Source organism: Gorilla gorilla, chromosome 12 (assembly GCF_029281585.2).
Source record: "Gorilla gorilla gorilla isolate KB3781 chromosome 12, NHGRI_mGorGor1-v2.1_pri, whole genome shotgun sequence".
Taxonomy (NCBI): domain Eukaryota; kingdom Metazoa; phylum Chordata; class Mammalia; order Primates; family Hominidae; genus Gorilla; species Gorilla gorilla.
Genome location: NC_073236.2, coordinates 85,442,886 through 86,596,318, shown reverse-complemented (window position 1 = coordinate 86,596,318; position 1,153,433 = coordinate 85,442,886). Strand labels below are relative to the sequence as shown.

General features: G+C 39.3%; 8 protein-coding genes, 3 non-coding genes and 4 pseudogenes across 30 annotated transcripts; 5 read left to right on the top strand and 10 right to left on the bottom strand.

The window, feature by feature from the left end:
- Positions 1-260,077: 260,077 nt before the first annotated feature.
- Positions 260,078-260,260, bottom strand: LOC115933637 (small Cajal body-specific RNA 16). Its single transcript, XR_004069503.3, has one exon.
- A 99,778-nt stretch (positions 260,261-360,038) lies between these two features.
- Positions 360,039-360,145, bottom strand: LOC115933601 (U6 spliceosomal RNA). The gene has a single exon (XR_004069471.1). It is a non-coding gene; the product is annotated as a U6 spliceosomal RNA (small nuclear RNA).
- A 93,211-nt stretch (positions 360,146-453,356) lies between these two features.
- ASB3 (ankyrin repeat and SOCS box containing 3) lies at positions 453,357-646,198 on the bottom strand. Of its 9 annotated transcripts, none has more exons than XM_031007892.3 (10): positions 645,979-646,198; positions 550,339-550,547; positions 535,705-535,863; positions 514,403-514,515; positions 513,657-513,792; positions 498,120-498,297; positions 495,935-496,132; positions 481,783-482,040; positions 475,387-475,517; positions 453,357-454,050 (listed from the first exon to the last, which is right to left on the bottom strand). In XM_031007892.3, the coding sequence occupies exons 1-10, from the start codon at positions 646,077-646,079 to the stop codon at positions 453,863-453,865; spliced, it is 1,671 nt and encodes a 556-aa protein (XP_030863752.1). In that variant the 5' UTR covers positions 646,080-646,198; the 3' UTR covers positions 453,357-453,862. The 9 variants fall into 9 exon arrangements, with proteins under 9 accessions (XP_030863752.1, XP_018876626.1, XP_055233864.1 ...); XM_019021081.4 differs by lacking the exon at positions 645,979-646,198 and adding an exon at positions 573,814-574,006; XM_055377889.2 differs by lacking the exon at positions 645,979-646,198 and adding an exon at positions 553,078-553,259.
- Positions 552,754-560,156, top strand: CHAC2 (ChaC glutathione specific gamma-glutamylcyclotransferase 2). The gene is made up of 3 exons (XM_004029232.5): positions 552,754-552,982; positions 556,869-556,904; positions 559,102-560,156. The coding sequence occupies exons 1-3, from the start codon at positions 552,848-552,850 to the stop codon at positions 559,483-559,485; spliced, it is 555 nt and encodes a 184-aa protein (XP_004029281.1). The 5' UTR covers positions 552,754-552,847; the 3' UTR covers positions 559,486-560,156.
- On the top strand, positions 573,981-613,500 carry ERLEC1 (endoplasmic reticulum lectin 1). 4 transcript variants are annotated; one of them, XM_004029229.4, is made up of 14 exons: positions 573,981-574,372; positions 581,316-581,420; positions 582,902-582,982; positions 584,480-584,557; positions 584,697-584,760; positions 586,017-586,051; positions 588,368-588,591; positions 588,684-588,813; positions 595,301-595,462; positions 596,219-596,278; positions 599,985-600,109; positions 601,584-601,661; positions 601,901-601,976; positions 604,932-605,807. In XM_004029229.4, the coding sequence occupies exons 1-14, from the start codon at positions 574,211-574,213 to the stop codon at positions 605,001-605,003; spliced, it is 1,452 nt and encodes a 483-aa protein (XP_004029278.1). In that variant the 5' UTR covers positions 573,981-574,210; the 3' UTR covers positions 605,004-605,807. The 4 variants fall into 4 exon arrangements, with proteins under 4 accessions (XP_004029278.1, XP_004029279.1, XP_018876629.1 ...); XM_019021084.3 differs by lacking the exon at positions 604,932-605,807 and adding an exon at positions 612,939-613,500 and having other exon boundaries at positions 574,008-574,372; XM_004029230.4 differs by lacking the exon at positions 595,301-595,462 and having other exon boundaries at positions 573,994-574,372.
- Positions 626,295-626,408, bottom strand: LOC115933667 (uncharacterized; annotated as a pseudogene).
- On the bottom strand, positions 635,377-646,075 carry GPR75 (G protein-coupled receptor 75). Its single transcript, XM_055377894.2, has 2 exons — positions 645,979-646,075; positions 635,377-641,348 (listed from the first exon to the last, which is right to left on the bottom strand). Exon 2 carries the CDS (start codon positions 641,237-641,239, stop codon positions 639,617-639,619), a length of 1,623 nt encoding a protein of 540 aa, XP_055233869.1. The 5' UTR covers positions 641,240-641,348; positions 645,979-646,075; the 3' UTR covers positions 635,377-639,616.
- Positions 646,199-651,060: 4,862 nt separating the features above from the next.
- Positions 651,061-757,423, bottom strand: PSME4 (proteasome activator subunit 4). 2 transcript variants are annotated; one of them, XM_019021080.4, is made up of 47 exons: positions 756,912-757,423; positions 735,214-735,354; positions 734,491-734,607; positions 726,078-726,122; positions 723,516-723,665; positions 722,888-722,951; positions 722,205-722,279; positions 720,713-720,835; positions 718,790-718,882; positions 717,957-718,222; positions 714,240-714,426; positions 713,517-713,606; positions 712,093-712,157; positions 711,677-711,827; positions 709,472-709,570; positions 709,200-709,269; positions 708,668-708,735; positions 707,347-707,562; positions 706,654-706,811; positions 705,614-705,709; positions 696,547-696,602; positions 695,255-695,311; positions 694,980-695,035; positions 694,790-694,888; positions 693,262-693,324; positions 693,054-693,149; positions 690,155-690,286; positions 687,481-687,690; positions 685,992-686,128; positions 684,405-684,458; positions 683,974-684,103; positions 682,906-682,987; positions 681,697-681,850; positions 681,121-681,190; positions 679,788-679,913; positions 678,923-679,075; positions 676,209-676,313; positions 674,833-674,924; positions 673,968-674,099; positions 673,369-673,577; positions 671,799-671,884; positions 661,721-661,849; positions 660,433-660,588; positions 655,469-655,631; positions 652,947-653,080; positions 652,282-652,420; positions 651,061-651,770 (listed from the first exon to the last, which is right to left on the bottom strand). In XM_019021080.4, exons 1-46 carry the CDS (start codon positions 757,151-757,153, stop codon positions 652,286-652,288), a joined length of 5,532 nt encoding a protein of 1,843 aa, XP_018876625.2. In that variant the 5' UTR covers positions 757,154-757,423; the 3' UTR covers positions 651,061-651,770; positions 652,282-652,285. The 2 variants fall into 2 exon arrangements, with proteins under 2 accessions (XP_018876625.2, XP_030863760.1); XM_031007900.3 differs by having other exon boundaries at positions 655,457-655,631; positions 756,912-757,185.
- A 27-nt stretch (positions 757,424-757,450) lies between these two features.
- ACYP2 (acylphosphatase 2) lies at positions 757,451-1,096,597 on the top strand. 4 transcript variants are annotated; one of them, XM_055377895.2, is made up of 6 exons: positions 757,451-757,690; positions 760,098-760,195; positions 842,436-842,528; positions 923,686-923,702; positions 926,885-926,994; positions 1,096,141-1,096,597. In XM_055377895.2, exons 3-6 carry the CDS (start codon positions 842,480-842,482, stop codon positions 1,096,253-1,096,255), a joined length of 291 nt encoding a protein of 96 aa, XP_055233870.1. In that variant the 5' UTR covers positions 757,451-757,690; positions 760,098-760,195; positions 842,436-842,479; the 3' UTR covers positions 1,096,256-1,096,597. The 4 variants fall into 4 exon arrangements, with proteins under 4 accessions (XP_055233870.1, XP_055233871.1, XP_018877074.2 ...); XM_055377896.2 differs by lacking the exon at positions 842,436-842,528 and having other exon boundaries at positions 757,461-757,690; XM_019021529.4 differs by lacking the exons at positions 757,451-757,690; positions 760,098-760,195; positions 842,436-842,528; positions 1,096,141-1,096,597 and adding exons at positions 904,494-904,908; positions 930,131-931,546.
- On the bottom strand, positions 794,824-795,461 carry LOC109025086 (quinone oxidoreductase-like; annotated as a pseudogene).
- LOC134756745 (large ribosomal subunit protein eL21-like) lies at positions 819,851-822,237 on the bottom strand (annotated as a pseudogene).
- On the top strand, positions 825,569-825,622 carry LOC115933619 (uncharacterized; annotated as a pseudogene).
- On the bottom strand, positions 955,137-955,200 carry LOC115933617 (U7 small nuclear RNA). The gene has a single exon (XR_004069484.1). It is a non-coding gene; the product is annotated as a U7 small nuclear RNA (small nuclear RNA).
- On the bottom strand, positions 1,047,463-1,054,554 carry TSPYL6 (TSPY like 6). The gene has a single exon (XM_004029234.5). It carries the CDS (start codon positions 1,050,420-1,050,422, stop codon positions 1,049,202-1,049,204), a length of 1,221 nt encoding a protein of 406 aa, XP_004029283.3. The 5' UTR covers positions 1,050,423-1,054,554; the 3' UTR covers positions 1,047,463-1,049,201.
- Positions 1,096,598-1,121,368: 24,771 nt separating the features above from the next.
- Positions 1,121,369-1,152,238, top strand: CIMIP6 (ciliary microtubule inner protein 6). Of its 5 annotated transcripts, none has more exons than XM_019020728.4 (6): positions 1,122,233-1,122,379; positions 1,122,951-1,123,124; positions 1,126,197-1,126,404; positions 1,135,089-1,135,242; positions 1,150,473-1,150,588; positions 1,151,709-1,152,238. In XM_019020728.4, exons 1-6 carry the CDS (start codon positions 1,122,354-1,122,356, stop codon positions 1,152,066-1,152,068), a joined length of 1,038 nt encoding a protein of 345 aa, XP_018876273.1. In that variant the 5' UTR covers positions 1,122,233-1,122,353; the 3' UTR covers positions 1,152,069-1,152,238. The 5 variants fall into 5 exon arrangements, with proteins under 5 accessions (XP_055233872.1, XP_018876273.1, XP_004029285.1 ...); XM_063695879.1 differs by having other exon boundaries at positions 1,122,303-1,122,379; positions 1,122,835-1,123,124; XM_055377897.2 differs by lacking the exons at positions 1,122,233-1,122,379; positions 1,122,951-1,123,124 and adding an exon at positions 1,121,369-1,121,591.
- Positions 1,152,239-1,153,433: the final 1,195 nt, after the last annotated feature.

The window sequence follows — 1,153,433 nt, the reverse complement described above, 5'->3', positions numbered from 1 at the left end:
CTGTGAGAATAGAAATACTAGATTTTTTTCTCCCTTTGAAACTATGAGAGAATATGAGAAAGAAGATTAAAAATGAAAGACAAAAGAGGAAAGTAAGGCAGAGAGGAAGTCTAACTGTGGAAATCTAAGTCACTGGAAGAATCAGGAAGTTTCATCCATGGGGCGTATGGGACAGACATGCATTTTTCTGGAACACAGAGGAAAGGACAAGATGATTCATATTCATTTATCACCCTACCAGGTCTTACCTTGCTGGGTCTTGTATGTAGGTCTTGCCCACTAATTAATCTGTGAGTTACCTGAAGGCAGGAGTGCTTCATTAATTTTCTCTGTATCTCCAGCAACATGCATAGGGCCATGCTTTGGAGATGCTTCATATAACATATATGATGACTAAGAGTGGTCTTAGAAGTTTCCTTTTCATCCTATGACAATTGAGTTCCTTGAGGGCAAAGACTACCTCTTGTTCACCATTATATTCCCCAAAACCTAAAGCATAATAGACTGATAAGAAGTATTTGTCACATCCTATAGGTAGGTATATTTGGATAACTAATGCAAACAAATGAATGAAAAGAAATTTACAATATCCATGGTCAACTCATCCGTATCTATTCATTCAGTGTTTGCTAGATAGGTAGCACTGTGCTAGCTGAATATGTTGAAGAATACTACTGCTAGGATTCTCTAGTTGATTTTATATCATTTAACTAAAGAAGTCATAATTCACTAAAATTATTAAGTATTTAAAAAAAATTCACCTAGGGGTAGTGAAGTAAAAAGTATCTCAAATAGTTCTGCTATTTGAGTTAGTCTCTAAAATAATGATTCCTGTAAGGGGACTTAAATGTTTAAGTTTTTGTTTTTTTTTTAGTCACTAAGTAAAGTCCTGGGATAGCAATGGAAGATGAGACAGCTCTAGAAACAATGAAAAGTGCAAAGGAAATAGTAAAGAATCACACACTACTCAAACAGGCACACAAACTTGCATGCACATGAACACAAACACACATACACACAAAACGCAGCTCTTTTCTCAGACAAGGTAATGTCCTTCCATGAATCACAGCATATAATCAATTCTAATTTCTATGAATATGATATTGCAATCATCCTGATAATTTTTTACTGCGACTGGCAGAAAACAGTCTCTAAAGATCCCCTTTATGATTACACATTGTAAAAATGATCTCTATAATGCCATGTGCATGAAAGAGAGGTGAAGCAACTTTTTGCATTAACAAAAGCTTACTTTATACACAATTAACCTGCTCACCAAATCAAAATGCTACTAATCCCGACCCCAGTGCCTATGGCACCATGAAATTATTTGTACAAAAGACTAAAAATTCAAATTTACTAACCAGAAATTTTAGGTGGGATATTTTGCATTAAATAGAAGAGCTTCCAGAGCGCCTTATGCTTAAAACAGGTCCTTGATGACATACATGTGTACAACTTCATTAACCCACAAATGTCTTTTGTGGAGCAGAACATACTAGGTATGAATGATGCACAAAGTATTAAATAATCACTGCAGCTGAATCCAAAACAGTAGCTCAGAGAGAACCAGCTGTTCTGTCTCTTTAAAGAAAAAAAAAAGAAGCAAAAAAAAAATTTTAAACAAATTTTTTGAAAAGAAATGAGAGACTCAGAGCTTCTATTATGGGGATTTTGTGATACTGTCATGTTTTAAGAAATCAGTGCCATTCCAAAGTTTATTATTTTTAAAAAACAGTAATGACGGAGAAGGAAAATGAGCAGAGAAGAGGACTTTTTTATTTCCCAGCCACATCTTATTAAATGAGTTTAAAATAGGTCTCTAATGACTACTACTGCAATAGTGGTACCTAAAGGAAGTAAGGTATTACGAAAAAACACTCTATTGGGAAAAGATATATGTGGGTTTCGTGTTAGGTCATCATAATATTATTTTGGTCAGTTTAACTTAGCAAACATTTTGGGGGCTATCACTTTTCTCTACTATACAGTGAGAGTTGAACCAGATTGTTTCTATGGTCATTCCAAGTTCGACATCAAATGCTAGGGTACCAGTTACCTAAGTCAAACACACTCAAGTCCCTGGACAAGAAGCACTCACTTGCTTCACTGGCTCAAGACTTCCTAAGAAGGCCTCACCATGCTTGAGTTGCCACCCCTAACTAGGCCAAAAACAGAGTAAAGAAAGCAGCAGTTCCAATTTACATGTACATAGGGAATGTTGCTCCTTCACTAGCCTTCACTTTAAACAGCAAGTTATTAACCTTCTTCATACACCAGGTTTTTACTTAAGAATATTCTCCTTGATGGGTAACTTTCCTAGCCAAGCTAAAATTACAGTCTCTAGGATGAAAGTTGTATCCCTTTTTCTCCTTTCTTCTCAGCACTTATCACCCTGTATTTAATCTGATTTATTGTCGAGAAGAATATGAGTTCATCGAGGAGCAGAACTGAGGTCAAGAATTTTTGCCTCTATTTTTTCACTGCTGTAGCCTCAGTATGTAAAACAAAGCTTGAGCCAGGTGCGGTACCTTATGCCCGTAATTACAGCACTTTGGGAGGCCGAAGTGAGTGGATCACCTGAGGTCAGGGGTTGGAGACCAGCCTGGGGTGAAATCCCATCTCTACTAAAAATACGAAAATTAGCCAGGAGTGGTGGCAGGCACCTGTTATCCCAACTACTTGGGAGGCTGAGGCCCAAGAATGACTGAAACCTGGCAGGTGGAGGTTGCAGCGAGGCAAGATTGGGTCAATGCATTGGTGACAGAGAAAGACTCCATTTAAAAAAATAAATTAATTAAAATAAAATAAAGCTTGGCACATAGTAGATGTTCAATAAATATTTTTAGAATTAATGATTCTATATTTTGCTGCTAGAACAATTGAGAACTAAATTCTCGGTTAATACCACTAAGATTTCACTCCAAAGTCTTCTTTCCAATTGTATATCTTCAGTGTTTTACCTGCTATATGGATTATAAAAGAACTTCTAAAAATCTGACTTTAAATCAGGATACTTCTAGTTTGCAACATTACATATATTTTCAAGCATATTACAAATCAGCACATACAACACCCAATGGCTCCTTTACAATCTACCTAAAAATTTAAATCAAAATTTAAAACTCAGACATGTAAAAAGTGTGTTAAAATACTTCATAGTTATCACTGCTCAATATACTTATACAACTGAGACTAAACAAGTTTGTTATAGATATTCCCTCTTATATTGATCCATCAATAGCATCAACTATAGTTGAAGAGCCCTAAAATCTGCTTTGGATGACAATCAATTAGAAATGTTTCAAAATCATGATGATGTTATAACACTGTGGTTTACCTTGAAAGATAAAAGAAATTAGATACAGAAGGAAACTGAGGGAGTCAAATGTTTCAAAGATGGTATCAAAATCTCCTCAGGTAAGGAGTGCTGGGCAAGGCTACTTAAGGCATGATAGGGAGGGTAAAGGCTGTATATGTGTGGGAAGGGTTTTGAACAAAGACAGCAGAAAATTCATTAGACAGTTAAGGAGATGAGTGACAGTCACTCTAGAGCCATGCCAAGAGCTTTGCAGTGGGCCAACTCAGAATTATTTTATTACTCACACACATACAACCTTCAGAGGTCTTTCCTTCCAACCACTATCTATTTCACAAACAAACAACAAACATTAAGGAAAAGAAATTATTTACATCTGGACATCAAGACTAAGAGTCAGAGTTCTAAGAATTCATTTACGATCTTCACAACTTGGTAGAACATTGAAAATACATACCTGTTTCACTTTAATAGAAAATTCAGACAAATGTGGACTTTCACACCTTATTTCTGAATATAGAAAGGAAATCTACTAAATGATAAATGAGAATGTGGGGGAAAAAATACCCAACTCCCCAAAAAGATCTCTGATGTATTATCGCTGATGCGGGACTTTAAGGATCAGATATATTATCTTTTAAAAGTCCATCTAGAAAAGTTTCTTTGCTTGCAAAATTAATGTTTGGATGATAAAAAGTAAATCAACCAACTAAATTTAGTCCTTTTGACAGAAAAGAAATGAAAGCACAGACCCTCATCTTTGGCATTTGTGAAAATGAAGAGATTGCAATCTTAAATTTATAATGTAGAATCTGTAAAGGTTCTACCTATTCTCAGGCTTTGTGGATTGACTATATACAGCAATTATTTTCAAGAACAGCAGCAGGAAGTAAAAAGAGGAGATGGGAAGCAAGGTTCTGCATTTTAAGCAGCTTTTTTAAACAGGAGAAAATCTTACACAAACTGTGAGCATAAAGAGACTCAATGAAGGAAATAGACAACATGATGGAAAACCAGGGAGAATTTTAAATGTCATTGCAAATGACAGCAGCCACAAGGGGCCCAAGAGCACCAGTGGGGTAAACAGGAGCTCCCCCCACCCATCTACCCTTCTCTACTCACATTCATTAATGGTGATCCTCCCTGAAGCTGTAGGCAGATGCTGCTGCCTGGTTGCTTCCCCAGGGAGCAATCCCAGATGAAAACTCTAGTCCTTCCAGTAAAACCGACTTAATAATCTTAATTCCAGAGAAAATGCTTTTCGACATTCATGTGCCAAAATGCCCAAGTAAAAGAGGCTGATGGTATGATGAACACACAAGCTTTCATAAGCAATAGTCAGAATGGAGAGATAGGATTCTGGATGGGTGGGGGTGTTCATGATGACTAAAAAGTCATTATGTAGGAGGGACAATATTCTTGGGTGTTTGGGTGTTATCTACACTGATCTTGGCGCTTTAAATAAGTAAATTTGGACAACCTCTGTCACACCACAGGGACCTCTCCAAAGCCTGAACAATCTCCTGCATTCCTGTTCTACCCTCCCATCTCCATATAACCTTTAAATGGCCTGATTCCCAGATGCTCCTTTGCTCTATCCCTGGCCCTCTGATCCCTCAGCTATATGCCTCACATATTGCCCAGCACTGCCTCATTGTCATGATCCAATTGTACTCAATTTTCTAGTTTATTGACTCAGCTGATCCCATTCAAATACCATTTTTTATACCCTCTCGGTTTCAATGTCCCTTAAGCTCCAGATAAAGAATAGTCTCACTGGATCAACTTGGACCAGGATGTTTCCCCAGCTTTCCAGTGAGGGCAGGGGGAACAGACAGGAGCGCCCATCTGCTAAGTTGTGAATGCTTTATATTTATCTAAATATTGTTGCAGTCATTTACAGAATCCCTGGAACATGCCCCTGATTCCTTGAGGAATTTAACATTTTCTTCACTGTAATTCTAACACCACTCCTTTCATAATTTTTGGTGACTTCAGTATTGACTAGATAACTATGCAATAATACTCTGGTTCCACCATCCCTGAATTTCTCTGCCCCAATGGCCTTGTCCTTGACCTAAACTGTAGCACCTACTCTCATGATCAAATCTTGGCATTACCTTCAGATTCAAAGGAAGTAAATGCGTGTATTAACTTGTAATTAAAAGTAAATGTTAAAAAAATAATACTAGCAATCATGATAAGGTTGGTGGTTAGTGTGTAAGGTTTGACTGGGGCCTAGATGATGGAAAGGACTCAATTAATAACTGATGAGTGAATAAATAAATGGATCTTTCATGAAAGGCTAAGACATCTTAATGAGTTTCTCCCCAGTGATAACCATTAGGGAGCAAAGCTGTTCCCTCTTACATTTCTACTTCTACAGTATCTTCAGACATCTTGATTAAGGTCATTTTTTTCATTTTTCTTTTAGCTGTTTTTGTAGCATGGCAGATTCAAAAAACAATTTTTTTGGACCCCTAGGTCTTCTAAATATCATTCATAATGCATTTCTCTCCTTTGGCTCAACATTCACACTGTCCATTTTTCCCTGTTTTGTTGCACATCTGAAGCCCACATTCACATTATGGCATTGTCTTAGTCTGTTCAGATTGCTGTAATAGAATACTATAGATTGGGTGGGTTGTAAACAACAGAAACTTATTTCTTACAAATCTGGGGGCTGGACAATCCAATATCAAAGTGCCAGCAGAGTCAGTGTCTGGTGAGGGCCCACTTCCTGGTTTAAAGTCTGCTGTCTTTTCTGGGTCCTCACATGGTGGAAAGGAGAAAGGAGCTCTCTGAGACCTCTTCTATAACAGCACAAATGCTATTCATGAGGACTCTAATGAACTAATCACCTCTCAGAGGCCCCACCTCCAAATACCATCACAGTGGGGATTAGGTTTCAACATATGAATTTTGGGAAGACACAAACATTCAATCTGTAGCAAGCTATTTGTGCTTCAGTCAGATTCCCATAATAACACATCCATAGACAATATCAAAAATCATCCCAATCATGCTATTCAACAATGAAAATCCAACATATCCAAGTAGATAAGGAGGCAGTGAGGGGATACTGTGATGCAGAGGCTGCTTGAGTATTAGAGCATTTCCATCTATGTCTACAAGTATAATGACTTCAAGTCTATTTAAATATATATGAACTGCAAAATCTAGATCAATCTTCTGACAACCAGATCTTGTATGACAAACTGACAGTATTTCAGATTGCTAGGGTGCTGGATGGATTGAAAAGGGACCATTGATAATGTTAATTAGGACTGTAGAGAAGTCTAACTAGTATAGAATAAAATGCACATAATCTACCTGATATGGCTAGGCTCTGTGTCCCCACCCAAACCTCACCTTGAATTGTAATCCCCATAATCCCTACATATCAAGGGCAGGACCAGGTGGAGGTAACTGAATCATGGGGACAATCTACCCCATGCTGTTCTCCTAATAATGAGTGAGTCTCATGAGATCTGATGGTTTTTTAAGTGTCTGGCATTTCCCCTGCTTGCACGCATTCTCTGACACCCTGTGAAGAGTTGCCTTCCAGCATGATTATAAGTTTCCTGAGGCCTCTCCAGCCATGCAGAACTGTAAGTCAATTAAACTTTTCCTTTATAAATTGCCCAGTCTCGGGTATTTCTTTATAGCAGCTTGCGAACGGACTAAACACAACCTGAACTGTGTGGATCTTTTTCCAAAACATTCCACACCATCTATTATTCAATTATGAGTAATAGCGGTAAATGAGTAAACATTAAATCTTAGGTATTGTACTATAGTAACTTGTCTCTGTCACCAGGCAAGCACTTCAAGCTATTTTGTTACTCTATGATGATGCAACAAATAATATGGTAATTGATACTATTCTTTATCTATCTTACTTCTCCTGAGAAGTATAAAAGAAATAATATTCTTCGTACTAAAGGTATTTATTCAAACACTGCTGTTATGAAGTTAACACCATTTTTCTTGATAAAATCCTTGATTTGGAAGGTGAAAAGTGACACAAATATTTAGTGTGATTACTTATACACAATTCCAATCATCCTAAAACATATTTCTGTGAAAACCAGCAGCAAGAAGAGTCACATTGGTAGCTTCAAGATGGCAATATTCAACACTCATTGTTTTACTGCATCTAATGTTAGACATGAATCATTTGAAAGCCTGATTAAAACTATTAAAACTATAAATAGAAAGGAGCTACTTAGTATTTTAATCAAAATAACCTCTTAAATGTTACGTTATAGCCTTTGAAATAAAAAGGCAACTAATAAGAAAAAAAGCAATCTTGTGAGGATGACTTATTAAAACCAAAACAAACCACTTAGCCTCAATTCTGCCCAAAAACTGTTAACCCCTTAAACAGTGCTTCTGCTAATGTGTTTCCATTACAATTGTAAATTCAAGAATACTGAAGTGTCGTCACCCTCTCTCTCCCTCAGACTGTGAGAACATTTACAAGTTTTTGTCAATTTGTTGTTGCACCAAACATCATATAGTCAATACATTTTTCTCCTAAATGTATATGCTCAAAAATATTCATGATATAGTCCCAAGCACTCCATTAGCCTATGGGGCTAGATAATGGGGGTGGTGATGTGCTATTTGCAGACCACAGGTCACTATGACAGAAAACTTCCTTAAAGTAACCAGAGATATAGCTTCATTTCCTTTAATGTTAAAAATACAAGGATGCAGAATAATTCTTCACCATGCCTTTTTTGATTTGATAAGTAGCAACAGAATTAGAGGAATGATATTGACCAAAGGCCAAATGTAAGAAATTTAAAGGATTCAAGTGAACCAGTTACCTAGGGATAGATGGACATCAACACCTTTCACCATAAGCCCAAATCCAATCATACTGTTCCCTTCATCCACAATGTAGTACTGATGGTTTATATTTCAAAATATCTGCTTTCTGATCTTTATAATATTTAGGACAAACCACAAACCACTCTGCATCCTCTAACAGGAAGTTCACACTCTCTTGTTCTACATTTGGTTTGTGTAATTCCCACCTTCTGAAATGTCCTGTACCTACACCCTTATAATAAAATCTTAACTTCCTTAAAGTTTGGTTTAATTCTTCCTTCTTTTGTGACCGAGAAACCATAAAATGTAGAACAATAAGGTAATTCTAGAACCAACCGTGACCCAACTCCTATTTTAACAGATAAGGACTCGGGAGTTTCAGAAAGATTACATGATTTAAGCCTGAGTGGCAGGAGTAGTCTGGATCCCAGGTTCACATCTTCCTAACTCCCAGTCCTTAGCACCCTAAGATTTCTCCAGCTTTTTTTCTCTGATATCCTTCAGTCTTGAATGTCCACTGCACTTACTTGGTCATCAATAGGTACTGCCAGTGGCCTCTCATCCTGTGGTCATGTGTATGTGCCTAGTATCTCCACCTGGATCCTAAGGTTTTCCCCAGAGCATCCAGCACATCTAGCAGCCCTCATTAAACACTTTTCCTACCTTCCCACAATAGTTAAAACAATCAAAGTCCTTACTCTTGCATCAATTTGATAAAAGTCATGAATTCAAATGAAATTATATCAGCAGCCTGCAAGATGAAACTTATTTTATTTTCTCTTGGTCTTAAAGCTCTAAAATATAGAGAATTTTTTAAAAGGTTGTATAGAAGGTCCCTGTGAATGATCCATCTTTTGTGCCAAAAATTTAAAAATTTTTTATTATCATTCTTTCTTCAAGTTGTCCAGCCCCATTATAAGTGACCACAACTCCCCAAAACAGGCAACCTTAAAACATTCATGCTATTCACACACTTCAATGGCAGCAAACAGTAAGCATTCCCAAGACATGTCTTCAGTGGACACTGCATTCTAGGTGGCCTAAGTATATTTTGAAATGTACTGGGAGATTATTTGAGAACACCTAACTATAGATAGACCTATATACAGGTAAGCACGTACATAAAAATATGAATATAAATGTAAATATAAACTATACATGTATACTCATTTATGTACCCAAACTGCCTGTCTTTGTTCCAGAGTAGGTGTCAGTACATTTATCTGTAAAAGAAGACACAGTAAATGTTTTAGGTTTTCTGGGCCACATGGTCTCTGTCACAACTACATAAAAGTATCCATAGCCCATATGTAAATGAATACATATGGCTGTGGTCCAATAAAACTTTATTTAAAAAAAGCAGATTTGGCCCCGGCTATAATTTGTTCACCCTTGTCCTTGACTAGCGTTTTTTAAAATGCAATTGATCCACATTGTCTGCTACAAAATAAGTTTTGTGAATTACAAAAAGCATTTTCGAAAGCAAAATAGAATAAAACCAGAAAATTATACTATATAGCACATTGCTGCAGTATTATTTTATTAAACTTTCTAGCTTTTCTATATGCATAGGTTTGTCTACTGGGTCTTGATGTAAAACAAATTTATTCCTATGAGTCATGGTAGTCAAAAAAGTTTGAAAGTCACCATTCTAGTCACAGTATAGTACCTGTTCGTGGAAAATAAACCCTTGGCTCAGCCAATAATTTAAAGCAAGAAATTTAACACTTGCAAAAATGATCCTCTTTACACTGTTTTGTGCATGGAACAAAGATCCTATGTAGCTTCCAGGACAGTAAACACCCAAAGCTAGGGAACCCAATCAAAGGGAACAAAAAAATGTGGAGTCAGGTTGTTAAACTGAGTGATGTGAAGAACAAAGTGACATGCCATGTGGCACAGAAAATATGGGCTGTTCATTAAGAATTTATCATGATTTCCTAGGAAGTTCCCAGACTTCTAGTGTGCTGATGTTGCAGAATCTGGCAACTCTGACCCTTCAGTTTCTCTGGCTCAGACAGCAGGACAAAGACTTCTGGGTGCTCAGGTGTATTTTCCTCTGCCTCCTAAATGCATGTCTCTGCCATTGTCAGCTGTCTATCTCTGCAGGCCCAGGAGATCTTGTCTCCAATTGAAGTAACAGGTGCCACCCTCGCTGCCACAGCAACCACCTGTTCCTAGAGTAATATCCCACATGCAGAGGATTTGAGCAAAAAGTAGAACAATTAAGATCTTGTGTGGCAGGTGGCCAATGCCACCTGCTCGTCTCCACTGTTCCCGCCAGTCAAAGCCACCTCAAGAAGCTTTTCAACAGAGTATTTCCCTACCCTTGTGCCAGATACTTGAAACTCTCACAGATTCATTCCTCTCCATTCCCACCTCCCATCCTACCACACACCTGAAGTTTCAGGAATCCCTGGGTCCCAAGTGTCAGGCAGATTTATCCTCCCTATACACTAAGTAGAGGCTATTTCCTTGTGAACTAACTTTCTCCATCTCCCAAACACATCTAATCTTTCCCTTTTTCTAACAACTGAGTTTCTGCCCTTTATTTTCGCAAGCTAGGATAAAGTATTCGCTGTATCATTATTGTCAAAAAGCTTCTTGATCTTAGGCTCTTGCTGAAAATTCCTTTTAAGGTAAGAATCTTCATCATAAGTACTGTTAAGGAGCTTTTCCTTTTCTCCAGGAAGCTTTGCAGGGCGCATATTGTTGGCTTTGCTTCCTCCTCTAGCAATGACCACCTGGTGTTGCAACACTGCTGTCTCTCCAATGTAATTTGAATCCTCTGTCCTGCATCTTCAGATTTTGCTTCTTTCTGTGAATTCTCAGGCATTTTCTGAAGCTCTATTTATCCTGTACCTCTTTGTCAAAAAGAATTGTTTGGCATTCAAGCTGAAAATTGTATTGTTGTATGGAGACTCACTAAGACATTTCCAGAGTCACATTCAAACCCAAAATCAGCCAGCTCCAAATCAGGTCCATTATGCTAATACTGAAGACAAATGGATATAGGAGTAACCACCACTATTAACTTCAAGCAGTATTTATTATACAACTAACTTGCTTAAAGATGGCACAAACAACCACCACGAATGCTATTCTCTTGAAAATCACAACCAAAGACAGATAAACCACAAAATGCATTCAGGAAATATTAAAAAATGCTTAAGCCAATATACAAATATAATAGTTGAATAAATTCATACTAGACAGATGAACGTTTTATTCTTATTGTTACCCTTATGCCCTGAGTTCCTACAATTATCCAAGAAAAGCCAGAAGACAAAGTTTTTTTAATTAATAAGCAGCAAATATCAAACTTTTCTTCAGAAATGATCATGAACCAGAAGTTAAGATCTCTCCAACTCATTTCTATCTGATATAAAATACAGAGGTAAGTTAGAATAATTTAGGGTTTCTATAGAGTGTTATTTCATTTGTCCTGAAACCATGCAAATAGCCTAGTGGTACAAATGGGCAGAAGCAAATAGTCTTGGAAATGTCCCACAGGGTACAAAACGGGCTTCCCCACGGAGATAAACGGGCAATAGATCAAGATGCAAAGCTTTGCTAAAACTGCTTATAGGTTACTATCTGCTTCTTGTTCCTCACATCTTGTTTAGTGTCTAGACTATGCTAACTCCTGACAATGGCTGGCCTTAACCTCCAATTGAGGGACAACAGTAGTTGTTGTTATTTTTAGCTGCTTGATTATTAGTCCATAGACAGACTCAAAAATGATGACAAGAGACCACACTGGTGTCTGTGATAAAACGCTGCTCTTTAGGATTTGTTTTATGAATAGAGATTTTAACTGCTGTCTCAGGGTAACTTTTAGTCAAAATGCAAAAGTTTTCCTACAACTTGGCTGATTCTGAATGATAACATAAGCATGGCCTATATTTAAGCAGATTTGGGAGAAAGAAGAAGAGCATATTTAGAGCAAAATCTCCAGCTTCTCTACTTGTAAAGGCAACCTTCTACTTACCTACATTTACAATCTCTGAAAGCACATTATTCATGCTGCCTTTCAGTGGTGATCAGTCAGCCACATCTGTCATAACCCAGGCTGCCCTGCCAACCACCATCTGAATCAGACAGTCTAGTTACAGTAGTAAATCATGGCTTCTGACATGTTTGCCATAGAAGTATATTCTTTGCAATTAATTTTCCCTTAATTTCTGACCAGCATTCATGACAGAACATGACATATATTAATGACTCTACTCACCCACAACTTTATGAATAACAGGAAGAAGTTAAAAGATACAATTTTTTTATCTCTATAACTGAGGGCAATTATCATTTGAAAAGGAACAAAAATACAGTGTTTGAATGGGTAGGTAGTACAGGCACACCTCATTTTATTGCACTTTGCTTTATTGTGCTTTATGTATATTGTGTTTTTGCAAATTGAAGGTTGGTGGCAACCCTGTGTGAAGGAAGTTTATCAGTTTCCTTTTTCCCAAACACATTTGCTCACTTCTTGTCTGTTACCTTTTGATAATTCTTGCAATATTTCAAACTTTCTCATTATTATTGTATCTATTACAGTTGTCTGTGATCTGTGATCTTTGATGTTACTATTGTAATTGTTTTGGGATGCCACAAACCACACCCACATATGATGGCAAATATAATTAATAAGCATTGTGTGTGTTCTAACTGCTATGCCAACTGGGCATTCCCTCCATCTCTCTCCCTCTCCTCAGGTCTCTATATTCCCTGAAAAAAAAATATTAAAATTGGGTCAATTAGTAATCCTACAATGGCCTCTAAAGTGTTTAAGTAAAAAGAAGAGTTGCATATCTCCCACTTTAAATCACCCGCTTTAAATCAAAAAGCTTAAAAATGATTAAGCTTAGTGAGGAAGGCATGTTGAAAGCTGAGACAGGACAAACGTTAGGCCTCTCATGCCAACAGGTTGGCCAAGTTGTGAATACCAAGGAAAAGTTCTTGAAGGAAATTGAACATGATACTCCAGTGAATACACAAATGATAAGAATGAAACAGGCTTCTTGTTCTTATTGCTAATACAGAGAAAGTTTTAGTAGTCTGAATAGAAGCTCAAACCAGCCACAACATTCCCTTAAGTCAAAGTCTAACCTAGAGCAGGACCCTAACTGTCTTCAATTCTATGAAGGCTGAGAGAGGTGAGGAAACTTCAGAAGGTAAGTCTGAAGCCAGCAGAGGTTTGTTCATGAGGCTTAAGCAAAGAAGCCTTCTCCATAACATAAAAATGCAAAGTGAAACAGCAAGTGCTGATGTAGAAGCTACAACAAATTATCCAGAAGATATAGGTAATTGATGAAGATGGCTACACTAAACAACAGATTGTCAATATTGACCCCCCACACAAAAAAGCCTTATATTGGAAGGAAAATGCCATCTAGGACTTTCGTAGCTTGAGAGGAGAAGTTAATGCTTGGCTTCAAAGCTTCAAAGGATAGGCTGACTCTCTTGTTAGGGGCTAATGCAGCTGATGAACTTTACATTGAAGTCAGTGCTCACTGCCCATTCTGAAAATCCTAGGGCCCTAACGAACTATGCTAAATCTACTCTGACTGTGCTCTATAAATGCAAGAGCAAAGTCTGAATGACAGCACATCTGCTTAGAGCACAGTCTGTTGAATATTTTAAGTCCACTATTGTGACCTACTTCTCACACAAAAGATTTCTTTCAAAATGTTACTGCTCATTGACAATGCTCCCATGAATACTTACCCAAAAGCTCTGGTGGAGATTAATGTTGTTTTCATGGCTGCTAACATGACATCCATTCTGCAGCCCATGGATCAAGGAATAATTTTGGCTTTCAAGTTTTATTATTTAAGAAATACATTTCATAGAGCTATAGCTGCTATACGTAGTGACTCCTCTGATGAATCTGGGCAAAGTAAATTAAAAACCTTCTGAAAGGATTCACCATTCCAGATGCCATTAAGAACATTCGTGATTTATGGGAAGAGGTCAAAACAGCAACATTAACAAGAGTTTGGAAGAAATTGATTCCAATCCTCATGGATGACTTTGATGGGTTAAAGACTTCAGTGGAGGAAGTAACTGAGTATGTAACAGCAAGAGAACTAGAATTAGAAATAGAGCCTGGTGTTGTGACTGAATTGCTGTAATATTATTATAAAACTTTAACAAATGACAAATTGCTACTTATGGATGAGTAAAGAAACTAGTTTCTTGAGATGGAATCCACTCCTGGTGAAGATGCTGAGAACATTGCTGAAATGACCACAAAAAATTTAGAATATTACATAAACTTAGTTGGCAAAGCAGCAGCAGAGTTTGAAAGGATTGACTTGAATTTTGCAAGAAGTTCTACTCTGGGTAAAATGCTATCAAAAAGCATCATATGCTACAGAGAAATCATTCATAAAAGGGAAAGTCAATTGATGCAGCCAACTTTATCGTCTTATTTTAAGAAATTGCCACAGATATTCTAACCTTCAGCAACTAACACTTTGATCAGTCGGCAGCCATCAACATCAAGGCAAGGCCTTCCAGTAGCAAAAAGATGAGGACTCACTGAAGGCCCAGACGATCACTAGCTTTTTTTTAGCAATAAAGTATTTTTAAGGAAAGTACATACATTGTGTTTTTAGACATAATGTTATTGAACACCTAATAAATTACAATATGGTGTAAACATAACTTTTAGATGCACTAGAAAATAAAAGAAATTCATGTAACTCCCTTCAATGCAATATACACTTCACTCTGGTGGTCTAGAACTGAACCTGCAATATCTCCAAGGTAGGCCTGTAAATGTAGAGAAAAAGAGAGATAATAGGTAGCCAACAAATAAATAAGGTACCCAGGATATCAAGAGATATACAATATATTTTTGAGAAATTTAAAATTATTTAAATACATTGAAAAAGACAATTTAAAAAATAGAGACATCATTTTTAAGTGGAGAAAGACTCCATGTCACTAAAGTACCAATTCTCCCTAAATTGTCAAAGCAATGGAATCAATGTAATTCCAAACAAAATATCAATTCACTTTAAATTTGACGAACTCCTTTTATATTGTATTTGAAAGAATAAAAGACCAGGAATACACAAAATATTACCTAAGAAAATCAAAGTAGAAAGATATACCCACACAAATCAAGATCTGCTATAAAACAATATTAATTAGGGTAGTGGAGTCTTGATATAGTGATAAATAGGTCAAAAAAGAAAATAGAGAGTTTCCATGTTTTTAATTTACAGCAGTGGTGTCATGGTATATGTAACATTTGATAATTTTCATTTTTATTAAACATTATGATTTTGAGACTTACCCATGTTAACTCATAGTTAATTCATTTAAATCTATATAATATGCCATCACATAAACAGAACTTAACTTTTCCAGTCATCTTATGATGTTTCTTTAGGTGGTTCTCAGTTTTCCACTTACACAATAGCATGATGAATCTTCTTATTCTTTCTGCCCCTACATGAAGGCATGTCTAAGATAATATTGTTTGTACAAAGATAAATTCATCTTCGAAAGTTATACAGTACCAAGTCATTTTACGAAGGAATTGCACTCCCATCAGAGGTCATCTTAACCTACCCCTTCACCAGTTTTGTATTTTCAAGATTTTTCATTTTTGCCTATTTCACAGAATGAACTGATATTTTATTTTTGCTTTAATCTTATTTGCCTGGTTATAACTGCAATTGTGTCTGTCTATCGATTATTCAGAATTCCTCTTTAGTGAATTACTTTCTTAGTACATTTTGCCCCATTTTTTCTATCTTCCATGAATGTATATCCTTCTTGTCTCCCTGTTTTTTATTATAAAATATTCAGACTGTTTAAATAATAAAGCCAATATATGCATCATGTATCTACTACTCACCTTTAATACATGTTCTCTTTTGGCAAATTTGTTTCACATATTTTGAGTAAAAACACTCCAAGTAAACTTCATATTCACGCATGCTTTCCTCATTCCATTTTAGTAGTGGATTACATGCTTTTAAACTTTATAAAAATGTCATCATGCTATTGATATCACTTTGCAAATTTCTTTTTTTAACTCAACATTATGTTTAGCAACACTTCATGCTGATATATATATAATGCAAGATCATTTTTATTTTTATGGTACTCTACTATATGAGTATATAATTTGTTTATTAATTTTCCCCTAACATTCATATTCTTTTCATTTTCATCATTAAGCAATTAAGCATTGAACATTCTTGCTCATTTCTTTGTGAAAGTATACACCTAGCCTAAGCAAACTTCGGATTTACTAGATTGCCAAATTGTTCTCAAAGAAGTTTTAATTTCCATTAACATCCCCAATTGTGATACATCAAGTCTTCATGAATATACATGTATGTCAATATAGCAACTACCATAAATTTTACTTCTGCAATAATATTAACATAAAATTGCACTTTCTTGTTTTGACTGCATTTCCTGATAACTACTTAAGTTGAACATTATTGACCTCTGGAGGCCATTTAGGGTTCCTCTTCTGAGAATTGTCTGCTCATATCTTTCACATATTTGTCCATTGAATTATTCAACTTTTTATGTTCTCAAGCTACTAAATCTTTCACAGTTATATGTTCTCCAAACATCGTCTTTCATACTGACTTCTATTTTAATCTTTCCCATGTAAATAAATAGATGCTATACAGAAGTTTTAATTTTTAATCTGTGAAAATTCATAATTTATGTCTTGTGCTTTTTATAAATTGTTTAAAATTTTCTCTCTACTCTGAGATGGTACAATATTTTCTCTTTACCTGTTTTTTAGTTTGATATGTTTCTGTTTGGTATTTTGCAATTCCATCTGGAATAGGTTTTTGTGTATGATGTGAGATAGGGATCTAATTTATCTTAATTTTTCTATTTAGACAGCCAATTATGCCAGCTCTACTTACTAAATAATCATCCCCACTGTTTTTTATTATGCTCACCATATATCAAGTTTTTATATATGTGGGTGTGTATTTCTGAGCTTTCTGTTCTACTCTGATGCAGACAGAGGAAACCGCATACATCATAACCCTTTCTTCTTGACAATTTGTATTATGATTACTGTAACATTTACAGTTATTTCTACCATATTATTTTATAGTTTCTATTTACCATTCTTTTCTTTGCTTCTTTTGACCCCTTTTCCTGCCTTTGGATAGACTAATAAAAACTTTTTTTCTCTTTTTGTTATATGAACATTGTTATTTGAAAGCTAAAGACAACTTGTTTCTTTTAATGCTCTCTTAAAAAATTAAAATATACTCTTAGGCTTGCATATGCCTCATGAAAACATGATTTAATCATCATTGAACTTCACAATGTATCTTGTTATTTGTGTTAAAAATTAGTTTCACTTTATTTGTATTGGAGGGAAGCACCATCACAATGGTTAAATTTTCTGACTTTTTAAGTTTCTGTCCATTATAATTATATTTACAAATCATGACTTCCTTCTGGGTTCACTTTCTTCTTGGTGAACTTTATCTACTTCCTTTATAAAGCACTGTGGATAGTAAACTCTCCTAATCTTTGTCTATTTTTTTTTGTTTTACTTTTGCCTTTGTTCTTGAAAGAGTGCTTGACTAGGTATGAAACTCTATTTTTCCTTAGCTCTTTGAAGGGATTGTCTTCCAGCAATGAGAAAGTTGTAGGAGCAAGGAGCAGAGGCTGCCAGAGTTGCCTCCAAACAAGAAATGAAGGAGGCTTGCTAGTTCCTAAATCCTTTTGCTTTCTAGAAAGTTTTCTTACGTTCAGCCTGCTGGACACTTGTTGGGCTGCACAGACATCCATCCTTTCCTCTCCCCACACCAACATACACAAAACTCCTTTTCTGCGCCAGGCTACGAGCTTATTATTTCAAACACAGTTTGACAATCACCTGACAATCCTATAACAACCCCACTAACAGTGACAACTACTGGGGGAATTTAACTCTTAAAACCTTACTGTAGACTTCAAGTTACATCAACATAGCAGACTAAGCTGAGCTAAAAGACACCATAATCTTACCAAAAATGCTAACAAACGCTAGACAAACTATAACATTTAAATGCACAACCCAAACAAGTTATAACATAAAGAGGGACTCCCAAAGAACTAAGCAGGCTGAGCAAGGTGGTCCATGGGTGTGAGGTCTCTGCAAAGGTCTCCAGGAAGCTGATCCCATGAGGCCTGGTTAGCCAGCTGCCTCCTTTTCCTGAAATTGCCCAACCCAAGGCTTACATGCAGACCTCCACGTCTCCACAAATTTGAGCATCTTCTCTGGCCAAGCTGGCCCAACGCCAAGTTTATGGTGTGTATACAGCTACAGCCAGGCCACATCCATGCCTGCAAGTCTGGGTAGTCAGGGCCAGCCTCCAGGCTGCTCTCTGCTGCCCCAGGCATTGGGCACAGCAAGGGTGGATGCTGTCACATTCTCCTAGGACTGTTGAAAAATTGAAACTTAGATTTGTCTTCACTTCGGAGAACAATAAGGAAAAAGATCATTTATCTCAGAAAACATAAAACAATTTCAATTACTTTGTCAGGATTTTTATGTCAAAACTGCCAGATTGATTCTTTGTACGTGCCTAGATCTAGGCATCACTTTTAGCAACCTTATTTGGAAAGAAATGATATGTATAGAGAAAAAAAAAAGTCCCTTCCTCTGAAATTGGCTATAGGAATGAAGCTGTACTTCATTTTAAACCCTGCCACTCCTATAACTCATTGATTTCCAACTCAAAAATTTCGTGCATATTTTGGTTAGGATTCTTTCTGTTGCAAGTGACAGAAAACTCAACTTAAACTGGCATAAATGAACAGGGTAACTTAACGGGAGAAATAACTAAAAATCTGGGACTTTTTTTCCAGAGGTTCAAAAATTCACTGGGACGTGGTCTATTCCCTGATTTTTATTCCACTCTCCTCCATATTAACTTCATTCTCATGGTCCTTACAGCAACAAAATAGCTGTGTGCACGTACTCATTCCTGAGCCAAACACTGTGTGCCTATGAGAATATAAAATCCTGATTGGCTAGATCTGAGTCACCAATGGAGAACAGGGGACAGATGGTTCCCCAGAGGAAAAATGGGGTGATTTTATCCAAAGAATAGTAAGTGCTATGTGACCAAAATAATAGATGCTCACTGTAACCCTAAAGGAAGCTAAATAATAATAGCAATTAACATACTTGGGTGTCATAAACAAATTTAGGAGTACCTGATATCATTTTTTAGTTTAAGGGTTTTTTTAACTAACATTAAAATTTTCTTTAAAGACCTATATTGACAAAAAGCTTTCTAGGCATTCCCAAATCCATTTTAGTAAAATGAATAGGACAAAAAAATGAAATCTCACAGGCTTGATGAACAATTTGTTGTTGATATTCTAGTGATGACAGAGGAGGCACTAGAATCGATATCCAAATTTAGCCTGATCCCAGAATTTCAGTCTTGAAAAACAAAAAGTGAGTAAGCCGGCACTAGTGTAATACTTGTCTCCAGTGTTTGTTGTCTTTATTTTTTACATTAAACATTTATATGTGGTTCCTAAGAGAGTTAAAGTAATTAGAGATGAAAAATCTTTAATTCTCAATGATTCATGCTCCCTCCCATCTCTCTAGGATTTCATAGGAAACTGCTTTGACATATCATCAGCTGTAAATTACTTTAATGACTTCTCTACCACATTTAACTCCCACCTATGAAAGTGATTTAGTTCCTTAATTTGTACAACACCTGAACACATAAACATCAATACCATTCAGAGATCTAGAAGAATGTCATTTGCTATAGTACTTAAAAGCAAATTAAATTTGTCTCCAGAAAATATTAGTCATTTTAACATTCATCTCCATGTAATCAAGTAACTTCAATTAGATTAATAGCACTGAAATCTCTGAAAACATGTTCATACAAATGAATTTTATTAAACATGAGACTAAGCACTGCTAAAATAATATTATTTCAAGTATACTGATTTTTAATATATATGAAAATTATGGCTAACACTTGCTAATTTTTTTGTGCAGAGTGTCATATTTTCTCTAAGAGCATTTGAATACACTGACAATATGAGTTGATTTTGAAAATATTAACTAATGAGGATTTTATTATAAATTCTAAGTCTATCCACAATGTATAATCTTCTCAAAGTCACAGAAACTGTTATCTGCTGTATTGGATATGCCACCTTAATCAATCCAAATTTCAAATATCCTAGGCTTAAGACCTCGAATAGTTTGGGCTAGAAAGAGGGTCACAGGCAAATATACTTTAATTAAAATGATAGCATATATTTGTGGATTGAAGAAATAGGGCATTTTTTCTTATGAATCATGTTTACTAGTAAGTCATTGCCATATTGCTATTTCTGTATCCTGCTTTTCTCAATATCTCACAAACTATTCAGGAAATTAGGAAAATGTTTTTTACTTAAAACTGTCTTAGACTTACAAAAAATACATATATGTGAGTGTGCGTGTGTGTATGCACACACACACGCACACTCATATAAAAGCCACTAGCTCATTGCTTTAAAGTAGTATAGTGATAGGCACTATTCAATCAATTAGCAAACAAAAAGTAAAATTTAGTAGCAAATTACATATGAAACAACACCATAAAAAATTTTTAAATGCTCAATAAAAGGTGGCTAACAGAAAGTATATTTTGGAAATACTTACTATGAAATAAAGCTGAACAAAAAATAGAAAACCTTGGTCTTGAACATAATTATTAAAGAATACTGAATTGGAATATACTTCTAATTGAAAATCTATGTTAGTTAAATTATGACATTAAATCCACTTTGGGACACTAGCTAGTTGGAAAAAAAGAGGAACAAGATAGTCAAATAACAGTTACTCAGTTATTCATTAAACTTACACATTTTTATGCCAAGAAAACAAAGTTTTTTTGTTTGTTTGTTTTTGAGATGGAGTCTTGCCCTGCCACTGAGGCTGGAGTGCAATGGCATGATCTCAGCTCACTGCAACCTCCACCTCCCGGGTTCAAATGATTCTCCTGCCTCAGCCTCCTGAGTAGCTGGGATTACAGGCACCCACAACCACGCCCAGCTAATTTTTGTATTTTTAGTAGAGATGGCATTTCACCATGTTGGCCAGGCTGGTCTCGAATTCCTGACCTCGTGATCTGCCCACCTCAGCCTCCCAAAGTGCTGGGATTACAGGTGTGAGCCACCGTGCCTGGCCAAGAAAACAAAGTTTTTAAATGAAAACTCTAGTTCTAGAGGAGAGACAAACACTAAATTGAACACATGAAGGAAAACAATATAAGCACTGTAGAGAGCCTCTCTCTGAACATTCTTCATCCCTGCCCTAAGCACCTCTGCATTTATATGCCTTCTGTTTTCCTCTGAAGATCTTTCTTACCCCAACCCCACTTAGCACAAAGAGTACATTTTCTGCATTACCTTTCCAGAAACTTTCTAGTCATTTTTCATAGTTCCCTTCTCTATTCTCCCTAATACTTTTTTCAAACTATGTTTTTAATAATAAAATTAGTCATAACAATTTACATTTATGCAGCATTTAATGGCATCCTACTAAGTTCTTTACATGCTTATGACAATTCTATGAGGTGATACAAATCAATTTAAAAATAGAATCTGATGCTGGTAACATTGTGGAGAAAAGGGAACACTTATACATTGCTGGTGGAAGTGTAAATTAGTTCAGCCACTGTAGAGGCAGTTTGGAGATTTCTCAAAGAACTTAAAAGAGAACTACACTTGACCCAGCAATCCCATTACTGGGTATATGCCCAAAGGAACACAAACCATCCTCCCATAAAGACACATGCACCCATGTTTATCATAGTACCATACACAATAGCAAAGATGTGGAATCAACCTAGATGGCCATCAGTGGTGGACTGGATACAGAAAATGTGGAAATGTGGCACATATATGGCATGGAATATACTATGCAGCCACAAAAAAATAATGAAATCATGTCCTTTGCAGCAACATGGATGGAGCTGGAGGACATTATCCTAAGCAAATTAACACGGAAACAGACAAGCAAATACCACATGTTCTCACTTATAAGTGGGAGCTAAACACTGGGTACTCATGGACACAAAGAAGGGAATAATAGATACCAAGGCCTACTTGACAGTGGAGAGTGGAAGGAGGGTGAGGATCAAAAATCTACCCATTAAATACTGTTTATTACCTGGGTGACAAAATAATCTGTACACCAAATCCCTGCAACATGCAATTTACCCATGTAACAAACTGGCATGTATACTCCCTGAACCTAAAATAAAAGTTGGAAAGTAAAAAAAAAAAAAGAATCTGAGGCCTATAGTGGCATACGAACTGATTACGGTCGCAGGGCTAATGTTCGATGGGCACGAAGTTTACACCCGGTGGGAGGGGCGGGGTCTCCCTTCAGATCCAGCGCTATTATCCTGCTTCTGCTGACAATACTGACCCTGAGCATGGTGGATTGTGTTTAGCCTTTTTACTGTGCTTAAAGGCAGGCTTTTGAGGAGAGAACACTTTTCACTCAAATTTTTACATCAGAAACTAATAAAGGCCTTAGCACATTGTAGATACCCAAATGTCTACTGAATAAATGAATTAATGAATGCGAAACTACTTACTGATTAAACCATCTCAGTAAAAACAAGACAAAACTTACTATGTTCTAGACACCAAATAGGTGGCCTCACATTCTGTTCTCTTTTATTTTGTGTGTGTATGTGTGTGTGTGTACATACACATATATAAAAAATATATACATATATATGTGTATATATAACATATATACATATATATGTGTATATATAACATATATACATATATATGTATATATATAACATATATACATATATGTGTATATATAACATATACATATATGTGTATATATAATATATATACATATATGTGTATATATAACGTATATATACAAATCAGAGCTTATTAAAAATAAATGGAAATTTATCCAACTTGCAATCAAGTAAATTTTGTCAGTTTTTCTTAGTTCTCCAAATTCAACCTGTAAGGCACTTTTTTAAGTGCCTATTTAACTTTTCAAAAGAAGGATATCCCTTTTAATGGGAAATCTGTATTTATCATAAAGATAAAACAATGTGCTCAACTTAATTTGCCTTCTAAGAGGTCCATTTTGTCATCAATATTGGCCAGCAGACAAGCTAGACTCCAAAAAATATATGTATTTCAGGCCTGAGAGACCAGAGTTATACTAGACTAAAAAGAATGAAAAATGAAACCTCCATTCCCACTGTACTGAAAGACTTAATTTATAAATGCTCCATTATCACTGAACCCTCTACTTCTGTTCAAGAATCCATGAGAGCAGAACAAGTAAAGAACTTTTATATATGAAAGAAAATCAGTTAGCTCCAAGTTTAAGTGAAAATTTAAACCACTAGGCATGCCACAAAGCTTTGATTATTTGGAAAACATAACTTTTTACTCTAATAGCATCTTGCATGTCTAATAGCAAAGTTATTTCTAATTAACCACTTTCATAATTGCATTTTTTAAAACCCAAGTACCTAGGGTACTGGTTAGTTACTAGTTTAATTACAAAGCATATAACTATTGCTGGCAACATCTATGGCAGTGGTTCTTGACAGTTTGAAAACACAAACCTCTTTGAGCATCTGCTTATAGCCTGGATCCTCTTCCTTAAAAAACTACATGTATATGGATAAATACTCCAAATTTACATAACATCTTGCTGTGTGAGGTGGGGGGTTGGGGAGGCGGTTATAGATTCCTAAAGCCTACTGACGGGCCCCACATGATTCATAGCCCACTCCCTTCCTTAAATTCCATGCTCTGAGAAAAGCTGAAGACTTTCTCCCTCCTTAGTCCTTTCCTATGGAGGAACAAGTTTGAGAGACAAGGACACAATGGAGATCTCAGGAAGATACAAAAATGCCACATCACTAAGTAATAAAATCTTTAGCAGAAAGCAATATCAACAAAATTTGACTTGGCCAAATGTTAACTTTTCTGTTTTGAACTTTCTTCTGCAAGATTCAGTGCTTTATTCAACAAATATGAACTGAGCTCCTACTCTGGGCCTGCATGTCCTGCTACCCATCACAAACCCGGGGGAATCCAGCTTAAGGGCTGGAGGAGACTGCTAGGACCCGAAGAAAGGGTCTTTATGACTGTCACATGGTCCAGGACATGTTGCCAGGGTGAGCAACCAAATAGGCTGTAAAGCCCAAGTCCTTATGAGCAACAGTGTGCATGTGTCTATCCATTTATGGTGCATAAATTCCAGTGAATTCTAATAGAGCAGCAGATGTCAAGACCCTCAGTGAGAACCTATCCAGACCAAATCAATGATGACAGTAATCGCCTTTTCCATTTTTCAGTTCAAACAGTTCCAAGACAGCTCAACACAGTTCCAAATGTGCTTATTCATAAATAATAAAATCCCTAAGGCTACTGAATACCTATCTGGTTGGCATTTGTGAGGAAATCTATGCTATGTTGCTGTGTATATTTTGAAACAATACTACTTCTTTAAATATTTTTGAAGGATATCCCACTTAGGGAACAATAAAAATTAAAGGTGGCTCATTAGATTTGCATAGTGATTAAAAATGGAATGATCTAACCGGGAATTATGTGCATGTTATTTAGGAGTACACCCTTCTTTTAAGACAATGAATAAATGTTTAGTATGCAGATAACAGAACTGTAGAACAATGCCTTCACTGGGGAGAAACGAGCTAGTCCACAGAGGAAGCCTTGAGAAGACTAATCAGGTTTCCCAGTTGCTCATCTGCCTTGGCTCATGTAGAAATTAATGTTAGGAAAATCTAAAAGGTACAGCCCAGCTGGAATCTGGTAGTTTAATTGCCCCGCACTAGAGACCAGTGGTCCTGCCGGGTCTTGGGTGTGCAAAGTCCTTACAAAGCTCTGTACCTTGACTGCTGTGAATAGTCAACCAGGAGAATTCTGTCTAAGAGGAAGGAGTATAGATTTTTCTAAATAGGATTCTATTTTTAGATCTATTCATTTACCTTTTTTTTAAATTCATTGCAACGTTAACTCGTATACCAGAACATTATTTCTAAGAAAACACTGATTAATGTCCTCCATGGCCAAATAGAACTGAAACAAGTCACATTTTGGATGATTAACACTATTTTTAGCCATGCTCAGGATGGGAGGTAGCCCCTGCATATAAACTGCAGTCCTGTGAATAAATGTATACCACTTTATACACACTTCAGCAGAGGTGCTGCAAAGATAGACTGAAGCAAATTCGGGAGGTTCAAACGAAAGTGATTTTTCTGGAGTCTGTTTCATTTTCACAGCATGGCCAACTCTCAAACATATTCTGAATACTTTTGCCATATTGTGTGACAATACGTGTGGTCCAAGATAAGAAAATGCCATTCACTTTTAGCCAAAATGTTATTTTAAGTAAAATGGATTTTATTAAATAATAATCAAATGACTTTTCCAAACTGTTTTGCACTGGCTGAAATCTGTACTCACTATCTCAGTGAATAATGAGCCCCAGTTCTGCAACTTCATGGGAACTCTCTATCTTGGGCCATATTAACTATATGAAAGTCATTCATTGCATATATAAGAAACTGAATTCAATTCAACTAATTGGCTGTCTAATCTTCTGGGTGAAAAAAAAGGCCTGGAAGTAAGGTGGGAAATGCGGATTCTAGTCATTAATGCTTCTATCCAGCTGGAGAGCTTTGGACAAATCACAGAACGTTTACCTTCTCACTCTTATATTAGAAAACATTACCTAAGCCTCTGACATAACGAAAGCAAAACTTTGTTTACCATGCTTTATGAAGGAAGTTGTATTATAAATGCATTAGTAAGACCTTCCATTGAAATAGAACATTAAAATGTACACTGGGGTCCAGTTGCATCAAGAAGAGTTCCCTACTCAGCTCTTGTATATTAGAAAAGAAGAAAGTGAAACTGATTCTGTCCTGTGATTCTCTGCAGCATCTTATGGCAAAATTTAAGGCAGAATATCTGGCTCCTGAAAGATGTTCTCTGTTCATTATCCTAATACTAATGGGAGAAAGTAAAACATATGGAGAGAAAAAACTAACTTCAGACCAGCACATTTGGAAGCAGATTCTATCTTAATCCATACTTTACTTCCTGATATGATTTGGCTGTGTCCCCGCCCAAATCTCATCTTGAAATGTTGCTCCCATAATTCTCACATCATGGGAGGGACCCAGGGGGAGGTGATTGAATCATGAGGATCGGTTTTTCTGTGCTGTTCTCATGAGAGTAAGTTTCATGAGATCTGATGGTTTGATAAAGGGGAGTTCCCCTGTACACCCTCTCTCTTGCCTGCTGCCATGTAAGAGGTGTCTTGCTTCCCCTTCACTTTCCCCCATGATTGTGAGGCATCCCTGGCCATGTGGAAATGTGAATCAATTAAACCTCTTTCCTTAATAAATTACCCAGTCCCCGGTAAATTTTTATTAGCATCATGAGAACAGATTAATATACTTTTCAACAGAGGAAATGCCTCTCTGAATCCCCGAAGAAAGTGGAGATGGTGTAGGGGAGTGGAGAAGGAGTTGTCTAGATGATAATTAATAATGACCATTACTACAAGATTTGTTGGAGGAAATTCTTTTCACACTAAGCATTGGGAGCAATCCCATCTCTTCAATCACCAGTCCAAGATACTGTCAAATGGGTTTCAACATTCACAGAGAATCTAATTTCCTTTGCCATACCAGTTGATAAGTATATTTATTACGGTGGAGCAGAGGAAAAAAATTGAAGTAGAAAGAAAAGTCAGGTATCTCCAGATGTCCAAGAAAACTCAATGATTAATTTTCTGATGTTGGAGAGAAAAGGTTTATGCTTATTCTATCTCATCTGTATTAGCCATCTATTGCTGCATAACAAATTACTCCCCAAAATTATCAGACTAAAACAAGCATTTATTGTCTCCAGCAGTTTCTGATGGTCAAGAATCTAGGAGGAACTTACCTGGGTGGTTCTGGCTCAGCTTTTCTCACTAGTTTGCAGACAAGTTGTCAGCTGGGGCAGTAGTCATTTCGAGACTGGACTAATGCTACGGAACCTGCTTCCAAGCTCATCTGTGTGGTTGCTGGCAGGCCTCACTTTCTTCTTTTTTTTTAATTATATTTTAAGTTTTAGTTTACATGTGTAGAACGTGCAGTTTTGTTACACAGGTACACACGTGCCATGGTTTGCTGCACCCATCAACCCGTCATCTACATTAGGTATTTCTCCTATTGTTATCCATCTCCTAGCCCGCTACCCCACGACAGGCCCTGGTGTATCATGTTCCCCTCTCTGGGTCCGTGTGTTCTCATTGTTCAACTCCCACTTATGAGTGAGAACATGCGGTGTTTGGTTTTCTGATCTTGTGACAGACTGCTGAGAATGATGGTTTCCAGCTTCATCCATGTCCCTGCAAAGGACATGAACTCATCCTTTTTTATCGGGCTGGCCTCACTTTCTTACTGACTGTTGACCAGAGGTTTCAGTTCCTTACTGCATGGATTCCTGGATAGGGCTGCTCACGGGATGGTAGCCTACTTTCTCCAGAGCAAGAGATTTGAGACAGAGAGAGAATGAGAATGTATTCAAGATGAAAACTACCATCTTTTATAACCTGACCTCAGAAGTGAGTTAGCTTCACCTCTGCTTTATGCTATAGACTAACCCTGGTAAAATGTGGAAGACTATACAGGCGTATGATTACGAGGTGGTGGGGACCACTGGGGCTCATCTTAGAGGTTAGCCATAGCACTATCTAACTTACAAGAGGGCTGCAAGAAATCATCTCTGGCCACCGCAAAAATGACTAGTGATTCAGCGAGTAGGATCTGGGCACAAGGAAACTAATCACTAATACTCTATCTTTCGTATCAAATAAAAATAAAAATATCTTTATTTTCCCCATAAAGTATATATGTTTCTTCTCTCGTTGTAAAGTCTACATAACTTCATTGGCTAAGCTAGTCAGTCTTACCCAATTTCTAATTCACATTCACCAAACATGTAGTGTGGTGAGAAAGACAAGACCTCATTTCTGTAAAAGTGCTTGCCTTTCACAGAACATTCTCTCTATAGCATTCTGCCTTGCCCACAATAGTTGAAGCTATTTTCCTGGAAAAAGCAGGCAAACAAAGGAAAATAAAACCTTCTTAGGATAACTAGAAGCAGTGTTAGGAAAATGATAATCCAATTAATGCTTTTCCCAGAAGACAAGAGACACCTCCCATAGCAGGCTTGCACCTGGCTTCTCTCTGGCCAGATACCTCAGCCTAACAGAAAATTGTCAGATCAACATTTGAAACTTGAGCCGCAGTAAAGTAACCTGATATTCTGAGAAAAGGAGGCTCTTCCTTTTCTAAATATTTACATTAGATAAATATAAAACATTCCATGAGAGTGGGAAGGAAAAATAGAGCTATGATAATACTGCAGTGGAGGGGTGTATTGCTATTCAAATGCCTTATGCGCCAGTGACACTGGAGGAAGCTGTAGGGGGTGGGAGTATATAGAGGTGGGTCCCACCTTCCTCCCTCCCTCCCTTCCTGAACATTGTGATAACCCTTCCTATGGGCTTGTCCCTTTCTTCTGAGTTGAGAATGACTACCAAATTGAGCCAATTTTAATGACGGGTGTTTCATCTCTCAAGGGGTATAAGGAAGAGTATCTTTATCAATTAATAGACTCAGTGTCAACTACTTCCATGAGATATACCTCTACATAAAGGAATTTGTTTACTTACTTACCAATGTTCAATCTAGTTCCAAAAAAAATTATTGTGATTTATAAGGATTTTTATAATATAACAAAAATAACATGCACTAGTTGTAGAAGAAACAATACAGGGAAACAAGCCATGGAGAATAAGTTTGTGAGCAAGGAATGTAGTTGCTACTGAGGGCAACAAATTTAGCTCTAAACGTTCCAGCAGACTGCCAACCTGAGAAAAGGGAAATTTGTCCTAAATTCAGTTTTCATTTCAAGAAAATACTAACAAAGTCCTAAAAGAGTCACAACTACCGTTTTTTTGTTTTGTTTTTTGTTTTTTTGAGATCAGGGTCTCAATTCTGTCACCCAGGCTGGGTGCAGTGGTACAATCATGGCTCACTGCACTATAGCTTCAAACTCCTGGGCTCAAGCGATCCACCCATCTCAGCCTCCTGAGTAGCTGGGACTATAGGCATGCACCACCATTTCAGGCTAATTATTATTTTTTTTAATTTTTGCAGAGGCACAGTCTCACTTTGGTATCCAGTCTAGTCTCAAACTCCTATCCACAAGTGATCCTCCCACCTCAGCCTCCCAAAGTGCTGGGATTACAACTATTCTTAAATTAAGATCAGACCCAGAGCTCCACTGGGGATTCCTATGCAATGGTATTTATACAATAAAAATAAGAGAATGTGGCACTGACCTCTTTCTCACACTGACTTCACCAGCAACCTGTAAACATGGGTCTGCAGGACCACATGTAGCAGAGACTATGTTAACCTCATTTCCTCTTCGTGCATACACAGAAACTCTACATTTCCCACCCTCCCTTGAGACTAGGTTGGGGCCATGTGACTGGGTTCTGGCCTATGCAAAGCAATGTGCCCTCCATCTGGGTCTGGACATAACTCCTCCCTGTTCTCTTCATCCACAGTACTTTGCAGGCCCATGTTTAAGATGGCAGTTTCACACAAGGGAAGGAGAGAATATATCCTTAGCTCAGAAGAGTATCTCCAAGGAGAGCCATTCAACCTGCACTAGATCGTGACATGAGCAAAAATTAACCTTGGTGCATTAATTTTCCTGACTAAAATAATGAACTCCATCAATACAGGGTTCACAGTTCCAGCTCTCTGTAGATAGGAGTTAACAGTTTAGAATATCTAGAAGAAGAGATAGATTATAAATATTTCACACAGCCCTCCCTCAACATTGTTTTGATAATGATGCTGATGCTGATGTAATAATAATAATAACAACAACGATAATAATAGCCAACACTTGGATCTCACTATGTGCCAGGCTCTATTGCAAGCTCTTTCAATATGTTAACACACTGAATCCTCGAAATATATTAATTCCTTTAATCCTCTCCAGTATCTGTAATTTTCACATGAGGAAACCATAGAAGAGAGTAGCTAAGTGCTTTGTCCAAGGTCATGGAGTAAAACGTGGCACCAAAATTAGATTCCGGGAGTATAATTCCAGAGTTTGTGTTTCTAACTTCTCTATTACACTTTATTTTATAAAATAATAAGATTGGTATTGTGCTTGCTGAAGAGCTATTAAATGCTTCCAGTTGTCTAAAGGTACAGAGAATTCACAATACCTAGCAGCTGAAGTATGGCTGGCATCACTTGAAACAGCTGAGGAGCCTAATGAGTCACTAATCTTAAGAGCTGCCCATGCCTTCTCAAACGAATTTATCCTGGCTGGGCATGGTGGCTCACGCCTCTAATCCCAGCACTTTGGGAGGCCAAGATGGGCGGATCACAATGTCAGGAGTTCGAGACCAGCCTGGCCAACACAGTGAAACCCTATCTCTACTAAAAACACAAAAAATTAGCTGGGTGTGGTGGTGAGCACCTGTAATCCCAGCTACTTGGGAGGATGAGGAAGGAGAATCGCTTGAACCTGGGAGGCAGAAGTTGCAGTGAGCCGAGATCGTGCCACTGCACTCCAGCCCAGGTGACAGTCCGAGACTCCAGCTCAAAAAAAAAAAAAAAAAAAGAAAAGAAAAAAAAGAATTTATCCTCCTAGATGCAGTAGCTCACATCTGTAATCCCAACACTTTGGGAGGCTGAGGTGGGTGAATCGCTTGAGGCCAGGAGTTCAAGACAAGCCTGGGCAACATGGTGAGATCCTGCCTCTCCACCCCATCTCTACAAAAAATAGAAAAATTACCTTTGCATGGTGGTGCATGCCTGTAGACCCAGCTACCCATGAGGCTGAGGTGATAAGATCCCCTGAGACCAGGAGGTGGAGCCTGCACTGAGCTATGATTGCACCACTGCACTCCAGCCCAGGTGACAGAATTGAGACCCTATCTCAAAAAAAAAAAAAAAAAAAAATTATCCTAGATAGAACCAAGATTATCTTTTGAAATGAGTTTTCAATATTATCCCGCTGTATGATACCTTATTGGGTTGATGTAACAATCTCTACAATTTACTTTTAAATAACTTTACACAGTGTAATATTAAGTATATGCTAGTCAGCTTAAGGTTTAACTCTAGGGGCATATGGTTGCCCTAATTTAACAATAAAATGTGACAAAATCCTACTTTCTCAGTGCAGACAAAATATAAATTTGTTATTTCTTGGTCATACTAATTCCATCATATACTTTTTTTTGGGATTTGGTCATTGACCATATGTGGCATCCCAGAAGACAATCAAACACACTAGAGCTCCATGGTTAGTTCTCCTCGCTATAATTAATCATTTGGAAAACAAATTTAACCTTTCTGTTAACTCAAATATCACTTCTATTAGCTTCTTGCAGTTTGTGCTAAAGTGCGTAATAAAATTTTGTAATTTCATGTAAAATTCTATATACCTTCCTCAAATATATACGTATCATAAAAACTGTAGATCAAGAAGGCAATGTTTAATGTCATCTAATCCAATTCCTCTTTCCAGAGAGGAAAACATGAAGGCCCAGACAGGCTAAATGATTTGTGCCAGGTCTGGCATTTGGCTGCCCCTGCAAGCCCTTCCACAGCTTCATACGGTTCCGTAAGTAGTCCCATGACATAACTTTTTAAGTATTTAGCATAGTAAAAAAAAAAAAAACAGAAGCATTCTCAGTTGAGGTGGGGAATGTTTGCTACTGAAATAAAGGCAACAATTTAATTCTGAGAGGAAAAATGCAGCTCAAAGTCTTCTTCCAACATGGCCTTTCCTACCAAACAGCACAATCAAATTTTTGGATGCCATCCTTGTCATCTGGAGGGCTGGGTTTACTCATCACTGAGAACCCAGACATTATGGATTTGCTAGAAACTTGGAAAATATCTGAGTTAGGAGCCACCTTGTCTGTCACTAGGTAACCTGAGGCACTGCTCTCCCAAATGACCAGTCTTTCTGGGAGCCCTTTACCAGCTCCCTGGTTGCCCCCAAACGTTTCAATAATTCAGCTCTGTAGAAGGCTGTTTTTGGCACCAAAAGCAGAGTGAAAAACAGCTTTGCAAAGAAATAACAGGCAACCAGTATCCAATAAAACTTTTAGAAAATTTCACCGAAGGAAAAAAAAAATCCCTGAGTTCACGGCAAAAATTTTAAGAAAACAACAAAATTATCACAAAAATAGGAGGCAGACTCAGAAGCCTTAGGGGTTAAAAAGAAACATGCATGGCCGGGCACGGTGGCTCACGCCTGTAATCCAGAGGCCGAGGCAGGTGGATCATGAAGTCAGGAGATCAAGACCATCCTGGCCAACATGGTGAAATCTCATCTCTACTAAAATACAAAAAATTAGCCAGGCATGTGGTGCGTGCCTGTAGTCCCAGCTACTCAGGAGGCTGAGGCAGTTAAATTGCTTGAACCCAGGAGGCGGAGGTTGCAGTGAGCTGAGATAGCACCACTGCACTCCAGCCTGGCAAGAGAGCAAGACTCCATTTCAAAAAAAAAAAGGAAAAAAACACTAATTCATTACTGTCATACACATGAGTTTGTATTTTATGATGCCTTTTTTAAAGTCAGAGAAAAGAGGTTTGGTGATTTTAAAAGACAAATAGAGTTACATGGATTTGACAAATAAAGAATATTTTTTAAAGTATAAAGCCACCTGAACTCTTTTGAGTAAATACAGATCACCAAGGTTCTGATTTAACTGGACAGTATAAACACAGGAAGGAACAGGAGGTTAACCCAAGAGAAATAAGTCATCCATAGAGTGTTTTAGACAGAGAGGTTGTGTCCTCCCAAAATTATTATGTTGAACTCCAAACCTCCAATATGTTGGTCTTTGGAAGTGGGGCCTTTGGGATATAATTAGGTTGAGATGAGGTCATGAAGGTAGGGTCCTCATGAAGGGATTAGTGCCCTTAAGAAAGGGACATTTTGGCTGGGTGCGGTGGCTCACACCTGTAATCCCAGCACTTTGGGAGGCTGAGGCAGGCAGATCACCTGAGGTCAAGAATTTGAAACCACCATGGCCAATATGGCAAAACCCCATCTCTACTAAAAGTACAAAAATTAGCCGGGCATGGTGGCAGGTGCCTGTAATCCCAGCTACTCGGGAGGCAGAGGCAGGAGAATTGCTTGAACCCAGGAGGCAGAGGTTGCAGTGAGCTGATATTATGCACTGCACTCCAGCCTGGCAACAGAGTGAGACTCTGTCTCAAAAAAAAAAAAAGGGGGGGACATCTCCCTCTCCCTCTCTGCCGTGTGATGACACAGCAAGAAGGCAGCCATCTGCTAGCCAGGAAGTGGACCCTCACCAGAAGCTGACCTTGTTGATGCCCTCACCTTGGACTTCCCAGCCTCAAGAGCCATGAGAAATAAATGCCTGCTGTTTAAGTCCCCCAGTCTGTGGTGTTTTGTTACAGCAGCGTGAGCTGACTGAAACAGGGTTTTCTGTATCAGTAATCGGGTCAATATAAAAGGGTCCAGGACAGACAGAGGGAGGGACACGAGGACTTCCCTTTCCAGAGGAAATCTACAGTACCTGCTCCTTGAGGCTTCTGTTGATTTTATTGACATCTTTGGCATAAATAGCCAATGCAATTCCTCTTGATGATAAACAAGTTTACATTCAAATGACTGTTCCCTAGCCACAGACCTGAAACCCTGGTATAGACTGAAAAAAAAAATCTAGAAATCCTTCCTAGGCACAAAAGTTGCACAAATTTTTAAGATTTGCTTGTTTTTACTCTTCTGACATATTGAATAACTTTTTAAAATATATTATCAATCTTTAAAAGGTTTAATTTGCATATACACCATACTTGCCTCTCTCAGTGTTTTCATGTCTGTGGGAGAAATACCTCAACTTTTTCTTCTTCTCCTACAAACTTGCCTGACTCTGAATCTTTCCAATTATTTTCCTCTTTTCTCAGAAGTGCCCTTTCTTCTACCAATGGCTGACTTTCTACCTGTTCCCAGATCCATACCCCCATTTCAGTCATCTGTCTCCTTCTCTTTACCCTACCGATTCTGTTCAACTAGCCTCTAAACACGATCACATCTTTTCCATTAAAAATTAAAACTACACAAAACTCTCCCTTCCCCTCCACACACACACTCAAGCCTCAAGTCATCCCCGGCCACACGTCTTCTGTATCTCTCCCTTCTTTCAAGACGAAGCTTCTAGAAAGTAGTTTACAGTCACCATCTTCAGTCTGTTTAGTTTCTCCTTAACTCACTGAAAGTTGGCTTCCACTCTTGTCACGTTCACTAATATTACCTCAGCCTTCAAAAACATTCCGGCGCTTTATCCTCCTTAATGTGTCCACAGCACTTACAACCTTTTACCACATAATCCTTCACTCACCTAGTTTCTTTGAAAGTGTTTCTGCCCTTGGCTTCTGGTATACCCCTCTCCTCCAGGTTACCTCCTACTCCTAGGTCACACCTCCCTAGTTGTTATCATGGCTCTCTCTCTCCAAATGCAGGGATTAAGCTTTCTGACTCTACAATCAGGTCACTTGAACTTGAATGTTAACTTTACCACTTCCCAGCTCCTTGACCTTAGGCAAGTCACCTCTCTGAGGTTCAGTCTTCTACTCTACAAGACAAGTATAACGTCTTATAGGATGTAGTTGAAGTTAAATTAAAAAATGCATGTACGTCTCTTGGCTCTGTGCCTGGTAGTACATGATAGTGTATCCAGAATTGGTGGGTTCTTGGTCTCGCTGACTTCAAGAATGAAGCCACGGACCCTCGCAGTGAGTGTTACAGTTCTTAAAGATGGTGTGTGTGGAGTTTGTTCCTTCTGATGTTCAGACGTGTCCGGAGTTGTTCATTCCTCCCAGTGGGTTCGTGGTCTCGCTGACTTCAGGAGTGGAGCTGCAGACCTTCGCAGTGAGTGTTACAACTTTTAAAGGCGGTACGTCTGGAGTTGTTCCTTCCTTCCAGTGGGTTCGTGGTCTTGCTGGACTTTGGAGTGAAGCTGCAGACCTTCGCGGTGAGTGTTACAGTTCATAAAGGTGGCACATCCAGTGTTGTTCCTTCCTCCCAGTGGGTTCGTGGTCTCGCTGGCTTCAGGAGTGAAGCTGTAGACCTTCACGATGAGTGTTACAGCTCACAAAGGTGGCGCAGACCCAAAGAGTGAGTAGCAGCAAGATTTATTGTGAACAGCAAAAGAACACAGCTTCCACAGCATGGAAAGGGACCGGAGATCGCTGCTGCTGGTTCTGGTGGCCTGCTTTTATTCCCTTATCTGGACCCACCCACATCCTACAGATTGGTCCATTTTACCGAGAGTTGATTGGTCCATTTTACAGAGAGCTGATTGTTCCGTTTTACAGAGAGCTGATTGGTCCGTTTTGACAGAGAGCTGATTGGTGCATTTACAATCCTTTAGCTAGACACAAAAGTTCTCCAAGTCCCCACTGGGTAAGCTAGACACAAAAGTTCTCCAAGTCCCCACTGGGTAAGCTAGACACAGAGCACTGACTAGTGCATTTACAAACCTTGAGCTAGACACAGAGTGCTGATTGGTGCATTTACAAACGTTGAGCTAAACACAAAGTGCTGACTGGTGCATTTAAAATCCTTTAGGTAGACAAAAAAGTTTTCCAAGTCCCCACCCATTCAGAAGCCCAGCCGGCTTCACCTCTCACTGGCACTCCCTGCGGGACTTTGCGGCACCTAGCCCAGGCACTCTGGCAGCCCAGAGGGAGCTCGTCCCCTGATGAAGCCCAGCAGCTGCCAGCCTCAGAGACTGCAGGGCCCGCTGAGCACGCACCCACCGGGAGCCCACGCTGGCCCGGCGAGCGCTGCACGCAGCCTGGGCTCCTGCCCGTGCCTCGCCCTCCACACCTCCCCATGAGCAGAGGGAGCCGGAGACGGCTCCGGCCTCGGCCAGCCCCAGACAGGGGCCGCCACAGTGCAGCGGCGGGCTGAAGGGCTCCTCGAGCACGGCCAGAGCGTGTGCCAAGGCCAAGGAGGCACCAAGAGCGAGCGAGGGCTGTTAGCACGTTGTCACCTCTCAGTAGGTACTCAATAAAAGTCAGGTGTTAGATGGATTAAACATTTATGTTCCCCATGGCTTCACTCCGATTCCTCTACTTTAATTCCTCTCTCTAGATAACGTCAAGAAAACCCTGACTCCATCTACTTCTTAGTCATTAGATAATAAGGACTCCAATACTTATGTTTCCAGGTTTTATAAAGCCAGTCGTTCATTGACCTTGATTCTTATATGACACACAGGCAAATAGCAAACCTCACATGGACAAAACAGAAGATACTATCTTTCCCTCAAAATCTTCCCCTTCCTATATTCTAACCTCAGTTTTCTCAGAGATCTCAGAGAACTTCAGAGATCTCAGATTCAATCAGTCCCCAAATCCTGGTGATTCTTTTCCTAAATATTTCATAAATAACTCTCAAGCATTTTCTCTTCTCCCCATTACCATTGCCACCTTATTTCCCCTATATTACCTCAGTAAACTTTTACCCAGTAATATCTGCCCCCTCTAAATCACCCTCTGTCATTATAGTGGTATTTCTAAAAAGGCAAATTTCTCTCCACATTGAATACTATTTGATGATTCATGATTTGATTTAGAAAAGGTCTAAGTCCTTGACAGAAGAGATCTGTCTCTCGCCGCCACCCTCCCAATGTTATCCACCATTACTATCCCATGAGCACTAATTGATTTGCTATTTTATTACTGTCTCCATCGTTCTTGCTATGGCTTCTGCCTAGACATAATTCTCAGGCCTTCAAAGTTCAACACACGTTACCTCCTCTAGCAATTATTCTTTGACAGCTTCCCTTACAATGCTGAGAGATCTAATCTTTTGTAAGCCAAAAGCCCACTATGCTTAATGATCACACAGTATTTTTAGTTTTCTTATTCTAAGAAAAAAATTCGGGTTTGATTTCCTAAAGCCTAGGACAAGCTGAGCACATGAATGATGTTCAATAAATGAATGCTATAATGGATTTGTAATTTATGCTAATGGATTTCATGCTACAAATCCACGATTTTCAAAATTAACTTATAGAATACACTGGACAAGTATAATTAATCCCATTTTATAGAAAAAAAAAATAGACAAGAGGTTAAAGTCAATATACATGCCTTGGAAGCCCAAGAACTCCCTGGCTAAGGAAAAAAATAACAATGTGTATTTCTTGTTCTGACTATCCGTGTAATGGAGGTTAGCAAAAAACTCTGTTCGCATTAGTATTTTATTCCTGAGGTATTTTGTCCAACTGAAATAATTTACTTGGTTTCATAACTTTAGTTAGACATTAAAAGAGATACTTTTATCTGGAAGACTTAACAATAAATGTAATAGCCATATTTGAGTTTAGTCAGCCTTTCTTGACCAAAAGCCTTCTCAATTTTTTTAATCTTTCTTTGATATTGGAAGTTGCCTCTTCCAACCGTACAATTCTTTGAATCTAGGGACTCTCTCTATTCCTTTTATTTGTGCTTACAAAGTGTCCAATTCATCTTTTCTGAAGTATCTTATCAAAGTAAATAGCAACCAATACACATTACTAACATTTTATTTTCTACCTCTTTCTCTAGAGATACAAATTAAATAGCTACATTAACTCCAAATTATCATGGGAGAAGTTTGTCATTTGTCTAGCCTCTAATATGTTTTCTACTGACCAGCATCCAACCAATAACCCAATGCCATAGGTTACAGGCTTTAGTGTAGCAACCCCCATTTCAATATACAATTTGTTTAACTCAGTGTGGGCTACGTTACGCTGCAGTAACAAATAAACTGAAATTTGCTGTTTTAACTTTTATTTTTCATTTACACTATATACTCAACGTGGGTCTAGTCATCATACTCATTCAGGGACTCCAGCTGTCCAAATTCCACCTTAACACAAATTTCCAAGGTTACTGTGGCCAGTATAAGACCATAGCAAATGGAACTTTAGTTCTTAAGTTTCCACTCATGTTTTGTTAGCAAAAGCAAGTCATGAGTCTTTAGTACTGCACACTGCAATCCTATCATATGCCTGAAACAAGAAGAACCAACGTATTTGTGAAGAGTCTTAATTTAATGACCATCATAGTCACATAGTTCTTTAGTGACTGAGGTAATATTAAAATTCCTTTCTCTGTTTGTTTTTTTATCACGTTAATTATCTGTATTAAAGACTATAATGAAACAAATCCAAAAATGTAATACAAAAAGTAGCAGAAATCCTAAAATAATTTCTGTTTAGCATTACATGAATGTTTTGCTATAGTTACTTCCCTAATAGAGACTTAAAGAGAGATGCTGAAAAATTCATCATTTTCAACCCTGAGTAAAGTATGCAAATGAAATCATCAAAACCTTTCAGTCTGAAAGTGACGTTCTTCTGTTTTCTGTTACTTCCTTTATCAAAACATATGGCTACATTGTGTTACTGTTGGTGTCTACACACCACAACATCTATATCTTCTTATAATGCCTTCCCGGATAGGGTCACCAGATATAGCAAAGAAAAACATAAGATACCTAGTTAACTTTAAATCTAGATACACAACAAATAATTTTTTGTGTATGTTTGTATTAGTCCATTTACATGCTGCTGATAGACATACCTGAGACTGGGAAGAAAAAGAGGTTTCACTGGACTTACAGTTCCAAATGGCTGGGGAGGCCTCAGAATCATGGGAGGAGGCAAAAGGCACTTCTTACATGGCGGCAGCAAGAGAAAAATAAGAAAGATGCAAAAGCGGAAACCCCTGATAAAACCGTCAGATCTCATGAAACTTACTCACTACCATGAGAACAGTATGAGGGAACTGCCCCCATGATTCAAATTATCTCCCACTAGGGCCCTCCCACAACACATGGGAATTATGGAAGTACAATTCAAGATGAGATTTGGGTGGGGACACAGAGCCGAACCATATCATTCCACCCCTCCAAATCTCATGTCCTCACATTTCAAAACCAATCATGCCTTCCCAACAGTCTCCCAAAGTCTTAACTCATTTCACCGTTAACCCAAATATCCACAGTCCAAAGTCTTATCTGAGACAAGGCAAGTCCCTTCTGCCTATGAGCCTGTAAAGTCAAAAGCAAGCTAGTTACTTCCTAGATACAATGGGGGTACAGGTATTGGGTAAATACAGCCATTCCAAATGGGAGAAATTGGCCAAAACAAAGGGATTACAGAGCCCATGCAAGTCCAAAATCCAGCAGGGCAGTCAAATTCTAAAGCTCCAAAATGATCTCCTTTGACTCCATGTCTCACATCCAGGTCATCCTGATGCAAGAGGTAGGTTCCCATAGTCTTGGACAGCTCCACCCCTGTGGCTTTGCAGGGTAAAGCCCCCATCCTGGCTGCTTTCCCAGGCTGGCATTGAGTGTCTGCAGCTTTTCCAGGTGAATGGTACAAGCTGTCGGTGGATCTACCACTCTGGGGTCTGGAGGATGGTGACCCTCTTCTCACAGCTCCACTAGGCAGTGACCCAGTAGGGACTCAGTGTCTGGGGGCTGTGACCCCACATTTCTCTTCCATGCTACCTTAGCAGAGGTTCTCCATGAGGGCACTGCCCCTGTAGCAAACTTTCACCTGAGCATCCAGGCATTTCCGTACATCTTCTGAAATCTACATGGAGGTTCCCAAACCTCAATTCTTGATTTCTGTGTATCTGCAGGCTCAACACCATGGGGAAGCTGCCAAAGTGAGGCTTGCACCCTCTGAAACTATGGGCCGAGCTGTACCATGGCCCTTTTTAGCAAAGGCTGGAGTGGCTGGGACACATGACACAAAGTTCCCAGGCTGCACACAGCATGGGGACCCTGGGCCTAGCCCATGAAACCATTTTTTTATCCTAAACTTCCAGGTCTGTGATGGGAGGGGCTGCCATGAAGACCTATGACATGCCCTGGAGACATTTACCTCTTTGTTTTGGGGATTAATATTTGGCTCCTTGTTACTTATGCAAATTTCTGTAGCCAGCTTGAATTTCTCCTCAAAAAATGGGATTTTCTTTTCTATCACATTGTCAGGCTGCAAATTTTCCGAGCTTTTATGCTTTTAACAGCACCCAAGTCACCTCTTGAATGCTTTGCTGCTTAGAAATTTCTTCTGCCAGATACCCTAAATTATCTCTCTCAAGTTCAAAGTTCCACAAATCTCTAGGGCACGGGCAAAATGCTCCAGTCTCTTTGCTAAAACATAGCAAGGGTCACTTTTGCTCCATTTCCCAAGTTCCTCATCTCTATCTGAGACTACCTCAGTATGGACCTTATTGTTCATATCACTATCAGCGTTTTTGTCAAAGTCATTAAACAAATCTCTAGGAGTTTTCAAACTTTCCCACATTTTTCCTATCTTCTTCTGAGCCCTCCAAACTGTTCCAACCTCTGCCTGTTACCCAGTTCCAAAGTCGCTTCTACATTTTCGGATAGCTTCTCAGCAATGCCCCACCCTACCAGTACCAATTTACTGTATTAGTCCATTTTCACACTGCTGATAAAAACTCACCCAAGACTGGGAAGAAAAAGAGGTTTAATTGGACTTACAGTTCCACATGGCTGGGGAGGCCTCAGAATCATGACAGGAGGCAAAAGGCACTTCTTATATGGTGGCGACAAGAGAAAAATGCGGAAGATGCAAAAGCAGAAACCCTAATAAAACCATCAGATCTCATGAGACTTATTCACTATCATGAGACTAGCATGGGGGAAATCGCCTCTGTGATTCATGTTATCTCCCACTGGGTCCCTCCCACAACATGTGGGAATTGTGGGAGTATGATTCAAGACGAGATTCAGGTGGGGACACACAGCCAAACCATATCAATGTTCCAAATACTGTATGGAATAAATATGTCCTAAATATTGCATGGCATATAGTTTCACTAAAAGTTATTTTTTCTATACTCAGTTTAACTAGGTATCCTGTAATTCATCTGGCCACCCCATCCCCAGAGCCAAGTCATCAAAGGCACTAACGTAAATTAATTTCATATAAATATTTATACCAAGTACACCAAATTTAAACAAAAATATTTGGTCAATGTAACTTATCAAGAGCCATAGAAAAACATCTATTTCAAATATCTTTTGACAGGATGGATGGACTGAGTATTTCAAAATGTAATTTAGGGGTTGAATTATTCTCACCATATCATTGCACTGACAAAACTTATCCCCTGGGTAAGTACTTTTGGAACTGACCTGGGAGTGAGGGCAGGCATGTTAATCATGATGTCCTTGATAGGGAATTCTAGTCACAGTAAAGTTCAAAAGGGTTTGCTACCTCTTAATGGAAATGACAAGCAAATTGTTAAAAAAAAAAAAAAAAAAAAGAAGATCTGGGTAGCTACACTAGTTGAAGACATATCAGCAAGATAATTAGCTTAAAAAGTAGTTGAAGAACAAAAACAAAGTTGCCAGATCCAAGATCAGCAAGCAAAAATCCATCGTTTTCCAAAAACCATGAATTAGAAAATGTAATAGGAAAAAAATGTCATTTATAATAGCAACTACTATAAAATAACTAGGTAGGAATAAAACTACACAAATATGAGCAAGATATTCATGTACAAAAAACTCTCAGAAATATGTTTTTTAAATGTTAAAACAAAGACCTGAATAGAGAGATATACCATGCTCATTAAAATAAAGATGTCAACAGTCTCCAGATATGTTAATTTCAGTGCTTCTAGTGCTTCCAGTGGAAGCACTGATATTAACATATTATTTAGAGACTGTCAAGTCCAAGGGGAAAATGGAGCCTGCCCAAGGCTTGTAACTTCAACTCAAAGGGTCTTGCATATTCTTGTGCATTTAGTTTTCTCCATGAAGTTTCGAATCAGTTCATCAAGTTTTGTGAAAAATCATGTTAACATGCTCCATTGTCCCCTTGGACTTGACTTACCAAAAAAAAAATTTAAGTTAAAATGATTAGTAATTTCGAGACTGAGAACACAGAGCATTAAACCAAAGGCAGGGCCCTCCCAAGTAAGCGGTCCTGTGAGGACATACTGCTAAATACCTACCAGCCTTGCTGCACACAGAGCAGCTTGTCATCTGTCTCCTCACGGGATGTCCACAAAGAAAACACATTCACATCCTGGCATTGAAAGTTCTCAGCAATTGTCCTAAAGCAGCGGCCTCCAAGGGACAAGCTTCTGCCTATATACACAGAGCTCCCCAAACAGCCTTTTATACTCTCATCCTGAAAGGATAAAAGGATACCTAAAGATTACCTGTTATCTGAAGAAAATTTCCAAAGAAAAGACAAAGATTAAAAAAAAAGAAAAGAAAAGAAATATGATGCCAGAGGGAAAGAATAATTTAAGGGAATGAAACAATTTTTTTAAATCTCTGATTATTATCCTCAGAAATCTCAAGATGTTATTTTATCTGTAAAATAGTAAAACATTACTTAAAAAAGAAAAGTCAGTAGAAAGCTAGAAATTCTTATATGTTGAAAATATATTGTCAAGTTAGAAAAAAATGAGTGGACAGTTTGAAAATAAAGTCAAGATATATCCCAAGAAGTAGAATTAAAGGCAGAAAAATGGAAAAAAAAAAGGAACACTTAATTCATATATCTCAAATATCAGACATTCCAATCTAACAGCAATTTTAGAAAAAAAAAAGATAACAGAGACAAATGAAAGAAAAATTATCTAGGAAATAATACAAGAAAATCTCCATGAGACTCCAAATTTGAAAGGCCCATATTAAATGAAAAAGACCTGTACTCAGGAAAATCTCTGTAAAGTTTTACAATACAAAGAATAAAGATGCTAAAAGCTTTCATGTAGGGTTTTTTCTTTTAAAAAAAAAAAGGTCACTGACACTGAAATAAGCTGATTGTCTTTAGATTGCTTGGAACACAATACAACATGCCTTCATTACTGCAAGGGAAAATAATTTTCAAACTTGAATTTTTATGCAAACACATTAACAATTAAATTTGAGGATAAATATATTTTTGTGCGTGTCCAGAAAATTTACCCTTCACATACCATTTCTTAGTAAGTTACTTGAACATATCCTGGAGCAAAAGTATATGGGAATAAGAAATAAGAGGAAGATACTACGGAAGCAGTAAAGTGTCCCAGGATAAAAGCTGGGTGAAAGGCCTGGAGAACAATAGTTCTTACTGGAACAACAGAATGGATGGCCCCGAGCAGAAAATTTCTGGGAAAGAAGAATCCAAAAACATTTTATTGAAAGGAGGTTTTTTAAAAAATATATAGAGCGAATATAAAGGCAAATAATGTAAGAAAACAAGAACAACAAGAAACAAAAACTGAAAGTTATATTTTAAAAGTATAGATAATATACTTTGTATACAGAATGTCTGTGTAGTCATAATAATGTAAATGCCATGTGTTGATTTTTCCATGTTTAGATTCAGCTTGTAAATGAAGCACATATTCCAACTTAACATTTTAAAGGGTATGGATTATAATAAAATAAATTGGAAGAGTGGAAAGGCCACTGGTGTTCTCCAGCTGACAGATATTTGAATTCTCCCTGGAACAGAGTTCCCAGGGAGAGGTGTGGACCACCATCTTTGCTGTTTGGGCAACTCAGATGCTTCAGTCTACAGGCTTTGGAGAGTCCAAACCAACCAGGGGTGAAAGGGATGCCCCAGCACAGCACAACTGCTCTACCAAAACATAGCCAGGCTGCTTCTTTAAGTGGGTCCCCAATCCATTCCTCCTCACTGGGCAGGAACTCCCAACTGGGGCCTCCAGCCACCCCTGCCTGTATTCTCTAACAGAGATTTGAAAACTTCCTAAGACAGAGCTCCCAGATGGAGGGGCAGGCCACCATATTTGCCATTAGGGTGACGTAGTCGTTCCAGCCTTTGGGCTTTGGAGAGCCTAAGCCAACCGGGGGTAAAAGCAGTACCCCAGCACAGCACAGCTGCTCTACAAAAGCGTTGCCAGACTGCGTTTTTAAAGGGTCCCCAATCCCACACCTCCTGACTGGGTGAGACATCCCAAGCAGGGTCTCCAGGCACTTCATACAGTTGCCTTCAGGGTGACAACAGATCATTACCTCCTGGGATGGAGCTCTCAGAGGAAGGGGCAGGCTGTTTCACAGACCTCACTGTGATACCTCCAGGTACTGGAAAATCTGAGGCAACTAGAGACTGCAATGGGCCCCCAGCAAACCACAGTAGCCCTACACAAAAGTGGCCAGCATTTTAAAAGGAAACAAGAAAGAAATTCAAAGGTCAGCAGCCTCAAATATTGAAGGTAGATAAGCCCACAAAGATGCGAAAGTGAGAAAGAATCTGCACAAGAATGCTGAAAACTCAAAAAGCCAGAGTGCCCTCTTTCTTCCAAACACTGCATCACCTCTCTATCAAGTGTTCAGCACTAGGCTGAGGCCGAAATGGCTGAAATGACAGAAATAGAATTCAGAATATGGACAAGAACAAACTTCACTGAGCTAAAGGAGTACATCGTAACCCAATGCAAGGAAGATAAAAATTATGATAGAACATTACAGGAGCTGAGAGACAAAATAGCCACTACAGGGAAGAATGTAAGTGACCTGATAGAGCTGAAAAACACACTACAAGAACTTCACAATGCAATCACAAGTATTAGCAGCAGAACAAACCAAGCAGAGAAAAGAAACTCAGAGCTTAAAGGCTGTCTTTCTGAAATAAGACAGGCAGATCAGAAGAGAGAAAAAGGAATGCAAAGGAAAGAACAAAATCACTGAGAAATATGGGATTATGTAAAGAAACTGAATCTATGACTCACCGGTGTACCTGAAAGAGATGGGGAGAGTGGAAACAATTTGGAAAACATGTTTCAGGATGTTATGCATCAGAACTTCCCTAACCTAGCTAAACAGGACAACATTCAGGAAATGCAGGGAACGCCAGTAAGATACTCCATGAGAAGATCACCATCCCCACACAAGAAGATCATCCCCAAGACACATAACCATAAGATTCGCCAAGGTCAAAATGGAAGAAACAATGTCAAGGGCAGCTAGAGAGAAAGGCCAGGTCACCTACAAAGGAAGGCCTATCAGACTAACAGTGGACCTTGCAGCAGAAACCCTGCAAGCCAGAAGAGATTGGAGGTCAATATTCAACATTCTTAAAGAAAAACAAATTCCGACCTAGAATTTCATATCTGGCCAAACTAAGCCTCATAAGTGAAGGAAAAATAAGATCCTTTTCAAAGAAGTAAATGCTGAGGGAATTCATTACCACCAGATGTGCCTTACAAGAGCTCCTGATAGAAGCACTAAATATGGAAAGAAAAGATGATTGCTGCCACTACAAAAACACACTGAAGTATACAGACCAGTGACACTGTGAAGCAACCACATAAACAAGTCTGCAAAATAACCAGCTAGTATCATGATGACAGGATCAAATCCACACATATCAATACTAACCTTAAATGTAAATGGGATAAATGCCCCGAATTAAAAGATACAGAGTGGCAAGTTGGATACAGAACCAAGACCCATTGGTAGGCTGGCTTCAAAAGACCCACCTCACATGCAATGACACACATAAACTCAAAATAAAGCAGTGAAGAAAAATCTACCAAGCAAATGGAAAACAGAAAAAGGCAAGGGTTGCAAAACATCTGACGAAACAGATTTCAAACCAACAAAGATGAAAAAAGACAGAGAAGGGCACTGCATAATAATAAAGGGTTCAGTTCAACAAGAAGATCTAATGATCCTAAATATATATGCACCCAACACAGGAGCACCCGGATTCACAAAGCAAGTTCTTAGAGACCCTCAAACAGACTTAGACTCCCACACAATAAGAGTGGGAGACTTTCACACCCCACTGACAATATTGGACAGATCATCAAGACAGAAAATTAGCAAAGATATTCAGGACGTGAACTCAGCACTGGATCAATTAACGTGATACATATCTACAGAACTCTCGACCCAAAACCAACAGAATATACATTCTTCTCATTGCCACATGGCACTTACTCTAAAATTGATCACAATATCAGAAGTAAAACACTCCCCAGCAAATGCAAAAGAACTGGAATTATAAAAAACAGCCTCTCAGACCACAGCCCAATCAAATTAGAAATCATGACTAAGAAATCCACTCAAAACCATACAATTAACATGGAAATCAAATAACCTTCTCCTGAATGACTTTTGGGTAAATGATGAAATTAAGGCAGAACTCAAGAAGTTCTTTGAAACTAGTAAGAACAAAGATACAATGTACCATTATCTCTGAAACACAGGGAAGGCAGTATTAAGAGGGAAATTTATAGCACTAAATGCCCATATCAAAAAGTTAGAAAGATCTCAAGTAAACAACCTAACATTTCTGCTAGAAGAACTAGAGAACCAAGAGCAAATAAATCCCAAAGCTTGGCAGAAGAAAAGAAATAACCAAGATCAGATCTGAACTGAAGGAGATAAGAGAAATGAAAATCATTCAAAAGATCGATAATGACAGAAGCTCATTTGCTGAAAACATTAATAAAATAGACCATTAGCTAAAGTAACAAAGAAATGAGAGAAGATTCAAATAAACACCATCAGAAATGACAAGGGGGACATTACGACTTACCCCACAGAAATACAAACAACCATCAGAATATTATGAACACCTCTATACACATAAACTAGAAAATCTAGAAGAAATAGATCAATTCTTGGGCACATATATTCTCCCAAGACTGAACTAGAAAGAAATTGAGCAGACCAATAACGAGTTCTGAAATTAAGGCAATAAATAGCCTACCAACGAAAAAATGCCCAGGACCAGATGAATTCACAACTGAATTCTACGAGATGTACAAAGAAGAGCTGGTACCAATTCCTGCTAAGACTATTCCAAAAAATTGAAAAGAAGGAATGCTCCCTAACTCATTCTATGAGGCCAGCATCATCCCGATACCAAAACCTGGCAGATACAACATAAAAAGAAAACTTCATGCCAATATCCTTGATGAACATCAATGCAAAAATCCTCAACAAATAATGGCAAACTGAATCCAGCAGCACATCAAAAAGCTTATCCCCCACAATCAAGTAGGCTTCATCCCAAGGATGTAAGGTTGGTTTAACATACACAAATCAATAAATGTGATTCATCATGTAAACAGAACTAAAGACAAACATCACATGATTATCTCAATAGAAGCAGAAAAAGGCTTTTGATAAAATTCAACATCCATCCATGCTAAAAACTCTGAATAAACTAGGTATGGAAGGAACATACCTCAAAATAATAAGAGCCATCTATGACAAACCCACAGTCAACATCATAATGAATGAGCAAAAGCTGGAAGCATTCCCCTTGAAAACTGGCACAAGACAAGAATGCCCTCTCTCTCCACTCCTATTCAACATATTATAGGAAGTTCTGGCCTGGGCAATCAGGCAAGAGAAAGAAATAATGCGTATTCAAATAGGTAGAGAGGAAGTCAGGCTATCCCTGTTTGCAGATGACATGATCCTATGTCTAGAAAACCCTATCGACCCAGCCCAAAAGCTTCTTAAGCTGATAACTTCAGCAAAGGCTCAAGATACAAAATCAGTGTGCAAAAATTACTAGCATTCCTACATACCAGCAGTCAAGCCAAGAGCCAAATCATGAACAAAACTTCCGTTTACAACAACCAAAAAAAGAATAAAATATCTAGGAATATAGTTAACTAGGGAGGTGAAAGGTTTGTACAAGGAGAACACAAAACACTGCAAAAAGAAATTAGAGATGACACAAATAGAAAACTATTTCATGCTCATGGATAGGAAGAATCAATATCGTGAAAATGGCCATACCTCCCAAAGCAATTTATAGATTCATGGTATTCCTATTATACTACCATTAACATTCTTCACAGGTCTAGGAAAAAAAAACCGTTTTAAAATTCATATGGAACCAAAAAAAGAGCACAAATAGCCAGGGCAATCCTAAGCAAAAAGGACAAAACCGTAGGCATCACGCTACCTGACTTCAAACTATACTACAGGGCAACAGTAGCCAAAACAGTGTGGTACTGGTATAAGAACAGACACACAGAACAATAGAACAGAACAGAGAACCTAGAAATAAGACTGCACACCTACAACTATCTGATCTTCAACAAACCTGAGAAAAACAAGCAATGGGGAAAGTACTCCCTATTCAATAAATGGTACTGAAAGCACTAGCTAACCATATGCAGAAAATTGAAACTGGACACCTTCCTTACACCATATGCAAAAATTAACTCAAGATGGATTAAAGACTTAAATGTAAAACCCAAAACTGTAAAAACTCTGGAAGAAAACCTAGGCAATACCATTCTGGACATAGGCATAGGCAAAGATTTCATGATGAAGACACCAATAGCAGTTGCAACAAAAGCAAAAATTGACAAATGGCATCTAATTCAAGAGCTTCTGCACAACAAAAGAAACTATCAACAGAGTAAACAGACAACGTACAGCGTGGGAGAAACTTTTGCACACCATGCAGCTGACAAAGGTCTGAGATCCAGCATCTATAAGGAACTTAAATTTACAAAGAAAAAAACAAACGATCCCATAAAAAAGTGGGCAAAGGACATTAACGCTTTTCAAAAGAAGACATACATGTGGCCAACAATCACATGGAAAAAAGCTGAACATCACTGATAATTAAAGAAATGCAAATCAAAACCACAATGAGGTACGATCTAACACCAGTCAGAATGGCTACTATTAAAAAGTCAAAAAATAACAGATGCTGGCATGGTTGTGAAGAAAAGGAATGTTTATACACTGTTGGTGTGAGTGTAAATCAGTTCAACCATTGTGAAAGACAGTGTGGTGATTCCCCAAAGACCTAAAGACATAAATTCCATTACTGGGTATGTATCTAAAGGAATACAAATCATTCTATTATAAACACACATGCATGCATATGTTTATTGCATCACTATTCACAATAGGAAAGAATCAACCTAAATGTGCATGCTAATGGCTTAAATGTGCATGCTAATAGAATCAACCTAAATGTCTATCAATAATAGACTAGATTAAGAAAATGTGGCACATATATACCACAGAATACTATGCAGCCATAAAAAAATAACAAGATCATCTCTTTTGCAGAGACATGGATGGAGTGAAGCCACTATCCTTAGCAAACTAACGCAGGAATAGAAAACCAAATACCAGATGTTCTCACTTATAAGTGGGAGTTAAATGATTAGAACACATGGACACATCGAGGGGAACAACACACACTAGGGCCTTTTGGAGAGTGTTATGTCAGAGGAGGGAGAGAGGATCAGGAAAAACAACTAATGGGTACCAGGCTTAATACCTGGGTGATAAAATAATCTGTACAACAAACCTCCATGCTGTAAGTTTACCAATGTAACAAACCTGCACATGGACCCCTGAACTTAAAATAAAAGTTAAAAAGAAGAGTGGAAAGGAAAGCTAAAAAGAGGGGCACATCACCATCATACAAAGTTTACAAAGAGTCCAGAAATAATATATATAGTTGATGAGACAAGAAGTTTAATTACTTAAATTATATTTACAAACACGGCCAAGAGAGAAACTTAATGGAATGTTAGGATCATACTGGGGAAAGATTAGGAGGAAAGGCAGCAATGGTGTCAGCAAGGGTAATCATGTTTCATCAAGCAGGAAGTCAATATAGTATCTGACATTAATAACTCATTAATAATTATATGGGTATATATATTATTTAAATATCTGGAGATAATAACCACAGGCAACTACTCAGAGGGGTTGCCTTTGAGTCATGGGAATGGAGCTGGTAGCCATGGTGCAGAAAATTCCATGGCATTTTGTTATAAGATTTTATTTTTTCTGGAATTTTAATCAAGGAAATTTGTTGCTTTAATACAAATATACTAAGAGAAAAAGAAAATGAAATGTGGGAAATATTGAAGTAGATCTGAAAGTACCAGTATCAGAAATGTGTAAGACATAGTATTGAATAATAAATGCATATTAGAGGCAGGCACTTGTAAAATGATTCCATTTATATTGAAATCCCCCCCAAAAATAAGCAAACAAAAACCCCACAATATAACACGGTAAAACATGTATGGGTGTATATATGTATGTGTGTGTGTATATATGTATATCTACATATATACACATAGATATATACATATTATATATGTATTTAAAATGCATTAAAAACCATCTGGAAGTGTCCACATCAAACCACTAACGAGTGTTACCTTTGAAGAACAGATGGATATTTGAGGTTCATCAGAAATGTTGTAATATTTTACAAAGGAAGTAAACGCATGTATTAACTTGTAATTAAAAGTAAATGTTAAAAAAATAATACCAGCAATCGTGATAAGGTTGGTAAGTCCTGGTTAGTGTGTAAGGTTTGACTAGCTTTGATCCAATTTCCTTTTTCATCTCTGCAGTATTACAAAAACATTAGTTGATAAACAAATACTACCTATTGATACTGAAGACACTTTCTTATCTTAAAAAAAATCAATAGCTCCTTCAATAGCTCTTGCAATATCCTTGAATGATTCGGGTTTCTCTGTCTGATCATGTGAGTGCTGTTTGGGGAAGCATGCACACAATTTGCTCTGCTTTAATTTGTTTATCTATTGAATGTGGTTTAATTATAATTATCCAGCGGCCATTAGCATGCACTTTTATGTAGAGAGGAAAGGCAAACTTAAATGTGCACTATCTGAATATCACTGTTGATTACATTTACCAGTGGGTAAAATAACTTTACAACCTTTGCAAGAGTTTAGAGATGCAAATGAAAACATTCAAGCTCCCTTTGTACTAGCATTGTGGATAGAGATGAGTATCATGAGCATTTCGGAAACTTAAATCAATGAAGCAAAGTATTCAGAAGACACACTTGCAAGGAGGTGAAGCAGGTGGTTGCCTTTAGGGCTCCCTTTTCCTGGGTATCGCAGTATGACACCTATTTCAAATGTTTCATCCTGTTGTCTCTATGGGCCATGAAAGTACTCACTGAAATTCAAACAAGGTAGGATGCAAACAAGATCACATGTAGTAATTATACTTTCTGAATCACTGACACAACAGATACTGTTTGCCAGGGTCCAATTCCTAGACATGAAATGGGTTTTCTGCTAAGGTACCAGTTATGGGAGGGCAGCAGGGCAAATTCACATCATATGTGAGAGTTGTTAAGTTTCTGGACAAATGTCAGACTCCCCAGATTATATATCCAGAAATTTGGTCATGGGAGGCAAGGAAGAAGCAGGAATGTGACAGTATTGTCATCCTATCCCATTAGTCTCCCCCTTCCCTGACAACCAGGAGTACAATTCCTGGGGGCAAAAGAATGTGACAGCCTGGAATGTATAGCTTGAGTTTGTCGTAAAATAGAAGTGAGTAGATTCACCTCCCTTCCAACCTGTGAACTACAGTTTAAAAAAAAAAAAAGCTGATGCAATGGCCTCTAGTTGGTTCCTTCTCCCACTTGATTTCCATTTGAAATTTTTACTAACCCCTTTGGGCTCCCTACTGTACCACTTCTCTCTGAAGTCTCAGAAAATGGCACCACCTTTCAGTTCAGCAAAGAAGAAAAGAGACCATCAAGGAAGACTTGCTCCATCTCCCTCCTCCCCTGACCACAACCAAGCCCATGTTTTACAAACTTACTTCCACTTTTTTATTTTCTCCCACATCATCATAGTCATAATCACTTCTTCTGAACAAAGAAGATTCTTCTAACCGTGTTCTGAATTTCATCTTTCTCTGATCTTCTCAGCAACTTCACACCAGATGATTTCTCTTTTTAATCTGGTCTTCAAATACTCCTTCTCTATTAGCCTCTCTATTTATTACACAAACATGTTTAATGTTGTCAGTTCCTGTGTTTCCCTCTAGTTGTCATCCTTTCTCTTGCTTCCCCTCAACAGCCAGAGAGAGAGAATCCAGCACTGACTATCTCCATCTCCTTACCACTCACTCACTCCTCAAGGCAATCTGCTCCATTCTGTCATCCAAGTACCTCTGATAAAGGAGATCATTGAAGTCATGATGTTAAGTCCTAAATACACATTCAAGTTCCTCCCCCACTAGACCTCTCTGAAGCAGGTGACTCTGATGGCTTCGCCCTCTTTAGAACATGATCTTCCTCGTTTTCACGGTGTCCTCTGCTTTCTCTCCTGTCTTGTGCCTAGTCCTTCTTGATGGACTTTTAGGGGGCCCAATACATAGTGCCATTCTCTTCCCCACCTAAATCTGTAGCTAACCAGAGACAAACTCAGGAGCCAAACAACTAGAGATAGAAATGTTACCTTTTTATGAATGTACAGGAAGAATAGGGTTTAGATCAGGGTTTCTCCACCTTGGTACTATTAACATATTAGGCAGAAAAAATTCTTTGTTAAGGGAGTAGTGGCTATCCTGTGTACTGTAGGATGTTTAGCAGCATTCCTGGCCTCTACCCACTAGTTGCCAATAGCACCCTCTCCTACCCTCAAATGTAATAATAAAAATATCTCCAGGCATTGCCAAATGTACCCCTAGGGAGAAATGGGTGGCCAAAATATCTCCAAGCTGAGAATCACTGATGAGATATGCAGAGTCATATAGGTCTATTAATATCCTACATGGAATGAATATATTTACTCATAAGGCTCTGGCACAGCTGTACAGCATCAAGGTATCCCACAGAGATAGGCTTCTCACCACAAGGCATATAAAAGACAGAAACACTGACTCTGCAAAGAAACAGACTTTGAAAGTAGAGAAAGAAGATAGTAACTAGGTCATTCCTCTGATAAGAATAAATGAGGGAGCAAGGGGAAATGATGGGGCATGGGGATAAGGGTCTCTCACTACACTGATACTTCATGTGATCCAGTAAGCCAGCATTTAGCCAAATGTTGTCTGTAGGTCACCTATATCATAGTCATGTGGGATGTATTTGCTAAAATGTAGACCCTGGACTCACTGAATCCAAATCCTTGCAGGTAATCTGAGATACTACATTTCTAACAGGCAGTCCAAGGAATTATCATCAACAGCAAGGTTTGGGATCCACTACCATAAACTAAAATCCTCATGTGTTAGGACCACTGTTTACTCATGTCTGCATCCACCAGTCCTGGTCCATTAATAACTAGGAGTATCTGTTGTTCAATAGTAAAAATATTAAACACTGGAGAGTCACTCGATACCAGTGGCCTTTAGTTTTCTTAAGGAGCCTTCAACTTGTGACTTAAAAGTGATGGATAGAAACCTTTGAAAGGTAGTAATTATGAATTAATAATTATTCCACAATCTGAAGAATGAATTAATCAGAGCAGTAATGGCCAGTGCCTGTACGGATAAAATTATACACTAATACTTGAAGTGGGTGATTTAAACTTAAAGAAATAAGATGGACAGAAGTATTAATGAGATCTTAACACCCATTTACATTATGAGTGGATCAAAATAAAATACATACAGAGTCTCACCCAAAGACAAGAAAAATGCAAGGGTATTAATATAAAAGATGATACATCTTTTCCCTAGTGTTTTATAACAACTCAATTTCTAGGCATTTATGTTAGGCCATTCTTGCATTACTACAGAGAAATACCTAAGGCTGGGTTATTTATAAGAAAAGGAAGTTTAACTGGCTTGTGGTACTGCAGGCTGTAAAGGAAGCATGGTACGGGCATCTGCTTGGCTTTCGGGGTGGCCTCAGAGATCTTACTCATGGCAGAAGGCAAAGCGGGAGTAGGCACATCACATGGCTTGAGCAGGAGCAAGATTGTGGGGGGTGGTACCACACTTGTAGACAACCAGATCTCCCAAGAACTTACTCACTACCATTAGGACAGCACTTAGACATGAGGCATCACACCCATGACCAAAACACCTCCCACCAGGCCCCACCTCTAACATCAGTGATTATATTTCAGCACGAGATCTGGGGGGACAAATATCCAAACTATATCAGAATTTAAATCTGAAAGCTCACAATCGATCTTCTACATCTTTAACAAAATCTCCAAATGTTATAAAAGCATAATGTCCCCATTTAGCGCTGAACTTAGTTATGCTCCAGTTTCTACCTATACCACCATCTACTTCAGCCATATCCTTAAAAACATTCCTTTGCTGTTGATGGTTAGGAATTTTCCTTGCTGCTGATGGTTGGGAAGAGAACTTCATGGCAGACATACTTACCAAATATTCCATTTGATCTCCATTGTCCCCTGTATTTCCTAGTCTCCTTGCAATTAGGTGAAATTCCGCAATCATTTCTTACCAGTGAAGTGGAAGTGACATTGATATATGCTGCTTCTAGTCTAAGGCAATAAAAAACCCATATGAAATCCCACAGCCCTCTCTTTCCTCCATCATGGTAACTGAAAAACTAAGGAGGCTGAGTGTTTCAGATGGGGAGCCAGAATGTGGTGATGGCTGGGTCCCTAAGGGACAATGCAGGACTCAGTGCCCTAACAACCCTGTGGAAACATGGATTGCAAATGAAAAATAAACCTTTATTAGATCAACCACTGAGCATTTAGATTATTTGTTTCTGCATCATAACTAAAGTAATATAAATATTTTTTAATATAAATATAAATATTTTTTAATATAAACATTTTCTAATATAAACATTTTCTCCATTCTGCATTGGAAGGAGAGGTAAGAATCAGCACACACAAATATGAGCACTATCTACTCTGCAAACATGTACAGATTTCTGGATATTGGAAACCAAAACCATCCAGGAACTAATTTAATAGTGATATTTAGAAAAGCTCCATGACATTGATCAAGGCAATGATTTTATTTTTTTAGATATGACCCCAAAAAGAAAAGGGACAAAAACAAAAGTAGACAAATGGAATTACGTCTAACTAAAAAGCTTCTGCACAGCTAAAGAAACCATTAACAGAGTGAACAGAGAACCTATAAAATGGGAGAAAATACTTGCGAACCATATATTTGATAGGGGGTTTAATATCTCAAATATAAAAGAAACTCAATAGCAATAAAACAAATAATATGATTTTTTTAAATGGGTAAAGTATTTGAATAGCCATTTCTCAAAATAAGACATACACGCCAGGCATGGTGGCTCACACCTGTAATCCCAGCAATTTCGGAGGCGGAGGTGGATGGATCACCTGAGGTGAGGAGTTCAAGATCAGCCTGACCAACATGATGAAACTCCGTCTCTACTAAAAATACAAAATTAGCCAGACGTGGTGCCGCACACCTATAATTCCAGCTACTTGGGAGGCTGAGACTGGAGAATCTCTTGAACCTGGGAGGCGAAGGTTGCAGTGAACCAAGATCATGCCAATGCACTCCAGCCTGGGCAACACGAGCAAAACTCTGTCTCAAAAAAAGAGGACATACGAATGGCCAACAGGCACATAAAAAATGCTCAACATCACTAATCATTGGAGAAATAAAATTTAAAACCACAATGAGATATCACCTCACACCTGTTAGAATGGCTACTACCAAAAAGTTAAAATATAACAAATGTTGGAGAGGATGTGGAGAAAAGGGAACTCTTGTACGTACACTGTGGGCAGAAATGTAGAGTGGTGCAGGTATTATCGAAAACAGAATGGACGTTCTTCAAAAAGTTAAAAATAAAACAACTCTATGACCCAGCAATGCCACTACTGGATATACATACAAAGAAAATGAAATCAGCGTATCAAAGAGATATCTCCACTCCCATGTTCACTGCAACAGATTCACAGTAGCCAAGATATGGAATCAAGCTAAATGCCCATCGGCAGATGAATGGGTAAAGAAAATGTGGTATACATACACAATGGAATACTATTCACCCCTTAAAAAAATCCTGTCAATTGCAGTGACATGGATGAACTTGGAAGACATTGTGTTAAGCGAAATAAGCCAGGAACAGAAAGACAAATACCACATGATCTTATATATGGAATCTAAAAACATGGAACTCATATAAGTAGAGAGTAAAATGGTGGTTACCAGGGGCTGGGGAGTGGAAATGGTTTGAGGAGATGTTGGGCAAAGGTTATAAAATCTCAGTTAGATAGGAGGAATAAGTTCAACAGACTCTATCATCCAACACCGTAACTACAGTTAATAATGTATTGTATTCTTGAAAATTGCCAGGGGTATATTTTAAGTATTCACACAACAAAAAATAATAAGTACACGAGGCAATGCATGTATTAATTAGTTTGATTTAGCCATTCCACAATATATACATATTGCAAAAATTTTGTTGTACATGATAAACATATATAATTTTTATCAATTAAAAATAATTAACTGATTTTTAAAACAAAACTAAATGAATAATGATTCCTCATAAAATATTTTAGCAGAGGAAGTCTGGGGAATGGTCTATGTTTCCTCTTGGAAAGATCCATGTTCTTCAACATGGTAAAACCAAAATGTTGGCCTCATTATGCCTGATTTCAGTTCTATTGTTTAAAAACCCAAGTGAGGACAAAAAGTTCTTGTGGAAAAATTATAAACATCTTATTGACTAACCCAAATTCACCCAGAATACATTTTATCTGGGGTTTTATATATCCATAAAGGTTTTATAAAATATACAGAATCAACTGTTTTCTCTTCTGAAAGTGACCAGTTATCTAGAGGGTTATAGGATATAGGTATTGTGAAGGAAACAGACTTTTTAATTACACAAATATAAAATTGCCATTGTTCTAAGTACTAAATGCTATGAAGGAAAAACATGTTGTCATGTGACAGTATAAAAATCAAGGAATTTGACCTCGTCAAGGAGATCAGGGAGGGCTTCCCAGGAGTGGTGATGATTGGCCTGAGATCTCAAGAAAAAACATCAGTTGCACAGATGACCAAAAACTGAGGTATGGGTGAACATGTTCCAGTCAGAGGACATGGCTTATAGCAAAAAAAAATGGAATGTTTGAGAATTTAGAGAAGACTAGTGTATGAATAATCACAGAGAAAAGTAAATGCTCATTCCCTCCATGTACCAAAAGTTAATAACATTCTTGTCCAGAGATATTCAGAAGAACAGGAAAACAGAGTATTTCCTATGAACTTTTTTGCTCTTTCCTTCTCTTTAAGTTAAATCTCTTCAAAGGGAAAAAAGGCAAATTGCCAAAGAGTATATATAATGTGATTCCATTTGTGAATATTCCTGGAAGGACACATGTATTAGTTATTTTCTGCTGTCTAACAGTATTAGCACAAGCTTACTAGTTCTAAATTACACTCATTTGTTAGTTCACAATTTCTGTGAGTCAGGAATCCTGAACTGGCTGAGCTGGGTCCTTTGCTTCAGTGTCTCTCACAAGGCTACAATCATGCTGTCAGTCAGAGCTGGGATCTCATCTACAGCTCCATTGGGCAAGGTTCCATTCCCAAGTTCAAACAGATGTTGGCAGGATTCAGTTCTTTACAGGTCTTTGGAATCAGGGCCACTGTTCCTTGATGACTTCTGGCAAGAGGTCACTCTCAATTTCTTCCACATGGACCTCTCCACATCTGTATGGCAGCTTACTTCACCAAAGCCAGCAAGCGGAGTTCTACTGAGAGAGCCTAGCAGCAAGACCAAAGTTACGATCTTATATAACGTTACCACCGAAGTGGCATTCCCTCACCTTGACCATATCTTATTGCTTAGAAGCAAGTCACAGATGCTGCTCACACTCAGAGAAGAGGATTACACTGCGGCTTGCATGAAGGAGGTGGAAATCACCAGGGCCATCACAGAGTCTGTCTGCCATAATACACAAAACATTAGTAATAGGGCATATTTCAGGTTGAGGGCTACAGGGTCTAGGAAGGAAGACTGTCCCTATTACTTTACATCTTTTCAAGTAATTTGCATTTTGATCCCTCACATGCATTAATTTTTATTTTTAGTAAATATTTTCACACTGTTCCTGCTTTGATGGGAGAAGATGGAATTAGCACTTTCCCAAATAGATAGAAGGTTATATCTCTCTTGGCATAAGGTAAAGCCATACGTGAGGCATCTGTTCTCCATCATCAAAACGACATGCTAGGATGTAATGGAGAACACAGGAGTGTGTTTGTTTGTTTTAACTCAGTTATTTGTACAATGGCTCCAATTCTATGGGATGTTCTAACTAAATAAGCCAGTCTAATAACAACTGAAAAGAGTTTGAAAATTTGGAATATTCTGTGATTAAATATAATTCACACAGTTTTGTTCATTAATTCCACAAATATTTGGAGTTCCTATTACGTGTTCAACATTGCATCACTCTTCATAATGAACAATATTTAAATAAATTTTTCATATAATTTACCAATTTTGTCTTTGACAAGAATATTAAAATGAATGCTGTAATTTTATGAGGAAAAAATGATGCCAAAAATAGTCAATAAAAAGTCATGCCTCAAAACCATTTTGATTTCACCTACCACTACATTGTTGGCATAGATCAAAGGACCCTAAACTTACTGGTTCAGCACCCTTCATGTCTCAGTAATTATTTCATATGCCAAAAGAAATATCTAACCCTTTCATTAAGATTAGGTCCAAACAACAAGTATTTTTGTCCTAAAAACTAAGTAAATATTTGAAAAATAACACATATAACTTGAAAGAAAAATTGTATTTTCACACTGACCAATGTGAGGTATGCACTTCATGGGCATTAGAGCTTCTCAAACTTTGGAATTAAATGAGACTCTGCCACCTTCATTTGCTGTTCCACCTTGATTTTTCTGAGGTGTTTGTGCTGTTTTTTATCACTGGAACCTCTGATCTTCAGTGATATAACATAATTAAGAAGAATGTAGTGCAATCTAAAGTTGGAAATGTGAACTACCTTTAGTAGTCGATACAATATCCAACAGATGTTGAATATTGTGGTTTCCTTCAATGATTCAAAATATCCTGAGGTGCCCCTTTACTTCAGTGTCTTGGGGCACCTAGGCACCCAATTAGGGAATTTGAGGCAAGAATGTAATACATATTTAGGAAAAAGAAAAATCTACATTCAAAATCCACATATCCATTTGCTATTTTCTACAGGAATCCTTCTAGTAAAGTAAAAGTTCAATTAAATCCAATTTGACCGCTGATATATTAAGACCCTAAACCAGGGTGAAGCAGGCAAATAAAGAAACTAAAGTTAAAGGTTTTATCAAATTTATTTTTTATTAGTGGCAGACACTAATAATATACAGGAAACTGCGTGTGCTTCTAATAGTTGTGTTGCATTAACAAAAGCAATTTATTCTTCTGGTTCCAATCTTTTATTATTTGAAATAAAACTAAAACTATAAGCATTCTGGGCAGGTAGGTTCTAAGTTAATCAATACTCACAGAGAATTTCAATGAGTTACTTGAAAATCTATCTTTATTGAAGAAGAGACATGATGTCTAAATTCTTACTCCAGGTATACAGAGAAAAAGACAGGCTCTGCTCTCCCTCTAATCTTGCTATGCACTCTGATGGAATTTGTTCCCCAGGAAAGCAAGTACATAGCCATTAATCTCTTCTGAACATAACTGACCTTTGTCCTGTTGACCTTTTTCCTCAGTCTATGGATGGAAATTTCTCCTGCCAAACATCTTGGAGAAGCTGCAAAAGTATCCCTACCAGAAGTCTCTCCCTGTGGAGAATGAAATTAGGTAAAGCTTGTAGAGTGAGTAACAAATTGAATTCATTTAACTGAATTGCTATCTCACCAATAAGGCTCATCTCAAAGCACAAGCACAAGTTTAAGAGCAGGAATAGCATCAACAAGATGAACTGTGTTCTCAGACTGCATGGCAGAGCTAGATGATGACGACGCGATTACTGGAAGGTGAACAAGTGAGTCAACTTCTTTTTTGAACTGTCTTGGTCTCCATCGCAAAATTTTAGAAAAATAGCTTGTCTTTGTCTAAACAGTTCTTTCCATCTCTGTAGCAGATTTTTCTTTGAGACGGAGTCTCGTTCTGTCACCCAGGCTGGAGTGCAGTGGCGCGATCTCGACTCACTGCAAGCTCCGCCTCCCGGGTTCAAGCCATGCTCCTGTAGCAGATTTTTCTACTGTGCAATTGCATGATTAGAAGAGTAAATCTTCTGGTAGATGAAAAGTCTGAAGAAAGCAGTTCTTCACAGTGACATTTTCAAGGCACTGGTGCCTGTATTATCTGTCAAGTTTAAAGACACTTTACAAAAATGAGTTAGGAAGTATTTTCACACAAAATTCACAACAAATTAGGACACATTTCTATTGTGTAACACAATCTGGGTGTCAATCTGTCACACTATGGTATCTGTCCCTGCCTCTGAATGGAGTCATCATTGACTCATGAACCAGGTCTTAGGTTTCCATAGGTCATCTTCACACATAAATACAAACCCATGCTCTTATCTAACAATACCTATGATGGTACAAGCACATTCACAGCCTAGCTTCCAAAGAGGAAGCCTATTTTATTGTGATAATATGCATCCTTATCTCCCAGGCATTTACTATTCCAATTTGCATACTTCCTCACTCCACAAATGGCAAGTAGCATGGAAGCGCACACAATCTTTGGACTCAGTTCAACCTAAGTTTGATTCCAGTTCTGCCACTCTCTAGCTGTGAAACCATTAACAGTACACCTTACCACTCTGAGCATCAGTCTCCTCTTTAATGAATGCTTTTACCTCGGCTGGGCGCAGTGGCTCACGCCTGTAATCCCAGCACTTTGGGAGGCCGAAGCGGGTGGATCACGAGCTCAGAAGATCGAGACCATCCTGGCTAACACAGTGAAACCCCATCTGTACTAAAAATACAAAAAGTTAGCTGGGCGTGGTGGCAGGCGCCTGTAGTCCCAGGTACTCGGGAGGCTGAGGCAGGAGAATGGCATGAACCTGGGAGGAGGAGCTTGCAGTGAGCCGAGATCACACCACTGCACTCCAGCCTGGGCAACAGAGTGACACCCTGTCTCAGAGGAAAAAAAAAAAAAAAATGCTTACCTCAGTTATTTGCAGAACTAAACATATAGTATGACCAGTAAATAACATCTATTAATGATTATGTTCTCAAATAGGTCTTACCTATCTTGTCTACAAGTTTAAAGACTATGGGACTTTTCTGGCCCAATTCTAACTTTAAGAAGTCCTCTTCTTCTAGACATCTTTCAAGATTACAAGGAACAATCATCTAACCTGAAGCATTCATACCTACTTTATTTAAGGCAAGGTTTGAGGATGTGAAATCTGCACTGAGTTGATGACTACAAAGTACTCAGGAAATATTCGGGACAGAAGCATAGAGGTGAATATAAATTCAACAACCTTAAAGAGTGAGCAAGTGAGTGAGAGAGCGAGCAAGCAAGCGAACGAATGAGCGATCGTAAATTCCACAACCATTCCTATTTGAGTTTCCTATAGACCTCAATAATTAGCAGTCTCTCGAAAACTGAAACTCTGTTCATCTTAAAACCTCACACCTATCTTAATGACAAAGTCAGATTTTTCCTTGAACGTATTAAAACAAAGTAGGCAACATTTCCTGACTATACAATATCAAAACAGGTAAAGAAATTGTTAATTTTATATTTCAGGAAAATCATTTTGTCTAAAAAAATTTCTAATTCCGCTTTTGATATTGTTTGGCTGTGTCCCCACCCAAATCTCACCTTGAATTGTAATAATCTCCATGTGTCGAGGGTGAGACCAGGTGGAGATCATTGAATCATGGGGGCAGACTCCCCCCTTACTGATCTCACGGTAGTTAATAAGTCTCACAAGATCTGATGATTTTATAAATGGGAGTTCTCCTGCACATGCTCTCTTGCCTGCTGCCATGTAAGTCATAACTTTGCTTCTCTGCCTTTTGCCATGATTGTGAGGCCTCCACAGCCATGTGGAACGCTGAGTCAATTAAACCTTTTTCCTTTATAAATTACCAAGTCTTGGGTAGGTCTTTATTAGGAGCATGAGAACAGACTAATGCAACGATTAATTTGATACATTTCTAATATATTAGAAAGTAATATAAACTTCCTAATTTTATGCTTAATCTCTTATGATACTTTCTCAGTTTCCAAATATTTCGGAAACATTTAAACAAATTCCAGTAGCTAATCTACATTGAGCTATGCACTGTCTCTCAGAAACTCTGTTGTTAGTGAAGAATATTATAATGAAATATTAAACAATTAGAAGGTAAATGCCAAGTAGAAATTAAGTTTATTTTAGTCAGTCACTATCCTAGGGTAATATCTGTAATGTTATGAGATATTTAATCACAACTATGTAAAATCATATGCAGCTAGAATTTTAAAAACTAGATTTCGCCTGTTAGTCCTATGCTCAGCTAGTAAAAGAACTAGCTAACTTAGCTAACTAGAGAAAAGTTTTCATACAGCATTTAAAAATGAATAAAATTAATTCATGGTGACATCACCATGAATTTACTCAGATGACATAATAAGCATGAGACTTGACCACTATAAAAACATAATTACAAATACAGTCATGCATCACTTCACAACAGAGATATGTTCTGAGAGATGTGTCATTAGTGATTGCATCATTGAGTGAACATCATAGACGGCACGTACACACACCTACATGATACAGCCTACTGCGAACCCAGGCTATATAGTAGAGCATATTACATACCTAAGCTACTTCACTCCGAGACTAAAAACCTGTACAGCATGTTATTGTGCTGAACACTGTAGGCAATTGTAACACAATGGCAAATATTTTTGTATCTAAACATATCTACAGTAGAAAAGCTACAGTAAACATATGGTATTACAATGTTATGTGAAGACCATCATGTATGTGGCTCATCATTGACTGAAATTCCATGTGGCACATGACTATGGTTATTCATCTTCTTACAGAAAAATGATTTACAGGCAGGAGATATGCTTGATCATGTTCATTTCCTCTGCTCTCCATATAATCCATCTTTAATGGAGACAGACAGAATCCTCATCTTTTATGAAGTTGCACAGTTTCCTCAATCAGTAGAATCTAAGCAAATGATAAAAGTCACTTTACACTGCAATAGAGAATGTTGTCTGTGAACGAACTGCTCTTCAGGAACTAAGAAATTTCAATATTAATAACAGAAATGCATATGACTGTTTACACTGCCTAGAGGAGGTTAGTGAGCAAGTTCTGCTAAATAAAGTGAGACTTAATAAATACTTTAATTCAATACATTGCCCTAATAATTCTTCAGTGATATTATTACCAACGTAGGGCACTAAGGACCCTGTAGATGGTAAGCCTTCTTTTTTGACACCATGGAGCACAATGGAGTTGTAATAGGTTTTAACCTCACATTAACACCATATACTTAGTCTCTAAATGAGTTCCTAATTGACACCTTTGAAGTGATCCTTATTTTAGAAATGTAGGAAACATTCCATGCTACAAATTCAAATAGTGATACGCTTCTGAATTAAAGAATACTGCTCTTTACAATATTATCATTTTCTAAATAAAAATATTTATATGTCCCCATAAATATTTGAAAGATTACACTGCAACACCTTAATAACTAGTACCTATTTGGAAAGAAAACTGGTACTTTTCTTAGTTTGTTTTTCTCTCTTTTCTACTTTTACTATAATGAACATAAACTGATAGCTATTTAAAAAACATTTCAGAAAAATAAGATTCTTGTTCAGAAATTAATGTAGCTTATACAATACCAAAAAAAGTAGGTTCTCCCATTTTTACCATCAACACCAAAGTGCATAAACAAGATACTAATCTGGTAAACAACATTCTAAATATAACCAGATTAACTTCCAGATGTTCATTATAAATGTTATCAATGATCACCCAGCATTCTGGAAAGTGCCCTTTTTTAAAGTCCACAAAAACTTATTATGTGACTTGGAGCTACCTCTTTATTAATGAGAAAAAAACAAAGTAAAGCAGTTTTATCAAACTAATATAAGATTTCTCCTCACACAGACTGTTGAAGAGTCAGAAGGTCAGACACAATTATAATTAGAAATGGACCAGATGTGATATCTAAGTTGGAGAGCTAAGACAGCCAAAATTCATAATATTGCTGCTTTCAAATATTGATGAGTGTCTGCAGAAAGAGTATAGCATGAGAAATGATGGACTTTGGGGGAAGGGTTTTTGAAGGCATGAAATTTCTAATAGAAAATTGAATGAAGCTTAATAGAATAGCCAAACTTGCAATGGGCAATTGAGAGGGGCTAAATGAAGTAGAAAAATTAAAACTGTTTCCTATAAAACTGAATATACAAGTGTACTCTGATTGGTATAATGTGGAGTACACATAAATATTGAATTGTGCTACTTATTAATAATAAATTTAAAGGATCTTAAGATCCATAAAAGAAACTTGTAAGAAGGAAAATGCAACTTATCCAGAAACACTTGCAGTATCCTCTAAAGAAATCAAAAGGTAGAATCATGACCAAAAAAAAACCGTGACACTTCCTATACAGTGCATATCTAAAAACATAAATATTACTGCTTCTCCTCAATTCACATTTTTTTTCCCAAGTTGGGTCTACATTTACATATTATACTCTGCCTGGGTATTCAGAGATTTTAAAATAGGTATACGAAAACAAAGCCTTCAAAACAAAAAATACAGGACATTTCCAAATCATGTATAACTCATAAAAATGCCTCCTTCCATTTCCACTTCAGCCTATCAAAGATCACCAAAGAGTATGGAATTTAAACTTGTATAGGTTCCAATGAGGAAGGGAAGAAATTTAAAAGCTTGTAGTAAACTTCAAGGTAAAAGTAAAATATTGAAGAATACCAGGATTCTGGAATTCCTAACTAATGTTCTAGCAGAATGTATAAAAGTGACAGAAAAATAAACATTCTCTCAGGATCATAAAAACAGCTGGTTCTATCACTTCAAGAAATAAATAAGAAAGAAACAAAGTTCTACTTCTTCAAGGGAAATAAGAAACAAAGATTATGAGTGCTGCCTTGTTGAGAAATCTACCACTGCTATATTCAAATTACCTGAGCTCCACCTCCTCCAGTAGTCATTTTTTCACAGTGATTCTGTGTTATTCACACAATCTAAAATATAACACCTCCTATGTACCATCATATCTTTCTCTCGTTTTAATTATTTTTTAAATTTTCACTTTGTTACATTAAGAACAGGATGAGAATGAACATTTAGGAAGTTCTTGGCACCGTATTCAATGTTTTATGTATATTCTCTCATTTAATTTATTGATCTAGACTTCCACTACATAGACATGCATTTGAGTTATCAGACATCTTCTTTCAAAAATGTAAACCCTTCTGAAAGAGTTGAGCCTTTATTTTCTACTCACATTGACTTGCAAATGTAAGGTAAGTTTTGTGAAGGGAGAACAAAGGGGGAATAGGAAATGAGGGAGGCACTTCTGGACCACCATTTACGACTCCCTGTGGTGCAGTGAGGCATCCCCCAGTAGAATTCCCCAGTGAGGAACACAGAGGCAGCACCAGGGTGCCTGAGCAGAACACTATTAGGAGGTGAGAGGGGGGTGCAGAAGGAAAGTGGGAGGATATTTGAAAGAACTTCAGTTTCAAAACTGTCTTAGGAGACTGTGACAGAATCAGTAAAATAAACCATTTGTCTCTTCTTCCTTTCTTTTCTTGTTCCAAATTAAAAAAAAAAAAAACTGATACTATTTACTCAGTGGATAATGTATGGGCAGTTTAAGGCTGGCTAGGAATGTGACTTGCCATTATACATACAGCTATGCTTCTTAATTCCATGTATCTATCTGGCTTTCAGCTAATTTTTAGAATAGGAGTCATGTCTAATTTTGTAACTACTTTAATAAACTCTATAGATTAGCAGGTATTCAAAACCTAAGAGTTATGGTCCTGAGAATTTCTGTGGTTAAAAAAAAATTGGAAGTTGAAAAATATAAGATGTGTGGGGGACTATAAACGTGAGGAATGAACTCACATATGAAATTATGAAAGCCTTTGTATATATTTTTTAATCTTCTGAAATAAATCATTACCACTATCCAACAAAGTAACTGTGTATGCAGCATAAAAAAGGAAGAATGGACACTTCATAAACTTTCATTTACTCTTTGTACACCTAGAAATTATCAGAATTTCCTTTTGCTATATTTTAATATTTTTGCAATTAATTTAGCTTCATTAAATATAATAACCCCTTCTTTCTCCTCCTACTTCTTTATGCAAAGTCTGATGCTTTTTCGATGCGATGATTTCAAATAGTTGACTCTGCCTGTCATCTGTTCTCAGTGAAGCCCTCAAAACACAGCTTCACACCCTGTCTTCAGGCAGCTGCAAAATCACAGCTTTGAGGCCTGTAACTTCGTTCCCTCCTTTCAGCATTTTTATGTCTTCTAAGGTTTCATTAAGAAACCTTACATTTGCTCTCCCAGACGCTTACTTCTTTTTTTTTACTTTCCAACTTCAATAGCCCCCTTTTTTCAATTATCATTAGTACATATAAAAACTGAAAATCTTAGAGCTGCCAAAAGATATTCAGAAATAAAGCCACAAACATGTGCCACAAAATAACATTTCAGTCAATGCCGGCCTGTGTACATGATGGTGGTCCCATAAGAATATAATATTGTATTTTTACTATGTCTTTTCTATGTTTAGATACACAAATACTTACCATTGTATTACTATTGCCTACATCATTCAGCACGGTAACATACTGTACAGGTTTGTAGCCTAGGAACAATAGGTGAGATCATATAGCCTAGGTGCATAATACTCTATATCATCCAGGTGTGTGTAAGTACACTGTATCATTTTCACACAAAGACGAAATCTCCTGATGACACATTTCTCAGAATATATCATATCCTCATTGTTGAGTGATGCGTGACTGTATATTTAAAAGACAATGAAAGAAAACCACAGATTAGAGAACAATACGTGTAAAAACTTACCCATACATAAATATTCATCAAAATCATTCATTAAATTTTGATGGAATTTTAAGTATTGATTGAGAACATGTAATTTTATTATAATAATAACTGCATTGCTTGTCCTCTCCATAAACACACGCACACAGGAGGAACAGTGTCCTTGGTAGTGTAAGAAATGCCTTTGGAGAAAGCAGGGCATTTGGGGAGCTCTCCGTGTCGTAAGTCTGAAGGCGAGTCTCAAGAGAAGAGCTACAGAGCATTTCCCTGGAGAATGATCTGAGTGCCCAGAGCCTCAGCATCCTGGACAAAAGAATTCTGAAAAATGGCAGAAGATAGAGAAAAGGACAACATGAATTAAAAAGTTGTCTTTTCCGCAACATGATATTTTTAAGACAGGTACTGTCTAAATAGAAATAAGTTTCTGAAACTATCTTTCTAGTACAAATGAGCATTTATGAATACACATACAGATGCTTCTCAACTCACAAATGGGTTACATCCCAATAAACCCATCATTATCATTAAGTCAAAAATGCATTTTTACACCTAACCTACCGAACATCACAGCTTAGCCTAGCGTACCTTAAACATTCTCAGAACACTTACATTAGCCTACAGTTGGGCAAAATCATCTGGCAACACAGTCCACTGTAGAATATTGGCTGTTTACCCTTGTAATTACATGGCTACCTGGGAGCTGTAGCTCACTGCCCCGGCCTAGTGTCACAAGATGGCATCATACAGCATATCAGTAACTCTGGAAAGAAATCAAAATTCAAAATTTCTACTGAATGTGTATCACTTTCACACCACAAAGCTGAAAATCATATCTTGAAGCATCATAAGTCAGAGACCGTCTATATGCTAGAGAAGTCTGTACCAAAGACACTATACCCATAAAATGAAATTAAACTTTTGTAAATGGATGCATAGATATAGTAATATGAAAATCTAAATATGGACACACAATATATATTTTACCCTACTCACTATCAGTCTATCTTCCTTTATTCTGTTTTTCTTCTACTTCATGAGAGTTGCTATCTAAAATTGTGTGTTTATGTGTGTTTAGTTTTCTTTGTTTGTATTTTTTATCTCTATCATAAAGTACAAGGTCCATGAGGGCAGAAATTTTGTCTTCTACTGTGTTGCCAGCACCTGGAAGAATGTTTAGTCCACATAAGGAGTTCAATAAATATTTTTTCAATGAACAAATAACCCAAACATTTATACCCTCTTGTGTGGACTATTGCAACAGCCTCCTAGAATTCTCCTGTGTGGCAGAGAGGAGTAAAATTCCATTTTCCAATTCCCTTGAAGTTAGATTCAAGCCACGTGACTGAATTATGGCCAGTGGTATATGCTCATTTACCATGCACTTCCAGACTCCCTGCTAATCCTCCATTCACTCTTTTTCCTTCTGCAACAATCTTGCAAGCCATGTGTTGAATTGAGACAGCAGCATCACATGCTGAAAGAAGTTTGAGTCCCTAAAACACAGCGCAGGGTAAAGCCTTGCCCTACCAACTGTACTGGCCTGTGAAGTAAATTGTTTTGTTGTGTTAAGCCACTGTGATGTGAGCTGCTTGTTACAACAGTTAGCTTCTTATCAATACAATTTTCTTGGTACCCTACAAGCCATCCCTAAAGAGCAACCAAAATGAACATGTTCAAACAGAAATCAGACTATGTCACTTCCCAATAGCTTACTATCACAATTAAAATTGGATTTCCTTCTAGGCCTATAAAATCCTGTAGGCAGTCTGATTCCTGTCTACAATGTCAACCTTATTTCATGCCTTTCTCCATTTTATTCTCTGTAATACACCCAAACAGGTCTTTCTTCTAGTCCTCAAACATGCCAAATCAATTTATTACCACATCAGTACTTCTGTACCAGCTGTTTCCTCTTCAGGCCTCAGATTAAACGTCACCCCCTCACAGAGGCCTATCTTCCCTCCTTTAACCTATACTGGTCTCTATTCCTGCCTACTATCTGTAGCTGTCTGTCATATTACCGCATTTTATGTTTTATTTTTCTCATAACATTAATCCCACATGCAATTATCATATTTATTTGATTATTTATTGCTTGTTCTTTAACTCAGCATTAAGCCTCTGACAGGAATAACCTTTATCATCTGACCGCAACACCTAGAATAGTGCCTGAAATGTCATGAATGAATGAATGAGAATAAATATGCTCATCTAAATATTAATAGGGGCCTAATCTGCACTATAGAAAAAACACACGTAGTAGATATTTACAGAACATTTCATCCAAAGGCTACAGAATATACATTCTTCTCCTCAGCACATGGCTCATTCTCAAGGATAGATCACACGTTAGGTCACAAAACAAGCCTTAACACATTCCAAAAAAACTGAAATAGTATTAAGCATCTTCTCTGACCATAATGGAATAAAACTAGAAATCAGCAACAAGAGGAATTTTGGAAACTATATGAACACATGGAAAATGAACAATATGCTCCTGAATGACAGTGGGTCAATGAAGGAATTAAGAAAGAAATTGAAAAATTTCTTGAAACAAATGATAATAGAAACACAACCTGAGAAAATCTATTGAATACAGCAAAAGCAGGGAAATTTACAGTTATAAGTGCCTACATTAAAAAAAACTTCAAATAAATAACTAAACTATTCTACAAAAGAGCAAACCAAGCTCTAAATTAGTAGAAGAAAAGAAATAATAAAGATTAGAGCAGAAATAAATGAAATTGAAATGAAAAAAATACAAAACACCAACAGGATAAAAAGTTGGATTTTTGAAGGGATAAACAAAATTGATAAGCCTTTAGTTAGGTCATACTTACAAAAAAAAAAAATGGGAGAAGACCCAAATAAATAAAATCAGAGATGAAACTGAATATATTACACTGATAGCACAGAAATTCAAAGGATCATTAGTGGCTACTATGGGCAACTATATGCCAATAAATTGGAAAATCTAGAGGAAATGGATAAATTCCTAGACACATATGACCTACCAAGATTGAACCATGAAGAAATCCAAAAGTGGAATAGAACTATAAGAAACCAGATGAAAGCCATAATAAAAAGTCTCCCAGTAAAGAAAAGCCCAGGACCCAATGGCTTCACTGCTGAATTCTATAAAACATTTAAAGAAGAATTAATACCAATTTTGCTCAAACTATTCCAAAAAATTGAAGAGGAGGGAATACTTCCAAACTCATTCTGTAAGTCCAGTATTACCATAATACCAAAACCAGACAAAGACACATCAAAAAAAGAAAACTGGCCAGGCATGGTGGCTTACATCTATAATCCCAGCACTTTGGGAGGCCAAAGTGGGTGGATCACGAGGTCAAGAGATCGAGACCATCCTGGCCAACATGGTGAAACCTCGTCTCTACTAAAAATACAAAAAAATTAGCTGGGCGTGGTGGTGCACACCTGTAATCCCAGCTACTCAGGAGGCTAAGGCAGCAGAATTGCTTGAACCTGGGAGGTAGAGGTTGCAGTGAACCAAGATCGTGCCACTGGACTCCAGCCTGGTGACAGAGGGAGGGAGGGAGGGAAAGAAAGAAAGAAAAATAGAGAGAGAGAGAGAAAGAGAAACAGAGAGAGAGAGAGAGAGAAAGAAAGAAAGAAAGAAAGAAAGAAAGAAAGAAAGAAAGAAAGAAAGAAAGAAAGACAAAAAGAAGAAAGAAAAGAAAAGAAAGGGAAAGAAAAGAAAAGAAAACTACAGGCCAATATTCAAAAGTCCTCAACAAAATACTATTAATAGAGAACTGAATTCACAATAAATAACAGTCATCATTACCAAGTGGGATTTATCCCAGGGATGCAAGGATTATTCAACTTAAGCAAATCAAGCATAGTATCAAAAGAATTAAGACAAAAACCATGTGATCATGTCTAATGATGCTGAAAAAGCATTTGATAAAATTCAACATTTCTTCATGATAAAAACCCTCAAAAAAACTGAGTATAGAACATATCTCCACACAACAAAGGCATATACAACAGATCCGCAGCTAATATACTGAACGGGAAAAACTGAAAGCCTTTCCTCTAAGATCTGGAACAAGACAAGGATGCCCACTTTCACCACTGTTATTCAACATAAAGTCCTAGCTGGAGTAATTAGACAAGAAAAAGAAATAAAGGGCATCCAAATTGGAAAGAAAGGAGTCAAATTATCCTGTTTGCAGATGATATAATCTTATATTTGGAAAAATCTAAAGACTCCACAAGAAAACTATTAGAACTAACAAATTCAATAAAGTTGCAGTATACAAATTCAACATACTAATATCAGTAGCATTCTACATGCCAACAGTGAACACTATGAAAAACAAATTTAAAAGTACTCCCATTTACCACAGCCAAAAAATATTAAATACCTAGGAAATAACCAAAAAAGTGAAAGATCACTACAATAAAAACTATAAAACACTGATGAAAGAAATTCAAGAGAACACACAAAAAATAGAAAGAGATTCCATATTCATGGACTTGAAGAATCATTATTGTTAAAATGTCCATAGTACCCAAAGCAATCTATAGATTCTATGCAGTCTATCAAAATACCAATGGCATTATTCACAGAAATAGAAAAAAAAATTCTTAAATTTATATGGAACAACAGAAGACCTAGAATGGCCAAAGCTATCCTAAGCAAAAAGAACAAAACCGCCTCGAATAAAGGGGAATATATAAAAAAGAAAAACCTGGAGAAATCACATTACCTGACCTTAAATAGTAACTATAGTTACCATACAGAGCTATAGTAACCAAAACAGGGTAGTACTGGCATAAAAATAGACACATAGACCAATGAAACAGAATAGAGAACCCAGAAACAAATCCACACACCTGCAATTAACTCATTTTCAACAAAGATGCCAAGAGCATACACTGAGGAAAAGGCAGTGTCTTCAATAAATGGTGCTGGGAAAACTGGATATCCTTATGTAGAAGAATGAAACTAGACCTCTATCTCTCACCATATATAAAAATCAAAATGAATAAAAGACTTAAATGTAAGACCTCAAACTATGAAACTACTATAAGACAACATTGGAGACAATCTCCAGGACACTGGTCTGGGCAAAAATTTCTTGAGTAATCCCCCACAAGCACACGTAACGAAAGCAAAAATGGACAAAGGGAATCATATTAAGGTAAGAAGCTTCTGAAGCACAGTCAACAAAGTGAAGAGACAGCCCACAGAATGGGAGAAAATTTTTGCAAACTACCCATCTAACAAGGGATTAATAACAAGAATATATAAGGAGCTCAAACAACTCTATAGGAAAAAAAATTTAATAATCTGATTTTAAAAATGAGCAAGAGATTTGAGTAGACCTTTCTAAAAAGGAAGATATACAAATGGCAAACAGCCATATGAAAAGGTGCTCAACATCATTAATCATCAGAGAAATGCAAATCAAAGCTACAATGAGATATCATCTCACCCAAGTTAAAATGGCTTATATCCAGAAGATGCAATAACAAATGTTGGCAAGGATGTGGAGAAAAGGGAACCCTCCTACACTCCTACATTCTCACTCTTGGTGGGAATGTAAATTAGTACAACCACTGGGGAGAACAGTTTGGGGGTTCCTCAAAAAACTAAACATAGAGCTACCATATGATCCAGCAACCCCACTGCTGGGTATGCACCCAAAAGAAAGGAGATCAGTATATCAAAGAGATATCTGCATATCCATTGTTTGTTGCCATACTGTTCACAACAGCTAAGATTTGGAAGCAATCTAAATGTCCATCAACAGATGAATGGATCAAGAAAATGTTACTTATACGCAATGGAATATTATTTAGCCATCAAAAAAAAAGAATGAGATCCTGTCATTGCAAAAACCTAGATTGGAAGTGAAGGTCATTATGTTAAATGAAATAAGCCAGGCACAGAAAGACAAACATCACATGTTCTCACTGATTTGTGGGATCTAAAAATCAAAACAATTGAACTCATGGGGATGGAGAGTACAAGGATGGTTGGCAGAGGCTGGGAAGGAGAGTGGAATGTGGGGAGGAGGTGGAAATGGTTAATGGGTACAAAAAAAATAGAAGAATGAATAATACCTAGTATTTGATAGCACAATAGGGTAAATATAGCCAAAATAATTTAATTGTGCATTTTAGAATAACTAAAAGAGTGTAACTGGACTGTTTGTAACAAAAAGGATAAGTGTCTGAGGGGATGGATACCCCATTTTCCATAATGCAATTAGTAGGCATCGCATGCCTGTATCAAAACATCTCATGTACCGCGTAAATATGTTCACCTATGTACCCACAAAGATAAAAAATAAAAATGTGAAAATAAATACTGATAGGTGTGTAAGTCTAAAAACAAGCCAAAATGTTAATAATTGGGTGTGATATTATGTTAAATATTTTATTTATTGATATTTTCCAACATTCTAAATTTTTGGCAATGAGCATGAAATACTTTTAAAATCATTTAAAAGAATTTATTTGTAAAAACCTTTATGTCTTATGTAATTTTCTAAACTGACACCTACAGAAAGCGGTTGTGTTTCAAGAGTAGAAAGGAAAGGGATTTTACAGTCCCACCAACAGTGTAAAAGTGTTCCTATGTCTCCACATCCTCTCCAGCACCTATTGTTTCCTGACATTTTAATGATTGCCATTCTAAATGGTATAAGATGGTATCTCATAGTGATTTTGATTTGCATTTCTCTGATGGCCTGTGATGATGAGCATTTTTTCATGTGTCTATTGGCTGCACAAATGTCTTCTTTTCAGAAGTGTCTGTTCATATCCTTCATAAACTCATTCAACCATTGTGGAAGACAGTGTGGCGATTCCTCAGGTATCTAGAACTAGAAATACCATTTGACCCAGCCATCCCATTACTGGGTATATACCCAAAGGATTATAAATCATGCTACTATAAAGACACATGCACACGTATGTTTACTGCGGCACTATTCACAATAGCAAAGACTTCGAACCAACCCAAATGGCCATCAATGATAGACTAGATTAAGAAAATGTGGAAGCATTCCCTTTGAAATCTGGCACAATGTGGAAAAACTGGAAGCATTCCCTTTGAAAACTGGCACAAGACAGGGATGCCCTCTCTCACCACTCCTATTCAACATAGTGTTGGAAGTTCTGGCCAGGGCAATTAGGCAGGAGAAGGAAATAAAGGGTATTCAATTAGGAAAAGAGGAAGTCAAATTATCCCTGTTTGCAGACGACATGATTGTATATCTAGAAAACCCAATTGTCTCAGCCCAAAATCTCCTTAAGCTGATAAGCAACTTCAGCAAAGTCTCAGGATACAAAATCAATGTACAAAAATCATAAGCATTCTTATACACCAATAACAGACAAACAGAGAGCCAAATCATGAGTGAACTCCCATTCACAATTGCTTCAAAGAGGATAAAATACCTAGGAATCCAACTTACAAGGGATGTGAAGGACCTCTTCAAGGAGAACTACAAACCACTGCTCAATGAAATAAAAGAGGATACAAAGAAATGGAAGAACATTCCATGCTCATGGGTAGGAAGAATCAGTATCGTGAAAATGGCCATACTGCCCAAGGTAATTTATAGATTCAATGCCATCCCCATCAAGCTACCAATGACTTTCTTCACAGAATTGGAAAAAACTACTTTAAAGTTCATATGGAACCAAAAAAGAGCCCGCATCACCAAGTCAATCCTAAGCCAAAAGAACAAAGCTGGAGACATCACGCTACCTGACTTCAAACTATACTACAAGGCTACAGTAACCAAAACAACATGGTACTGGTACCAAAACGGAGATATACATCAATGGAACAGAACAGAGCCCTCAGAAATAACGCCACATATCTACAACTATCTGATCTTCGACAAACCTGACAAAAACAAGCAATGGGGAAAGGATTCCCTATTTAATAAATGGTGCTGGGAAAACTGGCTAGCCATATGTAGAAAGCTGAAACTGGATCCCTTCCTTACACCTTATACAAAAATTAATTCAAGATGGATTAAAGACTTAAACGTTAGACCTAAAACCATAAAAACCCTAGAAGAAAACCTAGGCATTACCATTCAGGACATAGGTATGGGCAAGGACTTCATGTCTAAAACACCAAAAGCAATGGCAACAAAAGCCAAAATTGACAAATGGGGTCTAATTAAACTAAACAGCTTCTGCACAGCAAAAGAAACTACCATCAGAGTGAACAGGCAACCTACACAATGGGAGAAAATTTTCCCAACCTACTCATCTGACAAAGGGCTAATATCCACAATCTACAATGAACTCAAACAAATTTACAAGAAAAAAACAAACAACCCCATCAAAAAGTGGGTGAAGGACATGAACAGACACTTCTCAAAAGGAGACATTTATGCAGCCAAAAAACACATGAAAAAATGCTCACCATCACTGGCCATCAGAGAAATGCAAATCAAAACCACAGTGAGATATCATCTCACACCAGTTAGAATGGCGATCATTTAAAAGTCAGGAAACAACAGGTGCTGGAGAGGATGTGGAGAAATAGGAACACTTTTACACTGTTGGTGGGACTGGAAACTAGTTCAACCACTGTGGAAGTCAGTGTGGCGATTCCTCAGGGATCTAGAACTTGAAATACCATTTGACCCAGCCATCCCATTACTGGGTATATACCCAAAGGACTATACATCATGCTGCTATAAAGACACATGCACACGTATGTTTATTGCGGCATTATTCACAATAGCAAAGACATGGAACCAATACAAATGTCCAATAAGGATAGACTGGATTAAGAAAATGTGGCACATATACACCATGGAATACTATGCAGCCATAAAAAATGATGAGTTCATGTCCTTTGTAGGGACATGGATGAAATTGGAAATCATCATTCTCAGCAAACTATCACAAGGACAAAAACCCAAACACCGCATATTCTCACTCATAGGTGGGAATTGAACAATGAGAACACATGGACACAGGAAGGGGAACATCACACTCTGGGGACTGTTGTGGGGTGGGGGGAGGGATAGCATTAGGAGATATACCTAATGCTAAATGACAAGTTAATGGGTGCAGCACACCAGCATGTCACATGTATACATATGTAACTAACCGGCACATTGTGCACATGTACCCTAAAACTTAAAGTATAATAATAATAAAATTAAATTAAAAAAAAGAAAATGTGGCACATATACACCATGGAATACTATGCAGCCACGAAAAGGATGAGTTCATGTCCTTTGTAGGGACATGGATGAAGCTGGAAACTATCATTCTCAGCAAACTATCACAAGGACAAAAAACCAAACACTGCATGTTCTCACTCATAGGTGGGAAATGAACAACGAGAACACTTGGACACAGGAAGGGGAACATCACACACCGGGGCCTGTCATGGGGTGGGGGGAGGGGGGAGGGATAGCATTAGGAGATATACCTAATATAAATGATGAGTTAATGAGTGCAGCACACCAACATGGCACATGTATACATATGTAACAAACCTGCACATTGTGTACACGTACCCTAGAACTTAAAGTATAATAAAAAAATATATTATATATATATAAAAGAAACGAAAGGGATTTTGGAATCAGAAAAACTAGGCAATGAAGGAAATTGGTTTCCTCTTAGCAGGTTGGCCTGATATTGCAGATAGCAGAATTCCTGTTGAGTCTGGGATTGAGTTATAAGTGATGTGAAGATATGACCTTTATTTATCAATGAGATAGAGTTGAGGAGTGGGTCTCAGTTAACCTAAGACGGACAGGGGAAGCTCTGGATCCGGGAACATAACTTTTATAACTTATTGAATTGTTTGTAATAGTTGGCTTTTTAAGTTCTTTGAATCTAGAGAAGTGAAGAACTTGTTTCTGCCACTTGAGGATCCAAGTAGTCTTCACTGAGATTTCTGAGAACTTTTGGTTTATAACACTAAAATATTTAGTTATTTCTAAAATAAAATGTACATTTTATTTTTTATTTCAAAGATACATTAGTTTAAAATGTTAATATAAAGTAAAAAGGAAATTAATATGTATTTCAATATACACTAATGCCTGTGTATGTCTACTGAAAAACAGAACGAAGTACTCTCAGATGTTTAAGCTTACTGTAATTAGTAAGTTTGAATTTAAAAGATGAAAATTAAAAGTTATTCTGTACATTGAAGCATATAAAAATGAAGAGACAGAGGGACCAGAAGGGAGCATAAAATCTAGTGATAGAATAAGTCGTAACAGATCAAACTTATCTGTAAGTGAAAAGAGAAAGAACAAAATAACCTTAATTGACATAGAGATAATATGCCAAACAAATTATAGATTGTGAGAGGAGAGAATAAGGGAGTATGATATTCTTTCAGAAAAAAACACAAGGCCTGTATGAAAGCCTATAAAACTTTAAAAATCTGTGTGGGATGCAGAATTAGTCTTTAATGTGCAGAAGCGTCCCATGCATGGCAAGATATTCAGCATCCTTGGCTCCCACACACAAAATGTGCAAGCACCCTTTGTCATAGTGACAATCTCAAACTCTATCGGATCTAATCTTCCCTTTTTATAACAAACGTCATCTAATGCCCCCATTATTCTCCTGTAACAAAAGTCATAGATCACATATAAGCTCTTACACATATGAATTTTTAAAATTCAATATAGTATCTACATCCAAGGTTTAATATAAAGGAGAAACAACAGGAAAGTAATTTATAATAAAGTATTACATATTTTTATATGTAAATGCCTGAGCATGGCTTTGCTGGAAGCCATCAAGATCTAATCTAATATTTACTCCTACATTAATGAGTAAATCTAAATTTAAGAGGTCACTTGTAGGGGTATAGGAAAATGAAAGAACAAGGATAAAGATGTGCACTCAAATGAAAATTTATGTCAGGATACGTCATAATTGAGTATACTTATTTACATATGATGAAAGCAAAATGACCTTAATTTAAAAGGGAATAACAGGCCAAAACAAATGACAGATTGTCAAAGTAGAAATATAAGTAGTATAGTATTTTTGCAGAAAAGCTACACAACGTATATAAAAATGTCTAGCAGGAGTTTGAGACCAGCCTGACCAACACGATGAAACCCCATCTTTACTAAAAATACAAAAAAATTAGCCGGGTGTGGTGGAGCATGCCTGTAGTCCCAGCTACTCAGGGGGCTGGGGCAGGAAAATTGCTTGAACCTGGGAGGTGGACGTTGTAGTGAGCTGAGATCGCACCACTGCACTCCAGCATGGGCCACAGAGCAAGACTCTGTCTCAAAAACAAAACAAAACAAAACAATTCTAGCAGGACTTAAGAAATGTATAGAATTGAAGCTAATTCCTTGTCCTTTGGAATTATCTCATACACTACTGTTTTTAACAGTCCTTGGATCCACACACCAAGTGCTATATAGCAACCCACATCATTACAACAACCTAAAACACTCTCACAAATTTCCAAAACAGCCCTGGTTAGAACCACTGATCTAGTCACTTGCTATCATCCTCAGATTAAACATACATAATTACTTCCTTAAGAACAGTTTATAAGGACTGGCTTAAATTCCACCCCACCCCAAACCCCTCTCAGTTCAACTCCCTTGACATACCTGTAATTGGCTTTCCAAAGCCTCAGTCCCAATTAGGATGGAAACTCAATGAGGAAAGCAACTCACTATATTGTTCCCTGTGCCATATCCAATGCCTAGCACAGGGCATGGCATGTAACATGTGTTAGATAATTTTCTTGAATTGATTAAATTCATATTATTTACCTTAACAGTACAGTTGCACTTGTTCTTCTTTAAGCCAAATTTAGACTAATTAAAATAAATATTTTTAATAATGCCAAGAAAGAGCAAACCATAAAAAAAACAGACTTTACAGCTAGAAAAAAAGTGAAACAGAACACTTAGCTGGTAACTTGCGAAACTACTATAAAGAAGACCTAGGGTATGTCAGTTACTAAAATGTTTACAGGTTTTTGAGGAGACTGTTTTCATCCATTTTGCAAAATAAAAAATTCATAAAAACACTGACAAGCAAAGAGATAATTATAATTTATTTAGAATTATTTAGAAGTAAACGTAGTCTTTTTAAAACTTGAAAAATTCTGAATACCAACAAAATAACAAAAAAAAAAAATCTTAAAATGCCTTACATAAGTGGAAAGTCACCAGCTCCAAGCTATACCTCCATCTGGCCACCAGTTGTCTAATATGAGTAGATGGTAGTGACCTGGCTCTGTTACATTGTTATTAATTAAATTTGTATATTATCATTAACTAAAGTTCATACTTTTTTCAGATTTCCTTTCCATTAGGTAAGCCACCTGGCTACGATAGTGTTTGTCATGTTTTTCCACTGGAAAGTTACTCCCCACTTCTCCACCCTTTCCTTGCTTTATTCTTGGGAAAGAAGTCACCATGCACAGCCCACACTTATGGGGTGAGGTGTTATCCTTAACGACAAATTGCTTGGATTCTCTTGCCTGGGAGATTTTTCAATTATCCCTATTTGTTTATATCAGTATAAACTTATGGATATTTATTTTATACCTTGGAGTATAACTCAATATTACTTTATTTTGTTGCTCAATTGTTTCAGCTTTGGCATTTGGGAGCTCTTTTCAGTTGCCTCTTGTGCCCCTTTGAGATGCTTTCATCAGTGTGGTTTTGTTTTTTGTTTGTTTGATTTTGTTTTTTGAACATTTCTTACTTTCTGGTACTACAAGTTGGCCCAGGCTCATCTTATATATTCCTTTTTCAACCTGGAATCAGTCATTTCTCCAAGAAGCCCTAGTTTTTATTGGAGAATGGTATTAGAAAGCAAGATCTGGTTACTGGGTGTGCTCATTACTGTTAGGGTGTCATTGCTTCTACATTCTCCTAGCTAACAGAGCAAGGAAATATGTGTGCCTACCAAACCATGCATATACACATATTTATAAATATGTGTCTATATGTATCTATATAAAGAAAAACAGTTTGTTCTAATGTCTCCAACTCTAATTCATTACTACCTGTTTCATTCTAGCTTTCTCCCATTGCTTGTCTGTAGCCTCCCACTCCAACAGCAAATGTCTACTAGCCACTTACATAAGTGTTCCATTCTCTATAGTCATCCCACTGACTAAATTTATATTAACGTGCCCCGATTTCACTTGTCAGCCAGAACCTAGAGTAAGTCAATGTTTTCATGTAAGAATGATGGTAATCACCACACAGGATCTCATTTAAATTAGCAAATTGCCATTTTCCAAAATATCTCTGAAGATAGCAAACTGACACATCAAGCTGCTAATTATTCTTCCCAGCTTTAAGTATTAGTTTCAGATACTTGGAAAGAGATAAGGAAATATGATATTTCTGTGTGCCTCCATTTTTCCTGCCACCACAGTACAATCATTTCACATTTTTTAAAAGAAATCTTTGAAAATTTTTCATCTTTTACACTATTGTAGGCTCACTGCTATTGTATAATCTCTTTAAAAATAGTAACATTCCTTTACTGAGGATATTCTATTGGCCAGATGCTGTTGAAATGCTTTATATTCATTATGTTACAATCCTCTCACCATACCCACAAAGTAAATTATGCCATCCCTGTCTTAGAGATGAGTGAAATGAAGCTGAGAAATTAAATAATTTATTCAAGGTCAAACAGTTAGTAAAAAGCAAAACAGGGAGCTCGTATTTTAAAGGCTACACTCTTTCCCCCATGGCAGGCAGAGCTCTACAAAGAGTGTTCTGGGAAATCAATGTCCATATATGCATACCTAATTCCTATTTGTATAAGCAAAGAGACAAATTTATTTAGTTTTATAATTTTAACTTTTATTTTAGATTCAAGGGGTACGTGTGCAGGTTTGTTACCTGGGTATATTGCATGATGTTCAGGCTTGGGGTACATTTTATCCTCTCGCCCAAGTAGTGAGCATAGTACCCAGTAGTTAGCTTTTAAATCCTTGCCCTCCTTTCTCCCTAGACCCTCTACTGGTCCCCAGCGTTCATTGTTCTCATCTTTATGTCCATGAGTACCCAATGTTTAGCTCCCACTTGTAAGTAAGAACACGCAGTATTTGGTTTTCTTTTCCTGCATTAATTAGCTTAGGATAATGGCTTTCAGTTCCATCCATGTTGCTGGAAAGGACATGATTTCGTTCTTTTTTATGGCCGTATAGTATTCAGTGGTGTTCATGTACCACATCTTGCAAAGAGACAAATTTAGAATTAAAAAACAAAACAAAAAACTAACATGTTCACTTTTTCCCTAATTTTACATGGGACTTTGTGCAAGGAATAAGCTCAGGTCTCAAAAAGAAAGTAACCATATCAGTATTCATCTTGGTCATCTCTAATTTGAAATGGAAAATAAATCTAGCAACATAATATAAAGGTTCCTACTAAAGGTAGAGACTTCATGATATGGTTTGGCTGGGTCCCCACCCAAATCTCATCTTGAATTGTAGCTCCCATAATCTCCACGTGATGTGGGAGGGACCTAGTGGAAGGTAACTGAATCATGGGGGTGGGTCTTTCCCATGCTATTCTCATGGTAGTGAATACGTCTCATGAGATCTGATGGTTTTATAAACAGGAGTTCCCCTTGCATGCTCTTGCCTGCCACCATGTAAGACACGACTTTGCTCCTCACTCACCTTACACCATGATTGTAAGGCCTCCCCAGCCATGTGGAAGTGTGAGTCAATTAAACGTCTTTCCTTTATAAATTAGCCAGTCTCAGGTATGGCTTTATTAGCAGCGTGAGAACAGACTAAAACACTTCATAATCCATTAACAATTTTTATAGTATTCTTTCTGAAAATATCTACAAGAGAATATGAATAGTTGAAGAATGATTTAAAAGTACAAATAATTCAGACGGAGGGTTTCTTGAAAAATTAATACTTGTGAATAGTACAAGCTAATTTTAATTTCCTTGCTTTTTTATCCCTTGACAAATGACTGTGTTTTGTTTGGGCCAAAGCAAAATATAAAGTCTTTACATCAGTTGAAATTGTTTCTCTTCATACATTTAGCTTGAATGATCTCATTCTTCTGAAAAATTGGGAGGAGGAAGGAGAAAAACCCATAAGCTATAAAACATGAATCCTTCTCTAAATTAACTCAAAAAACTTTTTAAATTTTATCTTATGAACAAAGAATTTGAAAATAAATTGGCTTTCATACTACAACTGGATTTTTCCTTGTTATGAGGAAGAAAAAGAAAGGAGATGCAACCTTAGATGAAGAAGATGCTATCTGTCTACCTGGATGTAGTGAGAGGGCTGGTATCTATTTAGAAGCCCACTGCTTGTTCATATCTATAATTGGGAAGAAAGCCTTTGCCAAATAAACTCATACTCTTGGGTCTTTTTTTCACTATGCCAATCATGACTAAATCTCCAAATTAAAATATCTAATCTGGGGTTTTAAAAAAAGCATTTTTTAGGCATGCATAAATAAGCCACATTTAAAATTGGGTGATTCTAAAAGATCACATGAAAAGAACCTCATAATAGAAGATTTAGTGAGCCACATGAACCAAAATTTGGGATTCCCATACCATTTAAAGAGCTCAGCCTCTTCTCTGATTGTACTAGACTCTCGAAGGGGGATGAATAGGGGCAAAATTTAAAGAGTATTCACTGCAGGCAGTAATTTACAGTAAATTAAATAAAATTCACACTGAAAAGAAGAGTCTGGCTAGATAAAAGAGAAAAATAGTAGCAAGCATAGGTGGAGATTATGTAAATTAGAAAAATTAAACAAAAGTTTTTCAGATATAAAGATAACTAATCACATGTGTAAACATCTTGAGCTGTAGCAGTACCAGCTTAAAATTAAAGGAAAAAGAAAAAAGCTTATTGTCAGTGAGCACTAAATAATTGTTGACATTGCTTCATTATGATTCCTGTTCATCTGCTATTTACCAAAATTTTTCATGGCTGAGTACAGCCTAGAATAGTGTTTTTCAGAAAGGCCTGATATCTGTGCTGTCCAATAAGGTAGCCACTATCCATATGAGGTTACCAAGCCTTTTGCAATGTAGCTATTGTAATACAGAAACTAAATTTTAAATTTTAATTAATGTAAATGGTCACATGTGGCTAGTGGCTACAGTATTGAATAATGCCAGTCTGTAAACTAACTCTAGTTTTATTTTCTAGGGATAAGACAAACATATGTTCACTACTAAACTCTCAGTTACAAGAAAGACCAACACCTTTTTATTAGTAACATAGATGAATATAAATAACCCAGCCTTACTAGATTAATTCATTTTCCCTTCCTTCAATAAATATTTATTGGGCACCTACTGTGTAAGTTGATGGCTGGATACCCAGATAATTATATTTAAAGGAGTTAAAGTACTCACTAAGGTTAAATTTTAAAATATGTTGGCCAGGTGTGGTGGCTCACGCCTGTAAACCCAGCACTTTGGGAGGCTGAGGTAGGTGGATCACCTGAGGTCAGGAGTTTGAGACCAGCCTGACCAAAATGGTGAAACCCTGTCTCTACTAAAAATACAAAAATTAGCCGGGTGTGGTGGTGGGTGCCTATAATCCCAGCTACTTGGGAGGCTGAGGCAGGAGAATTGCTTGAACCGGGGAAGCGGAGGTTGCAGTGAGCCGAGATCACACCATTGGACTCCAGCCTGGGCGACAAGGGAAAAACTCAGTCTCAAAAAAAAAGGAAAAAAGAAAAAAAAACCTGTTGATTAGCTGGTTGAATGAAAAGCAAGCAATTCTATTCAATACTCTCAAAATCCTGATTCAGATAGAAAACTTGTTCATCAGAGCCATGTATATCAATTGCTCTCTTTATGGACTCTATGGCCTTTTTCCATATAAAATGTTACTGTTTCACAAAATTTTACTTCCCCATCAGCAAGCACTGGTGATGTGATCTCTCTTTCTGCATATAGATTGCCATTAAAATGATCAACAGGCAGTCACATAGAAGCTCCTCATCCACTCAGACCAAAAGAGGCTCCTAAGCTACCCTTCTGGATTTCTATCATCTTTTAAAACATAAATATAAAATGTTAGTGGAAACTACTCCACCAAAAGATTTGCTTCTTTCTTCTAGTATGTGATTACAGTAAATAAAATTCAAGGCTCTGTGAAAGATGTGGCCTCAGTAAACTATATAAATTAGCAACAGTGAATGGAACTTTTCCAGTGAGACATGTATAAGAAAAAACTACTCAGTAGTCTATAAAAAACAAAACAAAAAAAAAACAGACCTTGCCTGTAAGTTAACACATAGACTCTTTTTGACGCCTGAAAAATCTTTCTGACCCTGCATTTTCTCATTTCAAAAGCAACCTTATCCAGCAATCTCACTTAAGTGACTTCAGCATAAGGAGGAACCACATAAGAGCAAAATCTAATTTGAGGATATAGGAATTCATTGTAGCCCCACATGCATGCAATTATCAACAATTGGAAACAACTTACATGGCAATAAAATGCTATGCTTCATCTAAAATTACCAATATGTATTGCCATAGAAAGGGGCCCATGACATTGCTGACAAAAAAAAGTAGGCTATAAAGAATGTATGGAAAGAGATTTAAAAAGATGCTTTCTAAAAGAGCAATAGTGGTTATCACAGGGTTGTGATATTTGAGATGGTTTTTACTGCTTTGCTTTTACTTCTGTGTATCATTCAAATTTCTACATCCAGTATAAAGTTTCCTTCATTCCCTCTCCTCTCTCTTTAAACCCTCAACTCTATCCCACCTCCATCCCCTTTTCTTGCCTCATCCCACAGAGAAAACAAAAACCATCAGACCATGTATTCATTTCCTAGGATTGCTGTAACACAAACTGAGTGGCTTCACAACAGAAATGTGTTGTCACAATTCTAGGAGCTAAAACTCCAAGATCAACGTCTCAGAAGGGTTCTGTCTGAGGGTTGTGAGTGGTTGCTGGCAGTCTTTGGCATTCCGAGTAAAGTAGATGCATCACTCTGATCTCTCCTTCATCTTCACATGGCGTTCTCCTTCTTTTCATGTCTCTGTTCAAATGTCCTCTTTTGATAAGGACACAATTTTATTAAATTAGGCACCACCCTAATGGCCTCATCTTGACTTGATCACCTCCCTATTTTCTAGTAAAGTTATATTCCCAAGTAGGAGAGATTAGTTTAACATTTTTGGAGGAACAACATTTAACCCATAACAGATGGGCACTCCTTTCACCCAGAGTTACCATCTCCACTAGAATCCTTCTTCCAGCACTTACCCTCCCTTCCTGTCTTCTGTTTCAATGAAGGGCATGCCCTGACACCTAGTAAAAGCTGATCTATCAGGTGTGCTACACATCCCATCCCTCATTATGCCATTGATTAAATTTCGACACTCCTATATTTCCAATATATGCCTTTATATTGGATTCTTACCATTCATTTTTCCATTTACATTGAGTTAACATTTTTCATTTTTTAAAAAAAGGCCTTCCTAAAACATGGAGCCCACCTGTTCTGTTTCCCCCAATTATCTGTCACCTTAAAACAGATTAAGCAAATTAGTCAAGCAAATTAATCTGTTTTAACGATGTCGCCACACAATGCCTTTTTGCCTTTAAATCACATTTACTCTTTATCCTGCTCCAATCTGGCTTCCATTTCCACCCCTTCCTGAAACTACTCTTGCTCAGGTCATAGATGACCTCCATGTTATTAAATAAAAAATAATAATAATTTTCTATCAACTTACTTCATTGCTGATGATCTTTAGACAGAAAATGTATTACTTGTAATTTTTTGGACTACTCCCTTTACTTAGCTTCCATATCTTGTGCTATGGTTTGAATATTCCCTCTAAAACTCATGTTGGAATTTAATTGCAATTGTTATATTAAGAGGTGGGACCATTAAGAGGTGATTAGGCCATGAGGGCTCTGCCCTCATAAGTGAATTAATGCCATTATCGAAGGACTGGGTTAGTTATTGCAGGTGTAGTTTTTATAACATCAACTCCAGCCTCCTTTTGCTTGCTCACTCCCACTGTCTCTTGCCCTTTCACCTACTGCCAAGGAATGACACAGCAAGAAGGCTCTCACCAGATGCTGAGGCTATGCTCTTAGACTTCCCAGACTCCATAACCATGAGCCAAATAGATTTCTGTTCATTATAAATTACCTAGTCTGTAGTATTGTTATAGAAACACAAAACCAACTAAGACATTTCGGATTTAATTTTTCTCATTCACTTTGTGCTTCTTTATTTGTTGTTTGTTGGAAAGATTTTTTTTTTTTTAGAAATAAGCTTTATATTTTAGAAAAGTTTTAGATTAAAGTTGCAAATATAATTAAGAGATTTTCTATCTACCACATACCCAGTTTCACCTAATATTAATGGCGTGCATTTGTTTCAATTAATGAATCAATCTTGATTCATTATTATTAACTAAAGTTTATTCATTTTTCATATTTTGTCAGTTTTTATCTAATGTCCTTCTTATGTTCTAGCATCCCATCCAAGATATCACATTATATTTAGTTGTCATGTCTTTTTAGGCTTCTTTAGGTTGGGACAATTTCTCAGATTTTAATGACCTTGACACTTCTGAGGAGTACTAAAGAGTATTTTACAGAATGTTCCTCTATTGGGATTTGTGCAATATGTTTCTTTTCCTGCCCCATATGTACTCTTCATTGTTGACCATATTATCATCACCCATTCAGTTATTTCTACCAAAACTACAATTAACTTCTGACATATTTCTCACATCACCACATATAATCAAACACCCTTTCCTTTTCATTTTCATGTTCTGATTTCATCATTATTTCCCCTCAGAATAGTGAAATATTTTTCTAACATTTTTCCAACTTCATTCTTTTTAACCCTTTAATTCATTGCAACCAGAGTGATCTTTTAAAAATATTAATCTGGTTGTATGTATGAATCAGCTTTTGCTATGTTATGCTGTCATAACAAGCAACCTAAAGTTCAAATTGCTTGCAACAATAAAACTTTGTTTTTCCCTCATGTTATATATCAACCGCAGGTCAGATGCTTCTCTGCTCCCATGTCTTCTTTTATTCTAAACTGTTTTACACTCATATCCTACAATGAAAAAGAGTATCATTAAACTCCACAGGAACAGGGTGAATGGGAGGCCATGGAAATTTCATTGCAAACAAATATTCTTGATCACAAGCAAGAATGCAAGGCACAAAGCAGTCCCTGGTCCTTAGCAGTTTTGAAACCCTAATGGGAATATTTTTATCACCAAGGACTCTACTCTGGGGGTATGAAATGTTTCCTATTGCAGCCTGGTTTTGCCCCTATAATTCATTGTTCTCTGTGGCTCTTAGCTCTACACTCTGCTATGTCCCTCCAGTTCCATTATTTTCCTTTACAACAAGTGAAAAGGGCATTAGAAGGCTTCTTGCCTGTATAATGTTGGAGGCTCAAAGGTTATATTAAGTCTAGAATAGTGACAGTATCCTTTAATCCAGGTTAGAGGCTTTTTTTTTTCTTTTTTGGCTGTATACATTCTACCAAAACGTAACTTTATAACTAACTGTTTGATTCCAGGCAACTCAATTTGCCAAAAGACACACACACATTTCTTTTTGAAATTTGCTTCTTTCTCTCCAAACTTAACCTTAGGTACTTTGAGCTTATCAACCATCTGGAGGAGAATCATCACCGACAAATGAAAGCATTTACTTGAAGTTATCTTTATCTATCAGAGGGTTTTAACAGAAGACAACCTACCTGTCTTTCAGAGCATTTCTCGATTTTGGATATACAGTGGCATTTTTTAATGATCCAAAAGAAGGCAGAAAAGGGAAACAGAAGAACAAATTACACACGTTCTTAAAGTCATTTCCTTGTAGACCATGTCTTGATATGCCCAAAACACTTACTACATTTTCAGACTTAACATGGACTTACTCTTTTCTGCAGGTTATTTTTTAATCAACTTTAGGCTAGCTGCTAGCACCTCCCTTCTCGAATCTTCCCTGCAGCTTTTTAAAGCCTGCCTTTGTTTGCCTCAGAGTTTTGCAGGAGGGCAGGAACATGAGAGATTACTTAATGAGGTTTGATTTTTTTAAAACTTATGTTATTCTGAAGTTTGGGCATTCTCTGTCTTCGAGTTATTTTAAGTGATTTCTGTGTCATTTTTTTCTTACTGTTCTGTGTTATTTTGGGAAGCAATCTGTAATACAAGAATCTAAGCAGCTGGAATTGTCTTCTGTTGTCCTCGCATTACATTTCAATATGTGTGCATATATACATTATTTTCTTAAATCTAAGAATACATCAAATATAAGAGACCCTGTTATTTTATACACAATTAAGAAATTCCTAAATGTTGCCATTTAAACTACAACATGATATTGTTCGAGAGCAGCAAGCCCAGTTTCAGTGATATTGAAATTTTAGGGGGGAAAGTGTCTTACAATTAGTGAATGATTATATATACACAATATATTAAAACATTCTATGGAAATATATCAAGTAAATTTATTTACTACACATTGCCAAAATCAAGACCTAAAGGGCATATTCTTTGTTTTCTAAATATTATTACCTTATATTTCATGTGAGCTTTAATACTACAAGATGGGAGAATATCAACTTTTTTTTTTTTTTTTTTTGAGTCGAAGTCTTCCTCTGTTGCCCAGGCTGGAGTGCAGTGGCACTACCTTGGCTCACTGCAACCTCTGCCTCCCGGGTTGACGCCATTCTCCTCCCTCAGCCTACCGAGTAGCTGGGACTACAGGCGCCCGCCACCACGCCCAGCTAATTTTTTTTATTTTTTTAATTTTTAGTAGAGATGGGGTTTCACCGTGTTAGCCAGGATGGTCTCCATCTCCTGACCTCATGATCCACCCGCTTCGGCCTCCCGAAGTGCTGGGATTATAGGCGTGAGCCACTGCGCCCAGCCAAGAATATCATCTTTTAAGTGAACCAGTTTACCAGGTATTCAAGATACGGGATTTCCTACAATGAGCCAACAATAACTTGTCACATCCTGAAATATCTTAAAGTATAGAAAAGATTTCTGTGCCAAGTCTTACTGCCCCAAGAGGCATAAAATGAAGATAATACACCAGCTTCACAGACTTATTGTGAGGAATAAACAAAATAATGAAGAGAGATAGCATGATGACGTGAAAAGAATATGAAGTTTGGAGTTTAAGGGGTAAATTCTGGCTATGCCACTGAATAGCTCTTGGTACATGAACAATTAAACTCTCTGAGCCTCAATTTTGATATCTCTAAAATGGGCTTAATAATTCTTTGTTTGGAATTTCTTACATTTTAGCTGAAAATAATCTTACCTTGTTAGACCAATTAGTCCATGAAATTAAAATATGATTACTGTAAAGATAAGGGCAAGCAGATGAATATTACCAAAACTTGTCATTGATGGGTTGGTCTTTAAGAGTTTCAATGGACACTACTGGATTGTCTGACTAGCTTCATTTCTCTGGAGATTATCACAGCTTTCAAAGGAGGGGACTCTTGGCAGATACATTTCTACTCAATGACCTTCCACTGCTCATAATTGTTTATTTCAAGGGCAAATACCTGACTTAGTGTGGATGAATCACTGCATTTAAACTCCTCAAATTTGGAATTTCAAATTAAAATTACCATGACTTGATGATAGTAGAATCACCAACATGGCAGGAATCTGGAGTAAAAATCTGTAGATGCCTGTTGAAATGTTACGTGGCTTTTATAAGATTTATCACTATTGTTAATATAATTTTTCGTCTTAAGATAGTGGTGGTATTGGTTTAACTTAAGTGCATTAATGAAGAACTTAATACAATTGGAAATGAGCCAAGGCAAAATAATCCCGTTTTATATGTACCGAAAACAAATGTATCATGTTATGTACCATGAACAAAAAGATCAGCAAAGAATAAATACATAGTCACAACAGGAGCAAAAGATAGGAACACACACTATAAAAAGACCAAATCCTTAATTCCTCCAACTCATTCAGAAGATATCAAGAACAATATTACCTCATAAGTTTTTATTAGAATGAAAGAAAACAATATGTAGAAAGCATTTTATTAACCAAAATAAAACAAAAACAAGAACCCTAAAGACTCCACCAAAAAAACTGTTAGGACTAATAAACAAATTCAGTAAAGTTGCAAGATACAATGTCAACATACAATCAGTAGTGTTTCCCAAATCAAAACTACAATGAGGGATCATCTCACCCCAGTTAAAGTGGCCTACACACAAAAGACAGGCAATAACAAATGCTGAAGAGGATGTAGAGAAAAGGGAACCCTCATACACAGTTGGTAGAAATGTAAATTAACACAACCACTATGGAGAACAGGTTGAAGGTTTCCTCAAAAAACTAAAAACAGAGTTACTGTATGACCCAGCAATCCCACGACCAGGTATATACCCCAGAAAAAGGAAATTAGTATATCGAAGATATGTCTGCACACCCATGCTCCTTGCAGCACTGTTGACAATAGCTGAGATTTGGAAGCAACCTACGTGTCCATCAACGGATGAATGAATAAAGAAAACATGGTACATATAAACAACAGAGTTGTATTCAGCCATAATAAAGAATGAGATCCTGTCACTTATAACAACATGGATGGAAGTGAAGGTCATTATGTTAAGTGAAATAAGCCAAAGACAGAAAGATAAACATCACATATACTCATTTATTTCTGGGATCTAAAAATCAAAACAATTGAAATTCTGGAGATAGAGAGTACATGGATGGTTACCAGAGACTGGGAAAGGTAGTGGGAGGGTGGTAGGAAGGTGGGAATGGTTAATAGCCACAAAAAAATATATAGTTAGAAAGAATGAATAAGACCTAGTATTTGATAACACAACAGGGTGACTATAGTCAATAATAATTTAATTGTACATTTAAAGATAACTACAAGAGTGTAAGTGGATTGTAACACAAAAAATAAATGCTTGATCGGATGGGTACCCCTTTTCACATGATGTGATTATTATACATTGCATGCCTGCTTCAAAACATCTCATATACCCCATAAATATATATACCTTATACCCACAAAAATTAAAATAATTTTTTAAAAATCTGTAGTCTATACACTAACAATAAACTATCAAAAATATAATTAAGAAAACAATCTCATTTCCAATAGTTACAAGAAAAATAAAATACTTAGGTATAAATTTAACCAAGGAAGTGAAAGACCTGTACACTAAAACTATAAAACACTGATGAAAGAAATTGAATAAGACATAACTAAATGGAAAGATATCCCACATTTATGGATTGAAAAAAATATATATTGTTAAAATGTCCATACCATTCAAAGCAGTCTACAGATTCAATACAATCTCTATCAAAATTCAAATGACTTTTTTATATAAATAGAAAAAAAAACTTCCAGGCCACAAAAGACCCTGAATAGACAAAGCAATCTTGAGCAAAAAGAACAAAGCTGGAGGCATCATACTACCTGCCTTTAAAATATACCACAAAGTTATAGTAACCAAAACAGCATGCTAATGGCATTAAAAACTGACATCTAGACCAATGGAACAGAATAGAGAGCCAAGAAATAAATTCACGTATTTACAAACCAATTCATTTTCAGCAAAAGTGCTAAGAACACACAATGAGGAAGAAACAGTCGCTTTAGTAAGTGGTGTTGGGAAAACTGGATATCCATAAGCAGAAGAGTAAAATTAGATCCTATCTCACACCATCTACAAAAATCAATTCAAAATGGATTAAAGACTTAAGCATAAGACCTGAAACTATAAAACTACTAGAATAAAAACTAGGGGAAATCTCTATGACATTGGTCTGTGCAATTTTTTTTATATGACAACAAAAGCACAGGGAACAAAAACAAAAATAGACAAATGGGATTATATCAAACTAAATACCTTCTGCACAGCCAAGGAAACAATCAACAAAATAAAGAAACAACCTATGAGACAGGAGAAAATACCTGCACACCATATATCTGATAAGGAGTTAGTATCCAAAATATGTATGGAACTCAAACAACTCAATAGCAAGAAAACAAATAACCCAATTAAAAAATGGACAAAGGAGCTAAATAGACATTTCTCAAAAAAAGACACAGAATGGCTAACAGGTATATGAAAAAGTGCTCAACATCACTAATCATCCGGGAAATGCAAATCAAAACCACAGTGAGATATCAGGTCACACCTGTTAGGATGGCTAGACTAGATAAAAGATAAGTTTTGGCAAGGATGTTGAGAAAAGGGAATTCTGACACAGGGTTGATGGGAATGCAAGTTAATACAACCATTGTGGAAAATTGTATGGAGGTCCCTCAAAAAATTAAAAACAGAACTACAATATGATCCACTACTGGATATATGTACAAAGAAAATGAAATCAGTATGTTGAAGAAATATCTGCATTCCCATGTTCATTGCAGTATTATTCACAGAAGTAAAGATATAGAATCAACCTAAGTGTCCATCAATGGATGAATGAAGAAAATGTGATATTTATAAAATGTGACATACACCGTATATGAATACTACACTATTCAGCTTTTAAAAAGTAAGAAATCTTGGCCAGGCGTGGTGGTCCACGCCTGTAATCCCAGCACTTTGGGAGGCCGAGGTGGGGCAATCATGAGGTCAAGAGATCGAGACCATCCTGGCTAACATGGCAAAACCCTGACTCTACTAAAAATACAAAAAATTAGCCGGGCGTGGTGGCAGGCGCCTGTAGTCCCAACTACTTGGGAGGCTGAGGCAGGAGAATGGCATGAACCCAGGAGGCAGAGCTTGCAGTGAACTGAGATAGCGCCACTGTACTACAGCCTGGAGCGAGATTCCGTCAACGTGGATGAACCTGGAGGACATTATACTAAGTGAAATAATCCAGGCACAGAAAGACAAATACCTCATGATCTCATTTATATGTGGAGTCTTAAAAAGTTAAAACTCATAAAGCAGAGAGCAAAATGTTGGTTACCATGTGCTAGGAGAATGAGGTGTGAGGAAGACTGGGTAATGTTGGTCAAAGGATATAAAACTTTAGTTAAGAGGAATACATTTAAGAGATCTATCGTAAAACATGGTGACTATAGTTAATAACAATGTATTGTACTATTGAAAATCACTAAGAGAGTAAATTATAAGTGTTCTCACCAGAAAAAAAAATAAGTGAGGTAATGCATATGTTAATTAGCTTGACTGGCATTTCATAATGTATACATATTCAAAACATCGTGTTGTGCATTTTAAATATATACAAATTTTAGTTGTCAATTTAAATAATTAATAATTTTTTAATATTCTGAATATGGTGGTTACTTCTTTCATAGTTGTATACAATATGTTAAGAAAACCTCCTAAAAACAACGCCATCATTTTATAACCTTCTACTATCGTATAAAAATGGCCAAGAAAAAGAGTAGCAGAAATGTTTAGCTTTAGACAAAGAATATAAATGTAAATATTAAGTCTTTATTAAGCTCTTACTACGTATCAGGCACTCTACCAAGCATGTACCTAAAGAAGTACTCTGTTCCCTTGTGCATGGTAGCATGACTGACATGTAGTTAAGAGCTTAAAAATCTTCCATATTTGGTCCTGCTTATAGAACTTACAGCCTTAGAACACATAGCATGCAATTACGGCACAGAATAATAGATGATAATACATGAGCACAATGGGAGCAAAAATAAGGAGCATGTAATTCCATCTTTTAGGCACCATGGATAATTTTTCAAAATAAAGATGACGCTTCTTCAGAGACATGAAAGACTTAGGATTGTTGGCCTAGCTTAGGGTCAAAATGAGACATCTAGGAAAATACACTCTCACCAGCCTATTGGGTTCATTAACACCTTTTACTGTCTCTCCCCATTTTCTCACACAGGATATTAACCTCCGGCAAAGTCCTTCCAGTCTGGCATATTTCCAAGTATTTTCTCTCACTTGTGTTCATAATAAATACATGAAGTCTACTCCCTCTTGTATATTATAAAATGGACTGTTTTCCCTTTTACTTTCAAACTAACAGATCTACCTTTCCCTTTCTACCTTCTTCCTTCTCCCTTCCTTCTCTCTCCCTCCCTCCCTCCTTCTCTCTCATACACACACACACACACACACACACACACACAGAGCCAGTCCTGAGAACAATCAGGACTCAGCCAAAGACAGCCCCTCCCCCCTAATGACTAAGGCTTTCTGACTGAGTCAGGTTCAGGTGTCTAGCTGCTGGCAAACGGCTCCTCTGTCCTGTAATCAGTGTTGTCTATTTGCAGGCTGTGTAGAGCCTAATAAAACAAAGTTCTGGCTGGGCATGGTGGCTCACACCTGTAATCCCAGCACTTTGGGAGGCCTAAGCGGGCAGATTGCTTGAGGTCAGGAGTTTGGAACCAACCTGGCCAACATGGTGAAACCCCGTCTCTACTAAAAATACAAAAAATCAGCCAGACATGGTGGTGCATGCCTGTAGTCCCAGCTACTTAGGAGGCTGAGGCAGGAGAATCGCTTGAGCACTGGAGGCAGAGGTTGCAGTGAGCCGAAATCGTGCCACTGCACTCGAGCCTGGGTGACACAGTAAAACTCCATCTCAAAAACAAAATAGTTCTAGAAATTACTGCTTCTTCCACACCCACACACGCTCCCAAAAAGAAAGCATAAGCTCTGTGAGGATAGAATTTTTTTTCTGTTTTGGCCACTGCTTTATCCCAAATGACTAGAACAGAGTCTGGCATGTACTATGCACTCAGAGAATATTGATGGAATGAATGAATGATGGGACCAATCCAACAGTTTCCCAGTCATGCCAAGATATGATTAAACCTGGCATGAGATCAAACTGGTACCCCTGTTACACTAAGATTCAAGGAACACATAAAAATAAAGAAGATGCAGCAAATTAAGAAATCTGTATTAGTCAGAGTTCTTTCGACAGACAGAACCACCAGACAGATGGATGGGTGGGTGGGTAGATAGATAGATAGACAGATAGATAAGAGATGGGATTTGTTAGGGGAATTGGCTCATGTACTCATGGAGGCTGAGAAGTCCCATGATAGGCTATCTGCAAGCTGGAGACCCCGGGATGCTGTCAGCATGGATCAGTGTAGTCCAAAGGCCTTAGAATGAGAGAAGCAGATGATGTAATTCTCATTCCAAGGCCAAAGGCCTGAGAACCCAGAAGCCTGCTGATATAAGTCCTGGAGTCCGAAGGCCTGGGAGCCTGGAGTTCTTGTCCAAGGACAGGAGAGGAATAGTGTATCTCAGCTCCAGCAGATAGATCAATATATTTGCCTTTTCTCTGTTTTTGTTCTGTCTGTGCTCCCAACAGATTAGATGTACCCGCCCACACTGAAGGCAGATCTTCCCTGCCTAGTCCACTCAGCTCACACACTAACCTCTTCTGGAAACACCCTCACAGAAACACCCAAAAATAATCCTTCACCAGTCACCAGGTTTCTAGATATTATTGAATTCAGTCAAGTTAATATCTAAAATTAACCATCACAGTATCTGAATTCACAGAAAGACAGTCTTAATAAACATAAAATTACACTGCTGTTAATAAATAATCAGGCAAAAAATTTACAGTTTTCAAAAATGTGGGTTGGTTCATATATATATATTTTCATGTTATAAGGAAAATGACTATTTATGACTTAACAATTTTTAAAGGACTTGAATACATCATTCAACATTCTACTGTCTGGAGAATTAATTTGATTACATGTCTAAAGTGACTAATAAAGAGCTGTGAGTTAAGTTGATCCTGCTGTCTTGATAAGTTATTATGGCAGAAAAGACCACTAACTGTGCTAAGAAGAAAATAAGTTCCAAGGGTCCTTTTCAATCCAAGAAATCAAAGCAATTAATGTAATTCATACAAAGGACATAAAACACTAAAATCATGAAAAAGTAAAATTAAAATATATGAATAGGCCAGGCGAGGTGGCTTATGCCTTTAATCCCAACACTTTGGGAGGCTGAGGTGGGCAGATCACCGGAGGTCAGGAGTTCAAGACCAGCCTTGCCTACGTAGTGAAACCATGTCTCTACTAAAAATACAAAAGTTAGCCGGGTGTGGTTGCACATGCCTGTAATCTCAGCTACTCAGGAGGATGAGTCAGGAGAATCACTTGAACCCAGGAGGCTGAGGTTGCAGTGAGCCAAGATCGTATCACTGGACTCCAGCCTGGGTGGCAGAGTGTGACTGCATCAAGAAACAAAGAGAAACAGAGAGAGAGAGAGAGACAGAGAGACAGACAGAGACAAAGAGAGAGAAACAAAAAAGAAGAGAAGAGAGAAAGAAAGAAGAAAAGAAAAGGAGGGAAGGAGGTAAGGAAGGAAAAGAAAAGAAAGGAAGGAGAGAAAGAAAGGAAAGAAAGGAAAGGAAAGGAAGTAAAGAGAAAAGAAGAGAGCGAGAGAGAAAGAGAGAGAGAAACAGAGAAAGAGGAAAAGGAAAAGGAGATGAATAACTGCAAAGGATCAGGACTAATATTCCTGAGAGCTGTGACACATGTTACTGAATACCTTTCTTTATATCTCCTGTCATAGTGTTCCACAGAATTTGACTATTAGTATCCAATAGCTACTGATGCCTGTGAACTGAACCCCACAAGAGGCTGAGTGCTTCCTGCAAGACCAGCAAAACATTAAGTCAGCATGGGCTCTCAGAAAGTATGTATTAGATTTCATTTTACAACATTTTGAAGCTCCCCCAAACACCATGGCAAACACTACTCAAATTCTCCCAGTAATCCAGGTGTTCCAACACAAAATTTGTGCTGAACTCACCACACCACAGCTGTCTTTGTAACAGGTTTTTTGAGTCTTCCTGCTACTACTTGTCACAGCATGGCAAACTCCAAACATTCCCATCACCAAAATACATCCCAACATTGTAGAACAGTTAAATCTTTCTCAAATACATCACAAACAATAATCCTATATGTCTATGTTTTTATAATACAAAACAATGACTTTGGTCAACAATTAAAAAACATTTACTAAGTTCAATAACAATAGAAGGAGTCCAGGGCATGCCAGTCTCATATAAAAGGTGCTCTCACTGATAAAACTGAGAGCAAATAAGATGATAAATCATTTGCCCAAATACAAAGTCCAGCAGTATTTTAAAATAAGCCTGAAATCTGAACCTCCTGAGAGGATCTTAAGGTAGCTCACCTGTCATAGCATTCCAGGAAAAGCTAAGAGATAAGGAGATTGCAGAGAAACAAATGAGAATGTGTGCTTTTATATAAAGTTAGACTCCCATGGGCTTTTGATAAAGTCCTTCAGATGAGTCAAATCAGTTGGTATGTTACAGAAATTTGCAAATTAAGCATTGGTTTAAGAGATTAAAAGGCGTATCAGTAGTAAATGAACAAGTCACAGAGATAACAAGTAAAATCAAAGACAAGGCAAGATGTTAGAAGTTGAAGGGTAGTTCTCCAAAAGAAACTAATTCATTTTGGTTAATTAGAAGAAATATTGTATTATGAGTAACATTGAATATTTAGACAAATGTTTACACAAAATGTCAAGGAAGTAGGCATAATCTTTAGAATTGCACAGAGTCCCTATCTGCAGGACTTACAGCCTAACAAACCAAACCAAATGAGGTCGCAACTGACTTAGGGACAAGCAGGGTCACAGACTAACACCTCATACAGAAGTCAAGACTGATTAGTAATGATGAGTCTTTTCCAAATGTTCAGGGACTACAACAATAGTGAGGCTAATGCCAACATTTGGAAAACCATTCCCATGGGGCCCAGGTCTTTACTACAAATCATTAAGGCTGACTGCCAGAAACTTCCATTAATGAATAGAAAATTCATTCATGAAGGAGCAGGGAGGTTATCCCATAATCCATTCTTCTCTCCTTCCTTGATAATAAAATCCCCATTGAGCACATTTCTAAGACTCCCTTACAGCTAGATGAGGCCATGTAACTAAATTATGGTCAATGGGCTATGATACAATAAAAATAAATATTTGGTCTTTACGCCCAGTTCCACAGAGCTCCTTAAAACTCTTGGAATTTCTTTAGTGATGGGGGTATCTTTTGTTATTCATAAGGAGACCCTTTCAACCACATCTGAGTTTATGCTAATGAGGTGACTTAGATGGGGTGCGCAGGGGGTGGAAGGGGGGTGGCCTGCAGGTAGTCTCAGATAGAGCTGGTCACAAGGAAGACCAAACTTGTTATTAGAGGGTTGGAACTTTCAGTACCTCTGAGGAGGAGAAGGGGAGACCTGAAGATTGAGCTCTATAAAAACTCTTGAAGAATGAGATTGGGAAGCTTCCTGGTTGGTAAACACATCCGCATGAGGTGAGGTTGCTCCATTAGGACAGAGGCTCCTGCACTTGGAACCAGACCTCACCCCATGTACCTCTTTATCTGGCTGTTCACTTGTATCCTTTATAGTAAACAAATACACACAAGCAAAGTGTTTTCCCAAGTTCTGTGAGTTGCTAAAAGAAATTATCAAAACTGAGAGGCGTTGTGAGAATTCCCAAATTTGAAGTCAGTGGAGCAGAACTGTTGGCAGCCTGGGCACATCGTATGTGGCTTGCATCTGAAGTAGGAGCAGTCTTGTGGGACAGAGCCCTTTAACTTGTGGAATTGCACACTAACTCCAGGTAAAAAATGACAGGATTGAGTTGAATTGCTGGTCATCCAGTTGGTGCCAGATAATTGATATGGAAAGATACCACATATTTGGTGTCAGAAAGAACTTCATAAAAGCATTATTTGAATTCTATAGAAAGTATCCTTATAGTCAGGAGGCATATCCTCTCTCCTTCCTTCTTCTTTCTGATAGTAGGAAAGCAAATTGACGTCTGGAGCTCCAGAAGTCATCATGGATACTGTCCTTAGGAATGAAAATGACACATGACAGAGCCACAGGATGGAGGGAACCTGGGATCATAAATTATTAATACAAGCTGCCATATAAGTTCTGGACTGCCTATCCCCAGACTGTACGTGAGATGGAAAGAATCCTTTATCTTGCTTAAGCCAGCACACTTATAGGTTTCTCACACACATTGCCAATTCTAAACCCTAATCATATGACAAACACTAAAATGAAAGCTTTAAGATCCTAAGATGGAACTTTCTTACTAACCATGCTATGGTCCAAACATTTGGCACAGGAAAAATGTCTATGACAGAATTCACATTGGAAGAAAAAAAAGAGAGGAATACATTTAATCTACCTGAAACAAGAGTATGCTTTGATTTGGTTTGGTTTTTGTTTCTTAAAATATTGACCCATTGTTTGCATGCCTCCATTCTAGTCGACTGGCCTGGAGAGTCTCTACAGGCCAATTCTCTCTTGGCCTTCAATTTACTGTTACAGAAATCAAGAGAACAGAATCTAACCAGCAGTATAAAAGGATCATTGCAAAACACTGGTTCACACATTTTCAATAGCTCGTATCTTAAATATCTGTTGTTCTTAAGGCAATGCCTAATACCAGCGAGATTTCAGAGCTCAAGTAAATTTATCAATATTAATAATTATAGTTAACATTTATTGAGTGATAACTGAGTTTAAATGTGATAAATGTTTCACTTCCATTTTCTTGTTTAATTCTCAAAACAACCTAGTGAAATAGAAGATGTTATTATTTCCAGATAGAGAAGCAGAAAATGAGAACTGAAATGTAAACAAATTAAGGCATTTGTCTATATGATATAGCTAATAAGTTTTATCACCTGGCTGTGAATTCCAGGCAGTTTCACTCCACAGACCACAGTCTCCATTATGTTATACTACCTCCCAATCAGGGCTAAACATCATATGATCAGGTTTTAAGTAGCAACTGTCCTTGTGAGTTTTAGGGCTATTTTAAGGACCAACCTCATTTTCTAGACAAATCTTTTTGTAAAAATGTGGTCTTTGGAGTACTGGTGATTCCAAGCAGTCCACACACAATTCATTTCAGAGACTAAAACAATGGAACAATGTTGTTCATATTCATTTAATAAATTTCATAATGTGGACTAAAGATAACTATAAAGTGTTTTACATTTCTGTCACTAAAAGATAGTCTAATTATCTTGCCTTTGAAGCCAACCTGGTCTTAGTAACTTATTTGATAAATAGAATATAAAAGTGGCTTTCTGGGACCTCCTAGGCTATCTTATAAAAAGTCCTGAAGCTCCCACCTGGGTCTCTTAGGACCATTGCTCTTGGATCCCTAAACTACTGTGTTAGAAATCCACCCACTCTGTTTTACACACCCATAGGAAAGACGTTAAAACTACCCTGGAGAGAGCGGGGGCCACCAGCCGATCCTAGTTTTCCAGTCATTCCTACAAAATCAGTGGGCACGCGAGCAAAGCACCTTGGAATCTCAGGCTCAGCCCAGCCTTCATCACTGAATACCATTAACACCAGCCAATGCCATGTGGAGCAGAAAAATCAAACGGCCAAGCCTTCCCCCCAAAGCTCAACCCACAGAACTGTGAAATATAGCTTGATGGTATTGTTTAAAGCCACTGAGTACTGGGATAGTTTGTCATATAACAATACGTAACCAGAAGAATAAGATTATTTATGATTTTCACACAACCCCTTTGAGATTCTTACTAATCATTAAATCTGCAAAGGTCATATAAGTGCTCTGAAGACAATATTAGTAAGTTTATTTTGGCTCATATTTGTTGACAGCATGCAGTCTGAGCCAATGGATTCATATTTCTATGTAATTGTTGTTAAATTTATACTTCTGTGTGTACTGTAGTCTATCATTATGCCACCAATCCCTCCAAATGAAATAACGGCTCTAATATTGTGCACGGATAAAAAAAAAAGTCCAAAACTATAATGTAAAAAGTACAGCCCAGAAGGATGTCATAAACAAAGTTAAACATGACTCCAGAAAGGCTACAGAAAGTGAATCTGTACATGCTCATCCAAGTGAATCTGTAAATGTGAGAATTTAGCATAAACAGTCAAAACAGTAGAGTGAGAATACAAAGTACAATGATAATTATCTGAAAATTGGGTTTTCCTAGACTGATGATTTATTCCCCTGTTCGCTGTCTGTAATAAAACGTCAAAGAGTAACATACAACCATTTTAGCCATTTTCAAACAAAGCACGATGACCTTTCTGGCAAACCAATGAAGTTTGTCCAGAACAAGAACTAAATGATTGTATTTGTCATGGTGCTTGGTTTAAAGCAACTGTAAGTGACTCTATGTATAATAAGCAAAACGGGAATGTGTTTAAAGGACAATTCAGAGTTTATACAGAATCAGCCCAAGGCTGAAGAACCAGGCTTAAAAATGGGTAGAATCAAAAGCATATCTGAGGGTCTGCATTAGAAGCCAAGGCTGGAACAATACCCTCCTTCTGCCTGAGCTAAAGACCTGAGGGTAAATTACCAAATTATTAGGGAAAAATCTGAGTTGGAGATGTCATAGACAGAAGAGGCTTCCTCAGTTAGATTTATACCCCTCTTATGCCTCAACTAGACAGACAGAGGCAAGACCATTATTCTAAGGCAGGAGCCTTTCTGCACACAGACAGATGTGAAGAAGAGAAGATGAGGCTGAACTGAGCATACCCATTTCCTTCTTTCAGATTCACAAATGATATGGTCTTCTTCCCAACAGGCATGAGAATAAGCTCAGTGGAACAAGAAAGACCAGGAAGGTTTCTCCACAACAAAGTAATGTGGGACTGAGTGTTTTGTTACAAAGGTCACACTACAGAAGAGTCTGGGTGCTTGCCAATGCTGCCACAACCCTGCCATGAGTCTTTTTTAACTTTTAACTTCAGAGGTACATGTCCAGGTTTGTTACGGAGGTAAACGTGTGTCATGGGGGTTTGTTGTACAGATTATTTTGTCACCCAGGTATTAAGCCTAGTACCTATTATTTTTCCTGATCCTCTCCCTCCTCCCACCACCCACCTTCCAAAAGGCCCCAGTGTCTGTTGTTCCTCTCTATGTGTCCATGTGTTCTCATCATTTAGTTCCCACTTATAAGTGAGAACATGTGATATCTGGTTTTCTGTTCCTGCATTAGTTTGCTAAGGATAATGGCCTCCAGCTCCATCCAGGTGCCTGCAAAGGACATGATCTCATTCTTTTTTATGGCTGAATAATATTCTATCGTATATATGTACCACATTTTCTTCATCCAGTCTATCATTGGTGGGCATTTATGTTAATTCTATGTCTTTACTATTGTGAATAGTGTTGCAATTAACATACATATGCATATGTATTTATAACAGAATAATTTATATTCCTTTGTATATATACCCAATAATAGGATTGCTGAGTCAAATGGTATTTCTGTCCTTATGTCTTTGAGAAATTCCTACACTGTCTTCCTGCCATGAAACTTACCTTCACATCTTGACATCATGTGAGGGGCACCATAAGAAGCCCTAGACTCTGAGGCCATCTCTTCTCACCTGAACTCTCACACCCATACAGCTCTGTACACTCCCCGAAATAGAACAGCCACCCCACCTACACTAAAACTCCAGAACATCAGAGTAATCATTTGCCATCAGTGAATACCTATTATAGCTCTTCTCTCTAAACATTCTCTTCACCTTTTTGCTCCAAGCAAAACTTTGCTGTCTCCTAACGACCTAATTTAGTGGTCACTATTTTTCCAAACTCAAATATATGGGGCTTGCCATTTCTGAAAACCTTTATAAATCCTTTTAGAAACTCATGCCATCAAATATGAACACTGTTGATCCTTCATTGTTGCAGTTAACTACAGACCTGAGTCACTCTCCCTCATTCCCGGAATATTTTAGCTCCTGATTTTCACTCTCTACCAGTACTCTTCATAATTCTTATTTCAGTATTCACCTAAGTTGTGCTTCTAATACTATTCTGCCCTCTAAGTTCATTGACCTATTTCCAGTAATCTTGTCCTCTACCCACCTTAGTCACCTACTCTCTGATTATATCTTGATCCTTGTCATACTCATAACTGAACATCCTTTATGATCTCAGTTGCAAAATCCCACAGTGTAACCAGCTTCCCTTATCAATCCACTTCACTCCCCCAAGGACCCAAACTATTTGTTCGGGACAACAATCCATTGATCCTACTACCTTCTCACTGTCCATCACCTCTGTAAGTCTCCATTTTACTCCTAAATTGGCTTAGATTCCATGGCCTATCATTATACAGGTTGAGTATCCCTTATCCAAAGTGCCTGGGACTAGAAGTGCTTTGGATTTGTGACACAAGTCTAAACACAAATTCATTAATGTTTCATATGTACCTTGTACACATCAACTGAAGGCAATTTTATACAGTATTTTTAATAACTTTGTGCATGAAACAAAGGTTTGACTGCATTTTGACTGTGACCCATCATATGAGGACAGGTGTGGAATTTTCCACTTGTGGCATCATGTCAGTGCTTAAAAAAGTTTCAGATTTGGGAGAATTTTGGATTTTGGTTTTTTGAATTAGAAATGTTTAAGCTGTATCACTCTTTGTATATACCCTCTATGTCCATATCCTTCTCTTTCATCCAATAAGACTGGCAAATCCCAACCCTAGTTAAATCTAGCTCCCTGTCCTCCTCATCCCTGCCCGAAGAGTTGCATGTGCCTTAAGAAGAAACATACAATTAGGTTGACCAGATTCATCCTGAATTCATTACTACAAATGCTCAGTGGGCCTCCCTATTGCCTAACAGTCCTGCTGTGTTTCCCTAGTGATTTCTCTTTCCCACTTCTTTCCCTTAAAACTCTAATGCTTTCTTCCTTCTATTGATGGCCTTGGTGCCTCAATAAGAAAAGTAGAATTAAAAGTTACTTAGGTTCTCATGACCAAATATACCATCCTATCTGAACCAGACCCACATTTTTGACCTTCTTGTCCGTTATAAAGGATGATGCCTTCATCAGTAAAACATGATGTAGTATCCTTCATATTAAAAAAAACAAAAGATCTCCTTTCATCCAATCCTCTCCAACCATTTCTCTATTTCTCTCTTCCCCTTTACAGAAAAATCCCTTGAAGGTACCAACTATATTTGCTGTTTTCACTCTTTTCTTGTACCTACCACAAATAAGCCATTATCGATTCACTCCAAAATAACTACACCTATGAAAGCCACCAATGACCTCCACCTTGCCTGATACATTGGTCAGTTCTAGGCTCTCATCATATTTGACCTATTAACATGATTTAACATCAATGATAATATCCTACTTCTTTCTGCACTCTTTCATCCTACTTTTTTCCTCTCTATTCCAGGATATCACTTTCTCCACACTTCTTCTCTTTACTCTGTCCTCACTCAGTCCCTAGGTAAATCATGTAGTCCCATGGGTTTAAATGCTATTCATGTGCTACAGACTTCTCATATCCTAGCCCTGACCTCTCAACTGAATATCAAGCACATTTTCCAAGTCCCTATTTGACATTTGGGTTTGGAAGTCCAACTGGGGTCTCAAACCTCAACATATGCAAAACTGGATGTTTTGATTCAACCTTACAGAATAAAATCTTCTTCTCACCCACCTACCTTCTTCAGTTTCTCAGACAAAAACCTTGGAGTCATATTTGATTCTCTTATCTAACACTCCAATCAATCATCCAATACTTCTGCCTGAGCTTTTGAAATATATCCAGAATCTAATCACTTCTCAACACTTCCACTACTAACTACCATTGAATAGTTCTCAAAGTATAAACCTCAGACCAGCAGCATCAGCATCACATGCAAATTTGTTAGAAATGTACATTCTTTGGCCCCACCAGACTTACTGAATCAAAACTCAGGATGGAGATCAGCAATCTATGTTTTAACAAGCCTTCCAGATGATTCTGAAACTAAAGTTTGAGAACCACTGCCATAGGCTAAACCACCATCAACTTTAAGCCAGACTGCCCAATAGACTTCTAAGGCACCACCTTGCTTCCACCTTTGCCTCCTGTATACTATTCTTCAAACAACAGCTAGAATGCTTTTTAAAATGTAAATCAGTTTATGTGACTCCTCTCCTCATCTTTCAAAACATCCCACTAACCCTTGAAGCAAAATACAAACTCCTTACCATGGTTCACAAAACTTTACATAATCTGAACCCCCATTGGTTCTCTGACCTTATCTCCTATCCTGGCCTCTCCATTTATCCTGCCCCACAGCTTTCCCATAAACAAGTCAATCACATACCCATTTAGACTCTTTGTTCTGATTATTTCCTTTGCTTATCACACCCTTCTAATATATGAATGTCCCAGTCTTTCATCTGTTTTAGTTCTCTGCGCAAATACCACTTACAAGAGACTTTCCCTGTCCACCTTGTCTACAAAGCTATCTTCCAGCAGTTACTCTAATGCCCTTATTTTTCTTCATAGCATTTATCCCCATCTGACATATAATATGTTCATTTACTTTTCCATTATTTGTGTCATCCTACTAGAATGTAAAATTCAGAATGATAGGACATTGTTTTGTTTATTGCTATGTTCTCAGTGCCTAGAACAGTATTTAGTATAATAAATGTTTTTGGATACATGCAAGAATATGGTTCACAAAATATTCAAAGTCCTAATAGATAGCAACTGATTAATTGACCTAAGTCATGTACCTGCTCCTAAGTATGCCAGTAGGGTGTATAAAAGTATCTGATCCTTCCAGGTTTCTTGGGGGAAGGTAGAACACTGTGTACCACCAAGTCTATATAAAATAGGAGAACCTCCAAAAGGGGCAGCAGCTCTTAATTACAAGAGGAGGAGTGCTTATGGATGTGGACAGCTAAAAGCAACAAATGGCTACTACAAAAAAAAATGTGCTCCAATAAGAAGTGGTAAACAAGGTAAAGTCAAAAAATAGACCAAAGATATTAGACTCTAGAGATATCATTCAAAGATGTGCTCCATGGAGCAAATGCATGTATCAGTCACACCATTGTCGAGCAGCTTTTAAAAGCATCCCAAAAGTTAGTGAAAAATACTGTACATGGAAAAAGGGTAGAATATCAACATTATTAAGTAATTTATGAAAATATCCCACAATATAATCATATATGGCAGACTAAATAACGGCCCTCAAATGTATTGAAGTCCTAATCCCTGGAATCTGTGAATGCAGCCTTATATTGCAAAAGGGCCTTTGCAGATGTGATTAATTAACGCTTTTGAGATGAGGAGATTATGCTGAATTATCTGGGTGGGCCCTGAATGTCATCACATGTGTTCTTCAGAGAGGGTGGCAAAGGGAGATTTGATACAGAAGAAGGAAATGGGACTTTGAAGCAAAATGCTAGACTGCTGCCTTTGAAAATGGAGGAAGGGGCCACCAGCCAAGGAACGCAAGGCATGAGCTCTAGAAGCTGGAAAAAGCAAACAAACTGATTCTCCCAGAGAGCTCTGGAAAGAGGCAACTCCTTGGTGACACCTTAATTTCGGCCCAGTAAAACTGATTTTGGAATTCTGACCTCTGTAAAAGAATCAATGTGTGCTAGCTTAAGCTACAAAGTTTGCAGTAATTTGTTACAGCAGCTGTAGGAAATTATGCCATACGAACAATGAGGGACACAATTACTGTCGCACAAGTGTTCCAGTAGACATTTGAATTTGGAGTTGAATAAAATCGCTGATGCTCAGAGTGTGAATCTGTTATTGACATAGATGTTATTCTTATACAAGGGAGATACACCAAGTACCTTTTTGCTTTAATGCTGAAAAATCTATGAGTTGCAACATAGATGGAGAAAAAATACATTGGGACCAGAACTGATCAACATCATCTATGGAATATACAGCAAAGGAGAACATTACTAAGAGAATTTAAAAGTTTCTCCTGAATGACATGGCCCTTTCAAAGACAAGTTTCAGTCAATTGCTCTTAATTCTGTATTAAAGTAAATAGGATAGATACAAACACAAATTGAAGCCACTGAGCATATCACATTTCAGTGGACTATACAAAGAAATAAGCATGAATACGCGCCTGCTGATCAACACTGGTTTATGCTGACTGTTAAGTGGAAAGGTACTCATATGCATTTTTTAAATTAAAGATAAAAATATTTCTTTATGACAAAACTAGATAAAAATAATTCTACTATTTTATATGACTTCATTAAGTAGTACATTTCAGTAATACATTCAAAATATTTCGTAGCCAGAACCTAAGTATTCTAAAATAGTATGATTTTTTTTTGAAATATAGAGGATAAAACTAGGCTTTCTTTAAAAGGATCAAACCAATATAAATAACTCAATCTAAGATAATTTTGTATTTTTCCTAATAGTTACTTTTTTCACTACTGAGGAAAATAGATAATGATGAACTATTGCATGTATTTTTAAGTGTCACCAAATGTTTCAATAGAATGTGAAATTTTACAAAGCTGAATAAAACCAGACTGAATATCATCCACCATTATTTCTAAGAAGTATTCAGTCTGTTTTCAAGGGTAATATGCTCATTGAAATACTCAAGCATTTGACCAAAAGCTAAAGTCTTTGCTGAAAGATCTCTATATAATTTGAAATGAATATTCCAACCAAAAAGTTCGATTGTCTCACAATGCCACCATATGACAGTTGCCTGTTTCAATGATCTATAATAGTTGATGTTTTCTAATATAGAAGCATAGAAGGAATAAGAGAAAAAAATAGATATGAGATGTGATCTATGGCTTCAGGTAGCTATAATTTAATTATATACATATTATTCAAAGACTAAAATGATATTGGTACAGTGAGTAGATAGGTCAGCAGAAGCAGGGCAGGACAGTGCTGTCCCCCTCCCCCAACACACACACCAGGAACGCCAGGCAATCATCAAGAGATCATCAGGTAGTTGTTAACTGTCTCACTAAAATAATAATTAGTCCCAGCTGGCACCACGGAAAGGCAGCTCTCAATAAACAAAAAACACCTCAAACATGATCAGCAGCCTCCCAATAAGAACTCAGGAGTTGGGCGACTGGGCTCAAGCATGCACATTAACAGGCAAAATGGTTATGTTTAACTGTGTATGACATTCCAAAATGAAGAGAAGAACACCTCAAGTGAGCATGTGTACAACTCTAGTAAACCTGCTTTCAGACCACTGCACAGGCAGATGCCCACCTCAAGGGAAGAATCAGGGGAGAAAAGACACAAGACCCCAAAGCATGCCAATCTATAAAACCCCAAGTCAGTCAAACTGTGCACTTGATCTCTCAAGTCACCCTCTTGGCACTCTTCCAAGTGTACTATACGTCCTTTCATTCCTGCTCTAAAGCTTTTTAATAAACTTTCACTCCTGCTCTAAAACTTCCCTCAGTCTCTCCTTCTGCCTTGTGCCCCTCAGTCAAATTCTTTCTTCTGAGGAGGCAAGAACTGAAGTTGCTGCAGACCCATGTGGATTTGCTGCTGGTAACAATATCATCCCACTAATTGAATAAAGTAAAAATGCTTTAACTGTATAAATTTCATGCTTGCATTTTTACTCTATAAACTTGTTTATTTAAAATTGATAATCCGTTTGTATATTTAAAAACATACAAACATAATCCCAGCACTTTGGGAGGCTGAGGCAGGCGGATCACGAGGTCAAGAGATCGAGACCGTCCTGGCTAACACGGTGAAACCCCGCCTCTACTAAAAATACAAAAAATTAACTAGGTGTGGTGGTGGGTGCCTGTAGTCCCAGCTACTCAGGAGGCTGAGGCAGGAGAATGGTGTGAACCTGGGAGGCGGAGCTTGCAGTGAGCCGAGATTGCATCACTGCACTCCAGCCTGGGCAACAGAGCGAGACTCCGTCCCAAAAAAAAAAAAAAAAAAATATATATATATATATATACACACAAACATATATATTAAAACATACAAAATTATATTGTATATTTAAAATATACAAAAATATATCATATATTAAAAATATACAAAAATATATTTAAAAATATACAAAAAAGTATGCTCACACAGAGAGGTTACTTTCCAAAAAAAAAATGAACACCTGGAGAACATTGAATACTTGTAGATTTCAGAATCTTTCATTTCTCTCCTATTTTCCTTACTGTTTTTCATGGTATCTTGCCATCTATTCTGAGATGTTAGTTCCCTAACTTCTCATTCATTTGAAGTGCCAGTTGGTTACCTGCCCAGCTCGGTCCTTTGTTCTTTTAATTCTAGATTGTCTTCCTCTCATATTTTCCCAAAAATAATCATAAAAATATTTCTAGTCCCACACGCCTTTCTAGAACTTTGCCACTACCTGTCAAAAGGTATAGTCTATTTCTCCTCTCCTTGAACCTAGGTTTAATTTTATGACTGCCTCATTGAATAAAATGTATTATAAGTGATGCTGTATAACTTCCAAGACTAAGTCACAAAAGATTATTTGGTTTCCACCTGTCTCTTGCTTTTGGGATGCTTGCTGTTAGAACTCAGCCACCAATCTCTGAGGAAGTTTCACCTAGCCCATACAGAAAAACTATATAAAGAGACCCACATAGAGAGGATCTGAGACATCTTCCAATAGTTATCATCAAACACTAGACATGTTAAGTGAGCAAGGCTTTAGATCAGGGTATCCAATCTTTTGGCTTTTCTGAGCCACATTGGAAGAAGAACAATTGTCTTGGACCACACATAAAATACACCAACACTAACAACAGCTGATAAGCTAAAGAAAAAAAAATCACCAAAAAACCCTCATATTTAAATTAAGAAAGTTTATGAGTTTGTGTTGGGCTGCATTCAAAGCCATCCTGGGCTGCATGCAGCCCACAGGTTGGACAAGCTTGCTTTAGATGATCTCAGCCCCTTACCTTTGAGATGCCCCAGATGACATAAAGTGCACCAGATATGAGCTATCTCCACTGAGCCTTGCCTAAACTGCAGTTTCATGAGCAAAATAAATATTGTCAGGGTCTTAAGTCACTGAATTCAGAGGTTGGTTATACCAGCAGTTCTCAACCTTTTTGGCATTAGGGATCGGTTTCACCGAAGACAATTTTTCCATATACCAGGAGGAGGAGTGCAGATGGTTTGGGGATGAAACTGTTCCACCTCAGATCATCAGGCATTGGATTCTCATAAGGAGTGCCCAACCGAGATCCCTCGCATGCACTGTTAATAGGGTTCGTGCTCCTATGAGAATTTAATGCTGCCACTGATCTGACAGAAGGCAGAGCTCAGGCGGTAATGCTCACTCAACCAGCTGCTCACCTTCTGCTGTGCAGCCGGTTCCTAACAGGCAACAAATCATACTGCTCCACGGCCCAGGAGTTGGGGACCCCTGGGTTATACAGCCACAGTATCTGGAACACAGCCAAGAGGTAACTTGAACTAAGCCTTGGAAACAAGAAACTAAGTACTACTGTGGTATTATGACATATATATGTATCTCATTTTATATATACGCAGACTTTCATTCATGGTTCCTGGCTCCTAACTCTCATAGCCCTTGTTATAATGTTAGAGTGCTTTAGGCCTCAAGAGAAGGCCTCAGAAAACAGAATCTCTGTCTCTGTCTTTCTTTCTCTCTGACCTTCTCCTGCCCTCTTTTCACCTGCTCCTTTTTCTCCCCAAAGGAGGAATCTTACCCCACCTTTCAGTCTTGGAGTTGACCATAAATTCTCTAACCTACCTTGTCTGATTGTAGGTTAAAAGATCCCCATTTCAGAAGGGGCCCTGCCCCATAGCTGGGAAGAAGGAATGCTGCACAGAGAAGCCAAGAAGCCTTGCTGGGTTTCCTCATTCTGTATATTACTATTAGCTCATACTCTTTTTGTCTAATCATACTTCTATATGGTTGTTCATGCTCATGCCTATGTAATGAAGTCTCCATAAAAGGTCCAAGTGGGCAGAGTATGGAGAACTTCTGGATAGCTGAGCATGTGGAAGTTCCTGGAGGACGGCAGTCCCTAGAAAGGCATCTTTCCATCTATATTTTTTGTAGTATCCTTTATGATAATCCAATAAAATGTAATTAAATGTTATCCCGAGTTCTAAGCACCACTCTAGCAAATTAATTGAACCCAAAGAGGGGTCACGGGAACCCCAAGTTGAAGCCGGTCCATCAGAAATTTTGGAGTCCTGGAATTACAACTGATGTCTGAAGGTGGGGGCGGGGGCAGTCTTGTGGGACTGAGCCCTCAATCTGTGGGATCAGATACTATCTCCAGGTAGACAGTGTCAGAATTGAACTGGAGGAGGTCCAGCTGGCGTCCACTGCAGAACTGATTGCTTGCTTGCATATGAGGGAAAAAAACCATACATATTTGGTAACAGAAGTCTTCTTTGTTGACTGTTGTGGTATGAAAGCAGAAGAAGAATAGTTTGTGGTTTTTCCAGTCAAAGCTACCCAAACTCTTAATAATCTACCAGAGAAATAGCTGTTTTTGCTGGTCCTGGAAAATAAAACATCATGCATAATAACAAAAAGACATATAACATCTATGCAAGACTAATATAAGAAAAAAAGAATGAAAATGTTTGGGGTTCCAGAAATACTCCAGGCATAAAGATCAACAATATTTGAAAATAAAATTTACAGAAAAAATAGGTTTAACCAAGCACCAAGTTTATTTACCTTTTGAAGGGATATAGTTCAGGAAATGTAGCAGAAAAATAATTAGCATTTTCATCAAAAAGTATTCTAAAAACCTAGGTACAGCTTCTAGACTCCAGCCCTAGATGGACACAGTTAGTTGCAAGAGATAATGTTTACATGGGTGGACCAGCTCCAAAAAGAATATCTGCTAACTATGTTCTTCATTGTTTTTTTGTACAGTCCTAAGTCATGTAGCCTAGCAGGGTCTGTGTGTGAATTTAACATTCCGCCAGTTGAGGGGAAGTCCATAAATCAGGTGTTGTACATTAAGCAATGATAACAAAGTCCTGATACTGTTAACATTTCAAATCTGTATCAACTTGGTATAATTTCAGAAACAGTGTTGCAAGGAGTTAAGGTCGCCTTCCAAGACGTTCTTGGATGTGGAAAAAAAATGATCCAGACTATTGTTAACACATTCACCCACACTCATACAGTAAAACCTTCTCCAACATAAAGCAAATAAATAAAACAATAATTGCATATGTGATTAAAAAATCACAAATCTCAAACTAAAAAACTCAGATAGAAACAGACAAAAAATAGGAAGGTGTGACAAAAGAGATGATCAAACACCAGAAAGAAACCGAAGAAAAAGATAAAATCAGCTCAAAACTAAAAAACATTATTTAAAAGGCGAGGAGCAGTGGCTTACACCTGTAACCCCAGCACTTTGGGAGGCCAATGTGGGCGAATCACTTGAGCCCAGAAGTTCCAGACTAGCCTGGCCAAGATGGTGAAACCCAGTATTAGCCGGGTGCGATGGCACGTGCCTGTAGTCTCAGCTACTCAGGAGGCTGAGGTGGAAGAATTGCTTGAGCCCATGAGGTAGAGGTTGTAGTGAGCCAAGATCATGTCACTGCACCCCAGCCTGGCTGACATAGCAAGACTCTGTCTCAAAAACTACAAAACGCCCAAGGCAGAATAGATTAAAAATTGAAGGTATGGTAAGGGATACAGGGGATAAAAATAAAAGGAACCTTAGAAAACAAAATGACATAAACATAGAGGCAAAAAAGTATCTGAGAGAAAGAGATAAATATAGAAGAAAGGCAAAATGATACAACATACTACAAATTAGGTCTCCCTATGAAGAAAAGCAAAGGGATAGAACAGAGTATTTTAAATTATATCCAAAGAAACCTTCCCAGAAATAAAAGGCATGAATCAATTTAGTAAGAGTTCACCATATACTTGAGAAAATGAATAAGGGTGGTCAACTTTACGACATATTATAAAGCAACTATTAGACTTTAAATATGAATTTTTTAATCCTCTAAACTTCTTAGTAAAATGATTGTGTCACCTACAAATTTTTTTAAAGATCATGTTGCCAGCAGCATATATGTATATTTTTAAAGCTAATGATGTAGCAATATTTTTTAAATGCAAGAAAAGACAGTGTGATTCGAGCATTTTATATCAAATCAAGCTGTCCAACTGTAAAACTAAACATACAATAACATCCAACCACAGTATTACTGGGGACACTTCTGTAAAACAATTAATGAAGAACATTTACAACATTTAATTGTAACTGTAATACCAAAACAAAGGCATAATACAGGAAGAAGAATGCCATGTAAATCGTATCTGTACAGGAAAAGGAGAAATAACAAAGTCTAACAGTAAAAGAAAGAAGTAGAACAAGCTAACTATTTCCAGTTGAGTGATAGGGGGTAGCAGAAGGAAATGATTTAAGAAGGCAAACCAATTAGTAGAATCGTAAGGAGGAAAAGGGTCTAAAAGCAATACAAAAATATTAATATAAAGAAAAGTAGTATATAAAAACTACATACCTTCCTAAATACCAAAAACATATAAAAAATTCAAAAATTAAAAAACAAATTAAATAATACATAGAATACTATGACAGAGGTAAGGCTCAAGATAGCAATCATATCAATAAATGTAAATTCTCTACTCTCCTATTTAAAGATTTTAGAATGGCTAACAAAAATCCAGCACTATTCTGTGCATAAAAAAATCCCAAACAATATGATTTTGCAAAGCTAAAACTAAAGAATGGATAAAGATATACTTGGCAAATGGAAAAAATAAGAAAACAGAGGTTGTGGTCTTAATATTAAACAAAGAAAGTCCAATTCTGGCCCCAAAACAATTAATGAGACACAGAAAGACATTTTATAATGCTAAAGGCCATAGTCCACAATGAAAACATAAAAAGAGTGTGTATGAATATATATAACAAATAAGCAACATAAATAAAAGAAGACAGACTGATAAATAAAAGACTCTAACACCATAGTCATGTTATAAGAAGTTTAAGGGGAAAAAAATGATTAATAACGTACAATTTGTGAAGCTTTCTTTGCACCCAGTAACAAAGAATGCATCCTCTTTGCAAACATGTATAAACATTAAATTACATGCCATAAAACAAAACATATATTTTATCTGGTGACCATGAAATAAAAATAAAAATTAATAATAAAAATTGTTTTTAAAGCAGTCTTTTCATCTGGAAATTCAGAAGCTTTTTATTAAACAATGCTTAGGTCAGCAGGAAAATTCAAATCGCAATTGTAGAATTTCTATAATCTATGGAAAACAAAAGCAGTGATCAGATGAAAATTCATAGCCTTAGATACTTATAACAATAAAAATGGAAAAATAAAAATGCACAAATTAAATTACCAACTCAAAACAGCTAGTCAAACAAAAAAATTAAAAAATTAGATATTAATGAGGTTAAAAAAACTATTTTAAAAAATTCAATAAAATAAGTGACCAGAAAACTTAATTTAAAAAGTAAAGCATAGATGGAGGAAATGTTTAAATGATGGCAAAAGGGAAAACTACCTTTAAACATAAAGAATTTCTTTTAATCACAAAATCTACTTCGAACAACTCTAAATCAAATTAATTTGAAAACCTAAATGAAATGGATAATTCCTTTAAAAATGACAGCCTACCTCTTTTAACTTAGTGCAAATAAAAAGTTTAAAGAAAACAACACTCTCAGGATATATCAAAAGAGAATACAGAACTGAAACAATAAATAGGCAAATCATGATAGAAGATTATAACACATTTATTTGAGAATAGAACAGGCTGACAAAGTATCAGTAAGAGTACAGTTTACTTGAGCAATATTATTAAAATTGAGCTAATGAACAAATGAACAATCCACTCCAAATATTTCAAACATGCATTCTTTTTGTGCACACCTGGAACGTGTTTGGAAATTGACTACACAAGGACCAATAAAGGAGTCTCAAAAATGTTAAAGGATTAAAATCTACAATAACATTTTAAACCACAGTGCACTAATTTGAAAATACAATAACAAGAAGATAATTAGACATTCCTGTGTTTTGAAACTTAAAAAATAGGTTAAAGAAGAAATAACAGAAAATAGAAAATATTCAGAAAGGAATACAACAAGAAGCTGCCTAATAGAATTTTTGGATATTTCTAAAGCAGTAATCAGAGACAAAATGTCTTAAATACATATATTTGTTTAAAAAAAGGATAAAAGTCAATGAACTAAGCATCCATCTTAAAAAGTTACAAAAAATAAAATATACCCAAAGATACTGGAAAATAAAGAGAAATAAGTGGCAATTAATTAAATAGAAAATAAAATAGTATAGAGGAAAAAAAGCTGAAAGTTCTGTGAAGACATTGCCAAGACTGACAAGCATCTGGCAAGGTCAATCAAATAAAAGAAAAATAATATATGGGATGAAAAGGGAGACATACTACAGATGCTGCAGGCATATAAAATGAAGTAAAATAATTTTATTAACAACTACACTGAAAATTTAAACAAAATGGACTAATTCCCATAAAAAAATCACTTGCCAAAGTTAACTCAATAAGGAATGGAAAATCTAAACAGCCTTAAAACATAAGTATTAAAAAAATTGAATGAGAAATATAAAATGTTTTCAAGAAGACAACTTTAGGCTCAGGGAGGTTTACCAGCAAATTCAACCAGCATGGAAGATACAACAAATTTTAAGCTTTCACAAACTGTTCCAGGGGAAACACTCTCCTACTCACTTTACCAATTAAAATAATTTTTATGCCAAATCCAACAAGAACAATGCAAAAGGGAGTATCACAGGCCTATTTAAATTAACACAGGTGCAAAATCCTGAACCAAATATTAGCAAAACTAATTCAGCAATATATAAAGAAGATAATATATCCTAACCAAGTTAGGTTTATCCCAGGAAATGTAAGGTTGGTTTAATAAGAAAAAGATAAATTAACAGATTAAAGAAAAAAATCATATAATTATCTCAATTGGTACAGAACAACTATTTGATAAAAATTAAGCGTCAATTGTGTATTAGTCCGACTGAGTAATTAAAGGAGGTTTAATTGACTCACTTCTGAAAGGCTGGGGAGGCCTCAGGAAACCTACAATCATGGCGGAAGGCAAAGGAGAAACAGACACTTTCTTCACGAGGCGGCAGGAGAGAGAAAAGAGCGGCGGAGAAACTTCCAAACACTTTACAACCATCAGTTCTCGTGAGAACTCACTCACTATTAGGAGAGCAGCATGGGGGAAACTACCCCCATAATCCAATCATCTCCCTCCCTCCACACCTGGGGACTACAAATCAAGATGAGATTTAAATGGGGACACAGAGTCAAACCATATCAAATTGATAATTTAAAAAACAATTAGTCTCATTTCCTAGCAAGGAACTTCCTTAACCTGATCATGGATATCTGCAATGACAAAACTACAGAAAACATTGAATGGTGAAATGCTAAGGCTGTTCCTTTAACATCAAGAAAGTGCTCCATTCTCTTCCCAAGAAGAGAAACTGCTCGTCTTTCTCTGTACTTTCTCCATTACTGATTTCACCCAATCACATGCCATATTACTGTAAGTAAACAATAATACAATGTATATCTGTAATCCAGATTCCCCCCCAGGCTTCCATACTGATATATCAAACTACTTACTAGAAATACACTTGGATGTCCGTTTTAGTGTGTCCGAAATGTGACTTCAGTCTCCCCATCACTGCTACCACCACCCACTAACAACAGACCTGCTCCACCTGCAGTCTACAGAATCAGACCGCTTCTCCTCACCTCAATTACTACCACCTGGGTCCACACCAACAGCCTCTCTCTGTATTGCAATAGCCTCTTAATTGGTCTCCTTGCTTCTGGCATTGCCTCTCAACAGTAATCGAGAGAATCGAGAGGACAAAGTGATCCTAGGACAATGTCAGTCAGAGCATGCCCTATGGCTCCACATTACATTCAGAGTAAAAACCAAAGGAAATTTTATTCCACCAGGCCCTGCACGATATTTACCCCTTTCTCCCAGAATACACCTTCAACTTCATCTCCTACCATTCTATCCACTTGTTCACTCTGCTACAAGCACATTAGCCGCCTTACTGTTTCTTAAAAATACCTGGCATGCTTCCATCTTGGGGCTTTTCACGTCTGGTTTCCTCTGTCTGGATGCCTTTCCCTAAATACTCAAATGTGTCACTTCTCAAATGTTTTCTTAAATATCATTCAGGTGAGGCCTATCCTGACCTCGCTAAGATTTCAACAAGGTCCCCAATACTCTGTATGATTTTTTCCAAGCTACTATAAAAATGTATTTATATGCAACGGTTATTCTGTTCTTTATCAGAATGTTAGTTTTATAAAGAGAAGTATTTTTTTATTCTCTTGTTTAGAGGCATATTTGCAGTTCCTAGAACTTTATCCAGCACAAAATAGGCACACGGTAAATATTTACAAAATCAATACATGAATGAGTATGCAAAGCAAAGGTGCTTTTGATTATGTACAAAAATTGTTTCACCTAAAATTCTGAGTCGAGGTTTTTAAATCTCTGATAATCCTTGCTAGTCATTTCAGTACATTTCTGACATCTGCAGTGCATCCCAAAAATCAGGCTAATAGAATACTGGAGGTAATAAATTTCTGTATTGATTTCAAGACTTTTAAAAATTGAGTTCAACACTAAATCCATGTGTCATAAGATAAATGAAAATTATGTTAAAAAATAAAAAATTTTAAAAATGGCTGAATACAGTGGCTCACAGCTGTAATCCCAGCCCTTTGGGAGGCTGAGGCGGGCAGATCACTTGAGGTCAGGAGTTCGAGACCAGCCTGGACAACATGGTGAAACCCCATCTCTGCCTAAAAATAAAAATTAGCTGGGTGTAGCACGAGACTATAGTCCCAGCTACTCAGGAGGCTTAGGTGAGAGAATTGCTTGAAACCCAGTGGGCAGAGACTGCAGTGAGCTGAGATTGCCCCACTGCACTCCAACCTGGGTGACAGAGTGAGACCTTGTCTCAAAAAAAAAAAAAAAAAGAAAAGAAAAATTAAAAAGCATTCTAGGCAAACCTTACAGTTATTGCTCTATGTATTCGTTTCTATTTCTATTATTTATGGGTTGGGAAAAAAAGCTTTCTAAGACATGAAGTGCTCTAAAATCTAGTGTTCTATAGAATTCCCCTTAGCAGAGATTAAATCCTCTTTTCTCATTAGAAGTAATATTTCACTGTTTAATGTTATGGGATATTTTATTGAGTTATTTATGAACAGTGAAATGCATAGAGTTTAACTGGATAGTTCAGGAAGTTTTTAAAAATATAAACATATGTGTAACCCAAATCCCTATCAAAGTACAGAACTCTTCAACCCAGAAAATTCCTTAGTATACCCTTCCACTGAACCCCTGCTGCAGTTCTGATTTCTTACACCAATGGCTAGCTTTGCCTGTTCTAGCATGTATCCTTCTATGTCTGCATTTCTACACTTACCATGTTTTCGAAATTCATCCACGCCATTGCTTGTGTCAGTAGTATATTCATTTTTATTAGTCAGTGGAATTCACTGAATATTCCACGATTATTTTACCTGTTCTCCTATTGGTAGATTTTCTTTCTAGTTTGGGGCTATTTTGAATAAAGCTACTTCGTGCATTCTTTCTTTTTTAATAGCTTTATTAAAATAAAAGTGACACAACATACATTTCATCCATTTAACGGGGAATTTGCACCCAGTGTGCAATCCAGTGGTTTTCAGCATATTCAGAGGTGTGCAATCATCACTGCAATCAAGTTTAGAACATTTCACTCTTCCAGAAGAAACCTCATACCTATTAGCAGTCACTTCCCATTCCCTTCCCCAATACCTCCACCAAATTCCCACTGCCCCGGGTCCTTGTAATCACTAACCTACTTTCTGTCTCTATAGCTTTACCTGTTTTGGATACCTAATATACATGTAATCATAAAATATGCAATCTTTTGTGACTGGTTTATTTCACTTAGCAAAATGTTTTCAAGCTTCCCCCATGTTATAGCATGTATCAGTACTTCATTCCTTTTTGTGATCATGTAATATTCCACTATCTGGATATAACACATTTTATTTGTCTATTCATCCTCAAATATAGAATATTTTGTGCTCCAAGTTTTGACTATTCTGAATAAAGCTGCTATGAACAATTGCCTACAAGGTTTTCTTTTTAAAAACTTTTTTTTAAATTTTTTCTTTCCATAGGTTATTGGGGAGCAGGTGGTGTTTAGTCACATGAGTAAGTTGTTTTGTGGTGATTTGTGAGATTTTGGTGCACCCATCACCCAAGCAGCATACAAGTTTTTCTGTGGAACTATCTTCTTATTTCTCTTGAAAAGATACCTAAAAGCAGAACTACTAGGTCATATAGTAACCCTAAGTTTAACATTTTTGGGAACCACCAGACTCTTTTCCAGAGTGGCTGCACCATTTCACATTCCCACCAGCGACGTAAAATGGTACCAATTTATCCATAATCTTGTTATTGTCTGTCTTTTTTATTATAGCCACCCTATTGGGCATGAAATTGTATCTTATCATGGTTTTCATTTGCACTTTCCCTAATGACTAATGATATTGAGCATCTTTTCATGTCTGTTAGCCATGTGCACATGGTCTTTGAAAATATATCTATTCAGATCCTTTGCTCACTTTTAATTGGGTTACTTACCTTTTCATTATTGTTTTGTAAGAGTTCTTTATACATTCTGTACAAAAAATCCCATATCAAATATATGATTTGGAAATTGCATAGTCTATGGGTTGTCTTTTTACCTTAATAGCATTTAAGCAAAAAAGCTATTAATTGTGGTGAATCCAATTTATCTATATTATTGTTGTTGCTTGTACTTTTGGTGTCATAACTAAGAAACCATTTCCTAACTGAAGCTTATAAATATTTACTCCTCTTTTCATCTAAAGGTTTTATCCTTTTGATCCTTACATTTAGGCTGGTGAGCCATTTTGAGTTAATTCTTGTGTATGGGTTGAGGCAGCCAATTAAATTCTTCTGCCTGTGGATATCTCGTTTCCCAGAATCACTTAATACGATTTTTTCCCCCATTGAATGATTTGGGTACCTTTGTTGAAATTAGTTGACTAAAAATGTAAGGGTTTATTTCTGGACTCTCAATTCTATTCTGTTAATCTATGTGCCCATAATTATTCTAGTATCACACTATGTTGATTACTATAACTTTACAGTAAGTGTTGAAATCATGAAACATGAGTACTCCAACTTTGTTCTTCTTTTTCAAGATTGCTTTGGCTATTCTGGGTCCCTTAAGTCTCCATACAAATTTGGATTATCTTGTCAATTTCTGTCCCCCAAAATAGCAGCTGGGATTTGATTAGGTTCCATTGAATCTGCAGAAGAATATTGCCATTTTATAAAATTTAAGTCTTCCCCTTTTTTTACCATGGATGTCTTTCTATTTATTTGGATCTCTTAAAATTCCTTTCAACAATGTGTGGTAGTATTTAAAGTATAAGTCTTAAACTTCTTTTGTTAAATTTATTCGTAAGCATTTTATTCCATTTTATAGTATTGTAAACAGAATATTTTCATTTCATTTTCAGATTGTTCATTGCCAGTACATAAAAATACGGTTGATTTTTGCATCTTGATCTTTTAGCTCACAACCTTGCTAAACTTGTTTATTAGTTCTAATAGTTTTTTAGTGAGGTTTTTAGTATACTCTGTCTATAATATCATATCATCTGCAAACAAATAGTCTTATTTCTTCCTTTCCAATATGGATATTAGGTGCATTTTGTTTGCACAAGTCTATTTCTGGGGATATACTTTTGTTTTTCTAAAGTACTTAAAAGTGGATTGCTAGGGCATAGGGTGTCGTTAACTTTATAAGAGGCTGCTAAACTAGTTTCCAAAATGTGTTCTATTTTGTTTTGTTTTCATTTTATACCTACAATGTATAAGAGTTCTTGTTGCTCCACATACTCCCCAACATTTGGCATTGTCTTTTATGCTGCTGTTAGCCATCTCAACATTAGTGTGCATCAGTGTGTGGTGATATATCATAGTGATTTTAGTTTAGATTTCTCTGATGATCAATAATGCTGAACACTTTTCCATGGACTAATTGGCCATTTGCTTAGCTTTCTTGGTGAGGTGTCTATTTAAATCTTTCATCTATTTTTTGGGAGGATTGGAAATACTCTTGTTATTAAATTATAAATTGTTTATGTAATCAAAATAAAAATTTTTTTCAGGCCGGGTGCGGTGGCTCACACCTGTAATCCCAGCACTTTGGGAGGCCCAGGCGGGGGGATCACAAGCTCAAGAGATCGAGACCATCCTGGCTAACACGGTGAAACCCCATCTCTACTAAAAAATACAAAAAATTAGCCGGGCGTGGTGGCAGGTGCCTGCAGTCCCAGCTACTCAGGAGACTGAGGCAGGAGAATGGCGTGAACCCGGGAAACGGAGCTTGCAGTAAGCCAAGAGCGTGCCACTGCACTCCGGCCTGGGTGACAGAGTGAGTCTCTGTCTTAAAAAAAAAAAAAAATTATTTTTCACATTTCTATATTGTGGATACTTTATGTTAATCTGTGGCTTTCGTGTACATTTCCTTAATGATGTCTTTTGATGAGCAAAACTTTTCAATGTTGATAAAGTCCAATTTATTACTTTTATCTTGTAAGGTTAGTGCTTTCTGAGTTCTGTCAAGAAAACTTCTAGGTCATCAAATATTCTTCCATGTTTTATTTTATAACCCTTATAGCTTTGCACTTCATGTTTAGGTTTATGATTCATATCAAATTAATTCTTATAAATGGTATGATATAGGAATTGTGGTTTTTTTCATACAGATATCCAGTTCTTCCCTATTTGTTGAAAAATTGTCCTTTCCTCCACTGAATTAATTTGGTGGCTTTGTCAAAAGTCATTATAGCACAAATTCAAGATTCTCTGTTTGTCATTGGAACAGATTTCTGTAATATATTTGTTTTTATATCAATACCATCTTGCTTATTATAACTTTCTAATAATCTAAAATAAAGTAGTCAAAATACTCAAACTTTGCTGTTTTCTTTCTCTTAGTCTTTTAAAAAATTATATTTTTAATTGACACATAATTGTACACATTTATGGGGTACACTGTGACGTTTTGATACATTGATACATTCTGTAATGATCAAATCAAGGTAATTAGCATAACCACCACCCCAAAAACTTGCCATTTCTTTGTGGTAAAAACATTCAAAATCTTCTCTTTAACTATTTTGAAATATACAGTACACTTTCATTGTATTGTTACCTTACTATGCAATAGAACATCAGAATTTATTTCTCCTATGTAACTCTAACTTTATACTCATTGACCAACCTCTTGCCATCCTCCTCACTCTCTCAAAAAACAAATAATCTGATTTTTTTCAATGGGCGAAAGATCTAAAGAGACATTTTTTTAAAAACTTTTATTTTACGTAAGGTAAACTCGTGTCATGTGGGTTTGTTGTACAGATTATTTCATTGCCCAGGTATTAAGTCCAGTACACAATAGTTACTTTTCCTGATCCCCTCCCTCCTCTCATTTTCCACCCTCCCACTAGGTCCCAGTGTCTGTTGTTTCCCTCTATGTGTCCATGTGTTCTCATCATTTAGCTCTCAATTACCAATGAAAACATGCAGTATTTGCTTTTCTATTGCTGCATTAGTTTGCTAAGGATAAAGGCCTCCAGCTCCATCCCTTTGCAGGGACATGATCTCATTCTTTTTTATGGCTGCGTGTCATTCTATGGTATATATGTACCACATTTTCTTTATCCAGTCTACCACTGATGGGCATTTAGGTTGATTCCATGTCTTTACTATTGTGAATAGTGCTGCAATGAACATTTGTGTGCATGTGTCTTTATGACAGAACAGTTTATATTCCTTTGGGTATATAAGATACTGCCAAACTAGTTTCCACATTTTGGAAACTGATTCAGCTTTGGAACTTCTTATTGATCTGCTTAAGGATTACACATTTTGGAAATTAGTTTGGCAGCAGCTTATATACCCAAAGGATTATTGGGTCAAATCGTAGTTCTGTTTTTAGGCCTTTGAGGAATTGCCACCCAGCTTTCCACAATGGTTGAACTAGTTTACACTCCTACCAACAGTGTATAAGTATTCCTTTTTCTCCGCAACATCACCAGAACCTATTATTTTTTTACTTTTATTAATAGCCATTCTGGCTGGTGTGAGATGGTGTATAATTGTTGTTTTGATTTGCATTTCTCTAATGATCAGTGATGTTAAGCTTTTTTTCATATGCTTGTTGACCACACGTGTGTTTCCTTTTGAAAATGTCTCTTCATGTCCTTTGCCCACTTTCTAATGGGGTTGGGGTTTTTGCTTATAAATTGGCTTAAGTTCCTTATAAATGCTAGATATTAGACTTTTGTCAGAGGCATAGTTTGCAAAAGTTTTCTCCCATTCTGTAGGTAGTCTGTTTACTTGGTTGATAGTTTCTTTAGCCATGCAGAGCTCTTAGTTTAATTAGACGCCATTTGTCAATTTTTGCTTTTGTTGCAATTACTTTTGGTGTCTTCCTCATGAAATCTGTTTGTTCCTATGTCCAGGATGGTATTGCATAGGTTGTCTTCCAGGGTTTTTATAGTTTTGGGTTTTACATTTAAGTCTTTAATCCATCTCTAGTTAACTTTTTATATGGTATAAAAAAGAGATCCAGCTCCAATTTTCTGCATATGGCTAGCCAGTTGTCTCAGTACCACTTACTGAACAGGAAGTCCATTCCCCATTGCTTGTTTTTGTCAGCTTTGTTGAAGATCAGGTGATTGTAGGTGCATGGCCCTATTTCTGGGCCCTCTATTCTGTTCCATTGGTCTACATGTCTGTTTTTGTACCAGTACCATGCTGTTTTGATTACTGTAGCCATGCAGTACAGTTTGAAGTCGGGTAGTATGATGCCTCCAGCTCTGTTATTTTTGCTTATAATTGCCTTGGCTAGGCCGGGCATGGTGATTCACGCCTGTAATCCCAGCACTTTGGGGGGCCAAGGCAGGTGGATCACAAGGTCAGGAGATCAAGACCATCCTGGAAAACATGGTGAAACCCCATCTCTAATAAAAATACAAAAAAATTAGTCGGGCGTGGTGGTGGGTGCTTGTAGTCCCAGCTACTCAGGAGGCTGAGGCAGGAGAGTGGTGTGAACCCAGGAGGCGGAGCTTGCAGTGAGCCGAGATCACACCACTGCACTCCAGCCTGGGAGATAGAGTGAGACTCCATCTCAAAAAAAAGAAAGAAAGAAAGAAAGAAAGAAAGAAAGAAAGAAAGAAAGAAAGAAAGGGAAAAAAGAAAAAGAAAGAAAAAAAGAATTGCCTTGGCTATTTGGGCTCTTTTATGTTTCATATGAATTTTAGAATACTTTTTTCTAGTTCTGTGAAGAATGTCATTGGCAGTTTGATGGGAATCTATAAATTGCTTTGGGCAGAATGGCCATTTTAACAATATTGATTCTTCCTATCCACAAGCATGAAATCTTTTTCCATTTGTTTGTGTCATCTCTGATTTCTTTAAGCATGGTTTTGTAGTTCTCCCTGTAGAGATCTTTTACCTTACTGGTTAGTTGTATTCCTAGGTATTTTATTCTTCTTGTGGCAATTGTGAATAGGACTGCATTTCTGATTTGGCTTTCAGCTTGACTGTTGTTGGTGTACAGGAATGCTAGTGATTTTTGTACATTGACTTTGTATACTGAGAGTTTGCTGAAGTTTTTTATCAGCTTAAGGAGCTTTTGGACCAATATTATGAGGCTTTCTAGATATAAAATTACGTCATCTGCAAACAGGGACAGTTTAACTTCCTCTCTTCCTATTTGGATGCCCTTTATTTCTTTATCTTGCCTCATTGTTCTGGCCAGGACTTTCAGTACTATGTTGAATAGAAGTGGTAAGAGAGGACATCCTTGTCTTATGTAGGTTTTCAAGGAGAATGCTTCCAGCTTTTGGCCATTCAGTATGTTGCCGGCTGTCGGTTTGTCATAGATGGCTCTTAGTATTTTGAGGTATGTTCTTTCAATACCTAGTTTATTGAGATGGTTTATTTTTAATATGAAGTGGTGTTCAATTTTATCAAAAGCCTTTTCTGCATCTGTTGAAATAATCATGCGGTTTTTGTCTTTAGTGCTGTTTACATGATGAATCACATTTATTATTGTGTATGTTGAACCAACCTTGCATCCCAGGGATAAAATCTACTTGATCGTGGTGGACGAACTTTTTAATGTGCTGTTGGATTCCATTTGCCAGTACTTTGCTGAGGATTTTTGCATCTATGTTCATTGAGGATATTGGCCTAGAGTTTTATTTTTTTTATTGCGCCAGGTTTTGGTATCAAGATGATACTGGCCTCATAGAACGAGTTAGAAGTCCTTCCTCAATTTTTTTGAATAGTCTCAGTAGGAATACTACCAGGTCTTCTTTGTAAATCTAGTAGAATTTGACTACAAATCTGTCTGGTCCTGAGTTTTTGGGGTAGCAGGCTGTTTATTACAGATTCAGTTTCAGAGCTTGTTATTGGTCTTTTCAGGGGTTCATTTTCTTCCTGGCTCAGTCTTGGGAAGATGCGGGAACATTTCTTAAAATAAGACATACAAATAATCTACAGGGATATGAAAAAAATACACAGCATCACTCATCATCAGGGAAAGGCAAATCAAAACCAAACGGAATATCACCTTACCCCAGTTAGAATTACTGTTACAAAAAGACAAAACAATGAATGCTGGCGAGGATGTCAGTGAGAAAGTAAATTAGTATAGCCATTATAAACAACATTATGGTGATTCCTCAAAAAATTAAAAATAGAACTACCACATATATATCCTAAAGAAAGGAAATCAGTTTATTGAAGAGCTATCCGCACTACAATGTTTATTTCAGCACCATTCACAAGCCAAAATATGGGATTGTCTATCAATGAACAAATGGATTTTTTAAATGTGGTATATATGCATTGGAATATTATTCAGCCATAAGAAGAATGAAATCCTGTCATTTTCAGCAACAATAATGGAACTGGAAATCATTACGTTAAGTGAAAGAAGCTAGACACAGAAAGACAAAGATTGCATGTCCTCACTCATATGTGAGAGCTAAAAATGTGGATGTCATGCAGGTAGAGAGTGGAATGGTGGTTACTGGAGGCTGAGAATGGAAGAGGGAAATGGAAGATGAAGAGAAGTTGGTTAATGGATACAAAAATATAGCTAGATAGAAGAAATAAGTTCTAATATTTGATAGTACAATAGCCAGACTATAGTAAACAATAATTTATGGCATATTTCAAAATAGCTAGAAGAGAAGAATTGTAATGTTCCCCCCACAGAGAAAAAATAAATGTTTCAGGTGATTAATATCCTATTACCCTTATTTGATCATTACACATTGTATACATACACTAAATCATAAGTTCCCCAAAAATATGTACGACTATTATATATCAGTAAAAAATAGAACTGCTACATGATCCAACAACCCACCACTGAGGATATAGTCAAAGGAAATAAAATCAGTATGTAAAAGAGATATCTGCACTCCCATATTTATTGCAGCACTGTTCACAATAGCCAAGATATGGAATCAACCTAAGTGTCTATCAACAGATGAATGGAATTTTAAAATGTGGTACATATACATAATGAAATGCTATTCAGCTATAAAAAGATTCACAAAAAATATATATTCCTCCCTCCACTAGAATGTTACAAAATAAAAGGCTTTTATTTGCAACAACATGGATGAACCTAGAAGACATTATATTAAGTAAAATAAGCCAAGCACAAATGGACAAATACAGCACGATCTCACTCATATGTAGAATCTGAAAAAGTTGATCTGATAGAAAGAGAGTAGAATTATGATTCTTAAACTTTGTTTTCTTAAAATAGTTTTAGATATTCTAGTTTTGTGCATTTAGAAATAAATTTTAGAATTGATTTGTCCATCTGAACAACAAAACATCTGCTGAGATTTTGATTGAGAATGCATTAAATCTAGAAATTAGTTTGTAGATAATTAACATCTTAACACTAAAGATTTTTTCCACACCATAAATATGGTGTAACTTTCTACTTATTTAGATATTTATCTCAAAATTTCATTTTGATATTTATCTCAAAAATTCATTTTGATATTTATCTCAAAAATTCATAGATTTTATTGTAAAGGTTTTGTACATCTTTAATTTATCCCTAAGTATTACATTTTTATTGCTATTGTAAATGGAATTAGTGTTTACTTCTTTTTCATTTGTGAAACTTATATTCTAGTAGAGTAAGGAATAAGATAACCATAGCAATATAAATACAATTTAATGTTGTCTATTTTATTTTTTTAGCTCACTTTTTCTGTGAATAGAGACAATTTTACTTCCTTCTTTCCAATCTTGATGCCTCTTCTATATTTTGCTTTTTGTATTGGCTACAACCTTCAATAAATATGGAATCAAAATGATGAGATCACACATCCTTGCTTTTTTCCTGAACTTAGGGGAAATCTTTTGGTCTTCAGTAAGTATAATAAGAGCCATAAGATTTTCATAGGTGTGCTTCATTAAGTTTCCTTCTATTCCTACTTTTCAGTGTGTGTGTGTGTATGTTTTTATTATGAATTGGTGTTGAACTTTGTCAAGTGATTTTCTTTTGTGAATCTATGAGATGATCACATGATTTTACTCCTACAGTCTTTCAATGTGGTAAATTTTATTAATTAGTTTTTGAATATTAAACCAATCTTGCATTCATTAGATTAAACCCTCTTGGTCAGGATGCATTATCCACTCAATGTGCTAATATATGGTGAGTTTTTGCATATATAAATGAGAAAATGGGTTTGTAATTTTCCTGTCTTGTAATGTTCTCTTCTATTATTGGTAGATACTAGGGCTAAGCTGATCTCTCAAAATGTGTTCTTCTTTTCTAATTTCTATTTTTCTATTTTCTGTAGGACTCTGTATAATTTTAATATGATTTCTTTCCTAAAGGCCTGGAAGATTCAGTGCAGATTTTTAGTACCTTGATAAGTTACTGCTGTTGGTACTCCACTTCCCTGTGCCATAATCAAAAAAGTGACCCCAAGTAAAAATTGGACTCATCTTACGGGATTATATTCTCTCAGGGCTCAAAGTCCTGCACTGCCTTTGAAACAGTTGTTTCAGAGATTTTTGTCCAATTTTATAATTGTTCATGGTGGTAGGGCTAGGTTTAGCAGTAGAGCACTTTGTCACAGCCAGTAGTAGATACTCATCAGGATGTGTGAATTTTTATTAAATTTTTTAAATTATTAATATAATCTCATAGTTTAAAATTGTCAAATGATAAAGGACGCCCAATCCAATAGTCAAGTTTGTTCAGCATCTATGCCAATCTTCTATACTGCATAGAATATAAAACTTAGGAGCATTTAAACACACTCTTGAAGCTTGGGTTCCAGATATGAATTAGATTCTGCCAATCCCATATACTGTTATGAAAATTGCATTTGGAACTAGGACATGTGGAGAGAGATACCATGGGAATTTTCTTGATGGGAATGGTAGTAGCTGATTTCTAGATTGTAAAACGAAGGTAAGGTATTCCTGTAGCAAACAGTTGCACTCTCAGTTTCTGATCTCTGTATTGAAACCAAATTGGTATGATTCTGGAACCAGAGTGGAGTCTAAAGTTATCTAATTCCCAATTTCCCGATAGTCCAAGACATAATATTTCCCTTAGGTGCTCTCCTGGGAGTTTCACCTGGAAGCCTAGTCTAGAGTTTATCTGTATTTTTTAAATGTTGATTATCTGCAGAAAGCCCAAGATAATAGCCTGATTTCTCCTCAGGTTGTTCTTCCACATCTTGTTCCTGTGCTGTATGTCTGAAATAAGTAAAGAATATAATAAATCAGGTAAGAAATATTGATTTGCCTCTAATTTAACAAAAATTGCTGAGGACTATCATTTCATATGCCTGATTTGTCAAGTACATGACATAGAAAAAAATGTTAAGAATTATGACAAGTCTAGGTCCTTGAGACCTCTCCCAAACTTACAAATGAGTTTAATATTCTAAGGTAAATTGATATGGCTATTATCAAGTGATAGTATGTTTCATCTCTGCATTCACAGAACACCATCCTTACAGGAAAGGTGGTTTTATTGCAATGACAAAAAGATCGCCTGTTTCTGTTTCTATTATACTAAACCACCTCACAGATCAGATTAGGGGAAAAAAGTGAGTCCATTCTTTTTTAATTGGTATATCATAATTGTACATATTTTGGGGGTACATGTTATATTTGATACAGGTATGCAGGGTATAATGATCAAATCAGGGTAATTGGAATATCTATCACCTCAAGCATTTATCTTTGTGTTAGGAACATTGCAATTCTTCTCTTCTAGCTGTTTTGAAAAATATAATAAATGATTGTTAACTACAGTCTCCCTACTGTACTATAAAATACTAGAACTTATTTATTCTATCTAACATGTTTTTGTACCCATTAACCACATTCTCTTCATCGCCCACTCCCCTCTACCCTTCTCCAACCTCTGGTAGCCACCAAACTACTCTCTACCTGCATGAGAGCCACTTCTTCAGCTCCCACATTTAATGAGAACAAGCACTATTTGTTTTACTGTGCCTGGTTATTTTACTTAACATAATGATTTTCACTTCCATCCGTGTTGCTGCATATCACAGGACTTTATTATTTTAATGGCTGAATAATATTCCATTGTGTGTATATAACACATTTTTCAAATCCACTCATTTGTTGACAGATATTTCGACATCTTGGCCATTGTGAGTAGTGTTGCAATAAACATGGGAATGCAGATAGCTCTTTGATATACTGTTTTCCCTTCTTTTGGATATATAACCAGCAGTGAGAATCCTGGATCATATGGTAGTTTCATTTTTTGTTTTCTGAAGAGCTGCCATGTTTTCTATAATGACTGTCCTACTTTACATTCCCACCAACAGTGTATAAATGTTCTTTCTTGTCACCCTTGCCAGCATTATTTTTTGTCTTTTTAATAATACCCATTTAACTAGGGTGAGATAATATCTCAATGTGGTCTTGATTTGCATTCCCCTGGTGATTAGTGATGTTGAGCATTTTTTCATATACCTTTTGGCCATTTGTATGTCTTCTTTTCAGGAATGTTTATTCAGGTCTTTTGCCTGTATTTAAATTAGATTTTTGTTGCTATTGTTGTTGTTATTGACTTGCTTGAGTTCTTTATTCTGGTTATTAATCCCTTGTTAAATGAACAATTTGCAAATATTTTGTCTCATTCTGTAGGTTTTATTTTCACTTTGTTAATTATTTCCTTTGTTGTACAGAAGCTTTTTAGCTTGATGTAATCCCATTCGTCTATTTTTTTTTCTTTTCTTGCCTGTGCTTTTGAGGTCCTACCTAAAAAATCTTTATCCAGACCATGTCCTATGGCATTTCCCCTGTGTTTTCTTCTAGTAATTTCATAGTTTCAAGTCTTAAATTTAAGTCTTTAATCCATTTTGATTTGACGTTTGTATATGGTGAGAGACAGGGGTCTGGTTTTACCCTTCTGCATATGGACATCCAGTTTTCCCAGCACCATTTATTAAAGTTCATGTTCTTTCCCTGATATATGTTCTTAGTGCCATTGTTGAAAATGAGTTGACTGTAGATGCATGGCTTTATTTCTGGGTTCTTTAATCTGTTTCATTGGTCTATATATCTGTTTTTATGCCAGTACCATGCTGTTTTGGTTACTATAGCTCTGTAGTACAATTTGGAGTCAGCTGTAATGTGATTCCTTTAGTTTTGTTCTTTCTGGTCAGGATGGCTTTGGCTATTCTGACTCTTCTGGTGGTTCTATGTAAGTTTGAGGATTATTTTTTCTATTTATGTGAAGAATGTCATTGGTATTTCAATAGGGGTTGCATTGAGTCTGTAGACTGCATCCGTGGGATGAATCCTACTTGATCACAGTGAATGATTTTTTTAATGTGTCGTTGAATTTTGTTCGCTGGTATTTTGTGGAGGATTTCTGCACCTATGTTCATCAGGGATTTTGCCTGTTGTTTTCCTTTTTGGTTGTATCTTTGTCTGGTTTTGGTAATAAGGTCAATTTGTTAATGTATAAAAATTCTTGTACTATCCATATCATCTCCATATTGCAGGAGCAGTTAAGAGGAAATAAAGTATTTTAATGAGTAAATTTTCTAAAATTTCTGACAATGGCAGTTTACCTTGGTCTGAAGATTAGATTTACACAAATTTAATGACCTAAAGAGCCACACCAAATTGGAAACCTGAATTTTACTCAAACAATAATTAGAGTAGGCCTAAGAAATCTTTTCCATCTACCCTAAAAATCCTTCCATTACAGTTGCCCGTTAATAATAGCACTTCGTACTGTCAAGCTCTTATAAATATTTCTTGGTCTTATTATTAATAGGCCAAATCTGCCTTTGCAAAGAGTCACACGCATCCAAGTCCCAAACTTTAACCTGGATACTGAGACCCCAAATCAAGGGGCATGTATTAAAAAGTCTCATTTAATCCTTTTAGAATTAAACCACACCAAGTGTTCTTAACAATTCACATTGCCATAATTTGCCATAGAGAGGAACTTGGAAACTGACATCCCACTGCAAAAGAAGTTTCTGTACCAGTTTACGACCTAGTGTACAGATGCTTTCTTTTCAACATAAAGTGAATATAGTAATACTAACACTTGACAAAGCTCCTCTACAACTTACTTTAACGGGAATCTTATCTCTTCATGGAAAGCCAGCACTTTAAAGAGGTACACTGTGAACTTCACCTTTGGTAAATGATTGATATCTTTTCATAACACTCTGGTTCTTTAGGATTAAGATGGTGTTTACAATTGAGTAAAAAACAGATGAAAGAAATGTGAAAAACCACCCAGTAATGCAGGCCAAACACACTGTGTATGAGATGGGCCAAGCAACGCTGAATTAATCTTGTCAGTTAAATATTTAATGTGCTTGATTATATGTATATTTGTTGTCCATTTGTAGCTTTAATCGTGATCTTCCCCATTACTCTGTTTTGTAGTATCTCTCCTAAGAAGTCCCAGCCTCGCCCTGACTCCAAATAAGTTAGATTCCTAAACACAGTGGATGGCTAGTTGGACCTGACTAAGCTGGCTCAGAACAAACATTATATTTTCAGATCATATCACTGCCCAAAGTGTTATCCTGCCCACCTTATCATTAAAGTCACTATAAGACTTCATTAATATCCCATTATTAACTTGAGTATGCTTCTCAGGATGTTCCAAAGTGGACCTTCAGTAAAGCAAGCTGCTCACTAACCTAGAACACATCTGTTACTTCAAAAATAGATCAATTAATCAATAACAACACGCAGATCCAAATTAGTACCAAATTGTTGTTAATCTTTATCAAAAAACGTTAGATCCTAACAAAATTCAGTCAAATAAATAACTTGAAGTAAATTAGTAACATCTCTAGTGTATTCTTCTCAACTCTGCTCATAATTAAAAGGGAATAAAAATGTAGAATGTTTACCGCAACCTGACCAGACCACTATCCCACTTAGAAAATGGATGGATTTGTGCCTGGGGCCCAGCCAATGGAGATCAAGGCATGCACCTCCTCTGCATTCCAGTCAGACTGCTCATCTCATCTTGGTCCAAATTCATCTGGATTACCTACATATATTTTTTCAAAATAAGTCCCCCATTCATGTATTCAAACCGAGACTCACTCTTATAATAAGCTCCCCCAATTAAGAATCTGATAATAGCAGTACACACACATATGTTGACAGATTGCTTTGATTTCTACTTCACATGTATAGGAGCTCTTATATAAAATAAATTTCATGTAATAGGTAATATTATATTTACATTTTGCCAGATTCAAAAGTTATAGGGTCTGCATGATCTAAATTCAGAGCCTCTGTCATTGTTCAAATGTCAAAACCATAAAAGTAGAGCTGATAATTGGGATAACTGGGAAAAAATACCCCTAAAAATATGCTTACTTCACGCAGTTGACCTCAGTATTTTGCATGAAAACTTTATGCATCCAACATCTCTTTGAAATCCTCACACCAGAAAAGTATCTCTGGTTTTAAAAATAATGATATGAACGTATCAATGTTGTGTTCTGGAGAGACTAAATGAAAAAGTCTCTGAACCGGGGGACAATGAGTATAGATAGCTGAGGTCTCTTCCTGAAAATTCAGTAAATAATCACAAGTCTGAATTTGGTACAGTAAACACTACACTTCCCTGACCCCTGTGAATCCTAGATTCATACCACCTGAGAAAAGAGGTTGAGGAGTCTTCTCCGGGGAAATTGACTAAAGTGAAAGAAAAGAGATTGAGATTAAAATGTGAAGATCTCCTAACAAAATAGCCTGCTTACCCTGCCCTACCCCATTCATAAGAAGTATCTGATCCTTCCCAAGCATTGAGACTTCCCAAATGCACACTTCTCAAACATTCAGCCTTCAATCCTACATATAAATGGAGACAAAGATCATGAGACCATTTGAGGCACATCTCTCACATAAAGCAGAGACCAAAGAAAAACAAAGCAAAAGAAAACAAAAAATAAGAATGTGGATGACACAGAAATAATGAAGGCAGAAGAATGAAACTTTTTGCAATCTACAATTGTTATAGCCAAAAGGGAAAGAACAAAATGTTATTAAATGAGAAAAACACGGAGAAAGAAGATTCAGAGACATAAAGACAGAAAGAAAGTCCTGAAAATTTTCAAAACACATGATGAAAGATAATTACAAAAACAAATTAAGAAAAGTTTAATATTACACTGAGAAAATCTCCAATAAAGCAGAATATGAGGACAAAGTGTTTAGAAATAATAGAGAAAATATGGGAGTAGGATAATCTTGCAAAGCAGTTCAACCTTTGAATAGAAGTTTTACAGAAAGAACAGGAAAAAAACAGGGGACAAATTTGTCAAATATTTTCAAGACAATTTCCAGAACATAAAGTCATGAATTTACAGATTGGAAGGACCCACAGCATAACCAAAAAAAACATGATTTTAAAAGACCTATATATTAGGGCATGTAGTCATGAAATATCAAGACACCAGGAATAAAGAATATTAGTTTCTAGAGATAAGTTAAAGGATGCATACAGAGGATTAGAAACTGTAATAGCAGAAGTTTCAGCAACAACACTGGATGCTAGAAGACAATAGAAAAATAACTCCAAATTATGAGGAAAAAAAATTCCCAATGTATTTCTATCCCAAATCAAACTATTAAATGTGAGCAAAAATAAAAACATTTACAATTATGAAACCTTCTCACGAATACATTTTCTTTACTTCTTGAGAAGCTGTTGAAGAACATATTGCACCCAAAAATGTAAAATAAAGCAATAAATGTAAAAACATAAGATCCAGGAAATAAGAAATCTGACTCAGAGTCTAGGCAAAGAGGGTTTCTAGAATAATGATGAATGGCAATGATGTATAGAAAGCCTAGAGATAGCTCCAAGAAGAATGTATTCAAGAAAAAGTTATAACTAATCGATTTTCTGATGTATCTAATCATACTAAAGCTATTTTTATATATACATAAATATTTACATTTATTTACACATTAGACCTTTGTCTCATTCCATGTTAGTATATGCAGACTGACTTAATTTTCTTCATTTTTAATTGACTTGTAACAGTTGTGTATATTTATGGGGTTCAGAGTGATATTTTGATACATACATATGTATATGTATATATAAAATACGTAATGATTAAATCAGGATGATTAATATAGTCATCACCTCAAATATTTACCATATCTTTGTGTTGAGAACATTCAGAATTCTCTCTTCTCCTATTTGAAAATATACAACAAATTATTGTTAACTATAGTCACTGTACAGTGCTACAGAAAACAAGAATTCATTCCATATATAGACAGAAATATTTATATATATCACACACACACACACACACGCACACATATTCCTCCTATATATAGTCCCCATATATGGGAGGAATATATGCACATGTAACTGTAATTTTGTATCACTTAACCAACAGTATTTCTACATCCTCTCCCTGGGCCCTAATAACCACACTTCTGTTTTCTACTTTAATGAGCTTCACTTTTTTAGGTCCTACATATAAGTGAGAACATGCAGGATGTATCTTTCTGTGCCTGACACTTGACAGAATGTACTCCAAGATATTCATGTTGCTGAGAATGACAGAATTTTGCTCTGTTTTATGGCTGAACAGTATTTCACTAGGTATATGTACCACATTTCCTTTATCCATTCATCTGTTGATGAACACTTAGGTTGATTCATATTTTGACTACTGTGAATAGTGTTGCAGTGAATATGTGAGCGCAGATATCTCTTCAATATACTGATTTCCTTTTATTTGAATAAATGCCAGTAGTGGGATTGCTAGATCATATGACATTTCTATTTTTAATTTTTAAGGAACCTCCATACTGTTTTCCATAATGGCTGTCCTACTGTACATTCCCACTAACACTGTATGAGCATTCCACTTTCTCTGCATCCTTGCCAGTATTTGTTATTTTTTGTCTTTTTAAAAATAACCATTCTGAGGATTAAGATGGTGGATGGGAAGCAGGACTAGCTTGCAGCTCTCAGGCTTGGACAGACAGAGCAGCGTGCAGAAAATCACATGATAAATTTTGCTCCAAGAACTACTGCAGGAACATACCAGAAAAGCTGAGAGAATCCACCACCCCTTTGAAGGAATTGGATTGCCACTGCAGGCTCCCTGACATGCTGAAAAACTCTGAGTCTGCTTACTTTCTCAGCAGGGAGGCTGTTGGTCTGAGGTGAGCTCTCAGCCTTGGTCACTGGCTGCCTGGAAAAAGACTTGGTACTGTTGAGGGGGACATAGTGGGAGTGAGATCGGCCTTTGGGACTGCAGGCTGTGGGGGAGCAGGGTGAGTCCTGTGACTGCTGGCTTTCCCTCACTTCCCTGATGACCTGTATGACTCAGCGGAGGCAGCCATAATCCCCTTGGGAACATAACTCCATTGGCCTGGGAACCACACCCCTATCCCCCACAGCAGCTGCAGCAAGCCCTGCCCAAGGAGAGTCTGAGCTCAGACATGCCAATCTAATAGTTGTTTTGTTTTTTGTTTTTTTTTTTAACAGAGATTTATGGCAGGATTAGTTCCAATCATTTCTGTTCCAATGCAAGGCAGTTGTTGAAAATCTAAGTCTAGTTGGCCCCTGAAATAGCACATAATGTTTTTGGGTGGTGAAGATGAGATACCTTTAACAATAAAGCTCCTCTCACAATAGAGAAATGGCCACATGGTCATTAAAAATTATACTATGTCAACAGAATGAAACGCAAAACTATGTCTACCCTATAATTACATCATCGAAAGATTACATATGGGAGTGTAAACGGCTGCAAATATTTTTAAAATACAAATATGTTAATCTATTAGTCAATAAAATTTATTTTAAATTTTGTTACTATTTTTATAATAGTGTTCAGACAATACATATTTCTTTCCAAAAAAATAGACAAACAATAACAGTAGTATAAACACTTTCGAGTATTAAGTTGCACAACTCTTGATAAAAGAATTCAGCAAAATTTCCGGATACAAAATTAATATACACAAATCAGTAGTTCTTCTATACACCAACAATGACCAACCTGAGAATCAAATTAAGAACTCAACCCCTTTTACAATACCTGCAAAAAAAAAAAAAAAAAAAAAAAAATACTTAGGAATATACCTAACCAAGGAGGTGAAAGACCTCTACAGGAAAACTACTAAATACTGCTTAAAGAAATCATAGATGACACAAAGAGATGCAAATACATCCCATGCTCGTGAATGGGTAGAATCAATATTGTAAAAATGACCATACTGCCCAAAGCAATCTACAAATTCAACACAATTCCCATCAAAATATCGCCATCATTCTTCACAGAATTAAAAAAAAAAAAATCTAAAATTCATATGGAACCAAAAAAGAGCCTGCAGAGTCAAGGCAAGACTAAGCAAAAGGAACAAATCTGGAGGCATCACATTACCTGATTTCAAACTATACTATAAGGCCATAGTCACCAAAACAGCATGGTACTGCTATACAAATAGGCACATAGACCAACGGAACTGAACAGAGAACCCAGAAATAAACCCAAATACTTACAGCCCCCTGGTCTTTGACAAAGAAAACTGAAATGTAAAATGGGGAAAGGACAACCTTTTCAACAAATGGTGCTGAAATAATTGGCTAGCCATACGTAGGAGAATGAAACTGGATCCTCATCTTTTTTTTTTTTTCCAACTATTTTTTTTTTTTATACTTTAAGTTTTAGGGTACATGTGCACAACGTGCAGGTTAGTTACATATGTATACATGTGCCATGCTGGTATGCTGCACCCACTAACTCGTCATCTAGCATTAGGTATATCTCCCAATGCCATCCCTCCCGCCTCCCCCGACCCCACAACAGGCCCCAGAGTGTGATGTTCCCCTTCCTGTGTCCATGTGTTCTCATTGTTCAATCCCCACCTATGAGTGAGAATATGCTGTGTTTGGTTTTTTCTTCTTGCGATAGTTTACTGAGAATGATGATTTCCAATTTCATCCATGTCCCTACAAAGGACATGAACTCATCATTTTTTATGGCTGCATAGTATTCCATGGTGTATATGTGCCACATTTTCTTAATCCAGTCTATCATTATTGGACATTTGGGTTGGTTCCAAGTCTTTGCTATTGTGAATAATGCTGCAATAAACATACATGTGCATGTGTCTTTACAGCAGCATGATTTATAGTCCTTTGGGTATATACCCAGTAATGGGATGGCTGGGTCAAATGGTATTTCTAGTTCTAGATCCCTGAGGAATTGCCACACTGACTTTCACAGTGGTTGAACTAGTTTCCAGTCCCACCAACAGTGTAAAATTGTTCCTATTTCTCCACATCCTCTCCAGCACCTGTTGTTTCCTGACTTTTTAATGATTGCCATTCTAACTGGTGTGAGATGGTATCTCATTGGGGTTTTGATTTGCATTTCTCTGATGGCCAGTGATGGTGAGCATTTTTTCATGTGTTTTTTGGCTGCATAAATGTCTTCTTTTGAGAAGTGTCTGTTCATGTCCTTCGCCCACTTTTTGATGGGGTTGTTTGTTTTTTTCTTGTAAATTTGTTTGAGTTCATTGTAGATTCTGGATATTAGCCCTTTGTCAGATGAGTAGGTTGCGAAAATTTTCTCCCATTGTGTAGGTTGCCTGTTCACTCTGATGGTAGTTTCTTTTGCTGTGCAGAAGCTCTTTAGTTTAATTAGATCCCATTTGTCAATTTTGGCTTTTGTTGCCATTGCTTTTGGTGTTTTAGACATGAAGTCCTTGCCCATGCCTATGTCCTGAATGGTAATGCCTAGGTTTTCTTCTAGGGTTTTTATGGTTTTAGGTCTAACATGTAAGTCTTTAATCCATCTTGAATTGATTTTTGTATAAGGTGTAAGGAAGGGATCCAGTTTCAGCTTTCTACATATGGCTAGGAAGTTTTCCCAGCACCATTTATTAAACAGGGAATCCTTTCCCCATTGCTTGTTTTTCTCAGGTTTGTCAAAGATCAGATAGTTGTAGATATGTGGTGTTATTTCTGAGGGCTCTGTTCTGTTCCATTGATTTATATCTCTGTTTTGGTACCAGTACCATGCTGTTTTGGTTACTGTAGCCTTGTAGTATAGTTTGAAGTCAGGTAGTGTGATGCCTCCAGCTTTGTTCTTTTGGCTTAGGATTGACTTGGCGATGCGGACTCTTTTTTCCTTCCATATGAACTTTAAAGTAGTTTTTTCCAATTCTGTGAAGAAAGTCATTGGTAGCTTGATGGGGATGGCATTGAATCTGTAAATTACTTTGGGCAGTATGGCCATTTTCACGATATTGATTCCTCCTACCCATGAGCATGGAATGTTCTTCCATTTGTTTGTATCCTCTTTTATTTCCTTCAGCAGTGGTTTGTAGTTCTCCTTGAAGAGGTCCTTCGCATCCCTTGTAAGTTGGATTCCTAGGTATTTTATTCTCTTTGAAGCAATTGTGAATGGGAGTTCACTCATGATTTGGCTCTCTGTTTGTCTGTTATTGGTTTATAAGAATGCTTGTGATTTTTGTACACTGATTTTGTATCCTGAGACTTTGCTGAAGTTGCTTATTAGCTTAAGGAGATTTTGAGCTGAGACAATGGGGTTTTCTAGATATACAATCATGTCGTCTGCATACAGGGACAATTTGACTTCCTCTTTTCCTAATTGAATACCCTTTATGTCCTTCTCCTGCCTGATTGCCCTGGCCAGAACTTCCAACACTATGTTGAATAGGAGTGGTGAGAGAGGGCATCCCTGTCTTGTGCCAGTTTTCAAAGGGAATGCTTCCAGTTTTTCCCCATTCAGTATGATATTGGCTGTGGGTTTGTCATAGATAGCTCTTATTATTTTAAAATATGTCCCATCAATCCCTAATTTATTGAGAGTTTTTAGCATGAAGGGTTGTTGAATTTCGTCAAAGGCCTTTTCTGCATCTATTGAGATAATCGTGTGGTTTTTGTCTTTGGTTCTGTTTATATGCTGGATTACATTTATTGATTTGCATATATTGAACCAGCCTTGCATCCCAGGGATGAAGCCTACTTGATCATGGTGGATAAGCTTTTTGATGTGCTGCTGGATTCGGTTTGCCAGTATTTTATTGAGGATTTTTGCATCAATGTTCATCAAGGATATTGGTCTAAAATTCTCTTTTTTGGTTGTGTCTCTGCCTGGTTTGGTATAAGGATGACGCTGGCCTGATAAAATGAGTTAGGGAGGATTCTCTCTTTTTCTATTGATTGGAATAGTTTCAGAAGGAATGGTACCAGTTCCTCCTTGTACCTCTGGTAGAATTCGGCTGTGAATCCATCTGGTCCTGGACTCTGTTTAGTTGGTAAGCTATTGATTATTGCCACAATTTCAGCTCCTGTTATTGGTCTATTCAGAGATTCAACTTCTTCCTGGTTTAGTCTTGGGAGGGTGTATGTGTCGAGGAATTTATCCATTTCTTCTAGATTTTCTAGTTTATTTGCGTAGAGGTGTTTGTAGTATTCTCTGATGGTAGTTTGTATTTCTGTGCGATCGGTGGTGATATCCCCTTTATCATTTTTTATTGCATCTATTTGATTCTTCTCTCTTTTTTTCTTTATTATTCTTGCTAGTGGTCTATCAGTTTTGTCGATCCTTTCAAAAAACCAGCTCCTGGATTCATTCATTTTTTGAAGGGTTTTTTCTGTCTCTATCTCCTTCAGTTCTGCTCTGATTTTAGTTATTTCTTGCCTTCTGCTAGCTTTTCAATGTGTTTGCTCTTGCTTTTCTAGTTCTTTTAATTGTGATGTTAGGGTGTCAATTTTGGATCTTTCCTGCTTTCTCTTGTGGGCATTTAGTGCTATAAATTTCCCTCTACACACTGCTTTGAATGCATCCCAGAGATTCTGGTATGTTGTGTCTTTGTTCTTGTTGGTTTCAAAGAACATCTTTATTTCTGCCTTCATTTCGTTATGTACCCAGTAGTCATTGAGGAGCAGGTTGTTCAGTTTCCATGTAGTTGAGCGGTTTTGAGTGAGATTCTTAATCCTGAGTTCTAGTTTGATTGCACTGTGGTCTGAGAGATAGTTTGTTATAATTTCTGTTCTTTTACATTTGCTGAGGAGAGCTTTACTTCCAAGTATATGGTCAACTTTGGAATAGGTGTGGTGTGGTGCTGAAAAAAATTTATATTCTGTTGATTTGGGGTGGAGAGTTCTGTTGATGTCTATTAGGTCCGCTTGGTGCAGAGTTGAGTTCAATTCCTGGGTATCCTTGTTGACTTTCTGTCTCGTTGATCTGTTTAATGTTGACAGTGGGGTGTTAAAGTCTCCCATTATTAATGTGTGGGAGTCTAAGTCTCTTTGTAGGTCACTCAGGACTTGCTTTATGAAACTGGGTGCTTCTGTATTGGGTGCATATATATTTAGGATAGTTAGCTCTTCTTGTTGAATTGATCCCTTTACCATTATGTAATGGCCTTCTTTGTCTCTTTTGATCTTTGTTGGTTTAAAGTCTGTTTTATCAGAGACTAGGATTGCAACCCCTGCCTTTTTTTGTTTTCCATTTGCTTGGTAGATCTTCCTCCATCCTTTTATTTTGAGCCTATGTGTGTCTCTGCATGTGAGATGGGTTTCCTGAATACAGCACACTGATGGGTCTTGACTCTCTATCCAATTTGCCAGTCTGTGTCTTTTAATTGGACATTTAGTCCATTTACATTTAAAGTTAATATTGTTATGTGTGAATTTGATCCTGTCATTATGATGTTAGCTGGTGATTTTGCTCGTTAGTTGATGCAGTTTCTTCCTAGTCTCGATGGTCCTTACATTTTGGCATGATTCTGCAGCGGCTGGTACCGGTTGTTCCTTTCCATGTTTAGCGCTTCCTTCAGGAGCTCTTTTAGGGCAGGCCTGGTGGTGACAAAATCTCTCAGCATTTGCTTGTCTGTAAAGGATTTTATTTCTCCTTCACTTATGAAGCTTAGTTTGGCTGGATATGAAATTCTGGGTTGAAAATTCTTTTCTTTAAGAATGTTGAATATTGGCTCCCACTTTGTTCTGGCTTGTAGAGTTTCTGCCAAGAGATCCGCTGTTAGTCTGATGGGCTTCCCTTTGAGGGTAACCCGACCTTTCTCTCTGGCTGCCCTTAACATTTTTTCCTTCATTTCAACTTTGGTGAATCTGACAATTATGTGTCTTGGAGTTGCTCTTCTCGAGGAGTATCTTTGTGGCATTCTCTGTATTTCCTGAATCTGAATGTTGGCCTGCCTTGCTAGATTGGGGAAGTTCTCCTGGATAATATCCTGCAGAGTGTTTTCCAACTTGGTTCCATTCTCCCTGTCACTTTCAGGTACACCAATCAGATGTAGATTTGGTCTTTTCACGTAGTCCCATATTTCTTGGAGGCTTTGTTCATTTCTTTTTATTCTCTTTTCTCTAAACTTCCCTTCTCGCTTCATTTCATTCATTTCATCTTCCATCGCTGATACCCTTTCTTCCAGTTGATCGCATCGGCTCCTGAGGCTTCTGCATTCTTCACATAGTTCTCGAGCCTTGGTTTTCAGCTCCATCAGCTCCTTTAAGCACTTCTCTGTATTGGTTATTCTAGTTATACATTCTTCTAAATTTTTTTCAAAGTTTTCAACTTCTTTGCCTTTGGTTTGAATGTCCTCCCGTAGCTCGGAGTAATTTGATCGTCTGAAGCCTTCTTCTCTCAGCTCGTCAAAGTCATTCTCCATCCAGCTTTGTTCCGTTGCTGGTGAGGAACTGCGTTCCTTTGGAGGAGGAGAGGCGCTCTGCTTTTTAGAGTTTCCAGTTTTTCTGCTCTGTTTTTTCCCCGTCTTTGTGGTTTTATCTACTTTTGGTCTTTGATGATGGTGATGTACAGATGGGTTTTTGGTGTGGATGTCCTTTCTGTTTGTTAGTTTTCCTCCTAATAGACAGGACCCTCAGCTGCAGGTCTGTTGGTGTACCTGGCCGTGTGAGGTGTCAGTGTGCCCCTGCTGGGGGGTGCCTCCCAGTTAGGCTGTTTGGGGGTCAGGGGTCAGGGACCCACTTGAGGAGGCAGTCTGCCTGTTCTCAGATCTCCAGCTGCGTGCTGGGAGAACCACTGCTCTCTTCAAAGCTGTCAGACAGGGACATTTAAGTCTGCAGAGGTTACTGCTGTCTTTTTGTTTGTCTGTGCCCTGCCCCCAGAGGTGGAGCCTACAGAGGCAGGCAGGCCTCCTCGAGCTGTGGTGGGCTCCACCCAGTTCGAGCTTCCCGGCTGCTTTGTTTACCTAAGCAAGCCTGGGCAATGGCGGGCGCCCCTCCCCCAGCCTCACTGCCACCTTGCAGTTTGATCTCAGACTGCTGTGCCAGCAATCAGCAAGACTCCGTGGGCGTAGGACCCTCCGAGCCATGTGCGGGATATAATCTCCTGGTGCGCCATTTTTTAAGCCTGTTGGAAAAGCGCAGTATTTGGGTGGGAGTGACCCGATTTTCCAGGTACCGTCTGTCACCCCTTTCTTTGACTAGGAAAGGGAATTCCCTGACCCCTTGTGCTTCTCGAGTGAGGCGATGCTTCACCCTGCTTTGGCTCGTGCACGGTGCACACACCCACTGACCTGCGCCCACTGTCTGGCACTCCCTAGTGAGATGAACCCGGTACCTCAGATGGAAATGCAGAAATCACCCATCTTCTGCATCGCTCACGCTGGGAGCTGTAGACCGGAGCTGTTCCTATTCGGCCATCTTGGCTCCTCCCCTGGATCCTCATCTTTTACCTTACAACTTAAGATGGATTAAAATCAACTCAAGATGGATTAAAGACTTAAATCTAAGACCTGAAACTATCAAAATTCCAGAAGATAACATTGGAAAGCCCTTCTAGACATTGGCTTAGTCAAGGATTTCATGACCAAGAACCCAAAAGCAAATGCAACAAAAACAAAGATAAATTCCTGGGACTTAAACTAAAGAGCTTTTGCACAGCAAAAGGAATAGTCAGCAGAGTAAACAGACCCATAGAGTAAACCCATAGAGTGGGAAAAAAATCTTCACAATCTACACATCTGACAAAGCACTAATATCCAGAACCTACAATGAACTCAAACAAATCAACAAGAAAAAAAAATAAACAGTCCCATCAAAAAGTGGGCTAAGGATATGAATAGACAATTCTCAAAAGAAGATATACAAATGGCCAACAAACATATGAAAAAATGCTCAACATCACTAATGATCAGGGAAATGCAAATTAAAGCCACAATGCAGTACCACCTTACTCCTGCTAGAATGGCCATAATCAAAAAATCAAAAAATAGTAGATGTTATAGTGGATGCAGTGAACAAGAAACACTTCTACACTGCTAGTGGGAATGTGAACTAGTACAACCACTATAGAAAAGAGTGTGGAGATTCCTTGAAGAACTAAAAGCAGAACTACCATTTGATCCAGCAACCCCACTACTTGGTATCTACCCAGAGGAAAAGGAGTCATTATATGGAAAAGATACTTGCACATGCATGTTTATGGCAGCACAATTCACAATTGGAAAAATGTGGAACCAACCCAAATGCCCATCAATCAACGAGTGGATAAAGAAACTCTGGTATATATATACTGTGGAATACTACTTAGCCGTAAAAAGGAATGAATTAATGGCATTCGCAGCAACCTGGATGAGATTGGAGACTATTATTCTAAGTGAAGTAACTCAGGAATGGAAAACCAACATCGTAGGTTCTCACTCATAAGTGGGAGCAAAGCTATGAGGATACAAAGGCATAAGAATGACACAGTGGATTTTGGGGACACAGAGTGAAAGATTGGGAAGGGGTGAGGGATAAAAGACTACAAATAGGGTGCAGTGTATACTGCTCGGTGATGAGTACACCAAAATCTCACAAATCACCACTAAAGAACTTATGTAACCAAACATTACCTGTTCCCCGATAACTTTTGGAAACAAAGAAATTAAATTAAAAATTAAAAAATTGCACAATTCTGATATAATGCATCAAATTACTGCCTTGAGCCATATTGAAAGGCTTGAAGTTAGCCTCTTCTGGGAATTCATATGCTTTTATTCTATACTGAAGCAAACAAAGAATTCTTGAAAATCAACGGCCCTGAATATGTGCTACAAGTTTCTCACAGCACTTGCTTCATCTAAGAAACGCAATAAATAGTCAGAATTCTGTGAACATATGTATAAATTTTATAAATTAGATCAACAGCTTAATGAGGGCACCACTTTTTAAACTGAAAACATGTACTGCCTTAGGACTATAACATTCAAGCTCAACAATAGCTTATAAAGCAATGATCTACAGAAAAGAAATGACTTCCCATAATTGGGCAGTTTTTATTACAGGAATCAAAAAGCTTTATAATTACTCTACACATGTGCCTTAACTAACGATATTGATCACAAGCCTCACCTTAAACTCTTTGTTTACAGTTACATCTTCTTTCTTAATTTTGTCTCATTCACAGTTCCTGAGTCTTTTGCTGTGCATAACCTTCAAGGTCCAAAAGTATAATATTGAATATTGAGTCATTAAGTCATCTTGTTGTAAAGAATTCATGATTGCATTATTAACAACTACTATTATTGACAGTGCGTGAGGTACTCTATCCAGCTTGTTACACAAACTTCATGACAACACCGTGAGATAGCTTATTCCCCCCCATATTATATAAACATGATATACATGAAAAGTAAACCTCAGAAAAATTCAATAATTCACCCAAGGACAAATAGGTAGTAAGTGGCAAAATCAGGATGTAAACCAAGTATAACTCTAATTTAATTTCATTCTATCACCTCTACTAGCAAGACCTCCTATCTTGTCAAGATGATCAAATCAATATATTCTGCATAGACAAACAGATGAGGAAATCAGTTCACCCATGATTCCATTATATGACCTCTACCAATAAGTAGAATAATATTAATTTTTGGTTGCCTACAATAATTCCACATTATACCTGTGATTCCTACATAATTGTTAGGTGTGCCTTCTTTCACTCTCAGAAGTGTCTCAGTTACGGCAACAAAGTTAATGGTCATCCTACTCATAAGGACCATTGTTAATGTGTCAGTAAATGGGAGTAGTCACGTAGAAATTGATTTCACAATGGTGTTGCAAAGCTATGTGTGGGGTAGTCTGTCTGTTTCATGTAACAAGGCACAGCAGAAATCCTGACTCTCCTGATGAAAAAAAATATATATGTATAGTACATAAAAATAGTTTTACAATCTTCCTTCATGAATTATTAACCTGACAATAAAATAAGGAATACTTTGAAGAACCTAGAAAAATAAGACAAATAACTAAAGTTGGTTTTTCCCTTGAGGACATAGGCCAAACTGGGTGAACTTGGGTTTTCATAGCATCACAGAAAACAGAAGACAGGAGACAAAGTGCAGGATCTGTCCAAATAGGAAATTTAATAGATTACAACATTCTCAAAAAGCCAAGGCAACATACGGCTTCATTTAACATTGATTAGAAATAAACCTACTCCACAACGGAATGTAACAAAAACCTAAAAGAAACTTGGTGCTGAATACTTTTTACCACAAAGTAGTCTTCCCATGGGTTTACAACGTGAATTTATGCTACCTTAACTTACAGTGCTCACAGGAGTAGAAAAATATTAGAAATAGTGCAAATCTTCTTTGTAGAAATCTATCTCCAAAAAGAAATCTCAAAAGACAAAGGTAAAGCTCTAAAAAATATGAGCTCAAACCCAAAAATCATAAAAAATGCAAGGAAACAAGGAATCTTGAGGGAAAGACAACAGAAACAACAGCGCAAACAGTTTCAAAATTCGTTTATATCATAACTATCAAACATAGAATATGAAATATAAGTATGTTTTTAAATGATGAAAAATATGAATATAAAAAGATGAAGACAATGACCAGTAAATTTAAGAAAAAAATTAAAATAACTTCTAGCAATGACAAACAATAGTTACTGAGCAGAAGATATTTGCACTCACCATCAACAAAGAATTCATATATAGAATACATAGAGAAGTCCTACGAATCATTGAGAAAAAGAAAGGCTTAAAAATGTAGACAAAAGTCTTGGACATGCCCTTCATGAAAAAATGAATACAAACAGGCAATAGGCATGTGAAAAGGCACTAGTCCTCAGTAATCAGTGAAACACTATTTTTTCTTTTTTTTTATTATTATTATTATACTTTAAGTTTTAGGGTACATGTGCACAATGTGCAGGTTAGTTACATATGTATACATGTGCCATGCTGGTGCGCTGCACCCACTAACTCATCATCTAGCATTAGGTATATCTCCCAATGCCATCCCTCCCCCCTCCCCCCACCCCACAACAGTCCCCAGAGTGTGATGTTCCCCTTCCTGTGTCCATGTGTTCTCATTGTTCAATTCCCACCTATGAGTGAGAATATGCGGTGTTTGGTTTTTTGTTCTTGCGATAGTTTACTGAGAATGATGATTTCCAATCTCATCCATGTCCCTACAAAGGACATGAACTCATCATTTTTTATGGCTGCATAGTATTCCATGGTGTATATGTGCCACATTTTCTTAATCCAGTCTATCATTGTTGGACATTTTGGTTGGTTCCAAGTCTTTGCTATTGTGAATAGTGCCGCAATAAACATATGTGTGCATGTGTCTTTATAGCAGCATGATTTATAGTCCTTTGGGTATATACCCAGTAATGGGATGGCTGGGTCAAATGGTATTTCAAGTTCTAGATCCCTGAGGAATCGCCACACTGACTTCCACAATGGTTGAACTAGTTCAACCATTGAGAAACACTACTAAAACCCGAATGAGTTGCCACTACATACTCACTGGACTGAAAAAAATAAATTCATGCCTGGAAAAGTAAGCATTTATTGGAGAGAATATGGAGGCCTAGAAACACTCAAACACTGCTTGTGGAAACGTAACTTGATAGAACTATGTAGGAAAAAGTGTTGCTATCTACCAAATAGATGTCTACCAGTTGTTTCACTCATAGTATAGAAAACTATGTATTTCTGAGCCCAGAAGTGATAAATAAGAAGTTTAGCACAACATTTTTCAGAACGACCCTATCCTATAAACAACCCGAATGTCAGTCATAAATAAAAATGATATTTTCTTTATCATATTCATGCATAAGAATGTTATAGAGCAATAAAACTTAACAAACTAGAGCTACCTACAATCATACAGATGATTTTTACAAACATAAACTTGAGCTCTTTAAAAAAATGGAAATACAAAAGAATATAAACAGAATGACTCCATTTCTATAAAGTTCAAAACCAGGCAAAACTACATTCTCTTCTTTGGAGAGAAATGAAAAGAAAACTATAGGAAAAACAAAATAAATACAAATTTAGGATTGAGGCTGCCTCTGTGAAGAAGATAGGCTTCAAGGAGAGTGCACACAGGACTTTAAAGGTAATGCTAATGTTCTTCTTAAAATGTGTGGTACACACATAGGTGTTCATTATTCTTTATGCCTAACTCATGTTGTGTAAATGTTACTTTGTTTCTGAGAGGTGACAACGTGCTAGCAGCTCTCGCTTGCTCTCGGCACCTCCTCAGCCTTGGTGTCCACTCTGGCCACACTTGAGGAGCTCTTCAGCCCACCGCTGCACTGTGGGAGCCCCTCTCTGGGCTTGCCGAGGCTGGAGCCGGCTCCCTCTGCTTGTGTGGAGGTGTGGAGGGAGAGGTGCGGGCGGGAACCAGGGCTGCATGCTCGCAGGCCAGTGCGAGTTCTGGGTGTGCACAGTCTCTGCAGGCTCTGCACTCGGAGCAGCTGGCCGGCACCACCAGCCCTGGGTAGTGAGGGGCTTAGCACCCAGGGCAGCAGCTGCAGAGGGGGCGCCGGGTCCTCCAGCACTGCTGGTGCACCTGCACCACACTCGAATTCTCGACAGGCCTCAGCCGCCTCCCCATGGGGCAAGGCTTGGGACCTGCAGCCCGCCATGCCTGAACCCCCTCGCAGCGGGCTCCCACGTGGCCCCGAGCCTCCCCGACAGGCACCGCCCCCTGCTCCACAGTGCCCAGTCCCATCGACCACCCAAGAGCTGAGGAGTGCAGTCACACGGCATGGGACTGGCAGGGGATCCACTAGGCAAAACCAGCTGGGCTCCTGAGTCGGGTGGGATCTTGGATAACTTTTATGTCTAGTTGGAGGATTGTATAGGGAACTTGGAGAACTTTTATGTCTAGCTGGAGGATTGTATATGCACCAATCAGCACTCTGTGTCTAGATCAGGGTTCATGGATGCACCAATCAGCACTCTGTATCTAGCTAATCTGGTGGGGACTTGGAGAAATAGTTCTAGCTAGAGGATTGTAAATACACCAATCAGCACTCTGTGTCTAGATCAGGTTTCATGGATGCACCAATCAGCACTCTGTATCTAGCTAATCTGGTGGGGACTTGGAGAAATAGTTCTAGCTAGAGGATTGTAAATACACCAATCAGCACTCTGTGTCTAGCTCAGGGATTGTAAACGCACCAATCAGCACCCTATCAAAACGGACCAATCAGCTCTCTGTAAAATGGGCCAATCAGCAGGATGTGGGTGGGGTCAGATAAGGGAATAAAAGCCGGCTGCCTGAACCAGCAGCAGCACCTTGCTAGCGTCCCCTTCCGCACTGTGGAAGCTTTGTTCTTTCACTCTTTGCAATACATCTTGCTGCTGCTCACTCTTTCAGTCTGCACTGCCTTTATGAGCTATAACACTCACAGCAAAGGTCTGCAGGTTCACTCCTGAGGCCAGCGAGACCACAAACCTACCGGGAAGAATGAACAACTCCGGACTGGAAGAATGAACAACTCCAAACACGCCACCTTAAGAGCTGTAACACTCACCACGAAGGTCTGCACCTTCACTCCTGAAGCCAGCAAGACCACGAACCCACCAGAAGGAAGAAACTCTGAACACATCTGAACATCAGAAAGAACAAACTCCGGACACACCATCTTTAAGACCTGTAACGCTCACCGCGAGGGTCCGTGGCTTCATTCTTGAAGTCAGTGAGACCAAGAACCCACCAATTTTGGACACATTTCTACTCAATATTTCATTTAATAAAGAAACTTTGCCGGGTGTGGTGGGTCACACCTGTAATCCCAGCACTATGGGAGGCTGAAGTGGGTGGATCACCTGAGGTTGGGAGTTTGAGACCAGCCTGACCAACATGGAGAAGCCCCATTTCTAATAAAAATACAAAAATTAGCCGGGTGTGGTGGCACATGCCTGTAATCCCAGCTACTCAGGAGTCTGAGGCAGGAAATCCCTTGAACCAGGGAGGCAGACGTTGCAGTGAACAGAGATCGCGCCATTGCACTCCAGCCTGGGCAACAAGAGTGAAACTCCATTTCAAAAAAAAAAAAAAAAAAAACTTTGATGACTTTATGAGGTTGAAAAATTGTGACAGAAGATATATGTATGATATTCATCACAAATTTGCCAGCATACCACCTTTACATGGAAAATGACCAAGAAGCATAAGTCAAAAACCCTTGAATTTATTATACAAAGGTGAAGGCAGAATATCTGCTACTCGTAGTAACTTACTTCTGACAAAGGATTCAGTATTTCTAGTTCCAAAGATCTGGACTGGTTATTTTCACTTCATAGTTTAAAAGATAATGTCATCCCTGATGGTTTTTCTGTATTGCATCCTGAGGAGTTTGGGAGTTTTTAAGAGAGTCTTTAACCAAGGTGATTAAATTGTGCCACATCACTAGACAATTACAAAATATAGTGTGAACTGCTAAGAATCCTGGGAAACATGATTTAAGGATTGGCCAAAGAGGTTCACTAGTTTCTTGTTGTTTAACTTGGCAATGAGCGTTTACGAAGTCTATCTTGCTGAGACAGCACTAGATTAAGGAATCCTTGAAGTCTCAGTTCACACAGTGTTCTCTGTTTTCTCAAACCCTAGCACAATGCCTGGGATGTGTTTAATAAACACTTCTTGAATAAATAAGTAAATAACGAGTAAATGTAAGACTTCCTTTCTTCCTTTTATCATGTCTATCCAGACATTGTAAAGAAAGCAGAACCTGGAAATACTTTGTCAAAAAAAAATTATTCTTAAAATGCATATAGGAAAAAAAGGGAGGGCTCCATCTATCTTTACAAGTTTTTTGATATAAATTATTTTTCTGCATAATTTACTGTTTTCTAAAGTCCAAGGCTATGAACAAAAAAACATTATCAATCGATGTGCAGAGTGAAGACAACCTCATAAACTGAGAGACTGACATTCCTTCTGCTATGAACTAATATCTGAACCATAAGGAGTAAATCCTCTAGAACTACACTGTAATGATTTTTCAACTACATTGCTTTGGGATTCACAAAGTCTCAAAGTGAAGGCAGAAGTTGGTGTCTCTATTGCCACTGCTGAAATGAAACAACCCTCTAGTATAACACAAAGATGTTATCAGTTTTATTGAGAGAATTCACACACTAAAAAATTCATCCATTTAAAGTGTATGAATCAGTGGTTTTTGTATATATACAGAGTTGGGCCACCATAACCACAATCTAAATTTAGAATATTATTTTTATTTTAAGATTAATCCATTTTGTATCTTCTATCAGTAATTCTTCTTATTATGGCTACGTAATTTTTTCATCATATAGATATACCCTGTTTTGTTTATCTACTCATAAAATGCTGGACAATTTGGTTGATTTCACTTTATGTCTACTATGAATAATACTAAAAACATTTTTATATTAGTTTCTTTGTACACATATTTTTTCTTTTCTCTTGAGAATGTACCTAGGAGTAGAATTGCTAGATCATAGGTTAAATCTACGTTTAACAGTTTCAAGAACTGACAGGCTGTTTTCCATTTTCCATTTCCAACAGCAATGAAGAGGGTTCCAATTTCTCCATATGTCTGCTAACACTTGGTTTTTTTTTTGTTTTTTGCCTTTTTGATTATAACCTCCTGGTGAATATAAAGTGGTGTCTCAAGGTTTTGATTTGCATTTTCCTAATGATTAATGATGTTGAACACCTTATCATGTGCTTATAAGCCATTTGTATTTTTGGTGAAAAATAGCTATTTGTATTATTTACCACGTTTTTAACTGGATTGTCTTTTCACCATTGAGTTACAGTTATTGATATATTCTGCATAAAAGTCTCTTATCAGATATATGTTTGCAAATATATTCTCCCATTCTGTGGGTCTTCTTTTCACTTTCTTGGCCATGTACTTGTAGCCCAAAATGTTTAATTGGAGGTAGGAAATTTAAATTTTTTCCTCTGTTACTTGTGCTTTTGGTGTCATATCTTGAAAAACCATTGCTTAACCCAAGATCATAAAAATTTACTGCTACATTTTTATTGAAAAGTTTTATAGGTTTAGGTCTTATATTTAAGACTCTGATCCACTGAAGTTAATTTTTTCTATGGTACGAGGTAGAGATCCAACTTTATTCTTTTGCATACAGATATTCAGTTTTCTGACACTATTTCTTAGATAGATAATTCTTTCTCCATTGCTTTGAAATCAGGGAGTGTGGGTCCTCTAGTAGCTTTTCCTTTTCAAGATATTTTGGCTACTCTGGGCGTCTTGCATACCGTATGAATTTTAGGATCAACTTGGCAATATCTGCAAAAAAAGACAGCCAATATTTTGATAGAGATTACATTGAATGTGTGGCTCAATTTTGGGATTATTTACCATGTTGACAGCATTAAGTGTACCAACTCATGAACAAGGGATATCTTTCCATTTATTCAGATCTTTTAAAATGTATTCCAACAATGTTTTGTAGTTTTTGTATATAAGTCCTGCCATTATATTGTTAAATTTTTCCCAAGTATTTTATTATTTTTGATGCTATTATAAATGGAATTGGTTACTTAATTTTTTCAGATTCTTTGTCAATAGTATGTGAAAATAAAATTAATTTTATTAATTTTATTGATATTATATTCTGCAACTTTATTGAACTTGTTAATTAGTTTGACAGTTTCTTAGTGGGTTCCCCAGGATTTTCTATATACAAAATCATGTCATTTGTAAGCAGAAATAGTTTTACTTCTTCTTTTCCAATATAGATGCCTTTTATTTCCTTTGTTGCCAAACGTTCTGGCTAGAACCTACAGTACAGTATTGAATAGAGGTGATGAGCACAAGTGTTTTTGTCTCCTTCCTTATCCTAATGGGGAAGACCTTCAGGCTTTCAATATTATGTATGATGTTAACTGCAGGTTTTCCCACATGTCCTTTATCAGATGTTTTCCATATCTAGTTTATTGTTTTGGGGAAGACCTTCAGGCTTTCAACATTATGTATGATGTTAACTGTAGGTTTTCCCAGATGTCATTTATCAGATGCTTTCTATATCTAGTTTATTGTTTTTAATAAAGAAAGGATACTGTTTTCTCAACTGTTCTTTTTTATATATTGAGATGATCATGTACATTTCATCCTTTATTCTGTTTATGTGGTGATTTTCTTATGTTAAACCAACCTTGAATTCCTGGACTAAATCCTGCTAGGTCTTAGTATACAATCCTTTTAAATTTCCACTTAGGCTCTTACACACCCCAACTGAAATTCAGCCACAAGTAGAATGAAATTGCCACAGGACTGCTACTTTTTTCAGTAATGCCTTGGAGGTAGGACATTTTTACTAAGCTGAGGTTTCAGTCAGATCAAATAGCTATAGTATCCAGGAACAGAGATTTTCTCTAAAGTTGCATATTTTGGACAAAATATCTACTGTGCTTTGGAGCAAGAATATTTAATGGAGCTCCAAAAATTGTCAGTCCTCCGTGGTTTCAAGAGTACCAGCAACTACCGTGCCACTAAGCTGGGAAAGAGGGGATAACAATAGTGTCAAGTTAAAACATGAAAGACCCTACTGGGTTTTTTTTTATTCGATATTCAGTGCATTGTTTTCCTTTTCAGTTTGTTCTGTGCCTTTGGTTAATTTCTAGAGTTCTGAAATGGTTGGCTTTAGTTTTGCTAGTATTTTCTTTGTTTTTAAGGGAAAGCTAGTTCAACAAGGTCCACACTCCACCAGTTTGGAAGATGATCTCCACCCATATACTGTTGCCTGACTTCAGAGGATAGTGTATGTACAACAGGACATGATAGTTGTTTTGTTTCCTTGTAGTGGCTTTGCATAATTTGTTATAGAAATTCAAAGTAGATGTAGACAGGGCCATTTTTTATTAATTCAGTCAACAAATATTTATAAAGTATCTACTAAATACCAATGAATAAGACCATATATACACCCTTAACAAGGGTAAAGTCTGGAAAGAGGAGAGAAACTAGCTCTTGTTGAGCATATATAATTTGCCACTACTATGCTAGATATATTACTATCTTAGCAGGAAAAGAGAAGATAAGTAGAATCTTCATCTAAAGGTCAAAACTTTAGGTTGAGTCATGAAGAATGAGTAGGAAATTATCAGCTAGACCTAGTGCAGAGAATATTTCTAGGTAGAGAGAACACTGACTTCAGATAATGAAAGATTATGTTTCAGTAGGATTATTATTGAAGGTCTGATAATTCCTGCCTATTTAGTGTAACTCAACCCAACACAATTTGGAGTAAACTTCAAAAAAAACAAAAAACAAAAAACAAAGTAAGAAATCTATACTTAACCAAGATTTTAACACTGATACAAAAAAACAGATAACTAAACAAAGATAAAACAAAAATAACTTTGTTATTATTATGTAAACCTAGGAGTTTTATAACAATTAGGAGATTATTGGCTCTATTAGTTGTGCTGTATTGTCACAGTCAACTTCAGGGTCTGTAGGTGTAAGTTCCTGTTTATTTCTGCCGAGTCAAAAACTAAATTAAAGTAGATTAAATTCCTTACAAAATTATTAGATCCAATTTTGTTTGAAAAATAATGTGGGAGGAATAAAAATAAGAAAATCAGCTTGGTTTTGACCTGCCATCACACACAGTCAGAGCTGCTCTGATTAATGAAGACAATACCCGATTGGAAGAGCAGGTGAAAGAAACTCTTGACCTCACAGAGCTGGAATAAGTTCATGTGGGAGTTGAAAAGAAGATTTTAAAATATCAAACGTATCTTTGCCATCAGCTCTCATGGCATGGTATGCACCTCCAGAAAGAAAAATGGATCCTGTAAAGTGGAATTTGGACCAAAGCTGCCTTTGGTAAAAACAAATTAGAATACGTATTTCACAAGACTTGAAATTCATTTTGCAGTATTTTCAAGTGCTACCAGTGCTACCACCGTCTCACTTCAAATGCATGAAACCAATTCCAAATAAAAAGGGTTTTGAGGCATGCCAGTGGCTGGTACTAAACAATGCTATATTGTAATTATATATAAGACAAATAATAACTTAGTTCGGGGGAAAGTCCAAAGACGAATTACCTACTGTGCCAGTTGAATTGTTTCTGTGATAAGTGACAAAAGCTATAACAATATGGGTCTTAAAGGATAAGGGCATTTACTACATCACTGAACAAGAATCTGGAAAGAGGTTGGTCCAGAGTTGGTTAATTTGGGACTAAATAACATAATCAAGGGCTTGAAGTACTCTCTCTCTGTACTTAGTCATTCTCAGAGTGTTGCTTTCATTAGAAAATTTGTTTCATCATGATCACAAGATGACTGCCATTGCTCTAAGAATCAATCCAATGAATTACCAGGTCCAAAGTCTTGTAGGTCAGCTACTTTACAAGTCTCTAATGGGGGATAAGCCCGTAGCCACTGTATGTGACCACACAGGTTGTACACCTCACAACTCCAGAAGAGCAATCACACAACCCACAATGAGTACGGCAACCTACAGAGATGACCAAACACAGCAGTCCTAAGATATCCTTTTCAAGAATCCACCAGAATAAATCTCCCCAGGATTGGAGACTGGGTCCTGTATTTATGCCTTGCTTGCTGATGAGCCTGGGAAACCAAGTTTCTTGCATGTTCAGTCTCTCTTGTGGAAGGCAGGCTCAGCCAAGCACACTCTGCCAGGAAATAAGGGAGAAAGAAAATGCTGCTGGCCATGTAGTCTATGCATCTGCCTTTCACTTGCCTGTGATTTAGTCCAAATATGACCACTCATTGGTTATGGCAAATACCCATGCTTCCAATTATCCCTATTGAAATATAATCTTTCATTCTTTTTCTTTAGTTTCATTATTATTGAATTCAAATTAAAAGTGTTGAACACTTAGTCAGAATGAAAATATATATAAGCAACTTAGTAAGATATAGCAAAAGCCACAAAAATATACATGGCTTTTGACCTGTAATACTACCTCAGAAAAATCAATCCAAGAAATACTTTAATATATGTGATCAAATTATAGATAATAAACACACACATGTATGTGTGTGTGTGTGTGTGTGTGTGTGTGTGTGTGTGTATTAGTCCATTCTCATGCTGCTATGAAAAAATACCCAAGACTGGGTACTTTATAAACCAAAGAGGGTTAACTGACTCACAGTTCTGCATGGCTGGGGAGACCACATGAAAATTACAGTCTTGGCGGAAGGGGAAGTAAACACGCCCTTCTTCACATGGCAGCAGGAGAGAGAATTGCTGAGCAAAGGCGGAAAAGTGCCTTATAAAACCATCAGATCTCATGAGAATTTACTCACTATCATGAGAACTGTATGGGGGTAACCACCCCCTTGATTCAATTACCTCCCCTCCCTCAACATGTGGGGATTATGGTAACTACTATTCAAGGTGAGATTTGGGTGGGGACACAGCCAAACCATATCAATGTGCAAGAAAATGTTAATAACGAATTTTAGTGTTGAACACTAAATAAGTGCCTTTGAGGACATGTGGATTGTATATAGAAGTAATTTTGTTATTTCGATATTATCAAATAACTCAATGCACTCTTTAGAATTATCAGATAATACATATTTGTTGAATGGCAACAACATAGAAAATAGGAGTGAACAAATATAGACCATACCCTGATGAGACTGGCGATTTATGAGGCAGGCACAACTTTCATGGTGTGATCTCAATTTAGAACAAATTACCAAAGTCTGGCCTAAGAAACTGAAGGACTCCTTTTAGAGAGACAGAGATTAAAGCTGAATATTGAGAATGAAAAAGAAACCAGTCAAAGCCCTTGGAGATAGGAACTAATATCAAATTTCAGCAACAACATCTTACTTTTCTATAATGCTGTACAGTTTATGAAATGCATCTCCCTAGTAAAGGAGACCTTGTAATCTCCATTTATAAGAAATGACAGTTCAGAGAAGTAAAGTAACTTACCTAGTTTCTATACAACCAGTAAATAGATAAAAATTAGACTCAAACATGTATCTAAAGGAAGGAGTTCAAGACCAGTAACCAGGAAATAAGGTGACATACATAAGCTCCAATGGAAACAATCTTTTTTTTTGGTAGCCACGGATTTTATTTTCTTGGTGTAATTATCAGTCTTTTAGGGGGAAAAAAGATCCTTGACTTAACTCTGACTTTTGACAACTAAACACATAAAAACATAATTAACAATAAAAGGGCACAATAGGTGCCAGAAGATTGGAACACTTGGGTGTTCAAGGCAAGATCTGTTTCTTCCTAATCTTATTTGTTCTTAATGCTGTCATTGACAGGAGTTTAGGATTTATCATTTTCCTTTCAAAGAACAGAACTCTGATGTATGTGCTGACTTGTCCCACCTCAAGTCATCTAGCAGTTGGAAAAATAGAACCCGCTGCATTTCAATCCAGGACCATTTTTTCATAATAGAAGATTTTGCCATATTAATAAGTCATCCTAAGGGCTATCTTCCCTTGATCTAGAGGTCATATTTTACAAGAGAAAAATATGTTTGGGGTTTCTGAGTAACAGCTTTTGCTCCAGGCAGATCTAACCAACCAGTTCCTTGGAAGCATCTGTTATTTTTCTTTTACATGGTGAAATATTACATCTGGGTTGAAGTACAGCACATGTTGGATTAAAAAAAATGAGAGACAATTACCATATATTTTATAAACATCTACAATAATATTTAATTATTTGGGGCTAAATAAATTCTGTTATACTATTAAACCTGAGGATATCTGTATTTGGGTGGAAGGTAGAGACAGAAATACATAGGAATTGGTCACTTTAATTTTCACAAATTGGTTTTCAGTTTTTCTAACATAATAATTCCAATGCTTGCTTATTTTTTCTTTAGAGGATATCTGAAAATAACATAATTTCTTCTATAACTTCAAGTCGTTTTCTTTTTTAAAACCATAATTCTGTGTAGTATCTAGGGCACGGTGGCTCACACCTGTAATCCCAGCACTTTGGGAGGCCAAGGCGGGTGGATCACGAGGTCAGGAGTTTGAGACCAGCCTGGTCAATATGGTGAAACCCCATCTCTACTAAAAATACAAAAATTAGCTGGGTGTGGTGGTGGGCACCTGTAGTCCCAGCTACTTGGGAGGCTGAGGCAGAAGAATCGCTTGAACCTGGGAGGCAGAAGTTACCGTGAGCTGAGACCGCACCACTGCACTCCAGCCTGGGCGATACAGCAAGACTCTGTCTCAAAAAAAAAAAAAATTAGAGGCTCTGTTTTTCCTAACATGTCATTAAACCACCTTTCAATTGTCACTCTTAAGTCAAAAGTACTCCTAAATGTAAATTCATAAAAATTTGACAATTCACTCCATTATTCAGATTGTTCTTAAAGTGATCAACAGTGGTCTCTGTGAAACAACATACATTTCTCTCATTAAAAAAAAAACTAGTTTAATAATCTCAGACACTAATTTTTTACAGAAAATATTTTCATTCCTGCTGCTATGTAATTTCAACCACAGCCACTCCCAAGTATTTAAACTCACAGGACATGCTGAAATGAACTGTATTAATTAAAGTACATTATCAACCCTATCTACTCCTCCCCTAGATTACTAATTTGGTCCTACTTCTAAGGACAGAGCAAAGCGGTAATTGGTAGCTTTTCCAGGACTTAATGAGCACATAAACTTAAATAACCATGACAACCATTCCCACTTCGTAAAATATAATTTTTATGACTGCCATTCAAGTTTGCCCAGCCCTCAGCATGGTTTCCAGATTTACTTAACAGAGGATGATAACAATCATGCCGAGTTATAGCCTACCAACTATTAAGCCGCAAATCCATGCTTTATTCTTAGGAGACATTAAAACCATGGCTCTATGTATAGATTTCTGGCATGGACTACATGGCATAGGATCCTCATCTCATCTAAAAGAGCATGAATTTCAATTCAGGGTTTGTTTTTTGTTTTGTTTGCGTTGCTTGTTCTAAGCAAGAGAGAGATGTAAATCAGATGCGCTGCTGACCATGGTGTTAGAGTATTGGTGAGGATCTGCAATCCACAGGCAGTACAAAGGGTTAGTAGACCTTTCAGTAACAGGAAATCAGAGGAGAAAATTGGAGCAAACGAGCCCAACAAGCATGTTAGTTTATTTCATCTTTCAGGGAAGAACTTTTAGAGGTACTTTTCTGCTAATTTATGCTCTAAAGCTGGCATTCCCATTTCTCTTCCCACCTGCCCCTGTTCTAAACAAGTAATCTATCTTTTTAAACATAACGCAGTGTTAAAAAAAATTAAGGAAGTCCCCAATATCTTAAAATAACTCTAACAGTGGCAATTGTCTGATTTTGAAAGGCCTTACTGTACATTATTCTGTGTCACTTAATAGTTACATTGCTGTGTTGGTAACAAGACTTTTCAGAGATATAATGGCTTTTTCAAAAATCTCCTCATTTTTCTGAGCCACCTGGAGAGGATGTACATTTCTCGATGCCTTTTCCTCATGCCCCATTAAGAAACGAATGGCTTCTGTGGATCCCACTCAATTTACAACTCAACTTTCTCTTTTTTTCATTTTTGTAATTTTTTTGTTTTCATTTTTTGGCTTAAAACAACGGAAATTTATTGTCATAGTTCAGGAGGTCAGAAGTCTGAAATCAAGGTATCCATAGGGTTGGCTCCTACTTTGGGGCTCAGAGGGAGAGTGTGCTCAACGCCTCTGGCCTAGATATGATGGTTGCCAGCAATCCTTGGTGTATTTTGGCTTGTGGCAGCATGATTCCAATCTGCCTCCACTGTCCCTACAGCATTCTTCTGTGGGTCTCTATCTCTGTGGAACTCACCTTTCAATAGCAATGCAAGATTTATTTGGTTTCTACCTGAATACAAGATTTCAGAACTTACTGATGATGTACTCACATGTAGAAGACCTAGTAGTAAAGAGAAGTTCTTGAAATTTGACCAAGAATGACCACAGATCCTGTTTTTAACCATGCTGGTTCCATGGGTACTCAGATCTGAAATCTTCAATGTCTTAATAAATGAATATTTCATATACATCTACCAATTGGGTCCTATGAATAGACATATAGAAATTAAAGTCAGATATCTCAAAGTTAAGTTTGTTTTAACTTTGACCACTGACCTTTCTTTCTATACTGATAACCAGAGTAATATTTTCAAATGAGAGATAATTTAAAATGCCAAGAAAAACAAAAAGCTGTATGAGAAATTAATGGTCTACATACAAAGCAAACTAAAAAGTATGATTTTTTTAGCAGGGGTTGCAGTATTTTTTTAAAAGGACATAGAGAATCCATTTGTCCTTGATACTAGCAACATCTCTTGAGTGGCATGGGTTAGTGTTTATAGATTACATTTTCTTAAAAGCCCAAACATACTAGATTTTGAAGTAAACAACACACATAATTACAATATTGTAAAACCTGCTTATTGAATTTTTGGTTTTAGAATCAATCTGTAGGATAAAGCATAGCAAACTTAATAATAATCATATTTGAAAAAAACTACACACATCTACACCGCTAATGCCATACATGAAAATAAACTCCAGGAAAGGACAGCGTATTTGAGATTTAAAGGATATTATTTGTAAAATTAAAAATAAGTGGTAGGCTGATACCAACCATGGTTAGAACTTCCCTAAATCAAGAAAACTGATAATTGACTAGAAAAGATGGGTAAAGTTTATGAAAGGATAATATACCAAAGAAATAAAAAAACAGAAACATTCTCAAACTCATTGGTAATCATGGAAAGGCAAATTAAGTCAACAATAATACATCATTTCTGTCCTATCAGATCAACAAAAATTAAAGTGACTAATAAAACCTCATTTACTATCAGTAGGCACGCAAATTGATAATTTCTTCTCAGAACAATATGGATTACCTACCACAACTTAAAATGTTCATATCCTTGACCCTTTGTTTCTACATGTGATAATCTGTTCCTTAATATTACTCAACCCAGTAACAAAGATGCAAATAAAATATTGTCACTGAACATTCTGTGAACAGGAAAAATTAGAAACAACTATCTTTTAACAGCTGAGTGCCTATATTATGGTGCATTTATTTATATGCATTAACTGGAAGAAATATTTCTGATATATTGCCTGAACAAAAACAAGTATCAGTGCAATGTACATGGCTGTATGTTTCTATTAAAAAAACAAACAAACAACAACAAAAAAAAAACAGTGAACTGACTTGGCACACTGACTCATGCCTGTAATCCCAGCACTTTGGGAGGCTGAGGAGGATCACTTGAGACCAGAAGTTCAAGACCAGCCCAGGCACCATGGCAAGACCCTATCACTACAAAGAAATTGTTTTCATTAGCCTTATATGGTAGTGCATGTCTATAGTCCAAGCTACTCAAGGCTGAGCCAGGAAGATCACTTGAGCCCGGGAGTTCAGGGTTACAGTGAACTATGATCATGCCATTGCACTGTAGCCTGGGCAACAGAGCAAAACCCTAATTTAAAAAAAAGTGAATAAACATCTGTATTTTCTAACATGGAAATGTTTGCAAGCACTATTAATCAGTAAAAAGTATAAGCCATGATGATTTTTTTCCTTTTAAAGGTATATAAAAATTCTAGGTCACTAAGGAAGACAGAAGGAAGAATCATAATTTTTAACAAGAATGTATCAATTATTTTCTGTGAATTATTTTTTGCATAATAAGTAAAAGACAAAAGGAATCTATTACATATCAATATAGACTGGCAATAAAGCCATCCTAAAAAATAAGTAAAATGAACCAAGAACATGGGTGAAGGAGGAAATAACCAACCTGAACCACAGGGCCTCACCTCGCCATTTCCATGCCAGCACTACTTAGCTCGGTTAAGGGTTGCCATCCTGCTGTTTCCAACATTCTAGGTTGAAAGTTTAAAATGTAAAGAATCAAATCTTGCAGAAGTGAATTTCTCCTACTTAAATTCATCAAAAGAAATGGTTATCCCTTTGAATTTGTCACTCTTCTTTATAAAATTTGATTCACGTGGCAATAAAATCCTGAACCAAGGGAAGACTAAAATGAAGCAGAATGTATCATTTAATGAGAAAATAAAGGTGAGAATCCTGCCTCAATTCAAAAATATCAACTATTAACCAATAAGGAGATGACACTAAAACACTAAATTACCAGAAGAAAATACTACAGTAAAAAGTACAGTAGCCAAAATAGTACATTCGTCAAATGGTTAAAGTAAAAGGGTATACAATTTTATTAATTAATTTTTGAGCTTGGACTAGACTTTTTTGAATACTTTGTCCATATTCACTTGATAAAGAACAGGCTAATGATATCCTGTTAGAGTAGAGTGGGGCACACACCTAATCAGAATAATTCATCATTGTGATTTTCCAAAGTTTCACATAGCCCAGGATATATCAAGGAATTATAAACAAATGAGAAAACCTTTAATTGACAGTCTTTAAAACAATGTCCAACTATGACTTACCTGCAAAATGTCTACGAATTAATGACTTAAAGAATTATATTTCATAAGTGTATAATTAATGATAAGTCCTGCAGCAGCCACAGAGGCCAGATGACTGAAAACTCAGAAAATTTAGTTTTTATTTTAGTTAGGATGGCTAACTTCAGTTCTACTCAAGTTATGGCCAGGGAAAAGTTTTTTCTGTATTTGATTTAAGTTTAGCCTAATAAAAATGGCATTTTATCCAGATTTAGACACAGAATATATCACAGAGACGGAAGTTATTGTCTTGAAGACATCATCTGAACAAGTTTCCTGAATTAAGAAAAGTAAAGAGCTTTCATTCCCACTTTACGGATAAAGAAACTTGAATTTAAAGAAGAGATTACATGAAAAAAGTAGACTGACAACCTGATCTTCCTATAAGACCACTGATACTTCCAATCTACTATGTTATGTATTCTTTTTCCAGATTTATTCTATGGTACCAGTGTGCATTGGCTGTACTATTTTTAGTTCTGGACAGAATTAATGGAATGTGTTAATAATGAGGAAGTGCATAAGGACAAGGTTGTAGTGCAATCTATTTGAATTAGTTAAGACAATCAGAATTTTCACTTTCCAGCCTTCCTTTCTAGTCTTCTCAAACCCCTGTACCTATAATTCACATAATTCGTTCTAAGCATTTAGCTTTTGGGTATATTTCTCTTTTATCTTGGAATTTCATTTAAGAGAAATCTATAAACAATTAGAAGGAGACTACTTATTATAAAGACTAACATTTACTTTCTTTTCATCTGGTAGTGTGATGTATTTCTTCCTCTCCCTTTTAACTTTCTACTTTTGTTCTTATAAAGAATCTGCTTGCCTGGATACTTTGACTTTATGCTGCGCTATGAGAAAGGGCTTGTTTCTGTTGACAAGAGGATATATACAGAAATCTTAGAGCATGTTTTGTTTTTTTCCATTATGCTTTTCAAATTTATTATTATTTAAAAAAAAAAAAAAGGCCAGGCGTGGTGCCTCACACCTATAATCCTGTCACTTTGGGAGGCCGAGGCAGGTGGATCACGAGGTCAGGAGTTCGAGACCAGCCTGGCCAGCATTGTGAAACCCCATCTCTACTAAAAATACAAAAATTAGCCGGGCATGGTGGCAGTCGCCTGTAGGCCCAGCTACCCAGGAGGCTGAGGCAGGAGAATTGCTTGAAACCGGGAGGCAGAGGTTTCAGTGAGCCGAGATCATGCCATTGCATTCCAGCCTGGGTGAAAAAGTGAGACTCTGTATCAAAAAAAAAAAAAAATTCTGGATAATTCCACATTGTTTAAATGCATAAAACTCTGAAGAAATTCAAAGGTGAAAAACAGATCCTACTTCATATCACATCAATAAGAAACCATCTAGCTTTGGACTATAAAAAAGCACCTTGGGTTACCTCTTCTATCCTTTTCTTATAACAGCCTTCTTTACTTTTACTGCTTCATCTGACTGTATTACAGAAGTGACTTTAATCTGTGGCTTTGATTAAACAACAATGGCAGCCAGAAGCAATGATATAAGGTTTAAGAGACTGAAACTGCTGAAATATTGAGCACATTTATTGTGTGCTGAAATAGATCAGCATAGTGCAGATAAAGCTTAGGAGGCATGTCCATCTCCACTACAGAATTGAATTTAATGAAACTTGCTTGCTCTTGAGTGATATTTACTTTTGCTTTGACAGCTCAAGTCCTGTCAGAAATACTGTTTCTCTGGGATAATGTTGTAGTGATCATTATCTAGCCATTGGAAATCTTTGGTTGCACAAAGAGTTTGCTGAAATGGGATCTAAACTTCATGTTCTTCAAATCACTGAAAGGTAAAGAAAAAAGGATAGCTAACAAATAATAATTAAGAATATTATTGGTTCGGCACGGTGGCTCACATCTGTAATCCCAGCACTTTGGGAGGCCAAGGTAGGAGGATTTTTTGAGGCCAGGATTTCAAGACCAGCCTGGAACAACATAGCAAGACCCTGTTTCTACAAAAAATAAAAAGAATATTATGTGGTAGGAAGGCAGCAACAGGAGTAATTGATCCTGCTTTAGAGTGTGTGGGTTGAGATGGGAAAGGGAAAAAAAGAGTATTATATTTATATTCCATCATTAATTTTTCAGTATATTTCTATATCTATTATCCTTACCACAATCGCAAGATATGAGTAGATTAAGTATGACTATATATAATTCACAGAGTAGTCTAAGGGCACATGGATGGTTGAAAGAAGTGATACAAAAACCCATCTCTAACTCCTAATTTTTTATTCTCCTCGCTTATTTTTTGTTGTTGTTGTTGTTGTTCCATGTATTTATTCCTATTTTGGTTCCCAAATTCTTTTTTCTCTTCTCTTGGATCCTATATTGCTATTTCCTATTTTGGTTGTCATATTCCTGTGGCCCAGTTCATACCATTTAGGGTTAAAGTACCTAATTCAATGCTTGAATTGAAAGCACTCAATAAATACAAATGAGATTTAATTGAATTATTTATACAATCAGCAAGATTCACTCACTTTTGCTTTTTGTCTGTTGTGTTTCTACAAGAATATCTCTAACTATTCCTTATTTCTGCCTGTTGTAGGTCTTTCATCTGAATCAGCAAGAAGATATACGCCTTTTTACAGAATACTCTGCACAGAGAAAATCCCAACCCTTCCTTCAAATACCATCTTTCAAAACATTTCTGAGAATGTCATCTCTTTTCCTTAGGCAATGGGAGTGCACTAAAGTACACTCTTGATTTGTCCAAATAGCCTGGGGTAAGAATTTCCATAACAGACTCTCCACTGAATGTAGACAAAATTTTCCCCAAAGGGGACTCCAATTTTATCTGCCTTGGGAAATAGAAACTAAAGAGAGAAAGAGAAGGAAGATTTTCTAAAAATTCTCTGGATTCAGGAATTTAAGTGAAAGAAAGATGGTCTTGTCTACTCCAAGTCCCATTCAAACAATTGGATTTCCACTTGGAATGGTTGTCTCTTTAAACAAAAGGTGTTATTTTAATGAACACGAAAGGAAGCATTTTACTTCCTCTTACACTTGGAACTGAAAACATTTTGTTGAGGAGAGCAGAAGAGGTAACATGTCACTGAAACTGAAATATAAGCATACTTACATAGAAATTGGGAATTTACATTGCAATTGAGTTTATTATCTTCTTTGATTTAACGTTTACTGACTTTTTTAAAGGAATCCGAATACTCTTCAGACATCAGATGCTTAGAGAAGCAGTCCTCACATTGCATCAAAACCTACCAGATTTTAAAGATTAAGCCTTTTGGATCATTTAAAGTGGTAGGGGTGAGTGGTTGCAAATCCTCATCTATACTTTAACAGCACTTTAAAATTTCAGTTACTTTAAACCATACCTTTGCTAATTTCAATCAAGTTACATTGAACCACTGTAGCCACTACATTGACCATGGCATCAAAGACAGGAAGTAATTATAGCTTTTTAAATAATATCTTCTAATCTATGCTCTTACTAAGTTTACAGTTCATTCCAATACTTTTAGCATTGGCAGAAAGCTCTCACAGGCTTTTCCCTCTTATCACCCTCAGTTTTCCTTCTGCTTTTTACATATTCTTATTGAAATATTTTAGTTGCCAAGAGTATCCCCATTAGTGAAGACCTTAATAAAATTAATTATAACTGGTAACTTGAATAAAAGTCTTTTTTTAGAAAAAAAAGGTAACATTTTCTATTTTACGCTGAATTTAAAGAAATCTGCTTCTGTAACAGTATTTCAGGTTTCTGGCAGCTCATCCTCCAGTTACATTTAAAATTTAAAGGAATAAATATTCATCTTTAATGAGATAGCATGAAAGCACTTCTGTGTAATCAAAAAGGAATTCATTTGTAAATTTGAAACTTTTTTAACAGAAAGAAAAAACCTAACAAAGAAGCTGTGACCTGTAAAGAAACATTCAATCTTTTAGAACTATTTTCTAAAAATGCACATACTGCATTCAATGTAGAGCTCAAACATGCCCCAAGCACAGAACTGAGAATACTAATCTAACTTGAAACTATAGAGTTTAAGGAAGAAGTTTCACATTTTCTGCTAGAAAATTCAGTCTGGGGATCAAGAGGACCGGGTTTTTAATCCCTACCCTGCTACAAATCTCTGACTTTGGGCAAGTCACTTCACTGGCTTGAAGGGTGGTAGACATTCTGTTATATTAGGCTGCTTCCAGACCTATCATTCTAATATTCATAAATTATAATGGATGTCCAATTGTCTTTGGTTCTTATAATAAAGCTACCCAGGTCAGATAAGTAATGTTTTGCTGAAAGGCAGCCAATCCACGAAAAGTATCTAGAGCTTTAAAGTAGAAGAGACATATTCAGTACTTTACGTTTCATTTGAGTTTTTACCAAATTGGTCAATGTATTTATTCAACATGCATTACTCCAGGTAATCTGCTGAGGGTACAAAGTTGAATAAAACCCAGTTCCTGCTCTTGACAGTTTCATGGTCTACTGTAAAGGAAATAAGGGTGAAAACACATCATAGCAACAATGTGATAAGTGCTATAACCAAGGTATGAACCAGGAACAAAGATAAAATTCTTTTTGTGCCCAAAGATGACAGGATTACATACGATTAAAAGTGTGCTTTCTAGATACAAAATCATGTCATCTGCAAACAGGGACAGTTTGACTTCCTCTCTTCCTATTTGCATGCCTTTTATTTCTTTCTCTTGCCTGATTGCTCTGCCCAAGACTCCCAATACTACACTAAATAGGAGTGGTAAGAGAGGACATCCTCGTCTTATGCCAGTTTTCAGGAGGAATGCTTCCAGCTTTTGCCCATTCAGTATGATGTTGACTGTGGGTTTGCCATACATGGCTCTTATTATTTTGAGGTATATTCCATCAATACCTAGTTCATTGAGAGTTTTTAACATGAAGGGGTGAATTTTATCTAGAAAACCCCACAGTCTCGGCCCAAAATCTCTTTAAGCTGATAAACACCTTCAGCAAATAATCAGAATATAAAATCAATGTACAAAAATCACTAGCATTCCTATACACCAGCAACAGCCAAACTGAGAGCCAAATCAAGAACACAATCCCATTCACAACTGCCACAAAGAAGAATAAAATACTTAGGGGTACAGCTAACCAGAGAGGCGAAAGATCTCTACAAGGAGAACTACAAAACATTGCTCTAAGAAATCATAGATGACAGAAACAAATGGAAAAACATTCTATGCTCATGGATAGGATGAATAAATGTCATTAAGATGGCCATAATCCCCAAAGCAATTTATAGATTAGGTAAAAAAGGGCAAAGGACATGAACAGGCATCTTTCAAAATAAGACATATATGCAACCAACAAGCATATGAAAAAAAGCTCAACATCACTAATCATTAAAGAAATGCAAATCAAAACCACAATGAGATACCATCTCACACAATGCTATGCCTATCAAACCACCTATGACATTCTTCAGAGAACTAGAAAAAAAACTGTTTTAAAATGAATATGAAACCAAAAAAGAGCCCAAATAGCCAAGACAATTCTAAGCAAAAAGAACAAAGCTGGAGGCATCACATTGTCTGACTTTAGACTTCAAACTATACTACAGGGCTACAATAACCAAAACAGCATGGTACTGGTGCAAAAACAGACACACAGATCAATGGAACAGAATAGAGAGCTCAGAAATAGGGCCTTGCACCTACAACCATCTGATCTTTGACAAAGCTAACAAAAATAAGCAGTGAGAAAAAGACTCGATATTCAACAAATGGTGCTGAGATAGCTGGTTCATTATATGCAGAAAATTGAAACTGGACCCCTTCCTTATACCATATATAAAAATCAAATCATGACAGATTAAAGACTAAAATGTTAAACCCAAAATAATAAAAACCCTGGAAGACAACCTAGGCAGTAGCATTCTGGACATAAGAATAGGCAAAGATCTCATGATGAAAACACCAAAACCAATTGCAGCAAAAGCAAAAATTAACAAATGAGATCTAATTACACTTAAGACTTCCTGCAAAGCAAAGGAAACTATCAACAGAGTAAACAGACAACCTACAGAATGGAACAAAAATTTGGCAAACCGTGGATCCAACAAAGGTCTAATATCCAGCATCTATATGGAACTTAAACAAATTTACAGGAAAAAATAAACAAGCCCATTTAAAAAGAGTAAAGGACATGAACAGACACCTTTCAAAATAAGACATACATGCAACCAAAAAGCATATGAAAAAAAAGATCAACATCACTGATAATTAGAGAAATGCAAATCAAAACCACAATGAGATACCATCTCACATCACTCAGAATAGCTAGTATTACAAAGTCAAAAAATAACAGATGCTGGCAAGGTTGCAGAGAAAAAGGAATGCTTATACACTGTTGGTGGGAGTGTAAATTAGTTCAACCATTGTGGAAAGCAGTATTATGATGCCTCAAAGAGCTAAAAGCAGAACTACCATTCAACCCAGCAATCCCATTACTGGGTATATACCCAAAGGAATATAAATCATTCTATTATAAACAGACATGCACATGTATGTTCACTCCAGCACTATTCCCAATAGCAAAGACATAGAATCAACCTAAAAGCCCATCAGTGACAGACTGGATAAAGAAAATATTGTACATACACACCACAGAATACTATGCAGCCATAAAAAAGAATGACATCATGTCCTTTGCAGGAATATGAATGAAGCTTGAGGCCATTCTCCTTAGCAAACTAACAGAGGAACAGAAAACCAAATACCACATGTTCTCACTTACAAGTGGGAGATAAATAAGGAAAACACATGGACACATAGAAGGAAACAACACACACTGGGGCCTACTGGAGGGTGGAGAGTTGGATGAGGAAGAGGATCAGGAAAAATAACTAATGGGTACTAGGCTTAATACCTGTGTGACGACATAATCTATATAACAAACCCCAGTGATACAAGTTTACCTATGTAGCAAACCTGCACATGTACCCTGGAACTTAAAAGCTTTTTAAAAAAGTGTGGACTCTATAGCCAGACAGTCTGGGTTCATATCATGACTCCATCCTTTATAAGCTGGGTGATCTTGGACTTTCATTTAAGCTCTCTGTGGCTGTTTTTTCTTCTTTAAAATGGTGCTAATATAGTACCCATCTCATAGAGTAATTGTAAGTATTAAATGAATTAAAATATGCAAGAGTGCTTAGAACAGTACCTTGTTCACAGTAAGCACTATGTGTTATCACTATTTTTTGAAAAATGATTAGATGTTGGCTAGGAAGAAAAAAAAAATGAAGGGCTATTTGGGCATAGAGAGCAGTATATATAAACTGGGTGTTTATATAAAGAAAAAAGAATGGCATGTTTATAAAAACATTAATGAGTTCACTGTGGCCAGAATAATGGAGAAATAATGGAGAAATGGGGAAAGAAGGCACTGGTTGGAGGGTAAGGGTCATTCCATGAAGGCTTTATGCAACATTTAAACATTTGAAACAATTGACAATTTAAGGACTAAAACTATTATGTGACGTCTCTTGAGAGGTCTTGTGGGTACAGGTCCCCAAAAATTCAGGTGTTAAAAGTAGGAATTTTTTTAGTCTACAGTTTAAACTGGAGGTAGGTAAAAATTTCAATAATGTGTACTGATAAGTACATGATTAGCTCGGTAGTCTTAATTATCTCAAATAATAAAACCTAAATGGTTAACTTTGTATTTTACTTCCCCCAGGCTTCTATTTCAAATTTCAAGAAACAAAACTGTGGACAATAGACATGCTCTCTGCTTATTTGCACCAATATTTTACTCATACACTAACTGTATTTTTCAATTCAAATTTTCAAATTTTCTCCAAGTTTCTTTCTTCTTCTTCTTATTTTTTATTTTATTTTATTTTTTATTTTTTGAGAGGAATCTCACTCACTCTGTTGCCCAGGCTGGAGTGCACTGGTGTGATCTCAGCTTACTGCAACCTCTGCCTCTCGATTCAAGCAATTCTTCTGCCTCAGCCTCCCGAGTTGCTGGGATTATAGGTGTGCACCACCATGCCCTCTAATTTTTGTACTTTTAGTAGAGACGTAGTTTCACCATTTGGCCAGGCTGGTCTCAAACTCCTGACCTCAGTGTTCTGCCCTCCTCAGCCTCCCAAAGTACTGGGATTACAGGCATGAGCCACCAAGCCCAGCCTGTCTAAATTTGTTTCTATGGAAGCATAAAAGTTGGCTACAGAAATACATAGCTTAATATATCAGGAAGCTGTCAAAATGACCATGGGAAGAATTTAAATAATGATCCAGATATAGACATTAAGAACTGTGGTTTTGTGAATAGAATTGTGAGATTCATTCTGTATGTGCTGGTTATCATCTTATTAATATTCCAAATTTAAGGTAGGACTAGCTCACATTCTATTTTATCTCATTTTTACATAGTCAAGAAAGAAAAGCACGGTAGATCTGTCTAAAACTCATGAAATATTCTAAGAATTCTTTTGACTCATCTAAAAAATCTTCAAGCCATAAATAATAATTAACCCTACTTGGAAGGTAGTTAAACACAAAATCAAAACTCCTGAGGGAAAAGAATAAAAGTCAAATCTCTGATCACATGTTCTAAAATCTGAACGCCAAGAAGAAAGATAATGCAGGTAAATTATCTTGAATATTTGAGATGGTGCTACCTATTTGGTAAAAATTGAGACTCTTTTAGCAGGCTGCAAAGGAGTCCTAAAAGAAACTTCTATCTGAAAACAGGTGTTATAACTTTGTATGAAATCTTTATGGATATTTGCAGTCATTTGGAAAATCTAGATGAGATTTGCTCCCCTTCACTATGTTCTCCGCCAGTGAACAGGATCTTGTTTTCAAATGGCCTCCATGAAACCTCTTTCATTAGATTTTTTGCAAATTTTCTTAATTTGCAAATATTTTTAATAGTAGACTTGATAGAAAACTACTGGGTTCTCATTATGTTCTTTTGGTTGAAGGATATGAAGAAAGTCTCTCCTTACACAAATGTGAAGTTGGAGAAGGGAGGTGTATTTTAATAGGCTTTTCAAATAACTGTGGATATTACTTTTTAATCCTATATCTTGAGGGCCTCCCAGTTCCCCCACTTTCTTTCTGTGCCCTAAGTGAAAATCACAGAGTATCTTGACAGCTCTGTGACCCAGCCAGCTGCAGATATTTTCTCAGCAGGCTTGAACCCAAACCAGGGCCTTGAACATTCCCAAGCACTGACAACAGTATCTAGCTTGTCCAAAACACTGAAAGAAACCGGCTCCAGCCCTGAGCCAAATTCTTTAAGCCCTCATATAAATTCCATGCCCTGACCCCCTCACTGTCCACAGGTAGAACACCCTTTTCTCTCACTGTCCATCTCAAGGATTGCTACAGCACTCTATAAGGAAGTTCCCCTAATAAATGCTTTGAACTGATCACCCTGGCATTTAGTGTTTCTTTCTTTGGAATCCCAACTAACCACATCTGGGGTTGGTTTGGGGTACTCCCTTGTGGGAACTTCCCTGCCTCTGCCTTTGGGGCAATTACAGGCATGGGTTCAGTGGGACAAAACAATATAGGACAAAACAATATCCAAACTCGACAAGTGGTAGTTTCTCCATTTAGTTGCAATGCGCAGTTTGGAACCACTATCAATGAACTTTTCATACTCTTACATTTAAATCATGTATATTTTGATGCATGGTTTTTTAATATCATGCTTTGGTCATTTGGAAAACATTAGTTTACTGAGTTACATAGATCTTCCAAATGTTGATGCCTTTTACCAAATACTATTTAAAAATCACATTCATTTATATTACCACAAATCTCATCAAAAGAATCTTTAACTACTGGGGAACTGTCACAGTGGCAAATACAAGTTTTCCAAAATTCTAATAGTTAATAGAAATCTTAAATTTTATCACTGGCAATACTTGCTGTGAATTGTTTATTGTTGAAAAAACAGACTCACTTCATTCATTTTCACAAAAATGGCTGTTGACCAAATGTACAAATCTGCATAACCACAGTTTATCTGTAATTGTTTCAAGTAAAAGTGATGTTTTATAAATAAGTGGCTAGTTCAGCTTGCAACTAAAGCAATCACACAAATGCTTTTTCTCAGGACAACTATCGTACACTGACATACAACAGGAGGGCTTTATGCGCACCTTTCATTTTTAATGCAAGGTACTAAAAAGACATGTACTCAAGGATCAAAATTTAATGAAACAAATATTTTGCTGCTTCATCAAGGACAGTCACTTTTCCTTTCAATTGCATGTGTGTATGGCGGTAATGAATACAGTTTGATGCCACAGGCTTGATTTATGCTAAGGCACCAGCACTTTTACCATTGCACCATCAGTGCAAACATCAGTACAGCAAAAATGGCAAATAACATGTTAATATTATAATGAGAATAGTCTTGACCTCACAAACCTTTTGAAAGAGCTTGAGAGACCCCAAAGGGTCTGCAGACTCCAATTTAGAAACAGCTGCCCTGGCCCTCTGTTCTTCAAATGATTCACCTGACCTCAAATCTCCCCTAGTTTTCTTCAGCATCTCTTCTGTCTACTTACAAAGCCCATCAAGCCTAAAGTTGAAAAAAAAAAAAACTGCAGCCAGTACTAGCTTTCTCTGCAGCCCGAAATCTAACTAATAGTTGACTTCACCCCACTCTAATTGCTAGCATGTAGATCATCAGACTAACCAATAAATAAGTGGCCAGGACTATTTTGATCCATAACACCCACACTTGCAGAAAGCACAAAGCTACACCATACAAACAAAATAATTAAAGTGTATATGTTTGGGGACCACAGAGCTCTATGTCATCTCACTAGTAAATTAGCACTAATCTTTGGAAGATATCCTTTTCTTGTCTGAACTACTGCAGTCTGTTACTGAACAGGGAGGAGTGATGAAAGAAGTGCTTGAGGAGCCCCAGATGACCTGTCACACAGCAGCTGGGATGCTATCTTCAGTTGAGGCTTATGACATCCCTGTTGCTACAGGCATCCATTTGGTTGGAAGTGCCAAATCTCTTTTTAACTGAACAGTGGCTACAAGTGTTTCTTTACCTCCAGAAAATACATAGTATTTTGTACCCCCTTCTTCCTACAGCTACCCCTGCCCACTAGAATGCATGCCCCATAAAAGAGGGATTTTTGAGCAGTAATGAGTTCAACAAATATTTATTAAAATACTAAAAACGGTTGATAAAGAATGTTTACTAAGTGTTAAGGGGTGAATTGTGCCCCTCAAAATGTTAACAAAGAATGTTTACTAAGTGTTAAGGGGTGAACTGCCCCTCAAAAAGATATACTGAAGTCCTAAACCCCAGTGCCTTAAAATGTGACCTTTATCTACAAATAGGGTATTTGTAGATGTAATCAGATTAAGACCTTGAGGTCTTGCCCATTTTCAACTCATCTAACTGGCACAGAATAATCTTAAAACTTGAAATAGGTTAAGGTGATCCTACATTACTGGTATCCAGAGTCAACTGACAGGTGTTTTCTAGCAGAAGACAGTATCATTCAAGGTCTCCAAACAACACACTCTTAGAGAATTCAGCAATGTAAAAAATAATAGCATGTTTTAGACAGGAGATAAAAAGGCTTAAACAGATTTAATGAATCTGCATTTTCCTGGAAGACGGTAAAAATATTTATAAGCATAAAAAGTCCAAAGTCAATGGTGAATTTCTAGCCAAAGAAGTAGGGCAAGGAAAAAAATTGTAAGAATTAGAAATAAAACTAGTATTACTCACAAATTACAAAAGTATGTGTGTGTTCCAAAGAAATCTACAAAGAATATTCAATTTTATATGTGAATTTTAAAAGGTGACTGGATACAAAATCAATATATAAAAACCAATTATAGATATACAAATGAGCAAGCATATCAAAAGATGTTAAGTATCACTGTCACCAGAGAAATACAAATTGAAACCACAGTGAGATATTGCTCATTAGGATAACTACTATCAAAGAAACAGAAAATAACAAGTATTGACAAGGATGCAGAAAAATTAGAACCACTGTGCACCGTTGAGGGTGTCATAAAATGATGTAACCTTTATTAAAAAAGTAGAGGTGTTTCTCAAAAAATTAAAAACAAAACTGCTATATGACCCAGCAAGCCCACTTTTGGATATAGATCCAAAATAATTGAAAGCAGGATCTCAAGGAGATATCTGCACATCCATGTTCGTAGCAGCACTATTCACAATAGCAAAGAGGTGGAAGTAACCCAATGTCCATTGATGGATACGTACATAAACAAAATGTGGCCTATGCATACAGTGGAATATTACTCATCCTTAAAAAGGAAAAAGATTCTGACACACGCTACAACATGCATGAACCTTGAGGAAATTATGCCAAATGAAATAAACTTTTTGTCACAAAAAGACAAATACAGTGTGATTACACTTGTCTGATATATCTAAAGTGGTCAAATTCATAGAAACAGAAAATATGAGTGGTTATCAGAGCCTGGGAGGAGAGAGGAAAAAGGGAGCTATTGTTTAATGGGTAGAAAGTTTCAGATTTGTAAGATAAAGTTCCAGAGATCTGTTTTACAGCAATGTATATATACTTATCACTACTGAACTGTACACTTAAAAATGGTTAAAACACTGAATTTTATGTCATACTTTTAGCATAATAAAAAAATCAATTATATTTCTATATATCAGCCACATAGAGGATGACGTCCAATGTATGTTTCCATTTATATAAAGTATAAAAATAGGCAAAAGCAATCTGAAATTCTTAAGAATATATACTTAGTAAAAGTATAAAGAAAAGTAAAAACATCATTATCATAAAAGTCAGAATCCAGGTTACCTTTAGTGTGGAGAGAGGGGTTGTGATCAGGAAAGGACAGAAAGGTACCTTCTGTGTGCTAGCAATGCTCTATTCATCAGACTTTGTGATGGTGACAGAGAAGAGAAGGAGACAGGTACATTTGCATTATATCAATATGTGAAGGGTAAATCTATGTTTTGTGCATTTTTGTGTGTTATTTTTTACAACAAAAAAATTAGAAAGAAAGAAACCAAGGCCCTGAAACACTCTAAGTTTTCTGTATTTGCATAACTTTTAGGTGGCAAAGATGGAAAACTTAGGTCCACTTTGTAGCTACTTGTATAAATAAACCTTGACCCATGTTCATTCAAGTCTGAAAGCATTAGACTAGAGAAGACCACAATGACATATAAGTAAAGGCAATCCAAAAGGCAGTCCACAGAAGCCAAACAACAGTTCAGTTCGACAAGCATTTGCTGAACCTGTAAAATGCTCCAGACCCAATATTAGATAATGAAAATAGAAAAATAAATAAGACATGTTCCCAGCACTGAAGATTTTTATAATATGGTAAGTGAGACAGACATTATCAATCCATCATTGTGATAGAATATAGTCAGAGTTATGACAAAAGTATGACATGGAAGCAAACCAGGTTTGGGGGGTATATTTGAGTGAGAAAGAGATAGGACTGTGAGAGTTGCAAGGACTCCTGTGATTCAAAGTTAGAATTAATGAGTTGAAAATAGGAAAGAGTGATAAGGGTCTCTTAGGCAAAGACAATATCAGCAGAGCTATGCATAGGGAAAAACGTTAGTATAATGCGTACTGCAGAATCATGAAGTATGAGGCAGGAAGTGATGAAGATGAAGCTAGAAGTAAGTAGAGGCCTCATATGCCAAACTGGCGAGCTTTGTGCATTTAAAATGATATATTTCTCCCTGCCATCTAACAGGTTACCAACTTGCAGGGAACAGGTAACATCATGCCAACAACTAGCTATGAGGCCTTGGATATCTCATTTCCACTGTCAGGGCCCAGATTGTTTATTTATTTGTTAAGGGAGAGCTTGAATTTGATGGCCTCCAAGATCAATCACGTCTCGATCTGATTCTAAAGTTTTATGAACCAGTGTTAGGCCTGGTAATAAGCTGGTCATTAAAATATTTTTCTCTGTTTAAAAAAAATGAATAAAGAGATCTATTTTATATATCTCATAGGAAAACTGAAAGACTCAAACAAGGAATCATAAGTGGTATGTATATAAATAGCCTTATTAATTAGAAAGAGTACTAAATGAAAATCAAAACTATGTAATGTTGAAAATGCCTCAGACGTAGTGACGATATTTTGGGGGCTCTCTTAGTCTATGCCAGATACTTTACCTATATTCTGTTACTTACACTTCAATAACCTCAAAAATGCCCTTATTGTCATCATTTTGAACATGAAGAATCCAAGGTTTGGTATATTAAACAACTTACCCAAACTCCACGCCAAGGAGGTGGCAGAACTAGTGTCACACATTTTATCTGCCCTAAACTTCATTCTCTCCTTAGGTTTCAAATACATTAGTATCTCGATATAAGTAAATGAAAAGGACATGCTATTTTTTGAGCACTCATGCACTAAATTTATATAATGTTCAATATTTTCTTTCTCAATTCTACATAATGTTTTTCATTCACTTTAAATGCTTAGAAAAATAGGAAATACAACAAAGATGGCTTTTAGCAACTGAATTACTGTTTATCCAGAAATTAGCTGCTCAGAATAAGTGAAACTGTATTTACAACTGCCAAGATTATACCCAAAATGCTTTTAAGAAGCCCAAAATGCTTTTAATCAGTCACTCTAAATTTATTCATGTGTTGAAATAAGCACTGAAACACCAACAGGAAAAAAAGAGTATACCAAGATTAAATTCAGAGGCTTCTTAAAATAACAATCGACAAGGCAGTCACAGACACTAACAAGTCCTGGTTTCTTTGGGATTATTTCCAAGAAAGGAAAATAAAGATCCCAAGGCCTAGGTTGCTGCTATTGAACAGAAAAGCAAATAATCAAATAATTAAGACAATTCCAGTAATTAGTCACAGGAGATGTGACCACTCGATTTGGCTGTTGGCTATTTCTCCCTTTAGATTTTTCTTCCTTATGAAGGGGAACATCACACACCGGGGCCTGTTGTGGGGTGGGGGGAGGGAGGAGGGATAGCATTAGGAGATAACCTAATGTTAAATGACGAGTTAATGGGTGCAGCACACCAACAAGGCACATGTATATATATATGTAACAAACCTGCACATTGTGCACATGTACCCTAAAACTTAAAGTATAATTAAAAAAAAAGATTTTTCTTCCTTATAAGAAAACCCTTAAAAAAGTAGTTTTCCCCAAATCTGACACAATCATTTAATTCTATGTTGAGCCTTTTAGGTTTCTAACCAGCTAAAGGCATCTGATGAGCATGACAGCAGGAAGAACAGTCAACACAGGAGCAACAGCCACAAGACAAGAAATGCATTATAGTGGTTCAAATCTTAATCTAACAGTGGTTCTCAAACTTGAGTGTGCATCATAATCTCCTGCAGAGCTTGTTAAAGGGCAGGTTGCTGGACCTCACCCCCCCAGAGCTTCTAGTTCAGTTATGTCAGGAATGGGGTCCAAGAATGTGCATTTATGTTACTTTCCCTGGCAATGCACTCTGAGAACCACATCTATGCTTAGTTTTGGAAGTGAAACTCTATGTGCAACTTGTGACCAATAAATAGCCTCATTGTTTATAAAGGACTATCCTTCCTGTGTGGAGTTAACAGTTCAAAACAGGCCTATTTAGTTATTTGCTAAATATAGGTCTTATCAAACATTAACTGATGATAAGATTAGTTGGTAGGGCTATGCTTACTCAGAATTATAAATTTGAATTTTTGCTACATACAACTTTTAAAATTATAGCATTTATTGAGAAACTGCTATATGGCAAGAACTGTGTTACGCATTTTTTTATATACAGTATTTCATTTAATTTTCATGAAAAAATCTATGATATAAATGCCACTATTATTGTATTTCCCAGTTTATAATAAGAAAGCATGCTTAGGAAGATTAATCCACTTGCCCAAGTTCACACTTTTAATAAATGATGGAGGCAAGCTGCAATTCAGGCAGTCTGACCCCAGAATTGGAGCTCTATTGCTTTATATGCTATGACCTCCCGAGTAAAAAACACTGTGACTGTCAGAAATGAAAACTATACTCGCAAACTCCAGATCCAAAACGTGGATAAACAATTTATGAGATGAGCATTGGTATAGGACCACACAGGACACCAGGGCTTCTGTACCACAAGAATGTGTTATAGTTAGGTCACTACAAATTTTTAAAAAGAGAGCTTGGTATACAGAAAATCAATAGAGTTGATTTGGCTATCTCTAGGTTAGGTTTCTTTGCAAAGTTTTCTCCATTTTCCTGAAATATAAAATTCAATGTTGGATGAAACTCAACTGTGAGAGTAAAATGTGCCTGGAAATGAGAGTTAGGAAAAGTTCAAAGGGCATAAATAGCTCACTCATTTTCAAGATATCATAGAACCTGCAGTATTTCAAAGGAAAAGGCAGGGTCCCAGCAGGTAGATATAGCACACAGACATGGCATCCAGGGATAGACAAAATCAGGAGTTAATGCACCAGATGGATATTGTCAGGGAGATGTATCCACACCCATCATGCCTGGGTTTTGGCTAGAGAAAAACAGAGTAGCAGGTCTAAAACTAGAACTCTTGTCTTAGGAAACAAAACGCATAGAGATGGGATAAACCTCAACTCAGGAACAAGGCATGGAAATATAAATCTATTCGGGGAACCCTCCCCCGATAGTTCAACGTTATTTCATATAGGTTCTTTTCTATTTCCCTAAGTGTCGGCTGGTCTGAGAAATAAAGGGAAAGAGCACAAAAGAGAGAAATTTTAAAACTGGGTGTCCGGGGGAGACATCACATGATGGCAGGTTCCGTGATGCCCCCCAAGCCGCAAAACCAGCAAGTTTTTATTAGTGATTTTCAAAGGGGAGGGAGTGTACAAATAGGGTGTGGGTCACAAAGATCACATGCCTCACAAGGTAATACAATATTACAAAGCAAATGGAGGCAGGGCGAGATCACAGGACCACAGGACCGAGGCAAAATTAAAATTGCTAATGAAGTTTCGGGCACGCATTGTCATTGATAACATCTTATCAGGAGACAGGGTTTGAGAGCAGACAACCGGTCTGACCAAAATTTATTAGGCGGGAATTTCCTCATCCTAATAAGCCTGGGAGTGGTATGGGAGACCGGGGCTTATTTCATCCCTTATCTTCAATCATAAAAGACAGACTTTCCTACAGTGGCCATTTTAGAGACCTCCCCCTAGGAACACATTCTCTTTCTCAGGGCTGTTCCTTGCTGAGAAAAATAATTCAGCGATATTTCTCCTATTTGCTTTTGAAAGAAGAGAAATATGGCTCTGTTCCGCCAGGTTCACAGGCAGCCAGACCTAATGGTTATCTCCCTTATTCCCTGAACATCGCTGTTATCCTGTTCTGTTTTCAAGGTGCCCAGACTTCATACTGTTTAAACACACATGCTTACGAACAATTTGTGCAGTTAACGCAATCATCACAGGGTCCTGAGGCGACATACATCCTCAGCTTATGAAGATGATGGGATTAACAGATTAAAGTAAAGACAGGCGTAGGAAATCACAAGACTATTGATTGGGGAAGTGATAAATGTCCATGAAATCTTCACAATTTATGTTCAGAGATTGCAGTGAAGACAGGTGTAAGAAATTATAAAAGTATTAATTTCGGGAACTAATAAATGTCTATAACATCTTCACAATTTATGTTCTTCTGCCATGGCTTCAGCCAGTCCCTCCATTTGGGGTCCCTGACTTCCCGCAACATAAATCATAACAAGAGGGACTGAATGAAAATAAATTAAGATTCATAGATATCTACCTGGGAACTTATTGGCCAGCGCTAAAGTTTTTAACTGGGGTTAGGGGAAACAAGTTAGAGTTGAAATTTGCCAGAATAGAAAGACAAAACAAAATCAATTAAATAGCTTTCATACTATCACCTTGCAAGAGAACTGTAGGACTGACCTTTCAGGCTTATCTGTGGAAATTCAGAAGTTGGCAGATGATGCAGAGATGATGCAGGTGCTGACACTGTAAGCTTCCAAGAAAAACGGTAAAAAGAATCACAAATAATCCAGAACCTTCTATGGAATTGGAGTACAAAAGGATTGCTGGGGCAATAAGTGTATTTGAAGGTTATGAGACACTAAACTGAATTCACCTTCCAAATCTCCCAAATTTGAGATGAAATCTTCTCCAAACCCCACTGAATTGAGAGAGCGATATATCAAAGAAGGCAATTACAAAAAAAAAAAAAACAGACTTTCAAGGATTTTGAATTCTTAGAAGTAAATTCCCTATCTTGGCTTTGGAATTAGAATGAAAGTGGGCTCCTTTATTATTTCTAGAGATAAAGCTATGGAAACACATTTTTTTAAAAAAGCATTTCAATGATTTCTATGATTCAATGATTTGAATGAGCTCATTCAAAAACCCTGTCATGTCAAAATGATTGAGACTCACAAATCCACGTTTCTAGCCACAGCCAGCTTTGTAGTTTGTAGTAAACAGAAATAAATCACACAGGTTTTTTAATACTTCAATTTATATACTAGTTCCTAATTTAAAATAAATAAATAAAAGAAATTTGGTCTTTAAAGAGTATAAGAATTTCAATCCAATGATCTTTGTCATAGTTAAGAGCATATATGAATAGTCTACACATGTGATTTAAAGTGTGACAAAATCTTTTGGTAGAATTACATAAAACTGCTGACCAACTCGAGATTTTCTGACATCAGGAGATGTAAGATGATTCTGTAAAAAGCCTGATCAATATGCAACCATCGATGATGGAGTATGTCATCTAATTGTTCCTGTAAGATTTGAGAAACCAGAAGCTTAAATGGCCTCAAGAGCCCACTTTATAAGTTACATTATTGAGACTCAGGCAGATTATCTACCTCGCTTATTAGGAGACCATACAAGTTTAATTGGAGCTATTTATATTGGGTTATTCAGAGTCTTAAGGCATTAAACAAAATAACACTATTCTCATATAATATCCACATAAATGACTAGACCTAGGAAAGTCTAAGCATAGTAATAGGATAATCAGCTGGATAGCACAACCTGAGATTCTAAACAGTGCTTCTCCGGAATCACCTAGAGGTCTTTTTCTTCTGGGAAGATAGAATAGACATACTTTTCCCTATTTCTTCTGCCATGTGCAGGTAAAATTCCAGATATTATACATCAAACACAGGTGAACTCTGAAAAGTAAAGAGAAAAAGGGAAGAAGCTCAGCACCCAAACAACATACTAGAAAGTTTCCTGGGTTTTCACTTTTTCTCATATTTCACAGACCTGGAACTGACAACCCAGAAATATCAATAGGCACAAACCAAAAAATACATATAAACATATAAACAAGCAAAAACCCACAACAAAAGCCTACTCTATTAACCAAAGAATCAAGAGAAAGAGACAATCTAGGGAGATTTTTTTTTTTTAATTCTAGAAAATAACCACTCTACTACAGCCAAATACAACAGAAATAAACTATGGCCCTAATCCCGACCACATCAGCAAAGACCAAGTGGAGAGAGCCTAGACTTCAATCCTCATGAGGCTATGATGAGGGACCCTCCAACATTACAACTGGGATAATGAAAGTGAAGGCCAAGCAGGAAGCCTAGACGTTCACCCTCACCAGGCTGTAACAGGGTGCCCCAACCACCACCAATCCTTCCTGTTTCCCAGGGTACAATCAAAGAAAACCAAGGGGAAGGTCAAGACTTTCATCCCCTCCAGGTAGTAAGAAGCACTCTCCTGCATTGTTGGTGGTAATCACATAGAATCCCACTCACACCCAAAAAGAACAGAGTTCCCTCAAGTGAGTGCCAGTGGAGGCCAAATGGAATGGCTGGCTGGATGACTTCTTCACTCAACAATAATAAGACAGTGCCCTCCTTCCCCGTTGGAACAATGTTAGACACCAGCTGAAACAGATTATTTAAATAAAATCCAGAATCTCATAACAAATACCCAAAATGTACAAGACTAAATTGAATATCACTCATTATACCAACAACCAAGAAGATCTTAAATCAAATTTTTTTAAAAAAAGAATCCTAACACCAACATGAAAGAAAAGTTAGAATTATCTGAAAAAGATTTTAAAGCAACAATCATAAAAATGCTTCAATGAGCAATTATAAACATATTTGAAACAAATGAAAGTCTCAGCAAGGAAACAGAACAAAGAAACAAGCTATAAAAAACACCTGAAAATTTTAGAACTGAAAAATACAATCAAAAATAAAAAATATCAATGGATAGGCTCAATAGCAAATCGTGAGGACAAAAGAAAGTATCAATAAGCTAGAAGATAGATTAATAAAGATTACTTAATTTGAACAGAGAGAAAATAGACTTAAAAAGTGAACAAAGCCTCAGAAACCTGTGAGACTATACCGAAATATGTAGCATTCATTTTTATCAGAGTTCCAGAAGAAGAGGAGAAGTAAGGCAGGATTGAAAAAGTACTTGAAGAAATGAAACTTCTCAAATTTGGCAAACAACATAAGCCTACTGGAACAGAAATTTAAAAAAATTAAAGACTGTATAAGCAAAAACTCAGCTGTATATAAGAAAAGCCAATTCCCCCTAAAGAATAGAAAGGGCTGGAGTCCTTTAAAATTAACTGCCTGTTTTTCTGTGGCTACTGAGCCTTATCTCTCCCTTTCCCAGGCATTGTAAAGACCCTGTTTCTCTAGCTGTGCAGCTGTAAGGTCACTAGATAGATAAACTCAAGTCGTAAAACATATTTCCTTAAAAAGTAAAAAATAATGTAATGCATGTCTCAATTAAATAACTGTCTTTGTTTCTCACTTCTGTAATACGCTTCCCCCTGCACAGATCTCCCCCAGCCCACAAAATGCTTAAAAAGTAGCTTGACTCTTTGTTCGGGGCTCAGTCCTTTGGATGTTAACATGACTGGGTCGGTGCACCTAAATGATTAAATAATTCCTCCTCAACTCCTCGGTCTCTCTGATTCCTTCATTATCCCACAGCACTACAGATTCAAGAAGATTAATTCAAGAAATTGAACTTCAAACAGAATAAAGTTAAAGAAATCCACACCAGGACACATCTTGGTGAAGGTTTTGAAAACTAAAGACAAAAAAAAAAAAAAGCTTTAAAAGAAGTGAGAGAGAAACAAAAATTTACCTAAAAGAGAAAAACAATGAAATTAATAGTATATTTCTCACAGAAATCATGTAGGCCAGAGGAAATGGTAGATTTTTCAAGTACTGAAAGAAAATAACTGCCAAGTCAGAATTCCGTACACAGCAAAAATTTCCTTTGGAAATGAAGGGTAAATTAAGACATTCTCAGATGAAGGAAGACTAAGAATTTGTTGGTAGCAGACCTATCCTAAAAGAATGACTAAAGGAAGTTCTCTAAACAGGTAGAAAACCAGAAGGGAATCTTCGAGTATCAGTGTGTAGAGAGAATAATGGCCCACAGAGTTGAGAGACACAGATGATTATTGCCAGGCCTTGAAACCAAATGGTGTTTGTCCTTCTGGATTTCAAGATTGTTTGTGGCTCTGGTTCCTTTTCTCCTTCCATTTTCTCCCTTTTTTAACAGGAATTTCTATAATTGGTATCAAATGCATGCCCCACCTTTGTATTTTGGAGGCAGATAACTCGTTTCCTAGTTTCACAGGTCCACATATAGAGAGAAATTTCTACAAAATGAATCACACTTAGAGTCTCATTCATACCTGATTGAAATGATTTAGATGGTGAGGTTTGGGGCTTCTGAGCTGATGAGATTTAGATGACAATTTGAACTTTGGATAGATTATGCGATAGGTTGAGACTTTGGGGGATGCTAGGGTGGGATGAATATATTTTGGATATGGATAGACATAAATCATCATGGCGGCCAGAGAAGGAACTGTGGCAGATAGAATAATGACCCCTTCCCCAAAAAAAGATATCCACATGCTAATCCCTGAAACCAGTAAATATGTTACCTTATATGACAGCAAGGACTTTCTATACATGATTAAGTTAAGAATTTTGAAACAGGGAGATTATCTTGGATTAGTGAGTTGTGCTGGTTATAATCACAGCATATTAATAAGAGGAAAGCATCAAGGTCAGAGTCATATTAGAAGATGTGACAATGGAAGTAAAGCGTTAGAGAAAGAGGTTTAAAGATGTTATGATTCTCGCTTTGAAGATTAAGAAATGGTCATAAGACAAGAAATGCAAGTGGCCTCTAAAAGCTGAGAAACATAACATATTCTTCCCAGGAGCCTTCAGAAAAAAAACACAGCCCTGCCAATACCTCAGTTTTCAACCCAATAAATTTATTTCAGACTTTTGGCCTGTAGAGCTATAAGATAATAAAATTGTGCTATTTTATTCCAGTAAGTTTGTGAAGATTTATTACAACAATAGAAAATTAAAGCAATGGTAAGCAAAATTCTGTGTAAACACAATTAAATTTCCTTCTCTTCTTGAGTGCTAAATTATGTTTGATGGTTGAAACAAAATTTATAACACTATCTGCTGTGCTCCTAAATATCTGAAAGGAAATATTTAGAATACAATTAAATTCTAAACAAGGGGAAATTATGTAAAGGGCAGTAAAGGCAGTATGGCTTCTGTATGAACTGATAAAATGGTGGCACCAGTAGACTCTGATAAATTTATATTAATTTTATATAAATATAAAATTATAAAAACACAAACTACCACAACTATCAGTCTATATATATATATATATATATATATATAGTTATGCCCAGAGCAACCACAAAAATAGTTATATAAAGAGATATATAACTCAAAAACTCTATAGATAAACCAAAGTGAAATTCTAAAAAAAAGTTCAAGCAACCACATGAAGACATGTAAAGGAAAAGAGAGAAGCCAAAAATAAAGAACAGTCTGAAAACAAAAATTAAAACAGCATAATTAAATCCTAATGTATCAATAATTACATTAAATGTAAATAGTCTAAATATACCAATTAATAGAGATTGACAAAGTAGGTAAAACAAAAATAAACCCACTATATGCTATGGATTTCTGTGGAAATTCACTTCAAATTTAATTATATAGACAGGTCAAAAGTGAAAGAATGGAAAAAGATGTACCATTAACCAAAGGTAAGCATGAATGGCAATATTGATATAAGATAAAGTAGACCTTAAAGCACAGAAAATTACCTAAGACAGAGTGAGATATTACATAATAAAAATGTCAAGCCATCAAGAAAACATAGCCATCTTAAATTTAAGTATGTATCAAACAAGACAGCTGTAAAACACGTGAAATAAAAACTGACAGAACCAAAAGGAAAAGCACACAAATCCACAGTTTTAGTTGGAGATAACATCCATCTCTCAGCATCTGAAGGAACAGCTAGACAGAAAATTAGCAAGGATATAGAAGATCTCAACAACACCATCAACCAATGGTATCTAATCAACATTTATAGATCACTCCACCCAACAAAAGCAGAAAACACATTATTTTCTAATGACCATGGCCCGTAAGCCATATACTGGGCCATAAAACAAACTTTAACATATTTTTAAAAATTGAAATTATGCAAATTGTGTTGACTGGTGCAATAAAATCAAATGAAAAATGAACAAAAGAAAGATAACAGAAAAAGCTTGAAACACGTGAAAACTAAACAGCACATTTATAAATAATTCATAAGTAAAAAAGAAGTCTCAAAGAAACTGAAAAAATACGTTGAACTGAATGAAAATGAAAATATAACATATCAAAGTTTGTTAAAGCAGTATTGACACCAAATTAATAAACTAAGTGCATATAGTAGAAAACAAAAAAGTCTCAAATCCATAACTTAAGAGCCTGAAAACAGAAAAGAAAAGTAAAATAAACCCAAAGTAAACAGGAAGGAAAATATAATAAAGATAAGGGCAGAAATCACTTAAATTGGAAACAGAATATCAATAGAAAAAGAAAAATAGTTTATTTCTTGAAAAGAACAGTAAGATTGGTAAACCTCTAGCAATAATGACAAAGAAAAAAAAGAGAAAACACAAATTTCCAGTATCAGAAATGAAATAGGATATCACTACAGACCCTGCAGACATCCAGACATCAAAAAGAATCTCTAAGGGAACTAAAGGAACACTACAAACAATAATATGTGCATAAATTTTGCAACTTAGATGAAATGAACGAATTCCTTTAAAAACACAACCTACCACGACATACCCAATATGAAAGAGACCATTTGAATAACCCTGTAACTCTTGAGGAAATTGAATTCATAATCCAAATATTTACAAAAAAGGAATCTCCATGCCCAGATGTTTTCACCAGAAAATTCTACCAAATGTTTAAGAAAGATTCTACACAATCTCTTTCAGAACCTAGAAGAGATATTAACACTTCCCAATTTATCTTAGGAAGTTCGCATTACCCTTTTATCAAAATCAAATGAAGACAATACCCAAAAAAGAAAACTTCAGACCAATATCCCTCATAGATTTAGATGCCAAAACTCTTAACATAACACTGGCAAATACAATGTAGCAAAATATAAAAAGAATTAGATATTATAACCAAGTGGAGTTTATACCAGGGATGCAAGGCTGACTCAATATGTGAAAACTAATCGATATAATCTGCCATATAAACAAGCTAAAGACAAAAAAATCACAATGATCATATCAACCAATGAAGAAAAATTATTACACAAAATTCACTATCCATTTATAATAAAAACTAAAAAATAGGAGTAGAGGGGAACCTCATTTCCCTAGGAGAGAGGAAGAGCATTTACAACAAACATTATCCTTAATGGTGCAAGACTGACTGCTTTCTTCCCAAGATGAAGAACAATGTAAGAATGTCTGCTCTCACCACTCTTCTTCACTGTAGTATTCGAAGTTCTAACCATTATATTGTCAAAGAAAAGGAAATAAAAGGTGTACAGATTGGAAATAAATAAAATTGTTCATATTTGCAAATGACATGATTGTCTATACAGAGAATTCCAAGGAATCTACTAAACATTAAAAATGTCCTGACATTAATGAGTTCAGGAAGATCACAGGATACAGAATAATCATACAAAACTCAATTGCTTGTATACATACTAGCAATGAATACATGGAAAATGAAATTTAAAATATAATGCCACTCACAGTCACTAAAAATAATAAATACTTAGGTACAAATCTAACTAAACATGTACAGGACTTGTATGCTGGAAAGTACTAAACGCTGATGAAAGAACTAAAATAAATGTAAATAAATAGAAAGATATAATATATTTATGGACGGAGAGACTGAGCATCATAAAGATGTCCATTTTCCCAAAATTGAGGTGTAGATATAAGGCAATTCCTCTAAAAATCTCAGCAAGATTTTTTTTGTAAATATAGATAATATTATTCTAAAATTTATATGGAAAGGCAAAGGAACTAGAATGGCTAAAACAATTTGGAAAAGGAGATTAAAGTGGGAGGAATCCATTTACCAGCAAGATATATTATATAGCTACAGTAATCATGACTGTAAGGTATTGTCAGAGAGTTAGACACATAGATCAATGGAGCAAAATAGAAAACCCAGAGACAGACCCATACAAATATATTCAACTGATTGTTGACAAAGGTGCAAAAGCAATTCAGTTGAGGAAATATATCCTTTTCAATAAATGGAGCTGGAGCAATTGGACATCTAGAAGAAGAAAAAAATTAATCTAAGTTTCATCCTATATATAAAAATTAATTCAAATGGATCACAGGCTTAATGAAAAAAGTACAACTATAAAACTTTTAGTAAAAACATATGAGAAAATGTTCAGGATCTAGTGCTAAGCAAAAGTTCTTAAATCTAACACCAAATGCAAAAGCTATTTTTAAAAAAGTTAATAAACTGAATTTCATCAAAATGGACAACATTTGCTCATAAAAGACACCGGAAAGAGAATGAACGGACAAGGTACAGTGTAGGAGAAAATATGTGCAAGCTACATATCTAAGAAAAGGCTGCTATTTACAATACATAAAGAACATTCAAAACATGCAATTAGAAAATGGTCAAAAGACAAGAAGAGGTATTTCACCAAAGGGGATATACAGTTGACAAACACATGACAAGAAACTCAACATCTACCCTAAGAGAAATGCAAACTAAAACCACAATGAAATGTCACTACATACTTCAGAATGGCTAAAATTAAAAGTTAGTAATAGCACCTTATGCTAGTAAGGATGTGAAGAACTGGATCACTTACACATCGCTGGTGAGAATGTAAAGCTAGTACAAGCACTCTGGAAAAGTTCGGTAGTTTATTTTTTAAAACTAAATTTGCGACTACCATACTACCTAGCAACTGCACTCCTGAGCATTCATATCAAAGAATACAGAGACTACTCACACTCATTAGGACAGCTACTGTCAAAAAAACAGAAAATTACAAGTGTTGGCAAGGATGTGTGGAGATTTGAACTCTTGTGAACTATCAGAAGAAATGTAACATGGTGGAAAAAACATAATGGTGGTTTCTCAAAAAAAATTAAAATGAAATTATATGATTTATCAATTCTACTTCTGGGTATATAACCAAAACAAACGAAAATAGTATCTCAAAGAAATATTTTACACCTATATTCATAATAACATTATTCATAATAGCCAAAAGGTGAAAGCCAAACAAGTGTCCATTGACAGACAATAGATAAATATGTGGTGTATACATACCATAGAACATTATTCAGACTTTAAAGGAAGGAAATTCTGACACATGCTACAACATGAACGAACCTTAAGGACATTGTGCTAAGTGAAATCAGCCAGTCACAAAAGACAAATGCTGTATTATTCCACTCATATGAAATACTTAGAAGAGTCAAATTCATAGAGACAAAAAGTAAAATGGTGGTTTCCAGGGGCTGGGGTAAGGGGAGAATCAGGAATTGTTTAATGGATATAGTTTCAGTTTTGCAAGATGAAAAGAGTTCCAGAAACGGGTTATACAACTATGTGAATGTACTGAGCACTACCGAAATGTATATTTAAAAATGGATAAGATGGTAAGTTTTATGTTATGTGTATCTTACCATAATTGTTTTAAATAAAAGAACATAGACCTCTACTGCTGTTTCCTCAGCTTTGGGAGTCCTCAGTGGCTCCACCACAACCTCTGTTGCCCTATGACCTGAAGATACTGGGAGATCTGCAGGGAAGAGACTGGGACACCCCACAAGCCAGGAAACGGTATGGGACAGACAGGATCAAAAGTCATCCATCCACCCACCTAAAATAAATGCATATTTGACTGCTTCGTCTACTCTGTGTTTACTTTATCTTAAGTAGAAATGCAGATTCACTGAATGTGAGACAAATCAGTAATTGATTATTACTCTACCCTTTCTGTTTACATGTAAAATGTAGATTTAGTGAACACAGCTCAAAACCTCAAAAGAATGCAACTGCTTGCCCTTTTTATCTACTCTCCCACTTTTTTTTCTTTCCTCTTTCCCCTACTGCCCACTACTTCCCCTCTAAATACTGAAGTCCCCAGACCCTCTTTGGAAAAAGCATTAATCACAGATGTTCCTGTGGTTTGTTTCTTTTTCCTGGGCACCTCCTCAACCTCAGCAAGATAAACCTCTAAGTTGATTGTGGGGGGGATGGGAGAACATACAAAAAATATAATATTTGTACAAGAGCCAGAAGTAAATAAACCTAAAGGGACCGAGGGACTTCTATCTGGTACTTTATTAAAAAGTCATTACCATTTCCTTGCACAATTATAAGAAAAATAAAATGCGAAGAGTTAGGGAAGGTGTTAAATAGAGAATTTTTATAAAACTTCTCTTAAAATCTTTCAACATTTTTTAATGAAGCCATTTAGCCATTAAAAAAAGTGATATAAAAAAGTTGTATCCATGGTTAGAGTTAAGATGGTTTTATTAAATTCCTGTTCAAGACATTTTAATGATGATCTCTATAAATTCTTGATGGACACCATCAATGAGAAACTGTTCTTACTAGTAGGTGATTTAAAATAAATAAATAAATAAAACCTTTTTATGCAACCATTCAAAAATTTACAACAGTTGAAATTATATTTAAGGAATTTGAGAGCTCTTCCATTGACAAATATAACTATTCAATTTCTTGTAACAACATGAAGACATTTTAAATCCAATTGAAATTTTCATATCAAGTATTTCAAAATAATGAGGAAGCCTTGATTTTTAGAATACATATATTTTAGAACAAAACCCTATAGCTAGCCTGGACATAAGTAAAAGGGCCCATCCATGGATGGACAGAAGTATCTGATATTTGACAAGAAAGAGCTTCTTGATTCCCATCTGGAGGTGCAGTCACAAGGAACCTCCATCTAGCCTGCCAGCCCCACCACCGTCCCACTGGCATCACCTTAACCTACACCCTTGGCTGGTGCTCTTAAGACACCTAGAACATGAGATCATTCAGTAGTGCCCAGACTTCTTATGCATACTGAGCAGCAGAATGCCCTGCAACAGGCTGCTGGAGGAGATGAGGAGGGAGGCATGCCCTGGTACCGAAGCTAGGCCGGATAAGTACCTTTGCCATCCCCAGCACACATGGGGAGTGTGCTACCAGACACTGCTCCTGGCCACCCTCTAAGAAGCCTTAGATAAAACTGCTCCCTCCAGAGACAGCTACCTGGGAATTCCAGTTACCCCAGCCTTCCTAAGGGCTTAGGGGACCATTATCTTAGCATGCCATGGCAAATTCTATAAGAAGCTCTAGGATAGGGAGAAAACACAATCATTTTAAATAAGTATGGCATGTAAGTTCATTTTTCTAGTAGATATTCAGATGTGCTAACATTCACTGCTTACAGAAGAACTTTTCAGTGTCTCACCTTTCTTATCTGAAATGTGACATGGCTCCAGACTTAAAGGACCCTTAGTTGCATGTTGTGAATATCAAATAAACTTCTGACCTGAAAAAGAAACACAGAAAGATCACCAAATAAAACTGTCATAACACAGCTGTCACTGACTCATTCATTCAAGTACCCCTTATTAAGCACCCCTTATGTGACAGGAAATATTTTAGACACTGAGAATAAACTACTAAACAAAACAGACAAAATGTCTTCCTTCAACGAACTTACTTTTCACTGGGGAGAGGAATACATGTTAAAAATATTAATAAAGAAGAAATTATATAGTATTAAAGTATGTGCTACCAAAAAAAAAAAAAAAACAGAGGGATAGAGAGTGCTGAAGTGGAAGAAAGTTCAGGAAGTTTGTGACTTTAAATACAACGGTCAGAAAACACCTTGCTGAGAAGGGGACGTTTGAGCAAAGATTTGAAACAGATGAGGAAACTGGCAACATGGATGTCTGAAAGGGAATCACTGCAGAAAATGGAACTGCAAGGCCCTGGGGAGAGCATGCACGTTTTCAGGGATCAGAAAGGAAGCTGGTGAGACTGAGCAGAGTGGAAAAAGGGGAAGGCTGTGAGCAGAACGTTACATCTTCACTTGGGGTATGAGGGGTAGATTCTGTAGAGCCCGATAGGCCACTGGCTTCTACTCTACATGAAATGGGGAGCCACTGGAAGGTGTTAAGCAAAGGAGGAACATGAGTTAAGTTTCAACAAGATTACTCTTGTTAAAATAGTGATCTTGTGTTGAGCATAGCCATAAGGAGGTGTGGTAGCATCAGGGAGTGAATTCAAAGGTGGCTGCAATAATACACCTGAATGGTAACAGTAGCTTGGACCAGGAAAGCAGTGTGGATGGCAAGAAGTGATCAGATTTTGGATGTGTTTCTTATCAAGAATTTCCTGTTGGATTGCATGTAGGACATGAGAGAAAAGAAAAGTCATGAGCAATTCCAAGGTATTTGACTTGAACAATTGAAAAGGAGTCATCATTTATTGAGATGTGGAACAGCTTTAGGATAAGAGAAAATCTGGAGATCAGTTTGGGAATGCTAAATTTTAGATACTTATTATTATCCAAATGGAGTTGTTGAGGAGGCACACAGATATATCTGGAGTTCATGGGAGAGGAGGCAAAAAGAGATCTCTTGAAACCAAGAGAATCTTGCAAATAAAAGTTCATGTTTAGGAAAATTACCAAAATAGTAAGACAAAATGTCTAAACCCGAAAGGCCCAAGAATGGGTCCTGAAGAGAGTGATGTGGTATGAGGGGCTTTCCAATAACCCACCCTACAGTCTGAGAAGTTTTTCTAAAATGGAGGCCTGATTATGCTATCCCTCTGCTCAGGACTCTTGTACAGCCCCCAGGCTGTAAGAATGCAGTGCAAACTCCTTAGCATGACTTGAACCCTCATCATCTATCACCTGCTTAATGATTCATTCAGCCTCTTTTTTTGCCACAACATTCCTCCCAATCCCTTGCCCCCACAAAAGCATTCTCCAAAGAGGCTGGCTGACTTTTTAAAACTCAACACTTATAGCTATCTCTGATTTTTCCCTTCCCCACTCTCTTACCCAGACTAACCCCTATTGCTCTTTCAAGTTTCTGATAAGATATTGTCTCATTCCTTATTCTCATTGCCTTTTAACCCACTAGGTTATAAGCTCTGTGAAAGGCAATGTATTAGTTTTTTGTAGCTGCTGTAACAAATCACTACAAAATTGGTGGCTTACAACAGTATAAATTTATTCTTTCTCAGTTTTGGAGGCCAAAAGTTGGCTGTTTTGGTGGGCTGAAATTGAACTGTGGGAAGGGCCCCACTCCAAATGGAGGCTCTGGGGGAGAATCCTTTTTGTGGCCTTTTCCTTCTTCTGGAAGCTGTCCTGCCTCCAAGGCCCACGGCTCTGCACCTCCCCTTGCTTTATCATATTGCCTTCTTCCTCTTCTCTCACATTCTCTCTGCATCCCTCTTAGAAGGACACTGTGATTTCATTCAGGGCCCACCCAGATAATCCAGAATATTCTCCCCAAATCAAGATCCTTAATTTCATCACATCTGCAAAGTCTCTTTTATTATATAGAGTAACATATTCACCGGTTCTGTGGATTAGGACTTGGATCATTATTTGTGGTCATTATTCAGCCTACTACAGTCAAGACCGGCTGTTCTATTCATCACAATATCTCCAGCAGCTAGTGCTGCATCTGCCATATAAGAACCCAGTTAATAGTACTGAAGAATATGTGAATGAATTTAGTGAGTTTTTATCACCTGAATGCCTCATTAATCTTCCTCATAGACACAACAAGAGATAAGTCATTATAGAAGTCACTCTTCTCCGTTTCACTTTCTGTGGTTTCAGCTACCCATGGACAACTTCAGTTTGAAAATATTAAATGGAAATTTTCAGAAATAAACAACTCACAAGTTTTAAACTGGGCATTTTCCTGAATAGCATGATAAAATCTTGCACCATTCTACTCCATCCCACCCAGGATATGAATCATCTCTGCCCAGCATATCCATGCTGTATATGCTACCTGCCTGTTAGTCACTCAGCAGTCATCTGAGTTTCCTTGTGATCACTAGATTACAAGAAAAAGGAGGGTGAGTATGGTGCATGAGATATTTTGAGAGAGACCACATTCACATAACTTTCATTACACTGTATTGTTACTATTGTTCTATTTTATTATTAGTTATTGTTGTTAGTCTCATACTGTGCCTAATTTCAAAGTAAATTTTATCATAAATATGTATATATAGGAAAAAACATAGTATAGGGTTTGGCAGTATCCATGGTTCCAGGCATCCACTGGCGTCTTGGAACATATCACTCACAAATAAGAGGGGGCTCCTGAATCTCTTATCAACTTATTTTTGATAAACAAAAAGAAGTTTTCATTTGATCAAACAGCTTTTTCTCCTAGTATCAGATTCAACAAAGTTTATTAAGCTAGGGGAAAAAAATCCTTGGTCAGTTTATTGAGATGAAATACAGAAAACGGCACTGGGGTTCTTATCAAACTTAAATCTTACTATAAACTTCTAATTGCCTCCCCAAAATGCAAATAATAAATCCTTTTGGGAAGACTATAGCTTGCCGTGAGAATGGTTAATAAGGGTTGGTGTGGGGGATTCAGTTACCAGGAATGAATGAGGTCCTGGGAGTCCAGGTCCCAAGGACACATGTGAGGTTTAATTTTCTCAGCTTTATCATCCCAAAATGCCCCCTTTCTGATTAAGTCCCAGTAATGTTCCCCTGCCTAACACAGTTCATTTAAAAGTTTAAATTCATGAGAAAATGATATAAAGAAAATATAAAACACAGCTAAGCAATTTTAAAGAAAATGTGACTAAGGTCTACTCATGGTACATGACTATGGTACATGTCTACCCAGAATAAAAACATTTCCCATCTTCCCTTCCAGCTAAGTGCAGCCAGATGACGAGTTGCTGAAAAATGGAGTATAAATGGAAAGCTGTACGTAAAACTTCTAATAAGTGCCCTTAAAGGAAGAAGAATGATCTTTTTCTCCTACCTTTTTCCTTACACCTGGCTAGAGAGTAAGCATGATGATTAGAGTTCAAGCAGCTATCTTGGAACATAAGGCAGCAAATTAAGAATATCAGAGCATTAAGAGAGAAGAAACTGAATCCTGATAATCATGCAACTACCATAAAAATCCTGGATTCCCTACCTCTGGAGTCCTCTGTGTTGAACAGAAATATACTTCTACCTTATGTAAGCCACTGTTATTTTTATTTATCTGTTATGTGTAGCTGAATCTAATCCAAAGTGATTCAGAATGTGGATACCTGGAAGTGGGCACCTAAAAAATATCAAGTATTGGCTTCTAAGGTGTGGTGGGTAGTAGGTCACAACAAATTATTAGAGGGTGGAAATCTAGGAACCCTCTTTTCATGATGGCACAGTTCCCTCATAACATGGTGGCTGGTTTCTAAGAGAAAGCATCCTAGAAAGACAGGTAGAAGCTGCATCACCTTTTATATGTTGCCTTGGAAGTCACTTGGTGCCATTCTGCCATACTCTTTTGTTGAGGCAGTCAAAAGGTGCAAGTTTCAAGGAGAGGAAACAAAGACTCTACTTCTTGATGGGGAAATAACTGCTCATTTTGTAAGAAGAACTCGTAGGATGGAAGATATTGTTACAGGCATCTTTAGCCAGGGGAAGGTCTATAACTGTCTATACTTCAGAATATAATTCCTGCCCTACTCTCCCCAACAAAACAGCAAAAATAATAAGTGATGTGAAAGATTCCATGGGGCTTACTAACCATTGTCCTCAGAGATGTCCTTGCATGGAAATAGAAAAGAAAAACTCTCCAGGAGCAAATCCAGAGCAACACAGGACAATGGATGAGGGAGTTCCTTCCAAAGAACAGAATCAGAGGTTTTTGGATGGCTAATCAAGGAACTTACCCCTCACATTCCTGCCTGCAGGGAATTTATAATTACTAAGGACCAGTGAATGATGGTTGTTTCCATTCTATCCATTTCTAAATGGGAGTTTTTATTGCAATTATCCTCTTCCTTCTCCCCAATATAGTATGTTAGTTGTGTTTATGGCAATTTGTCTTTTAATTTACGCACTACCAGAACTTAAAAAGTCATACCCAGGCTTCATGGATAGGTTTGCCTAACTCTCAGAGATCCTGGACTTTGAACTACAATTAGTAAATTAATGGGATTCAGGGTTGCCTCCCTAAAAAGGAAGAGGGTGGCCAAAAATCAAAATTTGCCCCAAATGTTCATGTTCTCCTTTTTCCATAAGAATAGAGCCTTGCATTTTTAGCTAGACACTTGACCCCACAGAAAACTAACCATACCCCAGCACTCACTGGAGCTGGGAGTTGGCATGTAATTAAGTTCTGGAACATGGAAACATCATATGTAACTTCCAGGAAGTGTCCTTAAATAAAGAAGACATGCCCTTCCTCAATCCCTTCTCCATGTTGCTAACTGGAAGACCAAAGTGAATTCAAGTGACCATCTTGGGCCATGAAGCAGACACACTATGCTGCTAGAGTAACAAAAAAAAGAGGATTGCAGCTCCTTGATGACTGCTAAGCTTCCATACTAATCCTGGAATGTTTACTTCAAGATTCCTTTATATAAGATAAAAACAAACTTCTATTTGTTTAAGGTGTTATTTGGGATTCTTCTGTTTGCACACCAAATCCTAATTGATATAGCATATAGTTGAATGGAGGAAGATGCTATAATGTCAAGTAGATTAAAATAAATGTTAGTCATATAACAACATCCTGCTTCACAAAAAAATTGAGTGACAAAAAGTGATTCAGAGATGTCCTCTGTCACCACATGGCAGCCAAAGATAGCTTTCAAAATTTGAATTAGATCTCATTAACGCTCTAGTTTAAAATTAAAATCTCTATCTTATAATCCTTAAAATTAAAAATCTCTATCCTATAATTTCCCCTGGGATAAATCTCCTTAACCTAATATTATTCCCTGTGTAATCTGGCCCCTTATACCACTCCAATCTGACTTACTCCCAGAATCCTATGCCACTTTGAGATCTGCCCACATTGGTTTTTCAGTTCCTATTACTCAGAACCATAGCTGGGGTATTAAATTATACAACTGGCCCCCTGAATACATTCTCCAAAATAGGTACCTATTTTAAAGTAAAATTTAGCATGACAACTATTAATATTATGGAGAATTAATGCAAGATCATGATATATGTAAACAGAAACCGAAAAGGTGGCTTTTCACGTTACCTCCCACACTACTGGCCTGGTTCATCCCTAGACTCACTCCAAAAATTTTAAAACCTAGCTCTGCCCTGAATCTTATTCACCATGTTCCCTCTCATATCATACTCTTCCATTATCTCTTCATCCCGATAATTTTTATTATTTTTCGTATATCAAATATCCCTACCAAATTTCCCCATTATAGTTGCTCATCATGCCCATACATTGCTATTATTTCTTGATGATATATCAGTTTCCTCATGGAAACATGTGCACTTGTTTCTGTGAATATTTACAAATACCAGTTTTCTCCCACTAGACTGTGAGTTCCACGAGTCAGAAAATATGTTGGTCTTAGTTCATCAATGTATCCCTGGAGCGCAATAATGTACCTAACATATTGTAGACTCTTAATAAATACCTGTTGAATGAATCACTGAGAAACCTAGGGCTGAGACCAAAAGAATTACAAAATTCGTACATCAAAAGTAAAAGAAAGAGCTGGGGGAAAAGCAAGAAGTAACGATGGCATGAACATGGATGGTAAGTTTAGAGAAGGGCGGGTAATAAATGTGCTCCAAAGCACTTATTCTAGGTGATGAGAGAAATAGAAAAGAGTACAAAGCATAGTGCCTACCTGTTGGAGGCATAGAGGCATAATAAGGCTTATGCAAAAAAAAAAAAAAGTCAATTAACAACGAAAGGTAGAAAAAAATGTGAGACCAAGGAACAATATGTCATAGTATTTCAATGTCAAGAAAAGTTAAAACAGACTGGAAAAAAATGAGGGACAATAATGATTTTTGAGAACTTGCTATGTACCAAGGACTGTGTTAAGCACTTGACAATAATTATTTTATGTAACTCTTATAATAACCCACAAGCAAGGTATTAATACCCTTAAAGATGAGACTGAAAAAGTTTAAACATGCCTAAGTAATAAAGCTTACCTGTGCAATGTCAAAATTTGAAACTTAGTGTTTCCAAATTTGAAATCGGTATACTAATCATCTGTGTAATAAAGTTGAAAGTTCGGTTTATCGCTAAAGAATGCACAGAAGTTACACAGGTAGAGGGAATGTATGAATGATAATCAGGGAGAAAGCAGAGTTGACCCAAGCCATAGAGGAAAGTCAAGGTATAATGAATAGGTTAGTCTAGTCATAGCTAGAGGGTTCCTATATCAGTAGAATCCAAGATGAAGTTGGGGACAGAATTTGGGTTAGACAGGAGAGCCAATTAACAGCAGACTAAGGTAAATTTGGCTTTTATCCTATAGGCAACAGGGAAGTTACTATAGGCCCCTGAGTTGGCAAATGGCAAAATGAAAATGATAGTCTATTTGGATTGGAGAAGGAAAAGAAAAGAAACAGATTTACACAGGAAAATTCAGCATACTTGAGATCAAAAACTATTAGGACTGAATATAATTATAGATTACTTAATGCCAGATCTCATTTGCAGATGAAACTGCAGCCCAATTTACTAACTTCTCCAAAGGTGGTAGAATTGCTAGGACTGTAACTTGGTTTTCTGACTACTCTTTTCAATATGACGTAGAAACAGATGAAAAAATTGAAGTCAAATAGAGAGAAACTAGAATCAAGACTAACTCCAAGATTTTAGGCCAGGATAACTGACCTAAAATATAATAAAGACATGACTGTGAGATAAAACGTGATATTATTGTCAGCTAAAAAGTATTTGAGAATTAATCTTTGTGGCAGAGACTCTAAGAAGGCCCCCAGTGATTTTCACCACTTGTTATTCATATCCTTATATAATCCCCTTCCCTGGAGTGTAGGCTGGCCTATCAACTTAGTTCCAACCAAAAGAATACAGCAGCATTTTCATAATTAGATTACAACAGACTATGACTTTTAACTTACTAGCAGTAGTTCTCTCTTGCTTGCTATGATGAAATCAAGCTGCCATATTGTGAGATGCACTATGGAGAGGTTTTCATGGCAAGTAATTGAAAGAAACCTTTGGCTGACAGTCAAACAATTGCAAAGCCCTCAGCTCAAAACCCTCAAGTACCTAACTAATGACAATACCATGTGAGCTCAGAAGCAAATCCTTCCCAGTCAAAACTTCAAATGAGACCCCAGCCCTGGCCAATAACTTGATTGCAGCCTTTTCAAGAGACCCCAAAGACAAGAACCCAGCTAAATGTTGCCCAAATTTCTGACCCACAAAAATGAGATAATAATTTTGTGTTGTTTTAAATGGCTAAGTTTATAATAATTTGTTATACAGCAAAAGACAATAAGTAGAAGACTGTTTGAAAGAAAAGGCTGTTTGGTTTGAGGTGACAGAAGAATCATATGAAGTTTCTGTAGAGCACCAGAGATGGAATCAAAGTTTTTGAAGACAATAAATTGGTAAGAAGTAGAAAACAGAGAGTAAGCTTAAGAACTTCAACCAAAACATATGGCAGTGAAAAAATAAAAATATGCATAATGGAAACGAAGAGGAAAAGTCTTTAGAAGAAGTTTAGGTAACAAAAATAGGATATTGTTTGGAAATAGGGTTTCTTTAAAGAAACTAAAATTTGTTCAAACATAAAAATTGCCATTGAGTGGGGAAAAAAGAGAATACATGATTAAAACCATTGTGCTGTGTGCAAAACCGGAAGCCTCAGTAAAAATTCAGCAGCCCAGGGGCCAGGCACAGTGGCTCACACCTATAATCCCAGCACTTTGGGAGGCCAAGGCGGGCGGATCAAAAGGTCAGGAGATCGAGACCATCCTGGCTAACACAGTGAAACCCCATCTCTACTAAAAATACAAAAAATTAGCCAGGCGTGGTGGCAGGTGCCTGTAGTTCCAGCTACTAGGGAGGCTGAGGCAGGAGAATGGCATCAACCTGGGAGGCAGAGGTTGTAGTGAGCCAAGATCACACCACTGCACTCCAGCCTGGGCGACAGAGGGAGACTTTGTCTCAAAAACAAAAACAAAAACAAAACAAACAAAAAAAAAATCAGCAGATCTGGAATTTTGCTCTCAGTGCCCATCTTTCACTTGCAGAACTATTTAATCAATAAACAGCACAACTCCATGGTCAAAGTACCCCTTGAAAATAATAAACTATGAGGGCATTATTTTATTTTAAAATGTTAACATCAGCAATTTGTCATAATATAATTAGGAACTTCCAAGATATTTTAAAGGGACTTTTTCATTTTACCTTCAATTTTTGTAATCTTGCTTTTAAAAAATTAAGTTGAATTTTCATTGAAATACTCCTTTCTTCATAAGAATAAATTTTAATATTCTGGAGGTTGCATATGAAATTGTATTTTATTTTATTATTGTATATTTCAATTGCATATGAAATTGCATATGAAATTGTATCTTAGAGGAGAGAACTGCATTTAACTATTCTACTCTTATTCCACCTGGTAATTTTGATTTCAGCACAGAGGAAAATGACAAAATATAATTGACGTCCTAAGACACAGTATTTTAAAAAGCCATTTTCAGGCTTGGGTTCCAAGATGGCCAAATAGGAACAGCTCCAGTCTACAGTTCCCAGCATGAGCGACGCAGAAGACGGATGATTTCTGCATTTCCAACTGAGGTACAGGGTTCATCTCACTGGGGACTGTTGGACAGTGGGTACAGCGCACCAAGCGTGAGCTGAAGCAGGGCGAGGCATCGCCTCACCCAGGAAGCACAAGGGGTCAGGGAATTCCCTTTCCTAGCCAAGGAAAGGGGTGACAGACGGCACCTGGAAAATCAGGTAACTCCCACCCTAATACTGCGCTTTTCCGACAGTCTTAGCAAACAGCACACCAGGAGATTATATCCTGTGCATAGCTCAGAGGGTCCTATGCCCATGGAGCCTCGCTCATTGCTAGCACCGAAGTCTGAGATCAAACTGCAAGGCGGCAGTGAAGCTGGGGGAGGGGCGCCTGCCATTGCTGAGTCTTGAGCAGAAAAACAAAGTGGCCAGGAGGCTCGAACTAGCTGGAGCCCACCGCAGCTCAAGGAGGCCTGCCTGCCTCTGTAGACTCCACTTCTGAGGGCAGGGTATACCCAAACAAAAGGCAGCAGAAACCTCTGCAGACTTAAATGTCCCTGTCTGACAGCTTGGAAGAGAGTAGTGGTTCTCCCAGCATGCAGCTTGAGATCTGAGAACAGACAGACTGCCTCATAAAGTGAGTCCCTGACCCCCAAGTAGCCTAACTGGTAGGCACCCCCCAGCAGGGGCAGACTGACACCTCACACGGCCAGGTACCCCTCTGAGACAAAACTTCCAGAGGAACGATCAGGCAGCAGCATTTGCTATTCACCAATATTTGCTGTTCTGCAGCCTCTGCTGATGATACCCAGGCAAACAGGGTCTGGAGTGGACCTCTGGCAAACTCCAACAGACCTGCAGCTGAGGGTCCTGACTGTTAGAAGGAAAACTAACAAACAGAAAGGACGTCCACACCAAAACCCCATCTGTACGTTACCATCATCAAAGACCAAAGGTAGATAAAACCACAAAGATGGGGAAAAAACAGAGCAGAAAAACTGAAAATTCTAAAAATCAAGAGCGCCTCTCCTCCTCCAAAGGAACACAGCTCCTCACCAGCAACGGAACAAAGCTGGACAGAGAATGACGAGTTGAGAGAAGAAGGCTTCAGATGATCAAACTTCTCCAAGCTAAAGGAGGAAGTTCGAACCCATGCCAAAGAAGTTAAAAACCTTGAAAAAAGATTAGATGAATGGCTAACTAGAATAATCAATGCAGAGAAGTCCTTAAAGGACCTGATGGAGCTGAAAACATGGCATGAGAACTACGTGATGAATGCACAAGTCTCAGTAGCCGATTCGATCAGCTGGAAGAAAGGGTATCAGCGATGGAAGATGAAATGAATGAAATGAAGCAAGAAGAGAAGTTTAGAGAAAAAGGAATAAAAAGAAATGAACAAAGCCTCCAAGAAATATGGGACTATGTGAAAAGACCAAATCTATGTCTGATTGGTGTAGCTGAAAGTGACGGGGAGAATGGAACCAAGTTGGAAAACACTCTGCAGGATATTATCCAGGAGAACTTCCCCAATCTAGCAAGGCAGGCCAACATTCAAATTCAGGAAATACAGAGAATGCCACAAAGGTACTCCTTGAGAAGAGCAACCCCAAGACACATAATTGTCAGATTCACCAAAGTTGAAATGAAGGAAAAAATGTTAAGGGCAGCCAGAGAGAAAGGTTGGGTTACCCACAAAGGGAAGCCCATCAGACTAACAGCGGATCTCTCGGCAGAAACTCTACAAGCCAGAAGAGAGTAGGGGACAATATTCAACATTTTTAATAAAAGAATTTTCAACCCAGAATTTCATATCCAGCCAAACTAAGCTTCATAAGTGAAGGAGAAGTAAAATACTTTACAGACAAGCAAATGCTGAGAGATTTTGTCACCACCAGGCCTGCCCTAAAAGAGCTCCTGAAGGAAGCACTAAACATGGAAAGGAACAACTGCTACCAGCCACTGCAAAATCATGCCAAATTGTAAAGACCATCAAGGCTAGGAAGAAACTGCATCAACTAACGAGCAAAATAACCAGCTAACATCATAATGACAGGACCAAATTCACACATAACAATATTAACCTTAAATGTAAATGGGCTAAATGCTCCAATTAAAAGACACAGACTGGCAAACTAGATAAAGAGTCAAGACCCATCAGTGTGCTGTATTCAGGAAACCCATCTCACGTGCAGAGACACACATAGGCTCAAAATAAAGGGATGGAGGAAGCTCTACTAAGCAAATGGAAAACAAAACTACTTTAAAGTTCATATGGAACCAAAAAAGAGCCCACGTTGACAAGTCAATCCTAAGCCAAAAGAACAAAGCTGGAGGCATCACGCTACCTGACTCCAAACTATACTCCAAGCCTACAGTAACCAAAACAACATGGTACTGGAACCAAAATAGAGATATAGACCAATGGAACAGAACAGAGCCCTCAGAAATAATGCCATACATCTACAATTATCTGATCTTTGACAAATCTGACAAAAACAAGAAATGGGGAAAGGATCCCCTATTTAATAAATGGTACTGGGAAAACTGGCTAGTCATATGTAGAAAGCTGAAACTGGATCACTTCCTTACACCTTACACGGGATGGATTAAAGACTTAAATCTTAGACCTAAAACCATAAAAACCCTAGAAGAAAACCTAGGCAATACCATTCAGGACATAGGCACGGGCAAGGACTTCATGTCTAAAACACCAAAAGCAATAGCAACAAAAGCCAGAATTGACAAATGGGATCTAATTAAACTAAAGAGCTTCTGCACAGCAAAAGAAACTTCCATCAGAGTGAACAGGTAACCTACAGAATGGGAGAAAATTTTTGAAATCTACACATCTGACAAAGGGCTAATATCCAGAATCTACAATGAACTCAAACAAATTTACAAGAAAAAAACAACCCCATCAATAAGTGGGCGAAGGATATGAACAGACACTTCTCAAAAGAAGACATTTATGCAGCCAAAAGACACATGAAAAAATGCTCATCATCACTGGCCATCAGAGAAGTGCAAATCAAAACCACAATGAGATACCATCTCACACCAGTTAGAATGGTGATCATTAAAAAGTCAGGAAACAACAGGCGCTGGAGAGGATGTCGAGAGATAGGAACACTTTTACACTGTTGGAGGGACTGTAAACTAGTTCAACTATTGTGGAAGTCAGTGTGGCAATTCCTCAGGGATCTAGAACTAGAAATACCATTTGACCCAGCCATCCCATTACTGGGTATATACCCAAAGGATTATAAATCATGCTGCTATAAAGACACACGCACATGTATGTTTATTGCGGCACTATTCACAATAGCAAAGACTTGGAACCAAGCCAAATGTCCAACAATGATAGACTGGATTAAGAAAATGTGGCACATATATACCATGGAATACTAAGGAGCCATAAAAAAGGATGAGTTCCTGTCCTTTGTAGGGACATGCATGAACCTGGAAACCACCATTCTCAGCAAACTATCGCAAGGACTAAAAACCAAACACTGCATGTTCTCACTCATAGGTGGGAATTGAACAGTGAGAACACTTGCACACAGGAAGGGGAACGTCACACACTGGGGCCTGTTGTGGGGTGGGGAGAGGGAGGAGGGATAGCATTAGGAGATATAGCTAATGTAAATGACGAGTTAATGGGTGCAGCACACCAACATGGCACATGTATATATATGTAACAAACCTGAAAGTTGTGCACATGTACCCTAAAACTTAAAGTATAATTTAAAAAAAAAAAATGGGAGTTTCTTTGCACAGGCTCTCTCTTTGCCTGCTGCCATCCATGTAAGATGTGACTTGCTCCTCCTTGCCTTCTGCCATGATTGTAAGGCCTCCCCAGCCAGGTGGAACTGTAAGTCCACTAAACCTCTTTTGTAAAAAAAAAAAAAAAAAAAAAAGAAGAAGCCATTTTCATTCCAATATAAGGGTTTACAAGGTTTCTAGAGAGTCCACTTATTAACAGTATTTTAGTTCAGAGAAAGTAGAATTGTATTCTACACAGGCAGGCATGAAATAAACTGTGAACAACCACTTCCCACAAAACGACAAAAGGAATCTTGTTTATTTTTTCAGCTTCATTGAGGTATGATTGACAAATAAAAATTGTGTATATTCAAGGTGTGCAACATAATGATTTGACTTATGTATACATTGTGAGATGATTACCACAATCATATTAATTGACACAGCCATCACCACACATAGCTATCATTTTGTAGTGGGGAGGAGGGGATGAGGATACTAAAGATCTACTCCCTTAGCAAATTTCAAGTAAATGATACATTATTAACTTTAGTCACCATGTTGTATATTATACCCCCATTCATCTTATAACTAAAAGTTTGTACCCTTTGACTAACCATATGAACCCTATTTCCCTGATCCCCCAGCCCTTGGCAACCAACAGTCTACTCTTTTTTCAGTGAGTTCGACTTTTTTAGATTTCACTTGTAAGTAAGATCATGTGGTATTGTCTTTCTGTGCCTGGCTTATTTCACTTAATGACATCACAAATGGCAGGACTTACCTTTGTATGTCTGAATAATATTCCATTGTTATATAGCACATTTTCTTTATCCATTTATTGGTCAGCAGACACTTAGGTTATTTCTATATCTTGACTTTTATGAAGAATGCTGCAATAAAATGGAAATACAGATATCTCTTCAAGATCCTGATTTTATTTCCTTTGGGTATATACACAGAATTAAGATTACTATATCATACAGTAGCTCTATTTTTAAATTTTTGAGGAACAACAATAGTTTGCCATAATGCTGTACCATTTTACATTCCCATCAACAGTGTGTAAAGGGTTCCGTTTTCTCCACGTGCTTGCCAATATTTGCTGTCTCTAGTCTTTTTTATAATAGCCATTTTAACAGATGGAAGGTGATAGCTTTTTGTGGTATTGATTTGCATTTCCTTGGTAATTACTGACATTGAGCACCTGTTGCAATTGTATGTCTTCTTTCAAGAAATGTCTTTTCAGATCCTTTGCCCCAGGCTGTTTTATTTGCTATTGAGTTGTGAGGAATATTTCCGCATTACAACCCCTTAGCAAAGGAGACAAGGGACACAACGCACAGAGAGAATATTTCCTAAATAATATGCAGACATTTAGAAGAAGACATATTGAAGAAGACCAGCATGCTTCAGTTCCAGCAGGGCCTCTGTACAGACAGGAGTTATGAACATGACCAGTACAATGACTACATCAGTTATGGACTGAATTGTGTTTCCCAAAAATTCGTATGTTGAAACCCTTATTCCTAATGAGATTATATTTATAGAAAGGGCCTTTAACGGGGTAATGAAGGTTAAATCAGGTCATAAGCGTGAGGCCCTAATTCCAAAGGACTTGTGTCCTTATACAAAGAGGAAGACACCAGGGATGCATACGCAGAGGGAAAGCCATGTGAAGACACATTGAGAAGGCAGCTATCTGCAAGGCAAGGAGAGACAGACCTCAGGAGAAACCAAACTTATTGACACCCTGAACTTGGATTTCCAACCTCCATAACAGTAAGAAAATAAATTTCTGTTGTTTAAGCTACCCAGTTTGTGGTATTTTGTTATGGAGCCCTAACAAACTAATACGACATCTATTTTGTTCATCTATTATCTCTCATAGTATCCAGCACAGGCATTCAGGAAAAATTTCAGTATAAAGGAATGAATCCCAATCAGGGGTAGCTACAGAGAGAGAGAAAGAAAACAGCTGGTGTAAACTCTCTATTAAAGATGTTACTTAAGAAACTACAGAGATGTTAAGAATTATCTACATTTATGGTAAGAAACTTAATGTATAAGGAAGCAACCTGGCCAATGCAGAAAATAAATGCTATGAAATGTCATAAGATTCAAACACTGATTTGTCCACACACAAAACCAGGACAAGGAAAGGTGATAGGCTAAACAAGACCAGAACTGAGACAACTCCCACTTTGTGGGGCTTTGTCAGTTTATGACATTACAAGGTTGCAATGCAGACATTAGAACCACAAAATATCGTTTTTGTCATTTATTATACATGAGATCACATCTATTTTTATGTAGCAGTAATATACATGGATGTATTTTATATGTGTACTTTGTATGTAATCATATGTCAGAGTATTGTTTTTCTCTATTTATCCTTTTGTTGACTTTAGAAAACCCAAAATTAACAAGCTTTTTAAATGTCGTAGAAGAGAAGACAGCTGAACCAAGAGGATAGGACTGATAATGTTCTTCACGATTCTGGTGCTACTTAAAAAAAGGATACTCAGACAATCTTGCTCCTTCCTGGGACTCAGCACTCCATACACTGTCTTACAATGGATACAGGATTAGAGTAGCTATTGTGATATTTTCAATCCTACCATAATTTTAGAAACATTATTGAACTTCAAGTCTGAAGATGCTTAAATGTATTAAAAAGCAACTGTTATCAGTCAGGGTTCTCCAGACACATAGAACAAATAGGATATATTTGGCAAATCTCAAATTTGTAGGACAGGCCAGCAGACTGGAATGCAGACAGGATTTTGTATATTATAGTCTTGAGGGAGAATTCCTTTTTTTTTTTTTTTTTTAAGGAAATCTTAGTTTTTGCTCTTAAAGCTTTCAACTGATTAGGTGAGGCCCACCCACATTACTGAGGATAACCTCTTTCACTTTTTTTGTTTTGTTTTTGTTCTCTTTTCAACTTTTATTTTGAGCTCAAGGGGTACATGTGCAAGTTTGTTACAAAGGCAAATTGTGTTTCACGGGGATTTGGGGTACAGATAATTTTGTCACCCAGGTAATCTGCATAATACCTAATAAATATTATAGTTTCTCAATCCTTACCTACTCTCACTCTCTACCCTCAAATAGGCTCCAGTGTCTGTTGTTCCCTTCTTTGTGTCCATGTGTAATCAATAGAATTTAGTTCACACTTACAAGCGAGAACATGCAGTATTTGATTTTCTGTTCCTGCATTAATTTGCTTTGGATAATGGCCTCCAGCTCCATCCATGTTGCTGCGAAGGCCATAATATTTTTTTAATAGCTGCATAGTATTTCATGGTATATATGTACCACACTCTCCTTATCCAGTCCATCACTGGTAGGCATCTAGACATGATTCTATGTCTTTACTATTGTGAATAGTGTACATGTATCTTATGGTAGAATGATTTACATTCCTTTGAGTATATACCCAGTAATGAGATTGCTGGGTCAAATGCTAGTTCTGCTTTTGACTATTTGAGGAGTCACCATACTGCTTTCCACAATGGCTGAACTAATTTACAGTCACACCAACAGTGTATAAGTGTTCCCTTTTCTCTGTAACTTTACCAGCATCTTTTATTTTTTGACTTTTTATTAATATCCATTCTGATTGTTATGAGATGGTATCTCATTGTGGTTTTGATTTGCATGTCCCTAATGATAAGTCATATTGAGAATTCTTTCATATATTTGTTGGCCACATCCATGTCTTCTTTTGAGAAGTGTTCACATCCTTTGCCCATTTTTAATGGGTTTTTTGCATATTGATTTCTGAGTTTCTTATAGGTTATCAATATTAGACCTTTATCAAATGCATGGTTTGCAAATATTTTATCATATTCTGTAGGTTGTCTGTTTATTAATTGTTTTGGGGTTTTTTTGTTTGCTTTTTTTTTGTTTTGGGTTTTTTTGTTTGTTTTGTTTTTTTGCTGTGCAGAATCTCTTTAGTTTAACTAGGTCCCATTTGTCAATTGTTGCAATTGTTTTTTGTGACTTCATCATGAAATCTTTGCCAGTTCCTATTTCCAGAATGGTATTTCCTAAGTTTCTTATAGTTTTAGGTTTTACGTTTAAGTCTTTAATCCATCTTGGGTAAATTTTTATATATGGTAAAATTCAGGGATCCAGTTTCAATCTTCTGCATATGACTAGTCAGTTATCCCAGTACCATTTATTGAATAGGGAATCGTTTCCCCATTGCTTATTTTGTCAGATTTGTTGAAGATCAGATGGTTGTAGGTGTGCAACTTTATTTCTAGGTTATCTAACCTGTTCCATTGGTCTACATGTCTGTTTTTGTATCAGTACTATGCTGTTTCAGTTACTGTAGCCTTGTAGTATAGCTTGAAATCAGGTAGTGATACCTGCAGCTTTTTTCTTTTTGTTTAGGATTGCTCTGACTGTATGGGCTCCTTTTCTGGTTCCAAATAAATTTTAGAATAATTTTTTTAATTCTGTGAAAAGTATCATTAGTAGATAGGAACAGCATTGAATCTATAAATTGCTTTGGTCAGTATGGCCAGTTAAACAGTATTGATTCTTCCTATCCATGAGCATGGAATATTTTTCCATTTGTTTGTGTTGCCTCTGATGCCTTTCAGCAGTGTTTTGTAATTCTCATTGCAGATATCTTTCACCTTCCTGGTTAACTGTATTCCTAGGTATTTTATTCCTTTGGTGGCTATTGAGAATGGAATTTCATTCTTGATTTAGCTCTCAGCTTGGACATTGTTAGTGTATAGAAATGCTACTCATTTTTGTACATCGATTTTGTATCCTGAAACCTTGCTGAACTTGTTCATAAGATCTAAGAGCCTTTGAGCAAAGATTATGGGGTTTTCTAGGTATAGTATCATATCATCTGCAAAGAAATAATTTGACTTTCTCTCTTCTTATTTGGATAGGATTTTTTTTTAATTTTGTGGTAACACATTTCCTTACCAATTGCTTCTCTGAAAGAGATCTTTTTCTTCTGCGTTTATGAAGCTTAGTTTGGCTGGATATGAAATTCTTGGTTGGAATTTCTTCTCTTGCCTGATTGCTCTGGCTAGGACTTCCAGCACTATGTTGAATAGGAGTGGTGACAGTGGGAATACTTGTCTTGTTCTGGTTCTCAAGTGGAATGCTTCTAGCTTTTGCCCATTTAGTATGATGTTAGCTGTGGGTTTGTAATAGATGGCTTTTATTATTTTATGATATGTACCTTTGATTCCAAGTTTTTTTAGAGTTTTAACATGAAAGGATATTGAATTTTATTGAAAGCCTTTTCTGTGTCTATTGAGATGATCATGTGGGTTTTGGTTTTGGTTCTGTTTATGAAATGGATCACATTTATTGATTTGTGTAAGATGAACCAACCTTGCATCCCAGATAAAGTCTACTTGATCATAGTGAATTAGCTTTTTGCTATGTTGCTAGATTTAGTTTGTTAGTATTTTGTTAAAGATTTTTATATGTCTGTTCATCAAGGATATTGACCTGAAGTTTTCTTTTTTCACTGTGGCTCTGCCAGGTTCTGTTATCAGAATTATTCTGGTCTCATAGAATTAGTTAGAGAGGAGACCCTCCTCAACGATTTTTTCGAAATAGTTTCAGTAGGATTGGTACCAGCTCTTCTTTATACATGTAGTAAAATTCGGTGGTGAATCTGTCTGCTACAGGGATTTTTCTGATTGGTAGGTTTTTTTGTTATTGATTCAGTTTCAGAACTCATTGTTGACCTGTTCAGGGTTTCAGTTTCTTCCTGGTTCAATCTTGGGAGGTTGTATGTTTCCAGAAATGTATCTATTTCTTTTAGGTTTTCTAGTTTGTGTGCATAGAGGTGCTCATAATAGTTTCTGAGGGTTTTTGTACTTCTGTGGGGTCAGTGGTAATGCACCCTTTGTCATTTCTGATTGTGTTTATTTGGATCTTCTCTTTTCTCTTTATTATTAGCCTAGCAATCAGTCTGTCAATCGTACTTATTCTTTTGAAAAACCAACTTTTGGTTTCCTTGATGTTTTATATGGTTTTTCTCATTTCCATTTAATTCAGTTCAGCTCTGATTTTTGTTATTTTCTTCTGCTACTTTTGATATTGGTTTCCTCTTCTTTTTCAAGTTCCTCTAGGTGTGATGTTAGGTTGTTAATTTGAGATCTTTCTAACCTTTTGATGTGGGTGTTTAGAGCTACAAACTTTCCTCTTAACACTGTTTTAGCTGTGTCCCAGAGATTCTGTTACATTGTATATTTGTTTTCATTAATTTCAAAGATTTTCTTGATTCCTGCCTTAATTTCATTGTTTACCCAAAAGTCATTCAGGAACAGATTAATTTCCATTTTATTGTATGGTTTTGAGAAATGTTCTTGGTATTGATTTCTATTTTTATTGTGCTCCGGTCTGAGAGTGTGGTTGGTATTATTTCCATTTTTTAATTTGTTGAGAATTGCTTTATGGCTGAGCATGTGGTCAATTTTAGAGTGTGTTTCATGTGCAGATGAGAAGAATGTATACTCTGTTTTTGTTGGGTGGAGTGTTCTGCAGATGTCTGTTAGATCCATCTGCAGATTCTTGGTCAAGAGTAAAGTTTAGGTCCTGAATATCTTCGTTAGCATTCTGCTTTGATCTGTCCAATATTGTTAGTGTGGTGTTGAAGTCTCCCACTACTATTGTGTTTATCTAAGTCTCTTCATAGGTCTCTAAGAGCTTATTTTATGAATCTGGATACTCCAGTGTTGGGTGCATACATACTTAGGATAGTTAAGTCTTCTTGTTGAATTAAACCCTTTATCATTATGTAATGCCCTTCTTTTTCCTTTTTTATCATTATTGGTTTAAAGTTGGTTTTGTTTAAAATAAGAATAGCAACTCCTGCTCTTTTTTGTTTTCTATTTGCTTGATAGATCTTTCTCCCTCCCTTTACTTTGAACCTGTGGGTGCCCTTGCATGTGAGCTGGGTCCCTTGAAGACAACATACATGGGTCTTGCTTCTTTATCCAACTTGTTACTCTATGTCTTTTAAGTGAGGTGTTTAACCCATTTATGCTCAAGGTTAATATTGATATGTGCAGATTTGATCCTGCCATTATTTTGTTAGCTGGTTGTTATGTAGACTTGATTGTGTATTTGCTTTATGTTGTTGATGGTCTATGTACTTGAGTGTGTTTTCATGGTGGTCATTTCCATGTTTAGCACTCCCTTAAGGACTTCTTATAAGGTAGATCTTGTGGTAACACATTTCTTTACCAACTGCTTCTCTGAAAGAGATCTTATTTCTTCTATGTCTATGAAGCTTAGTTTGGCTGGATATGAAATTCTTGGTTGGAATTTCTTTTCCTTAAGGATGCTGAATATAGGCCCTCAATCTCTTCGGGCTTGTAGTTTCTGCTGAAAGGTCAGCTGTTAGCCTGATGGGGTTCCCTTTGTAGGTGACCTGCCCCTCCTCTTGAGCTGCCTTTAATATTTTTTCTCTTTCACATTGACCTTGAAGAATCTGATGACTATTTGTCTTGGAGATGGTCCTCTTGCACTATATTTCACAGGGGTCCTCTAAATTTTTTGAATTTGTATGCTGGCTCCTCTTGTGGGGTTGGGGAAATTTCTGTGAACAATATCCTCAAATACGTTTTCCAATTTTCTTGTCTTCTCTCCCTTTCAGATATGCCAATGAGTCATAGATTTGGACTCTTCACATAACACTATACTTTTCCAAGTTTTTTTTTTCCTTGTCTGAGTTATCAGGTTGGTGCAAAAGTAATTGTGGTTTTTGCCATCAAATATGACAAAAGCCACAATCACTTTTGCATCAACCTGATAATTCAAAGAACTGGTCTTGAATCTCTGCGATTCTTTCCTCAGCTTGGTCTGTTCTGTTATTAATACTTCCTATTGTGTTATGAGATTCTTGTAGTCAGTTTTTCAGCTCTATCAGCTCAGTTTGGTTCTTTCTTAAAATGGCTATTTCATCTTTCATTTCCTGAATCATTTTACTGGATTCTTCAGGATTTTTGGAATGGGTTTCCACTTTCTCCTGAATTTCAATGACCTTTGTTATCATCTAGATTTTGAATTCTGTCTGTCATTTCAGCCATTTCATTCTGGTTAAGAACAATGGCTTGGGAAATAATGTGGTCTTTTGGAGGTAAGGAGACACTAACTTTTAGAGTTGCCAGAATTCTTGTGCTGGTTCTTTCTCATCCATGTGGGCTGATGTTCCTTTAACTGTGGTGTAATTTGAGTACCGTCAGTTGACTTCATTTCTGGATGTTTTCAAAAGGCTGAGGCTTTGTGCAGGGTCTTTATTTGTGGCTGAATTCTTGTCCTTGGTTTCACAGGGGCCTATACTAGCAAAGTATTTTTGGTGTCAAAGTTTGGCCTGGGATCCAGTAGATGGTGCCTATGTGTAATGGCCAGTATGTTGGCTCTTGCTCAGCCACATTAGCTCCTCTGCATTAGCTCCTCTGCATTTCCTCATGATTGCAGCAGTGTTCTCTCTCAGTACTCTGAGAGTGTAGGGCTCCTCTTCTATTCAATGCTGGCTGCAGATCCCAGCTTGGCACTCTCAGGCTGTGCACTGCAACCCTGGGGTGAACTCTGGCTTTTTGTTTTCTCCCCAGCTTGGGAGCTGCAGGGTAAGGGACCTTGGCAGTGTAAATGGCAGAGGGCCTTTCACTTGTCTCTTGGGGCTTCACTTCACTTAATTTCTCTTAGAGAAATTAAGAGTTGCTGCCAATTGGAACAGTCAGCCCCAGGATGGGTAGCTGCATTGAGGGCCCAAGCCAGGAGGCCCTGCCTGGTGATGAACACGGGGATGAGGGGCTTTCAGGGAAGACAGAATGGCCTCTTCTCCCCAGGGCAGCTATGGCAGGCTGGAGGTATGAGTAAAGCACTTAGGGTCTTTGTTCCTTCTCCAGTCCAAAGGCAGCAAGGGCAGTACCTCTGCAGTTGCAAAGGCAGTGGGACTTTCAGTAGCATCTGGGAGCCTCACCCTGGAGAAACAGAGCCACTGCCAATGGAAATGTTCATGCAGGGGTGGGGCAGCTCTGTGGGGGGCAGGGCTGCTTGGTGAAGAGTAGGAGGTAGAGGCTCACAGGGAAGAGAGACTGAGAGGCTGGGCTCCTCTCTCTATGGTGACTGTGTCATGCTCGAGGTGCCAGCAAAACATCCAGGCTCTTTGTTTCTTCTCCAGCCCAAGGACAGCAAGTGGTACTTCTGCAGCTCCAGTGGCAATAGGGCTTTGGGTTGTCTCTGGGATTTCTGTAAGAATTAAAGAAAGAGGAAAGAAACATGAAATGCAGCTCACCAGTCAAGACAGTTTTATTTTAGAGAAAACAAACCCGAGAGGAGCTTCTGGCCAAGTTAGGTCAGAGGCACACTCTCTTACAGACTAAGAGTTTTTAAGGATTTGGAGGGGGGAGAGTTTATCAGAGGCTTGGATTGCTTCTGTGTCTCTTTGTTGTGCTTATCTGGGAGGGAAAGTTGTGTGTCTGTTCCCAAACATCTTTCTGCAACTGCAGGCATACCCCCGAGTCTGCTTTTAGCTTCCCTATCTTAGTGCACCTGAAGGGAAAGGAATGTGCTTATTAAGGCCCACTGTTTTACTGGGGCCCATTTTATGAGTGTAAATTTTGGCAGTTACCAAAGGGACTTTCCCCCCATCCCCCTCTGTGCCCAAGCTGTCTTATCTATGTTTTACTGTCTCCTCTTTCTGGCTGCTCATAGTTAGAAGAGAAGTGACTTCCTTGAAATGCATGAGGCTAGAAAGAGAGCTGGAACTTAAAGTGGCGGTGTTTGTCCAAGATGACGGTGCTCCTGCTCTGTCAGTTTCCTCCCCAGAGAAACACAGAGCCGCCACTGACTGATGTGCTCAGGTGGGGTAGGGTGGCTGTGTTGGAAGCCCAGGTAGGGAGGCCCTGCCCAGTGAGGAGTAGCAGCGGCAGGGACCTGCATAGGAAAGTCTGGCCACTTTTCTGTAAGGTAGCTGCACTATGCTGGAGACCCATAATGGTCCTTAAATTCTTCACTCCCTCCCAAGCCTGAGGACAGTAGGAGCAGGGACTGCAGCAGCAAAAATGATAGGCCTGTCTGTTACCTCTGGTAGCGCCATCCCAGAGAAATGCAGAGCCGCTACCTGTCTGAGTGCTCAGGCAGGGGTGGGGTGGCTGGCTGAGGTCCCAGGCCAGCAGAGTGATGCTCTGCTACAGCAGAGGTGTAGCAGAGGCAAGTTGGTCCACTCCTCAGCAGTCTGGATCCAGCCGCTATCCTTAGGAATGTGAGAGAGCCTAGCCTACCTTGTTGGTGGAGCTACTGCTGCTGGCCTGGAGTGCTCAGGGGTCCAAGGCCCTTGGGACTTTGCATGTGCCTGAGCTACGGCTCTGCCCAGAACCCACATAGCTCTCCATGTCAGTCAAGAGGCCCCAGGGGGAGGAGGTCAGGGGGATCTCCTGTGCTCAGGGTAGCAAAGGTCTGTGGCAGAAATGTGGGCCCCTGGGGACTCTCACTCACCATTTCCCCATAGTGGGGAGCCTCCCTTGATTCAGCAGCAGTCCCAGGTGGGTGGCTTCCTGTCTTGCTCTTCTCTCTTCCCCATGGACCTTATTGCTTCCTTGACGAATCCCAGTGTGTCCTCCTGAACCATCTAGTTGAAGAGCTAGTGTCTACTGGCTGCTCTATCTCCTCTCTGTGAGAGTGGTGCTCACTAGCTGCTTCTAGTCAGCCACATTGGTACTCACTCTCCTCTTTTACTTAAAGTCAACTGATTCTACATATTAATCACATCTACAAAATATTTTCACCACAACATCTAGACCAGTGACTGATCAGGCAACTGGGCACCATAGACAAGTTAACACATAAAATTTAACCATTACAGCAAACAAAATAAACCCATGGAGGGTAGAGTTGCCAAGCTAACACCTACCCATGAAACCCTTAAATTTCTAACAAGTCATTGTGCAAATGCGATAGTAACCTTATCATCAGTGTCTATTGTTCTAAGAATATACAGTGCAGGTAAATGAGGCTTTACAGAAAAGTCTGCCATTATAAATACATTGGTATTCTGAAATGCCACCATCTTCAGATGGACCAAGACTATAAGTGATAAAAGCATAGTAGTTCTTCAGATTAATGGATCTGAAATAATTTCCCTGGCAGTTTACTTAAAATACTTTATTGTTAATTAGGATAGAGAATGAAACTGCCTGCTAAACTCTGCTAAGAAATTTATGAACCTTTAAAAAGCATGTATGCATTTTTCACTAGGTTAAGTCAAACATTGGTAGCATTACAGCTTACATAAAATACAATCTGACACAGCTCTATGTCCTTATATCTACAGGTCTAAAAACATATCCTTTGCCTATCAGTTTATATACCTTATATGATAATATCTGTCTCCTAATCAATTACTTTAAAAGGAGGAATAGTCTAACCTGATAATTTCAAGGATTTAAATATACTGATTCCACTCCTGATTAGTATGCTGCATGATCATTTGAATTTCTCTTTAACCCAGTTTATTGCCCTAGGCTTATTGTTTTATCTTTATCTGCAACAGGTGGAATTTTTGGCCAAGTGCAGTGGCTCACGCCTGTAATCCCACCAGTTTGGGAGGCCGAGGCGGGCGGATCACCTGCGGTGGGGAGTTCGAGACCAGCCTGACCAACATGGAGAAACCCTGTCTCTACTAAAAATGTAAAATTAGCCAGGTGTGGTGGTGCATGCTGGTAATCCCAGCTACTCTCCTGAGGCAGGAGAATCGCTTGAAGCCAGGAGGCAGAGGCTGTGGTGAGCAGAGATTGTGCCATTGCACTCCAGCCTGGGCAAGAGTGAAACTCCGTCTCAAAAAAAAAAAAGGATATTTTCAGTTGCCACCTGAAAACAATGAAGAAAGTATGACTTTTGTGATCAGTTTGCCCTGTTTTCCCAAATTTGGTCTACAGATTTTCCATTGTTTTGAAATGATTTAGGACCTTATCCTTAGTTCTCCATTTAAAAAAAGGTAAGCAATGATCAACTTCAGTTTATTACTGATCCATTGATAACATCTTGTCAACTGAGGAGATTGTCATCTTATCACTTCATTCTATTATATGTCTATAATGAGTTGTTTTGTCTTCCAAAAAGATACGTTTAAGTCCTAAATTTTGGTACCTGTGAATGTAACCTTATTTGGAAAGAGGGTCTTTGCAAATGTAATTAACACGAGGACATATTGGATTAGATTGGAACTTAAGTCTAATAACTGATATAAGAAAAACGAGATTTGGCAACACACAGACACACACACAGGGGAGAAAGGAAGACGGTGACAGAGATGATGCCGCTACAAGCCAAGGAACACCAAAGATTGCCAGGAGCCATTATAAGCTAAGAAGAAACAAGGCAGGATTCTTCATCGGAGCCTTCAGAGAGAGCATGGCCCTGCTCAACCCTTGACTTTGGACATCTAGCCTGTAGAACTGTGCTGGGATAAATTTCTGTTAGTTTAAGCCACCAAGATTGGGTTGATTTGTTACAGCAGCCCTAGGAAACAAACATGTCATAAAATATTATTCCACATTCCTATGGATATACAGCTGTTCATGTGGTCAGTTTGCCTCCATTTTGTTCAACCTACAACTGTGTGATGCCCATCATTTCTTCATAAGTCAATAGCAACATGCTAACACTAACAAAGCTCTTTTCTCTTGCAAAATATTTTATCTTTAGAGAAACACCATGTAGTGGTTTATTATGTTGTGCTGTTGTTGCTGTTATCATTGTTGTTATTGTTACTATTAATATTAGTGTTGTTATTTTCATTTTACAGGTTGAGACACAGGAACACACAACTAATTAGGGGAAAGGAGAGGTCACCCATACCACCCCAAGAGAGAAATGTACTTAAGACAGAATTCTGTGTGCTGTGACTGAAATTAAGTTTTGAGACTAGCCAGTATATAGAATATGCTCAGAAAGTATGTTTAAATAAATTATACTAGCACCTTCCAATCTCAGATTCTGCCTACAGGCTGACAGTGCTGAATAAGATAGAGGCCACTGCAGGGCTAATAACATTGTATGAATTGCCTTCATATCATTTGTGGTCAGATAGTTAGTTCTATGTCTACATGCATAACCTAATAACTTTATATTTTAAATAAATTGATTTTAGGCCAGACGCAGTTGTTCACACCTGTAATCCCAGCACTTTTGGAGGCAAAGAGGGAGGATAGCTTGAGGCCAGGAGTTCAAAACCAGCCTGGGCAACATAGTAAGACTCTGTCTCTGTGAAAAAAATTGAAAATTGGCTGGGCATGGGTGCATGCCCCTGTATTTCCAGCTACTCAGGAGGCTGAGGCAGAAATATCACGTAAGTCCAGGAGGTTGAGGCTGCAGTGAACTATGATCATGTCACTGTACTCCAGCCTGGGCGACAGAGCAGGATCCCGTCTGTAACAAATTTTTTTTTATTTTATTTGGAGTGTCTACACTTCAATTCTTGGGGATATGAAAGGATAACATGTTCCTTATTCATAAACGTATATAACACATACACATTCTGTAAAAAGCTAACTTGCTTTCTTGGTTTTGCATACTTTGATCACCAGCATTTTGACCTTAATAATCAAGTAGTACCTACCCAGCTGTGGTATCTATTAATACAACCAAGGGCTTTATTTTAAAAAATCAAGTGTCATTGCAAATGACTGATGAGACACCCTGAAAAACAAAAATATTAAATTTAGAAGATACTGGAGAAAACATGGTCATGTGAGCACAGTTTTGTGTCAAAGATTTTTCAGTCTTCTGTATTTTTTATATAGGTTTATATGCAAACTACAGGATGTAAATAATTGGTCCTGAAACCAATCTTCAATTCCTTCTCACACAATGTGACCGACATCTGACCAGGATGGCCAAGAGGGTAGCCTCTATTCTCTTCAGGTGTGCTCTGGCCCCACATGTCCATCCCATGCTGCTTAGGTGCTCTTTCATCTCTAAATGGTTTTCCATTTGGGCCTCCATTCTCGTTTTGCCGAGTACAGGTCCTTGCTTAGGCATTTGCTTTGTGTCTTCATAAAACAAAATTTAAACTGACCGATTCCTGTATAAAACTTTTTTTCCTTCTCCTACCATCAGCAATCACTACATCTGTGGTACCTTCAGTTAATTCCCTTTCTAACCAGGACATTCGGCTGCCTGCTGTCTGCAGCAACCCATTGCAGCTGGAATGAAGATAAGAAAAGGTTTTAAGCCCTGTGGAAGATAGTATTATTTGTTTGCAATTTATCCTTCTTCTCTGACCTTGCTATGGCTTCCTCAACACTAGGCATGGTCACTTGACTTGCTCTGGCCATTGGAACACGGGCAGAAATGATACATGCCACTTGCTTCCAAGCTGAGGGTTTAAGAGGCCTGGCAAGTTTCACCAGCCCCTTACACTCCTGTACCCACCATTAGAAGAGCATGCCTTAAGGAATCACTGGTTCCAGAATAAGGATGCTTTTAGACCAAATGTAAATACAACCTGCAGCCTAGAGCCAAGCTCAGCCAATCCCAGCTAAGCCCAACTGAGCACAGCAGAGTCCATCAGAACCACTAGACCTTTAGACCAGTGAGTGAGAAATAAGTGGGAGATGGAGGGAGTAACAGCATTATTACAGCAAAGCCTGAAAAAAAATCCCTTAGGATAAGACTTTCTGAATAGGGATCAAGCTGAAAACAGATCCTCACCGAGAAGTAAAATAAAGAAAATATTCTAGAAAGGTAACATCATTAAAACTACTGAAAGTGGTAGCTCTCAATCACTGTTTAATAACATCCTGCCTAAGTTATTTAAAATCCTATTTTCATTCACCTACAGATACAGATTATCAGATGGAAACTATAAAGCTCCATCTAATTTCTGTCCACAATTTCATCACAGAACACACCAACAAAAAGTGAGCTAATTTTCTACCAGCACTCTGATACACTATGGAAGAAAGCATCAAGGAACTAGAGGTGTCCAAGATAAAATGTGAAGCACAGATAATAAACTGCCTTGGCCACATGCAGGGGCACAGCAGTTAACTTCCAGGGGTTTTTTTTTTTAACCTACAGTGGTTTTAGATATTGGCTGCTTTTTCACTGACCATGGTCTATTTTATGGTCTTTGATTTTTTGGTTTTTGTTTTGAGAGAATTACCCCTCCCCAATGGATCAGATGTGTGGGAATATAAATTGGGGGCCCTATCTCCCCTTGGCCAACCTAGACAAAACGGATATCCTTTCCTAGAATGTGAATCATGAGCCATGTGGTGCAAACACTAAAAATTGCTGGAGAAAACTAATTTCAGAGCTCAGCCTGGGCAAAACTATGCAGACATTTCTGCCAGCAAGACCGTCTGGAGCTGCTTCATCCCTGATTGCTCCAAGCCTAATGCTCTAATTCTCTAATTCTGTGTGTTCACTCCCACCTTCTAAGAAACTCCTCTTTATTGTAAATTAGCCAGAACTGACGTCTGTTGCTTACAGCCAAAGAATCCTGAGCGGCACCAGAAGAAAACATAAGAAGAGCTTTAAGGCATGTAGAAGAGAAAACAGGAGAGATGAAAGGAGAGTAATACCCCCTCTAGCTTGGTGTTCACTAAGACTAGATCAAAAATTGAAGCATCACTGAAAGTGATCAGCCCATGGGAAGATAAGTGTTATCACTCTTGAGAAGTTAGTTATCCAAACTCTCCTTGCAGAAAAAGAAGTCAGTGAATATATGTAAATATAATGCAGTTATTTGTGTTTTAGAATATAAAAGCCTTTAAATACATATAATATTGGTCAGCTCATCATTTGAACAGAACCTAATTAAGTCAAACATTTGTCTCGTGGACTACAGACCACAATTGCAGGTCTTTTCCTAGGGCCTTGCAATGGCCATTTCAGGTTGGGTCCTGGTAACCCAGGGGCCTTCCCAGTGTGGAAAGTTGCACTACCAGGAAGTCCATGAGCCAGCTGGACCTTCTGAAGATGCAAGAGAGACAACTGTCTTCTCCACAACTGGTTTATATCCTTTTAAAACTCTGCAATAAAATGTTATAAGTTACACTTAGTTTTTCCTATATTTTAACATATCATTCAATCATGTTTAATAACTTTAGTTATATCATGCTAAACTTTGTATTTTTCTCAAAAAGTATTTAATTTCAAATTTCCTAAATCTAGAATATTCATTTCTCTTCATTTTATCAACCCAGGTAGTTTCTCTGTTGTAATCCTTAATTTCTTTGCATTATAGAGACATTACAACAAAGCACTTTAAGAAGCCAAACCTTACGTACCATTTACAACAACCCTTAGTATATGAGAGACATCATTGTGCCCAGCTGAAATGAGCCACAGCCTGCCTGGTTTTCAAATGTGCTGCCGTCCCTCCAAACTGGCTCCCTTGTCATCAATCTCCACCTGCACAAACACTGCAAGCGCATCCTTAATTTTCTTGACTAACTTATCAGCAGCCCCATTAATATTCTAAATTATCCTATCTAGAAGACAAATTGCTTTACCATTTGTCTTCTTTAACTATTTTCTAGTCACAAAACCTGGTCTCTAGTTTCCTGCTATCAAGTTTTAGGGTATAATCTTTTTTTTCACTTTTCCTCCAAAACTGCGCACTCCCAAATTTTCAAGGCAAATGATCACATGAAATCTGTACCTTTAGGCCCCTCTGAGCCTATTTATTTTGTCAACAAGTATTCTTAGAGCTCCTACTACATGCCAGGAAATCTAAGACATCCCCAAAATACAAAGTAAACAAAAATCTTTGCCCTTATAGAGCTTGCAATTCCAATAAATAGAGACTGACATTAAACAACTCATTAAGTTGAACTGACAGTATGTGACATGGTGATAAGTGCCTAGAGAAATAATGCAGGGTAGAAAGACAGGGAATGCTGAACAAAGGGGAGATTGCAGTTTTAAAAGAAATAGTCATTGAATGCTTCATTCAGAAAGTGACATTTTCGCCAAGTTCTGAAAAGGGCGAGGCAATCACCAACATAGTTTTATGGGGGAAGAACTTTTCCAGCAAATAGCACAAAATGTGCTAGAGCCCCGAAGTAGAAATATGCAGTTGTGTCAGCAAAGACTGCACCCCAATTTATCTGCTAGTACTATTTCCTCTTCTTCATTCTGTACCTCCCTCTGTTTAAAATCAGCTCTAATAAGAAAATCTCATTACACATCCTATTCCAATTCCATCTCTTCTGCTAGGTCACGCCATCTTCACAAAGCTGGTGCATCCCAACCCCACACATTAACTACTGTATTAGTCCATTCTCACACTGCTAATGAAGACATACCAGAGACTGGGTAATTTATAAAGGAAAGATGTTTAATTGGCTCACAGTTCCACATGGCTAGAGAGGCTTCACAATCATGGCAGAAGGCAAAGGAGGAGCAAAGTCATGTCTTATGTGGTAGCAGGCAAAGAGAGTTTGTGCAGGGGAACTCCCATCTATAAACCCATCAGATCTTGTGAGACTTATTCACTACCATGAGAACAGTATGGGGGAAACTACCCCCATGATTCAATTATCTCCACCTGAACCCACCCTTGACACATGGAGATTATTACAATGGAAGGTGAGATTTGGGTGGGGATACAGCCCAATCGTATCAACTACAGATACTTCCCCCACCCTTGAGTTAAACTTCTACTTCATAGAGCCTAATATAGTTTGGATCTGTGTCCCGGCCCAACTCTCATGTCAAATTGTAATCCCCCCTGTTGGAGGTGGGACCTAGTGGGAGGTAACTAGATCATGGAGGCAGATTTCTCATGATGGTTTACTACCATCCCCTTGGTGCTGTTCTCATGAGCTCTGGCCATTTAAAAATGGGTAGCACCTCACCCCTCTCTCTCTTGCTCCTGCTCCAGCCATGTGAAGTGCCAACTCTCCCTTCACCTTCCGCCATGACTGTAAGTTTCCTGAGACTGCCCCAGAAACCAAGCAGATGCCAGCATCATGCTTTCTATGCATCCTGTGGAACTGTGAGCCAATTAAACTTCTTTCCTTTATAAATTACCCAGTCTTAGGTATTTCTTTATACCAATGCAAGAATGGCCTAACACAGAGCCTATTGTCATCCTCAGCTGGATATCTCACAACCACTTCACAAACAAGATGTCCAAAAATGTTATCATCTTTCTTAACAAGCCTGTTTCTCTTCCTGTCCCCACTGTCTCAGTCACCCAAGTTGGAAACCTTTGATATATCCATGGCTCCTTCCACTTCCTTCCGTCCTACATCCAGTCTGTTATATAACATTAAGACAATCTTTCTTTTATAAATGTGGTACTTATAAATCTTGAGGACAAGCATGATTCTAACTCACACGGTCTTAGCAAATGTTGTTGGCCTCATTATGCCTGCCAGATGTCATGGAAGCAGGTTGGAATCTGCCTCCAGTCTGACTCAGAAAAGGTGACACTGCAGAGATATTATCAACAAAGCCCTGCCCATATCATTACACCTATCTCTTCCCAATTAAATGAAAACACACATACCACCACCTCTACCACCATAACTCATCCATTATAAACACTTCATCTTTAATAATAACATCTTTGCATGGGTTCTTATCTCTTGAGATTTATGAAGCACATTACCAATAACTTAGGCTATAAAATTTAAGAAAACCTCAGCCATTCACAGATTTTCAAGAACATATTTAGTCTTCCAGCATGGCTAAATCTAAAAACTCAATTTACATGGATCATATATAACAGATAAGGGAAAAAAATGTGTATTTTCCTCGTCAATAACCTAATCACAGGGGTTAGAACTCATCTGACACCTCAGTAAAAGCAATGCTTCAGAGGATCTCTCCTTTGACATTACAGAGGCCTATTATGAGAAGTAAAGAAGGAGTTATGGACATTTCCCCCTGATGGAAAGAATCCAAAGGAAAAGGGAAAAGAAGGTATGAACCTCTTCATCAGTATTCCTCCCGATTCAGTTTGAATTTTGGTCATTCCCACTATTTGCACAATACAGACCATCATCAGGAACATGGACCTTGATTGCACTGACTTGGTCTAAATTCTGTCTCCACCACTTACCAATTTTGGGGTGGGAAATTTCCCCCTTAGGATCCTATGCTAGACTGCATGTATGATTTCTAGACACTTTGGCAAAAATTTGGAATTTGTTTCAAGACCTGAGGTTGACTTAACAATAAAAGTCTCACTTTGATTTCTAGGTCACCCTCTACAACTTTTAAAGCAATTATCTGTACGTAGTCTCATTTAATCATCATAAACACTCCATGAAACATGAAAAACAAACAGCAGGGCCAGAATATGAGATATAGGGAGGTAACTGAGAATTTGCTTACATAAAAACCAAAGTATCCTTGCTTAGATGTTCTCTAGAGTCATCAAATAGTCTCATTTTACAGATAAAAATCCTGAGACCCAGGGAAGTTAAAAGGTGTGCCAATTTCACACAGTGTGTTATTATAACCCTGATTAACAAATGAAGAAACTGAGGCATGAAAGGTAGAAAGAGTACTTAATGGCAAAGGCAGACATGGAGTCCTTAACTCTAAGTCTTGAACTTTTTCCATTTCTACATGCTACCTTTAAGTCAAAGTTTGAACTGCCCATCTGAGAGCCACCAGAGTGGCCTAAAACTCCTCTAGCCTGTCATAGAAATTCGATTTCCTTCCATAAAGCAGTTACTTAGGAAAGTCTTATTTAAAAACATCACCCAGCTATAAATGAAAACCTTCCCAACAGGGACAAAATGGAACATCTGCCTTCCTTTTGCTTAATAGAACACTGCAGAGCTGCTCTCTGCTTGGATAAATGCTATTTGGGTTTTCTTGATTTCTGAATGAGTTCTTAGTATCGCTCTCTTGAGCTCTCTCTCTCTTAGTATTGCCATTGTCTTCTTGCCCAGAATTTTATATGTAATCATCTGTTCCACCATTGGCTTTTCTGAAACCAATCTTCCTTGTCTTTTGTAATTATGTAAAGCTGTTCTCTTTGCAGGCCATACACTGTAGATATCTAAAACCTGGAGAGAAAACACCCTAATTGTAATTATAATGGATTTCAAATTCCTATTATTCATGTTGGAGAGAAAACACGCAGTGAGGTTTCATTACTCATTTTCTTTAAAACTCAGGAAAAAATAAAACAAACTTATTTTTGTTAGAGCGTAGTCTTTAAAAAAAATCCTTAATTACTTCTATGGAATTTAAAAAGAACGCAATTCTATTTTTATGTCTACCTATCTGAGTTAAAGAAAATTGAGGTCTTTTAGTCAGACCACGCAAATGTAAGTATAACCAACCATAGCTATACCCAAAATCAACCAATTGACCTAATTCCCCTGGGTCAGACCAAACTTCAAAACCAGCAATGATTTTGAAATTCTCAACCCCAGGAGTAGCAGGACTACTAACTGTTGATTATTATGCAGATCTTGCACTAATCTAATTAAGTAAAATGGAAATCCAATTTCAAGCATTGTTGTACACATTTGCATATGACACAACTAGTCAAAAATTTGTCTGAAGTTAAATGAAGCACATGTGCAGCCCCCTTCTCAATTTGAATTCAGCTTTTCCACACAGTCCCATTTTAAAATACTGCATTCTCAACTTCTGCAAGCCACTCATGGCCCAAATGCCATTGTTAATAACTGCTTGCATTAGTGTTGCCATCTCTCCTAGTGAGCATTAGCAACAAGGAGTGGGCACAATTCAAGCCTGTTTATCTGAAAGGATCTTCTGGGAATTTCTCAGGAAAAGGAGAAGCAAATAGATGTGCTACTTGCTGCCAATTCAGTTCCTCTTAGACATTAGGAGGATGTGGGCAGTAGACGATTAAAAAAAAATACTCATAACTTACATACCAAAAAAATTCTAATCTGAATTGAACCCTCAAAAATACAAGACTTTTTGTTCTTTGAAAAGAAAGGGATGTATTAAAAATGGAACAACAACAAGAAGCCTGAAAGAGCCAGCCTCAGAATACCCTTGTCCCCTGAAAATTCTCACAGAAGAATTGCCAACCAGTTGTCAATCATTCGAGTGCAATGGAAGAGTCAGTGTCGATGTAGTCAGTACCCTGTCTCCTCCATCTGATGCTTTAGCCCAGTGTGAACCCAGGCAGGACAGGTGGGAAAGCCAAGTCCCCACCGCAGCACCAGGTTTTCTCATACTCCTGGGGAATGACTCAGTGTTCCTTCTATTCCTCCCAATTTGACGATAAAAATGTTCTTGTTAAACAGCATGTGTCTAGAACAGAGTGGGAAATTGTTACACTCATATTCTATCTGTATGTATTTTGTGATTTGGCAATAGCATCTAACAAAACAAAATAAAGTATAAGAGTGAATTAAATGTATAAGGAGAGAGAATAATGGGAGCAGACACAATAAACAGCAAGCATTTATAAAGAGCCACCACGCCAGGAAAAAAATTGATTGCTTTTATACTAGAAGAGAATTCCAAATGAAGTGCTGGAGATACACATTAGCACTGGAGGTTAAGCATTTGACACAGTACCTCAAATCATAATGAATTAATTCAGAGGAAATATGGGATAAAAACCACTAGCCAGGCTTAGTGGACATTTGACTCTGTTTTCAGCACTGTTCAAGGCGCACGGTTTACAAATGAATGACATGGTCTGTTTGCCCTTGAATAATTCACAGCCAGTGGACCAGAACAGTCCAGGAAACCAGAAAGACTCGGACGATCCCTTTGCCTTAGGGTCAAAATCTAGATTGCAAAGGTTGGTAAAAGCTCAAAAATTATCCTGCAAAGTGTCTTTTTTACCTTCTCTCTTGCTTATAAATCACGTTAACTTGTAAACATCAGATATTGAGAGACCTCCTGTGGAGAAGTCTTTACCAGATCACCCATTACCACAGACTGGACTTGGGGCTTAGGCATTTTAATACAATTGACCTTTAATTTTGGGACACAATAGTTCAACCTTCTAGCAAATATTTTTGAAGACATCAGCTAACAACATAGAAATAGTTTTTAAAAATCCCAACTGATTCCATCCTTCATTTTAATATATATGTGACTGTCTCTAGGATATTTTTCTCCCTACGCATAAAATAAGTGTAGTATGATACAGACCTGCCTTACTTACCTCACAAAGCTTGAAAGGCTCAGATAATTATAATTTGTGAAAGATTTGTAAGCAGTAAGTTACCATGTTAATGTCAGCATCCATCATTATGTTCACGGAAGCCAAGGTTGCTGAACTACTGGACGCAGTTCTAATTTACAGGCCCACAGAGAGGATGTATGTGAGAAGGAACTACAGAAAGCTCAAACAAAAAGGATTATCTGCATCACACACTTAGCAGACCAATGGCACAAGACAGCACAGTGGACAAAAATCAAGACCGCTGGGATGTTGTCCTACCTCTACAATCAGAAGTGCCATTTGGAGAGAGGCAAATGATGTATGGTTCATGCCTCACTAAACATCTCTCAATGTGTTTTGAGTTCTTCCCATGATAAGCCTACTACATGTAAAAGATATAATTTTCCTCAAATAGTCCACAACATTCAGCTTCAGAATGTGGATTTTTGCCATGAGATCAAAAGCATCCATGGGAGATTTCGTGGGCTTAAATAAACGAGTGTTCACTGTTTAGGATGTTGAGTAAATCATTTCAGATCCTTTTGAAAAGGCTCACTTCGCAATACAAGGTTTTTTCAACTCAAAGTTCTATAGTCTATAATGTCGTATTTGCTATAATCCTTTCTACTGACCAACTGAATGCATTTGTGCTTGTTTGGAAGAATCCAGGAGCTCATTATGCCATCAGAGTGACTAAAGGAATATAAATGAATCCTTAGCACTTTTCAACCCTTTGTAGTCCATCAGAAATTAGAAACTTAGGGCTGGGAACAGTGACTCATGCCTGTAATCCCAGTACTTGGGGAGGCTTTGGCAGGAGAGTCATTTGAGGTCAGGAGTTTAAGACCAGCCTGGGCAACACAGCAAAATGCTGTCTTTACAGAAAATTTTAAAAATTAGCCAGGCATGATGGGGCACACCTATAGCCCAGCTACTTAGAAGGCTGAGGCCAGAGGATCACTTGAGCACAGGAATTCAAGGCTGCAGTGACATATGATCATGCCATGGCACTTCAGTCTGGGTGACAGAGAGAGACCTGTCTCCAAAAAAAAAAAAAGAAAGAAAAGAAAAGAAAAATAAATTAGAAACATAAACATAAAATTAGAAACAAACAGAACTACAATGCAAAACTTTCTTGCATAACCTGAGATGGGCTAAAATATTTTTACTATGTCAACAAATAATGTAGAGCAACTATATAACAGTCAGGGTTCAAGGCAAGAAACAAAAAATACTCAACATTTCAAAAGAAGGAAATCTAATAAGGAATTAGGTATTCTCTAAGTCAGTGAAAAAGGCAGTGAGGGAGTTGCCACTGATTAGATTTTTTTTGTCAAAGTTACACCCCCTTGGCTGTGCTCCAAAGGTTACTGAACTACTGCTGTGATCACCTGGTGTCCCACACCCACAAGCTGGTGGCCAGAGATTGGAATTTGGCACAAGGATATGGAAAATACTTTCCTTCTTAGGGGTTGGCTTGCAGCTGACACTCTTGAGGAAAGCTGTCCTCCACCTCCCTTCCAATCTCATGCATATACATCCTACTGGCCCAACGAAAAGCACATTATCACCCAAGCTTAAAAGCAGTTTGAGAAATGTAGTCTTTAGCCTCCCAGACCCTTTATGGTGATAAAAAGAAAGTAGAAGTGAATGCTGAGTGTAATCAACTATATTTAGCCTAGCATGTTATATGCAAAGCAGTATTCTAAGCATTTTGAAAGATTAAAAGATAGATAAGACAGGAACTTTTCTCTTAGGGGACATTTATTCTAAGAAGACAACAGATATATGTGAAGAGTTAAACATCAGCAAAAGAGAATTATTAGTATTCAACCCAACATAAAAGTAGTTATGAGACTGAATATAAAGTTTCATGGATATGTCAAGTAGTAAGAAAGTTAGTTGGCTTTGTGCTAGGTAAGACACAAACTATTGGATGCTCTTTATTAACTCCTAAATCTTTTCAGTATATAAAGGATTGAGTGGATATTTAAAACTCCTCCAGGGTCAAGGCAGACTCACAACTTCAACTATTAATAGCACTCACTACCTAACTCTCAAACTAGGTGAAAGTTTCAGCAGCAATTGCTTGTGCAAGTACATTCTGTGATGGAGAATAGGAGAGTGGTCTCAAAGGCAGGAGGCAAGATAAAACATCTAACACAGGCCTTGGGAGACATAAACCATAGAAATGTAAGGGACTAACACCAAGCCCATTGACCACGGTAGGCAACAGCTAGAGGGCCCATAAGCTAAGGCCCTATGAGCCTATAAAGTCCAAATATTTATCAAGGCTTTGCTTCTATATGGGAAATCACAGAGATGTTTTCCAGTTGGTGATTTTCTCAGTTCTAGTTTGAGTCTGTGCTTTGTTCAAGATGTCTGTGGGCAGAGATTCCCTAGTGGCCTGTCTGCAAAGGTACTCAAGCCAACCCATAATTAAGTCTTAGCAGGTGGCACAAACGAAATAGGTAATGAAGAGACGGAAAAGAGGAATGATACTATGAGCAGGAGGCTATGGCTGTTGTGCCACGGCTTATTGTAAGCTCTAAGTGACATGTGACAATTCTATCATCTGTGTAAACAAAATTACATTATTTGGAGCACCATAAAATTTCCTCTAGTTCTAAGCAGTCATTCCTCGGTTGGAAGAAATCGTCATAATTTCTGAATCAATATCCTGTAGTATGTATATTTCTATTTCAGAACCACACATATTAGAAGAAAAATTTTGACCTGTAGGCAAGTCTTGGTTTTCAGAATTTCTTTCTTCCAGAACCATTCCTTTTAAATCTTGGCCCATTTTTTAAAAATCAACCGGTATTAACAAATAAGAAATAAGTGTCCAGGATAATCCCATCAATGCTTTTGGTTGTATGACAAAGTAACTTTGAAGCAAAACCAATATAAATAAAAGATCTTGAAAGGAGCTTGTACTAATTTGGCGTATCTAAGTACAATTCAATTCCACAAATGTTTTCTGAGTTCCTACGGTGCACCAAGCAATGGGGACACAGAAATGTGCAACACACAGTTCCAACCTTTAAAGAGACCACTTCTGTAGGGAATACATGCAAAAAAAAAAAAAAACAAATTACATTTTGGTGACACAAGTGCTATATTGGGCAAATGCAGTCTACACTTTTAAGTAAAGAGAGCATTATAAATTTAGTGGATTCTTCCCAAAAGGAGAGAAGGCAGTAACACATTGAGGAGTTGTCACAGAGTGTGCTTCCCTGGAAACTCATTCTGAGGTGGCCATATATTAAATAAATGGCCTACTGAGAAACGCTCTTGGAGAGAGTGAAGGAAACAGAACTGGCAAAAAGGTAAAGTTGAAGTGTGAGACAATTGCAAGAGAGACCTCAGCTTATCCCAGAAGGAGCTCTGATGCTAGGGGTTCCTTCAGAGATGCCCTGTATTGAGGCAAGGGGACCAAGCCTTTGTTACTCTGACATCTATCAGTCACTGGAAGGAGGCATCCCCAAAGGAGGGGGCAATCCTGTAGTGAGGCAACCCCTCCAGCAGAGGGCAATTCCTGCGGAGGGACACATATGTGAGAGTCTAGCAGTGAACACTCACAGAAGCTGGGGAAGTGAGTGTCCAGGCAATATACCACAGCATTCACCGCAGGTATGAAAGCCCACTTCCAACACGGCATTTGTTGGGCTCATGAACAGGTCTCTCTATTTCTCCATGATACGCTTGGCAGCTGGATAAGCCACCATGTTGGCAAAAGTCCTGGATCCTCCATTAATAGAGCATTTATTTGGGCCCCACATTTCCAAGAGCCAACCTCATTTCCACACTACAGGCCTTTCTACCAAATGGACGCTTTGGCCTGATGACAAGTTCAGAAAGGAGATTGGTCCAAGAGATTCACCATTCCTGAAGTGAAAACTGCTCCTCCAAATGTGAAAGATCTGTCACTATTATGGACTTTATCAGAGAATTAGGAACAATAATGAGAAAATAGTGTGACTAATTTTGAAGATAAATACACCAGAAATTTTATATCCGAAGCAGCGCTACTCTGTTCAAAGTGGTCAGTTTTTGACGATTTGTACGTGATACTGTTTTGAAAACTGCTCTTTGGGAAATAATTTCAAAGCCAATGACACATTTATGGAAGACATATGATAATGTAGTGGAGAGAATTTAGGGCCTAGGTAAAAATGGGTTTGAATTCTCACATTTACCACATATTAGCTATTTTTTCCTTGGCCAATTTATTTAACCTTTGTATCTTTTTTTTATCCTACAAAATTGAAATAACTACTGGATGGGCCTATTGTGAGAATTAAATAAGCATACATGTATAAGATTCTGAAATATAATAGATACCCAGAAAATGTTATTTACTATTTTATTCCTCATTTCCTTTTCTTTTCTTTTCTTAGTCAATAAGAAGTATCAAAAAAAGGTAACATATCTTAAGCATGAGGTCTGTCCTTTTTTAAAATATTTTTTAGTTTGGAATAGTTTTATATTTACAAAATAATTGCAAAAATAGTACAGAGAATTTCCATATAACTCATACCCAATTTCCTCTATCATTAATATCTTACATTTGTATGATGCATTTGTTACATTAATGAACCAAACGTTGTTATTGACTAAAGTTCATAGTTTATTCAGATTTTCTCATTTTTCTTCAATATCCTTTTTATGTTCCAAGTTTTTTTAAATAGCCAAACATCATTTGAAGTAAAATGTAGTAAATAAGGAAAATGACAGAATGTATTTTTTAAAAGGAGTTATCAACATAAATAAGTGAGGAAGTCCTGTATCGTTTATAAACTGACATTTACAGCCATTTCTAAAGGAGGCTTCCAAAAATGTTTCCCGCCTCAGCAGCATCTCTGGGATTGAAGTTGGTTCCCAAGCTAACAATCCTAGAGAATAGCATGTGTCAGGTATATAGGATTGCTTTACAAACAAGCTTAGCATGTTAGATTCTAAGCAACCTTTGTAATCATTCTCACCTTCGCCCCCTACTAATATAAATACCCTTTCAAATCCAAGCAAAAATTGCACTTGGACAAAAAAAGTCACCAAAACTTATTTTAGGAGATTAAAATCTCAAGAAATATCCTTTATTTGGACTTGTGATATAAACCCTGATATTTCACAGATAGAATACCCCAGGGAAGGGCATCTCTACTCTATAGTAAATGAATTTGTTTTATTTTTAATGGAATAAATTCATTAAAAATATATCCTAAAACTTATTCATAGTGATGGTTACATCCTGAGAGACTTATTCATGAGTATTTGGTCTGAGGTTATAGTAGCCTGTGGGTTTCATTGGAACTTTGTGGAGTTGTTTTGACTTAGTAACAACACATCCCTCATGCTGGGACCATGTTTTGAAAACCATTCTCACAGGTCTTCATTTGGCCCTTGCATAGTTAATGTGGCCTCAATACAGAATATGAATGCTACTGGCCTAGGGAAGAAGTATTCAAATCACTCAAGCATGTTATAGCTAAGGATTAACAAAATCTCCCTCTATACTCCAGAGTAATTAAAATATGCAGCTGTGGACAGAGCTGAGAATTGGGAATGCACCTGAAATTTTATGAAGACTCATTAAACAATCAAAGATAATCCTGAGCAAAACATACTTCTGTGTTTATTCCCTTGGTTTTTGCATGAAAACAGCAATGTTTGCTTGCCCCATGCAAAAGCGAATATGACGGACTTCCGCCTTTTACTTTTATAGTCAAGAATGCATAACTTCTTTGGGATAGACACTGCCTTCAAATGACAAGTTCTGTGCTTCCATGTTCTACAAATACAATCTCTCTCAGCCTACAGAGCTATTAAAATCTGCTAGCAAACCTCAGGGAAGCAGAAAACATACTACCTCTCTTGTTTTATTTTAAACAGAAGTTAAATGATAATTCTGAATGCTTTCGTGAGAGGAAAAAATCTCCTAACATCTACACTCAAGCCTCTTATGTTGTCTTTTATGGCATGTTGCAAACAAGGCTAATGCCACCTCTACAATATGCATGTTACATTGTTTTCTGACCAAAACTTCATGTTCAACCCAGATCACATAGCACAGCGGTCCCCAACCGCCAGGCCACAGACTGGTCCAAGTCCTTGGCCTGTTAGGAACTGGGCTGCACGGCAGGAGATGAGCAGCAGGCAAGCCAGCATTGCCACCTGAGCTCCCCCTCCTGTCAGATCAGTGGCAGCATCAGATTCTCATAGGAGCAGGAACCCTATTGTGAACTGCACATGCAAAGGTTGCACACTCCTTATGAGAATCTAATGCCTGAGGGTCTGAGATGAAACAGTTTCATCTGGGTCCCTGGTGCCAAAAAGGTTGGGGATTGCTGACATAAACAGATGTGTTGATGTAGCCGACACTTATTTGAAGGAAAGAGAGGTGAGACACCGTTGTCTCTCTTAACCTTGATGCTCTGATCATTTCTTTCCAGCTCGTCTCAAGAATTATAAATCCAACAAGGGAAGAGACAGTAGTTAAAGAGAAATCACAGCGAAAAAGAGATGTAAATGGACAGATGCTATTAATGCAGAACACCACCGAGAGAACAATTTCCAAATTTCAACTATTTTTAGTAAGAAAGAAGCATTTCCCTTTGATACACTGGAATAGAGAATAGGGTGCACTTTATTTTTTCTCTGTTGTCACCTGCATGTATGGATACATCTCAATGGCCACACGCAGGAGGATACAGTGTGTGCTTATGGGCCCTATTCATAGAGTCTGTAATTCTTTTAAAAGAGAAATAGTTATTTCACTTAGCACAGTGTCTTCAAGTTTCATCCCTGTTGTCACATATTGCAGGATTTCCTTTTTATGGCTACATAATACACTGATATGTGTATAAGCCACATTTTCTTTATTCACTTACCCATTGATGGATATTTATATCGTTTCTACATCTTGCCTATTGTGAATATTGCTGCAATGAATATGAGAGTGCTAGTATCTCCCCTAGATCCTAATTTCAATTCTTTTGGATAAATACCCAGAAAGCAGGGTTGCTGAATCACAAGGTAGTCTAATTTTGATTTTTTGAGAATCTCCATGCTGTTTTCCATAATGACTGTACCACTTTGCATTCCCACCCACAGTGTACAAGGGTTCCCTTTTCTCCACATCCTCCCCAACTCTTGTTATCTTTTTTATATATAATAGCCATCCTAATAGATATGTGGTGATATCTCATTTTGGTTTTAATTTGCATTTCCCTGATGATTAACGACTTTTTCACATACTTGTTGGCTGCTGAGGCTCAGAAAATGATACCCCAAAGTGAAGACCTCAGAAGCAGCTTCAGAAGCAAAATCCCTTTCTGACCTCCTCCTGTCTCTCAGCCTCATTCTCTCCCAAGGCTAGCCTTAAAAACTAGAATCCCTCTTCTCTCCAGGTGGGTCATAGACACCAGAACCCCTTTTCCCCAAAGCCAACATAAAACCTAAAAATACTACTCTAACTTTCTCTCCACCTTTCTCTGTAAGAACAGACATAAATAACTTATCTGACCTACCTTGACTGTAGGTCATAAGACTCCCATTCCAGAGAGTGTCCTCCCCCAGACCTGGAAATTAAAAATGCTGCATAGAGCAGCCAAGGAGAATCTGGACACAGGCCTTGCTTGGTTTTCCCCAGCCCCCCAAATCAGTCTATTACTATTAGATCATACTCCTTTTTGTCCAATCACATTTCTACGTGGCGGTCTCTACTTCATCAAACCTAAGCATAAAATTGGATAGCCTCCCCTGTATCTTTGGGTCTTCATTCTGAAAGATTCTGTGTCATAAAGAAACTTGATCAAATAAACTTCTTACGCTTTTCTCTTGTTAACATGTCTTTTGATATGGGGTGTTGGCTGTGACCCTTATGATGGGGAGGCAATGGATCATACTTTTTCTGTCGATACATAATCATTTGCATGTCCTCTTTGGAGAAACGTCTATTCAAGTATGTAGCCCATTGTTTTATTGTATTATTAGGTGTTTTTGTTGCTAAGTGAAATAAGCCAGTCACAGAGGAATAAATACTACATGCTTCTACTTATATAAGAAATGTAAAGTGGGCCGGGCACGTTGGCTCACACCTGAAATCCCAGCACTTTGGCAGGCCAAGGCGGGCGGATCACCTGAGGTCAGGAGTTTGAGATCAGCCTGGCCAATATGGCGAAACCCCATCTCTACTAAAACTACAAAAATTAGCCAGATGTGGTAGTGCCTGCCTGTAATTCCAGCTACTCTGGAGGCTGACACAGGAGAATCTCTTGAACCCGGGAGTTTGCAGTGAGCAGAAATTGCGCTACTGCACTCCAGCCTGGGTGACAGAGAGAGATTCTGTCAAAAAAAAAAAAAAAAAAAGATTTGTAAAGTGGTCAAACTCATAAAATGGTGGCTGCCAGAGGCTGAGGACACAGGGAGGGAGAAATGGGAAACTGCCAATCAGTGGGTATATACCTTCAGTTATATGACATTAGTAAGTCCCACAGATCTGCTGTAAAACATCGTGCCTATAGATAAAAATATTGTATTGCATATTTAAAATCTGTTAAGAGGAAAGATCTCATGTTTAAATGTTCTTATCACAATAAAATGGAAAATATATTTTTAAATATAAAAACAAAAACAAAAAACAGAGGAACAGAGGAACAGAGTGAGTCTGCTTTACCACTACTGAATGAGAAAGATGATGAGCAGGGACAGTAGGGAGAGCTGACTAAGCAGCGGCGTGGGCAGGGCCCACGTAAGTTCTGCAGGCTGAGTCACATTTTCAGATCTTATTTAAAGATCTTATTTAAATAATTTGTAAGACTCTCCTGGTTGTTTCTGATGCCTATAACTAAGCCTTAAATGACTAGCATAAAAGCAGTATTTAGTAGAGCTGGTATCTCAGGGAGAAAAGTCACCACCTGCCCAGAAAAAAAGGAAATAAGGAAACTCAGCTCACAAGGACGGATTTCTTTGAAAGGTCAGCTACAGCGTTGCAAGCAGAACTTGTTTGCCATACCCATTATCTATATTGAGGGAGTGTGGCTTTGGCCATATTTGTATGATTAAGGAGCTAATGAATCACCTTGCAATAGCTGACCTTCGAATTAGAACTGCTTGATAGTTCCTGTCAGAGTCAGTGGTTTGCAAAAAGCAGCTGCTTATAAGTAGTCAACGTACTAAGCTATGTTTACTAGGAGATTGGACCAGAATGCATTAAAAAAAAACAACAACAACTTTAGTTGTCGAATTCTCAAATAGTTATAATATTTGTAACTTATTTATAAGTGGAGATTTTAATTTATAGAGTATTTCCCCAACATATTTTCTTATAAGATTCCATACTTAATAGCAACTTCAATTATTTTTCAACTGCATCATCTTAAAGTTCTTTCCAGCATAAGAAACTGTGGCATCGTATTCATAATAGGAGAGACTTTAAAATATGATACTATATTTTGGCACCATAGTAGACTATTGTTCTGAGACTAGGCTCAAATCGCCTCCAATTCTAGCCAGGCAATTTCCATAACATCACACAGCTTCAGGTGCCTCATCAGTGAAATGAAGTTAACATCTTTCTTATAGAGTCGTTTCAAGGATGGGATGGCAAATTGTATGTGAAAGAATCTAGCAAATGAGTATTCATTTGACAAATATTTTTAAATCTACATCTATCTACTCTTAACTTTTCAACATGCAAGGACAAATAGAAGCCACAAAATTTCTTTCAACCTAGAGAAGGGCAGCCTCTTGATTTCAATACCTTTCATGTCTTGAATATGTTCTTCACATCTTCTGAATCCCACACAACATCCACTGGCACAAATCACTTTATTAAACATTGCTGCTTTTTGTAGAGCTGAGATATCCACTTAATATCAAAGAAAGACAAAAGGTGTTTTAGGAGTTAAAACAGAAACTTCCAAGAACAGCAGATGTGACTTACTTGTCTTTAAAGCACTGACACACGTAGAAAGTGCTCTGAGACCTTTGCTGTGAAAAGAAATATCTAATCAGCCGCTCTGAACCTCATCTTGAAAGTTAATAATACCCCCTTCACAATGCTATTGGAAAGAACAAATGAGAGAATATGAAAATGTCTGCAGCAGTAACTTGCCTGTATGTGGCATGTTATTTGAATCACTGACTTGAATCTCAAGCTTTCTCCATATAGCTGGCAAGCTAATAAAAACAGCCTTCCTCAAAATTGTTTACAAATCAAAATGTGTCTATTATGTATTAAAAGTATTAATATGGGTGATTTATACTATATTCAGGCTTTCATATGTGTATATAATCATTACCTTAAGCAATCTATGTAGCTGACGTATATAAATCCTCTCTGAAAACTTCCTACCTGCCATGAATCTGACCTACCATTTTGCGACCAAGACAAGGCCTGATTCTGAATCACCAGCTACCTACACACACCATTAAGAACCACTTTATTAAGACATAAACTGCTAATGCTTCATCATATTCTATATTCAGGACATAACCTTCACTGCTTTCATAGAGTGAAAAAGAATAAAAACAGACCTGACAATTGAGAACAGTCAGTTTTGGGCAGCCTCGTCTCTTTTAAACAAATGTCTCGGGATTCATTCCTCATTTTATGAAATTGCTGTGATGTTTAATGTTACTCTCACATTGCTTCTTGGAATATGTCTAAGTCATATAACTTTCACTATTGTCTGGTCTTCAAATTATTTGTATCTGTCTACACTAATGCTTCATTGGCTCAGCCCAAAACCAATCCCACTTGAAGTTAGTTTCCTGTAGGCAGGGTTAAAATTCAAAACAGTTAACACCCAGTATGGTGCAGGGCAGCAACCAGTTAGAGAGGACCTTGACCCAAGCACCTGAGCTGGGTTTGGCGACCACCCTGCTCTGCTTCCTGTTGTTCAGCTCTGGGGATGTGGACAGGGGAAAGGTCTCAATGGCTGATGAGTGACGGACATTCCTCAAGAAGCTCAAGACAGTAACTATTTACCAACAAATACTGACATCTTTTGATATCTAACAACCAATAAGGCTATACCAGTGCCTCCTTCCAAATATGCACCCTAAAAATATGGAAAATCAGAGAAATAAAAGATCCCAGCATGTAAGAAGCTGCCTAAGATTCTCATCATTAAAAGACAATTGTAATGACAGAATTACGGGAGTCTTGAAATCTCTATCTAAATGCAAATTACCTGAGAGAGAAACCCCAGAAGGCATGATAAGACCTATTATCAAATTGAAACCTATTAGTTGAAGATGCAACAAATGGACACTGTGACAAGCAGGGCAGAACCCTGGGAGACTAGGGGAAAGGCTGGCCTAGAAGTTTGCGGAGCTGAAGGAAACAAGGAAGACTGGAGGATTCTGGGATAGCACAGAGTTTAAGAGCACAGACAATATATTTGATATCACTCGCCTGACTCACATACTCCTTCTTGCCAAAGGTTTTGTGAAGGTTGAGCTATCAAAACTCAACCACAGTCCACAGGCTGATGGCATGTCTGGTTTGGGTTTTCCCCCATTATTCTGGGTAAAGATAAGTAAGCAAATTAATTCAATGCTGCCAAACTTTCTCTAACCCTTTTTAAAAGACATATTGATCAACAGTTATTTAAAGGAAGGACTTTTAACAGCCAAAATCTCTTACAGAAATGTATATTTCCTTGTAAGCAATCCATCATGCCATCTGTTTTAAAGATGTTTAAAGAAGTGGCCCAACTGAACTCTTGTGAAATAACTACAAATAGATAGAAAAAAAAGATGAATGACCAATAGCCCAGCCTTTCAGAGCCATATAAATGAATCACTACTAACAAAAATTGGACTAGATGGTTTCATAACTCACCTTCTGACTTGAACTTACTACACATTCACACGGGGAATAGACAAGTAAAAGGACCTCTGTAATTCAATAAAGCTTGTGAGCATTTTGATCTTTGCAAATATGTATCTGACAACCAAAATAATTTTATTGTAGAATCACTGAACAAGGTTTTGCATGCCAGTAGGACAGTATGTAAGCTAATTAAATTCCATCCTATTGGAAAATGTGTTCTCCATTGCCTTTCAATGCATTTGATTTTAACATTGTATTACAAATTATTTAATATTGATTATTTTTCTAATGGAAGTATCAATCCTACTGTGTACGTGTCATTATTTTTCCCCAACTGAAAAATGTAAAATCTCAGAACTATATGTCACCTAACACCAATACATATGTGGATGTGAATATGGTCCCTCTCTTTAGAAGGCTCTGGAGGTATATGCATGTTGGGGGAATGAGTTGTCAGAGTTTGACTCAGAGCAACTACCAGAAAAAAATTAAGAAATCAAACACAAAATATTCTTTTAATACAGTTATGATGTGCTTTTTCTTCTATTTCAGTTCTATTTCAGTTTATTTCAGTTTATTTTCTCATGTCAATGACTTGTAAAAGGACCCAATTATATCATGTCACAAAAAATGATTGCTGGTGAGTGGGGAAGAAAAGGTCAGAGAAGCCTAAGAATTAATATTCAAGAAGCAGAAAAACAGTTTTTAAAAAGCAGCCGGGAATCTTCTGATCTTCTGATAATTCTGGACAGAACACACAGAAAAGCTGAATGCTGCAGAGATTTGGAGATCAGCACATGAGCAGCCAGCCATTGGAGACTGGACCATCACACTAAACAGATTTATTTGGAAGGCTGGATGATGGGGTGAAGAAGATATATATAAAAAGACAAGAAGAACCAGGCTTCTTGCACATACACACTCCTAAATTCTGATGAAAGAAAAATGTTGAGAAACCCATATAGTAAAGCTTGGCTTTTTGGGTTCAAATCCAGCTGAGAAAGTTACTTAAACTTCCTTCATATGTAAAATGGGACTAAGGAGAGGATCTACCTTTCAGAATTGTTGTAAGGATTAACAGAGTAAATATTTGTACGTGCTTATACATGAGCTATATAAATTTTATTAAATTTTATTAATTAATAAAATAGAGATTTGTATATGTAAATAGAGATCAATTAATTTCATGCGACCCATTCACGTGAATACCTAGAACATTCCATAAGCCATATGCCTTCACTTAGCCCTGACTACAATTTAATATGGGAGTCCCAAAGATTGAAAGTTACAGTCTTCTGAATCCCAACACACTCCCCCATCCATCCCTCTGACAATGGGGGAATAGCTATGCCTAACCTCCAACCCCTCAAGGAAGTAACAGTTAAGCAGAAAGTGTGATTAAATTAAGGTCCTGCCAGTATTTCCACGTGCTTATTTTCAGAATGGTTTAATTAAAGTTTCTGACGTGAAGAGAGCTATTTCTGCTCATCTATTCAGCATTGGTTGTGGAGACAGAAAAAACTGAAATAGGCTGTTTCAGTCAATTTATAACACTATAGTTGTACAATCAAGCTGGAAGCGTACAAAGAAAGTTAGTCTATATAATTTTTCCTCTTATAGAGGTATTCATTAGAGAACAAATTGAGGTCTCAGAAAGAATAATGTTCAGACAAACCAGAGGAGAATGTAGTAGTTTCAAAATGTTCAGTGTGAACTCAGCATCCAAAATTTTAATAGTGCCCCTATTTTACTAGCAATTCATTCCAAAAAGCTACAGAATGGTCAAACTGAACTAATAACACATGATTCATTAATTACTACTTATTATTGCTGACATTATGCTTAAGTATTCCTATAGGCTGTAAACATAAATGCATTATTTTTAATAATTAAAATGGCAGAAACCAGGTAATTATCTGAAAATGATTTGGACGCTTCAGTTGTTATATCCTTACTGGGAAATGGATATATATCCTTACTGGGAAATGGATATATATCCTTACTGGGAAATGGATATATATCCTTACTGGGAAATGGATGCCATAGATCAGAAAAAAAAAAAAATGTCTAGGAACCATTCATGCTTGCTAAAAGGAGAGTAAATATGCACTCCAGTTTTTCTCTCCATTCTTAGAGAATGCAGTCAGGTCACAGAGTTTGAACATCTCTTCCTGCAGCCTGAAGCCAGAGATGGCTACAGAAGTATTTACTCAGTCTACAATGTGCCAATTCCATTTGTCAGCTGGCCTGAGCAGGTGAACGATGGCGGGACTTGTCAGTCACCTAGAGGGTAGCAGCTGCTCTAGGCTCTGAAGAGGCCCGAGGAGGGAAGGGCAGCCTCATGTTGTGTGCCAGGAAGCAGCGTCTTCCTGCCCACATGGATCTGTATTCAGCCTCCACACACCTGGGCCAGGATATTGGGCACCATCCATTATGCTGGTGATCACAGAAGTCTCCAGCTTCCTGGGGTGCTAAGGTGAGGAATGCTTAATTGCACTGCAAAATAGCTTTTGCAGGAGCAGATATAGACTTTCACATTCTAGTGACTTTGGTGAGTGGGTAGGAAAAAGAGGGGAGAAGAGAAGGAACTGAAAAGGGGGAGGAAATAGAGGGGCAGGAGAGCAAAGATACAAAGCCTACTAGAATTTTGTCTCCCTTTTCACCTGTCTCTATCACACACAAATGGTGTCTGGAAAACAAAGAAATGGCCAGCATGCAGGGATGTGGTTGTCACTTGAACAAATGCTTTTTACCAGAATTCAGTCACAGAATGAAGATAGTATACACCTTTTAATATTTTACAGTTTTATTGCGGTATAACTGACATGCTGTAAAATGCACAAATTTAAAATGCACAATTTGATAAGTTATATATATATATATATAGACACAAACCATGAAACCATGCTGACAATCAAGATATGAGCATATCCATCACTGCCAAAAGTGTCCTCAGGCCCCACTGTAATCCCCCGTTCCCTCCCTGCCCCCTTTTCAGGCAAATATGATCTGCTCCAGTCACTAGAGATTAACTTACACTTACTAGAATTTCACATAAATGGAATTGTATACACTCTTTGTTTGTGTGGCTTCGAAGGTGGCATATACTTCTTAAATCAAGCTATCACATCTACTCTCTCTCTTGCCCCGTCATACTCTCTTCATCTTTCTCTCTTTTTTAACCTTTAAAGAGTTTTGAATTTTAACATTCACCATCCAATAGAAAAGGTATTTTTGACCCATTCACACATACCAGAACTTCACATAGACCATGTGTTATAATTGATATGATGTCCTGATAAGGCAAATCTAAATGTGTCACCTGTCTGAAACAGCTTGAAGACCTCCTTCTCACAGAGGAATCATAGTGGTTCCTGGTCAGAACAGCAGAATATGCTATCTCAGGAGATGAATGAAAGGGGCTATCCCATGCTGGAAACCACCTATTTAAAATACCTATCTCAATCCATCTTGGAAAAATTTTAAACATGGTGCCTGTGATTTTACTATTAGAGCTTCGTTTCTTTGGACCTTAGAAGATCCCATTTACTAAAAATGCACATAGATTTTGAGATCACTGTGCCTTGAACTTTTCAGTCAGTTAAACCTCAATGAGACAATCATGAAAAGACAAATGGAAAGAAAGCACAGGCAAGAGATAAGGAGACTCTGTTAAAGGAAGTTAGAGAACTACTGCCTAGCCTGGTTCCACAGCTGGCTCTAGCAGCCATCTTTGAAATCTGGTGCTAGCATTTGAATTTGCTAATTGGGATTGTTCTACAGCTGGCTGGCCCAGGCGAGTAAGCCTGAACCCTGATCCCCACATGAAATACCACTGGATGTCAGAAATATCTGCTGCAGCTTTCAGTTCTTCTACAGCAATAAAGTCACCTCACCTGAATTTATCATAACTTTAGAGAAGGAAAGTAACCCAACTCTGAAGAAAATATTTATCATGAAACCTAAATGAAAGAATCCCAACAAGTGTATCTAATTCAGGGGAACACCATGCAGACGCAGAAATTCTTGCCACCACCAGAACCAATGCGTTGAACATTGCTGTTTTGACTCTTAAAAAGTCATTATTCAGAAAAATCACCATACTCCCAAAGACAAACATCCATGCCAAAATAAGGTGGGTGAAAGAAAAATCAAATTAGAAAGGATGGAGAGAGGAGATATAAGAGGACAGCTTTGTAGCCTCAGAAATGAGAGCAGCAGGATGGCCTCGGGTGAGTTGTGTTCCACTCAGGATGTCAGTTTCCACTTTTGTGGAATGACAGCATCAGACTACAAAGCCCTTCCTTCCTTTGAAGTTCTAATATTCAGCAAGGCACAAGGAGAGGCAGGAAAGGGGAAAGAAACCAGGATGATAGCATCAAAAAGATTCCAACTGACCACTACATATTTGTGTCCTCTTTTATTTTTATTGAAAATCCCTAAGGACCTAATCAAGCCCAAAGCAGAGGACAGCCAGATTAAAAAGCATAAATGGGGCCTCAATCCAAATAAGTCACAGACAAGTCATTCTGGACCCAGACTCTTAGCCATCCACCAAGAAATTTAAGAAAATAGCTTCAAGAGCAGAGCTGCTTTTAAACCCGCACCTCCACTCCAAACAGCCAAGACTCCATCTGATCCTTCCCTTTGCAGCGAGGGATTGCAGCTGTAAACCCGCCAGCACTCTGGCATTGCTGGCATTTAGACTGCAAGGTCACTGGCCTGTTAAACACATTCTGCGGTCTCAGTGAAAACAAGGCAAACCATAGGAGTCGGTGTGTCACAGAAGCACCTGGGGTTGGACGCCAGGGTCATGCTCTCTCTAACACCCTGACACTTTGCTGCTGGCAGTTAAAAACAGCAATGTTTTATGGGTTGGAGAATTTTCTTTACTTTTATTCTTAATTTTTAAGCCATAAAATTGACTACCCTTACAAGAATTTTTAGAATGAAAATACACATAGCTCGAATGGGTAAAGAGGTGAAAAGGGAATATCTTAGCTGCTCGAAAGCAATGGTCTTCAACCTTTAGCGCACTTCTAGATCATTTAGAGGGCTTGTTGGACCCCCACCCTCAGAGCATCGAATTCAGTAGGACTGGGGTGGGGCCCAAGAATTTCCAAACTGATGCTGCTGGTCTTTGAGAAGGAGTGTTCTGAAAAACTTATTTTCTTTGGCTTGGATAAATCAGATCCTAGAAGCACCACCACCAATAATAATAGTTAACATGTATTGAGGGCTTACTCCACGGTAGACACTAAATGCTAAATGATTTACTTATATGAATCTTCTTTTAATCCTTACACCAGCCCTTTGATGTATTGTTTGTTATTATTCATATTTTACAAGTGAGGAAACTGAGGCAGTAGGAGATTATGAAGAGAATGGCAGATAAGACTGCCAACTCCCATATGATCTATGAGGAAACTGTGGGAGCAGGTGTGGTAACAAATGGTTGTGTACGTGGGATCTGAAAACGACAACTGACCGAGCAGAAGGTGAAAGACACAATGGAAAATAGCATTTCATGAGGAAAATGCTTGGGTTTTCACAGGCAATGAACTCAATAGATTCAACACCACAGCATGGCTACCCAAACAGCCATAATGATCTCTAACTCCATTCTCCATATCTAGGACAGGAATTTCAAAGTCTGTAGCCTGCAGAGGCCACATAGGTGACATTGCTGCTACTGCAGCTACTGCTGTTGGTTTTAATAATATTATCATCATAATCAGACAACTTCCCATGTAGCCCTCTTAAGGTTTTGGTTTTGTTTTATTTTTATTTTTACTTTTATTTCTCTTCTCTCACACTCCATGTACTTCAGAGCCTAGAGTTAAGTACATGGACCATAGTAATGCTAGTGACTTAGTACAGTAGAAGTTACTTTCTTGGTCATGTGGAGCCAACCTGGTGGTAAAGAGTAACAGATATTCAGGGATCCAAGATCCTTTCATTTAGCAACTCGTCAACCCCCTGGGCCTGTCATGCCAGACCCCTATTAACTTCAATAGGGGTGGCATCAGGTTCAAGAGGCTGGAGAAGAGACTCAGAGCCAGCAAACGAGACAGAGTTTATTAAGCGAAACTTACATACAGAGCAGTCCAGTCATAGCACGCTGGGCAGAAAAATCTTCACCTCTTGCAAAAACCATGAAGGTTATATAGCATTTTCACTTAGCACCCTTCCCTAAAAACGTCCACCTGGCAACCATCATGTAACCCAAAACAAAGGGCCTTAATCCCCTATAGATACACCAGGGCTTCAGATGTTCCTCATAGATGGGAAATGAGTCTCCAAGTTGGCCACTCCCAGATTCCTTAGCCCAGAACTCTGAATACACAAACAGATGCATATACAGACAGGATCATTCTCAGGGTATGCTTAAGTTATTGCTATCAGGAGCATCCACCATACAGTCCACTCCAGCATACCTTTGAACAGCCCTCACATTCTTATCACACCAATTCTTCCACGATGTCCCTGGGGCTAGGTATGCAGAGGAGTATTCCGGCCAAACGCCACAGCAGCAATACAAACAAGTACGGAAGTGGCCCCGGGCACTCAAGTTAGCTGCTTGGATGCACCACAGCAGGCCTGCAGTGGAGCAGAGGGGCAACCCTCCACAGGCCCAACAGAGTGCTTTGTTATGCCCTTGTCTGCACCAAGTCAGCAAAGAGCTTTGCTGCACACTACCTAAGGGCGGAGGATGAGATGGTCGTGGTATATTAGTCCGTTTTCACGCTGCTAATAAAGACATAACCCGAGACTGGGCAATTTACAAAAGAAAGAGGTTTAATTGGACTTAAGTTCCACATGGCTGGGGAGGCCTCATAATCATGGCGGAAGGCAAGAAGGAGCAAGTGCCTACTCCTGTTACATGGAATGGAAGCAGGCAAAGAGAGCTTGTGCAGAGAAATTCCATTTTTTAAAATAATCAGATCTCACGAGACCCATTCATTATCACAAGAACAGCAAGGCAAAGACCTGCCCCCATGATTTAGTCATCTCCCACCAGGTCCCTCCCACAACATGTGGGAATTATGGGAGCTACAAGATGAGATTTGGGTGGGGACACAGAGCCAAACCATATCAAGTGGGTACAAGAAAGGGCAAGTCATGACCATTTAACAGGACACAAGAAGTTGTGTCATTCTGAGAGTACACCACACCTGGCAGCGGCCTGGTGCCTGGTTTACAATACCAAATGGATTGGCCCCCTCTGTGATGCACTGCAGGAGGCTAGAGTAAGACAATGGAGGTATTACAGTGTTCTATAATGAGAGGATGATTGTCCCCTTACAAAAAGGAAGACTGGGAATCATTATTTTAGAAATACAAAGGGGAGTAGGATGTAAAATAGGCATAACCTGTACATCCTGTTCTAGGCCCTTCCCCCTTGGAGCAGATAAATAGAACCATCAGATGCTGATTTGCCACTTCCAGGCCCATGTAATGATGTACTCCCCAGTGGGTAAATCCTGTGGCAAGGACAATAGAGATTACCCTGAGTCCCAGGTTGGGGCAAAGGCACAGTGTCCCTTACACTATCTACCTGGATCCTGATGGTGCTATCAGGTCCTGTATCAGGAGAGAACACGTGCTGGGGTGATGAGAATGTTCATGTTCATTCAGCCTGCATTTGGCTGTTGCTAAGTGCTGTGTCCACAGAGCCAGACAGTGCATCCCTTACTGGAATTGTTGCTTCAACAGTCCATTCATCCATTTAGTCAACTCTGCTGGTGTAGGGTTGTAGGGCAGGTGGAAATACTAGTGGTTATCCAGGATCTCCAGTAAAGTGTGAGCACTGGTCACTGTTGATATTAATAGGGATCCCATAGGCTGCACACAACGCTGTAGTCCCTGTTTGGTGGTTTTCCGGGTGGCATGCTTGCTGGCATATGCCTGCAATAGCAGGTGTCCACACAAGTCAAGGCAAAGTAGCAGCCATCAGATAGAGGCACCAGGTTCAAGATGCTGAAGAGACCCAAAGCCAGCAAATGAGACATAGGGTCTATTGAGGGGAACTTAACATTCAGAGCGGTCCAGTGGTGGCAGAATGGGCAGGAGAACCGCCACCACTTGCAAAAAGCATGCAGTTTATATAGCATTTTCACTTATCTCTATCCCCCTAACAACATCCACCTGGCAACCTTCATCTAATCCAAAGCAAAGGGCCTTGATCCCCTGTACAGCCTGTGTTTTACAGGATGGAAGAAGGTTCAGATGTTCCTCATAGATAAAGAATAAATCTCTGGATTGGCCACTCCCAGATTCCTTTGCTCAGAACTCTAAACACACATGCAGGTGTGTCTGCCCTACAGGGTCATTCTCATGGTAATCCTTAAGTAGTTACTGCTATCAAGTGCATCTCTCATATAGAGCCTGGAAGTCCTCCAGTGATCCTCTGCATCCATCCAGCAGACAAGAGAAGAGAAAGAATGGAGCATTTCCCATAAATGGTTTTTAAGGGGCAGGCCTGAAATTGCTGGGCATCACTGCCATCCCCATTCTACTGTCTAGACCATATCACATGACCACACTTAACATGATGAAGTAGTCTGTGTGCCCAGGAAGAAGCAGCAATGGTATTGTTTCGTATCTGGACTGTGTTTGCCACAGGACATGGCTTTCCAAATCATTCGTCATCCTTCTTCCTTCAAAAATCCCAACACACTTGAAGATCCAAACTTCAGATTTTCTTAATACCCCTACAGACCTCCCAGGACCTCCCCCTTCATCCACCAATAGATTTAGCACCTAGTTTACTGTTTTTCCTCTTTAATTCTACACTGGGTCACAACCTTGATGACTTTGATATCTACCTGGATGAGCAATTCAGCATCTTGGCCTCTGTGCTGTTTGACCTCCTCATCTCTAGCAAGCTTTTTTCTCCATTTCACCTCTACCCCCAACTTTATAACAATAGCTAAACCAGTTCCAAAAATTTCAGCATTCTACTTGCTGACCACCATAATTTATCCATTTGGCACACTCGAACTATTATTTCCATTTCAAGATTTTTTTGACTTCATCAAAACCACCAATGCATTGACCCCAACAATGTTTGCCACCTGCCTCCCGCTCATGTCCTCTCTCTTTTGCTCACCTAGCTAAGGGTCTGAATAATCACTGCCTTAAAAACACCACTAATTACCTAACCCCCATCCATTATATGCCATCCATTTTACTCACTTGTGAAAACTCCAAATCAAATTAAACTTTACCAGCTGCCTATGCCATGCTTATACTTAAACAGCTGAACATTGTTTCTCACCAATGTTCCAGTACAACATCCTCTGGGAAAATGGTTGAGTTATATTTCCCACCCCTTTGAAATTAGGCTAAAGCAGGAGTTGGCAAACTATGGCCCAAAAGACTAATACAGCTTGGTTCCAATTTGTGTAAACTTTTATTGGAAAACAACCCCCTTATTAGTTAACAAATCATCTATGGCTGCTTTCATGCTAGAACAGCAGAGTGAAAGTGGTGACCGGGCCTGTATGTCCCACAAAGTATAAAATATTTACTCCACAGCCCATAATAGGAAAAAGTTTACCAATGCCTCAAACTATCATGCTCAGTGTCACCTAAGTTTTAATGGCCATAAAAAGTGTCATGCATTTCATTAAAGGGTGGTGATTGTTAAACGCTCGATTTAAAGTTATAATCTTCAATTGTCTGCAAAAATAATTGATAAATTATTTAAATAACTGTGGCCCATGATATCACAATATAATTCGACTGCTATCATCTGAATGTTTGTGTCCCCCCAATATTTATATGTTGAAATCCTAAACCTCAAGGTGATGGATGGTATTAGGAGAGGGTGTCTTTGGGTGGTGCTATGATCTGAATGTTTGTCCCCTCTGAAACTCATGTTGAAATTCAATCTCTGCTATGATTTGAATATGATTTGTTTGTCCCCACAAAAACTCATGTCAAAATTTGATCTCCAATCTAGCATGTTGGGAGGTATTTCAGTGATGTTGAAGAATCCCTCCTGCGTGGCTTGGTGCCATTGTCACAATAGTGATTCTTGCCCTGGTGAGACTGAAATAATTATCTTGGGAATAAACTAGCTCTCTCAAGAGTGGATTGTTATAAAGCAATGGCATCCCTCAGGTTTTGTCTCTCCACACACGTCTGCTTCCCCTTTGGCTTTCCACCATGATGTGAGGCAGCACGAAAGCCCTCACCAGAAGCCAAGCAGGTGTCACCACCATGCTTTTTGTACTTCCCAGCCCACAGAACTGTGAACTAGATAAACCCCTTTTCTGTACAAATTACCCAGTCTCAGGTATTCTGTTATGGCAACACCAATCAGACTGAGACAATCCCCAGTATAGCAGTGTTAAGAGATGGGGACTTTAAGAGGTGATTGGGCAGTCATTAAGGCAGAGTCATTCATGGATTAATGAGTATCACAAAAGTGAGCTAGTTATCACAAAAATATGTCTGTTATAAAAGCCAGTTTGGTCCCCTCTCATGAGCTCTCTCACCATGTGATGCCCTCCACCATGTTTTGATGCAGTAAGAAGGCCCTCATCAGATGAGCCGCTTGACCGTGAACGTCCCAGCCTCCAGAACTGTAAGAAATACATTTCTTTTATTTAAAAATTACTTAATCTCAGGCATTCAGTTATAGAAACAGAAAATAGACTAAGAAAGAGGGTGATTAGATCATGAGGGCACAGCAATCATGAGTAGAACTAGTGCCCTTATAAAAGAAGTCCCAGAAAGCTCGTACATTAGTCTGTTTTCACATTGCTATAAAGAGCTGCCTGAGACTGGGTAATCTACAAAGAAAATAGGTTTAATTGACTCACAGTTCTGCATAGCTAGGGAGGCCTCAGGAAACTTACAATCATGGCAGAAGGCACCTCTTCACAGGGCAGCAGGAGAGAGAAGAAGTGAGCAAGAGAGGAACTACCAAACACTTATAAAACCATCAGATATCATGAGAACTCACTATCATGAGAACAGCTTGGGGAGGAAACTGTCCCCATGATCCAGTTACCTTCCACCAGTTCTCTCCCTCAACACCTGGGGATTACAATTCAAGATGAGATTTGAGTGGGGACACAAAGCCTAACCATATCAGCTCCCTTGCCCCTTCTATCATGTAATGTTACAATGAGAAGATGGCCATCTATAAGGAAGTGGGCCTTCTCACCAGTCACCGAATCTCCCAGTGCCTTGATCTGGAACTTCCCAGCCTTCAGAACTGTGAGAAATAAATTTCCGTTGTGCATTAGCCACCTAGTCTGTGGTATTTTTGTTATTGCAACCCAAAAGCACTAAGACAATGACTGAGATATAAATGACTACTTATGCTAATTGCCATTGACTTTTCCTTATAGTACTTTAAATCATCATCCCACCAGAACTTACAACAGTTTTATAATGAGGATGAGGCAGATATTACTGATTATTTTAATGATAGGGGAGACGAAAACTGAGGTATGGAGATTAAATGACAACCAATCAAATAACTACACCTGAGCTGAGACTAAAACTCTAGTTTCCTACCCCTAGCCAGCCAATGCTGTCTCATTCAGCTTTGCTGCCTCTCCCAGGAAAATAGCGTCTGGTACTCATGGAAATACTGATTCCTCTGTCCCCATCATCACTAGAGGAGTCTGCACCCAGGAAATGCCGACTTCCAACCAGAGATCAGCATGCTGACTCCTGGCACCATGCCCAGGGCCTGGTAAATGTGGTAGATGGCACACACAAAATGTCAGGGTGTAGACATTACAACACCCAGGTTGAACAAATCACTGCCTTCTTTAAATAGACTTTCTGTAAATTATGAAAATGAAGGTAAATAGTCAGTTTTCTGACTGTTTTCTTTCTCAGCCTGGCTTTGTGAGTTCTTATCACACATTCTCATACATCTTCCTCCAAAACAGGATGAAAGCTGACCTTTCGGTATATTTATTTCTCATCTAGTAAAACTTCAGCTAAAGCCTCCTAATTGCTTTGAAATTGAGACTAGTACTGGGATTGTGTGACTATGTTTAACAGACATAGATCTTCTGCTGGGAGGTAAAGAAAATGACCATGCATGACTTCCATAGGTCATTTCACCACAGCTAAACGGCTTCAGGGTCAGCCAGCCAACCTCACTGAACACATATCTTGCTTCCTACTCTTCTGGAATGAATAGTGCTCATGGTTCCTCCCCAGTCCACAATCAATATGGACTCATCCAGCCAGATGTGATGCTCTGCATCTTTCAGCTCACTGATCCAAACCCAGCATTCATGCACATCACATGCATCTGAGACACTCCAGGGAGAGTCGCTGCCTGTGTAAATCAACACACAGATAATTCTTAGCCTTATGTCACATTTCCATTATGGTAAATGCATGATCTAAGCACAGCTTCCACCAGCCAGCCACGGATCTCCCAAATGGTCTTCCTCAGCCTTTGCCCTGTACTCCTTCTCCTTAAGCCCCAATCCCTTCATCATTAACACTGATCTACCCTTTAGGATATAGCAGAGATGCTAAATTAATCTAGAAAGTAAGCTCCCCAAGGATGTGCTAGATCATCACTCCCCTGTGTTCCTAAAGCAACTGGGAAAGGAACTGCCATAGGCTAAATTTCTACTCCCTCCTCCCCCCAAAATTTATTTGTTGATATCCCCAGTGTGATGTTATTTTGAGGTGGGGTCTTTGGGAGGTAATTAGGTCATAAGGATAGAACCCTCATGAATAAAACTTGTGCCTTTTAAATGAGGCCCCAAAGAGATCCCTCACCCCTCCTACCATGTAAGATTATAGAGGGAAAAAGACCTTCTGTGAATCAGGAGGCAAGCCCTTACAATACCCTGAATTTGCCAGTGCCCTGATCTTGGCCTTCTCAGCCTCCAGAACTGTGAGAAATAAATTTCTGTTGTTTATAAACTACCCATCTTATTATATTTTGTTATTGCAGCCTGAAAATAAGAATTAAATATTAATTTCCTACTGCAAATTGCAGTAGATTTTCAGTAAGCCCTGACTCCAAATCAAAGTCAAACTAGGCTAACCACATGAACACTGTATTTTACCTCTTTTCTTGTCTGTATCCTTCCATCTAGTATATTCTAAGCTTCTTAATCCTAAGCACAAGGACTGTGTCTTATTTTTAGTACTATCTCCAGCCCCTAGCTCAAGCACCAACACTTAAGGAGCACTCAATACCAGTTGAATGAATTTTGTTAGATTGCAGAGGGTCTGGAATCTGTATTGTCTTTGTGCAATTGCAGCTGAAGGTCATACACTATACAACCAAAATGCACCAGTAGATAATGGAGATTTTGCCTAGATCAATCATCCTGGCCAAAGGTCCAACTTATAGTAATACTTTCATTCTAATTAAAAGGCTAATAGCTGCTGCAATCAAACTTACAAATATTCTACCCAGGTATGTGTTGACAACTTTTCAGTACACATTTTGCAATGTATGATTTTTTTTTTTTTTGAATGCAGGAAATAGCTCAAAACAGAGTACTTTTTATACTACAGAGCTGGATTTTCACTCACCTAGACTGGCTGTCCACAGTCATGCTACTAGGCAATTCTAATTGTTGTTCTCATGTGGAACCAATGAGGATAGAGGCATCATGATAGTGAGTGCCAGGCCAAGTCACAAAGCAGCTTGGTAGTCTGCACACGAAAATGAGAATTCCTATTGGTGTAAAATGTTGCTGCACTGAAAGGCACTCCATTTCTGAGATGTTCTTTATAGACATCATTGCCGGGACACTACCTTTGTCCTTGAAAAAGTGTTTTTTTCCAGGAGCACCACTTCATGCTGAGCTACATGAAAAAACTGAGGTATCAGCTTCAAATATACCTTATAAATAAGCATATGTTATAAATGACTATTACAATGTAAGCCACCGATTCAACATTAATAATAATGCATAAATGAGACCCAGAGGCAGACACACAAGCTAGACTGTCCCTTATAAAAGGCAGGCACACATTTATATTTTTCATTATTCATTTTTTAAAGTAAGATTCCAAATCTTCTTTAGCATACAGTTTATAGTAAATCAAATGAGAAAAGAGAAAAGAATTACTGTACACATTGTCAAAATCCTTTATAAGATGCAGGAGAAGGCTTCTGTCTGCTTGTTTTTATTATTGTTATTCCTAGTCTACTTTAATAAGAAAGGTTTCATTCTGATTTAATTCAAAAGCTACATTGCACCTTCTCTTTCCACATCCTCACCCATCTCTTTGATGACTAGGAGTTAGAAAACATGCTAGGAAAAAGCTCTTTAAATAATCAGAGTGTTACTTGTTATTTCAAGTAGTTAACAGTTTCTTTAAATGAAACTGGGCATTTTTAATTCTCTTGACACTTTCAGAAAACTATCATTCAGGGCAAAAAGTCACCAGTTTTATTATCAACACTAAATATTTCTGTGATGCTATGGGAAAACAAAATGCTAGAAATGAATATTTCTGGAAATATTTCACAAGCATATCTTACATACATTATAGACAAAACTCCTTCTGGGTCATGCTTCTTGTGATAAATTAGTGGTGTCTTGTGCAAAAGCATGTGCACTGAAGACAGGCTGGTAGAATAATCTGCATGGAACTTTTAATCAAATCTTACACAAAACCAGGGCTCCAAAGGTGGTCTTATTTCCTCCAAATAAGAGAGGCAGCTCTGTTTCAATTAGTACCTCAACCTCAGAAAACACTAGCAGAAAACTGCATAATCAAAAAAAGAAATTTTAAGGCCTTTCCCAATTCAAAAAAAAAAAAAAAGAAGAAGAAGAAGAAATGGGTAATTAAGGATTAAAAATACCCTGAAATCTTAATGTGGCAGTATAAACATGCCTTATGATACCATGGCAACATTCTCTCTTTTTTAATGAAATTGATTAATTAGTCTGTGAGCTTGCAAAATGTCAGAGCAAAAGGATTCAGAACGCTTCTCTTCACAGCTAAGGTCTTTCTTGTCTCTTTCTTCGTGAGCTTGTCAATCAGAAACACTAGAGGTCAATCTATGGAAGAAATCTCAACTGCAGCTTTGTTTTAAATGCATGAGAAATATGGAGGCTTCCATGGTTTGCATTTCAAATCAGCTCAGAAGATCCAGAGATGAGAATCTCTTCGATACATAAGGCTCAAACTAAACACAACCCCATTTGACTGGAGGGAGAATGGAAGAAGAGAACTAGGGAAGTTGTTTTGCAAATCGAGCCAGCTGGAAACAAAGTTGTGTACGTGTATCTGCGTGTATGATATAGCTATGAAGGAAAGAGACCATTTCCACAATTCATACATGGAAATATCACATGATAGTCATATCTCATACATATATACAAAGTTAAGTAGATTTAAATATATTAGCATGTTTTTACATATGTTATTGATCTCTAGGAGTTACTAAGCAGAGGCACAAAATGAAATGTTAGCCTTTGCTATTTGTTCAGGACAAAGGAGGTCATATTCTATTTTGGAAGCAGAAGCAAAGACTATATTTACTGCAAGAATGAGCCTAGTCAGAGTGAATTGTGTAGCTAGATTGCTAGTCACCTTTGTCTTATGTTAGTACTACTGTCCTACTTGCATAAAAAGACCCCTCCACACACACCTCCCTACTGCATGGAGGCCAGAAATTTCTACCACTAGAGCAGGATTACTCAATGTCAGCACTATTAGCATTCTAGTACAGATAAATCTTTGTTGTTGGAGCCTGTTCTGTACATTTTAGGATGTTTAGCACCTTTGCTGGCCTCTACCCTCTAGATGCCAGTAGCATACCCCAGTTGTGACAACCAAATTATCTGCAGACACTGCAATGTCCCAGGTTCTTAGAAGGAGGGGAAAATTACCCTCAGTAGCGAAACACTGCACTAGAATAATCAGTGAGTAAGAAAAGAAAAAAAGGAGAGCACTATGTCTTTTGAAAATAAATGAAGATCACCTAAATGAGGACACACAGAGGTTACTTATTCAGGGCTTGCGATAGCAAGGGAGTCAGCTACCATCACTTGTGATTGGCAGAGATTCAAAGGTAGGCAGCGGAGTAGAAAGGCTTTATATGATCTATCAATCAGATATGCTCTGGTTGGAGGTTGTTGGCATGGCAAGGCTGGAGGCAGGACACCTTAAGTGACTGGTTTGGGATGCATGTTTGGCTTTCTCTGGTTGGCCCTGAGATGGGAGCAGGGACAAAATAAAAATAGGGAAGCTCAAAGTCATTGAATAAGTGGTTTTCACCTTTGTGTTCCCAGTACCCACTGCAGTTCCTGGAGGCATTTGTACTAGTTTCCTTTTGTGGCTGTAAAAAGTTACCACAAATTTAGTGGGTTAAAACAATACAACTTCATTATCTTACAGTATGTGTCCTAGGGGGCTACAATCAAAGTGTCAGGACTGCACTCTCTTCTGGAGAGTCTAGGCATGAATCCATTTTCTTTCCTTTTCCAGCTTCTAGAGGCTACTTGCATTCTTGGCTCATGGTCCCATTTTCCAGCTCCAAAGCTAGTGACTTTAAATTCAGTAGTCGGCATCTCTCTCTAATTCTCTTCCGCCTCCCTCTTCTAATTTTAGGAATCCTTGTGATTACATTGGGCCCACTCAGATAACCCAAGATAATCTCCCCAAAATCAGCTCTGTAGTAACCTTAACTTATTGATTTATTAATTAATAAATTAATTATAAATTGATTTCATCTGAAGCCTTAATTTCCCTTTGCCATCCAGCATAAAATATCTACTACAAGCTCCAGGGATTAGGACATGAACATCTTTGAGGGTAATTATTCTTCCTACTACCACACTAAATAAGCAAAGTGTAGTCCCTGGACCAGCACCATTAGCATCACCCAGAAACTTGTTGGAAATGCAAATTCCACGGCCTCATCCTAGATTTGCTAATCCATAATCTCTGTGGGTAGATCCCAGCAACCTGTGTTTTAACAAGTGCTCCAGGTCTCATGCTCAAGAAACATTGATCTATACTCCATATCCATTCTACCCACTCCAAAAGTATATGGTCTATATATGAAGCCTTTTGATATCGCCACAATTAAATTCTTAGAAATACACTCTTTACCGAGTAATTACAGAGTAATCTTTCCAAAATGTGATTTCTAATCTAATAGAGGATATCACTCCTTTACTAATAATCCTTAAATGCATGTGATGGTTAATTTTATATGTCACCTTGACTGAGTTAAGGGATGCCAGAGAGCTAGTAAAACATTATTTCTAGGTGTATCTGTGAGGGTGTTTTCAGAAGAGATTAGCATTTGATGATGATTAGCATTTGATGATTAGCATTTTCTATGTAACTATATATATTCCATTGGTTCTGTTTCTCTGGTGAACCCCTAGGTAATCCACTGCAGAGATACCGATGACTTCATGGGCTTCCTATTATAGGATGGCATGGAGAGAATAGGGAGGTGGCCCAGTGGGAAGCAGCTGTGGAATTTTAAGTCAGGCCTCTACCACAGAAATTTTCAGGTTGTGAGTGTGTAATGAGTGATTTTATGTGTCAGCTTGACTGAGCCCCAGGGTGCCTTGATATTTAGTTCTACATAATTTCTGGGTGTGTCTATGAGGGTGCTTTTGTATGCGATTGACTTCTGAATCAAAAGACTGAGTAAAGCAGATGGCCCTCCCCAATCCCTAGAAGGTCTGAAGAGATAAAAGCCTTAGTAAGAAAGAATTCCTTCTCTCTACCTGACTGTCTTCAAGCTGGGACATTGGTCTCCTGCCTCCAGACTTGAACAGGAAACTATACCATCAGGTCTCCGGGTTCTCAAGCCCTCAGACTCTGACTGGAACTACACCATCAGCTCTCCTGGGTCTCCAGCTTGCTGATTGTGGATCTTAGGACTTCTCAGCCTCCATATTTCATGAGCCAATTCCTTATAGTAGATAGATTATAGATAGGTAGGTAGGTAGGTAGGGAGAGAGAGAGAGAGAGGATAGATTCTATTAGTTCTGTTTCTCTGGAGAATCCGGACTATTAATTAACGCAGGATGCCAACCAATTAAAGGAGCACTTAGCAATTTATTGAGTGCAGCTACTATTGTTTTTCATAAAATAGAGTGTTTTCATAAAGTGTTAAAAATAAATAAAGTGCACAGCACATAGAAAGAGTTAAGTATTATCTGGTGAATCTTCACTTTCTGTGATTCATATCCATATAGGTGTACAGTTTGACATCAAGTACTTTTCTTCCTATAAATCAGTGTCAGGCCAGTCACGGTGGCTCATGCCTGTAATCCCAGCACTTTGGGAGGCAGAGGCATGTGGATCCCTGACGTGAGGAGTTCAAGACCAGCCTGGCCAATATGGTGAAACCCCAACTCTACTAAAAATACAAAAATTAGCTGGGCGTGGTGGCAGGCACCTGTAATCCCAGATACTCAGGCGGCTGAGCCAAGAGAATCTCTTGAACCCAGGAGTCGGAGGTTGCAGTGAGGCAAGATCGTGCAATTGCACTCCAGCCTGGGCAATGAGAGTGAAACTCCATCTCAAAAAAAAAAAAAAAAGAAGAAGAAAAGGAGAGAAGGAGAAGGGAGAAGGGACAAGGGGAAGAAGAAGAAGGAAGAAGAAGAAGAAGAAGAAGAAGAAGAAGAAGAAGAAGAAGAAGAAGAAGAAGAAGAAGAAGAAGAAGAAGAAGAAGAAGAAGAAGAAGGAGGAGGAGGAGGAGGAGGAGGAGGAGGAAGAGGAAGAGGAGGAGGAGGAGGAGGAGGAGGAGAAGAAGAAGAAATCAGACAGGGTCAATACAGCTTGAAAAACCCTGCTCAAGAAGATGTTGGACTGGTGCTGGACACTTCTCCTGGACCACCCTGTATCTCTTCCCCTGGAAGTGATTCCATCCTGAAACGGCCTATTTTGCACAGCACAATTAGTACTTGGCACATCCAACTATCATGTGATTCACTGTGATTTTTGCATGTGTCTTAACTTCTCAATCACAGTCTAGGTTCTCTGTGAACCAGGACAGGCTTCATTCTGCTTCACAACTTCCTCCAAGCTTGGCCCACTGTCTGACACATAAAGTAGATTGTTAATGAATGTTGGTTAGTTGGCTGAATTTTACAAACCATCAAGTTTATTAAGAGAATCAGGTGAAATGTTTAGATGGGAAAAAAACCAATGGCCTCTCAAAAACAGTCCAAATGCCAGATGTCCCCTTGAAAATGACAACCGAATAGCAGTCCAAACAAGTGCATTAAGCCATCACTAGCAAGAGACAATGCAGCTGCGACCCTGCATTAATAAAGACAGCAGAAACCAAGACAACCTGTTTTCACTCTGCTTGGAAATCTATGCTCTTCCCCAGCCATCAAAATTGAGTGAGAAATTGCAGTGGATACAATCAGCTCTTATTTATTATCAACATTTCACAGCAGCAAGCATTAATAATACATCTTATACTTACAAAGCTTTTGTTTTCAGCTTTCCCTGATACTGAGCCAGCAAGATTTGAGAATATCTATGGAATCCAGCCTTTGTTGGTAAAAGAAGAATTTCAAAGAGAGGGAAAAAAAATCAAAATATAAAGCTATCTAAATAGTCAACATGCAATTATTCAATTATGCTACTTTATGATATATCTGACATAAGTCATTACAATAAAGCCAGAAACAAATGCCACACATAAAACAAGAACCACCAAAATAAGTCCTCGGTATAAACAGAGCTTCCTGCCTCAATGCATAATTTATACTGTCTATAAAACCAACACCTGGGAACTGCTAATTTAATTAGTTTGTATCGAACACTTAATTAGAGTAAGCCAAGGTTTAGGACTAGCTTGACAGCTGTTTTCATTACATCTAATTAATCTGTGGCATTTGGTTCTTTTTCTCTTGCTGTATTAGTCAGCTCAGGCTGCCATAACAAAATACCAGTTTGGGTGTCTTAAACAATAGAAATTTATTTTCTCACCATTCTGGAGGCTGGGAAGTCTAAGATCAAGCTTCCAGCAAGGCTCACTTTTTGGTGAGGGCACTCTTGCTGGCTTCTGGATGGTTGCCTTCTCACTATGTTCTCACATGGCCCTTCCTTGGTGTGTACACACAGAGAATGAGAGAGATTGAAAGAGACGTAGAGACGAGATGGAGGTCTCTGGTGTCTCCACCCTTATAACCTCAGTTAACATTAATTAACTTCCTTAGAGGTCCCATCTCCAAATATAGTCATCTTGGGTGTTAGGGCTTCAACACATGAATTTGGGGGTAACACAAATATTCAGTCCATACACTCATCTTGCATAGACTGTAAAGATTATTTGGTTTTGTTTGGTCTGAGGAATCAGTTCCACCAGATGATATCATGTCCTTGTTATACTCCCTTAATTTTCCCTCATTCCAACCATTTATGTGCCAACAGTAGAAAGTGGTGCCTGCTCAAGGATACTTCATCTGTCTACCATGGACTCACCAACCCCACCCAGGAACAACCACGTTGGCCCAGCATCTCCCCCACAAAGTTTTCCCCGACAGCCCCAACCTTCATAAAGGAATTCATTCATTTATTCACCTATCAGCAAACATTTACTAAGTCACTTACACCAGGCACTGCACAAGACAATAGAGTTACAGTGTCAAAGAAGCCCCAGTCCTTGCCACCAAGGAGTTCCCAGCCCAGTGGAGAACACAGAAAGGAAACATTAAGAATTCAGGAGAAACTCAACCTTAACATTTGCAGGCCTCAGGCTGAGGGTAAAAATAGGGGCCTGCATATTATATATTAGAATATCTAAATTATATAATTCAAGCTAGCAAGCAGTTACATAAAATATGTTCTTTCCTACAATCTTAATAAATATAACTTCAAAATTACCTGGAAGACAGATTCCAATTTAGAACTAGCAGAACAGAAAAGAAAAAAAAATGCATCCTGTGGCTTACTGCCCTTCTCTTCCTTCCCCCAGCTCCAGGCTGCCTGGCAAGGAGTCTGGCACACACATGTGGACACCTTCACATGTCCAAGCTCTATCCACAGCCCCTGCAAATAGCTGTCCCTCGATGGATCAAATAAAAAGACCTACAAATGTTCTGGAAATAGACTCAGGGCAGAGGGTTTTGGAGCCTGGGTTTGAAGTGTGTTCAAGGATTGGGGCACCCATCAAGAGGGACATTACAAAAACAACAGAGCAGGGCCCTCTAAAGCAGTGCTTGGCAAATACCTGCATGAGCACCACCTAGAGACTGCGTTAGAACATGGATTCCTGAACTCCACCCCCAGAGATGAGGCTTCGGTGGGTCTGAGGTGCAGCCCAAGAATTTTCATTTCTAACAGTTCTCACAAGATGTCTATCAGTGGACCACACAATGAACAGCCTGATGCACAGGACCCAGGACACGGCTCAGTTAAGTCAAGTCTAATGGTGGCACTGATTCAGTGAGATATGTGCTACCAAAAAACTATGCAGAGTGCTAGCTGTAGCCACAGTAAGTGTATATACACTTACATATATACAAGTATACACTGAGAGCCAACTTTGTGCCAAGTACTATATTGGCTGCCTCATTCATTCACCAAAGAATTATTGAACAAGAAACTATGAATGTGGAAGAACTATACACCAAAAAAGGCCCATCTTATTGTATGTACATTTAATTTTTTTAATGTAAAAATGCTTAAAATAAAAAGCAAAAAAAAAATCAATCTGTTCTAGAGATTTCCACTTTTTTGCAGGGGGGTCCTGTTTATAGTATCATACATGATCAAACTGCGCTAGAATGTTCACACCTGTTACTGCAAATTCAAATCCCAGGAAAGACTTCTCCTGGGAATTTACTTTAGGTCAGGGCTGGGGTGCCTGGTACAAGGCTGCACCCACAGCTGGGCAGGTTCAGCCACACAGGAGCCTTTCCCCAGACCATGAGAGTTCCACTTCTAACAGCAGAGTATCTCGTATCAGAATGTTACTCCTGCTATCAATTATCAACTCTCGTCAAAATATTTTAAAAACTTGGAGGCACTAGAAAACAATCTACTGTGTGCCAGATACAAGTCTAGGCATGAATACACTTCAGTGGGAAAAGAAAAAGTTCATGGCTTCTTTAATATATATGCCTGTAGCATACATCCGCAATTCTCATCATATTAAAAATCAATCAGAGATAGCCTCGCTTTAAAGAAGAGGAAACTGTTTCTGAGATGTTAAGAAATTTGTTGCGCAGAACTCAGCAGAGCAAATATTTGAACTCAGGCCACCCCCATGCCCTCCCTGCTCTACAATGAATAATGGGGGAAACACAAGGGAGACACGGAGCTCTAGGTAGACCTTCTGAAAGAGGCAATGAGTTTTAACTAAGAAAAGTTAGCAAGGTACAAGGAACAAAGGAGAATCACAATTGAAATAAAGACCTTCCAGCAGAGAGGAGGGCTTGTGTGGAGGCAGGAGTATTATAAAGGACGATGAACAGAAGGAATTAAGAGTGGATTCTTTTATCTGCAATGAAGGGTAGTCACAGCAAAGTGGGAAAGCAGGTAGGGGGCATATGCATTGGGAGAATAACTCATGGATATACGCATGAAGCACTAAGCAAATGGGTTTCAGGGAAAGACAAAGCAGGCTTGGGAGATTCATTTCTGAGATCCATTTTATGCATGTTCTTCTAGTCCTCTCACCTCCTGTAGTAATTAATGTCCACCAAGTTTGTTTTGTAGCTACTTACACACCTTCAAATGAAACCTGTTGATGTTTTGAACATTTATTTAGGTAGTCTGTTATTATTCCACTATCCACATGTCATCTGCATCTTGGCACCTCAACAGCCTGCATCATTTGCGAGCAAGAACTGTGTGGGTGGATTTCAGAGAACAGCCCCTCATTATTTGTTGATTTGGTTCAAAAATGACTGAAGTGTCAATATACTTTGCAAGGAAGTTATTAGCAATGAAAATGTCAAGTTACTTCTCACTGGTGATGAACAGAACAAACACAACATGTCTCTTATGAAGGTGCTCAGTAACATTCGTATTTGTAGAACCCAATTTGAAAAGCAGAGAGAAACAGAACTAGTTCCTAATTGGACAGGTTTCTTTATTACATCTTGATCTAAGCAGAGCTAATAATTTTGGTCATAATTTCTCATATGAATCTTAAGATAGTTATATGGAATTTAAAATCATCTCTAAAATTCTATCAACTAAATATATTTCACCAACTCCATTACGTGTTCCTTTAACCACTGAATAAGAGAACAAATGAGATTTATCACAATATATTTTAAAATCATGTACAATAGAAAATAGCATCAAGGTGACCTCCAAGGAAGTGAATTCTCTTTGTGTGCTGAACTGGAGGTGTCAAGGGAATATTGATGTCAAGTTTGGTTTTTTGCAGCAGAAAATGTACATAGTAGTCACCAAAAACAGAAATATAGACTCCCCAACTTGCAGTGTAACATTCCATTAAAGAGGTGTAATTTCTTAATTCCCTCAGTACCTAAATCCCTGTATGAAGTATCCACTCTCCACAAAGAGGAATACTACCAAATTTGGCACAGTACCTTAAACCATGTTGAGTATATGGCACAATTTGCCATAAGGCAGACTTCTGTTGGCCCCTGCCATAGAAAACTCAATTTTAGCTGTGTACATACAGAGCAAGCCACTCACATTGGGAATGAGGGTGGACAAGAGATGAGTTAGAACCTTTTGGGATTATATTGAGGCTATTTGAAGGCTGCTTCTCACCAAGTTGACCTTAATGTTCCCCTCAGCTTGATTAAACGTTAGACAGGCTTCTACCTGCTCACAGGTCTCTGACTTCCCTTAGAGCATTTACTTTATAAAATTCTCAACTGGAGCTGGGCATGGTGGCTGATGCATGAAATCACACTTTGGGAGGCTGAGATGGAAAGATCCCTTGCAGCCAGGAGTTCAAGACCAGCCTGGGAAATATAGTGAGACCCCATCCCTACAAAAATAAAAAAAAATTAATAGCTTGGCATGGTGGCATACACCTGTAGTCTCAGCTACTCAGGAGGCTGAGGCAGGAGGATCCCTTGAGCATGGGAGTATGAGGCTACAGTGAACTATGATCTTGTTAAAGCACTCCAGCCTGGGTGACAGGGTGAGACTCTGTCTTAAAAAAAAAAAATTCAATTGCACGTTTTTATATGCCCCTTTGAGATGTAAATGTTTTATGACTCAAGAATGTCTTTCTCAAGGACCTGGAAACCATCCCTTTGAAATGTAATCATCAAGAAAGATACTCCTCCTATCTCCTAGTCTCTGTGGAAGGGTAGGAGCCTAACTTCCAATATGGACAATTAGCAAACACAGATGACCTAATCACATTGACTAACCTCCTGCTGGGTTCTTCCACAAGATGATCCGAGAGCACTGGGAGAAAGGAAATAAGAAGTCTAATAGAGCATCCATGCTTTCCGAGGTTCAAAATTAGACTTACGCGTTGGGGTGGACCAGGGAGGATGTGACCAAGACACAGTGGCATGAAAAGACAAAAGGCCCTATGAAATAAAATTCCCTGGAGATTCTGGGCTGCTGACTCAGGATTGAAAACTAAGGGTTTGGGGCGGAAAGAGCATATGGTTATGTCCCGTGCTTTGGGGGACAATGACCAGCCTTGTGAGAGTCCCCTAAGAGAACGGTAGTCCTAGAGTCCAAGCTTGGGCACACTGTGTCCTGTGCATGGACCAGGCACTATAAGCATCGGGAACCAACAGCAACAGCAACACCTTGTGGCTCCAAGAGACAATGGCCATGGAAGACTCTGCTTGGCTTTTGATAGACAGGGTTGGTTCCCCTCATTCAAACAAATGAGCCCCAGAGTTTTTAGGCAGTTAGAGGTTGAGATGCGGGATAGGTGAACTTCAAGTGGAAGATAATGGACTTCCTGCTCATAGCACAGCTGCTCAAACAAGTGATTTTTAAAAGTAAAGAGATTTTAATGCATTTAAAGAGGAAAGTACACCGACATTTCTGAGCTGGTCATCCAACATAGTTTTTAGATTTTTTTTTAATGAAAATAGACATGTGACAAAAAAGTACTTCTTTCTTTTCTAGAGACATAGAAGAAATATTTTTGAAGGTGTAGAAACCAGAACTCAATCACAATTGGATGGGTGGAGATGGAAGTTTTCAGCTGGAATAATTTCCAAGCTCATGTCTTCTCTCTACCAGATATGACTTAGTTTATTATAACAATAATAACACTGAGAGCCCTGACTAGGGCCCTGGGAAACCTCTAAGAAGCTCCAGCTGTTCAGTCACTTTGGCCATCAGTCACTTTGTTCAATAGTTGAAGGAGGCAGCAGCGTTAGAAGCAGTGAATCTGCCTTGGCATCAACAAAGGTTCTCTGCTTCAGATGGAATTCTTAAAGTTACCTAAGATTTATTAAGTAATAATAGGCAGACGCAAATTACCAGGAATTTTATTTTTAACTTAACAAGTCTTATCACACAGATAAGACATCTCTATAGAAAAATTATAAAAGAAAACATTCCATAATCTCACCACCTATTGATAAGCACAATAGTATTGTCAATATTCTAATGTAGATATTTCTAAACTTTTATATAAATATATACTTTTAACAAAGTAGATTCACAATGTATATCCCATTAGGTAAACTTTTTTCTCTTAGTACATCAAAGTTTTTGTTGTCGTTGTTTTGTTTTTATTTTTTACAGATAGGGTCTCACTCTGTCACCCAGGCTGGAAAGCAGTGGCACAATCATACCTCACTGCAGGCTCAACCTCCCAAGCTCAAGTGATCCTCCCACCTGAGCCTCCCAAGTAGCTGGGATTACAGCTAGGCATGGTGGTGCATGCCAAATTACTATTATTAATATTTATTATTGGTTTTTTTTGTAGAGACGAGATCTCTCTATGGTCCCGAACTTCTGGCCTCAAGCGATCCTCCTGCCTCAGCCTCCCAAAGTGCTGGGATTACAGACATGAGCCACTGCACCCAGCCATAAAATCTTTTCATAGGCAGTAAATATAGATATGCTACATTACACTAACTGAACACAGTAGTTTGAGAAATTTCTACAGACTCTTTAACAACTATTCAGACGTATGTATATACACAGCAACATGCACAATATTTTCATTTTTAACTTATGGAATTTAACTCTTCTTTGTGACACAGCTGTACCATTTTGTGAATTTGCACTAACAGTACATGTGACAATGGGGAGTTGTCATTTCTTTATCTTTTTTTATGCCTTACAACTCACCCTCCATTCCCAATCACTGTATCAAGAAGAAAGGAGACAGTCTCACACAAAGCATTCAAATATCCCATCGTCCTGCAGTCATTAGTAAGAAGCATATTTCAATGTGACAGCTGGATGACATCTCACCCTCTCTATTAGGATGGAGAGGAGAGGATGCCCATTTCCAGGAGGAGGGCTGCATGCCTGATGTGTGAAACCTACCAACTGATCTTTTAGACCCTGTCTATTACTTTACATCATCTGCACTCTGTTAAATCATTTCACCCCCACTAGACAACCAAGTAATATCTCCACCAAACCTCAGCATGCTCTGTTCTCCAGCCCCACTTCTACTGCTGGGTTGTCTTAAACTTTCTTAAATTAAAAGACAAGAAACAAGCTTTCACTCCCAGAAGCCAGTAGGCCTCCTGCTGCTTTTGAATGAAGCATCTCTGACCTTATCATAAATATATTAAGCAAAGAAAGGTTAAAAATCCACTGAGGGGAACATGGTCAGCCATGAGTCATTTATGCCCTGGGGTGAAATGAGAAGTGATAAATTAAGGTAAATCAATTCCAATGGTGTATCAGAGGAGAGGAAAGACATGAAAATCTCAGGCTGCCTCATTACTAATATAGGATCTGTGCGTGGTGAGTAAGTCTCCAAAGATGTGGAAGTAAATGGAGAGAGGAAGAGAACCTGCTCTGAGAGGAATGGGTGGGGATACTTTAGCCAGCAATGATTTCCGCATAATTATTGTGATTCATAAACAAATAGACGAAAGCGAATTTTTGAAACCACACTACTTGAGCTAAAGCTAATTTCAAGCCCCCTGTTATATGTGCATATGACAGATGTGGGATTGATTATACATTCTGTGACTCTGCCATGCATTACCTAAGATGACCCCAAACTCAAAGGCCCTTATGCCTTCCAAAGCTCAGCTGCCATTCATCACTATTTCTTGGGTGAACTGACTTATTCAATGGCATAAGAAAAATATCTGGCTCCTAGACTCTTACATCGCCTTCCTGCCATTCAAAAGTTCTCTTATTAGTCATATTGACCAAAAAAAAAAATGCACATGCTATGAGTACATTTAGTTATTACCTATCAATCGAAATGTGGCCCCTGGTCCTGCCCAACTCCCTATACTTCTGTTTTATATTCTTTCAAAAAATCTTTATTAATAAAGGCAATTCATCAAGTGTAAAAATAAATGCAACCATACCTTTTAGATGTCTTCCATGTAAAGCAACACAAGTCAGACAAAATACTACATGGGATTAAGTTTCCAGATGAAATCTGATGAGAAGTATTCAAATCTACACATCTGGGAATATCAATGAATTCCAAGCAGACAGAGGCCACAATTAAAGTTTCAGCCTCTTGAGCTGTTTTCACTGGTCTGTAGGCTCCATGAGAGTTGAAACAGTGTCTGAGTTGTTTACCACTGTATCCCCAGCACCAAGCACAGTGGCATAGAGTGAATATTTACCAAATAGTGGTATGTAGAAGAGAGGAAGGAAAGGAGGGAGGGAAGGAGGGAAAAAAAAGAGTGATTGGAGGAGGGAAGCACAGGAGTGGAGCAAGCCACATGACTTTTTCTTTAAAAATAACTACTTCGTTCTTTTGGTGAAAAAGGATTCATAATTATTATAAAAATTTGAGCCATGCAGAAAAATACAAAGAAGAAAAAAAATCACCCCAAAGCTTGTCACAAAGAATAAGTATCATTAGCATTATATGAACAAAATTTCAGCCACTTTCTATGAACATATACAAACAAAAGCACTAACACACTTATATCATCATCTTATAAACCTGAATCATACTGTGCATTCTATCACTTTGATTTAAGCTAGCCCAAATGAGCCTCCCTCCCCAGCAGTCAGTTTTCTGATCTTGGTAACTAAAATTGAACACACTGAAATGTAATGACTATGGCTCTGTCACTGGGCCTCTCAGGTGTGGCTGCTCTGCGTGACAGGTATCACTGCCCCAGGGCAACAGACTGCCACCAAACTGACACTGCCCTGATCAACTTCAGCATTTCAGCAACAAATGAATCATTAGACTGGCATCAATGTCACTGACCAAGACATAACACAAATAGGGCCCAATCAGACTTACCTTGTCAGACTAAAAAGCTGACATAATATGTTTTCCATCTAGTTTTATATAAAATGATAACAAATAAAATAGCTATCAGTGTACTGGCCGGGCGCAGTGATGCATGTCTGTAATCCCAGCACATCGGGAGGCCAAGGCAGGTGAATCACGAGGTCAGGAGTTCAAAGACCAGCCTAGCCAAGCTGGTGAAACCCCATCTCTACTAAAAAATACAAAAAAAAATTAGCCGGGCATGGTGGTGGGAGCCTGTAATCCTAGCTACTCAGGAGGCTGAGGCAGAGAATTGCTCAAACCTGGGAGGCGGAGGTTGCAGTAAGCTGAGATCGCGCCACTGCACTCCAGCCTGGGCAACAGAGCAAGACTCCATCTCAAAAGAAAAAAAATTGCTATCAGCGTACCTTCACAATTGAGCACCAATTTCTCCTTTGGGATCTCTACTTTGGACCACAAAGCTAGTATCTTTTGATATCTTTTAAGGCAAATTTGGACTATCTAGGGGTGATAATTGAGTTTGAGATGAGGAAGTGATGTGGACATGCTGAGCTTATTCCTCCTCTCTTCCACATCTGACTCCCAGCAAAGACATTTCCCTGGTCCACCACCCCTGAGGTATGTGGCACACGGCAGGAAAAACTCTGCCCCACGTGGAAAGGACTGCAGTCATCCAGTGCAGCCTAAGATTAGGTGAGTAATTCTGATTCCAGGGTTCAATAGTTAGAAGCTCAGACCTAAGCTTTTTCATATAGCCATATCAGCAACAAAACCAACATTTTGATCTTCATTAGACTCCTTTCTTGATTGGATTAAAACTTGAGACAGGAAATGAGAGTGTAATTTATTAGCTCTTCCTACACCAAAATCCTATAATATACATCAAACTCTTATTCCATAACTGCTTTGGTTTATTTCAATATATAATCTACAGAATACATTGGGTACTGATTAAGAAATCAATTCATATGTATCAATTCATGCTTACACACATATGTGCATTAAATATATGAAGATATGTCTATAATCATCTGAGTTATTTGCACTTCATCAATTTTAGTGAAATAGTCACACTTTCTAAGAATGCAGCAATGTTTTTCTACTACCACAGAACATGAAGTTAGAAGATGCTATACATACATAGAGAGATAAACAGATGTATATATAAGAATTTCTGGTCTTCAAACCTCCTTTCAAAACTCACACTCATTGTTATTATACATGAATATAAGAAGTTTCTAAAACAAGGATCAGCAAAGTATAGCCCACAGGCCAAATTCAGCCTGTTACTTATTTTTTTATAAATAGAGAGCTAAAATGATGGGTTTTAGATTTTTTAAATATTAGAAAAACAAAAGTTATGCAACAAAGACTATGCATGGACCACAAAACCTAAAATATTTACTATCTGCTTTTTTCACTTAAAAAAAAAGCTTGCCAAATCCTGTTCTAGACCAACTCTTTCTCAACACACACACACACACACACACACACACACACACACAAATATTCTTGTCTCCTACCCTAAGGTTAATTCTAGGTCCTATTAGTGGAGGATAATGATTAGAAGCATGAAGTTAAACAAACTTGAGTTCAAACCCAAGCTTTGACATGATTTGCTATGTGACTTTATGCAAGTTACTTTGCTTCTCTGAGTATCAACTTCCTGGTCTTTAAAAGAGAATAATAATGTGCCTAGTTGATAAGAGTTTCAGGTAAAGCTTTAAAAACATAAATGTAAAGAAATCAGGGTAACTCCTGTCATGTGGAAGTGCTCAATAAATTAGTTACTATTACTGAAATCTAATTATATTAATACATTTCTTGTTCTATATACACTCAAATTTAACCATTCCTGCTCCCACAATCTACCCCAGATATAAATTATAATATTTCTCATGTATCTAAAATCAACTGTTCCATAAAGCTAGAGGCAGTCAGAAAATAAATATAAATGTTCCCATAAATACAGTCCTTTCAATTTTTTCTATGGAAACAAGTGTAAAGCTATTAGTAATGCTGAATTCAAATATTTCAGAGAAAAATACTATAGCATAGAGAAGCTTGGTCAAGGTGACCAGCAACCCTCCCTAACATGTGAAAACTCCATAGAATATTTCATTGCAATTGGATTTTTGTACAAAATAATTTAGAGTGAGGGCAACCAGCTCCTTACACAAAACAAAGGCCAAATGAATAATCATGCTCTGAATTAGACAACTACAGACCTAAGTATTCACAGTTAAAAATAATACAGAGGTGACTTGGCATGTGTTTCTGTTTTGAGCTCACACAAAAAGACTTCTTTTAAAAACTGTTTCGGTATCTTTTGACCTTGTTGCAGAAGTTTTTAAACCTTTTGTCCCTGCCCTCTTGAACTAGCCCATATCCAACACTTGTTCTCACACTGAACTCAGACAATCATAGCTCTTCCAAAAATATATTCAATAGAAGTAGCTTCCCTTAAGGCACTGCCTGACTTGTGTCTTTATCCTTTGACAAGGAAAGCAAGAAAGAGTTGCCACTCCACTTTAGGCAATATTTGTGGTGATAGCAGAGGGGTTTTATCTCTACCCTAAGCCCAGAAGATTCTCTCAATCCTTTCTTGCAGCATCATGTAACACATTATTCTTCGGAATTCCCAAGAACTGAGAAGTCTCCGTATAAACAGACTCCAGAGGCCAATTACTGATGGTAACAAGTTACATTTGTATAGCAGGTATTAAACTCATGTTTGAAACTCATATGTTAAAAAATATGGCATTTTTTAAAAATATGGCATTTTTATTTTTGACCACTTAAAATTCTTATTTCAGCCTGCCATTCTGAAGGAGTGGAGAAAACATCATCTTAATGACCTCTTTCCCAAGGTGACCCATGATTTCAGGAGAGTGGGGCACATACATTTGCCAAGGGGGCCAGGAGGAGGGTCTGTCATGGTTGGAGCAGCTGAGAGGAGCAAGTAGTTAAGAGTGTAGATACAGAGCCAGACTGACTGGGTTTCATTGGCTCTGCCAGTCACTAGCTATGAGACCATGGGTGAGTCACTTAACCTTCTGTGCCTCAGTTTTCTCATCTGTGAACTGGGTTATCACCTATGTCACAGGGTTATCATGTGGATTAAGCAAGTTAACATTCATAAAGCTCTTGGACAGCCTTTAGTGCTTGGTAAGCACTGTAGAAATATTTGTTAAATAAATAATAAATACCTTCCTGTCATGAAGGCATCTGCTGAGGCCCCTACCTGGCCCTGACTCAGTCTGCCATCCAAGCATGAGATATCCCTCATACCTGTTCGAATAGTCCCATCAGTCCAGTGGGTCTCTCTGCTACTACTCATTCTTGAGAGCAAAGGAATGATCCTACTTCCATGTCCAGTAAGGATGGAGAAAATCCCTGGGAGGCTGTATTCATACCCAACACACTAACGCAAGTCATAATTATATAAACATATCCAACATGGGGCAATTATTCTAGCTGTAATCCCCCCATGTCTTCAAAGAATGCCAATGTTTTTCTGTTTCATGAGAAAAAAAAACACCACGCAAATGTTAAACCAGAATTCAAAATTTACTGTCTCTAAAATCAAACAGAAAGAAAAACAAACCCATTTATTCAAACACTTGAGATTTTCCTGTCTTCCACAAAGGGATGCCATTTCAGTAAAAAAATGGTTTGACTCCATCCCAAAAATCCCTCAAGGTAAAACGTTGTAACTTAGATGCTTCTAATTAGACAAACTTCAAAGAGATATTGGCTGAGAAAAATCCCAAAGTATATTTCCAAACTGTGGAGACAGGTTTCTAAACTCATAATGTTTTACATTAATATGAAATACACAGTCTTCTAGATCTGAGCTGTCCAATACTGTGTAACCAATAGCCACATGTGGCTACTGAGTACTTCAAACACTGAAAGTCCAAATTAAGATGTGCTGTAACTATAAAATAAATATCAGATTCAGGAACTTAGTATGAAAAAAAGGAATGCAAAATATCTCAATTTTTTTATATTGATTACATGTTGAAATGACAATGTTTGGGATATACTGGGATAAATAAAATTTAGCTGATATTAATTTCACCTTTTTTATTTTTTAAATGAAACCACTAGAAAATTTAAGATTACAGATGTGACTCACATTATATTTTATTATAAAGCACTGATCTAAACAATATAGGACCAACCCTGTGTATTAATTCAGAGTAAACATATTTCTAAATAATAAATCTGTCAACTAGTCATTATCTTTTGATCTTGGAAAAAAGTATATATTCTTTGCTGTTTTCTCACTGTAGAAGGGGCCAAACTTGAACTATTTGTTTCTTTGAGTAGCCTAGGAAATGCTAATACTGTTTTATTTATGTTTTTTCTTCAATTTTTTTATTATTTTATTCCATTTGAGTTCATGTAGTCACTTACTCTAAAAATTTAGAGTAGTAATCTGTAGTAATTTTTATTACCAACTATATCCAAGGCTTCTTCATCTCTATTCATTGCTATTCCAACAGACTGTTATTCATAATAGATTAAAAACCTGGAACCACTATGACTAGAATCAATAGCTTCAGTTTGACACTAACCAAGAGGTAAAAGTTTTTTGAGAATCATATTTCACATGTCTGGCCCTGTAGCATCCCAAGAGATAGTTCTATGGTTATTCTCTTGCCTGCACTCCAAAACCAGTGAAGCCCACAATAGGGCTAACAATTCTTTAGTCATTTTATTTTGGTTTTTTTGTCTGTTTGTTTTTATTTTTTTATTATACTTTAAGGTTTAGGGTACATGTGCACAATGTGTAGGTTTGTTACATATGTATACATGTGCCATGTTGGCGTGCTACAACCATTAACTCTTCATTTAACATTAGGTATATCTCCTAATCCTATCCCTCCTCCCTCCCCCCACCATCTCACACCAGTTAGAATGGTGATCATTAAAAAGTCAGGAAACAACAGGTGCTGGAGAGGATGTGGAGAAATAGGAACAATTTTACACTGTTGGTGGGACTGTAAACTAGTTCAACCCTTGTGGAAGTCAGTGTGGCGATTCCTCAGGGATCTAGAACTAGAAATACCATTTGACCCAGCCATCCCATTACTGGGTATATACCCAAAGGATTATAAAACATGCTGCTATAAAGACACATGCACACGTATGTTTATTGCGGCACTATTCGCAATAGCAAAGACTTGGAACAAACCCAAATGTCCAACAAGGATAGACTGGATTAAGAAAATGTGGCACATATACACTATGGAATACTATGCAGCCATAAAAAATGATGAGTTCATGTCCTTTGTAGGGACATGGATGAAGCTGGAAACCATCATTCTCAGCAAACTATCACAAGGACAAAAGTCATTTTATTTTGTCAGTGAAACTTCCCGTTCCATTCATCTCCACAGGCGTTACAAGCCTTTCCTATCTCTTGCAGGACCATCTTCACCAAATCCTGTGTCAGTGCCCGCCTCTCCTATCAGCCTGTTGGATAGCTCCTCCTGGGTGTTTCCTCCACAAAACTTACCCACATTCCACTTGTAGCATGACTCAATCTAGGTGGGATTCACCTTTTACTATTCTTTCAATGATCTGTCCTATCATGTTCAGTAAAATCAGTTCACTATTCCCCAAGGGCTCCCTTTTCCTTTGTCTATAGAATCTCTGTGGTCCAGATGCTCCTGAGACCTATTACGCACTTCGGAGTAGGAAAGAAAAAGTAAGCTTTCTGCCTGGCACTGTGGCTCACGCCTGTAATCCCAGCACTTTGGGAGGCCGAAGCAGGCAGATCACGAGGTCAGGAGATCAAGACCATCCTGGCTAACACAGTGAAACCCTGCCTCTACTAAAAACACAAAAAATTAGCCAGGCCTGGTGGCACGTGCCTGTAATCCCAGCTACTCGGGAAGCTGAGGCAGAATTGCTTGAACCCGGGAGGCAGAGGTTGCAGTGAGCCGAGATCGCGCCACCGCACTCCAGCCTGGGTGACAGAGTGAGACTCCATCTCAAAAAAATTTAAAAAAGAAAGAAAAGAAAAGTACGCTTTCAGCTCTTCCTTGTAAGAGCAGAGATCATAAAGACAATTAAATTTCGGAAAACTGAATCAGCAGCCTTTTGTAAGTAGGCCTCTAATTTGAGAAGGTATAGCTGAATTACATGCTAATATAATTGCCAGTACCTGCCAATAAGTATTGTGGGCTCAAATGGTCTTAGAACAAGCAGAAGTAGCACATGCTTCATTATCATTATTGGGTCAGCAGATCCCTGAGTGGAGAGTTACTCATTTTGACTGGCCCTCAGAGGTGTCCACAGACCTTCAAAGAGCCATTGGTCTGTAGCTTTATTTAGGCACAGAAGGTTTATCCAAGAAAAATCAGGTTCTCAAAAGAAAAAACCAAGATGTGATAAAGCCTGAATTTCCTTCTACTAAACTAAACCATTGCACTCCTTGGGTTACACACATGTGGATACGCAATCAGGCACACACTTAGCACTTACTGAACGTCAAGCAGACATTAATTGCATGCTCCAGTGTAAACTTCAGATACACAACGGACTGGATTAATTCTACTACATCTGTGTGCCAAAATAAAAACCAGATTTTCATCTGAGACCAGAAAGGGGACATTGTTGTCAGAGGCATTCAAACCAGAATGACTCCATCTGGAATAGGGGCTGGGTAAAATGAAGCTGAGACTTACTGGGCTGGATAACCACAAAGTTAGGCATTCTTACACAAGGGATGAGATATGAGGTCAGCACAAGATATAGGTCATAAAGACCCCGCTGATAAGACAGGATGCATTAAAGAAGCGAGCTAAAATCTGCGAAAACCAAGATGGTGACAAAAGTGACCTCTAGTGTCCTCACTGTTCATTATGTACTAATTATAATGCATTAACATGCTAAAAGACACTCCCCCCAGCACCATGACAGTTTACGAAGGCCAAGGCAACATCCAGAAGTTGCCATATATGGTCTAAAAAGATGAAGAACCCTCAGTTCTGGGAAATCTCCACCACTTCCCCAGAAAACTCATGAATAATCAACCTTTGTTTAGCATATAATCAAGAAATAACCATAAAAATAGCTAACCAGCAGCCCTCAAGGCTGCTCTGCCTATGGAGTAGCCATTCCTTTGCTTCTTACTTTCTTAATAAACGTTCTTAATAAGCTTTCTTACACTCTACTCTGTGGACTCAACCCAAGTTCTTTCTTGCACAAGATCCAAGAACCCTCTCTTGGGGTCTGGATCAGGACCCCTTTTCGATAACATTATGAAGGATTTTTTTCATTGGCTTTCATTTAAAGCAGTACTTCTTAACACTTAGATTGTGGAAGAATGGCTGAGTGCTTGTTAAAATGCAGATTCTCGGTTTGAATCAGGAGGTCTAGGGTGGGCCCCAAATACATACATTTGTAACAATCTCCAACTGACTTTGATGCAAGAACAAAGGGATTCTGATGTGGCTAGGACAATGCTCTTAGAAACTCTGATTTGAAACATGGGCTCTAATGTACCACACACTAAATTTGATCCCAAAATGACACATGGACATAGTTTAAGAAAGGGTGTTACAGTTAATTTTATGTGTCACCTTGACTAAATTAAGGAGTGGCCAGATGGCTGGTAAAACATTATTTCTGGGTGTGTCTGCGAAGGCGTTCCCAGAAGAGATTAGCATCTGAATTAGTAGAGTAAAGAAGACCCACCCTCATCAATGTGGACAGCTATCATCCAATTCAGTGAGGGCCTGAGTAGAACAAAAATATGGCGGGGGAGGGCACACTCTTCTGGAGCTAGGATATCCATCTTCTCCTGCCCTGGGACATCAGAGCTCAAGGCTTTCAGGGCTTTGGACTCAAACTTATATGAACACCTCCATTTTCCTCCAACATGTACTCTGTCCCCCACCTCATTCTCAGACCTTTGGCCTCAGACTGGGAGTTACAGCACTGGCTCCCCTGGTTCTCAGGCTTTTAGACTTGGACTGAATTACACCACCAGCCCTCCTGGTTCTCCAGTTTGCAGATGGCAGATTGTGGGGCTTCTCAGCCTCCATAATCTTGTGAGCCAATTCCCATAATAAATCTCATATATATCCTATTGATTCTATTTCTCCAGAGAACCCTGTAGTCAAGGGAAAGAGATATAATGAGACAGTTTCCAAAAATGTTATTTCCAAAAAATAAACCCTACTCTCTTGGCACATCTGTGCTGCTTCTTCAGTAAAGCACATAAAGTTTAAAAAATGCCTCATTCTGCAAAATGTGACCAGAAGTGTATTTGTACAGAGGCTTAGTGAATCTGTCATTCTTAAATTCTATCATGCACTTTGGGAAAAGGGAGGGCAATTTCTCACTGTCCCCAGTGAGAGAAGGACCTTATTTTATTAAAATAAGAAAACTGGCTGGGAATTCGAAGTGAGAGTGTGTCTGATACTATGTTAATTCACAAGCCCTGAAGTGTTTTAGCAATCCAACACAAGGATAGGGAGTACTTCAGGGAGATGAGTGTTCTTTTTTGTGGAATTCATGCCTTTCCAGCACCCGAAAGCCAGGATGAGATTTTTTCAAGTTCTGTGTTGCTTTTATGAAACAGACATCCTAAAAATAGATAAATGAGGATTTGCTTGAGTTTGAAAGAGTAACTTTGTGTCTACACTTATAAAGGCCCAAGCTGAGCTAGAGAACAGTACTAGAAGCTTTTCAATAAAGCTAAAAAAGGAAGTACAAATATCTCCTAGGTGAGAACAAGGTTTAAAAAAGAAGTAAAGAAAAAAAATAAAGTAGAAAAAATCCAGAAAGGCTGAGACAAAGATAAGTTTCTTTGGAGAGTAGCTTTAGCCTTCTTAGTTGGCACTTGCTCTCATAAGGATTTTTTATCTTTAGTTTTCCTACTTCTTCATTGTGGCTGTCATTATCTCGCACTTTGTTCTCTATTTTGGTCAACTAGAAAGAGCTGAACCTGGGACCAGAAAAACACCTGATTACTATTATTGTTGTGCGCTGAAATGTGTCCCTCTCAAAAAATCACATGTTAAAACCTAACCCCTAGTACTGAGAGGTGAAGCAAAATGACCTCCATTGCTGGTTCAAACCCAGATGCCACACTGGGTTGCAGGAGTGTGCTTGGTTCCAATATTTTGTCCATCTTGGGGGTTTTTTTGGACCGCGGGGATCCCTTCCACTGCCAGTACTGTTGTTGACTTCCATCCCCATGCCCAAGCTCCTGGAGGGCTCCTGTGTGGCCCAAGCCCCCCTCCCCACCACGACGGGCGCCACCTCCTGCTCCACAGCGCCCTGTCCATCAACCACCCGAGGGCCGAGGAGTGCGAGGCGCAGCACGGGACTGGCGGGTAGCTCTGCCCGTGGCCCCAGCGCAGGATCCACTAGGTGAGGCCGGCTGGGCTTCTGAATTGCTGGGGACGTGGAGAACTTTTCTGTCTAGCTAAAGGATTGTAAATGCACCAATCAGCACTTTGTGTCTAGCTCAAGGTTTGTAAATGCACCAATCAGTGCTCTGTGTCTAACTAATCTAGTGGGGACTTGGAGAAATTTTGTGTCTAGCTAAAGGATTGTAAACGCACCAATCAGCTCTCTGTAAAATGGGCCAATCAGCTCCCTGTAAAACGGACCAATAAGTAGGATGCTGGTGGGGCCAGATAAAGGAATAAAAGCAGGCCATCCGAGCCAGCAGCGATAACCTGCTCCGGTCCCCTTCCACACTGTGGAAGCTTTGTTCTTTTGCTCTTTGCAATAAATCTTGCTGCTGCTCACTCTTTGGGTCCATGCCGGCTTTATGAGCTGTAACACACACCACGAAAGTCTGCAGCTTCACTCATGAGGCCAGCGAGACCACGAACCCACCAGAAGGAACAAACAACTCCAGACACGCCGCCTTTAAGAGCTGTAACACTCACCGCAAAGGTCTGCAGCTTCACTCCTGAAGTCAGCGAGACCACGAACCCACCAGAAGGAAGAAACTCTGGACACATCTGAACATCTGAAGGAACAAACTCCGGACACACCATCTTTAAGAACCGTAACACTCACCGCGAGGGTCCGCAGCTTCATTCTTGAAGTCAGTGAGACCAAGAACCCACCAATTCCAGACATGGTACCTTAGAATATGACTGTATTTGGATATAAGGTTATTAAGAGGCAACTAAGTTAAAACTAGGCCTTTAGGGTGGATCCTAATCAAATCCAACTGGTGTTCTTACAAGAAGAAGAAATTTGGACGCAGGGAGCCCCACCCAGAGATAAAAGAGACGGTGGGGACACAGTAGAAAGACAGCCCTCTGCAAGCCAAAGGGTGAGGCCTCAGAAAAACCAGACCTGCCAATAATTTTGTCTTGGACTGCTAGCCTCCAGAACTGTGAATAAACAAGTTTGTTGTTTAAGTGCCCAATCTGTGGTATTTTGTTATGGGTAGCCCTGGCAAACTAACCCAATTACCCTGGCCTGGTTACCTACTTCGCTTGTTGTCTCACCTGTAAAACAGAAACAACTGACCCTGCCTACAGAGAGTTGTGGAGGTGAATTGTGATATTTTTGAAAACTACAAAGGGTTATACAAATTTAATCAGTATGATACTTTATTATGAAAAATGTTTCCCTTTTATATCTGAGCCAGATATGATGGCGGGGAGCACTGAATGTCCCCCGTTGTCACTAAGAGTCAGAGGTTGCTATCTGCTACACTACAAAGCTGTGTATCCCCAAGCCCCTGATTTGTTTGTGTTTATTGCCTCAAGTTGTTGACAGCTGAAGACAAGGAAAGATAAATATTAAGTATGAGTTAGAGAAAATATTCTCTAATCCATTCTATTTTCCATAACTCTAAAAGTAATGACAAGTATTCTGGGTTAGGAAAAAAAAATCTCAGTATTTATTCTTGTTAGCCAGCTAAAATTGAGGAAAGAAAAGCTGAAGACATTGACATTCAGAAAATGAGTTCAGAGGAAACAGGAGTAAGCAAGGAATTTTAATTAGAGCTCTATAATGTACTGAGGAAATAACTATAAAAATGAAAACTATTCCCCCAAAAAGTTGAAATGGAAATAATTGAAATGCATTTGAATTCAATTTAAAGGGCTATAGAGGGCAGCATAGTTAAATAGGGTATAGAAAAAAACAAAAATGATTCTAAAAATATAAGCAGCCTTTTAGGAAATACTGAAATATTTATTAAAAAATAAGCAGACATTACAAAAATAGTATATGTGTGAAGTTAAATATTATATTTTAAATTAAAATGCCCTTTTAGTTCTCAGATGTCTCAGCAATGAGCTCATGAGAGCTAAAATTCTGAAACACTAAAATGTTTTCCTGAAATAGAAAAAAAGGCAAAGATTAAAAGAACATTCAATCTTAGATGATTAGGCAGATGTCTTGATTTTTAGAAACTTCTAGTTTTCTTCTATTATAGTAGTTGGCAAACTTTAATGTGCATCAGAATTACCTGAAGGCTGCTAACCACAAATTGCTAGGCCTCACTCCCAGGTTTTCTGATTTCTGAGGTCTGGAATCAAGCTCAAAAATTTGCATTTCTACCTGGGCATAGTGGCTCACGTCTGTAATCCCAGTGCTCTGGAAGGCCGAGGTGGGTTGATTGAGGCTAGTTCAAGACCAACCTGGGCAATAAAGAAAGACTCCATCTGTACAAACAACAACAAAAAACAGAATTTGCTATTTTGTTTTTTGAGGTAGGGTGTTCCTGCTCTGTCATCCAGACTGGGTGCAGTGGTGCAATCATGGTTCACTGCAGCCTCAACCTCCTGGGCTCAAGCAATCCTCCTGCCTCAGCCTCCCACATAATTGGAACCACAGGTATATACCACCACGCCCAGCTAATTGTTTTTCTTTTTTTTTAGTGATGGGGTCTCACTATGTTGCCCAGGCTGATCTCAAACTCCTGGCTTCAAACAGTCCTCCATCCTGGGCATCCCAAAGTGCTGGGATTACAGACATGAGCCACTGTGCCCAGCCAATAATTTGTATTTCTTTTCTTTTTTTTTTTTTTTTTTTTGAGACGGAGTCCCACTCTGTCGCCCAGTCTGGAGTACAGTGGTGCGATCTCGGCTCACTGCAACCTCTGCCTCCCAGGTTCACATCATTCTCCTGCCTCAGCCTCCCGAGTAGCTGGGACTACAGGAACCCGCCACAGTGCCCGGCTAATTTTTTGTATTTTTAGTAGAGACGGCGTTTCACCGTGTTAGCCAGGATGGTCTCAATCTCCGGACGTTGTGATCCGCCCGCCTAGGCCTCCCAAAGTGCTGGGATTATAGGCGTGAGCCACCGCGCCTGGCCAAGAATTTGTATTTCTAACAAGGTATTACCTTGAATACCTTGTATTCAAGGTAATGCTGAGGCTGCTGGTCTGAAAAGACTTTGAGAGCCAGCACGCTAAGATAAAGACCATGTTGGAGCTCCAGTTGAATACAATTGACTGAATATATTAATTTATTTGCACAAAATACTTCTGAGTATTTGCATTTATCTCAACTCTCTCCCATAATACAGCAAGTTTTAGGAACTGGAAAACAAATCAATAAGAGGCAATTGACCTAAAAAATAAACACAAAAAGCTAAGTGCTATTTGGGGACAGGAGGCATCAAACAGCAATATGCAAATACCCAAGAATTGCAGGTATCAGGTATCTTTAAGAAAATAGTAAGGCATAAAACTGAAAGTAGGAGAATTGGTTCAAAGTCTTTAAAAGAAACAGCTAAGCCCCTGATCTCCTTCTATGCCCTAGCAGAAAACTACATGTTTATTATTTGAAGAGATTAAAACATGAAGGATTTGGTAGCAGAGGAACCTGGAAAAGCTTAGGAAGTGCGTTTATGAAAAAGACAGAACAGACAAGGAAAGTGTGGGTTTCACCTGTCCTACCCTATCCTACTGCCCTGGCCTCTTCCCTTGAGCCTCTCCCAAAATGCCAACTAACAAGTGGAAAATTAGAGGCTTCCTCTTTGGTGGAACTAATCAATCCAAGAGAAAAGACACATAGACACTGACATTAGGGATTCCCCCATGAAATGATGGGATTACCATCCAGTTACCCTACACTGAAGACCATCAAATATGTCCCACGTGCATACAAAGGGTTTCCAATCAGTATTGTAGTGTCTCACTCATAAATATGAATTTTAACCAATAGTGATCAGTTTAGAAAATCCATCTAACGTGAAGACTGTCAGGTTCCAGCCCAAGCTGGGGTCCAAGGGGAGCTGGTAGATGAGTGACGGGTAGTTGAAAGAACACTCAAGGGATCATAGGCAGTGGGATATGGTTTTATTCTCTCTCTCTCCAACAGTCTTTGTCTCAGCTGCCCACTCCAGCCTCACTCCCTCTCAGCACAAGCTCCACAGCTCCTGCCACCCCCACGCCTGCAGCTGCACTCCCTGGAGCACTCACCGCTTTCTGGCTCCCCTCTGTCTGCCTGCAAAGCAGCTGGCTCCCTCTCACAGAGTTAGCAGTGCAGTTATATTACTCATAGACAACAGTGGGTCAGAGCCAGGTGATGAGCCCACCCGTGACATGGTTACACAACTGTGATTATATAATGCACGGGATCGTGTGCCTGTGCTCTAATCCCGCTGTGTCATGCTGCACCAGATTTTTACCTCAGCCTAGTCTTGATTGAAGCACATCCATTTTCCTTACAAAGACAAAATGTAAAACAAACCAATGGGATAAAAGTACTTAGCGGAAACAAAGGTAAGAGAGGAAAAATCAAAACAATAAGCTAACAACTATAAATAAAGTATTCAAAGGAAAGAAAAAACATCACATTTATAGAAGAAGAAAAGGATGTTTTTTTAATTTTTTTAAAGAAACAGTATGAGAACAACAACAAATATTAAGTCATGCTGACAGAAATGAAAGATAAAGCTGAGGAAATTCCCAAGTAAAGTGTAGAAGTAGAGCAAAAAGAGATGGGAAGATTCCTATAAAACAGCAGTGCTCAACTAGGGAGTGATTTTTACATCCCAGGAGTCATTTAGCAATTTCTAAAGACATTTTTGGTTGTCACGATTCAAGATGTGGGGTGGAGGGATAAATAGCTATTACCGTCCGTCCTCTAGTGAGTAGGGGCCAGGAGTGCTGCTAAACATCCTACAATGTACAGGGCAGTCCCCCACAACAAAGAAATTATCTGGCCAAAAATGTCAAGAATATCAAGGATTAGAAATCTCATCATAAGACAATGCAGCCACCCAAATATGAATTTCCCCACCTCCTAAAAATATTCACAAGTGAACAAGGAGAATGAATAAAATTGCTCATAATACAAACCAACAACATAAATTGGGGTACAAAAAATACTATGAGCCTTCTCAAAAGAAGACATACAAGCAGCCCAACAAAAAATGTTCCATTTCACTAATCATTAGAGAAATGCAAATCAAAATTACAATGACATATCATCTCACACCAGTCAGAATGGCTATTATTAAAAAGTCAAAAAATAACAGATGCTGGCAAGGCTACAAAGAAAAGGGAATGCTTATACACTGTTAGTGGGAATGTAAATTAGTTCAGCCACTGTGGAAAGCTGTTTAGAGATTTCTCAAATAACTCAGAGCTACCAATCAACCCAGCAATCCCATTACTGGGTATATACCAAAAGGTAAATAAATAATTCTACCAAAAAGACAAATGCACTCATATGTTCATCATGGTGCTATTTACAAAAGAAAGATAAGGAATAAACAAACCTAGGTGACCATCAGTGGTGGACTGCATAAAGAAAATGTGGTATATATATACCATGGAATACTACAGCCATAAAAATAATGAAATCATGTGCTTTGCAGCAATATGGATGGAGCCGGAGGCCATTATCCTAAGCTAACTAATGCAGGAAGAGAAAACCAAATACTGCATGTTCTCACTTATAAATGGGAGCTAAACATTGAATACACATGGACATAAAGATGAGAACAGATACTGCAGACTACTAGAAGGGGGAAAGTAGAGGGAGCACAGATTGAAAAACTACCTATTGGGTACTATGCTCACTATCTGGGTGATGGGATCTATACCCCAAATCTCAGCATCATGCAACATACTCATGTAACAAACCAGCACATGTGCCCCCTTGATATGGTTTGGCTCTATGTCCCCACCCAAATCTCACTTTGAATTATAATCCTCAAAATCCCCACAGGTCAAGGGTGGGACCAAGTGGAGGTAATTGGATCATGGGGCAGTTGCCCCATGATGTTCTTGTGATAGTGAGTGACTTCTCATGAGATCTGATGGTTTTATAAGCGTCTGGCATTTCCCCTACTGGCACTCATTCCATCCTGCCACCGTGTGAAGAAGGTGCCTGCTTCTCCTTTGCCTTCTGCCATGATTGTAAGTTTCCTGAGGTTCCCCCTAGCAATGTGGAACTGGGAGTCAATTAAACCTCTTTGCTTTATAAATTACCTAGTCTCAGGTATTTCTTCAGAGCAGTGAGAACAGAATAATACACCCCTGAATCTAAAGTAAAAGCTGAAATGACTGAAAAATACTGTGAACTTCAAGTTGCTTGTAAATAAGGAAATATATGTCCAAATCCGGAGTAGTGAGTAAGGGCAGGGGATAAAGAAGAGGGGAGGGGAGGAGAGGAGAAGTGCCATAGACTAAATATTGTGTCTCCGCCCCACCAAATTCATGTGTTGAAATCCTAACCTCCAAAGTGATTGTATTTGGAGGTGGGGCTTTGGCGAGGTGATTACAGAATGTGGGTAGAGCCTTCATGAGTAGGATTAGTACCCTTATAAAAGAGGTTCTGGAGAGCTCCCTTGCCCCTTCTCCCAGGTGAGTTTAAAGCAAAAACCAGAAAGCAGGCCCTCACCAGACCCCAAACTTACCAGCACCTTGATCTTAGACTTCACAGCCTCCATAATCGTTAGAAATAAATTTCTATTGTTTATTCCTCACTAGGTCTATGGTATTCTATTATAGCAGCCTGAGCAGACTAAGACAAGAACAGATGGAGCAGGGGAGGAAAGAAGCAGAGAGGAAGGAAACCAATCTACATTTTCAACATTTTGCTCCCAAAGCTACTCAGCTATGTACAGTTTTATCGCTTACAAAATCTGCTTTCCCCAAAGCTGTAGGATAATCTAAGTTTTTGCTGCTATATAACAAGGATTCCCTTTCCTCCACTTTCCAATAATATGTTCCTCATGTTCATCCTTTTTTGATTCTTCAGAATTCTCAAAAACACCTTTTTGTATCCTGCTAATGCTTCTTTACCTGAGCATATGGAATTGTCAAATCCAAACTCCAAGTAAACCATTGTTGGGGAAAGAAACCTGGCGCTCCAGGCTTCCAGGACATAGGTGACAGGAACAGCCAATGGGAAAGCCTATTTGCTAATGGTGACCAGCAACCATAGGTAGCATATAATAGGTAAAAACACGGGTTTAAATCCTGTCTTTGCTATTTATCATCTGAGTGACCTTAAGTAATTCTTTAAGCCTCTCTGAGCTACAGTTTCCTCATGTGATATGAAGATTAAAATACCTACTCATACAGTTGTTTTGAGGGTTAAAAAGATATTGAAAGCAAAGTTCTTAGCACAGTACCTAGCTTGTGGTAATTGTTCTTTAACTGGTGTCTTAAAATAAGTGACCTTCAAAGCTTCACAGCTAGTGTAGCAAAGACTGAATCATTAACGCTACCAACAAATTTAAGGGACAGTTCAGACCAGCTGTTTAGGGAAAGCCCAGGCCCCTGAAGCTGTGCAGAGCCAGAAGTGAGCTGGGCATACATTTACAGAGTAGGTGAAGTATTATTTTGTTCTACATTCAAGACTTTTTGATGTTTATTTGGGAGTGTAATATTCCAGTGTGAGCACATACATGCATACATATACACACTCCAAGATAATGCTACCCTAAGAGCAGGGGTACTCAAACTTGAATGTGTATCAGCACCACCTGCAGGGCTTGTTCAAACAAGATTACTGGGCCCTAACCCTAGAGCTTCTGATTCTGCATCTCAGGGCAGGGCCACAGAAAAATTTACATCCTACCAAGTTCCCAGGTGACGTTGCTGCTGCTGGTTCCAGGACCACAGTGTGAGAATTACTGCCCTATAGAATGAGACTCTATAGATCTTTCTTTTTAAATTCCACAGCAACCTACAAAGCAACCTATCAATGGCCACATAAGATTAAAATGGCCTTTAAATAAGCAAGAAGTAGTCAACATTTTTTTTACACAATGTTCCTTACCAACTGGTTGAAATATAAGCAACCTGAAAGCTCTGAATTGAACCAAGCTACTTTGTAAATTGTAATTCATAATATCCTTTTCCTCTAAAAATTTAGAGCCTCATCCTGAAAAGCCTGCAAAACCTTTACCCATTTTATTAATACCAGCTGTTATGAAACATTACCATAAATCATGCTTCAGTTTTTTGCAAAGTGGTTCAATAAAGTGGGGATAATATAAGTTTGAGACAAATGCTTATTCTCATTGCCCAAGAGGATAAGCAAAGGATAAATTACATTCTCGGATTTCCACCTTAGCAGAATTTTGATGGCATTCGATATCTACCAAAGCTAGTCAGCTACAGCCTTCTGGGAAAAAAAAATGACCATTTCTATTTCTTTTTCAGGCTCGCCATTGGATGACTATCAAGTAGACATTTTTTTAACATAAGGTCATATAATTCTTTTATTTTGCTCCATCAACAGAAAAAAAAACTGGTGAAGCAGTCTCAATTTTTAATGTACTTTAAAAAACTTTTAAGCATACTGATTTAACAACTGTTTATTGATTACTCTCTATTTACAAAAATCAAATAGACACAAGATAGACATGACCTTACCCTCAGGGTACTTAAAATACAGTACATTCAGAGTGTGTGTATTAGTGTATGCGTGTGTGTTAGTGTATGTATGTGTGTTAGTATATTAATTATGTGTGTAAGTCTATAACATGTAGCCCACAGGAAAAAGCTATTTCCACACCATTCTATAAAAAACTGTTTACCTCTCTCACTCTGAGCATCAGGCTTGTGAATACACACAGGTGCTGAACCCACTCAGTTTACTTGCCTCTGCATTACATTACATGAAGGAGTGAGTCCCTGCTACCAACTCTATAAAAGGCATTCCATTCAGGCTCTTCCTTTTCTCTAACAAAACAATTCTCATGAAGGCCAGTGATCAGTTCCATGTTACTAAATCCAATTTTCATTTTTTCATTGCCCATCTTATTTGATGTTTTCATAGCAACCACTAATGACCACAACTTTCCTCTTGGAATAATTTCTCCCTTTGCCTTTCATATCTCATGTTGCTACTTTCTCTCCTAACTTCTCTGGCTGGTCTCTGTGCTGCTTCTCTAAAGGCACATCTTCCTCTGCCTGGACCACCTCCAGGCTTTCCTTAGCTCAATTTCTCCTCAGTCTTTACTGTCTCCCTAAGACTCCTCACACCATAGCATCAATCACTCCCTAAATGCCAATTCTGCCAACTTATATCTCAGTCCATAACCCTCCTCCCAGCTTCATAGTCATATGACCAACACTCATTGCATTATCCTTCCCCTAAAATCTGAGCCAGTAGTCTCTACCTAGGTTGCACACAGTCTAGGAGACCTACTTCTCTCTCCCTGCTCCATACACAATGCATCACATATCCGTAAAGCTTACTTCCTAAGTGGTTTTTGAATTATTTTCTCCCCACCTCCACTGCTACCACCCTAGTCCAAGGCACCACCCACAGTCCCACAGCAGCCAGGTCTACACACCCACTCTGGCTCCGTCCGATATACTCTCCATGATGTGACCAGCATAATCTTTTCAAAGCACAAATCTGGAGATATAACCTCTTATTTAAAACTCTCCACTGGTTTTCCCACTCTTGGAACAAAAGCAAATTCAACACATCTGTAAGGCTCTGTAGAGTCTAGAATCTTTTAATTCCCCAATCCCTATTGCTCCACTCCCTATTGCTCCATGGGCTCCAGTCACACCAGCTCCTTTCAGTTCCTTAAATGAACCAGGCCCTCATTTCCTGCAGGTGCTATTCACTGTCCCCTGCCCTCAGCCTACTTAGTTAACTCCTGTTCATTCTTCTGCTGTCGGCCTAAAGCCCACCTTCTCAGGGAGGCTTTTCCTGCCCCTCAAGACTATGATCACATAACACCATGTACTTTCCCTAATGGCCCTTATCAAAGTTGTAATTTTACGTTTATTAGTATGATTGTTGAATAATGTCAGTCTCCCACTCCAGACTGTAGGGCAGACTGTAACTATTGTGTCACGTATTATATCTTTAGCACCTGGCACTGCCAAAAGCACAATAAATACTTGTAGAATAAATGAGAATAAACAAGGAGTAGCTGAGAGTACATTAATGCAAACTCTGTAATAAATAACATGCAGTTGGCTAACGAATAATATGGACACTAAAGAGGTGTACATACTACCCACTCAAGGAAACCACCAGTCATACAAACGTGCGACTCCTGTGTGCTTCTGGCCTAATTGCCGATTTCTTCTCAGTGGTGTGTTGGTGGAATGCATAGACTGGCAGCTTTGGGAGGATACTTCTCCCCAGAACTTTTTCTCTTATTATCTGATCCCAGGTCATCCACTAATCCAGTTTCTGTCCCTGAGCAGACTGCTCATCCACTAATCCAGGCTCCTCACCTTTTTGTACCAGTTCCTTATGCTTATCAAGGAGAGAAAAGACACCCTTCAGCATGGTAGGCAGGGCTCTTCACAATCTAGCAACCCCTGTTCAGCATCTCCCCTCTCCAGCCACTCCCACACCTAAGACATGGTGTTCCAGCCAACTCATCTCTAAGTCCTCCAAACGTGCCACACTTGCTCTCCTCCCAGCCTTTGCCCAGGCTGTTACTCTGCCCAGGACATTCTTCCCAATCCCCACTCTCCACCCTTCACACCTCTGCTTGGCTGTCACCTCCTTTTAACAAACTTTGCTGTTATCCAACAAGGCTTGATTGGGTGTTTCTCCCTGGTGGGTCCTCCCTGATCTTCCCTGATCATAGCATGCTTCACACTGAAGTGTCATGGCCTGTGTACTTTTAGGTCTTCCTCACTAGTCCTTGAAAGTAGGGGCTATGTCTTTTTCAGAGTTATATCCTTGAAGTGTAGCATGATGCTAGAAGCCAATGGGTAACAAATACTTACAAACAAATAGAGAGAAACCTCGTCTTCTACTTATGCAGCAACTCAGTGTTCAGCCTGTACTATCATTCAGCAAATCTAGCTATTAATAGTTCTTGTTCTATTTACTTCCACACAGATTCAGAACCATTGCAGAGATACTGAGATGCATTTCTTCCCTAACACTCATTCTGCAAAAGTGCCTACTAGAAAATAACACCTTCTGTGCATTACTGAGTACAGGGCACTGTGTAGGTTTCTCTAGGTTCCGATGGGAAGAAAATAACTTTTCCAGAATGAGTACAGTTTAAAACAATTCCCTCCCCACTAGTCCAAAGGCTTGCGCTTTATTACAGAGATTTCCAAGCATGTTACAACACCACTATCCAGGATATTCATTGGTATTATGCACAAAAAAGTGGTCCAAACTAAAATATGTTTGGGAAACAATGGGCTAAACAAACTCTGGTATTTTTACTGGAGGACTTCTCAGAGTCATTAACAAGTTAATCCACATCATGAATTTCTAAGGAGTATATGGTTCACAGAGTTTCCCAAACATATTAAACCACAGAGCTCCACTCAACCATCGTTTTGTGGATCATATTTAGGGACTAGTCTTCCATGGAACTCACATGGGGAAATGCTGGTTTATGAATTCTTTTTCCATCTCATAATAAATATTCCCTCATCTACAGTTAGAAACTGATTGCTGCCTTACATGGTGCTACACTGTTCATCAATGTTGCATTCACTCATACATGGATCATATAAAGTGACTATCCATAGTCCCCTGGTTTGTGCAAGAATTCACACAGCTGACTAGATTCTGTTTGGACAGAGCTCTGCCTTTGAGAGATCTTTTCCACAAGGCAGAATAAACAAATGCCCATGATGTAATCCACTAGACACAGTGTGCCAAAGAAATAGGCTATGTCCTGCTGCCAAAATAAACTCCAAAAGTATGGAATGCATGTTTCCCACCTACCCCTTCCAGGATACAAAGGTAAACTTTTCTTTTCTGTTTTCATTCTGAACATTGAAATGGCCCAGCTGGTTCTAAAGCTTTCCTGGGACCTCCCTGACACACACCCCTAACACACATACCCCACACACAATTTAATTGAAGTAAATCTTCTAGAAAACTCCAAGTCTCTCGCAACCATTCACTTAAAATATATAATTTCTAAAGGACAGCCAGACTATTACCCTCTAAAAAACCATTTTCACAAATCCAGTATGACTAAAATAAGGGGCAGATATGGAATCCACAGAACATGGGCTTCACAAGGGACCCCAACATGTGATCTAACAGTGACAGCAGAAGAGGAGACTGCCCCCATAAACAGGCCAAAACCCTCTGCTACCCAGGCCAACTTCCCCATGACTATGCTGGTGTTCACAGTGATAAGGCCACTATACAGGACCTGCAGGACCCTGTATTCTACTGGATTTACAATAATAGTGCTATGTTTCCTGCTACACATCAGTAAGGCTTCAAAACTGAGAGCTGGGAAAAGTGAAATCCATTCTGGGTGTTAAACCCAGTGAATTACCTGCTACTTACTATTCCTAATAGCATGTGAGCTGATCTAGTTGTTCAGTTGTGACCCTAGAAAATGTGTTCAATTGTATGAGCCTCAAAGCTATATGTAGCCAAGTTTGGCCTGTTTGGCTTTGGGGAAAAGAGAGAGAGGCAGGAAGAAATCCGGCCAACATTTATTGAGTGCTTACTTTTGTCTTGATCAATGTGGGATGAGGAGGCGGTGAAAGGTGGGAAATGTAAGGACATGCGGTTCTTCCCTTGAGTCACCCGCTCTCTTAGGATGGGGATTGGCCTCTACACAAACAACGCTGACATCAGAGGAGAGCAAAGACAGGAGGGAAAGGCAGGCAAGGCCCTGCAAAGCCAGAAAGAAAAGCAGAGACAGGACAGCAGAGGACTGTGATAACAAATGAGCCGCTCAATATCAGTAAAGAAATGACCTTATCCTTGATGCTGCTCATTCGAGGCAAATTTTATATTCAGCCACTTTGTTCTAGGCAGACGCTTGCTTGCACATTCTAAGTAACAACAAACCTCCAATGCCTCTTTTGACCCTTAACTTTTAAAATTGCTGCTGTCGACACTGAGGGGCTATCAGTGAGCTATAGTATTCGTATGTCTTGTCTACATCCGGAACCAAACGGTTTCAAAAAAAATGGAGAGATTTCTCACCCCATCCCTGCCAACTCCTGGGTAACCAAACCCCTCCAACTTGCTTTCATGTTATCCTCAAGAATAATGATAGATGAGGCTAAGAGAGACGTTGAAGGTAAACAAGACTCCTGTAGTCCTTTTGGTTCATTCCTTCAACAATATTCATTTTAGCAGACAGAAAGATGAACAAGACATCCTCAAGGAGCTCCCAGTCTAACAGGGGAAGAAGACACACAAACAGATCATCAAAATAAGAGAGTAATAATGGCCAGCATCGAGTGCTGCCATGTGCTGGCCTACATATATAACTTGTTTCATCACCAGACTTTCATCATTCCCATTTTATAAATGAGAAAACGTTGGCAGAGATGGGAAACTGCTGGAATTCAAACCAAGGAAGTCTCCAGAGGCACGCTTCTACATGGCCCCCTTGCGCTCCAATCCCACACTCCCCACTTCTGCGTGCACCTTCTGCCACCTCCTCCCAGCAAATCTCCCGGAACTGCATATACCTTTTTCCTTTTCTTTGCCCCTGATTGCCATAAACCCACCCAGATGGCTATAAGAGGGAACAGTGAGGTTGTGTTATGTGACTGGGTTTGGTGCTGTGGGTACAACACAGCTGCTTGTCTTCTTCACTTTTTTAAAAACTCAAACCTTGGACCGTGGCCAGTGCAAACCATGCCTGACTCAGTAGAGCCAGAAATACAAGAACAAATAGAGTGAAAACCTTTAGATGTAGCTGTAAGCCATTTATCAAGAGTGAGAGGAGGAACATGTCAGTTAATAATATCAAGACCTTGAATTCACTTACGTTTTTCCCCAAAGTATTGTCGTATGCCATACACAAATATACTCACTCTGGTCTTCAAAAATAGGAGAAGGGAGCCTTGGCTTTCACTTCTGAATGAATGGATTCTAAGGCTATTTTAACGTTTACCTGGGTAAACTGATAGTCTAATTGAAACTACTATTTACTTTGGTGTATGACTTTCTACTTTCCCAAAATTCCTAACACACACTTCATTTCACACCCACAAAAATCTCATGAGGCAGGTCTTACCACATTTCATAGCTAAGGAAGCTGAAGTTTCGAGATTTTTCAAGACAAAAAAAAAGTACTTAAATATGCTTTTTCTACAAAACATGATTCTATAAAACATAATTTTTCTACAAAACAGTTACCTTGATTTGGAAAACAAACTATTAGAGTTTACAGGCCAACACTGAGAGAAACCATTTTTTTGGAACTGTTTAAAAAAATGAAACAACCACACATCTTCTCAACCTAAGTAGCTTTTAAGACTGCTTAATAGCAATCACTCCAGTGGGCTTCCTAACCTCACATTTTAGCCCCGTTCACAGTGGGCTTCCTGGTGTTGAAAAGAAACACTGCATCTTAATTTCTGCATAACTGTGACCTGACATTTGACTGGTTATACTATTTCTACTTGCAGCTGTAGATGTTTGGGTTTAAAGTGAAACAAACCACTTGATATACTGAAGAGTTTAAAATCTCCAACTGCTAAAGCTAAGAGCTTATCCAGCTAGACCTGTGGCCTACCAATTCTCACAGTTGAAAACACTTGAGGAAAAACCCTCTCTTGAGGGAAAAAAAAAAAAAAAAAAACAACTTCATGATTCAACTATAAAGCTGGGTGGTCACTAAATGCACTGAGGCCTTCCATGACAGTTTCACACCTAAATAATGTAGGGTAAAGGAGGAGAGTAAAGGCCTATTTAACTCATAGCTCTTCCTCCCAGCAGAGCCACATCACATGGCAAAAGCTGCATGGACTTTGAAATCTAACGTAACTCCCCTGCTTAACAACTTTTCGGCCTCCTCAACTATTAAATATTACAAGAAAAACAATACCCACCAAAGAAGTTGTTGGGGGTAACCATCTCCTAGAGCCGCCATAACAAGGTACCACAAACTGGGTGACTTAAACAACAGATTTATTGTCTCCCAGTTCTGGAGGCTGAAAGTCTGAGATCCAGGTGTGGACAGGTTGGTTATTCCTGTGGGCTGTTCGAGGAGGCTCTGTTCCAGGTCTTTCTCTTTGGTTTGTAAATGTCCATCTTCATGTTCACATGGTGTTCTTTTTTCTGTGTGTGTGATGGAGTCTTACTCTGTCGCCCAGGCTGGAGTGCAGTGGTGCAATCTCAGCTCACTGCAACCTCCACCTCCCAGGTTCAAGTGATTCTCCTGCCTCAGCCACCCAAGTAGCTGGGACTACAGATGCGTGCCACCATGTCCAGCTAATTTTTGTATTTTTGGTAGAGATGGGGTTTCACCATGTTGGCCAGGCTGGTCTTGAACTCCTGACCTCGTGATCCATCCGCCTCGGCCTCTCAAAGTGCTGGGATTACAGACGTGAGCCACTGCGCCCGGCCCACATGGTGTTGTTTCTGTAAGCTCATGGGTAGCTAAATCTCCCCATTTTATAAGGACACCAGTCACATTGGATTAGAGTCCACCCAATGACCTCTTTTTAACTTGACTTAACTCTTAACCTCATGAAGACTATCTCCAAATAAAGTCATATTCCAAGGTACTGGGGTAAGGATGTCAACATATGAATTGAGACTGGGAAAATGGGAAACTGAGAGAAACATACTTCAACCCATGAAATCGGGAGGTTTTTTTTATTATTATTATTATACTTTAAGTTTTAGGGTACATGTGCACAATGTGCAGGTTTGTTACATATGTATACATGTGCCATGTTGGTGTGCTGCACCCATTAACTTGTCATTTACATTAGGTATATCTCCTAAAGCTATCCCTCCCCCCTCCCCCCACCCCACAACAGGCCCCGGTGTGTGATGTTCCCCTTCCTGTGTCCATGTGTCCTCATTGTTCAATTCCCACCTATGAGTGAGAACATGCGGTGTTTGGTTTTTTGTCCTTGTGATAGTTTGCTGAGAATGATGATTTCCAACTTCATCCATGTCCCTACAAAGGACATGAACTCATAGAAATTGGGGGATTTTTAAAGCCCCTGACAAAATAGACATTCAAAAATTGGCACTCTTCTTTCCAGCCGGGCGTTGCCATTGCCTGCCATATGACTTTGGGTAAGGTATGTACCTCTCTCAAGCATAAGGTCCATACCTATAAAATGAGGAGGCTGGCATTATGGATTCTAAAGGCCTCTTAACTAATGCTCTCTGCTTCTTCAGCCTGCTGATGCCTTTTCTTTTCCAACACCTATGTTTTGCATTTTAGAATTATCAGAACAGCCTTCTGCCAGAACAGGCTGGGTTTTTCTTCTGTCTTCCTTCCATCTTTCTATTTTTTTCTACAAGTATCTCTAACAAATAGCTCTGAAAGAATTTTTAATGACATCATAGCATAGCTATACTTTATGCACATTAAGGGAAAAGATGGACCTCATTAGTTGAGTTGATTCCCTACCTCCCCCACTTCAATTCTTGGGGTAACAAAAAGCAGTTTTAAGGGTTTTTAGACATGCTTACGAAATCCAAAATATCCAATCCAATCCTGGGAAGCAGGCTAAAATACACTTGACCTTCCCTGGAAGTGGGGTAAAGGAAGCATGTAATGTTCCACGGAAAGTAAACCACTAGAAGAAAAATACAATTTTAAGATATCAAGGAGACTTAGGGCTCCTTTGTCATCCTCATTTTTCAAAAGAGGATTTTAGAGTCCAAAGGAATGAAGTTTTTTGCCTGATTGATCAATGAATCCACACAGTCAGAAGTGATACCTAGTAATATAGTGATCTCACTTTAATTTAAAAGGGGAGAGTGTACCCTGTCTCGTGGTTGCTTTTACTGTAACAGAAACAGCATCAGACATGATCTCTAGAACTGTAATTGTGCCAATGTGATTGTGGGATTATAGGTGACATAGGGCACACTGCTACATTTTTTTAACATCTCATTTTCCATATAGCCAAAGAGGTTATAATAATACTGACCTCCTCTTGGGACTATTAGAGGAATCAAAAGTATAATAAAATGTGTCAAAGAACTTTCAAAGCATAAAGCCTTTTGCAAATATAAAATGCTTTCTTATTAGCTATGCACATATCTACCTTTTGCCAGTTAAATGAGGTCAGGCTGGCTCCCCACAGGCTTGTGCCCCACTTTAAATGGAAATTAAAACATACCCTGCCCATGGGTTCACACTCCAATCACCTACACCGGCTTCTTTTGAACATCATTAAGCAGACAACCTGAAATGTATCATTCTTTCTTTTGAAAACTGCTCATCACCTGACCATCCAGAATAGCACCTCAGGAACAAAAGGTTTAAAACATGAACAAAATCTTCCAAAACCCAAGGTAATTTTAACAGAAGCCAGGGAATACTTGATATATATACCCGCTCCTCTCTCTTGAAACTTAAATGACAAGTGCCCAACTATGCATGCTGAAAAGAAGACTTTGCTTTGAAATATTCCCCAGGGGCTACTAATGTGTTCATACAAAACAAGGCCAGAACATGCCATGATTTGAAAACATTTACAGTTGGCTTTGAGGAGAGCCGGTCTTGTTGTTGAGACAGCACTGGTGTAACAGAAAAAGCAGGGGCCTGGGAGCTAATTATCTTAGTGCTAGGCCTTGGCTTTGCCATTTTCTCAGACCACTTACTCATTTTGAGCCCCCTGAAGTCATATAATGTAGCTCTGCCACAATATCATTGCAAGGATTAAACTGCATACACTCAAACTCAGCAAAGGATTAAATTGCATACACCTAAACTCAGTGGACTTCAGACATTCACTGATTTAGATTTAGAGTGGACCTGAGCAGTCTTGAGTTTTTAAAAGAACCCCAGACAATTCTTATGCAGCCAGAAAAAAAAAACCAAAAACAAAAACATTGCCAAGGAAGCTGGCTACGCCTCATCAGCCTCAGATGGTGAGGAATGGGAGGGAGGCAGGGAACAGAGACCAAGTCCCAGCAGCCTACCAGCATCCCAGCTCACTGTCTCCTCAGGCTCTCTCAAGCCCCTCAATTCTAGAGAGGGCCACCTTTACAGGTACAGCTTTCTCTTCACTCTGGATAACCACTCAGCACCGTGCATATCCTGGCTCTTGTCCACTTAGAATAGACCAGCAGATGTTAAAGCTCAAGCTGCATCAAACACTTCCTTTAGCACAATAGTATTCTCCCTGCCAAGCTTTCTTATCCTCCCTCACAACCCCCAGGTTCCCAAGATATACATGAAAAAGAACCCCCATCTCCAGGCCTGACTTTGGACTATTTACCTTCATGCAAATACTTGCCCAACTCTAAGTCTTCCCACCCAGTTCTCTCTACCAGCAAGCCCTTACCATCCATCAAAACCCCACCTGTCCTTGAAGGTCCAGATTAAATGAAGCCTTCTAAGCTTTTTCCCCCCAGTGGAAAAAGTGTTACCTCCTTTTTTCCGCTTGACCTTAAGATCGAGGACTACCTTTTTTAATCTTTATGCCTTTGGGGCAACTAGCACAGTGATATGCACATGAGAGTTGCTTAATAAAGATTTGCTCAGTTTGCAAATTATGAGACATATTAAAACAAGAAAAGTCTCATTGCAATGGTAGGCAGCTATAGAGGAAGAGAGAAAAAAAGCTAAATAAGAAAAAAAGAAGGTGCCACCCCCATTCTCCCAGTTATAGTCAGCAATTACCTCAATTATCTCTAGATTATGTACAATGAAGATTCACTCATTTCAAAAATTAAAATTTCATCTCCAAATCATGTTGACCAAATTAAGACATATGAGGCATAAAAATAACCTGTTTACAAAGTTCGTTTTTTTGTTTTGTGTACAAAGCTCATTGTCCTACTCCATGCAACCTGATATTAAGCAGGACTTTAACCATCAGATGATGTTTATGAGTGAACATATCTAAGTCAATACTGTAAGTGTGCACAATTTTAATCCATATGTTTACCTAATTCTCATGCTCACACTGATCGTTAAATACTAAGTACATCAGGACCCCAGGAAATAGCCCATGGTTGTGCTGGACCCCTACTAACTTCAATAGGGATGGCACCAGTTTCAAAAGGACAAATAGGAGACCAAGAGCCAGCAAACAAGGCATGGGGTTTATTGAGGGAAACTTACATATGGGAATGGCCCAGAGGTGGTAGGCTGGACAGGAGAACTGCCATTCTGCAGAAAACATGCAGATTATATAGCATTTTTACTTAACACCCTCCCCTAACAACCTCCACCTGGCAATTTTCATTTACCCAAAAACAAAAGGCCTCAATCCCCATGTACAGCCCACATTCCACAGGACTGTCCAAAGGCTTAGGCGTTCCTCATCAGTAAAGAATGAACCTCTGGGTTAGCCACTGCTGGATTCCTCAGCTCAAAACTCTAAACACACATTCCAGTGTGTCTGCCATACAGGGTCATTCTCAGCGTAGGCTTAAGTTATATACTGAATTGGCATAGGCCATGACCTTAAGTTAAATTATTGCTGTCAGGTGCATCTGCCATACATCCACCTCAAACTGAATTGCCAAGGGAAAAAGGTCAATCCATTCATTAATTCAGCAAATCTGCATTTAGCACCTACCATGTACCAGCATAATCATGAATCACTGCAGGAGTGGGGCCGCCATCTAAGAGAAGCATCCTGATCGTGACCAAGGTGTTCAAGGTCATGGCCTACATCAATTCAGTACATACAACCATGAAGTCGTTAGGTAAGTATTCACCAACATTTTTCAGATATATGAGGCTTATTTTCTGTTACAAACATATGATGGAAGCAAGTCTCTCGATAAATTTGGCCACACGCATACTAACATTTATCATCAAGTAATCACAAAATCTTCCACACACTCTGCTCTATCTGCTCACTGACATCCCGTGGGTTCATCATTTTAGGTAATCCAATGTGGCTTGAAAGATTCACCTGTTATGAAAGAAACACTTATCTGCAGGGGTTGACAAACTTCTATCCATGAACCAAAGACCAGCCCTGCCTGTACATATTGTCCATGGCTGCTTTCATGGGACAAGGCAGAATTGAGTAATTGGAAAAGAGACCATTTTACTGGCACAGCATAAAATATTAACTATCCTATCCCTTATTGAAAAAGACTGCAATCTTGTACATTCTAGTAAAAGAAGGGACCGGGAATGGACATTTGGTTGGCCAACCAGCAATGCTTGCTACACAGATCACCTAATCATCCCACCTTGTCTCAATCGCATTTATTGTTATTGTTAAAAACTGCAACCATAAACATCATAAGGCAATGGAAATAATCCCTGATCATTACACAGCATTGTTTTACTTTTTAAAAGGTTTTTTTTTCCACATTTACAAAAATCTGCTTTCTTTCCATACTGCAATCTTTTGAGGCAGAGTTTCTCTGATAGATGAGGAAACTGAGTGCAGGAGTGGCTGAGTGACTTGCCTAAAGTTGTGAAGTTGGTTAGTAGCAGAGCTGGAATGACCTGATTCTAATAACTGCTCCTGTGTGGCCGGGGCATGAGTAAGTCACGACAAAGCTCTCAGCCCAGACCTCTTTCTATTGGACCACAAGGCTTTTTGTCCAAATGCTAAAATGGTTACTCTTCCAAGTCCTGGGGCCTTGGCATCTTGACAGATGAGTTAGAATGTGTGATCTGGGTGCAGCATGTCCTTCAGGCTTCCCACACTGTCTCTGGTCACAGGTGATGAGGCATCAGATAATGAGATCTCCGTAGAGGGCTCGCTAGATTGTTATGCCTTATTTGTAAAAGGGTACAGAGTATCTTTAAAGAATTTTAACTGATTCATACTTCTTTAATAACACTAATTTCACCAAAAAGAGCCCTTTACAAACGTCAATTAGGCTAATAAACAAGTCACTAATTTCACCTGTTATACCTCATTCCTAACATCTATTATTCTAATCAGCAAATCCTCTAGGGTTGATCAAAAATAAGTATAGCAGAAGTCCCCAGTAGCCCCATCTGGAGTATGGCTTTTTCTGATTAATTGATATCTGGACACTCCTGGAGCATGAACTTCTGATTAGGGCCACTTGTTTCCCCCAAACATACAGCTTAAACTCACACATATTCTTACTGTTATCCAATCTACACTAAAGTATGTAAAGTGAATTACAGACACTGTAATACACTGACATCAACATTTACAGTAAAACATGTTATAATATTCTCAAGTCACCAGAACTTGGTTCTAGCCACATTTGTAATTCCTCTATGTGCAGGCATTTTACTGAATCACAGCTTCAAATACCTTCTGATAGCTTCTATCAGTTCTCTAAAATTCAGTCCTACTTACTGAAAATATAATGTAACTAACGCACAGCATCCCTAATTATAAAGCAGGGCTGACCATGGAAAAGGCATTGGACTCTTTTGCTACTGTAGTTTTAAACAAATTTACACTTCAGGCCAGGCATGGTGGCTCATGCCTGGAATCCCAGCACTTTGGGAGGCCGAGGCAGGCAGATCACTTGAGGCCAGCAGTTCAAGACCAGCCTGGCCAACATGGTGAAACCCTGTCTCTACTAAAAATACAAAAATTAGCCAGGCGTGGTAGCATGTGCCTGTAGTCCCAGCTACTTGGGAGGCTGAAACATAAGAAGCTCGAACCCAGGAGGTGGAGGTTGCAGTGAGCCAAGATTGCGCCACTGCACTCCAGCCTGGGTGACAGAATGAGACTGTCTCAAAAATAAATACACTTCAATCCCCCATGGATGATAAAGGAATTTGCCTCATGTATTAAGTCCTGAACCACAAACAGGAATATGCCTCCTTATTACATTTCGACCAGGGCGTATTTAGAGCAAGTGTAAGTAAGTACTTTTCTTTGCAAATAGGCCAGTAGGTTTTCCGAAGGGCAGAAAAAAAAATTTCTGCATTAATAAAAACAAAACAAAGAAGTTAATTCTTAAATATCACTGTTAAGAAACATGGAATTAAAACAAGAAGGTTAATATTCTAAGTCTCACTTTCTTATCTCGGGATTTTATTAATTTCACTTTTCCCGTTTACCATGAACTAAATATGTGGCTTTTTAAAAAATTCCAGAAACAATATTCCCAGTCATTTCTAATTAGAAGCCTCCAAAGTAAAATGAGAACAGTGGGAAAATCTATTCCTCGTTTCAGCAAGCCACTGCTGACTGAGACTCCCCTGTGGTGAGACTGGGTCATTAGAAAGGAAAGAGGTTTAACTGACTCACAGTTCCACACGCTTAACAGGAAGCATGTCCAGGAAGGCCTCAGGAAACTTACAATCATGGCAGAAAGGGAAGCAGGCACCTTCTTCACAAGGAAGCAGGAAAGAGAATGAATGTGAGTACAGGAAAAACTGCCACTTTTAAACCCATCAGATCTAGTGAGACTCACTATCACGAGAATAGTATGGGGGAAACCACCCCCCATAATCCAATCACTTTCCTCCCTCGACTCGGGGGGATTACAACTCGAGATGACATTTAGGTGAGGACACAGAGCCAAACCATATCACCAAAGATCCTAAAATGGGCTGCTCTAAAGAATATCCCCATACCCAAGAAGCCATGTTCCCACCCTACTCCCAACAAAGGTAGCAAATGTTTGGTTCATTCATTAGGATTAATTTCTTGTAATACAGCCCCCCTTTTTTTTTTTTTAATTTGAGATGGAGTCTCGCTCTGTAGCCCTGGCTGGAGTGCAGTGGCGTAATCTCGGCTCACTGCAAGCTCCGCCTCCCGAGTTCACGCCATTCTCCTGCCTCAGCCTCCCGAGTAGCTGGGACTACAGGCGCCCGCCACCACGCCTGGCTAATATTTTTGTATTTTTTGTTTAGTAGAGACGGGGTTTCACCGTGTTAGCCAGGGTAGTCTCGATCTCCTGATGTCGTGATACGCCCGCCTCGGCCTCCCAAAGTGCTGGGATTACAGGCGTGAGCCACCGCGCTCGGCCTCTTGTAATACAGCGCTTCTAATTGAAAATACAAGGGAGATAATTTTTTACCTAGAATTTTCCATGTTTCCCATCGGCCAGTAAGGAAGACATGCTGCAGTAGTCAAAGCATTGTTTTAAAATATGTTGATGGTCACATATAAATAGACGAGAAATAACAAAGCCAAGTGTCAATTTCCCAGCTCTAAATTTGCACTTAATACTGCACAGAATTCCACTCTGTTCCTTTTGCTGACACTGAAAATGAAATCCACAGACAGAACACAAACAGAGGGAGTCCTAGGCATTATTTCTGCAGCCACATCTCAGCGGACTTCCAATTGAGAGACGCTTTTAAAATGCCCTTGAAGGAGATCAGAGGCATTTGATCTCTTGCCCACCAAGAGATCAGAGGTTTTTGTTTGTTTTCCTCAGGCTACGCCACTGCCTCAGGCATGCACCTAATGGTCTCTTAAGTGATCATTAGGAGCCTTGTTAAAATTCCTCTAGCACTTTTAGCAATTAGTCATTAATTGGACTTGCCACTTCAGACCCTTCTTAATTGCTACTCCTGAGAGAGGAGCTCTGTGGGGATAAGTGGGCGAAGCAGGTGACTTCCTGCAGTGGGTCATTCAGTAGAAAACATGGCGTCCTGTTTTCCTGCGGCTGCATCTCCAGTACTCTCACCTTAGTCCAGGTCATCCTACCCCGGCCACACAAGCCATGCCTACACAATAAGAAACTTGCTTTAACAAATACTCTGGAACCTGTCCTTGGGTTCGTTGTTGTTATTGTTGTTATATTATAATAACAAGAGCATTTAAAGTACTATACAGTTTACAAAGAACTTCATACATAGGATCTTCTATAATTTCAACACCATTTTACAGATGAGTAAACTGAGACTGAAGATGGTGAAGAGACTGGCGCAAACCCACACAACTTATAAGTTGCCAGCATGCACCCAGCCAGCTCCACAGCCCCAGGCTGGCCAGCTTCAAAGCCAGTGCTCTGCTCACTTCGTTGCACTGCTTCCCAGCAAAAAGGCCCCCTGCTGAGTACAGTCAGCTGTCTCCAGATTTCGAGCATCTTTAGAGACACGGTCCAGATACACTGATCTGCCACTTCTCTAGAGATCGATAGCCTGCAGTTATGGGACTGCACCAATGTTCTTCATAGGTAGAACAAAGAGCTCATTTTTGTTTAGTGAAAAATCCTGATGGACTCTCACAAATGAAGGATGCCCAGGGAGCATGCTCTGGCTGAGCTGAAAGGAACTAAGGAAAGGAGAAGAGAAGAAAGGTAGGATTCAATATCCAAACACATAATACAAAACGAGCCCCAGAGAGAAGAGCTGAGAGAAAGGTAGTTCAGCCTCCCTGCAGCAGAGGATAAATAAACGCTATTGGGGTGAGAATAGCTTAGAGATTTAAAGAACAGATATTAATCATTTTTAAGTTGTTTGCTTTTCTGTGATGGGATACTATCCCCAGAACCAGACTATGGTAAGGTAAGAGGGGTGCCTAGGGGCCAGGCACAGTGGCTCATGCCTGTAATCCCAGCGCTTTGGGAGGCCGAGACAGGTGGATCACTTGAGGTCAGGAGTTGGAGACCAGCCTGGCCAACATGGTGAAACCCTGTCACCACAAAAAAATACAAAAATTATCCAGGCGTGGTGGTAGGCGCCTATAATCTCAGCTACTTGGGAGGTTGAGGCAGGAGAATTGCTTGAACCCAGGAGGTGGAGGTTGCAGTGAGCCAAGATCACACCACTGCATGCCAGCATGGGCAACAAGAGCGAAACTATGTCTCAAAAAAAAAAAAAAAAAATGAGTGGTACCTAGGCTGCAAAATTTTAGGAGGTGCTCACTCTTAAGGTTGTACGGTACTTGCCTCACCCTGGTCCTAGCTGGGTCATCCCCCGCAGGGCCTCAAAGCTTAGGGAAAGTCTGAAATACACACAGCCCTGTGGAGGCAATATTTTGAGAGAGAGAAAGAATTAGAGCAGTAACCAGCACCAAGTGATAAGATTTATAATAGGATTATATACTGTTTGGTATATACTTAATTTGTTAATATGAATCATAAACTGAAATAATTAAGCAAAGAGAGAAAAGCCAGAACAAAAAATTACTGGGAAAATATATGCCCCTTCCCCAGGAATTCCCAGAGATGTGAAGCGGGACACTAGGTGTCCCACTACTTGTAGTCTGGGGATTACAGACAAATGTAACAGGTTGAGCCTGGTCACCTGGAGAATCTCAGCAATTGGGCCACAGTTCCATCTGTGGCTTCGTTACACTGATGATGTTGTTGTTTGCTCACAAATGAATACCTCTTTTCTATTTAGCAAGTTTCCTAGATGCCTTATTACATGTGTGGAGCAGTAAAGTTGTTTTTGTCTCTCAGTCTACAGCATCTATCCACTTGCAAGGAGAGGTGGTTCGGGAAGAATTCTAATAATGGGGAAAGGACCTCTGCAGGGGGCTTGTCCTTCTCCAGCACCTTACTGTCCCTACTCACCTATGACCAGAGGCAGTATGGGAAGCCTGAAGGACATGCTGCACCCAGATCACACATTCTAACTCATCTGTCAAGATGCCAAGGCCCCAGGACTTGGAAGAGTAACCATTTTAGCATTTGGACAAAAAGCCTTGTGGTCCAATAGAAAGAGGTCTGGGCTGAGAGCTTTGTCATGACTTACTCATGCCCCGGCCACACAGGAGCAGTTATTAGAATCAGGTCATTCCAGCTCTGCTACTAACCAACTTCACAACTTTAGGCAAGTCACTCAGCCACTCCTGCACTCAGTTTCCTCATCTATCAGAGAACCTCTGCCTCAAAAGATTGCAGTAAGGAAAGAAAGCAGATTTTTGTAAATGTGAAAAAATGTGGAAAAAAAAAACCTTTAAAAAGTAAAACAATCTGTGATAATGATCAGGAATTATTTCCATTGCCTTATTGTGTTTATGGTTGCAGTTTTTAACAATAACAGTAAATGTTATGACTGAGACAATGAGGCATGATTAGGTAATCTGCATAGCAAGCACTGCTGGTTGGCCAACCAAACGTCCATTCCCAGACTCTTTCTTCTTCCTTGTCTGGCTTCATTACAGAGAATGGAAAAGCTATAGTCTCACTTTCCTAAACACACAGACAGCTAGGGGTAACCACATGGCATAGTTCTGACCAATAAGTAAGAAAGAGTCTTCTGCAGCATTTCTGATCAGGTTTATTATTTGCTAATGAAAAAGAAATCAATGTAAATGGCATCCTCTCTTTTTCCTGCACCGAAGGACATGATGCTTAGAGCATGGAAGTCATCTAATAACTTTAAAGGCCAAGAAAGTTAGTTCTCATTGAACTGCTGAATCAACATCTTCAGTTCCCTATCTATCTCCAGACTGGTTCTCATATAAGAAAACAAAACCCTATGTTCAACTTTTGTTAGTTACCTGCAGCTAAAAGCATTCCTGACTGATATAACAATATCTTGACTGATATAACAATATCCTATCTATTTTGTCTTATAGAAATTTCTCTCCTAGTGATCTTTATGAAGAGTTTAACTCAAAGAGAAAGGAGGAAATTTTTTCCTCCAAAGGCCCAAAGCAATAAAGAAATGATCAAGGAAAATGGGTGAATTTCCTCTGCAAAGTAAGTTCGAATATCACTATGATATCAGGCCACTGGATCTCCCCATGTTCATACATTTGTCTTGCCAAGAGACCTAGCCTATAACGAAGCCTTCACTACCTACCCTACAGGGTTCTAAGGATCAAAAGACATAATGGTTGTTAAAGCTCTGTATAGAGTATAAAACGCCTCATAAAGGCTGAGTTACTGAGGAGCCTATGCTTGGTGCTGTTTTTGGTGCTGTTCAAGATCTGTTTCTATTTATACCTCTGTGCTGCTGAATCTCATTGCTGTTTTCATCCCCTGTGTCTCCAAAGAGCTCTTGGTCTTTATTTCTAGCTACTTCCTAAACATCTTCACCTGGATCTTTAAAAGCACTTAAAACTCAGCATGTCCAAAACTGAATTAATTTCTGTTCTCCACAAAGTCATTCCTCTGCCTGTGTTCCTGGTTCCCAGTAATAAACGTCACCATACACCTACTTTCCACAGGTAGAAAACTGAGTCATCTTCAACTCCTTTTTTTCCCTTCTAAGCTCCAACTCAAAAATAATTTTGCCTCTTTTGCCTTTCATCACATGATCATCACATCCCATCAGCTTTTTTTTTTTCTCTCTCTCTCTCTTTTTTTGTGAGAGAGTTTTGTTCTGTCACCCAGGCTGGAGTGTAGAGGAGCAATCACAGCTCACTACAGCCTTGACTTCCCGAGTTCAAGCCATGCTCCCACCTCTGCCTCCAGAGTATCTGGGACCACAGAAGCATACCACCACACCTGGCTAATTTTTGTATTTTTTGTAGAGATGGCGGTCTCATTATGTTGCCCAAGCTAGTCTCAAAGTACTGGGCTCAAGCAATCAGCCCGCCTCGGCTTCCCAAAATGCTGGGATTACAGGCACGGGCCACTGTGCCAGGCCCTCATCAAGTTTTTTAAATCTAAACAATAGATAATAATGTTTTCTGACAGTTCTCTCTGCCACCACTTTTGCTGACTCCATTCTAGATGGGATCCTCCCAAAAGAAAACTTGGATGGCATCCTTGTGTCAGTTAGAAGCTCCATGGATTCCACGTAGCTACTGACAGGAGTCAGACACCTTAGAGTGGCCCAAAAGCTTCTTCTGAGTCCAACTGCACCTTATCTCCTCAGGCTCATTCTTGGCCCCTCCCCTTCCTAATCTCAACCTTCTCTCCCTGGATCCTTATATCTAATGGGCACTTGATGATTTTTCCTTTTTCCCATTTCTTGCCTTTATTCCTTCCTTTCTGTTCTCTTATCATTATCCCAGTCCAGCCTTTAGTATATTACATCTGGACTATTCCAAGAGCCTCCTAACAGGGGCTTCCCATCTTTCTTTAGTCCACACTATACTGTCCAACCGAATTAAATTACTTGAAAAATCCCAGCCAAATTCAGTGACTCACGCCTGTAATTGCAGCACTTTGGGAGGCCAAGGTGGGCAGATCACTGGAGCCCAGGACTTTGAGACTAGCCTGGGCAACATGGTGAAACCCCATCTCTACAAAAAATCAGCTGGGTGTGGTGGCATGCACCTGTAGTCCTTGCTACTCGGGAGGCTGAGGCAGGAGGATCACTAGAGCCTAGGAGGTCGAGGCTGCAGTGAGCTGTGATCGCACCACTGCACTCCAGCCTGGGCAACAGGGCAAGACTCTGTCTTAAAAAGAAAAAAAGAAAAAAAGGCAAACAGCATTTATCTTGATTAAAAAAACTTTAAAAAGAGAAAAAAAAGATTCTTCCTACAGAGGTCTCTATTAGCAACAAATAACAGTTCCCACTTCTCATCCCAGCTTTCACGACCCTCATAATCATGCTGCTTCTTCATATTTGAGCTTCATCTTTCAGTGACTTCCATGGGCACCCTTCATTCCTAACAACCAATTACGCTGCACTCCGTGAACACCAGTAGGCCTTTCCATTCCATGTCTTTCTCTATTCCCCACACTTAGAACGCTGCCTCGCCCTATCTGCCCAGACTATGGTCTTCACTTTCCTGCCACCTGTATCCACAGGCAGCTTTCCATTGGGCCTCAAGCCAGAAATGAGCCCTTTCTTGTTCCTGTAAAGTCTCATAGCTCTTAATTTACATTGTACTTTCAGGATTTATCATCACTTGCCTTACCCTGTGGTCATCTAGATTCAAAAGTCATGTTTTCTTACATGTTTATCCTTGCGTGTAACACAGTGCCTCCTGTATTATGGATGTAAAATTCTTAGATAAATTGTTAGAGAAATACTTGCTGGGTGAAATACACTTATATACTTATACTTTGAATATAATATATTTAAAATATACTTATATTTTGAGATCACTTTCACATCTATTACCACAGCACAACAATTACCAGAAGGAGGCAGAACAGATATTATTGTCTCTGTAAAACTGGGGCCAGAAAGGTCAAGGAACTTTCCTTACATCACCCTCGAAGCTCAGGCAGATGAACAAACTCACTTCCTGCTTCTGGTGCTTCACTGGGGCTTTTTCTGCTCAACTCAACTCTCATGGGTCTGAGTCTATCCTGGGCCTTTTCTGGTCCCAAAGCAACTTGCATCACCCTCATTTTCCACTTCGCCTTGCAGCCCCCACTCCTGTTGGTTTGAAAACACAGCTTCCTGCCGATCTCTCCCCACCCTCTGTGAAATCTGTCTCAGGCACACAGGGAGAAGCAAGGAGCTAATGTTCAGGCAATGTGCTGCCCTCCTGTGATGAAAGGTGCAATCTCCATCACTCCCTGAGACACAGCATCCCTGTGTCTGTTTTGAAGCAGACCTGTGCCTTTGCAGCTGCTTCCCATGAACAGCAAAGCCATTATCCCGGCCCACTGTTCTCTTCGTTTGACACTCTCTTAAATATGTCATTTTTCTCATTTTCATTAATAATGCTTTTTTAACACCTGATCAGCCTCACTGTCTGCTCTAGGTTAAGGCCTATTATTCCATTAGAGTTTGACATTTGAAATGCAATGAGGCATTCATGCACAGGTAGAGCTAATGGGGAAAATGGCTTGAGTCAGGGCTTTATGTACCAGGCAGTTTGGAAAATGAGAGAGGTCAACAAGAAACAGAAGCCTGCTTTTGTGCCAGCCACAGAGTTCTGGGTCCAAGACACACTGGGTCCCCTGTGATAGGTTCAGGACACAGATGTGACCTTTTCTGCCACTGGAGGATATCAGGCAGACACATCTCCTAGATTGTGCATCTAGAAGAACCTGGAGCAGGTGAAAGAAAATTAGGCAATAGACCTAATGACAAGTCGGTGGGCGTAGAGAAAATTAATTGAACTTTTCTGCCTTTCTCAACTCCTATTCTCCGATGTTCAGGGCAGCCAGTTATTACGGGGACCTCAGAAGATATTTACCGGCCTCTGGTGCTGCCACGAGCTTGCCTTGGTCAAATGAGTGAGTTGAATGTAACACTCAAGATTAGAGGGGCCAAAGAAGTTGAGAAATTCAGCCAGTGTGTGTCCCAGTTTCCCTTCCTAAACCCATCAAGTGAAAATAACCGCTTACATTTTGCTTATTTATTTATTCATCATTTACTCAACAAACACTTATTGAAGGCTTTCCATGTAGATGCCGGGTATATCCCTGCCCTCGCAGAATTTACAACACTTATACAATTTCCCCACTTTTACTTTCATTCTGACTGTAACTCTTCCATGTAAGAAGGGGAAATGCCATCTTCAGTTTTGAGATGCAGAGTGAATGAAATCTCAGTGGGCATGAAAACGTATGCTTCCAAGAAATACACCTTTCTCTAATTTGTTGTAGTAAACTTAACTCCAACTCCAAATCTCCATCTCACCAGGCCGGAGGGAATTTCAGTCAGACATCCTGGCAATGGGTCTCCTCCTAAAGATGCACCAGAATTGAGAAGCCTTATGTGGTACCAGGAATGGCAGCAGGGACTATTAGTCCATTGTGACTACCGATGCTATCCTCATCTATCAAGCCCATTGTGATCCCTTGAGATATGGTGGCCTTCTGTGTCCATGCCACACATGGGGCCCAAGAATCTTTGCTTAGGGTGGGACCCCCGGCGCCTAGATTCTCACCTTCACAGGCTGACTACATGGCCATCCCCTCTGAGCTACTGCAGCCTTCTAGGGTGCTGCTCTGAAGCCAGGTGTGGATTCATGATTAAAGCGAGGCACCATAATTGCTGGAAGCCTCCCTCTCCCCTCTCCCTCCCTTTTCAAGAAAAAAAAAAAAACCAAGTATAATCTTGTTTTTCAGTTTAGTTGTTCCAAAAGAAGAAGGAGAAATTGGCTCCCAGAAGCTTCTATTTTCCACATACTTAAAAACCTCGGAATCTCTGATTCCAAGGCTTGCTAAGGCCCTAGCAACCTGCTTTCAAGGGAGAAGAAAAAATAGAGAACAAACATTAATTGGCAGTCAAATTAATTATCCTGCCACAGTGATGAAAAATCCAAAATGCCGGAAGAGGTAACATTCATCACCTTGAGCTTCTCCTCCAATCCTGGCCCTGGCACACACCCCAAATCCAATGGCAAGTGGGGGCTGCCTGCTGCTTGTGGCTGCCTCCCATCCGTCAGTAGATCCAGAGTCATGCAATAACATGGAACTGTGGGAAAGCTTCTGTAACTTACATAAGTTAGCCACATGAGGAGGGAAACACATCATCCAGCCATTGTCCCCCAACACCACCCCTGCCAGCAAAATAACGTCACTCCTACTCCTATCAGACCAGAGCTCACCATGACCTGAACCCTACCCACATCTCAGCTCTTCCCTTGCCTTATTTTCCTGCATCTCATCTCTCACGGGAAAAAGCATCCATTCTTTTTCCTTCCAATCTCCAGCCCCACCCACTTCTGATGAGTCTCAGTCCTCCCTAGGGCAACTATATGAGATGCTCAGTGTGAGAGGCCATGGAATCCTCCTTAGCACCCCTACTGCAGGCACTTGTAACCCCGGCTGCCTGTGTGCAGAATGCTTCAAAAGGGAATGAGCATGACAGGAGGCAAGGAGCAAATACGGGCAAAGCCCATCCCAAATTTCCAGGCTGGAGGAGAGCTGTGAGAGCCTACGGTAGTTGAAAACCCATTTTAAAAGGTTGCGTTGGTTGATTGACTAATGGATCTATTCAGTGACTTTATTCAAAAATTGTATAAGCTTGGCCATGTGCTTACCACTGTGGGGTCGCCTCTGAAGGAGACAAAAAGCATGACACAAGTTTTTAGTCTTCAAAGGGGTTCCACTTAATATGGGAGAAAGGCTATACACACATATAGCTAAATGCCAAAAATAATAAAGACAACAGCTAATATAAATTGAACACTTATAAAATGCTGAGTGGTGAGGCCAGGTACGGTGGCTCATGCCTGTAATCCTAGCACTTTGGGAGGCCGAGGGGGGTGGATCACTTGAGGTCAGCAGTTCAAGACCAGCCTGGCCAACATAGTGAAACCCCATCTCTACTAAAAATACAAAAACTTAGCCAGGCGTGGTGGTGGTCACCTGTAGTCCCAGCTATTTGGGAGGCTGAGGCAGGAGAATCGCCTGAACCTGGGAGGCAGAGGTTGCAGTGAGCCAAGATCATGCCACTGCACTCCAGCCTGGGTGACAAGAGCAAGACTCCATCTCAAAAATAGAAAATAAAATGCTGAGTGCTGCACTAAATATTGCTATGCAAAAGTAATATTTCATTTATTCATCAAACATCCTTATATGGTAGGTATCAACATGCTCCCCATTTGCAGATGGGAAAATTGAGGCACAAAGTTTTTTTTTTTACTCAACCAAAATTCTATATATAATAGTCTAAATTGACAAGGACAATTTATAGCAGTTCATTATACTTTTGTTTCTGATAGTAAAAAGGTAGAAATTATGTAACTGTCCAAAATTAAATGAATGTTAAATTAACTATGACAGCCATACAACAGAATATTGTATAGCCATTATGCTCATGTATTAAAAAAATAAAATTGTACAGAAAAATTTTTATCATAAATGTTAACTTAAAAAGAATAGAATACAAAATGTGTATTAGACAGAAAAAGAGGGAGGGACAGGGAGCGAAGGAGGAGGGAGAGCCAAAGGAGGGAAGGAGGAAAAGAGATCAGAAGAGGCCGGACACCGTGGCTCACGCCTGTAATTCCAGCACTTTGGGAGGCTGAGGCGGGTGCATCATGAGGTCAGGAGTTCAAGACCAGCCTCGCAAAGATGGTGAAACACCATCTCTACTAAAAATACAAAAATTCGCCAGGCGCAGTGGCAGGCGCCTGTAATCCCAGTTACTCAGGAGGCTGAGGGGGAGAATCGCTTGAACCTGGGAGGTGGAGGTTGCAGTGAGCTGGGATTGTGCCACTGCACTCTAGCCTGGGTGACAGAGCAAGACTCTGTCTCAAAAGACAAACAAAAAACGAGATCAGAAGAAATATATTAAAATGCTAATAGAATGTCAAAACTTTTCAATCTGTCCATTTCAAATATGTGCAGCTAACTGCATGTCAATTAGAACTCAATGAAGTTGTTAAAAAATGTTAACAGAGCATTTCTGTGTGTTGGAATCATATATGATTTTAATTTTATTATTCTCTTTATTATCAACATACTCTAACAGGATTATTCATTACTTTAATAATCATGGGAAATTACATGGTAATTTTGAAAAGAGTTTATGAAAAGGAGCTCTGGGAAGTAATATTGGAAAAAAAATTCTGATTTAATTGCTATGGGGTGGGACTGCTGTATATATTCCACAGGTGATTCTAACATGCAGTGGGGGGTAGGAACCACAGACGTACACAGAGCACCTGGCCCAGCAGCTGGTCTGTAGTTGCTATTTGATAAATGGTGGCCATCACCCCTATCACCGTCATCACTGTTGTTGTTATGCTCTTCAGCATTATTGGCATATTTACATTCTCATATTAAGTGAGAAAAAATGCCTAGGTGGAGCAGATGGCTCAGGCATTGGCAGATTCATTGGAAACATCAAGGAGTAATCAGGTGTTGGAGCTGGTGATATTTTCCTGTGACAGACTCTGTCAGAGGCTTTCATTTTCCCAGGCCTGTGGGATTAGTAATGCAGAGCACTTCCAGACTATTAGTGTATAAAACTACAATGCAAAAACTTTTTACTAAAATTAACGATGCCAGGCCAGCCATAAAGAAATTCATCTCCCAAGTGACAAGCTCAGCAGAGCCGCACCAACTTCTGTAACAGATGTCTAGACAATTTGACTTTGAAATACATACCCTAAGCCTGAACAGCCTGAAGTTTCCCAGCCAGTGCCCAGCCAAAGTTCAAAACAAGAGACCGAGCAGGAATAGAGGATTTGAAGATTACAAATAAACTTATTCATAGGGAAAGCAGAAAGTATAGCAAGCTAAAAATTGATTGCCCAGAGAGGATGACTCATCAATGAGACTATAAAAGACCATCTTTCAGTGATCACACAGCAAGACAGTTCATTGTCCTTAAACATTCACTGCCTGTCACACCAGGCCTCCCACCAGCAGGCTGCAAAGCCCAGAAATGGCCTCGTTAAGCATTGTAGACATCCCCACCCAGCAAAGAAACAATCCATTTCTCCTCAACCTCTTTGAATCCCCACATGCCAGTGAATATATCTGAAATCAGTGCCCTAGATTCCTAGTGTGTCAGCCAGTTGAAAGGATTTGGCTGGGGTCAGTCTGACCTGCCTGATAATTTTAAGACATTACACGTTTGATTAAGCATTTTAGGGCTAACGATCTCAACAGGTGAATAAGGTCAGGGCAAGAGCAACCACAGACAGTCTCCAACTGCTGAGGCACTGGGAAAGCCACTTTTCTTGCTTTCATTGTGTCTTTTGAAGGGTCAAAACAACACAGAACAATCCAGCCAGGTCATTTATATAACTCTGCTTTCCTGCTACCTGCTTCTGCAGCATAGTAGGTGAGTTTTCAGACACAAAATTTACCTCTAAGGCCTTGAGATTTACTGCAATGACAAATCTCTAAATGGTATTGACATTCTAGGATATCATGAACAGTATATTATTATGAGGAAAATCAACAGAGATGCCACTTATCCGACAAACATCTCCCAAGCCCTGGCTATGAAAAAATCACTGGAGTTGGGAGGTAAGTCAGACATCAATCCTTTCATTAAGGATAAAGGCCTGGTGAGAGGTGATAGGGTGAGCTATGAGCCTAAGGAGATGGTTAGAAATGTCAAGGTCACACAGGAAGCACAGGTAAGTGGCTAAACTGTTATGATAAGGGACAGGGGCCAGGCATGGTGGCTCATGCCTGTAATCCCAGCACTTTGGGAGGCAGAGGCGGGTGGATCACCTGGGGTCAGGAGTTCGAGACCAGCCTGGCCAAAAAGGTGAAACCCTGTCTCTACTAAAAATCCAAAAATTAGCCAGGCATGGTGGCGGGTGCCTGTAATCCCAGGTACTCAGGAGGCTGACGCAGGAAAATCGCTTGAACCCGGGGGGCGGAGGTTGCAGTTAGCCAAAATGGCGCCATTGCACTCCAGCCTGGGCAACAAGAGCAAAACCCTGTCTCAAAAAAAAAAGATAAGGGAGAGATGACTTCCATTTGGTAGCGTGGGTAAGAAGAGACTCTAAGCAGTTGATGGTATATGAGCTGGGCCTTCAAAGATTGATAAAATGGAGGTCATGCAGGGATATTGAGGCCTTGAACCACAAAGAGGGTAGGGTCCTTTCAGAGAGCCTGTACCAGCATGAGACCAGCAAAGCTTAAATGACGATCAGAAGAATGCCTACTAAAAGCTAGTCAAGGATCACAAGTAAGTTGCCAAACTAGTCTGAAAACCACCAGGGAGGAGCCAAGTTTGGGAAAAAGTCACACAATGTATGTACAAGTGATAGCAAGCATCAGTGTCCAATACACCTTCTGAGATACTGGCTGGCAAGGGCTGGTAAAGAAGGAAAGGGGGTGGTCAAATATATTCCAGCAGACTATGATGTGCGCATTTTAAATAATGATATACATATGTATTTATCAACATGGAAAGGGTCCTCAATATATTAAGGGGAAAATAAAGAAGGTTAAAGAATGTTTTATACAAAATGTCATCTATGTGTATAGCAAGATGAACCCTACTCCACTAACCCATGTATGTAATAAATACCTCGTTTCTTCACCAGTTGGATCTAACTTTGAGCCTCCAATTTGGCAGAAAGTTTTATGTCAGTCAATAACAGAGTGTCTTTCACATCCCTACAGCTGCACGATAATTTCAGAACTTTAAATGGTACACACAAAACAAAGTATGACCTCTACTCTTTAGCCCATCGTCCTCTCCACCAATCATTGTCCATGCCTGCATCCTCCTTGAAGTTCACCTGTGCCAAGCATGTAACAGGAAAACCCAAAATAGCAGTAGCTTAAACAACATGGGGATCTATCTCTGTCATACAAAACAAGTCTGTAGGTGAGCAACCTAGAGCTGATATGACATTTTCTGAAAAGGACCTTCTCTTTCTACCCCACCACCCTAGAACATGGCTTTCACTCTCAAAGTCAGCTCATGGCCCAAGGGAGCTGCTTGAGCTTCACCATCATACCCTCATTGCAGATCAGAAGGAAGATGACAGGCAGAAAAAAATTCTTCCTTGAAGTCCCATACAAAATAACCTTTTCTTTATTACATGGCTGCAAGGCAGTCTGGGAATTATCATCTTTATCCCAAGAAGGCATGTGCCCATCTAACATGAGGTTCTGTTACTAAGAACAAAGGAGAAATTAGATGTAGAGGTAAACAAGTAGCTCTCTCTGACACGGAGGTATAAGGAGAGAAGAGAAGGGGGGTGACAGCGGATCCTTGATGATCACCAACATTTGAGAGATAAGCAACGGACAAGGAACTCATGGAGGGACTGAGAAGACACCATTATAGAAAGAGAAGACATCATGGAAGATAAGGTGTCAAGAACGGCAAGGGGGAAGGTTTTTAAGCTAGGGGGATGGCTAATAGCATAGGACAAAGCCAGAAAAAAATGATCATTAGAGATAATTCAATTGCCCAAAGAAAATAGACAATTGGAAAGCAAAACTTCGGGGACTATTTCTTTTGTTATACTCTGTCCGGGTACTCAGGATCACCCTAAAATCAATAGTTACATACATTCCATCTATGGAATAGATGGCCCAAAGGGGCTATTCTGCCATATTAACGTATCAGATGAGGCCTCCATGTCTACTTATGCTCACAGGCCATAGCCACACCATTCTGGGGCATTCTTCATGCTTTGCCTTAATTGCTCTTTGAATTCTCATGGCTTCAGGAGCACAAACACACTGATCTTCATATAAGAAATGATTAGACCAGACTCAGGAAGAAAGCCAAGCACCTATTCATAGTGCAGCATAATAAGAAAAATAACTAACATTTATTAAAACATGTATTACATGCCAGGCACCGTGCTAACCTCTCAATGAATATTAGCTCTGTGTTTGTGTGTGCATGTGCACGTGTGCATGTGTGCCTATATAATTAACGTTTGTATGTAATTAATTCTCAAAATGTTCTATGAGGCATGCTTCCGCAAGCTCTTTGATCTTGGACTTCCCATGCCCCGGAACTGTGAGGGTTCTCTTGCTGGCTTGCAAATGCCTGTCTTCTGGTTATATCCACATGTGGCATTTCTTTGTTGCATGCACACAGAGTGAGATCCTGCACCTCCACCTTTTTTTCATAAGGGCATTCATCCCATAATGAGGGGCCCACTCTTATGGTCTCATGGTCTTATCTAACCCTAATTGGCCCCCAAAAGAACCCACCTCCAAATACCATCATACTGGGGATCGAGGCTACAACATATGAATTTTAGAGCAACACAAACATTCGTTGTAAAGCAGGCAGATATTCTTATCTTCATTTTACAGGCAAGAAATCAGAGGATAAGAGAGGTTAAATGGTTTGCCCAGAAGCAGAGGCCGTTGATTCCCATGTCCATTGCTGCTTCTGCATACCCTGCTGCCTCCATAGCAACAATACATTTTAGCAAATTTCTCATTATTTTTAGGTACAACTCCTTCTTCCATACTCCAGTTTTATCTGTTACCCTCTGGGCTATGATTAGTTGGAAACCTAATTAGTGAGCTACTGACAATGAGGGTTTACATAGAGCAGATCATTATTTTCTTCCCAGTGAAAAGCAATTCAGAGGGACTTGAAGGTCAGGGGTTCTCCAAATCCCCTGGATTCTTCAAGACATTTTGATGATATTATCTGGATGATAATAATAATGGCTAAACATCCACTGGACACTTATTTTTTACACATTTAACTGGTATTAATTCATTTAATTCCCACCTAATGACCTTGTAAGGTAGATATTATCATCCCTATTTTACAAGTAAGCAAAAGGGAAAACTGAGGTACAGAAAGGCTAAGGCTACTTTTGCAAAAACCGGTTAGTGAATACTAAAACTTAAATTTGAGCCCAAGCAGAATGACTCTGGAGGCTGGATGTTAACCACTCTGGTGCAATAATTTCTTTAATTAAGAAGGAAAGGTGGGAGAATGGGTTATTTGAAAGGGCAGCATGTCTGAGCCTATCACCCCTCAACAAATCTCCACTAAAGGATCAACTCCCGAAAATTCTTCTCAGGGGTTCTGCTTCTCTGCAAAGATGAGGGACCATAAGATCTTCACCTTCCCGAACATAATGTGCAGAAAACCTCCCAGGGCCTTTGACATCCAGGCTCCCAATAATGTAAATAAATGCAGGTGGCAGGGTCTAACTACCCAGTAACCCCTGAACCATTAATTGGAGCTATTTTCAGCTTCTAGGGAGCAATTCCAACTGCAAGATTCTCTGTAATAAAGGCCTGATGAATCAGCTGGTATGGGAGAGGGGGCATATTTGAGAATTCAGTAGGTAAAAATAGCATTAAAATAATTCAAGCCGAGAAGAAACATGACTGATGAAGCAGTATGTCAGGACATCTTCAGTCAGCCAATCAACAGGCTTAACTGAGGCCCCAGCACTCCTGCCTAGAGGACAGATGTTAGTATTGAGAAGGGATATAAAAGGGACCAAAGAAACAGATGGTCTCCTCCCTCCATGAACTAATGATCCACAATAAACCTCAATGGTCCAGGGTAGTTGGCAGGAAAGATGTTCTGCTCAATAAAATATGCTAGTTAGTTTGGCATTGCCACATAGATCATTCAAGGATTGTTAATTTCCTAGAATTAGAATAAAACAATATAGATGCCATATTTTTTAAAGAATCAAAAACTGAATAAAAACATCAAGAAACTTGTGATCTTCTCTGGTATCTGTATCACCAGGCTTCCTTTTCAGATGTTCTCCCTTAATCCCATTCAACACTTCCCTTACCATCTCTTACTGATGAGCAACAGCATCATCTTCTCTCCATGTCCAAGCCTGCCAAACCTCCTGACAGGAGACACTCTGCAGGTACTGAAATGTTGATACAGTCAATGTGTTTTTACGTTTAATGACGTTCAGACTCTTGAACAAAAGATATGCATTTCCATGGTGAATTTTGGTCATTTGTTAATTAAATAGGGAAGGTTTTGGGGAGCAGGCAGTACTAAGTTTTTCTTCATATATCTCAACATTGTTCAAAAGGTTAAACCAAAAAATTATAATACTTTTAAAATGAGTAGGAAGATTAGATCAAATAAAATACACAGATAATCAAAAAGAAATACTTGTCCATTTTAGTTTCAACTTCCTCAATACCTAACTGCAAATAATGGAATCAGGCTGAGTAGAGATCATTCCCTATTTTTATAACTCCAATGTCTAGCACAACACTTATAAACATTTGAGAAATATTTGTTAAGCTGAACCAAAGATGAGAATTGTACAACTTATTCTACTTCTTATCTTTTGTTTTTAATTTAATGGAAGCAGACTTCTTAATGAGAACTCAAGGGCTCAGAAGCAAAGCAGCAGTAAAAAAAGAAAATAGAAATCAAGGAATCTAAATAATCCCCAAATTGGGCAATCGGTCCCTGAGAAATAGAGAATTAACTATCATTCTTTTAACTATAATTACAGCCTTATTAAAACCAATAATCACTATTGAGCAAGAACATACAGAATATTATTTGAACTTGCCTTTTCATGAAGTCTCAACACATTGATTCCATTTAGAAGAAAATGTTATTGGTGTTGATGGTATTAAAAATAAGTAATACTGAAATATTACAATCTTTTTTAGACAAAAATATATGCAAATTAAGGTGGAGAAGGGCAGAAAAAAACTTCGAAATATGTAAAGCGCTCTCTACCTAAGAAAAGATTTAGATCAAATAACTTTTTCACTTTCAGCAAAAGATGGCAGATTGAACACATGCATTTAATTCTCTTCTTTCCCTTAAGCTCTATACAATTACAAAAAAGGACAATTTTAAGTTTGAGTAAATTCAAAATAACAATGGGGAAGAAGAGAATACTTTTATAAATTGGAAGTCAGAAAATCAAGTAAGTTAGTTATATAGTTGACTAGGTCCTAAGTAAGCTGAATCTAAGTCAGTAGGAAAAGAACAAAACAAATCAATTTATACCACAAACTCCCAAAAGGCTCAGATAGTAGTAGTGCCATGTATCTTTGGATATAAGGGTGAAAGTGAGGATTAAAAATAGGATGCCTGGATGAAAAACTGTTTCAGAGAAAATAAGATGACACCCAAGATTTCTCTCCTTCACTCTATACAACTGGGTGATTGCCCTTCCCCAGCTCTGGTAGAGGACTAAAGTTTCATTCTCTTGAGAATGTAAAATAGAGGACTTCTGGACCAGGAGACACTATGCTCGCTAAGGGAAAGGGTACTGTACTAAAATAAGGGAAATTAGGTGAATATATACATACCCATGTTAAGGCCCTCAGACTTTTTCCTCTGCTTGGTTGCCAGAATGCTCCCAGCCAGATACATATACAAACATAAACACAGACACAGAGGACATAGGAAGACCTTTCTTCAGAAATCTGACTAGTCCAAGAGAACAGACCTAATAAAACTGATAACTGGTATCAGAGGCTTCCCAAGTTAAGATCTGGGAGCCCAGCCAGATCTCCCTATACTGAGAGGCCAGAGCAGACAAGCTCCATCTGTTCATAGTTTCCAGTCTCCTCTACACCCTCACACTTAAATATAAGCAGACATTCAAGAATTAACAGATATTGGCCGGGCGCGGTGGCTCACGCCTGTAATCCCAGCACTTTGGGAGGCCGAGGAGGGCGGATCACGAGGTCAGGAGATCGAGACCATCCTGGCTAACACGGTGAAACCCCGTCTCTACTAAAAATACAAAAAAAATTAGCCGGGCGTGGTAGTGGGCACCTGTAGTCCCAGCTACTCGGGAGGCTGAGGCAGGAGAATGGCGTGAACCCGGGAGGTGGAGCTTGCAGTGAGCCGAGATCGCGCCACTGCACTCCAGCCTGGGCGACAAAGCAAGACTCCGTCTCAAAAAAAAAAAAAAAAAGAATTAACAGATATTTGATGAATGCTCTGTATGAAAGACAAGAGACTATAATAAACAAAAAAGCAGGTTAGGGGCTATGAGGAAGAAGAGGAAAACTTCAAAAAATGTTATAATTAACTGTTAGAGAGATAAAAGAATATGTTGCCTCCGTAAAACAAGAAAGGTATTGTTCCATTTTTAAAAGGAGCAATCAAAAACAAAAAAAAAGCTCTTAGAAATTAAAAGTATAACAAAAATGAAAAATTCACAGACAGGATGGAAAGTAATTTTGAGGAAATGTTACAAAAGAGAGAAATACAACAGAGATGGAAAATAGGAAGAAAAATAAATAAAAATTTGTATATCAATCCAGGATTTTTAGCTTTCAAATAATAAGAATTCTAGAAAGGAGAGAGAAACAGAGGAGAGAAAATCAAAAACATAATTCAAGAAAATCCCTCATGACTAAAAGACAGAATTTTCTAGACTGAAAGTATCCAGTAAAAGGGATAAAAATTATCACACATCCAGACATATATCATCATGAAGATTATGGAAGACAAAGAGAAAATACTACAAGTCTTCAGAGAAGGGAAAAGAAACAATTTTCATACACAAGATCAAAAATCAGGCTGGGCACAGTGGCTCACACCTGTAATCCTAGCACTTTGGGAAGCTGAGGCAGGCAGATTGCCTGAGCTCAGGAGTTCGAGACCAGCCTGGGCAACATGGTGAAATCCCTGTCTCTACTAAAATACCAAAAATTAGCCAGGCATGGTAGCATGTGCCTTTATTTCCAGCTACTCAAGAGGCTGAAGCATGAGAATCACTTGAACCCAGGAGGTGAAGGTTGCAGTGTTCTAAGATTCTGCCACTGCACTCCAGTCTCGAAAACAGAGCAAGACTCTGTCTAAATAAATAAATAAATAAATAAAAATAAAATAAATCAGTGTGGCAGTGACTTCTTAACATCATCTCCTAGATGTAAAAGATAATGAAGGAATGCCATTAAAATAACGATGGAAAAAAAATTTTCAACCTAAAATTCTATACCCAGCCAAATTATCGATTCATTGTGAAGACATAATAAAGACATGTTCGGATATTCAACATTTCAAAATTTTTCATTCTCGCATACCTTTTCTCAGGAATGTACTGGAATATGAAATGAAATGAAAATGAGAGAGAAAAATAAGAATGGATGATAAACTTAATCAAAGGAAAGCCAGAAGGCCGGGCGCGGTGGCTCGTGCCTGTAATCCCAGCACTTTGGGAGGCTGAGGCGGGCGGATCATGAGGTCAGGAGATCGAGACCATCCTGGCTAACACGGTGAAACCCCGTCTCTACTAAAAATACAAAAAAATTAGCTGGGCGTGGTGACAGGCGCCTGTAGTCCCACCTACTCGGGAAGTTGAGGCAGGAGAATGGCATAAACCTGGGAGGTGGAGCTTGCAGTGAGCGGAGATCATGCCACTGCACTCCAGCCTGGGTGACAGAGCGAGACTCCGTTTCAAAAAAAGGAAAGCCAGAGAATAGTGAAAGTGACAGGGAGCCTCGGCACGATGGTTAAGGGAGATGCAATGCAACATAACAGCTGTGCCTCAGGTCTAAAAAGCAAGCAGTACAGATCAGTGCAGACCCAAAATTCTAGGGGAGATTTTTTTCAAAAAAACAAAGTTGGTAGATGGCCTAATATGTTTAAATGTATTGAGATAAGTTATGCACAACTGAGGAGGGCTTTGGGTTGAATCAGCAATTCATACATAGAAAAATAAGCAAATATATAAGTTTAAAACATATTATTAACTTTGAGAAAAACAAAATCTTATAAAGGGAGCAAAATTGATAATAGTATACTACCTGGCTCACTGAATTTACATTAACATAGGTTTAAGATTGTAAATACAGCAAGAGGAGAGAAGTTTCTACGTATCTTATATGTAGAAACAGTCATTACTTCCAGCGTATGTGGTAGGTTAAATCCTTGTCTTACATAAAAGAAAGTTAGTAGCTAATGTCGAAAACTAAAAACTCAAGAAGTCGTAGTACCAGCATTTTATTTAGAAACATGGAGGTGAAAAACAGTTGCCTCCTGGGAATGCAAAATATCAGGCTGTAAGATGATTGGTCAGCTGTTTCTCATTACAAGCTGTGTAACACTCTGACTCTTCAAATATGTATATGTATTACTTTGATAAAATTTTAAACTTCACAAAAAAAGAATTTCCTGACTCTGAAAACTGTGCAAATTTAGAATGTTGTCACCTAATAAAAATAACTGACAATTAGTTAGAATGAGCCACAAATTCTTCTGGTTTACATGCATTCACTTATTTAATGCAAAGCAACCCTATGAAGTCGATACTTTTATCTCTTACCATTTTTAATCTTTTCCTCAGGAATTGAGGCTCAGAGAAACTAACTGGCAATGTTCACTTAGTGAATAATAAAGCCAGGATTTCATGGAGTAGGGAACCCCAGAAACTACTCTTTCAAGTATTGTGTCTGGAGAATTTTAAGAAAATCTTTTCCCTTCCATAGGGTGATGCCCATGAGACTCCTCCCGTCTGGAACACTCTCCTCCATTCCACCTCATCAAATTAACTTTCATTCATCCTTCCATCAAGTCTTTCCTAACCTACAAGTCTAGGTTTGTCTTCTTCATTGCATGTGCTTAGAAAACTTGGTGCCCTCCTTCAGAGCATTTCATTATTACTATAGTCATATACTTCATATCTGTGATTAGTTATTTAGCATATGTTATCTCCCCAACTAGAATTAGTGTTCCATGAGAACAGGAATCACATCTGATTTCACTCAACACTATTGCCCTAACACCTACAAGAATAGATAATTGAATGAATAAACAAATTCATGAACAGACAATCTAAGTTCCTGATACATGGTTTAATATATTCTCTCAGGGCAACCAGACTACCCTTTGTGGTTCTTGTCATTCCTAAGAATCTAAGCTTCCAGCTTCCCCAGGGACACCAGATGAATCAAATCTTGGTAATGCCAGCCAACACACTCTTTCAAAGAGAAAGATTCCCCTGCCTGCACAAATGACAAAAATAGTTTATTTGATTGTTTCTTTGTTTTGTTTTGTTTTCTTTTTTTTTTTTGACAAGAATGAGACTTTAATCAGTTTTAAGTAGAGTTTATAACACTAAGAGATAAAGGGTTGTTAACAAACACAATAACAAGTGGACCTCTGATTGGGATGAGGCATTATCCTGTACACATCATATTGGTATTTTTGTGTATCCTCAGTGCTAGAAATTTTGTTTTGTTTTCTAAGGAGGATGGGTTGTTAAGGTTTATCAAGAGTAGTGAAAAAGGTATTTGTAGTCCCTGAGCCAGGATTTCCTTTCACCTTCCCATCATTCTAGATCTCTGCCTCTGAGAAAAGGGAGATACTAACTACTGAAAGAATACTAGGGGACAGAAGTCGGCATTCTGAACTCAAGTCCTCTCTCAGAAGGTGGGAAATGATGAAGGACTGAATCACTTTTCAGCTGGATGCTTTATCATGTGCAGTTGACCCTTGAACAACACAGGTTTGAATCGCACAGGACCACTTAGACACAGATTTGTTCAATAAATATTGAAAAATTTTTGGAGATTTACCACCATTTGAGAAAACTTGCAGATGAATCTTGTAGCCTAGAAATATTTAAAAATTTTGAGAAAAAGTTAGGTATGTCATAAATTCATAAAATATATGTAGATATTAGTCTATCATTTACTACCATAAATATACACAAATCTATTATAAAAAGTTAAAATTTATCAAAACCTATGCACACAAACACTTCAGACCATACATGGTGGTGCCATTTGCAGTCAAGAGAAATTTAAACAAATATAAAGGTGTAGTATTAAATCATAACTGCATGAATGTGACTGTAGTACAATTCATATTATTGCAATTATTTCCTAGCTACCTTCTCTTGCTACTTTTTTTTTTTTTTTTGAGACGGAGTCTTGCCCTGTCACCCAGGCTGGAGAGCAGTGGCGTGATCTCAGCTCACTGCAACCTCCATCTCCTGGGTTCAAGGGATTCTCCTGCCCCAGCCTCCTGAGTAGCTGCGATTACAGGAACACACTGCCATGCCCAGCTAATTTTTTGTATCTTTAATAGAGATGGGGTTTTACCATGTTGGCCAGGCTGGTCTCGAACTCCTGACCTCATGATCCACCCACCTAGGCCTCCCAAAGTGCTGGGATTACAGGTGTGAGCCACAGCACCTGGCCTTCTCTTGCTATTGCACTGAAGTAGTACCACTAGTAATGCTGGAAGTGCTCCCAAGAAGAAAAGTCATGACATTGCGAGAAAAAGTTAAATTGCTTGATATGTACCATAGATTGAGGTCTGTAGCTGTGGATGCTCACAAATTGGAGATAAATGAATCCAGTATAATGACCAATGTAAAAAACAAAAAGGAAATTTGTGACACCTTCACTGCAGCTATACCAGCACGCACGAAAACCTTGTACTTTTTGCAACATACATTTTTATCTCGTATTAAAAATTCAGCTTTTATATAGTTGCAGGATTGCTATAAGAAAGGCACGCCTATGGACTCTAATATGATTTGAGAAGAAAATGAAGTCATTATATTACAACTTAAAGCAAAAGAAAGATGAAGGATCTAAAGTTGGAGAATTTAATGCCAGCAAAGGATGGTTTGATAATTTTTGAAAGAGGTTTGGCTTTAAAAATGTCAAGATAACAGGAGAAGCAGCTTCTGCTGAACAAGAGTCAGCAGACGAGTTCCCAGATGCCATTAAGAAAATCATTGAGGAGAAAGGATATTTGCCTGATCAGGTTTTTAATGCAGACAAAGTGTTCTACTCTGGAAAAAAGAGAGAGAGAGAGAAGCAAACACCAGGATTAAAGGCAGGAAGAGATTGGCTAACTCTACTGTTACGTGCAAATGCAGTTGAGTTTAAAACAGGACTGCCCTTATCTATAAAGCTGCTAACCCCTGAGACTTGAAAGGAAAAGATAAACACCAGCTTCTAGTCTTTTGGTTGTACAAAAAGAAGGGCTATACAGTGAGAACCCTTTCTCTGGATAGGTTCCATCAATGCTTTGTTCCTGAAGTCAGGAAGTACCTTGCCAGTAAGGGACTGTTTTTTAACCTTCTTTTGATATTGGACAATGCCCCCAGCTACCCGGAACCCCATGAGTTTAACACTGAAAAAATGTGGTATACTTGCCCCCAAACACATCTCTAATTCAGGTCGGGGGCTCATAACGACTTTAAGGCTCATTACACACAGTACTCCATGAAAATGATTCTTTTTTTTTTCTTTAAAAAAAATTTTTTTTTTACTATACTTCAAAGTTCTGGGATACATGTGCAGAGCATGCAGGTTTGTTACATGGGTATACATGTGCTATGGTGGTCTGCTGCACCCATCAACCCATCATCTACATTAGGTATTTCTCCTAATGCTATCCCTCCCCTTGCCCCCGACCCAATGACAGGCCCCAGTGTGTGATATTCCCCTCCCTGTGCCCATATATTCTCATTATTCAACTCCCACTTATGAGTGAGAACATGCGGTGTTTGGTTTTTTGTTCCTGTGTTAGTTTGCTGAGAATGATGGTTTCCAGCTTCATCCATGTCCCTGCAAAGGACATGAACTCATTCTTTTTTATGGCTGCATAGTATTCCATGGTGTATATGTGCCACATTTTCTTTATCCAGTCAATCATTAATGGGTATTTGGCTTGGTTCAAAGTCTTTGCTATTGTGAATAGTGCTTCAATAAACATACGTGTGCTTGTGTCTTTATAGTAGAATGATTTATAATCCTTTGGGTGTATACCCAGTAATGGGATTGCTGGGTCAAATGGTATTTCTGGTTCTAGATCCTTAAGGAATTGCCACACTGTCTTCCACAATGGTTGAACTAATTACACTCCCACCAACAGTGTAAAGCATTCCTATTTCTCCACATCCTCTCCAGCATCTGTTGTTTCCTGACTTTTTAATGATTGCCATTCTAACTGGTGTGAGATGGTATCTCATTGTGGTTTTGATTTGCATTTCTCTGATGACCAGTGATGATGAGCATTTTTTCATGTGTCTGTTGGCTGCATAGATGTTCGTGTCTGTTCATATCCTTTGCCCACTTTTTGATGGGGTTGTTTGTTTTTTCTTGTAAATTTGTTTAAGTTCCTTGTAGATTCTGGATAGTAGCCGTTTGTCAGACGGATAGATTAAAAAACTTTTCTCCCATTCTGTAGGTTGCCTGTTCACTCTGATGATAGTTTCTTTTGCTGTGCAGAAGCTTTTTAATTTAATTAGATCCCATTTGTCAATTTTGGCTTTTGTTGCCATTTCTTTTGGTGTTTTAGTCATGAAGTCTTTGCCCATGCCTATGTACTGAATGATATTGCCTAGGTTTTCTTCTAGGGTTTTTATGGTTTTAGGTCTTACATTTAAATCTTTAATCCATCTTGAGTTAATTTTTGTATAAGGTGTAAGGAAGAGGTCCAGTTTCAGTTTTCTGCATATGGAAGAGAAACTTGAAAGAGAGAACACCATAAAAATCTGGAAGGATTCCAGGACTTTTGATGCCATCGTTGTTATAGAAAAAAAAAAAGTTAAATCCTTCAAGCTCAAGCCATAACTTTCTGCTGGACAAAACTATATATAGATGTTGTTCATTACTTCACAGGCTTTCTGACAGTGCCTATGAAGAAAATCACAAAAGAGACTGTGGAAATGGCAAAAAAAAAAAAAAAAAAAAAAGTGGGGGATAAAAGTTTTGAAGATATGGATGTTGGAGAAATTCAAAAGCAAATAGACACTACACAAGAGAAATTAACAGAACAGGACTTGATGGAGATGAGCATTTCTGAATCAGTGCCAGACAACAAGGAAAAAGACATAAAAGCAGTGCCAGAAAAGAAGATGACATCAGACAACCTGACAGAAGGGTTCTGATTATTCATGACTGATTTTAACTTCTTGTACAACAGTACAACATGGATCTTTCTATGATACAGGCACCAAAACTAAAGCAAAGGATTGAAGAAGGATTAGTACCTTACAGAAACATTTTTAGAGAAATGAAAAAGCAAAAAGTCAGAAAAATTATGATGTATTTCCACAAAGTTACACAGAGTGTGGCTGCCTCTCCTGCCTCCCCTTCTACCTCCTCCACTTGTTTTGCCTCTGCCACTCCTGAAACAGCAAGACCAATGCTCCTCTTTGTCGTCCTCTTCAACCTACTCAATGTGAAGATGACAAAAATGAAGACCTTTATTATGATCCACTTCCAGTTAATGAATAGTAAATATATTATCTTTCTTATAATTTTCTGAATAATATTTTCATTTATCTAGCACACTTTATTGTAAGAATACAGCATATAATACATATAAAATACAAAATAGATAACATAATCAACAATATGTCATTGTTAAGGTCAACAGTGCTTATTAGTAGTTAAGTTTTAGGGGAGACATCAAAAGTTATACACAGATTTTAGACTGTGCAGGGGGTCAATGCCCCTAATACCTGCATTGTTCCAGGGTCAACTGTATACAGAAATCATCATTACTTCTGACTACCCAATTTCTTGTGGCAAAAGAAAGAAACTCTTCCAAACTGGTTACTTAATGATAAACCAAGGAACAGAAATGATTGATTAGCTAGAATTTTACTTTTTAAGCAATAGCAGTAATAGCATCCTATCTCTCCATACTTAAATATTTTCTTTCTCCTGAGGGCCTTCTCTGATCATCCTTGTAAGACAAAATTTATTCACATCTGTCTTTAGGTGATGGAATTTACACATATGAAGAAAGGCTAGGGTATCCAGACATGGGCAATGCTGCTCTTATTTGACTAATTAGAAAGACCCTTCTAACCACCATGTCATTTAGTTGCAGACAAGTGGTTTTCCTTGGATTAATACAAATTAGTTTGTCTCTTTATTTCTTAACCAGCTGGATATACATTTTTCCCTCTAACAGAAACACTCTATTCCATACAATTTAATAAACACTAAAAGATTCAATGACATCTCACTCATCAGTGTTTTCAAAGAATCTGCATATGGATGTGGATGTTTTGTCTTCTGTCATGTCATCATTAATGAAACTCAAAGACAGGCCTTTGGATGATGCTTCTTTATTTCTTTAGGTCTGCTTTACAGAGTACCTACACTGATAGGGAAAAGATTCATCAAAGGCGCCATGATTTCACATTTCTTTGCCCTGCTTGTGTCCTTTCCCGTCCGTTATCCTCCCAGACATCTAAGGCCCTGTGTGTCTAGCTGTACTACTCTCCTCATTATCTGCTATTCCACTCTCGTCCATTGCCAGCTCAGGCTGCCCTTTGTTCTTTGGTTCTTTGTCTTTCATTCTCAGAGCCAAATATCAATACTGCTCACAATGTTCCAAATGTTCAGAATCAAAAGTCACATTACCAATTCTTTCTGAATATGCTGTCCATTTTTAAATTTTCTTTATTTATACTGACTCTTTTCACATGTAAGAAACATACACACATTTGCTTTCAGAGGCAGGTACACTTTGATCCTCCAAGAGACTGAAAAAAAAATGCCTGTGGGTGCTGTAGGTTCATATTTTATGGCACATACAGACTTGACTTTCACTTCATTCCATCCTCATTTTAATCATTCATATTTAATGTTACATATACTTGACTCTTTGACTTTTTTAATCTCATATGCTGAGTGGTGCACAAATTAGTCCCATATTCCACTATCCAGCAACTTTTTATTATTTATCAGCATTGACTGAGCTATCATTGTCATCTATTCATTAGTTTGTGAAAGATTTAAGCCTCTTCTCATGTGTAATCTAGCTGTTATTTATCATATTCTGTCAGTAACTCCTCTTTCTCGTGGTGTCTGCTTGCAGCAATAGATCATCTTCTGGTCTGAACTTCTCATGAATATAAGAACTTCTACTCTTTACTACCAAGGTTAACCTCAACGGGACTCACTGCTTGGCTAGCTCAAACTCTGTCATCCTACTAACTAAGCAACGACATCTCATCACTAAACAGTCGTGATAACTGTCTAGTTCCTATAATTTCCACTGAAGAGAGCTACCAGGTGCCTTTCCAGAAACATTCTAGGAGAGCAGAACCAGCCCTTTAAGGAAACGAGATTTTATCTCATTTGGAAAAATCCTCAGCCCATTAAAGTTTTTGGCAGGACAGGTGCTACCTAGCAACCCAACCCCGTTTCATGTGTTTCAAGGTTTCAGACAGAGAAGACCTGAAATAGTGGTTACATTGTGTGCCTTTCAGTGCTTCATTTTAAATCTCCTGGAAAGTCTGTCCTCTGGACTGAGAACTTCCACACAGCAATAAGCATCATTCACCCTGACTTCTTGATAGCATCAGATACAAAACAAATCTGGCTTGTGAATGGCAGGCTCAGCCCAGGACTGAACAGGAGCTACATAAAATCAGAGCATGCTCCATAGATACCAGCAATCAGTATGATGTTCTTGGATGAAGAGCGTAATACATTTCCAACAAGTGGCTTACTCCTATGCCATTTTATTATCTCTTGGCATATTTCCATATGAGTACCCAATTAGGCCTGGAGGAAGGAGATAAAGCAGAGCCAATGGATAAAGTAACCTCAGATTTAAAATGTCCACTTATTCTTTAGTTTGAATCATGGCACACACAAAGAAGTTCCTATATTTGGCAAAAGAAGAAAATGTGAAAATAAGCAGCGGGGGGAGCAAATATTCATTTTAAGAAACAGCTAAGGCTCTGACTAGAACATAGATAGAATCCAGTCTAATTCTTTCCATAGAGCCAGCCAGTGTTCAACAAACATTTGTTGCAATGGAGCCGTTTTTGAAAGCTGTATCATTGTAGCCACGGTTCACTTCAATGATAAGGAAAATAAGGCTCACAAGTGGATCCGCAGGGCAAGCTCATTGAGGAAGGAAACAAGCTTTGTGTCCCCTCAGTGCTATGTAAAAGGCAGATGATCAACAAACAGGTATTGAACAAATGGACAAGTGAACAAATGAATACCCGAATCCTTCAGTGACCTCAATCTTCCAGCACTGCCTGCACGAGACGATCATGCTTAAAATGAAATGCTTCATTCCGATACTATTATAAAGTTTGAAAATTTCTATCATAAACTTAGATTTTATGCCTTAAGCTGAGAATGTTTTTTACTTGGATAATAGCACCTCCTCTGGCTTTTCCTCCCTTACATAGACATTTTGGCCCGTATTTACCCTCTATGATGTAGCAGACACAGGTGTTGCTACAAATTTCGTGTTGTACTGCACTGCAGGAATTACAGCATGTTCTATCATGGAACCACGTTTTGGCCTTAATAAAACACAGCACCACACAGCATGACATTCACTATAATCTAATTAAATACAATGCCAAGGGAAATATGTCACTGTAATGGTGAAACACACGTGCTATTTCCTTCTCTTCTCCATGAAAGGGGCAGCTAAGGCATAATTTAGGAAGAAGGTATTTAACACAGTGAGGTTCTGCAGCTTGCCAGCAAAACAAAAGGAAAAAAAATGAGGATGTAAGGGAGAGGACATAGAGAACTATGAGGAGGAAGGGGAAGACACAATATTGAATCAGTAGTATTTCAACTATTTTTTCCTACTTAAACCAAAATCTCAGAGAATTTCTGAACTTAAAGATTTGAGAGAAGAAGTGTCTCTCAGCAATGAGTAAAAGGCAAAAGACCAAAAAAAAAAAAAAAAAAAAAAAAGACTTGTTCTTACCCACATTACTGGCCTACTTCTAAAAGAATTGGTTTAAATGGTCCCCCACAAGAGTGAAAATTTGTTTTGTTTCCATCTTAACAAAGAGTTAATGCAAGAACCATCACCAAGAGTCAGGATATCTGGGTTCTGGTCCTGGCTGCATTTTTAACGGATTGAAACCTAGGACATGTCAATTCGCATTTGAGGCCCTCAGTTATCTTATTTAAAAGACAAGACATTGGGTTTAATTATCAATGCTAAGATTCCACCATTGATTTTACATAAGAATACCTACCATTTGCATTTCTGTCTTACCTACTCAATCTGAAATTTCTGTTAGGGTCAGTAAAAGATATATCTTGCAATGCATGTATACATAAGTGTAGGATAATAAACATAACACACAACAAGCACAAGTCCCCAATTTCCTCTCACCCTGCAGCCTAGAATACTTGGACAGATGAAGGAATACAGTACTTGCAAAGTTGATTTATTGATGGTCAAAGAGCAAGCTAGTGCCCTCCTTCTGGCAAACATCTCCAGTCTCTCTGAGGGGGTCTTGAAGTCCCTTTCTCAGCTTGTGGGGTAAAAAAACACATAAAAAGAGAAGGGCATCTTACTTCCATGAACCACCTTTAAAGAATCCTTCTCTCTGTCAGATACTAGAGGCAAGCTCAGGTCTAGTTCAGCCACCTTTTAACATGCCATGTGAGGGTGTGTATAACATCTGTTTTTAAAATGGGGGCAATGGTCACCTACTGTCCTCAGCTTTGGGCTTCAGTTAAAATCCCAAAACAATACGAAAAATCTCATTTAAAATCTGGTTAGAAACATCTAACATTTTAAACAGCCCAAAAATAGTTCTTTCTTTTTTTTTCACCAGATCCCCTCTTATTAAAAAAAAAAAAAAAAGAAAAGAAAACCTAGTCTTTCTTCCAATCTTTTTCAACTCATTATGATGACACTATCCGACCTACCAGCTGCTCAAACCAGAAGTCTAGAGCAAGCCTCAGTTTTTCTTCTTCCCTACTTCCAACCCAGCAGCAAGTCATGTTGGCTCCATGTCCTCCATTCCCAACCTAGATCCAAGCCACCGTCATCACTGAGATTCCTGCAAGAGCCCAACTGGTCCTTCAGTTTTCACTCTTGCCCCACTACAGTCCATCTACCACCCAGTGGCCAGAGTGATCATCTAAACATGTAAAGTACATTATGTCACACTCTGGTTAAAGCATCCCAATGGCTTTCTAAACTACTCAAAATAAAATCCAAGAAGGGCTCCACATTACCAGGCCCACTGGTTGCACTATGCCATCTATTCACTGCCTTTCAAGCAAACATTCATTTCCACCTCTGGGTCTTTGTATGCACTCTTCCCTCTCCCGGGAACACTCTACATTTAGATCTTTGACAGTTAGGTCACAATTGAAATGCCCCCTCCTCCACGAGGCCCTCCCTCAACATCCATCCCACCCATGGGATCCCAACTATTCACTATCCCAATAGTTTTGTTCATAATCTGAAATGCTCTCATGCATTTATTTGCTTGAGCAAGGGTACCACTATATGCCTAAAGAGCAGGACCTGGCCATCATTCTCACTCAATGGATTTTTTCTGAATGAATGAATTTTGTCTTTGGACTTAATGTGTGAAGCAGTTCTTCAATGAACCTATCTGTGGGTATGGTTAACAGGATTGAATCTTCAGAGAAAGTACCAAACTAATAAAAAGACTGTTGGCATCCTTTCTTGAGTTACTGTTTTAAATCAAAATTTTTACACAACATTTCAAGTGTTTAATTCCAAAAGGGCTTATTTCTGAATCAGTTCAAAGGTACTGGGGTCGGGGGGGAGGGGGTTGAGATAATGACACATAAACCTTAACTTCATTCTTAAGATTTTATTAAATAAATGTGCCACCTAAACTAGAAGAGGGGAGCATTTTTCCAATTGCAAATCAGCAGAAACCTACAAAACTCCATTAAAAGTAAATAAAATATCTGAGCAGTTTTTATCTAAAACAGGACACTTTTGAGGGTGAAGAGGAGTGCTATTAATAAATATACAGTACTGAGACAACAGCATATACTCATGTTGTCACCCTAGTTAAGGGCCATATAGGTAATTTCAAAAATGAGATTCAATCGTTTATTTGGGCTAATTTTTTGTTTATTTTTTATGAAGAGTGTGTTGGATTGTAGATTGTTTTGAAGAGAAACTAGAAGGAATGAAAGGAGAGTGTACTATGAAAGAAATAAATAGAAAACAATTATTTTAAAAAATAGAGTACAATAAACACTACTAAACAATTAAAACAAACATTTTAGGCATACATTTTGGTGAAAGACAGGAGCATGAGAAAAAAAGAAGAGTGACTAGACAAGGGAAAGACAAATAAACAAAGAGAATGGCAGATGAAAGAGAGTCACAGAGAAGCAGAGGAGCTGAAAAGAAGGGCAGTGTCATTAACAGACCCAAGAAGTTATTACAGGTTGGGTTTCCCACAAAGAAGATGGTGAGATGGAGACTGGCAACCTGTATGTTTACTAAAAAGAGCTCTTGGGATTAACACTTGTAGAAACATAGGAAAGGAGGCAGATTTGGGCAGAGGGAGAAGTTAAGCTTCAATGCAGGACGAACAAAGGCTTCTACCTACCCCTCAAGTAGTTCTGGAGCTGGGATGGCTTTTCTAAGTTGTCCTAAGTTGGAGCAAGGGAGCCAGGTCTTTATACTCAAGTGTTACTCGGCTACTGGACAGAGGTCAGTGACTGAGTAAACATGATTTTGAGGGAGGCAGTTTTCTTCAGCTGAGCTCATCTCCAGACAGAGCTAAAAGCTCCAGACAGAGCTGAAAACTCCAGACAGAGCTTCTGTCCCCACAGAAGCCTAGTGTCCAGATAGGTCATTTTGGTTCTTCCTCTTTCTTTTTGTCTATATGTGTGACCTTCCACATATTTCTGTTCTTCCTTTCCATGCATGTGAAGGAAGTATGTGTATACACCAGTTTCTCAACATTTATCCTGACATATGCTTTTGGGTTAAAATATCCTTGAGGGCATAACTTCCACATTTTCCTTACTGTTTTATCTCAGTATCTGCTAAAATAAAACAGATGCACATGGTAGATGTTCAATAAATCACTTTCCAGAGTCAAAATGGGATTCAATCTGACCTCCAGGGCTTGCCGCAATCTGGAGCCAATTGTACATGACCACGTCCTTCCTTGTGTTAATCTCTGGTGAAAGAACTGCCCAAATTTTTCTTAAATTTGTTGATATATTTTTATTTTGCCTAAATCATCATTCCTTTCCTCATGGCTACCTCTACAATGCCAAAAGCAATCTTCTCTCCATCTTGAATCTTATCGATGAGAACATATATAATTTTAACACTGTCATCACTGTCATCACTAAACTTCCTCCAAAAGTTCTGAATATCCATGCTTAATCTGTCTACTTATCTTTCACATTTCCAAAACATCAAATAAGTTTAAAGTAGTTTAAAAAAATGATGTCTACATGAGAATAATGTGAAAAGTTATTCTATCCTGTTCTTTCCCTAACAAACTTGCTACAAATGTATAGCAAGATACATAGGGAAAAATCTGAGCCCATTTGCAAATTGTCATATGAGGGCTGCTCAACTGCAGAAGGAAACTGAGATTTTTAAGTATGTGGAGTAATTTTTATAAGTCACCATTTTAAAACCCCTTTAAAATGCTTGAGATTTCATTTGCTAGGAAAAATCATCTTTAAACTGATAATTGTCTAAAAAGAATTCTGTTTTAATTAAATATTATTTAATTCCTTTTACTTAAATTTACTGGATTTTTTAAATTTATAACTCAGTTTGCCATTTTTTTTAAATTTCAATAGCTTTTGGGGTACACATAGTTTGTGGTTACATAGATGAATTCTATAGTGGTGAATTCTCAACTTCTAGTGTACCCATTACCTGAGCAGTGTACACTATACCCAATATGTAGTCTGTTGTCCCTCACCACCTCCCAACCTCCCCCAACCCTGAGTTCCCAAAGTCCATTATATCACTCTGTATGTCTAAGACATTTCATTCTTTTTCGTGGCTGAGTAGTATTCCATGGTCTCTATATATCACATTTTCTTTATCCACTTGATGGTCAATAGGCACTTAGGTTGCTTCCATATATTTGCAAATGTGAATTGTGCTGCTATAGACATACATGTGTATGTATCTGTGTCTTTTTCATATACTGACTTGTTTTCCTTTGGGTAGATACCCAATAGTGAGATTGCTGGATCGAATGGTAGATCTACTTTTAGTTCTTTAGGAATCTACATACTGTTCTCCATAGAGGTTGTACTAATTTACATTCCCACCAGCAGTGTAAGTGTTCCCTTCTGCCACATCCACACCAACATCTACTGTTTTTCCACTTTTTAATTCTAGTTTACCATTTTTTCTAAGGATTTTTAGATATTTGTGATAATTAATTTGATTTTTCAGTATCCTGTTAGAAGTTTTAGCTTCTCCCTTGACTCTTCTCTACCAGCTGAGAAAAGTTACTGGATGCCTTAGCAGCTTTGACAAAATAGGCTGACACCTTCAGAAAAACTTAAATGGGGACAAGCAGAACTCAATAGTAATATCCTATCTATTTCTAACTATAAGAAAAGTAAAACTCTATATTACTATGTAAACAAATTTAAAGTAAGTTTTCTATCATGGATTATACTCCCAATGAGGCAGCATAATACAACCAGACAGACTGAGTTCAATGTGCTGACCAGCAGTGTGACTTGGGACAAGCGTCTTTGCTGCTCTGAGCCTTGATTTCTTCACCTATAAAATGACAGTCTCTACAACCACCATGAGGATTCCATAGACACTTAAGACAGTATCTTGTACAGAGTAAGCAACTCAGAAAATGGCAGTTATTACTAACTTTTGTTTAGGGTAAATGCTTAAAATATATGAAATGTCAATTATGAACACACACAATGTAGTGTATTTACATCCATGAATCGAACATCAAGTTTTCTTTAATGATGATGGACTCCAGATTCATAATTAGGCAAGCAAATGCAGTAATCCCCCTTTATCCAGCGTTTCACTTTCTGAGGTTTCAGTTACCCATGTTCAACTGCAGTCCTAAAATAATAAATGGAAAATTCCAGATATAAACAATTTGCATGCTTGAAATTGTGCTGTTCTGAGTAGCATAATAAAATCTCTCACCATCCTGTTCTGTCTTCCACCCCACCCTCCCCTAGACATGAATTATCCTTTGCCCAACCTATCCACACTGTATATGCTACCTGCCCATTGGCCACTTAGTAGCCATCCCAGTTATCAGATTAAAAATACATAGTCCATACTGTATATACAGGATTTAGTACTATACACAGTTTCAGGCATCCACTGGGGGTCCTGGACCATATTTCCTTCCAATAACGGGGACCACTGTAATTAGGAAACACCTACTTCTTTTGTATATCATGTCTTGGGCTTGCCTCAAAGTTAAGTACAAGCCAGCTAATTATTTTTGATGCTCTTTATTTTTTCCTTCTTAAAAGAATTAAGAAATTCATTTTCTTTTACTCTTAATAAATATCAAGCTGAGGACAGGCCATATACAACTGGTTGTAATTAGAAATGCACATAATCATTCCGTGATAAATTACTTTATTAATATGTTCAGGTGAGTCTTTCCATAGAGGAATATCCTCCACTAGCCATTTATCTTACATCTTTTTACTTTAGCATGCTACAAAGTACTAAAAATGCATACATTGCCCAGCAAATCCATGATGATGACCAATGAGAATATTTCCCTGGATACATGCTTTAAAACATCAGTAAATATTTTCTTTTTATTATTATTAATGAAGATATTTCTTTAACATGGACTTTCCTTTTTTTTTTTTTTAGACAGAGTATCACTCTGTTTCCCAGGCTGGAGTGCAGTGCAACGATCCTGGCTCACTGCAACCTCCACCTCCCAGGTTCAAGCGATTCTTCTGCCTCAGCTTCCCAAGTTGCTGGGATTACAGGCACACGCCACCACACCCACCTAATTTTTGTATTTTCAGTAAAGACAAGGTTTCACCCTGTTGGCCAGGCTGGTCTCAAGCTCCTGCTCTCAGGTGATCCACCCGCCCTGGCCTCCCAAAGTGCTGGGATTACAGGCATGAGCCACTGTGCCCGGCCCAACTTTACATTTTTGATGCTTGTCACAGGCTTATGGACACTAACAACAAGGTTAAGAAAAGCTTTGAACATCTGACCAGTCACTCACCTTACATAAGAATTATCTGGCAACTTATTAAGTTAAATTATTACTGAAGGCTTGCTGCGTAGCTAAAGAACGTCATCTAATTAGGTTCCATGAGAAATCAGAAAGTTTAGGAAAAGTCTGAACTAAACACCAAGCAACTGGGCATCTATTGATCTGGCTGTTTTTCTGTTTTTAATTAGAAATTGACTTCTACAGTCATTTAACATTAGTAACAGAGTAAAACAAGTGGAGCAGATTTGGAGTATTCAGACATTTACCTAAAAACCTGATGTAATATGCTGTTTCTGCAAATGCAATATTAAGTGGAGCATTGAAGTAATTATCTGGATAATTAAAAATCTCATGATATGCTATCAAGGGGAAAGGGTGGGAAGTAGAGAATGGAGACTCAAATTACCCATTAAAAAATCATTACCTCTATTTTAACCACTATTAGTTTCCAAATGGAATGCCTCATTTAGATGACAAGAATCTCCAAAACAAAGAAAATATTCCAATGTGATTATGTGATTATGTAATTGAAAAACAATTACTCATATCTATAAAAAGAGAGGAAGTATGTCTATAGAATCACAAGTGAAACTTTGTCCAAATTATTTATGTTTTCCCACAGTGTCAGCCTTGCCCAAATTCAAATGCAAGCTCAAATGAGAAGCAATAAAACAAGATTTTCAACGTGTTTGAAATTCTAGTAGACTGGCTTTCCCTCCCTTGCTCCCACCAATGAGATCACAGCAGTTGTAAAAGATACACAAAAGTTAACTCCAAAAGACCACCGGAAATTGGCTTGAAAGGGGAAGTAAACTTGGAATCATTAATTCAGAGATCATTGACACCATCAAAGCATTTCATTTTAGCCATAATATCGAGATTTACTAAATCTTTTCCCCAATGTGAAAGCTGATAGAATATAAGCTAGAACTAACTATTAATACAAGCCCAGACCTGACTTTCTACCTTCCTATTTAGTAGGCTTTGGCAGCAGCCTGTCTTCTCAGGACAAGAGGATAATGTCAGGTCTGGTCAGGACCAATCTAACCCATAGGCTGTCACCTCACATGCATATAAATTATTCTCTTTGAGGGAGTCATACATTAAGCTTTCTTTTGACAACTTAACATGAAAAGTTGTGTCACACTGATCTGTTTCTGAGTTCACACTCTTTGAGCAGGTTGAATGAAGTAAAATAAACCCACCATCTGTTCCTGACACTTGTTTAATTTTGGAGGGAATCTAAAATTTGACTAACTCTGTAAAAGGAGCTGAGAAAATGTAAACAAAGCCTCTTAATTTAAAATTGACTAAACGCATGTTTTTCCTACTTTCAGACAATCTGCTGTCTTCCAGCTGTGCTTGCTCAATTCTGCATCATTCTGGGAGCCCTGGTGTCACAGCAGTGAATAGGCAGGGTTCAGTGGAGATGAGACTGTGCCAACCTGGCCTCCTCTGCAGCATACAAATAAGTGCCCTTATGAAAGATTAATAATGCAGAGCACACCAAGGTAGACGGCTTGGCACAGCGCTGAATGCACATGAACAGAAGCAGCCAGGACTCGCCAACCCAAATGTGTGTGCACAGTCTGACTGTCTACAAGTGTGCTTGGCCTCCTAATCGCCAGTCTCCTTTCTCGTCACCCTCAAGGGCTTCATGAATAAAGATGAAGGACATGCACTCTCTGCTTCCCTTTAGTACCTCAGCAGGTGCACACTTAATAAACTTTTTTATCTCTTTGGGTACAAATGACCTCAGAGATTCTGCAAACCCAAAACTGTCATCATTTTTTCTCTTTTCGTCTACAAAAATATGCCCAAGTTACTGAGGAAGAGGAGAAGGGAATGCATGGATGACAACAGTAAAAGAAACAAACTAATCTCAAATGCAGAATGTCCACGCAGAAAATATCCACCCACTGTGACAAATATGCCTTACTCCTTAGCAATCCATCTGCTACACTTACCAAAGAAAAGCCACCAAATTCAAAAATGCTAAGAAGTGTTAGCATGTGATAAGGAGTCCCTAGTGTCTCCATGAAAGATGTACAAACATCTTTGGAAAGAGAAATGTGGATTGTATTAATTTGACGGTCATCTGAAAGGATGGCTGGCCCCAAACCGAAGGGCTGAATGCAACCTATGGAAGCTCTATAGGCAGCCATCAGAGAACACATCAAGAGAAAAAACTGACTTTACAGAGCTTTTTCACATAGGGATTTACAATCAGATTTCAACCTTCAACAGACCCACAATAGTATTACAATATAAAGCCACAAATGTGTGAGTGAGCCAGCCAGCAACTGAACACATTTTTAAAGTCACAATGATCTAAAAGTGGATTTGTTTTTACATGTGGCAGCTACTTTCACTCCACAGTCAGTAGCACCTAACTGGCATTTGCTAAATTTGTAGAATGAATGGGTGAATTAACAGTGATAAATTATGGATCTTGCCACTGACAGGGTTTTGCTTCCCAAAATGTTCACTGCCTCTTTCTTTCAAGCAGTTGGAATGGCTTCCTATGATGCAAACACCAAAATTCATGGTAAACTATAAATAAGAGGGCAAAGCATGAAATTCAAGGGAAATACAAACTAAAGCAGAAAGAAAAAGCAAGGCGAAGACAAAAATACAGATACATTGGATTCAGTTCATAAGGACCCATCGAGTTTCTTCCAAGCTTCCTGAGAGTCAAAAGAAAGAGAAAACTTTATTCAGCAACACATACATGTGTGTTACCAGAGAGGATACAATATCCCAGTTCCACAGAAAAACCAAGTTCTAAATTAGCACTGGTATTACAAAAAAATTTTATGTGTGGGTTTACAGAGGGGATGCCTTGTCCTGCTGTTACACAAATATGTCTGGACTGCTCCTGCCTCCGGCCTTTGTAGCTACTGTTCTGTTGCCTGGAATGTTCTGTTCCCTGTAATTCACACAATTCACTCCCTCACTGCCTCAAGTCCTAGCTCAAATGTCCTTGTTTCAATAGGACCTTTCCCAACAATCCCACTTAAAATTGCTAACCTCCATTCTCATCCCTGCACTCCTGCCCCTTTTTTTCTGGATTATTTTTCTGCATAGCATCTACCATCATTTTAACATACCACATATTTATTTTGTTTATTGGCTTACCACCAGCTAGAATGTAGGTTCCCCCAGACCAGAATTTTCCTCTGTTTTGTTCATTGCTATATCCTAGGGCCTATACCAGTATCTGCAAGTTTATTGAATGAATGGATAAACGGACAATAGTCTAAACAATATTATTATGACAAATGCAATAGTTTCCCCATGGTGAAGTAATTCCAGTGGATAAGATAATGTGATCCTGTTATATGAACATCTAGTGATGTGGCTTGATCCTAGGTCAGATGTAAACCACCTAGAATGACTCTTAATCATATCTGGTCACAGATTCCTTTGAGACTTAGGAAAGAGATAAACCTTCTAATATAGTTGCTATGGTTTGAATGTTTGTGTCTCCTCCAAAATTCGTATGTTGAAACTTAATCACCAGTATGATAGTAATAAGACGTGAGGCCGTCCCAGACACTGAAACTGCCAGCACCTTGATCTTGGACTTCCAGCCTCCAGAACTGTGATAAATAAGTTTCCATTTTGTGTAAATTACCCAGTCACAGGTATTTTGTTATAGCAGAACAAACAGACTAAAACAGCAGTGTTATACAATAAAAATATAATGTGAGTTGTATATCATGGTAAATTTTCAAGAAGCCACATTTAAAAAGCTAAATTAATATTAAAACTATATTGTATATACCTAAGTTATTTCAACATGTAATCAGTATAAAATATTATTAAGGAGATATTTTATTCCCTTTTTGTAGTAAATCTTTGAAATCTGGTGTCTATTTCATTCATATTAGACACATTTCAAGTGCTCAATGGCATACATAGGCCAGGTGCAGTGGCTCATGCCTGTAATCCCAACACTATGGCAGGGTGAGGCAGGAGGATCACTTGAGACTGGGCAATTGAGGCTACAGTGAGCTATGATAGCACCACTGCACTCCAGCCTGGGTGCCAGAGCAAGATCCTGTCTCTCTCTCTCTCTCTCTCTCTCTATATATATATGTGTGTGTGTGTGTGTGTATGTATGTATATATATATATGTGTGTGTGTGTATATGTAACACACATAGCTAGTGGATACTATATTGGATAGCACAGCTCTAACCAGACAAATTTCACATATATCCATACACAGAAAATTTCAAATATAATTTTGGGGGGTCTCAGGCTCTGTGAAACCCATCTATGGATTCCAAAGGAATTCTAGACTCTAGTTAAGAATCTTTAATGGGATTGAGAGAAAATATCTACTGGAAATCAGTTATTCCACAGCAGAAACTCATTCATTCCTTCACACATTCATTATTAATCCATAAACATGTACATTCTTATCCAGGTCCTTTACTTGGCCCTGAGACACATGGTAATATATTTAATCCTGATACTTCAAATGAGAATAGTCATTTCTGACTTTCCTGTCCCAGGAACCTAGAAAATAATTCAGTAAGCTCAGACAAGACACCAAACTTTCCAAAGGAGTCTGTTTTTTTCCCAACTCTAAATATAATTCTTCTTAGCCTCCTTGTAAAATGATGTACCTTTAAGTCTATAATTGCTACATTACTTGTGATGTGCCTTTTGGGAGAGAAAACAGCCTGAAGTTTTATAGCTCCCAGTCCCCAACCAGCTATATGCCATAAAATGAAATGGGTCTCTCCAGTGGGTTGGACCAGACCTGGCCTTTCCAAAACAGCAAGGTGACCCATCCTTGGCCACCACCTGCACATTTGTTAAGACTCAGCTGAAATATTACTTTCTCTGTAATAAACCTTGGAACTCCTCAAAGTAGGACTGCCAGATAAAACACAGGATGCTCAGAAAACTTATATTTCAAATTTTTAAAAAACAATTTTTATCTGATTTTTCTATGCAATACTTGGGACATACTTATATTTTAAAAATACCGTTAATCTAAAATTTAAATTTAATTTTATCTTTATTTGTTAAATCTGGTAACCCTACCACAAAGACAAATTTATTTTCCCCCCTCTTAAAGATAAATATAAATCTACAGTCCTTTAAGCAAAACCTTGGAGCCAGAAAGCTGCTCCCATCCTCATTACAACTAGATCGGCAAGGAATTTCTGTCTAGGTGGAGCTGGCTGTGAGGACACACAGCGTCATCAAAGAGGAGTGGTGAGAGAGGTCCACATCTAGTGGTGGTGGCAGTGAAAGTGACAGTGTTGGCAGTAGGCCATCTGGAAGGGCCGATGGTTCTATTGGCTAAAGTTGCAGTTGTCATCAGGACAAACCTATTCTTAGCTGAAGCTGTGTACCTGTGAGCACTGACCAAAGACAGCCCAAGCTAGCAACACATTCCTGGTCAATCCTTACACTGTATGTATGCAGCAAGGAGATACAAAATGACCCAGCAGAAAGTAAAAGCAAGGCAGATTTGAAAACAGCCTTAACTTTGATCGTGCTCTAATATGCGTGTGCACACACACACACACACACACACACACATGCACACACACACTCACTCCAGCAGATGACAGAAGGCTTTTTTTCTTTAAAAATAGACACTTATTTTCTTACAGCTCTGGAGGCTAGAAGTCTGAGATGAAGGTGTCAGCAGGAGTGGTTTCTTCTGAGGCCTCTCTCCTTGGCTTGTATGTGTCTTCACATGGTTGTCACTCAGTGTCTTGGGTCACAGTCTTAGTATAAATTCCATTCTATCAGTGGCTAGCCACTAAGCTATGTATGCAGACACACATGACGCCTAGGAAGCCATACTTAAAAATAAAAATGAGAACTTAAAAAAAAATGAGCAAAAACATCAGTGGCTACACACGGTGGGGGAGACAAGTTTTTCAAATCCCAGGCAATTGTTAAACCAACAGCAACACAACTTTAGGGGACATGAGAGAGCAGGAAATCAGAATTTATAATTGTTACCACATATTACCTAAAATGTCCAGTTTTCAACAAAAAATTATGAGACATACAATGATATGGCCAAGTGCAACCTATACTCAGGGAAAAAAGTAATCAGTAGAAACTGTCTCTGAATATCTCCAGATGTTGGATTTAGTGGACAAAGACAGCAAAGCAGCTATTACAAATAAGTTAAATGAACAAAAGGAAGCATATTTAAGGAATTAAAGTTTTTTTGTGTTCACACACGCTAAGGTCTGTATATATATAAGAATTCTACAGCTCTTCTGACTTTCCATGCAGTTGGCAGTACCTGACTGAGAGAGGTAAGTTTCCTGGGTATGCTATAATTTACCCAGGACAATTGCAGTAGACCAGAGATTGGTTCCTTTGCTTCTGTTTTGTTTTGTTTTGCTTTGCTTTTCCTTTTGCAGTGAGACCAGAAATTGGCTTCTTTGCTCGTTTTATATATCTCATTGCATCTTATATCAGTACAGTATCAGTAAATAGTAGTACAAATAGCAAACTTTCTATGTGGCACACCTGTTAGATTTCAGTGTGACTTGCCTTCCTTTCCAGCAGCAGCCTTGCAAATGGTTTTGGTAAAGACATTCTGTGGGCAAATTACCAGTTTTTTCCATTTATTTGCTGTGTGACTTTGAGCAAGTTTCCTAACCTCTCTGAATTTTCTCATGTATGACACAGGGTTTTTAAAAAACTCTACCTTGTGAAGTTCTCATGTGTTCATTTAATAACTATCTTATGGAGCACCTACTATGGTCCAGGCATTACATAGGTGCTAGGGAAAGAGGGATGTACAGGACAAATAAGATACCCAGCTTTCATTCTATTGAAGTGGGGGTGGGGTGGGGGGGTGCAGACAGTAGAGAAGGAAAAAGATAACTAATTCAGTAAGATATTTTTATTGAGTGATGACTGTTATAAAGAAATTAAACTACCTATTGTTTAACAATAAAGCAATAAGTAGAAAATCTCAATAAAGAGACAGTTTTTTAAGAACTAAATGAAAATTTAGGAGCTGAAAAGTATAACAATTGAAATAAAAAACTGACTAGAATAGCTCAGTGGTAGGTTAGTGACTGAAAATTAATCAATAGAAATTATCTAATCTGAAGATCAGAAAAAAAAAGATTAAAGAAAAATGAACAGAGCTTTCAACACCTGTAGGACAACATCAAGTATATCAGCATACATTTAATGGGAATCTCAGGAAGAAAGGAGAGAAAGAGAAAGGGGCAGAAAAACATTTTTAAAAATTTTGTGGGAAATTTTTTTTTAAGAAATGTATCTACACATCTAAGGATCTAAACCAATCTCAAGTAGGATAAATTTAGATGCTTACACCTATCTCATCATACTCAAATCATTGAGAGCCAAAAAGAGAGATAAATAATTCATTTAAATAGAAAGACAAAAATAATTCATTGTATACAAGGGACCACTAATGTGAGCTGACTTCTCATCTGAAACAATGGGAGCCAAAAACAGGGGAATAGTCCATATGCTGAAGAAAAGAAAAAATTGTCAGCTGAGGATTCTATACTCAGCAAAACTATCTCAAAAATGGAGGGAAGATAAAGACATTCCCAAGAAACAAACACAGAAAAGTTAGTGCTAGAAACCTGCCTTACCAGACATTCTAAAGTTCTTCATCCTGATAGAAAATGACACCAAACAATAACTTAAATCCATAAGAAGAAATGAAGTGCATTGAATATGGTAAATATATGAGTTAACATGAAAGCCTATTAATATATTTTCCTCATTTCTTTGTTTAAATTCCTTGACAAAATATGTGATTTTTATTCTAAAAAGATTTATAACATTGTATGGAGAGATGTAATATATGTAACAATAACAGTATGAAGTAATGGGGAAAAAATGGAGCTATATTGAAGCAAGGTTTTGTTTTGTTTTTCTTTTTTTTTTTTTTAGACAGGATCTCATTCTGTCATTCATGCTGGGGTGCAGTGACACAAAGATGGCTCATTGCAGACTCGGCCTCCTGGGTTCAAGTGATCCTCCTGACTCAGCCTCCTGTGTAGCTGGGACCACAGGTGTGCACCACCACACCCAGCTAATTTTTAAATTTTTTGTAGTGATGGGATATAACTTTGTTGCCCAGGTTGGTCTCAAATTGTGGGCTCAAGCAATCTTCCTGCCTCAGCCTTGTGAAGTGCCAAGATTAAAGACATGAACCACCATACTGAAGGTTTTTATTGTATTTTTTTTTACAAAATATGCTAATTTTACTAAGTACTCTGTCATACACTGGCAACCTCTTTAACATCTAGAGACTAAATGTCACAAAATTAGGACTCATTTGTCCATTATATACACTATATACAGAGCAAAACAAAATGCATGAAACATACAGAAAAATGGTGTATGAAAATGTCCAATTATGAACACACTAGCACATTACTTTTGGCAATTTCTTCTCTCCCACCTCCTCTGAACCATTGAACAAGTATAAACAGTACTATACTGCTCACAAAGGTGGCTTCACAATTAAATTTCCAAAAGACAACATTTCCCATGAATTTTAGCAAAAAGATATTTACAAAGTGGTATTTTACTACCTCTACATTTAACATACATTGGGCACCTCTAAACATCTAGATAGACTAGATGTTTCAAGTAAGGAGTGAATTCATCCACTCCACACAGTAGTCTTGAATAAACTGCAAACATGTAACAACAGTTATAATTTGAAAGAGTCTTCCAAATATGAACATTCTGGCCTAGAACCCTTCCTATCTTCATCAACCCAGTGGGCAAGAATGCTCACATTTTCAGAAGACAATCTTTCCTAGGACTTTTAAAACAAAATGTACAAAATATATTAGTTTACTAACTATTTTGGACATACACTGGCAACCTCTTTAATATCTACAAGAACTGGATTTGTAAATTAGGTTTCATTTGTCCTATATGTACACTATAGACACAGGTAAGTAAAACAAGTCAGGGACACCCACCCCGCTGATGATGCTGGGTTCCTGTGCCTTGGGAGGAGGCTCTGCATGGGGCAGTGTCCCCAGAGTCTGCCCCACATCAGGGTGACTGCTGAGCCTGATGCTTCCAATGGTCAAGCCTAGGGTCCCTAATCCACTCCCAGAGGCACCACATGGAGTAGGGCTATGAGCCAAGTGAGGAGGAGCCCAGGACCGCCACAGAGCACCAGGGCCATGAAAAGAACTTGTGGTGATGTCACCCCTGCCCTGGATGCCAGCCCAGGGCCAGGAAGGACCTGGAGCCCCTGCCCTAGGCTGCAAGGAGGCATGGCCAGGGCTGCACACTCCACGAAGCCTACAGGAGCCAGGGACAAGCAGAAGCCCTGGCCCTTTAGAGTTGGCAGGGCAGGAGCTCCCTAGGTGCAGCTGCAGCCAACCTGACATGGCTGTGGACCCAGGCATCTCTGCACTCTCAGGGCCCAGCAAGCACCCCCTTCCCCCTGCAGACTCAAGTGTGCCTGCTCCTGCTGCCTGGCTTCTCCTCATTGTTGGCACTGACTCCAATCTTGGAGCAAGGGCAGGGCCAAGCTCAGGCACTGTCACAGCCTGGCTGGGGGTGCACACACTCAGGGCAGTACTGACATACAAGCCCACTGCCACCTCAGCCCCCTCCAGACTTTGGGTGCCCACAAGCATGGGAGGGAGGCCAAGGGGACACTGAGGACAGCCCAGCACTGGCCTGCAGGTGCCCCTTGTCATGAACAGCCTGGGCACCATGAACAGCAGCAGGAGGCAGACAGGCTCCTGGGCAGAAGGGGGAGGGTCCCCAGCGAAGCCCAGCTTTCAAGCCGGAGAGGGCCTGAAGCCTGGGGGCTGGGCCACTGGTCCCACAGCCCAGAGGGGGAACTTGTCGTGCTTTTTTCTGGGCCCATTCACGGTCACCCATGAGCCAATCAGCACACACTTCCTCTCCTCTGTGGCCCATAAAAACCCCAGACTCAGCCAGACTCAAACAGACGACAGAGAGACGATGGGGAGGTGATGGGATGACCAGCTGCAAAGAGGAAGCACCCTCTCTGCTGAGAGCTGGACACTCATCAGGACAACCTGCCTAGCATAGAGGAGCTACCCTCTCTGCTGACAGCTGAAGAGATGATGGGATGACCAGCTGCAGAAAGGAGCTGCCCTTTCTGCTGAGAGCTGAACACTCTTTGGGACACCCTGGCTATGGAGAGGAGCTGCCTACTGTGGGTTTCCTCTGAGCTGTTCTATTGCTCAATAAAGCTCCTCTTCATCTTGCTCACCCTCCTCTTATCTGCACACCTCATTCTTCCTGGTCGCAGGACAAGAACTTGGGACCTCCTGAATGGTAAGGCTAAAAGAGCTATAACAAAAACAGAGCTGAAATATGCCCCTTGCTCACCACATTGTGGGTAAAGAGAAGGAGAGAAGAGCTGTGGCCCTTCAGGGAGCCCAGACCTGGGAGTTCCCCAAGCCAGGGCTGTGACTCCCTCTTTGGGACCTGTGGTTCCTGGCATCTCCAATCTTCTGGGCACTACCACATTCCCCAGTGCCAGCCAGGGAAGCAGCTTGTATTGCACCTGGTCCAGCCACAGCCTCTCAGAGAACCAGCACCCAGGCCAGCATCTGGAGCCGCCCACCCTGTGGCAGCAGCGGGTATGTCTGTGTGACCCCACGCTCACTCACACACCCCTCACCACTCAATGACTGACCTGCAGTCTCCCTTGGAGGCATGAGATCCAGGCTGGTAGCATGAGCTGAGTGCAGCCTGCTAGGCCAAGTGGGCGGAACAAGCCCAGTGGGCCCAAGCAAAACTCAGGCAAAGGCACAACTAGCCACAGAGTTTCCCAGCCAGAAAAGCGACACCCCAAAGATCTCATAACAACAGATCTCATCCATTGAAACAGAGCAGTCACCTGGGACCCAGATCTGCACAGCTCCATGGCCTAAAGAGGTGACCAAACCTGCCTGTGTCCATAGACCTCCTTCCCAGGCCCTCCACACCCTAATGGCATTTGCTGCATTTGGGTGGTCACCATGCTTCCCAGCCTGCCATTCCCACTGACTTCAAAAAATGCTGCATCCTGGCAGCTCAATGGGGGTTTCATGTAGGCCAAGCAGGGTTGAGCTGGGATACCCAGCAGTGGCCAGTGGGGTCCAGGCTTGGAGAGGCCACCACCATTAGTCACCAAGGTGAGGTAGGGAAGAGAGGTTCACCACTGCTTCAAGGCCTGGGCCTGGCCAATGGGTAGCCACAGCAAAGGCCCCGGGGGTCTGCAGGGCAGAGGGTGCAGCTCATCCTGGGCCCCCTCAGCTCACCTGCTACCCAGAGGGCCCTGGAGGAGCACGCTGTGCTCTGCATCTCACCATGCTCTCTGCTAGACTGGAGCTCAAGGTTTTTGTTTTTTACCAAAATTAAGTCAGTATTATTCTAAAGTCGACTGTGAAGAATTAGAAAGTATATTGTAATTCCTAGAGCAACCACTAAGAAAATATATATATATGTATATGACTACATATATGCATCCATGTTAAATAAATCTACCATGAGATCTAATTGGCACACTAAATTACTGAACATAAAAGACAGCTGTAAACAGGAACAGAAAAACAAAAAGTACATTAGACACAGAAAACAAAGAAAAATGTCAAATGTAAATCTGATCATATTAATAATTACACTAAAAAAGAATGTACTAAATTATTTAATTAAAAGGCAAAAATTGCCTGACTGACTAAAAAAGCAAGAAGCAACTACAAGTTGAGCATGCCCTATCTGAAATGCTGGGGCCAGAAGTGTTTCGGCTTTCTGATTTTTTCCGATTTGGGGATATTTGCACTATTTACCAGTTGAGCATCCCAAATGAAAAATTAGAAATAAAAAATACTCCAATGAGCATTTCCTTTAAGCATCATGTTTGCACTCAAATAGTTTCAGATTTTAGAGCATTATGGATTTCAGATTTTCACATTTGGGATGCTCAACCTGTATATACTATCTATAAGACAGATACCACACATTCAAAGACATATGTAGGTTGATAACAAAAGGATAAGAAAAGATGAACCACTATTACAAACAGTATATATAAGATAGCTGAGTGGCTGTATTATTATCAGTCAAAATAAATTTTTAAGAAATATTATGGATAAAATGGTGAAAGCATACAATTTATAATAAATGTTTACACACCTAACAACAGAATCTCAATATATATGAAGCAAAATCTGAAAAACCAAAAGAAAAATGACAACAATAATAGTTAGAGATTGTCATATCCCATTCTCCATAGTTCACAGAACAAATGGAAATTCATTAAGTATATAGGAGACTTAGACAATACTATTTACAAACTTAGCCTAAGTGATATGTAGAATGTTCTACCCAATGACTGCATAATATACATTCTTTTCAAGCATATATGAGACATTCTTCAGGGTCTACCATATGCTAGATTATAAAATAAGTTTTAATAAATTTAACATGAATAAAATCATAAAATATTTTCTGAGTACAATAGAATTAAATATGAAATTCCCAAATATTTGGAAATTAAACAACATACTCCTAAATAATCTATGGGTCAAAAAATAAATTACAAAAAGAATTAGAGAAGAATTTGAAGCAAGTGAAACTGCAGAAATTTATGGGCTGCAGTACTAAAACAATGCTTAGAGAGACCTTTATAGATTTAAAAGCCTTTATCAGAAAAGAAAAAAAGGCCTTAAATCTGTAAACTTAGCTTTTCTCTTAAGACACTAAAATAAAAATAACAAACCCAAAGCAAGCAAAAGAAAGTAAATATAAAGACTACAGCAGACATCAACAAAATAGAAAACAAATTATATAGGGAAAAAAACTATGAAACAAATAGTTCTTTGAATAAAACAACAAAATTGACAAATCTTTAGATAGAATGACTATAGTGAACTGAACGGTGTCCCCCAAAAAGCCATGTCTGTAACCTAATCCCTGAGGTCTGTGAATATTACCTGATACGGCAAAAGACTGAATATTACCATCTGAAGCAAATGATGTAATCAAGTTAATAACCTTGAAGGAAGGAGAGTATCTTGAATTACACAAGTGGGCCCTAAATGCAATAACACGTAACCTTACAAGAGAGAATAAGTGGGAGCGTTAAGACAGAAGAAGAAGATAAGGCAATGTGACCATGGAGGCAGAGACTGGAGTGGTGGGGCCACAAGCCAAGGGATGCCTGGAGCCACTAGAAGCTGGAAGGCTAAGGAATGGTTTCTCTCTTAGAGCCTTCAGAGGGTTCGTGGCTTTGCCAACACCTCAACTTTGGACTTCTGGCATCCAGAACTGTGAGAGAATAAATTTATGTTATTTTAAGCCATCCAGTTTGTGGGAATCAGTTTCAGGAACCACAGGAAACTAATACACTGACCAAGGGGGGAAAGAAAGAAAGATAAATTACCAGAACCAGAAATATTAAAAAGGAGCATTGCTACCAATCTTACTGAAACCCAGGCTTAAATCATGTTCATCATTATTGGATCAAGGAGATCTATTGCTACTCTAACAGGGTCTGCTGGCCGAAAGAAAATCACATCTTCTCTGGAAGAATAACACATCCGCAACATTACCTATAAATTTTGATACACAAAGCCTGACATTAAACGGAAACTTAACAGGCATGGCGAGAAGAAAGACCAAATAAGAATAAAATGCTAAAATACAAAAGGAGCAGACCCAGCAGCAATCCAAATATTGGAGTTAGATATTTTTAAATAACTGTTTAATATGTTTGTGAAAATAGATTGGGATGTACAGAATATTATCAGTGTATTAGGCCATTCTTACATTACTGTAAAGAAATACCAGGACTGGGTAATTTATAAAGAGAAGAGGATAATTGGTTCACAGTTTTGTAGGCTATACAGGAAGCAAGGCACCAGCATCTGCTTGGCTTCTGGTGAGGGTCTCAGGAAGCTCACAATCGTGGCGCATCATGAAGGGGGAGCAAACGTCTCACATGATGGGAGTAGGAGCAAGAGAGAGAGGGGGACAGGGATGTGCCACACACTTTTAAACAACGAGATTCCGCAAGAACTCACTCACTGTGGAGAGGAGAGCACCAAGGCATGAGGGATCCACCCCCAATACCCAAGCACTTCCCACCAGGTCCCACCTCCAACACTGGGGATTACATATCAACATGAGATTTAGGGGGACAAATATTTAAGCCATGTCAACTATTGAACTGGAATCTATTCTAAAAAGCATCCATCATTTATAAACCTTCCACAAAGAAAAAGCCCAGAGACTTTCACCAGTGAATTATTCCAAATAATTAAGGAAGAAATAATGCCAATGTTACACAGGCTTTTCGAGAGAATATAAAAAGAAAGAACACTTCCCAATTCCTTTTACGAGACTAGCATAACATTGACAGCAAAACTTGACAAGGACATTACAAGAAAAAAGACAAGCCAATCTATTTTATGAATACAGATGCAAATATTCTAAATAAATGGAATTTAGCAATACATGAAAAAGGTAGTTCATCACAATCAAACTGAGTTCATTCTAGGAATTTAAGGTTGGTTTAACGTTTGAAAATTAATGTAATTTACCACATTCACAAAATAAAGAAAAAAATTCATATTTTCATCCCAATGGGTGCAGAAAAATATCTGATAAGATTCAACATCCATTTGTGATTTTTTTAGATGTCAGCAAAATTAGAAAGAAAATTCCTTAATTTAATGGTGTATATTTTTAAAACCTATGACAAACACTATATTTAACAATAAAATATTAAAAGCTTTATGCCTGAGATCTGGAATATAACAAGAATGCCAGCCATCAACACTTTAATTCAACTTTGAGCTAACCAATGGAACAAAACAAGAAAAAGAAATAAATGGTATAAGAAATGGAAAGGAAAAAATGAAATTGTCAGTATTCACAGATGACATGTAGAAATCCAGAAGAATACACATATGACTTATTAGAATTAATAAGTGAATTTAGCAAAGTTGCTGATACAAAGTCCAAAAAAAAGTATTTTTATGTACAGTCACCCCCCCCCTTCCCACTTTTTCCTTAGAGAATACATTCCAAGCCCCACAGTAGATGCCTGAAACATGGATAGTATTGAATCCTACATGTGGTATGTTTTCTCCTATACCTACATACCTATGATAAACTTAACCTTTTCACTTAAAGGAGGTACTTTATGGCTTTGGCATATCTGAATTACCAGCATTACTACTCTTACACTTTGGGACCATCATTAAATAAAATAAGGATTACTCGAACATATCAACTGTTGTGATACTGCAGCAGTCAATCTGATAAGCAAGACAGCCACTAAGTGATTAAATGGTCAGGTAGCAAAGACATTGTAGACATGCTAGACAACAGGATGAGTCACATCCCAGGGCGGACCGAGCAGGTTGGCACAAGATTTCATCACTCAGAATGACACAGTTTAAAAGTTATAAATTGTTTATTTCTGGAATTTTCTGTTTAATATTTTTGGACCACAGTTGACTATGGGTAACTGAAACCCCAGAAATCAAAAACACAGGTAAGAAAAGATTACTGTACCTACCAGCCAAAAAGAATTTGAAAATAAAACTTTTTAACATGATATAATTTTTAAATAATATTTTTATTTAAAAAATTAATACCATGAAATTAGTCTAATGAAAGATGTGCAAAACTCAATACACAAAGCAAGAAAACATTACTGAGAGAAAATAAAAACTTGGGTGGGAAAGGAAATGTTATAATTAAGTAATGGAAGACTCAACATTGCAAAGGCATCATTTTTCCTTTATATTGATCTATAGATTCCGTGCAATCACAATCAAAAACCTTTGCTGAAATTTTTCAGTGAAAAATGACAAGATGATTCAAAAATTGTTAGGAAAATTCAAAGGGCCTACAATAGCCACTGCAATCTTGAAGGAGAACAACACTGGCAGTGTGCTGAGGAAAACACGATCTTTACATTAAATGGTTTCTGAGAAAATGAGATATTTCTTTTTTTTTTTTTTAGACAGGGTCTCACTCTGTGGCCCAGGCTGAAGTGCAGTGGCACAATCTTGACTCACTATAGCCTTGACATCCTGGGCTCAAGCGACCTTCCCACCTCAGCCTCCAGAGTAGTTGGGACTACAGGCACACGACACCACTCCTGGCTAATTTTTGTATTTTTAGTGGAGACAGGGTTTCGCCATGTTGCCCAGGCTGGTCTCAAACTCCTGGACTCAAGCAATCCGCCCACCTTGGCATCCCAAAGTGCTGGGATTACAGGCATGAGCCACTGCACCTGGCCGATATCCCTATTTTTAAAAATGAATCTTAATCCCCCACTACATGTCATGCACACACACATCACTTCCACAAAGACTGGATTCAAATGTGGAAGATAAAACAGCAAAGCTCCTAGATGATAACAAAAGAACATACCTTTACAACCTTTCTTACACAGAACATAAAAAAAATTAAACACAAAGGAAAAGATCATAAATTGGAATATATTATTCTTTTTATCAAAAGACAGCCTTTGTTCATCAAAAGGCAATTTTTTTTAAAGACAATTTTAAGAGAGTGAAAAATAGAAGACATTTGCAACACAGATATTAAACAAAGGACTTATATTCTGATTATATTAAGAAAACACTGGAAATCAACTTAAAAACCCAGCAACCAGTCTTAATTAATGGGCAAGATACTTATAAAAGAGGATATCCAAATAACTAATGAACATATAAAATCATACACAATATTATTAGTAATTACAAAAATCTACTTTAAAACCACAATGTGATGTCATTATACACCACCAAACTGGCTATTTTTTGTTACAAAACAGACTATAACAAGTGTGGGTGAGGATGTAGAATAATGGAAATTGTCTGTTGCTGCTGGTATGGATGCAAATGGATGAAACCACTTTAGAAAACAGTTTATCATTATCTACTAAATCTGAAAATACACATACCCTTTGACCCGGCACTCCCACTTCAAGTTACATAGCTAACAGAAATACATGTTTATGAGCACCAAAGACACGTGCAAGAATATAGTACCTAATTTGAAATAGCCAGAAACTGAAAACAGCACAAATGTTCATTATCAACAAACAGGATACATAACTTGGGCATATTCAGAATGTATTTGTTCTTGATCTTGTTGTACTTGTGAACTACAGCTATTCCCACAAGTATCTAACATAATGTTGAGAGAAAGAATCCAGACCCAAAAGGGCACTGGCTGTACGATTCCATTGCTACAAATCTTATATAAAGATAGAATAAGTTACCTTTTGGGAAGGGATCCTGACCAGAAGACAGCAAGAGGAAAGCCTGTGGGGTGGTGGTAATGTATTCTTCACCTAAGTGATGGTTACATGGGTGTGTTTATTTAGTAAAAATTCAAAAGGGTTACATAAATATAATATATACAGTCGGCGGCCTCTGTATCCATAGGTTCTGCATCTGTGGATTCAACCAACTGCAGAATTAGCCGTTGTCTTTCCAGTGTTGGAGATGAATTCACACTGATTCATCTCTCTTTACTCATCTTCCACCCCTACCCCCACCCACCAATAATCATGGCCATTTATTTTACTATGATCAGGCAAAGATGGGCTGCAGTATTTGTCTCTGCAGAGGACAAAGGTGACTGGCTCCTGTGGTGCTTTAGGACCAGCTTTCCTGACTCCCAGTCTTACTCTACTTTGGGAAGGCAGTCTGGACAGGAGACACAGCCACGGAAGTCACCAGCACATGAATGGTAGTGAAGACCTGGTTCTAGAAGAGCTCACGCTGAGCATGCAAGTGTGGGGTGAGGAGACGGCTGAGGCTAGAACACTGGATGGAAAATGCCAGCATTTAAAGAGTAAACAACTAGAGATGCCATAAGACAGAAATTAGGAGAGGGCCATTCTAATGAGTCTGCACATTCTGCTCCAGGAAAAGTCTGACTCTGTGACTATGAGCCCAAGGAGCACAAAGGAGTGGTAGAAGCAGGTCCAGGTCTGAATCTCAGCCATCCAGCAACAGGTGCTGAGAGAAGGAGAAGCAAGCACAACGTCTTTGTTCCTGGAACCAGTTCCAAAAACAAAATGACATTGTCCTCTCCCTCTTCTGCAGCACAAAAGCAAACTGTCACTGAGCAGATGCTTCCCATGGGTCTCCCTTCAGTGGCCCTGGGACAGAGAATGGCTCCACCCAAATATGGGCAGCTCTCAGTGCAATCCTAGGATGGCGCAATAGTTCCAACTCTAATGCGCTAGTGGCTCATTAGGACTAAATTAGTCCACAGCTACTAATACTCATTTGTCATGAACAGTAAATGCAAGATTCGATACACTCACAGGGCACACAGACCCAGAAAGATCTTCCCAGAGGGAGGTGGGGAGGTGGGAAGATGGCTCTGCCCTGCCTTGCCATTCAGGCACCTCTATTTCTACTTTGGGCCTTTCTCTTCACCCTGGTTTAACCTCAGAAAATTCATAACCATGTGAAAAAGAGTAAATAAAATAAAATGAAGACAGCCCCTGTATTTTATTTTATTTTATTTTTATTTATTTTTTTTTTTTGAGACGGAGTCTTACTCTGTCACTCAGGCTGGAGTGCAGTGGCACGATCTCGGCTCATTGCAAGCTCCGCCTCCCGGGTTCACGCCATTCTCCTGCCTCAGCCTCCAGAGTAGCTGGGACTACAGGCGCCCGCCACCACGCCTGGCTAATTTTTTTGCATTTTTAGTAGAGACAGGGTTTCACCGTGTCAGCCAGGATGGTCTCGATCTCCTGACCTCCTGAGCCGCCCGCCTCGGCCTCCCAAAGTGTTGGGAATACAGGCGTGAGCCACCGCGTCCGGCCTTTTAACCTCAATTTTTATTCTCAGGTTTCTAAACTTACTGTACTGAACATCTCTTGGAGCAAATGACTTGCCCTCCAAAAATACACCACCAGACACTCCTATTGGAATCATCTCCCTTGAACACCCCTTTCATCCTGACGTTGGCTCCTTGTTCTCTCCAATGTTAATTGTGAACTCTATTCCCTCCAACTTCTAGCCTCTCCTTATCTGCTCACCTGTTCTCACTGCTCCCAAGCAGCGATGTCTCCTTAGAGGCAACCTCTCTCTGTACGCCTGTGTCCCCCACCCTCACCAACCATTGCCTCATCTTCAACTCGAGCCTCATCGCTTCTCTTTCCCTTCAAACGCCTCCACATAATTGAAGCTGTCACTAACCCACCTGACACTCCCTGCCTTCTGAGATCTTGTAGCATCACACCTGCACTACATAATTTGCACTTCATTATATTCGATGGAGCACGTGGGGAATCTTTTAAAATATGGCCAACTGTGGGCCCAGAGTATCTCCAGGGAAACCAGCAGGCCATCTCCTAAAAAACCTTAGAGGGTGACATTCATTAGCTTAAAAAATATTTAAAAAATGGTTCAGAATTTCTCTCCTGGACTTGCAGGCTCAGACACCAAATGTGCCATCATACCATGAGTAGACTATTTCTTAGGAAAGACTTACCTTACCCAGGCCCATAAGATCCTCTGGTCATTTGTCATAAACAGTAAATGCAAGAGGCGATGCACCTACTGGATACACAGACTCAGTGAGATCTTCCCAGAGGGAGGTGGGAAAGTGACTCTTCCCTGCCTTGGCCTTCAGGCACCTCTATTTCTATGCCAGGCCTTTCTCTTCACCCTGATTTAACCTCAGAAAATTCATAACCATGTGAAAAGGAGAAAATAAAATAAAGATAGTGCCAGTACAGAAGAGTGGTTATGAGTTTAGACACCAACGCTAGACTGCCTGGATTCAGACTGACTTTACTACTTGCTAGCTTGGGCCAAGTACAGAGCCTTTCTGGGCTATATTTCCTTGTTTGTTAAATAGAGATATTGATAGATAGTAACATCCTCAAAGATTGTGGTGATGATTAAATGAGCGATAACTGTTGCGAGGATTAAATGTGTAAAGTGCTTGGAACAAAGCCTTGCACCTAGTAAGCACCCAGTAGAGGTTAGCTATTATTTTTAATTAAACCAGAGGAGTAGTTTATTGATTTATGATTTCGAATATAAGTGTTGCAAAGAAGTTATAAACTCTAGCCAGCCTAGCCTCTGCTTAGTAAACATGGACCAAGACCAAGAACTTTTTTATGGGATTCAAATAATGAGAAGCAATAGAGCATGATGCTTTTAATCCTGGCTCCAGTACTTAACTGTGTAAACTTGGGTGGCCTATTTAATTTCTCCAAGCCTCAGTTTCTTCATCTGTAAAACAGAGATGGTGATAGGATCTTCATCACAGGGTTATTATTAAGATTCACGGAGAAAGTCCACATAGGGCTTCGCACTGCGGCCCAGCACATAGAAACCATTCAATATATAATAGGTCTTGTTAATATTTAGCATCTTGAAACAATCAGCCCCTCCTTCTCTCTTTTCCATGTTTTATTTCTTCAACACCCAAATCTCATCTTTTGACACTTTGATCCATATGCACATTCATAAAGAACTTTCAAATAGCCTGGATTACCACAGAGAAGACCTGCTCATCTGTAGTGTAAAGACAGGTGCCCAGTGGGAAGACCCACACTTTAGTGTGATCCTGACATATGATTTGTGTTACATTGGGCTGGATATTTAACATTAGACTCATTTTTCCTCATCTTGAGAGATCAATAGTCAATCAATATGAAAGTGATTTTAAAAGTTTAAGGTACTATACAATGTCAAACTATTTTATACCATTACTTGAAAAAGAACACACAGTGACAGGAAACATACTGGACCCCAAAATACAAGACTTGGATTCCACATCTGCAAACTAGAGATACTAATAATGTTTTAATGGCACTAGCTGAGGTGAAATGAGGGATGTAAAGCTCCGAGAAAAGACAGATTCTGTAGAAATGGCAAACAGAATGTAATCCTAGTGTGGGAGGGATATTGAGGCACCTCACTTCTGGCGACTCAGAATTTAGGTGAGCAATGAAGCACAAAATGAACCCAGAATTTGCTCCTCAGATATTTCCTTGTCTTTCCCCCATCTATTACTATGGCCAGCTCCCCAACTAAGAACCAAGGACTGACTGAAACCCAAGTTTGTCAGGAATCCAATTCTTATTTCTCATTTATCTGTACTTAGGTTCATTAGAGACTCAGGACTGGGTTTTCTTCCATGCCTGGAAAATATTATATCCACCAGTCACCTGCAAGTATGAACACTGAACTTCAAAGCAAACGACTGAGTCTGAAAATAGATTCTTTCTCCAAAGGGCACTAATAGAAGATTTGCCCCAAAGTTTTGAAATCCAGAATGCCTGGAACATACTTGTAGAGTCATAACTAAGCAGGCATACTGCAAAAGGCCTCACAGCTCCAACGTCTATGCATATTACGGGACAGAACTCCCATTGACCTAAGAATAGTCATGTTGGCTGACAACCAACATCCTCCTACTTGTCTTCTGAGTATGATGGGTGTTAAAATGCAAAATGCTCCAAAATAACTATATGTCAAAGTTCTCAGTCATTTGCAGCTTACTGTTAATAAGTATCAGATCTTTTTGTGAAGAAGTGTTACCTTTTCAAGGGGGAAAACCCTACACTAAATCAAAAAGCAGTGGACACTAGCCACTTTACAATTTTCCTTTGATCAGGCCTCAAATTGTTGCTACTGATTCAATTAATTCCAAAGGACCACTTCATATTATGGGACCACTTCACTTAGGAGAGAGCCTTCCCTTTTTATCCTTAAGAGAAGTAGCACTGCAGTTTTGAATTTGAGCATCTGAACAGTAAGAAATGGAATGTGTCAGTTTACTTGAAAATTATACTTGGTCAGAAAAATATCTTAAGAAAAATTGTAATGTTTCATCATAGTAAAAGATAAATTGTAATCCCACAGAATACTGAGTAGATAAAAGAAAATTAGAAGAACCTAGAAATGTCCATTTATTTCCTTACTTGAATTGAGGCAGATGAATTATTTTCTACAACCAAAAAGGTACAGGTCCACAAAGAGGTTCTTGCCGGGCGTGATGGCTCACGCCTATAATCCCAGCACTTTAGCAGGCCTAGATGGGTGGATTGCCTAAGCTCAGGAGTTCAAGACCAGCCTGGGCAACATGGCGAAACCCCATCTCTATTAAAAATACAAAAAATTAGCTGACCGTGGTGGCACCTGCCTGTAGTCCCAGCTACTGGGACGCTGACACATGAGAATCGCTTGAACCTGGGAGGCGTGAGCTGAGATTGTGCCACTGCACTTCAGCCTGGGCGACAGAGAGAGACTCTGTACAGGTCCACAAAGAGGTTCTCTGAGTAGGGAAAACAAAAAAAGCAGCCCTTTAAAGAGCTGGATTTTATCAAAAGTGAGGGAAACTAGAAAGTATCTGTGTCCAGGTATCACATTCAAAACTGCAATGTCATTCCTCATAGAGATAAAACGGAAGGTTGTCTCCTAAGTGAAATGGTTCCTCAGCTTGATTTTCGAATGAGGCTTGATTTGGGAGTAGCAGCGAACTTCATCGAGCAAAGCTAGCCCAGACCTGGCCATAGCATTGGAAAATGCCCCAGAAGGGCCCCAGAGATGAGGGCTGTAGTTTTGCCTGAATAACAGGGGAAATGAGGGCCTTGAGAACTCATATCTTGCGAGGCTACTTCTTGAGAAAACAAATATGACAAAAGGCTGTTAACAGCTTTAAGACGGAGAAAGAGTTCCCAAGTCTGTAGCGAGCTCAGTAAGGAACCTCAGCGGCTATTTGCCAAAATCAGAAGAATCATCTGAAATTATGCATGGGAAAGAGGACAATTAAGGTGTCTTGACTGGGCACTCCCATTCCTAGCAGGAAATACAGCAAGTCTTCCTTCCTCATTGTGGCAGACTGAAGCTTCAGAATGTGTATTAGCGCTCTGCAGTACAAGGAAGAGAGCAAGTTGAGCTCCATTGCAGGACAACTGGCCAAACAGCTATCAATTGGTGGTCATTAAAATAAAATAAAGCTTCTCAGTTTGCAGAATCACATTTTATGTGAATTTTTCATTTTCAAGTTTGTAATTTGGTTCCCTGAATAGCATTCTATGTTTGGCACCTGGTGTCTTGGATGGAAGTTCCCCAGTCTAACCAGAATCACAGGAGGAAGGGAATGTGAGGTTGTGGAGGCTGGGGAAAAACGTGCGAGAACCACTGAATCATCATCCCTAGGGTGGGACTTGGAAAGGAGTACATACGTCCCCAAAAGATTTATACCACTGTGCTTATATAGCTCCATTCCTCACAGCCCCAAACTGAAAACAAATCAACTTTTCAAACAACAGGAGAATAGGTAAACAAATTGGGAATCGAATAAAATAACTCATGGCAATAAAATAAATCACTGAGACTTGCAAAAATATGGATGAATTTTGAAAGCATCATATGGCACATAAGTGCACACTGAATGATCCCATTCTTACAAAGTTCAAGTAAAGGCAAAATTAATCTATGGTGATAGAAATCAAAGAGAGGTAACTTTTGAATACAAAGCAGTTTTGACTATAAAGAGACATGAGAGAGCTTTCTGGAGTGATAATTATATAAATATTTATGTATGCAAAAATTCATTGAACTATGTTTCAGATTAGAGCACTTTCCTGTGTATAAATTACCTTGTTTTAAATTTACTTTTCAAAAGAAATATTATTTAATAAGAAAGAACAATCTGTACTTTAAAGGTTTGGTAACTCCTTTCCACTACACTAAATATTTTGCCTTAAAAAAAAGTTTGACAACCCACACACACACATGCACACTCATTCCCCACCCTCCTACTTGACATAATGTTGAATACTGAATTAGTCTTGAATAACTTACACTTTCATAAAAGAAGCTCTTCATTCTGAAATCTATGTAGTTCACTAAACTGTACTGTTCACACTGCTTTCATCATGTTAAAATTCTCAACAGCTATTTCATTATTTCTTACCAGGTCTTGTAATAAAAACAAGTGTCAGTATGCATCCAAATGCAAACCAGCTCCACCCAGGAAAATCATAACCTTGCTTTTAACTCTATTGTAAATTTTTGTATAGATGTCATGTTTTCAATTACTTTTAAGTTTTAAGAGTTAACTTACACAAATGTTTTCATCTATGGCTTTTCTCACTGTAATTCGTTGAGTCCCCTTGAATTACTGCTCAAGTGTTTTTAGCTTTTATTGTTTAAAAAAATTGGATAACCTCACATTGCAAGTTGATTGTGCAACCAATCACCACAATGGTTTCATTTTACACACAGTATGACACCGCTGGTGTTTCTGGGGCTTCATGGCTTCTGCCCATCCCATTGACTGCTGCTCTGTGTTCCAATTAGCCTCACCTCCTGTGTTTTCGCTTCTCTCCTCCCACCCTAGCCATCAAGCACAACAAGGAAGTTCATCTGACCTCCCAAGAGCTTTCACGTGTTTCTCAAGGAGCTGCTTTGTGGATCAAATCTTTCCATTCCCCTCCTCTTTCTCTGCTATTCTTTCCCACCAATGCTGTTTGATTAGAATTTTGCAGCTTTAAAAAGAATAAGGTGGCAATTATGTCGTCTCCAATAAATATTTTTCTCCCACATCTTGTTACCTGAGGAGCAGGTCAGCTGAAAATATGCATTTTCCATTGGTAAGGGGTCAGTTCTGCATATGCTGTAATTTAGTTTGTATCTGGTTTGCAACACACACCTGCAGTTCCAAATGAAACCCCCAAACAGACTGACAAGTACTTTTATGAAATAAACAGGAAAGAACATAACCTAGCAAACCTTCCAGAGCCCAATAGTCTCCAAATATATGACTATTTCAGTGACAAATGTAGCCAAATATTAAATAAGGAATTGAAACATTTTTAAGTGTTAAAGAGAAAGCACTCTTATTTATTACAGCTCATCTCCACAGATCAGAACTCATATGTATCTTCAGGTCTTCTCTTAGGATTCTGAGACTCCCAGACTCACAAACCTATAACTTAAACACAGCTGGAGCTTGCTCGCTATTCTGGTTTTATATTCCTAGATCTCCTTAATTCTCATGACTCTAGGAGGACCGCTTACTCACCACATCTGTTCAAGGAGAAACCAAATGCTTTGTGTCTTTCCTACCAGCCAAAGCACCTTCAGTAGAGTTTTCAGACATGGCTTTCAGAAGCAAAATGCACAGTGTACTGGAGACACATCTAACACTTCCATAATTTTAGATACAGCAGTAGTGTCAATGAAGAGTGAAGAAAAAAAATGTGTGTGAAATTGCCAGCCTATCAACTCTCAACAAATTTGCCACTCACCTAAACCCTACTTTGGTCTAATGGCCAGCTACTTGAACTGATGGCTCCTTTGCTTATCAAAATAGCATCTGTCAATCCTGGCAAGTGAAGAATTGTATCTGTGTGTCCTCTTCCAATGCTACAACTAATTTATTAGGGTCTTAAATTCTTTTTGATGGATTAAGAGTCCTGGTGAGCACAAACAAGCCATTAGATTGACAGCAAAATTTTTCCACACTATAATGATTCACTAATGTGTTGACTGCTACCACACAATAATCAATTAGAAAACTTAAAGAATAGAAAATCTGAACTATTTTTAATGTGTTTTTTCCTCTTTTCACATTGAGATCACTTACATACAATAAAATGCATAGGCTTTGAGCGATGAACTTTGACAAATGTGTATATCCATGTAAGCATAATGCTGGTCAAGACAAAAAACATTTCCATCAGCACTAAATGTCCCCGTGTGTCCCTTCCAGTCAACTCACCACCACCACCCAGAGGCAATCACTGTTCTAATCCTAGTACCATAGAGTAGGTTTGCCGGTTCTAAAGCTTCATGCAAATGGAATCATACAGTTTGCACTCTTTTATATCTGACTGCTTTCGCTTCACATAATGTTTTCAAGATTCATCCATGCTGTGTTTATCCATATGTTATTTGTTTATTATATGGATATACCACAGTTTGTGTTTTCTTTTCTTATTTTAAAAATTAAAAGAATGCTTTACGAGTTTGCGTGTCATGCTTGCGCAGCGGCCACACTAATCTTCTCTTTATCTCTCCAGTGTTAGCATCTGTGCCGCTGAAGCCAGCACTACCACAGTTTGTTTTCCACCCTCCTGGGAAGGGACTTTTGGGTTTTTTCCAGTTTGAGGCTATGAGAACTACAAGTCTTCAGGTGAACATATGCTTCATTTCTCATAGGTAAATACCTAGGATTGGAGTTGCTGAGTCATAGGGTAGTCCTAAGGCTTAACTTTGTAAGAAATTGCCTGGCCAGGCATGATGGCTCGCGTTTGTAATCCCAACACTTTGGGAGGCTGAGGTGGGCTGATCATTTGAGCCCAGGAGTTTTGAGACCAGCCTAGGAAACATGGCAAAATCCTGTCTCTACAAAAAAATACAAAAATTAGCTGGGTGTGGTGTCACAGGCCTGTAGTCCCAGCTACTCAGGAGGCTGAGGTGGGATGATCACTTGAGCCCAGGAGGCAGAGGTTGCAGTGAACTAAGATTGTACCACCAAACTCCAGCCTGGGTGACAGAGCTAGACCTTGTCTTAAAAAAAAGAAATTGCTGAACTTTTTTTTTTACATGAACACTTCCATGTCCACTGATGCCCACATGCCAGCCTCAGCCACAGGCCAACTCTTTTTTTTTTTTTTTTTGAGATGGAGTCTCACTCTGTTGCCCAGGCTGGAGTGCATGATCTCGGCTCACTGCAACCTCTGCCTCCCGGGTTCAAGTGATTCTTCTGCCTCAGCCTCTTGAGTAGCTGGGATTACAGGCGACTGCCACCACGCCCAGCTAATTTTTGTATTTTTAGTAGAGTAGGGGTTTCACCATGTTGGCCAGGCTGGTCTCGAATGTCTGACCTTGTGATGCACCCGCCTCAGCCTCCCAAAGTGCTGGGATTACAGGCTTGAGCCACTGCGCCTGGCCGCCACAGGCCCACTCTTAAAAAGATAATGCATAATATAAGATTTTGTTTTTCTTTTCTTTTGTTTCTTTCTGCTCTGACAGGTAACTTTGATTGTCATTGACAGTTTTAAGAATTCAATACCAACCACTGAAGGGGTATGAATATCCTTGCTTAAAGAAAATTAAAAAGACCAGGTGTGGTGGCTCACACCTGTAATCTCAGTACTTTGGGAGGCTGTGGCAGGTGGATCACTTGAGGTCAGGAGTTTGAGACCAGCCAGGCCAACATGATGAAACCCCATCTCTACTAAAAATACAAAAAATTAGCCGGGCGTGATGGTGGGTGCCTGTAATTCCAGCTACTTGGGAGGCTGAGGTAGGAGAATCGCTTGAACATGGGAGGAGGAGGTTGCAGTGAGCTGAGACCATGCCACTGTACTGCAGCCTGGGCAACAAGAGCAAAACTCCATCTGAAAAAAAAAAAAAAAAAAGTTAAAAAAACAAAAGTGCTCCAAAGAAGACTTAACTCTCCAGACCAGGTCTTCAGAGGCTCTGCCAATAAAGAGATGCTATGTTCATTGTTGCAAACACATCCATTCCCGGGTTACCCTCTGAACTTAGGCAGCGGGAAACTTTTTTTTTTTAATATTACCACTTGGTTTTAGCAGTGAAATCACTGCTAAAAGGGAGGGTATTGTGCAAATTAACGTTATAATTAAATGCTTGGTACTAAAGTAATCTTGGACAAGTCTTTCCCTTTGTTTCTGCTTTGGAGACTTGGGGTTCCCCAAATCCTCTTGGGTGGCATTCAATGGCCAGCCCTGGCATTAGAGGGAGGACAGTTGTTCATGTTAAGACAGCTCCGGTTTTGCATGATCAGCAGCCATGCTCTACATGGGATTAAGATTTATCCCTTTGATAATATGAAAAACAAGTAAACAAAAGGCACTGCTTGAAAATAATGATTTACCACAGAACACATTTTGCTTTAGTCAAACCTTTTTTTCTTCCTAAGGAAAAAGTGCGTGGGCTTATCTCTTGAAAATGCCAGCATGGCTGTGAACACTGGGGAAATTAAAAGACTGAATACAATAGATTTCTTATGTATGCCTATGCAGGGAGTTGCATGGCTTATTTATTAAGTTGTGTGCTAGGGGAGGATTATCTGCTTTGAACTTATCTATTACTTTGTGACAGTGATTTTTAAATATGGGGTAGTTTTGTATTGTACAAAGCCAAGTTCAAATGGAATCTTAAACTTAATAACTTTGGGAGCTTTGGCTATGACTTAGAATTTGAAAAATCAGAGATATAAACATTGTCTCCACCACCAGCCCTTGCCCAGAAAAGGAAAGAATTTGATGATATTCTATAGCCTTTTGACATAGCATCAATTATTCTTTCATAAAAATAGAAGTCAGTAGAACATTAGTACAGGTGTCTAGAGTAATGAATGCTGCCTAGCAAGGTTTATGGTCAGTACATCCCCATTTACTGCAATAGCCAAAAAAGAACTAAGACAGAGATGTCTCTGTCATGTGAGAAAGAGATGCACACTCTGGAGTCACATATTACAACAGGGAAACAATGGACACAATTGTGACTATCAGTGCAGCTTTCAGCTCAGTTCAAAGGCAAGAGTGGTCTCATTTATTAAATGGGATAGTTATGACCTGGTGCCTTGAAGTTATATGCCACCAGCTAATACTCTGCACCAAAGACACTTCTTGTTTTTAACGTGAAAAGTATGCAATAGCTATTAGCCAGTCTTCAGAATATTGCTCAGAATCTAAGTTAATGCTATTACTCTTATTTTATTTGAGGAGAATAAAGAGAATACATATACAGAGAATAAAGATATCTATTGACATTCAAAAATGCTTGCCCCTAGTCCTGATCAAACTTATACTTTTGACCAAAAATATGAATCTCTACAAAGAGTTTGTGAAATACTTTGTGATAGCTCTTTTAAATGACATTATCAAATATCTGTTCATTTTGGACCAAAACATAGAATGTGCAACATTAAAAATAGGATGGATTTTGTCCTATCCTGATCCCCGCAGTTATGCCTGCAACTCCTGCAAAGGTAACCCTGTTATTGCCTCTTGACAATAACCCAGTTGGAAAAGATATTTTATTAGAAAATTCTTTTGGAATGCATGGGCCTCTTGCTATTAGAAAATACTTTCTAACTAAAGAAAAATTTATTATTTCCATCGAAGGGAATGAGTGGCCTATTATTTCAAAGCAGCATCCTTTCTTACACAGATAAGTCAGAAAATAAGTCAATATTTATTTTCATTCAAGAATCAGAGTTCCAAGCTGGCATAGTCTTACACGTATGGTCATGGTTTTGATAGGCACTAGGAAACACAAGTGTAATGAAACTCATCCCCAGAACCTGCTCAGCCCTGGGCAAACTGGTATGGTTAGTCACACTATTTTAATAGCCAGCAAGGAACCAACAGTCCAAAATCCCTTTCTGACACCTCTTTCAGAATCTAAAAGTATCTTAATAAAATGAATCTCAATTTAGTTCCAGGGTTCATATCATACTTCTAAATGATGCAGAGTAGCAGGTATATTTGCTTCTAGGGATGCCATAACCAGATGACTTAAAACAACAGAAAGGTATTCATTCACAATTCTGAAGGCTAGAAATTCAAAATCAAGGTCTTGGCTGGATCGTCCTCCAAAGGCTCTGGAAAATAATCCTTCCTTGCCTCTCATATCTTCTGGTGGTTGCTGGCAATCATTGGCATTTCTTGATTCGTGGCAGCATCACTCCAATCTCTCCTTTTGTCTTTACATGGCCTTCTTCCCTGTGGGTCTATGTCTCTCTGTGTCTCTCGTCTTCTTATAAGCATACCAGTTATACTGGATTTAGTGTTCACCCTAATTCAATAGGACCTCATTTTAACTTAACTTATTACACCTATGGTAACATTCACAGTACAACAGAGTGAATGCATCCCCCACCCAATCCATATGTTAACCCCAAGGTGATGATATTAGGAGGTGGAGCCTTCAAGAAGAAATTAGATCAAGAGGCTGGAGCCCTTATAAATGGGATTAGTGCCCTTATTAAAGAGTTATCTTGTCCCTCTCGGCGCCATGTGAGGATTCAAAGGGAAGTTGCAGTCTACAACCTGGAAGAGCGTTCTCACCAGCACCTGACCATGCTGGCACCCTGATCTCAGACCTCCAGTCTACAAAACTGTGAGAAATGAATTTATGCTGTTTATAAGCCACTCAGTCTATGTCACTTTGTTATAGCAGCCCCAACAGACTAAGACACACAGGTACCTGCAATCAGGACTTCAATGTAGCTTTCAGGGGACACAATTCAACCCATAAGGGCAAATTACCCCCATCTTCACGATTCCAGCGGTTCTCACCTCTGAACACACATTAGAATTACTTGAGGTAGTGTTAAAAACCAAAAACAATGCCCCCTCCCTTCTCCCCACTGCCATAAATTAAATTTTAATATCTAGAGCAGGGGTGTCCAATCTTTTGGCGTCCCTGGGCCACATTGGAAGAAGAATTATCTTGGGCCATACATAAAATACACTAACACTAACGATAGCCGATGAGCAAAAGCAAAAAAAAAAATTGCAAAAAACTCTCATAATGTTTTAAGAAAGTTTATGAATTTGTATTGGGCTGCATGCAGCCTGTGGGCTGTGGGTTGGACAGGTTGGACAGGCTTGATCTAGAGGAAGCCTGGATGCCATTATAATTTAAAGCTCCTCAGGTAATCCTCATACACAGCCAGTGTCAATAACCCCTCACAACCTTGAGGAATGATATCTGTAGCTAAACACAAGAAGGACTACTAAAAACGGCTTTTACTATGACTTCCTCTGTCCAAAATGTCCCCTCCAAGTCAGCCTGGTTTTAAGATGTAACTCAAACTCTTGCAACTTTTTCAGTAAATTCTGAACTGACAGTAAAAATATATTTTAACACTAAGAAAGCTCCCAACAATCTACTTCACCCAAAAGAAAAAGTATATGGCGATTTAATCTCAAAAGTCAATTTTTTTAAATGTAAAGTTAATCTAAATACCTATTTAACTGTTTTGACTGACCTGAAACTTGTCTTAGAGCAAGACAAGTTTCTTGAACATGAATGTTCATGTTGTTCTTTCCAGGGATACTAATAAATATTTTCAATTAGAAGAAACTGTGACCTTTCTAAGACGAATGTCAACCAAGAATGCAAACTTATTTACAATAAATGATTTAGGGGAAAGAATTCCTGGTTTCAGATAAGTGAGGTTTTTCTCCTATACTTTCTCATTGCTTAGTGTTTTCCTCTCTGCTTAAGCTGGAGCTAGGAAGGTAGTTTTTGCTATTTGTTTCCTCACTCTCATTACTAGTTTGTTTTTTTTTTAATTTACATTTCCAAGAAATCACATTTTCTGAAGGATACTCATGCTGAGATGACCGGCAGCGAGCCAGTGAGATCCTATTATGTGCTGGATGGGCCAAGAGGACCAAGTAGAAATGAAACAGGATGTTCATTTAAGCAAATCAAAGATACTCTCTCACGCACCCATCCTATTTCTTTTCTCTGGGCTCTGAATATCCACACGCCTGCAGTGCTTTCATCAAGGCACTTTTCTTTCCTGCCAGATCTGGAAGGGGAAAGATTCACTTCTCTTTCCCAAAGTGTCAACTTTTGTTGTTATTGATGCCACCAAGCCTGCAATTACTTGATGAAGCTAATGGGCAAAAGCACTTAAAGGGCCACGCTTAGTGGTTCCATTCTCATAATCCATGTAAAATGAACCAGAGCCAACACAGCCTGACAAGCTTTCAGCCTATTATTATTGGGGGCTTATTTAAATTACAGGTTTGATTAAATTTATAATTTAGCCATTCTACTTAGCACATTTTCCTTTTCTTTTAAAACTAACCCCAAGAGAGACATTTACAAAATTCCTTTCTCCCGCTGTCAGATGTGAAAAATGTCAGTGGCGTGGGTGGTCAGAGGGAGGGGTTGAAGTGTACTTAGAATAGTAAACTTGAATACAAATGGAATTTCACAGCTAACTATTCTTTACTGCTTTGTCAACGGATACAGCATATGTATTTATTCTTGTTTTAACTCCCCTATTAATCCTGCCATAGCACTGGGAAAAGAGTGCTGTGAAAAGCAAGTTCCCGTATAATCCTCTTCTCTCTTTCTTATCCTGATTAGATAAGCCTTTAACAAAGCATAAAGTATTTAAAGCTACTGCATTAAACACTAATATTTTAGCTGAAGAGTAAGGATATCACTTCAGATGGCCCTCTCTGGAAAAGAACAGTATTTCCCTGAGAAGTCAGCAACATATAAATATGTTTAAGACAGTTATCTTTTAGGCCATTCAAAATGTACACCATCAAAAGTGATAACTAATGACACCCTCACACAAATATTTTATTGCAGCAAATGTGAAGGTATCATGCAACAAAATTAAATCTAATATGTATGATACATAGCAAATTTCATTATTCATTTCTTCAAACAATAATTATGAGGCGTGGACCCAGGGCCAAACACCATGCTAAGTGCTGGGAAAACACAGACGCAGCCTCAGTGATGAACTGGGAAAATAGGCATGGAATGGATAATTATAAGAGATTCTGATTAAGTTCTATAAGAAGACTGTGTACCTTGCTGAAAATGACCAGAGAAATGGAACTCTATGTCTCTGCCTCATTGTGGGGGTCGCAGGCAGTTTGTGAAAGGCTTGAAACAAGACATGACTTGGGCATAGATCTTTAAGAATAAATTATTTCAAAATTAGTCAGCCAGGGAAGGGCACTGCAAGGAACAGCAGATACAAAAAGCATGGGGTCATGAAACGGGGAGGTAGATGCAGGCGGAAGTTTGAAATTTAGCCTGAGTAGCTGTGGAGTGTCAGAAGAGAAGTAGGAGATGCAGAAGGCAGTACAGATGGAATCATGAAGAAGTTTATGTGTCAAGCTAAGTAGTTTGAGCTTATCTTCTGAGCCAAAGGTTGTGTAATCAGGTGGCTCTTAGACATAGCTAATGGCTCCACATTGTGTTGTTTTGTTTCCGTTTATTTTTAAATATTGAGCTAATATTTAAAACTCAGGAGTTTCCCCCAAAAGAATCTGATGTCTGGCTTTTTTATTTTTAACGTAGAACTTCTGCCAACACTATGCCTATGTTTCCACAAGGATTTATTTATTTATTTAGTTATTTATTTATTGTTTTTTATTTATTTTATTTTATTTTATTTATTTTGAGACAGAGTCTCGCTCTGTCGCCCAGGCTGGAGTGCAGTGGTGCAATCTCGGCTCACTGCAAGCTCCGCCTCCTGGGTTCAAGCCATTCTCCTGCCTCAGCCTCCCAAGTAGCTGGGACTACAAGCACCCACCACCACGCCTGGCTACTTTTTTTGTATTTTTAGTACAGACGGGGTTTCACCATGTTTATCACCTGGATCTCAGTAGCAGCTGGCTTCCCCACACAGGACACACAGTTTGCCACAGTCCCTATCATTCCCTATAGTCTTTCCAGTATGAACAATGAGTGTTAGCTGCCATTTATCATTGAACATGACCTTCTTTTCCTGGTAGTAGAGAGAAATGTTTCTCTGTACCCATGTCTCTATCACAGATGGGGAAATAAGAGATGGTGAGGGGACACACGATTACTCACAGCCTAGTCATTTATGTTACCTGCCTGGCTTCTAAAATTTACAACCCTAGGTTTATAACCCCTGCCCTAGACAGAATGAAGGTAATGACAAGATGAAATATCTTTTTCTAATAAGTTTTAGGGCTTTGATTGGAGCATTATTAAGTACTATCTGACTACAGAACTCAAAATATTTGAGTCCTGTCTTAGACTTTCTTCCCAGTGATCATCTTGAGGGAGACAAACTCCCATGTGATGAAAGAAAATGGAGAGCATGATCCATTTCATCATTATAGACTGGGCTTTTGCCCACTATCCCATTGCAGAGCTTTTTTACTAAACCGGGCTAAAGCACATGGTTTAGGCTTAACACAGACAGGGCATCACTAGGCCTCTTACAGCTGGGCAGGGCTCAAGTGATAGTAACAGGCCTACAGAGTGCTTCAGAGGAAAAGAAAGAGTAAGGTGGCCACATCTGGACTGGTAGGTTCTGACTCAGCTTACCCCCTGGGACAGGACAGGACAGAAGAGTCATATTCATGGACATGGTCCTGCATATTTATAAGGTTAGCCCAACCATGTGTGGGAATTTGACTGCCCCTGTGCCTGAGACCTTCAAAAAGGAAACTCTGGTTACAGTGTGAAGAAGGTGGCTTGGGAATGGGGAGACTGATCACAGGAACATCAGTGAGTAGGCAAATTCAGTTGTCTATGCAATAAATGGCACCTCATAACATCAAGGCTGGGTGGAAACAATTTGTGTTTAACAAATGGTACAAATAGAACAGCAGAGTAGCTAAACCTGGTACCATCTCCCCAGTACACCTCCTATGCACTGCACGGGTTACCTCAGCTCCATATATATGCCACTAGATTCTAAACCAGGACAATTAAGTGGGCAAGACAAAAATGGGTCCCTGTGGAGTATCACTTTGTACTGAAACTAGACTTGACAGAGGTCTCAGAGAAGCCCATTAGGAGATTAGATGCCCAACCAGGGCACAGTTTGAGGGAAAGGGGAACATTTTGTTGACAGAAGGTCTCTGCTGCCTCTGTCATAACTGGAAGGGAGGCAGATCCACCTTCGGGAAACAGACTGCTCGTCCCACATAGAGACACAAGTAGCAAAGGCCAGATTGCATGTGTCTCCCTAAGAGAGGGAGGCTTGGGTCAAACACTACAAGCAGATCAGGTCAGAGTCTGGCACAGTCTTCCCAAAGCATGCAGCCAGAGGAGGGCAAGTGCAACTGTCCCCACGGCCATATAGGACTGACTACTACTTGGCTCTAACTCCCCAGACTCCCATTTGAGTAAGGAGAGTGTTCGGCTGCCGTAGCAGAAACACAGACTTTGGGGTGGCTTAAGCAGAGACGGGCTTATTTGCCTCATGCTACAGAAAGTCCAGCAAGAGCAGCCCAGAGCTGATGCAGTGGCTCAGCCACGCAGCCAGGGATGCTACATCCCTCCTCCATCCTTAGCTTCTTGGCTTGTCACTTTATGGTTGTCAGCAAGATGTTGCAGCCTCCCTACCCCATCCCCAGCTTCAGGTTCACATTCAAGGCAGGATGCTATCTACAGACAGGAAAGAGAATAAAGCAACTTCTCGAAGACAAGCAGAGATAAAAGGAGGAGCCCATGGCATAGCCTGTCAGCCTCCTAGATCTCCCAAATATGCAGCTCAATTCCTACCCATTCATTTCTGACAACACCCAGTATCCATACAATAAATGGGGAAATGAGTATTATTTATCTTTATAATAAGAATGGTCACACATTTACATAAGAAAATCACAATGTTTTCTTTATTAAATAAACATTTTTGAGTGCCAGCTATGTGCCAGGCAGGGTACTAGGTGCTGGGAACAAACAGGTGAACAAGATAAACACAGTTCTGCCCTCCTAAAGCTTACAGTCCAGTTAGAGGAACAGACAAACAGTCCAACAAGACAACAATCCCCAGTTGTGATAAGTACTGAAAAAATAACTAAAAGGCTGATGTGAGAATGTCTGGAAACACCTTTTTGTGTTAGGGTAACTCGGAAAGGCCTCTCTAGGTATGGCACTGTTGCTGTTATGCTGAGAGTATGCACTCCGGATAGGACACGATGAAATGGCACTTCGCATCCTCCCAACCTGAGAAATCATGAGAAAAACATCAGAAAAGCCAAAATTGAGGAGCAGTCTACAAAACACCTGGCTAGTACTCCTCAAACTACCAAGGTCAGGAAAAACAAGGAGCATCTGAGAAGCTGCCTCTGCACAGAGCTGAGGAAGGAGGCATGACAGCTAAATGTGGTGTGGAATCCCAGATGGGGTCCTGGAGAGGAAAAGGACGTTAGTGGAAAAACTAGCGAAACCAGAGTAAATTCGGAGTTCAGACCAAACATCCCAGTGTTAACTCGTGAGTGTTGACAGATGTATAGTAGGAGACATGATGAACATTAGGATAAGCTGGGTAAAGGGTATGCAATATTTTCTATAACACTTGAGAACTTTACTGTGAATCTGAAATTTTTCCAAAATTTTAAAATTTATTTTTTAAAAAGTAAAGATGGAAACACACTAGCCCTGCAAAGATGGTACATGTGTGTGTCCTAGTATGTACAGGATCCTGTTCTGAATGCTAAGGATTGAGTAGTGAACAGTCTTCTAGTTACTGATTCTTATTTTATTTAGGAAAAAGGAGCCATACTTGGCACACAATGCTTGCCAATCTTTAACCAGGCAATGCTGTGATATTTCTTCCTCTCCTCCATCTTCGAAAGTAAGCTGAATTGCTTGGCTCAAATAACTTAAAATATTTTGTTTCAATTATTTTCCACAGAGTCAATTAAAAACTCTTAAATGAATAAGCATATTAGAAGGAAGGAAACAGCACTGACTTCATTTTTCATTTAAAATTACCTGCATCCAAAAGCAACGTTTAAGTTCTCTGTTTCTTAATGTTTTCTATTAAATGTATAAAAAAAAAAATAATCAAAGCTTTTTTATGAAAAATCCAGCGTTTGCGTTTTCACTCACCTGCAATTCAGTTAAAGCATAAATGTTGAAAGAAAACTTCCTCTATGCTTTTAAACACAGGAAAGGACCACTTGCCCAGAGCCTGGGGACATTCAAATCCTTGACTTATTTCTAATTTAACTCTAGGGTCAGACTCTTTGTCATTGAGTATAACAGTGACAACTCACCTTAGATTTCCATTTAGATGAATGTGCTTCTGTCCTGAGAAGAAGTGTCCAGCCCCAGCTTCATCTAATGTTTCCAGGTAATCCTTAACAGCCCCAAAACTGACTCCAAAGAGAGCAACACAGTCAAACTGTCTGTCCCTCTCTCAGGACAACGTCAATAATATACCCTCTTTGGGTATTTGGAATATAATTGCAAACTTCAGCCCGAGGCCAATAAAACTTTTTATCTAGGAGATAGACAAATAAAGCATGTGATAAAAAAATTGAAAATAAAATAAATAAATAAATAGGATGTGTTACATGGAATGCCGTGGTTGAGTTCACTACGGCTATGCCCAAAGTATGGAGGGGGAGATACAACATGCAAGGGTCATGTGTAACTTCAATGTGTATGTAACTTACAATATGAAAGGGTCAAACGTAACTTCATATGAAGTTGCAATATGAAAGATTTAGCAGTCCTTTCTTGATCAAGAGAAGATGTTTCTGGGTACTGAATGTGTGGCCCACCTCCACTCCACTCAAGAAAGGCAATGCAGTTAATTTAAGCTTTATAACTGTCAGACAGCAACAATGTGCAACACTCTACTGGTCGCTCTCTAGTGCACTGTTGCAAGAGTGGTCCTGGGTAACAGATGCCCCTCTGAGATGACAAACTGTGTCTTGGATATTCCCTCTCTGTCTTACCCTTCCCTCTCTCCAACCATCTCCAACCTTGACTTACAAAACAAGACCACAACCCTACTACCCGTAAGTCAAATCTATCGCTGCTAAGGGAGGACACATTCTGGAACAAGGGAACATTAACATAAGACAAGGCTGAAATAAAAAGTCAGTGTGTGGACAATTATTTGCCAAAAATGATAGAACCTGCATTTCCTCTCTGCTGGTAGAGCCCTGGTACTAACATTGAATTCTTTCATTGTGCATTATCTCTGGATCTCTAATGTTTAGGACTTGGAGATTAGTTTTGCTTTTCATTTAAAACACAAAAAGCATTTGCTGGCTGAAATAGTCATCTGTTACTGAAATCCCACTTTTCCCTTTATTATCAGCCCAAAAATGTGTGTGTGTGTGTGTGTGTGTGTGTGTGTGTGTGTGTGTGTGTGTGTGTGTGTGTGTAGAGCAGAAAATCTCAGCTGTTTGCTTTGCAGCTATCAAAAGATTTTAGAACTGAGCTTAGAGGGGGTTTGGGGAATGACGTAAATCTGTTGGTTTCCATGTAGGTGTGAATCTGAGGAGGAGGTAGTGCCCTTGAAAACATATGGATTCCACATGAGGACATTTCCCCACTTTCAAAGTGGGTGCTCATGGTGCCTGCTGTGCCCTGAATCATAGTGAGAATAAAGCTGAGAAAAGAGGTCTTTTTAGGGCTTTCATGGAACAGCCTGTTCCATGTGGCTCCCAATGGCAAGGAAAATGAACAAAGGGGTACACACTGTTAGCTGCCTACATAGTATCTATTCCTCCATCTTCCTGCTAATAAAACCTTAATTTTGACCAGAGTGAAAATATGTCCCATCCCACAGAATAAATTTTGACTAGTCTAAATCAATCATGACCATCCCATTGCCAGCTTTCCCACACATTCCTGTATCAAGGGATGGCCACAGGATCCAGTTCTGTTAACGACCTGTCAAGGGAAGTCAGACAGGGGCCTTAAGGAAAAGTTTTACCTTCCTAACAAAAGCAAGAGATATGCTTGGCACTATCTTTTTCTTTCCCTTTTCTTCCTGCCTTGAACACAGATGTGATGTTCAGCTGGAACATTTTGCTATCCAAAAAAAAAGGCCAAGAGAATCTTACACGTGCTAGCTCTAATGTCATTGAGCCACTGAGCTAATAATATCAGCTTGTTACATGAAACAAATAAGCCTGTAGTCAGGGCTTCTATTATTCACATTAGAAATCATTCCTGGATTTAAATATTTGCTCATCCTCTATTGCTTAGATAGAAGAGTATAGAACAGTTTCTGTTCTATAGAAGAGTATAGAAGGTTTCTCTTGAGGAACACCAATCCTTAAATCGATGTTTATTTGGGATTTCCTTTATACTCCATTATCTGTTCAGCTTTAAAGTTCATGTTTCCATGACGGTCACAAGAACCTGTCCTAGTGAGGGGCCAACCTGTAAAGAAATGACAGCCGTGTTTTTCCCTCATGGCTCAGAACTGTCTTAATCAAGATAAGAAAATAGTTGGATTCCTCTGCCTACCCTCTGACCCCTGGATTCCCCTCCACCCTTACTAGTCTGCCTTAGCTACACACAGAGAAATGGTTTTCACAGCCAGTTAACACCATGGTGTGGTGGGAGGCTCAGATGCAGAAGGAAAAATTTATTCTCCATAAAAACAAATCTAAAAGAATTGCCAATGAGAAGAAGGTGGATCTTAAAATTAATGTCACAGCAGGAAAGTTTGTGCAAGAGTATTCTCCTATAAAGGGAAGAAAAGTTTGCCTAACAGAATGAAAGGCTAATATCTTTCAGTAACTGACATAACAGGAAAGATAGTCAATCATTCAGGACTCGGGGTCATACATAAGCAAACAAGCTGTTCATCTGGTGATAGACAGTCTTGCATCAACTATAGTTGACTACCTACTGTGAAGTGGCCACACAAATCCCATGGTCTCTCTGAGAGAGGAGCTAGAAGAGTTAAGTGCTGTGTGCTCTGAAAAACACTGCCAGCCTATAGTAGGTGCTCAGTAAATATTTGTTTAATGAATGAACATTTTCTGACTTTGAAGGGACAGAAAGCCACTAGCTTCTGCAAAGTGACACTGGCCATATTTCAGTTTATATAGAAGAAATATACGAGCAAGTGAAAATGACAGTTTACCCAGACCGTGATGAGATGACCTGGTTTCTGACGACACCCATATTTAACCTGCAGGAAGTAGCCTATGTGCACCCAAGCATTCTGTAGGAAAACAGGGATAATTTTCAGGTAGTGTGGTATGGGCTCTGGAATTAGACTGTCTGAGTTCAAACTGAACCCCACCCCTTACAGCTGTGTAACATTTGGAAATATTAAGTTTCCAAAATTGTTAAGTCTCAATTTCCTATGCAGTACAAGATAGAACAAGAATAGTAACGACTACAGAATTCAGTTATGTGATGATCAAATGAATTAATCTATGTGTAGTGCCAATGTATGACAGCCACTCACTAAATAGTAGCTATTTTTGTTGTTGTCACTTTCCTCATTGGCAGCATCTAACTTGTCATCTCACCCATCAAGCTCAGCCATCAACTGTGGAGAATTCACAATCTCTCTTTTGCTTTTATGCAAAATAATTTGATTCTTTTTTTTTTTTAAATAGAGTCTCACTCTGTCACCCAGGCTGGAGTGCAGTGGCACAATCTCGGCTCACTGCAACCTCCACCTCCCAGGTTCAAACAATTCTCCTGCCTCAGCCTCCCGAGTAGCTGGGACTACAGGCACGTACCACCATGTCTGGCTAATTTTTTGCATTTTTAGTAGAGACGGGGTTTCACCTTGTTAGCCCGGATGGTCTTGATCTCCTGACCTTGTGATCTGCCCACCCTGGCCTCCCAAAGTGCTGGGATTACAGGCATGAGACACCGTATCCAGCCAAGAATTTGATTTTTTTAATTTAATTTTTTTGTGTGTGTGAGACAGAGTCTCGCTCTGTCACCCATGCCACTGAGTGCAGTCGCATGATCTCATCTCACTGCAACCTCCGCCTCCCAGGTTCAAGTAATTCTCCTGCCTCGGCCTCTTGAGTAGCTTGGATTACAGGCGCATGCCACCATGCCCGGCTAATTTTAGGTATTTTTAGTAGAGACGGGGTTTCACCATGTTGGCTAGGCTGGTCTCGATCTCCTGACCTCAGGTGATCGACCTGCCTTGGCCTCCCAAAGTGCTGGGATTCCAGGTGTGAGCCAGCATGCCCAACCCAATTTAATTTTAACATGAATGATTTTGTCTATTCAGATCTTATGAGGGGTCTCTAATGATTACTGGCAGTGGTTTGGTGCTCTCAGAAGGAAGTTCCAAGACATTAGTCATTCAGCCCGGGGGCTTGCATTTACAAAGCAAGTGGGCTCCCTGGCCATGGCGTGCCACTGGGCTGTGGTCTGAGCTCAGGACAGAGAAGAAGCCTCGCCAGAACCTTAGAAAGAGTCCAGTGAAAGGGCTGCTCAGGTCGCCCTGCATGTCTTTGCCTCTCCCCGATCAGCACTCCATAGCATCTAATAATGCTGTCTAGGGAAACACACTCATTTACCACATGTGCTTTCCTTGGCATTTTTTTAAATTTATTTTTATTTCATTTTATTTTTCAACTTTTATTTTAGATTCAGGAGGTACATGTTCTGGTTTGTTACCTGGGTATACTGCATGATGCTGAGGTTTGGGGTACAAATGATCCCATCACCCAGGTATTGAGAATAGCACTCAACAGTTAGTTCTTCAGCTGTTGTCCCCCTCCTTGTCTCTTCCCTCTGGTAGTCTCCAGTGTCTATTGTTTCCTTGGAATTTTTAGATTCATTAGGAACTCTTCTCCCTGCCTACGAGTGATCCATTTTCAAGAAGTGGCTCTCCATGACCAAGTTATTACATAACCTAGAAAGCACTTCAATCATAGCTGAAATTATTTCATGTCCCAGTTCATTTGCTTGTTTATGTCTCCTCTCACTGGAATGTTAAATTCCATGAGGATAAGGACTATTTCTGTCCTGGGCTGCTAACATAGTACCTAGAAAACAAGTGTTGCTGTATATATATATTATAATTAATAATTATTAATATAGTATAGCTGTATTTATTCATTATAATTATAGCTCCTTGGAGGCTACCTGCCTTTTTTCTTGTCTGTATCCTCCACTGGACCATAATTATTAATTATAGTATATATATGGAGGAATGAATGAACAAACCACAGGGAACACAGAAGTTGTACACACTATGTCTACTAATTCAGAGTTGCACAGATAATTGAAAAGTTTTTCTTCATTATCATTATGATCATCATAAAACAGCTTCAGATTATTAAGCACCTATTAAGTGCCAACCCTATTGTGCATTTTACACATCTCATTTAATCGTCACAAGCCATAGGGCACACATTATTATTCCCGCTTTCCAGATAAAAAAACCGAGGCTTAGAGAAATTATTCGCCAAAAGTTTCCAATTGCCCTTGAGATGGGACTTAAATTTTCCTTTTCTTCCTGTATTATTATTTTTCTTAATTGACAAGTAAAAATTGTATGCACTTCTGGTATACAACGTGATGTTTTGATACATTTATACACTGTAGAATGGCTAAATCAAGGTAATTAACGTATGCGTTACCTTACATACTTATTTTTTGTGGTGAGAACACTTAAAATCTACTTTTTTAGCAACATGCAAGTACACAATATTTTGTTATTAATTATAGTCACCATGATGTACAGGACTTAAATTTCTTAACATGGTTTACAACTCTAACCTCATCTTCTTTCATGGCTCAAATGCCAGTCTAATGCTTCATTCTCTTCAGTTAGAAATGTGGTACAAAGTGGATTAAACAGTTTATTTTCTCACCTAGGAATTCTGGAAGTAGGAAACGTGGGGTTGTCACAGTGGCCCCGTGATATAAGCAAGGCCCCGGGCTCTTTTAATTTTTCCTCTCCACTATTCTGGTATATTGCATTGTTACTTCATGGTCACAAATGGCAGCTGTCCTGTACGCATTGTGTCAGCATTCACAGTGAGGAAGAGGAGGAAGGGCAAAGGTCTGTGCTAGCCGAGTGTTCCTCCTTAATCATGAAACAAAAAATTTTCCAGAATCCCTCCAGCAAACTGTGATAACATCTCATTGACCAGAATTGTATCAAATGGCTATCATTAGGTGCAAGAGAGCCCTCTATGACAGAAGGTAGAGAAGAAAAAAAATGATAGAAATAATTTTCAATTTAGCCAACCAACAATCTCTGCACTCAACCATCCAGAGCTACTGTCAGAGTTACAAAATGGCAATGCTTGCTCTTATTCCTAGAGCCTTGCACATGTTCTTCCTTCTTCTTTCTTTAGCTTGATATGTTTCCTCTTCTTTGATATTTTCCCTGGCTGAAACATCTCCCACCACCAAGAGTGGGTAAATGCCCTCCTATCAGTTTTCTTAGCTCCTTGGAAACTACCTGCCATTTTTCTTGTCTGTATCCACCACTGGATCAAACTCTTTGAAGATGGTACCATGTATTTTCATCACCATATCCTAGCATCTATCACAGTGTCTGGCACAATAAGCCTTTATTGACTGAATGAAGTGAAAAATCTAGGAGTCAAACTTAGGCCTTTCCAATTCCAAAGGCCACATTCTGTTCGTTATGTAACACTGACTATGAAAAATAAAACAACATATTTTAGAAATCCCTTGTAAAAACTCTCCAGCCTCTCCTTCAAAGACACCATAGAGTTTTACTGTTTATCACCATCATCATCCTCATTATCACATTTCTCTCTTGCCCTCTAATAGAGGACCCAGAAACAAAGAGAGTAACCAAAAGCTGGGCAGGAGGACAACAGAGCCTGAAAAAAGCCAAACTGTGTGACTAGTTTCCAAGAAAAAATAAAAGCTGAATATAATGAAGAAAAATATTTCAAAGTTCAAATAGGATGCTCTGGCATCCCTAATTGTAGCCCCATTATTAACTGGCATTTGCTTTTTATTTTTCCATACATATTTAGTATTTATAGACCAAAGCTCATGTTCTGTGATTTTTTTTAATGACTTCCAAATGCATTGCGATCACTTAAAGGTAATTATTCATTCAGATGAAATGTACATCTAACAACCAGAGCTTTCTCAAGCAGAAAAGGCCCCTCAGAGATGGTTGAGAAAATGTTAGGCTCAACCTGTGCAATGTTGTTAGAAAGAAAGGAAATTTCTTGTCATCTGCTGGCAAGATGCCATTCCTCCACTTGCCCCTCTCAACTCATGTGAGAGGCAAAGCATCAATACCAAACTTTTGGCTAACACAATGACAGAAATAATTACCTTCACCTGGGACAGTCTAAGTTCTGGGTTGGATTTTTGTTTGTTTTTCTTTTTGGCATTTTAATTTGGTCACTATTTTTTTCCATATTTCCACCATTCAACACTCAAACCTCACACATGCTAAATGAGTCATCCTCTTTTCCGTGTCAGCATATTTTTAATGAGAAGAAACCGTATCGTCTGTGGTGACTTAAATACGTCCACAAATGCTTTGATACGTGAAATACGTTCACACCTCCTTTCAGAAAAGGAAGGCTAATTCCTTTCCCTCTGAATGTGGACTAAACTCCATGACTCATTTCTGACCAATAGAATAAAATGGAAAGGACGGTGTATAACTGGGAGACTAGGTTGTAAAAGGCACTGCGATCTCTCCTCTCTCTCTCTCTCTCTCATATTACTCGCTCTGGGAGGAGCCAGCTGCCATGTAACAAAGACACTCAAGCCTTGTGGAGAGACCGTCATAGAGAGTAACTGAGGCCTCCTGCCAACAGCCACATAAATGAGCTCAGAAGCAGATCCTCCAGTCTCAGTCAAGTCTCAGATGACTACAGCCTCAGACTATTGACTGCAAACTCATGAGAGACCTTGAGCCAAGACCATCCAACTAAGCTGCTCCCAATTTTCTAATGCATAGAAATAAATGTGTATTTATTTCTATTATAAGAAATATTAAGTGTTTATTGTTGGAAGCCACTAAGTTTGGGGATGATTTATTGCATAAGAATAAATCACTAATTCAATTACATTAAAAATATATACAATTATCACCAAAAACCCATCATCCTAATATGGTTTCCATCTTTGTATATTCTCTTCCACATGTAAATGCTTTTTATAATTGTTATCATAAGCTGTTACAATTCTTATTCTGTCATATTGCCATATTTAAACATGTCCTTTGTTGTTATAATGTCTTTATAATTGATATTTTTAACATTTAAATAATACTTGTTCATGTGGATATGCCATAATTTTTAAGTCATTTCCATAATATTGAACATTTCAGTGGTCTTCAGATTTTTTTCTATTAGAACTTTTACTGCAGTGAATATCTTTGAATATACAGCATTTTGCTTCTCTTATTTGATTAAGATAAACTTTCTATATTTGAATTACTGGGGAAAAAAGTATGAACATCTTTGTGCCTCTCATTAAATAATATCATAATTTCTTTTCAAAAAGATGTATCAATTTATCAGCAATGAATAAGTGTACCAGCTACACTACAACCATAATTATATTACAATCATTTAAAGTTGTGCTAAAAGGTACAAAATTGCATCTCAAGTTTGCTTTAATTTATATTTCTTTGATTCCTAATGAGATTGTATGGGCTTTTTTACATGTATAATTATTGTTTCTACTTTTGTGAATTATCTCCTCCTATATTTTGTGATTATCCTAGTTTTAGTTGCACTTTTCTTATAAATTTGGATGTAAAATTACAGATTAGAAACATTAACCTTTAGAAATATTAGCCTTTGATTAAAATGTTTTTCCAGTCAGTTGTGCATTTATACAAGTTTCCTTTTCTCAGTATACAAAAATTCTTAATTTTTTACATTCAAATATATCAATACTTCTATGTTATTTCTTCCATTGTTTTCTACTACTGCATAGCTAAGAGAGTTCACATTTTCCCTCTGATCTGAACTGCTATTTTCTTCTACTTTCTCTAGAATTTATGAAGAGGTGTTTCATTTTGTTTGGTTTGTACCCCAAATCCATCAGGAATTAATTTTCATACATACTGTAAAATGTAGATATTTTTCAGAATTTTTCTTATTTTTAATTTAAAATAGTTCACAGTAACTTGGTTTTTAAATGCCTACAATACTCCTAGGGGTAACTGGTGATCACTGAATTGTCACCAGAACAATGGCAAAGAATGATATAACCAAGACCTACGGCGGACACTATAACTGGAGACTTCTCTTTTTTTTTTTTTTTTTTCATGTCCATAGAAGAGACAAGTGCTTCTGGGAGACTGGGCTCCTCCCTAGCCCAAGGGGGTGAATCATGATTGGCCCAAGTCAAATATTTTATTTTTCCGTGACTGATTTAGGCTTGGGTTTGTCTTACCATGTTGGCCAATGATATGTGCAGAAAAACCTGCCAGGGGGTCTCTGCCAATGGCCTTTCTCACGAACAGAAAGAGACATACAGAAAGAAAGATCCCTCTTCCACCAAAATTGCTACCTGCCTGTGCCTAGAACATGTCAGGAACCTTGCAACCATAAAAAGACAAGTCAGAGAACAAATGCTGAAGATGATAGAGCAGACAGATGGCAAGACAGGTATCACATGATGGTGTTGCGCTACGGAATTAACCAATTCTAGCACTGCCCTACCTAAAAATGTGTTCTTTAACAGAATATGTATTCCTATTGTTATTGCCACTTTCAGACAACTTTTCTGTTATTTTCAGCCACAAATATCTTAAATTTTAAAACCTCTTTAATGTTTTTCCCCTTGCTCGTTGATTTCTCACACACTGTCTAGAAACAACGCCACAGGGTTAAGTTCTGGATTCGTAAATTCCAAGAGGCAAAAAGCCAGAGCGTATCTGGGAGAGTGTGTTCCGTGAACCTCGCCATTAGCAGGAGATGGGGTCTTCACTCCCCCAAGAGCCTTTGCAAACTCTGTGTTTCTCCCATATTCCAACTGTGCCTTTGTGCTCAGGGCCCTTTGCCTTCTTTCTCAGTAACAAAGCACACCTATTAGAACCCTAAGTACTTACAGGCTCCAACTTTCCCAAGACGATGAGTTGCAGTGAATGACAAACACGATTTTCCACCGCCATTAAATGCAAATCTCTAGACACCTCCTTATCAGCAACAATACGATGAAAACCGAACACTCTGCCAACAAGATTTTGATAGTAAGAGTCCTAAACTGCCATGTTCTACAAATCCTGCCACAGAGGAACAAGAGTTTGCCCAATTAGCAACCTTCTTAATAATAACAGCAAGTACATATTCAAACAACCTGAGACTAAATGAAAAATTCAAATAAATCAGAAGCTTGGTCTACAGCAGTGGTTTTTAACTGAGCTCACTAGAACCCTCGAGATACTCTACAGAAACACCTCAAACGAAAATAAGTGGGACTGAGGAAATAGCTCAATCCCGGGCCCCTCTTCAAATGAAAAGCTCTGCTTTTATCTGTGTTTTTTATATATTGGTCTTGTACAATATTCAACTTGAAGAAAGACTTTCCTGTTGTTGTGAAACACTAGCTGACACTCAATGTTTTGGAGGCATAATAAACAATAAAATTTTTGCAAAATTTATACCAAAATAAGCAACCAGATCATTAAGGGAAAGATGGGAAGGCAGAAGATACTATCTCTTTTTTCTTGTTATTTTTATTTTCCTTCTTGTCATTTTTAGTATAATAACTTAATGAAAGGCCAACATATATGTGTATTTTTCATATGAGAACTGGAACAGATGAGACTTTCATTATTGGATCCTTGTGCTATATCTGGTCTTCTTGATGTATGTTGGATGAGAGGGGATGGTAAGAAGGAGAAGGCAGGTTCTCATCATTCCATTTTATTTTGATAACCTGCCCACACAAATTACTGGCATAGCTTTCACCACATTGGCACACACAGGCTATTTCTATTGATCTCGAAACTTAAAGAGTCCATGACCTCATCTGAAGTATGCTTTTTAATAATTCACTCCATTTAAAGACCCATTAAAATGTCAGAACTGTCACAAACCTTGTAAACAGTTGTTACTTCTAATGTCTTCAAAATAATAATGCATTATTGATGAAAACTTGGTTCATAATCACATTACTCCCATTTGACAAAGCCAATACAGTATATGCTTTTTTCCACATCCCAGAACTTGTTCATTCCCCTTCAGCTAGGCCTCCCCGGGTTCTTCCAAAGAGTTCTTTGGAATCTTCTCATGTCCCAAGCCAAGACTGACTTATGGGCTGACTTACTTCAAAGAGGACACTAGCGCAAAAATATGATTATAAATTTGCCTGGAGAAGCCACTGACCAGACAGTACAAAAGGAGGAAGTAGCTGGGGAGTTAGAAATCCACTGTTAGGCCAGGAGTGGTGGCTCATGCCTGTAATCCCAGCACTTTGGGAGGCTGAGGCAGGAAGATTGCCTGATCTCGGAGTTCAAGACCAGCCTGGGCAATAAAGTGAGACACCATCTTTACAAAAAAAATACAAAAACTAGCCAGGTGTGGTGGCATGCACCTGTAGTTCCAGCTATTCAAGAGGCTGAGGCAAGAGGACCATTTGAGCCCAGGAGTTCGAGGTTGCAGTGAGCTGTGATCATGCCACTGCACTTGACTCTGTCTCTAAAGAAAAAGAAAGGAAAGAAAGAGAAAGAGAGAGAGATAGAGAGAGAGGGAGGAAGGGAGGAAGGAAGGGAAGGAAAAGGGAGGGAAGGAAGGGAGGAAGGAAGGAAGGGAGGGAGGGAGGGACGGAGGGAAAGAAAGAAAAAGAAGGAAGGCAGGAAGGCAGGAAGAAAGAAAGAAAGAGAGAGAGAGAGAAAGAAAGAAAAAGAAAGAAAGAAAGAGAGAGAAAGAAAGAAAGAAAGAAAGAGAGAGAGAAAGAAAGAAAAAGAAAGAAAGAAAGAGAGAGAGAGAGAAAGAAAGAAAAAGAAAGAAAGAAAGAAAGAAAGAAAGAAAGAGAGAAAGAAAGAAAGAAAGAAAGAAAGAAAGAAAGAAAGAAAGAAAGAAAGAAAGAGAGAAAGAAAGAAAGAAAGAAATCCACTGCTAGCTGACATGTTGGCTTCTTTGGATGTATAAGGCTTTCTCCTTCAGAAATTCCTAGGTGTAAACACACAAACTTGATTTCAGGTGCTTTTTCAATGGAGCATGAATACAAAGAACATATTAGTTTGATTATCAATCAAATGAGTAAAATGAAAAAAATTCTCCAACATACGGGATTCTCCTTAAAAGTAGAGTTGCCAGGTAAAATGCAGGATTCCCAGTTAATTTTGAATTTCAGATAAATGACGAATAATTTTTAGTAAAAATATGTCCCAAATAATGCATGGGACACGTACTAAAGAATGATTTGTCATATATCTGAAATTCAAATTCTCCTTGGCATCTTGTATTTTTATTTGCTAAATCTGTCAATGATACCTAAGGTATGTTTTAATGCCTCACCTAACATTAAAAATGCTGATGGTGCCAGCTTAGTGGTCCCCAATTCAGGCAACACATTAGAATTACCTGCGGTTGCCTAGGCCCACCCTTTAGAGCAGCTAAATCAGTTTGGGGAATAGTACCCAGGCATTATCTTAAGCTCCCCAGGGAGTTCTAATGGACATCTAGGACTCAGAACCACGTTGCTGGTAGATATCATGACCCTCTCAGAGAGGCATATCAAAGATGTCTCAGGATCTAGTGACAGGGAAATATATGTATGTTTAAAAGCATATTCAACATTTTAATATAAATTTATATTTGAAAAATAAAATGTGTTTATGTTATAATCTACAAACAAATAAGAGTAACCAAGTTATTCAAATCTGGACAGCTAAAAGAGATAATAAAGCACATAGTCCAGAACCTGGGGCAAGTCCCCATGGGGAAGAGCACCTGGGAATAGAGAACAGGGTTCACAAGGCAAGGGGCAGGCAGGATTTAATGGGTGCACAGGTGCCCCAGGTCAGAGGGTAACAAAAACCAGGGTTCAGAAAAACAGACAACAAGAAGTAGGACCTCGGGCCAAGAAGCTAGACAGTCACCAGCCAGGCACCAGCAGATGCACAACCGATCATGTAGTTCTGCCAATTGCAGGACTTTGGGGACATCAATCCCAGCACCTGGCTGGCACAGGGTTCACAAGTGACATAGGTGTGAGCATTTGGCTACAGTGGGGAACAGAGTTACAGAGAAGGGCAATGGTAAATTCACTTCTCTGAGTAAAATGCCAACTGACCTGCACCTATGGTGATTTGAAATGAGTTTGATGCTTAGAAGTCACAGCTTTTAGTCCTGCATATTTTTTTTTTCCTTGAGACAGGGTCCCACACCAATGCCCCGGCTGGAGTCCAGTGGTCACAGCTCACTGCAGCCTCAACCTCCCAGGTTCAGGTGATTCTCCCACCTCAGCCTACCAAGTTCCTGGAACTACAGGTGCGCACCACCCCACCTAGCTAGCTTTTTGTGGGGTTTTTCTTAGTAGAGACGGGGTTTCACCGTGTTGCTCAGGCTGGTCTCGAACTCCTGGGCTCAAGCAATCCGCCCACCTCAGCCTTTCAAAGTGTTAGGATTACAGGCATGAGCCACCATGCCTGGCCTAGTCCTGTGTACTTTAAGTAGGGTGATGTGCTCAACCTGAGTTCTTTTCTGAAAAACAAGGAACATAACCTTCTTTGCGGGGATGTGTAAGCAGCATACCCAGAGACAAGTTTGCACTGAATGCTGCAGCCCTAGAGCAGAAGCCAGGCATTCTGAAGTCACCCACTGCCCCGGGAACCACAAAAAGGAGGGGTAAATGTTCTACAACTCTCATTGACTACACAATAATAAAAGTCATCTTGCATTTGCTAATCCTCCTCCATCTCCATTTTATGTCCTAGGTTTATATTTTACTGAGATTTCTATTCTCCTAATAAAATAACATCCTGCTTTTATGATCTTCTTCATGCAAAAAACCTTAAACCACAGCAACCTATCCCCCGCAAAGGCATAAAAGTAAACCAAAAGCCATATGGCACTGGAATTAAAGTCAGCATATTGTTGTGTTGTATAATTCACCATTATTACAAATGTTTTCTCAGTGATATTATGGTATTAACCCACTCTAGTGTGCAATGATTCATTATAGTTCTGTTTTCCTTTGAAGCCCAGCCGGCCGTATTTCAAGTGGAGCTCAGCTGAATTTAACCACACAAACATTATATTGCCAGCACCATTCCCCAGCCCAGCCACCTGACTCATGGAAACTGCATGTTTCAGGCCATCCGCAGGGTTTCTAGCTCTCAGCACACAAAGAATGCTGCAGCTCCGTATCTACAAGATTCCATCCTAATTTGTGGAGGTAATCAGTTCCATCCATCCTTACAGACATCTGACCTTGTCACTCATATTATACTAGAAAATTTTGAGTCAGGTGCCCAGCTCCCTAATTTCTTGATGGGCAAATTTGAAGATAGTTAATGAAAGTCACAAGAGAGATTGTGGAATTTCTCTCAATTAATGAGGAAGATGTAAATTTGCCTTCCTTTCACAGAGGGAACTTGGTACTTAACATGTATATTAAACAACATACATTAAACAGCATACATTAAACAACTATGTAGGAAACCTTTATGTATACATAAACCACATCACATATGTATGCATAAAAATATGCGTTTGTCATCTTGATGACCTTAATCTCACAACTCCCTGGGCTCACCCTGTCTCTTAATATTCAAGTAAAATGATTCAAACGACCCTACTACTGAGGAGACAAGCAGACCCTGATTATCTGGGAACAGGCCTGGTACTATGAGCAACACTTTGGTGTATTTTTTTGTTGAACACAAATAACTTTATGGACCATCAGCACCAAACAAGGCCACTCTGTGCCCATGACGGATCAGGACAAAAATAAGACCACTCCATACGTGTGAACACAGACAAAGCAGGAATATTGTCCAACCCACGAAATACCAGATGTCCCCGTCTCTGAGCTAATGTGGGCAACTGCTGCTGCTTTACCAACTAAGGTTTCAGCCTCATTCTAGCCTGCCCACCCTATGCATAAGATAGTTAGGATAACCAATCATAGAATTATCTCCGCTTCCTGACAGCATTCAATTAGAGCAAAGCCCGCTTCCTTAAAACCTCCCCTAAAATCACCCAACACAAGACCAAAGCCTGCAAGCCTTTATAAATCCATTCACTGAGACGCCCCACAGCTCCCCACAATGTAAGTTCTCCCCCGCTGCAGCTGCAATGAGTAGTAGACCCAACTTGTTCAACTATTAATACATATGTGTTCCTGGTGTTCTTTGGCTACAGGACATTGAGACTTGGAACATCAGAATTTATCCTTATCTTTTCAAATGTCATTTCCCCTGGCATATTTGAGAGAAAGGGGTTACCTAGCTTCCATACTTCGGTCAATCCTGCTTCGTGGCTGTTCTCTGGATCCTAACCGACATGCTCAGCTCCATCTTAGGAGTTCTGGGACCACTGTCTTTTGCCCTCTTTCTGCAGAACATCACAAACACAAGGTTATGAGCAAAATAAGTATTTGTGTGAGGATTTGGAAGTAATGGAGTGCAGCATGGAATACACAACTTGAAACTGACTATCATACATCTGTGCCAACATTTCTCAAGGACTCCCTCACCCCCTCCCTCTACTGCCACCTTCCTTTCCCCCTAAGTTTTGTTGTTTTTTTTTTTTTTTTTTTTTTTTGAGACAGAGTCTCAGTCTGCCACCCAGGCTGGAGTGCAGTGGCGAGATCTCGCCTCACTGCAAGCTCCGCCTTCCGGGTTCACGCCATTCTCCTGCCTCAGCCTCCCGAGTAGCTGGAACTACAGGTGGCTGCCACCATGCCCGGCTAACTTTTTGTTTTCTGTATTTTTAGTAGAGATGGGGTTTCACTACGTTAGCCAGGATGGTCTCAATCTCCTGACCTTGTGATCTGCCTGCCTCTGCCTCCCAAAGTGCTGAGATTACAGGTGTGAGCCACCGCGCCCGGCCATCTTTCCCCCTAACTTTTAAAGAATTTCTCACTATCTGGGTTCTCCGTGCTCCCCTACCTCCATGCCACCAGCTTTGTTTATGTGTTTGTCCTTTCATCCTTCTGTCATCTGAACCCTCAAACTTCAGCTTCCAGCAGCCTCTCCTCAACATTCCTCTCTTGTTTATTTGCAGAGCCTCCAAACCCTGAACGCTCTTGACCACAGGAAAGGTGGTGAAAACTTTATTATGCAAATCATTTTTCTCGTCTGCATGCCCTACCCTAAGCACCCTAGTAGCAGTTGGCATGGAGCTGAATGGGGTAGTAAGCAGAGAAATCAACATTTCTATAAAACCACCCCAAGAAGGTATATGAATTTTTAAAACAAGAGAAAAACGTTCCTCCTGGATGCAATTCTGCTCTAATTCTACTAGAGTAGTGGTTTTCAAACTTTCTTGGTTGAGAACCTCAATAAGAAATAGATTTACATTGCAACTCAGTATATACACATACAAACATGATGGATGAGAAAGAGACTGAGAGACAGAAAGAGAGAGAGAGAGATCTCTTACCCTTACTAAAATGCTCTCTGGCCAGGCATGGTGGCTCACGCCTGTAATCCTGGCACTTTGGGAGGCCAAGGCAGGAGGATCGCTTGAGCTCAGAAATTCAAGATCAGCCTGGGGAACATAGGGAGATCCCATCTCTACAAAATAATAATAATAATAATAATAATAATAAATTAGCTAGGCATTGTGGCTTACACCTGTGGTCCCAGTTACTCAGGAGGCTGAGGTGGGAGGATCACTTGAGCCCAGGAGTTCAAGATCAGCCTGGGCAACACAGTGAGATCCCATCTCTACAAAAAATTAAAAAAATTAGCTGGGTGTGGTGGTGCATGCCTGTAGTTCAGCTACTCAAGAGACTGAGGTGGGAGGATCATTTGAGCCTGGAATGTCAAGGCTGCAGTGTGCTGTGATCACACGACTGCACTCCAGAGTGGGCAACAGAGTGAGACCCTAAAACAAAGTAGTCTCTACAAAAAAAAAAAAAAAAAATACAAAAATTAGCCGGGTGTGGTGGTGCACACCTGTGGTCCCAGCTACTCAGGAAGCTGACGTAGGAGGATTGTTTGAGTGTAGGAGGTCAAGGCTGCAGTGAGCCACATTTGCATCACTGTACTCCAGCCTAGGTAACCAAGTGAGACCCTATCTCAAAAAAAAAAAAAAAAGTAAAACACAATAAAAATAAACTGCACCCTGATATTTCCTTTTTAATTCTACTTTTTTTAAATGGAAAAATTCTAGTTGGCTGAAACCTGTTATGCTGATTTCATTACCCATTAATGGATCTCACATGGTAGTTTGAGCATGCTCTCCTACAGCAACTAATATTTAAAATAAACTTTTCTTCCAACTATAGGTAGAAAGATAGAGCTTATACACACACACACACACACACACACACACACACTCACACTCACATGAGGTATCACCTGGCAGGTTCTTGAGCCAGAGGAATAATACAAGAGAGAAGGAAAAAATGTGAATCGCCTCTTCTCTGTAGCTTGAATTCACCTGACTGCGGCAACGCTCAAAGTGTAGCATCAATTCATATGGCGACCAGTTCATTTGAAGGAGTTCCTTTCAGGTGAAGAGATTTGTTGAGGCCCAGCCAAAGATGAAGCAAATCAAGGCCCAGATGAGAGGTAACTCAGGACGTGACTTCAGTGGCCTCCAAGAACTGATGCAAAGAACCCAGCGGCCCAGCAATTACACAGAACTGCAAAGTGGGAGAATGCAGATAGGCAAAATAAAGAGTAATAAGACCACAACCACACCTAGGGCAGTTCAGGGAGCCGATGTCAACATAGAGAAGGAGAAGTGGTTAACGAGAATTACAGAGGGACGAACAGCCCCAGGAACAGAAACCAGCCATGGAGGAAGGGGTGTAAACCACACAGGTAAAGTGATACTTACCCTGGAACCAGAACCAGAAACTATGGATCCTACAGGAAATGGATGCAGCTTCTTAGAGCTGTAACATACTTTTCAACCGATTGGTAGCTCTCCCCTGAGCAGAAAATCCACTTGTGAATTTGAAGGTCCCAGATATTTTTGCAGAATGAAGCCTCGTTCTACAAAGGCCAAAGACAAAGTACGGTGCACTAAGCCAGGCAAGGCTGATGAGAATGATGAGGATTAAACGCTATTTTTACCAAGAATTTGAGACACTGCCCCATTTTGGCTACTTTTCACACCTTTACCCTTAATTCATACATCTTCTCAAATAGAGGTTTGTAAGTGTGCATTCATTATCTTTCCCTGGAGTTATAAATTCATTTGCACTGATTTTTAAGCTCTAGACAGCCTTGCTAGTATGTTTACATTGTGGTGTTTATTTTCAGAGGTAGAACTGCAATAAATGAAAAATATTTTCCCTTCAGTAGAAAGGGAAATATTATACTTAGATATTTATAAGTGGTTATTTTTTAAATGCTAAGACAAAAATATTATAATTATTATACATTGCTGACAATAATTTCCTGAGTGTTTCTAGTTTAAAGACAAAGTAATATTCATGACATGAACTACACTTCAAACTGAATATGGAATAAAAATGTATTTAAATAACGAGAGCAAACTGCATATCTACGTGTACATGCAAATCAGCTTAACTGTTTTATGTTAGAGTTACTATGATGGGAAATCACCACAATAAAAATAATAAAGCTGCTATTTTTTGAGTACCTATTTTATGCCAAGTGCTGTGATGGATATTTTATATGTGCGCTCTTATTTAATACTCACAATAACCCCAAGAAGGAGGTAATATTAACCCTATTTTGCAGATGATGAAATCAAAGTACAGAGAGATTAAGTCATCTGCCCAAGGTCACACTGCTAGTAAGTGGCCAAACTAGGATTTAGACCTGTATCTCCCCCGACAAGGCTATATTTGTTTCCTGTTTCTACACTGCCTCCTCCATCTCAGCCTTTGGGGAGATGACATCCAGGTGCTTATTCTGGGTACAAGGCTTTGCCCAGTCAAATGCCATCATCTTTAGAACCTTCCAGAGAATATGGATGTGAAAACTCTAGACAGTTATGTTCTCTCACCAAGAAGTAAGCAGACTGTACTCACTCATGTGAAATGCAAGACAGACTCAAGTGGGTTTCCGAGGGTTTCTTTTCAGACATAAGACCTCAGCAAGAGCCTTCTAGGACACCACCAATGTCTGCAGAGCCTGGTTCAGCCTGGGGCTTCAGATAGTTTTGGATGTTCCCCTCAGCAGACTGCAAGCTCTGTAAAGACAGTTGTATATGGCATAGAATGGACCAGTCACTGAGGACACAATAAATGCTGATTATCTGCTTAGGGTTTCTCCCACAGAACACTGCAGAAGGGCTGCATCCTACAATGGCTCACACCATTTTCCCTAATCCTCTGTTCCCATAATTTCCCTTAGAAGTAAAAGCATCTCGGCCGGGCGCGGTGACTCACGCCTGTAATCCCAGCACTTTGGGAGGCCAAGGCGGGCAGATCACAAGGTCAGGAGATGGAGACTATCCTGGCTAACGTGGTGAAACCCCGTCTCTACTAAAAATACAAAAAAAAAAAAAAAAAATAGCCGGGCGTGGTGGTGGCACCTGTAGTCCCAGCTACTCGGGAGGCTGAGGCAGGAGAATGGCGTGAACCCGGGAGGTAGAGCTTGCAGTGAGCCGAGATCGCGCTGCTGCACTCCAGCCTGGGCAACAGAGCGAGACTCCGTCTCAAAAAATAAATAAATAAATAAAAAATAAAGAAGTAAAAGTATCTCCCACCGTCTTCCCTGGAGGCACCTTCCTGCATTCAAATAAGTGCTTCAAGGCACAAGTCTGTTTCATTATGTTCCTCCTCCACTGGCAGGAAAGAGGGGTTGAGGAGAGTTCTCCTCCATCACATCCTGCCTAAATTCTGCAGCAGCAGCCCAGGTGTCCCTTAGTAAGGAAGCAAAATGGACTCCTAAAATGGGCGAAAAAGTATTCATTCTTAGACTAAGAAGACACTTTGCATCATAAATATTCAATGTTAATTAGCTAGTAATTCGTGTTTCCTTGGATTTGGAACCTACATACATTTTTTAATGGACACTGTCTTCTCTCAGGAGTAGCCATCTCTAGATTTTTTGGCACAATTATGTGATATGTGAACTAATGATGATTTCTTGTACTAGCATAAAATTTTAATGGGGGGAGGGGAGAAACAAAAGAGACCAGTCTTCAAATTTAACATAAATGGAACAATAAACAGTCATGAAGGAAATTTTTATGATACAGTAACTGTTATTAGCTTGATGTGCTGACTGAGAAAAGATACAGTATGCACTTTTTAAAGTGACTTTTAAGGAAGAATAATTTGTTTGCATAAAAAGTGATTACTTACCCTCATAAATGTTTATTTGAATTTATTGCACTATAACCAAAGCCAACTGCATCAGCCACAGCAGGGAAACCAAATTTTGAATTGCAAAGCAAACCAAAGGTGTGACTGGGAACACATCAGCATCCAATGCTGACTCGGAGAAATTGAGGCAGTTAAAATTCTGCTGATTTTTCAGGATATTAGACTCTAATGAAGCTGAATTGTTTAGAAACAGAAAATAACTATAACTCAGACTGGGACCCACCTCTTCTGAAAAAACAACACCTAGATGACACCAGTCAGCACCTTTCTCAGCTTTACCTGACTTTCCACCTGCTGTCCACACTAGAGTCTATCAACTGGCTATTTGAGGCTGAATCCAGCTGCAGATGCCATTTTTATAAGTTCACATTTAAATGCATTTAGAAGAGTTTAGAATAAAGCCCAGGTGGGCTCTGCTTTCCCAACTGACCGGTCTCCATCATGCCCTCTCTTCTTAGGCTCCTACCTTCATTCACGTACCTGCCCCACCTAGTGGGCCCTGGAACCCTTGATCCACACACATGCCTTCCAAGGACTCATGAAATACTGCTGTCTATAGACAAACGATAAAACCAAAAGCCATCGAGGACAACGGCTCACATTGTCTCCATCATTGGCTAGAAAGAGAAGAATGAGAAAAGGAGGAGGAAGAGATCTTGATCCTTAAAAGTGCCTTTACACTAATTTTCTCAACTGAGGCTGCCCAAGGAACTACAGTAAGTCAGAGGTAGAGGAGGCTCCAAGGCTTCTACTCCCCATTTCCCAGTGCCCAGCTCTTCCAAAGATCCCAAAACTATTTCTACTCCAAACCGAGTCGATTCTTTGCAAGCAATCACTGATAAAAGATACAAGAGATGGCTAAGGAACATCTTGGAGGACATGAGGAAGGACAGGCAAGCCTCTATGGAACAGACCAGGACATCTTGAAATCTTTCCACCATGTGGAAATAAAATTTATTTTTTAGTGGTGATTCTCCATAATCAAACGACTCCATTTTTTTGTATTATCCAGGAAAATATCTTTAATATTGTGATTTTTGTTTTTAGATTAACAGGAAGTCTTGGTTTCTGATGTTACCTTATTACTCCTTTTAACTTTGTCACACTAAGACAACACGAAGACGGACAAGAAAGGGGGTGGAAAGGAAAGAGTAAAAATGTTGAACCTTACAATGTGCCAAGCACCAGGCTTGGTGAATTAGCATGTGGTATGTCATAAGATCCTCACACATCTACATTTTAGAAAGCAGGAAGCAGGGCTGGGAGCAGTGGTGAATTAACATGTGGTATGTCATAACACCCTCACACATCTACATTTTAGAAAGCAGGAAGCAGGGCTGGGAGTAGTGGCTCACACCTGTACTCCTAGCACTTTGGGAGGCCGAGGCGGGTGGATCACTTGAGGTTAGGAGTTCGAGACCAGCCTGGCCAACATAGTGAAACCCTGTCTCTATTGAAAAAAAAAAAATCAGCTGGGCTTGGTGGGGGGCACCTGTAATCCCAGCTACTCAGGAGGCTGAAGCAGGAGAAATGCTTGAATCTGGGAGGAGGAAGTTGCAGTGAGCTGAGACTGCACCACGGCACTGCAGCTCCAGCCTGGGTGACAGAACGAGACTCCATCACAAAAAAAAAAAAAAGAAAAGAAAGAAAGAAAAAGAAATCAGGCAACAGGAGTTAAGTAGCTTGGCCAAGGTCCCAGAGCAAGTAACAAAGTAGCTGGCCTATACTTTGTCTTTTAGAACTGCTGGCCAACTACCATTTACATTCACTGCTTCATTTTTTGGGATTGTATTACATGGGTTAGGCTTTGATTTGTAAGTGGAAATAAAAATGCAACATATTACTGTGACATCATCATTTACCTAGACAACTTTTATTTCCCCTTCACGTGCTTAGTTAAGGCCTTCGTGGTCCACAGTTCATTCAATAGCCACAATTTTAAAATCTGATTTCCAGAATGTTTCTTTAAAGAATGTAGTTATAGAGGACAGAAGGGGCAGTTGTCAGTATTCATACCAATGCATTGAGACAATTACTGGAAATTTAGCCTAAAAGAGGGTTTTTCTGAACTCTACTAATCACTGTTTCAGCTCTCTTATTTCTTTCAGTTACAGAACAGCTGAGGTTTAGTGAACAATTTCAGCCTCTTCCTACAGAGAGCTCTTCACCAGTGGTTCACTTCATCTGGAGCACCAGCAAATAGCTCAAATGTAAGGGCTGATAACTGTATTTCTAGATACCAGGTTATGCCTGTGTCCACCATAGGAAGTTGGTTTTGTCTTTTTAAAATATCATCATGAAAGCATCCTCACAGCATGAAACCTGAGAGAGAGAGAGAGCTCAATACTTCATACAATGTGTCAAGAGAAGCATTAGCAACCACAAAAAAATTTACAATATTTTATTTCCACTTTATTTCCCTAAGCCCCCTGTTGTCCAGGCCTTTCTGGCCTTCAGAAACCACAGGTAGCTTCTGGCAAAGCTTGAGACAGATGGCAATGTGAAGTTCCTGGCAAGTGAGATAAATGTGAGCAATATCAAGCACCCACCTCACAACTTTGGAGGCTCACGACGCACCAGCTCCTACCCGAGACCTCAGGAAGGATCGCTTGCTAAAATAATTTTCTGGTTAACAAGAAACCTATGCAACATTTTATGCCTGGGTGTTTCAAAAGCCCCCTCTGAGGGATCCACACTATGCATTTTAATTTAGGTTTACATGTTTTGTCTTTTAGTAGAATGAACTGTGCCTAACAACACATTTCACAATATAAAATAAAAAACCCTTGATACAGTTCATCTACTGGAAGGTTTTAACTCTAAATCCAGAACAAATAAAGCAAAATAAACACAGCAGTACTCCAACTTTCCTCCTCCAACATTTGCTAACTTTTTTGGCCATAGATTTAGGGGAGATTGGGGATAGGGAGGAAGACAGAGGAAATAGTAAGACACAGGAACATTGGTGACATGCTAAGGAATCCTTAATATCATCTGGAATCAATGATCTTTTATTGAAAATCAGAGTGCATAAAACAATGTCCTGAATTCTTCTTACTCATTTGCCACATTTGCTGGAAATCAATCCTTTTGCAATCAGCTCAGATATCAAATAATCTTTGAGAGGATTTATGCCCTTTCAGCATGTAAATGTGTATTTTAGATCCATTAGAAAACACAATAGGAGGGTTAATTTGAAGATCATAGACATTTTCTATTTGTTTTGGTTCAATTCCACAAGGTTTTATAGAGTTCCAGGTTGGTACACAAATTCTCTAACAGAAGCTCTGTCCAGGAGCTGTCAGTGGCCTTTAAGAACATCCACTTTATCCCAACCTCTGATGGATGACAAATGAAACCCAGAACACTTAGATGATTTGCCTGTAATTACACAATATGAGGAAGAGCTGCCTTCAAATGTATCACCAGAAGGTCATGTTTTCCATGTTTGGCATCTGATTCTCCATCTGCATCAGCAGGACTTGAAGGCACCAGTGCCCTCTGGCAGGCAGACCCATTTCTCCAAGGACTTGGATGTGTTTGACTAGTGGGATTGGGCAAATGACACTCCTTTAGAGAATCTTTTGTAATTAGACCAGTCATGAACATATCTTTGCTTCATTCCATAAACCTGGCAACTTCTGAAAATCTGGAATTCTCCTTTCAATTTATTTTCCTTTGTCCCATGAAATCATCTGAGATAGGAAAATAACTGTGCTATTTCTCTACACTTCATCAGCCTTAAAGTTAAAAGAATATGAGGCAAATGAGGCTGAAAAGACTCCCTTCTTTCTATTTTCTAAATTCTATTCATCCTCCAAGACTCAATCCCAACAAATCTTCACAAGATCTTTCCCAAACAATCATCGCCCACCCTGACTTACTATGGATGTTAACTTCAGTATCATATATTATTCAGGTCTCTTCCCAACTTGATTTCTGTAAAAACTGAGAGTTAAAACGAAGAATAAACATAAAGATCAAAATATTGACTTTATTACTACGTGATTTTGCTAAGACTAACCCCTAGGTTATTTATCTAGGTAGACTTACCCCCAATCTCAGGCAGCCCTGGAGCAGGGCAAGAGGTGGATGCACACCCAAGTGAAACACACACGTTGGAAGGGAAGCATCGAGGAAGGCCCATGCTCTGTATAGACAAGCTAGCTCCCAAGAGGAGAAAGGAGGATGGAATTGTCCTGAGCATACTGTTCAGTCCTTGAAGGTGGAGTGAATAAAGGGGAAAGAGAAACCTGGAGTGTACTCCGTTGAAGTCCCCCTCAAAAAAGCCAGTGGTGGTAAAAATGTTCTCCTCCAATTCATAGTCTTGCATTACATTTCTCTATGCATGTTAGTTCTCTTCTTTTATCTGGATTTTTAAGCTTCTTCAGGACAGAAACCATGTCTTAAATGGCTTGTGTCCCTCACTGAAGCAAATACAATACTGAGTAAATAATGAATACTTAATACATACTTGGTTTTTAAAGGATTGATCATAACAGCAAGGGTTGTACAAAGTTAACTTTTCAAATTTGTGAGGAAACAAACCTTAGAACACTAATGTGTTTCATCAGTAGGTTGACCAGGTTGGACATGGGTCCCAAGTCAAATTCTCATATCCAAAAGATCCAGCTTAAAACCATGCAGCCTTATTCTCTATTACAAAAATCCTCTATGTTGTTATTTGGAAAACATTATAACCTAAAGACTTTGAGCATAATTTGGCATAAATTCAATCTCTACACACAACCTAAATGTTTGTTCTCCTTTAATGAAATAGCTATTGATAACATTGCAAAGTTTCACTGAAAGAAAAATAAATACTTATTAAAAGAAATAAGAATTAGAAACTGCTGCTTAATGCGCAAATATGGGTAGGATATGCCCAAATTCCTCCAAATTGGTTGATGAAAGTCTTGCAGTTATGCTATAATCAGAAGAAAAAAAAAACTACACTCGGAAGAAATGGCCTACCAGCATACTAAGAAAATTATGAGTATAAAATTCCTGAGTTTACACACCATCTGCCAAGATATTAAAAATGCAGTTCCAGACATAAAGGGAAGCACAACAAACTAAAGAAATTTCTAAATTGGAATGTCCTGAAATTGAAACTCTAAAAATTCCCCCAAGTGGGAACTGATGAGGTGAAGCCTTCTTTCTGAACAGACACATATTGAAAGAGCAGTAGTGAAATTGTTACCTACATAGTGTCCTCCCCTAGGAAGAGGGAATTTTTAAATATTCCTAAAAGAAAAAGAAAAAACAAACCTCCTTAGTTGCCTCAGCCTACAGACAGATTAAAACTTCCCCACTGTGGCCACTGTCATTCTAGGTTGTCCTTTGTAAGATTAACCCATTGTTCCAAAAATACACAGGTTCCAGGCCCATACGTTTTTTGATTTTTCAACTGTTACATGTTTTTACATCTTTCTGGGGGTACATGTGATATTTTGATACATGCATACAATGTGTAGTGGTCAAATCAGGGTATTTAGCATATTTATCACCTTGAACATTTATCATTTCTTTGCGTTGGGAACATTTCAGATCTTCTCTTCTAGCTATTTTGAAATATAAAATATAATGTTAACTATAGTCACTCTACTTTGTTAGCAAACATTATAACTTATTTTTTCTATGTAACTGTATGTTTTTACCTGTAAACCTCTCTCTCTTTGTCTCCTCTACCTCCTTCACACAAACACACACACACACACACACACACACACTCACACACACATACACCCCGTTCCCAACCTCAGGTAACTATCATTCTACTTTCTACCTCCATGAGTTCAACATTTTTACCTCCCACATGTGAGTGAGACCACGCAATATTTGTCTTTCTGTATCTGACTTATTTCACTTAACGTAATGACCTCCATTTCCATCTATGTTGCTACAAATAACATGATTTCATTCTTTTTTATGAATAAATGGTATTCCTTTGTGTGTATATACCATGTTATCTTTATGTATTCATCCACTCACGGCCACTTAGGTTGATTCCATATTTTGGCTATTGTGCATAGTGCTACAATAAACGTGGAGGTACAGGTATCCCTTTAATATACTAATTTCCTTTCCTTTGGATAAATATCCAGTAGTGGGATTGTGGGATCATATGGTAGTTCTATTTTTAACTTTTTGAGAAACCTCCATGCTGTTTTCCAAAATGGTTGTACTAGTTTACATTCCCACCAACAGTGTATGAAAGTTTCTTTTCCTCCATATCCTCATCAGCATTTGTTATTTTTTGGTTTTTGTAATAGCCATTTTAACTGGGATAAGATGATATCTCATTGCAGTTTTGATTTGCATTTCCCTTATGATTCGTGTTGTTGAACATTTTTTCATAACAGCCATTGGCCATTTGTATGTTTTATTCTGAGAAATATCTACTTCGATTTTTGCCCACTTTTTAATGGAATTATTTATTTTTTTGCTGTTGAGTTCTTTGAGTTCCTTGTATATTCTGGATATTAGTTCCCTCTTGGATCAAAAATTTGCAAGTATTTTCTCCCATTCTGTGGGTTGTCTCTTTACTCTGTTTATTGTTTCCTTTGCTGTACAGAACCTCTTTTTTTTTTTAGTTGGAGTCTCACTCTGTTGCCAGGCTGGAATGCAGTGGTGCGATCTCAGCTCACTGCACCCTCCGCCTCCCAGGTTCAAGCAATTCGCCTGCCTCAGCCTCCCAAGTAGCTGGGACTACAGGCACACACCACCATACCCAGCTAGTTTTTGTATTTTTAATAGGGACGGGGTTTCACCATGTTGGCCAGGATGGTCTTGATATCCTGACCTCGTGATCTGCCCGCCTTGGCCTCCCAAAGTGCTGGGATTACAGGCGTGAGCCACCACACCCAGCCCAGAAGCTTTTTAATTTAATACATTCACATTTGTCTATTTTTATTTTTGATGCCTGTGCTTTTCTTGCCTAGATCAATGTCTTAAAGCATTTTCCCAATGTTTCCTTCTAGTACTTTTATAGTTTGGGTCTTACACTTAGGTCTTTAATCCATTTTGAGTTGATTTTTGTACATGGTGAGAGATAGGAGTCTAGTTTCATTCTTCTGCATATGAATATCCAGTTTTCCCAGTACCATCTATTGAAGAAGTTGATCTTTCCCCGATGTATGTTCTTGTAATAATTTTTTTGTGCATAATTTTTGTGCATAAAGTTAGCCAGTGTCCCAGAAAGTGAAGTCCCAGACTTCTGGAGACTCAGACTCCTTATATTTGGAAGAACCTGTTTTCAAGAAATGCCTGCCTGAGACCTCTAACCATATCCAACCCAGATAATTGTATCCAAGATGATCCTGGATCCAGGCCAGTGAAAATTGCTTCAATAAAGTCAGAAAGCTCAAAACATAAATTTGCAGAGCTCAAATCCGAGAGGAAACTCACCCACAACTCCAGTTTCTGTGAGAAATCCACAGGCGCAGTGGGCCCTGCTTGTGCCTATTGATGGCATGTATGGAAAGTATGGAACATATTAGAATATATGAGAGCTCCTTCTTCAAGTAACTTAGACATAAAGGTATAGGATCATGGTTCTCAAACTGTAGCAAGCATCAGACTCACATGGAAGCCTTAGGAAAACTCAGATGGTTGGGCCTCATTCCTACAGTTTCTGATATGGTGGGTCTTGGGCGGGGCCAGTAAATCTGTATTCCAAAAAAGCTCCCAGTGGTTGCTGCTGCTGCTCAAGGGGGCCATGCTTTCAGAACTACTGGCCTACAGAGTGAAACAAGAGCATGGGAAGGGCATGCCCTGGCCAGGACCTCCACAAAGGCAATCATCCACATGTGCCAACAAATTGAATGTGTTCATTGAATCTGTTTTCACTGATGAGCATCTCTTATGCCTCTTATTCCAAGTCTTGCCCTGCTGATGAGAGCAAGAATGTCTCTGCCTTTGATCACCTCTCTCAGGTCTAGGGTCTTAAACAGCCCTCCAAATGTTACCCTTTCTCTGCACTTTGGGACTCACATTTCTAAAGCCAAGAAAACCAATACCTCCATGAATTTATTTCTACAATCCAAAAATCAAGCCATTGCAGATAGAAATGACTGCCCAGTGAGTGCTTAACTACAGTTATAAATTAAAAATAGATCAGCAAAGACATATGCAAAGTCACCTTTAAAAGAAAAATGCCTTGAATGTGGCTTTTGTTGAAATAATTTTTTTAAAACAAGAAAAGAAAAATGCTACCCAGATGTACAAGCCTTGACTTTCATCAGATTGAAGCTACTTAGACACCTAAAACACAGTCAGTCAGAAAGAAGATATCACTGGTCTTAAAAAACACAGGCAAGATGGGACTTCTAAGAGCCAATCTGTCAGGCCCCTTTGAGCAGCATCCAGGGATCAGCGAAGCACTTTATCAGTCCAGCTCAGATACCAATCTACCTGCTGTGGATTCTCTTTTCTAAAAATATATGCAATGGGACACACCAGTAGGGACTTAGGACATGAAATATTTAAACTATATTATTAAATCTCTTAGCCTTGATTCCATTGTCACCAAGTGGCCTTCTGATAATTTGGTTTTTCATGCATGGAACATATCTTCAGGAAAAGTGTGCCCAGTCAGGCCAACCAAGAATGTCTGGTCCCGTGGTAATAACATTTCTCTTAGTAAGCTGGCATCCTGACTTCATATATCAGCCTGTTGAGAGCTTTGCTCATGTGAGGAATTTCCCTTAAGTCCAGTTTAACTCAGGAATACCAGCAAGATCTCAGTTTCTAGATTTTGGAACCCAAAAAGCAAGACTTTGATTCCCCCAGGCATATGCCATCTTAGGAAGCCTCCTAATGAGTGGTCGGCTGTTGTGCAGCACCCTGGGAGGATGAAGCCAACAAGATAACTAAGACACTTGGTGGTTGAGCAATAAGATCACACTCCATGGAGAAAGAAAGCGTAAAAACAAGCTGGCTGGGCTCAGTGGCTCACGCCTGTAATCCCAGCACTTTGGGATGCCGAGGCAGTTGGATCACGAGGTCAGGAGTTCAAGATCAGCCTGGACAAGATGGTGAAACCCCATCTCTACTAAAAATACAAAAATTAGCTGGGCACAGTGGCAGGCGCCTGTAATCCCAGCTACTCAGGAGGCTGAGGCACGAGAATTGTTTGAACTTGGGCAGCAGAGGTTGCAGTGAGCCGAGATCGTGCCACTGCACTCCAGCCTGGGCGACAGACTGAAACTCCATCTCAAAAAAAAAGGACAAGCTTCCGAGTTAAATAAATTTGTGGTAAATCCTCTCTCTATAGCTTACTAGCTTTGTTATTTAACTGCTGACTCCTCATTTCCCCATTTACAACATGGGGAATATGCCTATGTTATAAATCAGAGGTTCTCAAAGTGTGGACCTTAACCAACAGCATCAAAATTCCTAGGAACTCGTTAGAAATTCAAATTCTGAAATCTATCCCAGACCTACTGAATCAGAAAGTCTGGCAGGTAGGCCTGCAATCTGTGTTTTAACAAGCCATCCTGATGTTCACTAAAGCTTGAGAAGCACTGACAGTGATTTTTGCAAAGATTAGAAATTATGTATATAAAGTATTTAGTATAGGTCCTGGCACAAAAGCAGATATTCAAGATATTTTTGTGACTATTATTATTACTACCCCCGTAAATTTGGAGAATGAAGAATTCTCTAACGATCTCACCACTCTATAACTAATAATTTCATTTTTTACTTGGCCAAGGACACTTCTATTTATTTATTTATTTATTTATTTTTTAGATGGAGTCTCGCTCTGTCACCTAGGCTGGGGTGCAGTGGCGTGATCTCGGCTCACTGCAAGCTCCACCTCCCGGGTTCATGCCATTCTCCCGCCTCAGCCTCCTGAGTAGCTAGGACTACAGGCATCCGCCACCACGCCCGGCTACGTTTGTTTCTGTATTTTTAGTAGAGACGGGGTTTCACCACGTTAGCCAGGATGGTCTCGATCTCCTGACCTCGTGATCCGCCCACCTCAGCCTCCGAAAGTGCTGGGATTACAGGCGTAAGCCACCGCGCCTGGGCAACAACTGTATTTTAAACATACAGTTAAGATCCTTGCATTTGTTCAATTTTTTTTTTTTTTTTTTTACTTTTTTGCTTGTTTGTTTTTATTTTGTTTTTTGAGACAGGGTCTTGCTTTGTCACCCAGGCTGGAGTGCAGTGGCGTGACCATGACTCATTGTCATCTCAACTTCCCAGGTTCAAGTGGATTCTGGAGTGCAGTGGCGTGACCATGACTCATTGACCATGACTCAACTTCCCAGGTTCAAGTGGATTCTCCCACCTCAGCCTCCCAAGCAGCTGGGAGTACAGGCATGCATCATCACACCTGGCTATATTCAGCTTTTATAAATTTTCTTTCTTTACTCAAGAGCATAGATACTTTTTAATATGCTATATAGTTTTTAAATTTCAATGGCTGCCTAATATTCCATAGTTGATATGCTGTAGTTTTTGTAATCATTTCCTTAGTTTTGACTACTTATACTCCTTCTAATTTTTCATGAGATGTCCTTGGAATATAAGTTATTCCTTTTCTTTGAATATTTCAAACTCCTAAACAGAAGAATATTATGTCACAGTGAATTAATTTTTGTGTGTTCTTATGTATGGTCTAAAAACAAACTTGTATGCTAATGTTTTCACTGGACTATCCTCAACTAGAAATGGCATCCCTTGGTAATTTATGAAGCTGAAAAATTGTTTCTACTGTTAGAAATGTTTTAAATTACTATCCCATTTGAATATTTATACTTAATAAAAAGTGATGACTACATAAACTGTTATTTGAGTTGCTCATAGAAATTCACAATTATTCTTTGAATATTTATACTTAATAAAAAGTGATGACTACATAAACTGTTATTTGAGTTGCTCATAGAAATTCACAATTATTCTTACCTGTAAGTCCATATAAATGAATGACCTTTTTTTAAACCTGAAGTTATAATTCTAAACTGGCTGAAAACTGATGGATTCCTGAATTCCTTTATGTGAAAAAATATGCAAATAAAACAAAATTGAAAATAGATTCCTTTTTCAGTCTTGTATTTAAATATTTAAATATCTGGTGAATTTTACTATTAATATATAATTATAAATCCTGACTTGTGTTAAATTAATGTATATGATACATGAATGAAATGAAAAACAATATGACATTGATGTTTATATTATAAGCAAAGACAAGTATGTATAATGAAAGAAAAAATAAAAACATAACATTTACTTGTGGTATAATAACTTAAACATGTAAAAGGTTGAGATATTCATTTATGGTTCAGAATTATTATGCTAAAATATATGTAAATTGAATGATTAGTATTTTTATTGCTGCTAATGTTATCATTAACATTAGGAAAGATACTGTGTTTGGGAATGTGGTTTGGTGTGATTATAACTGGAAAAATAGTTTGATTATCCCTAGCTCTTGTTTCACTAAGGTCCTGGAATTGTACATTTTGTTTATCCTTATGAAAAGAAGGGATCTTGAATTTTGCACTTTTATTAAAATTAGAATTTCAACTTTCAGGCAGTAAACTATGAACTTCAGTTCCAAACTATAATCAATTGCAGAAAATGTAAAAACCCAATAAAATAGAGATAAATTATGGGATCTAATGAGAAACCTCAGCAAGGTTACTAGAACAGGATCAATTTATGAAAATCAATCTTTCTTTATTCCAGCCCTAATCAAATAGAAAATAACCTACTCTTTCTTTACAACAAAGCATTTAAGAATCAACCTAAGAAAGAACATAAAAGATTTTTATGGGAACTAATTTAAAATTTTAATTATGGGACATAAGGAAAGGATATGAATGCATAGAAGTGATAACAACATCGTAAAGATGACATTTCTCTTCAAATTAATTACAGACTTAGTATCATTCCAAATACAATTTCTCCTTTGAGGAATGTGATAAAGTCACTCAAAAAATGTATACAGTGGAATAAAAGAACATAACTATGTTAACTTTGAAAAAGAAGAACAAAAAAGGAGGACTCACTCTACTAGATACTAACACATATCACAAAGTCTTTGTATTAAAAATCTTACAGTACTCACAGAATAGATAGATGCAAAGAATCGAGTAGCGCTCAAAGACACACACACATCCATGCACACACATCACACACATATGCACGCATACAATACACACTCACACGTACGTGCAAAGGCGCTTGATTTGTGATAAAGATGGGTACCACAAAGCAATGGGGGATGAGAGATTATTTAGTAGATTTTGTTGTATAGACTTCTCATCACCTCACCTGTCAGCACCCTGTGTGAACCACCATCATCTCTCACCTAGATTCCTTCAAAAGCCTACTGTCTGGTCTTATTGCTTCTTCATGGTCCCTATCAGCCTATTTAACAGTAATTCTGTTAAAACAGTCAAATGATGCTTGCGCTTCTAAAATACAAACAACTTATATTAAGATACAAAGAACCTTCTGTAGTCCAACCAAATTAGGCAGGGAAGAATGGCTAACAGTTTTCACACTTTCTATTATTAGGCACGATTTGATTTCACATATTGACTCATTTAACCTTCACAATAAACCTGTGAAATAGGCACTATTATTTCCTTCACCTTAAAGAGTCACAGAGGTAAACTAATTTACTAAAGGTCACAAGTAACTTAACCTCTCCCTGTAGAGAGAGAGCTGAGATTCAAAACCTGGATTTCTGGCTCCAGAATATTTGGGCAAGGTTTGCAGTGCAAAAAGATTTGTTTACTAGACTTTTAGATCCCCCATGGAGTTTTATAATAATTCATTAGAACATTAAATCATGATATTCAGAACTGATACTATAGCGATTATTCAATTTTATGGTAGGAGGGAATTATTACAAAATGTATTACAAAAGTCCAGCATATTGCCTGACTCTGCCCCAGCTTTCTGACATGTGCCTTCTTTCTACCACACTGCTTTTTATGTTATTCTCTTCTGCAGCACACATAGCGGACTGTTCCTTGGTTCCTTGGTTCCTTGATCTCACCCATGGGAAGTCAGACTATTAAGGAGGCCTGCACGTTCCAAGGATGCTCTACATTTGGCTGTGATGTTGCAGTACAGGTGTGGAGGTGGAACAAGACACATCACTTGGTTTTGCTGGGGCAAAGATAGGCCAGAAAGGAAGCCAGGAAGTAGAGCTGATCTGGGTTCAGGGGATACAGTTTGCAATGAACTCAAAAGCCACTTAAACAGTTTAAAGCAAGAAGAGTAATGCAATGTGCAGGATGGACTGCAGTGTGTGTGCGTGTGTGTGTGTGTGTGTGAGGGAGAGAGAGAGAGAGAACATTTAATGTGTCAGGACTCGCCTCTGTGTCCAACACACTATGCATTTAGACAGATTCTGCCTGAAGCATCTGAATTATCTAAATTATCTAAAAAGTCAAGGACATTAACTCAGCCTTGAAAACAATATTGTCCTATGCAGTCATGACCTAAGGGAAAGACTTAATTAAACTCTAAACATGAAAAATTAAATGCATCACCCACCTTTCAGGTTGAGGTTTTGGGAGTTGGATAGGCAGGAGGGGAACTGATAATGTATTTGCTATTGACATCTGACATTATTTCACTTTAAACTTAACATGCATATATAAAGAACCTTCAAGAATTATCATCAATTCTAACATTAGTTGGATGTTCAATATGTGTGCCAGATACTGTGCTGTTTGGGTTGCAATCTCTCATTTGATCCTAACATAACCAACAGAATAAGGAATTACTATTCTCAGTTTATGGATGGGAAAACTGAGGCCCAGAGGGGTTATGATACTTGTCCTTGCTACTAAAGAGAAGAAAAGGGATTTGAATTGAAATCCAACCCCAAAATGTGGGGTTTTTTATTTTTCTTTTGGTGATAAAAGATTTTGCTCATTTGAAAAACAAGATACAAGAGATAATCAAGCAACAGAGGATAACAGAGTGAGCATGACCTACTTGGTTTGAGAATAAACATTACAAACACAGTTAAGATCCCTTATGTTCATTCCACTCCCTCCCAGAAATAGCCATGAACATGAACTCGGTGTTTATTGTTCCTAAGCATTCCTTTATATTTTTACTACATATGTGTGTATACTTAAAGAATGTATTATATTGTTTTGGCTGCTTATTTAAACTTTAAATAAATGGTATACTGTAAGCATCATTTTACGATTTTCATTTTCACTCTTCATGGTGAGTGGGTGAAATTTATTCATGTTGATAACTTTAGCTCTAGTTTATTTATGTCATCTGCTATATAATATTCTACTTCATAAATGCACCATGATTTATTATTCATTCTTCTGTGGATGGATATTTAAACACCTTTGACTTGTCATAATTACAAGTAATGCTGCAATGAACATACTTGTACTTTTCTGGTGCCAGAATTTGTTCAGAGGACATAACTAGAAGTACAATGGTTGGGTTATAGTATGCATGCATCTTCAAATTTACTAGATGTTGTAAAATTACACCAGAGTGATTGTTCTAATTGCCACTACCATCAACAGTGCATGGCAGGACCAGTTGCCTGCATCTATGTCAGCACTTGGTTTTACCATGCTTTTTAATTTTTGCCAACCCTAAAAGTATGAAATGGCATCCAGTTGTGGTTTTAATTTGAATTTTTCTTAATCACTCTTGAGGTTGAGCTGCTTTTTATACGTTTATTTAACTGCTAGTTTTCCTCTTCTGTGATTTGTCTGTTCATCAACTTGAACCAAGAAGATAGAAGAAGATGCATGACTCCTCCTCAGGACAAAACATTGCAGCTAAGTGCTCAGTTTAAAGATGCTCATTAACTAGTAGAGCAGACAGGTGAAGGCAGACATTTGCACCTCTGTGGGGTAAGTGCCATAGATGCCCACAAGTAGAATGTGCTCAGTGGAAAGGTAAGGCTTCCCAGAGAAGACAGCCCTTAAGCTAATAGTTTAAGAATTCATGGTGGCCAGGTACAGAAGGGGGAAACAGCATTCTAAAGTGAGGAAATGGTATCTGCAAAGTCATGCAGGTAAAGAAGAACCTGATATGTCTAATAATGTAACAACTAGCTAAAATTAATTGGAACAGAGGCTGCTTAAGGCATACATATGACTGAGAAGGGTAAGGGGTGGCCAGGCCTTGAAGCCCTTGTATTCAGCACTAAGGAAGGTATTGTTCTATAGTCAGAGAAAAACATTTAAGAATTGTGAGTAGGGGAGTATCATATCTGCACTCTAGGGCTGAGACAGAGGTGCAGAGGTGAAGAGGGATGGGCTGAAATAGAAACTTTTTATTCTCTATGTAACTCATTCTTTATTAGCAATGAGAACTGTTAGAAAGCTACTGCAATACTGATAAGATTCTACACCAAGGCAATCACACAAAGGCCAGAGAGAAGAATTGAATTTAGGAGAAATCAAGACCAGGTAATCAACAGAGCTTGATGGTCTATTTGAAGGATACTGGTGGGGTCTGCAGAGTTAATAAATAGTACCTCCCTTTCCCAAGCCTGAGTTCAGAACCCAGTTAATAGATAGACATAGGTGTCAAGCAGATAAATATCAAAATATAAGCTTTATTACTGATAAGGCCTATGTAGAAGGATATGCCTCAGGCATGTAGCCACATGGGCTTACTAATACCAGATATGATAAAGGAACATGTATCAACCCAGGCACTGGCAGCCCTGGACACCTAGAGTTCGCCCTCTGACTCCCACGTGCCTGCTAAGGAGCATGTAAATCCTCTGCAGCCAGGTGACAAAACAGAGGCAGGAGGAACATGAGCCACCATGCTCAGTTCCTTCATTAAAACTTAGCAACCAGATGAATCATCCCTCTTCTTCCAGCAAGGAATGAGTGTAAGTGTGTCTGGAGGGGAAGGGGCAACCAAAAAAAAATGAGCATTTAATGAAGTGTCCTCCAAATGGAAATTTAAGAAAGGAAAGGTCCTCCAATGAATAATAGTAATAAGACTTACATTTCATTTTGAGCAGTGACTATGGCTTTCCAGGACTTCTCCACCAACTCATAGCTCTGTGATTTCAGGTAGGTTATTTATAATACTATGGCTAACTTGTACAGAGAAATTACTATGTACCTCCATGATAAATGCTTTCCATACACGAACTCACTTACTCTTCACATCAACTCCATGAGGAGAATACTGTAAGTATCCCCATTTTACAGATGAGTGAACTAAAGAGTTTAAGCTATTTCTCAAAGTCACCTTTGTAAGTGGCAGAGCCAAAACTGAAACACTAGACTGACTCCAGAGCTTTTATTTTTAACCAGGACACCTCCCAGACCTGGCACATTGAAAACACTGTTTTTATTACTATGGCTATTCTATCATGGTCATCTCTTCACAGAAGAAAGGATGGGGGTCTTGAGGTAGAAGTTAGAAATGTCTGGTAAATGCCATGAGAGGCAACATAATTCAGACCAATCATTTTGGGAGATGGAGTACATCTTCTCTGGATAGTAAAGGAAATATGCTTGTAGGTTCTGCTGTTAGCAGAGATTTTATTCACCTGTGAAGGAATAAACACAGCACATCTGGGGAACAAAAAGGAAAATGTCTTGGCTGACATAGCATATCCCCAGTGGGGTATGGTGTGTGATAGAAGTGTATTAAGTGCAAAAGGGTCAACTGAGGAAGACAAGGCTGTATTATAATTCTGTTGTGTGTTTAATTTTCTCCAAGAAGAAATAATCAACTTGGAGCTATGTTTTCTACTTCATGTCCAAAATAGTGGTTGACCAAATTTGTGTGCTTATAAATACTGTTTTTTTTGGATAAGGTGTGTGCTATAGACTGAACGTTTGTGTCCTCCTGTAATTCATAGGTTAAATCCTAGTGCCCAAAGTGATGGTGTTTGGAGGTGAAGCACTTGGGAGGTGATGAAGTCACAATGGTAGAGCACTTGCAAATGGGATTAGTGCCCTTATAAAAGAAGCCCTGGGGAACCCTCATCCCTTCTACCATTTGAGAATGCAGCAAGAAGACATCTATCCATGAACCAGGAAGTAGACCTTCACCTAACACCAAATTTGCCAGCCCCTTGATCTTGGACTTCCCAGCCTCTAGAACCATGAGAAATAAATTTCTGTTTTTATAAACCACCCAGTCTATGGCATTCCCATACAGCAGCCCAAAAAAGACTAATACAGTATGTAAGACGGTAAAATATTCTTCATTCCCAAACCATGCAGGTTTTGTACACTGGCAAAGGGATAACTGGAATTAATGTAATTAGAATTAATGCCATACCTCACTGATAATAATATTGTTTAAAGTAGACATGGTTTCTTTCTAAAATAAACCTGGCTCAGGAGAGCAGGAAAGGGCCATAACAATTGGACCTATGCTGAAAACTGCAAAGTCAAAGCCATGCTAAATGGAGGAAATGTCCCTCCTCCTATGAGACTGAACTGTGTTGTTTCTAAGAAAAATGAATGCTTACGTTGGTGAGGAGCTGAGTAAGAAAATCGGGCACTGAACCTTCTTGGTAGTAAGACAGAACTGTATTCCAAAGATCCACACAGAACTTCACACAAAGGACCAGAGGCCAGCCCACCACCATCCCAGGGCCTTGCAAAAGGTTCTGAGACATTGTTCATTACTGCAACTGCAGGAAGCCCCCAGTAAGCAGAATTGCTGCCTGAACCCCACGGGGTGTGGCTCATGAGTGTGCCTGACTCGGGGATCTGAAGCAGTGGTGCTATCTGGGACTGGGGGTCAGTGAGAAAGAGGGATATAGATCAGGGAACACTCTCCTAGCAAAGTTCTGTGCATGTAAAGACCTCCCCATCTTTGTGCAGCTTTAAGTAAGATAAAGCTCACACCAAACTGCCATTCTCGGATCCCCTATCTCGTCAATAAAAATTTCATAAATTTGTCTAATAGTCTTGTAAGGTTTATGGAGCAGAGACCAGAGTAGCAGGCAGACTCCAGGAAGGGGAAGGACTTACCCACTTCCACTCTGACACAAACTCCACTGGAGACAGGCTGGAGGGCCACCTTTCCCTTCTACTCCAAGTGGAGTTTCAATTGGAATGGTGGTGGAGAGACCCCTGGATGCCTGAGAATGCTGTGTTCCCTGATCGCCTCCCTTGCCCAGGTTAGGGAGGAGCACTCTCCAGAACAGGACAGAGGGGCATTGATACCCTCAAGTCACACACAAATGCCTAGACAGCATGCAGCACTGTTCTTCCTGCCTGCGCAGGTGGACATACCCAAGTTGGCAGGGAGGTCGTGTAAAAGAAGAAAGGAGCAAGCAGGGTAGGACTACTTACTACGTTCTGCAAGCTCATGAAACGTATTAATAAGACAGTGATCCTGCCCCCTGAAGACGAGAAAGAGAAACGGAAAAACATTTATCAAATCTGCAATTCCAGGAGCATCTGCTAGAATCAAGTCACAACCCTATCTAGAACCTAATCTCCTGAATTTCTTCCAGAAGATTATTCAGGAAACCAGAAGATGTGGGAGGCCTTCCCTGCCCCTCAAGATTTAGATAAGACTGACTCAAACCCATTCTTACTTGCTCTGTGGAAATCTAAACACTTTCCCATGATTTCTATAAACTCCTAGGAGGTCAAGTTATCCTGGACCCTCTGCCTCCAGGTTGCTGCTGAATTCGATCTGTTCCTCGCAACATCCACTAAGCATGAACTCAACCGCCTGCTTACTTCTGCAACCCAAAACGTATGTAGGTTTAGCATAATCTATTAAAGATTTCTTACTTATTTATTTTTTGAGACAGAGTCTCACTCCCATCACCCAGGTGGGAGTGCAGTGGCGCAATCATGGCTCACTGCACCCTCGACCTCCCAGGCTCAAGCAATCTTCCTGCCTCATTTTTTGACTTTTTGTAGAGACAGCGGTTTTGAACTCCTGGGCTCAAGCAATCCTTTCACCTCAGCCTCCCAAAGTGCTAGGTGTAATCCTAGTAGTGTGGCGTGAGCCGCTATTCCTGGCCTCAACTGAAAATTTCAATGAGACAAAGATGTTATATACCACAAAAACACACACCTCTTCAAATGGAAGGGTAAGTAACATTATTATGACAACCTCTATGGCCCTGACATGACCAGGGAGTGTTTCAGCCCCTTCTTGCCCAGCACAGCCTCTCTGCAGATCAGTGGCCCTGGTTTCCCAATCCATCCTTCCTTCTCTCCTTCACCCTTTTCTTCTCAGAGGAGAAACAAAAACAAAAACAAAAACAAAAAACAGGTGCAGTGGATCACACCTATAATCCCAGCACTTTGGGAGGCCAAGGCAGGAGGATCACTTGAGCCCGGGAGTTCAAGACCACCCTGGGCAACATAGCAAAAGCTTGTCTCTGTGAAAATAAATAAATAACTGAGTGTGGTGGCACGTGCCTGTAGTCGTAGCTACCTGAGAGGCTGAGGTGAGAGGATATCTTGAGCCCAGGAGTTCAAGGCTACAGTGAGGTATGATTGCACCATTGTATTACAGCCTGAGTGACAGAGCAAGACCCTGTCTCAAAAGAAAAGAAAATCATATTCCTCTCTTTGGCCCTGCAGTTCAGTTTAGTGATCATTTTTTGTGTTCCTTCCCTTATAGTCTCATCACTCACTTCACTGCAGCCAAGTATATTTTAAAACAGACCATTCTCTCCTCAAATTTGCATGGCAACAAAGGAAAGCCAAGATTAAGGTGAGGCACGGAAGGCTCTCACAGCAGGCCCAACAATTTAGCATCAAAAAACTCTAAAATCAAGATACAGAAAATTTTAATGCAGTCCTTTTGCTTGTTTGTTGGTTTGTTTGTTTGAGATAGGGCCTCACTCTGTCACGCAATCCTCCCACTTCAGCCTCCTGAGTAGCTGGGACCACTGGCACAGGCCACCACACCTGGCTAATTTTTCTTTTCAAATGTGTTGTAGAGACGGAATATCCCTATGTTGTCCAAGTTGGTCTTGAACTCCTGGACTCAAGAAATCCTCCAGCCTTAGCCTCCCAAATTGCTGAGATTACAGGCCTGAACCACTGTGCCTGGTCAAAGGCAATCTTTTAAAAAATAAAAATTAATGCCAAAAAAAAAAAAAAAATCCATGATGGAAAAAAATCAAAATTTTAAATAAAGATGGCCATGCTGTTTGTTTGTTTTACCACCCTGTGTTATTTTGCAATGGGAACAGTCATTCCCAATCAGCCCAAGCTTCCTGGGCCATGGGACCCCTGTATCACCCCTCCCCCTGCCCTACTGACCCCTCCAGGTTTATGAAGGTTAACAATGGTATAAGAATTGGGCAATGTGGCCGGGTGCAGTGGCTCACGCCTATAATCTCAGAACTTTGGGAGGCCGAGGCGGGTGGACCACCTGAGGTCTGGAGTTCGAGACCAGCCTGGCCAACATGGTGAAACCCCATCTCTACTGAAAATACAAAAAATTAGCCAGGTGTGGTGGTGCGCACCTGTATTCCCAGCTACTTGGGAGGCTGAGGCAGGAGAATTGCTTGAACCTGGGGGGTTGCACTCCAGCCTGGGCAATAAGAGCAAAACTCCACCTCAAAAAAAAAAAAAAAAAAAAGAATTGGGCAATGTTTGGCTTTACATATAGTCTTTTTGGGGGTTTTTGTTGTTGTTCTTGTAGAGCTTTTATTAACTTTTTCCACTTGTTTCAAAAATGAGAGGATATTCTGATCAGTATCTCTAGGGTGCACATTTTTTCTTTCGCCTCAGTCTCCAGTGTGGCCATGAGGACACTGCAGTGAGGGAAGCGCTATGTTTCCCTTGTGTTACTGGTGACAATGGTAAAACGCAGAGGGGAGAGGCAGCAGGACACAGTGGGCAAGAGCTCTGAGTCGAGACCAGGGCCAAGGCCTACCTCCTAAACTGCCCGCCATGTGACTTTAGGCAAGGAAGCCATCCTCTCTGAGTTCAGTGTCCTCCCCAGGAGCCCACGGGCAACAGCAATGCCTGCCCACTATAATGGCTGTGAGAATTTGATGAAATATTGATGGTCAAGCACTTGGCACATACTCAGTAACCAACAAGTGTTAGCTGTCCTTATTCTTCTATGTATCATGTAATAGTCATCATTGACAAATAGGTTGATTGTGTTTAGATGATGTATCTCCTAATCTAGTAATTTTCCCAATTAATTGATGATGTTGTCTGATAAGGTGATCTTCTTAGCAGGTCAAAAAGTTTGTTTGATAGGAACAAATGGTACTTACGCATATTCTTTCACTTCAAGGATTTGTTATCAGTCTTTTCAAGTCTATTTTGATGGACTGAGCAATTCAATCCAAGACTGCAAATTTGCAGACACTAAGCAGGAAAGCATCAACAGATACACAAAGTGCCTTGCTGCCTAATAAAAACAACCATTTACTGTGTACCTACTATGCACTCTGTGCGAGCAACTTAACAAACTCTAACCTTGCAACAGAGCAACGAAGTTTTGCAACTGACAGAAGAAACCTCAGAGAGCTAAACAATCTACCCAGTCTAACACAGTCAATATGTGGTAGAATGGAGACTTTATCGTTGCTTGCATTGGCTTGTTTATGGATTAGGAATATTTTTTTCTCTTACATAATCCTCCCTTTTTCTCAGGAATTATCATCAAGTACAGTGAAAACAATTATGTGGCCATAGTTCTTAGAGACTAGAGGGCATCTGTAGTAGTCTATCTCCTCTCTGGTGGAATTTTCTGATTACTTCTCAGGATTGAGTCTCTGAATAAAAGTGATAGAAAAATTGCTAAGAGAGGTTAAGCACATCTTCATTTGTTTTCATCAACTAGGTTTCAAGGTAGCAAAAGTCATACCTTTTCAACAAGTCCTAGGAAAGTCAGGGCTGCTCCTGGAAGCCCATCGGGAGGAACACCAAGCTGGGAAAAATCTTTCTTGTTGTCTCAAAACTAAGAAGGAAGCTAGGGGACACAGGCAAATGAAAACATGTGAATACATTCGGTCTGTAAATTTCTTTGCAAGCCAGGAAGTTTAAGCAAGAGGGCCTTTTGAGAGCCCAGATGTTGTCTCATGTCTCATTCTTTTTCTGCCCCTCAATCTGCTTGGAGCTTTTCTTTTTTCCTTCTAATGCTCTAATGTTGATGATATTGTGCGAGATCAGCCTGGGACTGGAGACAAAAATGCACATGCAGTTATAGAAGCATGAACAGCTGAAGCATGAAACTAATACGATCAAGAAAAGTAATAGAAAAATCCTAGAGGCTGATTTAAAAAAAAAAAAAAAAAAAGACAATGCTGAATCTGAATCTCTACTGCTGGGTAAATGAGCTGGAAGGACCGTTACTGGAAAGAAAGTGATAATTATTCACACCAACTTTAACTAGGACTGGGTTAGCTGTGGGTGGCATCAGAGCAAGGAGAGGGCATGCTGCTTTGCTGTGACATTCCTTTAGTTTTCCTCACCCCCATTTCTGTGGCTTGGTCTAAAGGGATTTCTAGGACCTGGTTCGAAATCTGAGATCAGATTTGGAACAGAATTCCTGCCACCTTCTGGGATGCTACAAACCCAGCTGGAAACCCTGAGCCTCTGTGACAGCACCACATTATACTTTCCATGAGTTACATCCTCAATGCCTCCTGAGGCTGCTGGCCAAGACTGTGCACAGAGAAGGGAGGCATCTTTCCTGGGGCTGAAAGGAGGATGTGTTAGAAAATGTAGAGCAGAGTACAGCATTCTTCCCTCCTGTGGACTCAGAAAAATAAGGCAGAGCAAATACCAGCTAGCAGCTACTTTGCATTCTGGGCAAACCCCTGCAACGTGAGACCATCAGGCTGCAAAATGGGCCCCCCAGGCAATAGTGAAATCGGCAATAATATGGAGAGAAGAGGTACTACGAGGAGTGAAGCTGAGGCAGTTCCCGTGGCTTTCTGTGTTGATTCCAGAAATTATTGCCAAAACATCAAGTCCAGAGTCTCAGGTGAGTGCTCCCACGTTAGTAAATCCTCCCGTCCAGGCTGCTATTCCACACACTACTCCCCAGTCAGACACCCACAAGCTCCCTTCCTGCACACGTGCCCTTGGGCCCCGCAATTCCTTTGGTATGTAAGCTATTTATCCCTAGAGCAGACATAGCTTGGGTTCCCAGAAAGAAGATCCCAAGTCACAGGATCCGTATGCTAGCATGTTAGTAGATAGTGCAACCCCCGGGAGCAGAAGTGAGGAACAAGTAGAGGCCAACATATTGATGCACCATTGAACTGGCCACCACTAACTGTGACTGCTTGAGAAATCGCAGAACAGCATTTCAGGATTATACCACATGGTGGAGAAAGGTAAAGAATATATCCACTGGCTCCCATTCTCCTTTGTTAGAAGTTCACTTCTTGTGGGCTGTGGAGGAGTGGGCTGGGGTGCCTGCTGCAGTGCAACTAGAAAGCCCTGGGTGTGAAGCAAGAAGGCTGATTAGAGGGCAAGGGACAAGGTGATATCAGGTTGTACCTGGGGGAATTCGCTCAGGGTTCTGCAAAGTTGGAACAAGAAACAGGTGAGGCTGAGAAAATGCGAACAAGTGCACAAAAGGTGTCCGATACAACGAGTTTTCTTTTTCTCTCTCTCTTTTTTTTTTTTTTTTTTTTTGAGACAGAGTCTTGCTCTGTCAGCTGGGCTGGAGTGCAATGGCACAATCTCAGCTCACTGCAACCTCCGTCTCCTGGGCTCAAGCAATTCTCCTGCCTCAGCCTCCCGAGTAGCTGGGACTACAGGCATGCATCAACACGCCCAGCTAATTTTTGTATTTTTAGTGGAGACGGGGTTTCACCTTGTTGGCCAGGCTGGTCTTGAACTCCTGACTTCAGGTGATCTGCCTGCCTCGGTCTCCCAAAGTGTTGGGATTACAGGCATGAGCCACCGCACCCGGCCCTACAGTGAGTTTTCTAAGCTTTGGGAAAAAAATAGAAAAGCAGACTAACACCTAATGGTTTGGAGGGTAGCATCAAAACCTCTGGGTAATGATAAAATCAGAGCTGGAAAGTTAATGGGACATAAACAGAGAAACTCTAGTGTTCACAACCATGTGAAAAAGAACTAATCTCCTTTGGGGTACACCAAAAGAATAAAGAATATAAATTGTTCACCACCATATGAAATGTTCATTTTTATGTGATCATCCACTACCCTGTGATTAGCCTCAATCCAGTCTATCAACAAATATGAAATTTGCTGGCATACTCTTGATGACTTTTGGCAATTCCTTTATTCCCCTTGGCATGGCATTGAGTTCTTAAATAAAACAAACTGTAGGGTTTGGATGGTGCTATCATTTTCTGTTATATTTGTGGGAAGGTGACTAAAGGCAAACACGGTGAAAAGGTGAGAGGGAGGGGAGTGTAATATAACAGTTTACTAATGCAATCCTCTCCACCCACTTCTCTAACGTTAGTTATTCCCTAGACCAACACTCAGCAAACTAAAGCTCACAGGCCAAATCTTGCCACCACCTATTTTGTAAATAAAGTTTTATTGGATCACAGCCATGCTCACTCATTTCAGTATTGTCTGTGGCTGCTTTCCTCACTAAAATGGCAGAGTTGAGTAGTTGCAACAGAGACCACACAGCCCACAAATCCTAAAATGTTTACTACCTGGCACTTTTCAGAAAAAGCTTGCTAACCCCTGGCCTAGACCAAACCCCTTGGTGAGATTTCTCTTACAGGTAGTATCTCTACTTTAGCAGTAAGCCAAGGCTAGTAGCTGATCCCCCGGCCAACAACAAAAAAGTTCCATTTACTAATCACCATTGTGTTGAAACCCAGCTACTCTTCTTTCCGTTTGAAACCCAGGTACTTCTTTCCATTTCCAAAAGCTGTAACTCTGATACCACAGAGAACAGAGATTCATTAGTGAAAACAACCACACAAGAGAGGTGGTGGCTTCCCCCTCCTCTTACTAAGAACACAATTCTCAGAATCTTCAGTCCAAGCCCATGTTTAAAAAGCTACTTTACACACTTGGCCCTGATTAAACTCACATCATACCCGAGCGATCCCTGTAACTGCGAAAATATAAGATAGGTGCTGGGGAAGAAAGGATCTCTTTCTAACAGACTAAACAAATAAATAGGCTTGCACTGCATCTGCCCAAAGCTCAAGAACCTGTACGTATATAACCCTCTATGACAGTGAGCCCAGTTCTGCTAGCTAACTTCCTCCCTGCGTGCAGTTTAGGTGCTTTAATGAATAAACCAACTCCTTCAAGGCACCAGTAGCGTTTCACAGCAAATAATGTTTTGCTATATTTTTATGTGATTCCAACTCAACTTCTACAAAAAGGAAAGCAAGATATTCCTTTGGCAAAGAATGAAATATAAGGAGATGAAATTCTGCCAGATCATAAAATCACAGAATGTTAATTTGCTGATTCATTAACGGGCATAATTAATCTCATAACTTACTAAACTATAATGCAAATACAGAAGAATTCACCATTTTGAACATTCAGCTGCATCATGAGCCCAACTGCATCCGCATAAACACAACAATAGATAGAAAAATCCTCAAAAATCACCCGTAGCCTGTAGCGCTACTAACTTGGGCATGGTAATGACATTCTGACTGGCTTCTCTGCTTTCAATTTTCTTCCCCTCCAATTCCATACACATTTCTGCCATGGTTTGCTTCTAAAACATACACCAGAGAATTTCAGTTCTCCTGCTTAAAAATTTTGCAATGACTCCCTCCCTGTTACCTTTGGACACAGTCCAGGTTCCTGCGGAAATGAGGCTCTTCACAATAAGAGCCAAACCTAAACCACCAGCCTCATCTCCATCTTTTCCTGACTCCACACATTCAGGACATAGCTTGATTGCAATCAAGTGTGGTCTCTGCCCTGGGTGATGACACACTATCCTTTGCTTGGTACATAATCATGGTCAGTACCTTCTCCTGAACAGCTAGCACTCTGACCACAAAGTATGAATGGAACCTTAATTGTGTTAAGGAGTTATTTAAAGCCATTATAAGGTCCATCTTGCAGTTGGTTCCTCAAAAAGACCCAATGCACTAGACCAAGGAAGCAAGTCCAGTGCTGCCTTCCCGGTGATGCTAGATCACACAGTCTTCCAGGTGGCCTTTTTTCCCTGCTGTGACTGGCAGGACCCCATTCACACACTGTTCCCACGCACTTTCCTTTGAGGATATGGTCTGATGGGGTTCAGTCTTGGTCTCTCTCTATCTCTCTTTCTTTCTCTCTCTCTCTCTCTCTTTCTATTTCACGTAGAGAAATAGAGGCATCTGAGTGGGCCAGAGGATCTGCAAGGAATCAGTAGGGCATTCAACAACATTCATTTATTCATTGAACAAACATTTTAAAGCATTTACTGTGTGTCAGACTCTGCACCAATATGAGTGTATAAGACAAGTATTCACTACTGTATGTATACCATGTAGGTGCACAGTGAATGAATTCATGCCATCAGGAAGTTCATGGTCCTCTCATGAGCAGCTCTTGCCTAATTTGTCAACATTTGTGTTGCTTCCCCAGCTTTCACATGTGTCCTTGATGCTTCAGGGCAAAACGCCAAATATCTATTGCCTAGGGATATCCAAGTCATCACATGGGTATGTGGGCCAATCAAAGATAAGAAAGGCTCACTGGACTTTAAGCTCCATGAGGCAGGCCCCATTATGCCACAGCAAAGAGCACAGAAGCACAGGCAATTATAGTCAATTCTAAAGTAGCACTGCCCAAATTTCTGCCACAAATGCTGTTCTGCCATTTGCGTCTCAAGAGGAATGCCGCAAAGACAATGTACCTGCTACTCTAAGTGGCTCCTCATTTGAGAGCTTTAGAAACTGGGGCGCATCACTGGAATCCACAAAGAGAAAAGACCAATGACTTTTCCTAAATGTGTTAGTCATCTAACTCTAAGTTTGCATGTGGCAGGACCAAGTGGTGGGGTTGTCCATCAGGTAACATGCAGGCATCCCAGGCAACCCTTACTCAGAGATGCCCACCCAGGTGGTATGTTTGAGGGGTTATGGGATATGTTTATATATATATATATATATAATATATATAATGTTATATATATTTATATACGTAATACATAAATATACATAAATATATGAACATAGCTCTACTCCTTGCCTGTGCTGATGCTTGGTAACCCGATGCATTGTTATTCATGCCTGCCAACTGTTTTTGGTCTCTAAATATATATACATCTGTATCTTCCTAAGAGAAAAACATTAAGGCTCTAACATCTTGTGGTAAATTGCTTTTTATCAGAGGTCTAAACGCTAAGAAGAGGAAAGCAGAACCATGTGTAAAATAGACTAGAGGGGTGCAAGTGTGCCCCCGTGCCCACCTCTTTCCCTCACTGACAACCAGTCACCAAGAGCTGCCTGCTTCTCCTTCACATGAGCTAATCCTGCTTTCCCTGTTCCTTCCTGTGTGCTTCGCAAAGTCCTTTAGATCTCTCCTATGGATAAGTGTGACACCTGCAATCTTAGATCACCAGTTAACTGCAAGCCTTGCTACAGGATTAATGTTCCTAAATGCCAGTGGGATCATACTGCTCTCCCTACCCAGAAGCCTTCAAGCTCCCCACAGCCTTCAGCCCAGAAGCCTCACCCAGTGTTGAAGGCCTCCATAACCTGGCCCTAAGCTTACTTCTCTAGTACAAACCCCCTTGCTGTCAAACCAGTTTCCTCACTGTTACCCAACAGGCCATGTCCATTCCCAGCATGGGCCTTTTAAGATTTCTTCTCCCTTTCTCAACATTCATCAGAATCCCTAAATCACTCAAAACCTACCCACAGTACTATTGTCAAGAGGCCTTCCCTGCATGCTTCAATCAATATGCAGTGATCTCTTCCTCCCAGAGCATCAGCTTTGCACTGGCCTACTCATTACAGACAGCTGTCCTGCTGGTGAGATTCTCGCATGAAGCTGTCTCATCTTTTATTTAAATAGCAACCTTTTTCTGAATGCAGGAGCCAGGTGTTATCATTTTCATACTTAGCATCTAAAATGTTGCCGTGTTGGCATCCTTGAGGAAACAGGAATATCTGTAAGTCTCACAGAAAGATCGAAGAATCCAGGCTATCACTATTAAAAGGAAATAGACGGTGGGGTCTGAGTCCACACAGAGCTTCCTTGGTCAACCCTGCCAGCAACTTCTGGAAGACTTCTGGCTGAGCATAGCCAGAGAACTAAATCCCACCTGCCAGGCTCCTCCTAATGAAACCAGCCCAAATGTTCCATAGAACTGGTGCTAAAAGGTTTGGGGTTAAACAGAGAAATTGATCTTCTGTAAGCTTGAAACTTAAATTTGTCTTATCTGAGATCCTTCCTCAGGAACTCCACCCTCAGGCCTTCCAGATAGGATCAAGGAACTGAAACTCACCAGATCACCACATCCAGACAACAAGATGCCAGACCCCTCATCCATTATGATTCCTGTTTACAATCTCCTCTTCCCTACTGCTCCCTAATTCCTGTTTTTCCACATGTACTTACATTTATTTCCTTCTATATAAGCCCCTAATTTTAGTTGGTTGGAGAGACGGATTTGAGACTCATCTCCTGTTCTCCTTGGCTGCAGCACCCAAATACAGCCTTCTTCCCTGTCTCAGTGATTGGCTTTCTGTGCAGTGAGCAACAGGACCTAGAGTGAAACCCTGGGTTTCAGTAACACTAATGGTGCACATAGCAAAAAGAGCCCGAGCTTTAGGATGCACCCCTTCATGCTAGGCTCCACCCACTCAAAGAAGTCAGGCCTCTGGCTCATATTTACTGAAGGGAGACAAGCCACTGAGGAGATGCAAATTCACATAAATGTATTGAATTAAGTGTCTAGACAAGCACATTTCCTTCCACATAAAGTGATGGTCCCCTACCCCCACGCTCCCTTACTGGAGCCTCCATGGTACTTGAATCTTGGGATAGAAGACGCTCCATAGGCTCTTTTCCTTTAATGACAAAAAAATAATAACCTTTGCACATCAACTAAAAATTTCTCAAAGCCAAACCTCATTATGCCTAAACTCCATGAATTATTCATCTACTTCAAGTGAGAGAGATCAGATTTAATTTTTATGTTCTGAGCGGGGCACCTTCCCTAGAATTAAATGGAAAATATCGTCATTTGTCTACTGAGCTGTTTTAAGAACAGGTTATCATAGGCTTTCTCCATAACAGTATATCCCGAGAAACAAAGCAGGGCTCACTGATCAGCATAAGGGAAAAAATATGAAACCAGAGAGTCCTTTCCATACCCACATGGAGCTTGTTTCTAAATTAAAACCAGGCAAGAATGACACCTATACCAATACGTGCACACCCTAATAAATTAGCTGCACCCAATTATTAAGAAGGCAGCCTTAGGTCATAAAAACGATTTTGTGAAATTGATCTTAAATGAAAAATGTGTAATTACACTCAAAGCAGTTACAGGCCACTAGTCAATGAAAAATTTATATTTTCCATGGAGTTGTATCACTTTCTGTGAATATAAAATTAGTTCGACTGGTGGAACTTACATTACTATCAGAAGTGATTCAAGAGACAGAAACATTTTTCAGTATATGCCTTTAAAGGATCCCACAATCTGGCCAGCTATGCGCCCAATGTGCACATTATAATTTTATTGCTTTTGGCCAAAAGCCACTGTAAGACCAAAATTCTGCGTAACATTCACAACATTTTTTAAAGCCATGAATGCATTCTTTTTCCATATTCCTTTTGTTATTCTTTCTCCTTAAGATCTGAAAGACCTAGTTTTTAGTAAAAGCAAAAAATGTACTGGAGGAATGGGGACATAGAGATGAAAAATCATGGGATTCATCCTTGATTCATCTCTTACCTTATGCCCACACCCCACTCATCATCAACTTCTGTAGGTTTCATCTCCAAATTTATCTCAAAACCATACACTTCTCTCCGTGTTCACTGCTGACACCCTGGCCGAAGCTCCTGTGACCTTAACCTCTTAACTGGTCTTTTCCCCTCAGCTCTTTATTTTATTTTATTGACACATAATAGATGTACATATATTCAAGGTATATGTGATAAGTCAATGTAGTCATATAAGTTGTAAAGATCGAATCCATGTAGTTGGGATATCTATCCTCTTAAATATTTGTCCTTTATGCTAGAAACATTCAAATTATTATTCAAATTATTCTCTTCAAGCTACTTTGAAATAGATAATAGATTATTGTGAACTGTAGCACCCTACTGCTCTATGAAACACTAGGTCTTATTTCTTCTACCAAACTCTATATTGGCACCTGTTAATGAACTCCTCTTCATCTCCCCTTCCCTACTTTTCTTCTGCTCTTGATTCCTCCAATTCATTCTTCCCACAGTAGGCTAAGAGATCTTTTTGAAAACTTGATCAGACCCTATCACTGCTCTGCTTCAGACCTTTCAAAGCCATCTGTTACCCTTTAAATAAAACCCAAACTCCTTCTGTGCCACAAGAGGCCTTGCTTGATCCAGCCGCTGGCCCCTTCCTCAATCTCTCCTCTTTCTACCCTTGCCCTCCCTCCCTCTCCATGGACCATTACACTGGTCTCCTTTCCATTCTTGAAGCTCTTCTACCTCCAGGGCCTTGTGCTTGCTAATCCTTTCCTTTAAAATGTTCTTCCCCCAACTCATGGCATCTCAGCCCCCCGGCTTATTGCCTGTAGAATCATCATTTTATTAATTTGTTACTTGTTGTGATCTGTTCTAGCCTTCAGTGAGTGCAAAACAAATGAGTGAATAAAATAACATATTTAAGAAATGGTAAATTCATGAAGAAATATTTTCATAAATAAGCAAATAGCTTAAGGGAAGTTCAGGTTTAAGGTTACAACTTTCTGCCCAAATAGAATCTTCCCCTTTCATAGCTATACTTCTACTTTTAAATTGCACTAAAAATTACATTATGTTAGCAATTTTTTGTTTCTTATCTGCTTAAAGATGCTACTAAAGAGAAAATTTATACTACTAATAAACACATGCAATTTTGTGGCCTCTTTTATAGTGAGCATTTCAAAATTTAAATTACACATTAATTTCATTAGTGATAGCCATTTAAGAAGCTAATCTAGCCCAGGCACAGTGACTGACGCCTGTAATCCCAGCACTTTGGGAGGCCAAGACAGGTGGATCACCTGAGGTCAGGTATTCGAGACCAGCCTGACCAACATGGTAAAATCTGGTCTCTACTAAAAATACAAAAATTAACCAGGCGTGGTGGCAGGCGCCTGTAATCCCAGCTACTCTGGATGCTGAGACGGGAGAATAGCTTGAACCCGGGAGGCGGATGTTGCAGTGAGCCGATATCACGCCACTGCACTCCAGCCTGGGTGACAGAGTGAGACTCCATCTCAAAACAACAACAACAAAACTAATCTGTCTTATCTTTTGGTTATCCTTTGGTAATTGTATATGACTTGAAAATATTTTCATTAGATAAATATTAAATATTATTCCCAATATTATAGAATGGAATCAAGCAATTTTCTCACAATACCTACCAACTAACTATATGTAGGTTTAGCAACTGGGGAGATACAAAGAAGTAGAAAATAGAATTGTACCTGTAATGGATCTCTCAATCTATTTTGAAGATAAAACAAAGAGGAGGAAGATGAACAAAGGAAAGAGTAGGGAATCAAGAGAGAAAGAGAACATCTGGAGAGGCAGTGGTCTGGACAGAAAGGGAAGACCTCAGAAAGTCAAGGAGAGCAGGAAACATTCCAAGGAAGAGAAAAAGGTGACCACAGGTACCAAACACCCATGGAGAGCTGTAAGTAACTTAGCCCAACTGGACTAGAATTAAAACTGTAGAGCAATTGGAAGTCAAGAGAAGTTCAAGAGTATTTTGGAGGCTGGGTGCGGTGTCTCACGCCTATAATCCCAGCACTTTGAGAGGCCGAGGTGGGCAAACCGCCTAAAATCAGGAGTTCCAGCCCAGCCTGGCCAACATGGTGAAACCCTGTCTCTACTAGAAATACAAAAATTAGCCAGGCGTGGTGGTGGGTGCCTGTCGTCCCAGCTACTTGGGAGGCTGAAGCAGGAGAATTGCTTGAACCCCAGAGGCAGAGGTTGCAGTGAGCCGAGATCGTGCCACTGCACTCCAGCCTGGGTGACAGAGTGAGGCGCCATCTCAATAAATAAATAAATAAATAAATAAATAAATAAATAAATAAATATTTTGGGATGAAAAGTCAGATTTAGCTGGCAGCAACTTACCATGTTTGGGCCCTAGAATATTGAATATGAAGGATTTTGGCAAATGAGTAGATTAATAGACAATTTTAGGACCTACATATTTAAGAATATGTCTGTAAATCACACAATAAAATCAGTCCTCAAAATAAATGCATTTTTTTTTTAGCCTTCAAGTCAACTACATATAGTTTCAAAACTTTAATTGGGGAAAATAAGAATTTTAGAAACCTGGCATGAAGCTTTGTTCACAAAGAAGGAAAGAAGTAGCCCAGAGAACACTCAAAAATCAGATTGTAAAATAATGACCACTATGGCCATTATAATGTTAGTGTGCCCCTAAAGTTTGCATGTTGAAATTCTAACCCCCAAGCTGAGGGTATCAGGAGGTGGGTCCTTTGGGAAATGATTGGGTCTTGAGAGGAGAGCTCTCATGAATGGGATTAGTGCCCTTACAAAAGAGGCCTGAGAAAGAATCTTTGTCCTTTCCACCATGTGCAGACACAGCAAAAAGGTGCAATCTATGAACCAGAAAGTGGGCCCTCACAAGACACTGAATCTGCTGGTGTCTTGACCTTGGACTTTCCAGCCTCTAGAACTGCAAGAAATAAATTTCTGTTGTTTATGAGTTACCGGTTTATGGTATTTTGTTCTAGCCACTGTAACAGACTAAGACAATGACCATATATGATTGAGTTGTAAAATAAACATCCATCCATGTATATACATCATTTATTAACATGCCATTTTTTAATGTAATTTAAATTATTAAGCCTTCAAAAAAACCCTGTGAACCTGGTTTCTCAAATACGAATGAGGAATTGGGTGACATGTTCAAGGTTACAAAACAATGTTAACAAATAGCTAGGACAAGGACTTTCAAAATTCTAGCGACTTGCTTCAATCTCTGGACTCTTTTACAAACAGTTGCTAAAATCAGTGGTAGTTATTACATGAGCATGGAGACAAGATTATGGTAGTATAACCATTAGAAGAACATACTAGCTAAAGATAAAGGCTAGGAACATTCATAAGGATAGGAATCCAAACCACCTGTCTGACATAGGCTCTTGGGTAGATTTACACCTGTTCCATATCTTGTAACCATCCTACTTAGTATTTTGTAACCAAAAGAAACATGTCCTTGCTAGATTATTTGTAATATGTCCCCTTAAGACATCAAGACTGCAAAATGTTAATGTTATCTCCTGTGGAATGTAACCATTAATCTCAAATATGATAATTAGTTGTGATGGGAAACTATATTCAATCTGGTGTCTATACCGTCACGAAAAATTCCTTCATTCCTTTGTTAGTAGGAAGAGCCGCAAGTCTGTGTGTCTGACTCATTTTCTTTAGGGCCTAGTTGAATTAAAGAAATCAGTGGCTCTGATGCCTCATTTTTCAATAATGGCACATGAAAAATTTTACTTTTTGTCAGTTCACACACACACACAGAAAGATAACACAGATCATCGGAGCAGAAAGTACCAGAGGGAACGAGCTAACTTCAGATACACAACTTGCACTCTTCCAGTTCAATCTCAGCTCTTTGCCCGCCCTGGTACCCTATTGGCCAGAATAAGCAGATGCAAACATATATAACATACACCCTACTTTTACAAAGAAATTGTTCTTGGAAAAAACATTCAAGTACTTTTCAACATAGTATATTTTAAAATATATTAAAGTGATTTTACCAGGGAAAAACAGTTTGTGAAAATACAGTATATTTTATACTAAAATACTAACCTAGGTTGGGAGGTGGTAAAATAAACAGTCAAAGGAGATTTAGTGGTATCAGGACATGGTTAGGGTTGTATTAGCAACATGTTTAAATTGAAGTTGTCAGTGGAATATTCAGACAACTTTGATCAGCTGTGAGACTCTGAGGGTTGTTGCTTTTGCTGGGAGTGCAGATTCGATGTGAAAATTCTATCTTCTGCTGCAATGTTTTTGTAAGATGGAGACATTGGACACAGGATAACTTTTAGCTACTGTGGAGATGGGGCGGGGATAGCGCTCTCTTGCACTGGCAAATAGGAGGCACTACATGGAACGAAGACTGCCCCCCTCCCTTTTCCCGACAGAGCCAAGGAAGAACAATTGAAACTTGGATAAAGCACCCAAAGAAAAGCAACCTGTCAACTTCCGGACCGCTCTTCTCTGTTTCTTTGTTCTACATTCACCTCTCACTTACACGTGTTAATGGAGAGAACTGGGGGATGGGGAGCTGCAGATCAAATGACTTTTTTTTGGCTTATCTTCATGAATCCAGTAGGAATCAGACGGCAGCTTTGATGCGAAGCAACAGCAGTGGGCAGATTCTTTTACTGTCACCAGTTTATAGTTCAGAGATGACCTTCCCAAGGACACAGAGCTAGTGATCGTGGAAGCAGAGCTAGAATCTCGTCCCCTCTGGCTCTAAAGTCTGGGCTTGCTGCGTGGGCAGGAAAGAACAAACCCATCGAAAGCTGCCACCTGCCTCCCCTCACCTTGGGCTCCCAAACTTTTCAGCATGCCACAAACTACACAAGACATTTCATGACCTATGCTCCAGAACACTTAACACACTATGTTGTTTTCTAAAATGGCTATGAACTTGAAAAACAAATCGAGCACGTAAGTCCTTGAACATAAATTTATTTAACCTCTGCATGGCCCAGTAAAGATATTTGTTTCATGAAAACCAGAATAAGATGACATCCTTGCCAACTGATTTGAAATTGCTCCCTTCTTTCTGATAGTTTTCCTACCTTCAGGCTTTCCAATTCACAATACCCAGGTCTCCTCCCACCACCCTCAAATGTTACTTCTTTGCATCCTGCTTAACTTGGGTGCCTGTCTTACTTCTTTGAAAATGCTTGAACAGTTACTCCTCTCCTCTTGAAGGACCTACTATGCATCTTGTCAAATGGGCCGAGTGCCTTATATAGAGTGGACATTTAGTACCTTTCTGGGACTTTTCAAGTTGTATTTTTTTTCTAATTGTACTGGATCATGCATTGTCCTCTCTCACGTAAAGGTAAGCTTTGGAAAAATTTCATTCTTCTGTATCTTGTAATCCCATGTTCCCAGATACTTTCACTTCCTATCCAATACCACGTTTACCATAAATCCCCTTAACTATGAATAATGCATCTACACTCCAATCTGTCTACAGCCTCATTTGATCTGCCCTGAGGCTGTGTCAGCCCACAATATGCTTTCTGAATTATCTAAGACTAAAGCATATTCATTATTGTGTAATTTATTGCCTAATCAATACAACAAACAAAAATCCAAACAGTTAATTTGAGCTTTTTCCAATAGGTATCTATAGGGTATATTAAAACATTAAATTACAAAAATAAAAATTAAAAATTGTGACTTTAGAGTTTAGCATACTTTAGTCAATTTTACTAATATACCTCATATAGTATATGCTTACCCAGTGTTGGACTAACCAGAACATATTCTGTCCCAACCAGGCCCAATAATAATGTATGAGACTACATAGTCAGTTTTCTAAAAATGTGCTATGCAAGCAGATGCACAGTAAATATTTTCTGCATGATCTTCACAGCTATCCTATAATGTCCTATGAATCATATTATCTAAATCATAAGTTATATTTTAAGTATGCCTCTCATCTATCCTTCCTGAACTGTATCTTCTGGAGAGCAGGGAACATCGTCTCCTAATTCTTGGTATCCCTCTCAACCACCTCTGCCATTTAATATTGCCTTGAATTCAGTCTAATGAATCCTTCTTTCTAGACAAGTGAGGGTGCAAGGGACAAGGATCAGGCCAGGTGGGAGAACCTGGGAGCCTGGGCACCTAGAGGTCTAGCCCTTCCCCATAGACTAATATTGTCAGAGGCAGCAGCGTCGTGGGAAAGAGCCAAACTAAAGCTCAAACAGAGCATGCACACAAGCAACCATCCAGGGCTGGAGCCAAAGCATCTGAATGCAAAGCAGTGGGACCATCTAAGAGTTAACGTCCTAAGGGTCCAGTGCAGAGGAACATGCCTGGAAAAATCTGCACCTGAGAAAGCCACTGCTGTGCCTTTTTACACAGTGCCAGTAGCTTTAGCTACAGAGGAAGCCAAGAAAGCCACCAACCTGACCAGGATGATTTTCTCTCATTGAATGGGATGAAAAGAGGGAAAGAAGGAAAACTTTAGATACAATTAACTTCTTGCTTCTATATATTATACTTTGTGATAAATAATAATGAATAATTCACATGCTTCTGCTTAGTTGGATTGGGGAAGAAAAATAAACTCCATCACAGTTCTTTTGCCAGGTTCTCCTGGACTAAGTGGAAAGTGGAATTTCAGACAGTTGACATTATTCATGTACGAGCTTCTTGATGGACATCCTTAATGTGGTCCACAGTGGAAGAAAATGACCGAAAGTGATAAGGCCCATCAAGCGATTCCTTTTAAGGAAATGTCTTCCGCCTGGTAGGAGGGGAGTAAGGGACCAGCAAAGCTATACCAGTTATTTAAATTCGGGCTTCCTAATAAGGAACCTCCAGTTTATGAGCTTAGGGTGGTTCCTTAGCTGACATGCATTGTCACTGGCAACCTTGTACACTCCACTGACACCCTCAACAGAGCTCATAGCTTACTTCATATGCAACAGCAGGGACCCAGGAATCCCAGCACTTGGGATACCCACAATATTCCCCCTAATAAGCTTAGGCCTTTCTTCAGCTTCCAAATTAGTTCCTCTAAGACACAGAGAGAAAAGCTATTGAGAAGGGAGATGTTCCTGCCATTTCTTTTGTACAGGGTATAGTGATTTGGGCTTATTGCTTAAGTCATTAATTTCCCATCATTTTCCAATGAGACTCTCATTTCTTTAAAGGCAATAATATTTGACAATCTATTACTATCCCTTATGCCCTGAATTATTATTGCTATATTTTAACATAGAATATAAAAATAATATACACACTGCCAAAGATCATCAACTCAAAGTAAGCAGTTCAAGAATTTTATTATCCAATGAAATATTCTCTAGGGAGCTGTATTTCCCATCTTGGGCATTCCAGTATTCTCCAAGTGTCCAAAAGAGGGATATTAGCATGTTCTAAAGCTCATCTGCATTACAGTTATTTGAAATAGACAGACTGCACTGCTGGACCAAGTAAGATTCTTAAAGCTCCTCCAAGGCAGAGGGGAGAACATGTTTTTTCTCTGAGACCCTGATGGACTCTGCTAGATAGAGCCCTCAACTGAGGGTCTTAAACCAGCAAAGAATAAATTAATTTTATTGTTTGGGATAGTGAGATCAGGAGAGGAGAAAAGTAAACGCAACTTACTGTAGGATCTTGGGCAAGCTACTTAAATTTGCTAAACCTATTTTCCCACCTTTGAAATAGTAAGAATTATAGCACCAAATTCAAAGCACTTCCCCCAATATTTGGTACATAGTTTAAGGCTTAATAAACATTAGTTGCTATTATTGACTTATTATTATTTCCTTGGGAAAGCAGCACTATATGAGATTAAAAACATACATTAAGGATCAATCTTATTGAATCTTGAATACCATGTTAAGAAATCTGGACTTCAGTTGGCAAGAAAGGAGTCAGAAAAGATTATGGTAACAGGAATGACATGATCATACCTGAGCTTTAGGAAACAAAAAATTAAACCTAGATAGATATAAATATGGATAGAAATAAAGATTTAAAATTTTTTAATTTCCATTTTGTCCATCTCTCAAAATGGCCCAAAACTATTAGCACACTTCCTTCTTGGACATAATTAACACTTTACCTTAAGTACTACAAAACGCGTATACTACCAGTTTGTATTTTCTGATGATATAATGACAACAGCTCAACTAGGTAGTCATTATCAGGCAGTCTTTTAATCAATAATCTCCTGTAATAGGCATTAGCGTAATATTAAAGATTCTTAATAATCAAGTGGCTGTCAGCCTTGATTCGCAGTGCAAACCTTGAAATGCAAGTCACTTCAGCTGGAAAAGTTATCTTAGGACACCTAAATGTATAGTCTGAAGGAAAACAACAGATTTGAAATAAATTTTTAGAATGTTAATTTAAAATATTACATGAACTGTTTTTTATAAAGAGAAATCCTTGACATTTTTTAACCTCTCAAATTGGCAAAGATTTATAACAAGATAATACCCAGCATTGGAGAGGACACAGAGAAATGATTGAAACTGCCTTTGCAAAATTATGACTGAGACAGTAAAAGAGATCTAATTTAAAAGACTCCATCTTGCTTCTAACCTCCAAGCTGTCCTTGTTCATTCCTGGGTGTAGGCTGAACTAACTTTGGGAGAAATTTATAGTTTATAGTTTAAAACAAAGAAGATAACAGCCTTTTCTCAAAGCAGACCTCCTTCTTGCCTGGGAACTAGATTGCCTTTACAGGAGTAACATTAGGCACAAGTTTAGAAATTATAGTTTAGGAGGCATGTAGCTGGAGGCTACAAGATTCTGACCCTCCCTAAACTGCTCCTAAGATGAGTGCTTCAGATATTTTGCAGACCCAGGACTTGATGGATCAGCTGGCACCACCTAGATCAATAAACTTGCTCGTCTGATCTTGTGGCCCCCACCCAGGAACTGAGTAAGTGCAATAAGACAGCTCTGACTCCCTATGATTTCATCTCTGACCTATCAGCACTCCCCACTCACTGGCTTCCCCAACCCACCAAGTTGTCCTTAAAAACTCTGCTCCCCAAATGCTCAGGGAGACTGATTGGAGTAATAATAAAACTCTGACACCACCTTTGTAGAGGGTAATTTACTAATATGTATTAAAGATTTTTAGGTGTATAACATTTAGCCCAATAATTCTACTTTTTAAGAATTTTTCCTCAGTAAATAATTGTAAATAGACCATAGATTTAGCTACCAGGATTCATTCTAATAGCAAACATTTGGAATTATCTAATATTTATCTAGAAATAATAGTGATACAGCTCCAATGACTGGAGGAACACCAGGGTCCTTGGTCTCGCGCCAATTAGATAAACGACACGAACACATGTGGAGTGGTTTTAAGGAGCAAAGAGTTTAATCCGCAAGAAAGAAGGAAAAAAACCTCCCCTGTACAAAGACAGAGGGAGGGGGGCTCCAAGTGGAGAGAGAAAACCCCTGCGTGCAGCAGAAAAGTAGTTGGTTACTTTGGGAGGCTGGAGGAGGTGGTGTCTGATTTGCATAGGGCCCAGGGGATTGGTTTGACCAAGTGTGTCATTTACATAGCTGGCGAAAAACCTGGCCTTCTTACCCTAGCCTTTTAATAAGCAAATGCGGGTCACCATGATGTCCTGTACACATGGTATTATCTGGAGGTGGCCATGACACTTGGCACTGGTGGTGACAAGGAGAAGAGGGCAGGAATTGCCATGTTGGATGGACCCAGTTTCTAATCACTGGCATTTGCATATCAAAGCTTGCCAACCTGGCTCTTCAAGCCACCTTCCTGTTAGAAAAGAAATGTTTTGGGGTTTGCTTTTTATTAAAGGAAAATTCCACTGAGAACCTTTACACTTTCTAGCTTCCTAAAAATTATTTCTTAATAACTCCTGTATTAATAGGATAAACAAAACTACAGCCCACAGACCAAACCTGACCCCATCACCTTTTTTCATTCAATCTGCAAGCTAATAGTCATTTCTACATTTTTAAAGGGTTGAAAGAAATCAAAAGAAAACGGTTTTGTTACTTATGAGAAGTATATGAAATTCAAATTTTAGTGTCCATAAAGAAAGTTTTACTGAAACACGGCCACATCCTACTCATTGACATATTGTCTATGGCTGATTTCAAGATATAATAGCAGAGGTGGGTAGATGCAACAGCTTGTATGTCCCCAAAGCCTAACATATTCACTATCTCACCTTTACATGAAAAGTTTGCCAAACTCTGGGTTAATTAAACTATGATCTAATCATAACATAAATTAATGTAGCCATTCAAAATTATATAGAAGATTATTTACTACTTTGCAAGAATGTTTAATGAATTAAATGAAATAGACAGATTATACCACAATGTATCAAGTTATGACCACATTTTATTACTTTTAATATATAAAATAGGAAAAAAGATGAAGTATATGCAACAAAAAATTAATAGTTTTTATCTCTGGGTGATGAGATTGCAGGATTTTTTTTGGTAACAACCATACTGCTTACATTTTCTAAAAGCACATATTGTTTAATATTAATAAAATAGCATTGTATCAGACAGAGTCTAAAATAGCCCCCAATTGTCTTCACCTCTTTCTAGTCACATCTTGTGTAATATCATCTCTTTGAGTGTAGTCATGACCTTTGACTTGCTCTAAACAATAATTGGATATGACAAAGGTGACGGGTTGTTATTTCCATGATTACATTACAAAATAGTGACTTTCATCTTGCTAGCAGACTCTATTGCTTTCTCACCTTGTGCGCTTTAAAAAAGCAAGCAGCCACATTAGGGGCAACTATGTGGCAAGAAATGGAGTGTGACCTCAGGCCAACAGCTAAGTAAGATTGAAAGCCAACAGCCAGCAAGAAACTGAGGCCCTCAGTCCAACAGGCCGCAAGGAACTAAATCTTGCCAACAACCATAGGAACTTGGAAGCAGGTCTTTCTTTGGTCAAGCCATCAGATGAGATCCTAGCCCTAGCCAGCACCTTGATCGCAAACTCATGACAGACCCCAAAGCAGAGGATCTGACTAATCCATACCCAGATTCCCAATCCACAGAAAGTGTGAGAAAATGAATGTTTGTGTACTTTAAGCCACTATATCTGTGGTAATTTGTTATACAGCAATAGATAACTGATACAAATATAAAATACTGGGCTGGGCGCGGTGACTCATGCCTGTAATCCCAGCACTTTGGGAGGCCGAGGTGAGTGGATCACCTGAGGTCAGGAGTTTGAGACCAGCCTGACCAGCATGCTGAAATCCCATCTCTACTAAAAATACAAAAATTAGCCAGGTGTGGTGGCAGGCACCTGTAATCCAAGCTACTCTAGAGGCTGAGACAGGAGAACAGCTGGAACTCAGGAGGCGGAGGATGCAGTGAGCCTATATCACGCTGCTGCACTCCAGCCTGGGCAACAAAGAGTGAAACTCCATCTCAAAAAAAATACATATATATATACACACACACACACGTATATATATTAATTTTAAAAACTTTTTAAAAATATAGTATTTAGAATGATATATAAAGAAGAAAATAGTAACTTTTAAGTGGCTAAGCAATTTTAATTTTTTAGATGGTAGATATAGTTAGAAAAGTGAACAGAACAAATTAATGGGTCGAATTTTGCCCTTTAGACAAAATTACGGTGATAGCAAGTGTGTGGGTTGCCCCAGATTCCGTAGCTGCTTATGTCTAAACTTGAATATTCTGGAAAGAAGTTCTAACTGAAACCACCTTTGCAAAAAAGTATAACAATGAGAAAATTATGACAGAGAAAGAGACCTAATCTAACTCCCATCTAGCCTTTAACCTCCAAATTGCCCTTGTTCATTGCTATACTTAGGCCAAGCTAACTTTGGGAAAAATTTAGTTTATAGTTTAAATGATAATAGATCTTCCCCAAAACTAAACTGCCTTTATAAAGCTAATAAAAGGCTACTAGGTTAGGAGGATAAAAAGGACCTGAATTTTGCTAAGACATAAGCATAAACCATTACCAGCCATTATTCTGGAGGTCACACCATTTGCAGTTTCTCCAATTCACTATAGTATTGGCCTTTTGAGATGTCTTTTCAGGCTTCTGCATTTCTGACTACTGGAAGACCCCATGCCAACCCTCAATTCTCTGCTCAACCAGTCCTGTGGACCCACTCAGAAGTGGACTCAGTGCACAAGGACTATTTTCCACACCCCTGTGATTGCATACCCAACCAGTCAGCAGCACCTATTCTCCTAGCCTCCTGCTCACCAAACGATCCTTGAAAAAGCCTAGACTCCAAATTTTCAAGGAGATTGATTTGAGTAATACTTCCATCTTCTGCTTGGTGTGACTTGCCTCATGCCAATTAAAGCCTTTCTTTATTGCAATGCCACACTTTCAGTGAATTGGTTTTGTCTGTGCAGTGGGCAAGAAGAACCTATCAGGTGATTATATGACTACTCAAACTTCCCCATAGCCTAGATATGCTATTGTCTAGGATTAAAAAGAAACAATCATTTGATTCTCAGTTCTCTTTAGAGTTCTGCACCCCCTTTCCCCTCATCTCCCCGCCAAAGCTCGTCCCATTTAAAATGGAAAGCGATTACTACAGGATAATTACTCCATAATTGCAGCCACCACCAATATCTAACCTCTTCCCAAGACTCATTATGTATAAAAGAATAAAATAAGCATGCCCTCTTACATTTTTTATATAAGCAAATTATGCACTTTCACCTTGATCAACAGGATAATAACATGCATAAATCTCCTATTTTGACCCAAAAATTGTCTTTAAATAAGTTTCATGCAACTTTTATGTCTGAGAAGCCATTACATTTTTATTACTGAAGCAGTAATAGCCATTTATTAGATTTTAAAAACTGCCCTACTGACCATCGAAAGCCTTTCCCCTTCCTCAAGAAGCTCTTAAATGAAAAAAAAAAAAAAAAAAAAAGCCCTTGTCCATCGTGATTACTAGGTATTAGTCACAGGTCATAAATATCCCTATTTCTTACAGTAGGTTTTTAGGGAATTAAAATAGGACAAAATTAATAAACTGCCCTCTGAACTAGTTAAAAGCATCTCATTTAGGTTTATAAATATTCTGGAGATGTAATCAAAAGATTGCCAAAGCCAGTATCATCTGCATTTTTTTTGGAAACCAATAGATTAATAAAGCTTAATTCTGATTGTGTATTGCCCAAAAAACTGTACCACTAATAACGAATGGGCAAAAATGTTCTTCTGCTGAGGTTCCCCCCCTCAGTCTGAATCACACTTAAATATTTATGATTGCTCTTATTATAGTAAAACTACTCTCACATCCAGTTCCAATAGGGTAAAATCTCCACTTTAAAGGACTCCTCAGTAATTCTAAAACTTTGTTATACAGACTATCTTAGGAGCTTTTGCAGCTGGAGAACTAAAGACTGAGAATGAAAGCTTATACTGGGTGCAAGGATCAATAATAATCTCAACTGGAGTTGTTCTAAGGGAAGTCACAAGAAATGGATATTCTACTTCTTTGGCTTCCTAGTCTCAACATCCACGAAGTCCTTGGGAACGTGGTGTAAGTTTCCATTCTTTATTTCTGTCTGTTTTCTGCCATGCTCCTATGACCTGAATGTTTGTGTTCCCCACAAAATTCATATATAGAAGCCTTAACTCCAATTGTGATGATATTTAGAGATGGGGCCTTTGGGAGATAATTAGACTGTAAGGATGGGGCTCTCATGATGAGATAAATGTCCTTATAAGAAGAGGAAGAGACATGAGATATGGATATACAAGTTAAGAAGAAATTATTTAGGCAGATACTGAGGGTACAGGAATCCTCGGTAAGGTTTTCCTTTTAATGAAAAGCAGCCCCAAAATCCTTTTCTTTTCTAACAAAAGGCAGCCTGTAAAATTAAGCTGCAGACAGAGACAAGCAAACTGGAAGCTTGCACGGGTGAATGCCAGCAGTTGTGCCAATACAAAAAGGCTACCTGGAACTAGGCCTGTTCAAAATTGCAGCTCCATGTTCCCTTCTCTTTGCCAGCCATGCGTACAGTAAGGAGCAGACAAGATGGCACCAGCCAAGTGGAAAGCCCGTTTGTATAGTAAGATTAGGGTGGGGTGACCAGCCTTCCCTGCATGCTATGTAAACGTCACAATTGGTCCAACCAATCTGTGGGCCCTATGTAACTCAGACGTGGCCTCCTGAAGTCCTGTCTATAAAATCCAGTGCACTCCACCACAGGCGAGAATTCCCACTTGGGCGCCCCTCTCTCACACAAGACAGACAGCTGTTCTCCTTTCTCTTTCTTTTGCCTATTAAACCTCCACTCCTAAACTCACTCCTTGTGTGTGTCCATGTCCTTAATTTTCTTGGCATGAGACGACAAACCTCAGGTATTTACTCCAGACAATGACAGCACTTGAATCTCTCTCTCTTTCTCTCTGTCTCTCTCTCTCTCCCTCCCTGCCTCCCCACCTCCTCCTTCCCCCTATGTGAAAATACAGAAAGAAGGCACCTGTCTGGAAACCAGAAATAGGGCCCTCACCAGACACTGAATCTACCAGCACCTTGATCTTGGACTTCTCGGCCTCTAGAACTGTAAGAAATAAATGTTTGTTTGTGTAGGGTAGAAGAAAAGCTTCCTCTCTGCCCACTGAAGGTTTGCTGAAAATGAACTGACAAAAGAGAGATTGATCAGAGAAAGTGGCACACAAAATTTATTTAACATGCACAGGGGAAAATCACAGGAATGTGATTACCCAATAACCCAATGAGGTTCAGATGCTTATATAACCTCCTCCACAGGGGAAGGGGAGATGATGGGTGTAGGAGTAAATGCTTTTCAGGGAAATGAATGAGCCCAAAAAACAATGGCCTGAGACAAAGTTCTTCTGAGCTCTGAGGAAGGTGATAAAAAGGTGAGGGGTGGAAGTTCTTGTGAATAAATGTCTTATTATGTAGATGAAACCTCCCAAGTAATCTCCAAGAGCTGCCCTCAGGGGAATAGATGAAAAGTCTGTTTGTGGTGGCAACTCTCAGTTATGTCTCTTCTCCAGCGGTTACTTAACGAGAGTCCTAGGGAGGAGGTCTTAAGACAATTGCTTTTCTTTTGGAAACAAGCTTTTTTTTTCAGATAAGAATATTCCAGAAGGAGTCCCTTCCAGTGCTTCAGGAAAGAAAGGAGATGGGGTGGGGGTGGGGGGGGGGACTTGGGGAGGGGAGGGTCAGAGAGAAACTTTGGTTCTGAGGCTTATTTTTTTTTTTCCTTTTTTTTTTAGACATAGTCTCACTCTCTTGCCCAGGCTGGCATGCAATGGCCCAATCTTGGCTCACTGCAGCTGCCACCTCCCAGGTTCCAGCGATTCTTCTGCCTCAGCCTCCCAGGCAGCTGGGATTACAGGCACACACCACCACACCTGGCTAATTTTTGTATTTTTAGTAGAGACGAGGTTTCACCATGTTGGTCAAGCTGGTCTTGAACTCCTGACCTCAGGTGATCCACCTGCCTCAGCCTCCCAAAGTGTTAGGATTATAGGCGAGCGCCACCGTGCCCAGCCTCTGAGGCTTATTTCTGAGGCTACTCAATTTTATTTACTTCAAAGCATTCGGCATGACAAAGCATTGAAACAGCGTCATTGTGTGGGGTAAACACCCAGGGTTCCTCATCTCACACCAAGGAAATGGAGTATGCAGACACAAGAAGTGGGTTTAGGAGTGGAGGTTTAATAGGCAAAAGAAAGAGAAAGAATAGCTCTCTCTCCTGGGAGAAAGAGGGGCTCCGGAGTGGGACTTCCAGCCCACCGCAGAGTGCACCAGATTTTATAGACAGGTTTGAGGGGGCGATTTCTGATTTACATAGGGCCCACAGATTGGTTGGACCACGTGTGACCTTTACATAGTTTGCAGGGGAAACTGGCCACCCCACCCTAATTTTATTATGTAAATAGGCTTTCCACTTGGCCGGAGCCATCTTGTCTACTCCTTACTGTACACGTGGCTGGCAAAGAGAAAGGAAGATGGAGCCACCATGTTGGGCCTGCCTATCCCCAGCTAGCCTCTTTCCTGCTGGCACGGCTGCCGGCATTCACCCGTGCAAGCTTCTAGCCTTCTTTTCTATGTCTCCAGCTTGATTTCACAGGCTGCTCTTTGTTAGAAAAGAAAATGATTTGGGGGCTGCTTTTCATTAACAGGAAAACCTTCCCGAGGACTTCCTTATCCTCACTATCTGCCTAAATAATTTCTTCCTGACTGCTATATCAGCATCATATTTTGAGGTATCATTTTCTGCACCCAACAGTTGTCTAAGCTACTCAGTTTATGGTATTTCGTTATAGCAGCCCCAACTGACTAAGATAACTATATAGGCCTCTCTGGACACCACAGCCACTATGGCCTGAAAATGAGAAAAGGGTTCGCTTCCTTTTCTCAAATCTCGCAACACTTTATTCATCCAAAGCCTATCACATTATTCTTTGTTTCATAGTCTTTGTGTACACACAGCTCTTTCCTACTAAGTAATTTCAGGCTATTCGTCCTCCTTTACAAACTTCCTAAAGCCTTGTACAAATTAGTCCCTTTAAAATATTGGGAGATGTGTAGATTTTTAAAAAGAGATTTAAAGACACATTAACTGATTACAATGCACAGAATTTAACTGAATCCTGATCCAGACAAATAAGTTGTTGAAAAAATTTGTGAGACAATGATGAAAAGTTGAACATTGACTGGGTACTTGACAATATTAAAGAACTGTTAGATGTGATAAGGGCATTGTGGTTATGCTGCTTAAAAAGTGTTGTGTATGTATGTATGTATGTATATGGAAAAATGATGTGAAGTCTGGAATCTGCTTCAAGATAGTTGGGAAAATAGGTGGGCATATAGGTGAAACAAGGTTGACTATGGATTGAATTGGGTGATGGGTACTTGGTATTGTTGCTTAAAAACCACCCAAACTTAGTAGATTAAAACATTTATTTTGCCAAAACATCTGTGATTTGGGCAGGAATTTGCAGGGAGAGTGCCAAACTATTTCACTTGGTGTCAGCTGGGGTAGTTTAAAAGTTAAAACTTGTAATAATCTGAAGACCCACTAAGTCATATGTCTGCTGGTTGATACTGGCTGTTGGCTGGAACCTTAGCTGGGGATATTGGCCAGAACACCTACATGTAGCCTGGACTTCCTCACAATATGACAGCTAAGTTCCAAAGGTGGAGAGTGAGAAGGGCAGAAGATGTATTGCCTTTTGTGACCTAGTCTCTTAAGTCATTGCTTCTAACACAGTCTATTGGTTAGATGTCACTAAAATGCAAAAATAGATATGAACAACAGGAAAAGCTTATGATGTTCTTGGATAGCAAGACACATCACACAGATGTTAGTTGTCTCTAAAGTAATAAAGTTAGCACAAGCCCAATGAAAATACAATAAAGCATTTTACTGCAGTGAGAAGAACTATTTAAAGTTTACCTGGAAGAATAAACAAGGAAAAATTGCCAGAACAATTCTAAGGGAGCAGTAAAGAGGAAATGGTCTTGCCAAGCATCAAATATATTATAAATCTTTGATAACTAAAGCAGTTTGGTACAAGTGCATAATTACAGGACAGGCTAATGGAAAACAAAAGAGCATATAGAAATTTAGTGTCAATTAATGGTAATAGCTCAATTGGTAGGGAAAAGATGGGCTTTCTAATAAATATTGTTGGGATAACTGGAGAGTCATATGGAAATAATTAAAATTGGATCAATTTCTCCCATCAATGTGAAAAGATGCTCCATCTTGCTCATAATAAGAGAAATGCAAATCAAAACTATACTTAAGTACATTTCTCACCTAAGAAGTTGGCAATATCCAAAATGTTTTCTCTAGTGGTACTCTAATACATTGCTAATATACACCATTTGTCCATAGAGGGGAATTTGGTAATATCTAGCAAACCTGAGAATGCATTTACCTTTTGAGCAAGAAATCCTGCTTCTAGGAATCTCCCAAAGCTATACTGGTAAAAATACAAACAGCACAAAGCTATTCATTGCAGCACCATCTGTAATAGCAAAAGACTAGAAATAATTCAAATGCCTATCAAGAGGGGAAAAGTTGAATACACTGTGGAATATCTGCACAGTGAAGTAATATGTTGCTATAAAAAACAATAACCTCTCTATATACTATTACGGCATTATCTCCAGGATATATGTTAGTGACAAAAGCAGGATGAATAAAATTGTATACATGACTTTTCTGCTTATCAAAAGAAGGGTTTTGAAAATATATGCTTATGTTTAAAGTAAATAAAAGAATAAACTATGAACAGGCTTCCTTTGGAAGAAGGAGAAATAGGGTGAGGAGGATAGAAGACAGAAGCTACATTTCTTTGAATATACTTTTTCCTGTAAATTTGACTTTGAAACCATGTAAATATTTCCCACAATCATAAAGCAAAAATAAAATTTTAAACTCCTAAAAGACAAAAATGAAACACAATCCTGTGCATACAAATGACTTTAAAACACAGCAATCTGAGTGTACACCCCTAGTGAGCTATACTTATATGACGACACACACACACAAAAAGGTGGTTTAGGGGAAATAAGAATTAGAAACTGTTTAATGATTGAAGGCTGGGTAGAAGCTGTTATTCCGAGACCACTGTGTGTGAGTCTTGTATAAAACAAATGAGTAATTGTTAGGGTCATTGAGAAGTAGCATTTTCATCATATAAGACAGGAAATACACAGATATAAGATCCATGAAGTTGAATAAAAAATTTACAGTAATGGCTGCACATGGTGGCTCATGACTGTAATCCCAGCACTTTGGGAGGCTGAAGCAGGCAGATCATCTGAGGTTGGGAGTTCGAAACCAGCCTAGCCAACATGGTGAAACCCTGTCTCTACCAAAAATACAAAAATTAGCTGGGCGGGTACCTGTAATCCCAGCTACTCTGGAGGCTGAGGCAGGAGAATCTCCTGAACCTGGGAGGCGGAGGTTGCAGTGAGCCAAGATTAAGCCACTGCACTCCAGCCTGGGCGACGAGTGAAACTCCATCTCAAAAAAAAAAAAAAAAAAAATCACAGTACTGAATTTGAAGTACTGGTATAAAGATTATAAACAGAATGAATATACACAGATAGCCACGCATCACTTAACAATAAAATACATTCTGAGAAATGTGTCTTAGGCAATTTCAGTCATTGCATGAATGTCATAAAGTGTACTTAAACAAACATAGATGGTATAGCCAGCCTACTACACATCTAAGCTGTATGGTGTAGTCTATGGCTCGTAGGCTAAAAACCTGTACAGGATGTTACTGTACTGAATACTGTAGGCAATTATAATACAAGAGTAAGTATTTGTATATATAAACATACAAAAAGTACAGTAAAAGCACAGTACTATCTTACGGGACCACCATTATATATGCAGTTTGTCGAACAAAACATCGTTATGTGATGCAGGACTGTATTTCTTAGCTCTGTCCACTAAGTGATTAACAATCAAACCCAGTAGAAATGAGCTCCCCAATGCATGTCATGTGTATTACAGTCCATATAACATTTCTGAAAAAGCAAACAAAATTCTTTGGAAAAATGTCTGATTCCAGGTCTGAGGAGGGAAATGTACAACATAAACCTGAACTATCTTATTACCAGAACGCAAGAAAGCTAACAAAGAATACTTAAACACTAATTAAAGATAGGACAATCAATATCAATAAGAGTAATTAACTGCAATAGATTAAAAACATCAAAAATCTATGATTATATTAATGCTGGTTGTGGAGAAAAAGAAACACTTATATACTGTTGGTGGGAGTGTAAATTAGTTCAACCATTGTGGAAGACAGTGTGGCGATTCCTTACAGATCTAAAGACAGAAATACCATTCAACCCAGCAATCCCATCACTGGGTATATACCCAAAGGAATATAAATCATTCTATTATAAAGACACATGCACACATATGTTCATTGCAGCATTATTCACAATAGCAATGACATGGAATCAACCTAAATGCCCATCAATGATGACTGGATAGAGAAAATGTGGAACATATACACCGTGCAATACTATGCAGCCATAAAAAGAATGAGATCATGTCCTTTGCAGGGACACAGATGAAGCTGGAGGCCATTATCCTTAGCAAACTAATGCAGGAATAGAAAACCTAATAGCACATTTTCTCACTTGTAAGTGGAAACTAAATGATGAGAACACATGGACACATTGAGGGGAACAGCACACACCGTGGCCTATTGGAGGAAGGAGGGTGGGAGAAGGGAGAGGATCAGGAAAAGTAACTACTGGGTACTAGACTTAATACCTGGGTGGATGAAATAATCTGCATAACAAACTCCCATGACACAAGTTTACCTATGTAACAAACCTGCGCATGTACCCCTGAACTTAAAAGTTAACAACAAGCCTATCAACCATCTTTAAAGGATATTAGAGAACTAATTCATTATTCTGAAAACTGGCAAATAAAGGAAAATAACTATTTTTTCTATACAAACCAGATCTCAGAGTAACCAAATTATCAAGGGAAGTTCTTCTGTTGAAATTATCACAGCTAATATGTAAAGAAAACTATAACGAATTAATAGATCCAGCTAGTGATCACCAATTGCTGCTAATATCACTAGGAGAGATGAAGTAACCAACATCTATGAAACAGTACTGCAAGAAAGAAAGTGTATTGAGTATTGAATCTGAATCCGAGGAAGCCTCTACATCTAGGACTGGTTTCATAGGTGTAATCTATTCAGTTTCACAGGGCTCTGAGCTCAGAAGGGTCCCATTTTATGTTCTGCTGCCCTGCTTTGACCAGCCAAGGTGGCTCACACCTGTAATCCCAGTACTTTGGGAGGCCAAGGTGAGAGGATCACTTAAGGCCAGGAGTTTGAGACCATCCTGAGCAACATAGCGAGACCCTGTATCTACAAAAAATACAAAAATCAGCCAGGCATGCTGGTGCATGCCTGTAGTCCTAGCTACTTGGGAGGCTGAGGCAGGAGGATCCCTTGAGCCCAAGAGCTCATGAGTGCAGTGAGCTATGATTATACCCCTGCACTCCAGCCTGAGTGACAGAACAAGACCCTGTGTGAAAGAAAAAGAATTAGTTCGTTTTTACACTGCTATAAAGAACTACCTGAGACTGGGTAATTTATAAAGAAAAGAGGTTTAATTGACTCACAGTTCCACATGGCTGGGGAGGCCTCAGGAAAGTTACAATCATGGTGGAAGGCAAGGAGAGGCAAGCATCTTCTTCACAAGGTGGCAGGAGAGAGCGAGCACGAGTGGGGAAGTGCCACATTTATTTAAACCATCAGAGCTTGCAAGAACTTAAGAGAACAGCATGGGGAATCTCTGCTCCCACGATCCAATCACCTCCCACCAGGTCCCTCCCACAACATGTGGGGATTACAATTTGAGATGAAATTTGAGTGGGGATACAGAGCCAAACCAATGGAAGGAGGGAGGGAGGAAGAAAGGAAGGGAGGGAGGGAGTGAGGAGGGAGGGGGAGTGAGGGAGGGAGGGAGTGAGGGAGGGAGGGGAGGGCAAGAAAGAAAGGAAGGGAGAGAGAAAGAGCAAGAAAGAAAAAAAAAAAAGGAAAGAGAAGAAGAGGGGAAGGGAGGGGAGGAAGGGAAATTGGAACAACAGGTCCAACATGTTCATTTTGCACTGGGCCCAAAGTATGTTGCATTCATGTCTACATCTGACTACTAATTTACAGGAAGTAAGTGTTGTAGTTTAAAAAGCTGTCCACAAATTCTTTGATACTCCTTCCAGCCAAAAGCAAAGCCTAGTTCCTCCCTCCTTAAGTATGGGCTGTACTTTGTGATTTGCTTGAAATGAATAGAACAGATTAGAACTGATGGTGTGTGACTTCCAAGAATAGATTATAAGACACTGTGGCATCCACCGTGCTCTAAGGTTACTTGCACTGGAGTAAGCGAGCTGACATGAGAGGAGCCTCAAGCAGTTGTATGGAGAGGTGCATGTGGTGAGGGACCAAGGCCTCCAGCCAACAGCCATGTGAGTGAGCCATCTTGGAGTGGCTCCTTCTGCCCTGATCAAGCTTTTAGATCACTGCAGCCCCAGCTTACAGTTTGAATGCAACCTCATGACAGACCCTGAGTGATAACCACTCGGCCAAGCCACTTTTGAATTTCACACAGCAATTGTGAGGTAATGTTAATTATTGTTTTAAGTTGCTACGTTTTGAGGAAATTCATTACACAGGAATATATAATACAAGAAGAAACAAGGAACATGCTCAATTACAGTGTGGGACTACAATCACCAAAATCCAGGCCGGGCATGGTGGCTCACACCAGTAATCCCAGCACTTTGGGAGGCTGAGGCGGGCAGGCCACAAAGTCAGGAGATGGAAACCATTCTAGCTAACATGGTGAAACCCCATCTCTACTAAAAATACAAAAAATTAGCTGAGTGTGGTGGCAGGCGCCGGTAGTCCCAGCTACTTGGGAGGCTGAGGCAGGAGAATGGCGTGAACCTGGGAGGCGGAGCTTGCAGTGAGCCGAGATCGCGCCACTGCACTCCAGCCTGGGCGACAGAGCGAGACTCCATCTGAAAAAAAAAAAAAAAAGACAAAATCCATCCTGTGGGAAAATCACCTAACACCTTCAACCAAAATATTTCAAAGAAAAAAGAGCACATCATAGGCACCTTTTTTGGATTCGGATTCAAACAAACTACTAAAAAAACAGTTACAGGGCAATTAAAACTATGCAAATACTGACTGGATATCTGATGGTATTATGAAGTTATTGCTGATCTTTTTAGGGAGGTGGGGATGATGATAGTATCATAGTTATGTTTTAAAAGGGAAGTCCTTGACTTCTAGAGATACACACTAAAATATTTAAAGATAACATGTCTAGAATTTTCTTCAAAATGTCTCTGGAAGGGAGAGAATTGGTGGGAAAAAGGAAATAAGATTAACCATGAGTTGATCACTATTGAAGCTGAGTGATGAGAACATAGTTCATTTCATAATTCTCTACAGTAAATATTTTTTAAAAAGAAAACTATAATGAATTAATAGATTTAGCTAGTTATCACCAATTGCTGCTAACATCACTAGGAGGGATGAAGTACCCAACATCTATAAAGCACTACTTCAAGAAAAAAAGTGTACGAGTATCAAATATGAACCTGATCAAGCATCTACATCCAGGGCTGGTTACATCAACATACATAAACAAATACCACACACCATTTAAGAGTGGGCTTAACAAAACTAATTACAAACAAGATGAAGACTATAAGGGTTTGAATGTTTTATTATCTAATATAATTAAAAGTAAATAATGATTTTTAAGTGTCAAAACCAAACTCCAGACTCCACATTACTAATTACTCCATCTATTCAAGGAAATACTCTGAATTGGAATTGGTATTTTTGGCACATATTATTTGACCCAGTAATCCATAATAACCTCAGAAGTATTATGCCTTTTTAATTCTTCAATTCAAATCATAATCATATTTAGTCACCAGATGGACTTTCTTCTTCACCTATTCCATCATGTTAGAAAAACAGTGTAAATTAGCACCTTATAATGACTCATGATAGACTTTTATCATCCACATAGGAAAGCAGTGAGGAGAAGGTTACCCTAACCATTCAATGGTAAAAGAGACATAAACAGACGCTATTTACAAGTCTCAGTGTGCCAGTGGCAATTACCACCTGTTCTACTCCATCGATTAAGAGCTATGCATGAACAAGAAGCCAAGAGACAGAAAAATCATGCAGACACAAATCTTTACTGCAACAATTGCATTTTAAATTCCTTCATTAAAAATACACACCACACATAGTTATAATAGAGTAATACAAAGGACAGGCAATTACATGACTACCCTGAGCTGAGATCAGATTGGGGCAAGTTCACAAAGGTCTCACCTCCGTTCTCTTCTTTCCTTTACCAATAGGAGGGAGAGATTGTTTGCTCTATGCAGATGTCTTAGGAAAATAATCAACTGGAGATGCCTCATTATTTCTCATTCTTTCCAATTCAGAATTTGTCATAACTCTTGGCTTGAGCTTGGCTGCAGGTATCACTAACATCATAAAAAGGGGGATTGATCAGCAATACAAAGTTGTAAACGTGGTTTAACTATGAAAAAAAAAATTCTCTGTCAAACTTGCATACAGATTTTTTTTAAATGAGAAAAAATATTCTAACACATAAGTTAACATTAATAATGGGTCTGGATAAGACTGTAGATCCATCTCTCTTCCTCCCTTATTTTTTTCTGAATTTTAAAATATATATATCTTCTTTGTTTTTTCTTTTTTAATCATAGCTTACTGCAGCCTCAAACTCCTGGGCTCAAGGGATCCTCCTGCCCCAGCCTCCCAAGCAGCTAGGACTCCAGATGTGTGCCACCATGCCTAATTTTTTTTTCATTTTTTTGTAGAGTCAGTGTATTAGGCCACTTTTGTGCTGCTATAAAGAAATAACTGAGGCTGGGTAATTTATAAAGAAATGAGGTTTAATCGTCTTAAGGTTCTGCAGGCCTTAATAAAGCATAGTTCTGGCATCTGCCTCTGTTGAGGCCTCAAGAAGTTTACAACATGGCAGAAAGCAACAAAGAGCCAGTCTGTCACATGGCAAAAGTGAGAGCAAGACAGAGGTTGGGAGTGCCACACACTCTTAAAGAACCAGATCTCCAGTGAGCTAACTAAGCGAGAACTCACTTAACACTGAGGGAATGGTACTGAACCATTCATGAGGGACCTGCCCCCATGATCCAATCACCTCCCACCAGGCCCCACCTCCAACACTGAGAATCACATTTCGACCTGAGATTTGGAGGGGACAAACATCCAAACCATATCAGACTGGGTTTCACTATGTTGCCCAGGGTGGTCTTGAACTCCTGACCTCAAGTAATTCTCCTACCTCCGCCTCCCAAAGTGCTGGGCCTTTACCTGGCTTATTGTTTCTTGAATATCATATATTTCCTTTTAAATGAAACACTTAAAATGTGCTATTATTGTTATCCCTATATGAGAATTAAAAAAAAAAATTTTATCAGCACAGTGGCAGGTTAATAAATGTCCTTTATTTAAAATTTAAATACATTTCATTCACTAAAACAACTGCAGAAGAAATGTACTTAAAATTCGTGCCTAAGTTATTTCAAAGTATTTTTCCATAAAAAATATAATTCAGACTGGCCTCCTCTCAATATGATTCACGTGTTGTTGCAAATAGGGGCTATACATTTTCTACCAATGTGACAGAAATACTAAGCAGAATCAGTTCCTTATCTCACAAAAACTATAGAATTGTATTGAACAAAAAATAGGTTACTTACTGTAAGGTATTATGTTTCAATGACCATTTGTCACTTAACAACAATAATAAATACAAATGAAAATAAACAGACAATTCAGCCTTAAAGAGAAAATGAGAGAAAACAAAACAAGAAAACTGAACGGCTGCACACAGGAATATTAAATTGTTCTTAAATGGTTTGTAAAGCAATTCAAGAAGGATAAAGGTGGGGGGGGGGAATGTGTGTTTATAACACTCTCATGTTAGTCTGTAAGCTGTCAAATATGAGCCATCTTTACCTGAAGTCATGAACAGTGCCAAATCTACATTTAATTGGTGTACCTGAAAGTGACAGGGAGAATGCAACCAAGTTGGAAAACACTCTTCAGGATATTATCCAGAAGAACTTCCCCAACCTAGCAAGTTAGGCCAACATTCAAATTCAGGAAATACAGAGAATGCCACAAACATATTCCTTGAGAAGAGCAACCCCAAGACACATAATCATCAGATTCACCAAGGTTGAAATGAAGGAAAAAATGTTAAGGGCAGCCAGAGAGAAAGGTCAATTTACCCACAAAGGGAAGTCCATCAGATTAACAAGGGATCTCTTGGCAGAAACCCTACAAGCCAGAAGAGAGTGGGGGCCAATATTCAACATTCTTAAAGAAAAGAATTTTCAACCCAGAATTTCATATCCAGCCAAACTAAGCTTCATAAGTGAAGGAGAAATAAAATCCTTTACATACAAGCAAATGCTGAGATATTTTGCCACAACCACACCTGCCTTTCAAGAGCTCCTGAAGGAAGCACTTCACATGGAAAGGAACAACCAGTACCAGCCACTGCAAAAACATACCAAATTGTAAAGATCATCAATGCTATGAAGAAACTGCATCAACTAATGGGCAAAATAACCAGCTAGCATCATAATGACAGGATCAAATTCAAACATAACAATATTAACCTTAAATGTAAATGGGCTAAATGAACCAATTAAAAGACAAACACTGGCAAACTGGATAAAGAGTCAAGACCCATTGGTGTGCTGTATTCAGGAGACCCATCTCACGTGTAAAGACACTCACAGGCTCAAAAGAAAGGGATGGAGGAATATTCAAAAGCAAATTCAGAAACCAAAAAAAAGCAGGGGTTGCGATCCTAGCCTCTGATAAAATAGACTTTAAACCAACAAAGATCAAAAGAGGCAAAGAAGGCCATTACATAATGGTAAAGGGATCAATGCAACAAGAAGAGCTAACTATCCTAAATATATATGCACCCAATAAAGGAGCACCCAGATTGTAAAGCAAGTTCTTAGAGACCTACAAAGAGACTTAGACTCCCACACAATAATAATGGGAGACTTTAACACTTCACTGTCAACACTAGACAGATCAACAAGACAGAAAATTAACAAGGATATCCAGGACTTGAACTCAACTCTGGACCAAGTGGACCTAATAGACATCTATAGAACTCTCCACCCCAAATCAACAGGATATACATTCTTCTCAGCACCACATTGCCCTTATTCTAAAATTGACCACATAATTGGAAGTAAAACACTCCTCAGCAAATGCAAAAGAACAGAAATCATAACAGACAGTCTGTCTGATCACAGTGCAATCAAATTAGAACTCAGGACTAAGAAACTCACTCAAAACCACACAACTACATGGAAACCGAACAACCTGCTCCTGAATGACTAGTGGGTAAATAATGAAATGAATGCAGAAATAAAGATGTTCTTTGAAACCAATGAGAACAAAGACACAATGTACCAGAATCTCTGGGACACATTTAAAGCAGGGTGTAGAGGGAAATGTATAGCACTAAATGCCCACAAGAGAAAGCAGGAGAGATCTAAAACTGACACCCTACCACCACAATTAGAAGAACTAGAGAAGCAAGAGCAAACAAATTCAAAAACTAGCAGAAGACAAATAATAACCAAGATCAGAGCAAAAATGAAGGAGCTAGACCAAAAAGCCTTCAAAAAAAAATCAGTGAATCCAGGAGCTGGTTTTCTGAAAAGATCAACAAAATAGACAGACTGCTAGCCAGACCAATAAAGAAGAAAAGACAGATGAATCAAATAGACGCAATAAAAAATGATAAAGGGGATTTCACCTCCCATCCCACAGAAATACAAACTACCATCAGAGAATACTATAAACACCTATATGCAAATAAACTAGAAAATCTAGAAGAAATAGATAAATTCCAGGACACATACACCCTCCTAAGGCTAAACCAGGAAGAAGTCAAATCCCTGAATAGATCAATCACAAGTTCTGAAATTGAGGCAGTATTTAATAGCTTACCAACCAAAAAAACTCCAGGACCAGACAGATTCACAGCCAATTCTACCAGAGGTACAAAGAGGAGCTGGTACCATTCCTTCTGAAACTATTCCAAACAATAGAAAGAGAGGGAATCCCCCCTAATTCATTTTATGAGGCCAGCATCCTGATACCAAAACCTGGCAGAGACACAACAAAAAAAGAAAATTTTAAGCCAATAACCCTGATGAACATCGATGCGAAAATCCTCAATAAAATACTAGCAAAATAAATCCAGCAGCACATCAAAAAGCTTATCCACCACGATCAAGTCGGCTTCATCCCTGGGATGCAAGGCTGATTCAACATACGCAAATCAATAAACATAATCCAAGACATAAAAAAAACTAATGGCAAAAACCACAATTATCTCAATAGATGCAGAAAAGGCCTTCGACAAAATTCAACAGCACTTCACGCTAAAAACTCTCAATAAACTAGGTATTGATGGAATGTATTCTCAAAATAATAAGAGCTATTTATGACAAACCCACAGCCAGTATCATACTGAATTGGCAAAAACTGGAAGCATTCCCTTTGAAAACTGACACAAGACAAGGATGCCCTCTCTCACCACTCCTATTCAACAGAGTGTTGGAAGTTCTGGTCAGGGCAATCAGGCAAGAGAAAGAAATAAAGGGTATTCAATTAGGAAAAGAGAAATTCAAATTGTCTCTGTTTGCAGATGGCATGCTTGTACATTTAGAAAACCCCATCGTCTCAGCCCTAAATCTCCTTAAGTTGATAAGCAACTTCAGCAAAGTCTCAGGATACAAAATCAATGTGCAAAAATCACAAGCATTCCTATATCCCAATAACAGACAAACAGAGCCAAATCATGAGTGAACTCCCATTCACTATTGCTACAAAGAGAATAAAATACCTAGGAATACAACTTACAAGGGATGTGAAGGACCTCTTCAAAGAGAACTACAAACCACTGCTCAAGGAAATAAAAGAAGACACAAACAAATAGAAGAACATTCCATGCTTATGGATAGGGAGAATCAGTATTGTGAGAATGGCCATACTGCCCAAAGTAATTTATAGATTCAATGCTATCCCCATCAAGCTACTATTGACTTTCTTCACAGAACTGGAAAAAACTACTTTAAATTTCATATGGAACCAAAAAAGACCCGCATAGCCAAGACAACCCTAAGCAAAAAGACTAAAGTTGGAGGCTTCACTCTACTTGACTTCAAACTATACTACAAGCTACAGTAACCAAAACAGCATGGTACTGGTACCCAACAGAGATATATAGACCAATGGAACAGAACAGAGACCTCAGAAATAACACCACCACACATGTACAACCATCTGATCTCTGACAAACCTGACAAAAGCAAGAAATGGGGAAAGGATTCCTTATTTAATAAATGGTGTTGGGAAAACTGGCTAGCCATATGCAAAAAGCTGAAATTGGATCCTTCCTTACACCTTATACAAAAATTAACTCAAGATGGATTAAAGACTTAAAAATAAGACCTAAAACCATAAAAACCCTAGAAGAAAACCTAGGCAATACTATTCAGGACGCAGGCATGGGCAAATACTTCATGACTAAAACACCAAAAGCAATGGCAACAAAAGCCAAAATTGACAAATGGCATCTAATGAAACTAAAAAGCTTCTGCACAGCAAAATAAACTATCATCAGAGTGAATAGGCAACCTACAGAATGGGAGAAAATTTTTGCAATCTATCCATCTGACAAAGGGCTAGTATCAAGAATCTACAAAGAATTTAAACAGATTTACAACAAAAAACACCCCATCAAAAAGTGGGTGAAGGATATGAACAGACACTTTGCAAAAGAAGACATTTATACAGCCAACAAACATATGAAAACATGCTAATCATCACTGGTCATCAGAGAAATGCAAATCAAAACCACAATGAGATGCCATCTCATGCCAGTTAGAATAGCTATCATTAAAAAGTCAGGAAACAACAGATGCTGGAGAGGATGTGGAGAAATAGTAACACTTTTACACTGTTGGTGGGAGTGTAAATTAGCTCAACTACTGTGGAAGACAGTGTGGCGATTCCTCAAGGATCTAGAACTAGAAATACCATTTGACCCAGCCATCCCATTACTGGGTATATACCCAAAGGATTATAAATCATGCTACCATATAGACACATGCACACGTATGTTTATTGTGGCACTGTTCATAATAGCAAAGACTTGGAACCAACCCAAATGCCCATAAATGACAGACTGGATAAAGAAAATGTGACACATATACACCATGGAATACTATGCAGCCATAAAAAGGATGAGTTCATGTCCTTTGTAGGGACATGGATGAAGCTGGAAACTATCATTCTCGGCAAACTAACTAAAGAACAGAAAACCAAACACCACATGTTCTCACTCATAAGTGGGAGTTGAACAATGAGAACACATGGACACCAGGAGGGGAACATCACACACTGGGGCCTGTCAGGGGGTTGGGGGCTAGAAGAGGGATAGCATTAGGAGAAATACCTAATATAGATGATGGGTTGATGGGCACAGCAAAACACCATGGCACATGTATACCTACATAACAAACTAGCATGTTCTGCACATGTACCCTGGAATTTAAAGTATTAAAAAAAAAAAAAATAGAAAGATCGTTAAAAAAAAAAAAAAAAAGAGCAGGCCGGGCGTGGTGGCTCACACCTGTAATCCCAGCACTTTGGGAGGCCGAGGCGGGCCGATCACCTCAGGTCGGGAGTTTGAGACCAGCCTGATCAACATGGAGAAACCCCTTCTCTACTAAAAATACAAAATTAGGCGGGCGTGGTGGCGCATGCCTGCAATCCTGGCTACTCAGGAAATTGCTTTATAACACGGGAGGTGGAGGCTGCGGTGAGCCGAGATCGCGCCATTGCACTCCAGCCTGGGCAATGACCGAAATGCCATCTCAAAAAAAAAAAAAAAAAAAAAAAGTGAAATAATTACATCTGCGGCAACCTGGATGGAAATGGAGACCATTATTCTAAGTGAAGTAACTGAGAAATGGAAAATCAAATATCGTATGTTCTCGGTCATGAGTGGGAGCTAAGCTATGAGGATGCAAAGGCGTAAGAATAATACAGGGGACTTTGGGGACTCAGGGAAAGGGTGAGAGGAGGGTGAGGGATAAAAGACTACACATTGGCAACTGCTGCTAATCAAAGTGTAGATTCCAGGCAACTTGAGTCTTTGCTCCCAGGTTATAATCCTTAAACTTAACCCAAATAAACTGTGTACTTATTAAAAAAAAAAAAAAGACTACATATTGGGTACAGTGTACACTGCTTGGGTGATGGGTGCACCAAAATCTCACACATCACCACTAAAGAACTTACTCATGTAACCAAATGCTCCCTGTTCCCCAGTAACCTATAGAAATAGATAAAAATTAAAAAAAAAAATTAAACATTCTACATACATTTTCCCCCAAGAAAAAGCTGGGTGCTATCTTACAAATCAGAGACTTAGGGTTTGGAAAATAAAGATTATGACATTTAAAAAATACTATACAATATACACAGTTTTGGAATTTCCGTATGAAATTAACAGAATGTCCACCTGGTTTTCTATATGCAACCTTATTTCTGCCTGTACACCCACATTCAAACTCTTATCTCCAACCCACAGGCAGTTCTAGTCTGAGGTAACAGCTCAGTCATCCCTTTGGGTCTTAGTGATGTCATCCTTGTTTGGTCCACCTTCATCACTGCTTTTGCCAAACACCAAACGTCTATCAGAAACAGGCACAGCTGACCCACTCTCATCTATTTTAAGCCACAGGATCCCAACAGGACAGAAGACGTTGCCTCCTGGTAGTCTACTGTGACAGTAATGCTCTCTTAACCTTTTTCTCAAGGTCACTCTCTATAGCCTCTTATCATGGCTCACTTGATCCAGCGTTTAGTTCTTCCTGACTCTAGATTTAGATCAAGCAATTGTAAAAACCCATGAGGTGGCGCCTCATTAATCTAGGATTCTGAGGTCTTTATTTCATGGACTGTTTGACAGCTTATCTAGATAATAAGAAGGAAAAACACCATAATATTAGTAGAACTGGCTATTACTGCTTCATAGGAACAAAGCTGCTCGATGATTCTAGAACTGAATGGAACCTGAATTTTATATATAATACTAAGTAACTCAGTAATACCTACCTTTCTTTCTTCCTTTTGAGATGGAGTCTCGCTCTGTCTCCCAGGCTGGAGTGCAGTGGCGCCATCTCGGCTCACTGCAAGCTCCGTCTCCCAGGTTCACGCCATTCTACTGCCTCAGCCTCCAGAGTAGTTGGGACTACAGGCACCCATCACCATGCCCAGATAATTTTTTTGTATTTTTAATACAGACAGGGTTTCACCAAGTTAGCCAGGATGGTCTCAATCTCCCGACCTCGTGATCTGCCTGCCATGGCCTCCCAAAGTGCTGGGATTAAGGGCGTGAGTCACCACGCCCGGCCCCTTTCTTTCTTTAAAGATGGTGCCACAGACATGCCCCTCTCAGTCTCCTGATTAAAATCCTAATTGTGCTAACATGCCCATTTATCTCAAAACTGAAACCATTTTTTTTTCCCAACTGAGCACATCTTTGAGTTTAGGGCTGTTCTTGCCTTTGCAGATTAGAATTGGGTTGGTTGGTTTTGTTTGTTTGTTTGTTTTGCCAAAGAATGAAAAGAAACTGGAAGGGAAAACCCAGCAATATGATTGATTTTCTATGTTCTTTTGAAGTAATTTTTTCCTGTGAGTTTACATGTGAAACGGCAATGAGTATCAATTCTTCATAAAAGTGACTGAATTACCCTGGGGCAGAGGTTGCAGTGAGCCGAGATTGCACCACTGCACTCCAGCCTGGGTGACAAAGCAAGACTCTGTCTCCAAAAAAAAAAAAAAAAAAAAACGACTGAATAGGAAAACATGTTCTTTAATAAACATAAGAGATAGTCAAGTCTAAATAAAATAATAATGATAATAATAACAGATTCTACACCACAGTTGTATACACTTCCAGTGAAGCTTTATGCATTCCATTCTGAGCTCCTAGCACCAGGTAAACACGAATCATAGGTGGAAATATGCCATGTTTAGCACTAGAAGCAACATCACAGTTTATTAGCAAAATAAAGCAGAAAATGATCAGGTAAATAAATATTACAACATATAATGTACTGGTGATGAAGCTGCAATAAAGTAATATAAGTGAGGTTTACAATTTTTTTTTTTTTTTTTTACTGGGAAGGCTAGTTGTAAACATAAACATTCTCATTAAACTACTGGCCCCCCAAAACCTAACCTATCTCACAATCAATAATCATCTTTTGACTATAAAATCATAAAAACTTGTACTCTGTGGCTCTTTTGTCTCGATGATTTTTCAGAGAAAAAAATGAGCTGTGTTAAGTAGTTTCACTGATTTATCCATCTTGAATAGCTGCCAGTTCTGGAACCTCATACATCCTCAGAACGTCTTCATAGAGCAAATAATTATGTAGGCTTCTGGGAAGTGGCAGCTGACTAATATAACTGTCAGACCGTAGACGTTCTGATTTTAGACTGGACCGAATTTCCAAACGACAAAGATGGGTCAGGGATGGAACAGTGGCTGGAGAAACAAAAAAAGCAAGGTGAAACTTATTTAAACAGAAAGATGTAATAGCACATAAAGGTAAATTCTTTTTTTTTCCCCCAACTCTTAGTAATAAAAGTGATATATTGCTTGAAAGAAGACTACTTTGAGTCAGTATGACCACAATAAACCTTATTTATTCTTTTCTACAGCCTTCAACTGGCTCCTCTCCCTTCAGTTTGTTGGCCACACATTCAAAGTCAGTATCCAGGGCCGCAAACACTAAGTGCTCAAATTCTAAAGATCTGTTAATACCTGCACTTGAGAAATGGATGAACCAACTTTAGAAATGGTAGAAGCTCACTGTAGCAAATGCTACCTTCCTCTTAATCTATTTCATTACAAATGGTTTCCAGACCTATCACATCAAGTGAATAGATGTACAGCTTGCAAGTTTTCCTTTTTATCCATAACATAAAATGAAAATTTTTAATTGGCTCTGAGAGAAAGGGAGTATTTATTGAGTGCCTTCTATGCCATAAGCCCATGTACTTCACTCAAATTCTCTTTTTATCTTCATTAACTTCATGAAGTATATATTATCGGGCTGTTGTAGAAATTTAAAAAAACAACTTTCCAAAGTCACAGAGCTAGTAAGCAGCAGAGCCCGGATTCAAACTCAGATCTATCTGAACCCAAAGCGTGTGTGTGTGTGTGTGTGTGTGTGTGTGTGTGTGTGTGCATGTGTGTGTATCTGGCAAGGCAGTGCAGCCAAAAGCTAACTACCAATTAAAGGACAATTCAAATGCACATAATTAAGAACTGTATGATAGGCCAGGCGCGGTGGCTCATGCCTGTAATCCCAGTACTTTGGGAGGCTGAGGCGGGCAGATCACCTGACGTCAGGAGTTCAAAACCAGCCTGACCAACATGGTGAAACAACGTCTCTACTAAAAATACAAAATTAGCTTGGCGTGGTGGCACATGCCTGTAATCCCAGCAACTAGGGAGGCTGAGGCAAAATAATTGCTTGAACCTGGGAGGTGGAGGTTGCAGTGAGCCGAGATCATGCCACTGCATTCCAGCCTGGGCAACAAGAGGGAAACTCCTTCTCAAAAAAAAAAAAAAAGAATCATATGATAGCAGTTTCATTTTCCAAGATGAAAAGTGTTAAATAAAGAAGTGAATGTCTGCTTTTATGTGAATCGGACCTAAAGCCTTTTGTTAATTCAAGAAATCTTTTATAAATCCCTGTGAAATTTAACAATGATGAACAGACCAGGATCAGAGCATCAAAGACAAGTACTATCAAGAGTACAGCTGATACCAGACCAGCTAGTCTGATTCCAGATATAGGGTTCTTTAAACTCTAATACCCATAGGGCTTGAGACCAATTAATTCTCTAACATCTTCAATATCTTCCAAGCCACAGAAGTTAACTCATCATCGTTTTTAGTTTACTAGTTTAGGTTTAGTTTAGTTTATTCAGAATTAAAGAAATCACTCAAACTGGTGTTTCAAAATGCCAAATAAGAAAGCAAAAGTTATCGATTTTGTACATAAAACCTAAGTCTAAGCTGGGCATTTTCTTAAACCATGAGTCATAGATTCCCTATTATAAATAATAAGATTACAGTATCTATAGTATATAGCACGCACATTTATTTCTAACTTTTTTCATATCCATATCTTACTTAAATTTGACACTTTTCTGTAAACTTAAAGGAGAAATGATGGTTCTCACATGAAAGATGGGAAGACACAGGTAAAGGGGCCACTGGAGGAAGTTGCAGGAATACATATGGAAAGCAGGCCCAAGCTGCAAACACCACGGTTTTCCAAAGGTTTAAGTGGATTGACTATGTTCAACTATCAAGTATAAGGAAGCCCTCTTAGTAGGATCATGAACAATAATTGGTCAGTTAATAGAAACTCACCTTAAAGCAGGTGACCACAACACCATACATACTTTAAACATTCTAATTTAAAATGGATACATGAACACATCTAGAATGCAACATCTATGGCGTGCAGTTTATTTATGTATTTTTTACTCACCACTATATAAATAAGGACGCAGTTTCACTTTCTTTGAGTTACAGCATGGATTTAAAGGCACGTATGAAACAAGCTGAGTGCATAATCCTTCCATATTTTTACAGGTTTTTTTTGCTTTCAGTTGTTGTAGCCACATCTAATTCAATATCTATTTCTGTTCTGTGCTTATCTTTATCAAGTCTTTTGCATTCTACTTTGCCTTAACAGCAACAATGATTCTCTTTTCACACTCATAATTCATTAGCTTGTGCAATCTGGAATTATTTAACTACAATAATATGCACAATGTAATAAAAAGTTTCAGAAATAAACATAACTGCTGTTTGGTAAGCACACACCTCTGCTGGTAGGAACACTGGCATTCTAGAGTGTAGCTGGCCAGCTACAAACACAGAGCATGCCGATGGACATAGTCAGATGGAAATGAAAGAGAAAATGACAAGACTGGTTAATCCAGTGTGTGTTTTTAAAGTGAAGTTGGTTAAGAGAATTTCTAGTTATATTCAGTTAGAGTTTAACAGGCATCTGTTAAATTGAATCTCTTCATTCTGCACATTCTTAGGAACATGAATACTTACTACACAACCAGAAGGAAGATAAAGGACGGCTGTGCAACCCGGAGGAGAGCTGCTCACATGGAGATAAGGGATCCTTAATGATGCTCCAGCTTCTCAGAGTGGACAGACTACACTGGCTTAAAATTCTATGGGCTGACTGAGAAGATTCCTCCAGATACCCTAAAACTTCATGTAGTGCTGACCAGCTTTTCTAGATTATGTGACTACATCACTGGAGGTCTATCTTTAAAGCTTAATAAATCATTTGTTTATGCTAATTATGTGTGTAGAAGCTTAACCATTAGTGATCAAGCCACACTAGACCAGTTCGCATTTGTTAGGAGAAGCTTAACTGACTTGCCCACTGAGATGTGGCACATCAACAACATAGCTGTTGTTAACTAGATCTCAATGATTTGACTCCCAGTCCAGGGTTCTTTAAACTGTGATAAGCTCAATATACTTCTCCAACATCTTCTAAACCACTGAAACTATCATAAATTTCAGAATATCTTTCCATTTAATAATAAAAAAGGAAAAGTATAGCTACTTCAGGTATTGGTTCAAATTTTAATTGCACCATTTTGGTTTTCCTTCTAAGAGCACAACAGATCACTGGCCTAATGAACAATTAGAGGTAAGAACTATGTTCAGCTGAACTGAGGGAGTGTTTCATGTGTAGATTATTAACACAGACAATAATATGCCTGTCAGTGCCATTTTTGTTTAATATGCCAGTAAATACTAAGGGAATTTTATAACCATATATGCAATATTTCAAAGCACACGAAATCCCTATGAAAGTTTTAGTGACGCATAGTTATTTCCAGACGTGTTGCCACTAGGCTAGAAGATCAAGCCATGCCTTGAATTTATAATATGAAAAAGGCCACAAAAGCTGTATGTAAAACATACTTTCATGAAAACCTATTAAAACTATATTTTAGTTTTGTTAAATACATCTCCATGTTCTTGGATTATGGCAGTGATTGTAACCTAGAAAACGACGTCTGAAACCATGCTACACTTCTAAGTCACTTTTCTGACCCAATCATTTTTATTCAGTATGTTAAACTTAGTTTATCCATAGATCTATTAGCAGATGAGTAATATTTAACTTTTAATTCCTATACAGAATTCCTCTATTTTGTTCATTTTGTTATATGTACTGGCAGAACAATCAAAATAGAAGACTACATGTTGTTATATAAAGTTTTGTTAAAATCAAAAGCAGACACAATGATCAAAATAAACATCACAATTCTTAATTCATTATGCTTATAAATGCCAACTTTACTATAGCACAAAACTATATCTATATCATACACACCCACTATATTTTCTACATTCATCTCTAGCCTTCCCTCAGGCCAATGTTCAAACAACCTATCTGCCTGAACTACATTTCTCTGGTTCCTTTGAAATGTTTTGCACATCAAATGCATTTATCTGACTTCTGAGACACCTACTACCATTTTTATTTTCATCATTAATATATTGTCTTTCTCGTTGGTTTCCGTCCTTTTGTTCCCAATTTTTCTTAATTTACTTGTGTTGTCTCTCTCACTGACTGTAACTAAAACCGCTAGAGAAAACACAAAAAGTAAGTACCTGAGAACTCTGAAAAATAAGTAATAGATTAGGACATGAAGTCAAAACAATAGGAATGGCCAGTATAAAGCAATGACCAGTAGAGGCAATGAATGGATTAAATGGAAAAGCACCATCTAGTAGTAACACCTGTGCTGGCGCTGAGGCGCCACTATTAACTAGCTGTGTGACCTTGGGCAAGTCATCTAAATATTCTGACTTTCAGTTACCTTTCCATAAAATGAGAATAATGCCTCATCTACAAAATGGGCATAATGACACTTCCCTGCATCAAAAGGCTGTTGATGACGTTCAAGTTTGAACACATTTGCAAAAGCATTTTATAAAGTGAAATACCACACAAATCCCAGGCACCACAGAATCTAGTGATCTCCAAATGTTTTGATTACACACTAAATTAGTAAGGTCTCTGACCACAGAATCCAATATATATTTTACATATAAATTACATGTATACTATTAACCAAACATTATTTGTACTATAAAATAAATTAAAATAAGCCAATATAAGATATATACTTTAAATAATTTCATTTTTAAAGGTATAAGACTCCTTTAAATATTAATATTTTAACAAGAACAAGGTGATTGACTAGGCTTTATTAATGTAATTCTTAGTGATCTAGCAATTCAAAGAGTTGGTTCTAAGCCCAGTTTATTCTGATACATGGATGTAGCTGAAACAAGGTCTAAATGAGAGAAGTACATTGTGGCTTAGCTGAACTAAATCAGGATTCTATCTAGCCTACCTAGCAATTATGAAAAAGTTATTGTCAAAATTCATCTGGTAAATTTCTATTTTTTCCTGATATCAATCAGTTTATAAGCTAATCAGAAAGTTTTGCATTTTTACTAAATGGAGTTCAAAACAAAGGGGAACTATTTCCAAGTGTTTTAAGTATGTCAATGAAAGAGTTTTTCCAGGTGATATATACTACTTTTCACAAGAAAATCACGTAACAATAAAAATATTTCCTAGTACCTATTTTCAAAATCATCTCCACATAGCAAAAGTTTCTCTCATTGCTTGGCTTTAACCTGCGTTGCGGGGCATGGAGGGGAGTTCCTTTCAGAAGGCAGTTACTTCTCACTCAGTTAAAATGTCATCTCTTCCCTAAATCAACAGAATTTTTACAAAATATGTGGTAGGTTGCATAGCTATTTATCGCCAAGAAAGAAAAAGCTCAAGAAAATTGGAAAAGCTGTATTTTTGTAAAAGAAAAGCACATAATTTACCTTTGAGCTTAAGGGTTCTTTTATATATTGTATCACAGACAATGAGCAAAACTTTGGATGTATAAACAATAACTATGGTCACTCCCACCTCATTATAAAGTACTGCAAAGACTCTAATATATTTTAAAGGTCATGCTTTAGGAAAGTATCCACAGTGTTACTACTTTGTGCAATTCTGGATTCAACTCTTCTATACTAGCCTACGAATGATGTAGTAAACTCATTTCATGTTATCTCCATTACCGTACATTTGGAGAAAAGCAGCCACCACTCCTTCAATGGTCATTCTTACACAGCTTTTCCAAAACACATCATTCTGTTAAATAAGCCATTACTGTTGCCAATACAGGCATACACTGCGTAAGGATATTTTAGTAAACGACGGACCACATATACGATGGTGGCCCCACAAGATTATAATGGAGCTGAAAAATTCTTATTATCTAGTGATGTCACAGGTGTCATAACATCAACTAATTTTTTTATAAATTTAGTGTGGCCTAAGTATATGGCGTTAAAGTACACAGTAGCATACAGTAATGTCTGAGGCCTTCACATTCACTCTCCATTCACTCACTGATATCACCCAGAGCAATTTCCAGTCCTGCAAGTTCCATTCCTAGTAAGTGCCCTATACAGATCTACCATTTTTTATCTTTTGTGCTGTTCTGTTTGTTCGTTTTGTTTTGTTTTGTTTTGAGATGGAGTCTCACTCTGTCGCCAGGCTGAAATGCAGTGGCACGATCTCAGCTCACTGCAACTTTGCCTCCCAGGTTCAAGCAATTCTCCTGCCTCAGCCTCCCGAGTTGCTGGGATTACAGGTGCCTGCCACCATGCCCAGTTAATTTTTGTATTCTTGGTAGAGACAGGATTTCACCATGTTGGCCAGGCTGGTCTCAAACTCCTGACCTCAGGTGATCCACCTGCCTCAGCCTCCCAAAGTGCTGGGATTACAGGTGTGAGCCACCGCGCCCGGCCTATGCTGTATTTTTACTGTACTTTTCCTATGTTTAGAAACACAAATACTTACCAATGTGTTACAACTGCCTATAGTATTCAGCACAGTAACATGCTGTACAAGTTTGTGGCCTAGGAGCAATAGGCTATACTATGTAGACTCAGGTATGTAGTAGGCTCTACCATCTAGTTTATATAAGAATACTTTATAATATTTGCACAATGACAAAATCGCCTAACAAAGCACTTCTCAGACTGTATCCCCGTTGTTAATACACCTCACTGTATCTCTTTTCTGGTGCATTTTTCCTTTAGCAGCTCTTAAAAAATTGTCTATTCTCTCACTGAAAGAGAATCTTAATACCCTAAGTTGTAACATGTTATAAATACCACAAATCTCCTTCCAACTTAGTATACCAAACTTTCTATCTGCAGGTTTTTTTTAAAAAAAAAACTCTGCTTTAATGCTTTAGCAATGTTTTCTATGCTCCTTTAACAACATTTGCTAATAAGGAATGCATTTTGTTTTGTCCTCATATTATTTCAGCCAGTTTTACTGTGGCAGGAAGAACATGAGTTTCCCCAGTGGTCTATGACTTTTTGTCTTTTGCTATTGAATAAGAAAACTCAAAAAGAGTTCTAAGCCTTTATCATTATGTTTAGTAAATTTTGTAAAAAATAATGCACTGGGCATCCTAGGACTTAAAACATTGAGAAAAAAAATCACAGGGTTTGTCCTCATGTTCCAAATGTGTAGATTAGAGTGTCTTGCTGAGTATGGTTCTTTCATTAGCTATCTCAAGGCACACTACATGTTAAGGACAGGGCTCACTGTTAAAGTAAAGGTGAGACTATATTTTAAATATTTTCTTGATAATTCTATAATTGTCAGTTGCAATTAGGTGGTAGTCATTTTTATTTTAGCTCTTTTTAGCTTTTTAAAATTTTTATTATTTTATTGTATATATTTAAAGTGTACAATGTGATGTTTTGTATGCTTATGTTGATATACCTACCATAATGAAGTGATTACTACAGTCAAACAAACATTAATATACCCATCATCTCATATAGTTACCTTGCTGGTGTGTGTGTGTGTGCGCGTGTGTGTGCCTAAAATTTACTATCTTGGTAAATTACCAGTACACAACACAGTATTTTTAACTATAGTTCTCATGATCTCTAGAACTTCCTCATCCTACATAACTGCAGCTTTAGACCCTTTGACGTACATCTTTTCATTTCCCCCACCACCATCCCGCCTTCAACCCGGTAACCCAGGTGGTCATCATTTTTATCACATAACATGCCTGGTAAATAACAAGAGAATGCAGCTCTACAATGATTATGTTGGTTCACTTGTGCTTGCACTTTTAATATTATCTACAGAAAATACTACTTCTTTACAGAAATCGTTTTAAGCCACTTGACCAATTTGTGAGAAGTGGTTAAATTAAAACTACAAAATATCATTATAGGTGCACTAAGCAATCACATATGAACAAAAATTCACTATAGCACACCACAAATGTGGTGGCACAGTCAACCTCATGCACCTGACTTTGGGAAATCCTGATGTAACCCCTACGGACATGTAGGTACAAGGCACTGGGCCATGTATGCTAAGTGAGGGATGAGAAGAGAGATAAGTCCTCGGGAATCCCCATTCTACCATGAACACTGTATAGAACATTCTGCCTCCCCCTCTTCTCCTCACAAAAGCTTGATTCTTGCAAGGAAATTACTTCCTTGGCCAATTTTGAAAATACAATCTTCTCATTTTCCATGCTTGCTACACCTGTTGCAAGGTCTGGGGGGCAATGTTAGCATTCTTATACTTCTTGTGCACCACTTCAGATCCATGCTTCTGTCTTTAAACTCCAACAGACACCAGTTTCTATTCTTCCAGAGTTTGCTCTCCCTTATTGCCACACCCAATCTTTAACATCATGGAGACCTCAGGTCCCAACTCCTCCCCTATCTCATCCTTCAGGTCCCATCCTTTCTCATTTCTTTTCCTATCTAGACTGGATTCCATGGGCCCATCACTTCAATTATTTTATCCTCAATTCCTTTATCCCTGTTCTGACAATACCCAGAATCAATCTAACCATTTTGCTTCTGCACCCCAATACAAAGAAAACTAAGCAATGCTGGAAAATACAACTACATGAACTGGTTCCACTTCCAACCTCTACCAGACCTGCAGGGTTTTGCTCTGCAAATCTTTCAGTGGTTCTCAATTGGTTTCCCACAGCAACCATTCCAAAACACCAAGTCCCCTACCCAATTCTCACTTCAATCTCCTCCTTAGCAAGACTTTACTCCCAACTTCACAGTAAAAACTGGTCTTAAGGGCTTTTTTTTCTGAGCTTCCAATCCCCAAGCTATAAATTTATCTCTGTCCACCCCATCCTCATCTTTCTTCTCCATCTCAAAGAAATGGGTCTACCTGAGGCTAATCCCGTCTCCAACTGGCCTATATGAAATTTCATTACACAAATGACCCCTTTTATCTCTGAATCTTTGATGTCGTTTTATAAACTGAGACCCTCTTGATCTATAAAACATGATCAAGCTCCTCCCATCTCAAAAAGAAAACTCTGCCACAACCCTGAATCCTTCCCTTTTACGTTCAAGTTTGAACACATTTGCAAAAGCATTTTATAAAGTGAAATACCAAACAAATCCCAGGCACCACAGAAATGTATGTTCTTGGCACCTTTGTTGAAAATGAGTTCACTGCAGGTTTCTGTATTTGTTTCTGGGTTCTCTATTCTGTTTCATTGGTCTATGTGTCTGTGTTTATGCCAGTACTAGGCTGTTTTAGTTACTATAGCTTTGTAGTACAATTTGAAGTAAGGTAATCTGATTCCTCCAGTTTTGTTCTTTTTGCTCAGGATAGCTTTGGCTATTATGAGTCTTTTGTGGGTCCATATAAATTTTAGGATTGCTGGCTGGGCGCGGTGGCTCATGCCTGTAATCCCAGCACTTTGGGAGGTTGAGGTGGGTGGATCACAAAGTCAGGAGTTTGAGACCAGCCTGGCCAATATGGTGAAACCTTGTCTCTACTAAAAGTACAAAAAAATTAGCCAGGCATGGTGGCACATGCCTGTAACCCCAGCTACTTGGGAGGCTGAGGCAGGAGAATTGCTTGAATCCGGGAGGCAGAGGTTGCAGTGAGCCGAGATCATGCCACTGCACTTCAGCCTGGGTGACAAAACGAGACTCCGTCTCAAAAAAAAAAAAAAAATTTAGGATTGCTTTTTCTATTTCTGTGAAGAATGTCATTGGTATTTTGATAGGAATTGCATTGAATCTGTAGATTGCTTTAAGCAGTATGGCCATTTTAACAATATTGATTCTTTCAATCAATGAACATGGAATATATTTCCTCTTTTGGTGTATCCTCTTTAATTTCTTTCATCAGTGTTTTACAGCTTTCATTGTAGAGATCTCTCACTTCTTTGGTCACACTAATTTGTAGGTATTTTATTTGTTGCTATTGTAAATGAGATTAATTTTTTATTTCTTTTTCAGATTGTTCACTTTTTGCTTTTATTTTGAGATGGAGTCTTGCTCTGTCACCCAGGCTGGAGTGCAGTGGTGCGATCTCGGCTCACCGCAACCTCCACCCCCCAGGTTCAAGTGATTCTCCTGCCTCAACCTCTTGAGTAGCTGGGATTACAGGTGCCTACCACCACGCCCGGCTAATTTTTGTATTTTTAGTAGAGATGGGGTTTCACCATGTTGGCCAGGCTGGTCTCGAACTCCTGACCTCAGGTGATCCACCCACCTCGGCCTCCCAAAGTGCTGGGATTACAGGTGTGAGCCACTGCGCCCAGCCTGTTCACTGCTGGCATAAAGAAATGCTACCAATTTTTGTATGTTGATTTTGTATCCTGAAAACTTATTGAATCTGTTCATCAGTTCTAATAGGTTTTCGGTGGAGTCTTTAGGTTTTTCCAAATATAAAATCATATCATCTGCAAACAAGGACATTTTGACTTCTTCCATTCCAGCTTGGATGCCCTTTCTTTCTTTCTCTTGTCTGACTGCTCTAACTAGGACTTCCACTACTGTGTTGAATCATAGTGGTGAAAGGGGGCATCTTTGTCATGTTCCAGATCTTAGAGGAAAAGCTTCAAGTATTTCCCCCTTTCACTATGATATGAGCTGTGGGTCTCTCATACATGGTGTTTACTGAATTGAGGCATACCCGGTTTTTTGAGGGTTTTGTCATGAAGAGATGTTGAATTTTATCCGATATTTTTTCAGCATCAATTGAAATGATCATATGGGTTTTGTCCTTCACTTTGTTGATATAACGTATCACACTGATTGATCTGCATATGTTGAACCACCCTTGCATCCCTGGGATAGATTCCACTTGGTCATGACAAATGATCTTTTAAATGTGTTGTAGAATTCGGTTTGCTAGTATTTTGTTGAGTATCAATATTCATCAGGGATACTGGCCTGTAGTTTTTTTTTTTTTTTTTGGTTTCGTTTTGTTTTGTTTTTGATGTGTCTTTGTCTGGTTTGGGTATCAGGGTAATACTGGCCTCATACAGTACATTTGGAAATATTTCCTCCTCTATTTTTCAGAATAGTTTCAGGAGGATTGGTATTAGTTCTTCTTTAAATATTTGGTAAAATTCAGCAGTGAAGCCATCAGGTCCTGAACTTTTTTTTTGCTGGGAAATTTTTATTACAGCTTCAATCTTATTACTTGTTATTGGTCTGTTCAGGTTTTGGACTTCCTCATTGTTCAATGTTGGAAGATTGTATGTGTCGAGGAATTTATCCGTTTCTTCCAGATTTTCCCATTTCTTGGCATAGTAGCTTCTAATGATCCTTTGAATTTCTATGGTATCGGTTATAATGTCTTCTTTTTCTTCTCTGATTTTATTTGGATCTTTTTTTCTTAGTCTGGCTAAATGTTCGTTAGTTTTGTGTATCTTTTCAAGAAACCAACTGTTTGTTTCATTGAACTTCCATATTGTTTTCTTTGCTTCAATTTCATTTATTTCTGCTCTGATCTTTATTATTTCTTTTCTTCTAGTAATTTTGGGTTTGGTTCGCTCTGGCTTTTCTAGTTCTTTAAGATGCATCATTAGGTTATTTGGAGTTCTTCTACTTTTTTAATGTAGATGCTTTAGCTATATCATTTACAAATTTTAAACCAGTGTCTGATACACAGCTGACATGTAATCAAGGAAACCACTAATTAAGGAATTAATAAATAACTAGATTCGTACATGCCTACCAATAAAAATACTTCCATGAAAGCCTCTCTTCACTGAAGACTTCTGCCAGTGGTCCACATTTGGCACTAACTAACACTACAGAGTGGTTAGAAGTTCTCAAACGGACAGACTACGAGAAGCTAAAGCTTCTGTCCTAACCACCTTTCCACCTTCAATTATGCCACTCTACCTAATCATTTCAAACCAAGTTCATTATTATTGCTTTTACTATTCCTGATAGTAAATAATTCCTAATTCATGAATAAAGGAGATTACCAGAATTCGATTTAGATGAACAGTTTTAGGATCAGCCATAATGATTCTCATGGTTCTCACTGATTATGAGAAAGAGCATTTCATTAAAAATGTATTGTCAATGGAAGCAACTAGACAGAAGCTGACCTCCCATCAACCAATCTTCAAACACTTTTGGATTTAGCCAGTTTATCCTGGGTAGTCCCACTGTCTTCTCGCCAGTTTATAGGAAACATCTCATTGACTTAAGCTGAGAAGATATTTTTCTGATCAGATGAGGAGAATGTGAAAAATGCTCTTCTGTTTTTAAACGGTGCACTCTCAAAAATCTGCAAATGCAATGCAGTTTGAGAGGTAAGTACCAGGTGTTAGGAAACCTACTGAGACCCTTAATGTAGCCAATATGTAAAAGAGAGAGGAAATGGTTAGAAGAGTGTCAGGAAACATAACGCTGAGGAGGAGATTATTTAGAGATGAATTACTACAAGTATGAATCAATAACGTTAAAAGGAGCAGGGGAGGAATGTTAGAGGATCTTAATGTCTTGGAGAAAATGTTGGCACATCTGTGAAGTGTAGTATTTAGGAAAACAAGTACTAATATGCAGTACTCATGGTGGGACAGCATGGGGAGGCATGGAAAGGGCCAGAGTATGAAGAGCCCTTATATGCCTTGCTAGAGTTTGACCTTTACTCTGGGAGAAATTGAGTTCTTTTACATTCTCTTTTTTAAGGGGCATGGTATATTCAAACACATTTTATTTAACAGTGATTTTGAGAATAACAGAGGCTGAGCACTCAGGAGTATACTGAAGTCAAGTAAGTCAGAAATGATCATTGCAATCAACAAAGGCAGTAGAAGAAGAGATGGAATAAGAAGAATGGATTTGGAGGATAATTACAAAGTAGAACTGACCATATATGGTAACCTATCAACTGTAACTAATGTTTCTCCAGAAATGGAAGAACTTTCTCATCTACAATTAAAGCAGCTGCGCAGGATCAGCAAATTAAGGAACTACTTGTCCACCTTTCCCCCACCAGAGAAAATAAAAAATGTCATCATAGAAGACAGTCTTTTTATGTTTCAATTTTATTTCTAACTTAGCATATTCTAACCTCCTAACCTTCCCTGCTACAATTTTGTGGCCCATTATCTTAACAGCCACTAAGAAGCAAGTCCAAAGAAATATATGTGGTATGGAAAGACCACCTTATAAAAAGATGAGGATTATGGTAAGTGACTCTTTCTTGATCTGCATCTGCTATTTCTTTGTCTCCTCCAGATGAATTCTGCACCAACTATGAACCTCTATCCAAAAAAACATGAACCATGTTACAAAGAATTTTCCCCAAAATCACACACTCTAGAGCAGATCACACATTTAACCTGGAGAAAGGGCATTGGCTGACATTTCACACAATCTAGTCCTTCTTTATGTAAGAAATGGTGGGTCTTAAAATTCCACAATCTCCAATAGATACAAATGATCTGTTCTTAGAGGCTTCATCCAGTGCCTTGGGCTGATCCTGTATGGAACTGTCACATGGGAACTCCCTTAAAAAGGGTCATGACAGATAGAAGAGGCAAGAGGGATGCAGAAGTGAGGTTCTGGTGCTACCTTTACAACAGCCTTTTTAAAGCCGCATTATTATCACATGATTCTGCTCCCCTTCCCTTTCTGAAGTATCATGGAAGAAGCCTCTTGAAGTGCTACTCTCTATAGCTTCCTTTGATCATCTTCAGAACCAACAGGAAACTTGGGCAAAATGAGAGCTCTCGTGATTGGGTCAGTTCTACTTCTGGATGGTTATTTTAATTTTTAAGGTTCTAAATTCTGTAATTCAGGCCAACCAAGAAAGACAAATCATAGAGAAAATAAAAGTATATCTCATTTTCAAACCAAGGACCATGAACTCTGCATTAACCCCTTAACAATTTTTCACCCACTGCCCCCAACACCCTCCTCAGAGCCACGGTTTTGTGCCTTTTATATATTGGTCACCTTTAATTTTTTCATGTTCAAGGGAGCTGTCATCTAAGCAGCTACAAGAAACCTTTCCTTCTAATCTTGTTCAGTTCCCTAAGAAGCTGGATGATATTTAATACTAGCTTTTTCATAATACTTATTTCAGACAGGAACCTAGTAAATATCCGACAGTCAATAAATAAAGTAGTTATGTGGAAAGAGTGGGGTGGGCTTTCAAACCAATACTGGTGATCTCATACTTAGAACATGTAAAAAAAAACACCTCTGTTTACTCTAAGGACATGATTTCTCCTTATTTATTTATTTATTTATTGAGAGAGACAGAGTTTCATTCTTGTTGCCCGGGCTGGAGTGCAATGGCACAATCTCGGCTCACTGCAACCTCCACCTCCTGCAGGAGAATCAAGCGATTCTCCTGCCTCAGCCTCCCGAGTAGCTGGGATTACAGGCGCTTGCCACCACACCCGGCTAATTTTGTATTTTCAGTAGAGGCAGGGTTTCTCCATGTTTGTCAGGCTGGTCTCGAACTCCCAACCTCAGGTGATCCGCCTGCCTCGGCCTCCCAAAGTACTGGGATTACAGGCATGAGCCAACGCGCCTGGCCAATTTCTCCTTTCTTAACGTACCAACAGACATGCTGATAACTTTAAAATAGTTTTAACAGCAAAATGTCCCAGCAAATGTGAGTACAACCCATTAGTATCTAGTTTAATAAGAATTTCCCCACAAAAACAAAACCCAAAAAACTTGGATTAACAAGAGGCTATGTGAAGTTAAAATTGTAAGTGGGCAGTTGGAACCCTGTTAAAATGTCAAGTTTAACTATAAATTTCTCGCTAAAAAAAAAAACAAAAACAAAAATCCCAGTCTGGCTCTTAAATCTAGAAATAAGGTAGAATGTAGGCAATGTTAACCAAGGCACGAATCTGCTAAACTTGTGAAGGTCCACACATGGCTGGTGTCTGGGAGGTTGAAAGTTTCCAGCTCAACAAATGAAAGGTCATGTGTCCAGTTTTTTAAGATAACAGGCAATTACTGATTGAGTTCTTAGTAATACTGCCTCACCCAGGTGAAAAACATCCAGAGGAAATGAATCTAGAGTTAAGAACTACTGTGAAGAATGAGCTCTGATTCTCACCAAATATTTAGCTTTATTAACTCTATGATCATGGCCCCCATGACAGACAAACTGCACAGTTTAACCCATATATTTTAAAAGGCCCACTATTACCCCACTTCCCACCAAACTTAGTTTATTGAACATGTCCTTTAAAAACTGTAAGTTAGGGCTTTGCATATTAATGTTTAAAATAAGGAGCAGGTGGTGAGTTATTGCACCATAGATCACTCATATAAATACTCTTACCAAGTATATACTGCTCCATTATTTGTAGCTCTTTTTTTTTCTTTTAAGAGACAGGATCAGGCTCTGTCATCCAGGTTGGAGTACAATGGCATGAACACAGCTCACTGCAGCCTTGATCTCCTGGGCTCAAGCGATCCTCCTGCCTACGCCTCCCAAGCAGCTGGGACTACAGTCATTCACCACCATGCCTGGCTAATTTTCTTATTTTATTTTGTAGAGATGGGGTCTTGCCATGTTGCCCAACTGGTCTTAAACTCCTGGCCTCAAGCAATCCTCCCACCTCGGCCTCTCAAAGTGGGATTACAGGCGTAAGCCACCACGCCTGGCCTATTTGTTGTTTTTATTGACCTTTCCTTGGTCACTGACTCTGGGATAGGATCTGGTTGTAAGTTAACTTGGCTATAGGCTAGGTTATGCTATGCTAACAAATAAACCCGAAAAACCAGTGTCTTAATACAACACAGGTTTACTTGTTGCTCATGCAAAATCCTCTGCAGGTCAGGCAATTCTCCTAAAATGACACTTGAGTGTCCCAGGTGTCAACCATCCTGTGTAACCACCATCTCAAACATGAGCTTTCAAACTGCTTCAGCAAGGAAAGGGAGAGCAAAGAGTGCTTACATGCAATGGTTTATGCTTTGACCACTTGCCTCAATCATGTAACAATCAAAGCTGAAAAATCCAGTCTTTCTTTGTTCCAGGGAAGATAAAAATGAAATGGAACTCAGTTAACTGAGGTCTGTCTTTGCCACAATGACAAGATCTATTGTGAAAATGATATGAGGTAGCTACTATTACCATCTCTTCTTATAATTGAGGAAACCAAAGCTCAGGGATATAAGTAACTTCTCCATAGCTAGAAAGTGATGGAGGCTCTCAGCAAACTAACACAGGAACAGAAAACCAAACATTGCATTTTCTCACTCATAAGTGGGAGTTGAACAACGAGAACACATGCACACAGGGAGGGGAACATCACATACTGGGGGCCTGTTGGGAGGTGGGGGGCTAGGGGAGGGATAGCATTAGGAGAAATACCTAATGTAGATGATGCGTTGATGGGTGCAGCAAACCACCAGGGCACGTGTATACCTACATAACACACCTGCACGTCCTGCACATGTATCCCAGAACTTAAAGTGTAAGAAAAAAAAAAAAAGGATTTGTGGTACACACTTATCCCTCTAGGATCATATAAACCAGATTACAATGGCCTGAAATAAATCGATCTAAAATTTTTTAAAAATTTTAGCCAATAAATTTTAAATATGTCATAAATCCTTTATTTCCATGAAATTTTAAAGAGGTTCTAGTGCTATATTAAGAGTTAAAAAAGATAAATCATGTCAAGTTTAAAATGAATAAATTTGGGTAGTCAAAGGAAAAAAAAAAGAGAAAGCGATGGAGGCATGTCTATTTAATTCTAGAGCTTCAACCTTTAACCATTATATTCTGTCTGCTGTTCATGCAGAACCTGCACCAGAGCATTACCATAAGGTTGAAGTCAGCAGAAAAGTTAAAATTTTTCTTTGGCATAAAATAAGGTTGTGCTCCAACTCTCATCTTTTTAACAAGTGACTTAATGATATGTTATAAACTGAGCAAGATACATGTTCTTGCTAAAGAAAACAGAAAAACAAATATTCTTTTAAAAACTAATAGGTTTTATTATCCTAAACTAGAAATGGCTTTAGCAGACAACTGGAATGCTAGTTCATTATTATCAGAAAGGATTACAGACCAATGATTCCTAACCCTAAGCTTTGTTTCTGCATCTAACAATCTCATAAAATAAATTATCATATGTAGTTACCTTGGTGTACCTACCACAGATGATTTATCTTGAAGGGCATGTGAGAAAAGAACATTGCTCAAAACTAGGGGCATTGCTCAAAGTTTCAAGGGAAATTTTTGCTTAAACTGGATACTTGCTTAGCCCACCATATTTAGCTAGGAATCCTCATAATGTTCCTGGAGTATTTACCCTACCACAGATCAACCTCCATTTCTCATTTTTCTTTTGCTTCTACTTTGAAGATCAACTGTTACTTAAACATATGTTCTCAATCCAATTTGCAATACAAAATATCTGCACTCTGATACTTCTTAGGTAGTATAACTTTGAACTCATTGCTATGTACAACTACTAAAAACTAAGCTGAAGCTAGGCACAGTGTCTCATGCCTATAATACCAGCACTTTGGGAGGCTGAGGTGGAAGGATCACTTGAGCCCAGGAGGAGTTCAAGAGCAGCCCGGGTAACATGGCGAAACCCTGTCTCAACAAAAAATACAAAAATTAGCTGGGCATGGTGCCACATGGCTATGATCCCAGCTACTCGGGAGGCTGAGGTGGGAAGACTGCTTGAGCCCAGGAGGTAGAGGCTGCAGTGAGCCATGATCATGCCACTGCACTCCAGCCTGGGCAACAGAACAAGACCCTGTCCCCCCAAATAAATAAATAAATAAATAAATTAATTAATTAATTAAATTAAAAACTGAGTTGAGACATACAATATTTAGAGAGAACTGCTCAAAAGGCACACAGGCCATCCATTTACAGATATTCTAAAATCTAGCTCTTGGTCAAGTCATAGCAACAGAAGTCTAGGTACCTGAACCACACTGTAATGACTACGTAAGAACTGCTTTTACTGAATTGTACTTTGGTATGATAACAACAGTCCATGTAAAAGAAAGTCCCAAGAAACCACAGCTACCAAGACATTGTCTAGGAAGCTGTAACAGCATCCAAGAAAATCTATTCTGAGGAATGGGTTTATTTTATCTTATGAACCCAGTCACCTAGTGTCAGTGACAACAGAGCTCAGAGCCAAATGTACAGCCTATCAATAGACAAGTATCAAATTCCCATTGCTACGCTTTCCCTGACTCCATTTTTTATCTATCCCCTACCTTTTTTTTTCGTTTTTCTTTTCCTTCTACTTTTAATTTCTGTTTTACTGTTTTGTGGTAATATATATGTATTATATAAACTGTTTTAAATCCTTTTCAGAACAAAGCAGGGAAACACTGAAATAAAAAGATCAAGAGAGTTTCCTGGGGTCCTTTAAAGGATCCCTTCTAGGATCCAGATCCATTTGCAACACTCTGGATAGAATTATATATATCTAATCATTAAAGGTTCAGGACGAACTAAAGCCAAGTGCTTTTATCTATAAGAATTTAATTACTTAGACCTGACCAGGAGTTGGCAAATTTTTTGAGTAAGACATCTATTACTATGTGGTTAGGCTGATGTTTCTAAGAGGTATGTAAGAGGCACTTGATTAAAAGATTGTTACTGAAACTGCAACCACTCAGTAAATTTTACCTGGTACACATTTCCTTTCTGATGCTAGAAACTTTTTGAAGACAAATCTGACTCAATGATTAAAAGATGAGAAGCAAGAAATGCGTTGTTACTTTTGTTTATAAACTGCCATGGCAAGGTGCTACTTACTTAGGGAGGAAAAAGGGGAGGAAAGAATAATTTTGACCAAGTACATGGCATCTCCAGGACTTGAAAAGGGCTCAAATAAAAAATGGGAGAAAAATATTTCCCTAGGGATACATACTGAATACTGAGTGGAGCTAGGAAGCTAGGAATTATCTAAGAGTTTACTAACAGTGGCAGAGGTGCAAGAAGTATCTTTTCAAAAAAAATTTTTTTAACATATTGATAAGGCAGTGGTTGTTAATATCATGATAAGTTATTGGAGGAAGAGGGGTAAAAGCAAGAAGGTCAGTTTTGTAAAGAGGTTAATCAAAGAGTTGTCCTGCTAGGTTTGAGCCCATTAGTATTAAAACCCTGATAATGCTTCTGCTTACTAGAGATCCTGTAGCTCAAAATCCTGGTAAAGGAGGGAGTCCCGATGACCAACATACAGAAATTGAGTATCCTAAAAACTGATGAGTAAAGGGTGCCCCCAAGAGAGCCCTGAATTATAGAAAGGAAGAGAGTCACAATCCCATATGAAAGCCAGGCAACTAAGTTTTTCTCCCAGTCTTACTAAAATTCCAGCATTGTAATGGTACCTACTGTCTGCAGAAGAGGAAGCACCAAAGAATACCCTGAGAGACCAATGTAAGCAGGAGGAAGAATACAAGCTTTCCCCAAGCAGGTTGTAACAAGGAGAGGGATAAAAAGCCTTTCCACGATAGGACAACACAAGAGTCACTGTGGATCCAGATTTCTTAACCTCGGCACTACTGACATTTGTAGCCAGATAATTCTTTAGTGTAGGAGGCTGTCTTGTGCATTGTAGGATGCTTGGCAGCATCCCTGGCCTCTACCCCTTAGATGGCAATAGCATCCCTAACAATTGTGACAACCAAAAAAATGTCTGCAGACATTGCCAAATGTCTACAGGGGGTCAAATATCACCCCTATGCTATGGATGAAATAACAAACAGCTTCCAGTGTTAACTCGCTCTCTTGGTAAATAGCACTCCCAAACCACCTCATCTCCTGAACCAGGAAACAGAGACAAAACAGAAGAATTTGTAGGAAAAATAATAAGTTCAATTTTGCCTATGTCAAGATGTGAGATAGCAAATGGAGATGTCCAAAAGATAGTTGGGATAAATGAGACTGGAAACAAGAAAAGAGGGCTTGGCTAGAGAAACAAACCAGAAAACCATTAGCTACATTAGCTCAGAAAAAGCCTCTGAGAAAGGCTTTCTTGAATCTTCAGCCAAAATAAAAATCTGTCAATAGATGATGATTATTACCCTACACAAACTCTACCTAGTACTTAATTAAACAAGAAGCCCTTGATGGATTTAGTCTACTGCAGGGTAATGCAGTATTCAAGCACAATTTTTACCTTCATCTGGACAAACTTGCCATATGTTAAGGTCTTAAGGGTAAACTCTCACATATCCTTACTAATTGATATGTAGCAATAATTTTCCCATTTGGCATATGCTTCCTCTTTTGACTCTTTGTTCCCAAATCCATTGTTCCATAGTCTATCTGTTCTGAACAGATATTTATTCTCTACTGCTGCAGATACATAATTAGTAAAAGCAGATGCAATTCTCAACATTAAGAGTTACACAGAGTGAGTTTTCCAACATTATCATTAAAGAAATTCTATACTAGAAGGGTCAGACTCCAAATCAATTCTTTTTCTTTAACAGAAACCTCTCTTAACAGTTTGAATACACCTCAGTTCAAAAGCCTATTTTCCTGAATGTCTGTTTTTGATTGAGAAAATTTACTTAAATGTAATTTTCCAAAAATTAGAAGACACATTTCTACATATGAATTAAGTTCACTTGTTAAAAACCTATTCAAAATGTTTTATGAAGAGTTACATTTCATGTAAAAATAGCAGTGAAGAAACAATTTTCCTAACTTAAGACATATAATATGGTTAACAAAATATAGTCAAAGCAAAAAAAATCTGAAAAAGTAAATAGGGATACTTTGCATATGTTATGTTCAGTTTAAACTTGTTCCCTGTGCAAAATCTTCCCCCACTGTGCGTTCTTTCATTTTTTCAACTAGCTTAAAAATTTTTTTAAGTGAGGTAAGTTGAAATTTTGTTCTAGAATAGTCTTTTAAAATATCAACCAGTTCACAGAATGTGCACTCAGCTTATCTCCACAGTTATACCATACCAACAGACTGGTATACATTCAGTAAGGATAGGTATAAAGAATGGTTACATTTCCTTTTAGATATGATAAAATATTACACAGAGAACATAACTCCACAGACATTCCAAAGAGAAAAATTAAGTTTAGCATTTTTCTGACCACAAAGTACAGAATAAGCAGATTTTTAGGACCTACTTTTGTGTATATAATCCTTATTAAAAATAAAAGGATATCATAAAATTAAAATATCAGTAAACATCTGCTTTTCTTTATATGTTTCTTAGGCTAAGATTATAAAATCAAATATGATTTTTACTGAAGGGAATTACTAGCCATCCCCTAACAACCCCATCTTTTCCTCACATAAGAAAATGCAAATTATGTCTAATTTGTGTTCACCAATGAATCTTATCACTTAAAATTACAACACAGCTAGAGAAGAGAAGGAAAAGTAGTGAAGTGTGTTTAAAAGTTATTCTTCCTTACCAATATGTTGCTGTAGAATCCAAGCGTTTGAGGCACGAGCAGAGAGCATCCTTTCAACAGCTGGTGCAAGTGTCTTCCAATTAGTAAACTCCAAAGTGAAGATAAGGGTGTCAATGCTGACTGAGTCAATCCTATGTTAGCAAGATGTTAATATGATATTAGAAACAAAACATGCCAAGGGTTCGTACTTGAAACAAACACCACATACCTATTCTTACAAAATCTCAATGAGGAGGGCAGACAGAAAACCAGGGCATGTTAAGTATTTATGCAACTAGAGGCAAGATCAGAGGATATTAAGAATCATCTACAGGTTCCTATTAACTGAATTGACTTTCTATGTAGCTGTCTAAGAGATGACAAGAGGAACCTCAGAGAGAGTAGGAACTTTCCTTCTCATGGGTGACAGCACCAATGACATCAGCGGATTTGCCATTATTTCCTCCCATTTGGATTATCTCGCCAAATGTAAACTGACCATCCTTACAGACATATAATTTAATAATCCTAAAAGGATAAAGCCTAAACACCCCAAGTTATCCCTAAACTGAGTGTACAAGTGTACAAGTATGGCTTGTTTCTGCCCAACTCCCAGGGATGCACAACTGTTCTCCTCTAAGAACCTTCCCCCCATTATAAATTCAGCCCTAAACGATATAACAGAATAAGACTTGTCTTTAAGGAGTGAAAGAAGGGGTTCCAAACAGGCCTTCCTCTGTTCTTTCAAAATAACGTCAGATTCCCTACCAACCCACTCAAAAGAGGCTAACCCAAAATTTATAAGCACTTGAAACCTAATGGAAAGAGCACTGGCTTAAGAAAAGTCTTGATGTTTAACACTGCTTCTCCTACTTATAAACAGGTCGCCTGAATTATTTAAGCTCTAGCTCCTGCTCTTTAAAATGAGAATAATACATAAGCTGCCCATTTCAGGGAACTGTATGTGAAAATAATATGAGATAACATAGTAAACATACTTTTAAAACTATAAAGTATTATATGAAAAATTGGTATTACCAGAAACGATTTGAAAACTTCAGTATTATATTTTTAGAAGCTTTAAAATTTAGTCAAACCTTTAAAAGAATTCTAAATCCTAACAAGATTACTTATCCTGTATTCAATTAGACACCCCCCTACCATCACAATGGTTGGAGAAAAAAAAGTCACTAGGGCTTCTAGTAATCACTACCAAAACAGAAATTCTTCTCAAGGTCACCTCTTTGGAGGTACTACTGAGCAACAACAACTAAAGAAGGAAAGGAAATACAAGGAAAGAAGATAAACTGAATAACAATCTAAGCTCATCATCTCAAAGACACTTCTGGTAATTTGGAGTCAAAATATCTTTGAAATGATGGACTAAAGATTATGAAAATTATTTCCCAAATTCTTAATTCTCCAATATGCAAACATCTAAGGAAGAACTTAAAGTGTAGCACAGATGTCTTGGGAAAACATTTTATTTCTCAGCATATCTCAGTGAAATCACAACTTATCAGAAATACTGAGGATAAATGAAATGATACAACATATTCAAAGACAAACAACTTCCTTGACTTTCTAGGGGTCCCAAACCAAAGGTTACTTGGTTCTGGTTCTTTATTTCTTTTTTAACGATTTCATTTTTCTGCCTTAATGCACTTTAGGTCTTACTGTGACCAAACACAAAGTCATTTTTATGCAGTTATCTGAACATATACATGACAAGTAAATCTGTTTGCACAGCTTTAGTTAATATAACGGTGAGTTTATTTTACCAACACTGATAATGCCACTAAAAATGTATTGTTACTTTACTACAGTGACCATTACATTGCATAGACCAGTTGTACAATCATAAACGAGTGACATTTAATCAACTAAATGCACAAATGACATTTATGTTCTATTATCCCATTAAATGGGGGTGGGGTGCGCAGGCAGAGGAAGACTTAGTCTTGCATTTAAATATTGTGACAGGCAATTATTCAGCCAGATACAATTTCAAGACTGTTTAAGACAAGCAATACCCAGAAAATATGTTTATAATTTACGTGACAAAGATTAAGCAACAGACCTACATGTGATATAAATAACAATCAAAATCCACTTTAACAACATATTGGAATTTTTATAGAATGTTTCTTATAATAGCTCTTTGAATGTAAATTTGATCAAAGAAAGCAAAACATTTATCATATGCAGTGTAAACATTGGCTTTACCCATTCAATAAAAGATCAGTGAACAAAAATTTGACCATGTTAAGCATTTTCATTGCTAAAGTTAAATTTTCCACTGTATTTTTTCTAATGAATATAAAGTAACCAAAGTTACTCCTCAGGAGTAAAAAACATGTAATTGGCATTCTCCATTCAGAATACCGAAAGTTTTACAACTTACTTCAAAATAGTTTCTACTTTACTAGTTCTTAATTCTTTTCTATTTCACATATCCGATAAATACAGCACACACCCAATGGCTTATTGCGACAAAAATTCTCAACTGCTCACAAGTGGGGGAAAATGGGGGAGCAGTATCAGAATTGGGAAAGGGGGGATAAATTACAAAGCCTTCTAAGAGAATAAAGCTAAATAAATCCTTCTGCCTACAAGTAGTCCATTTAGTTGGCTGGGGAGGAAAGGAAAATAGGCAATGTTTGATTTTTTCCCCCTGCTTAGGTTTTTCCTAATTTAGGAGCAGGAAGAAGCAAGAAAAATTGGCACAAATCCCTCAGGTTAGGCAAGAGAGTAAGGATTACTAAAATTGAGTAATAGAACTATAGATAGCCCTCCACATCCTAAGAGTCAACCAATGGTAGATTGAGAATACTAACAACAATAATGAAAAATAACAATACAACAATAAAAAATAACACAAATTTAAAAATACAGTACAACAACTATTTACATAGCATTTATAAGGCATTAGGTATTATAAGTAATCTAGAGATAACAAAGTATATGGGAGGAAGTGCATAGACTAGACACAAATACTATGCTATTTTATATAAGGGACTTGAGCATCCATGTGTCAGAGGTGTATGAACCAGAGCAACTCCATCTTGAATAGGGGCTAGGTAAAATAAGGCTGAGACCTACTGGGCTACATCCCCAGGAAATTAAGGCATTCTTAGTCACAGGATGAGATAGGAGGTCCACACAAGATACAGGTCACAAAGAATTTGCTGATGAAACAGCACTTGGTAAAGAAGCTGGCCAAACCCCATCAAAACGAAGATGGTGATGAAAGTGACCTCTGGTCATCCTCATTGTTCATTATATGCTAATTATAATGCATTAGTATGCTAGAAGACACTCCCACCAGCCCCATGACAGTTTACCAATGCCATGGAAACTTCAGGAAGTTACCCTATAGTATAAAAAGGGGGGAACCCTCAGTCCTGGGACTTGCCCACCCCTTTCCTGGAAAACTCATTCATGAATAATTCACCCCTTGTTTAGCATGTAATCAAGAAGTAACAATAAGTATAAGCAGCTCAGCAGCCTGTGCTGCTGCTCTGCCTATGAAATAGCCATTCTTTTGTTCCCTTACTTTGTTAATAAACATAATTTCACTTTACTCTATGGACTTGCCCCGAATTCTTTCTTGCACGAGATCCAAGAACCCTCTCTTGGGGTCTAGATTGGGACCCCTTTCCAGTAACACATGGATTTTGGTATCTGAGGGGGATGAGACTCAAGGCATAATTCACCTTAAATTCCTGCCAGCTGTGAGCCTGTGAAATCGAACAAGTTATCTACTTCCAAAATTCAATGGTGGAACAGGCATAAGACAAACATTCCCATTCAAAAGGGAGACATATCCAAGAAGCAAAGAGTAATAGGACCCAAGTAAGTCCAAAATTCAAGAGGATTATCTTGAGACTCCAAGATAATCTTCCCTGACTCCACGTCAAGGCTTCCTGGATAAACTGGGATGGAGGCTGAGCCTCTACTACCTCAGGAAGCTCCACCCCTATGACTTTGCTAGGCTCAGTCCCACCCCTATGGCACTCCTATGGCTTTGCTCAGACTTCAGCTCTCCCAAGATGGCACTTCATGCTGGTAGCTCTACAGTCCTGAGGTCTCAATGGCAGCCCTGCTCCCATGGGTCCTCTAGGCATTGCCCTGGTAGAAACTTTGTGGCAGCTCTAACCCTATATTTCTACTGGGCATTGCTCTAGAAAGGCTCTCTGCAGTGGCTCTTCTCCTGGGACAGGTCTCTGCCTGAGCCCCCAGACTGTTTTCAACAACCTCTGGAATCTAGGTGGAGGAATCCATGCCCCCACAGCTCTTGCATTCTACATGCCTACAGAATTAGTACCACCCCACAAACCCTCCTGAAAACCATTCTGACCTCCTAGAGCCCTGGGCCTGTGATGGGAGGGGCAGCCTCAAAGATCTCTGGAGTGCCTTCGAGGTTTTTTTCTAATTATCTTGATGATATCTTCTATTTGTACAAATCTGCTCAGCAAAGGGTTGCTAGTCACAACGTTGGGTTCCTCTCCTGAAAATTCTCTTTCATTCTTTTCCACACAGCCAGGCTGAGAATTTTCCAAAATTTTCTACTCTTCTTCCCTTCTAATTATAGATTCTGTCCTAAATCATTCCTTTGCCCTCACATCTCTCTATAAGTGGCCAAAAGTAGCCATGCAGCAGCGTGAATGCTTTGCTACTTAGTTATTTCTCCCACCAGATAGCCTAGTTCATCACTCTTAAATTCAGCCTTCCATAAAGTCCTTAGGCATAGACACAGTTCATCCCAGTTCTTCGCTAATTAATAACAAGAATGGCCTTTACTCCAGTTTCCAACAGGGTATTGCTAATTGTCATCTGAGACCTTGTCATAATGGCCTTTGCTATCCATACTTCTATCAACATTTTGGTCACAACCACTTAAGTAATCTATAGGAAGGTTCAGACTTTCCTAGTCTTCTCATCTTATGAGCACTCACCAGAATCACCCTTAACACTCCATTTACGGAAATATAGGCTTTTTCTAGACTGTTCTTCCAAACTTTACCAGCCTCTACCCATTACCTAGTTCGAAAGCTACTTCCATATTCTTAGGTAATCGTTATTTAGCAACAGCCCCACTTCTCAGTAACAAATTTCTGTCTTAGTCCATTCTCTGTTGCTATAACTCAATACCTGAGACCGGGTAATTTATAAAGAAAGTACATTTATTTCTTACAGTTCTGGAGACTGGGAAGTCCAAAGTCAAGGGGCCCATCTGATGAGGGCCTTCTTGCTGTGTCATAACATGGCAGAGGTCATCACTCAGTGAGAGAGCAAAAGCATGCCAGCTCCGGTCTCTCTTCTTCTTATAAAGCCACCCACCAGTCCCATCACTGGGGCACCATCTTGATGATCTTATCTAATCCTAATTACCTCCCAAATATCTCACCTCCAAATATCATCAACAAATGAATTTGAGGACTGTTTCCAACACCTGAAATTTGAGACACATTCAAACCACAGCAGTAGGTATCAGACAGTTTCTATGTTTTCGTTAAAGAAATAAATAAATTAGAAACCAGAAAGGAGCATGAAGGCTGAAAGTACTGGGCAAGTCATATCGAATCAGAGTTAATAGCTTTGGTAGAAAAACACAAGGAGCGTGTCTAAGAAGAAAATTATTGCCTTAGGGACAGACATCACACGGGGTAAGAATTGAAACACGAAAGTGAAGACTTCTAGATATTTTATTGAAATTCTATAAAATAACAAGTCCTCTATTTTCCTGAAGACTTCCATTTTATTTTCTCATTTGACTTGAATTATTAGGCCAAAAGAGTCCTCTCGCTACTACAATTACTTGTGTTAGGACACTAACAATTTTTGCAAAGGCTAGAGGCTAATAGAAAGAGTCTTCTTCTTGCCCCCCAAAAAATTCTGACTCGGCATTTGTATAATCTCTCACTGAGGGTTGCCCTTCTGAGGAACTACCTGAGGTAAACAAACTATAGTCTCAGATACTTCAGAAATCAGTATTTATTAAGGGTGACAAGTTTCAAATACACAGGATGCTGTACGGCAGGAGTATTCAGTCTGGTTGGCTGAGGGACAGACAACAGAAATCTCCAAAGCAGCTCCAAGCATTCTTTCTTCTCTTACAGGCATTTTAAGAGAAGCATGAGGAATGCCCAGAATTCGAAGAAATATCCCTCTTAGAAGAGCTCACTGGCATCTATCCCCTCATACCTCCTTCCAGTCACCTCTTACCTTTTCCCAGGACTCTGTGCTTAAATTCAGTCTCACTATTAGCAGCCACCAACTCCTTCACCCCAATTCAGCCATCACAGTCAAAACACAGATACACCCTTCTCCAAACACTGGGATCTCAACTGGAGGAAATTAAAGGTAGTATATTCACTCAAAAAGGGTAAGTCCCACTATGGTAGAATTTCTTACCAAGAATTGCACAGTAGAATCAGTGGGTCAAATCCAGCAACCAGAAGATGTGGCAACCACTCCTTATATTTTGCTTGTGCTTTAATTGCATGATTTACAAATTCATATATATGGTTCCATGGTCCCAATGAGCAACCTTTCCTCAAAAAGTAGCGAAATATCGAAAACTTCTCGTACTTCAGGCAGTATGCCAAATGAAGTTCATTTATCTGGGCTCCATATTTCAAAAGAATGTTCACAATTCCAAAGAACTCACAGCTCCACCATAAAAAATAAAAACAAAAAAAGAAGAAGTTAGACTTTGACATGAGATACTTCTTACAAATAGTTAATAGTAGTTACAGCTGGGGAATAAGTATGGCAGATTAAATAGTGGATGGTTTCTACACATCTAGTGGATTGAGATTAGAGAATGTGGTGGGGCTTTTGCTTTTTACACCTTCCTGCACGGTTTTTAATTTTCAACTGTGAACAGGTATTATTATAATTTAAAACATTCATCTTAAATGTCATTTTAAAAATTATCATTGACAGAAAACTCAAATTGTGATATTTTGTACAACTGAGTATCTTTACTACAAAATACTTTGGTTAACAAAATCAATAAACAACGTGATCAATCCTTAAAACTAAATGATTCACTCTAGGAATCTCTAAGATATCATTTTCCTTAGCAATAACCTTAGCCAATTTCCCTCCCACTTTAAACTTATTTATTTTTCTAGATACAGGGTCTTGCTCTGTGGCCCAGGCTGGCGTGCAGTGGCACAATCAAGGCTCACTGTAACTGAACTCCTGGGCTCCAGTGATCCGCCCACTTCAGCCTCCTGAGTAGGTGGGACTACAGCTACATGCCACCATGCCTGGCTAATTTTCAAATTTTTTTGTAGAGACAGAGTCTCACTATGTTGCCCAGGCTGGTCTCAAATTCCTGGCCTCAATCAATCCTCCCGCTTTGGTCTCCCAAAAGGTATGCCACCGTGACTGGCCTTACATTTATAATGGTATTAAAAAAAATTTAAAAACTTTTTTAATTAACACAAATTTAATTTACAATACTACATCTTAAAATTAATTAACTTCTATTATTATCTCCATTGTAGATGCAAAAACTGAAGCTGAGTCACAGAGCTAGTAATTGGCAGAACTGGGATAATGATATCAAACCAAAATCTAACAGTCAATATGACACAGCAAATTTCTGCAATATCTCTTCTCTAACTATTATGAAAACTGAACACTTCATGATATAGTCAAATAGAAGAATATTTTAGAGCCAGATCTATGTTTTCCAAAGTAGGTTACACGGAACTTTAGTTCCTGAAAATGATCCATATGAAAAATACTCTCCAGTGAAAAACCTGAGAAACCTTATACAGTATACAGTGAGCCTGAGAAAGATAGGATGAATGTATTTTTAAACAATGTGTTAGTTACATTTCCAAATATATGCTCAATGTTTTTATTCAACTTTCAGATACTTTTCAGAAGAAGTACCTTTAAAATTAACAATGGGTCCAATCATTAATCTGAAAAAAGCAAACAAAAGTATAAAATGCCCAAAATTCTGTAAACACAAGAACAATGGTATATATACTTAAATATAAGTTTTATCCTATGTTTCTGGACTTTTCAAATCTTTGTAGATCCATTCCTCTTTTAGGAATTCACAAAGCACACTACAATAAGAAAAATTCTCAAAAGCCCTCTACAAAAGAAACATATTCAATATTATTTAATCCTGTACTTCCCAAACTTATTTAACAATACAACCCCTTTAATCCCATATAATATCTATTAACAACCTACAGAATTAGTATTCTACCAAAACACACTTTAGAAAATCAACTCTAAACCTCTTCCAATTATTCACATTGCCTTGTATTAGAAGGGGCAAGAGTAAATCCCAAAAGGCTTATAAAACTGCACAGTGCTACAATATAGACCATTTCCCAAAAAAACTACCATTTATTTGAAGAATCAAATAAACACTAAATAAACTGGAGAAGCATAGAGTTTTGTCAGCATGCCCTGAGCTTCTGGGAAGGTTATTAAAGAGGGTCTCAAATACATGTGCACACTACAGAAACACAAGCAACTTCAACTTCAGGGTTCTATATGACCTTGATTATTACATGTCACTAAGCACACAACAAATCCTTGAGCATGGATAACCTCTGGTTAAAATATAAATTAGTATGTATTTCTCTTAACACTTGAACAAATTCTCTCTGTAGCCCTAATATCAAATTGAGAAAACTCTTCAAGTACTCGAGATTTAAATAAAAGTCTATCTTGTTTAACATAAATATCAAGAATTAATTGTGACATAGAGGGACTGTACATTATATAAAAAGTGAACAACATCAGATACTGAGAGGAGAGATTTAAAAATTAAAATCCAATGTCTAGACCTTATTTTGGGGGTTTGCACATTTTCTACCACTCTGCTCCTTGAAGTTCAAAACTATGCAGAAAAACAGTGCTCACACATAAAAGAAGCACAGTAAGAGAAAATTCAACATGAAAACAAAATTTATTTTAAACAAATAGAAATGGGCAAATATCTTCAGCATTTTATGTTCAATTAGCAAACAAAATATCCAACCAACTTATTAGGTGAATTATAACAGGCCAAATAGTGAGTTTTACTGAATGGCTTTCGACCATTAGCTGAAAACAAGATGAAGACATTCAGTTTTGTCAGATGTGCCCACACGATATGGTGGCTAGAATGGACACAATTAATTCTATGAAACCAATGTAATAACAATGATTACTATCAACTAGAAAAACAGACAAAACCAGGTGAGCTAAGCCACAATCTACTTCTGTGGCCATATATAAAATGCATTCACATTTGCTCAAACAGTCCTAAAACTTCTCAACTTCCCTCTTCCTTTCCCATTCCATTTGGAGGAATCTTTTTCTTATATTTCCTCATTCGAGATGGATTACTCAATTATTCTTGAAAGACTGGCTTCATATCAATATAGCTGCTAACTTTTTAGCTCCAAAGGACAAAAACTGCTTTTGTTGCAGGATCTGTACAGTAGTGGAGGAGACACCTTTCCATCATCCCTGGGAGTGGTGAAAGGAGGTAAGTGTCATTCTCACAAAGAATACCTATCAAAAATGTTTCAGAACACTGATACTGCGCTTAAAAGTTGAATTAGCTGAAAAAATAATAAGGAAGAGAAAACTTAAAACCTGGGGCACCTTAGGAGGCCAAGGCAGGAGGATCACTTGACCTCATAAGTTTGAGGCAGCAGTGAGCAATGATTGCACTACTGCACTCCAGCCTGGGCAACAGAGTGAAATTCTATCTCAAAACCACAATAACAACGATAATAAAGAAAACCCAAAGCTGTTATTTATCATTTTCATCACCTTTTGGTGTTAATTGTACTATTTATAAAAGTAGATAAAAGTTTATTAGACTACAACAGGTCAATAGTGCAAGAAAGTCCACAAATAGTAAATTAATAGATTTCAGAGAAGTACTACAAAATATACAAATGAGAAAGGGGAAGTCTTTTAGCCATTAACACCTGAAGTCGGATAGGTGTTAATTACAACAATCATACCAAATTAACACTATCATAACACATTGATGCTATAAAAATAAAATTTTTAAATTTATACCATTAAACTTACTATCTATTACCAAATCCCTAAAAATTAGAATATCAAATAATTAATTTTGGAAAATTGAGTCTTCTAAGTTACCTGGTACCAGTATTGTGACCAAATTTGAATTCTTATAACTGGTAAAAGTGATATAGGAAATTCGTGTATCACTCATTAAGAAAAGTAAGAAGGGCTAGGCGTGGTGGCTCACACCTGTAATCCCACACCAAAACGCCAAGGCGGACAGATCACTTAAAGCCAGGAGTTTGAGACCAGCCTGACCAACATGGCAAAACTCCATCTCTACTAAAAATACAAAAATTAGCCAGGCATGGTGGCATATGCCTGTAATCCCAGCTAGTCAGGAGGCTGAGGCATGAGAAATGCCACAACCCAGAAGGCAGAGGTTGCAGTGAGCCAAGATCACGCCACTGCACTCCAGCCTGGGCCACAGAGCGAGAGACTGTCTCAAAAAAAAAAAAAAAAAGGGAAAAAATAACATATGATAGCTATTTTAAAATTAAGATTATATTCAATTGTCCTTGCTTTATAATTGGTGACTGTAATTAATTTAATTTGTCATGTGATTGTAGGCAATCCAAATTTTAAGATGCTTACTTATCAAAAGAAATAACCAAAAACATATTTTGCAGCTTCAATTTTTTTCCCTCAGACACTGGTTATATGACCCTCTTGACATACTAAAGCAAAACCTACTGGGAAAATGATCATTTTCTTGCTTAATTGGCAAAGCTTCATACAGAAACTCAAAATGAATAAGTCTCATATTACATATACAGTAAATGTATAAGCAACCAGCCAGACATTAGATAATAAAAATGTGGTATTTAGTTTTCTTGGAAATAACGAAAGGTTTTCCTTTACCTATTAAGTAACTGGTCTAAAAAAACAAAGATTCTGCATTTTATCAAGATGATTCCCTGTGCTTCATGTTGTCTTTTTTCCATCTGATCACTTATGAAAACTCTCTAATAAAGAACTCAGGTTTTTCTACAACTATATAACTTTCTGCATTTGCCTTTTGAAGCCATTTAATTATCACTCTAGATGAGATAAGTGACTATTATTTCACATTGACCTGTGATCCTACTTTGGTAAAGTTTTTTGAACCTTGATATTTTTGACAAAATTCCCACAATCAAATTCTATGTCTCTTTGACCTTAAAGTTTGCTATGTTCTATTTTATAGAATAAGGTGTTGCCCAATTCTAGAATGAAAAATAAAAAGACTAAGAGAATACACCCTCCTAAAACAGATATTTTGAAGTTTTGACTTTATTTTTAAAGGCTAAAAATATAGCATTTTCCAATGACTACTTACTGAAAATCTACCTAAGAATATATTGGTTCAATTACAAGTCTCACATGAAAGAAAATCGCTCATATGCCCTTTCGATAGCACAAAAACAAATTGTAATTATGCTCACATGGCCACTTCAAAGAGCAAAATTTCTAAGAGATGCAAAAAACAACAAAAAAACAAAAAAACAAAAAAAAAAATGAAGTTTGTTAACTCATGTCTGTCACCAAGGACTACTGCACACCATAGTGCCTCACCTTTACTTTTCTTTTTCTTTTTCTTCTTTGATCCGGGGAGAGACTAGGTCTCCCTTACATTTGGTTTATAGCAGTTTGATTTTTCTGACCATGCCTTTCTGTGAGTTTATCCTGTTTGGGTTTAACAGGCCTCTTAAATCTGTAAATTTATATCTTTATCCAATAATAGGAAGTTTTTGGCAATTATTAATTTACTTATTTTTTCTGTACCCAATCTCCTCTCCTTCTGGATTTTAATGACATGAATGTTAGACCTGTTGATACTGTCCCTTCGTTCCCTGACGCTCTTGTTTTTTTCTTCCATCTTTTTTCTCTTCTGTACTTCTGTGTGGATAATTTCTTTAAATTTGTTTTTAACTTTTAAATTTGTTAAACATTTGTAAATATTTGTAAATTACAAAAGCTAGTTGCCCAGAGAGGGACAGTTTGAAAATATGAGTAGATGTTCCAAACAGGCAATACCCTAGAATGCAAGAACAAGGCAGACACCTGTGCAAGGTGATCTGTATGTATATTGACATTGAGACCAAAGACTCTCTCACCCAAAAAACTAGGGTTTTTTTAAGACAATAATTATAAATTACAAAGCATTTTCACAACTGTTAGCTCATTTGATCCTCAAAATAATTTTCTAAAGCAAGCTTAGGTGTTATTACTATCCCTATTTTAAAGATAATGGAATGAGATTTAGCAGAATGAAGTGAAATACCCAAAGTCACACAGCCACTATACATCTGTGACTCATCCAAGCCCAAGAATCATGCTCCATCCTTATCCCTCCACAAGACATTGAGGAAGACTAACATATAATAAATATGCTAATCTGATATAATTATTGATTCATTAATTCACAAATATATTTTTAACGCCTAATAGGAGTTAGATCAAGGGCAAATCCCTGCTCTCAAGGAGCTTACATTCTAATGAAGAAGCAGGTATGTAAACAGACAAAATATTATGTCTTTAAAAAGGAGTCAAAAGGCAGCTTCTTTTTTTTTTTTTTTAGTCTGCTATGTTGCCCAGGCTGGAGTGGAGTGCAGTGGCGTGATCATGGCTCACTGCAAGCTCTGCCTCCCCGGTTCACGCCATTCTACCGCTTCGGCCTCCCGAGTAGTTGGGACTACAGGCACGTGCTGCCACGCCTGACTAATTTTTTGTATTTTTAGTAGAGACGGGGTTTCAGCATGTTAGCCAGGATGGTCTCAATCTCCTGAACTCGTGATCCGCCCGCCTTGCCCTCCCAAAGTGCTGGGATTATAGGCTTGAGCCACCGCACCCAGCCAAAAGGCAGTTTCTTAATAGGAAGTCTTCCCCCAGCATTCTTGGCCCTGATTCTTATGCCCAATACTAGTTACTAAGAGAAATATACTTCTAGTGTGAAGAAAAGCAATTCATCCATTCTCACAATCTGGTAAACATATCCAACCTCTTTTGCTCAAGTGTTGAGCTAACAAAACAACCTTCCATATTGTCTTTAGGAACACTGGGTTGTCCATTCCAGAAAGAGGAAATAAATACTATAAGTAACCTGTTGCTGTTTACCCTGCCCAGGTCTTCTTTTGCTGTGAATAAATAATTGTTCTGGTCTAAAAATCAGCTGTCGGAGAGTTACTATGAGTCAATTCTCTATACCACTGCCATGCAGCAGACTTTTCTGTGATGATGTGCTATTCGGTAGGGTAGCTAGCCACACATGACTCTTGAGCATTTGAAGGGTGGCTAGGGAAACTGAAGAAGTAATTTATAACGCCACTTAATTTTCATTAATTTAAATAGCCACATGTGGCTGGTGGCTACCAATTTGGGCAGCACAGCTCTAGACTCTTGCTACTCACAGTGTGGTCTGTGGATCAGCAGCATTGGCACCATTTGGTTAGCTTGTTAGAAATGCAGAATATGGGCCAGGTGCGGTGGTTCACGCCTGTAATCCCAGCACTTTTGGGAGGCTGAGGCGGGCAGATCACTGGAGCTCAGGAGTTGGAGACCATCCTAGCTAACATGGTGAAACCCCATCTCTACTAAAAATACAAAAACAAAATTATCTGGGCGTGATGGCGGGCACCTGTAGTCCCAGCTACTCGGGAGGCTGAGGTGGAGAACGGCATGAACCCAGGAGGCAGAGCTTGCAGTGAGCTGAGATTGCACCACTGCACTCCAGCCTGGGTGACAGAGCGAGACTCCATCTCAAAAAAAAAAAAAAAGAAAGAAATGCAGAGTATGCCGGACACAGTGGCTCACGCCTGTAATCCCAACACTTTTGGGAGGTGAAGGGGGGCAGATCACTTGAGCTTACGAGTTATAGACCAGCTTGGCCAACATGGTGAAACCCCATCTCTACTAAAAATACAAAAATTAGCCGGGTATGGTGTCACATACCTGTAATCCCAGCTATTCAGGAGGCTGACACACGAGAATTGCGTAAACTCGGAAGGTGGTGGTTGCAGTGAGCTGAGATGGTGTCACTGCCCTCCAGCCTGGGTGATAGAGTCAGACTCTGTCTCAAAAAAAAAAAAAAAAAAAAAAAAAAAAGAAAGAAAGAAAGAAAAGAAAAGAAAAAGAAAGAAATGCAGAATATCAGTCCCCACCCTAGATCTACTGACGTGGTTTGGATCTGTGTCCCCACCCAAATCTCATGATGAATTGTAATCCCCAGTGTTGAAGGTGGGGCTTGGTGGGAGGTGACTGGATCATGGGGATGGGTTTCTCATAAATGGTTTAGCACCATCCCCCTCCGTAGTGTCCTCACAGTAGGGAGTTCTTGTGAGATCTAGTTGTTTAAAAGTGTGTGGCACCTCCCACACTCACTCTCTTGCTCCTGCTCCTGCCATGTAAGAAGCAGCCTGCTCTCACTTCGCCTTCTGCCATGATTATGTTTCCTGAAGTGTCTCCAAAAGCTGAGCAGACACCAACATCATGGTTCCTGTACAACCTGTGGAACTATGGGCCAATTAAACCTTTTTCTTTATAAATTACCCAGTCTCAGGTATTTCTTTATAGCAATGCAAGAACGAACTAATACAGAAAATTGGGACTGAAGAGTGGGGCATTGCTATAAAGATACCTAAAAATGTGGAAGCAACTTCGGAACTTGGTAATGGGCAGAGAGTGGAAGAGTTTGGAGGGCTCTGAAGAAGACAGAAAGATGAGGGAAAGTTTGGAACTCCCTGAAGACTGGTTAAATGGTTGTCACCAAAGTGCTGATAGTGAATAAAAGTAAAGGCTGGGCTGACAAGGTCTCAGATAGAAAAGCAGAATTTACTGGGAACTAGAGCAAAGGTCACTTTTGTTATGCCTTAGCAAAGAACCTGAATGCACTGTGCCCCTGCTCTGGGGATCTGTAGAACTTTGAACTTGAGAGTGATGATTTAGGGTACCTGGTGGAAGAAACTTCTAAGCAGCAAAGCAGCCCGTCTGCTTGTAAGAACCTATGCTCATATGCATGAGCAAAGACATGACCTAACGTTGGAACTTACATTTAAAGGAGAAGCAGAGTATAACAGTTTGGAAAATTTGCAGCCTGGCAAATGGTAGAAAAGAAAAGCCTATTTTCAGGGAAGGAATTCAAGCAGACTTCAGAAATTTGCATTAAGTAAAAAGGAGGCAAGTGCTAATAGCCAAAACCACCAGGGGGTGGTGGAAGGCCTCAAAGGCATTTCAGAGACTTTCCCAGCAGCCTCACCCATCACAGGCCCAGAGGCCTAGGAGGACTGAATGGTTTCATGGGCCAGGCCCAGTGCCCCACTGCCCTCCACAGCCTTGGGACACTAGTCCCTGCATCCTAGTCACTCCTGCCATGGCTCAAAGGGGCCCAGGTACAGCTCAGGCCACTGCTTCAGAGGGTACAAGTCACAATGGTGGCTTCCACATGGTCATGGTGTTAACCCTGTGGGTGCACAGAATGTAAGAGCTGAGGTTTGGGAGACTCTGCCTAGGTTTCAGAGGATGTCTGAAAAAGCCTAGATGCCCAGCATAAAGGGCCTTCTTTCTTTGTATTGGTCTTGCCTCTACCCCATAAACATACCAGAAAGAGGAGAGAAGGAGAGAGCCTGGAACACTGAAATCTAAAGAAAGTTAGTATAAGATGTTTAGATGAAGGCTGGAGGTGGAAAGAGCATGTTTCTCAGGGATATTTGTACAAAATAAAATGATGGCATTTCCTTGATCATTACTGAATATGAATGATGGGTCTATGGGAGTTCACTGTACCAATTTCTTTACGTTTACATATGTTTGAAAATTTCAAAATTAAAAAACAGCAATTTCAGAGATAATGTGTGAGACAGCTAGCCTCCAAGATGGCCCCCAATCATCCTCTCCTCCTCCTATTTGTGCTTTTGTACAGTCTTTCCATATTGAATCAGGGCTTGTGTATGTGATCTGTGGAGGTGACAGCCATAATTTCAATGAACCAGGTCACTATGACGTCTATCTTGTTCTCTCTTAGACCTCTTCCTCTGAGGGAATCAGCTACCATGCCATGAGGATACTGCAGCTGTCCTGTGGAGAGGCTTTTATAGAGAGAAACCGAGGTTTCCTGCCAACACCCAGCCATATGAGTGATCCATGTCAGTGAGCCTCTGTGGAAGTTGATCCTCTGGCTCCTGTCAAGCTTGCTAATGACTGTAGCTTCATCTGATATTTAATGCAACTATAAGAGAAACCTCCAAGCCTGAACTGCCCACCAAGCTACTCCTGAATCTCTAACCAACAGAAACTCCAGAAGCTGCATGGCTGTGCCAGGCCAGTCTGCACACTCCAGCTGCCAGACAGCATGTCTTCCCCCTTTGTTAATAATTTCTAATGGTTTACTTTCAAGTTAATTTACTCTTTCCTATATCTTTCATTTGGCTATGGAGTCCATGTAGTAAATTTTTCATTGCAGATTATTGTATTTTTTAGTCTTTTTTATAGTTTCTACTTCTCAGCTGAGAATTTCTACCTTTTCATTTTTTCCAGTGTGTTAGCCTCATGAAGCACCATTATAAAAGCTGCTTTCAATTATCTGATATTTCTAATATCTGGACCATCTCAGGACTGGCATCTATTAATTGCTTTTTCCCATGAGATTTAGTAATGTTTTATCAGTTCTTCATATGTCAAATAATTTTAGGTTGTCTCCTGGGCATTGTGAATGTTATGCTGTATAAATTCTGAGTCCTGGGTCTTGTTATAATCCTTTGAAGAACACTAGCTTTTTGGTTTGTTTATTTCAGCAAGCATATAACCTAGTTAGGTTCAAACTGCAATTTCTGTTTTACCTTATACAGTGGTTCCAACGTCAGTTCAGTTCTCAAAAGCCTTGACTTTCCTGCTTTAAGCTTGGACCCATGAATGTGCCACTCAGGGTCTAGCCTGAGACTCTGATGATAGTTCAAATCTTACTTTCAACATTTTGGGTTGGCTGGGTGCTGTGGCTCACGCCTGTAATCCCAGCACTTTGAGAGGCCAAGGCAGGCAGATCACTTGAGCTCGGAGTTCAAGACCAGCCTAGGCAACACGGCAAACCCTGTCTCTACAAAAAATACAAAAAAAAAAAAAAAAATCCAGGCATGGTGGTGCACAACCGTAGTCCCAGCTACTCAAGAGGCTGAGGCAGGATAATTACCTGAGCCCAGGAAAGTCGAGGCTGCAGTGAGTCATGATCATATCACTGCACTCTGTCCTGGGCAACAGAACGAGATCCTGTCTCAAAAACAAAACAAAATAAAAAACAATTTGGGTCTGTCTTGCGCATTTAAAGCTTGGGGTAAGTCAGGAATATGCAAATTCATATGCAGAATTAGGGTATCCGCTTCTTCAAGCTCTCTCTTCTCCAAGATTCCCTACCATTCTCCGGCCCACAGGGTTCCATTTACCTGATTCCTCTAACCAGAAAAACAGGCTTTCTATTGTGTCTATGTTTCAGCTTCCTCAGTAAGTTTAATAGGATCTATTTAGTGCTCTCTATATTAAACAACTGATCAATTAATGTTACTGACTGATATTAGCTGCTGGTGCCACTGGTGCTACTCAGCTCCAGATCAGGGTTGGCCCTCAGGGCAACGCAGCAGAAGAAAAAGGAGGCCAGGCGCGGTGACTCATGCCAGCACTTTGGGAGTCCGAAGCAGGCAGATCACTTGAGGTCAGAAGTTTGAGACCAGCCTGGCCAACATGGTGAAATCCCATCTCTTTCAAAATATAAAAAGTAGCTGAGCATGGTGGCACATGCCTACAATCCCAGCTACTTGGGTGGCTGAGACAGGAGAATCACTTGAACCCGGGAGATGGAGGTTGCAGTGAGCCCAGATCACGCCACTGTACTCCAGTCTGGGCAACACAGCGAGACAGTCTCAAAAAAAAAAAAAAAAAAAAAAGGAAAAAGAAATGGGAAAATTCGTTTTCATGTGGGTCACTTCACCAAGTTACCACTCTCTTTCATAATCTACCTGCTTTTGTTCCTTTGAGAGTCCTCAGGTAGTTTATTTTTGAATTTTGACCACAGTTTTTTGTAGTCATTAGAGAGAAAGAGAGAGGCTGTAGTGGAATTACTCCACTGCATGTTAAGAACTTCTTAGCATCACTGAAGTTTACACAGAAAAAAATTCTACAGAGTAACTGAGACATAAAAAACAAACCAAACCGTGGAGTTCCTTAAAAATACAACTTTGGAGTACTCATGAAAGGAAAAGAAAAAAATAATTTATATCACTATTCAAGAATGAGATAATAGCTCATATTTGCAGTTATCCCAGACACAGCAGAAAAGAACAGGAACCTTCCCTTCTATGAGTCTCTATAAAAAAATACATTAAAAATGCTTCTTTGCCAAAGATAGCAGAAGATGGTGAAGTAAACGCCGCTAAATACTGTTTTTCCCATTAGGTTTTAAATTCCCAAAGGATCGTGTCTATGTTTCAGCTTCCTCAGTAAGTTTAACAGGATCTATTTAGTGCTCTCTACATAACAAAATGGTCAATTAGTGTTATTGACTGATTTTGCAGAAATCAAAGGAGAAAAAAGGGTCTGCCCCCTAAAATTTCAACTAATCTTGGAAAATCCAAAAACCTATTTAAGATCTTTTCCACCTAATTTCATTTATCTGAATCTACAGATGGCATGAAACATACTGCCCAGCTCCCAAGGAATATCATTAATTTTAAGGTGTTTCAGAGTTAACAGGGGTACTACGTTATATGGCTTAATTCAAACTACACTTATAAGGTGATGAGGCATGAGCTTAGCTGCTGTGACCAGAAGGACCAAAAACATTGTTCATCCAAAATATAAGATAAAGGCCAAAAAAGACCATCATCATATTGAACACACACACACACACACACACACACACACACACACACGTGCGCACGCAATCCAAAATCATTATATTCTGGTCTAATAAGAAATGTTCAGTTCTGTAATGGACTTAAGATTTGGGATAGAGAAAGGCAACTAAAAGTCATCAGTGCAACCTCACTGAAGGTCAACTAAAGCAATTATGGCTCTTCTGTTTAAAAAGACAAAACTTAATGGGGTACACAAGAAAATCCTATGAAATCATGAAAGTTATACATAAAGTGGGCCCCAGATACTCAGATTAACCAAAACCCAAATATTCAAACTAAAATGTATAAGTTTAAGAGGCCGGATGGGGTGGCTCACACCTATAATCCCATCACTTTGGGAGGCTGGAGGCAGACAGATCACTTGAGGCCAGGAGTTCGAGACCAGGCTGGTGAAACCCTATCTCTACTAAAACGTGTAAGCTTAAACTTGAAACAAATTATAGTGAACTACTAATTTTACATGGCAAATGTTAAGAGACAGTAAAGGCTGAAAAGCTTAGTAAATTATTTCTTGATAACTACTCAAATTAAATAGAGATTCATAATAGTGAATTCAAGAAGGCCAATACAATTTGAGGTATGCCTGCAACCTCTTCTGTGTCATTAAACACAATAGCATCTATCTTCATAACTTATTCCATTATTGGATGATCAGATATTACTCAATATGGCTGTTCTTACACACAGCTTTATTCTTAGTGTTTTAAAACTGTAAGAGTGTTATAGACAAAGTTACTGGCCAGACACTAACAAGGCAGCAGTAATTGTTCACTTAGTCTATTTCATAGAATTATGACAGATTAGAAAAATAATTAATTTGGGGGCTTTTAAAAACTTAATTATTCAGACTCATATCAAAAAATAATATACAGCCAAGCATCGTGGCTCACGCCTGTCATCCCAGCATTTTGGGAGGCCGAGGCAAGTGAACTGCTTGAGCCCAGGAGTTCAAGACCAGCCTGGGCAACATGGAGAAACCCCATCTGTACTAAAAATAAAAACATTAGCTGGGAGTGGTGGTGTACACCTGTAGACCCAGCTACTCTGGAGGCTGAGGTGGGAGGATCACCTGAGCCTGGGATGCAGAAGTTGCAATGAGTCCAGACGGTGCCACTGCACTCCAGCCTGGGCCACAGAGTGAGACCCTGTCTCAAAAAAAAAAATTTTTTTTAATGCTATCCACCAAATACATTAAAAACACAATAATATCTATAAAACTAAAGTTTTATTTTTAGGCTTATATCTTGTAAATTTGAAATGGTAAATGACCTGAAGCAGTCACTGCCTTACTTGATAAAGCCCCATTTTTAATTCTTGAATTGTTTTGAAGACCAAAAATATCAGCGAATTTCTGCATCTACTTAAATTGTAAGTATTCCCTAAAATTGCTACACTAAAAATATAATCCAGATCCAAAGAAGGAAGGAAAACAATCTGATATTATCACCTCATTTCTGCTTCAGCTTGACTGAAGCATCATAGTTTTTTTCCTATTTGTGTCCCAAGCTAGCAATTTAGCACTAACAGAGATACTAAGTTTCATCGTGAAAGAAAGTCACTTCAAAACACATCTCCATACGGCAAAAAAGAATAAAAAATAACAACATAGCAAATATACATACTCCTTTTGGAAAGCCATGCACACAGGAGAACTGAATCCAAAGACAAGGCACGCCTGGGCGTCTGGGCTGTAGCCATTCCGGAGTAATATTTCTAGGCAATCTTCATGTCCCCCAAACACTGCTGAGTAAACAGGGCTTACTTTGTTTAGTCCAGTGTCACAGGCCCGGTTAGTAAGTGGTATTAACAAGTCCAAGATTCTACAAATATACAAATTCAGGAGAATTTAGTGTTTGTATATGTGCATAAATGTAGGCAACATTTCTATAGCATGATTTTTTTCAGAATTACCAATTGATTCATTTAAAGAAATATTTCTGTCTAGGGTGTACCTTCTACCAACAATATTAAACTATTACATGCTATACATTTACTCCAAAATGTTACACTTATTATTGCTTAATAAAAAGGTCTTTAAATACATTTGAAACAAAATTAATTAATGTTCCTATATGTAAACAGAAAAGGTGCTCTTTTAATTTTATTACCTTACTAGCACCACCTTAACCCCCAAAATTCAAATTTTATGTTAGATATTTTAGGGTTTAATACATTATTTAAAACATCATTCTACTAAGTATAAACTGGCATCAAGAAAATGCACTATTTTCCTTCTTAAAGTACCAATTAGTTTTTCTTTTCCAATTAGTAAAAATTTTTAAAGATGATAATTGGCATGAAATTAAGACTAATGTTTTCATCAGGAAGAAATTATAATGTGCTAAAATATTCTATTATCTGAAAAAAAAAGTGAGCTCATTAAATATGGAGGCAGATTTATAAAGAAGCTGGCTCCTAGGTAGAGAAAGTTCTAAGAAAATAATTAAAACAAAAGTTCTTAGGTTATTTGTAAACTTACCTCTAGCAGTCAACTGGAAAGAAAAAAGGACTATTCTACCCTTCTAAAATTAAAAATAAAACTGTACAGATAAAGCCAGGAAATTCCTTCTTTCTGGGAAAAGACAGACAGGGCTACTCTGAAGTATTTTCATAGTATTATATTTCTCTTTGTGACTTTTCGTCATGTAATGTATGTCTAAGATAACATTTAAGTAGAACTTACACTCACAAAAGGGGTTACCTTTGAAGTAGGCTATAAAGAAAATCATCAGTGACAATGAGAATTCTCAAAATTGAGAACAAATGCCCAGAAGAGTTTTGGTATCATTTAAAGTTCAGAGTATAATATCTAACACTTATGTTTAAATAAATGATCAAGAATTGGGGAAAATATCAAATTTTTAAATCTAAGTATTTTGTTAAAATAGTCTAATGTCTCTTAACTTTAATAAATGTGTTTAATTTTTTTAAGTAGGCGGGAAAAATTATACTCTCCCACAAGACATAAACATGCTTACAAATATCATTAATGAAATAGTAAAGTATTGTGTCACCTAGTGGCATAATGACCAAATTGCAGAATCTGTTTTCCTACTATGTAAACAAACTAAATTAAGTAATGAATATTTTACTATTACTTTTTAAATTAAATAATACTAACAGCAGCTATAAAAAGTGCTATTATAGAATTATGGCTCTAAAGATTCTAAACATATATTTCTAAAAATTATTGACTGCCAATTTATGATAGGTAGCCATATTCTCACATATATTTCTAAAAATTATTGACTGCCAATTTATGATAGGTAGCCATATTCTCACAGGTATAACCAAGTTACTAGCTTCTAAGATTCCTGGAACCCCCATTTACTCTCTCTCCAATTTGAGGTTAGATCAAGAAAAGTTCAGTCAAAGGGTTTAAGACAGGGAGGACTACTTAGCACACACTCCAACAGGCATCACAAACTCAAAAGCTTTCTGGGGTCAGAGAGGTAACATGGATGGCCTCATCAGATTGATGCTTAAAGATGCCTGGGATAAAACTAGGGAGGAGGAGGCGGTGGATACAGCCATAACTAGAGAAATCAATGGGAAGAGTCAACACCCCGAGAAAGTCCCTGAGCCTACCCAGTCTGTAGCAATTCTGCCTCACAATATGAAAGTGCAGGACTAGTAGGAGCAAAAGACAGCATGAAGGACAGATTAGGGGTAGATCTGTTTACCCAGCAGATTGGTAGGGAAGAGAATATCAAAGACTTTGCCTAGAGGTGAAGGGTCTAGCTCAGATTTATTCTTTATTAGCTTTTGATTAAGAGACCATGTTTATTTTCTGTTTTTAACACTTACTTTGTATGGCCCATTTGTGCAGCTGCATGAATAGGTAACTGCCAACTGTCCTCATTACAGTAAAGATCAGGATCTGCCCCACTGGAGAGCAAAAGCTCCACACATTTTGTGTGTCCCTCTTGAGCAGCAATGAACAAGGGTGTAGCTTTGTCCAAGGCTTGACAATTGACATTTGCACCTAAGGGTACAAAATAAAACATTTAACAGATAACCCTAATATTTAAAAAAATCAACACAAATTTCAAAGGAACTACCATTAAAGGGTTTCGTAGCACGGTAAGTTTTTCCCTCTTGACTGGATGTTGGATGTTGTTATATAAACATATTTACTTTGCTAACTTCTTGGTAATCATTTAAATTGTCTTCGCTAAACTGACAGGGTAGCTCATGCCTAGAATCCCAGCAATTTAGGAAGCTATGGCCAGAGGATTGCTTGAGGCCACATGTTTGAGACCAGCCTGGGCAACATACTAAGACCCTGTCTCTATCAAAAATAAAAAGGTCTTGCCTCTACGTCAGCAAGAAAACAAGTGATTCATATCTTAGAATTCATTTTTAAGCTAAAACAAAAATCCTATTCAATGAAGGATACATTTCATTCCAATCCCTCCTCCAACAAGCATTCTGGGGCCCAATAAGTAAACATTTAAAAAGAAAAAATGCAAACTATCAAACATGGATAACATTTCTGATAAATGCTGAAAAAGATAAAATCTAAATTATGCCACTAATTGATTCAGGCTAAGATTTATGAAAAATTATCAGTAGATATGACATATATGGGAGCCACGCCTTAAAACTAATATTGACTATAATCTCTATTACATCTCTTTCTTCATAACCACTGCATGATAAATAATGCCTACAATCAGAGAAAAAGGGTCTCTTTCAACAGGTTTCTGAATTGATATTTAAAATCATAAATGTGAAAGGGAAAAACAATAATATTATACTGAAGGAAAGAAAAAGAAAAAAATCCCACCTGCATGAAAATAATTACAAAAATTAGAAGTGTGAATGTCTCCAGATGAAAAGGAACTACCCCAAGAATTTTGGATTTGTGAAAAATCTAAATGTAGTGACACCACTGAAGGATCACAGTCGTGTTCCCGCAATGGTTCCTGACCCAAATGGAAACTCAGAAATGACAGATAAAGAATTCAAAGCAAGGATTGCAAGGAAGCTCAACAAGATCCAGACAAGGTTGAAAATAAACACAAAGAAACTTCTAAAGCAATTCAGGAAATGAAGGCATCTTAAGATAAACATCTTAAAAAGGAATCAATCAGAGCTTCTGGAATTGAAAAACTCACTTAAGGAATTTCAAAATATAACTGTAAGTTTTATTAATAGACTAGACCAAGCAGAAGGAAGAATTCTGGAGCTTGAAGATCAGTCTTTCAAACTAACCCAGTCAGATAAAAATAAAAATAAAAAATTTTTAATGAAAAAGGCTTTGAGAAATATTTGATAATGTAAAGCAACCAAATCTATGAATTATTGGTATTCCTGAGAGAGAAGGAGAAAAAGTAAATGACCTGGAAAACATATTTGAGGACATAATTTAAGAAAATTTCCCTAATCTTGCCAGAGAGGAAGACATCCAGATAGAGGCAATACAGAGAACTCTCTGTGAACGTGAACATCACCATGGCATACAGTCACCAGACTGTTGAAGGTTAACACTAAAGAAAAAATCTCCCTCTCCTCTCCCTCTCCCTCTCCCTCTCCCTCTCCCTCTCCCTCTCCCTCTCCCTCTCCCTCTCCCTCTCCCTCTCCCTCTCCCTCTCCCTCTCCCTCTCCCTCTCCCTCTCCCTCTCCCTCTCCCTCTCCCTCTCCCTCTCCCTCTCCCTCTCCCTCTCCCTCTCCCTCTCCCTCTCCCTCTCCCTCTCCCTCTCCCTCTCCCTCTCCCTCTCCCTCTCCCTCTCCCTCTCCCTCTCCCTCTCCCTCTCCCTCTCCCTCTCCCTCTCCCCTCTTTCCACGGTCTCCCTCTGATGCCGAGCCGAAGCTGGACGGTACTGCTGCCATCTCAGCTCACTGCAACCTCCCTGCCTGATTCTCCTGCCTCAGCCTGCCCAGTGCCTGCGATTGCAGGCGCGCGCCGCCACGCCTGACTGGTTTTCGTATTTTTTTGGTGGAGACGGGGTTTCGCTGCGTTGGCCGGGCTGGTCTCCAGCTCCTAACCGCGAGTGATCTGCCAGCCTCGGCCTCCCGAGGTGCCGGGATTGCAGACAGAGTCTGGTTAACTCAGTGCTCAATGATGCCCAGGCTGGAGTGCAGTGGCGTGATCTCGGCCCGCTACAACCACCTCCCAGCCGCCTGCCTTGGCCTCCCAAAGTGCCGAGATTGCAGCCTCTGCCCGGCTGCCGCTCCGTCTGGGAAGTGAGGAGCGTCTCCGCCTGGCCGCCCATCGTCCGGGATGTGAGGAGCCCCTCTGCCTGGCTGCCCAGTCTGGAAAGTGAGGAGCCCCTCTGCCTGGCTGCCCAGTCTGGAAAGTGAGGAGCCTCTCTGCCCGGCCGCCATCCCATCTAGGAAACAAGGAGCGCCTCTTCCCGGCCGCCATCACATCTGGGAAGTGAGGAGCGGCTCTGCCCGGCCACCCATCATCTGAGATGTGGGGAGCACCTCTGCCCTGCCGCCCCGTCCAGGATGTGAGGAGCGTCTCTGCCCGGCTGCCCCGTCTGAGAAGTGAGGAGACCCTCTGCCTGGCAACCGCCCCGCCCGAGAAGTGAGGAGCCCCTCCGCCCGGCAGCCGCCCCGCCCGAGAAGTGAGGAGCCCCTCCGCCCGGCAGCCACCCCGTCTGGGAAGTGAGGAGCATCTCCGCCCGGCAGCCACCTCGTCCGGGAGGGAGGTGGGGGGGCCAGCCCGCCGCCCGGCCAGCCGCCCCGTCCGGGAGGGAGGTGGGGGGGCCAGCCCCCCGCCCGGCAAGCCGCCCCGTCCGGCCAGCCGCCCCGTCCGGGAGGGAGGTGGGGGGGTTAGCCCACCGCCCAGCCTGCCGCCCTGTCCAGGAGGGAGGTGGGGGTTCGGACCCCCGCCTGGCCGGCCACCCGGTCCGAGAGGTGAGGGGCGCCTCTGCCCGGCCGCCCCTACTGGGAAGTGAGGAGCCCCTCTGATCGGCCAGCCGCTCCGTCCGGGAGGGAGGTGGGGGGGTCAGCCCCCCGCCCGGCCAGCCACCCCGTCCGGAAGGGAGGTGGGGGGGTCAACCCCCCACCCCGCCAGCCGCCCCGTCCGGGAGGGAGGTGGGGGGGTTAGCCCCCCACCTGGCCACCCGCCCCGTCCGGGAGGTGAGGGGCACCTCTGCCCGGCCGCCCCTACTGGGAAGTGAGGAGCCCCCTCGCCCGGCCAGCCGCCCCGTCCGGGAGGGAGGTGGGGGGTTAGCCCCCCACCTGGCCAGCCGCCCCGTCCGGGAGGTGAGGGGCGCCTCTGCCCGGCAGCCCCTACTGGGAAGTGAGGAGCCCCTCTGCCCGGCCAGCCGCTCCGTCCGGGAGGGAGGTGGGGGGGTCAGCCCCCCGCCCGGCCAGCCGCCCCGTCCGGGAGGGAGGTGGGGGGGTCAGCCCCCCGCCCGGCCAGCCGCCCCGTCCAGGAGGGAGGTGGGGGGGTTAGCCCACCGCCCAGCCTGCCGCCCTGTCCAGGAGGGAGGTTCGGCCCCCCGCCTGGCCGGCCACCCGGTCCGAGAGGTGAGGGGCGCCTCTGCCTGGCCGCCCCTACTGGGAAGCGAGGAGCCCCTCTGATCGGCCAGCCGCTCCGTCCGGGAGGGAGGTGGGGGGGTCAACCCCCCGCCCGGCCAGCCGCCCCGTCCGGGAGGTGAGGGGCGCCTCTGCCCGGCCGCCCCTACTGGGAAGTGAGGAGCCCCTCTGCCCGGCCAGCCGCTCCGTCCGGGAGGGAGGTGGGGGGGTCAGCCCCCCGCCCGGCCAGCCGCCCTGTCCGGGAGGGAGGTGGGGGGGGGGTCAGCCCCGCGCCCGGCCAGCCGCCCCGTCCGGGAGGGAGGTGGGGGGGTCAGCCCCCCGCCCGGCCAGCCGCCCCGTCCGGGAGATGAGGGGCGCCTCTGCCCGGCCGCCCCTACTGGGAAGTGAGGAGCCCCTCAGCCCGGCCAGCCGCCCCGTCCGGGAGGGAGGTGGGGGGGTCAGCCCACCGCCCAGCTTGCCGCCCTGTCCGGGAGGGAGGTGGGGGGTCAGCCCCCCGCCTGGCCAGCCACCCCGTCCGGGAGGGAGGTGGGGGGGTCAGCCCACCGCCCAGCCTGCCGCCCTGTCCGGGAGGGAGGTGGGGGTTCGGCCCCCCGCCTGGCCAGCCGCCCCATCCGGGAGGTGAGGGGCGCCTCTGCGCGGCCGCCCCTACTGGGAAGTGAGGAGCCCCTCTGCCCGGCCAGCCGCCCCGTCCAGGAGGGAGGTGGGGGTGGTCAGCCCCCTGCCCGGCCAGCCGCCCCGTCCGGGAGGTGAGGGGCACCTCTGCCCGGCTGCCCCTACTGGGAAGTGAGGAGCCCCTCTGCCCGGCCACCACCCCGTCTTGGAGGTGTACCCAACAGCTCATTGAGAACGGGTCATGATGACAATGGCGGTTTTGTGGAATGGAAAGGGGGGAAAGGTGGGGAAAAGATTGAGAAATTGGATGGTTGCCGTGTCTGTGTGGAAAGAGGTAGACATGGGAGACTTTTCATTTTGTTCTGTACTAAGAAAAAATTCTTCTGCCTTGGGATACTGTTGATCTGTGACCCTACCCCCAACCCTGTGCTCTCTGAAACATGTGCTGTATCCACTCAGGGTTGAATGGATTAAGGGCGGTGCAAGATGTGCTTTGTTAAACAGATGCTTGAAGGCAGCATGCTCGTTAAGAGCCATCACCACTCCCTAATCTCAAGTACCCAGGGACACAAACACTGCGGAAGGCCGCAGGGTCCTCTGCCTAGGAAAACCAGAGAACTTTGTTCACTTGCTTATCTGCCGACCTTCCCTCCACTATTGTCCTGTAACCCTGCCAAATCCCCCTCTGCGAGAAACACCCAAGAATGATCAATAAAAAAAAAAAAAAAAAAAAAAAAGAAAAAATCTTACAGGCAGCTAGAGAAAAACGTCAGATCACATACAAAAGGAACAGTGGACTTCTCAGCAGAAACCTTACAAGGCAAGAGAGATCAGGGGTCTATTTTCAGCATTCTTAAAGAAAGGACACTACAACCAAGAATTTCATATTCCACCAAACTAAGCTTCACAAATGAAGAAGAAATAAAATATTTTACAGACAAGCAAGTGCTAAGACAATTTGTTACCACTAGACCAGTCTTAGCAGAGATCCTTAAGGGACTTTTAAACATGGGAATGAAAGAACAACACTGATATCACAAAAACACACTGAAGTACATAGCCCAAAGACCCCATAATACAATCATACAATAGAAACTGCAAAGCAACCATCTACCAACTTAATAATAGGATCAAAACCTCACATATCAATATTAACCTTGAATGTAAAGGATCTCTTCAGATCATACAAATCTTTCGCCTTTTACGAAACATCCTGCCTAAAAGGCACACAGCTGCAATTTGGATTAAAAAAAGGAAAGAAAGAAAAAAGACCCATCCATCTGCTGCCTTCAAGAGACACGTCTCACATGTAACAACACCCATAGGCTCAAAGTAAAGGGTTGAAAAAAGATCTATCAAGCAAATGGAAAACAAAAAAGGTCAGGGGTCACTAGTTTTTTATTTTATTTTATTTTATTTTTGAGACTGAGTCTTGCTGTGTCACCAGGCTGGAGTGCAATGGTGCGATCTCGGCTTACTGCAACCTCTGCCTCCTGGGTTCAAGCAATTCTCCTGCCTCAGCCTCCCAAGTAGCTGGGACTACAGGCATGCACTACCACGCCCAGCTGATTTTTGTATTTTTAGCAGATAGAGACGGGGTTTCACCATGTTGGCCAGGATGGTCTTGATCTCTTGACCTCGTGATCCACCCACCTCGGCCTCCCAAAGTGCTGGGATTACAGGCGTGAGCCACCACGCCCAACCAGGGGTCATTATTCTTACATCAGATAAAACAGACTTTAAATCAGACAACAGGGCCAGGCACAGTGGCTCACGCCTATAAGCCCAGAGCTTTGAGAGGCCGAAGTATGACAGAGCAGGAGCATCACCATCTTGCACAAGCACTGTTATTTTCCAATTCACCTTAATCAAAAACTGCCTAAATCCAAAGCGCATCAGCCTAAATGGCTAAGATCAGCATGATCATAAACAAAAAAAGCATCTCCGACCAGGAACATGCCAAACTCCTCTGCAACCAGAGACATGCTAGCTGCCCTGCTCTGGCTGGGAAGATGCCAGCCCCGAGATAACTCCCTTCCTTCTGGAAAGACGTCAGCCCCAAGATAATCCCCCCTTCACCCAGAGACATTCCAACCTCACCATAAACTTCTCCCCCACACATAAACATTCCAAGCTTGTGATAAGCCCCCTCACCCTAAAACCAACATATACTCATGTACTTAGTCTGTAAGAGAAAGTGCTCCTGATCGAAATCAGCCAGAAACCCTTCTCAGGTTTTATCTAAAGTAAACCTGTCTTTAACTGCCAACCCATCTTTTGTGTTTCTTTCCTCTTTCTTTAACTCTTACAAGGGGGGAGGATCGCTTGAGCTCAGGAGTTCAAGACCAGCCAGGGCAATGCAAAAGGAAAATAAATCTTGGGACCCCCACAATCACTAAGCCAAAGGGAAAAGTCAAGCTGGGAACTGCTTAGTGCAACCCTGCCTCCTATTCTATTCCTAAGAAATAGCTACTAAGATTAGAAAAAGTTACGTACCTCCCTCACAAGGAATTTCCCTGTGGACGAAGGACAGACAGAACTAAGTCATCCCTCTGCTCACTGGGATAAGTGCATATCTGAGTGCCTCCTTTGGAAAGGCTAATCAGAAACTCAAAAAAAAAAAAGGCAACCATTTGTCTCCTACCTACCTATGACCTGGACATACTCTCCCCACTTTGAGTTGTCCCGCTTTTCCAGACAGAACCAATGTATATCTTATATATGTTGATTGATGTCTCATGTATAAAATGTATAAAACCAAGTTGTGCCCTAACCACTTTGGGCATATGTTGCCAGGACCTCCTGAGGCTGTGTCACAGGCACATGCCCTTAACGTTGGCAAAATAAATTTCCTAAATTGACTGAGATCTCTCTCAGATATTTGGGGTTCACAGCAACACAGTGAGACCCCATTTCTATTCAAGAAAAAATTATATATTAAAAAACCAACAACAGTACAAAAGGACAAAGAAGGTAATTACATAGTGATAAAGGGTTCAATTCAATGAGAAGACTTAACTATCCTAAATATACACACACCCAACATTGAAGCATCCAGTTTCATAAAACAAGCTCTTAGAGATCTATAGAGATAGCAATAATGTTGGGAGATGTCAACATCCCATTGACAGCATTAGACAGATCACTGAGGCAGAAAATTAAAAAACAAATTCTGGGTGTAAATTCAACACTTGACCAATTGGACCTAATACACATCTAAAGAACACTCCACTCATCAACCACAGAATATATATTCTTCTCAACAGCACATATAACATACTCCAAGATAGACCACATGCTCGGCCAAAAAGCACATCTCAATAAATTTAAAAAACTGATTCACTTGTGAGGCCGAGATGGGCAGATCACTTGGAGGTCAGGAGTTTGAGACCAAATTGGCCAACATGATGAAACCCCATCTCTACTAAAAATACAAAAAAATTAGCTGGCCACAGGGGTGCGTGCCTGTAATCCCAGGTACTCAGGAGGCTGAGGCAGGAGAATTGCTTGAACCAGGAGGGGGAGGTTGCAGTGAGCCAAGATCATGCCACTGCACTCCAGTCTGGGTACAGAGCAAGACCCTGTCTCCAAAAATATAAATAAATAAATAAATAAATAAATAAATAAACAAACAAACAAACTGAATTAATACCAACCATACTCTCAGACCAAAGTAGAATAAAAATAGAAATCAACACCAAGAAGATCTTCCAAAACCACACAATTACATAGAAATTAACTTGCTCTTGGCTGGGCACAGTGGTTCACGCCTGTAATCCTAGCATTTTGGGAGGCCAAGGCAGGCAGACTGCCTGAGCTCAAGAGTTCGAGACCAGCCTGGGCAATGTGGTGAAACCCCATCTCTACCAAACTACAAAAAAAAAAAAAAAAAATTAGCCAGACGTAGTGGTGTGCGCCTATAGTCCCAGCTACTCAGGAGGCTGAGGCAGGAGAATTGCTTGAACCTGGGAGGCGGAGGTTGCGGTGAGCCGAAATGGTGCAACTGCACTCCAGCCTGGCGATAGAGTGAGACTCTGTCTCAAAATCAAACAAACAAACTTGCTCTTGGATAACTTTTAAGTAAACAATAAAATTATGGCAGAAATCAAAAAATTCTTTGAAATAAATAAAAACAGACACAAAACATATTAAAATGCAGCAAAAAGTGTTAAGAAGTTTATAATGCTAAACATCTAGCTCAGAAAGAAAGATCTCAAATTAATGATCCAATATCACACTTCGAGGAATAAGAAAAAACAGAACAAACTAACCCCAAAGCTAGTAGAAGAAAAAAAATAATTAAAATCAGAGTGGAACTGAATGAAATTGAGACCCAAAAATCCATACAAAGGATCAATGAAACCAAAAGTTGGTTCTTTGAAAGGATAAACAAAACTGATAGACTGCTAGCTAGATAAAAAAAGAGCGAGGGTCCAAATAAGCATAATCTGAAACAACAAAGTTGACATTACAATAGATTCTACAAAAACACACAAGATCCTCTGAGACTATTACGAACACCTCAATGCACGCAAATGAGAAAATCTAGAGGAAATGGATAAATCACACAATCTCTCAAGACTGAATCAGAAAGAAATTGAAACAGACCAATATCAAGTTCCAAAACTGAATCCATAATAAAAAAAACAAAAAACCTACCAACCAAAAGTCCTGGACCACATGAATTCACAGCTGAATTCTACCAGACATACAAAGAAAAACCAGTACCAATTCTACTGAAACCATTCCCAAAAATCAAGGAGGAGAGACTCCTCCCTAACTTGTTCTACAAAGCCAGCATCACCCTAATACCAAAATCTGGCAAAGACACAATGAAGAAAGAAAAGTACAGGCCAATATTGCTGATGAACATAGATACAAAAATCCTCAACAAAATATTAGCAAATTAAATCCAGCAACACATCAAAAAGTTAATGCATCATGATCAAGTAGGCTTCATTGTTGAGAAACAAGGTTGGTTCCATATATGCAAATGAATAATTGGGATTCACCACGTAAAGAAAATTAAAAACCAAAACTATATGATCATCTCAACAGATGTGAGAAAAGCCTTCATAAAACCCAACATCCCTTCATGATAAAAACAAAACAAACCAAACAAAACAAAACCCTCAACAAACTAGGCATTGAAAGAATGTATCTTAATAAGAATCATCTATGACCAACCCACAGCCAAAATCATACTGAACAGGCAAAAGCTGGAAGCATTCTCCTAGAGAAATGGAAGAAGACAAGGATACCCACTCTTACCACTCCTATTCAACATAGTACTGAAAGTCCTTGCCAGAACAATCAGGCAAGAGAAAGAAATAAAAGGCATCCAAATAGGAAAAGAAGAAGTCAAACAATCTCTCTTCTCTGACAATATGATTCTATACCAAGAAAACCCTGAAGACTCCACAAAAAGGCTCCTGAAGCTGATAAACAACTTCAGTAAAATTTCAGGTTACAAAATCAATGTATAAAATCAGCAGCATTTCTATACATCAACAATGTTCAAGCTGACAGCCAAATCAAGAACACAACTCCATTTATAATAGCCATCAAAAAAAAATTTTAAACCTGGGAATACATCTTACCAAGGAGGTGAAAGATCTCTACAAGGAGAACTACAAAACACTACTGAAAAAAAATCATAGATGACACAAACAAATGGAAAACGCTGCTCACGGATTGCAAAAATCAATATCATTTTTAAAAATACCCATACTGCCCAAAGCAATCTATAGATTCAACACTATTCCCTTTTTTTTATTTTTTCCCCTGTTAAATGTCAGAGTTTTTTGTTTTTGATTTTCATAAGTTATTGGGGAACAGGCAGTGTTTGGTTACATGAGAAAGTTCTTTAGTGGTGATTTGTGAGATTCTGGTGCACTCATCACCCAAGCAGTATACACTGCACCCAATTTGTGATCTTTTATCCCTCACCCCCTTCCCATCCTTTCCCTGAGTCCCTGAAGTGTCATTTTTATGCTTCAATGCTATTCCTATCAAACTACCAACACCATTTTTTACAGAATTAGAAAAAAATTTTCTTAAATTCATATGGAACCAAAAAAGGGCACAAAGAGCCAAAGAAATACCAAGCAAAAAGAATAAAGCCGGAGGCATCACATTACCCAATTTCAAACTATACTTTAAGGCTACAGTAACCAAAACAGCATGGTCCTGGTACAAAAACAGACACAAAGACCAATGGAATAGAATAGAGAATCCAGAAATACAGCCACACACCTACAGCCATCTGATCTTTGACAAAGTTGACAAAAATAAGCAATGAGTTAGAGACTCCTTATTCAATAAATGGTGCTAGTATAGCTGGCTAGCTACATGTAGAAGAATGAAACTGGACCCCTATCTTTCACCATATACAAAAATCAACTCAAGATGGATTAAAAGTTTAAATGTAAGACCTCAAACTATAAAAATCCTAGTTAGAAAAAAAAAAAAGAGAAAACACTGTTCTGGACATCGGCCCTGAGAAAGAATTTATGACTAAGTTCTCAAAAGCAATTGCAACAAAAACAAAAATTGGTAAGTGGGACCTAATTAATCTCTTTAGATTAATTAAGCTCTTTAGCTTCTGTAAAACAGAAGAATCCACAGACAACCCACAGAATAGGAGAAAATATTTGCTAACTAGGTATCTTTATAGATTCTGGATATTAGACAAAGGTCTTTATCTTAACTTTGTCCAATATCTAGAATCTATAAGGAACTTAAACAATTCAACAAGCAAAAAACAACCCCATTAGGAATTGGGCAAAAGGACTGGGCACATTGGCTCATGCCTGTAATCTCAGCACTTTGGAGGCCAAGGCGGGTGGATCACAAGGTGAGGAGATCAAGACCATCCTGGCTAACACGGTGAAACCCCATCTCTACTAAAAATACAAAAAATGAGCCGGGCATGGTGGCACGCGCCTGTAGTCCCAGCTACTTGGGAGGCTGAGGCAGGAGAATCACTTGAACCCAGGAGGCAGAGGTTGCAGTGAGCAGAGATAGTGCCACTGTACGCCATCCCGGGCGACATAGCGAGACTCCATTTCAAAAAAAAAAAAAAAATTGGGCAAAAGACATGAAAAGATACTTCTCAAAAGAAGACATACAAGCAGCCAACAAACACATGAAGAATTGCTCAACATCACCAATCAACACAGAAATGCAAATCAAAACCACAATGAGATATAATCTTATACCACTCAGAAAGGCTATTACTAAAAAGTCAAAAAACAACAGATGCTAGAGAGGTTGTACACAAAGGGGAACGCTTATACATTGTTGGTGGGAATGTGAATTAGTTCAGCCACAGTGGAAAGCAGTTTGGAAATTTCTCAAAGAACTTAAAACAAAACTACCATTCAACCCAGCAATTCCATCACTGGGTATATATCCAAAAGAAAATAAATCATTCAACAAAAATGTACATGCACTTGCATGTTCATCACAGCACCATTCACAATAGCAAAGACATGGAATCAACCTAGGTGCCCATCAATGGATACCTGGTGGATCGGATAAAGAAAACACAGTAGATGTACACCATGGAATACTACGCAGCCATAGAAAAGAATAAAATCATGTCCTTTCAGAAACATGGATGCAGCTGGAGGCCATTATTCTAAGTGAATTAACAAATTAACGAAAACCAAATACTGCATGTTCTCACTTATAAGTGGAGGCTAAACACTGGGTACTCAAGGACATAAAGATAGCAACAACAGATACTGGGGACTAATAGAGAGGGGAGGCAGGGAACAGGGCAAGGGCTGAAAAGCGAACTGTTGGGTACTATGCCCACTGTCTAAGTGATGAGATCATTCATATCCCAAACCTCAGCATCATGCAATACACCTATGTAACAAACCTGCATGCATACCCTCTGAATCTGAAATAAAAGTTGAAATTATAAAAAATAAAATAAAATCACAAATCTAATTAAATTATGTATACGCCATTGTATAAAGATTTTTAAAAGCTAACCTCACTTTTTGTGAAGATTTTGAAAATAGCAGTCATCTCCAAACTTTTCTTGTTGGCAAATAATGTATTAAATATGCTACATATGATGTCGTTACATGACCATGAGAGTTTTTTAAATTTCTAGAATACATTTCGGTGGAAAGATCATCATCAAGAGGGAAAAGATCGTCTTCTATTTAAAAGAATATTCCATAAATGCACCTTGAATAAACCAAAGTTTTATGTACGCAAAAACTACATAGAACACAAATGGTAAATTAAAGAGTCTATAGTCCTTCAGAAATTCCAAATGATAGAAACTAGAATCTTCATGATTTCTATGAGGTAGATGTTTCACCCACTGTCAGTTTCAGAAAGAAGTAAACACTATAACTGAAAAGAGACTAAGTCAAGAAAGAAACCTTAACTTTTTTTTTTATGCGTTATTTTGAGTGACAATTTCAAAGTATCAGAAAGAATAAGGAACCAATTTCTTTAAAGACTACTGGTGAAAAAGTTGGAAAAATTACAGACAACTCACTGAAACGAAAGTAATAGGGGTTGGAAACATGTATAATGTTTCCATGATACCTTGGAACATGATAAACATGATAAACATACCTACATACCTTTTCAACTGATTATTCAAAACAATTCAGACAGAAGAAATAAAAAGAACAAAGCAAACCAAAACAGGAGCTCAGAGCTCCAGGTGACAAGAAAACACACCTGACATGAGGAGAGACATTAAGGTGGAGTTTAATCTATTTAATCTAAATTTTTTTTTTTTTTTTTTTTTTTTTTTTTTGGGAGACGGAGTCTCACTCTGTCACCCAGGCTGGAGTGCAGAGGCGCGATCTAGGCTCACTGCAACCTCTACCTCCCGGGTTTAAGCAATTCTCCTGCCTCAGCCTCCTGAGTTGCTGGGACTACAGGCGCACACCACTACACCTGGCTAATTTTTTGTATTTTAATAGAGACGGGGTTTCACCATGTTGTCCAGGCTGGTTGCAAACTCCTGAGCTCAGGCAATCCGCCCACCTTGGCCTCCCAAAGTGTTGGGATTACAGGCATGAGCCACTGCACCTGGCCTATTTAATCTAAATATTAATTAAACATATATATATATACACACATATATATACACACATATATATACACATATATATACACACACACATATATATACACACACACATATATATACACACACATATATATACACACACACATATATATACACACATATATATATATAGTTTTGATTTGTTTTGTTTTTGAGACAGAGTCTCACTCTTGTTGCCCAGACTGGAGTGCGGTGGTGCGATCTTAGCTCACTACAACCTCTGCCTCATGGGTTCAAGAGATTCTCCTGCCTCAGCCTCCCCAGTAGCTGGGACAGGTGCGTGCCACCACACCGGGCTAATTTTTGTATTTTCAGTAGAGACAGGGTTTCACCATGTTGGCCGGGCTGGTCTCAAGCTCCTGACCTCAGGCCTCCCAAAGCGCTGGGATTAGACATGAGCCACCGACCGGGCCTAAACACTAATAATTGAAACTTATGGGACTGCAAGTCATTAACTGAATTAGGATAGTCCTCCGGAAGGTATGATGTAGTAGAAGGAAGATCAGAAGTCAGAAGGCCTGGGTCCAAGCCCTGATTCTGCCAGGAAATGAGTCTAGATCTTTGACAAGGCACTTAAACATTCACGGTCTGGACTCTTAATCTAAAAAACGATTATGTTTGAACAGATAATTTTGGGGATTCCTCTTAACTGTAAGATTTACGGACTCATTATTTATAACAGATGCCTTCAATTGGCACTTAATGAATGTTTGTTTCTTTTACTTCCTACTCTGACTTAAGTGTTTGAAGGTTTCTAAAAGAAAGCAAAAATAAGAAAAGATGTGCCCTGCTGTTTAAATAAACTGGATTATTGGGCAGGCACAGCGGCTTACAGTGTAATCCCAGCACTTTGGGAGGCTGAGGCAGGAGGATCACTTGAGGTTGGGAGATTGAGACCACATGTCTTAAAAAAAAAAAGGTTTTTTAATTAGCTGGGCATGGTGAAATGCACCTGTAATCGCAGCTATTTGGTAGGCTAAAGGGGGAAAATTGCTGGAGGCCAGGAGTTTAAGGTTACAATGAGCTGTGATCATACCACTATACTCTAGCCTGGGTGATGGAGCAAGGCCTGGCCTCAATCAATCAATAAACAAGCAAACAAACAAACTTTGTATGATCTATTTTCTATTTAAAGGAAGTTTATAAAAAGCCTGGGTTTTCTTTCTTTCTTTCTTTCTCTTTTTGGAGACAGAGTCTCCCTCTGTTGCCCAGGCTGGAGTGCAGTGGTGCAATCTCAGCTCACTGCAACCTCCGCCTCCCAGGTTCAAGCAATTCTCATGTCTCAGCTTCCCTAGTAGTTGGGACTACAGGCGCATGCCACCACGCCCAGCTAATTTTTGTATTTTCAGTAGAGATGGGGTTTCGCCATGTTGGCCAGGCTGGTCTCAAACTCCTGATCTCAAGTGATCTGCCCACCTTGGCCTCCCAAAGTGCTGGGATTACAGGCATGAGCAACCATGCCTGGCCAAAAAAAGCCTAGGTATTTTTTTTTTAATTGCCTAGCCTACTGTGATTCACGCTTCATCAAGTTAGCACCGTGAAGAGCATATCTGGTGTTTGGGAGAGATTTAAAAGCCCCTACATAATAAACATTTCTGGTCACAAAACTGTCACTTAACACACCAACTTCCCTGGCAATGCTGCATGTGGAAGGTTGTCACAGAGAAACCTTTAGCAGGTTATGTTACTATTAACATAACAAAGTGTAAACTGCTTTGAAATAAACCTATTTACATAATCACAAAATTAACAAAACATACCCCTCAAAGCCTTAATACACAAAATAGCCATCCAATAAGGTAATTAAGCCTAAACTAGTCTTACACCCTAGAAAGTTGAAACTGCTCAAGTCCCTACAGGAAAGGACAGCCCCATCATTCAACTTGCCAATAAACCTGCTTTAGTGATAGATCATTATGTTCCTACTCAGATAAATTAGTAGCTGTGCACTGCATTGTTATACTTAATAACCAGGTTTATAAATCAATTTGTATTCACTCTTATTTACCACTTACATAAAACCATAAATTTCACAACCTGATTTATATTTGAGTCAAGAATTATTCCTCTAGGAAATATAGTTTAAAGCTCATGATCTTAACAGTACAAAGGCTAATGGATAATCTTACCCGATGAAATAAGTATGCTCAAGCTTTCTAGCTTGCCATACTGAGCAGCCACAAATAAAGGTGTGATTCCAAAGTCATCCTGGCATTCCTTGTTTGCTCCTTTTCTAAGAAGCAATTTTATGATCTCAGCATTTTCCTAAAGCACAGATTCACATTTTAAATAAGAAAAAAACAAAGAAAATAGAAGGTATCTTTTTTCTTAATGTGTTTTTTTCTTCTTTTTTATCCTCTCACTAAAGGATAACTTGAAGGAAAAAACAAAACAGTATACTGATGTATTAGTTGGAAAGAAATTGGCCAAACGATCAGATTATCCTATATTTCTAGTTAACCCAATAAATGTAAACATGAAACACTGATCTCTAGGAATTATAAACCTTATAGAATCCTGAAAAATTAGCTTGCTAACCAAAGCACTAAGGAGCCATCACAATTTCTAAACACATTATTATAAATAAAATAACCCATTGCTCTTTATCAATTTATATCTCAAATAACTGATGGTTTCTTAAATATGCCATCTACCTTTTTAAAATGTAGATAATCCCTATAGCCCAAAGCTTCTACAGCTACTACAGAAGTTGGCTTATTCAGAATCATCATTAGCATTTAGACTGCCTTTTCTGTACTGCACTAACCATCATAAATCACAGGCAAGCAGAAAGCAAAAACTGCATAGGACTGTCATTTTAAGAGGGTAAAACACACAATTTACATGGAAATGAAATAATAAATTCAGAGGTTACCTGAAAAGAAGCCTGGTGCAAGGAGTTCCATCCACACATAGAATGGGATCCATTAACATTTGCTCCATGTTGAAGCAACAGCCTTAACACATCTATCTGTCCATTTTCAACAGCTGTAATACAGCAGTTAGAAAAATTAATGTCAGCAAAAAGGCATGTTTGTAGGACTGGACACTTTGGTGATGTTCTCATCACTTACCTCAGAACCACAATGCTCTGATTATTCCTAAACATTTATCACAATTGTCTTAGCCCAAATCCATTAACATATATATAACTGTTTCTGAACACATGCAAAATGATTTTCAATAGCATGTTAAAAGACACAGAGGAACTGGAACCAAGAAGCAAACGTTTATTCTCTCTGAAAATGGAAACAGCCTAGCTCTAGTTTGTTAAAATGAAACTGGGAGGATACAAGGTGGACAATTCAGAATCAACAGTACCAGTCTGGAAAAGCAATCTCAAAAGGAGTGAAAGGTTTGTTATTACTACATTTGATCACCAATAAAAAGAGTAACTGACAAAATGAAAAAGCAACTTCTTCATCTTAGATTTTTTTTACCACTATAAATCATAAGCATTGTCAAAATGTTCTTATATCCATCAACGAAAATGTAAACGTTCTTATGTGAACTAAAAGCAGATTCCAGAAAAAATAAAAAATGTTGTTAAAGAGATGCAGATTATTTCGCACAAAACTTTGCTATGAAGGTGGCACTAATTATGGAGGAATTTAAGCACGAAGTCAATGAAAAACAGAATGCCAGAATAGAATTACAAAGTGCTTTATAAAATAAGTACAAACACACACACACACCATTAGCAAATTAGGTATGCTGTGAATGTTGTTAGGTGTGAGGCTACTAAGTGACTTCTTTAAATTTTAAGTTCAGAAACTTAAAATTGAGAAAGAGTATTTATAAGAAAGGAAGGTAAGACGTGTATAAGAAGGTCTGGCTAACGTGCTTGGATGTGAGAAGGAAGATTTAAGTTGATTTCATGTCTTGGCAATTGTGAATGGTGCTGCAAGGAACATAAGTGTGCATGCATCTTTACAGTAGAATGATTTCTATTCCTCTGGGTATATACCCAGTAACGGGATTGCTGGGTCAAATGGCAGTTGTGTTTAGCTCTCTGAGGAACCACCATACTGCTTTCCACAATGGTTGAATTAATGTACACTCCCATCAACTGTGTATACATGTTCCTTTTTCTCCTCAACCTCGCCAGCACCTGTTATTTTTTTACTTTTTAATACCAGCCATTCTTACTGCTGTGAGATGGTATCTCATCGTGGTTTTGATTAGTAGGAAAAAAGATTTGAAGAATAAGATTTTTTTTTTCATTTCAATCATACAGTTATTCTATATCTCCTACTATAGTAGGAGGCAGGAAGTGGGAATCAACACTTCTCAGTCACAAAATTAGAAAGGCACATTTGGATAATGAGTCACATTAGAAAACACTAATACACATGAAACAATGGGAATATAAAAATCCTTAAAAGTGTAAAACAAGAAATGATAAGTGTGCTTATTACTGAAGACAAGTAACATGCCATTGATATTCTACTAGTTTTATATATTGAATTTATACCAAAGCTTATTTCCCCTATAAGACACTCAGAAGTTCTTTAATAAAAAATTCTCCGCCGAGTGTGGTGGCTCCCGCCTGTAATCCCAGCACTTTGGGAGGCTAAGGTGGGTGGACCACGAGTTCAGGAGATCGAGACCATCCTGGCTAACATGGTGAAACCCCGTCTCTACTAAAAATACAAAAAATTAGCTGGGCATGGTGGCACGCACCTGTAGTCCTAGCTACTTGAGAGGCTGAGGCAGGAGAATCGCTTAAACCTGGGAGGTGGAGGTTGCACTGCACTCCACCTGGGTTGCTGCACTGCACTCCAGCCTGGGCGACAGAGCAAGACTCCATCTCAAAAAACAAAACAAAACAAAACAAAAAACAAAACTCTTACTCTGAAGGGTTTCAGAAATGTAACCAATGGCTGTGACAGTACCACTGAGGTAGGAATCTAACATAACTAAGTTAATATTCAAAAGCATTTACCATGGAAAAAACAGTTCTTCAAGCTATTTTTGTATAAACGATCTAAAGTCAATCTAATTTGGGGTGGCTCTCAGGTACCCCATAAATATATACACTGACAGTATCCACGACAGTTTCTTTTTTCCTTTTTTTGAGACGAGCCTCGCTCTGTCACCCAGGCTGGAATGCAATGACACGATCTCAGTTCACTACAACCTCTGCCTCCCAGGTTCAAGCAATTCTCCTGCCTCAGCCTCCCAAGTAGCTGGGATTACAGGCACCCGCAATCATGCTCAGCTACTTTTTGGTATTTTTGTAGAGACAGCGTCTCACCATGTTGGCCAGGGTGGTCCTGAACTCCTGACCTCAGGTGATCCACCAGCCTCGGCCTCCCAAAGTGCTGGGATTACAGGCGTGAGCCATCACACTTGGCCCCCACAACAGTTTGTTTTATTTTGAGATGGAGTCTCACTCTGTCACCCAGGCTGGAGTGCAGTGGCGCAAACTCGGCTTACTGCAACCTCCCTGTCCTGGGTTTCATGCGATTCTTCTGCCTCAACCTCCCAAGTAGCTGGGATTACAGGTGTGCACCACCATGTCTGGCTAATTTTTGTATTCTTAGTAGAGACAAGGTTTCACCATGTTGGCCAAGCTGGTCTCCAACTCCTGGCCTCAGGTGATCCACCTCTGCCTCAGCCTCCCAAAGTGCTGGGATTACAGGCATGAGCCACTGCACCCAGCCCCACAACAGCTTTAAAAAAATAACTGAAAATTTAAAAAAAGCAAAATAAAGAAATTACAAATGAAATTACCATATTTTTAAAAAGCCTGAAAATAATAGTAATAATTTTGGGTGGAGGTCATTAAAGGAAAAAATCTGTTTCATATCAAATTCATACATCATTATCAGTGATTGTTAGCAAAAATCATTCTATAGCCACTCCATGACTTGAAGATTATCAGGTTGTCAGCAGTGATATATGAAGGAGAGTGAAGGTAAGTTTATTTTCCACGAGTTAGGCTGACCTTATAAAAATTAAAGTCAAAAAATGTGTTTTGATTATTAAATACAATATAGATGACAGAAAAATTTTCATTTTTTTAACCTCATGACGCAACAGTTGTTTTCACTTTTAATATCATAAATATATTAAGAAATATGCTATCTGCAACTATTAAAAACATTTCCCAATGACAAAAGTAAAACTTACACATGAGCAGAAAAATATTATTTTCACAGCCCTTGTTAATTATTTCAAAATAAAGCAAATTTAAATCGTGGTTTAGAAAAGTGTATTTAGAGCTCAGATTTACTACCAAAGCCTCCGCTTTGGAAGAGGAGCATTCACTTTATCTATTAAAATGGAAATATCAAATTGGATGGGCTGAAGAGGAGACCCATAACTGTGCTGAATGGTTTGCTTCCAAAAACGCAGTCATTACTTTATACAGACATACTTTCTCAAGCCTACTGAGAAAACCAAGTATAAGAGCATGTTTAGAAACTACCTAGCAAATAAAACAGACTTCGCAGTCTTTTCTAAGAACAGAGTCAACCACTCAAGTATCTATAAACATTGAGTACCTGTGAATTCCATGGAGATAGTGGGAATACAGATGAAAAGGGAAGGATAGAGAAGGATATCAAAGTATAAAAAGAGTGCTTCTGCCTTGAGAGCTATCTAGATGTAGAGAGAATGATACATGTCAGCAACAGCAAATTAACCCTATCCAATTGAAACAATGTTGCTAACAGGAATTAACTACACAATGATATTTTACATTATATTCTGTGTAGAAACTGGATTTACTTTTTATTTTTTCCGTATCTCATGAGAAGAAGCAGGCTTCCTCCTTTTTAGAGTTTCATCTGTGTCCTTTCCCTCAATTCCATACCTTCTCCACTTCCTTTTTTTTTTTTAAGATGGATTCTCACTCTGTCGCCCAAGCTAGAGTGCAGTAGCACTATTTCAGCTCACAGCAACCTCTGTCTCCTGGGTTCAAGCGGTTCTCCTGCCTCAGCCTCCAGAGCAGCTGGGACTACCAGCATGTGACACCACACCCACCTAATTTTTGTATTTTTAGTAGAGACAGGCTTTCTCCATTTTGGCCAGGCTGGTCTTGAACTCCTGACCTCATATAATCCGCCCACCTTGGCCTCCCACCTTCTCCACTGCCGAGACCAGCTCGGTTGGGGAGACCCTAACCCAGCGGTGCTAGAGGAATTAAAGACACACACAGAGAAATACAGAGGTGTGGAATGGGAAATCAGGGGTCTCACAGCCTTTGGAGCTGAGAGCCTTGAACACAGATTTACCCACGTATTTATTAAGATCAAGCCAGTAATAAGCATTGTTTCTACAGATTATAGATTAACTAAAAGTATTCCTTACGGGAAACAAAGGGATAGGCGGAAATAAAGGGATGGGTCTGGCTAGTTATCTGCAGCAGGAGCATGTCCTTAAGGCACAGATCAGTCACGCTATTGTTTGTGGTTTAAGAACACCTTTAAGCAGTTTTCCGCCCTGGGTGGGCCAGGTGTCCCTTGCCCTCATTCCGGTAAACCCACATCCTTCCAGCGTGGGCGTTATGGCCATCACAAACATGTCACAGTGCTGCAGAGATTTTGTTTATGGCCAGTTTTCGGGCCAGTTTATGGCCAGATTTTGGGGGGCCTGTTCCCAACACTCCGCTTTGCAGTTTGTTCCTAATATTGTCTCTTCTCCAGTTTTTTCTCATCATTCCTTCTCTACTGGGCTCCACTGTTCAACCTGCAGACTAGTTTAGGTTTTCCTTTCCCTAAAAATAAAACAAACAAACAAAATATCTTCCAATCTACTGTTTTCTCTCACTTTCTTTTTTTACCACTGAACTACCCCCAAAGACTACTCTTCTTGAGTCTACATTCAATGATCCCATTTTCCCACAAATCACTCATTCATTCATCCAACAAATGTCTACTTAGTGCCTATTATGTACCGGGTAATATTCCAGGTACTAGAGATACAGAAGTGAACAAGAGACAAAAATACCTGCCTCCATGGACCTTTTAATCACTTAATCAATAACTATCATGCAAATTCTACTGCCATAATTCATGTAAAGCTATTCCCTTGAAAATCATCATCAAATTCAATGGCCTTTTCTCAGCCTTGAACCTCCTATTCAGTTCGTACTGCCTCTGGCATTAAATTCCCCATATTTCTCTAACATAAACTTTTTTCTCCATGTCAACAGCACTGCTGTGGTGTTACAACTTTCTCTAACAACTCATTCTTCTTGGTTTACTTTTTCTATCCTACTATTTCAGAAATGTGATGACTCACCAGGATTCTGTCTTCAATCTCTATTTATTTTTTTATTCCTTTACTTTATACATGTTTTTTTTTTTGTTTTTTGTTTTTTGTTTTTTGAGATGGAGTCTTGCTCTGTTGCCCAGGCTGGAGTGCAGTGGTGCGATCTTGGCTCACTACAACCTCCACCTCCCAGGTTCAAGCGAATCTCCTGCTTCAGCCTCCCTAGTAGCTGGGATTATAGACGTACGCCTCCATGCCCAGATAATTTTTGTACTTTTAGTAGAGATGGTGTTTCACCATGTTAGCTAGGCTGGTCTCGAACTCCTGACCTCCAGTGACTAGCCTGCCTCGGCCTCCCAAAGTGCTGGGATTACAGACATGAGCCACCACGCCCGGCCTATACATGTTCTCTATTAGTGAATTTGTTCAATTCTGAAACATTACTGAGCAAATTCATCTCTAGGTGAATGATTGCTCCTAACTGAACTTTCCCTCATGGTCCAGAACCAAATTTCCAAATATCTGCCAAATATTTCCATCCAGACATTCTATCAGCCCCTTAAAATCAACATGCCTAACACAGACCTGGAGGCATAAATTTAATAAAACATGCAAAACCTCTTAACTGTAAACTACAAAATACTACTGAGAAAAGCAAAGATCTAAAAAAAAAGTAGAATACACCATGTTCATAGATATAAAGATTCGCTATTTTAAAAATATCAATTCTCCCCCAAAACAATCTAACGATTCAATGTGAGCCCAATCAAAATACCCAAAGGTGCTACGGGTATTGTCTTAATAGTTGGAAAAAAAAAACAAAAACTGATTCATACAGATGGGAATGTAAAGGGCCAAATAAAGCCAAAACAATCATGTAGAATAGAGCCAGAGGACTCATACAAGCAGCTATCAAAACTAATAAAGCTGGAATATTTAAGGTAGCATGGTATTGGCACAGGATAGAGAAAGAGACTAATAAAACAACTGAAACTGCAGAAACAGATACCTTCAACAAATGGTCACTTTTATGACAAAGGTGACAATGGTTTTGGGTCCACTGAATATCCATATGGGGAAAAAAAAATCTTGACCCCTGTCCCACACAATACCCAATAATCAATTTCAGATGGATTGCGAATTAAATTCCAGATTGGATTTAGGAACAACAAAGCTTCTAGAAAAAAAAAAAAAAAAGAAAGGAAAAAATCTATAAACTGATCTTGGAATAGAAAAATAATTTTTAATCTTCATATTAAAAGCAATACACATAAAGGTAAATAGTGATAAATTGGACCACGTTAAAATTAAGAACTCCTTAAATCAATAAAAAGATAAATTATTTTTAAAACATGAGAAAATTTGTGCAGGAACTTCATAAAGGAGGATATGCAAATAGCTAATAAAATACATGGAAAAGTACTCACCTTCTTGTCATTCCATTAGGGAAATGCAAATGAAAACCTCAGTGAGCACCCACAACACCACCGACCAGAATATTTAAAATGAAACACAGAGTAAGTATCTGGCAGGGATGTGGTAAAAGTGCAACTATCATATCCAGGTGGTGGTGACATAAATTAATAACCTTAAAATTGGAGGCCAGGCACGGTGGCTCACGCCTGTAATCCCAGCATTTTGGGAGGCCGAGGCAGGCGGATCACGAGGTCAGGAGATAGAGACTATCCTGGCTAACACGGTGAAACCCTCTCTCTACTAAAAATACAAAAATATTAGCCAGGCACGTTGGCGGGCGCCTGTAGTCCCAACTACTTGGGAGGCCAAGGCAGGAGAATGGTGTGAACCCAGGAGGCGGAGCTTGCAGTGAGCCGAAATCGCACCACTACACTCCAGCCTGGGCGACAGAGTGAGATTCCGTCTCAGAAAAAAAAAAAAAAAGAAATTGGGTAGGGCACAGTGGCTCATACCTGTAACCCCAGCACTTTGGGAGACCAAGGTGAGCAGATCACCTGAGGTCAGGAATTCCTGACCAACATGTTTAAACCCAGTCTCTACTAAAATACAAAATTAGCCAGGTGTGGTGGTGCATGCCTGTAGTCCCAAGTACACTGAGGCACAAGAATCACTTCAACCCAGGAAGCGGAGGTTGCAGTGAGCCGAGATCGTGCAACAGCACTCCAGCCTAGGCAACAGAGCAAGACTGTCTCAAAAAAGAAAAAAATATGTCTAAAAGAAGATATTGATTTCTCTTTTTAAGATTCCCTCGCTAAATTGAATAAGCTTCAGAATTATACTTTGGGATATGACAGTATAACTGGTACTAAACTAGCCATCCATCCAAAACAATCATAAGAGTGGACAAAATATATAAGGCAACTTACTCGGGTATTAACCAGCAGGCAGACAACTGTGATTCCTGAGAGAAGTGAAACACAAGAGATGAGCCCATGATCACCCCAGCTCTGTACCTGGGGACATTTCCCCGTTACGGTACAGTGAGCTGCAGTCCAAGTAGAGCAACGGTAAGGTTGGGGAAGGTGTACTCCAACCAGAGGAAAGAGGCTCAAGTGCAGTAGTAAACTGAGGAGACAGAGATTAGAATTTAAGTGGTTGAAATCTGCAGGTAAGGCCCTAGAGAAGAATGAATTGTGCAGACAGGAGGCCTCTTGTGTGGAAGTTGCCCAAGGGTCCTTGGTTCAAGCGTAGGTTGCACACGTACAAGGTAAGGCAAATAAAAACTGCTTAAGGGTCAAGAATGGAACAGAAATAATTAGAAGTCAAACACTACTGAGGGGCCATGGAACTCCTAAGACTTCTGGCTGAGTCAGAGTGATGAGACCATACTGTTCCAAAAGAATGGAGATCAATCCTGGGTACTTGTGAGAGGAAGGGGAAGGATGTCTCCAAGCTTTTGTGTATGTGAAATTGTCCAGGACGTTTTAAAAAAGAAAAAAAAAAAAGACTGCCACAAATTCTGAAGGGAATTTCAAAACGAAAATTTCGAGAACACTTTGAATATCTGAAATATTCCTAATGTGCATATAGCATACCCTGAATTTTTTAAAACTGAACATCAGAATAAAAATCAAACTGAACACTGTCTTATTTACTCAGTAATATTAAAGTCACATTTTGTATATTAATTGAAAAATGATTTAAAACCTAAAGAAACAGGGAGAGAGAAGAGACAAGATATAGATAAATCCACAGCAGAATAACAACACAGTAATTAGGACAGAACTAACCTTCATATACTTTGTACCTCTTATGGTATTTATTACAGCCTATCTTGAATTCTGGTTATTAAAATATCCTCAATTAAATTGTAAGCCCATGATATCAGGAACTAAGCCTGATAGTGTAGAGGCCTGATAATCACCTAATCAATGGAGGATAATGAGAAAAATTCAGTTGTGACTTTTACCATCCTATTGATAAGCAAAACTAGTTGGCTAAGCTGGTGTTTCTTTGCTCCTTCACCTTTTTATGTGAGACCCATCTAGGACAACATGTTAGGGCAAAGGAGATAAATATTTCAAAAATAAAACAGGACTACTGTTCGGTTAAGGATGTATGAAGAACTGCACTCATTCTGTTGCTCTCTAGAACTGCCAATATAGAAGACAGAAGCTTCATTTGGCTGTTTAAATTTTAATTTTAATTAATTAAAATGGAATAAAATTAAAATTTGAGTTCTTCAATCAAACCAGACAAACTTCAAGTGTTCAAGAGCCCCATGTGGCTAGTGACCATCATAAGGGACAATGTAGATATAGGACAATTCCAACTTCTATTGGGTAGGACTGGTCTAGAGATTAGGACTTAATTGAATTGAAATTTAACCTAGAATACAAGGTATACCTGTCTTCAAGATACCCATTTAGCATTGGAAACAGAGAGCCAGGCGATCAGTTGCAGGTCTTGGAGTAAGTATCAAAGACAGAAAGATAATGTGTAATTCTAGAAGCTAGAAAAGTACTGTGGGTTCCTAGAAAGAAAAAGAAAGCAGAATCATAGTATCTGGTATTAAAATGGTATCCAATAGGGACCAGAGACCAAGGAAAAAGATTAAGGATGAAATAAAAGACCCCACTTCAGAAGGCAGAGCTCCAAGTGTCTGGAGTACACAAAGATATGGGAGAAAGACTTTCCCCTCTTCAATCCAAACAGGTAAGACTCCAAACAGGTAGAAGAGAAAAGCCAGAACCTCTGAGGGTAGGAACACTGCTTTTCCCACAATAGATCATATAACATAGTATGGAAGAAATCTCTAATTGTAAATGCTTAAGAAAGCAAGAATGGCATGAGAACATTTCCTGCAATAATTTCTAGGGAGACATTTTCTGGTTTTGAAAAAACACCTTTTTCCATTTCCTAAATTAGAGGAAAAATGAAGCAATCTGGAAAAACGTATCTTAGGTAACAAAATATTTTTGAAAACAGGAAATTGAGAAACTAGAAGCAGCCTTTGACCCACACAAAACTTTTGACCAAAATCAACTCAGTTGTGGCATGCAACATATTGAGTACAGTTACAAGCAAAGCCCCATGTGAAGATTTCATGAAAGCAAGAACTCAAAACAGGACTCTCATCTGGGAGAAATATGGTAGACCTATACATACATGTAAGTACTAAATCTAACTAGAAATAATAAATAATGATCATTGTTTAACATAGCATTCATTAAAGAAAAAGCTTTTTTAAGGGACTTTTTTAAATGTAATTATCTTAGTGAACGCTCTTTTAGAAAAATGCTTAATGTGACTATGAGTTCTAGGGAATTACTATAACAATTCTGTACAAATTACCAATTATAAACACAATTTTGTACCAAATGAAAATTACAGTGAGGTGAGTTTTATCTCTATTAGCTAGAAAATATACTCTTTCATTTTTTTGTTTGTTTTGTTTTGTTCTTAAGATAGGGTCTTGCTCTGTCGCCCACGATGGAGGACAGTGGCACATTCATGGCTCACTGCAGCCTCAACTTCCTGGGCTCAAGCGATGCTCCCACCTCAACCTCATGAGTAGCTGGGATTACAGGCATGCACCACCCACACAGCTCATTTTCCATTTTTTGTAGAGACAAGGTCTTGCTATGTTGCCTAGGCTGGTCTTGAACTCATGGGCTCAAGTGATCCTTCCACTTCGGCCTCCCAAAATGTTGAGATTATAGGCATAAGCCACCACACCCAGCCTAGTCTTTCATTTCGAGGCTCAGATTTTGACAATAATTCTAAAAAATAACATGGTCAGTAAGTCTGTAACGAACAGTTTAACCACAGGCTGTCCATCTCCTCCAGTTATAGCAGCAGGCTGGCTGGCTATGCAGAGATCATCTATATATTCAATTTTACATTTGAATTATATATGAATTTTTAACTGTATCTCTACTTTTTTGAGTTCTACATGTACTCTGTTCTCCATTATGCATTTCATTTTTCTATACAATTGAACAGTAAAATTATTTTTTCATTGTATAGCTAGTTTATGTAAAACATTTTTCCCCCACCTCTTTCATGAACCAAAAAAGGAACATTTGTAAGAACATTTATCTCCTGCAGTATTTCTCTGGTCCTGTGTTCATACTGACATCTGGTGGCACTAGAAAAGAAACTCCATTATTGCTACGACAAAGGAATTTTTTTTTTCCAGTGTTGCCCATTTATTCTATGTATCCTCAAGTTTATGTTTTTCCAGCACTTTACTTATACCCAAGACAGCAGAACAATTATTAAAATCTTTAGTCTGAAATGTAGTAGTTTATTGATATACAGAATTTTTTTAAAATTATACTAAAAAGTTATATTTCTGTTTTATAAATTTCTTCATGTCTGCCCAGTGGCTAACAATCTTAAAGATGCATACTGATGGGAAAAACCATGATCTTCTGGGCAAAACTCATTATGTTAGGGATATAACAAAAACATTGTGGCGAATATCCCAATCCAATCATCCACGTTATCACTGACATTTCTCATGGTTTCTAACAGACAGGGAGACGTCTAATGGCCAATTAGACATCAGAGACCATATCCAGAAAAATACATCCTTCAATCAAATGAAAGTATTAAAAGACAAAAAGCTAAAATTCCACTATCCTATTATATATTGTTTATTTTTCCATGTCTCCCCAGCAGCAGAGTCAAGAAACATTTGATTTAGATAACACATCCCTAAACTTACACCTTCTTCTAGGGCTATAACACTGTAATTCTACTACTTTCAGAAATTATTCAACTTTTTGAAGCATTCATACAGCAGTATTCTCCTTACTAGATCCACCTTGTAAGAATGACCCATACTAAAGCTTAGAGAAACAAAATATTCTGGGAGTTCCCTATCAAAGAAAAAGTGTATGGACAGACTATCCTTAATCCCAAAGAGTCCTATTTATGTAGAAGCAACATTTCCATTTTAGCCATACTAACCAATGAAAATCACATATCATTAGTTGGCCAATGGCATTAGTAATCATGAAGAATGAAGAGACAATTGCATTAACCATGTAACACTCCAGTTTGATAGCCACAAAGGCATGGCATGCTGTACAGCAGGGCTACTCAACATTGTCACAAACTGGCTGTCAATGTGCAAATTGTTATCAGTCCTCAACAAGGTAAGAAGTTTTGAACAGAATGTAAACAACTATGTCCCTAAGCACACTTTATTTTAGCTGACATTTTCCTTGAGACAGGACTTCCTTGATGAAGAAACCAATATATTGATTTATATAATGGTTCAAGCTTCTTATATAAATCGACTGACATTTTGAGTGGCACTGCTCTACGGTACCTAACTAGAACGGAGATTGTATTCTATGGACTGGGGTTGAGGGAGATTTTATCTAGGTCTATTCATTGCTACCATATACTAGAATTCAAATTATTACAAAAATACTGAAATCGAGAATTTTTGTTTTACTTTAAAAATGAATATGGACTTCCAATTTTAATATTGTAGCACAATATAGGCATTTCCCTTTACTTTTCTTAGAAATCATCCAAAAGCAATTAATCCAACATCAGCAAGAAAAATAAAATAAAAACACACTCTCCATTTTTAGTAAAACTATAATTCTAGTTTTAGATTTTTGAACTCCAGATCAAAATTTGTAAAAGGGGCTCCAAAAGAACAACGATCAATCCTGGGTACTTGTGGGAGAAAGAAGACAGATGTGTCAGCTGCACATCTAAGAAAAAGCTAGCAAAGAACACTTCTCAAAGGTTAGGGGCTCCCTCTAAGGAACAAAACTAAGTACCAGGAAAAAATGCACAGGCTAGCAGCAGGAACTTCTCTGGACCAGTTGAAATCCGAAAATCAGAGGGACTGGATCCAAAAAAAGAATCACACGAAGTGGTCTATCTCTGCTACCACAAATGGGAAACTGTATTGCAAAAATCCCACAGCTGCCAACCCCCAATGGCTAGTGAAAGATACTAGCTAAATGAGTTCATGTCCAAAAATCCTCAGTCTAAAGGAAAACTCCATAATATGGAATGTGCCTCTACCTCCTTCCTATTATAAACCTCCTGAAAGCAGCTAATTGAGCAAAAACTCACATATTCCCAAGATGAATTATCACAAAGGTACCAGCACAAATCCATACAAAGATACAAGAATAAAGGAAGAAAAGTTATAGAAAAACAATAGACCAACAACAAAAGAAAGCCAAAACCTCTCATCTGAAAAATATTACCACAAACCAAAGGAAAACTGTAGCTAAATCTACAACTGTAAATTTTAAAAAAGACGTTAAGGAAGCAATTGTCTCTGTGAAAACAGCACCAACACTGAAATACAAGTGCTCAGTAAAAAAAATGGCTGACAGGAAATGATATAATTTAAACTGAATTCAGAAAATACCTGGGAAAAGCAAAAACCATCATAAAAAATCCAATTGAAATTGAAAGAAACACTAGACAGAATAGACATTTCTGAAGAGGAACATAGAGGCTTAAAAAAAACAGGAAAAGTAAAACAAAAACACAGAGAAAGAAAAACAGAGAAAAAACAATAGACATTGAAAACAGATGAGATAACAACATGTAAACACACTGGCCCAAGACCACCACCATAATAACAGAACAGACAAATATTTAAAGATATAATTCCAGAAAGATTAACTAAAATTTAAAATATCCAAGTCTACATATTGAAAGGGCACACACTGTATCAGAGAAAACTGGTAAGGAATGGACATGCAAAAGTATTGTCACAAAAAGAGAAGAAAATTAGGCTAGCTTCAGACTTCAACTCTAGAACAGAATGGATCATCATTTTTAAAGCTCTCAAGGAAAGAGATGTAATTCCAGGATTTTGTACCTGATCAAACTGCTGTTCAAGTTTGAATCATTATACAATTTAAGTGATTCAATTTTTTTACCTTTTTTTTTTTTTTTTTTTTTTTGCAGAGATGGGGTGGTCTCGCTCTGTTGCCCAGGCTGGTCTCGAACTCCTGGCCTCAAGTGATCCTCTCACCTCAGCTTCCCAAAGTGCTGGGAATACACACAGGAGCAACAGTGCCCAGCCAAATTATTCAATTTTGAACATGTAAAAACTCAGGGAATAGTATTGCCATAGGTCCTGTTAGACGACTGTGTTAAAGGAATTATTTAGCTAACCAAACAAGGCTGGAAAAAACATGCCAAAATAACTGGTGATAAACTTCTAAGCTATTTAACCGTGGAACTAAGAACAAAGTTAAATGATGCATTTAAGATGCCAGAACAAAATGCAAAATGTTATTCCCACTAACAATGCAAATATAACTGACAAAAGTTGGAAAAGTGGGGGGAGAAAGAGAGTTATGTAAGAACAATATAAGGATACTGATTTCCTCATCTTTAAAAGCTGGAGGTTTAAATCTATTAATCAAATGTGACTAATAAAATAACACATTATATAAATACATTTAATTATACGAAGGTAAAACCAGAAAGATAATAAATATCCTAGTTTCATAATTGCTTACATTAAGGAATTAAAAGCCAGGTGCAGTGCCTCACTCCTGTAATCCCAGTTCTTCGGGAGGCCGAGGCAGGCGGATCACTTCAGGTCAGGATTTTGAGACCAGCCTGGCCAACATGGTGAAACCTCATCGCCACTAAATGTACAAAAATTAGCCTGGCATGGTGGCAGGCACCTGTAAGCTCAGCTACTCGGGAGGCTGAGGCACAAGAATCCCTTGAACCCTGGAGGTGGAAGTTGCAGTGGGCGGAGATCGCACCACTGCACTCCAGCCTGGGTCACAGAGTGAGACTCTGTCTCAAAAAAAAAAAAAAAGTAATTAAAAGACATTGTGTTAAAACATAGAAAGGTGGCTGGGCGCAGTGGCTCACGCCTGTAATCCCAGCACTTTGGGAGGCCGAGGCAGGTGGATTGCGAGGTCAGGAGATCTAGACCATCCTGGCTAACACGGTGAAACCTCATCTCTACTAAAAATACAAAAAAAAAAAAAATTAGCCAGGTGTGGTCACAGGCGCCTGTAGTCCCAGCTACTTGAGAGGCTGAGGCAGGAGAATGGCATGAACCCGGGACGCAGAGCTTGCAGTGAGCCGAGATCGTGCCACTGCACTCCAGCCTGGGCAGACAGAGCGAGACTCCATCTCAAAAAAATAAATAAAAAAATTAAAAAAAATAAAACATAGGTATAATATAAAGTTGTATCAAGAACCATAAAATTAAAAAAACAAACAAAAGTAAAACCAGAACATGAAATTAACACTTTTTAAATGTAACTTTTAGTAAACTCCATACTTTTAATCTAAGAAAACTCAAACCCGTATTTTAAAGAATATGTCCTCAAGTAAAAATGCTTACATGACAATCCCTGAAGATTAATCTTCCAGTTGAAAAATCTAAAAAAAACCTCCAAAGCAAAGTTTTATTAACATAATATATATTAAGAGATATGAATGTGAAACCACAAAATTCATAGCACATCAAAAAATAGCCTTATGAATGATCACTTATCCATGAAGACACTAATGAAAAGTGAATCACATGGTGGTTTGTTCAATTTTAGAATATGTCAGCAGAGTCAAGTTAAAGCATATGCTATGTGAGCTGAAGTACGACACATTTTACAGTTAAATATTGAAATAGGCAGCCTCACCCAACACTATTTATAAAACATTCTGTTCTTATTAAATATTACACAGAATAAGCAAACTCAGAAAAACAAAAAATGAAAAACCATCCATCAAAAGCCAAAAGCGCATGCCATGCAGTTCCCATGGAGTGTCCTATGAAATCACACTGGTTTGGATTTGAGCCTCCAATTTAGCAATGTTTTCTAAATATAATAAAAAGGAAATCTATCTCCTAAATATTAGCTGGATTTTTCACTTAGAATTTATTATAGCTATCAATAAGAATATCTTTATTTCCAAAGCAGTTTTACCTACCCTTAGAATATTTATTATGTGTATATGGAGCAAGGGGAAAGGAAAGAGAGCAGGGGAAGGACAAGACAAGGGTAGAGAAAAGAAATAAGGCAGCAAGACTCCTTGTTAAAAAATAAACTCTAACCTGTGTGCTAGCAAAAAGATGTTCTGGAAGGACAATATTCATGTAGAAAGATGAGATGTTCCCTGAATTTCCCCTTTCTCGTGAGGTTTTCTCATTTTGATTCCTACTGCCATTAAGTTGAAGAGTTCCCTTTTAAAGCTCATCTTTATTAAAATGTTGGTGAGCTCTGTGTAAGAAAGATAGTCCCATTACAAACAGTGGAGCAGTCGACTTTCCAGAGTCCCTCCATTTAGCTTTATGTTCAATCATAATCAGATCCAACACACCTCTCATGTCAACAACTTTTCCAGTCACCTGGGAGATTTCCATAGTTCCATATTCACTTTCTACCCCTAGATTCTCTGGGTTTATATTCTATAGCCTCTAGCAATAAGCTAGAGCTAACTGGGCCATCAGGACAGGTCCTACAACATGTAATAGAGTATAGTTTCCCTTGAGGGAGAGAAACAAAATACCTCAAACAACATATTCCAAATTTTCAGTTTTGGAAGATAACTCTACAGATGGGAAAGGAAGCTATTCTAGACAGGTTAACCTTCCTTTCTCACTTTAAGTCCAACTAGTCCAGCTACTCTTCCTCATCTAGAAATTATTTGTAGTTTGATACAAACCTTGAAGTATTTTGGATTTTGTTTTAATTTTAAAACTCTTCCATTATAGACTGAAGCAGGAATCACTATATGGTTATTTAAAAGATAAAAAGATTGTCCAAGTGCAGTGGCTCATGCCTGTAATCCTAGCACTTTGGGAAACTAAGGGAGGAGGATCGCTTGAAGACGAGCCTGGGCAACATAGCAAGACCCCAAATCTACAAAAATTAAACATTAAAAAAAAATTAGCTGGGTGTGGTGGCAGTGCTTGTGGTCCCAGCTACTCAAGAGGCTGAGGCAGGAGGATAACTTGAGCCCAATAGTTTGAGGCTGTAGTGAGCTATGATTTTGCCACTGCACTCCAGCCTCGGCAAAAGAGCAAGACCCTACGTCAAAAAATAAAAAAAGGTAAAGGTGAGCGAGGCAGAGTGCTAAAGTTTGTCCTATTATTCATGATGCAGAGAAGACACTGACACCCATATTATCTAACTAAAGAGTTATATGTCCATTCCTTTTTTTTGCACACACAACACCGTTGTATACATGCCCATTCTTCCACACACTGTTTTTCTTTTTTTTGTTTTGTTTTTTTTTTTTGACACAGAGTTATTGTTGTTCAAGCTGGAGTGCAATGACGCAATCTCAGCTCACTGCAATGTCCGCCCTCCCGGATTCAAGTGATTCTCCGGCCTCAGCCTCCCAAGTAGCTCAGATTACAGGCATGTGCCACCACACCCAGCTAATTTTTTGTATTTTTAGTAGAAACGAGGTTTCACCATGTTAGCCAGGCTGGTCTCGAACCCCTGACCTCAGGTGATCCGCCCGCCTCGGCCTCCCAAAGTGCTGAGATTACAAGTGTGAGCTACCACACCTGGCCCTTCCACATTATGTTTTTACAAACACTAAGGCTCTACTTTCCTTTTTTTAAACACTATATTGGCCAGGCACAGTATTTCGTATTAGTCAATACAAAAGATTTATTTCTTAGTCAATACAAATTTACCATTTACAAAATGGTAAATTCACTGCCACAGAAACAAAATAAATCCTACTACTAAAAATAAGTGATTTAAAGTTATTTACTGGTTTGAATTATCTCCCATCCCTTGCTTCATTAACATAAAAAAGTACAAGTTAACTACATGTTGAAATATAAACCCCTAAAAACTATGCATCTCTAATTTTCTCCAAATACTAATAAAAGTAGGCACAATACTGAATTTCATAAATGGGACTCTAATAATAATAATAATAATTTGAAACTGTAAACTATGTGGCCAGAACAGCATTTCTCAAATAGTCCCATGGAATATCAATGTTCCTGGAGGTATTCCTAAATGTTCCATAAAAAGAATACAGCTGGGCACAGTGGCTCATGCCTGTAATCCCAGCACTTACAGAGGCTGAGGCAGGCAGATCGCCTGAGGTCAGGAGTTCCAGATTAGCCTGGCCAACATGGTGAAACCCCATCTCTACTAAAAATATAAAAATTAGCCAGGCGTGGTGGCGGGGGCTTGTAATCCCAGCTACTTGGGAGGCTGAGGCAGGAGAAACACTTGAACCCGGGAGGCAGAGGTTGCAGTGAGCCGAGATTGTGCCATTGCACTCCAGGCTGGACAACGAGACTGAAAGAACAGTACAGTCAAATACGTTTCAAAGCTCCGCGATAAACAAATGTTGTTTAAAGAGAGGTCTTCTCAGAATCCTTCATTCTTTTATTTAACAAATAATTTACTGAACACCTACCATATACCAGGCACTAAACTGAGTTTGGGAGTTACAACAGTGAACAAGATGAATAAAATCCCTGCCTTAATGGAACATTCTTTCTAGTGAAGGGGGCAGTAAATAAACAAGGGAGTAATAATTAACTGGAGTCAGTGATGAAGACACTAAAAGAGAATGCATAAAGAGATCAGTGGATACTTCAGACAGGGTGGGCACAATAAGTCACATATGTAATGTCTTCATGTTTTTCTACACTGGGGGATACAGCACACAGTGTTTCGCAAATGTATGTGATTAGGAAACCTTTTGTCAATAAACATGTTTTTAATAGTTCACTGAATCAGTTTTCTACCCAAAACACAGACAACAGCAAGATCAAGATTCAAAGATAGCTCTTCTCTTCCTAAATCCAGTCTTTTTAAAGTTTCCTCACCTGTAAAAGTGGGAATAATAATAGTACATGTCTCAGAATCACAGTGAAGATCCAATTATCTGCTTCATGTAAAACACCCACACAAGGCTTAGTATACACTCTGCTTAATAAATGTTATTGTTACTGTTAATACAGCACTCTGCACATGAAGTCTTCTGTCATTCAAGGGTGACTAATTATTCTCCCTTTTAAAATCTCAAACTTGTAAAATCACCTTTTTTACTCCTCCACGTAGACGATTTCTTGAGGAAAGCAACTAGAATGGAGATTGCATATAGCTGAGCCTCAATAAATGCTTCCTCTGTAGTTGTACAGAATATCCAAAGTAGGTTAAATGCAGGTGCAGGGGAAAAAAGAAACTTAATATAAAAAAGCAATCACTCCTCTAGGAAACCCAAGCTACATTAAACCAAAGCTTCCATGAAATGTGTATAATACTTTTCGCATATTCAAAGTACTTTCATAAATTAACATTACTAGCAATGTGTCATATTATTCCTGGTAAGATGCACTAAGATACCATGGCATTTCTGTGGTATTCCTGCCAGAAACACAAACCCTGAACCTTATCAAGAAGAAACATCAGACAAACCCAAATCGAAGGATATTATACAAAATCAATGACCTGAACTCTTAAAAAAGTTAAAATCATAAAAGACTAAAAAACTGTTCCAAATTAAAGGAAGCCAAAGAGACATAACAACTAAATATAACAAGTGATCTTGGATTCATCATGGACCAAAATCTTTTTTTCTGTTGCTATACAAGACATTCACGAAAAAACTGAATGAGGGCTGTAGACTAAATAATACTATTCTATCCATGTTAACTTCCTGATAAGATTATGATCATCATATGGTAGTCAGAATTTTATTGCTTTTAGGAGTTCACACTAAAGTAGAACTAAAGGGGCGTGATGTCTACAACTTAATCTCACAAGGATTAAAAAAAATACAAAGAAGGAAATTAAATGACAAACCTGGCAAAAGAAGAAAATCTGGGTGAAAAGTATATGAGGAACCCTTTGTACTGTTATTGACTATTTCCATAAGTCTGAAATTATTTCAAAACAAAATGTCTAAATACAAAAGTAATGAGGAAAAAAGGAAAGATGGAAAATAATCATATGAATAGATGCTCAACATCATTGGCAATTAGGAAAATGCAAATAAAAACCACAGTGAGATACTACTAAACCTCCATTAGAATTACTAAGATATAAGGGAGAAAAAGAAAAAGCTGGCAATAGCAAATGTTGGCAAGGATATGGGGCAACTAAAAGTCTCAAACATTACTGAAGGAAATGCAAACCAGTAGAAAAAAACTTCCAACTTGTTTTCCAAAGTTAAACATATATTTACCATATGTCATACCAATCCTAAGTATTAACCCAAGAGAAATAAAAACTTATATTGATACAAAACCTGTCTGCAAATGTTTATAGTAGATTTAGTCGTAACCACTAAACACTGCAAACAACTCAAATATCCAACTGATAAATGGATAAACTGTATCCCATCTATTTAATCACATCTATTTAATAGAATACGATTCAGCCAACAAAAAGAAATGGATTATTGATACATGCAACAATATGGATGAATCTCAAAAGTATCATGACAGCTAAAGGAAGCCAGTCTCAAAGGCTATATGGTGTATATTAATTCATATATATGAACAGATCAGTCACTGTCGGGGTGGAGCTGGGGGGGGAGGGAAGAAAATATTGATTAAAAATTGGCAGCATGATGGAATTTTGAGGAGTGATGGAATGGTTCTATATCTTGATTGTTGTCATTACAGAATTTTATGAATACATCAAAACTCACAGAACTGTTTTATTAAAAAGAATGAATTTTACTAAAGTACATAAATTTAAGTAATATTTTTAAGTCCACAAGGAAAAAAAGTACTTTCACAGACAACTCATTTCATTCTCAGCCCAATAACAAAGACTAGATAGGTACTATTGCTCTCATTTTATAAGTGAGGATACTGAAACACATAGTAAATAAATAAATATACAAATTACATGTGACAAAACCAAAACTATAGTCCAGATGCACTGATTCTATTCCAAACGCTTCATTGACTCAATTTTCTCATGTTCCACTAAACTTTATGGGACACAATGTCCCTGAAGACAAATAGAATCGAATAGAAAAAAGGAGGAAAAGAAGAAAAAAGACAGTTATTGGAAGAAAGCCATTTAGAATTTGGCTGTCGTCCTTAAGGAATTAAAAAACAGTCTGTAACGGAAGAGATCTGACCAGTGATCCATACAGGCAACACATTAACTGGCATTAAAGTATTAGCTGGTGATTTCTTCCATAAAAGCTTCTTAATTTTTTAATGTTAAGAAAAGGCAAAAGCAAATATAAAGCATTCACAGGTAACCTTGCAACTACTGCTACAATTTAAGTGATACCTGGTCTTCAGAACTACACTGAGAACAATGATGGTGCCTACAATTCAAAACAGATTTTGCAACTTTAAATAAACAAAGTCCCAGAAGCTACCACCCAAGAATAGAAAACAAGAGCAAAACCTTTAAAAATATCTTTTCAGTTTCAAAAATCAAAGAAGTAGTGGTATAATAGTTGCCAAAAGAACATACTATAAGCACAACAGCTGAAGGAAAAATTAAGCTTAGTTTAACAAAAAAAAATAATGATGAAAAATTGCATCTGCACCACAAATAGCATACTTACCTAAAAACAATGGTGTCGTTTCTTCTAAAGTAGTTGCATTAGGATCTGCCCCAGCTTCTAAAAGAATCTGTACAATTTTCCAATGTCCTTGACTTGCAGCGAGATGCAAAGCACAGAAACCTTCAAAGGTCTTCATCTTAATGTAGTTTTCAGATGAATCTGTGGAAGAATCAAAGCCCATCAACTAGAAGGTATTACTTCTATTTCCCGGTTTTTAAAAGCAAAGATTCCAAGAGGAATTTAGTGAACTATTAAGATATAAGTAATGTATAAATGACAGGTTTCACCATTTAAAACTCTAGAAAATCAAGAAAAAGTTCTACAGAGATCCCACTGTGAACAGCTCTTTGGTATTCTTAATACACAAATCCTGTCCACTCGCTCCCATTTTCTCTTCTCTAATTTTTGGTGAATAAGGGAAGAGGAGTGGCAGAAATTGAAAGGTAACAAAAGCAATAATTTGAGGAGGATGCAGCACTAAAGACTTGCTTAAACAGAATTTACCGAAATATTCATCAATTTTAATTTTTTTTTAAAATTTCTATAAGGGAAATGGTCTGATCTCTTAGCATTACTTCCTTGTACTCAACTAATACCATGAGGCAGTTTTAAATACTCCTTTTCTAACTTAAGACTATGGTTTAATAGTTAATGAAAACTGCAGTTCTAAAAGAATAAAATGCACTCTAACACAACCAGTGACATATAATAAGGAATTTATGAGTTAAAGTTTCTGAAATGTATTTGTCATGAAAACGTCAAGGTTCTGGTAACACTCAAATTATACAAATAATATTTACACAATAAAATTCTATGCCCATTATAGAAAGATGGGCTCTAAAGTGAAGGGTGAAGACATTTCTGAGAGCTGGAATAAACTAAACAGAAAATAAAAAAAAAAAAAAAACATTTTCTTGAAGTGTCAGAATTGAAACAAATGCTCCTAACTAGTTATCTATTTTAAGTAATTCTTGTCATTGTAACTCACTGATGAAACAAGTAGATTAAGCCATGATATCCCAGTAACAGCTTCTAAGTACATATATTCAAAGAAAATAGTCTCAAACTTCACAGATGCACAACTAAAGGGCAAGATAGAGTAGTCATATTTTAAAAGGACATATCACAGAAATAGGGTTTCAGAGATTAGTCAGAAGTTGACTCTTATTCAAAGTAGTTTATTGAGATTAGTCGGAGATTAGTCAGACATGACCCTTATTTCATGTATTAACCTGACAGTTTTGTGAATACAAATGACATGAAAACCTAGGAACACAAAGACATATATAGATAATTGACATCAGTAGATTGGCTCCTAAATGGGAAATTTCAATATTATAAAGATGCTGATTCTTCCCAAAATAATTAATAAATTTAATACAGTTCTAATAAAAATGCCATTAGAGCTATTTGCTTGTTTTATACTTGATAAAGTAACTCAAGTTGATAAGTCTAGGGTAGTGATGCAGGATTTTTTGCTCCTTAGTTCAGCTAAAATCCAGGTTCTTGTGTCACCACCAGGACAGATCAGGCACGTGGACACACTGAAAGGTTAGGAGAGCAGAATTTATTAAAAGAAAGCTCTCAGCTAAAAAAGGGGGTCCTGCCAACAGGTTCCCACCCCACAGATTGAATACCAGACCACCACACATGAGCTGAAGAGGCCAGGCTCCTCGCCACTGCATAAGGTAAGAATTCCCAGTGGCTTCACCCCATTCTTTCAGTGCACAGGCAGCCCCTTATTCTGAGCCACTCCACATTGATTTATTTCCCTTTCTGTGCACGTGTTAAGGCATGGAATTTTTCACCCCCATGGGCATGTTTAGGCAAGCCCCCAGTGCACAATGACCTGGGCAGCATTTGGCTGTCTCCTCTCTCTATCAGTAGGGCAGGTAAGAGTAACAATTTAGAAAAATGAACAACACAAGCATTGAAGCATGCCTAGACTTACTATATATTAAACCATGTCTTAAAGTTAGAAAAAGTAAAGTAATGTGCTCCTGGTACAAATGCAGAAAGAAAGGTACCCATCAGGGAAAGGAATCAACAGAAGCAGTAAGAGACTAAGAAAGATGGTCACTAAAAGGTCGGAGACCTAGACCGGTGCTACATTACAGAAGCCAAGGAACTTTCTCTTGTAAAGTAGAAAAGATGTTCTCCTCCACTTACAAAGAAAAAAAAGGCATAAAGTTTAATCCTGACCATTTAAATATTATGCCTTACAGCAGAAAGAGTGAACCTTAATGTACGCAACTTAAAAAAAAAAAATCAACCAGGAGGTAAAAGGAAGGGTGATCCTAGGATAGAATGCAGACTGTGACAAAAGAATCTAATTGGATTGCAAATGTATGTCATAACCACACTGAGAGATAGAGAAAAAAGACACTGGTCTACATAACTTTGATAAATGATGCTATGACTGAAAACTGTAAGACTAAAGACAAAAAGAACTGCATATAAACACTATGGTCTAGTTGGTAAAGTTGTTCCTAGGAGTAGAGATTAACAATTCTGAAACCACTCTACATGAATACGAAGAACAAACAAATAAATAAACAGATGGCAGATCTCGGGGCCAGGTTTCTTACTGTTGGAGAGGAAGGTTACATATAAGGAAAGAGGGAAGGCTAGAATGAACCATGTGTTCTGGAGTAGAGTCCAGACATCAGTATGAATTCATGTTTAGCTTAATAAAGATACAGATGGCTAGACACGGAAACAACTATAGATATATATATACATGGGTTATAATATATAAATATATGTTCTAGATCTGTCTGCTGAAAGGGCTTAAAATCAATGACAGTCCAGTAGCAACAAGCACACCCAGTCCTCAGATCTTGGTTTTCTCTCTTTCTTTCTGTTTTTTTTTTTTTGAGACAGTGTTGCCCAGGATGGAGTGCAGTGGCACGATCTCAGCTCACTGCAACCTCCACCTCCCAGGTTCAAGAGATTCTCCTGCTTCAGCCTCCCGAGTAGCTGGGATTACAGGTGCACCACCACACCTGGGTAATTTTTTGTATTTTTTTTTTAGTAGAGACGTGTTTTTGCCATGTTGGCCAGGCTGGTCTCAAACTCCTGGCCTCAGGTGATCTGCCCGACTTGGCCTCCCAAAGTGCTGAGATTACAGGCGTAAGCCACCATGCCTGGCCTTACATCTTGGTTTTCACTATCATTCTCCTGTAAAAGAAACCAGCACTCTTATGAAAATGGCTGATTCTAAGGCTGAGGTGGGAAACATACAAAGAGTCGGAGCATACTGTAGGTCCAAAAAGTAAAACGTGCTCAAAAAACAAACAATGGGGGCATGCAAAAGAGACAACAGGAGCCACTCTGAAAGGGTATCCTATGACCAAAACAATATGAGCAACAAAATAAATTACATTGTATTGGATTGTAACCTAAAGTACAGGTATAAAATAAGTAACAATGAGTTCATGCAGATATAAATGACTAAATATATAAATTAATGGGAGAGAAGAGATAAATCTCCGATGTAGAAGAATTCCAAATAATTTATGTAAAGACTACTCCATCAAGGAAGTAGAGTTTAATTCCCACTTCTGGAGTGCAAGCCACCCTTAGTGACTTGCACACACACTCATCTTGGGAAAAGGAAATAAAATCTCCTGTGTGATTATCTATGAAGTAAAGAAAATAAAAGGCACTTCTCACACAGGTGAGAAATACTGAAGTCAATTTACTACTAACTTGAGATCTTGAAATATTTTACCTATAGAAAAAAAGATATTAAGCTAACTTTAAAATCACTGGACCAGGAAGATAACATTTGAAGTTGGATTTAGGCTGCAACTTTGACTCTGCTAGAAATAATATGGGTTACACTTCGGGCCAATTACTTAAACCTCTCTGAAGCTCAGGTTCCATAACAGTGAAACAAGAATAAATTAGCTGGACCAACTCTCAATAGGGTTCAATAGAATTAGGTATATAGTCTGAATTTTTGTAAAATACAAATGCAGATAGATATGCAATTTAAGTACTGTCAAAGTTGTTACACATTTGGTAAAGTCTCCAAAGTATCATTTTAAGAAAATTTTCACCACCCACTATAAATTAGTTTTGAAAGTTCCAAAGATAAACTGCTTTCCTTAAACTGATACATGAGTTTTAGCAAAGGGATCTTATCTACCTTGTACTGGACCATCAACCACCACCTTCTCACTCTCTTCCCTTCTCTACAGGGGTGCTTCTTGAAAAAGAAATGGCTCATCCTATTCACTGTTTTTAATGCTTTAATCTCTCTTTACCCTCAAAGGAAGGCAAAGTGGCTTCTCCTTCTCAACTACTTATTGCAACTTTAAATGGTGTGGGTATTAAAGACATTCTTAATGGACAAACACAAGGAGCACTTAAGGTCTTTCACAACTTGTGAGTTATTTCCTGGGAATACTTGGAGAATTAGAGCCACCTCAGCTGAACCAATGCCAGCTACTGACGCCTGTGTAGCAATGACAAGAGTTGGCCCAAACACTGCCAATGAAACCACACCCTATGTTTACTGACACAAAGTGTCTTTTTACTTATGAATAATAAACTTGTCTATTACTTCCTATAAAAGTGGTAGTGATGGGTGATAGACCGTTATTTTTGTTTTCTGCAAACTCTAACAGGGAAAGTAAAACCACAAGGTTTTCAGTAGAGGAGACAGGTTAAGTATTAAGACCAGAATATTTCTCAACAGCTGAGCCAGAATTTGATGACAAATTTACTATGTGCCAATCACAAGTGTAATAAATGTCAAGATTATATCGCCACACCATTTACACAATTTATATCATCTATGTTTTATTTAGGTATTATAAGAAAAGGTTATATATAAAATAATTTCCACAATGCAAGGAATTGTATTATGTGCAAACTTCTCAGATAACCCTCAGCAGAGACTTCATAATGCACACAAGATGCATGGAAGAAGTCAGTGAAGAGGAAGAAGTTGAAAGGCATTACAAAGAAAGTAGACACTGTTAAGAAAAGTGACGAGAAAATACCCGAAACACATATAACACCGAAGGATTAATATCCAGAATACATAAAGAGCTCTTTAAAGATAAGGCAAGGCCTAATGCAGTGGCTCATGCCTGTAATCCCAGCACTTTGGGAGGCCAAGGAAGGAGTATCACTTGAGGCCAGGAGTTTTGAGACCAACCTGGATAAAATAGTAAGACCCCCCCACCTCTACAAAATATAGAAAATAAAAAAATTAGCCTGATGTGATGGCATATGTCTGCGGTCCCAGTTATTCCAGAGACTGAGATGGGAGGATCACTTGAGCCCAAGAGTTGGAGGCTGCAATGAGCCATGATCATACCACTGTACTCCAGCTTGAGCAACAGAATAAGACCCCATCTCTTTAAAAAAATTTTTTTAATTAAAAAAATAAAAATAAGGTAAGTCTAGAACTTCCAAAGGGAAATCCTGCCTGTCTAATGACATCATTCTAATAGTAGAATCCAGCAGTCTCTGAAGAGACCCATCACTCAGATTTACATTTACTTGAGCTACTATATTCCCTTTCTTTGCTTAAGCTAGTTTGAACTAGGTTTCTTTCGCTCAGTACTGAAAGAATCCTGATTAACATAGCATACAATTTAGCAGTATCTATCAATATTTTAACTTGGCATGGTGATGGTTAATTTTACATGTCAACTTGACTGGGTTAAGGGATGCCCAGATAGCTGCTAAAACATTTCTGGGTATATCCATGAAGATGTTTCAGGAAGACATTACCATCTGAATCAGCAGACTGAATAAACAAGACCTGCCCTCACCAATGTGGGCGGGCATCATGTAATCCTTCAAGGACCTAAAAGAGAAAAAAGGCGGGCAATCCCCTCTCAGTCCCCACCCATTGTATGGGAGCTCTGTTTTCACTCTATTAAATCTTGCAACTGCACACTCTCTGGTCCGTGTTTGTTCCAGTTCAAACTGAGCTTTCACTCACCGTCCACCACTGCTGATTGCCGTCGTCGCAGACCCGCTGTTGACTTCTACCCCTCCGATCTGGCAGGGTGTCCACTGCACTTCTGATCCAGCAAGGCGGCGCCCATTGCCACTCCCAGTCGGGCTAGAGGCTCACCATTGTTCCTGCAAAGGCTAAGTGCCTGGGGTTCATCCTAATCAAGCTGAACAGAGCTGTAACACTCACCGCATGACCCAAGATTCCATTCTTTGGAATCCGTGAGGTCAGGAACCCGAGGTCAGAGAACAAGAGGCTTGCCACCATCTTGGAAGCAGCCTACCACCATCTTAGGAGCTCTAAGAACAAGGACCCCCGGGTAACATTTTGGTGACCACGAAGGGACCTCAAAAGTGGTGAGTAATATTCGACCACTTTCGCTTGCTATTCTGTCCTATCCTTCCTTAGAATTGGAGGAAAATACTGAGCACCTGTCAGCCAGTTAAAAATAATTAGTGTGGAAGCCAGACTTAAGACTCAGGTGTGAGGCTATCTAGGAAAGGGCTTTCTAACAACGTCCAACCCTTCTGGGTTGGGAGCGTTGGTCTGCCTGGAACCAGCTTCTGCTTTCAATTTTCCTGGGGAGGCTGAGGGCCGACTAGAGGCAGAAAGCTGTCGTCCCGAACTCCCGGCGTTAGCTGGTTGAGATCATGGCGCAGCCAAAGTCTCTACTCAACAGTCGCCCATGCACGCACCCCTACCTTTCTTTCTGACCCATACCTCCTGGGTCCCGACCATGACTTTCTTGAAAGTGTAGCCCAAAATTCTCCTTACTTCTGAATCTACTTCCTCCGATCCCTGACTCCTAGGTACTAATGGTTCAGACTTCATTTCCTCTCCCAAGTATTAGAGCAAGTTGTATCTCCAAAGGGATCTAAGGAAGTTCTATGCTGTGTCCTTAGGCATCTAGGCTATGAACCCAGGGAATCTTGTCCCTGGTGTCCCAGTTTAGATATACAGCTCTCAACATGGGCAGTTATGTGGGACCCATTCCCCACCACCCTTGCAAGGGCCCCAAGTTTGTAAATGGCTAGGAGATTGCTCTCCCATCGTGTAAGATGCTCTCCTCCCCTGATTTCTACCCAGCTTATCCCTCTGCAATACAATCTCCAAGCCTTGGCTCCTTGGCCAGGGCCTTGAAACTCATGACCCAGTACTTTAACAACTGGAACTGGGTCTATGACAACATAATAGATCAGGATGAAAGCGAATTAAATAACTCAAGGAGAGAAGAGACAGAGAGAGAGAGAAAAGAGAGGGAGAGAGAGAAAAAGAGAGATAGAAGTAGTAAAGAAAAAACAGTGCGCCCTATTCCTTTAAAAGCCAGGGTAAATTTAAAACTTATAATTGATAATTGAAGGTCTTCTCTGTGACCCTATAACACTCCAATACTACCTTGTTGTCACTGTAAACAAGGGCGTAGCCTGAAAACACTGAGACCACTGACAACACATAGCCTTCCTATCAAAAATCCTTAACCCAGTAACCCACAGAAAAAGGCACATAGGATAAACAGGATCCAACTCTCAAATTTCGTACCGGCAAGGACTTAATCCGGGGCAACAAAAAGTTTAAGATCGATAATTAGGGCGTATTCCTACAAGGTAAAAGGACAAAGGCCCTAGTGGGCAAAAACTCTACCTCAATCCTAACTCAAAAGGTTACCTACACCCTCTCTGAAAAGAATTTGCATAAGAACTGTTGTTTATGGGAACGCATCTTGATGGGGCAGCTGGGTTGTTATAAAATACTCAGGAACCCAGCCCAGCTCTAGAACTCACCCTTGAGCGCAAAGGCAATGTTGGACATGCTGGTAAAGGACCACTAGAATCCAGCAGCCCGGACCCCTTTCTTTGTGGTCAAGAAAGGTGGGAAAAGGGGTGCAGGACTGCTACATTGGTGAGTGTAACTAATCCGATAAGCAGAGGTCTATGGGTAGTTACACACCCTGGAAAGGAATAAGCACTAGTACCACAGAGGACGCTCTAGGGATAATGCTCATTGGAAAATGACTAGAGGTGCTGGCATCCCTATGTTCTTTTTTCAGATGGGACACATTCCCCCCAAGGCAAAAACGCCCCTAAGATGTATTCTGGAGAATTCAGCCCAGAGTGTATGTACCTTTTTCCCTGTCAGACTTGAAGCAAATTAAAATAGACCTAGGTAAATTCTCAGATAACCCTGATGGCTATATTGATGTTTTACAAGGGTTAGAAGAATGCTTTTATCTGACATAGAGAGATATAATGTTACTGCTGGATCAGACACTAACCACAAAAGAGAGAAGTGCCACCATAACTGCAGCCCGAGAGTTTGGCAATCTCTGGTATCTCAGTCAGGTCAATGATAGGATGACAACAGAGGAAAGAGAACAATTCCCCACAGGCCAGCAGGCAGTTCCCAGTGTAGACCCTCACTGGGACGCAGAATCAGAACATGGAGATTGGTGCCGCAGACATTTGCTAACTTAAGTGCAAGAAGGCTAAGGAAAACTAGGAAGAAGACTATGAATTATTCAATGATGTCCACTATAACACAGGGAAAGGAAGAAAAATCCTACCGCCTTTCTGGAGACACTAAGGGAGGCTTTGAGAAAGCATACCTCTCTGTCGCGTGACTCTATTGAGGGCCAACTAATCTTAAAGGATAAGTTTATCACTCAGTCAGCTGCAGACATTAGAACAAAACTTCAAAAGTCCGCCTTAGGCCCGGAGCAAAACTTAGAAACCCTACTGAACTTGGCAACCTCGGTTTTTTATAATAGAGATCAGGAGGAGCAGGCAGAACGGGATAAACGGGATAAGAAAAAGGCCACCACTTTAGTCATGGTCTTCAGGCGAATGGACTTTGAAGGCTCTGGAACAGGGAAAGGCTGGGCAAATCGAATGCCTAACAAGGATTGCTTCCAGTATGGTTTACAAGGACACTTTAAAAAAGATTGTCCAAATAGAAATAAGCCGCCCCCTCGTCCATGCCCCTTATGTCAAGGGAATCACTGGAAGGCCCACTGCCCCAGGGGACGAAGGTCCTCTGAGTCAGAAGCCACTAACTAGATGATACAGCAGCAGGACTGAGGGTGTCCGGGGCAAGCACCAGCCCATGCCATCACCCTCACAGAGCCCCGGGTATGCTTGATCATTGAGGGCCAGGAGGTTAACTGTCTCCTGGACACTGGCGCGGCTGTCTCAGTCTTACTCTCCTGTCCCGGACAACTCTCCTCCAGATCTGTCACTATCTGAGGGGATCCTAGGACAGGCAGTCACTATATACTTCTCCCAGCCACTAAGTTGTGACTGGCAAACTTTACTCTTTTCACATGCCTTTCTAATTATGCCTGAAAGCCCCACTCCTTTGTTAGGGAGAGACATCCTAGGAAAAGCAGGGGCCGTTATACACTAGAATTAGGAGAAGGAAAAAGGGTAAATATATATACAGACTCTAAGTATGCTTACCTAGCTCTCCATGCCCATGCAACAATATGGAGAGGAAGGGAATTCCTAACTTCCGAGGGAATACCTATCAAACATCAGGAAGACATTAGGAGATTATTTTTGGCTCTACAGAAACCTAAAGAGGTGGCAGTTTTACAATGCCAGGGTCACCAGAAAGAAACGAAAAGAAGTAGAAGGGAACCGCCAGGCGGATATTGAAGCCAAAAGAGTTGCCAGGTAGGACCCTCCATTAGAAATGCTTACAGAAGGACCCCTAGTATGGGGTAATCCCCTCAGGAAACCAAGGCCCGGTACTCAGCAGAAGAAATAGAATGGGGAACCTCAAGAGTACATAGCTTCCTCCCCTCAGGATGGCTAGCCACTGAAGAAGGAAAAATACTTTTGCCTGCAGCTAACCAATGGAAATTACTTAAAACCCTTCACTAGACCTTTCACTTAGGCATTGATAGCACCCATCAGATGGCCAAATCATTATTTACTGGACCAGGCCTTTTCAAAACTATCAAGCAGATAGTCAGGGCCTGTGAAGTGTGCCGAAGAAATAATCCCTGGCACTTCAGGCCTACATTTCAATCCCTGTATCTTTAACCTCCTTGTTAAGTTTGTCTCTTCCAGAATCAAAGCTGTAAAACTACAAATCGTTCTTCAAATGGAACCCCAGATGCAGTCCATGACTAAGATCTACCGTGGACCCCTGGAACAGCTTGCTAGCCCATGCTCCGATGTTAATGACATTGAAGGCACTCCTCCTGAGGAAATCTAAACTGCACGACCCCTACTATGCCCCAATACAGCAGGAAGCACTTAAGAGCAGTCGTCGGCCAACCTCCCCAACAGCACTTGGGTTTTACTGTTGAGAGGTGGGACTGAGAGACAGGACTAGCTGGATTTCCTAGGCCGACTAAGAATTCCTAAGCCTAGCTGGGAAAGGTGACCGCACCTACCTTTAAACACGGGGCTTGTAACTCAGCTCACACCTGACCAATTAGGTAGTAAAGAGGGCTCACTAAAATACAAATTAGGCTACAGCACGAGGTAAAGAAATAGTCAAATCATATATCGCCTGAGAGCACAGAGGGAGGGACAATGATCAGGATATAAACTCAGGCATTCGAGCAGGGAGAGCACAGAGGGAGGGACAATGATCAGGATATAAACTCAGGCATTCGAGCAGGGAGTGGCAACCCCCTTTGGGTCCCCTCCCGTTGTATGGGGGCTCTGTTTCACTCTATTAATCCTGCAAATGAAAAAAAAAAAAGGCAGAAGGAGAATTCATTCTCTCTTGAACTAGGACATGCATCTTCTCCTGCCCTTGGATACTGGAGATCCTGATCCTCAGGCCTTCAAACTCCAGGACTTATACCAGTGGCCTCCCACACCCCAGTTCTCAGTCCTTTGGCCTTAGACTGAAAGTTACACTATCACTTCCCCTGGTTCTCAGGCCTTCACACTTAGGGTGAGTTACACCACCAGCTTCCCTGGTTCTCCATCTTACAGAGAGCATATGATGGGACTTCTCAGCTCCCATAATTATATTAGCCAATTCCCATAGTAAATCCCCTCTTGTCTATCTATATATATTCTATTGGTTCTATTTCTCCAGGAAACTCTAACTTATCAAACAGTAATTGCACTTCTAAAACTCCATCCTACAGAAATGGTTAACCATGTAGACAAAGATATATACATAAGGATGTTCACTGAATCACTAGTTATCACAGCAAAATTTTAGGAAACAAACAAAATATCTATCAATAGAAGAATGGTTACATAAATTACATTACATCTCTACCATGAAATACTACGCAAAAGTGTTTTCACTCAAGAGAGCAGAAGAGTGACTTGGTCTGTTGCATTTTAAAATGATCCCTCTAATATATTGAGGGTGGTCTGTCATAGGATGCAGAAGGAGCAATGGCAGATAGAGAAGATCTGTTAAGATGCTATTATAGCAACGCAGACAAGGTATTAATGGTAGTGAGAAGTGATCTAACTGTGTGTGTGTGTGTGTGTGTGTGTATACATACACACAAATATAGACATACACATACACAAATTTGCTGACTGACTAGATGAGAAATATGAGAAAAAGAAACGAATTAATGATGGCCCAGAGTTTCTGGCCTGAGCTGGAACAATGGAATATTTCTATCTAACAGATGAAAAAACTAAACCACTTAGAGGTTAAAACACCTGTCCAAAGTCACACCAATAAAATGGTAGAGTCACTAGAATTCAGGTCCATCTGACCGTAACTCTTAATCACTATGCTACAATGATTTATTTGTCTAAGGAACTTCTGCATCTGTTACTGTGCCCAGTATTAGTGCGTATTTTCTTATTTAACATGAACTAATAAAAAATACTATGAGCTAGATCATTTATTCGCCAAATAAAAGTATTTTTTAGCTATATGCTTAATAATTATAAGATTTTTAAGTGACTTTTAGTCAGCAAATGACTTATTATTGAATGGCATTAATTGTCAGTGAAGATCATTACTGCCCTCCAGGATGACAAGCTTCATAAAATCTCAACACCCATTACACCCAACCTCCAATACAGGAGAGAAGACAAGCAAATTTGTTATCTGTGCTAATATGTTAAACAGAAAACTAAAATGAGATACATAAGGAATACAAAAATATGTATGCATATTAAACTTCTACGTAATCTACACCACACTTGAATGCTCTTCTCCAACTTGAGTCAGAAGACCATGTATGGTACTCAGAATGGATTCCAAATCTAAATTGAAGAGACAGTGAAGCAAAACTCTTCTAACCATTTTAGATATTTCCATTTTATTTGTGTAGGCCTACATACCTTCTTATTTGGGTGCACTAATTATCTTTTAGGAATCTCTGACAGTGTATTAATATTAGATAAACCTCAGGGAGGTAGGAAAATGATATAATAAAAGACAGCAGGTGTGGTGCACCACACCTGTAATCCCAGCACTTTGGGAAGCCAAGGCAGGAGGATCACTTGAGCCAAGGGTTTGAGACCAGCCTCAGCAACAAAGTGAGACAGTTAGCCAGGCATTGGTGTTGTGCACCTGTAGTCCCAGCTACTTGGGAGGCTGAGGCAGGAGAACCGCTTGAATGTGGGAGGTGGAGGTGACGGTGAGCTGAGGTCGCACCACTGCACTCCCACCTGGGCAACAGAGCAAGACTCTGTCTCAGAAAAAAAGGAAATACAGTCGGGCTTCTGTATCCATGGGTTTTGCACCTGCAGATTCAACCAACTGGGATGGAAGATAATAGCATTTGTAGGATGTGGAACCCACAGATACAGTCGGCTGACTTTTTGTATGTGTGTATAGGACATTTTCCTATCTTCAAGGCAGACTGCAGAACTTGAGGAGCATCCATGAATTTTGGTGTCCGTGGACATTTTGGGACCAATTCCCTGTGGATATGGCGGGACAACTGTAGAGATGAATTTAACAGCCAGTTCAAATGCCTTTAGTCAAAAGCATGCCCAAGTTTACTCAGCAGATGAAAAAAAATCTGTAACATAAACTACACTATTCCGATATGAAGAAGAGATGTAACAGTATATTGGAAATGAGCTTTTTGCCTAGAAAAGGATATTCAAACTCATGTCTTTGTTACTACAAATAGTTCGGGAACTCAAGCTTTATAGTTAACTTCAAACAGATTCTGAAAACATATCTTAAGCGTTTGAAATTAGAGGAATAACATCTATTTTTCCAGTATCTTCAAACACTCAACTATAATAGACACTAGACACTTGAACATGTGATTTTAAAAACAATCATGACAAATTTCCTCATTATGATTTAGGAAGTTTAGCCTTACCATCTCTTACCTGTTAAGACAAAAAAAAGAAAAAACAAAACAACAACAACAACAAAAAAACACCTACCACTACCAAAAACAATGTAAAGATTATTTCCTTTTCCATCCAGCAGGTAACAAATTAGTAGTTCTGATGGGCTATGGACCCAGAAGTTTACATTTTAAGGATCTATACCTGGTGATGACAAGTATGCAGGAAAGAGGGTCTGAATTTCCATGATCAATGAAATGAAATTGGTTCTGAGTGTTACAATGCAGAGTATTATAGTCAACCTCAGTTTAACTGAATGCTATAAATTCATTGAATTAAATGTTAGAAGCTTGGTATGAGAGGAAAAAAAGGGCTTTAGAGTCAGAGAAATGGGTTCAAATCAAATACCCTAGTTTATTATGTAACCTTTTACAAGTCAACTTCTCTGAGCCTTGGTCTTTTCACCAATAAAATGAGGATAATACTGCCTCTAACACCACTTTTATAAATATTAGATAAAGAAGATAAATTGAGCATGTGGCACAATGACTATCACAAAGCAATGCTCAGTCACCATTTGTTTTCTTCCTACCCCCTCTCTACTAAATGTCAGAATCTCGCCTTTAGTCAATGCCCTTCACTCAGTAGTGTGCTGGTTAACATTTAATAACTAGCTGTCTAGAGGGAAGAAAGCCCAGTTTATAGCACTGGTTTGTCGTACTGGCTTGTTTCTGTGGTGTAAATACTCCTACCATGGCTGATCCCAAGCATGAAGTCACTGAATGCAGAGATGTAAAGAGATGTGCAGTAGCACACCATTTTTCTCTATCCCATCGGTTTTATTATCTCTACTTTGTTTTATTTTCTTCATAACACTTTTATCTTTTTAAATTATCTTGTTCAATTATTTAGATATTTGTCATCTGTTTCCTCTGACAAGAAAAAGCATCAGGAAGGCAGGCATCTTGTCTCATGCTAAGTAGTTGCAAAAATTCCCAAAAATATTAAAAAGTGTTTAAAAAGAAAAAGACTAATTCAATCAAAACACATCCTCAATTTCAGTACAATTGCTCTTTCTGTTTGGTAAAGGAAGAAAGAATAAACACGACCAGTAACTACCAAATGCTTAAATTCAAACAGCAGACTACTTCTCCCATATCACCTAGCTCAGTCAATAAAAAGAGGCCAGACAGAGGCACTTCCGTATAAGATGTCCAACTAGAGTATCATACTAATTGAATCCAAGGCAGGCAATCTTACTATCCTTAATAAATAAATTCAGGCAGTTATTTTATGACTATAGAAAGGGAAACAAATACTACTGTTAATAAGTTATGTATTATACTTTTTTTATGTTTTATTAATCCAGCTTGTAGGCAAAGCCTCCATACCTTGAATTTACTTTACCTGCATTAATTAACATTTGCAAACATTCTACAGAGTTGTGATAAGCTGCTTCATGAATTGGCATCCATCCCCTGTTATCAGCAACATCGACACTTCGGCCCTTTTTGAGCAGTTTCCTTAAGACTTTAACATTGCCTTCCCTGGCAGCAAGTCCAACTGTAGAGCACGTGTCCGCGTAAGCCTCTGTAAAATCCATTTGTTTGATCAGTCTACAAAACAAGGTAGAAGGATAATACTATAGTCAATAAAACAACACTTCACTCCTAGAGGTCAGCAAATCACGGTGGGCCTGTCTAGTATCTCTCACATGACTGACGAAGAAGGGCCCACAATACAGAGAGTGACTGCCATGCCACAGTCTCTGCTGGTGCCTAAAGCAGGAAGTTTCTCTGTTTGGCAGATTGGAATTCCTTGGAATGTTCCCACTAAAAACATGAAGGGACTTTTAAGTGTTCTAACTTTCCTCCTCTGGAAATGTTTGAGGAGTAGGCTTCTGCTCCTGTTCATACCCCACCACAACGCATTCTTTGGTGCTCCATTGATAAGAGCACCCTCTTTGGTGCTCCATTAATAAGAGCATCTCTGCTTAATCCCCAGTGTACACTACATTATGCAGAGATGGCCATTCAACTACCAGCAATGCTCAGCCTCAATATATAGCCCTCTATAGGAAACAACTAAACCCAAAGAGGCCAGAAAAGCAGTGAAAGATAGGTGTCATTCTAGTCTTCCTGCACCTGCTTGTCCTTTCCAGAAGAGGTTAAACACTCAGGTTCTCTATGCTTGACCAAATAGACCCACTGACTGAGCATACTGAAACCAACAGAGAACACCATAAAGAGATGAGCCCGGTTTTCCTACATAGCCCAGAAAGTTCTTAACAGAGTTCTTGCCCACATCATCACCTCCCTCCAATGCTCACTTCAAGTTCCCCTCCAGTCAGAGTCCAGTATAGCTCTCATGTGACTCTCTCAAAGACACAATTTCTTGTTAGTGACTCTATGAAGCAGTTTGGATATGGAATACATATTTGATTACATAACTATTGTTAATTTTCTTAGATGTGATAATGGCATCACAGTTATTAGGAGAATGTCCTTATTCTTTTTTTTTTAGGGAACTTGTTCTAGGATGAATGTCCTTATTCTTATAAGACACATGTAGAGTATGTGGCAGTAAAATGTCATAACACATGCAACTTCAAATGTTTTCCATTTAAAAGTATAAATAAAGTAATAACGAAGTAAAGCAACTGTGCAAAATGGTAATTATTGGATCTAGATGAAAGGTATTGGTCATTACACTCTTTTTATCTGAGTTTTCTGTATATTCAAAATTTTTCAAAAAAGAAGGGTTAGCAACCATATCAGGCAATTTGAAACCACAACTTAGAGAAAATAGGAAAAGACTTGTTTTTTTTGTTTGTTTGTCTGGTAGCAGCTTCCTACTGATTTCTTTATAAGAAAACAAACAATACCCCTTGAATCTGAGTGTTTTAGCATTCAAGATCACGATATAAAAATCTTCAAGAAAGAACAATCACTCGGTAAGGTTTCTGTTTTCACACACAGAGACACAGCCATGATAGTCCAAGCGAATTTCCTAAACAATATTTTGCAGCAAGAGCTCTAATGAGCAGATCTTCAAAAAATTTTAGGATCCTTGACCCCTTGGAGAAACTCATGAAAGCTGTAGTTTCCCCCTAGAAAAGTGTACACCCCAAATTTTGTATACAAATTCAGGTTCCCCAGCTCGTTTCCAAAGCCTTTACAGGGGCCCCAAGTTAAGAACATTTGCCTGCTCTTTTGTGAACAAGCCAATGATAATACTAAAGATGAATAAATTTGTGTAAAATTTAAATATATAAACAATTCCCATTGAAACGACAGCTACTCTTTCACACGCATAAACTTCTATTGTAAACTTTCTGCTTTTATTTGAAAGGCAAAAGACTTTTTTTTCCAGGACATAAAATCAAATATGGATTACATTCCTCTGGCTGCTATTATATAGGCAAAAATCTAATTTCCAAAGCAGAACCAAACGTGTTTCTAGGTGCTTTGCTACCTGCGGTGCTGGTACACCGCCTCCGTATCTGGACACGAGTGACGACTCCTGCTCTTTTCTCCTTCCTCGGCCCCGTTAGAAATAAGCCCAGTTCCAATTTCAGAGCCAAATAGCTCCAAAAAGCATTGTGGGTATTGTAGTTTTCTGCACACGGGCACTAAAGGTAGGTTAGGGTGATTTACGGATGCTGCAAAAGAATCCATTGCTTACTACACCGAAGGTCAATGCCTCCTGACACCATAATCAAGGAAATAAAATAAAGCTGACTGAGATCCGCTCGGAAAATCTTTCTGGATCTAAACTCCCAGTGCGCTTTGCGCCCCAAGTGGCCATCGCGCCTGCGCCCCGCGCAGCCGGTTACTCGCTTACCCGAGGCTTCAGTCCCCGGCGGCGCGGCGACAGCTAGGGTTCACGGCCACTGTGGCAGAGGAGCCGCGAGAAGATGTGGGTTTTTGGTTACGGGTCCCTGATCTGGAAGGTGGATTTCCCCTATCAGGACAAGCTGGTCGGATACATCACAAACTACAGCAGGCGCTTCTGGCAGGGCAGCACGGACCACCGCGGGGTCCCCGGCAAGGTGAGGCGCCGGTCAGGTCAGCTCCCCACACTTACTGCCCCCGGACCCCTGCTCCCCAACTCCACACACAGCACCCACACCCTAGAGAACCACACCTTAGCGCTTCATGGGGGCCAAGCACATGGCTTGGGGTAACACTTATTTCTGTAGATTTTCCCTGCCACCTGCCCGCCATCTCTAACCTAGCCCGGGCACTCCTTCCGAAGCTGCTTAAGATGCCGGTGGTTAGTTTCTAGAGACGGCGAGAAGCGCGGGCACAGGCGCACGAGCTCGCACCAGGCTGAGTGCGGAGATGGGGACTCCATCTCTCTGCAACCTCTGCCAAAAGAAAAAAAGTCCCATTGGCGGGAAGATGAATGCTCATGTCACCACAGAGTTGAAATAGTAAATCAAGTTGCAAATTCAGCTTTTTAGCAATTAAATTTTTTGGCATTTTTGCATTCTAGCCGACTTTCATGGGCTTGCGATTAAACGTGCATGTTACTTCTAGGATTTCTTTACATCTTTCAAAAGTTTTATTTTCTGACACCTAGGATTGCAGAATGAGTTTCCAAAATTTTCGCTGGTTATTAAGGAACTCACTTTGGTTTTCAGTACTAGTGAAGTTAAATGAAGTTCTGGTTATATGAGTAACATAGTACCAAACTCATTACTATATCCAGCATTATTTTAATGTTACTTTCTTGATGGTTCTCATAATTATAATATGAAATGTAAGTTCATTGATTCACTTTTCAGTCGGTCATACAAAGACATTAATCTCAATATATGTATAGAGAATTAGCAGCAGCTCACTGCTTATGCAAATCAGCTTTGTACTGGCTACAAAACAACTAATCCATAAAGAAAACTAAGATTGAGGTAACTAATAATTTGGAAATTGGTCAATGGAAAGCGGAAAAGATCAAGGCGCTAAAGTAGTTTGCACCTGCTCATAAGAGAGACATGGGATTAAAATCACGAAAAGAACCTGAATTAGAAACCATTCTATCTCAACTAGAGTTGGTCAGTTAAGAACTTGGCTTTTAAGTAGACTATACTGGCCTATTGGGATGTTGGACACAGTGACCTGAAAAGGGGCAATGGCTTAGGATAAATGCACATTTACAGATCAACAGAAATGTCATAGCCAAAGTATCTCCAAGAATGTTCTAAAACAATATTCAAGACATTAAAGAACTAAGCTAAATTAAATGGCTTCTGAGGTGTCAGTTTTGGCTGGGCCCGGTAGCTCACGCCTCTGATCTCAACACTTCAGAAGTTTGAGCCAGGAGGACTGCTTGAGGCCAGGAGTTTGAGAGTTGTCAGTTTTGATATGAATATTTAAAATTGCCATTCCGAAAAGAAAACCTTTAGCCCAGGCTCCGATTATAATGACCAAATATTACATATTTATGTATGTGGCTATAACAACATACTTTACTACTCTAGTCTTGACCAAAATGTACAGTGTGTTACAAAACACATTGAGATATCTATGCTGTCAGAATAGACTGATGATTAGAAATTGCCTAGTCAACACAACAGTCCGTGATTCTTTAAGAGGAGAAAGGGGCTGGCCAGGCGTGGTGGTTCCCGCCTATAATCCCAGCACTTTAGGAGGCCTAGGCGGGTGGATCACCTGAGGTCGGGAGTTCAACACCAGCCTGACCAACATGGAGAAACCCCGTCTCTACTAAAAACACAAAATTAGCTGGGCGTGGTGGCGCACGCCAGTAGAGTCCCAGCTACTCTGGAGGCTGAGGCAGGAGAATCGCTTGAGAGGTAGAGGTTGCGGTGAGCCAAGATTGCGCCACTGCACTCCAGCCTGAGCAACAAGAGTGAAATTCCGTCTCCAAAAAAAAAAAAAAAAAGAGCTAAAAAAAGGTGTCTTTCTGATCACCTAAGACTCAGAATTCTAACTGCACTTAATACCATACATCTTAGCCCATATCTTAGCTCTATTTATTTCACATGTTAGTTTGCATTCTAGAATAACAATATAAGCAACTGGAACCAAGAATCAAGATTTCATCTTCTCCACAGCACACAGTAGGTATGCATAAATAACTTCTAATTCACTTTGAAATTGAAAATAATATGGCATTATCTACTTGACCCTGACCAATATATATATCCTCATTGTAGCATTATCTTAAAAAGAAAACAAGTCAGAAATCTAAATGTCAAGAACACAGGAATGTTTATAGTTCAATGACACAATATTATGCAACTATTAAAATGTATGAGAAAACTAACAGGAAAATTAAATGAGAAATCATAATCCAAAATCCCATGTGTTCCATGATTACAAATTATCTATACGAACAGATAAAGACTAGAAGGAAATAGCAACAAAGATGACACAAATGCCTGGATGATTTAGGCTCGCTATGTGCCAGACATTGGGCATACAAGTAGGTAAAATTGTGGCTTATGACTCAGCATTCCCATGAATGATGTTAAGGTATCAGTACACATACAGCCTTTGGTGCTCTGTGGATGAAGTTTATTTAAAAAAAAAAAAAAAAGCTTGCAGGCACTGATAGGTGTCACCTTTGTGCCTTAAATTATGGAACATTCCAAGTCTGGACTTTCTCTAAGGCTTTCCATTTATAAACAAAGACTGTTTTATCAGTCTTTGAAATGGGAGAACAAATAAAACTTGTTTTGGCTTCATAATATATCATTTCAACCTCAAGTTGAATAGTAAAAAGTGAAGCTTTCCATAAAATTGTTAACTGACCTGTGTTAAAACCAAAATGGGAAAATAAAATTGCCTAGAACACAGGTGGTCTGATTGTCCCATATAAGAACTACACGAATAGGCCAGTTCTAATACTGACCTTTAAATAGGGCAAAGTAAAGTTCATTTATGAATGTAAAAGAAATGCCTACCTTGAAGCACCATTACCATATACAGAAAGGTAAGAACACTTCATAACTCAGAAGTGTAAATCACTCATTCTCTCGCACTTAAAACCTCTTAATATCCCCTGGTAGCAGTGGTTCTTAAAGTATGAGCCCCAGAACAATTTCTGAAATCAGCAGGAAAGTTGTTACAAATGCAAATTCTTAGACAGCTCCAGACCTACAGAATCAAAAACTCTGGAGGTGTGGCCTAACAATGTCTTTGTCAAGCCCTCTAGGTCATTTTGATCCACTAAATTTGAAAGTCACTTCCCTATATATAGGAAAGCACCCTTTATGTCCTATTTTTTTCCCCAAATAAAACTATAGGCCGGGTGCGGTGGCTCACGCCTGTAATCCCAGCACTTTGGGAGGCCGAGACGGGTGGATTACCTAAGGTCAGGAGTTCGATACCAGCCTGGCCAACATGGTAAACCCGTCTCTACTAAAAATACAAAAATTAGCTGGGCGTCTTGGCGGGCGCCTGTAATCCCAACTACTCAGGAGGCTGAGGTGAGAGAATCGCTTGAACCCGAGAGTTGGAGGTTGCAGTGAGCCAAGATCGCACCACTGCACTCCAGCCTGGGCTTGTTGAGCAAAACTCCATCTCAAAAAATAAATAAATAAATAAAACTATAACATTCTTTTTTCCTTAAGGGAAAAACCAGAATATTTATAATTACTGCTTCCATTTGCCTTTCATTTTAGATGACCTTTAGTTACTGGTATGTTTTCCAATATATCCATGTAAAGTGAATATAATATACCTAATACGTATAAATTGATGGAAATCTTTTAGAAAGGCCAACAGTCTCTAGATAAGGTAGGTTCTCTTAATTCACTTTAGCTTTATCATAAAAAATAACTATGCTTAAGAAATAGTGCTTCTTATAAGCAAATATAATTCAAATACTCCATGTCAAAAATGTTGCTAATGCTCAGCTACTTAATGAACTTTATTAATTCAGAAAAATTTTTTTTTACCTTTTTAAAACAGCCTGGAAGAGTTGTGACTCTTGTTGAAGATCCTGCGGTATGGTATATTCTTTTTTGTATAATTTTAATTTTATAAAATGTTGCGATGTTTCTGTTTCAATTTGATTAACAATCATCACAGACAATTTGAACTACCCTAAATTTAGAATTCTTCTCTGTATTTGTGGGTTTTTTTCGTGTTTGTGAAAAATGAGGCCAATAAGAAAAGTTAGAATGCAGAGTGCAAGGTAGACAACAATGTACAGACAAATAGCATGTAGTTTTCGTTTTTGTGGGGTTTTTTGAGACAGAGTCTAGCTCTGTCACCCAGGCTGGAGTGCAGTGGCGCGATCTCGGCTCACTGCAAGCTCCGCCTCCCGGGTTCACGCCATTCTCCTGCCTCAGCCTCCCAAGTAGCTGGGACTACTACAGGCGCCCGCCACCATGTCTGGCTAATTTTTTGTATTTTTAGTAGAGACGAGGTTTCACCGTGTTAGCCAGGATGGTCTTGATCTCCCGACCTCGTGATCCGCCCGCCTTGGCCTCCCAAAGTGCTGGGATTACAGGCATGAGCCACCATGCCCAGCTGTGGGATTTTTTTAAAAACAAGTTTATTAACTAAGAATTTTGTGGTCCCCTTTGACATTAATGGAAATACCCGCCCCCGACAGCCAGACTACCACCGAGAATTAAATGGAACCCTTAAAAGCTCTCTTCACTTTTGCTACCAGTCTTATTTTCAGCAGAAATCTAAGTGAGGAATTCTTATTTTCTTTATTGCTTAATTGTATCAATAGCACCTGTGTGTTGTGTTTTGTGTTTTTGTTTTTAAGTTCAGGAGTACATGTGCAGGATGTGCAAGTTTGTTACATAGGTAAACATGTGTCACGGGGGTTTGTTGTACAGATTATTTCATCACCCAGGTATTAACATTAAGCCTAGTATCAATTAGTTATTTTTCTAGATCCTCTCCCTCCTCCCACCCTCCACCCTCCCGTAGACCCCAGTAGCACCTGTGATTTTAAAACTGGTTTGGAGCACCAGAAAGTTTTATTTAACCAACAATCCTCAGTTTCTTAAATATTTTCAATCATTTTATTGGGGTACAGATTCAGAATTTTATATTGTGAAATTAAATGTTTAACTTTGGAAAGGACTTTAATAAACAAAAATCAAGCAGTTAGTAATGGCAGATAAATAATGGTGTGGATTAGGAAATGCTTTCATAATTGATACTATGAAATGCATTTATAAAAAAGAGCTTCAAATTGGTAACTAATAACTCCTAATTAAACAGTTAATAAACAAATGGCACTTTGTTTCTAGAATTTTTTAATGACCAAGTGAAAGGCTCATATTTTTCATTTCAGTCCCGTTATTAAAGAAAAAGACCAAATTAAAAAAATTTTTTTAAGATAAAATATCTTGCTGTGCCTATGATACAAAGAAATTATTCACAATGGAGATTTTAAAGTGCTTATTTCCTTTATTGTTTAGTATGTTCTTCTGTGCACTTTAAGTGAAGAAAAACTGTATTGACTTTCATTTATTTTTTATTTATTTGAGACAGTCCCACTCTATAACCCAGGCTAGAGTTCAGTGGCGTGATCTCGGCTCACTACCACCTCTGCCACCCGGGTTCAAGCAATCCTCCTGCCTCAGCCTCCTGAGTAGCTGGGATTACAAGTGCCTGCCACTGTGCCTGACTAATTTTTGTATTTTTAGTAAAGACGGGGTTTCACCATGTTGGCCAGGTTGGTCTTCCACTCCTGACCTCGTGATCCACTCACCTCGGCCTCCCAAAGTGCTGGTATTACAGGCGTGAGCCACCGCTCCTGGCCTACTTTTAAAAATATACAAGATATGGGCAGGCATGGTGGTTCACACCTGTAATCCCAGCACACTGGGAGGCCGAGGCAGGTGGATCACTTGAGGTCAGGAGTTTGAGACCAGCCTGGCCAACGTGACAAAACCCCTTCTCTACTAAAAATACAAAAATTAGCTGGGCATGGTGGTGCATTCCTGTAATCCCAGTCACTCGAGAGGCTGAGGCAGGAGAATAGCTTGAACCCGGGAGGCTGAGGTTGCAGTAGACCAAGATCATGCCACTGCACCACAGCCTGGGCAACAGACAAGACTTTATCTCAAAAACAAACAGAAAAGAATATATGAGATACTCTCTTAGATCACAGCCTTTCTTCACCTATTTTAATTAGCCTTATAAATACCAGTGTATTCTTTTCATTTTTCAACAGGGATGTGTATGGGGTGTTGCTTACAGATTGCCAGTAGGAAAGGAAGAAGAAGTAAAAGCATACCTTGACTTCAGAGAGAAAGGAGGCTATAGAACCACAACCGTCATTTTTTATCCAAAAGATCCCACAACAAAACCATTCAGTGTATTGCTATATATTGGAACATGTGATAATCCTGATTATCTTGGTCCTGCACCTCTGGAAGACATTGCTGAACAAATTTTTAATGCAGCTGGTCCAAGTGGAAGAAATACAGAATATCTTTTTGAACTTGCAAATTCTATTAGGAACCTTGTGCCAGAAGAAGCAGATGAGCATCTTTTCGCTTTGGAAAAATTAGTAAAGGAACGTTTAGAAGGGAAACAGAACCTCAACTGCATATAATTTAGTCTTCAGAGAATTAACTTCAGTGCACAATGACAATATGATTTGGAAATACGTTTACTTAAAGATCTTATTTTTAATGTAGTGAGGATATTATCTAAACTTCTATTTTAACTGGAAATGTCCTGAAACACATATTTAAAATATTGGGATACAGTGAAAGAAAAATTCAAATTTTAATAACATAAAGATTTCCTAAGTTTATGTTATTGAACACTTACTCACTAGAAGTGAGTTCTTTAGAAAAATACAGTGAAGGACTCAGTTCAGTCTTGTTTTTATCAGAGTGATAATAATCCTGTTTCACATCCCAATACTATTTTGAAGTTCTAAAGAATTAAACCAAAATTCCAATAAATATAAGGTTATGCCTTCAATATATTCCTATACAATTCTGTAACCATGGTTTAAAATACACAAGCTTAAAATAACATGATTAGAAATACACAATAATATGAACAGTATTTCAGCCTTAATTGTGAATTTCCTTGTTATTCAGGTATTAAATGAAATCTTTTGAGTTTTTAGCCAAAAATTGGCATTTTTTAAATACGAAAATTTCCTTGGAATTATAATGTACTGTACCTCTTCTTTTTTAAATAAAGGCATTTTACTATATGGAAAATAACTCACTAAAGCATAAATTACATTATACAAATCATGATCACTAATGATGTAGTCTGTCATTCACTTTGTATTAATCTTATACCAAAACTGAAAAAGATGGGCTGATACTACAAATTAATGGCACATATAATGAAAATTTAGTTTTTAAAACAGCTTTTGGAATTCTTTGTCTGTCACTCTCTCGATTTGTGTGTGTGTGTGTGTGTGTGTGTGTGTGTGTATATATATACATATAAATTTTTTTTTTTCTTTGCAGCCTGCGTCTGGCCATCCCACAGGCTGGAAAGTGTAACCTCTGGCAGAAGCCAAGAACACGCACCTCCTGGAATTATAATTTTGTTTTGTTTTTTGAGACGGAGTATCGCTCTGTTGCCTAGGCTGGAGTGCAGTGGTGCCAACCTCAGCTCACTGCAGCCTTCACCTCCCAGGTTCAAGGAATTCTCCTGCCTCAGCCTCCCGCGTAGCTGGGATTACAGGCATGTGCCACCACGCCCGGCTAATTTTTGTATTTTTAGTAGAGACGGGGTTTCACCATGTTGGCCAAGCTGGTCTCGATCTCCTGACCTCAGGTGATCCACCAGCCTCAGCCTCCCAAAGTGCTAGGATTACAGGTGTGAGCCACCATGCCCAGCCTATAATTTTTTATTTGTATAAATTTATGGGCTACAAGTGCCATTTTGTTACCTGCATAGATTGTATTTTTTTAAGAAGTGGCATTACCTGATTATTTGTACGTAACTTTTTTCTTTATTTTGTCACCTAAAGAAGAGTATCAATTGGGTGTATGCTGCTACTCAACTAGGAAACAAATTATTAACTCACATAGAATTAACTTTGATTCAAACTATTCAGGTTATTCCTGATTATAGGTTATTTCTTTCTCAAGAGGACATATAATCTCTCTAGAATCTTTCACCATAAGAACTTCAGTATAAAACTAAACACAATATACTTACTAAAAGCTCCTTAAACTCTGGCATGACTAATAATTAGTACAGAAGTTTTTCACATAAAGCTGTCCTACATGTCCTTTTCATGTTTTCCTATTTATTAACATCTTAGTAATTTACTCAGCTACATAACTACTTTAAATATCTTCCAACATTTTAAATATTAGTTTTCCAGACGGCATTTCACTTGTCCTGTAAAACAGAAAGGGTGATAAATTTATTAAATTTCTAATTTACCATCCCTGGTTCTTTCTTTCCAGGCAATTAGATGATAAATGTGCTTTAAAATTCTCTTCATCACATCACGCTAAAAGTTACCTATCAAAAGTTCCTGTTATGCCTATCTTTTTTCAGCAAAAATACTGACTGCATTGTCTATTAATTTATTCAGCTTTTGGCAATCTATTTTTATGGATTTCTAAAACCTTGAATTTGGCCAGTGTAGGGGCTCACACCTGTCATCATAGTACTCTGGAGTGCTGTGATGGAATGCTGTGAAGGGAGGATCACTTCAGGCTAGGAGCTAGAGACCAGTCAGAGCAACAGAGGAGCAGCATCTCTATAAAAAATTTAAAAATTAGCCAGGTATAGTGGCATGCACCTGTAGGCCCAGCTACTCAGGAGGCTGAGGCAGAACTATTGCCTGAACCCAGGAGTTCGAGGCTGCAGTGAGCCATGATCACACCACTGCACTCCAGGCTGGGCAACAGAGCAAGACCCTGTCTCAAAAAACTAAAATAAAACCTTGAATTCACTCTAAGCATATATTACAGACTCAAAGATTTTGTAATCCTGTGGCTAGTATGTTGAAGAATTTTAACTCTTCCAAAGACAATTAAAATACCAAAATTTTTCTTCTGTATGTCAAATTTATATGATGAAAATTAGCTTTATTGGATTTCAGGGACTTTTCATTCCTATGGTTCATTTTACCTTTCTAAAATACCATATTTCAGTTTCATTTTCTTGGTTGTTTTACTTAATTGTACTGAGCCTCCTTCTCTTTATAAATGGTTCGCCCACACATGTACACACACTGTAACTGGAAAAACCACCACTAATCCTACAGTTTCTTGTGTTCTTTCAGCTTTCTTATTCTTCACAGAAATTTTTTAACTACACAGTGCTTCACTTCCTTATTAACTCGTCTTAATCCCTTTCCAATTCAACTTTACTCTGCCATACCACCCAATCATTATAGTATCAAGTCTCCAATGACCACTTCCTCACTGAACCCAAAGATTTCAATTTTCATGCTTCTGTGGTGCATCAGACACTAGTGATCAAGCATCCCATGTCACTAAAGCCAAAGACAAAAACATTTCATTGTGTTTCCAATTACAACTCTTACACTATTCTTTATCAAATACACAAACTCATCAAATCCTAGGCTTCAATTTTACTTGGATAGCTTCCAATCTCCAGCCTACTCTCTCAACCTCTTCATATGTCTGTTACACGAAGGCATCTCCAGTTGTGCTACACAAGCATGGAAACTTATTGTACCAAAACCAGTACTCATCTCCTTTCCCAACCAGAAAATCTGGTCCCACATTACCTCCCTGCACATAATACACATTAAACGTTGAACAATACTTAGTCCAGGAGAAAAATAAACAGGTTTATGATACTCATATCAATTTATAAGCTTTTGGAGGAAATAGATGGTATTTTCACAATATACACAAAATGTGTTTGTGCCTTTTTATTAAATTTTACCCTTTGTTTTACTAAGAACAATATAACATTTTTTAAAAAGTGTAAGCAATCTTGGCCAGGTGTGGTAGCTCACGCCTGTAATCCCAGCACTTTGGGAGACCAAGGTGGGTGGATCACCTTAAGTCAGGAGTTCGAGACCAGCCTGACCAATATGGTGAAACCCCGTCTCTACTAAAAATACAAAAAAATTAGCCAGGTGTGGTGGCGGGCACCTGTAGTCCCAGCTACTCGGGAGGCTAAGCCAGGAGAATTGCTTGAACCCAGGAGGCAGAGGTTGCAGTGAGCCAAGATGGCGCCACTGCACTCCAGCCTGGGCAACAGAGCAGGATTCTTGTCTCAAAAAAAAAAAAAAAGAGTGTAAGCAATCTTTAATTGGAGGCCATTTGGCTAAGATGGTCCTAGGACTCTGGGTTCCTATGTAAGCAAACTGAAGCCCAATGTAAACAGTAAAACAAAACTTAATCTTTGCTTTTTATTTTTTAATTATAAACTGACTATAGTTATATATTTATGAGGTACAAAGTGATGATTTATGAATACAATGTGGAATAATTAAATCAATCTAGTTAACATATCCATGACCTCAAATTTTTTTTGTAGTGAAAACTTTTAAAATTTACTCTTAGCAAGTATAAAGTAATTAGTCACTATATTCACCATACTGTGCAACATATCTCAAAGAAAAAAATTCCTCCCCTTTGACTATCATCTCCCCATTCCCCCATGCCTTCCCTCCACCCCTGGTAACCACTGTTCTACTCTCTGCTTCTTTTAGTTCAACAGTTTTAGATTAAATATATAAGTAAGCACATACGTTGTTTGTCTGCCTATACTTGGCTTATCTCACTTAGCTTAATGTTCTCCAATCCATCCATGTCGTCACAAATGACAAAGTTTCTTTCATTTTTAAGGCTGAATAGTATTCCACTACGTATGTACACCAGATTTTTCTTTATCCATTCATCTGTCTAAGGACACTTAGGTTGATTCCATATCTTGGCTATCGTGATTAATGCTGCAATGAACATGGGAGTGCAGATATCTCTTCAACATACTGATTTCCAATCTTTTAGGTAAATACCCAGAAGTTGGATTGCTGGATCATATGGTAATTCTATTTTTAGTTTTTTGAGGAACTGCCATTGTTTTCCATAATGGTTGTACTAATTTACATTGCCATTAACAGTGTACAAAGGTTCCCCTTTCTCCACATGCCTCGCCAACACTTATCTTTCATCTGTTTGATAGTAGCCATTCTGACACATATTGGGGTGATCTCTCATAGTGGTTTTAATTTGCATTTCCCTGATGATTACTAATGTTGAGCATTTTTTCATGTATCTGTTGGCCATTTGTATGTCTTCTTTTGAGAAATGTCTATACAGGTTCCTTGCCCATTTTTTAACTGGATTATTTGTATTCTTTCTATAGAGTTATTTGAGTTCCTTTTATATTCTGAATTTTAATCCCTTATCTCATGTATGGCTTGCAAATATTTCCTCCCAATCCATAGGATGTCACAACTTAATTTTAATCAGAAACCAACAACTATTTTCTAACGAGCAACTTTCTGCCAGATTGTACCCAAATAAGACAAACAAGTAGCTATGACAATCAAGTAATTTTTTTTTTTCAAGACAGGGTCTCACTCTGTTGCCCAGGCTGGAGTGCAGTGGCACAATTACAACTCACTGCAGCCTCAACCTCCCAGGCTCAAGCAATCCTCCCACCTCAGCCTCCCAAGTAGCTGGGACTACTGGCATGTGCCACCATGCCTGGCTAATTTTTGCATTTTTTGTAGAGATGGAGTTTCACCATGTTGCTCAGGCTGGTCTTGAACTCCTGAGCTCAAGTGATCCACCTACCTCAGCCTCCCAAAATGCTGGGATTACAGGTATGAGCCACTATGCCCAGTCCAATCAAGTAATTTCTTTACTTCGCTTCCACATTCAGCCTGCAAAGGTCTGCCGCTTACTGTTAAAACAAGAGCTCCCCCCTCTCCCTCTCCCTCTCCCTCTCCCTCTCCCCACGGTCTCCCTCTCCCGCTCTTTCCACGATCTCCCTCTGATGCCGAGCCGAAGCTGGACGGTACTGCTGCCATCTCAGCTCACTGCAACCTCCCTGCCTGATTCTCCTGCCTCAGCCTGCCGAATCGCGCGCCGCCACGCCTGACTGGTTTTCGTATTTTTTTGGTGGAGACGGGGTTTCGCTGTGTCGGCCGGGCTGGTCTCCAGCTCCTAACCGCGAGTGATCCGCCAGCCTCGGCCTCCCGAGGTGCCGGGATTGCAGACGGAGTCTCGTTCACTCAGTGCTCAATGGTGCCCAGGCTGGAGTGCAGTGGCGTGATCTCGGCTTGCTACAACCTCCACCTCCCAGCCGCCTGCCTTGGCCTCCCAAAGTGCCGAGATTACAGCCTCTGCCCGGCCACCCCCCCGTCTGGGAAGCGAGGAGCGTCTCCGCCTGGCCGCCCATCTTCTGGGATGTGAGGAGCCCCTCTGCCTGGCTGCCCAGTCTGGAAAGTGAGGAGCGTCTCTGCCCGGCCGCCATCCCATCTAGGAAGCGAGGAGCGCCTCTTCCCGGCCGCCATCACATCTGGGAAGTGAGGAGCGTCTCTGCCCGGCCGCCCATCGTCTGAGATGTGGGGAGCACCTCTGCCCTGCCGCCCCGTCCGGGATGTGAGGAGCGTCTCTGCCCGGCCGCCCCGTCTGAGAAGTGAGGAGACCCTCTGCCTGGCAACCGCCCCGTCCGAGAAGTGAGGAGCCCCTCCGCCCAGCAGCCACCCCGTCTGGGAAGTGAGGAGCCCCTCTGCCTGGCCAGCCGCCCCGTCCGGGAGGGAGGTGGGGGGGTTAGCCCCCCGCCCGGCCAGCCGCCCCGTCCGGGAGGGAGGTGGGGGGGCCAGCCCCCCGCCCGGCCAGCCGCCCCGTCCAGGAGGGAGGTGGGGGGGTTAGCCCCCCGCCTGGCCGGCCGCCCGGTCAGGGAGGTGAGGGGCGCCTCTGCCCGGCCGCCCCTACTGGGAAGTGAGGAGCCCCTCTGCCCAGCCAGCTGCTCCGTCCGGGAGGGAGGTGGGGGGGTCAGCCCCCCGCCCGGCCAGCCGCCCCGTCCGGGAGGGAGGTGGGGGGGTTAGCCCCCCGCCTGGCCAGCCGCCCCGTCCGGGAGGTGAGGGGCGCCTCTGCCCGGCCACCCCTACTGGGAAGTGAGGAGCCCCTCTGCCCGGCCAGCTGCCCCGTCCGGGAGGGAGGTGGGGGGGGTCAGCCCACCGCCCAGCCAGCCACCCTGTCCGGGAGGGAGGTGGGGGGTCAGCCCCCCGCCCGGCCAGCCGCCCCGTCGGGGAGGGAGGTGGGGGTGTCAGCCCTCCGCTGGCCAGCCGCCCCGTCCGGGAGGTGAGGGGCGCCTCTGCCCGGCCACCACCCCGTCTGGGAGGTGTACCCAACAGCTCATTGAGAACGGGCCATGATGACAATGGCGGTTTTGTGGAATAGAAAGGGGGGAAAGGTGGGGAAAAGATTGAGAAATCGGATGGTTGCCGTGTCTGTGTAGAAAGAGGTAGAACATGGGAGACTTTTCATTTTGTTCTGTACTAAGAAAAAATTCTTCTGCCTTGGGATACTGTTGATCTGTGACCCTACCCCCAACCCTGTGCTCTCTGAAACATGTGCTGTATCCACTCAGGGTTGAATGGATTAAGGGCGGTGCAAGATGTGCTTTGTTAAACAGATGCTTGAAGGCAGCATGCTCGTTAAGAGCCATCACCACTCCCTAATCTCAAGTACCCAGGGACATAAACACTGCGGAAGGCCGCAGGGTCCTCTGCCTAGGAAAACCAGAGAACTTTGTTCACTTGTTTATCTGCTGACCTTCCCTCCACTATTGTCCTGTAACCCTGCCAAATCCCCCTCTGTGAGAAACACCCAAAAATGATCAATAAAAAATTAAAAATTAAAAATTAAAAAAAATAAAAATAAAAATTTAAAAAAAAAAAACAAAAAAAAAACAAGAGCTCCCTGAACTACTTCTAATTTTGGGTGCTGCCTCATTCATTAATCCTTTAACACAAAAACAAATTCTGATAAATTCATTTTGTCTAAAGTTTTTCTTTTAACAAAGTCAAAATGAAGTTACCAAGGAAGCCCTGAAGCCTTTTTGTGATAAGGCTTAAAAGATTACATGATAGTAAAAGGTTACATGCTGAAAGATTCTCAACTAAAGAGCCTTATCATACATCAAGAGCCAGAGTTTCTTACATATTCTTCTTGTTTCCAATCTCTTTTCCTCTTTCCAATACATGCCTTACTGTGCACTCAGAATTACTTTCCTAAAATATGGAACTGAGGTCAGTAATCAAAATGTCTTCCTGCTGCATATAAAATAAATTCAAGTCCTTTAATCTGGCATTCAACTACTTACCATCTGGTCAATCTGGTATCAGTGTATTTGTCGAATTTCACTTCCCACTGATGTACTCCCCTGCCCCTCATGCTCCAATCACACCACCCTCCTCATTCTTTAAGACCTAGCTCAAATGAGCGAACTAATGTTATGTGGCAAGCAATGACTATGCACTGAGACCACCAAAATAAATAAGATAGTCCCCAGCTATCAAGAATCATATTTGGTGGAGAAACACACAAGCAAACAAATCTATGTTATTTAATATAAAAGATGTGATATAAAATACAAGCGGAGGGATGGGTATGGTGCTCGTGCCTGTAATCTCAGCAATTTGGGAGGCCAAAGCAAGGGGATCACTTGAAGTCAGTAGTTTGAGACCAGCCTGGGCAATATAGTGAGACCATGTCTCTACAAAAATATAAAAATTAGCTGGGCATAGTGGCACATGTCTGCAGTCCTAGCCACTCTGGAGGATAAAGCAGAAGGATCTCTTGAGCCCAGAAGTTCAAGGCTGCAGTGAGCTATCATAATGCCCCTGCACTTCAGCCTGAGCAATACAGCAATACTCTGTCACTAAAACTAATAACAAATAAATAAAATACAAACAGAATACAGAAAGGCAAATTACCAATTCAAAGTAGCAGAATCAGAGAAAGCTTCATAGAAAAAACAAAGGTGTTCATGTGTCAGAGAATAATGGTTAACACTTATGTAGCACTAACTATATGCTAGATTCTATTCCAAGTGCTTTATGTATATTAACTCATTTAATCCTTATTTTCTACGATGATGAAAATGAGAGGCAAAGAGCTTAAGTAAAACAAATGTAGTATCATTTATTGAACATTTACAATATGCCAGGAACTGTGCTAAGCACTGAATAGGAACAAAATGAAATTAAGGCCTATAATTTTAAAAAGAACAAAAAAGGAAGCCGGGCAAGTGGCTCACACCTGTAATCCCAGCACTTTGGGAGGCTTGAGGGGGCAAATCACTTGAGCCCAGGAGTTCAAGACCAGCCTGGGCAACATGGCAAAACCCTATCTCTTACAAAAAATACAAAAAAAATTAGCCAAGCGTGGTGGTGCACACCTGTAGTTCCAGCTACTGAGAAGGCTGAGGTGGGAGGATCACTTTAGCCCAGGAGGTTGAGGCTACAATGAACCAAAACCATGCCATTGCACTCTAGTCTAGGCAACAAAGTGAGACTCTGTCTCCAAAAAAAAAAAAAAGTGAGAGATGGTAGTTATCTCATTTTGTATCTCCATTGGTAGGGCTTAACCCCTTTGAGATTCTTTCTATTTTTTTTTTCTTTTGAGACAGAGTTTCACTCTTGTTGCCCAGGCTGGAGTACAATGGCGCCATCTTGGCTCACCGCAATGTCTGCCTCCCAGGTTCAAGTGATTCTCCTGCTTCAGCCTCCAGAGTAGCTGGGATTACAGGCATGAGCCACCACGCCTGTCTAATTTTCTATTTTCAGGAGAGACAGGGTTTCTCCAGGTTGGTCAGGCTGGTCTTGAATTCCCAACCTCAGGTGATGTGCCTGCCTCAGCCTCCCAAAGTGCTGGGATTACAGGCGTGAGCCACCACGCCCGGCTGAGATTCTTTTTTAATTAGGACAAAATAAAATAGGGCTTTTTAAAACAGGATTTAAAAGATTCACCTAATTACTTATCTCCTACAGCCATAATTTTCTTTTTAAACAACAGTATGCTTTGCCCAATTTTTTCAACAGCATTGATTTATTCAACAAATACTGGCTGGGTGCCATGGCTCACATCTGTAATCCCAACACTCTGGGAAACCAAGAATTCAAAAAATAAAAAAATTAGCTAGGCAGGCTGGTGCACACCTGTAGTCCCAGCTACTCAGGAGGCTGAGGCAATGGGAGGATCGCTTGAGCCCCAGAGGTTGGGGTGGCAGTGAGCAGTGATCATGCAACTGCACTCTAGCCCAGGTGACAAAGCGAGACCCTGTCTCAAAAAAACAAAACAAAACAAACAAAAAAACAATGGATTACTCACTCTATGCAAGGCAAACTAAGCACATACATTTTCCTCCGCTTCCTAACAAAATCCCACTGAAATGCACTCATTCAATCTGGAAGAGAAAGCAGTTAGGATTATGCTGAAGATTAACCCAGTGCAGAGAAAACTGCAGTCCAGAACACACACACATGCATACATGAGAAGGCTATAGCAATGTAGAAGACATTCTTGCCAGCAGAGCCTGGAGAGGTACCAATCTTAGAAACAAGCAGAGGAAGGACGTAGGACTAAAATCAGAATTATTATAATATTTATATGAAACAGCAAGCCAAACTTTTTACCACAGCCCTTTACACACAAAAAGCCTGGCAGCAACAGTATTTGTTTCTGGCTAAAACCACATCTATTTTGCTGTTATTGCTCTTTAATTTAACAGACTACCCTGGAAGCCTTTGAGCATCTTCATGTTCCGTAACAAAGCATTCCTTATTTGGGTACAGGGTGGAAGGAGAGGAGGAAAGAGGTAACTCGTTTCTTGCACTTCACTCAAGGACCCTAAAGTTAGACCCAACAGCTAGTACCCTGCTCACTTACAAAAGAGCTCAATAATTTTTTTTTTTTTAGATGAAGTTTCACTTTTGTCATCCAGGCTGGAGTGCAATGGTGCAATCTCGGCTCACTGCAACCTCCGCCTCCCAGGTTTAAGTGATTCTCCTGCCCCAGCCTCTTGAGTAGCTGGGATTACAGAAGCCTGCCAAGACTTCCGGCTGATTTTTTTTATTTTCGGAGAGACAGGGTTTCACCATGTTGGCCAGGTTGGTCTTGACCTTCCAGACCTCAGGTGATCTCTCAAAGTGCTGGAATTACAGGCGTGAGCCACTATGCCCTGCCAAGAATTTTTTTTTTTTTTTTTAAGGAAAAGCACAACAGACAGAAAGGATGAAAATAAACAACTGACCTGAAAGAAGTAGAGCTATTTCCGGGAATGGGACATAAATATTTAAAAGTTATAAGTGTTATCCTCAAAGAAATTCATGTCATGAGAACAATGCATCCATTAAAAATCAGTAACTAGAAACTGTGGGGAAAAAACCACTGAAAAAAGAAAGTGAAAAGAACTGAAAATCAAGGAAATGGACCTCTTGGATTGATCCTTCGTATAATATATTTTTTATTTTTATATTTTTCCTCTGTATTTGGAAGAATCTATCTAAATGTATTTGGAAGAACCTATCTAAATTCTGAATAGAACAGAGAAAATGTCAAGAACATAATTAAAGAAATAATTGAAGAAAATTTCCCAGAAGTGAAAAATAGGATTCATAGAGTGCCAAGAAGGATGAATGAAAAAAGATTCACCACCTAGAAACACTGATAAAATATCACAGAACCAATGATAAAGAAAACAGTCTAACAAAATCTTCCAGAGAAAAAAGTATGATACCTGCAAAAGAAAGAGACTGGCATTAGACTTGTCATCAGATACACTAGACACTAAAAAGCAAGAGAATGTCTTCAGAGTTTTGAAGAAAACAAAATGATTGTGGACTAAGTCTATTCCCAAGCTATCATTAAATGAGCAGGCAAGGTAAAGGCATTTTCAGACATATGAAGTCTGTGGAAATTAAATTACCTGTTTAATCCTTCCTGAAAAAAATTGCTTGAAATTAGTTATACCCCTACAAGGTGGGAAAAAAATCTACGACAAATGAGGACATGGAATACATAAAGCAGTAGACCTAACCCAGGCATGATACAAAGAAATCTCAGTAAACAGGTATGCAACTGACTTGTAAAGCAACTAGTCTAAATTACATGCGTGAGAGCTGGAAATACAGCTTCAGGAGCAAAATGAATTTATTTTAGCAAATATGGTGCCATTATTAGGAAGCTAATAGGATACCTTAATTGGCAGAGGTAGAATTACATTTTTTCTCTGCAGATGCAGTCATACTTACTAGTTTTATAGCGAATGATGATTGCATAACTACAATATGGTAAACAGTTGATAGGTTTTCAATGTTTAAGAATCAACCTATAAATAAAGCATAGAAGACTTGTATTGATTGATGTCTTGTGGCTCCTTAAAATGTGTAAAACCCAAGTGTAGCCCGACCACTTTCGGCACATGCTGTCAGGACCTCCTGAGGCTGTCTGTGACATGTCCTTAACCTTGGCAAAATAAACCTCTAAACTGTTTGAGACTTGTCTCAACTACTTTTTGGTTTTCACCCTCTATTACCTTCCTGAGGCTGCTGTAACAAATGACCACAAACTGAGCAGCTTAGACAACATAAATTGATTGTCTCACAATTCTAGAAACTAGAGGTCAGAAATCAAGACGTCAGCAGGGCTATTCTCTCTCTCTGAAAGCTCTAGAGAAGGATTCTTCCTTGCCTCTTCCTAGCTTGTGATTACTGGCAATCTTTAGCGTTCCTTGTCTTATAGACACATACTGCAATCTTGCTGCCTCCTCCTTCATGGCATGGCATTCTCCCTGTGTGTACATGTGTATCCAAATTTCCCTCTTCTTATAAAGATACCAGTCACTGGATTAGGGCCCCCTTTGATTCAGTATGACCTCATCCTTACTTGAATTATATTTGCAAAGACCCTATCCCAAGTAGTTCACACTCACAGGTTCTAGGGGATAGGACTTAAACATATCTTTTTGGGGAACACAATTCAACCCACAACACCCCCTACAATCAATTTTCCACACAGCAGCCACAATGATCTTCACAAATGTACATCGGGTCCTGTCCACTCTCCTGCCTACAGAGCTGTCTCCCTGGCCTCTTTCTGCTTCTCAAACTTCTTCTACCACTTTCCTCTTACACTCCAGCCACACTGGCCTTCTTTCTATCACTCCAACAAGTCAAGCTCATTCCTGCCTCAGGGCCTCTGCCTAGAAATTTGTCTGGCTCCCTTCTTTTCATCATTCAAGTCACAATTCAAATGTCACTTCCTCATAGAAGTCTCCTCTGACTTACGTACTAAAAGCAACACATCCTACAGGTATTCTCTTTCACATAACCTTAGTTTCTTTGCAGCACTTACCAATACTAGAAATTATTTTACTTATTTAAGTTCCCCTCTTACTTGAACATCAGCTTTATTGAACACAGATTCAATCACTATAGCCCTAAATGCTAAAACAGGACCTCACAGAAAGTTTTCATTTTTATTCAATCAAATAATCTCTTTTCCTTCATGACTTAAGACTAGTGCTTAGCACAGAATAAGTGCTAAAAAAAAAAAAAAAAAAAAAAAAAAAAAAAAAAAATTGACTATTACTACTATAATAGTTTGCAATTATTTGTTTGTACAATCTCCCTGGCTAGACTGTGTGACCGAAAACAGAAACCCATTTATTTGGCATTTTACCAATCCCAGTGGGGCCAGGCACAGTGGCTCAGGCCTGTAATCCCAGCACTTTGGAAGGCCGAGGAGGGCGGATCACCCGAGGTCAGGAGTTCGAGACCAGCCTGGCCAACGTGGTGAAACCCTGTCTCTACTAAAAATACAAAAATTAGGGTGTAGTGGCGCGTGCCTGTAATCCCAACTATTCGGAAGGCTGAGTAAAAGGAGAATCCCTTGAACTCGAGAGGCGGAGGTTGCAGTGAGCCGAGATTATGCCTCTGCACTCCAACCTGGGTGACAGAGCGAGACTTTGTCTCAAAACAAACAACAACAACAAAAATCCCAGTAGTCTGGAACACATTAAGCGTTAATAAGAAGTGCTGAATATAATTAGCGAATAACAATTCTGAAGAAAGTTATCTTCTTTGATACTATGGATTCCTGATGTTAAAAAAAAAATTTTAAGATAGAATATGGGACTGTCCTTCCTGCTTTTTGATTTGGTTCAAATCTGAGGAAGTGGGGGCGACCAGTCTTTAACAGATCTAGCAAGACTGTCGAGCTTTAGGGAATGGTAATTTCTCTAAAGCCAACACTGTATGTCCATTATATTGGAGATCAAAACAGACAATGGCATTTTTTCTAAAGAGGGAGAGGGGAAAACAAAACTTTTTGTCTAATTTGGGGATGCAGTCAGACGTGACTTAGTTCATAAACACACACATTCATCTGGCGCTAAACCTCACATAAGGAACCTTACCGGCTTCCTTGATAAAACAACACCCCAACACTTCAATCTAGAGATGGAGGGTAAAAATACAGGGTTGTGATGTCTAGCTGCCCATTCCACGAGAGTCGCCCACCATGCCAAATTCCGAGGCTCGCGGTATTCTCCTACCGGGAGATGGCGGGCTACCTCACCCCAGGTTTCCCCTAACACAGAGTTGCAGTCGCTGAACAAACTGCCCTGCGTTAGTCAGAAGCTGTTAAGTAACGAGACGGCCACGGTCCACAGCAGAAGAGGTGGAGATAAGCCTCAGGCGGGAAGGATGAAGTGTACAAATGCCAAATGCAGAGAAAAAGAAGAAAAGCTGCAAGAAGGCAGATCAGTCAGGAACACCGCCATTTCTCACATCTCATCACTACTTCGAATTTTCTCATCTAAGTACCCGCACCCGCACGGTTCACACTGTCTTCTTCCCGCTATCACTCCGTGTGGGTCAAACCTCTGCCTGCCCACTGGAGAGCAGCGCGAATTGCTTCAGGAAGCGGCTGTCGCCTCCGAGACTCACCGGCCTGCCGCGCTGCCACTTCTACACCGAAATGGCTGGTCCGAGGCCGCGTCTCCAGAGCTGCGTCCCACAAGCCCCCGCTTTCGATCCCCACCGCGATGCTGCAGCGGTCCGAAAACGAGAGACGCGCAGGCGACGTCCCGGCCCCCGTAGGCGGACGGCTCCGCGACCCCCGGATGTTGATATGTCGTCTGCCCCGGAAACGGTGACAGGAGGCTCAAGGGGGCGGAGGCGGCGTTGCCGGGCTCTCCGGAAGGAGACGTGGCGGCGGTTGGGCTGGTGATACCCGGGCGCTTTATAGTCCCGCCGCCTCCTCCTCCACCTCCTCCTCCTCCTCCTCCTCTCCTCCTGGAGCAGAGGAGGTTGTGGCGGTGGCTGGAGAAAGCGGCGGCGGAGGATGGAGGAAGGAGGCGGCGGCGTACGGAGTCTGGTCCCGGGCGGGCCGGTGTTACTGGTCCTCTGCGGCCTCCTGGAGGCGTCCGGCGGCGGCCGAGCCCTCCCTCAGCTCAGCGATGACATCCCTTTCCGAGTCAACTGGCCCGGCACCGAGTTCTCTCTGGTCAGTGCCCTCCTCACTAACCCCGCAGCCACCCCTCCTCTTGACACTAAGGGTTCGGCCTCTTCCCTCGGTTTTCTTTGCTTTTTCTCCCCAAGACCTTCTATACAGACTCTTACCTTCCCCAAGCCAAAGCTGCTTTTATGCCACGTTTATTCATTCGTTCGTTCTCACGTTATGTGGATGCGTCCCCCTTGCTGAGCATAAGGGATCCAGCAATCACCTGCTCTCCACCTTTTTAATTCTGTCGCACCAGACCTTGCTTCCCAACACTCCCACCCTGCAGAAGCAGCTTTCGTAGAACAACGTCAGGTGCACTTACTCATCTTCCTTTTGGAAAATTAACTGTGGCTCTTACTCCACCAGCAGACTTCTTTCCTTCAGTATTACATGTCACCCTGCCCACACCACAGTACTTCAGACTCGAGTTCCCTCTCTCGTATTCGTTCTCCCTCGGTTGTATACACACACGGACATATGCAAACGCACAGCTCCAAGGGAACTTTTTCCTTTCCGAGTTGTTTCTGAGAGGGCTATTTGGCCTGTGAGATGTTAACGACCCTTTATGCAGAATATCCTTTACAGTTTTCATGTATTACGACTGTTATTTGAGTCCCCAGAACATGAGCTTCTATGTTGAGTTTTCCTGTAGTGAAGAACATTTGTAACCTCGCGGAAATGAAAATTCAGTCTTGGGGGAGTGGACCGCTGAAAAGTCTTCCTGTCCACGTGTACCTACTGCAGGCTAATAAATATTGTACTCTTATGACACTTACCATGTAGTAATTAACTCATTTACTTCAAATTGAAGTCCGGGAAAAAGCAAAATTTTTTTTAACTTTTTATTCCAATTACCTTCAAGCATTCAACTTGCAATACTTTATTATATTCTTTCATTATCATTTCATTGAAACAGTAAGTGACACTATGATGTCAAAACAAGATGTAACAAGTTAATGGATGTTATTACCACATAGCTTTCTATTTGCAAGTGTTAGGGGTTTTTTGGTTTGGTTTGGGTTTTTCTGTTTTTGTTTGTTTTTTGAGACAGGGTCTCAGTCTGTTGCCCATTCTGAAGTGCAGTGGCACGGTCACCACTGGCTGCAGCCTCGACCTCCTGGGCTCGATAGATCCTCCTCCTCAGCTTCCCAGTAGCTGGGACTACAGGGAAATCCCACCACTCCCGGCTAATTTTTTTTTTTTTTCTAGAGGCAGGGTCTCACTATGTTGCCTAGGCTGGTCTCGAACTCCTGGGCTCAAGCAATTCTCCTGCCTCAGCCTCCCAGAATACTGGGATTACATGTGTGAACCAAATGTTCTGAATTTATCTAGGTAAATATTTTTCTGGGACGTCAAATTTCTCTTTGTATTAATGCCACAAAATATTGATATATTGAAATACCTATGTAAAATTTTGTTATGAATCAGATATAACTTTAGCAGGCTTGGAAGAGAATACTTTAATCTCTGTTGTTGTATCCAAAGAGCACACTTGGAGTGAATATGGCAGATGTTTGAAGAATTATGTCATTAAAATTTTTTACTCTTACACCTGTGTTTTTTTTAATTTAAAAAAACTTGCTGATATGCAGCCCTGAAAACTTACTATAAGTGAGCGACTAAAACTAGCATTTTTAGAGGTCACTACCAAATTGTCATTCCATTTTCTTTCAGTCTTAGCATTTGCTACACCAACTTTTCACGTATCTAACAATTTTATTTCAAAAAAAAAATGCTTTGGCCATGTGCGGCGGCTCACATCTGTAATCCCAGCACTTTGGGAGGCAGAGGCAGGCAGATTATTAGGTCAGGAGTTCAAGGCAAGCCTGACCAACGTGGTGAAACCCCATCTCTACTAAAAACACAAAAATTAGCTGGGTGTGGTGGTGCACACCAGTGCTCCCAGCTACTCGGGAGGCTGAGGCCAGAGAATCTTTTGACAGTGAGCCGAGATTGCACCACTGCACTCCAGCCTGGGTGACAGAGTGAGACTCTGTCTCAAAAAAAAAAAAAAAAAAAAAAAAAAATTCTTTTTTTAGAAGCTGGAGTGCAGTAGGTATTTATAGGCATGATTATGCTCACTACAGCCTCAAACTCCTGGGCTCAAGCGATCCTTCTGCCTCAGCCTCCTGAACAGCAAGGACTACAGGTGGTCACCATTGCATCTGGGTTTTTTTTCTTTAAGTCTGTGCTACTTTGAGAAAAATCTGCATTCTGTGAATTGTCACAAGGCCTATGCCCTTTATGTAAAAATAAGCCACAACAGTCATTATCATTGGTCTTTTGATTTTTTTTAATACTTCTATAACCTTAAGGCTTCCCTTTGCATTTAACTGAAATTACTGGCTGGGCACAGTGGCTCACGCCTATAATCCCAACACTTTGGGAGGCTGCGCTGGGTGGATTACTTGAGCCCAGGAGTTTGAGACTAGCCTAGGCAACATGGCGAAACCTTGTCTCTACTAAAAATAAAAAAATTAGCCAGGCATGGTGGCACATGCCTGTAGTTCCAGCTACTTGGGAGGCTGAGGCAGGAGAATCGCTTGAACCTTGGAGGCAGAAGTTGCAGTGATCCGAGATCACGCCACTGCACTCCATCCTGGGCGACAGAGGAGTCTGTCTCAAAAAAAAGAAAAGAAAAGAAACCACTACCCTCCTCACCTGGCGCTGCCATTTTTTTTAATGGGCCAGTTGGTTGGACATTTGTGTTTGTTTGTTTGTTTGTGACAGAGTCTCGCTCTGTCACCCAGGCTAGAGTACAATGGCGCCATCTCAGCTTACTGCAACTTCTGCCTCCCAGGTTCAAGCGATTCTCGTTGCCCAGCCTCCCCAGTAGCTGGGATTGTAAGCGTGCACTACCACACCTAGCTAATTTTTTTTGTATTTTTAGTAGAGATGAGGTTGCACCATTTTGGCCAGGCTGGTCTCAAACTCGTGACCTCAAGTGATCTGCCCACCTCGGCCTCCCAAAGTGCTGGGATTACAGGCATGAGCCACCGTGCCTGGCCGCGGGTTGGACATTTGTATCTAACTTAATATGCAGCTGTATGAAATAGGATAAGGTCCTTTGTCTCTTTACTAACTGAAATTGGAAGAGACTGGATTAGAAGATCTGAATTTTTTAAGCTTTTAAAATTATCTGCTTTAAATTGTCTTCCCATTCAGATATATCGAAACAATATATAATCATTTACAATCTTGCTTTCAGATTTGCTTAGAAAAAGTATTAAGCACCAAAACTGTAAAATGGGAGTTGTTTGTGTGTTTTGGTAGAGATAGTTTCCCTATGTTGCTCATGCTGGTTTCAAACTCCTGGTCAAAACTATCCTCTAGTCTCAGCCTCTTAAAGCGCTGGGATTATAGGCATGAGCCACCTCACCTGGCCAAAAAATTTGTAAATTTTTGATGTGTACATTAACTAGAGTTAATAATTATGATATTCTTTGCTTATTGATGTTTAGCACTCAGTTTTGTTTTTGTGTTAATATTTTCCTTCTGAAGTATCACCTCTGTCGTTATGTTTAATTATTCATTACTTTATAGAGTTCATAGATTTCACCAAATTAAACCACAAATCAGTCTAATTTTCTGTCTACTTCTGTTGTTGATGTAGAATATATTTTACTCAGATTTTCCCAAGCACTACTCTTTGACCAACTCCATGGTTTATAGCATGTCATATACATTGACAGTTTCTACCAACAAGTGTATTTTATAGCCTCTACCAGAATAGAAGTTCTCTCATCCTCTAACCAACCTAATTCCTCCAGACCCATGTCAAACATTAGGAGTTCCTCTCATGCCAAGATATTTTTTAAGTTCCTTAACTTTTAAAGTACCCCAGCACCTCTGATTAGTTTCACTATATTAAAATTTGACTTTATGTCAAATCTCTAATAAAATTTGACTTTGTCAAATCTCTAATAAAATTTGACTTTGTGTCAAATCGCTAATTTCCTCTTCCACTGCAAATACCTTGTTATGTAAAGTAAGTTTTTTATACTATCTAATTCTGTACATTCAGAATTTATTATATTTTGTTTTCTTAAAGTAAGAACCTGTTTTATAAAATCAGAATCCTGATTTTAGTGGATCCGAATTTTTAGAAAAATCATAAAAGATTAACTTTTTCTCCGTAATTCCTGTTACCAAAAAGTAAAGTTTGCTAAAAATATATCTTGTGGTCCCAATAAGTGACTCACTATTTCAGCAGAGTTTTCAGATAGAATTGCTATTTGGCTTATTTTATTGGGAAAGCAGCCTTTCCTAAACTAATGAAAGACAATTATTTGCATCAAGAATTGTCTTCCCTTTTTTGCTGTGGTTCCAAACAAGCAGTTTCTTTTTACATTTGAAGCATTTTGGAGACCATTTTGAAAGGAATTACAAATGTTATGTCTTATAGCAAATCGTTGGCACAATTGAATAAATGTTTCTAAGAAATTCTTTATCATAAGTTTAGCTTTGCAACTGTTACTTTCAAATCTCTTTGATTCCCTCATCATCTATAATGCTCTTTTTTAAAAAAAAAAAAAAAAAAAAAAGACGGAGCCTCGCTCTTTCGCCCAGGCTAGAGTGCAGTGGCGCCGTCTCGGCTCTCTGCAAGCTCCACCTCCCGGGTTCACGCCATTCTCCTGCCTCAGCCTCCCGAGTAGCTGGGAGTACAGGCGCCCGCCACCACGGCCGGCTAAATTTTTTTTGTATTTTTAGTAGAGACAGGGTTTCACCGTGTTAGCCAGGATGGTCTGGATCTCCTGCCGTCTATCTGATCCGCCCGTTTCGGCCTCCCAAAGTGCTGGGATTACCGGCGTGAGCCACCGCGCCAGGCATTTTTTTTTTTTTTAATAAGTTGCCCAGGCTGGGGTCAAGCAGTTCTCCCGCCTCAGCCTCCTGAGTAGCTGAGATTACAGGTGCACATCTTACTTACAGTGGCTTTTTAAACAAGTATCCTTGGCCATAATTCAAGTCTGCATAGTAATCTAGGAGAAGTTTGTGAAAGCTGATTCAAATATGTTAAAATATTTAAAAGCTCACAGAATATGCAGCCAATCTGTTTGAATTCTCTGGCCTCTGTTACTTCTAGGTTTTTTAACCTTGGACAAATGGTTGAAGCCCTGGGCGTTAGTGTCTGTTTCCGTAAAAATGAGTATAATACTTGTTTTGAGGATTAATGAGTTAATGAATGTAAAACACTTAAAACAGTACTGTCCTAGAACTAATACAGCTAGTACTTACTGCTTTGTTTTGTTTTTTTGTCTTAGGGAAAATGCTGTAATTTGCTTTTGTGTTTAGGATTACATTGGTGCCAAGTAGTACTGGTTTTATTATAGTTAAACAGTTGTTAGGCCAGGGCAGTGGCTCACGCCTGTAATCCCAACACTTTGGGAGACAGAGGCTGACGGATGGCTTGAGCCTAGGAGTTTGAGACCCACCTGGGCAAGAGGATAAAACCCCTTCTCTACAGAAAAATTACCGGGGCATGGTGGCACGTACCTGTAGTCCCAGCTACTAGGGAGGCTAAGGCAGGAGGATCACCTGAGTCCAGGAGGTCAGGCTACAGTGAGCTGTGATCATGCCACTGCAATCAGCCTGGGTTAGTGAGAGACCCTGTCTCAAAAAAAAAAAAAGTTATTGTTAAATTGAGAATAGAACAAAGGTCCTTAATAAGAAGAGGTTCTCCTTGCCAGGAATAGCCAAATAGTACCATAGTTGCACAGTACCGTAGAGGAAAGTGAAGAGAGAATTGAATTATCTTAGAACATGTATCATAAAACACAAAAATCTCTGCCTTAGTAAAATGAGTATCACATTTGCTATCAGGAAGCAGAGATTTGTTTTTACTAAAATAATATCTGTTGTATTAATTGAAGTGTTTATTTGAATTCTGTTGACTCATATTAACCAATGTGAATTTGTTTGGTTTCATAGTGTAGAAAGCTTTAAGGATAATTTTGTCAATATATGCCAGAAGTCAGCAAACTACAGCCATTGCGCTGTCCCACCACGTATTTTTATAAATAAGGTTCTATTAGTACATCATCGTCCGTATTTGTTTACATATTGTGTACTTCTGTTGCTACGGTGGCAGAGGCTCAACAGAGACCATATGGCTCACAAAGTCTAAATATTTACTCTCTGGCCCTTTACAAAAGTTTAATAAGTGCTCGGTGATGGTGTATCTATGAACATTCATTGCCACCTCTTAGTGCCTTTTTTTCTTTTTTTTTTGTAACAGGGTCTTGCTATGTTGCTCAGGCTGATCTTGAACTCCTGGGCTAAAGCAGTCCTCCCACCTCAACCTCCCAAGTATAATCACTATTTTAACTTCAATCTGTTGCATTCCTCCTTTTTTCTTTATACTCCAAACATTATTTTGTTCATTTATTTTCCTATTATGACACAGGATAAAGTTTATTATCTTCTTTTTGTAATTAATAAATATGTTGATAAAACCACCAAAAAGAATGAAAGCATGTCCTTTGCAACCACATGGATACAGCTTGGAGGTCATTATCTTAAGTGAATTAAGACAGAAACTGAAAACCAAATACCGTATGTTTTCATTTATAAGTGGAGGCTAAGTGTTGAATACACACTCAAAGACGAGAACAGTAAACACTGGAGATTCCAAAAGACAGGAGAGAGGGAGGGGTGACAAACTACCTATGAAGTACTAGGATACTATGTTCAATACTTGGGTGACAGGGATATTAGAAGCTCGGACTTCATCATCATGCAATATATCCATGTAACAAACCTGCACATGTACCCCCCTGAATCTAAAATTTTTGTTAATGTATGTAGCATATTTTCGCTCCCTTTAAAATAATCATCTGTTGAAATGTTAAATTAGTTTAAAGAATCTTTTTTCCAGCTAAGACTAAAGTTATTCAGTGTGATACAATTTCACGGAGAACATAATGTATGTTTTTTGTTCTATTTGCAGCCCACAACTGGAGTTTTGTATAAAGAAGATAATTATGTCATCATGACAACTGCACATAAAGAAAAATATAAATGCATACTTCCCCTTGTGACAAGTGGGGATGAGGTAAGTTTTTATAAATATATCGATAATCCTGTCACCAAAAATATTTATGTAAAACATTGTAACTACATACTTTGAAGTAAAATTGAATAACAGATTTCTCAATAATGCTTTTTTAGCATAAAAATATTAATCACTTTTAATATCCCTGAATGCTTTCATTTTGCAGTTTATCTTGGGAAAAATTAGCAATCAATTTTTTTTTAATTTTATTTATTTATTTATTTTGAGACGAAGTCTCACTCTATCGCCAGGCTGGAGGGCAGTGGCACGATCTTGGCTCACTGCAACCTCCGACTCCCGGGTTCAAGCAATTCTCCTGTCTCAGCCTCCCAAGTAGCTGGGATTACAGGCACACACCACCACACCCAGCTAATTTTTGTATTTTTAGTAGAGACGGGGTTTTACCATGTTGGCCAGGATGGTCTCGATCTCTTGACCTCATGATCTGCCCACCTCGGCCTCCCAAAGTGCTGGGATTACAGGCATGAGACACCATGCCCGGCCGCAACCAATTATTAATGTTTTGAATGAAAATCTAACTCCACACTTGCTTTTTTTATAGAAATTAGGGTTTTAAAACAAGATACAATTTTTAAATGTATATGTGACTTTTTAAATAAATGATTGTTTATAAATAAGTCTGTAGGTACCCCATGCTTTCTCATTATCTTAGCCCATGCCCTTTTCTTCCTCCTAAAATGCCCTAATTGCCTCTTATCCATCCTTCAAGGCAATGACTTCTTTCAAGATGAAACAGGAGAGGCAGCATGGTAAAATGGAAAGGACACCGGCCTAGGAGCCAGGAGGCTGAGGTATAGGCTATAGCTAGCTGTGGAAACTTGAACAAATTTGAAACTCACTTCCTCCACTCAATAAATTTATTAAGCCAATACAGTAATATTTTCATGATCTGGAAAATAGAAATATTAAACTCAGTGCTTTATTGGGTTTTGTTCAGATTTGAAATCTAAGACCACTATTTTAAGTCTCCTTGAGACACACACACACACGCACACGGCATTCAAATCTGAAATGTAAAAATACAGAAAAAACTGAAAAGTGCCTTAAAACTTTCCAATATATCCTATAAGATTCAACTATTCTAAGGGCTTTCATAGCTAAGAATTTGTTTGGGTACAAGCATTTAAAAATTCTGAAATAGGTTTATAAGAATGGTTCAGGAAACTGATACTGAAAAACCTTTTTTCCCTTCATTCTTGCCTTGTGAAAAGCAAAAATACATTTTAAAAAACCTTTTTTTAAGAAAGCATGAACTCTGTGAAGATTATTTTACGGCTCCATATTTTATACTTCAGTTATTTGAAAGCAATGGCATACCATAGGGTTTTGTTAAACATTTTGACTTTTTTTCTCTTTTATTTCTAAGCATTTGTGATTTGAGTAATGAGTTAATATCCAAACAGCAAAGTTGGGTGAAATTCTAGAAAAACTGTAAGTATTAAACTCCAGTTCTTTCTTAGGAAGAAGAAAAGGATTATAAAGGCCCTAATCCAAGAGAGCTTTTGGAGCCACTATTTAAACAAAGCAGTTGTTCCTACAGAGTATGTATTTTTTGTTTACTTGATGACTAGAAAATAGATTACCAACAGCCAACGGACCTTTGAAAATACCGTTTCTTCTTTATTATGTTGTATCAGGTTTTTTTTTTAACTATTATTTTAGGTTTAGGCTTACCTGTGCAGGATTGTTATATAGGTAAACTGCATGTCACAGGGGTTTGGTGTACAGATTATTTAGTCACCTAGGTAATGAGTATAGTACCTAATGGGTTGTTTTTTTTTTTTTTCTTTTAATCCTCTCCCTCCTCCCATTCTTTACCTTCAAGAAGGCCCCAAGTCTGTTATTCCCCTCTTTGTGTCCATGTGTTCTCATTTTTTAGCTCCCACTTATATAAATGAGAACATACAGTATTTGGTTCTCTGTTCCTATTGTATCAGATGTTAAGTTAGGTATAAATATAAGTTATTTCTTTTTTTTTTTCTTTTTTTGCTGTTTTCTTTTTGAGAAAAGGTCTCATTCTGTCACCCAGGCCGGAGTATGGTGGCATGATCACGATTCACTGCAGCCCCAACCTCCCATGCTCAAGCTGTTCTCCCACCTCAGACTCCCCAGTAGCTGAGCACCACCATGCCCTGCTAATTTTTGTATTTTTTATAAAAATGAGGTTTTTCACAGTGTTGCCCAGACTAGTCTCAAACTCCTGAACTCAAGCCATCCATCCGCCTCAGCCTTTTAAAGTGCTAGAATTACAGGCGTGAGCGACTGCCCAGCTAGTTATTTCTTAATAATATCTTATTCATTTAAATTCCTGTCTAGTGTATGCAGCAGATACGCAATAATACCAATAACAAATCATATCACTTATCAAGCTGTTTTGAATGTTTTTCAGTTCAAAATAAAGTTTTCTTCTTCTTTTTTTTTTTTTTTTTTTTTGAGACAGAGTTTCACTCCGTCACCCAGGCTGGAGTGCAGTGGCGCGATCTCAGCTCACTGCAACCTCCGCCTGCCAGGTTCAAGCGCTTCTTCTGCCTCAGCCTCCCAAGTAGCTAGGATTACACGCACGCACTACCACATCCCGCTAATTTTTTTGTATTTTTTAGTAGAGATGGGGTTTTGCCATGTTGGCCAAGCTGGTCTCGAACTCCTGGTCTCAAGTGATCTGCCCACCTTGGCCTCCCAAAGTGCTGGGATTACAGGCGTAAGCCAGTACACCGGGCCGAGTATATAATAGAATTTTAATTTAAAATGCTAATTGTTATTTTTTAAGCTATGTAGAAAATTATCCCTAAGCCAGGTAATTATTACAGACCCCAAGTGTGTTCTAGACCTATTTCCTTCACAGAATTCTCACATAGAGCCAGTGAAAATAATGAATAGACTTCAGAAATTTCACATTTTTTTGAGGCATAATTATAAGTGTCATTTAATGAAAGCTTACTCTGAAATCTTAGGGGAAGTCTCAGCTGCTTCAAATATCAGAAAGTAATTCAGCTGAGTTATGTGGCTTTTGTGTATTGAAATATATCCATCTTTTTTAGATTGAGTCTTATTGGACTTACGAAGTATGTCATGGAAAACACATTCGGCAGTACCATGAAGAGAAAGAAACTGGTCAGGTGTGTTTTTCTTCAAAATATTATTATGAAACATTATAAGATGAGAACTTTAATAATGAGATTGATAGTTTTAAAGTTGTATCCTTAAAAATGTCTTTGCAAAATACTTAGTATATTTTTATTTTACTTTTCAATGTAGAAAATAAATATTCACGAGTACTACCTTGGGAATATGTTGGCCAAGAACCTTCTATTTGAAAAAGGTTGGTGTCTACCCAGTGATTTGACAGTAATGCTGGAATTTGGTTTAAAATATATGTTCAAAATGGAATTTACGAGATTTTTTTTTGGACATTGTGTGAATTTTAAAATACTGAAATAGGCTGGGCGCGGTGGCTCACGCGTGTAATCCCAGCACTTTGGGAGGCCGAGGCAGGAGGATCACGAGGTTGGGAGATCGAGACCATCCTGGCTAACACGGTGAAACCCCGTCTGTACTAAAAATACAAAAAATTAGCCGGGCGTGGTGGCGGGCGCCTGTAGTCCCAGCTACTTGGGAGGCTGAGGCAGGAGAATGGCATGAACACGGGAGGTAGAGCTTGCAGTGAGCCGAGATGGCGCCACTGCACTCCAGCCTGGGCAACAGAGTGAGACTCCATCTCAAAATAAAATAAAATACTGAAATGGGTTTCTGAACTGTCCCTTACAAAACTTTCAAAGAAGTCTTTGTTTTCACCTTTTTTTTTTTGAGACAGATTCTCTCTTTGTCACCCAGGCCGGAGTGCAGTGGCACGAACACAGCTCATTGCAGCCTTGACCTCCTGGGCTCAAGTGATCCTTCTGCCTCAGCCTCCCAAGTAGCTGGGACCACAGGCACATGCCACCATGCCCACTAATTTTTGTATTTGTTGTAAAGATGGAATTTCGCCATGTTGCCCAGGCTGGTCTCAAACTCCTGGCTCAGGCGATCCCCCTACCCAAACCTCCCAAAGTACTGGGATGTTATGCATGAGCATGAGCCACCATGCACAGCCTAAAAGCTTTACTAAAATAAGTAAGAAAAAAACATGTTTATCAAAGCAGAAAATAGTGAAAACAATGCCAGGTGCATGTTAGTGTTATATATAAGTGTTAGTCTTCTGCTTGGCTTAAGCAAAGTTATTATATGTAGAAATAGATATATCTCTCAAATTGTGAAATATGTTTATTCTATATTCAGATTGGTCAGTTAATTTAATATTACATTTTTCACTGAGATAAAAATACCTCGAAAGAAAATTGTTGTGGCCAGTTTTCTACCTGAAATAGAGTATTTCCTAGGTAAAGATTAAATATGACTTCCTTTCATACAAAACCATTTCAAGGAAACTAGCTTTAAAGTAGTAAGATAAAAATCATATGTGTTTTGGACCTTCTTTAGAAAGAAGTTTAAGGTTACAAAGGTGGTTGAAAACTTACTCATTTGTATCACATATGTCACTCACTGCTCATTCTTTACACTTACCTTATTATTCCACAGAACGAGAAGCAGAAGAAAAGGAAAAATCAAATGAGGCAAGTGACAGATGTTGATTTTTTTCCTCTTAACACTTATTATTAGTGAGGTATGAATTTATATAACCCAAGTGACAGAATATATCTTTATGTTCTTATTCTTCATCTATCAAATACCTCAAAGGACTGGGTCAAAGAATCTTTGCAGTATATTCGTTTTTTCCGAGAAAAGTTACACTGTGGTCTTTCTATTTACTCTTAAGATTATACAAAAATAAATCTATCACTGATGTATCTGGGGAAGATTCTGTAATAGCATTATATCACTTACGTGCTTAGCAGTGGTTCCCTCTATATAACACTGGAAACTATTAAGAGTTTTGGTCCCCATTTCCTGTGGGCAAAACAGGTAAACTATAATGTAAATAACAAGCTACCAAACTGCAAGCATGTTAAAAGCAGGGACAGTCTTTTATCTCTTTACCCCACAGTACAGAGCAGAGTGTCAGACATATTATAGGCACTTCATAAATGTTAATAGAAAGAATGGATAAATGATTTCTGTAACATAGGGACGTTTAAAAAGAATAATTCCTCAGGAAATCTAATCACAATTTTTAAATCCCAAAAATTTTTATAGAGTTTTTTAAAATAACTTATTAATAGAGGATATTTCCATAAATGGCTTAATATCATACTGATACTTTTTTTAGAAGTAAAGTAAAATGGCAAAGGCCTTGAAAATTACTTAAAAATGATGCCTATAACTTTAAAGGGTAGCTTTGGAGAGACTTGATAAGCTAAGCAGAGACACACATAGCATTGCTATTTTAAAAGATTTTAATTTTATAGACTACCTTTGAGATTAAAATAGTTATTTACTGTGACTCTGGAAGACAGCAAAAGATGGAATTCAAACTGTAAAATGATAAAGGAAGAGGAAGAAAATGGTAAGGGAAGAAAACTATTTTTTGGGCCCTAGTTTATAAGCCAGACACTGCCAGACATGTAACAAAAGCTAATGTTTAATTCTCCCAAAAACCTTTTAATATACAGTCATGAATCGCTTAGCAGTGGAGGTGCATTATGAGAATTATGTGGTTAGGTGATTTTATCATTGTGCAAACATAATAGAGTGTACTTACACAAACCTACATGGTATGTGTATTTTTATTTATATTTTTTCCCCATAGAAAACCAAGTTCGCAGTACCATTACTGAATATCAGTCATTTCTGCTACTGCAATGCCAATACCAAATACGATATATCAGATTTCTGATATATGCTCCATTACAATCTTATGGGGCCATTGTCTTATATAAGGTCCATTGTTGACCAAAACATCACTATGCAGTGCATGACTGTATATTATTATTCTACTTTTACAAATGATAAAAACTGAAATTTATTCAAAGCCATAAATCTAGTAAATTTAAAGCTTGGATTTGAACCCAGGATTTTCTAATTTCAGACACTAGCTTAAAAATCACATACATATAAGGAAATCTCAAAACATTTTTTCCTGAAAACATTTATTTATTGCTGGTTTCGGACATAGTGCTGATAGGGTACTAAAGTGATAGAAGATGAAATCCCTGCCTCCAAAGAGCTTGTTTGGAGATATTATTAACAGTGCCTTTTTAAAGTTCTTAGAGTGGATTTTTCTTGTGTTTATGTAGAGAAAAGTATAGGAGCTAACTTCTTAGTGATCCTTGTCTTCTCAGGTTCTATCCTTTATTCCTTCATTCCATGAAAAATTTTTAATTTGTCTTTTGCTGGCCTTGAGTATATTTATATAGGAGTTTACATGCTGGATAGTATTGCTGTTAATATTAAAAACGGGGAAGAAGAGTAAGTAGATTGATGAACCAGTCAGTACTGTATTTAAACTTCTGTTTTAGAATAGTGTGTTTTACTATACAACCCTATTTTTTGGCAAATCAGCCTTCAGACCTATCAAATCTAAACTCTAATATAGCCATTTACCGAGAGTTTAGAGAAGAAAGCTCTGAGCAGCCCAGTATAGTAAGTTTCTATATTTTATCTTAGTCTCTTTCTTTAGAACTGTTGAGAATAATTCATATTAATCATTATTTTGTAGCCCTTTATATAAATGTACATTTACTTAACATGTTAATTTTGGCATTAAATAATCTTTTTGCTGTATTAAACTAGCTCTGAAAATACATATTTGCTCAAATAAAAACTTACGAATCAAAATAATATTAGAGGGAGAACTTAAAATATAGAAATGTTACCTTTCAGTTAATTAGTAAAATGTAGTTTTCTTCCTTTCAGAATAATAATTTCCTTTCCCACCCCCAGTCCCATCTCCATGTCTAATGAAAAGTCTGTCTTATACTCTTTTTTTTAAGATTCCCACTAAAAATATCGAAGGTCAGATGACACCATACTATCCTGTGGGAATGGGAAATGGTACACCTTGTAGTTTGAAACAGAACCGGCCCAGATCAAGTACTGTGATGTACATATGTCATCCTGAATCTAAGCATGAAATTCTTTCAGTAGCTGAAGTTACAACTTGTGAATATGAAGTTGTCATTTTGACACCACTCTTGTGCAGTCATCCTAAATATAGGTAGGATGTGCATTTAATATTTTAAACATAAAATGCACACATGCTTTAAAGTGTTCTGTGCATAGCTTTAATGCTTTGTTCCTACTGAATAGGTTCAGAGCATCTCCTGTGAATGACATATTTTGTCAATCACTGCCAGGATCGCCATTTAAGCCCCTCACCCTGAGGCAGCTGGAGCAGCAGGAAGAAATACTAAGGGTGCCTTTTAGGAGAAATAAAGAGGTATGAGAATTGTCTAATGATAGCTTTTTGGTGCTTCATTTTTAAAATTTCAGAGCATATGTCAATATTTTAATGATTTCTGTAGTATAATGGTAGTAATTTATTTTACTGGCCCAACCTTTTGAATTTCATTTCTTTTCATTGATTTTAATCCTTTTCCTTATTCTAGTACTACTCAAACTATTTTAATATTCTCTTATATTCATAATTTCATACTATTTTAAAGTTTGACATCCTACTCATTATAATTTAATTTTTAGGTATTTGTCCCAGCTAACCCTCTTGAAAAATAGACTAAAACCCTACCTCTGTCTCCTAATACATTATTAATTCTTCACCTCACTGCTGCCCTTTTAACCACTTCTCTACACTGCCTCCCCATTTTAATATATTGTCTTCCATTTTCATCTGCCTACTGGGCATAGCCATATGTACATTTTTAATAATCTCACACTCATCATTTTTTTCTCTTTCATTCTGACCCTTTTCTTGCCTTCTCCTGTGTTCTACCCAATTGACCAATTAGAAACCTAAGTCATTTTTCTTACCTGTATCTCTTCATTTATCTCTAACTCTAATCATTCACTAAAAGGTATCAGTGTTATCTTCTAAAGGCTTTTCAAATCCATCCTGTCATTAGTTCAGGACTTCATTATTTCCTGGAACCAGAAACTGGTCTCTTAACACATCCCCTTTCCAATTCTTCCCACACAGCTGATAAAATGCTCTTTCTGAAATCACCCTTTGATTATGTGTTTAATCTCTTGGTAGTTAACACATACTACATCTCAGGATAGAATCATCACTCGTGTAATACAAACCCCTTTGTGGTCTGATTTCAGCCTCATCTTTCATCACCATTCCTTTCATCCCAGCTGTTTTGAACAACTTAGAGTTTCTTAAAAGTACCGCGGAGTTTCGCTCTGTCACCCAGGCTGGAGTGCAGTGGCATGATCTCGGCTTACTGCAGTCTCCGCCTCCCTAGTTCAAGCAATTCTCCTGCCTCAGCCTTCCAAAGTGCTGGGATTACAAGCGTGCAACACCTCACCCAGCCCTACTTGACCTTCAGTATACTGTTTTCTTCTTCTCTTGCATTGTCCCCTCCCACCCCTTCTGCTCATGATCTTCTACTTATGCTTGAAAATGTGATTCCAATGTTACTTCCTTTGGAAATGAGCCAAAACTTCCAGTGGATTAACCCAGGAAGAGATAACTACTTCCTCTTCTATGGTCTTGTATTTCATTCAGACCTCCATCATAGCACTTACATGGCTAAGACTGATTGTTTTACTTATGGATGTTTCATTAAACCAGAAGAAGGCAGAAGAAACATACTTGGCTGCAAGGCTTGTTTCTTTGCTTCCTCTTGAGTACTTCTGCAAAAATATTACTGGACTCTTTGTGCATGTTGTGACCAACGCTGTCATTCTGATAGGAGGAAAAGGTGATTAATTCCACAGTTTAATTTGAAATGCTATATTAAAAGATTTGGGCTAGAATTATCTTCTGGTCTTCGTTTTGATAGTAAAGTATACTGGCACATACTTAAAAGTTAGCTCATTCAGAATGCTTCATAAATCCCAGCTTTCGTTACTCTTCAAGGAAAAAATGCCAGTTTACTTCTCTTTAAATAATGTGTTTAGTCTGGGCATGGTGGCTCATGCCTATAATCCCAACACTTTGGGAGGCCGAGGCAGGAGGATTGCTTGAAGCCAGGAGTTCAAGACCAGACTAGGCAACTAAAACCCTGTCTCTACAAAAAAAAAAAAAAAATTCAGCCAGTGATATAAAAATCGTGATAGCATATAGCTGTAGTCCCAGCTACACAGCAGGCTGAAGTGGGAGGATCACTTGAGCCCAGGAATTCAAGGTTGCACTCAACCTGGGTAAAAAGAGTGAGACCCGATCTCAAAATTAATTAATTAAATAATAGGTTTAATCTGCCAGTCGAGAAAAATTGAATTTTTTAAAGCTGCAGATGATAATGCTTTAAAAATATTTAGCATAGGCCAGGCACATGGCCCACGCCTATAATCCCAGCACTTTGGGAGGCCGAGGCAGTCAGATCACTTGAGGTCAGGAGTTCAAGACCAGCCTGGCCAACCTGGCAAAACCCCATCTCTACTAAAAATACAAAAAAATTAGCCAGGCACGGTGATACACACCTGCAGTCCCAGCTACTCGGGAGGATGAGGCACAAGAATGGCTCGAACCTGGGCAGCGGAGCTTGCAGTTAGCCGAGATTGCACCACTGCACTCCAGCCTGGGCGACAAAGCAAGACTCCACCTCAACAAAAAATGAAAATAAAAAAATAAAAATACTCAGCATTTTTTTTTAATTTCTAATTTTTGTGGGTACATAGCAGGTGTATATATTTATGGAGTACATGAGATATTTTACATATACTCTTTTGTTGTTGTTGTTGTTGTTGTTTTTGAGACAGAGTTTCACTCTTTCCCCTAAGTTGGAGTGCTGTGGTGCAATCTTGGCTCACTGCAGCACAATCTTGGCTCACTGCAACCTCCATCTCCTGGGTTCAAGTGGTTCTTGTGCCTTGGCCTGCTGAGTAGCTGGGACTATAGGCACGTGTCACCATGCCCAGCTAATTCTTATATTTTTTTAGTAGAGACGGGGTTTTGCCATGTTGCCCAGGCGGGTCTCGAACTCCTGGCCTCAAGTGATCTGCTTACCTCGGCCTTCCACAGTGCTGGGATTACAGGCATGAGCCACCACGTGTGGCCGGGTACGTGAGATATTTTGATACAGATAATGCAGTGCATAATAATCACATCTTGGAGAATGAGGTAGCCATCCCCTCAAGCATTTGTCCTTTGTGTTACAAACAATCCAATGATACTCTTTTAGTATTATTGACTATAGTCACCCTGTTGTTCTATCAAGTAGTAGGTCTTATTCATTCTGAAAGGGTTTTTTCGTACCCGTTAACCATCCCCACCTCCTTCACAACCTCCCACTACCCTTCCCAGCCTATAGTAACCATCCTTCTACTCTCTATCTCCATGCATTCAATTGTTTTGATTTTTAGATCCCGTAAATAAGTGAGAACATGGGATGTTGGTTTTTCCGTGCATGGCTTATTTCACTTAACATAATGATCATAATGGAATCATAATGGAATGATCTCCAATTCCATCCACGTTGTTGCAAATGACAGGATCTGTTTTTTTTTTTTTGAGATGGAGTCTCACTCCCAGGCTGCCCAGGCTGGAGTGCAGTGGTGCAATCTCTGCTCACTCCAACCTCCAGCTCCTGGTTTCAAGTGATTCTCCTCCAACTCCTGGTTTCAAGTGATTCTCCTGCCTCAGCCTCCTGAGTAGCTGGGATTACAGGCACCCACCACCATGCCCGGCTAATTTTTGTATTTTTAGTAGAGATGGGGTTTCACCATGTTGGGCAAGCTGGTCTCGAACTCCTGACCTCAGATGATCCACCCACCTCCGCCTCCCAAAGTACTGGGATTACAGACATGAGCCACTGCACCCAGCTACAGGATCTTATTCTTATTTATTGCTGAGTAGTACTCCATTGTGTATATGTACCCTTTTTTTAATTAATGTTTTTTAGTAGAGAAAGGGTCTTGCTATGTTGCCCAGGCTGGTTTCGAACTCCTGAGCTCAAGCATTCCTCCTGCCTTGGCCTCCCAAAGTGCTAGGATTACAGGTGTGAACCACTGCAGCTGGACGACCCTACATTTTCTTTATCCATTCATCTGTTGATGGACACTTAGGTTGTTTCCAAATGTTGGCTGTTGTGAACAGTGCTGCAACAAACATGGAAGTGCAGGTATCTCTTCAATATACTGATTTCCTTTCTTTTGGGTATAGACCCAGCAGTGGGATTGCTGGATCTTATAATAATTCTATTTCTAGTTTTTTGAGAAAGCTCCAGACTGTTCTGTATAGTGTTTGTACTAATTTACATTCCCAGCAACAGTGTACAGGGGTTACCTTTCCGCACATCCTTGCCAGCATTTCTTATTGCCTGTCTTTTGGATAAAAGCCGTTTTAACTGGGGTCAGATGATATCTCATTGTAGTTTTGATTTGCTTTTCTCTGATGATCAATGATGTTGATACTTAGTATCTTTAGGGTACATGTGCCATATGAAAATCTTAGGTGATACTGTAGGATGAGTAGTTAGTTAAAACTGATAATCTTTATTTCAGAATCACTTTTTCATAAATCTGTTAAACATAACTTTTCTTTTGAAAATGTACATTTAGCATATGGTTTGCCTCTTTAGTGTGGATCAGCCTTTCCCATACAGATAAACACTTTTTTTCTTTTATAAACAAAAATATAAATCTGGCTATCAGAGTTTTGGTTTGATGTTCTGCCTGTTATGTTAATTTAGAGATTACTAGACTATTAGGAGTCCATGTAATGAATTTTCTACTCTACTATATAAACTACCATCCTATTTTTATTAGAATAATTTTCCTTAAAAATGAAAATGGATGTTCTGTCCAGAAGAAGTAGTAATAAAGGGTCATGCTTCTATTCTTGCCACCTCTTCCCCTTATGTCAGCTGCAGGTTTCACTATGCAGCATTATTGTTTTTCTTCATTAACCTTAATAGAAGTCTCATGTATTCCCAGGTTATTAGTTTAGTCTATTAGACCTTCACTCCTTTGAAGTAATGGCTATATTTGCCTCATTTTTAATACTCAGCACCTAAAATAATGCCAAAATATAGTAGGCTCTGTGTGTGGAAAAAGGTATACAATAAAGTTCAGAGACTTTTCAAAAAATAAGACAGCATCTTGACAGTCCTTGTTCTTCCTAATATTGGGAAGAAGAGAGAATAAGGTCATTGCTTTCTGGAGTAACCGTCCAGTGACTCACACAAGCTGAAATAGAAGCAAAAGAACCATAGCTGGTTAACGGTAACTACAGCAAGTGAAAAAGGAGACATAGTATCTACCATATATTTATTGGAAACCCATATACTGTCTAATTTTTATAAATCATTCGTTCATTTATAATCGGTGCACTCACTTTTTAAAGTCTGGTCTAGATTCATTTCTTTGCCAGTCAATACCCATTTAACCACCAGATCCTAATTTTTTAACCTCTTTAATAATAATTACCCTTTTCTCTACATCCAACCCTGTCACTCCCTTACTTTAGATTCTCTTCATCTCTCACCTGGGTTACTGTAACTCCTAACTTGACTCTCTTCCTCTAGATTTGTCCCTGCTATTCCTTCTTCCTTGCCACTGCTGAGGTAATACTTAAAAATATCATCACAGCACATCTTTGCCTAAATCCTATAAAATGATGTCCAAATCTCTCAGCATTTAGTTTTCTACCATATAGCACCTGCTTCTCTCTTTAGATTTAAATATCATACCCCCACATCTTTGGTTTTACCTCTTCCTCAAGTCTATATGCATATATACACACGTAGTCACAGAACACACAGATAAACACATAAATCACAAATTATTATTCATGTTTCAAGAATTGATTAAGAGTTTTTTCTCTTTGTGAAGTCTTCATATTTCAGTTCTTGGTCAAAGCCTATTTGAGCCACCTCTTCCTCTGTGAGTCTCCTGTCCTCTGTGCTCTTACTGCCTTTTTTTTCTTTGTTTTGAGACAGTCTCACTCTGTCACCCAAGCTGGAGTGTAGTGGCGTGATCTCAGCTCACTGCAACCTCCACCTCCCAGGTTCAAGAGATTATCATGCCTCAACCTCCCGAGTAGCTGGGATTACAGGCATGCTCCTGTTACATTTTAATAATTGTAACTAATATTCATATTTATTTGAACCCAGCTCTCTTTACCCTGTTTGTTATTCTTTCTTTACCGTTAGTGACCACATTTTCCAAAACCAAATGTTGGGACACAGAGCTTAGCAAGTAGCAAAGTACTTATTAAGAATAATGAGACAAGGTTGGGCACGGTGGCTTATGCCTGTAATCCCAGCACTTTGGGAGTCCGAGGTGGGTAGATTACTTGAGGTCAGTATGAGACCAGCCTGGCCAACATGGTGAAACCCCATCTGTACTAACAAAAAAAAAAACAACAACAACAACAACAAAAAGTGAGGCGTGGTGGCAGGCTCCTATAATCCTAGCTACTTTGGAGGCTGAGGCAGGAGAATTGCTTTAACCTAGGAAGCGGAGGTTGCGGTGAGCTGAGACCGCACCAGTGCACTCCAGCCTGGGCGACAGAGCAAGACTCCATCTCAAAAAAAAAAAAAAGAATAATGAGACAAAGTATATGAAATGGAAATTAACCCTTCATGTTTACGATGGTCGTAACTGACAGATGGAACTAACATTTGTCTAGAGCTTTCTGTATGCTAAGTGCTGCAAAGTCCATTATCTTAAATTGTATTAAAAGCAAGTGGACAACTTATTTTTCAAATTTTCTGCAGTTTAAAAATAATAACTTAAGCCATAACTGAAAAAAAAAATTAAGTGTGGCATGGAAACCCTTAAACCTGTGTGTTTAATTTTAGGAAGATTTGCAATCAACTAAAGAAGAGAGATTTCCAGCGATCCACAAGTCGATTGCTATTGGCTCTCAGCCAGTGCTCACTGTTGGGACAACCCACATATCCAAATTGACAGATGACCAACTCATAAAAGAGTTTCTTAGTGGTTCTTACTGCTTTCATGGGGTGAGAAGTAAATCTTCAGTTTAAATATTTATTTTACAACTTTACCTGCCAGGTATGGCCAGTGGGCATCAGCAGCACTGAAAAGAATTTTTCTCTAGAGAAATGACAGGATCCTTTCATCCCCAAAGAACATTTTCTTTTTGCAGTCTCATACCCCCATGTTTCTGTAATCTAATCCATAGCTTTTATGTTCTGTTTATTTCACAAGGTAAAAATTTGACCTTCTGTCTGGCAACCATATGTGATTCTGGTTGATTGCTAGAATGAGCATGTGATTGTATATCCCACATTTTGGTTATGTAGCAATCACATTTCAAACTTGAATTAACATCTCCCTTTAAAAAAAAAATTAGAGACAGGGTCTCACTGTGTTACCCAGGCTGATCTCAAACTCCTGGGCTCAAGCAATCATCCTGCCTCAGCCTCCCAAAGTGCTGGGATTACAGGCGTGAGCCACCGCACCTGGCCAACATCTCCCTTTACAAAGTTAAAAATTTTGACCCTGACTCTTAGTACTAGTGGGAGATAAAGTTACTAGTGGAATTTTTGTTTTATTGTATTTAAAATTTTACCAAGACAGTGCATATTCTCTGTATTTGTCTTTAATTTCTCAGTAATGTTTTCTTTTAATATTCAACCATTCTGTTGCTTTTACAGGTTTTAAAAATAACATGTATTTCCATTAGTATCATGTGGCATTATTGAGAAAGGCCCAGTTCTTAACTGAATCTAATATGTTTTCTTTTTTTTTTTTAGGGTGTCGGTTGGTGGAAATATGAATTCTGCTATGGCAAACATGTACATCAATACCATGAGGTATAGAATAGCATTTATATGTCATTCTACCACTAGATGGTTTAAAGTTTAAGAATCTGTTGTAGAAAAAAAGGGGGAATGGTATAACTTTTAATTATGAGATGATTTTAGTATGATTAGTATAATCAAAGTATCTCCAAATTTTGGAAAATGGAACACTTGGCGTTAACCAAATCGGTAACCTTAAAGTGATATTGCTTATTAATTACTCATATGCTTCTATTACTATGAGCCTAGTAGAATAATGAGCTGTTGTGGCTATACCTCTTTTGCTTTGATCAAGAAATTAATCATTCTTACAACTTATCCTTAAATTAAGAAAATGAATTAGCCGAGAGTGGTGCCGCTTGCCTGTAATCCTAGCTACTCAGGAGGCTAAGGTGGCCGCATCATTTGAGCTCGGGAGGCGGAGGAGGTTGCAGTGAGCCAAGATCACAACACAGCACTCCAGCCTGGGTGACAGAGTGAGACTCCATCTCAAAAAATAATTAAGAAAATGAGACCGGGCACAGTGGCTCACGCCTGTATTCCCAGCACTTTGGGAGGCCAAGGTGGGCGGATCACCTGAGGTCAGGAGTTCGAGACCAGCCTGGCCAACATGGTGAAAACCCATCTCTACTACTAAAAATACAAAAATTAGCCAGGTGCATGCCTGTAATTCCATCTACTCAGGAGGCTGAGGCAGGAGAATCACTGGAACCTGGGAGGCAGAGGTTGCAGTGAGCCGAGATCACGCCACTGCCTTCCAGCTTGAGCAACAGAGCAAGACTCTGTCTCAAAAAAGCGAGACTCCTCAAACAACCAAACAAACAAAAAAAGAACGAAAATAAATGATAAGATCATACATTATCGCTAGGGTTACAAAAATTGGGTAAATACAGCAAGTTTCTTAGCCAAAAGAATAAGACACCCTGGGCCAGGCATAGTGGCTCATGCCTGTAATCCAAACACTTTGGTGGGGGGGGGCCAAGGCAGGAGGATCACTTGAGGCCGGGAGTTCAAGACCAGCCTGGGCAACATAGCAAAACCCCATCTCTACAAAAAATTTTAAAAATTTTAAAAAAAGAAAACACCATATCATCTAAGTTTAAAATAAGTTTTAAGATTATACTTTTTGAGTTCTTTTATTTATAATTTTATAACTCACCGTATTCTCCCATACTTGAGCCAGCCTGCTTAAATTCTGAGGTTCAAGTTCCAATTCTGTTATTTGTCCTACTTATACTTTGTTTAGTAAAGTAAGCTGCTAGGTATTGAAGACAAGCTTTAATTAATGAATATGGACCTAGCTGCTTTAAAAGGCCATTTTCATTATCTAAAAAAGAAAATAATACCCAAAATAGAAAAGCGTATATTTGCCCACTCGTAATGTTTTGAACTGATCTCAAATTCCAAGATAGATCATACTGGGACAGATTGTCAATTCACCTTCCACATTTAAATCTTCCAAAATGAATGAGGCATCCATAGACTAGGATGTGTTCGGTTTTTTTGTTTTGTTTTGTTTTGTTTTTCACTTAAACCTGAGAGGTTTCATTTAAGTATTCTTTCCATTTATTCCTGCTACTTTGCAGATGTTTGTTTTTTTAATAACAATACAGAAAAAGGATAAAGTACCATTGAACTACAACCCGTATAATACCTGATGAGTTTCTTAATTAAAGAAATGTATGCCAGAAATTTTAAATGAGAAGTATCTGTCTCCTCTGCCATCATACCACTTCTCAAAAAAGTTTAACTACTGTTAACATTTTCATAGCCTGCCACAAGAAAAAAAATGCATATATATAGATCTTGGTATAACTTTTTTATTTATAGGGAAGGTATCATGCACTGCTCTGCCACTTGTTCTTTTCACTTAGTATCTTGGAGATTGCTCCACGTCAGCAACAATCGATTTCATTCTTTTCAGCAGATACAGAGGATTATGTTTGTACCACAGTGTATTTAACCAGACCAGACGTCTGCTAATGGACCTTTAAGTTGTTTCCAGTTTTTGCTGTGATATGTTTTAGTGAACATTTTTAAATAGTTCTGTTGGTATACTTTTGTAAGTATATTCATAAGGGACATTTCTATCAACATACTTCCTTGGTCAAAGTATCTGCATACTGGAAAATTGCCTTCCAGAGTTAGACCAGTTTACACTCCCATAAACAGTGGCTACATTCCTATACACTTGCCAACACTAGGTTTTACCAAACTTATTTTAGCCAAGGTTGTATAACCTGGAACTTTCTAGGGAACTCTGTTAGGTGTTTAGAGAGATATTAAAAATAATAGTAACTAGCGAAAAGGGTGCCTGCTGTATGCTAGGCACTATGTACTTTACACGTATTAATTCTTTTAATATTCATAACAACCTTAAGAAGTGGTTATTGTTATTCCAAGATGAGGAAACAGAAACAAAGGTTCAATAACTTGCCTAAAGTCAAATAGGTAGTAACTGGGGAAACTGGAATTCCAACCGAGGCAGTCTGGCTCCATATTCAACCTCTTAAAACACTTCACTTTGCTGCTCTAATTTCTGCCTATCCAGGAACTTAATCTAGTTGCTAAAAACAAATGTTATTAGCTATCTCTTACATTAGGCACTAAGCTCCACTGGGCATTGGCCCTGCTTGTTTCCTTTGCCACCATAGGGGTTTTTTTGGTTTTGTTTTGTTTTCTTTTCTTTTGTTTTGTTTTGTTTGAGACAGAGTTTTCCTCTTATTGCTCAGGCTGGAGTGCAATGGCGCAATCTTGGCTCACTGTAACCTCTGCCTCCCAGGTTCAAGTGATTCTCCTGCCTCAGCCTCCCAAGTAGCTGGGGTTACAGGCATGCGCCAACACGCCTGGCTAATTTTGTATTTTTAGTAGAGTAGTTTCTCCATGTTGGTCAGGCCGGTCTCGAACTCCCGACCTCAGGTGATTTCGCCCACCTCAGCCTCCCAAAATGGTGGGATTACAAGTGTGAGCCTCTGCGCCCAGCCAGGGTTTTTTAATTCTACTAACCAGATATCTATTAGTGCCTAGCATGGTTGTCTGGCATACACTATGAAGAAAGAAATCAAAGGAATGCAAGGAAGTAGGAAGGAAAAGGAAGAAGAAAGAAGGAAGGATTTCCACATATAAGACAGTATATAGTTAGTGTTTAAAAAATAATAAAAGCAGAATGGGAAAAGGGGTTTCTGGACAGACAGTTCCAATAGAGAAATAAGTATGGTACCAAATGAATAGTGTAAAGATCAGTATAACATTGCGTAGGATGAAGTCAGGCTGCAGTGGAAGAGATAGAGGCCAAAGATGTAATTAAGAATTGCAGTAGTATGTGATAGTATTATCTAGGTATGAGAGATTAAACTCTTGGTTGTGGGGTGAGTTGCTGGCAGTGAAAAAGTAGAGGAAGAGTCTAAAGCTGAAAAATCTCCAGGAAAGAACTGATGGGACTGATCTGTAGAAGAGAAAAAGAGATAGAAGAGCCGAAAATAACTACATTTAGAGCTAGCCTTACTAAAAATTAGTTATGTTATTCAGAGAAACAAGGAATAAAGAAGATAATGTGCTTAAATTTCCACTCATTGAATTTGACTGACATCATTACACCTAAATATAGATATCCACTGTGCAGATAAAGACTAGCTTACAATAAGGTCAGGTCATCAGCATAAATATCTACTTGATGATATCAGGCACGCACTATCACAAATATTTTTTCCCGTATTAGGACAAGGATAGTGGGAAAACCTCTGTGGTTGTCGGGACATGGAACCAAGAAGAGCATATTGAATGGGCTAAGAAGAATACTGCTAGAGCTTATCATCTTCAAGACGATGGTACCCAGACAGTCAGGTAAAGATTCACTTTACTTGCCTTTGGAGCTAATTACTAGAATTTCTAAAACTCAAAATATTGAGAAACATAAAAATTCAAACATTTAAGTAAAATCCCTGTTTAGTTTTTTTCAAGGGATATCTTTTAGGTTAGTTTTCTTTTCTTAGGGAAGCAACACAGTGTAATAGTTCAGAGCACAGTCCCTGGAGTCAGACTACCTGGATTCAAATGCTGGCTCATCACTTCCTACCTTGGAGAAATTACATCATCTTTTTTATCTCTCACTTTTGTTGTCTAATGGTATTTGCCTCATATGATTATTGTGTCATTTAAGAGGTAATTTATGTAAAGGAGAATGCCTGGCAATAGCATGCAGTAAACCTGGGCTGCCACCCTTAACAATGGGGGTGATAACATTAATGAGAGTGGCAGTGGTATTAGTAACTGGCTCAATTCTGTCAGAACTGAGGCTGTTTTTTAAAACTACCTCACATCTCTTTTAGGATATATGAGTATACCTTGTCAAAACACCAGTAAGTTAATCTCATTTCCCAAGAATAACTACGCATTAGCTTTTCTTGCAGACTCTTAACTCAGTATGTTTTCAATTATTCTTTCTTGTTCCTTCTTGGGTATTACCTTTTCCTTCCTAAAACAGATGATTTGGATTGTTTTCAGAGTGTACTGACTTTCGGGCTGATCAAAGTCAAAGTCAGCAAAATTAAAACAGACTTTTTTTTTTTTTTAATACTTTAAGTTTTAGGGTACATGTGCACAATGTGCAGGTTAGTTACATATGTATACATGTGCCATGCTGGTGTGCTGCACCCATTAACTCATCATTTAGCATTAGGTATATCTCCTAAAGCTATCTTTCCCCCCTCCCACAGACATTTAATTATTGTACTAAACAAATTGATTTTTCTTATCCTTGTAGGTGTATGTTTTATGTGAAAACAGTTTGTGGTATCATGTACAATATACGTTGAAGAATGAGTGTTAGAGTGGTAAAATGAAGCTTTTCTTTGGATCCTGCTCATTTGAGATTGACAGTTTGGCCTAGGCTTTGTCTTCTATACTACAGTGCCTAACAAACAGTATTTTAATGGGAGTAGCTTGATGGAGGACGGAAGCAAAGAACTGTTTTACAAAACAGTATAGTGGGCTAGGGAAATTGATAACTTTAAAACAATTTTTTAAAGGAATCTAACCAAAATTATTTGTATACAAATAAATAATATGCAAGTTGAAAATAATTATTATTAACTAAGCCAGTATGAAGTCTCTCTCTCTTATATTCTCTTTATAGAATCCAAGAGAATGCCTCTGTGAGATAACCCTAAAAATATTTTTTTAAAGAATATTTTATAGTCAGGCTTTTTTTTAACTAATGCAAAACTGATCCCTCTAACCATCTTCTCACCCTACCCATTACAATTATTCTATTAGTGGGATTTTAGTTTAATAAAACTTGTGTGTTTCTCTGATTCAGGATGGTGTCACATTTTTATGGAAATGGAGATATTTGTGATATAACTGACAAACCAAGACAGGTGACTGTAAAACTAAAGTAAGTTAGACCATCAAATCATGCTGTATGCCTTTGTCTTTTAACTGCTTCCTATGGACAAAAGTTTTATGTAAACAGTATAATTATGAATAATTATGAAAGTATACCATTTAAATTATTGATAAAATTATATTAAATCATACAGGGTCCACTTGAGTGGGATTTTTAAGAGTACAGTTATTAACAGTGATCTTACTTTAAATGATTTGGGCAGTACCTTAAAGTTCTCTCTGTTTTAGGTGCAAAGAATCAGATTCACCTCATGCTGTTACTGTATATATGCTAGAGCCTCACTCCTGTCAATATATTCTTGGGGTAAGTTAAAAAGAAAATAATCAAAAATTCCATTTTGAGCCATGTTTTAATTTTTTTTTCTTTTTTTTCTTTTTGAAACGGAGTCTTGCTCTGTGGCTCAGGCGGAGTGCCGTGGCATAATCTTGGCTCACTGCAACCTCTGCCTCCCAGGTTCAAGCAATTCTTCTGCCTCAGCCTCCCGAGTAACTGGGATTACAGGCGCACACGACCACACCCGGCTAATTTTTGTATTTTTGGTAGAGACGGGGTTCCACCATGTTGGCCAGGCTGGTCTCAAACTCCTGACCTCAGGTGATCCACCCACCTCAGCCTCCCAAAGTGCTGGGATTACAGGTGTGAGCCACCACGCCCGGCTGCCATGTTTTAATTTTTTGCATTAAGTTTAGGAAGGACCTTCAGTAGTCTCCAAGGCTTAATATGGCCGACATACCACTCATGTAATAGTTGACATGGTTTTTCTTGACGTTTGACGTTTTTTATTGAGATATAATTTACATGAAATAAAATCCACAGATCTTAAGTGATGAGCGTGATAAGTTTTGACAATTATATATACCCATGTAACTATCACCCAAAACAAGGTATGTCACTGCAGAAAGTTCTATCATACTCCCTTCCAGTAAATACCCCTTAGCCTTGCTCAAAGATACCCATTTCTGATTTATGACATTGTAGATTAGTTTTGTCTCTTTTTTGGATTCCACATGAATGGAATCATATAGTGTATAATATTTCTGTACCTGAACTCTGACTCAGTGTAACACTTTTTGTTTGGTGGTGTTTTGTTTAGTTGATTTTTTTTCTATTGATACATAGTATTTGTATATGTTTACAGGTTACATATGATACTTTGTTACATCCATAGAATATGTAGTGATCCAGTCAGGGTATTCAGAATATTCATCACCATAAGCATTTATTGTTTCTATGTGTTGAGAACATTTCAGGTCCTCACTTCTCAACACATCTTAACAGAGGTCTGGACATTAACTCTTTGTATTTGTATTGCACATATTTTTTTCTCTGTCTGTGGCTTACCTATTCATTTTTCTTTCTTTCTTTTTTTTTAATAGAGATAGGGTCTCACCATATTGGCCATGCTGGTCTCAAACTCCTGGACTCAAGCAATCCTCCCACCTTTGCCTCCCAAAGTGCAGGGATTATAGGCATCGGCCACTACACAGGCTGGAATGCAGTGGCGCAATCTTGGCACACTGCAGCCTCTGCCTCCCAAGTTTAAGCAATTCTTGTGCCTCAGCCTTCCAAGTAGCTGGGACTACAAGCATGCACCACCATGCCTGGCTGATTTTTGGGTTTTGGTTGTTTTTTTTTTTTGAAATGGAGTCTCACTCTGTCATCCAGGCTGGAGTGCAGTGGCATGATCTCGGCTCACTGCAACCTCCGCCTCCTGGGTTCAAGCGATTGTCCTGCCTCAGCCTCCTGAGTAGCTGGGATTACAGGCATATATGGTACCATGTCCGGCTAATTTTTGTATTTTTAGTAGAGACAGTGTTTCACCTTGTTGGCCAGGCTAGTCTCAAACTCCTGACCTCAAGTAATCTGCCCGCCTCGGCCTCCCAAATTGCTGGGATTACAGGTGTGAGCCACCCGCACCCAGCCCCATTTTCTTATTAATGTCTTTTGGTGAACGAAAAGTTTTTATTTCATGAAATTCAATTTATCATTTATTCCTCTTTAATAGCTAACGCTTTTTGTGTTCTAAGAAATTTTTCTACCCCAAAATCATGAAAATATTCTCCTATATTTCCTTCTAAAGACTTTATGGTTCTACCTTTGATTATCTAATGCCTAAATGTGGTTTTCTCTGTATTTATCTTGCTTGGAGTTCACTAAGCTTCTTGGATTTGTGGGTTGATATATTTTATCAATTTGGGGAAATTTTTGGACATTATCTCCTCAAAGATCTATTCTGCTCCATTCTTTTTCTCCTCTAATTCTGATACTCCAATAAGACATGTTAGTATAAAATTGTCCCAGAATCTCAGACACTGCTTTATTCCCGCTTTTTTTCCTTTGTTTCGATTTGGGTCATTTCCGTTAAGCTGTCTTCAAACTTGTTAATTTCTCTGCTGTGCCCAGTCCATTGAATGAATTTATCACTGATGTATTTTTTATCTCTTAACATTTCCACTTGGTTCTTTTTGTTGTTGTTGGTTTTTATTTATTTATTTATTTTTTTGAGACAGAGTCTCGCTCTGTCACCCAGGCTGGAGTGCAGTGGCGCAATCTCGGCTCATTGCAACCTCCGCCTCCCGGGTTCAAGTGATTCTCCTGCCTCAGCCTCCCCAGTAGCTGGGACTACAGGCATGTGCCACCACACCTGGCTAATTTTTTGTATTTTTAGTAGAGACGGGGTTTCACTATGTTAGCCAGAATGGTCTTGATCTTCTGCCCTCACGATCCGCCCGTCTCGGCCTCCCAGAATGCTGGGATTGCAGGCATGAGCCATCATGCCCAGCCTCCACTTGGTTCTTTTTTATCTCTACTGAAATTTCCTATCTGGTCATACATGTTTTCTTCATCATGTTTATTATAATTATTATAATTATTATAACATTTGATAATTTCAACATCTGTTTCATCTTTGGGTTACATTTTTCTTTACCTTTCATTTTAAATACACTTAATTATTTTGCCATAATGTTCTGTCATTTTTGTTGTATAAGAGCTATGTGTTCCTCTCTTACTCCTATCCTTTGTTCCTTTTCCCTCCCCCGCTTGTTTAAAAATATTTTCTCCACCTATCTCATATTCTGTATGGATGACTAAAAGTTGTTTTTCAAGAAGCTTAATTTGTAGAAATAATGTTGGATGTTTATCTAAAACAAGGACTCATGCTTCTAGCAAATATAACTACATGTATCCATTCAGCAGAATAGTACTGAAAAGTATTCAGCTTAGCAACTTTTTAATGGCTTTGTTGTTCTTCTTTAGGTTGAATCTCCAGTCATCTGTAAAATCTTAGATACAGCAGATGAAAATGGACTTCTTTCTCTCCCCAACTAAAGGATATTAAAGTTAGGGGAAAGAAAAGATCATTGAAAGTCATGATAATTTCTGTCCCACTGTGTCTCATTATACAGTTCTCAGCCATTGGACCTCTTCTAAAGGATGGTATAAAATGATTCTCAACCACTTTGTGAATACATATGTGTATATAAGAGGTTATTGATAAACTTCTGAGGCAGACATTTGTCTCGCTTTTTTTCATTTTTGTTGTGTCTTATAAACTGACTGTTTTTCTTTGCTTGGATACTGTGATTCCAAAATAAATCTCATCCAAGCAAGTTAGAGTCCAGCCTAATCAAATGTCATAATTGTTGTACCTATTGAAAGTTTTTAAATAATAGATTTATTATGTAAATTATAGTATATGTAAGTAGCTAATGAAGTAAAGATCATGAAGAAAGGAACTGATAGGTGTAAATGAGAGACCATGTAAAATATGTAAATTCTAGTACCTGAAATCCTTTCAACAGATTTTTATATAGCAACTGCTCTCTGCAAGTTGTTAAACTAGAAACTGGGCACATGGTAGAGGCTCACATGGGAGTTGTCCTCACCCTTGTTAATCTCAAGAAACTCTTATTTATAATAGGTTGCTTCTCTCTCAGAACTTTTATCTATTTCTTTGATATGAGTATCTGTCTGATGTAGACAGTTGGTGATGCTTCTGAGACTCAGAATGGTTTACTCTAACAAAACACTGTGCTGTCTATCCCTTGTACTTGCCTACTGTAATATGGATTTCACTTCTGAACAGTTTACAGCACAATATTTATTTTAAAGTGAATAAAATGTCCACAAGCAGTGTTGTCATGTAGTCAATGGCAGATTATTAAATTCCTTTATTTTTTTCATTATTCTATTGTACACATTTTAAACATACATATCTGAACAAGAACAGAAAAGGGCCATAAAAGTCTTTTCCTCCTTTTTAGTAGTTCTGGCCAAAGATAGTTTAAGAAAAGGCTAATATAATTGACTATTTTAGGGTTATTTATAGATTTTAGTAGGAAGCAGCACATAGAGAAAGAGCATGAACTTTGAATTCAGACCTAGGTCAAAATCCTTTTTTTTCCTCTCTCTCTCTCTCCCCAGAGATGGGGCTGCTCAGGCTGCTCTGAACCCCTGGGCTCAAGCAGTTTTCCCACCTCAGCCTCCCAAATAGCTGGGACTACCAGGCACACACCAACAAGACCAGTGCAAAATCCTGTCTTTAACTTACTGTGTACAAGATAGGAAAAACCAAACACTTATACCCAATACAGCACAGAACACGAGGTCACCAAAATGTGTGATTTTTCTTCCTCATGCCAACCAATTTTCTGACACCAGCTGTGTGTCCTACAATTCAGTTCAATTCTGATACTCGTCTACTTGGAGTTGACATCAGACCCCACAAGTAAAGGGCTCAGTTGCACAACACTGCTTCCACTTACTTCAGATGCCAATTGTAAGTCTGGGCATCTAGTACTTTTGACCAACCAGCTATAAATCAAGGGTTCCATGACTCCCTTCTCGGGTTTAATAATTTGCTAGAATGCCTCACAGAATTAAAGGAAACACTTTACTTATGTTTACCAGTTTATCATAAAGGATACAACTCAGGAATGGCCAGATGGAAGAGCTGCATAAGGCAAGGTATGGCGGAGGTGGGAGGCAAGGGGGTGCCTGCAGACCTTCTAGGCTTCCTCTGGGCGTGCCACTCCCCCAGCACTAGCTTCAGGAACCTAGAAGCTCATCAGATCCCAAGAGAGTTTATAGAGTTTGATTTTCAGATCCCCCTCCCCCTTTCTTTCCCCCGAGGTCAGTAGGTGGGGCTGAAAGTTCCAACCAGCTATCAATCACTTGGTCTTTGTAGTGAGCAGCCCCATCCTGAGGCTATCTAGGGGCTCCACCTAAGTAACCTCATTAGCATAAACTCTGTCCAGCATAAATTATATCCAGATAGAGATAGGGTGATCAAAAAGGGCTCCTTAAAAGTAACAAGACACTCCCATTACCTGGGAAGTTCCTAAGGTTTTAGGAACCCTGTGTCAAGAACCTGAGACAAACACGAAATCTCTTACTATACCACATACTAGCTGTGTGATCCTAGACATGTCAGCGAACGTCTTTGAGCCTCTCTTCCTCTTTTGTGGAGAGAATACTTACTTCATAAAATGATTGTATCAGTGAATGAATTTTACTGTGTGTAAAAAGTCTTGTCCAATACTTGATACCAGGATGTTAACTTCCTTTTATTGCATCTGTCTCCTGTTAAGAAGATCAAAGGTCAAAGCCATTAAAATACTTTTTTTTTTGAGATGGAGTCTCACTCTGACAACCAGGCTGGGGTGCAGTGGTGCAATCTCAGCTCACCACAACCTCTGCCTCCTGGGTTCAAGCGATTCTCTTGTCTCGGCCTCCTGAGTAGCTGGGATTACAGGCGTATGCCACCATGCCCGGCTAGTTTTTGTATTTTTGTATAGATGGAGTTTCGCCATGTTGGCCAGGCTGGTCTCAAACCCCTGACCTCAAGTAATCTGCTTTCCTTGGCCTCCCATAAGTGCTGGGATTACAGGCATGAGCCATCACACCAGGCCAAAATTCATTTCTTTAATGAATTACAGAATCATATTTATTATATCAATGAGTTAAAATAACATAATTACCCTCATATTTAGTATAGGTGATAGGGGAGGGAGTTAAAAATTAGGTCAGTGCCAGAAGATACGCTGATAATATTTAGAACAAACTCTCTCTTAGAAGAGGGGGACAAATTATCTTTTAAAAACTGTACTAGAATAGTTTACTAGGGAAGATTGTTAAAAACAGAATTCATTATTTCAAAATAAAAAAGATTTTATAAGAACGAGTCAGCCTTCTAGTTGAGTACACACCTAGCTACTCAGGCTGACGCTGGAAGATGGCTTGAGCCCAGGAGTTTAAGGCTGTAGTGCACTATGGCACCTGTGAATAGCCACTGCATTCCAGACTCGGCGACGTGGCAAGACCCAGTCTCAACAAAAAAATAGTTCTCTGTCTCGACTAACATAGATCAAACTTCTTTGAGGGTAGGGGCTAGTCCAGGTATCTCCATATCTGTTTTAAATCTTGAGTCCCCTATCAGTAGTCTTTGAAGTGTCATTTGCTCTCCAGCTTACTTGCTGCTAACTCTGTGATACAATCATTCTGTATAAGCAGGCTGAATTGCTAACAGGGAAGGGAAATGGCTCAGCTATAATATGGCAATGCATTTTGAGAAGTCTATCTCGTCTCTATTAAAGCCGGTGCTATCCCATACCTAAACCGGATTCTTTTTTTTTTGAGATGGAGTCTCACTTTGTCACCCAGGCTGGAGTACAGTGGTGCGATCTCAGCTCACTGCAACCTCCGCTTCCCGGATTCAAACAATTTTCTTGCTTCAGGCTCCTGAGTAGCTGGGATTAAAGCATGTGCCGCCACGTCCAGCTAATTTTTGTATTTTTAGTAGAGACAGGGTTTCACCATGTTGGTCAGGCTGGTCTCGAACTCCTGACCTTGTGATCCGCCCACCTCGGCCTCCCAAAGTGCTGGGATTACAGGCATGAGCCACTGCTCCCGGCCAACCAGGTTCTTAAGACAGGGCCTAAGAATCTGTATTTTAAATAAACGTAGCAAGTGATTCTCTTTGTTAAATAAATTCTCCAGTGATTGAGAATTGCTGATGGGGACTTCACTAACTACTAGCCCTCCTGTCTCCAGGTGAGGGTTTCAGGGAAATAATTAGTAGTTCATCTTTACAAGAAGGTTGTGACATGGAAACTTTTGTTGGGGTTTTGTGTTGTTTTTTTTTTTTTCTGCTTTTTAAATTTTTACCTCTTTTCTTTGAGAGGCTACTAAGTGGGGCTTGTAGCCCAGCCCTAGTTTGTTTGTTTGTTTATTTACTTATTTGAGAGACGGTCTCACTCTGTTGCCCAGGCCGGAATGCAGTGGCACGGTCATGGCTCACTGCAGCCTCGACCTCTTGGCCTCAAGGGATCCTCCTGCCTCTGCCTCCTGAGTAGGTGGGACTACAGGCATGCACCACCACACTTGGCTAATTTTTAAATTTTTGTAGAGACAAGGTCTCCCTACGTTGCCCAGGCTGCTCTCGAACTTTTGAGCTCAAGCGATCCTCCTGCCTTTGCCTCCCAAAGTGCTGGGATTACAGGGGCGAGCCACTGCACTGGCCCCTAGTTTATAATCCTTGATTAAAGGGACACTGGCAACAAACTTTCTCAAAATTGAATAGTTATGTTTTGTGTACTATCCCCTATGAACTATGCTTTTCAATCAGTCTGCTACCCAAAGACCTAACCTGGTTTCTGACAATACTTAAGTACATAAGGTTTATGTACCTAAACCTAGTACATAATCAGACCAAATTATTGACCCAGCAGCACCAAAGATCTAGCATTAAAGGACTTAAGCTAAACAAGAAAATAAAGTTAAGAGTAAATTTTGAATAATTAGGTTTTGCAATCAGAGCTTCAAATGAAAATACATATCAGCTGCCCTGGAATGATTTTATTTTTTAGAGGCAGTGTCTCACTCTTTTGCACACGCTGGAGTGCAGTGGTGCAATCCCAGCTCACTGCAGCCTCAAACTCCTGTGCTCAAGCAATCTTCCACCCTCAGCTTCCCAAGTAGTTGGGACTGCCGGCATGCACCACCACGCTGGCCTCCTAGAATGATTTCAAACTCTTCCTAGTGTTGGGCGATTTTATTACCAGTGCTTGCCATGGTGGCATGGCTTAGAAGAAAATCCATTTCTTTTTCTTTTTTTCTTTCTTTTTTTTTTTTTTGTTGTTGTTGTTTTTGTTGACCTGCTTCCTTTCTGACCTGGGCTGATTCACCCTTCTTGAACAATCTGGTGGTCCCTGGCTCCCCATTGCCATAGCACACTAAGGCCCAGAACTCGTGGGCTCAAGCCATCCTCCAGCTGCAGCCTCTTGGGAACTCAAGATGGGCATCACCATGCTGGCTCTCTTTTTCTCACTTGTTTAGCAGGGGAGGTAAGGAACCCACTGCACACTCAAGAGCATGTTTTATCTCATATGCTGATAGTCTCAAACGTGGTTTCAGCAAGCAGGCAAGATGATGTATTGGGTTTTAGGAAGAACATATTAGAAATTCTATTTTTCATCTGTGAAAGATGTTAAGCCTCACTAATATATAATATGTGGTACACACAATAATTCATAAATCAGAAAGTCTTATGTCATAAAGCATCCTAAGAGTCGGTGTTACACGTTTGGAGGAGATGATGGGGATACCCTTCTTTATTTTTCACTTTTATCCTGTTACAGGATCATAGACTAAATTAATTACCTTTCAGAAAATGGAATTGTTAATCTAAATGTAAGCCTTAAGATCATATCTTGTCCGGGCGCAGTGGCTCACGCCTGTAATCCCAGCACTTTGGGAGGCCAAGGCAAGCCGATCACTTGAGGTTAGGAGTTCGAGACCTGCCTGGCCAACATAGTGAAACCCCGTCTCTACTAAAAATACAAAAATTAGCCAGGCATGGTGGCGCACGCCTGTAGTCCCAGCTACTTGGGAGGCTGAGGCAGGAGAATCACTTGAACCCGGGAGGCAGAGGTTGCGGCAAGCCGAGATCGGGCCATTGCACTCCAGCCTGGGCAACAAGAGCGAAACTCCATCTCAAAAAAAAAAGAAAAAGAAAAAGAAATAACACAGTAATGTCTTTTTTACAGTTATGGGGAAGAATGGCATGTTTTCCTGGTTAGCAGCCATTAGAGCCTACAGTTTGAAGACTACTAGAATTCCACTTTTTAATACATGGAGAAAATAAAGGCAAGCCTGACAGTCTCAAAATTAAAGTGGAAAGAAAAGCAAAATTATTAACAAATAAAATACAGAGCTTGAAGTATCTTGCATCCACAACTATTTGTAATTTTTTTTTTTTTTTTTTTTTTTTTGAGACGGAGTTTTGCTCTTTTTGCCCAGGCTGGAGTGCAATGGCCCGATCTCGGCTTGCCGCAACCTCTGCCTCCCGGGTTCAAGTGATTCTCCTGCCTCAGCCTCTGGAGTAGCTGGGATTACAGGCATGCGCCACCACGCCAGGCTAATTTTGTATTTTTAGTAGAGACGGGTTTTGTTATGTTAGTCAGGCCGGTCTCAAACTCCTGACCTCACGTGATCTGCCCACCCCTGCCTCCCAAAGTGCTAGGATTACAGGCATGAGCCACCGCGTCCGGCCGCTATTTGTAAATTTTTAAGCATTTTAGTATTTTTTACATTTGAAACAAAAAATGTTCACTAAAAGCAAGTAAATCAAGCAGGACTTTTGGAAACAGTAACCAACTCAATTACCAAAGATGTTTGTAAAACTAAAATAGTGCTAAAGATCTCACATCTAATCACATACTACATTATGTGTTTCAAATCTATCTTAATTTTTTTCAATCCTTTGCCACTACAGACAATGCCACACTAAATAATAATCTTTGCATGTCGTTTCACCTTTTTGCTAGTATCCTTGAAATAGATACTTTTTAAATGTTTTTTATAGAGAGGGGGTCTTGCTATGTTGGTCAGGTTAGTTTTGAACTCCTGGCCTCAAGCAATCCTCCTGCCTCAGCCTCCCAAAGTGGTAGGATTGCAGGTGCCCAGCCTTCTAGGACCTTTTGATAGAAAGAATTGTGCTTTGCCTTGAATTTAAGAAAAAATACAACATAGCTTCCTATATATTTTCCTCAAGTACAAACATAACTTTTATTTTATAAATATATATTAAAAAATAAATTCACTTAAAAGTCCAGCAGTGTGGCCGGCTGTGGTGGCTCCGCCTGTAATCCTAGCATTTTAGGAGGCTCATGCAGGAGGATTGCTTGAGCGCAGGAGTTCAAAACCAGCCTGGCCAACATAGCAAGACCCCATCTCTACAAAGATTACAAAATTAGCTGGGTGTGGTGGTGCGCACCTGTGGTGGCAGTTCCTCTGGAGCCTGAGGCTACAGGATTGCTTAAACCCAGGAGTTAGAGGCTTCAGTGAGCCAGGATTGTGCCACTGCACTCCAGCCTAGGTGACAGAGTGAGACCCTGTCTCTAAAAAAAAAAAAAGTTGAGGCCGGGCGCATTGGCTCACGCCTGTAATCCCAGCACTTTGGGAGGCAGAGGCAGGCGGATCAGGAGGTCAAGAGATCCAGACCATCCTGGCCAACATGGTGAAACCCCGTCTCTACTAAAAATACAAAAATTAGCCAGGCATGGTGGCGGGTGCCTATAGTCCCAGCTGTTCAGGAGGCTGAGGCAGGAGAATCGCTTGAACCCGGGAGGCGGAAATTGCAGTGAGCCAAGATCGTGCCACTGCACTCCAGCCTGGGTGACAGAGCAAGACTGTCTCAAAAAAAAAAAGTTGAACTAACTACTCCATGTGGCTGAGTCAGCATTTGAACCAATTCAGAGTCTATGTTTATAAATGTATGCCATATTGCTTCTTGGCCTTTTGGCTAAGATCAAATACAAATGAGTGCCATACTGCTTTTGCTTCACAGAAATGTCTTCTGCCTCATGCACCATTCTCTACTGTCATCTCCCACCTGAGAGAACACATAGAAGGGCTCAGCAAAATTCTCTGTAAAATGAGTACAGCGATTAATTTTGTCCTGGCAACATATGACACTCATTTTTCCCATATGTTATTTTTATTATGCTAACACAATTCAAAAATCTGGCGAATAATTCATTAGTAAGATTAAAATGTCACCTTGGGAATTCTGGCTAGGTTACATGCCAAACCCTCTCTTCTTTGATAGTCTTTTGGTGATGGTAAACAATGCAAGCACAATGCCAATTATCTAGATCCAGATCATGTTTATCATTTAAATGACAGAATGAGAATTCCTTCATCTTTTATGTATGGCTTTCTGTTTTGGAGTAAAGAATGCATTTTATTTTTGTTTCTCCTCAGACTATGAATAAAAGTGACCCTCAACAAACGTTTGCTGAATAAATGAATGGACCCTCATCTTCTCTTAACCCACACCTTATAAAATCTTTCTCAACTACTCCAATTTTCCCTATTACTTTTTTTTTTTTAAACTAATCCCTCTGTTCACTCTCAACACTCCTTATTTTTCAGTGTTTGGTGCTTTGAGGGGAAAAAAAAATATGTTCTTCAGTTTTACAATAGTTGGGAAAGAAAAAGGAGCATTTTTATTGTTTCGTTTCATCTGTGTTCCTTTTCTCTTGGATTCCACATGGCATCATGTAATCAATTTTTTGCTGCCTTGCACTGATTGCTCACAGTCTCATATGTTGCTTCTCCAAACTAACGATGTGAGTACAGTGTCTGTGTCTCCCTCCTCTGTGGCATATCCACCCCCCTCCATGAACTGAAAGCATTCCAATTCTGAGGCACTCTGAACTCTTCCATAAAAAGTGGCTATTTTCATGACCTCTTCGCAAAGTGTAATTCTGTCTTCTCTTTCAAGTAATATTAATAAAACTAGTTTTAAAATTTCTTTGACAAACATTGTTGCTAAAGCCAAACAAATGATCAACAAGCTTTCACAAGCCCTTGCTAATGTGACATAACTCAGGCATTTACACAGGTTATGAAACTTGTCCTAGTACATTGGCCTCAGAAGACAGGCATAAAGCACTCTTTGTGAACTGCTTAGCTTTGTAAGGTCTATCTGGCACCTGAACAAGCAACATTTTGCAAAACATCAGGCTCTGCATGAAAATTCAGATTCCCACACTGAGAGTCCATTGAGAGATCTCCCACTCATTAGCATGCTACAAGCCCGCTGAAAGATCAGGAAGATGTCAAAAGGGCAAACCTTCACATAAACAGAACTCAGAGAAACAAACTGAACTTAACTTGGCATCAGCCAACTGTAAGTATGAAAACAAAATGTGTTTATTGTGAAGAGAAGAAGGAAAATTCACTAATTTGTCTATATGCAACTAAGTGATATTTTTCCTTGGTAAAATTAATTGCAAAGGCAGCCAGATGCAGTGGCTCCTGCCTGTAATCCCAGCACTTTGGGAGGCCAAGGTGGACAGATGACTTGAGCTCAGGAGTTCGAGACCAGTCTGAGCAACATGGCAAAACTCCATCTCTACAAAAAAATACAAAAATCAGCCAGAGGTGGTGGTACACATCTGTGGTCCCAGCTACTTGGGAGGCTGAGCCAGAAGGTTTGCTTGAGCCCCAGAGGTCGAGGCTGCAGTGAACTGGGATCATGCCACTGAATTCCAGCCTAGGCAACAGACTGAGATTCTGTCTCAAAAAATAAAAATAAAAATAATCTCAAAGGCATTAGACCTAAAGCGATTGTCTATTAAATTATCTCTTGTGGAAAGTAACATTTCCCTCAATATCCACCTTTATTCAAATTGTCCTATGCCTTAAAATAATTGGTACCCCCTCTCCTCTCTTTGCAAGAACCAGTTGTCCCTTTTTTCCCTAAATTCTTTTGTGGTTGCTGAAGAGTTTTATTTAGCCTTCAATGACTTCAGGCAGTATAATGAGCCAAGGAATTCCAATGATAATGAATGCAGGTTGTCTGGCAGCTCCTGGGCAGCCAGGGTTGTCCCTGGGAAAAGATGCCTTCTGAGCTGGATGATGGTTCCCTTAACTGAGTAAACAGTCAGGAAGAGGGCCTTGCAGTCCTAAGTCAGGACCCAGATCCCCTTTCATTAAAGTCCTGCTAAAAATCATCCTGGGAAAATAGAGTCATACAAAAAATAAACATGAGGAAATTATAAGCCAGCCAGATACTGATTTCGGTTGACATCACTTCCATGGATCACTTCATCCATCCATTCATTTATTGATCCATTTATTCAACAATTATTCACAGAAAGCCAACAAGGGACAAGGACTGGTAGGTACTAGGGGTATGGTGCTAAACAAAACAGACAGTCTTTGCTCCATTCGAGCTGTATTCTAGTGGGGAGACAGCCAGTAAACAGTAAAATGTAACTTGTAGACTGAACTGTGTCCCCCTCCAAATTCATACAGTGAAGCCCTAAATGCAACCGTGACTATATTTGAAGATAGAGTCCTTCCAGGAAGTAATCAAGGTTAAATGAGGTCATAAGAGTGAGGCCCTTATGATGGGATTTGTGCCCTTTATAAGAAAAGACACCAAAGAGCTGGCTTCCTCTCTTCCTCTCTGCCATGTAAGGACACAGAAAGAAGGTGGCCATCTAAAAGCCAGAGAGTCCCTCACCAGAAACCAAACCTGACAGCACCTTGGAATTCCAACTTACGGAACCATGACAAAATTGATTTCTGTTGTTTAAGCCACACAGTGTGTGGTATTACTGTGTTACGCCCACCTGAGCAGACTAATACAATAATATTAGGAAGTGATCAGAACTATGAAGGAAGTCATGTAAGGTAGAGGGATAGATAGGCAGAGGTGGAATGGAAAGTGGCACTGAGTATGGGGACCAGGAAAGGCCACCGGGGAAGACCATTCCAGATGGAAATATTTCTGGGGGAATTCTCTGACATGGGGACAAAAATGGGGCATGTGAAAAACAGCCGGAAAGTCTCTGCAGCCTGGGCACATTGGGCAGGGTATGAATGAAAGTAAACAGAGACAGAGAGGAAACCAGGGACCAGTTCATTCCGGCTACACAGGCCATGGCAAGGACTTCAGATTTTGTTCTAAGTGGGATAGAAAGCTACTGGAAGTCTATAAGCAGGAGAGTGACATATAGGATTTACCTTAAAAGGATCACTATTACAGGGGAAAGAGACTGTAGGAGAGAAGGACTGGAAGCGGGAAAACGATGAGGTTGGTTTAATTTTCCAGGTAAAAGATGATGGGGACATGGGCTAGTGAGGTGGGGACAGAAGAGGTGAGAAATTGTTGGATTTAGAGTCTATTTTTAAAATAATTCAGGATTTGTCAATAGGTTGGATATGGTGTGCAAGAGAAAGAAAAGAGTCAAGGACGCCAAACTGAGCTGTGCAGCTGGGTTACTGCAGTGCTGTTTACTGAGATGATAAAACGGTAGGAGGAATTCGTGTGGTAGAGAACAGAGTTGAGTCAAGGGTTGTTTTGCACATGTTACATTTCGGGATGCTTATTAGACACACAAGTGGAAATGTTAAATAGGGAACTTGATAGACCAGCATGGAGTGAAGGGAAAGATCAGGACTGGAAATAGAAAAGTGAGTGTCATTAGCATTTAAACAAAGTTGAAAGCAGAAGGCTGAATATTATCGTAATTACTGCCAGCACCTGCTTCTCAATTTACAGCTCTTTCTCTAGGGATGCAGGAGTGAATGAAAAGCTATTTTTCAATCTTTCTGTTCCACCTTTCCCTTCTCTACCCCCTCGAGATTACCCCATCCAGCTTCAAGTGGTCACTGTCTGCTATTCCTGGAAGTGACTTTGCCTCCCCTGCCCTTCACCGCATTTGGGCCGGTGCAGCTGGACTGGTGCATGTGGGAGAACAAGAGTCTTCCCAGTGCTGGAGCTTGGCTGCTTTGCCCATGGTTCCAAACTAAGTCTAGGCCTGACCTCTCTAAAGCCTGGACCCCTGACAAAGGCAAGTCTTTTCCCAGGAGCTTGCCTGCCACTCCTCTCACCATTCCACAGGGCCTTAATGTCTTTTTTGTTTGTTTTTTGTTGTTGTTTTCGAGACAGAGTCTTGCCCTGTTGCCCAGGCTGGAGGGCAGTGGTGCGATCTTGGCTCACTGCAACCCGCACCTCCCACGTTCAAGTGATTCTCCTGCCTCAGCCTCCTGAGTAGCTGGAATTACAGGCACACCACCACACCGGCTGATTTTTGTATTTTTAGTACAGATGGGGTTTCACCATGTTGGCCAGGCTGGTCTCTTAACTCCTGACCTCAGGTGATCCACCTGCCTGGGCCTCCCAAAATGCTGGGATTACAGGCGTGAGCCACCGCACCCGGCCAAGGCCTTAATGTCTTCATTGACTTGGATTTTGTCCTCAACTGCGGTAGGAGAACAATGAGACAAGTTTCTCTTAAGAGAACCATGGTCATCTTGCACTAACGGAAAAAAAAACTGCCTTTAGTGAATATAGGAGAAAAAGTGTGTGTCTGTCTGAGAGATTGAAAGATCCTATTACAGCCTTCATCCATATTACTTTCTATGTTGCCACTGATCTGTGAATGACAAGGGTGGCCTTGAAAGCAGGGGCTTTTAGTAGAGACAGGGTTTTGCCATGTTGACCAGGCTGGTCTCCAACTCCTGACCTCAGGTGATCCGCCCTCCTCAGCCTCTGAAATGCTGGTATTACAGGTGTGAGCCATGGCACCTGGCCCTGTTTCTTTTTATTTTATAATTTTTTTTAGAGATGGGGTCTCACTATGTTGCCCAGGCTCAAGTGATTCTCCAGCCTTGGCCTCTCAAAGAGCTGGAATTATAAGTGTGAGCCACTGTGCTCAGCCGCAGCTCCGTTTCTAATTTGCTAGGTTGCCTTGATGGAGTCTCCATCCACATTACTTTCCTTGAACACACAGAGGTTGGGGAGTAATTAGAATTGTATTCATAAAATGAATCTGCTCTTCAAAAGTTAGATGATGTGATTTCAACAGAAGAGAATGTAATATATGTACGTTCTGATTACAACAGTGTACACATGCACGTTTATACAGTAATAAAGTTCAGGAATAAATTTTAAGTAACAACAATCTTGTTTTTTTTTTCTTTTTGCGGCAGGGTCTAGCTCTATCACACACACTGGAGTGCACTGGTACAATCACAGCTCACTGCAGCCTCAGCCGTCTGGGCTCAAGCCATCTTCCCACCTCAGCCTCCCAAGTAGCTGGGTCCACAGGTGTGCACCACCATACTTGGCTTCTTTTTTTTTTTTTTCTCTGGAGAGACAGGGTCTTACCATATTGCCCAGACTAGTCTCGAACTCCTGGGCTCAAGCCATCCTCCCACGTTGGCCTCCCAAAGTGTTGCGATTACAGGTGTGAGTAACTGCGTCTGACCAACAATCTTCCTTGCTTAAAAATTTTAAACAATGCTGCCTTAGATACTCCCTAACAGATCTCTGCTTTAACAATCCAGCAGTTCATTGAGGTTCTCTCCTCTCTCTGTAGACTCTTCTACATAAGGCTTTGCACACTGCATGCAAGTAGACTACTTTCTACACATAAGCACTTTTGCTGCTCTCTCTCTCTCTCTCAGGAATTGACAGCTTATCAATGAGACAAAAAATATATCAGTAATAATATATATTTGAATTATACAATCAGTGGGTGGGGCACAAAACCAATAGCTTCTTTGCTACCATCCCTCAACCCTCCAAAAAAGAATTACACAATCAATAGGATTGAACTACATGACATAGAGAGAACATTTTAGCCAATAATTAGAAAATAGCATGTTTTTCTCAAGCACACTCAGATCACTTGCACAAACTGTCCATATACTGAAGCATAAAGCAAATCTCAAGTAATTTTCAAGGATTGGAATCATATAGATCTCCCTGTCTGGCCATAATCTCATTACCTTGGAAATCAATAAGTGAAAGATACTCTTTCAGAAATTAAGAGAATCACTTCTAAATAATTTATGGATCCAATGGAAAAAAAATATGATGCAAATTAGAGAATACTTAGAACAGAACGATGAGATCATACTGCAGTAAATTGTATTATTGTTCCAAATAGTTTCTGCTCTACCCTGTGGAAGAATTATAGATTCCAGGCCGGGTGCAGTGGCTCAAGCCTGTAATCCCAGCACTTTGGGAGGCCAAGGCCGGTGGATCACCTGAGGTCAGGAGTTTGAGACCAGCCTGGCCAACATAGTGAAACCCCATCTCTACTAAAAATACAAAAATTAGCCAGGCGTGGTGGCGCATGCCTGTAATCCCAGCTACTCAGGAGGCTGAGAGAGGAGAATCACTTGAACCCAGGAGGTGGAGGTTGCAGTGAGCCGAGATCACGCCACTGCACTCTAGCCTGGGTGACAGAGCAAGACTGTCTCAAAAAAAAAAAAAAGAATTATACATTCCAATCCATTGCTGTATTCTTTCAGTGTCCACACTATGAGAAGATTTCTATTTCCCACACACTGAAATCATGCTTGGCCATTTGACTTGCTTTGTTCAATGAAATGCGAGTGGATTGATATGTGCCACTTTTGACCATAAGTCTGTAAGAGCCACTACTTTTTCCTTCTGCCCTAGATTGGCATGGCACAGAAAACTATGTCTTCAGTGTGGATCCCAGAATGGGGCAGAGTCACAGTCAATTCATAGTCTATATGTAAGAAAGAAATTTTTGTTGTGGCAAGCCACTGAAATTGGTTTGAAATTGCTTATTACCACAGCACAACTTAGCCACAGCTAACTGATACAAATATCTATAAAAACTTCTGGTTGAAATAGTACTGAAAGTCCTAGCCAGAGAAATTAGGCAAGGGAAAGAAATAAAAGGGATGCAAATAGGAAAATAAGAAGTTAAATTGTCTGTTTGCAGAGAACATGATCTTATATGGAAAATGCTAAAGACTCCATCAAAAATTTTCAAAACTAATAAATGAATTCAGTAAAGTTACAGGACACAAAATCCAACATAGAAAAACCAATGGCATTTCTATACACTAACAAATTATTCCAAAAAGAAATTAAGAAAACAATCCAAGCCAGGAGCAAGGGCTCACGCCTGTAATCCCAGCATTTTGGGAGGCCGAGGTGGGAGAATTACTTGAGCCTGAAAGTTCAAGTCCAGCCTGGGCAACACAGTGAGACTCCATCTCTACAAATTAAAAAATAAAAATTAGCTGGGCATGGTAGTGTGTACTTGTAGTCCCAGCCACTCTGGAGGCCGAGGTGGGAAGATTGCTTAAGCCCAGGAGGTCAAGGCTGCATGACTGTGCCACGGCACTCCAGCCTAAGCAATAGAGCAAGACCCTGTCTCAAAAAAGAAAATAAAAGAAAAAGAAAACAATCCAATTTACAGTAGCCACAAAAATAATATTTAAGAATAAATTTAACAAAGAAGGTGAAAAATCTATGAACCAAAAACTATAAAGCATTGATAAGAAATTAAAGAAGCCAAAAATAAAAAGAAAGATATCCTGTCTTCATGGATTGGAAGAATAAGATTGTTAAAATGTCCATACTACCCAAAGCAATCTACTACTCAAAGGATTCAATGCAATCTATTAAAATTCCAATGACCTGTTTCACAAAAATAGGAAACACTATCCTAAAATTCATATGAAACCATAAAAGACCCCCAAATAGCCAAAGTACCCCCAAAGACCCCCAAATAGCAAAAAGAACAAAGCTAGAGGCATCACACTACCTGATATCAAAATCTACTACAAGCCATAATCAAAGCAGCATGCTATTGACATAAAAACAGATCTGTAGACCAACAAAACAGAATAGAAAGCCCAGAAATAAATCTACATATTTCTGGTCAATTGATTTTCAACAAAGATGCCAATAACACACAATGGGGAAGCGACAGTCTCTTCAATACTGTTGAAAAACAGTATATCCATATGCAGAAGAATGTCACTGGGCCTTTATCTCACTCCATATACAACAATCCACTGAATATGGAGTAAGATTTAAATGTAAGACCTGAAACTGTGAAACTACTAGAAGAAAACATAGGGGAAAAGTTCCATGACATTGGTTTGGGCAATAATTGTTTTGAATATGACCCCAAAAGCATAGGCAACAAAAGCAAAAGTAGATAAATGAGATTACATTAAACTAAAAAGCTTCTGCACAGAAGAGGGAACAATCAACCATGTGAAAAAGACAACCTATGGAATGGAAGAAAATATTTGTAAACTATGTATCTGATAAGGAGTTAATATCCAAAATATATAAGGAATTCACACACCTCAATAGCAAGAAAAAAATTAACCAGATTTTACAATGGGCAAAGGAACTAAATAGACATGTCTCAAAAGAAAACATACAAATGGCCAACAGGTATATAAAAAAAGGTCAGCATCAGCTGGGCGGTGGCCCACGCCTGTAATCCCAGGACTTTGGGAGGCCAAGATGGGTGGATCACGAGGTCAGGAGGTCAAGACCATCCTGGCTAACACGGTGAAACCCCGTCTCTACTAAAAATACAAAAAAAAAAAAAAAAAAAAAAAATAGCTGGGCCTAGTAGCGGGTGCTTGTAGTCCCAGCTACTCGGGAGGCTGAGGCAGGAGAATGGCGTGAACCCAGGAGGCGGAGCTTGCAGTGAGCCGAGATCCCAAGATCGCGCCTCTGCACTCCAGCCTGGGCGACTGAGCGAGACTCTGTCTCAAAAGAAAAAAAAATCAGCATCACTAATCATTAGGAAAAGGCAAATTAAAACCACAATGAGATATTACCTTATCCTTGTGAGAATGGCTATTACCAAAAAGACCGAAGACGACAAAGTGTTGGCAAGGATGTAGAGAAGAGGGAACCCTGGAACACTGTTGGCGGGAAGGTAAACTAGTACAGCCATTATGGAGAATAGTATGGAAGTTTCTCAAAAAATTATAAATAGAACTACTATATAACCCAACGATCCCACTACTGGATATATATCCAAAGGAAATGAAATCAGTATGTTGAAGAGATATCTGCATCCTATGTCTACTGCAGCATTATTCACAATACCCAAGATATGGAATCATCATGAATGGATGAATGGATAAAGAAAATGTGGTGTATATACACAATGGAATACTACTCAGCCTTAAAAAAGGAGAAAATCCTATTATTTGCAACACCACAGATGAGCCTGGAGGACATTATGTTAAATGAAATAAGCCAGGCACAGAAAGACAAATACCTCCTGATACCACTTACATGTGGAGTCTGAAAAAGATTAACTCAGAGAAGCAGACTAGAATGGCAGTTACCAGGGTTAATGAGTGGTGTGGCATTGTGGGATGCTGATCAAAGAATACAAAATTTCAGTTAGGAAGAATAAGTTCAAGAGATCCATTGCACAACATGGTGATTGTAGTGAATAACAAGGTATTCATACTCAAAAATTGCTAAGAAAGTAGATGTTAAGTTTTCTCACCACAAAAAAATGGTATGTGAGGTAATGCATATGTTAATTGGCTTGATTTAGCCATTCCATGATGAATACATATATCGAAACATCATGTTGTTGTTGTTGTTGTTGTTTTTGAGACCGTGTCTCGCTCTGCGGCCCAGGCTGGAGTGCAGTGGCGCGATCTTGGCTCACTGCAAGCTCCGCCTCCCGGGTTCACGCCATTCTCTTGCCTCAGCCTCCCGAGTAGCTGGGACTACAGGCGCTCACAACGACGCCCGGCTAATTTTTTGTATTTTTAGTAGAGATGGGGTTTCACCGTGTTAGCCAGGATGGTCTCGATCTCCTGACCTCGTGATCCGCCCACCTTGGCCTCCCAAAGTGCTGGGATTACAGGCGTGAGCCACCACACCCGGCCTCGAAACATCATGTTGTACACTAACATGGTTTGGATGTGTGTCCCCTCCAAATTTCATGTTGCATGTGATTCCCATTGTTGGAGGTGGGGCCTGGTGGGACGTGTTTGGGTAAGAGAGGTGGATCCCTCATGAATGCTTGGTGCCATCCTAGCAGTAATGAGTGAGTTCCTGCTTTATGAGGTCATGTGAAATCTGGTTGTTTCTGGGACCTCCCCCATCTCTCTCTTGCTCTCACTGTCTCCATGTGATACACCGGCTCCCCACTTGCCTTCTGCCATGATTGAAAGCTTCCTTGGGCCTCACCAGAAGCAGAGCAGATGCCAGCGCCATTCTTCCTGTACAGCCTGCAGAACCATGAGCCAATTAAACCTATTTTCCTTATAAATTACCCAGCCTCAGGTATTTTGTATAGCAATGCAAGAATGGACTAATACATATTCCATAAATATATTTGGTAAGGTGGGCCAAGAAAAGAAAAAAGAGGGCCGGGCACGGTGGCTTACACCTGTAATCCCAGCATATTGGGAGGCTGAGGTGGGTGGGTCGCCTGAGGTCAGGAGTTCAAGACCAGCTTGGCCAACATGGTGAAACTCCGTCTCTACTAAAAATACAAAAAATAGCCGGGTGTGGTGGCGTGCACCTGTAATCTCAGCTACTCGGGAGGCCAAGGCAGGAGAATTGCTTGAACCTAGGCGGTGGAGGTTGCAGTGAGCCAAGATTGTGCCACTGCACTCCAGCTTGGGCAACTGAGCGAGACTCCATCTCAAAAAATAAATAAATAAATAAATAAATAAAAAATAAAAGAAAAAAGAGAAGGCATACAAAAATAATAAAGAGAATGAAAAAGGTGACAAAACTCAGATTCTGCACAGAATTAACAGACATTATAGATTATTGTGAATAACTTTATGCCAAGAAGTTTGAAATATATATAAAATGGGGAAAAATTCTTAGAAAATATTACTGTATTACATTACATATAATAATACTAATACTATTACAATAAGTTAAAAACTAGATCGATTGTACAACCATTATAGTAATTGAATCAAGAGATAAAAACTTTCCTCCAAAGCAAACAGCAGCACAGATTGTTTCACAGGAGCGTTCTATCAAACATTAAAGGGAAAAATAAATTCCAATTTTAAGCAAACTACTCCATAACATAGAAAAGGAAGTTACATTGCTCACCCATTATATGAAACCAGGATAAACAGACAAGAGAATTATGAGAAGTGAAAATTGCAGGGTTATTTCTTTATGAACAGATGCAAAAATCTTAGAATATTAGCAAATTGACCTAGTATTTTTTTTTTTTTTTTTGACAGGGTCTCACTTTGTCACTCAAGCTAAGAGTGCAGTGGTGCAGTCACAGCTCACTACAGCCTTGACTTCTGGGGCTCAGCAATCCTCCCACCTCAGCCTCCTGAGCAACTAGGACTACATATGTGTGCCACCATGCCTGTTTTTTTTTTAAGAGATGGGGTGCCACAAACTCAGGCTTAAACCATGTTCCCACTTCAGGCTCCCAAAATGCTGGGATTACAGGAGTGAGCCACCGTGCCCAGTCTTGATTTAGTAGTGTTTAAAAAAAACCATCATGGCCAAAATGAGACAAATCATATGATCATCTCAACAGATTCAGAAAAGTCACTCAAGGCTGGGCGCGGTGGCTCACGCCTGTAATCCTAGCACTTTGGGAAGCCGAGGCGGGTGGATCACGAGGTCAGGAGATCGAGATCATCCTTCCTAACACGGTGAAACCCCAGCTCTACTAAAAAATAGAAAAAATAAGCCGGGCGTGGTGGCGTGCGCCTGTAGTCCCAGCTACTCGGGAAGCTGAGGCAGGACAATGGCGTGAACCCGGGAGGTAGAGCTTGCAGTGAGCCGAGATCGCGCCACTGCACTCCAGTCTGGGCAAGAGAGCAAGACTCCGTCTCAAAAAAAGAAAAATAAAAGTCTCTCAATAAAATTGAACCCTCTTCCATAATAAAAACTCTTAATAAACGAGGAACAGAAGAGAATCTTCTTAACCTGATAAAGGGTATCTAACAAAAACCTACAACACTCTCAGAGTTGATGAAAATTTCAAATCGACAACCAGAATGGATGCCTACTATTAACACTTCTGTTCAACCTTGTACTGAAATTTTAGCTAACCATGTAAGACAAGAAAAGGGGAAGGTGTAAGGCTTAGAATGGAAGAAACAAAACCATTATTGCCAAATGCATTGCCTCACACCTGTAATCCCAACACTGGGATGCCAAGGTGGGCGGATCCTTTGAGTTTAGGAGTTGGAGACCAGCCTGGGCAATGTGGTGAAACCCCGTCTCTACAAAAAATACAAAAATTAGCAGGGTGTGGAGGTGCCCACCTGTAGTCCCAGCTACTCAGGAGGCTGAGATGGAAGGATCACTTGAGGCTTAGGTTGTAGGGAGCCGAGATTGCATCACTGCACTCCAGCCTGGGCAACCAAGCAAGACTCTGTCTCAAAAAACAAAAATAAAAACAAAAACAAAAAACAACCAAAACCAAAACATTATTATTTGTAGATGACATTTTTAGAAAATTTTACAAAACAGTTTCCTCTGTCAAGTAGATAACATTTTTATCTACATAATAACCCCAAAATATGTGTTAGATAAATTATTAAAAATAAGAGAGTTTAGTCAAGTGGCTAGATATAAAATTGATTTACATAAATTATTGCACTTCTATGCCTCATCAAAAAACAAACATTAATTTAAGAAAAGAAATAATTGGCAGGGTGCAGTGGCTCACACCTGTAATCCCAGCACTTTGGAAAGCTGAGGTGGGCAGATCACTTGCGGTCAGGTGTTCGAGACCAGCCTGGCCAACATGGCGAAACCCTGTCCCTAGTAAAAATACAAAATTAGCCAGGTGTGGTGGTACACACCTGTAATCCTAGCTACTTGGGAGGCTGAGGCAGGAGAATCGCTTGAACCTGGGAGGCAGAGGTTGCAGTGAGCAATGATGGTGCCACTGGACTCCAGCCTGGGTGACAAAGCAAAACTCCATCTCAAAAAAAAAAAAAAAAAAAAGGGACATTTTAGTGACCTCGAGAGAGAAGCATTTCTTTTTAAATTATTTTTGAAGGGCAAATCATAATTGTATACACTTATTGGGTACAATGGGATGTTTTGATATACATACAAAATATGGAATGATTAATCAGGCTAATTAATATATCCATCACTTCACTTACTTAGGTTTTGTGGTGAGAAGTATTTCTTCAGTAATTTGCAAAGAGATTATATAAGATTCAATTATTATTTCAACTTTATGTATAAGAATCTGAAACTTACAGCAGTTAAATTTGTCCAGAGTCACCCAAGCTAACATTCAAACCCCGGAAATGCAGTCTGTGGGCTGTCATTCTTAACCTCAATGCTGTGCAGGCATTTTGTGTGTGTTCCATCCATCAATTCCCTTTTCCCCCTCTTTTAATTTTTATTACTTATTTATTCATGTCAGATAGGTAATGTGCCCACGTTGTAACAAGGTTTGATGTGGTTTGGCTCTGTGTCCCCACCGAAATCTCATGTTGAATCATAATTCCCAGTGTTGGCGGAGGAACCCGGTGGGAGGTGATTGGATTATGGGGGCAATTTCCCCATTCTGTTCTCGTGATAATGAGATAATGAGTTCTCGTGATAATGAGTTCTTGTGCGATCTGATGGTTTAAAAGTGTGTGGCACTTCCCTCCTGGCTTCCTGTCTCTCTCTCGCCTGCCACCACGTGAAGAAGGTGCTTCTTCCCCTTCCCCTTCTGCCATGATGGTAAGCTTCCTGAGGCCTCCCAGTCATTCTCCTGTTAACCCTGCAGAACTGTGAGTCAATTAAACCACTTGTCTTCATAAATTATCCAGTCTCAGGTAGTTCTTTATAGCTGTGTGAAAACGGACTAATACAGGTTTGAGGGAGAAACATCTCAAACATGCGTGTGCAAACCCAATCATCACACTTACGAACTACAAAAGGATCTCCCCATCTCCCTTCTCTTCTTAATCAAGCCTTACCTTTTTCTCACTCTGAATAAACTGTTTCCTGCTTTGCACTCCAGTAGCAGCCTATACCTCCCTTATAGCATTTACTTTATACCTCGCATTATTTTGTTGGGTTTCTCTACATATACATGGGTACATACACAGAGTAGGTTTGGAAAGATAAGCAAGAAGTGTTCACAATGCAGATGATATTATTATTATTAAATTGAGCCATTTGGGTAAGAGGTTGATGATAATAACAATGCTCTCATTTGGTTAACAATAAATATTTCAACTTCACAATATACTCCAATACATAAAACGTCTTAAAAACATCAAAGAGCTGATAAAAGAGTGAAAAATTACAAGACAAAAATATAAGCCTGGGCAACATGGTGAAACCCCGTCTCTACAAAACATATGAAAACTTAGCTGGCCATGGTGACGCACAGCTGTGGTAACAACTACTTGAGAGGCCGAGGTGGGAGGATCACTTGAGCCAGGATCACACCACTGCACTCCAGCCTGGGTGACAGAGTGAGACTCTGTCTCAAATAAAAGGGAAAGGGGAAAGGAAGGAAAGGGAAGGGGAGGGGAGGGGAGGGGAGGGAAGGTGAGGGGAGGGGGAAGAAAGGAAAGGAAAGGAAAAGAAAGGGGAAGAAAGGAAAGGAGAAGAAAGGAAAAAGGAAAGAAAAGGAGAAGAAAGGAGAAAGGAAAGGAGAGAGAAGAGGGGAGGGGAGGGGAGGGGAGGGGAAGAGAGGAGAGGAGAGGAGAGGAGAGGAGAGGAGAGGAGAGGAGAGGAGAGGACTCTAAGAGGTAAGTGAAGGATGATAGACACTTTTGCCCTGAAGGCATTTGCCAACCTTAGAGAAATTGTGCTTCAGTTTAGATGACTGAAGCTTCTTAAAAGGAAACCCACTTTCCTTAAAACTAAGACTCCAAAGTGCTACATCCTCAAGGTAATGGTAAAGAAGAAATAAATCCATCCCACTCCACTCTACCTCATGTCCAGGGAACCTCAAGAAAAGTTGTCCTTGATATAAACAGAGAAACAGAAAAAATTATCTCTTCGAGGTTATAATTGCAAATTTAGTGCCTTATAGATTGTAACCTATATACCCACATCACCTAAGCAGTTCAAAAAAACTTCAAGTTCAGCTTAAAGTGGTCCTGAACTGGTAATACATTTAGGCACCTAGAAGAAGCAAATGCAAGTTCTTTCTGGAGAAATGTACCTTCACCTAAGGCAGTGCTATCAACCGGGGTGAAAATTTTCACCAAAAAATTTCAAGGAAAATTAGCAACTCACAGTAAAAGTAAATACAGAGTGAAGGAAACAAGGCACAATGAAGGAATATCAGCAAAAATAATTGACAAAAGACCTATTTTTTGAAAATCAAATATTATAATAGGATTATCAGTCATTTTAGAAAACTATCCTTACACTAACTGAGAAACAAATGATGCATTTTTTTCTTTTCTTTTTTTTTTTTTTTGAGATGGAGCTTTACTCTTTTTACCCAGGCTGGAGTGCAATCGCGCAATCTCGGCTCACTGCAACCTCCGCCTCTGGGATTCAAGTGATTCTCCTGCCTCAGCCTCCCGAGTAGCTGGGATTACAGGCATTCGGCACCATGCCCGGCTAATTTTGTATTTTTAGTAGAGATGGGGTTTCTCTCCATGTTGGTCAGGCTGGTGTCGAACTCCTGACATCAGGTGACCCACCCGCCTTAGCCTCCCAAAGTGCTGGGATTATAGGCATGAGCCACTGCACCCAGCGATGCACTTTTAATTATATGTAGAAACTGGAAACTCTAAAATTGTAACCTAACAGGTGTTTCTTCTTTTTCTTTTTTTTTGAGACAGAGTCTCACTCTGTTGCCCAGTCTGGAGTGCAGTGGCACAATCCTGGCTTACTGCAACCTCCGCCTCCCAAGATCAAGCGATTCTTCTGCCTCAGCCTTCCGAGTAGCTGGGATTACAGGCATGTGCCACCATGCCTGGCTAATTTAGCATTTTTAGTAAAGATGGGGTTTCACCATGTTAGTCAGCCTTGGCTTCCCAAAGTGTTGGAATTACAGGTGTGAGCCACTGCACCTGGCCAACAGGTTTTTTTTTAACATTAGAAAATTTCTCAAAATGAAAAATACAGTAATCATAATTAAAGTTGATAATTTAATAATCAATTTTAACAGAATAGATTCAGAAGAAGAGAGAATTAATGAACTAGAAGATAGGGTGGACGAAGTTATTCAAACTACAACAAAGAAAGCAAGAGACGTGCTGGGCACGGTGACTCACACCTGTAATCCCAGCACTTTGGGAGGCCGAGGCAGGTGGATCACAAAGTCAGGAGATCAAGACCATCCTGGCTAACACAGTGAATCCCCATCTCTACTAAAAATACAAAAAATTAGCTGGGCGTGGTGGCAGGCGCCTGTAGACACTGCTACTCGGGAGGCTGAGGCAGGAGAACGGCGTGAACCCGGGAGGCGGAGCTTGCAGTGACTTGAAATAGCGCCACTGCACTCCAGCCTGGGCAACAGAGTGAGACTCCATCAAAAAGAAAAAAAAAAAAAAAGCAAGAGATGAAAAAAATGAAACCCAGGTTAAGGAGAGGGTAGAGAGAATGGGACAGATGCAATATTTGAAGAGATTAATGGCTGAGAATTGTCCACAGCTGATGAAAGACACCAACCCATAAATTTGAGAAGTCCAACAAATCCCAAGATAAATTTAAAAATACACATCTATTAAAACTGCAGAACACCAAAGACATAAATATAATAAAAGCAGCTAGGAGGTGGGATATGGAATGGAGTAGGGAGAATATATTCAAATAAGCAGCGTGCAGTCAAACAGCTAATTTTTTTTTTTTTTTTTGAGACGGAGTCTCACTCTATCACCCAGGCTGGGGTGCAGTGGCACGATCTCGGCTCACTGCAACCTCTGCCTCCTGGGTTCAAGCAATTCTCCTGCCTCAGCCTCCTAAGTAGCTGGGATTACAGGCACCCATCACCATGCCTGGCTAATTTTTTTTATTTTTAGAAGAGACGGGGTTTCTCCACGTTGGCAAGGCTAGTCTTGAACACCTGACCTCAGATGATCCACCCGCCTTGGCTTCCCAATGTGCTGGGATTACAGGCATGAGCCACCGTGCCCAGCCAAACAGCTGAGTTTTTAATAGCAACAGTGGAAGTCAGAAGACAATGGAATAATACTTTCCTTTTTTGTTTTGTTTTTTTGTTTTGTTTTGTTTTGTTTTTTACAAAGCACTAACCAAGAAGCAGGAAATACACTACTACACTAAAAGATAAAATACAAAGTCTTTACTCAGAAAAAAATTCTTGTAAGAATGAAGGCAATGGGAGGTTGAGGCTGCAGTGAACTGTGATTGCACCCCTGCACTCCAGGATGCCAGAGTGAGACCCTGTCTCAAAAAAAATAAAAAATAAAGAATGATGGCAAAATAAAAATGTTTCCAGAAAACAAACAGAGATCATTCACTAACAGAAAAGAAACATTAAAGGAAATCCTAAATGATACATTAAGACAGAAGGAAATGGAACCAAATGAAAGGTCTGAGACGCAAGAAGGAATAGTGATGAAGAAATATGGTAAGTCAGGCACTTTGGCTAATGCCTATAATCCCAGCACTTTGGGAGGCTGAGGTGGGAGGACTGCTTGAGCCTAGGAGTTCTTTGGAACTATGCTGCCTGGGCAACATAGAGAAACTATGTCTCTACAAAGATTAGCCAAGCATGGTGGCATACTCCTGTAGTCCCTGCTACTCAGGAGGGAGGATCACTTGAGCCCAGGAGGTGGAGGCTGCAGTGAGCCAAGATTGTGCCACAGCACCCAAGTCTGGTGACAGAGCAAGACCTTATCTCTTTGAAAAGAAGAAAGAGAGAAAGAGAGGAAGGAAGGAAGGAAGAGAGGGAGATAAATAAGCTAGATGGGGGTCGTGGAAGTCAAAAGTCAGAATCCACTAACGAGTATGTAAAGCTTATCTGCTGAATCAAAACAATTAATTAAAAATTTATTTAAAAATTTTAAGGGCCGAGCATGATGGCTCATGGCTGTAATCTCTGCATTTGTGAGGCCAAGATGGGATTGCTTGAGACCAGGAGTTTGAGACAAACCTGGGCAACACAGGGAGACCCCATCTCTACAAAAAAAAAAAAAAAAAAAAATTAGCCAAGGCATGGTGGGGCGTGCCTATAGTCCCAGCTACTTGGGAGGCTAAGGCAGGAAAATCGCTTCAGCCCAGGAAGATGAGGCTGCAGTGAGCCATCATTGTGCCACTGCACTCCAACCTGGGCGACAGAGTGACCTGTCTAAAAAAAAAAAAAAAAAATTTTAAGAAATGTGATAATATATGGTAAATATCAATGAATAGGCCAAGTGTGGTGGCTCACACATATAATCTCAGCACTTTGGGAGGCTGAGGTGGGAGGACCACTTGAGCCCAGGAATTGAGCCCTGGGCAACATGGTGAAACCTTGCCTCTACAAAAACAAAAACAAAAACAACAAAAATTTGCTGGACATGGTGGCCTGTGCTGGTAGTTCCAGCTACTCAGGAGCCTGAGGTGGGAGGATTGCTTAATTCGGGGAGGTGGAGGTGGACGTTGCAGTGAGCAGAGATCATGCCACTGCACTCCAGAGTGAGACTCTGTCTCAAAAAAAAAAAAAAAAAAATTTGACCACATTATAACTGTAACATCTTGTCAGGTTCAAAATAAAAACAGACGAGAACTAAAAATGGCAAAAATAACAAAAGTTGAATGGAGCTAAATAGAACTTAAATTGTGTGTAGCACTGTTAGTTTATTACACTGGGACTCAGCATTTCTATTTCATTGAGCGTTTTCTTTTGGTCTATTAATCAGTTGTTTTCTTTATTTCTGCTAACATGTAAAAGAAAGCTTATTTGCTGTGAGGTATATAAAATTATGTATGTACACCTCAATATTTATTCTATTTTCTAATTATATATTTGTAAACTGTTCTATGTTCTTACCATTCTTGTCTTCTTGGTCCATCCTAGACTTAGTGGGGTATTAAAATCTCCTACTTTGTTCATGTTTCTGTCCATTTCTTCTTGTATTCTAACAGATTTTGCTTTGTGCACTTTGTTGTTTTTGACAAATCTGGTTTTATTAAGCCTCTGCTCTCAATCTTGCAATGATTTTCCATTATATGTGGAATAAAAATCTAAAACACTTGTCAAGTCCTACAAAGAGCCTATATGATCTGGTTCCTGGCTACCTCATTTCCTGCCATTCTCTCTGCCAATTTATTTATTTATTTTTGTTGAGACAGTCTCACTCTGTTGCCCAGGCTGGAGTGCAGTGGCATGATCTTGGCTCACTGCCATCTTCACCTCCTGGGTTCAAGCGACTCTCCTGCCTCAGCCTCCCAAGGAGCTGGGACTACAAGTGTACGCCACGATGCCTGGCTAAAGTGTATTTTCAGTAGAGATGGGGTTTCGCCATGTTGGCCAGGCTGGTCTTGAACTCCTGACCTCAAGTGATCTGCCCGCCTTGGCCTCCCAAAGTCCTGGGATTACAGGTATGAGCCACTGCGCCCCACCTCCAATTTTCTTAAACATGCCAAACATATGCCTATTTTGGGCCTTTAGTGGCTACTCCTGGAGCCTGGAAAGCTCTTGCCCCAACTATTTTCCTGGCTCAATCCCTAAGACTTCATTCAAGATGCTGCTCAAATGTCTCCTAAGAAAGACTATCTCTAGTCTCCCTGTGTCAAAATCACATCCCCACCACCCCCCATACTTTCTCTGCTTTTACTATTTTATCATCTTCATACAACGTATCACTGCCGTAGTCCCCCCTTATCCTTGGTTTCAGTTTCCTGTGGTATATTTTGAGACAGACCACATTCACATAACTTTTATTACAATATTATTCATTATTGTTAATCTCTTACTGTGCCTTATAAATTAGGCTTTATCACAGGTATGTGTGTAAAGGAAAAAACATGGAATATATCGGGTTTGGCACTATCCCGGGTTTCAGGTATCCACTGGGGGTCTTGGAACATATTCCCATGGATTACTGTGGGATCCTGTGCTTGAAAATTACGTATTTATCATCTTCAGTATAATGTGTTATGGGGGTAGAAACTTCATTGTTGTGTTCACCAATGTATCTCAAGCTGGTACACAGTATTCAACAAATATCTGCTGAATGAATGAAACGTATTGCTTTATTATTTGGTTGTTCTTCTTATCAATATCAGTTATCTTCTAGAATGTGGTTTTGCTTTCAGTTCTACTTTGATATTAATACTGTCACCATCATTTTTTGTTCATGAAGGCTTGTCTACTTTTGCCTGTATCTTAATTTTTACTCTCAGTTTGTGTTTCTCTATTCCAAGCAGCAAATGTTGCATATATTTTCATGTTGTTTTTATTTATTTTTTATTTTTTTTGAGACGGAGTCTCGCTCTGTCACCCAGGCTGGAGGGCAGTGAGTGGCGTGATCTCAGCTCACTGCAACCTCCGCCTCCCTGGTTCAAGCAATTCTTCTGCTTCAGCTTCCTGAGTAGCTGGGATTACAGGCACCTGCCACCATGCCCAGATAATTTTTTTATTTGTGGTAGAGATGGGGTTTCACCATGTTGGCCAGACTTGCCTTGAACTCCTGACCTCAAATGATCCGCTCACCTCGGCCTCCCAAAGTGCTGGGATTACAGGCGCGAGCCACCGCGCCTGGCCTTCATGTTGTTTTTTAATTCAAATTGTCTTTTATATATGATATTATATATGATATTAAGCATATATATAAATTGTTTTATATATGATATTAAGCATTTCCATTTATCCAGTTATTTCTGTAATCCTACATTATGTTTTATAAATTTTGTTTTCTTAGTATTTCATTCCCTCTGCTATTTGATAAAACTTACTTTCTCAGACTACATGACATGCTAGCTAATGGCAAAGGGATAGGAAATGGGAAGTGGAGGACATTATAAAATACCAATCACAGCTTCTTGACCAATGGAAGCAAGCAAAGTCTGTACTAATCCCTATTTATTCCTTATCCTCGTGTGTGTGTGTGTGTCTATGAAACATTTTCAACCAATTTCTTCTTTTTACTCTGTTTTCCCTTGATGATTAAATTTGTTTGTTGGTGGTAAATTTTATAATTTGGTCCTTAGGTTACAGGATATCACGTTGAGATTTTTGACTGAACTAGAAGAATAATGAACATCACTGAGAAACGCAGAGATTGATCAGACTTAGCATCTTCCCTCTGGAGGAGAGTATGCATTTTTTATTTTGTTTTCTTTTGTTTTGTGACAGGATCTCATTGCAGACTGGATTGCACTGGTGTGATCTTGGCTCACTGGAGCCTAGGCCTCCTGGACTCACTCAGGCGATCCTCCCACCTCAGCCTCCCCAGTAGCTGGGCCTACAGGTACCTGCCACCATGCCCAGATAACTTTTCTGTAGAAACAGGGTTTTGTCACATTGCCCAGGTGGGTCTCAAACTCCTGGGCTCAAGCGATCCTCCCACTTCAGCCTCCCAGAGTGCTGAGATTGCTATGCAGCGCCTAGAAAACTACATATTTTTGTTTAAATGAGAGAAGCTGCATTATTTCAAGAGGGAGAATGGTGGTATAGCTGCTGCTGTTGTTTGGGAGTATGGCTAGAGGTATGTATAAAAAATGTTGACTACTGGCCGGGCGCAGTGGCTCACGCCTATAATCACAGCACTTTGGGAGGCTGAGGCGGATGGATCACCTGAGGTCAGGAGTTCAAGACCAGCCTGGCCAACATGGTGAAACCCCGTCTCTGCTACAAAAATTAGCTGGGCGTGTTGGCACATGCCTGTAATCTCAGCTACTCAGGAGGCTGAGGCAGGAAAATCGCTTGAACCCAGGAGGTGGAGGTTGCAGTGAGCCGAGATTGCACCACTACACTCCAGCGTGGGCAACAGAGTGAGAACCCATCTCAAAAAACAAAAAAACAAAACAAAAAAAAAACAAATGTTGACTACCAAGGTGAACCTCTGTGGACAGAACAGATTAGAACTGTGCATCTCCTTTGAGTATACTTTTGTGTTAGTACACTTTCCAGATTTCCCTGAAGCTAGGGTTCTAGATGCAACCTTAGTTTCTCCATCTAACTGCATGGTGCCAGATTTTTTCTATAGCAGTGTCTTGTTGTTCAGCCACTTGCTTTGTAGGTGTCAAGAGAGTTTTTTGTGGAAATAGTATTGGCAGCAACTTCCTCACTAGTGGACAACAACTTTAACAGTGTGTTCTTGAAGTCAAAAGTCCAAGGTAGGCTTCCTGACTTCCTCTCTTCTTGGTTGGAGCAGAAGTAGTAGCATTTCTGGCTGGTCCAGCTGGTCATGTTTATGGTGGAATCTTTCCTGGAGACTCATCACAGAGCCCTATCTAACCATTCTGTAGACATCTAGTTTCCTATATTAAATGCTTTCCTGCTTATGTTAATGCTTTTTGATTCTTAAATCCAAACCCTGATCGATAAAGATTCAAAATTTTTCTTTTTCCAGCTAAATTTCATTTAAATGAGTTGTTCAAATGTTCATTTAGCCTCTTTTCACTGAGTAAGAAACTTAGTTTTGTAAATAGTCTTTGGCATTAACTATCCTTGATTAGTCTGAGCATATATGATACAAAATGTAACGCCTCTATTCCCAGCACTTTGGAAGGCTGAGGCGGGAGGATCGCTTGAGCCCATGAGTTGGAGACCAACCTGGGCAACATAGGGAGACCCCGTCTCTACAAAAAAAAAAAAAAAAATTATATATAGTCAAACAAGTCATTTCATCTCTTAAGGGAAAGAGCTTTCTGTCTGGGGTTCAACACATTGTTATCCATTGTGCAAAAATGATCATTGCCATGCTCTGATAGTTTTAAATCCTGATCAGACAGGAAATTCATTATATTGCAAACTGGTGTTCAGAAATGTTAGGATTTTCAGTATTTTTATTTTCCAAACATTATTTTAAAAGAACATTAAAAGCATTAGAAATACAAATCTTGCCTAACGGTTAACATACGAACAATTTTTATAAAATGTTTAAAATACATCACATACTTTGCATCACAGTAAGCATCAAGAGAACTAATTAACATATCCTGATAATTAATCATATTCAACTGAATTCTCATTACTTTTAGTTCTCATTTTAGCCCTTATGAAGAGATAAGTTATATATTTCTACCTCCACCTGTATCATCATGACGCCTTTATTATAACACAGGTAGAAGTAGACATATATAACTTACGAAGAAAGAAGTTATGTCTCTATAGATATAGAGATATAGATATGGACGGGGGCTACGAATCGAGCCCACTATGTATTTCATGCAATTTATAACAATAATTTCTTTTTTTAACTTTTCTTTTGGAGATAATTTTTTGATGAGCATAAAGAGACAATACCTCATATGCACCTGCTTAGTTTTCTTTGTGCTGTAATTTTTACCTCCTAGTGATGGGCCTCATGCCAGTCAAATCATCTCAAACTCAAACGTCACACAGAAAACCTGCCATTTTAAATTTTATAAATAGAAATTACTTTTGTGTTAATATTTTATATCACATTTGAAATGCCTAGCCAATTTTTGTATTTCTAATAGAGACAAGGTTTTTTGCGTAGCCAAGAAAATAGATATATGCCTTTAAAAATGTGATGCTTGATTAATGTTGTCTTCATTATAAAGCTGTTTGGCATACTGGGGTAAATACCAGGTTTTGAATTAAGACAAAAATCTAATTCCTAATTTGCCACAATTCTTTGTACGATCTTGGGAAAGAATATTAGATTTCTTAATTCTTTGTTAAAAAGAGATAATAGGCCAGTGCACTGGCTCACGCCTGTAATCCCAGTACTTAGGTAGGCCGAGGTGGGTGGATCACAAGGTCAGAAGTTTGAGACCAGCCTGGCTAACTTGGTGAAACCTTGTCTCTATTAAAAATACAAAAATTAGCTGGGCGTGGTGGTGCGTGCCTGTAGTCCCAGCTACTCGGGAGGCTGACACAGGAGAATCGCTTGAACCTGGGAGGCGGAGGTTGCAGTGAGCCGAGATTGTGCCACTGCACTCCATCCTGGGCAACAAGCATGAGACTCCATTTTAAAAAAAAGAAAAGGGAAAAAGGGAAGGAGGGAGGGAGAAAGGGAAAGAAGGAGGGAGTAGCTAGGCAAATCAGTCTAAAAGGTGAACTTAAAAGCAAAATAATTCGAGGCTGCCCCTGGGTGTCGCAAGAAGAAAATTTAGAAGAAAAAGAAAACAAAAGAAAATCTATGCCTATTTAAATCTCAAAAATAGAAATAACTGATCAATACTGAAAGGTAACAGTTATAAGATAAGGTTGAGCAGAGTTCTAATTGAATATCTATTCTGTCTTCTCCATACGTCTCATGACCCCTGTATTTGGGGACAGCTGAGGGAGGAAACTACAAATTTTTAAATGCCTTTCAGCTGGATATGGTTTCTCATGCCTGTAATCCTAGCACTTTGGGAGGCCGAGGCGGGTGGATTACTTGAGGCCAAGAATTCAAGACCAGCCTGGCTATCAGGGTGAAACCCTGTCTCTACCAAAAATACAAAAATTAGCCAGGAGTGGTGGCGGGCACCTGTAATCCCAGCTACTCTGGAGGCTGAGGCAAGACAATCGCTTGAACCCGGGAAGTGGAGGTTGCAGTGAGCTGAGATCATGCCACTGCACTTTAGCCTGGGTGACAGAGTAAGACTCTGTTTCTACAAAAAAAAAAAGACTTTTACGCAAAGGAACAAAGTACCTTCCCATCTGCAATAATAACTCTTGAATATAACAATTTATAAAGATAGGTGTTGTATATTGATGCTCATCTTGTGTGTCTAACATTTAAAAATCTAGTGAGTTCAAATACTAACTGTATAATGAAAATATTTTTACATAAATATATGAGTTCACAGTTGTTATGCTAGGAATCGCAGAGCATATAGTAAAATTAGTTCCAGGTATAGAAATACTTAAATCTATTTTTTCTTTCTACCCATTTCCACTTTAAGATTAATGGGAGAGAAATAAAACGATTAGTTTGGAAATAGAGTATCTTGAGAATTTTTCTACCATAATAATAAATAAAGACAAAAAAGAAGTCATTTCTAAATAGTTACTTGAATACTGTCAGGTGGTTAGTAAACTCTTCTCACACAGAAGGAAAACATAAATCAAAACATTCCCAGTCTTATCTGTAAACCTTGTTAAGCAATAATAAATATTGCCCAATGCATGACAGGAGTCCACACTGTTTTCCACAGAACACAAAGATGATTACAGCCGTGCCTTCTCTCCTGGGAACAGTGCACCTCTACCATAGATGCAGTCCTCTTCACTAGGCTTCTTGAATAAGATCATTCAGAAACAGTTCACTTTTGGGCCAGTGGGGGTGGCTCATGCCTGTAATCCCAGCACTTCGGGAGGCCGAGGCAGGCAGATCACCTGAGGTCAGGAGTTCAAGACAAGTTCAATACCTGTCTCTACTAAAAATACAAAAATGAGCTGGGCATGGTGGCACACGCCTGTAATCCCAGCTACTCAGGAGGCTGAGGCAGGAGAATCACTTGAGCCCGGGAGGTGCAGGTTGCAGTGAGCAGAGATCATGCCACTGCACTCCAGCCTGGGCAACAGAGCAAGACTCCGTCTCAAGAAAAAAATAAATAAATAAAGAATCCACTTTTAACAAGCAAAAATATATTTCTTTTCTTTCTTTCTTTCTCTTTTTTTCATTTTTTTGAGATGACATCTCGCTCTTGTCACCCAGGCTGGAGTGCAATGGCACGATCTCAGCTCACTGCAACCTGTCTCCCAGGTTCAAGTGATTCTCTTGCCTCAACCTCCCGAGTAGCTGGGATTACAGGCGCTTGCCACCATGCCTTGCTAATTTTTGTGTTTTTAGTAGAGACGGGGTTTCATCATGTTGTCCAGGCTGGTCTCGAACTCCTGACCTCAGGTGATCCACCCACCTCAGCCTCCCAAAGTGTTGGGATTACAGGCGTGAGCCACCATGCCCGGCCCAAATATATTTCTTTTCAAAAGAATTGTAAACTTACTCAATTGACATAAAACATGTCTATAATAAGAAATGGCAATAATCATAATACTATATTCTTAGTTGACTGCCCTATGAAAGAAAAGTACCTAACACCTGTGTGAGTGTTTTTGGTAAAGACAGAGTTATCACCTTTTCTGCCTTAAGAATATATATATTTCTGGCTAAGCGCGGTGGCTCATGCCTGTAATCCCAGCACTTTGGGAGGCCGAGGCAGGCGGATCACCTAACGTCAGGAGTTGAAGACCAGCCTGACCAACACAGAGAAACCCCGTCTCTACTAAAAATACAAAAATTAGCCGGGCATGGTGGCATGTGCCTGTAATCCCAGCTACTTGGGAGGCTGAGACAGGAGAATCACTTGAACCCGGGAGGTGGAGGTTGCGGTGAGCCGAGGTCATGCCATTGCACTCCAGCCTGGGCAACAAGAGTGAAACTCCGTCTCAAAAAAAAAAAAAAAAAAAAAAAGAATATATACATTTCCTTTAAAGACAGGGTCTTGCTGTGTTGCCCAGGCTGGACTCATACTCCCGGGCTCAAGTGATCCTCCTGCCTCAGCCTCCCAAGTAGCTAGGACTACAGGTGCACGCCACTGCACCCAGCTAACAATATATTATTTATTCAAATCAACCTGCTACCAACAAGGTGTAGTGTTCCCGATTTCAACACTTCAAAAAATCAAAATTTACAATTCAATTAATAAAAATAACACCTCAGCAAAAATCATATCTTCACATTCTTTAAAAAAATCCAGTCAATATCTTATTTTGAAGTCACATAACACTGACTCAAATCATGATAATCGGTTGACTTTCTACTTTAACACAGTAGCTTCATTCCTGGCTTCTATTTAAAGGCTCGGTAAAAAAGACTGGGGCAAAGAGCAGGGTAAAAAAATCTAAAACTTTCACATCAAATCTTAAGATGTCAACAAACTACAAAGCAAATCAACAGATACTGACACATCAGATGAAAGAAAACCATAACTGCCAACTTTTCAGTTGAATCTTGTAGGTTTTGATCCATCATTGATCTCAAGTTAGAATAAAGTCCATTAGTATCAGAAACAAAAACTGTTTACATAAGATCCTATAGCCTCCATGACTTTAAACGGAGGGGACTGGAATCTGCTTGGCTGAAGTGCTGTCATATTCCTGCATTAAGTCATTAGTGGTGTGATAATGCATGGCAATATATGAATTGGCAAATCCAAAAGAGTTTACTGGCTGTAAGTTACATGGGCTGCTCTCCTCCTGGGAAGGGCTGCTGTTATAGATGCTGTAGTAAGGTTCAATCCGAGTGTTGATGGGGGTTGAGCTGCTCTGACCACAGTGTTGATGTCCAGCAGAGATCTTGGGACTCACCACACTTTCTTTTGAATGACTTGGGCCACAAGCCTGGTCCACAAATTTCTTCTGTGGCTTTGGAGATAACATGTAGGCAGAGTTTGTTTCATGATGGGAGGATTTGTTTCTGTTGACTTCGAGGTTCCCTTTTCCCATGGCTCGAAGTCGAGTCTTTTGTTTGCAGCAGAAAAAACCCAGGCCTATGTATTGGAGGCACCAGAGCACTTTCCTTCTCAGCCCTGCACTGTTCCGAGAATATATAAAAGGGTTTAATCCTGACTTGAAAAATATAAGAGTAAATCCAAACAATTCAAACTGGTAAAGAATGAAGCTCCCATTGCTGGAGAGAACCACCTGTACCAAGGAAATCCCCAGTGGAAGACAGCACACCAGGACTGACAGCACAATGATCACACAGGTGACCACGGCTTTGGAATCCTTGGCAGTGGAGAGGTTGATGGCTGATACCAGCTGGAGTCGGCTTGCTGCAGGGGTGACCAGTTGGTTGGGACTCTTGGTATATCCACGGGTCTGAACATGCTGCAGTTTGTTGTAATTCTGGTTCCTATACAGAGCCGGCATGGCACACTGGATGGGATCTCCACCTCCCTGCACAGGGACCCCCATGAAAGGCTGTGGTCTGGAAGCATCGACTGTGATTACAGGGGGGCACTTTCTGACTTGAGCGTTCTTCCGCAGGGTCTGAGCAATCATGATGTAAGAGACAGAGACCACAGCAACACAGAAGGTGAAGTCGACCACATAGAGAGACAAAATGGCTTTCCCTTTTCCAGCAATCAGACTGGACATGGGAAGACAGAGGTGGGACTTGCTGGTTTTCAAGGTAGCCAAGGTGGCAAGGGTGAAACTGGTGGCCCAGAGAAGCAGGGTGAGGAGTACGGTGCAGGGAAAGGAGGCCGTGCGATTAGGCTGCTTCCCCAACACCATCCGGAGCCGGTGCAGGGCGATCACTGCCACTGTCTTCAGGGACATGATGATGAAGCCTGAACTGGTGAGATGGAAAGTGAAGCAGAAAGCATCCGGGATACTACTGGCTGAGCTGAAGAATAACACAAAGGTGAACATGGGGGCCGTCACTCCACAAATGAAGAGGTCACAGAAGGACAGGTTCAGGATCATGAAATCAAAGTTGGTTCTGAATTTCCTGAAGGCTGGATCGAAGAAGGACAAGAAGACAATGAAGTTGCCATAGGAACCCAGGCAGAAGATGACCGCCAGTAGAAAAGTACAGGTCACCAAGGTGGCTGTGTGGATGAGATCCTGAAGACCCTCCTGGAGAGAGGTGCTGTTTCCTTCCTGTGAGTGAGGCACATGGAGCGAGGTGGCATTGGGGGCATCCTGAAGGTGGCCTGTTGAGTTCATTTTCGGAGAGAAATGTCTCCTTCTTCTGCTCCCCAAAAATACTCAGTGAGTCAGGGCCTCAGCTCACAGATGAACAATATGTGACAAAAGAGGCCCAAGGCAGATAAGCCTACACACAAAAATGCACACCCAGAAACAGAAAGGGATTAATGTAGAAACAGAAAGGAATTCATACAGTGATCTCATTATTAGTAGTAGTATTAGTACTAGTATCTCTCACCTTGAGAGAAAAATTTATTCATTTATTAGCAATGGCGTCTTACCATGTTGCCCAGGCTGGACTTGAACTCCTGTGCTCAAGCAGTCCTCCTGGCTTAGCTTCCCAAGTAGCTGGGACTACAGGCATGCACCACCAAACCCAGCTCTCTCTCTCTCTTTTTTTTTTTTTTAACAAAACACTAGAATTTTTCAGCTCTGATTTGGTGCATAGAAAGCATTTCTCCTCACAAAGCCCAACACAGAAAAAGATACAAACAAATACATTCATCCAGCTAATATTTAGTTTTATGACACAGAGGTTTTCAAACAAGTGTCACCTGAAGAGCATGTTAAAAAGTTTAAGTTATCACTTGGAGAGCAGATTTCTTGGCCTCGCCCCTTGTGATTCTGTTTGAGGGGTGTGCAGATGTTACTTTTAGAAACACTTCTGTGTCAGGCACTGAAGATATACAAGAACATAATCTCTCCATCAAAGAGATCACAATCTAGTTGGAGATCAATCTAACTATGTAATAATTACAGCCTAATAAGGTTGCAGGGTGCTATGAGAGCATGGAAGGGGGGAACCTACTCCAACATGGAAAGGGAGCTGGGAAAGGATGAAGGGAGCTTTAGCAAGCACGGGCCAGCTGGATGAAAGGTCGGGGGTATGGAGTGGGGACAGACAGGCTAAGAGAAGTGGGGGTAGGTCTTTGCAGCAGAAGCACTGCGGCAAAAAACTGCATGTGCTTGAAATATAGGCTGGAGGGTATTGTTGATGCATAATGTGGCCCTTCACATAATTCCCATAAATCATTAACACACCCTGTTTCGTTCCCTATGAAGAATCCTTTATTTCCCAGTATTTATAATTTTTCCCCCAGCTTGCAATTTCTTGGCCAATTAACTACATATTCTCCTTTGGAAAAAAACCTCGTGTAGGACTACATGTGAGACGGAAAACTGGAAGTAACCAAGGATGTTGGAATTATACTAGAAATTTACAAGCTGCAAAGCACCACATTGTAAAGTCTAAACTGCTATATAAATGTGAGTTACCATTATCCCAACAAGAATATCCTGATGGTGAAGCAGGAGGCATGCACCCATTCCTGCATTCGTTCGCTCAATTTATATTAATTATGTGCACACCATATGCCAGCATTACGCCAGGTGCTAGGTGCTACGATGAGTAAGGCAGTCTCTACTTTAAAAGAATAACTTCTTGCTCCTTTTTCCTAACTTTTTTTTTCTATTTTGCAATGAGACTTAATGTGTACTCACACAAATCTACATTGTCCCAAATCCCAAAGTCCTGCATGGGTTGGTGCCCAACCAGCTCCCAACAGATGCTTCTGGTGGGACCGACTAAGCTGTTCCTTGGAGACAGCACTATGTTCTTGACAACCAAAAAGCGTTTGCCTTAATCTAGAATTTTAGGAACAATAAGTGGCACTGCGGAGGTCCAGGGCTGATGTTCAGTGTACTTAACCACCAGCTCAAGCTGGATCCCAGAAGCCTCCAGCTGTTAACCCTTTAGTTGCCAGATCAAGGGGGTACAGCGGAATGAACCAGGTCAGTCAGGGATTACCTGGGGCTCCAATTAGCAGCTATGGACTACCCAATACAGAAGTCTCTCCACATTTAACAACAGATACAGCCATGCCAGTGACTATCAGACATATACCAGTCCTGGGAAATCCATATAATTGACTGGTGTCCTTAATCAAGGAAAAACATAACTTCATCTATATTCTTAACATTCATATGGTACAGATCAGGACGATATGGTGAATTTGTCCACTGGAAAGTGAGACCAACTTTTCTATACTTTCCTTTTAAATAAAAGTTCCATAAGAGAAGAAAATCCTGAACTTTTGTTTCTTGATGGTTAGAATTTTTTAAAAATAGTACCAGATAGCTCTACTTCCACTTAAAGGCTGTATACCTGTTTCTGAACACTTTTGATACCTATATAATGAGAAAGACAATTTTTTACTGTTTTTAAAAGTTGCTAACAGGAGGATTACAGCTAATTTATGAAAAGGGAAGTAGAAGAGAAAACAATTTGAAGAGGCAGGAAGAGCAGGGAGGTGATACTGGTGTCTCTAACCCCCTTATCTCCAAGGGTTTCCTCTTTGGAGGTAGAGAGATGAAGAGGGGTGAAGAGGGATGCAGGAATTTGGCTTGGGGAAATTAGAAGAATGAGGAGTCTTGAATTAGGATGCTAAGAGAAATGAAAAGTAACTAGGTAATAATGAAGCGGGATGATGGAAGTTATGAAGACCTCAGGCTAAGAGACATTTGGAAAAAGGGATTAGGAGAAAAATGAGATGATGAAGCACTAACATTAATCAAGAATAGGAGGCAGGAGGAAAAAAGGTGATTTGGGGTAGAGGAGAGGCAACTTTCACGTTTTGTACAGTTACATTTTTTCAACAAATTTTAAATTTTTCAATATATATATTTTTAATAGAGATGGAGTCTCACTATGTTGCCCTCACTGGTCTCCAACTTCTGGGCTCAAGCAATCTGCCTGCTTTGGCCTCCCAAAGTGCTGAGATTACAGGTGTGAGCCACTGTACCCAGCCTTCGATAAATTTAAAAAAATAAGAATTCCAGGTCAGGAGATAACAATGGCAGTATAATTATCAGCATCATTATTAGTATATTAATTTTATCAAGTGCTTATGATATGCCAGGTACTTTTCTCAATGTTCCACACTATTAGCTTATTGAGTCCTCACAACAACCCTGAAATACTTGATATAACATCTCCATTTTGCAGTTGAGGAAACCAAGTCAAAGAGAGGTTATCTAAAGTGGTGGAACATGGATTTGAATCTAAGCAGTTGCTCTTCCACACTCTTCACCACCATGCTAACCCGAACAACAAAAAAACCTTTTTCGGAGGCATCCCCAGGTCAGAAGTATTAAGTGGTTATTACACACCAGGCACCTATTCTAGAGGCTTTACATAAATTATCAAGCTTTATTTCATTCTTACAATAATCCTATGAATAGGTATTGCAATCCCTTCCCCACTGAAACTTTCTGGAATCCAAAATTCTGATATACCTATATAGCTATATCTACATCTATGTAGATACAGATACACACACACACACACACACACACACACACACACACACACTCTTCTACGTATCTAACTGTAGTTCACATATAAAGTAATCATAAATCACTCCTATTGAGATAATTAGAAAAAAAGGAATCATGGGCTGGGAAGAGAAAAGGGAGAAAAAGCAGAGGACAGAATAGACGAAAAGGTTTGCAGAAAAACTTTAGTATAACGGAAATCAAGAAAATGGAGGGAAAGTAAACTCAGGTCTTAGTAGTAACTTCTGAGACTTTAAGAAAAAGGAGGCTGTGACCATAATTTGGAATGACATGATGACGGCAGAAAATAAAAGTGGTTTTGGAAGGGGAGTAAATTAATACTGCTTTGCTACTCATAAATATTCAATAAAGGTTACCCATGTTATTTGCAATGCAAACATACAAGCTACTCTTTATCTCTGGGACGGAGAATAGGTTATAGAAGAAGATGTGATTAAAGTCACAAAATCAGAAAGATTTTAAGCTGGAATACCAGTCTTAAGCATGCATATTAGCTGCAGTAAGAATGAATTCACATGCATATTCTTACAAATGAGACATCCTGAAGTAACTAGCAAGCAAAGAATATGGATGAAAATTTATTGTATAATTTGAGTGGCAATGATTTTTCATTAAGATATGTGAACAGCCTCTGATATATCTAGTGTGCTGTTTTAAATTTTTAGTGAACATTAAAACATGCTATAGGGGCTTTCATAAGTCAACTCACGACCTGAATTCTTCCAACCCCATTCCCCGCGCGCCCCAAAATGTCTTAGGTTAGCATTTTCAGAGCCTAATCCTCACAGAGAGCAAGGTTCTGTATTATTGTGATTCCCATTGTATTTCTATCGATCAGGAAAACCTCAGGGAGGTTAGATAACTTCCCCAAGGTCATTATCTGATTTCAAAGCCCTTGCTCTTTCTATCCAGTAGAACTACACTGAACCCGGAGCAGCTAATGGGATGGGAAGACCTGAGTCATTTGATGGGAGGGATGAAGAGGCCAGGGAGCCCCCAGCCTGAGGACAGAGTGGGAAACTGCGGGCAGGGGAGGTCGATCCCCCGTGAGGGGCTGGCGGTGGGTAGGGGCTTCCCGGAGAAGGGTGAGGTGACGGTAAGGAGGGCCTAGGCCGGGCCAGGTAAGCTTGCAAAAGAATCCCGCAGAGGGGTGGTGGGTTAGGAGGGCTCAGCCAGGGTAGGGGCGGTGGGTGGGTGGGTGGGGGTGTTCCACGGCCGAGCAGAGCCTGGGAACCGGCAGGGACGGGCGAGAAGGCTACCCTGCAGGCCGCATCAGGAAGACAGGTACGCGGAGCCGGGCCTGGCCCAGCGCAGCCGCGCTCCTCGCTATCCCGCCGGCCTCCGGGAGCCGTCTCCGGCATCGTGGGCTTGTCCTCCTCCTCCAGGGGCCCGCGGCCTCTCACCTGCCGGGTGGCCGCAGAGCCGCCCCTCCTCCATCTCGCAGTCCGGACCCCAGCTCCGCCTGCCGCTCTGGATGATGCAGGACTAGAGGCATCATCGCCATCGCCACCGCCTCCGCGCATCCCGGGAGCCGCGGCAAGACGCGGGCGCAGAGGCGCAGTCACGGAGACGCCGAGGGCACCGCCCCCTCCGCCGGACACCCGGGCCTGGCGTCCAGCCTGCGCCCCGCACCCTCCGCGCCTCCGTCGCCGGCCTCCTGGGGCCCAGAGCCCGGCCACTCCCGCTGCCCGCCGCACGAGGGGCGCTTGAGCCAGAAGGTTTTTCAGGCTCGCAGTTTTGCTGTTTGGGGAACTCAAGCTCCCTGAAATAGCCAAAACCTGAAACGCAGAGCAAGGTGGAGTGGTAAGGAAGGAAGGGAAAGATAGGGGTACTGATGGCACGCAGGGACCCAGGGAGGTCTTTGCGGGCCTCCCTAGGCTGCTTACCCTGCCCGCAGCCCACCTCCTCCTCCTTCCCCGCGCTTTTAAGACGTCCTAACTAGCTCCTCACTTAGGCTGCGGCTAATATTTTTCCTCATGAATTAAATTGGCGGCGGCTTCCAGTTTGGAACTTTGAGACCTAGAATTTCCAAATCAAGTCATTGTAATAGAATTTAAATTAAACCTGTTTGAACTTACCTAAGCTCTCTTAAGGTATTAGTGAATTCACTGAGGGAACTCAGCAAGGGGACTAATTGGCAGGAAACGTGAAAAGTATAAAGAAACTACCCATGCAAATAAAACGACCAAGCCCAGGAATCATGGATATTGATGTATTACTTAATACTATGTTGAATGTAAAAAATCTTGGTAAATCATAGTGCAATGTACAGGCTAATTTTATTAAGCAAAAACACAAAACTAAAATTACCATCCTCTCTCATTCTTCTAGAATTCATACATGTCCAAAATAATGAACTCCTAAGATAGGTTTTAGTCTGAACAATCAAGTAACATTCCTAAGTATGTCTGCTATGATGGGTACAAAATAAAACCAGTTAAACTCTTCTCCCTTCAGTATCCCAACCTGGCTAACTAGGATCTTACTACTTTTCTAACCTCAGGGATGCTATTTAGAAACAGAGAATGTTATTTGAATGCCCTTTCCTTCATTCACTCTGGTTACCAGAAAAGCAAAGTTGATTCCGTTCAGCTGAAATACTTAGACTGTTGCTACTGGATTCTTCATTTTAGCTAATGGTTTATCTTTTTAAAACAGAACTAGCAAGTATCAAGTAATTTAATTAATGCAATTTCTTCAGTTCCCTGTGCTTTCATAAAAACAAAACAAAAACAAACAAAAAAACGAAAAAACAAAAAGCAAGAAGGCTAGATAACTTATTATTCAGTCCAGGAGTTGAGTATGCCATCAGAATTCTGTTTAGAAATAACTTCAAGAAAGTTTTCCAGTTCCCACATATTCCACTTCCCAACCACTTGCAATAAAGCAGTTCTAGTATATGTTATCAATAATGGTAACCTTGAGTCCCAGAAACAATCCACAGGAAAATACTCATTAGCATTTGGCGTGGGAATTCTGATCAAAATTATATACCTCTCTATAATAAATTAGCTACTGCATAAATAAATGCTAGTTCATTTCCAGGCATTTGGCTATATGAATGGAGATTACAATAGGTTTGGGCTGCATTGAGACCATCAGAGTTATACCTACCGGAGAAATGGTCTGAAACTGAAAACAAACAAAAAACCACAAATCATAAAGGATTCTAGAGATCTAGAAGAGGAAATCAGGACTCATCAAAGTTCCAGAACTAGCTAGAACCATTCAACAAGGCTAAAACTAGTATATCTACAAAATCCACAAGTGAGCGAAATTGGAAAAAACATTGGTAGTAGTAAAAAAATGGAAAATCTGCAAATAAATAAGCAGGGCTAATTATAGATCATGAATTGGCTATCAATCTGCCCTGACACTGGCATTCTTCTAATACACTCTTATTATTGCAATGCAAATGGATACATGTGCACTTTGAGGAAAATAGCAAATATGAGAGCTGTTAAAATGTTCTTTAAAACAAAAAAAGCTCCTCATCTAAGCATCTCTCACTCCTTGGAACTGCTCCAACAAAAGAAGAGTCTTAAAGCATAAAGGTATGAAAATGTGCACTGCAGTGTAATCTGTAGTACAGGAAACTGAAAACAACCTTGATGTTCAAAAGGAATACTTAAAACAGTTAGGATATACTGAGAAGACAAAGTCTACAAAAACAATTATGAAGGCCACGTAGAAAAAGTTACTTTTCCTGTGATGATAGCTCATGATTTTTTTATTTTTGTGAGACACGGTCTCATTCTGTCACCTAGGCTGGAGTGCAGTGCCGTGATCTCAGTTCACTGTAACCTCTGCCTCCCACATCAGCCCCCCAAGTAGCTGGGACTACAGGCACGTACCACCACACCCAGCTATTTTTTTCTATTTTTTGTAGAAATAGGGTCTTTCTATGTTGCCCAGGCTGGTCTCAAACTCTTGGGCTCAAGCGATCCTAAAGTGCTGGGATTACAGATGTGAGCCACTGCGCCTGGCCAAAAGTTAATTTTTTAATAAAACAAAATTGCTCTTTAGTCTTTCTGGCCACACTCCTAATTACCAAAAGTGGCCTGCGGCTTAAAGGGCTTGGTAACGACAAGTATTTCAAATATTTGAAAACAGCTTTATCATATATTTGCACCTAAACTTTCATTTACATTAATAGGTGAGTAAATTTTCCTCCTAAATTTTGAAGGACAATCTGCAGTCTTTGCTTTCTAAAGGATCCATTCAGAAACTAAAGATTTATTTGACCTTATAAAAAGATAAATAGGCTTTTTCTTCTCCTCACTTCTCATCCACCCTCAGAGAGTGGCCCATGCTGTCTTCCATGCCCAGTCAACAGTGACTTCCAAACACAGGTCAGCCTCTCCCCTCCTCCTCTAGTAAATCTTGTTACCACCCTTAACACAGTTCCTGCTGTCCTCATGCTTTTTAACACACCATATACATGTTAAGAACTATCTTAGACCATACAAGCCATGCAACTCTTTTCTCCACCCCCTTCTCCTTTTCCCTCCTGGTAAAAAATTTCATTTTTCCTATTGGTAAACAATTAATTCACAGGACAATGTCACTAGGGGAAATATCAAAGTAATAAGCGACTTCCAAACCCAGAATCAGAATCACCTGGGAGCATGTTAGGCACTCAGATTAAGGTACCCTCTTTTTAGGTCTGTGGTGGGATTCATGTGGTTCTCAACCCTGGCTGAACAACTAAATCATCATAGAGCTTCTAATATTGTAATGCCTGAGCACCCCTGCCAGAGAAGTTTTCATTGAGGAACAGAGAGGGCACCCAGTATCTTACATCTTTGTTTAAAGTTCCCATTTAGGAACCATTGCTAAGGCAGTTTCATACAGCTGAATTAAAAAAAGCTGAAGTGGTCAACATACAACGTAAAGCCTCACTTCTCAATGTGTGGCCTCAGGACCAGGAATTGATATCATGAAGTGGGAACAATGAATTCCCTGTACATTTAAACAAAATCCCCTCATGATTCTTAGGCACATCAATTTAAGAACCAATCAGTTAGGACAAGGCACGGTGGCTCACACCTGTAATCCTAGCACTTTGGGAGTCCGATGCAGGTGGACTGCCTGATCTCAGGAGTTTGACCCCAGCCTGGGCAACACGGTGAAACTGTCTCTACTAAAATACAAAAATCAGGCGGGCGTGCTGGTGCATGCCTATAGTCCCAGCTATTCTGGAGGCTAAGGCATGAGCATTGCTCATGGGAACATGGGAGGCAGAGGTTGCAGTAAGCCAAGATTGTGCCATTGCACTCCAGCCTAGATGACAGAGCAAAACTCTGTCTCCCACAACTCCACACAAAAAGAATCAATCACTTAGGTCAGTGCTAGGTGAACTTTCTGTGATGATGGAAAAGTTCATCGATATTATTCAGTGTGGTAACCACTAGCCACATGTGGCTCAAGAGTATTTAAAATGTGCCGGTGAGACTGAGGGAATACATTTTTTATTTAATTAAATATAAACAGTCAGATATGGCTAGTAGCTACTGTATTGTACAGGGCAGATCCAGATAATTTATACCGGTCAGAGGACATACATTTATAGATACAAATCTATGGCTGCAAAAGGAAATCCACAGGAGTCACTGCCTACAGAACTGTCTTCTCCTCTTAATGAAGACAAAAGCCAGGTGTTAAAAAGAATCCATTTATTGGGTTTTAAACTAGTTACACAACTGGAATCAGTTTGGCACTACTTTATACAGGGATTACGCCTGTGTATGCCGACACTTAAATACTGTACCAGGACCACTGCTGTGCTTAGGTCTGTATTCAGTCATTCAGCATGTAGATACTAAAAATATACTGTAGTGTTCCTTTAAGGAAGACTGTACAGGATGTGTTGCAAGATGACATTCACCAATTTGTGAATTATTTCAACCCAGAAGATACCTTTCACTCTATAAACTTGTCATAGGCAAACATGTGGTGTTAGCATTGAGAGATGCACACAAAAATGTTACATAAAAGTTCAGACATTCTAATGATAAGTGAACTGAAAAAAAAAAAAAAAAAGAAAAACCCCACATCTCAGTTTTTGTAACAAGGAAAGATAAAGAAAATAATTTAAAAACACAAAAAATGGCATTCAGTGGGTACAAAAGCCCAAAATCACTATAATAAAGAACTACACGTGAATCTTTACAAATTACACAATGATGTTGTGTAAAAGGTTGCATCTGTACAAAGTCTTGCCAATGCTATCTCTACAGTTTATACAATCTTTTACATTTATATAACATATTAAACAAATCAATTAAATATTAAGCCTTATTAGTCTCTCAACGATTCTGCAGGCAAAATAAAAAGGGAGAGAGAGAGAGAGAGAGAATAAAATAAAGAAAAAAATTACAAAATTTCCACAAACACAGCAGTCTTCCATTTAGGTGAAGTATAACAATTTTCAGAGGGTCAAAAAATAGTTGTAAAGAATACAGGGAAAAAACAGCCAGTCAGGGTTTTTATTGTTGTTGCTGTTTATTTTTAAAATCACACACTGAATACACACAACAATCAGATTTCTTCACCAAACCCCCAATTTTTTAGCAACTGGCTCTATTCAGCACCAAAAACTCCAGTCTGTGGGAAGTGCACAGACACAGACTTCACTTCTGTGTCTTGGTGGAGCAATCCATCAGGTCATTGGTTAGGTTCAGGACTTGCCCTCTTTTCCTTCCCTCTTCATGGCTCTCCAGACCCAAGGTTCTCAAGGCTTCAGATTTATGGCCCACAGCCCCTACTACCATCTAAATCCAGCAGCCATTTGGGAAGAATTCAAAATAATTTGAGATGAATGAAATGACAGGACCTGTATTACAGATGGGTATTCTCCATTCCAAGTAAACTGTTTCTTAATGAGTTCTGAGACTCTGGTCTTGGATGCCATGATCATACTGGGTAATTATTTCTAGTCTGAGACTTTGTGACTTTGTCAGATGCCTCAAAAAAAAAAAAGTGATCAGTATTCTGGAAACACTTCCGGACAAGTTGGGAAATCAAATGGCAACTGAGAAGCTGTGGAATGCAGACTAACGAGATCTAACACAGAAACCACCAAAATGATGAGAGCTCAGCAGAGGCAGTTTTAAAACTTGCAGAGAGCCACCACAGATGGTACCTGAGGGTGTGGAATTTTTGATGAAAAGAGCCTGAAGTGAGGACTAGTCATCTGTATCAGGGAGGAAAAAATTTCAATTAGGTAACAAGACATCCAACTCTAAAAGCCTAATAAATGAAATTTTTATTCTTCCTATTCCAGTAGAAAGGCTTCTGGGTACTCCCTCTTTAACAGAATGGGTGTAAGAATCCAGATCAAGTTCTCACAACTTTTAGAACCCAGAGTCCTCAGGGCCACACAAAATGTCCCAGCCCCACCCAGGAGGCAACCAAGAATAAGATTTATTTTCCTTTATCTAACTATTCCCAGGCTGACACCACTCATTTACAAAGGTCCAAAAGCAGTCACACATTTTCTCTGCTTTAAACCTAAAGCAAGGAGGCACAGCAAAATTCTCATTTCCAATGGCCGTAGCAAAAGCCATGTTTAAAAACAAACAATCCCCGCCATCCAACTTTATCTAAACACTGACATCTAAGAATGTCAGCAAAAAGAAAAAAAACAATAAATATCTAGTTCTCAGTCACCAAACCAATGTAAATTCAGAACTTTGCTGACTTACCTTTCTATGCATAATAGCATGGTGACACAAGAAGATCGGTGAGAACAAGCAGTTGGTCATCAGTGAATTGCTGTTTGTGTTCCTGCCAGTTGTCATGGTGAGTCCTTCGGAAATTGGATAAGGTTTTTTTTACAGTCATCTGTAAAGTAGACAACCCACATATGTTTTAACCTCTCTGGACAACCAGGATCATATGTAGGATACTTTTAGTTAAATTACCCCCGTCCCTCTAGACTTCAGATCTCACACAATACCAAGTTCTACAAAACCAAAAAGCCAATGAGAAGGACAAAGTGAATGGTCTTTTGAGTTACTAAAAATGCCATCATAATTTCCTATTTAATATTAGCTTCCAGTAAAATACTTTGCAGTGCTAGAAAAATAGAAACATAAAATTTATCACAACAATATTGACAGTACTTTACTTCCATTGGACTGGGAGGGATAGAAGCTACAATAATTTCCTCACTACCAAAAGATCTCAAATATCCATGGCAGCAAGGTCTCTGTAATTTTTTAATAATTACTGGTGAGCAGACTAAGCCCTGGCAGAGGCAGTAGCTTTATGAAAGCAGTTAGTTCAGAGTGTATAGGAAATTATTATTAAGGTTTCTTAGAAAACATCAGTGATAATACACGTACAAACTAATAAGGAAGAACTGTACCTCAATAGGCTGAGGATCATTTAGATGTGCACTGAGATTCATGAGGAGCTGGGGCATCCAGGTGGGAACATCGTAAGGACTAGAAAGAACACATGCACCAAGTCCTAGCACCCCAGCATGGCGTTTGACCAACTCTGCAAAGACAAAAGCAACATTTGTGCAAATATATATATGTCTCTAATGCACTTGTTACAGTGAGATAAAATTAGTTTTCAATTGTGTTGTTTTCAATATGTGAATTTCTGCATTTAAAATGAATCTACATGTAAACACATCAAATACTTGATTTTGAGGCTAAACATAATTCTGTATTTAAGAATTTGTCAGCTGGGCACAGTGGCTCATACCTGTAATCCCAGCACTTTGGGAGGCCAAGGTAGGAGGATCACTTGAGGCCAGGAATTTGAGACCAGCCAGCGCAATAAAGTGAGAACCTGTCTCTCCAAAAATAATTTTTAAAAATCAGCTGGTAGCCAGGCATGGTGGTTTATGCCAATAATCCCAGCACATTGAGAGACCAGGGCGGGTGGATCACCTGAGGTCAGGAGTTCAAGAACAGCTTGGCCAACGTGGCGAAACCCTGTCTCTGCTAAAAATACAAAAATTAGCTGGGTGTGATGGCATGTGAAGTCACAGATACCCAGAAGCTGAGGCATGAGAATCATTTGACCAGGGAAGCAGAGGTTGCAGTGAGCCAAGATCGCACCACTGTACTCCAGCCTGGGATACAGAGTGAGGCTCCGTCTCAAGAAAAAAAAAAAAAAAAAAAAAAAAAATGCTGGGCATGGCAGTGCATGCCTGTGGTTCCAGCTGGACAACAGGCTGAGGCAGGAGGATCGCTTGAGCCTGGGAGGTCAAGGCTGCAGTGAGCCATATTCAAAACCACTGTACTCCAAGGAGGGCGATAGAGCAAGACCTTACCTCAAAAAAAAAAAAAGGATTTTTCAAGACTTCCATAGTTGCTTATCAATGACAGCATAATTGTACCTAGGCCAGTACAATCCCTGATTCTAAAACAATCTCCAATCAAAATTAGCGTTTTTTTTTTTTTTTTCTGGATGTGACGCCCCTACCCAGAATACATCAATTCATTAGTGTTTACTAATGATGTTTACACATCATGTATGAAGAATGTCTATTTCTTAAAACAGAGAACTGCAGCATGTCTGTATTCTAAAGGGTCTCTATTCTTTCTGTAGTGGTGTAAGTTAAAGTGGTTTCAAATTCTCAGTTCCTCAATAAAGGTGTGTGTATTCACGTGTTTTAAGGCATATTACATTTGTATTTGTGACACATGGAAAATAGGGAGTTGAAGGTAAGGAAAAGAGAATTTGGACTGGTCAAAATTGTAAACAATATCATTTGGTGTAACAAAAGACCTAAAAATACTTTCGTGCTTTATCATTAAAAAAACAGAGTTATCAGGCCGGGCGCTGTGGCTCACGTCTGTAATCCCAGTATTCTAGAAGGCCCAGGTGGGTGGATCACTTGAGGTCAGGAGTTCAAGACCAGCCTGACCAACATGGTGAAACTCTACTAAAAATACAAAAAATTAGCCAGGTGTAGTAGCGCGCGCCTGTAATCCTAGCTACTCGGCTAACAGAGGCATGAGAATCGCCTGAACCCAGGAGGTGGAGGTTGCAGGGGGCTGAGATCATGCCACTGCACTCCAGCCTGGGTGACAGTGGAAGATCCTGTTTCCAAAAAATATATATTATAAAATATATTTATAATATATATAAAATATATATACATACATATATATATCCCAAAAAGCAAAGATACTAGAATGTACATTGATATTTTATTGGATTCTGTTACTAGGTAACTTTATGACATAATTAAGACACTAATCAGCAGTAAAAGCTTTATATTCTAAGCACTTCCTCTAAATTCAATAAAATTCCTACTTAGTATTAATCTTTTTATGTATTTTCTATTATGATTACAGTTAACATGGCAAGATGCATCTTTGTAATCACATTTACATTTCTTTTTAAACATGACATAGTAGTCAGATCTTATTCTCGTGTTTATCTTGTGTCTATATTCAATTAGATTGGAAGCTCCTGCAATGACTCCGCACCCTCTCACCAAAGGACTAATGAAGGACCGAATAATCCCCTCTCCAAATAAAAAACAAGGCTTGCTTTGTTTAGTTTTTTCTGTTAGTATATCTACATTTAAGTTCTAAATTCCAAAACAGGTTTTTCAGACCCTCCAAAATAACTAATTCTGAATATCTCTTTTTTATGAAGCTATTCTGGGTGGAGGGTAGACTGAATACAATAGTTGTTAGGTAGCAGTTCTATAGGTTCCTTTGTACCTACCTCAATTTTAGCTTTTCTACATTCCAAGTCCTGCTTTCTATATGCAAAATTCCTCAAAAGTAGGGAAAACTTTTCCCAATACCTAGCATAGACCTGGGCACATACATACAAGTTATTCAATAAATATGAGTAAGCCTGGTTAACCCTCATTAATCCCAATAGGATATAGGTGTTTCCTACCAGCAATGTTACCTGCAGAAGGAATGGTATCTCCTACAGAACCAGGGTCTCGCTTTCTTTTCTTAGGTAGTTTTGTTTTGCAAAGTTGCTCAAAATGAATCTGCATAGGACTGTCCATGGTAAGAAAGTTACACTGTAGCAGACCACTTAAGGTAGTAGCAGCCATTTCTCGAACCTGTAGATATAATAATTTCTATTAGGACTGACAATCTAAGTCTGAGGGAATAATGGAGGATAGGGGGTAGTGTGGGAACTGGGGTGAAGACCTTCCCTGAAATTGCATGCAAATTTTGTGTATGCTCTTTGGCAGTTTCTTAATAGAGATTTCAGCAGATTCTCAAAGAGTTTGTGGCCTCATAATGGATAAAAACTACATTAGGGTTATGAGCATAAACTTTTATCTCTTTTAGCAAAATTAAATTTCTCCATAAATTATTTTCCCTACTGATAGCTCTCATCAGGGCTATAACTGTAAAAGCAGTGCCAGAACCTGACATTAAGATCAAGTTTTTCCAGACTCTACATCTCTGAAGGCCACTGCTATAGCTATTTTTGTTAGTAACAAAGACACAGACCAACCTAATTTCTGTAATTGGCATACATCATGGAGACTTACATCCTATGTGATTCTTATGAATTTCACAGGCTGCTGTCAGATCACAAACACAGTTTACAAAAGTACTAAATGAAGCGTGTACACAGTCCATTTCAAATTGGAATGGTAACTCAACTTTTGGGAAAACAAAAACGCAGTAAAAAGACATTGTTTCACATATAAATCACAAACATTTGTTTAATATTCATAATACACAATGATAATTTTAAAAAACAGATGTTTTGCTCTGTTGTATTCCTTCAAAAGGTTTCTCATAATTTTATCATCGTCTGTCAAGTACGTAACATGTTCTTTGCTGCGTTCATTACACTAGCATATGAAATACATCATAAAATGTTTTACTGGTTGCACTATTTCCTATAAAGCTTATATGCCACAATTTCTTTTCTTTTCTTTCTTTTTTTTTTTTGAGATGGAGTCTCGCTCTGTCGCCCAGGCTGGAGTGCAGTGGCGCAGTCTTGGCTCACTGCAAGCTCTGCCTCCTGGGTTCATGCCATTCTCCTGCCTCATCCTCCCAAGTAGCTGGGACTACAGGCACCTGACACCATGGCTATTTTTTTTTTTTTTTTGTATTTTTAGTAGAGATGGGGTTTCACCATGTTAGTGAGGATGGTCTTGATCTTCTGACCTCGTGATCCGCCCACGTCAGCCTCCCAAAGTGCTGCGATTACAGGCATGAGCTACCGCACCCAGCTGCCAAAATTTATTTTCATAAATACTGACTAGATTGCTTTCATATTCTCAGCACTATGCTATATTCTTAATTTGTGTAACTTTTCATATTACAGTATATATTTTCACTCCGTTTTTATTTTTTTATTTTTTGTAGACACAGGTCTCACTTTTTTTTTTGTTGCCCAGGCTGATCTCCAACTCCTGGGCTCAAGCAATCCTCCTGCCGTGGCCTCCCAAAGTGCTGGGATTACAGGCGTAAGCCTCTGTGCCCGGCCTGCAGTATATTTTCATAGAATAGATTACAAAAATTGGGATTAGTAAGTTTAAAGATATAAACAATTTTACAGCTAATTTTATGGCTATTAGTTGCTTTTCAAAAAAGCTAGTGCTAACATATAATGACACAAAACTTAAATGTGAACTACCAGTTATACCTTACACTGCTTTTCATCACTACACATTTTTGTTTTGTGAAGGGAGGAAAACACTAAATTAGGAGTAGCTAAAAATGCCTCACTGTTTCAAGTTTGCATTTTCCTGGTCATTGGGAAGTGTGACTTTTCACTGCTTATAGCAAGTAGTGTCTTTATCTGTATACTTTTTTTTTTTGAGATGGAGTCTCGCTCTGTCACCAGGATGGAGTGCAGTGGCACGATCTTGGCTCACTGCAAGCTCCACACCCTGGGTTGACACCATTCTCTTGCCTCAGCCTCCCAAGTAGCTGGGACTACAGCTACAACCCACTGCCACGCCTGGCTAATTTTTTTGTATTTTTAGGAGAGATGGGGTTTCACCATGTTAGCCAGGATGGTCTCAATCTCCTGACCTCGTGATCCGCCCACCTCGGCCTCCCAAAGTGCTGGGATTACAGGCATGAGCCACCACGCCCGGCTATCTGCATACATTATTACAATACCACCACCACTCTGAGTAGTCAGATCTGTGCATGTTTTGATGTGACGTCTATTAACTCAAAGGCTTAGAAAGTCATCTCTGCTCCTATTACGTTCCTATAAATAATATCCAAATCCACTTTCTCCTAATTTATTTTTTAAAGCCGGAGGTGGTGATTGGCAGGGCATGGTGGCTCACGCCTGTATCCTAGTACTTTGGGAGGCCCAGGGCGGGTGGATCACCTGAGGTCAGGAGTTTGAGACCAGCCTGGCCAACATGGTAAAACCCCGTCTCTACTAAAAATATAAAAATTAGCTGGGCGTGGTTGGCAGGTGTCTGTAATCCCAGCTACTCAGGAGGCTGAAGCAGGAGAATCGCTTCAACCCAGGGGGCAGAGGTTGCAGTGAGCCGAGATCGCACCACTGCACTCCAGCCTGGGCAAAAAGAGTGAAACTCCCTCTCCAAAAAAAGGAGGGGCGGGGAAGGTAAATCTCTTTATCAAAAATATACTGTAATATGAGATGTTTTAATTTATTTTTCTCTTACTTCAAATTGCTAACAAATGATCCCCAACACCTCCAACTGATTTATGCTGTTTTCCAGTGACAGGGTCTACTTCTGAGATATTTTACTCCAGGGTCCATGTCTATAATTAACTAACTTTAAAAAGTGAGGAAAGAATATATTTAGCCTTCTCAGCTAAAAACATACTATTTTCCTCTATTTCTAAGAAGTTTCCTTTAAATACAGTAAGGTTTCTTTAAACAGTTCTCATTTAGATAACATTGTTTTTCCCCATACTATCAACGAACAGAATTTAGCGAATTATTACTGCTTTTTGGTTTTACATGTTGCTTTAAAAATATGATAGTTTTAATGATCATAGTTATGTTTATATAACGGCTATGTTTAAACCTCTATATGGAAGAAAATATAAAAATAATTTATAAGGCCAAGGCGGGTAGATTGCTTGGGCCCAGGAGTTTGAGACCAGCCTGGGCAGTGTGGCAAAACCCTGCCTCTAAAAAAATACAAAAAAAGTAATTCCGTGTGGTGGCGAATACACACAGTCCCAGCTACTCAGGAGGCTGAGGTGGGAGGATCACTTGACCTCAGGAGGCAGAGGCTGCAGTGAGCCATAATTGTGCCACTGCACTACAGCCTGGACAACAAAGCAAGACTCGGTCTCAAAAAAAAAAAAAAAAAAAAAAAAGAAACCATAAAAATGTTCTAAAAGAAGCTCCTAAATGCAAGCGGTATAATAATTAAAGTTAGGAAACAATGACAAGGTCATTGTTTCCACTCCTTTAGGTTAGTTTTTAAAGAATATAATAAGAAATTAAAAAAAAAATCACAGTTGTAAATATTTTAATTGAAGTCTGTTAAGAGTTGTTATAACCAGGCCAGGCGTGGTGGCTCACGACTGTAATCCCAGCACTTTGGGAAGCTGAGACAGGCAGATCACGAGGTCAGGAGATCGAGACCATCCTGGCTAACATGGTGAAACCCCGTCTCTACTAAAAATACAAAAAATTAGCCAGGCATGGTGACGGGCGCCTGTGGTCCCAGCTACTTGGGATGGCTGAGGCAGGAGAATGGCGTGAACCTGGGAGGCGGAGCTTGCAGTGAGCTGAGAGCATGCCACTGCACTCCAGCCTGGGTAACAGCGAGACTCCGTCTCAAAAAAAAAAAAGAAAGAAAGAAAAAAAAAAAACAGTTGTTATAACCAGTCTGTGAGTACCACCGGGACTAGAAAATATCCACTCTCAGAATATAAGAAATATAAATAGACTCATTAGGGAGGTAGAGAAATTTCCATTCCTACTTTCCTGTGAGTAAAATCTATTTTCAACACTAATAAGTATATTTACTGTGAGTACTTTACTACAAGAAAAAACTATGAAGTCCATAAAATAAGCAAAATTTTCACCAAAAATTCCATTACATTTTCTTCCTTAATGCCAACTTAAAAAGTAGTATCTCATGCCATATTTACTGCCAACATGCTTCTTACATTCGGCTGTATGGGGTAATACATTATCTTTTTGTACAAACCATTAATGTAACCTCACCACAAAAGTTACCTTTCCCTACCAAAGAAAAACAAAAAAAGGACAGCAAACCTGTATTAAGTCTGCTGGATAGCAGCGCCTATGTGTAGATTTTTAATCCCTTTGAAACTGCCATCATGCACATTCTCATGAGTTCCTTAAAAATCAGTAGGACTAGTGGGACAATTACAATTATCATCCCCAATTTCTCATGGTTAAGAAAACTTGGGTTCATGAGTATTATTTGCCCAACTGCAAAGAAGACAGAACGAAAACATGCCCAATTTTTCTTCCATTTGTATTATAAGGAATCATGATTGGGGTATCAAAATTACTCACATAGGGCTATGTTAAAATTAAAGTTATTTTTATCTAATTTTTTTGAGACAGGGTCTCACTCTGCTGCTCAGGATGAATGCAGTGGTACAATCACAGCTCACTGCAGGCTCAACCTCCAGGCTTAAGCGATCCTCCGACCTCGACCTCCTGAATAGCTGGGATCACAGGCGCACACCATCATGTCCAGCTAACTTTGGTACTTTTTGTAGAGACAGTCTTGCTACGTTGTCCAGGCTGGTCTCAAACTCCTGGCGTCAAGTGATCTCACTGACTTCGTCTCTCAAAGAGTTGAGGTTATAAATATAAACAATTGCACCTGGCCGCAAATACTTATTAAAAAGGGAACCATGATGGTTTCTTTAAATTGACTGAATTTCCATTTTCTATAACTTAAATTTTACCTCCAGTTGTTCGTCCTCCAAAAGACTTATAACCAGCCACCTGATATCTTTAACTGCATCTTCATTGTTTAGGAAAATAAAGAGGTTATAAAATACCATGGTCTGGAGGTAGGTCAGTACTGTGTATCGTGCATGCCAAGAACTGCTTCTTGCTGTCTGTGAATGAGAAATAAATATAAACGATAAAGCAGTACTGACAAGAACACGAGATGACAGATAGTGACATCACACACAAACAATGTAATATTCTAATTTAACTCTATTTACACAGGTATAGTTAGGACAAGCTCATATTTCCTTATAAATAAAAGGTTGAATGAGGCTGGGCACAGTGGCTCACGCCTGTAATCTCAGTACTTTGGGAGGATGAGTGAGGTGGGTGGATCCCCTGAGGTCAGGAGTTTGAGATCAGCCTGGCCAACATGGTGAAACCCTGTCTCCATTACAAATATTAAAATTAGCTGGGTGTGGTGGCAGGCACCTGTAATCCCAGCTACTTGGGAAGCTGAGACAAGAGAATCGCATGAACCTGGGGGGCGGAGGTTGCAGTGAGCAGAATGAGGCCACTGCACTCCAGCCTGGGCAGCAGAGCGAACTCTGTCTCAAAAACAATAACAAAAAAACCCACACAAAGGTAAAAGTCAATTTCACAAGAGACAGTCATGATTAATGGCTCCTAACTCCTCTGAGGATGGCACATTATTTTACTTTTGGTAGCAACAGCAGGGTCTGGAAAGCAAATGATTAACAACTACTAAATTCTACTACAAAGAAATACAATTGTAGGTTGTTGAAAATATTTTCCAGTGTGGTTATCAAATTTAAAATGAAAGCTATGGGAAGACGTCCACTTCTATATAACATGTGTAATGTCTGGATAAAGCTGACCATACAGTATACCAACAATGCAGGCAGAAAATGTACAGTCAGTATAGGTCTCTCTAGAATAGACCAGGTAACAGAAGTGAGCAAAACAAAGGGGAACTGGTGGTAGAAAGGAACCACCATCCACCTTCCTCATAAGCACTTTTTATCCAAAGCACTTAATAATGAATTAGCTATCTGCATATTTTTGGCTTGACTGACTTGCCCAAGGTCACAGAAGGCGGGGGCAGAGCCAGGCACAGAATCTAGGTCTGTTTCTTTGGTCAATATATATGTCTTCTCTTATACTAAAAGAAAATTCAAAACAAAAACCAGGCGCTGTGTGCACTGCAGCTGACTGAAATTCTTAGAATGGTAAACCAAAATCCTAATCAAAAGACATAAATATTATAAACACTCTTACTTGTTTTAGCACCTGAAGTACCAAAGGCACTTGATGAGGGTAAAGCAACCCCTGAGACATTAATGATAAACATAACTTTGCATCTCTTTTCAGTTCATCGTAGCTATTGTCATTTTCCACTGGGGCAATCTAAAAAACAATGTAAAAAGGACAAAAATAGAAAAATAATTGCCAATAAGTACAAAGGCATCCTACATGAGAGACAACACATCTTTAATTTAACAATTTTTATGGAAAATTTCAAACACATAAACTAGAGAATAGCATAATGAACCCCCATGAGCCAATCACCTCTTCAATAATGACAAACTCCTAATCTTTTGTTTCATTTTTCCTCCCCTCTGACTCTCATTCCCCAATGAAATTATTTGAAGCAAATCCCTGACTGTTTTATCCTAAATATTTTATTATGTTATTTCTAAAAGGTCCCTTAAAAAAGAATCATGTAATGGACATCATCACACATAAAACTTCATTACAGTTATAATATAAAATATGTGGCGGTACTCAGATTTCCCCAAGTACCACATTCATGTGTTATTACAACTGGTTTTTTGAAATCAGGTTTAAGGTAATGACCACATATTGTACTTACTTGGTATGTTTCATAAATATCTTTCAATGCATATATTCCCCCCCCCCCCCCCCCCCACTATCTTAAAATCCCTTGCTCTGTATTTTTTTTCCTCAGGGAAAAAAAGCTGTGTCTGTTGTTTTATAGTTTCCCCACTGTGGCCTTTGCTGATTACATCCCTGCAGTGGTATTCCTTGGCCCCAGTAAGTCTTATAAATTGGCTATTAGATGTAAAGGTCTGACTTTATTGAGGTTTCACTTTTTTGGGCACAACATAAGTGGTGCTGTGTATTTCTTTCATTGATATTTAGTTTTGTCTTTCTGTGATAATCCATTATAAAAAGAGAGATTTGCGAAATGGTCATTCCTTCTTCATTACTAGCTAGAATACTTACATATATATATAAGCTTTCCCTCATTTGGAATAATGATTTCCCTTCTGTCCTCCAAAAGTAAATAAGAATTTTTAAAAGACTATCATTATGAATTCCAACAAATGTGATGGCTGTAGCCACTGTCATTCTTTTTCTTTTCTTTTTTTTTTTTTTGAGACAGGGTCTTGCGCTGTAGCCCAGGCTGGAGTGTAGTGGCACAACCATGGCTCACTGTAGCCTCAACTTTCTGGGGTCGGTGATCCTCCCACCTCAGCCTTCTGAGTAGCTGGGACCACAGGCACGCACCACCGTGTCCAGCTATTTTTTTTTTTTTTAATGTATTGTAGAGACAGAATCTCACTGTGTTGCCCAGATTGGTCTCAAACTCCTGGACTTGAGCAGTCTTCCTGCGCTGGCCTCCCAAAGTGCTGAGATTACAGGCATGGGCCAGTGTACCCAGTATCCATATTTGTTTTAATGAAGAAATCAGGTTTGTCTGGTACCATACTTTGACTATGAATGTATGCTGTCTGATGCCTTAAATTCGTTTTAAATATTTAAAAAATATACCCTTGCACATTCAGTAGGGGAAAGCTTTAATAAATTTTGCTAAGGGACTCTGGGGTGCTAAGTTGGAAGGATTCTCATGAGGCTGGCAAGGATAACAGAGCAAGATCCTGCCTCTACAAAAAAAAAAAAAAAAAAAATTAGCTGGGCTTGGTGCCACATGCCTACAGTCCTTGGGAGGCTGAGGTGGGAAGATTGCTTGAGCCCAGGAGTTCAAGGTTACAGTGAGCTATGATCACAGCACTGCACTCTAGCCTGGGTGACAGAGTGATACCCTGTCTCTTAAAAAAAAAATAAAGTTTGCTAAGGGAAATTATTTCTATCAAATACTGGACAAACTATCATAGTGAATTAATACACTCAGCTTGAAACTGTTGTTAAAAAAAATTATTCTGACATTTGTTAAAATCGTTAAGGAAAAGTTTATTCAGAGACATCAGGGGTAGGAGGATTCCTCCTAAACCAACTTAACGGGATTCCTGCAAAAGGTAGAATAGGGTGATCAGATACCAAGGGTGGGGGATTCTTTCTAAACTAGATTAGAGACAGTCTTGCTAAAACTGGACCAAAGACAGACAGGCCAAAGACAGGGCCCAAGGGTGAGATCTAGTCAGAAAGAGGGCTCAGAGGAGCTGACTTAAGTTTGGTCAAGGAGAGCCTTTGTCATAACAAAGGCATGATTCAGTTCTTTTTTTGTTATGGGTATGCAAAGACATTTCATAATGCTGAGTTTTAAATATTTTACCTCAGTTAATATAATCCTTGGTATTTTAGAATAAAAATTATTTCTTTTTGCAAATTAAAACCATACTGAGTTATATGTTTCCACCTGTTCTACTGGGAAAAATCGGGATGTTTAATATCATACTGTAAAAGTGAGTCTCTGAGGAAATAACCAATAAAGAGGGGTGTGTAGCAGTGTCTAGCAAAAGCACATATTCATTTACTTTCTACTGGCTGTTGCAGGAAGTCAGGGACCCCAAACGGAGGGACCGGCTGAAGCCATGGCAGAAGAACATAAATTGTGAAGATTTCATGGACATTTATTAGTTCCCCAAATTAATACTTTTATAATTTATTATGCCTGTCTTTACTGCAATCTCTGAACATAAATTGTGAAGACTTAATGGACACTTATCACTTCCCCAATCAATACTCTTGTGATTTCCTATGCCTGTCTTTACTTTAATCTCTTAATCCCATCATCTTCGTAAGCTGAGGATGAATGTCGCCTCAGGACCCTGTGATAATTGCATTAATTGCACAGATTGTTTAAACAATATGAAATCTGGGCACCTTGAAAAAAGAACAGGATAACAGCAATGTTCAGACAACAAAGGAGATAACCTTAAACTCTGGCTGCCTGTGAGCCTGGTGGAACAGAGCCATATTTCTCTTCTTTCAAAAGCAAATAGGAGAAATATCGCTGAATTCTTTTTCTCAGCAAGTAACATCCCTGAGAAAGAGAATGTGTCCCTAAGGGGAGGCCTCTGAAATGGCTGCTTTGGGGACGGCTGTCTTTTACAGTCATAGCTAACGGGGGAAATAAGCCCCGGTCTCCCGTAGTGCTCCCAGGCTTATTAGGACGAGGAAATTGCTGCCTAATAAATTTTGGTCAGACCAGTGGTCTGCTCTAAAACCCCATCTCCTGATAAGATGTTATCAATGACAATGTGTGCCTGAAACTTCATTAGCAATTTTAATTTTGCCCCGGTCCTATGGTTCTGTGATCTCGCCCTGCCTCCATTTCCTTTGTGATATTTTATTACCTTGGGAAGTACGTGATCTCTGTGACCCACACCCTATTCATATACTGCCTCCCCTTTTGAAAATCACTAATAAAAACTTGCTGGTTTTACGGCTCAGGGGCATCAGGGAACTTGCTGACATGGGATATCTCCCCCGGACACCCAGCTTTAAAATTCCTCTCTTTTGTACTCTGTCCGTTTATTTCTCAGACTGGCTGACACTTAGGGAAAATAGAAAAGAACCTATGTGAAATACTGGGGGTGAATTTCCCCCAATACTGGCAATGTATGTCTACCCTCCTACCTCGAAGATATACTGGCAAACATATGAAATGTCTACACAAAGATCTACATTGTAGCACTATTTCAAAAGCACAACACTGGAAATAATTCAAATATTTATTGGATCTGGAGAGTGTCTGGTTAAATAAACTGTAGTACATCCTTGTAGTTTAGATATCCTATCGTATGAATCATTCCTATTGTTATAAATAATCCCTTAAACGTCTCTTCAGAAAAAAAGCAAAAGCAAAATGAAATAAGTGAAACTCACTGTTTATCTGGCTGGCAGGAAACATACTTAGAGCAGTGACTTTTAAAAGCAGGGTAATATAATGCTTTGTGGGATGTATAAAAATCAAATTTAGAGTAACTGTCAACAGGAACCAAGAGTTTTCACATGAGAGGTAAAAGATATAAAAATACAAGTGGTTAAATAAAATCTTAGTAATCCCAAATTTGAATTGAAAATGCCAGTACGAGCTATTTCTCTTAGAAAATGTGCTGTGTCTACCAAATAAGCCCAGAAACACTAATCAACTCAGTAACAATGAATACCCCTTGAGCCCGGGAGACTGAGACTGCAGTGAGCTATGATCGTGCCACTGCACTCTAGCCTGGGTGGCAGAGCAAGACCCTGTCTCAAAAAAAAAAAAAGGAAAAGGAAATAACATTGAACATTAATTACTGAAAATCAACTGGTGCGATGTCAGAACACATTATTTTTTATCCCTGGCATGTGACCAAAATTACTTTATGAATTTAATTCAATTCCAGTAGGAATTGTGTTTTTAAAGGTTAAAAAAATTACAGAAGTATAAACTTGACAAGGAGATTCAAAACCCTGCCTTGGTGTGGAGGAAGAATATGGTGGAAGTAATTTAACCACATCCCCAAAATGGCAGGACATCCATAGCAAAGTAACTTAAGTTGGAAAATAAAAAATGAGCAGTATAAGGGTATTTCTTTAGAGACAAAGAGGTGTGCAAAAGCTTAAAAGTGGTAAACTTGGGCTGGGCAGAGTGGCTTATGCCCATCATCCTAGCACTTTGGAGGCCAAGGTACGAGGAGCACTTGAAGCCTGGAGTTTGAGAGCAGCCTGGGCCACTACCAGTGAGACCCCATCTCTACAAAAAATAAAATTAGCTGGAGTGGTGGTGCTGGCACAGGAAGGTACTTCCAGCTACACAAGAGACTGAGGTGGGAGGATCGCTTGAGCCCAGGAGTTTGAGGCCATCTTGGACAACATAGCAAGATATCATCTCTTAAAAAAAAATGCAGATACATCTCTTTTGCCCAGCAATTTCACACCTAGGCAGTATCCTACAAATATGCTCACATGTGAAAGATACTTAAGAAGAGCCAGAGGTTCCATCAACAGAAAACTGGTTAAATTTTTAAATGATGGTACAATTTAGTCATAAAAAGAGGCAATTTTGTGTAATGATATGAAAAGATGGACATGATATACTGAGTTAAAAACCAAAATCACCTTGCAGAATTAAGTAACTGTTATTCATAAAACAATTTCACAAACACATTCATAGGGTAAAGCAGAGACACATTCATAGTCAAAGGCATAAAAGGACATACACCAACAAAGTCAGGGTACAAATGGTAAATACTCAACAGTTCAAATCTCTAGGCATTACACGTGGAGTTGTTTTCCTGGTCATTTTATTCACACAGTAAATATGAGGTGATTTAGAGTTTGGGTAGTTAACTGTGGTATAAAAAAGAAGATATTCATTTACTGGCAAGGTCTATCACCACCAGAATTTAAGATGACTCACTTCATCTGTTCAATCAGCCGTCTCTCTTCCTACCATTATGAAAAAAATGTGTTTTTCTAATGAAATTAAGACACAATATTCTCAAGTACAGCATGGGTGAAAATGTTCTACTAAAAACAGTAAAATTCTAAAATCCAATAGATAAATTTCACCAGATAGATTATATACTAAACTATGTTAACCAGTAGAAAATGCTGTTCATTTAGTTAGCAAAGGAATCCCCTTATAAGTTATTTTTCTCCTGATTACTGAAAAAAATAGTTTTTCTAAAGAAATACCATCAATGCGAGGTGACTGTATCCAATGTACCACAATATCTGTACATTCTTCTCTAAGTTTTACATATGCGAAACTATAGTGGTGGATTCTGATGAGCATTTTCTGAAGTTTGAAACTTAGGATAAAATACCTCTCTGACCACCACCATTTGAGCCCTTAATTGTTCCAAATTAAAATACAGTTAAAGATTAGTAAAATAATAAGTATGTACTTCACCACTGTGCTTTCTGCTTTACAGGTATGTCATTTCATCCTTCTAACAGTTCTGTGAGGGATACTGATATTAAACTCACACTCTTTATATAGGAGACAAGTTCAGAAGCTTGTGCAAGGTCACAAAGAAAGCACCTGTCACAGGCAGAATTTTTTTTTTTTTTGAACTGTCTCCCAGCTGGAGCACAGTGGCGAGATCTGGCTTACTGCAGCCTCCGCCTCCAGGGTTCAGGTGATTCTCCTGTCTCAGCCCCCTGGGTAGCTGGGACTACAGTATCTGCCACCACATCTGGCTAATTTTTGTATTTTTAGTAGAGATGGGGTTTCACCATGTGGTTCAGGCTGGTCTCAAACTCCCAATCTCAAGTGATCTGCCCGCCTCAGTCTCCCAAAGTGCTGGGATTACAGGCGTGAGCCACTGTGCCCAACCTAAAGGCAGGATTTTAAACTAGGACTCTATTTACCTGAAAGCCAGGACTTTGTAAGCTATTCTTGGTTGGAAAACCTCTTCCTTTAATCTTAAGAATATGAAGACTCTTAGACCAGAATAGGCAAGTTTATATATAGATATATATAAATATAATTTTAATACATATATATTTCAGGATTTTTATGGATATAAAACTGCTTTTTATGAGATAGGATAAATAAGATTTTTAACAGAACAGCCAATGTACCATATGTTTCTTACAACAATGTGTTAGCTGAAGTAGATCCAGCATTTTCACTTCTGGTGATTTATTCTATAAAAATATGTGCAAAGTGGAAAAGATATGTATAAGATGTTCACTGTATCATTAATGAAGAGGAACATGTCTACAGTGTTTACCATGTGCCTGATGCTGCTTTAAGCACTTCACATATGAAAGTACCCCTTATTCTCTCAATTTAGGATGCAATATCTTTTAATTTAAACTCTTGCTATTTGCTAACGGCAACCCAGGAAATGGAAAATGCACATAATTCCTTGTTATCCGACTCAGCCACCCACTCCTCAATTTGGACAATGAGGGACACGTATTAACTCGTATAATCAATCCTCGTTAACATCCTTAGGAGATGGGTGGTATCATTATCCCCATTTTACTGATGAGAGGGATAAAGTTCGGAGGGGTTGAATTAGATGCCCATGATTACATAATTAGTTCATGGGCCATGGAGATGAATTTGATCCAGGCAGCCTGGCTCAAAACTTCACGCTGTTAATGACTCCACTCACTGCCTCTTGTTGTCTATCTGGTGAACAACTGTCATAAAACCAAACATCTACTACTAGAGAGCACAGGATATTAAATTCTAAAAGCCACATAAGGAATAACAAGTATCTACTTACTGACGTGGAAAGGTACATACAATATATTGATTAGGTTCATAAAAGGGAAGCTGCAGAGCTACTGGCATGACTCTACTGACAAACAACTGTGTAGGAAAATAACATTTGAGGAAATACAAAAAAATATAAATATAAATAATATAAATATAAATAAAACTATGAACAGTGGCTGTTATACACAATTAGTCTTGTCAGTCTAATACTTTTATGAATATGTGCTGCTTTTATAAACTCACAATAATTTTAAGAAAAAAAGATACATATAAGAAAGGTTAATGGTAATGGTAGTTTATGAATATTTCCCTCCAACTTTCTCAGTTTTCTCTCAAAAGGCATTTATTTCTTTTAAAAAGGAGAGAAATTAAACTTACACTGTTACTGAAATTTTCCACAAACTTCAAAGTTTTTTTTATTAACTATTTTTTATTAAATTAGGAATGGGAGACCAAAAATAGTGGCTCACACCTGTAATCCTAGCACTTTGGAAGGCTACGGTGGGAGGACCATTGGAGACCAATCTAGACAACATGAGACCCCATCTCTACAAAAAATTTTGAGAAAATTAGCCAGGCATGGTGATGCATGCCCGTAGTCCCAGCTACTCAGGGGGCTGAGGCAGGAGGACTGCTTGTGCCCAGGAGATTGACGCTGCAGTGAGCCATGACTGCACCACTGCAGTGAGACTGTCTCAGAAAAAAGCGGGGGGGGGGGGGGGGGGGGGGGCGGGGGGGCGGGGTCCATGTGATAAGCTGCCATTCACTGGTCTCTCCTCTGATATGAATGTTGTTGACCATCCACAATAAATAAAGTTAATGTGGGTTTCAAACTTTGGACAGTTGAAAATAATCTAGTCCTCTTAAATGGTTCTAATTTAGTTCACATAAAATAAGTTACGAGGCATATGCTAACTGAATCATCTCTATTTGTTGTGTTCTCATCACCCTAACCTGTGAATGTTGGCTCAATTCTTATACTTCTTTTTTTTTTTTCCCATCTACACCCATTCCCTTGATGATCTCATTCAATATCATGGTTTTAAGTATCATCTCTGTTGATGACATTTAAGTTTGTACCACTATTCCACTGAATTCTGCTGCACTATTCCACTGAACTCTGAATGTTTATCCATTATCTTCACTTATAAAAGCATCTTCACTTATAAGTCTTATAAGCATCTGAAATATGTTGGAAAGGGAATTTCTGACCCCCTCCTCAACTCCTTCTGTGCTCCTCTCATGGTTTAGTAAACAGGTTTCTTTTAAACGCCTCTTTTTATCCTCCCACTCTACACATCTGATTTATGTGCAAAATAACTATGACATGTTGCCTTTGTACCTCTGGCCCCATTCAGCATGATGGTCTAGTATTAGTATATCCTCAATATTAGTATATCCAGGTGAGATGTTAGGCTTGTCAATGGTAACTTATATTGTACAGCTTTCTTTTCTTTTCTTTTGAGATGGAGTCTTGCTTTGTTGCCAGGCTGGTATGCAGTGGCACAATCTCAGCTCACTATAACCTCCACCTCCCGGGTTCAAGCGATTCTCCTGCCTCAGCCTTGCAAGTAGCTGGGACTACAGGCGTGCGCCACCATGCCCAGCTAATTTTTGTATTTTTAGTAGAGATGGGGTTTCACCATGTTGGCCAGGATGGTCTCGATCTCTTGACCTTGTGATCCACCCGCCTCGGCCTCTCAAAGTGCTGGGATTACAAGTGTGAACCACCACACCCGGCCTCTATCGTACAGGTTTCTAATGATATAAGTTTTTTCATAAACTTCAAGTGGATTCAAATCATCCTTCTACCAACCTCTTACATACTTGCCTGTATTTGTTCTGAATGAAAGAAAAGGGATGGAACCCCAGCTATCCTAACAATCACTGCACATTATGAATTTATGAATGTTCTATATCCGCTTGGTATGTGACAGAGGAAAAACATTTAAGTACTAGGCAGACAAATCCTACATATACCAAAGACCTATAGGTAAGAAGGACCTATATACTAGCAGCTACTGTCTACTTTTATACCCCAAAAGATCCCAGGGACATTCATGGGTATCATCCTTTGCACAGCATTCTTAAAAGTATTTTAGTAGTACAATCTTTGAAAGTTACTGGTACAGTTAACTGTTTGAAATTTCCTAACGGCAAAATATACTATAGCAAATCAAAAGTTTAGCATGCCATTTGTTAACAATAATAAGGGCCCTCCTCCTTAGATAATAATAACTGTACTGACGAATAATGTCAAAAAGTGGTGATGTTTATGCCAAGCCTTTCAAATGTACAATTAACACTGTTTTCCTAACCACAGCCAACCATATCATTATTGCAAACTATGATTTTGGAAACTAATGAGTCAACCTGTGACCTTAGTTCCACTAGCTGCATCCCCTGAGTAGATGATTAGATAAAACCACCTCAAGCCATGCCTTTCATTAACAAAATGTCATTATATGATACCAGAGGCAAATGATTTCCTGCAGATATTTGTTAGAAACAGTTATAGGGCCCTTTAACACTGTAAAATAAACACAATATACTGAACATTTTTGTTTGTAGATTATATTAGTAAAGAAGTCAGAAATGGCTATATTAAAAAATTTCTTTGTAGCTTTTCTTTTAACTGTCAATAATTCCTCTAATCTGCTATTACTCAGAAGTTAGCTACCAGGTAAAACAATATTCCGTTATATTTTCATGTAGCTGTCAAAATCCTGCTATCATCTAATACTAAAACACGATTTCAACAAATATTAAACCACTATCACCTAATGATTTTCCTGTGACCATTCTACTTTTCAGAGATCCAATCAAAATTCACACTGTTTGAAGAACCTCAACCATCAGATGATGAACACAAATTCCTTATGAAGGTCAAAAGGAGATGCATTCTTAATTTCAGCAAAACCTTACCTTGAAAAACAAAGGTAGAAGCTGAAGTTGTTCTGTAACTGCTGTAGAAAAGGATCTTCCTGCACTTGCCATCAGCCATTTCAATACTATTTTGAAAACAAAGATGCAGAGTAAGTCTTTGCCATTCATTTACAGACCACAAAGTAGAACAATATTGCAATGTTATTGTCATACAGCCACTCTGACAGCTCTTCGGTGCTATGAAAGAGATCATCTATGTTACTTCATAAATTAGACACTTATTGAGAAACAGTATAACAGCACCCAAAATAAAATTTAAAACTTTTGTGCATAAAAAGACATTATCCAGAGAGTAGAAAGACAACCCACAGAATAGGAGAAAATATTTCTAAATTGTGTATCTGAGAAGGGATTGATATTAGAACAAATAAAGAACTAAAACTCAAAAACAACAAAACAATCTAATTCAGAAATGGGCTGGGTACAGTGGCTCATGCCTGTAATTCTAGCACTTTTGGAGGCCAAGGCGGGAGGATCCCTTCAGCTCAGGAGTTCAAGACCAGTCTGGGGAACATATGGAGACCCCTGTCTCTAGAAAATATTTAAAAATTAGCTGGGTGTGGTGTTGCACACCTGTAGTCCCAGCTACTCAGGAGGCTGAGGTGGGAGGATCTCTTGAGCCCCGGAGATTGAGGCTGCAGTAAGCAGCCTGGACGACAGAGTGAAAGGCAGCAGAGGGCTGGGTAATGAATGACATGAGTAGATATTTCTCCAAACAAGAAATACGAATGGCTAATAAAGATTCTTGAAATATCAGTAATCATTAGGGAAATGCAAACCAAAATCACAAGATACCTCTTCATACCCACTAAGATGGCTATACTTTAAAAAAGCAAGCAAACAAACAGAAAACAAGTGGTGAGAACACGGAACCCTTGGCATTTGCTGACTGGAATGTAAAATGGTGCAGCTGCTGCGGAGAAGAGTCTGGCAGCTCTTCAAAAACTTAAGCACAGAAATACTACATGGTCTAACAATTCCACTTCTAGGTACATACCCTAAAGAACTGAAAGCAGGAACTCAAACAGGTACTTATACAAACATCAATGTTCAGAGCAGCATTAGTCACAATAGCCAAAGGTGGAAACCCAAATATCCAGCAAACAGATGAATGGGTAACAGATTAATGACACAACATGATTCAGAAATTCATTCATTCAACTTGAAAATACTATGTAACATGAAATAAGCCAGACACAAAAAAGACTTATGATTCAACTTATGTGACCTACCTAGAATGGGCAAATTCAGAGATGGAAAGTAGACAGTGGTTATAAAGGATGAGGGGAGGGAAAATGAGGAGCTGTTGTTAAAGGGTACAGAGTTTCAGTTTCGTATGATGAAGAGGATTCTAGAGATAAATGGTGATGATGGTTGCACAAGGGTGTGAATGTACTTAATGCCACTGAACTGCACACTTAAAAATGGTTAAAATAGTAAATTTTTCATTATGTCTATTTTACCACAATAAAAAAAGTGGTGGAAAAAACTCTACAGGATAATCAAATAGATGTTTTCAATTGAGTTTCTACTAATTTTATCCACTCACTGGTTTTCAAGAGTTTAATGCCCTGAGTTCGCTCATCTTCTTCACCAATTCCATTTTCTTCCATAACATGGTTCTGAATTTCTTCATCCACATCCATGAGAGGTTTCAATTTCTCCAGAATTCGAGCAGTAAACTCAGGGACATGAGGCGATATGGTTGGTGTGGTATTTGGCAAAGATACATCTATCATGAATATGTAGGTCAGCACACTGCAAAATAAAATACTTAATAATAGGAAGAGGTGCCACATTATAAATAAAAATGAAGTTCAAAAGTTATGACCCAATCAAAGTAAACTGTCCCAAGACAATTCCCAGAGTGGGTCTTAGATTATGCCTGTGTGTAAAAGAAGCCTTATAATTAAGGGGTATTAACACTTAGGTGTTGTGACTGCTCATCTCTGGCTTCTGAGCACACTGCTGTCCTAGTTTACATTCAGAGTGTTTCATCTTGTTTCCCACGACACAATAGCAGACAATTTGAGAAAGACACCATGAAACCCACTGACAACATAACCAGCATGTATTATTAGCTATTACAATTAAAAAAAAAAAAAACAAAGAACTCGAGAGGTATACCACAGAGAAAACAGTACCTACCTTCCTATCCTTTCTCTGACATTTTTGTAAACCTGGGTAAGTTTGGGTTCCAAGTACTTCAGCAGTCTGTGCAATAGTTCAGGCACTCTCCATTCTTGCTGGGCAAGGCCACCTTGTAGTACATAAAGTCGACTAAAATTAAAGCATCGTAGTGTTATATTGGAGGCCCTTTCTGCCTTTACATATTGACAGTATGGACAGACAATATCTGTATTTCACTTAAAAGCTTTTTCTTTTTTTCACCTAATAAATACTACAATATCCACAACTCAAAATAGCCTCTTTATGAAGATTTTATTTTTCCTATATCATTTTCTCTGTATTTGCATTTCATCTGCACTACTAGAAAACTGAAAGAAATACTGACTTAAGAATACTCACCGACTAATATTTAAACATCAGAATTCAAGTTTTCTCATTAATTAAGTGCTTCTTCTTTTTAATGAAATTATCCATATTACTATTGTCTAACTTTCTACAGCACCATATACCCCAACCAAGGCAGTTTTTCCTTGAAATGATTACTCTCTCTTTGTATCTTTTTAACGGGAAAAAGTGAAAAATAAGATGTGATGAAGACACAAAAGTACAAAAGACAATTCTGATAAAATATTTGACAGCAAAGAATGCTGACTCTAATTTGTGTTTAAATTGCTCAGGTTGCCTACATCTCACTTACTTGTCCAAGTAATAAATAACTCTTTATTAAGTATCACATGTTATATGGAACCAGATCACATTACCTTCCAGAAGAAAGTAATTACTTCATCTAGACTTTACAAGTATAGACCATTCATTTCCATTTATACATAAGTTAACACAAAACCTTTTGTGTTAACCTCATAGGTTTTTTAAAAAAATTTACCACGCATCTACAAAGGATCCTCCTTCACCACTCAATGGTGATTCCAACAGCAGTTCAAAAAGCCAGTGAAGTTTCCGGGGATCTCTGCTTTCCTGTGTTTAAAATATGATGTAACAGTTCAACAGGGGACCTACAATTCTGTAAATAAATCATACTCAGTTATTTAATTTAATTTTATTTTTGAGGCTAGGTCTAACTCTGTTGCCCAGGCTGGAGTGAAGTGGTATGATTACCTCCCAGGCTCAAGTAATCCACCCGCCTCGGCCTCTCAAGTAGTTGGGACCACAGGCATGTATGCCTGGCTAATTTTTTATTTTTTGTAGAGACAGAGTCTCCCTATGTTGCCCAGGCTGGTCTCCAACTCCTGGCCCCAAGCTATCTTCCTGCCTCGGCCTCCCAAAGTTCTGCGATTAAAGTTGAGAGCTAGTGCACCCAGCCATATTCAATTATTTTAGAAATACTAAAAACATATATAAGTATAGTCGCCCCTTGGTATCTGTGGCGGATTGGGTCCAGAACTCCCTTAGGATACCAAAATCCACAGATGTTCAAGTCTCTTATGAAAATGGTGTAGTATTTACATATAACCTATGCACATCCTCCTGTACACTTTAAATCTTCTCTAGAGTATTTGTAATACCTAATACAATGTAAATGCTATGTAAATAGTTGTTATACTGTATTGTTTAGGGAATAATGACAAGAAAAAAAAATCTGAACAGGTTCACTATAGACACAACCATCCCCCAACCCCCTTCTGAAATATTCTCCATCTCCTCGGGTTGGCTGAAACCACAGATGTGGAACTCATGGATACGGAGGGCTGACTGTATAGGAGAAGAAAATCAAACTAAAACTGATAGGTGACTCAAACTCAAATGTGACTATCGCAGTTCAAGTTAACAGTGAGAAAACTGTTGTTGGCTAAATGGATTATCTTCAATCAAAGTACACGAGCTATGGACATATCTGGTATAAAAAATAATACCTATAACTTTGTATTATGTGGCTTTTACTATATGTAAGTGACATTTCCAAATACATAACTGTCCCTTAATTTTAAAATGCATTACCACAGCAGAGAAGATATAATAATCACTTAAGAGTTACTTCTCAAGACTTATTTGAAAGGCTGAATAGAGCCATCTCCAATTACATAAGATGATAAAAGTATGAACAAACTTTCAAGATTCAAGAAGTGAGTTACCTCACTTAGAATAATAGTCTCTAATCCCACGGAAATAAAAAATAAAAACAATTAAAAAACAAAACCCAAAAAGATTTAAGAAGTGTTATGAGATTTCACACACTTTGAGAGACAGTATCAAACAGTTTGAATAGATCAGTTAGACAAAGAAAGATGTAGGGTAACTTACACAGGATGTTGCTATACAAGCTCCCCAGTCATTATAAGTTTCTACGGTAATATTGGACAGTGCTGTTCTAAGCAGAGGGCACAGAAGCTCCCAAAGCTTCTCCACCTACTCAAAACAAAATACATGGGTAAGAGTTAATGACACTCAGAACATTTTTCTTCAAATATCTTTCTTTACCTGGAAATGTACACACATACAGGTATATCATTTAAATTATTTTTGAGACATGGTCTCATGCTATTGCCCAGGCTGGAGTGCAGTGGAATGATCATAACTCGATGTAGCCTTAGGCTTCTGAGCTCAAGTGATCCACTCGCTTCAGCCTTCCAAGGAGCATGGACTATAGGTGTGTGCCACTATGCCCTGAAATTTTTTTTACGTTTTGTAAAAACAGGATCTTGCTATGTTGCCCAGGCTGGTCTTGAACTCCTAGCCTCAAGCAATCCTCTCACCTTGGCCTCCCAAAGTGCTGGAATTATAGGCATGAGCTAGCATGCCTGGCCCTAATTATTTTTTAGAGCACCCAAATAATCCAGCAAAGTACATTATCACCATACATATCCAGGTATAGGTGAAATTTTTTCCCAAAAAATATTCAGAAAAGAGTAAATACTTTGCATGGGTCTTTAAAAAATATCTCTTGGCTGGGTGCAGTGGCTCCTGCCTGTAATCTGAGAACTTTGGGAGGCCAAGGCAGGAGGATCACTTGAGATCAGGAGTTGAAGACCAACCTGGCCACATGGCGAAACCATGTCTCTACAAAAAAAATAAAAATTAGCTGAGCGTAGTGGCACATGCCTGTAATCCCAACTACTTGGGAGGCTGAGGCAGGAGAATTGCTTGAACCTGGGAGGCAGAGGTTGCAGTGAGCCGAGATCATCCCACCGCATTCCAGCCTAAGCAACGGAGCGAGACTCCGTCTAAAAAAACAAAACAAAACAAATCTCTCATATGACTGATGTGTCCTTAAAAATCTTGTATAATAGTACGCTAGGCTGAAACAAAACCTCAATCAACTTTTCCATGTTTATCAAGATCATTTGATTAAACCTTAAAGTAAGAGGCAATGACATTTTAATTTAATTTGGTAACCAGCCTGAGATATAATCTTCAAATTCCAAGTCTTGGATAAATAGCCCTTAAAAACATGTACGTCGTACAGAGACTGCATTTACACACATAGATTTTCTCATAGGTTAATGAGCATACAAATCACCTTGAAGTCTTGATAAAATGCAGACTGATTCATGTCAAGTGGGCCTGAGATCTTACTTTCCTAAAAAGCTCCCAAGTGCTACCCCTACTGCAGGTTCATGGACTGTATTTTAGTTAAAAAGGGTATACCTTGATTTCATCATTACACATTGTGTGCATGTATCAAAATATCACATGTACCCCATAAACATGAACAGTTACTATTATTAATTTTTTAAGTTCCTAAAAAAATTTTGAATTTTTTTTTTTTAAAAGAATGAGTGAAGGCCAGGCACAGTAGCTCACACCTGTAATCCCAGCACTTTGGGAGGCCAAGGTAGGTGGAGTTCGAGAGCCAGGAGTTCGAGACCAGCCTGGCCACATGGAGAAACCCTGCCTTTATTAAAAATACAAAAATTAGCCTGACAAGGTGGCACATGCCTGTAATCCCAGCTACTGAGGTGGCTGAGGCATTGCTTGAACCCAGGGAGCAGAGGTTGCAGTGAGCAATGATCACACTACTGTACTCCGGCCTGGGCGATAGAGTAAGACTGTCCAAAAAAAAAAACAAAGAGAAGACAGACAGACAAGGAAGATGGACAGACGGACGGACGGACAGAAGGACAGATGGAAGGAAGGATGGACGGATGGAAGGAAGGAAGGAATTCTTCAATCAGCAGGAAGGGTTTGAGACAAAATTTCCAGTGGCAGCACTGTTTTGATTTTATCAAAAAAAGCTTTATCTCAAAGAACATATAGGGATAGGAATTACCTGTTTTGCAAAACAGGTAACTCAAGAGTGGCTTTAGGAATGTAACACATGACAAGAATACATGTGACATTTTAAAAAAAAATTGTTTCTTGTAAGCAAAAGTGTTTGCAATCCTCCTAAAAGTTGACCAAAAAACCCTATTTGTGTCATCTCTTCGACAAAATAGTGGTCTACCTTATGCTCAGGTGGTCCTGACATTTGACCAGGTTATTTTTAGTCTGGTGTATTTTGCTAATGAACTAACCTTAAAGGCAGGTGTGTGAAAACTATATCTTACAATTAAAAAGAGGGATACTCTAAAAGGGAGAGTCAAACTCTAACTGTCTAAAAGACTGGGCAAGTAATATAAATGATAAGGAGGCTAAGAGAAAGGACTTAATGAGAAGCTGGAATGGCTTAATGAAGGGAGAAGCACAGGTGCATCATCAGCAGTGTGACACAGTGCAATAATGTAGGACCAGTGTTCCAGGATCTTCCTCTTTTTCAAGAAACTGGAATTCTTTTTTTATTTTTTTTTAATTTTTTCCCCCAATGTGGATAAAAACTTCAAAAATTTAAAGATAGTAAATGTTCCTAGAGACCATTAGGCTGTAATCTGTAATCAAAAGCAATGTCTACATATCGGCATACTTCATATCACTGAACATTTCATATTTTAATTATCAGTATCTAATGTGTTGGGAATTGCCACCAAAATGGGTAACATAGCTTTAACAGGAAATGTTCTGTACAAATATTAATACATCACCTTTTCAAATGTCCAGTGCTTAGAACCTCTAATTAAACCAGCTATAATTTCTGCAACACATCGCTGCGTGCTTTCATGTGAATCTGCAACCAAACGTTCTAAATGGGGCTTCAGAACTGGCAGGAAGGCATCATCAAAATTCCTGAATATACCCTATAAAAACAAAGACTGTTCTTCAGTACTCAAATGACTATCATCTCAATTATAATTATGCTTGTAATTATTCTGTACATTACTAAGGTGCTTAAAAACTCCAAGCACACTCCCCTTTAGAACTGCTTTAACAATTCCGGTAAGTTAAAATAGTAAGAATACTGTCATTTTAAATATCACATTAAAATGTAACCAATGAAACAAACATTAATAATCTCTCTAAGTATCACACCTCAAAAAAAGCAAGTAAACATAAAAAACACATACAGTTTTGGGTATTTTTTTCCTTCTAATGCCAATTACAACAAACATTAAAGATAAATACAGTCATCCCTTGGTGTATGCGGGGAAATGGTTTCAAGATCCCCACTCCAAAATACCAAAATGTTCAAGTCCATTACATAAAATGGTATTGTATTTGCATATAACCTATATACATCCTCCTGTATATTTTAAATCATCTTAAGAGTGCTTTTAGGACCTAATACCATGTTTACTAATTGTATTATATATTAATGCTATGTCAATACTGGTTGTAATGTCTTGTTTAGGGAATAACGACAACAAAAGTCTGTACATGTTCAGTGTAAATTCCAGTGCCATTTTAGATCAAGGCAGATGGCTAGCTTTGATCAAATATTTATAAGTTATGAACCTACGAACTGAATAGTTACTAAGCATTACAAAGAGGATATGTAAACAATATAGTTACCTTAAAGAGACAAAAACGTCGTGGATTAAACTTATCTTTTCCTTTTCTGTCTTCTAATGATAGAAAAGTAATTAACTGTTCAACAAATTTAGGATCAGAAAAATGATCAAATATAATCTGTTCTGCCTATAAAGTTAAAAAAAGAACAATATTCAGCATTTAAAATCCACTTAAATACATGATTCTGAAAAAGTTAAAATTACAAGATTTTGATAGTCAAAAGCAGGCTGTATTTTTGTTTCAATGAATTCTTAGTTCTCATAGACTACAGTGATTTCTAAAACCAAGTACCTCCCTCTAAAAATGCTAAAACAGGAAGTTTTCCTTCAGATTCTCAAGTTTGAATCCTATTTCTCACACTGTGAATTAAAAATCAACAAATGTTCTGCTTGGGAAATGAAGACTGAAAGCCACTGTGACACCTGGTGTGCAATTTGTTAAAATCCCCAAAACTATAAATCAAGGCCCAACAAATCACTTCCATATTTACATAACACCAGAAGTTAAAAGGCAAACTGTTCAGAATCAGAAAAAGTTACAATACCATTAACTCAAGGAATAAGTACATAAACTTAAAAACCCTTTCTCAACTTTCTTTTTTTTTCTTTTCTTTTTTTGGGACAGGGTCTCACTCTGTCATCCAGGCTGGAGTGCAGTGGTGCGATCATGGCTCACTGCAGTCTTGCCTTCCTCGGGTCGGGTAATTTTCCCACCTTAGCCTCCCAAGTAACTGGGACTACAGGTGTGCACCACTACGCCCAGCTGATTTTTGTATTTTTTGTAGAGACAAGGTTTTGCCATGTTGCTCAGGATGGTCTCAAACTCCTGGGCTCAAGTGATCTACCTGCCTCAGACTTCCAAAGTGTTGGGATTACAGGCATGTGCCATGGCTCCCAGCCAAGTCAACTTTCAAAGTGAAGTAAATTAAATGAAGTTTAAGGAGTTTTAACTGAAATCTACCAACATGCATTTACGGAGTACCCATAATTTATATGCAATAGAAAACTAAAAATCAGTCATTAACTTTTCCTTCAAAACGCTTGTATCAGAACTGATACAAGAAATGAGCAGCAAATTACACAAAGCAGTAGCCAAGAGAGGGCTGAATGGGGTAGTAACTCAGTCTTAGATACATCAACATCTATGTCAACTGGCACTAGTATAAAGGGGTTGAGGAGAATGGATTACACAGTCACCAATATTTATGCAGTGCTATACTGAAAAACACAAATTGTATTAAGAAAAAAAGAAGAAGAAGAACTGAAGTGAGGTTGAGATAAATTAGTGGCCCAAAATAAGATGCATTTGAACCATGGTGAAATGGAATGCTTACCTCTGTCATATCCTCCCTGCTTCTGCCAAGCTTAGGCTGCTCTTCCACACCAGCATAAACAACCATATTCCTATATAGTAAGAGTTCATATTTATCATACGCATAGAAAAAAATATTAGAGCTTCATGGATAGAAAGCATTAGAAGGCACTTTTAATGAACTCTAACTAGATGCTAAGTTTGGGGAGATGAGTACAGCAGTAACAGTCTAGGCCTTAAAAATCTATCAGATCACTGTGTCCTAATGACAAACGGAGTTAATAAGGAGAGAAAAATATGTATTTCTCTGGGCTGGTTTAGGCATGTGTATTATTAATAGGTAGGAATATAATTTAGAGCAGCTATTAATAACCGCCTTAGCCATATAACCATGGGATTCAGAAAGGCTAAGGGTTTTTGCACAAGGCAAGAGGCAGGAATGAGGCATAGCATTGGCAGGAGCAAAAGAAAGAGAGGACTAGGGAAGGGGAAAGATAAAAGAACCTTCAAGTGCCTCTGAACCTCCCCAGAAACCAAAATAAGATAAAACAGTTATATCAAAGGCATTTAATGATAAGGTGCGCAGTAAGTTACTTACTTTGGCCAGGTGTAGTATCCCCAGTGAGTTTTTTCCACAAAACAACTTGACTCCCATTCTTTTTTAGTTCTTGGAATAGTTTTGCTGTCATAATGCAACCAATGATTATCAGGCCTATCACCAGCAACAATTTGGGTGGGTTTAGGGCATCCACCTAAGGAAAAGACAATCACATTTGATGAATTTAAAAACATTCGCCCAACAATTATTACCAAATTTCCGTAACTTTGTCTTCACAAAACAACACTATTAAAATAACATTAAGATAACATATATATGAGCAATTGGAGGCACATTTCAAAACAGAGTAGATGGGATTATCTACTAAATTGTGTTGAATCAGTTATTTTGGGGGAGAGATCAAGTATGAAACACACTTCATTCCTTTTACCAAAATTAAAAGGATTAATTTTGTTTAAACTATTTAGATTTGAAATAATAATTTCAGACTTACAGAGCTCAAAAAATTCCCACATCTTTTACTGAGACACCCAAATTTAGACATTTTACCATGCATACTTTGATATTCTCTCTCTCCACACATACTTGCTTATCTAAACTATGAGTATAAACTGCAGACATCATCTCAAATAATCAAAATACAATTCTCAAAAAAGCTTTCATTAATACAGTAAAATTATTTCATCAACAGACTTTACTCAAATTTTGACAGTTGTCCCACTGAATGTACTTTATATGAAAAAAAATTAAAACATTTTCTTCTGGACTATAATCCAATGCAGGATTAAACATTGCATTAAAGGAAACTAAAGATACCATACAATTTAAATGCAATGTTTTAATCCTGGATTGGAGACCAGAAAAAAATGGTTTTTTCTTCTGAAAAATTCTGGTAATACAATAAGGTATGAGGAAGAAGATTCACCTTGTCCCTAATCCCACCACCCAAAGAGAAACATTTAACAAATTAATAACAGCAATTTAAGTCTTTGAAATACAGTTGATAAAATAATTAGTATAATTGCTTAGTAGGTGAGATAAATATGAAGGCAGAAAGAGTCAATCTATTTTTGTAAATAGTTATCACTAGCTTTTACTAAGTCAACTGTTTCCTTCATAATATTATTTATATTTTGTGTTAATATCCATAGAACAATATTTGAGGTCAAGAACTAGAATTTATACATGTCGAGAAAATTTTCTGAGTTTTATTGGAAAGCACTATTAATTACTTCTGGTAGTACTCACTGATTTCACAGGGGTTAATGGTCAGCTTTTTGTGGGTTCTTTTTAGCTGTTTAAGGATACCAGCAACAGCTGAGATAGCCATCTAGAAAAGGAAAAAGGTACACATTCATAAAAAAAAGTTTAAATCACTTAACTGGTTGTCTGCTTTACTCAAAGCAGAAATAGGATTCTGTTTCTTTAAAAAAACACCTCACCTATTGACATCTGGCAGTACATCCATGTGAGTGCTAAATCTGACTTAGAATGAATCATAGGCAGTTCTTACTCTACAGTCTTGACACATGCTAGTCTCTCTGCCTAGAAAACTTTGACCCTTTCTTTGTTAAACCAATACCTGCTCATTCTTCAAATCTTAGCCTCAGGGTTTTTGTTTTTTTTGTTTTTTTTTTGACAGAGTTTTCACTCTTGTTGCCCAGGCTGTAGTGCAATGGCACAATCTCAGCTCACTGCAACCTCCCCCTCCCGGGTTCAAGCGATTCTACTGCCTCAGCCTCCCAAGTAGCTGGGATTACAGGCGTGTGCCACCATGCCCAGCTAATTTTGTACTTTTAGTAGAGACAGGGTTTTTCCATGTTGGTCAGGCTGGTCTTGAACTCCCGACCTCAGGTGATCCACCTGCCTCGGCCTCCCAAAGTGCTGGGATTACAGGCATGAGCCACCAAGCCCTGCCCAGCCTCAGGGTATTTTTAAAGGTCTTTCTCCAATGCTTTAGCTTAGGCCATCTCCCCATCCCCCACCTCACCTCTAACACTTGGAGAGTAAAAAGTTGTACCCTCGGGTTTCTTGCCCCTCCTGAAACACTGCACACCTAATTTTCTAATTGTTAAATCTTTCCCATTAGCCTATAAACTTATTTCCTGCTATATCCCCAGTCTTTAAACAGAGTGCCTAAACATGTTCATTTGTTAGATGAATCATTATCATCTCTGAATCAACAGGGGGAGATTTCAAATCAATACACTTCAAGATATTTATTAACCAAGTGTGTATTGCTTGTGAAGAATTTAAAGACTTCAGGTCACATACATATTCTCAAACCCAAGACTGTAGCTAAAACAAGGTATGTACCTTTCGAACTACAATTGCATCATGGTTGAGATTCTCAACAAAAAACCGTATGGCACGAAGAGGCAACACTCGGTCATCTCTCAGCAGTAGAGACAGAAGCCCAATGCCTATATGTTCAAATTTCCAGGGCCTTAAAAGGAGGAAAAATGACAAAGCATATCACACATAAAACCACTTGAAAAAAAAAAACTGTATGTGAAACACCTTATAATTTTAAATTTCTCAAGAATTAAAATAGGTCTACTGAAGAACACTGCTCCTATCATTAATCCCAAACTTTCCCTCCATCTCTTTTCCTCTTAATCTGCTTCCAAATACACAAACCGTAATATAACTTTTTGTGACATAGTCATTCATAGCCTTCCATGTAGAAAACTCCTATAGTATTTAAGAAAAATGCTGTGAGAATTACAAAAGTCTTTTGCACTTACAGGTTTCTTTGCTCCACACCATCTAGCAAGGTGTCTACCAAATTTTCATAGTTCCTTTAAAAAAAAGGTGAGGTATTATTTTACTATAATACTAAAATGAACATCAAAAATATAATAGAAATTCAAATTCTAGCCAAATTCACCCTCCTTCCCCACTTACTTCCCACCACCTGACTGTAAATGGCCTGATGAGAAGCAAGCCAGAATGAAAGTAGACAGGTGAACAGAGATGCTGGGAAAAGCTCATGAAAGGCTAGGAAGAGTGAACTCAACTTTTCCTTAATGGACATGCACAAGTAACTCTGTAAGTAGTAATCAATTAATTGGGAGTGGTACACACGCACACACACACACACACACACACACACACACACACACGACACACCAGGTATCTGAAATATATTAGGTAGGCTATAGGAGTTTATTATTTATAGACATTTTAGAAAACAACAAAGAGGCATATTCATATACTAATTATAAGGCAAAGACAAAATCAAGTTAGGAAGACTCTTGCTTGAGTGTTATCACTGAAGCATTTAAGTGCTTTGGTATCAAGAATCCAAAAACTGTTTATTAAAATCCTGATACCAAATTTGACCAATAAGTTATTACTATTATAAGAACTATTAAATGATACATCTGCTAAACTTGAATTTAGGAATTAATGACTGATGTGTACCAGTTATGTAGTTTCTGAAATATTACTACCTTAAAAAAACAAAAAAAGAAAGATAATTCACTAGAAAAAAAAAGATAGGACAGTGAAATAACTTTTTGTTTTGTTTATTTGAGACAGGGTCTTGCTCTGTTACCCAGGCTGAACTGCAGGGGCACGATCTCTGCTCACTGTAACCTCTGCCTCCCAGGTTCAAGTGATCCTCCCACCTTAGCCTCCCGAGTAGCTGGGACTGTAGGCGCATGCCACCATGCCTGGCTAAATTTTTGTTTTTTTTGTATAGACAGGGTTTCACCATGTTGCCCAGGCTGGTCTTGAACTCCTTAGCTCAAGTGATCTTCCCACCTCAGCCTCCCAAAGTGCTGGGATAACAGGCATAAGCCACCGTGCTCGGCCTTATTTTTAAGATGGTGTTTTATACCTCCATAGCTTAAAAAGGAAAAATAGGAATCTGTGTAGTAATTACCTCTCAACTTTTTTGTATTTTTTTCAGAAGTCAATGTGTAAACATCATTAAGCAGTTATGGTATACATCTATATTTTAGAGATGTTAAAAACTTACTATCGGCCAGGCGCAGTGGCTCATGCCTGTAATCCCAGCACTTTGGGAGGCCGAGGTGGACAGATCACTTGAGGCCAGGAGTTCGAGACCAGCCTGGCCAATGTGGTAAAACCCTGTCTCTACTAAAAGTACAAAAATTAGCTGGGTGTGGTGGTGCATGCCTGTAATCTCAGCTACTCGGGAGGCTGACGCATGAGAATAGCTTAAACCCAGGAGGTGAAGGTTGCAGTGAGCCATGATCGTCTCACTGTACTCCAGCCTGGGCAACAGAGCAAGACTCTGTCTCAAAAAAACGCCAAAACTTACTATCTATAAGGTCATCTATTGAAGTACACCATTCATCAATTACCTTAGGGCATCGGCATTCTTTTCTTGTTGGCGTTTAATTCCTTCCTTAATTTTTTCTGGGCTAAGCAATATCTGGTTGATAGAGGGGTTTTTTGACTGTTGAAGTAATTCCGCTATTTCAACACATGACTTTGGAATCTTGTTAAAAAGAAAAAAGCAGGAAAAAAAATGAAGTTCTGATGCATACTACCTGAACGAACCTTAAAAATGTCATACTAAGTGAAAGAGGCCAGACACAAAAGTCCACATATTTTATGATTCCATTTATATGAAATATCTAATAATGGGCAAATTTATTGAGAGAGAAAGTGGTTTCCAGGGGTTTGGGGTATGGAAGAATGGGAAGCGACTGCTATTAGGTACTTGTTTTCTTTTGGGGTGATGAAAACATTGTGGAGGCCAGACATGGTGGCTCATTTCTGTAATCCTAGCACTTTGGGAGGTCAAGGTGAGGGGACTGCTTGAGGCCATGAGTTTGAGACCAGCCCTGGGAACACAGCAAGACCCCTGTCTCTCTCTCAAAAAAAATAAAAAAAAAAATAAAAAAAAAAAAACTTAAATTAGCTGGGTGTAGTGGTGCACACCTATAGTCCTAGTTACTAGGAAGGCTGAGGCAGGGGATGATTATGCCACTGCACTCTAGCCTTAGGGGACAGAATGAGACAGAATGAGAATGAGAAACAAAGAAAAAGGAAAATGCTATGGAATTCGAGTAGTTACACAGCCCTGTGAATATTCTACTGTGCATATAACATGTCCATATTAAAAGGGTGATATTTATGATATGTGAATTACATCTCAATTAAAATTTTTCTTCTAAAAAATAAAGTATAATCTAATGACAGTCGCAAATAGCAAGCCTATGTTTGATTTAAAAGGAATACATTTAGAACAGTGGTTTTTAAACCAGGGGAGAGATGTCAACCACAGTCACTCCAGCCAAGAGGTGGATTCTGCTGTGCTCACCCTTCTTTTACTCACCCCCATGTTCTGAGGGAGTATAAATACAGATTTGCAAGTTCCTAGAAAATCTGCTATAACTCTCAACCTAAGCACCACTGAAAGTTATATTCTTTAGTCTTTCATGAGTCAAATCATTCAATTTTAGTTTTCTTCACTATAAATTACGAACCCAGTAGTCGATCTTTTGCGACTTTGGCTAGCATGGTAAACCTCATAAAATATAATTAACTCTTTGAAAAATGAAGCTGTGGGCACACACAAAATAAGGGTAAATACAACAAATCAATAACCCTTTGTGGAGCCCTGGCTGTCTCCCTACCATGCTCCAACTTGCTACTTCACCCTGTTATCTACAATAATGATCAATGAAAGTACAAAAAGCAAACAGGTAACAAACGCTTTTTTAAAAAAACACTGGACTCAAATGCCAAGAATATTATTACTGGAAAAAGGGCAAGAAAAATAAAGGGCATTTTAACAAGACAGGATTTACACTAAAACTTGAATGAAAGAATGATATTACTTACTGTGAAGTCCAAGCCAATCGTTTCATACTGCCTATGAATCTTTTCTGCAAGATCATCAAACAATCTCACTATTGATGGCTTTTCCAGGGACATTGCTTGGCTAAGCCCTGAAGAAACAATCGCTGGCCACGTCTGTACAATACAGTCCCAATCATGAAGGTTTGCCAAGCACACACCACTGTGATTTCCAAGGAGACAGTACAAGGCACCCTGCAGAAAAAAAAAATATATATGTTTACATGGGAAATAAGACGCATCATGTAGTTGTAGCCAATGCACCTATGTATTGGTTTTAAATGAGTATTGATTACTTAAATGCTTAATATTGGTTAGTAAAATATGTTCACACATTTAACATGTTAGTTTTTAGAAATCTGAACTTGACATTTAAGTGATATCCATTAATATTTTCTCTAAGTCATTTAATAAAGAGTTTGGGACAGGTGAGGTGGCTCACGCCTGTAATTCTTGCATTTTGGGAGGCCAGAGAAGGCAGACTGGTCGAGCTCAGGAGTTTGAGAGCCTGGGCAACATGGTGAAACTTCTTCTCTACAAAAAATACAAAAATTAGCTGGGCATGGTGGCACACACCTGTGGTCCCAGCTCCTCAGGAGGCTGAGGTGGGAGGATCACTTAAGCCCAAGAGGTTGAGGCTACAATGAGCCATGCTTGTGCCACTGTACTCCAGCTTAGGTGACACAGCAGGACCCTGTCTCCAAAAAGAAAAAAAGTAATTGCTCAAAGAATGGCTACTAATAAGGTAATAAAGAAATGGAAGGATGTTTCTAAGAACATATATTACATTCTGATTTTCTTCAACTATATCATAGAAACCACAAAATGTGTCACTCTTAAAATTTTAGAGTCTAAACTTTGGTGTTTGAAATAATTTATTAAATATTAGTTAACACCTGGTTGCTGAGTAATTTACAAAGTACACAAAAACTAAAGTATACTGCATATTTATTACTCATAAAAGTCCAATTAACCACAATGATTCTGATGACAGCAGGTATCCTTTGATGACAGCAGGTATCCTTTCTAAAGTGCTTTTTCATAAAAAGAGTTATTACTATCAAAACTTTTGATTTCCAATTTACCTCACCTGATTCCAATCTAGCTTATTACCGACTTTGTATTCCACTCCTCTCTACAGGTTCTCTATAAGGTCACTCATAACCTCGATTTTGTTGATCTAATAGATATTTTTCTGTTTTGATTGTACTTGACCTCTCTAATTTTGTCCATTTAAACTGCTCTCATTAAGGTCAACAACAGGATAGTCAATGAGTCAAACCTACAACACTCTTGAATTATACATCTGCACCAGGGGTCAGCAAACATTTTCCATAAACGGCCAGGAAGCAAACAGCAAAGCCATTTGCTCTCTGTCTCAACTACTCTTCTCTGCCACTGTAGAGTGAAAGTAGCCATACATAATATATAAAGGAATGAACATGGCTGTGTTTCAATAGAAGTTTTAAAAAAGCAAGCTTTTACTTTTACAAAAGCTAGCAACTGAGCCTGGGCTATAGTTTACTGACACCTCTGTCTTACAAGCTTCATGGAACATGTTTAGGGCTCGTCTTCATTATCTCCAAAAAACAATGACTCTACTCACTGAGTCTTCCTTCTAGAAAGACCTCTCCCTGCCTTCTGTGATTCTTCCCGATTTCTTGATACCTTTCTGACCTCTCCAGGGTCACTCAGCTCTTCTATTTGGCTTCTAAAGGAGTTTCTCAACATATGCCCCTTGGTCCTCTTCTTATTCTCCTCCTAGGCTTTCTTATCCATGCCCATAGATTTCAATTATAATCAACATACATGGAAATGGTATCTTCGCACTCAGATGTCTAACTGCCCACTTGATGGTGCTCTTAGTTCATTGGAACCACTTCAAATTAAACTAGTCCAAATTAACTATGTCATCATCTAACTACTCTCTCTCTCTCTGATGTGCCCAACAACTAGTTGTACAATCCAAAAGCTTAGTAACTTTGACATTTCCTTTTTTCAGTCCCCTCATATTCAATCAAGTCCCATCCGTTCTCACTCTTAATTCACTCTCAATCTATTTCTTTCTACCTGACAGTATAAGCAATCATTACATATTACCTATACTTTATTACATCCCCATAGGATGTAGTATTTGCCTTATCCTGTATCATTTCCTTTCTTCTCTACTCCAATTGCATAAGCTTTCATACCACTGCTCAAACTTACCATATTTCTTCCTTCCTGTCTTAAGCCCTTCCTTCACACTAGTCATACTACTCTAAACTTCTTGGTCTTTCATCCCTCTCTCCCATATGCCAGCCAGGCTACTTGGCCACTAGCACTCAAGTTAAACAATTCTTTTCCTCAGGAAAGTCTGCTTCTTATATTTTCTTCATCATAATACTGATCACAAACAGAGGTAAATAACTAAATAATGAGTCTCCTCATATTGGTATGAAACAAAGATCATACCTGTTTAAAGGTGAATCGTGCTGATATCTTCAATTTACTTTGAAATACATAAAAAAATGAACAGATATGCGATAAAGCAAATATAGCAAAATCTTAAATACAGAATCTCAGTGGTGAAGAAGATATGGATGTTTACCGTAGAATTTTTTCAGCTTTTCAGTATGTTTGAAAATGTTTACAGTAAAATAGGAAAAAAACCCTATACCTTGAATTGTTGCTGTGTAACATCTTGTCTATCAGGCCTTAAGAACTCCAAAACCAAGGGAATGATATCTCTGCAACAGAAGTTATATGCTCCCAAGGCAGCAAAAAATGTTTGTTGAGCCTTATTTCTCACCTGGAGGAAGTATTATTAACAAAGGACTTTTATTAAATAGTAAAGTACAAAGCAGTTTAAAACAAATTATCAAAAACAGTAATGATAATTTACATGTTTTTCTCATTAACAAAATAAATTTCAAAGCACGTACCCTAAAAAAGAAGTAAATGATTATCTTTACTTATATCAAAAGGAAAGCACAATACCACCGACGATATCCATGGTTTAGGTTACACTGACTGAAATATGTTTGATAAAGGGGAGACTGAATGGAACCTATATGCATTTGCTCAGTAACATAGCTAAAAGTAATCAGCATACTATTAAACTTTTTATTCTGAATTATTCTAGATATAAAGAGCCAGATTTTCTCTTATGTCCACATGAGGAAAATTAAAGAATTTCCAGGAGGAACTAAAATAAACCAAAACAGACACATAACAACTTAACCCGGCCGGGCGCGGTGGCTCACGCCTGTAATCCCAGCACTTTGAGAGGCCGAGGCGGGCGGATCACGAGGTCAGGAGATCGAGACCATCCTGGCCAACATGGTGAAACCCCCTTCTCTACTAAAAGTACAAAAAATTAGCCGGGCATTGTTGCGGGCGCCTGTAGTCCCAGCTACTCGGGAGGCTGCGCCAGGAAAACGGCGTGAACCCGGGAAGCGGAGCTTGCAGTGAGCCGAGATCGCGCCACTGCACTCCAGCCTGGGCGACAGAGTGAGACGACTCCGTCTCAAAAAAAAAAAAAAAAAAAAAAAAAAAAACAACTTAACCCTTTTAAGGCAAACCTTAAGTACAATCTCACATATTTTTGACCCAAACAAAATATTCAGTATAAATTTACAACTTATGAACTAGTTAGATAGTAATGGATAATAACTGGTTATAGCAGGACGGGCGCAGTGGCTCACGCCTGTAATCCCAGCACTTTGGGAGGCTGAGGTGGGTGGATTACCTGAGGTCAGGAGTTAGAGACCAGCCTGGCCAACGTGGTGAAACCCCGTCTCTACTAAAAATACAAAATTAGCCAGGCACGGTGGTGTGTGCCTGTAGTCCCAGCTACCGGGGAGGCTGAGGCAGGAGAATTGCTGGAACTCAGGCGGCGGAGGTTGCAGTGAACCAAGATCGTGCCACTGCACTCCAGCCTGGGTGACAGAGCGAGACTCCGTCTCAAACAAACAAAAAAAGAGTTTGAAATATGTACAATGTGTTGCTTTTACTATAACCAGTTTTTTTTTTTTTCCTGCTCTGTCACCCAGGCTGGAGTGCAGTGGCGCCAACTCGGCTCACTGCAACCTCCGCCTCCCAGGGTTCAAGCAATTCTCCTGCCTTAGCCTCCGTGTAGCTGGGACTATAGGCGCATGCCACCACGCCTGGCTAATTTTTGTATTTTTAGTAGGGAGGGGGTTTCACCATGTTGCCAGGCTGGTCTTGAACTGATCTCAAGTGATCCACCTGCCTTGGCCTCCCACCCACAGTGTTGGGATTACAGGCGTAAGCCACCACACCCGGCCTCAAACTCATTTTAAACATTACTTTAGAGGGAATCTCTGACCTAGAGATTAGTTACAGGTTGAGTATCCTTTATCTAAAATGCTCAGGTAGCCGGGCATGGTGGCTCACACCTGTAATCCCAATACCGTGGGAGGCCCAGGCAGGCAGATCGCTTGAGCCCAGGAGTTCGAGGCCAGCCTGGGCAATACAACGAGACCTTGTCTCTACTAAAAATGAAAAAAAATTAGTCCAGCATGGTGGCGCATGCCTGTAATCTCAGCTATTTGGGAGGCTGAGATAAGACGATTGCTTGAGCTCAAGCCCAAGGCTACAAGGCTTGAGTTCAAGACTTGAGGTCATGGTGGTGTACGCCTATAATCCCAGCTATTTAGAAAGCTGAGGTGAGACAATCACTTGAGCTCAAGCTCAAGGCTTGAGTTCAAGGCTACAGTGGGCTGTGATCACACCACTGCACTGCAGCCTGGGTAATAGAGAGAGACCTTGTCTCAAAAAATAAAAATAAAGTAAAATAAAATGCTCAGGACCAGAAATGTTTTGGATTTGAGATTTTTTTCACATTTTGAAACATGTGGATTATAAACTTCCTGGGTGATCATCCCAAATCCAAAAATCTGAAATCTGTAACGCTCCAATAAACATTTCCTTTGAGCATCATGTTGGTGCTCAAAAAGTTTTGTATTCTGGAGTATTTTGGGTTTCCAATGCTTAACCTGTAGTTAATTTACATTATTTTATAAAGATAGAATAATTAGTTGCACATGAATCTCTTTTTCCACTTTTCTGTGCCTGCAGATAATCTCTTGTTCCTACACTAAAGGACAGACCTCACAATTCATGTGGCAGCAGCTTCCTAAAACCCAAGCATAATGTCTAGGAGGACTTATGTGGCCTTCGTAGACTGGGCTTCAAAATGTGATTGAAGTGCCAGCAATATCACACTAGCACTGTCTTCCAAATTTAAATAAATGAGAAGCAATTACAAACAGCAACATTAAGCATTACAAAAAAATGACTAGCAACCTTACCTTGAATATATTTGCAATTTGAAAGCTGTTTTCTATGCTAACATGAGTTAAGAGAGCCTAGCTTTTGGTCCTGGTTTTATTACTTCCTGGAGGTAATTACTGGAAATTACAATTTCCAATAATTGAGAGAATAATTCCAATTATGGGTGAAATTATTTAAACTCTCTTCTTAAAAGGGGGATATTAAGATTGCATGTAATAAAATGGGAGGGCATGAGAGTGCAGTGTTTGGATAAGCCTTACCTGACTGTATGAACTTGTAGATAAGCGAAGAAGATCTCTGATCATATCTTGATGTATCTTTTTGTATTCACAACCCTCAACAGTTAGTGTCCGTAGCTAAGAAAACAATCGCAAATATTTACTAAAATTTGATTATGAAAACAAAACTAAATACTCATCTGGAAAATTGGCATTTTAAAAAGTCACTATAACTGAAAAACACATTTACCTCATGCTGTAACATTACTCTATCAATCAACAGTGCTCTGATATGTTGTTTTTTCCCATGGAGCTGGAAAACAAAGTAGCAACAAATACTTCAACATTTTCCCTAAATGACTTCAACAATGGATGCCTCTAAATACCTTAATAAGTGGTCAAAAAGGTCCCTGGTTGGCTGGTGAGTGGTGGTGGTATTTCCTTTATTCTAAAGACACCAGGCTTATATAAAAATATGCTGTCTTAATTAATTTTTATGGCTAATAGTAGAAATATCCCCCTTTTAAATAGCCCATCCAACACCCTGTTTTTCTCTGATAGTTTACTATTAGACCCATGCATGGGAGAGCAACAGAGTTGTGTTCTTATTCAGTTAAATACTGAAAGTACAAAAACAGCCTACTAAGACAATTGCTCAACTCTCTTAAATCTATAAATAGCCATAGCCTTTCAGGGTAATCAAATATGTTTACTACAAAATTTAATAATAATATCTTTTAGATTTCTAAAAGTTATCATTTAAGCTTTTATTCATATAATCTTCCACCTGGTCACCAAAGGCAGATAGTTGAGGCTCAAAGACTCTTCTTCTTTCACACCACAGTTCCTTAGTCATTAAGCCCCCCAATTCTACCATTTTCAAAACATGTTATTTCCATTTCAATACCACTGACTTGACTCAGGCTGTGTTTTTCACCTGGAGTGAAATAGTTTAACTCCCTTTCTTGCTTACAGTATCAATCTGTTTGTACTTACTGTTCACAGTGGTGGCAGAGCTTTTTAATGTTCAGTGAATTGAGTGTTGACTTTTCCAATCAATATTCAAATCAGATCTACTTAAGAACTGTTAATGACTCTCCTACTGCTGAATATAAAACTGAAACACTTTCTCAAAACAAAGTATAAGCAACCTAGTTTACCCCCTACAGCCCCTGGCCCCTAAAAGCATGCCATGTTTTTATATCTCCTTGCCCTTTTACATGCCATTCCTTCTGTCTAAAGTATCTAGCAACTGTTGTCTAAACAATGAACTCATACAACCTTTTTAGACTCAATTTCAGTAAAAGTTTCTGGCATAAGAATACTGCCATGAACATCTCTTGGCTTACACTGATATTCTTTCTTCCAAGGTCCCAAAGAAGCTTACAATGACTTCTGCAGCATGAATATAATACAAGGTAACTTTTTCTCAGATCTACATAAAGTGTAATGCTTTAAATTCATGCCCATAGATAATTCCTCCTACTTTTAAATTCCTTCAAGTTCTTACAAGGTAGCCTCAATGCTATTGTCCAAATTCCCACTGAGAGTTTAGAGACTGTCATGGAAACAGGCAGAAGATTCTGTATAAGAAAAATATATTTTTTGCTAGGATCCATTTGATTTCTACCATGATGTTTTTAACTTTTACATATTTTTAAATCTACTATTTTTCCTTTTAGGAAAACTTCTTCTATATGCTGAATAATACCCAAATTAGGAGGTTATTATACGTCTTTAAAAAAAATTAGTGCAGACTTTTAGGTGAAAATACTGACCCGATTTTCCATTGATTTCTTTACTAAGTTGAAACTTTTCCATCGGGAGTCAAATTCATGCTTGTGAGATCCTTGGAATTGTAAAAGGTCTCCAATAATCTGTGTCAAAGAATTTCAAATTGTATTTGCAAGTCATCAATCCAAGCTTGCTTGTATTAATCATTATGCAACTATCAAATGACAAATGTACCTTTATAATAAGAAACAATGACTTAGTATCATCTTCTGAATTATCAAGTATGTGGTCTATAATGGAAGAAAGAAAAGGATTTTGGTTAAAATATTTTGAACTACTATAAGAATCTTGAGGCATTAGTCAAGAATCCATTAAGAAAAAAAAATCACTGCCCAATATTCTCACCATTTAGAATAAAAAACATTAAGTAAACACATGCATGTTATAGATTAAAATTCCAAAATACTTATTCCAAAGTACAAATAAGTTAAATGTACAGATACACTTACTAAGAAGTTTCCTTATAACTGTAGCAATTACTTCTCGGTGGTTCTCTCGAGACAGATCTATTTTGAAAAAATAAAAGAAGGTATTTTAGACACTGAATGCTCCTCAGACTTTTAAAGTTTATATCAACAGGTTAGGTCAAGGAGGGATAAAGTATTGGAGAAAAAAATAGGTCTGCCTTTACCATAGTTGAATTAATGGCTAGGCATGCTACAGCAACTTCTAAAACCTCTACACTTAAATGACCTGCCTATGAGATGTCTATCATGCTTCAAGATAAAGAAAAATAATAATAATAAAAAATAGATAAAATGACCTGCTTATAAAACTTCATGGGGCAAGAAGGTTGGAGAGGCGAGGGAAAGAAAAACCACCTTTGCCAATATTTCAAAGGCTCTAGTCACTAATTAGAGATTAAAATACATGGAATTTTCTAATTAGTTGTGGGTGACGTAAGTCAAGCAATTACAGCCTAGCAATTAATGTATGTAACTAACTTTGGTGTTAATCCAGCGATGAGAAAGGGTGCTAAATTTCTATTAGATTTAGAACATTAACAATAAAATGTTTTACATAAATATTATAAAACTTAATTTACTATGATAGGAAGGTATAAAGTTTTTTCAAATATAGGGTTACAATATTCCTATTTACACCAAGTATAACATGTAAGTGCTAGAATAATTTTAAACATAAATGAGCATTATGATATATAAAAGCCTACCTCTGTACATAGCATTCAAATACAGACTGACCCAATTTCTTACTGGCTATTCTTTATACAATAATTTTCCAGTTTCTCCAGAAAAGGCAAAAATGACTACTGTATAATTAATATTCTTTTCATATATCAGAAAAGAGATTAGGAACATCATAATACAAAACTACTTCATTTTAGGCCGGGCAGGGTGGCTCACGGTTGTAATCCCCCAGCACTCTGGGAAGCGGAGGTGGGTAGATCACTTGATGTCAGGAGCCGGAGACCAGCCTGGCCACCACGGTGAAACTCTGTCTCTACTAAAAATATAAAACTTAGCTGGGCTTGGTGGTGCACACCTGTAATCCTAGCTATTTGGGAGGCTGGAGCAGGAGAATCGTTTGAATCTGGGAGGCAGGGAGGCAGGGGTTGCAGTGAGCAGAGATCGCGTCACCACACTCCAGCCTGGGCGACAGAGTGAGACTCTGTCTCAAAACAAAACAAAACAAAAACACTACTTCATACTTCATTTTAGTCCTTGTGGAGTTACTGACAAAAATAATCCACACAGATTTACTCGGATTAGGATTCACATACCATATTCAAGTCCAGTATACAACTTTGTCTCTTCCAAGGACACCATACTTGGTACTCTGTATAAAAACAAGAGTGCTTGCATTTATTAATAATACCAATATGAAGTATTAAAGAGAAAAGTTTCATTGCTGGACTGTTTAAACCAAAACAAAGATAGTGTTCTTTTAACAGACACAGATTTCCCATCTTCAACGGGAAAAATCAATCTATCTTTCTCAAGATGAATGCTGTTTCAGTAAGAATCATGTTATTTAACTTAAAGAAAAAATTTAGTGACTTCAGGAGGCCTCCTAAAGGAACATAATATTGATATCCAATACTCAAATGTAAAAGATTAAATATGATAAACCTTTACATAAAGAAAAGTCAGCTTAATAATGGCACAACAGTTAAAACAAATTTTACTAAAGCATATAGAGCTGACAAGCTTATTTAGATAATCATTACCTTCCTCTTAAAATCAGTCAAAAACATCTCTCCTAATGTGCAGTAATAAGACACTCTTTTCGAAAAAATTCAGGTATAAAAATCACTGTTTCCTAATTAAAGATTTGCCATAAAGAATTATGATACCACAACCAGAGGCTACCCTGAGCCTATAAGCAGTAGCCCTGCTCCACAAGGCCACCACAACCAGACCCAGCCAGTTAAATTCATTAAACAGTTAAAAGTCACTTTTTACATATGCAAGGACAGATTTTATAGGAAAATGAGAATTGACATATCTGAAATCTACATTTTCTTTAGTGAAAAATATACCTCAATTTTCAATACTTTATTTCAAAATATGAGATTCAATTCAAAGCTTTTATTAAACAAAGAGATACATTCTAAAAGAAAAAAAGGCACAAATCAGGCAAGCATATACAGAGTTAATAAACAGCAATCTTATTATTATTACTAATCACCAATGAACTGCACAAGACTTGCCATGAAGAAAATACCATTTTTAAATCAACACATCCCCAGCTATATTGTATACCCTCAAAAAGTAGCTGAATTAAATGGGTTATCTCTACCTTAATATTTGACAGTTATGAATTCAGGTATTTATCTAAGTAATAGGTAAAAACATATTTCTAAAATGTCAGTTATTTAACTATGTTTCTCACCATAACCCAGTACAGAGGATAGCAACAATACCTTCTCAAGTTTCAAAACCAAGCCCATAGAGTATAAACAAAGAATGGCTTCTTTTTCACTAACTTACTTCAAAGCTTATTTATATTTTATATTAATAGTATCAAACGTTAATTTGCTTTTTCAGACTTTCAAGATCAAATTCCTCTTAAAATTTTGTTTTCCTTCTATAAAGCTTCAACCACTGGCAAACTTGAGCATCTTAAATATTTTTCCATGATCAAAAATACATATGTATCCAAAATCTGTTAGTAAAAAATAAAATCAGATTCCTTTACATGAACGTCATGTCTTTACTGAAATTAGATTTCACCAAAGACAAAAGGCCTGTACTCAAGAGTAACAAGAATAAAGCACAAGACAGTTCCCACCCTTCCCCCACCCACTGTTAGAGCAGGGGAAGTGCTTGCTATGAACCATCCTATTAGAGTATGTGTCTCCCCATTGCTGCCATAAACACTTAGTTTTCTGAAGTAGAAATATACAGTCTGCAGCTTATGCAGTCTGTATCTAATGCCATATAATATTAAATCAAGCATGAATTTTAATTACTGTCACTTTAGTTACTGTCATATTATACAAATTAAAAAAAGCATTCTTTATAACCAATTATTCTCCATAGTTTTTACTATATCTAAAAAGCCTGTCATTTGGGAATTTAAAGTTTTTCAAACAAGTTTCATCTAAGAGTCCTGACACCAAATTTCTTAAAATCCATGTGACACTTTGAATTGTTTTCTTATCAGGGAATTTGAAAAACAATCATTTATGCTGACTACTTTAAAAAATCCTGTATAAGATTGTAAAATATTAAGTAATGTATTTAAATAAAAGCCTTATCTTCTTCCTCTACTTTTAAAACTTGGATTAAAATACAGCTTCCATATCTCCTACACACAGTTGACCCTTGAACAACACAGGTGTGGGTCTACTCACACGCAGATTTTTTTTTTCAACTAAATGTATTAGCCAGATGAGAAATCTACACATATGGAGGGCTGACTTTTCCTGTATGTGAGCTCTACAGGGCCTACTGTGGCACTTGAGTACGGATGTATTTTGGTATGCTGTAGGTCCAATCCCCTAACTTCACCAAGGGAAGACTATATATAGGACATATCTGGGTAGTATACATTACAGCTTTTGTTTATTCTTATCCACCATAATTTGATCTCTTCTTGCCTACCACAAATTAACTGGATTAACATGATTTACAATAAATGCTTCTCAGCAAGTGTAGCTATTTATTTATTTATTTTTCAAGACAGGATCTCCCTCTGCCACCCAGGCTGCAGTGCAATGGTACGATCATGGCTCACTGCAGCCCCAACCTTCCTGGCTCAAGTGGACTCACATACACCTCAGGCTCTTGAGTAGCTGGTACTACAGGTGCACACCACCTCGCCAGCTAATTTTGTTTATTTACTTTTTGGTAGAGACAGGGTCTCGCTATGGTGCCCAAGCTGGTCTCAAATGCCTGGCCCCAAGTAATCCTCCTACCTCCACCTCCCAAAGCACTGGGATTACAGGCATGAGCCATAGTGTCCTACCTCTTCTGACCTTTAGAAGATTTTTTACTAAAAGAAATCTCTATCCATTACCCAAGTAAAATATCATGACTGTATCTCTTTGTGACATTATAGATCTCGCTGTGCCCAGGATGTAATCTCTGATATATTAAACTGTTCTGGTAGCTTTTAGCTATGCACATAATCTTAAGTGAATAGGCTTAAGGCACTGTCTTACAGATCTATATTCTGACTAAAAGCTATGTTAACAATATGTAAGTTAAAACAAATTCCATCACTACCTCTCCCTTCCTCATGTGAAATCCATCCTACTCATTCACTAGTTCATTTTACAAACCATAGTATCATTTAACCTAAGGAACAATACAATTCAAAAAAATAATTCCAGCACAACATACTGTAAATAACACCCTCTATGTAATAATAATAAAGTTAAATCTGCTTCATAGCTTCTAGATAGTACCAGGCCACCTAACATATAGTAAAATGTATTAAAATACTTGTACTACTAAAAAAAGACCTATGAATTTTCAACAACTATAGTATTCGTACCACTAGATGGGAATCTTCTTTAGATATGATTAGAGCAGGACTATGAAAAGAATCACTGGTAGGAAAGAAGGGATGGTGAAAAAGAAATAACTAATAACACAAAAACAAAATATATAATACAAATCACATATGTAAATGAAGGCTGGGCGAATTGTCATGAAACAGCTGTAAACAATAATATAAAATTCTTCCTGTGTATAAGTGAAAGAACATCCTATCTTCCCAATAACCCTTCCCCTTCCAAATAAAAATAAACATAAAAGATGTAAAACCAAGCCACTAATAGATTTTTTCCCTTCAAAGTACAAATGTTTCACAAGAGACAGTTAGGCCTATTTTTGTGTTCTATTATCCAATTCAATCCTAGGTAGCAATAATAACTACAAACACAAATGAAAACCTGGCTCTTATCCTGCCAGTGAACAAAGGGTCACTAAATAAAGAGAAATCTTATATGTTGCTAGATTTTAAATTAACTCTGAAAACAGGAACTACTTCCAAGTCTGACACATAAGCTTTTAAAAATAAATGAAAACAGTCAGAAGGTGAAATAAGGAGAAAACAGGGTTACTCACCGTGGAGTAGTAACTGTTTCCTTTTCTGTGTGCAGCTCCCCCAGCAGAGCTGGGTAGTTTCCTGGAGGTGCCAAGAGAGGTTAGCTAGCCCTGCCCCTCATTGCATAAGCAACACATCCTTTCACATATCAATGAAATGGTCTCACTATTAGACCTTAAGTATGAATTTCTTTGAGCAAAAAGTTAGTAAAAGCTGAGATCCTAAGGATGATTTAACTAAAAATGACGTAATAAATCTATCAGAGGAAAGGGGACACAAAATAAAGAAATATTTTGAGATGAAAAATGACTCCTCTACCTTGAGTAACCCTGTTTTTTAGATGTTAGTTTTTTGCATCCTGTGATAGCTGGTTAGACCTAAAAGATTATTTAGAGAATGGACTGCAAAAGGAAAAATTAATGATGATTTCAGGATTAAAGGCAAGGGTCCAAAATTCCTGTGACTCTGGAAAGACATAATCCAACTTCCACATCCATAAAGGTAGAATTATGAGTATAAACTATACCACAAATATTTCTCTTAAAACATTATCTAAAGGTTCCAAGAGCAAAATAGGTCCTATTTTAAGATTAATTCAACAACCTGTGATAGCTGACAAAACTGTTAAAAATTCAAACTGCTTTCAATAGTACAAAATAAGAAAAAATTTATCCTTAATTACCCACAATTACTTTATTATATCCATCCTTTGAAACTGTAAAGTTTATAGTAAGTATAAGATATTTAGTGGCCAGGCGCAGTGGCTCACGCCTGTGATCCCAGCACTTTGGGAGACAGAGGTGGGTGGATCACAAGGTCAGGAGTTCAAGACCAGCCCGGCCAAGATGGTGAAACCCCGTCTCTACTAAAAATACAAAAATTAGCCGGGCATGGTGGCACATGCCTGTAATCCCAGCTACTCGGGAGGCTGAGACTGGAGAATCACTTGAACCTGGGAGGCAGAGGTTGCAGTGAGCTGAGATTGTGCCACCGCACTCCAGCCTGGGCAACGAGTGAAACTTCGTTTCAAAAAAAAAAGATATTTAGTAACCCTATATTGCTAAAGGCCCAAAGGTACATGGCATCCCCAAAGTGGATACCATTAGGTAGATCATTTACTTTTATGCTTAGGACTTGGCTTTTTATTTTTTGTCAATCTCTAATATAAGAATATAGCACAGAAGACAGGTTTTCCCATTTAGTAGCCACTTCCCTGAACAATGAGATTTTAAGACCATCCCACATACCCTATTAGGACTAAGTTAGACATTCTCACAGGAAAACTAAAAAGTAACCTAAGCTTTGGCTGGGCGTGGTGGTTCATGCCTGCCAGTAATCCCAGCACTTTTGGATGTGGAGACAGGCAGATCACCTGAGCTCAGGAAATTGAGACCAGCCTAGGCAACATAGCGAAACCCTATCTCCACAAAAAATACAAAAATTAGCTGGGCATGGTGACCCACGCCTATAGTCCCAGCTATTCAGGAGGTGAAGTGGGAGGATCACTTGAGCCCAGGAGATGAAGGGCGCAGTGAACCAAGACTGTGTCACTGCATTCCAACCTGGACAACAGAGCGACTCTATCTCAAAAAAAAAAGGCTGGTGGGGTGGCTCACACCTGTAATCCTAGCACTTTGGGAGGCCCAGGTGGGAGGATCACTTGAGCTCACAGACCAGTCTGGGCAATACAGTGAGACCTTGTCTCTCTCTATTTTTTTTAAAGTAGAAGAAAAAAAAAGAAGTAAACTAAGCTTCTAGGGTTTTTTTGTTTGCTTTGTTTTTTTATCACTGTACTCTTCTTCCAGAAGACAAAGACTACTAATACACACACGACAATCTTAATACTAAGTAATCCGACAAAAAAAAATTACAGCAGCTAGAATTTTACCTAAGATTTATATAAGTTTAAATGTTTAAAAAAAAGACTTTTATGAGGCTGAATGTGGTGGCTCATGCCTATAATCCCAGCACTTTTGGAGGTCAAGGCAGGCGGATCACTTGAGGTCAGGAGTTCGAGACCAGCCTGGCCAACATGGTGAAACCCTATCTCTACTAAAAATACAAAAAACAATTAGCCAGGCAAGGTGGCACACGCCTGCAATACCGGCTACTTGAGAATGTGAGGCAGGATAATCGCTTAAACCCGGAAGGCAGAGGTTGCAGTGAGCCAAGATAGTGCCATTGTACTCTAGCCTGGGTGACAAAAGCAAAACTCCACCTCAAAGAAAATTAAAATACAAAAATTAGCTGGGTGTGGTGGCGGATGCCTGTAATCCCAGCTACTCAGGAGGCTGAGGAAGGACAATTGCTTGAACCCAGGAGATGGAGGTCGCAGTGAGCTGAGATCCCACCACTACAGCCTGGGCAATAGAGTGAGACTCTGTCTCAAAAAAAAAAAAAAAAAAATCTTATGAATTGCTATGTGCGTCTAAAAACTGGTCTGGTATTTCAGAAAATGCATAATGTCTCCTGTCTCCTAATACCATAGCCAAACTGTTATTAACAATAGATATTTTCCTCAGACATCTTAGACATTACACTAAAATATTCATTACAATTATGTGTTTCATTTTTTCCCTGACCTAGTATATTTTCCCATTTCCTATGGAGCAACTAATGTGCTAAGTTAATTCTCTTTCTCTACTAGTTTCAAATTGATCTGCTGATAATCACCATAAATCATGCTACAGATATTCATTCTTCACACCAGGCAGTATGAATTCGTATCACAGAACAATGGGACCATTTATTGGAATTACTGTATTAGTTTTTTCAAATCAATTTAGATTTAGAAGATTTGAACAATTACTAACCTATATTAAAATAAGCATTTTAGAAATTTTAAAGGCTATTTTACTTTATGGTACTTTATGAAATTAACCATCTGTTAAAAAAAAGTAAAAATGTTACACATAGGAAATAAATGTAAAAAGCTATACTTTGCCAAAATAAAGCTTCAGCTGAAGGTAATGCTAGTTATAAATTAAATACAATTCTATTAAGAACTTGTAAAAGTCAAAGGAAGACTGAAAACTCCCTCTTTTGGCAATTCAAAGGCAAAGACCTGTTCATTTATTCTTAATTCTGCTTTATACAATCATTATCCCCCACAGATACATGTAACTAAAAAGAACCCTAAAAATACGTATTATTCAATTATTTTTAAAAACTGAAGTTTTATTGTTTTATTTCATTATATTATTATCAGGAGGCATTTTATATTTTAATCTATATATGTTTAAATAAACATACATATATTTAATATAGATTTTTATTACTTCATCATATTATTACATTAAATTTTCACTCTAAATGTGCAAGTGCTAAAACGCAAAACCTTTCAGGCTAAATTTATCTTTTCCTTTTTAACTTTTCTGGGAAAAGCCGATAAAAGGATACTCAGGATCAATTTTATAGCTTATAATATATAGTAATATAAACTAATAGTCTGTATCATATGGTATTCATAAGATTATCATAATATATTCTTTTCCTTATTAAAATGCACTTCATTATAAAAAATCTAATTGGCTTTATAATAATCAAATATATGAAGCGTTTGTCATGATGCACATTTATTTCAAAGGATAAAGCCTTTTGCTTCAATTCACTATTACAGTGTACATGGCATCAAGATACAGGCTGATACGAACTGCAAGGAAAATTCCTTGGCCTCTTTAGCTGACCCTTCAGCAGAGCATCCTAATGATTACTCAATACTAAAAATTTACTAACATTAAAAATACATGCTTTTGCTCTTAGATAAATTATTGGATTAAATGACCACAATTCTAATTGTTGACACCTTCAAGCAGAACTCAATTTGCTGATGTGCAAAGTTTGTTAAGTATGAAATAGCTTTTTGCCTGCCATAAAAGGGTCAAGTTCTTACTGTATTACACACTGTTAAGATCATAGGTGAAAATCGAAACAATTTTTGAAGCCTCTTATTTTTAAATAGTGCTCAAAATCAATCTTTTTTAACAAAAATGAATTCTGGTATAACTGCTCTTATATCAAACAACAAAACTAATGAAAAACAAATTTCTTTAAAAAGAATTCGGCAAATTCCTAAACACACTTATAACAGATTTCCTTACCTGAAATGACCCTAACTTCTCCTTCTTAAACTTAATAATCTAAAAAGTTCAATGCCTAAGAACAGTTTTTGGAGTGAAAAAAATGGGAAATGCATGACTCCAAACAATGACTACACAAAGTATGGGAAAGACATGTAGCCACATTTTGAAACCACTTCTTGAGGCTTTTTAACGTTTTTGTTGGAAAATCAGTAAATCATTTTCCCCTTTGTGTTTTTTGAGAGGGAAGAGAGGGCACTTACTCATTTGAATGTGATTTACACGTGATTTCATTAACTTGCTTAGTAACAAGATATTGATGTTGAAAAAAATGGTCTTAGTATATTTAAATTATTATCTATCTGTTTAATAATTAAGCTAAAATTAATATATACTGCTGATTTTATTCTTTTTCTTTTTTTAAAATTTTTTTGAGACAGGGTCTCACTCTATTGCCCAGGCTAGAGTGCAGCAGCATGATCTCAGCTCACTGCAACCTCTGCCTCCTGGGCTCAAGCAATCCTCCCACCTCAGCTGGGACTACAGGTATGCGCCACCACGTCCAGCTCATTTTTGTATTTTTTTGTAGAGACGGGTTTGCCATGTCATCCAGGCTGATCTCGAACTCCTGCACTCAAAAGATCCGCCTGCCTCATAAGCCACCGCACTGGGCCTCTGCTGATTTCATTCTAACTTAATTTTTTTTCACCTTAAATGGCAGAGCTAACAATGGATTCAATTTAGCTATTCATTCGAAGTAATAATACTCTGAAAAGCACTTAAAAAATCATAAAACCAATTCAAAATCATAATGAATAAGGTTGAAGAAATCTTTTTTTTTAAAGTTTTTTGTTACAAAATTCTAAATCAACATTTGCTACAGTCAAAAGAAAGCAGTGTTTTTCCTTCTTAAAAGAACAGTATTTATCTTAATTAACTCAGTAAACTAACAGACTAACTTAATATCTCCACATTTGATATTTTAAAATTAATACCTAAAGTTATTCTATCCTGGTACCATGTGAAAATCTGAATAAAGCCTTCAGGTTTATAAACCTATATTGTACCTCTGGTATTTTTGACCTTAACAGTGACAAATAAAAAGGTTAAAGTGATACAGAAATAAAAGCAATAACAACAACAAACCAATAACTCATTAAGTGACTAAGACTTAAAATATATGTTAAGTGGAAAACAGTTATTTTTACTTACAAGTTAGTAACTGGCTCTCCTTTCAACGGAGGTAGGAGGTTTCCAGAGCCAATTAAACAGTTGTGCACTATAGTCAGACTCTGCAGAATATCATCTCTAGAAAAAAAAAAAAGACATTTTCATATTTCCAAATCCCTATTTAATAAGCCTGCTAGAGCCTAGCACAGAAGTTTTCTCATGTGGGGATATAAATGATTAAGGTAAAGAAATAGCAAATGTCTTCAGTTTACCAACTTAACAGTGAAGAACAATTAAATATATATTTATTGCTAACACTATGCCTGCTTACATTTAAACAGGCTCTAAGTAAATCACAAGTAACAATAATTAAATGTCCTTTGTGAAACAACTGTTAATTTAAGCATCCCTTTACCAAAGACCAGTGCCACTAACAAAAAGAGGAAATAATGCTACAGAAGATCTTCCAGCTTATTCCATCTTTTAAAAATGGGACTAAACATTTACTTCCAAAAAGCAGTTCAGAGTACGACAGAGTTGATGTTAGTCAGTCACACTTCTTTCTCCAAGTGCATTCCTAAATTTGCTTATGAAAAATTTGTGGTGTTTGATACATTAATTTTCTTGCTATTATTTTAGAAACTTTCAAACTATGAAAGTCTAATGGTTTCAAATACTTATTTCTTGTTAAATACCTGTGGGAGAGGGAAAAAAAATCTCATAAAAATAATTCTTAAAATAAAATTTTGAGAACCCAATAAAATCTTAGCTGAGTCTAGGAAAACAGGCATTCCTTTCAAAGGAGGCATATCTACACACACCTACCAAAAGACAAGTGAAATTGCTAAGTAGAAGGTAATACAAAAATTAGAAAAAGAAACCCACAATTTTTGGGTTTAAAATGTTTAAGTGTTGTTAAATTTTCTATTATACAACATTATATTAAATGATTTTCTAAGTACATGTATAGCAGATTTTCAAAACACAATTGAAAATGAATACATGAGATGTGCCACAGATAAAGCCACAAAAGACTTCTTTAGTCTGCAACTGAATAACTCTAATTATAAAATAAAACCAACCTAGACATTTCAAGTTTTCCATCCCCACAATGCTGGAGTTTGACGAGCTCAGGCTGAAGAAAGGAGTCCAAAAGATAAAAGGCAAAAGACACTTCTTCTGAAGAAGGAACATGCCACTGGATTCCCAGATTCCACAAGTCCCCGGGTTTGCCCCAGTCCTAGAAGAGAACAGCATCTACTCAGCAAGTTGAGAAATTAAAAACAACAACAAACCCACATACATATACACAATTTTTAAATTTTAAAAGAAAATGTACACATAATCCAAACCTAAGGTAGCAAATGATATACAAAAAAGTAGCATGAAAACAACATCTTACTGCCTCTTCGTTATCACTCCTGAAAAAAGTCTCCCCGAAGAGTACTCATTATGAGTTTGCTCTAAGAGTGATACTGTAAGAGTGATGATGAGTTTAAGTGAGGCTTAGTTTAGCGATAAAATTATATTGAACTATAGACATCAGATAAGGAATATATACCAAGTTGTTTCACATATCAATAGGAAACAAAACTAGAGTTTCAGTTCCATGCAAAGTGAGACTGCACAAGTTTCACATGTTCCAATAATAGTTTTAATAATCTATCTTAAAAATAAAAAACTAACATCTTATTTGCAAGAAAAAATAACACTTTGCATCCCTTAAAACAAAAAATCAACATATTCTTGAATCCTAAAGTACTGAAAATGCTTGCCTTGATAGGAAAGTATTCAGAAGGAGGCTTGTCAAAGCCACCTGGCACACTGCAGTATTCTGTAGGGTAGATAAGTGTGGTAGAACGGAGAAGATGATGCAAAAGGTTACAAGACAGAGTGTAACCCTGCTTACAGGTTAAATGTAGGGTTCTTTGGAGAATCTTTACAAGCTGCTCCCTATAAAGAAGCAACTTCCTTCCATCCACTCGAGTAATCTAAAAGGAGGGAAAAAATAGTCAAAGATATTTTGGTTAAAAGAACAAGAACCAATCATTAATGCAAAGTTCAATGTTTGGCCACTAACATAGTGTTTCTCTAAATGACTTTAATTAATTTTAGGATTGTCACTTTAACTGCATTCTAATAATTAATTGTTTTTTAAAATCAAACACATTTTCTGAGCTTAAGCTTTCATGCACCATAGTAACATCCCTTTCAAAGGAGTCTATTCTATTCAAGCAATTCTCCTGCCTCAGCCTCCCAAGTAGCTGGAATTACAGGCACACGCCACCATGCCCAGATAATTTTTGTATTTTTAGTAGAGACGAGGTTTCACCATGTTGGCCAGGATGGTCTCAATCTCCTGACCTAGTGATCCGCCCGCCTCGGCCTCCCAAAGTGCTGGGATTACAGGCATGAGCCACCACGCCCGGCCCTAATTAAACTTCTGAAAAAACTGATAAAGAAAACTGAAGTTTGGGCCAGGCGCGGTGGCTCACACCTGTAACCCCAGCACTTTGGGAGGCTGAGGCAGGCGGATCACGAGGTCAGGACTTTGAGACCATTCTGGCTAACACAGTGAAACCCCGTCTCTACTAAAAATACAAAAAATTAGCCGGGCGTGGTGGCAGATGCCTGTAGTCCCAGCTACTTGGGAGGCTGAGGCAGGAGAATGGCGTGAAGCTGGGAGGCGGAGTTTGCAGTGAGCCAAGATTGCGCCACTGCACTCCAGCGTGGGCGATAGTGAGACAAAAAGAAGAAAAAAGAAAAGAAAAGAAAAGAAAACTGAAGTTTGATTGATGGCCAAATTTAAAGTGTAGACCAAAAAAATTCCCAAATCTGATCAACTTTTTCAATTAATGAGTTACCCATATTAGAATTAACTGGTAAAACTAAGTAGATGGCTGAACATGCAGTGATCAACTACACCACTCCTTTGACAATAAGAGGATGACATATTCTGATCTTCTGAAGCCTCATCAAATTTCCAAAACTCTGACTTTTCATATATTTTAAAGTCATTTTGTCAGAAAGAGCTAAATCCTAAAAGCAAGTCAGTGTTTTCACAGTCATGTTTCTTATTCCAAAGATTTACAATACCTCAGACAAAAGTTGAAGATTCCATAGTAATTCCTTGTCTAGCTCTTCATCATTTAATACATCATCATCTAAAAACAGCAAAATACTATTAGGGGGACAAAACTATGCATTCAACTAAATACAGCATTTTAAAATACTTCTATTTAATATTTCCAATAGCTGAGGAAAACCTCTTTTAGGAAGACTTTTTATTTCTTCTTCATGAAGCTGAGCTTGTTCCAAAAGGAGGTAGAAACAGAATTTTCAAGAAAATAAACACACCAACCAAGACTTCTGCCCCTCTATATCTCACAGAATAACTGATATTTTTGAAGGTAACCTCTGAATGGTGGTTGTATAAGAATATTAATAAAGTAACATTTTTAAGCTACTGCCAACCTGGATGATATCTTTTTTGGAGACAAATTTTCCCCAAATTGCCAATCAAAATATTGTGAAGCTAAAAGAATCTGTTGTCATTAACAGAGTTTTAGAAACCAAGAAAAAAACTTATCCAAAATTGTAAAGAGAGAATAATGACCTTATGACTTACTCATTGTAAGCTGAGTTATAACACTGCAGCAGTGGGGAACAAAGAGCTTCAAAGATTCTTCTGGGCAGCACTGAAAATGTATTTGTATAAGTAAGGTCTTTTTGAAAGGCAAATATATGCAAGATTATATTTTCAGTGGCAGCAAAAGGCTGTAAATAAGCAGCTACTGAAAGAACTATGCATTTTAAGCATAGAAGCACCTCTAATAATTAACCATATAAACTAGTTGATTGTTGAGTCATTAATACATCAGTTCAAAAAAATAAACTCACCTTTACAGCAGCGCGGCACATGTCTGCCACCATGCGACCTGCTACTCTTGTTTCAAATATATGTGAAGTAGAAAAATTAAAAACCTTCTGAAGGGCCACCTGTTAAGATATGAAAATGTTTAATGAGCATTTTTTAAGAAAATTAAACATCTTATAGAACATAAAAGAAAATGATAAATATATTTAGACAATTCCAAAAATAAGCCCATAGGCAATTTTTAACCATCTGATTTTATAAGAATTTGTTTAATGATGTTACATTCAGGTCTAAGAACAATCTTTGCCCATGATCCTAACTTGAACAAAATATTTGAGGTACTGGCTGGATGTGGTGGCTCACACCTGTAATTTTAGCACTTTGGGAGGCTGAGGCAGGAGCATCACTTGACATCAGGAGCTCAAGACCAGCCTGGCCAACATGGCGAAACCCTGCCTCCACTAAAAATGCAAAAATTGACCAGGCATGGTGGTGCGTGCCTGTAGTCCCAGCTGCTCGGGAGGCTGAGGCATGAGAATTGCTTGAACCCGGGAGGTGGAGTTTGCAGTGAGCCGAGATCGCGACACTGCACTCCAGCCCAGGTGACAGAGTTAACCAAAAAAAAAAAAAAAAAATTGAGGTACAAGATTTTACTTGCCACAGAAACCCTACACATAAAATTATACCTGGTGGAAGCAAATGCAATTTAATTGTCTTTCTGGCTAATTGAATATAACAAAAGGAATTTTTTGGAATACCTAATACAATTTGTCATCCTGACAACTACAAACTAGACATCTATCCTTACCCTAAAAGAACTGAAGCAGTCTGTTTATTTTACAATCATGTCACAAAACTTTAATTTACTTGCTCAATGGAAGAATGAGTTCTATACCTGGGTTAACAATACTGAAAAGTATAAACAACTCTTTTTGGTTAAATAAGAGATGATTTGTGTTCATTTCTTTATACTAACATAATCATAGTATTTATTTCACACAGCTAAAAGGCAGTTTGGCTTCTAGGATTAACATATTTAACAGTGATAATTACAGATGATGGGAGAAGAAACAGAAATGAAAATAAAGTGTAGTCTTAAAGGCTACAGATAATAGGTACCACATTACAGATAATAGGTACCAACCAATATTGAATTAGTGAATGCTTACTGAATGTCTTATCAAGATAACTACTTCTAATCCATCAGTTAGTCTTAGGATTTCATTTCTATCATGGGAGTGATGTCATAAGCAATTTCTAAAACTCAGCTGAGTAATTGTTTTTAATTGTAAAATTAAAAAATACAGTTGTTTCTTTTTTTTATTTATTATACTTTAAGTTCTAGGGTACATGTGCACAACATGCAGGTTTGTTACATACGTATACATGTGCCATGTTCCTGTGCTGCACCCATTAACTCATCACTTACATTAGGTATCTCCCCTAATGCTATCCCCCCTGCGACAGTTGTTTCTTGTTGTTCATAGTAGTCATGTTCTATAAATTTGCCGTGACCACTGAACTAGCAAATACTGAACCATTGCTCCCAGGAGAAATACAGGATTATGTTCCTGTGAACCTATGGTGACAACATTTTCATCAATTGATCAATACATAATCCTAAGTGTGTTTCTGTTTACAGACAACTTATTTAATACATATTGTTGATTCACTAACATTTAATCCGCAGTCAACAGCAACATAACTCATGCCTGTTGACGCTTACCTAGCACAGTGTTTTTTCCACTAGGCACAGCACAACTCTCTTATGCTTAGGAACCCTCAACCCCTTTAAACACTAAACTCTTGGGAGCCATTTTTGACATTTTTAAACAGCAGAATCACCAATAAGAAGCACAAAAATGTAAAAAAGTGGCATTAAATAGATCGCAAAAGGGACAGTTGTTTAAGTGGAGCTGGATATAAGAAGGCAGAGTGCCTCGTTTGCTCTCAGCTGAGAACACATGGCATATGTGAGATCAAATTTAAGTAACTGAATTTTTGTCAGTCACAAAAGCTTGATTCTCAGGTTGCAAATAATTAGAGCAAACAGGTAAATTTGCAAATACGAAATTTGCAAATAATGAGCAACTGTACATTTCTTTAAAACTTTAGTATGAATGTAAATGATAAACTGCATGATATACACAAAGTAACTTGAAGTCAATTTTAAAACATCAAATGAAACTTAAAAGCTGGAAGTTTATTTTTTGCAGCAATGTTCTTACCATAAATATTTCTTTGGAACATTGGGTGAGGATCGTACTAAACGTAGAAGACAGACCTAATTCGACCAAACTCTCCAAGTGTGTCATTTTCTCAGTTTCTGTCTCTTCTCTTGTTTGCTCCAATGTGCTACTTTCTATAAGTCCAAAACATCTAAATAATCCAAACAAAGCATAATTTCAGCAACTAAAATCTGGTTTGACATTTTTGATGGTAATCGGGTAACTATTGTCCTAATTATTCAAGTGATAGCTACTTAATTTCTACGTGGTTCACAAATCGATTATCCTTTTATAACTTCAGGAGCACCAGTAGTAGCTAAATAAAGGTTATAATGCAGAAATAAACTAAACTTTCTGGGATAGAAGAGTCATTTTCCAGAATTTCAGCTAAACGTTGGTGTGGGTTACAAGCTCACCTGTCCATAAACTGTAAGACGAAATCCTCAAATTCAGCTGTGGCTGAACAAAGTTCTCGTTCCACCTATAATATCCCAATATGGAGAAAGATTACATACAGCCTTTGTTTTTTTTTCCTGAACTAACAAAACTCAATTATTGCCTGCCAAATGTATCCACACTAAACCATTATATTGGGTACTATGAGAAACAGCACCATGCTAGACTTCATCTACTACTTTCAATTTAGAACAACTTCATCTACTACTTTCTAGGAACCAAAGAAAGAAGAAATTAATGTTATTTTACAAGGGCCAAATACAGAAGTCAAGCAGCTATCTTTATTATAAATTCAGTTTTCAAACTGCTGATTTTTGCAAAGTCTAGTCTCTCACTACCTGAATGTCCAGAAAAATATAAACAATAACATGCTCGCGACTGGGCACGGTAGCTGGCCAGACACTGTGGCTCATGCCTGTAATCCTAGTACTTTGGGAGGCCGAGGCGAGCGAATCACTTGAGGTCAAGAGTTCAAGACCAGTCTGGCCAACATGGCAAAACCCCATCGCTACTAAAAATACACATACACACAATTAGCCAGGCGTGGTGGCACATGCCTGTAATCCCAGCTACCCGGGAGGCTAAGGCACAAGAACCACTTGAACCCAGGAGGCAGAGGCTGCAGTGAGCCAAGATGGCACTACTGCACTCCAGCCTGGGCAACATGCTTGCAGTAAAGAAAATAGTTCTGGGGGCTGGGTACAGTGGCTCACATCTGTAATCCCAGCATTTGGGAGGTCAAGGCGGGCAGATTACTTGAGGCCAGGAGTTCGAGACCAGCCTGGCCAACATGATGAAACCCCGTCTCTACTAAAATTACAAAAAATTAGCCAGGCGTGGTGGTGCACGCCTGTAGTCCCAGCTACTCGGGAGACTGAGGCAGGAGAAATGCTTGAACCAGGAGGTGGAGGTTGCAGTGAGCCCATATCACATCACTGCACTCCAGCCTGGGTGACATAACAAGACTCCATCTCAAAAAAAAGAAAGAAAGAAAGAAGTTTTGAAAGAGCCAGACAGAAATGAATGAAGAAAATCTTTCTTCATTAAATGTCAATCCCTTGGACAGATTTATTACTAACCTAAGATGATAGAAAAATAAAATATCACCATCTTTTGCTTAAAAAAACATTGAAAAGTGACATAAAACTGAAATACACCTCCAGATGTCAGATGTTTATAGAAACAGCCTATTTTTGAGCCACCTCCTGTGGTGGGTGCTCTGTAGACTCTCCTGCCAATGATGTCCTGGCCCTCCATATGTACCTTCTAGTCACAAAATAGTAATTTTACTTCCAAAGTCGTTTCTAAACCGTCAAGTGTTACTATGCATATGCAATAATAATTAGAACATCTTAGCCCTTTTATAACCATAAAATACCCTTACTTCTGTGAGGTCATTTCTTTCTTGTAGTACAGATGAACAATCTACTAAAGGCACCAGAGTAGAAAATGTTGCTATGAACTGGAATGTGATCTGTGGAAACATACAAAGGATTTTCAACATTACATAATTCTAATTCAGAAATACAAGTATACCATGAACTACAATAAATTACCCCAATAAATTATCTTGATCAAAATCCCACAACAGTTTTTCTGGGTATTCCTCATTTAGAATTGAACACTGTAAGGTTCTTCATAATTAACTAGCTGTCGGCCGAGCGCAGTGGCTCACACCTATAATCCCAACACTTTGGGAGGCTGAGGCGGGTGGATCACTTAAGGTCAGGAGTTCGAGACCAGCCTGGCCAACATGGTGAAACCCTGTCTCTACTAAAAATACGAAACCTAGCCAGGCGTGGTGGCGTGTGCCTATAATCCCAGCTACCCAAGAGGCTGAGGCAGGAGAATCGCTGGAACCCGGGAGGCGGATCACAGTGCAATGAGCCGAGGTCGCGCCACTGCACTCCAGTTTAGGTGACAGACCAAGACTCCGTCTCAAAATAAATAAATAAATAAACAACTGTTACTTTAATAATTAAATTATACAACATTTATTTTCATATTTATATTAGGCTTATGCACAACTTTCTCCAACCTTTTGTCACTGAGAAGTTTACTTTGCCTCCTACCTAAATACGGAGTGTATAATCACCAATATACTCACCATGCATTTACTAAAGTCATTTGGATCCACCCCAGGCAATGCTCTCATCAACAGAGGTAGCATATGTGTAGGACCTTCAGGAAACCATCTGCCTCCTGATACCAAACTGCGGGCTACTCCAATTACACAACTTAAAGTAGCTGTGAGCTGGTGAGGTTCTGTTAATGTCTCTAATGCAGGATATGTTCTACAGTTTGAAAACAGAATTTTTAAAGTCTCCATCACAGATATGCATAATACCATAATACATTAAATATAATAAATTCATAAACTGCACTTTGACTTAAAGGCTTACAGTCAGCAAAATACTCAGAGTGAAAATCTGCAATCAAAGTTAACAGAATTACAGTAGCCCCGTTATCTGTAGTTTCCATAGTTTCAGTTAACAAAGGTTAACCAAATATTTCAGTGTCCTGAGAACGAGAGACCATATTCACATAACTTCTATTACATTGAACAATATATTTTTATAATTGTTCTATTTTATGATTGTTGTTAATCTCTTACTGTGCCTAATTCATGAATTAAACTATCACAGGTATGCATGTATGTGAAAAAACACGGTATACATAGGGTCCAGTACTATCCATGGTTTCAGGTATGCACTGGGGGTCTTCAAACACATCCCTCACCAGTAAGGGGAGACACTACTGTACACAAATAAAGGAAAGATACACAGATTATTTATTGCACATGTCCCCAATCTCCTGCTACCTTACCAACTCTTTCCATGCCAATTCCACAGTGAAAAAAGAACACAAACTGGTAGAGGCCAGGGTGTGACGGCTCACACCTGTAACACTAGCACTTTGGGAGGCCAAGGCAGGCAGATCACCTGAGGTCAGGAGTTTGAGACCAGCCTGGCCAACATGGTGAAACCCTGCCTCTATCATGAATACAAAAATTGGCGGGGTGTGGTGGTGCATGCCTGTAATCCAAGCTACTCAGGTGGCTGAGGCAGGAGAATCGCTTGAACCTGGGAGGCGGAGGTTCCAGTGAGCCAAGATTATGCCACTGCACTCCAGCCTGGGCGACAGAGCAAGACTCTGTCTCAAAAAAAAAACCAAAAGAACATCAACTGATAGATCCTGCATGATTTCAGCCATCCTAATCTATATTATACTAATCTAATGGTCAGTCAGTGGAATAACAAGTTACAGATACTCTACTCTTTCCTTCCCCTGACCAGCCCCAACCCTGGAGTCAGGGTTTTACTCTGCCCCAGGCTGGAGTGCAGTGGCCTGATCACAGCTCACTGCAGCCTCCACATTGCCCAGATCAGGTAATCCTCCCACCTTGGCTTCTCAAGTAGCTGGGACTACTGGCAAACGTTACCACTCCCGGCTAATTTTTGTATTTTTTTTGTAGTGACAGAGTTTTGACATGTTGCCCAGGCTGGTCTCAAATTCCTGAGCTCAAGCAATCCATCTTCCTCAGACTTCCAAAGTCCTGGGACTACAGGCATGAGCCAGCCTAGCTGCTTTTTTTTTTTTTTTTTAATGGAGAAAACATACCAAACTCTTTAACAGAAGCTTTCTTGGAGATGTAAAACTAAGTGTCTAAAATTTTTTTTCTACATTTTTAGTTTTTAAAGAAGTTTTGCTTTTATTAAAAATAAAATCTTTGGCCAGCCACGGTGGCTCACACCTGTAATCCCAGCACTTTGGGAGGCCAAGGCAGGCGGACTGCTTGAGGTCAGGAGTTCAAGATCAGCCTGACCAACATGGTGAAACGCCATCTCTACTAAAAATACAAAAATTGGCTGGGCATGGTGACAGACACCTGTAATCCCAGCTACTCGGAAGGCTGAGACAGGAGAATCACTTGAACCCGAGAGGTGGAGGTTGCAGTGAGCTGAGATCATGTCACTGCACTCCAGCCTGGGCAACAGAGCAAGAGTCTGTCTCTAAATAAATAAATAAATAAATAAATAAAAAATAAATTTAAAAAGGTGATGCCACTTCAAAACAGCACAAAATTACAACTGAAAGTCTCAAAAAATGTCATTGTATTGTCAATTTGGTCTATTAAACATTTATCTTGGCCAAGCATTCAATATCACTTAATATGCTGGTATTACATTTGTCCAAAATTTTAGCACTAAAGAAAAATGTGATAGGTCTATTTATTTATAAGCTTTGTTCTTTCTACTAAGAATTTAGCTCACTATTCATAATTAATCAGTTGAAAATAACAAAGCAAAGGGGAACTAAAGAAACATCAAAAACACTCCAAACTTCAAAATGTTAGCTAAGCAAACAGATGAAGTCCCTCCTCTCCAGGGAGCATGAGGGAACCTAACATTAACTGTTGGCTTCTGCTACTCTGTGGAGGCCAAGAAGCAAAGAATACTGGGGGTTGAAGACAGACAGGAAACTGCCTATCTTCCCCCACTCCATTTCCTAATTAAGTTCTATATGCTGGAAGAGTTTCAATGCCCCAAGATGTATACGTAAAAATAGGAGAAGTTGGGAAAATGAAGTACGGCCTAACTTGAATATTTATGGCAATGAGGGCAGGTAAGGCAGCATCAACAGCTGAAAATTACAGATAATGGAGGCCCATTTTGGTTAAGATCTTGAACACGGTACCCCTCCCCAAGTAAATATGACCAACACTTATTCTGTCTCAACAGTAAGTCAGAAAATAGGCTATAGTCTGAATTCTACCACTAGGGACCTTGGACAAATTTTTATGGAACTCAATGGCTAGATCCTTCTGGGTTCTAAAAGCTAACATTCCTCCTCTATATTTGACAAAAACATTTAGAAAGAGATCATAAAGCTTCAGATAGTAGAAGAATCAGAGGTACAACAGAAAGCTTAAGTAATTTGCTCTTGAACAAGTTACTTTAAAAATTGCTCTCAAATTAAGAGTAGGCTGGGCACAGTGGCTCACACCTGCAATCCCAGCACTTTGGGAGGCCAAGGCGAGTGGATCACCTGAGGTCAGGAGTTCGAAACCAGCCTGGCCAACATGGTGAAATGCCGTCTCTACTAAAAATACAAAAATTAGCTGGGTGTGGTGGCGGGCGCCTGTGATCCCAGCTACTCAGGAGGCTGAGGCAGGGAAATCCTTGAACCAGGAAGGCGGAGGTTGCGGTGAGCCAAGATTTGCACTCCAGCCTGGGGGACTAGAGCAAAATTTCGTCTCAAAAAAAAAAGAAAAGTAGCTGTCTCTCTCTTTGTAAGTATACCACGCCTATTCTGTGACAGTGGCTAGGCAAGTAAAGAGTTTTCCTTACCATTTCAACACACAAAACACAATGAATAAAATAAAACTTACACTGTAAAAACAACACACCTGAATATATAATACACGAAAATAATAAACACAATTTTCTTCTCTACCACTGATTCTAAGAAATAAAAGAAATCCAAAAACCACTTTCACTGCCATATTCTCAATCCTTAGTGACACTCAACATTTCGATCTAAAAAACAAAGCCAGATCTTAATTCATAAGCATATAATTTTGGTAACTAAAATGTGCGAAGAATCCAAAAGATGTATGTTACCCATTCCATTTCAATTTTTTTCTCTCCAATAAACCTTTATCAAGTTACCAATCATTACATTAAAACGTCCTGCTTCTCCTCTAGGAACAGGAATAAGCATCGAAAAAGCAAAACAGAAGCCACAGAGGAGAAAAGAGAATCGAGCTGAACAGACCAAAAGAAAAACCCAGCTGTGGCTGAGACTCCCACTAACCACTTACCTTTCAAGTACAGGGGGTATTACCAATTCAGGTCTCATGAGTGCAAGATTCTGCAAAGCCTGGGCTGCTTCTAGACTACCAGTTTTGCTAAACATAGCCAAGAGGACAGGCTGAATAATGCATTGTACAAAGTCTGTAACATCTTGATCAGTAAGCTTGTGGCTATCAGGCACAGGAGTTAACCAAGAGGGCTTCTTGTATCTTTCACGATGCAATCTTCTAACAACACTGTTTGGCAACCGCTGAAGTAGTTTCATTAACTTGTTCTGGGGACACAGAAGCAAAAAGTTCTAAGTAGGTTCTACTTTGCCGCATAGATATTCATGGTTGCTCTCTAGCTTCTTGAGAAAAGATTTTAAAAGTGACAGTTCTTATTATCTTATTACAAAGAACTGCACAGCATAGCTAGATAGAATTAAAAGTTACCAATTAATTATTCCTAACAATTAATGAAAATGAGTTTCAAATTCCAGTCTAAAAAAATTTCTAGCACATAATTTTCCATTACATGAAAGCCATTTTAACTGGACAACTTAAAAACAACAAAAACAGATGACAGGATAAAACTGAAAAGACGGTTCTATGCTTCTAAGGCATTTTTGTTACCATTTTTTTGCAAAAATGAGCCATGTTGTCAACAGTTACCACATCAATATTATTTATTTAATTTATATGCTCTCCAACACAGTAATTTAATTTAAATGTAAGCATTTACATATAGCTAAAGCTATGAAGGACAGAAAATGTATTACAGGTCACACAATAGGCAATAGTCAAGGATGACCATATCTTTAAAAATTCCAAGCCCTATAATGCAAAACGAAGTTACTCACCAGCCAGCGCCCATTATTTGAAGGATGGTAAAAAGATGTGATGCTGTTAAACAAACCAGCTAAGTGTTTTTGCACTAGCTTACTTGGTCCACCCTGTCCAGATAAAAGAGTAAAAATGTCAGTACCCACATCATACTGTAAAAACAGAGGTCAACAGGCCCAAGCCTATATGTAAATCACTAATACAGTTTATAGTCAACTTGCTGACAAAAATAAATTCTACCCTTAAATAAGAGTCAAAAACAATTCCCTGATGAACTTCATGCAAACCAACTCAAAATATTCTACTACAAATAAGGGCAGCTTACTTGAACCAACATAAAAAACTAAAAAAATACCGTCAACTTAGGATAATAAACAGCGTATTTTACTGTTCTGCAGTAAATAACCTGGATACTAAAATTTATCACTAAGATTATCATCTTAAAATTACCAAGAATGCTAACATCAGGCATAAAAAACCTGATGTAAGGCTGAGGCGGGCAGGTCACTTGAGGTCAGGAGTTCGAGACCAGCCTTGCCAACATGGTGAAACCCTGTCTCTACTAGAAATACAAAAATTAGCTGGGCATGGTGGTGGGCGCCTATAGTCCCAACTACTCGGGAGGCTGTGGCAGGAGAATCACTTGAACCCGGGAGGTGGAGGTTGCAGTGAGCTGAGATCACACTACTGCACTCCAGCCTGGGCGATAGAGCGAGACCGTCTCCAAAAAAAAAAAAAAAAGTGTTTCCCTCTGTTGTCCAGGGTGGAGTGCAGTGGTACAAACATGGTTCACTGCAGCCTCAATCTCCTAGGCTCAAGCGATCCTCCCACCTCAGCCTGCTGAGGAGCTAATACCATAGGCATGTGCTATCGTGCCCGTGCTTACTTTTAATTTTGTTTTCTTGTACAGGGTCTCGCCATGTGGCCCAGGCTGGTCTCAAACTCCTGGGCTCAAGCTATCCTTCCATCTCGGCTTCCCAAAGTGCTAGGATTACAGATGTGAGTCATGGCACTCAGCCATACTTTCACACTTAACACAAAATGAAGTTGCCAATGAGAACTGTGTGAGAAAGCAGAGCAAAATTCACTCACACAATAACTAATACTAATCACTATCCAATTCTGTAGCCCCCAAAAATCCAGTTTCAACTCACTGCATATGCAAGATAGTAAACATCCTTCAGTGTTTGCTCCTACTGATTAAGAAAAATGGGATTTTTCTGTGTAACAATAAAATGGCAAAAACAAGGGGGGCTTAAATTTGTTTTTCTTACAATGAAATTTAAGAAGTAAACTTTTAAATTAAAAAAAATTGTCTTTTCCACAGAAACAAGCTAACGTGTAAAACAGAATAATAATTCATGAAGAAATAGCTGCAGAAGCAATATATGAATGATAAACTAGATAATTATAATAGGAAGTTGTTCTAATATTCTTATATGAAAGATGACATTGAAATCTAAGCTTGATATGTCTTCACTTTCCTTTAATGATGCAACCAAGTAATCCTTCACATCTCTCCCTTCACTAAGATTACTTTGTTAGTAAGCTTTATGTTCAGTGCAATGTTTTATGTGAACATTAACAGTGAGTAAGTAATGGAGTCTAAGCACATACAAATCCTGAGTTGTAATCCTACCTTGGGAAAGCCTTCCGGGCTACAAGTCTGGTTCCCGGACAGTAAAAATGTTAGACATCGTGAATCCCTCAAAACCCTAGATTTTTGACTCTATTTATAACGTCCATTGGTTAGGGAGATTTAGAAATGGTACCACTATATTCTGGATTTGATAAACATGAGCTTGCTAAATCAGAAAATATCCAAGAATCAAGTCACCAACCAAGCCACTATTATCAACTTCTGCGACTATCCAGAATTTTTGTAAGGTTAACACAAAATAGGCGTAAACTACAGAAAACAAATATAATGTATTACAAACCATCATGGCGGTGATCCATACTACAGCATGTCCTATATCATAAGCATTTGTTAAAAATCTTGGGACTAACACTTGACTGCTTCCCACTGGGAGGTTCAAGCTTCTCAGAATTCTTGTAAATATCTTTTAAAATAAAAAAAAATTAAGGATATTTACAGGTATCAAAATAATTCTTTAACTTAGTAAGTGCTGTATATTAGTGTTACTGAAGATATTTTCATTTCATCACAAGGGTTTTTAAGTGAAATTACATAGTATTTAGTAACGCTTTATTCTTTAAAAATTACATATAAATATCAACAGATGTGCTGTATGACACGCTGAGGTCACAGGCACATGGACATAAAGCAGTTGTGTCCATGTATCCAAAGAACAGACAAATGTGATTATTTATGGCTAAATATAAAAAGACAAAAACATACTGTGGCTAAACATGAAATATTTTGACTTCTTTCTTGTCCCAAATGCACAAATAATTTTTCCTGAGCTCCTATTCCATGTCAAGCATGCACAACAGCACCAACCTAAATGCAAGTATCTTCTAGCAGAATGCTTTCCCTTTCAAAATTTTAATGGTATTTTGATTTTTCCCTAAGAATTTGTATTTTAGTCAATCACTTAACAATTATAATAAAATTAAATTTATATTCCAACTCTATCATTACCAATAGGTAGCGGCCCAAAGGTGGGGAGAAACGATTTCTCTTCCTCAATTAGTTTCTAATGGCCAAACAACACAGGAAGACACCACAAGCAAAAGCAAACAGAGCATCTGCATCCAGCTACTCCCCAGCTTTGCTCTAATGTAAGTGTGTGCATCAGAATCACCAGGATATCCCCCATGAGCCCTACTCAAGCTCCACAGGTTATTCTACCACAGGTGAAATAGTACTGAAGACACACCTGGAACATCTAGCTTTATTTACTCTAGGAAAATATATACTGTGATCTAAAAAGTGGGCAGCACTGTAGAGGAGCAACCAAATACGATACACAAAACCCATTGGAAGGTACAAATGTATGATGCTCTCGATAATATACTTAGTACTTTCCAAATTACTTTGACACTGATAGTTCATATCCTGCACAAGAAAACACATTTATGATACCTTAATATGGTCTAATTACCTTTTGAAAAGGTAATTGGACCCAGCCCTGTAAATTATTTATATATGTTTTTACTAATGATCAAAGAAAATTTTATGTGCCACTTGGAATTGGCATAGAAAAAACGTTTCTCCTTTACGACATAAAATTGTTGTTGGCGCTATCGTATTTATGTTCAATATGTTTTTTTTTTTTTTTCCAGACGGAGTCTAGCTCTGTCACCCAGGCTGGAGTGCAGTAGTGCAATCTTGGCTCACTGCAACCTCAGCCTCCTGGGTTCAAGAGATTCTCCTGCCTCAGCCACCCGAGCAGCTGGGATTACAGGCGCCTACCACCACATGCCTGGTTTATTTTTTGTAATTTTTTTCCCCAAAATGTTAATTACCTTTGGTACATATGGATCCCAATCTATGTACCCTATATTATCTGTAGCCAATCGAGCAAAGAGATTTACTAGTTGCTGAAAGTAAACAAAAAGGACAAAGTCAATACATTTGTTGTTATTGTTTAAGTGTCATAGTCACACCCCTCCTCCATTTGTTCTTTTCGGCAATCATTAGTGCAATCTACTTAAATAGACAGTTTATGACTTTGTTTTTTTTTAAAACCTCCAAATTTAAATTGATTCATGTCACGCATTTAAAATCAGTTGCAGTTAAAATTGCTTCTAAAAAGAAAAATGACAAAGCACCATCCACAATGAATATAGAAAAGGAAATTTTAATCCAACAAATATGCTGAAAATATCCACTATATGTCCAGCACCATGATAGTACAGGTACCAAAGAAAACAACAGGATCTTACATTTCATGCATTTTACAATACATGCTTATACTCCTAAATATTGATAAAACCAAAATAAATGCATACTTTTGTTAGAATACAACAAATAAAATAATATAAAATTGAAAAGAAACTGATCACAACATGGCTAACAGCCAATCCTGAGGAACTTCAATTTACTTACCAAATGATCTATTAATATTTATCTCCAAATTTAAAAAGTATGGGGGGGAAAAAAGAAAAAAAATACTATAGGGGGGAAAAAGGGAAAAAGGGATACTTACCCCCTCCCACTGTGGGAGATTTTGCACTGAAACCCAAAGGCCAATTAATTCATCAAACCAAAGTCTAAAGAAGAAAAATGTTGTTATGAATAGCAAGTGATTTTAAAGTGGTTCAATGCCAGGTATGCTTTGTCTTTTTTATAATCTATTATTCTTACTGATAACTACGTTAACTAGAAAAAACAATACTGAAGTTATAAACTTAATAAAACAAAGGAGTATTTCTTGTCTGAATATTCCTTTCCTAATTTAAGAAATATGATCTCACAAATTAAACTTCTGCTTCATTACTAAGTACTGTCCTTTCTTATTTAACAATTGTTTTCAATTTTCTACCTCCTTTTCCCTGCCCTTCTCCTTTTATCTGTTTTCCTGTTATTACCCCTTCTGACAATTTTTTCTTTCTCTTAATTTCTTAAATTAAAGCCCTCATCTTATTTGGGTGTCATCTCTTTACTTTCAATCTTATAACCGTTTTAGCCTTAACACACTTCAAGTATAATAAACTTGAAGTACAATAATGGCTGAACTTGCAAAATGATTTTCCTACTTGTTATTGCTTTACTAGTTTCTATATCTGTATTTCCTACTGTATTTTTAGAATTTGTCAAGATATGAATATACTTACTTAAAACCTTTATGATGAAGTTCTGGAGGAAGGGAGGTAGGAAGAAATATTTCAAAATAAGTGATGGCCTTTTGCATGGTTACATCAAAAGGGCACATTAAAGGTCGCCATTCTTCTAGCATCTCAGCGGTGGCATCTGCTGGAAAATATCTAATAAAAAAAGAAGGTTTTCATGTATCTGATTATTGGCTAAAAGCTCTACAACAGCAATATATATAACTGACCAAAAGTCTGGGGGAGGAGGAGAATATATGTCATAGCATGTAACACAGTCTACAAATGTCCAAACTAACACATATTTTCACAATACTAAAATAAATTCCCCAGTTGGGTGCAGTAGTTCATGCCTGTAATTCCAGAACTTTGGGAAGCCGAGGTCGATGGATCACTTGAGCCCAGGAGTTCAAGATTGGCTTGGGCAAAATGGCAAAACCCAGTCTTTACAAAAAATCTGCCAGACATGATGGCGGCGCACATCTGTAGTCCCAGCTACTCAGAAAGCTGGGGTTGGGGGATCATTAGAGCCCAGGAGATGGAGGTTGCAGTGAGCCAAGACTGCGCCATTGCACTCCAGCCTGGGCAACAGAGTGAGACTCTGTCTCAAAAAAAAAAAAAAAATTCCCCATCATACTTGGGATAAAGTAAATTCTCCTCTTGTCTAAGGGAATTTTTCTAAACACTATAAAGTTGATAAAACTCAGATAAAATACAAGTCACTCAGTTACCTACAAAATTAAACAGAGTTTTTGTCTTACTTCCTTTGTGCTATGTAACAATTAAAAAAAAATCTTGTCAAAAAGAATCCAGTCTAAATAGGAAAAGGATTACCAGTAGACGAGAAAGAGAACATCAGTCCAGCAATCTCTAGGCATGTTGAATAAACCATCTACCTTCCTTGGAACACAGAGTCCTCCCCTATACGAGAGGACTAGATGATCTGGTCTACAGGCTGTGATATTCCATAACTGTATGATATGGACAGGAGGGTCCCTGGACAAAATTAAAATCCAAAGTGTGAGTATACACACAAAATGAAGGTAAATAAAGAGGACACATGTATAACTGCTAAATACACCTTAACGGGCTTTTTTTTTTTTTTAAAGACAGATTCTCACTATGTTTCCTAGGCTGGACCCAAACTCTTAAACTGAAGTAATCCTCCCACCTCAGCCTCCCAAGTAGCTGCTACTACAGGAGAGCACCACCGCACCCAGCCTTAAGAGGTTTAAAATACAAACAGCATATGAAAAATTCTGATTCTTTCCAAATAAGTTGGGAAACTCTTTCAAATAGACTTATAGGCTTGGCCCACACATCATATTATTAATCCTATTATATCTTCATATACTTGTGTTAATTAAAATCATACTGCAATCTTCTATGTGAAAAATAAAATTATATTTCTAAGAATACTTCTGTTGAGTTCACAAAGCGTTTATGTGTCAGGTCCTTGTGTAACAGGTTGGAATTTTAAAAAAACAAAAACAAACTATGCTCCACCTTCAAAGATCTCACATATCAAGGATCAATTCTCCTTCTTAAGTTTTCTGATTCAATTGTTAACCCTGTAATCCAAAATAAAAACTTGGGAGTTCTATGAATTACCTATGAGCCAGTAAGTATTGAAGTGATAATCAAGTTTCCAGTGAGGAAACACAGGCCAAGAGGGTAACTGCCTCGCATAAAATGACAATGTTCATTGGTGGCTTATGACTCAGGGTGAACCTTAAGTTGCTTGAGAGACAGATATTTCATATGCCGAAAATACATTTGCCCAACATTGAGTAATACAGAAGGTCAGCAATAAATATCCGATTTATTAAATATGTATTTAAGATGAGAATTACAAGCATATAATACATGGCTTTTCACCAAAAAGGAGTCACCGATTCCATATCATCTAAACAGTCTTAGAATAACTTGATAATAACACAAAAAAAGTTCAAGTACATAAAATTGAGCTTTAATTAATTAAAATTAAAGATAACCAAAAAAATTAAAATTAAATTTTATCCACACTCATCTTTGATCATATGAATATAGGATAATTGACTGGGAGTGGTGGCTCACACCTATAATCCCAATGCTTTGGGAGGCCAAGGTGGGAGGACTGCTTGAGGCCAGGGGTTCAAGACCAGCCCGGGCAATACAGCAAGGCCCCACTCTCTACAAAAAATATTGAAATAAAAAGAAAAGAATATGGGATATTTAAATATTCTACAGAACATAGTTGAAAAAAGTTATGAACCACCTTCTTGGCATTACTCATATTTTTTATCTGAATAACAAATAACAATACTCTAGGAAATGCTTCCAAATAAAGATGATTTTATGTAAAGTATGGTATTCTTACTTTACAATGGATGACTTTAAAATTTCTAAATTTCTAAATGAAATCTGAGAAGTTCAGTTAACGAACTGGAAACGGTATGTTGTGCTCAGTGACTAACATCACAATGTCAGGAACTATTTATACTTTTCATTTCCTCTTCAAACCATACTAAAGATGTGGAAAAGCCCACAGAAACAACAAGAGGCTTTATAAATTGAGAAGCTACTTACGGTCGGCAGCTTTTCACGAGTGTTTTGAGAATATTTTCTACAGAACTGGGGGGGGAAAGCCATTTGATAATTAGATTGGTGTATTTTAAGAACATATCTAATTCAATTAATAAATATCTCTAAGATAACCTCACACATTCAGGTATTATTTGTTTACATGTATTAATTGAGCCTTCCCTTTCATACAAACGGAACTGCAAGGATTAAATACCTAAACTCCTTAATCTACTCTTTCCTTTGCCCTCATTTCACTGTCTCTGGTATGAACTAAAGGGAAAAAAAGGTTACACTGGGAAAAGAACAAATTGTTTTCAGTCTTTACAAGGTAGGCAGCAATGACCACACACCATATTTATCAACATAGTGGCTTAAAACTTCAAATAATTTTTACTTAAATACTTTTACATCAAAACACAAGCAGCAGACAGACCAAAATCTGGGTGTTTCCATCAGAAATTAGCTTTCACAACCAATTGATGAGAGTTCGATAACCCTCCAAGGCACTTTACGGCCAGCAACAATTATCAAAAAGAACAATAGCATCTCTTTGAGCAGATACTTATAAAGTTAGTCAAGTAACATTAAAAATTATAACTTACTTTACAACATGTAGTTGCCTCAAGTGAATATAGGAGACCAACATAAAAATGTGTGTATGAATTTATAATCAACATTTCTTTTTTAATAAAAAGGCCAATGTGTACTGGTTTAAACACATGACCAGAATGGAATATTTAAATACTTACTAGATCATAGTCAAGTGGTCAAATGCAAACAAACAATATAAACAATGGAGCACTAGATAATTTTGAGCTGGAATTTTAAAATACGTGTGACTACTTACAGTATGATATGTACAAGTAAAAATAAAATTCCCCAAATCTCAAAAAAATTTATACATATATATAATACATACTTAAATATATATATAAAATACATATATATAGGAAAGGAGTAACTTTCAGGCAATGTCTCCACCTGACACTTTCTTATTAAGCTTTTTGAAATTCTTAAGTCCAGAAGTCTATCCAACTTCTCTGAAAGTTTAGGAACTAATCTGCAAAGAAATTCCAAGGAATAACAGAGAGCAAACTCATCACAAATAATCAACATATTATATAACCAAGAGAGGAAAACTATAATCTCATTACTTGGAGCAGTAGAAATCCTCTTTAATTTCAAAACTACTCAGAGAAAAATTAACTGAAGAGGCAACTAGATTACAACACATGAGATGACTTCTAAAATAAAAAAGAAACTACATGGCCAAAAGGCCATCAATAAGCACTGTCTCTGATCATGAGAGGGAGGTTCTTCTTTTTTCTTATGAAAAGGCTAAGCAATTCAAAAACACAGTTTAGAGAAAATCTAAGTTTGCCCAGTAAAAAAAAACAGGGCAAACTTCTATCCAACTACGTTTAAAGCTCCCTGAAGACCACAGCTATGATTTTTCTTTCTGGGCATTTCCAAAGTGCTTATAAAAAGGCTATCTGCTCATATATATTTATACTTATCTGTCTATTGATTTGTAAATAATAAACATTTTATATCAGAGTAACAAAAAGCACAGATCTTGGGTCTTCTTTTAGTAACAAAGTATAGAATTAACAGCTAAGGTTTAAAGAGTCATCTAGTTTTAAACTAAATTACTCAATTTAAATGCAGATTTTTAAAAGGTAATTCTAAAATTGTAAACTGTTTATCCATGAAAATGAGCATAAGATACATAATTCTATCAGTACTAATGCTTGTGTTCTCATTAACATTACATTTATTTTATTGGTTCTGCACTACACAGAAAACCTGCTGTTTTCACATACGACCTTTGCTATACCAACATACTTTCGCATAATGTCATACACGATTCTAGAAAGCAAGTCATAAAAGGCTGCAAAGCTACATGTTTTCTTCAGTTCCCTTCACGCTTCAGAAGAATAGGAAGTTAATTGTAACACTTGATAGAGTCACTTCACTTATTAGAGGATTAGGGTATGTGGGAATGCAATTTAGTTACTCTAAATAAAGTCAATTTCAACCCCTTCTTAAATATAAGGCCTGTACCATTGGATTTATGATGTTTATCCAGAAAAGGGTACAATCTCTCTAACCTGTGATATCTGTATAGTGACCTTTTGTGATTCTTGTAATCTCTCAAGATGAAGGGAACAATGTTTCTGTTTAAAAATAAAATAAAAGGTTAAGGCTAGATGCTACTAGACTACATTTCACTAATTTTTAGAGGGAGTGAATAATCACTAAATACTTTCCAACTGTTGGAAATGTGTAATACTAAAGTGATAACAATTCAAAACACTTGTTTTTTTTTTTTTTAAATCAAAAGGGATCTACAGAGTAACTAAGCTTTGGATGGGTTTTCTTATACCCTATCTCCTCTTTAAAAAGATACATCAGGTTGAAAAAGACATGTTAGGTTGAAAAAGAAAGCCACAGTAGTGCATATAATGGTTTACAGTTTGGGCTTAGAGTCAGACAGATCTTGAGTATCAGTTCTGCTACTTCCTAGTTATATTATAGCTGTTTTCTCATCAATATGAGCAATAATACCTACCTCTCATAAAGCTGTTACAAAAATTAAATGAGATAAGGTATAGAAAGCAGGTATATGGCCCAGAATTAAGGATAATAAATGTTATTATTTCATACTTAGCCATAATAAATTGTATTCTCAATTTCCTTAAGAATTAAACTTTTGTGCTTATTTTGCTCTTACTGCCTCTGAGTAGCTACTAATTTATGATTTAGGAAATCACATCAAAATAGGAAATTCCTCCCCAACTGCCACCCTATTATTAAGGGTAGAAAGAGAGTTCTTGTCCCAGTTCTTAAGCTCTTGTTCCAGTTTCAACCAATGATTCTGTGTGAATTTTCCTCTCTGGACCTCGATTTCCTCATAATGCCATTAACAAAGTAAATGTCAAATACTAACAGATAAGCCTGAGGAAAACCAATAGTCTTCGCCTCCAGTTACTGAGACAGTGAACCATATAAACTTGCAGATTTATGCCTCCTGCCTCCTTGGCTCTATCAGGACAATATTCACTTCTAAACCAGGGAAAAGTATAGCAAATGATATATTCAAGATGAGAGTAAACTAGACTGCTCATAGCCAGAAGTACTTGCAGCTTCACTTGACAGTTCTTGAACTAAAATTTAACTTCAGAATAATATTTGCTTTTTCATAAATGAACTGGTTAACTGTAATGATGGACTATTCTGTATATATCTGCCTTCATCCCTTTATAATTTAATGGTAACTGTTTATACAGTATTTGTTTTTCTTAAACCTGTGCCAGGCACTTCATCTAGAAGTCAGTTATACTTGCCTTCTCTACACCCAAACAAATCCACCGTAAGTTAGTTAGACATTATCCATCTCATATCTTATCTTCAAAATCTAATATTGATTGCTCAGTTAAACTAGTAAGTAGTCATTTTTCATTGCCACTTCACTCAAAATTAGGGCCAAGATAATTTCACCACAAAGAAAGGCATAAATACGCCAGGCGCAGTGGCTCATGCCTGTAATCCCAGCATTTTGGGAAGCTGAGGCGGGTGCATCACGTGAGGTCCAGAGTTCAAGACCAGCCTGGCCAAAATGATGAAACCCCATCTCTACTAAAAATACAAAAAATTAGCTGGGTGTGGTGGCGCACACCTGTAATCCCAGCTACTCAGGAGACTGAGGCAGGAGAATCGCTTGAACCCGGGAGGCGGAGGTTGCGGTGAGTCCAGATTGTGCCACTGCACTCCAGCCTGGGCAACAACAGCAAAAAAAATCCATCTCAAAAAAAAAAAAAAAAAGGTATAAATAATAAGTACAGCATTTTCCTTGCTGATGCACATTAACATTGACTTTTCATTAAAATTACTTTTAAAAAGTATACTTTTATGGCAAGTGTTAGGAAATTATAATAATCCTTACCACTCATGTAAAAAGAGCATACATAATTGTTTTAAATGACAATAAGCCTGATCAACTTGAACTAAGTATTTTTTAAAATTGCTTTTAAAAGATCAGTTTTTAAAGAAAGAACACTGTAGCACAGAAACAACTTTTGTGAGAAACACTATCAAAATCATTAATAAAATCTGGTAAATTTTTTTTTTTGAGATGGGTGTCTGGCTCTGTCGCCCAGGCTGGAGTGCAGTGGGATGATCTTGGCTCAGTGCAGCCTCTGCCTCCCAGGTTCCAGCGATTCTCCTGCCTCAGCCTCCTGGGTAGCTGGGATTACAGGCATGCGCCATCACACCAGGCTAATTTTTGTGTTTTTAGTAGAGATGGGGGTTTCACCATGTTGGCCAGGCTGGTCTCAAACTCCCGACCTCAGGTGATCCGTCTACCTCAGCTTACCAAAGTGCTAGGATTACAGGTGTGGGCTACCATGCCCAGCCAAATTTTGTTAAAATTTTAAATTTCCAAATAAAAGAATATTTTTAAAATAAATAGGATGTTCTTCAAATACTACATTAAAAAGTAATTGTAAATATCATATTAATAATCGTGGTTTACAACCATAAAATCTTTTAAATTTCAACAAGTTTTAGGAGAAATTTTTCTCACCATTTGATTATCATATTAAATTTTGTAGTTACAGATCATCCATGAGCTGCTGGTAGTAATTTAAACTCCTAAGTATGGCCACATGTGCCAAGAAACCCCAAACAGAGGTCTGGAAAATGTCATTTCCATGTGGTGAGTGTGGGGAGCCGAGGACAAAGGATTTAACTGTATCTTAAAGAGCACCAATTCAAACAGCTCTTTAATAAATCAATAGAGAAACAAATGCCATAAACAAATACCAGAAAAATAAAATATCAAATTGGTTCTCCAGAGGCAGATTAATATGAAAAAAATGAAAATATAATACTATATGATACCCTTAGAACAATACATGTAAAAGAGAATAGATACTTTTAAAAATAAATTTTAAAAAGTAGTAAACAAGTTATGTAGGCCCAAGCTACTCATGATGCAAATATGAAAACCTTTACTACCACCCACAAAAACCAAATTAGTGGTAATACTAAATAAACAAATTTATACACATAGCAACTGAAATATGAATTGTTTGTGCCCATTTGTAAAAGCATACCTATGCATAATTCTCCCATATTTTGTTAGTAGCAACACCATTAGTATGTTGCCTATACTATAACTTGCAATATGCTACTCAAAGTTAAGTGTATGGGACATTGTTTTATAAAATAAAACCATGTCCATAAGATTCAAAAGCTTCATTTATAAAGTAAATAATAATTCTTACATCGCTAACAATTAGTTCACACTCATCTCCTTTCCAATTTTACTTCTTCTATTGAATAAAAAACACTACCAATTCTTTCTCCAGTAGAAAGTAGACTGAGATGAGGATAAAGAGACTAAAAAGGGTCTTTTGTCCTAGAGGCAAAAAGACAGACAGAAAGCTAGAAGGAGGAAGGAAGAGAAGAAAAGAGGGAAACAAGGATAGGAAAGGGGATGAAGAGAGGATGAGAAAGGTAAAGAGGAAGGGAAGAGAGGAAAGTTGATAATCTTTGCTTCAAACAATAGAACTAGCTTTTAAAATCATGATGAAACACATGCCGCTCTAAGCAGTGATTTCAATAAGGACTAAAACATAAGGCACATGAGTTTAAAATTTGAAAGACAGTTAACAAATTAAGCAATCTTTCACTTTTGATTATAAAAATAGCATTCTAAAAATAGTATGAACACATGTAGTCAGCTGACAAAACTGTTTCAAAATGTGGCAGAATATATCTAAGATGAAAAAACTCAAAATTGTCACAGTGTAGGTAATGAATATAGGTAGGTTATATGATTTATAAATTTTATTTTAGAATAATTACAATTACAAAATGAAATGCTGAGTCTGTTAAGAGTTGAGAGTCAGTGCTGTGTTTCAGTCACAACGTCTCTTCAAAAGATCAAGAACAGCCATGGTAAAACTTTTAAGGACAAGGATGATGTGACACTTTAGGAAGAGACATGGTAAACATAATCAATAAGCACTGACTGACCAATACTAATAGAAAATTTCCAGACAAACAGCTCTTATCACTGAAGAGGAAAGCCATAGATACTTATTAATGACCACAAAGGACTTTAAAAGCAGCATGCGCCTTTGCAAAGGTAGACCCTTAAGGCAGGAAAGCAGGACGCTTGGTTATGAAGCAGCAAGAAGGCATACTGAAGAACAGGGTATCACTGAAGAAACTGCCTTACCTCCTTCTTTCATTTACAAAATACTTTCAGAAGCAGCCAAAATTATCAGCAAGAAAAATCTCAGAAGGGTAACTGATCTGAACACAGTTCAAAGGTCCCTGAGATCTATGAAATAGTGAAGCCTGTCTATGGCCATACCACCCTGAAAGTGCCCAATCTCATCTGAAATGGTGAAGCCAGTAAGAAATTCCCTGACCTCTTATTTAAAGAAGACTCAGTCAAACCAGTATAGATCATGGTCCCTGTGGCAAAAATAACACCCAAAAGGAATATTTACAAACAAAGCTTTTGTATTCAATTTTGAGTTTTCTTAAAAAATACTGGGGCCGGGTGTAGTGGCCCATGCCTGTAATCCCAGCACTTTGGGAAGCCAAGGCGGGAGGATCACTTGAGCCCAGGAGTTCAAGACCAGGCTGGGCAACACAGTGAGACCCTGTGTAGAGACCCTGTCTCTACAAATAAAAAATTTTAAAAATTAGCCAGGCATGGTGGCACACACCTGTGGTCCCACCTTCTCAGGAGGCTGAGGCAGGAAGACTGCTTGAGCCCAGGAGGTCAAGGCTGTGGTGATGCAAGATCTTGCCACTGCACTCCAGCCTAGGCAACAGAGCAACCCTGAAAAAGGAAGGAAGGAAGGAAGGAAGGAAGGAGGGAAGGAAAGAAGGCAGGAAGGGAGAGAGGAAGGGAGGGAGGGAGGAAAACCTAACAAATATTGGTAAAAGCATACTTGCACAATGCACTATTCTATTTCGTGATAAAATTTGCTATTTTTATGGTTGAAATGAGTTTCCTTGTTTTAACACATGAAACTTTCAAGAAATAAATGACTTCTAACCACCTTACTTGTGCAAAACTGTCCAAAAACCAATTAGGACCTAAGTTGAAGATCATGTTTTACCTCTTCCACTTACACCATTTCACATTTGCCATCTGCACTCATTTTCAAAAAATTCTATGGTACGGGACAAAGACTGTTGACCTAAGTAAAGGCTGAGGGTTAATCATAGATTAAATGAATTTAACAAGACATAATGAAATAATGTAGACATGCCTAAGACTGAGAGAGAAAACTGCAGAAGTCTTTAAAGACTTAATTTATAAAAAAGAAAAAGGAAATTAATACAGGCATAGAGAATGGTGCTCTTCAAGAAATGAGTACACAGGCTGGGCGTGGTGGCTCACGCCTGTAATCCCAGCACTTTGGGAGGTTGAGGCAGGGGGATCACGAGGTCAGGAGATAGAGACCATCTTGGCTAACATGGTGAAACACCGTCTCTACTAAAAACACAAAAAAATTAGCCGGGCGTGGTGGTGGGCACCTGTAGTCCCAGCTACTCGGGAGGCTGAGGCAGGAGAATGGCATGAACCCGGGAGGTGGAGCTTGCAGTGAGCTGAGATCGCACCACTGCACTCCAGCCTGGGCGACATAGCGAGACTCCATCTCAAAACAAAACAAAACAAAACAAACAAAAACACTGAAGAGGCCAGGCGTGGTGGCTCATGCCTATAATCCCGGGACTTTGGGACGCCAAGGCAGGCAGATCACCTGAGGTCAGGAGTTCGAGACCAGCCTGGCCAACATGGCGAAACCCCATCTCTACTAAAAATACAAACATTAGCTGGGTGTGGTGGTGCATGCCTGTAATTCCAGCTGCTCGGGAGGCTGAGGAACGCGAATCACTTGAACTCGGGAAGTGGAGGTTGCAGTGAGCTGAGATCACACCACTGCACTCCAGCCTGAGCGACAGAGTGAGACACCATCTCAGAAAAAAAAGAATGATAAGCCAAATGTGCTAAAACTGAGAAAATTTAAAGCTAGACCACAACTGGACAGAAATGATACCTGTCAGTCTAGTATGAAATCACTATTAACCAAAAAAGGGCAGATGATATTTTATTATATAAACTCAGAATAAAATATAAAACCAAAAATTAGGTATCAAAGAGGCAGGATGTAGGTGCAAGAAGTCAATGATCTGCAAGAGAGATGCAGCCTCAGATACAGTTTATAGAGGGCAATGAATTGTTTCAGGAGTCAAATTACATAGAAATAGGCACATTAAAATATCTGCTTGTTTCTTTCAAACAACCCAATATTTTTCAATCATGATCACCCCCCTAAAAAACCCCAAGTACTCCCAAATAAGTGCTTTAAATGGAAATACTTACTTAGGAAACCAATTTAATCCTAGGTGCTCTGTCTTGGAATATAATATTCTTTCTACCATGTCATAAAGTGGTCTCCAGGGTAACTCCAAATCAGCTCTTGAAAGAAGTTCCTTTTTCCTAAAAAGTAAAATAAAATAAATACCTATGTATGCATATGTGCACAGATGTGTGTATACCACAAATACTACACAGGGACAGTTAAACACTGCTGCTCATCACCATGGGTTTTGCTTTTCCCCATCCATAGCCACTCAGTAGCAGAACATAGTATTAAGAAGAATAATGCACCCAATTCTTGCTGCTGCTCAAATCTCAAAGAGCACCAGATAAAAGAGGGCATTTAAATTTGTGTCACCATTATTGTGGATGAATTTCATGTTTTCCCACACTATGGAATATTTAATGTTTCCAGCATTGAGCTGGATGCTTCAGGGTAAGCAAAAGAATCTATGATCTTTGTCTTGTCTTCTCAAGGGACTTAACAACCTATAAAAGGGGAAGTTCAATGGGTGCTAGAGAAGAGACCACATCATGGAAGAGATGGAATTTTAACTAAAAGGTTAATTAACACATTTGATGAAAATTAAGATAATGTTTTTTGCAATCATTTTCCAAATTGGCAATTTGAGACTTGGTCTTCTTACCAAAAACACTTAGTCCTCATTCCCTAAAACCCTGAAGAAACAAACAAACCTTAACAGAAACCTCTGGAAAAAGACTTACTTTAACAAGTTGATCAAAAGGCGGGCAAATCCCTGCATCATGCTGATTTCCAGTTTTGGAATTGATACCAGCTCATACAATAACTTAATAAAAAGAACATGATCTTCTTTGCTAAATTTTCTCCCATAAAGTCGAATATATCTGCAAGAGAAAAATAGATATACCCTTTAAAAATAGGTATCATGACACACCCATGTTCAATGCAGCATTATCCATAGAAGCCAAGATGTAGATGCAACCTGAATGGCCACAGAAGGATGAATGGATAAGGAAAATGTGGCATATACAACACAATGGATTATTGTCTTTTTTTTTTTTTTTAACATTTCATGGAAAACTTTTTATTGGTTTTTCTGGATAGAAACAGGAATTTATTTGCCAGGAAGAATGATCCCATCATACTTCAGCTAGAACCAGTGATGAGGATGATTCAGTCTTAAAAAAGAAGGAAATCCAGTCATAAGCTACAGCATGTATGAATCTTAAGTGAAATACGCCAGTCACAAAAGACAAATACTGTGTAGGTATCCAAAGTAATCAAACTCATAGAAACAGAAAGTAGAATACTTGCTGCCAGGGGTTGCAAGGACCAGGAAATGGAGAGCTGTTATTCAATGGGTATAGTTTCAGTCAAGTAAAATAAAAAAAGTTGTACAACAATGTATATATGGTTAACAATACTGTATTGTACAGCTAAAAATTAAGATAAACTTTATACTTATTTTTAATGACAATTTTTAAAAATAGGTGTGGTAACAATTTCAAATGTCTTTGATGGTTAACTATTTTATATCTATTCTCACTATTATGCAGTAAAAAATTGTTCTGTACTTCAATCAAGACATAACCAGGCCAGGCAAAGTAGTTCATGCCTGTAATCCCAGCACTTTGAGAGGCTAAAGCAGGAGGATCGCTTGAACCCAGGAGTTCAAGACCAGCCTGGGCAACATAGCAAAACCCAGTCTCTACAACAAATACAAAATATTAGCCAGGCATGATGGCGTGCGCCTGTGGTCCCAGTTACTCGGGTCGGGGGCTGAGGTGGGAGGATCACTGGAGCCCAGGAAGTCAAGGGGACAGTGAGCTGGGATGGCGCCACTATGCTCTATCTAGCCTAGGTGACAGAGTGAGATCTTGTCTTCCAAAAACAAAAGGAGATTGCCAAATAAGTATCTTATGGTAACTGAGTTATCATCAACATCTAATGACCAATTAAAACACTGCTCTCTTATTGTAAACAAGTTACATAACTTGTACTATTTGTTTCTAACAGTTAACTTATAATTACAATACAATTAGGTTACTACCAAAAATAATTTAATATTTTATCCAAAATTACATTTTTAATTTCTAACTATAAACAATGTAATCAAAAGCATTAACTTTAAGCAAATTTAAGAAAAAGGTGTCCCAATGGCCAGGCACAGTGGCTCACGCCTATAATCCCAGCACTTTGGGAGGCCGACGTGGGCGGATCACCTGAGGTCAGGAGTTTGAGACCAGCCTGACCAACATGGAGAAACCCCGTCTCTACTAAAAACACAAAATTAGCCGGGCGTGGTGGCACATGCCTGTAATCCCAGCTACTAGGGAGGCTGAGGCAGAAGAATTGCTTGAACCTGGGAGGCGGAGGTTGCGGTGAGCCAAGAGCGTGGCGTTGCACTCCAGCCTGGGCAACAAGAGAGAAACTCCGTCTCAAAAAAAAAAAAAAAAAGAAAAGAAAAAGGTGTCCCAAAACCCAAGAACAACAAATCAGAGTATATTTAAGAATTCAGAAGTAACTGATCCAAATAAATTACTGTATACTTAAAATCATAAAACCCTTGGAGGAGGGTCATTTTATTAAATATGTAAGTCAACGAGAAAAAGAGCATTAGTATTCCTCGTAAGATCTTTAACACTCCCCCAGTACCTGAGATCAAATAAAACTTACATTTAACTTCTTTTTTTTTCCCCCCAAGACAGAGTCTTGCTCTGTCACCCAGGCTGGAGTGCAGTGGCCCGATCTCAGCTCACTGCAACCTCTGCCTCCTGGATTCAAGCAATTCTCCTGCCTCAGCCTCCCCAGTAGCTGGGATTACAGGCGCCCAACACCACGCCCGGCTAATTTTTGTAATTTTAGTAGAGATGGGGTTTCACCATGTTGGCCAGGCTGGTCTCAAACTCCTGACCTCGTGATCCCCCCTGCCTTGGCCTCCCAAAGTGCTGGGATTATAGGCGTGAGCCACTGCGCCCAGCACTTACATTTAATTTCTAAAGTTAGGGCATCTAACTGCTTTTTTATCTTCCAGAAATTCTTCAAAATTCTTGGTTCATTAACTCATTTTTATTTTCTCAAGCTGGTCTGAATTTATTCAGCTCTTTTCTGTCATTTCAAGGTATAATCCCGTGATCTCACATTAGTACTATGAGACCAGCAAATATAGAGGGAGGAGAAATGAGACATGAGATCTTGTTTTGGCTCTGCCAGTACAGGTTGAATACCTTTAATCCGAAAATCTGAAACCCTCCAAAATCCAAAACTTTTTGAGCAACAACATGACACTCAAAGGAAACGCTCATGGAGTTTTCCAATTTCTAATTTTTGGATTTGAGATGCTCAATCAGTAAGAACATAATGCAGATATTACAAAACCTCAAAAAATCCAAAATCCTAAACATTTCTGGTCCCACAATTTCAAATAAGGGATACTCAAAATAATTATTATGAAAGTTTCTTAAACACCCTAAAATGGTAACGCACATAGATTAGTGAAGACAAAAGATCCTACACCCAAATATATTGTTATTTTGGGCTGTTGAATAAGCATAGTGATACAGCCTTCTGATGCCTCCCTCAATTTCACTCTAAATTTAGGAGCAAAAGCTAGAATCATTAAAATGTTATTTTAAATGAAAACAAACATCTCCCTAAAAACTGGAACACATTTTTAAGATAAAGACAGAAGACATCAAAGAAAAATTCCCTGCTTTCAGTGGCTGCTTCAGGCCTTGTCAATATTCCAGATACCAGCCAGGCGTGATGGCTCATGCCTGTAATCCCAGCACTTTGGGAGGCCGAGGTGGGCAGATCACGTGAGATTAGGAGTTCGAGACCACCAGCCTGGCCAATATGGTGAAACTTTGTCTCCACTACACACCTGTAATCCCAGCACTTTGGGAGGCCGAGGCAGACGGATCACGAGGTCAAGAGATGGAGACCATCCTGGCCAACATGATGAAACCCCTGTCTCTACTAAAAATACAAAAATTAGCTGGGCATGGTGGTGCGCGCCTCTAATCCCAGCTACTCGGGAGGCTGAGGCAGGAGAACTGTTTGAACCTGGGAGGCGGAGGTTGCAGCTGAGCCGAGATGGTGCTAGAGTTCTCCAGCCTGGGCAACAGAGAGAGACTCACTCTCAAACAAACAAACAGAAAGATTCCAGATGCCCCTGGAGTCATGCATTCATTCTCCCCTGTGGTTAGGATACTTCTGCAGAAAAACTAGAGAAATACTGTACTCTAAGCCAGCAGTCCCCAACCTTTTTGGTACCAGGGAGAATCTCATAAGGAGTACACAACACCTAGATCCCTTGCACGGGCAGTTCACAATAGGATATGAGCTCCTATGAGAATCTAACATCATGGCTAATCTGACAGGAGGCGGACCTCAGGCAGTAATGCCCAATTGCCTGTCCACTGCTCACCTCCTGCTGTGCAGCCCGGTTCCTAACAGGCCACAGACCCATACCAGTCCCTGGGCTGGGGGTTGGGGGGCCCCTGCTCCAAGCCACTGAAGTAACTTAGCTACAGCCCATTGTTTTCATTGCAGTAGACAGACAACTGTATATTTAACATTAGTTAGGAACATAAAATTAACAAAGCTCAAATTTTAATACTATAAAAAGAGACCAACAGGGGGATTCCTGGAAAGCCTAGGGCTGCTGACAAATCTAAAGATTCTGGAGGGACTCCTCAGAAAGCTTCTATTTCCCCCAGTTCCTCGCCAACCAGCAAGGGGTTCTTATCTCAGCATTTATCAAAATATGGTGCAAGAGATTTGTTTTAAAAGGGAACAAAAGTTCTAACTATAAAAAGAAAATTAATAAATTGGTCTTTATCATAAAGAACTTCTAGTCACTATAAGACACCATAAAAAGTAAAAAGCCCAGAAATATATATATTTGACAAAGAACTCATATCCAAATTACTAGTAAGAAAAAGACATAATCCAATGAAAAATGGACAAAAAGGCTGGGCGTAGTATACCTGTAATCCCAGCACTTTGGGAGGCAAAGGCAGGAGGATCAATTGAGATCAGGAGTTCAAGACCAACCTGAGCAACATGGTGAAACCCCATGTCTACTAAAAAAAAAGAAGAAGAAGAAGAAGAAGAACTATGCAGGGTAACTTTTAAAATGCATTATTCTTGGGATCCAAAAATCCTAGGAATATTAAATCTCAGTAAAGCTGTTTGTCTTTTTTTTTTTTAAGGTGAATGAAAAATAAATTCCTGGAGTGCTAGAGTGCAGACTACCAATCTTCATTTTTTAGACTACTCTGGTTTGACTTTCCTGTACACTTAAGTTCAAAAATTCTACTTTAGACTGTATCTACAGATGGTGCATTCCCTCTTTCCAGTTAATTTTCACATTAGGTTTTAGGACTAATGATTACTATTAGGTGTCCCAAAATAACTGAAAACCCTGGTAAATAGTCACGATTGAACGTGATTGATATAGAATATTTCTTTCAACCATCCAGAATATATGGATAACAAGTCATTTTGTTCCATCCTCCCACAGGGGAAGAAAAAAAAAAGAGTAAAAGATAATACAATAGCATTTCCAGCTGCTTCCTCCTCACAGCCCTACAGTGTATTAATCAAATGATTTAATTTTTAATCATAAGAAAGACAGTGGGCTGGCCGGGCACGGTGGCTCACGCCTATAATCCCAGCACTTGGGGAGGCCGAGGCAGGCAGATCACGAGGTCAGGAGTTGGAGATCAGCCTGACCAACACGGTGAAACCCCATCTCTACTAAAAATACAAAAATTAGCCGGGTGTGGCGGCACACACCTGCAAACCCAGCTACTCAGGAGTCTGAGGCAGGAGAATCGCTTGAACCCGGGAGGCAGAGGTTGCAGTGAGCCAAGATCTCGCTGCTGCACTCCAGCCTGGGCAACAGAGGGAGACTGCATTTCAAAAAAAAAAAGGAAAGAAAGAAAGACAGTGGGCTAGGCGCCATGGCTCATGCCTGAAATCCCAGCATTTTGGAAGGCAGAAGCAGGAGAATCACTTGAATCCAGGAGTTCAAGACCAGCCTGGGCAACAAAGTGAGACCCTCATCTCTATTATACATATTTAAAAATGTAATAATAACAAATTAATAAAAATCCTTCATCTAGCAATACTATCTTGAGTAAATAATTCAGGCCAGGTGTAGTGAGTCACACTTGTAGTCCCAGCACTTTGGGAGGCCGAGGCAGGCATATCACTTGAGGTCAGGAGTTCAAGATCAGCCTGGCCAACATGGCAAAACCTCCACCTCTTCTAAAAAACACAAAAATTAGCTGGGCGTAGTGGCAGGTGTCCGTAGTCCCAGCTACTCGGGAGGCTGAGGCAGAAGAATCAGTTGAACCCTGGATGTGGAGGTTGCAGTGAGCCAAGATTGTGCCACTGCACTCCAGCCTGGGTAACAGAGAGACCTGTCTCAAAAAAAAAAAAAATAATAATAATAATTCAGAATATCAAAGTCAAAATGCCAAAATGAGCCAGACACTGTGGCTCACGTCTATAATCCTAGCACTCTGGGAAGTTGAGGAGGAAAGATCACTTGAGGACAGGAATTCAAGACTAGCCTGGGTAACACAGGGAGACCCCGTCTCTATAAAAAAAAATCGCCAGGTGTGATGGCACGTGCCTGTAGTTCCAGCTACTTCGGAGGCTGAAACACGAGGAGCATCTGAGTCTGGGAGGTTGAGGTTGCAGTGAGCCATGATCTTGCCACTGCATTTCAGCCTGGGTAACAGAGCAAGACCCTGACTCTCCAAAAATAAAAAATTTTTAAAAGGCCAAATGCACATATGTAATTTCCAAAATTTCCTGGAAAAAAATCTGTAAGTCTAGTATGAGAATGGCTTGTTAAAGTGTGGCTTATTCCTTTAGACTAAGCTTGTCCAACCGATGGCCCAGGATTGTTTTGAATGTGGCCCAACACAAATGCATAACTTTCTTAAAACATTTAGGTTTTCTGCAATTTTTTAAAGCTCATCAGCTATCATTAGCGTTAGTATATTTTACGTGTGGCCCAAGACAATTCTTCCAATGTGGCCCAGGGAGGCTAAAAGATTAGACACCCATGCTTTAGACTATAATGCAGTCACTTAAAATTGTGTTTTCAAATAACCTTTAGTAGAATATGGAATGGAATATAATATTTATAAAGCAAGGCTCAAAACAAATATATATAACTAAATAAAAATACATAATCATTCAAGGAAAAAGAAACAAAACAGGCCCAGCACAGTGGCTCATGTCTGCAATCCAAGCACTTTTGGAGGCCATGGCAGGCAGATTGCTCAAGTCCAGGAGTTTGAGACCAGCCTGGGCAACATTGCGAGACCTCGTGCCTACAACATATACAAAAATTAGCCGGGCGTGATAGCGCATGTCTGTAGTCCCAGTAACTCAGGAGGCTGAGGTGGGAAGATTGGTGGGGCCTGGGAAGCGAAGGTTGCAACGTGCCAAGATCGTGCCACTGCACTCCAACCTAGGCAACAGTGAGACCTTAGTCCCCAAAAAAACCAAAACAAAACAAAAAAAGAAAAAAGTAGATACCATAAAATATTATCTCTGGGAGCCAGGTGCAGTGGCTCACGCCTATAATCCCAGCACTTTGAGAGACTGAGACAGGCAGATGGTTTAAGCCCAGGAGATCGCTTGAGCCCAGGAGCTTGAGACCAGCCTGGGCAACATAGCAAAACCACATCTCTACAAAAAATTTAAAAATTAAAAACAAAACAAAACAAAAAAAAACGTACCTCTGGGTGGTAAAACTGAGAAACTTTTTTGTGTTTTTCAAAACACTTTTTCAGTTTTTTCACTTTCTAAAAGTAAAAAGGCTGGGCCTGGTGGCTCAGGACTGTAATCCCAGCACTTTAGGAGGCCAAAGCAGGAGGATCACCTGAGGTCAGGAGTTTGAGACCAGCCTCGCCAACATGGTGAAACCCCATCTCTACTAAAAATACAAAAAATTAGCAGGGCATGGTGGTTAGTGCCTATAATCCCAGCTACTCGGGGGGCTGAGGCAGGAGAATCGCTTGAACCCGGGAGGCGGAGGTTGTAGTGAGCCAAGATCACGCCACTGCACTCCAGCCTGGGTGACAAGAGCAAAACTGTCTCAAAAAATAAAAATAATAATAATTTTAAAAAGTAAACAGGAATTATTATTCTATATATTTTTTGAGACGGAGTCTCTCTGTTGCCCAGGCTGGAGTGCAGTGGCCCAACCTCAGCTCACTGCAACGTCCGCCTCCCAGGTTTAAGCGATTCTCCTGCCTCAGTCTCCCAAGTAGCTGGAATTACAGGAGCCCACCACCATGCCTGGCTAATAGGAATTATTTTTATAATTAGAATTAACAATGAAAAAATTAATATCAAAGTTCTAATGTAAAATACAATGTTTAAAATCAGATAATCAATATTTCTGCATTTCTGTGTATTATCTTAATTTAAATGTCCCTTATCAAAGGCTACTTAAATAAAGTCTTAAGAGTCAACTTGAATAGGTTTCTCACCAATCAAAAATGAAAAGGGTGTGAATCAAGGTAATTGCAACTGATATGTTTAAAACCATTGAGTTCATGAAAAATATCCAAACAAAACAAAACCTCACAGGCCACGTCTTTCAGGAATGCCAGGGAACCAAGTCATTAACTTAAAAACTGGTAAACGAAGGGGAACAATTAAGCTTTACCCTGCCACTCCTACAGGCACTCAGGATAAACAACATTTCATGAGGAAAAGTTCTTTAGAGCAGTGGTCCCCCAAACTTTTTGGCACTTAATTTTAACACAGAGAAAGGACCGGTTTTGTGGAAGACAATTTTTCCACAGATGGCGGGGGTAGTTTTGGGATGATTTGAGGGCATTATATTTATTGTGCACTTTATTTCTATTATTATTAAATTGTAATATATAATGAAACAATTACATAACTCATCATAATGTAGAATCAGTGGGAGTCCTGAGCTTATTTTCCTGCAACTTAGATGGTCCCATTGGGGGGTGATGGGAGACAGTGACAGATCATCAGGCACAAGATTCTCACAAAGAGCACACAACCTAGATCCCTCTCATGCGTAGTTCACAACAGGGATTGTGCTCCTAAGACAATCTAATGCCACCACTGATCTGAGAGGAGGCAGAGCTCAGGCAGTAATGTGAGCAATGGGGAGGGGCTATAAATTCGGCTCAGTACAGTTACTTACAGGCCACAGCAGATTAACAGTCCGTGGCCTGGGAGATGGAGACCCCTGCTTTAGAGATTCCCACCAAATAAGCAGAGTAAAATGTTTAAGTATCACCATTTTGGAATCCCTAGTGATGTAAAATGGCTACTAATATCACCAAGAAGTAAGACATTATGCATCTCCTGATGACAGTATATAGTACCACCTATTGCACAGTCTTCAGAAAGCAAAACTTTATGTGCTGAATAACAGTAACAAAATATTGTGTGAGACAAATATGAACACTTTGAGCTTACAAAAACTATGTTCACTTTTCAAACTCCTGTGGAACACACATAAAAACTTGTTAGCCAGGAGCAGTGGCTCACTTGAGGTCAGGAGTTCGAGACCAGCCTGACCAACACGGAGAAACCCTGTCTCTACTAAAAATACAAAAATTAGCTGGGCGTGGTGGCACACGCCTGTAGTCCCAGCTACTCAGGAGGCTGAGCCAGGAGAATTGCTTGAACTCGGGAGGCAGAGGTTGCAGTGAGGCAAGATCACGCCACTGCACTCCAGCCTGGGCGACAGAGAAAGACTCTGTCAAAAAAAAAAAAAAAAAAAAAATTAGCCGGGCATGGTGGCGTGCACCTGTAATCCCAGCCACTTGGGAGGCTGAGGTGGGAGAACTGCTTAAACCCAGGAGGTGGAGATTGCAGTGAGCTGAGATAGCGCCACTGCACTCCAGGCTGGGCCACAGAGTGAGACTCCATCTCAAAAAAAAAAAAAAAAACAAAAAAACTTGTCATAAACTAAGCCACAAAAAAAACCTCACTTATTTTTAACACATAGACATCATTCTGTCCAATCTGATTATGATACAGTGTAAATCAGAAAATACTAATGGGATTATAACCAAGAGAAACCAAATCCATTTGAAAACACACACGAGTCTTAATTAAACAGTCAATATCAGACTTTAAGGCATTCCTCTCCCAAGAGGCGCTTCCTTTAAAGTCAGATTCAGGACAATAATGACTATTCTTACCATTATGATTCAGCATTATTCTGAATCTAGATCAAAAGAATAGGTAACAAAAATTAGGGTAATTATTTCAGGTAAGGTGGAACTAAAAGTATGGTGTCAATGCTATGATTATACCTAAAACATCTGAAACAACTTAAAAAAAAAACACTTTTAGACTAAACTTTAAAATCTACTGAATACATATTTAAAAAAAAAAAAAAGTCAGCAGCCTTCCTGTATAGCATCCAGATAAAAAGTAACAGTGTTGACGGAAGATTGTTCCATTCAAATTACTAACAAAAAGATTAACTGAAAATTTCTCAAAGAGAAATATGCAGGAATTACATGTTAAAACTTTACTAAAATGTAAAATATTTAAAGAAATGGCGAGAAATTAGGACTTTTTAAAATGCCACTTAAGAGCCGGGCGTGGTGGCTCACACCTTATAATCCTAGCACTTTGGGAAGCCAGGGCAGGTGGACTGCTTGAGCCCAGGAGTTTGAAGCCAGCCTGGGCAACATGGCAAAAACCCTATCTTGACTAAAAATACAAAAATTATTTTGTATTTTTTACTGATTATTGTATTTTTTATTTATTAATTATTTTGTATGTACAGGTGGTGTGCACCTGTAGTCCCAGGTATTTGGGAGGCTGAGGTAGGAGAATCACTGGAACCCAGGAGGCAGAGGTTGCAGTGAGCTGAGACCATGCCACTGCACTACAGCCTAAGTGACAGAGCGAGACTCTGTCTCAAAAAAAAGAGGGGGGAAAAAAAGCTGCTTAATCCCTGACAGCTAGGGCTAAATGACAAATATTTTACAGCAACGAAAACTACCATGACCCATTAGATCTCTGAACAACCCCCTGAATTAATTTCAGGCAGTAACTTCAACTCCTGCCCACTCAAAATAAACACTTCACCATAGCTATATCAATTCCAGTCTCTTCCTTCTCTTTCCAAGGTTTCACCATATAGAAACAACAAAAAAGAGAGGTAAAAGTAGCAGAGAAAACTAAGGGATCAGGAACAAATTACTGTGATTTTATTCCAAGACTAAGTCCTTCATCATTACATATAATATTAAAAATGTAGATAAAGCGTCTCACTGCCAGAAACACTGAGTGAACAAATAAGAGGAAAGGTTTTTTCATAAACTCACCTCCCCTATTTTCAATTACCTGTATATTCAAAAAGCATTTATAGAGCAAACAACACATACAAGACAATAATGACTCAAACAGTTCCTTTGGGCCAAGAACTCGCAATCAAATAAGACAGTCAGATATGAGATTCCAAGTACCTGGAACACAAAACGTGTAAAAGTGAAATAAAATAAAGCATTAACAGATTTTTGTGGATTGATTTTTTTAGCCCAATTTTCATCATATATTAAGTGGTCATTGACTTTGAAAGTTTAGAAAGCTGTCATCACTTAAGTTATACCCTGAAGAGGCAACCTGAGGTCAAAATAATCTGACCATCTGCAGAATTAAGAGTCATAGGAGGCCAGGCATGGTGGCTCACGCCCGTAATCTCAGCACTTTGGGAGGCTAAGGCAGGTGGATCACTTGAAGTCAGGAGATCCAGACCAGCCTGGCCAACATGGCGAAACCCGTTTCTACTAAAAATACAAAAATCAGCCGGGCATGGTGGCCGGCGCCTGTAATCCTAGCTTCTTGGGAGGCTGAGGTGGGAGGATCACTTGAACCTGGGAGGCGGAGGTTGCAGTGAGCCAACATCAGGCCACTGTACTCCAGCCTGGGCAACAGAGCGAGACTCCATCTCAAAAAAAAAAAAAAAAAAAAAGGCACAGGAGACAGCTCTAGCTAGAGGAGCAGATCAAGAACGCATATTTCTGTGGCAAGGAGAAATAACTAACAGAATAAAATGTTGTATGTTTCTATTCTAGTTTGTTTTGCAACTATCAACATAATCAACTCTGGATATAACATTTATTGATTTTAACCAGTAGCCAAGTAAGCAGGAACAGCATGGTTCTACAAGTTTGTTAAGAACTCAAACTGCTCTGTCAGTCCCTTGGGGAAGTCATTTAATCTCCATAAAATCTGGCTTTCTTCACAAGGCTATGGCGACAGACTGATAAATGTACATGAAAGATGCTATAACTTAACGGTTCTTCAGTGGGGCTCTGGGTACCAGTTGCTTTTGAATTTTTTTTATGTTCCACAGATGTATCACCTGGTTTGAAAACCACTGGACTGGCCAGGCGCGGTGGCTCATACCTGTAATCCCAGCACTCTGGGAGGCCAAGGCGGGTGGATCACGTGAGGTCAGGAGTTCGAGACCAGCCTGACCAACATGGAGAAGCCCAGTCTCTACTAAAAGTACAAAACTAGCTGGGCATGGTGGCGCATGCCTGTAATCCTAGCTACCCAGGAGGCTGAGGCAGGAGAATCGCTTGAACCTGGGAGGCAGAGGTTGCAGTGAGGCAAGATGGTACAATTGCACTCCAGCCTGGGTGACAGAGCAAGACTCAGTCTCAAAGAAAGAGAGAGAAGAAATGTTAAGTGTAAACCAAATACAGAAGTAGTCAACCTCAAGGTTCCAAATGGGAATATTTATAGTATGTGCTGCTTTTAACATTCCAACAGAGGTCTCAATGAACGTAGGGGTTTTCTGTTGCTGTTGTTGTTTGCTTACCGTTTTTACTACCATGCTCTCAGTTTGGTGTTCATATAGAATGAGATTTTGATCTAATTTTCTACAAAGATTAGACAGAAACATAGATTAGGATTTTTGTATTTGAAAAGGAGGGAAGAGGCGCTAGGTGCAGTGGCTTATGCCTGTAATCCCAGCACTTTGGGAGGGCGAGGCAGGAAGATTTGAGCCCAGGAATTTGCGACCAGCCGTGGCAACATAGTGAGACCCTGTCTCTACAAAAATAAAAATAAAATAATAAAAACCTAGCTGGGTGTGCTGGTACATGCCTGTGGTCCCAGCTACTCCAGAGGCTGAGATGGGAAGATCGCTTGAGCCTGGGAGGTTGAGTTTGCAGTGAGCTGTGACAGCACCACTGCACTCCAACCTGGGCGACAGAGCAAGACTGTCTAAAAATAAGGGGGGGAAGGGGGATGTTTGAAATGCTCGTTCCCCATTGCTGTAAAGAAACAGCACTTCAACATAAATTTAATTTCCTCAGCAAGGCCATTTTTATACTTTCTGCAGAAAGGGTACACTTGCCAGCAGTTTTGCCAAGAGAGTACACCCAACAAAGGAGACAGGGTCATTTATAACCCGACGCGTCCACCCTACTGTTGTGTCCGGTTTCCACTTGCTAGAACGGGACCTCACATTCTGTATTTGTCCCGATTGGCTAGCAACTTAGAACTTTTTAAAAGAGGCAAAGGCAGAGAACAAAGGAAGGAGGAAGTAACTTGTGGAATGCTGAGAAAGATAAAAACACCTTCAAATAAGGAAGAGGAACAGGCTATGACCTAATGCTTGCTTGGACCAGTATAAGCATGCCAGGGCAAATATTTAGGCTAAATTGTGGGAGCTAAGAACATAAAGTACATTGATTTCTTCATTACGGCTAGCAGATATTTAAGAATGTTTGCAAGGGTCTTTGAATAAATTTTGCTTGTAAGAGAAGTTACTATTTATTCCTAATTAGATGGGGAGGAAAGTCTTTGAAGAGGAACCTCTACTTTTTACAGGGGTGAAAGGGATTCTCTAAAAATAAGTCTCATTTAGCAGAAAAAAGTTAATTCCCAGGTTCCATAAGAAAAACAGTTCTTATAAGTTATATAGTTATATGCTTATTTACAAGCTTGCCAAAAAAAAAAAAAACAGTAAAAATTTGCCTCTACTTCAATTAACAACAGGTATTTCAAATACAATTTTATTTTACAACACTGCAGAAAGAACACTTGGGAAAACCATTCTTAAGTGACATTCAGATCTCAGAACATCAAACGGTACATTTTTTTTTTTCTAACTGCCTTTCTTAATGCCTCAAAGTAAGGCATTAAAACACAGTGGTCAGAATGAGATTTTCTTTTCAAATAATACATTCAGAATTCCTATTTTCTTCAATTTTTTTGATGAAGTTACCACCTGGCCTAGTCTGTCCTAAATGAACAAAAATGTGCACTGAATAAAGCACACAGCTGGGCACGGTGGCTCACGCCTGTAATCCCAGCACTTTGGGAGGCTGAGGCACGCAGATCATGAGGTCTGGAGATCGAGACCATCCTGGCCAACATGGTGAAACCCCATCTCTATTAAAAACAGAAAAATTCGCCAGGCATGGTGGCTGCACCTGTAGTCCCCAGCTACGCAGGAGGCTGAAACAGGAGAATCACTTGAACCCAGGAAGTGGAGGCTGCAGTGAGCCGAGATCGCGCCACTGCACTCCAGCCTGGGTAACACAGCGAGACTCAGTGTCAAAAAAAAAAAAAAAAAAAAAGCACACATACCATATGCAGTGGTTCACGCCTGTAATCCCAGCACTTTGGGAGGCTGAGGCACGCAGATCATGAGGTCTGGAGATCGAGACCATCCTGGCCAACACGGTGAAACCCCATCTCTATTAAAAACAGAAAAATTCGCCAGGCATGGTGGCTGCACCTGTAGTCCCAGCTACGCAGGAGGCTGAAACAGGAGAATCACTTGAACCCAGGAAGTGGAGGCTGCAGTGAGCCAAGATCGCGCCACTGCACTCCAGCCTGGGTAACACAGCGAGACTCAGTGTCAAAAAAAAAAAAAAAAAAAAAAGCACACATACCATATGCAGTGGCTCACGCATGTAATCCCAACACTTTCCCAACACTTTCAGGAGGCCAAGGTGGGAGGATCACTTGAGCCCAAGAGTTCAAGGCCAGCCTGAGCAACACAGTGAGACTTTGTCTCTAGAAAAACTTTAAAAATTAGCTTGGCATGGTAGTATATGTCTGTAGTCCAAGCTAACCAGGAGCCTGAGATGGGAGGATCGCTCGAGGCCAGGAGCTCAAGGTTAAAACAGGGAGGTATGATTGCACTCCCTATGATTCCAGCCTGGGTAACAGACCAAGACTATCTCTTCAAAAAAAAAAACACACAAAAAAGAAAGAGCGCACTGAAACTTCCAGAGGGCAGAAAACTTGCGCTGATACATCCCAAACGCCAAAACCAGTGCCCAGCCCACGCAATGCACTCAAAAAATTGTGTTCAAAGAAGATTGATGTCTGCCTCTACTACACTGTATTAACCCATGACTGTACACTAACCTACGAGTCTCTTGTGTCTTCATTTTTTAAATAAAGGTAACTTAAGAGAATACTTGTTACCCCAGGATTGAGTCTAAGTCTTCAAAGGTAAAAGGCAGAAATGAAAGATGTCATAATGTGAAAATGTTCATTAATGAGCTATTTTTGATCTCTGTCCATGAGATTTGATTACAGTAAACCTTAGGCAAAAAAATGCAAATGAAATGGAAACTCGGTAGTAAAATCACAAATTTGGCAAAGAAGCAGAACCTCATGAGATTGTTCAAAGTGATAATAGATGTTAATTTTTTTAGGTTTTATAATAGTATTGGTATTGCTTTTTTAAAAAATTCCTTTTCCTTTGAAGATATATACTGGAAACATTCATGAATAAATAATATACTTCAAAAACAATGGGGAAAGGGGATGATGAAAAGAACATAACTGGCCATGAGTTAATTAAGTGAAGATAGGTGATGAGGTTCATTATATTGTCTTTTGAATATTTGATATTTTTCATAATAAAAAATATGTAATGAAAAGAGTTTAAATATTAGAAAACTTCAAATCAGAAACACACATATGCTCATTGGCCAGTGATGTTCAGGAAGAAATAGCCAATTAACTAGTGAAAAGAAAACTGACAAGCTGTTTTCAAGAAATTACTGAGAGATCTCTGGAAAACAGTAACGGCCTCAAATATTTTTGAAAAAAAAGTATATGTGTGACAGCATCATGAAAAATCAAATGTATGCATGTGTAGAGACAGAGGGTATACAGGAACTCTATACTTTCCATTCAATTTTGCTGTGAACCTAAAATTGCTCTCAGAAATAAAATTTTTGAAAAAAATATGAAATATGTCTTATTGTGCTATTACATTATACAACTTTATCAAAGAAATTCATGTTCTCCAAAATCAGTTCCTTTTTTTTCCCCTTATGGAAAATCAACTTTCTCACTACAAAGAAATTTTGGTTCCCATTTTGAATGATCACTTAACAACAAAGACAAACCTCTTCTATCACTCTCTCTAACTGGTTCTCACTGATGAGTTTGGTAATTTGTCAAGATTTCAAGATTCATTTACAAATAAAACCACTTGCATTTATTGTGTACTTCAATTTCAATACTCAAACATTAGATACTCTTAGGTGCCTCATACCAGACAATGCAGATTCAGCAGTTAGCATTTCCTTTCTTTCCCAACACAGGGATGATATGAATGTGGGTGCTCCTGTGGCCACTTATTACTTTCCACAAGAGAAGGTTTGTATATTTGATAACTCATACCTTGACTACTAAGTTTCTGGTGGTTACATAATCTAATCAAATACATTATGTGGTTTCAACTGGGATAATCAATCCACGAAGGCTGCATAATATTTGTAATAATAAAACAACTGTACTTTCAATTCTAAAGGGTGCCACAGTTTTAATTAGCAATTAAAATGACTTTACATTATAATATAGTCACTTAATCATAAAACAATACAAAACATGTCACTGTAGCAAACAAGGGATCTAAATTTGCTTCATCTTACACCAAACCCACATACTTCATTAAAATCAAAATTCTGTTTAAACACACACACACACAGACACACACACACACACGAATCATGGATGGGATAAGTTGTAGGAAACAGTAATCCATTCGCTTATTCTCCATCCTTTTCCCGCCTTTTCCTCCAGACCAGTTTACCAGTTTAAAAGGAACAAAGAACTAGAAAGGCCAAGCGATTTTTTTTTGTTTGTTTGTTTTGTAAGGCAAGAGTCTCCCTTTGTCGCCTAGCCTGGAGTGCAGTGGCGCAATCTCGGCTCACTGTAGCCTCTGCCTCCCAGGTTCAAGCGATTCTTCTGCCTCAGTCTATAGGCGAGTGCCACCACACCAGCCTAAATTTTGTATTTTTAGTAGAGACAGGGTTTCACCATGTTGGCCAAGGAACTCCTGACCTCAAGTAATCTCAGCCTCCCAAAGTGCTGGGATTACAGGCGTGAGCCACCACACCCAGCGCATCCAAGTGATTTTTCCAGCAGTATGTTGTGGAGCCCTGAGGAGGTTTCAAGAGTTCTATTATCAAGGAAGTATTTTTTTTTTTTAATGAGTGGGGTTTTAATTTGCCTGAGGAATCCAATTTCAAGTTTAAAATTTTGGTTGTGTGTTTTTTTTTGTTTTTTTTTTAGTCAGAGTCTCGCTCTGTCGCCCAGGCTGGAGTGCAATGGTGCAATCGCGGCTCACTGCAGCCAGCCTCCGCCTTCCGGGTTCAAGCAATTCTCCTGCCTCAGCCCCCCGAGTAGCTGGGACTACAGGCACCCGCTATCATGCCCGGCTAACTTTTTTTTGTATTTTCAGCAGAGACGGGGTTTCACCATGTTGGTGAGGCTGGTCTCGAACTCCTGACCTCGTGATCCACCCGCTTCAGCCTCCCAAAGTACTGGGATTACAGGCGTGAGCCACCGCGCCCAGCCAAAATTTGGTTTTTTAACACTCCACTACTGGCACTACATGGTGACTCAAGCCTGTAATCCCAGCACTTTGGGAGGCCGAGATCTCGGGTGGATCATTTGGGGCCGGGAGTTCGAGACAGCCTGGGCAACATGGCAAAACCCCCTCTCTAATAAAAATACAAATATTGGTCAAGTGTGGCGGTACTCACCTGTAATCCCAGCTACTTGGAGGCAGAGACATGAGGGTTGCTTGAACCTGGGAGGCGGAGGCTGCAGTGAGCCGACATTGTGCCACTGCACTCCAGCCTGGATGACAGAGCGAGACTCTGTCTCAAAAAATATAAAAATAAAAAATAAAACACTCCACTACTAAATTTAAAGTTTGAAAAACCACTAATAATCTAAATTCTTGCCAGGATAATAATGTTAGGCAGGCCACGGTGGCTCACGCCCATAATCCGAACACTTTGGGAGGCCAGATCATTTGAGATCAAGAGTTTGAGACTGGCCTGGCCAACATGGTGAAACCCTGTCTCTACTAAAAATACAAAAAAATTAGCCAGGCGTAGTGGCACATGCCTATAATCCCAGATACTCTGTCTCCAAAAAAAAAAAAAAAGATAATAATGTCGGAGGCAAGGCCAGATACACCTCACGTACAGATAACCTGAGGTGTTCTAACGAGCACCCGCAGCCCCTCATGAAAGGTCCAGAAAGGCAAGAGGGCAAAATCAAGTTTTTTGGGGTTTTTTTCTTTGTTGTTGTTTTTAAGATGGAGTCTCACTCTTTTGCCCAGGCTGGAGTGGCGCTTGGCTCACTGCAACCTCCACCTCCCAGATTCAAGCGATTCTCCTGCCTCAGCCTCCTGAGTAGCTGGGATTAAAGGCGTGCACCACCATGCCAGGCTAATTTTCTTAATTTTAGTAGAGATGGGGTTTCACCATATTGGTCAGGCTGGTCTCGAACTCCTGACCTCATGATCCGTCTGCCTCGGCCTCCCAAAGTGCTGGGATTACAGGCGTAACAAAGTCAAGTTTTAAGAATACCTTTCTTCAACTCCCTTCATTCTCTACATGGGCCATACAAGTTATCTACCAATATTTCACTCACAGTGTCCATGAGCTGTCTGCCATTGTCCAAAGACCATTAATTTGTTTCTACTTTCTCTAATTTGTTTCAACTTCTCTGATTTGTTTCCTCCCTTATTAAAAATTTCCCCTGTGATGTGTTACATCACACAACCTCTCTTGACCAGACAGTTCTAGTACTTCAAATTGTCTGTACAGGAAAGCCTCTATCACATGGCCAAGTATTTAAAAATATAGAAATAACCTTTCTTCAGAGATGTTAAACAGACCTGCAAGTTTCTAAATGGACTGAACTACTAAAAATGAAGAAAAAAGTCAAAAATAAGGCTGGGGCGGTGGCTCAGCCTGTAATCCCGCACTTTGGGAGGCCGAGGCACGCATATCACCTGGGTTCGAGACCAGCCTTGCCAACATGGTGAAACCCCGTCTCTACTAAAAATACAAAAATTAGCCAGGCGTGGCAGCGCACAACTATAATCCCAGCTACTCAGGAGGCTGAGGCAGGAGAATCGTTTGAACCGGGGAGGTGGAGGTGGAGGTTGCAGTGAGCCAAGATAGTGCCACTGCACTATCTTGTGTCTGGGCAACAGAGTGAGATTGTCTCAAAAAAAAAAAAAAAAGTCAAAAAGAGGGACCAAATGTAAAGCCTGCGAACCTTCCAAACCAGAACTTGGTCCCAAACACACCTCTGATGTCCAGATTAGGGGTGCACATTTCTGATCAGCAAGATAGTCCCAGTAACTCTCAACTGCATTTACACTTTGGTCTTTAGGAATGTACTTGATCTATGCAACTGTTTCCAGTATTTTACAAATTATTCAAACAATTCTTGTAGAAAGATACACACAATGACTGATGTGAAGCTTGACAGGATTAAAAAAATAAAACTGCAGAATACCAGAGTAGAAATGCTTCTCAAGAATTTAGTCCAGGCCGGGTGCGGTGGCTCACACATGTAATCCCAGCACCTTGGGAGGCCGAGGTGGGCAGATTGCTTGAGGTCAGGAGTTCAAGACCAGCCTGACCAACATGGTGAAACCCCGTGTCTACTAAAATACAAAAAAAGTAGCCAGGCATGGTGGCACTCGCCTATAATCCTACCTACTTGGGAGGCTGAGGCAGGAGAATCGCTTGAACCCGAAAGGCAGGGATTGCAGTGAGCCAAGATCCTGCCACTGCACTCCAGCCTGGGCAACAAAGCAAGACTCCACCTCAAAAAAAAAAAAAAAAAAAAAAGAATTATTTAGTCCAATCCCCTCATTTCACGCACAAGCATACTGAAACACATGATTAAGTAACTTTCCCACAGTCTCAGAGCTAGTGGGAGAAACTAGATTTTCTTTTCATTACCACTTTCTATTCTACAAAGTACTAAATATGATCACCACTCAGCTTTCGTCACACGTTTTGGCATTATTCAGATGTTCACTTATGCAACACAGAAGGCTTAAAAAACAACAAGCACAACTATAAACAGGTCACCTTAACATGACTTAGGAAAAAAACACACCCAAGATCACTACATGTCCCACCGCATTCAAAATGTCTCACAGTGCAATACCAAGAATCAGTTTCCAGCATCTAACCACTATTCCAAAATAAAATTCTACCCAGTAGCATTTCTTGCTGGTTATTTAGCTATAAATGGTTATGGGTTCATGGGTATTAAGCCATCAGCTATCTGCAATCCAGCCCTAAACACCAAACATTAGCTCCATTGTTATTTTTAGCCCTTTCTAGGTACAAACTTTTATCTAATAAGCCAAAACAATAACGAAACTCGGAGTGCTAATTTACCAAACTTGTTAACAATAAATACTTCAGAAAACAATGTTTAACTATGCCTTGGTAGATTCTAGGTTTATAAATCCAAAGCAGATAGGCCTTCGCACCATGGCATATTTATATAATGTACACTAAAAAAAGCTGTTTGCGTCCCCAAAAATGGTAGGTATTCTCTGGCAAGTCTAATCCAAGTGATTAAAATGGGGAATTACTGTAACAAAGTGACTATTTTTACTGTGCCTGAGTAACACAAAAACCTAGGAGTCTCACTTGAAAAAGCATTTGGATTGTAACTATTTATAAAATATTCTTTTTTGACTAAACGTGGTTCTCCCTGTTGCATTCCTGCTTCTGCCGCCCCTCACCTCCATTCTCCTAAGGATCCTAACACGAAAAACTTCATTATACTCTAGTCAAGGGGAGAGCTGTTAACCTTGACATTTTACGATCACTCTCTGAAGAGGGCAAACTACATGTTTTAGTTTTGCTTCTTTTTAATTAAAAAGGTCCCACCCACCCCTCAAGTGGAAATGAGAAATTTGTCAGAGGCCCCTTAATAATTGGCAGATGAGAATCATCCAGTGAATATAGACAAAACTATTACAAAACCCTGAGTCATCACTCAGTTCAATCAGCAGCTTTGGGTAAACACTGAATGAGTGAGTTATGTCTTGTGTGTTCAACCGTCCATACCCACATGCGTGAACATACCATGTTACTAGATTTTATGTACAGTTAACCAAACAAGATACAGCAAAATTCTTTCTTAAAAAGCTCTTCGGACACAGTAAAGATGCCCATCCAGCAAGTAAATGTAACCTTTTTTCCCCCACTGTATTTTTACTCGTTTTTTTTTTTTCTAATTTCAGTGACACTATAGTTTGAAGCTAGTTTACAAACAGAACTCCTGAAACTGATTTAGGTAATCTCTTAATCTGAGTAACTCAAAAAATTAACACAAGCCTGATACTAATATCGCCCTGGACATCCTGACAGTGCTCTTCCCTACTTTCCTCAGTATCTTAAATGTCTTTCCAAAAGAAATGTCACAACAGGAGCAACACACAATCCTTAAGATCTTAAACAACACTGTCCACATAAGACGTTAAGCTCAAGAATGAGGTCTGACTTTAAACGACCCTTTTCGATCAACTCCGCCAGGTCTGAGAGGGCCCCCAAAAAGCAAAACCCGTAAGTTTCCCTATGGGCTTCTCTCCATTCAGAAAGTTACTAGACGCCAACGGAGATGCGAAGAGGCGGGGATCGTAGGGGAAGGAAGAACCGGAGGAAGCAGGCAGACAAGTCAAGGAACTCCCCCAAAGACAAATTCTCTTTGCCCCGCCTCTCCCATGCGCAAAGGTCCACGGAGGACCCTTGAGAAAGGCTCACCTCTCTCCCTCGGGGCCGGGGCCCTTGGGCTCCCCAGGGCCCCCCATGTGGGAAGACAACAACCCGAACACTTCGGGAGAAGCAGATGCGGAGGACGTAGAGGGATGGTAAAGACCCGGGAAGTCCCGTAGGAAAGTGGCAGGGAGGACGGCTTGAGTGCTTCACAGGCTCTGTCACGACCCTGGGATCACCGCTCGGGGACAGCTCCAGCGAGGACAGAGCTAAGGGTCCAGCCCTCTGGACAAAGAGCAACCATCCCCGACACCTCTCACTGAGCCTTTCCCCCCGCCCCGGCCCGGAGGCCCGGGCACACTTACGTGGAGAGTTTCCTGGTCCAGAAGAGGCCCCCGGGCCACAGCTCTTGGAGCTGCACGGCCCGGCCCAGGTTGCATTTGATCTGGGCCAGCTGCAAGTCGGACTCGGCGTCTAGCCGCTCCGCGTAGGGCAGCAGCTTGTTGTAGACGATCTCCTTCTGCGGGACGAAGCCCCGCGGGCCCGGCTCGGGACGCCCGCCCGGCTCCGGGGGCTCTCCGACTCCCGCCCGCTCGGCCGGCTCCATGAGCCCAGGGACACCCCCCCCACCCCCTCCCACCCTGACCCTCCCCGGCCCCCACCCCTCTCCGGGCTCCGCCTCCTCCGCGTCTTCGTCGCCCTGCGGCCGCTGGCGGCCCGTTGCCCTCGGACCGATCGCTAGGCCCCCTTCCCTGGCCGGCGTGCTGCTGGGCCCCGCGCGGTTCCCAGTTCGTTGGCGGCGGCAGCGGCCGCTCTGCCCGCCCCGCACCGGCTCTGCTGGTGACGCTGCAGCCGCCGGGCCCAGAGGTTCCGGACCGGCCTCAAGTCACTTCCGGGGCGGGGCGGGGCGGAGCGACGGCGTCGGGGGAGGCGGTGGTGGCGGCAGCTGGAGCCCAGCTGGCTGCGCCTTTCTCGCCGTGGGCCCGGCTCGGAGCCCCCACCCCGGGCCTCACCGGCCCAGCGCGAGGCTGCCTCACCGGAAACACGAGGCCGAATTCCAAGCTATTGTCCTGCTTCGCCGGGGGTCGCGCACTCCAGGCGGCAGCCCACTGGAGCCCCAGTCGCCACGACAGGCGGCAGCCAGGTCGGCCTGGTCCCCCTAGCCGAGCAGCCCCGGCTTCTGGGTTAGAGGGGTTTATGGAAAAGCCTACGTACTCACTTGCTCCTTATAGATTTATTTACTCCATCCCGCTTGTTCCTTGTAGATTTAATTTTTCTGTCCCCTTTAAGTCCCTATCTTTCTGGTATTCTGGCCGCCATCATTCCAAAGAAGAAAATAGTTACTCGCTGAACAAATGCTATTTGCCAACAGCTGTTTTGTGTGTAAGGCGCTCAGTTTAGGCTATTGAGATAGAAAGTTTAACCTGGTTTCCGCCCTCCCAAGGACTTAGTCTAGCAGAGATAAAGACGTGAATTACAAGATAATGCTCTTAATTGCTAGATAAGTACAGGAATCCTTAGGAACTCTACAAAGAAGTTGAAACTAGGGGGTTTGAGAGGGTGTCATTTTCCTAGAAGTGATACTTAATTTAAGCTGTAAAGGTTGAGTGCAAAGTTGGTTAGAAAAAGGAGGGAGGAAAACACGTATTTCAGCTGAGAGAACAGCTCTGAGGCTGCAAGCATGTATTCTAAAAATTCAAAGTTCAAGATAGCGTAAGAGAGGGGACGGAGAAATGAGACTGAGAAGGAAATCCTGAGGAATTCAGAGCTTTATCCTAGAGACAAACTTCCAAAAGATTTTAAGCATAGCAGTGGGATGATATAATTTACATTTTTTAAGAATCACTCTGGCGGCCGGGCGCAGTGGCTCACGCCTGTAATCCCAGCACTTTGGGAGGCCAAGGCGGGCGGATCACGAGGTCAGGAGTTCGAGACCAGTCTGGCCAACATGGTGAAACCCCGTCTCTACTAAAAATACAAAAAAGTTAGCCGGGCGTGGTGGCGGACGCCTGTAATCCCAGCTACTCGGGAGGCTGAGGCCGGAGAATCGCTTGAAACCGGAAGGCGGAGGTTGCAGTGAGCCAAGATCGCGCCAGGGCACTCCAGCCTGGGCAACAAGAGCGAAACTCCGTCTCAAAAAATAAAAGGGCTAGGCGCGTGGTGGCTCACGCCTCTAATCCCAGCACTTTGGGAGGCCGAGGCGGGTGGATCACGGGGTCAGGAGATGGAGACCATCCTGGCTAACATGGTGAAACCCCGTCTCTACTAAAAATACAAAAAAATTAGCCAGGCATGGTGGCGGGCGCCTGTAGTCCCAGCTACTCGGGAGGCTGAGGCAGGAGAATGGCGTGAATCCGGGAGACGGAGCTTGCAGTGAGCCGAGATCGTGCCACAGCACTCCAGCCTGGGTGGCAGAGCGAGACTCCGTCTCAAAAAAAAAAAAAAAAGAAAGAAAAAGAATCGCTCTGGCTTCGTCTGGAAAATGGGTTGGAACTGACAAGATTGGGAACTGGAGGACCCCTTAAGGTGTGACATAATCATGGCCTGGATGTCAGTTGAAATTGAGAGCTATTTCAGCAGAATGGCTTGGGCTTAGTAGTTGACTGAAAGTGAAAAATTAAAAAGGAAAGAGACAAGATGACGCTGGGTAGACAGGTGAAGTCCTTCACTGAGATAAAGAACACAGCAGAAACAGCTTGGGAGGCAGAATGCCTATGGGATGGGTATGTTGACATATGTATCAGGAGAGTGATCTAAACTGAGATGCAGATTAGCGTGTAGATGGACGACAGGAGGGAAGGAAATATACAGTATGAAAAAATAGGGCCCTTCACAAATCTCTGAGGAGCCCCACATTTAAGGACAGACAGAGAAAAGGAAGGTAGGCCACAAAGAATATTCACAAAAAGCAGAGAGAGGAGGAGTTCTAGGAAACTGGGTGTCTCATGGAGAAGCGAACAATCCTACCTTAGGTAGCTAACAGGTCAAATGAAGTGAAACATGAAAGGGTTTATTGGATAGTTTATTGATAAAGCGCATAAGAACAGTTTCGTTGGAGTGTAGAATAGAAATCTGATTATGGTGACAAAGGACGAATGGGAAGTGAATAAATAGAGGCAGCAAATATGGACAACCTTTTAAAAAATAATGGGGTAGAGAGAGCCGGAAAGAGATGAGTGTCAGGCCTCTGAGCCCAAGCTAAGCCATCATATCCCCAGTGACCTGCATGTATACATCCAGATGGCCTGAAGCAACTGAAGATCCACAAAAAAAGTGAAAATAGCCTTAACTGATAACATTTCACCATTGTGATTTGTTTCTGCCCCAACCTAACTGATGAATGTACTTTGTAATCTCCCCCACCCTTAGGAAGTTTCTTTATAATCTCCCTAACCCTTAAGAAGGTTCTTTGTATTTCTCCCCACCCTTGAGAATGTACTTTGTGAGATCCGCCCCCTGCCCCCAAAACATTGCACTTAACTCCACCACCTATTCCAAAACCTATAAGAACTAATGATAATCCCAACACCCTTTGCTGACTCCTTTTTCAGACTCAGCCTGCCTGCACCCAGGTGAAATAAACAGCCATGTTGCTCACACAAAGCCTGTTTGGTGGTCTCTTCCCATGGACACGCGAGACAATGAGGAGGTACTTGGAATAAAAGGAGGGATTTTTGAATGTGGGATATATATGTGTGTGTGTGTGTGTGTGTGTGTGTGTGTGTGTGTGTGTATATATATTTTTTTTTTTTTTTTTTTTTTTGAGTCTCGCTCTGTAGCCCAGCCTGGAGTGCAATGGATCGATCTCGGCTCACTGAAATCTCCGCCTCTGGGGTTCAAGTGATTCTTCTGCCTCAGCCCCTCGAGTAGCTGGGACCACAGGTGCGCACCACCACATCCAGCTAATTTTTTTTTTTTCAGTATTTTTAGTAGAGACAGGCTTTCACCATATTGGCCAGGCTGGTCTCGAACTCCTGACCTCGTGATCCGCCCGCCTTGGACTCCCAAAGTGTTGGGATTACAGGCTTGAGCCACTGAGCCCAGCCATATTTAGATATATTTAAATATGGATGAAAAGGAGCCAGTGGAGAGAGAAGTTAAAGATATTGGGTGAGGATGACAAAGAGTGGAAGAGAATGTGGAGTCACTGACCTTTAGAAGCAAATCAAACTGTGCTTCCATTGTCAGAGGAGGAAAGCAGGGAAGGAAGCATAGGTGCAGATGCAGGAATGTTTGGTACTGGAAGTTGGAGAAGTTCTTTCTATAGTTTCTATTTTTTCCTATGAAACAAGAGAATGAGAATTATAGGGAAGTGGTAGGTAGATTTGAGGAAATTGGAGAAGCCTTAGAGTAGTCTCAAAATTCAGAAAATTGATTTAAAAAGTTAGAATTGTTTGGCAGGTAAGGCTGGAAGCTTGAATTTACTATTATCTATCTGCACAATTTAATGATTTTTTCCCTAATACTGTTTAGTGGCCCAGGACTGTGTGACATACAGTATATACTAGTGACATACTAGTATAATAGAATGACAAAAGATCAAGATAATGTTTTTTATGTTGCCAGTAGTGATGGTAGTGTTAGCTATCATTCATTGAGCATTTCTGTCTGTCAGTGCTTTACCTACATTATCTCACTGAATTCTCTAGAGATAATTGAGTTGAGAATATTTGAAAGAGAGTGGTTAAAGTCTAAGTTTGGTTGACGTGTAAGTGAAGAGAGTAGAGAGCTAATAGGGAAGGAGTACAGAGATGTCAAGACACTTACATGCTGATGAGCTATAAAGGAAAGATGAAAGGATTCGCCTGAGCAAGGGATCTAGAAGAATAGAAATGTTTGGATTTAAGATTTCGAAGAGACCAGCCTGGCCAATATGGTGACACTCCGTCTCTACTAAAAATACAAAAATTAGCCTGGCATGGTGGCGTGCGCCTGTAGTCCCAGCAACTCAGGAGGCTGAGGCAGAAGAATTGCTTGAACCCGGGAGGCAGAGGTTGCAGTGAGCTGAGATCACACCACTGCATTCCAACCTGGCGACAGAGCGAGACTCTGTCTCAAAAAAAAAAAAAAAAAAAAAAATTCAAAGAAGCAGTTGCAGATGACATTGAGCTCCCTAGAAACAAACATCTGAACTGGAAAAGTTGAAGAAATTACGGGAGCAAGCAAAATAAGGTCTCTTCCTGTTATTTTAAATAAAGTTTCATGGAGAACACTATTGAAATGCTTCCCAGTGAGAAAGTTAGAAGACCTTTCTTTCGGGGAGCTGGTCTGCTCCTTAGTGGAGACAGTAACCCAAAGTCTGGGTGGATTTTCTCTTCTCAGTCCAATTTGTTATCTCTTGAAGGTCAGGAGACACTGCCAAAGGATAACAGCATGTTATCCTTTTGAGGCTGGGCTGGGTGGCTCACGCCTGCAATCCCAGCACTTTGGAGGGACAAGGCAGGCGGATCACGAGGTCAGGAGATCAAGAGCATCCTGGCTACCACACTGAAACCCCGTCTCTACTAAAAATACAAAAAATTAGCTGGGTGTGGTGGCATGCACCGGTAGTCCCGGCTACTTGGGAGGCTGAGGCAGGAGAATCGCTTAAACCCGGGAGGCAGAGGTTGCAGTGAGCCAAGATCGCGCCACTACACTCCAGCCTGGTTGACAGAGCGAGACTCTCAAACAAACAAACAAAAAAAACAGGACGTTATCCTTTTAACCAGACCTGGAGGGAGACACTGACTTCTTATCAGACCCTCAAGGAAACAGACTATAATCACTCTTCTTGCAAGACCCAGAAAATGCAGTGGCCCTTCAAAGAAAATATTCTAAAGGGAGAGGTTCCTTCTCAAGCTGGAGGGATTAGCAGAGACAATTTTCAATCAAATATTTATGTCTTTGATGTGCTTATTGGAACACTAATTAATCACTTATTAGCAGTGAACAAAAAATGACAGGTTGTTAGTGTCACATCTTGCCCATCTTAGTTTTCTCTGTATATATGATATACTTGGGGCTAGAGATATATTGGCAAGTGAATGAATCTCTGTTGCCAGAAACATAATCTTTTTTTTCTTTTTTAGGCAGGGTTTCACTCTGTCTTACAGGCTGGAGTACAATGGCACAATCACAGCTCACTGCAGCCTCCACCTCCTGGGCTCAAGTGATTCTCCCACTTTGGCCTCCCAAGTAGCTGGGACTACAGGTGCACGCTACCATGTCCAGCTAATTTTTAATTTCTTGTAGAGACAGAGTCTCAGTGTGTCGCCCAGGCAGGTCTTGAACTCCTGGACTCAAGCAATCTGCCCGCCTCAGCCTCCCAAAGTGCTGGGATTCCAGGGGTTAGCCACCACACCTGGCCAGAAACGTAATCTTTAGAAGTATTTGAATTAGAATGATCCATTGCAATGTAATTAAATATCCGGACTTCTGCTGAATTGCAGTTATTAGAGGAACAAGAATATTAGATCTGGTCTGAAGATTTGGGAGGAAAAAAAGAATATTAGATCTGAGAAATGTTGAATTTTTTCTAGTTCCTGTGGGATTTTTAAGTTTTGAATTTTTCCTTCAAAAATCATTTTCATCCAGCCATTGTATCCACTTCACTTCATTTGAACTAGAGTATATGTGGAGTTCAGTTTCTCATAAGGAAAATCATAGCTAAAGGAATGAATTTTTCTCTCATTATTTTAGGCATTTGTTAGGCATTCTGTCATTTCACTAAAATGTAGCCAGATGTGGGCTTCTTTTAGTTTATTTTTGGGGGGATTTGTATTTCTTGAATCAAAAGATTCATCTTCATCAGTTATGCAAAATTTTCACTATTTTTTTGTAATTTCTTTGTACTCCTTGTAGAATTCCTATTAGACATTTGTTTTACCTTCTCATTCTAATATCCATATTTCTTTTCTTTTCTTTTTGAGATGGAGTCCTGCTCTGTTGCCCAGGCTGGTGTGCAGTGGCATGATCTGGGCTCACTGCAACCTCCACCTTCTGGGTTCAAGTAATTCTTCTGCCTCAGTTTCCCAAGTAGCTGGGACTACAGGCACCCGCCATCACGCCCGGCTAATTTTTTATATTTTTAGTAGAGGCGGGGTTTCACATTTAGCCAGGATGGTCTCCATCTCCTGACTTCATGATCCGCCTGCCTCGGCCTCCCAAAGCGCTGGAATTACAGGCGTGAGCCGCCGCGCCCGGCCAGGCCTGGGAATTTAACCTGTGGAGAGTTCTGTTTTTATGCAGTATTTTACTTCCAACTCCCTTAGGTCTCAGCCTTCAACTTCTATCCCCGGGTAGATATTAAAACCCAAGTCACTGCCAGGCTCACACCTGTAATCCCAGCACTTTGGGAGGCCGAGGTGGGCAGATCACAAGGTCAAGAGTTTGAGACCAGCCTGACCAACATGGTGAAACCCCATGTCTACTAAAAATACAAAAAAATTAGCTGGGTGTGGTGGCATGCGCCTGTAATCCCAGCTACTCAGGAGGCTGAGGCAGGAGAATCGCTTGAACCTGGGAGAGGGAGGTTGCAGTGAGCTGAGATTGTGCCACTGCACTCCAGCCTGGGTGGCAGAGCAAGACTCCATCTCAAAAAAAAAAAAAAAACCCAAGTCACTTGCTGTTTCTGGATCCAGTAACGCTGCCTCAAATTTGATTCAGTCACCTCACATACTTAACATTCTGGCTTTCCTTTCCTCTGTTTCTGGCATCTGGAGATTTCCTTTTTTTGTGTGTGAGCTCATTTATGGTTATCTGTTGTTATGTTTAATACAACCATTCCTGGCTGAGGCTGCCACATCTGGAGCTGGAAAACCATTAAGAAATAAACTTCTGGCTGGGCATGGTGGCTCACGCCTGTAATCCCAGCACTTTGGGAGGCTGAGGCAGGTGGATCACTTGAGGTCAGGAGTTCAAGATCAGCCTGGCCAACGTGAAGAAACCCCATCTCTACTAAAAATACAAAAATGAGCTGGGCATGGTGGCACACACCTGTAATCCCAACTATTTGGGAGGCTGAGACAGGAGAATTGCTTGAACTCAGGAGGCAGAGATTGCAGTGAGCTGAGATCGTGCTACTGCACTCCAGTCTGGGTGACAGAGTGAGACTCCATCTCAAAAAAAAAAAAAAAAAAAAAAAAAAAAAAGAACTTCTAATTCTAAAATATTATAGAAATTATTGGGAGCAAAATGGAGTGACTGTGGATGATTAAGAGCTTTCTTAGAGTCCTCATCAAATCATGTAGGTGATTAATGATACCTGTCCACCATGTTATATAGTCATGTACAGCATAATGATGTTTTGGTCAAGTAAGGACCACATAGACAGTGGTCCCACAAGATTATAATGGAGCTGAAAAGCTCCTATAACCGAGTATGGGTAGCCTTGCACAAGGCAGTACTCACATGTTTGTGGTGATGCTGATGTGAACGAACCTACTACACTTCCAGTTTGTATAAGAGTATAGCACAGGCTGGGGGTAGTGGCTCACACCTGTAATTCCAGCACTTTGAGAGACCGAGGTGGGCAGGTGGCTTGAGCTCAGGAGTTCACGACCAGCCTGGACAACATGACAAAACTCAAATATTCAAAAATATATATTTGCAACATGGCAAAACCTTCTACCAAAAATACAAAAACATTAGCCAGGTATGGTGGCACATTCCTGTGGTCCCAGCTACTCAGGAGTCTGAGGTGGGAGGATGGCCTAAGCCTGGGAGGCAGAGGTTGCACTGAGCTGAGATCGTGCCACTGCACTCCAGCCTGGATGACAGAGTAAGACCTCATCTCAAACTTAAAAAAAAGAGTATAGCATATACACTCATACAGCACATGATACCTGATAATAATAAACGACTGTTACTAGTTTATGTATTTGCTATACTATACCTTGTATTGTTATTTTAAATTGTACTCCTTCTACTTATTAAAAAAAAAAAAAAGGTAACTGTAAAACAGCCTCAGGCAGGTCCTTCAGTAGGGATTCGAGAAGAAGGCATTATTATCATAGAAGATGAAAGCTCCATGCATGTTATTGCCCTTGAAGACCTTCCAGTGCAACAAGATGTGGGGGTAGAAGAGAGTGGTATTAATGATCCTGACCCTGTGTAGGCCTAGGCTAATGTGTGTGTTTGTGTCTTCATTTTTAACAAAAAATATTTAAAAAGAAAAAATATATAAAAGTTTTAAAATAGAAAAGAACATAAAAAATAAGGATACAAGCTGGGTCTGGTGGCTCACGCTTGTAATCCCAGCACTTTGGGAGGCCGAGGAGGGCAGATCAAGAGATCAAGAGATTGAGACCATCCTAGCCAACATGGTGAAATCCCATCTCTACTAAAAATAAAAAAATTAGCCAGGCATGGGGGTATGCACCTGTAGTCCCAGCTACTGTGGAGGCTGAGGCAGGAGAATCACTTGAACTCGGGAGGTGGAGGTTGCAGTGAGCCGAGATTGTGCCACTGCACTCCAGCCTGGCGACAGAGTGAGACTCTGTCTCAAAAATAAAAAAAAAAATTAAAAAAAAAGGATACGAAAATATTTCTGTACAGCAGTACAATGTGTGTGTGTTTTTTTGTTTTTATTTTTGTTTTTAGATGGAGCCTCACTCTGTGGCTCAGGCTAGAGTGCAGTGGCATGATCTTGGCTCCCTGCAACCTCCACCTCAAGGGATCCTCCCACCTCAGCCTCCCTAGTAGCTGGGATTAGAGGCTTGTGCCACCCTGCCTGGCTGTTTTGTATTTTTAGTGGAGACAAGGTTTCACCATGTTGGCCAGGCTGGTCTGGAGCTTCTGACCTCAAGTGATCCACCCGCCTTGGCCTCCCAAAGTGCTGGGATTATAGGCGTGAGCCACCACACCTGGCCGAATGTGTTTGTTTTTTTAAGCTAAGTATTATTACAAAAGAGTCAAAAAGTTAAAATTTAAAAGTTCATAGCTGGGCACCATGGCTCACATCTCTAATCCCAGCAGTTTGTGAAGCCAAGGCAGGAGGATCACTTGAGCCCAGGAATTCAAGACCAGCCCTGGCAACATAGCAAGACTCCATCTCTACAAAAAATTTAAAAATTAGCCAGGCGTTATGGAGTATGCCTGTAGTCCCAGCTACCTGGGAGGCTGAAGTGGGAGGACTGCTTAAACCTGGGAGGTGGAAGCTGTAGTGAGCCAGGATCTCACCACTGTATTCCAGCCTGGGAGATAGAGTGAGACCCTGTCTCAAAAAAAAAATTTTTTTTTTTTTCTAAAAAGAAAAAGTTACAGTAAGGTAAATTTAATTTATTATTGAAGAAAGAAAATATTGAGTCCAGGAGCTGTGGTTCACACCTGTAATCCCAGCACTGTGGGAGGCCAAGGCAAGAGGATTGCTTGAGCTAGGAGTTCAAGATCAGGCTGGGCAACGTGGTGAGACCTCATCTCTATAAAAAATAAAAAAATAAAGAAAATACCGTTTATAAATTTAGTGTAGCCTAAGCGTACAGTGTTTATAAAGTCTACAGTGGTGTATAGTGACATCCTAGGCCTTCACATTCACCCACTACATACTCAGTCACTGACATAACCTAGAGCAAGTTCTAGTCCTACAGACTCCATTCATGGTAAGCGCCCTATATAGGTGTACTTTTTTTTTTTCTTTTTAGATAGGCTTTCACTCTGTTGCCCAGGTTGGAGTGCAATGGTGCAATCACAGCTCACTGCAGGGTTGACCTCCCTAGGCTCAGGTGATCCTCCCACCTCAGCCTCCCGGGTAGCTGTGACTACAGGTGTGTGCCACCATGTCCTGCTAATTTTCTATTTTTTGTAGAAATGGGGTTTTGCCATGTTGCCCAACGTGGTCTCGAACTCCTGGGCTCATACCATTCACCCACCTCCACCTCATAAAATGCTTGGATTACAGGTGTGAGCCACCACACCGGAACAGATGTACCATTTTTTATCTTTTATACTGTATTTTTACTGCACCTCTTCTATGTTTAGATACACAAGTACTTACCATTATGTTACAATTGCCTATAGTATTCAGTACGGACATGCTGTACAGATTTGTTGCCTAGAAGTGTTACACAGCCTAGAAGTGTTACCAGTGGAGGGTGTCCAGGTTTTTGGAATTTGAACAATGATTTGGACAAAGCACACAAAGCAAGGAAAGAATGAAGCAACAAAAGCAGAGATTTATTGAAAATGAAAGTACACTCCACAGGGTGGGAGTGGGCTGAGCATAGGGGCTCAATAATTTTCCTATTACAGAATTTTCTGGTTTCCCGTTGTCCACTTGGTGTACCCCCTATGTAAGTGAAGTAGTGGCCCACAATCAGTCTGATTGGTTGTGGAAAGCAACCAATCAGAGGCTGAAGTGAAGTTACAAAGTTAAACTCCTATGCAAAAGAAGACTTGGCTCGCAATCAGTCTGACTGGTTGCGGAAAGAAACCAGTCAGAGATACTTTCAATTTTCCATTTGCCACGCATATAAAGGGGAGGGGGGTTGCAAAGGGAGTGGCCTCTGGTCCTTTTGTTACTTAGTTTTGGAAAGTTGCAGTTTTCCTTTAGATTTAGTTCTAGGAAGTCAGTGTGAATCGGCCTTAGGTTACCTGCCATCAGACCCTATTCTCCTGCCTCAGAAACAATAGACTACACCATATAGCCCAGGTGTATAATAGGACACGTAATCCAGGTTTGTGTAAGTACACTCTGATGTTTGTACAATGATGAAATCGCCTAACAATACATTTCTCAAACATATCTCCGTCATTAAGTGATGTATTTATTTAATGATAAAAAATTTATTAAAACGTTTATTTGATATTTAAATACTAAAAGAGTTTTTCAGCACCACCAAAGCTTTTCGTGTTTCTTTTTGTCAAGCTATGAATAATGTAGGAGGTGACAGCTTCCCTCATAATCAAATATAGTAAAGAGATGTATTTTTTAATGGTAATTGAAAAAATTCACAATAGAGTCAGTGAAGAGATAATAACTAATGCACAAAGAGGACGTACACTCTTTCCACCTACCCCCCAGTTTTTATATGTATAAATAGAACAGGCTTTGCTCACAGGCAGACAATGGGATTATCTGCATGCGTAATTTGAATAGCCAGCAAGACATTCACACTTGATCACATCTGATATTTGAAATGCTACTATTTCCAATCTATTTCTTTGTACTAAGCAGAATACCTTTTGAAATTTACAGACACATAAAAGGTATAATATATCAAATCCCTAGTTCTCCAGCGTGTATTATATATTCATTAATTCAGTAAACATTTATTTATGTCCCCAGAGTGCCAAGTCAGAGATCGTTAGATGAATGACACAGTACCTGTCCTCAAGCAGTTCACTTTCTAGTAGACTGACAGATATGAAAACAGACAAAACTATAACCAAATGTCAGCTGGGGTTTACCTATATCTTAAGATCTCTAGATAAAACTAATTCAAACTCCCTTCCACCCACTGCCTAGAATTCAATCGCTCATCCAATAGTTTTATCAATTTTGAAAGGTGGGACTTATATTTTTATGGTCACTCTCATCTCTAACCTTTGACTCTTGCTAAACTACCCCTGTTGAGTGATTGTCTTAGCATGAGACTTCTGTTGTCCCAGTTTGGCACTGCTTCGACTCAAATGTTAAGCCTGGCTATTTTCCTTGATTTTCACAACTTCCATACAACAAATCCTTCACACAAGACTGTGTGTGTGTGTGTGTGTGTGTGTGTGATATAAATAGGTTCAGGGAGAACCAGGGATTTATATGCTGGAAATATGAACAACCTATAAGTTAGCATGAAATATTCCTTTTCCTAAAGATCCATTTCTGCATGGTTCCTGTTATCATGGAGCTCACTGGTTAGAGAGGGGCAGCCAGACAGTAAACAACTCACTTCACAGGTACTTAGTTATAATTTTATTAGATGCTTTAATAGGATAAATGTTGTTCTGGTTATGTAGAACAGGGGTACCTGGACTAGGATGCGAGGCCTAGACCAAATTCTTTGAGGAAGCAACATTTGATGAATGAAGACTTGTGGAGAAGGATGATTAGAAATGATTCAGCTAAGAAAATAGGCCAGGCACAGTGTGGCTCACGTCTGTAATCCCAGCACTTTGGTAGACCAAGGTAGGAGGATCACTTGAGCCCAGGAGTTCAAGACCAACCTGGACAACATGACGAAACCCCATCTCTACAAAAAATACAAAAATTAGCTGGGTGTGGTGGCATGTGCCTGTAGTCCGAGCTACTTGGGAGGCTGAGGTGGAAGAATCACTTGAACCCAGGAGATTGAGGCTGCAGCGAGATGTGACTGCACCACTGCACTCCAGCCTAGGCAACAGAGCAAGACCCTGTCACAAAAAAGAAAAGAAAACAGTATGAATGGAAGCTTGAGGTAGAGGAAGAATTTGGCTTGTATGAGAAATTTAAAAAACACCCATATGCTTAGGGAGCAAGATTAAGAATAGTATATACGGCTGAAGCAGAGTTAGATCATGTAGTACCTTGTAAATTGGGTTAAGAATTTTGGATTTTTTCCGAAAAGCTGCTTCAGATATGTCAATACAGTGCTATGGGTAGTAACCAAATACTTGGAGGAAGTTGAAGGGGTGACATCTGGCTCATCAAGTCTTGCAAGCAAGTTAATAAGCATATCCCCAGTAGAGGCATCGGTTTGTAGAAAGACCAAGAGTTTTCAATGGGCCCAGTTAGGCCAGGAAACAATGAGTACAATGTGATAGGAACACAGAAAATGTATATCATGGCAAGAAAAGAGACAAGAAGGTAAACTGAGGCCAGATTACAAACAGTCATGGATGCCCTCCTAAGGTGCTGGATGCTGGGGGTTTATCCTGTAAGCATTGAGGTAGGGGCATGACACAAGGAGGCTTGTGGTTTAGAAAGATGACTCTGGGCATTTTCATCATCATCACCATCGTCATCTTAACAAAGGTACCCAGCACATTGAAGAGGCAACCAGTGGTGGACAGTGAGGTGCTTTAGAGGTAAATGATGAAGGCTAATAAATGCCTTAGTAGCTAGCAATTAGGAACAAGAGCTAATTTAAATTTCACACCAAAACTAGGTGAGGAAATTATAGCCCAGTCCCACCTGAACATAGATGGAGAAACTCAACAAAAATTCTGGCCAGGCGAGGCAGCTCATGTCTGTAATCCCAGCACTTTGGGAGGCCGAGGCAGGTGCATCACCTGAGGTCAGAAGTTTGAGACTAGCCTGGCCAGCATGGTGAAACTCCATCTCTACTCAAAATACAAAATTAGCTGGGTGTGGTGGTGCATGCCTGTAATCCCAGATAATTGGGAGGCAGGAGAATCTCTTGAACCGGGGGGGTGGGGGTTGCAGCGAGACAAGATCGCACCACTGTACTCCAGCCTGGGCAACAAGAGCAAAACTTAAAAAGAAATTCAAGTGAATTGAATCCAGAAAAGTGTGTGTATACATATGTTATATTATATATTATATATATAGCATATATATAAAATATATGTAGTATGTATATAAAATACATTGGGACCAAGCAGGCTTTATTGCAGGTACACAGGGCTAGTTCAATGTCAGAAAATCTACCAGTAAAATTCACCACCTTCATGCAAGACAAACCAAAACAAAACAAAATCCAACATGTTAACAAATGTAGGATGAATGCAGAAAAAGCATTTATTAGTCCATGATAACAATTTTTATCAAATAAGAAAATAAAAGTGAACTTCTTAAAACCTGATAAAATGTTTATCAAGCTCTGTACCTAACAATGAAACTTTGGAAGCCAACACATTAAACTCAAGAACAAAACAAGGGTGTTAATTTTATGAATAAATTGGTCCAGGTTACACAGCATTAATAAACAATCCCAAAATCTCAGTGGCTTAGGATTTAGCATTTTTTCTTTTCTTTTTTTTTTTTTTGAGATGGAGTCTCGCTCTATTGCCCAGGCTGGAGCACAGTGGCGCAATCTCCGCTCACTGCAAGCTCCGCCTCCTGGGTTCATGCCATTCTCCTGCCTCAGCCTCCCAAGTAGCTGGGACTACAGGTGCCCGCCACCACGCCCAGTTAATTTTTTGTATTTTTAATAGAGACAGGGTTTCACATTTAGGCAGGATGGTCTCGATCTTCTGACCTTGTGATCCGCCTGCCTCAGCCTCCCAAAGTGCTGGGATTACAGGTGTGAGCCGCTGCGCCTGGCCAGGATTTAGCATTTTTTCATACTATATTCCATCTCAGGTCAAAAGGGGATCCTGCTTCATGTTCTCACTCCAGGACCCAGGCTGATGGCTATCTGGAAAATACCCAACAGAAATGTGTGTACGTATATACATATGTGTTCTCCAAAAGATACCTGAACATTTGTTCATAGCAGCACTACCCCAAAGAGTCTAAAATACAGAACTATCCAAATACCTATCAACATATCAACAGTATAATCGATAAACTGTGTTTATGTTTGCACAATGAAATACCACTGCTTTAGTTGGGATATTTGACCCTCCAAACCTCATGTTGCAATTTAATCCTCAATGTTGGAGTTGGGGCCTGATGGAAGGTGTTTGGGTCATGGGGGAGGATCCCTCATGAATGGCTTGATGATCTTCCCATAATGATGAGTGAGTTCAGGCTCTATTTGTTCCCATGAGATCTCACCTGAAAGCGAGCTGTTTAAAATAGCCTGGTTGACCAGTGCTCAGTGGCTCATGCCTGTAATCCCAGCACTTCAGGAAGCCAAGGTGGGAGGAGTACTTGAGGTCAGGAATTTGAGACCAGCCTGGCCAGCATGGTGAAACCCCATCTCTAGTAAAATACAAAAAATTAGCTGGGCTTGGTGGCATTCACCTGTAATCCCAGCTCCTCGCAAGGCTGAGGCAGGAGAATCCTGGAGGCAGACATTGCTGTGAGACGAGATCATGCCACTGCACTCCAGTCTGAGCAACAGAGTGAGACTCCATCTCAAAAATAATAATAATAATAAAAATAAATAAATAAAATAAAATAGCCTGGCACCTTCCCTCTTTCTGTTGCCTCCTCTCTCACCATGTGCTCTCTGCATATGCTGTCTCTTCTTCCCCTTCCACCATGAGTGGAAACAGCCTGAAGCTCTCACCGGAAGCAGATTCCAGCACTATGCTTCCTGTACAGCCTGCAGAAACTTGAGCCAAGTAAACCTCTTTTTTTTTTTTTTTTTTTGATGGAGTCTCACTCTGTTGCCCAGGCTGGAGTGCAGTGGCATGATCTCAGCTCACTGCAACTTCTGCTTCCTGGGTTCAAGCGAGTCTCCTGCCTCAATCTCCTGAGTAGCTGGGATTACAGACACACAGCACCACACTCAGCTAATCTGTGTATTTTTAGTAGAGATGGGATTTCACCATGTTGGCCAGGCTGGTCTGGAACTCCTGACCTCAAGTGATCCTCGGCCTCCCAAAGTGCTGGGATTACAGGCATGAGCCACCAAACCCGGCCATTTTTTTTTTTTAGATGAAGTTTCACTCTGTTGCCCAGGATGGAGTGCAGTGGCGTGATCTTGGGTCACTGCAACCTCTGCCTCCTGGGTTCAAGTGATTCTCCTGCCTCAGCCTCCCGAGTAGCTGGGATTACAGATATGCACCAACATGCCCAGGTAATTTTTGTGTTTTTAGTGAGAGACCGATTTCACCATCTTGGCCAGGCTGGTCTTGAACTCCTGACCTCAGGTGATCCACCTGCCTTGGCCTCCCGAAGTGCTAAGATTATAGGTGTGAGCCACCGCACCCGACCAAACCTCTTTTCTTTATAAATTATCCAGTCTCTGATATTCCTTTATAACAACACAAATGGACTAGGACAACTACACAGTAATGAGAATGAAAAATGCACAAATACATGCAACAATATGGATGAATCTTGAAAACAGAATGTTGAAGCAAAATCAGACACACAAGAGCATGTTCTGTATGATTCCATTTCTGTGTTATAACAGGCAAAACTAATATGTGATATGAGAAGTTCACAAAGTGGTCACACCTGAGGGTAGGGTACAGAATGGAAGAGGACATGAAAAGGCCTTCTGGAGTTCTGGTTATGTCCTGTTTCTCCATCTGGGAGATGGTTACATGAGGGTGGTTAGTATGTTAAAATTCATTGAGCTGTACATTTATGATACATACCTTTTTATAGATGTGGATTATGCTTTTATGTATGTATACAAAGTTAAAAAAAAAAAGGAAGCAGTTCCAGACTTCTTTACAAAGTGTAGGCTCCTAATTCCCATTTAGCAAAGAGAACAAAGTAGTTCATCTACAGGTTTTTGTATAAACAGAAGTTTTAGTTTCTCTTGGATAAATGCCCAGGGGTGCAATTTCTGGGTCAAATGGTAGTTGTGTGTTTCATTTTGTAAAGAAAAAACTGTCAAACAGTTTTCTAGAGTGGCTGTATCATTTTACACTCTCATCAGCATTGTAAGAGCAATCCGGTTTCTCTGCCAATACCTGATGTTGTCACTGCTTTTTATTTTAGCCTTTCTGATAAGCATGCAATGATCTCATTGTGGATTTAATTTGCATTCTTCTCATGAGTAATGATGTTGAACAGGAACATGCTTTTATGTGCTTATTTACCATTTTTGTATCCTCTTTGGTGAAATATCTGCTCATGTTTTTTGCATGTTTTCTAATTGGATTGCTTGTGGGTTTTTTTGTTTGTTTTTTGGTTTTTGGATTGCTTAGTTTTTAACTGTTGAGTTTTGGGAGTTCTTTATATAGTCCAGATACTACTCTTTTGTCAGATATGTGGTTTGCAAATATTTTATTTCTGTAGTTTGTCTCTTAAAGGGATCTTTTACAGAGCAAAAGTTTTTAATATTGATGAGGTCCAGTTTATCAATTTTTCCTTTAACGTGTCAAACTTTTATTTAGTGTGAGATCTAAGAACTAGGTTGGGCATGGTGTTGCGCACCTCTAATCCCAGTGACTCGAGAGGCTGAGGCAGGAGGATTACTTGAGTCCAGGAGTTCAAGACCAGCCTGTGCAACATAGCAAGACTTCATGTCATATTAAAAGAATAATAATAATAATAATCAAAAACACTTTGCCTAGTCCTAGATTCCAAAGTTCTTTTTCTAAAAGTTTTATAGTTTTATGTTTTACATTTAAGTCCATGATTCATCATTAGTTAGTTTTTATATGTGGCATGACATTTAGGTCAAGGTTTATGTTTTGCCTATGAATGTCCCAAGTAATTCAGTTTTATTTTTTATTTATTATTATTTTTAGACAGGATCTTCCTCTGTCACCCAGGCTGGAGTGCAGTGGCATGATCTCAGCTTATTGCAACCTCCACCTCCCAGGTTCAAGTGATCCTCTTGCCTCAGCCTCCCGAGAAGCTGGGACCATAGGCATGTGCCACCATGCCTGGCTATATATATGTATATGTATATATATATATATATATATATATATATATATATATATATATATATATATATATATATGTGTGTGTGTATTTTGTAGAGACAGGGTTTTGCCATGTTGCCCAGGCTGGCATTGAGCTCCTGGGCTCAAGCAATCTGCCTGTCTCAGCCTCCCATGGTGCTGGGATTACAGGTGTAAGCCACCATGCCTGGCCCATAATTCAGTTTTTGTTTTGTTTTGTTTTGTTTTTTTGAGACAGAGTCTCACTCTGTCACCTGGGCTGGAGTGCAGTGGCACGATCTTGGGTCACTGCAACGTCTGCCTCCCGAGTTCATGCGATTTTCCCTGCCTTAGGCTCCTTAGCAGCTGGGATTACAGGTGCGCACTACCATGCCCAACTATTTTTATTGCATTTTTAGTAGAGACAGGTTTTTGCCATGTTGGCCAGGCTGGTCTTGAACTCCTGACCTCAGGTGAACTGCTGCCTCGGCCTCCGAAAGTGCTGGGATTACAGGCATGAGCCACCACGCCCGGCCTATAATTCAGTTTTAAATAACACCATCTGAAGGCCACCAAGAGTCCGGTCCCAGTAGGAATATTCCAAACCCAGTCATTTCTTCTCATCGTTACTCTAACATGCAGTGGAAAGGCTATCAGGCCAGCATGTGCCTGCTGGCACCATCGACTATTGTGATCTACTATGAGCCAATACTTAAATAAGAAGACATATCTTTCAATAGCAAAAAGTCAGATTGGTAGACAATTCTTTTTTTTTTTTTTTTTCCATAGACAAGGATTCCCAGGCTCAAGCAATCTTCCTGCCTCGGCCTTCCAAAGTGCTAGGATTATAGGCATGAGCCACCATGCCCCGCCTGACAAATCTTGAGTCAGATATTAGTAAAACAAAGAATATATTTGCCCAGTTCTTTTAGGGCATAGTCCTGCTAAAATGCACCTAATGTGTGTATTTAGGTTACTTATCATAATGGACATCTGTAATTGCTTTTGGCTGCCCAGCATCTGAACCCACTTGCTAGATTCGGGACATCTCCCATTATCTAGGTCTTGGTGGGAAGTAGGCTCTGACCTCTAACTTTAGAAGCCTAAGGGATGAGATTCACCCTCTACTAACTCCCCTGACAGCCTTGTGACCCAGATTTAGCCACTATGTACTTTGTGTCTTGAGTAAGCAATGCCAAGATGAAGGGATGATAGGTGATATTGGATCTGTGGTAGCTCTAGTATTAGCAGTTTGGCATTGAGGCTATGTTTATTGTGAGTAGTGGCTGCCTACAGTGGCCATTATGTCAAATACTAGAGATGTCATATGTTGGTGGTGGCAGCAGCATCTCCACCAGACTGTTCCTGCCACTCCTACTCCCTTGGTCCCAGCCAATTGTTTGAGAATGTTTTCATCATTTCTCATCACTTCTGTGAGTTACATAAACCCTTTTCTTTTCTTTTCTTTTCTTTTTTTTTTTTTTTGAGATGGAGTCTTGCTCTGTTGCCCAGGCTGAGTGCAATGGTGTGATCTCGGCTCACTACAACCTCTACCTCCTGGGTTCAAGCAATTCTCCTGCCTCAGCCTCCGGAGTAGCTGGGTCTACAGGCATGCACCACCACACCTGGCTAATTTTTGTGTTTTTAGTAGAGGCAAGGTTTCACCATGTTGGTCAGGCTGGTTTTGAACTCCTGACCTCAAGTGACCTACCCGCCTCGGCCTCTCAAAGTGTTGTGATTACAGGCATGAGCCACCACTCCTGGCATATAACACTTTTCAGTAAATTCATCTTCTATTTAATTTAGCCAGAGTTCACTTCTAACAAGCAAGATAGTTGATATATCAAGAATCCTAGCTGGGAGCTGTGGCTCATGCCTGTAATCCCACCACCTTGGGAGGCTGAGGCAGGTGGATCACCTGAGGTCAGGAATTTGAGACCAGCCTGGCCAACATGGTGAAACCCCAAATATACTAAATATACAAAAATTAGCTGGGCGTGGTGGCGTAATCCCAGCTACTTGGGAGGCTGAGGCAAGAGAATCTGTTGAACCCTGGAGGTGCAGTTTGCAGCGAGCCGAGATGGCACCATTGCACTCCAGCCTGGGAGACAAGAGCAAAACTCCGTCTTACCAAAAAAAAAAAAAAAAAAAAAAAAGAAAAAGAATCCTCACTTTCAGCAAATTAGCATAAAGCAGTGGTTGAGAGAGCTTCTACTCTCAGAGTTTCTGATTCAGTAGGTCTGCAGATGACCTAAGAATTTGCGTTTTTTTGTTTTTGTTTTTGTTTTTTTAAGGCAGAGTCTCTCTCTGTTGCCCAGGCTGGAGTGCAGTGGCGCCATCTAGGCTCACTGCCAGCTCCGCTTCCTGGGTTCAGGCCATTCTCCTGCCTCAGCCTCCTGAGTAGCTGGGATTACAGGTGCCCGCCACCACGCCCGGCTAATTTTTTATATTTTTAGTAGAGACGGGGTTTCACTGTGTTAGCCAGGATAGTCTAGATCTCCTGACCTTGTGATCCGCCTGCCTGGGACTCCCAAAGTGCTGGGATTACAGGCGTGAGCCACCGTGCCCTGTCGAGAATTTGCGTTTCTAACAAGCCTCCAGGTGATGCTGCTGGTCAAGTGTTCAAAGGTGTGCTGCTGGTCATCATCAGATGTTGTGATTTTATAATTTTCTCTCAAATGTTGCTGAATAGTGTTCCATTCTATGAACATACCATAGTTTGCTTATCCATTCATCTGTTAATGGACATTTTCGTTGTTCCCAGTTTCTGGGTATTACAAATAAAGCTTCAATAAATATTCATGTATAAGTCATTGTATGGACATATAACTACTTTTCTCTTGGATACATACCTAGGCATAGAATGGCTGGTGTGTGTGTAAATTTTTTTCTTTTTTTTTTTTTGAGATGGAATTTCACTCTTTCGCCCAGGTTGGAGTGCAGTGGTGCGATCTTGGCTCACTGCAACCTCTGCCTCCTGGGTTCAAGTGATTCTCCTGCTTCAGCCTCCCGAGTAGCTGGGATTACAGGCATGCACCACCACACCCGGATAATTTTGTATTTTTAGTAGAGACAGGGTTTCTCCATGTTGGTCAGGCTGGTGTCGAACTCCCGACCTCAGGTGATCCACCTGCCTCAGTCTCCCAAAGTGTTGGGGTTACAGGCGTGAGCCACTGTGCCTGGCTGTATCTCATCTCATATATTGATTTTACCTCATTCACCCTGCTCCAGGCACTCCGACCTTCTCTCAATTTTTTTTAAGTTTTTTATATTTATTTATTTTTATTTAGAGATGAGGGCTAAGTATGTTGTACAAGATGGAGTGTAGTGGCTATTCACAAGTGCGCTCATAGGGTACTACAGACTCGAGCTCTTGGCCTAAAGCAATCCTCCTGCCAAGCCTCCCAAGTAGCTAAGACTACAGGCACATGACACCACACCCAGCTTCTTTCAATTTCTTGATCAAGCCAAGCTTTTTCACAATGTAAGAGCACTTGCCCCTCTTTCCCTCCTTCCTTCCTCCCTCCTTCCCTCCCTCTTTCCTTCCTTTTTTCCCCTTCCTTCCTTCCTTCCTCCTTCCCTCCCTCCCTCTCTCCCTTTCTTCCTTCTTTCTTTCTTCCTTCCTTCCTTTCTTTCTTTCCTTCCTTCCTTCTTTTTTCTTCCTTCCTTCTTTCTCCTTCCTTCCTTTCTTCTTTCTCCTTCCTTCCTTTCTTCTTTCTCCTTCCTTCCTTCCTTCTTTTCACCAGTGTCATGGTAAGCACTTACTTTTAATTTTAACCCAGTGAGTGAACCAAGCACTTAAATTTACTCTAAGTGCAATGGAAACCTATAGACAAGTTTTTAATCAGGAAAATGATATAAATTGATTTAAACTTTCAAAAGATCTCTCCTGACTCTGAATGGACTATAGATTATAAGGGGATAAGAATGAAAGTAGTGTGACTAATTAGGAGGCGTTTTCAGCAATTCAATGAGAGATGACAATGGCTTGTATCACGGTAGAAGTAGTGCCGACGGTGAGAAGTACTCAGAGATGAGAAATATTTTGGAGGTCGGGTGCGGTGGCTCACGCCTGTAATCCCAGCACTTTGGGAGGCTAAGGTGGGCAGATCACCTGAGGTCAGGAGTTTGAGAACAGCCTGGCCAACATGGTGAAACCCCGTCTCTACTAAAAATACAAAAATTAGCTGGGCATGGTGGTGTGCACCTGTAGTCCGAGCTACTCAGGAGGCTGCGGCAGGATAATCACTTCAAACCAGGAGGCTGAGGTTGCAGTGAGCTGAGACCACACCACTGTACTCCAGCCTAGGCGACATAGTGAAACTCCATCTCAAAAAAAAAAAAAAAAAAAAAGAAGTTTTCCAGTGACGGGAAGCAAAAGAAGCAAAAGAAGGAGAAGTAACTTAAAGAGAATACGCATCAGAAAAAAGGTTTTATGGCCAGCCATGGTGGCTCACTCACACCTGTAATCCCAGCACTTTGGGAGGTCAAGCCAGACGGATCACTTGAATCCAGGAGTTTGAGACCAGCCTGACCAACATGGTGAAACCCTGTTTCTACCCAAAATACAAAAATTAGCCGGGTGTGGTGGCGCATGCTTATAGTCCCAGATACTTGGCAGGCTGAGGCACGAGAATCGCTTGAACCCAGGAGGCAGAGGTTGCAGTGAGCCGAGATGGCACCACTGCACTTCAGCATGGGTGACAGAGGTTGACAAGAAAAGGTTTTTTGTTTTGTTTCGCTTTCTCAGATGAGAGATGCTAGCCCATCTTTGGGGTCAGAAATCAGAAGTTATTAGAGAGAGATGATGGTGTGGAGAAGGAAAGATTAGATCCAAAGGGCAGGAGTGAAATGATGGAAGGAGGGACACTCCCACTGTTGAAACTGGAAGGAAGAAAAAAAAAGTACAGGTGCAGATTGAATCATAGATTTGGGAATCAGGCCGGCAGTGGTGGTTCAAGCCTGTAATCCCAGCGCTCTGGTGGGCAGATCACCTGAGGTCAGGAGTTCCAGACCAACCTAGCCAACGTGGCGAAACCCCATCTCTACTAAAAATACAAAATTAGCTAGGTGTGGTGGTGGGCATCTGTAGTCTCAGCTCCTCGGGAGGCTGAGGCACAAGAAGCGCTTGAACCTGGGAGGCAGAGGTTGCAGTAAGCCAAGATCATGCCACTGCATTCCAGCCTGAGCGACAGAGTGAGAGAAAAAAAAGGATGAAAAAAAAAAAGATTTGGGAATCAAAAGATAAGCTATTTCTGGTAGTCTCTATTTTCCCAGAGAAGTAGGCAACACCCTCAGTTGAGAGTAGAGGGTTGTGGAAAAGACGTGGAAGTTCAGAGGAAAAAAGTAGAAAGTTGAGAATTTGTAAAATAAGGAAGAAAATAATTTGGGAAAGAGGATGTATAATATAGGAAACTGGGCCATGCACGGTGGTTCACGCCTGTAATCCCAGCACTTCGGGAGGCCGAGGAGGGTGGATCACCAGGTCAAGAAGTTGAGACCATCCTGGCTAACACAGTGAAACCCCGTCTCTACTAAAAATCGTACAAAATATTAGCCAGGCGGCTGGGCGTAGTGGCTCACGCCTGTAATCCCAGCACTTTGGGAGTCCAAGGCGGGTGGATCACGAGGTCAGGAGATCGAGACCATCCTGGCTAACACGGTGAAACCCCTTCTCTACTAAAAATACAAAAAATTAGCTGGGCGTGGTGGCAGGCGCCTGTAGCCCCAGCTACTGGGAAGGCTGAGGCAGGAGAATGGCGTGAACCCAGGAGGCGGAGCCTGCAGTGAGCAGAGATTGCGCCCCTGCACTCTAGCCTGGGTAACAGAGCAAGACTCCGTCTCAAAAAAAAAAAAAAAAAACAAAAAAAAACCGAAAAAAACCAAAATATTAGCCAGGCATGGTGGCACGTGCCTGTAGTCCCAGCTACTCGGGAGGCTGAGGCAGGAGAATCACTTGAACCCAGGAGGTGGAGGTTGCAGAGAACCAAGATTGCACCACTGCCCTCCAGCCTGGGCGACAGAGTAAGACTCAAAAAAAAAAAAAAAAAAAAAGAGGAAACTGGCAGGAAAGAGGTCATGCTGGGGTGGACTATGAGAGGCAATAATTCGAAATTATATCGTGGAAATGCTTCAACCTCTACCAAGACCTACTTCAAAAGGAAAATCTTGTGTTGAGTAGCAGTTAAAAATGGAATAAGATATCAGACCTTCAACCAAATAGTTCTTAATAGCTCAAAACTACTATAGGATAACAATTTTATTCCCAAATTATTCTAGAACTGAATATCTGAAACTCAGTGACCAAAAGCCAGTCAACCAATCTTCCACAGCCTAACACACACACATAAAATATACCTCTGGCATTACATTATAACTTCCCCCATCAAACAAAACAGGAAGAGTGGTTATGTTGGGCTGATAGTGTAAGATGGTTTGTCATGTAGCATTTCCGTTATATTCTGAATTTGAGTTGGTATACCATGTGACAGTTCTTTATATATATGTTTTCAACACCGCCATGACAAGAGCGTCTTTCTGTTTTTGCGTCAGTGTCTCATGAAAAGAAGGCATAAAGAATATTCAAAAGAAATTTTAAGAATCTTTGTTATCTGAAGGACGTATCTTTAGTGCATGTTCTGTCCCTCATAGTTGCTAAACTCCAGCTGCAGCTCTTCTCTCAGAGAACTGCTCTGTCCCGCCCATCTATCCCATTATGACTTTCAGTTGTGAGATGAAGATATCTGTTTGAAAAAAAAAATTGGTTCCTCTAAATAGAGAAATGTCCAAATAGCTACTTTAGTCTCTTCTTTAATCTCAAGTTACATCAGAGAAAAGATTTCAGCATGTATAAAACATCCATATGTACAGTGACCTTGGTGTTTTTCTCAATGCATAAATCATCACATTTCTTCATTTTCTAGTGCATGAAATAATTAAACTTAAAATATCTTCTTTAATTCTAGACACAATTAATTCAATGCTATTATTTTTTATTTATTTATTTATTTATTTTTGAGACGGAGTCTCTTTCTGTTGCCCAGGCTGGAATGTAGTGGCACGATCTCAGCTCACTGCAACCTCCGCCTCCTGGGTTCCAGGGATTCCCAGCTAATTTTTGTATTTTTAGTAGAGACAAGGTTTCATCACGTTGGCCAGGCTGGTCTCAAACTCCTGACCTCAAGTAATCTGTCTGCCTCGGCCTCCCAAAGTGCTAAGATTACAGGTGTGAGCCAGCTCGCCTGGCCTCAATACTATTAATTTTTTACTTATGTAAATTTTGTAGGGTGTAACTTCCCACATATTTCCAAAGCGTTTTTATATTTAACACTAAAGACCCATAATGGGCTGGGCACGGTGGTTCACGCCTATAATCCCAGCACTTGGGGAGGCCGAGGCGGGCGGATCACCTGAAATCAGGAGTTTGACACCAGCCTGGCCAACGTGGTGAAACCCTGTGTCTACCAAAATTATAAAAAATTAGCTGGGCTTGGTGGTGGACGTCTGTAATCCCAGCTACATGGGAGGCTGAGGCAGGAGAATTGCTTGAACCTGGGAGGTGGAGATGGCAGTCAGCCTAGATTGTGCCACTGCACTCCAGCCCGGGCAACAAGAGCGAAACTCTGTCCCCACCACCCCCCAAAAAAAAGACTCACAATGTACAAACGGCTATTCTAGGCATAGTTGGTTCTAAGAGAATAAGATTCCTTGATAGTTACATCCAGCTTTTCTATTTAGAGTTGTGTAGTTTTGGGTCCTTCAGGAAGCAGACACTGAAATAAAGTTGGAAGTGCAAGAAGTGTAGGGGGCGGGATGGTGATGGGGATGTACACCTATGAGAGATAAAAAAGGAGGATGGAGGATTGGGTAAAGAAAGGCTTCAGATCTGGATGCTGATCTGATATCTGTGAAAGGAAAGAGGGGAGTAAAGAGGATTGGGCCGGGAGAGCCTGAGACTTTGATATATATTGAGCAAAGTCTCAGCCTACTTAATGGGGAGATGAAGAGCAAAGATTGCCTGTTAAGAGAAGTTTTGCAATGGGTAGAACTGGTCCTGTTAATGCTGCCATGATCAGCCACTGGTATGGGCTGCCTGGGAAGATCATAACCTCAGCTTGCTGTGGTAGATTCCAAAGGTGCTGCAGCTGATGGCCATTAGCTAAGTGTATTCTTTCAGCTAAAAGGAGATCCAAGCAATGTACTTTCATGCCTGCTACATCAGCTGTGCCCCTTTTGCTGATATTGCTCTCCTCACGCATTTCAGATCTATGCTTCACAAGTACAGAGCACAGACTGTTGCACTGTCTCCTAATTCTTCTTCTTTGATCATTCCCTCATCTCTGTATTAAATACTTTTAGCAGATTAATCTTTCTAAAAGATCATTTTTACCTTGTCAGTCTTTTGCTCAAAAATGTTGCGTCTCCCTATTATGTACAAAATAAAGCCCAGACTATTTAGGCTGATACTCAAGGCTGACACACGACTAGCCCCAATCTACCATTCTGTTTTTATATAACTTTGTGTCCTCTGTGGTCAACATATGTGGAACCTATTCACTATCTCCCCAACATTCGTTTATATTTACAGATCTCTTGTTGCTCACATAATACCTTCTACCCCATTTGACAAACCATTCTCTCTTCTATCTACCTATCAAAACCAAACCTATCTTTGAAGAATTACATTTACTCTCCTATAGAAAGTATGGTAGGTATACTATAGTATAGTATAGTATTGACCCTTCCTCAGAAGTATATCAATATGTCTCGCCCTTGTTCGTATTTTTCCTTCTTTTTAAAATTATTATTATTGTTTTTTGAGACAGAGTTTTGTTCTGTTGCCCAGGCTGGAGTGCAGTGGTGCAATCTCAGCTCACTACAACCTCTGCCTTCCGGCTTCAAGTGATTCTCATGCCTCAGCCTCCTGAGTAGCTGGGACTATAGGCAAGCACCACCAAGCCCGGCTAATTTTTGTATTTTTAGTAGAGACAGGGTTTCACCATGTTAGTCAGGCTGATCTCGAACTCCTGACCTCAGGTGATCCACTCTCCTCGGCCTCCCAAAGTGCTGAGACTATAGGTATGAGCCACCGCACCCGGCCATATTTTTCCTTCTTTTAGTACTCAAGTTTTAATGAGGACATATCTCTTTTTCAGCTCTATGTCATTTCCTTTGGTGTAATAGGAACACAGTGTTTATACTTAGCAACTACTCCATGACTGAATTAAGAGATAGATGGGGAATAGATTAAGAAGCCACTACAGAATTGCAAAAAATAAAATAAAATAAAGTGAGTTAAAATGGCAGGGTAATATAGGAAAATACATTGGGAAATGAAAAAACACTCCATGTGACTGTTTCACGGAAATGAATGACCCTCTTCCTCTTCTGTTTCTTTCTTAGGTAAAGACTAGGGCAGAATTCTATACCCAAGGTTCAGACCTATTGAGGCTATTTATGAATAGACTTTGGTGGTGTTTGCTGATCAAAAACTCTTTGAAATGTATAAAAAAACTTGTATACACGTGTATTTGCATTTTTTCTAGGAATAGGATCTGTCTCTTTTATCTGAGTTTCAAGGGGTCTGTGATCATAAAAGGATTTAAAACAACTTGACCAGAATTTGGGGCCTTAGAAGAGAGGTCAAGCAGTGTTGAGCACGATTTGGCAAGTAGTAGGTCACTGGTAATCTTAAAGAAAATAGATTCTGAAGAATGAAGAAAGCAGAAGCCCATGTCCCCAGGAATTGAAGAGTGAGTGGGTGGTGAGGATGTGGAGGTAGCCGATACAGACTTTTCCTCCCAGAAATGTATCAGTGAATAAGAATAAATCTGTATGATAACTTAAGGAACTATAGGATCAGGGGAAGGGTTTTGTTTGGATGGGAGATACTTGAGCATATTAACAGAAAAAGTGAAAGAGGATGATTAATAAATGAATTGGTTCAGAAAGTGTCTGGGTAGTCTGGATTTATGCTGTGGCAACAGACCCAAAATATTAGTGACTTAACACATAAAAGTTTATTTCCAGCTGGGCACAGTGGTTCATGCCTGTAATCCCAGCACTTTGGGAGGCTGAGAGGGGTGGATCGTTTGAGCCCAGGGGTTCAAGACCAGCCTGGGCAACATAGGAAGACCCCCAATGCTACTAAAAATACAAAAATTAGCTGGGCATGGTGGCCTCCACCTGTATTCCCAGCTGCTTGAGAGGCTGAGGATGGAGGATGGCTTGAGCCTAGGAGGCAGAGGTTGCAGTGAGCCAAAATTGCACCACTGTACTCCAGCCTGGAGGACTGGGTTTAAAAAAAAAGAAAAGAAAAAAATTTCCCTTCTAATGCAAACTCAAGTAGAGACTGCTGCCCTCCATGCTGAGATTCACGAATCCAGGCTGTTTCATTCTTTGGGATCTCTGTTCGTGACTGAAGGGGAAGAGACTAGAGTCATGTGGAGGGATCCCACGGCCACTGTTCTGAAGTGACACCTGTTACTTCCATGCAAGTTTCATTAGTGAGAACTTGTCACATGGCCATGCTTAATTGTTGGGGAAGGGTAGGCAACTGTAAAGGAAATACAAAAAAGGATGTGGGAGGATATAATTATCTCTGCTACATAAAGGGATTAAGAAAAAAAGTAAAAGGAATTCTGGGCAGTTGGCAGTGGCACAGTTTTTTAATAGCCCCAAAACTTGCCACAAACACAGATACAGTAACTTGGATCGCAAAACGTAAAACCTGCAAACAACATCAATAGCAAGTTTATGAGCCCTCAAATATATACATACGGGGAGATGTCATGAGGGCAACAAGATTCACAGGTGGGAGGAGGCAGAGGGAGCTAAATAAAACAAAGCCAAAAGCCAAGTTACCAAAACATGCCCGGGAAGGAAGGAGTCCCACTTAGTGAGTGAAATCTTAGAGGGCCCATCTGAGGATAGCAGTCAAAATCAGAGAGGAACTTCATGGGCTCTATTTTGCAGGTGAAACCAAGGGAATTGTGGGAAGATTGAATGGTGCTGGAATGTTCTAGCCCCTTTGGGTCAGTGCTGAAAACCAACCTAGCACCCTTCCAGGATGAAGCCCTGCATAGGAGAGACGCTGCTAGGACAAGACATAAAACAGGCCCTGTTTTATAACCACCACAAATAGTACCTTAATTAAAGAAACTTCAAATCTGAAAATTAATCCCCTGGTCTATTTTCCGTAACAATGATTTTCAGTAGCATTGTCCAATCTCACATTTCAGAGAGCTTGCAATGAGATGACCTGGCACCATTAAAATACTTTAATAATAAAATACAGTAAACACAAAGACCCTCTCTCCCATGATCAAATTCCCAGGGAAAATTAAAGTGCAAAGATTAAAACCCCATGCAAATTAAGTCCAAAGGAGTTAGTGTCTGAAGTCAAATCCACTTGCCCTTGAGATTTAAACTTCAAAGAAATTAATGTTCAGAATTCATCATCTCTGTATTTTACCCAATCTTAATTAGAGGGGTTCTTAAACTTTAAATAGGGTTGGGATTTTTTTTAAGCAGTTGCAGCTTAGACAGAAATTATATTAATTTACTATCTATTATTTCTATATAATAGAAATTTCTATATACTAATTTCTATATAATAGAAATTTCTATATACTAATTTCTATATAATAGAAATTATATTAATTTACTAAGAAGCTCATTGAGCTTCTTAGGGGTCCAAAAAATAAATAACACCCAAAATTATTATAGTTTTGTCCCCACACCCATCAAATTTAGAAAAAGCTATTCCCCAGACTCTTGTGTAGTTATTCCAAGAAAAAGTATGTCCCCAGAGCCTGTTAATTGGTGTTGCCAAATACCAGGTCAGAGGCTGATGTCAGAGGTGTGAGGAAGAGAAATTCTGAGTTTTAGCTTTACCAAGGTAGTTGATCTGACACAAGGTTTCTGGAATCCATGATCTGTAAACATAAACTTAATTACAAGACGTTAAATTTGGCACTTTGAATTTTCCATTTCTAAGGGGGAAGCTTTTCCTTTTCATTTAGAAAAACCTGTGTCAGTCAGGATAGGCTGGGTTATGCTGTGATAACGCAGAACCTCAAATTCTTAGAGACTTGAAACAACAAGTTAATTTTTCACTCATACTGCACATTAATTGAGAAGTGACAGAGTTCTGATCACACTACATTCATTTAAGGAACTAGAAGTTGGAGTTGCAACAGGTTTTTTTCATGATAACCCCAGCAGGGGCAAGGGAATGTGATAAGATGTTCCCTGGCTCTGAAAATTTCTGCCCGTAAGTAGAACACATCTTTTCCACTTACGTCACTTCCATTCCCATTCCTTTGGCCAAACCACGTCATATGGTCTTCTAACTTCAAAGGGGGTATGGAAGGGCAACCTTGCCTTTGAGCTCTAAGTTATTTCCCCTTCAGTGGTACATTTAGAGTGAGTTTTGTCCACTAATGCTGCTGTGAAATATCTTGTGAGCTGACAATTTTAGTCCTTGGCCACAGGCTGCTGTGACTGCTTTCAACTATAGCATAGCTTAAACCAATGTTCCCCAAACTAGTAGGATCAAAAGAATCTCCTGGATGCTTATTAAAAATTTTGATTCCTTGGCTTAGTGTGGTGCCTTGTGCCTATAATTTTAGCCCTTTGGGAGGCTGAGGCAGGAGGATTGATTGAGGTCAAGACTTCAAGACCAGCCTGGACAACATAGTGAGACCTCTGTCTCTCCAGAAAATTTAAGAATTAGCTGGGCATGGTGGCACACACTACCATAGTAGTCCTAGCCACTTGAGAGGCTAAGGTGGGAGGAATACTTGGGTCTGGGTGTTTGAAGCTGCAGTCACGTTTGGTGCCTGTGAATAGCCGCTGCACCCCAGCCTGAACATAGTGAGACCTCGTCTCTAAAAAAAAATAACAAATTTAAAAATATGTATTTTTTATTTTTGAGATGGAGTTTTGCTCTTGTCGCCCAGGTTGAAGTGCAGTGGTGCAATCTCAGCTCTCTGCAACCTCCGCCTTCTGAGTTCAAGTGATTATCCTGCCTCAGCCTCCCAAGTAGCTGGGATTACAGGTGCATGCCACCAAGCCCAGCTGATTTTTGTATTTTTAGTAGAGATAGGGTTTCACTATGTTGGCTTCACTGGTCTGGAACTTCTGACCTCAGGTGATCCACTCACCTCGGCCTTCCAAAGTGCTGGGATTACAAGAGTGAGCCACTGTGTCTAGCCAAAAATACTTATTTCTGCGTCCTATTCCTGCAGAAATGATTCAGTAGATTTGGGGTAAGGCCCAAGTATCTGACTTCTGAAAATACCCTCTGTTAGGCCAAGGAAGTCTTCCTCCTGCCATAGCTTGGTTGTTGCTGTTGTTTTCAATAGACTTAATAGTTTAGAGCTGTTTTAGGTTCACAGAAAAATTGCGTGAAAAGTACAGAGAGTTCCCATATTTCCCCTGTCCCCACATATGCACAACCTCTTCCACTATCAACATACCCCACAACAGTCATACATTTGTTACTATTAATGAACCTACATTGACCCATCATTATCACCCAAAGTCCATAGTTTACATTAGGGTTCACCGTTGGTGGTGTACATTCTATGGGTTTTGACAAATGTACAATAATATGTTTCCACTATTATAATATCATACAGAATAATTTCAATGTTCTAAATATCCTCCATGTCCTGCCTATTCATTCCTACTCTCCCTTAACACCTGGCAACCTCTGATCTTTTTACTGTCTCCACAGTTTAGACTTTTCCAGAATGTTATACAGCAGGAGTCATACAGTATGTAGTGTTTTCCAATTGTCATCTTTCACTTAGTAGTGTGTATTTACATTTCCTCTATGTCTTTTCATTACTTGATAGCTCATTTCTTTCTTTTTTTTTTTTTGAGACGGAGTCTTGCTCTGTTGCCCAGGCTGGAGTGCAGTGGCACAATCTTGGCCCACTGCAACCTCCACTTCCTGGGTTTAAATAATTCTCCTGCCTCAGCCTCCCTAGTAGCTGGGATTATAAGTGCACACCACTATGCCCGGCTAATTTTTGTATTTTTAGTAGAGGCGAGGGACAAGGTTTCACCATGTTGGCCAGGCTGGTCTTGCACTCAACTGATTCACCTGCCTCAGCCTCCCAAAGTGCTAGGATTATAGGCATGAGCTACCATGCCTGGCCATTTTATTTTATTTTATTTTTTTTGAGACGGAGTTTCGCTGTTGCTGCCCAGGCTGGAGTGCAATGGTGCGATTTCGGCTCACCACAACCTGTGCCTCCCAGGTTCAAGCAATTCTCCTGCCTCAGCCTCCTGAGTAGCTGGGATTACAGGCATGCACCACCACACCTGGCTAATTTAGTATTTTTAGTAGAGATGGGGTTTCTCCATGTTGAGGCTGGTCTTGAACTCCTGACCTCAGGTGATCCACCCACCTCGGCCTCCCAAAGTGCTGGGATTACAGGCATGAGCCACCATGCCCGGCCTTTTATTTTTTATTTTTTGAGACAGAGTCTCACTCTGTCAACCAGGCTGGAGTGCAGTGGCGTGATCTAGGCTCACTGCAACCTCCACCTCCTGGGTTCAAGTGAATACTTGTGCCTCAGCCTCCCAAGTAGCTGGGATTACAGGCATGCACCATCATGCCCGGCTAATTTTTTTATTTTTAATAAGGACAGGCTCTCACCATATTGGCCAGGCTGGTCTCGAACCCCTGGCCTCAAGTGATCCTCTTGCCTCAGGCTCTCAAAGTGATGGGATTACAGGTGTGAGCCAGTGCGCCCAGCTGAGCTCGCTTATTTATTTATTTATTTATTAAGACAGAGTTTCACTCTTGTTGCCCAGGCTGGGGTGCAATGGCATGATCTTGGCTCACCGCAACTTCCGCCTCCCAAGTTCAAGCGATTCTCCTGCCTCAGCCTCCTGAGTAGCTGGGATTACAGGCATCTGCCACCACATCTGGCTAATTTTTGTATTTTTAGTATAGATGGGGTTTCTCCATGTTGGTCAGGCTTGTCTTGAACTCCTGACCTCCAGTGATCCGCCCACCTCGGCCTCCCAAAGTGCTGGGATTACAGGCGTGAGCCACTGTGCCTGGCCCAGAGCTCATTTCTTTTTAACACTGAATAATGTTCAGTTGTCTGGATGTACCACAGTTTATATATCCATTTACCTATTGTAGGGTATCTTGTTTATTTCCCCCAGTTTTGGCAATTATGAATAAAACTGCTATTAATATCTATGTGTGGGGTTTTGTGTGAACATGTTTCAACTCATTTGGGTAAATACTGATACCAAATGTGACTGCTGGATTGTATGGTAAGAGTATGTATAGTTTTATAAAAAACTGTCAAACCATCTTCCAAAGCGCCTATGCCATTTTGCATTCCCATTAGCAACAATGAGAGTTTCTGTTGATCTAGCTCCTCGCTAGCATTTATTGTTGTCAATGTTTAGGGTTTTGGCCATTCTTATAGATGCGTAGTGGTACCTCTTCGTTTTTGTTTTGTGTTTTGTTGGTTTGTTTTTTGTTTTTTTTTCTGAGATGGAGTCTTGCTTTGTCACCTAGGCTGGAATGCAATGGCGCGATCTCAGCTTACTGTAACCTCTGCCTCCCAGGTTGAAACGATTCTCCTGACTCAGCCTCCCGAGCAGCTGGGACCACAGACACGCGCCACCATGCCTGGCTAATTTTTTTTGTATTTTTAATGGAGATGGGGTTTCACCATGTTGGCCAGGCTGGTCTTGAATTCTGGACCTCAGGTGATCCGCCCACCTCAGCCTCCCAAAGTGCTGGGATTACAGGCGTGAGCCACTGCACCCAGCCTATCTCATCATTTTAATTTGCAATTCCCTAATGACATATTCTGTTCAGCATCTTTTCATATCCTTACCTGCCATCTGTGTATCTTCTTTGGTGAGGTGTCTGTTCAGGTAGTTTAGCCTTTTTTTTTGAGATGGAGTCTCGCTCTGTCGCCCAGGCTGGAGTGCAGTGGCACGATCTTGGCTCACTGCAAGTTCTGTCTTCCGGGTTCACACCGTTCTCCTGCCTCAGCCTCCCAAGTAGCTGAGACTACAGGCGCCTGCAACCATGCCTGGCTAATTTTTTTGTATTTTTAGTAGAGACGGGTTTCACAGTGTTAGCCAGGATGGTCTCAATCTCCTGACCTTGTGATCAGCCCGCCTTGTCCTCCCAAAGTGCTGGGATTACAGGTGTGAGCCACCGCGCTCGGCCAGTTTACCCATTTTTTAAAGCAGATTGTTCATTTTCTTATTATTGAGCTTTAAGAGTTCTTTGTCTCAGCCGTGTGTGGGAGGCTGAGGCAGGAGAATCACTTGAACCTGGAAGGCAGAGGTTGCAGTGAGCCGAGATGTCACCACTGCACTCCAGCCTGGGCAACAGTGCAAGACTCTGTCTCAAAAAAAAAAAAAAAAGAAAGAAAGAAAAGAAAAGAGCTCTTTGTATATTTTTGATAACAGTCTAACAGTGTTCTATCAGACATGTCTTTTGCAAGTATTTTCTCCAGTGTGTGGCTTGTCTTCTCATTCTCTGTATAGTGTCTCTCTGGTGTTGTATCTAAAGAGTTAGCTTTAAAAAACTAAAAATAAAAAGCCTTAAATTTAAGGTCATCTAGATTTTCTTCAATATTATTTTATAGTTTTATCATTTTACATGTAGCCTGTGATACATTTTGAGTAAATTTTTGTGAAGTATGTAATGTCTATATCTAGATTTGTGTGTGCATGTATGTGTGTATATCCAGTTACTCTAGCACCATTTGTTGAAAAGACTGTATTTTCTCCATTGTGTTGTCTTTGTTGCTTTGCCAAAGATCAGTTGACTCTATTTATGAAGGTCTATTTTTTTTTGAGACGGAGTCTTATTCTGTTTCCCATGCTGGAGTGTAGGGGCGCAATCTTGGCTCACTGCCACTTCCACCTGCCAGGTTCAAGCGATCTTCCTGCCTGTGCCTCCCAAGTAGTTGGGAGTACAGGCGTGTGCCACCAAACCTGGCTAATTTTTGTATTTTTAGTAGAGACGGGTTTTGCCATGTTGGCCAGGCTGGTCTCGATCTCCTGACCTCAGGTGATCCACCTGCCTCAGCCTCCCAAAGTGCTGGGATTACAGGTGTCAGCCACTGCGCCCAGCCTGAAGGCCTATGGTTTCTCTTTTCTGTTCCATTGATCAAGATCAATTCATTTATTCATTTGACACATTTATACAACTTTATCACTGTAGCTTTACAGTAAAGTCTTGAAATCAGGTAGTGTCAGTCCTGTGACCTTGTCCTTCTCCTTCAATATTATGTTGGCTATCCTGGGTCTTTTGCCTCTCCATATAAACTTTAGAATCAGTTGGTTGACATTCACCAAATAACTTGCTAGAATTTTGATTGGAATTGCATTAAATCTATAGATCAAGTTGGAAAGAACTGACATCCTGATAATATTGAGTTTTCCTAATCATAAACATGGTGTATTTCTCTTTAAAAAATATATAGGCCGGGCGTGGTGAGACTTCATCTCACTCTGTCACCCAGGTTGCAGTGCAGTGGCTTGATCACAGCTCACTGCAGGCTCAGTCTCCTGGGATCAAGTGTTCCTCCCACCTGAGCTTTCTGAGTAGCTGGGACTGCAGGTATGCACCATGTCCAGCTAATTTTTTAATTTTTTTTGAGACGAAGTCTCGCTCTTGTCCCCCAGGCTGGAGTGCAATGGTACGATCTTGGCTCACTGCAACCTCTGCCTCCTGGGTTCAAGCGATTCTCCTGCCTCGGCCCCCCAAGTAGCTGGGATTACAGGGTCCTGCTACCACGCCCGGCTAATTTTTGTATTTTTAGTAGAGAGGGGTTTCACCATATTGGCCAGGCTGGTCTAGAACTCCTGACCTCAGGTGATCCACCCGCCTCGGCCTCCCAAAGTGCTGGGATTACAGGCTTGAGCCACCGCACCCGGCCTCTAGTTTTTTGATTTTTTGTAGAGATGGTGTCTTGCTATGCTGCCCAGAACTTCTGGGCTTGAACTTCTGGTCTTAAGTGATCCTCCTGCTTCGGCCCTCCAAAGTGCTGAGATTACAAGTGTGAGCCACTGTGCCCAGTCAGTATCTCTCTCTATTTATTTGGTTCTTCTTAGATTTGTTTATTTATTTACTTTTTGTTTTCCCAGACAGGGTCTTGCTTTGTCACCCAGGCTAGAGTGCAGTGGGCAATAACAGCTCACTGCAGCCTTGATCTCTTGGGCTCAAATGATCCTCCAGCCTCAGTCTTAGTCTCCCAAACAGTGCATACAGGTGCCTGCCATTATGCCTAGCTAATTTGTTTTTTGTGCGAATGGATGTCTTACTTTGTTGCCCAGGCTGGTCATGAACTCCTGACTTCAAGCAATCCTCCCACCCTGGCCTTTTTTTTTTTTTTTTTCCCTGAGACAGAGTCTCACTCTATGGCCCAGGCTGGAGTGCAGTGGCACGATCTTGGCTCACTGCAACCTCCGCCTCCCAGGTTCAAATGATTCTGCTGCCTCAGCCTCCCGAGTAGCTGGGACTACAGGTGTGCCTCTGCCTCCCGAGTAGCTGGGACTACAGGTGTGCCTCTGCCTCCCGAGTAGCTGGGACTACAGGTGTGCACCATCACACCCGGCTAATTTTTGTATTTTTAGTAGAAACGGGGTTTCACCATGTTGGCCAGGCTGGTCTCAAACTCATGGCCTCAGGTGATCCACCCTCCTGGGCCTCCCAAAGTGCTGGGATTTCAGGTGTGAGCCACAGCACCCGGCCGCTTTTTTTTTTTTTTTTTAAATTTTCTATAGATTTTATTATACATTATTATGTTATGAGACAAATGCAGATCATTCTTAATTTATCAAATCTGTGAGCATATTAATTTCAAATTTCAACAAAAATATATGACCCTCACCACACAAACCGGTAACTCTAAATCTACTCTGAAAATATAATCAATTGATAAGTATTACCTATTTGGAGACTATGTATTATATGAAAGATAAAGAGATAAAGCTCCTATTCTAACAGAACATATGGGGTCATTGGCAGCCAACCAATAATGAAGTGAATATTGTAATATTTGGGAAAATACTGAGAAAACTAATAAATTGTCCTGGACATTATTTATTCTTGCCTTTACAAAAGACTTATAGTGCCGGGCGTGGTGGGTCACGCCTGTAATCCCAGCACTTTGGGAGGCCAAGGCGGGTGGATCACCTGAGGTCAGGAGTTCAAAACCAGCCTGGCCAACATGGTGAAACCCCGTCTCTACTAAAAATACAAAAATTAGCTGGGTGTGGTTGTGGGTACCTGTAATCCCAGCTACTCGGGAGGCTGAGGCAGGAGAATCGCTTGAACCTGGGAGGCAGAGGTTGCGGTGAGCCGCTATCGCGCCAGGCCACTCCAGCCTCGGTGACAGAACTAGACTCTCTCTAGGACTTATAGATCCAGATGAGATTAGTTTAGAATAGAGGTTTTTAGTCCAGAAAATGTTCAAAGTCTAATACAGTCATGGCTACTCAGAGACTAGAGAATCTTTATAAAGGTAAGGAGAGTTGAAAACTGTTGGAAACTGAGCAGTCTTATTTTGAACTAGCAAGTTTTAATCAAAGGTATGGAATTAATCAAGTATCAATTAAGAATTACTGGAATGCACCATCATGCCAAATGACCACTAACATGCTATTTCCTACTATGATGACTCCTAGATTTGAGACAGATGGCATAAAAAATATTGCTAGCTGTACAATGAATTTTACTCTTCTGCCTCTGCTTTCTAAAGAAAAATCTTATTTTTTCACATAAGAAACTCACAGAATCGAATGTTAATTAAAGAAAAGGTAGGGTAAGTACAACTGGGAGAAAGACAATACCTCTAATTACATAGGAAATCCATGAAATAATTAATCATTATAAGAGAATAATCATTTTCCAGTAGCCCCACTGCCATGAATGATATTTTCATGAGCCTGGGCCACCTTCTCCAGTGGATATTGAGAACCTGTTACAGGTTTCAACCAACCAATTTCCTTTCCAGCTTGAAGGGTGGCTGCATATTGCTGAAATTCCTCCTTGGTTGAGGAAAAGAGAGTAACTCCAACTATACCCAACTCCTTTGCCATGGTGTCCCGTGGGTTTATTTCCATAGTACCTCTGTTGCCAACAACTATCACTCATCCTCTATGTGACAGAAGACTCAAATCTTTACTAAGATTTACATTAGCTAACATTTCAGTAATTATGTCAATTCCTTTCTCACCAACATATTTCTTAATTTTGTCAATATAATTAACTTCTCTGTGACTGAACACTTAATGGACTCCATTTTGCAAAACAACCTTTTGTCCTTCCTCAGTACCAGCAGTGCCCAAAACCTTTAAGCCATAAGCTCTAGCAATTTGGCATGCTGCTAATCCAACTTCTCCACTTGCCCCATGAACCAGAACACCCTCCAGCTTCCACTCGGGCACTGTGGAATTAGAGCTCGATAAACACTAAAATACCAAATACTGATGGCAGCTCCTTGTTTAAAGTCCAGTTTTTCAGGCAGTTTGTATGCCATGGTGATCTAGATACAGAATGGAGAGTGGGAATTAAAAGCTGCGAGGGCGGCCAGGTGTGATGGCTCAGGCCTGTAATCCCAGCAGTTTGGGAGGCTGAGGTGGGCGGGTCAGAAGCTCAGGAGCTCGAGACCAACCTGACCAACATAGTGAACCATCTCTACTAAAAATACAAAAATTAGCCGTGTATGGTGGTGCATGTGCATGTAATCCCAGCTACTCGGGAGACTGAGGCAGGAGAATCCCTTGAACCCGGGAGGCGGAGGTTGCAGTGAGCCAAGATCATGCCACTGTACTCCAGCCTGGGCAACAGAGCAAGACTCCGTCTCAAAAACATAAAATAAAATAAAATAATGTAAAATAAAATAAAGAAATAAAATCTGTGAGGGCTTCTTCAGATTCCACAGGAGGAGGCCTGCCACACTGTCTCCAACTTTTGCCTTTTAAAAAAAGTTTTAATTTATATAACATAGTTGTACATATTTTTGGGGTATATGTGGGTTTTTTTGTTTGTTTGTTTTGTTTTTTAAGAGATGTAGCCTAACTATGTTGTCCAGGCTGGTCTCAAGCTCTTGGGTTCAAGTAATCCTCCTGTCTTGGCCTCCCAAATTGCTGGGATTACAGGTATGAGCCACCACACCTGGCCACATGTGATATCTGATACATGTATACAACGTGTGGAATGATCAAATCAGGGTTATTGGCATGTCAATCACCTCAAACATTGATCTTTTCTTTCTGTTGGAAACATAACAATTCTTCTCTTTAGCTAGTTTGAAACACACAATAAAGTATTGTTAACCATAATTTCCCTAACATAATATCAAATACTAGAATTTATTTCCTCCATCTGTATTTTTGTAAACATTCACCAACTCCTCTTCATCCTCTCTACCACCCCTAGTTCTTAGATTTCTTTCATTAGATTTCTTTCATTAGTTCTTACATTTCTAATGAAATGTAGTTATTCTTATATATATATAAGAATGTAGTTATTCTTATATATATATCTGGTACGTATTTTGTTGAATTTATACCTAAGTATTCCAATTTTGGGGATGATAATATAAATGGTATTGATTCTAATGTCAAATTCTACTTGTTCACTGCTGGTATACAGGAAAGCAATTGACTTTTGTAGGTTAACTCTGTACTCGGCAACCTTGCTAGAATCACTTATTAGTTCTAGAAATTTTTTTAAATTTATGCTTTCAGATTTTCTACATAGACAATCATGTCATCCATGAACAAAGACAATTTTATTTCTTTTTTCCAACCTTTTATTTCCCTTTCTTGTCTTATTGCATTAGGTAGGACTTCCAAAATGATGTTGAAAAGGAGTGTTGAGAGGAGACATCTTTACTGATCTTAGCAGGAAAAGTTCTAGTTTTTTTACCATTAAGTATGATACTACCTGTAGATTTTTTCTGGATTTTTTTTTTTTTTTTTTTGAGACGGAGTCTCGCTCTGTCACCCAGTCTGAAATGCAGCGGCATGATCACAGCTCAACTGCGGCCTCAATCCTCAACCTCCCAGGCTCAAGTGATCCTCTCACTTCAGCCTCCCAAGTAGCTGGGACTGCTGCCATGCCTGGCTAATTTTTGTAATTTTTGTAGAGATGGGGTTTTGCCATGTTGCCCAGGCAACAGCTTTTGAACCCGAGCTCAAGTGATCCTCCTGCCTTGGCCCCGCAAAATGGTGGGAATACAGGCATGAGCCACCAGGCCCAGCCTGTGGATGTTCTTTATCAAGTTAAGGAAGTTTCCGTCTATTCCTAGTTTGCAGAGACTAATATATATCGGTATTTTCATCTTGTCCTTGCATTTGTTTCACTGGAAAATAATTTACAGCAGATTCTGAAACTGCTGTTCAAGTTTCTAAGGTCTGTACCTCTAGGACTTTACCCTCTAGCAAGGATCAATACTTTGGCCAAATGTTCCATGAGACACTATGTTTCCTCTTCTTTTTAATTTTGTAAACTTCTCAGGCATGTTCCTGTAACTGCCCAGTGGGTTCACCTTGCCTGCTGCCTAGACAGAGCCGATTCTTCAGGACAGGAGAATTGCAATACGGAAAGAGTAATTCACGCAGAGCCGGCTGTGCGGGAGACCTAAGTTTTATTATTACTCAAATAAGTCTCCTGGATTCGTGGAGCAGAGTGTTTAAGGACAACTTGGTGGGTTGGGGGAAGCCATTGAGCCAGGAGTGCTGATTGGTCAGGGATGAAATCATAGGAAGTCGAAGCTGTCTTCTTGAGTTGAGTCAGTTCCTGGGTGGGGGCCACAAGATCAAATGAGCCAGTTAATTGATCTGGGTGGTGGCAACTGATCCATGAAGTGTTGGGTCTACAAACTATCTCAAGCACTGATCTTAGGAGCAGTTTAAGGAGGGTCAGAATCTTGTAGCCTCCAGCTGCATGATTCCTAAACCATAATTTTTAATCTTGTGGCTCATGTTAATCCTACAAAGGCAATCTAGTCCCCAGGCAAGAAGGAGGTCTGCTTTAGGAAAGGGCTGTTATCATCTTGTTTTAAACTATAAACTAAGTTTCTCCGAAGTGAGTTCAGCCTGCGTTCAGGAATGAACAAGGACAGCTTGGAGGTTAGAAGCAAGATGGAGTCAGTTAAGTTAGGTCTCTTCCACTGTCTCAGTCATAATTTTGCAAAGGTGGTGTCATTCCCATGGGGCACAGAAGATTCCTGCATACCCATCAACAGCCACCAAGTTGCCAGTAATGCTTAGATTATTTTCTATTTCTCAGTCTGTGAATAAGCCAAGAACACTGAAGTTTAGTTCCTTAATTTTGTATTGCCAGGTGTGGTGGCTCATGTCTATAATCCCAGCACTTTGGGAGGCAGAGACAGGAGGATTGCTTGAGCCCAGGAGTTTGAGACCAGCCTGGGAACATAGTCAGACCCCATCTCTATAAAAAATGAAATAAAATAAAAGCAATTTTGTCCTTTACCTTGAATGCTACTAACAATTGAAAGTTAGAACTTTTGTTTTCTAAAGGTCATCTTGCATTTGGCTTGTAGTGTACAAGCAACAAATACCTAAAAGCATGTAATCTTGCCACTATCTAGCCTTTGTGGGTGTGCAGTGTTTGCCTGTTTCGCTTCACCTTCCAGAGGATGCAGAGACCATTCACAAGTAATATGTCTAAGCTGAGAATCTTGTGGCCTCCGATCCTTTGCTGAGAGCCTACTTTTGTAAAAACACTCGTGTAATCGCCCAACAGTTTCTTCCTGCGTGCTGCGCAGACAAAACCAATTCAATGAGACCATGCTATAGCAGTAGACAGAGTTTCATTGACCCAAGGCTGGCCACAAAGGAGATGGAGTTATTCTAATCAGTCTCCTTGAAATCTCAGAGGTTAGGTTTTTTCAAGGATAGTTTGGTGGGCAGGGGACTAGGGAGTGGGTGCTGCGGATTGGTTGGAGATAGAAACTAAGGGCGTGGAAACGGGTACTCCTGTGCTGAGTCCACCTCTGGGTGGGGCCACAGGACTAGTTGAGTCAAGAGTCAGGAGTTCAGGTGGGGTCAGTCTGAAAAACAGCTCAAAAGATTAATCTTAGGGTCTACAATCTATAGGAGATGTTATCTGTAGGAGCAATTGGGGAAGCCACAAATATTGTGACTTCTGGCACATGACTCCTAAGCAGTAAGGGTTATAGAAACTGCCTACATTTGGCTGGGTGTGGTGGCTCACACCTGTAATCCCATCACTTTGGGAGACCGAGGCAGATGGATCACTTGAGATCAGGTGTTCAAGACCAGCCTGGCCAATATGGAGAAACCCCATCTCTACTAAAAATACAAAAATTAGCCAGGCTTGGTGGCACGTGCCTGTAATCCCAGCTACTCGGTAGGCTGAGGCAGGAGAATCACTTGAACCGAGGAGGCGGAACCTGGGAGGTGGAGGTTGCAGTGAGCTGAGATCGTGCCACTGCACTCCAGCCTGGGTGACAGAGTGAGACTCTGACTGAAAAAAACAAACAAAAACAAACAAATGAAAAAACAAAGGTGGTTTAGTTTTGGGAAGGGCTAATATCATCCTTGCTTTAAGGTTAAACTGTAAACTAAATTCTTCCCAAAGTTAGCTCGGCCTATGCCCAGGAATGACCAGGGACACCTCAGAGGTTAGAAGCAACATGGAGTCAGCTATGTTAGAATTTCTCTTACTGTCGTAATTTTGCAAACGCAGTTTCACTCACTCACCTGTAGACCAGGCCACCATAAACTGCAGTCCCTCCCTATGGTTAGACTACCATGTGCTCTGAGGCTTAATGCCTCTTTCCTAGACTGCAGCTATTCAAAGACCATGCAGCTGCCAAGCTTGAAACATTCTGCCTACACACTAAAGTCCACTCACACCTCTAAATTTATATAGCTCCTCTAAGTTCCGAGTTTTGGTTTTGATTTCTCAGTATTCCTCAACATTCATCCAATTGGAAGTCTTCAGACTTCAGAGCTATACTTCCTTTCCAAACTGCAGGTTTCCCTTGCCCTGCAGGGACAGAGGTTGCCTCATGTGCACCTTATGGCCAGGAAAAGAGCAAATAACTCCAGACTATGTGAATAGTCTGAAGGCTAATTAGAAAATGTTGGTTTATTCTACACAAATTTACCAATCAAGTGAATCACTCCACTTCTGCTAAGACAGAGTGACTATAGAGGCACAGAGGCCAAGAATTACATTCTTTGGCCAGGTTCAAGTGATTCTCCCACCTCAGACTCCCAAGTAGCTGGGACTATAGGGCACATTCCACCACGCCTGGTTAATTATTATTACTATTAGTTTTTGTAAATACGAGGTTTTGCCATGTTGCCCAGGCTGATCTTGTGAACTCCTGTGTTCTATCCACTGAGAAATGTTCCTTCTACATGGGATGACGGAAGAGTACAGGAGAAGCATTCTCTGCTAGCAAGGTAGCCTCTGTCTTCTCAGTGAAGTAGGAGACAAAGTTGTGTCAAAAAAATATTTCAGGCAGGCGGGGCATGGTGGCTCATGCCTGTAATCCCAGCACTTTCTGAGGCTGAGGCAGGCAGATCACCTGAGGTCAGGAGTTTGAGACCAGCCTGGCCAACATGGTGAAACCCCGTCTATACTAAAAATACAAAAATTAGCCGGGAGTGGTGGCGGGCACCTGTAATCCTAGCTACTCAGGAGGCTGAGGCAGGAGAATTGCTTGAACCTGGGAGGCAGAGGTTGCAGTGAGCCAAGATTGTGCCACTGCACTCCAGTCTGGGCAACAGAGCAAGACTCCATCTCAAAAAAAAAAAAAAATTTCAGACAGCAAAAGATTTGAGGACTTGAGGAAAGTAGGGGTGGTTTAGAATACTATTGTGAGGAATGAAATAAGGAGCCAAACAGAGATTAATTATTTGAAAAATTCCTGGCTGGATGCAGTGGCTCACACCTGTAATCCCAGCACTTTTGGAGGCCAAGGTTGACAGATCACCTTAGGTCAGGAGTTTGAGCCCAGCCTGGCCAACGTGATGAAACCCTGTCTCTACTTAAAAACACAAACAAACAAACAAACAAATTAGCTGGGCATGGTGGCACACACCTGTAATCCCAGCTACTTGGGAGGCTGAGGCAAGAGAAGCACTTGTACCCAGGAGGTGGAGGTTGCAGTGAGCCAAGATTGCATCACTGCATGCCAGCCTGGGGGACACAAGTGAAACTCTGTCTCAAAAATAATAATAATAATAAATTCCTGAGTGTCCCTGATGATTTAGAGTTAGAGTGCAGTTAGATTCAGGAAGAAATCAAGGCATGAAGTAATACAGGAACTGGGATGAAAAACATGAACAATGGAAGGGTCTTGTTTCAACTGGAATGGAAGAGAGCCAAGATGAGCACAGTAACCAGGCTACAAGGAGGACAAATGAATCTAAATGGAATACTGACACTAACTGGCTAACACTTATCATGTACTTAATTTGTGCTAGGTTTATATGAATTATCTATTTAAACCTTCACAGGAAGAAGGGAGAAATTTAAGGGAAAGAGGAATTCAGTAACCTGTCCCTGGCCACTCAGCTAGTGAAGGGCAGCGTGAGTTTAAACCCAGGCAGTTTGACCCTAAAATCTGCAGCTTTAACCTCAGTCCTACTGGTTGAATTCAAATTACTCTGAGAACAAATACCAGGTTCAGTAGAATGGGAAAAATGATAAAAGAAGAGGTTATGGGTAGGAATGGGCATTTACATTTAAAATCTTGGAGGTTGAGCAGATTTGATATCCTAGGAAGGTGGATGGTAACAAATCAATAAAGCTGAAAAAATGTGAGATCAGCCTGTCAAAAAGTCATGAACTGGCCAGGTGCAGTGGCTCACACCTGTAATCCCAGCACTTTGGGAGGCCAAGGCAGGTGGATCACCTGAAGTCAGGAGGTCAAGACCATCCTGGCCAACATGGTGAAACCCTGTCTCTACTAAAAATACAAAAATTAGTTGGGTGTGGTGGTGGGCACCTGTAATCCCAGCTATTCGGGAGGCCGAGATAGGAGAATTGCTTGAACCCGGGAGGTGGAGGTTGCAGTGAGCTGAGTTTGTGCCATTGCACTCCAGTCTGGGCAACAAGAGTTAAACTCTGTCTCAAAAAAAAAAAAAAAGTCATGAACCATTTACCCTGATGGGATTATTGTACATCGTATGCCTGTATCAAAATATCTCATGTGTCCCATAAATATGTACACCTACCATGTCCCCATAAAAATTTTTTTAAATTAAAAATTTTGATAGGAAAGAGAAGAGAGTGGTGTTAGTGTTTGGATTAAATTTCAAAGGAGACTATGTAATCCATTATGATCTCTCTCCTTCCTCCACTTCGGTTTCTCTTTTTCTTTCTTTTTTTTTTTTTTTTTTTTGAGGCAGCAGAGTTCGCCTCAGCCTCCTGAGTAGCTGGGATTACTGTCATGCGCCACTACGCCTGGCTAATTTTTGTATTTTCAGTAGAGACCAGGTTTCACCATGTTGCCTAGGCTGGTCTCGAACTCCTGATCTCAGGTGATCTGCCTACCTTGGCTTCCCAAAGTGCTAGGATTACAGACCTGAACTACCACACGCGGCCCCTCCCTCCACTTTGGACTGCACATGCCTCCTTTATTTACTTAAGAGAAAGGTGAGGAACAAAGAAAGGTTAAAAGACACGTCACATTATTAATAATCTTGGCTAGTTGTAACAAAGTAAAATAAAATGTCTCAATAAATTTTTAAATCTTTGTTGCTTGGCTTGTCTCATTTTAGCATTGAGAATCAAGCTTAAATATCCAAGTAATCAGTTATAAGAATACACAGGAAATAATATAACACTTTTATTCCCAGAATAAAAATAGAATGCTTTCACTCCCAGGAGCTCCTTTTCTGTTTTTCATTAAATTTTTTTGATGTTGCTGACACATCCCATTTAAACGTAATTTTTATTTCCTTAGATATTTTTGAATAAAACGTTCTCTCTCCTGCTGTTCTGTAGCAGAAATAATATTCATTGGCACTGTTTGATGACATTTCAAAAGTGTCTCTTGCTTCCATTCTTAGATTTGCATTACATTTTCCTCCATGAATACACAGCATCTTTTTGTAGTTCTCTCTCATAATAATAGGGAGAAGATGACTCTGATATGAATTTATTAATCTCTTTTAAAGTTACAGATATTTAATGTTGTATCTTGCATTTTGGGGAACCTTTTTATTTCTACTGATTGCCCTTTCCCTAGTGGAAAATGATCTGTGTCATTTACCAATAAGCTTTTCTATTAGAAATAACAAAAGATATTCTGACAAATTGGGACACATCAGTGTATTTTCAGCCATTTTATATTCATATCTTTTTTGGTGTATTTTTTTTTTAATCTAATCTTTGTTTCTCCATTCTAGAGCATTTTCTTCTTGAGTAGCTCAGTAAGTTATCTTGTCACATTCATAAATGCTTTCAGAGAATTTTATTTGAGTTTTAAATGGTTTCAAGTCTCTTCTAGCTTTTAGGTTGTCTACCTTGGAAAGTTTTTTAACTTGAACTGTACCTATGAACCTTCCTGATTTAAAATACTCCTGGGGCCAGGTGAAGTGGCTCACACTTGTAATCCTAGCACTTTGAGAGGCCGAGGTGGGTGAATCACTTGAGGTCAGGAGTTTGAGACCAGCTTGGCCAACATGGTGAAACCGCATCTCTACTAAAAAAACAAAAATTAGCCAGGCGTGGTGGCGTGTGCCTGTAGTCCCAGCTACTCAGGGGGCTGAGGAAGGAGAAACACTTGAACCTGGGAAGTTGAGGTTGCAGTGAGCTGAGACTGTGCCACTGCATTCCAACCTGGGCAACAGAGCGAGACTCCATCTCAAAAAAAAAAAAAATACTCCCAGGCTGGACATGGTGGCTCACACGATCACTTAAGTTTAGGAGTTCAAGACCAGTCTGAGAAACATAGCAAGACCTCGCTCCTATCTACTAAATAAATAAATAATAAACATTAGCCAGGCATGGTGGCACATGCTTGTAGTTCAGCTGCTCAGGAGGCTGAAGCCGGAGGATCACTTGAGCCCAGGAGGTTGAGGCTGCAGTGAGCCATGACTGTGCCACTGCACTCTAGCCTAGGCATGAGCAAGACCCTGTCTCAATCAATCAATCAATCAATAAAGCATTTTGTATTTGTCTTTCTGCTCTCCCTGTGCTGACTAGAAGCATGACACTGTCCCTCTTGGTACAGCACTGAGGCCGTCAGTCACCAGAATCTGGTGACTCCTCTATCCTTAGCTCCTCTGTTACTCATCTGATCTACAGTCCTTTAATCCATCATCTCTGTCTGGCGCGGGTTGTTTCCCAAGCCTCCCAGTTGCTTGGCCAGCTTTGGCACTCCTACCCCTGTCCTCTTTCTCAACTAGCAGCCAGAGTTTTCCTATTAAAAGCTAAGCCAGGTCAAGTCACTCTTGGCGCTGGAGTGGCTTCCCATCTCATTCAGAGTGAAAGCTGGTGTTCACAGTAGCCTACAAGGCCCTGAGTGCTCTGACCTGTCTTCCTCTCTGATCTCACCTCCCACTCTCCCTCTCCCTCTGCTCTAGTTACGCCAGCTCTTAGCTGTTCCTTGAATATGCCAAGATGCTCTTACCTCAAGACGTGCACTGTCGTTGCAGGAAACACATTCTGCAGATATATCTATCTGCATGCATGACACGGTCCCTCACCGCTTCAAGGTTTTGCTCAAAATGTCACTTTCTCAGGGAGGCTTTCTCTGAGCGCCTTTTAAATTCAACTCTCCCCACCTGCCCCCGCCCCCCGCCCCAGCTTCCACATCCTTAGCAATTTCTGTTCCCTTCCCCTGCCATGTTTTGGTCAATATAACATTTACCACCATCTAATATATATGTGTGTGTGTGTGTGTGTGTGTGTGTGTGTGTGTGTGTGTGTTTTGAGACAGAGTCTTGCTCTGTTGCCCGGCTGGGGTGCAGTGTCACAATCTCGGCTCACTGCAACCTGTGCCTGCCAGGTCCAACCGATTCTCCTGCCTCAGCCTCCCAAGTAGCTGGGATTACAGGCATGCACTACCATGCCCAGCTAATTTTGTATTTTTAGTAGAGACGTGGTTTCATCATGTTGGCCAGGCTGGTCTTGAACTCCTGACCTCAGGTGATCAACTCGTCCTTCCAAAGTGCTGGGATTACAGGCATGAGCCACTGCGCACGGCCACCATCTAATAAACTTTAACCGATGTATTATTTATTGCCTGCACTTCTATACAAATTCTTGACTGTAAGTTCTATGATGAGTTTATTTAACAGTTCCAGACACAGAGAAGCACTACAAGAGAGAAAAAAGAAAAAAAAAAAAAGAGAGAGAGGTGAGTGAATTCAGTTAGTAGTTAGCCTGAGAAACGAGAAATTGTACTAAATGAAGTGACACACTGGGAACACTGGATAACAATTTGTGGTTACAATGGAAGGCTTAAGAAACTCAGTGGAGGCTGGGTGTGGTGGCTCACACCTGTAATTCCACCACTTTGGGAGGCCGAGGTGGGCAGATCACTTGAGGTCAGGAGTTCGAGACCAGCCTGGCCAACGTGGTGAAGCCCCTTCTCCACTAAAAATACAAACATTAGCCGGGCGTGGTGGCAGGCACTTGTAATCCCAGATACCCAGGAGGCTGAGGCAGGGGAATCGCTTGAACCTGGGAGGCGGAAATTGCAGTGAGCGGAGATCGCACTGTTGCACTCCAGCCTGGCAGACAAGAGCAAAAAAACTCTGTCTGAAAAAAAAAAAAGAAAGAAACTCAGTAAAATTAAGGCAGGCAGGGCAGGCTGGGGAATGCAAACCTTTCAGTTTCTGTGGTTTTCCTTCCTCTTCATCTCCTGCAGTGAAGATGAGGGTGGGGCTAGGGTCAGGATTATCTTCACTTTATTTCTTTTTTTACCTTTCTTTCTTTCTTTTTTTGAGATGAAGTCTCACTTTGTCACCCAGGCTGCAGTGGCGCGAACTTGGCTCACTGCAACCTCCACCTCCCCATTTCAGGCAATTCTCCCGCCTCAGCCTCCCGAGTAGCTGAGATTACAGGTACCCACCACCAGGCCTGGCTAATTTTTTGTATTTTTAGTAGAGACAGGGTTTCACCACGTTGGCCAGGCTGGTCTCAAACTCCTGACCTCAAGTGATCTGCCCACCTTGGCCTCCCAAAGTGCTGGGATTACAGGCTTGAGCCACCGCTCCCAGCCGTCCCCTATGCCTTTTTAAAATAAGCTCTTTTTATTTCAGCTGGTTGAGTGAGAAATGCTTGTTGCTTGCAAATAAATGAGCAAACTATAATAATAAATTTGTAAAAAAAATATTTTTTTTTCTTTTTTGTTTCTTTTTATTTATTTATTTATCTTTCAAGACAGGGTCTTGCTCTGTCCCCTGGGCTGGAGTACAGTGGTGCAATCATGGCTTACAGCAATCTCAGACTCTTGGCCTCAAGCAGTCCTCCCACCTCAGCCTCTCAAAGTGCTGAGATTACTGGTGTGAGCCACTGTATCTGGCCCCCCATGTTTTTGGTGTATTTTCTCTTTCTACTTCAATATTATATTGTAGTAGATGCCTTGAATTTAGGACAATATCCTAATCTTTGGCTACTCAAAGTGGGGTCTGGGGAACAGCAGTATACTAGCTATCACTGGGAGTGAGTTAGAAAGTCAGAGTCTTGCTGGGCGTGGTAGCTCATGCCTGTAATCCCAGCACTTTGGGAGGCTGAGGCGGGCAGATCACCTGAGGTCAGGCGTTTGAGATCAGCCTGGGCAACATGGTGAAAGCCTGTCTCTGCTAAAAAAGATAAATAAATAAATTACAGGCCAGGTGCGGTGGCTCACGCCTGTAATCCCAAGCACTCTGGGAGGCCGAGGCGAGCAGATCATGTGAGGACGGGAGTTCAAGACCAGCCTGATCAACATGGAGAAACCCTGTCTCTACTAAAAATACAAAATTAGCCAGGTGTGGTGGTGCATGCCTGTAATCCCAGCTACGTGGGAGGCTGAGGCAGGAGACTCGCTTGAACCTGGGAGACAGAGGTTGCGGTGAGTCGAGATTGTGCCATTGTTCTCCAGGGGAAAAAAAAATACAAAAAGTCAGCCAGGTATGGTGGTGTGTGCCTGTGGTCCCAGCTACTCCTGAGGCTGAGGTAAGGATCACCTGAGCCTGGGGAGGTGGAGGATTCAGCGAGCCATGATTGTGCCACTGCACTCCAGCCTGGGCAACAGAGTGAGACCCCATCTCACACACACACACACACACACACACACACACACACACACACACAGAGGCAGAATCTCAGCCTGTGCCCCAAACCTGCTGAATTAGAATCTGCATTTTAACAAGATCCCAGGTGATTTCAGATGCATGTGACAGTTTGAGAGGCCCAGCTGTAATCTACTCTGTAATCTAGAGTAGATTACACTGAGTTGTCATTATATTTTTGGAGAGATGGGGTTTTGTTATGTTGACCAGGCTGATCTCCAAACTCCTGGCATCAAGTGATTTTCCCACCTCAGCCTCCCAAAGTGCTGGGATTACGGCTGGGAGATACCACACCCAGCTAACTAGAATTTTAAATGTTTCTCATTGCTGTCAGAACAAGCCGTAAGCCCCAGCCTGACCTTTATGGCCACAGTAAGATGGACCTTACCTACTTCTCCAGTCTTTCCTATATTAATATCCTGTTCCACCTAAATTGCTTGACTTAATTATTCTCCAAATATGCTAAGCATATTTGGGATCTATGCTCATGGTCTTTGCTTTGTCTGTCTGCTCAGTTTCCACATCTGTTTGGAGGCCACTGCTGCCTGGCTTAGCTCACAGTGCTGTCTCATTCTCTAAACATCTGTAGCCCTCCCAGTGCCATAAAAAAAAAATATGTAGCCTTGCCTACTCATGAATGCCTAACGCAATACAGTGCATATATTAGTTTTTTGATTCATTAGTTACATTCTTATTAATTTTTTTTTAATTCAGAAGAGGCTTGCTAATTGATAAGGCTCAAATTTCTCTGACCAAGCAGGAGTTAAGGCCAAACAAGGAGAAACTGGAAGCAATGTGCTCACGTGTCTTTGTTTGGATTTTCATCACACCCTAATGAGGATGCAGTTATTTCAGTGACATTTGACTATGCATCATTACCCAAAGAAGAGTTTTATACAAGTGAGTGTTCTAGAAATGAAGGTTCTAATAGATTTCTGTCTTAGTCTGTTTGTGCTGCTATTTAAAAACACCACAGACTGGGTCATTTATGAACAATAGAAATTTATGTCTCACAGTCCTGAAGGCTGAGAAGTCAAGGTCAAGGCACCTGCCTTCAGTATCTTTTTTTTTTTTTTTTTGAGTTGGGGTCTTGCTGTGTCGCTCAGGCTGGAGTGCGGTGGCACGATCTCGGCTCACTGCAAGCTCCGCCTCCTGGGTTCACGCCATTCTCCTGCCTCAGCCTCCCTAGTAGCTGGGACTACAGGCGCCTGCCACCACGCCCGGCTATTTTTTTGTATTTTTAGTAGAGATGGGGTTTCACCGTGTTAGCCAGGATGGTCTCCATCTCCTGACCTCATGATCCACCCCTCTCGGCCTTCCGAAGTGCTGAGATTACAGGCGTGAGCCTCCGCGCGCGGCCCTTCAGTGTCTTTTGAGGATCTTCTTGCTGATTCTCACATGGCAGAAGGGTTGAAAAGGGCAAAAGGGAACAAGCACTGTCCTCACGTAGCAGAGGAGCAAAAGCAAATGGACCCACTCCCTCAAGCCCTTCTGTAAGGGCCCTTATCACATCCATGAGGGATCAGCTCTCATGTCTTAATTACCTCCTAAAGGCTCCCTCTCTTTATACGATCATATTGGCCGTTAAGTTTCTTTCCTTTCTTTTCTTTTTTTTTTTTTTTGTGGCACCATCTCAGTTTACTGCAGCCTCTGCCACCTGGGTTCAGTGATTCTCCTGCCTCAGCCTCCCAAGTAGGTGGGATTATAGGTGTGCACCACCACGCCTGGCCAATTTTTGTATTTTTAGTAGAGATGGGGTTTCACCATGTTGGCCAGGCTGATCTCGAGCTCCTGACCTCAAGTGATCTGCCCACCTCAGCCTCCCAAAGTGCTGGGATTATAGGCATGAGCCACTGCGCCTGGCCAGGCCATTAAGTTTCAACATATGAATTTTGGAAAACACATTCAGCCCATAGAAATTTCTTTAAAATATATTTCTGATAGTATTGCATTCAATCTTATAGATAGACGTAGTTCAGGAGTCAGTGGCTCTGTAATTCTTATGAAAAATAGTATTCCTTTATCCCCATCTTGTATTATTGGTCCTTGATCTTTTGCTGAGTGAGTAAGTATAGGCATCTCACATGCTACTGTATTATGTGTGTGTGGGTTTGGTAGTCAGGGGTGAGTGGAAGGAGTGGCAGTTATCAGTGAGCGTGTGTTTCTATTAGTTGTATTTAAAAATTTTTTTTCAAAACAGGATCTCACTTTGTTGTCTTGGATGGTCTTGAACTCCTGGCCTCATGTGATCCTGCCTCCCAAAGTACTGGGATTACAGGTGTGAGCCACTGCACCTGGCCAGTGCTCCTATTTGAAAGCACATCTTCACTCTCCCCTCCATTAGATCTGAGCTCCCCTCCTTTAGATCTACTGAACATGGGGAGAAGATGGACCTGTGCTGTAACCTAGCAACCCAGAGCACGTTTTCTTCTGTATTGCAATAGCCAGGTAGCCATCTGCCTAGATGTAGACCAGTAGTTCTCAAACCTATGTAAGCATCAGTATCACCTAGAGGGTTTCACTGAGCCCCTCCCCCAGAGTTGCTGATCAGGAGGTCTGAAGTGGGTGAGGCCCAAGAATTTGTATTTCCATTAGGTTCCCATGTTACGCTGATGTCGCTGATTCAAGGACCATACTTGAGAGCCGCTGGTATAGTGGGAAAGAAAACATCAAAAGGGAAAAAAAGAACCCAATGAACACAAAACTTGAAATCAGGTGCTTTCTGATGTCTTTTTTCTTTTGACAGTGTGAACATTGTAGTAATTAATTCAATTAATTGTTGCCAGATGAACAGAATAAAAGGCACAGGTTAAAAAAAAAAGGGAGTGGGGAGCTAGGTGTGGTGGCTCATGCTTGTAATCCCAGCACTTTGGGAGGCTGAGGTGGCAGAATCAGTTGAGGTTAAGAGTTTGAGAACAATCTGGACAACATAGTGGGACCCCTTCTCTACAAAAATAAAGAAGTAGAAATAAAATAAAAAATAGAACTGCTTATGGCTTTTGCTCTTCATATTAAGCATTTGCAAAATCAATTGCTATCTGGGTAAATACTTTTAATTTATTTCCCTTTTTAGACAGAGTCTTACTCTGTCGCCCAAGCTGGAGTGCAATGGCTCCATCTCGGCTCACTACAACGTCCGCCTCCCGGGTTCAAGCGATTCTCCTGCCTCAGCCTCCTGAGTAGCTGGGATTACAGGTGTGCACCACCACACCTGGCTAATTTTTGTATTTTTCGAAGAGATGGGGTTTCACTAAGGCCAAGCTGGTCTCAAACTCCTGACCTCAAGTGATCCACCCGCCTTGGCCTCCCAAAGTGCTGAGATTACAGGCATGCGCCACCATGCTTGGCCTATTTTTTTATTATTATTATTATTTATTTATTTTTTTTGGCAACAAGGCCTTGCTCTGTCACCCAGGTTGGAGTGCGGTGGCACAATCATGGCTCACTGCAGCTTCAACCTCCTGGGCTCAAGCAATCCTTCCACCTCAGCCTCCTTAGTAGCTGGGCCTATAGGTGCATGCCACACTTGGCTAATTTTTAAAAATATTTTTCGTGGAGATGTGTGTCTCCCTATGTCACCCAGGCTGGTCTTGAGCTGCTATCTTCAAGTTATCCTCCTGCCTCAGCTTCCTGAAGTGCTAGGATTACAGGGATGAGCCACTGAGCTTGGCCTTTATTTTAATTTTATTTTTTTGACACAGAGTCTCACTCTGTCACTCAGGCTGGAATGCAGTGGTGCAATCATGGTTCATTGCAACCTCGACCTCCTGGGCTCAAGCAATCCTCCAGCCTCATTTTGCATACTGCCCAGGCTAATCTCAAACTCCTGGGCTCAAGCAATTCACCTACCTCAGCCTCCCCAAGTGCTGAGATTACAGGCATGAGCCACCATTCCTGGCCCCTGTGCTTTTATTATTATTATTATTATTATTATTATTATTATTTTGAGATGGAGTCTCACTCTGTCACCCAGGCTAGAGTGCGGTGGCGTGATCTCAGCTCACTGCAGCCTCTGCCTCCCGGGTTCAAGCAATTCTCCTGCCTCAGCCTCCCGAGTAGCTGAGATTACAAGCATAAACCACCATGCCTGGCTAATTTTTGTATTTATGGTAGAGATGGGGTTTTACCATGCTGATCAGGTTGGTCTCGAACTCCTGACCTCAGGTGATCCACCTGCCTCGGCCTTCCAAAGTGCTGGGATTACAAGCATGAGCCACTGCACCTGGCCTTTTCTTTTGAATGTTGCTTCTTTTTTGTTTGTTTGTTTTTGAGACGGAATCTCACTCTTTTGCCAAGGCTGGAGTACAATGGTGCAATCTCTGCTCACTGCAACCTCCTGGGTTCAAGGGATTCTCCTGCCTCAGCCTCCTGAGTAGCTGGGATTACAGGTGCCCACCACCATACCTGGCTAATTTTTGTATTTTTAGTAGAGATGGGGTTTAGCCATGTTGGTCAGGCTGGTCTCAAATTCCTGACCTCAGGTGATTCACCAGTCTCAGCCTCCGAAAGTGCTGCGATTACAGGCATGAGCCACCGTGCCTGGCCTTAATGATGCTTCTTAATCAGAATACAGTTCCTGCTGATTGAATTAATAAAACTGTAATTGTGTTGTAATTGTTTTCCCTCTGGGAGAGGAAGTATCAGTACAATACTTTCTTTAAATGCTATTAAAAAATAATGCTCCTAAACAAGATTTTAAAATGTCCTACCAGAGACTATAAAACAGTGGGTCAAATGTTTGCTTAAAAGAAAAAAAGCCAAAAATTACATAGCTCAGTAATTGCTGTCACATTGGAAGGCTATAAAGTTAGTGCAATTATCCTGTCATTACCTAAAAAAAGGGTAGGCAAACTGCAGATTGTGGGCCAAATACCCACAAACTGCTCCTGTAAATAAAATTATTGGAACACATCTAAACTCACTCATTTAAGTATTGTCTACAGCTGCTTTCTTGTGACAGCAGTGTTGATTAGTTGTGAGAGAATCCATATGATCCACGAAGCCTAAAATATTTATCATCTAAATATATACAGAAAAAGTTTACCAATCCCTGGCCTAAAATAGTTTTGGAGCTCTTATTTTGTTTCTTGTTTAATTTTAGAAACATGGGAAGTTTTTTGAATAGCATCTATGTTGCAAATTTTAATTTGTTAAGGTAGACTTGATTTTTCAGAAATACCAAAGGTCATTTGTGTTAAAGAATGGTAAATGTTAAAATAAATTTTCAGTGCCACAAAGAAATAGCACTCAAACATAAATTTAATTTTCTCAGCAAGGCAATTTTTACTTCTATAGAAGGGTACAACTCACAGATGGAGCAATGGCGAGAGCACATTTGAACAAGGGAGGGGAAGGGGTTTTATTCCTGATGCAGGTAGCCCCTACTGCTGTGTTGTTCCCCTCTTGGCTAGGGTTGAACCGCACAGTCTAAGCTAATTCTGATTGGCTGTTTTAAGGAGCAGGGATACGAGCCGGAGTGGTAGGGTGAGTAGTTTGTCATGAAGGGTGGTTACAGAACATGTGACTTGGGATGATTCAGGTCAGAGCAGCTGACCATGGGTTACTCAGGATGGAGCAGGTGACCAGGGGAATAGATGTGAACTACTGATTAGAACTGGTGGAAAAGATTGTTTACTGAAACTAGGGGCAAGGAGAACGAGGAAGTTAAATTTTAAAATGGTGAATGAAGAACAGGGGAGCTGAACATATTGATACATTGGTTCTTTGGAGAGGATCTCAGAACTCATTGTACTTAACAATTTACAGTCTAAAACCTTTGAAGAGGAATTTATTATATCCTACAGTAAATAAGTTGGGTGATCACTTGTTCTGATCCTGTTTCATCCAAAATAAAATGTGCATGTATTTAAAATAACTACACTAATTTTATTATGAGGTTCTTAAAAGGCTCTGAAGTGCAAAAGTGGGGTTCCCAGAAATGTCCAAGCCACAGTAGCATTGTTGACATAAACATATTCATTGCCTCCTCTGCTTTCTTTTAAAATTGATCCTGAATACAAATGTCCACATAATCCAAAACAACTGGACAAATAAATTGAGCATTTTTTGGAGTCATGGAGTACAAAAGAAGTTATATGAGGGAGCTTTTTATTTTACAACTGGGTTGTACTGGTGTTAAACACATAATCCTAAATTTAGTTGAACCATCTGGGCAACTCTTAATAAACAGTGAGAACAGACTGTTCTGTGAAGATGGGCACATTTTAAGTGCTCGGGCAGCATAAATACTTTGGCCAACCTTGAGCTAGTGAGCCAAGTAAAAAAATAAAAAAAATGACCCCTAGAGAAATCCCTATCATCTTACCAGTGGTATTACTGAGCTTGCTTTCCCCCACAACTTCCTATTCTGAAAATTTTCAAATCTATAGAAAAGTTGCAGGAATACAACTCATATATTTGTCATCTTGATTCACCAATTTTGAATGTCTTGCCACATTTGCTTTTTTCCCTCTCTCCTTCCCTCCCTCCCTTCTTTCCTTCCTTCCTTCCTTCCTTTTTTCTTTTGTTAAATTATTTGAGAAGTTGTAGATATCATGACATCTTACCCCTGACAGGGTTCAGGATTCGCTACCCCAAAATATGGTGACCTGTTGTATTTAATATTTTGGGCTTTTATTTTGTTTTGTTTTGTTTTGAGACAGGGTCTCACCCTGTCACCCATGCTAGAGTACAGTTTTGTTTTGTTTTGAGACAGGGTCTCACTCTGTCACCCATGTTAGAGTACAGTGGCCTGATAGCAGCTCACTGCAGCCTTGAACTTCTGGGCTCAAGTGGTCCTCCTGCCTCAGCCTTCTGAGTAGTTGGGAGTATAGGCAGGTGCCACCATGCTCAGCTAATTTTTTTTTTAAGTAGATGTGGGGTCTCCCTATGTTGCACAGGGTGGTCTTGAATTTCTGAGCTCAAGCAACCTCCCACCTCAGCCTCACAAAGTATTGGGATTACCCGGGCATGAGCCGCTGTGCCAGGCCCATATTTAAAATTTAAGCTGAAGGAATTTGAGAAGTGGTAGATGCAGAAAGGACTCTCTGACCATTCACTGAAGCAGGTTGTAGGAGTCTCAGGCAAGAGGTGCCCTCTCCATTCCCCTTGTCTCTGAAGATGGAGAGACGCCTCCCAAGAGGAATCCGAATGGACAGGCCTTGCTGTTTCCCCAGTTTATTTTCCTTAGCTCGTACCCCTTTTGTCCTATCATATTTTTCATGACTTTCCAATCTTCGTCAAACCTAGTGTTAAAACACACAGGTTTAACTGTTTCTTCAGCTCTGATTTTCCTTATTAAGGCTCCTATATCATATAAGACTTATATTAAATAAGTTTGTATTCTTCTCTCTTGTTCATCTGTCTTTTGTTTTTGAGACCCAGCCTGACCAAAAAGGGTAAAAGAAAAAATATTTTTTCTTTCCTATACCCAGCATGCATAGCCTCATAACCTTTCAAAGAATTGTTGTTAATTTCCAGGTGATTATGCTTTTTTGTTGTTGATCATTTCATTTTACATTTTATGTGTGTGTGGGTTGTGACCATATATTTTATTATTCTTGAGCAATTACCCAGAAGTGGAATTGCTAGCTCTTATGGAAAGTATGTGTTTAACTTTATAAGAAATGTCACACTAATTTTTTTTAAGAGAGGGGTCTCCCTATGTTGTCTAGCCTGGTCTCAAACTCCTAGGCTCAAGTAGTCCTTTTGCCTCAGCCTCCTGAGTATCTGGGATGACAGCCTACCTGATTTTTAGAGCAACTTTATCATTTTGTTTTCCTGTAGTCAACGTTTGAGAATTTCAGGTGCTTTATATCCACATGAACCCTTGAGTTTTCCAGTCTTTTACATTTTAACCATTTTAGTATGTTGCTAATAGTATTGCATTGTGACTTGATTTGCATTTGTCTGTGACTAAAGGTGTTGAGTATCCTTTCATGGGCTTACTGCATTTATACACCATTTTTGGGTATTGTATGTATTTTTGCCAAATTTTTAAAAATAAACTTAAAGTTTTTTTCCTGGAAACATACGATCCTGCTAGATTAAACCAGGAAGAAATAGAAACTCTGAACAGACCAATAACAAGCAGCGAGATTGAAATGGTAATAAAAAAATTGCCAGCAAAAAAATGTCCAGGACCAGATGGATTCACAGCTGAATTCTGCCAGACATTCAAAGAAGATGTGGTACCAATTCTGTTGACACTATTCCAGAAGATAAAGAGGGAATCCTTCCTAAATCATTCTAGGAAGCCAGTATCACATTAAAACCCAAACCAGGAAAGGACATAACAAAAAAAGAAAATACAGACCAATATCCCTGATGAACATAGATGCAAAAATCCTCAACAAAATACTAGCTAACTGAATCTAACAGCATGTCAAAAAGATAATCCAGGCTGAGTGCAGTGGCTCATGCCTGTGATCCCAGCACTTTGGGAGGCTAAAGTGGGTGGATTACCTGAGGTCAGGAGTCCTAGCTAACATGGCAAAACCCCATCTCTACTAAAAATACAAAAAAAAATTAGCTGGGTGTTGTGGCTCGCTCCTGTAGTCCCACCTACTCAGGAGGCTGAGGCAGGAGAATCACTTGAACCTGAGAGGCAGAGATTGCATTCAGCCGAGATCCCGTCACTGTACTCCAGCCTGGGCAACAGATCAAGACTCTGTCACACACACAAAAAAAGATAATCCACCATGATCAAGTGGGTTTCATACCAGGGATGCAGGGACGGTTTAACATACGCAAATCAATAAATGTGATACACCACATAAACAGAATTAAAAACAAAAACCACGTGATCATCTTAATAGATGCAGAAAAAGCATTTGACAAAATCCAGCATCCCTTTATGATTAAAACCCTTACAAAATTGGCATAGAAGGGACATACCTTAAGGTAATAAAAGCCATATATGACAAACCCACAGCCAACATTATACTGAGTGGGGAAAAGTTGAAAGCATTACCCCTGAAAACTGGAACAAAACAAGGATGCCCTCTTTCACCACTTCTATTCAACATAGTACTGGAAGTCCTAGCCAGCACAATCATACAAGAGAAAGAAATCAAGGGCATCCAATTGGTAAAGAGGAAATCAAACTGTCGCTGTTTCCTGATGATATGATCATATACCTAGAAAACTGTAAAGACTCATCCAAAAAGCCTCTAGAACTGATAAGTGAATTCAGTAAAGCTTCAGAATACAAAAATCAGTGTACACAAACCAGTAGTACTGCTATACAGCAACAGCAACCAAGCTGAGAATCAAATCAATAACTCAACCCGTTTTACAACAGCTGCAAAACAAAACAAAACAAAACAAAAAAACTTAGGAATATACCTAACCATGGAGATGAAAGACCTCTACAAGGAAAACTACAAAACACTGCTGAAAGAAATCAGGGACTACATAAACAAACGGAAACACATCCCATACTCCTGGATGGATAGAATCAATATTGTGAAAATGACCATACTGTCAAAAGCAATCTACAAATTCAATGCCATTCTCATCATTCTTCACAGAACTAGAAAAAACGATCCTAAAATTCATATGGAACCAAAAAGAAACCATATAGCCAAAGCAAGACTAAGCAAAAAGAACACATCTGGAGCCATCACATTACCTGACTTTAAACTATACTGTAAGGCTATAGTCACCAAAACAGCATGGTATTGGCATAAAAATAGGCACATAGACCAGCAGAACAGAATAGAGAAGCTAGAAAGCCAAGTACTTACAGCCAACTGATCTTCAACAAAGCAAACAAAAACATAAAGTGGGGAAAGGACATCCTATTCAACAAATGATGCTGGGATAATTAACAAGCTACATTTAGAATAATGAAACTGGATTCTCATCTCTTACCTTATAAAAAAATCAACTCAAGATGGATCAAAGACTTAAATATACAACCTGAAACCATAAAAATTCTGAAAGATAACATCAGAAAAACTCTTTTAGACACTGTCTTAGTCTAAGACATCGACTTAGTCTAAGACGTCATGACTAAGAACCCAAATGCAAATGCAACAAAAACAAAGATAAATAGATGGGACTTAATTAAACTAAAAAGCTTCTGCACAGCAAAGGAAATAATCAGCAGAATAAACAGACAACCCTGACTAGGCATGGTGGCTCATGCTTGTAATCCCAGCACTTTGGGAGGCCAAGGCAGGAATTTGAGGCTGAGGTCAGGAATTTGAGGCTGAGGTCAGGAATTTGAGAGCAGCCTGACCAACATGGTGAAACCCCATCTCCATTAAAAATATAAAAATTAGCCAGGCGTGATGGCAGGCGCCTGTAGTCCCAGCTACTTGGGAGGGTGAGGCAGGAGAATCACTTGAATGCAGGAGGTGGAGGTTGCAGTGAGCTGAGATCGCACCACTGCACTCCAGTCTGGGTGGCAGAGCGAGACTCTGTCTCAACAAACAAACAAACAAACAAACAAACAAACAAACAGACAATCCACAGTGTGGGAGAAGATCTTTGCAAACTATGCATCTGACAAAGGACTAATGTCCAGAATCTACAAGGAACTCAAATTAGCAAGAAAAAAACAATCCCATTAAAAAGTGGGCTAAGGACATGAATAGACAGTTCTCAAAAGAAGATATATAAACAGCCAACAAACATGAAAAAATGCTCAACATCACTAATTATTGGTGAAATGCAAATCAAAACCACAATATGATACCAGCAACAATAACCATAATTAAAAAATAAAAAAAAAATAGATGTTGGCATGGATGTGGTGAAAAGGGAACACTTTTACACTGCTGGTGGGAATGTAAACTAGTACAACTACTATGGAAAACAGTATGGAGATTCCTTAAAGAACTAAAATTAGATCTACCATTTGATCCAGCAATCCCATTACTGGGTATCTACCCAGAGGAAAATAAGTCATTATATGAAAAAGACACTTGCACGTGCTTGTTTATAGCAGCACAATTCGCAACTGCAAAAATATGGAACCAGCCCAAATGCCCATCAATCAATGACTGAATAAAAAGAGTCATATATCTATACCATAGAATACTACTCAGCCATAAAAGGAAATGAAATAATGGCATTTGCAGCAACCTGGATACAATTGAAGACCATTATTTTAAATTAAGTAGGTCAGGAAAGGAAAACCAAACATCGTATGTTCTCACTTAGAAATGGGAGCTAAGTTATAAGGATGCAAAGGCATAAGAATGATACAATGGACTTTAGGGACTTGGGGGGAAGGGTGGGAGGGGAGCGAGGGATAAAAGACTACACACTGGGTACAGTGTACACTGCTCAGGTGATGTGTGTGCCAAAACCTCAGAAATCACCACTAAAGAACTTACCATGTAACCAAACATTATCCATTCTCCAACAACAGTTTTAGGTTTACTGAAAAATTGCCAAGATAGTAGAGTGAGTTCACATATATCCTGTAGCCAGTTTCCTCTATTATTAACATTAGCATTGTTGGGGCTCAGAACATAATGTCCAGAAATAGGGTAGTTTGAAAACTGAGAAGACAGCAGAAGCAGGAGGGTCTCTTTGACCTTCTCTTGTGCCTTTCTCCCCTAAAGCAAGCCATAAAAACTAGAATTTCCTTCACCCTTTTTCTCCTCTGAAGCAGACCATAAAAACTTGGAGGGTCACTCTCTGGCCTTTTCCCTCCTTTTCCCCCAGAAGGCTGTCATGTAACAGCTGTCCTGCCCTGTATGCCAGGGAAGAAATATCAAACAGGGATGCCAAGAAGAAACTGAACAAACAAGCCTAATTCCTCCCAGTTTGTTACCATTCCATCATACCTTTTGTCTTCCAATCATACTTCAGACTATCATAAAAATACACAGTTTTTCTGGGTCTTCTCATTTCTGAAAGCTCTCATGTCACATAAAACTTATACTAAATAATTTTGTTATGCTTTTCTCTTGTTAATCTGTCTTTTATTATAGAGGTCTCAGCCATAAACCTTGCAATGGGTGAGGAAATCTGTTCTTCCCTACATCTTGGTATATTTGTTATAATTCATGAACCAATATTGATACATTATTATGAATAAAAGTCCATACTTTATTCAGATTTCTTCAGGTTTTACCTAATGTCCTTTTTCTGTTTCAGAACCCCATCTAGGATACCAGATTATATTTAGTCATCATGTTTCTTTCTTTCTTTCTTTCTTTCTTTTTTTTGAGACAGAGTCTCACACTGTTGTCCAGGCTGGAGTGCAGTGTCACGATCTCAGCTCACTGCTGCAACCTCCACCTCCCGGGTTCAAGTGATTCTCCTGCCTCAGCCTCCCAAGTAGCTGGGGTTACAGGTGTCTGCCACCACACCCGGCTAATTTTTGTATTTTTAGTAGAGATAGGGTTTCACCATGTTGACCAGGCTGGTCTCGAACTCATGAGCTCAGGTGATCTGCGTACCTTGGCCTCCCAAAGTGCTGGGATTATAAGCATGTGCCACCGTGCCTGGCCTTAGTCATTATGTTTCTTTGGGCTACTCTTGGCTATGGCAATTTCTCAGACTTTTCTTGTTTTTAATGACCTTGATAGTTTTGGAGACTACTCATCAGATATTTTGTAGAATGTTCTTCAACTGGAATTTGTCTAATGTTTTTCTTATTATTAGACTGGGTTTATGGGTTAAGGGGACGAGAATTTTGGGACTCAGAAACCAATACTCCAAAATATGGCATTCTGACATGCTGAATTGAAGAAAAAGCCTCAAGGTCTCTCTGACTTTCCCGGCAATTCCCCTCAGCCTCCTGGCTCTCAATCTTATTTTTCTCTCTGTAAACATGGGATGATGTTCTCTGAAGTTCCCTCATCTACTTAAAGTCCAGACCCACCAAAGAAGAAAACAGTTACTTCTGGTACCTTCTCTGAGTTTTTATTAACTGAACTGAAATCACAGAAAGAAAGACTGAAGTCTGTCAACACACCTGGATGGACAGACTTTTGTCACAAACCATTGTTTTCTCAGCAGATCCAATAGACTTTGTCCCAGGCCATTGTATGTTCTTTGGTCCCATTGAATTCCCCTAAATATCATTTACTACTCTCCTAAAATCATCCACTCTTCCCCATCTCCCTTTCTCCTAAAAAGGAGGGCATATAACCATCTGTAGTTCATTGCATAGTTGGGAAACGCTCTGTGGTTCTTCCCTGCACACGTTAATAAATTTGCACACCATTTCCCCTATTAATCTTGCTCGGCACAGTGGTTTACTTCTGTAATCCCAGAATTTTGAGAACTGGTGGCTGAAGGATCATTGAGCTCAGCAGTTTGAGACCACTTTGGGTAAGATAGTGAGACCTCATCTCTATAAAATATATATATTTAAAAAATTAGCCAGGTATGGTGGTGTTGCCTGTGGTCCCAGCTACTCAGGAGGCTGAGGTAGGAGCATGGCTTCAGCCTGGAAAGCTGAGGCTGCAGTAAGCCATGATGACACCACTGTACTCTAGCCTAGGTGACAGAGGGAAATCCTGTCTCAGGAAAAGAAAAAAAAATCTGCTGTTTGTCAGTTGATTTTTCAGTGAACCTTCAGAGGGTGAAGAGGAAGTTTTCCCTTCACTCGTACAAAAACTACAGAGGTGGAGTACCATTTTCATCACACATATCAAGGGTACATACTACCAGCATAACCTCTCACTGTTGATGTTTACCTTGATGACCTACCTGAGGTCATATTTACCAGGTTTCTTACATTTTATTACTTTTTTTTTACAGTCCAGAGGTCATATATATACATATATATACACACATATGTATATATGTATATGTACACACACATATATGTGTATATGTGTATTATGCGTGAATTCATAGGGAAGTGGTTCCAGCAACTCAGGCTCCTTCCCATTGGTTCTCTCACATTGTCTTCTCTGGGTGGAGCTGACTGGTGCTTCAGTTGAATCCAGGTAACTTTCTCTTTGGCTTCCTTCTTTTTCTGATCATTTTCCTTCATGCGTTTCAGGAAACTCTCTTAGCTTGTAGAGTGCTTAATGTGCTTAATACCCACGTTAATTCTCTTGGCAGGAATCTTGCCCTTAACTTGTTTGTTTACAACAATGCCAACAGCATGCTGGGGAACATTGTAGGCTCTTCCAGTTTAGCCATGGTGACACTTGGGGGGCATTCCTATTTGAACAGTGCCCACTCCCTTGATGTCTACAATATCACCTTTCTTACAGATTTGTTCCCAGAACGAAGCCGGGTCCGGCTGTGTTTTCTCGAGGCCCACCAATAATGAGAAGCAGACAAACTAGGAAAGAAGGGAATTTATTGCTGTAACCAGATACAGGGAGAAGGCCCGAGATAATTCCACCAGACCAATTCAAAGTGTTACAATTTTCTTAGTGCTTATGTAGGTTGAGGTTATGAGCCTAAGACCAGTCTAATATTCACCTAAGTCTATTGGTAACTAATTTTGTTTCAATTAGAAGGTCGGAGGCAAAAAATGCTTGCTAAGTCTGATTAAACTGTGGGGGCCCCAGTACCTTCAAGGCCTGTCTACTGTGATACTGGAGTGATTATTTCTATCTTATCTCCTGTACGGCTTGGCCTGGCGAGCTGCCTTAGACTCTCCAATGAATCTATTCAAACAGCTGCCTCTGTTACCTTGACTCGTCTCAGATTTCGTCGACTCCTGGCACAAGGAATGTATGACTGTCTCTATTATTTTGGTTTGCTCCAGGTTAGGGAGAAGCCCATGCAAGGCTCCTACTGACCATATGTTTCATTTCTAGCTTTGATGTCTGGGCACTTATTTCCCTAGGTTTAACTATTTGCTTAATGTTAAGGCAGTGCTATGGAAACCTGTCTGTCTAACTGGAGTGCTATGCAGGCCTGTCTGTGTGACTGTCATGCAGCCCCGTCTGTGCAATTGTCAGGGAGAGTTGGCCTGCCACAGATTCGCATATACATGGCCGAAGGAACAACTCCACGTTTTCTAAACGGCCTAGAGAATATCTACCCAGTGCCTCTCCTCTTTCCCTTTGTGTTCGTTATTTTGGCGAATTACTGGAAGATGGCGGTTCCAGCTGAAAGGCCATTTTAATACTTTCAAAATATGTGTATTTTTTTCATTTTTATACATTTCCAAAATAATGTCTCTAAAAAATAATAACTGACCTTTAGTACTCCTAACCTCATTGTTTTCCTTTCCCAAAGTTTCCTTCAGTAGAAATATGAACAAGTTCACCCAAATTAGTCACTGAAGCTCTCCAACTTCCTTTTCTTTTTCATTATGAAGGTCAGATCTGTGCCAATCATTGTGTGTGTGACAGTGACCACAGCATACTCTATGCCCTCAAGAAACTCATCCTCTAGGATGTGGCCAAAGCAGTAAGGGGCACAGACACAATGTGACATGTGCTATAACAGAGGAAGTTCAGCAGGTTATGTCTCATTAGTGTCAGGGAAGGCTTCTTGGAGGAAAGCACTTCTTCTTTTTTATTATTATTATACTTTAAGTTCTAGGGTACATGTGCACAATGCGCAGGTTTGTTACATATGTATACATGTGCCATGTTGGTGTGCTGCACCCATTAACTCATCATTTACATTAGGTATATCTCCTAATGCTATCCCTTCCCCCTCCCCCCACCCCACATCAGGCCCTGGTGTGTAATGTTCCCCACCCTGTGTGCAAGTGTTCTCATTGTTCAATTCCCACCTATGAGTGAGAACATGCAGTGTTTGGTTTTCTGTCCTTGCGATAGTTTGCTCAGAATGATGGTTTCCAGCTTCATCCATGTCCCTACAAAGGACATGAACTCATCCTTTTTTATGGCTGCATAGTATTCCATGGTGCATATGTGCGACATTTTCTTAATCCAGTCTATCATTGATGGACATTTGGGTTGGTTCCAAGTCTTTGCTATTGTGAATAGTGCCACGATAAACATACATGTGCATGTGTCTTTATAGCAGCATGATTTATAGTCCTTTGAGTATATGCCCAGTAATGGGATTGTTGGGTCAAATGGTATTTCTAGTTCTAGATCCCTGAGGAATCGCCACACTGTCTTCCACAATGGTTGAACTAGTTTACAGTCCCACCAACAGTGTAAAAGCGTTCCTATTCCTCCACATCCTCTCCAGCACCTGTTATTTCCTGACTTTTTAATGATTGCCATTCTAACTGGTGTGAGATGGTTTCTCACTGTGGTTTTGATTTGCATTTCTCTGATGGCCAGTGACGATGAGCATTTTTTCATGTGTCTTTTGGCTGCATAAATGTCTTCTTTTGAGAAGTGTCTGTTCATATCCATCGCCCACTTTTTGATGGGGTTGTTTGATTTTTTCTTGTAAATTTCTTTAAGTTCTTTGTAGATTCTGGATATTAGCCCTTTGTCAGATGAGTAGATTGCAAAAATTTTCTCCCATGTTGTAGGTTGCCTGTTCACTCTGATGGTATTTTCTTTTGCTGTGCAGAAGCTCTTTAGTTTAATTAGATCCCATTTGTCTATTTTGGCTTTTGTTGCCATTGCTTTTGGTGTTTTAGTCATGAAGTCCTTGCCCATGCCTATGTCCTGAATGGTATTGCCTAGGTTTTCTTCTAGGGTTTTATGGTTTTAGGTCTAACATTTAAGTCTTTAATCCATCTTGAATTGATTTTTGTATAAAGTGTAAGGAAGGGATCCAGTTTCAGCTTTCTACATATGGCTAGCCAGTTTTCCTAGCACCATTTGTTAAATAGTGAATCCTTCGCCCATTTCTTGTTTTCGTCAGGTTTGTCAAAGATCAGATGGTTGTAGATGTGTGGTATTATTTCTGAGGGCTCTTTTCTGTTCCATTGGTCTATATCTCTGTTTTGGTACCAGTACCATGCTGCTTTGGTTACTGTAGCTTTGTAGTATACTTTGAAGTCAGATAGCCTGATGCCTCCAGCTTTGTTCTTTTTGCTTAGGATTGTCTTGGCAATGCAGGCTCTTTTTTGGTTCCATATGAACTTTAAAGTAGTTTTTTCCAATTCTGTGAAGAAAGTCATGGGTAGCTTGATGGGGATGGCATTGAATCTATAAATTACTCCCATTCACAATTGCTTCAAAGAGAATAAAATACCTAGGAATCCAACTTATGAGGGATGTGATGGACCTCTTCAAGGAGAACTACAAACCACTGTTTGATGAAATAAAAGAGAACACAAACAAATGGAAGAAGATTCCATGCTCATGGATAAAAAGAATCAATATCGTGAAAATGGCCATACTGCCCGAGGAAAGCATTTCTAAGGAGGGACCTGAATGAGAAGGAGTTAGTCAGATAAAGCTGGAAAGAAAGAGTTCTAGGCAGAGAAAGTGGCTTCTACAAAGACTATTGACAAAAACCATTGTATGTACAGTGTTGGGTATTTAGGCAGTTTATGAGGATTAAAGCCCAAGGCAAACTAATCAGGGTGAACAAAGAAAAGTGGCTCAGAGCATTCTGAGCTTTGTGAGGTCTGCAAAATTAATGAGGCTCACAGAGATATGAGTGTGGGAGTACGGTTAGGCCCCTCACTCGTGCCTGTGGGCAATTTTTTTTTTTGAGACAGAGTCTTGCGTTGTTGTCCAGGCTGGAGCACAGTGGTCTAACCAAGGCTCACTGCAGCCTTGACCTCCCAGGCATGAGCGATCTTCCGACCTCACCCTTCCAAGTACTTGGGACGCCAGTTGTGTGCCACCATGCCTAGCTAATTTTTGTATATATTTTTTTTTTTTTGGTAGAGACAGGGTCCCACTGTGTTGCCCAGGCTGGTGTCGAACTCTTGGGCTCAAGCAAACTTCCTGTCTCAGCCTCCCAGTGAATTAAGATTACAGGTGTGAGCCACAATGCCTGGCCTATCCACACATTTCTATATGAATTTACTTTTAGGAGAGTGGGGGAATGATGAAAATTGTGTGTTATATAAGGTTTTGCCTAATGTGTGAGAAACACTGGTGTAACCCCATGCTGAAGACAATCTGGAGCCCCTGAAAGCGTTCAGGCAGGGGAGTGACATGATCAGACCTGCATTTTGGGAAGATCATTCTGGCTGTAATGTGGAGAACAGACTGCAAGGAGCCAACCAAGGTAGCATGAAGACCAGCCGGGTGGCTGTTGCCATAATCCAGGTGAGAAATGATGGTGGTCTGAAGTAAGGTGTTAGTAACAGAAATAAAGAAAGAACATAATGATTTTTTCTCCCTAGATTCTGAAAAGAGTTAGCTTCGCTTTTCCCAGAAATACATGCTGTCAAGACCAGATGAATCATAATATTTCAGGCATCCTGAAAGATAATGAGGAAATACAGTTATGTGTCACATAATGACATTTTGATCAATGATAGACCAAATATAATAGTGGTTCCATAAGACTGTAATAGCAGTGTTACAGCTCTTTTAGAAGCAGGCTTTTTGGTTTTTGCCAGAAAGCCCAAAATAAAAGAAAAGACTCCCAGCACTTTGTGAGGCCAAGGTGGGTGGATCACTTGAGGTCAGGAGTTTGAGACCAGCCTGGCCAACATGGTGAAACCCTGTCTCTACTAAAAATACAAAAATTAGCCAGGCGTGGTGGTGGGCACTTGTAATCCCAGCTACTCGGGAGGCTGAGGCAGGAGAGTTGCTTGAACTCAGGAGGCGGAGGTTGTGGTGAGCCGGGATCATGCCACTGCACTGCAGCTTGGGCAGCAGAGTGAGACTCCAACCTCTACCCCCCAAAATAAGACTATAATACTGTATTTGTATTGTACCTTTTCTGTGTTTAGATACATCTAGATACACGAATACTTACCATTGTGTTACAGTTGCGTACAGTATTCAGTACAGTAACATGCTGTACAGGTTTGTAACCTAGGAGTGATAGGCTATCCCCTATCACCTGGATGTGTAGTAGGCTATACCATCTAGGTTTGTGTAAGTGCAGTCTAAGATGTTTGCACTACGATGAAATTGCTTAACAATGCATTTCTCAGAACATATTCTCAATGTTAAGTGACACATGACAGTATATTTACAACAGGGATATTTCCCATATTTCTTAAATCATATCAGTAGTGTAATGGTTAAAAGATTAGACTCATCCGGGCACGGTGGCTCACGCCTGTAATCCCAGCACTTTGGGAGGCCGAGGCGGGTGGATCACGAGGTCAGGCATTCAAGACCAGCCTGGCCAACATAGTAAAACCCCGTCTCTACTAAAAATACAAAAAATTAGCTGGGCGTCGTGGCGGGCGACTATAATCCTAGCTACTCAGGAGGCTGAGGCAGGAGAATCGCTTGAACCTGGGAGGCGGAGGTTGCAGTGAGCTGAGATCATGCCACTGCAGTCCAGCCCAGGCGACAGTGCGAGACTACGTCTCAAAAAAAAAAAAAAAAAAAAAAAAAAAAAGGCCTAGACTCTGGTTAAGAGGTTTAAGAGGTTTGAGTCCTCACACTCTGACATTTAAGAGCCCCAGCCTTGGGCAAAATCACTTAACTTCTCTAGGCCCCAGTTTCTTTTTCGGCAAAATGGGGATTTCAGCTGTTGCTACCATGTTGTGATTTCATGAGCAAAGGTATTCACTTCTCCTACTTTTTAGACTGGCCCTGACTCTAACTAGAGACAATTTCTTTTTCTTTTTCTTTTTCTTTTTTTTTTTTTTTTTGAGACAGAGTCTCGCTCTGTCGCCCAGGCTGGAGGGCAGTGGTGCGATCTCGGCGCACTGCAAGCTCAGCCTCCCGGGTTCACGCCATTCTCCTGTCTCAGCCTTCCGAGTAGCTGGGACTACAGGCGCCCGCCGTCATCCCTGGCTAATTTTTTGTGTTTTTAGTAGAGACGTGGTTTCACTGTGTTAGCCAGGATGGTCTCGATCTCCTAACCTTGTGATTCACCCGCCTCGGCCTCCCAAAGTGCTGGAATTACAGGTGCAAGCCACCGCTCCCGGCCTAGAGACAATTTCAAAAGCAAATTGTTCAGTTATCTTTTGAGTAGTGGTATTAAATTTATACTCAACCATCTACATGATCACAGTTCGACCCATTTGTGACAAATTTCAGACAATTCTAGGATTAGAATGGCTACCTATAATTTTCGGTTATAGAAGAGAGTGAAACTTATCTGTTGGCACCAGGCTTTTACCCAATGGTAGATGTTTCCTTCTTATAATTTGTTAACATTTTGGGTGATCATGGAGAAGTACCTTCTAAGGACTTGAGGATGAGGAAATAAGATTGCCCTTTGAGAATAAACTGTAGGATAAGAGCAGAAAAATATTAAATTTCCTGAAGGAGACAGGCTGAGTCTTAGGCCAGCTAAAATGTCAACAATATAATTAAATATATATTAATATATCTAAAGATATCAGTCAAAAGACGATTGATTGGCCTAGGTAAACATATAGACAAAACTGGCAGTACCTCTCCAAGCTTAGAGTAGGGGAAAGAAAGTCTTAACCTTTAGCATACTTATTTCTTTTTTTGTTTGTTTGTTTTTTTGAGGCAGGGTCTTGCTCTGTCACCCAGACTGGAGTGCAGTGGCATGATCTTGGCTCACTGTAGCCTCTGCCTACCGGGTTCAAGTGATTCTCCTGCCTCAGCTCCACACTATAGCTGGGATTACAGGAGTATGCCTCCACACCTGGCTGATTTTTGTATTTTTAGTAGAGACGGGGTTTCACCATGTTGGCAGGCTGGTGTGGAACTCGACCTCAGGTGATTTCTGCCCACCTTGGCCTACCAAAGTGTTGGGATTACAGGCGTGAGCCACCGCACCCAGCCCAAAGTCCCTTTTGCCATGTAAAGTAACACTCACAGTTTCTGTGGGCATCTTTGGGGGCCTTATTCAGTGTGCCACAGGGTCTTTTAGCCCACTTCCATATATTTGATTATCTATCTTTATTCTTACTACTGAGCAGGATTCAGATTATGATTTGACTTCTCATGTAGGCTGTCTGCAGGGAGAAAATGCACAGAGCATTCACACCTTGAAGTTTCTGTCCCCAAGATAGAGATTTCTCATGGTAAGTTAGTAAGGTGTCTTCTGATGGTGAATTTGCTTCTCTTTGCCTTGACTTCTAGGAGAAAATGCACAAATTAGGCAAGCAAGAAAATTCTGGTCCATGTGAGAGTTTAATTTCTCATTGTAAATGAATAAAGTGGCATTTGAATGTCTAGGATCTCTCAGGGCCTACACCCAGGACATTGGCGGGACTGTTTCTGGACCATATCCTGAAAATTGGACACCCAACTGTGGTGCTCTGATACCTCCTGCGTGGCCCCTGCGGTCTTCCCTGGATGATGCCTTGACTGCTTCATGGTCAGGTCCCTCTCCTCTGATTTCTAGATCACTCATTTAAGAGGACTTAGAGTTGTGTGAAGTAATGTTGTCCCTAATTAATATGTATATAATTTTACATTGAGTTTTTGGCCAAAGGACCTAACTCATATTTTTTAATGTAGAGAAAAACTCCTTTAGAAAATATTTCAATGAACGTTAGGATTTTGTTTTGTTTTTTAAGACAGGATCTCGCTCTGTCACCCAGGTTGGAGTGCAGTGGTGCAATCTTGGCTCACTAGAACCTCTGCCTCCCAGGCTCAAGTGATCCTCCGGGCTCGGCCTCTCCAAGTACCTGGGATTACAGGTGCCCACCACCATGCCTGTCTAATTTTTTTGTATTTTTGGTAGAGACGGAGTTTCACCATGTTGCCCGGGCTGGTCTCAAACTCCTGTTCTCAAGTGATCCACCTGTCTCAGCCTCCCAAATTGCTGGGATTACAGGCATAAGCCACCACACCAAGCTCGTTTTGTTTTTTTGAGACAGAGTCTTGCTCTGTCACCCAGGCCGAGGTGCAGTGGCACAATCACGGCCCACTGCAGCCTCAACCTCCTAGGCTCGAGCAATCCAACCACCTCTGCCTCCTGAGTAGTTAGGACCACACTGAACCCCTATGCCTAGTTAACTTTTAAATTTTTTGTAGAGATGAGATCTCACAATGTTACCCAGGCTAATCTTGAACTCCTGGCCTCAAGTGATCCTCCCCTCTCAGCCTCCCAAAGTGCTGGGATTACAGGGGTGAGCCATAATTCCCGGCCTAAAACATGCTTTTAATTAACTTTAAAAAAGTGAATAAAATATATAGTAAAATCGAAATCAGAGTGCTTTTGAAACAAATGAAATGTAAGACTTTTAATAAGCTAGGTGGTTATCAATGGTCATATCAGAAGATTGAAAATATCAACATTATAAATATCAATAAACTATAAGAAACTTGGAAATTCTTTCAGGAATGTGAAGGTGACTTAGAGCTAGCAGGTGCTTTTCACTGTGTGCATCATGCAGATTGGAATAAATATTTCCCCAGGGTGTAAAAATCTCCGAAGCTTTCTCTCCTACACAGTGAAATTACTACAATTTAATATTCAGTGTTACCAACACCTTCCCTTATATAATAAGGAAATTAAAGCGTGAAGTAGGAAAAACAAGCTGGATATATTGAGACAACTCTGGATCAACACTTCCTGGAAGGTGGGAGGACAGATTTATTCTAACCTCTGAGCCTCCTGATTCAAACATTTGTTTGGTTGTCCTTGGCCTAGGATGCCCTTATTTTTGGCCTGGTAGACACCTCCTCATTCTCCAAGATTCACATTAAGTTCAGCTTCTCTGTGAAGGCTTCTTTCACCCTAAGGGTAAGTTGACCCTTTTCCCGTCTTCTTTGCTAACACTGCATACTCTGTATTTTTTGCAAATATATCTTACTTTCCACTATATGTGAGCTTCTTGAGGGCAGGGATTTAAATATATGTAAGTATGTATTTTATTTACTTAACATAGTACTTACTAAGTGCGTGGTGCTATTCCAAGCACTACATAAGTTATTGGTCATTTAATCCTTGTAATAGTCCCATGAGGCTTATTATTATCTCCATTTTGTAGATGAGGAACCTGAAGTGCAGAGTGTTCAGTAACTTTATTCCTCTCTGTTTCACCAGAACCTAAAGATGATTCTTTGCATACAGTAGGCATTCATTCATTCAATAAATCTTTATTGAATACTATATATATACTCTTCTAAGTGCTAAGATACAGCAATGAAAAAAGATGAAAAAAACCCCACCTTTTTGGAGCTCACATTTTGGTTGTCAGAATAGGCAAAAAAAATAAATAAATAAATAAAATAAACATTTGTTCCATAGGTGGCAATTAATTCTGCAGGAAAAAAAAGTAAAGCCAGTAAGTGGGAAAAGGAGCGCTTGAAATTGCAATTTTAGATGGGTTAACAGGGAAGGGCTCACTGAGAAGGAGATATTTGAGGGAAGGAGTTGAGTGAGTGAATGAGTGAGTCATATCTGGGGGAAGAACATCCCAGGAACAGCTAGTACAAAGGTCCTGAGGTGTCTGGAATGTTCAAGGAGCAGCAAAGGGTGGGGAGCATGCTCCTAGAATAGAACAGGGAAGCGGGAAAGAAGTAGGGGGTGAGGTTGGGAGAGAATGGGCAGTGAGCAGAGCATGTAGGGCTTTAAAATAATTTTTCAAGTTGAACTTTTACTAAAAATATCTTTGGAGGTTTTTTTTTTTCCCAGCCTACATCGTGCTTTAATTTTTTTTTTCTTTTCTTCTCTTTTTTTCTTTTTCCTTTTTTTTTTTTTTTTTTTTTTTTTTTTTTTTTTTTTTTGGGACAGGGTCTCACTCTGTGGCCCAGGCTGGAGGGCAGTGGTGTGATCTTGGCTCACTGCAACCTCTGCCTCCCAGGCTCAAGCGATCCTCCCGCCTTAGCCTCCCTAGTAGCTGGGACTACAGGTGTGCACTATCATGCCTGGCTAATTTTTGTATTTTTTCTAGAGATGGGGTTTCATGATGCTGCCCAAGCTGATCTCGAACGCCTGAGCTCAAGCAATCCACTCATCTTGGCCTCCCTAGTAGCTGGGACTACACGTGTGCACTATCATACCTGGCTAATTTTTGTATTTTTGGTAGAGATGGGGTTTCATCATGTTGCCCAAGCTGGTCTCGAACTCCTCGCTCCACCCACCTCAGCCTCCCAAAGCTCTGGGATTACAGGCATGAGCTACCACATGCAGCCCTTTGGAGGGCTTGGAGGGTTTTTGAGCAGAAGAGTGATCTTCTTGAATTTATGTTTTTATCAGTATCACTCAGGCTTCTGTGTTTTATATTTGTTTTCTGTTTTTTTTGTGTGTGTGTGTTTTGAGACAGGATCTTGCTCTGTTGCCCAGGCTGGAGTGTGGTGGTACAATCATAGCTCACTGCAGCCCCAAACTCCTGAGCTTAAGAGATCTTTGTGCCTTGGCCTCCCAAAGTTCTGGGATTACAGTCATGAGCCACTGTGCCTGGCCCAGGCTTCTGTGTTGAGAAGAATCTCAACATGTCAAAGATGGAAGCTGGGAGACTAGTTGGGAGGTTCCCACAGTAATTTAGGTAAAAGACAGCAGTGGTAGTAGTGGAAGTGGTGAGAATTGGTCAGATTCTGGACATATGCTGAAGGTTAATCAGACAGATCTGCTGATAGGTCAGATGTGAGGTGTGAGAGGAAAAGAAGCATCCAGTATGACTTCAAGGCTTTGAACTCTGCAACTGGGGAAAAGAAGAAAAGGAACAGGATTTGGTGGTAGGGCAGTGACAAGCAGCAATCGGGAGTTCAGTTTAGGACTTGTTAAACTTGAGATGTCTTTTATTCAAGTGATAATATTAAGGAGGCAGCTGGATATGTGAATCTGGGGTATAGGGGAGACATGCAGACTGGACACTGTTAGCACATCCTAGATGATAGTTCAAGTCATGAGACTAGAGGAGATTGCCAAATGAGTCAGTGAAGATGGAAAACAGAAGAGGTACAAGGGCTGAATCTTGGGATGCTCCAAGTTTTGGAGGTCAGAGAGATGAACAGGACCTAACATAGAAGACTGATAATGAGCAGCCAGAGAAATAGGGGAAAGATTAGGTAAGTGCCCTTCTAAAAACTATGTGGAAAGTGGTTCAGGAGGAAAGAGTAATCACATTCTACTAACTGATCAAGTAAGATGAAAATTAAGGCTTGGCTGTTGGATATAGCAACAGGAAAGTGGAGGAGATCTTGACAAGAGTAATTTAATTGAAGTGGATTGGATAAATAACTGACTATATTAGGTTTTAGAGAGGTACTGGACATGGGGAATATAGACAACCCCTAGGAAAGAAAGAAGTGGAGGTAGTAGCTGAAAGAGGAAGTGAGGTCAACAGAGGGTTTTTCAAAAATGGGAGAAATAATGTTCATAGATAGGTGGAAAAGATCCAGGGGAAAGGGATGAGCTGATGCAGGTGATTGAGAGGAGAATTGCTGGAGTGATGTCCTTGAGTAGGTGGTGTCTGGTTCACAAGGAAAGCGGTGGCCTTTTCTTTTCTTTTTTTCTTTTCTTTTCCTCTCTCTCTCTCTTTCTTTCTTTCTTTCTTTTTTTGTATTTTTTGTAGAGACAGGGTTTCACCATGTTGCCCAGGCTGGTGTTGAACTCCTGGCATCATGCAATCTGCCTGCCTCAGCCTCCTAAAGTGCTGGGATTACAGGCATGAGCCATCACGCCCGGCCAGTGGTGGCCTTTTCTAGGGCACAGTGTTCCTGTACAGTCACAGGAAGGAAGCCCAGAATATGGGCATGATGCAGCGGTGGGTGTTTGTGGGAGCTCTCTTCTGATTCATTCTATTTTCTCAGTGAAATAGGAAGCAAGGGCATCAGAATGATGAGGGGAGGTGAGTAAGTATTTGAAGTTTGAGGACAGAGAAGGTGTGAAATAGTCACCCAGGAGAGTGGGAGAATAAAAGGGCCAGGGAAATTCAGTGTGATTGTTAGCAGCATTAAGGGCTTACTCAAAACTTATGATCATGAATTTAAAGTGAGATCTCTTAGTATGGTTTGGTTCTTCACTAGTTGCATTTGGCTGCGCAGGTATATGACTGGACTATGGGGAATGTTTTCGTCAACAAAGGTTATTGTTTAGTCAAGTGAGTATCTCAGTGTCAGAGGCGGCAAGGGAGCTGAGGGTACATGCAACATAATATAAGTGAGTTTAAGCTGGGTGAGGTATCAAATGAACGCATACATGAAAGAATAAATTGTTTCCCCACTTAGAATGCATTTTTTTCTTTTTAGAGTGGGGTCTTGCTCTGTTGCCCACGTTGGAGTACACTGGCACGATCACAGCTCACTGCAGCCTCAACCTCCTGGGCTCAAGCAATCCTCCCGCCTCAGCCTCCCAAGTTGCTGGGACCACAGGCATGAGACACCTCACACAGTTCTGGAATTCATTTTTTGTCTCCGGTCCATTGCTTCAAACTCACTTTATTCTTTCTTTTTTTTTTGAGATGGAGTTTCACTCTTCTTGCCCAGGCTGGAGTGCAGTGGCACGATCTTGGCTCACCACAACCTCCGCCCCCGAGTTCAAGCAATTCTCCTGCCTCAGCCTCCCAAGTAGCTGGGATTACAGGCATGCGCCACCACACCCTGCCAATTTTGTATTTTTAGTAGACACAGGGTTTCTCCATGTTGGTCAGGCTGGTCTCGAACTCTCAACCTCAGGTGATCCACCTGCCTCGGCCTCCCAAAGTGCTGGGATTACAGGCGTGAGCCACCACGCCCAGCCCAAACTCACTTTATTCTTAATAGTCCATATAAGAACTGTACCCCCCAGAAAACAAGCTTAGTGTTAAGCTATAAACGTTGCTCTTGGCTCAGAATAATTTAAGAGGAGCAAATCTTATATCATAGGTCATAGAGGACAGGGGTTATTCTGTTTAAGTTTTTCCTTAGATTGTTTAGAATTCTTCTTCCATTCAAATTTTAGCTTATTCTGGGAGCAAAACACACTGACCCAGGGTAGATGCTGGAGAGTGACTCACAGAAGTTTCCACAAACATACAACTTTTTTTTATTTTTCTTTTTGGCCAGGACTCAATATTTTTATTAGTGTCTGGTAAATGATATTTGAGTAGATCCTAATTAGGGGTGTGTGTCAAGGGGCACGATGGTGAGGGGACCCTTATTCCCTTTGGGTCCCTGTTTGGCTTCAAATTTGTATTCAGCAGGCCGAAAGAGAGGCAAATGTTACCATCTGTCCTTGGCCAGGGAAAACATATATACAATGCAGACTCTCGTTTCACTAATCCAAGTTGGAGATCAGAGAGAGAACCAAGAAGCAACGTGGAAGACCAACCAATCTTTCTTAGGAACCTAACCACATCAGCACACCCACCATTTCCACCTCCCTATAATTTAAATATAGCACAAAATAAATGCTCTGTCTACCTTGCTCTACATAGCCATCAGTCCATGCGTAGCATGGCCACTCCCTGACCAAAGCCTTGTTACTGTATGTGGCCAGGGACCTTGGTGAATATGGGGTGTGTGGGGTGTGTGTGTGTGTGTGTGTGTCTGCTATTTTAAAACTAGTGGCCTAAAAATAGTTGTGTACACATAGAAAATGCATGCTGGTTGAGTGGTTGAATTCAGCATTGCCAAACCCCAGAACTCTTAGCCTGGGAGGATGGCAAGTATAATATATCTTATTCTATTACCTGAATATCTTAACCAAGGGACAATCAAAAGGAATCCAATATACAGGCACTCCTACTCAGACCAGTGGTTCTCAACAGGGGCAGGACCACTTTTTGGATATGGTTTGGGAATTACGGATGCATTTTTGGTTATCACAGTGATTGAAGGCATGCTCAGTGGCATTTGGTGGCTGGGGCCAGGACTGACAGATGTGTGGAACAGTTCCATAGAACAAAGAAACTGTTCTGCCCGACTTTGAAATGCCCTGCAGGGCATTGATATGAATGAAAAATCTATCTATAATTATTTCAACATAGACCCTAACTCCAGTTTTATTTCTTCTGTATTTTACACTTATGACATTATGCTAATTAAAAAATTTTTTCCTGTGTGGAATTAGATTATATGATATATGAATTTCATTTAAAATCATGAAGGCAATGTTTTATTATATGAAGGGGATAATGGGTCTGATATGATGGAGAACTACCATGCTGGTTACTTATATGTATCCAGACATCCTTCCATGGCAAATTTACACATTATCTATAACTGCATCTAACCTTATTCATAAAAGGCAGCGATACATCAACCCCTGCAGTCCACATTTAAATCCTAAAGTGTGAAGAGTCTCGGTTGGGGGCTAGCTGTGATTCCTCCTCCTTATCCCAATTAGGAGGAAACTAAAAACAGGAACTACCCACATTTTTTAGGGAAAAGGGAATCACAGTAAAAATGTATGTGAGGATGAGAAATAAGAAGCTCCAGCTGGTGAGAAGAGCAAGGGAAAGGAGAGTTCAGGGCTGGGCATCAAATTAAGTGGAAAGCCCCATCAAGGACAGAGACGAGATCTCTCTTCTAGATCTCCATTTCCAAACACTCCCCTGCAACAGATGTACACACAGAGCCCATTGTTTTCTCTAGAAATGTAAACTGCACGTCACAGTTACTCCATACACACCACAAACAGACTCCCTTTGTTCTCAGGATATGTGTTGACACAAGAATATGTCATCCTCTCAGCTCCAGACATTCCACTGAATAAAAGTGCCAAGGGAAAGTTTTGGAAAGCTTTTCAAAAGAAGATCTAGGGCTGAGTGCGGTGGCTCATGCCTGTAATCCCAGCACTTTGGGAGGCCGAGGCGGGTAGATCACTTGGGACCAGGAGTTCAAGACTAGCCTGGGCAAAATGGCGAACCCCCGTGTCTACTAAAAATACCAAAAGAAAAAAAAAAAGCCAAGTGTGGTGGCACAGTGCCAGGCTGAGGTGGGAGGATCACCTGAGCCCGGGAAGTGGAGGTTGCAGTGAGCTGAGATTACACCACTGCACTCCAGTCTGGGCAACAGAGTAAGACTCTGTCCCCCACTCCTGCCCGCCCCTCTCAAAAAAAAAAGATCCTGGGAGGCAAACGGTTTATTAATCAGGACCCTACAATTACAAGGACATGAGGCCTTTTCCCATAATCAGGGTGAAGCAGCTACAAATAATCACAGCAGGAGGGAGTAATGCATGACACCACCATTTTTTTTTTTCTGCAATGACTTCCTGTCACATCTGCTGCCATGTTTTATGCTAGAAACTGCAGTGGAAAGTGGCTGAAGATTTGTTGTTGTGAAACCATCCCTATAAACTTTACAAAATTAATCAGAAAAGAAGGGAGGGACAGAAATAAAAATAAACCAAGTTTGCAGCGTATTCAGCATTTATCATGAGGTCAGCTCACTCTTTGACCTGCTTCCTCATAGTCGTTTAGTGCCTGTTGTATTAGAATTTCATAGATCCTGTTACAAGATTATAGTTCCCCTAAAGTGCTTTATAGATAACAACTTAAACATTATAAAATGTTAAGTTTTCCATTTGAGATATTCCTTCAGGTCCTGCATACCAATGAAACTACTGACATCAGCTGGTCTGAACGACCCCAAAAGGAGGTGACTCACCAAAGAATGCAGTTTCCACATCCTAATGATTTCATCCCCCTTATTCCAACCGATCAATGACCCCAGTTTTCCAGGTCCTCGCCCTCCACGATCCCCTTAAAAACCCCAGCCTACAATTCCTTGGGGAGATGGATTTGAGGGTCTCCTCCCATCTTCTTACTCAGCGCCCTGCAACCATTAAATTCTTTCTCTGCTGCAAACCCTCCTGTCTCAGTGTATTGGTGTGTTACTACGCAGTGGGGATACGAAACTGTTGGTCTTATAACAGTGTTTTGTTTTTAAGAGAGGAGCAGGCTAATTAAAAGAGAGGTTTTAGGGACCAAACAAAGAGAAGGCTTGATATTGAAAACTCATAAAATTGTGGAACACTGGCTGGGCGTGTTGGCTCACACCTGTAATCCCAGCACTTTGGGAGGCCGAGGCGGGCAGATCATGAGGTGAGGAGATCGAGATCATCCTGGCTAACACGGTGAAACCCTGTCTCTACTAAAAACACAAAAAATTAGCCGGGTGTGGTGGCAGTTGCCTGTAGTCCCAGCTACTCGGGAGGCTGAGGCAGGAGAATGGCGGGAACCTGGGAGGTGGAGCTTGCAGTGAGCCGAAATCATGCCACTGCACTCCAGCCTGGGTGACAGAGTGAGACTCTGTCCCAGAAAAAGAAATTGTGGAACACTTTCTGCTGCTCAGTATGATGTGAAATCTCAACAAGCAAAAGGATTGGCTAGGCTGGGAGCAGTGGCTCATGCCTGTAATCCCAGCACTTTGGGAGGCCAAGGTGGGTAGATTGCTTCAGCTCAGGAGCTCTAGGACAGCCTGGGCAACATGGCAAAACCCAGTCTCTAAAAAAATACAAAAATTAGTTGGGCGTGGTGGCACATGCCTATAGTCCCAGCTACTTGGGAGGCTGAGGTAGGAGGATTGCTTGAGCCCAGCAGGCAGAGGTTGCAGTGAGCAGTGATCATGCCGCTGCACTCTAGCTTGGGTGACAAAGCCAGACCCTGTCAAAAAAAAAAAAAAAAAAAGGTCCAGGCGCAGTGGCTTACACCTGTAATCCCAGCAATTTGGGGGGAGGCTGAGGCGGGTGCATTACTTGAGGTCAGGAGTTCGAGACCAGCCTGGCCAACATGGTGAAACCCCGTCCCTATTGAAAATAAAAAAATTAGCTGGGTGTGATGGAACACACTTGTAATCCCAGCTACTCAGGAGGCTGGGGCAGAAGAATTACTTGAACCTGGGAAGCGGAAGTTGCAGTGAACTGATATTGTGCCATTGCACTCCAGCCTGGTGACAGAGCAAGACTGTCTAAAAAAAAAAAAAAAAAAAAGGTTGCTTGAGAAATACATGTTGTTTGTCTCCAGGCTGAATCTGTATCTCTCATGGATCAACATAAGACCTCTTTCAGTGGAGATATGGCCTCGACAGAATATTTGTTGAATTAGGTTGAGGCATGGGGATAAGGCCACAATGGAGGAAAGTGATATGACCAAGAGCAGGGCCAGCTTCAGGGGTGTATGACCTGTCCAATCACACAGGGCCCTGTGCTTAGAAGGGCTTGCACCCATTGGTTCAATGCCTCGCTATTACCATCTTGAAATTATTAATAATTTTTCAATAAGGGGGCAACACACTTTCATTTTCCAATGGACCCTTCAAATTATATAGCCAATCCCAGTCAAAAGAGTGAACATCTGAGTCTGAGAGAGCTGGGTTCAAATCCAAGTTCTACCATTACCTGGCTGTATAATCTTGGGCAACTTATTTAACCTCTTTTCATCAGTAAAATAGGAACCATGATAGTGTCTACCTCATAAGACTGTTGTGAAGACTAAAATAAACTATATTGCAGTTTTCAGTAGATATTATTCATGTTGTCATCAGTGACAAAGATTTAGATGACATTGCAAAGGCACCAAGGCACTAAGGCACCAAGCAAGGCTGGATAACTGTTTTCTAAACCCATTTTTGGGACACATTTCTGCTCTGGATGTATATAATTGACGTCACCATCTTGTGGCAAGACAGGCCAAGATAATTTTCCTAATTGCAGGCTTCACTGACACATTTTGTGCCAGAACCGCAGGAGAGTAGGTGTTATTTCAAATCTGTGAATCATCACCACACACTCATGCATGGCATATTTCTTATAAATTTAAAAGAGTTGAACTCTAACCAAGATAATGGAGACATTATTTTAGAATGTAGAAATATGCCCATATAAAGGCAACTTGCTATTGAAAATACTTACTTCTGCTGCGTGGGCCTGTCGAGTCATTTTATTTGCCATACAGTTATTGAATGCAATATTCCCAACCAAAGAAGGTGCAAATCAAAAAATATCACCAGACCCATTTTACTAGGACTACATACTAATTACCACCTTGCCATGAATAAATTGATTGTATTGTATTAGAATATGGTTTGGGCTAAGTTAGGAATGAAATGTGGAGGTGAGGCCAAATTGAAGCATATTTTTCCTTTTTGACTGAATACCCCCCATTAGTTCCTTGCTTATTACTATAATTAAAAGTAGTCTTTGTCAGTACTTGTTCTTTCAAAATTATTTCTGAAGTTGAGAACAAATTTTTAAAGTGTGAGATGGATTTTTTAAAAAGGTTGTAATGCATTAAATATATCATGAATATTCTACTTAGACAAAAGACCGCAGCTACCATACCACGATAAGAAATTGTCTCCTGAAGAGTTGAGTCATGGTTCTAGAAGAAAACTCATCAATGGCTAGGGAGATAGAATTGACCCTGTGATCTGGGAAGTGAGTTCTTTCCCCCAGCCAAGGCTGGTTCCATGGTTGCAGGTGAAGATCAAGTTGGTATTCCAGGTCTCACTAAGCATTGTAACCTTGGGCTTCACTCTATTATTTAAGTCATTAGAATCTGACAAATGTAGTATTATTCATTTAGAGATGATTTTTCCTAATTTTATGTATATTTTTTGTAATAAAAGTTTTGTAGGCCAGGCACGGTGGCTCATGTCTGTAATCCCAGCACTTTGGGAGGCTGAGGCAGGAGGATCCCTTGAGGCCAGGAGTTCGAGACAGTCTGGGCAACACAGGAAGATGTTGACTCTACTGAAAATAAAAAAAAAGTCAGCTGAGTGTGGTGGCACACGCCTATGGCCCCAGTTACTCAGGAAGCTGAGGTGGAAGAATTGCTTGAACAAGGGAGGTCAAGGCTGCAGTGAGTGGTGATTGTGCCACTACATTCCAGCCTGAGTGATGGAGTGAGTTTTGTCTCAAGAAAAAGAAAAAAAAAATTAACCATGTGTTAACAGCTTACCATAACAAACTTACCATTACAGCCAATTTTTAAAAATTAAATCAATTAGTTAATTTTTTTAGAGATGATAGTCTTGCTCTGTCACCCCACTGGAGTGCAGTATCATAGCTCACTCTAGCGTTGAACTACTGGGCTCAAGGGATCCTCCCACCTCAGCCACCAGAGTAGCTGTGATTACAGGCACATGCCACCATGACCTACAACCATTTTTTAAGTGTATAGTTCAGTGGTATTAAATGCATTCACATATATGGCATTTTTAAAGAGGTCTTCAGTGCCTAAATGTGCAGAATTGTTTTCAAATCTTTTAGATAATTAATTTAGACACTGACAAGAGGAAGTGACAGACTTGGCTCTGAAATTCCCAGGGAGTGCACTTTTAGGGTTTATGAGAGCACCTCATACCAGGCAAGGGTAGGTGCACCTCAGGGCTCAGCAGGAAGCAACAGCAGGGACAAGGACAGAGATTCTCTGAGAATTTGCCATGTGTCAGTCTCTGTTCTGGGATAGGTTAGAAATAATGAGCTGGGGCCAGGTGCAGTGGCTCACACCTGTAATTCCAGCACTTTGGCAGGCTGAGGTGGGCAGATCACTTGAGGCCAGCCTGGGAAACATGGTGAAACCCTGTTTCTTCTAAAAATACAAAAATTAACCAGGCGTGGTGGTGCATGCCTGTAATTCCAGCTACTCAGGAGGGTAAGGCAGGAGAATCGCTTGAACCCGGGAGGCGGAGACTGCAGTGAGCCAAGATCGTGTCACTGTACTCCAGCCTGGGTGACAGAGTGAGACCCCATCTCAAAAATAATAATAATAATAATAATGAACTGACTAGTGCCGCCCCTGATCTTTTGTGAATTCTTCCACCATCTTATAAGACTGCCTTACCTCCTCAGACACTTGCCCCTATCAATGTGTCTTTTTCTTCCCTGTGGTTTTATGCTTTCTCTGTCTATTGGCTTCCTATCCACATGTAAATATGCTGTTTCCCATTTTAATAAAACAAACCAAACCAAACAAACAAAACCTTCCCTTGTCAAAATCCTCCCTTTTAACTTTACATTCTTTTTGTGTTTGCTTATGCTTTAATGTAGGGTTTCTTTTTTCCTTTCAAAGCTGTGCAAGCATGGGCATGGTTGCAAGTGTCAAATCATTTTCCAAGGCCTTTGACAAAAAACAGCAGTCCTTGCCCCTCTGCTGCTTCTTACTCCCCCCAAACAACTATGAGTACTTTCTATTCTTTCAACCAGTATTTTTTTTAAAAAAGTGTATCTCCTCATCTCAGAATAAGAAGCTTGCTCACATTTTTCCAGCTTTGGCCGTTGGGAGCTCTTTCAGATTGGCTCCACATCCCTCTTGTTTTCTGAGCAATTCCTTTCTTCCTGGCACTATATTTACTTTTTGCCAAGCTTATCTTGTATTTTCCCTTGTCCAGCCCTAGAATCAGTTATTTTCCAAGGAGCCCTGGTTTCTTTCATTGAAGAGTGGTTTTTGGAAAGCCAAATCTGTGCACAAGTGTGCTCATTGCTATTGGGTGGACACTTCTTCTAGGCCTTCTCAGTGGACAGTTAGGAAATAAATGCATGTATTTCTATGTACAGTAAGTCCTTACTTAACATCAATAGGTTCTTGGAAACTGCAACTTTAAGTAAAATGACATATAAACAATCAAATTTTTTTCTTTTTTTTCCTTAGGACCTCATGATGCAACAGTAGAAACCAAATTTTTTTCATCAATAGTCTAAAAAATGACATTTAATGAAACATTATTTGAGGACCTGCTGTATATTGTTTCCTTTAAAGTCACAAAGTCTTCCAGGTGCTGTGGCTCTTGCCTGTAATCTCAGCTACTTGGGAGGCTGAGGTGGGTGGATCATGTGAGGCCAGGAGTTTGAGATCAGTCTAAGCACACATAGGGAGACTCCCATCTCTAGAAGTCATTAAAAAATTAGCAGATGTGGTGGCACGTGCCTGTAGTCCCAGCTACTTGGGAGGCTGAGGTGGGATGATCTCTTGAGCCCAGGAGTTGGAGGCTGCAGTTAGCATGATATCTAGTGCACTCCAGCCTGGGTGATAGAGTGAAACCCCATCCCTGAAAAAAAAAAAAAAAAAGAAAATAAAGAAAACAAAATTTTAAACTCGCATGTATGAAAGTTCATTCTTTCTACTGTGAAGTTATATGGGTTTCAAAAAATGCATAGTCATGTATACACCGCTCCAGTGCTGGGTAAAACAATTGCATCCCCCTAAAAATTGTCTTTATAGTCTCTAGTTCAATTTTTGATTGCACTTATCAAATTCCTTTGTCTTTTTAAAATTTTATTTATTTATTTTTGAGGCAATGTCTTTTTCTGTCATTGAGGCTGGAGTGCAGTAGCACCATCATGGCTCACTGCAGCCTTGAACTCCTGGGCTCAAGCAATCCTCCTGCCTCAGCCTTCTGAGTAGCTGAGACTACAGGTGTGCACCCAACTAATTAAATTTTTTTCTTTTTTTGTAGATACAAGGTCTCGCTGTTCTACCTAGGCTGTTCTAGAACTCCTAATGTCAAGCTATCCTCCTGCTTCGGCCTCCCATGCTGTTGGGATTACAGGTGAGAACCACTGTCCTTGGTCACAGATTCCTTTAAAGAGCTGTGTAATGGCTCTCACAGCCATTGCAGTACATTGAACTCCATAGAGACAGCACTGGGCAAGTGAGAACCAGATAGGCACTGGGCGACTCTGCCTCACTGAGAAAAAATAACTAAAAATGGGCAAAGGAGATCCTAAGAAGCTGAGAGGCAAAATGTCATCATATGCATTTTTTGTGCAGACTTGTCAGGAAGAGCATAAGAAGCAGCAGCCAGATGCTTCAGTCAACTTCTCAGAGTTTTTAAGAAGTGCTCAGAGAGGTGGAAGACCATGTCTGCTAAAGAGAAAAGTGAAGACATGGCAAAGGTAGAGAAGGCCCATTATGAAAGAGAAATGAAAATCTATATCCCTCCTAAAGGGGCGACAAAAAAGAAGTTTGAGGATCCCAGTGCACCCAAGAGGACTCCTTTGGGCTTTTTTTCTGTTCTGTTCTGAGAATCGCCCAAAAATAAAAGGAGAACATCTTGGCCTGTCCATTGGTGATGTTGTGAAGAAACTAGCAGAGATGTGGAATGACACTGCTGCAGGTGACAAGCAGCCTTATGAAAAGAAGGCTGTGAAGTTGAAGGAAAAATATGAAAGGATATTGCTGCATATTGAGCTAAAGGAAAGCCTGATGCAGCCGAAAAAGGAATCATCAAGACTGAAAAAAGAAAGAAAAAGAAGGAAGAGTGCCGGGCTCAGTGGCTCACACCTGTAATCCCGGCACTTTGGGAGGCCGAGGCAGGAAAATCACCTGAGGTCAGGAGTTTGAGACCAGCCTGGCCAACATGGCAAAACCCTGCCTTTACTAAAAAAATACAAAAATTAGCTGGGCGTGGTAATGCATTCCTGTAATCCCAGCTACTTGGGAAGCTGAGGCATGAGAATCACTTGAATCCAGGAGGCAGAGGTTGCAATGAGCCAAGATCGCACCATTGCACTGGAGCCTGGGTGACAGAGCAAGACTCTGTCTCAATAAATAAATAAATAAATAAATAAATAAATAAATAAATAAATAAAAAGAGGGAAGAGGAGGAAGATGAAGAGGATGAGGAGAAGGAGGAGGATGAAGATGAAGAAGATGATGATGCTGAATAAGTTTGTTTTAGTGCAGTTTTTTTTTCTTCTCTATAAAGCATTTAACCCCCTTGTACACAACTCATTCCTTTCAAAGAAAAACAATTGAAAAGTAAGGCTGTGTAAGATTTATTTTTAAACTATACCATGTCTTTTTTTGTATGGTAAACACACTACTGAACATGTCTTTAGATAACCCTGTCCTGGTGGCATTTTCAATAGCCACTATTGAAAATGTGGCTAAAACTGTACTTTGTCTGGTACAGTATGGGGGTTGTAAATTGGCATGGAAATTTAAAGCAGGTTCTCCTTGGTGCACAGCACAAATTAGTTATATATGGGGATTGTAATTTTTCATATTCAGTTGTCTCTAATGCAGCTTATAAGAAACAATTGCTCTGTTAACGGAATATTACTCTGTAATTGCAAAAAAAAAAAGTCGCAGCTGTTTTGTTGATATTCTGAATGCTTTTAAGTAAATAGTAAATACAATTTTAAAAATGAGTATTGGTGTCCTTAAACAAACAAAAAAAAGAGCTGTGCAATACTCTATCTGCCACCAGAGGACTTCACTCACATCTGTGCCACCTTCAAGAAAGGCAATAGATTTCTGAGGTTTCCAATTGAAAATGGCTGGAAGGGCTCTGTTAGAAAAATCAGTCATTGGGAAGTTGATGGAAGCAGGTGGCCCATGAGGACAAGATACACTCTAGTGAACGGGAAAGAGAGCAACTAACTGGGGAGGTCTGATTGTATGGAGTGCTTTCCCCAGACGGAGAATGTGCCAGTTATCAATTTATTGCCTCTCAGCTCCCTTCACTGACTCATCTATTAAAACAGATCTGGGCCCTGTAATTAGTTTTTCCTTTTACTAGCTGGCACAATGTTTCATCAGTAGAGGGTGCTGGAGAGAGGCATTGAAGAAAAAAGGTGTTTTCCTCCCTGGTCCTGATGGCTTGTTGGCTGGACCCCTGAAGAGCATGTTTTTAACTTCACTGTTGGCTCAGTATAAGTGCTTACAGGGCATTGCTTTTGCTGTGTGCCTTCTTCAGCTCTTTTCTTGACTGGCAGAGTGTGGTTAGGAGACCCGGACAGCATGGCTTTCACCCTGTCCTATATTGCTGCTCTGCATAGGCATGCTGGGGGCCCCATAGGGCTGGCTGTCTAGTGAACTGAATGCCCAGCCTTCATCCACTAGCTCAGACTACTCTAGCCCAAGTCATATGCAGAGGTGCACTCGGTTGCTGCGGAAGGCCTCCCCAGCTCTCAGTCCCACCAGCACCCTCAGTGGCAGCCCAACTCACTCTGCACACCCACCCATCAAGTTCAGCTTGCCTGGGTCCTAGATATCCTGACACAGACACTGTGTGTTCCAGGCCTCACACCTACAGTGGCTCCGTGACTCTCCCTGTACCAGTCCCCCTCTGTACACCCAGCTTGCCCACCGGCTCTGACTTGCCTGCCCCAAAGGGTTACTTCTTTCCTGGCAACTCTTAGCCATCTCTGGGCTGTGCAACTTAGGAACTCCTCTGCCACCAAGTAGATTGTGACCACACCTTCTTCAATGAGCTCTGATCCCTTCCTCCAAGTTTGTCCTTTTTTGGAACTTTCCTTCAGTCCTACAGCAGTGTTTAGAGCTTTCATTCTATCTTTAGACTCACTCTCGTATCTTTCTTTACTCAGTAATTCTTTATATTAAACATCCCTGTTTAAATTACTGTGTGATTTTTGCTCTTGATTAGACCCTAACTAATTAAAGTTTACTCTCACTGGGAGAGGGCAACAGGTGTTCTGGTCTTTCATTATTAAATCTCATTTCAAGAAAGGGAAGAAAGCAATTTCCTGTCAAGAAACTCGATGTTGATACTGGCACAGACTCTCTGGGTAGAGGATGGAATTGGTATAAAAACCCTAACCAGTAACTCAGGCCCTAGGCCCACATCCTGGCTTATATTCAAGTACAGTTTCGAGATAGGGATTTTCCTGTACAATGAAAGAACAGCTTCTGAGTGCCTATCATAACCCAGAGCTGGTAAGGGTTTAAGATGTTTGCTAGACTTCTGCCTACAGTGGAATAAGATAAGTTATTCTGGGAACATTATTAGTTACAGTGAGATGTAAAATTCACCTTCTTTTCATTGAGGTGGCACTTAAAAATAGCATAAGAGACAGATAGTTTCTAGATTAGTTATAATGTGCTAATAATGTAAAAAAGGTTCTTCTTTTGCTTCTTTCTCTTTCTTGCCAACAATGCATTTCTAAGTTTCTCTTTTAAAGAAAATTTCCTGGGTCTGAAAAGGAAGTTCGAAGTCCTTGTGATATTCTGCTGACAGATTGATCTTGTTTTGATTTTCTTGAATGTTCTGTTTCTCCTCTTCTGCAAACAATGGGTCATTTTTGTCTCTCGATTTTACTTAGCTGTGGTTTGAAGTCTTCTTAACATAACAGTACTGTGTGTTAACCATGCTATAATTAAAGAGTGAAGCTGAGGTTCTCCAGTGTTCCTTAAAGATTTCCTGGGTTAACTCTACCACACCTATACATCTCTGATAATGATATCTGCAGTCTTGTTCATAAAGTAAGATGCATTACCAAGGTGAGATGATTGCCCACAATCATATATCTAAAGAAGGAACATATAACTCATCTGAATACAAGAGACTTCTTTCTAAAGGATTTGACATATCTCCCATTGTTTTCCCATGTTTGTCCTCATAGCAATCTAATGAGGTAGATATTACTTTAGAGATAAGAAAGCCAGGCTAAATAAATTAGGGAGATTTCTCCAAGAAGTTTAAGTAGTAGTGTGCAGACTAGAAGTTGTATTTTAATTCTCTGGCTTTACATAAATATTTACTTACTAACTTTTCCTCATATAAAAAAGAGCTGGCTATGCAACAACTGGTTTTTCTTTTTCTTTTTCTTTTTTTTTAGACAGAGTCTTGCTCTGTCAACCAGGCTAGGGTGCAGTGGTGTGATCTTAGCTCACTGCAACCTCCGCCTCCCGGGTTCAAGCAATTCTCCTGCCTCAGCCTCCCAAGTAGCTGGGACTACAGGTGTGCACCACCACACCCAGCTAATCTTTGTATTTTTAGTAGAGATGGGGTTTCACCATGTTGGCCAAGCTGGTCTAGAACTCCTGACCTCAGAGATCCACCTGCCTTGGCCACCCAAAGTGCTGGGATTACAGGCACCCAGCCTGGTTTTTCTTAAATGAGATAATTTCTTCCTTTTTTCCTAAATCATCTGTCAGGAATAATAAAGTTATTATTTATAATAATTCCATTACTCACTGTAATAATTGTGATAATAATGTAAACAATTTGTATTTATATAGCATTCTATTGTTCACAAAGCATTTTGACATATATTGTCCAATTTCATTCCTACAAACATCCTTGTGAGGTAGATAGAAAAAGTATTATTTTCCTATTTTACAAATGGAAAATAGAGGCTCAGAGAAGTTAATCAAATTTCTTAATAGCTTATATTTAGGATGTGATGGTGGAGATTGAATTTGATCCTAAATCTAACTCTAAAACCTGTCCTATGACACCCTCCATATACTACATAATAGCCAAAGACATATTAAGCCTATCTGCTGTTCAACAAATTACATGCACCCAGAGGTCCAATTTGGCAGAGAGAACAATGCATCTAAGTGTTCAGTTATGAACTGAATTCTGAAGTTAGAGAAATATTTGACACATATTGAAATTGTGTATTCTGTAACATGTGTTGTGATAAACACAGAGTCTAATAATGTATAGTACTTTCAGATATAGTACCTCCATAGACATACTGTAATATAGTAGTACTGTCAGATATAGTACCCCCATAGGCATACTGTAAATAGATTTCTTTCACTCTATGGAAACCTAGGCTCAGAGAAGTTAAATAAATTATTTGCACCAGGCTCCTATGATTTCAAAATGCTGCTTTTTCTGGATTAATGTAGTTAATTTCAAAAAAGATGTCCATATGGAAAAGGTTCTCCAGGGAGTAGAGAAAAAGAGCTGGTTGTCTTCCACCAGCTTGAGGAGGATTCGTGAGTGGAACCAGGCACTGGTGGAACTAATCAGGGTATCACCCAAGCAGGACACCCTAAGTTTATCTGCTTATCTACTGATCTGATAGGCAGCAAAGAAGATATCACCATTCACGGCCTGGTGACATGGGCAGTTTCTGACATATTTGCCCATCGTCCAGGATACAATTCAAATAAAATCATACATTCTTTCCACAGGTTGTCAACATCCCTTGACTGATTTAGGTTTGATCATATCCATTGGCAAGGGCACATGCTCACTGAGTTTAACAGAAGCATAATACCCTGTACTGCTTTTATTTCCATTTCTTTTTTAAAGATATTTTTGCTCAGAATGTGCAGTTGAATTCTAGATGGTAAAATAAGTATCAAATGGAACCTCTTTGTATTCTTTAAATGAATGATATCTTTCTTTGCATTTATAATGATGTATATTTTCAATAATGACACATTCTGGATTTTCTAAGATAGTTCTGTTTTCAAATTATTTATTTTTCCCATGGAAAGACTTATCTTGGTCCAGATTTTTTATTCAGAAAATAGTAACTATATTGCATGTTGTGTATGTCATCTGCATTTTATTTGCCATTTGTCACCTGTACTTTAATAGCTTTCTACTATATTACCTGTTGATTCCTATATTAAGAATATAATGAATTTTCTGTAAATCTAAAATCAGAAAAAAATACTTTTAAAAAGAACTTAAAGGAACAATTATTTGTGTAAGACAAATGCTTTTTATTTTATTTATTCATTATATATGTTTAATATATCTAACTGATATGACAAATAATTTATCAATATCTTGCTCACACCAAAACATTAATTCCATTTGCAAAACTATGTGAAAATTATAGCTATTATCCCAATAATTCAGATAAAATAGCTTTGTAGTGTGTTTTCGCCTTCAATATTTGGGTTGATAGGGAAGGGATATGAATTTTGACTTGAACCATAAATTAGATTGTCTAGATTGACTGATTTCATGACATGACTATGCAACCTGCCCTTGGGGTTTCTTGGTGATGAAATTTTTCTTACTGTTCTCACGTATTTTGTTTCCAGCTATAAATTCATGCAATTATCAGAGTTTGGTTTTGGTCAAGTCATAATTGTGAGTGAAGAACCATGGAAGGAGAACATTTCTTGCTCATTAACTACTTTCATAAAATCAACAATTTGCTTAAGTGAGTCTTCAAAATAAATACTGATTTTAATGAATATCTACCTTTTACAGTTCATCAGAACATTTTGGTATGTAAAATTAGCCTCAGGATGGCAGAACTTATCTGTTAGAGACATTTTGAGGGAAAAAGTGCCCATGTAAAAGAAACGAATATTGAGTCTATGTTTGATTGATTCAATTCAAAGATAGTTTTTTACAGTCATGTAAGCACTGACAGACTGTTCTGTCTACCAGAGAAGTATGTTTTATTAGATGCATACTAAATTTGTTTACTCTAGATTAATAGGTTCTGAATTTATACACTTCTTTACTGTTTTATATATATATGTGTGTATATATATGTTGTTAGCAAAAATATATATAATACTGTTGTTTATAGGATACTGAATATTTGGCAGTTTGTAAGGTGAATGTGGGAATTACTGAAATGAGGAGTCAAAGCAGGGAAAGCCCTGGACGATGTAATGAGGTCACCATTTGAGAGGGGATTGAGTGGCTAAGGCAGAGCAGAGGAAGAGAGGCTTTTGATTTGGTTATTAAATGCCAAACAGATATGGTGTAGTAAATGTAAAGAATAAATGAACATTTGGAAAACAAATATTTTAAATTCATATTTCATGCTTTGGGATATTCACTTATCACACATAGAAAATAGGAGAAAATATTTTTCCCTTTGTGAATAATGCTTTGAACATTCAAGTATTGGTCCCCGAGGGAGGTAGGGCATATGAAGCAATGATTGATCTCTTCCTAAATTTAGTAAATATTGGGTCTTTGAAGATAATTCACATTAAAAGGAGTGTTGGTGTTAATGCATGATACAAGCTAAAATGTGAATAATCTCTGGACTTATTCTCATTGGTTCTTTTTGGGGGCAGGGTTATCAGTTTGTTTTATCAAAGTAGTACAAAGCTATATACAATATTAAATAGTACTACAAAGCTTATATTAAAAAAAAAAAAAAAAGCAGTACCTTCTCCCTCCCCTCAGCTGTGCTTCCCAGGGGCTTTTAAATCTTCAGCAGTTTTTCCTGATATAAAATGCCTATCATTATACAGCTATGTCTTCATTTACAAATTTTAGATATTATCTATTAACCCCTGACACACACATATTTCCCTCTCCTGTCATTCTAATATAATTCTAACCTCATTTCTAGTTAATTCAATATCGAGTATTTACATTATGATGTCAGTGTTGGTCATTGGTAACCCAAGTATTGTACTTCGACTACTTATGCTTCATTGTACCACCTGTAAGAGTTAAAGAAAGAGGAAAGAAACACAAAATGTGGCTTGGCAATTAAGACAGGTTTACTTTAGATAAAACCTGAGAGGGGCTTCTGGCCGATTTTTTTTTTTTTTTTTTTTTTTTTTTTTTTTTTTTTTTTTTTTTTTTTTTGGTCAGGAGCACTTTCTCTTACAGACTATATATTGGAGTATATATTGGTCTTAGGGTGAAGGGGCTTATTATAAGCTTGGAATGTTTCTGTGTGAGGGAGAAGTTTTATGGTGGGGTTGGAATGTCTCTGGGAGGAGGGATGTTTATCTTGGGGCAGATATCTTTCCACCCAGACGGGGGTTATCTCAAGGCTGGTATCTTCCCCACTGGAGGTGGGTTATCTCATGGCTAGCATGTCTCTGGTCAGGGAGGGGTTTGGAAAGTCTCTGGCTGGAGATGTTATTTGTGGTTTATGGTCATGTTGGCCTAAGCCATTAGGCTGATGCCCTTTGGATTTAGGCAGTTTTTTATTAAGGTGAACTTTAGAATGAGGGGTTTGTCCAAGATGGCGATGTTCCTGCTGTATCACAACCTTTTGTTTTCTTTTGAGTTAAGAATTGCCTAGTTTTCCATCTTATCATTTTTCTTTCTTTCTTTCTTTTTCTTTTTTTTTTTTTTCTTTTGAGTTGGAATTTTGCTCTTGTTGCCCAGGCTGGAGTGCAATGGCTCAATCTTGGCTCACTGCAACCTCCACCTCCCAGGTTCAAGTGATTCTCCTGACTCAGCCTCTGGAAGAGCTGGGATTACAGGCACCTGCAACCATGCCTGGCTAATTTTTTGTATTTTTAGTAGAGATAGGGTTTCACCATGTTGGTCAGGCTGCTCCTGACCTCAGGTGATCCACCCTTCTTGGCCTCCCAAAGTGCTGGGATTACAGGTGTGAGCCACCATGCGTGGCGAGCATCTTATTATTTTTCTATCAATTCAACCAAATGTTTCATTAGATTTTCAGATGCTGACTAATACTACATTCAACATTTCAGATAATCTATTTGTGGTCTCTGTCTTCCTGCTCCTGTCTGGACTGGTTGCTGTCTTGATTGTCATCCCAGGACATTCCCTGTTTTCCATCTTCCATTTCTTTTGTTTTGTTTTATTTTGGTTAGGTCACTCCATTGGTAACAATTGTGCTGGGACTCATCCTTCAGTAGGGTGAGCAAGAGTGCATGGATGCCTTGTATGTTTACCTGCACAGTTGTTTGTTACTTAAGGATATGAATAGAATTCTAGGATGAAAATAACTTCCTGTTAGAACTGGGAAAGGATTGCTTCATTGTCTTCTGAACTCAGTTGCTACCAGCAAGTTTGATGCCCATTCTGATTCCACATTCTTTTAATGTGCTTGCCTCCCACCCCTAGTCCTCTAGCAATTCCAAGTTTTTTCTTAGTTTCCTGAAATTCCATGCTGTGACTTGGTGTAAGTCTTTTTTAATTCATTGGGCTGAGCACTTAATGGGACCTTCCAATCTGAAATTGTATGTCTAAATTGCATTACTTCAGCTCTGGGATATTTTCTTCTTGGATTTATTTGAGGATTTCTTCCCATCAGTTTATTCTTCTCTCTGTTTTCTTTTTCTGAAAATCCTATGAGTCAGATGTTGCACATCCTGGAATGAATATTTAAGCATCTTATTTTTTTCTTTCTTATTGGCTATCTTTTTTATCTTTTGAGTTTACTTTCTAGATTCATTTGCTTTTATCTTCTAATACTTTTATTGACTTTTTTGTTTCATGGCCATATTTTTAATTTCTGTAAACTTATTCTTGTTCTGATTATTCCTTTTTAAAAAATAATCATCTTCTTTTATGGATATAATGTTTTTTGATCTCTCCGATGATTCAATTATAATTTTAGTAAAGCTTTGTTTTGTTCCTTATACTGTCTTTGTTTCTTCTGGGATTTATTGTTGAGGTTGGAGGCTTTCCTCAAATATCTTATAATCTTAGTTGTCTATTTCTACTTTTAATAACCTAATTTATTAATTTTCTCCAGAGGTAAGTAGGGTCTACTAATTTATTTGCCCAAATACATTTTATTTTGGTATGATAGAATTTTATCAGATTCTCTAGCCACCCATGTGTAGTCATAAGGCATGAAATGCTGCTTTTTTATGCACAGGATGTTCTCAAATGCATCTAAGTCCTCAGTCTTTTTGAATGCCTGCAGAGTAAAGTGCTTGGCTGCTTCTTGGGGTCCACTGCTTTGAAAACAGATTTTAGCTTATTTTGCTTGGTAATGTTATTTACCATTCTTTCATTTGTATCCTAGCTTTCAAATACTTGTTTTTTTGTCTGCTGATATTCATTTCCTACCTGCCTTTGTGGTTTATACCATTTTTAGATGAAATTTCAGAAAAAAAGAGAAGACAAACACATTTAATTTATCTGCCATATATATTTTAATTAATTAATTATTTTTTCATAGAGGCATGGTCTCCCTATATTACCTAGGCTTGGTCTTGAACTTGTGGGCTCAAGTGATCCTCGTGCCTTGGCCTCCCAAAGTGCTGGGATTACAGGCACAAGCCACCATGTCTGGCCAACCTGCCATATTTAGCTGGAAGTTCGTTATTGGTTTTTTATTTTGGCAATCCAACTTTTGGATATGAAGATGACTTTTATGTCTTAGAAATATTACATTATTAAAAATATGTTGGTTTTGACTTGCTGGGGTTATTTTCCTCCTTCCTGGTAAAAACACTTAATTCATTACTTTGAGCAAACTTCCCCTTCCCCAATTTGTGTAGTTCTGGTGGGGCTGCCCACCAGACATCAGCCCTCTGACCACAGAGGTGGACACGTGCTCTAATCTGGGAAATTAGTTTCACTCTCATGGGAGTATGACTCCTGAACAGAGACCAAAGTTGCTGATGATGTTGTTTTCTAATTGATGAACCTTAGAGGGCTGGTCTATAATTGTACCAGCCTGGGTCCTTTGTTGGACATACTAGAAACCAACTCTGATTGGCTTTAGCATAAAAGGGTTTTAATGGGAGCCTATTGGTTAGTTCATGAAATTTATGAGAAGGTTTTAGAATCAGGCTTAGAAAATAATCAATTACCACGCATGTTAGTTTCCTACAGCTGCTGTAACAAATGGCCACAAGCAGAGTGATGTAATACAACACATTTATTTTCTTATAATTCTGGATGTCAGAACTATAAAATCAAGGTCTGGTCTGGACATGGTGGCTCAAGGCTGTAATCCCGTCATTTTGAGAGGGCAAGGTGGGAGGATTGCTTGAGCCCAAGAGTTTGTGACTACCCTAGGCAACGTAATGAGACCCTGCCTCTATGAAAAATAAAAACTTAATAGGGCGCAGATTACAGATGTGAACAACTGCGCCAGGCCTGTAAATGTATTTTATTAATACCTTACATAGTTAGATCATTATATTGGCTTTAAAGTGTTTTGCGTAAATTGCATTGCCTCTGAATTCCATTTCAGGAAAGTAAAGGAAATATTACAAACTATTGTTATTAAAAGGGGGCATTGGGTCTCATAGAGCTCTAGCCAGAAAAAATAAGCACATTCCACAAGGCTGGAGGGAGTGAGATCTGCGGGGTACAGAGTCTGTTTCTCACAGGAAGGCATGGGTTCTCTGGACCTGGGGTAGAGCTTGGGCTTGAACGACCCCCTTGCTACGGCTCAGGGGCTTCTCTAAACATCTCCTAATTGCCTTCAACATTACTTTGAGTCTGACCTCCCCAATCATACACCTGTTTTTATCTGGTAGATTATTTTGTAAGTGACCTCACATACCAGCCATCTCTGTTCAGCCTCCATCTCATTTCCACTGTGAGATTGAAAATAAGTATTTTTAGATGCTGAGACCAGATCAACCTATATAGAAAAATAAATCTGATTCCACTTTTACTTCCTATATAGGATATCATTAACATATTTTCCATATGAATAGGGACTGTCATGTACCATATGTTATTCATCATATGGCATCATGCCTGTTTCAAGGCACATTTTAATATAGCACAAAGGCAAAGAGTTTTAAACTGGAATGTCTGCTGTGTGTTGTGGTTTAGACTTTCTGGTTATCATGAAGCCTGATTAAGTTAGCTTTCTACATGTATACCATAGAATGAGCTCTCAACAAATTACCTAGAAAAGTTAACTTAGCAAGATAAACTTTGGGCAAAATAAAAGTAAACTCGTAGAATTTTAGCTCAATTTAGGCAAGGTCACAGAGATTTTGCAGTTGAAGCACATTTTATTGGATGAACAAAAAAGAAAAAACAGGAAAACAGCCTGGCTGGCAAGGAAGTAGACAGATATGACTTCTCTATTCTATTTATTAAAGGCTTAAGAATTCATCTAAAGCACAACATCCCATATTCAGATACCTTCATTAATTCGACTATTGACTGAAGCCCATCTGTGTGTCAGGTACTACGCTAGTTCCTGGGGAGTTCCTGGGGAACAATGGTAAGCACAGATAGACTCAATCTGTGACCTTGAGGAAATTACAATCCAGTGGGGAAGATAGAAAATAATAATAATAATTTATTTTATTTATTTATTCTCTTTAAAAAATAGAGTCAGGGTCTCACTATGTTGCCCAGGCTGGTCTTGAATTCCTGGGTTCAAGCAATTTCCCTGCCTCCACCTCCCAAAGTGTTGAGATTACAGGTGTGAGCCACTGCACCTGGCCATAATAATAATTATTAAGCCACTTATGATAATATAGATACATATAGAGTTAGGTGCTGTTAGGGAAAATAACCTAAAACAAAAGACACTGGATTTTTTTCCATTAGCCCTTTTAGATCCACCCTCCATCTTTCTCGACCCTGCTGTGTGCTCCAGGAGGCGGCCTCTGTGGCCTGCATCAACAAGCAACCTGTCCCTCTGGCCTCAGGCTGGGTTTGATCCAGGAGAGGCGTCAGCAGGAGACTGGGTGGTGGAGCAGAGAGAAATCGTGCAATTTACTCCCCTTTCCAGCCAGACTATAGATTAACTTATTTTCTTTGCTGAAGGCCACAGCTATTCTTTCTAGGTTCTGGGAACCAACTGTCCACTTATTCCTTTAGATGAGGGGGTGTTAAAGGATTCCTGCTGTTGCTAGTTCAGAATGTTTCACTATAGCTAGTTGGCTTCCTTTAACTATGCTCATACCTTTGTAAATGGTTCCCTCATGGAACTCACCCATGGGTGTGCCATCTTTTTCCTTCCAGGACCCTGACACGAGCCTGGACCAGAGAGGGTGGGGCTGGTGGTGGTGAAAGGGGCATTCTAGGCAGAGGCAAGAGCTCTTCAGGGGAAATATTTGAAGGAAGGACAGTGTAGCTGGAGCGTAGAGAAGGAGGGGTGAGATGGTGTTGAAGGGGGAGGCAAAGGTTATAGGATGCAGTGGATGCTTTTCTTTTTCTTTTTCTTTTCTTTTCCTCTCTTTTTCTTTTTTGAGACGGGGTCTCGCTATTGTTGCCCATGTTAGTCTTGAACTTGGGCTCAAGTGGTCCTCCTGCCTTGGCCTCCCAAAGTGCAGGGACTATGAAGGGATGAGCCACCACACCAGGCCTCTTTTTTTTTGGCTGCTCAGCATTTTTTGAAACCCCTTCTTGAGTATGGGGAATTCCCTACTTTAGGGGTCTTGGCAGGAGGCCCACTGCCTTCCCATTATAGAAGCTCAGCTCCCAGGTGGTTAGGTGTCGGTGCAGGACCTAGTCTCAGCCAGTCAACACCACCCAGCCAGTATCTGGGTCGGGAGCCAGAAGCAGAACAGTGAGGGCTTCTCCTCTGGCCTTGGCAGGTGTGGCAGTGGCTCTGGCAGTGGTTTCCAGGGTGTTGGCAGTGCAAGCTGTGGCAACCATTTACTTAGCTGCTGGGGGCCATATCCCTTTATAAATTTCTTTCTTGTCTGAATGGGCCAGAGTTCATTTCTTCCTAGTGGTAATATCTTTTTAATACATTTCTTTGCTTTTTAAATTAGCCAGAGTCCACATCTGCTTTTAGTAACTAAGAGCCCTGAGTGTACTTAGTTGTACACCGTGGTAACTAAAAACACTGTACCTTATAGATCATGCTAAGTGTTTTAATCTTAATTATAAGTACAAAGGGAAGACATTTAAGGCTTTAAGCTGCAGGAATGATGTGGAGGCAGTGACAGGACCAAGCTTGCATTTGGAAGAGCTCTTTCAGACTGCATTAAGGAGGGTCAGATTAAATATAGGGGGACCGCCGGCACGGTGGCTCACACCTGTAATCCCAACACTTTGGGAGGCCGAGGCGGGCAGATCACAATGTCAGGTGTTCAGGACCAGCCTGACCAACATGGTGAAACCCCGTCTCTACTAAAAATACAAAAATTAGCTAGGTGTGGTGGCACAGGCCTGTAATCCCAGCTACTCGGGAGGCTGAGGCAGGAGTATTGCTTGAACCCAGGAGGCGAAGTTTGCACTGAGCCGAGATCATGCCACTGCACTCCAGCCTGGGTGACAGAGTGAGACTCCATCTCTAAATAAATAAATAAATAAATAAATAAATAAATAAATAAATAAATAAATATAGAGGGACCAAGGGATAGATGATGTTGGCTTAGAGTAGGAGTTGCAGTGGTAACACAGAGAAGTGCCTGGATTTAAGGGTTATTTAACATTTGAAATCGTTATTACTGGATGTGAGGAAAGTTAAGGAAAAGAGAGGCATCAAGGTTAGTCCTTAGATTTTTGCTGTTTGAATTGGATGTTGACTATAGGAGGCCCAGGTACTTTGTTTAAATCCTGATTGCTATCGATAATTTAATGGCTGATCAAAATGGTTTTTCTATTCTCCTATGCTTTTATATACATACATAAACTTGTTGAAGTTGGATGACCAATTGCACGTACATTTTCTTTAGATCCAGACTCTGAATTCAGACCATGTTTCAATGCTTGGCTATCACTGATCAGGGAAAACGCAGTTGGTCTCTGAGTCACACTGTGAAATAGTATTCAGAGCTGATGCTTCATCTGCAGTGCTTGATTCAACAGATCCCTGGGCTGGTGTGAGTAAGTGGAAAGCCATTTTAGAGAAGCCAGAATTGGGTTGCCATCTGTCACGCATGGGCTTTGCTTCTTACACATATTGGTGAATAAAATGTTTAACAGGCTGTAGCCGGAAAGTGATATGCAGCATCTCATTCATGAGGAAACTCTACATTTTGCTTTCTATTTAAGAGCATTGTTTAAATGTCCTCTGGGCTGTGTTTATGCATCCTCAGCTGAATAGATTCTTGCCTAAAGTCCACTATCATCAGCACTTACAAGATGGAACAAGAGGAAATTGTAAAACTAATACGTGCTGCTTACCGGTGTTCAGAGCCTCTTCTTTCAAACATGACTTATTTACAAATTTCTCCAACTGAAGTCATGCAATTTTTATTTGTTGTGCACTTATTTTGTACCATTCACTCTTCCAACCACTAATAAATATGTATTTATACACACACCACACATCCCTCCATACCCCATGTGTTTATTCGACTCTCACTCTGATATGGTTTGACTCTGTGTCTCCACCCAAATCTCATCTGGAATTGTAATCCTCACGTGTTGAGGGAGGGACCTGGTAGGAAGTGATTGGATCATGGCGGCAGTTTTCCTCATGCTGTTCCCATGATAGTGAGGGAGTTTTCACGTGATCTGATGGTTTAGAAGTGCGTGGTGGATCCTCCTCTCCTCTCTCCTGCCACCATTTAAGACATGCCTTGCTTCCCCTTCGCCTTCTGCCATGCCAGACATGCAGAACTGTGAGTCAATTAAACCTGTTTCCTTTATGAATTACCCAGTCTTAAGTAGTTCTTTATAGTAGTGTGAAAACAAACTAGTGCACGCTTCAACCGTATGAAATAGATATTGCTGACCTCATTTTCCAATAAGGAAATTGAGGTTCACATTTAGCAATCTGAATTTGAACCCAGCCATGTGTTACTAGTCCTATGCCAAACCAATGTGCCATAAAATCGTCTGATTTATCATTTGTTCCTTTCCCTTATTATGTGTTCCCTCGACTGGTATCAATCCAGGATGTATTCCATTATTTTGAAATTGAAGACATCTCTATTTAATAGGGACAAAAGCATAGACAAATAACAAATAAGTAGGGTGAGGAGTTAAAGAAGTAGTTAAAGGAATTTAAAATTTAAGTGGCTAAAGGAAGCCATCAGGATCTCTGACCTATCCAGACATGGTGGCCAAACTCTGTTTGGTTAATTTCTCCACTTGACTCCTATATTATAAATTAGGATGAGAAAAAGGATCAGAAGCTTTTAAAAACATTAGAGTAGCTCCACTACAAATAAGGGAAAATGCTGGAGCTAGAGTCAACAGATGGAGTTTGAATCTGAGATTTGAATCTGAATTTTACTACCATTTATGTCAACTTGGGCAGATCAGTTGACATGTCAGAGCCTCTGTCTCCTCTGATGGTAACACTTTTGTCATGTAACATTTATGTGGAATAAATGAATAACATTTACAGAAATTATTTATAAGCTGTAAAGCATTATACAAATGCAGATATTATTGTTAACTTACTTGAGACTCTAAAGGTTGAATTTCTGAAAGTGAAGTCTAAGTAAAATGTCTGTGTTCCTATAAGCAGAGCAAGATCACCAACAAGTGTCAGCCATCATAGCAATTTTTATATTTGCTACATCTTCATATTTTTTTCTTACCACAAAGCTGTAAAGCATTGTCATTGTATAAAATTTACAGAAGAAGAAGGTGAAATAAGTTTTCCATTGTCAAAGAGAGCATCAGAAATAAAATCAGGATTATTTCTACCTTGCACTGTGTTCTTCCCACATTAGAATACCTTTGCTTAACACCATTTATGGAAAAAAATGTAACTTAAGGATCTGTAGTTAAATTTAGCAGATAATGTTGAAAGATGAGACTAGGAGAATATATTTAGAGACAGTGCCTACTTAACATGAATTGTTATCTGCTAGGGAAAAAGATGAGTTTTAGGTATTCCTAGAACTCAGTCTAGCAAATTATTCATCTGTAAGGGGAAAATCTGTGGTAACTGTACCTAAAATTATTTTTTAAACATCTCAACTTTGAATTTATATCTAAAAGTAACTTTTTTTTTCCTGTGCAAGATGTCCCACACTTACTAATATAACCAAAGACTAGCAAACCCATAGGGGAAAGTAAAACATAACAAAACAATAGATAATTATCAGTTCAGTGACTCCTTAAAGTTAACATTTAAATCATTTGCCTTTTCCAAATAAAGGCTATAAACACAAATTGCTTTATTATTAGCCTAAATGCTTTGGTTATCTTATGCATAAAATATTTTTTAGCTCTGCTTGCATAACCCGTAAGATTTAAGCAAAACATTGAGGGAAGGAGAATGAACACACATTGTTTAATGTGGCATTTGACTTTACAGGTGTATTTTGCCATGGCAGTCGTCCACTTGGAGTGGGTCACTGATAAGCCAGCTTAGCTTATTCTTACACTAGATCTGATATTTCTGTGTGGAGGGAGATTGATTCTCTAATGCTCTTGGGATTTTCTCTGTGCCTTTACTTGGTTCATCCCAGGAGAGAAGGGATGACTCATGTTTTTGTTGAATTTGAGAGAGGAACTGGGTTTGTACAGTCCTATCCATTTGTTGTACGCACTCTTTAGTATATCTTCCTACCTTATAAAAGATCTACCTTATAAAAGACCCGTTGAATACTTCCTGGGTCTCAGGGCTGGATTGCAGGTAGCAGGATGTCCACCTCTGGTCACAGGTAGGCATCTGATCCAAATTGGGCCAATGAAATTTTCTCTTAGGACTTGAGAGGGAATAAAGAGAATCAGTCTGGCTATGATATGTATGTAAACTCAGAAGCTGTGGGATGGCCATTGCTTTCAACTCATGTGGATTAAGAAGAAACACGTATTCTGTAGAAGGAGAAGCATAAACTAGGTCCAAAGAGAGCTGCTTGGGCTCTGATGGTTTTTCAGTTCTTCCCTCCAGCCTGTTCGAATTTCTGTTGTTGGATATTATGAGATGTCTGTGTCCTCATAATAAAGTCTCTCTTTTTGTTTTTGCTAAAGGTAACATGAGTTGTTTTCTGCTACATGCGCCCAAAAGCATCTTAGCTAATATACCATTTAGTTCTGAATGAGAATATAATCTTACACAGGCTGTTTGAGAAGGAGGCTGCATTCTTCTCAAACAGCCTGTGTTTGAAGGAGAAGCAATGGCTGTTGGTACAGCAATTTTAGGTGGTATAATGAAATTTCATCTTTTCATTAAATTAAATTAATTACTTAATTTTATTTTCATTTTTAATTTATTTTATTTAACTTTATTTTTAAGGCAGGGTCTCTCTCTGTCGCCCAGGCTGGAGTGCAGTGGTGCAATCACAGCTCACTGTAGCCTCAAGCTCCTAGGCTCAAGCAAATCCTTCCACCTCAGCCTCTTGAGTAGCTGGGACTACATGTGGCACCACCACACCCAACTAATTTTTTTAAACATTTTTTGTAGAGATGAGGTCTCACTTTGTTGCGCAGTCTGGTCTCAAACTCCTGGCCTCAAATGATCCTCCTGTCCAGGCCTCCCAAAGTGCTGGGATTACAGGTGTCAGCCACAGCACCCAGCCAGGAAGGAGGATTTTTATATAACCAAACCAGAAGGTAATGTGATTCAGTTTTGTCATATATATGGGGATAATTTGCCTGAAATTTCTCACCCCTACTTTCCCAAGAACTTGCATAAACATCTCCCACTGCTAAAACAAAGCAAAATACAGGCTGTGCACGGTGGCTCATGCCTGTAATCCCAGCACTTTGGGAGGCCGAGGCGGGTGGATCACGAGGTTAGGAGATCAAGACCATCTTGGCTAACACGGTGAAACCCCGTCTCTACTAAAAATACAAAAAATTAGCCAGGCATGGTGGCGGGCGCCTGTAGTCCTAGCTACTCGGGAGGCTGAGGCAGGAGGATGGCATAAACCCCGGGAGGCGGAGCTTGCAGTGAGCCAAGATTGCGCCACTGCACTCCTGCCTGGGTGACAGAGCAAGACTCCGTCTCAAAAAAACAAAAACAAAAACAAAACAAAGCAAAATACAGAATGAATGGAAAGATTCACATGATGCTACCATATTTTGAACACATTGAGGGTGACCAGCTGATGAATATGCTAGTTGGCCACTAAGTTTTTGAATTTACCTATGTAATTGACATAATTGTAGTTAGCAAGTTATATGTGTTTAAAAACATTAGTCACTAAAATATGCAGATTTTAATGAAAGAGAGAAGATATTGTGCTGGGAATATTTAACCCAGAATACTTCTTTGGCATAAGTTAAATCTCAAGATGTTTTACTTCTTAAGAAAAAATACATTTGGGCCAGGCGCAGTGGCTCATGCCTGTAATCCCAGCGCTTTGGGAGGCCAAGGTGGGCAGATCACCTGAGGTCAGGAGTTCAAGACCAGCCTGACCAACATGGAAAAACCTCGTCTCTACTAAAAATACAAAATTAGTTGGGCATGGTGGCACATGCCTGTAATCCCAGCTATTCAGGAGGCTGAGGCAGAAGAATCTCTTGAACCCGAGAGGTGGAGGTTGTGGTGAGCCAAGATTGTGCCATTGCACTCCAGCCTGGACAACAAGAGCAAAAGTCCATCTCAAAAAAAAAAAAAAAAAAAAAAGAAAGAAAAAACACATTTGGAATCTGCTCTGCAGGTGTCCAGTCATAATTGACAAAATGGCTTATAATAAGGATTCTGAAATTCTTATTCACGTTAAATCATTGCAGTGATTTACAATGAAGTCAAATTCTGGTTAAGTTGTTTCATGAGGATGAATTTTACACCTAACCAGAGCACACTATCTGCCGTTCCTCTGCATTGTTTACTGTGCTTCTATAGGTGAGTTTTTCCCCACTTACTTAGCTCTTTTATGTATCCTCAACCCGAGTTATTTAACACATATTGCAGAATTGGTGATCACTGCACCAATTCAGCCCTCTGTGTTCCAGGGAAACCCTTCTTAACAACTCTATTTACTTTATAAGCTATGCTCTAATTTTAAGTGATATCTAAATGAAAATAAAATATAATTCACATTATTTTCGAAAGCTATTCCATTTTTCTTTTTGGTGTGGGCAGGGTCTCAGCTCTGTCACCCAGGCTGGAGTGCAGTGGCATGATTATGGCTCACTGCAGTCTCCAACACCCAGGCTCAAGTGATCCTCCCACCTCAGCCTGCCTGGTAGCTCTATAGGTATGTGCCACCACACCCAGCTATTTGTTTGTTTGTTTGTTTGTTTTTTGCAGAGACAGAGTTTCATCATGTTGCCCAGGTTGGTCTCAAACTTCTGAGCTCAAGCAGTCTGCCTGCCTTGGCCTCCCAAAGTGCTGGGATTACAGGCATAAGCCACTGCACCCGGCCTCAAAAGCTTTTCTTTATTTGACTAATCCAAACACCCTTTCATGATAATAGCATGCAATAAATTAGGAATAGAAGGGAATTTTCTCAACTTAGAGAAAAACATCTACAAAAAACCCACAGATAACATCACGCTTAATAGTGAAAGGCTGAAAGCTTTCCTCCTAAGATTAGGAATAAGACAAGGATATCTGCTCTCACGGCTTCTATTCAACATTGCACTACAGATTCTAGCCAGGACAATGATGTAAGAAAAAGAAATGAAACATCCAGATTGGAAAGGAAGAAGTAAAACTATCTCTGCTTACAAATGGCACAATCTTGTTCGTACAAAATACAAAGGAATCTACAAAAACTCTTAGAGCTAATAAACAAGTTTGGCAAGGTTGCAGCATACAAGATCAATTGTGTTTTTCTTTTCTTTCTTTTTTTTTTTTTGAGACTGCGTCTCGCTCTGTCGCACAGGTGAGAGTGCAGTGGTGTGGTCATGGCTCACTGCAGCCTTGACTTCCCAGGCTTAGGTAATTCTCCCACCTCGGCCTTCTGAGTAGCTGAGATTACAGGTGTGCACCACCACACCCAGATAATTTTTTGTAAAGACAGGGTTTCACCATGTTGCCCAGGTTGGTCTAAGATCGATTGTATTTCTGTATACTCCAATGAACAATTTAAAAATGACGTTAGGCCAGGTGTGGTGGTTCATGCCTGTAATCCCAGCACTTTGGTAGGCCAAGGTGGGTGGATCACCTGAGGTCAGGAGTTCGAGACCAGCCTGGTCAACATGACAAAACCCCATCTGTACTAAAAATACAAAACTTAGGTGGGCATGGTGGTGCGCACCTGTAATCCCAGCTACTTAGGAGGCTGAGGCAGGAGAATCATTTGAACCCAGGAGGCGGAGGTTGCAGTGAGCTGAGATCATACCACTGCACTCCAGCCTGGGAGACAGAGCGAGACTCTGTCTCAAAAAAATATATACGAATACAAATAAATAAATAAAGTGAAAATGGTGTAAAGGAAATAATTACATATGCAAAGGATCAAAAGGAATTAAAATACTTAGGAGTGAATTAAAATAAGTGCAAACCTGTAATCTGAAAACTATCAAATATTGTTGAAAGAAATTAAAGAAAATCTAAATAAATGGAAAGACATCCCATGTTCATGAATTAGAAGACTTAACATTAAGATGATGATATTTTCCAAATTAATCTACAGATTCAATGCTATTCCAATCAAAATCCTAGCTGCCTTATTTTATTTATTTTATTTTATTTTTGTGACAGGGTCTCACTCTATACCCAGGCTGGAGTGCAGTGGCATAATCACAGTTCACTGCAGTCTTCACCACTCCAGCTCTAGTGATCTTCCCACCTCAGTCTCTAGAATCCAGCTACCTTTTGAAATTCTTTCTTTCTTTCTCTTTCTTTCTTTCTTTTTCTGTCTCTTTCTCTCTCTCTCTCTCTTTCTTTTTTCTTTCTTTCTTTCCTCTTTCTTCTTTCTTTCTTTCCTTCCTTCCTTCATTCGTTATTTTCTTTCTTCTTTTTTTTTTTTTTGACAGAGCCTCACTCTGTTGCCCAGGCTGGAGTGCAGTAGCACAGGCTTGGCTCACTGCAACCTCTGCCCCCTGGGCTTAAGCAGTTCTTGTGCCTCAGGCTCCTGAGTAGCTGGGACTACAGGCACGTGCCACTGTGCCAGGCTAATTTTTGTATTTTTAGTGGAGACAGGGTTTCACCATGTTGGCCAGGCTGGTCTTGAACTCCTGACCTCAAATGATCTGCCTGCCTCAGCCTCCCAAAGTGCTAGGATTACAGACGTGAGCTGCCAAGCCCAGCCCCCAGCTACCTTTTTTAAAAGTGGAAAATTGAAGCTGATTCTAAATTCATATGGAAATGCAAGGTACTCAAACAATCTTGAGAAAGAACAAAGTAGAAAGACTCACACTTCCTAATTTCAAGACTTACTACAAAGGTACATTAATCAAGTGAGTGTGGTACTGACAAAAGGCTAGACTTATGATCAGTAGACTAGAATTGAGAGTTCAGAAATAAACTCTTATATTTACAGTCAGTTGATTTTTTGACAACGGTGCTAAGACAATTCAATGGGAAAAGAATAGTCTTTTCAGCAAAATGTTGCTGGGACAACTGGATATCTACATACAAATGAATGAAGGCAGACTCTGACTTCACACCATATGTAAGAATAAATCAAAATGAGCCAGGTGTGGTAGTGCATGCCTGTAGTCCCAGCTACTTGGGAGGCTGAGGTGGGAAGATCTCTTGAGCCGAGGAGTTCGAGTCCAGCCTGGGCAATGTAGGGAGACCACACCTAAGGAAAAAAAAATTAACTCAAAATGGATCAAAGACCTAACTACCAGAGCTAGAAGTACAAAACTCTTGGAAGAAAACATAGATGTAACTCTTTATGACTTTGGAAAGGCAATGGTTTCTTGGGTTTGACACCAAAAACACAAGCAACAAAAGGAAAAAGTAAATAAATTGGATTTTATGAACATTTAAAATTTTTGTGTTTCAAAAGACACCACCATCAAGAAAGTGAAAAGGCAACTCATAGAAGGGGAGAAAATTTTTGCAAACCTTATATCTGATAAGGAACTTATACCTAGAATATGTAAATAACTATTACAACTCAAAAGTAAAGACAATGATTAAAAAATGGGCAAAAGGTCTGAACAAAGATTTCTTCAAAGAAGATTTACAAATGGCCAATAAGCACATGAAAAGTTGCTTGATGTCTGATGTCATTCATTATTAGAAAAATAATCAAAACTACAAAGAGATACCACTTCATACCTACTAGAATGGCTAAAATGAAAATGATGGAAAATAACAAGTGTTGGCATGGATGTGGAGAAATTGGAACCTGCATATAATTATGGTGGGAATGAAAAATAGTGAAACTTCTTTGGAAACAGTCTGGCAGTTCCTCAAGAAGTTTAACATAGAGTTGCCATATGACTCAGCAATTCCACTCCTAGGTATATACCTAAAAGAAATGAAAACAAGGCCGGATGCAGTGACTCATACCTGTAATCCCAGCACTTTTTGAGGCTGAGGTGAGGAAATTGCTTAAGGCCAGGAGTTTTATATCAGCCTGACCAACATAGTGAGACCCCCATTTCTACAAAAAATATTGTTCAAAATTAGCTGGGTTTGGTGGTGTGCACCTGTAGTCCTAGCTACTTAGTGGGCTGAGGCAGAAGGATCACTTGAGCCCAGGAGTTCAAGGTTATAATGAGCTGTGATTGGGCCACTACACTCCAGCCTGGGTGACAGTGGGAGATCACATCTCTAAAAAATAAATAAATACCAAGGTGGGAGGATCACATGAGTCCAGGAGTTCGAGACCAATCTGGGCAATACAATGAGACCTCATCTCTACTTTATTTTAAATAAGTAAATAAAAAACCAAACTGATTGTGGTGATGGTTGCACAACTCTGTGAATATTATAAAAACCACTGAATTGTACATTTTAAATGGGTGAATTTTATGGCATGTTAATTATATATAAATAGAACAGAATTTTGTGTGTGTGTGTGTGTGTGTGTGTGTGTGTGTGTGTGTGTAACTGTATTAGACAGGATTCTCCAGAGAAACAGAACAAACAGGATGTATTTATATACAGAAAGAAATGTATTTTAAGGAATTCGCTCACACAATTATGGAGATTGACAAGTCCAAAATCTGCAGGGTGGGCCAGCATGCTAGAGATGCAGGGATGAGTCAATGTTGCACTTTCGGTCTAAAGGCTGCAGAATTTACTCTTACTCAGGGGAGGTCAGGCCTTCAAATGATTGGATGAGGTTCACCCACATTATGGAGGGCAATCTGCTTTACTCAAAATCCACTGATGTAAGTCGTAATCTCACCCAAAATACCCCCACAGTAACATCCAGAATGATGCTTGATCATGTATCTGGGCACTGCGGCCCAGCCAAGTTGACACACAAAATTAATCATTATAATGGCCTATTCTTTCTACTTTCTCATTGGTGCTGGTGACTGGATAACTTTAGGAAGTGGCATTGTTGATTCACCTAAAAAGCAGTTCTAGATATAGTAGCTATTCACAATAAAAGTTCAACGGACGGTGTGTGCCTGATAGGCTACTTAGGCTATTAATAGATTTAGTAATGGAGGTTATAAAAATAATTCTTAATAGGCCAGGAACAGTGGCTCATGCCTGAAATCCCAGCAGTTTGTAAGGCCTAGGAGGGTAAATCGCTTGAGCTCAGGAGTTCGAGATCATCCTGGGCAACATGGTGAAACCCCGTTTCTACTAAAAATACAAAAATTAGCTGGGAATGGTGGCACATGCCTGTAATCCCAGCTACTTGGGAGGCTAAGGCATGAGAATTGCTTGAACCCAGGAAGCGGAGTTGCAGTGAGCAGAGATGACACCACTGCATCCTATCCTGGGCGACAGAGTGAGATTCTGTCTCAAAATTAAAAAAAAAAAAAAAGAAAAAAAAAAAGGGTGGACACGGTGGTTCATGCTTGTAATCCCAGCACTTTGGGAGGCCAAGGCAGGAGGATCACCTGAGGTCAGGAGTTAAAGACCAGCGTGGCTAATATGGTGAAACCCCGTCTCAATTAATAATGGAAAAATTAGCCAGGTGTGGTGGTGCATGCCTGTAATCCCAGCTACTCAGAAGGCTGAGACGGGAGGCCAAGGTTGCAGTCAGCCAAGATCGCGCCACTGCACTCCAGCCTGGGTGACACAACGAGACTCCATCTCAAAAAAAAAAAATTCTTGTAATAAAATGATATGATATTTACCTCTAGAAGTTTCCCTTTTCGTAAACCTTTTACATAACTAAAGGTTATAAAATATGTCACTCATATTGATATTTCTCTTTTTTATTAATATTTATATTTTATGAGTTCTTTGTAGCAGATATTTCGAGTTTTGCATTATAAAAAGTGTTTTGATTTTAGATTTAACTTTGTTTTTAGAACATTCATTAGGGCCAAAAATGAAAATGTTCCCATCTGGAAAATGATGCATTTGTACACAAGTTGAACTCTCATTTCTTTGCATAATTACTGCTTAGTTTTTCATATGTAAAATATTAAATCTGGTGGGGAGCTTATGTAAGTGTAAAGAAAGTATTCTGGAAGAAGATGCCAAACTGATAACACCAGAGAAATGAAAAGGTACTGGGCTTGAGAAAATGGCGGGGGAAGTCCAAAGAGAACTTCAAACTTATCTGCATTGTATTTAAAATTTATACGGAGAATATATTGTACGCATTACTTGCACAATTAGCAATTTAAAAATAGCATATCTAGTCTGATTTCCTTATTTTGTAGATTGCAGAATGGTGGCTTAAAGAGATTGAGAAGCTCATGGAAAATCGCACTGCTAGTTAATGGCAGAGAAAGGACTGGCAGCTAGGCTTCCAGTGGCCCAGTCCCTAACTAAATAATCTACCCAGACAATAATGTACTAAAAACATCAACATAGGCATCACGAAATATTGAATATAAAAATATTAACTAGTCTAGAAGTTTAATAGATTTTTATATAGAATATCATTTAGAAGATGAATTTAATTTTTCAGAACCAAGAGAAAAGGCCAGAGTGTTTTGGAGAAGGAATTTTGAAGAACTCATAGTCCTGGAGATGGATCAGGGAGGGAGAGAGAGAGAGGGTACAGCAACCATTTGGCTTGGCCTGGAGTGGAGGTGGTGGCTAGATCAGGGCCCCTTAGGAGTGGTCAAATACAGCTTGCACAGTGTGTGAAAAAGATAACACTTAGCAGCTGTCTATACTGAGTCCTGAAAGTTGTCTTTGTAATTTCACCTCTGTGAGCCTTAACTATTTTTATAAATTATTTCTATTTAACTGTAATCCTGAATCGGGTTTTCAGGGTCTTCTAAATAACTGTTATTTGGAAACAAAACCGTATTGAATTTTACTAAAAACACATACACATATAAATCAGGTTTTCAATAATGTGTTTTTCTTTGTATACAGAGCTAATGAAACCTACCCTCACTTTGAGTTACTATTTAATGCATTTAGATTCTCTATCTTTGTTTTTGTTGTTGTTGTTGAAATGTAAGATACATTTTCACAAAATAGAACAAGGTTGAAGCAGAATTAGAGATTTTTGGAAATGGAAGAAGTCCTAGACTCATCTAAGCTAACCTAAGAATTCAAATGACTTGCCTAAGTTCTCATAGTTGGAGCAAAAGACCTTTGTTTGTGACTCCCCTCTACCACTATAAGCTCCTTGGTGCATCTATCCATTGTTTGCTTTATAAGGGCAAAGTTTTTGTTGTAGTTGTTTAACATTTTATTTTTAACTCTCTGCCTAGCATGTATAGGGACTCATAAATGTTTGTGCAATAAATTAATCTAAATGCTAACTCAGAGCTAGTGATAAAGGTTAAAAAATTATCAGTGCATGCAGTATTGCAGCACGGCTGCTGGAGGTGGGAAGATAATTATCAACAAGGGCAAGACAGCCAGTACAAGGAAAGGGGACTTCTGAGAAGAGGAAGTGGTAACCAGGCAGAGAAGTGGCTTGTGAGGATAGACTGACAATTAGAGTGTCCAGCAAAATGGTCTGCAAGGGAAGCAGCCCTTCAAGGAGGCTAGAAAGTACAGAATAGGGGAATAATATGTGTGGGAGTTTGGCTTATGTTCCCAGCAAACTAAGGCACAGAAAGGCTGTGACTTTCCTAAGGTGTTATGTAAATTAGTAGTAGCGCTGCAAGTAGAACCAAGTCTTCTGTGTCCTGGCCTAGTGCTCGTTCCATTGAACCACTTCACCTTCTTTAGCAACTAAGAGAACAAGTTATGAAATGCTAGACTAGGACTATGTTCTAAGCAAACCCCCTCAGTCTACTGAAGCAGCAATGATTGCACTTTCTTTTCTTTCTTTCTTTTTTTTTTTTTCAAGATGGAGTCTCGCTCTGTCACCCAGGCTGGAGTGCAATGGCGCTGTCTCTGCTCACTGCAACCTCGGCCTCCCAGGCCTCCTGAATAGCTGGGATTAGAGGTGCTCACCACCACGCCCAGCTAATTTTTGTATTTTTAGTAGACATGGGGTTTCACCAGGTTGGCCAGGCTGGTTTCAAACTCCTGACCTCAAATGATCCACCCGCCTTGGCCTCCCAAAGTGCTGGGATTACAGGGGTAAGCCACTGTGCCTGGCCAATGATTGCATTTTCTGTCTCATCTCTGACACAGGGAAGTGTGCTGAACAACAAAATAACTGAGTACTGAGTAATACTGCATGTCAAAGTGCATACTTGTGTCTGCTTCCTATCTATTACTCAGGATGGAAGTAACTGATAACAAACTTGAAAGTGAAAGTTCAAGTATACACTTCAGGCCAATGCTAGGACAGCCATCTACTGTCCCAATAAGAAGTGATATCTTCCTAAAAAAAAAAAAGTAATAGCTTCCATATATACATATATGCAAATCATATATATTATATATGGAAAGCAGCTCCTGTAGCTATTATTATTATCTGTACAACTCATTGGAAGCTATGCTTGTACCATCTTGCATCATCTCCTCTATTGTCATCTTGAACAAATATTTATTTATTTCAGTTATTTAAACATTTTATTATTTTAATTTTTCACTTAAGACATCTCAATAAGCTTTTTTTTTTTTTTTTTTTTTGAGATGGAGTCTCACTCCGTCACCCAGGCTGGAGTGCAGTGGCGCAATTTTGGCTCACTGTAACCTCCACCTCCTGGGTTCAAGCAATTCTCCTGCCTCAGCCTCCAGAGTAGCTGGATTACAGGCATGTGCCACCACACCCAGCTAATTTTTCTATTTGTAGTAGAGATGTAGTTTCACCATGTTGGCCAGGCTGGTCTGGAACTCCTGACCTCAAGTGATCCGCCCTCCTCAGCTTCCCAAAATGCTGGGACTACAGGCATGAGCCACCATGCCCGGCCTCAATAAGCTTTTTAACTTATGATATCAAAAATTTCATTTTGCATCCCACTCCTTGAAGGGTATGCAGTAGGCATATATTGTTTGTTTACTGAATGAGTAGAGGCTTTAAAATTGAGGTATATTGCAGTTTCTAAATTCCTTTTGTAGTAGTATTAGAATCAAATATCTCAAACCAAAACAGTCTCTTAAAATGAAGAGACTGTCTCAGTGAGGAGGAGCTGGGAGGTATCAAGTTCTTGTTTATCTTTGTCTCCTAGATGGCTGACACTTGATGTAGAATTTAGTCCATAGAATATCTAAGGTGTGCTCATGTCTTCCCTCCCCTGGACATCGTGGTTGTCTTCCAAGCACTCTTTTCACCTTTACTGTGTACCAGCCAGGAGACTTGGGGAGAGGGTTAACCCCATTCTAGTAATTCCATCCACCTTGCTACCACTAAGTTCTTCAGGTAATCAAACCTAAGCCAATCAGCATTCAGGAAGGGGAATGTGGCTGATTTAGGAATCACATTAGTGATGGGAGCTTCTGTTTGAGCTTTCTCATTCTTCTGAGAGAACAATGAGAAACCAGCTGTCCCTCTCCTTCTGGATGGCACACAGTACAGATGAAAGCTTGGAACTGCTACAGTTCCATGGAGGAAGTCAGCTCCATTGTCACTCTCAAAAAGGCAGCTTTAGGGTGATGCTGACATCACAGATTTCAGAGCAGAGGGATGGAAATAAAGGAAATCCTTGATGACATTGTTGAGTCCATATCAAGTGATTCCCATAAAACCAACGTTGAAACCTGACCAGGGACAGATCCAGGTTTAGGTTCGGAATAGCTTGATGCTTACACAATTTTGAGAGTTCTCTTTAAGAAAAATAATATAAGATTACAAATGCAAAATTAAGTACAGAAGTGAACATTTAAACAGAACAAGAAATCATACCAAACTACAAATTTTGAAAAGGTGTCAAATATCCTAAATATCCCCCAATCTAAAACAACAATAATATTTTAAAGTATCCTTTCCATTTTCTTCTTTTTCTAGAGAATAATGTTTCTTCAGTCTCTAAGGACTCAGCTCCTTACATGAGCTTTGGTGGAGGTAATGAGGCAGCACCTGCAGGTCTAAATCGAGATGGGAATGTTCAGCCCTCGTGGGCTTCACAAGATTGATTCCTGACTACCTTGCTGTGAATGGCACAACTCACACCATAATGCAGCTTCATATACAGCTTGGGAAGCACATAGGCATCAAAGATATTCTTTAGAAATGTCCCTAACAGCTGCAGCCTTTGCTGTGTTTTGAATGATGAACCTAATAACCTTATCCGTAGGCTGCACATGGCTGTGATCCTTTGTGGCAACACCATTGTTTCTTCTTTTCTTTGTCATCTTGGAAGCAAGGACCCTAAAAACAATATTTTTATTGTTTTATTATCTGCCTGACACATCTCTATGGTATTTTTTCTCCTGCTTTTTGGGATGCAGTTTCTTTGATGTCCTCTTCATGAGACAATGCTTTTGTATTAGCATTACAGAGATACCGTAATCTTATTATAGAAAGAAACCAATGTTGCAGTTGATCAAAATTTGTGGGTTTTTTTCTTTTTTTTTTTCCTTTTTCTTTTTTTGAGATGGAGTTTCGCTCTTGTTGCCCAGGCTGGATGGCAGTGGCATGATCTTGGCTCATCACAATCTCTACCTCCCAGGTTCAAGTGATTCTCCTGCCTCAGCCTCCCAAGTGGCTGGGATTACAGGCACCTGTCGCCATGCCCAGGTAGTTTTTGTATTTTTAGTAGAGATGGAGTTTCACCATGTTGACCAGGCTGGTCTCAACTCCTGACCTCAGGTGATCCTCCCACCTCAGCCTCCCAAATTGCTGGGATTACAGGCATGAGCCACCGTGCCCGGCCTCTTTTTTTTCCCCTTTTAATAGAGACAAGGTCTCACTCTGTTGCCCAGGCTGGTCTCAAGCTCCCCAGCTAAAGTGATTTTCTTGCCTCGACCTCCCAAAGTGATAGGATTATAGGGGTTAGCCACCATGCCTGACTGTTTTGTTTCTATAGCTTAAAAAAACTTTCTTTTGGTTTTGCAGCATTTTGTACAGATTTGTCAAATTTGAGAAAACCTCTATCATGTTTCATATATGGTTTATATGATTTCAGGACATTTCAAATTTTCTTGAGCAAAAATAACCTCAAATACTCTTTGAGTTCATCGTATTTTTATAGTGGCAGACAATGAATTCTGTGATATCCTCATTGAAATCAGTGTTCGAGGAGTCTGTCTACATGTGGACCTCCTCAGTGCTGTTTATAATACTGCTATAGTTTGTGCTCCATGAGTACTGGAATTCTGAAAAACTCTATCTCAAAATATCCCCATCGAAAAAGATAAAAAGCACGGTGTATTTATAATAATAACGGCAGTATTATCAAGTACAGTCCTGCAGTACATACGACATTTCCATCCACAATGCACCTCTAATAGGATGGCCTGCATAGAAAACGGTAGCCCCATAAGATTATAATATTGTATTTTTATTGTACCTTCTCTATGTTTAGATATATTTAGATACAGAAATACTACTGGGTTGCAACTGCCTACAGTATTCAGTACCGTCACGTACTGTAAAGGTTTGTAGCCCAGGAACAATCAGCTATACCATATAGACCAGGTGTGTAGTAGGCTATACCATCTAGGTTTGTATAAGCACACCCTGTAATGCTTGCCCAATGATGAAATTGCCTAGTGACACACTTCCAACGTTAAGGCTATTTGCAATGTTAAGTGATGCATGACTCTACATACCTGATGAGAGAGATTTTTTGTTTTCATTAGGTATCTGCTTTTGCTTTTACATGTCTGATGATCTGGTCAGGTGGGTGGTTCTCCTGTTCTGAGTCAGCTCAGCTGATTTCAGTTTCCCATGTGTGGCCACCTGGAGGGGTGACTGGCCACAGGATGATCTGGGATGGCCTCACCGTCATGACTGGCGGTTGGCTGGCTTATCAGCTGAGCTGAGGTAACAGGGATGGTTAGGCCACATGTCTGTCATCTTCCAGGAAGCTCGTATGGGCTTCTTCAGAGGGCAGTCATAATTCTAAGGCCTAAGGCACAAGTATTTTTCAAGTCTCAGTTTGCTCCATGTATGGTACCACAAGAGATTTACAAACCCCTTGTCCTGCCCCAGCCTGGAGCTTCTCTCCCTGAATCCTAACCCTGATCTGACAGGCATATCACAGTAATTAGGAGAAGGGATGGGACATTAAGGATCTCTAATGATGCAGCTGAATTTTGAAATATCAATCAGTTTTCATTATTCCTCATTTATGTTAGTAAACATAATTTGTACACATATATAGTTCTTTTATTTTTTCTTTTTTTTTGAGACGGAGTCTCACTCTCTTACCCAGGCTGGAGTGCAGTGGTGTGATCTCGGATCACTGCAACCTCTGCCTCCCAGGTTCAAGCGGTTCTCCTGGCTCAGCCTCCTGAATAGCTGGGATTACAGGCGCATACTGCCATGCCCAGCTAATGTTTGTATTTTTAGTAGAGACAAGGTTTCACCATGTTGGCCAGGCTGGTCTGGAACTCCTGGCCTCAGACGATCTCCCTGCCTCGGCCTCCCAAAGTGCTGGGATTACAGGCGTGAGCCACCACGCCCAACGTATAGTTCCTTTATAGTACAAGTACTTCCTTATTAAAATAAGATAACTTTCCTCCAATAATCAATTTTTAAACCATTTCTGCATTGTCATGGTTTCACATGTCTTTAAGCTTATTTTGTATAGTTTGCAACCTAAATCTATGCAACATTTTCTAGTACTGACAAACCTACGGTATTTGAGTTATGGGCTGACATTCATGGTCTTGTAGGCAAAACTCAAGTTCCTAGGTAGGACTGAGAAGTGGTCATGGCCAGGCACAGAGGTTCATGCCTGTAATCCCAACACTTTGGGAGGCTGAGGTGGTGGATCACCTGAGGTCAGGAGTTCAAGACCAGCCTGGCCAAGATGGTGAAACCCCGTCTCTACTAAAAATACAAAAATTAGCTGGGCTTGGTGGTGAGCATCTGTAATCCCGGCTATTTAGGAGGCTGAGGCAGGAGAATCACTTTAACTGGGAGGCAGTGATTGTAGTGAGCCTAGATCATGCCACTGCACTCCAGCCTGGGCCACAGAGTGAGACTCCGTCTCAAAAAAAAGAAAAAAAATAAATAGTCACTATTTTCTCAGGAAAATTACAGAGGAAACTAGAGACTTGCATGATGTGTTGTCATGGCAACGGCTGCCCATGTCGGTTCCCAGCAACAGGATCTGTTATTGAAGCGAGCACAAATGTTAGTCTGCTGCCACCCGCCAGGGGTCAGTTTGCGAATGATGTCTCTCTTGAGGGCTAATCAATATGGCCATTAGCTTCCCAGACACAGACCACAGCAATGGCAAGCCATGTGAAGCTGACACATTATCTTTATTTCCCATTCTAGTTGAAGCTCTGATGGCAGCACACCAGTCTTCTTTGTTCAATGACATTTTATCTGTGAGCTGTAAAGACTTTACTTCCCACAGCTGACCCAAAATGTTCGATTGGGACAAAACCCAATGGATTGCTACTTTCAAGAGAAATCAAGGTCATAAGTTTACAGAGAACAGCCATTGTTGGTGTGGTCAGCAGCAAACAGGGTGATGGGAAAGGATAGTGAAACCAGGAGGATTAAAAGAACCAAACACATGTGATGGAGAATGACTCTCTACACAAACATCTTAGGAGAGTCTGGCCTGCTGTCAAGAAGCTGACATGAAGCTCCAGAGTCCTGCTGATAATTACTGTTCCCCCATCCCCCCAAAGGCACAATCTGGACAGAATATGCTCTTACATCCCCCCAGACCCTGGGGCATAAACATCTTTAAAACCCAAACCAAATTCTACATAAAACTGACCAAATCCCATAAAATTGGCCTTGAAAACTGACCCAGGACAGATCCAGGTTTCAGTTTGGAGTAGCCTGATGCTTGTACAGTTTTGAGCACTCTCTTTAGAAAGAGAATGCAAGATTACAAATGTAAAATTAAGTACAAAAGTGAATATTTAAATAGAACAAGAAATCACACCAAATTATAAATTTTGAAAAGATGAGAAATGTCCCAAATATCCCCAAATATAAAACAACAATGATTTTTTAAAAGTATAATTTCCAATTTATTTTCTTCCCAGAGTATAACGTTTCTTCCATCTCTAAAGGCTCAGCTCCTTACATGGGCTTTGGTGGAGGTGAAAGGTGACCTGATAAATAAGGTTCTACTACTCCAGAAATAGAATAATGGTTTATATGTCAGAATTCTTCAAAGCCTAGAGAAGGTATCCATTTAGGGAATGTCAGTTCAAGGATTAAATGCAAATCTTAGTATTCAGTTTATTTCTTTCTTTTTTTCTTTCTTTCTTTTCTGAGACGGAGTCTCACTCTGTCGTCCAGGCTGGAGTGCAGTGGCGCCATCTTGGCTCACTGCAACCTCTGTCTCCCAGGTTCAAGCTATTCTCATGCCTCAGCCTCCTGAGTAACTGGGACTACAGGAATGCACCACGCCCGGCTAATTTTTGTATTTTTAGTAGAGACGGGGTTTCACCATATTGGCCGGGTTGGTCTCGAACTCCTGACCTCAAGTGATCCACCTGCCTCCTCCTCCCAAAGTGCTGGGATTACAGGCATGAGCCACTGTGCTCAGCCTCAGTTTATTTTTTACTCATAAATAACTCAGATTTGATTTCTTCTTATGGGTTTTCTGGAAGTACAAATCACATTCACAACCACTGAAGCCAGACGTTTGATTACTCTTAACAATTAACAGTATTATTTATTAGGAAAGTAATGCTGTAAGAGTCAGCAAAATGGGGCCTGGCTTCCCGGGGCTTTGTCATAGTCAGCAACTTGCCTTGCACTGCCCTCTTCCTGCCACCTGTGTCCAGCCTGAGCAAGAAAAGATCTGATGCTCAGGGAATCCCTCACTGGGAAAATTTAAATATGGACCGTACAGTAGATGATAATATTGAAATTAGGTTATCTTTTTATTAGATGTGATGATGGTATTGTGATAATGTAGGTGAATGTTCTTATTTTTAGGTGAGGTGTGGGGAATGTTTCCGGGTGGAATTTTGTATGTCTTCAACTTACTTTCAAAAAAACAATACAGCAAGTCCTCAAATAAGTCTCTTTGTTCAACGTCGTTTTGTTCAGTGTGAGTTTTTTATAACATTGATGAGAAAAAAAATCATTCCTGGAAATATATTCCTGGTCAGGGCCACTGTCTGTGTAGAGTTGCACGTTCTTCTCACGTCTGCGGGATTTTTCTCCAGGTGATCCAGTTTCCTCCCACATTCCAAGGCTGTGCACATTTATTTCACTGGCGTGTCCACGTGGTGGCAGTGTGAGTGAGTGGGTGCTTGTGGGGGTGTGAGAGTGCGCCCTGCCACGGGACTGCGGACTGTCCGGGGCTGGTTGTCACCTTGTGCCCCGAGCTGCCAGGATGGGCTCTGGCCACCTGTGACATTAAACTGGAGTAAGGGGGCAAATCATTATCTTACTAGTTTTTATTCATCCTTCTTTTTTTTTAAATTCATCTTTCTTAAATGTGTATATAGCTCACATTTATCTCAGTGTCTAATACTGTGTGTTTTGGGCTTCAGAAGTTTGGTGATGTTTTTGTGAGCAGAAATATGCTGAAGAAACTTAACTCTAGTTTATATCAATTAGCCTGTGGTAAAATTGGTTTTGTTATAAGTTGTTTCTCTGAAAGTTGAAGTTTCCAAGAACTTATTGACAACTTTAAGTGAGGACTTACTGTGTATGGAAAAAGAGATAGAGATGCGAGACAGAGAGAGAGAGGTGGGAGGAGACAGGCAATGTGGCAAAAGTTAAAATTATTTGATCTCAGTGAAGAATATATGGCTGTTAATTATATCATTCTTTCAACTTTTTTGAAGGCTTGAAGTTTTTCAAAATAAAATGTTGGGAAAAATATGTATCTATATATATAAAGACTATATATAGCCTCTGACCTCTGGTGACTCTAAAAGTTTCTTTGAGTCACTTTTTCTTTTTATTTTTTTGAGACAGAGTCTCACTCTGTTGCCAGGCTAGAATGCAGTGGCACAGTCTCGGCTCACTGCAACCTCCACCTTCCGGATTCAAGCAATTCTCCTGATCCAGCCTCCAGAGTAGCTGGGATTACAGGTGTGCACCATCAGGCCTGGCTAATTATTGTTTTTTTAGTACAGACAGGGTTTCACCATGTTGGCCAGGCTGGTCTCGAACTCTTGACCTCAGGTGATCCACCAGACTCAGCCTCCCAAAGTGCTAGGATTATAGGTGTGAGCTAGAGGGCCCGGCACAGCCACTTTTACATTTTTTGCAGAACTGGAAGGCTAACACTCATAAAGACCTCTGCACTAGACATGTGGTGGTCAGTTATTGATTAGTTCAGGCCTTGTTCCTCTGAAACCTACACAGTGAGGGCAGGCAGGGGAGAGTGAGCTGTGGGGCGGACTTCAGATGGGAAAGGGAGAGCCAAAGGTGGCTGTTCCCTTGGCTCATGAGTCTCACAAGGCGGTGTGGGAAGTGGGTAGTTAAGCATAAAATATTCTCTAAAGAATATAAGGTATTTAGGAGATTAACATATTTCTCTTTTCTATATTTTGCTGCATCATTTATTATCATTTTGGTCTGAGAACCAGGTCTGCTTCCCTCATTTCAAAGAGCAACTTATCACATGAAGGAGCTGGAACTAGCATCCTAGGAGTTTCCAATGGGAAAGACAAATTGTGTGTGTGTGTGTGTGTGTGTGTGTGTGCACGCGCGCAAGTGCGCGTTTGCTAGGCATTTGAAACAAGCGCAGACTGCTACAGGTTCATAGATGAAGCCAGTGTTTCCTAAACTCTTGTTCCCTTTTAAACTGAAGGATTTTTGTGGTCAAATGTTTGGAGACACTGCATATTATATTATCTTCTTCAGATTCAAAGCACATTTGTAAATTATAATTCTGGGAAGTCCCACAAAAAGGAAACCTGGGTAAATGGTTTAGCACAGGATTTTCCAAACTTACCAGGATACTTATAAAACATTATGCCATAGGATACCCAGATCTACAGGCAACTAGTAGAGCTATTTAAAAATAACTATAGATTAACGTTTTCTACTAAATTCTGACAGTCTATGAGCAATTACTTTCTCAGAAGCAGCCTTTGCACACACTATTGTGTTTAAGGTATGGGTAAGAATAGGCCAGTTAGAGTTTAAGGAACCAATGTAACATGAATAGAAATCATCAATGAAAACAAAGCATTTGAAAATTATAATATTAATCCATGGGAAAGTTTGCATTAGGGAAACACACTTCTACACATGTCCAGACAAATATCTGTTTTAGAAATTAAAGTGTACATTTGTTATTTTTGGATGCTAAATCTTTCTAATCTTCTTGGCATTAACCTGCTAGTTTCATTCACTTTTTTTCTTTTCTTTTTTTTGAGATAGGATTTCACTTTGTCACTCAGGCTGGATTACAGTGGCGCCATCATGGCTCTCTGCAGCCTTGATCTCCCCAGGCTCAAGTGACCCTCCCTCCTCAACCTCTCGAGTAGCTGGGATTATAGACATGTGCCACCATGCCTGGCTAATTTTTTCGTATTTTTTGTAGAGATGGGGTTTCACCACATTGCCCAGACTAGTCTCAAACTTCTGGGCTCAAGCAATCTGTCTGCCTTGGCCTCCCACAGTGCTGGGATTACAGGTGTGAGCCACCTAATTTCATTCTTGAATACACCTCTTTCTGCTATTATCTCCTTCTTCATTATTGCCCCCAACTTTTCCTTAAAAGTATTGATCAAGACATATGGATGGGTGAATAAGTGGATAAAGGGACGGACAGATGGATGGATAGGTAGCAGGACATTAAAACTGAAGTTTCAACCAAGATACTGAGAAAAAATAGATGTAAGATGCTAGAGACAGATTCCCGAACGTGAAATTTACAAAGGAAATTTTTCCAAGACTCTCACACAGATTAAGGATATAAAAAGTGGCAGGGGAAGAAGAGCGGTTAGATTATGCAAAGATGGGAGAACTTTTTGGAGGAGGAGTTCTTCGGAGAAGGCTGTGCTGTGACACAGATCCTACCTCACCAAGTAAGGGGTACTTCCAGTAGACTCTTTGGACAGTTTAATACACGGCCCCTGCAGCTGGGAGTCTTTGTGGACTGGCGTCTAACTCCTCTCTGGAAAGCTGAGAAGAGGAGGGATTAGCAACTCTTCTGGTGGAGCCAAAAGAGTGTTGCTAGGTTAGAATCAGCCTGTATTCCAGAGAGTGTTAGGGCAAAGTATATGTGTTTTCCCCATTCCTCAGAAGAGGCCCAGAGAGAGAAAGCCAGCATGAGGTCATGTTGGATCATGTTCAACAGAACTACTTAGAGGAGTGGAGGGACCTCAGCTTCAAGAAGCAGGAGGCAAGCTGGATTACTGTGAAATGGGTCACAGGCCACTGTCCCTCCTGCTGCAATGGAAGGGGGCCCACAGGGAGTCTCAGAGGAGCCCATACGTTATTCACCAGAGAGTCAACCTCAGGTGTCTGCCAGGGCCTGCGAGCACAAAGCCTCTTACTCTGCCCTCTCCATCTCCTCAGCAGGGTCAGAGACTGACTGGCAAACTGAGCCTGGGGTGGAGGTGGAGGGAGAGAAGACAACCACACCCCCTTTCTCACGGCAGGCTTCCAGTCTGCCCCAGGGCCAAGCTGCACAGGAAGAAGAATCGCCTCTAAATCAACTTCCGAATTCTGTTCAACATCTTGGACTGGATATTCTAATTATTGAATTGAGACTGTGGCTTAAAGTGACCATAGATTGGCCTATTAATTAAGATTAAGCTGAAAAGTTATGGAGTCTGCCAGAGTTTTCATTTCAGATCAGGGAAAGGTTATTCCCACTTAGTATATCAGAAAGAGTACAGTGAGGATAAGGACAAAGTTGTGTTTTGACCACACACATTCCTATCGGTCACCATAAAACATTCTATTCTTTCTGTATTCTGAAGCCCTACAGCCCACAATTGCATGTTCAACAGACAGCTGAAAGACTGTTAGATAAAACTATTAGATAAGAAAGTAAGAAAGATAAGATAGTAGAAAATATCAATAAAGTGCATTAACAGGACTTCTATGCTAATAGGTTTCAGATATTTCTTGGGAAAACTAGAGCTGCTCTCGAAATGGAGTTGAGAAAGTTTGTTCTATCGTTGGATTATTAGCTCCTTACAGCAAAGGACTAGCTCTTATTTATAATTTTACTTCCCAATATTTAGCTTAATTATTAGAGTTCAGAGCTGATACACTAAGCAGTCAATGAACCTTGAATAACAAACACTAATTGAATCAATGTGTTAACTTGTTAACTAAGTATTTATTTTTAATATTAAAAATGTTGGCCAGGCTTAGTGCCTCATGCCTGTGATCCTAGCACTTTGTGAGGCCAAGACAGGAGAGGAGATTGCTTGAGGCCAGAAGTTCAGATATATATATATATCTCCTGGCTATTAAGTTTATTACTATTTTTCAACATACAAATTGTATTTTATGGCTGGTGCAGTGGCTCACTCTCATAATCTCAGCACTTTGGGAGGCTGAGGCAGGAAGATTGAGGAGTTCGAGACCAGCCTGGGCAACATAGTGAGAACTTGTCTCTACAAAACAAGTTAAAAAATTAGTTGGGCATGGTGGTGCATGCCTGTAGTCCCAGCTACTCATGGGGCTGAGGTGAAAGGATCGCCTAAGCCCCAGTGGTCAAGGTTGCAGTGAGCCGTGACTGCACCACTGCACTCCAGCCTGGGCAACAGAGTGAGACGAGGTCCCAAAACCAAACAGCAATTACTTTTGCACCAACCTAATATTTCTTTAACATGTTCATCAAGTCACCTAATAATTCAGCATTTTTTCCACTGAATTAAGGACTTTTTAACTATTAAAAAGTTTGCTCAGCCGGACACGGTGGCTCATACCTGTAATCCTAGCACTTTGGGAGGCCGAGGCAGGCAGATCGCTTGAGGTCAGGAGTTCGAGGCCAGCCTGGCTAGGATGGTGAAACCTCGTCTCTACTAAAAATACCAAAATTAGCAGGGCATGGTGGCGGGTACCTGTAATCCCAGTACTCAGGAGGCTGAGTCAGGAGAATCTCTTAAACCCAGGAGATGCAGGTTACAATGAGCCAAGATCACACCACTGCATTCCAGCCTGAGCGACAGAATGATACTCCGTCTCAAAAAAAAAAAAAAAAAAAAAGTTTGCCCATGTGTTCTTCACTGTCTAATAACTTTGATGATGAGAAAATGTTGGGAATCCTCTTCTTGGCATTCAGGCCTATCACATTCTGCTCTCACCCTGCCTTGCCCCTTTATCTCCTGCTTTTCTACTGCATGAACCTCTTTTGCCATGAAACTGGGCTACTTGGCATCCTCAAAAAAGTGTTTTTGGCCAGGTGCGGTGGCTCATGCCTGTAATCCCAGCACTTTGGGAGGCCGAGGTGGGCAGATCACGAGGTAAGGAGTTTGAGACCAGCCTGGCCAATGTTGTGAACCCCCGTTTCTACTAAAAAATACAAAAATTAGCTGGGCGGGGTGGCGTGCGCCTGGATTCCCAGCTACTCAGGAGGCTGAGGAGGAGAACTGCTTGAACCCGGGAGGTGGAGTTTGCAGTGAGCCAAGATTGCACCACTGCGCTCCAGTCTGGGCAACAGAGTGAGACTCCGTCTCAAAACAAAACAAAATGAAACGGTGTTTCCCCCCTTCCTGCCTTTGCCAATCCTGCCTAGAGTACTCTAGGATTCTCTTACGCCTGGACCACTCTTCCTCTTTCTCTTTGCCTTTTGCCCTATTTTCCTTTGCAGCTTATCAAATCCCTCAACTCTGTTCCCCTCCTCTGTATCGTTGTCCTGGGCCACTCCATGCACGGGACTTCTTCCTCTGACTCTTGAGATCTGTTAGGCAGCACTTGCATAGACTTGTTCCTGTTTTCCATGTATTTGGATGATTTTACCATCTACATGTTGGTGCTTTGAGGGTAGGAATTCTACACTAGACATCTTTGTTTCCATGACGTTGCCTTGGACACAATGAACGCTGACATAATTGTTGATTGATTTAAAATACATTTGTCTATTTTTAAAATAGGCAGAGAAGAAAGTCTACTAATGTTTCTCAACACCTACAAGAGCCTGCCTGTAATGATTAAAAGGACAAAAGGGGTTATTTTATGTCTTAACTCAACATTTCAAAGCAGCTCAAAGGAGTATTTATCAAATGAAAAGAAGCAATCCCTGAATATTGATTTAGTGCATCTAAACTATAACTAAGTTGGAGGACAGGGGAAAGCATGTGTATATTGGGGTGTGGAACACAGGAAGAAAGCTAAATCCTCATTTTCCAAAATAGTAGGAAATCAATATATACTTTCTAACATGGAAAAAAGATGAGAAAAAAATGTTGCAGCATAAGCATTTTATATCCATGAAGGTAAATAACAAAAGGGCTATTTTTTTCTTTAATGGCCTCTGCAGATGCCCTTATCTCTTTTCTCTTCAAGTCCCTCTTAGAGCACATCTCACTCTCTTGATTTTATTTATTTATTTATTTATTGACACAGAGTCTCACTCTGTCACCCAGGCTGGAGTGGTGGCACAATCTCGGCTCACTGCAACCTCCATCTCCTGGGTTCAAACAATTTTTCTGCGTCAGCCTCCTGAGTAGCTGGGACTACAGTTGTGTGCCACCATGCCCGGCTAATTTGTGTGTTTTTGGTAGAGATGCGGTTTTGCCATGTTGGTCGGGCTGGTCTCGAACTCCTGATGTCAAGTGATCCACCCGTCTCGGCCTCCCAAAGTGCGGGGATTACAAGCGTCAGCCACTAACCCCAGCCAACTCTCTTGATTTTAAATGTCGCTCTAGATAGAGACATTTCTAGTTCCAGGTCTCTTTGTTTCTCATTTTTATACCTCAGAGATGCTGGTGGGAGGAGTACGAGCAAGACTGGAGAAAGAAAGTGTTTGTAATAATCCGTGTGAGAAAGTAGGGGTGCCCGGACAAGGGCAGCAACTGTGGGGAAAGAGAGTGAGGCTGATTTAAAAGCCATTTAGGAGGGAGACTTTACAGAGCTATAAGGCAGCTATAGAGTGTGAGGGAGTTGGAGGACCCAAAGATGAACTAGGTTTCCAGCAGAGGTACTGGATGGTTGAAGAAGAAAGAGCAGTTTAAGGAAGGGAAAAAAATGTCAGTTCAGTTTTGAAGATGTTGAATTTGCAGTGCTGGGGAACAATGGAATAGAGCTGTCTTATAGGCACTTTCATTTACAAGTGGGTTATGAAAGAGGGAAGAATAGGGACAGGAACCACATTTCAGCAGGAAAAATGGATCCTGATAATCAGGAGAAGTTGGGATTTCTGCTTCATGGTGGGACAGAGAAGAATATATTTGACACTCCGCTGATCCGTAGGAGCATCTCTTCTTTCTCCCCGGCCCAGTTGTGATGTTAAGTGAACAATGTAGCCAACCTATGTTATCCTATAATCAGCCTTGGAACAGGGTTGGGTGACAAAGGGCTAAGATTTATCAGGGATGAGGAATGGAATCATCCACCAGTTAAGCCATCTAGAGCAGCATAGGTGCTAGGTGACGGTGAGGGGAATCTAGAATTGGTAGTGGAAGAGGGAAATGGAGTGTCTCAGATGTGGCTTTGAGAGCAGCTACAGAGGGAAAGACTGTAACTTGGCCCCCTGACATTCTAGTAAGGTTCTCCTAATGAAGGAACAAACCAGAAATCCAGGGTAGCTAATTTCAAATGGGGTGAACTTACTATAGAGGCAGGTGGGTTCCAGTGACATAGAGGGTGTACAGTGATGCATGCCATGGTGCTCTGCTCAGATCCCCACTTTAGGACCATGATGTTCATTCTCTGGCTGCCAGAAGTACTGGCTGCTTGACAACCTACCTTGAGTTCTTTTAGAATTGTCCTCAGCCAAAGAGAGTTGGCTTTCTAAGTTTATGTGCCCCAGGCTGCATCCAATGACCCATTGATGGTGGGGTACAATCGTTCAGAGTAGACAACTCTGAAGGGAGCTCTGAGCTCCCACTGGTTGGGCTGAGGCTTCTATTGTTGACTGCACAGCAGGTAAACTCCTCCTGCAGCTCAATTCTCCTGCCTTCACTGCTCCAGAGATGTGTGCCTCCTACATGTAAGTCTCTGCCTGAGAGTCAGTTTCCCAGGGAACCTAACCTAAGACATTAGGGCAATGCAAATGAGCTAAGTCCTCCCCCTTCACAGGAGGAAGTCAGCAGATAATATCTAAGGGTGATAAAAATCAATATGTAAAGGTGTAAGCATATTCTCTAGAGTTACACAGACAACCGCTGGAAGAACTAAAAGTAGAAATATTGAAAAGAATATTGTCTCTGCAAAATGTGACTGCGGATTGATTAGGTGGGAGATTTGCTTTTCCTTCTAAGATTTTCTCAACTACCGAAATTAATATCGTATGCAAATAGTACTTTGACTCAAATCTAATTTTAACATTAAAACAAGACTTTTGGAAACAACTAATGATAAAGAGGTAGTGAGTGAGGCAGAGAGAAGTAATAATGTTTGATTCAGAGGATGTGGCCTAGAATTCAGGTGCTGTTTCTGTGTCTGGGTACAGGTCACTTCCTCTTTTAGAGACTTAGTTTTCTCATCTGTCAAGTGGGAATAACAATGATATTAAATAAAAACCACTTGGCTGGGCGTGGTGGCTCACGCCTGTAATTCCAGCACTTCGGGAGGCCGAGGCGGGTGGATCACAAGGTCAGGAGATTAAGACCATCCTGGCTAACACGGTGAAAACCCGTCTCTACTAAAAATACAAAAAATTAGCCGGGCATGGTGGTGGGCGCCTGTAGTCCCAGCTACTCGGGAGGCTGAGGCAGGAGAATGACATGAACCTGGGAGGCAGAGCTTGCAGTGAGCTGAGATCATGCCAGTGCACTCCAGCCTGGGTGACAGAACGAGACTCTGTCTCAAAAAACAAACAAACAAACAAACAAACCCACTCAGTATCATTGTGAAGTGTAAATAAAATAATGAAAAGTAAAATGCTTAGAAAAGCTATGAAGAGCTGTCCTACATAGGAGAATGAAGTACATGTTAGAGATACTGGCAACGTACAAAAACCACAAAAAAGTGGTTAATTCTGGCTGTGGATGAAAAAGACCTCATGAAGGCAGGATCACTCATGGTTGGCTTGCAAAAGAAGGAAGATTTTGGTAGGCAGAGAAGGAGACATGGTGGGGAGAAAAAAAATTTTTTTTTTTTTTTGAGACAGTCTTACTCTGTTGCCCAGGCTGGAGTGCAGTGGTGCCATCTCGGCTCACTGCAAACTTCACCTCCCAGGTTCAAGCAATTCTCCTGCCTCAGCCTACCAAATAGCTTGGATTAGAGGCATGTGCCACCATGCCTAGCTAATTTTTTTGTATTTTTAGTAGCGACGGGGTTTCACATGTTTGCCAGGCTGGTCTTGAACTCCTGACCTCAGGTGATCTACCCACCTTGGCCTCCCAAAGTGCTGGGATTACAGGTGTGAGCCACCATGCCCGGCCCAATTGTGTGTGTGTGTGTGTGTGTGTGTGTGTGTGTTTGAGACATTGTCTTGCTCTATCGCCCAGGCTGGAAGGCAGTGGCACCATCTCGGCTCACTGCAGCCTCTTCCTCCTGGGCTCAACCAATCCTCCCACCTCAGCCTCCCAATTAGCTAGGACTACAGGCATGTGCCACCACGCCCAGCTAATTTTTGTATTTTTTGTGGAGATGGTGTTTCACCACGTTGGCCTGACTGGTCTCAAACTTCTGGCCTCAAGTGATCCGCCCACCTCAGTCTCCCAAAATGCTGGGATTACAGGTGTGAGCCACCATGGCCAGGCAAAATATTTTATTTTATTTTATTATTATTTTTTAATCTGTTTTTTAAAAATAGAGACGGGGGGTCTTGCTATGTTGGCCAGGTTGGTCTTGAACTCTTGACCTCAAGCAATCCTCTTGCCTCAGCCTCTCAAAGTGCTAGCATTACAGGCATGAGCCCCCACATCCAGCCTGAAATATTTTATTTTAAAGGAATCTTTTTCAATTATTTTTAGCAAAGTAATCCCTGAGCATAATTAAAAAGCAATAATTCAAAAGGGTTTATAATATCTTTCACCTCCTCCGAGTCTCTGTTCCAAGGTTACCTTTATTCAATGAGCTCTTCCCTGCACTTGCTATTTAAAACTACAGCTCTGGCCCCACTCCTGGTCCTTCTTAACCCACTTATTTCCTCACAGCACTTACCCACTTCTACATATTATAACTTAATATGTCTATGGTTTGTTGTCTCTTTCCCGTGATGGGAATGTGAGCTCCATGAGGACAGGGACTTTGATCTGTTCTCTTCATTTCCCTAAAGTGTCTACACAGTGTCTCATGCATTGCAGGACTCAGTAAGTATTCATTGAATAAATGAAAACTATGAAAAGCTTGCCAGCACCACTATACCCCAAATCCTATCCCATTCCTCAGAGGCACCTGGTTACAAAAAATGACAATAACAACACAACAACAGTGTATTATTTTGGATTTTTTAAACCTAATTTTTGTTCTCACACTCTTATAATATTTTAAAAATTTTCAAGCATACATGAAAGGAGGGAAAGGTATGGTGAACCCTAGGAATCTATTATCCAGCTTCCACAATTAGCAACATTTGGCCAGCCTTGTTTCTCTGTCCCTCTTTATTCTTTGGGGAGGAAGGGTTGGTTTTGGAGCATTTTAAAGCAAATCTGAGACGTCATGTTATTTTAGCTAGAAATGCTTCCCTGTATCTATAACTGCAAAAGATATTTTTAACTCTAACCACCATGCCATTATTATACCTAATGAATTAACAATTTCTTTTATTTTCTTCTTTCTTTCTCTTTCTCTCTCTCTCTCCCCTCCCTCCCTCCTTCCTTCCTTCCTTTCTTCCTTCCTTCCTTCCTTTCTTTCTTCTTTCTTCCTCCCCCTCCCTCCCTTGTTTCTTTCTCTCCTTCCTTCCTTTTTTTTTTTTTTTTTTGAGGTGGAGTCTCCCTCTGTCACCCAGGCTGGAGTGCAGTGGTGTGATCTTAGCTCACTGCAATCTCCACTTCCCAGGTTCAAGCAATTCTCCTGCCTCAGCCTCCCCAGTAGCTGGTATTATAGGCACGCGCTATCATGACTGGCTAATTTTTTAAAAATTATTTTTAGTAGAGTCAGGGTTTTGCCATGTTGGCCAGGCTGATCTTGAACTCCTGACCTTAGGAGATCCATCTGCCTCAGCCTCCCAAAGTGCTGAGATTATAGGCATGAGCCACCGCACCTGGCCACAATTTCTTAACATCATCTTATATCCAGTTCATTATTAAATTTTTCTGATTGTCTCAAAGTTCTAACAAAGGATCCCCCAATGAAGGGCCCACGTTGAATTTGATTGTTTCATTGTCCCCTGAATGTCCTTTTTTCTATAACTCATTTCCTCTCCCTGCCATTGATTCATTAGAGAAACGAGGGCAGTTGTCCCATGGAATGTTCTATATTCTGGATTTGACTGATTGCTTTCTCATAGTGTCCTTTAACTTGTTCTCCCGAGGCAACTTCTTTGAACGGTTTCTGCTTTTAGTTCTTTTTGTGATTAGCTTGATATCTCCAAATATGTTGTTACTTGATTTAGATACCAAGATGGATGCAAATTTAGCTCGCTTGTCCTGCCTCCCTTCTCCCAACATAATTTGGTCACTAACCTCTGCTACTGTGCTGGTCCTCTCTAATTTCAGACAATGTCCCCCCCCCCCTTTTTTTTTTTTTTTTTCTAAAGACAGGGTCTCACTCTGTCACCAGGCTGGAGTGCAGTGATGTGATCATAGCTCACTGCAGCCTCAATCTCCCAGGCTCAAGTGATTCTTCTGCCTCAGCCTTCTGAGTAGCTGGAACTACAGGCATGCACCAATACACCAGGTTAATTTTTTAAATTTTTGTAGAGATGAGGTCTTGCTATGTTGCCCAGGCTTGGTCTCAAACTCCTGAGCTCAACAGATCCTCCTGTCTCAGCCTCCCAAAGCACTGGGATTACAGGTATGAGCCACTGTGCCCAGCTGATTGCAGACAATATCTTAGAACCTCTATTTGGTGTTCCATCAACCAAGAGTTGAGGATGTTTGTGCTTGGATGGTTCCCTTCAGCTGCTGTTCCTTTTTTCTTTTTCTTTTTTTTTAACTGTTTCTTGTTTATTTTTTAATTGGCAAATAAAAATTGTATACATTTATGGTGTACAATATGTTTTGAAATATGTATATGTTGCAGAATGGCCAAATCAAGCTAATTAACGTACGCATTACCTCAAGTACTTACTTTTGTGTGGTGAGAACACTTCGAATCTACTCTCTTAGCAATTTTCCAAGTATACAACACGTTGTTATTAACTATAGTCACCGTGCTATACCGTAGATCTTTTGAACTCATTTCTTCTGTCTAGCTAAAATTTCTTGTCCTTTGACCAGCATCTCCCCAGTCTCCACTCCCACCCCCAGACCCTGGTCCCCGCCATTCTACTCTCTGCTTCTACGAGATCAGTGTTTTTAGATTCCACATATGGGTGAGATCATGCGATATTTGTCTTTCTGTGCCTGGCTTATTTTGTGTAACACAATGTCCTCAGATTCATCCATGTTGTCGCGAATCACAGGATGTCCTTCTTTGTTAACACTGTTCCATTATGTTTATAAAGCAAATTTTTTTTTATCCATTCATCCACTGATGGACACTCAGGTCCATATCTTTTATTTATTTTTTTTAGCTCCATATCTTGACTACTGTGAAAATGTTGCAGTGAACATGGGAATGCAGATATCTCTTCAACATACTGATTTTATATCCTTAGGATACGTATCCAGGAATTGCTGGATCATGTGACAGTTCTATTTTTAATTGCTTGAGAAACCTACATACAGTTTTCCATAATGGTTATACTAATGTACACTCCCACCAACAATGCGCAGTGTTCCCTTTTCTCCACACCCTCGCCAACACTATCGTTTATCTTTTTCATCACAGCCATTCTAACAGGTGTGAGGCGGTATCTCCTTGTGGTTTTAATTTGCATTTCCCTGTTCTTCTCTTTTACTTCTGTTAAATGCAACTTTAAGTCTTCCAGGTGTATCACATACTCTTTTCTGTAATCACAATTTAGTCTTCTGTAGTTTGTGAATTTATTCCAAAATTGTAAAAAATAATAAATGAACATTTACATGTTTTGGCTTTCCAGATTTAGTTCACTGTATAGCCAAAAACTATTCTTTGCTTTCCACTTTGTAGGGTCAGTGTTAGAACTCCTATGCCAGTCAAAGAATGTTTCTAGTTTTATGTTAAAATATATACTTCCTTTTTTTTTTTTTTTTGAGACAAAGTCTTGCTCTGTTGCCTAGGCTGAAGTGGAGTGGCATGATCACGGCTCACTGAAGCCTCAACCTCTGCGGCCCAAGTGATCCTCTAATCTCAGCCTTGCAAGTAGCTGGGACCGCAGCTGTGCCCCACCACACCTGGCTAATTAAAAAAAGATTTTTTTTTTTAGAGATATGGTCTCCCTCTGTTGCCCAGGCTGGCCTTGAACTCCTGGGCTAGAGAGATCATCCTGCCTCAGTTTCCCAAAGTTCTGGGATTATAGGGACGAGTCACCACACCCACCCGAGATCCTCCTTTTTTAATACTCCACCAATTGTACAAAATCATGCCACATTTTAACTCGTTTCCTATTTGGTCCATGTCAGGAATAGTATTTAAGATATTTAAAACTGTAGTTTGAATTGACCATTCATGCCTCAGCCGATTCACAGGGAACTATTTTCTATTTTTTGAATAATGGTAGAGGAAAGTACCTGGTATTTTCAAAAAACTAAAACTAGTCTTCTATGAATGGGAAATGAGGCTGGAACAGTCAACTCAAGCACTTAATAAAATGTCTCGAATATCATGCCAAGAAATGTGAACTTTGTAGGTGCTAGGAGACTCTTGAAGGTTTTTAAGGCATTCAAGGTACTTGGGCTAAGCCTTCTTGGAAATAATCCACCAAAGAGGGTGGCCTGCCAGGGCAAGGGAATGCCAGCAGTTAGCAGCTGAGGGTACCACTAGTTGCCCCCATAGTGCTCACCACAACAGGGAGCTATGTGGTCGGAGGACCCCACGGAGCCTCAAAGAATCCATCAATAGCCCTGTGAGAGAGCTGCATTTGAACCCCTGCAGCTCAGTCCTGGCCTGTAGGGAAGAACCCTTGATCAACATTATCATCCTCCAAGACTGCATGTGAATCATCATTTATTTAATTTTATTTAAGTTGATGGATATTTGAGTACTTCCAATTCTTTTTTTTTTTTACTGTAATAAACAACTTCATGACAGTTGTTTTATTTATATCTTGGCATTCTTGCCTATTTTCTTCCCCTTGGGAGAGATTTATAACTTAAGAACTGCCAGGGGCCGGGCGCGGTGGCTCATGCCTGTAATCCCAGCACTTTGGGAGGCTGAGGTGGGCAGATCACGAGGTCAGGAGTTTGAGAGCAGCCTGACCAACATGGTGAAACCCCGTCTCTACTAAAAATACCAAAATTAGCTGGGTATGGTGGAGCGCGCCTGTAATCCAATTCCAGATACTCAGGAGGCTGAGGCTGTAGAATCGCTTGAACCTGGGAGGCAGAGTTTGCAGTGAGCCAAGATTGCGCCATTGCAATCCAGCTTGGGTTACAGAGGGAGACTGTCTCAAAAAAACAAAACCTGCCAGGTAAAGTGTGTGTAATCTATCTTTCCTTCCTTCTTTCTTTCTTTCCTCCCTTTCTCCTTTTTAAAATTAGTGTGTTTTATGTCTTAGAGCAGTTTTAGCTTAACGGAAAAATGAAGCAGAAAGTACAGAGGGCTCTCATATACATCCCCCTCCGACATATTTTCACTTCTTATTAACATTTTGGATTAGTGTGATACGTTTGTAGTTACAATAGATTAGTGGATATTGACACATTATTAACTAAAGTCCACAGTTTACATTAGGGTTCACTCTTTGTATTACAGCTCTGTGGGTTTTGACTATGTGTAATGTCATGTATTCACCATTATAGTATTATACAGAATAGTTCCTCTGCCCAAAAAATCCCCTGTGCCTCACCTATTCATCCCTCCCTCAAATGTATACAATTTTTAAGGCTTTCGAGGACTATAGTCAAATTGCTTTACAAAATGTTTGTATCCAAAGGCCAGCAGTGTGTGAGAGTCTGTTTCAGCATATCATCAATAACACTGGGTATTACTATTTTTAATGTTAGGAAAATTGATATCTCATTTATATTAGGACAAATACAAGTAAGATATAATTGTTTTGGAACTCTGTACAATGAGCTGATGACATTGTTACAATGAGAGACACTTGTTAGAGACCAGCTTAAGCAAATAATGAGATTTATTGCCTCATGCATCTGGGTGCTGGCCTCAGGGTTGATTGATTCAAGAACTCAAATGATGTCACAGAAAGCGCTATCCCTCATTCCTCTTCTATTGCAGACACTTTTTTCTAAGGAGGGAGGCATGGTTGCAAGCAGGTCTAGGCTTATATCATCTTAGCTAAGGAGGTCTAGAGGAACGAGACATCTTTGTTGTCTCTGATTTAATCCTACATTAATCAGAGCTCATTTAAGTGCCATGACAGAAACCCAATTTAAGCTGGCTTAAGCCAAAAAAAAAAAAAAAAAAAAAGAAAAAAAAAAGAATATATTGGCTCATGCAACTGAGAAGTCTAGTTGAGAGTTCTTCTTTCAGGAACAGGGGCTCAAACAATATCATCAGGACTTGCTTTTTATCTTTTGCCCTGCTCTCCTCTTTGTTGGCTTCATTCTGAGGCAGGCTTTCTCTCTTGCCTGTTGGCAAAATGATTCCTGATAGCTCCAGGGTTAAATGATTCAGCAGTCTCATGGGTCTCAAAGGGAATACCTCATTTCTAATGGGTCCCACAAAGGTTCTGAGGAGGGAAGACTTTGGTTGGCCTGGCTTCCAAATTGTGTCCATCCCTACCTCTCATTGTAGCAGAGGGATAAAAAAATCTGATGAGTTAGGATTGGGTTATATGCCACCCCAGCACAAGGGTAAGGGAAGGCATTAGCTCCCCTAAAATCACAAGGACTAATAGGGGAGAAAGAGGGTTTGTAAAAGACAAAAAAAGAGTGGACACTGTGCCAGCAAAATAAAAAATTTATATTACAAGTATCATCAGCTCTCCCACAACCACATGTTGGAGTGTGTGAGAAAGAAGTTTTCTATCAAAAGTTGGGGAGAAGGAATAATGCATAGATAAAAGCAACACATGTCCACCACATCATTGTTTTATTTCACATTCATTCATAAACATTATTTCAGATATCTGTTGATCATTTGCATTTGGGTTTTTATGAGTTATCTGTCCATTTTGCTGTTAGGACAGTGCTTTTAAGGTGTTCCTAACATCTTAACCTTGATCTTAATTCCTTTCAGTTTTGCATGCTGGAAATGTTTTTTTTCCAGTTTGTCATCTGCTTCCTAACTTTGTTATTTACATTTTTATTCAAGATTACTGTTTTAAATTACACATAGATCCATGCAATGGGTATTATGCTTTTACTCATCCTCATTCTAAACACTAAATGGTTGTATGGCTTAGTTATTACTCTGATTTAACTTCTGTGGCCCAGTTTTCTCATCTGTAAAATGGGCCATTGATTTTCTTCCTATTCTTCTAACATGTTTATGACTATGAAATATGATTTGTTTATTTGAAAATATAGAGCTCAAGAAAGTGAATAGGAAATATTAGAGAATAGTGTTCTGAGCATTAAATATCAGAGGATCTTTAATGGTATCCCACAGGGAGTACTATGAGTGATTCATATGCAGCTTGATATTGCTCTGTAGCCAAATAGAGCAGAATAAACCCCTCCCCTTCCCCACCCTTTGCCCTAGCCGGCCAGGTCATGCAGCAGGCAGAGGAAATGCCTGCAGCTACACTGAATACAGATGCCAGTCAGATCCTGCAGGTTAGAGAGAGTGCTGCAAGGCTAAGCTAAACAGACCAAAGCCAGCCCCAGGTTGAACAAGAAAGCAGGCAGCCAGTATTTTCCTGAGTGTAACTGTGGGTACCGCCTCTATTGGCGGTAGAGACTTGGTACTTAAAATGAACTTCAAGCTGTTCCAAATGTACAGATTAAGAACATCTGGCATGTAGAATTAGGATTCTGATGGGAGATATATACTGATGCTGTCTGGTTTGGGACAAGAGTACATTGATGCATGGATGATGATCAGTAGTCTTGGAGAACAGAATCAAGATAGGATGAGAAAAGAAAGTATTCCTTTGATTATAATGACTAAGTGTTCATAAATTCGTTCATGAGGAAGAAGTGGAAATTATCAGAGCCTCCCACTATGTACCTTTGGTATTATAGTGTATTATATATTTATTTTAAAATTGGTGTGTAGTAAAATGGATAACCATAAAAGGGCAAGCTTAGTCATGTAGCTCAAGTCCTTTTGTCACCTTTGTAAAGAACTTTTCCAGGTTTTGTTAAGTAGACATTTTTGATGTAGTTAGATTTTACCAAACTGCTAGATACAGGACTCTGGAGCCTGAGTGATACACCAAATAAACAGTCACCTTACAGGCTACTGTTTTAGTCTTATGTTAGTCTGAGTATTCTACACTTGACAAAAATCACTTTGACAATGAGAAAGTATTACATAAAAGTCATTTATCACAATCCCTCAGATCAGCGATCCTCAACCCCTTGCCTTGACTGAAAGCTGTATTTAATGCCACCATCTCATATTTTATAATGCACCAGCCACACTGGGCTTCTTTCAGTTTCTCCTACTTGGGAAACTCGAGCTTTCTACATGCTATTCCCTCTGCGTGGATTAAGTTCTCCCACCTTTCTTCTTGGTTTCTTCTTATCCATTCTTCAGCGATCACTTCCCCAGAGACCTTCCCAGACAACCTCTCTAAGCCCTAATCTACCCCCATCTCTAAATTTTTTAAATTTATTTATTTATTTATTTTTGAGGCAGGGTCTCGTTCTATTGCCCAGGCTAGAGTACAGTGGCATGATCATGGCTTACCTCCCTGGCTCAAGTGATTCTCCCACCTCAGCCTCCCAAGTAGCTGGGACTACAGGTGCAGCCTCCCCAGTAGCTGGAACTACAGCCAAACCACCATGTCTGGCTAATTTTTGTATTTTTTTGTAGAGAAGGGTTTTGCCATGTTGTCCAGGCTGGTCTCTAACTCCTGGGCTCAAACGATCCTCCTGCCTCAGGCCCCCAAATTGCTGAGATTACAGGCATGAGCCATTGCGCCTGGCCCCTATTACTAAATAAAAGATCACCTTCTCCCCAGCACCCACACATGGCACATACTAGGTATTCAGTAAACATCTGTTGAATGAGTGAATGAAAGACTGTTGAAGGCAGTGTGGCAGAGTGGAAAGAACACTGAATTTTTCCGCAAAAGGCCGGATTCTAGATGGGGTTCAATCCCTTAAATGTTCTAAGACTATTTCTTTGTCTTTAAAGTATAGTACCTGTCCTACTTAGTTCTGTACCTGTAAATATAAAATGGAAGTTGGTATATAAAAGTGTCATAATAATCATAAAATGCCACTGCAAATGTAAGTTAATGTACTATTCATGGACTCAAAAGGAAATCACATGTAGTCAATCAGCAAAATGTTTTTCAGTGCTGAATTATTGACACTGTACTGCATTCATCACTATTAACAACCTTTTAAAGATAAGATTTAATTTTTTTAATTTTTAAAATTATTATTATTATTTTATTTGTAGAGATGGGTTGCCCAGGCTGGCCTCAAGTGATCCTCCCGCCTTGGTCTCCCAAAGCACGGAGATTACAGGTGTGAACCACCGTTCCCAGACAAATATCAGATTTTATGAGTAAGGATGAAAAGTAAATAATTCTAGGTGAAATATTTTTATACTGCAAAAAGCTTCCTATGTCCAGGTAAAAACCATCTTATTTACTTAACAAGAGATCTCTGAGACACACAGTCTTTACGAAAAGCTAATTTTAAAGGATATAGTAGATGCATATGCTCTCAACATAATGTCTCATATAATAAGAGTTCAACTAACATTTACCAGACAAATTTTTGAGACGGAGTCTTGCTCTTGTTGCCCAGGCTGGAGGCTACAATGGCATGATCTCGGCTCACTGCAACCTCTCCCTCCTGGGTTCAAGCGATTCTCCTGCCTCAGCCTCCTGAGTAGCTGGGATTATAGGTGCCTGCCACCAAGCCTGGCTAATTTTTGTATGTTTTAGTAGAGATGGGGTTTCACTGTGTTGGCCAGGCTGGTCTTGAAGTCCTGACCTCGTGATCCGCCCCCCCTCGGCCTCCCAAAGTGTTGGGATTACAAGCGTGAGCCACCATGCCCAGCCAAGTTTTGCTTTTCTTATAACATCCATATCTAATTGTAATTCATGGTCAAGATACTTTAATACTTAAGTCATCTGTTGAGTGAAGGGTACTGACAGTAATTAAACAGCCTGTCATTTAGGGGTTTAGCATGCACCTAAAAGTATTTTAGAAGTGTGTCACCGAAATGAGAGACATTTAGGTGGCACTAGCTTCCTGAAGACTGAAAGAGTAACCCTACCCACGGGAACTGCCTTGCCTTGGATAGATGGTAGGTGGCAGCAACAGACCATAAATTATGGTTAACTAGCGCTAGACGTGTTTTTAATGTTATTCTATCATTTTTTTCCAAAATAAAATAATATAGCTGCAAACCAAGTAGATAGTAAAAATAAATAAGCATGATGTGACTAATTTGCATAATACAGGCTACCTAAGCCTTTATTTATTCTATAATCTTTCAACAGCAATTTATTTTTCAACAGCTCTAGGCTTGGTTTCGTTACTATTCTTAGCTTTTTTTTTGTTGTTACCATCTTTATTTCTTCTCTTTGTAAGTGTTGAAAATTTTAATGCTCCTCTATTGACAGAAAGGGATGGCATATTTGAACTTTCATTCTGCCTAACCTTTGTTCTATTCCTGTTGTGAAGATTTTGCCCCAGACATTGCATTGGTCAAGGTTTAGTTACTGAAAAAATAATCCATTCCAGACAGTTTAAACAGAAATTGTTTAACACTGGGCATTAAATGGCTTATGAAGTTGTTGGCAGGGCTAATGAAAGAGGCTCTTGGTCACTCACTCTCAATCTGAGCTTCGTATCACAAGCATCTGGGTTGCTTTTTTAGAATATCAATTCGGGAATCCATTGCTGACATAATGAATCAAAACCTTTGGGCATAAACTCCCCTGGAAATTCAAATGTTGAGATCAGAGTTGAGATCCACCTTGAGGCTGAAGTTTTAGGATGGACTTTTACTGCAGAACTGGGCCATCAAGGGATCTACTGATCCTGCAATAGGAAACCATTTGCTGAATTGGGAAGTTGTTGCTATAGCTGCTGGATTCAAAACAATGCATCCCCTGCCATCATCAGAAGCTGCCATGCTCTGGAAACTGCCACATCCAAAAAGCTGCCACTCCGGGACCCGCCAAGCTTGCTATGATATTAATTAGTAAAACAGATGTCCTGTGCCCTGCCTCTTGGTGCCCCACAAGCCAGTGAACAGTCAGTTAACAATGGCACAGAATAACTAAACTCCTCCGCGACTGTGCTTATCACAGAACCAGCGGCAGATGGCCTCTGCCTCACTCATACCCTCCCTCCACATCTACAATGGTAATTCTGCTGGTGGAAACTCTATCACATGAGGAATCTTAATTGCAAGAATGTCCAGGGTTTGTAGCTTTAAACTTCCCAGCCCTACAGAAACAGGAAGTCCAGCGAGAAAGAGATTGCAATGGATGTGTGTACCAATCTACTGTTTCACCAAGGACATCATGAAGTAGATGAGTTATTTTAAAGACACGAAGGCCCTTGTTGTCCCACTAGCCCAGACCTGCGGGTAAATCTGAGTCAAGCCTTTTCGGGAGTTTAAGTGTGTGTGAACTAAGAAGAAATCAGGACGAATCTCTTCCCCGGATAGGCTCCTTGCTTCCATAGGAAAAGCAAACCTGATACCAGCTGAACTCCACGCCTGGGGGATATTAGGAAGGGAGGGGTCTGTGTTGCCTACTTTTTGTCTGAGTTGGTGGCTGGCCCTTTTTCCCCTTCCCTGTCTTGGTGTGATAGCTCAGAGTCTGGGCACACTCTGTTCAAAATCTGACTTTGCCATTTTTTGCCTCCTTGGTGTGTCCAAGCAGTGGCATCTGTGATTAGTTGCCTCCTGATGTAATATTAACGTTACCTTTTTCTCACTCAATACCTTCGGATGCATACTTCCTGTTTTCTAAAGGACTCAATGCTAATTATAATGATATTTTCCTTTACTTTTCCTTACTTCTAGATCTGTTCTTATGCATTTTATATTATTTCTTCCTCTGAAAATGAACTATTTCTGTAACACATTCTCTTCATTAATAAAGGTTTTACTATATTTGATTATCTACTTGTTCTTCTTTATGCCAGTTCAGATATGCTTTAGTGCTTTGAAAGTTAACTGTTTGGTCCTATCTATGCCTGAGCATGACTTCAGGGTTGCCTCGAAATTTAAATTATATGCCCACAATTCACAATTGCAAAAATATGGAACCAGCCCAAACGCCCATCAGTCAATGAGTAGATAAAGAAAATGTGGTATACATATATATGCACATATACCATGGAATACTACTCAGCCATAAAAAGAAATGAAATAATGGCATTCACAGCAACCTGGATGGAACTGGAAACTATCGTTCTAAGTGAAGTAACCCAGGAATAGAAAACCAAATATCGTATGTTCTCACTCGTAAGTGGAAGCTAAGCTATGAGGATGCAAAGGCATAAAAATGACACAATGGACTTTGGAGACTCGGGGGAAAGGGTGGGAGGGGGTGATGGATAAAAAAACTACATATTGGGTACAGCGTACACTGCTTGAGGGATGGGTGCACCAAAATCTCAGAAATCACCACTAAAGAACTTATTCATGTAACCAAACATCACATGTTCCCCCAAACCTATTGAGATAAAACATAAATTTAAAAATAAAAAAATTATATGCCTGTATACTGAAATAGTGAATCTGCTCATGCACCACATTGAGAAATTATTTTGAAATGTTATTATGAAAACATATAATAGGATACTAAAATAAACTTTCAGAAAGTAAAATTTTAATTTTAGAATAGTTGATTAAAAAAATTATTGTGAATATAGTAGAGTTCCCATATGCCCCACATTCAGTTACCCTATTATTAATATCTTAATATTAATAAATGGTATTTTCTACCATTGTTAATGATAAATGGTATATTTGTTGCAATTAATGAACCAATATCGATATCTCATTATTAACTAAAGTTTGTACTTTATTCATATGTCCTCAGTTTTCACCTCAAGTTCTTTTTCTGTCCCACGATCCCATCAAGGATACTAACATTACATCTAGTCATCAGGTCTCCTTAGGCTCCTGGTAGATGCTTCTCAGGCTTTCTCTGTTTCTGATGACCTTGACAATTTTGAGGATTACTAGTCAGGCATTTCGTAGAATTAAATTATATTCTCTTCAATTTTTAATTTTATTTTTAAACTTCACGTAAGCATTTTAAACACACACAAAATTATAGACTAGTATAATGAATCCCCATCTACCCAAGACCCAGCTTCAAAACTGTCACCATTTCCAAGTTTATTCTATCTAAACTGTCCTACCTGCCAACCCCTGAGGATTTTAAATCAAGCCCCAAATATTATATCATAGTACCCTTATGTATTTCAGTACATGCCTCTAACAGATAAGGCCTTTAAAGAATATACCCACGATGCCGTTATCACAGTGACAAAGTTAATGATGATTCTGTAATGTTTAGTAGTCAGCCTACATTCAAAGTTCCCCAATGGTCTAAAAAAATGTCTTGTTCAAGTTTACGTACTCAAATCAGGATCCAAACAAGGTATATGTATTGAATTCTGTTGATTCGAAAAACAGGACTTTTGTCTCTGCTTTAGCTGAGACCTGGGACTGAAAACAAAACCATAGTTATAGCTACATTTTGAGATGAGGTGCTAAACTCCCTGTGTTGTGAAAAAGGGGCATTTTAAAAGAGTTTTAAGATTTTTAGTCCAACACCCACCTCAGGATCCAGAGTATTTCTTTGGGGAAATGCACTAGGGAACTGTGGCTTTTTTCCCTCCCACCATGGGAGAGAGAAGCAAGGTGTCTCCCCATCACCCCAAGCTCAGTGAGACAGTCTTTAAGAAAACCTCTCTGAGAACTCGGTGTTTACTCCTTGGAGCTAGAAGGACAGGTTGACCGATACCTGAGGAAAGGAAAGAGGAAAGGCTGTGGCTGGAGATGTCTGAAAAAAGACTGCCAAGCAGAGCAAAGAGAGGTGGTTGAGTTCAGAGCAATCTGTGACTTCTATCACTGGTAGGGCAGAGATATGAGTCTCCATAACTAGATGCGATGGGAGGGAGGGATGTGGTCCTGTGGTCAGTTTAAAATGGATCCCACCCAGATGGCCTTCTTGCTGGGGGCTAGTCTCTTTCAGCAGAAAGAGGTTGGAGATGTAGCATTTAATACAGAAGCTGGGATGGGACACTTAATACAGAAGCTGGGATAGGGCTGTAGAGAGAACTGGCATAGCCTAACAAGGGAGCAGCAGTCAAGAATTCCAAGTGGGGTGAAGCTCTGAGTCCCTACAAAAAGAATCCTGCAAAATAAATAGTCAGCTTTGAATATTCACCATTCCCAGAGAGCCTAAATGGATTTCAAAAGTACCTGTTTCTTCCCATTTTCAGCTAGGTAGGGGGAAACTAAGGCAAGGGGGTTGGGGGGACCAACCATGCCCTCTCCTCACTTCAGCATACTCAGTACCAAGCTGGGAGAGGGAAGACGCTTTAATGTTACATATCCTTCTGACTTTTTAATATTAAATTGGACTGTGACAAAGAAAAATTGGTTCAAACGTGGGACAGAATATCCTTCTGGAAAGAAATCTGCTTTGCTGATAGAACGCTTAAGCAATTTTCTGATAACTTGTAATAAGATTAAAGCCTCTTCTGGGAAACCAGCTACTTACTCAGCTGACCAACAGTCTGCTGTCTAATAATTTTGAATCCAGTTTAGTAATAATTAAGCATTTATTTTACCTATAAAGTATTCCTTCCACAGGGAATCATTGAATGGAAGTTAACAATTTGTATCCTGTTGGGTCCTGCACTTTCAACATAATGATTACAAAAATATTTCAGGGATAGAAATATGCTGATGGATAAAGTAATTTTCTTGTCCTTAAAATCAATCATATCTTGATATCAAATTTCTGAGAAATAACTCTAGCAATCACTTTCAAATGACCCCATGTGGTGATGAATTTGAGAGTTACAGGTGGTACCGCCTCAGTCCAAATGTCATTTGGACACAGAGTATTATCTATCCTTATTTCACAGGTTCTGTGTATTATCTATCCTTATTAGATATACACATATATAGATGTGTATTATCTATTATATGTATTATTATCATATATAGAAAATACACACATGTAAATGTGTATTATCTATGCTTATTTTACAGATTCTGGTGCCTGGTCATCTTGTACAGTCATATTATATAAGCAGGATTTTCCCTTTCTATGTATTACCTTAAACATGATCCTAGATCACAAACCAATTGTCTTAAAGGGTTCAAAGAAGGGAATTAACAGGTTTTAATTTCAACCAGTAGTAACACAAAGCCTAGTTATTCCAAAGCTGTTGCTCAGGTTACAAAACCAAAGCTTCATATAATTTAATCATGCATTGTACGTGAAGGACCTGCATACATTTGTTTGTATAAAAAGCCAAATAATCATATACAGTGTTGGTAGTAATATATTTAAATTGGCACAGCCCTTCGAAAAACAGTTTGGCAATATATATCAAGAACAATACATGCTTATACCCTTGATTTGATATTCTAACTTCAATTAAAAATATGTGGGAAGGAAGCTACATGCATAAATATTTTCTTTTTTATGGTAGTGAAAAATGAGAAGCAGCCTGAATATGTAACAACAGGGACTCACAGTAGGTAAATGTGTGGTTTATCCACCTAATGTGATTTATTAAAATATTCATTGGAAAGACTACAACATGGAAAAGAAGAGTGAAAGTTGAATTCATACTATAATTACTTAAAACATACATTAGAAACATTTGCCTACATTTTCTAAAGACTTAGAATCACATATTGTTGGCAATCCATGCCGAAATGGTACATAAAAATTTCCGTTTGCTAATGTTAGACTGCTGGCAGACACAGCAAATTTTTCAGCTAAGCAAATGTCAATTGTTGCTATAGCACTTCTAAAATTCAAATAAACCTACCTAATAATTGGCAGGGGTACTCTTGGGTAAATGTGGAGAAAAGTCAAAGATTGATTAAGAAAAGGAAAATGTCAACCTTCCCAGTCAGTGACTACTTAGAAGCTATGGTATAGTTGTCCGTTGTTATCTGCAGGGGATTGGTTCCAGGAATCCCCTTGGATATAAAAATCCTGGAATGTTCAAGTTCCTAATAGAAACATACATACACATATTGTCCTGTATGTTTTAAGTCATCTCTAGATTATTTAAAATACCTAATGCAATGTAAATGCTATTATACTGTATTGTTCAGGGAATGATGACAAGAAAAAAGAGTCTGCACGAGTTCAGTAGAGATGACTTTTTTTTTTTTTTTTGGAGACAGGGTCTCGCTCTGTCACCCAGGCTGGAGTGCAGTGGCCCCATCTCGGTTCACTGCAACCTCCGCCTCCTGGGCAAAAGTGATCCTACTCCCACCTCAGCCTCCCAAGTAGCTGGGACTACAGGCACAGGCCACCACAGCCAGGTAATTTTTGTATTTTTTATAGAGGCGGGGCTTCACTGTATTGTCCAGGCTGGTCATCTCTAACTCCTGGGCTCAAGCTGTTCGCCAGCCTTGGCCTCCCAACATGTTGGGATTACAGGTGTGAGCCACCGTGCAGACCAAGATACTTAAAAAAAAAAAAAATTCTGTTTGAGGTTGGTTGAATCTATGGATGCAGAACCTGCTAATATGGATGGCTGACTGTACTACTGGGGAAGGCACACTAAATAACTAGGATAAAATCTGGTAACCACTCGCAGAGATGACTGACGGGATAGAGGAAGATTTTGGAGAAGGGGGAGGCATTCTAGATAGAGTAGACCCAAGAGAAGAGGTTCTTTGTTTTAAACCTCTCTACTGAGAGAGCACAATAACCGAGAGTGTCTTGACTATAGTTTAAATGCAGGATTTGCATAAGCAGGTATTGGAGGCCGAAGACCTTAGGTTCTATTTTGAACGTATTAAGAAGAATGATTTAAAATTTATGTTGATTCTAGAGTCTGCATGGAATGAACTGGGAGATGGAAGAGTTAAGTTATGAGGTCTCTGCAATAAACCAAGACCTTCACTACATAAATTAACTGCACTAGCATTTCCAGAATATATTTTACTTTAAAAATGATTTAACCATATTCTAACCAAGTTTTGGATGATTTTTGTTGTTCTCTAATAGAATTGGCACAGTATATTGAATCAGATTGCAGTGGATTCTTTTAACTGTGTGGCCAGATGCAGAGAAATATGCAAAGGTATTGAGGCCAACAAATAGAGAAATGCAAATTCTCACAAGTAAACAGATTTGGAATTGTAGAAGGTGGCAGATTATCAATAGCTGTATCCAGATCCTTTGGAGTGGTGGATGGTTTTATATTAAAACTTTATAATAGCTCACCAGGAAATAAAATTCAGCCTTAACCTTCTAGGCAATTGGGATGTTGCTGAGAATAATCAAGACAATCAAAAAAAAAAAAAAAAAAAGTCGGGTGCGGTGGCTCACACCTGTAATCCCAGCACTTTGGGAGGCCGAGGCAGGTGGATCACCTGAGGACAGGAGTTTGAGACTAGCCTGGACAACATGGTGAAACTCCGTCTCTACTAAAAATACAAAAATTAGCTGGGTGAGGTGGTGCATGCCTGTAATCCCAGCTACTTGGAAGGCTGAGGCAGGACAATCTCTTGAACCTGGGAGGTGGAGGCTGCTGTGAGCTGAGATTGCGCTACTGCACTCCAGTCTGGGAGACAAGAGCGAAACTCCGTCTCAAAACAACAACAACAGCAACAAACCCACACCAAAAAAACTGTATGAACAGCAGAGAAGATGACTACAGTGTTTTTCTTTTGTCTGTTTCCACTAGCATAAAAGACTTCATATTTTTAAAAAGTTTCTTATCCCAGAAAATATCACAATCCGTTTAGAATACGAGTTCAGGCTCAATTCCTTCCTGACTGTACAGAAGAGCTCAAGATGCTGCAGACCTTATCTTAAAAGCTGGCTCAAAATCACCGGATTTGGTAGTCACCTAAACATTTCATAAATAATTTACTAACTCTCAAAACACTAAACGAGCAGGCCCTTGATTTCAAAAGCCAATCTTGCTGGGATGGAGTGGGGCGGGGGACCTGGGATGGGGGATGAAAGGGGTTGGAAATGGGGAGATATTGGTCAAAGGGTACAAAGTTTCAGTTAGTGTGATTAATAAGTTCTGAAGATCTGTTGTCTAACATGGTGACTGTGATAAATGTATTGTGTCCTTAAAAATTGATGAGAGTAGATCTTAAATGTTCTCTTCATTAAAAAATGGTGCAATGGATACGTTAATTTCACTGATGTAATCATTTCACAATGCATACATATGTCAAAACATCACCTTGTACACCACAAATATACCCGACTTTTATTTGTCAATTACACTTTAATAAAGCTGGGGGAAGCAACTCTTTTTTTGGGCACATCCGGCTTTTATTTACTAACTTTGAGAACAGAGTACCTTGATCAATTAAATGGTAGGGAGCACTGTGGAGACAGCATCCTCCCCAGTCCGGGAAGAGAGGCAGGGAAAAGAGGCCTACGATGCCTGGGGCCCACCGGCCTCTTCCCTCCTGGCGTCCCCGGCGGCCCTGGCTCCCAGGCCCCGCAGTCTCATTTGCCGCTTCCGACGCGTGACCCCGGCGCGCTAGCGTCCGGGACCGGTGACAGGCGCGGGGTGCGCCAAGCAGTCCCATGTGTCCCCTCCCTCTCGCGGCCGCCGCAGTCGCTGCGCCCCGAGCCCCTCTCCGGCTCCTCAACAGAGGGCTCGCCGCCGCCATGTCTACCGCCCGGTCACTCAAATCCGTGGACTACGAGGTGTTCGGGAGAGTGCAGGGTAGGAGGCCCCCCTACGGTGGGAGATCAAAAAGGTTATGGGAGGAAGGGGAGAAAGCTGTGAGAAGCGCCTCCCACCTAAAGTATGCCTTTTCCCGTTGTGGCTGGGACTTCCGCTCAGCCATGACACAGCAGCGGCGGCGGGGAGGGAGGCGAAACGCGCATGCGCCCGAGGACTTGGACGGGCGGAAGTACGGGAATGGGGAGGGAAGTGGAGGAGGGGGAGAGAAGGGGACAGGGGACTGCTGAGGACCAGAAGTGGGCGGCTGCTGGGTGCGGGAGTAAGCGGCACAGGGGGGAAGGTTGAAGTTGGGTAGGAAAAGAAGAGGGTCTTTTAACTAGTGGTCTGGTTGCTTGCCACTGAAGCTACCTGGGCTTGACTTGAGTTTTAGGAAGGACACTTAGATGGTTTAAGGTTAATTTTTCAGAGGTCAAACCTTGTTTTAGACCTCTGTGTAGCTCTCAAAAGAATGAAATTGTTATCTAATTTTTGTTTCATCCTAAGTTTAAGTAGTTGCCAAGTTTGTAACGTCTGGCTTGTTGAAAATATTGATATTTATAAATGAAAATATTAAGTCACTCTGAGATTTACGCAATGGAATATAAATACGGTAGTGATTTAATATCCACCATCTTCATTTAAAATAAAACTCTTCAACAATGGGAAATTTTACTCATTTCTTTTCCTCTTTGAATTTGATTTTCATTTCACTTTTCCCACCGAATTACCCCATTGTTTTGTTTGAGGGTTTTTTTTTTTTGCTCACCCTGTCATACTTTTCTGCAATATGTATATGTACATATATGCACATGTATGAATAAGTGTAATGCTTTTTCTTAATTTCCTTTGACAATAAGGCTCTGTTAGAAACAAATGCTGGTTCTTTGGTGCCAAAAAGAAGAACTAGCGCTCAAAGAATTTTCTCAGCAAGGCAATTTTACCTCTATAGAAGGGTGCAACTCGCGGATGAAGCAATGGCAACGGCACACCTGAACAGGGGAGGGGAAGGGGTTCTTATTCCTGATGCGGGTAGCCTCTACTGCTGTGTCTTTCCCCTACTGGCTAGGGTTGGACCGCACAGTCTAAGCTAATTCCGACTGGCTGTTTTAAAGAGCAGGGGTACGAGCTCAAGTGGCAGGGTGAGTAATTTGGCAGGAAGGGTGGTTACAGAACAGGTGACTCAGGATGATTCAGGTCAGAGCAGGTGACCAGGGGTGACTCAGGATGGAGCAGGTGACCAGAGGAATAGAGGTGAACTACTGATTAGAACTGGTGGAAAAGGTTGTTTACTGAAACTAGAGGCGAGGAGACCGAGGAAGCTAGACTTTAAAATAGAGCGCAAAGAACCGAGCATAATGACATATACTGATTCTTTGAAGAGAAATTTAGAACTCATTGTATTCAACAGCTCCAAGTATTAAATGTTTTCTATGGATTGAGTTATTATTGAAATTATTACTAGAACACTAGATGAAAATATAAAAAGTATGATAAACATTATTAAAATTTAAAGGTAAATTTGTGTTAGAAGTTTATTTTTTAAATTTTATTTTTTTTAAGAGATGGAGTCTTGCTCTGTCACCCAGGCTGGAGCAAGTGCAGTGGCACAATCATAGCTCACTGCAGCCTGGAACTCCTGGGCTCAAGTGATCTTCTGCCTCAGCCTTCTAAGCAGCTGGGACTACAGGCTCGTGCCACCATGCATGACTAATTTTCAAAATTTTTTTGTAGAGAGAGGGTCTCTGTTGCCCAGGCAAGTCTCGAAATCCTGGCTTCAAGGGATCCTCCTGCACTTGGCCTCCCAAAGTGATGGGATTACAGGCGTGAGCCACTGCACTCAGCCAGAAATTGATTAATGAGAAGACTGGGGGTGTTTATGGAACCTCAGTTGGTGGAAGAGTTGAATTATCCTTGTATTTGGTACTCTAGAGGTTTTTACACTTTGGTGCAGTGTACCAGGGTAAGATTAAGAATGGGTAAAAGTGTGCCTTTTGTAAAGAGATCTTTTTTTAATTTAATTTTATTTTTATTTCCAATAGGTCTTTGGAGAACAGGTGGTGTTTGATTACATGAATAAGTTCATTACTGGTGATTTCTGAGATTTTGGTGCATCCATCACCCAAGCAGTTTACACTGTACCCAATGTGTAGCCTTTTATCCCTCACCCCCTCCTACCCTTTCCCCCCTGAGTCCCCAGAGTCCATTGTATCATTCTTTTATGCCTTTGCATCCTTATAGCTTAGCTCCCACTTAGGAGTGAGAACATAGAATGTTTAGTTTTCCATTCATGAGTTACTTCACTTAGGATAACAGGAGACCTTTCTTTCAAAGGGTAGTTGTGCGAAGGGAGGTAGGAAAGGAGTCTCAGGTCAGTTTTAGGAAAGAATATATGTGGAAGTTGAAAATCTGGAAATTGATTCCCTGAACATTATGCATGGATCTGTACTCTTTAGAAAGTCTTTGAGTGAACCCAGCAGTATGGTATCCTGCTTTGAAAACTGCCACAATAAGTCACCAAAACACGTAATGTAAAATACGAAAGTGGTGGCAAAGATCACCTGACAGAATGGTCCACTAGAGAGAAATGGCAGTAGTGAAGGAGTCTGTGTGTGTGTGTGAATGTGCGACGTTTATTATGGGTGTTCTTTGTGCTGAGCATTTCACTGTTGTTTACTTAATCATCACAATTTTGTGAGATGCATGTCTTATTCCTGTTTTAACAAGGACAAAACAGGTGCACAGAGATTCAGTAACTTGGACAAGCCCTTGGTTGACAAATGGGATTTGATTCTACATCTCTCTGACTTTAAAACTTGTGCTTTCCCATTATATGATGTTTTCTGCTATTACATTATATATTTCTATTAACTATACAATTCCACTTTTGTGCACATAGTGGTAACACGGTATATAATCAGTTTGGACCAGCAGTAAAAATATGGAAAAGAGAAATGTACTATACATAAATAGTGGGGTTTAAAAAGTCAACTTTAGGGCAATAATTCCTATAGTTTGCAGTATGCTAAATGGAAGAGAGTACATGCCCACTATTGATCAAGGCATAGTATGTAGTACAAACTCACCATCACATATTTACATACATCTACATTGACATTCCCTGACAATTTAGAATGTGCCAAGCTCCGTACTCAACATTTTACATATATTGTCTCATTTAATCCTCATCCCTGTAACTGCAATGGTTTTTCTCATTTAACAGATGGAGACATTGAGGCATGGGGAAGTAACTTCTTTCCCAGTTATACACAAGTTAAGAGGTGGGATTTGAATCTTAGTAGTCTTTTTTTTTTTTTTTTACAGGGTCTCATTATGTCACCCAGGCAAGATGGTAGCTCACTGCAGCCTTGAGCTCCTGGACTCACATGATCTTCCTGCCTCAGCCTCCTCTTGAGTAGCTGGGACTACAGGCATGAGTCACCATGCCCAGCTAACTTTTTAATTTTTCCTTGGTAGAGATGGAGTCTCACTATGTTGACTAGGCTGGTTTTGAACTCCTGGCCTCAAGCAAGCCTCCCACCTCAGCCTCCCAAAGTTCTGGCCTTATAGGCATGAGCCACCAGCCTGGGCAACAGAGTGAGACTGTCTCTAAAGAAACAATAAAATAAATAAAGTATAGAATAATAAAATCTTAGTGAAAACTGTCTTGTTAGAAATAATGGCTATGAAAGTAAATTCGCAATGGAAGAACCTATAATTGGGAACATTTATTATGGACAAAATATGGATTGATAAAGTCATCATTAAAATGTTTGAGTGGAAACTATTCCCAGTGAAAATTGTTTCAATGACATGAAAGTGAACATGGAAAAAATGGAAAATGTTTTAACCCTCCTGTATGGAAAATTGATCAATGAATTAAATTGGCTTGCTTGAGTTTATTGCAGAAAACGTTTTCCAACCAAAAATGATGTGTTGTTAGTATAGGGACCGTACAACTGGTTTAAGCCAATATGGATACATTATTATGAACTAAAGTCCTTACTTTATTCAAGGTTTCCTTAGTTTTTACCTAATGTATTTTTTTTGGTTCCAGGATCCCATCCAGATACATTTAGCCCCCTTGCCTCCTCAGGCTCCTTGAGGCTGTGACATTCTGTTAGACTTACCTTGTTGTCGATGACGTTGGCAGTTTTAAGGAGTACTTTGAGGTCAAGTACTTTGTAGAATGCTCCCCAATTGGGATTTGTCTGATATTTTTGTTATGATAAGACTGGATAATGGGGTATTGGAAGGAAGACCACAGAGGTGAAGTGCTGCTCTTGTCACACCTATCAAGGGTGTATACTGTCAATCTGACTTATCACTGTTGATGTTAACCTTGATCACCTGGCTGTGATAGTGTTTGTCTGGTTTCTCCACTCTAAAGTTACTCTTTTTTTTTTTTTTCTGTTTTCATCCTGTACTTTAAAAAATCTTCACATTCTCAAGGAGCTCCACGTTTTTTCCCCACCAACTTCTCTTGCATCGAGGACTTTGGGAGAGGGTTAAGAGAGCTGGGGACTGAGCCCCTGTGCTTTTAGAGTGTTTGTAACTATGGCCTGGTTTATAATGTTTCTATAGACGTTTAATTATATTTACATCTAGAATAATATAATCTGAAAATTTGAAAGGGAAATTGATTATGCTGTGTATAGATGCCTTGATGCTTTACCAGCTCTCAGGGGAATACTAATGACACTCCTAGAAATGCATTGTGATAATCTGTTGGTATACATGTGCTTAGAATTTTTTTTTTGACTGAGTTTTTTTAGAGTAAGAGTAGCTTATTTGACTACTGATGACACAGAATTCTTTCAGTGCCACTTTGCCAGCCAGAAATCTCCACGGCCAGTGGCACCTCTGCCCAGGCTTTGCTTGGGCCCACTGGGCTTACTCTGCCCACTTGGCCCAGCAGACTGCGTTCACATTGTGCTACTGGTCTGGATCCTGTGCTTGCCTTGGCTTTGCAGTCAGCCCACAGCTGGTCCAGGAGTGCCGTGACCAACTTCTACCTTGGGTGCTGGTGTCTGGATGAGGGGGATGTGGCAGTGCCCAATAACTTGGAGATGCCAGCAACCACAAAGCCCCAAGGGGTGTTACAGCTTTTGCTTGGAGAGTCCTGAGGTCTGAGCCTCCAGAAAGTGTTACACTGTCATTCATTTCTGCTGTCTGCAGCTTCAGTGAATGGGAGTGTGTCACAACTCATTGGGTCCTGCTGCCTGCAGCTCAGCAAATGGGGGCATGTTAGCACACAATGGTTTTTTCACTCCTATAGCTCGGCGAGCATGAGCATATGTTACAGCTCTTTTTGCACCTGCCATTTGCTCTTGTCCCATGACCAAGAGGAATGAGGTACGCAGACACTGGAGAGTGAACAAGGCAGAGAAGAATTTTATTGACTGACAGAAAAGCTCTCGATAAAGAGAGGGGACCCGAAGTGGGTAGCCCTCTGTGTGAGAGGGGGCCTGAAAGTGGATAGCCATCTGTAAGGCTGAGTCTGGGGTTTTTATGGACTCAGAATGGGGTGTATGCTAATTGTTCCTGGGTGGGCCTGGAAAAAGCACCATTCAGTTGGCTAAAAGGCATCGAGGAAGTTCTCACTCTGGTTGTGGACTCCACCTGGAACTGGCAACTCGGTTTCAGGTTTCACTTGAAGGTCGGGTTTCACTGGAGACCTGTCCCTGTCTGCCTAGGCATTTGTCTGTTTCCTACTGCTATAACTGAGATGAATACCATATTTCTTAAATATTGCTTAAAATGAAAACTGGGATGAATTATTAAATGGCTTTGTCAGATAATGCATGATTTAGAAGTACACATTTTTCTTACATAGACAAGTAAATGGAAAAGCTGTGTTTTAGAGGTTGAAAATATAAGTACCACCATTAAAGTCAAGAAACATAAATATGGTTAACTCTAATTCCCTCTCCTGTCTTTGTTCTTATAGTATTTTGTTTATAGTAGTTATACTTTGTGTTTATCCTTTTAATCATTCTGCTTTCAGCTCCAGTTATCTGTGTACACTTGTATGTGTCTCTCACTAGAAAATAATGACAATATTTTGAAGGTCAGGCTGGTGGCTTGTTTTCATATCCACTACAGGGCTACACCTCTAGTGGGTCCTTCAAAAGTGAACTGAATTAAATTGAAGTGCTTGGGGATATCTGGCTTGGAGAAGAAATTGTAGTGTGATGGCTGTTTTAACTGTTTGAAAGATGCCGTGGTGTATGGCTCCAGGGAACAGACCCTGGACTGATGGCGAAAGGTTAAGTAAGGCAGAATTTTATTCCACATAAGGAAAGCTTTGTAACAATTAAAGATATTTACAGTCATTAAGGGCTGCTTTGTAAGGCAGCATGTAAATCACTTCCTGCATTCAAAATTGACACATGCAGTCAGATCCCAGGATGAAATGGTAGGTTACAATATAAAAAATAGGATTTTACGTGAAAAGGTGCTGACATTTAAAACTCATCACAGGTTTCTTTAAATATCAGTGTGTGTTTGTCAATTCAAAGTATGATTTACTTTGCAAACATTCCTCTCAGGGTTTCTCACTGACACCTCTTTCCACAAAGTGAGGTACAGTTGTAGTGGACTGGACCTTGACTGAGCAGCATATCGTGCTGGAGTCTTTTATCACCAAAAGGGCTGATGTCTGCCCCAGTTTCCAGAGCAGAGTGTCTGTAAAAAACCTGCATGTGTCATATCAGGTTTCCTTCTCTTCAGCAAGTGAGGTGGAAAAAGTATGGGGAGGCCACGAAAGCCCATAGATAAATCTACAGAAGCCCTGTCCCAAGAGGGCTGTGTTCCAACCAACACTGATAAAGTGCAGAAAAATGTCTCCACTTCTACCTTTTCTTTCTATATAGATATCTATCGGTTGTGCAGTATGCTTCATACTAGGAATCAGGACTCTCAGAAATATTCTGGGAAAATTCCTGGTGGCTTATGAAACTTTGAGCAGTTGATTCCTGCATGGTTCAGTGCCTTGCAGAGTTAATGGGCTAGAAGTCTTGAGACTCCTTGACTCATCTTCCTCCCAAGGCTTTAAAATAAGAGTTGTAGTTTGAGGGGCCCAACAAATAACACCTCTCTTCATTGTGTGAGTTACTGACAAGACAAAGAGTAAAGCAGAGTTTTAGGAATGTGATGTCTATCTGCAGGTAAGTGGACTTTATAATGACCTGTACTACAGAATTAAACACTGGCCACCCCAAACTTCAGGCACAGGGAGGCTGCTCTAGGGTAGAGCCAGAAGTATGATCCCTGTGGGTAACTTGCTCCCAGCAGGAGGAAGAAGAGGACATGCCTGGGCTGTGCATGTTTCTCCTTCTAAATTTACCCAGTAGATGAGTCACTGCATGTCCCTGTGACAAGGGCAGAGTAGAAAGTAGCCAGGAATGACACACTAATGATACTCCTCCTCACAGAAGGAATTTCCGCTAGAGAGAAAGATGCTTTCTCCTGCAGAAATAAGTTATAAAATCTAGAGAGAGCTCAGTCATTTAGTTCTACTTGCAGTACTTCAAGAGGATCTTCACTGCAGTTGTTTTGGTATGGAGTGATAGGAAAAAGTCAGGGAGGTTGTATGGTAAGCAAAACTGGAGAATGACTGCCCTTGTTCTACAAATAGAGGTAGGAAGGACTACATCATAGTCCTGTTTTCTGCTTTCCTTTTTTTGTGTGTGTGGCATTAACAAAATTGAGATATAATTTACATAACACTAAATATACAGTAGTTTTTAGTATATTCACAATGTTTTGCAGCATTACCATTAATTCCAGAACATTTCCATCACCCCTCCTTCCCTTTACCAGCTGCTTCCCATTCCCCACCTCATTCCCCCATTCCCAACTTCTTCCTCCATCCCCTGGCATGTTAAAGTGCCTCAGGGAAGTCAGGGACAAAGTCTCTGATGTCCTTGGCCTCTCCCTCAAGGTTTCAAGATTGCTGCTTAGCTCCAGTCATAATATTCATACCATGATTAGGAGAAAAAAGGGTACCAGTGCAATACCCCGACATGGAGAAACCACTAACTCCCAGCCAAGTCAGCCCCTGTTGAAGTCCCAACCAGTGATACGGCTTACATTTCATTGGCCATCCCCACTATAAGGAAGTCTGGGAAACATCAACTGGCATGTTGCTGCCCCAAGTAAAATCAGAGTTCTGTTAGAAGGGAAGAATGGGAGAATGGATTTGGGGTATGCAACTAGCTGTGCTTGTCACAGTCGTTCATATATTAAATACATTTCTAAACAATTATTACATTTGATGTTTTTTTCCTAAGTAGTGACACGAAAGGACACATTACAAAAAGATTGTGATCTTGTGTCCATAACCTCTCCCTCAAAACACTGGCTCTGTAACCAAAAACAACCTAAATTTCTATTAAGTTCATATTGAATCTTTTTTTTTTTTTTGAGACAGAGTTTCATTCTTGTTGCCCAGGCTGGAGTGCACTGGCGCAATGTGGGCTCACCGCAGCCTCCGCCTACCAGGTTCAAGTGATTATCCTGCCTCAGCCTCCTGTGTAGCTGGGATTATAGGTATGTGCCACCATGCCCGGCTAACTTTTTGTATTTTTAGTAGAGATGGGGTTTCTCCGTGTTGGTCAGGCTGGTCTTGAACTCCCGACCTCAGGTGATCCACCCTCCTCGGCCTCCCAAAGTGCTGGGATTACAGGTGTGAGCCACCACGCCCAGCCCATATTGAATCTTTTATATATGATTTATTTCAGCCTTGTTTATTTCCATCTATTACTGCCTTAAGCAATGGGTTACACTTTTATTATCCACCCAGTTTGTCAAGAAGTATGAATTTAACCTAAAATTGTGCCTCAAACTTAGTTTTAAGATTTAATAAATGCATGTGTGTATTGTTACCATTCATAGTTAAAAATGCTTTTATTTGTTTATTTATTTGTTTGAAACAGAGTCTTGCTCTGTCACCCAGGCTAGAGTGCAGCAGTGTGATCACAGCTCACTGCAATCTCGACCTCACCGGCTCAATTGATCCTCCCCGACTCTATCCTCCCTAATAGCTGGGACTAGAGGCAAGTGCTATCATGTGCTATCTAAGCACATGTGCTATCATGTGCTATCTAAGACGCATGTGCTAACTAGAGGCATGTACTGTCATGCCCAGCTACGTTTTGTATTCATATTTTTTGTAGAGATGGGGTTTCACCATGTTGCCCAGGCTGGTCTTGAACTCTGGACTCAGGCAATTTATCTGCCTTGTCTTCCCAAAGTGCTGGGATTACAGGCATGAGCCACCATGCCCTGCCCCAAATGCTTTTAAATTTAAAACTTTGAAAATTTAAACCAAATTAACATATGCACATGGATTTTTAAAAAAAAAAACTCAAAACAGTATAGAAAACTGGTGATAAAAAGCAACAGCTACCATATCCTGCTCCAGTTTCCAACCCCAAATCCTGTATATTCTATAAAACAACCAATTTGACCATTTATTTTTAAAGTCTTGTGGTTTTTATGTCTTTATTATGTATATACTATGTGTGTTTGGGCCATAATCCTGAAAGATACAATTCCAAACGCCATAATCTTGCATGTTGAAATTCCAAAACATCAAAATCCTTAAAGTCTAAAATCCCCCAAATCACAGTTGTGAAAGATCAAAATCCCAAAAATATAATCTGGAAAAAATCATTCAAAGAGTATTTAAAATACTAATTTTTGGCCAGGCACAGTGGTTCATACCTGTAATCCCAGTACTTTGGGAGGCCGAGGCGAGCCTCCTGAGGTCAGGAGTTTGAGACCAGCCTGGCCAACATGGTGAAACCCTGTCTCTATTAAAAATACAAAAATTAGCTGGAGATGGTGACAGGCGCCTGTAATCCCAGCTACTCGGGAGGCTGAGGCAGGAGAATTGCTTGAACCTGGGAGGCGGAGGTTGCAGTGAGCCGAGATTGTGCCATTGCACTCCAGCCTGGGGAACAAGAACGAGACTGTGTCTCAAAAAACAAAAACAAAACTAGTTTTTAAACATATTAAAAAGGGGATTCAGGCTGGGCACAGTGGCTCACGCCTGTAATCCCAGCACTTTGGGGGGCCGAGGTGGGCAATCACTTGAGGTCAGGCATTCAAGACCAGCCTGACCAACATGGAGAAACCTGGTTTCTACTAAAAATACAAAAATTAGCTGGGCATGGTGGTGCACACCTATAATCCCAGCTACTCGGGAGGTTGAGGTGGGAGAATTGCTTGAACCTGGGAGGCGGAAGTTGCAGTGAGCGGAGATCTCACCACTGCACTCCAGCCTGGGCGACAGAGAGAGACTCCGACTCAAAAAAATAAATAAATAAAAATAAAAAGGAGATTTATTTGAGAAACATTTAAAAACACAACGGAAACTTCATAGGCCAGTTTGCAGAAGAAGATAGGTAATAATAACGTATGTATTTTTGTGACTGTACACACTGAGGTATACTGATGACAGTCACATAGGTGTAACAGTTACGAGCAGATGAACTATATTCATAAGGAAGTAGGTCTAAAAGCAAAATATATAAATGCATATCACTATAGTTGATAATTCTGTGCAACCAGTTTTGTAACTGGTCATCTGACATACCTTGATGGACAACCTAAGTCTTTTGATGAGATTGATCAAAAATTGTGACAGATCACCACTGTATATGCAGTCACTCAAAAAGCCAGGATGTCAAGAAATTTTATCTTTCACAAATGTACGTATACAAAAAGGACATCTCTTCATTTATTAAGGAATTTTCAACATTTTTTACATACATACACAATACTAAGTCAGCGTTGTGGTGACACACTCATAGAGTCAAATTTGCAAAAAAGAAAAAAAAGCATAAAACAAATTAGAACTCTAAAACTCTTTACAAAGTTTATGCTTCTGGCCGGGTGCAGTGGCTCACGCCTGTAATCCCAACACTTTGGGAGGCCTAGGCGGGCGGATCACCTGAGGTCAGGAGTTTGAGACCAGCCTGCCCAACATGGCAAAACACTGTCTCTACTAAAAATGCAAAAAATTAGCCAGGTGTGGTGGTGTGCATGTGCCTGTAATCCCAGCTACTCGGGAGGCTGAGGCAGGAGAATAACTTGGACCCGGGAGGTGGAGGTTGCAGTGAGCCAAGATTGTGCAACTGCACTCCAGCCTGGGTGACAAGAGCGAAACTCTGTCTCAAAAAAAAAAAAAAATTTGACATGCAAAAAAGTATATTACAGTGAAAGATTATAGGCAGTTGCATGGAGGTAGTCCATAAGAATTGGCCAACTTTTCACTATCATTACCTATATTTTGAAGCCTTCCTTCATGATGAATAGCTGCTTTTTTTTTTTTTTTTTTTTTGGACATGGCTCTTTTTGGAAAATACATTTACATCCGTGTTCTACATGGCACTGCTCTTTTTGAAATTCTTCTATGATTTGATATACACTGACATGAGCATCCCCTATTAAGGTTTTCCATCTTCAGTGCTATGCTTCTGTGTTTTGCATACATGGAAATTCATTCTGCATGCACTCATATACAGACTACAAATTTAGTGCAGACTATACTTGTGATCAAACAACAACACCGTTATATGTCTTCTAATCCTACCATGCACATAATTATTTTTAAACCAGTCAGTAACTTTGCTGGTTTCTTCAGGCAAATGCAGATTCAATCCATTGAAAGCTGGGCGGGGCGCAGTGACTCACACTTGTAATCCCGGCACTTTGGGAGGCCAAAGTGGGTGGATCATGAGGTCAGGAGATTGAGACCATCCTGGCTAACATGGTGAAACCCCATCTCTACTAAAAACACAAAAATTACAAAAATACAAAAAATTAGCCTGGTGTGGTGGCATGCACCTGTAGTCCCAGTTACTCTGGAGGCTGAGGCCGGAGAATCGCTTGAACCTGGGAGGTGGAGGTTGCAATGAGCCGAGATCGCACCATGCCACTCCACTGCAGCCTGGGCAACAGAGTGAGACCCCATCTCTTTAAAAAAATTCCTTTTATTCTCCGATGAAGGTTATTTTTTTTTCCTTTTCTCCCCTTTTTTAAAAAAAAATTCAGTTGGCACAAAAGAAGGATTTTTTTTTAGGGCAGGCATGGTACTATGTGTGAAGATGCGGAAGTCATACACAATTGAATAATTCGGCAGGGGAGATTTCTTGTATCTTTTGCCTGCATTTTCACTTGTCTGAAACACTCAAAACACTGAGGGCAGATCTTACCCACTTGGTCTACTCAGACTCACAGTAATCTCTGGAAACACCCTTACAGACACACCCAAAATAATGCTTTATCAGGTTTCTAGGTATTCCTTAATCTGGTCAAATTGACACCTAAAATTAAGTCCACAAATCCAGCCCTTGTCAATTTGGCACCCATATGTGTCTCCTTAAACCATAATTCACTTCCAAATAAAGACAATAACAAGGTAATAGTTCTGTTTAACGTGATGCAGCTAACATGATGCAACTATTATGCACACAACCAAACATGTACTAATCGTATCCCCAGAATTAGGCTTTCTAGATTTTACCATTCAGAATTTTAATCTTTCAGGATTGTGATTTTCAGGATTTTAATCATTAGGGATTTTAGACTTTAGAGATTTTTAATTAAAATTTTTATTTTTGTTTCAGAAATGAAGTCTTGCTATGTTGCCCAGGCTGATCTCAAACTCCTGGGCTCAATCAATCCTCCTGCCTCAGCCTCCCAAAATGCTGGGCTTACAGGTGTAAGTCACCACACCTGGCTGACTTTAGGGATTTTGATCTTTCAGGATTTCAACATTTAGGATTGTAGCATTCAAGATTATGATTGGCACTAATACTATGTATGTGCCTAATGTTATGTATATGCATAATGTCAATTTAGGCATTATTAGTAACTTCTTGCTATCTATTATAGTATATATACTATCTATTATATATAATAGATATGTACTATGGAGATATATGTGAGCATTAAGCATGTATGTCTACATATATATGTGTATTATATATTCAGTCATTATATATTATCACTGTGTAAAGTTCTGCTAGAATCAACATAGAATTCTTGAGATTCTTTCCAGAACTTTGAATGCAGTAAATTGAGCATCATCACTTTGAAAGTAAACTTAAAGTCTAATAAATATGATTATATGCATATTCACAATATACATTAACAATAAATATAATAGATAATCAATATGTTAATATTATTAATGATATTATATTATATTATAAATGTATAATATATATATAATAAAGATATATAAAAATTTATATGATAAATTATTATAGGATAGTTAAATATTTCACATAAATATTTATCAGCTGGTTTTTAAAAATTCATTTATTCAACAACCATGTGCCAAGCTCTGGTCTAGGTGTTGGGGACACAGTGGTAAGTAAACAAGACAGAAAAATTCCTGTTCTTATGGAACTGACAATCTACTCTAAAGATAGGAAATCAAAAAGTAAACAATGTATGTGCAGGAAACATGGGGTGCATTGCTGTTTTAGATAAATTGGTTGGGGAATATTTCTTTAAGGAGGTGACATTTGTATGGAGAGATAAATAATGAGAAGGAGCCAGTAATGAGAATATCAGGAGGAAGAGGATTCAGGCAGAAGGAATAGTCAGTACAAAGGCTAGGGGGCTTGGCATCTTTAAGGGGCCAAAGGACGCATATCTGGCTGGAAAGGGGTGAGTAAAGAGGGGAGAACTAGGATATGAGGTAGAGGAATTAGGGGGCTGTGGCAACCAGAATACATTTCATTTCCAGTGTAATGGGAGCCTCTGTGGGCTTTTAAGCTGGGGAAGGAAATGCTTTGATTTTTAGTTAAGAAAAGGAAACCATGTTGGGTGCTTTATGGAGAATACACTGTAGGGGGGCAGAATTGGAAGCAGGGAGGCTAGTTAAGGAGGTTCTTGTAGTAGATGAGTTGAAAGATTATGGTAACTCTAAGTATATAAACATTATCACCCATTCTTCTAGACACAGTTGGAACAGAATTAAACTATTTTTCAGTAAATCTTCAGTAACGACTGGGGCCTAGAAATAATTTAGAAAATGAGTATAATGCATGGGTTTGAATATTTAACTATGTGTGGTATCCAGATATGCCCTGATCTCAAACCTCGGGCCTTTGAGCATGCTCTCCTATCTATAATGTTCTACTCTCATCATACTAATTTTTGCTCATCATTGAAGTCTCAGCTCTAAGACCTGTTTTTCAACAAGCCAGCCCTAAAATCACCCAAGAGTGATTGTCTGTCATGTAGCTGTCTTATGAACTCTAATTTGTATCTAGGCTTATGGATTTTACAGCTCCAAGTTGTCCATTATTTTAATTGCCATATTTAATTGCCAGTTTACTTGTCCATCTTTCCTACTAGATTGTAAACTCTTAGATGCAGGGACTATGTCTTACTCATCCCATTCTTTGCACTTAAAATTAGACAATTGAAAAATGTTTGTTAAGTCAATAATCAATGTTTAACTGTGTGCCTATTAGATTTACCTGAGTTACCTCATTCTTAGATTATGTTAGTGTGAACAAAATATTACATCAATAGATTGGAGCAGGTAATTTCCTTAACACTGCAACACATAGTGGAATATCTGTGTTTGATTCCACTTTAAAAATTTTCTCAAACCCCGTCACCATAGGCTAATGGTCTTTGTCATCATCAATGAATAGATGGTGGAAGGGCTGCTTGAGATTCGTAAATGTTGAAAGGACATTGCTCTTCACTGAGGGGCATGTTGTCAGTTTCCCTCTTTGGGCAGCTCCAGTATTTCTACTAGTAAGTGGTACAGATGGAGGGAGAAATCTATGTGACAGGCTGCCTAGGCTGTGCCAATGTCAGGTCCCTTTAGGGTGCCTTTTTATCATGCATGGTTTTTTCCATGTAATTCTTCTGACTTGTGAAAAAAAGGTGAGGCAACAATGACATGCAAATACATGAGTTATTACCAACACCAACTTGAAAAGTGTGATGGAGCGTGCATCAGATCTGTGATACCCTATGAGATTTTAATTTTCTCCTTTTGATGCAATTCTTAACCTGAAATATAAACCCTTTTCAAATCTCTCCCAGACCTTTCTTTAAGGGGGAGTCAGCCATTGGTTCTAAACTTTAGTGGGCATAAGAATTGCCTGGAAAGCATGTGAAAACAGATTACTGGGCTCCACCTGTAGCATTTCTGTTCCTTGGAGGAGGGGCCCAAGAATTTTATTTTCTAAAAAAAAGTCTCAGTTGCTGCTGTTTCATGGACCACTCTTTAAATAGGAAAGAGATGGACTACGTGTTTCTAATTTCTGTTTGCTGCCATTGCATGTGCTTTCTCTTTTCATAACGCTAATATTCTGGCCTGTTAGTGGTTGAGGAACTCAGAGGGGAATATACACAATATAGCCTAGACCAAATCTTTCAGTCTACTTACTTGGTCAGTGTCTTACTGTGTTCTGGGATCCCCTTACTCTTATGATAAAAAGACTGCACACTTTTGCCTGCACAGTGCAGCCTGTCTTCTCTCCTGTTTTATCTCTCTCCTACCTGGTCTGGTTGACCTGAAGTTTCTGGAATTTTCTGCTAATTCCTTTTATATCTACCAGCTAATGTCTTCCCCTCCGTATATATAACAGATTGCCTTTCTGATTCTCTTTCAGATCAATACTTCCCACTCATCATTCCTCCGCATTGAACATCTATGTCTTGAAATATTTTTATAGCCCTATAAAAACTCCATTTGTGATACTATCCTGTCTTCATTGCTTTGCTGCTTTTTTTTCCTTCATATTTGTTGGGTACCGCAGTATACTACCATCAGGAAACTATAAATCTGCTTACAAAACTGCATAAAATATCTAAGCTACTGATCCTTTCTTCTGTATCCTCTTAACCAGGCTTAACTGCTGTATGTAGAATCAATACCTTTTGGACTCTTTGGAGATTGATCCATCCCCTGTGACTTCCCAGTATATTTTTTCCCAATGTATTATTTTTCAATCGAGATGGAATATAAATTCAGTAACATTCACCTTTTATAGTGTACAATTGAATGAATTTTTTCTTTTTTTGGGACGGAGTCTCGCTCTGTTGCCCAGGCTGGAGTGCAATGGCATGATCTTGGCTCACCGAAACCTCTGCCTCCCAGGCTCAAGTGATTCTCCTGCCTCAGCCTCCCAAGTAGCTAGGATTACAGGCACCCACCATTATGCCCAGCTAATTTTTGTATTTTTCTTGAGATGGGATTTCACCATATTGCTCAGGCTGGTCTTGAACTCCTGACCTCAGGTGATCCACCCGCCTTGGCCTCCCAAAGTGCTGGGATTACAGGTGTGAGCCACCACACCCGGCCCAATGAATTTTTAACAAATGCGTACAGTCATGTAATCCTCACCACAACTGAGATGTAAAACAGTCCCATCACCCAGAAGTTCTTCACCCCCCATTGTAGCACTCTCCCCTCTACTCCTGGCCCTTGGCAACTGACAGTCAGTTTTCTGTCCTTATAGTTTGCCTTTTCCAGAAAGTGGAGTTACACAGTACGTGTGAGTCTGGCCTCTCTTACTTAGCATAATGCGTTTGTGATTCATACGTGTTGTTGCTTGTATCCCTGGTTCATTCCTTTTTATTGCTGCAGCTGCCTGCTATTCCATTGTGTGGATCTACCACAGTTGTTTATCTATTCCCAATGTTTTTTAATTGCTATGTCCTCTCCTCTAAATTTAAGCACTTTTTTTTTCTGTCATTTGGCTTCTTGAGTATGAAAAAGTAAATTTCCAAATTTACCATGTGTTCTGGGTAGAAATAAAAACTAAGTTGCAATAGGTACTAATAAGCTCTGAATTTCTGCACCTGATACATTCCTGATGTTTCTTTACTTAGGCCTATTTCAACCAACTCTCAAGTAGGAGCCCAGATGTGGGGCATATCTATCCCAAAGAAGCCTGTTGTAATTCATCCTTTAGGATCAAGAGTTTTCCAAGTTGCAATTTGAAGGACTGACTTGAGATCTGTTATTTTGGGTCATTGCTGCAATTCCCAGGAGAGATGTAAGAAGGCCTTCCCTTTCCCTAAAGGGGTCCCATACCATAAATACATATCCCTGATAATTTGGAAAACCAGCCTGTCTGTTGTGTCATCCACACTCTAGGGCCCAGTTCTGTATGTATCAATATTTGGTTCTAGACCACCCAAGGTATGAAGTCCCATAGTATTCTTGACCTCTGTCTGAGATGAGACTCCTATAGTTTTGCAGGCTGGGTAAGCAAAGTATAAGATACCATCATAGTTGGCCAATATAGAACAGCTTATCATGGTCTAGGTAGAGAAAACATAACCAAGACCAACAATACTTCCCAACCTACATGGTTCAAAGTATTAACATAATGTAATCTACACTATAGAGATTCTAAGAATCATTTCCATTTCAGTTAGTTTCCATTAGTACTTAGGCTTCAGAGCTAGGGACAGTGGCTCATGCCTGGAATCCTAGATACTTAGGAGGCAAGGCAGGAAGATCCCTTGAGCCCAGGAGTTTGAGGGGGCAGTGAGCTATGATTGCATCACTGTATTCCAGCCTTGGTGCAGAGCAAGACCCTGTCTCTAAAATAAATAAGTAAGTAAGTAAGTAAGTAAATAAATAAATAAATAAATAAATAAATAACTGAGGCTTCAGAAGCCAAGTTATGGTCAAGCATATCATTTCATGATATAAGTTTCATTGGTTCTATAACTAGAAATAAAATACACAAATGTTTTATTACATTTAAATTTGTATTTAGTCCTTACATTTTAAGAAGATATCTTAAAAGTTGAGGACAGCTAAATTTTATGCCAAGTATACTCAACTGTACCTGTAATAACTATTTTGTTTTATTTAGCATTTAAAAATAGAATAAATATGTGCTTCAGCATTTTATTTATTTGGATTCAGCAGAATATTACTATTTTTCTCCAAAAAGTCTTCCTTTTCTCTTTTCATTTTAAAAGAAACTAATTTTCAAAAACACTTTCTAAATACATTCAGATTAAACATTTTATTTATTTCATTTACTTACCACTTAATAAATACAGGGGTTCCTCCTTGTTCTTGGGTCGGGATGCAGTCCAGGAACCCCAGTGGATGCCTGAAACTGTGGATAGTGTAGAACCCTCGATATGCTAAGCATTTATCATACACTGTGGCCATAACTTTTACAATTTGAGGTGTAACAGCAAAACTAACACAAATTTCTTTTTCCTTCTTCACAGTTTCATGGATAGAAGATTGTTTTTACTTTAGATCTTAGCAGCGTCAGCATACAATGTTTTTCTTTCCTTATCAAGTTGAGAACTTTCACCTTTTCACTTAGAGGAAGCACTTTATGGTTTCTCTTTGGCGCATTTGCCAGCATCACTACTCTTGTGCTTCGGGGTTCATCATTAGGTAAAATAAGGGTTACTTGAACACAAGCACTGCAGTACCACCAAGTCAGTCGATCTGATAACCAAGAGAGTGTCTACAGTGTGGATCTGCTGGACAAAGGGATAATTCATGGGTGGGACAGCATGAGATTTCACTATGCTACTCAGAAAGGCATTCAATTTAAAACTTATAAATTGTTTATTTCTGGAATTTTAAATTTAATATTGTAGGACCACAGTTAATTGAGGATTAAGTGAAACTGCAGAAGGTGAAACCAAGGATAAATGGGGACCACCTAGATAAAAGTTAAGTCAGGAAATATATAACTTTTTAAAGGAGGACAAGCTGACAATTCTTTTTATCTTTCTTTTATACAGGTGTTTGCTTCAGAATGGTAAGTCAGTACAATCTTTATTATTTTGCTATTTTTTTCCACTGTTATTCCCAATTACAGAGATAGGGCAGTTTTCTACTTGGCGCTAGTCTACTGTTTACTCCCTGTCCTTGACAGCAAATGAAGAAATATATGTATTTCTTTGAAATTACTGATTGAGATTTTTATTAATGCTAAAAACATTGTACCCTTCTTATTATTTACTTAACATTTTCTATATTCAAAAGTACCTCTCTTTGGGTGATTTTAATGAAACGCTTTGATTAGGTGTATTGAATACAAAGTATGGGACTTTCTACATGTTCTGGATGGAAGAAATCCTCTAGGCAAGGGTACATATGTTGCACTGCAAAACAAAACACGCTAATGTTGCATAATGAAGTGGTTCCCAGGATTTAACAGATTAAGCGCCATGTCGTGTTTTAAAATTTATTTATTTATTTATTTAGTTAGTTTGGAGACAGAGTCTTACTCTGTTGCCCAGTCTGGAGTACAGTGGTGTGATCTCAGCTCACTGCAGCCTCCGCCTTCCAGGCTCAAGTGATTCTCCTGCCTCACCCTCCCAAGTAGCTGGGATTACAGGTGCCTGCTACGACATCCAGCTACTTTTTTGTTTTTAGTAGAGATGGCATTTCACCATGTTGGCCAGGCTGGTCTTGAACTTCTAGCCTTAAGTGATCCAGCCACCTCAGCCTCCCAGAGTGCTGGAATTACAGGTGTGAGCCACCATGCCCAGCCCAGCTAATTTTTTTTAACTTTTAGTAGAGACAGGGTTTCACCATATTGCCTAGGCTGGTCTTGAGCTCCTGACCTCAAGTGATCCACCTGCCTTGGCCTCCCAAAGTGCCCATGCCTGGCTCCATGTTGCTTTTAAATTTTTAATTTTTTTTAAGTACTCCTTTCCTACAAGTTAATTGTGGCATGCATTTTCACCTACTATCTGAGCTGGGTCACTAGATTAGGTCCCTGGTTCCCAACTCCTGAGGGTTCCAATATTTTCCCACTGGTAAAATCTCTATTATGAGGCAGCCCCATCCCCCAAAATTCAGATTGTCTCCATTTTCGTTATTATCTAATAAGAAAGTGACTTATTTTCAGGGCCACGTCTTACATCAGTCTTAGCTGTTACCATTTTGATTTGTGTTGTTTCATACAGCTGGGGATGTGGAGTGTAGAGATCTTGATCACCCTGGCCTCCATACAGGAGAAGAGTATGTTTTTGAAACGTTCTAAGGCCGGGTGCAGTGGCTCGCGCCTGTAATCCCAGCACTTTGGGAGGCCAAGGCAGGTGGATCACCTGAGGTCAGGAGTTCAAGACCAGCCTGGCCATCATAGTGAAACCCCATCTCTACTAAAAATACAAAAATTAGCTGGGCATGGTGGCAGATGCCTGTAATCCGAGCTACTTGGGAGGCTGAGGCAGGAGAATCGCTTGAACTTGGGAGGCAGAGGTTGCAGTGAGCCGAGATGGCGCCACTGCACTCCAGCCTGGACGACAAGAGTGAAATTCCATCTCAAAAGAAAAAAAAAGAGTTCTAGTAGACTGGATCAATAGAAATTTTAGGATGATGTAGTTAAAATAATTCAAAATCAAAATGTTGCTACTTACATAGCATAACTGAATTTGGAGCTAGAGAAAGGAAATTTTAGAAGACTATTAATAATAATAGGAGAGATAAATCTACCCATAGACAATTATAACATTTCTGTGCCAAGTCCAGAGCAAACAGAAAACATCAGAATCTTTTAGTCTTATAAAAACTCTTCAAACCAGCATGTTTATGTTAGTGTTCTTGCTAGTTTAATTTTCTTTCTTTTTTTAAAAAAAATTATTTTAGGTTCAGCGGTACTCATATAGGTTTGTTATATAGGTAAACTCGTGTCATGGGGGTTTATTATACAGAGTATTTCATGACCCAGGTACTAAGCCTAGTACCCAAGAGTTATTTTTTTCTACTCCTCTCCCTCCTCCCACACTCCACCCTCAGGTAGGCCCCAGTGTCTGTTGTTCCCCTCTTTGTGTCCGTGTATTCTCATAATTTAGCTCCCACTTATACGTGAGAACATGCAATATTTGGTTTCTATTCCTGTGTTAGTTTGCTAAGGATAATGGCCTCCAGCTCCATTCATGTTCCTTCAAAGGACATGATCTCATTCTCTTTTATGGCTGCATGGTATTCCATGGTGTGTATGTACCACATTTTCTTTATCCAGTCTACCATTGATGGGCATTTAGGTTGATTCCATGTCTTGGCTATTGTGAATACTGCTGTAGTGAACATATGTGTGCATGTGTCTTTACGATGAAACAATTTATATTCTTTTGGGTATATACCCAATAATGGGATTGCTGGGTCACATTGTAGTTCTGTTTTTAGCTCTTTGAGGAATTGCCACAGTGCTTTCCACAGTGGTTAGACCAGTTTGCACTCCCACCAACAGTTTGTAAGCATTCCCTTTTCTCTGCAACCTGGCCAGCATCTGTTATTTTTTGACTTTTTAATAATCGCCATTCTGACTGGTGTGAGAAGGTATCTCATTGTGGTTTTCATTCGCATGTCTCTAATGATTAGTGATATTGAGCATTTTTTCATATGCTTCTTGGCCACACATATGTCTGCTTTTGAGAAGTGTCTGTTCGTGTCCTTGCCTACTTTTTAATGGGGTTGTTTATAATTTTCTTATTAAGATGATTTTCCCTCATTTTTGCTGGAAATTTCGAAGTGTTTTAGTCTCTATTTCTGCTTATCAATACTCTATGTTGATCATAATTGTATATGTTTTTTCTCAGTGATTGAGAATCTTGGATTGATTATGATTTGGAACCCAGGTTAACAATGTAATTTAGTGTTAGCAGTCTTAAGGGCAATGCAGCTAAATTTTATGTATCCAAAAACACATCATAGAAACTGTTTCTGAAATAATTCTCACTCTCAGCATAGTTTTTCATAATGTTTTTATGAAAGTGGAACTGTTTTTACTGAAAGTGGAATTTAACAAAAGATACCATTTATGTGAAGGTTCTTATAAATAGAGGTTACTGTAGGTCATCTATACAATTGTTGGCATTGACTACAAAAAATGATTATTAGGTTAGCATTTTTTGGATATTAGAATCAAGTATGTTATGAATTCAGACTTTTGATGCTGCACTTTATTCTTCTTGTTTTTTCCTGAAACAGTATACAGAAGATGAAGCTAGGAAAATAGGAGTGGTTGGCTGGGTGAAGAATACCAGCAAAGGCACCGTGACAGGCCAAGTGCAGGGGCCAGAAGACAAAGTCAATTCCATGTGAGTAGTAAAATTAATAACATGTACATGAAATTTATGAGGCTGCTGTTTTTTGGTTTTTTAAGACATGGTCTTGATCTGTTGCCCAGGTTGGAGTGCAGTGGCACAATCTCGGCTCACTACAACCTCTGCCTTCCAGGCTCAGATCTCCCTGACTCTGCCTCCCAAGTAGCTGGGACTACAGGTGTGAGCCACCGTGCCTGGCCTTATGAGGCTATTTTAATGTTTCATTGGACAGTAAGAATAGTATTGATGGACCAGATTTTGTTTGTAGATTATAATCAAACTAATATGTTTGTAGGCAGGCCTGTGAAGAAATTCTCAGAGTTGGGAGTAGCATGTCTATGTTTAGGAATGGACTTCCCACTTGGGCTGGCCTCGAGAGGAATTGTGGCTTCCCTCTCCAATCTGTATGTCCTGTGGCATCTCCTCCAGCGTTAGGGAGATGTCCAGGGCCCAAGTAGTTCTCATTTGAAGTATTGTGACAGATGAGTAGTGCCTTAGGATGGTTCGTGAAGTTCTTAGGGTAGCGTTCCAGGCAAAAAGATTGCCGTCTCCTTTTTATTGTTAAGTGCTTTATTTATCTAATTGTAATTTTATTTTTCCTGCCAATGAGAGTGTGTTTAATGAGCTGGATGGTTACCAAACTATGAATCCTTGAAGTCCAAAAGAAGCCAGATTCAGTAATATGGGGAAAAATGCCCTGTGTACACAATGACGTTTTCAAAAGCCTTGTGTTTTCAGCTTCATAATTTCCACTGCTCTTTGTAGTCTTTTTTCTTTTAAATTAAAAAATAGCTAACATTTATTGAGCATTTACATGTTGGGCAATATGCTAAGCACCTTGTATGAATTATCTCAATCTTCACAACAGATCTTACGAGGTAGGTACTAAGTAACACTCAATTTATTTTATTGTTTGCAATTTATCTTTGTTTTCATCACTTAATATTTTCAGATTTCCAAAGCAATAGTTTTTAATTATTATAATAAGTGAAGTAACGTAACACTGAGATGTATAAAGGTAAAACTTGTAATGTGTACTTTTCTGTCTATTTCCCTCCCCTTTATTAACCTCTGACAAGGAATACTTTCTACAGCTTTCTCTTTCACTTAAAAATAGTTAAGTATGCATTTGTAATTAAGGTTTTGCTGATTTTTACCGAAATAGAATACCTTGTGAATATTTTCCCATGATTTGTATTTTTATTTTCTGGACATTTCAGTAAACAGTAAATATATAATTATCAACTCCTTATTTTTCTAATTTTAAATGTTTAGGTGCATACTTGTGTTTGTGTGTAAAAGTATACCTCAAATTGAAAAGTGGGGTCCAAAAGTTCAGTTTCACAAACTGTGGGGTGACAGTTAATGAAAAACAATATTTTTAAGTAGAATTGTCACAAAATGTACAAGAAATTTTGGGACTTTCATTGTACAGAACTGATAGTTCAATGGAAGAGAAAATGCCAAATGATTGTGTGGAAGTTTTAAAGTAGAGATTATGTCCCATGATTTGAGGGAGCCTAGAAAAAAATAATAATATAGTTTTTAAAAACGGGGACTATGTGGAAGATAGAAGCTCATACCAATCATGTCATATTCCTAATCCACATTATAGAGGGTCATTGATTAATTTGCTTAACATAAATGAAATCGTATCATACATTGTGCTCATGTTTTCTTTTCAACCCCTGCATTCTCCACCCTTCTTAAGTAACCTGTGTTAGCAAGCTAGTGTGTATTCTTCTGCTTGTCTCCATGTTCACATTCTCTCTCTCTCTCTCACACACACACACACACTTGCACACACACACTTTTATGGATTTTGTTCAATATTTGCTTTTTAAAAATGGGATCACGGTGTATTCCCTTCTCTGCATCTTACTTTATCACTCAAAGATACATCCAGGAAAATCCTTTCAAGTCAAATGGTAATCTCTAATTCATTCTTTTTATTGGCTACTTAATATTCTGCATTATATAGATTTATTATTACCTTATTGCTGGAAATTCATTTTTTTCTCTCTTGTTTTTTGCAATAAGAGCAATGCTGCAATAAAATTTTATTGGTGATTTTATTTTGATTGCATAGATTCCCAGGAGTGTGATTTGTTGGTTGAAGTGGCTGTGTATTTTTAATGTAAAAATATTTGTCAGACTGCTTTACAAAACAGCTGTAAACAATTTACATTGTTTTCCTCCTCATCCTGTCAGCAATTGGTATTGTACTCTCTAATTTTTCTTTTACCTGATTGGTTGTGAGTGATTATTATTTTTTGCTGTAATTTGCATTTCTCTAATGACTAGTAAGTTGGAGCATCTTTATGCTTATGTCTGTGAATTTGTTCTCATGAACTCCCTTTTCACATCCTTTACCCATTTTTCTATTGAGTTGCTTGTCTCTTGCCAATTTTTAAAAGCTCTTTGTATATTGGTTATGGTTACTAACCCGTTATCTGTTATCGCTTTTGCAGGTATTTTCCCAAATCTATAATTTGCCTATTAGTTTCGTCTATGATAGCTTTGCAACATAAATTGTTTTTCATTTTTATTAACTCAAATATGGCTATTTTTTTCTCTCTGGTTAAGAAACAGATTGTAAGTGTTGTTGCCCAGGTTTTCTTCTAACTTGATGCTCTATTTATTGCATTTAAGCATTTACTCCATCTGGAATTTGTTTTTTATTTAAAAGATGAGATATTGGACAAACTATTTTCTACCAGATGAATAGCCAGTTGTCCCGGCGCCACTTACTAAATAATCACTCTTTCCCCTATTGCATTCAAATACATTTTTGTCATACATTAAAATATCATATAAACTGGATTTTATTTCTGAATTCTCTATTCTGTTCCACTGATCTATTTCTCTGTTCCTACATCAGTATACCATATTGATTTAATTATACTGTCTCCACAGTATATTTCCTCTCACTGTTCTTTTTGATTCTTTTATTTGCTTTCTTGGGCATTTGTTTCCTCTCTTAACTTTAAGATACTTTTACCTATTTAACTGGAATTCTATTCTGTTTATTAAAAAAAAAACTTACGTGATTGTCTCACACATATGCTTTTAAGATAAACTTTATGTATTTATTTATTTTTTGAGACAAGGGTCTTGCTCTGTCTCCTAGGCTGGAGTGCAGTGGTCTGATCTAGACTCACTGCAGCCTTGACCTTCTGGGCTCAAGTGATCTTCCCACGTCAACCTCCTGAGTGCACATGCTGGCTAATTTGTGTGTGTGTGTGTATATATATATATATATATTTTGTTGTTGTTGTTGTTTTGTAGAGATAGAGTCTCACTATGTTGCTCAGGCTGGTATAGGACTCTTGGCTTCAAATGACTTTCCTGCCTCAGCCTCCCAAAGTGCTGGGATGACAAAAATAAACTTTATTTTTGAGAACAGTTTTATAGTTACAGAAAAATTGTGAAGATAGTACAGAGAGTTTCCATATACTCCACACACAGTTTTCCTCCTATTAACATTTTATATTAATATGATACATATGTTAACAATTAATGGACCAATATGGATACATTAGTATTAACTAAAATCCCTATTTATTTAGATTTCAATTTTTACCTAATGTCCATTTTATGTCTTAGGATCCCATTATTGTATTTGCTTTTTAATTGGGCATTCTCATGAAATTAAGAGAAGTGACATTTTGGCTGGGTGCGGTGGCTCATGCCTGTATTCCCAGCACTTCGGGAGGCTGAGGCGGGCAGATCAGTTGAGGTCAGGAGTTCAAGACCAGCCTGTCCAACACAGCGAGATCTTGTCTCTACAAAAAGTACAAAAACTAGCTGGGGTTGGTGGCACACGCCTGTTGTCCTAGCTACTTGGGAGGCTGAGGCAGGATAATTGCTTGAGTCTGGGAGGCAGAGGTTGCAATGAGCTGAGATTGCACCACCACACTCCAGTCTGGGCAATGGGAGTAGCCTGTCCCAAAAAAATAAAATAAAATAAAAATAAAGAAAGAAGTGACATTTTTATGATATTAAATCTTCCCATTTAAGAACACACAGATGTTGTTCCATTTGCTTAGATTTTAAAATTTATCCTTCAGTATGATTTTATGGTTTTCTTTATATAGGTTTTTGTACTTTTCTTGCTAAGTTATTTCTAAGTATCTTAATGACTTTTTCACTATTGCATATAGATTTCTTTCCCATTTATGTTTCTAGTTGTTCATGCTTAAATATGGAATATCTAATGACTTTTGTATATTAATTAGATATCATAGTATTACCTTATCAGATATTCTTATTAATTCTATCAGTTTTTTAAAAAACTATAGTCTATTGGGTTTTTAAAAAATACAGTTATGCAATTAGTAAAAATGGTGTATCTTTTTTTCAATGACTTCATTTGTCAGACCTGCCATGACAATGTTGAATAATAATAGCCATAGCAGGCATGCCTGTTTGGTTTCTGATTTTATTTGAAATAGTTTTATTGTTTCACCTAGTAAAAAGATGTTTGCTGTTGGTTTTAGGTAAATATATTTTATCACAATAAATTTTACTCTTGCATTCCTTGAATTAGCCTTTGATTGGTTACAGTGTGTTATTCTTTTAAATTATTGCTGAATTGCCAAGTATTGCTTGCCAATATTTTATTTAGAACTTTTATATATATATAAGTCACGTAAGGTTTTTGTTTTGTTTTGTTTTGTTTTGTTTTTTTTGGTGGAGTCTCGCTTTGTCGCCCACGCTGGAGTGCAATGGCACGATCTTGGCTTACTTCAACCTCTGCCTCCTGGGTTCAAGCAATTCTTCTGCCTCAGCCTCCCAAGTAGCTGGGACTACAGGCATATGCCACCACTCCCAGCTAATTTTTGTATTTTTAGTAGAGACAGGGTTTCACCATATTCGCCAGGCTGGCCTCGAACTCCTGACCTCATGATCTGCCTGTCTCGACCTCCCAAAATGCTGCGATTACAGGCATGAGCCACCATACCCAGCCGGTTTTTTTTTGGGGGGGGTATTCTATCATGTTTTGATTTTAAAGTTTTATTGGCTTCACAAAACATATTAGGAAGTTTTCCATCCTTCTCTTCATTCTGGAATAACTAAAATATCAGAATTACTGTTCTTAGGTTAGTGGAAACAAATTAGGAAATCACCTGGTCCTGCTGCCTTCTCAATGTTGACCTTTAACCACCTTTTCAATCTACCCTGTGGTAACTGGTATGTTTGTTTTTTGAGAAAACATTTTGCTCTGTCACCCAAGCTGGAGTGCAATAGCACAATCACAGCTCACTACAGCCTTGACCTGCCGGGTTTAAGTGATGCTTCCATCTCAGCCACCCAAGTAGCTAGGAATACAGGTATGCACCACCATGTCCAACTAATTTTTAAACATTTTTTTGTGGAGGTGAGGTCTCATTACGTTGCCCAGGCTGGTGTTGAACTTCTGAGTTCAAACGATCCTCCTGCCTCGGCCTCCCAAAGTGCTAGGATTACAGGTGTGAGCCACTGCACCCAGCAAGTAACTGATATAGTTGAGTTTTCCAGATGTTCTTGGATTCCTTTTTATTTTACTAGGAAATTATCCAATTTTTCTAGGTTTTCAAATTTGTTGCGATAAATTTTATAATTTAAAAAATCTCGGCTGATGCGGTGGCTCACGCCTGTAACCCCAGCACTCTGGGAGGCTGAGGTGGGCAGATTATGAGGTCAGGAGTTTGAGACCAGCCTGGCCAACATGGTGAAACCCCGTCTCTACTAAAAATACAAAAATTAGCCAGGCGTGGTGGTACACACCTGTAATCCCAGCTACTGGGGAGGCTGAAGCAGGAGAATCGCTTGAACCCAGGAGCCAGAGGTTGCAGTGAGCCAAGATCATGCCACTGCACTCTAGCCTGAGCTCCAGAGCAAGACTCTGTCTCAAAAAAAAAAAAAAAAAACTCTTTTGTATCTGTGCTTATATGCCCTTTGAAAATTCCTAATCTTGTATAACTTCATTTTCTCCTCCTTTTTCCTTAATCAGGCTCTGACAGAATTTATCTATTTCATTGGTATATTTTTAAAAAACAGCTTTTAGATTTATTGATTATAATTTTTGGGAGGGTTACATTTCATTAATTTCAGCTTCCATCTTTATTAATTTCCTCTTCTTTCTTTCTTTGTTGCTCCTCTAAGTCTTCAACATGAGTCCTAGTTGCTGTTGTTTTTAGTTTTTTAAAGTTAATAATGAAGGTGATTAGGCATTTTCTCCTGAATAAAGTTTTTTTCTTTTCCATTGGTTTTGGTAGTAAATGTTCCTTCTTTGCTTTCTGGGTAGTTTGTAATTTCATTTTTTATTTCTTCTTTGAACTAATACTGTAACTAATGGGATTCTGAGTTTGTGTTTGTAAAATTCCCAGTTAAAACTTTTAAAGTAATCGTTTATTATTTATTTCTATTTTTATTTGATTATAATCTGAGAACGAGGCCTAGAAGATTTCTACTTAAAAAATTTTGTTAAATCCTCGTGATAAATGACATGATATATTTTGGATTGATCAATTAGGATCTATGATTAAATTAGGATGCTTTAGGCTGCAAGTAATAGGATACCTGATTAAAGTGCTTGAATGAAGGAACTGATTTTTCCCACTTTCCAAACAGGCTGGGGCAAGCAGTCCTAGGATTAGTTCAGTGTGCGAAAGATTATTAAAATGTACATTTTGGTGTTGCCATACTTTTCTCTTTTTATATTTTTTTTATGATGGGATTTTCAAACACATACATGAATAGAGAAAAAAGGACAGTGAAGCTCATGTACCCATTACCCACTTTCAATAACAGTATGCTTTCAGACATTCTTGTTTCATATATTCCTCCAACTTTTTTTTTGTCATTGTTAGAGTATTTAAAGCAAATTTCCGGCATCATATTATTCACCTGTAAATTTGGTCAAATGATATTAAACTATCAATACTTGACAATATTTTAATCTATAAAACAACAATTTCATGTTGTTCAATCTAATGTTTGACTATATACAGAAAACAGAAACTCTATATACCCATCAATACGTATTCCAAATCCCACACAGATCTATGTGCAAATGTCAAAGTGCATCACACAACCTGTCTGTCATGCTTTTTCCTGGAGGCCTGTCTTCCAGTCTGGGTCTGGGTTTGCTGCACAACTGTCACTCTGGTGTTTCTCTTTGCTGCTTTCCTGTGGAGCAGGCTCCTGTGTCCTTAATCATATGTTTTAATCGTTCTTGATTTATTCTCTTATTTTGCAGAAACATAATTCTCTATAAGCTTCCGAAGGAAAGGTGCATGAGAGGCAAAAAGTTTGCATCTCTGCATGCCTTCATTTACCCTTGTGCTTGACTGATTGACTTACAAAATTCTATGCCAAAAATAATCTCACACAAAGAATTTTGAAGGCATAGTTCCATAACTTACAGTGTTGCTGTTGAGAGGTTTGATGTCATTCGAATAGAAAGGATTGGGAGTTATACCTGTTTATTCCCTCAGAAAGTTTGTCAGATATTCCACTTATCTCTCTTCTCCATTTTCACAACCATCTGCCTTTGTGCATGTTTTAATTTTGCTGTAAATGCACTTGGAGGAGAATGTTTTTTCTTTGACAATTTCCTTCCCTATCTCTTTTGGACCCTCTTCTTTTAGAACTTCTATATGGACCTGATCCTGTATTTTTTTTTTTATTACAGACTTGGTTTTACCCTGTTGGCCAGTCTGGTCTTGAACTCCTGGCCTCAAGTGATCCGCCTGCCATGGCCTCCCAAAGTGCTGGGATTACAGGTGTGAGCCACCATGCCCGGCCCCTGATTTTAAACTTTTCTCACCTAGTTTCCATATGTTATTATGTGGGAAATTAGCTCAACTTTGTCTTCCAACCTTTCTATTATTTTTGTTTGTTTCTGCTGCTCTATCTTAATTGTTTCTCTTTCATAGCATCTCATTCTTGTTGTTGTTTTCCCCAAATCTCTCTGAGGATATTATGTGTATCTTTCTTTTCAAAGTATTCTGATTTTTGCATTGTCTCTTTTTTTTTTTTTTTTTTTGAGACAGAGTCTTGCTCTGTTGCCCAGGCTAGAGTGCAGTGGCATGATCTCGCCTCACTGCAACCTCCACCTCCCAGGTTCAAGCAATTCTCCTGCCTCAGCCTCCTGAGTAGCAGGGATTACAGGCATCCACCACCACACCCAGCTTATTTTTGTATTTTTAGTAGAGATGGAGGTTTCACCATGTTGGCCAGGCTGGTCTCGAACTCCTGACCTCAGGTGATCTGCCAGCCTCAGCCTCCCAAAGTGCTGGGATTACAGGTGTGAGCCACCGTGCCTGGCTGCTTTTTGCATTGTTTCTATTTCTTCTAAGTTACTTTTCTTTTCTTTCTCTTCTTCTTTCCATTTTTCTCCTGTTTGCTTGTTTTGCTTATCTTTTATATTGCCAGCTTTCCTTACAATCATATTTTCAGTAACTTAGTCATAAATCAAAACAGCCAACAATAAGCAGAACTTAAGGAAATTTTCCAATATGTAGACTTTTGGGCTTGAGGAATGGTGGTGACTGGGTGGGGAACTGGCATTTTAGTTAGTGAATCTCCAAATGTCAGATCTATGTGTTCTGTCTTCTGCAGTGGTGTCTCCAAATCCTGAGTCTTCTGTGAGGTCCATGGGGGTGAGCTGACTTGCTTCTCATTATTTTTGTAGGCACTTAGTCTGTAACATCCTTTGGTTTACTGTATAGTTACTCCTTCTCCACTTGCTTTCCTTTTTTCTTTTTGTTTTTAGGCAGGATCTTGCTCTGTTGCCCAGGCTGGAGTGCGGTGGCTCAATCATAGCTCACTGCAGCCTTGATCTCCTGGGCTCAAGTGATCCTCTTACCTCAGCCTCCCGAGTAGCTAGGACTGCAAGAGTACACCACCATGCCTAGCTAATTTTTTAATTTTTTGTAGAGACAGGATCCTACTATGTTGTCTAGGCTGGTCTTGAACTCCTGGCCTCAAGTGATCCTTCTGCCTCGGCTTCCCAAAGTGTTGGGATTACAGGCGTGAGTTACCACACCTGGCCCCTCTGTTTTCCTACTAATTATTTGTTGAAACCTCTTGTTTAGGTTATAGTTTTGTACCAGCTAGGAATATTTTCAGCTATAAGTTAACAGAAAACTGGACTTAAAAATGGATATAAAAAAAGGGTTCATTTTTCTCAGTAATAAGAAGTTTGGAGGCAGATAGTTACTGGCCTTAGTTCAGTAGCTCAATAATGTCTGGACCAATGTCTCTGTGGTTGTCTTGGCCTTTTCCTCATGGTCAGAAAAGGAAAAGTGCAGCTGCACATAATATCCACAGTTAAGGCAGGAACGAGTAAAGGATTGTGTTGCTTTTCCTGACCCACCCCAAACAGATATCTACTTGTGTTCCATTGGCTCAAATAGGGTCATATGGTTACTCCTTGCTACAAGGGAGACTGAGAAATTGGCTTGGTTTTTTGATGCCCTGAAAAAAAAATTCTCTTGGCCAGGAAGAAGGGGATGGGGATGGGTGTATACTAGGTAGTCAATGAACAATGTCTGTTACATCTTTCATATTTTGATGCTATCATTTTAATGGGGCTTCAGGTGAAAGAAGATAGACATGCCATGTGTAATTGCATGGTGAAAATTAAGTGAGAAAATCCATATGAAGCACTTAGTGCAGTGCCTGGCATGTAGTAATAATCAATAAATATTTGCTACTATGTTATGACCCATATGCTCCACTTTGTACATGTTGTCTCGTGGCAGTTGGACTGATCAGGTGGAGATGCCACTAGGCTCCTAGATAAATGGGTCATCCCTGCAGAGAAATTGGGCTAGAGAAATTAATTTGGTTGTCATCAGTATGTGGATAGTGTTTGAAGCCACATACATGGATGGGATTATCCAGGGGGAAGTTGTGTAATGACAAGCAAGCAGGAAGAAGACACTGGAGAATGTAAATTAAGCTTAACCAACATTGTAAGTCGTGATGTTACATGTTTAGGTTTTAAAAAATGAATTTATTCCTCTAGTGCAATATATTAAGGTACTGAATTATCAAGAAATTGAATCACAATAAGAGATGTTGCAAAAATAGTTGCAAAGTCAGACTCAGTGTGGCACATTTGTAGCTATATATTAGGTTGGTGCAAAAGTAATGGCAAAAACCGCAATTACTTTTGCACCAACCTAATAGTGCCAGTCCAGGAACGGTGGCTCACACCTGTAATCCCAACACTTTGAGGGGTGAGGTGGCTGGATTGCTTGAGCTCAAGAATTCGTGACCAGCCTGGGCAACATGGTGAAACCCCATCTGTACAAAAAACACAAAAATTAGCTGGGCATGGGCCTTACTTTCTTATAGCTATTTTTAAAAAGAGAAAACTTTTTTTTAAATGCAGTGACAGTAAGTTGCAGAAATCTGAATTAAATTGCCTTTAAAAAAACCACATTTGTTTCTTCCCAGGCCATGAAAATGTGGAATACAACAGGGACCATCATTTAGAGATGGCCTGGCTGTGATTATAGCAGCCCTGCTCTGTCTTTACTAACAAGCCAGCAGCATGTAAGAACACACTGTGGATGTGTGTGTTTTCTTCTTCTGTGTTTTATTTTCTCAGAAAGAATGACTGATGACTTTCTTTTGCAAATTGTACTATATTATTCCAATTGCAGAGGTAAGTTCTGCCAACATTTTTTGATGCATAAGGACTGTTTTGAATCTATTGTTTTATTATGTCTTTTTTTTGCAAAATTAAGAATATTTTCTGTTTCTTAGTAATCATGTTAAATTAATGTACAGTGTTATGACACTGAGCATAAGCCTTTGAATAAGTCCTCAGAAAATATATTTTTCATAAAGACTCAATGGTAGTTTTGTAAAATAAAACACTTGTATTTGGAGATAGCCAAATTCTAAAATTAAAATTACATCTTGATTGCTACATATTTTTTAAACCATATGTCATGTATCAGTCCTCTGCACTTCAAAGGATTATTAAAGGACTGGTATATGTATATAAGAGGATGATGGAATGGTTACATGGCCTGGAAAACTATGTCATAATACAAGGAATGCTTGAAGGCATTGGGGAATTTAGCTGGAGAAAAAATACTTGAAATCATGATAGCTTCCTTCAAGTATTTGAAGGGCTGATACATGGGAAAGAGTAAATGTTCTCTCTTTTTCCAGAAGGCAATAATCTTGATTGGAGCCGTGGGTGAATTTGCTGAATTTGCTTATTTCAGCTCACCCTGACAACAAGTTTTCCTGTAAAGTCATTAAATGTATATAATGGTGGAATTTTATCAATACCTAGGAGTAGTCTAGATTAGGGATTGGCAACCCACGGCCTGTTTTGCAAGTTTAGTAAATGAAGTTTTATTGGAGCACAGCCACACCCATTTATTTATGTTTTGGCTATGACTGCTTTTGTGGTACATGGGCAGAGTGGAGTTGTTACAACAAAGACTGGATGGCCTCAAAGCCTGAAATATTTACCATCTGGCCTTCTACAGAAAATGGTTTGCTGCTCACTGTATAACAGCTGTCAGACAAGCCAAGGGTGTTGTAGAAGGTCTAACTCATCAAATGGTATGTTAGACTAGATGTCCTCTGAGGTCCTGTCCAGCTAAGATTCTGTGTTTCTTTTTTGTTTGTTCGTTTGTTTTTTAAGACAGATTTTCGCCTTGTGGCCCAGGCTGGAGTGCAGTGCCCTGATCTCGGCTCATTGTAGTCTCTGCCTCCTGGGTTCAAGCAGTTCTCCTGCCTCAGCCTCCTGAGTAGCTGGGATTACAGGCGTGGGCCACCATACGCAGCTAATTTTTGTATTTTTAGTAGAGATGGGGTTTCACCATGTTGTCCACGCTGGTCTCCAATTCCTGACCTGGGGTGATCGGCCCATCTCAGCCTCCCAAAGTGCTGGGATTGCGGGTGTGAGCCACGGCGCTTGGCTAGATTCTGTGTTTCTTTCTTTTTTTTTTTTGTGAGACGGAGTCTTGCTCTGTCGCCCAGGATAGAGGGCAGTGGTGCAATCTTGGCTGACTGCAAGCTCCGCCTCCTGGGTTCATACCATTCTCCTGCCTCAGCCTCCCGAGTAGCTGGGACTACAGGCGCCCACTACCACGCTCGGCTAATTTTTTGTATTTTTAGTAGAGACGGGGTTTCACTGTGTTAGCCAGGATGGTCTCGATCTCCTGACCTCGTGATCCGCCTGCCTCGGCCTCCCAAAGTGCTGGGATTACAGGGGTGAACCACCGCGCCCGGCAGATTCTGTGTTTCTATACAGAGCTGATGATTGTGCATGTACTTAAAATGTGTTCGTAGTTCAAGAGTTAGAATTAGAATAGAGATACTAACAGAGTTGTGTTTACCTCTTCCATAGATATTAATACTTGACATTTGTGTGAAATATGAAATTTGAACACCTTTCTGCCTTAACTATGAATTGACATTTTTTTGAGTTTCCAGTTGTGACAACGGTAAATTGAAATGCAACAATGGATTTTGTGAACAATTAGGTGGTGCCAGATTCAAAGTTATTTAATATTTTCAAAAATAACTTTTCTCCAGCAGACCATTAGTGGCATGAATGTCTGTGCAACCAGAGTGGCTAGCTTTTCCTTGCTTTTTCATCTGAGTGTTTCAAGGTACTTTGCTAATATTTTTATACTTTATTCATCAAGTTCCTTTTTACACAAATAGACAGGGTTATTAAGAAAGGTCCCATTGGATGTTCTATTGAAACATAGAAGGTATTTTTTTTAGGGGAACAAAATTCATTGAGGAGCTGTAATTTTGGAAAAAGAATAGTTTAGTCTAATTGATATAACTTACTCTAATGGAAAACTAGGAACATGAAAAATATCTACAGTAGAGTTGGAATTCTAACACCAGGCTTTAGACCTCAAATACTAAATCATTTATTTTCCTTTAGAACATAACAGATCTATATTAAAATGACTTAAGGGTATAGTTTTTACTTTAAAGCTCATATTTTATATATGTGCATTTAGTAAGGTAATCATATTTAATAAAAGAAATGCATAATGCAGTACTAATTACTTTTTATCTTTTTTTTCTTTAGTCAGCTTTCTCAGGTAGCAACTAATTACTTAAAAAAATTAATAGACTTTCTTTTTTAGAGCAGCTTTAGGTTTGCAGAAAAATTGAGTGGAAACTACAGAGAGTTTCCATATATTTCCTCACACCCGATTCCCTAGGTCCCTCAGTTTCCCCCATTATTAACATCTTGCATTATGTAGTATATTTGTTACAATTGATGAGCCAATATTGATATATTATTAATAACTAAGCTGATAGGTTACATTAGGGTTGACTCTTTTTTTTTTTTTTTTTTTGAGGCAGAGTTTTGCTCTGTTCCCAGGCTGCTGTGCAGTGGCATGGTCATAGCTCACTATAACCTTGGACTCCTGGGCTCAAGTGATCCTCCTGCCTCAGCCTCCTGAGTAGCTGGGACTAAAAACACGTACATGATGCTCAGCTAATTTTTTTATTCTTTATTTTTTGTAGAGATGGGATCTCGCTATGTTTCCCGGGCTGGTCTCAAACTCCTGGGCTCAAGCAGTCTTCCCACCTCAGCTTCCCAAAGTGCTGGGATTACTGGCATGAGCCACTGTGCCTGTCCAGAGTTCACTTGTGATGTTGTACATTCTACTGGTTTTGATAAATGTATGATGGCATGTGTCTACCATTGTAGTATCATGGAGAATTCTTCCACTACACTAAAAATCCCATGTGCTCTGCTTATTCATCCCTCCTTCTCTCCCTCTAGCCCCTGACAACCACTGATGTCTTTACTGTCTCCCTAGTTTTGCTTTGTCCAGAATGTTATATAGATGGAATAATATAGTATATATTTTCACATTGGCTTCATTCACTTAGATACATGTCTTTAAGGTTCCTTCATGTATTTTTGTGGCTTGACATTTCATTTCTTCTTATTGCTGAATACTATTTCATTGTTTGGGTGTGCCACAAGTTGTTTATATATTCACTTATTGAGAGACACCTTGGTTGCTTCCAAATTTGTTATTTTATTAATTTTTTTAGAGATAGGGTCTTGCTGTGTTGCCCAGGCTGGTCTCAAAACCTGGCCTTAAGCGAGCCTCCCACCTCAGCCTCTCAAGTAGCTGGTATTACAGGCTCAAGCCACCATGCTCAGCTGGTTTCTTCCAAGTTTTGTCAATTATGAGACTGATTACTTTTTTAAAAATGTATTTTTTCAAAATTATAATCATATATAATTATAGGGTACACAGTTTTCCCCCTGTGTTTTCTTATAGTATGTTTTTAAAATCAGTTTCAGGTCTTGTGTTTAAGTCTTTAATCCATTTCGAGTTGTGTTTTGTATATGGTGTGACATAAGGGTCAAATCTCACTCTTCTGCATGTGGATGTCCAGTTTTCCCATTATTCTTTATTGAAGAGACTGTCTTTGCCCCATCGTGTGTTCTTGGAACCTTTGAAAAAACAATCAGTTGACTGTAAATATGTGGGTTTATTTCTGGGCTCTCTATCCTGTTCCATTGGATGATGTTTCTATTTTTATGTCAGTACCATGCTGTTTTAATTACTACAGCTTTGTAATATAGTTTGAAGTCAGGTAGAATGTTGCCACCAGCTTTGTTCTTTTTGCTCAAATTGCCTGGGCTACTTAGGGTTTTTTTTTTTTTCATGTGTGTGTGGTTCTATATAAATTTTAAAATAACTTTTTCTATTTCTGTGAAAAATGTCATTGAAGTGTTAATAGGGATTGCATTGAAGCTGAAGGTCATTTTGGGTAGTATGGACTTTTTTTTTTTTCTTTTTTTTTTTTGAGACAGAGTCTCGCTCTGTCACCCAGGCTGGAGTGCAGTGGTGCGACCTCGGCTCACTGCAAGCTCTGCCTCCTGGGTTCACACCATTCTCCTGCCTCAGCCTCTCGAGTACCTGGGACTACAGGTGCCTGCCACCACACCCAGCTAATTTTTTGCATTTTTTAGTAGAGATGGGGTTTCACTGCGTTAGCAAGAATGGTCTCAATCTCCTGACCTCGTGATCTGCCTGCCTCGGCCTCCCAAAGTGCTGGGATTATAGGCGTGAGCCACCGCACCTGGCCCATAGTTGGACTTTTTAACAATATTAATTCTTCCAATCCATGAACGTGGAATATCCTTATATTTATTTGTGTCTTCTTCAATTTCTTTAATCAATGTTATATTTTTCAGTGTATACAGCTTTCATCTCATTGGTTAAACTTATTCTCCTAAGGTTTTTTTTTTGATGGCTGTTGTAAATGAGACTGTTTTCTATATTTCTTTAGATAGTCTGTTGCTAGTGTATAGGAATGCTACTGATTTTTGCGTGTTGACTTTGTATTCTTCAACTTTACTATTTATCACTTCTAACAGTTTTTTGGTAGAGTCTTTATGGTTTTTGTCATCAGCAAACAGTGACAATTTTAAGTTTTTCCTTTCCTATTTGAATGCCTTTTACTTCTTTCTCTTACATAATTGCTCCACAAGGACATCCAGTACTACATTAAATAGAAATGATGAGAGTGGGCATCCTGGTCTTGTTCCTGATCTTAGAGAAAAAGTTTTCCATTTTTCACCATTGTGTATAGTGTTTGCTGTGGGCTTTTCATATATGGTCTTTATTATGTTGATATACATTTCTTCTATACTAATTTATTAGTGAAAGGATGTTGAATTTTATCAGATGCCTTTTCTGCATCTAATGTGGTGATCATATAGTATTTGTCCTTCATTCTGTTAATATGGTGTTCTCCATTTATAGATTTGCATATGTTGAATCATCTTTGTATCCCTGGGATAAATTCCACTTGATCATGGTGAATGATCCTTTTAATGTGCTGTTGAATTTGGCTTATTCGTATTTTGTTGAGGATTTTTGCATCTATGTTCATCAGGGATATTGGCCTGTAATTTTCTTTTCTCATAATGTTCTTGTCTGGCTTTGGTATCAAGGTAATGCTAACCTCATAAAAAGAGTTCAAAAGTATTACATCCTCTTCGATTTTTTGGAAGAGTTCAAAAAGGATTGATATTAGTTTAAATGTTGGGTAGAATTCATCAGTAACACTTCCAGTCTTGGGCTTTTCTTTGATGGGAAAGTTTGTATTATTGATGTAGTCTTTTTGAATTACCAATTCAATTATTATTGGTCTGTTCAGATTTTCTGTATCTTCTTGATTTAGTATTGGTAGGTTATATGTGGTAGGATAAATTCTAGGAATGTATCTATTTCTTCTAGATTATTCAATTTATTGGCATATGGTTGTTTGTTCGTACTAATCTTTACGATTCTTTGTATTCTGTGGTATAAATCACAGTGTCTCCTCTTTTATTTCTCATTTTATTTATTTGAATCTTTTCACTTTTTTTTCTAGGTTAGCTTAACTGTAGGTTTGTCAATTTTGTTTATCTTTTCAAGAAACCACTGCTGGTTTCATTGATTTTTCTTCTATTGTTTTTCTAGTCTCTATTTTATTTATTTTTGCCCTGATCTTTGTCATTTTTTTCCTTCTGCTACATTTGGGCTTTTTCTTTTTCTGCTTCCTTGAGGTATAACATTAGATTATTTGTGATATTTATTCTTTTCTGATAGACTGCAGGGGTCCCCAACCCTTGTGACCTGTTAGGAACTGGACCACACAGCAGGAGGTGAGTGGCAGTACCACCTGAGCTCCACTTCCTGCCAGATCAGCGGCAGCGTTAGAGTCTTATAGCAGAGCGAACCCTATTGTGAACTGTGCATGCGAGGGATACAGGTTGTTCACTCTTTATGAGAATCTAACTAATGCCTGATGATCTGAGGTGGAACAGTTTCATCCTGAAACCCTACCTGCTTCCTTCCTGTCTTCCACCAAACTGGTCCCTGGTGCATAGAGCCATTTATTGCTATAAATTTCCCTCTTAGAATTGCTTTTGCTGCATCCCATAAGTTTTGGTATGTGTTGTGTTTTCATTTTTGTCTCAAGATATTTTTAAATTTCCCTTTTGATTTCTTCTTTGACTCATTGGTTGTTTGGTAACATGTTAATTTCCACATATTTGTGAATTTTCCAAGATTTCTCCTGTTACTGAGTCCTAGTTTCATAGCATTATGATCAGAGAAGATACTTGAAATTATTTCACTTCTCTTAAATTTGTCCAGACTAGTTTTGTGGCCTAACATATATAATAAAGGTATATATTTTTCATTTATTAAACAATTATATATTTGATACCTTTTATATATGCCAGGCACTGTTTTTGGTACCTGACCTAGAGAAAGTTCCATGTGCTCTTGAGAAGAATGTGTATTCTGTTGCTGTTGGATGGAAAATTCTACGTATGTCTGTTAGGTCCATTTGGTCTAAAGTGTAGCTCACGTTCAATATTTGCTTATTAATTTTGTTTATTTTTTATGTAATCTTAAAGTTTACCTACAATATAAAAACTTTAGTGTGAAATATATATATATTTTATTTAAGTTCCAGGATACATGTGCAGAATGTGCAGGTTTGTTACATAGGTAAACGTGTGCCATGGTGGTTTGCTGTACCTATCAACCTATCACCTATGTATTAAGCCCCGCATGCATTAGCTATTTATCGTGATGCTCTCCCTCCCCTGCTCCCCGACAAGCCCCAGTGTGTGTTGTTCCTCTCCCTGTGTTCATGTGTTCTCATTATTCAGCTCCCACTTACAAGTGAGAACATGCAGTGTTTGGTTTTCTGTTCCTGTGTTAGTTTGCTGAGGATGATGGCTTCCAGGTCCATCCACATCCCTGCAAAGGATATGAGTTCATTTCTTTTTATGGCTGCATAGTATTCCATAGTGTATACGAGCATGAAATATTTTCATTTTCTTATTTATGTATTCATTTTTATTTTTTGAGATGGAATCTCGCTCTGTCATCCAGGCTGTAGTGCAGGGGTATGATCTCGGCTCACTGCAACCTCCACCTCCCGGGTTCAAGCAATTCTTCCTGACTCAGCCTCCCAAGTAGTTGGGATTACAGGCACCTGCCACCCATGCCTGCCTAATTTTTATAGTGTTAGTGGAAATGCGGTTTCACCATGTTGGCTAGGCTGGTCTTGAACTCCTGACCTCAGGTGATCCACCCGCCTTGGCCTCCCAAAGTGCTGGGATTTACAGGCATGACCCACTGTGCCTGGTCTGAGCATGAAATATTTTAAATAAATATTTTTTAAAAAGGTATCTCAATTTTCCAAAAACTTGAAATCTATTTTAGTTTACCAGTACAAAATAAATGTGATTTTTAAAAAAAATTTACACAAGATTTACATGGTTGTCCTAAAATTTAAATGATGTGGATTTATGTGGAGTAAAAGATGTAAGTTCTTTCTGTCCTCTTAATACCATAGTCCTATACATTTTTTCCTATGCATGTAACATGTATATATATTGAAAATACATGTAATATAATCCCTTATTATTTTAAAAAAACCTATACATTCCCATGTAGTTACATTTATCTCTGTCATTTGTGAAGATGGGATCATGCCACACATATTATTCTGCAACTTAAAAAAAATTTCACTGTATTGTATATTGTGGATATCTTTTGATGGCAGTAAGTGTTCTTTTAAATCACTGCAGAATATTCAGATTTATAGACAAATTATAATTTATTTAATCATTCATCTATTACTGGGCATTCAGCTTTCTGCAGTTTTTTGCTATTATGAATCTCGTTGCAGTGAGTATCCTTGTATATATAATATGTGTATCTTTTTCATTTATTAAACAATTATATATTTGATAGCTTTTATATATGCCAGGCACTGTTTTAGGTGCTAGAATTCAGCAGTGACCAAGAAATAAGGTTTAATTTCTTGTGTGGGAAGACCCACAATAAACAAACAATAAACAAGATACTTTCAAATAGTGGTAAGTGCCATGAAGGCAATAAATAAGGTCTTGCAGAAGAGAGTGGTGGTTTTCCAATTCTAGATGGGGTAGTCAGGGAAGGGCTTTCCATGGAGGTGACTTCTAAGCTAAGAGATGCATGGTGAAGAGGAGGCTGCCAGTGCAGAGGGTCTGGGAAGAGCTTTCTGTGCAGAGGCAACAGCAAACAGCCATGCACCAGTGCAGGTAGTGGGATCATCTGCCTGGTGCAGGCATTATGGGCACATTGTATATAGGGAATTTGAAAACAACAGGAAAATCAACTAAAAGTTGGCCTGCTTTTCTTTCTTTTATTATTATTATTTTTTTTCGAGATGGAGGCTCACTCCATCGCCCAGGCTGGAGTGCAATGACAGGATCTCTGTTCGCTGCAACCCCTGCCTCCCAGGTTCAAGCAATTCTCCTGCTTCAGCCTCCCAAGTAGCTGGAATTTCAGGCGCCCACCACCACGCCCAGTTAACTTTGTTTTTTTTTTGTATTTTTAGTAGAGACAAGGTTTCGCCACATTGGCCAGCCTGGTCGCGAATTCCTGACCTCGGGTGATCCACCTGCCTCAGCCTTCCAAAGTGCTGGGATTAAAGGCATGAGCCACCGTGCCCGGCCTGCTTTTCTTTTTTTTTTTTTTCCTCCTTTTGCCCTTATTTTATTTTTGTAGAGACGGGGTCTCACTGTGTTGCCCAGCCTGTTGTCGAACTCCTGGTTTCAAGCAATCCTCCAGCCTTGACCTCTCAAAGCACTGGGATGACAAGCATGAGCCACTGCACCCAGCATGGTCTGCTTTTGATTACCACCATGCACCAGCAATTCTAACCAATAAAATACTGTGCCTTATTTCCCTCCCGCTTCCTGCCACTGACATGAGGTATGTGCTATTCCCCATATTTTTGAAGTGTTGATTCCTGGATATGGGTCAAAGGCTGTCTGCAATTTAAACTTTGGATTCACTTTTAATTATAAAAATTATGAAGTGTTTTTCAAAACATACTGAGTAAACTAAGGCCTTGTGGCTGAGGAGGTTTTGCTCTCCTCTGTGCTTTTGTAAATAAAAAAATTGTATTGATTTAAGTAATTTAAGTGAATCAAGCCAATTACAAAATATTAAGAAATGGAAATTAAATAAAATCACCCATAAACCTACCGTTTGAAAACAAATTTGGACAATATTTTGATGCATAATGCAAGTTTGTATTTCTCTTCCTCTTTTTTGGGGCAAGGGTCAGCTAACTAAACATTTGGTTTGATATTCTTCAGAGTTAGGTTGTAACTCTCTATAGATACATAGTTGTATATATACTCTCTCTATATAGTATAGGCTTACTACTATAAAACCATGTGTTATAGGTTTACTACTATAAAACTACTCCTGGTTGGCCCTTCATCTGTGGCAGGTACTTTTGACTGGGCTGCTAAAGTCAAGCTCCCTGGGCTTTAAAAAAAAAAAAATCCTCAAAAATCAGTAAATATTGCCTGAGATCACCTGTTTTAACTAATAAGGTTCTAGAGCAAGCATCTCATTTGGTCACGTGAAGGTGGCATACCTGGGTGGTGGTGGAACTCAGTTGCAGAACTGGGCTTCAAAAATATTCATAAGTCACTGCTTATATTGGATTATGACTTTTTAGGATGCTTTTTTTTTTTTTTTTTTTTAATGAGACAGGGTCTGACTATGTTGCACAGGCTGGTCTTGAACTCCTGGGCTTAAGCAATCCACCTGCCTCGGCCTCCAAAAGTCCTGAGATTACAGGCATGAGCCACCGCACCCAGCCAGGATATTTTTGAATAGGTAAAGTATTTTATCATGATAATGTTTTCATTCAGTAAATGTTTATTATGTGTATTTCGACGTCCCTCTGCTAGGTGCTAAGGGGCATAAGATGATTAAAGGGGTTGTGAAAAGTCCAGTCTAACTGGGGTGAGAGAGGTAGGCAGGTAAATTAGCACAGGGTGGAAGGACAGGGGTAGAGTTTGGGAATGAAGGTCTGGGGCAGCACAGTGGGAGGAGTGCTCCTCCTGCCTTGGGGAGCAGGACAGGCCTTGCCTCTCCTTCTGGCTTCCTCTGTCACTATTCATCTCGCAGGCTTTTCTGTCCTCTGCCACAAGTGCTCTTCCTCCCTGAGGACTTTTGCAGAAGTTCTTTCCTCTGCCTGGAATGGATGCTTCGTTCTTGTCTCCACGCCTTGCTGATTGCTCCCCACTCTTTCATTCCCCACTTGCTGTGCTGTAGCCCCTCACCGTGTGCTCTGCTTCCTGACATCGTTTAGCACGGCTGCTGTGAAAGGATGACTTGCTGGATATTCCCCACCTCCACCCCAAGAGAATGCTTTCAGCTGTAAGTAACAGAAAACTGATAAACAAGTGGCTCGACAAATGGTGGTTTGTTCTCAAATATATAGGGGACTGGAGGTCAGTGGCCACTGGTGCTTGTTGAGCTGTCATCAGTGTCAGGATCGTGTCTGTAGGATTCTCTTGTCCTTTCCTTCATGGTTATAAGATGGCTGTCCCAGCTTCAAGTGCACCCACACTCAAGGCTGGGGGAAGGGATGGCTCTGGGTCTTTTCCTTTTTATCTGGAAAGCAAACTCTTTCCCAGAAGCTGGCAGCACACTTCTATGTGTGCAGTAATCAGCTTTTTCAGCCACTCATAAGGATGAAAGGGAGAAGGGGGAGAGGTATTAAGACTAGTGTTGTGTTTGCCATTCAACAGTGCCGTCTACACTTCTCAAGACTGTAAGCTCCTTAAAGGCAGGGATTGTCTGTCCTTTTCTTCTTTGAATTCCCAGTGCCTTGCACAGTACCTGGCACATAGAGTAAATGGTGACAAGCATGTCAGAAAGAGAAGGTGGAATAAGGACCTTTCAGGAGAAGAGAATGTCAGATACGAAGGCATTGAGCTGAAAGAGCCTTCATTGTGTTTTTGGGAACATGTGACTGGAACATAGGCAGATGACAGACTACTGGAAACTGAAAAGCTCTGCATGTCATGTGAATTTGTCCTTCTGTCAGCAATGGGGAGTCGTTGAAAAGTTTCAGGCCGGGGAGTGACACAATAGTATTTGTGGGTTAGGTTACTAACTATGTTGACTAACTGTGTTGAAAATATGGGCTAAGAACTGGAAGAAGGGAGATTGGAATCAAGGAGATTAATTAACCATATCATACTGTGGTTTCATCAAGGAGAGTAAGAATAATTTGGAAGATTGGAAAATGTAATTTTAAAATAATCTAGAACAATGATCTCAAAGTAGGACCTTGGATCAGTAGCATCAGCATTACCTGGCACCTTATTAGAAACATAAATTCTTGGGGTCCACGTTGAGCCTACTGAATCCGAAGCCCAGGGTAAGTTCCAGCAGTGTGAGTTCATAAGCCCTCCAGGTGACTGTGATCCACATGAAAGCTTCAGAGCCACTGAACTAGAGCAATGGATGCTTAAGGGCGAAAGACAGCTTGGAGATCACCCAATCTGATACAGCCAATCTGCATATTAGAATCACCTGGGGAGCATTTACATGGCAGCTAAATTGCCCACACCTCCTACTCCACACAGCAGAACAACTAAATCATGATCTTGGGGGCTGGGATCCGTGCATCAAATTATTTCCAATGATCTCACGTGTTTCCAATGAGCAGCCAGGTCTGAGAACCATTGGTCTTATCTAACCCCTATTGATGGGAAAACTCAGGATTCAAAGAGGAGTTACTCAAGGACGTATAGCAAGCTCAGGTAAGAACTGGGTCCTTGAATCAGTTTCATAAGCTGTCATCTCCATGAATGCCTTAAACACTATCCCAACTTTTTAATTTTTTAATTATTTTAAAAACTTTTGTGGCTACATAGTAGGTATATATGTTCTATCCTAACTTTTTAATGATTTACCTGAAGATAATCATTCACAGTGACAAATACAACTGCCAAATTTTCAGAAGAAAAATAGGTTACAGACATTATGAAAAAGTCAGTTCTCCTTTACATGAACAGTATTACACACTTTAAAAAGTTATCCTTTTTGTAAATATTTTGTAAGAATATGTATTTTTAACAATAATGAAAAGAATATAGATACAATAGGGTAGAGAATGCTTTGTTATTTGTGTGTATAAGTAATAACCCTTTTTTCAAACTCTAGATGGAGCTCTTTGGTTTTTATATATTTTATTTATAATTTGGTAAGTCTTTGTTTTAAAAGAAGCAGCTATTTTGGGATTTTTTTTAAAAAATTAAAAATTTTATAATAAGTATTCTCAACATTTCTCAGCTCTCCTTTTCTTGTTGTTTCACAACCATATAGATACTTACTTTTTTTTGTTATTGTTCAATTGCTGGACCAAATCCAAATTCAGGCCTCAGAGAGTCATTTCTCAAATGCATCTTAAAGTTCTATTTTATCTCACAATATTTAACGAATGGGATAAGTTTCCCATGTTTATTGTTTGTGATAGGTCTCAAAGTTGAAATAGAATTTGTGTAAGATGGATCTCCCTTTATGAATAATGCCAGGAGAGAAAGTCTCTGAGGATATTATAGCTGTTGCTATAGTAATTCCTTCAGCTATTTTTACCCCACTGTGTACAAAGGAGTGTTAACAGCTACCTTCTTGTAACATAAATGAAACATTTTGCTGCTGCTTCTTTTTCTTTTCTGTTTTACTAGCTCAGTATTCTCTGTTATATTGGAAGTGCACTTGGAGCAAAATTCCCAAAATATGAGGCCTGTTGTTTTTAATGGTATAAGCCTGTGGTGTGGTTCCTAGGCCAGCAGCAGCACCGTGGATATCACCTGGAAGTTTGTTAGAAATGCAGATTCTCAGCTCCCACCCTAGACGTACTGAATCAGAAACCCTGGGGATGGGGCCCAACGATCTGTGTTGAACCACTGGTATAGGCTGTTTTGAAAGGACAAAAATCCTGTACTCACCGGAACCTACATAAAAAAATTTCCTCCTGTACAGGCCAGGCATGGTGGCTCACACCCCTAATCCCAGCACTTTTGGAGGCCAGAGGGGGAAGATTGTTTGAGCCCAGGAGTTGGAGACCAGCCTGGGCAACATAGGGAGACGCCCATCTCAACAACAACAAAAACAACAACAAAAAAAATCAGAAAGTTAGCCGGGCGTTGTGATGCACACCTGTGGTCCCAGCTGCTTAGAGACTAAGGTGGGAGGATTGCTTGAGCCTGAGAAGTCAAGGCTGCGGTGAATCGTGATCACCGCACCCTAGTCTGGAGCCAGAGTGAGACCCTGTCTCAGAAAAGAAAAAGAAAAATTACTCTGTACAGTCACTTTTGCTCGTTTTGGATTTGTCCAGTGCTTTTCAAATCACCCAGGGCTTTTGTTAAAAGGAATAATTTTCATTCAGTAAGTTTGAGGTTGAGCCTGATATTCTGCCTCTAACAAACTCCCAAACAGTATGGATTTTGCTTGTCCCCGGATCATATTTTGAGTGGTGAGGCCAAATAGCACATAGTAAGGCCATACCCATGCCTGCATGTGAGTTATGTGTGATTTATGTGTATATGCTTTTGATTTAGTATACCTAAAGTCAGTTTTTCCTTTTCAATCACAGTGGGAAGAGACAATTTCTAGAATGTAATGCTTTCTTGTCTAATTGTAAGTGACTCAATCATATTAAATGCTACAAGAGGGTATTGTTTGCCAGGATCTGTCTCTGAGACCCTCTATTATAATCAGCAGTGGACACCCTTGAAAATTACATTATTTAAAAAACTGAGACTCATTCATAGCATTATGAAGTCAGAGAGAAAGTCCTGAAGTTTGAAGATGTTTTCAGACAAAATAATTTCAGACAAAAAGAAGTGGTTCGTAAATGTTTGTTTTCGGCTAGGGGCGGTGGCTCACGCCTGTAATCCCAGCACTTTGGGAGGCCTAGGGGGGTGGATCACCCAAGGGCAGGAGTTTGAGACCAGCCTGGCCAACGTGGTGAAACCCCTTCACTACTAAAAATACAAAAAATTAGCCAGGTGTGTTGGTGGATGCCTGTAATGTCAGCTACTAGGGAGGCTGAGGCAGGAAAATCGCTTGAACCCAGGAGACAGAGGTCGCAGTGGGCCGAGATTGCACCATTGCACTCCAGCCTGGCCACCAAGAGCAAAACTCTGTCTCAAAAAAAAAAAAGTTATCATTCACTTATTCTCATTATTTACTGAGCATCTGCCGTGGGGAGCATCATGCTAGGCACTTTAGGAAATTTTTTTTAAAAAGATAAAGTCCTTGACCTTGAGGAGATAACAGTCTAGCTGAGGCAATAAAACTTATGCCTGTGAAAGTTAATTACCAAAATAGGGAGTATTCTGTCAAATGGAAAAGAAGCGTGGTAGAATTTCGGAAGACCAAAGGATAGCTAATGGCTGGTAAGGCTGAAAGAGGGATCTGACTTGGTCTTTGGAGCATGTGTAGAACTTAGACATTTAGAGGAGAGGGAAGGTGGGGGAATGCTCCATGGAAGAGAGATGGCATGGGTCAGGGTGAAGCTTCTAGGAGTGAATCATGGATGCACACAGGAACTGGGGAGAAGTTCAGATGACATGGATCTTAACTTCTTGTCTAGGGGCCAGATTGGTGAGGATTTAACTGCCAGGCTTTTGAGTTTTGACTTAGTCCCTTGTGCACCAAGGAATCATTGAAGAATGCTTTCAGCTGGGGGCAGGGTGACCCAATCATAATGATGACTTAGGAGGAGTCATTAATGGAATATTCAGGATGAATTCAAATGATAGACTGGAGGCTAAAACACTTGTTGGTAGGCACCTGCACTGGGTACCTAGGGAGGAGAGAAGACTGCAGGAAATACAGTAAGGAAGAGAACTGGCAAAGGGACAATATAAACTGAAAATATAAACAGATTAATGAGAAGTTAAGAAAAATTAATTCATATGAATGGGAACCAGGGGTGTTTGGGACCACGTTTGTCCTTTTGAGGTGCCTCTTGTGGCAAACAGCGTTTTTTTGTTTTGTTTTGTTTTTGTTTTTAGTTCTGGGATACATGTGCAGAACGTGCAGGTTTCTTAGGTATACATGTGCCATGGTGGTTTGCTGCACCTATCAACCTATCATCTAGTTTTTAAGCCCCACAGGCATTAGGTATTTGTCCTAATGCTCTCCCTCCTCTTGCCCCTCACCCCCGTGACAGGCCTGGGTGTGTGATGTTCCCCTCCCTGTGTCCATGTGTTCTCATTGTTCAGCTCCCGCTTATGAGTGAGAACGTGGGATGTTTGGTTTTCTGTTCCTGTGTTAGTTTGCTGAGAATGATGGCTTCCAGCTTCATCCATGTCCCTGCAAAGGACATGAACTCATTCCTTTTTATGGCTGTATAGTATTCAATGGTGTATATGTGCTATATATTTTTTTTTATCCAGTCTCTTATTGATGGGCATTTGGGTTGGTTCCAAGTCTTTGCTATTGTAAGTAGTGAAACAGCCTTATTTTCTAACTAACCATCTTGGAGACACTGTATAGACTGGTTGATTTCAGTGGCATTACCTTGCTAACGATTTGAAGTTGATATATTATTTCACTCACATTTACCTTTTTGGTTTTGTATCTCCCTTTAGGGTCCTCTGCCTTATTTCCTGCAATCATGAATATGTTTTGAATACTGCTAGTCACAAATTCCAAAGCTGGCCATTCATTGTTAGTTAGTACTTTCAGAACAATTGTCTTAAAATTTTAGATCTAGAAGGGACCTGAGAGGTCATCTCGTCTGTCTGTCTGTCTGTCTCTCTCTTTCTCTCTCTGTGTATCTCTCTCTCTCTCTCTCTCTTTCACTCTCTCTCTCTCTCTCTCTTTCACACACACACACACACACACACACACACACACACACATTAGAGACAACCAAAGTCCTCTAAGACTTGAGGCAAAGGAAAGTACACTTGAAGGCAATACTATATGATGACCCATCCATGTTAAGATGGTTCACAGAGCTGATCTGACCTGATCATTGGTGCCTTAGACTGGAGAGGAGACTGGGTGCCAGGAGAGCAAACCAGTCTTCCTGTTAGTTTCTTCCCTACCCCTGCCCCAAGGGAAAGTCAGTGCATCTTGGACTCTGGATGAAGGAATCTTCTGGCAGGGAATCCAAGGAGTTTATATATATCTATTTTAAATCAATGATTACCGGCCATTTTACAGAGGGTTATCTCTCTAAAAGTCCTAGAAACCCATGTAAGCATATTGAATCAGAGCTATTCAGCCTGACTTGTTGCAGAAAACATACTGCCTTAATCCACCAAAACACATGCATGTGACACTGCATTCTAAAAGTTTGAAGTTTTACATTCAGTTTAAACAACCATCCAGCAATATCAGACCCTGGGCCATTGGCTTAGTGGTGCCTCATTCTTAATGCTCTTATCTAGGTGCAGCCTCAATTACTGCCTGGTTAGTCAGTGAAGGAAACCAAAGTGTGTGCGTTCCACCTGACCATGGTGTTGTCAGAGAGCACCCAGAGGGCCATGTAGTCTCCGATACAGCATGAGGTGATTCATTTGATTATTACCTGTGTCCTCTGGGCAAGCATTTATTCATTCCACAAATATTATAAAGTATCTGCTGTATGTCAGGGAGAGTGTTGGGAACTGTGGATACAAAGACGAGTAATACAGTCTCTGCCCTCAAGGACTTGAGGAAAGATGGATGGGTAGACACAGAAGAATGTGTATACAGAATGAAGTAAGACATGGAGGATTTGATCCAGAAAACTCTTGAGACTGAATAAAGGATTTCAATTTTTGTACAAACTGAGATCCTCCTGTTTGCCTTGTCAATGCCAAGGTGACCTACATTCAGATACTGTGACTTTAAAAAAAATTGCTCATTATCATGTCCACATCTCCAGTTTGGCTGACACATCTGTCCTTGTGAAATATGCCAAGCACAGGATAAGATAATCTCTGAATTTGGACCCAGTCAAGTGCTTGAGTTCGATGCCAAGATGGTTAGGCTACCTTGCTACTCACGTTGAAGATTTCTCATAATGATGGAAACTTACTTCAAGATTCTATAGCAATTTGGCTTTTGTATCCCCACCTTCCAAGCTCCCCACCTCCATTTCTTAGTCTCACATTTGCCACCCCAGTTCGCTGGCAATGCTTATCTCACAAGGCTAACAGACGCAGCTCACAAGCCAGGAGGGCAGCAGGCCTTCTTGATAAAGGACTCTATTTTAAAATTTATTTTAATTTTTCTTTTTTTGTGTGAGGTATTTTCCGCTGAAAACCAGAAAACCTGCTGGACAAATTCTGAAAAAGCTGTAACTTTTTTTTTTTTTAATGCTTCAGGCAATTCCATTTGATCTGGCCATCACCAAAGCTACTGGTAATCCATAGGACCCTTCCTCATTACGGCATCTATCGACCTGTGACCTTTTGCCTCCAGCTCTTACTGAACAAAAAAGGCATCCAATGTATCACCACTCATTTCCTCAGCAGTCTGCTATATTTAGTTTGTCAAAGTGTTTTTGGATCTTGATTCAGTTATCTAACATGTTCATTGTTTCTCCTAGCTCATCAACTGAGAAATTTGATAAGGATCATTTCTATATCATTGTCCAAATAATTGAGGACAGCTTTGAACAGCACAGGGCCCAGTAGCACAGTCTAGACAACACTCTCCTCTGATACATTTATAATCATATCTGAAAAGATATAATGGTGGTAATCTTTTGGACACTGTATTACAAAAAATCTCAAATCCAGAGAAAAGACAGAGAATAGCGTAATACCCACATTTAGATTTCACAGTTGTAGTATTTTTCTATATGTGTATCACAAATGTTATATAGATACAGATTTTTTTTCTGATTTGGATAAACTTGCTGTAAGAGACATTTGGGGGAGGAACTATTGAGGCATTTGAATATGGCCTGGTTATGAAAGAATATTAAGGAATTAGTATTATATTTGTTATGTGTGATATCATCATGGTTATGTAGGAAAATGTCTTTATTTTTTATAGCTGTATACTGAAGTATTTGGGTGAAATGTTATGATATCCATAATTTTATTTAAATACTTTGGGCTTTTATAAACAATAATCCAGAGGGAAGAGAGTTGTGTAGGAGATATCTAAAGAGGTTCAGAGAGAATGGCTAATTGTTTATCAGTCTGTGATGGAATTGTTTTGAGTCTGGAATATTTTGATAAGTTCTAAATCATAAGCCAATTTAAAAAAATTACCACATAATATGAAAGACAGAAGTCTTCATCCTGTTCTTGGGCCCAATGCCACCCCAGAGCCTCATTCCATCCCATTTCTCCATCCCAATTATTACTGTCATTTTTTTATAAAAATTGCTTCTATATTTTGATGTACATTTCTCAAAACTGTTTCGTCAAAATATTCACTTTTTCCATTGTCTTCAGACAAAACCACTGGGTCAAATCTGCTGTGTCCAGGCCAGGCGCAGCGGCTCACACCTGTAATCCCAGCACTTTGGTAGGTTGAGGTGAGCAGATCACTTGAGGTCAGGAGTTCAAGACCAGCCTGGCCAACATGGTGAAACCCCGTCTCTACTAAAAAAATAAAAAAATCACCCAGGCGTGGTGGTACACGCCTGTAATCCCAGCTACTCGGGAGGCTGAGGGAGGAGAATCACTGAAACTGGGAAGCAGAGGTTGCAGTGAGCAGAGATCACGACATTGCACTCCAGCCTGGGCCACAGAAGCAGACTCCGTCTCAAAACCAAACAAAATAAAATAGAATAGAATAAAATAAAATAATAAAATAATCTGCTACATCCAAATGTCCAATAAAGGAAAAAAGCCACATGAACGGTGAGTTAGAAACCATAAAAAGTAATTGGATATTACCAAGAGAAGTGTTACTAATATAATTTCAGATACATTACTGCGATAATATTTAGACAGGTATAGTACAGCCATTATTGTTATATATCAGCTGAGTTATTTTAAAATAGATATAATAGTAATCATTGAATTAAAGAAACCCAATGAATTTTAAAAAGAGAAAGAGCAGTGAAAATGAACATACAGTATCTCTTGGGAAAATGTAAAATGGATGATAAAACAGGAACACTGTAGAGGGTGTATTATAGATAACACATTAATTGTAATTGTATTAGAAATAGAATTTTAAGTATTGCCATTTTCTGGATAGCTGAGGACGACAAAGTCAAAATTTTTAGTGCATGCTTTCACTTAAATGGCCTATAAAATAGACAGCTGAGGTGAAACACTGGTAAGATGAGCCAAAGCTTTGTTTTTGGTGTCATTTTCCTTTAAACCTGTTGGGATTTGTAAAGCTTGGTTTTGCTGTCCAAAGAACCAATCAGGAGTGTTACAGAAGAATTTTTCTACCTAAATAATTTTGAACGCTATTCTTTCTAAAGTATGTTATACTTATCGCTTACTTTTTTTCCCCACAGAATGGAAGCTATTTAGCAGAGGTTGGCCTTTTTCTGATGACTCCAGTAGATAATTTCAGCAGTGAATCTTCCAGGGCTAATTAGCATGTGTGGTGCCATTGGAGTTGCATGCTTGCGTTCTTGGGTCCTGGTGTGTTGTTCCTCTTTGTTAGGTCTGTCTGATTTTGATCTGTTTCTTTGATGCTTGGAGCACACCCATGAGAGCCTCCCCTATCCCCCTTTGACTTCAGTTTCAAATTTATGGACATTACTGAAATAAATACACACATGATCACCTTCATTTGGATCCTACATCAAAAAATGTGATAAACAATCCTCAGCCTCTAGAATTTTTTTTTTAAGAGAGAGGAGGTCTTGCTATGTTGGCCATGATGGCCTCATGCAACCCTCCTGCCTTGGGTTCCCCAAGTGCTGAGATTACAGGCATGATCCACTTCACCTGGCCAACCTCTAGGAATTTGATGTAAGTCTAGCTACTACCTACCAGCCATATCCATGTACTCTAGACAACATTTTTGACAAACAGTGCACAGGAAAGGCCCATGAAACTTACGGTTTTTTTTCCATAGAGAAAAATATTGCCTTCTATTTCTATAAGTTAATTTTATTTTTTAATAATTCTAATAATTAATGAAATAATTCCTGGATGCTAAGAGTCAAACAGTGCTAAAAATATTTAAAAGCCAGCAACCACTGCCTCTTCAACCCATCCCATCCCACTCCTCAACAATAGTTTTAGCGATTTTTTTGAGTATTCCTCCTAATTTCAAAATAACTGGTATCTCTTAAATCATTAACTTTAGATATTATCTGGTGACTTTTTACCGTGATAGACAAATCTACTGATGTCCTGTTATGATAGATGAAGATGTGACTCTTACACTAGTCTTTCCTTCCTTCATTTCCTCATTATGCTTTTATATGACTTTTGGTTAATGCATCAGCAGTCAGTTTTTGTATTTTTAGAACTATGTAAGTTGTGTCCTAAGGTGCCCTCAAGGAGGAATCTGGCTCCAGTTGTTCATTTCTTCTTTTTATTTTGAGACAGACTCTCACTCTGTTGCCCAGGCTGGTGTGCAGTGGTGTGATCTTGGCTCACTGCAACCTCCACCTCTTGAGTTGAAGTGGTTCTCCTGCCTCAGCCTCCCGAGTAGCTGGGATTACAGGTGTGTGTCACCATGCCCGGCTCATTTTTGTATTATTAGTAGAGACGGGGTTTCACCATGTTGGCCAGCCTGGTCTCGAACTCACAGCCTCAAGCAGTCTGCCTGCCTCCGCCTCCCAAAGTGCTGGGACTACAGGCATGAGCCACCACGCCTGGCCAGTTCATTTCTTCTTTTAGCATTTGGTGATACTTGGTAATACTTGGTTGCCAATTCCAGGTGATAGAAAAAACTTTACCTCCAAATCCTGTTGTGAAAATTTTTCTTAAAATAGTTTTTTTTTTTTTTTTAAATCACAGAATAGACACAATCTCTTAGGCGGTTGGAAGTATATTCATATCTCCAGCTAGATGGGAAAATCTTGTGGGCAGGGATTGTAATATGACTTTGGGATTGTAATATGACTTCGTAAAGAACAGGGATTTTTAAAAGGAAAGGTTAAGATTTGCATAGGCAAAAGGAAGGAGGATATGCTTTATACTTTCGGTCTCTTGACCTTATCTGAAGGCCTGGAACTCCTGTAATGAAGTAGTTACACAGTCAAAGGTGGGAGGAGGGTCTGTTAGCATCCATCTGCAGGTCTCAGTAATTCGCCACTGCCTGACACAATCACCTCCTCACTGCCCCTGTGAGGTGCAGCGCCATCCAAGTCAATCACAGGGAAATGCCAGGGCTCACTTTGTTTATTTACTGGAGTGGCTGGTTGTACTGGGAGGCTATCAAGACTATCGGGAGAGCTGGGCATTTCATACTCTTTGGGCTGCCTTCTATGTGTATGTGACAGATCCTGGGCCGGGATCTCTGAGCCAGAGCTCCTCTCAAGGTTAACCTTGTACATCCCCCTCCCCATATGTGATCAGCAGGGGACAGGCTGGAGTGCGCGAGCCGGAGTGCACATTCCCAAAGGTTCACGCTGGCCTTCCTTCGTGTCTGCTGTCCAGCCCCAAATACGACCCTTTTAATCTCATAAAACTACTCAGAAGGGCTTCAAACATAAAGAAGTACAGTCCACAGCTTTCCTCCCCATACTGAAGATAGCGAATGGAATATGGGAATGTTATCGGGGGGTGAGCTGTTACCCATCCACTAAGAGCCCTAGTTCCTGATGGCCAAATGCACATCTTCTCTATTAAGCAAATTTATCTGCCAAAAAGCTGTGTTACGCCAAAAAGTTATGTCCACAAATTTAGGAGACTATCTTGTGTCGTTTGTGGTTGTATAAGAATCACAATGTGGTGTTGGTTGCTAAATACATTATTAACCTGTTTGAGAGCAACTCTGTTGTTTTCTTTGTTCATGAAGGTCAATTTTCACTAGTAGAAGCATTACAAATTTAACTTGAGGATCTTAGTTTTTTTTTTTTTCCTGTAAGAGCTTTTTTCACCCCTTTCATTAGTAATTCTAAAAATTTTGAACTGGAAATGTTAATAATAGAGTAAGTAAATCTAAGCTTCTTTGGAAGTTGTACTTGTCAGTTCTATTTTTCGGTTTCTTAGGAAACAAGTTAAAAACGGCTTTTTAGTTCTTAATACATTTCTAATTACAGTTCTTTCTCCTCTTTAAGGGGCTTGCTTTTCTTTAAAAAGGTGCCGTTTTCTTTCCCTGTACTAATTGGAATGTCGGTTTTAAAAATTGATATTCTTGGGTTGGGTGTGGCGGTTCACACCTGTAATCCTACCACTTTAGGAGGTTGAGGGAGGAGGATCTCTTGAGCCTAGGAGTTCAAGATCAGCCTAGTCAACATAGGGACACCCCATCTCTACAAAAATAAAAAATACAATTAGCCAAGGATGGTGGGATGTGTCTGTAGTCTCAGCTACTCAGGAGGCTGAGGCAGGAAGGAGCCCTTGAACCCAGGAGTTTGAGGCTGCAGTGAGCTATAATTGTGCCACTGCACTTCAATCTGGGTAACAGAGCAAGACCCTGTCTCTAGAAAAATAAAAATTGTATTCCTTCTAACCATGGTCATTAAAAAAATATGTATATAAATACACACATGTATATATATTTGCTTGCAAAGAGACAAAAGTCATTACTTAAGGCAAAGCTTTTAAAATTGAAGATGTTTCATATGATCATGTGCTTTGTTTATGAACACATTTGTACCAACTGAAGTGTTGGCCTTGGTTGAATTTCCTTCTTTTCTCCAAATCATCAAAACTGATGAAATGTCAATCATGTTGACCAATTTTTCACAACAATATGTGTAACCCATGGCAGTGAAGGGTGTGAAGACAAATTTAGCTTCCACACCTGGAGTGGGAGCAGTATGTGGATGAGTAGAATAAACTGAACTCTACTAATCTCTTTTTTCTTTTATTTATTTATTATTATACTTTAAGTTCTAGGGTACATGAGCACAATGTGCAGGTTTGTTACATATGTATACATGTGCCATGTTGGTTAGCTGCCCACCACCCACTGACAGGACCCTGTGTGTGATGTTCCCTGCCCCGTGTCCATGTGTTCTTATTGTTCAATTCCCACCTATGAGTGAGAACATGCGGTGTTTGGTTTTCTGTTCTTGTGATAGTTTGCTGAGAATAATGTTTCCCAGCTTCATCCATGTCCCCGCAGAGGATATGAACTCATCCTTTTTTATGGCTGCATAGTATTCCATGGTGTATATGTGCCACATTTTCTTAATCCACTCTATCACTGATGGACATTTGGGTTGGTTCTAAGTCTTTGCTATTGTGAATAGTGCCGCAATAAACATACGTGTGCATGTGTCTTTATAGCAGCATGTTTTATAATCCTTTGGGTATATACCCAGTAATGGGATCGTTGTGTCAAATGGTATTTCTACTTCCAGGTCCTTGAGGAATTGCCACACTGTCTTCCACAATGGTTGAACTAATTTACACTTCCACCAACGTGTAAAAGCATTCCTATTTCTCCACATCCTCTCCAGCATCTGTTGTTTCCACAATGGTTGAACTAGTTTACAGCCCCAACAGTGTAAAACCCTTCCTGTTTCTCCACATCCTCTCCAGCACCTGTTGTTTCCTGACTTTTTAATGATTGCCATTCTAACTGGTGTGAGATGGTATCTCATTGTGGTTTTGATTTGCATTTCTCTGATGGCCAGTGATGATGAGCATTTTTTCATGTGTCTTTTGGCTGCATAAATGTCTTCTTTTGAGAAGTGTCTGTTCATATCCTTCGCCCACTTTTTGATGGGGTTGTTTGTTTTTTTCTTGTAAATTTGTTTGAGTTCATTGTAGATTCTGGATATTAGCCCTTTGTCAGATGAGTAGGTTGCGAAAATGTCCTCCCATTTTGTAGGTTGCCTGTTGACTCTGATGGTAGTTTCTTTTGCTGTGCAGAAGCTCTTTAGTTTAATTAGATCCCATTCGTCTATTTTGGCTCTTGTTGCCATTGCTTTTGGTGTTTTGGACATGAAGTCCTTGCCCATGCCTATGTCCTGAATGGTATTGTCTAGGTTTTTTTCTAGGGTTTTACGGTTTTAGGTCTAACATTTAAGTCTTTAGTCCATCTTGAATTAATTTTTGTATAAGGTGTAAGGAAGGGATCTAGTTTCAGCTTTCTACATATGGCTAGCCAGTTTTTCCAGCACCATTTATTAAATAGAGAATCCTTTCCCCATTGCTTGTTTCTGTCAGGTTTGTCAAAGATCAGATGGTTGTAGGTGTTATTTCTGAGGCCTCTGTTCTGTTCCATTGGTATATATCTCTGTTTTGGTACCAGTACCATGCTGTTTTGGTTACTGCAGCCTTGTAGTATAGTTTGAAGTCAGGTAGCATGATGCCTCCAGCTTTGTTCTTTTGGCTTAGGATTGACTTGGTGATGCGGGCTCTTTTTTGGTTCCATATGAACTTTAAAGTAGTTTTTTCCAATGCTGTGAAGAAACTCATTGGTAGCTTGATGGAGATGGCATTGAATCTATAAATTACCTTGGGCAGTATGGCCATTTTCACGATATTGATTCTTCCTATCCATGAGCATGGAATGTTCTTCCATTTGTTTGTGTCCTCTTTTATTTTGTTGAGCAGTGATTTGTAGTTCTCCTTGAAGAGGTCCTTCACATCCCTTGTAAGTTGGATTCCTAGGTATTTTATTCTCTTTGAAGCAATTGTGAATGGGAGTTCACTCATGATTTGACTGTTTGTTATTGGTGTAGAGGAATGCTTGCGATTTTTGCACATTGATTTTGTATCCTGAGACTTTGCTGAAGTTGCTTATCAGCTTGAGGAGATTTTGGGCTGAGACGATGGGGTTTTCTAAATATATAATCATGTCATCTGCAAACAGGGACAATTTGACTTCCTCTTTTCCTAAGTGAATACCCTTTATTTCTTTTTCTTGCCTGATTGCCCTGGCCAGAACTTCCAACACTATGTTGAATAGGAGTGGTAAGAGAGGGCATCCTTGTCTTGTGCTGGTTTTCAAAGGGAATGCTTCCAGTTTTTGCCCATTCAGTATGATATTGGCCATAGGTTTGTTACAAATAGCTCTTATTATTTTGAGATACGTTCCATCAATACCTAGTTTATTGAGAGTTTTTAGCATGAAGGGCTGTTGAATTTTGTCAAAGGCCTTTTCTGCATCTATTGAGATAATCATGTGGTTTTTGTCTTTGGTTCTGTTTATGTGATGGATTACATTTATTGATTTGTGTATGTTGAACCAGCCAGCCTTGCATCCCAGGGATGAAGCCTACTTGATCGTGGTGGATAAGATTTTTGATGTGCTTCTGGATTCTGTTTGCCAGTATTTTATTGAGGATTTTCACATCGGTGTTCATCAAGGATATTGGTCTAAAATTCTCTTTTTTTGTTGTGTCTCTGCCAGGCTTTGGTATCAGGATGATGCTGGCCTCATGAGATGAGTTAGGGAGGATTCCCTCTTTTTCTATTGATTAGAATAGTTTCAGAAGGAATGGTACCAGCTCTTTGTACCTCTGGTATAATTTGGCTGTGAATCCGTCTGGTCCTGGACTTTTTTTGGTTGGTAGGCTATTAATTATTGCTTCAATTTCAGAGCCTGTTACTGGTCTTTTCAGAGATTCAACATCTTCCTGGTTTAGTCTTGGGAGGGTGTATGTGTCGAGGAATTTATCCATTTCTTCTATATTTTCTAGTTTATTTGCGTAGAGGTGTTTGTAGTATTCTCTGATGGTAGTTTGCATTTCTGTGGGATCGGTGGTGATATCCCCTTTATCATTTGTTATTGCGTCTGTTTGCTTCTTCTCTCTTTCCTTCTTTATTAGTCTTGCTAGCGGTCTATCAATTTTGTTGATCTTTTCAAAAAACAAGCTCCTGGATTCATTGGTTTTTTTGAAGCATTTTTTGTATCTCTATCTCCTTCAGTTCTGCTCTGATCTTAGTTATTTCTTGCCTTCTCCTAGTTTTTGAATTTGTTAGCTCTTGCTTCTCTAGTTCTTTTAATTGTGATCTCCCAAGGTGCTGGGATTACAGGCATGAGCCACCGTGCCTGGCCTGTTTTTGCTTTTTTAATGTAAATTTACTGATTATCAAACTAATACATATTGTGGTAGAAACTGCCAGTTATTTCCCAACATGCATCTGTTCCCTTTTTTCTTTAGTAATAGAAACCCTGAACTTGCACTGTACACATGGTCCCTACTATGGTCTGAATGTTTGTGTCCCTCCAAAATCATATGTTGAAATCTGTTCCCCAGTGTGATGGTATTAGGAAGTGGGGCCTTTTGGTAGATGATCAGGTCATAAGGGCAGAGCTCCCACAAATGGGGTTAGCACCCTTATAATAGGCCTTGGAGAGCTCTCACACCCCCTTTACCATGTGAGGATACATTGAAGGCACCATCCCTGAGGAACAGGCCCTTATCAGGCACTGAATCTATTGGTGCCTCAATCTTGGAATTCCTGGCACCCAGAATTGTGAGCAATACGTTTCTGTTGTTTATATAAAGTACCCAGTCTAAGGTATTTTGTTTAGTAGCCCAAACTGACTAAGACATCCCCCTAGCATAAGGACCGTATTTCTTAGCCTGTTTGAAGCTTGTATGGCCACCAATGAGATGTGAATGAACATAATGCATGCAGTGTCTCAGTTATGCCCTTAAAGGGAAAGGGTGTGCCCTCCACTATTTTCTTTCCCCTTTCTTGCCAGAATGTGAAGACAGGAATTGGAGCAGCCATCTTGAACCGTGAGATGGAAGCAGGTGGCAGAGCAACCAAATAGAACGACCAAGTGTCTCTGATGGTTGTTGAGCTGTCATACCAGCTGTGGACTGCTGTCTGAACTTTTGTAGGACAGAGGAATACACTATTTAAGCCTGTTGTAACATCTGAATTGCTCTGTATTCTAATATAATACTTGTTTTAGAACACTTGGAACAACAGAAAATTAGTTTTGTTAAGGCAGGAAAAATCTTATGTGTAATTCTATCACCCAGAGTCAGTCATGTGTTAACTGACATCTTAGTGGATGTTGTAGCATGCTTCCCTCAGCCTCATCCCCACCTCTACCTTCACGATGACGTGCTTAGTTGCTCAGTGCCTGGAGTGTTAGCTGCTAATGGTTCTATCCAGGAATTGACCTTGGCCTCAGGGGGGCAGCCTGCATCCAAGAATCTGTTGTTGAGAGGGTACCAAAGTCTAGTCTTCTTGCTTCATTCAGTTTGGACAACTCTGAAGGGCCATCCTAGCTCTAGAGCTCGATGTAGAAATGGCCAAGGTCTCTGTTGCAACTGCATTACAGTTCACCTCTCCCTCTGTCAATCCAGCTTCCCTCTCCTCTCACAGGCACTGTTCCCAAGGGCACTTCACAACAAACCCGCATGCAAATCTCAGAATCTTTGTGCTAGGGAACCTGACCTATGACATATACATATTTAGAGATTTGGGATTATAATACTTTGTTTTTCACTAAATATTTTGCTGGGTAGTCTCTGTTTGCCTTTCCAGACACATTCTACTGCCCTCCATCCACCTCTGTTCTGGGAGGCTGACCACGATGGGATACATTAATGAGCTCCTTTGCCTTCTACCTTCCAGTTGAATGCTGCCAGTGGAAGGCACTGATAGGAGATCAGATGGTGGGAGGACAGAGACTGGGATATCCCTCGTCACCAGGCTGTGTGTTGGAAGAGGCATCATTCTTCTACTAAATCCACAGCTCATGGTGTGAGGTCTTCTCCTAGAGCTACAGGTGTTACTGTGTTTTGCTGGTAGTTACTTCCTCTGGCCCTTTCATGCCTAGGAATGGAAATAACTCCCTAGTGCTGCCAGCCCTGGGGTGCTTCATCAGCTCCCTGGCTTCTTATCCTTGCCCACACCTTTGCAATTAGTCAGTCTTCTCAATCACTCCGTTTGAGTGTGCCATCTATTTCCTGGCAGGACCTGGACTGATACAAAGATGAACTGAAATCATTTCCCTATTTTTTTTTTTTTTTTTTGGAAACGGAGTCTCACTCTATCACCCAGGCTGGAGTGTAGTGGCACGATCTCGGCTCACTGCAACCTCCGCCTCCCAGGTTCAAGTGATGCTTGTGTCTCAGCCTCCCAAGTAGCTGGGACTACAGGCATGCACCACCATGCCCAGCTAATTTTTTGTATTTTTAGTAGAGACAGGGTTTTACCATGTTGGCCAGGCTGGTCTCGAACTCCTGACCTCAGATGATCCGCCCCGACTCGGCCTCCCAGAGTGCTGGGATTACAGGTGTGACCCACTATGTCTGGCCTCCTATTTCCTTTCTTTCTTTCTTTTTTTTTTTTTTGAGATGGAGTCTCGCCCTGTTGCCCAGGCTAGAGTGCAGTGGCGCCATCTCGGCTCACTGCAAACTGTACCTCCCAGATTCAAGCAATTCTCCTGCCTTAGCCTCCAGAGTAGCTGGGATTAAAGATGCTTGCCATCACATCCAGCTAATTTTTTATATTTTTGCTGGAGACAGCGTTTCATCATGTTGGCCAGGCTGGTCTTGAGCCTTCTACTTCTTAATGATTCTTCTAAAACATGATTTTTATTGGCCATGTATAATTTCATCATTGTAGACTTAAAAGGATTTCTTTAATTCCCTATTTTTTTTCCTTTTCTTTTTTTTTTTTTTATTATACTTTAAGTTTTAGGGTACATGTGCACATTGTGCAGGTTAGTTACATATGTATACACGTGCCATGCTGGTGCACTGCACCCACTAACTCATCATCTAGCATTAGGTATATCTCCCAATGCTATCCCTCCCCCCTCCCCCCACACCACCACAGTCCCCAGAGTGTGATATTCCCCTTCCTGTGTCCATGTGATCTCATTGTTCAATTCCCACCTATGAGTGAGAATATGCGGTGTTTGGTTTTTTGTTCTTGCGATAGTTTACTGAGAATGATGATTTCCAATTTCATCCATGTCCCTACAAAGGACATGAACTCATCATTTCTTATGGCTGCATAGTATTCCATGGTGTATATGTGCCACATTTTCTTAATCCAGTCTATCATTGTTGGACATTTGGGTTGGTTCCAAGTCTTTGCTATTGTGAATAATGCCACAATAAACATACGTGTGCATGTGTCTTTATAGCAGCATGATTTATAGTCATTTGGGTATATACCCAGTAATGGGATGGCTGGGTCAAATGGTATTTCTAGTTCTAGATCCCTGAGGAATCGCCACACTGACTTCCACAATGGTTGAACTAGTTTACAGTCCCACCAACAGTGTAAAAGTGTTCCTATTTCTCCACATCCTCTCCAGCACCTGTTGTTTCCTGACTTTTTAATGATTGCCATTCTAACTGGTGTGAGATGGTATCTCATAGTGGTTTTGATTTGCATTTCTCTGATGGCCAGTGATGATGAGCATTTTTTCATGTGTCTTTTGGCTGCATAAATGTCTTCTTTTGAGAAGTGTCTGTTCATGTCCTTCACCCACTTTTTGATGGGGTTGTTTGTTTTTTTTCTTGTAAATTTGTTTGAGTTCATTGTAGATTCTGGATATTAGCTCTTTGTCAGATGAGTAGGTTGCGAAAATTTTCTCCCATTTTGTAGGTTGCCTGTTGACTCTGATGGTAGTTTCTTTTGCTGTGCAGAAGCTCTTTAGTTTAATTAGATCCCATTTGTCAATTTTGTCTTTTGTTGCCATTGCTTTTGGTGTTTTGGACATGAAGTCCTTGCCCATGCCTATGTCCTGAATGGTAATGCCTAGGTTTTCTTCTAGTGTTTTTATGGTTTTAGGTCTAATGTTTAAATCTTTAATCCATCTTGAATTGATTTTTGTATAAAGTGTAAGGAAGGGATCCAGTTTCAGCTTTCTACATATGGCTAGCCAGTTTTCCCAGCACCATGTATTAAATAGGGAATCCTTTTCCCATTGCTTGTTTTTCTCAGGTTTGTCAAAGATCAGATAGTTGTAGGTATGCGGCGTTATTTCTGAGGGCTCTGTTCTGTTCCATTGATCTATATCTCTGTTTTGGTACCAGTACCATGCTGTTTTGGTTACTGTAGCCTTCTAGTATAGTTTGAAGTCAGGTAGTGTGATGCCTCCAGCTTTGTTCTTTTGGCTTAGGATTGACTTGGTGATGCGGGCTCTTTTTTGGTTCCATATGAACTTTAAAGTAGTTTTTTCCAATTCTGTGAAGAAAGTCATTGGTAGCTTGATGGGGATGGCATTGAATCTGTAAATTACCTTGGGCAGTATGGCCATTTTCACGATATTGATTCTTCCTACCCATGAGCATGGAATGTTCTTCCATTTGTTTGTATCCTCTTTTATTTCCTTGAGCAGTGGTTTGTAGTTCTCCTTGAAGAGGTCCTTCACATCCCTTGTAAGTTGGATTCCTAGGTATTTTATTCTCTTTGAAGCAATTGTGAATGGGAGTTCACTCATGATTTGGCTCTCTGTTTGTCTGTTGTTGGTGTATAAGAATGCTTGTGATTTTTGTACATGGATTTTGTATCCTGAGATTTTGCTGAAGTTGCTTATCAGCTTAAGGAGATTTGGGGCTGAGACAGTGGGGTTTTCTAGATATACAATCATGTCGTCTGCAAACAGGGACAATTTGACTTCCTCTTTTCCTAAGTGAATACCCTTTATTTCCTTCTCCTGCCTAATTGCCCTGGCCAGAACTTCCAACACTATGTTGAATAGGAGTGGTGAGAGAGGGCATCCCTGTCTTGTGCCAGTTTTCAAAGGGAATGCTTCCAGTTTTTGCCCATTCAGTATGATATTGGCTGTGGGTTTGTCATAGATAGCTCTTATTATTTTGAGATACGTCCCATCAATACCTAATTTATTAAGAGTTTTTAGCATGAAGGTTGTTGAATTTTATCAAAGGCTTTTTCTGCATCTATTGAGATAATCATGTGGTTTTTGTCTTTGGCTCTGTTTATATGCTGGATTACATTTATTGATTTGCGTATATTGAACCAGCCTTGCATCCCAGGGATGAAGCCCACTTGATCATGGTGGATAAGCTTTTTGATGTGCTGCTGGATTTGGTTTGCCAGTATTTTATTGAGGATTTTTGCATCAATGTTCATCAAGGATATTGGTCTAAAATTCTCTTTTTTGGTTGTGTCTCTGCCCGGCTTTGGTATCAGAATGATGCTGGCCTCATAAAATGAGTTAGGGAGGATTCCCTCTTTTTCTATTGATTGGAATAGTTTCAGAAGGAATAGTACCAGTTCCTGCTTGTACCTCTGGTAGAATTTGGCTGTGAATCCATCTGGTCCTGGACTCTTTTTGGTTGGTAAACTATTGATTATTGCCACAATTTCAGCTCCTGTTATTGGTCTATTCAGAGATTCAACTTCTTCCTGGTTTAGTCTTGGGAGAGTGTATGTGTCAAGGAATTTATCCATTTCTTCTAGATTTTCTAGTTTATTTGCATAGAGGTGTTTGTAGTATTCTCTGATGGTAGTTTGTATTTCTGTGGGATCAGTGGTGATATCCCGTTTATTATTTTTTATTGTGTCTATTTGATTCTTCTCTCTTTTTTTCTTTATTAGTCTTGCTAGCGGTCTATCAATTTTGTTGATCCTTTCAAAAAACCAGCTCCTGGATTCATTGATTTTTTTGAAGGGTTTTTTGTGTCTCTATTTCCTTCAGTTCTGCTCTGATTTTAGTTATTTCTTGCCTTCTGCTAGCTTTTGAATGTGTTTGCTCTTGCTTTTCTAGTTCTTTTAATTGTGATGTTAGGGTGTCAATTTTGGATCTTTCCTGCTTTCTCTTGTGGGCATTTAGTGCTGTAAATTTCCCTCTACACACTGCTTTGAATGTGTCCCAGAGATTCTGGTATGTTGTGTCTTTGTTCTCGTTGGTTTCAAAGAACATCTTTATTTCTGCCTTCATTTTGTTATGTACCCAGTAGTCATTCAGGAGCAGGTTGTTCAGTTTCCATGTAGTTGAGTGGCTTTGAGTGAGATTCTTAATCCTGAGTTCTAGTTTGATTGCACTGTGGTCTGAGAGATAGTTTGTTATAATTTCTGTTCTTTTACATTTGCTGAGGAGTGCTTTACTTCCAACTATGTGGTCAATTTTGGAATAGGTGTGGTGTGGTGCTGAAAAAAATGTATATTCTGTTGATTTGGGGTGGAGAGTTCTGCAGATGTCTATTAGGTCCGCTTGGTGCAGAGCTGAGTTCAATTCTTGGGTATCCTTGTTGACTTTCTGTCTCGTTGATCTGTCTAATGTTGACAGTGGGGTGTTAAAGTCTCCCATTATTAATGTGTGGGAGTCTAAGTCTCTTTGTAGGTCACTCAGGACTTGCTTTATGAATCTGGGTGCTCCTGTATTGGGTGCATATATATTTAGGATAGTTAGCTCCTCTTGTTGAATTGATCCCTTTACCATTATGTAATGGCCTTCTTTGTCTCTTTTGATCTTTGTTGGTTTAAAGTCTGTTTTATCAGAGACTAGGATTGCAACCCCTGCCTTTTTTTGTTTTCCATTTGCTTGGTAGATCTTCCTCCATCCTTTTATTTTGAGCCTATGTGTGTCTCTGCACATGAGATGGGTTTCCTGAACACAGCACACTGATGGGTCTTGACTCTTTATCCAGTTTGCCAGTCTGTGTCTTTTAATTGGAGAATTTAGTCCATTTACATTTAAAGTTAATATTGTTATGTGTGAATTTGATCCTGTCATTATGATGTTAGCTGGTGATTTTGCTCATTAGTTGATGCAGTTTCTTCCTAGTCTCGATAGTCTTTACATTTTGGCATGATTTTGCAGCGGCTGGTACCGGTTGTTCCTTTCCATGTTTAGCGCTTCCTTCAGGAGCTCTTTTAGGGCAGGCCTGGTGGTGACAAAATCTCTCAGCATTTGCTTGTCTGTAAAGTATTTTATTTCTGCTTCACTTATGAAGCTTAGTTTGGCTGGATATGAAATTCTGGGTTGAAAATTCTTTTCTTTAAGAATGTTGAATATTGGCCCCCACTCTCTTCTGGCTTGTAGGGTTTCTGCCAAGAGATCCGCTGTTAGTCTTATGGGCTTCCCTTTGAGGGTAACCCGACCTTTCTCTCTGGCTGCCCTTAACATTTTTTCCTTCATTTCAACTTTGGTGAATCTGACAATTATGTGTCTTGGAGTTGCTCTTCTTGAGGAGTATCTTTGTGGCGTTCTCTGTATTTCCTGAATCTGAACATTGGCCTGCCTTGCTAGATTGGGGAAGTTCTCCTGGATAATATCCTGCAGAGTGTTTTCCAACTTGGTTCCATTCTCCCCATCACTTTCAGGTACACCAATCAGACGTAGATTTGGTCTTTTCACATAGTCCCATATTTCTTAGAGGCTTTGCTCATTTCTTTTTATTCTTTTTTCTCTAAACTTCCCTTCTCGCTTCATTTCATTCATTTCATCTTCCATCGCTGATACCCTTTCTTCCAGTTGATCGCATCGGCTCCTGAGGCTTCTGCATTCTTCACGTAGTTCTCGAGCCTTGGTTTTCAGCTCCATCAGCTCCTTTAAGCACTTCTCTGTATTGGTTATTCTAGTTATACATTCTTCTAAATTTTTTTCAAAGTTTTCAACTTCTTTGCCTTTGGTTTGAATGTCCTCCCGTAGCTCAGAGTAATTTGATCGTCTGAAGCCTTCTTCTCTCAGCTCGTCAAAGTCATTCTCCATCCAACTTTGTTCCCTTGCTGGTGAGGAGCTGCATTCCTTTGGAGGAGGAGAGGCACTCTGCGTTTTAGAGTTTCCAGTTTTTCTGCTCTGTTTTTTCCCCATCTTTGTGGTTTTATCTACTTTTGGTCTTTGATGATGGTGATGTAGAGATGGGTTTTTGGTGTGGATGTCCTTTCTGTTTGTTAGTTTTCCTTCTAACAGACAGGACCCTCAGCTGCAGGTCTGTTGGAATACCCTGTGAGGTGTCAGTGTGCCCCTGCTGGGGGGTGCCTCCCAGTTAGTCTGCTTGGGGGTCAGGGGTCAGGGACCCACTTGAGGAGGCAGTCTGCCGGTTCTCAGATCTCCAGCTGCGTGCTGGGAGAACCACTGCTCTCTTCAAAGCTGTCAGACAGGGACATTTAAGTCTGCAGAGGTTACTGCTGTCTTTTTGTTTGTCTGTGCCCTGCCCCCAGAGGTGGAGCCTACAGAGGCAGGCAGACCTCCTTGAGCTGTAGTGGGCTCCACCCAGTTGGAGCTTCCCGGCTGCTTTGTTTACCTAAGCAAGCCTGGGCAATGGCGGGCGCCCCTCCCCCAGCCTCGCTGCCGCCTTGCAGTTTGATCTCAGACTGCTGTGCTAGCAATCAGCGAGACTCCATGGGCGTAGGACCCTCCGAGCCAGGTGTGGGATATAGTCTCCTGGTACGCCGTTTTTTAAGCCGGTCTGAAAAGCACAATATTCGCGTGGGAGTGACCCGATTTTCCAGGTGCGTCCGTCACCCCTTTCTTTGACTCAGAAAGGGAACTCCCTGACCCCTTGCGCTTCCCAGGTGAGGCAATGCCTCGCCCTGCTTCAGCTCATGCACGGTGCGCGCACCCACTGGCCTGCGCCCACTGTCTGGCACTCCCTAGTGAGATGAACCCGGTACCTCAGATGGAAATGCAGAAATCACCTGTCCTCTGCATCGCTCACGCTGGGAGCTGTAGACCCAAGCTGTTCCTATTCGGCCATCTTGGCTCCTCCCCCTCCCTATTGTTATATATACATTTTTTATATTGATTTTTATCACAATACATCAAAGCATTTATTATGCCATTGAAAACTTCCAATAAACACATTTTTAAAGGACTGTTATATTATGGCTGGACCGTGAACCTTGAGTTGTTTATTCAGTAGTGCTAAGAGATTTGTTCTAATCCACCTGATTTCTTTTGTGCAGTGTTTATAGTGACTAAAGAAACGTATTTTCAAGATGATTGGGCTGGCTATACTCTTTAGCTACCACAGAAGAAAGCAAGGCTATGCCCCAATCCCACCACATTAAGATCCCCAGTTCAGGGCTCTTCATTAAAACAGCTAAACAAACTGGTGTAAACAGTACTTTTACTTGAATTTAACATCTTTTATGTTTTCTGGGCCAGACTTTGTGTGGATATTGGATAATAGGCTTGGTGGCCCTTTTATATCCCTTATGTACTTGTAATTCTAGGAAAAATACAAAGCATTTAGTGGGAAGGATTTGTAAGAGAATACAGTTTGATCACCATGTAACTTGAGTAAAAATAGCACCATAATTGAAAACACTAAGAGTAGGGTTTTAAGGAAAGAGAATAAGATTGGAACAAAGTAACCATGAACTTTTCAGTTCTGAGCTGCGAGTTCTGTTCATTATTCAGTGACACTTTGTGAGATCTTGTCTTAGTCCATTCACGCTACTATAACAAAATACCATAGACTGGGTGACTTGTAAACAACAAAAATTTACATCTCATGGATCTGGAGGCTGGGATATTCAAGATCAAGATGCCAGCAGATTCAGTGTCTGGTGGGGGCTTCCTTCTTGGTTCATAGACAGTTGTCTTCTTGCTGTGTCCTCACATGGTGCAAAGGGTGAGGGAGCTCTCTAGGGTCTATATAATAAGCGCATTAAGGGAATGCCTTAATGCGCTTATTAAATGAAGTTTTTTGAGAAAAAACTCAAAGTGCTTTCTAAATTTATCTCACTCAACCACAATCAGTGCAGACCTGTGACCAAACGTAGGTGGTGTGGGGGGTGGGTGGGAGGGTGGGGGAGGAGCATCTCCCCACCACCAAGCAAGCAATTAGTTTTGTAGCAGATACCAACTGGATATCCTTCAATTCAGTTCTGACACTATCTACTTGGAGATAGCATCAGATCGTTACTGGAAAGGGGTCCTGATCCAGACCCTAAGATAGGGTTCTTGGAAATAATTCAGGGCAAGTCTGCGGAGTAAAGTGAAAGCAAGCTTATTAGGAAAGTAAAGGAATGAAAGAATGGCTACTTCAGAGACAGAGCAGCCCCAAGGGCTGCTGGTTGCCCACTTTTTATGGTTATTTCTTGATTATATGCTAAACAAGGGGTGGATTATTCATGCCTCCCTTTTTTAGACCATATAGGGTAACTTCCTGATGTTGCCATGGCATTGGTAAACTGTCATGGTGCCGGTGGGAGTGCAGCAATGAGGATGACCAGAGGTCACTCTCATCACCATCTTGGTTTTGGTGGGTTTTGGCTGGCTTCTTGACTGCAGCCTGTTTTATCAGCAAGGTCTTTATGACCTGTATCTTGTGCTGACCTCCTGCCTCATCCTGTGACTTAGAATGTCTTAACTGTCGGGGAATGCAGCCCAGTAGTTTTCAGGCTTATTTTACCCAGCTCCTATTCAAGATGGAGTTTTTGTAGTTGAAATGCCTCTGACAAGATCCCATAGATTGGGGGCTCAGTCCCCAAGGTTCCCTCTTAAGCCCTAGAAATCAGTAGCAAGTCTGGGCCTCTGGAACTTCTGACCAACTGACTGGCTTCAAGTGGGGGTTCCCATGACCCCTCCTTGAATTAAATTAATTTTCTAGGGTAGCTCATAGAACTTGGAAACTTACATTTACCAGTTTATTATAAAGGATATTACCAAGGATGCAGATTTAGAGATGCATAGTGCATGCAGCTTCCATGCTGTCCTGGGCGTACCACCCTCCAGGAGTCTCCAGGTGCTTAGCTATCTGGAAGTTCTCCAAACCCTGTTTGTTTATTTATTTCTATTTTTATTTTTAATTTTTTTTTTATGGAGGCTTCATTCAGTAGCCATGATTGATTAATCATTGGCCATTGGTGATCAGCTTAACCTTTAGCCCCCCTCCTTTCCATGGAGGTTAGGGGGTGGGGCTGAATATCTTAAACCTGTTATCATGCCTTGGTCTTTCCAGTGACCAGCCTCCATCCTAAAGCTACCACCTGGGGGTTGCCAGGCATCAGTCAATCATTAGCATATGAAAAGACATCACTTTGGAGATTCTGAGGATTTTAGGAGTTCTATGCCAGAAAACTGTGATCAAAGACCAAATATATATTTGTTGGTTTTCTTTCTTTTTGAGACAGGGTCTTGCTGTGTTGCCCAGGCTAAAGTGTGGTGGCATGATCATGGCTCACTGCAGTTTCAACCTCCTGGGCTCAAACAATCCTCCCACCTCAGCTTCCTGAGTAGCTGGGACCACAAGCACACACCACCATGCCAGGCTAATTTTTGTATTTTTTTGTAGAGATGGGATTTTGCCATGTTGCCCAGGTCTGTCTCGAACTCCTGAGCTCAAGCAGTCGCCTGCCTCAGCCTCCGAAAATTCTGAGATTTCAGGCGTGAGCCACTGCGCCCAGCCCAAATATATATTTGTTAATATCGCAGACATTCATCCCATTCATGAAGGCTCAGCCCTCACAACCTAATCACCTTTTAAAGGACCCACCTCCAGATACTCTCACATTGGGCATTGGATTTCAAGATAGGAATTTTAGAGGGACATAAACATTCAGACCACAGCAGATCTCTTTACTTAGGTTAACCTTGTTTTAGTATTACAAAAAGCACTTCAGTGTGTTCATTCATTGTATTCAAAACATATTTATCAAGAAACTACTATGTTCAAAGCACTAGGATAAGGCTGTGAACAGCTAGAAAAATTACCCACTCTCATACCATTAACATTTCTCAAGGGAGTCGGATAACTAACAAACAAGATTATTGTGAATTGTGACAAGTCCTAGAAGGAAATAAACAGGATGATGAAAGACAGTAAGTGGGGCAGGACACTTTAGACTGGATGGTCAGGGATAATACAAACCTCATTTTATGTGTTATGGAAGGTAGTGTGTTTGAATGGAGTGAGAGAAAACTAGAACTGAAGTCCAGCTTTATCACCTTGTATAAGTTTCTTAACCTTGCTGAACACCATGACAGGCTGAAAATATAACAAGAACATAATGATAATAATCCCTACTACTTATAGTAGTAGCAGAATTAAACCAGAGAAAACTCCTGGCATTGTAAGCATGACTTTCTGCCAGGCCCCACATAAATATTAATTTCCTGTTAACTTTCCTAAAATTACATATAATCTGAATTCTGTAATACCCATTTCCAATGATATAATTTTAAGAAACTGTTCTATACATCTTCAAATCAATTTAATTCATTAAATATTTATTAAGCACTTACTATGTGCCAGTCTCTGGTGACCTGATGGTGAATAGAATAAATAGTATCCCTGCCTGGTCAGGGTTTAATTATTGATCTTATTTGGCTGAGACTCACAAAGCCATTTCTGGCCACTGGTTCTCCTGACTAGTAGTAATGACTTTTTACCCCACTGGTATGCACATTTTATGTTAAACTTTTTTTTTTGTTGTAAAATAAAATAAACACTTAAAAAGGTTCATAAAACATAGGCCATAAATCTTAAAATCTGATGGACCCTCTCTTACAAAACCCTATATACTTATTTATGTGTCAATACAAACGTCTACCATTCTGCCACTAAAAATAACAAAGAAAACAGAAAAATAGAAGATAAATTTTTTTTTTTTTTTTTTTTTTTGAGACGGAGTTTTGCTTTTTCACCCAGGCTGGAGTATGGTGGCACAATCTCAGCTCACTGTAACCTCAGCCTTGGGGTTTCAAGTGATTCTCCTGCCTCAGCCTCCCGAGTAGCTGGGATTACAGGCGCCTGCCACCACGTCAGTCTAATTTTTGTATTTTTAGTAGAGACGGAGTTTCGTCATGTTGGCCAGGCTGGTCTCAAACTCCTGCCCTTGTGATCCACCCGCCTCAGCCTCCCAAAGTGCTGGGATTACAGGGAAGATAAATTTTGTAGTTGTTGTTGACAGAGCCTCACTCTGTTGCCCGGGCTGGAATGCGGTGGCACAATCATGGTTCACTGAAGCCTTGACCTTCCAGGCTCTAGCACTTCTCTCACCTTAGCCTTCTGACTAGCTGGGACTACAGGCATGCGTCACCACACCCAGCTATTTTTTCTATTTTTTTTGTAGAGGTAGAGTCTGTTGCCCAGGCTGGTCTTGAACTCCTGGGCTCAAGCAGTCCTCCTGCCTTGGCCTCCCAAAGTCCTGGAATTACAGGTGTGAGTGACCATTCCTGGTAGAAGATAAAATCTGTGACTGCCATTTGGTGTCTGGACAGCCTTGTCTCTTGAGCCTGGAGGGGTAAAGCAGAGTCAGTCATGCAAAGTCACATAACTGGCAGAGACTCCTTGAATTTAGAACAGTTTGTTTAACCAAGTGGAAGTTGTTTTTTTTTTCTTTTTCTTGGCTTACTATTTGCCTATATTGGCAGTGCCCATCTTGGGGCAGATCCAGGGTTCACAAAACTTACCAGGGAGACCTGGCCCCATAGCTCCGGAAATACTTCATATGGAAAGGATAAAGGATATCTATATTAAACCAACATCAACATGATAATGATGAAATGCTAAAGGCAAATATAACTCAAGCTAGGAACAACTTACAGATATTTGCCATCACCACCATTTAACATAAACGGCCCACAATCCTTATCTCCAAATCTTGAGTTTTAAGTCAAGTTAATAAGCTGTTAAAGGAAATATGTTCTGTATGTTCTATATCGCCGCCTTGATAACTAAACCTTTCATGACTTATAAATCAAACATACAAATCAAAATTGTAAAACTATGGTTTCCATATGACTGTAAGTTAACAAAATATAAAAAATGATTGAATTTAATAATTGTTAACACCAGACACACATGTCTGGGTGTTCTGATGATGTGGTAGCATTTTTAGATGAGTAATAAGATAATGAGTTGTAATTTATTCTATAAAATTTATTTTCCTTGCTTTCATTGCAGCAAAATCATTAATTTTATTATAATCAAGATATTCATATCAGGCACATGGCTTATGCCTGTAATCTCAGCACTTTAGGAGGCTGAGGCAGGAGGATCACTTGAGCCCAGAATGTTCAGGCTACAGTGAGCTGTGATTGCACCACTGCACTTCAGCCTAGGCGACAGAGCGAGACCCGGTCTCAAAAAAAAAAAGAAAAAAAGATTAACTTCATTTTTTTCTATTCACAGTAATGATCTCAAATATTTTAAAATGTAGTTGTATTAAAATGTGCCTAATTTGAACATATTTTCATAAAAGTAAATTATAGCAATTGCAAAAATGTGAAATATTAAATTATATTTTTCAAAAATGTCATTTATCTTCTAAGATATCTCAAGTTGTCTTTTCTAAGATGAACTACCAATTATAATTTATGAATGTATTTAATCTGAACATTTAAACTTTATTGAAAATCTTATAATTTAATCTTATATTTTCATGAAAATAAAATTATTCTTAATTTTAGTGCTAAGTGATCATCTAGTTATCAAGGTAAAGAATTGGTATCACACTTGGAGCATGTTATAGCTACATGTACAGATGTTCACATTTAAGAGTAATGCGAGTTATTTCTCTAGAATCACAAATTGGAAACCAAAGAGAAGCAAGATGATAGATGCTCAACACTTCCAGAAAGATACTTCCTTATGCAAGAATCTATTGCATTCATTTAGTCTAAGAGAAAGGATTTGACAAGGTAATTTGTCATTTCTTTCACCTAAGCATTCCTACTTAGATCCTCCCAGTAGTTGGAAGCAGGGTCTGTCTCCAAGGCCACGGTAATACAACATTTAGAAACAGTAATTTTTTATTTTGAGAACACAGGGCCAGACATACAAAGAAACATTTCTCAGGGACCTGAGTGGTATTAGTCAAGAGAATGGATATTTAGCATTGTGGGTTGCATTTGCCAGTTCTAAGCGCCACATTCTGAGTGACAGAGGCACTTACACACATTCCTTAGTAAGTTAATTTTTTTATATTTTTGTTCATGGGGACCTTATACAGTGTGAGCCCCAAGCAGCAGACCTCTTGCTTAGCCAAGGGCATCCTGGCCAGGACTTCCAGTTATATAAACCAGTAAATGTTTTCATGCTTAAGCTAGTTTAAACTAAAAAAAGAGAAAGAAAAAAAATCCTAAATCATACAAGTAGGTAGAAAATATAACAGAAAATAAGATACCATTCATGGTAGAACTCTAAATAAAAATATCTAGAATTAAATAAACATAGGTGATAAATACAAATGTGGTAAATATAATTAAATAAATGAATGTGGTAAATAGATTATGTGCAGAATATATGGGAAGACAATTTACTAGCCCTTGCTGAAATACATGTTAGAAAAGCAGAAAACTTGAATAAATGGGAAGGGGTGCTATGTTTTAGATGAAAAGACTCCATGTTATAACAATATCAATTCATTTCAAATTAACTAATGCATTTAAGCAATTTTTTTTTTTTTGGAGACAAGAGTTTCACTCTGTCGCCCAGGCTGGAGTGCAGTGGCACCTTCTCGGTTCACTGAAACCTCTGCCTCCTGGGTTCAAGCAGTTCTCTGCCTCAGCCTCCCGAGTAGCTGGGATTACAGGTGCCCACCACCACGCCTGGCTTATTTTTTGTATTTTTAGTAGAGACGGGGTTTCACCATCTTGGCCAGGCTGATGTTGAGCTCCTTAAGCAATTCTGATTGTAATGAAAATTGTGATTGTCTCCCCAACATCCATTCTATGCCAGGTCTATGGGTGCCCCTGATTAATCCAAGCAAATAATCTAAATCCTTTCCTTAGTTGTGATTGATAAGAGAATGGGCAGGTGACAGGATTCAGATTAATGACACACAAAAAATGGTTTGCTGGTAGCTTTTACTCTTCTGCCAGATGTGAATGAGGATGCAATGATCCAGGCTGCTCCTGGCAGCCATTCTATGCCCATGAGGAGATCTAGCTGCAGGGTGAGCTTGACACAGTGGATGGCATAGCTGGAAGATAGGAGATGAAAATACATGTGTTATTCAATGGTATTGAGGGCCATTGTTTTGGGAAACCCTGAAATTTGGTTATCAATGCCAACAAATCTCTATTGTTTAAGCCTCTTGGAATTGAGCTTTTGGTTATTTACCGCCTAAAGCATAGGGATTTTTTTTAAAAAGAAACAACAAAAATTTAGAATGAGGAATTAAAAATCCTACAGTGATTTTAGCAGTCTAATTTAATACAGATATTGGCCAGTTAGGTTAATGAAATAGAATAGAAAGTCTAGATAGATAAATATGCCTTTATTTGGTGAACAATGCTGAGAACATTGATAGTTATTTGGAAAAATAATAAATTTATTTCCTCTTACAAAACCAATCATATGCAGATTAAAGGATTAAACTGTTAAAGAGCTGGAAGAATATACAGACACCAAGTCTTAGAGTTAGTGAGGGCCTAATAAGCTGAAAGTCAAATAAAATATGAAGGTGTAGGATCGTCTTGAAGTATTTAAAACATTATATGCCAAGGAATACTATAAGCAAAAGGTAAATTGTTAAAATACAGTTGAAATATATGTATTATAAATATAATATTAAATATTTGAAATATAAAACACTGCAAAAAACATCCAAATAGAAAAAAAGTTCAGGTAGCTCACAAGAAAAGAAAAAACATTGATCCGCAAATACATGCGAAATGTTTAATATCCCTAGTAGTTAAGAAAATTGAATATAAAGAGAGAACTTTTTTAAACCATTAAATTGGCAAAGATTAAAAATAATGCTAGCACAACATTGTGAATGTACTAAATGTCATTGAGTAATTGTTCGCTTTAAAATGTTGAATTTTATGTTACATATGAAATTCACCTCAACTTTTAGAAAAACAAGAGGAGAAAAAAGAATATAATGGAGTAGCCAGAGTTGGAAGTATATAGAGAAATAGCTTCTCTCAGGCACTGCAGTTTGTATTGTAAATTGGTATGTAAATTTTGCAAGACTAATTAACAGTATGTAGATAAAGCCTTGAAAATGTTCATATTCTTTCCTTTCTTCCTATAATTACACTTATAGAAATATGTACCTAGGAAATAATCAGATATTAGATTTATATATAAATAGCATTTTGTTGTTGTTGTTGTTGTTATCGTTTTCAGAGATGGAGTTTCGCTCTTGTTGCCCAGGCTGGAGTACAATGGCGTGGTCTCAGCTCACTGCAACCTCTGCCTCCCAGGTTCAAGTGATTCTTCTGCCTCAGCCTCCTGAGTAGCTGGGATTACAGGTGCCCGTCACCATGCCTGGCTAATTTTTGTATTTTTAGTAGAGACGGGGCTTCACCATGTTGGCCAGGCTGGTCTCAAATTCCTGACCTCAGGTGATCCACCTGCCTTAGCCTCCGCAAGTGTTGGCATTACAGGTGTGAGCCACCGTACCCGGCCAATAGTGTTATTTTTAAACTGTGAAAATTATAATTCGTATTCAGTCATAGCATAGTAGTTAAATAAATTACAATATACTATATAGTAAAATACTGTTCATTAATTTAAAAAAATTATATAACCAAGTAATCTTTTTGAGTTACTGCACCATGGAAGGAAGAGGACAAAGGCACATTGTCCAGCTTTAAGTTTCAAATTAGAATTTTTTTTTTCATCCATAGGAAAATAATAGTCTTAAAAGCTAGCCTTGCCTCTAATTTCCAAGAATTCTTCACATGTCAGGAAGAAAATTTGGCAGCCTGAATGTGTACGTTTACTATAAGCCAAGACGTAAGGGCACATGCAATCTGGGGCAGGTAGCTTCCCCCTTCCGAAGGACGGAAGGAAGGAAGAAAGGCTTTTAGGGGAGCTGTTACAGAGAGCAGCAGGGGTTCAGATTGCAGTGTGTCTCTCTTGCCCTCCCAGAGTTACAAACCTCAGGGATGTCATTGGCATGATCCATGGTGGTAGGCCTTGGGGAACCCAAGAACCCAGGAGTGGTCTGTACTTCCCTGGTGTAGTCCGCACATCTTGGGAGTGGCAGGGTAGTGTTGCCGGAGGGAGATGTCTACATGGATGGCCTGAGACTACGTCCAGGGATTCACAGCTTGTGTGTGTGATGCAGAACCAGGGGCTGCTTGCGAAAGGGCTGAGTGAACAGGTAACAGAAAGAGATGTGGGGAAGGATAAGAAGGTCACAGACCAGAGCAAATAGCAAGGTCCAGGGACATACATCAGGGCTGCCATGTGCCTATGAAGTCTTGGCAGAATCAGCCATTGCACAGCAGGCAGCACTGCATGGTGCCTGGTAAGCACTGGGCACAAGGGGCTTCTCAGTAGAGGCTGGTGAGGATCCAGGGAGCCACACCCAGAGAAGAGAGAAGAGGCCTTCCACTGCTATCAGCATAAGCCAAGCTCTCCTTTGCACTCTTCTAGGTCTGAGTGTGTCCTCCAGAATTCATGTGTTGGAAACTGAATCCCTAGTGCCAGTGTTGGGAGGTGGGGCCTAATGGGAGGAGTTTAGGTGGGATCCTCACTGATGGATAATGCCGCTATGAAAAGGGCGTGTGGGAATGGGCTCTACGTTTCTTTTCCTCTTCTGCCATGTGAGAACACAACATTTCTTCCCACCGGAGAACACAGCCTTCAAGGTGCTGCCTTAGAAGCAGAGAGACCGGGCACAAACCTGTCGTAGCCCTGATCTTGGACTTCGCAACCTCCAGAACTGTGAGAGAAATTAAATTTCTCCTCTTTATAAATTATCCAATCTCAGGTATTCTGTTATAGCAGCAGAAAACAGACACACCCAGGTGTCATCCTGGGGGAAAAGGAGTGGGAAGGGAGCTTTTTGGAAGGGAGAAAATACAGTTCTAATAGAGAGTGTGAACTTTAAATGATAGCATATTTACTTAAAACACGCTCTTTAAAACCTTTAAAAATATCCAGGAACTAATACATGGAGAAAAGAATTTAGGATACGTACACAGAAACTCAATAAAGTTAAATATTTTTTCCATATCTCCGTTTGTATACCTTGATTTCCTCGAAATCATATTTTTTAAAATGTTTAAGGAAATTAGAAGATGCTCACTATTATATTGTTAAAAGACCAAGCAGCAGATATAATATTCTAACTTTCTAAAATAATAGTAGTTATTAATATTATGCACACAAACACATAAACACATTTTTAAACCTTTGACAAATACTTCTAAATATTAACAAGGATTATTTCTGGGTATAGAATTTTTTATGTAGTATTTTTCATATTATAAGATGAACATACATTTCTTCTTATAATCAGAAATTGTTGTTTAAAGAAACAAATCATACAGCCTTGCTACTCACAAGTATGGTCCATGGCCAGCAACCATGGGAGCGTGTTAGAAATGTGGATTCTCAGGCCCCACCCCAGACCTCCCAAATCAGTGTCTTCATTTTAACAAGATCCCCAGGATTGTGTGCTTGCCAGCAGCACTGGCGTAGGCTTCACACTCGCGTTCCCAGCCTACTGATGTCCATACCTGACGCTCTGCTTTCTCCTGTTTCTGCAGACAAACAGCCCCTCCGCTCGTACTCTGGATCCTAGCCCACCTGCCTACCCAAGGACTTTCTCCTGCACCTGTCACCTCTCTCTTCTCCTGGATCATTCCCATTGGCAAACAAACATGCTGTGATATCTCTCTCACAATTTTTTAAACCAAATTTTATTTTGTATGTTTAAAATACACAACATGATGTTCTAAGATACATGTGGATAGTAAAATGGTTACTATAGTGAAGCAAATTAACATACCCATCATCTCACAGTTGACCATTTTGTGTGTGTGACCAGAGCAGCTATAATCTACTCATTTAGCAAAAATCCTAAATATAACATGCTATTATTAACTGTAGTCATGTTGTCCATTAGGTCTCTAGACCTGTTCATCCTAATATCTACTACTTTTTGTCCTCTGACCTACATTTCCCTGTTGCCTCCCCCTCACCCTCCACCTAACCACTGCCTTGTTCTCTAATTTTGTATATTTGACTTTTTAAGATTTCACATAGTAAGTGATATCATGTAAAAATTTTCTGTGTCTGGCTTATTTTACTTAGCATAATGTCCTCCAGGTTCATCCATGTTGTGGCAAATGGCAGGACCTCCTCTTTTTTAAAGGCCAAATTACATATTCTATAGTATTCTATAGAGCCTATATTCTCTCTATAATTCTATTATATTTAATATATATATCTGTGTTTTTTTCCTTTCTTCTGTCAACGGACATTTAGATTGTTTCTCTATCTTGGCTATTGTGAATAACGCTGCAATGAGCATGAGAGTGCAGATATCTTTACAAGGTGGCGAATTCATTTCCTCTGGGTGTTTACCCAGAAGAGAGATTGCTGGGTCATATGACAATTCTACTTTTAACTTATTTAGAAGCCTCCCTACTGTTTTACATAATGGCTGCACCAATCTTCATCCCCACCAACAGTGTACAAGGGTTCTCTTTTCTCCACATCCTTGCCAATACTTGTTATCTCTTTTTAATTATGGCCAGCCTAATGGGTGTGAGATGGTATCTCACAGCAGCTTTGACTTGTGTTTCCTCAATGACTAGTGATATTGAGCGTCTTTTCGTATACCTGTTGGACATTTTTACGTTTTTTTTTTTTTTTGAGAAATGTCTATTTAGGTCCCTTTGCCTATTTTAAAAATCAGGTTATATGTTTTCTTGCTATTGAGTTGTATGAGTTCTTTATAAATTTTGAATATTAATCCTTTATCAGATACAGGGTTTGCAAATACTTTTTTCCAATCCATAATTTGCCTTTTCATTTTGTTGATTGTTTCCTTTGCTGTGCAGAAGCTTTTTAGTGTGACGTAGTCCTATTTATTTATTTTTGCTTTTGTAGCCTGAGCTTTTGGTGTGATATCCAGTCTCATCCTTTAAAACAAACAAAACAAAACCCCAGTCCACTTTCCAGACCTCTGTCTTCTTCACATATTGTTCCATTTTTTTCCTGCTCTTCATGTCTAGGAAAACTTGAAAGACTTGTCTCTCATTGTCTCCCCTTTCTCTCCTCTCTTTCTCTCTCACTGATCCACCGATACTGCTCCTGTTAAAGTCACTGATGACCTCCAAGTGTTAAGTCCAGTGGCCAATTATCTGTCTTCATATCTCACTTTTACCTCTCAGCAACATCTTTTACCTCTCTCTTCTCCTTGGCTGCCAGGATACTCTACTGCCATGATCTTCCGCCTCTCTTACTGACAGCCCGCCCCTCCCAGTCTCCTTCCATGGTTCCTCCTCATCTCCTGTTTCTGGATAGGCTGGAGTCCCAGCGTATAGTGCTTTTCTCCCTCTACAGTTCCATGGCTTTCAGTCTCCTCTATAAATGGATATACCCCAGATGTTTATATCTAGACCTGAACTCCAGAGTCACATGTCAGGCTGCTTCACTTGAGTGTCTAACAGGCATATTAAACTTAGTGTGTTCAAAACCAAAGTCTTAATTTTCTCCCCCAACCCATTCCTTACCCAATACTCCCTATATGAGCAAATGCCTATATGAGCAAAAGTCCCTTTCTTATAGTTGCTCAAGTCACAAGCTTGGTATAATCCATGAATTCTGTTTCTTTCTCTTCCATCTCTCAGCCGTTACTAAATTCTGTTCTACTTGCAAAATATATCTAGAATCTAGATATAAATTTTTCATGCCCCCACTCCAGTGATCCCCTCCTCAGCCTGAGTCATCATCACTCTCTTCTGAGACTATTGCAGTGGCTGTAAGACTCAGCTCCCTGCTTTCCCCTGTGCCCCCAACAGTCTTTTCTCTGCACAACAGCCACCCTAACCCCCTTTCACTCAAAATAAAACCCAAAGTCCTTGCCATGCAGCAGTTCAAGGCCCCATGTAAACTGCCCCCTGCTCTCCGCCGTACCATCCTCTCTCTCTCTGATCTGATCTTTTATGCCCATCCACCTTGCTCCCTGTACTCCAGCCATGCTGGCCTCTCCTTGCTATTTCTTGATTTTGGCAAACAAACACACAAATGCTGCCTCAGGGTGGCACTTGCTCTTCCCGCTGACATGCAGTAGAACATAGTGGTAGTGGTTAAGAGCAAGACTCTTTGGAGCCAGACTCTCTGGGGTTCACTTTTCAGCTCTGCTCTTCACTAGCTGTGTGACCTTGCACAAGTTAATTAACCTTTCTGAGCCTCAGTTTTCTCATCTATAAAATGGGGATAATAAATGTACCTATATACAGTCCTTAAGAGAATTGAATGAATTTATGAGAAGCAGTTGGAATAGTCACTGGCACAGGAGTAAATGCTGTGTAACTATTAACCATTATTATTACTGGAGGTGTCCATATAACCCTCTCATTTCATTCAGAGCTCTGCTCAAATGTCCCCTTGTTGAAGATTTCTTTGAATACCCTCCCTCCCCCTCCATTATTCTCTGTCATCTTAACCTGCTTCATTTTTCTTCTTAGCATGGATCAATATGTAAGCATATGCTTGTTATTAGACAGATAATAAACATATGTAGACATATTTGCCTATTCTCTGTCCACCCACAGGAATGTGGGCTCCACTGAGAAAATGCTCACAGTCCTGGTGTATGGCAGGCACCCAATACATATTTATTGAGTGAATTTCTGACCAGTAATGTTTCCTTCTTCAGTAATTGATAAATGTAATTAATGACATAAAATCTTAAATCTCTCAAAAATCTTGTTTCTACTTAAGGACTCCCAAATTTAAATCCAAGAACTAATACATGGAGAAAAAAATTTAGGATACATACACAGAAGACGTGTATATATGTGTGTATATACATACACACATATCAGTGTATGGAAGCCAGCTATTCTTTCTTGGGAAATATTTTTTTCTCCTGTATCTGAAAGTATGTCCTTCTTTTTATAGTGTTAGAATATTCTTTCTTTAATTAAATGCTCTAGATAGTAGATGAGAGTTTTAAAATTTTCCCTAGTATCCCTATTTTTATTACTGTTTTAAAATATCCCTATTACACAGTACTTATTTTTAATTTTTTTTAAATTTCAAATATAAAATGTTGTCAACCTTATGGTGCTTTTCAAAATTAAAAATTACTAGTCTGTGAAATCCGAAAGTCTGAGCACTGCTTAAAATACAAATGAAGATAACATATCCAGTTTTATTGATATAAGTTTCTAATTCCAGCCAGAACCTGGGAAGTTGTGTCATTAGTCAAAAAACTTTGATGCCACTTTGTTCATTATATCTTACCTGTTTTATTAAAAAAAAAAGAGGCTTGTAATATTTTTTAAATAGAAGAAGAAATATGGGCTTTGTATTAGTCTGTTCTCACACTGCTATAAAGAACTGCCCGAGACTGGGTAATTTATAAAGAGAAGAGGTTTTATTGACTCACGGTTCTGCATGGCTAGGGAGGCCTTAGGAAACTTACAATCATGGTGGAAGGCACCCCTTCACAGGGCAGCAGGAGAGAGAATAAGTACCAGTAGGGGAAATGCCAGACACTTATAAAACCATCAGATCTCCTGAGAACTCACTATCTGGAGAACAGCATGGGGGAAACTGCCCCCATGATTCAGTTACCTCCACCTGGTCCTACCCTTGACGTGGGGATTATTACAATTCAAGATGAGATTTGGGTAGAGACACAGAGCCAAACCATATCAGGCTTCAATTAGTAGTCCCTATGAAAATATTGCAAATGTGACTTAAACATGAAAACAAAATTGAGCAAAACCTTTCACATAATGCTACACTTGGTTCAAGTTGAAATCCTGGTTTAAATTGTTTTAAGACCTATTGAAGTGTTAACTGTCCTTTTAAAGAGGAAAAGAGACCTCCATTCCCTGTTTGTCAAGTACTGTACTTTTTAGTTTTATTTTGTTCTAATAACAGAAGAAGAAGTGGTAACATTTGCTGAATACTTATGTATCTGTTACCACATTAATATCTTTATTATCTCATTTAATTCTTAAAACAAGTCTATAAAATGGAAATGATGATCAAAACTTCGTTGACAGAAGGAAATGTAAGTTTAGGGAGAGTGAAATAACTCATTTAAACAGATACCACTTGTTAGATGGTAGTGCTGGGATGATCTCCCAGAGCTGACTCTACCGTCCATCTGAATCAGATGTGTATTTCTTGAATTGGCACACACTTAGTCGTGACAAGTACTCAAAAGATAAAATAAAAATTGTATTGAATGAATACAATTTAGCTTTATATTTGTTTTTTTCTTTCAGTTGTATTCTTGTTTTGCTCATAAGGCCAAATTTTCATTTAATAATAATTATGTGAATTTATACTCATGATGAAAATCAACCTTATATTTTTAATCTATAATATAGGTTGGAATGTAGCCTGGAATAACTGACAACTGTTATTATACAAATAGCGCATGCTGGCAAAATGGCAGCAATTTTTGTGATCTGTAATTAGGATATTACTGTGTCTTTATATCTGCAAATAAGTAGTAATATATTAGAAAGTAATTGACATAATGAGTTGGGAAAAAATAGAAACACTCTCATTTATGATTCATTTAAAACTTGCTTAAAAATTATAGAGTAAAATATCCCATTCATTTGATTTTATTTGTGCTGTGCTTAAAATATTAAAAATCAGATTTCCAAATAGGCATGATATATGAAGCCTTAGGACTGATCATCTTTCACCCCATCAACATTTTCTTTTTTTTTTCTTTTTGAGATGGAGTCTCCCTCTGTCGCCCAGGCTGGAGTGCAATGGCACGATCTAGGCTCACTGCAACCTCTGTCTCCGAGGTTCAAGTGATTTCTCCTGCCTCAGCCTCCCAAGTAGCTGGTACCACAGGGGCATGCCACCGCATCTGGCTAATTTTTGCATTTTTAGTAGAGATGGGGTTTCACCATGTTGGCCAGGCTGATCTTGAACTCCTGACCTCAAGTGATCCACCTGCCTTGGGCTCCTAAAGTGCTGGGATTACAGGCATGAGCCACCGCGCCCAGCCCCCATCAACATTTTCTTTTGGGAACACTGTATAATGGATTTTAGTCAATTCTACAGGAAGTAAGACATCAATATTTGGAAGTGAAAAAAATTAACTGCATACTTTTATTGAGTTAAAGCTTTTCTTTAACTCAGCTTTTTCATCCAGGAGGCACGTTATTAAAATCTTGAGTGCACTCATTGATTATTTTTCTTTTATCAGGAAGTCCATAATATTATATAATAATATATTATATGAACATATAGTACAAATTATATCTATTGAGTAATAAGTACCATCAACATCAAAGACTATGTTATTTTTCACCTTTAATTTTGTTCTTTTTTTCTCTTTAATATATTTACAAGTTCTGCAAACATTTTCTGTTGCTTTGTCATGTTATTATCAATTTGTTTGCAAGTGTCATGTTTGGTATTCCTAACTAGATATGAAAGCTATTTAGGTTAGGAATGAACTGTTTCCTTTTTTTATGAACCTTTATACCTTCTTACAATGCTATCCACATAGTAGGCGGTCACTTGACTGTATATTACTTGAAGTGTATATATTCAGAGTTGGTATCACTAGTGGAAACTCTAGAAGCTATTTTAGGATGTTGTGTTTTCTGATAATGAATATTCAAATGAAGGTAGGAATAGAGAGAACCATATGCATTGACTTATTTTTGGTACCTCCCCAAACTAGGTCAGAATAGAGACCTCAAAATTCAGTGGCTAAACTGCTTCACTCTTTTCTTTTTAGTCATATTTACAAAGGCAGTTTTTGATCTTCACAGAACTTCATGTGCATCTGCCTACAGGTTGTTTCTCTTCTGTTGGCCTCATTAGCTCCTTTGGGAATGTGGTCACTGCTATAAGAGGGCCGATTGTTAGATTCTATGGTATAGAGGGCATTGCCAGTCACAGACCAATTTATCTAGCTTCATGGACCTCCGCAGATCTTCTCAGATCCTTAAACTTCTTTGTTGCTAGTGATAATTAACTGAGAGATGATATTAATATTTTAGATATATATCCTTTGACAGTCAGCTTCCTTTCACGACTATAGTTAATAGATTTAATCCCTTAAGTGTCACTGGAAGCCCAAGTAATACTAGCTGTAACAAAAGAGAGGGTGGTTTTTCTCTTATGTAAGAGAAGTACAGAGATACACAGTTCATGGCTCGCATGGCAGTTCCCTGCTTACAAGGATCCCAAACTCCATCCTCCAGGGCACCTCATGGTTGCCATGTGGCCCCCGCAGCCCCAGCTATCACATCCGCAGCCACGTTGCAAGAATGAAGACTGGCCAAAGGCAAAAAAAAAAAACCACTGTACTAACTGGGTCAATTGTCTTTAAAGCTTTTTCTTAGGAGCTGTTATTCAGTGACATGTGCTTCATTTAGTTGCAAGAGAGGACGGTTAAATAATTCTTTTAGAGGGGTACATTGTCATCGTTTTGTTGTGTTTTTTTTTTTTTTCAGACAGAGTTTTGTTCTATCACCTAGGCTAGAGTGCAATGGCGCGATCTTGGCTCACTGCAATTTCTGCCTCCTGGGTTCCAGCAATTCTTCTGCCTCAGCCTCCTGGGTAGCTGGGATTACAAGCACCTGCCACCACATTCAGCTAATTTTTGTATTTTTAGTAGAGACAGGGTTTCAACATGTTGGTCAGGCTGGTCTCAAACTCCTGACCTCAGATGATCTACCCACCTTGGCCTCCCAAAGTGCTGGGATTACGGGCATGAGCCACCATTCCCGGCCCACATTGTCATCTTAATTAAAATTGGATTTTATTACTAAAGAGAAAGGGCTGAATGTGTATTAAATGGGCATCTAGAACTTCTGCCATACCTTGATATTTAACATATTTTATTTTTTCAGACAGGGCCTCACTCTGTGAGCCAGGCTCAAGGGCGGTAGCACAATCTTGGCTCGCTGAAACCTCCGCTCACTGCAATCTCCGCCTCCCAGGCTCAAGCCATCCTCCCACCTCAGCCTCCCGAGTAACTGGGACTACAGACTTAACCTATTTTAAGATTTGTCCTTTAAAAAAAAGATTTGTCCTTTTTCCCAAATGAGCCATGGATGTGTGCTTTATATGGCTTTGTTTCTGTGGTAAACATACACAGACATCCAGCCAAGATTTAATTTTCTTCTTCTGATGTGATTATTTCAATTTTTTTTAAGATTTGGTGAATTACATTAAAAAAATATTTATTAAGCTCCTCTCGTCATCAGGATACTGTGCTAGATAGGGATTCTCAGCTTTGGTGCTATTGGCATTTGGGGCTGGATAATTCTTTGTTGTGAGGGGCTGTCCTGTGCATTAGGATGTTTAGCAGCTTCTCTGGCCTTCACCCTCTAGTTGCAACTAGCAACCCCCAGTCGTGGTCACCAAATTTGTCTCCATATATTGTCACATCCCCGGTGGGGATGAAATCGCCCCCAGAGGACCATGGTGCTAGAAGATAGCCCCACATTTATGTGAATTGCCTGTTTGATTTCCTGTGAAAGTGTATCATGGTAGATTAAGTGTTGCTTGAACTGTTGCTCGCTGTTGGTGTTACGAGCGAAGTAGTACTGGTGGAATTTTCATGTGTGCTGGACACCATGATGAGAACTGTCCACGTGTCACCTCATTTAATCCTCATAGCACAACACTGAGTTAAAACAGCGCTGTGTTAGGAGAAGGTACTAACAAGATTAGGTAGTATTATAACCCCCCTTTACAGAGGAGCAAAATGAGGCTTAGAGATTATTTTAGCTGAGATCTCCCTGAGAGCAAGCCTGAGACAGTGAGTGGTTGGTTGGGAGGTGATTTCAGGAAGCAGAATGATGGAGAGGGGAGAATGAAACAGGGAAGGAAGAAAAGCTAATACAGGAGTTGATGTTGGGTTGAGAGCTACCTCAGGGGTCACCCAGGGCACTGTATATCTGAGGACTCTGAGGAACAGTGAACAATGCATCTCAGAATTAGTTCTCTCTCCCACTCCCTACAGGGGTTGCGGGGGAGGAAGCTGGAACTTCTCCACCTACTCCCATCTTCCCCAGGGGCATGAACCCCCTTTCCCTTTACCTATAAGAGTAGTGAGCAGTATACACAAAGATCCAGCTTTTGAGGAGCTTATAGTCTTGAGGAGAAAGCAATACATTAGTAAGCAACATAGTATCCAAAAGCAATGCATGCTCTGAGAAGACAGAACGAAGGTTGTGTGACAGGAGTGCTTGGGGAACTCCTTAGATGGGGTGGCCAGGATGAGGGATGAGCTGAGACCCCAATGGCAAGGAGAAGCCAGTCATACAAAGATCTAGGGTAAAGGCATTCTAGGCAGAGGAACTGCATGGTGCAAAGGCCCCGAAGCAGGAACACATTTTCTTTGAGGAATAAGTAGAAGGCTAGTGGGGTGGAAGGCTGAGAGGAAGGGGATGTGTGGTGGAGGCTTGGGTCAAAAGACTGGGGAGGGACAGTCAGGTCTTGGGTAAGAAACATATTTTATTGTGGGTACTTCTTCCTACACTGGAGGGTTTTAAGCAGGGTTCAAGTGATCTGCTTAGGATTTTATTTTATTTTATTTTATTTTATTATTTTATTTATGTATGTATGTATTGTATTGTATTGTATTGTATTGTATTGTATTGTATTGTATTGTATTGTATTGTATTGTATTGTATTGTATTTTAAGACAGTTTCACTTTTGTCACCCAGGCTGGAGTGCAGTGGCACGATCTTGGCTCACTGCAACCTTGGTTCCCAGGTTCAAGTGATTCTCCTGCCTTAGCCTCCCAAGTATCTGGGATTACAGGCCTGTGCCACTGCACCTGGCTAATTTTTTATTTTTACAACATGGTTTCACCATGTTGGCCAGGCTGGTCTCGAACTCCTGACCTCAGGTGATCCACCTGCCTCGGCCTCCTAAAGTGCTGGGATTACAGGTGTGTGTGCCACTGCGCCTGGGCAACTTATGATTTTAAAAAGAACACTCTGGCTGCTGTGGAGAAAGGAGTGTGGCAGGGGAAGAGAGGAAGCCAGGAACCAGTTAGGAAGGAGGCTATCATATGGTTCCCACAGGGCCAGCTACATAGTTTGTGGGGCCTCCAGAAAAATGAAAATGTGGGGGCTCTTGTTCAAAAAGCAGGGGGAAGAGAGTACTATTAAAGGTACTAAACTATAAAACTTTTTGTTTCACAGTCCATCAACTTGTCATGGTGTGTTTTTGTTTGTTTTGTTGTTTAATGTCATTCTAAGTAAAGAAAAATTAAAGCTTAAAAATATTAGTATGAATTTTACCATTCATCTGTATATTGTGCAATGCTGGTTTTAAATGCAAAGATAAGACATTTTTAGGGATAAAAGACTTATAAAAAATGAACAAAAACCAATAAATTAAACATTTAGCTCATATCCAGAATCACTGATATTACCCAACTTACATTTCATAGTTCATACATGCATATGTACTTTGTTCTTACCAGAACTATGGAAATGTGGCACAAAACAAGCTCAACTGTTTTATTTCACTTCTCGTTCCATGCCCATTCTACCAACACTCTTTCCCCTCAGCTTCCTGGTAGATAAAAGATGGGCAAGGAAAAGGAGCTCTGGGTTGCCCTATGGTTCCCTTTCCTTCTCTCGTCATTTTCAGCATGGGTGCTAGGTTAACACAGGGAAGTAACACAAATAAGAGAGGATATTATAGGGTTTCTTGGTCATTTAGGTTTCTCAGAACACCATTGCCTTTTTTCTGTGCTCACAGTCAATTCTGGTTCAAAAGGCAAGCATGGCCCATCAGCCCTGTGAGCGGTCCTTGCTCGCTGAGTTGTAGATGTAACACTCTTACTTCATACTTGCTTCTAGGCTCACTAAGCTCCCATGCATTGTGGTAAGCTAAAATTCTGTGCTCATGGGACATCGTGAACACATACCCACATGGGGTCTTGAGGAACCACAGACACACATGGCACCTGTCTCCTCTGCTCGTGCACACGTGTCATTGTCCCATCAGATTTCACTTACCCAAGATCAAAGATTATTAAGATTTTCAGGATGGTGACAGCAGAGCATCAGACTAAGTCTGGGACCTAAGTGAGGGGCCCCGAACCACTGCATAGGCTACACACCCATGAGGCCTAGATCCTTGTGAGAGAAGACAGGATAGAGACTTGGCTGGTACAAGTGGAGAAAAACAAAGTGTTGAGTAAGTTTTGGGGTTAGATGGTATTCCCAAGACTTGTTGTGGATTGGATCTGCTTTTGGATAGGGACAGAAGAGAAATCAAGGATGACTTACTTCTAGGCTTATTACTTAGGAAGATGGAAAAGACTATAGGAGAAATGATTTTTGAAGTGAGGGAAATACAGAGTTGTGAAGTTTGGATTTACCTTGGTTTAAGAACTAGGGAGCTGCAGAGCCAGGATTTCAACCCAGGCAGCCTGACTTCAGAGTCAGTGCCTTTAACCACTGCACTGCACTGTTCTGTCATGCAGGACCCACGCTGATGGGTGCCTGGTGGTCGTTGCAATGGTTCTGTATCTTACTATTCTCTGACCTCTCTGGACAATCCACCAACTGTGTGCAGTGAGCATCCATGCAGAGGCATGCTTGAATTTAAACACAGTTTTGTATTTAAACCTAGTTAACAAAATATTCCTTTAACTCTCAAGCTTCTCTTTTGCATCCCAATTATATTTGTTTTTATAGAAAGGATATCCTTATACAGCTTTGCTCATTCACATGAAAAGGAAAGTGTGTTTTCAGTTGGAAGATGTGGAGTCAAAAAATCTGAAGTTGAGTTTGGTATCTCTCAATTACTAGCTGTGTGTCCTTGGGCTAATTAGTTGCTTTGATCTTTGGTTTCTTCATCTATAAAGTACAGATGGTTTTGTGTGGGTGTATGTGTTTATATGTGTGTGTACATATATACATGTGCATATATCTATATATATGCACATACTTGCCCTCATCATATACAGGGCTACTGTGAAGATTAAATGAGATTATAGAGGAAATCCAACTCAACAAGGCTTGAGTTGGATACCCATTGGCAGTCACTCCCTATTTCCCTCTACCCTCAAACCCTGGCAACCACTAATCTACTGTCTGTCTCTATGGATTTGCCTATTATGGACATTTCATATAAATGGTATCATGCAATATATGCCCTTTGGTGTCTGGCTTCTTTCACTGAGGATAATGTTTTCAAGGTTTATTCATGCAGTAGCATGTATCAGTGATACATTATATTTTATGGCCGAATAACGTGAATATGCCACATTTTGTTGATCCATTCATCAGTTGATGGATATTTGGGCTATTTCCACTTTTTGGCTATTACAAATAATGCTGCTATGAACATTCATGAACACACTTTTGTGTGTACATTTGTTATTTGTTCTCTTGAGTGTATTCCTAGGAGTAGAATTGCTGGGTTATTTGGCAACTCTATGTTAACTTTTTGAGGAACTGCCAGGCTGTTTTCCAAAAGTGTCTGTTTCATTTTGCATTCCCACTGGCAGTGTATGAGTGTTCTAATTTCTCTACATCCTCACCAACACTTGTTATTTTGTCTTTTTTATTGTAACTATTCTAGAGTGGGAAGTGGTATCTCATTATGGTTTTGATTTGTATTTCCCTGGTGGCTGATCATGTTAAAATCCTTTCATGTGCTTATCAGCCATTTGTATACACTCTTTAGGGAAATGTCTATCCAGATTCTTTGCCCATTAAAAAATTTGGGCTCTCTCTCTTTTTTTTTTTTTTGAGACAGAGTCTCGCTCTGTTGCCCAGGCTGGAGTGCAGCGGTGCAATCTCGGCTCACTGCAAGCTCCGCCTCCTGGGTTCACGCCATTCTCCTGCCTCAGCTTCCCGAGTAGCAGGAACCATAGGCACCCGCCACCACGCCCGACTAATTTTTTGTATTTTTAGTAGAGATGGGGTTTCACCATGTTAGCCAGGATGGTCTCAATCTCCTGACCTCGTGATCCGCCCGCCTTGGCCTCCCAAAGTGCTGAGATTACAGGCGTGAGCCACCACGCCTGGCTGGTTCTCTTTTTTTTAATTGTCAAATAATAAGAGTTCTTTATATATTTTGAATACTAGAACCTTATCAGATATAGAATTTGCAAATATTTTCTCCCATTCTGTAGGCTGTTTTTTCACTTTCTTCGTCATGTCTTTTGAAGCACAAAAGTTTTAAAATTGGATGATAGCCAGCTTCTTTCTTTCTTTCTTTCTTTCTCTCTCTCTCTCTTTTTTCTTTTCTTTTCTTTCTTCTTTTCTTGAGACAGTCTTACTCTGTCACCCAGGCTGGAGTGCAGTGGCACAGTCTCAGTCACCGCAACCTCCACCTTCCAGGTTCAAGCGATTCTCCTGCCTCATCCTCCCAAGTAGCTTGGATTACAGGTGTGCGCCACCACGCCTGGCTAATTTTGTATTTTTAGTAGAGACAGGGTTTCTCCATGTTGGTCAAGCTGGTCTTGAACTCCCGACCTGAGGTGATCCGCTTGCCTCGACCTCCCAAAGTGCTGGGATTACAGGCATGAGCCACTGTGCCTGGCCCACTTATTTTTCTTCTAAGTTTCTGCTTTAAGCCCTGACGTTTAGGTATTCGATTCATCTTGAGTTAACTTTTGCATACAGTGTAAGGTAGAGGTCCAATTTCATTGTTTTGCGATTGGCTATCCAGTTGTTCCAGTCACCCAGGCTGGAGTGCAGTGGCACGATCTCAGCTCACTCTCCGCCTCCCAGGTTCAAGCAGTTCTCCTGCCTTGGCATCCCAAGTAGCTGGGACTACAGGCGCGCGTCACCATGACCGGCTAATTTTTGTATTTTCAGTAGAGACGGAGTTTCACCATGCTGGCCAGGCTGGTCTCAAACTCCTGACCTCAGGTGATCTACCTGCCTCGGCCTCCCAAAGTGCTGGGATTACAGGCATGAGCCACTGTGCCTGGCTTTTTTTCTTTTTTTTTTTTCTGAGATGGAATCTTGCTCTGTCTCCCAGCCTGGAGTGCAATGGCTCGATCTCAGCTCGCTGCAACCTCTGCCTCCCGGGTTCAAGCAATTCTCCTGCCTTAGCCTCCCAAGTAGCTGGGATTACTGGCGCCCACCAATACGCCTGGCTAATTTTTGTATTTTAAGTAGAGACAGGGTTTTGCCATGTTGGCTGGGCTGGTTTCGAACTCCTGACCTCAGGTGATCCATCTGCCTCAGTCTCCCAAAGTGCTGGGATTACAGGTGTGAGCCACGGTGCCTGGCTTTTTTTTTTTTTTTTTTTTTTTTTTTTGAGATGAGTCTTGCTATGTTGCCCACGCTGGCCTTGAACTTTTGGGCTCAAGTGATCCTTCCAAGGAGCTAGGATTACAGGTGAACACCACTGTGCCTGGCTCAGACAGTCTTGATTACTGTAGTTTTATAGTAAGTTTTCAAATTGAAAAGAGTTGAGTCCTCCAACTTTAGACTTCTTTTTAGATTGTTATGGCTATTCGTGTTGCCTTGCAAATCCATATGAATTTTAGGATCAGCTTGTTTATTTCTGCAAAAAAGGCTGTTGGAATTTTGATAGATATTTTATTGAAGCTATAGATCAACTTTGGGAGTATTGCTATCTTAACAGTATTAAGTCTTCCACTTCATAAACTTGGGATTGTCTTTTTATTTATTTAGATCTTTTTAAATTTCTTCCAACAATGTTTTGTAGTTTCGGTTTATAGTCTTGCACTTCTTTTGTTAAATTTATTCCTAAATATTTATTCTTGTTGAAGATATTGTAAATGGAGTTATTTGCTTAATTTTATTTTAAGATTGTTTATTGATAATGTATAGGAAAACAATTTATTTTTGTATTTGATCCTGCACCCTGCATACTTGTTGAACCTGTTTACTAGTTCTAACAGGTTTTTGGTGGAGTCCTCGGAATCATCTATATATAAGATCATGTCATATGCAAATAGAGATAGTTTTACTTCTTCCTTTCTAATCTGAATGACTTTTATTTCTTTTTCTTGCCTAATTGCTCTGGCTAGAACTCCAGTAATTGATGAATAGAAGTGGCAAGAGTAGACATTCTTGTCTTGTTACTGATTGTAGGGGAAAAATAATTTGTTCTTTTATAATCATGTTAGCTGTGGGTTTCTTGTAGATGCCCTCTCTCAAGTTGAGAAAGCTTCTATTACTAGATTGTTGAGTGGTTTTTCTCATGAAAGGGTGCTAGATTTTGTTAAGTGCTTTTTCTGCATCTGTTAAATTGGCCAGTTGGTTTGTTTTTCCTTTTTCTACTAATATGGTATACTACCTTGATTGCTTATCATATGTCAAAACTGGAATACTCTTCTAATACCCCCTTTTTTTTTTTTCAAAAAGGATAAGTGGTGATTTACTTTCTGAATGCTTATAAATATAAAATTTCTTCCAATCACCTTATAGATTATATTAAGCTGGTCCAACCCACGGCCCAGGATAGTTTTGAATGCAGTCTAGCACAAATTCACAAATTCATAAACTGTCTTAAAACATTATGAAGTTTTTGTTGTTGTTGTTGTTGTTGTTTTTGAGACGGAGTCTCACTCTGTCACCCAGGCTGGAGTGCAGTGGCACGATCTCGGCTCACTGCAACCTCTGCCTCCCACGTTGAAGTGATTCACCTGTCTCAGCCTCCTGAGTAGCTGGGACTACAGGCATGTGTCACCATGCCCAGCTAATTTTTTTTTTGTATTTTTAGTAGAGACGGAATTTCACCATATTGGCCAAGCTGGTCTCGAACTCCTGACCTCATGTTCTGCCCACCTCGGCCAAAGTGCTGGGATTACTGGCATGAGCCACTGCACCCGGCCGTGGGATTTTTTTTTTTTTATGATTTTTTTTTTCAGCTCATCAGCTGTCAGTAGTATTAGTGTATTTTATGTGTGGCCCAACGCAATTTTTCTTCTTCCATTGTGGCCCAGGGAAGCCAAAAGATTGGACACCCCTGGATTATATCTTGTCTGGACACAAGATTCTTGGAATGCAGTCCTTTTTTCTTAAAAGTTTATATACTTATTCTAGGTTCCAGTGTGGCATATGAAAGGTCCGATGCCAGTGTCATTATTTTACTTTTATAAGTAAATATCCTGTTCTTGCTGTCTTGAAGCCTAAAAGACTTGTTCTTTCTAGTTGGAGTTTAAAACTGCACCATAAAAATGTGAAGAATGTGTCTTTTATTTCCCTTATAACTGCCTGGCATTCGGTGAGCTCCTTTGATCTAAAAAACTCAATTCTTTCTTCACTTCAGGGTTTTCCTATTTGATTATTGCTTCTGCTCTTTTCTCTCTTGCTGGAAATGCTATTTGCTTATTAGGCCTCCTGAATCTGTCCTGTATGCCTGTTATATTTTCACCACTGATTGACATTTCATTATTTCTGCTTTGTGATGTGATAGTTCCTTTGCTTCATATTCAGGTTTACTAGTTTGGTTTTTAATACCAGCCATTCATTTTACATCCTTTTGGAACTTAAGCCCCAGAGTTCATGTTTCTCATAGGCACCTTCTCCTTGAGTTTTCATGGTTATTCTCCTTGTGTATCCCCTTAAACATTCTTATTACATTTTTATTGTTTCTTCCATTAATTTGGCTTTTGTAAAATTTGCCTATCTCTCCATTCTGGTTTCCCTCCTTTGAATTGCTAAGTCCCTTAAATGTCTACAAAGTTTCTTTGCTTTGTTAGGTCAGGGAGTATGTATTCTCAAGCACCTGCATAGGCATGGTGGGTAAAGTCTGTGAGGCCATGGTGGATATTGCCAATAACCCATGGGAGCTGGTCTAAAAAATTCGGAGACAGCATCTGGGCCTAGAGAGGGAACCACCAGAAAAAGCAGTCAGCATCTGAGATTATGCCCGGAGAGAAGCAGATAGACCATCTGCAAGGAAGAGAAGGCTTGGTTTCTTAGAGGGTGACCTACTGTTTTCTGTTCTTGTCCTTGGTTTCTCACAAAACCTTTGCATATCCTCTTCTGACACCAGTATACATTCTCCTCTCCTCGCCTACTCCTATTATACATCTACCCTTCACCTCTTTGAGATAGCTTGAGTTGATCTGTCTTCCCAGATGAGGCAGCAGTCACATCCTGTTGCTGTGAGGTGTTTTCAGCTCTTCCACAGAGGGCCTAGATGGTAAAGACCCATCTCTTCAAAATTCTTTCTATAGTGACTTAGATTTACCTTCCCAAGTATCTCCTTTTTACCAATGTCTTCCAAATATTTTCATTCCTTTATAAATCCCTTTTCTGAAATACTCCTCCCCTCTACCCCTCTGAAGTTCAACTTTCTTCTGAGAGCTTTTAGTCTACACAGATTTACCAGAGTGTTTGCATAATTGAGTCAGGATATTCATCTGCAGCTAATTTTGCACTTTTAATGTGATACAAGCTTTGGTTTAGGGTTAATTTGTATCGGTGATTATGAATAATGTACTTATCAAACATAAATTCCTTTTTTGAGTGTATATATTTCCTGGATATTTATGGCCATGTTCTGTTTAATAATTCCTTTATTTATCATTCTAATTTACTTCTATTGCCTAGTCCAAGGATCATTCTGCCTAGTACTGATTCTGCCTAGTACTGATGCATTCTTTTGAGAAGGAATAAAGTTACTGCATTATTTTAATGTAAGCTTGCTTTTTGATGGGGCATGCACACTGCCTCCTCACCCTCTTATACCTGAAACTTTCCATATTTTTGTTAATTCCCCTGTCCTTGAAGACATTTGGATTTTAAGTTTGGGGCCTTGGGCTCAGTATATCGTTGTAATTTATTTGTTTGCAAATAATTTTCTTAAATATTCATAATGAATGACATTGTGCATTAGAGGCAGATACCATGAATCATAATTTAGATCTGTTATTTACCACCATTGCTGGTCATGCTTGGAAAACTCTTTGAATTATTCTCCTATCCACTTAAAATTTATTTCCAAGTCCTGTGATTCTAAAATGCTTCTATTCAGATTATGTTATCATATGTTCTTGTTTAATTAGGTTGCCTGTCACTTTGCTAAAGGTCTAATTAGAAACGATATCTCCATTGTGTTTGATTCAGAATGAATGTACTAAAAGGCACTTTGAAAATAAGATAATGTCCTCGATGATGATATCCTTTATTTATGCCAGGTGCCTATTAGTATTTTGTAAACTCTCCATTTCACTTTAGCTCAATCTAATCCTCTTTGTGATTTTTTTCCATAATTGTAGAGTAAATAAAATTCACCTACTGGCTCCAAAATGTAATTTAGAAATGCAAACTAAATGTTCCCCTGTAGGGGGTGCAATCTGTTTTAAACTCTCAATATGTGTAATGAAAGCTATAAACCATAGACGGAACTTTCGTGGGCTCCATCCATATTGTTCGGGGCAGGCTTTTTGAATGATTTGAAAACTTTGTAAATTTGATGGTAGCCAATGTTTTTCTCAAGTTATACAATTTACATAATATTAGGATGAATGCAGTACATTTATTTTTTTGTTATGATTTGGGGCATTGTATTAGAGTTCTCTAGAGAAGCAGAACCAATTGTGTGTGTGTGTATATGTGTGCATGTACATGTATATATATGTATATATGTAGAGGGAGAGTATATGTGTCTGTATATATGTTTATATAGATATCTATATATGGATATATAGGTATATATATGCCTATATCTCTAGTTATTATATGTACATATGTACATGTATATGTGTGTGTGTGTGTGTATAGAAAGAGAATGTGAGGAAATGGCTTATGCAATTATGATGGTGGGCAAGTTGGAATTTGTAGGGAAGGCTGGCAGGCTAGAAATTCAAGTAAGAGTTGATATTGTAGTCTTGATTCTGAAGCCTGGAAGTGGTTAGAACTTCTATGTTGTAGTCTGGAGGCAGAATTTCCTCCCTCAGAAGGCTCAGTCTTTGTTCTTTAAGTTCTTCAATTGGTTGGGTGACACCCACCCACATTATGGAGGGTAATTTGCTTTACTTAAATTCAACTGATTGTAAATGTTAGTCATATCTACAAAATACAGCAACTTCTAGACTAAAATTTGACCAAACAATTAAGCACCATAGTCTAGCCAAGTTGACACATAAAATGTAACATCACAGGCCTCTTGCATATGTTATTGTCAGTGAGCCAAATTAAAGATAATGGTAGCTAGCATTTTTACTAACTTGGATTCAATATTTAGTGCAACTCTGCAGTAATAAAGATGTGAATTATACTGTAGCACTCCAAAATTGAGTGAATAGGACATGAAACAAAAGCCATGAACCATGATTCTTATCAGTTTGGATTTTTTCCAGAACATTTTTTGAGTCGGTCTTCTGCAATGGTATTGTTCTAGTTTGTTCTTTGAAACTCAGCTTTCAAGTTCTGTGTGTGCATTCAATATTGGGCAATTTTGAATGCATACTTAGAAGAGCGGCCAAAATGTAGATTAGAGAGAGAAGGTCAAACAACTTGTCATCCTGTGCAATTTCTGCAGTCCTAAGCCTGTTATAACACAGAGTGTTCCAGGACCTCCCACAGATCCATGAAATGTATTCTCTGGGTTATGGTCTGCATGTGATTTGCTGTTCCTTTATGTCAAGCTTGCTGTTCATCTGACCCTCAAGATCCAGTCAGAGTCTTCAGTTACACTCACCCTCTAATTTTTTTTTGTGTCACCAAGTTTTCGTCTTCTGTAATTCTGTTCACACTAAAAAAAAAAAAACTTTTTATTTCCCTCCTATATCCTTAAAGTGGTTCTTCCTCTTTCCCTCCCCTCTTCTTCCCTCTGTCTCTCTGATTTCTCAGTTTGATCCTGATGTGAATAACATATTTTTACTTTCTGTGGGAAACTTCCATCTATGTTTTTCTTTTTTCTTTTTTAAATCCTTAGCATAGTAAATGGAGGTTTGTTGTGTGGGTGTGGGAGCCGGGGGTGCAGGGGGTGGGATGTTTCTTTTTAATTGTTAGAGCTTGATCTCTACATGACTTTCCATTAGCTTGGAATCATGTGACTCCCAGGGTTGGGCAGGAAATTAGCTTTTGTCCAGAAGAGCAGGATACAACAAAAATTATTTTCTTAGCCCCAAAGGCCTCTTTGCTGCAGAAGCCCAAATTGAAAGAGTGGCTTAGTGATTCACTTAAGTCATTAGACAGCCTGCTGATAAGAATTAGTTTAGATTTTGAAAAAAAAGGGAGATTTTTTTTTTCAGGGCTAAGTATAGGTCTCAGTTATAGAGAAAAGTAAGAGGAAAAATTGTCATATGCATACAGTATTACATAATATTCTATGTCATAAATCAAATTTTATGGGAGTAGGCATTTGTTGCATTGTGTCCTCATACCCAATTGTGTGATTGTGTGTGTGTGTGCATATATGTTCATTGAGGCAATTTGTAATAGAAAGTTTATTGGATTTTACTTTGATTTCTCCTTTATTAAAGTATTGAGGAAATGACAAAAACAATTCTTTGCTTTTACTTTTTTTTTTTTTTTTGGCAAGCTCCACTTTTAAAACTGTTTATTTTTACAGATGTATTTCATCAGTTCTTAAGAATGAAGCTAGGAATGTTTGCTGGCTTCTCAGTTAGTACCACCCAGAAACTGAAAAAAATCTGTTTTGTTAAAATATGACATTGGGGGGAAGTAGAGAAACTTTTCATTTTTGTGAACTATTGGATTTAAAAAAATATATTTAAATAATGCATTTTTAATATTGCTGTTTAATGTACTGCTTATCTTAATTCCATATTGCTTTCTGACTCTTGGTTGTTGTACTTATTATTTTATAGTTAATAATTGTAATGGAAGGGGGATAAAATTTCATGTTTTATTTTCTCTGGAAAATTTGAATACCCTGTCCATCCTAGAATTGTTTCTTATTCAGAGAGCCTCCTCCAGGTAAGTCTCCAAGAATTTTGACACTTAATAATCAATTGTGACTCTTTGATCAGTCAACAAGTACACTTCTTATAAGGTATGTCTTATATAATTAAAATAACAATATTAAGACATTGTTTGGACTCATTTTCTTTGGACCAGACTAGAATAAGCTAAGTGAGAAAATGACCTGGAATGGTTCATTCCTTCATTTCGCAAACATTTATTACGCTTCTCAGTTGTAACAGGTGTTGGCACCGTCCTATCTCTTCAGAAACTGACAGTTCAGTTTGAGAGATAAAATGAAAGCATTTACAAGTCAGTATAGAGACTGTTAAAAAAGGGGTTCCTTTTCCTGATTGCATCCCACTATTTCTGGCCATCTTCACTCTATTCCTGCCATGTTGAGCTTTGAAGTTGAGGAATAAAGCAGAAGCAAGGATGGAAAAAAACTTACTTTGCAATCAATAAATAAAATTTAAATCAAGGCCAGCGCAGTGGCTCACACCTGTAATCCCAGCACTTTGGGAGGCTGAGGCTGGCGGATCGCTTGAGGCCAGGAGTTCAAGACCAGCCTGGCCAACATGGTGAAACCCCGTCTCTACTAAAAATACAAAAATTAGCTGGGCATGGTGGCGGGCACCTGTAATCCCAGATATTCCGGAGGCTGAGGCAGGAGAATTGCTTGAACCTGGGAGGCAAAGGTTGCAGTGAGCTGAGATTGCGCCCCTGTACTCCAGTCTGGGTGACAAGAGTGAGACTGTGTCTCAAAAAAAAATTAACAGAGAACCATGGTACTACATTCCTTTTCTCTTAAATCCTTGATAAAACTAATGTATATCATAAAGCAGAGACCCCAAGTTGAGAAATATATCCCATCCTCATTTAGAAATATAAAATTCCTGGACTTCCAATGTTGACTGAAATTGCTTTTATTATGTGACTTATATTACTTACATTGTTTATTACATTACTTAATATATACAAACATATAATTTTTGTGCTTATAACTCTATACAAATAAGACTAAAACAATAAATATAAATAGGATTACAAAACCATTACATTCAAATGAGCAGTGTTATAATTCACTTCCAATATGTTTTAGTGGGATGGGTGACTCTGCTTTGTTGAAATAGTTGTTGATTTAGGGGATTATAGTGGAAAGATGTTGCCACAAGTCTAGTTATATGGTTCATCTGTTTCTGTATTTGAATTTTGATAATACATATCTAACGAATACCTATTTGCATAAGTATTGTAAGTACTTATGAGTATTGTTTATTCAAAACAGTATTAATAATTTTCAGTCTCTAATTGGAAATTAGGCTCATTAAGTCTTTTTTTTTCAGTAAAACTCTGCCAGTGAATAGTCTTGGAATAGCAGATTAAAGATGTATGACTTGGTAACTCTTTAAAGCTCCATTACTTGAGAGTAAAGTTAGCCTAATTGACATCTTCATTAAATAGGCATCTGATGCAATTGCTGCTAGGCCCAGGAATAGAAAAAAAATTTTTTTGCATACTTATGACCATACTTATTTCCAATAAATTGATATGAGTTGGTATATGCAAAGATGGCATTGGTCTCTTTCACCTCTCTGCTTATTTGGACCATAGGGCCTTCCTTCTGGCCATACAGATTTCCCTGAAGTCAACTGATGTAAACTCAATTGTACATACAAACGACTGCACAAAGATCTAATGAAGTACTCAGTTGCATGGGGTCATCTGAAAGACACAGACTATCTTTAAATTTCTTTTTATAGATTATCATAAAAATTAAAACAGAAATATTTTTTAAAACATCAATAATTTGAAGACCTTTAATAATAGATTCATAAATTTTTGTTTTAGAAATACTGTTAGAGTTTCCTGATGGCAAAAAATGAATAAATACTTTGGGCTCCAAAACCAAATTTCTATGCATTTAAACATGCAAATAGTTTTTCAATTCTAAAGCCACTTAAAGTATAGCATTACAGTGATATTTAACTAATATGAAATATGCATTTTATGTAAGTTTGATGTGTGTTTTATTTTAAGAGAAAAACCTAACTGCTGTTAGTTCTTGCTCTGCTAATCCGATCTTCTTGGTATCCTGATCTACCTAGTTTGGTTTAAAGTATGATTGGGAAGCTCAGCTTTGGTGTCTTTTATATCCAGTCCTGGCTATGATTAGTGTTGTCAGTTCTATGTTTGAGCATATAATTTTTATGTTGTTTTACTTTGGAAACTATGATGTTCAAATCTTCATGTATTACTGGTTATATTTAATTTGAATATTTCAATATTAGAAGAAGTGATTTGTTTACCAAACTCTAGACTCACCAGTGTTTAAATTTCTAAATGATGTCTACCATTTCTTTGTCTGTGTATTGCATTACAGTGCAACTTTAAGGCTCATTATTTCATCTTTAATTGACCAGCAGGGTAAGACATAATCAGTGCTTGAAAGTGCAAATAGAGCAAACTTGTATGCTTCATGATGCCAGGAACTCTGCGTTCTTTCTGTCTCTCTCTCTCTCTCTCTTTTTTTCTGACTTATTTCTAGCTAATTTATTTCGGGCAGGATTTCAACCAGGGGCTGATTGTAAGCTCCACTCACTGCCTGCCGTAGTGCTTGGCACATAGTAGGTGTTCACTGTAGATGAATGAAGGGATAAACAAATGAAGAATGAATGACCGGTATACTAGTAGTGGTGATGGCGTGGCAGTGTTAGTTTTTTAGCAGAGGCAAATTTTGGATTTTTTTTAAAATCTGAAGCTGGAGAGTTTTATCTCACTGATCTTCATATTGCCCAAGCTTTTATTTATTTTGGGGGATGCAAAGTCTTTTAGAAAGTTTGCTAATTTCATTGACTAATACACATAGGGTGAGGATGATCTTTGGAATATCAAGTGGATAGATTGCCTTTCACATTGTAGTAAATAATTGTCATAGATTACATATCAAATTGCACATAGAATTTCTGCTTTTCAATTTTAATTTGAGTTCACCTGTCATCCTGGGACCTCAGCTGTAATCTCCTTTTCCCTGCACGGCTGACTGAGAATGCATTTCCTTATGCTTTACTAGGACTGGAAAAACCCAGTTATGATCATCTTAGTAGTGGTCTGTCTTCCAGGCTTTATTATCTGCTTCCCAACTCTCAGCATCAAAACAGGAGTTACCATATCCAATGAATACAAAGAAAATGGCTTAATTTCTGACACATAGCTTATTGAATGTGACCCAGGCAGCAAGGATGTGGTACAGAGGAGCTAGTATGCATTCCTCATTAGTCAGCTCACCCATGTGGTCAGCATATTCCTTTTCTAAAGTAGTTGTGTAATCTGCAGCAGCACAGTAGCCAAACACAGTAGATAAATTATATTTATTTCATTTTGACAAAAAGAGTAAATATATTCTTGTACAAAAATATTCAAAAAGTTTATGTAAAGAAGTAAATTTAAATCACCTGTAATCTCACTATCTAGAAATACACTCATTTAAATAGAAGCTGCCACTTTACTTTTTTTTTTTTAATGTCATGGCTATTTTTTCTCCAACTTTTATTTTAGGTTCAGGGGATACATGTGCAGATTTGTTACATGGGTAAATTGCATGTCACAGTTGTTTGGTGTACACATTATTTCGTTACTCAACTAATGAGCCTAGTACCTGATAGTTTTTCGATGGTCACCCTCCTCCCACCCTCCACCCTCAAGTGGTCGCCAGTGTCTGTTGTTCCCTTCTTTGTGTCCATGTGTACCCAGTGTTTAGCTCCCATTTTTAAGAGAGAACATTGGTATTTGGTTTTCTGTTTCTGCATTAATTCGCTTAGGATAATGGCCTCCAGTTCTATCCATGTTGCTGCAAAGGACATGCTTTCACTCTTTTTTGTGGCTGTGTAGTATTCCATGGTGTATATGTACCACATTTTCTTTATCCATTCCACCATTAATGGTCATCTAGACGGATTCCATGTATTTGCTCTTATGAATAGTACTGTGATAAACATATACGTGCACGTGTCTTTTTGGTAGAATGATTTATATTCCTTTGGGTATAGATCCAGTAATGAGATTTCTGGGTCAAATAGTAGTTCTGTTTTAAGTTCTTTGAGAAATCTCCAAACTGCTTTCTAATTTATTCCTACCAGCAGTGTATAAGCATTCCCTTTTCTCTGCAACCTCACCAGCATCTGTTATTTTTTGACTTTTTAATAGTAGCCATTCTGACTGGTATGAGGTGGTATCTCATTGTGGTTTTGATATGCATTTCTCTAATGATTAGTGATGTTGAGCATTTTTTCATGTGCTGTTGGCTCTGTGTATGTGTTCATCTGAGAACTATCTGTTCATGTCCTTTGCCCCCCACCCCACACCCCCTACTTTTTTTTGAGACAGGATATCACTCTATTGCCCAGGCAGGCTGGAGTGCAGTGGCATGAACGCTGCTCACTATAGCCTCAACCTCCCAGGCCCAAGCGATCCTCCTGCCTCAGCCTCCCAAGTAGCTAAGACCACAGGGGCATGCCACCACACCTGGTTTTTTTAAATTTTTTTGTAGCGACAAGATCTCCCTGGTCTTGAACTCCTGGACTCAAGCAGTTCTACCACCTCAGCCTCCTGAAGTGCTGGGATTACAGGCATGAGCGCCCATACCTAGCCATCTTTGCCCATTTTTTTAAATGGGGTTGTTTGGTTTTTGCTTGTTAATTTGTTTAGGTTCCTTATAGATTCTGGATATTGGAGCTTTGTTGGATGCATAATTTGCAAATATTTTCTTCCATTCCATAGGTTGTCTGTTTACTCTGCTGATAGTTTATTTTGCTGTGCAGAAGCTCCTTAATTTAATTAGGTCCTACTTGTCAATTTTTGTTTTTGTTGCAATTGCTTTTGGAGTCTTTGTCATGAAATCTTTGCCAGGGCCTACGTCTAGAATCTCATTTCCCAGGTTTTCTTCTAGGGTTTTTATAGTTTTACGTTTCACGTTTAAGTCTTTAATCCATCTTGTGTTGCTTTTTTATATGGTGAAAGGAAGGAGTCCAGTTTCAATCTTCTGCATATGGCTAGCCAGTTATCTCAGCACCACTTATTGAACAGGGAGTCCTTTTCCCATTGCTTGTTATTGTCAACTTTGTCAAAGATCAGATGGCTGAACATGTGTGGCTTTATTTCTGGGTTCTCTAATCTGTTTCACTGGTCTATGTGTCTGTTTTTGTACCAGTATGGCATACTTTTGGTTACTGTAGCCTTGTAGTGTAGCTTGAAGTCAGGCAGTGTGATGTCTCTGGATTTGCTTTTTCTGTTTTTGTTTTCTGCTTAGGATTGCTTTGGCTATTCAAACATTTTGGTTCCATATCAATTTTAGAAGAGTTTTTTCTAATTCTGTGAAAAATGTCATTGGTAGTTTGATAGGAATGGCATCAAATCTGCAAATTGCTTAGGACAGTATGGCCATCTTAACAATATTGATTCTTCCTATCTGTGAGCATGGAATGTTTTTCCATTTGTTTGTATCATATCTGATGTTTTTCAGCAGTGTTTTGTAATTCTTGTTGTAGAGATCTTTCACCTTCTTAGTTAGCTATATTACTAGGTATTTTATTCTTTTTGTGGCTACTATGAATAGAATTGCAATTTTGGTTTGGCTCTCAGCTTGGATGTTACTGACACATAGAAATGCTACTGATTTTTGTATACTGATTTTGTATCCTGAAATTTTGAAGTTGTTTATCAGATCTAGGAACCTTTGGGCAGAGACTTTGGGGTTTTCTAGGTATAGAATTATATTGTCTGCTAAGAGAGAAAGTTTGACTTCCTCTCCTCCTGTTTGGAATCCTTTTATTTCTTTTTCTTGCCTAATTGCTCTGGCTAGGACTTCTAGTACTATGTTGAATAGGAATGGTGAGAGAGGGCATCCTTGTCTTGCACCAGTCTTCAAGGAGAATGCTTCCAGCTTTTGCCTATTGAGTATGATGTTGGCTGTGGGTTTGTTATAGATGGCTCTTATTATTTTGAAGTATGTTCCTTTGATGCCTGGTTTGTTGAGTGTCTTGGTTATTTTACCAAAAGAACTTAAAAATACATTTTATTTATTACCCAAGTAATACATATTTACTTTTAGAAAAATCAGAAGATATAGATTAAATCAAAAGAAAAATACTTATTATGATACCATGATACCATCTTGTAGATAGCTGCTATTGTGGTTTTGGCATATATTCTTCCAGACTTGTAACTTCACAATAAATTGTGTAAATTCATAACAAGGTATATAATTTCTTATAAAACTGGAAGCATACTATGCATAGTTAGGTGTGATCATTTTTCTGACTCTCTTTCCCTGTCAGTAAATATATTTCCCTGTAATCATTACTAATGGCTGCAAGATATTCCATTGTATTTATGTATAAAATAAATAAATGTATTTAATAAAGCTTATACTGATGAAAATTAGGTCATTTAAAAATTGTCTTTATATGGAGTTTGTGCCAAAAAACACAAACATTTCACATTTACATTTTACATTTCTGTGAGTCTAATCTGTCAGTCTTGTTATGGTTTCTGCATTTGGGATCAGGCTTAGGAATTCCTCCCTGATACAAATATTTTTAAATTATTCAGCTCTGTTTTCATCTGTTTTAACACTAAAGACTTTAGCCAATGTAGAATTTTTCTTATGTGTTATGAGCCAGGAATCTAACTTTAATTTTTTCTAAAAAACTTTGTTAAATAATTCATCCCCCTGCTAATTTAAGATGCTGGTTTTGTCATAAGCAATAATCCATATAAATAATTGGGTCTGTCCCTAAACTTTTAAATTTAGTTCTGTGATCTATTTCTGTGCCAGATTTATACTGTTTTGATTATTGAGGGTTTATAATATGCTTCAGTTGATGTCTGGTTGAGCAAAACCCCTCTTTTTCTCAAAGTTTTTTGGCTTGTCTAACAGCTGATCATCTTCCAGATATGTCTAGAATAATTTGTCAAATTATACAAATATTTTACAACTTGACATTTTATTGGAATTATATTAAATATGAAGATTAATTTGGGGAGAGTGACATATTTATAACATTGTCCCATCAAATAATATAAAATATATCTCTATTGATGAATTTTTTTTTTTAGCTCCTAATCACATGTTTACATTTTTTTTTTTTTTGAGACAGAGTATCACTATGTCATCTAGGCTGGAATGCAGTGGTGCAGTCTCAGCTCACTGCAACTTCGGCCTCCTGGGTTCAAGCGATTTTCATGCCTCAGTCTCCTGAGTAGCTGGGACTACAGACACACGCCACCACACCTGGCTAATTTTTGCATTTTGGTAGAGATGGGGTTTTACCATGTTGGCCAGGCTAGTCTCAAACTCTTGGCCTCAAGTGATCCACCCGCCTTGGCCTTCCAAAGTGCTGGAATTACAAGCGTGAGCTACTGCACTGAGGTCTAATCACATTTTTAGCTTGTCATATAGCTACTGCACATTCTTGTTAAGTTTATTTTACAATATCTTATTCTTTGTTTCTATTGTAAGTGGAAGCCCTTTCTCACTTGCTCTGATGATTACTAGTGCAAATATATGTGAATCTGATTATATTTGTTTCGTATCATACTTGTAAATCATTTATTTGTTCTAATATATTTTTATTTTATTTCCTTAGGTTTTCCATAGAGACAGTAATTCCATTCTTTAGATCTCATTTTCCTTTCTTGACCCATTGCATAGATTCAAACCTGGTCTAGAAAAGTGCTGAAAAACTGTGGTGATATCAGGGCTTCCTTTCCTTATTCCCAACTTCAGAGAGGCTTTAGGTCATCACCGTCCAGTAGAACTTTCTGTAATTACAGGAGTATTCTCCCAATGTCTAATACTTGTGGCCACTGAGCACTTGAACTGTGGCTGATGATACTGAAAAAATTAATTATTTTATTCAAGTAAAATAATATTATATTGGACAGCACAGCTCTAGGTTTTTTGTTTGTTTGTTTTGAGACAGGGTCTTGCTCTGTCACCCAGGCTGGAGTTCAGTGGTGCAATCACAGCTCACTGTGGCCTCTACCTCCTGGGCTCAAGCGACTTTCCTACCTTAGCCTCCCGAGTAGCTAGGACCACAGGTGCACACCACCGTCCCTGGCTATTTTTTTTGTATTTTTTTGGTATAGATGGGGTTTCACCGTGTTGCCCAGGTTGGTCTTGAATTCCTGAGCTCAAGCGATCCCCCTGCCTCGGCTTCCCAAAGTACTGAGATTACAGGCGTGAGCCTGTACGTGCCTGGCCAGAGTTTCACTATTAATTATTTATTTCAGATGAATCTTTAATATGATAAAGTCAGCTTGGGGAAAAGATCATGGGTTAAAAAAAAGTAAGAGTATTACGTAGATAATTGTCAAACACATGCCTTTAGCAGGATGTGAAAGGGAGTAGAGAATAGCATGATAACTGGAGTGAGATGAGGGTTGAAAAAAGCTAGTTTTTTGTCTGCTTTGTTAAGATTAAGTATGGCTCCACATCCAACTCTTTATTTATCTTCCCCAAATATACCTTCTCACTGTATTACCTTCTGGTAATATTGCTACCATTATGCTACTCCAAAACCTTGTTGCCACTTTTTGAGTTCTCTTTCTCCCTTGTCCCCTAATAATGCAAACTCTCCCTCATTCTACCCCCATTCCCACAACCTGTATCTCACCCAGTTTTCAAGTTCCTTCACAAGTGTACCTTCTGCATGAAAAAACTTGTTCTTGATCTCCTCAGTGAAAAGTAGTCTTGTTCTTCATTAAAGGTAGAATTAATTTGTGTCTTTTTTATACCACTTAGTCCTGCACATTGTCTTCTTCCTATTTGTTAACATATCTATGAGATTGTACACTCTGAGGATCTCATCCTTGACTCCTTGACTGATTGACCTTTCTATCCTTGTTGGTCCCTCTGCTGGTGTGCTACATATATATTGTATACCTGTGCTTAGTAAATATTTCTTACATGAATCACAATTCAATTTGTATTAATCATTTATGTCTTGTATTCAATTGACAGCTTCTGGAGAACAGGGATCATATGTATTTATTTTTGTATCTTCTGTGTTACAGCATGATACTAAACATTGAAGAGTTGTTTGGTAATTATTTTAAAATTTTTATTCATAAAAGACGTGTTAAGATGTTTTATTTAGGATTGCATTTTGCTTCATTTGGTGGAAATCCAATTAAAGTAACATAACCAAACAGGAAGGTTTTTGTGTTTTTTTCCTTTCAAATAACAAGAAGCCTAGAGGTAGTCAGTCTAGGGGTGGTATAGTGGTACTAGGTTCTCATCAGTGTCCCCAGTTTTTCTGTCCTTAACATGTAGCTTTTGTCCTTGAGATCACATGAGGCTTTTCCACCTCCAGGCATCCATATTTATGTTGTTTCTGTCCCTTTCTATTAGGAAAACAGTAGCTTTTCTGGAGGTCTCTACAAATAAACTTCTGCTCTTATCTCTTTAGTCAGAACTAGGGTCAAACAGGCATCTTCCAGGGAGTTTTGAAAGGTATTATTAACTGGGTGCTTTCCATCCACGTTAAATTGGGATTTTTTTTTATAAGGAAGAAAGAAAAAATAAATCTTGGATGGGAAATCTAGAGTCTATATCTTGGATATGGAATTTATACTTAAAGCCATTAGGATCTACAAGGGCATGATATGATACATGTGAAGATTTCAACAAATCAAGACAATTTTGTAATAAATTCCATATGCACAGCTAGACAGTAAGTGCTATCAAAGATTAGAGGTAGATGAGCTCCCTGAAGGATGGAGTTGACTAGAAAATCTTCAGTGTAAGAGGTGGGACTTGAGCAGACCCTTAAGAGATAGGTCAAATATTATACAGAGGCATTGAGTGCTTGTTTTGCAAGTGAGAAACACTTTTTTTTTGTTTTTGAATCATTAGACCAGCTTAGCAAGAATTAATGCACTCATATTATAGGGCAATAGAAAATAAGATTGGAAAATAAGTTGAGACAACATAATGGAGGTCTTTGAATGCCACTGTGAAGAGTTTGGGTTTGAGGTTGTTCAAACAAGCAAATCTAATGCAGGTTTCTGAAAAGAGGAATAATATGAGGGAGTGGAATACAAATGACATATATTAAAGTTTAAAAGAATCATTTACAGATTAGTTCATTCGAATTAATTAATCACTAATGTTATATCTCCTACCCAGTAGTTAAGTTCATAGCACTTTTTTTTTTTTTTTTGAGACAGAGTCTCGCTCTGTTGCCCAGGCTGGAGTGCAGTGAGGCGATCTCAGCTCACTGCAACCTCCACCTCCTGGGTTCAAGCAATTCTCCTGCCTCAGTCTCCCAAGTGGCTGGGATTACAGGTGCGTGCCACCACACCCAGCTAATTTTTATGTGTGTGTGTGTGTGTGTGTGTATGTGTGTGTATATATATGTGTGTATGTGTGTATATATATGTGTATGTGTGTGTATATAGATTGTGTGTGTGTGTGTGTGTGTGTGTGTGTGTGTGTGTGTATATATATATATATTTTTTTTAGTAGAGATGGGTTTTTGCCATGTTGGGCAGGCTGGTCTCCAACTCCTGACCTCAGGTGCTCCGCTCATCTCAGCCTCCCAAAGTGCGGGATTACAGGTGCAAGCCACCATGCCTGGCCAAGTTCAAAACACTTTTGACCAAAGCAGTTGATTCTAAGGGGTCCAATACCTAAAACAGATATTTGATATTGTTACATTTGAGGCCCTGAGTTATAGAATAGTGAAGCTCTAGAAATACAATTTTCTGTTAAACTTATTTTTTATATTGCCAAGCAATTCTTTGCTTCTGTTATCATTACAGCATATTTTAAATATTATATCAGCATATTTTATCATATTAATACCCAACTGTAATCTTTCTTAATTAGCTTGCACTAAATAATTTATAAAATGATTGAAAACACTTGTGTGCTTTTGACTAAATGTGTTTTATTGTCTGTTATTTTCTCAACCTAGAATTTTAAGTCTATTGAAAAATACTTAAATTTCAATGCAGTTATGTTGACTGAATGTTTTATTTTCCTTTTTAAATCAATCTTAATATATTTTGTAGTTTCTTTTAAGTGAGGTATGCTGAAGCATTTCCCAGATACAATTATGAATTTTTTAAAATGACAGATGTTTATTCAAATGTAAATCTCATCAAATAGTAAAGATTTTTATCTTCTATTTTAATAACATCAATTACTTCTGATGGTTTGACATAGTTTGAGTAGAGAAACAGTCTGATTCAATTGAAACACATAAAATATGCTTGATATAATTTCCTACATAATTATAAATGAGCTTCTGAAGTCTGAGTTACCTCATTTAGTATTTGGAATATCAGAAATTTTCACTTCAGAACATCAAAATTAGTGCCTTGTGTCTTTAGACTCTCCTCCTTAATTACCACAAGATCTTTTCTTTCAGGGTCTTATTAATATGAATTTGACTCTATGTAAAAATGTAGATGTAGAAATAATTTATTGCAGTTTCTCCTAATCAGTTAAAATTTTAGCATTCATTGTTGGGTACTTTTTGATTATTGTTCAGCCCTATCCCACTGATGTTGGGTTTGGCCATAGGATTTGCTTTGGTCAGTGGAATGAATGTTAGTGATGTGATATAAAGCCTTAAATATGCTTGCATGGTTTGGCTTCAGTTTTTATCACTGGTCATTTGTTATGAGAAGAGCTTTCCCTGGGCAGCTGCTGCCCCTTCACCTTGGGTTCCAGAATTAACACAGGTGAAGCAAACCTGAGCCCAACCTATAGCCTGAACCAAGCGACCCAACCAAACCCAGCCTAGATCAGTCAAACTGTAGTCAACATACAGACTTGTGAGCATGAAAATAAATGTTTGTTGTTGTAAGTCACTAAATTTGGGGTGCTTTATTATGTAGGATTATTGTCGCAATAGCTGACTGATATGACCATTACTATTTCAAAAAGCACATCTATATATTTTCATTAAGAAAAAGCAAAATTATAGATGGCTAACCTATCAGTTCTCTATTAATTGAAAAGTAGTAACACTTAAAACACGAATTATAAAACACCAATTATTTGAGAGTTTTTCTTGGCTAGTGGCCATTACAAATTTTATTGAATAAAATTCTTTTTTTTTTTTTTTTTGAGACAGAGTCTCTCTCTGTTGCCCAGGCTAGAGTGCAGGGGCACAGTCTTGGCTCAAAGTAACCTCTGCTTCCCAGGTTCAAGCGATTCTCCTGCTTCAGCCTCCTGAGTAGGTGGGATTACAGGTGTGTGCCACCATACCTGGCTAATTTTTGTATTTTTAGTAGAGACAAGGTTTTCACCATGTTGGCCAGGCTGGTCTCAAACTCCTGACCTCAGGAGATCCACTCGCCTCAGCCTCCCACAGTGCCGGGATTATAGACATAAGCCACCACACCCCGCCGGAATAAAATTCTTGTAATGGAACTTGAGGAATAAGTTGTTGAGGTACTTATTATTAGTTTTAAAATAAACCTGGCTGGCACTACAAGTAATCACAAAATGAAATGACATAGGAACCATGGCTAGCATTTGTTAAGGGCCTGGCCACACAAGTGTTTGGCATTCTTCTCTTCTCCTCACAGCAAATCTGTCAAATCTGTCAGGCAGTCAACGCATATTTATTGAGCCCTTACCATATGCCAGGTATTGCAACGTATGTATTACCCTATTTTTGTTGCATGAAGAAACTGAGGCTCAGAAAAGTTAAATGACTAGTTTAAGCCTCACAGCTAGGAAAGGGCTTGAGTTTTAGGACTTGACCCAAGTCCATCTGACTCCAAAAATCATGCTATTATCATCACTGTGTTATTTGTGTTTGGGTGGAACTAGGAGAAAAATAGAATTACAGGCCGGGCGTGGTGGCTTATGCCTGTAATCCTAGCACTTTGGGAGGCCGAGGCAAGTGGATCACTTGAGGCCAGAAGTTCAAGAGCAGTCTGGTCAACATAGCAAAACCCCGTCTCTACTAAAAATACAAAAATTAGCCAGTTGTGGTGGCACATGCCTGTAATCCCAGCTACTCAGGAGGCTGAGGCATAAGCATTGCTTCAACCCAGGAGGCGGAGGTTGCAGTGAGCCAAGATTGGGCCACTGCACACCAGCCTGGGTGACCTAGCGAGACTCTGTCTCAAAAAAAAAAAAAAAAAAAAAATTACAAACTGATTTACCTAACATTTGTTGGTGTGTTATCTCTAGTCATTTGCTACATAACCCAGATGTCACCCAGAATCACTTTAGCATTCAGAAGTCTACATATAAGTTAGCTCAGACCCAAATTTGCTGTTTTTTTAGCATGTGAAAGTCTGAAGCTGTCTGTACAATTTCTGCTAATTCCGAGGCCTTACAGTCATGTGGTCCCCTTCATATGTCCTTGGAGGCCACCTTGATTTGCCATGTCAGTCTGAGTGTAAAGCTCAACCCTTTCCAGTTTCTACCAGACATACATTTACCAAGCATTTTCTGAGTTTTGGTGAGGACCTCCATGCAAAACACGAGATCTCCACCATTCTTTCCCTCTCAACTTTGCCCCTTGATTGCAACACCCTGCCCCTTTTCATATTCTTTACTCTCTATTTTGCAGATTAGCTTTTCCCTTCTATTGAAGCCTTGATAGCCCAGATACCCAACAACTTTGGAGTCATGCCTCTACCCTCAAGCTGGAGTGTCACTGAGTGCCTTCTTTGACTCTGTCTCACTACAAAGCAAAAATAGTGAGATTCTCTTGAGAAACAGCATCAGCTGGAATTAGTCTTATCAGTCAGACAGCCCCCATTTAGCTCAATTTTAATTTTTAAAATGGAATTTCATTGAATTTTCAACATTGACAATTTTGTTCAACTAACCTTAAATGGTGAGAACCGAAAGCATCTAATATAAGAGCTACTCTTTTCTTCTTAGATTAGAAATAAGATACTTTACTTTACATAACTAAGAAAAAGTCTATCTTTAGAATTTTAGTTACTTCCTACCTCTTTCCAAAAATGTGACTTATAAAAACTACAGAATAAATCTGGATATAAGCTTTTTCTGTAGTTTTTCCCAGACCACTTTTCCTGTTAGCTATTCAGAGTGAATTTTAGGAGCTTGAAAACTTGATATGTTGATAAGCCCAGAATTTAGACACTGCTATAAATTTAAATTGTCTGAAGCACTTGATTCTACAACACTGTGTTGGAAATGGTTGAAGAACTGATTTCCACTTCTGGATAAGCCAAACTACTCTCTTATCTTGCAAATTTGCCACTAAAATCTTAATTCCTGTCAGAATTATTTTCAGTGGGAGAAATCTGAATACAAATTGACCAAAACAACTTTAGTTCTCACTCATTTCTAATATAATTTTAATTAGTTCATCTTTAATTTAGGAAATAATTTTTCTAGCAACTTGGCAGACATTGGTTTCTTGCCAGATACTACCTTATCTTGAGCTTGTGGGAAACTCATCTTTAATACTCCATGAGTATAGTAAAACTGTGTTTTTAATGTAACAAATATTGTTTTATTTATTAAGTAAAACATTTATTTGGGGGTATATTCATACCTAATTAAAGAGAAAGAGTAAAAGACGAGGCAGACCCTGAATGTGAGATGCGTTTGAAAATGGGGTGTCTCAAGATTCTGTACTGGAACATTGGGGTTAGGCTTCTAAATACTGTTAGTCCAGTCTTATTACTAAGATTGCATAAAGAGCATTTTATTTTTGTGTGACCTAGATCAAATTATTTTGATGTAGGATTTTTCTTCTCAGTCACTTTCCAAGTCCCCAGCCAGCAATGCCCCACCCAGGCCTCATTCAGCCACACTGGCATGCCCCAGTTTTCCTGTGGTATAGCTTGTACCTGTGTTCAGCAGTTCCCGAACTCTTGTCCTGCACCCAAGAAGAATGAGGATGTGCTAAACATTGAAGGGTGAGGAAGGTGGAGAAGAATTTTATAGAGCTATGAAACAGTTTTCAGCAGAGAAAGGATGCGGGGGTTGTCCCCCTACCCAAAGGTGGGAATGTCCCCTGTGCAGCCGGGCATGGGGCCTTCTATGGACTCAGAATGGGGAGTGCATGCTGATTGGTTTGTGTGTATGCTAAAAAGGTTAAAGCAAAAACACCACTCAAAGGTGGGCATGACAGTGTAGAAAACCAATTAGAAAAGGGTAGGTATATGTACAATAGGTGAAGGGTGGGGATCAATCAAAGGAAAGCATGCCAAACAGGAAGACAAGTTCTTAATCCAGTCTGAGGATTTAACTTGCAGCTTGGCTTTCAGGCTTTAAACTTTCTTCGCCTTGGAGGTGGGGTTTCACCGGGTACCAGCCCCTGTCTGCCTAGGCATTTGGCTGCCTCCTTTCTTTATCAATTTGACCTTCCTAAACTTCTTATTCGTTATCTGTTAAATAAGTATTATGTCTGCCTTCCCTACCTTAAAACGTTGTAAGGTTTAGATGAAAGAAATATAAATGAAAGTACTTTGTAACGTACAGTACCTACAGATATTAGTGATTATGTTTGTGGGGCAAAAAAAGTAGGCAGGATGGAAGAAAGGAAAGCAAGGTTGCTCTTAAATTCATTCCACCAGTATGGCTGGAAATGAATAATCTTCAAATCCTGACCAGTTGCAAGATAGGGAAAGGATTACCATTCTGGGGGCACAGCAATGACAGGGCCCTTTAACTGGCCAAAGTGAATGCCAATTCCAACCATTTCAGGTAATATTGTCTACAGTGTGCTGAGTGCCATGTTAGTTACTAGGGATACACACCATGACAAGAAACAGTCCTTTGCCCTCAAGAAATTCTCAATCTGGCTGTGGACAACAAGGCTGTGTGTCTCTAGCAGGGGTGAGCCAGGATATGGCAGGCTGGGTGGAGCATGGTTGGAGCAGAAAAGGAGCTGGTTATTGTGACAGGGTCTGGCATGTTTTTTCCATCATTAAATGGAGTGATTTAAAAATAATACACCATATTTATATTTTTAAGTCACAGAGAAAAACAAGGGTGTTTTAAAATTTGGTTAATTACAAAATCCTGTAATAACACTTTTTTTTTTCTTTTAATACATGGGGAGTGACAGCATCAGCATGATCTTCTTTACAGTTTTGTCATGTTTTAGGATTTTACTATGCTCATTTTAGGTTTCAGGGACATTATTGTCACGATGAAGTTCTACTCTGTTGCTTGTTGGTGTTCTAGTGGTGCAACACTAACTCTTTGGATGTCATTTTTAACTTCGTCTTTTGTATTCAAAAGTTGAATTGCTAGTGATCTTTATTTTGGTAGTTTTTAAAGGAAATAAGTGTATAATATATTATCCATACTAAATGAGAGGACCCACTGACAAAGATTACTTCCAATTAATGGTAATCATTTTGGGGTCTGGAATACCTTAAGTATTTTTTTTTACTTGTTTCTTAGACAAATAATAAAATAAGCTTTTACTTTCTGAATATACAACAACAGGGATGGAGTGAGGGGAGACATTCCAGAAGATGCCAATAGTATAAGTTGCTAACCTAGGATTAATAACTCATTGCAGAAAATTCAGGAGATGACAGTCTAGTCTGGTACTGAATTAAATTATCTACGGTATTTAATGTTTTACTCTAGTAGATTTGCTGGTTTGGTGTCTACCTTAACTTAATATTTAGAGAAAAATACGGAAAAGTTTGTGAGAAAATGAAGTCTTGTATAAACATGCTTGTCCTAATTGTTTGCCTTTACTGCAGAAATCCCAGACTGGCACCAGTGTGGCCAAAGTTCTCACTGTGTTACTATAAATTTACATGATGTAGTGGATGTTTTAAGAGGTGGAGGCAATCCCATATTCAAAATTGAAAACAAAAAAAAATTTAAATACCCAAGTGAGTAAAAATGGACTCTCCTGGATAAGTCTGGACCATCTTTCAAAGATATTGAGCGTCTGGAATTTTTATGTGCATTTTGAGGATGCAGTTTCCTCTGACAGACAATCCATTGTTATTACTGGCTGTAGGCAGTCCTGAAAGGACAGAGTCAGGAAAGACAAAGAATTTACAGTACAGAACTTTCAATAATGTGTTGATGTCAGGAAAAGAGTTGAGCCATTTCTGATAAGAAAGAAGTGTTAATGTTAAGCAGCTGTAAATGTACTTTCTGTGATCTACTCCTGCAAAGTAACAGCAGGGTATTTCATAGGCTTGGGTCACAGGATGAATTTGAGTAATCAATCCTTAAGTGAAACCAAAGAGAGAATACTGGAAGATGTGACAGAGGTCAGCCCTGGGAATGGAACATGGAGTCTTTTCCAATTTGATGTTCTTGTCCCAGGTTTAGATTTGGCAGCGGCTACCTCGCTCCTTTAAGTCCTCAACCACCATTCCCTTACAACAAATCAACATTTATCAGTAACTATGAAAGCAGAGTATCAAAATTATTTCTAAATTAGAGTTTGAGAAATGATTTTGAAATTTATATAGCACTCCTAGTACTCAGGCCAACTCTTCATAGCAACACACTCATTTTGATTCTTAAAGAAATGTGATATATTTTTTCCTAAATAGATTTAAAATTTTAATCAACACATTTGGCTTATATGATGAAAAACTGCCTGAGGCTATGGAATTGGGTGATAACTTGTTATTTTGGTGAAGGTGCATATATTCTGAAGATGTATCTGCAAGCCATTGGGTACAAATACTGAATGTGAGTAAAATTTGGAAGTTGACTGCTTCAGGGTTCCAAATTGGGCCATCAGTATTAGGATATATGTAGTTTTAAATCCAGTCTTAAACCTGTGTATGTTTAGAATATCTTTTGTCAAAGAGTGAGTAATAAGTTTCTATTTTTCCAAAAGCAGTTTAACTAAGTATTAGGTGTTCAGGGACCAGATTCTTATTCAAGTCTTATTTTTAAGAGTTTGAAGTCAATAACTTATTTTCTTTGTCCCTCATCTCTTTTATTCCACTTATAAAATATGCACACTGGGCTGAACAAAGTGGCTCACGCCTGTATCCCAGCACTTTGGGAGGCCAGTGTGGGCAGATCACGAGGTCAGGAGATCGAGACCATCCTGACCAACATGGTGAAAGCCTGTCTCTACTAAAATACAAAAAATTATCCGGTTCATGGTGGCGCGTGCCTGTAGTCCCAGCTACTTGGGAGGCTGAGGCAGGGGAATCGCTGGAACCTGGAAGGCCGAGATTGCGCCACTGCACTCCACCCTGGCAACAGAGCAAGACTCCATTTCAAAAAAAAAAAAAAATATGCACACTAATTCTGGCTCTCCTGCTTTTGAAGGTATCACACATATAATACTCTTTGTGATAAAGCCTTAAAGTATCAGAGTGGTAATACTTTAAGGCTTTATTAATCCAAAGCAAGTTGTGATATTTTAAGGCTTTATCAATCCAAAGTATTGTTACAGGTATGAATAGTGGTACCTACATTGCATAGAATAAGAACTGAATCATGTAAATCAATGCTACATCATTTGAAGTCTTGCAGGAATGGACAAGACCAGTACTCAAAGCTAACACTATTTTGGCTTGATTTTACATAACTTTCAAATCATCTTCTCAGAAAGCTAAACCCCAGCTGCTCTTCAAGATAAGCCATGATGACAGAGTAGCTATAGAAGTAGTGTCTCATAGATAAAGTGAAGTATGAACAGGTTCAGGCTGGCTGAATAATAGCCCTTTTCTCTTTGAAAGGAAATGGAAGGAATGTAGCTGTATTTGCAGGTAATGAATTTCAATCCCTTATTACTTTCTTTGGGACACATTTACTATAAACTGCATTAGGAAGGAGGAATTTACATTTAAGTATGGAAGTGGATCAGAAATTAGTAGATATATACGATCAGGCAGATCTTTATCAATGAGCAAAGGTCTAAAGATAGTAATGCAGTCTGTAATTCTGTAAGTGGATATATTGGAACCATAACAATAACAGCAACAGCTAACATTTATTAAGTGCTCATTATTTATTAGATACAGTATTATGTATCATCTGTAGATTATTCATGTGTAAGGCAGGTAGTGTCTTTATTCCCATTTTGGAGATGAAGAAATCAAGGTATACAGTAGTTAAGAAACTTACTTAAGGTCATACGATCTGTGCTAGCTTTCAGATTCAGGGAACTTGACTTCAGAAACCATACTCTTAACCAGTATGCCAAACCACCTTCTATGAATTTGAAACCACCTCCTATGAATTGATGAATTCATAATTCATCAGTTGGTGTTAATGGAAGTGGTGGAATATAGCCCTGAGGCCAAGTTCTAAATTGTTTAGGAAGTGACCCAAATACTGAGGTAATCATAACAAAAAAAGAGGAGAGAAAAGAAAAGAAAAGGAAGGAAGGGAGGGAGGGAGAGAAAGAAAAAGTCCATTCCAACAGGCACTGGGTATTGGATATTATGGGAGTCTCCCATAAAGTATAAGGGGCCCATAACCAGGAGACTGAGACTTCACAGTAAGGAACCCAGCCAGTAGAAACTGGGATACAGGGCAAGGAAACTTTCCAGTAACAGTGGACTGGAATAAAATCAGAGCAAAATCAGAGATAAAATAATTCAAAGTAGAGGCAGCATTTCTTGACAAAAGATTTCTTATGTTATCTCCCCTACTGAGGGCTGAAGTTGGCCCCAGAGTGAGATGCATAGTTATAAGTCAGGGTTAATGTAATAGATTCAGCTCAGAGGCAAACAGAAGCAAGGGCACCGAGCCAGGTAGGCCATTACAAAATGGTCCAACTGGGTTAGAGTTCCAGGCAAGAGACTTATTTTACTAACTTTACTAACATTATTTCTCCATTGTGGCAGCTCCCGCTTCTGTGGGACATGGCATCATGTAGCAGTGACATTAGATACCCAAAGACTGTGGAACAGGGAGATGAAGTTTCACAGCATAATTACAAAATTTAACAGCACCCTTTCACATATTTTATGGCCCAATCTATGTTGTTATCCTTTTATTATTTTTTAAGAAATGTAATATGTAATATACTGATTGCAGAGTTCACGAAGCCATTTGGGACATTACTAGGAGGAATAATTTGATATGAAATTATTATTTAATTATATCACTTTCTTATTCTGTCTTATACTAACTTTTGCAGAATGTATATTATTTGGAGAGCTTTGTTTGATATCCTTAACAGACAGAGTAAACATTCAAGATAGTACTTTTAGGAGAGTAGTTTGAATAGTTTTCATTTGCTAATTCCGTCCTCTTTTTTCTATGAAAGAGAAAAACAAAAACATTTTATTTTGTTTTCTTTCATGTAGTGTTTATCCATTGCCTCCATATTTTATAACAGCACCAAAGACTAGTTTTTCTGTTCTGTTTAAAGCTCATAGTTTCTTAGAACTAGTTGTAAATACTGTTAAGAGTCCCCCAAACAGTTTTTTAAGAACCTAATTTAGTTTCATTTGTACTAAGAAGCTGTTTTCTAGATGACTAACATCATATAGGGTTGTTTCCATCAAAAATATTAGTCTGGCATTTGTCATGTTCTGTCCACTAAATAGCTTTGTTATTATTGAGGTCTAAGCTCTGATTTTTTATCTTATCCAAATTCCTACCTTAGGGGTCTAGGGAGTCATGTCCTACAAACCATAAATTCTCATGAGATGGTTTTATTTGACCCTATATATTGTGACTTACTTTTCAGTCTGACTCTGGCATAACATTATGAGACAAGGAAAAAATATTTAACCCCAAAATATATTTCCTTGTTATACCTTGAAATTGCCCTGCAAAGTCTCTTGTGGGAAAAATCCACATTCTATAGAGAATCCCCTTCCCCTTTTGTTTTCCTTCCTTTCTTTCCAGATACAGGAGTTAATCAACTAAGAGGTAGGCACCCTTTTAAGTCCCATAAGAAACAATTTACAATCCCCGCTCTCTCTGAAGTCTGCTATCTGAGAGCTTCCTCTGCACAATAAAAGTTGGTCTCCACAATCCTTTACCTTTTTTTTGTTTTGTTTTTTGTTTTTTTGAGACGGAGTTTCGCTCTTGTTGCCCAAGCTGGAGTCCAATGGCGTGATCTCGACTCACCACAACCTCCGCCTCTTGGGTTCAAGCAATTCTCCTGCCTCAGCCGCCCGAGTAGCTGGGATTACAGGCATGCGCCACCACACCCGGCTAATTTTGTATTTTTGGTAGAGACGGGGTTTCTCCATGTTGGTCAGGCTGGTCTCGAACTTCCAACCTCAGGTGATTTGCCCACCTCGGCCTCCCAAAGTGCTGGGATTACAGGCATGAGCCACTGTGCCTGCCTCAATCCTTTATCTTTAACCTGAACATTCCTTTCCGTCGATCCAAGTCTTTAGACAAACTCCACCAATTGTCAACCAGAAGATGTTGAAATTTATTTAAAGCCTGGAAGCCCCGCTTTGAGTTGTCCCACCTTTCTAAATCAAACCAATGTATTTCTTTCTCTCTTTTTTTTTTTTTTTTTGAGTCAAAGTCTTGCTCTTGTCCCCTAGGCTGGAGTGCAATGGCACAATCTCGGCTCACTGCAACCTCCGCCTCCCGGATTCAAGCGATTCTCTTGCCTCAGCCTCCCGAGTAGCTGGGATTACAGGCGCCTGCCACCACACCCAGCTAATTTTTGTATTTTTAGTAGAGACGGGGTTTCACCATGTTGACCAGGCTGGTCTTAAACTCCTGACTTCAGGTGATCTGCCTGCCTCGGCCTCCCAAAGTGCTGGGATTACAGATGTGAGCCACCGCGCCCGGCCAAACCAATGTGTTTCTTCAGTGTATTTGATTAATGTCTCATGCCTTCCTAAAATACATGACAACAAGCTGTACCCTGACCACTTTGGGCACACGTTCTCAGGACCTCCTGAGAGCTGTGTCACAGGCTATGGTCACTCATATTTGGCTCAGAATAAATCTCTTAAAATATTTTACAGAGTTTGACTCTTTTCGTCAATATTATGAAATGTGTCTGAGATACATATACAAAAGAAAAATACTAAGATATAGCATGCATCCAAGAAATGCAGTATCTTTCTGCTAACATAAATTATCTAAATTGATATAATTCATGTGCATTTCTGAGTCTCATCTCACATCAGAGAGGCAGCCTGAGATGAAGAATGAGCACGGGCTCAGGTTGGGACCTGGTAAAAGCAGGCATCACCATTTAAGGAGCAGAGACCTCTGCTAGGTTGTTTCACCTCTCTGAGTTTGTTTCCTCATGTATCAGTTGGGAATGATATTGAATTTGTATCATCCTTATGAAAAAACAAATGTATATGAAGTTGCAAATATAGGTTTTCAACAAAAGTTAACAGCTATCACTCATTGGCATCTAGACTTTAAGATGATTCCACTCAAGAGAGCGACATAATTTTAAATAAGAAAATGCTTTTGATGTAAGAGTCCATTTCCTGCCTCTCGGGCACGCCACCACAGCCTGAGGCTCCATTAGCTGTTGCTATCTGCAGTTAGTGATTTAGCTTGGAGCATATCGGGCGCTGTACTAAGTGATCTACATATGTTATTTCATTTAATAACAGCAATCCTTTCAGGAAATTTTGGTTTCTGACTTTCTACCATGACTTTGACCTATGTACATTCTCTTTTAGACTATGTATTCTTTTGACTTTTGTCTGCCTTATTCTAGCCATTGCTTTGCACAAATTATGGCACTTTATGTCATCAAACCATATTAGTTAGGAGGCTGTGGGATGCAAATAACAGAGAACCAGACTTGATCTGTCAAAAAATAAAGGGAATTTTTTTCATATACACAACTGGATAATTCTTCACCGGGTTCTATCTCTGTGATTCTTTTCACTCTGTCTTCGTCCATGGCTCTGCTTGTTGTATTAGAAATGGCTGCAGCAGTTCCTGACATGACATCTTTGTACTACACTCTCCAGAGGAATGGAGAGTTGCTGTTTTCCCAGAAAGAAGCTCTTGGCTTCCTTCGACAGGACAGTGTAGGTCCTGTGCTACCTCTGACACCATCACTTAGACCAGGGGCTTGGGGTCATTGACTGGCTTATCCCTGCTCTTCCGTGAGTCAATCAACGGACAAGATGAATGGTGTTACATTGCTTAGTTTAGACCTACACCCGAGGTTGTGGTCCATGTCACCCAAATCACATGGGCATCGTGAAGCAGGAGATGAAATGGGTACAGGAAGGCCATCTTGCCCCCAGTGTCAAAGGGAATGGGTATTAGTCCATTTTCACACTGTTATAAAGAACTGCTTGAGACTGGGTAATTTATAAATTAAAGAGGTTTAATTGACTCACAGTTCTGCATGGCTGGGGAGGCCTCAGGAAACGTACAATCATGGCAGAAGACAAAGGGAAAGCAAGGCATGTCTTACATGGCGGCAAGAGAGAGAGAGCAAAGGGGGAAGTGCCACACTTTTAAACCATCAGATCTCATGAGAACTCATTTACTATCACAGGAACAGCAAGGGGGAAATCCGCCCCCAAGATGCAGTCACCTCTCACCAGGCCCCTCCCTTGACATATAGGGATTACAATTCGAGATGAGATTTGGGTGGGGACACACAGCCAAGCCATATCAGAATGGTTACAACATTTCACTTTTAATTATGACATGTTGCTAGAGGGTTTCTTTTAAATTTTTTTTTATCAGTTTAAGGAAGTCATCTTCACAATTAAGTTTTTTTTTTAATCATGAATGGAAGTTGACTTTCATCAGATGTTTTTTTCTAAATCTGTTGAGATGATCATGTGGATTTTTTTCTTTATTAATGTGATAAGTTACACTCATTTTTAAAAACAACTTTAGCTATAATGGCATATAATAAACTGCACATATTTAAAGTATATAGTTTGATAGCTTTTGACATATGTGTATACCTGTGAAACTATCACCATAATCAAAATAATGAACATATGTGTCATTCCCTTCCAAACTTTTTTTTTTTTTTTTTTGAGACAGGGTCTCACACTGTGGCCCAAGCTGGAGTGCAGTGGCTCACTGCAACCTCTACTTCCCTGGGCTCATGTGATTCTCCAGCTTTAGCCTCCTATGTAGCTGGGACTACAGGCATGAGCCACCACACCTAGCTAACCTGGCTAATTTTTGCATTTTTTGTAGAAATGGGGTTTCACCATTTCCTCAGGCTGGTCTTGAACTCCTGAGCTCAAAGTGATCTGCCCACCTTGGCCTCCCAAAGTGCTGGGATTACAGGCATGAGCCAACATGCCTGGCCCCAAACATTTTCTTATCCCTCCTGTAATCCTTGTCTCCAGCCCCTTCCCTCCTACCCCTGCTCCACACCTGATCTACTTTCTGTCACTACAGATTAGTTGCATTACTAATTGAAGTTTTGAATGTTAAATTAACTTTCCATTTCTGAAATACACCAGTTTGATCATTATGTATTAGCTCTCTCTCTTACATTAAGGGAACTTCAAAAAGGTCATGGGAAAATGGAATTAAAAGATAAAAAGAAAAAATATAAACTTTATTTTTCAACATAAGCTCTATCAAGTTTAAGACACTTTTATAAGTGACAATATCAGCCATTTAGTCCATCCCTAAAGAACTGAGGGTCCTGGGATTTAACCATGTCAATGCAGTCTTTTTCACATTAGTAACTGAAGAAAAGTGGGTGCCCTTTAATGATTTATTAAGATTAGGGAACAAAAAGAAGTCAGAAGGAGCCAAATCAGGTCTGTAGGTGGTTGCCTAATGATTTTCCCGTTGAAACTCTGGCAAAATTGTCCTTGTTTGATGATAGGAATAAGAGGAGTATTGTCATGGTGGAGAAGGACCCCCTGTTGAAGCTTTCCTGGGCATTTTTGTGCTAAGATTTTGGCTTTCTCAAAACACTCTCATTGTAAACAGATTTTATCATTCTTTGGCTCTCCAGAAAGTCAACAAGCAAAATGCTTTGAGCATTCTCAAAAACTGTTGCCATGACCTTTGCTCATCACTAATCCACTTTTGCTTTGATGGGCCACCTCTACATCTTGGTAGCCATTGCTTTGATTGTGCTTTGTCTTCATGATCATACTGGTAAAGCCATGATTCATCTCTTTACAATTCTTTGAAGAAATGCTTTGGGATCTTGATCCCACTTGTTTGCAACATCCATTGAATGCTCTGCTTTTGTCTGCAGCTGATACGAAGTGCAATGGTTTTGGCACCTACCAAGTGGAAAATTTGCTCAACTTTAATTTTTCAGTCAGAATTGTGTAAGCTGAACCAATTGAGATGTCTGTGGTGTTGGCTATTATTTTTTCTGTTAATCATTGGCCCTCTTCAATTAAGGCATGAACAAGATTAATTTTTTCCTTAAAAATTGATGCAGATGGTCTGCCCACTGTGGGCTTCATCTTCAACATTGTCTCATCCCTTCTTAAAATGAGTTATCCATTTGTACACTACTGATTTCTTTGGGGGATTCACCCCACAAAGTTTTTGTAAAGCATCAGGATTTAGCCATTCTTCCACCCAAGCTTCACCATAAATTTAATGTTCTTGTTTCAGTTTTATCAGAATTCATGTTCCTCTGATGGGGCTCTTTTCAAACTGATGTCTTATCCTTCTTAGTGCCTCAAACTAGATCCTGTTCAGACATTTTATGACAAGTTAGCATAAGTTTATTCTGATGCAAAAAACCCCTGAAATCTATGCATAGGTTTTTCAAAATACACATTTTCCATAAACTTTTTGAAGACCCCTATTATTTCTGTATTTGTTTAACCAACATTTTGCTTCTATGTTTATAAATGAGATTGGGGTGTAAGTTTTCTTTCTAGTAATGCCCTTCTCATGCTTTAGTATCAAGGTTATGCTAGCCTTGTAAGATGAGCTGAGGATGGGGAGAATGTTTCCTATTCTCTGTTTTATACTCTGGAAGAATTTATATAAGACAGGTTTTTTTTTTTTAATTAAGTTTTGGTTTGAATCAACCAGTGAAACCTACTAGACTTACAAGTTTGTTTTGTTTTGTTTTGTTTTGTTTTGTTTTGAGATGGAGTCTCGCTCTGTCACCCAGGCTGGAGTCCAGTGGCGCAATCTCAGCTCACTGCAAGCTCCGCCTCCCGGGTTCACACCATTCTCCTGCATCAGCCTCCAGAGTAGCTGGGACTATAGGCGCCCACCACCATGCTCAGCTAATTTTTTTTTTGTATTTTTAGTAGAGGCAGGGTTTCACCATGTTAGCCAGGATGGTCTCGATCTCCTAACCTCGTGATCTGCCTGCCTCGGCCTCCCAAAGTACTGGGATTACAGGCGTGAGCCACTGCGCCTGGCCAACCTATAGAGTTTTTTTTTTGGAAAGCTTTAAGTTATTAATTAAATTTTAAAATAAATAAGGGGTTGTTCACATTTTTCTTCTTGTGCTGTTAGTTTTTATAAAAGGTATGTTTTCTTGACTTTTTAATTGACTGTATGCACGTAATATGCATGCAGCATGAGCAATGAGAGTGAGACCCTGTCTCAAAACCAACCAACCAACCAACAACAACAATAAAACTCTATAAGCTCTGTAGTGACGTTTCCTCTTTTGTTTCTGATATTGGTTATTTAAGCTTGCTTTCTGTATTTCTTCATTATTCTCCATGGGGGTTTATAAATTTATTCATCATTTCAAAGAACCAACTTTTACCCTTATTGATCTTCTCTATTGTATTTTTGTTTTCTGTTTTACTTGTTGCTGTTATCTTTTTATTTCCTTCCTTATATTTTCTTTAGATTTCTGGGATTTTTTTTAGTTGTTGTTTTTTGTTTTTTGAGACAGGGTCTCACCATGTTGCCCAGACTGGTCTCCAACTCCTGGGCTCAAGTGATCCTCCTTCCTCGGCCTCCCAAAGTGCTGGGATTACTAAATAGGTGTGAGCCACTGTGCCCAGCCTATTTTATTTAGATTTAAGTTGTTCTTTTCATAACTTTTTATCAAGGATGTTTAGCTTATTGCTTTTCAGCTTTTCTTCTTCTCTAATATATGAATTTGGGGGCCATAAACTTTACTTGTAGAATAGTTTTAATGGTGCACCTCATAAATTTTAAGGAACATTTACTTCAAAATGGGCTCTAATTTCCACTGTGACTTTTTTCTTTGGCCTATGGGTTATTAGAAAGCATATTTCTTAATTTATAAGCATTGTGAATTTTCTAGGCAAATTTTTGTTATTGATTTCTAGTCTAATTTCTTTATGGTCAAATAATTTGTTTTGTATAAATTTAATTCTTTGGAATTTGTGGCAATTTGCTTTCACATTATGATTTTGATAATGATCTATGCATATTTGAAGCCAATGTGTATATTCTGATGTTTCAAGGTAAAGTATTGTATTTGTGACTATTAGGTCAAATATGTAAAAAGTATTGTTCAAATTTTACATATCCTTATAAATTATCTGATATACCTGAGAGAGGTATGTCCAGATTTCTCACTATGATTTTTAAATTTCTCCGTTTTGTCAATGTTGTTTAATATATAATTTTGAGCTATGTTACTAGGTGAATTAAAATGTAGAAGTATTATCTCTTAATAGAGAAGTTAAAGTTTTATCATTTTGAAATGCAGTTGTCCCTCCATATCCATAGGTTCCATATCTGTGGATTCAATTGGGGATCAAAAATATTTGGGAAAAAAATTGCATCTGTACTGAACACATACAGACTTTTTGTCTTGTCATTTTTCCCTAAACAATACAGTATGACAACTATTTATATAGCATGTATATTGTATTAGGTATTATAAGTAATCTAGAGATGATTTAAAACACATGGGAATACATTATATGCAAATACTATTCTGTCTTATGTCAGGGACTTGACTATCCATGGATTTTGGTATCCATAGGAGGTCTTGGAATCAATCCCACATGGATACCTTAAGGTCTTCTTTGTCTGATATAAATATAGCTTATATGCTATTGGCACATATTTTCATTTTATATATACTTAAAATCTCCTAATGTATTATTATAACTATTGCTATATTCGGTTAAAAATTTAGGTTTATCCACATGTTTGCCCTTTTCATTGTTCTTTATGCCTTCCTGCATCTTTGAGCTTCCATCTGGGAGCGGAATACACCCTTCAGTGTTGTCTTTAGGTTAGACTATCGATACAAATTCTCTACATGAGTGAAAAATGTTTTTTTCTCTACTTCATTATTGAGGAGTAATTTTACTGGTAGAGAATTTTAGGTTTATAGCTATATTCCTTCAGCACTTTGAAGATAATTCCATTTTATTCTGGCTTCTCTTGATTCTTTCAAGAAGTCAGCTGTCAGTCTGACACTTGCACCTTTGATGTTAATCTGTCTTTTCTCTCAGGTTTCTTTTAATATTTCTTCTATAACTTTTATTTTTAGCATTTTTTACTATGTTGTGCTTTTCTATTTCCTTATCTTGGTTTAGGTTTGGAGATCTACTTGAATCTGTGCTTTTGGCCAATTTTTGCAAAGTCTCAGTCATTATCTTCTTGAATATGCCTCTTTCCCATTCTCTCTTCCCTCTCTTCTGGATACCTTCTATCTATCTAACTTTTTGGACATGCATGAATGGGCCCCGGCAACCTATCTGACTCCATCCCCTGCCGTACTCTCGTTACTCGCTTGTCTCTATCTTGCTGTTTTTCTAACATGCCAAGCATGCTTCTTACTCCTAGATTTTTAAAAATATTGCTTCCTTAGCCTGGAACACTGTTTTCAAGATATGTCTAAGACTCATTCCCTTACATGATTCAGGTCTCTGCTCAAATGTGGCCTTATCAGAGAGGCTTTCTCTGACATTTATTCAAAATTATCATCCAGACCTCTCCTCTCCCGTATTGTTCTCTAACTCTTTACCTGGTTTTATGCTTCTTCATAGCACTTAATACAATATGACACATTATATATCCAATATTTATTTGCTTATTCTTTGTCTCTCTCCATTTGAATAGAAATTCTGAAGTTCTGTAAGAGGAGAGAGCTTTTTCCCACCCCCTCCTCACAGTTGTATCCCATCCCCTGGAATAGTGCCTGGATTAGAGTAAATGTTCAATAAATCTTTGTAGGAGAATGAATGAATGATTAATAGATAGCAGATATAGGACGAGTTCTCTACAGGAAGTAAAGAAAGTGGAGAAGGCAGAATAACAAACTAAGTCTTTTAATTTGTATGGTCTATATTTTAATCTTTCAAATGTAAAGATAGTATCATTGATCATATTTCTGTTCATCAATGTTACCTAAAATAGCAAAATGAAATATTAATATGTTTGAAGATATAGCTTTCATTAGTTTAAATTAACTATCTCATTTAGTTTAGGCATATGGTCCACAAATTTTTAAGAACATTTAATTTTAATTTAAAAAATTAAGCCTACCAAATAAGATGCATTATTTTCCAGTGACTTAATATGTATATTCAAGACTTTTTCAATTTTTTATAGTATAAAATTATTGTGATTGCACATGAAAATTTATTATTTTAGCAAAATATTATGAGTGCTTATAAGTACAAAGGCTAAAACTGATATCCCTACCAACCACAAAAAAAATAGGCCAGGCAGCTTGGTACTGCCTAGCCTATTTTTTTGTGGTTGGCAGGGATATCTCTTTATTGTGTAGATATTAAGGACTCATATAGACCCATCATTTTTTATGGGCAAAAATCCCAACTCTGGTCTTCTAAATGTCTTTTGTAAATTTCTTTCCCTAAATAAATCATAAATCCACTTATAATACCTAGACCCACACAATGTGTATTCGTCATAGCTGCTCAAAAGGAATCCACAGTGTAGGTCAGAGCTACTTGATGAGAGAAAGTCTTGACTCTGCTAATAATGTTTTTACCTCACTGGCACCCACAGTATTTTGCCAGATTGCCTGAAGTCAGCATGCCTTCCTGATGGTCATGGACTGTTCTGCTTTTCCAGGAATGTCTCAAAGGGATCCTGCCTGAAAGGAAAGAGGCCATACTGTGATGTTTCACTGCTTATAAAGAGACCAAGAATGGCCTCTGTCTTGTTCTTTTAGCTAGCTTCAAACAAACTTAGCCAGCTTCAAAACAGAAATGGAACTGATGAAGTCATCAACCTAGAGCCTCCCGCTACTGCCCATGTATTTTCTAGTCTAGAATGAAGCTAATAATCTCAAGAATTGCTTCCTAGAAAGGTTAAGGAGAAAAGCATGCCCCATCCCACTTCTCCTCCCATTTCCCACTCTTGAAATAGCATTGTTAGCATCTGATGTGAGCCAGAGGAGTATTTGAGGCTGTGCCATATGTCCTTGTTAGAAACACTGAGCTTATAATGACTAAGAAACTCCAGGGGGTTGTCTAAACCACCAAGGTTATAAAGGGCACAGCATCATCACAGCTGAACTAAAATTTAATATGATTCTTACTTTACCACCCATGGTGACCTAAGAAGGTGGTAAGGCGGACAAACTCTAAATAGAGGGCTCAGTTGTGGCTCACCAAGAAGCTAAATATGCTGTTTTCATGGTAGAATAGGGAAGAAGAAACTGGTAAATATTTCCAAATGTCATGTGTTTACATATGAATCTATTCACTTCTTTATTTTTAAAATTCTTCTGAGAAGTACTTTAGAAGTAATCCCTAAATTTAAAGTATTTATAACAAAAATTTTACATATTCTCACCAGTTTAGAGCATTACCCAGAAGGAATTGTGACTCCATGGTCCAGGGGATTAGAGTTAGTCATTAGGAGTGGGAATTTCTTCTCAGAACGAAGTTAGAGCTCTGTAACCATCTTATGTGACCAAGTAGATGTTTGAGAAAGATCTGGAATTATTGTAATGAAGGTGAGTAGCACTGAGAATGCCCATAGAGTCTGTAGCTTAGATGGGGGTGGGTGTCACCATGATCTTAGTGTTGCACTTTTTGGAAACTAGGTTTAGGTGAGGAATGAAGTCACAATCCCCTAAGAAGGGAATAATGAATAAACTAGTTATATCAGCTTATTACTTTAGAGTAGAAAGACCTCATGCAGGAATCATTCTGCATATGTGGTGAAGCCTTCTTGGTGAGCAGACAAACAAAAAAGAAAATTCACTTTTTCTAAAAAAAATAGCACATCAGACCTTTGTAGCCTGGAGAACTCATTCTTCTCTACTTTAGAGGTGTTTCTTTTTCTAATAACTGGGAAGGGCTGTCTCTAACCAGAGCTCCTGTACCACCCCTAAAGATATCAATACTTTCTCATTCTCCAACTTTTAGTTTTCCCATTTTTATTGGTCCTCAAAACTTTGTCTTTGCAGCACTCCCTGCCTCATCATACTTGTGACAAGTTGAATTCCTAAGACTCAGGCTCGTATTACAAAGGATGCAATTTAGATGAGCAACTCCCTGGTGAGATGAGTGGCTCTCTGGCAAACAGGGTGGGGAACATAGAGAACTAAGAGTCAGGAAATTTGGGGCCTATATCTAGGGCATCTGTTACCTAACATTCTGACCCAGACTATGTTTTTCTTGCTTCAGTGGCTTAGGCTGCAAAATAAGGTCCCTTTCACCTTTGACACATAATCCAGATCTTGTACTTTACTTTAGTAATTTTAGAAAGAAGACATTTAGGCCGAGGAGATGAATGTCTGTTCTCATTGAGGTAATGAGGTTTTCTACCACTTTATTTTTCTTGGTAAAGTCTTTGCTTATAATCTGGCAGCCTTTATTTGTATTCCTTTTTCTTCCTTTGGCTGGCTGGAGAGCAAGTGCCATTGACATGGCCCAAAGAGTATCATCTTTTCAGCCTTGGAGCAAGGAGTCTCAGAGTAGAGCACCCCCACTCCCTCCCCAAATGCCTGTGAATGACAAGGCAGGAAAAACATTTTTTAATTAAGTCAATTCAGTTGTTACAAGTTGAATTAATCTCTAATTTAGGGATATCATGGGAAACTATTTATAATATATGCCAGCTGACCCTTATCCAAATTTCCATGGAAATAGCAATGTTATAACACAGGGTGTTCTTGGACTGCTCTAAAAATTCCAGCTGGTTTAAGTATGATATTGAACCGAAAAATGAAGCCTTCTACTAACAAATGTGTTGAAGTATGCACTCAGGTGCTCAGGAGGTATAGGCTTAGCTTAAAAAAATTCAAGGCATGATACCCTGGGCTTTCCCTCAAACCTCTTTAATTAAGACCTCTGATATTGTTGTGTTGTTTCTATCTGAAGTCAAATGGGAATTGCAGAAAGTTTTGCAGGTTTTTTTTTTCTCCTCCATGAGGTAGAGATTCGTCTATGCCAGGAGAAGTGAAGATAGTCACGTCTTTCTCTTGAATGATGTAATAAAGTTTTGCAAGGGGTAAACCATGTTTCACTTGTATCAGATTTATTTATCAAATGTGTTGCCATTAAGAGTATGAAAATATTTCAGCTGAGGCCAGGCGCAGTGGCTCACGCCTGTAATCCCAGCACTTTGGGAGGCCAAGGCAGGTGGATCACCTGAGGTCAGGAGTTCAGGACCAGCCTGGCCAACGTGGTGAAACCCTGCCTCTACTAAAAATATGAAAATTAGCTGGGCGTGGTGGCAGGCACCTATAATCCCATCTACTCCGGAGGCTAAGGCAGGGAGAATTACTTGAACCCAGGAGGCAGAGGTTGCAGTGAGCCAAGATCACGCCATTGCACTCCAGCCTAGGTGACACAGCAAGACACTGTATCAAAAAAGAAAAAAATTCAGCTGAAATAATAGCATATGGGAGAAATTAGCCATGTATTTATAATACGCCTAGTAAAAGTGCAGCGCCATGACTATATTGCATGCTTGGTGAAAGTAATGGCAGGTTTGCTATATTCAAAACATTTGAATTAATCTGTTCAAACCATGCACAGCATTACAGAATTGACATTCCAGCACAGTGACTGCAGTCTGCAGCAGTTGCAGTTTTGTCATCTATACAACGTCAAACAAGATGCAAACTACCAGGCTTGGTAGATAGAATACCCTTCGAGAATTAAGTAATCCTGAGATGACTTTGCTCATCATTGATGTCCTGTGACGTCAACTGAAGGCTTGTCTTGCCCATTTCACCTTGTCATTGTGGTTATTGGTTTTCTCCATTAAAATGGAAAATTGGATTATATTTAGCAGAATGAACATATATTTGATGCTTTAGGTAAAATATATACAGTCATATGCCACATAATGACTTGATGTTTTAGGTAAAATATATGCAGTCATATGCCACATAATTCAACATTTTGATCAACGATGAACTGCATATATAACAGTGGTCCCATAAGATTAAAATTAGTATTTTTACTGTACCTTTTTTATGTTTATATACACAAATGTCATTGTGTTACAGTTGCCTACACTATTCAGTAACATGGCATACTATACACTCCATTGCACTCCATGTGCACCATTGCACTCCAGTCTAGGTGACAGCCTAGGTTTGTAGCCTAGGAGCAAATAGGTTATACCACATATCCTAGGTGGGTAGTAAGCTATACCATCTAGATTCATGTAAGCACAGTCTATGATGTTCACACAACAGTGTAATCACCTAACGATGCATTTCTCAGAATGTATCCCAGTCATTAAATGATGCATGACCGTATGTATTATCTGAAGTTAGCACCCTTTAGCAAACTCCTGAATCATTAATTTGCAACCCTTTGGTTACATCTTTTCTTACCATTATAAGAATTTGCTTAATATGAATTTGTGGATTAAAGTGATTTAAAGTGCTCTCTATATTAGGGAGATTAGCCCTTTGTCTGTGATATGAGATGACAATATTTTTTCCCAAGTTTGACATTTTTCATTTGAAAATTTTTTTTGTCATGTAGATTGAAAATTTTTTTCCAGTACAATAACGCGTTTAACACTGGGGATACATTCTGAGAAATGCATCATCAGGCAATTTCTTTGTTGTGCAAATATTGTAGGGTAGACTTACACAAACCTAGATGGTAGAGCCTACTACACACCTAGGATGTGTGGTATGGCCTATTGCTCCTATTTTACAGACCTATATGGCACGTTATTGTACTTAATACTGTAAGCAATGGCAACACAATGGTAAGTATTTGTGTACCTAAACATAGAAAAGGCACAGTGAAAATATGGTATTATAATCCTATGGGACCATTGTCACATACATAGTCCATCTTTTTTATTTATTTATTTATTTATTTATTTATTTATTCATTCATTCATTCATTCATTCATTTATTTTTTGAGATGGAGTCTCGCTCTGTCGCCCAGGCTGGAGTAGTGGCGCAATCTCAGCTCATTGCGGCCTCTGCCTCCCAGGTTCAAGTGATTCTCCTGCCTCAGCCTCCTGAGTAATCCCCACAATCTCAGCTCATTGCGTCCTCTGCCTCCCAGGTTCAAGTGATTCTCCTGCCTCAGCCTCCTGAGTAATCCCCACAATCTCAGCTCACTGCAACCTCTGCCTCCCTGGTTCAAGCGATTCTCCTGCCTTAGCTTCCCAAGTACCTGGGATTACAGACGCATGCCACCACGGCTGGTTAATTTTTGTATCTTTTTTTTAGTAGAGATGGGGTTTTACCATGTTGGCCAGGCTTGTCTCGAACTCCTGGCCTCAAGTGATCTGCCTGCCTTGGCCTTCCAAAGTGCTGGAATTACTGGCAGGCCCATAGTCCATCATTGATGGAAACACTGTTATGCTGTGTGTGTGTGACTATAGTTGTTGCTGTTTTTTTTTTTAATCCACAGCTGACCTGAAAGTCTTCTATGTCTCCAGATTTTAACAGAAAGCCTTCCCCACTCTGAGTTAGTAGATAGAGTTTCCTTTGTTTTCTTCTAGTATTTTAATTATTTCATTTTTAAAATTTAAATCTTTACTCCTTTAGAATTTACCTGGTATATAGTATAGTTGAATTCATATTCAACTTAATTTTATTAAAAACACCTCTCCAGTTTTCTCAAGACAATTGGAGTTGTTCATCTTTTCCTCACTGATTTAACTTACGTATTTATGTATTTATTTATTTATTTAGAGATGGGGCCTCACTCTGTCACCCAGGCTGGAGTGCAGTGGTGCAATCTCAGTTCACTGCAACCTCCGCCTCCTGGGTTCAAGCAATTCTTGCGCCTTAGCCTCCCGAGTAGCTGGGCTTACAGGTGTGCACCACCACACCCGGCTAATTTTTATATTTTTAGTAGAGATGGAGTTTCACCATGTTGGCCAGGCTTGTCTCGAACTCCTGACCTCAAGTGATCTGCCTGCCTCAGCCTCCCAAAGTGCTGGGATTACAGCACTCCCAAAGTGCTGGGATTACAGTGGCATGAGCCACTGTGCCTGGCTTAGATACCCTGTGTATCATACACCAAATTCTGTATGCATTGAGATCTATTTCTGAATTTCCTGTTCTGTTTTCTTGATTTGTCTATTCCTGTGTCAGGAATACACCTTCAACTATTGTAGCTTTATATTATTTTATAATAAATGCTAGGAATTGTCCCCCTCATTTTATTCTCTTTTAGAGATTTCTTCGAAATCCTTGTTTTATTTTTTTCTGTATAATTTTCATTTTTGAATTGACACATAATAATTGTACATATTAATGGAGTACATAGTGATGTTTCAATATATACAATGCTTAGTGATCAGATCAGGATAATTAGCATATCCATAATCTCAAACATTTATAATTTCTTTGTATCGGAAAAATTCAATACCCTCTCTTCTAGCTATTTGAAAATATGTAATATTGTTAACTATAGTCACCCTATAGTGCTATAAAACAGAACTTATTCTTCCTGTACAGCTGTAATTTTGTGTCCTTGAACGTATCTCACCATCTTCCCCTTCCCCCATCTCCCTATCCTCTAGTAACTTCTTTTCTACTTTTTATTTCTATGAGATTGGCTTTTTTTTTTTAGCTCGTGCATATGAATGAGAATATGAGGTGTTTAACTTTCTGTTCCTGGCTATTTTCACTTAACATAATGTTCTTCAGTCCCATCCATGTTGCAGGAATCACAGGATTTCATTCTTTTTTATGGCTGAATTGTGTTCCATTGGGTATATATACCACATTTCCTTGATTCATTTATCTATTGTTGGACACTTAAGTTGATTCCTTATCTTAGCTACTTTGAATGGTGCAGCAATAAACATGGGGGTGCAGATATCTCTTCAATGTACTGATTTCCTTTCCTTTGGATAAATGCTGAGTAGTGGGATTGTTGGTTCATATGGCAGTTCTATTTGCAGTTTTTTGAGGAATATTGTTCTCCATAGTGGTTTTGTTGGTTTACATTCCCACCAACAGTGTGTAAGTGTTTCCTTTTCTCTGCGTCATTGTTTCTTGTCTTTTTGATAATAGCTATCCTAACTGGGGTAAGATGATATCTCACTGTGATTTTGATTGGCATTTCCTTCATGATTAGTGATGTTGAGCTTTTTTTTCCATGTATTTTTTTGGACAAATGTATGTCTTTTTTGAGAAATGTCTATTCAGATCATTTGCCCATTTTTTAATCAGATTTTTTTTTTTTGCTGTTGCGATGTTTGATTTCCTTGTATATTCTGGATATTAATCCCCTATTGGATGAATAGTTTGCACATATTTTCTCCATTCTACAGGTTGCCTTTTCACTCTGTTGTTTCTTTTGATGTGCGGAAGCTTTTCAGTTGGATATAATCTGTTCATTTTTGCTTTTGTTGCCTGTGCTTTTGAGGTTTTATTCATAAAATCTTGCCCCAGACCAATGTCCTGGAACTTTTCTCCTATGTTTTTCTCTAGGAGTTTTATAGTTTTAGGTATTACATTTAGGTCTTTAATCCACTTGAAGTTGATTTTTATGTAGAGTGAGAGATGGAGGTCTAGTTTCATTCTTCTGCATGTGGCTATTTAGTTTTCCCAGCACCATTTATTGAAAAGATTGTTCTTTCCCCCAATTAATGTTCTTGGCATCTTTGTCAAAAATGGGTTGCCTGTAGATAAATGGATTAATTTCTGGGTTCTCTATTCTGTTCTACTGATCTGTGTGTTATTTTTTAATGTATATTTTAGAATTTGTTTGTCTCATTCTCCCCCCACCCCTACCCTTCTCCAATTTTTGGCCTTGTTACTGTAGTTATAATTAATTGCTAAATTAGCTTAGGGAGAACAACTTTATGAGGTTGAGTCTTCCTATCTAACTAACTTGGTATGTCTTTCCCTTTGTACAAGTCTTTGTGTCTTCAGGAATGCCTTAAAATTTTATTAGTAAATATGGCACATTTCTAAAGCTTTTTCTTAAGTATTTCATCTTTTTCTGTTGCTATTGTAGATAGTCTTCCCCCATTTCATCTTCCGACTTTCTGTGTTTGTAATCTAAAATCTATTGATATAATAATTCTCTATCCTGCTGCCTTACTAAGTTTTCTTGTTTACTTTTTCAATGGAATGTCATAGGGTTTTCTATATTCATCAGAAATTGTAGTAGTTTTATTATGTTCTCTAAATTTTTATACCTCTAGTTTCTTTCTCTTAGTAATTGTATTGTTTAATATCTAATATCTAGGATGTTAAGTAATGGTGGTGACAAATGAGCATCCTTCTTTGTTCCTGAATTGAGTGGGAATACCTCTAGTGTTGTCCCGCTAGGCATAATAGTTACTTTGGGATCAAGGTATATTTTATCAAGTTAAGAAGATATCCACTTATTTCTACCATTGATTTCAACATATTTCTAAATCATAGTAAAGCCCCAGGGCTATGTACCTGCACCATGATAGGATAAAAGCTCTAAAAGGAAAGACACTTAGGACCCTCTAGGCTACCTTCCTCCCATCATGAGTAATAAATTCCAAGCACAGGAAGGTTGTAACTATTCCCTGCCCCAAAGTCCTAAAATTAGATTCGAAGACAATTTGGAACACTGTCTCTTAGGTCTTATAGCAGCGTTTTTTGGGGTATGTTAGGCTAACACTATTTCTCTATAACATTATTTCTCTTCCTTTGTGCTCTCTCCTTGAGATTTTCCCATTTTATCCTTCTCTTCTCATCCCACTTCTGGGACTTCACATGTATTGCTTGGCTGTGCATTCTTCCTCCAGCCTGCCATTGCTGACAAGCCAAGTTTATCTTAGGAGAGTTCTAGACAGTGACATAATCCCTTCCCCACCCAAAAAGACTCTTTGCTATTTGCTCTTCCTGGACAAAGTACATTGTCTTCCAAATGCTGTTGGTTACATCTGGAATTAAAGCAGAAAGCTCATTGGAGCTGCTGAACACCTCAAAATATACTTCAGTTTTTACAGTGCCTTTAGCAAGGTGATTTTAGCCAACAGTGAAAGTATCATAGGCACTACTGTATCTTATATTCATCTGTAGGTGGTATTCAGATTTCAAAAGAAATTGTCATAATATTTATTATATTTAAATGGAAAACATAAACAATTACATATTAGTGCTGTACTTCTGATTTTAGATTCACCTGTGTCATAACTTTAACATCAAAATTAGTAAATGTTTCATATGCTAAGAAAACTTATATGCAAATGGAAAAAATCTAAGCCAATTATTATTTTCATAATGTTCTACTGTGAAACAAAAGATAGTATTTCTGTCCATATGTAGTTATCAGACTCTGGAGTCAGATAGACTTGGGTTAGAATTCTGGATTTACCACCACCTGGCTGGGTGACTGGACAGAAGTAACATATTCTCAACTGAGTCTCACATTCCTCAGCTGCAGAATGGGGACAGAAATACTTTGTACAGTTATATGAGAATTAAGAAAATGCACACAAAGTGCTTAGCCAGTGGCTACCATGCCCTAAGACTTTAACAGATGATAACTATTACCATAGCCTATTGTTAATGGCTGTAGTAAAGCCTGTTTTTAAGTTTTATTAACTTAAAGAATAAATGTTGCAGTTTGACTCAGTGTGGGACTATAATTGCAAAGCAACTCATTTATCCACACAGCCTCCTTTCTGAGAATTACAACTAATGTACTTAGAAGGATTTGACTGAAGTTCTGCTCTGGATTTTCTTAGGAATTATTTGGGCAACCATGTCTGTTAACACTTATCTAGAACCACAAGGCTGAAAGTATGTTATTGTTTGATTAGGTTTTCATTAGCCAATTATTATTTATTGACCATATGATAGGTGGAATAGATAAGTATCACAAAAGACATACGATTCCTACTCTACACATTTAGAACTAAAAACAGAAGGGCATCTTTGATTTACATGCTCATCAAGTAATTTTAAAGGGTCCACTTTGTGCTAGATATAATACCATGCCCTAGGGATACATAGATGAAAAGATAGCCCCCTACTCTGAAGAAATTTATGGTCTAGTATGGTGTCTAGAATGGAACTTAGAAGCCACTTCTTATAGGAAGCCTTCCCTAAACTTCAGGTAGGGAAAATTTCCCTCTTATGTCATAGCCCCCATGCTTACACTTAAGTTTGGCATTTGTCACACTGTAGATTGTCTGTCTCCTATGCTAGACTGTAGGCTGCTTGAGAACAGGGACTATGTCTTACTCATCACCGAAGAAAAGAAGATAACTAAAACATAATCTTGGCCCTTGAAGAACTTAAAATTGAGTGACAAATATAAACTACTAACATCTGTAAACAACTAAGCTCAAAATACATTTTTATGAATTATAAATTCTACAGAGTATATGCTACAAGAGGTAGGAGGTTTTGGAAAGATGATTTAGAAGATACGGCATTTCAGTTTAGAAGGAATGGTGTGATTTCCATGGTTGAGGTGGGCAAATGAATCCAAGGTTAAGGAACATCATGAGCAAAGGCACAGAATCGGGACTGTACATGGGCTACTTAAGGAATAGTAAGGAGTTCCATGTGAGTGGACTCTGGTAAGAATGTTAGGTAGGGGATTGGTTGTAGCTGATCTTGGATGCAATAGTAGGGTGTTTGGATTTTCTTCTGCAGGCAGTGGTGCATTGACAAGGATATTTGAGCAAAAGGGACATGATTACTTTGTCAATAGTGTAAACGATGGGAAAAGAGAGATAATATTCAGGAAGGGGACTCCTGGGACTGCCAATAATGTAGACAAGAGGTATTAAGGTGAGAATAGATATGGAAAGGGAACAATTCTGGATGCATTGTGCAAACTGACTTGTCAGACTCTAATTTGGAATAAGGGAGATTCCAATTTAAGAGTCCTTATTTCCTACCTCGGCGGAGCTTGTAGTGAGCCAAGATCGCGCCATTGCACACCAGCCTGGGTGACAGAGTGAGACTCCGTCTCAAAAAAAAAAAAAAAAGAGTCCTTATTTCAAAGGTGATGGCTCTAGTTTACATTCTCCGTCATTTACATGCTCCGGCCATGGCATGGGTAAAGTCACTCAGAAAGCGTTTAAAGAAAAGCCAGAGGGAGGTCAGAGAACCTTGTGGAAAACTTATATTTAAGGGGTAGGTAAATCTTCAGATTTAGAAGAGATTGTTTCAAAACTTACTAAAAAGACAAAAATGGGCTGGGCACAGTGGCTCATGCCTATAATCCCAGCACTCTGAGGCTGTGGCAGGAAGATTGCTTGAGCCCAGGAGTGCAAGATGAGCTTGGGCAACACAGTGAGACCTTATCACTACCAGAAAAAATAAATAAATTAGCTGGGCATGGTGGCATGTGCCTGTAGTCCCAGCTACTAGGCTGGCTGAGGCAGATCACTTGAGCCCAGGAAAAGTGAGGCTGCAGTGAGCTGTGATTGTACACTGCACTCCAGCCTTGGCAACAGAGCAAGACCCTGTCTCAAAAAAAAAAAAAGAAAAAGAAAAAGAAAACTCACAGACATAGTTTTCATCCTTTAAGTGGTTTGCTTAAGTTAACATCTGGTTTATGGCAGAGCCCCCAACCCCTGACATGTAGCTCAGTGCACTTTCTATTTTATGCTCTAGATTTTAGTTTAATGCTAAATGTGAGGATATCACCTACCTTTTCCATCCTCATCTATCTTAGTTAACCGGATTAAATTTGAATTCTGGACCCCTCTACTTTAAGTATCTTCTATCTCAGCCAGGCGTGGTGGCTCACGCTATAATCCCAGCACTTTGGGAGGCCAAGGTGGGCAGATCACGAGGTCAGGAGTTGGAGACCAGCGTGGCCAGCATGGTGAAACCCTGTTTCTACTAAAAATACTTTAGCTGTGCGTGGTGGTGCATGCCTGTAATCCCAGCTACTCAGGAGGCTGAGGCAGGAGAATCACTTGAACCTGGGGAGGCAGAGGTTGCAGTGAGCCGAGATTGTGCCATTGCACTCCAGCAGAACTCCGTCTCAGGGCAGGTGGGTGGGGTGGGGGGGCGTTGAAAGTATCTTCTATCTCATATGTTTATAGCTACTAATACCAAAGAGAAAATTGTGCCACTGGAAAACAGGGCAAGTCATCTATATGGATGCCACTTAAAATTATGTGATATGAATTGATATAAAAAGCCTAATTAAATCTACTTTATGTTTCAAAGGCAGTAAGTTAATCTTCTATATGATTGTTTTCATACTCTTTATGTAAAAGAAAAACTACTTCATTTTCAAATGGTAAATTATTATCACCCAAATACATTGCTGTATACAGAAGTGGAAAGATTTTGCTCAAATAAGCCAAAGCTAATGATTTCATTATAATTCTATAGAAGTTTTTGTTGGTACTAATACTGTAATTGTCTATAGCATATGCCATAGGTATTGTTTGAAATTGTTTTATCTCTTAATTATCAAATGAAATATACCTCAAAGAGGGAGGCCTGAAAAGACATGAAACTTTGAAATATAGAGCATCTTAAAAAGCAAGTACATGGTGATGCCAGTCTTCAGAATAGCATCATCCCTGTTGAACAGCATAAAAAATATATGGATTTGATGATATATTTGGCTGGAAGATATAAAATGAACCATCATGAGCCATTATTAAAGAGGTGTTTATAACTGAAAAACTCTGATAAAGGTCAGTTGACAAAATGAGTGGAGCACTGTAAATACTAAGAGTTGATGGCCCATGCCTAGATAATTCAGTGTTTCTATTCTTAGAAAATGGATTTTAACCATTTGAATGTGGCCTAGTAAATGATCCTATTACAATTTTCACATATCAATTCATGGTTTACCCAAAAAGATCTGCAGCATACTTTTAAATTGGCCTTTTTCTGGCAGAGAGGTTCCAGAAAAATAATGTGGTTTTTTTTGTTTTGAACTTATTTGCTTACTTTGGGTTTGTTTTTCTTAAGCAAGAATATTAAAGTACAATATACATACAGAGAAGTATGTTTTCTAAATGTACAACTCGGTGAAGTTTCACAAGTTGAATATACTTACTTATCCAGCACCCAGAGCAAGACACAAAACATCACCAGCGCTTCAGAATCTACCATCTCTTACTTCCTTCCAATCAATAGGTACTTACCACCCTAAAGTTTATTGGGAGACAATTCTCCCATGTGTCTCATGTTTCTGCATATCTTGTGAGCAAAGGCACTGACTGCGTGTGTTCAGAATGTCTTTCCAAGGCAGCCTTGGGAGACCATGTCTCCAGAGCAAAGGGCAGGTGTGCTTATAGTCTTGAAAAAAGAGATTATGTCCCTTAGAGAGCAAAGAACAGGTTTACTTACTATTCGGTATAATAGAGATGTCTCCCTTCAAAGCGAAAAGGACAGGCATGCTTACTGCCCATTATAAAAGATTCAGATTCCCTATGTTCCCTACAGGAGTTCCTCTCCTGTAACACAATCCACTGTATGTACAGGTGTCACTTGACTTTATGTTGCCTTGTGGGAATTAGAGCTCAGGGAACCAGTGCAAATACTGACACTCTGACTATTGAGTTGTAAGATCCTTTGTCTCTGACCTAGCATGTAAGGCTAACTTGTTAAGCTTGCAAGGAGCGTAAATCTCAGACCCGTCACTGTCCTTGGTAGTAAGCACTATTCTGACTTCTACCACCATAGATTAGTTTTACCTGCTGTTACACTTCATACATGAAAGAATTATATAGCATGTACTCTGTCTGGCTTCTTACATCCAACAACATATTTGTGAGATTCATTCATACTATTGCATGTAGGCATAATTCTTTCTTAATAGTATTCCATTGTGTGAACATTTAAAAAAAATTTTTTTTCCACTATTGATGGACATTAGGGCAGCTCCCAGTGTCAGCTATTAAAATTCTGTTGTTATAAATACTTTATGCATGTCTTTGAGTGAATATATGTATATATTTCCGTTGGGTATATTCCCAGAACTAGATCAGAGGGTTCGCACTGGTGCTGCCAAACAACTTTCTAAAGTATCTGTACGAAGCTGCTCTCCCATAAACAGTATATGAGCCTTTTGGTATCTCTGTTATTTTCAACCTTTGTTATTTTCCATCATCTTTGTTTTGTTTTTTTTCACTGACATGCTTCAATTATACCATCATCCATTCATAAGGAAAGATGCCATTGGCATAATGGAATTATACCATTGGCATAAGATAAATATGCCAATGGTCGGGCGGATCACAAGGTCAGGAGATTTGAGTCCATCCTGGTTAACACGGTGAAACCCCGTCTCTACTAAAAATACGAAAAATTAGCCGGGCGTGGTTGCGGGCACCTGTAGTCCCAGCTACTCGGGAGGCTGAGGCAGGAGAACGGTATGAACCCAGGAGGTGGAGCTTGCAGTGAGCCGAGATCGTGCCACTGCACTCCAGCCTGGGCGACTGAGCGAGACTCCGTCTCAAAAAAAAAAAAAAAAAATATGCCAATGGTATAATTCCCATTTCACAAAACAATCTCACAAGCACTTCCACTCTTTAGGCTGAGGCAGGTGAATCATGAGGTCAGGAGTTCAAGACCAGCCTGGCCAACATGGTGAAACCCCATCTCTACTAAAAATACAAAAATTAGCCAGGCGTGGTGGCACACGCCTATAATCCCAGCTACTGAGGAGGCTGAGAAAAGAGACATGTCAATTACTAAGTTGTTACCAGGACAAGTTATCAAAAAAGACAATGAAAGCCATAAATATTTTGTAATTTATTTATCCATGAACACAATAGTTTCCAGTCTTCAGCATCAGATAAAACCAAGTTATTCAAATTAAAATGTTAAAGATATGGTTTTAACAGAAACAAGAACAGGCTAAAAACTGTCATGAATATCCATATCCACATAATGTACAAAAAAGAAAGACTGATATTATTCCAAATATTTCTATTTGAAAGTAAAAGAAAATCTGTACAGCTGAATCTTCCCAGTAAACAGAAAGAGAAAATATTATAACACAGTATTAATTTCCACATAAGTAAGGCCACATGCAAACAAGAAAGAGAACACCCAAAATTGCAGTGTTTCTTCAAAGAACCCTTCTCTAGGGAACATATTTAACACTCCAACCATCTTCTATTCTTCTACATGCATACTAAAAAAAAGTACTTCTCTTCCCATCATAACTAGTCAACCCAGTGTTAATTCTAGGCCTGATTTTCCCCTGAATCATTTCTGCCTTTTTCTTCAGTTTTCCCTGCCTAGAGCACCCATCACAATCTCTTTAGTTCTTCTATCCACTCTGAACTAGAAATCACCTTTCATTCCATACAGCTCTGTAGTCCTTTAAACCCTCTAGGAATTGCTAAAGAGGGGTGAGGGGCTGAGAAGAAAGGAGAATGGGCAATAAGAGGTCTGGCAGTCTATTTTACAGAACAGCCTGCCTCTGGACATGACAAAGAGAGCCAAGAAACTAAAAAGCCTGCTTCTGCAGATGTTTCTGAACTACTACTTTTGTTTTTTTTAAAGGAACACAGAAGAGATTTATGAGAGATGAGAGAAAAGAAAGTGTACACTCACTCTGGCACTTCATTAGGTTCAGGAAGGGAGGCAAATAAAGGTACCTAGATTTTGAATGAATCCACTGGTTGTGGCTTAGAAAGCCTGGTACTTGTCAAGAACACCAACGTATTAACCTTGCCATGAGGATAGGGTCTGACATGTGCCCTCAACCACCTGTCTTAACAAACAGTAGGGTTTCTGAGTGATGAGGGTGGTGGTGGTAAAGAGAGGTCTTCTGGAAGAGGAACAGGTCTTTTGTGTGCTGACAGGAAAGCTGTGTCCACCACCAGTGTTCTGGAGATCCCTGTTTATTAGAAACCAGAAAGTGGAGCTGGCAATGGTCTGGGATATGTTCACTCAGCAGGGAGCTGCCCAAGTAGCAGTACTTGGGAATAGCCAGTAGCAGGCAGCAATAGGTGACCAGAGTCTCAGGAAAAGTAATGGGGTCCCATAATTCACATAGACCAAGTTGCCCCCTGCTGTTCTCCCTTGACTTCATTAATGCCCAGCAATTGTCCACAGGCCATGCACTTGTACTGTCAGATGCAGAGCAGGGTGAGCCGAATAGGTTCTTAGACACAGCTAGAAATCCAGGTAGGAGGAGCCAGACCAGAGGTCCTGGGAACAAACCGAGTCCAAACAAAGGTAAATACAGTGTAACCTACAGCATCATTCGCTTCGCTTAGAAGGATGTGACCCATCGGCTGGGAGCATGTGATGTTAATGCAGAATAGCAAGACGACCAGGTGAAAGGGGAGCAGCACAGCCACCAAGGTCTCAATCTTCAGGTTGAGAGAACGGAAAGTTTAAACAGAGGGTACAGGAAAGTCAGAACAAAAAAAGTAAAGGGCATACCTAATGCTGTTGCCCAAGCACAGGTCCAGCTGGTGGTGGCAGGCAACTTTCTGCAGGAGTAATTCCAAAGGCAAAGGTTAACCACACTGGAACCCAAAGGGCCTGGGGATCTCCACTGGCTCCCTTACCAGGCGACGTCTAGCTCTATGGGCGTCTTCACCCAACAGGTAGTACTGCAGTGGATTTGACCAGAGGTCCTCTTTAATAATCTGAGCAATCCTGTCGGACTCTGGAAGGCTGTGGTCTGAAAACCAGGTGAAGAAGCTGCAGATGACATGTCGGTTCCTATGAATGAAGGACTGGGGTCCATGGCCCCGGCGCCACATGATTAGAGTGGAAAAAGACACCACTTGGCCGAAGGATCTGACCTCATACACCTTTACAATCAGCTTGTTTCTGAAGTAAGGGTTTCTTTGAAAGAAGAACTTAAACTTGCAGCCTGTCCTAGGGTGTCTGAGCTCCTTCACTTCCAAATTGGTTAAGTAGCTTAACATCTCCGCATCTTGGCCTCTAATCATGGCAGACAGCTGTGGGTGGTGGCGGAAAGCAGTGACCCAGAAGCCCGGGATATTGCGAATGATGTCATTCCTCTGCTCCAGGTAGTATTCATGAATCTGCCCAAATCTGCGCTCCACCTGCAGGAGCGCCCGGTCAGCCTCTGCATTCACGGAGTCCAGTTCCAGCTGGATGGACTCCAGGGGGTTCAGGTGGAGACCCACGTTCAGGGGCCCAGGCCCTGCCTCCCTGTTTACCTCATCTATTGCTCTGTTTTCTTCCGCCACGTCCATTTCTTCGCCTCCTGGCTTCTCATCCACTGGGGCTGAGAACATGGCACACTCCTCAGGCTTCACGTCCTCGGCCTTCCCCTCTGCAATCACTTCAGACTCCGACCTCCCTGCCCCACAGGTTTCTAGAGCCTTCTCCCCACCTAGGCCGTGCGTCTCTTCACCCGGAAAGCCATTTTTGAGGCTGCCGTCAGTTGTCAGCGAGGCAGAGGCTGCTTCTAGGCCCTCCGCGGGTGGTGGAGTCACTTCCTGCCCCGCTTTGATGGCTCCATGACTGCGACCCGCATCGACCAAGATGTGGAAAGTATGGCCACCATCTGCGGGATCCTGGGGCGCGACCCCCTCCTCTGGAAGCCGGGGCGGTGGGAACACGATTGGCTCCAAGCGGCCATCAAACATATCTGCCATTACCTGTGTCGCCTTGCTCTTTTCTCGGGACCTCTGGCCCTGGTGCGGGTCTTCCAGAGCATAGTCGAGAGTAGCGGGGCTGTGAGGACTCTCCGGGATGCTCATGTTGGTAGCGGCCAGGGCAGCAGTGGGTAGAGGCCAGGCCAGCGGTAGGTAGCGTCAACGTTCCTCACACAAAATGGCGAGTAAACACCTCGCCCATTTGCGCCGCCCACTCTTCAGTCTCGCGACACCCACCCCTCAGTCTCGCGACACCCACCCCTCAGTCTCGCGAGTCTGTGGTGGTGTCTTTACATCTTTGTTATTTTAGCCATCGTGCTGGATGAGTAGTGATATTACATGGTGGTTTTAATTTGCATTTAGCCAAAGTCTAATGAGCTGAGAACCTTCTCATGTGTTTGTTGGCCACTAGGATATTCTCTCTTGTGCAGTATCCGAGGCTTCTCCCTATTTGTCTACTGGGCCGACGTTCTTTTTCATATGGATTTGTAGGAAGCCTTTGTACGTGCTAGATACTAGTCATTCTTCCAGTGTAGGTATTACAAATATTTCTCTTCCAGTATAGGTATTACAAATATTTCCTCCCACTCTGTGGGGTTACTTTTCTTTTGGACTCGTAGTTTCGCTGTCGCCGAGGCTGGAGTACAATGGCGTGATGTCAGCTCACTGAAGCTGCCGCCTCCCAAGTTCAAGCGATTCTCCTGCTTCAGCCTCCCAAGTAGCCGGGATTACAGGCGCCCACCACCATGCCCGGTTTTTTTGTTTGTTTGTTTTGTTTTGTTTTGTTTTGTTTTGTATTTTTAGTCAAGACATGGTTTTGCCATGTTGGCCAGGCTGGTCTGAACTCCTGGCCTCAGGTGATCCGCCCATCTTGGCCTCCCAAAGTGCTGGGATTACAGGCATGAGCAACCGTACCTGGCCTACTTTTTCACCATCTTAATGGTACCTTTTGAAGAACAAAAGTTTTTCATCTTAATATGTGCCAATTTGTCATTTCCCCCTTTACCTTAGTGTTTTTCTGCTCTGTTTAAGAAATCTTACCTCTCACCTGGGCACAGTGCCTCACACCTGTAATCCTAGCACTTTGAGAGGCGGAGATGGGAGGATCAGTTGAGCCTAGGAGTTGGAGACCAGCCTGGGCAACACAGCAAGACCCCATCTCTATTTTTAAAAAGAAGAAAAAAAGAGGAATCTTATCTCACCAAGATTGTTCAAATTTATATATGCCATCCATCTGGAATTGATTTTTATGAGTGGGGTCACAATTTCTTTTTTTCCATATGAATATCTAATTGACCCAGCACTGTTTATTGAAAAGACAATTCTTTCCCCATGCATAGGTTTTTAAATGTTTCTGTCAAAAGTGACATAAATCATTGGCTACAGCTAGTCAGTTGGCCTTGTCTAACTTTAATAGGACAGGGAGGTGTAATCTTCTCTTGAGCCTGGAAGGAGGAAACTGGAAATATTGGCAAGTGCTGTATCACTCATCATGAAAAATAATTTGAGAAATATATAAAAGACCAACAGAATTAGGCCAAAGGACATAGAGAAAAGGTAATAATAAACAGGAGAAATTTATGTAAGACAATACAGAGCACTAACCAAAGATTAATAATAAAAGAGAGAAAATAATATTTGGAAAGAAAATTATAGTCACATTGATGGTTTAAATAAATATAAGACAGGATGTTAGACAGCTTTATGCCAATACATTTTCAAACTTAGATGAAATATATGGCTTCATAGAAATGTATAACTTATCAACATGGACTGAAATGCAATAGAAAATCTAAATAGCCCTAGAGACAATAAACAAATGGAATCAGTAGCTTAAAAAAATGTTTCCACAAAAATAGCATGAGGTTCAAATGATTTTGAGGCGACTGCTACCAAACCTTCAAGGAACACATAATCCATTTTTATATTTATTAAACATTCAACAAATACTTATATTTATTAAACATTCAACAAATGTTTATTGGGTACCTACTGTGTGCCTGGTACTCTTATAGGCCCTCTGGATATAATGGTGAACAGACCAAAGATTTCTTCCCTCTTGGGGTTTACATTTTAGCAGGGGAGAAAGATAATAACAAGAAACCAATATTGCACATTAGAAAGTTATAAGTGCTATGGAAAAAACAATAGAGCAAGGAGATTGAAAGTCCTGGGGGTAGGGAGTGGGGAGCAGATTGTAGTATGAAATAGGGTGGTCAGAGGAAGCCTCATTGAAAATATGAGATTTTGGCAAAGAGTCAAAGAAGTTGAGGGAGTCAGCTAGTAGAAATCCTGGAGGAGAGCATTTCAGCACGAGAAGTGCTAAGCAGAGGCACTAAGACAGGAGCATGTCTGGAATGTTCAAGAAATAACAAGGAGGCCAGCGTGACTGGAGCACAGTGAATGAGGGAGGCTAGATCAAGTAGGGTCTTGTATGATAGTGTAAGAAATTTGGCTTTTATTCTTAGTGAAATGGGAAATTACTACAGGATTTTGAGCAGAGGACACAAAATCTGACTTAAGTTTTGCGTGAATCACTCTGGCTCCTGGGTGAAAAATAATCTGTATGGTGGCAATGGTAGATTTAGGGGGATCTTTTAGGAGGCTACTGCAGTAACCCAGGTGAAAGATGTTTCTCAGACCAGGTGGTAGCAATGGAGGTGGATGGTGGACATAGTATGATGGTAGAGTCAGCCTGATTTAATGGTAAATTGGCTATGGGATCTCTTAGTTCATTTTCTGTTGCTGTAACTGAATACCTGAGACTGGGTAATTTATAAAGAAAAGCTTATTTAACTCACAATTCTGGAGGCTGAGAAGTCCAATATGCTGTGCTATGAAGTAGCATGACAAAAAAGCAGAAGAGCAAGCAAGCACCTGGGAAAGAATGGACAAGAGAGGCTGACTTGCATTATAGCAACCCACTCTCTCAAAAACTAATCCATTCCCATGAGAAGTTATCCAGCCTTGCAAGAAAAACATAAATCCATCTTAACGACCTGATCACTTCTTAAAGGCCCCACCTCCCAGCATGGGGTGTAAGAGAAAGAGAGAAGTCAAGGATGACTCCTATGATTTTGACATGAGCAACTGGTAGGATGGAGTTACTGGAAGCAGAGATGGTGAAGCTTATAATGAGGAAGATCTTTGCAGGAAAATCAGAGTTGTCTCTCTTTTTTAACATATTGTTTGAGATGATTATTGGACACCAGAGTTGAGATGCCAAGTGGGCATAATGAGTTTAGAGCTCAGGAGAGGTCTGAGATAGTTATTCACATTTTGGGATAATCAGCATGCATGGAATTTAAAGTCAAAGGGTTGGATGAGAACACTAAGATAGTGAGTCCTGATAAGCTGGGCCCTGAAGACTCCAAAAGTATAAGGTCAAGAAAAAGAGGAAAAACAGCAAGGAAGACTGAAGAGAGACCAGCAGGGTAGGAAGGAAACCAAGTGCAATGTGCTTGAAGCCAAATGTGTAAAGGAAGGTGTTCAGCTGTGTCACAGGGTGCTCACATGTCAGTTAGTATGAGGTCTGAGAATTGACCATCGGATTTTACAACAAAGAGTCACTGGTGACTCAAAAAGAGCACTTTCAGTGGAGTGGTGGGGGTTGAAATATGTTTGAAAGGGAAAGGGAGAAAAGAAATGGAGATTGAATATTGACAATTCTTTTGAGGAATTTTTCTCCAGAAAGAAACAAAGAAATGGGATCATGACAAGAGTAGTCAAGCTACTTTCAGTGGAGTGGTGGGATAATAGCTTGGCTGGAATAAGTTTAAGAGAAAACAGGAAGCGAAAAAGTGAAAACAGCGAGTATATACAACTGTTTTGAGAAGTTTTGTGTCAAAGAAATGGGATGATAGCTGGTGGGGAAATGGATCAAAGAACGTGTTTTTAAAATGGGAGATGAAGCATGTGTAAAGAAGCAGGTTGATGTGAATGATCCAGTAGGGAGCATAAAACCAATGATGTAAGAGACAGAAGGAAGCATTATTGGAGGGATGTCCTGGAATAGACAAGAGGAGGTGGAATCTAGTACCTAAGTGGAGAAGGAGATGTCAGCTTTAGGAGCATGGCAAGTTCACTAGTGGTAACTGGCAGGAAGTCAAAGTGTGAGGTGTATATGCTAGTAAACAGGTAGAAGTGATAGTGAGATTTATGAAATCGTCTTCTGATTGCTTCATTGTTCTCAGTGAAATAGAAAGCAAGATGATCAAATGAGTATGAGGATGGGGCAACAGGCAGTGGGAGTCTGAGGACAGAGAAGAAGGTATGAAATAGTTGTCTAGAGAGAAGAGTGACTAGACTATGACCTAAAGTATTGTCAGACAATGTTAAAGTCATGAATTGGAAATGAGGCCCATCAGCATGGCTATGAATTTTTCTCCAGCCGCATTCAATTTACAGCTGCAGTGTGAATAAGCAGAGTTGGATTTAGACCTGAAACAAGAAGGGCAAGAGAATAATTATAATAATTGATCTTAGAGTTTAAGCTGGAGGAACGGAAGACATACAGCATGAGGTCAGCGAAAAGGTGGTCTGATCAATGAATTGGAAGATTCAGGGTACTGAAGGCCTCCTGGGGTCGAGTCCTAGGGAGAATAAGCTAGAGGGCTGAGAGACAGTGGTTTGAGAATGACCTGCAAGGGATTAGTCAGAATCCTATTCATGAATCCAAGGTGGTCTCTAATGAGGCAGACAGAGGATAGGATAAGGTCATTGCAGGGGAGGAGGTCAATGAGCCAACAGGCCAGGATGGGAAGGATAGTCTATGTGTATATTGAAATCACTGAGAGATAAGACAAGAGAGAAGTGAGAATGAGGCAGGAGCTAAAAAACATGAGAAATGAGAGGGAATGACATGACAGTAGCAACGTTTTAGGGCAATAGGTGGTCCAAACCATTGACAGGAGACTAAAAGCTGGATTTGTATTCTAGGGCCAAGGTATAGCACCACTACCTTTCGATAAAATCAGTTAGTGGGAAGGCAGACACCTTTAGAATTTTATATTTCTTAATGTCACAGACCCTGGTATTATACATCTCCCCGAGGGTACACATACATTAGTAAACATGTATTTTTTAAAATTGAGAGGTGAGTAGTGATATTATTCTTTGAGTTCATTGTGAAGTGTTATTTTCTTTTGGGGTTCCATTCTGCTTTGTTCTAAGGCATGGACTAGAAACAGTTGAAAAGAATAATATATAATTTCAACTTTGGAGCCTGAAATATTCTGGCTATAATTTTTTTTTTCCTAAAAAAAGGGAGATCAGGGAGAGCTATATAAAATCTCTGAAATGTTTTGTCAACTAGAGGCAGAAATAGAGATGTGGAGAAAGAGGGAGAGGGAGAAAAAGGAAAGAAAAATGAAAAATGAGTAAGGGAAGGAAGAACGATATGGCTTCTTGGGAAGAGTACAATTTAGCCACTAATCTGCACATCACAGAATTGTAAAGTGTTTAAATTCTCTGGGAAACAGAAAAACATGATGTTTTAAAAGATAAACTCAATATTAGATGACTGAAAAGAGCCTGTGAATTGTATAGTCTTGTTTTCCTTGGATTCCTCAAATATTCTTTTTCAGTTCTTGTTTTGAAAGGGATCCCTCTCTCTTGACTTAAATTCTTTAAACAACATTGTTTATATAGTGATTTAACATACAGAACTATTTTTCTTAGAACTAGGCCACCCAGTTTAGAAAGCTGAGGGCCTGAATACAATATGTTACTTTCGTAAGATTCAAAAGAATGTTGGTAAACAAGAGAGGGAGATGTACACTTTGCTAATTTCTTCTGTTTCCCATGGAAAGTTTATCAAACTGTTTGTGAAGGAAATGGTCAAAAAGAAGTTTTAAGTGATTAACCAAGTAGCTTTACAGCTGCAGTCGTCTTTATTGTATATAAATATAGATAAGAGGGGAGAAAAATATTTGAGTTACCAGGGCATGGGAAATGATTTACCTTGGCAAAGTTAATAAATTATGATTTAATCATTTTCTACTAATGTAGCACTCATAGAAAGAAAATATACATTATTGTGCCTGGTGAAACTGTAAAAGGCTAAAAGGTCTATGTAGAGTCCTGGCCTGATAGACTAGCCCCAGAGTGTTTCAGCCAGGGGTGAGCAGAGCCACAGGCTTGTGACTGGACCTGTGTCCTGGCTAGTGTCAAGCATCCCCACCAGTGAATGCGATACAGGAGCAAAATGATGCAACTGCTGTTACAGTGTTTATGTTACACAAAATCAAAATACCAGTATTTATACCAGACTCTTATTTTAAAAGTGTTCAGAATTCAGGAAATACAACAGTGAAACTAAGTAATACGTTTTAAATGCAAATTTTAAAATAGATATTATAAAATGTTTCTAATATCTAAGTGCTAGACATAATCACTCTAGCCTAATTTAGATGAAAATTTTTAAGTATTAGAAAAGAAATTGATACTACAGTAAATGCATAAGTTGGTTAATCATGGAAAATTGAAAATGAAAAAAAGTGCATTGATGATGTCATCATTACCGTAAGAGTATTTTTTGGAGCAAATTTTTTCCAGCTGCTATAAAAGCTTTCAGTTTCTACACTGGTGGCAGAGAGGTGAACAGAGTTTTTCTCTAATTCCTATTATTTTCTTGAGTTGTCATTTTAAGATAATCTCTCTTTGTGATTACTTTTTTTTTTTAGAAATAACTTTTTATGGATGGCAAACTGTAGTTTTTGTTTCAAGTAAAGCATTTCTAGTTTTATCTTTATCATCTTTAATTTATCCTGTTTGAATATAGATTAGGTACAACTGTATCAACCTAATTAATTACTGTCCCATTCACATTCCACTTTATTGAAAGGTCTTTGAAGTAGGAGTAAGATTTATGTATGTGATAGAAGGTTTAGAAGCTGGGTGTAGTGGCTCATGCCTGTGATCCCAGCACTATGGGGGGCCAAAGTGGGAGAATCACCTGAGGCTGGAGTTTGTGTCCAGCGTGGACAAGGTAGTGAGACCCTGTGTGTTAGGTCATTCTTGAATTGCTATAAAAAAATACTTGAGATTGGGTAATTTATAAAGAAAAAAGTGTAATTGGTTCAGCAGGCTTTACAGGAAGCATAGTGTGGCATCTGCTCATCTTCTGGGGAGACTTAAGGAAGCTTACAATCATGGCGGAAGGCAAAGGGGCAACAGGCACATGGCAAGAGGAGGAGAGAGAGGGAGGTGCCACACACTTAAGTGACCAGATCTTGTGAGAACTCACTCACTGTCAAGAGGACAACATCAAGGGTATGGTGCTAAACCATTCATGAGAAACTGCCCCCATGATCCAGTCATCTCCCACCAGGCTCCACCTCAAACACTGGGGATTACATTTCAACATGAGATTTGAGCAGGGACAAATATCCAACCATATCACCGTGTCTCTACAAAGAAATTTAAAAATCAGCCAGGCATGGTGCTGCATACCTGTAGTCCTAGCTACTCAGGAGGCTGAGATGGGAGGATCGCTTGAGCCCAGGAGTTGGAGCTTCCAGTGAGTTATGATTGCCACTGGCACTCCAGCTTGGGTGACATAGTGACACACCCTGTCGAAAAAAAAGCTTTGGGTTGTCCATTGATATTTTCTCTTTCCTTTGGAGGAGTATAGAGTTGCTCCTTCATTCTTTTCAAATTTTAATATAGTGTATAACTCTTTGCATATGTTTCAAGATGATAATTCAGCACCTTTTACAGTACTGGATAATCAGAGTAAAATAAATATACCAGAATTTCATTATTGTTTGTTTGTTCCTCCCGGTGCGTTCGTGGTCTCGCTGACTTCAGGAGTGAAGCCATAGACCTTCTCAGTGAGTGCTACAGGTCATAAAGGTAGTGCGGACCCAAAGAGTGAGCAGCAGCAAGATTTATTGTGAAGAGTGAAAGAACAAAGCTTCCACAGCGTGGAAGGCGACCCAAGCAGGTTGCCGCTGCTGGCTCTGGCGGTCAGCTTTTATTCCTTTATTTGGCCCCGCCCACATCCTGCTGATTGGTGTGTTTACAATCCTCTAGCTAGGCAGAAAAGTTTTCCAACTCCCCACCCGACCCAGAAGCCCAGCTGGCTTCACCTCTCAGATCCTGCTCAGGGAGCTTAGAATGAAGAAGGCAGAAACAGGAGACTAGCCAGGAAGGGCAGAAGCCAGGCAGACAGTGCTACAAACTCAGATGTAAAAAACAAGGTGGGAGGAAAGGGAGAAGGTCCCAGGTAATTGCCCAAAAAGGGATTCCGGTCTAGAGATGGGTGGATGCATATTATATAGAAACAAGTAGAAATCTTAATGCCCTTTCAAAAATATAAGTATAAATTTAGGTGGTGAGTTGTTTCAACAAGATATATGATCCTTGTTTGGGGTAGGGGACAGTAAAGCTCTCAAAAGCATTCTTGGGACAGTGGAGGTAATTAAAATAGGGACTGGATAGTAAATGTTTAAAAGAATTACATGAATTTTCTTAGGTGTGATAAATGGCATTAAAGTATAGAAAACAGCATTCTTATTCTCAGGAAAGGAATTTTAGTATTTAGAGGTCAAGTGTTAAGATATTTCCAACTTACCTTCACAAAGTTCAACTACAATGCCAAAAACAAACTTATGGGGAGAGAGGGAGGAAAGAAAATATAGCAAATTTTAACTAGGTGGAATTATGTAGCTATTTGATTGTACTATGCTTTCTATGTATGTATGAAAATTTGTATAATAAAAAGTAGGGGGTCAAAAGATAAGCATGTGTATTAGTCCATTTTCTCACTGCTGATAAAGACATAGCTGAGACTGGGAAATTTACAAAAGAAAGAGGTTTAATGGACTTACAGTTCCACGTGGCTGGGGAGGCCTCACAATCTTGGTGGAAGGCAAGGAGGAGCAAGTCACATCTTACATGGATGGCAGCAGGCAAAGAGAGAGAGCTTGTAAATGGAAACTCCCATTTTTAAAACCGTCAGATCTTATGAGACTTATTCACTATCACAAGAACAGCATGGGAAAGACCCACCCCCATGATTCAGTGATCTCCTACCAGGTTCCTTCCACAACACATGGGAATTATGGGAGCTTACAAGATGAGATATGGGTGGGGACACAGAGCCAAACCATATCAGCATCCTACTCTCCTTTTGACAATGGATGAGGCAGTTGAAAGGAATACCAAGGAGAAAGGGGAAGAATGCAGGGTGTGACCTATTATGACTTTGGGCAAACGCTTAACCTCTTTGAGCCTGAGTTTTCTTCCTCTGCTTCACAGATAATATCTACATACAGGGGTGATATGAAGATTAAATAAGTTGAAATGTAGTGGTTAAGAGTGGTGAGTCCAAATCTCAAACTGCACTTAGTTACTAAATAACCTTGGGAAAGTTACTTTTGGGCCCAGTTTCCTTATCTGTAAAACTGACATAATAATAGTGCCTACCTCCCAGAATTGTTGTGAAGCACAGAATTGTTCTAAAGAGTGAAGCTTAGCATATATTAAGTATTTGATAAATATTGGCTCTCATTATTTTTGCTATCTAGGACTCAGCATCCTGAAAATAGAGAATACCCCTTCTTTTCACGTGCCCATTGGACATTCACAAAAATTGAGAATTTATTATGCCCATAAAAAAACCTCAACATATTGCAAAAAGTAGAGTGTGAGCAGCATGTTCTGAGAACAGTTCTGTAACTGCTGACATAAGTAACTCTCTAAATCAACTCTTGGGTCAAAAAGGAAATAAATAAATTACAGAATACCTTCAAAATAACAATAATGGAAACCTCATATACTAGAACTTATGGTCTGCAACTAAAGGACGTTTTAGTATTACTTGTGACTATTGATACAAAAATACTGAATAAAATATGAGTAAACAAGATCCACCAACACAATCATTTACCACAACCCACTGGACATGCCCATGCCCTTTCAAAAATATAAGTATATGATCCTTGTTTGGGGTAGGGGACAGGAAAACTCTCAAAAGCATTCTTGGGACAGTGGAGGAAATTAAAATATGGACTGGATAGTAAATGTTTTTCCCACAATTTTGTTTTAGCAAATTACATCCTTATCACAACACCCTATAAACCAGGTACTATCATTGGCCCTGTTCAACAGATAAGAAAACTGAGGTGCAGAAATATATAGATATAGATATAGCTAGATAAAGATAGATAGATAGATAGATATAGATATCTATCTATCTTTTTTTTTTTTTTTTTTTTGAGACGGAGTCTCCCTCTGTTGCCCATGCTGGAGTGCAGTGGCGCGATCTCGGCTCACTGTAAGCTCCGCCGTCTGGGTTCACGCCATTCTCCTGCCTCAGCCTCCCAAGTAGTTGGGACTACAGGCTCCCACCACCACGCCTGGCTAATTTTTTGTATTTTTTTTAGTACAGACGGGGTTTCATCGTATTAGCCAGGATGTTCTCAATCTCCTGACCTCGTGATCCGCCCGCCTCAGCCTCCCAAAGTGCTGGGATTACAGGCATGAGCCACCGCACCCGGCCAAGGTGCAGAAATGTTAATTTGCAGATGGACACATAGGAAATGGCGAGGCGACGAAATGAACCCAGGCAATCTGAGCCTATAAAGCTCTTCCTTTTAAACTCTACGGGGTACTCTCTGAGCCATTCTCAGCTACAAAAGAGGGTTAGTAATTCTTATCTCTTGTGGTGGACAAGGTAAGATACGGAGCTGAGTGGGGAGAGGCATTGATGCTATCTTTATCTGTTTCTGTACTGTTATACATAATGAGCATGTATTATTCATCTATTTTCTCATCAAGAAAATGTTTTTTAGGGGCCTATAAAAGTGCCTGGCACAAAGAGGCTCCCAATAAAAACATTATTATGTCTGAAAGGAAATTCAGAATTTCCATTTGACTTAATAGGAATTCATCAGCTCCAGAAGCTGGGTAAAGAAAAGAAACAAGATAGGGCAACAGCTAGAGGAGAATTCAGGTGAGAGGTTTTTACTTTCAAATGGGAAGGGCTTATACATCCTAAAGTAAGGGGTGGGAACAGAAGGAGGGAGAAGGAATTGGGAGCTGGGGGAAGAGTGGTCCTAAAGCCTCCCTAGATGAATTTAATTATTTGGGGGAAGGTTAATAGTGACCAATTGTTGACATATATATAAGCCCCATTTCATACATGCCATGAACAATAGGCCTTCCTGGGGTAACAAAAATTTAAAGGTCATTCTGGAAAATGAGACAGGAATTAAAAGAACTCTATGGCTTGCTTTCTTTATCTACCTGGTTCTGGCGATGTGAGAATAGGTTTTCTGAAGAAGAGCCAACAGTTTGTTTTTCCACTTGTGGGTTACAATGGTAAAATGATTGTTGGCAAAAGAACATCTTTTCAAGCAGCTTCCCTTGGTGTAGGTCAGAGGGGCAACAAGCAGAGTTATTTCTGCAGCTGGGAAAAAGGTTCAGAGCTATCTTCCTGGAATCGGCTCTTGTTTCAGAATCTAAAATAGATTTGAAATATTGTGCTATTTGGGAATTGGGGCCTATTCATGCTAAGCACATCTGTTGGTAGCTGTTGAAATTCAAATAAATTCAAATAAAGTCCAAGTAATGCTCATATTACACTTACCAATTTCAAATTTTAAAAATACATATATACAATACCTGCACCCCAGTTGGTATCACTACCTAAGACACAATATGGAAAGCCTTGATTTTCTGCCAGCCATAGCTGCTTTGAACCTGAACCACAACATTTAATTCCTTTGAAAATGCCCCTTCCTCCCTACCTGAACTTTTCAACTGAGATTCATTTTCAAAAGTTTAAATATGAACTACAGCAAATAGTTCTATATTTTGGTTTTGATCATTTGACAGACTTTAGTAGCTGCAATGAGGTTGTTGGACTACTTAAGTCATAAAGCCAGGATTGAATAAATGCATTTTCCTTCTCGTCATCTTTTTGTTTTCAGTAAATACAGTTTACTTAGGTGTGGTGATTAAGGAAACCTGGTCGATTTATTTATACACTATTCCATTCCATATTCAAGGTGTCTTTTAAAAGGCAAAGTAAGGGAACTTGCCTTTTTAAATTTAACCATGACTTTCTTATAGTGATCTACCCAATGTATGGAAAGAAGTAGAACTGGCTGGGTGCAGTGACTGACACCTGTAATCCCAGCAAGTTGGGAGGCTAAGACAGGAAGATCACTTGAGCCCAGGAGTTCGAAACCAGCCTGGGCAACATAGTGAGACCCAGTCTCTACCAAAAAAAAAAAAAAAAATTAGCTGGGAATGGTGGCATGCATCTGGAGTCCCAGCTACTCGGGAGGCTGAGGTGGGAGGATGCTTGAGCCCAGGAGGTTAAGGCTGCAGTGAGCCGTGTTGGCAGCACTGCATTCCAGCCTGGAGCAAGACCCCTTTCTCAAACAATTATTTTAAGGTTGTGAGTTTTTCTTTTTTTTCCTTAATAGTTAAAAATTTGAAAGGCATTTAATTGACATATTCATGTCATAACCTGAGAGTTTACAATGTTATAAGCAGGTAACACACTAAGCACATTACATGAATTATCTCTTAATTTAAACCTCATAATTACCCAACGAAGTTTGTGTCATCATTTCCATCTTACTTATAAATGTATCCAAGGCTTACAAAGAAGTAATTTGTCCAAGGTCACACACTCAGCCAGGAGTGAAACTGTGCCCATTATTCAAATTATTAACTGTTTTGATTTTTATTATTATTTGTAGAGACAGGGGCTCACTATGTTGCCCAGGCTGGTCTTGAATTCTTGGCCTTAAGTGATTATCCCAGGTCAGCCTCCCAAAGTGCTGGGATTACAGGCATGAGCCATTGTGCCCAGCCTGAGCTGTTAACTCTTAATCTAAACAATGCCTTTTACATGAGAAACAGTAAACAAGATGGCAAGGGATGGCAAAGAGGATACTGAAATATGTTAGGAGCTACATACAAGAAATAAATTCACAGTTAAAAGATGAAGACCTTTATCTAAATCCAGGCAAACTGCAAACTTTGAAAAGAAGTATGATAAGAATAAAGCATCAGGAAGGAGAAAGACAAACTGATGACACTGATATCCCATAATAAGGCCCCATAGACAAAGGTATAACCATCATCACATATGGTTGGTGACTCCCACAGCGTGTTCCTCACCTTCCCCAGCGCCTTTGGGAAATGTGAGTGTTCTCTGTAAAAGTTCTGGCATGGTGAAAGATCCTAACTCTAGGAAGCTGAATAACTTACCATTTGGCACTAATATCCCTGATTTCTTCTGTTTTAACTTTTTTGCTCTCATCTCTATGTTGAAAAATGCAATAGGTATTAAAATCAGTAATAATGTTCAATAACTAGTACAGGTGTTCCCTTGTTCCACCTCAATTTTATTTATAGAAAAGCCATTATTCCACTATTCTATATCAATAACAATTTTCATTTGTTTTTCTATGTGTATAATAGGAATTATATTAAATAACAAATTTTCCAGTTTTCATAATAATAATTCTAATGACTATATAACAGTCTGTTGAGTTGAGTTGATGCACTGTAATTTATACTGGGTATTTTGTTTCCAGTTTTTTGCTATTATAAATATTCTTCCAAGAATTTATTTATGCATCTAATTTACTTGAATTTCTTCATATGCAAATAGTATGTTTATGTCCTCTGACCATTTATCTCTTGAGGTTTTAATATTTTTGAAGATTTGGATAAGTCCTTAATTTGTTATGTATACTAACTTCTTCCCTGTTTCCTAATTATGTTTCTCTTCTTGTGTGTTTCAATCACTGTTAGTTTTTTTATGTTAAAATCACTTTTTCTGGATGTTTTTAAGCTATTTTTTTTGTGATTTCCATTGTTGCCATAAGCTTTTCAAAAATGCTGTCTAAAGATTTCACAAATATTTGATGCATATTTCTCCTAGCTTTGCTAAAAATTAAATGATCTTACTCTGCTATGTACTATAAGTGCTAATTTAAATTACTTTTTGTTTTTGTGTTTGTTAGCCAGTTATCCTGGCAATTATTAAAACATAATTAGCCAGGCATGGTGGCACACATCTGTAGTCCCACCTGTTTAGGAGGCTGAAGTGGGAAGATCATTTGAGCTCAGTAGACGAGGCTACAGTGAGCCATGATCACACAACTACACTCCAGCCTGGGTAACAAAGCGAGATATGTCTCAAAATTTTAAAAATAAAGATTAAAAAAAAATGAATACAATGAATAAAATGTAATTACTAACTTATTTTTTCCTAATTTTATGATAGTATATGTTAAATTTATTTCTACATGTCTTACACTGCTTTATTCAATTAGTATAATAACTTATACTTTAGGTTTTAGGATTTCCTGGGGAAATTCTGGAGACTAGAGCGGCATCATAAGTCACACTTTCTTTGTTAGTGTGGAATTTCAATATTTAACAAACAGTAAATAACTTTACTTGGTGAACATTGTTTTTCTATATAATATATATCTAAATCTGTTTATCCTGTTTTGTATAGTCCATTAAAGCTTTGTACTTTTCTTTACATATGGCACATACAATTCTTTATCATTTTCTTTATAAATGTCATGGTTTGAAACCACGTTAGCAGAGATGATGAAAGTGAGAGACTGAGGCAAGATGCTTCTTGCCTCACAGGTGGTACTCCTTGCTCATTCCAGGGCATAGGCCAAGCTCACTATGGAAGAAATTTAGTTTATAGTTTGACTTTGAACCAAGGATGATAATAGTCCCTCCCTAAAACTGATCCCCTCCTTGTCCGGGACTGAAGCCACCTTTGTAAAACTAATGAAAGGCCACAAGATTAGTATTATGGGAGGAGCCTCAATTCTGCTCAAATGTAGGCATAGTTTCTATAATCCCTTACTGCTCAGTACTCATGTGGCCAGAGGTCACAAGATTTAAGACTTCCCCAATTGTGCCCATAGATAACATCACTATTGTAGAACCTACGACTGGGTTTTTGAGATGTTTTTTCACTTTTGTTTTCTGGCAACTGACTGACCATATCCAACCAGTGACTCATGACTCAACCAGTGTGTCCTGTGGCCCCCCACCCAAAGGAGGACTCAGCACACTGGGATCATTTTCCATACCCCTGTGATTTCATCCCAAATCAATCATCGGCACCCATTCCCTATCCCTCTGTGCACCAAATTATCCATACAAACCCTAGCCCCTTATTAGAGAGACTGATTTGAGTGATAACCCCAGTCCTTCCGCTTGGCAGCCTTGCATTAATTAAACTCTTTAACTGCAATACCACAACCTCAGTAAAGTGGTTTTTTCTGTGTCCCCTCCGCCCTTTTTTGTGGCTATGTTAAATGGGATTTCTTCTCTTTTTGTTAAACTAGTGGTTACCACAATAAAGAAATCACCTAATTATAGTGAATTCACTATAAACCTAGTCACTTTGATAAACTCACATAGGCTAATAAGCAAATTTCTTAGGATTTTTAGACATGCATTGCTTTCTGCAAATAATCATAGTTTTCTCTCACCCCTTAATGTATCATTCTATTGTCACGAAGTGAATGCAGTTGCCATTATTCCTGTATTAGAGTGCTAGGCCGGAAAGGCAAGAAACATAGATGTTACTTTCAGTTCCTCAACTGAGGAAGCCATTGATGAAGCACCTTCTTTTCATGGGTCAAGCACCATGCTAAACACTTCATATCGACCATCTTGCCCAAGGCTGAGAACAAGCCTACCAAGTATACAATTATTAAATATCGGTGTTGAGGAAACTGAAGTTTAGCAGATGTAGGCTGCCCATGTTAGGCCCCAAGAAGCAATAAAAAATGGAACACTGAGGGGCCTAACTATGGGGGTCTGTGAATGAAAGGCTGTGAGTCTGTGTCTCTGGGCTCCTGTGACCTGGCAGGTTTATCTCTACCCAGGAGCTGCACTGACCATGAACTTTGGCCGGTGATCTATGAGGAACTAGGGAGGGATCTCAGAGCTGAATCCTCTCGCTTGCATCTGTGTCTTGTGCATATGCTTCACACTTCCTGTTTCTAGGTCATAGTAAGTCTATGTGAAAGTAATCCTGAAGGTAGTCTATGTTCTTGTTTTCACTGCTTTCCAACCCATCAGCCCTTTGAGGTTAATTTATCTCAGATCTTAGAAATAGCAAACGATGGAGTAAGTGGCTTCCTTCACGACCAGTGGTCTTTCCATTGTACCAATGATGTCCTCATCTGAATGTAAGTCAGATAAGATGATCCAATTTTGACAGGCTGACTGTTCCTGAATATGCATTATACAAATTCTCACAGAGGCTATACTGTCCACATCCTTGAGTTGCTTATATTGCTTTGCACATAACAAGTATTCAATAAATATTTGTTGATGCAGAATGAATGAATGAATGGGGCAAAGACAACAGTCTTAATGCTTTTCCTACAAGAGAGACTTTCAATGATAGAATACAAACTCATGTGGTATCTCCTAAAAATCTCATCATTTCACATTTCAAATGTGGAATCTTCTATAAAGACTGTATTTGTCATGAGCCTTTTCACAAGAAGATGTTTAGTACCAGGTCAGCTTGTTTTCATCTTGTTTTCAAAGAATTGGGGTTAGGAAAGCAGGAAACTAGGAAGGATCAAGGTGGGAACAGTGGTAGGCAGGCTTTTCTCTGACAAAGTTGTTTGGGTTATTTTTACCTTTCTGCTTCTGTTACAGCAACAATATGAGAAAACTGACTGTTCAAATTTAATAAACTAGAGTCTGTCCAAACCCAATTTTAAACAAATGACAAACTATGGTGCACATGCATTAACATTTCTGTTTGGGTATGCAATGGGAAACTAAGTCTTATGTTCTTGTCTGTAATTTAAACATACAATGTTTTAAATGCTCCATTAGAAGATATACTACAATACTAGTACATTGAGTGTTCTTTGTTATGCCAAGAAATTCCAAAGGAAGTTACACAGCCCCTAGAAGGCACAGAATCTGTAGATTTTGTAATTATGGTTTTTAAACTTAAAATCTTATTGAAGTCATTAGTTAACATTTCTAAACTTTTTGTTTGTTTGTTTGTTTTTGTTTTAGACAGATTCTGGCTCTGTTGCCAGGCTGGAGTGCAGTGGGACAGTCTCACCTCACTACAACCTCTGCCTCCTGGATTCAAGCAATTCTCCTGCCTCAGCCTCCCGATTAGCTAAGATTACAGGTGCCCACCACCACGCCCATCTAATTTTTTATATTTTTAGTAGAGATGGCATTTCACCATGTTGGCCAGGCTGGTCGTGAACTCCTGACCTCAGATGATTCACCTGCCTTGACCTCCCAGTGTTGGGATTACAGGCATGAGGGCTCGCACCTGGCCACATTTCTAAACTTTTATGTCTGAATAATTCTGAACAGATATTCCAATAACCTTCCTGCCCTCCACCTCATCCCAGCCAAAGCCGGGAGAGAGGGAAGACCTATACTACCAATAGTTACAAACAGTTATTTTTGGAATTAAAAACAGGAATTTGCACCATGAACAAGTGTCTCGTTTTGTCTTCTGAGCTTCTCAAAAACCACCATTATATTGAGACTATAAAATTGTTCTTTAGGCCGGGCAAGATGGCTTATGCCTGTTGTATTAGTCTGTTTTCACACTGCTGATAAAGACATACCTGAGACTGAGCAATTTACAAAAGAAAGAGGTTTATAATGGACTTACAGTTCCACGTGGCTGGGGAAGCCTCATAATTATGGTGGAAGGCAAGGAGGAGCAGTCACATCTTACATGGATGGCAGCAGGCAAGAAAAGAGAGCTTGTGCAGTAAAACTCCCCCTTATAATAACCATCAGATCTCGTGAGACTTACCATCACAAGAACAGGGCAGGAAAGACCTGCCCCTATAATTCAATCACCTCCCACCAGGTTCCTCCTATGACATGTGAGAGTTGTGGAGATGAGATTTCGTAGGGGACACAGCCAAACCATATCAACTGTAATCCCAGCACTTTGGGAGGCTGAGGTGGGAGGACTGCTTGAGCCCAGAGGTTTAAGACCAGCCTGGGCAACATAGTGAGCCCATTTCTACAAAATAAAATAAAAAATTAACCAGGTATGGTGGTGCACACCTGTGGTCCCAGCTAGTGGGAGGATCACTTGAGCCTGAAAGGCCAAGGCTGCAGTGAGCCATGTTCACACCACTGCACTCAGGGTGGGTGACAGAGCAAGACTCCATCTCAAAAAAAAAAAAGAAAAAGTTCTCTGAAACTAAAAGAAAAATCTAGGGAAATTAAACATTTTTTGTTGCAAATCACTTAACCTTAGAATGTCAAAGATTTTCCCTAAGTTTTTATATAAAAAGAAGCATGGGAGAGAGCCATAGGGAATCAAAATTTATGAGCCACAGTATTTGCAAGAAGAGAAAGCATTACATCAGCCATGCACGGTTTCTCCAACATGGATACAAAGCAGAATGATGTAACAGCAGCTGCAGTTTTGTGCTACCACATTAAACAGTGGTGCTTTCGATATCATTTAACTAAACCAAAATATGCAGTTCAACCTCACATAGCTCAAAATACTCAGTTCAACCTGAGATGGTCCTGAATTATCTAGACCATGTTTCAGGCTTCTGAATATTATTTTTAAGTTCTGTGTAAGGTAAGGTATAAAAGAAGAAAAAAACCTCCTTGCCTCAGTAACTTTGGTTTTAATAAATGCACCAATAAATTTATTTGGACCTTGAGTTAAAATGATTCAGCTCTACTGGATGACCAAATTGAGGCTGCTTTTCTTTATTTATTCAAGTTAGATTTCATGTAAACCCTTAAATTGTATGAATTCAACTATCATTTCTAAAGCAGCCAGACTAATATGAACCTAAATCTGAGTATACTTTTCCAGAAACAGCTATTTAGGCCTCGTTATCTGTCCTGTATCTCACTATCTTCTTCCCAACCACAGGAAACTGAGGATTGGCTACTGACTATTTGAAATTGGCTATTTCATAGAGGTAAAAATCTCATCAGTATGCTGGCAACAGTCTTCAATTTTGAAAGAGGAATAGTACCACTTGACTATTTCTAGCTTCCAGTATTAGGTCAGGAGAGAAAACATTTCTTTAGAACCTTTTCCATAAAATCAGGGAATAATTTAGGAATGGGGAAATCTTCTAGTGTTTTATTTCAGCTCTCCCAGGGATGTGCTTCCCAAGGCTCTGACAGGGGAGAAACTGATAGCTATCAGTGTGAATCAGCTTCGTATCTAACAATTTCCTTTCTAAGGAAGATCAAGCATAGAGAAATGATTAAGCATATTTATACAATCTAACATATTAAGTGAATTACATTTAGGTGAAATTGGAAAGTCAGCACGTATTGTTTTATAATGAACATCCAAGCCCTGCTTGATTTCCCTAATGGACTATTTGATAAGGGTAAAATACATTCTGATTTAATGGAATTTCTAACTAGTTAATATTTAGTCAAACAAAATGCAACATTAAGCGTATCACTAATTATATATATGATACGAGTTTACAAAGCAATTGGTATGGGTTTTATATTTACATTTATATGTCATATATCTTTTTCTGAAAAAAAGTTGAAACTAGGACTTAAATAGCTTACATGTTTATCCTTTCTATCCTTGTTAGGAAAAATTCCTTTGAAGAGATTACAATTATTACTGTACCCTGATAATCATTATCCTTGTGCTTAATTTTCATTCCTCTAACCTATCCTTTACCTTGAGTTTTTATCCCAAAATACAACTTCATCCATGTCTTTATAGAAAAAGTAAAAGTCCTTGGCAAGCTGTGCAAGACCCGTCCCCTCTGGCCATTGTCCCAATAGCATATTTTAGTTAATAAAAGTCTCTCACTCAAAATGTCTGGTGTCTCCATGTTGTTAATGTAGGTATTTCAGACAGCATTCGCCTTGGTTAAACATCCTACATACATTAGTCTAATAGTTGTCAATGTTATAACACTTATTTACACACTGGGGGAAAAATTACCCTTGCATTACCATGATGGAGTTACTAAACCCCCTGAAAAGACTCAATACCATGGGTAGAATCTTCAGTAGTGTTTAACTCTGGATGTCATTACCTCCCAGCTAGAGACACAGTCAATAAAATTTCAGCATTTATTGTAATGATTTTGACTTTGATCATGAAAACCACATTTCATCTTTTTCTTTGGGTTCAGATTGTTCTTTCTCTGTCTCACACACACACACACCCCACACACAAGAAAAATTGTTTTTTTCCTTTAGGGACTTTCTCAAACCCTTTCATAATCTTTTGTTAATTTTAAATTGATATTTACTGGAGAAATTTGAAAATAATTAAAAAAGGAAAGAATGAAAGCCATTCTTATTTCACGGGGTAACCACTATTATCCCTTTGATGCACATTTCCCAAATATTTTCCTGTCCATATGTTATTTTCTCACAAAAGTGGGGTCATCCGCTACATCCTGTTTTGCAACTTGCTTTTTAAAAAAGCGTAATACCATATTACAAACATCTTTATATATTAGTAAAAATTCATCTTCATAAATTTAATGGCTATTATTTCTATTTATGGAAATAACATACGAAAATTCGTAATTATTAGATGTGTAAATTGCTTGAGACACTTTCCTGTTACATACAATGCTGTAATGACCATTCTTGAGGCAAAATCTTTACCTACATCCTTGATTATTAGGATAGAATTTTAGCAGCAGAATCGCTGAGTCAAAGTGCATGCTCATTTTGTTTGTTTATCTATTTAATAAGGCAACACAGGCAAGATGTACAAAAATTCAAAAGGACCAATGGGAGACTCAGTGACAAATAACTCTCCCTCCTTCCTTTTCCCTCCTAGGAGACAGCTACTTTTAATAGTTTCCATTTATTTTTCCAGAGATATTTAATGCATTTATATACACACACACAAATCCTTTAATATGCCTATTAAGAAATTAGTAAAATGGGCCAGGTGCAGTGACTCACATCTGCAATCCCAGCACTTTGGGAGGTTGAGGCGGGTGGATCATGAGGTCAGGAGTTCGAGACCAGCCTGACCAACATGGTGAAACCCCGTCTCCACTGAAAATACAAAAATTAGCCAGGTATGGTGGCATGCACCTGTAATCCCAGCTACTCAGGAGGCTGAGGCAGGAGAATCTGTTGAACTTGGGAGGCGGAGGTTGCAGTGAGCCGCAGTCATGCAACTGCACCCCAGCCTGAGCGATAGAGACTCCGTCTTTAAAAAAAAAATGATTTCAATAATGAAAATTGTTTTATAATTTCATGTGCTAGATAATCATAGGCACAAAGCTTTCTACAATTAGGCAACATTCATTATTTCAGTTCTATATTATTTCTTAATTTATATTTTACCTTACCTTTATGTAATAATACATTACTTGTCATTTACCATGATATTTTTATCTTCATTGAACACTTTAAAAACATTTTATTATAGGAAGTTTCAAATGTACCCAAAAAGCGAATGCGATAAATTCCCAAGTCTCCAACTACTATGCACATTTTTATTTATTTATTTATTTATTTATTTATTTATTTATTTATTTATTTATTTATGACGGAGTCTTGCTCTGTCACCCAGGCTGGACTCCAGTGGCTCACTTGGCTCACTGCAAGCTCTGCCTCCCAGGTTCATGCCATTCTCCTGCCTCAGCCTCCTGAGTAGCTGGGACTACAGGCGCCTGCCACCATGCACGGCTAATTTTTTTGTGTTTTTAGTAGAGACAGGGTTTCACCGTGTTAGCCAGGATGGTCTCAATCTCCTGACCTCGTGATCCGCCCGCCTCGGCCTCCCAAATTGCTGGGATTACAGGCGTCAGCCACCGCACCTAGCCCATTTTAAGTCTTTCAATAAACAATGCCAGGTTTTTCTCTATGAAAGGTTTTTTAGTGAGACTTACCCTATCTTCATTTTGTTGTGTTGAATTTTATAGCTGCTGAAGCCAGTGTTACATCTTTTAGCAAGAATAAATTGGTGGTAGGAATAGAAAAAGTATAGTAACTTTTGTTGCACTGTGACAATAGATTTTATCTGGCATGGTAATGCCAATCAACTTGGCATCGTTTCCTGGCTCAGTGAGATGGAATAATTATGAGAATCCATTCAGAGTCTGTGGGGAAAACTGCTAGGATTGATTAGCAATGTCTACCATTGGAAAAGTAGAGAATTGTTGGCTTTTATGACATACACAGTTTGCCGATTCTGCTTTAGCTTACGTGCATAACAGCATACTTTTTTTTAAACCATTCTTTTGCTTAGTAGCCATAAAAATCAGTTTGGCTTATTTAAAAGTTTCATAATGAAACATACCTATTTACCTATAGGTTTCCATTGCCAGATATTATATTAACAACTTTTCTTAAAAATAATTTTATTTTTTGAAAGGAACTAAATAATGTCAGTACATAGATGCTGCTGTACTATCAATAGGGAAGCATGTGCTGAGGTTGTGTTCTCAGAAACAAGGAAGAATGACATTTGTCCAGTCACGGAGCTCTGTGGCTCCATGCAGGGCCATGAATTTGTTGATGTCTGTGATGTATAGTCATGGAACAGAGAGAAGCTAAGTGACCCATGATAAGTTAAACCTCAAATCTTACCACTTTTAATGCCACAGTAAAATTTTCTAAGCTGGTCAACCACAACAAAAGTATATTTAAAAACTAATATGAAGTATATCAAGAATTTAAGAACTGCTGTTTCATGAACCTATGGAATGGCAGATCTGAAAGTCATCGTGGAGATGGTTTAGACCAGGAGCTTGCAAACGATAGCCAGGGGGCCATATCCAGCCCACTGCTTGTTTTTGTAAATCAAGTTGTACTGGAATACTGCCAGGCTTATTTGTTTATGTATCATCTGTGGCTGCTTGTGCACTATAGTGACACAGTTGAGTAAATGCAACAAGTCTATATGGACCACAAGCCTACCACATATACCGAGGCTATATGAACCACAATGCCTAACACATTTACTATCTGGCCTTTTATTGAAAAAGTTTGCCAACTCCCGATTTTAACCAACTTTTCATTTTAGAATCATGGAAATTAGAAATCACAGAGGTAACTTGTTTGGGATAATTCTACCACTTGAGAAAATAGCCAACAGAATTCCCAGAACCCCCAGTGGCAGGATCCAGAGCTGCAGTCTCTATCTGAAAGATAGAGAGCATTTTCACGTCTCTGGAAGCCCTACTCTACCTTGTCAGCCAGGCTGCCGCTCCCTCCCTCCCCACTTCACACACTTAATGCAATAAAGGCAAAGTGAATACGTGGATGAAAACTCCCCTGTATTCAGAGAATATTTCTCACATTCCTTCATCATTCCAAGTATTATGCGGAATTGTAATCATTTGCCTTTCCCACTAGAACATGAGTGCACTGGTGACAGGGACCATGCCATATTTGTCTTTGTATCCCAGATGCTTAGCACAGATTACAGAATAGGTATCTATTACCTGTTTGTTAAATGCTTTGGATTTGCTATCTTATCTTCTTCCATGCCCATTTTAAGATAAACTTCAACTACAGGGAAGATAAATGCAAGTTGTGGTTTGTAATTTTCATCATTCCTGACCAAGACCCACCACTGAGACCCAACAATAGGAGATATCCGGAGCCAAACACCATGATAGGAAAGATACAAATCTGTTTTTTTCATTGCACCTACTAAGGAATGGCCCAAAGCCTCCAAGGCAATCTTGACCTGCATCCCTGGCAAACAGATGAGAACCCGATGTAAGTCAGGGATAATAAGAATGAAGAAGAGAGAGATATGAAAGATTATTAAAATCAAGACGACATCATGGTTGATTGACTGTCCAGGGGGTGGTTGAAAGTCTGTGACTGCCAGATTCTGCCAAGTTTCAGAATGCAGGAGGAAGAGCACATTGGGTAAGGGAGGTGTGGGTGGGAAGGGGGCATGGAGGTAGAGGCAGATAGGTTACAAGCGGGGAGGTTCAGTAGTCAATGGTATATGAAGCTGCAGCTTTCATGATAAACATGGGTTCAGATGAAGTCATTCAGAGAGTAAATCAAGATTAAGAGAACACAAAATTAAGCCAGAGATCACCAAAAGGATTGAACAAAGTAAAAAGGAACTCCCACTTAGAAGGATCACCTAGAGACACAGGAAGGAAGCAAAAGGGTAGTGTCCCAAGAGAAAAGGAGAAATGTCAAGTAAGATGGCAAAACAATATATGCCTTTCATTTAGCAACTTAGTGGTCTGTGACAGCCTTCCTGAGAGCCGTTTTAGTGGAGGAGTTGTCTTGGAAGCCTGATTCAATGGGTTGAAGAGTAAGTGTGAACTTGGGAAGAGACATTGAGTATATTTTACTCTTGAGAAACTTAATTGATAGGAAGAAAGAGAAATGAGATGGTAACTGGAAGGTAGGTTTGTATTCCACTGAGTGGGTAGCATCATTGATCTGTGAATTCTTTGAAGAGAATCTACCAGGTGTCAGAATCATAGAGGTAAGGTATATAAAAGCCAGGTGGGAAATGAAACATCACCAAGAAGAAGAGGAATTTATCTCTATGAGGCTAGGTCTTTTCACTTATAAATGGAAATAATAATAGCTTCCTCAGAGAGAAGTTGGAGGTTTAAACGAAATAACATAATTTAAAACATTTTGAAAACAGCAAAGCACTATTCAAAACCAGATTATTCTATATATTATCAACTCCAGTTGATTACCTTGACTCAATATCTGATTAGTCTCAATCTTAGAGTCCAGTTATGATTAACTTTGTCATTGCAGCTCAGAAGTCAGGGATCAATTTCCTTCTCCTGACAGTGGGATATATTCTGATGCCTTGGATGCCAGATAATTCTTATTTACTTCAGTTGTCAAATTAAGTACCATGTTTAAAGCAAATCAGTGGTGCTGCCACAGTGCACAGGCATAGTCAATGGATGTTATAGGAGATACAGATGTCTCTGTCAGTAGGCTAAGGGGTGCAAGTTACTAGCCTACATGATGATACCCAGGACAGGTAAAGATGAGATGATGTTGGTGGCTAGACAAGATTTCAGTCGATTAAGACTTCCCATCTCCTTAGAATTATAGTAGCAAAGATATCATGTGGCAGAAATCACCAGAGCTAGACTCTGGTGAAACCCTTATGCTCAATTTTTTGTGATGTGGAAGTTCCTTCTAGGCTCTGGTATTACGAAGTAAAATTAAAAAGCCAAAATCAGAAGCTTACTCTTGTGAATCAGAGTGCTACAACTCCTGGTGAGAGAACTAGGAAGGAGATCTTGATTATGGGACCATTTTCTAAGGAGTTAAATACAGATTGTAGCAACATAGATCCTAGATTATGAAAAATGCTTTACTAAGTTTTGCTTTTTTTCCATTACACAAATTCAATTTGTTTGAACAAGATTATAAAAATATTAATTATACCCTATCAGCTAATTATTTTTTAAGAATGAATGAGTTATAACAGAAGCAAGCAACACAGTTAGCAAGCATCATTACTGTTTATTTTCATTTTTTCATGTATACACTTACTTATTTATATCCTATGTTCTTCCACAAAGGAGCCAAAGTGACTGTTGCTATTTATTTCATATGTTGTTATTCCTAATTCATTACCCAGAAGACACCAGTTCTCTTGGTAGTGAAATATATGTTAATTTAAGTATTTTTTTGCCTCAAACATCTCAAATAGTAAATTAAAATCTCTTATGAAATAACAGAAGAATATACAAGTTCTCCAAGTCCTTCAAAGAATAAAAATATTATTTACACTCCTGTATCTGTTAGGGTTAGAGATTGGGGACTTTAAATAAAATAACTAAAATAACAAATGACCACCAAATCCCACCGTCACGGACGATGGGAAACTAAAATCAGCTTTAACATTTTCAGACAATTTCCAACCTCTCATCCACTCCTCCTTTGTGTCCTCACCCTGCTCCACATTTTTCTTTGCTCTGCCCTGCTCTAAGCAGATGGCCCTTGTGGTCAAATGTCAAGATCCTAAAACTATTTCTGACCTGGAACAAAGTTCTGCCTGATCTGATCTTAGTTCAGGTCACATGTTTTTCTCCATCTATTCCTATGAATGTTTAAGAAAACTTATTCACTTCCTTATTAATAGAACAAAAACATTTGTTTTTGTTCTATTGCTTGCTCTTACATGGTTAGCCAACTACAATGAACCACTCACTCCTGGGGAAATCACTAGAAACAAAGATTTAATGGATAAAAACACCAGACTAGTGACAATTTTTTCTGATGGAAATTGTTTGGAAGTTTTTTTTTTTCTTAAATATGAAAGTAGAGCTGTGTGACTTATAATTAAATGCTGATTATCCTCTGTATGGACATATTCACAGGTAGCTGTGTGTATACTTGTATACGCACAGGAAAGGTGTGAAAGAATACACCTTCAAAGAGTGGCCATATCTAAGAGTGGGGCTGGGAGATGAGAAAGGAGAGCTTTCACTTCCTGCTTCCTGTATATCCTGTTTGAAGTTTTACAATGATCAAATATTATTGTTTTAATTAATAATGTGAAGAATGAAAATATTTCTAACATTCACAAATTAAAGATGATGGCATGGTTGATTTGAAATTTTTTATACTTTGCACAGTGGTGTTTTCAATTCAGTGATTTATGACACATTTTGGGCTTTATCCTACTGCACGAATGATTGAAAATAAAAAGATGAAACTTACCCTAATTATCATACATATACAATTCCTGTTACATATGAATATCTTGCCTCAAGATTTTTATTAAAGAGTTCTAATTTAGTCCTATCTCTGTGACTAGGATTATAACCTTTTAATATTGTTACCAAGATCTTATACAAATCACTCATTGAACAAGCGATTCATTGAACACCTTGTCAACCCCTGGGCTGAGCATTGAGGGCAGAGATGGGTAGACGTGAGCCCCTTCAGTTGTATGAGCTAGCTTTCATTGCATGCTTTCCATGCCCCAGGACTCTGTGTAGTGCTTTACATATATTAACTCCTTTCATCTTCACAATACTCCTGTAAGGTATAAATATTATTAAACCCATTTGACTCAGATGAAGACCCTGAGACAGATTTAGAATCCCAGAGGTCTAGCTCTGACTCAAAAGCCCATGGTTTTAAACCGTGACTTCGTAGTGCCTTCTGGATCATAAAGTAGACGTAATATAGTAGGAGTTTTACAAGTAAATATTTAAGTATATTTTAACATTTGTAATTATTTAACAATTGGAACAACTTGAATTTCCAACAATAGGAAGTTGATTAAATACAACAGAGTCTACCCATACAATGGAAGACTTAAGAAGCATTTGAAATGATGATGTAGAATGTAGATACTGATCTATTAACATTAAAAAACTATCTTTGGCCTGGTGCACTGGCTCACGCCTGTAATCCCAGCACTTTGGGAGGCCAAGGCGAGTGGATCACCTGAAGTCAGGAGTTCAAGACCAGCCAGGCCAACATGGAGAAACCCCATCTCTACTAAAAATACAAATATTAGCTGGGCATCGTGGCACCTGTAATCCCAGCTACTCTGGAGGCTGAGGCAGGAGAATCGCTTGAACCCAGGAGGCGGAGGTTTCAGTGAGCTGAGATCGTGCCACTGCACTCCAGCCTTAGCGACAACTATCTTTATATTAAGTGGAAAAGATTATAACAGTTCATATAATATGATTTAAACTTTGTTAAAAAAAAAATCATATAATTAAAAGCCAAAGCCAGACTCATAAAAAGCATCCACATGCTTGTAGGCCAAAGCAGGCTCCATAAACGATTCAGGTCAGAATACTGGGGGATGCATCACTGATCACTGCACTTTCTCCCATGGAGCCTGGACAAAGCTTCACTCGTCTCCTCAACATACAGCCCCAGGCATCCACTACCAGTCTATCTGAGGTGGCCCTCAAGAGAATCCTCTTTATCTTTTGAGCATTTGCTACCCTCAATTCCACTGCTAGAATCTATTCATCTAGTATTTCCTCTTGGTCTCATTCTTATCCCTTATTTCATTCTCCTGTGTGTCTCCATGTGACTCCTTTGTGTACACTTTTCTTGTGACTCAGTTTTACCCTGGATCCTGCTTTGCTACTTCTATTCTTGCTCTCTTTCACATCATCACCTTTTTTTTAATCCCATCATTCCCATAGGCACACAAATATGCTCTTGTATCTACAATTGTTTTTTAAAAGATGTCCTCTAGAGCTACATCATCTCCAGCCCTTTATAGCACATCTCCTTGATAAAGCTATGTTGACTGTTTCTTCTTTCTCACCCACCTATTTTTCTCTTCATTCCTTCCCAGCAGGCTTTGCTTTCTACCTCTCCATTGTAACCAGGATCAACTAGTGTCCTTGACTTTGAACTTGCCAAATCCAGTGATCAGTTCTTTGGCCTGTGTTACTTAAACATTCAGCAACCCATGAGACTGTTGAGACTCCCTTCTTGAAATACCTTCTTTGCTGAGCATCTTCGTTTCTTCAAGCTGCTGTAACAGAATACCATAGACTGGGTAATTTATAAACATAAATTTACTGCTCACAGGTCTGGAGGCTGGGAAGTTCAAGATCAAGGCACTAGCAGATTCAGCATCTGGTGACAGCCCTGCTCTGTTTCAAAGATTTTGCCTTCCAGCTGTGCCCTCATATGGTGGAAGGAGCTGACAAGCTCCCTTGGGCCCTCTTTTATAAGGGTACTGGAATCCTCATGAGCTAATCATCTCACAAAGGCCCTATCTCTTAATACCAACACATTAGAAATTAGGTTTCAACATACAAATTTTGAGAGGACACAAACATTCAGACCACAGCACTGAGTTTCTAGGATACCACAGTCTCCTGGCTTTCCTTCTGCCTCACTCGCTCCATCTTCTCAGCCTATTCTGTGGGATTCTCCTCTTGCTGACCACTTCTCTTCTGTTTCCATTTATTCCCAGGTATTGCCATCTAGCCCTGTGGCATTAAATATCATCTATAATCAGTTCCCAATTTATAATTCCAGTTTCAATCTCTCTCCTAAATTCTGTTGTTAACATAGGTGTCTAAAAATCATCTCATGCTTACTGTGTCCAAAACAGAACACTCAATTTCCACCCTGTGGCTAAGACTGCTAGCTGTCCTCCAGTAATCATCCTCTCCTTCTATTGTAATACATGTGTTTTTACTGGGCACACAGCCACTCAGAATAAAGCCTACATTGACAACATTTCAGTCTCTTTTGTAGCTGAGTTCTGGCCAATGAGATGTAATCAGAAGTATGGTGTGGCGGCTGCTAGAAAACCTTTTTAACATACTGCAAACATATATCATTTTCCTCCTCTTTGCCTTCTTCTATCCTGCTGTCTGGAACACAGATGTGATGGTTGGAACTTTAGCATCCATCTTGGGTGATGAGAATGGAGGACAACATCCTAGAAATCATGGAGTGGTGAGTTGGAAAGGTCTATGAAGGTATGGAGTTGTCATACCTGTCCTGGACTGCCCACCTTCAGGCTTCCTTTATATGATAAAGGAATACAGATGCTTCTTGACTTATGATAGGGTTATGTACCAATAAACCCATTGTAAGTTGAAAATACTCTAAGTGAGAAATGCATTTAATACACCTGACCTACTGAACACCATAGCTTAGCCTAGCCTACCTTAAATGTGCTCAGGGCCAGGCGCAGTGGCCTGCACCTATAATCCCAGCATTTTGGGAGGCCAAGATGGAAGGATTTCTTGAGCCCAGGCATTCAAGACCAACCCTACAGCTGGGCTAAACTATTTGGCAATGCAGTACACTGTAGAGTATCCATTGTTTACCCTCGTGATCTGGGAGCTGTGGTTTGCTGCTGTTGCCCAACATTGTGAGAGAATATCAATGCATATTGCTAGCCTGGAAAAATATCAAAATTCAACATTCGAAGTAAGATTTCTACTAAATGTTTATCATGTTAGCACCACCAGAAAGTCTAAAAAATGTGAGTTGAACCATTACAGAGAGTCCCCCATCAGGGACTCTCTGTAAACTACCTTCTTCAAGCCACTATTACTGTGCTTCAAAGCTGAATCTAACCCTAACTAATAGTCATCTATGTCCATCAGAGAACAATCCTCCTTTCACATACCAGGCAACTGAAAATATAAAATTGGTAGAAAAGATGATCTGTTTTTACACTACTTTGCTCAACAGATAACTTTTCTAGAATATAATTGTACTGATTAAGGATTTATACTTCCATTTTCTCAGGTTTTAAATGAATTCTAATAAAAATCTTTATGCTGTTTAGATTATACTCCTCTCTAAATGGATTTGTCCTCATCTGACATTTTGTGCTGGTTTGAAAACTTTCAAAGACAGGCCTAAAACGAAATACAGCCTTCTCAATACATAAAATCATATTCAAATGTGAGTTTTCTCAGGCTATAATATCTAGAATTTTTTAACTTTGAAATGCAATGTTTATTCAATATATGGTAAAAAGCTCTGTAACTATTTGTGAATGAATGACTTAGTAAATAGTTTACTATCACATAATTATTTAACTATATAAAATTACCCTGGTGATTTAAAAACATGTTCCCAAATTTTTTGATACTCTTTTCACTAAAGGTGAGTCCATTTGTGCTGCTATAACAAAATATCTTAGACTGGGTAATGTATACAGAAACTTATTTCCCACAGTTCTGGAGGCTTGGATGTCCAAGATCAAAGTGCTGGCAAGTTCAGTGTCTGATAATGGCCTGATCTCTTCTTCCAAGGTGGCACCTTGAACACTGTTTCCTCCGGAGGGGGCTAACTCTATGTCCTCATAGCAGAAGAGGTGGAAGAAATGGAAGGAACAGACTTACCCCTTCAAGCCCTTTTTATAAGTGGCTAATCCCATGCATAAGGGCCCCCCCTCATGACCTAATCACCTCCTAAATGCCTTACTTCTTAATACTATCACACTGGCAATTAAATTTTAACATATGAAATTTGGGGGATACATTCAGACCACAGTAGGTGGGATCTAATTTCCTTCCCCTTGAACATGGGCCAGCCTTAGTGACTGACTTCAAACGCATAGAATGTGTTAGAGGTGACACTGAGTGTCTTCCAAGACTAGGTTAGAGCAGGCAGTACAGTTTCTGCCTGGCTCTACTGGACATGCCTTTGGATCCCTGTGACAACACACACATAAAATGTCTGGCTACTTTGAAGCCGCCATGCTGAAGAGGTCATGTAGGGATAGAGGGAGACGACTGAGGAACCAGAGCTGTTGCAGAACCGAGCTGACTGAGTTTTCCCAGCATCACCTGCCAGACTTGTAAGTGATTCCAGTTATTCCAGTCCTCAGCCTCAGAGCTGCTCTTGGCAAGTACAGCAGAGATGAGCTTTCCCTGTTGAGCCCTGACCAAATTGCAGACTTGTAAGCAGGCTAAACAGTGTTTGTTATTTCTAGGTGTGAGGGTAGTTTGAACAGCACCCACAGTATTGGGAACATTCCCTCATCAGCACGTTGACTCCCTATGCTGCTTGCTTGATTGTCTTGGAGAACATAATGACCCTTTCAGTCATTCCCTTTGGGTTAATTCCCTCTGTGGAAAAGGGGTATTCTTGCACTTGCCTGCCACTCCTGTAGCCACAATTTAGAGAGGGCTTTGTTCCCTTCACCTTTCCTCTATCCAGGGAAAATATCAGACCTGTTGCCTTCCAAAATGGAAACAAAATCACCTGTTTCAAAGCAAGCTGCCTTAAGATGTGGTCTGTAAAGATACTACAATTAAGTGATAGGCTTTCCCTTCTCTTTACCCTAGAAACAGAAACAGACTGTGTTTCAGCATAATGCAGGTGACCAAGGCATATCCTCCATACAGGAACAGAGCAACTAAAAAGAAAACTATAGCCTCATTAACTTGTCTGAGGTAGTGATTTGTTAAGTGAAAAGCAGTGGGTGGTGTAGTTTTTAAAAAGGTGGGCCATATTACCATTTCTTCAGTGCTTCCTGGGGAAAAGGATACTATCATTATATATATTCTCTAGGCCAGGTTTCACCTAGGCTAGAGAAAGAACAATCTAATGTAATTCTGTCTCATTAGTGCATTAGTGCATTTCCCTCAAAAGGAAAATTATTTTATAAATGGCTGATATACTTGCCTACTATAAATGATGCATGGTATTCTAGTTTATAAATTGACCTCCTAGGAAATCAGGTGTTTGTTCCCCTAAACTTGATCATTCCACAGAGAGCTTTTAGGATCAATTCCTTGACCAGAGAAGAGCTTTGGCAACTCCACCGATGTAACAGTGCCTTGTAAGATCCCACAAAAAGCTGCTAACTAGTTTTTTTCTTTCTGTGATGTACATTTAGCTGTAGCAGGAAATAGTGTGTAATTAGAAGAGGCTCCCAAAGGTTGAGGCCTTATCTGGATGATTGCGAAGTCCAAACTGCATTCTGAGAGCCCCCATCTTCAGGGTTAACCACATGTAGTATGCTCAATACAGCCGGTGTCTAATACACAGCCAAACAGTCGTCTTTCCATTAAAATGTGATTTTTGCTTCTGCTTTTCCATCTAGCACATCTGTTCTTCTAGCGGTTCTTGTGTCGTTAGCCGCCTTTCCATCCCACCTTCGCGCTATTCTTTTAATTCAATTGTGCGCAAATTGCATCAGGCTGTCAGGGCGTCGCTTTATGAATTTCCCTTTGAGGACTTGTACATTCCTCTCTGCACAGAGGTCGGAGCCGGTGGGTGCCCGGCTGCCGCCGCCCCGCGATCAATGCCACCTGAAGCTTCCCCGGGCGAGGCCGTGGCTGCCTGGCTTGGTCCCGGAGTCCACGGCCACAGAGACTGGTGCCTTGAAGACATGGTTTTTATAACCATAGAACGTTGCATGCCTTACTTTAATGGAAAAGGTATCTAACAAAGTCGGCCGTAAAGCAAAACTCCTTAAATAAATCTGTTCCCCCACCCCTACCATTTCCATTATAAAATCAAACAAACAGTATCAGCAAGCGGGGAAAATACAGAGCTTTTTATGTTTGCGCCTCACTTTGTTCCCAGCAGGATTTAAAGTGATTTGTAAGCGTATGTAAAACAAGAGCATGTACATTTAAAAGTGAAAAGGGATTAAAAACAAGGGTGGGGACATAAAATAGAGCCAGGACAAGGCTTAAGTGATGCCTAAAATAACAACCTCTGCTATGAGTGGGCCACAATTTGGCACTACATTATCTAGTAGTTCTCTATTGGCTAATGGCATCCCCCAACCCCAACTCAATTTGTTTATGAGCATTTTTGGTGGGAGATGGGGAGAGATCAGGGTGAGGGTGAAAACGCAGGCGTGTCTGGCCAACTCATTTTTCATTTGGCTTCGTGTAGGAGTCGATTTTAACATAACTGGAAGAGAGAACATCCTGGACTGTGCATCCTTAAAGCAATCTTCCTCAAATATTGCTCTTCTGAGACAAAGGCGCTCGTAAATATTGGAAGGCATTGAATTCAAAATCTAGGCAGGCTTGCCTTGCCAAGAACAGAACCGTAATGATGTATACAGCTGCTCTCTCTCCTCTCCTTCACAGGCAGACAGCTAGAAAGATGATCTATTCTTGCTGTCTTGGATTCTTCACTTCCCCCTCACTCTAAAACCATGCAAATCTAGCTTCCACCCCCACCACTTCACTGAAGCTGAGCTTGCTGAGGTCCCCAAAGCACTTTTCAGTTATTTTACTTGGGTCCTGACAGCATTTGGATACTGACTGCTCCCTTCTTAAAATACCTTGTGCCTTGGGTTTTCCTAACAGCACACGTTGGTGGCTATCATCTCCCTCTTCTCTGGTCATGCCTTCTACATGTCCTCTGTTGCCTTCTTCCGCACCTGACCCTTCAGTGTTGGTTGGGATGCTGTTCTAGTGCTGAGAACCCTGTATCAGAAAGGGTCCACAGAAGTGTGGCCACCATACAGACCGGCAAAAAAATCTAATTCCTCTGAATCCCAGAGTGAAGAATTTCATGAAGCTCTTGTTAACTGAATAATGGCCGCAGTAGACGTGGTATATTGGCTTGGTCGACCTCTATTCCAAACTCCTTCTGGGGTCTTTCACGTACTGCAGACACTGGAGAGCTAGGAGCTACATTTCCTGACTGCCTTGCACCAAGGGTTTCAAATGCGATTTAGTCATTATTAATCAGAGGTATTCCTGTGAAATTTGAATTTGGAACTGAGTTCAATGGAGAAAGAGGCAGCAGTGCCTGAGGCATCCATTTAGCTGGTGTGAAGATCTAGCCCATGTGGCTCTGGGGCCAACAATTCTGGTGGTGCCTTCCTGATACCTGGACTGATAGTTAGGGTAGTATATTCATAAATACAGTATTTTTCCTGGCGGTCGGATTCCCCTAATAGGCCTATCAGGAAAAATTGTCCAAGGCTTGAAATTGGGTCATAGAGATCGGGAGTGTCTTTCAGGAAAATTCTGGTATGGTCTGGTAGAAACTTTAGGAATTTTCTAATTCTATAGGGGTATGCACTGGTGACTTCCTATTAACTACACTATTTTACAACTCTGTAAGGTAGAAATTTATTTGCAGCAAACTATAGAAATCCAGATAGTTTTGTTTTTTACTTTTTAATTTTATTTGAGTGTAGCAGAAACAGGATCTCATTCTGTTGTCCAGGCTGGTCTCAAACTCCTGAGCTCAAGCAATCCTCCTGCCTCGGACTCCCAAAGTGCTGGAATTACCAACATGACCAGCCACAAATAATTCTTATCCATAGCAAAACAAATCTTTTTTTTTGGTAGATATAAAATTGATTTTTGCCCTGAAGAAAAGATAATTCCAAACATTATTTTTTATTACCCTAAAGCTACATTGTCTAATATGAAAGCTACTAGCTATGTAGTTATTGAACTCTTATAATGTGGCAAGTTTGAATTGAGATGTCTTATAGGTATAAAATATACACCAGATTTCAAAGACTCGATATGAAAAAGTATGTAAAAAGATCTCATTGATTTTATTATATTGATTACATCTTGAAATAATTATATCTTGGATAGAGTGGGTTAAATAAGATATTATTAAAATTAATTTTAACTATTTTTACTTCTTAAAATGTGACTCTTAGAAAATTTAAATTATAGATGAGGCTTGCATTACGGTTCTGTCAGACAGTGCTGTCCTGTAGAATTTTAGCCAGTTTTGCATCTATTAACCAGTTGATTGAAACATTTCTGATTGTGTGTGTATATATGTATACACACACACACACACACACACGTGTATGTATCTCTGAATTCTCCTTTGAACTGGACTTAACATCTTACAGATTCCCTCATTAATTAGTGTATTAAATAAAATATTTGTGACATGTCATTTTATACTTGCATAAGAATCACAGTTCTAACATTTATACTTTAGCAGTCAATTCTGCAGAGTTGCTCCAACAGGCCCAATCTCGATTTGTTATTCCAGTTCTTACAATTATTTTGTAAGTACCTAGTTCCCTGTATTAAATTCCATCCTAAAATGGCTATGGTGGTTTTAGTTACCTGCTACTGCACCCTGACTATACCCTGACATTAGCTTAAAATTGAACATTTACTATTTTCCAGATACTGTGTTAAATACTTTACAGATTATTTTATTTAATCGTCACAGCAACTCTGTGAGGGAGGCAGTATACTCCTCATTTTACAGATGACGCACTGAGAGTTTAAGAAACTTCTCCAAGACAGCCAGGAAGTAGTAGCTGGACTCACACCTAAGCATACTGACTCTAAAGTCTACTTCCATCCATTACCACTGTGCCAGCACCTATTCTGTTCCACCAAATAAAACAGAAAGAAGGGCATATCTGTCACTGTGTTGACCTAGAAGCTGCGGTGCGTCAGGGAAGTTACAGGTTATAGTCATCCCCTCACTTGTTCTGCCTTCTCTACTCCTAGGACCTTTGATTCAATTAGCTGGTTCTCAGAATCCTGGGCATAGCTCAAGCCTGAGTGGCTCTTCCAGACTCTCACCCAACTGAGGAGGTTGAATGATGCGCCATTTTCCACTGCAAGCTGAGAAGCACCTCTGCCAAGACCAAGAGGTCTCACTGGTGGAGATGCACTGGAAGTATGTGACTCTGAGGGTCACAGAGCTTGCTCAACAGGCTGTCTACCATCTTTGGCAAAGGCAGGAAACAATTACACTGTAATAATAGTTATTAATGGCCAGATGTTGCACTAAGTGATTTACATACATTCTCTCTAATCCTTTCAATAGCTCAGTGGGGTGAGTAGCAGTATCATCCCTTTTAAAATGAGGAATCTAGGTCTTAGGTTAATTATGGATGCTCTAGGATTTCCTGGATAATCACTGAACTCACTAATCAAGGGCTACATATCTGACAAATATTTCAGACATTAAAACATTTGATAATAAAGGAGTCTATGGTATTATTTGTCCACATGTAACTGAATAAGGAAACTTGTTAAAGAAAGGAGAATGGCAAAAATTTTATATATTATCCTTCCATTATTAATGCTAGTTTAAAAGCTTGAAATTGACAGGCAACTCAGTATTTTCCAACATGCATCACATTAGCTTTTAATTCATTATCTGTCTTTATTTTTTACTGTCTCCTTTCTTGCTATGGTCTTCATTTTATACTGGCGCTGAAGAGACATCTGAAAGGATTATGCCACCCCACTTTAGTCCAAGGAAATAGAACTACTATGAATTATTGATAGTGTTAGCTTTCTAGTGCTTTAATTTCACCTCTGTTTCAGACAAGGATATTAGTTAAATGGAATTTTTTATATCACCCCAGGAGCTTACTACACAGGAAATACTAACTGACTTGAATTACAGAAAAGACACTCCTATGTTGATTTCCATTTCTACATAGGATGGATTCTTCATACATTCCACTCCCCTATATATATATATATATATATTTTTTTTTTTTTTTTTTTGAGACGGAGTCTCGCTCTGTCGCCCAGGCTGGAGTGCAGTGGCGCGATCTCGACTCACTGCAACCTCCGCCTCCCGGGTTCAAGCAATTCTCGTACCTCAGCCTCCCACGTAGCTGGAATTACAGGCACCCACCCCCATGCCTGGCTAATTTTTGTATTTTTAGTAGAGACAGAGTTTCACCATGTTAGCCAGGATGGTCTCGCATTCCTGGCCTCAAGTGATCTGCCCACTTCCACTTCCCAAAGTGCTCGAATTACAGCATGAGCCACAGCACCCAGCCTGATCCTGCCACCTTCTTAGAATTTGCATTCTGTTGTGGAGGAGGCATATAATAAACACATAGACAATTACATAAACATAGCAATTACAGAATGTGATCGTTGACATCACGCATGCAACAGAGTAGGGGTGGGGCCCTTTTAACATAGGGGCAGTCAAAGAGGAGGCTCTAGAACAGCAGAAAGCTAAGTGCATTTTAGAAGGCCACAGCTGGCCCCTCTGCTGGCTTCCAAAGCAATAAATGCATGGTGCTTACTGTATTTGATGGCTAAATACATGCCATCTGTACTCAAGAATTAGAATGCTGTGGAAACTCTGAGGGGACCAATAGTTGGTGACTTCTTGTATAGGAACAAAAAATATGGCACAGTTAATTTATTACACAAATAGATTTTTCCTTAGTTATTTAACATTTATCAGCACTGTGTTTTATTTATTTCTTAATGCAAAGGTGGCCTGAGGGATAATTAAAAGTAATATGCCCAAGATCATTGTCCTTTTCCATTCCATAAAAAAATTGTCTCCACCACTGTTTATGATCCTCATCAAACATATAAAAAATGCATTCATAATGAAATCTCCTCTTATATTGTTACTTTATAACTGTTAAAGGCAACATGATTTTTGTAAAGGATAAAATAGACTACAAAAATTAGTTTCATTTTCAAAACCTCTACATGAGCATGTAAAATATATTAGAGTGAAGAGGGACACATGGTTATCAAATAACCTGACTTCTATCAACAGAAGTTTCCAGTTTACATTATTATTCTTTCATTTTTACTAGATGAACCTTCTTTTTTGTTTTTAAAAGCTTATCAGTGGATCACCCTTCTTAAATAGAAATACCTGAAAGATATATGCACACAAAACTGATTCAGATTTACCTCAGAAATACTAGACTTCAATGGGACATTCAAGCAAATATAATTCATCCATCTACCCATGCATCCATTCACTATTTATTGAGTAAACTAAACTAATAGGTAAAATATGCTGGAACCAGAGCAGTGTATTGTGGTTGTGTTGGCTCCTTGGGTGGGTGAACACTGTTCCTGTTTTATTTTTTCTTTCTTTGCACACTTACTGTAGAAATTTTCTGAAAGTCAAGTAGTCAAACTGACTGGATAGCCTAAGAAATTTGAAATTATCTGGCCGAGTGCAGTGGCTCACACCTGTAATCCTAACACTTTAGGATGCCAAGGTGGGAGGATCACTTGAGCCCAGGAGTTTAAGACCAGCCTGGGCAACATACTGAGACTCCATCTCCACACACAAAAAAATTTTTAATTAGCCAGGCATGGTGGCTCATTCCTGTAGTCCCAGATACTTGAGAGGCAGAGATGGGAGGATTGCTGAAGCTCCGGAGTTCGAGATTACAGTGCACTATTATTGTGCCACTGCATTCCAACCTGGGTGACAAAGTGAGACCCCCATCTCAACAACAAAAAATGAACAAACAAAAAAATTATCCAGTCCAGCCAATGTGATAAAATGGACTAACAGAATGAATTTGGGGAAAATAATTCAGGAAAAATACATGGAGTAGTTTACTGGCAACCCCAAGAAAAAGAGAAACTATTATACTACTAAAGGAGTTCAGTAAGGCATCTGATTACAATACAAGAAATCACTAGTTTTCCTGTATCTTGTTTAAAAACATAATGATTAAAAAGCATCTTGTTCAAAATAGCAAGAAAAATATGAGTATAAATTTATCAAGAAATATACAGGACCTGAATTAAACAAACTATAAAATTTTAGTGAGAAACTTAAAGACTTGAGCAAAACTGGAGAAGATTTTCACTCTTGAGGACAAGCTTAAATGTTAGAATGCCACTTTTCTCAAAATTATTTTTAGATTTAAAAGGGGATGTGAAAGGACTGGATGAAATTATGCTAAACTCTAATAGAATGTATGACACAAACAAGGACATTTAAAACTAGAAGAATAATGAGGTGGCAGTATAGGGACTAATGGACATTAAAATATATTCTAAAACTATAATAATTACAATAGTTTGGTACTGGTTTTATATTCTAAAGCCATAATAATTAGAATAGTTTGGTACTGGTTTAGGGATTAAGTAAATATATCAGTGGTGCCAAATAGAATGCCTATAAACAGACTCAGGCATATGCACAAATTTAGTGTAACAGTTACATTTGGAATCTGTAGAAAAGGATAAATTATTTAGTAAAAGAGGCAGGAGAAAATGTCTATTCAAAATTAAGACATCTTTTTCATATAAGGCAATCACATAATTCCAGATTTATGAAAGATTTAAATATAAAGGATAAAGCCATACTTTTATATGAAGATGGCATATTTTGAACGCATGCATTTGCCTCTGCTCCCTCCTCAACCCTACTTAAGTATCAGTAAAAATGATTTTTAAAAACCCTTAAAAACACCCACAAGGACAAATAATGGGAGATAAAGCTACAGCAATAAAACCTTGGAAACTAGAAAGCAGATGAGCGGGTGGTAATGCAAATTTGATTGTAAGCATTGCAGGCTACCAAAGCAGAGAAATGGTCCAGTTAACACAGTGGAAATCCCTCAAGGCTCAGGCTACTGGAAGTGGGCATGAAGGTGGGGCTAAAAATAAAAGCCCTGATTCCAAATCTGCTTACTAAGCAGTTGTGCCCCATATCACACGGGAGAGCAGCTGCCCTGCCTGCTCAGGCAGAAGCCAGAGTTCATTTGTTTTGAGACAGTCTTACTCACTCTGTCGCCTAGGCTGGAGTGCAGTGGTGTGATCTCGGCTCATTGCAACCTCTGCCTCCCAGGTTCAAGCGATTCTCTTGCCTCAGCCTCCTGAGTAGCTGGAATTAAAGGTGCACACCACCATGCCCAGCTAATTTTTGTATTTTTTGGCAGAGATGGGGTTTCACCATGTTGGCCAGGCTGGTCTTGAACTCCTGACCTCAACTGATCCACCCACCTCAGCCTCCCAAAGTGCTGGGATTACAGGTGTGAGCCACTGCACCCAGCCAGAGTTTCACTTTTATAGACACAGTTGAAAAAATGATGTAGTGCTGAAGACAGGGATTCAATGAAAGTTAATCCCTGGAATGTTGAGGCCTTAACCTTCTTCCCAGATTTTTAGAGCACACATAACCAGACTCATAGCTTCTAGGCAGGAAATAGGGTGTATCTTCCCTGGAGAATATGACCAGTCCAAGGGAAAAGATATCAAGATACCAACGTCAGAGGCTCCCAGATGCAATGGTCACCCTAGAAAACCTAAGACTGGCCGGGCGCGGTGGCTCATGCCTGTAATCCCAGCACTTTGGGAGGCCGAGGCGGGCGGATCACGAGGTCAGGAGTTTGAGACCGGCCTGACCAACACGGTGAAACCCTATCTCTACTAAAAATACAAAAATTAGCTGGGCATGGTGGCGCATGCCTGTGATCCCAGCTACTCAGGAGGCTGAGGTGGGAGAATTGCTTGAACTTGGGAGGCGGAGATTGCAGTGAGCCCAGATTGCGCCGTGGTACTCCAGCCTGGGCGACAGAGGGAGACTCTGTCTCAAAAAAAAAAAAAAAAAAAGAAAAGAAGAAAAAGAAAACCTAAGACCACAGCTCAGCAGTAGGGCAAAAGAGAAATCCATTGCAGATTGGTGGATGGGGAGGCTCACACTCCTTCACCCACTCCGGGAAACATCTGATTGAATTGTTAAATCTGCCCTCTGAAATGGATTGTTCCTGCTGAAAAAAACTCTGGCCCAGGCATTGATCCCAGGCCCCAGTGGTCTGGACCCTGCTTGCAGGACAGGCATCTGAAGAGCACACTGCATTGCAGGCAGGTGTGTTTGCAGGTCCCTGGCCATCTAGACTAACTTAAAGGGTCCTCAATGCTCTTTCACAATTCCTTTAACATTTGTCAACTCCTTTAGTGATTATTACACCTTTTCACTTTATTCAATCCTTCAACTCTTCCTCCAGCCCACTTATTCTCAGTAAATTACCTTACCTCCCTCACACTGAGAAAATGAAAGCTATCTCATGTGAATGCCTCTTCCTATCCAAATTGCTCTCCAATTTTTAAAATCCACTGTCTTCTCTTCCATACAGAGAAAATATGTCCTCTTTTCTATACCTAATGAGTCCACTCATCTCTTGATCCTGTTTCTTCTGACAGCTCTGGGCCTTGTTCCATCAATTACCGCTCCTTTGCTTGAATCTTCAATTCATTCCCTTTGCCTACTTATGAGAGTATGTGTAGTGGACACTGATCTACCACTCAGATTCCCTTTCAAGATTGAAGGATTCAGTCCCCCAGAAGCCAGGAGTGCTGCTGGAAGATGGCCCTTAGCCATCAGCCTTCTTCAGGAATTGCCTCAGCAGAAGAAAGTCACCTCACTGGAGTTCACGTATTCTTCCCTGGGCAGCTCTCCTCTAACAACTGGGTTAATGTGGGGAATATAAAGACCAGCCCTCTCACCTGGAGACAACTGTGAAGGGTCTTCCCAGTTTCAGAGCTCCTTAAGTCTTGGCTAAGGTCTTCATTGAGACTGCATCATTGCCCAGCTTCTCCCTTAGTCCAATCTTGTCTCCTTTCCTTTCCTCGCTTTCCACAAATTGTTAAACGTGACAGCACTCCCTAATTAACTTCCTGCATGCTAATCATCTCAGGGCCTGTATCCCAGGGTACCCTCCTTATGACAGTATGTTTGTAAGACAAGGACATTTAATAATTTGTTAGGTAGTACCAAGTTGCCCTTTCAAAAAGCTGTACAAATTTGCACTCCCATTACCAATGTAGAAAAGTGCCTCTTTTCCTACACCCTAATTGCCACTACTGGATATTATCAAGCTTTTAAATCTTGCCATTCCATAAGTGACAGATGGTGGCTTAGTCTTGCTTTATTTGTATTTTTAAAAATTATGAGTATGAGTGAGAATGTTTTTACACATTACTTACTGGCTATTTATATTCCTTTCCCTTTCATTTGCTTGTGTTATTTGCCCATTTTTCTATTGCACGGCCATACATATTGGTAATATACCATATGCCACATGTATATTAATTTTCAAGTACCGTTTGTATAGTAAGAAAGTTGCAAATAAGTTGTTTCAGTTTGCTGTTTGTTTGGCTTTAAGACTTTCTTCTGGCCATTCAAATGTTTTGCATTTTTTAAATTTGCTAACATTACCAACATTTTTCCTGTGCTTCTTGGTTTTCTGTCAGGCTTAAATTGCCATTTCCCATTCTAAGATTTGGGGAAAAAAACCAAAACACTAATGTCTTCCTTAAAACTTAGCTCAAATGTCATTGCTCTCACAAAGATGTCTCTGAGTACCTTGACCAGAGTTAACCCCCCAATTCCCTTCTCCCTTTATATAATATAAATCACATTGCCTATCATATTCTGCCTTAACATTATGGCCATTTTTATTATTTTCCAAACTCTTCTATTGGAATGTAAGTTACTGAGGAAAGGAATTCCATTTTAAATCTCTATGTATGCCCTCCAGTATCTAGAATGACTTGCATAAAGTCCTACTTAAATATTTACTGAATTGTAATAACTAGTACTGTTTGATTATGTGGCTCTGACACTAAGGGTGAGTGATTTTATATATATGTATACATACACACGTGTTTGTATATGTATACATATACACGTACATACATATATTTCACACACATTCTCATTAGACATAAATTTTGTGAAATTTTGTGACTATTTTTTTGCTTGGAGAACTCTTAGTTCTGCCATCTTTAGACCTCAGCCACACTTACCAAAGATTGACTGCAAAAACAGCACTTGAGAGTCAGGTCTCAGGGCCTGCCAGGTGACAGGTGACCAGAACACTCCTAGCTGAGGAGGCAGATCAGGCAGGGTGGTTCCTAGCAACAGGGGAAGCATATATGGAGCCATGACACAAAGTGGCCATCCTCCCCACAGGGTAAACAGAGCTCAGTCTCCCAACACCATGACCATCTGCCCCATCAGTGGCATAGATTCCTCCCAGGCCATACTTTTGGCTGGGGAAGAAGTCCCTGATGATGTTGAGGACAAGATACAGGCAGGTATCTCAACTAGGTCAATACATTGAGTTATCAACTCAGGTGGATTAGTCGTTGCCCAGTTCCTATGCCCAGTAGCCCTAGTCTCGGATTCCATGGTTTCAATTTCTCCCTTCTCATTCTCTTGAGCCCATTCAAATATGGCTTTCATGCCACCACAACTGCTCCTGCTCCTGCCAAAGTCACAGGTGACATCCACGTTGCTAAACACAATGGCCGGTTCTCATTTCTTACCTCACTGGCCCTGCCAGCAGCATTGGCCTGGTGGATCCCTCTCTACTTCCTGAGGGCTTGATTGGGCTCCCTGGGCACCAGTTTTTCCTCATACCTCACTGGATGCTTCCTTCTCTGCCTTTGCTGGTTCTTCCTCTGCTTCCTGAGCACTTCACATTGGAGAACCCCCAAAGTACAGTCATTGGACCTATCTTTTCTATCTAGATTCATTTTCTTGATGATCCCAGCCAATCTTGTAGCTTTCGATACTGTCCATCTGCTGACAAATCCCAAATTTTATTTCCTCTAACCAGACTCGTAGGTCCAACTGCCTACTCAACATCTCGCTTTGGATGTCTAACAGACATCTCAAATGCAACATTCCAAAACTGAGCCTCTGATCTTCCCCTTCCGCCAAAATCTGCTCCTCTCACAGTCTCTCCATTTCAGTAAATGACAACCCTATCCAACTAGTTACTCACACCAAAAACTCTGGTGTCATCCTTCACTCCTCTCCTTTTCTCACACCCACATTCAATCTGTCAGCAAATCTACTTTTACTATACCTTCAAAATATACTCAGAATCTGAATCCTCCTGACAACCACTCTGCTAACCACCCTGTGCAAGTTACTATCTCTTAAGTGTCTCTCTTTTCTCATCAATAACTGGGGGCAATAATAGCCTATGACTTACAGGGTTCTTGTGTGGAATAAAAGATAAGACATGTAAAGAACTTAGCATAGTGCTGAAAAAATTGTTAGTGCTTGGCCAGTCATGGTGGCTCACACCTGTCATCCAAGCACTTTGGGAGGCTGAGGAGGGAGGATTGCTTGAGGCCAGGAGACCAGCCTAGGCAACATGGTGAGATCTTGTCTCTACTAAAATTCAAAAAAATTAGCCAGTTGTGATGATGCATGCCTGTAGTCCCAGCTACCTGGGGTACTGAGGCTGGAGGATTATTTGAGCCCTGAAGGTCAAGGCTGCAGTGAGCCATGATCATGCCACTGCACTCCAGCCTGGGTGACAGAGCGAGACCCTGTCCGCACCCTCCCCCCTCCAAAAAAACAAGTTGTTAGTGCTTAATAAATTTTAGCTTTCATTATTATTTGTGGCGTCAGTTTTCTAGGAGGTTTCAAGAAGACGTGGCTAGTAAAGTTGAAGCTATCAGCTCCTTTTCATAAGAACTGAGTTTTTTCTTCAACACATGAAATTTTCATTTTAAAGGTTTTACCTAAATGAGCTAAAGAAAAAGAAGTCCAAACTAATCTCACCCAGTAAAACTGTCACAGATAAGATCCAAATAAAGGGTTAAAAAGCAAAATAGCAATTTGAATCATTGGAATTCTTCTCTATAAGAGTAATTTTCAGCTAACCTAGAAAATATTTTAAATCTCAAGTTATATAAGATTGTCACATATCATACTGCATAGCTGTCTACAGCCCTAGCTTCACAACCTGAAATAATTTGGGGATATGAGGAAACTTATAGGATGTTTCTACAACAGCAACTGAGGTAACAGCCATCATTTGTATAAAACAGCCTTGTTTTATAAACCCATAGTCCCAGCTAATTAGTAATAGGTAGAAAGATTCTGGAAAATCCTCAGTGTTATCTGAGATGTCAGCAATATACGATAGGCCTGAACTATATAGGAAATATCTTGGGTAAGTGCCCTAATGCATAAATTAGATATGTGAATATCACTAATAAGATAAACCATTGCACTAAATAAGAAGAAAAATATTTCAGAGCATTCAACTTGTCCTTTAATGCAATCACTTTGTTAATATATGTGGTAAGAAACAGTATTTGAATAGATAAAAGTAGATGAGCATTTTTTCTTAATATTTTTCGAAAATTATGTTTCTTCTTTATTCTTTAAGTATGGATTTCTTTCACTATATATATGTCTGTGTGTGTGTGTGTGTGTGTGTGTGTGTGTAGAGATATATGTATCTCTCTATATACACATAAATACATGAAACATCTACCACGTGCTGAGTAATGAAGAAACAATAGTGAATTGTTTTTATTACTAAGCTCCTTATAAAAATATTTTGATCATTTTGAGTATAACAGCTAGGTAACAGTGGCCTTGGAGTGTTTTAAGTTGGCGGGTGGGGGGGATAACCCTAATATAAAATCATCAGGAATTGACTGTGCTTAATTTATTAGATTTTCTTTCTCTGTATTTAATTATACATTATACTCTGTGGTATTCTTAGAGTGATATATACAATGTAAACAAATTTAAATATCACATATATGCAAAAAATTACTTAGTAAAGGTAAACTCCCATTAATACCTACTGTGGGCTCATTTTAGCTGATCCATGTATACTTTGTATGCTAATTTTATTTATTTATCTGTTTTTTTATAGGAAGTCCTGGCTGAGCAAGGTTGGAAGCCCTAGTTCTCGCATTGACCGCACAAACTTTTCTAATGAAAAAACCATCTCTAAGCTTGAATACTCTAATTTTAGTATTAGATACTAATAGAAGAGAAAAATTGTAACACACTGAACAATAGATACTGTATGTTCTTAAGACTATGTATACTAGAATAATAGTAGCAGAGTAGGGTGAAAAGGAACTATCTGTTCTGAAAGCTAAGCGACTGTACGTGTTACTAAAAATGTCTGACACTGAAATAATTTTACTCAACTATGTTTTCAACAAGCAAAAATATAGTATTCTAAGATTAAAATGTCATTACAAAATATTTAGTGTGAACATTTAATTTAAACTTGTCTCACGGAATCTTTAATTTCAATGAACATTACAGCATATATATGTTATTTGGCGAGACATCAAATAAAGTTAACCATTTAAAAATTATTTTCACATACTGTTGTCTGTGTTGAATTATAAAATCCTCTGAATAATTTGTTACTACAGTTATTTGTTATTAAACTCTTCAAAAAGAACCAGTGATTAGAAATAAATGTGATGATCAATATAATCATAAAATATTATCAACAAAGAGTTTTAAAATTCTGGTTAATGTGAACATTATTTGGTTGGAGCTACTTAATGCCTTCTATATTGTTGTGTGCAGTGAACATTCAGGCTGAATGATGGTAGCTAACAAGAACTCGCAATTTCAGTATAGCAAGCAGCAAGATTTTCAACCACCACCCACAACAGATGTCCTATTAACCAGAAAAGAAACCGAGAGTCTAAATGAATCCATACAATACTGTCCCCTAAACTTGGCCTATCACTTGGGAAGCTTCACATGTAACTGATAAAGCAATGGAGAATTTAAAGGGGAAGGTTTTTTCTATAGCATAAAATGATAATATTAAAAAAGGAAGACCTTTAATGAAAAACACTGGGGAATTTCAAGTGTTGTAGGCATATACTTGCACATATTCCATGATTTTCAAACTTTTTATAGCAATGGAATCCTTCCTTAAACCAAAATTTTATATAGAATTGAATACGTAAGTTTTTTAAAAAAAGCAAAAACAAAGCACAGCTGGTGAAAATAAAGTGGGGATGGGCGTCCCCAGAGCCTTGCATACTTGGTGTCCCTTTCTCTACTTGGACAGTTTCAAATACCTTGCTAGTACACTTTGAAAACTACTATTCTATCTAAGGAACACATCTCTATTGCTATCCTCCGTGGTCTGGAGAACGAATGCAGGCCTCTTTCTCTTCTACCTACTGCAAGATAAGAAATGAGGAGAGATGAAGGGGGCGGGGGTGAGTTTGTTCATTGGAAAGGTTAACTCCTTGATGATAATATTGTTATCAAATGTGTATAAAACAACACAACATTAGGGAATGACTTTCCAAATAAACAAAGGACTAAAGAACTTTCCTATTATTCTAATACCATCATCATGTTAAGTATTACATGTTTCAAATGTCACACAGGAGAATCTATTGAGATATTCTTTTGGATTTTGCTCTCCTTCTGTTTCCCCACTCCTGATTCAAGAAAGGTTGACAAGTCTTTGTGTTCCCTTATTTCAGGGGAAGCTTTGGGTGCCAGATCCCCCTGAAGACCTTTCTTCCAAAATTTCATTTTAAAGAGGGAAGTGAGTTGAGGAGAAAGACAAATGCTGGGCTTTTAGGGGGTAAAAGAGAAGCAGAAGTTGTGAGAGCCAAAGAAGACAAGGAGATTATCCAAGACTTTGGAAAGGAACCAAAGGCTGTGGATTACCCAAGTCATGGAGACCTGCACCTTTCTCCCCAGTGGCACCTCTACCTATAGCTAAACCTGAAAGGGAAGCAGCTGTAGTTCCCAGAGAAGCTACATCCCAGGCCCAGGGGCTTTCAGCATTAACAGGATTCCTGTCCCCAAAAATGCTTCAAAGCATCCTACAAACACCAGGGTGGTTACAAGGGACCACGGTGGTTTGAACAGTGATCACAGCAACTGGTATGTGCTGGACACCGAGAGGTATTTCCTTAATGTTTTCTCTGCATATAACCCTTTGCATGCTCCTTCTGAGAGAGGGAACAAAGCACCAGGGATGACTAAGATATCCACCTCCAGACAGGATGAGGCTTGAAGCAGGCTCGCTTTGATTTGGAGAAAATAGACAATTTTTTCACCCACAAGTTTGAAAACAAAACCTCTATCTCTCCACACATAGAAAGGCTAAGTGATTGAAAAAAATGTAGGATCTCAGAAGTGACACCAATGTTACTTCTTATTATCCTGATATCCTTTGGTAGCTCCCTTCCCAGCTTTCTTCATAAGAAAATCACACTTCACTAGAACAATCTTCTAACTGCACAAAGTGAATCACACTAGTCAAGATTACTTAATGATTAGTACATAACTAAATTCTATTACTTGATGAAAAATGTAGATAATGATTGAAAAATAGGTGTTCAGGAGTGGGTAGAAAGCAAGAGAAATCAGGATAAAGCAATATAAAAATATGTTATGGGGACCAGGTAACACATCTCAACGGTAAACTTGTCAAATTTCATATTGAATTTACACAGTGAATTTTTAATTTACATACATTTTAGGTAACACATTTTGATACATTTATTTGTATCAGAATTAGACATTTTAGAAACCAAGAAAAAATTAAGCAAAAACTGGATACCTACATTTCAGTGACTATCAACCTGCGATCTCAACACTCCATGTGCCCATGCTGTTCCCCTCAAGATGCGACATATCAGAATTAGGGGAGAAGTGTGATTTATAAAATCATATTATTTTTCGCACTTATACAAAAATATCTATCTTTTTGTTTCTGGGACAGGGTCTTGCTCTGTTGCCCAGGCTGGAGTGCAGTGGCATGATATTGGTTCACTGCAGCCTCGACTTCCTGGACTCAAGTGATCCTCCCACCTCTGCCTCCCAAGAAGCTAGGACTACAGGTGCATGCCACCACACTGGCTAATTTTTTTTGTAGAGACGAGGTCTCACTATGTTGCCCAGGCTGGTCTCAAACTCCTAGACTCAAGCGATCCCCCCGCCTCAGCCTTCCAAAGTGCTGGGATTACAGGCGCTCAGTGAGCCACTACTGTGCCCGGCCCTTTTTTTTTTTTTTTTGAGACAGTCTCGCTCTGTTGCCAGGCTGGAGTGCAGTGGTGCGACTTCGGCTCACTGCAACCTCCAACTCCCGGGTTCAAGCGGTTCTCCTGCCTCAGTCTCCCAAGTAGCTGGGACTATGCGCACCACCATGCCCAGCTAATTTTTGTATTTTTAGTAGAGACGAGGTTTCACCATGTTGGCCAGGATGGTCTCGATCTCTTGACCTCGTGATCCACCCACCTCAGTCTCCCAAAGTGCTGGGATTACAGGCGTGAGCCACTGCGCCTGGCCAACATGCTGATTTTTTAAACTCAAGAAGTTCAACAGAATCTTCTTGGCTGGAGAGAATGTGAAAAAAAAAAAAAGACTCTACTGGTAGGGCACATAGGAACAACGGGGGTGTAGGAGGAACGACAGGGGTGTAGAAGAGAAGTGAGATTTTTATCTGAGGAAGGGTGTGGGCCTCTCAGGTTGAGGAGAAGCAATGCAAGTTTTATCTGGTAGTGGGAATCTTTAAGTTCAGAGAGTACCCTCATACCTGAAGAATGCGGCATAGCACCTCACGGTAGAAGGGCAGAAAACACTGAAGAAGGCACGAACAGGCAGTGGGTGGAGACAGGCAGCAGTATCGGTTAGTTTGACTTTGCTGCAAGCTGGTCACCATTTTTTATGACTAAGTATTTTTAACTTTGTCTATTGAAGGAATTTTTCAAAAGCATATATCAGTAAACTCATAATTAGGGACAACAGAAAAACAGAATTCACTTCGAAAAATTAGCTTGTATTTGAAAGTATACAGGCCACAAATGTATTTTATACAGTAACTCTCCCTGGTTTCTGTTGATAAAAAAATGTTCTCTATTTGGTTAAAAGGAAACATTTTAATGTCTGGAACTAATTTCAGGAGCTGAAAACAGGCAGCATGGTATAGTAGACAATGCTCTGCTCTAGGAAGGAGAAGACCCGCATTCTGGCCCAGGCCATCCACCGATTGATTACCTGTGTGTCTCAGTTTCCTCAACTGCAAAGTCAAGAAGTTAGACTAAATCAGGATTTTGTACAGGATTCCACTGAGCCACAGGACTTCCAGGGGGTGGTACCAGGAGGGCTACAGAAAGGCAGTCAGAAAGAGAGGCAATTTGACATTGGCCCAGGGCCCTGATCCCTGCTCTAATCAGAGCAGTTCCACCCCCATCTCTTCCATACATTAGGATTGTCCATAAGACATCTTTTGAGAAGAATTCTGCCTCAAAGAAATAAAAAAAAAACCCCACAAAGACACTGAATTTAGTATCTAGGGTCTTCTTTTCTAAATGTCTATAAATGCTAAACTCAAATGCAGTTCCTATTCTCTTGATTACTTCTGTCAAGCCCATGTGGTATGTATACTTAACCTTAAGCTATTTCCGTTGAAAACATGCATAATTCATGAAAAGTACTATTGGAAAAAAATTCTTCTTCATAATGGCTTCCATAAAGGTCCACGGTGGCTAAGGTGGTTAAAATCTGTTTTGTTTTCTTTTCTTTTGTTTTTTGTCTGTCACCCAAGCTGGAGTACAGTGACATAGTAAGGGCTCACTGCAGCCTCAACCTCCTGGGCTCAAATAGCCCTCCTGCCTAAGCCTCCTGAGTAGCTGGGACTACAGGTGACACCAGTAATCCAGCCTACTTCTTTTTAAGTTTTTTTGTAGAGACAGTGTCTTGCTATGTTGCCCAGGCTGGTCTCAAACTCCTGGCCTCAAGCAATTCTCCTGTCTTGGCTTCCCAAAGTGCTGGGATTATAGGTATGAGCTGCCATGCCCTGTCAGCTAAAATATTTCTGAAATTAATTTTCTGTTGTCTTTCATTCCTAGTCTTATCTTACTGTGATTAAAAAAAGTGCAAGAGGAAATACACATATATAATTTGTGGGTTAATTAAAAAGTGCTTTTATAAGCATGTCTTGGAGAACTTAACCTAACATTTAGAATCATACATAAGAACTACTTTTCTTTTTCTTAACTGGTTCAAATGGTTTTGAATAAAACTGACATCTGAAAAAATTTTAAATTTTAGAATTAAAAATTCTAGTCACTGTGTGATCTCTTTAGCTGGTTTTTCTATAGAAATAGGGTGTTTTTTATTTGCCTTTTAGAGAGCCTGACTTATGCTTTATTCTCTGCTGGAAATATCAGTATACATTTTTGGTTGGATGTTCAAGGTCCTTCTTTCATCCTCAAACTACATTTTTCTTTTATTAGTTTTATTTTCCATGTTGGCAAAATGGACTTTGCAAGTAGCAGTGAATACAAGCCTGTAGTACAGCTTTTTCTCTCTCATTCCCATTTTCTACAAAAATTAGAAGACACCTAGAGAAAATGAGAAGGCGCAGGAGATTTATTGTATTGAAAATTTAGTGTTATTTCAAAACAATTATAAAGAGCAAGAATCATAGTCATTTCATCATTTGTTAACATCAAGGCAGAATTTCTACCAAATTCAGTGCAGATTAATCTGCATTAAAAATATGCCTGCAACGGTTAACCAGGACACTGACAAAGTGAGCAGACACTATGTAATATTACATCAACCAGAAAAAAAAAATGGAGCAGAAATCATTCTACTCCTCAGGGATGATTTTCTGAGGCAGCAAAAGAAGAATCAACCATTCTCTCTTTTCCCACATCCCAACTACCCCTCCTTCTCCACTGAGTGGGCTAACATGACTCATAAGTCACAGCACATAGGAATGAGAAGGTCACAGGTACTGGCATAGTGGGTAGTCCCTTTTCTCAAAGCATGGAACTGGAGGCAAAGAAAAGAGCCTCAGTGGCAGAGCATGCTAGAAATTGCATTGAGAGATGCTAACAGCAATAACAGAACTATAAACAAAAGCAAGGGGGTGATTATCACAAAACAAGGATAATGGTTATTCTGGGTTAGGGGAAAGGGGTTGTGTTCCAGGACAGGTACATGAAGGCTTCCTCAACTAGCTGGTGGTCTTACTTTTCTCCACTTGAATGGTAGTTCCATAGGGGTTCACTTTATAATTATTTAAACTCTACAAAATATTTTATACATTTTTTTGTATGTGTATTTCATAGTTTTTTTAAAAAAAATGGTAAGGCTCCTAGAAATCTCATAGCAAAAAAAAAAAAAACCCTAAACACTGGATTACAGTAGATAGACCATTCTAAGGTGTTAGACCTGAGGAATACTCTCTATTGGCCAATGTCAGTGTATTACCAGTCTCCTCATTAAAAGATGAAGAAACAGGAAACAAAAGCCAGCCTTGCAATTCACAAAAAGCACTATACAGCCCAAGGTAAAGAGTGCATTATGTTTTAAAATCAGAGGAAGTACATACCTCTAAAAATTACTACACAAAAAATATTTCAGGAAACACCTGCTGATGTCCATTGTGTATCCTGAAATGCATACGATAAAAGTTGATCTCTGTGAAACAAGAGAAGGCAGCCTTTAGGAAGAAAATGTGCAGGTTAAAATAAAATATAAAGATGATGGAATATTAGCTGAGATGTAAAGATCATAGTCTGAAGAACAGGCAACACACACACACACACTTAAAGACAAACTATGGGAAATACTAAAGAGAACAGAATTACAACCCATTCTGGAATTAGCAACTGATAAATTGAATTAGTGTATATAGAGCTGCGACTGCCAAACCCAGCTGGTTTCAGAATTATCTGGGGAGCATTTTAAATATACTTCTTACCAAACCCCACCCTAGACCTAATGAATAAGGATCCTCCATGATTTTTGTCTCTAAATCTAAATGTTATTTTTTTTTTTTTAAAGCCCCAAATGACTTTGACAATCAGGCAGGCTTAGAAAACAATGGTGTCGAGAATAAATTTTAAAAGCTCATCAGGAGAGTAGATGAAGGAACAAGAAATAAAAATGTGAGAGGAGATAATTTGGAAGACAGAGTACATATCTAAAGCACCAATAAATCAATGATAGAAGTTCCTGGGGAAAAAGTCAGGATAGTTGAAACAGAAGGAAAAACCAGCTATGACAGAAGAGAAATTTTCTTGAGTTAAAGTATATGGCCGCAAGGCTGGGCACGGTGGCTTATGCCTGAATCCCAACACTTTGGGAGGCTGAGACGCATGGCTCACCTGAGGTCAGGAGTTCAAGACCAGCCTGGCCAATGTGGTGAAACCCCGTCTCTACTAAAAATATAAAAATTAGCTGGGCATGGAGGTGGGAGCCTTTAGTCCCAGCTACCCAGGAGGCCAAGTCAGGAGAATGGCTTGAACCTGGGAGGTGGAGATTGCAGAGAGCTGAGATCGTGCCACTGCACTCCAGGCTGGGCGACAGAACAAGACTTCATCTCAAGAAACAAAACAAAAGAAAAATAAAGTATATGGCCATAAAGTAAACAGTACAGTATTAAATTATACAGTATAAACAAAAATGCTCTAGGCATTCCACCTCAAGAGGAACCTAACTTCTGCCCAGCAACTGCTTTCTCTAATCCATTCACTCCCTGCCCTTTTAGACTGCCATTTCATGCTTTCTCCTCACTCCTCAAATCTCCATACCCTCTCCTTGACTCGACGTGACCTTACTTTCTACTTCCATCAGAAAGAACTTCCATGAGCACCGAGCATTGCATCTACCCACCTACCTCCATATGTGCCTCAGTTCTTCCTCTACCATCCTATTACCATAGATGAATTATTTATGATCCTAATTAAGGCAATGCCTGGATCCCATAACCTCAAGGACTCTGCTCCAGCAGTCTCCCCATCACTCCTCCATCATCAGTTTTTGTTTCCTACTGAATGCCTCTCTCCCCTCAAACATGCTATTATTTCTCCCTGTCTTGGCCCATCTGGCTACGGCCACATATTTCTTCTTTTACAGATGAAATCCTCAAAAAAGCTGTCTACACTTGCTGTGGTCTAACTCCTCCATTCTCCTTGAACCTGTTTCCCAACATGCTTGTGCTCTCCCACCCCACCAGTCTACCAGCTTCCTCTTCCCTAACAATTTCATTTCACGGCTGCTAACTCCACTGACCAGTTGTCTGTCCTCCTCTTACTTAAACCTATCAGCACTTTTTTCACTTGGCTTCTTGGACATCACACTTTCTTGGGGTTCCGCTTTCCTCAGTATTCGCATCTTTTTAGTCTTTTCTGGTGATTTCTCCTCATCTCTAACTTCGTAATGTTGGAGAGCCACAGAGCTCAGGCTCCAGACATGCTCTCTCCTTCACCTATACTCACGCCTTTGGCAATATTATCCACCTCATAACTTTAAATACCACGTGCATGTTGACAACCCTAAACTTTACTTCTACCACTTAAGCTTATTCTCTCAACTCCAGATTCATTCATTCATACTCAACATTTCCAATTGAACATCTAATAGGCATCTCAAATTTCAATGTTCTAAACTGTGCCGCACTTACCTCCTGAGCTGATGGCCCCTCCCACAGACCTCGCTGAGTAACGGCCCCTCCTGCAGACACCCCACCTCAGCTGATGGCCCCTCCCACAATCTTCCCACCTCAGCTAATGGTCCCTCCTGCTGCCCCCCACCTCAGCTGACGGCCCCTCCCACAATCTTCCACCCTTAGCTGATGGCCCCTCCCACAGACTTCTCCACTTCAGTTTATTGTGAACACCCCAACTTTTGAGATGTTCCAGGTAAAAATTTTGAAGGTATCTTTACCTTTCTCTTGCATTCATGCCCCTGTTGTCTCTATCTTCAAATGTCCAGGATTTGCTTAAAAGTAATCCAGTGGGGTAGGGGGAAGAGTTGGGAGGAGAACGGGAGGGAAGATAGATGGAGGTATAGATGAAACAAGACTGAACATGAGTTGACAACTCATGTTCTAAAGTGGGTACATGGGGATTCATTAGACTATTCCCTATTCTTTTATGTTAATATTTTTATAATACAAAGTTATGCTGACTCTAACCATTTCTGATTACCTCTAAGGTGGCAGCACTGACCCCATCACCATCATTACTGTCACAGCCTTCTAACTAAACCCCTTGCCTCTGCCTCTGCCCTTCTTCCCTCTATTCAACACAGCACACATGTGATGCTGTTAAAACAGAAACCAGATCATGCCGCACCCCAGCTCAAAACCTTCTCAATGCAATCTATTTTACTCTCAGTAAAAGCCAAAATCATTACAATGGCCTACCAGGCCATGCACAATCTGGCCTCCCCTTATGTCTTTGGCCCCATCTCCTTCTACTCTCTCTCTTGCTGACTCTGCTCCAGCCACATGGAACTCCTTGTCCTTCCTTGACCATCTCAAGCAAACTCTGCTCTTAGGCCTTTCCACTTATTTTTTTCTCTCACTTACATGCTCTTCTCCCGGATATCCACAGATATCACTCCTCCACTTCCTTCTGGTCTTTGGGTGAATGTCACTTTATCAGCAAGTCCTGCCCTGATCACCCTATTTAAATTGTCAAACATATACTCCCCAAACTCCCTATCTACTTTTCTCCTTTAGTTTCTCCATGGTACATATCACCATCTGATGAACATGTTTTACTTCTTTGTCTTTCATTCCAACGTAAGCTACACTGCGGCAGAAATTTTTATAAGAGTGCACCTTGCTACATCTGTAACACTGGTAACAGTGCATGAGCATAGGGAATGATCATTAGTATTTGTTGAATTAAATAAAAGAAATATTCCTCCAAGAGCTTAAGCTAAGATGACAGAAGTCAGACCCCATATTCATAATAAATTAGCAATGGTTAAAGTTATCCTATAATAATTCCTCACATAATCCAAGCATATGCTGATTACAATAAACAGATTTGAAAGTGACAAAAATGACTATCATCCATAATATAGTGACAAACCCTGGACTTAATCTTCTATGGTAAATAACTAGAATGTTGAACAAAATACATGGAACAATTCTTTTTGGACACAGGACAACAGCTAGTGTAAGACTGTGGTCCTTGAGAAAAGGGAAACAAAATAAAGAGCCCTACAATTGCCCTAGTTTTCTGGATACAGGCAATTTCCAAACGGCAGGAGCAGGAAAGGAGAATTAAAACAGTGCCTCCAAACTGCAGGAGCAAGAAAGGAGAATCCAAACAGTGCCTGGAGATGTTGCTGAAGAGACAGAAAATGGTGTTTAAAGAGACAATGGCAGCTGAAAATTGCCGGTTAGAATGCCAGAAGGAAAGAAGCTACACAGAAAAAAAAAGCTTCAGAAATATGCACAGGGGTTCTCTTGAGTCTTTCCTGCGTATTAGCCATGCGTATGTAGACTGAAATTCCACAAAGTTGTGCAAAGAATGCCTGGAGAACTGTAAAAAGAAGAAAATCTCACAGCTAACATGGAGCTAAGAGAAGTTCAAGCCAGAAGTAGATAGTGCTCAGTGACCATTCTAGATCCACCATAGGAAAGACGAAAAATAGCACTTTAAGGTATCACACTGATTAATTGGTAACTGCTGGCCAAAACAAAGCACAACATTCTTTACAGAAAGATTTTTTTAAAATCTGGATTCTAAAGAATATTAAAAGTATCTAGCGTTAAATTTCTGAATGAAAAAACTGAAAACTAGCAACGTAGAATTCTATATCCATTGAGATACGAAAATGAAGACAAAATTTAAACTTTATCAGATAAACCAAATTTGGAAAAAATTGTCAGCAGAGCTGCACAAGAAATGTTATATGAAGTTCTTTCAATTGAGGGGAAATGACACCAGATGGAAACTCAGATTTACATAAAGAAATAAAGAGTACTAGAAAGGGTACATATGGGAATAAATTAAGAAGACATTTTCTTCTCATTAAAGAAAATTTAAGACAGTAGACTACTCACAACAAAAATAACAGCCATTTATTGATGGGCTTATAATACATACAAAAGCAGTATGTATGACAATAATACTGCAAATGATACGAGGGAGAAATGTAAGTATTCTGTGGTAAGGGTCTTGCACTATACATAAAGTAGTATAATTTGAAGGTAGACTATAAGTTAAATTTCCACATTGTAAGCCTTAGAGCAATGACTTTTAAAAAAGCTATGTTCTATATCTGGATTTAGGTGAAGTTTACACAGGTAAGTGTGTGAGTTTGTGTGGATACACATACATATTTGTCAAAATTCATTAACTTATAATCTTAAAATAGGTACATTTTATTGTATGTGAATTCTACCTCAATAATGTTTGATTTTTTTTTGAAGTGGTCAGGCAGATTTGAAAAAGAACCAAATAAAATTTTTTAAATGTTTCAAAAAACATATATGCCAAAGTTATAAACTTAGACATCATGTTAAACAGTAGATTAGATACAGCCAAAGAGAATATTAGTGAGCTGAAAACAAATTTATGAAAATTGCCAAAATCCTATATAAACACTGAAAAATTGAAAGAAAGTAGAGACACAGAAGATAGAAGGAAAAGTCTTAAAAATGTCTTATCAAATTCTAAGAATTAAAGGGAAGAAAGAGGATAAGTAATCATGGTGATGACAGAAAATTCTGCAAAACTGACCCAAAAAACTAGAGTCTACACAGAGAGCACAACATATTCCAAGACAACACTTTTAAAATTCATGAACATGTTATAATAAAATTGTATAGTTTAAATAACAAAGGTGAAATATTTAAAAGCAGCCAGAGAGAAAAGATAGATCACCAAACAGCAATTGGTTTTATAGCTGACTGTTCAACAGCAAAAATGGAAGCCAGAAAAAAGTGGAATAATATCTTCAATGTCTTAATATAGAGTAACTATCAACCAGAACTGTCTTTTTAAAATGAGAGAGAAAAAAAGAATGAAGACATTTTTGGCAAACCAAAATCTGGTATTATAAGCCTGTGTATTTTGAGAAAAAGCAGAAAACAAAAGTGTGTATATGTGAGTCTTCATGGAAACTATATATAGTTTTACTCTCTGCAGCTTTTTGCATATAGTTTTGTGTGTACATGTAGTGTTACATATATGCATAAAAATGTATATTACATAGGATATAGAAGATATAGAAAGAATTCCATATATGTACATAGAATTATGTTTCATATGGATATAGTCTAGGTATAAGTATAACTCTAAATAGCTCTACCAATAGAGCTTTCTGTAATAATAAAAAATGTTTTATATTTGGGCTAATACCATTGCCACTAGCCACAGGTGGCTATTAAGCCCTTGAAATGTGACCGAAATTTTTCGTTGTATTTAATTTTAATTAATTTAAACATAAATAGTTGCATGTGGCTAGTGACTACAATATAAGAAAGCACAGCTATAGACTGATGGTGGGAAATGGAAGTAAATCCATTGAAATTGGATGGTGATTGTCTCCAACTGGTAGAATTTTGCTTTATATCTATTTGTATTTATGCATTCCTTTTATAATATGAAAAAGCTTATTTAAAATTATGCATTATATTTCTAATTCCTAATTTGAAATAAGTCGTGATTTTACCAGAAAATTTTAGAATTAAACTTTAATAGTGTAGAAACTGAATTAGCACTTAATCCTTATAGTGTTTATCTCTGGATATTTTTATGCCAACAAAGAGTCTTGCAATGGAAACTTCATTTTTTTTTAAGTTCTTTTTTCTTTTTTTGGTAGAGAAGAGGCATGTTGTCCAGGCTAATCTCAAACTCCTGGCTTCAAGCCATCCTCCTGCCTCAGCCTACCAAGGCATGAGCCACCACACCCAGCCAGAAACCTCATTTTCATTTAAGTAAATCAGCTTTGAGTTTTCACATTAGAATAAAATCAGTAGTTTCTTTACAACAATATTTCTTTTGCACTGTGATGGATCTAGATAGGATTATTTGTAAAAAATGCAAGAGAAGATATTCTATCTCAGAGACATCATGGATTTATACTCTGAAAATATAAAAATAAGTTAAAATGTTGAAACTTTCACTCATTCATCTAATTGTATATCATAATTTTAAAAAAGAAAGATCTTTGGGTTTGTGGTTGCATATAATTCAACAAGTATTTTAATAAAGTAGAAAATAAAATTAATGGTTGAGATGAAGAAAGGATTTAATATTAGATTATTAAGAAATTGGGAGGACACACTATAAATTCTCCCAATTTGCCTCTGACCTCCTTACCATCCCTCTCCCATACCAATTTGCTTGAATTTAGCAAGAGTAAGAATTATCTTAATGGGTCCCATTAGTGCCTACAATATGCAGTCTGCATAATACATTTGAGACATCAGCATTCTGGTATTTAGGCTGTAGCTTAACTCTGATTTTAAAAAGAATGCCAATGTTCCATTCATTGTTTCACCCATTGTTTGAAAACAGAGTGGGGAAAAAAAAATGAGCTATTTTCAAATGTCAGCAAACCCTGGTAACTGTAAATGTTCAGAGCTGTCAATCCACGGCACATCACAGAGGTTTAATTCAGCAGTACGTGTATAAGCAAGTATCACTGCCAGCCATGAGTTCAGACTACTAATACAAGTTTAATTTCTACTCTGCACATCCTTTAGTACTACAAGTATCACTACATTAAAAAAATTAACCATATGCAAGGACAAAACCTGGGTATGTTAAAGCTCTCTTCATTCGATTACATTTCAAAGTATCACTCTGAGATATTACAAAATAGATCATTTTCATGATAATCATGTTTTTCCAAACCATAACGTGCATTGTTTTTTAAGTGGAAGACTTAAATGCTAGCTGTCCTTAAGTAGCCCACAATTTGACTGAGACACAAGACAGTCACAAACACACATCTAGAGTAAAATTCTAAGGTAATAAACAAATGATGCCATGCTACTATAATCTGTGTGGTGCTAACCCTAAAATTAAGGGTCAATATTGTGTGTTGCCTTGACATCTGGCGTGATTGGGAGGGCCTCAAATGGTTTTCCTGAAGTTCCCTTGCCCCCAACTCTGTTCCCATGAAAAAGGTTCCCTACCCAAACAACCCTCCCTGCTTATCACTAAATTCAGTTCCTTACCAGCCGACAGAATTATTTAAAGAAGCCAATCACGTCCTTGGGCGAAAAGTGCAGGTCATCCCATTTTCTTGGTGCCACACAGCCTGCTTCCCACAGCCTCTGGTTCCTCATTCTCTTTTCTAGTGCAATCCACACGTGGCCCTGCATGGCATGGCGTCCTCTTCCCCTTGGCTGTTAGTATGCGTGACTAATAAACTGCTGCCAATCACATCTGTTCAGTGTCAGATGTCATGAGTTTAACCATTCCCCTAATGCTAGGGCAGGAATCTTTCCATCATCAGCAGGGTGAATAGGGGGTGATTAAAACAGGATGTACCTCATAATACTGTAAGAGGTGTAGTTTTAGAAAAAGGCCCTTATGATGGCTGTCTGAAAAGGTTTTGTGAAAGAGGTTGGTCTGGATGGAGATTAGTATTAGGATCTTACTTCTGGGATTCTCTGCTGAAGGAGCATATAGACAAGAAATGATGACAAAATAGTCAACAAAACACTGATTTCATTAGCTAGACAAAGACCCATTGCGATAATAAAAACTTGAGTAAAAACTAGATTATAGAAATTGATTTAGGATAGGAGGCCAAAGTGAACTCTCTTATTTCTTATACTCTCTGCCTTGAAGTCTATACCCTCTCTCCAAACAGTTGCATGATTATGGATGACTGGTCCATCAGCTCCAAGGTGCAGGTAGGACAGAGAGAGTTGAGATGAGGAGGCCAGCTAAGGCAGGCCCTGCCTGCTTCATCCAAACCCTGGACACAGGAAGTGAGAAAGGGCAAGGTTGTATACCATCCCTGAGCACAGACTTTAATACAATGAACGTGGTCCCAATCAAAATCTTCTTCTAACAATCTGATTAGCAAGTTCGTTCTCCAGCGGAATGAAAGTGGGTAAAGAGAAGGATGCCAGAAATGAAGTGACAGTTTCCTTCTAATCCATGAACTAAGGCGAAAATAACTCCATTCCCCACAAATAGGACAGAATATATTCCAGCAAAGTTAATTAGATCAACAAATAGAGTAAAGCAGAAATGAGGATTGTTTGTGGAAAACCAAAGTACAGTTTGGAGCAAGGAATCCAAATTGTGGAGGTGTGAAACCAATGGAACCAGTGTTAAGATATTCATATTTTTTTGAGTGTGTGAAATCCAAAGCCAGAAAAGAGCTGAACAACCACCCAAGAAAAGAACATGAAGTCTCATCAAAAAGATGAAATCTTTTTTGCCTATCACCAACGTCTCAGGATACCCTAGGTAAGTCCAGTCTCTGACACTCATAACTTCCAGTGAACAATTCCAGAAGGAGGGGGATACCAGTGGGCTGGAGAGGAAGAGAGGGGTCTGTATAAAACTTAACGAGATGCTTTTGCCATTTATTCAGGAAATATCTACTGAGAATCCGCCAGGTACCAGGTACTATGCGTGGGGCTAGGCACAACAGAGAGGAGTAAAGACAATCTCAACTTTTAAAACACTTATATTCTGATGAAAATACTGATGGATAAGAAGTCAATGAGCACTTGCTATGTACCAGACAGTATACTACGGACCACCTTAATTTTACCCTTACGAAAACTCCGTGAGGAAGGCAGGTGCTATAATTATTATTTTATAGATAAGGAAATATCAGAAAGATACAACTTGCTCAAGGTCATGCAGCGAAGAAGCGGCTCCAACTCCGGAGCCCAGCTTGTAACTATTATGCTATATAGTCCTTCAAATACTGAATGAGAAGCAAAGAGAATATTCACAATAGGAAGGAAAATTCAGGTCTATCTATATTCAGTTCAGAAAAAAAGACTAAGAATCTAAGTTTAAAAATGTTCACAGAGAAGGTAAAAATAAAAAGTTTAAAGAGTAGTAGCCAGAAGAAGTAACATAAGCCTCACGTTACTATATAAGAATATAAAGTGATAGAAGATAATAAGCTTGGAATATGACCCCATGAAATACGCCCAAGATAAATTTAAATAAGTTTCTACTACTTAAGTAACTTCAAGCATTCATTAGGAAAATAACATACTTAGAATCACTATATTTTACACTAGTGAGTTTTTCTGCTCTCATCCAAATTAATCAAACCACAATCAAGTTAAAGCACAAGTCTCAAATTAGTTATTTGGTCCTATCTTCTACATTATTTGGGCTCATGTTTACAGAGACAGATATGAGTTTGGAATAGCTGATCTCATGAGTGGGCTTCTCAGCCTAATATTCTTACAGAAATGAAATCTGGTTTAAAATAAGGATTAATAGCAGGCTCAGCAAACAAACAGAATCTAAAATATAAACAAAAAAGCAAGGGCAAGCAACAGCTTTGCTGGGAGGCTGTTACCACAGTGCATGCTGATGGAAACCACAGTTTACACACCAGAAGTTGTCTCCTTCTGTGAAACTAATCCCAAGAGGGTGGAGTTAGGACATTAGCGTAGCCAGCTATTGGATTTCATAATGATGATGTCTCCCACTTGTTAAGCAAGTTCTTTCGTACGTAACTGCTCCTTCAAGCTTGCTAGGTAGGTAGGGTAAATGGTAGCATCCCAGTCTACAGATAAAGACAGAGGCTCAGAGAGGTCAGATTTGCTGACTGTCTCAGGGATGATAAACAAAAAAGCCAGCCCCAAATCTGGATTTCCAGCAGGAGAATCTCCTGCCCTTGTTCACTGTGGTGGCTTAGAGAACAATGGCTTGCAAGGCTTAGACCTGAGGCAACAATAGCCCCCCAGGCTTCCCTGTAGTCCCCATAAGGTTGACTAGCCATGACGTAGGTGAAACAAGGTCTGTGACGCTTTCCATATCTATTCTCTACATGGCAAAAAATTGTGGAAATGCTGCATTTCTTTCTAATGGTTATTTCTTTTATAAACAGAAAAGGTTTTCTAAGATTTCTTTTCCTGAATCTTAACAACTCATTATTAAAGTCTAGAGGTTGGCAGAGAAAGCAAGAAAAAGAGAAGCTCAAATCAGCTAAATAGTTTGCTCCCAGACTTACTATAAGAGGATAAAAAATATGGCTAAGTTTCCAAACTCTTGAAAAGCTTATAAACGCTGCAGTAATTAACTATAACTTAAAGCACATAATGCCATTATAATTAAATGAGGGGAAAAGTGTAGGTTAGAATAATAGTTTAAAAGAAATGACTTGCAAAATCTTTATTTGCCACACCATTTTGAAAAGAAAGACATAGGTCTAGGAGATACTTGAGGTAAACTAAACTAACACTTATTAGCGTTGTACTTTTCTTTTTAAAAGTTATAATTGACAAATAATAATTGTCCATATTCATGGGGTACAAAGTGATGTCTCAATACACGTAATATATAGTATGCACTTTTCTACTTAAAACCTCAACTGTGATTTCTTTTTAGGCATATTCTTTTAGGTCAAAACCCTCATTGTCCTTTAAATGCAATCTTACCTCCTAACTTCACTTTTTCTACAGAAGGAAAGAATTTTTAAATTTATCATAAGGTCCACCCATCCATATCAATATCACTACCATTGTTTACCGGTTCGGTGGCATAGTCTCAAAATTGTGGCACCATATAAAGTCATAAGTCAGATTCATGGTGATTTGTGATTATGCACTTATTCTTGGCTTGTTATTGTTTCTGTTTTACAAACCATGCAACCTAAGCTGCTGCATGTGTGTCAGAATGCATTGTGTATGACATTTTACAAGCAGATGGAGCACACTCACTCTTCCCAACAACCCCATCACTGAATGCATATATCATACTCTCCTCCCCTATTACAGCCTTCCTATCTCAAAGCCTTCCACCTACCATCCATGGACTCCTATAACATGGCTGACTTCACTTTTTCTACTTTATTTTTCCCAATTTCATACCATAGTGTTCCTAACCTTTTCTAGTCTACAGTAGAAAGACTCTATTTAGGATTTTATGGGGTTTTTTTTTGTTGTTGTTGTTTTGTTTTTGAGATGGAGTCTCACTGCGTCGCCCAGGTTGGAGTGCAGTGGCGCGATCTCAGCCAACTGCAATCTCTGTCTCCCGGGTTCAAGCAATTCTCCTGCCTCAGCCTCCCGAGTGGCTAGGACTACAGGCACCTGCCACCACGCCTGGCTAATTTTTGTATTTTTAATAGAGATGGGGTTTCACAATATTGGCCAGGCTGGTCTCAAACTCCTGACCTTGTGATCCACCCGCCTCAGCCTCCCAAAGTGCTGGGATTACAGGTGTGAGCCACTGCACCCAGCAAATTTTTATTGTTATCATTTACAGCAAGAGGTAGAAAAACTAGATATAGAGGTAATGAGGTATAAATATAGAGAGAGACTTGTCTAAAAACAAATCTGGCTGTATTGCTTTCTAGCTGCCCTTAGACAAGGGGCAAGGGTGGGGAGAAATAATAATTATTGGGTACCTATTTTGTACAATGGGCCTTACGTATATTATCTTATTTAATATAATAACCCTACAAGATAACTTCTTTTATCCTTACTCTGTTAGGGTCTTCTTTTCTATATTTTAAAGATTAACAAGAGAAATATTGAATATCTAAAGCTCAAATAATTTAAGTAACTTGCCTAAAGTTACAGAGCTAGGATTTAAACTCAGGTTTAACCCCAAAGTTCAATAAATATTAGCTATCCTCCCCCAGGAAAAGTACAGAGAATGGCAATTTGTGTTAATCTATTTTTGATCAAAATAGATTTTTTGGGCAAAGTTTAAGAACTTAAGTTTTCTTTTAGCTTAAAAGGAAGTTCTAATTGCCATTTTAAAAATGAGATTCTCTAAGTATATTGAACAGATATTATCTATTTCCACAAAAAAAACTTTAGAAATTAAAAGTAGTATATATTTTGTGGGATATAAAGGATTTTCTGTGTCTGTCTTATTCACAGGACGTATTATTTGGAAGATAATTTTTTTTTTTTTGAGATGGAGTCTCACTATGTGACCCTGGCTGGAGTGCAGTGGTGTAATCTCAGCTCACTGCAACCTCCACCTCCCAGGTTCAAGTGTTTCTCCTGCCTCAGCCTTGCAAGTAGCTAGGATTACAGGCACCCAGCACTATGCCCAGCTAATTTTTTGCATTTTTAGTAGAGACAGGGTTTCACCATGTTGGCCAGGCTGGTCTTGAACACCTGACCTCGTGATTCACCCACCTCAGCCTCCCAAAGTGCTGGGATTACAGGTGTGAGCCACCATGCCTGACCCATTTGTAAGATAATTTTCTAGGTGCCAGGAATTTCAAAGAATAAACTAAAATTTCATGTTCCAATGAGAATAGGCCACAATACAGAAGGTACTCAAATACAGAAGATAAATACTGGCTTGGCTATATGTTAGCTAATAAGATATAGTGATGACCTACAAGGAAGATGATCACATCTCTGGACTTCTTCAAATAGAATGAGGAAAATCGCTTTTAAGAGAAGCTAGAAGACATAGAAAACCTTCCAAACTAAAGAGCTTAGGCTAATGATATGGTATGGCTCTGTGTCCTCACCAAAATTACATCTTGAATTGAAATCCCTATGTGTTGGGGGAGGGTCCTGGTGGGAGGTGACTGGATCATGGGGGCGGTTTCCCAAATGATGTTCTCATGATATTGAGTGAGTTCTCATGAGATCCGATGGTTTTAAAGTGTGGCACTTCCCCTCTGCCTTCTCCTGATGCCATGTAAGACATGCCTTGCTTCCCCTTTGCTTTCCACCATGATTGTAAGTTTCTTGAGGCCTCCCCAGCCATGCTGAACTGTGAGTCAAATTAAATCCCTTTTCTTTATAAATTACCCAGTTTCAGGCAGTTCTTTATAGCAGTGTGAAAACAAACTAATACAGAAAATTGGTACCAAGAGAAGTGGGGCACTGTTGTAAGGATACCTGAAAACGTGGAAGCAACTTTGGAACTGGGTAAAGGTCACAGGGTGGAACATTTTGGAGGGCTCAGAACAACACAGAAAAATGTGGGAAAGTGTGCAACTTCCTAGAGACTTGTTGAATGGTTTTCATCAAAATGCTGATAGTAAAATGTACAACAATGTTCAGGCTGAGGTGGTCTCGGATGGAGACGAGGGAAGAACTTACTGGGAACTGAAGCAAAGGTCACTCTTGCTGTGCTTTAGCACAGAGACTGGCTGCATTTTGCCCCTGCCCTAGAGATCTGTGGAACTTTGAACTTGAGATTATTTATGGTATCTGGAAAGAGATTTCTAAGTAGCAAAGCATTCAAGATGTGACCTGGCTTTTTCTGAAGTGTATAGTCATATGAGTTCACAAAGACATGGTCTGAAATTGGAACTTAATGTTTAAAAAGGAAGCAGGGCATAAAAGTTTGTAAAATTTGTAGCCTGACCATGTGGTAGAAAACAAAAACCCATTTTCTGGGGGAGAAATTCAAGTCCAAGCCAGCTGCAGAAATTTGCATAAGTAATGAAGAGCCAAATGTTAAGACAATGGGGAAAATGTCTCCAGAGCATTTCAGAGATCTTCATGGCAGCTCCTCCCATCACAGGCCCAGAGGCTTAAGAGGGAAAAATGGTTTTATGGGCCAGGCCCAGGGCCCAGCTCTGTGCAGCCTTGGAACAGAGCACCCTGCAACCCAGCTGCTCCAGCTACAGCCGTGGCTAAAAGGGGTCAATGTACAGCTCAGGTCATTGCTTTGGAGGGCACAAGCCCCAAGCCTTGGCACCTTCTATGTGGTGTTGGGCCTGTAGGTGCACAGAAGACAAGAGTTGAGCTTTGAGAGCCTCTGCCTAGATTTCAGAGTATATATGGAAATGCCTGAATGTCCAGGCAAAAGCCTGCTGCAGGGGTGGAGAACTCATGGAGAAGCTCTCCTACGGCAATGCAGAGTAGAAATGTGCAGTTGGAGCCCCCATACAAAGTCCCCCACTGGAGCACTGCCTAGTGGAGCTGTGAGAAGTGGGCCACCATCCTCCAGACCCAGAATGGTAGATCCACTGAAAGTCCGTACTGTGCACGTGCAAAAGCCACAGGCACTCAACGCCAGCCCAAAAAAGCAGCCGCAGGGGTTGGACCCTGCAGAGCCACAGGGACAGAGCTGCCCAAGGCCTTGGGAGCCCAGCTCTTACATCAGCTTGTCCTGGATGTGAGACATGGTGTCAAAGGAGATTATTTTGGACCATTAAGATTTAATGAGTGCCCTGTTGGGTTTTGGATGTGCATGGGACCTGCAGCCCCTTTGTTCTGGTCAATTTCTCCCTTTTGCAACGGGAGCATTTATCCAATGCCCATACCCCCAATGTATCTTGGAAGTACTTAATTTGCTTTTGATTTTACAGGCTCATAGGCAGAAGAGCCTTGTCTCAGATGAGACTTGGGACTTGGACTTTGAGTTAATGCTGGAATAAGTTAAGACTGTGAGAAACTGTTGAGAAGGCATGATTGGTTTTGAAATGTGAGAAGGACATGAGATTTGGGAGGGGCCAGGGGTGGAATGATATGGTTTGGCTCTGTGTCCTCACCCAAATATCATCTGGAATTGTAACCTCCATGTTGTCAGAGAAGGGACCTGGTGGGAGGTGACTGGATCATGGGGGCAGTTTCCTTCATGATGTTCTCATGATAGTGAGTTCTCACGAGATCTTATGGTTTAAAAGTGTGGCACATCCCCCCTTGCTCTCACTCTCACCACCATGTAAGACATGCCTTGCTTCCCCTCCACCTTCTACCATGATTGTAACTTTTTTGAGGCCTCCTCAGCCATGTGGAACTGTGAGTCAATTAAATCTCTTCTTTATAAATTATCCAGTCTCAAGTAGTTCTTTATAGCAGTATGAAAATGGACTAACACTACTAGTGATTCCTAACCTTTTGAGAATGATATCACCCCAGCCATGTTTCATTTTGCAATGTTCCTTCTTCAAGAAGCTAAATATCCATAGCCATTCGTTCAACCCATCTTCACCCCATGACCACTCTATTTAAAATACCACTGCATTATGGAAATGTCCCTTCACCATTTTCTCCACCTAAGACAGGCTTTTTCATTCATCCTTTGTTTGGTCATGCAACATTTATACAGGCAACCATATTTGGGATTATTTAAAAATAAACCTTAAGTCATGAAATCATAGAGGTGGGCAAATTAATAAAATATAAGCCCTCCAAATTCATAAAATACAAACTTCTTCTTTCAATCAGGTAAACTTGCAAACTAGTGATTTCTGATCATTTTGTAGTAACTCAGGCTGTTTTAATTCTTTCAGGAGATCTCATGTAATTAAGATTTTAATTTATACATCTATATGAATATAAACATACCCATGCATATATCCAGGATGTGTTTTGTATTTTTGGTTTGTTTGTTTGTTTTTGAGATGGAGTTTCACTCTTGTTGCCCAGGCTGGAGTGCAGTGGCACAATCTCAGCTCACCACAACCTCTGCCTCCTGGGTTCAAGCAATTCTCCTGTCTCAGCCTCCAGAGTAGGTGGGATTACAGAGACCCACCACCATGCCCAGCTAATTTTTTGTATTTTTAGTACAGATGGGGTTTCACCATGTTGGTGAGGCTGGTATTGAACTCCCAACCTCAGGTGATCTGCCTGCCTCAGCCTCCAAAAGTGCTGGGATTACAGGTGTGGACCACTATGCCCGGCATACCCAGGATTATTTATATCAGAAGTGATCTATATGATTTCTACTAGAGATTTTTACCCTTTAGGAAATGTAACAATTTATACTTATTTGTTTAGTAATATGTCTCTCTTAAAAGCATGCTACAAATCAATTAGCTTTGAACCTCGACCAGAGGAAAACACAGGGTCCCTTTCATTTCTGTGATTTATTTGAACCTATCCATCTTCAAAGATGGGCAGACCTAACACTACCATTTTTCATTTCCATTATCCTCAAATTCATGTCTATTCTGGTTTGATAAAATTTTTATAGTATAAGATAATGAAACAAAGACAACATAATGCATGCACTTAATGAATCTTCTACCCTACTAGTTATAAAAATAGGAAGACTAACAGCTAACTCTTAGTGAGTGCTATGTGCCAGGATAAGCTCTCTGAATGTATTTTCTCATTTAATCCTCACAACACAGGTATATGAGGCAAATAAATTATCTTTTAAAAATAGAACTAGGACTAGCTTTTGTTTATGCCATATTTTTGAGATCCTCACCTGTATCACACGCACAACATTGAAAAAAGAACTGAGAGGAAGCTGGATCTCCCTGAGCCTCAGCTTTCCTATCAGGTTATACAACTGTACCATTCTTTACTTCTGGAATTTTCCTATGGTTCCAAAAAAATGTTGAAAATTTTCTACATCTATAACATTTTGGATGTGCAATTTCCATCTTATTGTGTTCCCTCACATATGGTGTTCTTGCTCAAAGAGCATCGGTATTTTTAACTTGCATAATATTAGTAACTACTTTGAATTATTCTTCATTGACAAGAATCCAAATATCTATCACAAATTAGAAAATTACATGTATTATTTAAGCTAGTGTGTTCATTGATTTTTCAGACAAATTTTCCAGTAGAATCACTGTATTTTACATTTGGAAGAGATCATGAAGACAATATGAAGTTATCTTTTTACAAGTGAAAATCTATAGTGCAGAGAGGTTTAAGTGTCTCTCCTAGGTCAATGCTTAGTTAGTAGTAAAAACCACTAATGGCAGCCCAGTGTTTTTTCTGTATAAAAAACATCAAAAGTTATTTAAAAATTCATACTTTTATGCAGCACCCTGCAGAGAATGCACCAGGAATAAATAATTGGCACATTATTATACTATCAGTACTGCAATGTAATACTTTGTCTATCAGTTATACAATGCGTTCATGTATCATTGATGTTTTGGTCACAGTTTTTTTTTTACTGTATGTCTTATGTCTCTAAGTAGATTGTGACTTCCCTGTGGTTGGCACAAATTCTTTCCTTTTTTTTTTTTTTTTTTTTTTCGAGACTGAGTCTTGCTCTGTCGCCCAGGCTGGAGAGCAATGGTGCAATCTTGGCTCACTGCAACCTCTGCCTCCTGGGTTCAAGTGATTCTCCTGCCTCAGCCTCCCGAGTAGCTAGGACTACAGGCGCGTGCCACCACGCCCAGCTAATTTTTGTATTTTTAGTAGAGATGGGGTTTCACTGTGTTAGCCAGGATGGTCTCGATCTCCTGACCTCGCAATCTGCCCGCCTTGGCCTCCCAAAGTGCTGGGATTACAGGCGTGAGCCACTGCACCTGGCCCACAATTTCTTTTTTAAATGTTTCTCATAGCTTTTAGTAAGTCCTAGACATATGCAAGCTACTTAACAGAGATTGACACAAATATATTTAAAACTAATACCATACTGCTCAAAAGAGAGGCAAATGACTCTAATCCTGTACGGATGCAGGTGAACTTGTCAGTCTGAAAGGATCAAGTTGAGAAAATGCCCTCATTTCTTTAAGCCCTGAGATTGTTCCTGAGGGTAAGTGGTTTTAGGACTTGAAGAGATTGGTGAAGGTTGAAGCAGAAATTAGGGGGAATGATGAGGGAGTTGACTAACCCTCAAGGACATGTGGCAGCATAAGCAGATCAAATTGATCAATAAAAATAATGGCAAACCACTTACTAAGCATCAGGCCCTGCTCTCAGTACTCTGCCTGTATTAAATCATCTACACCTCACAACAACCCTAGGTATTTTCCCCATTTTGTGGATGAAAAACATTGAGGCTCAGAGAGGTTAGGTCATTTGCTCAAGTGAACTAGCTAGTAAGTGGTAAAGCCAGGTTTCAAACACTGACTGCTCCCAGACCCTAAGCTCCTAATCACAGTGTGATGGTTAGGATAAGACCAGGTAAGCAGGTGGTGTTTAATACAATGCCTAACAAATGCCTGGTCCCATAGTGGAAGCTCAATTGCTATTAGTTCCCCCTGCTTTCTGGTTTTCAACCCACTTGCCCCATATTTATTTACTCATCCGCTCCTTACTCACCAAACACACACACACACACACAATGACACATTCACACACACTCCAGTCTTTAACAACAAAGTCCACACTCAAGTATTTAGGTCACTAGGTGTCAAATCTACACATATATTCTTCTTCCTGATAGGATTTCAGGTCACATACATAAAATGAGTCCTAGGACCAACCTCTGCTCTCCCATCACTCTCCAAGGTGAATGTAAACACACACACGAACACTGACTGACTCTGGATTCCAAACATATACGTATGCACAGCCTGATATAAGGCAAAATTCAACTCTGGACTTTTCTTTCTCCGTTATCCAGGGAAATGCATGAGTTACTATGACAGATGCCAAAGACTTTTGGCTCTGGTAGTGGAAATTGGGAGGCAATGGTGAAATGAAGTAAGAAATTCCAGGGCCAGAAGGTGGATGCAAGTCAGCAACGGCTTTTCCCAGGAGCTTGCTCTTTTTGGGTAAGTGCTACACATACAAGCCCCAACCCGCTGCCTAAGCTACCCTATTCTGAACCCCGCTCAGGCTGCAACAGATGACACACCGCAGGGAGCCTCATTTGCAGGAGATGAGTGTTCCCTTGCTCTATTTTAATCCTGGCAGCCCAGCCGGGGAAGGTTTTGTCAGAAATGGTGGAAAACAGTGACAATCAAGCTTTCTGGAGTAAAGGCTAGGCAGCTCAGGAGCAACGAATCACGACTCGCACAGTATTTAACAATACAAGGGAAAACAAGTATCCTTCCCGCCGGCCCGCACTTTTGCAGCCAGCTTGGGCGACCGTGGCAGCGCCTTGGCGACCACCTGCCGGGCTCCGGAGGGCGGGCGCGGCGGAGACGGGAGCAGCGCTGCCCCGCAGCTCCGGAAACAGCCCTTCCCCTATCCTCAAGGACCAAATCAGTCCTGATAAACACCCCTCCTGGCCCTACAGTGGGAAGGGCAAGTTCAAACGCAGGGCGTCGAGCCCACACGCCTAGAGACCCGGCCAAGGACCCCCGCCCTTCTCGCCGCGCAGTCGCGCACGGTGAGCAACAGTCCGGCACCAACCCGGCTTACTGCGCCTGCGCACTCCAGGAGTTTCCCCCCACGCCCCTTTCCGAGGCCGAGCGCCCGTCGCTTAGCAACGCGCGAGTCACAGTCTCCGCGCTTTGCGCACCCTTTTCCCGGCAGGGCTGCGTCCCTGTTCTTCCCAGGAGGCTCCTCGCTGCCTGGTGCCGTAGAGGCCCATGGAGGAAAAGGAAGATAAGCATCAGTAAGTGCTGGGGTTTGGTGTCTTATTTCCCTTTCCAAAAACTATTTTCCTCCCTCAGGGGGAGGCCGGGGTCCAGCATGGACAGTCCAGGCCAAGCTCAGACAGCCCCCTTGCTTCTCTGATTTCCGGTTGGCTGAGCGCTTACAACAATAATTTTTAAAACGCACCGTTTACTGAGCACATACTGTGTGTCAGGGACTTGACTTGCATTACCGGATCTAAAATTCTTGAAGTCATCCTCTCCTTCTCACAATTATTAGCAGATTCTGTAGTCTTTACCTTTAAAATTATCCAGAATCTACCACTGTTCATCATTTTCAGTACTGTGCCCACCCAGTCCCAAGTACCAGCTTCTCTTGCCGGGATGCTGCAACAGCCCTCCAGTTGGTGGCTTTGCTTTTCCCTTACCCCTCTGCAGCCTCCTCGACACAGCACTCAGAGCTATCCGTTTACAGCCCAGGTTAGATCGCCGTTCTCCATCCGACATCGTAGAGTAAAAGCCAAGGCACCTCCAATGGCCTATGGAGTCTACACAACGCGCCCCTTCCCGTTTCTTGCCTCCCTCTGACAGGACTCTGCTACAGCAAACAGGCCTTTCTGCTATCATCTGCAGTGATGAAGACCAGCATCAGCAGCACCTGGTTGTTAGGAATGCAAATTTTGGGGACTTCCCACCCCCGAGACACACAGAATCAGAAACTCCATGGCTGGGGCTCAATAATCTGGCTTCAACCAAGGCATCCAGGTGATTCTGATGTGCCTTAAATTGAGACTATTAATCAAGGTAGTACCTACAGCTAGTTAGGAATGATGTGGAGCCAGGGATACCCTCTTCCAAAGCCTGTATTTTTGTCCCTGGAACAATGGTTCTCACACTTGAACGTGCATAAGAATCAGCGAAACAGCTGGTTAAAACACGTTCCTGGGAACAAGCCCCAGAGATTCTGAGTTTGCAGTGCTTTCTAAAAACAAGTAAACAAAAAACTAGGTACATAAAGGAAATGGGCCCCATAAATTTGTGTTTCTAACAAGGTCACAATTGATGCCAATGCTGCTACTCCAGTGCCCATACTTTTAGAAGCAGTGCGCTAAGGATGGTTACACTTCTGCTGGGAAGCTTTGGCATTTACAGTTCACTCTGCTGGAATGCTTTTCCCACAAATATCCACTTAGCTCTCTCCTCCCCTCTTTTTTCAATTGCCACCTTCACAATGCAGCCTCCACCCTACCTGAAAATGCAAACCTACCTCCTACATACATACACTCCTTTTTCCCATTCTCTATTTTATTATTGTCCTTAGCGCTTAACAGACTATATAATTTACTTTTTCATCCGCCTTTCCCCATTAGAGTGTAAGCTCTATGAGGGCAGGAATTTTTGTTTTGTCACTGCTTTATCATCAGTGCCTCCAACAGCACCTGGCACGCAAATCAATAAATATCTGTTGAAACAATGAATTATTCAATGTTATTCTCATACCTCTTACAATAGGTATTGTTCCTATCATGCAAATGAGACAAAGGCTCAGATATGGCAGAACTGGGATTCCAGTCCCTGTCTGACTCACTTCAGAGCCCATCAGTGTTTTTATCTGTGCTTTTCTTCTGGCAAGAGATTGCTGGAGTCATATATTTCACACTTATTTATCAACCCATAGGCATTCGTACCACAAGTGCTTAATCAAATGAATTTAACTATATAAGCAAATAGCCCCAGTCCTTTTCTTCAAGGACTTGATCACTACAAGTGTATATTGTTGGGTGATAACTATGAGAAACAGGTGGAAAAAACTGATGCCAGAAGCCTACAATAATAAATTAATTGACCCCAAAGACTCTACCTTTAAATAAATAATTGTATCTCTGGAAAGGTAATAGAAAAAGGTTTAGAAGTTTTTTACACTTTACCAGTAATCAGTTTTTCCAAATCCTTTGCAGAAAGTAATTTTTGGGAAGCAGGGAACTAGAATCCAAGGATTCTGAATGTTGTTTTTATGTGTACTGGAGGGGTGGTTGAGGGTATTCAAACAAAGCCGGAGTAAACAACTCCAGCAGATTCACCAGAAATATGTAAATGTTATAATGGCAGTCCATTTACCTTGGATGAACAGGACACTTTTCCTGATGTTGGGCACATGGTGAATTCAACAATGTACACCTTCATGGAACTTATTGACTAGTAAAGGATATTTGTAGTGCTTACTAAAAATAAGTAAACAAAAAACTAGGTACATAAAAAATTGTGGTGTTAATAAAAGAAATGAACAAAGTACTAAAATAGAGAATACATGTGGTAGAGGAAAGAAATCTAGAAAAAGCTGCTGAGGAGATGGTTTTAAGCTGAGACCTAAATATCCTGAGCCAGCTGTGCTGGGAGCTGGGGAAGAGCTGTCCAGGCAGAGGGAACAGCATGTGCAGGTGCCGTGAGGGAAAAGAGATTGATGTGTCCCTGGAACTGACAGAAGGCAGTCTGGCTGGAGGGTCTTGAGTGAAGTCGAAGAGATTCACTGGGGCAAGTCACACAGGACCTCAGAGCTACAATTAGGAGGCAGTATTTTATTGTAAATCAATGGAAAACTACTTGAGGGTTTTAATTGCAAAATGATGTGGGCGAGGCACAGTGGTTCACGCCTGTAATCCCACCACTTTGGGAGGCCGAGGCTGGCAGATCACCTGAGGTCAGGAGTTAAAGACCACCCTGGCCAACATGACGAAACCCTGTCTCTACTAAAAAAAATACAAAAATTAGCCGGGCGTGGTGGTGCGCGCCTGTAACCCCAGGTACTCAGGAGGCTGAGGCAGGAGAATCACTTGAACCTGGGAGGCAGAGGTTGCAGTGAGCGGAGATAGCACCACTGCACTCCTGCCTGGGACAGAGTAAGACTCCGTCTCAAAAAGGGAAAAAAGAGAAATGATGTGGTAGAAGAGATGGACCTGGCATTCGTTTGAAGGAAGGCAGGTGTTATACTTTAAGGGCTGTGTATAAGATTAAAGGTGCTACTTGCTTTCTCTGTGAATTTGGAGTTTCATTGACTCACCTGCTGTGGGATCATGGCTTTGATTTTAAAAGCTTCTATGTAAAAAGTATTCGAATTCATATATTTCATTCTTTATTTTTCAAGTATGTGAATTTTAAAAATACTGCCTTTTATAATTTCAATTTCTCCTTATTTGAAAGGAGAAAAATCTGATAAGCTGTTTCTTCCTATACATTTTTAAAATATTTTATTTTAGTAATTTTCATATTTGTAACCGAGTACTTACTAGAGGCAAAAAATGAAGAGATTTATTTTGACTGCCACATAGTGTTCTTTTCTTGAAAAGATAAATAATGGTGCTCCTTTGGTAGCTTTAAGTTTGCCAGACAAACTTTTAAAATTAATTGGTTTATCCTTGTCCAGATAGCTGTTTACTAGGTAAACGGGAGAATAAAGCCATTCTCTTGGTAATAAAACTTTTAAAGAAGATGAGTTAACTATAGCGTGTAACTTATCCACACACGTGAGTACTGCAAACATGATATGGAAGCATAATCCAATCACTACTCTTTCTTTACTCCAAGCAAATAAGAGTTGGTGCACTGCACTGGTATATTATAATGAGTAATCATTATTAACACAAAGCCCTTTATCGCTTACATGATTTAGAATTAGAAAATGGCCTCCTAAATTTTAGTAGCACAAACCCTTATAACTATTAATACAGCCTAAATTGTCTTGACTGATGTTTGTAATATATTTAAATCTTATTTTACATAATTTTGACTCAATATTTTAATGGTTACTGGGGTAAATGGTTTACTATTTATGTTTTTCAGACAGCATAAAATAGAGGATGCTGCTATAACATATGTAACTGAAAATGAAGAAATTAAACACGAAGAAAAACCTGGAAAAAGCATACATCATTCAAAACCACATGTTGGAAGAGGACGTATATATTATGCTAAATTCATTAACACAAATGCAAGAACATACAATGAACCAGTTCCCTACATAGATCCCAAAAAAGGGCCAGAAATACAGGTTGGACAGATGTTCATTGTATACAAATAGAGATTTAGATTCAGATGCTGTTTTGCAGAATAATTTGGTCACAGACTATAAAGGATGAGACACATCTCAGAGTAGTACTTATCATAATCCAAAAGTTAAAAGCAGTAACCTGAAACTATTTTGGCAGCTGACTTTTACATATAAACAATACGGATACAGGGAGGGAATCTTAAGTAATTGTTTCCCTAGATTGGGTCAGATTATTGCCACAAAGTAGTGCTTTGGGGTTACTAAAGAAATTTCATGTATTTACGATATATATTCTAATATAAAAATGTCCCATGATACTCAGTAATTCACATACCTTCTGTAAAATAATAATCATTTATTGAAAGCATATGAAGTTCTAGGAATGAGCTAAGTGTTTTATATAAATTATATTCTTTAATCTCTACAACAATTTCTATGAAGTCTTATTGGAAATAGTTTACAAATAACACATATTCCTTTGAGGCTAATTAACATATCTGAGATTAAGTAATAAGCAAATGTCACAGTCATATTTCTGTCCCAGGGCTGTTGGTTTAGCCAAACCACACTTCATTGACTATCCCATGCTAAAAATATTCCATTATCTTTTTTATAAAGTCAGGTTTGTTGCGGTACAATTTATTGTATTAGTTTCCTATTGCTGATGTTACAAATTTTCACAAACTTGAAAGCTGGTTTAAAGCAGCACATATTTATTATCTAGCTTAGAAGTCCAAAATCCGTCTCACTGACTGTTGCCAGGCCTAGTTCTTTCTGCGGGCTCTAAGGGTGGATGGGTTTCCTTGCCTTTCCCAGCTTCTAGAGACTGCCCATGTTCCTTGGTTTATGGCGCCTTTTCTTTGAAGCCAGCAACACAGCATCTTCAAATCTTTCTCTGACCCACTCTCCTGACTCTCTCTTATAAGGTCCCTTGAGATTAGATTGCACCCACCCAGATAATTCAGGATAATCTCCCCATCTCACGATCCTTAATCACATCTGCAAAGTCCCTTTGCTATGCAAGGTAACATTCACAGATTTGGGGCTTAAATCACAAACATCTTTAGGGACAGAGAGAGGGAGCATTATTCTACCTACCCTTACACAGTAAATTAGTTACCCTTGTAGTGTATAATTCTCTGAATTTTGGCAAAGGTGTAGTCATGTTACTCCATCACAATCAAGCTATGAATCATTTCTATCACCCTCAAAAATTCCCCTATGCCCTTTTGTGGTCATTCCCTTCCTCTACTCCAACAGCTACTGATCTGTTTTCCATAGTTTTGCCCTTTCCAGAAAGTCATGTTAATGGAATTACCCAGTATATAGCTTATTGAACCAGTCTTTCAGAATAAAGCATCTGGGATTTGTCCATGTTGCTGCAGCATGTCACTAGTTCATTCCACTTTGTTGCTGCTACACACTTGCCATGTGACTTTGGGCAAGTCACGCTAAGCTTCAATTTCCTTATTTATGTAAGGATACTAATTGTCCCTCTCATATGGTTTTTATGAGAATTAAAATATTTTTGTCAGTTACTGTTCTAGACACTAGAGATACAGCAGTGAATAAAGTAAATGGGGGAAAAAAATCCTGTCCTTACATAGCTTACATTTTAGTGAGGGAATAGATCAAACAAATAAGCTGTATTGGAATGTTACATGGTAGTAAGGGCAGCATGCAAGGCAGGGTAAGGAATGCTGCAGGCAGAGCTGCAATTTTAAATTGGTGGTCAGAGAAGACTTCACTGAGTGACATTTGAGTGAAGACCTGAGGGAGAGTGAGGGAGTGAGCATGTAGGAACCCGGCAGAAGAGCATTCATAATGCACAAAGGAAGCACTCACTAAACATTAGCTCTTGGTAGCAGCAGAATCCTAGTCTACTGCTCTCTGCACAGTGATGGGGACTCATTTGCAGCTGAGAGCAGGATTCTATGAGAGAAGACCTAGTACAGTGCTGAGCCAGGCAAGTGTTCAACAGATGGGATTCAAAATATGTCACAGCAAAGGTAATAATTTCTCATGTAGGTTTTTTCCAGCATATTTGGAAAAGGAAATGTGTACCATCTAAATTGTCTCAGACCACTGTGCCAGTGTCAGCCTCCTCCTACTCCACTTCTTTCCTCATCTCTCTGTGTGTTAGGTATAGTGATTTAACATTTAGATGGAGATTGCTTTTTGTGAGCTCTCTTCATACTGATGACATCTGTTCTTGTCATGGACAGCACACCATGGCTGTGAATGTGAGATCTTCTTGGGGCAGGAATTCCTGTGGTTAAATGTTCTTTAATTTCATGAGCTAAACCCCTTTAAGGGCCATATTGAGGGTACTTCATTTTGTACACTTGCTTATGCTCTCGTACCAATTATTTCAGAAAGAAATCAATTGTTATTGTTACACCAGACCTACACTGGGGAAATTAATTTGGTACCAAAATCCAGATTAGTGAAGTTCTTACATTTCTTACAAAGGCTCATGAATGACTCTGAGCTCTAGTTCAGGGTTGAATTTAAAACTGTTCACTGAACTCATCCTTACATTGGCAATACTAAGAAAAAGAAGCTGGTTTGAGAATAGAAATATGAAACATAAAAGTTTAAAAACTTAATCCCAACTAATTTTCTCTTACTCCTACTCTATAGGTATGTTGGAAAAAAAATGAACAAAGGTGTTATGAGCTGCTATCATCAAGACTAGGTGACAGAATAGTAGTAGAATCATTATTAGCGCTGGATCTTTAAGAGATGGTGAAAGTGAGTTTGAGATGAAATAAGAGCTCAGATAAGGGAATCTGTCAGTGAATATGAATGAGGAGAGTTGTAGAGAAAGACTGAAGATACATCACTGAGTTACAAGCATGTCTGATTTGGGTGTGGCAGGAAGGGAGTGTGTATATTTTAAAAACATAGCCTGGGCAACATGGTGAGACCCCATTTATACAAAAAAATAAAATAAAAAAATAGCTGGGTGTAATGGTGTATGCCTGTGGTCCCAGCTACTTGAGAGGCTGAGGCAGGAAGATTGCTTGCACCTGGGAGGTCAAGGCTGCAGTGAGCTATGTTCATGCCATTGCACTCCAGCCTGAGTGACAGAGTGAGACCCTGCTCAAAAGGAAATAAAATTGGCTGGGCGCAGTGGCTCACACCTGTAATCCCAACACTTTGGAAGGCCAAGGCAGGAGGGTAACTTGAGCCCAGGAGTTTGAAACCTTCCTGGGCAACATAGTGAGACCGAGCTCTACAAAAATAAATAAATAAATAGCCAGGTGTGGTGGCAAGCCTCCGTAGTCCCAGCTACTTAGGAGGCTGAGGCAGGAGGATGGCTTGAGCTCAGGAGTTCAAAGCTGCAGTGAGCAATGATTTGTGCCACTGCGCTCCAGCCTGTGCAACAGAGCAAGACCCCATCTCTAAAAACAAATTTTAAAATAATAAAATAAAAACCAAAAACAATGAACTTAAATGTACTCATTTCTAACTATCCAAGAAATAATAAAGAATGTATATTTCACATATTTGTAAACTGTTCCTTTAAGATGACAGGTTTCTTTTTAAAGGTTAGCTTGGTTAAGAAAAAAACTGGTTGACGGTAATGCTGTCTTTATAATAAGAGTAAAGAAAATAAACTTGCCTAAATATTTTAGATGACACCGGTTGTTTTAAGTGTTTTGCTAAGATAATATCTTTAGGATGCAAGACGAGATTGGTTGGTTTTATTTGTTTAGAAGATTTTTAAGATTTCGTACATTTCTACCTAGGAACATAAAATTGGGGATGCTAAAAAAAGTAAGAAGTTGTTTTAGCTCAGTCACTTCCAGAGAAAACTGGTTTGATTGTCTTATATTTTTGGCTGGGTGCGGTGGCTCATGCCTGCTATCCCAGCACTTTGGGAGGCTGAGGTGGGCGGATCATGAGGTCAGGAGTTCGAGACCAGCCTGGCCAGCATGGTGAGACCCGCATCTCTACTAAAAATACAAAAAATTAGATGGGCATGGTGGTGCGTGCCTGTAGTCCTAGCTATTTGGGAGGCTGAGGCAGGAGAATTGCTTGAACCTGGCAGGCAGAGGTTGCAGTGAGCCAAGATCGTGCCGCTGGACTCCAGCCTGGCAACAGAACAAGACTCCGTCTCAAGAAAAAATAAAATAAAATAAAATAAAAATATTTTTAAATATTGGTACTTTAAAGGAGATTATACTAGGTTGGTATTTTCAAAAGTTTAATTTTCAGAGCACTGACCCTTGCCTACATGCTTAACAAAATAAATTTGCAAAGTCAAATATGTTTTGGAAAAGCTGTATTTTTATAAACCTTTCTCAGAGCTTCACAATTCACATTGGTATATAAAGGTTCTGAGAAATCTTGTGATAAACTTATTTAACTTTGCTTTTCTCACTATTTCCCAAAGTTATTTAACTGTGGACTCCTTTGTATAACACCTATTAATATGCTGGAGAACTAGTGTTCCACAGAACACAATTTTGGAATTTTTTATGGGGGGGTGCATTATGAACTGCTTAAAAACTTTTTTTTAAAGCACTCATAGCATCTATAGCAAAATAGAGATGAATTTAGGTACAGTGTAACCAATGTGACCTTAGCTGCCCTAGTGTTTGTGATAGTACTTCAATTTTTTAAAGCCACTGAGCTCTACCAACAAAATGCGATTGTTTATGTGTAGGTTTTGTCAAAAGCCCACATTTCCTTGGGAATCCACAAAGTATGATTTTATGTTCCACAGATGACCACCACCAGCCATCTTGGCTACGCCATTCTGGCTGTGGAGCTTGGCTTACGACCTCTTGCATTCACTTAACTAGTTTCTCTAGGATACTTCACTTGCTTTTTACTACTTCTCCTCTGAGGATTCTCCCTTAATTTCTCAAAGAATGGAAAATAGGTAATCTTTACTAAAACATCTCTGAGAGCTTAGGGATACTAGGCGTATAACATAGAGACTGCCTTACACTGGCTTCCAAATGTGACTAAAGGACCCACAGTGCAACAACCCTTGGCCTTCCCAGAGCTGCAGGTTAGAAGGAGCCCCGTCATCCGGAATCTCCAGGCAACTCCTGACCATGGAACCCAGTGACTATCATCCTGGGGCAGGAAAGAAGACAGTCCTTAGACTGGTAGGGATAACTCCTCTCTGGGTCCAAAGTTTGAGTTAGGCAAAACCCCCTCTACAATCTGCAAGATATGGTCTGTTCCCCAGAGCCTAGACAAAGCCATGACGCTAGGTAACTTCCCAGCTTATTTTGTCATAAATAACTGTGTTAATCCCCCACAATCCAATATAAGTGATGGTACACAGAACAGTAAATTTTTTGTTAGTCTTTCCCTTCAGTATGATACAAAGATAAAGACGAGCCTCCATCTATGTCTTTCCTTAATCTCATAATCTTTTATGAGTAAATGCTTGGACCAAAAAGGCACGCACATGTTGCATGGGCACATAAGCACTTTCCCTCTTCCAGGAACAAACCAAACTTTTTAGGCATAAGGAACACTATCCAGAAACATGAAAGACAACCTTTTTTTTTGGACTGTAAGATTTCCCTCAGCTAAAGTGAAGATGCATCCAATTTATAACACTCATCAGAACACTTTCACAAACTGCAGAGCCTTAAAGTCACCAGTCACATTTTAGGAAAAACTGTTCTCTATTTCCTTTATGTTTGTGAAACAAAGACTATTTTGGCAAAATTCTCAGTTTAAAAGAAATTTGCTCAAAAGATGAAATTATCTCTCTGCTCTAAGGCTAGCTTTGCATTATGCTTTTAAGAAAAAAATATAGCCAGGCATGGTGGCTCATGCCTATAGTCCCTGCTACTCAGGAGGCTAAGGTGGGAGGATCACCTGAGTCCGGGAGTTTGAGGCTGCAGTGAGTTGTAATCGCACCACTACGCTCCAGCTTGGGTGATGGAGTGCGACCCTGGCTCAAAAAAATAATAATAACAAATAATAATAATTAAAGTCCATCAGCCATTTCCTAGTGGTTCACTTATCCCAGAGCCATTTTTCCAGTAACTTGAGTATTAGCAAAATAAGTTTTTGATCAACAAAAGTAGATGATATGAAGTGTTTGTGTATGCTTTACAATCTTATCACAGAAGAACTTTCTCAGGATATTTACTGCGATGGTTTGAATGTTTGTCCCCTCCAAACTCATGTTGAAATGTAATTTCCATTGTAACTGTATTAAAAGGTGCGACCCTTAAGGGGTGATTGGGTCATGAAAGCTCCACCCTCATGAATGAAATGAATGCCATTATAAAAGGGCAAGTTTTGTCCCCTGTTGCCCTCTTTTTGCTCTTCTGCCTTCCACCATGTGAGGATGCAGTGTTCAAGGTGCCATCTTAGAATCATAATTACCAAACCTGCCAGTGCCTTGATCTTGGACTTCCCAGCCTACAGAATTGTGAGCCAGTAAATTTCTGATCCTTATAAATTACCCAGTCTAAGGTATTCTGTTATAGCAGCACAAAACAGACTAAGACGTGCACTTACAGCCTCTATTTTCACTTCTTAAATAATTTCATTTGGTTTGTACTTAGCTGGTTTTGCATTCCACAGCAGGTTTGATACAGCAGTGCAGCACAGAAATTAGAGGTGTGCACAAAGAGGTTGGGGTTTGAATTGTGGCAGTGCAGCAGTCTGCTGGTGATATATCTTGGGGAAGTTACTTCATCTCCTGGCAGTTTTCTCATCTGTAAAGTGGGTGTGCCTGCCTCATAGAATTGTGATGAGCTTATATAAGTAAGACAAGACCTGTAAATCCTAGACCTTGGGGTGTAATAAGCACTATTATAATTGTGAAGTGGAGTGGAGAAGAGCTGCCAGAAGCAGGCGCTCTGACAACAGTAAGATGTGACTATTTTCAGCCAGATAGTGAGAAGTCACCACCTGTTTAGTAATCTGTTCTAGAATTTTCCTAGGATCTACATCAAGTAGTCTTAATTTTTTAAATTCACCTTTTAGCCCATTCTGAAAAGGAAGCATTAGCCAATCTATTCTCCAAAATCCCCTAGTTCCTAAATTTCTGTAATCTCTGCAGAAATTACCCCAGTTACAATTACCAATTATTCCATTACTCCTGCTTACAATTTGTCATTGGCCTAAAAACTGGCACTCTTATAAAGTGACAAAGTGAAGTCCAACTCTCTCATCAGCTCTTCAGGGCTTAGTTCTTTGGTATGTGTTCATCCCATCTTTTTCAAGTTAACTGTAATTTTCCTTAACAACCTCAAGTTGAATAGTTCTGACTTTCCTGAACCAGATTCTTCTCTCCAAACTGTTAGCCGGAACACAAAAGATAACCTTTTTTGGGGCTGTAGGATTTCACTCAGCTATGAACAATTTTTTCTAGAAAACATTATTTTTGCTGCCTTTGACAACTGTATAAATTATCAATTTGTAAAATTTTATAAATTTATAAATTTCTTCTAAGTTTCTTGACAATCTTCTGACAAGCTGACTCCATTAATTATTTTTTAAATCTAATGTTGTATATGTCTTTTATACATGCCTGTCTTTTTAGAAACTAAGCTCATTTGAGAGCTGACTCCCTATGCAGCCACATAGGTTTTTTTTCTTAAAGAAACATCTCCTTTTTTGCATCAATGTAGCCTCAGTTGTATTGTCAGTATTTTACCTATTAGAATTGCATATTTATCCCCCTTGAATCATAGTTTAGAAGTCTTTGGCTATGGAACCATAGTTGATTTTCAAACGGCAGACTTGCTTCCTTATAGCCCACGGTAAGTGTTTGATTATACCGAAAGTTACTTTCATATCCTAACTGTATTCCAGGAACTCCTAGGTGTCATAGGGTTTCTCAAGCATTTTCTTACTACCACCTAATCAACCAGTTTTAAAATATTTGGTCAGAATTAAGTTGAGTAACAGTTCCCCTCTCTACTCTCTCAACTTCCAAGAAATCAAATTGTCATACATGCTAATGAAGAATCTCAGTTTTCCCTTTCTTGCGTACTTAGGTTTTAGTACCAAAATTCAGTAACATTAGAGAGATTTCCCCTTAGAACAAAGTTTATCAAACTGAGTCATTAGTGAATGACAAATCAATGAGTTGCAGTCAGCAACGTGAAATGAAATAGGAAAGCAATAAAATAGAATAGAAAAATAGCTAAGCACACTGCATACAGTTAAGTATTTTGTGAAACTTTTGTTTCAGTTTTATGTATGTATAGCATTGTGTGCTCTTGTATGACATAAAATGTATTTCATGGTGCAGGCTAGGGACTAAAACCTCTGAAAACCACCATTTTTAGATGATAATACATTATTTGTATTGTCACAATGAAAAGATTAGAACATAATTTTTTAAATTAAATATTTTATACATACACGTGTACATATATAATAAAATCGTAGTATAAAACAAATACAGCTATTTTGCTGATTTTTACCACTTCATTTGTTGATAGAAGGAAGGTAGCTTAAGAATTCAGCAGCTGTATTTTAGCTAAAAATTTGACAACTCATTTTTCAGTGCCTTCAAAGAAATACATTTTTTGTGAAAAGATATTTCTAGATTTCAGAACTCCACATTAGTACTGGGATATCCACTAACTTGTTAAATTGAATTACTGAATATCCATAGACATCAAGCAATACATGAAAATGCCCTACAGTATCCAATATTGTGTTTCTAATTATTTTCTATAAAGGGTGACTGGTGGTCACATGGTAAAGCACTGGAACCTGTCTTCCTACCACCTTATGACTCTAAGAGCACCCAGAGGAGTGACTTCCAAAAACCATCGTGTCCACTGGTTTTCCCAGTCAAACACAGCAAGACGCAAAAGCCTTCTTGTGGAATAGGTAAGGTTTTGCAGTGGTAAAAACCTTTTTTGTTATCTCAAATTATTGCTACCAAAAGTAAGATGTATTAGATGTCCGGACAGCTCCTGAAAATAGTTACTTCTCTATGAAGTTGAAAATACACACACAGCAAATACAGCCCTTGGGAAGTTTGTTATTTCTTCCTAGTGGAAGTTTGTCTCCAAACACAGTTAATATGACATAATGAAAATTGTACTGATCATTAATAACACCAGCCTCAAAGTCAGAAACTTAGTAGCATCCTGCTCATTTTTGTTGCCACCACATTTTAAGAGTTGTAACTATTGTCACTTCAAGGAAGGTAGCTGATGAAGAGGGCTATTAGATAATCTGTAACAATGACCTGTCCTTTAGAAAGATAATAAAGTTTCCACTTCTGGTTCAGGATAGTAGACTGAGCACACATATCTAAATTCCCTGCCTTCCAAGACCCTATTACAATAAATAGTAGCAAAGCAATAAACTCTTAAGAGTGAAGAGAATAGAAGGAAGAACTTTCTGGAACGTAGCAAAGACTAGAAGCCTATTGATAGATAAAAGAGAATAAAGAAGCGATATCTAGAAGGAGATGCAGCAAAGAAGAGACAATCTGCCTGGCCAAAGCCCTGACTGAGCTACACGCCGAGCCAGCAGGCATAGTGGAAGGCAAAAATGAAAAGCGGGTAGGAGAGAGTCAGAGAGTTACTTCAAAGCCTGTCCCTTAAATAAAGGCTCCAGTCATGAGCACTCCACCCTATCCCAACATTAAGACTACTAGAGCCCAGTGTCTTAGCCAGATGTCAACTACCACACCAGTTATTTTGGTAAATCAAGCTGATCCCCCGTCCCCTTCTTATGAATGGACAACCAAAGATTAGAATTATGCCAGTTAAAAAAAAGATTTGGAGAATAAAGTCACAGAAGTATCACACAGCATAAAACAACAAAACAAAAGCTTGGAAAATGAGAAGGAAAGCAAAACAGAAGATCTGTTTGGGAAATCCAACTTTTCTGGAGCTCCAGAAAAGAGAAGAGTAAAAATGAAGGTGGATAATTAGCAAAACATAACATTTATTGAGCACATACTATTTGCCAGGCACTTTATGGAACTTTCTAAATATTAACTCATTTAATTCCCACATGAACTCTATGCAATATAATAGTGTAGTAATACTATTAATATTCTTATTTTTCAGATAAGAAAATGTAGGGAGGCAAAATTTTACCTCTACCCATTTAGTGTTTTTGGCTGGGCTTGAGAATTAAATTGACACGAAGATCAACAGGAGAAAGGCATACAAATTTATTTAATACAAGTTTTACATAGCAGGGGAGCCTTCATAAGGAAATGAAGACCCTAAGACACAGAAAGAACACATATACTAATTTGGACAAAGAGTAGTACATTGTAAAAATGGGACAAGGCAAAGGAGTTTGGGCTAGGGTAATTGGGTAGAGAAATGACTAGGAAGATAAGGGTGAGTTTAACAAGGTTTACTTGTCTAGATTTCCCCTCACCTCAAATTCCTGTGCTTGGTAAGAATGATGCTTTCCTTCTGGTATAGGGAGGATATCTTTTACATAGGAATTTCATCTCCTGCTTTTGAGAAAGAGAAGGAAGGTCAAACTGTTTTTCTTGCATCTGCTGTTTTTCAAGTGCCTTTAACTCAATATAGTCAATATGCCAGAGTGGCATTTTAGAGTAGCATGTTCTGAACTCCTTTGAAAGCAAGCATAGAGTTGAAATAACGTGCCCAAGGCTAGAGTGAATAATTGGCATTTGCACCCAGCTAGCCTGACTCCAGTGCATATACTCATAACCAGTACTGTATAGTACTCTACACAACCTCTAAAATAGTAACAAAGTTTCCCTACATAAAATGCATTAAACGGGTCTACTGAGTGCTTCTAAGTGTGAAGGGGAAAAATATGCACACCCTACATATCATTACAAAATTGCAAAACAATCATCAACAGAAGATTCTAAAAGTTTCCATAAAGGGATAGAAAAATAAGTCACCATCTAAGAAATAAGTATCAACATGGAATCAGGCAGCACTGATGCAAGAGTACAATGGAGTTAATATCTTCAAAGTTCTCAGGGGAAATACTTTTTGACCTAGAAAAGGGAATTTATTTGGCACGGATACTAAACCATTTTTTTTCAAGTGGCACTGGGCATTACACCCACTGAGAAGGAAATGAAGTCCTGGCACAACATTTGACCCTTAAATGAACAAAATGTATGTAATTATGTAATACTATGCATGCTGTTTAGTAGTTTTCAACTTCTAGGCTCAATCTATAGACACAAGTTTAAATATGGTTACAGAACAGAATGTATCTTAGCAGCTTTAATAAGAAAAGTAAGTGCACAACTGATAGAAGATGAGAAGTAGAAGAGAAGAAGGGTGCTAACATCATTATTTGCAATATAGGTAATCAGTTGATACTATCCGGTGGGGGTGAAACAAGGAATAGATGTTTAAGGTGAAAGGTCAAAGGAACCAGTCTAAAAACCAAATTTCTCTAACCCTGGCTTATTTACTGAGCTTCAAGTTCACATATCCAAACACCTACTTAACATCTCCTCTTGGATAGCTAGTCACCTTTTCAAACCTGATATGGCTGGAATAGAATGTTTCATTTCCTCCATCCAAACTTATCCTCCACTAGTCTTCTCCATCTCAGTGAATGCCACCTCCACTCTCCCACCAGGTGTTCAAGTTTTGATAAGCTAGAAGGCATTATAAAACTCTCTCCTTTCACTCCCTGCCCCCACATTCAATCCATCAGCAAATTGTGACACCTCTATCTCCAAAATAGACCCCAAATCTATTCCTTTCCATCTTCACTGTAACCAATGCAGTACAGCTATTACCCTGCTTCCTTTCTTCTTTCTCCATATGTGTTTTCTGCATCATTGTCAAAGGATCTTTTAAAAACACATATGATATTCTCCTCCTTTAGATTCTCCAGTTACTTCTCAACGTTCATAGAATAAATTTCAAATTCCTCACTATGGCCTACACGGCCCTTTTTGATCTGTCAAATTTACCTACATTATCTTCTATTGCTCATAATGTGAGGATTTAGAGACAGAGAATATAACTCAGACCAAGGAGGTAGAGACACTCTCTGAAAGTTAAGCTTGTTTCCAAACCAGATTTATGTCTATGTACTTGTTACTGTATTTCCATATTTTAATTATATATTCTTGTAAATTAAAATCTGAATAAGAAAACAGTTGTTTCTATAAAACATTCAAAATTGAATGTACAGACTTCATAAAAGGTCAATTGCTAACTTTAAAAAATGCTAATTAGGTATAGGCAAAATAACTAAGAGGAGTTGGACTGAATTTTTAAAATCTTGAAGGATTCTGCATTCATTTTGCTTGAAATTTGTCTTTACATTTTCATTCTGTGTGAAAGAAATAGAAACTGGAAATGATGCATTAGAAGTGTGGTTTGTACAAGAAACACAAAGTGGCATTCCAGTCAGTGGACACCTCCTCAAAGAAAATGGCTTGGCATGCCAATAAAAATTTGATGAACTGGTTAAAATATGTATCTACATATGGCATATGATTTTTTGCTTTAACTTTCTTTGGTAGCCAACCAGTCCCTTCCACATAACGAGCAGTTATGGTACTTCAGCTACTCAAGTTGAAGGGATGTAGAAGAGTGGTGAAAGATGACACTGGAACGATGGGCTTTGTTCTGGGTTCATAAGGCAGGGCTCATTTGGGGGATAAGGGATCCCCCAAAATCAGGGTCTGTAGATCTACTTAATTTGCCCAGAGAGAAATCCTCCAAACTTCTGCCTAGGATGGAGGACAGAAAATCCAGGAGTCCCATAAGCAGTCCTCTGCAACATCACCTTGTCCCGCTGCCCCATGCTCCCTGCCTCAGAGGTATCTGATGCCTCCCGATTCCCAGGCACTCCTGGAATGCTGTGGCATTAATCGGCTTAATTTTTACCCCATTCCCTTCCCCCATAGCACTTAACTTCCAGTTTTCTGCAGTTTACTTGAGTCTATTGCTACTTATCCATCTGTTTTCCAGCTTCCAAATTTGTTAAAATCTTCACTCTCATTTAGTTCTTTTCTTCCTTAAGGACGTAAGCCCTCTTAAATTTCTGTAGTGTGATTGTACTGGGGCTTGGGGAAAGACTGAGGGAAATGCACATTGAATTTGCCATGTTTAACTGGAAATCACAGCAACTTTGTCACCATCAACACTTCTTTTATAATATTGGTTCAGTATTAAACTTAGTATTATGTGAACCTGAACCCATTAAATTTAATCATCCTGTTTTGCTCAATTTATGAAGTGAGAATAATTCCTACTTTGCAGGATTGTTGTGAGAAACAACACGTAAAGTGCCTAACACAGTGTTTGCTACATAGTAGACAATAAATGGTAACTGTTTCTATTATCAATTATTGCATTGTACTAGGTTATGTGTTGAGTTGAAATTTAGCTCGAGAACCTGGCATGATTCTCCCTCTGTTCTTTTACTGGTATTTCTTTTTCTTTCTCTGTTCTTTTATTGGTATTTCTCATGGCCAAGTTCATTATTGTATCCTAGGGTCTAGTACAATGCCCAGATTCAATAAATATTAGTTAAATGATAATTATACATTCTTCAATAAAGTCATAATGTAATTTAAAGTAACATATACTGCACAATATAGGCCTGCAATTTATTCATATTTCAGGTATTTGGATATTAGATGAAAGTGATTTTTAAAAAACAAAATATTTTAATGTAACATTTAAAAATATGTATATAAACTAGTCTATATGTGCCAGATTTTTTACTATAAGCATATGAACATGCACATAAATATGCACTAATACCAATTAAAAGTCATCTCATAGTCATTCTGTTCCATCAGCCCACTTAATTACGCCTGGACTTTGGCATTTCAGCAATGTTATCTTGTGCCGACAATTCAAAGTGCCCTTTATGTCTTCTACCACACACAATTTCCTGGCTGCCATCCACAGTCAGTTAACAAACAGCTATGCTCCATCATATTTGAGTCCCTGTAAGAATAAGTGTTCACATTTGGTTTTATATAATAAAACTTTATAAATTGGAAAGCCTAATCTAATATGTGAAGGGGGTATTTCGTACTTAAATAAAACCTTGCTGATTATCAACAACTTGATATTTCAATGTTCTTTTGAATTGCAAATTCAGATATAGTGGTAAAATTAATTTTCTAAAATAGGTTTTAGTTTGTGTTGCTTCTTTTGCACCAAAATGTAACAACAACTTTTTCTACAGTTATGCTTTTTTCTTTTTACTGTATTTTGAAAATCTATACTATTATTTTTATATTAATAGTCTTTATATATAAGATCAGAATACTGAGAAGAGTGGGATTTAAGAGAAAAATATTACTGATGAATGATCTTTAAGCAGACACAAAGAATTAAGAAAAGAACATTTCTCAAAGTAAAACTCCTAAGTTCTCACCAATATAAGAAGCAAATTGTATGTTTGAATAAATCCTGGCTTTGTTGATAAAATATAAATGGTTAGATAGCAACTTGTTTAGAAAATTCTAATTTTAATTAGATCAAGTTTCCAAGAAACAGAAAGTGGATTTCAAACATTCTTCATGGACTTTGCCTTATTTTTTGCAGTTCTCATCTAATGAGGCTTCTTTCAAGTAATTACTTTGGGTACAATTTGAATTCTTAAGTAGAGTAACCACTAACAATCTGAATATCTTCTTTGATGTTTTCATGTTTAGATATTCCTCACTATTGTGGGCTTCTGTAAATGTCTCATATGCCTGTATAAATGAACATAGTCATTATGTTTAATTTTAATAGGTGTAATGTCTGAATAAGGAATTTCCCTTTATAATAACTCAGATTCCTTTCTCCCCCCTTTATTTCCGTGATGAAAAAGAAATTTTTTTTTTTTTTTGAGACGGAGTCTCGCTCTGTCGCCCAGGCTGGAGTGCAAGTGGCGTGATCTCGGCTCACTGCAACCTCTGTCTCCCGGGTTCAAGAGATTCTCCTGCCTCAGCCTCCTGAGTAGCTGGGATTACAGGCACCCACCACCATGCCCGGCTAATTTTTTAAAAATATTTTTTAGTAGAGACAGGGTTTCACCAAGTTGGCCAGGCTACTCTTGAACTCCTGACCTCAGGTGATCCACCTGCCTCGGCCTCCCAAAGTGCTGGGATTACAGGCGTGAGCCACCATGCCCAGCCACAGAATTATTTTTAAAGTTATTATTTGTGAGATTGTGGGAGGTTTTAGATTACTATTTAAAAGATTCATTTTAATTGATTTAATTGACTTCCTTCTGAAATATTTGTTTTAGTTATTTGCATAACAAGCTACCTCAAATTTAATTGCTTAAAACAACAATCATCTTATCAGCTCAATGTTCTGCAACCTTGGCTGAGTTCAGCTGGGTAGTTCTTGGTCTGGTCGGTGATGGTCACTTGTGTGGCCACATTCACTTGGCAGATGGACTGAGGACTGGACTCAGCTGGGATGAAGGAATGACTGGGCCTCTCCTTCTCCAGGTGGTCACTGCAGGTGGTTTCTCCAGCAGGGTAGCTGGACTTCTTACTCCCAAGAATGCAAAAGCAGAAGCTATAAGGCTTTCTTAAAGTTTATGGCTAGTACTGGCATAGTGTTACCTCTGTCATATCCTGTTGGTTAAAGCTAATCATAAGACCAGCCCACATTTACGAGGAGGGGACTTTACAAGGATTTGAATACTGGGAGGCCTGATTCATTGGGGCCACCAATTTAACAGACTACCACAATAGCCTTCAACAGTCGTTTAAATGAGAGTTTAGGAGTAGCCAACTCTTCATCTTTCATTGTCTGAAAATGTCTTTAAGTTGCCCACACTCTTTAATGAATGAAAGCATAGCTAAATGCAGAATTCTGGGTTCACAATTAATTACCCTTTACACTTTGAAGATATTACTCCACTGTCTCCTGGATTTTATTGTTATGTCAAGTCTGCAGGCAGTTCAAATTCTTTGAGGGTAATCTGTTTCAGTATAAGATTTTTAATTTCAAAGAGAGCCTTTCTATATAAAAAGGTATTCATAGTTACTTATGATTTAAATATTCCAGTTTGAACATTATAAATTTGAAAAATATGTTTCCTTAAGTCTTTAATTTTTAAATATTGTATAAAATAAGAATAGCATCTTTCACTTGTTTGACATTTAACTCAAGTTGAACAAATGAAATATACCTTAACAATGACTCATTTACGAAACAAAGTCAATTAACTTCTGTTAGCATTTTAGATTGCAAGTTTGTTGATTTAATTATGTTCTGTTTTCCAGAACTACCATTCAACCAGCAATCCCATTACTGGGTATATACCCAAAGGAATATAAATAAAGACGCATGCATGCATATGTTCATTGCAGCACTATTCACAACAGCAAAGACATGGAATCAACCTAAATGCCCATCAACTGTAGACTGCTTAAAGAAAATGTGGCACATATACACCATGGAACACTATGCAGCGATAAAAAGGAATGAGATCTGGTCCTTTGCAGGAACATGGATGGAGCTGGAGGCCATTATCCTTAGCAAACTAATGCAGGAACAAAAAAACCAAATACCACTTGTTCTTATAAGTGGGAGCTAAATGATGAAAACACATGGACACAAGGGAACAACAAACAGACACTAGGCCCTGTTGGATGGTGGAGGGTGGGAGGAGGGAGACAATCAGGAAAAATAACTAATGGGTACTAGGCTTAACACCTGGGTGGTAGAATAATCTGTACAACAAACCCCCATGAGACAAGCTTACCTATCTATAACAAACTTGCACATGCACCCCTGAACTTAAAATAAAACTTTAAAAAATAATAGTTACTATATTCTGTTTTCTTCTCAAATACTTTAAACATCTTTACAAGAAAAACTTAAAGCTTTGACAATCAAAACATTTCCAAATCCTTAAATAATTTCTATAAATTCAATAAATTAAACCTAATAAATCTTATAAAACCTAATAAACCTTGTGGCTACTGTGGGCTTACTACCTATGGGGCAGCCCTGTTCCACAAGGAGAAGAAAAAAACACCTAATAAATCTTGCAAAACCTTGTATATCTAATAAATTCAGATATCTTAAATATTTTAATACTGTTTATAAACTTCATCAGATTTCCCTAAAATTGTCAGCACAACACTAGTATTTGATCAAAATTTTTTTGACATAATGTACTAAATAACAAATTACAGGTTTAATTTTCTTTGCTTTCTCATCTCTATATTTAATCCCAAAGTTTCCCAGAATTAAAAAGGTTTGCCAACCGTTTACTTTAGTAGTGTGTAAATCCCAGAAAATTGGTTTTGAGTATTAGTAAAGCATTAAATTTGTTTTATACTGGTTTTGACAAGAGGCTACTCTATAACCAGTCTTTACTTGTTACACTATAAGAAAAATTGTCTGATATGCTATTTGTATTTAATCTGATCCATGGCTAGGTATTATTGTGATTATTACAGACAGTGTTAACTGACAAACAAAAATTGTATCTACACAAAACATCGTTACAACATGATGTTTTGAAATATACATTGTGAAGTGGCTAATTAAGATGTTTATTACCTCACATACATTATTTTTGTGGTGAGAACACCTAAAATCTATTATTTTAGCAATTTTCAAGAGTACAATACATTAACTATGGTTACCTTGTTGCATAGTCATCCCTCAGTATCCAGGGGATTGGTTTCAGGACCCCGGTGGATACCAAAATCCACAGATGTTCAAGTTCCTTATATAAAGTAGTGTACTATTTGCATATAACCTACGCACATCTTCCCATATACTTTAATCTCTAGATTACTTAGAATACTTAATACAATGTAAATGCCATGCAAATAGTTGTTATTGTGTTTTTTATTTGTATTATTTTTGTTGTTTATTTTTCTTTTTTTTTTTTTTTTTTTTTGAGACGGAGTCTTGCTTTGTCGCCCAGGCTGGAGTGCAGTGGCACGATCTCGGCTCACTGCAAGCTCCACCTCCCGGGTTCACGCCATTCTCCTGCCTCAGCCTCCCGAGTAGCTGGGACTACAGGCGCCCACTACCACGCCCGGCTTGTTGTTTATTTTTCCTGAAAAGTTTCAATCCATAGTTGGTTGAATATGTGGATACAGAACCTATGGATAGAGAGCACCAACTGTACATTAGATCTTTTAAACTTACTGTTCCTTTCTAACTGAAATTTCGACTCCTTTGACCAACAAAATCTCCACTGTCCTGCTCCCTCCAGAGGGCTTTTAATGATGACAGATTTTGCTTTATGCAGTTCACTTACTAAAACATCAATATAACTTAAATTCATCTTATGTAGATCTCCTTGCAGTAGGTAGATGTAAACTCTGTTGTCTGAGGATTTTTCAGGTGTGGAAATTGCTGTCATCTGATTTTAACCCAATAGAAAGCGTAGCATATACATTTCCAGTTTGGGGCAGCTTATTTGCCCCAACTGTTACTGTCACCTTAGGCAGCTGTAACGTTAAACAACTGTCCCTGATTGTTTTGGATGAATACTTGGTCGTGGGGTGAGGCAAGGGCAGGGTGGCAGGGGTGCATAATTCACTTTTAGGGCTCTGAGTCATGTCTATAAAGACGAACCCTGCAGGCCAGGTTAAATAATGACAGTTCTCTCAGTTGGTATTTGTGAGACACTCCAAACCCCTTCCGCTTCTTCCAGTAGTTGATAGGCTCCTGGTTTTCAACATAATTGCAGGGCTCTTGGTTTTCAAGGCTTCTGCAGAGGGGAGATTGGGAGTGGGGGGAGGGGGAAACTGCATGAGTTAAAATGTCATCAAACTTGCTTTTATTATGAAGATTAAGCCATTTTTCTTGAATAAATGCTCCTTAGATTATTGCATGCCTTTGGTTAATTTCCAGAGTTCTAAAAAAGTTGATTTTGATGACTTTTGCCAGTGTATTAATTGCTTTTGTGGAGGAGCAGCTTTTTCAAAGGTCTTTAACTCTGAAATTACCACTGATGTTCTGTCCCATTAGTTCCCATGTTACAAATATCTCCTTCCAATCTGCCATCTCTATTAGCTTTGCCCATGGTGTCTTTCATTGAGCAGTTCTCCTATGTTTTTTAATATAATCAAGTTTTTACCTTATGGGTTGTGTACTGGCTGTTTTAAGAAGGGTTTTTCCTACCCTTAGGTAAAGAAAGTTTTCTTCTACATTTTCTTGATTTTATACTTTTACCTTCCATAATTAGGTCTTTAATCTTAGAGTCCACCATGCATGCACTATTAAATAGGGAATCAATTCCACTTTCCAGCATAGAGTGAACCACTTTTCTGAATACCATTTATAAAATAATCTGCACTTTTCCCATTTACTTATAGGACCTCCTTAATTTTATGTTAAGATTCCATATATAAATGAGTTTGTCTGCAAGCTCTCTGTTATGTTACTTAGGTTAATTTTCAGTTCTTGGATCAGTACCAAAATATTTTAATTATATGGATTTTTAGCTGGTCTTAATATCTGATATGGAAAGTCTCAATTATTCACCCTTCCTTCAGAGCTGATTTATGGGATTTATTTTTCTATTTAAACATTGAAATGTATGACATTCCTCAAAATATCCAGCTAGAATTTTGATTAGGTTGTGGTGACATTATATATTAATTTAGGAAAAAATCACCATTATAATAAAATGCTATCATCCTATTCAAGAGCATAGAATGTCTATTCAGTTCTACTTTTAGGTCTTTAACAGAATTTAAATTTTTTCTCTATAGAGATCTTGTGAATGCTTTTTTAATTTCTAGAAACTTCATACTATATAGTTTCTGTTTCTACTAAGAATATATGTTATTTTTCATTATATCTTCTAGTAGGTTATCACTATTGTAGAGAAATGCTCTTGATTTTTATACATTTATCCACTGTCTGTTTACTTTGCCATACTCTTATTCTCATAATTGATGGACTCTTGTGGTTTTTCTATTCAGGTAATTATATTACCTACAATTACTTTTTTTTTCCTCCTTTGTAATCATTGTACTACTTTTTTCTTTTTTATAGTATTCACCAGGGGCTCCATTAATGTTAAACAATAGAGTTTTAGTTCTGAGTTTTTATAGGTATAATACTTAGAATTTTCTGTTCTTTAATCCTTATCTTTTTCAGGAAACAAAAATTTTTGTTATTTTCTTCCTTATATATCAGACATCCTCTTTGATTTATTTCTAGTCTTGAATTCTTCCTCTAGTTTTTCAAAGTAGGTCTGTTTTGGGGGGAAATCATCTGAGGCCTTCCTTTCCTTCCCGTGTTTTTGAAATTTTGGCTTCACAGTTAAATGAAAATTTGGTTGGATATAAAAACTCTAGGCTTAAAGTGCTTTTCCTTTTAATATTAAAAAAATTAATTATCTTGTGTCCAATGTTGCTATTGAGAAATTTGATATTAACCTGTTGTTACCCCTTCATAATTTACCTCTTTGAAAGCATTTGTAATTTTTCTTTGTCTCAGATGATGTTAAATTTCTCTATTAAATGTCTTAGATGCGAGTTTTTCCTTTATCTGTACTGCAAGATCGAGAGGAGAGTGAGAAGCCCAGCTAGGGTGTAAAATTTAAGGAGGCGCTCACTCCCAGGGTCATGCAAGTGCCTCCTTAAAGTTTTGCATCCTTTGTGTCTCATTGCCTCATTTTTCTCCTGCCCCTGCTACCTGTTTGGTATTCTGTGAGCTCTTTCAATCTGAGGTGTTTGATCTTTCTTTAATTCTTGGATATATATCATCATCATTTTCTCAAATATTTCCTTCCCTTCCCTCTATTTCTTCTTAGTTCTGGTGTTGATACTTCCACCTTCCATTTCTCTGAGCTTTTCTTTATTTCTTTATCCTTTCCTGCTGCCTTCTGGGACAGCTTCTCAGTCTGATTTTCTAGTTCATGATTCTTGTTGTCTAGACCATGTATTTTTTTGTTTCAACTGTTATATTTTTTATTTCTAACATTTTTTGTTATTCCTTTTTATGACCTGTTCTTGTTCATATTAACAATACCTTGTTTTGTATCTTTGAGGATATTTGTTATGCTTATTTTAAATTCTTGGTATATTGGTTCTGATAATTCTACTTCATACAGTATATGTTTTAAAATTTTCTTTTATGGTCAAATTTACGGTAGATCATTTTCCCCTAGGGGAATCAGTAGGCCTGTGCAGACAAAGGGTGAAGACCAGGGTCTGGTTTGTGTGTCTCCCACTAAATTTGAGGAAAGAAAATGAGGCTCAGGCTGGAGAGCTTCTGGTACCACAAAACCTATTTTGACCATTGTTAATTACTGTCACTCTACTAGGCTGGTCATGTAGTCAGGAATCCACCCTACCACCCTTAAACTGTTAAAAAAAAAAAAAAAAAAAGGCATCACTGAGATAAGTCAGTATCTTGATGTTTTTAATTCACCAGCATTGACGGTTGCTGGGGGAATGTTGGAGGAAGAAATGCCCAAGGGGGCAACATGTACCCATTTTCATCAGCTCATTATCCTGGAGGGACTTCTGTGCTCTTCTGATATTACTGTATTGACAACAACTGGCTAGGCAGTTGCTGCCAGTTTCTGTGGCCCTGGGCAAGCGTGATCTTCCCAAGGCAATGTGAGGGAAAGTCAAGAGCAGATTTTAAAAGCTCTCCCCCAACTTATTCTCTCTTGGCTACATCTGACCTTCCTACCCTCCAGTCCAAATTGCCACCAACCCTTCGTACCAGTTCACTAAAGCCTTTGGGTTTCTCACAGCTTTTTTTTGATAGCTCCGGTTCCTGCTTCCTTTTCCCTTCCATGGTTTCCCCTTTTGTCAAGATACAAAAGAGTTGGCCCTTTGCTAACTTTGAAGACTCCGTAATTTGACCCTAGCATCCTAGGGACTTCACAAACACTGCCCTTAATTTTCACAATTCAAAAAGCAAATTATTGTTTTCTTCATTTTAGAGAGGAGGAAATAGAATTTCAATGAAGTTCAGTGATTTATTTCAAAGTCACACAACTAGGAAATGTGGTAAAGCCAGAATTTGAAAACAAGTCTATTTTATTCCCAAATGCATGCTTTGGATACTTCATTACCACCACCTAATTAATGCCTAAATTTAAAGCCACTTCATTCTGTCTATCCACGAAGTTATGAAACTGTGTCCGAACATACTAATGTTCTGTGAGTTGGACCATGATATTCATAAAAAAAATGGTCATCTTTTCCCACTTGGTGGAAAAAAATATAAATTATGGATAGAATTTTCTCAGTGTCATGCTTATTAAATCTTTGCACTACTGTTTTCTGTTTTCTAGCAAGTTCTAAAAGAAAGGTAATGATTAAGTAGAAAATGAGTTTTGAGCAGTTGATTGCAATTAGAAATCAAGAAAATGTTAACAATTAACTTTTTTTATACTGCTAACTGGGAAAAGATTGCCATTTTGTATCATGTAATGTATAAGTATTTGAATATTAGTCATTCTTGCTCATAAAATTAGTTTATAACAATGTCTGAATATCAAAGTAAATTCATGAATGCTTAATACATGTAAATTTACTAACATTTTTTCTTATGTATTCCTCTAATTTTAAACGTGTGATTTTTAAAAGTTAAATTTTATTTTTTAATAGTTGATATAAGCATATGGCACAAAATTCAAATGGTACAAAAAGATATACAGTGAAAACTGAATCTACTTCTCCCCACCTCTGTCCTCCAGTCACCCAGTTCTCTTTCCCTATAGTCACCACTGTTACCAGTTTGTTACATAGCATTTCACAGATATGCTCGTTGTACATAAACTCTTACGTACTTTTTTTTTTTTTTGAGACAGAGTCTTGCTCTGTCACCCAGGCTGGAGTGCAGTGGCGTGATTTTGGTTCACTGGAACCTCCGCCTCCCAGGTTCAAGTGATTCTCCAGCCTCACCCTCCTGAGTAGCTGGGACTATAGGCGTTCACCACCACGCCCAGCTAATTTTTTTTTTTTTTTGTATTTTTAGTAGAGACGGGGTTTTCACCATGTTGGCCAGGATGTTCTCGATCTCTTGACCTTGTGATCTGCCTGCCTCCGCCTCCCAAAGTGCTGGGATTACAGGCGTGGGCTACTGCGCCCAGCCACATACGTATTTTTTAAGGGAGAAATTTTTGTACTTGATAGAATTTTACTTCACTAAACTTTTTTTATTGCCAGCAGCAGTACTGAAAGTTGCTCTGATCTTTAAATAACCTTCTCTGCTCAAAGTAAAACTGAGTTTTAAAAATTATTTAAGATGTTAAACATACATGGAGCACAGACCAATATAATGAACTCATATACTCATCACCCAGATTGAAAGATTATTTAAAAGTGATTTTTAAAGGATTTCATACTCTTGCAAATTTTTCAGAACCCCTGTTATTGGGCGAAATGAGAAGAATTATGTGTTCAACTACAACTGCAGCAGCCCTAGAGTCTTCCAATGGATTCCATTAGTGCTAGCTTCGGCATACAATTTCTACCCCGTGGCCATAGCCACTGGCCAAACTATAGATTCAACATAGAATTTCTCATACTCTTTCTAGTAGTGAAAAGTTAACAAATTAGAGTTATGTTTTCCCTAAAACGTATTGGTATCTGTGTAAAAAGCATATCTAACAATTTTTTTTTTCTCTTAATGAGACAAGATCTCTCTTTCGCCCAGGCTGAAGCACAGTGGTGCAGTCATGGCTCACTGCAGCCTTGAACTTCTGGGCTCAAGCGATCCTCCCACCTCAGCCTTCCAAATAGCTGGGATTATAGGCACATGCCACCACACCTGGCTTATTTTTTGTAGAGATGGGGTTTCACCATGTTCCCCAGGCTAGTCCTCAAACTCCTGGGCTCAAGCAATCCTCCTGTCTTGGCCTCCTCCCAGGGCATGCTGGGATTACAGGAATGAGCCACCATGCCTGACCATATTGTTGTATTAATATTAATTTTAGTTTTAAAAATTACTAATAATTCCACACGTGGGGCTAATTTGGTTATTTTGATTTGGCTCTTTTCATGAAGAAAGAATGGTGAATCCATTCTATTTATTATTTAGATGTGTGTAAATAATCTTGCATACTTCAAGAATTTAGTTCTGTTACCATATTTTATATTATTAATACTGATTATATGTCCATAAACAAATCTAACTTTTTGTCCTGACTTCACAAAATCTTTTTTTTAGTACCACTTGCCTCTCCTGGTACATCAGCAGAACTTCAAAACAATTTTATAGAATACATCTCTTTTATACATCAATATGATGCCAGAAAAACTCCGAATGTGCCTCTCCAGGGAAAGGTGAGGCAGTATTTAGAATTATTTAATACTTTAAGACAGAGTAGATTTGTAGAACTTTAAGCCTTTTCAAGTCATAATTATCTTTCTAAATGTCTATTTAAACAAACTACTTCAGTTATTAATAGGATAGAATCTTAGCCACATACCATAGTAAAATGTAAGGAATAATATTATCCTGGTATGGTGGTGCCACCTGTAATCCCAGCTACTCAGGTGGGTGAGGTGGGAGAGTTGCTTGAGCCCAGGAGTTCGAGGCTGCAGTGAGCCATAATTGCACCACTGCATTCCAGCCTGGGTGACACAATGAAACCTCATCTCAATCAATCAATCCAAACATAATAATTTGAATCAGTCTTTGGAATTTGGTCTACTTAAATTATTGAAATAATTTGTGTAAAATAATATCAAAGCATGCTGGGCACAGTGACTTGACGCCTGTAGTCCCAGCTACTCTGGAAGCTGAGGTAGGAGGATCACTTGAGTTTGAGGCCAGCCTGGGCAACATAGCAAGGCTCATTTCTAATAATAATAATAATAATAATAGTAATAATATCAAAGCAGTTTGACAAATGTTTTGATATGCTTAATACATGTGTGTGGCAGGGAGATGCATATAAGGTTTATAAAGCCAAATAGAAATGTAATTGTCAATTATTAGATTTTTTTCCAACTATAGATGTTTGCTTTCATATTTTATTATTACTTAGCTTTTCATTAGCATTAATAGGCAGTTGGGATGCAATCATAAATTCTTTGGTCTATGAACTGTAGTTTTTGTTGTATCCATAGCAATCTTTAGAGCAAGAAATGAAATTTGATGTGAATAGTCTTAAACAGTCCAAATGATAAAAAAATTGAGAATGGGAGATGAGCTGCTACTTCTTTGACATTCTGCCTTTTTCCTTCCTGTTCATTTTCTGATGCACCCTATTTTATCATTTAAAAGGTTCACCCATATATGGTGGTGTCTAGTTTGGGACTGAGGTGACACCAATGAAGAGGCAGAGAAGTGCCTGCATCACTGACTAGGACTTGAGCTAATGCACAAATTCAGTTCACAGCTGCATCTTCCAACAATCTGCGTTCTCCTGGTTAATGTCGACTTTGTTTTCTTTTCCAGAGACACGGAGCTTTTGTACAGAGAGAGATAAAACCAGGGAGTAGGCCAACAGTTCCTAAAGGAGCAGAGGTATTACTGAACACTCCAGGGTCAGGTTCATCAGAACAGTCCAAAAAAACAGAGAAAGGAAACTCAGCGGAAAGCAGAATGATCTCACCAGGTCTCTGCCAACAAAATTCTCAAGAGCTGTTAGAGCCTAAAACTCACTTATCAGAAACAGACGTCAGACAGGCAGCCAAGGCATGCCCCAGCACTCCTGAGAGCGGAGAAAAGACCTCAGGCGCCACTCAAACAACTGTAGGAGATGCTCTTTTCACTAGGCACAAGCCTTTAAATCCACCAATTAAAAAATCAGAATAAATTACCCTCTTCAGATAAAAATCTAATCCCTGGAATATAGGGAAATTTCACAATCATCATCTTGGCCCTCACATTTACTTTTCTGTTATCAGTAACTTCAGAACATACAATTTATGTAAATGGAAAAATAGAAAAAAGACAATTAAAATACAACCAAATGTTATTAATAAGAGTGGTCTCCAATAAGTGGAGTGAGACATTATTTCTATGTCACATTCTTTATGAACACAACTTTGTTTTGCACAACAAATGATCGTAATTAACAAATATAATAAGACTTTTAGAGGAGAGGCCCTGTTAGACATGAGTGACAGCTTTGGAATCAAACAAACTAGAGTTGGAATGTTGGCTTCACTTCATTCCTTGAGCTGTGTGACCTTGGGTAAGTAACTTAACCTCTCTAGACTTCAGTTTTCTCAACTGTAAAATTAGGAAAATAGCAACTTCGTAAGATTATTGAGGATGTGATTATGCACATTGATCGGTAAGTGGTCAATGTAATCATATCATCACTGCTACTATAATTCAATTTTCAATTTAAGGATAATGTTCTCTTATATATTTAATTTTTCCTCATTATTCTAAAACTTAGAACTCCTCCATATATAATTAAAAGTGTGAAAATCTAAAAATACTTCTGCCAGTACAAGATGCACAGACATACACACTTAATTCAAAGACATATGGGTACTTAGAATATTGAAGTATTTTCTAAATTGTTTTCTATTTTACTCAGATCATTTCTAGCACCAACTCAACCTTTGCTTTTTGGATGAGTTTGGTAAGGATTAATTCTACTTCCAATTTGGTGTGTTTGGTGTGCCACAATATATCTATTATAAGATATGTTATATTGCATACAAGTGGAAGTAGGTGGAGTATTCCTCTGTTATAAAGAGTATTTACAAATTTCCATTGGGAAATATCAGCTGCTCACTATTATCTGCAGTATTGATAAGACTACAGCTATATCTTTATCCCTTTATTCTCCATTAAAGAAATTGTGATAAACTGCAAAATAATGAATGTCATTATATTTTTTTGTGTTGGGGACTTCTAGTTCTTGCCACATATATATCTCCAATATATATCTTGGAGATCTTTCCTTGTCAACATATGTAGGCAACCTTGTTATTTTAATAGCTCCATAGTCTTCAATAGCATAGGTATGCTACTATAAAATTGGAAAAATAAGAATGCAAGTTTTGGTATGAGGACAGGGAAGGGAGAGGTTGTCAGCATGTTTGGAAAAAGGTCTTAAAGCCTAGGGACTTGAATTTTTATCCTCATTGGAACAGGGATGGAAACTTATGTCCTCCAAAGTAGAAAGATAGAACTGAAATCTGCATAAAGCTAGAACTCTCA

Bases quoted from the DNA above. Each gene is read 5' to 3' on its own strand.
- ASB3 (XM_055377888.2), bottom strand. From the start codon at position 552,608: ATGGATTCTTTTGCAGCATCCGTAAATCACCCTAACCTACCTTTAGTG. The intron at 513,793-514,402 runs GTAACCTCTGAA...TCTGTGCTTTAG, and splicing joins TGCACCAGGCTTCTTTTCAG to GAAAATGCTGAGATCATAAA. The intron at 454,051-475,386 runs GTAAGGAAGAAT...TTGTTTCTCCAG, and splicing joins GATTCTACAGCAACATATTG to CCACTGTTCCATCCCTGACC.
- CHAC2 (XM_004029232.5), top strand. From the start codon at position 552,848: ATGTGGGTTTTTGGTTACGGGTCCCTGATCTGGAAGGTGGATTTCCCC. The intron at 552,983-556,868 runs GTGAGGCGCCGG...TTTTTAAAACAG, and splicing joins ACCGCGGGGTCCCCGGCAAG to CCTGGAAGAGTTGTGACTCT. The intron at 556,905-559,101 runs GTATGGTATATT...ATTTTTCAACAG, and splicing joins CTCTTGTTGAAGATCCTGCG to GGATGTGTATGGGGTGTTGC.
- ERLEC1 (XM_004029229.4), top strand. From the start codon at position 574,211: ATGGAGGAAGGAGGCGGCGGCGTACGGAGTCTGGTCCCGGGCGGGCCG. The intron at 581,421-582,901 runs GTAAGTTTTTAT...GTTCTTTCTTAG, and splicing joins TTGTGACAAGTGGGGATGAG to GAAGAAGAAAAGGATTATAA. The intron at 584,761-586,016 runs GTTGGTGTCTAC...ATTATTCCACAG, and splicing joins GAACCTTCTATTTGAAAAAG to AACGAGAAGCAGAAGAAAAG.
- GPR75 (XM_055377894.2), bottom strand. From the start codon at position 641,239: ATGAACTCAACAGGCCACCTTCAGGATGCCCCCAATGCCACCTCGCTC.
- PSME4 (XM_031007900.3), bottom strand. From the start codon at position 757,153: ATGGAGCCGGCCGAGCGGGCGGGAGTCGGAGAGCCCCCGGAGCCGGGC. The intron at 711,828-712,092 runs GTGAGCTTGTAA...TGGATTATTTAG, and splicing joins GTCTTACAGTTTATGGACAG to ATGTTTTGGACTTATAGAAA. The intron at 660,589-661,720 runs GTAAGAGTGTTT...TCTCATTCACAG, and splicing joins TACTTCAGGTGCTAAAACAA to ACAGCAAGAAGCAGTTCTTG.
- ACYP2 (XM_004029235.5), top strand. From the start codon at position 904,767: ATGTGTCCCCTCCCTCTCGCGGCCGCCGCAGTCGCTGCGCCCCGAGCC. The intron at 926,995-1,096,140 runs GTGAGTAGTAAA...GTTTTTTTATAG, and splicing joins GAAGACAAAGTCAATTCCAT to GAAGTCCTGGCTGAGCAAGG.
- TSPYL6 (XM_004029234.5), bottom strand. From the start codon at position 1,050,422: ATGAGCATCCCGGAGAGTCCTCACAGCCCCGCTACTCTCGACTATGCT.
- CIMIP6 (XM_063695879.1), top strand. From the start codon at position 1,122,901: ATGGAGTCTACACAACGCGCCCCTTCCCGTTTCTTGCCTCCCTCTGAC. The intron at 1,126,405-1,135,088 runs GTTGGACAGATG...TTTTCTATAAAG, and splicing joins AAAAAGGGCCAGAAATACAG to GGTGACTGGTGGTCACATGG. The intron at 1,150,589-1,151,708 runs GTGAGGCAGTAT...TTTCTTTTCCAG, and splicing joins ATGTGCCTCTCCAGGGAAAG to AGACACGGAGCTTTTGTACA.